The sequence below is a fragment of the Camelus bactrianus genome, chromosome 8, assembly GCF_048773025.1.
Source record: "Camelus bactrianus isolate YW-2024 breed Bactrian camel chromosome 8, ASM4877302v1, whole genome shotgun sequence".
NCBI lineage: Eukaryota > Metazoa > Chordata > Mammalia > Artiodactyla > Camelidae > Camelus > Camelus bactrianus.
The window spans coordinates 94251194-95404626 of NC_133546.1; the positions used below are offsets into that span (position 1 = coordinate 94251194).

The 1153433-nt window shown below is 43.1% G+C and overlaps 4 protein-coding genes, 3 long non-coding RNA genes and 1 pseudogene across 91 annotated transcripts; 6 read left to right on the forward strand and 2 right to left on the reverse strand.

The window, feature by feature from the left end:
* Nucleotides 1-220007: 220007 nt before the first annotated feature.
* On the reverse strand, nt 220008-731404 carry LOC141578437 (uncharacterized). Of its 50 annotated transcripts, XM_074368872.1 has the most exons (37): nt 728709-731260; nt 726149-726235; nt 725642-725802; nt 725305-725351; nt 722627-722755; nt 722150-722283; nt 721695-721746; nt 721230-721408; nt 719736-719925; nt 719341-719453; nt 717390-717935; nt 709923-710082; nt 706146-706872; nt 699907-700050; nt 699486-699802; nt 679444-679608; nt 676819-676939; nt 669910-670033; nt 651060-651203; nt 649870-649952; nt 645134-645931; nt 640474-641047; nt 638922-639089; nt 615803-616027; nt 609011-609134; nt 592335-592580; nt 591558-591645; nt 584912-586404; nt 584310-584446; nt 579408-579980; nt 577856-578025; nt 557436-557621; nt 554732-554956; nt 548404-548603; nt 547978-548101; nt 546005-546165; nt 520127-525433 (listed from the first exon to the last, which is right to left on the reverse strand). In XM_074368872.1, the coding sequence occupies exons 1-10, from the start codon at nt 728748-728750 to the stop codon at nt 719377-719379; spliced, it is 1098 nt and encodes a 365-aa protein (XP_074224973.1). In that variant the 5' UTR covers nt 728751-731260; the 3' UTR covers nt 520127-525433; nt 546005-546165; nt 547978-548101; nt 548404-548603; nt 554732-554956; nt 557436-557621; nt 577856-578025; nt 579408-579980; nt 584310-584446; nt 584912-586404; nt 591558-591645; nt 592335-592580; nt 609011-609134; nt 615803-616027; nt 638922-639089; nt 640474-641047; nt 645134-645931; nt 649870-649952; nt 651060-651203; nt 669910-670033; nt 676819-676939; nt 679444-679608; nt 699486-699802; nt 699907-700050; nt 706146-706872; nt 709923-710082; nt 717390-717935; nt 719341-719376. The 50 variants fall into 50 exon arrangements, with proteins under 50 accessions (XP_074224968.1, XP_074224941.1, XP_074224973.1 ...); XM_074368876.1 differs by having other exon boundaries at nt 645134-647625; nt 649870-651203; nt 719761-719925; XM_074368873.1 differs by lacking the exon at nt 651060-651203.
* Nucleotides 335548-342087, forward strand: LOC141578509 (uncharacterized). Its single transcript, XR_012508890.1, has 4 exons — nt 335548-335656; nt 340297-340393; nt 340694-340869; nt 341698-342087. It is a non-coding gene; the product is annotated as an uncharacterized LOC141578509 (long non-coding RNA).
* A 195-nt stretch (nt 731405-731599) lies between the features above and the next one.
* Nucleotides 731600-742800, forward strand: LOC141578439 (GDP-fucose protein O-fucosyltransferase 2-like). 15 transcript variants are annotated; one of them, XM_074368888.1, is made up of 6 exons: nt 731600-731843; nt 732172-732233; nt 733233-733465; nt 735595-735696; nt 736589-736718; nt 738315-742798. In XM_074368888.1, exons 1-4 carry the CDS (start codon nt 731754-731756, stop codon nt 735600-735602), a joined length of 393 nt encoding a protein of 130 aa, XP_074224989.1. In that variant the 5' UTR covers nt 731600-731753; the 3' UTR covers nt 735603-735696; nt 736589-736718; nt 738315-742798. The 15 variants fall into 15 exon arrangements, 13 of the variants coding, with proteins under 13 accessions (XP_074224989.1, XP_074224987.1, XP_074224980.1 ...); XM_074368886.1 differs by having other exon boundaries at nt 735595-735761; nt 738315-742796; XM_074368879.1 differs by lacking the exon at nt 735595-735696 and having other exon boundaries at nt 736661-736718; nt 737626-739597; nt 740308-742793.
* A 4773-nt stretch (nt 742801-747573) lies between these two features.
* Nucleotides 747574-758773, reverse strand: LOC141578441 (GDP-fucose protein O-fucosyltransferase 2-like). 15 transcript variants are annotated; one of them, XM_074368909.1, is made up of 6 exons: nt 758530-758773; nt 758140-758201; nt 756908-757140; nt 754678-754779; nt 753656-753785; nt 747576-752059 (listed from the first exon to the last, which is right to left on the reverse strand). In XM_074368909.1, the coding sequence occupies exons 1-4, from the start codon at nt 758617-758619 to the stop codon at nt 754772-754774; spliced, it is 393 nt and encodes a 130-aa protein (XP_074225010.1). In that variant the 5' UTR covers nt 758620-758773; the 3' UTR covers nt 747576-752059; nt 753656-753785; nt 754678-754771. The 15 variants fall into 15 exon arrangements, 13 of the variants coding, with proteins under 13 accessions (XP_074225003.1, XP_074225002.1, XP_074225011.1 ...); XM_074368907.1 differs by having other exon boundaries at nt 747578-752059; nt 754613-754779; XM_074368900.1 differs by lacking the exon at nt 754678-754779 and having other exon boundaries at nt 747581-750066; nt 750777-752748; nt 753656-753713.
* A 339-nt stretch (nt 758774-759112) lies between these two features.
* Nucleotides 759113-906799, forward strand: LOC141578440 (uncharacterized). 8 transcript variants are annotated; one of them, XM_074368893.1, is made up of 29 exons: nt 759113-761664; nt 764138-764224; nt 764571-764731; nt 765022-765068; nt 767618-767746; nt 768090-768223; nt 768627-768678; nt 768965-769143; nt 770448-770612; nt 770920-771032; nt 772436-772981; nt 780289-780448; nt 783498-784217; nt 797121-797343; nt 810822-810986; nt 813491-813715; nt 820414-820537; nt 837975-838062; nt 839272-839415; nt 849432-850005; nt 851390-851557; nt 871754-871939; nt 872493-872549; nt 872699-872906; nt 873826-873885; nt 874416-874636; nt 880699-880898; nt 893365-893460; nt 904858-906799. In XM_074368893.1, exons 1-10 carry the CDS (start codon nt 761623-761625, stop codon nt 770929-770931), a joined length of 1008 nt encoding a protein of 335 aa, XP_074224994.1. In that variant the 5' UTR covers nt 759113-761622; the 3' UTR covers nt 770932-771032; nt 772436-772981; nt 780289-780448; nt 783498-784217; nt 797121-797343; nt 810822-810986; nt 813491-813715; nt 820414-820537; nt 837975-838062; nt 839272-839415; nt 849432-850005; nt 851390-851557; nt 871754-871939; nt 872493-872549; nt 872699-872906; nt 873826-873885; nt 874416-874636; nt 880699-880898; nt 893365-893460; nt 904858-906799. The 8 variants fall into 8 exon arrangements, with proteins under 8 accessions (XP_074224994.1, XP_074224991.1, XP_074224993.1 ...); XM_074368890.1 differs by lacking the exons at nt 780289-780448; nt 783498-784217; nt 797121-797343; ... (13 more) ...; nt 893365-893460; nt 904858-906799 and adding an exon at nt 773388-776142 and having other exon boundaries at nt 770448-770637; XM_074368892.1 differs by lacking the exons at nt 780289-780448; nt 783498-784217; nt 797121-797343; ... (13 more) ...; nt 893365-893460; nt 904858-906799 and adding an exon at nt 773472-776142 and having other exon boundaries at nt 770448-770637.
* Nucleotides 904836-1038515, forward strand: LOC141578298 (melanocortin-2 receptor accessory protein 2-like; annotated as a pseudogene).
* Nucleotides 1038516-1139781: 101266 nt separating this feature from the next.
* LOC141578510 (uncharacterized) lies at nt 1139782-1148316 on the forward strand. Its single transcript, XR_012508891.1, has 3 exons — nt 1139782-1140079; nt 1142558-1142782; nt 1147961-1148316. It is a non-coding gene; the product is annotated as an uncharacterized LOC141578510 (long non-coding RNA).
* Nucleotides 1148317-1148915: 599 nt separating this feature from the next.
* LOC141578511 (uncharacterized) lies at nt 1148916-1151460 on the forward strand. The gene is made up of 3 exons (XR_012508892.1): nt 1148916-1149099; nt 1149402-1149525; nt 1151339-1151460. It is a non-coding gene; the product is annotated as an uncharacterized LOC141578511 (long non-coding RNA).
* The last annotated feature ends 1973 nt before the right edge of the window (nt 1151461-1153433 follow it).

Sequence of the window (1153433 nt, forward strand, 5' to 3'; positions counted from 1 at the left end):
TGTGTGTGAAAGCCGTCCTTCACCTAGCTTGTTGGGAACACAAAGTTTCTTTTCACTTGCAATCTCCACTCCATACATATATAAGGGGAGGTACTAGATCCAACTCGGTTTTACAGTGAAAACTACATGAACTTCAAACCGGCACTAGGAAACAGACTGAGAAACCAGAGTAAAAGTTTCTCCTGCCACCCGTTCCCTTTGTGCTAGATGAACGAAAGTCTCTCCACATGCTCAGTTCTGAGAGGTAAGTGTGTGTGAAAGCCGTCCTTCACATAGCTTGTTGGGAACACAAAGTTTCTTTTCAGTTGCAAACTCCACTCCATACATATATATGGGGAGGTACTAGCTCCAACTCCGTTTTACAGGGAAAACTGCAGGAACTTCAAACCGCCACTAGGAAACAGACTGAGAAACCAGAGTAAAAGTTTCTCCTGCAACCCGTTCCCTTTGTGCTAGATGAACGAACGTCTCTCCACATGCTCAGTTCTGAGAGATAAGTGTGTGTGAAAGCCGTCCTTCACATAGCTTGTTGGGAACACAAAGTTTCTTTTCAGTTGCAAACTCCACTCCATACATATATATGGGGAGGTACGAGCTCCAACTCGGTTTTACAGTGAAAACTGCAGGAACTTCAAACCGGCACTAGGAAACAGACTGAGAAACCAGAGTAAAAGTTTCTCCTGCAACCCTTTCCCTTTGTGCTAGATGAACGAAAGTCTCTCCACATGCTCAGTTCTGAGAGATAAGTATGTGAGAAAGCCCTCCTTCATCTAGCTTGTTGGGAACACAAAGTTTCTTTTCACTTGCAAACTCCACTCCATACATATATATGGGGATGTACTAGCTCCTACTCGGTTTTACAGTGAAAACTGCAGGAACATCAAACCGGGACTAGGAAACAGATTGAGAAACCAGAGTAAAAGTTACTCCTGCAACCCGTACCCTTTGTGCTAGATGAACGAACGTCTCTCCACATGCTCAGTTCTGAGAGATAAGTGTGTGTGAAAGCCGCACTTCACCTAGCTTGTTGGGAACACAAAATTTCTTTTCACTTGCAAACTCCACTCCTTACATATATATGGGGAGTTACTAGCTCCAACTCGGTTTTACAGTGAAAACTGCAGGAACATCAAACCGGGACTAGGAAAAAGATTGAGAAACCAGAGTAAAAGTTTCTCCTGCAACCCGTTCCCATTGTGCTAGATGAACGAACGTCTCTCCGCATGCACAGTTCTGAGAGATAAGTGTGTGTGAAAGCCGTGCTTCACCTAGCTTGTTGGGAACACAAAGTTTCTTTTCACTTGCAAACTCCACTCCACACATATATATGGGGAGGTACTAGATCCTACTCGGTTTTACAGTGAAAACTGCTGGAACTTCAAACCGGCACTAGGAAACAGACTGAGAAACCAGAGTAAAAGTTTCTCCTGCAACCCGTTCCCTTTGTGCTAGATGAACGAACGTCTCTCCACATGCTCAGTTCTGAGAGATAAGTGTGTGTGAAAGCCGTCCTTCACCTAGCTTGTTGGGAACACAAAGTTTCTTTTCACTTGCAAAATCCACTCCATACATATATAAGGGGAGGTACTAGATCCAACTCGGTTTTACAGTGAAAACTACATGAACTTCAAACCGGCACTAGGAAACAGACTGAGAAACCAGAGTAAAAGTTTCTCCTGCCACCCGTTCCCTTTGTGCTAGATGAACGAAAGTCTCTCCACATGCTCAGTTCTGAGAGATAAGTGTGTGTGAAAGCCGTCCTTCACATAGCTTGTTGGGAACACAAAGTTTCTTTTCAGTTGCAAACTCCACTCCATACATATATATGGGGAGGTACGAGCTCCAACTCGGTTTTACAGTGAAAACTGCAGGAACTTCAAACCGGCACTAGGAAACAGACTGAGAAACCAGAGTAAAAGTTTCTCCTGCAACCCGTTCCCTTTGTGCTAGATGAACGAACGTCTCTCCACATGCTCAGTTCTGAGAGATAAGTGTGTGAGAAAGCCCTCCTTCATCTAGCTTGTTGGGAACACAAAGTTTCTTTTCACTTGCAAACTCCACTCCATACATATATATGGGGATGTACTAGCTCCTACTCGGTTTTACAGTGAAAACTGCAGGAACATCAAACCGGGACTAGGAAACAGATTGAGAAACCAGAGTAAAAGTTACTCCTGCAACCCGTACCCTTTGTGCTAGATGAACGAAAGTCTCTCCACATGCTCAGTTCTGAGAGATAAGAGTGTGTGAAAGCCGCACTTCACCTAGCTTGTTGGGAACACAAAATTTCTTTTCACTTGCAAACTCCAATCCTTACATATATATGGGGAGTTACTAGCTCCAACTCGGTTTTACAGGGAAAACTGCAGGAACATCAAACCGGGACTAGGAAAAAGATTGAGAAACCAGAGTAAAAGTTTCTCCTGCAACCCGTTCCCATTGTGCTAGATGAACGAACGTCTCTCCGCATGCTCAGTTCTGAGAGATAAGTGTGTGTGAAAGCCGTCCTTCACCTAGCTTGTTGGGAACACAAAGTTTCTTTTCACTTGCAAACTCCACTCCACACATATATATGGGGAGGTACTAGATCCTACTCGGTTTTACAGTGAAAACTGCTGGAACTTCAAACCGGCACTAGGAAACAGACTGAGAAACCAGAGTAAAAGTTTCTCCTGCAACCCGTTCCCTTTGTGCTAGATGAACGAACGTCTCTCCACATGGTCAGTTCTGAGAGATAAGTGTGTGTGAAAGCCGCCCTTCTCCTAGCTTGTTGGGAACACAAAGTTTCTTTTCACTTGCAAACTCCACTCCATACATATATAAGGGGAAGTACTAGCTCCAACTCGGTTTTACAGTGAAAACTACATGAACTTCAAACCGGCTCTAGGAAACAGACTGAGAAACCAGAGTAAAAGTTTCTCCTGCAACCCGTTCCCTTTGTGCTAGATGAACGAACGTCTCTCCACATGCTCAGTTCTGAGAGATAAGTGTGTGTGAAAGCCGTCCTTCACCTAGCTTGTTGGGAACACAAAGTTTCTTTTCACTTGCAAACTCCACTCCATACATATATAAGGGGAGGTACTAGCTCCAACTCGGTTTTACAGTGAAAACTACATGAACTTCAAACCGGCTCTAGGAAACAGACTGAGAAACCAGAGTAAAAGTTTCTCCTGCAACCCGTTCCCTTTGTGCTAGATGAACGAAAGTCTCTCCACATGCTCAGTTCTGAGAGATAAGTGTGTGTGAAAGCCGTCCTTCATATAGCTTGTTGGGATCACAAAGTTTCTTTTCAGTTGCAAACTCCACTCCATACATATATATGGGGAGGTACGAGCTCCAACTCGGTTTTACAGTGAAAATTGCAGGAACTTCAAACCGGCACTAGGAAACAGACTGAGAAACCAGAGTAAAATTTCCCCTGCAACACGTTCCCTTTGTGCTAGATGAACTAACGTCTCTCCACATGCTCAGTTCTGAGAGATAAGTGTGTGAGAAAGCCCTACTTCATCTAGCTTGTTGGGAACACAAAGTTTCTTTTCACTTGCAAACTCCACTCCATACATATATAAGGGGAGGTACTAGCTCCAACTCGGTTTTACAGTGAAAACTACATGAACTTCAAACCGGCACTAGGAAACAGACTGAGAAACCAGAGTAAAAGTTTCTCCTGCAACCCGTTCCCTTTGTGCTAGATGAACGAAAGTCTCTCCACATGCTCAGTACTGAGAGATAAGTGTGTGTGAAAGCCGTCCTTCACATAGCTTGTTAGGAACACAAAGTTTCTTTTCAGTTGCAAACTCCACTCCATACATATATATGGGGAGGTACTAGCTCCAACTCCGTTTTACAGGGAAAACTGCAGGAACATCAAACCGGGACTAGGAAACAGATTGAGAAATCAGAGTAAAAGTTACTCCTGCAACCCGTTCCCTTTGTGCTAGATGAACGAACGTCTCTCCACATGGTCATTTCTGAGAGATAAGTGTGTGTGAAAGCCGTCCTTCACCTAGCTTGTTGGGAACACAAAGTTTCTTTTCACTTGCAAACTCCACTCCTTACATATATATGGGGAGGTACTAGAACAAACTCGGTTTTACAGTGAAAACTGCTGGAACTTCAAACCGGCACTAGGAAACAGACTGAGAAACCAGAGTAAAAGTTTCTCCTGCAACCCGTTCCCTTTGTGCTAGATGAACGAACGTCTCTCCACATGCTCAGTTGTGAGAGATAAGTGTGTGTGAAAGCCGTCCTTTCCCTAGCTTGTTGTGAACACAAAGTTTCTTTTCAGTTGCAAACTCCACTCCGTACATATATATGGGGAGGTACTAGCTCCAACTCCGTTTTACAGTGAAAACTGCAGGAACTTCAAACCGGCACTAGGAAACAGACTGAGAAACCAGAGTAAAAGTTTCTCCTGCAACCCGTTCCCTTTGTGCTAGATGAACGAACGTCTCTCCACATGCTCAGTTCTGAGAGATAAGTGTGTGTGAAAGCCGTCCTTCACCTAGCTTGTTGGGAACACAAAGTTTCTTTTCACTTGCAAACACCACTTCACACATATATATGGGGAGGTACTAGATCCTACTCGGTTTTACAGTGAAAACTGCTGGAACTTCAAACCGGCACTAGGAAACAGACTGAGAAACCAGAGTAAAAGTTTCTCCTGCAACCCGTTCCCTTTGTGCTAGATGAACGAACGTCTCTCCACATGCTCAGTTCTGAGAGATAAGTGTGTGTGAAAGCCGTCCTTCACCTAGCTTGTTGGGAACACAAAGTTTCTTTTCACTTGCAAACTCCACTCCACACATATATATGGGGAGGTACTAGATCCTACTCGGTTTTACAGTGAAAACTGCTGGAACTTCAAACCCCCACTAGGAAACAGACTGAGAAACCAGAGTAAAAGTTTCTCCTGCAACCCGTTCCCTTTGTGCTAGATGAACGAACGTCTCTCCACATGCTCAGTTGTGAGAGATAAGTGTGTGTGAAAGCCGTCCTTCCCCTAGCTTGTTGGGAACACAAAGTTTCTTTTCACTTGCAAACTCCACTCCGTACATATATATGGGGAGGTACTAGCTCCAACTCCGTTTTACAGTGAAAACTGCAGGAACTTCAAACCGGCACTAGGAAACAGACTGAGAAACCAGAGTAAAAGTTTCTCCTGCAACCCGTTCCCTTTGTGCTAGATGAACGAACGTCTCTCCACATGCTCAGTTCTGAGAGATAAGTGTGTGTGAAAGCCGTCCTTCACCTAGCTTGTTGGGAACACAAAGTTTCTTTTCACTTGCAAACACCACTTCACACATATATATGGGGAGGTACTAGATCCTACTCGGTTTTACAGTGAAAACTGCTGGAACTTCAAACCGGCACTAGGAAACAGACTGAGAAACCAGAGTAAAAGTTTCTCCTGCAACCCGTTCCCTTTGTGCTAGATGAACGAACGTCTCTCCACATGCTCAGTTCTGAGAGATAAGTGTGTGTGAATGCCGTCCTTCACCTAGCTTGTTGGGAACACAAAGTTTCTTTTCACTTGCAAACTCCACTCCACACATATATATGGGGAGGTACTAGATCCTACTCGGTTTTACAGTGAAAACTGCTGGAACTTCAAACCCCCACTAGGAAACAGACTGAGAAACCAGAGTAAAAGTTTCTCCTGCAACCCGTTCCCTTTGTGCTAGATGAACGAACGTCTCTCCACATGCTCAGTTCTGAGAGATAAGTGTGTGTGAAAGCCGTCCTTCACCTAGCTTGTTGGGAACACAAAGTTTCTTTTCACTTGCAAACTCCACTCCACACATATATATGGGGAGGTACTAGATCCTACTCGGTTTTACAGTGAAAACTGCTGGAACTTCAAACCGGCACTAGGAAACAGACTGACAAACCAGAGTAAAAGTTTCTCCTGCAACCCGTTCCCTTTGTGCTAGATGAACGAACGTCTCTCCACATGCTCAGTTCTGAGAGATAAGTGTGTGTGAAAGCCGTCCTTCACCTAGCTTGTTGGGAACACAAAGTTTCTTTTCACTTGCAAACTCCACTCCACACATATATATGGGGAGGTACTAGATCCTACTCGGTTTTACAGTGAAAACTGCTGGAACTTCAAACCGGCACTAGGAAACAGACTGAGAAACCAGAGTAAAAGTTTCTCCTGCAACCCGTTCCCTTTGTGCTAGATGAACGAACGTCTCTCCACATGGTCAGTTCTGAGATATAAGTGTGATTGAAAGCCGCCCTTCTCCTAGCTTGTTGGGAACACAAAGTTTCTTTTCACTTGCAAACTCCACTCCATACATATATATGGGGAGGTACTAGCTCCAACTCGGTTTTACAGTGAAAACTGCAGGAACATCAAACCGGGACTAGGAAACAGACTGAGAAACCAGAGTAAAAGTTTCTCCTGCAACCCGTTCCCATTGTGCTAGATGAACGAACGTCTCTCCGCATGCTCAGTTCTGAGAGATAAGTGTGTGTGAAAGCCGTCCTTCACCTAGCTTGTTGGGAACACAAAGTTTCTTTTCACTTGCAAATTCCACTCCATACATATATAAGGGGAGGTACTAGCTCCAACTCGGTTTTATAGTGAAACCTGCAGGAACTTCAAAACGGCGCTAGGAAATAGACTGAGAAACCAGAGTATAAGTTTCTCCTGCAACCCGTTCCCTTTGTGCTAGATGAACGAACGTCTCTCCACATGCTCAGTTCTGAGAGATAAGTGTGTGTGAAAGCCGTCCTTCACATAGCTTGTTGGGAACACAAAGTTTCTTTTCACTTGCAAACTCCACTCCATACATATATAAGGGGAGGTACTAGCTCCAACTCGGTTTTACAGTGAAAACTACATGAACTTCAAACCGGCTCTAGGAAACAGACTGAGAAACCTGAGTAAAAGTTTCTCCGGCATCCCGTTCCCTTTGTGCTAGATGAACGAACGTCTCTCCACATGGTCAGTTCTGAGATATAAGTGTGATTGAAAGCCGCCCTTCTCCTAGCTTGTTGGGAACACAAAGTTTCTTTTCACTTGCAAACTCCACTCCATACATATATATGGGGAGGTACTAGCTCCAACTCGGTTTTACAGTGAAAACTGCAGGAACATCAAACCGGGACTAGGAAACAGACTGAGAAACCAGAGTAAAAGTTTCTCCTGCAACCCGTTCCCATTGTGCTAGATGAACGAACGTCTCTCCGCATGCTCAGTTCTGAGAGATAAGTGTGTGTGAAAGCCGTCCTTCACCTAGCTTGTTGGGAACACAAAGTTTCTTTTCACTTGCAAATTCCACTCCATACATATATAAGGGGAGGTACTAGCTCCAACTCGGTTTTATAGTGAAACCTGCAGGAACTTCAAAACGGCGCTAGGAAACAGACTGAGAAACCAGAGTAAAAGTTTCTCCTGCAACCCGTTCCCTTTGTGCTAGATGAACGAAAGTCTCTCCACATGCTCAGTTCTGAGAGATAAGTGTGTGTGAAAGCCGTCCTTCACATAGCTTGTTGGGAACACAAAGTTTCTATTCAGTTGCAAACTCCACTCCATACATATATATGGGGAGGTACGAGCTCCAACTCGGTTTTACAGTGAAAACTGCAGGAACTTCAAACCGGCACTAGGAAACAGACTGAGAAACCAGAGTAAAAGTTTCTCCTGCAACCCGTTCCCTTTGTGCTAGATGAACGAACGTCTCTCCACATGCTCAGTTCTGAGAGATAAGTGTGTGAGAAAGCCCTCCTTCATCTAGCTTTTTGGGAACACAAAGTTTCTTTTCACTTGCAAACTCCACTCCATACATATATATGGGGATGTACTAGCTCCTACTCGGTTTTACAGTGAAAACTGCAGGAACATCAAACCGGGAATAGGAAACAGATTGAGAAACCAGAGTAAAAGTTACTCCTGCAACCCGTTCCCTTTGTGCTAGATGAACGAACGTCTCTCCACATGCTCAGTTCTGAGAGATAAGTGTGTGTGAAAGCCGCACTTCACCTAGCTTGTTGGGAACACAAAATTTCTTTTCACTTGCAAACTCCACTCCTTACATATATATGGGGAGTTACTAGCTCCAACTCGGTTTTACAGTGAAAACTGCAGGAACATCAAACCGGGACTAGGAAAAAGATTGAGAAACCAGAGTAAAAGTTTCTCCTGCAACCCGTTCCCATTGTGCTAGATGAACGAACGTCTCTCCGCATGCTCAGTTCTGAGAGATAAGTGTGTGTGAAAGCCGTCCTTCACCTAGCTTTTTGGGAACACAAAGTTTCTTTTCACTTGCAAACTCCACTCCACACATATATATGGGGAGGTACTAGATCCTACTCGGTTTTACAGTGAAAACTGCTGGAACTTCAAACCGGCACTAGGAAACAGACTGAGAAACCAGAGTAAAAGTTTCTCCTGCAACCCGTTCCCTTTGTGCTAGATGAACGAACGTCTCTCCACATGGTCAGTTCTGAGATATAAGTGTGATTGAAAGCCGCCCTTCTCCTAGCTTGTTGGGAACACAAAGTTTCTTTTCACTTGCAAACTCCACTCCATACATATATAAGGGGAGGTACTAGCTCCAACTCGGTTTTACAGTGAAACCTGCAGGAACTTCAAACCGGCGCTAGGAAATAGAATGAGAAACCAGAGTAAAAGTTTCTCCTGCAACCCGTTCCCTTTGTGCTAGATGAACGAACGTCTCTCCACATGGTCAGTTCTGAGATATAAGTGTGATTGAAAGCCGCCCTTCTCCTAGCTTGTTGGGAACACAAAGTTTCTTTTCACTTGCAAACTCCACTCCATACATATATAAGGGGAGGTACTAGCTCCAACTCGGTTTTACAGTGAAAACTGCTGGAACTTCAAACCGGCACTAGGAAACAGACTGAGAAACCAGAGTAAAAGTTTCTCCTGCAACCCGTTCCCTTTGTGCTAGATGAACGAACGTCTCTCCACATGGTCAGTTCTGAGATATAAGTGTGATTGAAAGCCGCCCTTCTCCTAGCTTGTTGGGAACACAAAGTTTCTTTTCACTTGCAAACTCCACTCCATACATATATAAGGGGAGGTACTAGCTCCAACTCGGTTTTACAGTGAAAACTGCAGGAACATCAAACCGGGACTAGGAAACAGACTGAGAAACCAGAGTAAAAGTTTCTCCTGCAACCCGTTCCCATTGTGCTAGATGAACGAACGTCTCTCCGCATGCTCAGTTCTGAGAGATAAGTGTGTGTGAAAGCCGTCCTTCACCTAGCTTGTTGGGAACACAAAGTTTCTTTTCACTTGCAAATTCCACTCCATACATATATAAGGGGAGGTACTAGCTCCAACTCGGTTTTATAGTGAAACCTGCAGGAACTTCAAAACGGCGCTAGGAAACAGACTGAGAAACCAGAGTAAAAGTTTCTCCTGCAACCCGTTCCCTTTGTGCTAGATGAACGAAAGTCTCTCCACATGCTCAGTTCTGAGAGATAAGTGTGTGTGAAAGCCGTCCTTCACATAGCTTGTTGGGAACACAAAGTTTCTATTCAGTTGCAAACTCCACTCCATACATATATATGGGGAGGTACGAGCTCCAACTCGGTTTTACAGTGAAAACTGCAGGAACTTCAAACCGGCACTAGGAAACAGACTGAGAAACCAGAGTAAAAGTTTCTCCTGCAACCCGTTCCCTTTGTGCTAGATGAACGAACGTCTCTCCACATGCTCAGTTCTGAGAGATAAGTGTGTGAGAAAGCCCTCCTTCATCTAGCTTTTTGGGAACACAAAGTTTCTTTTCACTTGCAAACTCCACTCCATACATATATATGGGGATGTACTAGCTCCTACTCGGTTTTACAGTGAAAACTGCAGGAACATCAAACCGGGAATAGGAAACAGATTGAGAAACCAGAGTAAAAGTTACTCCTGCAACCCGTTCCCTTTGTGCTAGATGAACGAACGTCTCTCCACATGCTCAGTTCTGAGAGATAAGTGTGTGTGAAAGCCGCACTTCACCTAGCTTGTTGGGAACACAAAATTTCTTTTCACTTGCAAACTCCACTCCTTACATATATATGGGGAGTTACTAGCTCCAACTCGGTTTTACAGTGAAAACTGCAGGAACATCAAACCGGGACTAGGAAAAAGATTGAGAAACCAGAGTAAAAGTTTCTCCTGCAACCCGTTCCCATTGTGCTAGATGAACGAACGTCTCTCCGCATGCTCAGTTCTGAGAGATAAGTGTGTGTGAAAGCCGTCCTTCACCTAGCTTTTTGGGAACACAAAGTTTCTTTTCACTTGCAAACTCCACTCCACACATATATATGGGGAGGTACTAGATCCTACTCGGTTTTACAGTGAAAACTGCTGGAACTTCAAACCGGCACTAGGAAACAGACTGAGAAACCAGAGTAAAAGTTTCTCCTGCAACCCGTTCCCTTTGTGCTAGATGAACGAACGTCTCTCCACATGGTCAGTTCTGAGATATAAGTGTGATTGAAAGCCGCCCTTCTCCTAGCTTGTTGGGAACACAAAGTTTCTTTTCACTTGCAAACTCCACTCCATACATATATAAGGGGAGGTACTAGCTCCAACTCGGTTTTACAGTGAAACCTGCAGGAACTTCAAACCGGCGCTAGGAAATAGACTGAGAAACCAGAGTAAAAGTTTCTCCTGCAACCCGTTCCCTTTGTGCTAGATGAACGAACGTCTCTCCACATGGTCAGTTCTGAGATATAAGTGTGATTGAAAGCCGCCCTTCTCCTAGCTTGTTGGGAACACAAAGTTTCTTTTCACTTGCAAACTCCACTCCATACATATATAAGGGGAGGTACTAGCTCCAACTCGGTTTTACAGTGAAAACTGCTGGAACTTCAAACCGGCACTAGGAAACAGACTGAGAAACCAGAGTAAAAGTTTCTCCTGCAACCCGTTCCCTTTGTGCTAGATGAACGAATGTCTCTCCTCACGTGCTCATTTCTGAGATATAAGTGTGTGTGAAAGCCGCCCTTCTCCCAGATTGTTGGGAACACAAAGTTTCTTTTCACTTTCAAACTCCACTCCATACATATATAAGGGGAGGTACTAGCTCCAACTCGGTTTTACAGTGAAAACTGCAGGAACATCAAACCGGGACTAGGAAACAGACTGAGAAACCAGAGTAAAAGTTTCTCCTGCAACCCGTTCCCATTGTGCTAGATGAACGAACGTCTCTCCGTATGCTCAGTTCTGAGAGATAAGTGTGTGTGAAAGCCGTCCTTCACCTAGCTTGTTGGGAACACAAAGTTTCTTTTCACTTGCAAACTCCACTCCATACATATATAAGGGGAGGTACTAGCTCCAACTCGGTTTTACAGTGAAAACTGCAGGAACTTCAAACCGGCACTAGGAAACAGACTGAGAAACCAGAGTAAAAGTTTCTCCTGCAACCCGTTCCCTTTGTGCTAGATGAACGAACGTCTCTCCACATGCTCAGTTCTGAGAGATAAGTGTGTGTGAAAGCCGTCCTTCACCTAGCTTGTTGGGAACACAAAGTTTCTTTTCACTTGCAAACTCCACTCCATACATATATAAGGGGAGTTACTAGATCCAACTCGGTTTTACAGTGAAAACTACATGAACTTCAAACCGGCACTAGGAAACAGACTGAGAAACCAGAGTAAAAGTTTCTCCTGCAACCCGTTCCCTTTGTGCTAGATGAACGAACGTCTCTCCACATGCTCAGTTGTGAGAGATAAGTGTGTGTGAAAGCCGTCCTTCCCCTAGCTTGTTGGGAACACAAAGTTTCTTTTCAGTTGCAAACTCCACTCCGTACATATATATGGGGAGGTACTAGCTCCAACTCCGTTTTACAGTGAAAACTGCAGGAACTTCAAACCGGCACTAGGAAACAGACTGAGAAACCAGAGTAAAAGTTTCTCCTGCAACCCGTTCCCTTTGTGCTAGATGAACGAACGTCTCTCCACATGCTCAGTTCTGAGAGATAAGTGTGTGTGAAAGCCGTCCTTCACCTAGCTTGTTGGGAACACAAAGTTTCTTTTCACTTGCAAATTCCACTCCATACATATATAAGGGGAGGTACTAGCTCCAACTCGGTTTTACAGTGAAACCTGCAGGAACTTCAAACCGGCGCTAGGAAATAGACTGAGAAACCAGAGTATAAGTTTCTCCTGCAACGCGTTCCCTTTGTGCTAGATGAACGAACGTCTCTCCACATGCTCAGTTCTGAGAGATAAGTGTGTGTGAAAGTCGTCCTTCACATAGCTTGTTGGGAACACAAAGTTTCTTTTCACTTGCAAACTCCACTCCATACATATATAAGGGGAGGTACTAGCTCCAACTCGGTTTTACAGTGAAATCTACATGAACTTCAAACCGGCTCTAGGAAACAGACTGAGAAACCTGAGTAAAAGTTTCTCCTGCAACGCGTTCCCTTTGTGCTAGATGAACGAACGTCTCTCCACATGCTCAGTTCTGAGAGATAAGTGTGTGTGAAAGTCGTCCTTCACATAGCTTGTTGGGAACACAAAGTTTCTTTTCACTTGCAAACTCCACTCCATACATATATAAGGGGAGGTACTAGCTCCAACTCGGTTTTACAGTGAAAACTACATGAACTTCAAACCGGCTCTAGGAAACAGACTGAGAAACCTGAGTAAAAGTTTCTCCTGCATCCCGTTCCCTTTGTGCTAGATGAACGAACGTCTCTCCACATGCTCAGTTCTGAGAGATAAGTGTGTGTGAAAGCCGTCCTTCACCTAGCTTGTTGGGAACACAAAGTTTCTTTTCACTTGCAAACTCCACTCCATACATATATAAGGGGAGGTACTAGCTCCAACTCGGTTTTACAGTGAAAACTACAAGAACTTCAAACCGGCACTAGGAAACAGACTGAGAAAGCAGAGTAAAAGTTTCTCCTGCAACTCGTTCCCTTTGTGCTAGATGAACGAAAGTCTCTCCAAATGCTCAGTTCTGAGAGATAAGTGTGTGTGAAAGCCGTCCTTCACATAGCTTGTTGGGAACACAAAGTTTCTTTTCAGTTGCAAACTCCACTCCATACATATATATGGGGAGGTACTAGTTCCAACTCCGTTTTACAGGGAAAACTGCAGTAACATCAAACCGGGAAGAGGAAACAGATTGAGAAATCAGAGTAATAGTTACTCCTGCAAACCGTTCCCTTTGTGCTAGATGAACGAACGTCTCTCCACATGGTCAGTTCTGAGAGATAAGTGTGTGTGAAAGCCGTCCTTCACATAGCTTGTTGGGAACACAAAGTTTCTTTTCACTTGCAAACTCCACTCCTTACATATATATGGGGAGGTACTAGAACCAACTCGGTTTTACAGTGAAAACTGCTGGAACTTCAAACCGGCACTAGGAAACAGACTGAGAAACCAGAGTAAAAGTTTCTCCTGCAACCCGTTCCCTTTGTGCTAGATGAACGAACGTCTCTCCACATGCTCAGTTGTGAGAGATAAGTGTGTGTGAAAGCCGTCCTTCCCCTAGCTTGTTGGGAACACAGTGTTTCTTTTCAGTTGCAAACTCCACTCCGTACATATATATGGGGAGGTACTAGCTCCAACTCCGTTTTACAGTGAAAACTGCAGGAACTTCAAACCGGCACTAGGAAACAGACTGAGAAACCAGAGTAAAAGTTTCTCCTGCAACCCGTTCCCTTTGTGCTAGATGAACGAACGTCTCTCCACATGCTCAGTTCTGAGAGATAAGTGTGTGTGAAAGCCGTCCTTCACCTAGCTTGTTGGGAACACAAAGTTTCTTTTCACTTGCAAACTCCACTTCACACATATATATGGGGAGGTACTAGATCCTACTCGGTTTTACAGTGAAAACTGCTGGAACTTCAAACAGGCACTAGGAAACAGACTGAGAAACCAGAGTAAAAGTTTCTCCTGCAACCCGTTCCCTTTGTGCTAGATGAACGAACGTCTCTCCACATGCTCAGTTCTGAGAGATAAGTGTGTGTGAAAGCCGTCCTTCACCTAGCTTGTTGGGAACACAAAGTTTCTTTTCACTTGCAAACTCCACTCCACACATATATATGGGGAGGTACTAGATCCTACTCGGTTTTACAGTGAAAACTGCTGGAACTTCAAACCGGCACTAGGAAACAGACTGAGAAACCAGAGTAAAAGTTTCTCCTGCAACCCGTTCCCTTTGTGCTAGATGAACGAACGTCTCTCCACATGCTCAGTTCTGAGAGATAAGTGTGTGTGAAAGCCGTCCTTCACCTAGCTTGTTGGGAACACAAAGTTTCTTTTCACTTGCAAACTCCACTCCACACATATATATGGGGAGGTACTAGATCCTACTCGGTTTTACAGTGAAAACTGCTGGAACTTCAAACCGGCACTAGGAAACAGACTGAGAAACCAGAGTAAAAGTTTCTCCTGCAACCCGTTCCCTTTGTGCTAGATGAACGAACGTCTCTCCACATGGTCAGTTCTGAGATATAAGTGTGATTGAAAGCCGCCCTTCTCCTAGCTTGTTGGGAACACAAAGTTTCTTTTCACTTGCAAACTCCACTCCATACATATATATGGGGAGGTACTAGCTCCAACTCGGTTTTACAGTGAAAACTGCAGGAACATCAAACCGGGACTAGGAAACAGACTGAGAAACCAGAGTAAAAGTTTCTCCTGCAACCCGTTCCCATTGTGCTAGATGAACGAACGTCTCTCCGCATGCTCAGTTCTGAGAGATAAGTGTGTGTGAAAGCCGTCCTTCACCTAGCTTGTTGGGAACACAAAGTTTCTTTTCACTTGCAAATTCCACTCCATACATATATAAGGGGAGGTACTAGCTCCAACTCGGTTTTATAGTGAAACCTGCAGGAACTTCAAAACGGCGCTAGGAAATAGACTGAGAAACCAGAGTATAAGTTTCTCCTGTAACCCGTTCCCTTTGTGCTAGATGAACGAACGTCTCTCCACATGCTCAGTTCTGAGAGATAAGTGTGTGTGAAAGCCGTCCTTCACATAGCTTGTTGGGAACACAAAGTTTCTTTTCACTTGCAAACTCCACTCCATACATATATAAGGGGAGGTACTAGCTCCAACTCGGTTTTACAGTGAAAACTAAATGAACTTCAAACCGGCTCTAGGAAACAGACTGAGAAACCTGAGTAAAAGTTTCTCCTGCATCCCGTTCCCTTTGTGCTAGATGAACGAACGTCTCTCAACATGGTCAGTTCTGAGATATAAGTGTGATTGAAAGCCGCCCTTCTCCTAGCTTGTTGGGAACACAAAGTTTCTTTTCACTTGCAAACTCCACTCCATACATATATATGGGGAGGTACTAGCTCCAACTCGGTTTTACAGTGAAAACTGCAGGAACATCAAACCGGGACTAGGAAACAGACTGAGAAACCAGAGTAAAAGTTTCTCCTGCAACCCGTTCCCATTGTGCTAGATGAACGAACGTCTCTCCGCATGCTCAGTTCTGAGAGATAAGTGTGTGTGAAAGCCGTCCTTCACCTAGCTTGTTGGGAACACAAAGTTTCTTTTCACTTGCAAATTCCACTCCATACATATATAAGGGGAGGTACTAGCTCCAACTCGGTTTTATAGTGAAACCTGCAGGAACTTCAAAACGGCGCTAGGAAACAGACTGAGAAACCAGAGTAAAAGTTTCTCCTGCAACCCGTTCCCTTTGTGCTAGATGAACGAAAGTCTCTCCACATGCTCAGTTCTGAGAGATAAGTGTGTGTGAAAGCCGTCCTTCACATAGCTTGTTGGGAACACAAAGTTTCTATTCAGTTGCAAACTCCACTCCATACATATATATGGGGAGGTACGAGCTCCAACTCGGTTTTACAGTGAAAACTGCAGGAACTTCAAACCGGCACTAGGAAACAGACTGAGAAACCAGAGTAAAAGTTTCTCCTGCAACCCGTTCCCTTTGTGCTAGATGAACGAACGTCTCTCCACATGCTCAGTTCTGAGAGATAAGTGTGTGAGAAAGCCCTCCTTCATCTAGCTTTTTGGGAACACAAAGTTTCTTTTCACTTGCAAACTCCACTCCATACATATATATGGGGATGTACTAGCTCCTACTCGGTTTTACAGTGAAAACTGCAGGAACATCAAACCGGGAATAGGAAACAGATTGAGAAACCAGAGTAAAAGTTACTCCTGCAACCCGTTCCCTTTGTGCTAGATGAACGAACGTCTCTCCACATGCTCAGTTCTGAGAGATAAGTGTGTGTGAAAGCCGCACTTCACCTAGCTTGTTGGGAACACAAAATTTCTTTTCACTTGCAAACTCCACTCCTTACATATATATGGGGAGTTACTAGCTCCAACTCGGTTTTACAGTGAAAACTGCAGGAACATCAAACCGGGACTAGGAAAAAGATTGAGAAACCAGAGTAAAAGTTTCTCCTGCAACCCGTTCCCATTGTGCTAGATGAACGAACGTCTCTCCGCATGCTCAGTTCTGAGAGATAAGTGTGTGTGAAAGCCGTCCTTCACCTAGCTTTTTGGGAACACAAAGTTTCTTTTCACTTGCAAACTCCACTCCACACATATATATGGGGAGGTACTAGATCCTACTCGGTTTTACAGTGAAAACTGCTGGAACTTCAAACCGGCACTAGGAAACAGACTGAGAAACCAGAGTAAAAGTTTCTCCTGCAACCCGTTCCCTTTGTGCTAGATGAACGAACGTCTCTCCACATGGTCAGTTCTGAGATATAAGTGTGATTGAAAGCCGCCCTTCTCCTAGCTTGTTGGGAACACAAAGTTTCTTTTCACTTGCAAACTCCACTCCATACATATATAAGGGGAGGTACTAGCTCCAACTCGGTTTTACAGTGAAACCTGCAGGAACTTCAAACCGGCGCTAGGAAATAGACTGAGAAACCAGAGTAAAAGTTTCTCCTGCAACCCGTTCCCTTTGTGCTAGATGAACGAACGTCTCTCCACATGGTCAGTTCTGAGATATAAGTGTGATTGAAAGCCGCACTTAACCTAGCTTGTTGGGAACACAAAATTTCTTTTCACTTGCAAACTCCACTCCATACATATATAAGGGGAGGTACTAGCTCCAACTCGGTTTTACAGTGAAAACTGCTGGAACTTCAAACCGGCACTAGGAAACAGACTGAGAAACCAGAGTAAAAGTTTCTCCTGCAACCCGTTCCCTTTGTGCTAGATGAACGAACGTCTCTCCACATGGTCAGTTCTGAGATATAAGTGTGATTGAAAGCCGCCCTTCTCCTAGCTTGTTGGGAACACAAAGTTTCTTTTCACTTGCAAACTCCACTCCATACATATATAAGGGGAGGTACTAGCTCCAACTCGGTTTTACAGTGAAAACTGCAGGAACATCAAACCGGGACTAGGAAACAGACTGAGAAACCAGAGTAAAAGTTTCTCCTGCAACCCGTTCCCATTGTGCTAGATGAACGAACGTCTCTCCGCATGCTCAGTTCTGAGAGATAAGTGTGTGTGAAAGCCGTCCTTCACCTAGCTTGTTGGGAACACAAAGTTTCTTTTCACTTGCAAATTCCACTCCATACATATATAAGGGGAGGTACTAGCTCCAACTCGGTTTTATAGTGAAACCTGCAGGAACTTCAAAACGGCGCTAGGAAACAGACTGAGAAACCAGAGTAAAAGTTTCTCCTGCAACCCGTTCCCTTTGTGCTAGATGAACGAAAGTCTCTCCACATGCTCAGTTCTGAGAGATAAGTGTGTGTGAAAGCCGTCCTTCACATAGCTTGTTGGGAACACAAAGTTTCTATTCAGTTGCAAACTCCACTCCATACATATATATGGGGAGGTACGAGCTCCAACTCGGTTTTACAGTGAAAACTGCAGGAACTTCAAACCGGCACTAGGAAACAGACTGAGAAACCAGAGTAAAAGTTTCTCCTGCAACCCGTTCCCTTTGTGCTAGATGAACGAACGTCTCTCCACATGCTCAGTTCTGAGAGATAAGTGTGTGAGAAAGCCCTCCTTCATCTAGCTTTTTGGGAACACAAAGTTTCTTTTCACTTGCAAACTCCACTCCATACATATATATGGGGATGTACTAGCTCCTACTCGGTTTTACAGTGAAAACTGCAGGAACATCAAACCGGGAATAGGAAACAGATTGAGAAACCAGAGTAAAAGTTACTCCTGCAACCCGTTCCCTTTGTGCTAGATGAACGAACGTCTCTCCACATGCTCAGTTCTGAGAGATAAGTGTGTGTGAAAGCCGCACTTCACCTAGCTTGTTGGGAACACAAAATTTCTTTTCACTTGCAAACTCCACTCCTTACATATATATGGGGAGTTACTAGCTCCAACTCGGTTTTACAGTGAAAACTGCAGGAACATCAAACCGGGACTAGGAAAAAGATTGAGAAACCAGAGTAAAAGTTTCTCCTGCAACCCGTTCCCATTGTGCTAGATGAACGAACGTCTCTCCGCATGCTCAGTTCTGAGAGATAAGTGAGTGTGAAAGCCGTCCTTCACCTAGCTTTTTGGGAACACAAAGTTTCTTTTCACTTGCAAACTCCACTCCACACATATATATGGGGAGGTACTAGATCCTACTCGGTTTTACAGTGAAAACTGCTGGAACTTCAAACCGGCACTAGGAAACAGACTGAGAAACCAGAGTAAAAGTTTCTCCTGCAACCCGTTCCCTTTGTGCTAGATGAACGAACGTCTCTCCACATGGTCAGTTCTGAGATATAAGTGTGATTGAAAGCCGCCCTTCTCCTAGCTTGTTGGGAACACAAAGTTTCTTTTCACTTGCAAACTCCACTCCATACATATATAAGGGGAGGTACTAGCTCCAACTCGGTTTTACAGTGAAACCTGCAGGAACTTCAAACCGGCGCTAGGAAATAGACTGAGAAACCAGAGTAAAAGTTTCTCCTGCAACCCGTTCCCTTTGTGCTAGATGAACGAACGTCTCTCCACATGGTCAGTTCTGAGATATAAGTGTGATTGAAAGCCGCCCTTCTCCTAGCTTGTTGGGAACACAAAGTTTCTTTTCACTTGCAAACTCCACTCCATACATATATAAGGGGAGGTACTAGATCCAACTCGGTTTTACAGTGAAAACTACATGAACTTCAAACCGGCACTAGGAAACAGACTGAGAAACCAGAGTAAAAGTTTCTCCTGCAACCCGTTCCCTTTGTGCTAGATGAACGAACGTCTCTCCACATGCTCAGTTGTGAGAGATAAGTGTGTGTGAAAGCCGTCCTTCCCCTAGCTTGTTGGGAACACAAAGTTTCTTTTCAGTTGCAAACTCCACTCCGTGCATATATATGGGGAGGTACTAGCTCCAACTCCGTTTTACAGTGAAAACTGCAGGAACTTCAAACCGGCACTAGGAAACAGACTGAGAAACCAGAGTAAAAGTTTCTCCTGCAACCCGTTCCCTTTGTGCTAGATGAACGAACGTCTCTCCACATGCTCAGTTCTGAGAGATAAGTGTGTGTGAAAGCCGTCCTTCACCTAGCTTGTTGGGAACACAAAGTTTCTTTTCACTTGCAAATTCCACTCCATACATATATAAGGGGAGGTACTAGCTCCAACTCGGTTTTACAGTGAAACCTGCAGGAACTTCAAACCGGCGCTAGGAAATAGACTGAGAAACCAGAGTAAAAGTTTCTCCTGCAACCCGTTCCCTTTGTGCTAGATGAACGAACGTCTCTCCACATGGTCAGTTCTGAGATATAAGTGTGATTGAAAGCCGCCCTTCTCCTAGCTTGTTGGGAACACAAAGTTTCTTTTCACTTGCAAACTCCACTCCATACATATATAAGGGGAGGTACTAGATCCAACTCGGTTTTACAGTGAAAACTACATGAACTTCAAACCGGCACTAGGAAACAGACTGAGAAACCAGAGTAAAAGTTTCTCCTGCAACCCGTTCCCTTTGTGCTAGATGAACGAACGTCTCTCCACATGCTCAGTTGTGAGAGATAAGTGTGTGTGAAAGCCGTCCTTCCCCTAGCTTGTTGGGAACACAAAGTTTCTTTTCAGTTGCAAACTCCACTCCGTGCATATATATGGGGAGGTACTAGCTCCAACTCCGTTTTACAGTGAAAACTGCAGGAACTTCAAACCGGCACTAGGAAACAGACTGAGAAACCAGAGTAAAAGTTTCTCCTGCAACCCGTTCCCTTTGTGCTAGATGAACGAACGTCTCTCCACATGCTCAGTTCTGAGAGATAAGTGTGTGTGAAAGCCGTCCTTCACCTAGCTTGTTGGGAACACAAAGTTTCTTTTCACTTGCAAATTCCACTCCATACATATATAAGGGGAGGTACTAGCTCCAACTCGGTTTTACAGTGAAACCTGCAGGAACTTCAAACCGGCGCTAGGAAATAGACTGAGAAACCAGAGTATAAGTTTCTCCTGCAACGCGTTCCCTTTGTGCTAGATGAACGAACGTCTCTCCACATGCTCAGTTCTGAGAGATAAGTGTGTGTGAAAGTCGTCCTTCACATAGCTTGTTGGGAACACAAAGTTTCTTTTCAGTTGCAAACTCCACTCCGTGCATATATATGGGGAGGTACTAGCTCCAACTCCGTTTTACAGTGAAAACTGCAGGAACTTCAAACCGGCACTAGGAAACAGACTGAGAAACCAGAGTAAAAGTTTCTCCTGCAACCCGTTCCCTTTGTGCTAGATGAACGAACGTCTCTCCACATGCTCAGTTCTGAGAGATAAGTGTGTGTGAAAGCCGTCCTTCACCTAGCTTGTTGGGAACACAAAGTTTCTTTTCACTTGCAAATTCCACTCCATACATATATAAGGGGAGGTACTAGCTCCAACTCGGTTTTACAGTGAAACCTGCAGGAACTTCAAACCGGCGCTAGGAAATAGACTGAGAAACCAGAGTAAAAGTTTCTCCTGCAACCCGTTCCCTTTGTGCTAGATGAACGAACGTCTCTCCACATGGTCAGTTCTGAGATATAAGTGTGATTGAAAGCCGCCCTTCTCCTAGCTTGTTGGGAACACAAAGTTTCTTTTCACTTGCAAACTCCACTCCATACATATATAAGGTGAGGTACTAGATCCAACTCGGTTTTACAGTGAAAACTACATGAACTTCAAACCGGCACTAGGAAACAGACTGAGAAACCAGAGTAAAAGTTTCTCCTGCAACCCGTTCCCTTTGTGCTAGATGAACGAACGTCTCTCCACATGCTCAGTTGTGAGAGATAAGTGTGTGTGAAAGCCGTCCTTCCCCTAGCTTGTTGGGAACACAAAGTTTCTTTTCAGTTGCAAACTCCACTCCGTGCATATATATGGGGAGGTACTAGCTCCAACTCCGTTTTACAGTGAAAACTGCAGGAACTTCAAACCGGCACTAGGAAACAGACTGAGAAACCAGAGTAAAAGTTTCTCCTGCAACCCGTTCCCTTTGTGCTAGATGAACGAACGTCTCTCCACATGCTCAGTTCTGAGAGATAAGTGTGTGTGAAAGCCGTCCTTCACCTAGCTTGTTGGGAACACAAAGTTTCTTTTCACTTGCAAATTCCACTCCATACATATATAAGGGGAGGTACTAGCTCCAACTCGGTTTTACAGTGAAACCTGCAGGAACTTCAAACCGGCGCTAGGAAATAGACTGAGAAACCAGAGTATAAGTTTCTCCTGCAACGCGTTCCCTTTGTGCTAGATGAACGAACGTCTCTCCACATGCTCAGTTCTGAGAGATAAGTGTGTGTGAAAGTCGTCCTTCACATAGCTTGTTGGGAACACAAAGTTTCTTTTCACTTGCAAACTCCACTCCATACATATATAAGGGGAGGTACTAGCTCCAACTCGGTTTTACAGTGAAAACTACATGAACTTCAAACCGGCTCTAGGAAACAGACTGAGAAACCTGAGTAAAAGTTTCTCCTGCAACGCGTTCCCTTTGTGCTAGATGAACGAACGTCTCTCCACATGCTCAGTTCTGAGAGATAAGTGTGTGTGAAAGTCGTCCTTCACATAGCTTGTTGGGAACACAAAGTTTCTTTTCACTTGCAAACTCCACTCCATACATATATAAGGGGAGGTACTAGCTCCAACTCGGTTTTACAGTGAAAACTACATGAACTTCAAACCGGCTCTAGGAAACAGACTGAGAAACCTGAGTAAAAGTTTCTCCTGCATCCCGTTCCCTTTGTGCTAGATGAACGAACGTCTCTCCACATGCTCAGTTCTGAGAGATAAGTGTGTGTGAAAGCCGTCCTTCACCTAGCTTGTTGGGAACACAAAGTTTCTTTTCACTTGCAAACTCCACTCCATACATATATAAGGGGAGGTACTAGCTCCAAATCGGTTTTACAGTGAAAACTACAAGAACTTCAAACCGGCACTAGGAAACAGACTGAGAAAGCAGAGTAAAAGTTTCTCCTGCAACTCGTTCCCTTTGTTCTAGATGAACGAAAGTCTCTCCAAATGCTCAGTTCTGAGAGATAAGTGTGTGTGAAAGCCGTCCTTCACATAGCTTGTTGGGAACACAAAGTTTCTTTTCAGTTGCAAACTCCACTCCATACATATATATGGGGAGGTACTAGTTCCAACTCCGTTTTACAGGGAAAACTGCAGTAACATCAAACCGGGAAGAGGAAACAGATTGAGAAATCAGAGTAATAGTTACTCCTGCAAACCGTTCCCTTTGTGCTAGATGAACGAACGTCTCTCCACATGGTCAGTTCTGAGAGATAAGTGTGTGTGAAAGCCGTCCTTCACATAGCTTGTTGGGAACACAAAGTTTCTTTTCACTTGCAAACTCCACTCCTTACATATATATGGGGAGGTACTAGAACCAACTCGGTTTTACAGTGAAAACTGCTGGAACTTCAAACCGGCACTAGGAAACAGACTGAGAAACCAGAGTAAAAGTTTCTCCTGCAACCCGTTCCCTTTGTGCTAGATGAACGAACGTCTCTCCACATGCTCAGTTGTGAGAGATAAGTGTGTGTGAAAGCCGTCCTTCCCCTAGCTTGTTGGGAACACAGTGTTTCTTTTCAGTTGCAAACTCCACTCCGTACATATATATGGGGAGGTACTAGCTCCAACTCCGTTTTACAGTGAAAACTGCAGGAACTTCAAACCGGCACTAGGAAACAGACTGAGAAACCAGAGTAAAAGTTTCTCCTGCAACCCGTTCCCTTTGTGCTAGATGAACGAACGTCTCTCCACATGCTCAGTTCTGAGAGAAAAGTGTGTGTGAAAGCCGTCCTTCACCTAGCTTGTTGGGAACACAAAGTTTCTTTTCACTTGCAAACTCCACTTCACACATATATATGGGGAGGTACTAGATCCTACTCGGTTTTACAGTGAAAACTGCTGGAACTTCAAACCGGCACTAGGAAACAGACTGAGAAACCAGAGTAAAAGTTTCTCCTGCAACCCGTTCCCTTTGTGCTAGATGAACGAACGTCTCTCCACATGCTCAGTTCTGAGAGATAAGTGTGTGTGAAAGCCGTCCTTCACCTAGCTTGTTGGGAACACAAAGTTTCTTTTCACTTGCAAACTCCACTCCACACATATATATGGGGAGGTACTAGATCCTACTCGGTTTTACAGTGAAAACTGCTGGAACTTCAAACCGGCACTAGGAAACAGACTGAGAAACCAGAGTAAAAGTTTCTCCTGCAACCCGTTCCCTTTGTGCTAGATGAACGAACGTCTCTCCACATGGTCAGTTCTGAGATATAAGTGTGATTGAAAGCCGCCCTTCTCCTAGCTTGTTGGGAACACAAAGTTTCTTTTCACTTGCAAACTCCACTCCATACATATATATGGGGAGGTACTAGCTCCAACTCGATTTTACAGTGAAAACTGCAGGAACATCAAACCGGGACTAGGAAACAGACTGAGAAACCAGAGTAAAAGTTTCTCCTGCAACCCGTTCCCATTGTGCTAGATGAACGAACGTCTCTCCGCATGCTCAGTTCTGAGAGATAAGTGTGTGTGAAAGCCGTCCTTCACCTAGCTTGTTGGGAACACAAAGTTTCTTTTCACTTGCAAATTCCACTCCATACATATATAAGGGGAGGTACTAGCTCCAACTCGGTTTTATAGTGAAACCTGCAGGAACTTCAAAACGGCGCTAGGAAATAGACTGAGAAACCAGAGTATAAGTTTCTCCTGCAACCCGTTCCCTTTGTGCTAGATGAACGAACGTCTCTCCACATGCTCAGTTCTGAGAGATAAGTGTGTGTGAAAGCCGTCCTTCACATAGCTTGTTGGGAACACAAAGTTTCTTTTCACTTGCAAACTCCACTCCATACATATATAAGGGGAGGTACTAGCTCCAACTCGGTTTTACAGTGAAAAATACATGAACTTCAAACCGGCTCTAGGAAACAGACTGAGAAACCTGAGTAAAAGTTTCTCCTGCATCCCGTTCCCTTTGTGCTAGATGAACGAACGTCTCTCCACATGGTCAGTTCTGAGATATAAGTGTGATTGAAAGCCGCCCTTCTCCTAGCTTGTTGGGAACACAAAGTTTCTTTTCACTTGCAAACTCCACTCCATACATATATATGGGGAGGTACTAGCTCCAACTCGGTTTTACAGTGAAAACTGCAGGAACATCAAACCGGGACTAGGAAACAGACTGAGAAACCAGAGTAAAAGTTTCTCCTGCAACCCGTTCCCATTGTGCTAGATGAACGAACGTCTCTCCGCATGCTCAGTTCTGAGAGATAAGTGTGTGTGAAAGCCGTCCTTCACCTAGCTTGTTGGGAACACAAAGTTTCTTTTCACTTGCAAATTCCACTCCATACATATATAAGGGGAGGTACTAGCTCCAACTCGGTTTTATAGTGAAACCTGCAGGAACTTCAAAACGGCGCTAGGAAACAGACTGAGAAACCAGAGTAAAAGTTTCTCCTGCAACCCGTTCCCTTTGTGCTAGATGAACGAAAGTCTCTCCACATGCTCAGTTCTGAGAGATAAGTGTGTGTGAAAGCCGTCCTTCACATAGCTTGTTGGGAACACAAAGTTTCTATTCAGTTGCAAACTCCACTCCATACATATATATGGGGAGGTACGAGCTCCAACTCGGTTTTACAGTGAAAACTGCAGGAACTTCAAACCGGCACTAGGAAACAGACTGAGAAACCAGAGTAAAAGTTTCTCCTGCAACCCGTTCCCTTTGTGCTAGATGAACGAACGTCTCTCCACATGCTCAGTTCTGAGAGATAAGTGTGTGAGAAAGCCCTCCTTCATCTAGCTTTTTGGGAACACAAAGTTTCTTTTCACTTGCAAACTCCACTCCATACATATATATGGGGATGTACTAGCTCCTACTCGGTTTTACAGTGAAAACTGCAGGAACATCAAACCGGGAATAGGAAACAGATTGAGAAACCAGAGTAAAAGTTACTCCTGCAACCCGTTCCCTTTGTGCTAGATGAACGAACGTCTCTCCACATGCTCAGTTCTGAGAGATAAGTGTGTGTGAAAGCCGCACTTCACCTAGCTTGTTGGGAACACAAAATTTCTTTTCACTTGCAAACTCCACTCCTTACATATATATGGGGAGTTACTAGCTCCAACTCGGTTTTACAGTGAAAACTGCAGGAACATCAAACCGGGACTAGGAAAAAGATTGAGAAACCAGAGTAAAAGTTTCTCCTGCAACCCGTTCCCATTGTGCTAGATGAACGAACGTCTCTCCGCATGCTCAGTTCTGAGAGATAAGTGTGTGTGAAAGCCGTCCTTCACCTAGCTTTTTGGGAACACAAAGTTTCTTTTCACTTGCAAACTCCACTCCACACATATATATGGGGAGGTACTAGATCCTACTCGGTTTTACAGTGAAAACTGCTGGAACTTCAAACCGGCACTAGGAAACAGACTGAGAAACCAGAGTAAAAGTTTCTCCTGCAACCCGTTCCCTTTGTGCTAGATGAACGAACGTCTCTCCACATGGTCAGTTCTGAGATATAAGTGTGATTGAAAGCCGCCCTTCTCCTAGCTTGTTGGGAACACAAAGTTTCTTTTCACTTGCAAACTCCACTCCATACATATATAAGGGGAGGTACTAGCTCCAACTCGGTTTTACAGTGAAACCTGCAGGAACTTCAAACCGGCGCTAGGAAATAGACTGAGAAACCAGAGTAAAAGTTTCTCCTGCAACCCGTTCCCTTTGTGCTAGATGAACGAACGTCTCTCCACATGGTCAGTTCTGAGATATAAGTGTGATTGAAAGCCGCCCTTCTCCTAGCTTGTTGGGAACACAAAGTTTCTTTTCACTTGCAAACTCCACTCCATACATATATAAGGGGAGGTACTAGCTCCAACTCGGTTTTACAGTGAAAACTGCTGGAACTTCAAACCGGCACTAGGAAACAGACTGAGAAACCAGAGTAAAAGTTTCTCCTGCAACCCGTTCCCTTTGTGCTAGATGAACGAACGTCTCTCCACATGGTCAGTTCTGAGATATAAGTGTGATTGAAAGCCGCCCTTCTCCTAGCTTGTTGGGAACACAAAGTTTCTTTTCACTTGCAAACTCCACTCCATACATATATAAGGGGAGGTACTAGCTCCAACTCGGTTTTACAGTGAAAACTGCAGGAATATCAAACCGGGACTAGGAAACAGACTGAGAAACCAGAGTAAAAGTTTCTCCTGCAACCCGTTCCCATTGTGCTAGATGAACGAACGTCTCTCCGCATGCTCAGTTCTGAGAGATAAGTGTGTGTGAAAGCCGTCCTTCACCTAGCTTGTTGGGAACACAAAGTTTCTTTTCACTTGCAAATTCCACTCCATACATATATAAGGGGAGGTACTAGCTCCAACTCGGTTTTATAGTGAAACCTGCAGGAACTTCAAAACGGCGCTAGGAAACAGACTGAGAAACCAGAGTAAAAGTTTCTCCTGCAACCCGTTCCCTTTGTGCTAGATGAACGAAAGTCTCTCCACATGATCAGTTCTGAGAGATAAGTGTGTGTGAAAGCCGTCCTTCACATAGCTTGTTGGGAACACAAAGTTTCTATTCAGTTGCAAACTCCACTCCATACATATATATGGGGAGGTACGAGCTCCAACTCGGTTTTACAGTGAAAACTGCAGGAACATCAAACCGGGAATAGGAAACAGATTGAGAAACCAGAGTAAAAGTTACTCCTGCAACCCGTTCCCTTTGTGCTAGATGAACGAACGTCTCTCCACATGCTCATTTCTGAGAGATAAGTGTGTGTGAAAGCCGCACTTCACCTAGCTTGTTGGGAACACAAAATTTCTTTTCACTTGCAAACTCCACTCCTTACATATATATGGGGAGTTACTAGCTCCAACTCGGTTTTACAGTGAAAACTGCAGGAACATCAAACCGGGACTAGGAAAAAGATTGAGAAACCAGAGTAAAAGTTTCTCCTGCAACCCGTTCCCATTGTGCTAGATGAACGAACGTCTCTCCGCATGCTCAGTTCTGAGAGATAAGTGTGTGTGAAAGCCGTCCTTCACCTAGCTTTTTGGGAACACAAAGTTTCTTTTCACTTGCAAACTCCACTCCACACATATATATGGGGAGGTACTAGATCCTACTCGGTTTTACAGTGAAAACTGCTGGAACTTCAAACCGGCACTAGGAAACAGACTGAGAAACCAGAGTAAAAGTTTCTCCTGCAACCCGTTCCCTTTGTGCTAGATGAACGAACGTCTCTCCACATGGTCAGTTCTGAGGTATAAGTGTGATTGAAAGCCGCCCTTCTCCTAGCTTGTTGGGAACACAAAGTTTCTTTTCACTTGCAAACTCCACTCCATACATATATAAGGGGAGGTACTAGCTCCAACTCGGTTTTACAGTGAAACCTGCAGGAACTTCAAACCGGCGCTAGGAAATAGACTGAGAAACCAGAGTAAAAGTTTCTCCTGCAACCCGTTCCCTTTGTGCTAGATGAACGAACGTCTCTCCACATGGTCAGTTCTGAGATATAAGTGTGATTGAAAGCCGCCCTTCTCCTAGCTTGTTGGGAACACAAAGTTTCTTTTCACTTGCAAACTCCACTCCATACATATATAAGGGGAGGTACTAGCTCCAACTCGGTTTTACAGTGAAAACTGCTGGAACTTCAAACCGGCACTAGGAAACAGACTGACAAACCAGAGTAAAAGTTTCTCCTGCAACCCGTTCCCTTTGTGCTAGATGAACGAATGTCTCTCCTCACGTGCTCATTTCTGAGATATAAGTGTGTGTGAAAGCCGCCCTTCTCCCAGATTGTTGGGAACACAAAGTTTCTTTTCACTTTCAAACTCCACTCCATACATATATAAGGGGAGGTACTAGCTCCAACTCGGTTTTACAGTGAAAACTGCAGGAACATCAAACCGGGACTAGGAAACAGACTGAGAAACCAGAGTAAAAGTTTCTCCTGCAACCCGTTCCCATTGTGCTAGATGAACGAACGTCTCTCCGTATGCTCAGTTCTGAGAGATAAGTGTGTGTGAAAGCCGTCCTTCACCTAGCTTGTTGGGAACACAAAGTTTCTTTTCACTTGCAAACTCCACTCCATACATATATAAGGGGAGGTACTAGCTCCAACTCGGTTTTACAGTGAAAACTGCAGGAACTTCAAACCGGCACTAGGAAACAGACTGAGAAACCAGAGTAAAAGTTTCTCCTGCAACCCGTTCCCTTTGTGCTAGATGAACGAACGTCTCTCCACATGCTCAGTTCTGAGAGATAAGTGTGTGTGAAAGCCGTCCTTCACCTAGCTTGTTGGGAACACAAAGTTTCTTTTCACTTGCAAACTCCACTCCATACATATATAAGGGGAGGTACTAGATCCAACTCGGTTTTACAGTGAAAACTACATGAACTTCAAACCGGCACTAGGAAACAGACTGAGAAACCAGAGTAAAAGTTTCTCCTGCAACCCGTTCCCTTTGTGCTAGATGAACGAACGTCTCTCCACATGCTCAGTTGTGAGAGATAAGTGTGTGTGAAAGCCGTCCTTCCCCTAGCTTGTTGGGAACACAAAGTTTCTTTTCAGTTGCAAACTCCACTCCGTACATATATATGGGGAGGTACTAGCTCCAACTCCGTTTTACAGTGAAAACTGCAGGAACTTCAAACCGGCACTAGGAAACAGACTGAGAAACCAGAGTAAAAGTTTCTCCTGCAACCCGTTCCCTTTGTGCTAGATGAACGAACGTCTCTCCACATGCTCAGTTCTGAGAGATAAGTGTGTGTGAAAGCCGTCCTTCACCTAGCTTGTTGGGAACACAAAGTTTCTTTTCACTTGCAAATTCCACTCCATACATATATAAGGGGAGGTACTAGCTCCAACTCGGTTTTACAGTGAAACCTGCAGGAACTTCAAACCGGCGCTAGGAAATAGACTGAGAAACCAGAGTATAAGTTTCTCCTGCAACGCGTTCCCTTTGTGCTAGATGAACGAACGTCTCTCCACATGCTCAGTTCTGAGAGATAAGTGTGTGTGAAAGTCGTCCTTCACATAGCTTGTTGGGAACACAAAGTTTCTTTTCACTTGCAAACTCCACTCCATACATATATAAGGGGAGGTACTAGCTCCAACTCGGTTTTACAGTGAAAACTACATGAACTTCAAACCGGCTCTAGGAAACAGACTGAGAAACCTGAGTAAAAGTTTCTCCTGCAACGCGTTCCCTTTGTGCTAGATGAACGAACGTCTCTCCACATGCTCAGTTCTGAGAGATAAGTGTGTGTGAAAGTCGTCCTTCACATAGCTTGTTGGGAACACAAAGTTTCTTTTCACTTGCAAACTCCACTCCATACATATATAAGGGGAGGTACTAGCTCCAACTCGGTTTTACAGTGAAAACTACATGAACTTCAAACCGGCTCTAGGAAACAGACTGAGAAACCTGAGTAAAAGTTTCTCCTGCATCCCGTTCCCTTTGTGCTAGATGAACGAACGTCTCTCCACATGCTCAGTTCTGAGAGATAAGTGTGTGTGAAAGCCGTCCTTCACCTAGCTTGTTGGGAACACAAAGTTTCTTTTCACTTGCAAACTCCACTCCATACATATATAAGGGGAGGTACTAGCTCCAACTCGGTTTTACAGTGAAAACTACAAGAACTTCAAACCGGCACTAGGAAACAGACTGAGAAAGCAGAGTAAAAGTTTCTCCTGCAACTCGTTCCCTTTGTGCTAGATGAACGAAAGTCTCTCCAAATGCTCAGTTCTGAGAGATAAGTGTGTGTGAAAGCCGTCCTTCACATAGCTTGTTGGGAACACAAAGTTTCTTTTCAGTTGCAAACTCCACTCCATACATATATATGGGGAGGTACTAGTTCCAACTCCGTTTTACAGGGAAAACTGCAGTAACATCAAACCGGGAAGAGGAAACAGATTGAGAAATCAGAGTAATAGTTACTCCTGCAAACCGTTCCCTTTGTGCTAGATGAACGAACGTCTCTCCACATGGTCAGTTCTGAGAGATAAGTGTGTGTGAAAGCCGTCCTTCACATAGCTTGTTGGGAACACAAAGTTTCTTTTCACTTGCAAACTCCACTCCTTACATATATATGGGGAGGTACTAGAACCAACTCGGTTTTACAGTGAAAACTGCTGGAACTTCAAACCGGCACTAGGAAACAGACTGAGAAACCAGAGTAAAAGTTTCTCCTGCAACCCGTTCCCTTTGTGCTAGATGAACGAACGTCTCTCCACATGCTCAGTTGTGAGAGATAAGTGTGTGTGAAAGCCGTCCTTCCCCTAGCTTGTTGGGAACACAGTGTTTCTTTTCAGTTGCAAACTCCACTCCGTACATATATATGGGGAGGTACTAGCTCCAACTCCGTTTTACAGTGAAAACTGCAGGAACTTCAAACCGGCACTAGGAAACAGACTGAGAAACCAGAGTAAAAGTTTCTCCTGCAACCCGTTCCCTTTGTGCTAGATGAACGAACGTCTCTCCACATGCTCAGTTCTGAGAGATAAGTGTGTGTGAAAGCCGTCCTTCACCTAGCTTGTTGGGAACACAAAGTTTCTTTTCACTTGCAAACTCCACTTCACACATATATATGGGGAGGTACTAGATCCTACTCGGTTTTACAGTGAAAACTGCTGGAACTTCAAACCGGCACTAGGAAACAGACTGAGAAACCAGAGTAAAAGTTTCTCCTGCAACCCGTTCCCTTTGTGCTAGATGAACGAACGTCTCTCCACATGCTCAGTTCTGAGAGATAAGTGTGTGTGAAAGCCGTCCTTCACCTAGCTTGTTGGGAACACAAAGTTTCTTTTCACTTGCAAACTCCACTCCACACATATATATGGGGAGGTACTAGATCCTACTCGGTTTTACAGTGAAAACTGCTGGAACTTCAAACCGGCACTAGGAAACAGACTGAGAAACCAGAGTAAAAGTTTCTCCTGCAACCCGTTCCCTTTGTGCTAGATGAACGAACGTCTCTCCACATGCTCAGTTCTGAGAGATAAGTGTGTGTGAAAGCCGTCCTTCACCTAGCTTGTTGGGAACACAAAGTTTCTTTTCACTTGCAAACTCCACTCCACACATATATATGGGGAGGTACTAGATCCTACTCGGTTTTACAGTGAAAACTGCTGGAACTTCAAACCGGCACTAGGAAACAGACTGAGAAACCAGAGTAAAAGTTTCTCCTGCAACCCGTTCCCTTTGTGCTAGATGAACGAACGTCTCTCCACATGGTCAGTTCTGAGATATAAGTGTGATTGAAAGCCGCCCTTCTCCTAGCTTGTTGGGAACACAAAGTTTCTTTTCACTTGCAAACTCCACTCCATACATATATATGGGGAGGTACTAGCTCCAACTCGGTTTTACAGTGAAAACTGCAGGAACATCAAACCGGGACTAGGAAACAGACTGAGAAACCAGAGTAAAAGTTTCTCCTGCAACCCGTTCCCTTTGTGCTAGATGAACGAACGTCTCTCCGCATGCTCAGTTCTGAGAGATAAGTGTGTGTGAAAGCCGTCCTTCACCTAGCTTGTTGGGAACACAAAGTTTCTTTTCACTTGCAAATTCCACTCCATACATATATAAGGGGAGGTACTAGCTCCAACTCGGTTTTATAGTGAAACCTGCAGGAACTTCAAAACGGCGCTAGGAAATAGACTGAGAAACCAGAGTATAAGTTTCTCCTGCAACCCGTTCCCTTTGTGCTAGATGAACGAACGTCTCTCCACATGCTCAGTTCTGAGAGATAAGTGTGTGTGAAAGCCGTCCTTCACATAGCTTGTTGGGAACACAAAGTTTCTTTTCACTTGCAAACTCCACTCCATACATATATAAGGGGAGGTACTAGCTCCAACTCGGTTTTACAGTGAAAACTACATGAACTTCAAACCGGCTCTAGGAAACAGACTGAGAAACCTGAGTAAAAGTTTCTCCTGCATCCCGTTCCCTTTGTGCTAGATGAACGAACGTCTCTCCACATGGTCAGTTCTGAGATATAAGTGTGATTGAAAGCCGCCCTTCTCCTAGCTTGTTGGGAACACAAAGTTTCTTTTCACTTGCAAACTCCACTCCACACATATATATGGGGAGGTACTAGATCCTACTCGGTTTTACAGTGAAAACTGCTGGAACTTCAAACCGGCACTAGGAAACAGACTGAGAAACCAGAGTAAAAGTTTCTCCTGCAACCCGTTCCCTTTGTGCTAGATGAACGAACGTCTCTCCACATGGTCAGTTCTGAGATATAAGTGTGATTGAAAGCCGCCCTTCTCCTAGCTTGTTGGGAACACAAAGTTTCTTTTCACTTGCAAACTCCACTCCATACATATATAAGGGGAGGTACTAGCTCCAACTCGGTTTTACAGTGAAACCTGCAGGAACTTCAAACCGGCGCTAGGAAATAGACTGAGAAACCAGAGTAAAAGTTTCTCCTGCAACCCGTTCCCTTTGTGCTAGATGAACGAACGTCTCTCCACATGGTCAGTTCTGAGATATAAGTGTGATTGAAAGCCGCCCTTCTCCTAGCTTGTTGGGAACACAAAGTTTCTTTTCACTTGCAAACTCCACTCCATACATATATAAGGGGAGGTACTAGCTCCAACTCGGTTTTACAGTGAAAACTGCTGGAACTTCAAACCGGCACTAGGAAACAGACTGAGAAACCAGAGTAAAAGTTTCTCCTGCAACCCGTTCCCTTTGTGCTAGATGAATGAACGTCTCTCCACATGGTCAGTTCTGAGATATAAGTGTGATTGAAAGCCGCCCTTCTCCTAGCTTGTTGGGAACACAAAGTTTCTTTTCACTTGCAAACTCCACTCCATACATATATAAGGGGAGGTACTAGCTCCAACTCGGTTTTACAGTGAAACCTGCAGGAACTTCAAACCGGCGCTAGGAAATAGACTGAGAAACCAGAGTATAAGTTTCTCCTGCAACGCGTTCCCTTTGTGCTAGATGAACGAACGTCTCTCCACATGCTCAGTTCTGAGAGATAAGTGTGTGTGAAAGTCGTCCTTCACATAGCTTGTTGGGAACACAAAGTTTCTTTTCACTTGCAAACTCCACTCCATACATATATAAGGGGAGGTACTAGCTCCAACTCGGTTTTACAGTGAAAACTACATGAACTTCAAACCGGCTCTAGGAAACAGACTGAGAAACCTGAGTAAAAGTTTCTCCTGCATCCCGTTCCCTTTGTGCTAGATGAACGAACGTCTCTCCACATGCTCAGTTCTGAGAGATAAGTGTGTGTGAAAGCCGTCCTTCACCTAGCTTTTTGGGAACACAAAGTTTCTTTTCACTTGCAAACTCCACTCCACACATATATATGGGGAGGTACTAGATCCTACTCGGTTTTACAGTGAAAACTGCTGGAACTTCAAACCGGCACTAGGAAACAGACTGAGAAACCAGAGTAAAAGTTTCTCCTGCAACCCGTTCCCTTTGTGCTAGATGAACGAACGTCTCTCCACATGGTCAGTTCTGAGATATAAGTGTGATTGAAAGCCGCCCTTCTCCTAGCTTGTTGGGAACACAAAGTTTCTTTTCACTTGCAAACTCCATTCCATACATATATAAGGGGAGGTACTAGCTCCAACTCGGTTTTACAGTGAAACCTGCAGGAACTTCAAACCGGCTCTAGGAAATAGACTGAGAAACCAGAGTATAAGTTTCTCCTGCAACGCGTTCCCTTTGTGCTAGATGAACGAACGTCTCTCCACATGCTCAGTTCTGAGAGATAAGTGTGTGTGAAAGTCGTCCTTCACATAGCTTGTTGGGAACACAAAGTTTCTTTTCACTTGCAAACTCCACTCCATACATATATAAGGGGAGGTACTAGCTCCAACTCGGTTTTACAGTGAAAACTACATGAACTTCAAACCGGCTCTAGGAAACAGACTGAGAAACCTGAGTAAAAGTTTCTCCTGCAACGCGTTCCCTTTGTGCTAGATGAACGAACGTCTCTCCACATGCTCAGTTCTGAGAGATAAGTGTGTGTGAAAGTCGTCCTTCACATAGCTTGTTGGGAACACAAAGTTTCTTTTCACTTGCAAACTCCACTCCATACATATATAAGGGGAGGTACTAGCTCCAACTCGGTTTTACAGTGAAAACTACATGAACTTCAAACCGGCTCTAGGAAACAGACTGAGAAACCTGAGTAAAAGTTTCTCCTGCATCCCGTTCCCTTTGTGCTAGATGAACGAACGTCTCTCCACATGCTCAGTTCTGAGAGATAAGTGTGTGTGAAAGCCGTCCTTCACCTAGCTTGTTGGGAACACAAAGTTTCTTTTCACTTGCAAACTCCACTCCATACATATATAAGGGGAGGTACTAGCTCCAACTCGGTTTTACAGTGAAAACTACAAGAACTTCAAACCGGCACTAGGAAACAGACTGAGAAAGCAGAGTAAAAGTTTCTCCTGCAACTCGTTCCCTTTGTGCTAGATGAACGAAAGTCTCTCCAAATGCTCAGTTCTGAGAGATAAGTGTGTGTGAAAGCCGTCCTTCACATAGCTTGTTGGGAACACAAAGTTTCTTTTCAGTTGCAAACTCCACTCCATACATATATATGGGGAGGTACTAGTTCCAACTCCGTTTTACAGGGAAAACTGCAGTAACATCAAACCGGGAAGAGGAAACAGATTGAGAAATCAGAGTAATAGTTACTCCTGCAAACCGTTCCCTTTGTGCTAGATGAACGAACGTCTCTCCACATGGTCAGTTCTGAGAGATAAGTGTGTGTGAAAGCCGTCCTTCACATAGCTTGTTGGGAACACAAAGTTTCTTTTCACTTGCAAACTCCACTCCTTACATATATATGGGGAGGTACTAGAACCAACTCGGTTTTACAGTGAAAACTGCTGGAACTTCAAACCGGCACTAGGAAACAGACTGAGAAACCAGAGTAAAAGTTTCTCCTGCAACCCGTTCCCTTTGTGCTAGATGAACGAACGTCTCTCCACATGCTCAGTTGTGAGAGATAAGTGTGTGTGAAAGCCGTCCTTCCCCTAGCTTGTTGGGAACACAGTGTTTCTTTTCAGTTGCAAACTCCACTCCGTACATATATATGGGGAGGTACTAGCTCCAACTCCGTTTTACAGTGAAAACTGCAGGAACTTCAAACCGGCACTAGGAAACAGACTGAGAAACCAGAGTAAAAGTTTCTCCTGCAACCCGTTCCCTTTGTGCTAGATGAACGAACGTCTCTCCACATGCTCAGTTCTGAGAGATAAGTGTGTGTGAAAGCCGTCCTTCACCTAGCTTGTTGGGAACACAAAGTTTCTTTTCACTTGCAAACTCCACTTCACACATATATATGGGGAGGTACTAGATCCTACTCGGTTTTACAGTGAAAACTGCTGGAACTTCAAACCGGCACTAGGAAACAGACTGAGAAACCAGAGTAAAAGTTTCTCCTGCAACCCGTTCCCTTTGTGCTAGATGAACGAACGTCTCTCCACATGCTCAGTTCTGAGAGATAAGTGTGTGTGAAAGCCGTCCTTCACCTAGCTTGTTGGGAACACAAAGTTTCTTTTCACTTGCAAACTCCACTCCACACATATATATGGGGAGGTACTAGATCCTACTCGGTTTTACAGTGAAAACTGCTGGAACTTCAAACCGGCACTAGGAAACAGACTGAGAAACCAGAGTAAAAGTTTCTCCTGCAACCCGTTCCCTTTGTGCTAGATGAACGAACGTCTCTCCACATGGTCAGTTCTGAGATATAAGTGTGATTGAAAGCCGCCCTTCTCCTAGCTTGTTGGGAACACAAAGTTTCTTTTCACTTGCAAACTCCACTCCATACATATATATGGGGAGGTACTAGCTCCAACTCGGTTTTACAGTGAAAACTGCAGGAACATCAAACCGGGACTAGGAAACAGACTGAGAAACCAGAGTAAAAGTTTCTCCTGCAACCCGTTCCCTTTGTGCTAGATGAACGAACGTCTCTCCGCATGCTCAGTTCTGAGAGATAAGTGTGTGTGAAAGCCGTCCTTCACCTAGCTTGTTGGGAACACAAAGTTTCTTTTCACTTGCAAATTCCACTCCATACATATATAAGGGGAGGTACTAGCTCCAACTCGGTTTTATAGTGAAACCTGCAGGAACTTCAAAACGGCGCTAGGAAATAGACTGAGAAACCAGAGTATAAGTTTCTCCTGCAACCCGTTCCCTTTGTGCTAGATGAACGAACGTCTCTCCACATGCTCAGTTCTGAGAGATAAGTGTGTGTGAAAGCCGTCCTTCACATAGCTTGTTGGGAACACAAAGTTTCTTTTCACTTGCAAACTCCACTCCATACATATATAAGGGGAGGTACTAGCTCCAACTCGGTTTTACAGTGAAAACTACATGAACTTCAAACCGGCTCTAGGAAACAGACTGAGAAACCTGAGTAAAAGTTTCTCCTGCATCCCGTTCCCTTTGTGCTAGATGAACGAACGTCTCTCCACATGGTCAGTTCTGAGATATAAGTGTGATTGAAAGCCGCCCTTCTCCTAGCTTGTTGGGAACACAAAGTTTCTTTTCACTTGCAAACTCCACTCCACACATATATATGGGGAGGTACTAGATCCTACTCGGTTTTACAGTGAAAACTGCTGGAACTTCAAACCGGCACTAGGAAACAGACTGAGAAACCAGAGTAAAAGTTTCTCCTGCAACCCGTTCCCTTTGTGCTAGATGAACGAACGTCTCTCCACATGGTCAGTTCTGAGATATAAGTGTGATTGAAAGCCGCCCTTCTCCTAGCTTGTTGGGAACACAAAGTTTCTTTTCACTTGCAAACTCCACTCCATACATATATAAGGGGAGGTACTAGCTCCAACTCGGTTTTACAGTGAAACCTGCAGGAACTTCAAACCGGCGCTAGGAAATAGACTGAGAAACCAGAGTAAAAGTTTCTCCTGCAACCCGTTCCCTTTGTGCTAGATGAACGAACGTCTCTCCACATGGTCAGTTCTGAGATATAAGTGTGATTGAAAGCCGCCCTTCTCCTAGCTTGTTGGGAACACAAAGTTTCTTTTCACTTGCAAACTCCACTCCATACATATATAAGGGGAGGTACTAGCTCCAACTCGGTTTTACAGTGAAAACTGCTGGAACTTCAAACCGGCACTAGGAAACAGACTGAGAAACCAGAGTAAAAGTTTCTCCTGCAACCCGTTCCCTTTGTGCTAGATGAATGAACGTCTCTCCACATGGTCAGTTCTGAGATATAAGTGTGATTGAAAGCCGCCCTTCTCCTAGCTTGTTGGGAACACAAAGTTTCTTTTCACTTGCAAACTCCACTCCATACATATATAAGGGGAGGTACTAGCTCCAACTCGGTTTTACAGTGAAACCTGCAGGAACTTCAAACCGGCGCTAGGAAATAGACTGAGAAACCAGAGTATAAGTTTCTCCTGCAACGCGTTCCCTTTGTGCTAGATGAACGAACGTCTCTCCACATGCTCAGTTCTGAGAGATAAGTGTGTGTGAAAGTCGTCCTTCACATAGCTTGTTGGGAACACAAAGTTTCTTTTCACTTGCAAACTCCACTCCATACATATATAAGGGGAGGTACTAGCTCCAACTCGGTTTTACAGTGAAAACTACATGAACTTCAAACCGGCTCTAGGAAACAGACTGAGAAACCTGAGTAAAAGTTTCTCCTGCATCCCGTTCCCTTTGTGCTAGATGAACGAACGTCTCTCCACATGCTCAGTTCTGAGAGATAAGTGTGTGTGAAAGCCGTCCTTCACCTAGCTTTTTGGGAACACAAAGTTTCTTTTCACTTGCAAACTCCACTCCACACATATATATGGGGAGGTACTAGATCCTACTCGGTTTTACAGTGAAAACTGCTGGAACTTCAAACCGGCACTAGGAAACAGACTGAGAAACCAGAGTAAAAGTTTCTCCTGCAACCCGTTCCCTTTGTGCTAGATGAAAGAACGTCTCTCCACATGGTCAGTTCTGAGATATAAGTGTGATTGAAAGCCGCCCTTCTCCTAGCTTGTTGGGAACACAAAGTTTCTTTTCACTTGCAAACTCCATTCCATACATATATAAGGGGAGGTACTAGCTCCAACTCGGTTTTACAGTGAAACCTGCAGGAACTTCAAACCGGCGCTAGGAAATAGACTGAGAAACCAGAGTATAAGTTTCTCCTGCAACGCGTTCCCTTTGTGCTAGATGAACGAACGTCTCTCCACATGCTCAGTTCTGAGAGATAAGTGTGTGTGAAAGTCGTCCTTCACATAGCTTGTTGGGAACACAAAGTTTCTTTTCACTTGCAAACTCCACTCCATACATATATAAGGGGAGGTACTAGCTCCAACTCGGTTTTACAGTGAAAACTACATGAACTTCAAACCGGCTCTAGGAAACAGACTGAGAAACCTGAGTAAAAGTTTCTCCTGCATCCCGTTCCCTTTGTGCTAGATGAACGAACGTCTCTCCACATGCTCAGTTCTGAGAGATAAGTGTATGTGAAAGCCGTCCTTCACCTAGCTTTTTGGGAACACAAAGTTTCTTTTCACTTGCAAACTCCACTCCACACATATATATGGGGAGGTACTAGATCCTACTCGGTTTTACAGTGAAAACTGCTGGAACTTCAAACCGGCACTAGGAAACAGACTGAGAAACCAGAGTAAAAGTTTCTCCTGCAACCCGTTCCCTTTGTGCTAGATGAACGAACGTCTCTCCACATGGTCAGTTCTGAGATATAAGTGTGATTGAAAGCCGCCCTTCTCCTAGCTTGTTGGGAACACAAAGTTTCTTTTCACTTGCAAACTCCACTCCATACATATATAAGGGGAGGTACTAGCTCCAACTCGGTTTTACAGTGAAACCTGCAGGAACTTCAAACCGGCGCTAGGAAATAGACTGAGAAACCAGAGTAAAAGTTTCTCCTGCAACCCGTTCCCTTTGTGCTAGATGAACGAACGTCTCTCCACATGGTCAGTTCTGAGATATAAGTGTGATTGAAAGCCGCCCTTCTCCTAGCTTGTTGGGAACACAAAGTTTCTTTTCACTTGCAAACTCCACTCCATACATATATAAGGGGAGGTACTAGCTCCAACTCGGTTTTACAGTGAAAACTGCTGGAACTTCAAACCGGCACTAGGAAACAGACTGAGAAACCAGAGTAAAAGTTTCTCCTGCAACCCGTTCCCTTTGTGCTAGATGAACGAACGTCTCTCCACATGGTCAGTTCTGAGATATAAGTGTGATTGAAAGCCGCCCTTCTCCTAGCTTGTTGGGAACACAAAGTTTCTTTTCACTTGCAAACTCCACTCCATACATATATAAGGGGAGGTACTAGCTCCAACTCGGTTTTACAGTGAAAACTGCAGGAACATCAAACCGGGACTAGGAAACAGACTGAGAAACCAGAGTAAAAGTTTCTCCTGCAACCCGTTCCCATTGTGCTAGATGAACGAACGTCTCTCCGCATGCTCAGTTCTGAGAGATAAGTGTGTGTGAAAGCCGTCCTTCACCTAGCTTGTTGGGAACACAAAGTTTCTTTTCACTTGCAAATTCCACTCCATACATATATAAGGGGAGGTACTAGCTCCAACTCGGTTTTACAGTGAAACCTGCAGGAACTTCAAACCGGCGCTAGGAAATAGACTGAGAAACCAGAGTATAAGTTTCTCCTGCAACGCGTTCCCTTTGTGCTAGATGAACGAACGTCTCTCCACATGCTCAGTTCTGAGAGATAAGTGTGTGTGAAAGTCGTCCTTCACATAGCTTGTTGGGAACACAAAGTTTCTTTTCACTTGCAAACTCCACTCCATACATATATAAGGGGAGGTACTAGCTCCAACTCGGTTTTACAGTGAAAACTACATGAACTTCAAACCGGCTCTAGGAAACAGACTGAGAAACCTGAGTAAAAGTTTCTCCTGCAACGCGTTCCCTTTGTGCTAGATGAACGAACGTCTCTCCACATGCTCAGTTCTGAGAGATAAGTGTGTGTGAAAGTCGTCCTTCACATAGCTTGTTGGGAACACAAAGTTTCTTTTCACTTGCAAACTCCACTCCATACATATATAAGGGGAGGTACTAGCTCCAACTCGGTTTTACAGTGAAAACTACATGAACTTCAAACCGGCTCTAGGAAACAGACTGAGAAACCTGAGTAAAAGTTTCTCCTGCATCCCGTTCCCTTTGTGCTAGATGAACGAACGTCTCTCCACATGCTCAGTTCTGAGAGATAAGTGTGTGTGAAAGCCGTCCTTCACCTAGCTTGTTGGGAACACAAAGTTTCTTTTCACTTGCAAACTCCACTCCATACATATATAAGGGGAGGTACTAGCTCCAACTCGGTTTTACAGTGAAAACTACAAGAACTTCAAACCGGCAGTAGGAAACAGACTGAGAAAGCAGAGTAAAAGTTTCTCCTGCAACTCGTTCCCTTTGTGCTAGATGAACGAAAGTCTCTCCAAATGCTCAGTTCTGAGAGATAAGTGTGTGTGAAAGCCGTCCTTCACATAGCTTGTTGGGAACACAAAGTTTCTTTTCAGTTGCAAACTCCACTCCATACATATATATGGGGAGGTACTAGTTCCAACTCCGTTTTACAGGGAAAACTGCAGTAACATCAAACCGGGAAGAGGAAACAGATTGAGAAATCAGAGTAATAGTTACTCCTGCAAACCGTTCCCTTTGTGCTAGATGAACGAACGTCTCTCCACATGGTCAGTTCTGAGAGATAAGTGTGTGTGAAAGCCGTCCTTCACATAGCTTGTTGGGAACACAAAGTTTCTTTTCACTTGCAAACTCCACTCCTTACATATATATGGGGAGGTACTAGAACCAACTCGGTTTTACAGTGAAAACTGCTGGAACTTCAAACCGGCACTAGGAAACAGACTGAGAAACCAGAGTAAAAGTTTCTCCTGCAACCCGTTCCCTTTGTGCTAGATGAACGAACGTCTCTCCACATGCTCAGTTGTGAGAGATAAGTGTGTGTGAAAGCCGTCCTTCCCCTAGCTTGTTGGGAACACAGTGTTTCTTTTCAGTTGCAAACTCCACTCCGTACATATATATGGGGAGGTACTAGCTCCAACTCCATTTTACAGTGAAAACTGCAGGAACTTCAAACCGGCACTAGGAAACAGACTGAGAAACCAGAGTAAAAGTTTCTCCTGCAACCCGTTCCCTTTGTGCTAGATGAACGAACGTCTCTCCACATGCTCAGTTCTGAGAGATAAGTGTGTGTGAAAGCCGTCCTTCACCTAGCTTGTTGGGAACACAAAGTTTCTTTTCACTTGCAAACTCCACTTCACACATATATATGGGGAGGTACTAGATCCTACTCGGTTTTACAGTGAAAACTGCTGGAACTTCAAACCGGCACTAGGAAACAGACTGAGAAACCAGAGTAAAAGTTTCTCCTGCAACCCGTTCCCTTTGTGCTAGATGAACGAACGTCTCTCCACATGCTCAGTTCTGAGAGATAAGTGTGTGTGAAAGCCGTCCTTCACCTAGCTTGTTGGGAACACAAAGTTTCTTTTCACTTGCAAACTCCACTCCACACATATATATGGGGAGGTACTAGATCCTACTCGGTTTTACAGTGAAAACTGCTGGAACTTCAAACCGGCACTAGGAAACAGACTGAGAAACCAGAGTAAAAGTTTCTCCTGCAACCCGTTCCCTTTGTGCTAGATGAACGAACGTCTCTCCACATGCTCAGTTCTGAGAGATAAGTGTGTGTGAAAGCCGTCCTTCACCTAGCTTGTTGGGAACACAAAGTTTCTTTTCACTTGCAAACTCCACTCCACACATATATATGGGGAGGTACTAGATCCTACTCGGTTTTACAGTGAAAACTGCTGGAACTTCAAACCGGCACTAGGAAACAGACTGAGAAACCAGAGTAAAAGTTTCTCCTGCAACCCGTTCCCTTTGTGCTAGATGAACGAACGTCTCTCCACATGGTCAGTTCTGAGATATAAGTGTGATTGAAAGCCGCCCTTCTCCTAGCTTGTTGGGAACACAAAGTTTCTTTTCACTTGCAAACTCCACTCCATACATATATATGGGGAGGTACTAGCTCCAACTCGGTTTTACAGTGAAAACTGCAGGAACATCAAACCGGGACTAGGAAACAGACTGAGAAACCAGAGTAAAAGTTTCTCCTGCAACCCGTTCCCATTGTGCTAGATGAACGAACGTCTCTCCGCATGCTCAGTTCTGAGAGATAAGTGTGTGTGAAAGCCGTCCTTCACCTAGCTTGTTGGGAACACAAAGTTTCTTTTCACTTGCAAATTCCACTCCATACATATATAAGGGGAGGTACTAGCTCCAACTCGGTTTTATAGTGAAACCTGCAGGAACTTCAAAACGGCGCTAGGAAATAGACTGAGAAACCAGAGTATAAGTTTCTCCTGCAACCCGTTCCCTTTGTGCTAGATGAACGAACGTCTCTCCACATGCTCAGTTCTGAGAGATAAGTGTGTGTGAAAGCCGTCCTTCACATAGCTTGTTGGGAACACAAAGTTTCTTTTCACTTGCAAACTCCACTCCATACATATATAAGGGGAGGTACTAGCTCCAACTCGGTTTTACAGTGAAAACTACATGAACTTCAAACCGGCTCTAGGAAACAGACTGAGAAACCTGAGTAAAAGTTTCTCCTGCATCCCGTTCCCTTTGTGCTAGATGAACGAACGTCTCTCCACATGCTCAGTTCTGAGAGATAAGTGTGTGTGAAAGCCGTCCTTCACCTAGCTTGTTGGGAACACAAAGTTTCTTTTCACTTGCAAACTCCACTCCATACATATATAAGGGGAGGTACTAGCTCCAACTCGGTTTTACAGTGAAAACTACATGAACTTCAAACCGGCACTAGGAAACAGACTGAGAAAGCAGAGTAAAAGTTTCTCCTGCAACTCGTTCCCTTTGTGCTAGATGAACGAAAGTCTCTCCACATGCTCAGTTCTGAGAGATAAGTGTGTGTGAAAGCCGTCCTTCACATAGCTTGTTGGGAACACAAAGTTTCTTTTCAGTTGCAAACTCCACTCCATACATATATATGGGGAGGTACTAGTTCCAACTCCGTTTTACAGGGAAAACTGCAGTAACATCAAACCGGGAAGAGGAAACAGATTGAGAAATCAGAGTAATAGTTACTCCTGCAACCCGTTCCCTTTGTGCTAGATGAACGAACGTCTCTCCACATGGTCAGTTCTGAGAGATAAGTGTGTGTGAAAGCCGTCCTTCACATAGCTTGTTGGGAACACAAAGTTTCTTTTCACTTGCAAACTCCACTCATTACATATATATGGGGAGGTACTAGAACCAACTCGGTTTTACAGTGAAAACTGCTGGAACTTCAAACCGGCACTAGGAAACAGACTGAGAAACCAGAGTAAAAGTTTCTCCTGCAACCCGTTCCCTTTGTGCTAGATGAACGAACGTCTCTCCACATGCTCAGTTGTGAGAGATAAGTGTGTGTGAAAGCCGTCCTTCCCCTAGCTTGTTGGGAACACAAAGTTTCTTTTCAGTTGCAAACTCCACTCCGTACATATATATGGGGAGGTACTAGCTCCAACTCCGTTTTACAGTGAAAACTGCTGGAACTTCAAACCGGCACTAGGAAACAGACTGAGAAACCAGAGTAAAAGTTTCTCCTGCAACCCGTTCCCTTTGTGCTAGATGAACGAACGTCTCTCCACATGCTCAGTTCTGAGAGATAAGTGTGTGTGAAAGCCGTCCTTCACCTAGCTTGTTGGGAACACAAAGTTTCTTTTCACTTGCAAACTCCACTTCACACATATATATGGGGAAGTACTAGATCCTACTCGGTTTTACAGTGAAAACTGCTGGAACTTCAAACCGGCACTAGGAAACAGACTGAGAAACCAGAGTAAAAGTTTCTCCTGCAACCCGTTCCCTTTGTGCTAGATGAACGAACGTCTCTCCACATGCTCAGTTCTGAGAGATATGTGTGTGTGAAAGCCGTCCTTCACCTAGCTTGTTGGGAACACAAAGTTTCTTTTCACTTGCAAACTCCACTCCACACATATATATGGGGAGGTACTAGATCCTACTCGGTTTTACAGTGAAAACTGCTGGAACTTCAAACCGGCACTAGGAAACAGACTGACAAACCAGAGTAAAAGTTTCTCCTGCAACCCGTTCCCTTTGTGCTAGATGAACGAATGTCTCTCCTCACGTGCTCATTTCTGAGATATAAGTGTGTGTGAAAGCCGCCCTTCTCCCAGATTGTTGGGAACACAAAGTTTCTTTTCACTTTCAAACTCCACTCCATACATATATAAGGGGAGGTACTAGCTCCAACTCGGTTTTACAGTGAAAACTGCAGGAACATCAAACCGGGACTAGGAAACAGACTGAGAAACCAGAGTAAAAGTTTCTCCTGCAACCCGTTCCCATTGTGCTAGATGAACGAACGTCTCTCCGTATGCTCAGTTCTGAGAGATAAGTGTGTGTGAAAGCCGTCCTTCACCTAGCTTGTTGGGAACACAAAGTTTCTTTTCACTTGCAAACTCCACTCCATACATATATAAGGGGAGGTACTAGCTCCAACTCGGTTTTACAGTGAAAACTGCAGGAACTTCAAACCGGCACTAGGAAACAGACTGAGAAACCAGAGTAAAAGTTTCTCCTGCAACCCGTTCCCTTTGTGCTAGATGAACGAACGTCTCTCCACATGCTCAGTTCTGAGAGATAAGTGTGTGTGAAAGCCGTCCTTCACCTAGCTTGTTGGGAACACAAAGTTTCTTTTCACTTGCAAACTCCACTCCATACATATATAAGGGGAGGTACTAGATCCAACTCGGTTTTACAGTGAAAACTACATGAACTTCAAACCGGCACTAGGAAACAGACTGAGAAACCAGAGTAAAAGTTTCTCCTGCAACCCGTTCCCTTTGTGCTAGATGAACGAACGTCTCTCCACATGCTCAGTTGTGAGAGATAAGTGTGTGTGAAAGCCGTCCTTCCCCTAGCTTGTTGGGAACACAAAGTTTCTTTTCAGTTGCAAACTCCACTCCGTACATATATATGGGGAGGTACTAGCTCCAACTCCGTTTTACAGTGAAAACTGCAGGAACTTCAAACCGGCACTAGGAAACAGACTGAGAAACCAGAGTAAAACTTTCTCCTGCAACCCGTTCCCTTTGTGCTAGATGAACGAACGTCTCTCCACATGCTCAGTTCTGAGAGATAAGTGTGTGTGAAAGCCTTCCTTCACCTAGCTTGTTGGGAACACAAAGTTTCTTTTCACTTGCATACTCCACTTCACACATATATATGGGGAGGTACTAGATCCTACTCGGTTTTACAGTGAAAACTGCTGGAACTTCAAACCGGCACTAGGAAACAGACTGAGAAACCAGAGTAAAAGTTTCTCCTGCAACCCGTTCCCTTTGTGCTAGATGAACGAACGTCTCCCCACATGCTCAGTTCTGAGAGATAAGTGTGTGTGAAAGCCGTCCTTCACCTAGCTTGTTGGGAACACAAAGTTTCTTTTCACTTGCAAACTCCACTCCACACATATATATGGGGAGGTACTAGATCCTACTCGGTTTTACAGTGAAAACTGCTGGAACTTCAAACCGGCACTAGGAAACAGACTGAGAAACCAGAGTAAAAGTTTCTCCTGCAACCCGTTCCCTTTGTGCTAGATGAACGAACGTCTCTCCACATGCTCAGTTCTGAGAGATAAGTGTGTGTGAAAGCCGTCCTTCACCTAGCTTGTTGGGAACACAAAGTTTCTTTTCACTTGCAAACTCCACTCCACACATATATATGGGGAGGTACTAGATCCTACTCGGTTTTACAGTGAAAACTGCTGGAACTTCAAACCGGCACTAGGAAACAGACTGACAAACCAGAGTAAAAGTTTCTCCTGCAACCCGTTCCCTTTGTGCTAGATGAACGAATGTCTCTCCTCACGTGCTCATTTCTGAGATATAAGTGTGTGTGAAAGCCGCCCTTCTCCCAGATTGTTGGGAACACAAAGTTTCTTTTCACTTTCAAACTCCACTCCATACATATATAAGGGGAGGTACTAGCTCCAACTCGGTTTTACAGTGAAAACTGCAGGAACATCAAACCGGGACTAGGAAACAGACTGAGAAACCAGAGTAAAAGTTTCTCCTGCAACCCGTTCCCATTGTGCTAGATGAACGAAAGTCTCTCCACATGCTCAGTTCTGAGAGATAAGTGTGTGTGAAAGCCGTCCTTCACATAGCTTGTTGGGAACACAAAGTCTCTATTCAGTTGCAAACTCCACTCCATACATATATATGGGGAGGTACGAGCTCCAACTCGGTTTTACAGTGAAAACTGCAGGAACTTCAAACCGGCACTAGGAAACAGACTGAGAAACCAGAGTAAAAGTTTCTCCTGCAACCCGTTCCCTTTGTGCTAGATGAACGAACGTCTCTCCACATGCTCAGTTCTGAGAGATAAGTGTGTGAGAAAGCCCTCCTTCATCTAGCTTTTTGGGAACACAAAGTTTCTTTTCACTTGCAAACTCCACTCCATACATATATATGGGGATGTACTAGCTCCTACTCGGTTTTACAGTGAAAACTGCAGGAACATCAAACCGGGAATAGGAAACAGATTGAGAAACCAGAGTAAAAGTTACTCTTGCAACCCGTTCCCTTTGTGCTAGATGAACGAACATCTCTCCACATGCTCAGTACTGAGAGATAAGTGTGTGTGAAAGCCGCACTTCACCTAGCTTGTTGGGAACACAAAATTTCTTTTCACTTGCAAACTCCACTCCTTACATATATATGGGGAGTTACTAGCTCCAACTCGGTTTTACAGTGAAAACTGCAGGAACATCAAACCGGGACTAGGAAAAAGATTGAGAAACCAGAGTAAAAGTTTCTCCTGCAACCCGTTCCCATTGTGCTAGATGAACGAACGTCTCTCCGCATGCTCAGTTCTGAGAGATAAGTGTGTGTGAAAGCCGTCCTTCACCTAGCTTGTTGGGAACACAAAGTTTCTTTTCACTTGCAAACTCCACTCCACACATATATATGGGGAGGTACTAGATCCTACTCGGTTTTACAGTGAAAACTGCTGGAACTTCAAACCGGCACTAGGAAACAGACTGAGAAACCAGAGTAAAAGTTTCTCCTGCAACCCGTTCCCTTTGTGCTAGATGAACGAACGTCTCTCCACATGGTCAGTTCTGAGATATAAGTGTGTGTGAAAGCCGCCCTTCTCCTAGCTTGTTGGGAACACAAAGTTTCTTTTCACTTGCAAACTCCACTCCATACATATATATGGGGAGGTACTAGCTCCAACTCGGTTTTACAGTGAAAACTGCAGGAACATCAAACCGGGACTAGGAAACAGACTGAGAAACCAGAGTAAAAGTTTCTCCTGCAACCCGTTCCCATTGTGCTAGATGAACGAACGTCTCTCCGCATGCTCAGTTCTGAGAGATAAGTGTGTGTGAAAGCCGTCCTTCACCTAGCTTGTTGGGAACACAAAGTTTCTTTTCACTTGCAAACTCCACTCCATACATATATAAGGGGAGGTACTAGCTCCAACTCGGTTTTACAGTGAAACCTGCAGGAACTTCAAACCGGCGCTAAGAAATAGACTGAGAAACCAGAGTATAAGTTTCTCCTGCAACCCGTTCCCTTTTTGCTAGATGAACGAACGTCTCTCCACATGCTCAGTTCTGAGAGATAAGTGTGTGTGAAAGCCGTCCTTCACATAGCTTGTTGGGAACACAAAGTTTCTTTTCACTTGCAAACTCCACTCCATACATATATAAGGGGAGGTACTAGCTCCAACTCGGTTTTACAGTGAAAACTACATGAAATTCAAACCGGCTCTAGGAAACAGACTGAGAAACCAGAGTAAAAGTTTCTCCTGCAACCCGTTCCCTTTGTGCTAGATGAACGAACGTCTCTCCACATGCTCAGTTCTGAGAGATAATTGTGTGTGAAAGCCGTCCTTCACATAGCTTGTTGGGAACACAAAGATTCTTTTCAGTTGCAAACTCCACTCCATACATATATATGGGGAGGTACGAGCTCCAACTCGGTTTTACAGTGAAAACTGCAGGAACTTCAAACCGGCACTAGGAAACAGACTGAGAAACCAGAGTAAAAGTTTCTCCTGCAACCCGTTCCCTTTGTGCTAGATGAACGAACGTCTCTCCACATGCTCAGTTCTGAGAGATAAGTGTGTGAGAAAGCCCTCCTTCATCTAGCTTGTTGGGAACACAAAGTTTCTTTTCACTTGCAAACTCCACTCCATACATATATATGGGGATGTACTAGCTCCTACTCGGTTTTACAGTGAAAACTGCAGGAACATCAAACCGGGACTAGGAAACAGATTGAGAAACCAGAGTAAAAGTTACTCCTGCAAACCTTTCCCTTTGTGCTAGATGAACGATCGTCTCTCCGCATGCTCAGTTGTGAGAGATAAGTGTGTGTGAAAGCCGTCCTTCACCTAGCTTGTTGGGAACACAAAGTTTCTTTTCACTTGCAAACTCCACTCCACACATATATATGGGGAGGTACTAGATCCTACTCGGTTTTACAGTGAAAACTGCTGGAACTTCAAACCGGCACTAGGAAACAGACTGACAAACCAGAGTAAAAGTTTCTCCTGCAACCCGTTCCCTTTGTGCTAGATGAACGAACATCTCTCCTCACGTGCTCATTTCTGAGATATAAGTGTGTGTGAAAGCCGCCCTTCTCCTAGCTTGTTGGGAACACAAAGTTTCTTTTCACTTGCAAACTCCACTCCATACATATATAAGGGGAGGTACTAGCTCCAACTCGGTTTTACAGTGAAAACTGCAGGAACTTCAAACCAGCACTAGGAAATAGACTGAGAAACCAGAGTATAAGTTTCTCCTGCAACCCGTTCCCTTTGTGCTAGATGAACGAACGTCTCTCCACATGCTCAGTTCTGAGAGATAAGTGTGTGTGAAAGCCGTCCTTCACCTAGCTTGTTGGGAACACAAAGTTTCTTTTCACTTGCAAACTCCACTCCATACATATATAAGGGGAGGTACTAGCTCCAACTCGGTTTTACAGTGAAAACTACATGAACTTCAAACCGGCTCTAGGAAACAGACTGAGAAACCAGAGTAATAGTTTCTCCTGCAACCCGTTCCCTTTGTGCTAGATGAACGAAAGTCTCTCCACATGCTCAGTTCTGAGAGATAAGTGTGTGTGAATGCCGTCCTTCACATAGCTTGTTGGGAACACAAAGTTTCTTTTCAGTTGCAAACTCCACTCCATACATATATATGGGGAGGTACGAGCTCCAACTCGGTTTTACAGTGAAAACTGCAGGAACTTCAAACCGGCACTAGGAAACAGACTGAGAAACCAGAGTAAAAGTTTCCCCTGCAACCCGTTCCGTTTGTGCTAGATGAACGAACGTCTCTCCACATGCTCAGTTCTGAGAGATAAGTGTGTGAGAAAGCCCTCCTTCATCTAGCTTGTTGGGAACACAAAGTTTCTTTTCACTTGCAAACTCCACTCCATACATATATATGGGGATGTACAAGCTCCTACTCTGTTTTACAGTGAAAACTGCAGGAACATCAAACCGGGACTAGGAAACAGATTGAGAAACCAGAGTAAAAGTTACTCCTGCAACCCGTTCCATTTGTGCTAGATGAACGAACGTCTCTCCACATGCTCAGTTCTGAGAGATAAGTGTGTGTGAAAGCCGTCCTTCACCTAGCTTGTTGGGAACACAAAACTTCTTTTCACTTGCAAACTCCACTCCTTACATATATATGGGGAGTTACTAGCTCCAACTCTGTTTTACAGTGAAAACTGCAGGAACATCAAACCGGGACTAGGAAAAAGATTGAGAAACCAGAGTAAAAGTTTCTCCTGCAACCCGTTCCCATTGTGCTAGATGAACGAACGTCTCTCCGCATGCTCAGTTCTGAGAGATAAGTGTGTGTTAAACCCGTCCTTCACCTAGCTTGTTGGGAACACAAAGTTTCTTTTCACTTGCAAACTCCACTCCATACATATATAAGGGGAGGTACTAGCTCCAACTCGGTTTTACAGTGAAAACTGCAGGAACTTCAAACCGGCACTAGGAAACAGACTGAGAAACCAGAGTAAAAGTTTCTCCTGCAACCCGTTCCCTTTGTGCTAGATGAACGAACATCTTTCCGCATGCTCAGTTCTGAGAGATATGTGTGTGTGAAAGCCGCCCTTCAACTAGCTTGATGGGAACACAAAGTTTCTTTTCACTTGCAAACTCCTCTCCTTACATATATATGGGGAGGTACTAGCTCCTACTTGGTTTTACAGTGAAAACTGCTGGAACTTCAAACCGGCACTAGGAAACAGACTGAGAAACCAGAGTAAAAGTTTCTCCTGCCACCCGTTCCCTTTGTGCTAGATGAACGAACGTCTCTCCACATGCTCAGTTCTGAGAGATAAGTGTGTGTGAAAGCCTTCCTTCACATAGCTTGTTGGGAACACAAAGTTTCTTTTCAGTTGCAAACTCCACTCCATACATATATATGGGGAGGTACTAGCTCCAACTCCGCTTTACAGTGAAAACTGCAGGAACTTCAAACCGGCACTAGGAAACAGACTGAGAAACCAGAGTAAAAGTTTCTCCTGCAACCCGTTCCCTTTGTGCTAGATGAACGAACGTTTCTCCACATGCTCAGTTCTGAGAGATAAGTGTGTGAGAAAGCCCTCCTTCATCTAGCTTGTTGGGAACACAAAGTTTCTTTTCACTTGCAAACTCCACTCCATACATATATATGGGGATGTACTAGCTCCTACTCGGTTTTACAGTGAAAACTGCAGGAACATCAAACCGGGACTAGGAAACAGATTGAGAAACCAGAGTAAAAGTTACTCCTGCAAACCGTTCCCTTTGTGCTAGATGAACGAACGTCTCTCCGCATGCTCAGTTCTGAGAGATAAGTGTGTGTGAAAGCCGTCCTTCACCTAGCTTGTTGGGAACACAAAGTTTCTTTTCACTTGCAAACTCCACTCCACACATATATATGGGGAGGTACTAGATCCTACTCGGTTTTACAGTGAAACCTGCAGGAACTTCAAACCGGCGCTAAGAAATAGACTGAGAAACCAGAGTATAAGTTTCTCCTGCAACCCGTTCCCTTTGTGCTAGATGAACGAACGTCTCTCCACATGCTCAGTTCTGAGAGATAAGTGTGTGTGAAAGCCGTCCTTCACATAGCTTGTTGGGAACACAAAATTTCTTTTCACTTTCAAACTCCACTCCATACATATATAAGGGGAGGTACTAGCTCCAACTCGGTTTTACAGTGAAAACTACATGAAATTCAAACCGGCTCTAGGAAACAGACTGAGAAACCAGAGTAAAAGTTTCTCCTGCAACCCGTTCCCTTTGTGCTAGATGAACGAACGTCTCTCCACATGCTCAGTTCTGAGAGATAATTGTGTGTGAAAGCCGTCCTTCACATAGCTTGTTGGGAACACAAAGATTCTTTTCAGTTGCAAACTCCACTCCATACATATATATGGGGAGGTACGAGCTCCAACTCGGTTTTACAGTGAAAACTGCAGGAACTTCAAACCGGCACTAGGAAACAGACTGAGAAACCAGAGTAAAAGTTTCTCCTGCAACCCGTTCCCTTTGTGCTAGATGAACGAACGTCTCTCCACATGCTCAGTTCTGAGAGATAAGTGTGTGAGAAAGCCCTCCTTCATCTAGCTTGTTGGGAACACAAAGTTTCTTTTCACTTGCAAACTCCACTCCATACATATATATGGGGATGTACTAGCTCCTACTCGGTTTTACAGTGAAAACTGCAGGAACATCAAACCGGGACTAGGAAACAGATTGAGAAACCAGAGTAAAAGTTACTCCTGCAAACCTTTCCCTTTGTGCTAGATGAACGATCGTCTCTCCGCATGCTCAGTTGTGAGAGATAAGTGTGTGTGAAAGCCGTCCTTCACCTAGCTTGTTGGGAACACAAAGTTTCTTTTCACTTGCAAACTCCACTCCACACATATATATGGGGAGGTACTAGATCCTACTCGGTTTTACAGTGAAAACTGCTGGAACTTCAAACCGGCACTAGGAAACAGACTGACAAACCAGAGTAAAAGTTTCTCCTGCAACCCGTTCCCTTTGTGCTAGATGAACGAACATCTCTCCTCACGTGCTCATTTCTGAGATATAAGTGTGTGTGAAAGCCGCCCTTCTCCTAGCTTGTTGGGAACACAAAGTTTCTTTTCACTTGCAAACTCCACTCCATACATATATAAGGGGAGGTACTAGCTCCAACTCGGTTTTACAGTGAAAACTGCAGGAACTTCAAACCAGCACTAGGAAATAGACTGAGAAACCAGAGTATAAGTTTCTCCTGCAACCCGTTCCCTTTGTGCTAGATGAACGAACGTCTCTCCACATGCTCAGTTCTGAGAGATAAGTGTGTGTGAAAGCCGTCCTTCACCTAGCTTGTTGGGAACACAAAGTTTCTTTTCACTTGCAAACTCCACTCCATACATATATAAGGGGAGGTACTAGCTCCAACTCGGTTTTACAGTGAAAACTACATGAACTTCAAACCGGCTCTAGGAAACAGACTGAGAAACCAGAGTAATAGTTTCTCCTGCAACCCGTTCCCTTTGTGCTAGATGAACGAAAGTCTCTCCACATGCTCAGTTCTGAGAGATAAGTGTGTGTGAATGCCGTCCTTCACATAGCTTGTTGGGAACACAAAGTTTCTTTTCAGTTGCAAACTCCACTCCATACATATATATGGGGAGGTACGAGCTCCAACTCGGTTTTACAGTGAAAACTGCAGGAACTTCAAACCGGCACTAGGAAACAGACTGAGAAACCAGAGTAAAAGTTTCCCCTGCAACCCGTTCCGTTTGTGCTAGATGAACGAACGTCTCTCCACATGCTCAGTTCTGAGAGATAAGTGTGTGAGAAAGCCCTCCTTCATCTAGCTTGTTGGGAACACAAAGTTTCTTTTCACTTGCAAACTCCACTCCATACATATATATGGGGATGTACAAGCTCCTACTCTGTTTTACAGTGAAAACTGCAGGAACATCAAACCGGGACTAGGAAACAGATTGAGAAACCAGAGTAAAAGTTACTCCTGCAACCCGTTCCATTTGTGCTAGATGAACGAACGTCTCTCCACATGCTCAGTTCTGAGAGATAAGTGTGTGTGAAAGCCGTCCTTCACCTAGCTTGTTGGGAACACAAAACTTCTTTTCACTTGCAAACTCCACTCCTTACATATATATGGGGAGTTACTAGCTCCAACTCTGTTTTACAGTGAAAACTGCAGGAACATCAAACCGGGACTAGGAAAAAGATTGAGAAACCAGAGTAAAAGTTTCTCCTGCAACCCGTTCCCATTGTGCTAGATGAACGAACGTCTCTCCGCATGCTCAGTTCTGAGAGATAAGTGTGTGTTAAACCCGTCCTTCACCTAGCTTGTTGGGAACACAAAGTTTCTTTTCACTTGCAAACTCCACTCCATACATATATAAGGGGAGGTACTAGCTCCAACTCGGTTTTACAGTGAAAACTGCAGGAACTTCAAACCGGCACTAGGAAACAGACTGAGAAACCAGAGTAAAAGTTTCTCCTGCAACCCGTTCCCTTTGTGCTAGATGAACGAACATCTTTCCGCATGCTCAGTTCTGAGAGATATGTGTGTGTGAAAGCCGCCCTTCAACTAGCTTGATGGGAACACAAAGTTTCTTTTCACTTGCAAACTCCTCTCCTTACATATATATGGGGAGGTACTAGCTCCTACTTGGTTTTACAGTGAAAACTGCTGGAACTTCAAACCGGCACTAGGAAACAGACTGAGAAACCAGAGTAAAAGTTTCTCCTGCCACCCGTTCCCTTTGTGCTAGATGAACGAACGTCTCTCCACATGCTCAGTTCTGAGAGATAAGTGTGTGTGAAAGCCTTCCTTCACATAGCTTGTTGGGAACACAAAGTTTCTTTTCAGTTGCAAACTCCACTCCATACATATATATGGGGAGGTACTAGCTCCAACTCCGCTTTACAGTGAAAACTGCAGGAACTTCAAACCGGCACTAGGAAACAGACTGAGAAACCAGAGTAAAAGTTTCTCCTGCAACCCGTTCCCTTTGTGCTAGATGAACGAACGTTTCTCCACATGCTCAGTTCTGAGAGATAAGTGTGTGAGAAAGCCCTCCTTCATCTAGCTTGTTGGGAACACAAAGTTTCTTTTCACTTGCAAACTCCACTCCATACATATATATGGGGATGTACTAGCTCCTACTCGGTTTTACAGTGAAAACTGCAGGAACATCAAACCGGGACTAGGAAACAGATTGAGAAACCAGAGTAAAAGTTACTCCTGCAAACCGTTCCCTTTGTGCTAGATGAACGAACGTCTCTCCGCATGCTCAGTTCTGAGAGATAAGTGTGTGTGAAAGCCGTCCTTCACCTAGCTTGTTGGGAACACAAAGTTTCTTTTCACTTGCAAACTCCACTCCACACATATATATGGGGAGGTACTAGATCCTACTCGGTTTTACAGTGAAAACTGCTGGAACTTCAAACCGGCACTAGGAAACAGACTGACAAACCAGAGTAAAAGTTTCTCCTGCAACCCGTTCCCTTTGTGCTAGATGAACGAACATCTGTCCTCACGTGCTCATTTCTGAGATATAAGTGTGTGTGAAAGCCGCCCTTCTCCTAGCTTGTTGGGAACACAAAGTTTCTTTTCACTTGCAAACTCCACTCCATACATATATATGGGGAGGTACTAGCTCCAACTCGGTTTTACAGTGAAAACTGCAGGAACATCAAACCGGGACTAGGAAACAGACTGAGAAACCAGAGTAAAAGTTTCCCCTGCAAACCGTTCCCATTGTGCTAGATGAACGAACGTCTCTCCGCATGCTCAGTTCTGAGAGATAAGTGTGTGTGAAAGCCGTCCTTCACCTAGCTTGTTGGGAACACAAAGTTTCTTTTCACTTGCAAACTCCACTCCATAAATATATAAGGGGAGGTACTAGCTCCAACTCGGTTTTACAGTGAAAACTGCAGGAACTTCAAACCGGCACTAGGAAATAGACTGAGAAGCCAGAGTAAAAGTTTCTCCTGCAACCCGTTCCCTTTGTGCTAGATGAACGAACGTCTCTCCACATGCTCAGTTCTGAGAGATAAGTGTGTGTGAAAGCCGTCCTTCACATAGCTTGTTGGGAACACAAAGTTTCTTTTCAGTTGCAAACTCCACTCCATACATATATATGGGGAGGTACGAGCTCCAACTCGGTTTTACAGTGAAAACTGCAGGAACTTCAAACCGGCACTAGGAAACAGACTGAGAAACCAGAGTAAAAGTTTCCCCTGCAACCCGTTCCGTTTGTGCTAGATGAACGAACGTCTCTCCACATGCTCAGTTCTGAGAGATAAGTGTGTGAGAAAGCCCTCCTTCATCTAGCTTGTTGGGAACACAAAGTTTCTTTTCACTTGCAAACTCCACTCCATACATATATATGGGGATGTACAAGCTCCTACTCGGTTTTACAGTGAAAACTGCAGGAACATCAAACCGGGACTAGGAAACAGATTGAGAAACCAGAGTAAAAGTTACTCCTGCAACCCGTTCCATTTGTGCTAGATGAACGAACGTCTCTCCACATGCTCAGTTCTGAGAGATAAGTGTGTGTGAAAGCCGTCCTTCACCTAGCTTGTTGGGAACACAAAATTTCTTTTCACTTGCAAACTCCACTCCTTACATATATATGGGGAGTTACTAGCTCCAACTCGGTTTTACAGTGAAAACTGCAGGAACATCAAACCGGGACTAGGAAAAAGATTGAGAAACCAGAGTAAAAGTTTCTCCTGCAACCCGTTCCCATTGTGCTAGATGAACGAACGTCTCTCCGCATGCTCAGTTCTGAGAGATAAGTGTGTGTTAAAGCCGTCCTTCACCTAGCTTGTTGGGAACACAAAGTTTCTTTTCACTTGCAAACTCCACTCCATACATATATAAGGGGAGGTACTAGCTCCAACTCGGTTTTACAGTGAAAACTGCAGGAATTTCAAACCGGCTCTAGGAAACAGACTGAGAAACCAGAGTAAAAGTTTCTCCAGCAACCCGTTCCCTTTGTGCTAGATGAACGAACATCTTTCCGCATGCTCAGTTCTGAGAGATATGTGTGTGTGAAAGCCGCCCTTCAACTAGCTTGATGGGAACACAAAGTTTCTTTTCACTTGCAAACTCCTCTCCTTACATATATATGGGGAGGTACTAGCTCCTACTCGGTTTTACAGTGAAAACTGCTGGAACTTCAAACCGGCACTAGGAAACAGACTGAGAAACCAGAGTAAAAGTTTCCCCTGCAACCCGTTCCCTTTGTGCTAGATGAACGAACGTCTCTCCACATGCTCAGTTCTGAGAGATAAGTGTGTGTGAAAGCCGAACTTCAACTAGCTTGTTGGGAACACAAAGTTTCTTTTCAGTTGCAAACTCCACTCCATACATATATATGGGTAAGTACTAGCTCCAACTCCGTTTTACAGTGAAAACTGCAGGAACTTCAAACCGGCACTAGGAAACAGACTGAGAAACCAGAGTAAAAGTTTCTCCTGCAACCCGTTCCCTTTGTGCTAGATGAACGAACGTCTCTCCACATGCTCAGTTCTGAGAGATAAGTGTGTGTGAAAGCCGTCCTTCACATAGCTTGTTGGGAACACAAAGTTTCTTTTCAGTTGCAAACTCCACTCCATACATATATATGGGGAGGTACTAGCTCCAACTCCGCTTTACAGTGAAAACTGCAGGAACTTCAAACCGGCACTAGGAAACAGACTGAGAAACCAGAGTAAAAGTTTCTCCTGCAACCAGTTCCCTTTGTGCTAGATGAACGAACGTCTCTCCACATGCTCAGTTCTGAGAGATAAGTGTGTGTGAAAGCCCAGCTTCACCTAGCTTGTTGGGAACACAAAGTTTCTTTTCACTTGCAAACTCCACTCCATACATATATATGGGGAGGTACTAGCTCCTACTCGGTTTTACAGTGAAAACTGCAGGAACATCAAATCGGGACTAGGAAACAGATTGAGAAACCAGAGTAAAAGTTACTCCTGCAACCCGTTCCGTTTGTGCTAGATGAACGAACTTCTCTCCACATGCTGAGTTCTGAGAGATAAGTGCGTGTGAAAGCCGTTCTTCACATAGCTTGTTGGGAACACAAAGTTTCTTTTCAGTTGCAAACTCCACTCCTTACATATATATGGGGAGGTACTAGCTCCAACTCGGTTTTACAGTGAAAACTGCAGGAACTTCAAAACGGCACTAGGAAACAGACTGTGAAACCAGAGTAAAAGTTTCTCCTGCAACCCGTTCCCTTTGTGCTAGATGAACGAACGTCTCTCCACATGCTCAGTTCTGAGAGATAAGTGTGTGTGAAAGCCGTCCTTCACCTAGCTTGTTGGGAACACAAAGTTTCTTTTCACCTGCAAACTCCACTCCACACATATATATGGGGAGGTACTAGATCCTACTCGGTTTTACAGTGAAAACTGCTGGAACTTCAAACCGGCACTAGGAAACAGACTGACAAACCAGAGTAAAAGTTTCTCCTGCAACCCGTTCCCTTTGTGCTAGATGAACGAACGTCTCTCTTCACGTGCTCATTTCTGAGATATAAGTGTGTGTGAAAGCCGCACTTCACCTAGCTTGTAGGGAACACAAAGTTTCTTTTCACTTGCAAACTCCACTCCATACATATATATGGGGAGGTACTAGCTCCAACTCGGTTTTACAGTGAAAACTGCAGGAAGTTCAAACCGGCACTAGGAAACAGACTGAGAAACCAGAGTAAAAGTTTCTCCTGCAACCCGTTCCCTTTGTGCTAGATGAACGAACGTCTCTCCACATGCTCAGTTCTGAGAGATAATTGTGTGTGAAAGCCGTCCTTCACCTAGCTTGTTGGGAACACAAAGTTTCTTTTCACTTGCAAACTCCACTCCACACATATATATGGGGAGGTACTAGATCCTACTCTGTTTTACAGTGAAAACTGCTGGAACTTCAAACCGGCACTAGGAAACAGACTGAGAAACCAGAGTAAAAGTTTCTCCTGCTACCCATTCCCTTTGTGCTAGATGAACGAACGTCTCTCCACATGCTCAGTTCTGAGAGATAATTGTGTGTGAAAGCCCTCCTTCACCTAGCTTGTTGGGAACACAAAGTTTCTTTTCACTTGCAAACTCCACTCCATACATATATATGGGGAGGTACTAGCTCCAACTCGGTTTTACAGTGAAAACTGCAGGAACATCAAACCGGGACTAGGAAACAGATTAAGAAACCAGAGTAAAAGTTACTCCTGCAACCCGTTCCCTTTGTGCTAGATGAACGAACGCCTCTCCACATGCTCAGTTCTGATAGATAAGTGTGTGTGAAAGCCGTCCTTCACCAAGCTTGTTGGGAACACAAAGTTTCTTTTCAGTTGCAAACTCCACTCCATACATATATATGGGGAGGTACTAGCTCCAACTCGGTTTTACAGTGAAAACTGCAGGAACTTCAAACCGGCACTAGGAAACACACTGAGAAACCCGAGTAAAGTTTCTCCTGCAACCCGTTCCCTTTGTGCTAGATGAAAGAAGGTCTCTCCACATGCTCAGTTCTGAGAGATAAGTGTGTGTCAAAGCCGTCCTTCACCTAGCTTGTTGGGAACGCAAAGTTTCTTTTCAGTTGCAAACTCCACTCCATACATATATATGGGGAGGTACTAGCTCCTACTCGGTTTTTCAGTGAAAACTGCAGGAACATCAAACCGGCACTAGGAAACAGACTGAGAAACCAGAGTAAAAATTACCCCTTCAACCCGTTCCCTTTGTGCTAGATGAACGAACGTCTCTCCACATGCTCAGTTCTGAGAGATAAGTGTGTGTGAAAGCCGTCCTTCACCTAGCTTGTTGGGAACACAAAGTACTTTTCACTTGAAACTCCACTCCATACATATATATGGGGAGGTACTAGCTCCAACTCGGTTTTACAGTGAAAACTGCAGGAACTTCAAACCGGCACTAGGAAACAGACTGAGAAACCAGAGTAAAAGTTTCTCCTGCAACCCGTTCCCTTTGTGCTAGATGAACGAACGTCTCTCCACATGCTCAGTTCTGAGAGATATGTGGGTGTGAAAGCCGTCCTTCAACAAGCTTGTTGGGAACACAAAGTTTCTTTTCAGTTGCAAACTCCACTCCATACATATATATGGGGAGGTACTAGCTCCAACTCGGTTTTACAGTGAAAACTGCAGGAACTTCAAATCGGCACTAGGAAACACACTAAGAAACCCGAGTAAAAGTTTCTCCTGCAACCCTTTCCCTTTGTGCTAGATGAACGAACGTCTCTCCACATGCTCAGTTCTGAGAGATAAGTGTGTGTGAAAGCCGTCCTTCACCTAGCTTGTTGGGAACACAAAGTTTCTTTTCAGTTGCAAACTCCACTCCGTACTTATATATGGGGAGGTACTAGCTCCAACTCGGTTTTACAGTGAAAACTGCAGGAACTTCAAACCGGCACTAGGAAACAGACTGAGAAACCAGAGTAAAAGTTTCTCCTGCAACCCGTTCCCTTTGTGCTAGATGAACGAACGTCTCTCCACATGTTCAATTCTGAGAGATAAGTGCGTGTGAAAGCCGTCCTTCACATAGCTTGTTGGGAACACAAAGTTTCTTTTCAGTTGCAAACTCCACTCCATACATATATATGGGGAGGTACTAGCTCCAACTCGGTTTTACAGTGAAAACTGCAGGAACTTCAAACCGGCACTAGGAAACAGACTGAGAAACCAGAGTAAAAGTTTCTCCTGCAACCCGTTCCCTTTGTGCTAGATGAACGAACGTCTCTCCACATGCTCAGTTCTGAGAGATATGTGGGTGTGAAAGCCGTCCTTCAAAAAGCTTGTTGGGAACACAAAGTTTCTTTTCAGTTGCAAACTCCACTCCATACATATATATGGGCAGGTACTAGCTCCAACTCGGTTTTACAGTGAAAACTGCAGGAACTTTAAATCGGCACTAGGAAACACACTAAGAAACCCGAGTAAAAGTTTCTCCTGCAACCCTTTCCCTTTGTGCTAGATGAACGAACGTCTCTCCACATGCTCAGTTCTGAGGGATAAGTGAGTGTGAAAGCCGTCCTTCACCTAGCTTGTTGGGAACACAAAGTTTCTTTTCACTTGCAAACTCCACTCCATACATATATATGGGGAGGTACTAGCTCCAACTCCGTTTTACAATGAAAACTGCAGGAACTTCAAACCGGGACTAGGAAACAGACTGTGAAACCAGAGTAATAGTTTCTCCTGCAACCCGTTCCCTTTGTGCTAGATGAACGAACGTCTCTCCACATGCTCAGTTCTGAGAGATAAGTGTGTGTGAAAGCCGCCCTTCAACTTGCTTGATGGGAACACAAAGTTTCTTTTCACTTGCAAACTCCTCTCCTTACATATATATGGGGAGGTACTAGATCCAACTCGGTTTTACAGTGAAAACTGCTGGAACTTCAAACCGGCACTAGGAAACAGACTGAGAAACCAGAGTAAAAGTTTCCCCTGCAACCCGTTCCTTTTGTGCTAGATGAACGAACGTCTCTCTACATGCTCAGTTCTGAGACATAAGTGTGTGTGAAAGCCGTCCTTCACCTAGCTTGTTGGGAACACAAAGTCTCTTTTCAGTTGCAAACTCCACTCCATACATATATATGGGGAGGTACTAGCTCCAACTCTGTTTTACATAGAAAACTGCAGGAACTTCAAACCGGCACTAGGAAACAGACTGAGAAACCAGAGTAAAAGTTTCTCCTGCAACCCGTTCCCTTTGTGCTAGATGAACGAACGTCTCTCCACATGCTCAGTTCTGAGAGATAAGTGTGTGTGAAAGCCGTCCTTCACCTAGCTTGTTGGGAACACAAAGTTTCTTTTCAGTTGCAAACTCCACTCCGTACTTATATATGGGGAGGTACTAGCTCCAACTCCGTTTTACAGTGAAAACTGCAGGAACTTCAAACCGGCACTGGGAAACAGACTGAGAAACCAGAGTAAAAGTTTCTCCTGCAACCCGTTCCCTTTGTGCTAGATGAACGAACGTCTCTCCACATGCTCAGTTCTGAGAGATAAGTGCGTGTGAAAGCCGTCCTTCACATAGCTTGTTGGGAACACAAAGTTTCTTTTCACTTGCAAACTCCACTCCATACATATATATGGGGAGGTACTAGCTCCAACTCGGTTTTACAGTGAAAACTGCAGGAACATCAAACCGGGACTAGGAAAGAGATTGAGAAACCAGAGTAAAAGTTACTCCTGCAACCCGTTCCCTTTGTGCTAGATGAACGAACGTCTCTCCACATGCTCAGTTCTGAGAGATATGTGGGTGTGAAAGCCGTCCTTCACCAAACTTGTTGGGAACACAAAGTTTCTTTTCAGTTGCAAACTCCACTCCATACATATATATGGGGAGGTACTAGCTCCAAATCGGTTTTACGGTGAAAACTGCAGGAACTTCAAATCGGCACTAGGAAACACACTAAGAAACCCGAGTAAAAGTTTCTCCTGCAACCCTTTCCCTTTGTGCTAGATGAACGAACGTCTCTCCACATGCTCAGTTCTGAGGGATAAGTGTGTGTGAAAGCCGTCCTTCACCTAGCTTGTTGGGAACACAAAGTTTCTTTTCACTTGCAAACTCCACTCCACACATATATATGGGGAGGTACTAGATCCTACTCGGTTTTACAGTGAAAACTGCTGGAACTTCAAACCGGCACTAGGAAACAGACTGAGAAACCAGAGTAAAAGTTTCTCCTGCACCCCGTTCCCTTTGTGCTAGATGAACGAACGTCTCTCCACATGCTCAGTTGTGAGAGATAAGTGTGTGTGAAAGCCGTCCTTCCCCTAGCTTGTTGGGAACACAAAGTTTCTTTTCAGTTGCAAACTTCACTCCGTACATATATATGGGGAGGTACTAGCTCCAACTCCGTTTTACAGTGAAAACTGCAGGAACTTCAAACCGGCACTAGGAAACAGACTGAGAAACCAGAGTAAAAGTTTCTCCTGCAACCCGTTCCCTTTGTGCTAGATGAACGAACGTCTCTCCACATGCTCAGTTCTGAGAGATAAGTGTGTGTGAAAGCCGTCCTTCACCTAGCTTGTTGGGAACACAAAGTTTCTTTTCACTTGCAAACTCCACTCCACAAATATATATGGGGAGGTACTAGATCCTACTCGGTTTTACAGTGAAAACTGCAGGAACTTCAAACCGGCACTAGGAAACAGACTGAGAAACCAGAGTAAAAGTTTCTCCTGCAACCCGTTCCCTTTGTGCTAGATGAACGAACGTCTCTCCACATGCTCAGTTCTGAGAGATAAGTGTGTGTGAAAGCCGTCCTTCACCTAGCTTGTTGGGAACACAAAGTTTCTTTTCACTTGCAAACTCCACTCCACACATATATATGGGGAGGTACTAGATCCTACTCGGTTTTACAGTGAAAACTGCTGGAACTTCAAACCGGCACTAGGAAACAGACTGACAAACCAGAGTAAAAGTTTCTCCTGCAACCCGTTCCCTTTGTGCTAGATGAACGAACGTCTCTCCACATGCTCAGTTCTGAGAGATAAGTGTGTGTGAAAGCCGTCCTTCACCTAGCTTGTTGGGAACACAAAGTTTCTTTTCATTTGCAAACTCCACTCCACACATATATATGGGGAGGTACTAGATCCTACTCGGTTTTACAGTGAAAACTGCTGGAACTTCAAACCGGCACTAGGAAACAGACTGACAAACCAGAGTAAAAGTTTCTCCTGCAACCCGTTCCCTTTGTGCTAGATGAACGAACGTCTCTCCTCACGTGCTCATTTCTGAGATATAAGTGTGTGTGAAAGCCGCCCTTCTCCCAGCTTGCTGGGAACACAAAATTTCTTTTCACTTTCAAACTCCACTCCATACATATATATGGGGAGGTACTAGCTCCAACTCGGTTTTACAGTGAAAACTGCAGGAACATCAAACCGGGACTAGGAAACAGTCTGAGAAACCAGAGTAAAATTTCTCCTGCAACCCGTTCCCATTGTGCTAGATGAACGAACGTCTCTCCGCATGCTCAGTTCTGAGAGATAAGTGTGTGTGAAAGCCGTCCTTCCCCTAGCTTGTTGGGAACACAAAGTTTCTTTTCAGTTGCAAACTCCACTCCGTACATATATATGGGGAGGTACTAGCTCCAACTCCGTTTTACAGTGAAAACTGCAGGAACTTCAAACCGGCACTAGGAAACAGACTGAGAAACCAGAGTAAAAGTTTCTCCTGCAACCCGTTCCCTTTGTGCTAGATGAACGAACGTCTCTCCACATGCTCAGTTCTGAGAGATAAGTGTGTGTGAAAGCCGTCCTTCACCTAGCTTGTTGGGAACACAAAGTTTCTTTTCACTTGCAAACTCCACTCCACAAATATATATGGGGAGGTACTAGATCCTACTCGGTTTTACAGTGAAAACTGCAGGAACTTCAAACCGGCACTAGGAAACAGACTGAGAAACCAGAGTAAAAGTTTCTCCTGCAACCCGTTCCCTTTGTGCTAGATGAACGAACGTCTCTCCACATGCTCAGTTCTGAGAGATAAGTGTGTGTGAAAGCCGTCCTTCACCTAGCTTGTTGGGAACACAAAGTTTCTTTTCACTTGCAAACTCCACTCCACACATATATATGGGGAGGTACTAGATCCTACTCGGTTTTACAGTGAAAACTGCTGGAACTTCAAACCGGCACTAGGAAACAGACTGACAAACCAGAGTAAAAGTTTCTCCTGCAACCCGTTCCCTTTGTGCTAGATGAACGAACGTCTCTCCACATGCTCAGTTCTGAGAGATAAGTGTGTGTGAAAGCCGTCCTTCACCTAGCTTGTTGGGAACACAAAGTTTCTTTTCATTTGCAAACTCCACTCCACACATATATATGGGGAGGTACTAGATCCTACTCGGTTTTACAGTGAAAACTGCTGGAACTTCAAACCGGCACTAGGAAACAGACTGACAAACCAGAGTAAAAGTTTCTCCTGCAACCCGTTCCCTTTGTGCTAGATGAACGAACGTCTCTCCTCACGTGCTCATTTCTGAGATATAAGTGTGTGTGAAAGCCGCCCTTCTCCCAGCTTGCTGGGAACACAAAATTTCTTTTCACTTTCAAACTCCACTCCATACATATATATGGGGAGGTACTAGCTCCAACTCGGTTTTACAGTGAAAACTGCAGGAACATCAAACCGGGACTAGGAAACAGTCTGAGAAACCAGAGTAAAATTTCTCCTGCAACCCGTTCCCTTTGTGCTAGATGAACGAACGTCTCTCCGCATGCTCAGTTCTGAGAGATAAGTGTGTGTGAAAGCCGTCCTTCACCTAGCTTGTTGGGAACACAAAGTTTCTTTTCACTTGCAAACTCCACTCCATACATATATAAGGGGAGGTACTAGCTCCAACTCGGTTTTACAGTGAAAACTGCAGGAACTTCAAACCGGCACTAGGAAACAGACTGAGAAACCAGAGTAAAAGTTTCTCCTGCAACCCGTTCCCTTTGTGCTAGATGAACGAACGTCTCTCCACATGCTCAGTTCTGAGAGATAAGTGTGTGTGAAAGCCGTCCTTCACCTAGCTTGTTGGGAACACAAAGTTTCTTTTCATTTGCAAACTCCACTCCATACATATATAAGGGGAGGTACTAGCTCCAACTCGGTTTTACAGTGAAAACTACATGAACTTCAAACCGGCACTAGGAAACAGACTGAGAAACCAGAGTAAAAGTTTCTCCTGCAACCCGTTCCCATTGTGCTAGATGAACGAAAGTCTCTCCACATGCTCAGTTCTGAGAGATAAGTGTGTGTGAAAGCCGTCCTTCACATAGCTTGTTGGGAACACAAAGTTTCTTTTCAGTTGCAAACTCCACTCCATACATATATATGGGGAGGTACTAGCTCCAACTCCGTTTTACAGTGAAAACTGCAGGAACTTCAAACCGCCACTAGGAAACAGACTGAGAAACCAGAGTAAAAGTTTCTCCTGCAACCCGTTCCCTTTGTGCTAGATGAACGAACGCCTCTCCACATGCTCAGTTCTGAGAGATAAGTGTGTGTGAAAGCCGTCCTTCACATAGCTTGTTGGGAACACAAAGTTTCTTTTCACTTTCAAACTCCACTCCACACATATATATGGGGAGGTACTAGATCCTACTCGGTTTTACAGTGAAAACTGCTGGAACTTCAAACCGGCACTAGGAAACAGACTGACAAACCAGAGTAAAAGTTTCTCCTGCAACCCGTTCCCTTTGTGCTAGATGAACGAACATCTCTCCTCACGTGCTCATTTCTGAGATATAAGTGTGTGTGAAATCCGCCTTTCTCCTAGCTTGTTGGGAACACAAAGTTTCTTTTCACTTGCAAACTCCACTCCATACATATATATGGGGAGGTACTAGCTCCAACTCGGTTTTACAGTGAAAACTGCAGGAACATCAAACCGGGACTAGGAAACAGACTGAGAAACCAGAGTAAAAGTTTCTCCTGCAACCCGTTCCCATTGTGCTAGATGAACGAACGTCTCTCCGCATGCTCAGTTCTGAGAGATAAGTGTGTGTGAAAGCCGTTCTTCACCTAGCTTGTTGGGAACACAAAGTTTCTTTTCACTTGCAAACTCCACTCCATACATATATAAGGGGAGGTACTAGCTCCAACTCGGTTTTACAGTGAAAACTGCAGGAACTTCAAACCGGCACTAGGAAATAGACTGAGAAACCAGAGTAAAAGTTTCTCCTGCAACCCGTTCCCTTTGTGCTAGATGAACGAACGTCTCTCCACATGCTCAGTTCTGAGAGATAAGTGTGTGTGAAAGCCGTCCTTCACCTAGCTTGTTGGGAACACAAAGTTTCTTTTCACTTGCAAACTCGACTCCATACATATATAAGGGGAGGTACTAGCTCCAACTCGGTTTTACAGTGAAAACTACATGAACTTCAAACCGGCTCTAGGAAACAGACTGAGAAACCAGAGTAAAAGTTTCTCCTGCAACCCGTTCCCTTTGTGCTAGATGAACGAACGTCTCTCCACATGCTCAGTTCTGAGAGATAAGTGTGTGTGAAAGCCGTCCTTCACATAGCTTGTTGGGAACACAAAGTTTCTTTTCAGTTGCAAACTCCACTCCATACATATATATGGGGAGGTACGAGCTCCAACTCGGTTTTACAGTGAAAACTGCAGGAACTTCAAACCGGCACTAGGAAACAGACTGAGAAACCAGAGTAAAAGTTTCTCCTGCAACCCGTTCCCTTTGTGCTAGATGAACGAACGTCTCTCCACATGCTCAGTTCTGAGAGATAAGTGTGTGAGAAAGCCCTACTTCATATAGCTTGTTGGGAACACAAAGTTTCTTTTCACTTGCAAACTCCACTCCATACATATATATGGGGATGTACTAGCTCCTACTCGGTTTTACAGTGAAAACTGCAGGAACATCAAACCGGGACTAGGAAACAGATTGAGAAACCAGAGTAAAAGTTACTCCTGCAAACCGTTCCCTTTGTGCTAGATGAACGAACGTCTCTCCACATGCTCAGTTCTGAGAGATAAGTGTGTGTGAAAGCCGTCCTTCACCTAGCTTGTTGGGAACACAAAGTTTCTTTTCACTTGCAAACTCCACTCCTTACATATATATGGGGAGTTACTAGGTCCAACTCGGTTTTACAGTGAAAACTGCAGGAACATCAAACCGGGGCTAGGAAAAAGATTGAGAAACCAGAGTAAAAGTTTCTCCTGCAACCCGTTCCCTTTGTGCTAGATGAACGAACGTCTCTCCGCTTGCTCAGTTCTGAGAGATAAGTGTGTGTTAAAGCCGTCCTTCACCAAGCTTGTTGGGAACACAAAGTTTCTTTTCACTTGCAAACTCCACTCCACACATATATATGGGGAGGTACTAGATCCTACTCGGTTTTACAGTGAAAACTGCTGGAACTTCAAACCGGCACTAGGAAACAGACTGACAAACCAGAGTAAAAGTTTCTCCTGCAACCCGTTCCATTTGTGCTAGATGAACGAACATCTCTCCTCACGTGCTCATTTCTGAGATATAAGTGTGTGTGAAAGCCGCCCTTCTCCTAGCTTGTTGGGAACACAAAGTTTCTTTTCACTTGCAAACTCCACTCCATACATATATATGGGGAGGTACTAGCTCCAACTCGGTTTTACAGTGAAAACTGCAGGAACATCAAACCGGGACTAGGAAACAGACTGAGAAACCAGAGTAAAAGTTTCTCCTGCAACCCGTTCCCATTGTGCTAGATGAACGAACGTCTCTCCGCATGCTCAGTTCTGAGAGATAAGTGTGTGTGAAAGCCGTCCTTCACCTAGCTTGTTTTGAACACAAAGTTTCTTTTCACTTGCAAACTCCATTCCATACATATATAAGGGGAGGTACTAGCTCCAACTCGGTTTTACAGTGAAAACTGCAGGAACTTCAAACCGGCACTAGGAAACAGACTGAGAAACCAGAGTAAAAGTTTCTCCTGCAACCCGTTCCCTTTGTGCTGGATGAACGAAAGTCTCTCCACATGCTCAGTTCTGAGAGATAAGTGTGTGTGAAAGCCGTCCTTCACATAGCTTGTTGGGAACACAAAGTTTCTTTTCAGTTGCAAACTCCACTCCATACATATATATGGGGAGGTACGAGCTCCAACTCGGTTTCACAGTGAAAACTGCAGGAACTTCAAACCGGCACTAGGAAACAGACTGAGAAACCAGAGTAAAAGTTTCCCCTGCAACCCGTTCCCTTTGTGCTAGATGAACGAACGTCTCTCCACATGCTCAGTTCTGAGAGATATGTGTGTGAGGAAGCCCTCCTTCATCTAGCTTGTTGGGAACACAAAGTTTCTTTTCACTTGCAAACTCCACTCCATACATATATATGGGGATGTACTAGCTCCTACTCGGTTTTACAGTGAAAACTGCAGGAACATCAAACCGGGACTAGGAAACAGATTGAGAAACCAGAGTAAAAGTTACTCCTGCAACCCGTTCCATTTGTGCTAGATGAACGAACGTCTCTCCACATGCTCAGTTCTGAGAGATAAGTGTGTATGAAAGCCGCTCTTCACCTAGCTTGTTGGGAACACAAAATTTCTTTTCACTTGCAAACTCCACTCCTTACATATATATGGGGAGTTACTAGCTCCAACTCGGTTTTACAGTGAAAACTGCAGGAACATCAAACCGGGACTAGGAAAAAGATTGAGAAACCAGAGTAAAAGTTTCTCCTGCAACCCGTTCCCATTGTGCTAGATGAACGAACGTCTCTCCGCATGCTCAGTTCTGAGAGATAAGTGTGTGTGAAAGCCGTCCTTCACCTAGCTTGTTGGGAACACAAAGTTTCTTTTCACTTGCAAACTCCACTCCATACATATATAAGGGGAGGTACTAGCTCCAACTCGGTTTTACAGTGAAAACTGCAGGAACTTCAAACCGGCACTAGGAAACAGACTGAGAAACCAGAGTAAAAGTTTCTCCTGCAACCCGTTCCCTTTGTGCTAGATGAACGAACGTCTCTCCACATGCTCAGTTCTGAGAGATAAGTGTGTGTGAAAGCCGCCCTTCAACTAGCTTGATGGGAACACAAAGTTTCTTTTCACTTGCAAACTCCACTCCATACATATATATGGGGAGGTACTAGCTCCTACTCCGTTTTACAGTGAAAACTGCAGGAACATCAAACCGGGACTAGGAAACAGATTGAGAAACCAGAGTAAAAGTTACTCCTGCAACCCGTTTCTTTTTTGCTAGATGAACGAACGTCTCTCCACATGCTCAGTTCTGAGAGATAAGTGTGTGTGAAAGCCGTCCTTCACCTAGCTTGTTGGGAACACAAAGTTTCTTTTCACTTGCAAACTCCACTCCTTACATATATATGGGGAGGTACTAGATCCAACTCGGTTTTACACTGAAAACTGCTGGAACTTCAAACCGGCACTAGGAAACAGACTGAGAAACCAGAGTAAAAGTTTCTCCTGCAACCCGTTCCGTTTGTGCTAGATGAACGAACGTCTCTCCACATGCTGAGTTCTGAGAGATAAGTGTGTGTGAAAGCCGTCCTTCACCTAGCTTGTTGGGAACACAAAGTTTCTTTTCAGTTGCAAACTCCACTCCTTACATATATATGGGGAGGTACTGGCTCCAACTCGATTTTACAGTGAAAACTGCAGGAACTTCAAAACGGCACTAGGAAACAGACTGTGACACCAGAGTAAAAGTTTCTCCTGCAACCCGTTCCCTTTGTGCTAGATGAACGAACGTCTCTCCACATGCTCATTTCTGAGAGATAAGTGTGTGTGAAAGCCGTCCTTCACCTAGCTTGTTGGGAACACAAAGTTTCTTTTCACCTGCAAACTCCACTCCACACATATATATGGGGAGGTACTAGATCCTACTCGGTTTTACAGTGAAAACTGGTGGAACTTCAAACCGGCACTAGGAAACAGACTGACAAACCAGAGTAAAAGTTTCTCCTGCAACCCGTTCCCTTTGTGCTAGATGAACGAACGTCTCTCCTCACGTGCCCATTTCTGAGATATAAGTGTGTGTGAAAGCCGCCCTTCACCTAGCTTGTTGGGAACACAAAGTTTCTTTTCACATGCAAACTCCACTCCATACATATATATGGGGAGGTACTAGCTCCAACTCGGTTTTACAGTGAAAACTGCAGAAAGTTCAAACCGGCACTAGGAAACAGACTGAGAAACCAGAGTAAAAGTTTCTCCTGCAACCCGTTCCCTTTGTGCTAGATGAACGAACGTCTCTCCACATGCTCAGTTCTGAGAGATAATTGTGTGTGTAAGCCCTCCTTCACCTAGCTTGTTTTGAACACAAAGTTTCTTTTCACTTGCAAACTCCACTCCATACATATATAAGGGGAGGTACTAGCTCCAACTCGGTTTTACAGTGAAAACTGCAGGAACTTCAAACCGGCACTAGGAAACAGACTGAGAAACCAGAGTAAAAGTTTCTCCTGCAACCCGTTCCCTTTGTGCTGGATGAACGAAAGTCTCTCCACATGCTCAGTTCTGAGAGATAAGTGTGTGTGAAAGCCGTCCTTCACATAGCTTGTTGGGAACACAAAGTTTCTTTTCAGTTGCAAACTCCACTCCATACATATATATGGGGAGGTACGAGCTCCAACTCGGTTTCACAGTGAAAACTGCAGGAACTTCAAACCGGCACTAGGAAACAGACTGAGAAACCAGAGTAAAAGTTTCCCCTGCAACCCGTTCCCTTTGTGCTAGATGAACGAACGTCTCTCCACATGCTCAGTTCTGAGAGATAAGTGTGTGAGAAAGCCCTGCTTCATCTAGCTTGTTGGGAACACAAAGTTTCTTTTCACTTGCAAACTCCACTCCATACATATATATGGGGATGTACTAGCTCCTACTCGGTTTTACAGTGAAAACTGCAGGAACATCAAACCGGGACTAGGAAACAGATTGAGAAACCAGAGTAAAAGTTACTCCTGCAACCCGTTCCATTTGTGCTAGATGAACGAACGTCTCTCCACATGCTCAGTTCTGAGAGATAAGTGTGTATGAAAGCCGCTCTTCACCTAGCATGTTGGGAACACAAAATTTCTTTTCACTTGCAAACTCCACTCCTTAGATATATATGGGGAGTTACTAGCTCCAACTCGGTTTTACAGTGAAAACTGCAGGAACATCAAACCGGGACTAGGAAAAAGATTGAGAAACCAGAGTAAAAGTTTCTCCTGCAACCCGTTCCCATTGTGCTAGATGAACGAACGTCTCTCCGCATGCTCAGTTCTGAGAGATAAGTGTGTGTGAAAGCCGTCCTTCACCTAGCTTGTTGGGAACACAAAGTTTCTTTTCACTTGCAAACTCCACTCCATACATATATAAGGGGAGGTACTAGCTCCAACTCGGTTTTACAGTGAAAACTGCAGGAACTTCAAACCGGCACTAGGAAACAGACTGAGAAACCAGAGTAAAAGTTTCTCCTGCAACCCGTTCCCTTTGTGCTAGATGAACGAACGTCTCTCCACATGCTCAGTTCTGAGAGATAAGTGTGTGTGAAAGCCGCCCTTCAACTAGCTTGATGGGAACACAAAGTTTCTTTTCACTTGCAAACTCCACTCCATACATATATATGGGGATGTACTAGCTCCTACTCCGTTTTACAGTGAAAACTGCAGGAACATCAAACCGGGACTAGGAAACAGATTGAGAAACCAGAGTAAAAGTTACTCCTGCAACCCGTTTCTTTTTTGCTAGATGAACGAACGTCTCTCCACATGCTCAGTTCTGAGAGATAAGTGTGTGTGAAAGCCGTCCTTCACCTAGCTTGTTGGGAACACAAAGTTTCTTTTCACTTGCAAACTCCACTCCTTACATATATATGGGGAGGTACTAGATCCAACTCGGTTTTACACTGAAAACTGCTGGAACTTCAAACCGGCACTAGGAAACAGACTGAGAAACCAGAGTAAAAGTTTCTCCTGCAACCCGTTCCGTTTGTGCTAGATGAACGAACGTCTCTCCACATGCTCAGTTCTGAGAGATAAGTGTGTGTGAAAGCCGTCCTTCACCTAGCTTGTTGGGAACACAAAGTTTCTTTTCACTTGCAAACTCCACTCCATACATATATATGGGGATGTACTAGCTCCTACTCGGTTTTACAGTGAAAACTGCAGGAACATCAAACCGGGACTAGGAAACAGATTGAGAAACCAGAGTAAAAGTTACTCCTGCAACCCGTTCCATTTGTGCTAGATGAACGAACGTCTCTCCACATGCTCAGTTCTGAGAGATAAGTGTGTATGAAAGCCGCTCTTCACCTAGCTTGTTGGGAACACAAAATTTCTTTTCACTTGCAAACTCCACTCCTTACATATATATGGGGAGTTACTAGCTCCAACTCGGTTTTACAGTGAAAACTGCAGGAACATCAAACCGGGACTAGGAAAAAGATTGAGAAACCAGAGTAAAAGTTTCTCCTGCAACCCGTTCCCATTGTGCTAGATGAACGAACGTCTCTCCGCATGCTCAGTTCTGAGAGATAAGTGTGTGTGAAAGCCGTCCTTCACCTAGCTTGTTGGGAACACAAAGTTTCTTTTCACTTGCAAACTCCACTCCATACATATATAAGGGGAGGTACTAGCTCCAACTCGGTTTTACAGTGAAAACTGCAGGAACTTCAAACCGGCACTAGGAAACAGACTGAGAAACCAGAGTAAAAGTTTCTCCTGCAACCCGTTCCCTTTGTGCTAGATGAACGAACGTCTCTCCACATGCTCAGTTCTGAGAGAAAAGTGTGTGTGAAAGCCGCCCTTCAACTAGCTTGATGGGAACACAAAGTTTCTTTTCACTTGCAAACTCCACTCCATACATATATATGGGGAGGTACTAGCTCCTACTCCGTTTTACAGTGAAAACTGCAGGAACATCAAACCGGGACTAGGAAACAGATTGAGAAACCAGAGTAAAAGTTACTCCTGCAACCCGTTTCTTTTTTGCTAGATGAACGAACGTCTCTCCACATGCTCAGTTCTGAGAGATAAGTGTGTGTGAAAGCCGTCCTTCACCTAGCTTGTTGGGAACACAAAGTTTCTTTTCACTTGCAAACTCCACTCCTTACATATATATGGGGAGGTACTAGATCCAACTCGGTTTTACACTGAAAACTGCTGGAACTTCAAACCGGCACTAGGAAACAGACTGAGAAACCAGAGTAAAAGTTTCTCCTGCAACCCGTTCCGTTTGTCCTAGATGAACGAACGTCTCTCCACATGCTGAGTTCTGAGAGATAAGTGTGTGTGAAAGCCGTCCTTCACCTAGCTTGTTGGGAACACAAAGTTTCTTTTCAGTTGCAAACTCCACTCCTTACATATATATGGGGAGGTACTGGCTCCAACTCGATTTTACAGTGAAAACTGCAGGAACTTCAAAACGGCACTAGGAAACAGACTGTGAAACCAGAGTAAAAGTTTCTCCTGCAACCCGTTCCCTTTGTGCTAGATGAACGAACGTCTCTCCACATGCTCATTTCTGAGAGATAAGTGTGTGTGAAAGCCGTCCTTCACCTAGCTTGTTGGGAACACAAAGTTTCTTTTCACCTGCAAACTCCACTCCACACATATATATGGGGAGGTACTAGATCCTACTCGGTTTTACAGTGAAAACTGCTGGAACTTCAAACCGGCACTAGGAAACAGACTGACAAACCAGAGTAAAAGTTTCTCCTGCAACCCGTTCCCTTTGTGCTAGATGAACGAACGTCTCTCCTCACGTGCTCATTTCTGAGATATAAGTGTGTGTGAAAGCCGTCCTTCACCTAGCTTGTTGGGAACACAAAGTTTCTTTTCACATGCAAACTCCACTCCATACATATATAAGGGGAGGTACTAGCTCCAACTCGGTTTTACAGTGAAAACTGCAGGAACTTCAAACCGGCACTAGGAAACAGACTGAGAAACCAGAGTAAAAGTTTCTCCTGCAACCCGTTCCCTTTGTGCTAGATGAACGAACGTCTCTCCACATGCTCAGTTCTGAGAGATAAGTGTGTGTGAAAGCCGCCCTTCAACTAGCTTGATGGGAACACAAAGTTTCTTTTCACTTGCAAACTCCACTCCATACATATATATGGGGAGGTACTAGCTCCTACTCCGTTTTACAGTGAAAACTGCAGGAACATCAAACCGGGACTAGGAAACAGATTGAGAAACCAGAGTAAAAGTTACTCCTGCAACCCGTTTCTTTTTTGCTAGATGAACGAACGTCTCTCCACATGCTCAGTTCTGAGAGATAAGTGTGTGTGAAAGCCGTCCTTCACCTAGCTTGTTGGGAACACAAAGTTTCTTTTCACTTGCAAACTCCACTCCTTACATATATATGGGGAGGTACTAGATCCAACTCGGTTTTACACTGAAAACTGCTGGAACTTCAAACCGGCACTAGGAAACAGACTGAGAAACCAGAGTAAAAGTTTCTCCTGCAACCCGTTCCGTTTGTGCTAGATGAACGAACGTCTCTCCACATGCTCAGTTCTGAGAGATAAGTGTGTGTGAAAGCCGTCCTTCACCTAGCTTGTTGGGAACACAAAGTTTCTTTTCAGTTGCAAACTCCACTCCTTACATATATATGGGGAGGTACTGGCTCCAACTCGATTTTACAGTGAAAACTGCAGGAACTTCAAAACGGCACTAGGAAACAGACTGTGAAACCAGAGTAAAAGTTTCTCCTGCAACCCGTTCCCTTTGTGCTAGATGAACGAACGTCTCTCCACATGCTCATTTCTGAGAGATAAGTGTGTGTGAAAGCCGTCCTTCACCTAGCTTGTTGGGAACACAAAGTTTCTTTTCACCTGCAAACTCCACTCCACACATATATATGGGGAGGTACTAGATCCTACTCGGTTTTACAGTGAAAACTGCTGGAACTTCAAACCGGCACTAGGAAACAGACTGACAAACCAGAGTAAAAGTTTCACCTGCAACCCGTTCCCTTTGTGCTAGATGAACGAACGTCTCTCCTCACGTGCTCATTTCTGAGATATAAGTGTGTGTGAAAGCCGCCCTTCACCTAGCTTGTTGGGAACACAAAGTTTCTTTTCACATGCAAACTCCACTCCATACATATATATGGGGAGGTACTAGCTCCAACTCGGTTTTACAGTGAAAACTGCAGAAAGTTCAAATCGGCACTAGGAAACAGACTGAGAAACCAGAGTAAAAGTTTCTCCTGCAACCCGTTCCCTTTGTGCTAGATGAACGAACGTCTCTCCACATGCTCAGTTCTGAGAGATAATTGTGTGTGTAAGCCCTCCTTCACCTAGCTTGTTGGGAACACAAAGTTTCTTTTCACTTGCATACTCCACTCCATACATATATATGGGGAGGTATTAGCTCCAACTCGGTTTTACATTGAAAACTGCAGGAACATCAAACCGGGACTAGGAAACAGATTGAGAAACCAGAGTAAAAGTTTCTCCTGCAACCCGTTCCCTTTGTGCTAGATGAACGAACGTCTCTCCACATGCTCAGTTCTGAGAGATAATTGTGTGTGAAAGCCCTCCTTCACCTAGCTTGTTGGGAACACAAAGTTTCTTTTCAGTTGCAAACTCCACTCCATACATATATATGGGGAGGTACTAGCTCCAACTCGGTTTTACAGTGAAAACTGCAGGAACTTCAAACCGGCACTAGGAAACAGACTGAGAAACCAGAGTAAAAGTTTCTCCTTCAACCCGTTCCCTTTGTGCTAGATGAACGAACGTCTCTAACATGCTCAGATCTGAGAGATAATTGTGTGTGAAAGCCCTCCTTCACCTAGCTTGTTGGGAACACAAAGTTTCTTTTCACTTGCAAACTCCACTCCATACATATATATGGGGAGATACTTGCTCCAACTCCGTTTTACAGTGAAAACTGCAGGAACATCAAACCGGGACTAGGAAACAGATTGAGAAACCAGAGTAAAGTTACTCCTGCAACCCGTTCCCTTTGTGCTAGATGAACGAACGTCTCTCCACATGCTCAGTTCTGAGAGATAAGTGTGTGTGAAAGCCGTCCTTCACCTAGCTTGTTGGGAACACAAAGTTTCTTTTCAGTTGCAAACTCCATTCCATACATATATATGGGGAGGTAATAGCTCCAACTCCGTTTTACAATGAAAACTGCAGGAACTTCAAACCGGCACTAGGAAACAGACTGTGAAACCAGAGTAATAGTTTCTCCTGCAACCCGTTCCCTTTGTGCTAGATGAACGAACGTCTCTCCACATGCTCAGTTCTGAGAGATAAGTGTGTGTGAAAGCCGCCCTTCAACTAGCTTGAAGGGAACACAAAGTTTCTTTTCACTTGCAAACTCCTCTCCTTACATATATATGGGGAGGTACTAGATCCAACTCGGTTTTACAGTGAAAACTGCTGGAACTTCAAACCGGCACTAGGAAACAGACTGAGAAACCAGAGTAAAAGTTTCCCCTGCAACCCGTTCCCTTTGTGCTAGATGAACGAACGTCTCTCCACATGCTCATTTCTGAGAGATAAGTGTGTGTGAAAGCCGTCCTTCACCTAGCTTGTTGGGAACACAAAGTTTCTTTTCACTTGCAAACTCCACTCCATACATATATAAGGGGAGGTACTAGCTCCAACTCGGTTTTACAGTGAAAACTGCAGGAACTTCAAACCGGCACTAGGAAACAGACTGAGAAACCAGAGTAAAAGTTTCTCCTGCAACCCGTTCCTTTGTGCTAGATGAACGAACGTCTCTCCACATGCTCATTTCTGAGAGATAAGTGTGTGTGAAATCCGTCCTTCAACTAGCTTGTTGGGAACACAAAGTTTCTTTTCACTTGCAAACTCCATTCCATACATATATATGGGGAGGTACTAGCTCCAACTCCGTTTTACAATGAAAACTGCAGGAACTTCAAACCGGCACTAGGAAACAGACTGTGAAACCAGAGTAAAAGTTTCTCCTGCAACCCGTTCCCTTTGTGCTAGATGAACGAACGTCTCTCCACATGCTCAGTTCTGAGAGATAAGTGTGTGTGAAAGCCGTCCTTCACCTAGCTTGTTGGGAACACAAAGTTTCTTTTCACTTGCAAACTCCACTCCACACATATATATGGGGAGGTACTAGATCCTACTCGGTTTTACAGTGAAAACTGCAGGAACTTCAAACCGGCACTAGGAAACAGACTGAGAAACCAGAGTAAAAGTTTCTCCTGCAACCCGTTCCCTTTGTGCTAGATGAACGAACGTCTCTCCTCACGTGCTCATTTTTGAGATATAAGTGTGTGTGAAAGCCGCCCTTCACCTAGCTTGTTGGGGACACAAATTTTCTTTTCACTTGCCAAATCCACTCCATACATATATATGGGGAGGTACTAGCTCCAACTCGGTTTTACAGTGAAAACTGCAGGAACTTCAAACCGGCACTAGGAAACAGACTGAGAAACCAGAGTAAAAGTTTCTCCTGCAACCCGCTCCTTTTGTGCTAGATGAACGAACGTCTTTCCGCATGCTCAGTTCTGAGAGATAAGTGTGTGTGAAAGCCGCCCTTCAACTAGCTTGATGGGAACACAAAGTTTCTTTTCACTTGCAAACTCCTCTCCTTACATATATATGGCTAGGTACTAGATCCAACTCGGTTTTACAGTGAAAACTGCTGGAACTTCAAACCGGCACTAGGAAACAGACTGAGAAACCAGAGTAAAATTTTCCCCTGCAACCCGTTCCCTTTGTGCTAGATGAACGAACGTCTCTCCACATGCTCATTTCTGAGACATAATCGTGTGTGAAAGCCGTCCTTCACCTAGCTTGTTGGGAACACAAAGTTTCTTTTCAGTTGCAAACTCCACTCCATACATATATATGGGGAGGTACTAGCTCCAACTCGGTTTTACATAGAAAACTGCAGGAACTTCAAACCGGCACTAGGAAACAGACTGAGAAACCAGAGTAAAAGTTTCTCCTGCAACCCGTTCCCTTTGTGCTAGATGAACGAACGTCTGTCCACATGCTCAGTTCTGAGAGATAAGTGTGTGTGAAAGCCGTCCTTCACCTAGCTTGTTGGGAACACAAAGTTTCTTTTCAGTTGCAAACTCCACTCCATACATATATATGGGGAAGTACTAGCTCCAACTCGGTTTTACAGTGAAAACTGCTGGAACTTCAAACCGGCACTAGGAAACAGACTGAGAAACCCGAGTAAAAGTTTCTCCTGCAACCCGTTCCCTTTGTGCTAGATGAAAAAACGTCTCTCCACATGCTCAGTTCTGAGAGATAAGTGTGTGTGAAAGCCGTCCTTCACCTAGCTTGTTGGGAACACAAAGTTCCTTTTAACTTGCAAACTCCACTCCATACATATATATGGGGAGGTACTAGCTCCAACACTGTTTTACAGAGAAAACTGCAGGAAATTCAAACCGGCACTAGGAAACAGACTGAGAAACCAGAGTAAAAGTTTCTCCTGCAACCCGTTCCCTTTGTGCTACATGAACGAAAGTCTCTCCACGTGCTCAGTTCTGAGAGATAAGTGTGTGATAAAGCCGTCCTTCACCTAGCTTGTTGGTAACAGAAACTTTCTTTTCACTTGCTAACTCCTCTCCATACATACTTATGGTGTGGTACTAGATCCAAATCGTTTTTACAGTGAAAACTGCAGGAACTTCAAACCGGGAATAGGAAACAGACTGAGGAACCAGAGTAATAGTTTCTCCTGCAACCCGTTCCCTTTGTGCTAGATGAACGAACGTCTCTCCACATGCTCATTTCTGAGAGATAAGTGTGTGTGAAAGCCGTCCTTCACGTAGCTTGTTGGGAACACAAAGTTCCTTTTAACTTGCAAACTCCACTCCATACATATATATGGGGAGATACTTGCTCCAACTCCGTTTTACAGTGAAAACTGCAGGAACATCAAACCGGGACTAGGAAACAGATTGAGAAACCAGAGTAAAGTTACTCCTGCAACCCGTTCCCTTTGTGCTAGATGAACGAACGTCTCTCCACATGCTCAGTTCTGAGAGATAAGTGTGTGTGAAAGCCGCCCTTCAACTAGCTTGATGGGAACACAAAGTTTCTTTTCACTTGCAAACTCCTCTCCTTACATATATATGGGGAGGTACTAGATCCAACTCGGTTTTACAGTGAAAACTGCAGGAACTTCAAACCGGCACTAGGAAACAGACTGAGAAACCAGAGTAAAAGTTTCCCCTGCAACCCGTTCCCTTTGTGCTAGATGAACGAACGTCTCTCCACATGCTCAGTTCTGAGAAATAAGTGTGTGTGAAAGCCGTCCTTCACCTAGCTTGTTGGGAACACAAAGTTTCTTTTCAGTCGCAAACTCCACTCCATACATATATATGGGGAGGTACAAGCTCCAACTCGGTTTTACATAGAAAACTGCAGGAACTTCAAACCGGCACTAGGAAACAGACTGAGAAACCAGAGTAAAAGTTGCTCCTGCAACCCGTTCCCTTTGTGCTAGATGAACGAACGTCTCTCCACATGCTCATTTCTGAGAGATAATTGTGTGTGAAAGCCGTCCTTCAACTAGCTTGTTGGGAACACAAAGTTTCTTTTCACTTGCAAACTCCATTCCATACATATATATGGGGAGGTACTAGCTCCAACTCCGTTTTACAATGAAAACTGCAGGAACTTCAAACCGGCACTAGGAAACAGACTGTGAAACCAGAGTAAATGTTTCTCCTGCAACCCGTTCCCTTTGTGCTAGATGAACGAACGTCTCTCCACATGCTCAGTTCTGAGAGATAAGTGTGTGTGAAAGCCGTCCTTCACCTAGCTTGTTGGGAACACAAAGTTTCTTTTCACTTGCAAACTCCACTCCACACATATATATGGGGAGGTACTAGATCCAACTCGGTTTTACAGTGAAAACTGCAGGAACTTCAAACCGGCACTAGGAAACAGACTGAGAAACCACAGTAAAAGTTTCACCTGCAACCCGTTCCCTTTGTGCTAGATGAACGAACGTCTCTCCTCACGTGCTCATTTTTGAGATATAAGTGTGTGTGAAAGCCGCCCTTCACCTAGCTTGTTGGGGACGCAAAGTTTCTTTTCACTTGCCAACTCCACTCCATACATATATATGGGGAGGTACTAGCTCCAACTCGGTTTTACAGTGAAAACTGCAGGAACTTCAAACCGGCACTAGGAAACAGACTGAGAAACCAGAGTAAAAGTTTCTCCTGCAACCCGTTCCCTTTGTGCTAGATGAACGAACGTCTTTCCGCATGCTCAGTTCTGAGAGATAAGTGTGTGTGAAAGCCGCCCTTCAACTAGCTTGATGGGAACACAAAGTTTCTTTTCACTTGCAAACTCCTCTCCTTACATATATATGGGGAGGTACTAGATCCAACTCGGTTTTACAGTGAAAACTGCTGGAACTTCAAACCGACACTAGGAAACAGACTGAGAAACCAGAGTAAAATTTTCCCCTGCAACCCGTTCCCTTTGTGCTAGATGAACGATCGTCTCTCCACATGCTCAGTTCTGAGACATAAGTGTGTGTGAAAGCCGTCCTTCACCTAGCTTGTTGGGAACACAAAGTTTCTTTTCAGTTGCAAACTCCACTCCATACATATATATGGGGAGGTACTAGCTCCAACTCGGTTTTACATAGAAAACTGCAGGAATTTCAAACCGGCACTAGGAAACAGACTGAGAATCCAGAGTAAAAGTTTCTCCTGCAACCCGTTCCCTTTGTGCTAGATGAACGAACGTCTCTCCACATGCTCAGTTCTGAGAGATAAGTGTGTGTGAAAGCCGTCCTTCACCTAGCTTGTTGGGAACACAAAGTTTCTTTTCACTTGCAAACTCCACTCCACACATATATATGGGGAGGTACTAGATCCTACTCGGTTTTACAGTGAAAACTGCAGGAACTTCAAACCGGCACTAGGAAACAGACTGAGAAACCAGAGTAAAAGTTTCACCTGCAACCCGTTCCCTTTGTGCTAGATGAACGAACGTCTCTCCTCACGTGCTCATTTTTGAGATATAAGTGTGTGTGAAAGCCGCCCTTCACCTAGCTTGTTGGGGACGCAAAGTTTCTTTTCACTTGCCAACTCCACTCCATACATATATATGGGGAGGTACAAGCTCCAACTCGGTTTTACAGTGAAAACTGCAGGAACTTCAAACCGGCACTAGGAAACAGACTGAGAAACCAGAGTAAAAGTTTCTCCTGCAACCCGTTCCCTTTGTGCTAGATGAACGAACGTCTTTCCGCATGCTCAGTTCTGAGAGATAAGTGTGTGTGAAAGCCGCCCTTCAACTAGCTTGATGGGAACACAAAGTTTCTTTTCACTTGCAAACTCCTCTCCTTACATATATATGGGGAGGTACTAGATCCAACTCGGTTTTACAGTGAAAACTGCTGGAACTTCAAACCGGCACTAGGAAACAGACTGAGAAACCAGAGTAAAATTTTCCCCTGCAACCCGTTCCCTTTGTGCTAGATGAACGATCGTCTCTCCACATGCTCAGTTCTGAGACATAAGTGTGTGTGAATGCCGTCCTTCACCTAGCTTGTTGGGAACACAAAGTTTCTTTTCAGTTGCAAACTCCACTCCATACATATATATGGGGAGGTACTAGCTCCAACTCGGTTTTACATAGAAAACTGCAGGAATTTCAAACCGGCACTAGGAAACAGACTGAGAAACCAGAGTAAAAGTTTCTCCTGCAACCCGTTCCCTTTGTGCTAGATGAACGAACGTCTGTCCACATGCTCAGTTCTGAGAGATAAGTGTGTGTGAAAGCCGTCCTTCACCTAGCTTGTTGGGAACACAAAGTTTCTTTTCAGTTGCAAACTCCACTCCATACATATATATGGGGAGGTACTAGATCCAACTCGGTTTTACAGTGAAAACTGCAGGAAGTTCAAACCGGCACTAGGAAACAGACTGAGAAACCAGAGTAAAAGTTTCTCCTGCAACCCGTTCCCTTTGTGCTAGATGAACGAACGTCTCTCCACATGCTCAGTTCTGAGAGATAAGTGTGTGTGAAAGCCGTCCTTCACGTAGCTTGTTGGGAACACAAAGTTCCTTTTAACTTGCAAACACCACTCCATACATATATATGGGGAGGTACTAGCTCCAACACTCTTTTACAGAGAAAACTGCAGGAAATTCAAACCGGCACTAGGAAACAGACTGAGAAACCAGAGTAAAAGTTTCTCCTGCAACCCGTTCCCTTTGTGCTAGATGAACGAAAGTCTCTCCACGTGCTCAGGTCTGAGAGATAAGTGTGTGATAAAGCCGTCCTTCACCTAGCTTGTTGGTAACAGAAACTTTCTTTTCACTTGCTAACTCCTCTCCATACATACTTATGGTGTGGTACTAGATCCAAATCGTTTTTACAGTGAAAACTGCAGGAACTTCAAACCGGCAATAGGAAACAGACTGAGGAACCAGAGTAATAGTTTCTCCTGCAACCCGTTCCATTTGTGATAGATGAACGAACGTCTCTCCGCATGCTCAGTTCTGAGAGATAAGTGTGTGCGAAAGCCGTCCTTCACATAGCTTGTTGGGAACACAAAGTTTCTTTTCAGTTGCAAACTCCATTCCATACATATATATGGGGAGGTACTAGCTCCAACTCGCTTTTACAGTGAAAACTGCTGGAACTTCAAACCGGCACTAGGAAACAGACTGAGAAACCAGAGTAAAAGTTTCTACTGCAACCCGTTCCCTTTGTGCTAGATGAACGAACGTCTCTCCGCATGCTAACTTCTGAGAGATAAGTGTGTGTGAAAGCCGTCCTTCACCTAGCTTGTTGGGAACACAAAGTTTCTTTTCACTTGCAAACTCAACTCCTTACATATATATGGGGAGGTACTAGATCCAACTCGGTTTTACAGTGAAAACTGCAGAAACTTCAAACCGGCACTAGGAAACAGACTGTGAAACCAGAGTAAAAGTTTCTCCTGCAACCCGTTCCCTTTGTGCTAGATGAACGAACGTCTCTCCACATGCTCAGTTCTGAGAGATAAGTGTGTGTGAAAGCCGTCCTTCACCTAGCTTGTTGGGAACACAAAGTTTCTTTTCACTTGCAAACTCCACTCCCCACATATATATGGGGAGGTACTAATCCTACTCGGTTTTACAGTGAAAACTGCAGGAACTTCAAACCGGCACTAGGAAACAGACTGAGAAACCAGAGTAAAAGTTTCTCCTGCAACCCGTTCCCTTTGTGCTAGATGAACGAACGTCTCTCCTCACGTGCTCTTTTCTGTGATATAAGTGTGTGTGAAAGCCGCCCTTCACCTAGCTTTTTGGGAACACAAAGTTTCTTTTCACTTGCCAACTCCACTCCATACATATATATGGGGAGGTACTAGCTCCAACTCTTTTTTACAGTGAAAACTGCAGGAACATCAAACCGGGACTAGGAAACAGACTGAGAATCCAGAGTAAAAGTTTCTCCTGCAAACCGTTCCCTTTGTGCTAGATGAACGAACGTCTTTCCGCATGCTCAGTTCTGAGAGATAAGTGTGTGTGAAAGCCGTCCTTCAACTAGCTTGATGGGAACACAAAGTTTCTTTTCACTTGCAAACTCCTCTCCTTACATATATATGGGGAGGTACTAGATCCAAATCGGTTTTACAGTGAAAACTGCTGGAACTTCAAACCGGCACTAGGAAACAGACTGAGAAACCAGAGTAAAAGTTTCCCCTGCAACCCGTTCCCTTTCTGCTAGATGAACGAACGTCTCTCCACATGCTCAGTTCTGAGAGATAAGTGTGTGTGAAAGCCGTCCTTCAACTAGCTTGTTGGGAACACAAAGTTTCTTTTCAGTTGCAAAATCCAATCCATACATATATATGGGGAGGTACTAGCTCCTACTCGGTTTTACAGTGAAAACTGCAGGAACTTCAAACCGGCTCTAGGAAACAGATTGAGAAACCAGAGTGAAAGTTTCTCCTGCAACCCGTTCCCTTTGTGCTAGATGAACGAAAGTCTCTCCACGTGCTCAGTTCTGAGAGATAAGTGTGTGTCAAAGCCGTCCTTCACCTAGCTTGTTGGTAACAGAAAGTTTCTTTTCACTTGCTAACTCCACTCCATACATACATATGGGGTGGTACTAGATCCAAATCGTTTTTACACTGAAAACTGCAGGAATTTCAAACCGGCACTAGGAAACAGACTGAGAAACGAGAGTAAAAGTTTCCCCTGCAACCCGTTCCCTTTGTGCTAGTTGAACGAAAGTCTCTCCACATGCTCAGTTCTGAGAGATAAGTGTGTGTGAAAGCCGTACTTCACCTAGCTTGTTGGGAACACAAAGTTTCTTTTCAGTTGCAAACTCCACTCCATACATATATATGGGGAAGTACTAGCTCCAACTCGGTTTTACAGTGAAAACTGCAGGAAATTCAAACCGGCACTAGGAAACAGACTGAGAAACCAGAGTAAAAGTTTCTCCTGCAATCAGTTCCCTTTGTGCTAGATGAACGAACGTCTTTCCGCATGCTCAGTTCTGAGAGATAAGTGTGTGTGAAAGCCGCCCTTCAACTAGCTTGATGGGAACACAAAGTTTCTTTTCACTTGCAAACTCCTCTCCTTACATATATATGGGGAGGTACTAGATCCAACTCGGTTTTACAGTGAAAACTGCTGGAGCTTCAAACCGGCACTAGGAAACAGACTGAGAAACCAGAGTAAAAGTTTCCCCTGCAACCCGTTCCCTTTGTGCTAGATGAACGAACGTCTCTCCACATGCTCAGTTCTGAGAGATAAGTGTGTGTGAAAGCCGTCCTTCACCTAGCTTGTTGGGAACACAAAGTTTCTTTTCAGTTGCAAACTCCACTCCATACATATATATGGGGAGGTACTTGCTCCAACTCGGTTTTACATAGAAAACTGCAGGAACTTCAAACCGGCACTAGGAAACAGACTGAAAAACCAGAGTAAATGTTTCTCCTGCAACCCGTTCCCTTTGTGCTAGATGAACGAACGTCTCTCCACATGCTCATTTCTGAGAGATAAGTGTGTGTGGAATCCGTCCTTCAACTAGCTTGTTGGGAACACAAAGTTTCTTTTCACTTGCAAACTGCACTCCACACATATATATGGGGAGGTACTAGATCCTACTCGGTTTTACAGTGAAAACTGCTGGAACTTCAAACCGGTACTAGGATACAGACTGAGAAACCAGAGTAAAAGTTTCTCCTGCAACCCGTTCCCTTTGTGCTAGATGAACGAACGTCTCTCCACATGGTCAGTTCTGAGAGATAAGTGTGTGTGAAAGCCGTCCTTCACCTAGCTTGTTGGGAACACAAAGTTTCTTTTCACTTGCAAACTCCACTCCATACATATATATGGGGAGGTACTAGCTCCAACTCCGTTTTACAGTGAAAACTCCTGGAAGTTCAAACCGGCACTAGGAAACAGACTGAGAAACCCGAGTAAAAGTTTCTCCTGCAACCCGCTCCCTTTGTGCTAGATGAACGAACGTCTTTCCGCATGCTAACTTCTGAGAGATAAGTGTGTGTGAAAGCCGCCCTTCAACTAGCTTGATGGGAACACAAAGTTTCTTTTCACTTGCAAACTACTCTCCTTACATATATATGGGGAGGTACTAGATCCAACTCGGTTTTACAGTGAAAACTGCTGGAACTTCAAACCGGCACTAGGAAACAGACTGAGAAACCAGAGTAAAATTTTCCCCTGCAACCCGTTCCTTTTGTGCTAGATGAACGAACGTCTCTCCACATGCTCAGTTCTGAGACATAAGTGTGTGTGAAAGCCGTCCTTCACCTAGCTTGTTGGGAACACAAAGTTTCTTTTCAGTTGCCAACTCCACTCCATACATATATATGGGGAGGTACTAGCTCCAACTCTTTTTTACAGTGAAAACTGCAGGAACATCAAACCGGGACTAGGAAACAGACTGAGAATCCAGAGTAAAAGTTTCTCCTGCAAACCGTTCCCTTTGTGCTAGATGAACGAACGTCTTTCCGCATGCTCAGTTCTGAGAGATAAGTGTGTGTGAAAGCCGTCCTTCAACTAGCTTGATGGGAACACAAAGTTTCTTTTCACTTGCAAACTCCTCTCCTTACATATATATGGGGAGGTACTAGATCCAAATCGGTTTTACAGTGAAAACTGCTGGAACTTCAAACCGGCACTAGGAAACAGACTGAGAAACCAGAGTAAAAGTTTCCCCTGCAACCCGTTCCCTTTCTGCTAGATGAACGAACGTCTCTCCACATGCTCAGTTCTGAGAGATAAGTGTGTGTGAAAGCCGTCCTTCAACTAGCTTGTTGGGAACACAAAATTTCTTTTCACTTGCAAACTCCACTCCATACATATATATGGGGAGGTACTAGATCCAACTCGGTTTTACAGTGAAAACTGCAGGAAGTTCAAACCGGCACTAGGAAACAGACTGAGAAACCAGAGTAAAAGTTTCTCCTGCAACCCGTTCCCTTTGTGCTAGATGAACGAACGTCTCTCCACATGCTCAGTTCTGAGAGATAAGTGTGTGTGAAAGCCGTCCTTCACGTAGCTTGTTGGGAACACAAAGTTCCTTTTAACTTGCAAACTCCACTCCATACATATATATGGGGAGGTACTAGCTCCAACACTGTTTTACAGAGAAACCTGCAGGAAATTCAAACCGGCACTAGGAAACAGACTGAGAAACCAGAGTAAAAGTTTCCCCTGCAACCCGTTCCCTTTGTGCTAGATGAACGAAAGTCTCTCCACGTGCTCAGTTCTGAGAGATAAGTGTGTGATAAAGCCGTCCTTCACCTAGCTTGTTGGTAACAGAAACTTTCTTTTCACTTGCTAACTCCTCTCCATACATATTATGGTGTGGTACTAGATCCAAATCGTTTTTACAGTGAAAAATGCAGGAACTTCAAACCGGCAATAGGAAACAGACTGAGGAACCAGAGTAATAGTTTCTCCTGCAACCCGTTCCTTTTGTGATAGATGAACGAACGTCTCTCCGCATGCTCAGTTCTGAGAGATAAGTGTGTGTGAAAGCCGTCCTTCACCTAGCTTGTTGGGAACACAAAGTTTCATTTCAGTTGCAATCCCCACTCCATACATATATATGGGGAGGTACTAGCTCCAACTCGGTTTTACAGTGAAAACTGCAGGAACTTCAAACCGGCACTAGGAAACAGACTGAGAAACCAGAGTAAAAGTTTCTCCTGCAACCCGTTCCCTTTGTGCTAGATGAACGAACGTCTCTCCGCATGCTAACTTCTGAGAGATAAGTGTGTGTGAAAGCCGTCCTTCACCTAGCTTGTTGGGAACACAGAGTTTCTTTTCACTTGCAAACTCCACTCCTTACATATATATGGGGAGGTACTAGATCCAACTCGGTTTTACAGTGAAAACTGCAGAAACTTCAAACCGGCACTAGGAAACAGACTGTGAAACCAGAGTAAAAGTTTCTCCTGCAACCCGTTCCCTTTGTGCTAGATGAACGAACGTCTCTCCACATGCTCAGTTCTGAGAGATAAGTGTGTGTGAAAGCCGTCCTTCACCTAGCTTGTTGGGAACACAAAGTTTCTTTTCACTTGCAAACTCCACTCCCCACATATATATGGGGAGGTACTAGATCCTACTCGGTTTTACAGTGAAAACTGCAGGAACTTCAAACCGGCACTAGGAAACAGACTGAGAAACCAGAGTAAAAGTTTCTCCTGCAACCCGTTCCCTTTGTGCTAGATGAACGAACGTCTCTCCTCACGTGCTCTTTTCTGTGATATAAGTGTGTGTGAAAGCCGCCCTTCACCTAGCTTTTTGGGAACACAAAGTTTCTTTTCACTTGCCAACTCCACTCCATACATATATATGGGGAGGTACTAGCTCCAACTCTTTTTTACAGTGAAAACTGCAGGAACATCAAACCGGGACTAGGAAACAGACTGAGAATCCAGAGTAAAAGTTTCTCCTGCAAACCGTTCCCTTTGTGCTAGATGAACGAACGTCTTTCCGCATGCTCAGTTCTGAGAGATAAGTGTGTGTGAAAGCCGTCCTTCAACTAGCTTGATGGGAACACAAAGTTTCTTTTCACTTGCAAACTCCTCTCCTTACATATATATGGGGAGGTACTAGATCCAAATCGTTTTTCAGTGAAAACTGCTGGAACTTCAAACCGGCACTAGGAAACAGACTGAGAAACCAGAGTAAAAGTTTCCCCTGCAACCCGTTCCCTTTCTGCTAGATGAACGAACGTCTCTCCACATGCTCAGTTCTGAGAGATAAGTGTGTGTGAAAGCCGTCCTTCAACTAGCTTGTTGGGAACACAAAGTTTCTTTTCAGTTGCAAACTCCAATCCATACATATATATGGGGAGGTACTAGCACCTACTCGGTTTTACAGTGAAAACTGCAGGAATTTCAAACCGGCTCTAGGAAACAGACTGAGAAACCAGAGTGAAAGTTTCTCCTGCAACCCGTTCCCTTTGTGCTAGATGAACGAAAGTCTCTCCACGTGCTCAGTTCTGAGAGATAAGTGTGTGTCAAAGCCGTCCTTCACCTAGCTTGTTGGTAACAGAAAGTTTCTTTTCACTTGCTAACTCCACTCCATACATACATATGGGGTGGTACTAGATCCAAATCGTTTTTACACTGAAAACTGCAGGAATTTCAAACCGGCACTAGGAAACAGACTGAGAAACGGGAGTAAAAGTTTCCCCTGCAACCCGTTCCCTTTGTGCTAGTTGAACGAACGTCTCTCCACATGCTCAGTTCTGAGAGATAAGTGTGTGTGAAAGCCGTCCTTCACATAGCTTGTTGGGAACACAAAGTTTCTTTTCAGTTGCAAACTCCACTCCATACATATATATGGGGAAGTACTAGCTCCAACTCGGTTTTACAGTGAAAACTGCAGGAACTTCAAACCGGCACTAGGAAACAGACTGAGAAACCAGAGTAAAAGTTTCTCCTGCAACCAGTTCCCTTTGTGCTAGATGAACGAACGTCTTTCCGCATGCTCAGTTGTGAGAGATAAGTGTGTGTGAAAGCCGCCCTTCAACTAGCTTGATGGGAACACAAAGTTTCTTTTCACTTGCAAACTCCTCTCCTTACATATATATGGGGAGGTACTAGATCCAACTCGGTTTTACAGTGAAAACTGCTGGAACTTCAAACCGGCACTAGGAAACAGACTGAGAAACCAGAGTAAAAGTTTCCCCTGCAACCCGTTCCCTTTGTGCTAGATGAACGAACGTCTCTCCACATGCTCAGTTCTGAGAGATAAGTGTGTGTGAAAGCCGTCCTTCACCTAGCTTGTTGGGAACACAAAGTTTCTTTTCAGTTGCAAACTCCACTCCATACATATATATGGGGAGGTACTAGCTCCAACTCGTTTTTACATAGAAAACTGCAGGAACTTCAAACCGGCACTAGGAAACAGACTGAGAAACCAGAGTAAATGTTTCTCCTGCAACCCGTTCCCTTTGTGCTAGATGAACGAACGTCTCTCCACATGCTCATTTCTGAGAGATAAGTGTGTGTGAAATCCGTCCTTCAACTAGCTTGTTGGGAACACAAAGTTTCTTTTCACTTGCAAACTCCATTCCATACATATATATGGGGAGGTACTAGCTCCAACACGGTTTTACAGTGAAAACTGCAGGATCTTCAAACCGGCACTAGGAAACAGACTGAGAAACCAGAGTAAAAGTTTCTCCTGCAACCCGTTCCCTTTGTGCTAGATGAACGAACGTCTCTCCACATGCTCATTTCTGAGAGATAAGTGTGTGTGAAATCCGTCCTTCAACTAGCTTGTTGGGAACACAAAGTTTCTTTTCACTTGCAAACTGCACTCCACACTTATATATGGGGAGGTACTAGATCCTACTCGGTTTTACAGTGAAAACTGCTGGAAGTTCAAACCGGCACTAGGAAACAGACTGAGAAACCCGAGTAAAAGTTTCTCCTGCAACCCGTTCCCTTTGTGCTAGATGAACGAACGTCTCTCCGCATGCTAACTTCTGAGAGATAAGTGTGTGTGAAAGCCGTCCTTCACCTAGCTTGTTGGGAACACAGAGTTTCTTTTCACTTGCAAACTCCACTCCTTACATATATATGGGGAGGTACTAGATCCAACTCGGTTTTACAGTGAAATTGCAGGAACATCAAACCGGGTCAAGGAAACAGACTGAGAATCCAGCGTAAAAGTTTCTCCTGCAAACCGTTCACTTTGTGCTAGATGAACGAACGTCTTTCCGCATGCTCAGTTCTGAGAGGTAAGTGTGTGTGAAAGCCACCCTTCAACTAGCTTGATGGGAACACAAAGTTTCTTTTCACTTGCAAACTCCTCTTCTTACATATATATGGGGAGGTACTAGATCCAACTCGGTTTTACAGTGAAAAATGCAGGAACTTCAAACCGGCACTAGGAAACAGACTGAGAAACCAGAGTAAAAGTTTCCCCTGCAACCCGTTCCCTTTGTGCTAGATGAACGAACGTCTCTCCACATGCTCAGTTCTGAGAGATAAGTGTGTGTGAAAGCCGTCCTTCACCTAGCTTGTTGGGAACATAAAGTTTCTTTTCAGTTGCAAACTCCACTCCATACATATATATGGGGAGGTACTAGCTCCAACACGGTTTTACAGTGAAAACTGCAGGATTTTCAAACCGGCACTAGGAAACAGACTGAGAAACCAGAGTAAAAGTTTCTCCTGCAACCCGTTCCCTTTGTGCTAGATGAACGAACGTCTCTCCACATGCTCATTTCTGAGATATAAGTGTGTGTGAAATCCGTCCTTCAACTAGCTTGTTGGGAACACAAAGTTTCTTTTCACTTGCAAACTGCACTCCACACATATATATGGGGAGGTACTAGATCCTACTCGGTTTTACAGTGAAAACTGCTGGAACTTCAAACCGGCACTAGGAAACAAACTGAGAAACCAGAGTAAAAGTTTCTCCTGCAACCCGTTCCCTTTGTGCTAGATGAACGAACGTCTCTCCGCATGCTAACTTCTGAGAGATAAGTGTGTGTGAAAGCCGTCCTTCACCTAGCTTGTTGGGAACACAGAGTTTCTTTTCACTTGCAAACTCCACTCCTTACATATATATGTGGAGGTACTAGATCCAACTCGTTTTTACAGTGAAATTGCAGGAACATCAAACCGGGTCAAGGAAACAGACTGAGAATCCAGAGAAAAAGTTTCTCCTGCAAACCGTTCACTTTGTGCTAGATGAACGAACGTCTTTCCGCATGCTCAGTTCTGAGAGGTAAGTGTGTGTGAAAGCCGCCCTTCAACTAGCTTGATGGGAACACAAAGTTTCTTTTCACTTGCAAACTCCTCTCCTTACATATATATGGGGAGGTACTAGATCCAACTCGGTTTTACAGTGAAAAATGCTGGAACTTCAAACCGGCACTAGGAAACAGACTGAGAAACCAGAGTAAAAGTTTCCCCTGCAACCCGTTCCCTTTGTGCTAGATGAACGAACGTCTCTCCACATGCTCAGTTCTGAGAGATAAGTGTGTGTGAAAGCCGTCCTTCACCTAGCTTGTTGGGAACATAAAGTTTCTTTTCAGTTGCAAACTCCACTCCATACATATATATGGGGAGGTAGTAGCTCCAACTCGGTTTTACAGTGAAAACTGCAGAATCTTCAAACCGGCACTAGGAAACAGACTGAGAAACCAGAGTAAAAGTTTCTCCTGCAACCCGTTCCCTTTGTGCTAGATGAACGAACGTCTCTCCACATGCTCATTTCTGAGAGATAAGTGTGTGTGAAATCCGTACTTCAACTAGCTTGTTGGGAACACAAAGTTTCTTTTCACTTGCAAACTGCACTCCACACATATATATGGGGAGGTACTAGATCCTACTCGGTTTTACAGTGAAAACTGCTGGAACTTCAAACCGGCACTAGGAAACAAACTGAGAAACCAGAGTAAAAGTTTCTCCTGCAACCCGTTCCCTTTGTGCTAGATGAACGAACGTCTCTCCACATGCTCAGTTCTGAGAGATAAGTGTGTGTGAAAGCCGTCCTTCACCAAGCTTGTTGGGATCACAAAGTTTCTTTTCACTTGCAAACTCAACTCCATACATATATATGGGGAGGTACTAGCTCCAACTCCGTTTTACAGTGAAAACTGCTGGAACTTCAAACCGGCACTAGGAAACAGACTGAGAAACCAGAGTAAAAGTTTCTCCTGCAACCCGTTCCCTTTGTGCTATATGAACGAACGTCTCTCCGCATGCTAACTTCTGAGAGATAAGTGTGTGTGAAAGCCGTCGTTCACCTAGCTTGTTGGGAACACAGAGTTTCTTTTCACTTGCAAACTCCACTCCTTACATATATATGGGGAGGTACTAGATCCAACTCGGTTTTACAGTGAAAACTGCAGAAACTTCAAACCGGCACTAGGAAACAGACTGTGAAACCAGAGTAAAAGTTTCTCCTGCAACCCGTTCCCTTTGTGCTAGATGAACGAACGTCTCTCCACATGCTCATTTCTGAGAGATAAGTGTGTGTGAAATCCGTCCTTCAACTAGCTTGTTGGGAACACAAAGTTTCTTTTCACTTGCAAACTGCACTCCACACATATATATGGGGAGGTACTAGATCCTACTCGGTTTTACAGTGAAAACTGCTGGAACTTCAAACCGGCACTAGTAAACAAACTGAGAAACCAGAGTAAAAGTTTCTCCTGCAACCCGTTCCCTTTGTGCTAGATGAATGAACGTCTCTCCACATGCTCAGTTCTGAGAGAAAAGTGTGTGTGAAAGCCGTCCTTCACCTAGCTTGTTGGGAACACAAAGTTTCTTTTCACTTGCCAACTCCACTCCATACATATATATGGGGAGGTACTAGCTCCAACTCGGTTTTACAGTGAAAACTGCTGGAAGTTCAAACCGGCACTAGGAAACAGACTGAGAAACCCGAGTAAAAGTTTCTCCTGCAACCCGTTCCCTTTGTGCTAGATGAACGAACGTCTCTCCGCATGCTAACTTCTGAGAGATAAGTGTGTGTGAAAGCCGTCCTTCACCTAGCTTGTTGGGAACACAGAGTTTCTTTTCACTTGCAAACTCCACTCCATACATATATATGGGGAGGTACTAGCTCCAACTCGGTTTTACAGTGAAAACTGCAGGAACTTCAAACCGGCACTAGGAAACAGACTGAGAAACCAGAGTAAAAGTTTCTCCTGCAACCCGTTCCCTTTGTGCTAGATGAACGAACGTCTCTCCACATGCTCATTTCTGAGAGATAAGTGTGTGTGAAATCCGTCCTTCACCTAGCTTGTAGGGAACACAAAGTTTCTTTTCACTTGCAAACTCCACTCCATACATATATATGGGGAGGTAGTAGCTCCAACTCCGTTTTACAGTGAAAACTGCTGGAAGTTCAAACCGGCACTAGGAAACAGACTGAGAAACCAGAGTAAAAGTTTCTCCTGCAACCCGTTCCCTTTGTGCTAGATGAACGAACGTCTCTCCACATGCTCAGTTCTGAGAGATAAGTGTGTGTGAAAGCCGTCCTTCACCAAGCTTGTTGGGAAAACAAAGTTTCTTTTCAGTTGCAAACTCCACTCCATACATATATATGGGGAGGTACTAGCTCCAACTCCGTTTTACAGTGAAAACTGCAGGAACTTCAAACCGGCACTAGGAAACAGACTGAGAAACCAGAGTAAAAGTTTCTCCTGCAATCCGTTCCCTTTGTGCTAGATGAACGAACGTCTCTCCACATGCTCAGTTCTGAGAGATAAGTGTGTGTGAAAGCACTCCTTCACCTAGCTTGTTGGGAACACAAAGTTTCTTTTCAGTTGCAAACTCCACTCCATACATATATATGGGGAGGTACTAGATCCAACTCGGTTTTACAGTGGAAACTGCTGGAACATCAAACCGGCACTAGGAAACAGACTGAGAAACCAGAGTAAAAGTTTCTCCTGCAACCCGTTCCCTTTGTGCTAGATGAACGAACGTCTCTCCACATGCTCAGTTCTGAGAGATAATTGTGTGTGAAAGCCGTCCTTCACATAGCTTGTTGGGAACACAAAGTTTCTTTTCAGTTGCAAACTCCACTCCATACATATATATGGGGAGGTACTAGCTCCAACTCCGTTTTACACTGAAAACTGCAGGAACTTCAAACCGGCACTAGGAAACAGACTGAGAAACCAGAGTAAAAGTTTCTCCTGCAACCCGTTCCCTTTGTGCTAGATGAACGAACGTCTCTCCACATGCTCAGTTCTGAGAGATAAGTGTGTGTGAAAGCCCTCCTTCACCTAGCTTGTTGGGAACACAAAGTTTCTTTACACTTGCAAACTCCACTCCATACATATATATGGGGAGGTACTAGCTCCTACTCGGTTTTACAGTGAAAACTGCAGGAACATCAAACCGGGACTAGGAAACAGATTGAAAAACCAGAGTAAAAGTTACTCCTGCAACCCGTTCACATTGTGCTAGATGAACGAACGTCTCTCCACATGCTCAGTTCCGAGAGATAAGTGTGTGTGAAAGCCGTCCTTCACCTAGCTTGTTGGGAACACAAAGTTTCTTTTCAGTTGCAAACTCCAATCCATACATATGTATGGGGAGGTACTAGCTCCTACTCAGTTTTACAGTGAAAACTGCAGGAACATCAAACCGGGACTAGGAAACAGATTGAGAAATCAGAGTAAAAGTTACTCCTGCAACCCGTTCCCTTTGTGCTAGATGAACGAACGTCTCTCCACATGCTCAGTTCTGAGAGATAAGTGTGTGTGAAAGCCGTCCTTCACATAGCTTGTTGGGAACACAAAGTTTCTTTTCACTTGCAAACTCCACTCCTTACAAATATATGGGGAGGTACTAGAACCAACTCGGTTTTACAGTGAAAACTGCTGGAACTTCAAACCGGCACTAGGAAACAGACTGAGAAACCAGAGTAAAAGTTTCTCCTGCAACCCGTTCCCTTTGTGCTAGATGAACGAAGGTCTCTCCACATGCTCAGTTGTGAGAGATATGTGTGTGTGAAAGACGTCCTTCCCCTAGCTTGTTAGGAACACGAAGTTTCTTTTCAGTTGCAAACTCCACTCCGTACATATATATGGGGAGGTACTAGCTCCAACTCCGTTTTACAGTGAAAACTGCAGGAACTTCAAACCGGCACTAGGAAACAGACTGAGAAACCAGAGTAAAAGTTTCTCCTGCAACCCGTTCCCTTTGTGCTAGATGAACGAACGTCTCTCCACATGCTCAGTTCTGAGAGATTAGTGTGTGTGAAAGCCGTCCTTCACCTAGCTTGTTGGGAACACAAAGTTTCTTTTCACTTGGAAACTCCACTCCACACATATATATGGGGTGGTACTAGATCCTACTCGGTTTTACAGTGAAAACTGCTGGAACTTCAAACCGGCACTAGGAAACAGACTGAGAAACCAGAGTAAAAGTTTCTCCTGCAACCCGTTCCCTTTGTGCTAGATGAACGAACGTTTCTCCACATGCTCAGTTTTGAGAGATAAGTGTGTGTGAAAGCCGTCCTTCACCTAGCTTGTTGGGAACACAAAGTTTCTTTTCACTTGCAAACTCCACTCCACACATATATATGGGGAGGTACTAGATCCTACTCGGTTTTACAGTGAAAACTGCTGGAACTTCAAACCGGCACTTGGAAACAGACTGACAAACCAGAGTAAAAGTTTCTCCTGCAACCCGTTCCCTTTGTGCTAGATGAACGAACGTCTCTCCTCACGTGCTCATTTCTGAGATATAAGTGTGTGTGAAAGCCGCCCTTCTCCCAGCTTGTTGGGAACACAAAGTTTCTTTTCACTTTCAAACTCCACTCCATACATGTATATGGGGAGGTACTAGCTCCAACTCGGTTTTACAGTGAAAACTGCAGGAACATCAAACCGGGACTAGGAAACAGACTGAGAAACCAGAGTAAAAGTTTCTCCTGCAACCCGTTCCCATTGTGCTAGATGAACGAACGTCTCTCCGCATGCTCAGTTCTGAGAGATAAGTGTGTGTGAAAGCCGTCCTTCACCTAGCTTGTTGGGAACACAAAGTTTCTTTTCACTTGCAAACTCCACTCCATACATATATAAGGGGAGGTACTAGCTCCAACTCGGTTTTACAGTGAAAACTGCAGGAACTTCAAACCGGCACTAGGAAACAGACTGAGAAACCAGAGTAAAAATTTCTCCTGCAACCCGTTCCCTTTGTGGTAGATGAACGAACGTCTCTCCACATGCTCAGTTCTGAGAGATAAGTGTGTGTGAAAGCCGTCCTTCACCTAGCTTGTTGGGAACACAAAGTTTCTTTTCACTTGCAAACTCCACTCCATACATATATATGGGGAGGTACTAGCTCCAACTCCGTTTTACATGGAAAACTGCAGGAACATCAAACCGGGACTAGGAAACAGATTGAGAAATCAGAGTAAAAGTTACTCCTGCAACCCGTTCCCTTTGTGCTAGATGAACGAACGTCTCTCCACATGGTCAGTTCTGAGAGATAAGTGTGTGTGAAAGCCGTCCTTCACCTAGCTTGTTGGGAACACAAAGTTTCTTTTCACTTGCAAACTCCACTCCTTACATATATATGGGGAGGTACTAGAACCAACTCGGTTTTACAGTGAAAACTGCTGGAACTTCAAACCGGCACTAGGAAACAGACTGAGAAACCAGAGTAAAAGTTTCTCCTGCAACCCGTTCCCTTTGTGCTAGATGAACGAACGTCTCTCCACATGCTCAGTTTTGAGAGATAAGTGTGTGTGAAAGCCGTCCTTCACCTAGCTTGTTGGGAACACAAAGTTTCTTTTCAGTTGCAAACTCCACTCCGTACATATATATGGGGAGGTACTAGCTCCAAATCCGTTTTACAGTGAAAACTGCAGGAACTTCAAACCGGCACTAGGAAACAGACTGAGAAACCAGAGTAAAAGTTTCTCCTGCAACCCGTTCCCTTTGTGCTAGATGAACGAACGTCTCTCCACATGCTCAGTTCTGAGAGATAAGTGTGTGTAAAAGCCGTACTTCACCTAGCTTGTTGGGAACACAAAGTTTCTTTTCACTTGCAAACTCCACTCCACACATATATATGGGGAGGTACTAGATCCTACTCGGTTTTACAGTGAAAACTGCTGGAACTTCAAACCGGCACTAGGAAACAGACTGAGAAACCAGAGTAAAAGTTTCTCCTGCAACCCGTTCCCTTTGTGCTAGATGAACGAACGTCTCTCCACATGCTCAGTTCTGAGAGATAAGTGTGTGTGAAAGCCGTCCTTCACCTAGCTTGTTGGGAACACAAAGTTTCTTTTCACTTGCAAACTCCACTCCACACATATATATGGGGAGGTACTAGATCCTACTCGGTTTTACAGTGAAAACTGCTGGAACTTCAAACCGGCACTAGGAAACAGACTGAGAAACCAGAGCAAAAGTTTCTCCTGCAACCGGTTCCCTTTGTGCTAGATGAACGAACGTCTCTCCACATGCTCAGTTCTGAAAGATAAGTGTGTGTGAAAGCCGTCCTTCACCTAGCTTGTTGGGAACACAAAGTTTCTTTTCACTTGCAAACTCCACTCCACACATATATATGGGGAGGTACTAGATCCTACTCGGTTTTACAGTGAAAACTGCTGGAACTTCAAACCGGCACTAGGAAACAGACTGAGAAACCAGAGCAAAAGTTTCTCCTGCAACCCGTTCCCTTTGTGCTAGATGAACGAACGTCTCTCCTCACGTGCTCATTTCTGAGATATAAGTGTGTGTGAAAGCCGCCCTTCTCCCAGCTTGTTGGGAACACAAAGTTTCTTTTCAGTTGCAAACTCCAATCCATACATATATATGGGGAGGTACCAGCTCCTACTCGGTTTTACAGTGAAAACTGCTGGAACTTCAAACCGGCACTAGGAAACAGACTGAGAAACCAGAGTAAAAGTTTCTCCTGCAACCCGTTCCCTTTGTGCTAGATGAACGAACGTCTCTCCACATGCTCAGTTCTGAGAGATAAGTGTGTGTGAAAGCCGTACTTCACCTAGCTTGTTGGGAACACAAAGTTTCTTTTCACTTGCAAACTCCACTCCACACATATATATGGAGAGGTACTAGATCCTACTCGGTTTTACAGTGAAAACTGCTGGAACTTCAAACCGGCACTAGGAAACAGACTGAGAAACCAGAGTAAAAGTTTCTCCTGCAACCCGTTCCCTTTGTGCTAGATGAACGAACGTCTCTCCACATGCTCAGTTCTGAGAGATAAGTGTGTGTGAAAGCCGTCATTCACCTAGCTTGTTGGGAACACAAAGTTTCTTTTCACTTGCAAACTCCACTCCACACATATATATGGGGAGGTACTAGATCCTACTCGGTTTTACAGTGAAAACTGCTGGAACTTCAAACCGGCACTAGGAAACAGACTGAGAAACCAGAGCAAAAGTTTCTCCTGCAACCCGTTCCCTTTGTGCTAGATGAACGAATGTCTCTCCACATGCTCAGTTCTGAAAGATAAGTGTGTGTGAAAGCCGTCCTTCACCTAGCTTGTTGGGAACACAAAGTTTCTTTTCACTTGCAAACTCCACTCCACACATATATATGGGGAGGTACTAGATCCTACTCGGTTTTACAGTGAAAACTGCTGGAACTTCAAACCGGCACTAGGAAACAGACTGAGAAACCAGAGCAAAAGTTTCTCCTGCAACCCGTTCCCTTTGTGCTAGATGAACGAACGTCTCTCCTCACGTGCTCATTTCTGAGATATAAGTGTGTGTGAAAGCCGCCCTTCTCCCAGCTTGTTGGGAACACAAAGTTTCTTTTCAGTTGCAAACTCCAATCCATACATATATATGGGGAGGTACTAGCTCCTACTCGGTTTTACAGTGAAAAGTGCAGGAACATCAAACCGGGACTAGGAAACAGATTGAGAAATCAGAGTAAAAGTTACTCCTGCAACCCGTTCCCTTTGTGCTAGATGAACGAACGTCTCTCCACATGGTCAGTTCTGAGAGATAAGTGTGTGTGAAAGCCGTCCTTCACATAGCTTGTTGGGAACACAAAGTTTCTTTTCACTTGCAAACTCCACTCCTTACATATATATGGGGAGGTACTAGAACCAACTCGGTTTTACAGTGAAAACTGCAGGAACTTCAAACCGGCACTAGGAAACAGACTGAGAAACCAGAGTAAAAGTTTCTCCTGCAACCCGTTCCCTTTGTGCTAGATGAACGAACGTCTCTCCACATGCTCAGTTGTGAGAGATAATTGTGTGTGAAATCCGTCCTTCCCCTAGCTTGTTGGGAACACAAAGTTTCTTTTCAGTTGCAAACTCCACTACGTACATATATATGGGGAGGTACTAGCTCCAACTCCGTTTTACAGTGAAAACTGCAGGAACTTCAAACCGGCACTAGGAAACAGACTGAGAAACCAGAGTAAAAGTTTCTCCTGCAACCCGTTCCCTTTGTGCTAGATGAACGAACGTCTCTCCACATGCTCAGTTCTGAGAGATAAGTGTGTGTGAAAGCCGTCCTTCCCCTAGCTTGTTGGGAACACAAAGTTTCTTTTCACTTGCAAACTCCACTCCACACATATATATGGGGAGGTACTAGCTCCAACTCGGTTTTACAGTGAAAACTACATGAACTTCAAACCGGCACTAGGAAACAGACTGAGAAACCAGAGTAAAAGTTTCTCCTGCAACCCGTTCCCTTTGTGCTAGATGAACGAAAGTCTCTCCACATGCTCAGTTCTGAGAGATAAGTGTGTGTGAAAGCCGTCCTTCACATAGCTTGTTGGGAACACAAAGTTTCTTTTCAGTTGCAAACTCCACTCCATACATATATATGGGGAGGTACTAGCTCCAACTACGTTTTACAGGGAAAACTGCAGGAACATCAACCCGGGACTAGGAAACAGATTGAGAAATCAGAGAAAAAGTTACTCCTGCAACCCGTTCCCTTTGTGCTAGATGAACGAACGTCTCTCCACATGGTCAGTTCTGAGAGATAAGTGTGTGTGAAAGCCGTCCTTCACATAGCTTGTTGGGAACACAGAGTTTCTTTTCACTTGCAAACTCCACTCCTTACATATATATTGGGAGGTACTAGAACCAACTCGGTTTTACAGTGAAAACTGCTGGAACTTCAAACCGGCACTAGGAAACAGACTGAGAAACCAGAGTAAAAGTTTCTCCTGCAACCCGTTCCCTTTGTGCTAGATGAACGAACGTCTCTCCACATGCTCAGTTCTGAGAGATAAGTGTGTGTGAAAGCCGTCCTTCACCTAGCTTGTTGGGAACACAAAGTTTCTTTTCACTTGCAAACTCCACTCCACACATATATATGGGGAGGTACTAGATCCTACTCGGTTTTACAGTGAAAACTGCTGGAACTTCAAACCGGCACTAGGAAACAGACTGAGAAACCAGAGTAAAAGTTTCTCCTGCAACCCGTTCCCTTTTCTGCTAGATGAACGAACGTCTCTCCACATGCTCAGTTCTGAGAGATAAGTGTGTGTGAAAGCCGTCCTTCACCTAGCTTGTTGGGAACACAAAGTTTCTTTTCACTTGCAAACTCCACTCCACACATATATATGGGGAGGTACTAGATCCTACTCGGTTTTACAGTGAAAACTGCTGGAACTTCAAACCGGCACTAGGAAACAGACTGAGAAACCAGAGTAAAAGTTTCTCCTGCAACCCGTTCCCTTTGTGCTAGATGAACGAACGTCTCTCCACATGCTCAGTTCTGAGAGATAAGTGTGTGTGAAAGCCGTCCTTCACCTAGCTTGTTGGGAACACAAAGTTTCTTTTCACTTGCAAACTCCACTCCACACATATATATGGGGAGGTACTAGATCCTACACGGTTTTACAGTGAAAACTGCTGGAACTTCAAACCGGCACTTGGAAACAGACTGAGAAACCAGAGCAAAAGTTTCTCCTGCAACCCGTTCCCTTTGTGCTAGATGAACGAACGTCTCTCCACATGCTCAGTTCTGAGAGATAAGTGTGTGTGAAAGCCGTCCTTCACCTAGCTTGTTGGGAACACAAAGTTTCTTTTCACTTGCAAACTCCACTCCACACATATATATGGGGAGGTACTAGATCCTACTCGGTTTTACAGTGAAAACTGCTGGAACTTCAAACCGGCACTAGGAAACAGACTGAGAAACCAGAGTAAAAGTTTCTCCTGCAACCCGTTCCCTTTGTGCTAGATGAACGAACGTCTCTCCACATGCTCAGTTCTGAGAGATAAGTGTGTGTGAAAGCCGTCCTTCACCTAGCTTGTTGGGAACACAAAGTTTCTTTTCAGTTGCAAACTCCACTCCACACATATATATGGGGAGGTACTAGATCCTACTCGGTTTTACAGTGAAAGCTGCTGGAACTTCAAACCGGCACTAGGAAACAGACTGACAAACCAGAGTAAAACTTTCTCCTGCAACCCGTTCCCTTTGTGCTAGATGAACGAACGTCTCTCCTCACGTGCTCATTTCTGAGATATAAGTGTGTGTGAAAGCCGCCCTTCTCCCAGCTTGTTGGGAACACAAAGTTTCTTTTCAGTTGCAAACTCCACTCCATACATATATAAGGGGAGGTACTAGCTCCTACTCGGTTTTACAGTGAAAACTGCAGGAACATCAAACCGGGACTAGGAAACAGATTGAGAAATCAGAGTAAAAGTTACTCCTGCAACCCGTTCCCTTTGTGCTAGATGAACGAACGTCTCTCCACATGGTCAGTTCTGAGAGATAAGTGTGTGTGAAAGCCGTCCTTCACCTAGCTTGTTGGGAACACAAAGTTTCTTTTCACTTGCAAACTCCACTCCACACATATATATGGGGAGGTACTAGATCCTACACGGTTTTACAGTGAAAACTGCTGGAACTTCAAACCGGCACTTGGAAACAGACTGAGAAACCAGAGCAAAAGTTTCTCCTGCAACCCGTTCCCTTTGTGCTAGATGAACGAACGTCTCTCCACATGCTCAGTTCTGAGAGATAAGTGTGTGTGAAAGCCGTCCTTCACCTAGCTTGTTGGGAACACAAAGTTTCTTTTCACTTGCAAACTCCACTCCACACATATATATGGGGAGGTACTAGATCCTACTCGGTTTTACAGTGAAAACTGCTGGAACTTCAAACCGGCACTAGGAAACAGACTGAGAAACCAGAGTAAAAGTTTCTCCTGCAACCCGTTCCCTTTGTGCTAGATGAACGAACGTCTCTCCACATGCTCAGTTCTGAGAGATAAGTGTGTGTGAAAGCCGTCCTTCACCTAGCTTGTTGGGAACACAAAGTTTCTTTTCACTTGCAAACTCCACTCCACACATATATATGGGGAGGTACTAGATCCTACTCGGTTTTACAGTGAAAGCTGCTGGAACTTCAAACCGGCACTAGGAAACAGACTGACAAACCAGAGTAAAACTTTCTCCTGCAACCCGTTCCCTTTGTGCTAGATGAACGAACGTCTCTCCTCACGTGCTCATTTCTGAGATATAAGTGTGTGTGAAAGCCGCCCTTCTCCCAGCTTGTTGGGAACACAAAGTTTCTTTTCAGTTGCAAACTCCACTCCATACATATATAAGGGGAGGTACTAGCTCCTACTCGGTTTTACAGTGAAAACTGCAGGAACATCAAACCGGGACTAGGAAACAGATTGAGAAATCAGAGTAAAAGTTACTCCTGCAACCCGTTCCCTTTGTGCTAGATGAACGAACGTCTCTCCACATGGTCAGTTCTGAGAGATAAGTGTGTGTGAAAGCCGTCCTTCACATAGCTTGTTGGGAACACAAAGTTTCTTTTCACTTGCAAACTCCACTCCTTACATATATATGGGGAGGTACTAGAACCAACTCGGTTTTACAGTGAAAACTGCTGGAACTTCAAACCGGTACTAGGAAACAGACTGAGAAACCAGAGTAAAAGTTTCTCCTGCAACCCGTTCCCTTTGTGCTAGATGAACGAACGTCTCTCCACATGCTCAGTTGTGAGAGATAAGTGTGTGTGAAAGCCGTCCTTCCCCTAGCTTGTTGGGAACACAAAGTTTCTTTTCAGTTGCAAACTCCAATCCATACATATATATGGGGAGGTACTAGCTCCTACTCGGTTTTACAGTGAAAAGTGCAGGAACATCAAACCGGGACTAGGAAACAGATTGAGAAATCAGAGTAAAAGTTACTCCTGCAACCCGTTCCCTTTGTGCTAGATGAACGAACGTCTCTCCACATGGTCAGTTCTGAGAGATAAGTGTGTGTGAAAGCCGTCCTTCACATAGCTTGTTGGGAACACAAAGTTTCTTTTCACTTGCAAACTCCACTCCTTACATATATATGGGGAGGTACTAGAACCAACTCGGTTTTACAGTGAAAACTGCAGGAACTTCAAACCGGCACTAGGAAACAGACTGAGAAACCAGAGTAAAAGTTTCTCCTGCAACCCGTTCCCTTTGTGCTAGATGAACGAACGTCTCTCCACATGCTCAGTTGTGAGAGATAATTGTGTGTGAAATCCGTCCTTCCCCTAGCTTGTTGGGAACACAAAGTTTCTTTTCAGTTGCAAACTCCACTACGTACATATATATGGGGAGGTACTAGCTCCAACTCCGTTTTACAGTGAAAACTGCAGGAACTTCAAACCGGCACTAGGAAACAGACTGAGAAACCAGAGTAAAAGTTTCTCCTGCAACCCGTTCCCTTTGTGCTAGATGAACGAACGTCTCTCCACATGCTCAGTTCTGAGAGATAAGTGTGTGTGAAAGCCGTCCTTCCCCTAGCTTGTTGGGAACACAAAGTTTCTTTTCACTTGCAAACTCCACTCCACACATATATATGGGGAGGTACTAGATCCTACTCGGTTTTACAGTGAAAACTGCTGGAACTTCAAACCGGCACTAGGAAAAAGACTGACAAACCAGAGTAAAAGTTTCTCCTGCAACCCGTTCCCTTTGTGCTAGATATACGAACGTCTCTCTTCACGTGCTCATTTCTGAGATATAAGTGTGTGTGAAAGCCGCCCTTCTCCCAGCTTGTTGGGAACACAAAGTTTCTTTTCACTTTCAAACTCCACTCCATACATATATAAGGGGAGGTACTAGCTCCAACTCGGTTTTACAGTGAAAACTGCAGGAACTTCAAACCGGCACTAGGAAACATACTGAGAAAACAGAGTAAAAGTTTCTCCTGCAACCCGTTCCCTTTGTGCTAGATGAACGAACGTCTCTCCACATGCTCAGTTCTGAGAGATAAGTGTGTGTGAAAGCCGTCCTTCACCTAGCTTGTTGGGAACACAAAGTTTCTTTTCACTTGCAAACTCCACTCCATACATATATAAGGGGAGGTACTAGCTCCAACTCGGTTTTACAGTGAAAACTACATGAACTTCAAACCGGCACTAGGAAACAGACTGAGAAACCAGAGTAAAAGTTTCTCCTGCAACCCGTTCCCTTTGTGCTAGATGAACGAAAGTCTCTCCACATGCTCAGTTCTGAGAGATAAGTGTGTGTGAAAGCCGTCCTTCACATAGCTTGTTGGGAACACAAAGTTTCTTTTCAGTTGCAAACTCCACTCCATACATATATATGGGGAGGTACTAGCTCCAACTACGTTTTACAGGGAAAACTGCAGGAACATCAACCCGGGACTAGGAAACAGATTGAGAAATCAGAGAAAAAGTTACTCCTGCAACCCGTTCCCTTTGTGCTAGATGAACGAACGTCTCTCCACATGGTCAGTTCTGAGAGATAAGTGTGTGTGAAAGCCGTCCTTCACATAGCTTGTTGGGAACACAGAGTTTCTTTTCACTTGCAAACTCCACTCCTTACATATATATTGGGAGGTACTAGAACCAACTCGGTTTTACAGTGAAAACTGCTGGAACTTCAAACCGGCACTAGGAAACAGACTGAGAAACCAGAGTAAAAGTTTCTCCTGCAACCCGTTCCCTTTGTGCTAGATGAACGAACGTCTCTCCACATGCTCAGTTCTGAGAGATAAGTGTGTGTGAAAGCCGTCCTTCACCTAGCTTGTTGGGAACACAAAGTTTCTTTTCACTTGCAAACTCCACTCCACACATATATATGGGGAGGTACTAGATCCTACTCGGTTTTACAGTGAAAACTGCTGGAACTTCAAACCGGCACTAGGAAACAGACTGAGAAACCAGAGTAAAAGTTTCTCCTGCAACCCGTTCCCTTTTCTGCTAGATGAACGAACGTCTCTCCACATGCTCAGTTCTGAGAGATAAGTGTGTGTGAAAGCCGTCCTTCACCTAGCTTGTTGGGAACACAAAGTTTCTTTTCACTTGCAAACTCCACTCCACACATATATATGGGGAGGTACTAGATCCTACTCGGTTTTACAGTGAAAACTGCTGGAACTTCAAACCGGCACTAGGAAACAGACTGAGAAACCAGAGTAAAAGTTTCTCCTGCAACCCGTTCCCTTTGTGCTAGATGAACGAACGTCTCTCCACATGCTCAGTTCTGAGAGATAAGTGTGTGTGAAAGCCGTCCTTCACCTAGCTTGTTGGGAACACAAAGTTTCTTTTCACTTGCAAACTCCACTCCACACATATATATGGGGAGGTACTAGATCCTACACGGTTTTACAGTGAAAACTGCTGGAACTTCAAACCGGCACTTGGAAACAGACTGAGAAACCAGAGCAAAAGTTTCTCCTGCAACCCGTTCCCTTTGTGCTAGATGAACGAACGTCTCTCCACATGCTCAGTTCTGAGAGATAAGTGTGTGTGAAAGCCGTCCTTCACCTAGCTTGTTGGGAACACAAAGTTTCTTTTCACTTGCAAACTCCACTCCACACATATATATGGGGAGGTACTAGATCCTACTCGGTTTTACAGTGAAAACTGCTGGAACTTCAAACCGGCACTAGGAAACAGACTGAGAAACCAGAGTAAAAGTTTCTCCTGCAACCCGTTCCCTTTGTGCTAGATGAACGAACGTCTCTCCACATGCTCAGTTCTGAGAGATAAGTGTGTGTGAAAGCCGTCCTTCACCTAGCTTGTTGGGAACACAAAGTTTCTTTTCACTTGCAAACTCCACTCCACACATATATATGGGGAGGTACTAGATCCTACTCGGTTTTACAGTGAAAGCTGCTGGAACTTCAAACCGGCACTAGGAAACAGACTGACAAACCAGAGTAAAACTTTCTCCTGCAACCCGTTCCCTTTGTGCTAGATGAACGAACGTCTCTCCTCACGTGCTCATTTCTGAGATATAAGTGTGTGTGAAAGCCGCCCTTCTCCCAGCTTGTTGGGAACACAAAGTTTCTTTTCAGTTGCAAACTCCACTCCATACATATATAAGGGGAGGTACTAGCTCCTACTCGGTTTTACAGTGAAAACTGCAGGAACATCAAACCGGGACTAGGAAACAGATTGAGAAATCAGAGTAAAAGTTACTCCTGCAACCCGTTCCCTTTGTGCTAGATGAACGAACGTCTCTCCACATGGTCAGTTCTGAGAGATAAGTGTGTGTGAAAGCCGTCCTTCACATAGCTTGTTGGGAACACAAAGTTTCTTTTCACTTGCAAACTCCACTCCTTACATATATATGGGGAGGTACTAGAACCAACTCGGTTTTACAGTGAAAACTGCTGGAACTTCAAACCGGTACTAGGAAACAGACTGAGAAACCAGAGTAAAAGTTTCTCCTGCAACCCGTTCCCTTTGTGCTAGATGAACGAACGTCTCTCCACATGCTCAGTTGTGAGAGATAAGTGTGTGTGAAAGCCGTCCTTCCCCTAGCTTGTTGGGAACACAAAGTTTCTTTTCAGTTGCAAACTCCACTCCGTACATATATATGGGGAGGTACTAGCTCCAACTCCGTTTTAAGTGAAAACTGCCGGAACTTCAAACCGGCACTAGGAAACAGACTGAGAAACCAGAGTAAAAGTTTCTCCTGCAACCCGTTCCCTTTGTGCTAGATGAACGAACGTCTCTCCACATGCTCAGTTCTGAGAGATAAGTGTGTGTGAAAGCCGTCCTTCACCTAGCTTGTTGGGAACACAAAGTTTCTTTTCACTTGCAAACTCCACTCCATACATATATAAGGGGAGGTACTAGCTCCAACTCGGTTTTACAGTGAAAACTACATGAACTTCAAACCGGCACTAGGAAACAGACTGAGAAACCAGAGTAAAAGTTTCTCCTGCAACCCGTTCCCTTTGTGCTAGATGAACGAAAGTCTCTCCACATGCTCAGTTCTGAGAGATAAGTGTGTGTGAAAGCCGTCCTTCACATAGCTTGTTGGGAACACAAAGTTTCTTTCAGTTGCAAACTCCAATCCATACATATATATGGGGAGGTACTAGCTCCAACTCCGTTTTACAGGGAAAACTGCAGGAACATCAAACCGGGACTAGGAAACAGATTGAGAAATCAGAGAAAAAGTTACTCCTGCAACCCGTTCCCTTTGTGCTAGATGAACGAACGTCTCTCCACATGGTTAGTTCTGAGAGATAAGTGTGTGTGAAAGCCGTCCTTCACATAGCTTGTTGGGAACACAAAGTTTCTTTTCACTTGCAAACTCCACTCCTTACATATATATGGGGAGGTACTAGAACCAACTCGGTTTTACAGTGAAAACTGCTGGAACTTCAAACCGGCACTAGGAAACAGACTGAGAAACCAGAGTAAAAGTTTCTCCTGCAACCCGTTCCCTTTGTGCTAGATGAACGAACGTCTCTCCACATGCTCAGTTCTGAGAGATAAGTGTGTGTGAAAGCCGTCCTTCCCCTAGCTTGTTGGGAACACAAAGATTCTTTTCAGTTGCAAACTCCACTCCGTACATATATATGGGGAGGTACTAGCTCCAACTCCGTTTTACAGTGAAAACTGCAGGAACTTCAAACCGGCACTAGGAAACAGACTGAGAAACCAGAGTAAAAGTTTCTCCTGCAACCCGTTCCCTTTGTGCTAGATGAACGAACGTCTCTCCACATGCTCAGTTCTGAGAGATAAGTGTGTGTGAAAGCCGTCCTTCACCTAGCTTGTTGGGAACACAAAGTTTCTTTTCAATTGCAAACGCCACTCCACACATATATATGGGGAGGTACTAGATCCTACTCGGTTTTACAGTGAAAACTGCTGGAACTTCGAACCGGCACTAGGAAACAGACTGAGAAACCAGAGTAAAAGTTTCTCCTGCAACCCGTTCCCTTTGTGCTAGATGAACGAACGTCTCTCCACATGCTCAGTTCTGAGAGATAAGTGTGTGTGAAAGCCGTCCTTCACCTAGCTTGTTGGGAACACAAAGTTTCTTTTCACTTGCAAACTCCACTCCACACATATATATGGGGGGTACTAGATCCTACTCGGTTTTACAGTGAAAACTGCTGGAACTTCAAACCGGCACTTGGAAACAGACTGAGAAACCAGAGCAAAAGTTTCTCCTGCAACCCGTTCCCTTTGTGCTAGATGAACGAACGTCTCTCCACATGCTCAGTTCTGAGAGATAAGTGTGTGTGAAAGCCGTCCTTCACCTAGCTTGTTGGGAACACAAAGTTTCTTTTCACTTGCAAACTCCACTCCGTACATATATATGGGGAGGTACTAGATCCTACTCGGTTTTACAGTGAAAACTGCTGGAACTTCGAACCGGCACTAGGAAACAGACTGAGAAACCAGAGTAAAAGTTTCTCCTGCAACCCGTTCCCTTTGTGCTAGATGAACGAACGTCTCTCCACATGCTCAGTTCTGAGAGATAAGTGTGTGTGAAAGCCGTCCTTCATCTAGCTTGTTGGGAACACAAAGTTTCTTTTCACTTGCAAACTCCACTCCACACATATATATGGGGAGGTACAAGAACCATCTCGGTTTTACAGTGAAAACTGCTGGAACATCAAACCGGTACTAGGAAACAGACTGAGAAACCAGAGTAAAAGTTTCTCCTGCAGCCCGTTCCCTTTGTGCTAGATGAACGAACGTCTCTCCACATGCTCAGTTGTGAGAGATAAGTGTGTGTGAAAGCCGTCCTTCCCCTAGCTTGTTGGGAACACAAAGTTTCTTTTCAGTTGCAAACTCCACTCCGTACATATATATGGGGAGGTACTAGCTCCAACTCCGTTTTACAGTGAAAACTGCCGGAACTTCAAACCGGCACTAGGAAACAGACTGAGAAACCAGAGTAAAGTTTCTCCTGCAACCCGTTCCCTTTGTGCTAGATGAACGAACGTCTCTCCACATGCTCAGTTCTGAGAGATAAGTGTGTGTGAAAGCCGTCCTTCACCTAGCTTGTTGGGAACACAAAGTTTCTTTTCACTTGCAAACTCCACTCCATACATATATAAGGGGAGGTACTAGCTCCAACTCGGTTTTACAGTGAAAACTACATGAAATTCAAACCGGCACTAGGAAACAGACTGAGAAACCAGAGTAAAAGTTTCTCCTGCAACCCGTTCCCTTTGTGCTAGATGAACGAAAGTCTCTCCACATGCTCAATTCTGAGAGATAAGTGTGTGTGAAAGCCGTCCTTCACCTAGCTTGTTGGGAACACAAAGTTTCTTTTCAGTTGCAAACTCCAATCCATACATATATATGGGGAGGTACTAGCTCCAACTCCGTTTTACAGGGAAAACTGCAGGAACATCAAACCGGGACTAGGAAACAGATTGAGAAATCAGAGTAAAAGTTACTCCTGCAACCCGTTCCCTTTGTGCTAGATGAACGAACGTCTCTCCACATGCTCAGTTCTGAGAGATAAGTGTGTGTGAAAGCCGTCCTTCACCTAGCTTGTTGGGAACACAAAGTTTCTTTTCACTTGCAAACTCTACTCCACACATATATATGGGGAGGTACTAGATCCTACTCGGTTTTACAGTGAAAACTACTGGAACTTCAAACAGGCACTAGGAAACAGACTGACAAACCAGAGTAAAAGTTTCTCCTGCAACCCGTTCCCTTTGTGCTAGATGAACGAACGTCTCTCCTCACGTGCTCATTTCTGAGATATAAGTGTGTGTGAAAGCCGTCCTTCTCCCAGCTTGTTGGGAACACAAAGTTTCTTTTCAGTTGCAAACTCCAATCCATACATATATATGGGGAGGTACTAGCTCCTACTCGGTTTTACAGTGAAAACTGCAGGAACATCAAACCGGGACTAGGAAACAGATTGAGAAATCAGAGTAAAAGTTACTCCTGCAACCCGTTCCCTTTGTGCTAGATGAACGAACGTCTCTCCACATGGTCAGTTCTGAGAGATAACTGTGTGTGAAAGCCGTCCTTCACATATCTTGTTGGGAACACAAAGTTTCTTTTCACTTGCAAACTCCACTCCTTACATAAATATGGGGAGGTACTCGAACCAACTCGGTTTTACAGTGAAAACTGCTGGAACTTCAAACCGGCACTAGGAAACAGACTGAGAAACCAGAGTAAAAGTTTCTCCTGCAACCCGTTCCCTTTGTGCTAGATGAACGAACGTCTCTCCACATGCTCAGTTGTGAGAGATAAGTGTGTGTGAAAGCCGTCCTTCCCCTAGCTTGTTGGGAACACAAAGTTTCTTTTCAGTTGCAAACTCCACTCCGTACATATATATGGGGAGGTACTAGCTCCAACTCCGTTTTACAGTGAAAACTGCAGGAACTTCAAACCGGCACTAGGAAACAGACTGAGAAACCAGAGTAAAAGTTTCTCCTGCAACCCGTTCCCTTTGTGCTAGATGAACGAACGTCTCTCCACATGCTCAGTTCTGAGACATAAGTGTGTGTGAAAGCCGTCCTTCACCTAGCTTGTTGGGAACACAAAGTTTCTTTTCACTTTCAAACTCCACTCCACACATATATATGGGGAGGTACTAGATCCTACTCGGTTTTACAGTGAAAACTGCTGGAACTTCAAACCGGCACTAGGAAACAGACTGAGAAACCAGAGTAAAAGTTTCTCCTGCAACCCGTTCCCTTTGTGCTAGATGAACGAACGTCTCTCCACATGCTCAGTTCTGAGAGATAAGTGTGTGTGAAAGCCGTCCTTCACCTAGCTTGTTGGGAACACAAAGTTTCTTTTCACTTGCAAACTCCACTCCACACATATATATGGGGAGGTACTAGATCCTACTCGGTTTTACAGTGAAAACTGCTGGAAATTCAAACCGGCACTAGGAAACAGACTGACAAACCAGAGTAAAAGTTTCTCCTGCAAACCGTTCCCTTTGTGCTAGATGAACGAACGTCTCTCCTCACGTGCTCATTTCTGAGATATAAGTGTGTGTGAAAGCCGCCCTTCTCCCAGCTTGTTTGGAACACAAAGTTTCTTTTCATTTGCAAACTCCAATCCATACATATATATGGGGAGGTACTAGCTCCTACTCGGTTTTACAGTGAAAACTGCAGGAACCTCAAACCGGGACTAGGAAACAGATTGAGAAATCAGAGTAAAAGTTACTCCTCCAACCCGTTCCCTTTGTGCTAGATGAACGAACGTCTCTCCACATGGTCAGTTCTGAGGGATTAGTGTGTGTGAAAGCCGTCCTTCACATAGCTTGTTGGGAACACAAAGTTTCTTTTCACTTGCAAACTCCACTCCTTACATATATATGGGGAGGTACTAGGACCAACTCGGTTTTACAGTGAAAACTGCTGGAACTTCAAACCGGCACTAGGAAACAGACTGAGAAACCAGAGTAAAAGTTTCTCCTGCAACCCGTTCCCTTTGTGCTAGATGAACGAACGTCTCTCCACATGCTCAGTTGTGAGAGATAAGTGTGTGTGAAAGCCGTCCTTCACCTAGCTTTTTGGGAACACAAAGTTTCTTGTCAGTTGCAAACTCCACTCCGTACATATATATGGGGAGGTACTAGCTCCAACTCCGTTTTACAGTGAAAACTGCAGGAACTTCAAACCGGCACTAGGAAACAGACTGAGAAACCAGAGTAAAAGTTTCTCCTGCAACCCGTTCCCTTTGTGCTAGATGAACGAACGTCTCTCCACATGCTCAGTTCTGAGAGATAAGTGTGTGTGAAAGCCGTCCTTCACCTAGCTTGTTGGGAACACAAAGTTTCTTTTCACTTGCAAACTCCACTCCACACATATATATGGGGAGTTACTAGATCCTACTCGGTTTTACAGTGAAAACTGCTGGAACTTCAAACCGGCACTAGGAAACAGACTGAGAAACCAGAGTAAAAGTTTCTCCTGCAACCCGTTCCCTTTGTGCTAGAGGAACGAACGTCTCTCCACATGCTCAGTTCTGAGAGATAAGTGTGTGTGAAAGCCGTCCTTCACCTAGCTTGTTGGGAACACAAAGTTTCTTTTCACTTGCAAACTCCACTCCACACATATATATGGGGAGGTACTAGATCCTACTCGGTTTTACAGTGTAAACTGCTGGAACTTCAAACCGGCACTAGGAAACAGACTGACAAACCAGAGTAAAAGTTTCTCCTGCAACCCGTTCCCTTTGTGCTAGATGAACGAACGTCTCTCCTCACGTGCTCATTTCTGAGATATAAGTGTGTGTGAAAGCCGCCCTTCTCCCAGCTTGTTGGGAACACAAAGTTTCTTTTCACTTGCAAACTCCACTCCGTACATATATATGGGGAGGTACTAGCTCCAACTCCGTTTTACAGTGAAAACTGCAGGAACTTCAAACCGGCACTAGGAAACAGACTGAGAAAGCAGAGTAAAAGTTTCTCCTGCAACCCGTTCCCTTTGTGCTAGATGAACGAACGTCTCTCCACATGCTCAGTTCTGAGAGATAAGTGTGTGTGAAAGCCGTCCTTCACCTAGCTTGTTGGGAACACAAAGTTTCTTTTCACTTGCAAACTCCACTCCACACATATATATGGGGAGGTACTAGATCCTACTCTGTTTTACAGTGAAAACTGCTGGAACTTCAAACCGGCACTAGGAAACAGACTGACAAACCAGAGTAAAAGTTTCTCCTACAACCCGTTCCCTTTGTGCTAGATGAACGAACGCCTCTCCTCACGTGCTCATTTCTGAGATATAAGTGTGTGTGAAAGCCGCCCTTCTCCCAGCTTGTTGGGAACACAAAGTTTCTTTTCACTTGCAAACTCCACTCCGTACATATATATGGGGAGGTACTAGCTCCAACTCCGTTTTACAGTGAAAACTGCAGGAACTTCAAACCGGCACTAGGAAACAGACTGAGAAACCAGAGTAAAAGTTTCTCCTGCAACCCGTTCCCTTTGTCCTAGATGAACGAACGTCTCTCCACATGCTCAGTTCTGAGAGATAAGTGTGTGTGAAAGCCGTCCTTCACCTAGTTTGTTGGGAACACAAAGTTTCTTTTCACTTGCAAACTCCACTCCATACATATATAAGGGGAGGTACTAGCTCCAACTCGGTTTTACAGTGAAAACTACATGAACTTCAAACCAGCACTAGGAAACAGACTGAGAAACCAGAGTAAAAGTTTCTCCTGCAATCCGTTCACTTTGTGCTAGATGAACGAAAGTCTCTCCACATGCTCAGTTCTGAGAGATAAGTGTGTGTGAAAGCCGTCCTTCACATAGCTTGTTGGGAACACAAAGTTTCTTTTCAGTTGCAAACTCCAATCCATACATATATATGGGGAGGAACTAGCTCCAACTCCGTTTTACAGGGAAAACTGCAGGAACATCAAACCGGGACTAGGAAACAGATTGAGAAATCAGAGTAAAAGTTACTCCTGCAACCCGTTCCCTTTGTGCTAGATGAACGAACGTCTCTCCACATGGTTAGTTCTGAGAGATAAGTGTTGTGAAAGACGTCCTTCACATAGCTTGTTGGGAACACAAAGTTTCTTTTCACTTGCAAACTCCATTCCTTACATATATATGGGGAGGTACTAGAACCAACTCGGTTTTACAGTGAAAACTGCTGGAACTTCAAACCGGCACTAGGAAACAGACTGAGAAACCAGAGTAAAAGTTTCTCCTGCAACCCGTTCCCTTTGTGCTAGATGAACGAACGTCTCTCCACATGCTCAGTTCTGAGAGATAAGTGTGTGTGAAAGCCGTCCTTCACCTAGCTTGTTGGGAACACAAAGTTTCTTTTCACTTGCAAACTCCACTCCACACATATATATGGGGAGTTACTAGATCCTACTCGGTTTTACAGTGAAAACTGCTGGAACTTCAAACCGGCACTAGGAAACAGACTGAGAAACCAGAGTAAAAGTTTCTCCTGCAACCCGTTCCCTTTGTGCTAGATGAACGAACGTCTCTCCACATGCTCAGTTCTGAGAGATAAGTGTGTGTGAAAGCCGTCCTTCACCTAGCTTGTTGGGAACACAAAGTTTCTTTTCACTTGCAAACTCCACTCCATACATATATAAGGGGAGGTACTAGCTCCAACTCGGTTTTACAGTGAAAACTACATGAACTTCAAACCAGCACTAGGAAACAGACTGAGAAACCAGAGTAAAAGTTTCTCCTGCAACCCGTTCCCTTTGTGCTAGATGAACGAAAGTCTCTCCACATGCTCAGTTCTGAGAGATAAGTGTGTGTGAAAGCCGTCCTTCACATAGCTTGTTGGGAACACAAAGTTTCTTTTCAGTTGCAAACTCCAATCCATACATATATATGGGGAGGAACTAGCTCCAACTCCGTTTTACAGGGAAAACTGCAGGAACATCAAACCGGGACTAGGAAACAGATTGAGAAATCAGAGTAAAAGTTACTCCTGCAACCCGTTCCCTTTGTGCTAGATGAACGAACGTCTCTCCACATGGTTAGTTCTGAGAGATAAGTGTGTGTGAAAGCCGTCCTTCACATAGCTTGTTGGGAACACAAAGTTTCTTTTCACTTGCAAACTCCACTCCTTACATATATATGGGGAGGTACTAGAACCAACTCGGTTTTACAATGAAAACTGCTGGAACTTCAAACCGGCACTAGGAAACAGACTGAGAAACCAGAGTAAAAGTTTCTCCTGCAACCCGTTCCCTTTGTGCTAGATGAACGAACGTCTCTCCACATGCTCAGGTCTGAGATATAAATGTGTGTGAAAGCCGCCCTTCTCCCAGCTTGTTGGGAACACAAAGTTTCTTTTCAGTTGCAAATTCCACTCCGTACATATATATGGGGAGGTACTAGCTCCAACTCCGTTTTACAGTGAAACTGCAGGAACTTCAAACCGGCACTAGGAAACAGACTGAGAAACCAGAGTAAAAGTTTCTCCTGCAACCCGTTCCCTTTGTGCTAGATGAACGAACGTCTCTCCACATGCTCAGTTCTGAGAGATAAGTGTGTGTGAAAGCCGTCCTTCACCTAGCTTGTTGGGAACACAAAGTTTCTTTTCACTTGCAAACTCCACTCCATACATATATAAGGGGAGGTACTAGCTCCAACTCGGTTTTACAGTGAAAACTACATGAACTTCAAACCGGCACTAGGAAACAGACTGAGAAACCAGAGTAAAAGTTTCTCCTGCAACCCGTTCCCTTTGTGCTAGATGAACGAAAGTCTCTCCACATGCTCGGTTCTGAGAGATAAGTGTGTGTGAAAGCCGTCCTTCACATAGCTTGTTGGGAACACAAAGTTTCTTTTCAGTTGCAAACTCCAATCCATACATATATATGGGGAGGTACAAGCTCCAACTCCGTTTTACAGGGAAAACTGCAGGAACATCAAACCGGGACTAGGAAACAGATTGAGAAATCAGAGTAAAAGTTACTCCTGCAACCCGTTCCCTTTGTGCTAGATGAACGAACGTCTCTCCACATGGTTAGTTCTGAGAGATAAGTGTGTGTGAAAGCCGTCCTTCACATAGCTTGTTGGGAACACAAAGTTTCTTTTCACTTGCAAACTCCACTCCTTACATATATATGGGGAGGTACTAGAACCAACTCGGTTTTACAGTGAAAACTGCTGGAACTTCAAACCGGCACTAGGAAACAGACTGAGAAACCAGAGTAAAAGTTTCTCCTGCAACCCGTTCCCTTTGTGCTAGATGAACGAACGTCTCTCCACATGCTCAGTTGTGAGAGATAAGTGTGTGTGAAAGCCGTCCTTCCCCTAGCTTGTTGGGAACACAAAGTTTCTTTTCAGTTGCAAACTCCACTCCGTACATATATATGGGGAGGTACTAGCTCCAACTCCGTTTTACAGTGAAAACTGCAGGAACTTCAAACCGGCACTAGGAAACAGACTGAGAAACCAGAGTAAAAGTTTCTCCTGCAACCCGTTCCCTTTGTGCTAGATGAACGAACGTCTCTCCACATGCTCAGGTCTGAGAGATAAGTGTGTGTGAAAGCCGTCCTTCACCTAGCTTGTTGGGAACACAAAGTTTCTTTTCACTTGCAAACTCCACTCCACACATATATATGGGGAGGTACTAGATCCTACTCGGTTTTACAGTGAAAACTGCTGGAACTTCAAACCGGCACTAGGAAACAGACTGAGAAACCAGAGTAAAAGTTTCTCCTGCAACCCGTTCCCTTTGTGCTAGATGAACGAACGTCTCTCCACATGCTCAGTTCTGAGAGATAAGTGTGTGTGAAAGCCGTCCTTCACCTAGCTTGTTGGGAACACAAAGTTTCTTTTCACTTGCAAACTCCACTCCACACATATATATGGGGAGGTACTAGATCCTACTCGGTTTTACAGTGAAAACTGCTGGAACTTCAAACAGGCACTAGGAAACAGACTGACAAACCAGAGTAAAAGTTTCTCCTGCAACCCGTTCCCTTTGTGCTAGATGAACGAACGTCTCTCCTCACGTGCTCATTTCTGAGATATAAGTGTGTGTGAAAGCCGTCCTTCTCCCAGCTTGTTGGGAACACAAAGTTTCTTTTCAGTTGCAAACTCCAATCCATACATATATATGGGGAGGTACTAGCTCCTACTCGGTTTTACAGTGAAAACTGCAGGAACATCAAACCGGGACTAGGAAACAGATTGAGAAATCAGAGTAAAAGTTACTCCTGCAACCCGTTCCCTTTGTGCTAGATGAACGAACGTCTCTCCACATGGTCAGTTCTGAGAGATAAGTGTGTGTGAAAGCCGTCCTTCACATAGCTTGTTGGGAACACAAAATTTCTTTTCACTTGCAAACTCCACTCCTTACATATATATGGGGAGGTACTAGAACCAACTCGGTTTTACAGTGAAAACTGCTGGAACTTCAAACCGGCACTAGGAAACAGACTGAGAAACCAGAGTAAAAGTTTCTCCTGCAACCCGTTCCCTTTGTGCTAGATGAACGAACGTCTCTCCACATGCTCAGTTGTGAGAGATAAGTGTGTGTGAAAGCCGTCCTTCCCCTAGCTTGTTGGGAACACAAAGTTTCTTTTCAGTTGCAAACTCCACTCCGTACATATATATGGGGAGGTACTAGCTAAAACTCCGTTTTACAGTGAAAACTGCTGGAACTTCAAACCGGCACTAGGAAACAGACTGAGAAACCAGAGTAAAAGTTTCTCCTGCAACCCGTTCCCTTTGTGCTAGATGAACGAACGTCTCTCCACATGCTCAGTTCTGAGAGATAAGTGTGTGTGAAAGCCGTCGTTCACCTAGCTTGTTGGGAACACAAAGTTTCTTTTCACTTGCAAACTCCACTCCACACATATATATGGGGAGGTACTAGATCCTACTCGGTTTTACAGTGAAAACTGCTGGAACTTCAAACCGGCACTAGGAAACAGACTGAGAAACCAGAGTAAAAGTTTCTCCTGCAACCCGTTCCCTTTGTGCTAGATGAACGAACGTCTCTCCACATGCTCAGTTCTGAGAGATAAGTGTGTGTGAAAGCCGTCCTTCACCTAGCTTGTTGGGAACACAAAGTTTCTTTTCACTTGCAAACTCCACTCCACACATATATATAGGGAGGTACTAGATCCTACTCGGTTTTACAGTGAAAACTGCTGGAACTTCAAACCGGCACTAGGAAACAGACTGACAAACCAGAGTAAAAGTTTCTCCTGCAACCCGTTCCCTTTGTGCTAGATGAACGAACGTCTCTCCTCACGTGCTCATTTCTGAGATATAAGTGTGTGTGAAAGCCGCCCTTCTCCCAGCTTGTTGGGAACACAAAGTTTCTTTTCAGTTGCAAACTCCAATCCATACATATATATGGGGAGGTACTAGCTCCTACTCGGTTTTACAGTGAAAACTGCAGGAACATCAAACCGGGACTAGGAAACAGATTGAGAAATCAGAGTAAAAGTTACTCCTGCAACCCGTTCCCTTTGTGCTAGATGAACGAACGTCTCTCCACATGGTCAGTTCTGAGAGATAAGTGTGTGTGAAAGCCGTCCTTCACATAGCTTGTTGGGAACACAAAGTTTCTTTTCACTTGCAAACTCCACTCCTTACATATATATGGGGAGGTACTAGAACCAACTCGGTTTTACAGTGAAAACTGCTGGAACTTCAAACCGGCACTAGGAAACAGACTGAGAAACCAGAGTAAAAGTTTCTCCTGCAACCCGTTCCCTTTGTGCTGGATGAACGAACGTCTATCCACATGCTCAGTTCTGAGAGATAAGTGTGTGTGAAAGCCGTCCTTCACCTAGCTTGTTGGGAACACAAAGTTTCTTTTCAGTTGCAAACTCCACTCCACACATATATATGGGGAGGTACTAGATCCTACTCGGTTTTACAGTGAAAACTGCTGGAACTTCAAACCGGCACTAGGAAACAGACTGAGAAACCAGAGTAAAAGTTTCTCCTGCAACCCGTTCCCTTTGTGCTAGATGAACGAACGTCTCTCCACATGCTCAGTTCTGAGAGATAAGTGTGTGTGAAAGCCGTCCTTCACCTAGCTTGTTGGGAACACAAAGTTTCTTTTCAGTTGCAAACTCCACTCCGTACATATATATGGGGAGGTACTAGCTCCAACTCCATTTTACAGTGAAAACTGCAGGAACTTCAAACCGGCACTAGGAAACAGACTGAGAAACCAGAGTAAAAGTTTCTCCTGCAACCCGTTCCCTTTGTGCTAGATGAACGAAAGTCTCTCCACATGCTCATGTCTGAGAGATAAGTGTGTGTGAAAGCCGTCCTTCACCTAGCTTGTTGGGAACACAAAGTTTCTTTTCACTTGCAAACTCCACTCCACACATATATATGGGGAGGTACTAGATCCTACTCGGTTTTACAGTGAAAACTGCTGGAACTTCAAACCGGCACTAGGAAACAGACTGAGAAACCAGAGTAAAAGTTTCTCCTGCAACCCGTTCCCTTTGTGCTACATGAACGAACGTCTCTCCACATGCTCAGTTCTGAGAGATAAGTGTGTGTGAAAGCCGTCCTTCACCTAGCTTGTTGGGAACACAAAGTTTCTTTTCACTTGCAAACTCCACTCCACACATATATATGGGGAGGTACTAGATCCTACTCGGTTTTACAGTGAAAACTGCTGGAAATTCAAACCGGCACTAGGAAACAGACTGACAAACCAGAGTAAAAGTTTCTCCTGCAACCCGTTCCCTTTGTGCTAGATGAACGAACGTCTCTCCTCACGTGCTCATTTCTGAGATATAACTGTGTGTGAAAGCCGCCCTTCTCCCAGCTTGTTGGGAACACAAAGTTTCTTTTCAGTTGCAAACTCCAATCCATACATATATATGGGGAGGTACTAGCTCCTACTCGGTTTTACAGTGAAAACTGCAGGAACATCAAACCGGGACTAGGAAACAGATTGAGAAATCAGAGTAAAAGTTACTCCTGCAACCCGTTCCCTTTGTGCTAGATGAACGAACGTCTCTCCACATGGTCAGTTCTGAGAGATATGTGTGTGTGAAAGCCGTCCTTCACATAGCTTGTTGGGAACACAAAGTTTCTTTTCACTTGCAAACTCCACTCCTTACATATATATGGGTAGGTACTAGAACCAACTCGCTTTTACAGTGAAAACTGCTGGAACTTCAAACCGGCACTAGGAAACAGACTGAGAAACCAGAGTAAAAGTTTCTCCTGCAACCCGTTCCCTTTGTGCTAGATGAACGAACGTCTCTCCAAATGCTCAGTTGTGAGAGATAAGTGTGTGTGAAAGCCGTCCTTCCCCTAGCTTGTTGGGAACACAAAGTTTCTTTTCAGTTGCAAACTCCACTCCGTACATATATATGGGGAGGTACTAGCTCCAACTCCGTTTTACAGTGAAAACTGCAGGAACTTCAAACCGGCACTAGGAAACAGACTGAGAAACCAGAGTAAAGTTTCTCCTGCAACCCGTTCCCTTTGTGCTAGATGAACGAACGTCTCTCCACATGCTCAGTTCTGAGAGATAAGTGTGTGTGAAAGCCGTCCTTCACCTAGCTTGTTGGGAACACAAAGTTTCTTTTCACTTGCAAACTCCACTCCACACATATATATGGGGAGGTACTAGATCCTACTCGGTTTTACAGTGAAAACTGCAGGAACTTCAAACCGGCACTAGGAAACAGACTGAGAAACCAGAGTAAAAGTTTCTCCTGCAACCCGTTCCCTTTGTGCTAGATGAACGAACGTCTCTCCACATGCTCAGTTCTGAGAGATAAGTGTGTGTGAAAGCCGTCCTTCACCTAGCTTGTTGGGAACACAAAGTTTCTTTTCACTTGCAAACTCCACTCCACACATATATATGGGGAGGTACTAGATCCTACTCGGTTTTACAGTGAAAACTGCTGGAAATTCAAACCGGCACTAGGAAACAGACTGACAAACCAGAGTAAAAGTTTCTCCTGCAACCCGTTCCCTTTGTGCTAGATGAACGAACGTCTCTCCTCACGTGCTCATTTCTGAGATATAACTGTGTGTGAAAGCCGCCCTTCTCCCAGCTTGTTGGGAACACAAAGTTTCTTTTCAGTTGCAAACTCCAATCCATACATATATATGGGGAGGTACTAGCTCCTACTCGGTTTTACAGTGAAAACTGCAGGAACATCAAACCGGGACTAGGAAACAGATTGAGAAATCAGAGTAAAAGTTACTCCTGCAACCCGTTCCCTTTGTGCTAGATGAACGAACGTCTCTCCACATGGTCAGTTCTGAGAGATAAGTGTGTGTGAAAGCCGTCCTTCACCTAGCTTGTTGGGAACACAAAGTTTCTTTTCACTTGCAAACTCCACTCCTTACATATATATGGGTAGGTACTAGAACCAACTCGCTTTTACAGTGAAAACTGCTGGAACTTCAAACCGGCACTAGGAAACAGACTGAGAAACCAGAGTAAAAGTTTCTCCTGCAACCCGTTCCCTTTGTGCTAGATGAACGAACGTCTCTCCACATGCTCAGTTGTGAGAGATAAGTGTGTGTGAAAGCCGTCCTTCCCCTAGCTTGTTGGGAACACAAAGTTTCTTTTCAGTTGCAAACTCCACTCCGTACATATATATGGGGAGGTACTAGCTCCAACTCCGTTTTACAGTGAAAACTGCAGGAACTTCAAACCGGCACTAGGAAACAGACTGAGAAACCAGAGTAAAAGTTTCTCCTGCAACCCGTTCCCTTTGTGCTAGATGAACGAACGTCTCTCCACATGCTCAGTTCTGAGAGATAAGTGTGTGTGAAAGCCGTCCTTCACCTAGCTTGTTGGGAACACAAAGTTTCTTTTCACTTGCAAACTCCACTCCACACATATATATGGGGAGGTACTAGATCCTACTCGGTTTTACAGTGAAAACTGCTGGAACTTCAAACCGGCACTAGGAAACAGACTGAGAAACCAGAGTAAAAGTTTCTCCTGCAACCCGTTCCCTTTGTGCTAGATGAACGAACGTCTCTCCACATGCTCAGTTCTGAGAGATAAGTGTGTGTGAAAGCCGTCCTTCACCTAGCTTGTTGGGAACACAAAGTTTCTTTTCACTTGCAAACTCCACTCCATACATATATAAGGGGAGGTACTAGCTCCAACTCGGTTTTACAGTGAAAACTACATGAACTTCAAACCGGCACTAGGAAACAGACTGAGAAACCAGAGTAAAAGTTTCTCCTGCAACCCGTTCCCTTTGTGCTAGATGAACGAACGTCTCTCCACATGCTCAGTTGTGAGAGATAAGTGTGTGTGAAAGCCGTCCTTCCCCTAGCTTGTTGGGAACACAAAGTTTCTTTTCAGTTGCAAACTCCACTCCGTACATATATATGGGGAGGTACTAGCTCCAACTCCGTTTTACAGTGAAAACTGCTGGAACTTCAAACCGGCACTAGGAAACAGACTGAGAAACCAGAGTAAAAGTTTCTCCTGCAACCCGTTCCCTTTGTGCTAGATGAACGAACGTCTCTCCACATGCTCAGTTCTGAGAGATAAGTGTGTGTGAAAGCCGTCCTTCACCTAGCTTGTTGGGAACACAAAGTTTCTTTTCACTTGCAAACTCCACTCCACACATATATATGGGGAGGTACTAGATCCTACTCGGTTTTACAGTGAAAACTGCTGGAACTTCAAACCGGCACTAGGAAACAGACTGAGAGACCAGAGTAAAAGTTTCTCCTGCAACCCGTTCCCTTTGTGCTAGATGAACGAACGTCTCTCCACATGCTCAGTTCTGAGAGATAAGTGTGTGTGAAAGCCGTCCTTCACCTAGCTTGTTGGGAACACAAAGTTTCTTTTCACTTGCAAACTCCACTCCACACATATATATAGGGAGGTACTAGATCCTACTCGGTTTTACAGTGAAAACTGCTGGAACTTCAAACCGGCACTAGGAAACAGACTGACAAACCAGAGTAAAAGTTTCTCCTGCAACCCGTTCCCTTTGTGCTAGATGAACGAACGTCTCTCCTCACGTGCTCATTTCTGAGATATAAGTGTGTGTGAAAGCCGCCCTTCTCCCAGCTTGTTGGGAACACAAAGTTTCTTTTCAGTTGCAAACTCCAATCCATACATATATATGGGGAGGTACTAGCTCCTACTCGGTTTTACAGTGAAAACTGCAGGAACATCAAACCGGGACTAGGAAACAGATTGAGAAATCAGAGTAAAAGTTACTCCTGCAACCCGTTCCCTTTGTGCTAGATGAACGAACGTCTCTCCACATGGTCAGTTCTGAGAGATAAGTGTGTGTGAAAGCCGTCCTTCACATAGCTTGTTGGGAACACAAAGTTTCTTTTCACTTGCAAACTCCACTCCTTACATATATATGGGGAGGTACTAGAACCAACTCGGTTTTACAGTGAAAACTGCTGGAACTCCAAACCGGCACTAGGAAACAGACTGAGAAACCAGAGTAAAAGTTTCTCCTGCAACCCGTTCCCTTTGTGCTAGATGAACGAACGTCTATCCACATGCTCAGTTCTGAGAGATAAGTGTGTGTGAAAGCCGTCCTTCACCTAGCTTGTTGGGAACACAAAGTTTCTTTTCAGTTGCAAACTCCACTCCACACATATATATGGGGAGGTACTAGATCCTACTCGGTTTTACAGTGAAAACTGCTGGAACTTCAAACCGGCACTAGGAAACAGACTGAGAAACCAGAGTAAAAGTTTCTCCTGCAACCCGTTCCCTTTGTGCTAGATGAACGAACGTCTCTCCACATGCTCAGTTCTGAGAGATAAGTGTGTGTGAAAGCCGTCCTTCACCTAGCTTGTTGGGAACACAAAGTTTCTTTTCAGTTGCAAACTCCACTCCGTACATATATATGGGGAGGTACTAGCTCCAACTCCATTTTACAGTGAAAACTGCAGGAACTTCAAACCGGCACTAGGAAACAGACTGAGAAACCAGAGTAAAAGTTTCTCCTGCAACCCGTTCCCTTTGTGCTAGATGAACGAAAGTCTCTCCACATGCTCAGGTCTGAGAGATAAGTGTGTGTGAAAGCCGTCCTTCACCTAGCTTGTTGGGAACACAAAGTTTCTTTTCACTTGCAAACTCCACTCCACACATATATATGGGGAGGTACTAGATCCTACTCGGTTTTACAGTGAAAACTGCTGGAACTTCAAACCGGCACTAGGAAACAGACTGAGAAACCAGAGTAAAAGTTTCTCCTGCAACCCGTTCCCTTTGTGCTAGATGAACGAACGTCTCTCCACATGCTCAGTTCTGAGAGATAAGTGTGTGTGAAAGCCGTCCTTCACCTAGCTTGTTGGGAACACAAAGTTTCTTTTCACTTGCAAACTCCACTCCACACATATATATGGGGAGGTACTAGATCCTACTCGGTTTTACAGTGAAAACTGCTGGAACTTCAAACCGGCACTAGGAAACAGACTGACAAACCAGAGTAAAAGTTTCTCCTGCAACCCGTTCCCTTTGTGCTAGATGAACGAACGTCTCTCCTCACGTGCTCATTTCTGAGATATAAGTGTGTGTGAAAGCCGCCCTTCTCCCAGCTTGTTGGGAACACAAAGTTTCTTTTCAGTTGCAAACCCCAATCCATACATATATATGGGGAGGTACTAGCTCCTACTCGGTTTTACAGTGAAAACTGCAGGAACATCAAACCGGGACTAGGAAACAGATTGAGAAATCAGAGTAAAAGTTACTCCTGCAACCCGTTCCCTTTGTGCTAGATGAACGAACGTCTCTCCACATGGTCAGTTCTGAGAGATAAGTGTGTGTGAAAGCCGTCCTTCACATAGCTTGTTGGGAACACAAAGTTTCTTTTCACTTGCAAACTCCACTCCTTACATATATATGGGTAGGTACTAGAACCAACTCGCTTTTACAGTGAAAACTGCTGGAACTTCAAACCGGCACTAGGAAACAGACTGAGAAACCAGAGTAAAAGTTTCTCCTGTAACCCGTTCCCTTTGTGCTAGATGAACGAACGTCTCTCCACATGCTCAGTTGTGAGAGATAAGTGTGTGTGAAAGCCGTCCTTCCCCTAGCTTGCTGGGAACACAAAGTTTCTTTTCACTTGCAAACTCCACTCCACACATATATATGGGGAGGTACTAGATCCTACTCGGTTTTACAGTGAAAACTGCTGGAAATTCAAACCGGCACTAGGAAACAGACTGACAAACCAGAGTAAAAGTTTCTCCTGCAACCCGTTCCCTTTGTGCTAGATGAACGAACGTCTCTCCTCACGTGCTCATTTCTGAGATATAAGTGTGTGTGAAAGCCGTCCTTCTCCCAGCTTGTTGGGAACACAAAGTTTCTTTTCAGTTGCAAACTCCAATCCATACATATATATGGGGAGGTACTAGCTCCTACTCGGTTTTACAGTGAAAAATGCAGGAACATCAAACCGGGACTAGGAAACAGATTGAGAAATCAGAGTAAAAGTTACTCCTGCAACCCGTTCCCTTTGTGCTAGATGAACGAACGTCTCTCCACATGGTCAGTTCTGAGAGATAAGTGTGTGTGAAAGCCGTCCTTCACATAGCTTGTTGGGAACACAAAGTTTCTTTTCACTTGCAAACTCCATTCCTTACATATATATGGGTAGGTACTAGAACCAACTCGCTTTTACAGTGAAAACTGCTGGAACTTCAAACCGGCACTAGGAAACAGACTGAGAAACCAGAGTAAAAGTTTCTCCTGCAACCCGTTCCCTTTGTGCTAGATGAACGAACGTCTCTCCACATGCTCAGTTTTGAGAGATAAGTGTGTGTGAAAGCCGTCCTTCCCCTAGCTTGTTGGGAACACAAAGTTTCTTTTCAGTTGCAAACTCCACTCCGTACATATATATGGGGAGGTACTAGCTCCAACTCCGTTTTACAGTGAAAACTGCAGGAACTTCAAACCGGCACTAGGAAACAGACTGAGAAACCAGAGTAAAAGTTTCTCCTGCAACCCGTTCCCTTTGTGCTAGATGAACGAACGTCTCTCCACATGCTCAGTTCTGAGAGATAAGTGTGTGTGAAAGCCGTCCTTCACCTAGCTTGTTGGGAACACAAAGTTTCTTTTCACTTGCAAACTCCACTCCACACATATATATGGGGAGGTACTAGATCCTACTCGGTTTTACAGTGAAAACTGCTGGAACTTCAAACCGGCACTAGGAAACAGACTGAGAAACCAGAGTAAAAGTTTCTCCTGCAACCCGTTCCCTTTGTGCTAGATGAACGAACGTCTCTCCACATGCTCAGTTCTGAGAGATAAGTGTGTGTGAAAGCCGTCCTTCACCTAGCTTGTTGGGAACACAAAGTTTCTTTTCACTTGCAAACTCCACTCCACACATATATATAGGGAGGTACTAGATCCTACTCGGTTTTACAGTGAAAACTGCTGGAATTTCAAACCGGCACTAGGAAACAGACTGACAAACCAGAGTAAAAGTTTCTCCTGCAACCCGTTCCCTTTGTGCTAGATGAACGAACGTCTCTCCTCACGTGCTCATTTCTGAGATATAAGTGTGTGTGAAAGCCGCCCTTCTCCCAGCTTGTTGGGAACACAAAGTTTCTTTTCAGTTGCAAACTCCATTCCATACATATATATGGGGAGGTACTAGATCCTACTCGGTTTTACAGTGAAAACTGCAGGAACATCAAACCGGGACTAGGAAACAGATTGAGAAATCAGAGTAAAAGTTACTCCTGCAACCCGTTCCCTTTGTGCTAGATGAACGAACGTCTCTCCACATGGTCAGTTCTGAGAGATAAGTGTGTGTGAAAGCCGTCCTTCACATAGCTTGTTGGGAACACAAAGTTTCTTTTCACTTGCAAACTCCACTCCTTACATATATATGGGGAGGTACTAGAACCAACTCGGTTTTACAGTGAAAACTGCTGGAACTTCAAACCGGCACTAGGAAACAGACTGAGAAACCAGAGTAAAAGTTTCTCCTGCAACCCGTTCCCTTTGTGCTAGATGAACGAACGTCTATCCACATGCTCAGTTCTGAGAGATAAGTGTGTGTGAAAGCCGTCCTTCACCTAGCTTGTTTGGAACACAAAGTTTCTTTTCAGTTGCAAACTCCACTCCACACATATATATGGGGAGGTACTAGATCCTACTCGGTTTTACAGTGAAAACTGCTGGAAATTCAAACCGGCACTAGGAAACAGACTGACAAACCAGAGTAAAAGTTTCTCCTGCAACCGGTTCCCTTTGTGCTAGATGAACGAACGTCTCTCCTCACGTGCTCATTTCTGAGATATAAGTGTGTGTGAAAGCCGCCCTTCTCCCAGCTTGTTGGGAACACAAAGTTTCTTTTCAGTTGCAAACTCCAATCCATACATATATATGGGGAGGTACTAGCTCCTACTCGGTTTTACAGTGAAAAATGCAGGAACATCAAACCGGGACTAGGAAACAGATTGAGAAATCAGAGTAAAAGTTACTCTTGCAACCCGTTCCCTTTGTGCTAGATGAACGAACGTCTCTCCACATGGTCAGTTCTGAGAGATAAGTGTGTGTGAAAGCCGTCCTTCACATAGCTTGTTGGGAACACAAAGTTTCTTTTCACTTGCAATCTCCACTCCTTACATATATATGGGGAGGTACTAGAACCAACTCGGTTTTACAGTGAAAACTGCTGGAACTTCAAACCGGCACTAGGAAACATACTGAGAAATCAGAGTAAAAGTTTCTCCTGCAACCCGTTCCCTTTGTGCTAGATGAACGAACGTCTCTCCACATGCTCAGTTCTGAGAGATAAGTGTGTGTGAAAGCCGTCCTTCCCCTAGCTTGTTGGGAACACAAAGTTTCTTTTCAGTTGCAAACTCCACTCCGTACATATATATGGGGAGGTACTAGCTCCAACTCCGTTTTACAGTGAAAACTGCAGGAACTTCAAACCGGCACTAGGAAACAGACTGAGAAACCAGAGTAAAAGTTTCTCCTGCAACCCGTTCCCTTTGTGCTAGATGAACGAACGTCTCTCCACATGCTCAGTTCTGAGAGATAAGTGTGTGTGAAAGCCGTCCTTCACCTAGCTTGTTGGGAACACAAAGTTTCTTTTCACTTGCAATCTCCACTCCACACATATATATGGGGAGGTACTAGATCCTACTCGGTTTTACAGTGAAAACTGCTGGAACTTCAAACCGGCACTAGGAAACAGACTGAGAAACCAGAGTAAAAGTTTCTCCTGCAACCCGTTCCCTTTGTGCTAGATGAACGAACGTCTCTCCTCACGTGCTCATTTCTGAGATATAAGTGTGTGTGAAAGCCGCCCTTCTCCCAGCTTGTTGGGAACACAAAGTTTCTTTTCAGTTGCAAACTCCAATCCATACATATATATGGGGAGGTACTAGCTCCTACTCGGTTTTACAGTGAAAACTGCAGGAACATCAAACCGGGACTAAGAAACAGATTGAGAAATCAGAGTAAAAGTTACTCCTGCAACCCGTTCCCTTTGTGCTAGATGAACGAACGTCTCTCCACATGCTCAGTTCTGAGAGATAAGTGTGTGTGAAAGCCGTCCTTCACATAGCTTGTTGGGAACACAAAGTTTCTTTTCACTTGCAAACTCCACTCCTTACATATATATGGGGAGGTACTAGAACCAACTCGGTTTTACAGTGAAAACTGCTGGAACTTCAAACCGGCACTAGGAAACAGACTGAGAAACCAGAGTAAAAGTTTCTCCTGCAACCCGTTCCCTTTGTGCTAGATGAACGAACGTCTCTCCACATGCTCAGTTGTGAGAGATAAGTGTGTGTGAAAGCCGTCCTTCCCCTAGCTTGTTGGGAACACAAAGTTTCTTTTCACTTGCAAACTCCACTCCAAACATATATATGGGGAGGTACTAGATCCTACTCGGTTTTACAGTGAAAACTGCTGGAAATTCAAACCGGCACTAGGAAACAGACTGACAAACCAGAGTAAAAGTTTCTCCTGCAACCCGTTCCCTTTGTGCTAGATGAACGAACGTCTCTCCTCACGTGCTCATTTCTGAGATATAAGTGTGTGTGAAAGCCGCCCTTCTCCCAGCTTGTTGGGAACACAAAGTTTCTTTTCAGTTGCAAACTCCAATCCATACATATATATGGGGAGGTACTAGCTCCTACTCGGTTTTACAGTGAAAACTGCAGGAACATCAAACCGGGACTAGGAAACAGATTGAGAAATCAGAGTAAAAGTTACTCCTGCAACCCGTTCCATTTGTGCTAGATGAACGAACGTCTCTCCACATGGTCAGTTCTGAGAGATAAGTGTGTGTGAAAGCCGTCCTTCACATAGCTTGTTGGGAACACAAAGTTTCTTTTCACTTGCAAACTCCACTCCTTACATATATATGGGGAGGTACTAGAACCAACTCGGTTTTACAGTGAAAACTGCTGGAACTTCAAACCGGCACTAGGAAACAGACTGACAAACCAGAGTAAAAGTTTCCCCTGCAACCCGTTCCCTTTGTGCTAGATGAACGAACGTCTCTCCACATGCTCAGTTCTGAGAGATAAGTGTGTGTGAAAGCCGTCCTTCCCCTAGCTTGTTGGGAACACAAAGTTTCTTTTCAGTTGCAAACTCCACTCCGTACATATATATGGGGAGGTACTAGCTCCAACTCCGTTTTACAGTGAAAACTGCAGGAACTTCAAACCGGCACTAGGAAACAGACTGAGAAACCAGAGTAAAAGTTTCTCCTGCAACCCGTTCCCTTTGTGCTAGATGAACGAACGTCTCTCCACATGCTCAGTTCTGAGACATAAGTGTGTGTGAAAGCCGTCCTTCACCTAGCTTGTTGGGAACACAAAGTTTCTTTTCACTTGCAAACTCCACTCCACACATATATATGGGGAGGTACTAGATCCTACTCGGTTTTACAGTGAAAACTGCTGGAACTTCAAACCGGCACTAGGAAACAGACTGAGAAACCAGAGTAAAAGTTTCTCCTGCAACCCGTTCCCTTTGTGCTAGATGAACGAACGTCTCTCCACATGCTCAGTTTTGAGAGATAAGTGTGTGTGAACGCCGTCCTTCACCTAGCTTGTTGGGAACACAAAGTTTCTTTTCACTTGCAAACTCCACTCCACACATATATATGGGGAGGTACTAGATCCTACTCGGTTTTACAGTGAAAACTGCTGGAACTTCAAACCGGCACTAGGAAACAGACTGACAAACCAGAGTAAAAGTTTCTCCTGCAACCCGTTCCCTTTGTGCTAGATGAACGAACGTCTCTCCTCAAGTGCTCATTTCTGAGATATAAGTGTGTGTTAAAGCCGCCCTTCTCTCAGCTTGTTGGGAACACAAAGTTTCTTTTCAGTTGCAAACTCCAATCCATACATATATATGGGGAGGTACTAGCTCCTACTCGGTTTTACAGTGAAAACTGCAGGAACATCAAACCGGTACTAGGAAACAGATTGAGAAATCAGAGTAAAAGTTACTCCTGCAACCCGTTCCCTTTGTGCTAGATGAACGAACGTCTCTCCACATGCTCAGTTCTGAGAGATAAGTGTGTGTGAAAGCCGTCCTTCCCCTAGCTTGTTGGGAACACAAAGTTTCTTTTCAGTTGCAAACTCCACTCCGTACATATATATGGGGAGGTACTAGCTCCAACTCCGTTTTACAGTGAAAACTGCAGGAACTTCAAACCGGCACTAGGAAACAGACTGAGAAACCAGAGTAAAAGTTTCTCCTGCAACCCGTTCCCTTTGTGCTAGATGAACGAACGTCTCTCCACATGCTCAGTTCTGAGAGATAAGTGTGTGTGAAAGCCGTCCTTCACCTAGCTTGTTGGGAACACAAAGTTTCTTTTCACTTGCAAACTCCACTCCACACATATATATGGGGAGGTACTAGATCCTACTCGGTTTTACAGTGAAAACTGCTGGAACTTCAAACCGGCACTAGGAAACAGACTGACAAACCAGAGTAAAAGTTTCTCCTGCAACCCGTTCCCTTTGTGCTAGATGAACGAACGTCTCTCCACATGCTCAGTTGTGAGAGATAAGTGTGTGTGAAAGCCGTCCTTCCCCTAGCTTGTTGGGAACACAAAGTTTCTTTTCAGTTGCAAACTCCACTCCGTACATATATATGGGGAGGTACTAGTTCCAACTCCGTTTTACAGTGAAAACTGCAGGAACTTCAAACCGGCACTAGGAAACAGACTGAGAAACCAGAGTAAAAGTTTCTCCTGCAACCCTTTCCCTCTGTGCTAGATGAACGAACGTCTCTCCACATGCTCAGTTCTGAGAGATAAGTGTGTGTGAAAGCCGTCCTTCACCTAGCTTGTTGGGAACACAAAGTTTCTTTTCACTTGCAAACTCCACTCCACACATATATATGGGGAGGTACTAGATCCTACTCGGTTTTACAGTGAAAACTGCTGGAACTTCAAACCGGCACTAGGAAACAGACTGACAAACCAGAGTAAAAGTTTCTCCTGCAACCAGTTCCCTTTGTGCTAGATGAACGAACGTCTCTCCTCACGTGCTCATTTCTGAGATATAAGTGTGTGTGAAAGCCGCCCTTCTCCCAGCTTGTTGGGAACACAAATTTTCTTTTCACTTTCAAACTACACTCCATACATATATATGGGGAGGTACTAGCTCCAACTCGGTTTTACAGTGAAAACTGCAGGAACATCAAACCGGGACTAGGAAACAGACTGAGAAACCAGAGTAAAAGTTTCTCCTGCAACCCGTTCCCATTGTGCTAGATGAACGAACGTCTCTCCGCATGCTCAGTTCTGAGAGATAAGTGTGTGTGAAAGCCGTCCTTCACCTAGCTTGTTGGGAACACAAAGTTTCTTTTCACTTGCAAACTCCACTCCATACATATATAAGGGGAGGTACTAGCTCCAACTCGGTTTTACAGTGAAAACTGCAGGAACTTCAAACCGGCACTAGGAAACAGACTGAGAAACCAGAGTAAAAGTTTCTCCTGCAACCCGTTCCCTTTGTGCTAGATGAACGAACGTCTCTCCACATGCTCAGTTCTGAGAGATAAGTGTGTGTGAAAGCCGTCCTTCACATAGCTTGTTGGGAACACAAAGTTTCTTTTCACTTGCAAACTCCACTCCATACATATATAAGGGGAGGTACTAGAACCAACTCGGTTTTACAGTGAAAACTGCTGGAACTTCAAACCGGCACTAGGAAACAGACTGAGAAACCAGAGTAAAAGTTTCTCCTGCAACCCGTTCCCTTTGTGCTAGATGAACGAACGTCTCTCCACATGCTCAGTTGTGAGAGATAAGTGTGTGTGAAAGCCGTCCTTCCCCTAGCTTGTTGGGAACACAAAGTTTCTTTTCAGTTGCAAACTCCACTCCGTACATATATATGGGGAGGTACTAGCTCCAACTCCGTTTTACAGTGAAAACTGCAGGAACTTCAAACCGGCACTAGGAAACAGACTGAGAAACCAGAGTAAAAGTTTCTCCTGCAACCCGTTCCCTTTGTGCTAGATGAACGAACGTCTCTCCACATGCTCAGTTCTGAGAGATAAGTGTGTGTGAAAGCCGTCCTTCACCTAGCTTGTTGGGAACACAAAGTTTCTTTTCACTTGCAAACTCCACTCCATACATATATATGGGGAGGTACTAGATCCTACTCGGTTTTACAGTGAAAACTGCTGGAACTTCAAACAGGCACTAGGAAACAGACTGAGAAACCAGAGTAAAAGTTTCTCTTGCAACCAGTTCCCTTTGTGCTAGATGAACGAACGTCTCTCCACATGCTCAGTTCTGAGAGATAAGTGTGTGTGAAAGCCGTCCTTCAACTAGCTTGTTGGGAACACAAAGTTTCTTTTCATTTGCAAACTCCACTCCACACATATATATGGGGAGGTACTAGATCCTACTCGGTTTTACAGTGAAAACTGCTGGAACTTCAAACCGGCACTAGGAAACAGACTGACAAACCAGAGTAAAAGTTTCTCCTGCAACCCGTTCCCTTTTTGCTAGATGAACGAACGTCTCTCCTCACGTGCTCATTTCTGAGATATAAGTGTGTGTGAAAGCCGCACTTCTCCCAGCTTGTTGGGAACACAAAGTTTCTTTTCACTTTCAAACTCCACTCCATACATATATATGGGGAGGTACTAGCTCCAACTCGGTTTTACAGTGAAAACTGCAGGAACATCAAACCGGGACTAGGAAACAGACTGAGAAACCAGTGTAAAAGTTTCTCCTGCAACCCGTTCCCATTGTGCTAGATGAACGAACGTCTCTCCGCATGCTCAGTTCTGAGAGATAAGTGTGTGTGAAAGCCGTCCTTCACCTAGCTTGTTGGGAACACAAAGTTTCTTTTCACTTGCAAACTCCACTCCACACATATATATGGGGAGGTACTAGATCCTACTCGGTTTTACAGTGAAAACTGCTGGAACTTCAAACCGGCACTAGGAAACAGACTGAGAAACCAGAGTAAAAGTTTCTCCTGCAACCCGTTCCCTTTGTGCTAGATGAACGAACGTCTCTCCGCATGCTCAGTTCTGAGAGATAAGTGTGTGTGAAAGCCGTCCTTCACCTAGCTTGTTGGGAACACAAAGTTTCTTTTCACTTGCAAACTCCACTCCACACATATATATGGGGAGGTACTAGATCCTACTCGGTTTTACAGTGAAAACTGCTGGAACTTCAAACCGGCACTAGGAAACAGACTGAGAAACCAGAGTAAAAGTTTCTCCTGCAACCCGTTCCCTTTGTGCTAGATGAACGAACGTCTCTCCACATGCTCAGTTCTGAGAGATAAGTGTGTTTGAAAGCCGTCCTTCACCTAGCTTGTTGGGAACACAAAGTTTCTTTTCACTTGCAAACTCCACTCCACACATATATATGGGGAGGTACTAGATCCTACTCGGTTTTACAGTGAAAACTGCTGGAACTTCAAACCGGCACTAGGAAACAGACTGAGAAACCAGAGTAAAAGTTTCTCCTGCAACCCGTTCCCTTTGTGCTAGATGAACGAAAGTCTCTCCACATGCTCAGTTCTGAGAGATAAGTGTGTGTGAAAGCCGTCCTTCACATAGCTTGTTGGGAACACAAAGTTTCTTTTCAGTTGCAAACTCCACTCCATACATATATATGGGGAGGTACTAGCTCCAACTCCGTTTTACAGGGAAAACTGCAGGAACATCAAACCGGGACTAGGAAACAGATTGAGAAATCAGAGTAAAAGTTACTCCTGCAACCCGTTCCCTTTGTGCTACATGAACGAACGTCTCTCACATGGTCAGTTCTGAGAGATAAGTGTGTGTGAAAGCCGTCCTTCACATAGCTTGTTGGGAACACAAAGTTTCTTTTCACTTGCAAACTCCACTCCTTACATATATATTGGGAGGTACTAGAACCAACTCGGTTTTAAAGTGAAAACTGCTGGAACTTCAAACCGGCACTAGGAAACAGACTGAGAAACCAGAGTAAAAGTTTCTCCTGCAACCCGTTCCCTTTGTGCTAGATGAACGAACGTCTCTCCACATGCTCAGTTCTGAGAGATAAGTGTGTGTGAAAGCCGTCCTTCACATAGCTTGTTGGGAACACAAAGTTTCTTTTCAGTTGCAAACTCCACTCCGTACATATATATGGGGAGGTACTAGCTCCAACTCCGTTTTACAGTGAAAACTGCAGGAACTTCAAACCGGCACTAGGAAACAGATTGAGAAATCAGAGTAAAAGTTTCTCCTGCAACCCGTTCCCTTTGTGCTAGATGAACGAACGTCTCTCCACATGCTCAGTTCTGAGAGATAAGTGTGTGTGAAAGCCGTCCTTCACCTAGCTTGTTGGGAACACAAAGTTTCTTTTCACTTGCAAACTCCACTCCACACATATATATGGGGAGGTACTAGATCCTACTCGGTTTTACAGTGAAAACTGCTGGAACTTCAAACCGGCACTAGGAAACAGACTGAGAAACCAGAGTAAAAGTTTCTCCTGCAACCCGTTCCCTTTGTGCTAGATGAACGATAGTCTCTCCACGTGCACAGTTCTGAGAGATAAGTGTGTGTGAAAGCCGTCCTTCACATAGCTTGTTGGGAACACAAAGTTTCTTTTCAGTTGCAAACTCCACTCCATACATATATATGGGGAGGTACTAGCTCCAACTCCGTTTTACAGGGAAAACTGCAGGAACATCAAACCGGGACTAGGAAACAGTTTGAGAAATCAGAGTAAAAGTTACTCCTGCAACCCGTTCCCTTTGTGCTAGATGAACGAACGTCTCTCCGCATGCTCAGTTCTGAGAGATAAGTGTGTGTGAAAGCCGTCCTTCACCTAGCTTGTTGGGAACACAAAGTTTCTTTTCACTTGCAAACTCCACTCCACACATATATATGGGGAGGTACTAGATCCTACTCGGTTTTACAGTGAAAACTGCTGGAACTTCAAACCGGCACTAGGAAACAGACTGAGAAACCAGAGTAAAAGTTTCTCCTGCAACCCGTTCCCTTTGTGCTAGATGAACGAACGTCTCTCCACATGCTCAGTTCTGAGAGATAAGTGTGTTTGAAAGCCGTCCTTCACCTAGCTTGTTGGGAACACAAAGTTTCTTTTCACTTGCAAACTCCACTCCACACATATATATGGGGAGGTACTAGATCCTACTCGGTTTTACAGTGAAAACTGCTGGAACTTCAAACCGGCACTAGGAAACAGACTGAGAAACCAGAGTAAAAGTTTCTCCTGCAACCCGTTCCCTTTGTGCTAGATGAACGAAAGTCTCTCCACATGCTCAGTTCTGAGAGATAAGTGTGTGTGAAAGCCGTCCTTCACATAGCTTGTTGGGAACACAAAGTTTCTTTTCAGTTGCAAACTCCACTCCATACATATATATGGGGAGGTACTAGCTCCAACTCCGTTTTACAGGGAAAACTGCAGGAACATCAAACCGGGACTAGGAAACAGATTGAGAAATCAGAGTAAAAGTTACTCCTGCAACCCGTTCCCTTTGTGCTACATGAACGAACGTCTCTCACATGGTCAGTTCTGAGAGATAAGTGTGTGTGAAAGCCGTCCTTCACATAGCTTGTTGGGAACACAAAGTTTCTTTTCACTTGCAAACTCCACTCCTTACATATATATTGGGAGGTACTAGAACCAACTCGGTTTTAAAGTGAAAACTGCTGGAACTTCAAACCGGCACTAGGAAACAGACTGAGAAACCAGAGTAAAAGTTTCTCCTGCAACCCGTTCCCTTTGTGCTAGATGAACGAACGTCTCTCCACATGCTCAGTTCTGAGAGATAAGTGTGTGTGAAAGCCGTCCTTCACATAGCTTGTTGGGAACACAAAGTTTCTTTTCAGTTGCAAACTCCACTCCGTACATATATATGGGGAGGTACTAGCTCCAACTCCGTTTTACAGTGAAAACTGCAGGAACTTCAAACCGGCACTAGGAAACAGATTGAGAAATCAGAGTAAAAGTTTCTCCTGCAACCCGTTCCCTTTGTGCTAGATGAACGAACGTCTCTCCACATGCTCAGTTCTGAGAGATAAGTGTGTGTGAAAGCCGTCCTTCACCTAGCTTGTTGGGAACACAAAGTTTCTTTTCACTTGCAAACTCCACTCCACACATATATATGGGGAGGTACTAGATCCTACTCGGTTTTACAGTGAAAACTGCTGGAACTTCAAACCGGCACTAGGAAACAGACTGAGAAACCAGAGTAAAAGTTTCTCCTGCAACCCGTTCCCTTTGTGCTAGATGAACGATAGTCTCTCCACGTGCACAGTTCTGAGAGATAAGTGTGTGTGAAAGCCGTCCTTCACATAGCTTGTTGGGAACACAAAGTTTCTTTTCAGTTGCAAACTCCACTCCATACATATATATGGGGAGGTACTAGCTCCAACTCCGTTTTACAGGGAAAACTGCAGGAACATCAAACCGGGACTAGGAAACAGTTTGAGAAATCAGAGTAAAAGTTACTCCTGCAACCCGTTCCCTTTGTGCTAGATGAACGAACGTCTCTCACATGGTCAGTTCTGAGAGATAAGTGTGTGTGAAAGCCGTCCTTCACCTAGCTTGTTGGGAACACAAAGTTTCTTTTCACTTGCAAACTACACTCCACACATATATATGGGTAGGTACTAGATCCTACTCGGTTTTACAGTGAAAACTGCTGGAACTTCAAACCGGCACTAGGAAACAGACTGAGAAACCAGAGTAAAAGTTTCTCCTGCAACCCGTTCCCTTTGTGCTAGATGAACGAACGTCTCTCCACATGCTCAGTTCTGAGAGATAAGTGTGTGTGAAAGCCGTCCTTCACCTAGCTTGTTGGGAACACAAAGTTTCTTTTCACTTGCAAACTCCACTCCATACATATATAAGGGGAGGTACTAGCTCCAACTCGGTTTTACAGTGAAAACTGCAGGAACTTCAAACCGGCACTAGGAAACAGACTGAGAAACCAGAGTAAAAGTTTCTCCTGCAACCCGTTCCCTCTGTGCTAGATGAACGAACGTCTCTCCACATGCTCAGTTCCGAGAGATAAGTGTGTGTGAAAGCCGTCCTTCACCTAGCTTATTGGGAACACAAAGTTTCTTTTCACTTGCAAACTCCACTCCATACATATATATGGGGAGGTACTAGCTCCAACTCCGTTTTACAGGGAAAACTGCAGGAACTTCAAACCGGCACTAGGAAACAGACTGAGAAACCAGAGTAAAAGTTTCTCCTGCAACCCGTTCCCTTTGTGCTAGATGAACGAACGTCTCTCCACATGCTCAGTTCTGAGAGATAAGTGTGTGTGAAAGCCGTCCTTCACATAGCTTGTTGGGAACACAAAGTTTCTTTTCAGTTGCAAACTCCACTCCATACATATATATGGGGAGGTACTAGCTCCAACTCCGTTTTACACTGAAAACTGCAGGAACTTCAAACCGGCACTAGGAAACAGACTGAGAAACCAGAGTAAAAGTTTCTCCTGCAACCCGTTCCCTTTGTGCTAGATGAACGAACGTCTCTCCACATGCTCAGTTCTGAGAGATAAGTGTGTGTGAAAGCCGTCCTTCACATAGCTTGTTGGGAACACAAAGTTTCTTTTCAGTTGCAAACTCCACTCCATACATAAATATGGGGAGGTACTAGCTCCAATTCGGTTTTACAGTGAAAACTGCAGGAACTTCAAACCGGCACTAGGAAACAGACTGAGAAACCAGAGTAAAAGTTTCTCCTGCAACCCGTTCCCTTTGTGCTAGATGAACGAACGTCTCTCCACATGCTCAGTTCTGAGAGATAAGTGTGTGTGAAAGCCCTCCTTCACCTAGCTTGTTGGGAACACAAAGTTTCTTTTCACTTGCAAACTCCACTCCATACATATATATGGGGAGGTACTAGCTCCTACACGGTTTTACAGTGAAAACTGCAGGAACATCAAACCGGGACTAGGAAACAGATTGAGAAATCAGAGTAAAAGTTACTCCTGCAACCCGTTCCCTTTGTGCTAGATGAACGAACGTCTCTCCACATGGTCAGTTCTGAGAGATAAGTGTGTGTGAAAGCCGTTCTTCATAAAGCTTGTTGGGAACACAAAGTTTCTTTTCACTTGCAAACTCCACTCCTTACATATATATGGGGAGGTACTAGAACCAACTCGGTTTTACAGTGAAAACTGCTGGAACTTCAAACCGGCACTAGGAAACAGACTGAGAAACCAGAGTAAAAGTTTCTCCTGCAACCCGTTCCCTTTTTGCTAGATGAACGAACGTCTCTCCACATGCTCAGTTGTGAGAGATAAGTGTGTGTGAAAGCCGTCCTTCCCCTAGCTTGTTGGGAACACAAAGTTTCTTTTCAGTTGCAAACTCCACTCCGTACATATATATTGGGAGGTACTAGCTCCAACTCCGTTTTACAGTGAAAACTGCAGGAACTTCAAACCGGCACTAGGAAACAGACTGAGAAACCAGAGTAAAAGTTTCTCCTGCAACCCGTTCCCTTTGTGCTAGATGAACGAACATCTCTCCACATGCTCAGTTCTGAGAGATAAGTGTGTGTGAAAGCCGTCCTTCACCTAGCTTGTTGGGAACACAAAGTTTCTTTTCACTTGCAAACTCCACTCCACACATATATATGGGGTGGTACTAGATCCTACTCGGTTTTACAGTGAAAACTGCTGGAACTTCAAACCGGGACTAGGAAACAGACTGAGAAAACAGAGTAAAAGTTTCTCCTGCAACCCGTTCCCTTTGTGATAGATGAACGAACGTCTCTCCACATGCTCAGTTCTGAGAGATAAGTGTGTGTGAAAGCCGTCCTTCACCTAGCTTGTTGGGAACACAAAGATTCTTTTCACTTGCAAACTCCACTCCACACATATATATGGGGAGGTACTAGATCCTACTCGGTTTTACAGTGAAAACTGCTGGAACTTCAAACCGGCACTAGGAAACAGACTGACAATCCAGAGTAAAAGTTTCTCCTGCAACCCGTTCCCTTTGTGCTAGATGAACGAACTTCTCTCCTCACGTGCTCATTTCTGAGATATAAGTGTGTGTGAAAGCCGCCCTTCTCCCAGCTTGTTGGGAACACAAAGTTTCTTTTCACTTTCAAACTCCACTCCATACATATATATGGGGAGGTACTAGCTCCAACTCGGTTTTACAGTGAAAACTGCAGGAACATCAAACCGGGACTAGGAAACAGACTGAGAAACCAGAGTAAAAGTTTCTCCTGCAACCCGTTCCCATTGTGGTAGATGAACGAACGTCTCTCCGCATGCTCAGTTCTGAGAGATAAGTGTGTGTGAAAGCCGTCCTTCACCTAGCTTGTTGGGAACACAAAGTTTCTTTTCACTTGCAAACTCCACTCCATACATATATAAGGGGAGGTACTAGCTCCAACTCGGTTTTACAGTGAAAACTGCAGGAACTTCAAACCGGCACTAGGAAACAGACTGAGAAACCAGAGTAAAAGTTTCTCCTGCAACCCGTTCCCTTTGTGGTAGATGAACGAACGTCTCTCCACATGCTCAGTTCTGAGAGATAAGTGTGTGTGAAAGCCGTCCTTCACCTAGCTTGTTGGGAACACAAAGTTTCTTTTCACTTGCAAACTCCACTCCATACATATATAAGGGGAGGTACTAGCTCCAACACGGTTTTACAGTGAAAACTACATGAACTTCAAACCGGCACTAGGAAACAGACTGAGAAACCAGAGTAAAAGTTTCTCCTGCAACCCGTTCCCTTTGTGCTAGATGAACGAAAGTCTCTCCACATGCTCAGTTCTGAGAGATAAGTGTGTGTGAAAGCCGTCCTTCACATACCTTGTTGGGAACACAAAGTTTCTTTTCACTTGCAAACTCCACTCCATACATATATAAGGGGAGGTACTAGCTCCAACACGGTTTTACAGTGAAAACTCATGAACTTCAAACCGGCACTAGGAAACAGACTGAGAAACCAGAGTAAAAGTTTCTCCTGCAACCCGTTCCCTTTGTGCTAGATGAACGAAAGTCTCTCCACATGCTCAGTTCTGAGAGATAAGTGTGTGTGAAAGCCGTCCTTCACATAGCTTGTTGGGAACACAAAGTTTCTTTTCACTTGCAAACTCCACTCCATACATATATAAGGGGAGGTACTAGCTCCAACACGGTTTTACAGTGAAAACTCATGAACTTCAAACCGGCACTAGGAAACAGACTGAGAAACCAGAGTAAAAGTTTCTCCTGCAACCCGTTCCCTTTGTGCTAGATGAACGAAAGTCTCTCCACATGCTCAGTTCTGAGAGATAATTGTGTGTGAAAGCCGTCCTTCACATAGCTTGTTGGGAACACAAAGTTTCTTTTCAGTTGCAAACTCCACTCCATACATATATATGGGGAGGTACTAGCTCCAACTCCGTTTTACAGGGAAAACTGCAGGAACATCAAACCGGGACTAGGAAACAGATTGAGAAATCAGAGTAAAAGTTACTCCTGCAACCCGTTCCCTTTGTGCTAGATGAACGAACGTCTCTCCACATGGTCAGTTCTGAGAGATAAGTGTGTGTGAAAGCCGTTCTTCACATAGCTTGTTGGGAACACAAAGTTTCTTTTCACTTGCAAACTCCACTCCTTACATATATATGGGGAGGTACTAGAACCAACTCGGTTTTACAGTGAAAACTGCTGGAACTTCAAACCGGCACTAGGAAACAGACTGAGAAACCAGAGTAAAAGTTTCTCCTGCAACCCGTTCCCTTTGTGCTAGATGAACGAACGTCTCTCCACATGCTCAGTTCTGAGAGATAAGTGTGTGTGAAAGCCGTCATTCACCTAGCTTGTTGGGAACACAAAGTTTCTTTTCAGTTGCAAACTCCACTCCGTACATATATATGGGGAGGTACTAGCTCCAAATCCGTTTTACAGTGAAAACTGCAGGAACTTCAAACCGGCACTAGGAAACAGACTGAGAAACCAGAGTAAAAGTTTCTCCTGCAACCCGTTCCCTTTGTGCTAGATGAACGAACGTCTCTCCACATGCTCAGTTCTGAGAGATAAGTGTGTGTGAAAGCCGTACTTCACCTAGCTTGTTGGGAACACAAAGTTTCTTTTCACTTGCAAACTCCACTCCACACATATATATGGGGAGGTACTAGATCCTACTCGGTTTTACAGTGAAAACTGCTGGAACTTCAAACCGGCACTAGGAAACAGACTGAGAAACCAGAGTAAAAGTTTCTCCTGCAACCCGTTCCCTTTGTGCTAGATGAACGAACGTCTCTCCACATGCTCAGTTCTGAGAGATAAGTGTGTGTGAAAGCCGTCCTTCACCTAGCTTGTTGGGAACACAAAGTTTCTTTTCACTTGGAAACTCCACTCCACACATATATATGGGGAGGTACTGGATCCTACTCGGTTTTACAGTGAAAACTGCTGGAACTTCAAACCGGCACTAGGAAACAGACTGAGAAACCAGAGCAAAAGTTTCTCCTGCAACCCGTTCCCTTTGTGCTAGATGAACGAACGTCTCTCCACATGCTCAGTTCTGAAAGATAAGTGTGTGTGAAAGCCGTCCTTCACCTAGCTTGTTGGGAAAACAAAGTTTCTTTTCACTTGCAAACTCCACTCCACACATATATATGGGGAGGTACTAGATCCTACTCGGTTTTACAGTGAAAACTGCTGGAACTTCAAACCGGCACTAGGAAACAGACTGAGAAACCAGAGTAAAAGTTTCTCCTGCAACCCGTTCCCTTTGTGCTAGATGAACGAACGTCTCTCCTCACGTGCTCATTTCTGAGATATAAGTGTGCGTGAAAGTCGCCCTTCTCCCAGCTTGTTGGGAACACAAAGTTTCTTTTCAGTTGCAAACTCCAATCCATACATATATATGGGGAGGTACTAGCTCCTTCTCGGTTTTACAGTGAAAACTGCAGGAACATCAAACCGGGACTAGGAAACAGATTGAGAAATCAGAGTAAAAGTTACTCCTGCAACCCGTTCCCTTTGTGCTATATGAACGAACGTCTCTCCACATGGTCAGTTCTGAGAGATAAGTGTGTGTGAAAGCCGTCCTTCACATAGCTTGTTGGGAACACAAAGTTTCTTTTCACTTGCAAACTCCACTCCTTACATATATATGGGGAGGTACTAGAACCAACTCGGTTTTACAGTGAAAACTGCTGGAACTTCAAACCGGCACTAGGAAACAGACTGAGAAACCAGAGTAAAAGTTTCTCCTGCAACCCGTTCCCTTTGTGCTAGATGAACGAACGTCTCTCCACATGCTCAGTTCTGAGAGATAAGTGTGTGTGAAAGCCGTCATTCACCTAGCTTGTTGGGAACACAAAGTTTCTTTTCAGTTGCAAACTCCACTCCGTACATATATATGGGGAGGTACTAGCTCCAAATCCGTTTTACAGTGAAAACTGCAGGAACTTCAAACCGGCACTAGGAAACAGACTGAGAAACCAGAGTAAAAGTTTCTCCTGCAACCCGTTCCCTTTGTGCTAGATGAACGAACGTCTCTCCACATGCTCAGTTCTGAGAGATAAGTGTGTGTGAAAGCCGTCCTTCACCTAGCTTGTTGGGAACACAAAGTTTCTTTTCACTTGCAAACTCCACTCCACACATATATATGGGGAGGTACTAGATCCTACTCGGTTTTACAGTGAAAACTGCTGGAACTTCAAACCGGCACTAGGAAACAGACTGAGAAACCAGAGTAAAAGTTTCTCCTGCAACCCGTTCCCTTTGTGCTAGATGAACGAACGTCTCTCCACATGCTCAGTTCTGAGAGATAAGTGTGTGTGAAAGCCGTCCTTCACCTAGCTTGTTGGGAACACAAAGTTTCTTTTCACTTGGAAACTCCACTCCACACATATATATGGGGAGGTACTAGATCCTACTCGGTTTTACAGTGAAAACTGCTGGAACTTCAAACCGGCACTAGGAAACAGACTGAGAAACCAGAGCAAAAGTTTCTCCTGCAACCCGTTCCCTTTGTGCTAGATGAACGAACGTCTCTCCACATGCTCAGTTCTGAAAGATAAGTGTGTGTGAAAGCCGTCCTTCACCTAGCTTGTTGGGAAAACAAAGTTTCTTTTCACTTGCAAACTCCACTCCACACATATATATGGGGAGGTACTAGATCCTACTCGGTTTTACAGTGAAAACTGCTGGAACTTCAAACCGGCACTAGGAAACAGACTGAGAAACCAGAGTAAAAGTTTCTCCTGCAACCCGTTCCCTTTGTGCTAGATGAACGAACGTCTCTCCTCACGTGCTCATTTCTGAGATATAAGTGTGCGTGAAAGTCGCCCTTCTCCCAGCTTGTTGGGAACACAAAGTTTCTTTTCAGTTGCAAACTCCAATCCATACATATATATGGGGAGGTACTAGCTCCTACTCGGTTTTACAGTGAAAACTGCAGGAACATCAAACCGGGACTAGGAAACAGATTGAGAAATCAGAGTAAAAGTTACTCCTGCAACCCGTTCCCTTTGTGCTATATGAACGAACGTCTCTCCACATGGTCAGTTCTGAGAGATAAGTGTGTGTGAAAGCCGTCCTTCACATAGCTTGTTGGGAACACAAAGTTTCTTTTCACTTGCAAACTACACTCCACACATATATATGGGGAGGTACTAGATCCTACTCGGTTTTACAGTGAAAACTGCTGGAACTTCAAACCGGCACTACGAAACAGACTGAGAAACCAGAGTAAAAGTTTCTCCTGCAACCCGTTCCCTTTGTGCTAGATGAACGAACGTCTCTCCACATGCTCAGTTCTGAAAGATAAGTGTGTGTGAAAGCCGTCCTTCACCTAGCTTGTTGGGAACACAAAATTTCTTTTCACTTGCAAACTCCACTCCACACATATATATGGGGAGGTACTAGATCCTACTCGGTTTTACAGTGAAAACTGCTGGAACTTCAAACCGGCACTAGGAAACAGACTGAGAAACCAGAGTAAAAGTTTCTCCTGCAACCCGTTCCCTTTGTGCTAGATGAACGAACGTCTCTCCTCACGTGCTCATTTCTGAGATATAAGTGTGTGTGAAAGCCGCCCTTCTCCCAGCTTGTTGGGAACACAAACTTTCTTTTCAGTTGCAAACTCCAATCCATACATATATATGGGGAGGTACTAGCTCCTACTCGGTTTTACAGTCAAAACTGCAGGAACATCAAACCGGGACTAGGAAACAGATTGAGAAATCAGAGTAAAAGTTACTCCTGCCACCCGTTCCCTTTGTGCTAGATGAACGAACGTCTCTCCACATGGTCAGTTCTGAGAGATAAGTGTGTGTGAAAGCCGTCCTTCACATAGCTTGTTGGGAACACAAAGTTTCTTTTCACTTTCAAACTCCACTCCTTACATATATATGGGGAGGTACTAGAACCAACTCGGTTTTACAGTGAAAACTGCTGGAACTTCAAACCGGCACTACGAAACAGACTGAGAAACCAGAGTAAAAGTTTCTCCTGCAACCCGTTCCCTTTGTGCTAGATGAACGAACGTCTCTCCACATGCTCAGTTGTGAGAGATAAGTGTGTGTGAAATCCGTCCTTCCCCTAGCTTGTTGGGAACACAAAGTTTCTTTTCAGTTGCAAACTCCACTCCGTACATATATATGGGGAGGTACTAGCTCCAACTCCGTTTTACAGTGAAAACTGCAGGAACTTCAAACCGGCACTAGGAAACAGACTGAGAAACCAGAGTAAAAGTTTCTCCTGCAACCCGTTCCCTTTATGCTAGATGAACGAACGTCTCTCCACATGCTCAATTCTGAGAGATAAGTGTGTGTGAAAGCCGTTCTTCACCTAGCTTGTTGGGAACACAAAGTTTCTTTTCACTTGCAAACTCCACTCCACACATATATATGGGGAGGTACTAGATCCTACTCGGTTTTACAGTGAAAACTGCTGGAACTTCAAACAGGCACTAGGAAACAGACTGAGAAACCAGAGTAAAAGTTTCTCCTGCAACCCGTTCCCTTTGTGATAGATGAACGAACGTCTCTCCTCACGTGCTCATTTCTGAGATATAAGTGTGTGTGAAAGTCGCCCTTCTCCCAGCTTGTTGGGAACACAAAGTTTCTTTTCACTTTCAAACTCCACTCCATACATATATATGGGGAGGTACTAGCTCCAACTCGGTTTTACAGTGAAAACTGCAGGAACATCAAACAGGGACTAGGAAACAGACTGAGAAACCAGAGTAAAAGTTTCTCCTGCAACCCGTTCCCATTGTGCTAGATGAACGAACGTCTCTCCGCATGCTCAGTTCTGAGAGAATAGTGTGTGTGAAAGCAGTCCTTCACCTAGCTTGTTGGGAACACAAAGTTTCTTTTCACTTGCAAACTCCACTCCATACATATATAAGGGGAGGTACTAGCTCCAACTCGGTTTTACAGTGAAAACTGCAGGAACTTCAAACCGGCACTAGGAAACAGACTGAGAAACCAGAGTAAAAGTTTCTCCTGCAACCCGTTCCCTTTGTGCTAGATGAACGAACGTCTCTCCACATGCTCAGTTCTGAGAGATAAGTGTGTGTGAAAGCCGTCCTTCACCTAGCTTGTTGGGAACACAAAGTTTCTTTTCACTTGCAAACTCCACTCCACACATATATATGGGGAGGTACTAGATCCTACTCGGTTTTACAGTGAAAACTGCTGGAACTTCAAACCGGCACTTGGAAACAGACTGAGAAACCAGAGCAAAAGTTTCTCCTGCAACCCGTTCCCTTTGTGCTAGATGAACGAACGTCTCTCCACATGCTCAGTTCTGAGAGATAAATGTGTGTGAAAGCCGTCCTTCACATAGCTTGTAGGGAACACAAAGTTTCTTTTCAGTTGCAAACTCCAATCCATACATATATATGGGGAGGTACTAGCTCCAACTCCGTTTTACAGGGAAAACTGCAGGAACATCAAACCGGGACTAGGAAACAGATTGAGAAATCAGAGTAAAAGTTACTCCTGCAACCCGTTCCCTTTGTGCTAGATGAACGAACGTCTCTCCACATGGTCAGTTCTGAGAGATAAGTGTGTGTGAAAGCCGTCCTTCACATAGCTTGTTGGGAAGACAAAGTTTCTTTTCACTTGCAAACTCCACTCCTTACATATATATGGGGAGGTACTAGAACCAACTCGGTTTTACAGTGAAAACTGCTGGAACTTCAAACCGGCACTAGGAAACAGACTGAGAAACCAGAGTAAAAGTTTCTCCTGCAACCCGTTCCCTTTGTGCTAGATGAACGAACGTCTCTCCACATGCTCAGTTGTGAGAGATAAGTGTGTGTGAAAGCCGTCCTTCCCCTAGCTTGTTGGGAACACAAAGTTTCTTTTCAGTTGCAAACTCCACTCCGTACATATATATGGGGAGGTACTAGCTCCAACTCCGTTTTACAGTGAAAACTGCAGGAACTTCAAACCGGCACTAGGAAACAGACTGAGAAACCAGAGTAATAGTTTCTCCTGCAACCCGTTCCCTTTGTGCTAGATGAACGAACGTCTCTCCACATGCTCAGTTCTGAGAGATAAGTGTGTGTGAAAGCCTTCCTTCACCTAGCTTGTTGGGAACACAAAGTTTCTTTTCACTTGCAAACTCCACTCCACACATATATATGGGGAGGTACTAGATCCTACTCGGTTTTACAGTGAAAACTGCTGGAACTTCAAACCGGCACTAGGAAACAGACTGAGAAACCAGAGTAAAAGTTTCTCCTGCAACCCGTTCCCTTTGTGCTAGATGAACGAACGTCTCTCCACATGCTCAGTTCTGAGAGATAAGTGTGTGTGAAAGCCGTCCTTCACCTAGCTTGTTGGGAACACAAAGTTTCTTTTCACTTGCAAACTCCACTCCACACATATATATGGGGAGGTACTAGATCCTACTCGGTTTTACAGTGAAAACTGCTGGAACTTCAAACAGGCACTAGGAAACAGACTGAGAAACCAGAGTAAAAGTTTCTCCTGCAACCCGTTCCCTTTGTGCTAGATGAACGAACGTCTCTCCACATGCTCAGTTCTGAGAGATAAGTGTGTGTGAAAGCCGTCCTTCACCTAGCTTGTTGGGAACACAAAGTTTCTTTTCACTTGCAAACTCCACTCCACACATATATATGGGGAGGTACTAGATCCTACTCGGTTTTACAGTGAAAACTGCTGGAACTTCAAACCGGCACTAGGAAACAGACTGAGAAACCAGAGTAAAAGTTTCTCCTGCAACCCGTTCCCTTTGTGCTAGATGAACGAACGTCTCTCCACATGCTCAGTTCTGAGAGATAAGTGTGTGTGAAAGCCGTCCTTCACCTAGCTTGTTGGGAACACAAAGTTTCTTTTCACTTGCAAACTCCACTCCACACATATATATGGGGAGGTACTAGATCCTACTCGGTTTTACAGTGAAAACTGCTGGAACTTCAAACCGGCACTAGGAAACAGACTGACAAACCAGAGTAAAAGTTTCTCCTGCAACCCGTTCCCTTTGTGCTAGATGAACGAACGTCTCTCCTCACGTGCTCATTTCTGAGATATAAGTGTGTGTGAAATCCGCCCTTCTCCCAGCTTGTTGGGAACACAAATTTTCTTTTCACTTTCAAACTAGACTCCATACATATATATGGGGAGGTACTAGCTCCAACTCGATTTTACAGTGAAAGCTGCAGGAACATCAAACCGGGACTAGGAAACAGACTGAGAAACCAGAGTAAAAGTTTCTCCTGCAACCCGTTCCCATTGTGCTAGATGAACGAACGTCTCTCCGCATGCTCAGTTCTGAGAGATAAGTGTGTGTGAAAGCCGTCCTTCACCTAGCTTGTTGGGAACACAAAGTTTCTTTTCACTTGCAAACTCCACTCCATACATATATAAGGGGAGGTACTAGCTCCAACTCGGTTTTACAGTGAAAACTGCAGGAACTTCAAACCGGCACTAGGAAACAGACTGAGAAACCAGAGTAAAAGTTTCTCCTGCAACCCGTTCCCTTTGTGCTAGATGAACGAACGTCTCTCCACATGCTCAGTTCTGAGAGATAAGTGTGTGTGAAAGCCGTCCTTCACCTAGCTTGTTGGGAACACAAAGTTTCTTTTCACTTGCAAACTCCACTCCACACATATATATGGGGAGGTACTAGATCCTACTCGGTTTTACAGTGAAAACTGCTGGAACTTCAAACCGGCACTAGGAAACAGACTGACAAACCAGAGTAAAAGTTTCTCCTGCAACCCGTTCCCTTTGTGCTAGATGAACGAAAGTCTCTCCTCACGTGCTCATTTCTGAGATATAAGTGTGTGTGAAAGCCGCACTTCTCCCAGCTTGTTGGGAACACAAAGTTTCTTTTCACTTTCAAACTCCACTCCATACATATATATGGGGAGGTACTAGCTCCAACTCGGTTTTACAGTGAAAACTGCAGGAACATCAAACCGGGACTAGGAAACAGACTGAGAAACCAGAGTAAAAGTTTCTCCTGCAACCCGTTCCCATTGTGCTAGATGAACGAACGTCTCTCCGCATGCTCAGTTCTGAGAGATAAGTGTGTGTGAAAGCCGTCCTTCACCTAGCTTGTTGGGAACACAAAGTTTCTTTTCACTTGCAAACTCCACTCCACACATATATAAGGGGAGGTACTAGCTCCAACTCGGTTTTACAGTGAAAACTGCAGGAACTTCAAACCGGAACTAGGAAACAGACTGAGAAACCAGAGTAAAAGTTTCTCCTGCAACCCGTTCCCTTTGTGCTAGATAAACGAACGTCTCTCCACATGCTCAGTTCTGAGAGATAAGTGTGTGTGAAAGCCGTCCTTCAAATAGCTTGTTGGGAACACAAAGTTTCTTTTCACTTGCAAACTCCACTCCATACATATATAAGGGGAGGTACTAGCTCCAACTCGGTTTTACAGTGAAAACTACATGAACTTCAAACAGGCACTAGGAAACAGACTGAGAAACCAGAGTAAAAGTTTCTCCTGCAACCCGTTCCCTTTGTGCTAGATGAACGAACGTCTCTCCACATGCTCAGTTCTGAGAGATAAGTGTGTGTGAAAGCCGTCCTTCACATAGCTTGTTGGGAACACAAAGTTTCTTTACACTTGCAAACTCCACTCCATACATATATATGGGGAGGTACTAGCTCCAACTCCGTTTTACAGGGAAAACTGCAGGAACATCAAACCGGGACTAGGAAACAGATTGAGAAATCAGAGTAAAAGTTACTCCTGCAACCCGTTCCCTTTGTGCTAGATGAACGAACGTCTCTCCACATGGTCAGTTCTGAGAGATAAGTGTGTGTGAAAGCCGTCCTTCACCTAGCTTGTTGGGAACACAAAGTTTCTTTTCACTTGCAAACTCCACTCCACACATATATATGGGGAGGTACTAGATCCTACTCGGTTTTACAGTGAAAACTGCTGGAACTTCAAACCGGCACTAGGAAACAGACTGAGAAACCAGAGTAAAAGTTTCTCCTGCAACCCTTTCCCTTTGTGCTAGATGAACGAACGTCTCTCCACATGCTCAGTTCTGAGAAATAAGTATGTGTGAAAGCCGTCCTTCACCTAGCTTGTTGGGAACACAAAGTTTCTTTTCAGTTGAAAACTCCACTCCGTACATATATATGGGGAGGTACTAGCTCCAACTCCGTTTTACAGTGAAAACTGCAGGAACTTCAAACCGGCACTAGGAAACAGACTGAGATACCAGAGTAAAAGTTTCTCCTGCAACCCGTTCCCTTTGTGCTAGATGAACGAACGTCTCTCCACATGCTCAGTTCTGAGAGATAAGTGTGTGTGAAAGCCGTCCTTCACATAGCTTGTTGGGAACACAAAGTTTCTTTTCACTTGCAAACTCCACTCCACACATATATATGGGGAGGTACTAGATCCTACTCGGTTTTACAGTGAAAACTGCTGGAACTTCAAACCGGCACTAGGAAACAGACTGAGAAACCAGAGTAAAAGTTTCTCCTGCAACCCGTTCCCTTTGTGCTAGATGAACGAACGTCTCTCCACATGCTCAGTTCTGAGAGATAAGTGTGTGTGAAAGCCGTCCTTCACCTAGCTTGTTGGGAACACAAAGTTTCTTTTCACTTGCAAACTCCACTCCACACATATATATGGGGAGGTACTAGATCCTACTCGGTTTTACAGTGAAAAATGCTGGAACTTCAAACCGGCCTAGGAAACAGACTGACAAACCAGAGTAAAAGTTTCTCCTGCAACCCGTTCCCTTTGTGCTAGATGAACGAACGTCTCTCCTCACGTGCTCATTTCTGAGATATAAGTGTGTGTGGAAGCCGCCCTTCTCCCAGCTTGTTGGGAACACAAAGTTTCTTTTCAGTTGCAAACTCCAATCCATACATATATATGGGGAGGTACTAGCTCCTACTCGGTTTTACAGTGAAAACTGCAGGAACATCAAACCGGGACTAGGAAACAGATTGAGAAATCAGAGTAAAAGTTACTCCTGCAACCCGTTCCCTTTGTGCTAGATGAACGAACGTTTCTCCACATGGTCAGTTCTGAGAGATAAGTGTGTGTGAAAGCCGTCCTTCAAATAGCTTGTTGGGAACACAAAGTTTCTTTTCACTTGCAAACTCCACTCCTTACATATATATGGGGAGGTACTAGAACCAACTCGGTTTTACAGTGAAAACTGCTGGAACTTCAAACCGGCACTAGGAAACAGACTGAGAAACCAGAGTAAAAGTTTCTCCTGCAACCCGTTCCCTTTGTGCTAGATGAACGAACGTCTCTCCACATGCTCAGTTCTGAGAGATAAGTGTGTGTGAAAGCCGTCCTTCACCTAGCTTGTTGGGAACACAAAGTTTCTTTTCACTTGCAAACTCCACTCCACACATATATATGGGGAGGTACTAGATCCTACTCGGTTTTACAGTGAAAAATGCTGGAACTTCAAACCGGCACTAGGAAACAGACTGACAAACCAGAGTAAAAGATTCTCCTGCAACCCGTTCCCTTTGTGCTAGATGAACGAACGTCTCTCCTCACGTGCTCTTTTCTGAGATATAAGTGTGTGTGAAAGCCGCCCTTCTCCCAGCTTGTTGGGAACACAAATTTTCTTTTCACTTTCAAACTAGACTCCATACATATATATGGGGAGGTACTAGCTCCAACTCGGTTTTACAGTGAAAACTGAAGGAACATCAAACCGGGACTAGGAAACAGACTGAGAAACCTGAGTAAAAGTTTCTCCTGCAACCCGTTCCCATTGTGCTAGATGAACGAACGTCTCTCCGCATGCTCAGTTCTGAGAGATAAGTGTGTGTGAAAGCCGTCCTTCACCTAGCTTGTTGGGAACACAAAGTTTCTTTTCACTTGCAAACTCCACTCCATACATATATAAGGGGAGGTACTAGCTCCAACTCGGTTTTACAGTGAAAACTGCAGGAACTTCAAACCGGCACTAGGAAACACACTGAGAAACCAGAGTAAAAGTTTCTCCTGCAACCCGTTCCCTTTGTGCTAGATGAACGAACGTCTCTCCACATGCTCAGTTGTGAGAGATAAGTGTGTGTGAAAGCCGTCCTTCACCTAGCTTGTTGGGAACACAAAGTTTCTTTTCACTTGCAAACTCCACTCCACACATATATATGGGGAGCTACTAGATCCTACTCGGTTTTACAGTGAAAACTGCTGGAACTTCAAACCGGCACTAGGAAACAGACTGAGAAACCAGAGTAAAAGTTTCTCCTGCAACCCGTTCCCTTTGTGCTAGATGAACGAACGTCTCTCCACATGCTCAGTTCTGAGAGATAAGTGTGTGTGAAAGCCGTCCTTCACCTAGCTTGTTGGGAACACAAAGTTTCTTTTCACTTGCAAACTCCACTCCCAACATATATATGGGGAGGTACTAGATCCTACTCGGTTTTACAGTGAAAACTGCTGGAACTTCAAACCGGCACTAGGAAACAGACTGAGAAACCAGAGTAAAAGTTTCTCCTGCAACCCGTTCCCTTTGTGCTAGATGAACGAACGTCTCTCCTCACGTGCTCATTTCTGAGATATAAGTGTGTGTGAAAGCCGCCCTTCTCCCAGCTTGTTGGGAACACAAATTTTCTTTTCACTTTCAAACTAGACTCCATACATATATATGGGGAGGTACTAGCTCCAACTCGGTTTTACAGTGAAAACTGCAGGAACATCAAACCGGGACTAGGAAACAGACTGAGAAACCAGAGTAAAAGTTTCTCCTGCAACCCGTTCCCATTGTGCTAGATGAACGAACGTCTCTCCGCATGCTCAGTTCTGAGAGATAAGTGTGTGTGAAAGCCGTCCTTCACCTAGCTTGTTGGGAACACAAAGTTTCTTTTCACTTGCAAACTCCACTCCATACATATATAAGGGGAGGTACTAGCTCCAACTCGGTTTTACAGTGAAAACTGCAGGAACTTCAAACCGGCACTAGGAAACAGACTGAGAAACCAGAGTAAAAGTTTGTCCTGCAACCCGTTCCCTTTGTGCTAGATGAACGAACGTCTCTCCACATGCTCAGTTCTGAGAGATAAGTGTGTGTGAAAGCCGTCCTTCACCTAGCTTGTTGGGAACACAAAATTTCTTTTCACTTGCAAACTCCACTCCTTACATATATATGGGGAGGTACTAGAACCAACTCGGTTTTACAGTGAAAACTGCTGGAACTTCAAACCGGCACTAGGAAACAGACTGACAAACCAGAGTAAAAGTTTCTCCTGCAACCCGTTCCCTTTGTGCTAGATGAACGAACGTCTCTCCTCACGTGCTAATTTCTGAGATATAAGTGTGTGTGAAAGCCGCCCTTCTCCCAGCTTGTTGGGAACACAAAGTTTCTTTTCACTTTCAAACTCCACTCCATATATATATATGGGGAGGTACTAGCTCCAACTCGGTTTTACAGTGAAAACTGCAGGAACATCAAACCGGGACTAGGAAACAGACTGAGAAACCAGAGTAAAAGTTTCTCCTGCAACCCATTCCCATTGTGCTAGATGAACGAACGTCTCTCCGCATGCTCAGTTCTGAGAGATAAGTGTGTGTGAAAGCCGTCCTTCACCTAGCTTGTTGGGAACACAAAGTTTCTTTTCACTTGCAAACTCCACTCCACACATATATAAGGGGAGGTACTAGCTCCAACTCGGTTTTACAGTGAAAACTGCAGGAACTTCAAACCGGCACTAGGAAACAGACTGAGAAACCAGAGTAAAAGTTTCTCCTGCAACCCGTTCCCTTTGTGCTAGATGAACGAACGTCTCTCCACATGCTGAGTTCTGAGAGATAAGTGTGTGTGAAAGCCGTCCTTAACCTAGCTTGTTGGGAACACAAAGTTTCTTTTCACTTGCAAACTCCACTCCATACATATATAAGGGGAGGTACTAGCTCCAACTCGGTTTTACAGTGAAAACTACATGAACTTCAAACCGGCACTAGGAAACAGACTGAGAAACCAGAGTAAAAGTTTCTCCTGCAACCCTTTCCCTTTGTGCTAGATGAACGAAAGTCTCTCCACATGCTCAGTTCTGAGAGATAAGTGTGTGTGAAAGCCGTCCTTCCCCTAGCTTGTTGGGAACACAAATTTTCTTTTCAGTTGCAAACTCCACTCCGTACATATATATGGGAAGGTACTAGCTCCAACTCCGTTTTACAGTGAAAACTGCAGGAACTTCAAACCGGCACTAGGAAACAGACTGAGAAACCAGAGTAAAAGTTTCTCCTGCAACCCGTTCCCTTTGTGCTAGATGAACGAACGTCTCTCCACATGCTCAGTTCTGAGAGATAAGTGTGTGTGAAAGCCGTCCTTCACATAGCTTGTTGGGAACACAAAGTTTCTTTTCACTTGCAAACTCCACTCCACACAAATATATATGGGGAGGTACTAGATCCTACTCGGTTTTACAGTGAAAACTGCTGGAACTTCAAACCGGCACTAGGAAACAGACTGAGAAACCAGAGTAAAAGTTTCTCCTGCAACCCGTTCCCTTTGTGCTAGATGAACGAACGTCTCTCCACATGCTCAGTTCTGAGAGATAAGTGTGTGTGAAAGCCGTCCTTCACCTAGCTTGTTGGGAACACAAAGTTTCTTTTCACTTGCAAACTCCACTCCACACATATATATGGGGAGGTACTAGATCCTACTCTTTTTTACAGTGAAAAATGCTGGAACTTCAAACCGGCACTAGGAAACAGACTGACAAACCAGAGTAAAAGTTTCTCCTGCAACCCGTTCCCTTTGTGCTAGATGAACGAACGTCTCTCCTCACGTGCTCATTTCTGAGATATAAGTGTGTGTGGAAGCCGCCCTTCTCCCAGCTTGTTGGGAACACAAAGTTTCTTTTCAGTTGCAAACTCCAATCCATACATATATATGGGGAGGTACTAGCTCCTACTCGGTTTTACAGTGAAAACTGCAGGAACATCAAACCGGGACTAGGAAACAGATTGAGAAATCAGAGTAAAAGTTACTCCTGCAACCCGTTCCCTTTGTGCTAGATGAACGAACGTTTCTCCACATGGTCAGTTCTGAGAGATAAGTGTGTGTGAAAGCCGTCCTTCACATAGCTTGTTGGGAACACAAAGTTTCTTTTCACTTGCAAACTCCACTCCTTACATATATATGGGGAGGTACTAGAACCAACTCGGTTTTACAGTGAAAACTGCTGGAACTTCAAACCGGCACTAGGAAACAGACTGAGAAACCAGAGTAAAAGTTTCTCCTGCAACCCGTTCCCTTTGTGCTAGATGAACGAACGTCTCTCCACATGCTCCGTTCTGAGAGATAAGTGTGTGTGAAAGCCGTCCTTCACCTAGCTTGTTGGGAACACAAAGTTTCTTTTCACTTGCAAACTCCACTCCACACATATATATGGGGAGGTACTAGATCCTACTCGGTTTTACAGTGAAAACTGCTGGAACTTCAAACCGGCACTAGGAAACAGACTGACAAACCAGAGTAAAAGTTTCTCCTGCAACCCGTTCCCTTTGTGCTAGATGAACGAACGTCTCTCCTCACGTGCTCATTTCTGAGATATAAGTGTGTGTGAAAGCCGCCCTTCTCCCAGCTTGTTGGGAATACAAATTTTCTTTTCACTTTCAAACTAGACTCCATACATATATATGGGGAGGTACTAGCTTCAACTCGGTTTTACAGTGAAAACTGCAGGAACTTCAAACCGGGACTAGGAAACAGACTGAGAAACCAGAGTAAAAGTTTCTCCTGCAACCCGTTCCCTTTGTGCTAGATGAACGAACGTCTCTCCACATGCTCCGTTCTGAGAGATAAGTGTGTGTGAAAGCCGTCCTTCACCTAGCTTGTTGGGAACACAAAGTTTCTTTTCACTTGCAAACTCCACTCCACACATATATATGGGGAGGTACTAGATCCTACTCGGTTTTACAGTGAAAACTGCTGGAACTTCAAACCGGCACTAGGAAACAGACTGAGAAACCAGAGTAAAAGTTTCTCCTGCAACCCGTTCCCTTTGTGCTAGATGAACGAACGTCTCTCCACATGCTCAGTTCTGAGAGATAAGTGTGTGTGAAAGCCGTCCTTCACCTAGCTTGTTGGGAACACAAAATTTCTTTTCACTTGCAAACTCCACTCCTTACATATATATGGGGAGGTACTAGAACCAACTCGGTTTTACAGTGAAAACTGCTGGAACTTCAAACAGGCACTAGGAAACAGACTGAGAAACCAGAGTAAAAGTTTCTCCTGCAACCCGTTCCCTTTGTGCTAGATGAACGAACGTCTCTCCACATGCTCAGTTGTGAGAGATAAGTGTGTGTGAAAGCCGTCCTTCCCCTAGCTTGTTGGGAACACAAAGTTTCTTTTCAGTTGCAAACTCCACTCCGTACATATATATGGGGAGGTACTAGCTCCAACTCCGTTTTACAGTGAAAACTGCAGGAACTTCAAACCGGCACTAGGAAACAGACTGAGAAACCAGAGTAAAAGTTTCTCCTGCAACCCGTTCCCTTTGTGCTAGATGAACGAACGTCTCTCCACATGCTCAGTTCTGAGAGATAAGTGTGTGTGAAAGCCGTCCTTCACCTAGCTTGTTGGGAACACAAAGTTTCTTTTCACTTGCAAACTCCACTCCACACATATATATGGGGAGGTACTAGATCCTACTCGGTTTTACAGTGAAAACTGCTGGAACTTCAAACCGGCACTAGGAAACAGACTGAGAAACCAGAGTAAAAGTTTCTCCTGCAACCCGTTCCCTTTGTGCTAGATGAACGAACGTCTCTCCACATTCTCAGTTCTGAGAGATAAGTGTGTGTGAAAGCCGTCCTTCACCTAGCTTGTTGGGAACACAAAGTTTCTTTTCACTTGCAAACTCCACTCCACACATATATATGGGGAGGTACTAGATCCTACTCGGTTTTACAGTGAAAACTGCTGGAACTTCAAACCGGCACTAGGAAACAGACTGACAAACCAGAGTAAAAGTTTCTCCTGCAACCCGTTCCCTTTGTGCTAGATGAACGAACGTCTCTCCTCACGTGCTCATTTCTGAGATATAAGTGTGTGTGAAAGCCGCCCTTCTCCCAGCTTGTTGGGAACACAAAGTTTCTTTTTACTTTCAAACTCCACTCCATACATATATATGGGGAGGTACTAGCTCCAACTCGGTTTTACATTGAAAACTGCAGGAACATCAAACCGGGACTAGGAAACAGACTGAGAAACCAGAGTAAAAGTTTCTCCTGCAACCCGTTCCCATTGTGCTAGATGAACGAACGTCTCTCCGCATGCTCAGTTCTGAGAGATAAGTGTGTGTGAAAGCCGTCCTTCATCTAGCTTGTTGGGAACACAAAGTTTCTTTTCACTTGCAAACTCCACTCCATACATATATAAGGGGAGGTACTAGCTCCAACTCGGTTTTACAGTGAAAACTACATGAACTTCAAACCGGCACTAGGAAACAGACTGAGAAACCAGAGTAAAAGTTTCTCCTGCAACCCGTTCCCTTTGTGCTAGATGAACGAAAGTCTCTCCACATGCTCAGTTCTGAGAGATAAGTGTGTGTGAAAGCCGTCCTTCCCCTAGCTTGTTGGGAACACAAAGTTTCTTTTCAGTTGCAAACTCCACTCCGTACATATATATGGGAAGGTACTAGCTCCAACTCCGTTTTACAGTGAAAACTGCAGGAACTTCAAACCGGCACTAGGAAACAGACTGAGAAACCAGAGTAAAAGTTTCTCCTGCAACCCGTTCCCTTTGTGCTAGATGAACGAACGTCTCTCCACATGCTCAGTTCTGAGAGATAAGTGTGTGTGAAAGCCGTCCTTCACATAGCTTGTTGGGAACACAAAGTTTCTTTTCACTTGCAAAATCCACTCCACACAAATATATATGGGGAGGTACTAGATCCTAGTCGGTTTTACTGTGAAAACTGCTGGAACTTCAAACCGGCACTAGGAAACAGACTGAGAAACCAGAGTAAAAGTTTCTCCTGCAACCCGTTCCCTTTGTGCTAGATGAACGAACGTCTCTCCACATGCTCAGTTCTGAGAGATAAGTGTGTGTGAAAGCCGTCCTTCACCTAGCTTGTTGGGAACACAAAGTTTCTTTTCACTTGCAAACTCCACTCCACACATATATATGGGGAGGTACTAGATCCTACTCGGTTTTACAGTGAAAAATGCTGGAACTTCAAACCGGCACTAGGAAACAGACAGACAAACCAGAGTAAAAGTTTCTCCTGCAACCCGTTCCCTTTGTGCTAGATGAACGAACGTCTCTCCTCACGTGCTCATTTCTGAGATATAAGTGTGTGTGGAAGCCGCCCTTCTCCCAGCTTGCTGGGAACACAAAGTTTCTTTTCAGTTGCAAACTCCAATCCATACATATATATGGGGAGGTACTAGCTCCTACTCGGTTTTACAGTGAAAACTGCAGGAACATCAAACCGGGACTAGGAAACAGATTGAGAAATCAGAGTAAAAGTTACTCCTGCAACCCGTTCCCTTTGTGCTAGATGAACGAACGTTTCTCCGCATGGTCAGTTCTGAGAGATAAGTGTGTGTGAAAGCCGTACTTCACATAGCTTGTTGGGAACACAAAGTTTCTTTTCACTTGCAAACTCCACTCCTTACATATATATGGGGAGGTACTAGAACCAACTCGGTTTTACAGTGAAAACTACTGGAACTTCAAACCGGCACTAGGAAACAGACTGAGAAACCAGAGTAAAAGTTTTTCCTGCAACCCGTTCCCTTTGTGCTAGATGAACGAACGTCTCTCCACATGCTCCGTTCTGAGAGATAAGTGTGTGTGAAAGCCGTCCTTCACCTAGCTTGTTGGGAACACAAAGTTTCTTTTCACTTGCAAACTCCACTCCACACATATATATGGGGAGGTACTAGATCCTACTCGGTTTTACAGTGAAAACTGCTGGAACTTCAAACCGGCACTAGGAAACAGACTGACAAACCAGAGTAAAAGTTTCTCCTGCAACCCGTTCCATTTGTGCTAGATGAACGAACGTCTCTCCTCACGTGCTCTTTTCTGAGATATAAGTGTGTGTGAAAGCCGCCCTTCTCCCAGCTTGTTGGGAACACAAATTTTCTTTTCACTTTCAAACTAGACTCCATACATATATATGGGGAGGTACTAGCTTCAACGCGGTTTTACAGTGAAAACTGCAGGAACATCAAACCGGCACTAGGAAACAGACTGAGAAACCAGAGAAAAAGTTTCTCCTGCAACCCGTTCCCTTTGTGCTAGATGAACGAACGTCTCTCCACATGCTCAGTTCTGAGAGATAAGTGTGTGTGAAAGCCGTCCTTCACATAGCTTGTTGGGAACACAAAATTTCTTTTCACTTGCAAACTCCACTCCTTACATATATATGGGGAGGTACTAGAACCAACTCGGTTTTACAGTGAAAACTGCTGGAACTTCAAACAGGCACTAGGAAACAGACTGAGAAACCAGAGTAAAAGTTTCTCCTGCAACCCGTTCCCTTTGTGCTAGATGAACGAACGTCTCTCCACATGCTCAGTTGTGAGAGATAAGTGTGTGTGAAAGCCGTCCTTCCCCTAGCTTGTTGGGAACACAAAGTTTCTTTTCAGTAGCAAACTCCACTCCGTACATATATATGGGGAGGTACTAGCTCCAACTCCGTTTTACAGTGAAAACTGCAGGAACTTCAAACCGGCACTAGGAAACAGACTGAGAAACCAGAGTAAAAGTTTCTCCTGCAACCCGTTCCCTTTGTGCTAGATGAACGAACGTCTCTCCACATGCTCAGTTCTGAGAGATAAGTGTGTGTGAAAGCCGTCCTTCACCTAGCTTGTTGGGAACACAAAGTTTCTTTTCACTTGCAAACTCCACTCCACACATATATATGGGGAGGTACTAGATCCTACTCGGTTTTACAGTGAAAACTGCTGGAACTTCAAACCGGCACTAGGAAACAGACTGAGAAACCAGAGTAAAAGTTTCTCCTGCAACCCGTTCCCTTTGTGCTAGATGAACGAACGTCTCTCCACATGCTCAGTTCTGAGAGATAAGTGTGTGTGAAAGCCGTCCTTCACCTAGCTTGTTGGGAACACAAAGTTTCTTTTCACTTGCAAACTCCACTCCACACATATATATGGGGAGGTACTAGATCCTACTCGGTTTTACAGTGAAAACTGCTGGAACTTCAAACCGGCACTAGGAAACAGACTGACAAACCAGAGTAAAAGTTTCTCCTGCAACCCGTTCCCTTTGTGCTAGATGAACGAACGTCTCTCCTCAAGTGCTCATTTCTGAGATATAAGTGTGTGTGAAAGCCGCCCTTCTCCCAGCTTGTTGGGAACACAAAGTTTCTTTACACTTTCAAACTCCACTCCATACATATATATGGGGAGGTACTAGCTCCAACTCGGTTTTACATTGAAAACTGCAGGAACATCAAAACGGGACTAGGAAACAGACTGAGAAACCAGAGTAAAAGTTTCTCCTGCAACCCGTTCCCATTGTGCTAGATGAACGAACGTCTCTCCGCATGCTCAGTTCTGAGAGATAAGTGTGTGTGAAAGCCGTCCTTCATCTAGCTTGTTGGGAACACAAAGTTTCTTTTCACCTGCAAACTCCACTCCACACATATATAAGGGGAGGTACTAGCTCCAACTCGGTTTTACAGTGAAAACTGCAGGAACTTCAAACCGGCACTAGGAAACAGACTGAGAAACCAGAGTAAAAGTTTCTCCTGCAACCCGTTCCCTTTGTGCTAGATGAACGAACGTCTTTCCACATGCTCAGTTCTGAGAGATAAGTGTGTGTGAAAGCCGTCCTTCACCTAGCTTGTTGGGAACACAAAGTTTCTTTTCACTTGCAAACTCCACTCCATACATATATAAGGGGAGGTACTAGCTCCAACTCGGTTTTACAGTGAAAACTACATGAACTTCAAACCGGCACTAGGAAACAGACTGAGAAACCAGAGTAAAAGTTTCTCCTGCAACCCGTTCCCTTTGTGCTAGATGAACGAAAGTCTCTCCAAATGCTCAGTTCTGAGAGATAAGTGTGTGTGAAAGCCGTGCTTCACCTAGCTTGTTGGGAACACAAAGTTTCTTTTCACTTGCAAACTCCACTCCATACATATATAAGGGGAGATACTAGCTCCAACTCCGTTTTACAGGGAAAACTGCAGGAACATCAAACCGGGACTAGGAAACAGATTGAGAAATCAGAGTAAAAGTTACTCCTGCAACCCGTTCCCTTTGTGCTAGATGAACGAACGTCTCTCCACATGGTCAGTTCTGAGAGATAAGTGTGTGTGAAAGCCGTACTTCACCTAGCTTGTTGGGAACACAAAGTTTCTTTTCACTTGCAAACTCCACTCCACACATATATATGGGGAGGTACTAGATCCTACTCGGTTTTACAGTGAAAACTGCTGGAACTTCAAACCGGCACTAGGAAACAGACTGAGAAACCAGAGTAAAAGTTTCTCCTGCAACCCGTTCCCTTTGTGCTAGATGAACGAACGTCTCTCCACATGCTCAGTTCTGAGAAATAAGTGTGTGTGAAAGCCGTCCTTCCCCTAGCTTGTTGGGAACACAAAGTTTCTTTTCAGTTGCAAACTCCACCCCGTACATATATATGGGGAGGTACTAGCTCCAACTGCGTTTTACAGTGAAAACTGCAGGAACTTCAAACCGGCACTAGGAAACAGACTGAGAAACCAGAGTAAAAGTTTCTCCTGCAACCCGTTCCCTTTGTGCTAGATGAACGAACGTCTCTCCACATGCTCAGTTCTGAGAGATAAGTGTGTGTGAAAGCCGTCCTTCACATAGCTTGTTGGGAACACAAAGTTTCTTTTCACTTGCAAACTCCACTCCACACATATATATGGGGAGGTACTAGATCCTACTCGGTTTTACATTGAAAACTGCTGGAACTTCAAACCGGCACTAGGAAACAGACTGAGAAACCAGAGTAAAAGTTTCTCCTGCAACCCGTTCCCTTTGTGCTAGATGAACGAACGTCTCTCCACATGCTCAGTTCTGAGAGATAAGTGTGTGTGAAAGCCGTCCTTCACCTAGCTTGTTGGGAACACAAAGTTTCTTTTCACTTGCAAACTCCACTCCACACATATATATGGGGAGGTACTAGATCCTACTCGGTTTTACAGTGAAAAATGCTGGAACTTCAAACCGGCACTAGGAAACAGACTGACAAACCAGAGTAAAAGTTTCTCCTGCAACCCGTTCCCTTTGTGCTAGATGAACGAACGTCTCTCCTCACGTGCTCATTTCTGAGATATAAGTGTGTGTGGAAGCCGCCCTTCTCCCAGCTTGTTGGGAACACAAAGTTTCTTTTCAGTTGCAAACTCCAATCCATACATATATATGGGGAGGTACTAGCTCCTACTCGGTTATACAGTGAAAACTGCTGGAACTTCAAACAGGCACTAGGAAACAGACTGAGAAACCAGAGTAAAAGTTTCTCCTGCAACCCGTTCCCTTTGTGCTAGATGAACGAACGTCTCTCCACATGCTCAGTTGTGAGAGAAAAGTGTGTGTGAAAGCCGTCCTTCACCTAGCTTGTTGGGAACACAAAGTTTCTTTTCAGTTGCAAACTCCACTCCGTACATATATATGGGGAGGTACTAGCTCCAACTCCGTTTTACAGTGAAAACTGCAGGAACTTCAAACCGGCACTAGGAAACAGACTGAGAAACCAGAGTAAAAGTTTCTCCTGCAACCCGTTCCCTTTTTGCTAGATGAACGAACGTCTCTCCACATGCTCAGTTCTGAGAGATAAGTGTGTGTGAAAGCCGTCCTTCACCTAGCTTGTTGGGAACACAAAGTTTCTTTTCACTTGCAAACTCCACTCCATACATATATAAGGGGAGGTACTAGCTCCAACTCGGTTTTACAGTGAAAACTACATGAACTTCAAACCGGCACTATGAAACAGACTGAGAAACCAGAGTAAAAGTTTCTCCTGCAACCCGTTCCCTTTGTGCTAGATGAACGAAAGTCTCTCCAAATGCTCAGTTCTGAGAGATAAGTGTGTGTGAAAGCCGTGCTTCACCTAGCTTGTTGGGAACACAAAGTTTCTTTTCACTTGCAAACTCCACTCCATACATATATATGGGGAGGTACTAGCTCCAACTCCGTTTTACAGGGAAAACTGCAGGAACATCAAACCGGGACTAGGAAACAGATTGAGAAATCAGAGTAAAAGTTACTCCTGCAACCCGTTCCCTTTGTGCTAGATGAACGAACGTCTCTCCACATGGTCAGTTCTGAGAGATAAGTGTGTGTGAAAGCCGTCCTTCACATAGCTTGTTGGGAACACAAAGTTTCTTTTCACTTGCAAACTCCACTCCTTACATATATATGGGGAGGTACTAGAACCAACTCGGTTTTACAGTGAAAACTGCTGGAACTTCAAACCGGCACTAGGAAACAGACTGAGAAACCAGAGTAAAAGTTTCTACTGCAACCCGTTCCCTTTGTGCTAGATGAACGAACGTCTCTCCACATGCTCAGTTGTGAGAGATAAGTGTGTGTGAAAGCCGTCCTTCCCCTAGCTTGTTGGGAACACAAAGTTTCTTTTCATTTGCAAACTCCACTCCGTACATATATATGGGGAGGTACTAGCTCCAACTCCGTTTTACAGTGAAAAATGCAGGAACTTCAAACCGGCACTAGGAAACAGACTGACAAACCAGAGTAAAAGTTTCTCCTGCAACCCGTTCCCTTTGTGCTAGATGAACGAACGTCTCTCCGCATGCTCAGTTCTGAGAGATAAGTGTGTGTGAAAGCCGTCCTTCACCTAGCTTGTTGGGAACACAAAGTTTCTTTTCACTTGCAAACTCCACTCCACACATATATATGGGGAGGTACTAGATCCTACTCGGTTTTACAGTGAAAACTGCTGGAACTTCAAACCGGCACTAGGAAACAGACTGAGAAACCAGAGAAAAAGTTTCTCCTGCAACCCGTTTTCTTTGTGCTAGATGAACGAACGTCTCTCCACATGCTCAGTTCTGAGAGATAAGTGTGTGTGAAAGCCGTCCTTCACCTAGCTTGTTGGGAACACAAAGTTTCTTTTCAGTTGCAAACTCCACTCCGTACATATATATGGGGAGGTACTAGCTCCAACTCCGTTTTACAGTGAAAACTGCAGGAACTTCAAACCGGCACTAGGAAAAAGACTGAGAAACCAGAGTAAAAGTTTCTCCTGCAACCCGTTCCCTTTGTGCTAGATGAACGAACGTCTTTCCACATGCTCAGTTCTGAGAGATAAGTGTGTGTGAAAGCCGTCCTTCCCCTAGCTTGTTGGGAACACAAAGTTTCTTTTCACTTGCAAACTCCACTCCGTACATATATATGGGGAGGTACTAGATCCTACTCGGTTTTACAGTGAAAACTGCTGGAACTTCAAACCGGCACTAGGAAACAAACTGAGAAACCAGAGTAAAAGTTTCTCCTGCAACCCGTTCCCTTTGTGCTAGATGAACGAACGTCTCTCCACATGATCAGTTCTGAGAGATAAGTGTGTGTGAAAGCCGTCCTTCACCTAGCTTGTTGGGAACACAAAGTTTCTTTTCACTTGCAAACTCCACTCCATACATATATATGGGGAGGTACTAGCTCCAACTCCGTTTTACAGTGAAAACTGCTGGAAGTTCAAACCGGCACTAGGAAACAGACTGAGAAACCCGAGTAAAAGTTTCTCCTGCAACCCGTTCCCTTTGTGCTAGATGAACGAACGTCTCTCCGCATGCTAACTTCTGAGAGATAAGTGTGTGTGAAAGCCGTCCTTCACCTAGCTTGTTGGGAACACAGAGTTTCTTTTCACTTGCAAACTCCACTCCTTACATATATATGGGGATGTACTAGATCCAAATCGGTTTTACAGTGAAAACTGCAGAAACTTCAAACCGGCACTAGGAAACAGACTGTGAAACCAGAGAAAAAGTTTCTCCTGCAACCCGTTCCCTTTGTGCTAGATGAACGAACGTCTCTCCACATGCTCAGTTCTGAGAGATAAGTGTGTGTGAAAGCCGTCCTTCACCTAGCTTGTTGGTAACAGAAAGTTTCTTTTCACTTGCAAACTCCACTCCCCACATATATATGGGGAGGTACTAGATCCTACTCGGTTTTACAGTGAAAACTGCAGGAACTTCAAACCGGCACTAGAAAACAGACTGAGAAACCAGAGTAAAAGTTTCTCCTGCAACCCGTTCCCTTTGTGCTAGATGAACGAACGTCTCTCCGCATGCTCAGTTCTGAGAGATAAGTGTGTGTGAAAGCCGTCCTTCACCTAGCTTGTTGGGAACACAAAGTTCCTTTTCACTTGCAAACTCCACTCCATACATGTATATGGGGAGGTACTGGCTCCAAATCTGTTTTACAGTGAAAACTGCAGGAACTTCAAACCGGCACTAGGAAACAGTCTGGGAAAACAGAGTATAAGTTCCTCGTGCAACCCGTTCTCCTTGTGCTAGATGAACTAACGTCTCTCCACATGCTCAGTTCTGAGAGATAAGTGTGTGTGAAAGCCGTCCTTCACCTAGCTTGTTGGGAACACAAAGTTTCTTTTCACTTGCAATCACCACTCCATACATATATATGGGGAGGTACTAGCTCCAACTCGGTTTTACAGTGAAAACTGCAGGAAGTTCAAAACGGCACTAGGAAACAGACTGAGAAACCAGAGTAAAAGTTTCTCCTGCAACCCGTTCCCTTTGTGCTAGATGAACGAACGTCTCTCCCCATGCTCAGTTCTGAGAGATAAGTGTGTGTGAAAGCCCTCCTTCACCTAGCTTGTTGGGAACACAAAGTTTCTTTTCACTTGCAAATTCCAATCCATACATATATATGGGGAGGTACTAGCTCCAACTCGGTATTACAGTGAAAACTGCAGGAACTTCAAACCGGCACTAGGAAACAGACTGAGAAACCAGAGTAAAAGTTTCTCCTGCAACCCGTTCCCTTTGTGCTAGATGAACGAACGTCTCTCCACATGCTCATTTCTGAGAGATAAGTGTGTGTGAAATCCGTACTTCAACTAGCTTGTTGGGAACACAAAGTTTCTTTTCACTTGCAAACTGCACTCCACACATATATATGGGGAGGTACTAGATCCTACTCGGTTTTACAGTGAAAACTGCTGGAACTTCAAACCGGCACTAGGAAACAAACTGAGAAACCAGAGTAAAAGTTTATCCTGCAACCCGTTCCCTTTGTGCAAGATGAACGAACGTCTCTCCACATGCTCAGTTCTGAGAGATAAGTGTGTGTGAAAGCCGTCCTTCACCTAGCTTGTTGGGAACACAAAGTTTCTTTTCACTTGCAAACACCACTCCATACATATATATGGGGAGGTACTAGCTCCAACTCCGTTTTACAGTGAAAACTGCTGGAAGTTCAAACCGGCACTAGGAAACAGACTGAGAAACCCGAGTAAAAGTTTCTCCTGCAACCCGTTCCCTTTGTGCTAGATGAACGAACGTCTCTCCGCATGCTAACTTCTGAGAGATAAGTGTGTGTGAAAGCCGTCCTTCACCTAGCTTGTTGGGAACACAGAGTTTCTTTTCACTTGCAAACTCCACTCCTTACATATATATGGGGAGGTACTAGATCCAACTCGGTTTTACAGTGAAAACTGCTGGAACTTCAAACCGGCACTAGGAAACAGACTGAGAAACCAGAGTAAAAGTTTCTCCTGCAACCCGTTCCCTTTGTGCTAGATGAACGAACGTCTCTCCACATGCTCAGTTCTGAGAGATAAGTGTGTGTGAAAGCCGTCCTTCACCTAGCTTGTTGGTAACAGAAAGTTTCTTTTCACTTGCAAACTCCACTCCCCACATATATATGGGGAGGTACTAGATCCTACTCGGTTTTACAGTGAAAACTGCAGGAACTTCAAACCGGCACTAGAAAACAGACTGAGAAACCAGAGTAATAGTTTCTCCTGCAACCTGTTCCCTTTGTGCTAGATGAACGAACGTCTCTCCGCATGCTCAGTTCTGAGAGATAAGTGTGTGTGAAAGCCGTCCTTCACCTAGCTTGTTGGGAACACAAAGTTTCTTTTCACTTGCAAACTCCACTCCATACATGTATATGGGGAGGTACTGGCTCCAAATCTGTTTTACAGTGAAAACTGCAGGAACTTCAAACCGGCACTAGGAAACAGTCTGGGAAAACAGAGTATAAGTTCCTCGTGCAACCCGTTCCTTTTGTGCTAGATGAACTAACGTCTCTCCACATGCTCAGTTCTGAGAGATAAGTGTGTGTGAAAGCCGTCCTTCACCTAGCTTGTTGGGAACACAAAGTTTCTTTTCACTTGCAATCACCACTCCATACATATATATGGGGAGGTACTAGCTCCAACTCGGTTTTACAGTGAAAACTGCAGGAAGTTCAACACGGCACTAGGAAACAGACTGAGAAACCAGAGTAAAAGTTTCTCCTGCAACCCGTTCCATTTGTGCTAGATGAACGAACGTCTCTCCCCATGCTCAGTTCTGAGGGATAAGTGTGTGTGAAAGCCCTCCTTCACCTAGCTTGTTGGGAACACAAAGTTTCTTTTCACTTGCAAATTCCAATCCATACATATATACGGGGAGGAACTAGCTCCAACGCGGTTTTACAGTGAAAACTGCAGGAACTTCAAACCGGCACTAGGAAACAGACTGAGAAACCAGAGTAAAAGTTTCTCCTGCAACCCGTTCCCTTTGTGCTAGATGAACGAACGTCTCCCCTCACGTGCTCTTTTCTGTGATATAAGTGTGTGTGAAAGCCGCCCTTCACCAAGCTTGTTGGGAACACAAAGTTTCTTTTCACTTGCCAACTCCACTCCCCACATATATATGGGGAGGTACTAGCTCCAACTCGGTTTTACAGTGAAAACTGCAGGAACATCAAACCGGGACTAGGAAACAGACTGAGAATCCAGAGTAAAAGTTTCTCCTGCAAACCGTTCCCTTTGTGCTAGATGAACGAAGGTCTTTCCGCATGCTCAGTTCTGAGAGATAAGTGTGTGTGAAAGCCGCCCTTCAACTAGCTTGATGGGAACACAAAGTTTCTTTTCACTTGCAAACTCCTCTCCTTACATATATATGGGGAGGTACTAGATCCAACTCGGTTTTACAGTGAAAACTGCTGGAACTTCAAACCGGCACTAGGAAACAGACTGAGAAACCAGAGTAAAAGTTTCCCCTGCAACCCGTTCCCTTTGTGCTAGATGAATGAACGTCTCTCCACATGCTCAGTTCTGAGAGATAAGTGTGTGTTAAAGCCGTCCTTCACCTAGCTTGTTGGTAACATAAAGTTTCTTTTCACTTGCTAACTCCACTCCATACATACATATGGGGTGGTACTAGATCCAAATCGTTTTTACACTGAAAACTGCAGGAATTTCAAACCGGCACTAGGAAACAGACTGAGAAACCAGAGTAAAAGATTCTCCTGCAACCCGATCCCTTTGTGCTAGATGAACGAACGTCTCTCCGCATGCTCAGTTCTGAGAGATAAGTGGGTGTGAAAGCCGTCCTTCACCTAGCTTGTTGGGAACACAAAGTTTCTTTTCAGTTGCAAACTCCACTCCATACATATATATGGGGAGGTACTAGCTCTAACTAGGTTTTACAGTGAAAACTGCAGGAACTTCAAACCGGCACTAGGAAACAGACTGAGAAACCAGAGTAAAAGTTTCTCCTGCAACCCGTTCCCTTTGTGCTAGATGAACGAACGTCTCTCCGCATGCTCAGTTCTGAGAGATAAGTGTGTGTGAAAGCCGTCCTTCACCTAGCTTGTTGGGAACACAAAGTTTCTTTTCACTTGCAAACTCCACTCCATACATGTATATGGGGAGGTACTGGCTCCAATTCTGTTTTACAGTGAAAACTGCAGGAACTTCAAACCGGCACTAGGAAACAGTCTGGGAAAACAGAGTATAAGTTCCTCGTGCAACCCGTTCCCTTTGTGCTAGATGAACGAACGTCTCTCCACATGCTCAGTTCTGAGAGATAAGTGTGTGTGAAAGCCGTCCTTCACCTAGCTTGTTGGGAACACAAAGTTTCTTTTCACTTGCAATCACCACTCCATACATATATATGGGGAGGTACTAGCTCCAACTCGGTTTTACAGTGAAAACTGCAGGAAGTTCAAACCGGCACTAGGAAACAGACTGAGAAACCAGAGTAAAAGTTTCTCCTGCAACCCGTTCCCTTTGTGCTAGATGAACGAACGTCTCTCCCCATGCTCAGTTCTGAGAGATATGTGTGTGTGAAAGCCGTCCTTCACCTAGCTTGTTGGGAACACAAAGTTTCTTTTCACTTGCAAATTCCAATCCATACATATATACGGGGAGGAACTAGCTCCAACGCGGTTTTACAGTGAAAACTGCAGGAACTTCAAACCGGCACTAGGAAACAGACTGAGAAACCAGAGTAAAAGTTTCTCCTGCAACCCGTTCCCTTTGTGCTAGATGAAGGAACGTCTCTCCACATGCTCAGTTCTGAGAGATATGTGTGTGTGAAAGCCGTCCTTCACCTAGCTTGTTGGGAACACAAAGTTTCTTTTCACTTGCCAACTCCACTCCATACATATATATGGGGATGTACTGGCTCCAACTCTGTTTTACAGTGAAAACTGCAGGAACTTCAAACCGGCACTAGGAAACAGACTGAGAAACCAGAGTAAAAGTTTCTCCTGCAACCCGTTCCCTTTGTGCTAGATTAACGAACGTCTCTCCACATGCTCAGTTCTGAGAGATAGGTGTGTGTGAAAGCCGTCCTTCACATAACTTGTTGGGAACACAAAGTTACTTTTCAATTGCAAACACCACTCCATACATATATATGGGGAGGTACTAGCTCCAACTCGGTTTTACAGTGAAAACTGCAGGAACATCAAACCGGGACTAGGAAACAGACTGAGAATCCAGAGTAAAAGTTTCCCCTGCAAACCGTTCCCTTTGTGCTAGATGAACGAACGTCTTTCCGCATGCTCAGTTCTGAGAGATAAGTGTGTGTGAAAGCCGCCCTTCAACTAGCTTGATGGGAACACAAAGTTTCTTTTCACTTGCAAACTCCTCTCCTTACATATATATGGGGAGGTACTAGATCCAACTCGGTTTTACAGTGTAAACTGCTGGAACTTCAAACCGGCACTAGGAAACAGACTGAGAAACCAGAGTAAAAGTTTCTCCTGCAACCCGTTCCCTTTGTGCTAGATGAACGAACGTCTCTCCACATGCTCAGTACTGAGAGATAAGTGTGTGTGAAAGCCGTCCTTCAACTAGCTTGTTGGGAACACAAAGTTTCTTTTCAGTTGCAAACTCCACTCCATACATATATATGGGGAGGTACTAGCTCCAACTCGGTTTTACAGTGAAAACTGCAGGAACTTCAAACCGGCACTAGGAAACAGACTGAGAAACCAGAGTAAAAGTTTCTCCTGCAAACCGTTCCCTTTGTGCTAGATGAACGAACGTCTCTCCACATGCTCATTTCTGAGAGATAAGTGTGTGTGAAATCCGTCCTTCAACTAGCTTGTTGGGAACACAAAGTTTCTTTTCACTTGCAAACTGCACTCCACACATATATATGTGTAGGTACTAGATCCTACTCGGTTTTACAGTGAAAACTGCTGGAACTTCAAACCGGCACTAGGAAACAAACTGAGAAACCAGAGTAAAAGTTTCTCCTGCAACCCGTTCCCTTTGTGCTAGATGAACGAACGTCTGTCCACATGCTCAGTTCTGAGAGATAAGTGTTTGTGAAAGCCGTCCTTCACCTAGCTTGTTGGGAACACAAAGTTTCTTTTCACTTGCAAACTCCACTCCATACATATATATGGGGAGGTACTAGCTCCAACTCGATTTTACAGTGAAAACTGCTGGAAGTTCAAACCGGCACTAGGAAACAGACTGAGAAACCCGAGTAAAAGTTTCTCCTGCAACCCGTTCCCTTTGTGCTAGATGAACGAACGTCTGTCCACATGCTTATTTCTGAGAGATAAGTGTGTGTGAAAGCCGTCCTTCACCTAGCTTGTTGGGAACACAAAGTTTCTTTTCACTTGCAAACTCCACTCCATACATATATATGGGGAGGTACTAGCTCCAAAACTGTTTTACAGTGAAAACTGCAGGAAATTCAAACCGGCACTAGGAAACAGACTGAGAAACCAGAGTAAAAGTTTCTCCTGCATCCCGTTCCCTTTGTGCTAGATGAACGAACGTCTCTCCACATGCTCATTTCTGAGAGATAAATGTGTGTGAAATCCGTCCTTCAACTAGCTTGTTGGGAACACAAAGTTTCTTTTCAGTTGCAAACTCCACTCCATACATATATATGGGGAGGTACTAGCTCCAACACTGTTTTACAGTGAAAACTGCAGGAAATTCAAACCGGCACTAGGAAACAGACTGAGAAACCAGAGTAAATGTTTCTCCTGCAACCCGTTCCCTTTGTGCTAGATGAACGAAAGTCTCTCCACGTGCTCAGTTCTGAGAGATAAGTGTGTGTTAAAGCCGTCCTTCACCTAGCTTGTTGGTAACAGAAAGTTTCTTTTCACTTGCTAACTCCACTCCATACATACATATGGGGTGGTTCTAGATCCAAATCATTTTTACACTGAAAACTGCAGGAATTTCAAACCGGCACTAGGAAACAGACTGAGAAACCAGAGTAAAAGTTTCTCCTGCAACCCGTTCCCTTTGTGCTAGATGAACGAACGTCTCTCCCCATGCTCAGTTCTGAGAGATAAGTGTGTGTGAAAGCCGTCCTTCACCTAGCTTGTTGGGAACACAAAGTTTCTTTTCACTTGCAAACTCCACTCCATACATGTATATGGGGAGGTACTGGCTCCAAATCTGTTTTACAGTGAAAACTGCAGGAACTTCAAACCGGCACTAGGAAACAGACTGGGAAAACAGAGTATAAGTTCCTCGTGCAACCCTTTCCCTTTGTGCTAGATGAACGAACGTCTCTCCACATGCTCCGTTCTGAGAGATAAGTGTGTGTGAAAGCCGTCCTTCACCTAGCTTGTTGGGAACACAAAGTTTCTTTTCACTTGCAATCACCACTCCATACAAATATATGGGGAGGTACTAGCTCCAACTCGGTTTTACAGTGAAAATTGCAGGAAGTTCAAACCGGCACTAGGAAACAGACTGAGAAACCAGAGTAAAAGTTTCTCCTGCAACCCGTTCCCTTTGTGCTAGATGAACGAACGTCTCTCCCCATGCTCAGTTCTGAGAGATAAGTGTGTGTGAAAGCCGTCCTTCACCTAGCTTGTTGGGAACACAAAGTTTCTTTTCACTTGCAAATTCCAATCCATACATATATACGGGGAGGTACTAGCTCCAACGCGGTTTTACAGTGAAAACTGCAGGAACTTCAAACCGGCACTAGGAAACAGACTGAGAAACCAGAGTAAAAGTTTCTCCTGCAACCCGTTCCCTTTGTGCTAGATGAACGAACGTCTCTCCACATGCTCAGTTCTGAGAGATAAGTGTGTGTGAAAGCCGTCCTTCACCTAGCTTGTTGGGAACACAAAGTTTCTTTTCAGTTGCAAACTCCACTCCATACATATATATGGGGAGGTACTAGATCCAACTCGGTTTTACAGTGAAAACTGCAGGAACTTCAAACCGGCACTAGGAAACAGACTGTGAAACGAGAGTAAAAGTTTCTCCTGCAACCCGTTCCCTTTGTGCTAGATGAACGAACGTCTCTCCACATGCTCAGTTCTGAGGGATATGTGTATGTGAAAGCCGTCCTTCACCTAGCTTGTTGGGAACACAAAGTTTCTTTTCATTTGCCACTCTACTCCATACTTATATGTGGGGATGTACTAGCTCCAACTCGGTTTTACAGTGAAAACTGCAGGAACTTCAATCGGCAATAGGAAACAGACTGTGAAACGAGAGTAAAAGTTTCTCCTGCAACCCGTTCCCTTTGTGCTAGATGAACGAACGTCTCTCCACATGCTCAGTTCTGAGGGATATGTGTATGTGAAAGCCGTCCTTCACCTAGCTTGTTGGGAACACAAAGTTTCTTTTCATTTGCCACTCTACTCCATACTTATATGTGGGGATGTACTAGCTCCAACTCGGTTTTACAGTGAAAACTGCAGGAACTTCAATCGGCAATAGGAAACAGACTGAGAAAGCAGAGTAAAAATTTCTCCTGCAACCCGTTCCCGTTGTGCTAGATGAACGAACGTCTCTCCCCATGCTCAGTTCTGAGAAATAAGTGTGTGTGAAAGCCGTCCTTCACCTAGCTTATTGGGAACACAAAGTTTGTTTTCACTTGCAAACTCCACTCCATACTTATATATGGGGAGGTACTAGATCCAACTCGGTTTTACAGTGAAAACTGCAGGAACTTCAAACCGGCACTAGGAAACAGACTGAGAAACCAGAGTAAAAGTTTCTCCTGCAACCCGTTCCCTTTGTGCTAGATGAACGATCGTCTCTCCACGTGCTCAGTTCTGAGAGATAAGTGTGTGTGAAGCCGTCCTTCACTTAGCTTGTTGGGAACACAAAGTTTCTTTTCAGTTGCAAACTCCACTCCCTACATATATATGGGGAGGTACTAGATCCAACTCGGTTTTACAGTGAAAACTGCAGGAACTTCAAACCGGCACTAGGAGACAGACTGTGAAACGAGAGTAAAAGTTTCTCCTGCAACCCGTTCCCTTTGTGCTAGATGAACGAACGTCTCTCCACATGCTCAGTTCTGAGGGATATGTGTATGTGAAAGCCGTCCTTCACCTAGCTTGTTGGGAACACAAAGTTTCTTTTCAGTTGCCACTCTACTCCATACTTATATGTGGGGATGTACTAGCTCCAACTCGGTTTTACATTGAAAACTGCAAAAACTTCTAACCAGCACTAGGAAACCGACTAAAAATCCATTATGAGTCTTTCTACTGGACCCACTCCCTTTTGTTAGTTGAACAAACGTCTCTCTATATGTTGAATATTGAGTATTAAATTTTTGGGAATTCTTCAATCTTCTAGATTGTTAAGAACTCATATTTTTTCTGTTGAAATCTGCCCTTGATACATATATATGGTGATTACTAGCTCCAACTCAGCTTTACAGAAATAGTTCATGATATTTGCCCGGATCTAGGATAAGATACTGAGAAACCAGTGTAATTTTTTCTACTACAGTCCATTCCATTTATACTGGATGATAAAACTTCTCTTCTCATTCTCAATTCTGACAGATAAATATTTGTGCATGGCATCAGAAAGCTTAATTGTTGGAAAAACCGTTTCTTTTCAGTGGGTAAATCCACTACATGCATATATATGGGGAGGTACTAGCTCCAACTCGGTTTTACAGTGAAAACTGCGTGAACTTCAAAGCGTCACTCTGAATCATACTGTGAGTCCAGGGTATGTGATTCTATTTCAATCCTTTTCCTTGTTATAGATGAACGAACTTCTCTCCACTTGCACAATTCTGAGTGTTAAGTGTGTGTGAAAGTCTTCAATTAAATTTCCTGTTGGGAACACACAGTTTCTTATGAGTTATTTAATTCACTACATTTGTATAAATGTGGAGATTCTAGTTACAACTCGTATTTACAATGAAAACTGCATGAACTTCAAACCAGCACTAGGAAGCATAGTGAGAATCCAATGTATGTGTTTCTCTTGCACACCATTCCCTTTATGCTAGACAAATGAATATCTCTCCCCATTCTCAATATTCAGAACTGAATGAGTGTTGAAGCCATCCTTCATCTACCTTGTTGATAACCCAGAGTTTCAGTCCAATGGAAATTACTTTTCTTTCATATATATAGGAACTTTCTAGCATGGACTCGGTTTTATACTGCAAACTTCTTTTATTTGTAACCGGCTTTGAGAAACATGCTGACAACTCATAGAATCTGTTTGTGTATATCACTTAACATTCAATGCTGGATGAAAAAACTCCTCTCCACAGGCTTACTTCTGACATCTGAATTTGTTTTGGAGACGACCTTCACTTAACTTGTTTGAAAACCAGAGGTTCTGTTGTAGGGGAACTGAGCTACTTACGTATCTAAGGGCAGGCGCTCACTCCAACGTGGTTTTCCACACTAAATTGCTTTTACATTGAAAACGGCGTTAGGAAACATGGTGAAATTTTAGAGAATGTGTGTCTGTAATACCTCTGCATTTTATTCTGCATGAAGGAACTCCTCTCAACATGCTCAATTTTCATAACTCTATGACTTTGGAAGCTGTAATTCACCTAGCTTGTTGGAAACCCAGAGTTTCAGTCCAAGGCAAACTAAGCTGCTTCCATATATATCGGGATGTAATAGTACTAACTCAATTTTAAACTGCAAATCGCCTTTACTTGAAATCTGCTTTGAGAAACATGCTGAGAAATCAGAGTAATTATTTCTGTATGTCACTTAACCTTCAATGCTGGATGAAAGAACGTCTCTCCACAAGCTCAATTCTGATATCTGAGTTTGCGTTGGAGCCGTCCTTCAGCTAACTTGTTGGAAATCCATAGTTTCTGGTATAGGGGAACTACGCTACTTACATATCTAAGGGGAGACACTCGCTCCAACGTGGTTTTCCACACTAAATCGCTTTTACATTGAAAAAGGCGTTAGGAAACATGCTTACAAATCAGAGAATTTGTGTCTAGAATACCTCTGCCTTTTATGCTGCATGAAGGAACGCCTCTCAACATGCTCAATTATCAGATCTGTACGAGTTTGAAAGCCGTTCTTCACCTAAGTTTTTGGAAACCCAGTGTTTCATTCCAAGGTAAACTATGCTGCTTTCCAATATATGGGGAAGTACTAGCATGAACTCGATTTTTCACTGCAATCGGCTTTTACTTGAAACCGACTTTGAGAAACATGCTGAGAAATCAGAGTACTTGTTTCTGTATGTAACTTAACCTTCAAGGCTGGATGAAAGAAGCCTCTCCACAAGCTCACTTTTGACATCTGAATTTCTCTTGGAGCTGTCCTTCACCTAACTTGTTGGAACCCCAGAGTTTCTTGTATAGGGTAACTACGCTACTTACATTTGTAACGGGGGGCTTTCGCTCCAACTTCGTTTTCCAGATCAAACCGCTTTTACATTGAAACCGGCATAAGAAACACGGTCAGAAATCAGAGAATGTGTGTCTAGAAGTCCCTCTGCCTTTTATGCTGGATAAAGGAACGCCTCTCCACATGCTCAATTTTCAGGAATATAGGAGTGTGGAAGCCACGTTTCACCTAGCTTGTTGGAAACCCAGATTTTCAGTCCAAGGTAAACTTCGCTGCTTTCATATATATGGGGACGTACTAGCACGAACTCAGTTTTTCACTGCAAACCGCTTTTACTTGAAACCGGGTTTAAGAAACATACTGAGAAATCAGAGAACGTGTTTGTACATTTCACTCTGCCTTTTATGTTTACTGTGAAACGCTGGTTTGAAAGAAAAATCACTTTGCTTTGGTAAACTGCTTTGAATCGAGTTCCTCCGCTTTGATATGTAAATTGGGTAGTTCCCGTTTTCCAGAAGCTCTGGTTTTCCAACAGGTTAGGAGAAGGACTTCTCCAACAGAAATTCAAGTGTCAGAAGTGATCTTGTGGAAAGGCGTTCTTTCATCCAGCATTGAAAGTTAAGTGACATAGAGAAATACTTACTCTGAATTCTCAGCAAGTTTCCTAATGCCAGTTTCTAAGGAAGAGTAGTTTGCTGTGGAAAACCACTTTGGAGCGAGAGCCTCTGCTTAGATATGTAAGCAGCGTAGTTCCCCTAGACCAGAAACCCTTGTTTTCGAAGATGTTATGTGAATGGCTCCAACTCACATTTAGATGTCAGAAGTGAGCATGTTGGGAGGCGTTCCTTCTTCCACCATTGAAGGTTAAGTGACATACTGAAACACTCACTCTGATTTCTTAGCATGTTTCTGAAATCCGTTTCAAGTAAAAACGTCTTGCAGTGGAAATGAGAGTTGGTGCTAGTTCGTTCGCATATATATGAAAGCAGCGTTGTTTCCCTAGTCCAGAAACTGTTGGTTCCCAACGAGCTAGGTGAAGGACGGCTTCCATACATATACAGATTTGAAAATAGAGCATGTGTAGAGGCCTTATTTCACCCAGCATAAAAGGCAGAGTGACATGTAGAAACACATTCTCTGATTTCTCAGCATGTTTACTAATGCCGATTTCAAAGTAAAAGTAGTTAGCTGTGGAAATCCACGTTGAAGCGAGTGCCTCCCCTTAGACATGTTAGTAGCGTAGTTCCCCTAGACCAGAAACAATGGGTTTACTGCAAGTTAGGTGAAGGACAGTTCCAACACACATTCAGCTGTCAGACGTGAGCATGTGGAGATGCGTTCTTTCATCCAGCATTGAAGGTAAAGTGACATACAGAAACATTTACTCTGATTTCTCAGAATGTTTCACAAATCCGGTTTCAAGTAAAAGCGGTTTGCATAGGAAAACCGAGTTGGTGTTAGTACATTGCCATATATATGAAAGCAGCGTAGTTTCCCTAGTCCAGAAATTCTGGGTTCCCAACAAGCTTGGTGAAGGACGGCCTCCACACTTATACAGATCTGAAAATAGAGCATGTGGAGTGATGTTCTTTCATCCAGCATAAAAGTCAGAGTGACATGTAGAAACACATTCTCTGATTTCTCAGCATGTTTACTAACGCCGATTTAAAAGTAAAAGCTGTTTGTGTGGAAAACTGCATTGGAGCGAGTGCCTCCTCTTAGATATGTAAGCAGCGTAGTACCCTTAGACCAGAAAATCTTGTTTTCCAACATTTTAAGTGAAGGACGTCCCCAACACTCATCCAGCTGTCATAAGTGAGCATGTGGAGAGGCGTTCTTTCATCCTGCATTGAAGGTTAAGTGACATACTGAAACACTATCTCTGATTTCTCAGCATGTTTCTCAAAGCCGGTTTCAAGTAAAGCGGTGTGCAGTGGAAATGAGAGTTGGTGCCAAGACGTCCCCAAATATAAGAAAGCAGCGTAGTTCCCCTAGTCCTGAAACTATGGTTCCCAACAAATAGGTGAAAGAAGGCTTCCATACATATACAGATTTGAAAATAGAGCATTTGGAGTGGCGTTCTTTCATCCATCATAAAAGGCAGAGTGACATGTAGAAACACATTCTCTGATTTCTCAGCGTGTTTACTAACGCTGGTTTCAAAGTAAAAGTGGTTTGCTTAGGAAAACCGCGTTGGAGCGACTGCCTCCGGTTACATATGTAAGTAGCTTAGTTCCCCTAGACCAGAAACTCTGGGTTTCCAACAAGTAAGGTGAAGGACACCTCCAACACACATTCAAATGTCAGAAGTTATCATGTGGAGAGGCGTTCTATCGTCCAGCATTGACGGTTAAGTGACATACAGAAACACTTACTCTGATTTCTCAGTGTGTTTTTCAGAGCCGGTTGCAAGTAAACACGGTTTGCAGTGAAAAACCGTTTTGGTACTAATGCATCCCCATAGATATGTATGTAGCGTAGTTTCCCTACCCCAGAAACTGTGGGTTCCCAATTAGCTAGTTGAAGGACAGCTTCCAAACTCATACATTATCTAAAAATTGAGCATGTGGTGTGGAGTTCTTTCATACAGCATAAAAGGTGGAGTGACATATAGAAACACTAACTCTGATTTCTCAGCATGATTCTGAAAGCTGGTTTCAAGTAAAAGTTCTTTGGAATGGAAAAGCCAACTGGAGCTTGTGCCTCACCTTATATAAGTAAGTACCGTAATTCCCCGAGACCAGAAACTGGGTTCTCAAAAACCTAGGTGAAAGTTGGCTTCCACTCACATATGTTTCCAAAATGGAACAAGTGTAGAAGAATTCCTTTGTCTCACCTAAACAGCAAGGCTAAATCTCAAGCACTTACCATGATTTCTCTGCATGTTTACTTGAGTATATTTAAAGCTAAAAGCATTTTTCGCTCAGATACCTAGTTAGAGCTTATTCCTGCCGTTATATATATCGGTCGGGCAGTGCCCCAACACCACAATTCTGTTTTTCCAGCAGTGTTGGTGAAGGGTGGCTTCCACACATATTCTGTTTTCTCTCATCCTCACTCTTCTGCTTAGACATCAATGCAGGTTGTGTATTGTGGAAGCCAAGGAAATTTTTTTTCATTTAGGATCAGCCTTGGAGAAAACAGACCTGCTTCTGCTTCTTTTCCCTGCTAGATTTCCTCTTGGTGCATTACCAATCCTCAAGAGTGAGTTCCTTTAACCAAGTATTTCAAAAAAATGAGCAGGTTTCCATAGGGCCATTACTTCTTTTATATTCTTGCTTTTTAACACCTCTCTTCCATCTCTTTATCTCCAGGTGTCTTATTTCTATGTCCTTTGGTTTGGGCTGATGGCTAATCAGCATTAGTGTAGAAATTGTTGCTTGATATTACTGATCTATATTCTTTCCATGGATATTTGATTTATCATTGGATTTTAGGGAAGATAGTTTCTTTAAAAAATCTCTGGTAAGTAACTTGTGGAGGACCCTGATTCTGTTGGTCTAGATCTATAATGCTTAATTTCTGAATAAGTGATACTTTTACAGAGCTCAAACTTCCAAAGGTTTGAGTGCCACCACTGTCCCGAAGACTTTCAAACTTTTCTTTGGGGGCACTCAGAACTGAGTGTGTGTGTGTGTGTGTGTGTGTGTGTGTGTGTGTGTGTGTGTGTGTGTGTGTCCTTCTGGACTTAGTTTAGCCTGAAACGAGCAAAGGCAAGTACCCCCCATTTTACACAATCAGTAGACGACTTTCACAATTTGATACCTTTTAAAAATATATGAACTGTAATGTTGTAGAATTTTACAAGAGGCAGTGACCTTCAGGACTGTCAGCAATGGAGGCAGAACAGTTGGAGGGACAGCAGGTGCTCGTGCTCAGTGGCTGAAGTCACACAACATCCACGGCCACCTCTGGTTAATCTTATAGAGTGGGTGCTGTCTGCAGGCTTTCAGGGCTGTGCCCCCTCCCCACCAAACATATATATTAGGAAAAGTGTTGAGCCTCAGTATGAGAAACAATAAAGAATTAGTAGGGGAAATTGAGTTTATTGTTTTTAAAAGAAAAATTAACATCCAGGTAGTTTAATTTCAGCTCCTAATAGACTGATGTGTTGACATTCACAAGGATGCGTAAACACCTGCAAGATCATGGGGCAGGACCGGAGACTCTGAAGCAGCAATCACCACACACAACTTCCACTGCTGTCCTTGACAGCCTTATAGAATTACTTGATTAAGAAAAGGCCATAGATGTTAAATATCATCATTTTGAGGAACCAGTTCTTTTGAAATCTTATATACTAATGTAACTGAATTGGATAAAGAAATGCTAAATGTGTAATAAAGTATCCAAAGAGGTAATGATTACTGAAAACACCACAAATTGAAGAGGACCACAGCATAATGTGCATATATATTTTAATGATCTGGAAGAATCAGCTCAGCAGTGTATTCGAGACATCTAGAGATGATGTCAAAAGTGGGTGTCCTTGGATAGCTTTTTGTGAATGTTAGAGTGAAGTCAGGGTCAGGTACACAAATTTAGTTTAAAAACAAAAGGTGAACCAGATTTCTTTTCAAAAATCTATTGTGTCTTGTTAGAAATCATCAAATCCAGTGTCAAGGGAAGGAAAAAAAAAACCTAGTGACCACGTGACTGTTTCAGGAGCTGGTAGTAAAATGACAGTTGACAATTGTGTAAATTAGATATGATCTTGATGTCCAACTGACCCAAAGATTTTTAGTCCATGTGCCAATAATATATCAAGGAATAAATAGTGATATATGTTTTATCAGCTCTGTTATCCCCCCTTCAAGCCTGCATTTTGATTGGGAAACTAAGAACTTCTACTGCAGGGAGGGGGATTTTCAAAAATGGAGTGTCCCCCAAACGAGAAAATTAAGAAAATGTAGCCATACACTGTAGAGACACAGGGAGATCTGTTGAGCCAGATGACACTTGCTTTACTGTCAACTAGTGGAGGTGCAGCTTTTTGAAGACTTGGGTACCACGTTGCTGCCTTTCTCAAGGTATTGCCCACGGCTCTTGAGAAGCGTTGAAGTGAGGCCAAGGAATTAGCCTCCGAATGCCCTTTGCCATGGATGTTGTCTCTATTCGCCACTTTTAAGATTTAGCTTAGACAAGTTGCCGTGTCTTGCCAAGTGAGCTAAATACAGTAAGTACATCTTGAAGCACACGACTCTTTCCTCCTCACTGCAGCAGAGGACCTCTGCATTGGAGCATCCTGAGATGTCATCAATTGTCATTTTTCATGTTTGGAATCAGTAAGGATGCTATGTCCACATGGATGAAGAGGGTAAGATTTCAGTCTCTAAAGTGGCAATGATGGGTTGACCTTTTCACATAAAGGGTCTCACATCAACAAATGCGTGTCTGTTCTGGACCAAGAAGAAACAAGTGTTTGCAAAAGAATAGCTTGAAAGGTCAGTGGGACATGTCAGGCATCTCCTTCATGTCCTCAATTTCGGGTATCCAACATGGTTTTCCTATCCTGAGTGATACTGACAATTTGCCGTGCTCTGTGCCACATGTATACCAAAGGCTTTCCTAAATAAAATATCTAGAAATGGTAACATTCTTGATATGTGTTAAACCAGGGGACGTGAAGGATTTAAAATTAGTCCCTAATGTGCAGTGATTTTTTTAAAGACATCAATTTTATAGAAACTTTTGAAGAATTAAAGTGACAGAAAATTACAAAGCACCTTTTCCTTCTGGTAAGAAAGGGTTCTGTATTCCTTTATTGATGAATCTAACATAGAATCAGTACAAATATTGTTTGTATTGTACTTAGTGTTTACAGAGTGATTCACAGATATTCTCCTATTTCATCTGTGCAATGACCTCTGGAAGATAAGATTTCCTAGTTATGCTTTTTAATGTCTATTTTTAACTCTGTCTAAAAGCAGATTGATTGAGCCCCATTTGCTCAATTTAGAAGGCTGGACTGATATTGTGTCAGAACATTCCAGGAGGCAGAGGAAAGGAAGAGACTGGGGTTCTACACGATGGAAGCTGCTCCTGAAATGATTTGACCAGCAGTCTTATCCATTTTTTCCAAGGCTGGAAACAAAACATAACCCAAGACAAGGAAAACAGGGAGCCCATGTGACTCCATCCTTGGCACGTAGAGTCACTGCTGTCCTTCTGTGCCTTGGAGAGGAGGATGCTTTGAGTCTCTGTTCTACAAACTCTGTTTTGTTTATCTCCACAGTGTCTTGTTTTACTGGCATATGCTGTAACTTGATTTACATTTCATAGCATTAAAACAAAAATCAAGATCTCTTTATCATTTATTAACTATTTGGTAAAGAGTTTTTGGTGAATATTGAACTTTATTATTAGGTCTTACCATGGCAATGCACAACACCTAGTTCCCCAGATAACAGCAGTGGCTTAAACATGCTAAAATTGTATTTCCCTCTTACATAAAGAAGTCAAGCAATCGGTAGCCCAGGGCTGGTTTGCATGATGGTCCCTGGGTCAGAGAACAAGATGCCTGTTATCTTCAGCCCATCAACCTGATTGCCCAAAGTGGCTGCCTGAGGGTCAACCATCAGGTCCACATTCCAGGCAGCAGAGAGGAGGGAAGAAAGGTGCTTCAGTTCCCTTTTGGGATGGTTCTGTAAAGTCCCAGGTAGCTTTCCTGCTTTTATCTTGCTTTAGACAGAGGGCTGAGAGACAGCTTGCTATGAGGTAAGCTCAACTCAGGACCAGCCTTCTCCCTCGAGGGGAGGGGAGGGAGTGCGCGGGGAGGAACCGATCATCCTGCACATGGTGTAAGACACCACGATGAGCCGCCGGGGGCCTCTTCAGTCCGCCCATTGCTTTGGGCTGCACTGAGCGGTTGGTAACGGTTGAGATTTTCACGTAGAGGTGCGTGTATGCTTGAACAATTGCTCGGTTCATTTAAACTAGTGGCTACCAGAGCACGTTGGAGAACACATTTGTTCTCACCTTCTAGCCAGTGACCCTCCCGCCAGGTTGCTGTCCTGCTGTTCATTTCCACGTTATTTTCCAAGACTTCCAGAGGAAATGTAAGCAGCCTGATGCTCAAATGCTTTTCTGTGTGATTCCCCCCTTGTTCTTTGAAGGAACAACAAATTGCCTAGAGAAGAGTGGACAAAATTCCAACCCTCCATTTCTTATAAGCTCTGAGATTTGGTGTTAGGAAATAGAAGAAAATTCCAGAAACACCGTTAAGAAACATTATTTGTTTCAAATGAGATTTTTAACAGCAAAGGACAATATAATTTATAGAACAACTTTTAAGACAATTGAATTGGCAGTAAGTTCACATAATGAAACTTCCAACAAGTCTTTATATTTCTCCTGGAAATTCCTTGGCTATTGGTGTAAATTATTAATAATTAATATCAGCTTTCTATTCTTTCTCTTCCTGTAGTTGTAGAGTTAACGTGAAAATAGCTTGTTGTGTCACTGAGAAAGCCTCCTGGTCAGCGTTCTAGTTAAACAGCTTGTGTGCGTTTCGGTGGCAGGTGTGCTAAATAGTAGTTTTCAGGCACTTGGGGGATGCCCATCACACCAGCACTGTGGGAGCCTATTTCTCACCCACGACCAGGTGAGACCCTCCTTTCCTCCACTGCCTCTCCCAGCCCCCCGCATTCTGGTTATTTCTCACCACCCAATTTCATCAGATCCAGCCCTGCACAAGCAGAGCAAGTCTTGATTTCTCAAAGACCAGGATCTTAGTTCTAGGCTTTCTGTTAAAGGACAGTGTATAAAATCAGGCAAATTTATGTGTCTATTGAGGCCTCGGGATCTCTGCAATTAAAACAAGAAGTTGAGTTACAATACTATTCTTTTCCACTTCTGAATTTCTAAAACTCCACACAATAGCTTTTTTATTAATTAGCTAAAAATTTTTCCAGAATATATTTTCCTAAGATTCACAAATATCTGTTACTTTATATTTAAAGATGCTATATTTAAAAAATGGAATATTTATTTACTTTTAAAAAGTAATTTAAGTCAAGAAATGTTTGATACTGAAAGTTTACTATGAGTCCAAGTATGTAAGCTTAATTTTTGTGGTACTGTCGTTAAAACACACAACGTGAGAGTTGTGGGTTAAGTTTTATCTGGGGCAAAATGAGGACCAGAGCCCAGGTGTCAGCATCTCAGAGAGCTCGGAGGAACTGCTCTGAATTTGAGGGGGAGTTCAGCATTATATGAGATTTCATTGAATGCTGACGTGCAGTCAAGTATACGTTAAGTCAGAGGCTGCTGCTATTCGAGGAACAGGTGTCTCTGTTAATGATTTTAGTGCTTTTCTAGATAGGAGGAGATGCAAGAATTTGGGCTCATAAAATTTCCTGAAAATGTCTAACTATCTGAAAGATTTTCTGCCCATTTTCCCAGAGCACAGAGCGCCCCATTCCTGATCTCCACCCTGAACTACTTTCAGAGGGTGTTCAAGGTCAGCAGCTGCAGCGGCTCATGACTTAATCAAATCAGAGGCAGATGACAAGTGCCAATTTTTAGTTGACAATATGTATATATTGTAGGAAAAAATGTTACTTTCCAACCCTACCCCTGTTTTACTTTTAGTTAGAGGTCAACTGATAACTGTTAGATGACTTAAGTCAGATGAGGGGTGAAGGAGTCGTCTCTTGAGCCAGCCAGTGCTCTATGTCAGCCTCCTTGATCACATTCAATTTTCTTTCTGTTCAAACAGCATGCATCTGATTTTATGAAGTTTGGAGACTGTCCTGAGCACATGGGGTCTGGAAGTGGCCCTGTTCCTGTGGTCTTTGTTTATTCTGTGAATTATGGTGTGAATCTTTATGTGCCCAAGCTTCATCATAATTTCAAACTTTAAGGATTTAAATATGGGAGATGGATGCCAAGTTCTGGGAATAGATTTTCAGGATAACAGCCAGGATTGGTAAAAAGTAGGGAGAATGGATACAGCCTTTAAAAAAGAAAAGTTATTTTACAATTTCTGGCAGATAAATTAAAGTCCTTGTTGGGATTCTATCAGGAATGTTTAATTGGGAGACCTACCTCCCATTTTCATGAAATAAAATAATTTTATTATTTGTTTAGTGCCTACTGTCTAACAAATAAGTATCCCCTTTGCATATATTTTTATCATTTAATCTCTACAAAGATTCCCTGGAGAACACACGTGTCACAGGTGAGGGAACCATGATCATCCAGGGTAAGTGGCTGGAAGGCAGATGGGTTGGAGGGCTTACCCTCCTTCAGGCTGAGACAGAGACACCAAGGTTTATTGACAAGCGTGTAGCTGAAGTGGTTTATTTAATACTTTGCTTCCTTGATGAATTGGATCTCTTGAAATTGTTTATGTCTGTCTTATCTTCCCCTCTCTCCTCTGCCTCAGGACTTCTCCTCGTAAGTAGTATGAATTCAGCCTGAGCTGATTCAGGAAAATCAGAAAATAAAAAATTAGCCCACACAAATGCCTTCTTAGTCCTTGTAATTCAGTACTTCCTAAAATTCTCAGAAACGCAAGGAAGGTGTGTTACCTCGGGGACTGAGTGCATTTGAAGAGTGAGAAATGTTAAGTGTGATCTGGTAAAGGCGCAGGCTCTATAGACAAAGATCCGGGTTTGGATCCTGGTTCCATCAAGTACTGGAAACATGACCACCTACAGCCTCAGTTTCTTCATGTGTTAAATGGGCTGATGGAGCTCACCTCCAAGTGGTCAGGTCAAAATGAGATGGTACGAGTGACTCTCAGGCAGAATGCTTGGCAAAGTGCTAGTTGCTCTTGCTGGTTTATAATGTCCTCTTAGGTAATTCCGTTGTCCATTGGCTTGAGAATACCTCCTCATTTGATTTAAGAAAAATAGCATGCCTTAAGAATTTTAAAAATAAGGAATGAAGATTTACTGATTAATGCTGGGTGTATTTTTATAGGTCATTTATTTAAAAAAAAAAGTAGGAGTTCTCTAAAGAGAATTTATTCAGTGTGCCTAGAATATGATTCAGTTAAAAATGGTTTTCCTTTAAATACTTTTCAGAAATTTTCTGTGATATTTTTCTTGAAAAGTACTTGAAGATTTCTGAGGAGGTTTTACATTTAGAAAAGTTTATTCTTGTAAGAATTGACACATTAAATAAATGATTCATATCCCTGGACAGCATAAAGCCCTGGCTTTTTTTTTTTAATATATATAATTTTGGTGGTTAGTTCTATGACATTTTATTGGGTAGAACTATCTCCCATTTCCATTTTACAGGCAGAGAAGATGAGTCATACGATACTCACTATACAAGAGAAGCAGAGGCTGATTAATTTGGGCAGAAGTGTAAAAGGGTGTGGAGAAAAAAATCGTTGACTCGCAAACTGGACGCATTCTGTGGTGCTGTGCAGCTGAAACGGATTTGATTTTGCTTCTGGGTTGTCCTAGGTTTTGGCACATGTGCCTGGAAATGTCTCTCGGGCAAAGATGCTTATTTAAGAAGGTTGTCATTGTAAATGTTCTTAAGAGTATTAAACAAATTCCACAGCAAATAAATGAACATGTTTGGAAGGTTTTCCACCCTAATGTAATTTCCAGAAAACAGACATGATTCACTTGCTAAAACAAACACACAGGTACAATAATGAGCCTGGCTCACATGACTGGACAGCACGGAGGGAGCCTCATCTATTGGCCTGGGTTATGCTGCAGTAACTGCACCTGAAATTTTAATTAGAATTTATTTACAGCGAGTGCTGCTTCCGCGTTTTTCTCCCCAAATTAAGGAAGCGCCCTCTTTGCCTGGCCATTAGTCTGCAGAGCCCCGCGGCTCACACACTCCCCTGCTCATCAGGAGGCTGATGGAGCCAGTTTGCTTAGACACACTTAGCTACACTAGCAGCGGGGATCATCAGTCTCTTCTGTGTGTTGATCTCCACGTGCAGGGGAGAAAATCGACTTTTGCTGCCGACAAACGCTAATTGACTACCAGTTGTTTCAGAGGGACTGTGATGTTGAAAACTGGTGTCCCATTCATTTTTATATGTTGGATGCTGACAAATTTCACGGCAACACCTTCACGGTAAGTACACCCACCAGGGAGGGTGTCGGAGTTTGAATCTGTGTGTTTTAGTATTCAGATCCTGGCACTGGTCAGTTTACAGTGTTCTCGCTGGGTTTGGGAGACTGTTTCTGGAGCGATTTCTTTGGCTTCCAATAAATTTGCAAAGCCGTCTCCTTCAGTCGATTTCTGATGAGTTGAGTTGGGAGGGGCATGTGAAATTGGGGCGGGCAGAGAGGTGCAAAGAAAACTAGCCACCATCTGGTTACCTTTCATTTTTTGTGGGCCAAAAATGCTTGTCTTCTTTTCTTTTCTCCTCCATTCATCCCTTCAGGTCAGGGAGTCGTCTTCAAGAATTTCTTCCTAAAATGTAAAGTAATGATGAAGGCAGTGTGTTTCTGTGGTTGATTTCATTTGATTTGCTTTCATTGTTAAAGATTTTCTGGTGAGGTTCTTATGAGCTCTTAAAAGCTGGAAGAGAAGCAATACCAAGGAGAGAAAGTCAGAGAAATGAGTCAGCGGCCCCTGTGAGGTCTGGGGGACGAGGGCAGGAGGTGGGGCGGAGGCAGCACCGTGGCCTCACCTGCAGCCCTGAGGGCAACGTGCGCATGTAAAGCCAGCGTCTCTTGTCACCATGTGTTCTAACAGGACTCCCACTAAAGGAATGCGAGGAGATTTGGGGAGGCCTTAACTTTTACCCTCTTGCCAAACATCTTTAATGCTGACTGTATTTATTCAAGATGACACAGAGATCACCTGCAGAGTGTGAGGAAGCGGTGCTTGCTTCCTGTCTTGCCCACCCCAGGCTCACTCATCAGACACCTGATTCTTGCAGGCACTGCAGTGCCCGTGGGGGGAGCTCTGCTCCTCGGGGAGCTGGGCACGGCAGTGCGCACATTGAAGCCGGCCGCACCATCGCTGATCCCACTCCAAATGGTGAGATGAGCCCTTTGTGTAAGTAGTAGAGGTGGGATCCAGAGTCTTCCTGTGTTTGAGTTTTGCAGTAAAGCCAACTTGGAGGAAAGAAAGAAAATGCCTACTGTTCCATGACTGTGTCCTAAGGGTTTAAAGCTCACTGTGGAGCACACGTGAGATCTCATTCAGTAAATACTCTGGGGTATTGATTCTGACTTGTCTTGAATTTGGCATTCTCATGTTATTTCTCTTAAAATATGTCTAAGCAATCATTTTTGTTTGATGGTTATGTGTGCATAAGGGTCCTGAAGAAACTGTTGTGGATGGAAGTGTGGGTACCAGAAGGGCTGGTGGCCCTGGTGGCTGCCCGAGCTCCACACCATTTGTTACCAGCAGTCTTTCAGATTGCATCTTATTCCAGAGCTCATCGGGGCTCCCATCTCTCACTACGTGTCTTGAGAGAATATTTGTTCAGAGGGGAGGGGACGGGGTGCTTCCAAGTTTGGGTTCTGGGGTTCCCTGTCTAAAGGTGGCACTGGAACAAATCATTTATTCATGGAGTAATGAAGCCCCCCAGTCTCGTGGCTAATTGGGACTCCCTGTCCTTCTTCATTTTAGGAGCTGGAGGGCTTGGGTTAGGCCCCCAAACCTGTTTTTTGGTGAGCTTTCAGTCCTATAACTCCACCTGGGTTGTCCCGTTTCAGTCACATGACTTTGATTTTTGCAGGTAGGTGTGAATCCTGGATAGTGCCTGGGACTTCCTGGTTTCCCCTGCAGTAGGGACACTGAAGAAAGTTCACCCCATAAGGTGTGTTCGGGGGCCTCGAGGACAAGTAGGGACCCACAGACAGATGTCTGGATGGGTGGCGATCAGGCCCAAGTCTTGGAAGAACAGAGATTCCATTACTGTTTTAACAGTGAAATTGAAGGAGTAATTCTGGAAGGTCTGATGCAACTGAGATTAAAATTATTATATGGTTTTTATTGTTAGCAGGAGTGGTTTTTAATCCTTAGACCCAGTCCCCCCTATTGACAATAAATATTTTGTAACCTTTCTTTTCTGGTGCCCGGAAGTGAACGTCATAGAAAATGTAACCTAACTATAAATATGATAAACAAATAGACAGGTAGATGGAAAGATGTTTTGCCTAAATTCTTATATTATGGGGTATTTTATATTCTATGCTAATTAGTGACCACTCAGAACAAAAGGCACATACAAAGGGAGTCACTTCTAATAAACTATTTTTCCAACCCTTACCTAACTGGGAAACAAGTGGCTTCAGAATGTTAGAGCACCTCCCAAGTCCCTGGGGAAATCTCCTTGTCAGAGTTACACTTGCTTATGGTGTCCTGTGCCAAGTGCAAGCAGATGCGGTTCGGAAGCTGCCTGGAGGCTGACTCCGGGGATTCCTTCTCCGTCGCAGCTGTGAGGGAGCCTTGTCTTTCCTGACCACAACCAAAGAGGCGATTTTGAATCTCTTAAAACTGCCATACCAGTGTATATCACAACCCTCACAAGATACGTTGAATAAAGTAGAAAACTTTAAGCGTCTCCTTTAGGATAGAAATAGGGTATAAAAGAAATAAATTAAAAAATTCTAGTGCCCGAATAAGTGCTACATTACACTGGCTGCATTATAAGGTTAGAAAACTTCATTACCGCTTTACATACCACATCTTGTATTTAGATTTTATTTATCTTATTTTCCCTAAAGAAAAAACAATCATTTGATGAGTTCTTGTGTCAGAGGTGATGAGCAGAGAGCAAGTGTAAAACCAGGAATTGTGGTGCTGGTTAGTCTAAGACCATCTCCGTCACTGCGCAGATCATCTTTACTCATTTTACTGCACTTTTTGGAATCACCTTCTCACTTGGAAAAACTCCCGTGTCAGTTGGATTTGCTAGTAAAACAATTATTTTTCTTACCTAGAACATCAGTGATGTTTTCAAGATGATAAAAAAAAATTTGCCCATGGCATTTAAACAGTTGCTTGTTCTCATAACTCATGGCTCACGGTCTCGTATTTGTCACAATTGGAACTGTGTTTTCTTTGTGCAAATTCTCATTGCTTTGGTGACGCAGGGACACTTGTCCTTACTGGATGGAGTATGATAGTAGTTTTTTGCATTCTCTCCCTAAATCTGGAGTCCTGTGTTATGTTTCCTGTTAACTTAAAAAATAGGAATATTGTTATTTACCTAAATATCTAACCTCACACCAGTGGTGCATATCAAATTGGTCCAAATAAGAATTCCAATATTAAATGAAACAGTAATTTCACAACCCACTTTTCCAAAAATTTGGATTGATGGTTCAATTATACCAGGGACATTAGCTGTTTTAATTGAATCAATCATTGCTTTCTTCAATAAAATTTTCCATTCCATCTGCTCTTTTGGTTTATTGTTCTTCAGTGTTTCATTTGCTTTCTTTCCCAAAAATATATGATTTTGGCTTTTGTCATTGAAAATCCTTACTGGTTTTGCTACCTCATGCTGGAGAGGAAGGCTTGTGACTGTTTTATAGTCACTGGTTTCATGGTTGTATGAGTGCTTAATGCCACGTTGCAGGGGTGTGGAGACCTAATGAAGTGTGTACATAAAAGGCTTAGTCTACACTGAGTGCAGGGTTAGTGTTCACAGCCCATGTCATCAGTATCATAATTAATCCATTACAATCATCCTCTATTAATCAGTGTTTTCCTTCTAACGTCTCCAGGAGAGGAAATGTAGTAGTCTAAATGCAAATCTTTGCCAAACTTTCAGTCAATTCAAAACCTTTAAAGCTTTGCTGTCAATAGGACTGTGTGCCTTCTATCCCTAATTCTGCTCCTCCTGACCCAGGACGCGGTCTCCACAGCTGATGATCCATGAGACACTGGATTCTTGGTCCCATGGCTCTGTGTGTTCTGGGACTTCTGGGGACTTCAGCACTGTTTTAGGGGCTTTGGGTCCCACCTCTTCATAGCATTGCTGAGATGAGATCTGTGGGTTCACCCTCATTCTTGACTGTATGGTGCATTTTTTCTAGAACCAACACACGCCACCGTGGCAGCACTACTTTGAACACGTGCTGGGGCAGCGTGTGCTTGTCAGTTCTTGGGTTTAAATTTTCTGTTCTAATTTCTATAATGGGGTATATTGACAGATACACTCCATGTAAACAGAAGCTCTGTGGGGTTTTCAGCAACTTCTAAGAACATAAATATTCCTGAAGCAGCTAATCTTCCTCCCAACAAGTGAGGAGCAAGCCGGCAAGTCCTGGGGGCCTGTGGCGGTCAAGCTGTGCAGCCCAGGCTGCTCACCGAGGAACAAGGAGAAAATCTTAAAAACCTACTTCCATGCTGTCTTTCACAGAATCTCAGAAATGAACGTTTTAATATCTAAAGAGGGGTGTTTTTTTAAAATAAATTTTTTATTTTTTTCCTTTTTCAGTTTTATCAGGTAGAATTTTTACAGTTCAACTTCACATACACATATTGCATGTAAATACATGTATAGAGCATACTGCATTTTTTAGTTTACATATATGTACTAATTATTGTTTCATAAGAACAGATTAGAGCTTTAGATTTTTAAAATTAGTTACCAGAGGAATAAGGACATCTACAAAAGAATAAACAGAATATGGTAATCCAATCACAAAGGACGATCAGATGTGCTTGCATATATTCAAGAAATCAAAACAATATTTAGTTCATTTGTGGTCTTATTATTATTGCTATTAATTTTAGATTCCCCATAAATGAAGTCATATGGCATTTTTCTTTCTCTTTCCACCCCACTTCACTTAGAATGACAGTCTTCAGGTCCATCCATGTTGCTGCAAATGGCATCTTTTATGGCTGAGTAGTATTCCATTGTATATATGTATCACCTCGTCTTTATCCAGTCATGTGCTGATGGACATTTGTGTTGTTTACATGTTCCTTGTTGTATGTCCCTTCTGGCAACAATTACGGATTTTAAATATTTTCCACCTTAAAATCCTTCCTGAAGGAGATGTGGTAACTGGAATCAAAAACAGTTACAGCACAGGGTTGTTTGTGATGGCCTTGGGGGCTTGGTAGAAAGGTTGGCAGAAAGGATTTCAGATTCTGATCAAATGAGTCCTCCTCTTGTAGCCCTGCTGACCGCCTATCTCACGGCCTGCCCTACAAGTCTGACCAGTCCCTTCTGTGAATCCTACTGTATTGTGCACAAATTTTGTCCAATTGGTGTCATCCAGTAGGGACCTTAAGTGAGGCACCCAAGCTCCTGTGTTGGTTTCTTCCATCAGCCCTTACTTCCTTGGGAGCCAGGACTGTCTCATTGCCCCAAGGATCCCTAATGCCTAGTAAGATGCATGATAAAGCTGGTACTTAATGAGCACATGGGTCAAATGGAAAAACCTGATCAAAAAAAGGCCCTCATTTTTCAGACATGCCTACTTGAGCACATAGGGTAAAATGACATGTCTTCTTGGATTTGCTGTCAAATACTTCAACAAAGGACAAATAAAAGAACAAAGGTCTGAATAAAGGAAATATGGAAAAGTTTGTGAATTCCTTAATCTGGGTGATTGGCTTATTGTACTATACTTACTCATGTATACTTAAGTTAGTTTATTATTTTACTGTCATTAGCTGGATAGCAAGTATTAATGCGTATTAATTGAAATCCTTAGAACTGAACAAACTTACCCCACACAAAATCCTTAATATCCTAGTAGTTTGTCTTTCAGAAATCTTTTCCCAGAAAGACAGGAAAAAAGGGAAAGGCAGATCCGTGCAGTATTTCCACGTTGTCAAAAGACCAAAGGCCGATACAAAAGAAGAGATTGTAAAAAAGATAAAGAGGCTGAAATCAATGTCCGGAAAACCTAGCTAACAATCCTAAATGGCCCAACTTAACTAACCTCAGCACTGCTGCATCAAGAATGGGGCAAATAGCATCTAGTGGATTTTTTTTTTAATAAATAAATAATAATCCAGTTCCTACCACAGGCAATTATGATAAGACTGAGTATAATTTCTAACACCAACTAGTGTACAAATCATAATTTCTACTTGATTCAAACTGCTTCTTCTATAAAATTTGAATCTTTTTATTCTTAAGACAGATTTGTGGCCTATGACCTAGTGATAAAATTTTCAGCTGGCTTGTATTAAAAAGGTTCACCATAGTGAGAGTTTATTACATCAAGTATTCCTTTTTGGGAAACCCATGTGCCTTGTCACTCTCTTTCATAAGATTTCCTGTGGAAAATTCAATCCTTCATTCAGGAAAAGGCTGAGCAATATATCTCATGGGAAAACCTTCATAAACTGCAACACAAGAAAATGAAAATGACAGTGAGCAGCCCGTGAAGCCGGCAGACGCAAAGCGCATGGCTGTGTTCCCGCCTCGAATTTCTTTAACCAGCAGGGAAAATGTGCATTTCAAGAAATAGACATAAACAATTTTCAGGACCTGAGCACACAATTTCCCTTTCAGGGTTTAGTGGGCTTCCATTTAATTCTATGAGAAATGTTTAAAACAACAGAACAACAGCTGAGATAGGGTTTAAAGTAACTTTTATGTCTTAGTGAAAATAAAGCCAACTGATAGTTATCATTTTTACTTTATTTGATCTCACTCTCTTACTTTACCTCCCCAACCTCCTCCAGAAAATGATTGTGAACATCCCCTCCTGTGTCAGAAGGCTAAGTAGAAAGTACCAATCAAATGGAGGTGGGCTTTGTTGTTTTATTTTTCAAAACAAACAAGTTTCATTCATGTGATTTAATAATTTACATCAGAAACAAAGTCTACTCAATAAATGGTAGCCAACACATGTCATCATAGCTGCTCATCAGGTTTGGCCCCACGTTACACACTTTTACATGGACATGTGCCATGTGCTGTCATGGGAAATGGTGAGTGGGGACAGGGCCTCTGCTCTCACAGGGCACACAGCCTGGTGGGGGAGGTGGTGTTCAATCATTGCCCTTTTTTTAATATACTTACAAATTATGGGAAATGCTATTTAAAAAGAACAAAATGAGTCAATGAAAGTGAAAAATACAAGGACAGTATTTAGGCTGAGGGAAGACAGGGAACCTCTTTGAAGAGCTGACACTCCACTGAGACCCAAAGGACAACTCCGGTGCTGCAGGTGAAGGGCAGGGACACATTGATAAGGGGCTGATATCCAGAATATACCAAAATCTCTTTAAACTCAACAAGAAGGATGAACAACCTGATTAAAAAATGAGCAAAATTCCTGACACAGATCTCATCAAAGAAAAAATCTAGATGCCAAAGAAGTCTATGGAAAGATGCTCCACAGCATCTGTCATCAAGGGGATGCAGACTGAAACAGCGAGGTACCACTGCACACCTGTCAGAACTGCCAAAACTCAGAACACTGACAGCACCAAATGCTGGTGAGGATGTGGAGCATAAGGAATTCTCATGCATTGCTGGTGGGAATGTAAAATGGCCCAGATACTTTGGAAGACGGTCTGGCAATTTTTTACAAAACTAAACGTACTCCTAACACATGATCCGGCAACTGTGCTCCTTGGTGTTTACTCGACGAAATGGAAACTTATGTCCACACACAAAACTGCATACAGATGTTAATAGCAGCTTTATTCATAATCACCAGAACTCAGAAGCAACTAAGCTGTTCTTCAGTAGGTGAATGGATTAACTGTGGTCCAGCCAGAAAATGGACTATTATTTGGTGCTAAAATGAAATGAGTTATCAAGGCATGGAAAGACATGGAGGAACCTTAAATGCATATTACTAAGGGAAAGAAGCCAATCTGGGAAGATTCTGCAACTGTCTGATTCCAACTGTATGGTGTTCTGGGAAGGGAAAACCACAGAGACTAAAAGATCAGTGGCTGTCAGAGGCTAGAGGGGAAGGAGCAATGAATGAGGTGCAGCACGGAGCATTTTAAGGTCACTAAGACAGACTACTCTGTATGATGCTGTGACGGTGGATACATGTCATTGCACATCTGTCCAAACCCACAGAGTGCACACCACCAAGTGTAAATCCTAGTGTCAAGTCTGGGCTCTGGGTGATGATGACGTGTCAGTGCAGGTTCACCCATTGTCGCAAATGCATGCTCTGGTGCAGGCGTCAATAGTGAGGAGGCTGTGGGGACAAACTGCAGTTCATACACTGAATCCAGCCCCAGACACCGCTGTTAATAAAGCTCTGTGGGTGTGTGGAATGTCCGGATGCTCTGGCGTCTGAACAGCAGAGCTGAGCAGCTGCACCAGAGATCAGGATGTTTGCAGACCCTGAAATATTTACTCCCAAGCCCTTGACAGAAAAAGTCTGCTGAGCCCTATTCTAAACGAATCAGAATTCACCCTGATGAGACAGGACAGCAGGGCCCAAACCAGGCATGGTTAATGGGACTGAAGCAATGTTTTAGTTCCAACACCTTTGCTGAAGTCCTGCAGATCCAGCGACAGACTGTAGCCAGGAAGCGTCTGCAGAAGGAGTCGGTAGCAGGCCTTCCCGCCAGGCTCCGTAATGCCGGGGGCCACGCGCTGCACGGGGGCCACCCGCTTGAAGAAGGCGAAATTGCGGTGGAAGCCGATCAACTCATAGAGCTCGGAGAGGATGCTGCACTGCTGAATTCTCTCCTAGGAATGCTGAAGCACAGGGAGAAAAGCAACAAGCATCTGAACGAAACATGTAATGGAAAAAAGACCCGTAAAAAATTTTCCCTTAAAACAGAGACCAAACGACACAGGAAGGAAGAGGAAGGCTGACTTCATGCACTGATGGGACCGGATGCAGAAATGCAGGGAAGCAGCGCTGTGCGGATGCTCCAGACCCCCTCTGGGCCCCACCTTTCCGCGTTCCGCCTCTCCTTTTACTAGAAAGGTCCGTATTCCCTGAAACAGAGGAATCTGCTACCTAAACATGGGACACAGAGAAGGGAAAGAGGAAAAGGACGGGAAAGTAAAGGAACAACATTTCATCTACACCCTAGGGTTTGGGCGGGACTTTCACCAAACACACAACCTCTCAAAGCACAGAGCACACAGTGAGAGGCTGACAGAGTGACTGCGACTTCTGCTCCTTAAACACCAGCTACCTGCCAGCACACGCTGTGCCCGTTACTGAATCATTACAATCATTTCAGAAACTATTACTACCCCAGCTCACAGGCAAGGAAATCTGAATCTCGGGGAGGATTTATTATCATCCTGGACAAATTCCCATGGCCCAGAAGTGTCAGAGCCTCCGGCAGACCCTGGACTAAAATGCTCCTCATCACCACGGGCCCTGAGCCTCAGGCTGAGGCCACGTTAGGTCTGCACCGGCCCAGAGCACGAGTCTGTGGGACAGGGAGTGGTCCCATTTGAAGTGCCAGGCCAAGGCCCTCAGGAACATATGTAATGAAACCAAATACCCAAACTCATTTCCAACGCACTTCCCTGTCCGGTAGGACTGCTCAGCACATCTGGCTTATCACCTGTGCACAGGCTGTGCAAGGGGCCCAGACAGTGACATGACGTCCCCATGGAAGTGGCTCAGAGACCGCTTCATCACAGGACACACTCTCCCGGCTTCCAAAGTTAACTCTCCATTCCATTTCCAACTGGAAAGTAAGTTTAGACTTGTTTTCCTCTCCAGAAACAAAGACAGTGGTAACATCAGTGGGAAACTCAAGACTGAGGAAGAGTCTCCTGGACATTTGGAAGGATAGCCTGGGGAGGGAACAGAGATAGGGATCAGAAATACCCGTGTTCCAGTCCAAAGTCTGCACATCACTCGCTTTGACAGTTTCCTTATTAATACAGGTGATAAAATCTAATTATGATTGTTTTGAAAACTAAAAGAAATAACGTATGCCACTAGCATAGGTGTAAAATCCTCCATGAGTGTTCCAGAAATGGACGTGACCATGGTTAGATACTGTCTGCCAAGTCTTGTGTGCTAAGCTCACATCAGCCAGCCAGAGATGTGCCAGAGAATGCCTCAACAGCCAGCAGCCTTCTCCAACTTGGAAACTCACAGTGTCCGAAGAACAGGCAGTGGTGGATGCTTTGGGACACTGTGGAGGTAGCACTCCAGTGATGACTTTAAAAAGCTGGGGAGAATTTAGGGGACCATACAGTTCAAATAGAGTAAACTCATTCCATGTCTACAAATATTCATCTGTAGCCATGATGATTCAGAGAGGAAATACATATTCAAACGTACATCATTTTCCCACATAAGTGCATCAAAACAATTTGGAAAGAGTGTAACTTTCTTCTCTAGATCACACAGTGGGGATTACAAGGTTTGTATTGACAGCACTACGTGTAAATCATCTGCAAACGTAACTGGGTCCATTATCAGTCATCATCATTTGAAGGGAAGGATGGAAAAGAACAAAGCCAAGCTAATACTCTCCGGTAATTTGTTGGGTTACGATGTCACAGAGGAGACGGACAGCTCAACAAGGAACCACTCTGCCGTGATCACGGAGCCGGGGAACGGGATGGGCGGCAAGATGTATGGCGCAGCCGTAGCTGTGCCCGCCCTTCTAGGCAGGTACCCAGTCACTTTGACAAGGTGTCAAATGTGTATGCCCACGTCCTCATCACCTGTCATGCATTAAAGAGAAATGGAAACCTATAAACGGCCAATAACCTCGGTGGGTACACCGTCCAAAGAGCAACGTCACAGTTTGACAACTGGCCATCCCGGTTCCCTGGGCTTCATTCTTGGAGAACCTTAAAAACCACTCCTCTGTCTTCAAGAAGTGCTGCCTACTTGTCCTATATTTGGCTCAGGGATACAGCACGTTCACGTGGACTTTAATGTCTGCACAGATTTGACTGTCTTTCTCCAGGTTCAATTGTCCATTCTGAAGAGGCCTGAGTTAAGTCCAAACTCCATAAGATCAATTCCCTCCAGTGACAACTCAATGAGCCTGCAATTACAAACCAACTGAACAGGACTGTCCTCAGCTAAAAATGTCACCCGCCCTTCACTGCTTTCTTAATCTCCTGTCCTGGCTAATTGCAACAGTCTAACACCACCCTCCACCAAGTTCCCCAACTATGTCAAATAGAAATTAAGGTCCATAAAAGAGGTGACAACTCCATAGTCACCTCTGAATTCCTAGCATATATTAATGTCAATAAATAGAACTATGATTATGGCTTATTTCCTTTAAAACCTTTCTGGTTATTTAAATGAGACCATGGAAGGGAAGTGTTTGGGTCCAGTATCTTGATCCAGAAGACTCTGGAGACCTTTTTCGGAATGGCTGCCCACTGATTCATTCAAAACACAACTTCTCTTTCCGGGAGGAGCTGTGATTTTCTGCCAGGAGTTTGTTGTCAGTCTCATGCCAGAACAGATTTAAACTAAATACTTACATTGGATATGTTATTTTTCCCCGCTTCCAAAAAAAATTGACTTTCCTTACTTCCTTGCCTTGAGGAATGCTTTTTTACTTTTCTTTCTAATTCACCCTTTTATAAAGCAGGATTCTCAGGATGTGCTTGGCCTTACATAAGAACAGCCATCCAACTCCCAGTGTGAGAGGCCTGGGGCTCACCTCCTGCCCTCCTGTCAAGGCAACTGAAACTCAGTTCAGGAGCCAACTGGCCCCCAGGGCTTCTAAGGCTCGTGTATCTCCCAGAATCCCTGCTTTCTGGTTGACTTGGCTTCTGAGGATTTCCCCTCACTTTCTTGACAATTAGCTGTGCAGCTTGAAAGATGAGGAAGGAAGGTCTTATTTCTTAATCAGCATTTTAAGGAACTTATGTAATGAAGGTTTTCAAGAGTTTCTAGAACCCTCCATTGCCGAGACAGAAAACACACTAGATATATTCTAAATCTAGCTATCATGTGCATTTTTTATTTGCTTTTGTTTTCTTAACTGCTAACAGACATTTTTGAATTAAAAAATAAAATAAGGCCCTAAATAGGATAGAACATTGAAGAGGAAACAAAATTAAAGGGGAAAGACAGAAAAATGATAAGTACTCTACAAAGTTAATAGAAAAAATACACTATGGATCAGATCAGCAGTTCTCTGTAACAGCTAATTTAAACCTGACCATGAGGTAAAATGTCTCTCCTGTCAGGAGACGGCCAACAGAAAACAGAATTAAATCAACAAACTAAAATTCTAAGTCTGGCGAAGTAGAGAAGTCTACAAGCTAAATGTGTTTTCTTCTGGAAAAGAGGGAGACTCACAAGATCTTTTCTGTGGAGCCTGAGCCCAGGTGAGGATGGTGAATTGAGCTCTGTAAGTACCCAATTATCAAAGTGATTGATGAATAAAGAGACGTGAGCTTTGATGACAGAGATGATACTACTATTCACTTGTCCTGTAAGTATGTCTTCACGTTCAATGATCAATACCTTGGCGTCCTCAGGAATTGAGATTATAGGAAAATGCACAGCCCGGGCCTAGACCTCCTCTGTGATTGTGGCACTGCACTTAGATGTTTCAAGGGCACCATCAACTCCACCCTCTGCCTCTCCCAACTCAGTCCCATCACTCACAGATGTGACTGGACCCCTCCTTCAGGGCCCAATTTCCTCAGTCAACGAGTCACACCACCCACACCTCACCTACAAAGTTCTCACTGGCACTCCCTCAGCACTGACTGTGTGCTGGGGACCACACTGCACATTGTGCACACGTTATCTCACTGGATCTCCACAGAAGTCCTGGGAAGTCGGTATATCACTGCTTCAAGTAATAAGATAAATTGTTTCACTTCCTTGAGTGCGTCATCCAAAGTGACACGGCTACTGAGCCACAAACCTGGGACTGAAAGCCATTTGAAAATTGAACACTGCTACACCTCATAGCCACCCTACTCTGACTTATCACATCACCTCCTGCCGAGCCTTCTAAATGTTTCTAAGCATTCTACAAGACAAAAGTGATCTACGAGAGCACCCCTCTCCCCTACTTAAATTCTGACAATGACGTTCCACTTCCCTTAGGAGAAAGCCCCACCGGGCCTGAGCACAGCCCAACGGCCCGGCATCCGCGTTCCCTGCGCGGCCGCGCCGCCTCACCCACCATGCAGTGCTACACGTGCCGTGTCCAGGACAGGGATGCTGACTCCGTACAACCCGGGGCTCGTCTTACTCAAACAATGATCAACCTATTCAGTGCTGACTCTCAGAAAAATGTTTTCTCTGGATGAATCAGTATCTTTTTCCTTACAACTTCCCATCATTGATAATGAGCTCCCCCCAAAAGAGAGAAAACCTAATACTCAGACTCCTTATCTGTAAAGTGTGAATAACAAGGAAATATGAGAGGTTTTAAGCGGAATAATATTCATGTGAGGCTGAGGGACAATTCCCAACATACAGTAAGCACTCAATATGTGCTTACTTAATATTAATAAAATAGATTCCATTCCAGCAACCTTAAATCAATGCTTTATGGCTTTGTCCAAAAGACTACCGACAAACTATTGGACGAACCCCTTTGAGCAGATCCATCCAAGCGTACTGGGATAGGTAAGACGACTCCAGTTACAGCTGCAGCCAAACAGCACTATGGGGCAGGGGCAGTTTGCTCAAACTCTTACATGTTGTTTGAGCATTTAGTTCTAGTTATTGAATAAAGACAGGTATTATATAGTCAAAGCTCCTGAAACATAAATCTTCAGAGATTGATGCAAATTAGTTTCAAGTACAACACTCTCACTAGAAATTATTTGAAAATTATAGTCTTAGCTCCTCCACATATCGAAAGGGCATTTTCTTAATGTATCTGACTATATACACTGAAAGGATTGTTTAAAAGAAATTAAGATGAAGCCATAATGAATAAGCTTTCAGTATAATCTGCACAAAGCCCCACCCAAGGGTCTCACTTCTCACTTCCACATAAGTGTTCAGGTAGCTTAACCTGGGTCTTGGTTTCTTATGACACAGGGGTGGGAAGAATTGTGGATAGATTTATGTAGCAAATATAAATCTAGGGTATTTGCTGTGTAGGAATCCTAGAAATAAATAAATTGATATATAGTCCCACCCTTAGGAAGCTCAGCCTTTCCAATTACAACAGCATTAAAAATAAAATGAGAGATACATTTAAGAAAATTTTACAAGATTTGCACATTGAACATTTTGAAGTATCACCAAAAAAAAATTAAAACATCTACATATATGGAAGGCATCCCATGTTCATGGAATGGTAGACAATATTGTTAAAAATGTTAAGACTCCCGAAAGTGATCTACAAATTTAATGGGATCCCTATCAAAATTCCAGCTGACTTCTTTGCAAAAATTGAAGAACTGATGCCAAAATTCATATGGAAGTGCAAGGGACCCAGGTCAGCCAAAACAATCTTGAAAAAGAAGAGCAAAGTTGGAGGACTCACTCAATGGTTACTACAAATCTATAGTACTCAAGTCATTATGGTACTGGCATAAGTTTGGATGCATAAATCTATGAGAAACAATAAAAAATCCAGGGGGGAAACTTACATTTACAGTCATTTTTCCAGAAATGTGCCAACAAAACTCCATTGAAAGTATAGTCTATTCAACAAATGGTGCAGAGACACCTGGGTATCTGAAGGCAAAAAATGAATCTGGAATCTGGACCCCCGTATTTTATATAACAAATAAAATATTAATTCAAAATGGATCACAGACGGAAACGTAAAAACTAAATGTATAAACATTCTAAAAGAAGACATAGTTTAAATCTTTGTGGTTCAAGGATATGCTATGGCTTCCTAGATACAATACCAAGAGCACAAGTGAAAAAAAAGAAAGATAAAATTGACTTCATCAAAATTAAAACCATTTGTTACAAAGGACATCATCAAGAAAGTGAAATGAAGGGGAAGGGTGTAGCTCAAGTGATAGAGTGCGTGCTTAGCAAGAAAAATAAAATGAATAAATCTAATTACCTCCCCTAGAAAGAAATTGTTTTAATGTTTAAAAAAACTAAAGTGAAACGACAATCTGCAGAATAGGAGAAAAATTTTGCAAAGCATATATCTAATAAGAGACTAGTATCCAGGATATAAAACAAATGCTCAAACTGACCAATACAAAGAAAATCGACCCAATTTTTAAATATGCCAAGTATTTAAATAGATACACAATTGGCCATTAAGCATATGAAAAGATGCTCAGCATCACTAGCGAAATCAACATCAAAATGATATCTGATTTTACACTCACTAGGATGGTTATAATCAAAACATGGACAATAACAAGTGTCGGTCAGGAGGCAGAGAAATGGGAACCCTCAATACGCAGCCATTGGAAAGGGGCAATGGTGCAGCTTCTTTGGAAAAGCCTGGTGTTTCCTCAAAAGGTTAGAGTTATATGGCACAGCAATTCAACTCCTACATATAGAGTCATCCTTCAGTATCCTCGGGGGGTTTGTTTCAGGAACCCCCCCACCCTGGATACCATAATCCAAGGATGTTCGAGTCCCTTTACAATCAGCCATCTGGATCCATGAAGTGGAAACTACAGAAATGGTGGGCCAACTGTACAGCCAACAGAATGAAAATATATTCTCACAAAAACTTGCACATCAATATTCATGGCAGTATCATTCAGAGTAGCCAAAGGTTACAAACAATATCCATCCATCAATGAACGGATAAACAAAATTACCAAGAATAGTCCCACAAACTTTTGGTCATTAAATCTTTGACAAAGGAGGTGAGAACATACAATGGAGTAGACAGCCTCTTCAGAAAATGGTGTAGGGAAAAGTGGACAGCTGAATGTAAATCAATGAAGTTAGGCCACTCCCTCACAGCATACACAAAAATAAATTAAAATGGCTTAAAGACTTAAACATGTAGACAAGACACTATAAACCTCTTAGAAGAAAACATAGGCAAAACATCTGACATACATCTCAACAATGTTTTCCTAGAGCAGTCTACTCAAGCAATAGAAATTCAAGCAAAATAATACAAGTAGGATCTAATTAAACTTACAAGCTTTTGCACAGAAAAGGAAACAAAAAGCAAAACAAAAAGACAATCTATGGAATGAGAGAAAATAGTTGCAATAAATGAAACTGACAAGGGCTTAATTCCCAGAATATGTAAACAGCTTTTACACTTAATAAGAAAGAAAAACAATTCAATTCAAAAATGGGCAGAAGTCCTAAAGAAACTTTTCTCCAAGGAAGACATACAAATGGCCAATAGGCACATGAAAAAAATGCTCAATATCATTATCAGAGAAATGCAAATCAAAACTGCAATCAAGACTCAACTCTCACCAGTCCGAATAGCCATCATTCAGAAGTTCACAGACAGTAAATGCTGGAGAGGCTACGGAGAATTGGGAACCCTCCTGCACTGTGGTGGGAATGCAGTTTGGTGGAGCCATTGTGGAAAACTGTATAGAGGTTCCTCAAAAGACAAAAAATTGACCTCCCATATGACCCAGCAATCCCACTCCTGGACATATATCCAGAAGGAACCCTAACTCAAAAAGACACTTTTACCCCAATGTTCACAGCAGCACTATTTACAATAGCAAGACATGGAAACAACCTAAATGTCCACTGAAAGATGACTGGATAAAGAGACTGTAGTATATTTCTCCAATAGACTACTATTAAGCCATAAAATAATAATAAAATAATGCCATTTGCAGCAACATGAATGGACCTGGAGAATGTCATTCAAAGAAAAGTAAGACAGAAAGAGAAAGAAAAATAACATATGAGATCGCTCACATGTGGAATCTTAAAAAAAAAATCAAAAAACAAAGACACAAAAAGATAAACTTATCTACAAAACAGAAACAGACACAGAGACATAGAAACCAAACTATGGTTACCAGAGGGGAGAGGGTGTGGGAAGGAATATATTGATAGTTCAAGATTTGCAGATGCTGAGTATGTATAGAATAAACCGCAAGTTTATACTGTATAGCACAGGAGAATATATTTAATATCTTATAGTAACTTATGTTTAAAAGAATATGAAAATGAATACAGGTATGTTCCTATTTAACTGAATTGTTGTGCTGTACACAAGAAACTGACACAACATTATAAACTGACTAGACTTCAATGAAAGTATTTTTAAATAGACCAAAAACGAAAAAAAAGAAAAAGGATATTATGAAACCAAAAGAATAAAGTACTGACTCAGGCTACATTATGGATGAACCTTGAAACTTTATGCTAAAATAAGCCAGACACAAAAGGACAAATAGTGCCCTTTAAGGTGAAATGTATCTAAGCGTTTACTGTACTACTTCTGTAAATTTTCCGGAGGTTTGAAGTCTATCAATATCAAAATAAAATGTATTATTCATTAAAATCATAAAACGCTTCCTCACAGGAGGGCTTTAATTATTAAATGCAGAAATGCATGTAAAGCTCCTGGAAAAACACTATGCACGTCCACACACAGACACTGCTGTCACTGCCGCTCAGAGGGTGGTGCCAGCGCTGATGAGGGCTGCCTCCACTCGCTGCCCTGCAGACAGGAGTGAGGGCCTGGGCTCTGACAGGCAGGGTGAGCGTGACCCTGGGTCAGACACAGCCATGCCCCAGACTCTGCGTTACCAACTTTCTTATACAAACTGCAACATGTAATGTAAGGCTAAAGGGATGTATCTTACAACACAGGGAATACAGCCAATGTTTACAGTAACTATAAATGGAGCATCTATTGTACACCTGAAACATATCATATTTCAAATCATCTATATCTGTAAAAAATTAAAAAATAATTTAAAAATGTTATCACTTTAATATTCAATTCGGTATTTAAGTAACTACTAAACAGCTTAGAATGTATAAAAGCATTTAAGTGTGCTGTTTGTTTACATATTTATTTACTTTCAGCCTCCTGCTAAAAGAGAAATTAAACAATTTTTTTAAACACACCTTAACAACCATAACAACAAAAAGGCAAAACTGAAAGTGAAGAGAAATTGGAGATTCAATACTTAAATGAAACCAGGGGGAGGTAAAGTCATAAAAATGGATTCCCTGGAGTCAGGGCAAGTGTTAAAGGCCGACTAGAAATTCAGATGTAAGATTCTTGGCAGCTAAAGCAAAAAGAAAAGATCATGGGGGGGTGGTAGAGGGTGTGCTTAGCGTGCACGGGGTCCCGGGTTCAAGCCCCAGGGCCTCCACTAACAGATAAATACACCTAATTACCTACCCCCCCCAAAAGAGTCCCAAAGAAAAGAAAAAGAGAAATTTCTTTCCAAAAAAACCTGATATTAAATTTGGATTAAATACTTAAAAAAAAAAAAAAAGAAATATAGAAAAGATGAATGACACTGTGAAGGAAAAGCCCAGCTGGGCTAACGAGCTAAGTCACAAATCTAAGTGTGATAAGTGTCAGTTTCCTGATCTAAGTATTGCTGGGCTAACTCGTAAATCTGAAGTTTAGTGTCAGTTGAATGGGCTAATAAGCTAACTCGTAAATCCAAGGTCAACAATTGTCAGTAAAGTGATCTGTTCCAAATTCATAAGCTTCAGTGTACTGATTCCTTGCTTTTTGTTGTTTGAGCCTTATTGGCTAATAGCCCCTTACTTGTAATTAACCCTATAGAACCTCATGTGCAGGTCTTGGAGGTGCTCAGAGCTTCGGAACAGAAGCCCCTCTGAGCCCGCCGGCGTAATAAATCTCAGTGCATGTTTCTTGGCTGGCCTGTTGTTTCTGTAACAACACAAGCGATAATGTCCTTGAGATAAATCTGTGATGGCTGCTGGCAGGTCCCCATGTCTCACGTGGCAAAATCTGTAACATCTTTCTCACCACTCAGAGTCATCATAAGCCCACTCCACACTTCCTGCTGTTAAATGCAGGAGCACAGGCAGGGCCCGGCCTTTGCTCTCTCTGTGTCATCACAGTGAGACAGGATGGAAGGGGCAGAGCACAGCCATTCAAGGAAGGCCACAGCAATTAACAACAAAATGGTGAAGGATTCAACCCCCAGTAGGCCTTGAGGCTCAGGATGAAGAGATTTAACTTCTAGCAGAGCTTGAGCTTCATTATACACCCATTGTAATAGTAACATGGTGAATAACATGCCCCAAGGCACCATGGCAGTCCCAAGGCTAGCCACAAAAGGTCAAAGGGTGGGAAATGGCCAACTCCCTGGGAATCCCAGCCCCTTGCCCTTAGGCTGGTCCTTCTATATTTTAGCAAATGAAACCACCAAGCCCAAGAAAATGAGCAACACAGCGCCACCTCGCGGTCATCCCTCTCTCTCCCTCTTCGGAGAAAGCCCACACTCTGTGGAGTGTGTACCTACTTTTAATATGAGCACCCAAACCCCACACCTCGTGGACTTTCTCTTGCCTTTCAATGTGTCTCTGTGAATAAATCTACCATTACTCAACAGTGGCTTGCTCTTGAAATCTTTCCTGCATGAAGACAAGGAACAAAATCTGGTGGGACACAACCCAGGGGCTCAACCAAAGCCTGGGACACAGCCCTTCTCATGCCTCACATTTTATTCCTTGTATCAACAGGACTGGGTTGTGAAGGGAGCTCTGAGGCCCCAGCTAAGGGAGAGAAGCTGCCCCCAGGGCTCGAATCGGAGGGCAGCCTCTTCCCCAGCAGGGGCCTTGAGGTCTGCACGGTTCTGTGTTTCTCTGTTGTGCTGACTCCACAGCCACAGAGCGTTCTCCCTAGGCCTGTCCCCACAAAACCCTTCTCTCCAAAATACAAGCACATCATGTCACAGTCCTCTTGTTCAACCAGGAAATGCTTAACCCACTTTTTCCCTCCACAGTAAAGTACCTAACTGTCCTCCCTCCCATCCCAACACTTCTTTCTTTGTGAGAACTCTGCACTCCCCACACACCATCCTGAACGCAGGTGCCTTGCTGGCTGGGACCGAGATGTTTCAGTCTCACACAGCCTGCATCCTTTCACTTTCCCCTTGTTACCATAAAAAAGCCTTTCCTGAGTCACCCACAAATCTGATTCTGAACTTCATAAAGTGCTGAGTTTGCAGTCACTGTGTGCATACCTCCCAGGTTTTGACTAAGTTTCCTTCACGAGATCTTCATTAAGGAGCTGCATCAAGAAGTTGAAAGAGAATATTCTTACATCTGAGCGGAGGAGCCTGCAAAAAATTTAAATGGCTTTGAAGAGAGAGTTAACCAGGGACAGAGAGGTCGCAGGTCCTAGTCAACAGTGTCATGAGGCAAAATGTTCTTCAAAGGCTCAGAGTGGCTTCTGAATGCGGAGACAGCAGGGAGGAGGTGACACGCAGTGAGTGGGGTGAGTGACACAGGGTACCCTCCCCCAGCTGGGGAAGAATTGGATTTTGTTCTAGTTTTCCAAACAAATTCTTACTACCTTTTTCTCCTATTGTCACATACCATTTCCTACGAATTAAGAATATCAATGTCAGTCATTTGGGACACTTGGGAGAAGCAACACGATGCCATTCACAGGGCTGGGACATGACAGCCACACCAGTCTAGGTTGAAAGACCAGTGGGGGTATTTCCATGGTGATCACGGGCATGCAGCAAACTGCTCAGCTTCAATGACCTCATCTCAAAGGTGGGGCAATAAAACTACCAAGAAAAGTGCGTGATGATTATGGAAGACATCTGTTTACTAGGTAAGTGCCCATGACAGCTGCAGCTTAATGGGGAATGTGTATGATTAACAAGGCCCTGTCTACCTGGCCACACGCTCCCTGCCTTCCTGCCTTGGTGCAGCAGCAGAGTTTGTTTAGCTGAGATGAACGCCCCCAGAGCAGCCCCGACGGGAAAGCTCGCAGCTCTGCATTGCGAGGCGTGTTCCTTTCCTTCTCAGTGCTGGTCACAGTTTGCTGTCATCTGTTTTTATGATTATCCCTTTTGTAACTTCCTCTCCTCCGGAGTTTTTGCTCAAGCAGTGCAGAGCCAGGTGTGTCTTGCGGCCTGACCGATATTCTGGGCTGGGAAACAGCCGACCCCACATCTGGTTCTGGTGCTGAATGGAGAGGGCAGAAGGCCCTGGGGCCCATGCTGAACAGAGGCCCCTGCACCCAAAATTATGGTCTGACTTTGGGCAAATTACACAGTATTCTTTACCCTGAGATTCCTCATCTGTCCATGAAAATAACTTCCCATGGCACACAGAGTTACCAAGATTAAAGGGAATCACCATATTCACAACCTATTCAAGGGGCTACCAGTGCATCCTCAACAGACACATGCTGCCTTTACGGCTCTGACACATGCCAAGCGGGGCGGCCGCACACAGTGAACACTGCTAAGTGCCAGTGTGTTAAGTGCTTCATGTGTGCTACAATACTCTTTAGAACTTACAACAATACCAGGAAGAAACGAATATTATCATGCCCATTTCACAGATTCACCAACAGGTTAAGAGAGGTTGCATTCTAGTCCAAGGCCGTATGGTGAGGAAATGCCGATTTAAACCGGAATCTGGGCCCAGGCCTAGGCTCCATCTCTCTCCCATCCACCTGACCATTTGCCTATGAATTCCACCTGTCCAATACACAAGTTTGCAGCCGGCCAGCTCTTAAATGCAATGTGTGCCACCATTTGTCAATGTTGGTTAATTACCATAAACTGTTCTCAGAAACCACTACAGAAAAGAAAGGTGGACTTAAGGAATTCTGCATTGCCTTCTCCTGTATTGTGCAGAAACCCTTCCCTACACCACCAAATCCAAATGTATGCTTCCTCCATGTTTATGTTTGCACACGGCTTATTAAAGAAGAATGTACCTGCAGTAATTCCATCTCGGTTGCTTTCCAAGTTTGCAGATTATCCATAATCAGTCCGTGAATGAAAATACTACAATGTGAATGAAAATACTGCAACCATGTCAGTAAACAAAGAGTGCTGAAACCAAGTCATTAGCGGCTGCCGCCAACTCCCAGCGAGGACAGGCCTGCAGCCCAGCAGCTGCAGCAACTCACAATGGTGCCCTCTGAGCAGACACAGAATAAGAAAGGACAGGATACTGGCCCTAGGTAGCTAGGTGCTTGTTTAAAGAATGAATTCATGGAGTCCAAAATATTTGCTTCCTCCCATACATAGAAAAGCACTAAATTCTTGAACTTGAGATACCTGGCTTTCTTTAGATAACAAGCAATCTTTTACTGTTCCAACAACCTGGTCTTTGTTGTAAAGCTCCTATATATCCTAGCTCCTCCTCAACCTCTTGGGAGCAGTCCCTCAGAGAGATCTGAGAGGCTGTCATCACGGCTCGAGTCGTCCCACCAAGTAAAACATAACTCTTAACCTTTAGGCTGCACATGTATTTCAGTCAACAGTTTTGGACACCATGAAGGGACCCAGAGCAGACTTTCTCCACCTGAACTCTCCGAGTATCTGGAGCCTTGGTACCATAAGTGGCCCTTTGTGCCCATCTGCCTCCTCGGGGAGACCAGATGAATTTGGGTGAGTCTCTCTTGGTTCTCGGAAATCACATATTGTTTGATGATCCTGAGTTTTATTTGGCTGTGTTTCCAGGTAACTGGCCCTCCAGTTGAAAGATACTGTGGTGAATTACCCACCCAGTGGAGACATACTGGGTGGGGCCTGGTTGAAAGGTAACGGGAAATACCCACCTTGCGGAGACGTCCGATGTGGGGCTGGTGGAAACATACCAGGAAAATACTCACCCAGTGGAGACGTCCCGAGTGTGTCCAAGTTGAAGGACACTGGGTTCAGGGCTGAGTGGTTAGGTAAGAGGTTGGTCTAATGTTTTCCTCAATTTGGTTACCTCCTTTGAATTTTTCAGGATAAAAGTAAAACTCTTATGAGTAATCTTTCAACTCCAAAAATTGGACCCTCCTCCTGGCTGGTAACAGCTTTCTCTGGTGACAGAGAATCTTGCAGGAGTGGTAGAGGCAAAGACTTCATGCCATAGAGTTGTCCCTGAGGGAAATCTTACTAGCAAATTTATTGTGAGAACCCGACCTTACAATGTGGTATAGAACTTTCAAAAAAAATAAAAAACAGAAAAGAAAAGAAAAAATGACAGATTGCCAGCCTCCAACTATTACCCCAGCCAGGTTTATGTACGTACAAAACTTACAGCATTAATTGGGAATTAGAAAAAAAAAAAAACCTCACTATGAATGTAACTAACCAGGCCTGATAAAAACATTTTTTGGAATTCTGAACTTATACAAACAAAATTCCCGTTAGGGGGAACTTGGATTTCTCTTCCTGTGTCCTTGAAATGTAAACGTTTTATCTTTCTCTGGGTGTTTTAAGTGTGTGTATGTATGTATATATAAGTTTACTTTTTTTTTAAAGGAAACCTTGGACTCTGCCATACAAAAGGTTCAAGTATTGTGTACATATGGTGGCCACGCAAATAAATTGGGATTCTAAGCAATTCTTTGTACCAATTGTCAGATATTTTGCCATCTTAAACTTTGTTTCATCAGCCTGGACCACAAAGGCCTTTAGCTTTTGAAGAGTAAACCTTTGAATTTTATTTAGGCAACACCCCCACTCTCATGTGGAAGAGCCTCTTCATCTTATTGGTTTAAAATCACTATATATATATTATATATATATTATATAATAATAATATATATATTATATATATATATATATATATAAAATGATGGCCATATGATGGATCCTTTAATTTGGAAAAACTTTTAAATTGGTGAGAGTTGAAAGAGATCTCATTATAAACAGCTGTTTTATTGGTATCTATTAAAATAAATTTTAAAGGTAGAAAAATATATCTAATGTTTAAGCTAAGAACTTAGTGAAAAAAATAAAACTGGTTTGAAAAGCTACATTTGTGTTTTTCCTTTCCGATAAATGGTTCTAGGGATGCTAATAAAAACTTAGAATAATTAATGTTAATTAGGTTGAATAACTGGAAAAAGGATTGTTAAAATGTCGAAAAAAAAAAGATAAGGGGCTTAACCCAAGTGGATAAAAATTTTTATATGGTTATTTTGAATGAGATAAATAAAATGGACATTTTTGGATTTAGGTACAAGGTTTTGATACTACACTACATAAAGTAAAAATAAAGGGCCAAAGAGATCACCTACTGCCCCCCAACATTAAAGTTCAAACAAGTCCGTTTTATTTGCCGCAGTTTAAAATATATGTATATATAGACTGAAATACTTGATCAATGATTGGGACAACAGACCAATTAATCAAATTAAAAATTGAGAAGGGTCTAAGCTCTTTGGCTGAAACTTGGGCATCCTAGAGACTTTTCTATAAAATTAGATACAATGCACACACACAAAAAAATGGCTTCTGGCACTCCTTCTATAAATAAGAATTATTGATTAAAACATAAATATAAAAATTAAAGGTATAAGATTTAATAAAATTGAGATAAAAGTCTGTAAAATTGGTATATTTAAATGGTCTTTATATAAACCTTTTGCTTAATTATGTTGTGGGATAGATCTGTTTCAATGGAAAAACGCTTCCCCTTCTTGGTTTTATAAGTCTGGGCACAAATCTGTCCCTCAGAAAATATTAATTGAACAAAGTAAAAGAAACCAACAGAGTTACATGAGCCGTCCAGTATAACGTAAAACTAAAAACTAATATTCAGTGGCTAATAAAAAAATATAATAAGAGGTTTACCCTGGGTTTAACTTATAACTCAAGGAAAAGAGACCTTACTAAATGGCTTATGCAAGCTTTGGAAAACATGATAAATTAAACCTTAAGGGTTTAAAAGATGGAATTCTTTGTTTACAGCTCTTCTCACTGATAAAAAAAAATGCCAATTAAGGAGAGAAAATTGGGTCTGGGTGACAGAGCAGTTCTCTGGGGAATTGGAAGATTGTGTCTTTGTCTTGCAGATCAGAAATGGAAATACAGCAAACAGTGACCTAGGACTGAGCCTAATTAGCTCAATGAAATAAAACTTAAGGCCAAGAAATTTTTGGCATTTTAGAACTCAGAACTCTGACGTGTCCTTCAGACTTTGTCAAGAAATCTTAAATGTCTGTTTCATAAATAGCAAGCCTTAGTGATTTGAGCAAGCAAATTCACTTTACTCCAACTATTATTATACCTATCTTATAAGTAAGTTTTAAAGTGAAGCTATGAGATCTCTAGCTTTTGTCTGTGTATAAGACTTTGTACACATTATTGATGTGAGATATTTCTACAGCTAAAAAAAAATCAAAGTCAAAGAGATCTGCTTAATTGACGTAAAACATAAGAACTTGAAAATTAAGTATTTTTAAAATAAAAACTGAACAAATTGACTTTCAGCGTCAGGTGAACTGGAAAATATTCAATATTAAGATAATATTTGATATTGTTTAATTTAAGAATGTTCTAATTAATATAGACATCTTTAAAGTCATCAATATTAAGTATAATGCTTTTACTGTACCTAGGTTTAATGAAAGTCAAATAAGATCCTGTTATATCTGTTGCAGAATTGTCAAGAAAAAAAACAGTAATGTGGTGTGGTAAAATTTTAAGTAAATTAAATGCAAATGAGATGAGAGCTTTGGGTAAATTTTTAAAATATATTTTTAAAATGTATGCTTAAGATAATCTCTAAATGTTTGGTATCTTTAAATTCTAGAGTTGTGCTAAATTAAGTCAAATGATAGGATTTTATTAAATAGCTATGCCATTTTCAGATAAAATAAGATTGAAATATGAATTACTTAACATGTAACTTCCTCTTAAAGAGAAAATAAAGGTGTTTAGAAATACTAATAAATGGATGATGCCACACTGAAATAGTCTCTATTATTAAGGGAATGATCTCAGTATCCTAGGAAAGTAAGTTAAATGTGTAAAGGAAATTATAAGAATGGAATTATATTTTGTTAATGAAAAATAGTGAATTTCTCCTGAAGCTGGTTACTTCTGAATGGAAGAGAAAATAAGGGACACACTAATATGAGTATAGAAAGCTATGGAAGGCTTGTGGAAGAGGAACCCTGAGGAAAGAGTTTCATACGTGGTCGGAATTGGCTAAGTTTAGAATCAACTTGGGCAAAGTAAATGAATCTTAGAAGTAAGCAGGTACAAGACTAGATTTGGTTTTCTCGCTGTTAAGAGTAAAAAATTTTCTTAAAATGTTAATCCACCTTCAGTAACAGATTGTAAAACTTCTTATACCACTTAACTGATCTGTTCTGCCATTACCTTTGACTCATTTTCTTGTTAATGAATTAGTACTACGTTACAGTGATCTATATGTTTATCTGACCAAGTGTTCTGAAATTTTTTAACAAGCTTCCCAAATATCAATTTCTAATTAAAGTTCTTTTAATCTCCAGTTAAGTTTGGGATGCTACAGAGGGCCCCTGAAACATCCCAAAGAGAGATTTTAATCTAGTAAATTTCATTTGGCATGTTAAATAACACGGTATTGTCAAATGAATAATAAATCTTCTAAGGTTATATTGTATGAGAAAATATTATTAATATAGATATTGTAGAAATTATATGGACTCCCTAAAATTCTGGTATATCTGAAATGTTACCAGTGATAATTCTGGGTATAGTGACCAGGTTTCTTTATCGATTATAGTGTAACGGTGTTTAACCATGGTTTTAAATCTTTTGTCATTTATAGACAGTTAATGGTTGTCTTCTGATGGTTTTGCAAAATGCTTGCTCTTCAAGGAGATTTACTGATTTCTAATAAATTTCAAACTATAGCAGTGAACTAAACTGGGTAAGAAATTTTAAATTTCCAATGAAAACTGTGATTAAAAGTATTAGTTACATGGGACTGAGTAAACTGGTGAATATGGTTATAATTTTTGATTTTGTTTAAAATACTACTGGCTTTTAACCTGTTTCCCAGACATAAAGAATCTCTTTTCTTTAAGCTAGCTATGATTCAAAGCAATTTGATAAATTATACCTATGTAATCAGACTTGGAACAGTTATATTTTCTCTCTATCTGATCCCTCAATAGACTAAAAACTCTTAGGTCCCCAGTGGCTCTATCAGACAAATGAGGAAGATCATCTCCTAACAGATATAAGAATCTCAAGGTATTTTAAGGATTTTAAAGAGAAAAGAATTTACCTAAATCTGTAAGGCAGAAAACCATGACAAGCCCTTGATGGGGCTTTCCTGGCCTTAGCAAACCTTATTAACATTCTACACTGAGACTCCTAATTAAAAGTTCCAACACAGCCAATTTAAAAAGCCTATATGATCAAATAATCAGACAACTTGTAAAGCAATTAATCTTGACATGGCTTTATTTGAGAAAAATGAGGGTAACTTTAGAGAGAAAAAAGATTATATTTTAGTGGATATTAAATTCTAGCTTTGTTAATTGACGTCCGTATTTACTAACACACTTCCCAATCATTCCTTGCTGTTATGTCACATTGCTGTACAGTTTAACTGAATTATTAATAGGATACTCTAGCTTTGTTTCTGAAGCTCACTAATCTATCCTTGGGTAAAGTTCCAATGCCCCATGACCTGCAGCCAGGGGATTATACAAACTGGAACAGGCATGACTTAAAGAACTGTCTCCAACCTGAATGGAAGGACCCTTTATCAGGTACTGTTAAATAGACCATACAAACCAAAGTTGAAGGAAACGGACTTTCGGGTTCATTTCCTATCAGAAATAGCCCCTGCAATGCACTGGCCTATAGAGCACTGCTCACCTTAAAACAATGCCCAAATGGAGAAAAAGCTACCAGGCCAGGATGAGAAGAAGACGATATCTGAGGTAGACAGCTGACCCAAGACACCGTACCAGGCCTGCATAAAAATTACTGTGATAATTTCTCCTACCTTTGATTATGAACTACTCCAATTGTTAAGTTTATGGTAAATTACCTATGTCTAGTTCTTCTGTGTTACCTTTGTGAGTTTCCCTACTCCAAGGCTCAAACTAGATATCCCTCAGAAACGTTATTCTAAAAAGAAATTATAGTTCTGTTTAGGCCTCTGTTGATCTTACAAGGTGGGAGACCTCACCTGACCAATTAATACCTGCTCTGAGACTGACCATAAATATGAACTTTCTCATAAGATCACTCAAACTCAATCAGAAACACAAGCAAAATTTTAACCCCAAAATACAACTTCCCGACTATTAAATTCTTAATCGTGACTTTATTAACGTTTCTAGCTGTATTACTTATATCCTATCTATTTTATAAAATTGTCTGTTACATTTCCCAAAGTGTAACTAGGCCTACAAAATTGATGATGACTAAACATCTTGAAGAAATAGATAAAATTTATAACCCTGAATAAAGTAATTGTAATAGTGTGATTCTAGGTATGGGAATGAGCAATGAAGGGAAAACACTTCCTGGATCATAACAAACAAGTAAGACAGGTGATCCAGAGAAGTTTTAGTATCAACAGGGCCTGATAAAAACTAACACCTTGAATGGCAACTCAGAAGATTCTTCACCTGAACTAGGATTGAGCCATCCTAGCACCATGGGACAAAATTGGTCATGAAATGTCTCTCAAAACATTGGCAGAATTTAGGACCAAGGGGGAGCACTGTGAATGAAAATACTGCAACCATGTCAGTAAACAAAGAATGCTGAAACCAAGTCATCAGCGGCTGCTGCCACCCCCAACGAGTGCATGCCTGCAGCCCAGCCTCTCAGCCACTCACAGTGGTGCCCTCTGAGCGGACTCAGAGTAAGAAAGGACAGGATACTGGCCCTAGATAGCTAGGTACTTGCCAAAGGGATGAATTCAATGACACAAATGTTTGCTTCCTCCCATACATAGAAAAGCACTAAATACTTGATCTTGAGATATCTGGTTTTCTTTAGATAACAAGCAATATTTTATTGTTCCAACTACCTGGTCTTTCTTGTAAAACTTCTTATATCCTAGCTCCTCCCCTACCTCTTGGGAGCAGTCCCTCAGAGTGATCTGAGAGGTTGCCATAACGGCTCGAGTCCTCCAGCCAAATAAAACATAACTCTTATCATTTAGGCTGAACGTTTATTTCAATGAAGTCCCAGAATAGACACAACTCATCAATTCTGTAATGGAACACACTGGATCAGGAAACAAAAGCTTGTTTTAGTCTGGAAAAACTACGGTTTCCTCTTTCTTCCTGTCATTATAGAATCCCACCAGAACTCATTAATTTGCTGTCTGCTCATCTGGCAACCAAACTCAGAGGAGTCAACTCAGCAGAGTGCTCTACTCGGGAGAACACCCCGCAGCAGCACTGCAGGCTACCTGACTTCCCGCACGCTCTGCTGACCCTTGGTGTCCTCCGTGACAACCAGGAAAACAGAGCTGTTCCCAACAGCTGCGAAGTCCCACACGTTAAATAAATCATTTTATTTTATACGATATTTTACGTATATACCCATCTCTGAAAACAGATTTGCTAGAAGCCCAAATCTTCAGCATCAATCTGCAAAGGCAAATCCGGTCCGCAAGGGAAAACAAGACTTAAGACAAAGCTAAGGCGTCCAAAGTACTCTCCACGACCTAAGGCCTCCAAAGTCCCCTGCAGGACCTTCAACCAAACTGCCTGCAGGCCTGCAGCTGCAGGCGGCAACATGTCTGCTTTTAAAGCAACCCCTTCCTGCCCTCGGGCACTACAATGTCCCTCTACGCCCTCCCTTCTCAGGGTAAGAGCAGCCGCTGCAGAACCTCACAGGGCAGCACTGACAGGACTGGACACAGAGGATCAGAGCTAAACTAAGCCTTCTGATTACACAAGCTTGTCACTCTGTCACTTTACAGACGAAGATATATATATAGAGAGGTGGGGTGATCTTGCTCAAAGTCACACAGCTAATAAGTGGCAAAGTCTATAACTCTGCTCCTCCCTCCGGCGTGACGCCCCAGCTGGGACGCCCACAGGGTTCTCTCGTGCCTGCCGGACCAGTCCTTTACTGGCACTCATAAAACACCACAGGGTCTGACCCTTGCCTACTTTTTCAGCATCTTTTCCCTGCAGTCTCGCAGGAACAAGGCGATTCTGGCCATTGTATGACTTCTGGCTCCCAGAAGCCTCCGTGCTCAGGCTTGTCTTGCCTGTGCATCCAGCACCCTGCTCAGAGGCTCTTCCTCCCCTGCAGGAACACGTTCCCACTCTCCGCATGACACCCCCTCAGGGAAGCCCTCTTCTCACCCTCAGCTCAGGAGGTGTCCCAGGCCACATCCCGAGCTGCCCCATTAGGACTGCGGGTGCCTAGGTTGGCTAGTCAGACCAGCAGCCTCAGAGCCAGGGATTATGCCCGGGTCACCCTGCAAACCTACTGCCCGCCTCACAGCCCCCAGCCAGCAGGTCACCTGGAAGTCGCAGCAAGTGCCCCACCCAATCCCGAAGTCTCTTCATTTGCCAGCACCACTGATGACTGGTCTCCAAACTTTGGTCAGTTTTGCACAAAACAGCAGCTTCCACTGTGAAGCAGGGGGTTTTCTCTTCTGCTCCCCATCCTTACTGGAAACGTCTAGGGAAATGAAAAGGCCTTTTCTCAACCCTTTTCTGATGACACCCACCCACCCACAATACTCACATGCTCAAGAGTTTGGGTCTACCTGATTTTGTTTCCCTTACGCTAAGGGGCTCAAAACACTGCGGGATTCTTTCTCTTTTGAGGGTATTTTTACTCAGTTTATCGGCTTTAATCTGTTTTTGTCTCTCTCTTCAATATCCCTAGAAGTTGCCACTTCTTATTCCCTTCAGCAGCCTCCCTCCCAACATCTAGTCTAGGAAATCAGCTGTGATGAGGGGCCCGGGGGAAGTCACAGATGATGCAACTAAGGCACAGAGAGGTGACTTAATTTGCCCGAGAAGATCAGCTTCAAGCCCCAACACTGTGTGTCACGTCCCTCTGTTTAACTCTTATGCTAAGCAAGCGATCTATTTGTAGATTATGGTTATAAACAGATGAGGTATGAAAATACATACAAGGACACACATCAACTCTAAGATGTTCATTATCTCCACTATTTTGTTTCTATTTATTTTATTTCTCTTAAAAAAAAAATTAAGAACCTCTGCAGTCAATATAGCAAAATGTTACTGGGCTTTAAATACAGAATATAGAGGTTTTAAGTGTGTCATTACTCATCCTTATTTGTATGTTCACAAGACAAAGTGATTTGAAAGTCTCTCTCCCCTCCCCCTACTCACTACTGGCTCTCACCTGAGCTCCCAAACCACACATCTAACAGCCTTTCACTTTACCCACAGCTGTACTCATCAGTTATCCCCCAGAACTCCCTCTACAGCTTTCCCTCCTCAGAGCACAGCAGGACCATCACTTACCTCATTAATCCACCCAGAAACCTGTTCCTTCCTCCATCCTACCTTCACAGACAGCATTCATCCTTTCCTTTTTACCATCTAAACCTGCCTTCAATCTGTTCGCTTTTACCCACTGACCATCCCACCGGTCAAGTGGAAGCCACCAACACTGCCCACCTGGACTCACGAGTCTCCCAAGTGGCTCCAAAGCCACTCTCCCCTACTTGAGACAAATGGGATTGTGTCACTCCCACGCTTTTAGGACTGATTTCAAACCCACTGTTCTTGGAAGAAATTCAAGTTCTTCACCTGATGAAGGTCTTGCCCATCAAATTGTCAGCTCAGGGAGGGGAGGACACGCCCTCTCCCCTAGGACCCGCCCTCTGGCAGAGCATCAGCTTGGGAGGACCTGCTAAGCTACACCAGCCTGTATTCTAACCCTGGTCTTGAGTTCTTAGCAAACTGCTTCACTTATCCATACAAATCCAAGGTAGATTAGAAAGATATTAGATGTTGTGCTAGACTATTGATTTGGGGATTTTGCACTAGCAACCTGCAATTACATGTTCTAATGATTCTGTCTTCTTAAAACCACACCCAGATTTAAGTAGTATTTGTGGAATGTCTTCGGAGTAAATGGGACTGTAGTTTTACAGACTTTATGTTTTATACCATGAACAACCCGGACAGGGTCACAAATGGAACCGCCTCAGAAGTGACAGAAGACAGGGGAGAGGCACAAAGCAACAGGTCACAAAGATGGTAAGAGCAAAGTTGTTTCTCCAACCCCCCAAAAAATTTTTGAAAGAACCGAAAACTCTGAATTTTGTAAGTAAAATACTATCATATAAAGAAATAAAATAATCCTCTTCATCAGGGTTTCAAGATCTGACTCCAGAATTTTTAGCATGCCATATTGAATCCAAGCACAGAAAAATCAGATGGACTAGTGGTGAGTAACTTCCAGGAAAACTGCAGTAATTCCTCCACTTGTAAAAAGACATAAACTCACCTGTCGAAGATGAATGTAAACCGCATTCTGGAGAAATTCGGTAGCTCCCAGGCTCCGCTTCTGGATGGCAAGGACATGGACAGCTTCGAAGCATGCTTCTAACTCAGTCACCAGCATTCTTACACTGCAGGGGGAAACGGAGGCCCTCAGTCAAGAGCAGAGGTGTTCCTGTCGTGTCTCGCAGGCCGTGCCTCGGGGACTCAGTGCCCTGTAGCAGCCCGGCCCCAGGTGAGGACCCGCAGCATGGCCCACCCAAGCACGAGGTACACTGTGCTTGAGAAAGCCCATCCCCGATGGGGGCAAGAGTGGCTGGTGGTTTTGAGTGAACATATAAATGCCCATAGAAATATGCCTGCATTCATTCAAGTGATACAAGCAACAGTAGCAGGCTATTTAACAAAATTTCAACTGTCAGTGGAAATTTACCATTCCTTTCCACTTGTCCCCTGCACTCTGAGACAGGCTTAGGCTCTCTCACACCTGCAGCTCTGATGCAATAGTTGTGAAGTCGTTTTACTTTGCTGCAAGTGTCCTCGCTCCCCGTGTGGCTGTGACTGTCGTCTCTTAACACAGTCAGATGTCTTCCTGAATCTCTCCCTGCGTTCCTTGCTCCTGCTCCTCAGATCCTAAGATAAAGGGCAAGTGAAGACACATGACCAGAAAAGGCACCGTGGGCTTGAACGAAGTCCTCAGTGATCCCCTAGGTGAGTGCTGCCCACCCCTTACCTTCGATTCTCAAGGTTCTGCCCAGGGTGACATCCAGACAGGAAAGCGTCCTAGGCCAATTTAAAGCTGTGTGACTTGGGCCCTGGGACAGGTGCAGGAGCTGGTTCCAGAGACGTGCCCCTCCCCACCTCTGCTCCCCTCTCTCCCAAGGACCCACTGCCAAGCCCCCAGTTTCCCTGATATTCTGTCCTTCTATTCTAATCTAATCCAAGCCCTTTTCCTCTTCCTTTATTCCCTAATTATCACCAGCTGAAGTGGTTTTTCAGTCACATTATCTGAAAAAATTTCCGGCAGCTGAAAAAGGTCTCCAGAGGTCAATGCCCATATGCTGGTTCCTGAAGAGAACCCCTGGTTATGGGGTCCCTCACCAACACCCACGGGGCATCAGACATGTTGCAGAGTCGACCACCCCCAACAAGAGTTTGCTGTGACCCCAATGCCCACACAGCATCCCTGCTCTCATAAATGTATTTGGCCCACTTATCCATTACTAAGAAGCAAAAGTAAAAAAATTGCTCATGTTTCTTACTAAAATTATTTATGTGGTGGGAAAAGAAATTGTAATAGAAAAGAATAAATTTGACTGCATGTTAGATCTGTTCATTTGGCTTTAAACCTTTGCTGTTTTCTAGGCTCAGACTTGGTAGCTCTGTACCTTTTGTAAAAGAAAGTTGCCTTTAGCCTGAAATATCCAGGAGAGCCTATTATCCGGGCTCTGATCTTTCACGATGTTAATTCTTCTGCACTTATGTTGAGATGGCAAGTTGCAAAATAGAAAATCAACTTTGGTTTTTTTTGGAGGTTTAAGAGGGGCACCATGATTTGACCCACGTGGACAGCTGCAAGAACAAAGAATTCCAAGGAGAAACAATTCGTACCGCAAGAAGTTTGCAACAACCAACCACATCCCCGCCCCTTTTTAGTATAAAAGCGGACTGATTTCTGACTTGGGGGAGACGGTTCTCCAGCATGTCATTCAGCCATCTTCTGGGTCTGCCAGCTTTTCAAATAAAGTCACTATTCCTTGCTCCAACACCTCAATCTCCCGATTTATTGGCCTGTCATACAGCAAGCAGTACGAGTTTTGACTTGGTAACAAGATGACTGCATTGGAGGTAGTATGTCTCCACTCTTTCCTCGTTTCCAATATGTAACATGCACATAATTTATGATCTAGTTCAAATAATTCATCAAAGACAACCACAAAAATAAACTACACTCACCTAGCTATCAACACTGAAGTCACAACCTATCAATTTTATATGCTGTTTAACAACACAACTAAAAAACCTAACATAGGGAATTGATTCCACAGAAATAAAATTATTTCTACTCCTTCAAAACCTTTTTTTCTTTTCTATTTTATTTTGTTTTGCATATTGAAAAGAAAATAAAAGACAAATCATTTTATTTCACGTATTTTGTTATAGCTACATAATTTAAATACTACAAAGGTATTTAAATTGCAATAAAAAATTGTTCATATATTGTACAAAGATATATACACAATCAATGTGGATAAGGAAAGGAATGGACATTTACTAAAAATCCACTGCACATCCAGTTTTTTTACAAGCATATCCTGGAATATAAGCTCTATGATCCAGGGGTCCCCCACCTGCATTCTCACTGCTGAGTCCCTTAGTAATCTTCTACCAAGGCACCAGCATAGAACCACGCGATCAGTATTTTAGGTATAAATGAGGAAATTAGCTCATTCAATTCTAAAACAAAAACCCTACAATAAATACTGAACTTATTTACAGATAAAGAAAATTGGACACAAACAAGTACAGTTTCTTCCCCAAGTTCACAAAGCTAATAACTGGTAAAGGCAAGATTTGAACTCATCTGTCTGATTCTAAAAACTAAGGTGGAAATCCCTTTCGACTGGGGAGGGTCCAGCAGCACAGCCTATCACCCTATCTTTGTTCAGATCTAGCCTTAGACAGCCTGAGACAGCACCCCATTCCTATGGAACTTGAGGGCAAATGATAACAATAAGGATTTTATATCCAGTAGTTTCTTAGGTATCATTTATATAAACTGTCAGCAGGACAGCAGAAAAACTCTGGGAAATATGAGTGGGTCCAGGGCTTTTTGCTGATTAGAAACTCAGTCTTTCAGGACAGATTGACCTTCCCATGAGAGGCCACACGGACCTAAACTAAAGACAGCTGAGCAATGAAAACTAGCAAGACCCTGGAACTCAAGCAAGAAGTATCCCTGCCATCTCCCTCCCTGTTGCCTCTTCATCCACGTGGACACGAAGACAGAAGACCCGGGTTCTTGTCCAAGTTACACCATCATGGATTCTCATCCATAAAATGTTACGACTCTATGCTGTCCTAAGTCCTTTCCAACTCAAATATTTTGACACCAATATCTCAGCAGAATGTCTATGTCTCCACATCCTCTCTTCTATAAGAATAGTTCTATGGCCACAAAGCAGAAATCCAATTAAAAACACCATGCACTAAGCAAGGTGAAATTCTGCGTAAGAGACTTTGCTCTCACGCTCAGTGAATGAAAACTCAGAAAAATTGGTCCTTCTCCCTCAGCAAGTGGTAGGTAGGCTGATTGTGTGTGTGGGTGGGTGTGCGTGTGTGTGTGTAAATCAAATACAATGACGTCTGGGATCTGTACAGATTTTTTTTAAGTTACTGTCATTTCATGTGGATGAGACAACCTTTAAAGTAATTTGAATCTAGTGTTCTGAGAGAGTCTCAGGATCTTTTGGTGGAGGAGGGGAAAGGAAAGGAGGAAAGAAGTAAATGAAGCAAAGGAGTAAGAATACTGCAAGTGAAAGGCAAGACATTAATTTTGTTCCTACTTGCATCACAAACAAATTACGGGCTGGTTTTGCCCCGATGTTCTGTCGAGCACTGAGTTGCAGATGAAGAGGTGACAGCCCATTTCTCACTGAGCTTGTGACTGTACGTGGCATCTTATAGAAACAAATCATTTATCCTGATCAAACACTCTAGCAGCAGGCCGTAATTCTCCTATTTTGAGAGATAAGAAAATAGGAGTTCAAAGAGGGTAGATAACTTGACAAAAGTCAGAGGACCAGTAAACAAGAGAGGATGAATTCAAACTCAGATCTGAATGCAGAGTCTGATCTTCCAACTCCCAGGACTGGAAAATCCTTAACAAACAGACTCCCCAGCTCCCCTGCAGTGTTCCTGGCACCAAGCATTTCCCATGGCGATGGACTCCAGTTCTCACAGACACAGCACTCTGTGCAGCCAATGACCTTGATCAGACCTTGATCATCTACCTGCCACGCCCACCAGGCTTCACCATACAGGTAGGAAAGCTGGCTTTCAAGTGCATACAAAGCCACCCTTGGTCTAACCTGGGCTCTTCTGGGGCTTCTCCAGCCTAAAGGCAGCCTTGAAAGTGCTCACAGTTTGTACATGAGCCACACTACCTCTCTCCATCAGTCTCCACACCTATACTTCTTAGCTATGACCATTTTGATAATATTGGAAACAAATATTTAAAAACACAAAAGAAAGGATCCTGGAACAATTACTTAATACTTACAATTTTAAATGATTTGTTACAAAGTGAGTATTTACAAACCGAATCTGCCTTCCTAGGTGTCAGTTTAAACAGTTAAAAAATATAATAGCAAAAAATTCTCACTTACAAAATTAAGAAAAACATCAACAATAATCTGGAATAAACTCAAAATTAATGCCCATGTTGTACATGGAGAAAACTACAGGACTGTACTGAGGGGTAAATAAGAGGTGTGAATGTAGAGACATCAACATATTGCATGGAGGAAAACAGTTTTGTAAATATGGAAGTTCTCCTAAAAATAATTCAAAACTTAATAAAAATCCCATGAATACTCTTATCTGACATTTTTTAACTTGAACAAAATATTTTAGAATTCTTTAGGAATAATAAAGTCATAATAATAGCCAAGAAAGTTTGGGATGGAAGAAAAGAACAAAAAAATATCGCACTGTCAGATAATAATTAATTTTTACAATATGTAAGATATGGCGCTGGAGTAAGGAAGTATGATTGACAGAAATATAGCATGAGCTCAAAAAGAGACTCTAGTGTACATAAGTATTTTGTGCATGTGGGATTTCAAATCAAAGAGCAAATTGTGAATTCAATAATTGTCCTGGGACAATCAGAGAATCACCTGGAAAGAACAAATTCTATTCCTGTCATAATGACCACAAAAAAATTACAGATAGTGGTTTAAATATTAAAATACTAATAACAGCAAATACAACTCTTTGCTCACATTAATTCAACTTCTCCTCACTATAACAAGTACTATTATCATCTCCATCTTAGACATTAAATAAACCTACATAAGAGATTTATACCATTATAAGAAAGTATTTCTAAGAATAATAACAAAGATAAAACCCAAAAGGAAGACATTTACTATCTTAAGAATATTTTGAGCCACAACAAATATAAACCTACTGAACAAAATGAAACGAAAGGAATGACAAGGAAAAACTCTGTGATAGATGTTGATGAAGACAAGGGATTAATGTTCATAACATACAAAGAGCTGTCACAAAGCAAAAAGAAGCTTCCTCACTTAAATTTGTGCAAAGGACAAAATGGATCATTCACTTTTCAAAAGTCAGATGGCTAATCAGTGAAAAATGCTCAATACCTCACTGGTCATCAAATGCAAACTAAAACAATGAAAAAGCACTTTTGCTCATCTTATTGGTAAATATTTTTAAAAGATATTGTAGCTAGTGTCCATCTGTGGGAGAAAAAACTGTGAGCGACCTTTTTGGAGGATGACATGTCAATGGATATGTAAACTCTGAAAACGTGTGTACACACTGATTCAACCCCTCTTCTAGGAATCGTTTCGTTTAAAAAAAAAATCAGTTCAAATAGATGTAGTGGTTACACTGGTGGGAAGAAAAGCTGAAGTGAAATCATATCCAGCAATAGAGAATTGGTTACATAAGTAATTCTACATTTTTCATTCCACACTGGAGAAGGAATTTCTAGTCACTTGAAAGTAGCCTGTGATGAACATAAATGTCACATCCAGGGACTAAATTTCCAGAAGACTTAACTAAAGGCATGCTCATACAAGATCACAGGAATGTCTGTTAAAGAAAGATGCCAGTCAAACATCCTTTCTGACAGTGGAAAATGGAGAAAACTTAAGTGTCCACCATCAAGACAATGATGCGGTAAATCACGGCGAGTTGTGGGCACTGAGGGGGCCGGCTTTTCCCCGTGGCCCAGGGCCTTGTCCACAGCACTCTCCCACCAATGGTGTCCTTGCACAAGAGACCACACCTGCACATCAGGAGACCCCTCCAGTCTATCTGAAAGGACCGGGTGAGTCTGGAGTGGGAGGACGTCTATGATATACCCCTGAGTGAATAAAGCGAGCTGCAGAAAACATATAGTATGGCCTTATTTTTCAAAAAAGCATATATACACACATATACATAGATTTCTCATATGTATGTATGTATCTATGTATGGGTATATATATATGTCATAGGCATAAAGGTCATGAAATATATACACCATATTGGCAACAGCTTTTACACTCAGGAAATAAGGGGAAGGGAGGTAGGGCTCTTTCGGTACCACCACAGTTCTCTTTTCAGTATTTCAGTTAAGTACACTTGGAATTTAAAAGTTTATTTAAGTCCGAAGTAAAATGGACAATGCCTCCACAAGACATAATGCTATACTGGTCATTAAAAATCATGCCAGGGGAGATAGAATATTGTAGAAAAACATGTAATAAGCCGAATGGAAAATGGAGGTCTCCACACAGTAAACAGGCACAGAGTGCTCACTGGTTTTTATGACAGAGCTGATACACACTGATGAAAAGAACAGAAAGTAGATGTTAAAGTGTTCATTATTATTTCTGAGTAGTGGGACCTGGATAGCCTCTTTTGTCCCTTTTTTCAGACTTATTATATTAAATATACATTATTTTTCATCTGTAAAAAGCATTTTTAGATGTGTAGTAACACACATTGGAGAATAATACACGAGTACTTACAGAAACAAATAACTAGGAGACACCGCAGCAGCGCCACACAATGTAGAACGGGCGATCCTGATTAACACCGCGCAGTTACATAAGGACCCACAAAGTGAGAGCACCTGCTGTAACAGGGCGCGGCCCCCTTCTATTTGTCACTTATGTCTTCAGGGCTGAGGTAGTTCTGAGCATGGCCAGTGTCAGTGTTGGTGTCTGGATGGATGCCACTGGATGTGAGGGCACCTGCAAGCCGAGAGGAATAACAGAAATCATCCTCTGCCTTTTCTGCCTTGTTTCTGTGTTACTTTAAAAGAGAGGCATAAATAAGATAAACTGTTTATGTTCCCTACTGAAATTTCTGTAATGAAACCGTTTTCAAAGTGTTCACAACTTATATTCTGCCTATAACAGACTTTTCATCAAAGCTTCATATTTATTAAATGTTAATTAACTCAGTTAATTAACTCCCTGTTGAAACCTTCTACTATAGAACATGAAATGCACTATGTGAAAGGACCACGCCTGCAGTGACTAGCTTGGCTGTCTTGACGGCAGTGCAGTCCGCCCCCAACATCCCGTGGCTCTGAGCTCCTGATGCTGCTAAGAGAGCACGCTGCCGCCTCAGATGGAGAGAAAGTGTGAAAGCATTTCCTGAAATCTACAGCACTGACAAAACATAACTGACAAATCCCAGGCTCCTTTGAAGCTGTCATTTTCGGTTTCTGGCCAACCCCCGTCAATGAGCAGAACCACCCCATTCCCGAGCAATGGCACTCACTTGGTAAGAAGTTCTGGAGAAATTTCCAGGTATAGAATGTAACCAACTATACGTAGAACTCTGACAAAAGAAACAATGCAATACCCTGATTTTGGAAGACACTCAAAATATTCTCCTAAGCCTTTGTAACTGGAAAGGTTGGGCTTCTCCTGAGCCACTTATTTATTTCACAGCCAGTGAGCATCTCCCACAAACCCTGTTACCCTGTGTCTGCTGGGAGCATCAGGTACACTCATGCTGTCGATCTTATAAGTCACAGGCAGAGACGTGTGTCTCATGGCTGCAACCATCACACAGGCTCGCCTCCTAGCCTCACAGTTTGAACTTGGCCCAATTTTCTAACCTGTTTATTTGGTATCTGTTCTTCTGTAAGCTGCCTGAAATGCTTTTTGGAACAAGTCAGAAGAATGAGTGGGTAGATAAATGGACAGATGAACAGGTGAGAGATGGGCAGACCGAAAGAGAGACTCCAGGAAAAGGGGAACAAATAAAATTTCCTGTGCAAAACCCTCTTTTAGTCAGGGAAGAAAACCACCACGGAGAAGAGTGAAGAGGCAGGTAGCTTAGGACTGTTTCCTGGATTCCATGAAAAGTCACACCAAGAGATGAGAGGGTAGAACTATAAATAATAAAAGAAATAAAGCACACATGCTTGAAAAATATATCTACAATATGTACTTTCTAAAGAATAGATTCAAATCAGCAGGGCCCAATACCACAATCCTTGGGTATTTACAGAAATGAGAATCCCATCTCCAAACCACAAGGCATCCCTTTGGAGCACTGAGAGTCTACACGGGGCGGTCATAAAGCCATCACCGCAAAATCTATGCTATCCTGCACTTACGAGGAACGAGCAGTTGTGCACGCGTGACAGTTACACCCCACAGCACCTCTAAGGGGGAGGGAAGCCTAGCGAGCCCCATCTCTGCAGGACAGAATACCAGTCCTGGAGAGCCTAAGCCGACCTACCAGTTCTCCATCTCACAGGACTGGTCACTCCAGAGCAGGACTCGATCTCAGACCCATGTTTGTAACCACAGTACTACCGTGCTTTATGTGTTTTTGTGTGTATAATACATTTGTTTCTGGCATGAAAGGATATTTAATAAATTTTCGGTTGTCTTGTCTATCTCATTAGCTCACAATCAAGCTTTATACTGTTGAATTGTACTCTTTTCCTCTGGAGAACGGAACGGAAAGAGCGGGGGTCAGAATGAGGTGGAGCTCCATTATTTATCTGGTATCTCATCTCATCCAAGTCCCCAACCAGGGAGAAGGAGACAATGTTCTCTTCATCTTTTAAAGAGAGTGGTCCACTGATGATGACTTACTCAACCCAAAAACCAAGGCTGGGGGAAGGGCACATGTAGCAACCAGAGCAGTATCAGATGTAGGAAAGTGAAAAGAGCTCGCGGGAGGGCTCAGGGGGTCAGCCTGATTTAATTTCAATCGATAAAAAATACCACACTGTAAAAATACTAGCATGCAATGGATTTGCTCTTTCTTGACATCTAGCAAGTTTCCACAGCCCACATTTAACATTATCGTGAACCAGTGAAAGGAAGAGTCTACAGACAGGGAAAATCAATGTCACAGGCAGGTTGAAAACCAGGCTGGAGTTTAGGAAGAGAAAGGGCATAGTTAAGAATTGGGGAAAGGCTGGAGGAAAAAATCATCACAAGGACTCTCAAGCATCATCCTTCAATCATATAATCATTCATTCAAGAGAGAGTTACTGAGGTCCTATTTTGTGCAAGATTGTACACAAGGCAAAGCAAGAGAGCAGCGACCATGTTGGCAGCAAGGGGCGGGGCTAAAATACACTTCTGATCCCGGTACCTTGCACACTTGTCCTCAGTATAAAGGCAAAGAAAAAAAGTAAAATAATATTCTGTAAACTCAAAGCATTGCTGAAAAAAAATTAGAGAAGGCCTAAATACCTGGACAGACACGCCACGTACATTCCTGGATCAGAAGACAGTGCTCTTGGAATGGCAGTGCTCCCCAGAGTGATCCGTATATTCTACGTGGTCTCGATCACAATCCCAGCTGGCTCCTCTGCAAAAACTGATTAGCTGCTGTTATAATTCATATGGGAATTCGAGGGTCTCAGTAACCAAAACGATCTTGAAAAAGAAGAACAACATGAGAGGACTTGTAATTCTCAATTTGAAACTTTACAACTGTATCTCTAGGTGAGATTAGAGGCCATTTTTAAGTTATTACTGTGTTTATCCTTATTTTCTAAATTCTCTAGAATGAATATAATTGTTATAATAAGGAAAATAAAAAGTAAGGTATCTTTTAAAACATGCACACCGATTCATTCATTGGAAAAAATGTATTTTAACTATAAAGAGGTAAACAAATATCTAGTGAAAAAGGACTACTTAAAAACAAGAGTGCATTTACATTTTTAAGAAATTGAAAACTGAAAAGCACAAACACATCAAGTTTCTAGGGAGACAAATACAACATATTAACACTTATTTTCAAAAATTCTAATTGAACAATGAAAATTCAAGAAAGGGAAAATCGCGATTGACAGCCAAATGCAAACACATGGAGAGCAAAGGCCTAGAAATCACAGTTCCTTTAACTCTGCTACTACCTCAGTAGGGGAGGAAATTCCTCACTGAGGAGACAGTGGAATCCCATGCATAAGACAGGATACACAGTAGAAACTGCACTAGAATCGGGGGTGATTTTCTTAGAAGAATTCTAAAGTTAGAACATTGCTGAAAAACTATAAATACACTGACAGACAGATTAAAACACACAGTCATATATATTATATAGAAACATATGAAGTCTGCTCCCATGTTACATAGAAATACAAACATATTTGTTCATTTATGGGCACTGATTACTTTTTCCCAGGTAGAATATTTCAACTAAAACAAATAATCAATAATACACCCCTCTTGTCAAATCTAGTTGATAAGTTACTCTGCTATGTAATCATAATGTGCCTAAGATAGATCTAAAATAAGTGAAAAAGATCTTTGTATGGTTTCTTGAACTCTTCTCAACATTCCAATCTTAATTTTAAAATAGATCTGAGCAGTATTTCTATATTATCTTTTCCCTCGTGAAATGACCAATACAGTCTGTTGTCAAAATTCTGTCCTTACAATGATTCACGAGCACCATATCCTCACAAAACTGCTGGACAGCAAGTCACTATCCAGACACTGTGACCAAACAAATGAAACACAAGGAAGACAGTGACCCTATTCTGGAGGGCTTACCAACTGTGTCAACACCGGGGTTTTTATTTGATTGGTTTGATTGGGTAGCAAAATAAAATCAATCAATTATTTTCTTCTCTGAGCATTCTGTAAGTCATGACTCTTTTCAGTGTCATGAGCAGGAAAGACTTAAGCATGACTTGATTAGGTCAAATAGCAAAAATGATCACCGGAGAGTGAGTAATAAAGAAGTTAACTGATAGCAATGCTTCTGCCTACATGAGACCTAAAATAAACCTAAACTGATATCCGAAAGGAAAATGAGGAGATGAGGTTCCCAATGAGAAAACAAACAAAGAAGAAACCGAAAAAGGAAAGACTTTTTCATGAACGATTCCAGGCAGTAGTGGAGCATGGTGGTGAGGAGCATAGATGCTGGGGACAATCATGATGCTCTGAACTCCCACAGCACTGGGTAGCTTTGACACTCATAAGTCAGTGAAATTTTCTGCATCTCAGCCTCCTATCCATAGACTGGGGACAACAACAGCACCCGTCTTCTAGGACGGTCCTAAGAATTAAGATATTTTATATGTAAATTTTAAATCAAATACCTCAGATTTTAAATATTGCCCCAAAAGAACAAGGAAAAAAGAAAACAGAGTTAAATTTGAGTTCATCAAATTTAAAACTTCGCTTCAAAAGACACCATCCAGAAAGTGAAAAAACAACCCTCAGGAGAAAATATTTTCAAATAATTTATCTGATTAGGAATTTGTATCTCCAAATAAAACAGAGCTCCTACAATTCAACAAAAAAGACAACTAAATTAAAAAATGAATAAAGGATCTGAAACGGTATTTTTCAAGGAAAATATACAAATGGCCAATAAGCATAATGAAACGATGTTCAAAATCATTAGCTGTAAGGGAAATCATGTCAAAACCACTAGGAGAAACCGCTTCACACTCACTACAAGGTTATATTTAAAAAAAGAATAACAAGAACTAATGAGGACACACAGGAATCAGAGATAGCAGCCCTTGCTGGTGAGATGTAACACAGCGTGGCTACTTTGGAAAACAGCCTGGCAGGACCTCAGAGAGTTGAACAGTTGGTTTCTGAATGACCCAGCAATTCTGCTCTGTGGGCACACACGTAAGAGAACTGAAAACAAATGTCCACATAAAAACTCCTACAGGAATGATCAAGGTGCCATTATTCATCACAGCCAAAAAGAAGAAACAACCAAAATGCCTATCACCTGATGAATGGGTAAACAGAGGGGCCCAGCCATACAGTGGAATATTATTCAGCAATAGCAAAGCATGGAGTACTGACCCAGGCAACAACGTGGACAAACATTGAAAACGTTACTCAGTGTGAAAAGAAGTCAGTCACAATAGACAGTTCCATTTACATGAATTGACTCGATTTAAATGAAATGTCCAGCACAGGCAAATCCACAGAGAGAGAAGAGTGGCTCCCTGGGGGTGGGGGTGGATGGGGAAGATGGGAATGAGTGCTTATACATACAGGGTTTCCTGTTAGGAGGATGAAAATATTCTAAGATTGACTGGGATGCACATTTCTTGGCATAGAGTAAAAACCGGTGTAAATTTTAATGGGTGAATTGTATTAAGACTGTTAAGAACAAAAGCACCTCGGGCCAGTACCTTCCCATAGTAGATGCAAATTGCTAACTTTTATTACAGGAAGAAGAAACTGCCCTCAGCATGAAAGCAGGAGATCAGCAAATGTGAGTTAACCGAAATTGGACAAGAGCAGTTCACTTGAAACAGTTGCTGAGTGTATACGAAATATTCAGAATGAAGAAAATCAGTTTGACATCAAGATGAAGCATTCTGCTTCAAATGCAGATCAAGGATTCGGCAAGCCCACCTGCTAGAAATAACCAGAGAAGAAACCTGGTTCTTAAAACAAGCACCACATCCAACAAGGAAATGGTGGTGAGGAAAGCAGTCAGCCAAAAAACTGGAACAGTTTGCTACAAATAATTTCTCCACTGAAATTTCAAAAATAAAATGAAAGTGATGCAATGCTGCACTGCCCTCACGTGAATGGGCTTCCTCCGGTGCTCGACAGTTCTGTAACCCCGAATGAGAGACTCAGGAGAATCAGCATGTCTCCTGGGAGTCCCCAGGTGACTGCCCACCAGCACGCTGACCACCATCACATCTGCCAGGGTTGAATTGCAGAGAAGAGACCAACTTCTAAAAGGCACAGGAAATGTTGGCAAGGGAAAAAATGGCTGCACTCAGTCCTGGGACAGAGGCCTTGACAGCAGAATCCAGAAGGCTGCAGGTGAACTGGAGTGTCCCTGGGGAAGGAAGGGACCAAAAGGGAGCAGATCTCAATTCTCTTCTCTCTCTCCCTTGGGTAGGAGAGATAAAGCCTGCATCATTCTCACCTGGAACTGTGGGTTATGGCTGGCAGAAGTCGTACCGACACGGAATGATTATTCAAGACTCTGTGGGAAAAGTCCAGAAAAAGAGAAGATGTAGGGAGCCAACTCCACGAGCCTCTCAAATGCTCCTATATTTACTGTGTATAAAGAAAGGAAAAAGTCATTAACAGTTGTGTGATAGTAAGTAGGAACTTGAGGAAAAACGGGAGGAGACAGAGATTGTAGAATCCACAATGAGTACAAAGGCTTAGTGTATCTTTAGGGAAGTCATGGGGTGAGGGGAATAAGATAAATTCTTTAGATATGTGAATTACAAAGCAGACCACGAGACCAGCCTGGTCCTTGTTTTGGGGATAATAGACTATCTAAAAGCACACAAGCCCAGCTTTTATAGCTGAGGGCCTGGGTCCTTGCTTTGAAATGAGCAGAGTGCTATCTAAAGCATCAACTATGCAAGCAAAGCATTGTCTCTGCTTTTTAAGGCAAGGAGACAAGAGTGAGGATGCACATGCTCCTGCTTGCAAAGCAGTTACTAAGCACGCATTTTTCTTCTGAACATTGACAGGCTGCTGGGGTCTGTTACAATTTGTTAACCTAATCTTGGGCTCCCACATGTAACCATTATGGAACCATTATGGAGGACACCCTAGGATAACAAATCCTAGCTCTGGGTCTTTTCCTGTCAGCTTCAGTCACTCTAGCAGGATCTAGACACATCCCTGAATAACGATCCCACAGAACCACCCAGACTCTGAACTCCTGGCGCTTGAAAATTAATTTTAGCTCTACACAACTTAACAAAGAAAAGTTTCAGAAATAGAAGATATTACATTCTTTTATATCTCATCCTATGAACTAATTTTTCTGATTGCTCTAAGCTGCTTCTAATTGGCAAAGTACCTAATTCTGCAGGTGAATTCAGTACTTTCCATTGGGCATAACTTGCCAGTTTGGGCTCGCTGAATTCTATTGGTCAAATACTGATACACTTAATTGATTTCATTGTTCATCAGTTTCAGCCGGGAGGAGAGGGAGTGTCACTCTGTTCCTCAGCCCACCCTCAACTCTTTTCTCATCAGCAACTCAGGCCTCCTGAAATTAAAACAAAGAATTTGTTTCCCTTCTACGCTTTCCACAAACCCAACAGGAAACATCAGCCTGGAGAAAGAATTCAACAAAAATGTTAAAACAAAAATCTATAAAACCTGAAGCAACTCCATCTCCGAATCATGATACACAATGACATGAAAGTAAGTGTGTCAAGCACAAAACATGCGTGAGCCTGACCACCTGATTTCTATTCTTCAAAGGAAGGAAGGTTTTCATATTTTTTATTATCACTCTTTCTCATTGCTTCTGATTAAGCCAAAAATTAGTTTATGAAATAATTAAGCACTGCAATAACAGATTTTTGTTGTATCAATTATAGAAGGCATTCAGAGGGGATAGGAAAACCCACCTTTGTAAAAAATGTAAAATTTATTCCCCTGTTAAGAACACGTATACAAAATGCAACAGAGAATTCAAATTCTTGCGGAGAGGAGCAAAAGCCACAGAATCAAAGCAAAGTCATTACTATGAGTCAATTCAAAATTCACTAGACAAGCATGCTCAAAGCATTCAAAGAATTTTAAAGGCACACTGCAAACCATTCACTTAATGATCTGCAGGCTAGAGGAAGAATTTCCCTCTTTAACAGACAACAGTAATCAAAAGGGTGCCCCTCCAAACAAAGACGAAAGATCAATCAGGTTTTTAACAGTTCTGATAAATCAGCATGTTCTAAAGAACAAAATTCAGAAATTTTAAACATTCATTCAAACCACAATGAAACAAGCACTTAAAAAAAGAAAAAAAACCCAAAGAAACTAAGCACATTGATCATGCACTTGGATCAATGAGAACGTCTTTTACCCTTCGAAGAAAGAACAGGCTATAGCCTTTTACTTGAAAATTAACACTACTTTAAAGATAACTCCTAAAACGGATTTCATCATTCATGTTGCCTTGAAAACTCTGAGGCAGTTGTATCTTATCAGAAAAGCAATTCTGAGTCATAGTATGTTACAATTCAGCGCCAGTTTGTTTTAGAATAAAAGAAAAAATAAAGCTACTGTCCCTCAAATCCTGCACAAAGTGTGAAGGGCCACCCTGCCTCTTTCCCCTCCTGTTTTCAAACCTGATGCTCCCCAACCCTTCTGAAACAAGTGTGAGAACCTCATATTCCCACCAATATATCAAATGACTAAAGAATATTAATTTACTTGTGTAAATATATGCCTACATCTTGAACTGGAGGAGGAAGGTATCAGAGGGCTACATGGAACTTATTTCTACCTTCCTGAAATCACACACAAACACGTTCACACAGACACAAACACATACACACTGAATTACTGAGCACTTCACAAACTTAGGAATTCCAACTTCTAGAAGATAACTTTGCAGTTAGTTTAAAATACAAAACTGTCAAGTTTGAAAGACTTTATCATCTGCTAAATCATCCAAATATCAATGAGACCCAATTTGCCTTCTCTGTAGAATGTAATTTCCCATGATGTCAAAACAGATCCTAAGAAGTGCTGTATCCAAGACTCGTGTTTATCACTAGCTATGATCGTTTTTAAACAAGTAAACAGATTGAGAAAGGTAAGTTCCAACATTTATTCTTATTGAAATAGCATATGTATTCAATTGTCTATACAGAAAATAGGTCCCATGATGGTGTTTAAGAGCTATTTTGTGTATTGCAATATTTATTTTTAAGTGCAGACAAGGAGGGTGGGTATTACTCAGTTGTAGAGCAACTGCTTAGCATGCACAATGTGCTGGCTTCAATCCCCAGTAATTCCCCCCCCCCCAAAAAAAAAGTGCTTATTTAAAAATAAGAAAAAAGTTATAAAAAAATGCAGACTAAAAACCACTGCAATGTAGAAGCCAGAACTATAATAAAAAACATGTGTTTCTATCAAATACTGACTATATGTCAAACACAGGGACAACCACAAATCACCCCTGACAACCATCACGTGTGGTTCTCAGCAACCCTTCTAAGTAGACATGGATGAGAAGCCCAGCACTGGGGATGAGGAGACGGAGCTCGGAGGAGCCGGGGACGCTGACCGTCCTGCTCCCCGTGACAACACGTCAGCCCAGGACAAGTGCTGACAGAGCTGCAGCGAGGGGACATGCAGCTGCGTGGAAACTTCAGGAACTGGGAGACCTAGAAAACACGAAAAATTGTTCAGTGAAAAACCAGCTCAAATATATTACACTGTGCCACATTCTTTAAAAAGGGAACATGACTGAGACCTTTTTGATGCCTCCGTGTCCTTTATGCCATCATCAGTTATTTGCCCTCTCAGCGTTACCAGTGATGGCCTGGACCCCTTATGAAGTGCACTCAGATGGCAGAGCTTTTAAAGCTGTTTTATGAAGTTTGTAAGACTCTGTCTATGCCTCACACAGGCGGTCATCCATCACTTCTCACCGGTGTGGACGTACCACCTGAAATCACTCCTTTCTGCTTTTTAAAATCCCTTCATCTAATCCAGACTTTTCAACAGCAAAGAATCAGCTCAACCACAGACAGTGAACAGCTTTTCACCAAATGGACTCGAACAGCCCATTGGACTACCTGGAAGCCCTTTTCTTCTATTAAACCCACTTCTGGGTACTTCATCATTTTCTGATTGGTGGAATTGGCCGCTGACTGGCCTACTCACAGAGCTCCCAGCGTCACATCCAGGGATGGGATAGGACCCTGCTCTTGGGAGAAATCAGTGAGGAAGGCGGACATCCTCCAGTCAGGACTGCACGTGTAGAAGTGCCACAACATGCTCAGAAATTATACCGTCAGCACCCCTGGGCTCCCATGGACTGGTTTCACATTAACCAAACACACGAGACACTGATGCAAGAAAACCAGAAACTTAACTTATTAATGTAACAGAATATGTGAAACTATGAACCAGACTGAAATATCAGAGTTCAAACATGAGTACAGTTTCTCCTCCACGGCCTAACCACGGGCAGGCAGTAACATGGCAAACATGGACAGAAGCAGAGCAGTAAGGATTTCTAGATTAACTCAATGGACTAAATTTCTGTTATACCAACAGATCTACTGCCTGGAAAACAACGCTAATCACGGTGCACTCTTCATGGACAGTGGCCGAGACACGACTGTGAGCAACTGTGTGAATCTCCTTTCTCTGTCCTTTCTGGGCTTACTGATGCACAGATGTACAGAGATCCAGGGATGCAGATACCTCTAAACACCCAAAGCCCATCCCTGGGAGCCTCAAAACCAGACAGCCAGAGTTTAAATACCAGCTCTGCCACTTACTAGCTCTGTGACCTTGGCCAACTTACCCTCTGTGTGCCTCAGTTTCCACACTGTAAACCTGGGATAAAAATCAAACATTCCTTACTCCATTGTTGAGAAGATTGAAGGATTCATTTCTGTAAAACTCTCAGAAAAGAATGTAGCACATTATTGGTGCTCAACAAATGTCAACTTAATATTAAAGTGATTTACAAGTCTCCTTTCTAATCATCTTCTGTGTTTCCTGGCTAGACTAAGTCCCAAAGAAAATCCTTATTTCTCCTTTTATAAACTCTTGGGGAGCACCCTTCTGTTCCATACCACCACCTGTTTAAACTGAGGGAGGGGACGCCTCCTCCCCACTCCTCTTGGCCACGGAGAGTGCTTCTCCAGACCACAGACCCATGGCTCACAGCTAGCCCTCGTCACACTAACAGGGTGAGGTGTGAGTCCGGAGAGACAAGCAGGGTATGTGAAACCGTTCCTTTCCTTCCAGTGCTGGCCACACTTGGGAAGCACACGGGATGCTCATCTCCATGGCAGGACAGCCCTGTGCATGATGGGGCAGGTCCTCTCAAGGGAAGGCTCGCTGTGGCCCAGAGTTACCTGGGACAGGGTGAGTCTCTACTTCTGGGACACAGTATAATGACACGCATTTTCCCACAGCCCTGAAGTTCATGGAGTACGTGGCTTCATCAGTAAAAAAGAAGACATATATCGCCTGCTTACCCTTTTCTGTCATCTCTCAGTTGGCTGCTGGAGACAACATGTGTATAAGTATTGGATCCCCTTAAGCCCCAACATATTTGAAGTAACAAAAAATTCTGTGGCTTAACGATGGCTCAGGGCGACTGTGTAACAGTTCTGACTTTGCTGATGCTAAATTATGGGTATAGGAACTATGGAACCTCCTCAAATATCTTTCATCATAAAACCAGCTTTCCTTATTTTCCTGTTTCTTAGTAATTGCCAAAGACTATCAAATGATGGCTTCTCACAAAACAGTAGCTAAAGTTTACGAGCCCTCTTGACATACCCACTGTGGTAAACAGTTTACATAATTACTAATTCTCACAATTCTACAAAGCAGATATGAGCATCCCCATCTCACAGACGAGGGAAATCTCAGAACGAACTGACTTAGGCTCACGTGGCTCAGTGGCAGCGCGTGCACGCAAAGCCAAGTCAAAAAACTACACCCCTTCATATATGTACCAAATCTCCTACCACCAATTAACACAGCGGCGGGGTCAATACTCAGGGAACCCAGTACACTTTTCAGCTTTAAGGTGCTCCAGAGGCCACTTCTAGCTGTTTTATAAATTCCCGGCTCACTGGTTTCTAGCACTGGAAGAAAAGCCCGAATTTGCCATTGTTTGCACAGCAAGTCTGAGATGTTCACAGCGAGATGACAGAATAAAACTAAGATATAAGGAGAATAATTTTTCCAGGTAGACAGACATAATGGAGACTGTGCTATTCTGAAGCATTAAGCAAAGAAATCAAAATAAAATAACGTTGTTTAAGCATTCTTTAACAAACAGGAAAATTAAGAAGGTAAGAAGGTGCAACAGAGCCACCTATGGCTAAAAAGACCTTCCAGGTTACCGGGAAACATGCAACACAAAATTGCCTGTAGGATCAGAAACGAGAATCAGATAACTAAAAGCTTCTGTAGCACATACTGCACTTTGTTTTGGGGTAAGGGAAGGGTATTCAGTAATTAATCTGATATTGCTAATACTCCTGAATATAAACAAAAGACATAGGCTTATGGAAACTCATCTTAGAGGAGGAAAGAAACCAGTCCAGCCTCTTCAGTTTACAGAAGGGGAGACTGAGACCTGGGATCTGTCCTCCTGGCAATCGGCAGCAAAGCTCTCCTAGGCCTCATGTCTTGCACTGTAGCAAAAACCAACAGATCTTTACTAGGCCTATAATCATAAAATAACGTCTGCATTTTTCCAACAGTAGGTAATCTAAGTATCTTGCAAAATACTTCTCAAAGAGCCAGGAAATCGTAAAAGTTTGTTGAAATGCAAAAACATTTATTTACATATTAAAACAGCATGAGATTTATTCTATTAAAAAAGTTACATGTCAAATCAATGTTTTGATATTTTAAACCTGTTAAAAGTGCAGGAAAAAAAATCAAAATTTTCTTTAATCACAAAAGACAGAAGATTATTCCCTGAAAATGATAAATGTGGATTTTTCTAAACTTAATGGATCTGGTCAGAATCCACGAATTTAAATATCTGAGTGGATGTTACACGGCAACATGAATTCTGAGTTGTAACAATACACATTCTGTGTAAATAATCTTCAAGGTCGTCTGCTTAAGGCAATTTAACTAGTCCCTGTCTCACTAGAATGATACAGATTTCATTAAAACTTCATAGTGCACTAAAAAATAAATGGATCCTTGTTACTTTAAGCCATATTCATATATATCATATATATACATATTAAATATGCATCAGTAATAAGCCACCCTCTTTAGTATTCAGAGTTGATCCTTCTAAAATACCTGTCATTGTGACAGCACATTTTTATTAAGCACCCCTTGGGTGCTTTGTGTACAAGGCGTCTAACTCTCACAGTTAGACAAGGAAAACGATATTACTCAAATTTCACAAATGAGGAAATGTACTTAAGCCATAAAAACAACTTACCTATTCATCATCAGGAAACAAAGAGTAATGATTTTACTTACAATATTCACTGACAATCTTTTCTTCCATACTAAGACTACATAAAATCAATTCAGTCTTTCTAAGTATTTCTGTCAATAAGGGCCACTAGAGAAAAGCAAGTAACATCACTAGCAATGATTGGACTTTCAAAGCCCACTTCTCTTTTGCACTATAATTATTTTTAATGTTTTGTTTTTAGTGCTCACAGAGCACTAAAATTAAAAAAAAATTAACTTTTAATTCATTACCTGAGAATAAAACTTTTGTAAAAATATACAATTTTAATTTATGCCACTCTGTCTCACATTCTCACTGGTGTCTCTCCTTTGAAGTCCTCATCAGGCTGAGACAACTAAAATTGGCCATTTATGGAGTCACAGGAGTTCGGGAAAACACTCAACGGGAGGCTGATTACAGGAGCAATTAAAAATGCATCCTGTGCAGCCAGGGTTCCAGCACTGAACTAGCCACTGCCAGCTGTGTGTAATTTGGGACAAGCTGCTCCATCTCTCAATCCCTCAGCTGCAAAAAATGAGACACTGATACCTACCCTCAAACACCTGCTATGAAGTAAAACAGGAGGAAAGCATTTTAGCCTTAGGCAGGTGTCCACTCAGAGCGAGGTTGGTCATTATGATGATAAGGATGGTTGTTAATAAATTAAGCTAGACCAGAAAGTAGAAATCACCATAAAGGAGAAACATTTAAATCAATGAGCATTTTCTTTTGGATGGATTGCAGAATATTTTATTGATTTTTTTAATAAACCAAGATTTGTCCATTAATAATAGATTTACAGGTTCATGGACAAGTCTCCAGAAAAAGAATTAGAGGTCTCTAACTTCTGAATACTAAGAAAGTAAAGTTTAGAAAGAATTATGGGGGAGATTATACCTCATTTGGGAGAGTATGTGCTTAGCATGTATGCGGCCCTAAGTTCAGTCCCCAGTAACTCCATTTAAAAACTTTTTTTTTTAAGAAATGGAGAATTAAAGCAAAAAGATGGAGGAATACAGAATTTTTTTAGAGACTCAACTCAGACTTCTGATGGGGAATAAAACATCCATTTCTCACAGGAAATCTTGAAAACTATGTAAACTGGATCTGAGATGTCTAGTCTTTTAACATTATTCAAGAATTCATATTACCAAGTCTTAAAACTACCTGATAACCCACAGTGGTGATAGTGATCATAACAGCTGCCAACACGGATCGAACTCCGGCTAGGAATGCTCTGTTCTGACATCTCTGTTCCTGAGGCCTCACCAGGCTGAGAGCACTAACTTCGGACATTCATGAGCATCTCGTGTAAGTCCTCAATTTGTGCTTCTCACTCCCCCCTCACCAGGCCCTCTGAGGGAAGCACTGTTATCATCTTCCCCACCCGCAGTTTAGGCCACTAAGGCACAGAGACTAAACCCGATCCAGGTCAGACTGGCAATAAAGGACGTGTGTATTTCTGCTGTTTTACTTTTTACAAAAGAATCTGAGATATCAATTTAAGGGAGACTGTTAAATAATAAAAGTCTGTCTGGTCTCCACTTCAAAGAGCAGATACTATAAATTCCTGATGTAGGATGAGGCTGCCGCCACAAACTGACTCAGCTTGAAATTAATATCCAAGATGAAGCAGCGAATACAAGTAAATATTCACGATTGTCAACTCCGCTCTCGGGTCTGGGCCCTTCACTGCCTGAACGGCGGTGAAATCCCCACCCAGGTCAGGGAGGGAAGCGCGGCTCTTCCAGGTCACACCCAGGCTTCAAGGGCTGTTACCCCTCACAGACTGTCATCAACGATTAAAAAGCTCTCAAGATTTTTACACCATGCAAAACTGAAAGATATTTCTGCAGATGGAGCACTTTCTCAGGCTTAAACCTTTTTTGCCTACACTCAGCAAGGGGGAGAAAAGAAACATGACTCTGCAAAGTGTCTGAGCCTCACCACTCACAGGAGTAGAACTGCCTCAGCACAAGATGACAGTTCACATTGCAGGGTGAGAACAAAATAAAGCCGCCCCAACCACAGGCACTCCCAGAGACAGCGCTCAGCAGTCTTCTGCACACTCATGGTTGTGCAGCCCTCACCACCATCTATTTCCAGAACACTCCATTATCCCAGAAGAAACCCCCTGTCACTATCAGTCATTCCCTAATCCCCCTCCACCCAGCCCCTTGCAACCATCACCTGCTCTCTGCCTCTGCATTTGCTTATTCTGCGCATTTCAGATCACTGAAGTCAACAATATGTGGCCGTTTATGTCTGGTTCCTTTCACTTAACGTGCTATTATCAAGGCTTTTCCATGTTGAAGAGGTATCAGCATCTCTCTTTTTTTTTTTTGAAAACTTTAAAGTTTATTAGAAGGTGGTAAGTACTATCTAAAAGACTAGAGTGGAGCATAAGGGGTGGGGATTCAAAGGGAAAAGGGTGGGTTGAGCAGTCAGGGTGGACTTCCCAGGACAGGTGGCCTTTTTCATCTTCCCCTTTATTTTTTTTCCTTTTTATTCACCCTTACGTATGAATAATATTCCACTACATGGAGATACTACATTCAGTTCATCCATTCAGCAGCTATATATGGACGACATCCAGAAGAATGAGTGTAAGATGTGACTAGCAGGGGTGACATTTAAGCAAAGGGCAAGATGTGCTTTAAAAAAAAAGCCAACAAACAGAGGCACAAGGAAATTCTGTCCGTTTCTGAGCAAAGTGCATGCTTGCTTCGGCAGGACTACCGTGCAGGGCTGGGGAGGATATTGGCAGGAATCACGGGGAGGGAGTCACCTAAGAAGACTCCCCACCGATATCAGCTCAGCCAATTCTCCTCCCTCATGTTTCTAGGTTTCTCTTATTTCATGTAATAGCACTTTAACTACACATCTGATCATGTGCATCAGACCACCTTACCTCGAAGCCACAGAAAATCATTCACTGACCGGAGCAGCTCCAGGACAAAACTGTGATGGACCAGGGAGTCCTACAGCATCCCATCCTGCAGGCACAAACCCCACATGTGCCTTGGTGATGTCCAGAAAATAAAATGCATGGAAATATCTCACTGCTGGTTCACAACATCTGCCCCCAAATTGCCCCAAAATCATGCTGGCAAAGCACTACTCAACCTTCTCACTACAAAAAAAAAAAAAAAAAAAAAAGCTAAGAAGGCAAATTTAGGCTCTGCCATTGAAAACCAGCAACCATCAATGTCAGTATCTGAGCTGGAATGCTCCTGAATTCAAAAACCACTGCGCACTTATTTTTCAAACGGGAAAGCATATATGTATTCCACGTAGATGTTATTACAGTAGGATTTTTATTTTCGAAATTTCCAGTTCAACATTAGCACAAGAAAGATTATGTTTCAGCTTTTAAAAAACTCAATTATCTTCCACTTTCTTAATTTTGAACCTATTATTATTTTAAAAATGGAGCTATGCTTCATATTATAAACCAAGTGTTTGGCTTCTGCAAACAAAACTTTTATGACCTCACTATTTCAGAGCAAACTTTAATGATGTTTTGAGAGGTGGGGCCTGGGGCGCTAACAGCCCTTTAAATACTGACAAGGATGTGCTATTAAGTAATGCAAAGGCTCTAAGTCCACATTAACTAGGAAACCAAAGAAACTACACCAAAGCCTTACTTTATCATTTTTAAATATTCCTATTTTTTGAATATTAAATTTCTTAAAAGATATGATTTTTTTGAGAAAGACAACAGCTGTATTAAATTTCCTCTCACCAAGAAAGCAATCTTTATCAAGAGTAAAAACCCCTATGGAAATTCAAAAGATAGGACGTTTCTAGCTAAGTGAACATGCAGATCTGAACACAAACATAAATCCTATCAGATCTCACTCGGACGAGCTCAACAAAGTCCTGGGCTACCCTGGAACTTAGCTCTTCTCTTCCAAATGTTGGCTGAGCTAAGATCATCACACAAGGCAGGGAAGAAGAGAAGAGGAAAGTCCACCTGGTGGCCTCCATCTGTTTTCTTCAAGCCAAAAGGCGCCGCAAGGGCGGCCCAGCTAACAAGCCCTCCCCATAAGGAAATCCGGCATCCACACAGCCCCTGCCGTCCCCAAGCAGCCCCAACGACCCTCTCCCACTTGTGGCCTCCCAGCCTGTGAATGGTCTTCTAATGTCACTCCCCAGTTGGTGGCAACCCCCCCTTCCCCGCTACACACACACACACACACACCACACACACACACACACACGCGGAGCCAAGGCAGCCTTCCCAAAGCATAAATTTGATTACATCACCCCACTTCAAACCCTTCAGCGGCTCCCTGGTAGAGTTCTAGCTCCACCCCCGAACCTGCTCGCCCATCCTCACCTCAGTACCCAGGTCCCCAGTGACCTCAGGGGCCCCCTGATCTGCTCCTACTTCCCACTTGCCTCCAGGCTCATTTTGACTGTTTCTCAAGGAAGCCTTCCCACCCTCCAAACTCCGCAATTTGGTCCTCTGTTCCTAGAACATTCTAGGCTAAGTCAACCTCTGACACTGCTAAGCTCCCAAGGAATATTTTGCTTACTAATGTGGGTCCAACCTCTCTCCCCTAGACACTCAGAAGTGTGCATGTTATGAATAAATGAATGATGGGGTGGGTCTCAATGGGACAGCCAGACCTGCTCTCGTCCGCCCCGACCTTTCTTACTGTAGAATATCAGAAGCAAATCCAGAAGTACCTTTCCTGAGGGTCACTTCCTGCTGACACCCTTCACTGCCTCCTCTGTCAGTTCTAGTAAAACCCAAGCTCTTCGAAAGCCCTCCACCCCAGGCCCTCACCAGTGTCCTCCCCAGCAGGGGCACCCACAACCCTGGACCACACATGGCACTCTCCCCGAGTCCCCACCGCATAAGCCTCCAGGCCTCTACCCGGGCTGCTCTGCCACATGAGCCACAGTCTTCATGCTTTCTACTGGCTGACCCTTACTCTGTCTTCACAACTGAATGTAGAGCCCATTTCTTCCAGGAAGCCCTCTCTGATAATATCCTTTAGGTCTTGGCAGGGCTCCCTCTATAGCAGCACTGCATGGGGACCAACTGGGTGTTTGCTTGCTCCTTTGGGACCACGACCTATTGGGGGCCACTTGGGAAGGAGTGAGATATTACAAGAGGGGTGGGAGAAGCAAAAAGCAAAAATAACACCTGAAGTCCCAAATTCAAGGATTCTTTCTCAGAAAAAGAATAAAATATTTCACATGTGTGCAATTTGGCTACTATTTTTGTGGCTTGCGGAAAGCAAGGACTTGGTGTTCTAGTCCAAAACCCAGGTTACATGCAAAGAAATGTATATATTCATATCCAAAGGAAACCAGAGCTGCTCAACAACAGTTTGCAGTCAGAATTGAAAGGAATTTTGATAAAGGCAATCTCTCTCTCTCTCTCTTCTTTCTTTTCTGGCATCATATAATTTTAGAAGTTTTTGCGTGACTAAGAGATGGCTACAGCCCGTGATTCTGCACTGGAGAGTTTGGGCTGAGGAAGCCCAGATTATATTCACTGTGTAAATGCAATCACACCAACAAACTGACAAGCGCCCTTGTGGAGGAGCTGATGTTCCAAAGCAGGCAAACTTATGCAGTAAGAAAACTCTAAATAAGAAGTAAGAAATTCAATGTTCTGTACTCAATTTCATTAGCTATATGGGCCATTACCTGATAGTATATCTTGTCTAATGAAACCCAAAAATAAATTGTGAACGTTGATTTTCTTCATCTGACTGTTTTATGCTAAATTTGGGTATCAAACCCACAATCCATCCGGACAGCTCAGGCCTATGCTGCAGCACAGCTACATCCCGTAGAAGAAAGTCTATCAGGGGAGAATTGGAAAGTTTCCCTTCAGAAGCTGCTAAGTCTGGTTTTGCACCTGTACATCATTTGCAACCACTTCATCGTCAAAGGAGTAAGACCTTACCACTGTGGGGCGTAAAGCACTGCGGTGCTTCAGAACAATCAAAGAACCCAGAGCTTTGTGAATCAGTCCTGAGGCATTTAAATCGTACTTTTTCTGAAAGGCCCCAAAACTGACCCACTTCACCATTTCACGTACAACAGTGAGGTACCGGAATTAGTAGAGAAAACACGCCCTTGAAGTCTGACAAGACCCTGCTTGAATCCTGTTACAGCATTTACTACCCTCTAAATGGACCAATAACTTAACCCCTCTGAGAAGGCTTGCCAATCCGCAATAGGGGGCTGCCACCGCCCACCTGGGAGGCATGGATGTGAATGCAACACGCAAGTAGGGTGGCCGACTGGTACCTGACACGGGGCCTAGCTAGTTTCCCTCCGCTGCCCTTGTCCCCCTTTAAACTTGTGCTGTTTACCCGGTACCAAATGCCCGGAATAGACTGCCCGAATATTCTGTGTATCCCTGGATACATGCCTTACACTTAGGAGGCCAGAAAAACAACTGCCTCCTCCCCAGTCACTATCAATGTTCTTAAGAGTCTGGATTTTTTTAACCTCTATTTTGCAGGGAGACTATTCCAGAATTTTTCAAGCACCATTCTCCAGGTTGGCTCCTCTCCCAGCGCCCATCCCTTCTCACCTCAGATCATCTGTCTGCCTTCTGTTCATTGAAAAGCGAGTCAGGAAGAGCGGGGACTCCCTAGGCCTTCTTCCCTCCCTGATATGTTAGTGTGACTACCTTCCACCCACGCCCCAATCCAACTCCAGCTTCTGAGGAGTCTCCCCTCCCGGACCCTGAAGCCTCTGCATCTTCCCAAGACGCACACGTGGCCACGACCCTCCCTTTATATTTCATCCTGGCTGGCCCTGCCCACCACCCGGCCCTTTAAGGATAAATGGCATTGCCCTGAAAATCCCAAACGCCGCTGACTGACACACGAAAGCTGCATGGTCTGGGCTTTCCTCCAACCCAGGCACAGCCCTGCCCCCCTCAGCCTCAGTCTGCAGCTCTCAAGATGATCTAATTCACATTAGAATTAGCTAAGAATGACGAACACCAGCTAAGAATGACGACTCCCAACGTGTATCTCTAGTCCGGCTCCTTCAAATCAGCCCCAGGCTCATTGACCCGAGTGCCTCTATGAAGTCCAAACTTGGACGAAAAATGGCATCTTAAAAATGCCTCATGTCCAAGATTTACTCTGGAATTCAATTTATGGAAGGTACCTCCCATGCTCCCCATTTTAGTAACAGACCCAGCACTCACCTAGGTGTTTGAGGTCACATTCAATTTCCCCTGTTCCCTCCCTCCAGCCCTGGCCTGGAATATTAGTCCTGTCATTTCCGTCGCTAAGCCCATCTCAAGACTGGATCTGCAGGGACGACGGCCGGATCCCCACAAGCTCACAGCAAGGTGCACTGAGTCACAGTCCTCCGAAGGGTGCTCCCTGGAGGGGGAGGCATCTCCTGCCACCGGTCACCTCAGAAGGCACTGGATTCTCACAAAGGAGGCCCTGGAGAAGGGACTCAAAGTTCTCCCGTGATCTGAGCTTTGAAGGTCCCGAGGTCTGTTGGAGCTCCTATTAGCAGACACACTTGCCACTGAGCAGATGAGGATGGAGAAGCCCAAGCAAGGCTGTCTTCACTCCGACCCCTGGGCGCTCGTGAGCCACGGGAAAGGCCTGTGTCCAGGGCACAGCCCAGCAATCACAGATCCCAGCCTGCATTTGCCAACCCGGACAGCCTAGACTCCTTCTACTTGCGAGACTTACTTCTGTTCTGTTCCCCCCGAGAATGTGATGGACTCTTTCAGAATGTCTGGCCTGTATCAAGCGAGACCAAGTCAGTGAAGGATGAAGTGTCCACATTTGGACTAGAGCATGAAAGGAGAAACAAGGCCTCATGATCAGCATGATGGTGGTGGCCAAACCCTTCCCCTGGGTGAGATGAACAAGGGTAGGGGTGAGAATCCAAGGTCTTAGATTGGCCAAAGCATCTTCCTTCATGGCTGACTTGGGGTTGGAGACTCACTACCGCAAACTAACGACACGGCCGTCAGTGGGGGACGTCAGCTGCAACAAACATGGAGTCAGCTCTTTAATGCCAACATGGGTTAAAAGTAAAGGCAGGTGCAGGGAGGCCTGCACGGCTGCTGAGGCAAACCACAGACCCGGCTCTGAATGCCCACTGGCTGGAGCAGAGAGGAAGCTACGGTCCCTTTAATAGTCCCCATGTCCACCAGATCCATGTGAGCCAGCTTCTTAGAAGAAGGCCATGTTGTCCTGGTACTCAGAAAAACCAGCCTCGTAAAGGGAACAAAAGAGTGGCATGGATTTTAGACCCACTTCTGCCCCTTTATGAAGGAAAAATAAAGTAAATGGCACGGGGAAGTTGAATGCAAAAAAAAAAAAATAACCAAACGGTGACTGATTCCTCCAACAATGTCCCCTGCAGCTGCTCACCCCCGAGCCTGCCGCTTCCTCACCAGTGACCGCCGGTCAGGAAGCGCCGTCACGCACGTCACACAGAGACAGCCAGGAACCGCGTGCTGAGCACGTTTGTGTAAAAGCAGGAATCGAGCAAGATGCTGCAGACTTTGACTTGACAAGATTAAATACTCCATGAAAGGAATCCCTCAACAGCCGCCTAAATCAATTCGCATCTCACTTCTTCAAAACAATCAAACTAATTGAATAAGGGTGCATTTGTCACCAAATATAAGGAGGACCAAACAGGTTCCTCAAAGCAAAGATTTTAACAGGTATCAAACACCAGTGGGTGATGTGCTAACAAAGCAATATTCCAAAAAATTAGAAAATAACAAGATGACTAGGATAATGCATGGATCAAGGCAGCTGAAATGTTTCTGCTCCTTAAAGCAATGGAGACAGCACGGAGGGCGATCTAGCTATTTCTAATGCAGGATATGCACAGCCACCTTTTCAGACGCAACTGCACGGTACAAGAGAAAAAGGAATAAAGAAAAAGGAAAAGAGGAACAAGCGAAAATTAGAAACACACAAGAACAAGAATGACTTTGACAGCAAGTACAAGAATTTACGTGAGTGTGTGAGGCCAGGAACGCGGGGATGGTGAGACTCAACCTCACCTCCTGCTCCAGGGAAGGCAGGGGCCTGAGGGGAGCGACGCTGCTTGGGGATCCCAACGTCGTCAGTGCCCCTAACCAAAACTCCACATAAATGCATCTAGGCAGCTTTTAAGCCACAAAATGTGGTCGCATTACAGGCTGGACTGTTTTACTCACTCCCAACGAGAGTAGCAGGAGAGAATTAGTCTCTGCTCCTGCACCAAAGCATTGTTTTAAAAATTAATGACTGTGGAATAGTAAAAGCAACAATGGAGTAAAAGTGACTGGAGGAGAACGTGTTTGACCCGAGCTCACTGGCCGCGTTACCTCACTGACGTTCAGATGCTGGCTAAGCCCTTATGGTACCAAAACAGACAGATCCACCAGGAGGGAGTTTAATTGGCTGCTGTATTTTGATGCTGAGAGCCATGCCTGGTACACGAGGTTCTGGGTAAACAATGGTGACAGTGTCAACACTATGGGCTAAGCACACATCCAGCTACTCCACCAAATCCCAAGGGCAGACTTCAAAAGGCAAAAACAAGCTGGCATTCTCTGGTGGGTCTGGAGACTCAGAACCAAACAGTTGCTGAGCAAAAATGTCACCAGTGCCTCCTATGACAAAGAGGAGGCACTAGCCATGGGGCTTGGGCAGGACTCCAGGCTTCCACTGCTCACCCACCAGTCTGTCCAGGGGGAGAACATGGTCCCTGCTTACGTTGCACTGATGCAACTACCTTGACTAACGCCTGGGGGCTCAGCAGGAGGTGACATTTGAGGTGAACGGAGCCAGCCTCGGTGTAGCCCTATGCTGGCAGCTGTGCCCATAGCAGTGCCCAAGCACCTAAACCTGCCACCTCATCCCCAAGGAGCAGAAGGGGGTGCGGGCGTGTAGATCACAGGGCCCTGCGAGGACAAATACAGATCATGGCCACTACATGTCTCACCCCTTACTAAAGTCATAGAGGTATGTCCGGGAGGAACAGAAAATTCATCCAGAGCCCGCCAGGCACCACACGCAAGTGGGACTCGGGCCCCGTGTGCCTCTCACTCACAGGGCTGGTCTGGAATTTCTTTTTATCAATTCTCTGGCATTTTCTCCTCCAACTTACCAACAACCAGAAAGTAGGATTTGATCTTAGGTAAGTTCAAGAATCACAGAGCACTGCCTCCACAGCGGGCCCGGCAGCACGTGCCAGGTCCTCCGACCGTCACCTGTGGTACCGCCATGAGTGCCCTCCAGACTCAAGGCCCGAGGCCGTTGGCCGTGGGGGCACAGCTTCCCTCAATCTCCCCAGCAAAGGGGGACGACTTCTGGGCAAAGGCATCTCACCTCTTCTGACGGAGGGAAAGCATGATAGATAAACGGGGAAACAGAGCAGAAGGTGGGGGTAGTAAGCCCAGGAGAGCTCGTCTGCACTTCCAAGGCAAAAGTGGGGCCGTTGACTTAATCACAGGGACAAAGTGAGGATGAATCTTTCCCTGCTTTGTCTCATACTCCGTGATACGCCTTTCCCTGCATAAGGAGTTCATCCGGAATTCCCTGGAGGTGTTTCTGATGTCCTAACATGGCATGCTGGCTGTCGGGGAGGAAGAGAGGGCCTGAACCCAGCAGGTGCTGGGCCTGGGAGGCAGGAGACACCGGCTCCAGACCCAGCACAACCAGTGACTCGTTCGGCCTCTCGGGATTCAGCATCTCATCTATAAGCAAAGGGATGAGAATGTCCCAGGACAGGCTGCCTAACAAAATTGAAATGAGAGCCATGTAAAGAAAGCTTCAGTTGCCACATTTAAAATGGTAAACAAAGAACCAATCAAACAAACAAAAAACAGATACTAGAAACTGATTTTAAGAACAGATCTTACTTAATCTGCTGTATGTAAAATAGTATCATTTTGACATGTAATCAATATATGAAAGTAACAAGATAGTTTACATACTTTTTACTAGACAAGTCTCAGCGTCTGATGTGCATTTGACCTACAGCACATCTCAGCTCAGACCAGCCTCTTCCCCAGCGCTCATAGCATCAGTGGCTGTGGCTACCTATTGGACAGCAACTCCAGGGGTCCCACCAGGGGTCCTGGCTGAAAAGCTGGAGGAAGTCTCCACACTGACCCTAAAAGGATCTCACTGAAACAAAGGCAGATTCACTTTTAAATGTCTGTAAACCGTCGGGCTGCACCTCCCTCCGCCCTTGGCTACAAGACAGCCCTCTTCCTTGCTGATCCCTTCCTGGATGTAGGGAAGGAACCCGGCACACAGCCAGGGTGGCCGGGCCTACAGGTAGACTTACCTGCTGTCTGTGTCCAGTCCCATGAAGTCCTCCTTCTCAAACAAGGTGCAGAGGAGGGGGATCCTTTCCCCAGACTTGTTGGGGTCCCATCCAGCCACTTGGACTTGAGCAAGATGAAGAGTGACTCAGTGAAGTCCTCGATCCTCTTCTCCACCACCCTGCAGTCCTCGTAGTTTGAAGGCCACGTCGGTGCACGGCTGCTCGGCTACCTCCCCATGCAGCACAAAGACAAAGAGCTGAGAGTCATTAAGCGTGGTGCCATACAGCTCCTCTGCACTTGGAGCTTCTCGAAGGCCTTGGCCGAGAGGCAGTCGGTAATGGTGACAAGGCCCACGACCGTGCGGTGGGTCTGGAAGTCACTCCACGCATTCTCGAACGCATAGTGGTGCCTGTAGTGGATACAGAGTGCCCACTGGGAGCCGCACAGGCTGATCTGGCTCACCAAGGAGATTCGTTTATAGATGCAAAAGAAATTGTCGTCTGAAATGATCCCCACGGGTTGGAAGACCACGGGGAGAGTCTCGTATTCCTCAGCATACTGCACGTAGTCAGGGATGCTCATGTTGCAGGCCCTGCAGAGAGGGGAGAGGAGATCGAGGTAAATACTGTGCTGTGGGCTTCGGGCGCCTCTGAGTTGTGGTGACCTGGTGTGTACCAGCCAGAAGGAAAGGGAAGCACAAGCAAAGCCGGGGGTACAGATTGTCCTCAGAGTCTGTACATGGATACCGTAGCTCGAATCACATTACCCAGCTTTTGGTCTAGGCTTCCTGCCCCTGCACAGAAGGGTCATCTCTTGTTTACTGTTTCCAAGCACCTAGCAAGACCCTGATGCAAAGTCAGTGCTCAACACTGCTGAATAAAGAAATGAACAAAGGAACTGCTTTCCCCACCCCCCTTCAGCAGATTATAAAGAAAAGAACCGCAATAGGATCAAAAGATCTGGATTTCAACACCAATTTATTTGAACTCCTAAACTGCAGAATAATGGATAAGAAAACTTGCCTTGGGGAAGAGGGTACAGTTCAGTGGTAGAGCACATACATAGCATGTACGAGGTCCTGGGTTCAATCCCCTGTACCTCATTTTAAAAAATGAAACAAATGAATAAACCTAATTACCCTTCTCAAAAAATATTTTTTAATTCAAAATTCAAAAAACACCTTGCAATTGACACAACATTGTAAACGACTATACTTCAATTAAAAAAAAAATCCCTGCCTTACAAGAATATATCTGGATTACGGAAGTTTGCAAATGTAAAATGCCTAGGGTACCACCTGCATAAAGAGGGGGGACTGTACAAATTTACTATCCCTCCTTTATGAGCTATATTTCCTTTGAGGGGTGTTATAAACTCTCAGAGCTAATTTTCTCAGATTAAAAAAAACAAAACAATACTTGATTCTCAGTACTGCTGAAGAATCAGATAAGCCTGTGAAAGCATCTGACCCACAGAGGTTACTCAATAAATGTTCAATGAATGAATAAACAAGCAAAGTGAATGCTGCTCCCTGCCACAGACCATCATAATGGTACTTCCTGGAAATCCCAAGCCCACGTTACACCCGACTACACACTAAACATGTGGGTGACCTGGGCAGGCCTGTGTGCTTCTCTAAGCCCCAGTTTAATCATAGATAGAAATGAGGGCAATAACACAAACCTGAAAGGGTTAGTAAGTCAGTAATGAATTGTACCCCAACTTTGCAAGATGGAACCATTAAGGAAAATTGGGCAAAGTGTCCATAGGGCCTCCGCATATTATCTCCTACAAGTACAGGGGAACCTACATTACATCTCAAAATAAAAAGTCTAATATTTTAAAGAGGCTATTGAGGTTAAATGAGCTCATTGTCTCAAATAAGGAACACACAGTACAAGTACGACAATGCCTAGCCCATGAGATACACTCAGTTAAAATTCCCACTGAACCCACTAATCCCTCCAACTTCAGAGCACGAGGATGGGTCCTCGTGGCCAAAGGCCACTGCACCTGAAGCTAACAAAGCTAATGGTCCCCACTTCCAAGAGCCCCTGTCACCACCCTTGTTCTAATTTTCTATTTGTAATATTTTTTTATTTAATAGAAACCCCCAATTGCATAGCCTTCAGGTCACCAAAACCTGACCACAGAGATCATGATGGCAGCCCTCCTTTGTGAAACAATAAAATGAAAAGCCATTTCCACAAGACCTCTGTGTAAATCTACTAGGGAACTTCATCCTGGACTGAGGAAGAGGACTGGGGAGGAGGGGGCAATCTGGGGCACAGAGAACTATCGGCCACCTGCCCCACGATGGACTTTAGACTCAACCCTCGCTCTCCAGGTAATTCAAAATACACACCGACAGAGTGCTATGGACAAGATTTTTTCTTAAAGAAATCCCTGACTCCCTAGCAGGTCTTGTTTCTACCGAGACACAGATGGCTTATGTGTATAATGTTTCACAAAAGCCTTAAAATATTATCACCCCAACTTGACACATTAAGAAACTGAGGTAGAGAAGTTTATCATATTGTACAAGATTAGAGGCCACGTCAGACACCGTATTTAAACCCAAGCCCCTGTTCCAGTGCTCACACTAGAAAGTGTGACACGCTGCCCCTTTCCTGCCCTCTCCCTGCAATAAATTTCTGAAGAGTCTTTTCTGTGCCACCTGGAATCACAATAACTTCAATTTTCCACAAAGAGCTATGTCACTCCCTGGAGGACATATCAAAATCTAAAGGGTTGGGATGGGAGGAGAGATTTGCATTTTCTGTTTCTCAAAGGAAACATGGCTTTAAAAGAAACTGAAAAGCACTTATCTAGTCTAAGCCCTCATTGTGCAGAGAAAGAAACGGAAGTTCAGAAGAGATGAGGAAAGGGCCTTATTAACAATTATTGCTTCAGCGCAGCATCAAGCCAGCCCTGGGCACTGCTGGGGGAGGATCTGGGAGACCCAGGAGAATGAGAGTTAGAAAAAGGAAAGAGAAGAAGCATACAAGGCCCTGTCTCTACACCACCATAACATGAAGTTCCACCAAATTACCCAGTATGGGTGCAGCCAATATTAATGTGGGCTAAACAGGTTATAGAAACCTGGAAGTCTCAACCATTGTGCAAATTCCAACACTTACTCTGCTTTTTTCCCAGTTCAAGCATCAACTCAGTGGGCACTCTGTTCCAGGAACTACACGAGGCCTGGAGTTCTCCCAAGTACAAATCTCTATTATCATGTGTGCAAACCACATAAAGCCCCACCAGAAGAAAAGTGCCCACAGATAAGATGGAATTACTGAAGCTGAAAGCAGTCAACCAGCGTATGTTACTAGGAAAAACGATGCTGCTAGAAATGGACTCATGGGCATAGAAAGCCAACTGTGGTTAGCAGGCAGGAAAGGGGGGATTAACAGATACACATTAATAAATATAAAATAAATGACAAGGACCTACTATATAGCACAGGGAACTATATTCAATTTCTTGTAATGAGTTGTGCTAAAAAAAATCTAAAACATATGTATATACATATGCATATGTTTATAACTGAATCTCTGCTGTACACCTGAAACTAACATTGTAAATTGACTACACTTCAATAAAAATAATTTTAAAAAATAAGTATAAATAAAATCAACGCCATTAAGATAAAATAAAAGAACACTCTTATCCCCTTAGCTGTAGGTGTTGGAGAATTCTGGTTACAAGCACCAAGTCCACTGGATCACTCCAGCACTGACTGTCACTCTTTCTGACCATCAGACAGTCACTTGGCTTCACTGAGGTTACTTTTCTCTTCTGTGAAAGGCTACAGTGGCAACTAATGATGTATAGAATCTCATCATTCACAAGCCCAACAATTAGTGAGGACTTCCCATGGGCCAGGATCTGGAGAGATGAAAAGATAGGGTCCCAGATATATTCATAGGTAGAAGAAGTTTATGCCATAAAGACATTTATTCTTCCTGTTTTGATAGACAGATTCAATGCAATTCTGATTAGACTTCCTACCAGGCTTTTCATGGAATGTAACAAGTTAATTTATGGTCAGGAACAGCCAAGAAACTTCTTTAGAACCACCACTGGGGAGGGGTGGATAGGTCATTCATTTCCACTGTTCTTTCTGAAGTGATGAAAACGTTCTGGAATAATAATGGTTGCACCACTGTGAATATGCTAAAAGCTGCTGAATTGTACCATTTAAATGGATGGACTTCACGGTGTGTGAACAATATCACAATAAAGCTGTTATATGAAAAAAATATTCCTTGACAATTATTTTTCCCTCTATACAACTAGTCTACCCCACAATTTAATAAAAACAAAAAACCAAAACAAACTAAACTGTGCCAGGAGCTTTTTAGGACTGCAATGTCCCTGGGTCTCCAACGCCTCTGGTGGTGCTGTTCCTGTTAACACACACTAGCTGGGCTGGGCTAGTTAGGGACTGTAACTATGTTTTTAAAATCGACTGTCACACGTTTCACCCTGGGAAAGGGAAGGAAGGAACATGACACAGCCTCATGCCTTCAGCTCATTTTTAACTGAACCAAGCCCTGCTTTCAACACTGTAATTCCTGCCACTATAAAAACACGTGACATCAACAAGCACCGCCATCATAACACCTGAAATTGTTCAAGGTACTTACCTGGGGCAGAAACACTGAGGGGGGAGACGGAAACTCCCTCAGCACTGGCGCTCCCTTTTCCAGACTCCACCAGGAGAAACTGGGCTTTACAGCCAGAGGCTCTAAGCCCGGGGTGCAGCGCGCATGCTGCTGAGCTTGTCCTCAGGGAGCTGGAAAGGGAGAGGAGGGCAGCCCCGTGGTCACAGGGCAGGGAAAGCGTGGGGGGGCGCGGGCTGCAGCCCTGCTAGGAGGCCAGCCCGAGCCCCAGCCGCCCGCCCCCCAGATCGGGTCCGCAGAACCCGCCCACCCGGGACAAAGCCCTCACAGGGGCAGGGACAAGCCGGCGGCCAAGGAGAGGAAGCCCGGGAGGATAGGACTCGTGGGCGGGAGAGGGGAAGGTGTCGCCAGCCGCGGACTGAGGGGAGCCTGGCTGGGGCGAGAAGCGGCAGGTGCACACCTGGCCCTGGACAGCTGTGGCCGGGGCGCCGGGGTAGGTGGCGCGGGCAGAGGGGTCTGGCCCGAGCAATTCAGCTGAACACACGCAGACTCGCTCCCTCGCGGGCTTTGACACGAGGACCGCCCTCCCGCAGCCGCCTGAGCCCTTTCCCGGGAGCCCCCACCTTGCATTTCCACAGCCAGAGGCCCCGGCTTCGGGCAGGAGCCAAAGGCCTAACTAGCAGCAGAGCTGAGAAGACTTTGTGGCCGATTCCCAGCTCGGAGCTGGAGCTTTCAACCCGCGGTCCAGCTGGCACCGACTGCGCATGCGCAGGAGGGCCAGAGATCCTCTAGGTTCTGTGATAGGGGCTGGGGCATCGAGGGAGGGTGAAGATGCGGGAGGAGGAGAGGAGGGGAAAAGTGGAGGGAGACAGATGGACAGGAGGAGCAGAGAGTAGGTAGGGATCTGGAGAGGGGAGGGGAGTAGCGGAGATGTAAAGAAAAAGCTTTACTTCTGGGGCACCCCGAAGGAGGCGGCAGTCCTGCCTCTGTACCATTCTGTAACCCTTCAAGGCCCGCAGCTCAAGTTTTACCTCCCTGGTCCAGCCCTCCAGCCGATGCCTCTGCAGAACCCCTACGGGGATCACACCCGTTGTCCCCACGCGGAGCTGGGTTTCCTTTAGCTCTGGGAACCAAGCACCCGCAGGTGTTGTCTCTCAGAACTACCTTGGGAAGTGTACATATTCCCCTTTTACACGCTGGGAAACAGGCAGGCACGATCTCTGTCTTAGCTCCACTGTCCCAGGTGTTGGCCTTGCGGGGAGCGGGAGGTACAAGATCAGAGCCCCAGACAGAGCAGACTGCCTGATTTTTGGTGCATAGTCCCATCCCTCCTGTGTAAAACACACCTAACCCAAGTGGAACCATCAAGGGCTCACAGTAGGTTCCTGGGTGTGGGAGAGCTGTCCTCAGTTCCAGTGCCCAGCTTGCTAGGTATATAGGAGTGTTACCGAGTCCAAATTCATTCTCCTCAGTGCAGGACAGGCCAATAAGTTGGAAGACCCGCTGCTGGGGCATGGAAAAGCAAGTTTCTGTAGAGCTAGATGGCAAACTAATGTCCTGGAAAACCATCTCCCCAAGTCAGAATTCAGGCTCGTTTCCTATGTGCTTGGTTGTTGCAAACTTCTTGGTGTAGGAATTCCTTGTTGTTAGAATCCTTTGTTCTTGCAGCTATCTGCCTGGGTCAAATCTCTGTAAGCCTCCAACAAAACAAAAGTTATTTTCTATTCTGTAACTTGTTATCATTTTATGAATGGAAAAGTGTTAAATATCCTTAAAGGTCAGAGCCTTCAGAATAGACTCTTCTGTATATTTCAGGCTCTAGGCAACACTGTTTTACAAGCAAGATGAAGCCTAGGAGAAAGAGCATACTGTTAAAGTGAAATGAAAAAATCTAATATGCAGTCAGATATGTTCTGTTCCATTACCCGGGCAGAAGCCACTTGAGGATTTAAATCCCTTTAAGTTAAAAATAACTAAAACTTTAAAGAAATTTACATGCATAGGTGGGAATGTGCATAGCATATCTGGAAAAGCACCCAAAGGATATTAAACAGTGGCATCTCCAGGGACGGCTGGAAGAACAGAGGATGAGGGAAAACTTCTTTCACTTGTGTATTTTTGTGCTGTTTGAATTGTTTTTAACCATATGCATGTGTTTCTTTTTCAGTTTAAAAAAAGTGTAATGGAGCAAAGGAGTAACAAGTTCAGCAAATACAGCAGCCATGGAATCACTGAGCCATCACTTTTGATTTCAGCCAGGAAGCATTTATTGACTCTCTCCTATGAGCCCAGTGCTGTTTTAAAACTTCTTTTATTATTATTAATAATAATATTATTATTGTTGTTGTTGTTATTTATTATTATTAATATTATTATTATTATTATTATTATTATTATTATTATTATTATTATTATTATTATTATTATTATTATTATTATTTTATAAAATAGTAACATGCTATCCCTCATCCCTGCCCATGGCTGGTGGAAAACCAACTGAGTTTTTATTGAGCTGTTTTCCAAGGAGTAGAGATGAGTTATAAACTGAACACATCTTCAGGGCAAAACAGGTGGAGTGGTTTTACAGCATGCCAGACAGCTATGAAGGGTTTTCAATAGAGGCACCCAGACGCTGAGAGAGAAATCCTCCAGGACCCTACAAAAAGCTGCCCAAACTTCCTTCTCCATGGCACTACTGAAATAGGAAAAACAAATCTGACTCCATATTAGATCTGTTCTTTTGACTTTAAGAAAGTCAAGTTAATACGCTCCGGTCTTTTCATGGGTTATGATGTCACAGAGGAGATGGACAGGTTAACAAGGGACGACTCTGCAGTGATCACGGAGCCGGGGAGCAGGATGGGCAGCAAGATGTATGACGCAGCCGCAGCTGTGCCCATGCTTCTAGGCAGGAACCCAAAGTCACCTCGACAAGGTGTCAAACACTTGTGTCCACGTCCTCATCACCTGACATGTATTAACGAGAAATGGAAACCCATAAAATGCCAATAACCTTGGTGGATACACCGTCCAAATTGCAAAGTCACAGTTTGACAACTGGCCATCTCGGTTCCCTGGGATTCATTCTTGGAGAACCTTAAAAACCACTCCTCTGTCCTCAAGAAGTGCTTTCTTCTTGTCCGATATTTGGCTCAGGGATACAGCACGTTCAAGTGAACTTCAATGTCTGCACAGATTTGACTGTCTTTCTCCAGGTTCACTTGTCCATTCTAAAGAGGCCTGAGCTAAGTCCATCCTCCATAAGATCTATTCCCTCCAGTGACTACTCATTGAGCCTGCAATTAAAAGCCAACTGAACAAGACTGTCTGTCCTCAGCTAAAAAGTTCACCCACCCTTCACTGCTTTCTTAATCTCCTCTCCTGGCTAATTGCAACAGACTAACACCTCCCTCTACCAAGCTCCCCGACTATGTCAGTTTGTCTCCCCAAAGAGAAAGTAAGGTCCATAAAATAGGAGACAACTCCATAGTTGTTGCCGACGAAATGAATCAGAGAGCTGCTGTGGTGCAAAATGTCTCCCGAGATTCGGGTTCCTTTATTTTTTATACCATCAACACAAAGGAGTAACTCTTGCCAAGCACAGAGAGTAAACATTTTTTAGGTTGACACATGTGTACTACATCTAAGGCTTCCTTATCTTAATTACACTCAGACTCTCCTGTTCCCAGGCCTGTTCCTTTTGAGGAACTACTAAACATTCTTGTCTGCAAGCAATGTTTCCCCTGGGAACGGGCAGAGTCCCTTGGCAGGAATTTCTGTTTGCAGACAAGTCCGGCCACTTCTGTGAAATGTCCTGCGTGCAGGCACATCCACAGCTTCTATGCTAAATTTCCTTCACATAGTTACCTCTGAATTCCTAGCATATAGTATTGTCAATAAATAGAAATATGATTGTGGCTTCTTTCCTTTAAAAAATTTCTGGTTATTTAAATGACCTTTGGAAGAGATGTGTTTGTGGTCCAGTATCTTGATCCACAATACTCTGGAGGCCTTTATCGGAATGGCTGTTCACTGATCCACTCAAAACACAACTTCTCATTCCAGGAATAGCTGTGCTTTTCTGCCAGGAGTTTGTGGTCACTCTCATGCCAGAACAGCTTTAAACTATATCCTTACTTTGGATTTGTTATTTTTCCACTCTTCCAAAAATATTGACATTCCTTACTTTCTTGCCTTGAGGATTTTTTTCCCTAGTTCAACCTTTAGTAAACCAGGCTTCTCGGGATGGGCTTGGCCTTACATATGATCAGCCATCCAACTCCCAGTGTGAGAGGACTTGGGCTCACCTCCTGCCCTCCTGTCAGGGCAACTAAAACTCAGTTCAGGAGCCAACAGGCACCCCAGGGCTTCTAAGGCTCGCTTATCTCCCAGAATCCCTGCTTTCTGGTTTGACTTGGCTTCTGAGGATTTCCCCTCACTTTCTTGACAATTAGCTGTGTAGCTTGAAAGATGAGGAAGGAAGGTTTTATTTCTTAATCAGCATTTCAAGGAACTTGTGTAATGAAGGTTTTCACGAGATTCTAGAACACTCCATTGCTGAGACAGAAAACACACTAGATATTTTCTAAATTTAGGTATCATGTGCATTTTTCTTTGTTTTTGTTTTCTTAACTGCTAACAGACATTTTTTAATTAAAAAAAATAACGCCCCAAATAGGATAGAACATTGAAGGGGCATACAAAATTAAAGGACAAAGACAGAAAAATGATAAATACTGTATAAAATTAATATAATACATACACTATGGATCAGATCAGCAATTCTCAGTAACAGCTAATTGAAACATGATCATGAGGTAAAACGTCTCTCCTGTCAGGAGATGGCCAACAGAAAATAGAATTAATACAACAAACTAAAATTCTAAGTCTGGCGAGGTACAGAAGGCTACCAGCTAAATGTGTCTTCTTCTGGAAAAGAGGGAGGCTCACCAGCTCTTTACTGTGGAGCCTGAACCCAAGTGAGGGTGGTAAAGTGAGCTCTGTAAGTACCCAATTAACAAAGTAAGTGATGAATAAAGAGACGTGAGCTTTGATGACAGAGATGATACTACTATTCACTTGTCCTGTAAAGTATGCCTTCACGTTCAGTGATAAAACCTCGGCATCCTCAGGGATTGAGATTATAGGAAAATGCACAGCCCGGGCCCAGACCTCCTCTTTGAGCTCGTGACATTGCACTTAGATGTCTCAAGGGCACCTCAAACTCCACCTGCAAAGAGCTGACTTCACGGTTCTCCTCCAATAGCAGTCCTGCCCAGGGCCCCTGGTCGGGGGACAAGGTCTCCCTCCCTACCCCAGCTCAGGACTATCACTCACAGATGTGACTGGACCCCTCGTTCAGGGCCCAGATTTCCTCAGTCATGGAGTCCCACCACCCACACCTGTCCTACCAGGTACTCAATGGCACTCACTCAGCACTGTCTCTGTGCTGGGGACCACGCTGCACACTGCGCACACGTAATCTCACTGGATTGCCACAGCAGTCTTGGGAAGTCGGTACATCACTGCTTTAATTGATTAGATAAATTGTTTCACTTCCTTGAGTGCATCATCCAAAGTGACACGGCTACTGAGCCACAAACCTGGGACTGAAAACCACTTGAAAACTGAACACTGCTACACCTCGCAGCCACCCTACTCTGATTCGTCACATCACTTTCTGCCGAGCCTACTGAATGTTTGCAAGCATTCTACAAACACAAATGTGATCTACGAGAGCACCCCACTCCCCTACTTAAAATCTGTCAATGACGGTCCACTGCTCTTCAGAGAAAGCCTCACCAGGCCTGAGCACAGCCCAACGGCCCGGCATCCTCGTTCCCTGCGCGGCCACGCCGCCTCACCCACCATGCAGCACAGTGCCGTGTCCAGGACTGGGATGCTGACTCCGTACCACACGGGGCTCGTCTGACTCGAACAATGATCACCCTCTTCAGTGGTCACCTTCTTCAATGCTGACTCTCAGAAAAATGTTTTCTCAGGATGAATCAATATCTTTTTTTCTTACAACTTCCAGTCATTGATAATGAGCTCCCCCAAAAAGAGAGAAGACTTAATCCTCAGTCTCCTTATCTGTAAAGTGGGAATAACAAGGAAATATGTACGGTTTTCAGAGAAATAAAATTCATGTGAGTCTGAGGGAGAATTCCCAACATTCAGTAAGCACTCAATATGGGCTTACTTAGTATTAATAAGAATATGTTGCATTCCAGCAACCTTAAATCAATGTTTTAAGGCTTTGTCCAACAGACTAATGACAAATAGTTGGACGAACCCCTTTGAGCAGATCAGCACATGTGTATTGGGAGAGGTAAGCACTGCCTCCAGTTACAGCTCAAACTCTTACATGTTGTTTGAGCATTTAGTTGTTGTTATTGAATAAAGACAGGTGTTCTTTAGTCAAAGCTCCTGAAACATAAATCTTCAAAGATAGATACAAATTAGGTTTCAAGTACAACATTCTCACTAGAAATTACTTGAAAATGATAGTCTTAGCTCCTCTGTACATCAAAAGGGCATGTTCTTAATGTATCTGACTATATACACTGAAAGGATTGTTTAAAAGAAATTAAGATGAAGCCATCCTACATAAGCTCTCAGTATCATCTGCACAGAGCCCCACCCAAGAGTCTCATTTCTCACTTACACATAGGTGTTCAGGTAGCTTAACCTGGGTCTTGGTTTCTTATAACACAGGGGAGGGAAGAGTTGTGGATAGATTTATGTAGCAAATATAAACCTAGTGTATTTGATGTGTAGGAATCCTAGAAATAAACAAATTGATATATAGTCCCACCCTTAAGAATCTCAGCCTTTCCATTTACAACAGCATTAAAAATAAAATGGGAGATACATTTAACAAAAATTTACAAGATTTGTACATTAAACAATTTGAAGTATCACTGAAAAAGTTTTAGAAGATCAACATATACGGAAGACATCCCATGTTCATGGAATAGTAGACAATATTGTTAAAAATGTTAAGACTCCCCAAAGTGATCTACAAATTCAGTGGAATCGCTATCAAAATTCCAGCTGACTTCTTTTCAAAAACTGAAAAACTGATCCCAAAATTCATATGGAAGTGCAAGGGACCCAGGTCAGCCAAGACAATCTTGAAAAAGAAGAGCAAAGTTGGAGGGCTCACTTTAATGGTTACTACAAATCTATAGTACTCAAGTCATTATGGTACTGTCATAAGTTTGGATACATAAATCTATGAGACACAGTAAAAATTCCAGGGGGGAATCTTACATTTACAGTCAGTTTTCAACAAGGGTGCCAACAACACTCCATTGAAAGAATAGTCTATTCAACAAATGGTGCAGGGAAAGCTGGGTATCTGCAGGCAAAAGAATGAATTTAGAATCTGAAACCCCCTATTGTATATAACAAATAAAAATTAATTGAAAATGGATCACAGACAGAAATATAAAATCTAAACCTATAAACTTTCTAAAAGAAGACATAGTATAAATCTTTGTGGTCCTAGCATAGGTTATGGTTTCCTAGATACAATACCAAGAGCAGAAGTGATAAAAAAAAAAAAAAACCAGATAAACTGGACTTCATCAAAATTAAAACCAATTGTTACAAAAGAAATCAACAAGAACGTGAAATGAAAGGGGAAGGAGGTAGCTCAAGTGATAGAGTGCATGCCTGGGAATAAATAAATAAATTAAGAAAATAAATGAATAAATCTAATTACCTCCCCTATAAAGAAATTGTCTTAATGTTTAAAAAAAGTAAAGTGGAAAGACAATCTGCAGAATAGTAGAAAAAACTTGCAAAGCATATATCTAATAAGAGACTAATATCCAGGATATAAATCAAATGCTTACAACTGACCAATACAAAGAAAATCGACTCAATTTTTAAATTTACCAAGGAATTAAATAGATACACAAATGGCCAATAAGCATATGAAAAGATGCTCAGCATCACTTGTCAAATCAAAATTAAAATGAGATCTCATTTTACACCCACTAGGATGGTTATAATGAAAACACGGACAATAACAAGTGTCGGTCAGGAGGCAAAAGAATGGGAACCCTCAATATGCAGCCATTGGAAAGGGGCAATGGTGCAGCTTCTTTGGAAAAGCCTGGTGTTTCCTCAAAAGTTTAGTGTTATCATATGGCTCAGCAATTCTACTCCTACATATAGGGTCATCCCTCAGTATCCTCGGGGGATAGGTTTCAGGAACCCACCACCCTGGATTCCATAATCCAAGGATGTTCGAGTCCCTTTACAATCAGCCATCTGGATCCATGAAGTGGAAACTACAGATATGGCGGGCCAACTGTACAGCCAACAGAATGAAAACATATTCTCACAAAAATTTGCACATCAATATTCATAGCAGTATCATTCAGAGTAGCCAAAAGTTACAAACAATATCCATCCATCAATGAATCGGTAAAAAATTTATCAAGAATAGTCCCAAAAACTTTTGGTCATTGAATCTTTGACAAAGGAGGTGAGAACATACAATGGAGTAAAGACAGCCTCTTCAGAAAATGGTGTAGGGAAAACTGGACAGCTACATGTAAATCAATGAAGTTAGACTACTCCCTCACAGCACACACAAAAATAAATTCAAAATGGCTTAAAGACTTAAACATGTAGACAAGACACTACAAACCTCTTAGAAGAAAACGTAGGCAAAACACCTGACATGCATCTCAGCAATGTTCTCCTAGAGCAGTCTACTCAAGCAATAGAAATACAAGCAAAAATATACAAGTGGGGTTTAATTAAACTTACAAGCTTTTGCACAGCAAAGGAAACAGTAAGCAAAACAAAAAGACAACCTATGGAATGGGAGAAAATATTTACAATAAATGAGACTGTCAAGGGGTTAATTCCCAGAATATATAAACAGCTTTTACACTTCATAAGAAAGAAAAACAAACAACTCAATCCAAAAATGGGCAGAAGTGCTAAAGAAACTTTTCTCCAATGGAGACATACAAATGGCCAATAGGCACATGAAAAAATGCTCAATATCATTATCAGAGAAATGCAAATCAAAACTACAATCAAGTATCACCTCACAGCAGTCAGAATAGCCATCATTCAGAAGTTCACAAACCATAAATGCTGGAGAGGCTGTGGAGAAAATGGAACACTCCTACACTGTGCTGGGAATGCAGTTTGGTGGAGCCATTGTGGAAAACAGTATGGAGATTCACCAAAAGACAAAAAATTGACTTCCCCTATGACCCAGCAATCCCACTCCTGGGCATATATCCAGAAGTAACCCTAATTCAAAAAGATACCTTCCCCCAAATGTTCACAGCAGCACTATTTACAATAGCCAATATATGGAAACAACCTAAATGTCCACTGACAGATGACTGGATAAGGAGGTTGCAGTATATTTATACCATAAACTACTACTCAGGCATAAAAAATAATAAAATAATGCCATTTGCAGTAACATGAATGGACCTGGAGAATGTCATTCTAAGAGAAGTAAGCCAGAAAGAGAAAGAAATATACCATATGAGGGATCTAAAAAAAAATAAAACAACCAACAAACAAAAAGATAAACTTATCTACAGAACAGAACCACAGAGACATAGAAACCAAACTATGGTTACCAGAGGGGAGATGGTGTGGGAAGGGATAACTTGCGAGTTGAGGGTTTGCAGATACTGATTATGTATAGAATAAACAGCAAGTTTATACTGTATAGTACAGGGAAATATGTTTAATATCTTATAGTAACTTATGTTGAAAAAGAATATGAAAATGAATACATGTATATTCCTATATAACTGAAGTGTTGTGCTGTAAACAAAAAACTGATGCAACATTATAAACTGACTAGACTTCAATGAAACCATTTTTAAATAGACCAAAAACAAAAAAAAAAAAAAAAGAAAAAAGATATTATTAAACCAAAAGAATAAATTACTGTTTCAGGCTACAACATGGATGAACCTTAAAAATGTATGCTGAAATAAGCGAGACACAAAAGGACAAATACTGCCCTTTTATGTGAAGTGTATCTAAGTGTTCATTGTACTACTCCTGTAAATTTTCCGGAAGTTTGAAGTCTATCAAATTAAAAATAAAGTGTATTATTCATTAAAAACATAAAACGATTCCTCACAGGAGGGCTTTAAATAATAAATGAAGAAATGCATGTAAATCTCCTGGAACAAAACTTTGCACGTCCACAGTCACTGCTGTCACTGCCACTCAGAGGTTTGTACCAGCGCTGATGAGAGCTGCCTCCACTCGCTGCCCTGCAGACAGGTGTGAGGGCCTGAGGTCTGACAGGCAAGGTGACCTGGAACCTGAGTCAGACACAGCCACGCCACAGACTCTGTGTTACCCAACTTTCTTATACAAACTGCTACATGTAACGTAAACACGCTAGAGGGATGTATCTTACAACATAGGTAATACAGTCAATGTTTTACAATAAGTATAAATGGAGCAACTGTTGTACACCTGAAACATATCATATTGTAAATCAGCTATACATTTAGAAAAAATTAAAAAATAATGTAAAAATGTTATAACTTTAATATCAGTCCAGTTTTTAATTAACTACTAAACAGCTTAGAATGTATAAAAGCATTTAAGTGTGATGTTTATTTACATATTTATTTACTTTCAGCCTCCTGCTAAAAGATAATTTAAACAATTTTTTAAACACAGCTTAACAACCATAACAACAAAAAGACAAAACTGAGAGTGAAGAGAAATTGGAGATTCAATACTTAAATGAAACCAGGGGGAGGTAAAGTCATAAAAATGGATGCCATGAAGTCAGGGTAAGTGTTAAAGGCCGACGAGAAATTCAGCTGTAAGATTTTTGGCAGCTAAAGCAAAAAGAAAAAGATGAAGGGGCGGGTGGTAAAGCTCAGTGTTAGAGCGTGTGTATAGCATACGCGGGGTCTGGGTTCAAGCCCCAGGGCCTCCACTAACAGATAAATACACTTAATTACCTACCCCCCCAAAAGAAAAGAGCCCCAAAGAAAAGAAAAAGAGAAATTTGTTTCCTAAAAAAACCTGATATTAAATTTAGATTAAATACTTAAAAAAAAAAAAAAGAAAAATAGAAACAAATGAGTGACACAAGCGATAATGCCCATGAGATAATTCTGCGGTGGCAGCTGGCAGGTCCTCATGTCCCACGTGGGAAAATCTGAAACATCCTTCACACCACCCAGAGTCATCCTCAGCCCACCCCACCCCTCCCCCTGTTAAATGCAGGAGCACAGCCAGGGCCGGGCCTTTGTTCTCTCTGTGTCATCACAGTGAGACAGGATGGAAGGGGGCAGAGCACAGCCATTCAAGGAAGGCCACAGCAATTAACATCAAAATGGTGAAGGATTCAACCCCCAATAGGCCTTGAGGCTCAGGATGAAGAGATTTAACTTCTAGCAGAGCTTGAGCTTCATTATACACCCATTGTAATAGTAACATGGTGAATAACACGCCCCCAGGCACCATGGCAGTCCAAAGGCTAGCCAAAAAAGTCAAATGGTGGGAAATGGCCAAATCCCTGTGAATTCCAGCCCCTTGCCCTTAGGCTGGTCCTTCTACTTATTAGCATATGAAACCTCCAAGCCCATGAATACAAGCAACACAGCACCACCTAGGGGTCACACCTCTCTCTCCCGCTTCAGAGAAGGCCCACACTCTGTGGAGTGTGTACCTACTTTTAATCTGAGCATCAAACCCCCACACATCGTGGAATTTGTCTTGCCTTTCAATGAATCTCTCTGAATAAGTCTACCTTTACTCAACAGTGGCTTGCGCTTGAATACTTTCCTGCATGAAGCCAAGTACCCACATCTGGCAGGGCACATCCAAGGGGCTCAACCAAAGCCTGGCACACAGCCCTTCTCATGCCCCACTTTTTTTTTCTTGTATCAACTGGGTTGTGAAGGGAGTTCTAAGGCCCCCGCTAAGGGACAGAAGCAGCCCCAAGGGCTCGAATTGGCGGGCAGCCTCTCCCCCAGCAGGGGCCCTGGGGTCTGCCCGGTTCTCTGTGTTTCTTTGTTGTGCTGAATCCCCAGCCACAGAGCGTTCTCCCTAGGCCTGTCCCCACAAAACCCTTCTCTCCAAAATACAAGCACATCATGTCACAGTCCTCTTGTTCAACCAGGAAATGTTCAGCCCACTATTTCCCTCCCCAGTAAAGTACCTAACTGTCCTCCCTCCCATCCCACCACTTCTTTCTTTGTGACAACTCTGCACTCCCCACCCACCATCCTGAACGCAGGTGCCTTGCTGGCTGGGACCGAGATGTTTCAGTCTTACACAGCCTACGTCCTTTCACTTTCCCCTTTCTACCTTAAAAAGCCTTTCCTGAGTCTCCCACCCATCTGATTCTGAACTTCACAAAGTGCTGAGTTTACGGTCACTATGTGCATACATCCCAGGTTTTGACTAGGTTTCCTTCACAAGATCCTCATTAAGGAGCTGCATCAAGAAGTTTAAAGAGGCTATTCTTACATCTGAGCGGAGGAGCCAGCATAAAATTTAAATGGCTTTGAATAGACTGTTAACCAGGGACAGAGAGGTCGCAGGTCCTAGTCAACTGTGTCATGAGGCAAAATGTTCTTCAAAGGCTCAGAGTGGCTTCTGAACACGGAATCGGCAGGAAGGAGGTGACAGGCAGTGAGTGGAGTGTGTGACAGAGCTTACGCTCCCCCAGCTTGGGAAGAATTGAATTTTTTTCTAGTTTTCCAAACAATTTCTTACTACCTTTTTCTCCTATTGTCACATACCATTTCCTACGAATTAAGAAAATCAATATCAGTCATTTGGGCCACTTGGGAGAAGCTACACAATGCCATTCACAGGGCTGGGGCATGACAGCCACGCCAGTCTAGGTTGAAAGACCAGTGGGGGTATTTCCATGGTGATCACGGGCATGCAGCAAACTCCCCAGCTTCAATTACCTCATCTCAAAGGTGGGGCCAATAAAACTACCAAGCAAAGTGCGTGATGATTATGGCCAACATCTGTTTACTAGGTAAGTGCCAATGACAGCTGCCGCTTAATGGGGAATGAGTATGACCAACGAGGCCCAGTCTACCTGGTCACACGCGCCCTGCCTTCCTGCCTTTGTGCAGCAGCAGAGCTTGTTTAGCTGAGATGAACGCCCCCAGAGCAGCCGTGACGGGAAAGATCCAAGCGCTGCACGGCGAGGCGTGTTCCTTTCCTTCTCAGAGCTGATCACAGTTTGCAGTCATCTTTTTTTATGTTTATCCTTTTTGTAACTGCCTCCACCCTGGAGTTTTGCTCAAGCAGCACAGGGCCAGGTATGTCTTGCTCCCTGCTAGATATTCTGGGCTGGGAGACAGCCGAGCACACATCTGTCTCAGGTGCTGAAAGGAGAGGGCAGAAGGCCCAGGGACCCATGCTGAACTGAGGCCCCTGCACCCAAAATTATGGTCTGACTTTGGGCAAATTACACAGTCTTCTTTACCCTGAGATTCCCCATCTGTCCATGAAAATAACTGCCCATGGCACACAGATTTACCAAGATAAAAGGAAATCACCAAATTCACAACGTATTCAAGGGGCTACCAGTGCATCCTCAACAGAGAAATGCTGCCTTTACGGCTCTGACACACGCGAAGCGGGACGTCCACACACAGTGAACACTGCTTAGTGCCAGTGTGTTAAGTGCTTCATGTGTGCTATAATAGTCTTTACATCTTACAACAATCCCAGGAACAAACAAATATTATCATGCCCATTTCACAGATTCACCAACAGGTTAGGAGTGGTTACATTGTAGTCCAAGGCCCCATGGTGAGGAAATGGCGATTTAAACCTGAATCTGGTCCCAGGCCTGGGCTTCATCTCTCTCCCATCCACCTGACCACTTGCCTATGAATTCCACCTGTCCAATACACAAGTTTGCAGCCGGCCAGCTCTTGAATGCAATGTTTGCCACCGTTTCTCAATGTTCATTAATTACCATAAAGTGTTCTCAGAAGCCACTACAGAAAAGAAAGGTGGGCTTACGTCCCTGCCCACAAAGAAAAGGAATTCTGCCTTCTCCTGTAATGTGCAGAACACCTTCCCTACACCACCAAATTCTTTTGTAAGCTTCCTCCATGTTTATGTTTGCACACGGCTTATTAAATTAGAAGGTACCTGAAGTAATTCCATCTCGGTTGCTTTCCAAGTGTGCAGATTATCCATAATCATTTTGTGACCGAAAATACTACAGTGTGAATGAAAATACTGCAACAATGTCAGTAAACAGAGAATGCTGAAACCAAATCATCAGTGGCTGCCAACACACCCCAGCGAGGACAGGCCTGCAGCCCAGCCTCTACAGCCACTCACAACGGTGCCCTCTGAGCAGACTCAGAATAAGAAAGGACAGGATACTTGCCCTAGATAGCTAGGTGCTTGTCTAAAGGATGAATTCAGTGAGTCAAAATGTTTGCTTCCTCCCATACATGGAAAAGCACTAAATTCTTGAACTTGAGATACCTGGCTTTCTTTAGATAACAAGCAATCTTTTATTCTTCAAACAACCTTGTCTTTGTTGTAAAGCTCCTATATATCCTAGCTCCTCCTCAACCACTTTGGAACAGTCCCTCCGAGCGATCTGAGAGGCTGTCATCCCGGCTCGAGTCCTCCCGCCAAATAAAACATAACTCTTAACTTTTAGGCTGCACATGTATTTCTGTCAAAAGTTTTGGACACCAGGAAGGGACCCAGAGCAGACTTCTCTCCAGCTGAACTCTCTGAATTACCGGAGCCTTGGTACCAGCATTGGCACTTTGTGCCCATCTGCCTCCTTGGGGAATCCAGATGAATTTGGGCGAGTCTCTCCTTGTTCTCGGATCTCCCATATTGGTTGATGATCCTGAGTTTTATTTTGCGGTGTATCCAGGTACCTGTCCCTCCAGTTGAAAGAGACTGGGCGGAATTACCCACCAAGTGGAGACATACTGGGTGGGGCCTGGTTGAAAGATAACAGGATACACCCACCTTGAGGAGACGTCTGAAGTGGGGCTGGTGGAAACATACCAGGAAAATACTCACCCAGTGAAAACGTCCTGAGTGGGTCCAAGTTGAAAGACACTGGGTTCAGGACTGAGTGGTTATGTAAGAGGCTGGTCTAATGTTGTCCTCGATTTGGTTACCTCCACTGAATTTTTTGGAATAAAATTAAAACTCCTATGAGGAACCTTTCAACTCCAAAAATGGGACCCTCCTCCTGGCTGGTAACAGCTTTCTTGGGTGATGGAGAACCTTACAGGAATGGTAGATGCAAAGACTTCATGCCATAGTGTTGTCCCTGCGGGAAATCTTACCAGCAATTTTATTCTGAAAACCCGACCTTACAATGGGGAATAGAACTTTCAAAAAAAAAAATTAAAAAAAAAACAAAACACAGAACAGAAAAGAAAAAGAAATGACAGATTGCCAGCCTCCAACTAATACACTAGCCTGGTTTATATACGTACAAAACTTACAACATTAATTAGGAATTAGAAAAAAAAAAAACTCACCCTGAAAGTAACTAACCAGGCCTGATAAAATATTTTTTGGAATTCTGAACTTATAGGAACAAAATCCCATTTAGGGGGAACTTGGATTTCTCTTCCTGTGTCCTTGAAATGTAAACGTTTTATCTTTCTCTGGGTGTTTTATGTGTGTGTATGTATGTATATATGTGTTTCTTTTATTTTAAACGAAACCTTGGACTCTGTCATACAAAAGGTACAAGTATTGTGTACATATTGTGGCCAAGCAAATAAATTGGGATTCTCAAAAATCCTTTGATTTTACCAATTTTCTGATATTTTGCCATCTTAACCGTTGTTGCATCACCCTGGACCACAAAGGCTTTTAGCTTTTGGAAAGTAAATTTTGAATTTTATTTAAGCAACACCCCCACTCTCATGTGGAAAAGTCTCTTCATCTTATTGGTTTAAAATCACTATATATATATATTATATAATAATATTATATATATTATTATATATATATATGTATATAAATTGATGGCCATATGATGGATCCTTTAATTTGGGAAAACTTTTAAATTGGTGAAAGTTGAAAGAGCTCTCATTATAAACAGCCGTTTTATTGGTACCTATTAAAATCAAGTTTAAAGGTAGGAAAATATATCTAATGTTTAACCGAAGAAATTAGTTAAAAAAAAAAACTGGTTTGAAAAGCTACATTTGTGTTTTTCCTTTCCGATCAATGGTTTTAGAGATGCTAATAAATACTTAGAATAATTAATGTTAATTAGGCTGAAAAACTGGAAAAAGGATTGTAAAAATGTCGGAAAAAAAAAAGATAAGGGGCTTATCCCAAATGGATAAATATTTTTATATGGTTATTTTGAATGAGATAAATAAAATGGACATTTTTGGATTTAGATACAAGGTTTTGATACTACACTATGTAAAGTAAAAAAAAGGGGCCAAAGAGATCACCTACTGCCCCCTAAAATTAAAGTACAAACAAGTCTGCTTTAGCACAGTTTAAAATATATGTATTTATAGAGCTAAAAAAAATACATAATTATAGACTGAAATACTTGATCAATGATTGGGACAACAGACCTATTAATCAAATTGAAAATTGAGAAGGGCCTAAGCTCTTTGGCTGAAACTTGGGAATCCCAGAGACTTTTCTATATAATTAGATACAATGCACAAAAAAAAGCTTCTGACACTCCTTCTAGAAATAGGAATTACTGATTAAACCTAATATATATAAAAATTAAGGGTACAAGGTTTAATAAAATTAAGATAAAATTTGTAAAATTGGTATATTAAATGGACTTTATATAAAACTTTTGCTTAATTATATTGTGGGATAGATATATTTCAATGGAAAAACGCTTCCCCTTCTTGGTATTATAAGGCTGGGCACATATCTGTCCCTTAGAAAATATTAATTGAACAAAGTAAAGGAAACCAATAGAGTTTCGTGAGCCTTCCAATATAACGTAAAATTAAAAACTAATATTCAGTGGCTAATAGACAATAAAATAAGAGGTTTATCCTGGGTTTAACTTATAACTCAAGGAAAAGAGACCTCACTAAATACCTTATGCAAGCTTTGGAAGACATGCTAAAGTAAATCTTAAAGTTTTAAAACATGGAATTCTTTGTTTACAGCTCTTCTCACTGATACAAAAAAGCCAAATAAGGAGATACAATTGGGCCTAGATGACAGAGCAGTTCTCTGGGGAACTGGAAGCGTCTGTCTTTGTCTTGCAGATCAGAAATATAAATACAGCAAACAGTGACCTAGGACTGAGCCTAATTAGCTCAATGAGATAATACTTAAGGCCAAGAAATTTTTGGCATTTTAGAACTCAGAATTCTGACGCGTCCTTCAGCATTTGTCAAGAAATCTTAAATGTCGGTTTCATAAATAGTAAGCCTTAGTGATTTGAGCAAGCAAATTCAGCTTACTCCAACTATTATTATACCTATCTTATAAGTAAGTTTTAAAGTGAACCTATGAGATCTCTAGCTTTTGTCTGTTTATAAGCCTGCGTACACATTATAGATGTGAGATATTTCTACAGCTGAAAAAAAAATCAAAGTCAAAGATCTCTGCTTAATTGACGTAAAAAAAAATAAGAGCTTACAAATTAAGTATTTTTAAAATAAAAACTGACCAAGTTGACTTTCAGCGTCACGTGAACTGGAAAATATTCAATATTAAGATAATATTTGATATTGTTTAGTTTAAGTATGTTCTAATATAGACATCTTTAAAGTCATCAATATTAAGTACAATACCTTTACTGTACCTAGTTTTAATGAAAGTCAAATAAGATCCTGTTATATCTGTTGCAGAATTGTCAAGAAAAAAAAATAGTAATGTGGTGTAGTAAAATTTTAAGTAAATTAAATGCAAATGACATGAGAGCTTTGGATAAATTTTTAAAATATATTTTTAAAATGTATGGTTAAGATAATCTCTAAATGTTTGGTATCTTTAAATTCTAGAGTTGTGCTAAATTAAGTTAAATGATAGGATTTTATTAAATAGCTATGACACTTTCAGATAAAATAAGATTGAAATATGAATTATTTAACATTTAACTTACCCTTACAAAGAAAGTAAAGGTGTTTAGAAATATTAATAAATGGTTGGTGCTACCCTGAAATAATCTCTATTATTAAGGGTATAATCTCAGTATCCTAGGAAAGTAAGATAAATGTGTAAAGGAAGATATATGAATGTAATTATATTTTGTTAATAAAAAATAGTGACTTTCTTCTGAAGCTGGTTACTTCTGAATGGAAGAGAAAATAAAGGACACACTAATGGGAGTATAGAAAGCTGTGGAACGCTTGTGGAAGAGGAACCCTGAGGAAAGAGTTTTGTACGTTGTCAGAATTGTCTAAGTTTAGAATCAACTTGGGCAAAGTAAATGAATCTTAGAAGTAATCTGGTACAAGACTAGATTTGGTTTTCTCTCTGTTAAGATGACAAAATTTTCTAAAAATGTTAATCCACTTTCAGTAACAAATTGTAAAGCTTCTTATACCACATAACTGACCTGTTCTGCTTTTACTTTAACGTATTTTCTTGTTAATGAAAAAGAACTACTTTACAGTGATCTATATGTTTATCTGACCAAGTGTTCTGAAAACCTTTAACAAGCTCCCCAAATATCAATTTCTAAATAAACTTCTTTTAATCTCCAGTTAAGTTTGGGATGCTACAGAGGGCCCCTGAAACATCCCAAAGAGAGATTTTAAACTAGTAAGATTCATTTGGCATGCTAAATAACATGGTATTGTCAAATGAATAATAGATCTTCCAAGTTATATTGTATGAGAAAATATTATTAATATAGATATTCTATAAATTATATGGATTCCCTAAAATTCTGGTATATCTGAAATGTTACCAGTCATAATTCTAGTTATAGTGACCAGCTTTCTTTATCGATTATAGTGTGACGTTGTTTAACCATGCTTTTAAATCACTTGTCATTTATATACAGTTAATTGTTTCCTTCTGATGATTTTGCAAATTGCTTTCTCTTCAAGGAGATTTATTGATTTCAAATAAATTTCGAACTATAGCACTGAACTAAACTGGGTAAGAAATTTTAAAGGTCTAATGAAAACTCTGAGTAAAAGAATTAGTTACATGGGACTGAGTAAACTGGTGAATATGGTTATAATTTTTGATTTTGTCTGACATACTACTGGCTTTTAACCTGTTTCCCAGACATAAAGAAACTCTTCTCCTTAAGCTAGTTATGATTCACAGAAATTTGATAAGTTATACCTATGTAAGCAGACTTGGAACAGTTATCATTTCTCTCTATCTGATCCCTCAAGAGACTAAAAACTCTAAGGTCCCCAGTGGGTCTATCAGACAAATGAGGAAGATCATCTCCTAACAGATATAGCAATCTCAAAGTATTTTAAGGATTTTAAAGAGAAAAGAATTTACCTAAATCTGTAAGGCAGAAATCCATGACAAGCCCTTGACGAGGCATTCCGGGCCTAAGAAAACCTTATTAACATTCTACCCTGAGACTCCTAATTAAAAGTTCCAACACAGCCAATTTAAAAAAAGCCTATATAATCAAATAATCAGACTTAGCTTGTAAATAAATTAATCTTGATTTGACTATATTTGAGAAAACTGAGGGTAACTTTAGAGAGAAAAAAGGTTATATTTTAGTGGATATTAATTTCTAGTTTTGTTGATTGAGGTCTATATTTACTTAGACATTTCCCAGATCATTCCTTGCTGTTATGTCACATTGCTGTAAAGGTTAATTGAATTATGAAAAGAATACTCTAGGTTTGTTTCTGAGGCTCAGTAATCTATCCTTGGTAAAGTTCCAATGCCCCATGACCTGCAGCCAGGGTATTATAAATACTGGAACAGGCATGACTTAAAGAACTGTCTCCAACCTGAATGGAAGGACCCTTTATCAGGTACTCTTAACAAGACCATACAAACCAAAGCTGAAGGAAACGGACTTTCAGATTCATTTCCTATCAGAAACAGCCCCTGCAGTGCACTGGCCTATAGAGCACTGCTCACCTTAAAACAATGCCCAAATGGAGAAAAATCTACCAGGTCAGGATGAGAAGAAGATAACATCTGAAGAAGACTGCAGACCCAAGACACCGAACCAGGCCTGTATGCCAATTACTTTGATAATTTCTCCTACCTTTGATTATGAACTACTCCAACTGTTGTTTATGGTAAATTACCTATGTCTAGTTCTTCTGTGTTACCTTGGTGGGTTTCCCTACTCCAAGGCTCTAACTAGATAGCCCTCAGAAACGTTACTCTAAAAAGAAATAATAGTTCTGTTTAGGCCACTGTTGATCTTACAAGGTGGGAGACTTCACCTGGCCAATTAATACCTGCTCTGAACCTGACCATAAATATGAAATTTCTCATAAGATCACTCAAACTCAATCAGGAACACAAGGAAAATTTTAACCCAAAAATATAACTTCTCGACTATTAAATTCTTACTCATGACTTTATAAACGTTACTATCTGAATTACTTATATCCTGTCTATATAATAAAATTGTTGTCTGTTACATTTCCCAATGTGTAACTAGGCCTACAAGATTGATGATGGCTAAACATCTTGAAGGAATAGATAAAATTTATAACCCTGTATAAAATAATTGTAATAGTGCGATTCTAGTTATGGTAATGAGCAACGAAGGGTAAACAATTCCTGGATCATAATAGACTAGTAAGACAGGCGATCCAGAGAACTTTTAGTATCAATAGGGTCTGATAAATAACTAACACCTTGAATGGCAGCTCAGAAGATACTTCACCAGAAGTAGGAATGAGTCATCCTAGCACCGTGGGACAAAATTGGTCATGAAACCTCTCTCAAAATATTGGTCGAATTTAGGACCAAGGGGGAGCACTGTGAATGAAAGTACTACAATGTGAAAGAAAATACTGCAACCACGTCAGTAAACAAAGAATCCTGAAGCCAAGCCATCAGCAGCCGCTGCCACACCCCAGCGAGTACATGCCTGAAACCCAGCCTCTCAGCCACTCATATTGGTGCCCTCTGAGCAGACTCAGAATAAGAAAGGACAGGATACTTGCCCTAGATAGCTAGGTGCTTGTTAAAGTATGAATTCAGTGAGTCCAAATGTTTGCTTCCCCCCATACATAGAAAACCACTAAATTCTTGAACTTGAGATACCTGGCTTTCTTTAGATAACAAGCAATCTTTTATTGTTCCAACTACCTGGTCTTTGTTGTAAAGCTCCTGTATATCCTAGCTCTTCCCATACCCCTTGGGAGCAGTTCCTCAGAGTGATCTGAGAGGCTGTCATCCCGGCTCGAGTCCTCCCGCCAAATGAAACACAACTCTTAATTTTAGGCTGAACGTTTATTTCAATCAAGTCCCAGAATAGACACAACTCATCACTTCTGTAATGGAATACACTGGATCAGGAACCAAAAGCGTGTTCTAGTCCTGAAAAACTACTGGTTCCTCTTTCTTCCTGTCATTATGCAGTCCCACCAGAACTCATTACTTTCCTGTCTGCTCATCTGGTAACCAAACTCAGAGAAGAGTCAACTCAGCAGACTGCCCTACTGGGGAGAACAGCCGGCAAAAGCACTGTGGGTTGCCTGCCCTCCCGCACGCTCTGCTGACACCTAGTGTCCTCTGTGGAGACCAGGGCAACAGAGATGTTCCCAACAGCTGCAAAGTCCCACACGTTTAGAAAATCATTTTATTTTATATGATATGTTACGTATATACCCATCTCTGAAAACAGCTTTGCCAGAAGCCCAAATATTCAACATTAATCTGCAAAGGCATATCTGGTCCCTAAGTGAAAACAAGTCTTAAGACGACGCTAAGGACTCCAAAGTTCTCTCCACGACCATCAACCAAGCTCCCTGCAGGTCTGCAGCTGCAGGCAGCAACATGTCTGCTTTTAAAGCAAACCCATCCTGCCCTCGGGTGCTACAATGTCCCTCTACGCCCTCCCATCTCAGGGTAAGAGCAGCCGCTACAGAACCTCACAGGGCAGCACTGACAGGACTGGACACAGAGGATCAGAGCTAAACTAAGCCTTCTGATGACACGAGCTTGTCACTGTGTCACTTTACAGTTGAAGATATATATATAGAGAGGTGGGGTGATCTTGCTCAAAGTCACACAGCTAATAAGTGGCAAAGTCTATAACTCTGCTCCTCCCTCTGGTGTGACTCCCCAGCTGGGATGCCCACAGGGTTCTCTCATGCCTGCCTGACCAGTCCTTTCCTGTCACTCATAAAACACCACAGGGTCTGAACCTAGCCTGCCTTTTCAGCATCTTTTACCTCCAGTCTCTCAGGAACAAGGCTGCTCGGGCCACTGTATGACTTCTGGCTTCCCAAACACTCCGTGCTCAGGCTGGTCTTGCCTGTGCATCCTTCCCCCTGCTCAGAGGCTCTTCCTCACCTGCAGGAGGACGTTTCCACTCTCTGCAGGGACACCCCCTCAGGGAAGCCCTCTTTTCGCCCTCAGCATTGCAGGTGTCCCAGGCCACATCCCGGGCTGCCCCATTAGGACTGCATGTGCCCAGGGGACTAATCAGACTAGCAGCCTCAGAGGCAGGGATTATGCCCGGGTCTCCCTGCAAACCTACTGCCCGCCTAACAGTCCCCAGCCAGCAGGTCACCTGGAAGTCACAGCAAGTGCCCCACCCAATCCAGAAGTCTCTTCATTTGCCAGCACCGCTGAAGAGTGGTTTCCAAACTTTGGTCAGTTTTGCACAAAAAGACCTTCCTCTGTGAACCGGGAGGGGTTTTGCTTATGCTACTCACCCTTACTGGAAACGTCAAGGGAAAGCAAAAGGCCTTTTCTTGACACTTTTTTGATGACACCCTCCCACCCACAATACTCAAATGTTCAAGAGAATTGGGTCCACGTGATTTTGTTTTCCTTACGCTAAGTGGCTCAAAACACTGCAAGTTTCTTTCTCTTTTGAGGGTATTTGTACTAAGTTTATAGGCTTTAATCTGCTTTTGTCTCACTCTTCAGTATCCCTAGCAGTTGCCACTTCTTAATCCCTTCAGCAGCCTCCCTCCCAACATCAAGTCTAGGAAATCAGCTGTGATGAGGGGCCCAGGGGCAGTCACAGAAGATGCAAGTAAGGCACAGAGAGGCGACATAATTTGCCCAAGGTGATCAGCTTCCACCCCTAACAGTGTGTGTCACGTCCCTCTGTTTAACTCTTATGCTAAGCAAGTTAACTTTTTGTAGATTATAGTTATAAACAGATGAGGTATCAAAATATACACAAGGACACACATCAAATCTAAGATGTTGATTAACTCCACTATTTTGTTTCTATTTATTTTATTTCTCTTAAAAAATTAAGAACCTCTGCAGTCAATAATGCAAAATGTTACTGGGTTTTAAATCCAGAATATAGAGGTGTTAAGTGTGTCATTGCTCATCCTTATTTGTATGTTCACAAGACAAAATGATTTGAAAGACTCTCTCCCCTCCCCCTACTCACTACTGGCTCTCACCAGAGCTCCATGTCCACACATCTAACAGCCTTTCATTTACCCACAGCTGAACTCATCAGATTTTCCCCAGAACTCCCTCTGCAGGTTTCCCTCAACACAGCACAGCAGGGCTATCATTTACCTCATTAATCCACCCAGAAACCTGGGCCTTACTCCATTCTAACTTCACAGACAGCATTCATCCTTTCCTTTTTACCATCGAAACATGTCTTCAATCTGTTCGCTTTAACACACTGACCGTCCAACCGCTCAAGTGGAAGCCACCAACACTGCACTCCTGGACTCACGAGTCTCCCAATTGGCCCTACAGCCACTCTCCCCTACTTGAGACAAATGGGATTGTGTCACTCCCGCGCTTTTAGGACTCTTTTCAAACCCACTTTTCTTAGAAGAAACTCCCAGTTCTTCACCTGGTGAAGGTCTTTGCCATCAAACTGTCAGCTCAGGGAGGGCAGGACACGCCCTCTCCCCTTGGCCCCACCCTCTGGCAGAGCATCAGCATGGGAGGACCTGCTGAGCTACACCAGCCTGTATTCTAAACCTGGTCTTGATTTCTTAGAAAACTGCTTCACTTATCCATACAAATCCAAGGTAGATTAGAAAGATTTTAGATGTTGATCTAGACTATTGATTTGGGGATTTTGCACTAGCAACCTGCAAGTACATGTTCTAATGATTCTGTCTTCTAAAAACCACACCCAGATTTAAGTAGTACTTGTGGAATGTCTTCGGAGTAAAAGGGACTGTAGTTTTACAGAATTTATATTTTATAACATGAACAACCCGCACAGGGTCACAAATGGAACTGCCTCACAAGTGACAGAAGACAGGTGAGAGGCACAAAGCAACAGGTCACAAAGATGGTAAGAGAAACGTTGATTCTCCAACCCCCGAAAAAATTCCTCAATGAACTGAAAACTCTGAATTTTGAAAGTAAAATACTATCATATAAAGAAATAAAATAAATAATCCTCTTCATCAGGGTTTCAAGATCTGACTTCATAATTTTTAGCAGGCTATACTGAATCCTAGCAAAGGAAAATCATATACACTAGTGGTGAGTAAGTTCCAGGGAAACGGCAGCAATTCCTCCACTTGTAAAAGGACATAATTCACTTGTCAAGGTGAATGTAAACTGCATTCTGGAGAAATTCGGTAGCTCCCAGGCTCTGCTTCTGGGTGGGAAGTACACGGACAGCTTCGAAGCATGCTTCTAACTGAGTCACCGGCATTCTTACACTGCAGGGGGAAACGGAGGCCCTCAGTCATGAGCTGAGATGTTCCTGTCTTGTCTCACTGCCCGTGCCTCGGGGACTCAGTGCCCTGCAGCAACCCGGCCACAGGCCAGGACCCGTAGCGTGGCCAATCAAGCATGAGGTGCACTGTGCTTGAGAAAGCCCATCCCCGATGGGGGCAAGAGGTGCTGGTGTGGTTGTGTGAACCTATAAATGCTCACAGAAATACACCTACATACAATGAAGTGATACAATTAAGAGTAGCAGGCTATTTAACAAAATTTCAATTGTCAGTGGAAATTTTACCATTCCTTTCCACTTGTCCCCTGCACTCTGAGACAGGCTTAGGCTCTCTCACACCTGCAGCTCTGATGCAATCGTTGTGAATTCATTTTGCTTTGCTGCAAGTGTCTTCGCTCCCCTTGTCGCTGTGAATGTCGTCTCTTAACAGAGTCAGATGTCTTCCTGGATCTCTCCCTGAATTCCTTGCTCCTGCTTCTCAGATCCTAAGATAAATGGCAAGTGAAGACACATGAGTATAAAAGGCACTGTGGACTTGACTAAAGCCTTCAGTGTCCCCTAGGTGAGTGCTGCCCACCCCTTACCTTCGATTCTCAAGGTTCTGCCCAGGGTGACATACAGACAGGATAGCGTCCTGGACCAATTAAATGCTGTGCGGCTTGGGCGCACGGACAGGTGCAGGAGATGGTTCCGGAGCCGGGCACCTCACCACCTCTGCTCGTCTCTCTCCCGAAGCCCCGCTTCCAAGCCCCCAGGCTCCCTAATCTTCTGTCCTTCTCTTCTACTTTACTCCAAGCCCTTTTCCTCTTCCTTTATTCCCTACTTATCCCCAGCTGGAGTGATTTTTCAATCACAGTATCTGAAAAAATTTTCTGCAGCTGAAAAAGAGGTCTCCAGAGGTCAATGCCCATATGCTGGTTCTTGAAGAGAGCCCCAGTTTAGGGAGACCCTCACCAACACTCACAGGGCATCAGACTTGTTGCAGGGTCGACCACCCCCAACAAGAGTTTGCTGTGACCCCAAGGCACGCACAGCATCGCTGCTCACAAAAATGTAGTTGGCTCATTTATCCATTATTGAGAAAAAAAATTAAAAATTGTTCATGTTCCTTACTAAAATTATTTATGAGGTGGAAAAAGGAATTGTAATAGAAAAGAAAAACTTTGACTTAATGTTAGATGTTTTCCTTTGGCTTTAAACCTGTGCCCTGTTTTCTAGGCTTAGACATGCTAGCTCTGCACCTTTTGTAAAAGAAAGTTGCCTTTAGCCTGAAATATCCAGGAGGGCCTATTCTGCGGGCTCTGATCTTTAAGGATGTTAGCTCTTCTACACTTATGTAGAGATGGCAATTTGCAAAATAGAGAATAACCTGTTTTTTTTTTTTTTTTTGGAGGTTTTAAAGGGTCACCGTGATTTGACCCACATGGACAGCTGCAAGAACAAAGGATTCCAAGGAAATCAATTCGTACAGCAAGAAGTTTGCAACAACCAACCACATCCCCAACCCTGTTTAGTAAAAAAGGAGACTGAATTCTGACTTGGGGAAGAGGGTTCTCCAGGATATCAGTATGCCATCTTCTGGGTCTGCCAGCTTTTCAAATAAAGTCACTATTCCTTGCTCTAACACCTCATCTCCCGATTTACTGGCCTGTCATTCAGGAGGCAGAACTAGCTTTGACGTGGTAACTAAATGACTTCATTGGAGGTAGTATGTCTCCACTGTTTCCCCATTTCCAATATGTCACAACCTATAAATTTTATATGCTGTTTAGCAACACAACCAAAAAACCTAACATAGGGAATTGATTCCATGGAAATAAAATTATTTCTACTCCTTCAAATCTTTTTTCTTTTCTATTTTATTTTGTTTTGCTTATTGAAAAGAAAATAAAAGTCAAATCTATTTATTTCATGTATTTTTGTTATAGCTGCATATTTTAAATACTAAAAAGATATTTAAATTGCAATAAAAATTGTTCATATATTAGTGTAAAGATATATAAACAATCAATATGGATTAGGAAAGGTATGGATATTTACTAAAAATCCACTGCACATCCAGTCTTTTACAATCATATCCTGGAATATAAACTCTATGATCCAGGGGTCCACCACCCATATTCTCACTGCCGAGTTCCTTAGTAATCAACTACCAAAGCACCAACATAGAACCACGTGATCAGTACTTTAGGTATAAATGAGGGAATTAGCTCATTCAATTCTATAAAAAAAAAACCTTAAAATATTTACTGAACTTACTTACAGACAAAGAAAATTGGACACAAAGAAGTACAGTTTCTTCCCCAAGTTCACAAAGCTAATAACTGGTAAACGCAAGATTTGAACTCATCTGCCTGATTCTAAAAACCAGGTGGAAATCCCATTTGACTGTGGAGGGTCCAGCAGCACAGCCTATCACCCTATCTTTGTTCAGATCTAGCCTTAGACAGCCTGAGACAGCACCCCATTCCTTTGGAACTCGAGGGCAAATGATATCAATAAGGATTTTGTATTCAGTAGTTTCTTAGGCCTCATTTATATAAAGTGTCAGCAGGTCAGCAGAAAAACTCTGGGAAATATGAGTGGATCCAGAGCTTTTTGCTGATTAGAAACTCAGTCTAACATGACATAGTGGCCTTCCCATGAGAGGCCACATGGACATAAACTAAAGGCAGGTGAGCAATGAAAACTAGCAAGACCCTGGAACTCAAGCAAGAAGGACCCCTGCCATCCCCTGCCCAGTTGCCTCTTCGCCCGCATGGACACGATGGCAGAAGACCCAGGTTCTTGTCCAAGTTACAACATCATGGATTCTCAACCATAAAAATTTACGGCTCTATGATCTTAAGTACTTTCCAACTCAAATATGATTAAACCAATATCTCAGCAGAATGTCTATATCTCCACTTCCTCTCTTCTATTAGGAGAATATTTCTATGGCAACAAAGCAGAAATCCAATTAAAAACACCATGCAAGAAGCCGGGAGAAATTCTGCATAAGAGACTTTGTTCTCACGCTCAGTGAATGGAAACACAGAAAAAGTGTTCCTTCTCCCTCAGCAAGTGGGAGGTAGCCTGATTGTGTGTGTGTGTGTGCGTGTGTGTGTGCGTGTGTGTGTAAATGAAATACAATGAATTCTGGGATATTTACAGATTTTTTTATCTTACAGTCATTTCATGAGGATGAGACAACCTTTAAAGTAATTTGAATCTAGTGTTCTGAGAGAGTCTCAGGCTCTTATGGTGAAAGAGGGGAAAGGGGAAAGGAAAGGAGGAAAGAAGTAAATGAAGCAAAGGAGTACGAATACTTCTAGGGAAAGGCAAGACATTAATTTTTTTCCTAATTACATCATACACAAATTATGGACTGGCTTTCCCCCAAGTCTTGTCAAGCACTGAGTTGCAGAAGAAAGGTGACAGCCCATTTCTTACTGAGCTTGTGATTGTACGTGGCATCTCATAGACACAAATCATTTACGCTGATCAAACACTCTAGCAGCAGGCCGTAATTCTCCTGTTTTGAGAGACAAGAAAACAGGAGTTCAAAGCGGATATATAACTTGACAAAAGTCAGAGGACCAGTAAACAAGAGAGGATGAATTCAAACTCAGATCTGAATGCAGAGTCTGCTCTTCTCACTCCCAGGACTGGAAAATCCTTAACACACAGGCTCCCCAGCTCCCCTGCAGTGTTCCTGGCGCCAAGCATTTCCCATGTTAATGGTCGCCAGTTCTCACAGTCACAGCGCTCTGTGCAGCCAATGGCCTCCATCGGACCTTGATCATCTACCTGTCACGCCCAACAGGCTTCTCCACAAAGGCAGGAAAGCTGGCTTTCCAGTGCATACAAAGCCATCCCTGGTCTAACCTGGGCTCTTCTGCGGCTTCTCCAGCCTAAAGGCAGCCATGAAACTGCTCAGAGTTTGTACATAATCCACACTACCTCTCTCCATCTGTCTCCCCAAATATACTACTTAGCTATGACCATTTTGATAATCTTGGAAACAAATTTTTAAAAACAGAAAAGAAAGGATTCTGGAACAAGTACTTAATACTTACAATTTTAAATGACAATTTACAAAGTGAGTATTTACAAACCGATTCTGCCTTCCTAGGTGTCAGTTTTAACAGTTACAAAATATAATAGCAAAAAATTCTCACTTACAGAATTAACAAAGACATCAACAATAATCTGGAATAAACTCAAAATTAAAGCCCATGTTCTACATGGAGAAAACTACTGGACTCTACTGAGGAGTAAAGTAAGAGGTGTGAATGTAGAGACATCAACATATTGCATGGAGGAAAGCAGTTTTGTAAAGATGTACGTTCTCCTAAAGATAATTCAAAACTTACTAAAAAATCCCATGAAAACCCTTATCTGTGTTTTTTAACTTGAACAAAGTATTTTAGAATTCTTCAGGAATAATAAATTCATACTAGCCATTAAAATTTGTGATGGAAGAAAAGAATCAAAAAAAAATCACACTTTCTGTTATTAAATAAATTTTTACAATATGTAAGATATAGCGCTGGAGTAAGAAAGTAAAATTGACAGAAATAAACCATGAGCTCAAAAAGAGACTCTAGTGTACATAAGTATATTGTACAGTTGGGATTTCAAATCAAAGAGCAAAGTATGAATTCAATAATTTTCCTGGGACAATCAGAGCATCACCTGGAAAGAACAATTTCTATTCCTGTGCTAATGACCACAAGAAAAATTACAGATAGTGATGTAAATATTAAAATACTAATAACAACAAATGCAACTCTTTGCTCATATTAATTCAACTTCTCCTCACTATAACAAGTACTATTATCATCTCCATCTTAGAGATTAAAAAAACTTACAGAAGAGATTTATATCATTATAAGAAAGTGTTTCTAAGAATAATACCAAAGATAAAACCCAAAAGGAAGACATTTACAATCTTAAAAATATTTTGGGCCACAAAGAAAATAAAAAAAACTACTGAACAAAATGAAAGGCAAGAAATGACAAGAAAAATCTCTGTGATACATGTTGATGAAGACAAGGGGTTAATGTTCATAACATACAAAGAGCTGTCACAAAGCAACAAGAAGCTCCCTCACTTAAATGTGTGCAAAGGACAAAAGGGATCATTCACTTTTAAAAAGTCAGATGGCTAATGAGTGAAAAATGCTCAATACCTCACTGGTCATCAAATACAAACTAAAACAATGAAAAAGCACTTTTGTTCATCATATTGGCAAATATTTATAAACGATAATCTAGCTAGTGTCCATCTGTGAGAGAACAAACTGTGAGTGACATTTTGGAGGACGACATGTCAATGGATATGTAAACTCTGAAAAACGTGTGTACACACAGACTCAACTCAACTTCTAGGAATCATTTCATTTAGAAAAAAATCAGTTCAAAAGATGTACTCATCAGAGCATTTACACAGCACTGTTTACAATGGTGGGATGAAAAGCTGAAGTGAAATCATATCCAGTGATAAAGAATTGGTTACATAAGTTATTCTACAGCTTTTCATTCCCCACTGGAGGAGCAATTTCTAGAGTCACTTGAAAGGAGCCTGTGATGAATGTAAATGTCACATCCAGGGACTAAATTTCCAGAAGCCTTAACTAAAGGAATACTCATACAAGATCACAGGTATGTTTGTACAAGAGGGATGCCAGTCAAACATCCTTTCTGAAAGTGGAAAATGGAGAAAACTTAAGGGTCCAACATCAAGAAAATGATGCGGTAAATCACGGCAAGATGTGGGCTCTGAAGGGGCCGGCGATTCGGCATTGTCCAGGGCCTTGTCCACATCACTCTCCCACCAAAGGTGTCCTTCCACAAGAGACCACACCTGCACATCAGGAGACCCCGCCTCTCTATCTGAAAGGACCGGGTGAGTCTGGAGTGTGAGGACGTCTATGATATACCCGTGAGTGAATAAAGCGAGCTGCAGAACACATATAGTACGGTCTTATTTTTCAATAAAGCATATATACACACACATATACATAGATTTCTCATATAAGTGTATGTATGTAGGTATGTATGTATTTATGGGTATATATATATATGTCATAGGCATAAAGGTCATGAAATATATACACCACATTGTCAATAGCTTTTACACTCAGGAAATAAGGGGAAGGGATTTAGGGGCCTTTCGGTACCACCACAGTTCTCTTTTCAGTATTTCAGTTAAGAATACTTGAATTTAAAAGTTTATTTAAGTCCGAAGTAAAATGGACGATGCCTCCACAAGACATAATGCTATACTGGTCATTAAAAATCATGCCAGCGGAGATAGAATATTGCAGAAAAACATGTAATAAGCCGAATGGAAAATGGAGGTCTCCACACAGTAAACAGGCACAGTGTGATCGCTGCTTTTTATGACAGAGGTGATACACACTGACGAAAAGGACAGAAAATAGATGTTAAAGTGTTAATTACTGTCTCTGAGTAGTGGGACAAGGATACCCTCTTTTGCCCCTTTTTTCAGACTTATTATATTAAATACACATTACTTTTCATCTGAAAAAAGCATTTTTAGATGTCTAGTACCATGCATTGGAGAAAATACATGAGTACTTACAGAAACAAATAACTAGGAGACACCGCATCAGCTTCAAACAATGTAGAATGGGCGATCCTGAATAACAATGCACAGTTACATAAGGACCCACAAAGTGAGAGCACCTGCTGTAACAGGGCATGGCCCCCTTCTATTTGTCAGTTGTGTCTTCAGGGCTGAGGCAGATCTGAGCACGGCCAGTATCAGTGCTGGTGTCTGGATGGATGCCACTGGAGGTGAGGGCACCTGCAAGCCGAGAGGAAGAACAGAAATCATCCTCTGCTTTTTCTGTCTTGTTTCTTTGTTACTGTAAAAGAGAGGCATAAATAAGATAAACTAAATCTTCCCTGCTGAAATTTAAGTAATGAAACCGTTTTTAAAGTCTTCACAGCTTATATTCTGCCTATAACTGTCTTTACAACAAAGCATCATATTTATTAAATGTTAATTAACTCAATTAACTCCCTGTTGAAACCTATTAAAGAACATGAAATGCACTACGTGAAAGCACCACGCCTGCAGTGACTACCTCAGCTGTCTTGACGGCAGTGAAGTCAGCCCACACCATCCCGTGGCCCTGAGCTCCTGATGCTGCAAAGAGAGCACGCTGCCTCCTCAGATGGAGAGGAACTGTGAAAGCATTTTCTGAAGTCAACAGAACTGACAAAACATAACTGACAAATCCCAGGCTTCTTGGAGGATGTCATTTTCTGTTTCTGGCCAACACCCGTCAATGAGCAGAACCACCCCATTCCGAGCCATGAGACTCACGTGGGAAGCAGTTTTGGAGAAATTTCCAGGTATAGAATGTAACCAACTATACATAGAACTCTGACAAAGTAAAAGATGAAATACTGTGATTTTGGAAGACACTCAAAATATTCTCCTAAGCCTTAGTAGCTGGAAAGGCTGGGCTTCTCCTCATCCACTTATTTATTTCACATCCAGTGAGAATCTCCCACAAACCCTGTTTCCCTGTGTCTGCTGGGAGCCTCAGGCACACTGTTGCTGTCGATCTTATAAGTCACAGCAATCTTATAAGTCTTATATTTCTCACACCTGCAACCCTCACACAAGCTCGCCTCCTAGCCTCACTGTCTGAACTTGGCCCCATTTTCTCACCTGTTTTTTGGTATGTGTTCTTCTGTAAGCTGCCTGAAATGCTTTTTGGAACAAGTCAGAAGAATGAGTGGGTAGAGAACTGGACAGATGGACAGGTGAGAGGTGGGCAGACAGACAGAGAGACTCCAAGAAAAGGGGAACAAAGAAAATTTCCTATGCAGAACCCTCTTCTAGTCAGGGAAGAAAACCGCCACGGAGACGTGTGAAGAGGCAGGTGGCTTAGGGCTGTTTCCCTGGATTCCATGAAAAGCCACAACAAGAGATGAGAGGGTAGAACTATAAATAATAAAAGAAAAAAAGCATGCATGCTTGAAAAATATATCTACAATATGTACTTTCTAAAGAATAGATTCAAATCAGCAAGGCCCAATAACACAATTTTTGGGTATTTAGAGAAGTGAGAATCCCACATCTAAACCAGAAGACATCCCTTTGGCACACTGAGAGTCTACACGGGGTGGTCATAAAGCTGTCTCCGCAAATCCATTCTATCCTGCACTTACGAGGAATGAACAGCTGTGCTCGGGCTGCCCACGTGCGTCATTTACACCCCACAGCACCTCTAAGGGGGAGGGACGCCTAGCGAGACCCGTCTCTGCAGGACAGGAAACAAGTATGGGAGAGGCTAAGCCGACCTACCAGTTCTCCATCTCACAGGACTGGTCACTCCAGAGCAGGACTCGATCTCAGACCCATGTTTGTAACCACAGTACTACCGTGCTTTATGTGCTTTTTGTGTGTATAACACATTTGTTTCTGGCATGAAAGGATATTTAATAAATTTTCGGTTGTCTTGTCTATCTCATTAGCTCACAATCAATCTTTATACAGTTGAACTGTACTATTTCAAAAAGAGTACAACGGAAAGAGCAGGGGTCAGAATAAGAGGGGTTGCATTCTTTATCTGGTACCTCATCTCATCCAAGTCCCCAACCAGGGAGAAGGAGCAAATGTTTTCATCTTTTAAAGAGAGGGCTCCAGTGATGGTGACTTACTCAACTCCAAAACCAAGGCTGGGGGTAGGGCACAGGCAGCAACCAGAGCAGTATCACCTGTAGGAAGGAGAAAAGAGCTCACGGGAGGGCTCAGGGGCTCAGCCTGATTTAATTTCAATTGATAAAAGAATACCACAGTTTGAAAATACTACCATGCCATGGATTTGCGCTTTCTTGACATCTAGCAAGTTTCCACAGCCCACATGTAACATTATCATGTACCAGTGAAAGGAAGAGTGTACAGAGAGGGAAAATCAATGCCACAGGCAGGCTGAAAACCAGACTAGATGAAAGGAAGACAAAGGGCATAGTTAAGAGGAGGGGAAAGGCTGGGAAAAAGACATCATCAGAAGGACTCTCAAGCATCATCCAACAATCATATAATCATTCATTCAAGAGAGGGTTACTGAGGTCCTATTTTGTGCAAGATTTTTCACAGGGCAAAGAAAGAGCGCAGCCTACATGGTGGCAGCAATTGGCAGGGCTCAAATACACTTCTGATCCCGGTAACTTGCACACTTTTACTCAGTATAAAGGCAAAGAAAAAAAGTAAAATAATACTCTATAAACAAAATGCATTGCTGAAAAAAATTAAAGAAGTCCTAAAAACCTGGACAGACACACCACGCACATTCCTGGATCAGAAGACAGTGTTCTTGGAGTGGCAGTGCTCCCCAGAGCGATCCATACATACAACGTGGTTTCGATTACAATCCCAGCAGGCTCCTCTGCAAAAACTGACTAGCTGCTACTACAATTCATATGGGAATTCGAGGGTCTCAGTAACCAAAACGTACTTGTAAAAGAAAAACAACATGAGAGGACTTGTAATTCTCAATTTCAAACCTTACAACTGTATCTCCAAGTGATATTTGAGGCCATTTTTAAGTTATTATTGTGTTTATCCTTATTTTCCAAATTCTCTAAAATGAATATATCTTTTACAATAAGAAAAATAAAAAGTAAGGTATCTTTTAAAACATGCACACCGATTCATTCATTGGGAAAAAAAAATATTTTAATTATAAAGAGGTAAACAAATATCTAGTGAAAAAGGACTACTTAAAAACAAGTGTGCATTTTCATTTTTCATAAATTGAAATCTGAAAGCACAAACACATCAAGATTCTAAGGAGACCGATGCAACATATTAATATTTATTTCCAAAATTCTAATTTAACAATGAAAACTCAAGAAAGGTAAAATCATGTTTGACAGCCAACTGCAAACACATGGAGAGCAAAGTCCTAGAAATCACAGTTCGTTTAACTCTGCTACTACCTCAGCAGGAGAGGAAATTCCTCACTGAGAGGACAGTGGAATCCCATGCATAAGACAGGATACGCAGTACAAACTGCACTAGAATCAGGGGTGATTTTCTTAGACGAACTCTAAGGCTACAACATTGCTGAAAAACTATAAAAACATTGACAGGCATATTAAAACACAGTCATATATATTATATAGAAACATATGAAGTCTGCTCCCATGTTGCATAGAAATACATATATATATGTTCATTTATGGGCACTGATTACTTTTTCCCAGGTAGAATATTTCAACTAAAACAAATAATCAATAATACAATACTCTTGTCAAATCTAGTTGATAAGTTACTCTGCTATGTAACCATAATGTGTCTAAGATAGTTCTAAAATTAGTGAAAAAATCTTTTTATGGTTCCCTGAACTCTTCTCAAAATTCCAAGCTAAATTTTAAAATAGATCAGAGCAGTATTTCTATATGATCTTTTCCCTCGTGAAATGAACACAGTCTGTTGTCAAAATTCTGTCCTTAAAATGGTTCACGAGCACTGTATCCTAAAAAAACTGCTGGACAGCAAGGCACTATCCAGACAATGTGACCAAACCAATGAAACACAAGGAAGACAGTGACCCTATTCTGGAGGGCTTATATATGTGTCAACACAGGGGTTTTTATTTGATTGGTTTGATTTGTTAGAAAAATAAAATCACTCAAGTACTTTCTTCTTTGAGCATTCTGTAAGTCATGACTGTGTTTTTAGTGTCATGAGCAGGAAAGACTTAAGCATGACTTGATTAGGTCAACTAGCAACAATCATCACTGGAGAGTGAGTAATAAAGAAGTTAACTGATAGCAATGCTTCTGCCTACATGAGACCTAAAATAAACCTACACTGACCTCTGCAAGGAAAATGAGTCGATGAGGTCCCCAAAGAGAAAACAAACAAGAAATCAAAAACGGAAACACTTTTTCATTAACGATTCCAGGAAGGAGTGGAGCATGTTGATGAAAAGCACAGATGTTGGGGACAAACATGAGGGTCTGAACTCCCACAGCACTGGGTAGCTGTGACACTGATATGACAGTGAAATTTTCTGCATCTCAGTCTCCTGTCCATAGACTGGGGACAACAACAGCACCCGTCTCCTAGAACAGTCCTAAATTAAGTTATTTTATATATACAAGTTTAAATAAAATACCTCAGATTTTAAATATTACCCCAAAAGCACAAGGAACAAAGAAAACAGAGATAAATTGGAGTTCATCAAAAGTGAAAACTTTGCTTCAAATGACACAATCCAGAAAGTGATAAAACAACACACAGGAGAAAATTTTTTCAAATCATTTATCTGATTAGGAATTTGTATCTCCAAAAAAAAAAAAAAATCTCCTACAACTAAACAATACAAAGGCAACTCAATTAAAAATTGAATAATGGATCTGAAAAGGTATTTTTCAAGGAAAATATACAAATGGCCAATAAGCACAAAGAAACGATGTTCAATATCATTAGCTATAATTGAAAGCAAGTCAAAACCACTAGGAGAAACTGCTTCACACTCACTACAGTAGTATATACTCAAAAAGAGAATAACAAACAGTAATGAGACCACAGAGGAAGCGGAGATCCCAGCCCTTGCTGGTGAGGACTTAACACAGCGAGGCCACTTTGGAAAACAGCCTGGAAGGTCCTCAGAGAGTTAAACATTTGGTTTATGAATGACCCAGCCTTTCTGCTCTCTGGGCATACACGTAAGAGAACTGAAAACAAGTGTCCACATAAAAACTCCTACAGGAATGTTCACGGCGCCATTATTCATCACAGACAAAAAGCAGAAACAAACAAAATGCCTATCACCTGATGAATGGGTAAACAGTGGGGCCCAGTCATACAGTGGAATATTATTCAGCAATTGCAAAGCATAGAGTACTGACCCAGGCCACAAGTTTGACAAACATTGAAAACATTACTCACTGTGAAAGAAGTCAGTCATAATAGACTGTTTCATTTACTTGAAATGACTCGATTTACATGAAAATGTCCAGCACAGGCAAATCCTCATAGAGAGAACAGTGGCTCCTTGGGGCTGGGGGAGGATGGGGAAGATGTGAATAACTGCTTATGTATACGGGGCTTCCTGTTGGGGGATGAAAATGTTCTAAGATTGACTGGAATGCACAATTCTGGGCATAGAGTAAAAACCGCTGTACATTTTAATGAGTGAATTGTATTAAAACTGTTAAGAACAAAAGCACCTAGGGCCAGTACCTTCCCATAGTAAACGCAAATTGCTAATTTTATTACAGGAAGAAGAAACTGCCCTCATCATGATAACAGGAGATCTTCAAATGTGGGTAAACAGAAATTGGACAAGAGCATTTCACTTGAAACACTTGCTGAGTTTACACGAAATATTCAGAAATAGGAAAATCAGTTTGACATCACGAGGAAGCATTCTGCTTCAAATGAAGATCAAGGATTCGGCAAGCCCAGCTGCTAAAAATGACCAGAGAAGAAACCTGGTTCTTAAAACAAGCACCAGAGCCAACAAGGAAATGGTGGTGAGGAAAGCAGGAGGCCGAAAATCTGGAACAGTTAGCTACAAATAATTTCTCCACTGAAAATTCAAATATAAAATGAAAGCGACGCAATGCTGTGTTGACCTCACGTGAATGGGCTTCCTACGGTGCTCGACAGTTCTGTAACCCCGAATGAGAGACTCAGGAGAATCAGCATGGTTCCTGGGAGCCCCAAGTGACTGCCCACCAGCACGCAGACCACCATCACATCTGCCAGGTTTCAATTGCAGACAAGAGACCAAGTACTGAAAGGCACAGGAAATGTTGACCGGGGAAGAAAAGGCTGCAGTCAGTCCTGGGACAGAGGCCCTGTGAGCAGAGGCCAGAAGGCTGCAGGTGAACTGGAGTTGCCCTGGGGCAGGAAGGGACCACAAGGAAGCAGATCTCAATTCTCTACTCTCTCTCCCTCGGGTAGGAGAGATAAACCTGCATCTTTCTCACCTGGAACTGTGGGTTCTGGCTGGCAGAAATCTTACAGACACGGAATGATTATTCAAGACTGGAAAAAGTCCAGCAATCGATAGGGAGTAGGGAGCCAACTCCACGAGCCTATCAAATGCTCCCATATTTATTGTGTATAATCAAAGGAAATAGTCATTAACAGTTGTGTGATAGTAAGCAGAAACTTGGGAAAAGTGTATGAGACAGAGATTACAGAATCCACCATGAGTACAAAGTCTTAGTGTATCTTTAGGGAAGTCATGGGGTGAGGGGAACAAAATACATTCTTTAGATATGTGAATTTCAAAACAGACCACCAAACCTGCCAGTTCCTTGTTTTGCGGATAACAGACTATCTAACAGCACACAAGCCCAGCTTTTATAGCTGAGGTCCTGGGTCCTTGCTTTGCAATGAGCAGAGTGCTATCTAAAACCTCAACTACGCAAGCAAAGCATTGTCTCTGCTTTTTAAGGCAAGGAGACAGGAGTGAGGATGCACAGGCGCTTGCTTGCAAAGCAGTTACTAAGCATAGTTTTTCTTCTTAAAGTTGACAGGCGGCCTGGGTCTGCTACAATTTGTTAACCCAATCAAGGGCTCCCACATTGAACCATTATGGAGAATATCCTGGGATGACAAATCCTGGTTTTGGGTCTTTTCCTGCCAGCTTCAGCCACTCTAGAAGGGTCTATGCACATCCCTGAATAACGATCCCACAGAACCACCCACACTCATAACTCCTGGTGCTTGAAACTTAATTTTAGCTCTACACAACTTAACTTAGAAAAGTTTCAAAAATAAAAGATATTATATACTTTTTATAGCTCATCATAGGATTGAATTTTCTGATTGCTCTAAGCTGCTTCTACTTGTTAAAGCACCTAAATCTGCCGGTGAATTCAATACTTTCCATTGGGCATAACTAGCCAGTTTGAGCTCGTTAATTTCAATTGGTCAAATATCGATACACTTAATTGATTTTATTGTTCATCAGTTTCAGCCGGGATGAGAGGGAGTGTCACTCTGTTCCTCAGCCCACCCTCAACTGTTTTCTCATCAGCAACTCAGGCCTCCTGAAAACAAACAAAAAAAAAGCATTTGTTTCCCTTCTTCTACACATTCCACAAACCAAACAGGAAACATCAGCCTGAAGAAAGAATTCAACACAAATGTTAAAACAAAAATCTATAAACCTGAAGTATCTCCATCTCCGAATCATGATACACAATGACATGAGAGTAAGTATGTCAGGCACAAAGCATGCGTCAGCCAAACCACCTGATTTATATTCTTCAAAGGAAGGAAGGTTTTCGTATTTTTTATTATCACTCTTTCTCATTGCTTCTGATTAAGCCAAAAAATAGTTTATGAAATTATTTAGCACTGCAATAACAGATTTTTGTTGTATCAATTACAGAAGGCATTCAGAGGGGATAGGAAAACCCACCTCTGTAAAAAATTCAAAATATCTTCCCCTGTTAAGAACACGTATACAAAATGCAACAGGGAATTCAAATTCTTGTGGAGAGGAGCAAAAGCCACAGAAAAAAAACCAAAGTAATACTATGAGTCAATTCAAAATTCACTGGAAAATCATGCTCAATGCATTCAATGAATTTTAAAGGCACACGGCAAGCCATTCACTTAATGATATGCAGGCTAGAGGAAGAATTTCCCTCTTTAACACACAGCAGAAATCAATAGGGTGCTCCACCAAACAACAACCAAAGAACAATCAAGTTTTTAACAGTTCTGATAAATCAGCATGTTCTAAAGATGAAAATCCAAAAATTTTAAACATTCATTCACACCACAATGAAACAAGCACTTAAAAAAACCAAAAAACCCCAAAGAAACTAAGTACATAGATCATGTACATAGATCAATGAGAATTTCTTTTGCCGCTGGAAGAAAGAACAGGCTATAGCCTTTTCCTTGAAAAATAAAACTACTTTTAAAGATAAATGTTAAAACACATTTCATCATTCATGTTGCCTTGAAAAATCTGAGGCACTTATATCTGATTAGAAAAGCAATTCTGAGTAATAGTAAGTTACAATTCAGTGCCAGTTTGCTTTAGAATAAAAGAGAAAAGAAAAGCTACTGTTCCTCAAATCCTGCACAAAGTGTGAAGTGCCTCCCTGCCTCTTTCTCCTCCCGTTTTCTAAGCTCATGCTCCCCAACCCTTCTGAAACAAGTATGAGAACCTCTTATTCCCAATATGCCAAATGACAAAAGAACATCAATTTATTTGTGTAAATATATGCCTACACCTTGAACTGGAGGAGAAAGGTATCAGAAGTCTATATGGAACTTATTTCTACCTTCCTGAAATCACACACACAATCGTTCACAGAGACACAAACATATTCCCCCTGGATTACTGGGCACTTCACAAGCTTAGGACTTCCAACTTCTAGAAGATAAATTTGTAATTAGTTTAAAATACAAAACTGTCAGCTTTTGAAAGCCTTGATCATCTGCTAAACCATCCAATTATCAAAGAGACCCAATTAGCCTTCTCTGTAGAATGTAATTTCCCATGATGACAAAACAGACCCTAAGAAGTACTGGATCCAAGTCTCGTGTTTATCACTAGCTATGATCGTTTTTAAGCACATTAACAGATTCAGAAAGGATTGTCCCAACAACATTTATTCTTCTTGATATAGTATACGTGTTCAAATGCCTATACAGAGACTATGTCCCATGATGGTGTTTAAGAGCTCTTTTGTGTATTACAATATTTATTTTTAAGTGCAGACAAGGAGGGTGGGTGTTACTCAGTTGTAGGCCACCTGCTTAGCATGCAAAATATCCTGGCTTCAGTCCCCAGTACCTCCAAAAAAATAAATAAAAATAAGTGCATATTTAAAAATGAGTAAAGATATAAAAAAATGCAGACTAAAAACCACTGCAATCTAGGAGCCACAATTGGAATAAAAAAACAAGTGTTTCTATCAAATATTGACTATATGCCAATCACAGAGACAACCACAAATCACACCTGATAACCATCACGTGTGATTCTCAGCAACACTACTAAGTAGACATGGATGAGAAACCCGGCACTGCGGATGAGGAGACGGGGCTCGGAGGAGCCGGGGACGCTGACCGTCCTGCTCCCCGTGACACCGCGTCTGCCCAGGGCAAGCTCTGACAGACCTGCTCTGAGGGGACACCCAGCTGTATGGAACGTTGGGGCACTGGGGAGTCCCAGAAAACACAAAAATTGTTCAGTGAAAAACCAGCTCAAATATATTACACTGTGACACATCCTTTAAACAGGGAACATGACTGAGAATTATTGATGCCTCTGTGTCCTTTCTGCCATCATTAATATTTGCCCTCTCAGCACGACCACTGATGAACTGGACCCCATAAGAAGTGCACTCAGATGGAAGATCATTTGAAGCTGTTTTACGAAGTTTGTAGGACTCTGTCTATGCCTCACACAGGCGGTCATCCATCACTTCTCCCCGGTGTGGATGTACCACCTGAAATCGCTCCTTTCTGCTTTTTAAAGTCCCTTCATCTACTCCAGACTTTTCAACAGCAAAGAATCAGCTCAACCACAGACAGTGGACAGCTTCTCACCAAAGGGATTTGAACAGCCCATCGGATTACCTGGAAGCCCTTTTATTCTATTGAACCCACTTTGAGGTAGTTCATCATTTTCTGATTGGTGGACTTGTCCTCTGACTGGCCTTCTCAGAAAGCTTCCAGCCTCACATCCGGGGATGGGATAGGACCCTGATATTGGGTAAAAAAGTGCTGAAGGCGGACATCATCCAGTCAGTTCTGCACGGGTAGAAGTGCCACAACGTGCTCAAAAATTATGCAGTCAGCACCCCTGGGCTCCCATGGACTGATTTCACATTAACCAAACTCATGAGACACTGATGCAAGAAAACCAGAAACTTAATTTATTAATGTAACAGAAGACCTGAATCTATGAACCAGACTGAAATATCAGAGTTCAACCATGAGTACATTTTCTCCTCAATGTACCAATCACGGGCAGGCAGTCACATGGCAAGCATGGACAGAAGTAGAGCAGGAAAGGTTTTTAGATTAACTTAATGGACTAAATTTCTGTTATACCAACAGATCTACTGCCTGGAAAATAACGCTAATCACGGTGCACTCTTCATGGACAGTGGCCGAGACACGACTGTGAGCAACTGTGTGACTCTCCTTTCCCTGTCCTTTCTGGGCTAACGGATGCACAGACGTACAGTGATCAAGGCATGCAGATAGATCTAAACACCCAAAGCCCGTCTCTGTGAGCCTCAAAACCAGACAGCCAGGGTTTAAATACAAGCTCTGCCACTTACTAGCTCTGTGACCTTGGCCAACATACCCTCTGTGTGCCTCAATTTCCACACTGTAAAGCTGGGATAAAAATCAAACCTTCCTTACTCGCTTGTTGAGAAGATTGAAGGATACACTTCTGTAAAACGCTCAGAAAAGAATGTAGCACTTTTATGGTGCTCAACAAATGTCAACTTAATATTACAGTGGTTTACAAGTCTCCCTTCTAATCATCTTCTGTGTTTCCTGGCACGTCAAATTTCCAAAGAAAATCCTTATTTCTCCTTTTATAAACTCTTGGGGTGCACCCTTGTGTTGATCCCACCACGTCTTTAAACTGAGGGAGGGGATGCCTCCTCCCCACTCCTCTGGGCCATGGAGAGTGCTTCCCCCTTCACACCCCTGACACCTTGCCCACAGCTACCCCTCCTCACACTAACAGAGTGAGGTGTGATTCCAAGGATACAAGCAGGGCATGTGAAACCCTTCCTTTCCCTCCAGGTTTGGCCACCCTTGGGAAGCACCCGGGATGCTCAGCTCCATGGCAGGACATCCCTGTGCATGATGGGGCAGATCCTCTCAAGGGAAGGCTCCCTGTGGCACAGAGATACCTGGGACAGGGTAAGTCTCTACTTCTGGGACACAGTATCACGACACTCATTTACCCACAGCCCTGAAGTTCATGGAGAACGTGGCTTCATCAGTAACAAAGAAGACATTTAACGCCTGCCTACTCTTTTGTGTCATCTCTCAGTTGGCTGCGGGAGACAACATGTGTATAAGTATTGGATCCCCTTAAGCCCCAACATATATGAAGTAACAAAAAATTCTGTGGCTTAACATTGTTTCAGGGCCACTGTGTAACAGTTCTGACTCTGCTGATGCTAAATTATGGGTATAGGATCTATGGAACCTCCTCAAATATCTTTCATCATAAAACCAGCTTTTCTTATTTTCGTGCTTCTTAGTAGTTGCCAAAGACAGTCAAATGATGGCTTCACACAAAACAGCAGCAAAAGTTTAAGAGCCCTCTTGACATACCCACTGTGGTAAACATTTTACATAACTTCTAATTCTCAGAATTCTACAAAGCAGATACGAGGGTCCCCATCTCACAGACGAGGGGAAGACTCAGAACGAACTGACTCAGGCTCAAGTGGCTCAGTGGCAGCACGTGCAGACAAACCCAAGTCAAAACACTACACCCCTTCTTATATGTACCAAATCATCTCCCACCAATAAGCACACAGCAGCGGGGTCAATACTCAGGGAACTCAATACACTTTTCACCTTTAAGGTGTTCCAGAGGCCGCTTAGAGCTGTTTTATAAAATTCACGCTCACTGGCTTCTAACACTGGAAGAAAAGTCCGATTTTGCCATTGTTTGCACAGCAAGTCTGAAAAGTTCACAGCGAGATGACAGAATAAAACTAAGATATAAGCAGAATAATTTTTCCAGGCAGACAGACACAATGGACATTGTGGTATTCTGAAGCATTAAGCAAAGTAATCAAAATAAAATCACGTTGTTTAAGCCTTCTTTTAAAAACAGGAAAATTAAGACTGTAAGAAGGTGCAACAGTGCCACCTATGGCTAAAAAGACCTTCCAGGTTGCCGGGAAACATGCAACACAAAAATTGCCTGTAGGATGAGAAACGAGAATCAGGTAACTAAAAGCTTGTGTACCACATACTGCACTTTGCTTCAGGGGAAGGGAGGGGTAGTCAGTATTTAATCTGATATTGCTAATACTCCTGAATATAAACAAAAGACACAGGCTCATGGAAACTCATCTTAGAAGAGGAAAGAATCCAGTCCAGCCACTTCATTTTACAGGAGGGGAGACTGAGACCTGGGATCTGTCCTCCTGTCAATACGGAGCAAAGTTCCCCTAGGCCTCATGTCTTGAACTGTAGCAAAAACCAACAGATCTGTACTAGGCCTATATTCATAAAAGTCACGTCTGTATTTATCCAAAAGCAGATAATCTAAGTATCTTGCAAAATACTTCTCAAAGAGCCAGAAATCATATAAGTTTGTTGAAATACAAAAACATTTATTTACATAGTAAAACAGCATGAGCTTTATTCTCTCTATTAAAAAGTGACACGTCAAATCAATGTTTTGATATTTTAAACCTGTTAAGAGTGCAGGAAAAAAAATCAAAATTTTCTTTAATCACAAAATTGAGAAGCTTACTCCCTGAAAATGATCAATGTGGATTTTTCTAAATTTAATGGATCTGTTCAGAATCAGACGAATTTAAATGTCTGAGGGGGTGGTTACACGGCAACATGAATTCTGAGATGTAACAAAACATATTCTGAGTAAATAATCTTCAAGGTCGTCTGCTTAAGGCAATTTAACTAGTCCCTGTCTCATTAGAATGATACAGATTTCATTAAAACTTCATACTGCACACAAAAATAAAAAGAATCCTTGTTACCTTAAACCATATTCATATATATCATATATAAACATATTGAATATGCATCAGAAATAAGCCACATTCTTTAGTATTCAGAGTTGATCCTTCTAAACTATCTGGCATTGTGACAGCATATTTTTATTAAGCACACCTTGGGTGCTTTGTATACAAGGCGTCTAACTCTCACAGTCAGACAACTTAAACAATATTACTCAAATTTCACAAATGAGGAAATGTACTTAAGTCATGAAAACAAATTACATATTCATCATCAGGAAAGAAAAGAGTAAAGATTTTAGTTACAATATTCACTGACAATCTTTTCTTCAATACTAAGACTACATAAAACCAATTCAGTCTTTGTAAGTATTTCTGTCAATAAGGGCCACTAGAGAAAAACATGTAACATCATAAGCAATGGTTGGACTTTCAAAGCCCACTTCTCTTTTGCACAATAATTATTTTAAATATTTTGTTTTAATGCTTACAGGGCACTAAAATAAAAAAATACTAAATTTTTAAGTCATTACCTGAGAATAAATCATTTCTGAAAATGTGCGATTTTAATTTATGCCACTCTGTCTCACATTCTCACTGGTGTCTCTCCTTTCAAGGCCTCATCAGGCTGAGATCACTAAAATCGGCCATTTATGGACTTAGAGGTGTTCGGGAATGCACTCAATGGGAGGCTGATTAGAGGAGCAATTAAAAATGCATCCTGTGCAGCCAGGGTTCCAGAACAGAGGTAGCCACCACCAGCTGCGTATGATTTGGGACAAGCTGCTCCATCTGAAAATCCTCAGCTGCAAAAAAGGAGACAATGATTCTTACGCTCAAACACCTGCTATGAAATAAAACATGAGGAAAGCACTTTAGCCTTAGGCAGGTGTCCACTCACAGCGAGTTTGGTCATTATGATGATGAGGATGGCTGTTAATAAATTAAGCTAGACCAAAAAGTAGAAATCACCATAAAGGAGAAATATTTTAATTCAATGAACATTTCCTTTTGGATGGATTGCAGAATAATCTATTGATTTTTTTAATACACCAAGTATTGTCCATTAATTATAGATTTACAGATTCACGGATAAGTCTCCAGAAAAAGAATTAGAGGCCTCTAAACTCTGAATATTAAGAAACTAATGTTTAAAAAAAACAGGGGGGAGATTATACCTCATTTGGGAGAGTATGTGCTTAGCATGCATGAGGCCCTCAGTTCAGTCCCCAGTAACTCCATTTAAAAAAAAATTTTAAGAAATGGAGAATTAAAGCAAAATGATGGAGGAATACAGAATTTTTTTAGAGACTCAACTCAGATTTAAGATGGGGAAAAAAACATCCATTTCTCAGAGGAATTCTTGAGAACTATGTAAACTGGGTCTGAGATGTCTAGTCTTTTAACATTATTCAAGAATTCATATTACCAAGTCTTAAAACTACCTGATAACCCACAGTGGTGATAGTGATCGTAACAGCTGCCAACACGGATCGAGTTCCGGCTAGGAATGCTCTGTTCTGACATCTCTGCCCCTGAGGCCTCACCAGGCTGAGAGCACTAAATTCGGTCATTCATGAGCATCACGTGTAAGTCCTACATTTGTGCTTCTCACTCCCCCCTCCCCAGCCCCTCTGAGGGAAGCATTGTTATCATGTTCTCCACCCGCAGACAAGGCCACTGAGGCACTGAGACTAAACCCGTTCCAGGTCACATCGGCATTAAAGGACGTCTGTATTTCTGCTGTTTTGCTTTTGACAAAGGAATCTGAGATATCAATTCAAGAGAGACTGTTAAATAATCAAGTCTGTCTGGTCTTCACCTCAAAGAGGAGATACTATAAATTCCTGATGTAGGATGAGGCTGCCGCCACAAACTGACTCAGCTTGAAATTAATATCCAAGATGAAGCAGCGGATACACGTAAATATTCACGAGTGTCAACTCCGCTCACGGGTCTGGGCCCTTCACTGCCTGAACGGGGGTGAAGTCCCCACCCGTGTCTGGGAGGGAAGCGTGGCTCTTCCAGGTCGCACCTAGGCTTCACGGGGTCTTTCCCCCCACAGACTGTCCTCAATGATTTAAAAGCTCTCAATATTTTTACACCATGCAAAACTGAAAGACATTTCTGCAGATGGAGTAATTTCTCAGGCTTAAACCTTTTTTGCCTACACTTAGCAAAGGGGAAAAATGAAACATGACTCTGCAAAGTGTCTGAGCCTCACCACTCACAGGAGTAGAAAGGCCACAGCAGAATATGACTCTTCACATTGCAGGATGAGGCCAAAATAAAGAACCCCCAACAACAGGCACTCCCAGAGACAGCGCTCAGCAGTCTTCTGCACACTCACGGTTGTGCAGCCCTCACCACCATCTATCTCCAGAACACTCCATCATCCAAAAAGAAACCCCCTGTCCACTAGTAGTCACACCCCATCCCCCCTCCACCCAGCCCCTTTCAACCATCACCTGCTCTCTGCCTCTGCATGTGCCTATTCTGGGCATTTCAGATCACTGAAATCAACAATATGTGGCCGTTTGTGTCTGGTTCCTTTCACTTAACATGCTGTTATCAAGGCTCGTAGATGTTGAATTGGTATCAGCATCTCGCTCTGTTTTTTTTTTTTTTTTTGAAAACGTTAAAGTTTATTAGAAGGTGGTAAGTACTATCAAAAAGAGTAGATTGGAGCATAAGGTATTGTGTTTCAAAGGGAAAAAGTCGGGTTGAGCAGTCAGGGTGGACTTCCCAGAACAGGTGGACTTTTTCATCTTCCCCTTTATTTTTTTTTCTTTTTTATTCACTCTTACGTCTGAATAATATTCCACTACATGGAGATACTACATTCTGTTCATCCATTCAGCAGCTATGTATGGAAGAGGCCCAGAAGAATGAGTTTAAGAGGTGACTAGCAGGGATGACATTAAACAAAGGGCAAGATGTGCTTTAAAAAAAAACCCAACCAATGGAGGCACAAGGAAATTCACTGCGTTTCTGAGCAAAGTGCATGCTTGCTTTGGCAGCATTACCGTGCAGGGCTGGGGAGGATATTGGCAGGATTCACGGGGAGGGAATCACCTGAGAAGACGCCCCACTGCAAGTAGCTCAGCCAGTTCTCCTCCCTCATCCTGTATTGTTAGAGCCATGTTTCTTGGTTTCTCTTATTTCAAGTAATAGCACTTTAACTACACATCTGATCATCTGCATCAGACCACCTTACCTCCAAGCCACAGAAAATCATTCACTGACCGGAGCAGCTCCAGGACATAACGGTGATGTATCAGGGAGTACTGCAGCATCCCTGCCTGCAAGCACAAACCACACATGTGCCCTGGTGATGTCCGGAAAGTAAAATGCATGGAAATATCTCACTGCTGTTACACGACATATAACCCTAAATTTCCCCAAAATCATGCTGTCAAAGTATTACTCAACCCTCTTACTACAAACAACAACAACAACAACAACAACAACAAAAACAGCTAAGAAGGCAAATTTAGGCTCTTCCATTGAAAACCAGCAACCATCTATGCCAGTATCTGAGCTGGAATGCTCCTGACTTCAAAAACCACTGCGCAGTTACTTTTGAATCGTGAAAGGCCCATATGTATTCCGTGGATTATATTACAGTAGGATTTTTCATTTCAAAATTTCCAGTTGCAACTTTAGCACAAAAAAGTTTATGTTTCAGATTTCAAATAAATCAATTATCTTCCACATTCTTAATGTTGATCCTATTATTATTTTATAAAGGGAGCTATGCTGCATATTATAAACCAACTGTTTGGTTTCTGCAAACAAGACCTTTATGACCTCACTATTTCAGAGCAAACTTTAATGATGCTTTGAGAGGTGGGGCCTGGGGCGCTCCCTAACAGCTCTTTAAATACTGACAAGGATGTGCTATTAAGTAATGCAAAGGCTCTAAGTCCACATTAACTAGGAAACCAAAGAAACTACACCAAAGCCTTATCATTTTTAAATATTCCTATTTTTTGAATATTAATGTTCTTAAAAGATATGATTTTTTTTTGAGAAAGATAACAGCTGTATTAAATTTCCTCTCACCAAGAACGCAATTTTTATCAAGAATAAAACACCTATGGAAATCCAAAAGACGGATATTTCTACCAGAGTGTATATGCAGATCTGAACACAAACCTAAATCCTATCAGATCTCAAGCGAACGAGCTCAACAAAGTCCTGGGCTACCCTGGAACTTAGCTCTTCTGTTCCAAATGTTGGCTGAGCTAAGATCATCACACAAGGCAGGGAAGGAGAGAAGAGGAAAGTCCACCTGGTGGCCTCCATCTGTTTTCTTCCAGCCAAAAGGCGCCGCAAGGGCGGCCCCGCTAACAAGCCCTCCCCATAAGAAAATCCGTCATCCACACAGCCCCTGCCGTCCCCAAGCAGCCCCGACGCCCCTCTCCCACGGGTCACCTCCCAGCCTGTGAATGGTTTTCTAATGACCCCCCCCAGTTGGTGGCACCCTCCCGCTCTTCCCCGCTACACACACACACACACATACACACAGAGCAACGGCAGCCTTCCCAAAGCACAAATTTGATTACATCACCCCCACTTCAAACCCTTCAGAGGCTCCCTGGTGGAGTTCTAGCCCCACCCCCGACACTGCTCACCCAGCCTCACCACAGTTCCCAGGTCCCCAGTAACCTCAGGGGCCCCCTGACCTGCTCCTACTTCCCACTTGCCTCCAGGCTCATTTTGACTGTTTCTCAAGGAAGCTTTCCCTCCCCCTAACCTCCACACTTTGTTCCTCTGTTCCTAGAACGTTCTAGGCTGTCAACTTCTGACACTGCTAAGCTCCCAAGAAGCAAATACATTTTGCTTACTAATGTGGGTCCACTCTCTCTCCCCTGGCCACTCAAAAGTGCTCGTGTAATGAATAAATGAATGACGGGGTGGGACTCCAAGTTACAGACATACCTGCTCTCACCCATCCCGACCCTTCTTTCTGTAGAATATCAGAAGCAAAACCAGAAGTACCTTTTCTGAGGGTCACTACCTGATGACACCCTTCACTGCCTCCTGTGTCAGTTCTAGTAAAACCCAAACTCATCCAAAGCCCTCCACCCAAGGTCATCTCCAGTGTCCTCCCCAGCAGGGCACCCTCCACCCTGGACCACACAAGGCACACTCCCCGAGTTTCCACCCCACAAGCCTCCAGGCCTCTGCCCGGGCTGCTCCTGCCACGTGAGCCATCCTCTTGATGCCTTCTCCTGGCTGACACTTACTATGTCCTCACAACTGAATATAGAGCCCATTTCTTCCAGGAAGTCCTCTCTGATAATGTCCTTTAGGTCTTGACTGGGCTCCCTCTACATCAGCACTGCATGGAGACCAACTGGGTGTTTGCCTGCTCCTTTGAGACCACGACCTCTTGGGGGCCACGTGTGAAGGAGTGAGAGATTACAAGAGGGGTGGGAGAAGCAAAAAGCAAAAATCACAGCTGAAGTCCCAAATTCAAGGATTCTTTCTCAGAAAAAAAGAATAAAATATTTCACACGTATGCAATATGGTTACTATTTTTGTGGCTTGTGGACAGCAAGAGCTTGGTGTTCTAGTCCAAAATCCAGGTTACATGCAAAGAAATGTATATATTCATATCCAAAGGAAACCAGAGCTGCTCAACAACAGTTTGAAGTTAGAATTGAAAGGAATTTTGATAAGGGCAGTCTCTCTCTCTCTCTTTTTTCTTTTCTAGCATCATATAATTTTAGAAGTATTTGCGTGACTAAGAGATGGCTACAGCCCGTAATTCTGCACTGGAGTGTTTGGGGCTGAGGAAGCCCAGATTACATGCACTGTGTAAATGCAATCACACCAACACAAAGACAGCGCCCTGGTGGTGGAGCTGATGTTCCAAAGCAGGCAGCCTTATGCAGTAAGAGAACTCTAAATAGAAAGGAAGAAATGCAATGTTCTGTACTCAATTTCATTCGCTATAAGGGCCATGAACTGATAGTATATCTTGTCTAGTGAAACCCAAAAATAAATTGTCAACGTCGATTTTCTTCATCTGACCGTTTTATGCTAACTTTATATATGAAACCCTCACTCCATACGGAAAGCTCAGGCCTACGCTGCAGCACATTTACATCCCGCGGAAGAAAGTCTATCAAGGGAGAACTAGAGAGTTTCCCTTCAGAAGCTGCTAAGTCTGGTTTTGCACCTGTACGTCATTTGCAACCACGTCATCGTCAAAAGAGTAAGACCTTACCTCTGTGGGGCGAAAAGCACTGCGGTGCCGAACCATCAAAGAACACTGAGATTTGTGAAACAGTCCTGAGGCACATAAGTTGCACTTTCTCTGAAAGGCTCCAAAACTGACCCACTTCACCATTCCACGTACAACAGGGAGGTACCGGAATTAGTAGAGAAAACATGCTCTTGAAATCTGACAAGGCCCTGCTTGAATCTTGCTACAGCATTTACTAGCCGCAAAACAGACCAATTCCTTAACCCCTCTGAGAAGGCTTCCCAATCTGCAAAAGGGGGCTGCCACCACCCACCTGGGAGGCATGGATGTGAATGCAACACGCAAGTAGGGCGGCCAACTGGTACCTGACACGGGGCCTGGCTCGTTTCCCTCCGCTGCCCTCCTCCCCCTTCAAACTTGCTCTGTTCCCCCCGGTAAGGGTCAAGCCCCCGGAACAGACTGCCTGATTCTTCTGTGTGTCCCCGGATACATGACTTACCCTTAGGAGGCCAGAAAAACAACTGTCTCCTCCCCAGTCACCATCAATGTTCTTAAGAGTCTGAGAATTTTTAACTCTATTTTGCAGGGAGATTATTCCAAAACTGTCCAAGCACCATTCTCCAGGTTGACTCCCCTCCCAGCCCCCATCCCTTCTCACCTCAGATCCTCTGTCTGATTGCCTTCTGTTCATGGGAAAGCGAGTCCAGTAGGGTGGGGACTTCCTAGGCCTCCCTCTCTCCCTCACAGATGGGTGTGACTACCTTCTCCCCACTCCAACTCTAGCTTCTGAGGAGACTCCCCTCCCGGACCCTGGACCCTGCAGCCACTGCATCGTCCCAAGACGCGCACACGTGGCCACAACCTTCCCTTCAGATTTCTTCCTGGGTGGCCCTCCCCACCCCCCGCCCCTTAAGGTTAAATGGTATTGCTCTGAAAATCGCAAACGCTGCCGCTGACTGACACACCAAACCTGCATTGTCTGGGCTTTCCTCTAACCGAGGCACAGCCCTGCCCCCCCTCAGCCTCAGTCTGCACCTCTCGAGATGAGCTCATCCACCTACACGGCTGTGAACACCAGCTAAGAATGACGACTCACAACGTGTATCTCTAGACCGGCACCTTCACCTGGGCCCCAGGCTCATAGACCAGAGTGCGTCTTTGAAGTCCTAACTTGGATGACAAATGGCATCTTAAAAATGCCTCATGTCCACCATTTACTCTGGAATTCGATTTCTGGAGGTACCTCCCACGCTCCCCATATTAGTAACAGCCCCAGCACCCACCTATGTGTTTGAGGTCACATTAAATTTCCCCTGTTCCCTCCACCTAGCCCTGCACTGGAATCTGTCTTGTCATTTCCATCGCTAAGCCCATCTCAAGTCTGGTTCTGCAGGGACCACGGCCGGAACCCCACAAGCTCATAGCATGGTGCAGTGAGTCACAATCTTCTGAAGGGTGCTCCCTGGATGGGGAGGCATCTCCTGGCACGGGTCACCTCAGTAGGCACTGGATTCTCACAAAGGAGGCCCTGGAGAAGGGACTCAAGGTTCTCCCGTGGTCTGAACTTTGAAGGGCCCGAGGTCTGTGGAAGCTCCTAATTAGCAGACACACTTGCCAGTGAGCAGATGAGGATGGAGGAACCCCAGCAAGGCTGTTCTCACTCTGAACCCTGGGCTCTCAGGAGCCACGGGAAAGGCCTGTGTCCAGGGCACAGCCCAGCCACCACAGATCCAAGCCTGCATTTGCCAACCCGGACAGCCTAGACTCCTTCTACTTGTGACACTTACATCTGTTCTCTTCCCCCCGAGAATGTGATGGACTCTTTCAGAAAGCCTGGCCTGTCTCAAGTGAGACCAAGTCAGTGAAGGGTGAAGTGTCGACATTTGGACCAGAGCATGAAAGGAGAACAAGGCCTCATGGCCAGCATGACGGTGGTGGCCAAACACTTCCCCCAGGTGAGATGAACCAGAGTGAGGGTAAAAATCCAAGGTCCTAAGTCGGTCAAAGCTTCTTCCTACACGGCTGATTTAGGTGTTGGAGACTCACTCGGCAAACTAACGACACGGCCGTCAGTGGTGGACGTCAGCTGCAACAGACACAGAGTCAGCTACTTACTGAAAACATGTGTTAAAAGTAAAGTCCTGTGTAGGGAGGACTGCATGGCTGCTGAGCCAAACCACAGACCTGGCTCTGCATGCCAACTGGCTGAAGCAGAGAGGAAGCCACGGTCCCCTTTAGCGGACCCTGTGTCCACCAGATCCAGGTGAGCCAGCTACTTAGGAGAAGGCAATGTTGTCCTGATACTCAGAAAAAACAGCTTCGTAAAGGGAACAAAAGAGTGGCATGGATTTTAGACCCGCTTCTGCCCCTTTATGAAGGCAAAGTAAAGTAAATGGCACTGGGAAGTTGAATGCAAAAAAAAAAAAAAAAACGGTGACTGCTTCCTCCAACAGCTGCTCACCCATGAGCCGGCCACTTCCTCACCAGTGACCGCCGGCCAGGCAGCACCATCACGCACGTCACAGAGCGACAGCCAGGAACCGCGTGCCGAGCACGTTTGTGGAAAAGCAGGAATTGAGCAAGATGCTGCAGACTTTGACTTGACAAGATTAAATACTCCATGAAAAGAATCCCTCAGCAGCCGCCTAAATCAATTCGTATCTCACTTCTTGAAAACAATCAAACAAATTTAATAAGGGTGCATTTGTCACCAAATATAAGGAGGACCAAACAGGTTCCTCAAAGCAAGGATTTTAACAGGTATCAAACACCAGTGGGTGATGTGATAACAAAGCAAACATTCCAAAAATAAGAAAAAAAAAGATGACTAGGATAATACATGGATCAAGGCAGCTGTTAAGTTTTTGTCTTTTAAAGTGATGGAGACTGCACGGAGGGCGATCCAGCTATTTCCAATGCAGGGTGTGCACAGCCCACCTTTTCAGACGCAACAACATACTCAAAGGCCAGTACAAGAGAAAAAGGGAAAAAGAAAAATGAAAAGAGGAACAAGCGAAAATTAGAAACACACAAGAACAAAAATGAATTTGACTGCCTGTACAAGAATTTACGTGAGTGTGTGAGGCCAGGGACGCAGGGACTGTGAGACCCATTCTCACCTCCTGCTCCAGGGAAGGCAGGGGCCTGTGTGGAGCAGTGCTGCCGGGGGACACCAAAGTGGTCAGAGCCCCAAACCAAAACTCCACCTACATGCATCTAGATAGATTTTGAGCTACAAATTATGGTCACATTTCAGGCTGGACAGTTTTACTCACTCCCACCAAGGGTAGCAGGAGAGGATTAGGCTCTGCTCCTGCACCAAAGCATTGTTTTATAAATTAATGACTGTAGAATAGTAAAAGGAACAATGGAGTAAAAGTGACTGGAGAAGAACGTGCTTGACCCGAGCTCACAGGCCGCGTTATCTCACTGACGTTCTGATGCTGGCTGGGTGCTTTTTGTACCACAACAGACAGACCCACCAGGAGGGAGGTTTAATGCGCTGCTGTATTTTGATGCTGAGAACCATGCCTGGTACACGAGGTTCTGGGTAAACAATGATGACAGTGTCAAACACTATGGGCTAAGCACACATCCAACTACTCTGCGAAATCCCAAGGAAAGACTTGAAAAGGCAAAAACAAGCTGGCATTCTCTGGTGGGTCTACAGACTCAGAGCCAAGCAGTTGCTGAGCAAAAATGTCACCAGTGCCTCCTATGACAATAGAGGAGGCAATGGCCACGGGGCTGGGGCATGGCTCCAGGCTTCCACTGCTCACGCAGCAGTCTGTCCAGGGGGAGAAGTTGGTCCCTGCTTATGTTGCACCGATGCACCTACCTGGACTAATGCCTGGGGGCTCAGCAGGAGGTGACAGGTGAGGTGAACGGAGCCAGTCTGGGAGAAGCCCGGTGCTGGCAGCTGTGCCTTCAGCAGTGCCCAGGCTCCTAAACCTGCCACCTCATCTCCAAGGAGCAGAAGGGGATTGCGGACATGTAGATCACAGGACCCTGTGAGGACAAGTACAGATCATGGCCACGACATTACTTGCCCCTTCCTTAAGCCATAGAAGAATCTCCGGGGAGGAACTGAAAATTCATCCAGAGTTCGCCAGGCAACACACGCAGGTGGGACTCGGGTCCCCTGTGCCTCTCACTCACAGGGCTGTTCTGGACTTTCTTTTTATCAATTCTCTGGCACCTTCTCCTCCAACTGACCAACAACCAGAAATTAGGATCTGATCTTAAGTAAGTTCAAGAATCACAGATCACCGCCTCCACAGCGGACCCAGCTGCACATTCTAGGAGCTCCGACCGTCACCTGTGAGACCGCCATGAGCGCTCTCCAGACTCAAGGCCCAAGGCCGTAGGCCGGGGAGACACAGATTCCCTCACTCTCCGCAGCAAAGGAGGACCACCTCTCTGCAAAGGCATCTCAACCTCTCCTGCCCGAGGGACAGCATGTTGGACACACGGGGAAACAGAGCAGAAGGTGGGGAGTAGGCAGCCCAGAAGAGCTCGTCTGCACTTTCGAGGCAAAGTGAGGCCTTTGACATAATCACAGGGACAAAGTGAATATGAACCTTTCCCTGCTCTGTCCCAAACTCCGTGACAAGCCTTTTCCTGCATAAGGAGTTCTTTCGGAAGTCCCTGGCGGTTTTTCTGATGTCTTAACCTGGCATGGTGACTGTCAGGCATGAATAGAGGGCCTGAGCCGTGCAGGTGCTGAGCCTAGGAGTCAGGAGACACAGGCTCCACCCCCACCTCAACCGGAGCCTCATTCTGCATCTTGGGATTCAGCATCTCATCTATAAGCAAAGGGATGAGACTATCCCAGGACACGCTGCCCATCAGTAATGAAATGAGATCCATGTAAAGAAAGTTTCCCAGTTGCCACATTTAAAAATTAAACAAAGAACTAAACAAACAAACAAAAGCAAATACTAGAAACTGATTTTAAGAACAGATCTTACTTATTCTACTGTATGTAAAATACTATAATTTTGACATGTAATCAATATAGAAATTAACAAGATAGTTTACATTCTTTTTCCTAGGCAAGTCTCAGCATCTGATGTGCATTTGACCTACAGCACCTCTCAGCTCAGACCAGCCTCCTCCCCAGAGCTCCTAGCATCAGTGGCTGTGGCTAATCTATTGGACAGCAACTCCAAGTGTCCCACCAGGTTTCCTGTCTGAAAAGTGGGAGGCAGTGTCCACACTAACCCTAAAAGGATCTCTCTGAAACAAAGGCGGATTCACTTTTAAATGTCTGTAAACCGGCGGGCTGCACCTCCCTCCACCCTTGGCTACTAGACAGCCCTCTTCCTTGTTGATCCCTTTCTGGATGTAGGGAAGCAACCTGGCACAGAACCAGGGCGGGCGGGCTGCCAGGTAAATTACCTTCAGTCTGTGTCCAGTCCCATGAAGTCCTCATTCTCAAAGAGGATGCAGAGGAGCGGGATCTTGTCCCCAGAGTTGTCGGGGGCCCCATCCAGCCACTTAGACTTGAGCGAGATGAAGAGTGACTCAGTGAAGTCCTCGATCCTCTTCACCACACTGCAGTCCTTGTAGATTGAACGCCACGTCGGTGCGTGTCTGCTCGGCTACCTCCCCATGCAGCACAAAGACAAAGAGCTGAGAGTCATTAAGCGTGGTGCCATACAGCTCCTCTGCATGTGGAGCTTATCGAAGGCCTTGGCCAAGAGGCAGTCCGCAATGGTGACAAGGCCCACGACCTTGCGGTTGGTCTGGATTTCGCTCCACCCATTCTCGGGCGCATAGTGGTGCCTATAGGAGATACAGAGTGCCCACTGGGAGCCGCAGGGGATGATCCGGCTCACCAAGGAGATTTGCTTATAAATGCAAAAGAAATTCTCCTCTGAGATGATCCCAACGGCTTGGACCACCACGGGGAGAGTCTTGTAGTCCTCAGCACTCTGAACCTAGTCAGGGATGCTCGTGTTGCAGGCCCTGCAGAGAGGGGAGAGGAGATCGAAGTACATACTGTGCTGCGGGCTGCGGGCCCCTCTGGGTTGCAGTGACCTGGTGTGTACCAGCCAGAAGGCAAGGGAAGTCCAAGCAAAGCTGGGGGTACAGTTTGTCCTCAGAGTCTGCACATGGCTACCGTAGCTCGGATCACATTACCCAGCTTTTGGTCTAGGCTTCCGGGCCCTGCAGAGAAGGATCATTTATTGTTTACTGTACCAAGCACCTAGCCAGACCCTTATGCATAGTCAGTCCTCAAAACTGCTGAATAAAGAAATGAACAAAGGAACTGCTTTCCCGAACCCGCTTCAGCAGAATATAAACAAAAGAACCACAGTGGGATCAAAACATCTGGATTTCAACTCCAATTTATTTGAACTCCTAAGTTGCAGAATAATGGATAAGAAAACTTGCCTTGGGGAGGAGGGTACAGTTCAGTGGTGAGCACGTGCTTAGCAAGTACAAGGTCCTGGGTTCAATCCTAAGTACCTCATTTTAAAAAATGAAACAAATAAATAAATCTAATTACTCTCCTCAAAAAATATTTTTTAATTCAAAATTCAAAAAACACCTTGCAATTGACACAACATTGTAAACTTGAGTATACTTCAATTAAAAAAAAATCCTTGCCTTACAAGAATATATCTGGATTATGGATATGTAAAATGTAAAATGCCTAGGGTACCACCTGCATAAAAAATGGGAACTGTACAAATTTACTATCCCTCCTTTATGAACTATATTTCCTTTGGGGGGTTTATAACTTCGCAGAGCTAATTTTCTCAGATTAAAAAGAAAATATTACCTGATTATCAGTACTGCTGAAGAATCAGATAACCCTATGAAAGCATCTGACCCACTGAGGTTAGTCAATAAAAGTTTGTTGAATGAATGAATAAACAAGCAAAGTGAATGCTGCTGCCTGCCACAGACCATCATAATGGTACTGCCTGGAAATTCCAAGCCCACATTCCACCTGACTCTACATTAACCATGTGGGTGACCTGGGCATGCCTGTGTGCTTCTCTAAGACCCAGGTTAATCATGAATAGAAATGAGGGCAATAACACAAACCTCAAAGGGTTAGTGAGTCAGTAATGAATTGTATCCCAACTTTGCAAGGTGGAACCATTAAGGAAAATTGGGCAAAAGACCATAGGCCCTCTCCATATAATCTCTTACGACTACATGGGAATCTACATTACATCTTAAAATAAAAAGTCTAATTTTTTAAAGAGGCTATTGAGGTTAAATGAGCTCACAGTCTCAAATAAGGAACACACAGTACAAATAGAACAATGCCCAGCCCATGAGATACACTCAGTTAAATTTCAAACTGAACCCACTTGTCCCTCCATCTTAAGAGCATGAGGATGTGTCCTCGTGGCCAGAGGACATTGCACCTGAAACTAACAAAGCTAATGTTCCCCACTTCCAACAGCCCCTGTCAACACCCTAGGTCTTATTTTGTATTCATAATTTTTTTTTCTTTTTATTAAATAGAAAACCCCAGTTGCATAGCCTTCAGGTCACCAAAAACTGACCACAGAGATCATGATGGTAGCCTTTCTCGGTGAAACAATAAAATGAAAAGCCATTTCCACAAGGCCTTTGTGTAAATATACTAGGGAACTTCATCCTGGACTGAGAGGAAGAGGACTGGGGAGGGGGGGCAACCTGAGGCACACAGACCCATGGGCCACCTGTCCCATGATGGACTTTAGACTCAACCCTCACTCCCCAGAAACTTCAAAATACACACAGACAGATTGCTATGGACAAGATTTTTTTTTTTTTCGAAGAAATCCCTGACTCCTTAGCAGGTCTTGTTTCTACCGAGACACAAATGGTTTATGTGTATAATGTTTCACAAAAGCCTTAAAATATTATCACCCCAACTTGACACATTAGGAAACTGAGGGAGAGAGGTTTATCACATTGTGCAAGATTAGAGAGAGGCCACGTCAGTCACCGTATTTAAACCCAAGCCCCTACTCCAGTGCTCACACTAGAAAGTGTGACATACTGACCCTTTCCTGCTTTCTCCTTGCAATAAATCACTGAAGAGTCTTTTCTATGACATCTGGAATCACAATCACATCAATTTTCCACAAAGAGCTATGTCACTCCTTGGAGGACTTATCAAAATCTAAAGTGTTGGGATGGGAGGAGAGATTTGCATTTTGTTTCTCAAAGGAAACATGGCTTAAAAAGAAACTGAAAAGGACTTATCTAGTCTAAACCCTCATTGTGCAGAGAAGGAAATGGAGGCTCAGAAGAGATGAGGAAAGGGCCTTATTAACAGATATTGCCTCAGCATAACACCAAACCTTCCCTCGGCACTTCTGGGGGAGGATCTGGGAGGCCCAGGAGAATATGTGTTAGAAAAAGGAAAGAGAAGAAGCATATACGTCCTTGTATCTACAACACAATACCATGAATTTCCACCAAATTACCCAGTATGGGTGAAGCCAATATTAAGGTGGGCTAAAAAGATTATAGAAACCTGGAATTCTCAACCATAGTGGAAATTCCAACATTTAATATGCTTTTTTCCCAGTTCAAGCATCAGCTCAGTGGGCGCTCCATACCAGGGACGACACTAGGCCTGGAGTTCTCCCAAATACAGATCTCTATTACCACGTGTGCAAAACACATAGAGGCCCACCAGAAGAAAAACGCCCACGGATAAGATGGAATTACTGAAACTGAAAGCAGCCAACCAGCATATATTACTAGGGAAAACGGTGCTGCAGAAATGGATTCATGTACATAGAAAGCAAACTGTGTTTAGCAGGCAGGAAAGGGGGGATTAACAGATACACATTAATAAATATAAAATAAATGACAAGGACCTACTATATAGCACAGAGAACTATATTCAATTTCTTGTAATGAGTTGTACTAAGAACAATCTAAAACATGTATATACATATGAATATGTTTATAACTGAATCTCTGTTGTACACCTGAAACTAACATTTAAAATTGACTACACTTCAATGAAAATAATTTAAAAAATAAGTAAAAATAAAAGCAACGCCATTAAGAAAAAAATAGAAGAAAACTCTAATCCCCTTAGCAGTAGGTGGTGGAGAATTCTGGTTGCAAGCACCAAGTCCACTGGATCACTCCAGCACTGACTGAAATCTTTCTCACCATCAGAGAGTTACTTGGCTTCACTGAGGTTACTTTTCTCTCCTGTGAAAGACAACAGTTGCAACTAACGATGTATAGAATCTCATCATTCACAAGCCCCAAAATTAGTGAGGACTTCCCATGGGCCAGGCTCTGGACAGATGAAAAGATAGGATCCCAGATTTATTCATGCGTAGAAGAAGTTTAAGCCATAAAGACATTAATTCTTCCTGTCTTGATAGACAGTTTCAATGCAATTCTGATTAGAATACCAACCAGATATTTCATGGAATGTAACAAGTTAATTTAGGGTCAGGAACAGCCAAGAAACTTCTTTAGAACCACCACTGGGGAAGGGTAGTTAGGTCATTCATTTCCACTGTTCTTTCTGAAGTGATGAAAACGTTCTAGAATAATAATGGTTGCACCACTGTGAATAAGCTAAACGCTGCTGAATTGTACCATTTAAATGGATGGACTTCACAGTGTGTGAAGAATATCACAATAAAGCTGTTATATGAAAAAATATTTCTTGACAATTATTTTTCACTCTATACAACTAGTCTGCCCCACAATTTAAGAAAAAGAAAAAACCAAAACAAACCAAACTGTGCCAGGAGCTCTTTAGGACTGCAATGTCCCTAGGTCTTCAACGCCTCTGGTGGTGCTGTTCCTGTTAAAACATACTAGCTGGGCTGGACTACTTAGGGACTGTAACTGTATTCCTAAAATCAGCGGTCACATGTTTCACTCTGGGAGAGGGAAGGAAGGAGGATGTCGCAGCCTCATGCCTTCAGTTCATTTCTAACTGAACAAAGCCCTTCTTTCAACACTGTAATCCCTCTCACTACAAAAACACGTGTCATCAACAAGCACCGCCATCATAAAAACTGAAAGTGTTCAAGGTACTTACCTGGGGCAGAAACACTGAGGGAGGAGAAGGAAGCTCGCTCAGCACTGGCGCTCCCTTTTCCTGACTCCACCAGGAGAAGCTGGGCTTTACAGCTGGAGACTCTCAGCCCGGGGAGCAGCACCCACGCTGCTGAGCTTGTCCTCAGGGAGCGGGAAAGGGAGAGGAGGGGAGCCCCGGGGTCGCGGGGCAGAGAAAGTGGCGGTGTGTGGACGCGGGCTGCAGCCCCGCTCGGAGGCCAGCTCCAGCCCCAGCCGCCTGCCCCCGTTTGGGTCCACAGACCCCGCCTGCCCGGGACACAGCCCTCCCAGGGGCAGGGACGGGCCGGCAGCCGAGGAGAGGAAGCCCGGGAGGAGAGGACTCACGAGCGGGAGAGGGGAAGGGGACGCCAGCCGCGGACTGAGGGGAGCCCGGCTGGGGCGAGAGGCGGCAAGTGCACACCTGGCTCTGGGCAGCTGTGGCCGGGGCGCCGGGGCAGGTGGTGCGGTCAGAGGTGCCTGGTCCAAGGAATTCAGCTGAACACACGCTGACTCACGCCCTCGCGTGCTGTGACACGCAGACCGCCCTCCCGCAGCCGCCTGACCCCTTTCCCGGGAGACCCCAACTTGCACTTCCACAGCAAGAGGCCCAGGCTTCTGGAAGGAGCCAAAGCCTACAGGGAGACAGAGTTGAGAAGCCTTTGGGGCCGATCCCCGGCTTGGAGCTGGGGCTTCCAACCCGGCGGTCCAGCGTGCACCGACTTCGCATGCGCAGGAGGACCAGGGATCCTCTTGGTTCTGCGAGAAAAGCTGGGGCAGCAATGGAGGGATAAGATGGGAGAAGGAGGAGAGGAGGGGAAAGTGGAGTGAAACAGATGGACAGGAGATGCAGAGAGAAGGGAGGGATCTGGAGAGGGGAGGGGAGTAGCGGAGATGGGGAGAAAAATCTTTACCTCTGGGGACACCACAAAGGAGGAGGCAGTCCTGCCTCTGTACCCTTCTCTAACACTTCAAGGCCCGCAGCTCAAGTTTTACCTCCCTGGTCCAGCCCTCCAGCCAAGGCCTCTGCAGAACCCCTACAGGGATCACACCCGTTGCCCCCACGCAGAGCTGGGTTTTCTGTTGCTCTGGGAACCAAGCGCCCGAAGGTGTTGTCGCTCAGAACTACCTTGGGAAGAGTACATATTCAGATTTTACACGCTGGGAAACAGGCAGGCACGATCTCTGCGTTGGCTCCACTGTCCCAGTTGTTGGGCTGGTGGGGAGCGGGAGGTAGATCAGAGCCCCAGACAGAGCAGACTGCCTCAGTGTTGGTGCATAGTCCCTATCCCTCCTGGGTAAACCACACCCCACCCTAGTGGAACCATCAAGGGCTCACAGCAGTTCCCTGGGTGTGGGAAAGATGTCCTCAGTTCCAGTGCCCAGCTTGCTAGGTAGATAGGAGTGTTACCGAGTCCAAATTCATTCTCCTCAGTCTAGGACAGGCCAATAAGTTCGGAGACCAGGTGTTGGGGCATGGAATAGCAAGTTTCTGTAGACCTAGATGGCAAACTAATGTCCTGGAAAACCATCTCCCCAAGTCAGAATTCAGGCTCCTTTCCTACGTGCTTAGTTGTAGCAAACTTCTTGGTGTAGGAATTCTTTGTTTTTAGAATCCTTTGTTCTTGCAGCTATCTGCCTGGGTCAAATCTCTGTAAACCTCCAGCAAAACAAACGTTATTTTCTATTCTGCAACTTGTAATCTTTTTATGAATGAAAAAGTGTTAAATATCCTTGAAGGGCAGAGCCTTCAGAATAGGCTCTCCTGTATATTTCAGGCTCTAGGCAACACTTTTATACAAGCAAGATGAAGCCTAGGAGGCAGAGCACAGGGTTAAAATCAAAGGAATAGATCTAATATGGAGACAGATTTGTTCTTTTCTGTTACCGGGGAAGAAGCCACTTCAGTATTTACATCACTTTAAGTTAAATATAACTAAAACTTTAAAGGAATTTACATACATAGGTGGGAATGTGCATAGCATATCTGGAAAATCACACAAAGTTTAGTAAACAGTGGCATCTCCAGGGACGGCTGAAATAACAGAGGATGAGGGAAAACTTCTTTCACTTGTGTATTTTTGTGCTCTGTTTGAATTTTTTTAACCACATGCATGTATTTCTTTTTCAGTAAAAAAAATTGTAATGGAGCAAAGGAGTAACTAGCACAGCAAATACAGCAGCCATGGAATCACTGAACCATCACTTTTGATTTAAGCCAGGAACCATTTATTGACTCTCTCCTATGTGCCCAGTGCTGTTTTAAGTATTCCATTATTATTATTATTATTATTATTATTATTATTATTATTATTATTATTATTATTATTATTATTATTATTATTATTATTATTATTATTATTAATTTTATAAAATTGTAACATGCTATCCCTCACCCCTGCCCTTGGTTTGTGTAAAACCCACTGAGTTTTTATTGAGTTTTTTCCAAGGTGTAGGGATGAGTTGTAAACAGAACACATTTTCAGGGCAAAAGACTCGGAGTGATTTCCAGCAAGCCAGATATCTATGAAGAGTTTGTTATAGAGGCGCCCAGAGGCTGAGAGAGAAAGCCTCCAGGACCCTATAAAAAGCTGCCTAAAGTGCCTTCTCCATGGTACTACTGAAGTAGGAAAGAACAAATCTGACTCCATATTAGATCTGTTCCTTTGACTTTAACAAAGCCAAGTTAATATGCTCCAGTCTTTTCATGGGTTATGATGTCACAGAGGAGACGGACAGGTCAACAAGGAACCACTCTGCCGTGATCACGGAGCCAGGGAACGGGAAGGGCGGCAAGACGTATGATGCATCCTCAGCTGTGCCTGCGCTTCTAGGCAGGTACCCAAAGTCACCTCGACAAGGTGTCAAATGCTTGTGACCACGTCCTCATCACCTGACATGAATTAAAGAGAAATGGAAACCTATAAAATTCCAATACACTTGGTGGGTACACCGTCCAAAGAACAAAGTCACAGTTTGACAACTGGCCATCAGAGTTCCCTGGGATTCATTCTTGGAGAACCTTAAAAACCACTCCTCTGTCCTCAAGGAGTGCTGAATATTTGTCCTATTTTTGGCTCAGGGATGGAGCTCATTCAAGTGAACTTCAATGTCTGCACAGATTTGACTGTCTTTGTCCAGGTTCACTTGTCCATTCTAAAGAGGCTTGAGCTAAGTCCATCCTCCATAAGATCTGTTCCCTCCAGTGAAAACTCTTCGAGCCTGCAATTAAAAGCCAACTGAACAAGACTCTCCTCAGCTAAAAAGTTCACCCACTCTTCACTGATTTCTTAATCTCCTTTCCTAGCTAATTGCAACAGACTAACAACTCCCTCCACCAAGCTCCCCAACTATGTCAGTTTGTCTCCCCAAACAGAAAGTGAGGTCCATAAAAGAGGTGACTCCATAGTCACCTCTGAATTCCTAGCATACAGTAATGTCAATAAATAGAACTATGATTATGGCTTCTTTCCTTTAAAACCTTTCTGGTTATTTGAATGAGACCTTGGAAGAGAGGTGTTTACGGTCCAGTATATTGATCCACAAGACTCTGGAGGCCTTTTTCGGAATGGCGGTTCACTGATCCATTCAAAACACAATTTCTCATTCCAGGAGTAGCTGTGTTTTTCTGCCAGGAGTTTGTGGTCACTCTCATGCCAGAACAGCTTTAAATTATATCCCTATTTTGGATTTGTTATTTTCCCCTCTCCCAACATAATTGACTTTCCTTACTTTCTTGCCTTGAGGAATTATTTTTTCTTAGTTCACCCTTTAGTAAACCAGGCTTCTCAGGATCTGCTTGGCCTTACATAAGATCAGCCAATCAACTCCCATTGTGAGAGGCTTGGGGCTCAACTCCTGCCCTCCTGTCAGGGCATTTGAAACCCAGCTCAGGAGCCAAACGGCCCCCCAAGCGCTTCTAATGCTCGCTTACTTCCCAGAATCCCTTTCTTGTTTGTCTTGGATTCTGAGTATTTCCCCTCACTTTCTTGGCAATTAGCTGTGAAGCTGGAAAGATGAGGAAGGAAGGTTTTATTTCTTAATCAGCATTTTAAGGAACTTATGTAATGAAGGTTTTAACGAGTTTCTATATCACTCCATTGCCGAGACAGGAAACACACTAGATATTTTCTAAATTTAGGTATCATGTGCATTTTTTCTTTGCTTTTCTTTTCTTAACTAACAGATACTGTTTAATTAAAAAAATAAGGCCCCAAATAGGATAGAACCTTGAAATGGCATACAAAATTAAAGGGCAAAGACAGAAAAATGAGAAATACTCTAAAAAGTTAATAAAATACATACATAATGGATCAGAGCAGCAATTTTCAGTAACAGCTAATTGAAACATGACCATGAGGTAGAACTTCTCTCCTGTCAGGAGATGGCCAACAGAAAATAGAATTAAAACAACAAACTGAAATTCTACTTGTGGCAAGGTACAGAAGGCTACCAGCTAAATGTGTCTTCTTCTGGAAAAGAGGGAGGCCCACCAGCTCTTTAATGTGGAGCCAGAGCCCAGGGGAGGGCGGTGAAGAACCGCCCTGTAAGTACCCAATTAGGAAAGTGGGTGATGAATAAAGAGACGTGAGCTTTCATGACAGAGATGATACTACTATTCACTTGTCCTGTAAAGTATGTCTTCACATTCAGTGATCAATACCTCGGCGTCCTCAGGGATTGAGATTATAGGAAAATGCACAGCCTGAGCCCAGACCTCCTCTTTGAGCTCGTGACATTGCACTTAGATGTCTCAAGGGCACCTCCAACTCCACCTGAAAAGAGCTGACTTCACGGATCTCCTCCCATAGCCGTCCTGCCCAGGGCCACTGGTTGGGGGGCAAGGTCTCTCTGCCTCTCCAAGCTCAGGCCCATCACTCACAGATGTGACTGGACCCATCCTTCAGGGCCCAGATTTCCTCAGTCACCGAGCCCCACCACCCACAACTGACCTACCAGGTACTCACTGGAACTCACTCAGCACTGACTTTGTGCTGGGGTCCATGCTGCACACTGTGAACACGTTATCTCACTGGATCTCCACAGCAGTCCTGGGAAGTCGGTATGTCACTGCTTCAATTGATTAGATAAATTGTTTCACTTCCTTGAGTGCGTCATCCAAAGTGAAACGGCTACTAAGCCACAAACATGGGACTGAAAACCACTTGAAAATTGAACACTGCTACACCTCGCAGCCACCCTACTCTGACTCATCACATAACCTCCTGCCGAGCCTTCTAAATGTTTCCCAGCATTCTACAATACAAAAGTGATCTATGAGAGCACCCTACTCCCCTATTTAAAATCTGTCAATGACGGTCCACTGCCCTTAAGAGAAAGCCCCACTGGGCCTGAGAACAGCCCAATGGCCCGGCATCCTCATTCCCTGCACGGCCACGCCACCTCACCCACAACGCAGCTCTACACTGGCCATGACCAAGACAAGGATGCTGACTCCGTACAACCTGGGGCTCATCTCACTCGAACAATGATCACCTTCTTCAGTGGTCACCCTCTTCATTGCTGACTCTCAAAAAAATGTTTTTTTCAGGATGAATCAATATCTTTTTCCTCACAACTTCCAGTCATTGATAATGAGCTCCCCCCAAAAGAGAGAAGACCTAATTCTCAGTCTCCTTATCTGTAAAGTGAGAATAACAAGGAAATATGTGAGGTTTTAAGAGAAATAATATTCATGTGAGGCTGAGGGACAATTCCACCATACAGTAAGCACTCAATATGTGCTTACTTAATATTAATAAGAATATATTCCATTCCAGCAAACTTAAATCAACGTTTTATGGCTTTGTCCAACAGACTACAGACAAACTGTTGGATGAAACCCTTTGAGCAGATCAGCACAAGCGTACAGGGAGAGGTAAGCGCTGACTCCATTTACAGCTGCAGCCAACCAGCACTATGGGGCGGGGGCAGTTTGCTCAAACTCTTACATGTTGCTTGAGCATTTAGTTGTCATTATTGAATAAACATGTGTAGTTTAGTCAAAGCTCCTGAAACATAAATCTTCAAAGATTGATGCAAATTGGGTTTCAAGTACAACACTCTCACTAGAAATTATTTGAAAATGATAATCTTAGCTCCTCTGCACATCAAAAGGGCATGTTCTTAATGTATCTGACTAAATACACCGGAAGAGTTGTTTAAAAGAAATTAAGATAAAGCCATCCTGAATAAGCTGTCAGTATCATCTACACAAAGCCCCACCCAAGGGTCTCATTTCTCATTTCTCACTTCCACATAGGTGTTCATGTAGCCTAACTTGGGTCTTGGTTTCTTATAACACAGGGTTGGGAAGAGATGTGGATAGATTTATGTAGCAAATTTAAACCTAGGGTATTTGTTGTGTAGGAATCCTACAAATAAACAAATTGATATATAGTCCGCCTGAAGAAGCATAGCCTTTCCATTTACAACAGCATTAAAAATAAAATGAGAGATACATTTAACAAAAATTTACAAGATTTGTACATTGAACATTTTGAAGTATCACCGAAGAAAACTTTAAAAGATTTACATATATGGAAGGCATCCCATGTTCATGGAATAGTAGACAATATTGTTAAAAATGTTAAGACTCCCCAAAGTGATCTACAAATTCAGTGGAATCGCTATCAAAATTCCAGCTGAATTCTTTTCAAAAATTGAAAAACTGATACCAAAATTCATATGGAAGTGCAAGGGGACCAGGACAGACAAAACAATCTTGAAAAAGAAGAACAAAGTTGGAGGACTCACTTTAAAGTTTACTAAAAAGCTATAGTACTCAAGTCAGTATAGTGCTGGCATAAGTTTGGATAAATAAGTCAATGAGACACAATAAAACCCAGAGGGGAAAAACTTACATTTACAGTCAGTTTTCCACAAGAGTGCCAAAAACACTCCATTGAAAGAATAGTCTATTCAACAAATGATGCAAGGACAGCTGGGTATCTGCAGGCAAAAGAATGAATATGGAATCTGGACCCCCCATAATGTATATAACAAATAAAAATTAATTCAAAATGGATCACAGACAGAAACATAATAACTAAACCTATAAACTTTCTAAAAGAAGACACAGTATAAATCTTTGTGGTCCTAGGATAGGTTTTGGTTTCCTAGATACAATACCAAGAGCAGAAGTGACAGAAGATAAAGGCAGATAAACTGGACTTCATCAAAGTTAAAACCTTTTTCTTACAAAGGACATCATCAAGAAAGTGAAATTACAGGGGAAGGTTGTTTCTAAGGGATAGAGTGCGTGCTTAGCAAGAAAAATAAAATAAATCAATACATCTAATTACCTCCCCTATAAAGAAATTGTTTTAATGTTTAAGAAAACTAAAGTGAAATGAGAATCTGCAGAATAGGAGAAAAATTTTGCAAAGCATATATCTAATAAGAGACTAGTATCCAGGATATATAACAAATGCTTACAACTGAACAAGACAAAGAAAATCGACCCAATTTTTAAATTTGCCAAGGATTTAAATAGATACACAAATGTCCAATAAGCATATGAAAAGATGCTCAGCATCACTAGCCAAATCAGTATCAAAATGCGATCTCATTTTACACCCAATAGGATGGTTATAATCAAACATGGACAATAACAAGTGTCGTTCAGGAGGAAGAGATACCTTATATGTGGCCATTGGAAAGGTACAATGGTGCAGCTTCTTTGCAGAAGTCTGGTGTTTCCTCAAAAGTTTAGAGTTATATGGCTCAGCAATTCCCCTCCTACATATTGAGCCATCCCTCAGTATCCTCGGGGGGTTGATTTCTGGAACCCCCACCCTGGATACCATAATCCAAGGATGTTCGAGTCTCTTTACACTCAGCCATCTGGATCCATGAAGTGGAAACTACACATAAGGTGGGCCAACTCTACAGCCAAAAGAATGAAAACATATTCTCACAAAAAACTTGTACATCAATATTCATAGTAGCCAAAAGTTACAAACAATATCCATCCATCAATGAATGTATAAACAAAATTACCAAGCATAGTCCCACAAAGTTTTGGTCTTTGAATCTTTGACAAAGGAGGTGAGAACATACAATAGAATAAAGATAGCCTCTTCAGCAAATGGTGTAGGGAAAACTGGACAGCTGCATGTAAATCAATGAAGTTAGACTACTCCTTCACAGCATACACAAAAATAAATTCAAAATGGCTTAAAGACTTAAATATGTAGACAAGACGCTATAAACCTCTTAGACGAAAAGATAGGCAAATCATCTGACATACATCTCAGCAATGTTCTCCTAGAGCAGTCTACTCAAGCAATAGAAATACAAGCAAATATATATAAGTGGGATCTAATTAAACTTACAAGCTTTTGAACAGCAAAGGAAACAGTAAGCAAAACAAAAAAACAACCTATGGAATGGAAGAAAATATTTGCAATGAATTAAACTGACAAGGGCCTAATTCCCAGAATATGTAAACACCTTTTACACTTGATAAGAAAGAAAAACAAACAATTCAATCCAGAAATGGGCAGAAGACCTAAACAAACATTTCTCCAATGAAAACATACAAATGGCCAATAGGCACATGAAAAAATGCTCAATATCATTATCAGAGAAATGCAAATCAAAACTGCAATCAAGTATCACCTCTCACCAGTCAGAATAGCCATCATTCAGAAGTTCACAAACAATAAATGCTGGAGAGGCTGTGGAGAATAGGGAAAGCTCCTACAGTGTGGTGAGAATGCAGTTTGGTGGAGCCATTATGGAAAACACTATAGATGTTCCTCAAAAGACAAAAAATTGACCTCTCATATGACCCAGAAATCCCACTCCTGGGCTTATATCCAGAAGTAACCCTAATTCAAAAAGACACCTACACCCCAATGTTCAGAGCAGCACTATTTACAATAGCAAGACATGGAAATAACCTAAATGTCCACTGGCAGATGACTGGATAAAGAGGTTGTAGTATATTTGTACATTAGACTACTATTCATCCATAAAAAAATAATAAATTAATGCCATTTGCAGCAGCATGAATGGACTTGGAGAATGACATTCTAAGTGAAGTAAGCCAGAAAGAGAAAGAAAAATACCATATGAGATCGCTCACATGTGGAATCTAAAAAAAAATAAAACAACCAACAAACAAAAAGATAAAGTTATCTACAGAACAGAAACAGACACAGAGACATAGAAACCAAACTATGGTTACCAGAGGGGAGAGGGTATGGGAAGGAATAAATTGGGAGTTCAAGATTTGCAGATACCGACTATGTATAGAATAAACGGCAAATTTATACTGTATAGCACAGGAAAATATATTTAGTATCTTATAGTAAATTATGTTTAAAAAGAATGTGGAAATGAATACAGGTATGTTCCTATATAACTGAAGTGTTGTGTTGTACACAAGAAACTGATGCAGCATTATAAACTGACTAGACTTCAATTAAAATATGTTTAAATAGACCAAAAACGAACAAAAAGAAAAAGGATATTATCAAACCAAAGAATAAAGTACTGATTCAGGCTACAACATGGATGAACCTTCAAATTTTATGCTAAAAAAAGCCAGACACAAAAGGGCTAATTGTGCCCTTTTAGGTGAACTGTATCTAAGCGTTTATTGTACTATTCCTATAAATTTTCCGGAGGTTTGAATTCTATCAAAATCAAAATAAAATGTATTATTCATTAAAAACATAAAACGATTCCTCACAGGAGGGCTTTAATTATTAAATGCAGAAATGCATGTAAAGCTCCTGGAACAACAATTTGCATGTCCACAGACAGTCACTGCTGTCACTGCCACTCAGGGGGTGGTGCCAGCACTGATGAGACCTGCCTCCACTTGCGGCCCTGCAGGCAGGAGTGAGGGCCTGGGCTCTGACAGGCAGGGTGAGCGTGAACCTGGGTCAGACACAGCAACGCCCCAGACTCTGCGATAACCAGCTTTCTTATACAAACTTCTCCATGTAACATAAACACACTACAGGGATATATCTTACAACACAGGGAATATAGCCAATGTTTTACAAAAACTATAAAAGGAGCATAACATTAAAAATTGTGCATCTATTTAACACCCTGATACTTATATCATATTGTAAATCAGCTATACCTTTATAAAAAATTAAAAAAGTGATTTTAAAATGTTTTCCCTTTAATATTCCATTCGGTTTTTAAGTAACTACTAAACAGCTTAGAATGTATAAAAACATTTAAGTGTGATAAATTTGTTTACATATATATTTACTTTCAACTTCCTGCTAAAAGAGAATTTAAACAATTTTTTAAACACAGCTTAACAACCATAACAACAAAAAGACAAAAGTGGCAGTGAAGAGAAAAAGGAGATTCAATACTTAAATGAAACCAGGGGGAGGTAAAGTCATAAAAATGGATGCCATGAAGTCAGGGTAAGTGTTAAAGGCCGACTAGAAATTCAGCTGTAAGATTCTTGGCAGCTAAAGCAAAAAGAAAAAGATGATGAGGTGGTGGTAGAGCTCAGTGGTAGAGCGAGTGCTTAGCATGCACGGGGTTCTGAGGTCAAGCCCCAGGGCCTCCACTAACAGATAAATACACCTAATTGCCTAACCCCCAAAAAGAGCCCCAAAGAAAAGGAAAAGAGAAATTTCTTTATGAAAGATATCTGATATTAAATTTCGATTAAATACTTAAAAAAAAAATAGAAAAAGATGAGTGACACAAGCGATAATGCCCGTGAGATAAATCTGCGGTGGCTGCTGGCAAGTCCCCATGTCCCACGTGGGAAAATCTGAAACATCCTTCTCACCACTCAGAGTCATCCTCAGCCCACACCACCCCTCCCCCTGTTAAATGCAGGAGCACAAGCAGGGCCTGGCCTTTGCTCTCTCTGTGTCACCACAGTGAGACAAGATGGAAGGGGCCAGAGCACAGCCATTCAAGGAAAGCCACAGTAATTAACATCAAAATGGTGAAGCATTCAACCCCCAATAGGCCTTGAGGCTCAGGATGAAGAGATTTAACTTCTAGCAGAACTTGAGCATCATTTTACACCCACTGTAATAGTAACATGGTGAATAACACAACCCCAGGCATCATGGCAGTCCCAAGGCTAGCCAAAAAAGGTCAAATGGTGGGAAATGGCCAACTCCCTGGGAATTCCAACCCCTTGCCCCTAGGCAGGTCCTTCTACTTATTAGCATATGAAACCACCAAGCCCATGAAAACCAGCAACACAGCACCACCTCGCGGGCACCCCTCCCTATCCCTCTTTGGAGAAGGCCCACACTCTGTCTGTGGAGTGTGTACCTACTTTTTTTTTTAGTTAGCATTAAAGATTTTTATTTCAAAATACAGACGTTTTCTAAGCATTACAGCCAACAGGTGACACTTAAAATTCAGCAACGCTTTGTTTACGCTTTAGCCATAGTTCTAACAGATTTCATGCTCAAAAAAAACAAAAAAAAGAGAAAGAAGAAATTGAAAAAAATAAAAAACCCTGCCATATTTGAAAGAATTAAGATCAACGATAGTCAAATTTCAAGTAAAAATGCATTTCACACAAAATAGAGAAAATGCTCAGAAAGGGTTTTATATCTGGAACAATTCCTTGAAAACTTCCTCACATTCTTTTTTTTTTTTTTTTACATTTTTTATTGATTTATAATCATTTCACAATGTTGTATCAAATTCCAGTATTCAGCACAATTTTTCAGTCATACATGCACATATTAACACTCATTGTCACACTTTTTTCTCTGTTAGATACCATAACACTTTGTGTAAATTTCCCTGTGCTGTACAGTATAATCTTGTTTATCTATTCTACAATTTTGATATCCCAGTACCTACTTTTAATCTGAGCATCAAACCCCAAAACCTCGTGGTGTTTCTCTTGCCTTTCAATGTATCTATCTGAATAAATCTACCTTTACTCAACAGTGGCTTGGTTTTGAATTCTTTCCTGCATGAAACCAAGGACCCACATCGGACGGGGCACATTCCAGGGGCTCAACCAAAGCCTGGGGCACAGCCCTTCTCATGCCCCATGTTTTTTTTGTATCAACAGGACTGGATTTTGAAGGGAGCTCTGAGGACCCAGCTAAGGGACAGAAGCAGCCCCCAGGGCTCGAATTGGCGGGCAGCCCCTCCCCCAGCAGGGGCCTGGGGTCTGCTCAGTTCTCTGTGGTTCTCTGTTGTGCTGACTCCCCAGCCAGAGAGAGTTCTCCCTAGGCCTATCCCCACAAAACCCTTCTCTCCAAAATACAAGCACATCATGTCACAGTCCTCTTGTTCAACCAGGAAATGTTCAGCCCACATTTTCCTTCCCCAGTAAAAACCTAACTGTCCTCCCTCCGATCCCACCACTTCTTTCTTTGTGAGAACTCTGCACTCCCCACACACCATCGTGAACGCAGGTGCCTTGCTGGTTGGGACCGAGATGTTTCAGTCTCACACAGCCTGCGTCCTTTCACTTTACCCTTGCTACATTAAAAAAGTCTTTCCTGAGTCTCCCACCCAACTGATTCTGAAATTCAAAAAGTGCTGAGTTTACGGTCACTATGTGCATAATTCCCTGCTTTTGGCTAGGTTTCCTTCTCAAGATCTTCATTAAGAAGCTGCATCAAGACGTTTTAAAGAGGCTATTCTTACATCTGAGCAGATGAGCCTGCATAAAATTTAAATGGCTTTGAAGAGAGAGTTAACCAGGAACAGAGAGGTCGCAGGTCCTAGTCAAGAGTGTCATGAGGCAAAATGTTCTTCAAAGGCTCAGAGTGGCTTCTGAACACGGAGTCAGAAGGGAGGAGGTGCCAGGCAGTGAGTGGGGTGAGTGACACAGGGTACGCTTCCCCAGCTGGGGAAGAAATGGTTTTTTTTCTATTTTTCCAAAAAATTTCTTACTATCTTTTTCTCCTATTGTCACATACCATTTCCTATGAATTAAGAAAATCAATGTCAGTCATTTGGGCCACTTGGGAGAAGCTACATGATGCCATTCACAGGGCTGGGGCATGAGAGCCACACCAGTCTAAGTTGAAAGACAAGCGGGGTTATTTCCATGGTGATCACGGGCATGCAGCAAATTTCCCAGCTTCAATGACCTCATCTCAAAGGTGGGGCCAATAAAACTACCTAGCAAAATGCATGATGATTATGGCCAACATCTGTTTACTAGGTAAGTGACCGTGACAGCTGCCAGTTAATGGGGAATGAGAATGATCAACGAGGCCCAGTCTACCTGGTCACAAGCACCCTGCCTTCCTGCCTTGGTGCAGCAGCAGAGCTTGTTTAGCTGAGATGAACGCCCCCAGAGGAGCCCCGACGAGAAAGATCCCAGCGCTGCACTGCGAGGCCTGTTCCTTTCCTTCTCAGAGCTGATCACAGTTTGCAGTCATCTGTTTTTATGTTTATCACTTTTGTAACTGCCTCCCCTCCGGAGTTTTGCTCAAGGAGCACAGGGCCAGGTGTGTCTTGCTACCTGCTGGATATTCTGTGCTGGGTGACAGTCGACCCAACATCTGGCTCTGGTGCTTAATGAAGAGGGTAGAAGGCCCAGGGGCCCATGCCAAATCGAGGCACCTGCACCCAAAATTATGGTCTGACTTTGGGCAAATTACACAGTCTTCTTTACCCTGAGATTCCTCATCTGTCCATGAAAATAACTGCCCATGGCACACAGAGTTACAAGGATTAATAGAAATCACCAAATTCACAACGTATTCAAGGGGCCACCAGTGCGCCCTCAACAGACACATGCTGTCTTTACGGCTCTGACACACGCGAAGCGGGGCGGCCGCACACAGTGAACACTGCTAAGTGCCAGTGTGTTAAGTGCTTCATGTGTGCTCTAATACTCTTTACAACTTACAACAATCCCAGGAACAAAAGAGTATTATCATGCGCATTTCACAGAATCACCAACAGGTTAAGAGAGGTTACATTCTATTCCAAGGCCCTATGGTGAGGAAATGGCGATTTAAACCTGAATCTGGGCCCAGACGTGGGCTCCATCTCTCTCCCATCCACCTGACCACTTGCCTATGAAATCCACCTGTCCAATACACAATTTCCAGCTGGCCAGCTCTTAAATGCATTGTGTTCCAACTTTTGTCAATGTTGGTTAATTACCATAAATTGTTCTCAGAAACCACTACAGAAAAGAAAGGTGGAATCACGTCCCTGCCCACAAAGGAGAGGAAATCTGCCTTGCCTTCTCCTGTAATGTGCAGAAAGCCTTCCCTACACCACCAAATCATTTTGTATCCTTCCTCCATGTTTATGTTTGCACGCAGCTTATTAAAGTAGAAGGTACCTGCAGTAATTCCATCTCGGTTGCTTTCCAAGGTTGCAGATTATCCATAGTCAGTCTGTGAAAGAAATTATTACAATGTGAATGAAAATACTGCAACCATGTCAGTAAACAAAGAATGCTGAAACCAAGTCATCAGCGGCTGCCAACACACCCCAGCAAGGACAGGCCTGCAGCCCAGCCTCTGCAGCCACTCACAACGGTGCCCTCTGAGCAGACTCAGAATAAGAAAGGACAGGATATTAGCCCTAGATAGCTAGGTGTTTGTCTAAAGAAGGAATTCAGTGAGTCCAAATGTTTGCTTCCTCCCATACATGGAAAAGCACTAAATTCTTGAACTTGACATACCTGGCTTTCTTTAGATAACAAGCAATCTTTTATTGTTCCAACTTCCCGGTCTTTGTTGTAAAGCTCCTATATATCCTAGTTCCTCCCGAACCTCTTCTGAGCAGTCCCTCAGAGAGATCTGAGAGGCTGTCATCCCAGGTCAAGTCCTCCTGCCAAATAAATCATAACTCTTAACTTTTAGGCTGCACATGTATTTCAGTCAAAAGTTTTGGAAACCATGAAAGGACCCAGAGCAGACTTCTCTCCAGCTGAACTCTCCGAGGAACTGGAGCCTTGGTACCAGCAGTGGCCCTTTGTGCCCGTCTGCCTCCTCGGGGAGTCCAGATGAATTTGAGTGAGTCTCTTCTGGTTCTAGGATCTCCCATATTGGTTGATGATCCTGAGTTTTATTTGGCAGTGTATCCAGGTACCTGGCCCTCCAGTTGAAAGATACTGGGGGGAAAATTACCCACCCAGTGGAGACATGCTGGGTGGGGCCTGGTTGAAAGATAACAGGAAACACCCAACTTGAGGAGACGTCCAAAGTGGGGCTGGTGGAAACATACCAGGAAAGTACTCACCCAGTGGAGACGTCCCGAGTTGGTCCAAGTTGAAAGACACTGGGTTCAGGACTGAGTGGTTAGGTAAGAGGCTGGTCTAATGTTTTCCTCAATTTGGTTACCTCTACTGAATTTTTCAGGATAAAAGTAAAACTCTTATGAGGAACTTTTCAACTCCAAAATTGGGACCCTCCTCCTGGCTGGTAACAGCTTTCTCCAGTGACAGAGAAACTTGCAGGTTTGGTAGAGGCAAATACTTCATGCCATATAGTTGTCCCTGTGGGAAAACTTACTAGCAATTTTATTTTGAGAACCCGACCTTAGAATGGGGAATAGAACTTTCAAAAAAAGAAAAAAAAAAAGAAAAGAAAAGAAAAGAAAAAGAAATGACAGATTGCCAGCCTCCATCTTATACCACAGCCAGGTTTATATACGTACAAATCTTACAACATTAATTGCAAAAAAAAAAAAACAAAACAAAAAACCTCACCCTGAAAGTAACTAACCAGGACTGTTAAAAACATTTTTAGGAATTCTGAACTTATAAAACAAAATCCCCTTTAGGGGTATCTTGGATGTTTTTTCCTATGTCCTTGAAATGAAAACTTTTTATCTTTCTCTGGGTATTTTATTTTTGTGTACGTATATATATATGTGTTTCATTTTTTTTTAAAGGAAACCTTGGAATCTGCCATACAAAAGGTAGAAATATTGTGTACATATGGTGGCCACGCAAATAAATTGGGATTCTCAACATTCCTTTGATTGTACCAATTTTCAGATATTTTGCCATCTTAACCTTTGTTTCATCAGCATGTACCACAAAGGCCTTTAGCTTTTGGAGAGTAAACTTTTGAATTTTATTTAGGCAACACACCCACTCTCATGTGGAAAATCCTCTTCATCTTATTGGTTTAAAAAATATATATATATTTTATTTTATATAAATGAATATATATAAATTGATGGCCATATGTTGGATCCTTTAATTTGGAAAAACTTTTAAATTGGTGAAAGTTGAAAGAGCTCTCTGTATAAACATCTGTTTTATTGGTAACTAATAAAATCAAGTTTAAAGGTCGAAAAATATATCTAATGTTTAACTTAATAACTCAGTTAAAAAAAAAAAACTGGTTTCAAAAGCTACATTTGTGTTTTTACTTTCCAATCAATGGTTTTAGACATGCTAATAAAAACTTAGAATAATTAATGTTAATTAGGTTGAATAACTGGAAAAAGAATTGTAAAGATGTAGGAAAAAAAAGATAAGGGGCTTATCCCAAATGGATAAATATTTTTATATGGTTATTTTGAATGAGATAAATAAAATGGACATTTTTGCATTTACATGCAAGGTTTTGATACTACACTACGTAAAGTTAAAAAAAAAAGAGCCAAAGATATCACCTACTACCTCCAACATTAAAGTTCAAACAAGTCCGTTTTATTTACCACAGTTTTAAATATATGTATTTATAGGGCTAAAATATATATATATATATATAAAAATATATAGACTGAAATACTTGATCAATGATTGGGACAACAGACCAATTAATGAAATTAAAATTGAGAAGGGCCTAAGCTCTTTGGCTCAAACTTTGGGATCCCAGAGACTTTTCTATAAAATTAGATACAATGCACGGAAAAAAAAAAAGGCTTTTGGCACTCCTTCTAGAAATAAGAATTAATGATTAAACATAATAAATATAAAAATTAAAGGTATAAAATTTAATAAAATTGAGATAAAAGTTTGTAAAAATTGGTATATTAAATGGGCTTTGTATAAATATCTTCCTTAATTATCTTTTGGGATAGATATGTTTCAATGGAAAAACGCTTCCTTTTCTTGGTATTACAAGGCTGGGCACGTATCTATCCCTCAGAAAATATTAATTGAACACAGTAAAGGAAACCAATAGAGTTACATGAGCTGTCCAATATAACGTAAAACTAAAAACTAATATTCAGTAGCTAATAAAAAATATAATAAGAGGTTTACCCTGGGTTTAACCTATAACTCAAGGAAAAGAGACCTTACTAAATGCCTTATGCAAGCTTTCAAAGGCAAGATAAAGTAAACCTTAAAATTTTAAACATGGAATTCTTTGTTTACAGCTCTTCTCACTGATACAAAGAAGCAAATTAAGGAGATACAATTGGGCCTGCATGACAGAGAAATTCTCTGGGGAACTGGAAGCGTGTGTCTTTGTCTTGCAGATCAGAAATGTAAATACAGCAAACAGTGACCTAGGACTGAGCCTAATTAGCTCAACGAGATAAAACTCAGGGCCAAAGAAATTTGTGGCATTTTACAACTCAGAACCCTGATGGGTCCTTAAGTCTTTGTCAAGAAATCTTAAATGTCTGTTTCATAAATGGTAAGACAGTGATTTGAGCAAGCAAATTCAGTTCACTACAACTATTATTATACTTATCTCATAAGTAAGTTTTGAAGTGAAGCTATGAAATCTCTAACTTTTGTCTGTTTATAAGCCTGCGTACACATTGTAGATGTGAGATAATTCTACAGCTGAAAAAATAAAAATCAATGTCAAAGAGCTCTGCTTAATTGGCGTAAAAAATAAGAGCTTACAAATTAAGTAGTTTTAAAATAAAAACTGACCAAATTGACCTTCAGCTTCATGTGAACTGGAAAATATTCAATATTAAGATAATATTTGATATTGTTTAGTTTAAGTATGTTCTAATTAATATAGACATCTTTAAAGTCACCACTATTAAGTATAGTACTTTTACTGAACCTAGGTTTAATGAAAGTCAAATAAGATCCTGTTATATCTGGTGCAGATTTGTTAAAAAATATAATAGTAATGTGGTGTGGTAAAATTTAAATAAATTAAATGCAAATGAGATGAGAGCTTTGGGTAAATTTTTAAAATATATTTTTAAAATGTATATTTAAGATAATCTCTAAATGTTTGATATCTTTAAATTCTAGAGTTGTGCTACATTAAGTTAAATGATAGGATTTTATTAAATAGCTATGCCATTTTCAGATAAAATAAGATTGAAATATGAATTATTTAACATTTAACTTCCTCTTACAGAGAAAATAAAGGTGTTTAGAAGTATTAATAAATGGTTGGTGCCACCTTGAAATAGTCTTTATTATTAAGGGAATGATCTCAGTATCCTAGGAAAGTAAGATAAATGTGTAAAGGAAGATATAAGAATGGAATTATATTTTGTTAATGAAAAATAGTGACTTTGTCCTGAAGCTGGTTACTTCTGAATGGAATAGAAAATAAGGAACAAACTAATATGAGTATAGAAAGCTGTGGAAGGCTTGTGGAAGAGGAACCCTGAAGAAAGGGATTTGTACGTGGTCGGAATTGGCTAAATTTAGAATCAACTTGGGCAAAGTAAATGAATCTTAGACATAAACTGGTACAAGAGTAGATTTGGTTTACTCTCTGTTAAGAGGACAAAATTGTCTTGAAATGTTAATCCACCTTCAGTAACAAATTGTAAAGCTTCTTATACCACTTACCTGATCTGTTCTGCCTTTACCTTTGACGTATTTTCTTAATGAATAAGTACTACTTCACAGTGATCTATATGTTTACGTGACCAAGTGTTTTAAAATCTTTTAACAAACTCCCCAAATATCAATTTCTAATTAAAGTTCTTTTAATCTCCAGTTAAGTTTGGGATGCTACAGAGGGCCCCTGAAACATCCCAAAGAGAGATTTTAAACTAGTAAATTTATTTGGCATGTTAAATACATGGTATTGTCAAATGAATAATAAATCTTCTAAGGTTATATTGTATGAGAAAATATTATTAATATAGATACTCTAGAAATTATATGGACTCACTAAAATCTGGCATATCTAAAATGTTACCAGTCATATTTCTGGTTATAGTGACCAGGTTTCTTCATCGATTATAGTGTAACGGTGTCTAAACATGCTTTTAAATTTTTGTCATTTATAGACAGTTAATTGCTTTCTTCTGATGATTTTGCAAAATGCTTTCTCTTCAAGGAGATTTACTGGTTTCTAATAAATTTCAAACTATAACACTGAACTAAACTCGGTAAGAAATTTTAAATGTCTAATGAAAACTGATTAAAAAATTAGTTACATGGGACAGAGTAAACTGGTGAATATGGTTATAATTTTTGATTTTGTCTGACATACTACTGGCTTTTAACCTGTTTCCCTGACATAAAGAAACTCTTCTCCTTAACTAGTTATGATTCACAGAAATTTGATAAATTATACCTATGTAAGCAGACTTGGAACAGTTATCTTTTCTCTCTATCTGATCCCTCAAGAGACTAAAATCTCTTAGGTCCCCAGTGGCTCTATCAGACAAATGAGGAAGATCATCTCCTAACAGATATAGGAATCTCAAGGTATTTTAAGGATTTTAAAGAGAAAAGAATTTACCTAAATATGTAAGGCAGAAATCCATGACAAGACCTTGATGTGGCTTTCCTGGGCTTAGAAAACCTTATTAACATCCTACCCTGAGACTCCTAATTAAAAGTTCCAACACAGCCAATTTAAAAAAGCCTATATGATCAAATAATCAGACTTAACTTGTAAACAAATTACTCTTGATTTGACTATATTTGAGAAAAATGAGGGTAACTTTAGAGAGAAAAAAGATTATATTTTAGTGGATATTAAATTCTAGTTTTGTTAATTGAGGTCTATATTTACTAAGACATTTCCCAGATCATTCCTTGCTGTTATGTCACATTGCTGTAAAGGTTAATTGAATTATGAAAAGAATACTCTAGGTTTGTTTCTGAAGTTCAGTAATCTATCCTTGGGTAAATTTCCAATGCCCCATGACCTGCAGCCAGGGGATTATACATACTGGAACAGGCATGACTTAAAGAACTGTCTACTACCTGAATGGAAGGATCCTTTATCAGGTACTCTTAACTAGACCGTACATACCAAAGCTGAAGGAAATGGACTTTTGGATTCATTTCCTATCAGAAACAGCCCCTGCAGTGCACTGGCCTATAGAGCACTGCTCACCTTAAAACAATGCCCAAATGAAGAAAAATCTACCCAGGCCAGGATGAGAAGACGACGACATCTGAGGTAAGACAGCTGACCCAAAACACCGAACCAGGCCTGTATGCCAATTACTTTGATAATTTCTCCTACCTTTGATTATGAACTACTCCAACTGTTAAGTTTATGGTAAATTACCTATGTCTAGTACTTCTGTGTTACCTTGGTGGGTTTCCCTACTCCAAGGCTCTAACTAGATAGCCCTCAGAAACGTTATTCTAAAAAGGAAATTATAGTTCTGTTTAGGCCACTGTTGATCTTACAAGGTGGGAGACTTCACCAGGCTAATTAATACCTGCTCTGACCCTGACCATAAATATGAAATTTCTCATAAGATGACTCAAACTCAATCAGGAACACAAGCAAAATTTTAACCCAAAAATATAACTTCTCGACTATTAAATTCTCATTCGTGACTTTATTAACTTTACTAGCTTTATTACTTATATCCTGTCTATATAATAAAATTGTTGTCTGTTACATTTCCCAATGTGTAACTAGGCCTACAAGATTGATGATGGCTAAACATCTTGAAGAAATAGATAAAATTTATAACCCTGTATAAAATAATTGTAATAGTGTGATTCTAGGTATGGGAATGAGCAACGAAGGGCAAACATTTCCTCGATCATAATAGACTAGTAAGACAGGCGATCCAGAGAAATTTTAGTATCAACAGGTCCTGATAAAAAATCTAACACCTTGAATGGCAGCTCAGGATATTCTTCAACTTAACTAGGAATGAGCCATCCTAGCACCATGGGACAAAATTGGTCATGAAATGTCTCTCAAAATATTGGTCGAATTTAGGACCAAGGGGGAGCACTGTGAATGAAAATACTACAATGTGAATGAAAATACTGCATCCATGTCAGTAAAAAAGAATGCTGAAACCAAGTCATCAGCAGCTGCTGCCACTCCTCAGCGAGTACAAGCCTGCAGCCTAGCCTCTCAGCCACTCACAGTGGTGCCCTCTGAGCGGACTCACAGTAAGAAACAACAGGATACTGGCCCTAGATAGCCAGGTGCTCGTTAAAGAATTGAATTCAATGACCAAAATGTTCACATCCTCCCATACATAGAAAAACACTAAATTCTTGAACTTGAGATACCTGGCTTTCTTAGATAACAATCTTTTATTGTTCCAACTACGTGGTCTTTGTTGTAAAGCTCCTATATATCCCAGCTCCTTCCCTACCTCTTGGGAGCAGTCCCTCAGAGTGATCTGTAAGGCTGTCATCCCGGCTCGAGTCCTCCCTCCAAATAATACATAACTCTTAACTTTAAGGCTGAATGTTTCTTTCAATCAAGTCCCAGAATAGACACAACTCATCAATTATGTAATGGAACACACTGGATCAGGAACCAAAAGCGTGTTCTAGTCCCGAAAACCACGGGTTCCTCTTTCTTCCTGTCATTATACAATCCCACCAGAACTCATTACTTTGCTGTCTGCTCAGACCAAACTTAGAGAAGAGTCAACTCAACAGAGTGTCTTGCTATGGAGAACCCCCTGCAGAAGCAAGGCGGTCAGCCTGCCCTCCCGCACGCTCTGCTGACCCCTACTGTCATCCGTGGAGACCAGGCCAACTTAGCTGTTCCCAAGACCTGCAAAGTCCCACACATTAAATAAAAGCATTTTATTTTATACCATATGTTATGTATATACCCATCTCTGAAAACAGCTTTGCCAGAAGCTCAAATCTTCAACATGGATCTGCAAAGTTAAATCCAGTCCCCAAGGGAAAACAAGTTTTATGAGGATACTAAGGCCTCCAAAGTTCTCTCCACTAACTTCAACCAAACTGCCTGAAGGTCTGCAAATGCAGGCGGCTACAAGTCTGCTTTTAAAGCAACCTCTTCCTGCCCTCAGGCTCTACAATGTCCCTCTGCGCCCTCCCATCTCAGGGTAAGAGCAGCCGCTGCAGAAACTTGCAGGGTAGCACTGACAGGACAGGACACAGAGGATCAGAGCTAAACTAAGCCTTCTGATGACACGAGCCTGTCACTCTGTCACTTTACACATCAAGATATATGTAGAGAGAGGTGGAGTGATATTGCTCAAAGTCACACAGCTAATAAGTGGCAAAGTCTATAACTGCTCCTCCCTCCGGCGTGATGCCCCAGCTGGGATGGCCACAGGGTTCTCTCGTGCCTGCCTGACCAGTCCTTTCTTGTCACTCATAACCCACCACAGGGTCGGACCATTGCCTGACTTTTCAGCATCTTTTCCCTCCAGTCTCTCAGGAACAAGGCTTCTCAGGCCACTGTATGACTTCCGGGTTCCCAAACCCTCCGTGCTCAGGCTGGTCTTGCCTGTGTTTCCGGCCCCGTGCTCAGAGGCACTTTCTCCCCTGCAGGAGGATGTTTCCACTCTCCACAGGGACACCCCCTCAGAGGAGCCCTCTTCTCGCCCTCAGAATGGCAGGTGTCCCAGGCTACATCATGAGCTGCCCCATTAGGACTGCGGGTGCCCAGGTCTGCTAATCAGACCAGCAGCCTCAGAGCCAGGGATTATGCCCGGGTCACCCTGCAAACCTACTGCCCTCCTCACAGCCCCCAGTCAGCAGGTCACCTGGAAGTCACAGCAAGTGCCCCACCCAATCCTGAAGTCTCTCCATTTGCCAGCACCGCTGATGACTGGACTCCAACCTTTGGTCAGTTTCGCACAAAACAGCAGCTTCCACTGTGAAGAGGGGGTTTTCGCTCCTCTGCCCCATCCTTACTGGAAATGTCAAGGGAAACCAAAAGGCCTCTTCTCAACACTTTTCTGATGACATCCTCCCACCCACAATACTCACATGCTCAAGAGAATTGGGTCCACGTGATTTTGTTTCCCTTATGCTAAGTGGCTCAAAACACTGCGGGATTCTTACACTTTTGAGGGTATTTGTACAAAGTTTATAGGCTTTAATCTGTTTTTTTGTCTCTCTTCAGTATCTCTAGCATTTGCCACTTCTTAATCCCTTCAGCAGCCTCCCTCCCAAAATCTAGTTTAGGAAATCAGCTGTGATGAGGGGCCCGGGGGCAGTCACAGAAGATGCTACTAAGGCACAGAGAGACTACAAAATTTGCCCAAGGTGATCAGCCTCAACCCACAACATTGTGTGCCCCGTCACTTTTTTTAAATCTTATGCTAAACAAGCTTTTGTAGATTATGCTTATAAAGAGATGAGGTATCAAAATACATACAAGGACACACATCAACTCTAAGATGTTGATTAACTCCACTATTTTGTTTCTATTTGTTTAATTTCTACTAAAAATTTAAGAACCTCTGCACTCAATATAACAAAATGTTATTGGGTTTTAAATCCAGAATTTAGAGGTTTTGTGTGTCATTACTCATTCTTATTTGTATGTTCACAAGACAAAATGATTTGAAAAACTCTCTCCCCTTCCTCTACTCACTACTGGCTCTCACCTGAGTTCCCAGACCACACATCGAGCAGCCTTTCACTTTACCCACAACTGAACTCATCAGTTATCCCCCCGAAATTCCTCTGCAAGTTTCCCTCCTAAAAGCACAGCAGGACCATCATTTACCTGATTAATCCACCCAGAAAGCTGGGCCTTACTCCATCCTACCATCACAGACAGCATTCATCCTTTCTTTTTACCATCTAATCATGTCTTCAATCTGTTCGCTTTTACCCACTGACCATCTCACCGCTCAAGTGGAAACCACCAACACTGCACTCCTGGACTCACGAGTCTCCCAAGTGGCCCCACAACCGCTCTCCCCTACTTGAGTCAAATGGGATTCTGTCAGTCCCGCGCTTATAGGACTCTTTTCAATCCCACTGTTCTTAGAAGAAACTCCCAGTTCTTCAGCTGATGAAGGTCTTTGCCATGAAACTGTCAGCTCAGGGAGGGCAGGACACGCCCTCTCTCCTCGGCCCCGCCCTCTGGCAGAGCATCAGCATGGAAGGACCTGCTGAGCTACACCAGCCTGTATTCTAAACCTGGTCTTGTGTTCTTAGCAAACTGCTTCACTTATTCATATAAATCCAAGGTAGATTAGAAAGATCTTAGATGTTGAGCTAGAGTATTGATTTGGGGATTTTGCACTAGCAACCTGCAAGTACATGTTCTAATGATTCTCTCTTCTAAAAACCACACTCAGATTTAAGTAGTACTTGTGGAATGTCTTCAGAGTAAAAGGGACTGTACTTTTACAGACTTTATGTTTTATAACATGAACAAACCAGACAGGGTCACAAATGGAACTGCCTCACAAGTGACAGAAGACAGGTGAGAGGCATATAGCAACAGGTCACATAGATGGTAAGAGAAAAGTTGATTCTCCAACCCCCCCCAAATTTCCTCAAAAAACCAAAAACTCTGAATTTTGAAAGTAAAATACTATCATATAAAGAAATAAGATAAATAGTCCTCTTCATCAGGGTTTCAAGATCTGACTCCAGAATTTTTAGCAGGCTATACTGAATCCTAGCACAGAAAAATCAGATGGAATAGTGGTAAGTTTCAGAAAAACTGCAGTAATTCCTCCAATTGTAAGTGGACATGCACTCACCTATCGAAGGTGAATGTAAACCACATTCTGGAGAAATTCGGAAGCTCCCAGGCTCCGCTTCTGGATGGCAAAGACACGGACAGCTTTGAAGCATGCTTCTAACTGAGTCACCGGCATTCTTACACTGCAGGGGGAAACGGATGCTCTCAGTTATGAGCAGAGATGTTCCTGTCGTGTCTCACAGCCCGTGCCTGGGGACTCAGTGCCCTGCAGCAGCCCGGCCCAAGGTGAGGACATGCAGCATGGCCCACCCAAGCAGGAGGTGCACTGTGCTTGAGAAAGCCCATCCCTGATGGGGTCAAGAGGGGCTGGTGGGGTTGTGTGAACCTATAAATGCTCACAGACATACACCTGCCTACATTCAAGTGATACAATTTAGAGTAGCAGGCTGTTTAACAAAATTTCAATTGTCAGTGGAAATTTTACCATTCCTTTCCACTTGTCCCCTGCACTCTGAAACAGGCTTAGGCTCTCTCATACCTGCAGCTCTGATGCAATAGTTGTAAAGTCATTTTACTTTGCTGCAGGTGTCCTCGCTCCCCGTTTCGCTGTGAATGTCCTCCCTAACACACTCAGATGTCTTCCTGGATCTCTCCCTGAGTTCCTTGCTCCTGTTCCTCAGATCCTAAGATAAAGGACAACTGAAGACACATGACCAGAAAAGGCACTGTGGACTTGAACAAAGTCCTCTGTGACCCCCTATGTGAGTACTGCCCACCCCTTAATTTTGTTCTCAAGGTTCTGCCTAGGGTGACGCCCAGACAGCAGAGAGTCCTGGGTCATTAAAGGCTGTGTGTCTTGGGCGCGGGGACAGGTGCAGGAGCTGGTTCTGGAACCGGGCCCATCCCCACCCCTGCTTCTCTCTCTCCGGAGGCCTCGCTGCCAAGCCCCCAGGCTCCATGATCTTCTGTCCTTCTCTTCTACTCTACTCCAAGCCCCTTTCCTCTTCCTTTATTCCCTAATTTTCCCCAGCTGGAGTGATTTTTCAATCACAGAATCTGAAAAAATTTCCTGCACCTGAAAAAGAGGTCTCCAGAGGTCAATGCCCATATGCTGGTTCCTGAAGATAGCCCCTGGTTAGGGGGACTCTCACCAAGGGTCACGGGGCAGCAGGCATGTTGCAGGGTCGACCACCCCCAACAAGAATTTGCTGTGACCCCAAGGTACGCACAGCATCCCTGTTCACAAAAATGTATTTGGACCACTTATCCGTTATTAAGAAGCAAAAATAAAAAAAAAAAATTGTCCATGTTTCTTAATAAAATTATTTATGAGGTGGAAAAAGAAATTGTAATAGAAAAGAACAAATTTGACTCCATATTAGATGTGTTCCTTTGGCTTTAAACCTCTGCCCTGTTTTCTAGGTTCAGACTTGTTAGCTCTGGAGCTTTTGTAAAAGAAAGTTGCCTTTAGCCTGAAATATCCAGGAGGGCCTATTCTGCGGGCTCTGATCTTTAAGGATGTTAGCTCTTCTGCACTTATATATAGATGGCAAGTAGTAAAACAGAATAAACTTTGCTTATTTTTGGAGGTTTTACAGGGGCACCATGATTTGACCCACATGGACAGCTGCAAGAACAAAGGATTCCAAGGAAATCAATTCGTACAGCAAGAAGTTTGCAACAACCAACAACACCCCCGCCCCTTTTTAGTAAAAAAGGAGACTGAATTCTGACTTGGGGAAGAGGGTTCTCCAGGATATCAGTATGCCATTTTCTGGGTCTGCCAGCTTTTCAAATAAAGTCAGTATTCCTTGCTCTAACACCTCATCTCCCGATTTACTGGCCTGTCATTCAGGAAGCAGAACTAGTTTTGACGTGGTAACTAAATGACTTCATTGGAGGTAGTATGTCTCCACTGTTTCCTCATTTCCAATATGTCACAACCTATCAATTTTATATGCTGTTTAACAACACAACCAAAAAACCTTTGTTAGGGAATTGATTCTACGGAAAGAAAGTTATTTCTACTCCTTCAAACCTTTTTTTTTCTTTTCTATTTTATTTTGTTTTGCTTATTGAAAAGAAAATAAAAGTGAAATCATTTTATTTCACGTATTTTTGTTACAACTACATATTTTAAATTCTACAGAAAGATTTAAATTGCATTATAAATTTGTTCATATATTAATATAAAGATATATACACAATCAATGCGGATTAGGAAAGGAATGGATATTTACTAAAAATCCACTGCACATCCAGTCTTTTACAAGCATATCCTGGAATATAATAAGCTCTAGAATCCAGGGGTCCCCCACCCCCTTTCTCCCTGCCGAGTGCCTTAGTAATCAACAACCAAGGCACCATCATAGAGCCACGCGAAATATATTTTAGGTATAAATGAGGAAATTAACTCATTCAACTCTAAATCAAAAACCTTAAAATAAATACTGAACTTATTTACAAACAAAGAAAATTGAACACAATTAAGTACAGTTTCTTCCCCAAGGTCACTAAGCTAATAACTGGTAAAGGCAAGATTTGAGCTCATCTGCCTGATTCTAAACACTAAGGTGGAAAACACATTTGATTTTGGAGGGTCCAGCAGCAAAGCCTATCACCCTATCTTTATTCAGATCTAGCCTTAGACAGCCTGAGACAGCACCCCATTCCTATGGAACTCGAGGATAACACAAAGGATTTTATATCCAGTAGTTTCTTAGGTCTCATTTATATAAAGTGTCAGCAGGTCAGCAGAAAAAACTCTGGGAAATATGAGTGGGTCCAGAGCTTTTTGCTGATTAGTAACTTTATTTATCAAAACAGTGTGACCTTCCCATGAGAGGCCACATGGACCTTAACTAAAGGCAGGCGAGCAATGAAAACTAGCAAGACCCTGGAACTCAAGCAAGAAGGATCACTGCCATCCCCCACCAAGTTGCCTCTTCACCCTCGTGGGCACGATGGCAGAAGATCCAGGTTCTTGTCCAAGTTACACTATCATGGATTCTCACCCATAAACAGATACGACTCTATGCTGTCTTAAGTCCTTCCCAACTCAAATATGATGACACCAATATCTGAGCAGAATGTCTATGTCTCCACTTCCTCTCTTCTGTTAGGAGAATAATTCTATGGCCACAAAGCAGAAATCCAACTAAAAACACCATGCATGAAGCCAGGTGAAAGTCTGCGTAAGACACTTTGCTCTCACGGACAGTGAATGAAAACTCAGAATAAGTGGTTCTTCTTCCTCTGTAAGTGGGAGGTAGCCTGATTGTGTGTGTGTGTGTGTGTCTGTGTGTGTGTGTGCACATGCGTGTGTGTGTAAATCAAATACAATGAATTCTGGGATGTGTACAGATTTTTTTATGTTACTGTCATTTCATGAGGATGAGACAACCTTTAAAGTAATTTGAATCTAGTGTTCTGAGACATTCTCAGGTTCTTTTGGTGGAGGAGGGGAAAGGGGAAATGAAAGGAGGAAAGAAGTAAATGAAGCAAAGGAGTAAGAATACTGCTAGCGAAAGGCAAGACATTAATTTTGTTCCTACTTGCATCACACACAAATTAGGGACTGGCTTTCCCCAGGTGTCTTGTCGAACACTGAGTTGCAGAAGAGGCAACAGCCCATTTCTCACTGAACTTGTGACAGTATGTGGCATCTTATAGACACAAATCATTTACCCTGATCAAACACTGTAGCAGCAGGCCGTAATTCTCCTATTTTGAGACACAAGAAAACAGGAGTTCAAAGCGGATATATAACTTGACAAAAGTCAGAGGACCATTAAACAAGAGAGGATGAATTCAAACTCAGATCTGAATGCAGAGTCTGCTCTTCTCACTCCCAGGACTGGAAAATCCTTAACACACAGGCTCCCCAGCTCCCCTGCAGTGTTCCTGGCGCCAAGCATTTCCCATGTTAATGGTCGCCAGTTCTCACAGTCACAGCGCTCTGTGCAGCCAATGGCCTCCATCGGACCTTGATCATCTACCTGTCACGCCCAACAGGCTTCTCCACAAAGGCAGGAATGCTGGCTTTCAAGTGCATAAAAAGCCATCCCTGGTCTAACCTGGGTTCTTCGGAGGCCTCTCCAGCCTAAAGGCAGCCATGAAAATGCTCACAGTTTGTACATGAGCCACACTACCTCTCTCCATCAGTCTCCCCAAATATACTACTTAGCTACGACCACTTTGATAATCTTGGAAACAAATTTTGAAAAACAGAAAAGAAAGGATTCTGGAACAAGTATTTAATACTTACAATTTTAAATGACAAGTTACAAAGTGAGTATTGACAATCCAAATCTGCCTTCCTAGGTGTCAGTTTGAAGAGTTAAAAAATATAATTGCAAAAAATTCTCACTTACAAAATTAAGTAAAACATAAACAATAATCTGGGCTAAACTCAAAAATAATGCCCATGTTGTACATGGAGAAAAATACAGGACTATACTGAGGGGTAAAGTAACAGATGTGAATGTAGAGACATCAACATATTGCATGGAGGAAAGCAGCTTTGTAAAATGAATGCTCTGTTAAAGATAATTCAAAACTTACTAAAAAATCCTATGAAAACCCTTATCTGTTTTTATTCTTTAACTTGAACAAAGTATTTTAGAATTCTTCAGGAATAATAAAGTCATAATACTAGCCAAGAAAAATTGGGATGGAAGAAAAGAATCAAAAAAAAAATCACACTGTCAGATATTAAATAAATTTTTACAATATGTAAGTTATGGTGCTGGAGTAATAAAGTAAGATTGACAGAAATAAACCATGAGCTCAAAAAGAGACTTTAGTGTACATAAGTATTTTGTGCATGTGGGATTTCAAATCAAAGAGCAAAGTATGAATTCAATAATTGTCCTGGGAAAATCAGAGAATCACCTGGAAAGAACAAATTCTATTCCTGTCATAATGACCACAAGAAAAATTACAGATAGTGATGTAAATATTAAAAAGTACTAATAACAGCAAATACAACTCTTTGCTCATATTAATTCAACTTCTCCTCACTATAACAAGTACTATTATCATCTCCATCTTAGAGATTAAAAAACCTACAGAAGAGATTTGTACCATTATAAGAAAGTATTTCTAAAATAATACCAAAAATAAAACCCAAAAAGAAGACATTTACTATCTTAAGTATATTTTGGGCCACAACAAAAGTAAACCTACTGAATAAAATGAAAGGCAAGAAATGACAAGTAAAAACTGCATGATACATATTGATGAAGTCAAGGGGTTAATGTTCATAACATACAAAGAGCTGTCACAAAGCAACAAGAAGCTCCCTCACTTAACTGTGTGCGAAGGACAAAAGGGATCATTCACTTTTTAAAAGTCAGATGGCTAATAAGTGAAAAATGCTGAATACCTCATTGGTCATCAAATGCAAACTAAAACAATGAAAAAGCACTTTTGCTCATCATATTGGCAAATATTTTTAAAAGTTGTTCTAGCTAGTGTCCATCTGTGAGAGAAGAAACTGTGAGCAACTTGTTTGGAGGACGACATGTCAATGGATATGTAAACTCTGAAAAACGTGTGTACACACAGACTGAACTCCCCTTCTAGGAATCGTTTCGTTTAGAAAAAAATCAGTTCAAAAAGATGTACTCATCAGGATATTTTCACAGCACTGTTTACAATGGTGGGATGAAAAGCTGAAGTGAAATCAAATCCTGCTATAGAGAAATGGTTACATAAGTAATTCTACATCTTTTCATTCCCCACTGGAGATGGAATTTCTAGAGTCACTTGAAAGGAGCCTGTGATGAATGTAAATGTCACATCCAGGGACTAAATTTCCAGAAGCCTTAACTAAAGGAATACTCATACGAGATCACAGGAATATTTACAGAAGAAGGATGCCAGTCAAACATCTTTTCTGACAGTGGAAAATGGAGAAAACTTAAGTGTCCACCATCAATACAATGAAGCGGTAAATCACGGCGAGCTGTGGGCTCTGATGGGGCCGGCGTTTCGGCATGGTTCAGGGCCTTGTCCACAGCAATCTCCCACCAAAGGTGTCCTTGCACAAGAGAACACACCTGCACATCAGGGGACCCCTCCACTCTATCTGAAAGGACCGGGTGAGTATGGAGTGGGAGGACGTCTATGTTATACCCCTGAGTGAATAAAGCGAGCTGCATAAAACATGTATTATGGCCTTATTTTTCAATAAAGCATATATACACACACATATACATAGATTTCTCAGATTCGTGTATGTATCTATGTATGTATGTGTATATACATAGGCATAAATGTCATGAAATATATACACCACATTGTCAACAGTTTTGCCCTCAGGAAAAAAGGGGAAGGGTTATAGGGGCCTTTCAGTACCACCACAGTTCTCTTTTCAGTATTTCAGTTAAATATACTTGGAATTTAAAAGTTTATTTAAGTCCGAAGTAAAATGGACAATGCCTCCACAAGACAGAATGCTATACTGGTCATTAAAAATCATGCCAGGGGAATTAGAATATTGTAGAAAAACATATAAAAAGCCAAATGGAAAATGGAGGTCTCCACACAGTAAACAGGCACAGAGTGCTCACTGGTTTTTATGAGAGAGTTGATACACACTGATGAAAAGAACAGAAAATAGATGTTAAAGTGTTAATTATTATCTCTGAGTAGTGGGATAAGGATAGCCTCTTTTGCCCCTTTTTTCAGACTTATTATATTAAATACCCATTTTTTTCATCTGAAAAAAGCATTTTAAGATGTGTAGTACCACACATTGGAGAAAATACACGAGTACATACAGAAACAAGTAACTAGGAGACACCGCAGCAGAGTCATGTAATGTAGAACGGGCGATCCTGATTAACACCGCACAGTTACATAAGGACCCACTAAGTGAGAGCACCTGCTGTAACAGGGCGTGGCCCCCTTCTATTTGTCAGTTGTGTCTTCAGGGCTGAGGCAGTTCTGAGCACAGCCAGTGTCAGTGCTGGTGTCTGGATGGATGTCACTGGAGGTGAGGGCACCTGCAAGCCGAGAGGAAGAACAGAAATCATCCTCTGCTTTTTCTGTCTTGTTTCTTTGTTACTTTAAAAGAGAGGCATAAATAAGGTAAACTGAATCTTCCCTACTGAAATTTCAGTAATGAAACCGTTCTTAAAATCTTCACAGCTTATATTCTGCTTATAACTGTCTTTTCAAAAAATTATCATATTTATTAAATATTAATTAACTCAATTAACTCCCTGTTGAAACCTTCTATTAAAGAACATGAAATGCCGTATGTAAAAGCACCACGCCTGCAGTGACTACCTTAGATGCCTTGACGGCAGTGCAGTCAGCACCCACCATCCCGTGGCCCTGAGCTCCTGATGCTGCTAAGAGAGCACACTGCCGCCTCAAATGGAGAGAAACTGTGAAAACATTCTCTGAAATCTACAGCACTGACAAAACATAACTGACAAATCCCAGGCTCCTTTGAGGCTTTCATTTTCTGTTTCTGTCCAAACACCGTCAATGAGCAGGACCACCCCATTCCTGAGCCATGGGACTCATGTAGGAAGGAGTTTTGGAGAAATTTCCAGGTATAGAATGTAACCAACAATATGTAGAACTCTGACAATATAAAAGATGAAATACTCTGATTTTGGAAGACACTCAAAATATCCTCCTAAGCCTTAGTAGCTGGAAAGGCTGGGCTTCTTCACATCCACTTATTTATTTCACAGCCAGTGAGCATCTCCCACAAACCCTATTTCCCTGTGCCTGCTGGGAGCCTCAGGCACACTCTTGTTGTCGATCTGATAAGGCACAGGGCAGAGGCGTGTGTCTCACGCCTGCAAACATCACACAAGCTCGCTTCCTAGCCTCACTGTCTGAACTTGGCCCCATTTTCTCACCTGTTTATTTGGTATCTATTCTTCTGTAAGCTGCCTGAAGTGCTTCTTGGAACATGTCAGAAGAATGAGTGGGTAGATAAATGGACAGATGGACAGGTGAGAGATGGGCAGACAGAGAGAGAGACTGCAAGAAAAGGGGAACAAAGAAAATTTCCTATGCAAAACCCTCTTCTAGTCAGGGAAGAAAACCACCACCGAGAAGTGTGAAGAGGCAGGTGGCTTAGGACTGTTTCCTGGATTCCATGAAAAGTCACACCAAGAGATGAGAGAGTAGAACTGTAAATAATAAAAGAAAAAAAGCACGCATGCTTGAAAAAATATATCTACAATATGTACTTTCCAAAGAATAGATTCAAATCAGAAGAGCCCAATAACACAATCATTGGGTATTTACCGAAGTGAGAATCCCATCTCCAAACCACAAGTCTTCCCTTTGGAGCACTGAGAGTCTACACGGGGTGGTCATAAAGCTGTCTCTGCAAATCCATTCTATCCTGCACTTACGAGGAACGAGAAGCTGTGCTTGGTCTGCCCATGCACGTCATTTACACCCCACAGCACCTCTATGGGGGTGGGACGCCTAGCGATTCCGTCTTTGCAGGACAGGAAACAAGTCCGGGAGAGGCTAAGCTGACCTAACATTTCTCCATCTCACAGGACTGGTCACTCCAGAGCAGGACTCGAACTCGGACCCACATTTGTAAGTGCGGTACTAACGTGCTCTGTGTGCTTTTTGTGTGTATAATACATTTTTTTCTGGCATGAAAGTATATTTAATAAATGTTCGGTTGTTTTGTCTATCTCATTAGCTCAAAATCAATCTTTATACTGTTGAATTGTACTCTTTTCCCCTGGAGAAAGGAACGGAAAGAGCAGGGATCAGAATGAGGTGGGGCTCCATTCTTTATCTGGTACCTCATCTCATCCAAGTCCCCAACAAGGGAGAAGGAGCAAATGTTGTCTTCAAATTTTAAAGAGAGTACTCCACTGATGGTGACTTACTCAACTCCAAAACCAAGGCTGGGGGCAGGGACATGCAGCAACCAGAGCAGTATCACCTGTAGGAAGGCAGAAAAAGCTCATGGGAGGGCTCAGGGGGTAAGCCTGATTTAATTTCAATCGATAAAAGAATAACACACTCTAAAAATACTAGCATGCAATGGATTTGCTCTTTCTTGTCATTTAGCAAGTTTCCAAAGGGCACATGTAAGATTATCGTGAACCAGTGAAAAGAAGAGTCTACAGACAGGGAAAATCAATGCCACAGGCAGGCTGAAGACCAGGCTGGAGGAAAGGAAGGGAAAGGGCTTCATTATGAATAGGGGAAAGGCTGGGAAAAATACATCATTACAAGGACTCTCAAGCATCATTCAACAATCATATTATCATTCATTCAAAAGAGAGTTACTGAGGTCCTATTTTGTGCAAGATTTTACACAGGGCAAAGCAAGAGTGCAGCGTCCATGGTGGCAGCAAGTGGCGGGGCTCAAATACACTTCTGATCCCGGAACTGGCACACTTGTCCTCAGTATAAAGGCAAAGAAAAAAAAGTAAAATAATTCTCTGTAAACTCAAAGCATTTTTGAAAAAAATTAAAGAAGACCTAAATTACTGGACAGACACAGCACGCACATTCCTGGATCAGAAGACAGCGCTCTTGGAATGGCAGTGCTCCCCAGAGCGATCCATACATGCAACGTGGTTTTGATCACAATCCCAGCGGGTTCCACTGCAGAAACTGACTAGCTGCTGCTACAATTCATATGGGAATTCGAGGGTCTCAGTAACCAAAATGTGCTTGAAAAAGAACAACGTGAGAGGACTTGTAATTCTCAATTTCAAACCTTACAACTGTATCTCTAGGTGAGGCTAGAGGCCATTTTTAAGTTATTATTGTGTTTATCCTTATTTTCTAAATTCTCTACAATGAATATAACTGTTACAATAAGAAAAATAAAAAGTAAGGTATCTTTTAAAACATGCACACAGATTCATTCATTGGGAAAGTAATATTTTAACTATAAAGAGGTAAACAAATATCTAGTGAAAAAGGACTACTTAAAACAAGAGTGCATTTATATTTTTCATAAATTGAAAACTGAAAAGTACAAACACATCAAGTTTCTAGGGAGACTGATGCAACATATTAATAGTTATTTTCAAAAATTCTAATTGAAGAATGAAAACTCAAGAAAGGGAAAATCGTGATTGACAGCCAACTGCAAACACATGGAGAGCAAAGTCCTAGAAATCACAGTTCCTTTAACTCTGCTACTACCTCAGTAGGAGAGGAAATTCCTCACTGAGGGAAGAGTGGAATCCCATGCATAAGACAGGATACACAGTACAAACTGCACTAGAATAGGGGGTGATTTTCTTAGAAGAATTCTAAGGCTACAACATTGCTGAAAAACTATAAAAACACTGACAGACAGATTAAAACACACAGTCATATATATTATACAGAAACATATGAAGTCTGCTCCCATGTTGCATAGAAATACATATATATATGTTCATTTATGGGCACTGATTACTTTATCCCAGGTAGAATATTTCAACTAAAACAAATAATCAATAATACACTACTCTTGTCAAATCTTGTTGATAAGTTACTCTGCTATGTAAACATAATGTGTGTAAGATAGATCTAAAATTAGTGAAAAAGATCTTTATATGCTTTCTTGAACTCTTCTCAAAATTCCAAGCTTAATTTTAAAATAGATCTGAGCAGTATTTCTATATGATCTTTTCCCTCATGAAATGAACAACACAGTCTGTTGTCAAAATTCTGTCCTTACAATGATTCACGAGCACCGTATCCTAACAAAACTGCTGGACAAAAAGGCACTATCCAGACACTGTGACTAAACAAATGAAACACAAGGATGACAGTGACCCTATTCTGGAGGGCTTATAATCTATTCCAACATAGGGGTTTTTATTTGATTGGTTTGATTTGTTAGAAAAATAAAATCACTCAAGTACTTTCTTCTTTGAGCATTCTGTAAATAATGACTCTCTTTTTAATGTCATGAGCAGGAAAGAGTTAAGCATGACTTGATTAGTTCAACTAGCAACAATCTTCACTGGAAAGTGAGTAATAAAGAAGTAAACTGATAGCAATGCTTCTGCCTACATGAGACCTAAAATAAACCTACACTGATCTCTGCAAGGAAAATGAGGAGTTGAGGTCCCCAATGAGAAAACAAACTAACAAGAAATCAAAAAAGGAAAGACTTTTTCCATAACGATTCCAGGAAGGAGTGGAGCATGGTGGTGAAGAGCACAGATGCTTGGGACAAACATGAGTGTCTGAACTCCCTCAGCACTTGGTAGCTTTGACACTGATATGTCAGTGAAATTTTCTGCATCTCAGTCTCCTATCCATAGACTGGGGACAACAACAGAACCCGTCTCCTAGAACGGTCCTAAGAATTAAGTTATTTTATATATAAATGTTTAAATAAAATACCTCAGATTATAAATATTACCCCAAAACACAAGGAACAAAGGAAACAATGATAAATTTGAATTCATCAAAATGTAAATCTTTTCTTCAAAGGACACCATCCAGAAAGTGAAAAAGCAACAGGAGAAAATTTTTTCAAATCATTTATCTGATTAGGAATTTTTATCTTCAAATTAAAAAAAAAAAACTCCTATAACTCAACAATAAAAAGGGAACTCAATTAAAAAGTGAATAAAGGATCTGGAAATGTATTTTTCAAAGAAAATATACAAATGGCCAATAAGCACAATCAAACGATGTTCAATATTATTAGCTGTAATGGAAATCAAGTCAAAACCACTAGGAGAAACGGCTTCACACTCACTACAATAGGTTATAATAACAAAAAGTGTAACAAGCTGTAATGAGATCACAGAGGAAGCGGAACTCGCAGCCCTTGCTGGTGAGGATGTAACGCTGTGTGGCCACTTTGGAAAACAGCCTGGCAGGTCCTCAGAGATTTGAACATTTGGTTTATGAATGACCCAGCCTTTCTGCTCTCTGGGCACACACGTAAGAGAACTGAAAACCAATGTCCACATAAAAACTCCTACAGGAATATTCACGGCGCCATTACTCATCACAGCCAAAAAGCAGAAACAACACAAATGACTATCACCTAATGAATGGTTAAACAGTGGGGCCCAGCCATGCAGTGGAATATTATTCAGCAATAGCAAAGCATAGAGTACTGACCCAGGCAACAACATGGACAAACATTTAAAAGATTACTCAGTGTGAAAGAAGTCAGTCATAATAGAAGTTTCCTTTTACATGAAATGACTCGTTTTACATGAAATGTCCAACACAGGCAAATCCACAGAGAGAGAACAATGGCTGCCTGGGGCTGGGGGAGGATGGGGAAGATGGGAATGACTGCTTGTGCGTACGGGGCTTCCTGTTGTGGGATGAAAATATTCTAAGATTGACTGCAATGCACAATTATGGCATAGAGTAAAAACCGCTGTACAATTTAATGGGTGAATTGTATTAAAACTGTTAAGGACAAAAGCACCTAGGGCCAGTACTTTCAAATAGTAGATGCAAATTGCTAACTTTTATCACAGGAAGAAGAAACTGCCCTCAGCATGAAAGCAGGAGATCTTCAAATGTGGGTAAACTGAAATTGGACAAGAGCATTTCATTTGAAACACTTGCTGAGTGTACACGAAATATTCAGAAATAGGAAAATCAGTCTGACATCACGAAGAAGCATACTGCTTCAAATGAAGATCAAGGATTCGGCAAGCCCAGCTGCTAAAAATGACCAGAGAAGAAACCTGGTTCTTAAAAAAGCACCAGAGCCAACAAGGAAATGGTGGTGAGGAAAGCAGGTGGCCGAAATTCTGGAACAGTTAGCTACAAATAATTTCTCCACTGAAATTTCAAAAATAAAATGAAAGTGACGCAATGCTGTGCTGGCCTCACGTGAATGGGCTTTCTCTGGTGCTCGACAGATCTGTAACCCCGAATGAGAGACTCAGGAGAATCAGCATGGTTCCTGGCAGTCCCCAAGTGACTGCCCACCAGCACACTGACCACCATCACATCTGCCAGGGTTGTATTGCAGAGAAGAGACCAACTTCTAAAAGGCAAAGGAAATGTTGACCAGGGAAGAAAAGACTGCAGTCAGTCCTGGGACAGAGGCCCTGTGAGCAGAGGCCAGAAGGCTGCAGGTGAACTGGAGTTGCCCTAGGGCAGGAAGGGACCATGAAGGAGCAGATCTCAATTCTCTACTCTCTCTCCCTCGGGTAGGAGAGATAAATCTGCATCCTTCTCACCTGGAACTGTGGTTTCTTGCTTGCAGAAGTCTTAGCTACAGTAAATGATTGCTCAAGACTCTGTGGAAAAAACCCAGAAATCGATAGGGAGTAGGGAGCCAACTCCACGAGCCTATCAAATGCTCCCATATTTATTGTGTATAATCAAAGGAAAAAGTCATTAACAGTTGTGTGATACTAAGCAGGAACTTGGGGAAAGAAGGGATGAGAAAGAGATTGTAGAATCCACCATGAGTACAAAGTCTTACTGTATCTTTAGGGAAGTCATGGGTTGAGGGGAATAAGATACATTCTTTGATATGTGAATTACCAAGCAGACCACCAGAACAGCTAAGTCCTTGTTTTCGGGATAATAGACTATCTAACTGCACACAAGCCCAGCGTTTATAGCTGAGGGCCTGGGTCCTTGGTTTGCAATGAGCAGAGTGCTATCTAAAATCTCAACTATGCAAGCAAAACATTGTCTCTGCATTTTAAGGCAAGAAGACAGGAGTGAGGATGCACAGGCGCTTGCTTGCAAAGCAGTTACTAAGCTTTTTTTTTTTCTCCTTAAATTTGACAGGCGGCTGGGGTCTGTTTCAATTTGTTAATCCAATCATGGGCTCCCACATGGAACCATTATTGAGGACACCCTTGGGTGACAAATCCTGGCTCTGGGCCTTTTCCTGCCAGCTTCACCCTCTCTAGCAGGGTCTAGGCAGATCCCTGAATAACGATCCTACAGAACCACCCACACTCTTAACTCCTGGTTCTTGAAACTTAATTTTAGCTCTACACAACTTAACGTAGAAAAGTTTCAGAAATAAAAGGTATTATATTCATTTTATATCTCATCATAGGACTGATTTTTCTGATTGCTCTAAGCTGCTTCTTCTTGGAAAAGCAACTAATTCTGCAGGTGAATTCAGTACTTTCTTTGGGCATAACTAGCCAGTTTGGTCTCGCTGAATCTATTGGTCAAATACCGATACACTTAATTGATTTCATTGTTCATCAGTTTCAGCTGGGAGTATAGGGAGTGTCAATTTTTTCCTCAGCTCACCCTCAACTCTTTATCATCAGCAACTCAGGCCTCCGAAAACCAAAAAAAAAAAAAAAGCATTTGTTTCCCTTCTACACTTTCAACATACCCAACAGGATACATCAGCCTGGAGAAAGAATTCAACACAAATGTTTAAACAAAAATCTATAAACCTGAAGTAACTCCATCTCCGAATCATGATACACAATGGCATGAGAGTAAAGCATGGGTGGGCCTGACCACCTGATTTCTATTATTCAAAGGAAGGAAGGTTTTCCTATTTTTATTATCACTCTGTCATTGTTTCTGATTAAGCCAAAAACTAGTGTATGAAATAATGAAGCAGTGCAATAACAGATTTTTGTTGTATCAATTACAGAAGGCATTCAGAGGGGTTAGGAAAACCCACCTCTGTAAAATATTCAAAATTTCTTCCACTGTTAAGAACACGTATACAAAATGCAACAGAGAATTCAAACTCTTGTGGAGAGGAGCAAAAGCCACAGAAACAAAGCAAAGTCATTATTATGAGTCAATTCAAAATTCACTGGACAATCATGTTCAATGCATTCAAGGAAATTTAAAGGCACACTGAAAATCATTCACTTAATGATCTGCAGGCTAGAGGAAGAATTTTTCTCTTTATCAGACAACAGTAATCAATAGGGTGCCCCACCAAACAAGGACCAAAGAACAATCAGTTTTTTAACAGTTCTGATAAATCAGCATGTTGTAAAGATTAAAATCCAGAAATTTTAAACATTCATTCACACCACAATGAAACAAGCACTTAAAAAAAAAAACAAAAAACCCAAAGAAACTAAGCACATAGATCATGTACCTGGATCAATGAGAACTTCATGTACCGCTGGAAGAAAGAACAAACTATACCCTTTTCCTTGAAAAATAAAACTACTTTTAAAGATAAATGCTAAAACACATTTCATCATTCATGTTGCCTTGAAAAATCTGAGGCACTTGTATCTGATTAGAAAAGAAATTCTGAGTAATAGTATGTTACGATTCAGTGCCAGTTTGCTTTAGAAAAAAAGAGAAAACAAAAGCTACTGTTTCTCACATCCTGCAGTGTGTGAAGTGCCTCCCTGCCTCTTTCTCCTCCCGTTTTCTAAGCTCATGCTCCCCAACCCTTCTGAAACAAGTATGAGAACAACTTATTCCCACCAATATGCCAAATGACAAAAGAATATCAATTTATTTGTGTAAATACATACCTACAGCTTAAACTAGAGGAGTAATATATCAGAAGTCTATATGGAACTTCTTTCTACATTCCTGAAATACACACAATCGTTCACAGGGACACAGACATATTCCCCCTGGATTACTGGGCACTTCACAAGCTTAGGACTTCCAACTTCTAGAAGATAAATTTATAGTTAGTTTAAAATACAAAACTGTCAGCTTTTGAAAGCCTTGATCATCTGCTAAACCATCCAATTATCAAAGAGACCCAATTAGCCTTCTCTGTAGAATGTAATTTCCCATGATGGCAAAACAGACCCTAAGAAGTACTGGATCCAAGTCTCGTGTTTATCACTAGCTATGATCGTTTTTAAGCACATTAACAGATTCAGAAAGGTTTGTCCCAACAACATTTATTCTTCTTGATATAGAATACATGTTCAAATGCCTATACAGAGACTATGTCCCATGATGGTGTTAAGAGTTCTTTTGTGTATTGCAATATTTATTTTTAAGTGCAGACAAGGAGGGTGGGTGTTACTCAGTTGTAGGCCACCTGCTTAGCATGCAAAATATCCTGGCTTCAGTCACCAGTACCTCCAAAAAAATAAATAAAAATAAGTGCTTATTTAAAAATGAGTAAAGTTATAAAAAAATTCAAATAAAAACCACTTCAATCTAGGAGCCACAATTGGAATAAAAAAAACAAGTGTTTCTATCAAATATTGACTTTATGCCAATCACAGAGACAACCACAAATCACCCTTGACAACCATCACGTGTGATTCTCAGCAACCCTACTAAGTAGACACAGATGAGAAACCCGGCACTGAGGATGAGGAGACGAAGCTCGGAGGAGCCGGGGACGCTGACCATCCTGCTCCCCGTGACACCACGTCAGCCCAGGGCAAGAGCTGACAGAGCTGTACTGAGGGGACACCCAGCTGCATGGAACCTTGGGGAACTGGGGAGTCCCAGAAAACACTAAAAATTTTTCAGTGGAATACCAGCTCAAATATATTACACTGTGCCACATTCTTTAAAAAGGGAACGTGACTGAGACCTTTTAGATGCCTCCGTGTCCTTTCTGCCATCATCAGTTACTTGCCCTCTCAGCAAGACCAGTGAAGATCTGGACCCCTTATGAAGTGCACTCAGATGGCAGAGCTTTTAAAGCTGTTTTATTAAGTTTGTAAGACTCTGTCTATGTCTCACACAGGCGGTCATCCATCAATTCTCCCCGGTGTGGATATACCACCTGAAATCATTCCTTTCTGCTTTTTAAAATCCCTTCATCTAATCCAGACTTTTCAACAGCAAAGAATCAGCTCAACCACAGACAGTGGACAGCTTTTCACTAAATTACTCGAACAGCCCTTCGGACTACCTGGAAGCCCTTTTCTTCTATTAAACCCACTTCCAGGTACTTCATCATTTTCTGATTGGTGGACATGGCCTCTGACTGGCCTACTCAGAGAGCTCCCAGCGTCACATCCAGGGATGGGAGAGGACCCTGCAGTTGGGAGAAATCATTGAGGAACGCGAACATCCTCCAGTCAGGTGGGCACTGCTAGAAGTGCCACAACGTGCTAAGAAATTATACTGTCTTTACCCCTGGGCTCCCATGGACTGGTTTCACATTAACCAAACTCATGAGACACTGATGCAAGAAAACCAGAAATTTAACTTATTAATGTAACAGAAGACGTGAAAATATGAACCAGACTGCAATATCAGAGTTCAACCATGAGTACATGTTCTCCTCCATGGCCCAATCACGGGCAGGCAGTCACATGGCAAGCGTGGACAGAAGCAGAGCAGTAAGGATTTCTAGATTAATTCAATAAACTGAATTTCTGTTATACCAACATATCTACTGCCTGGAAAACAACGCTAATCACGGTGCACTCTTCGTGGACAGTGGCCGAGACACGAATGTGAGCAACTGTGTGACTCCTTTCTCTGTCCTTTCTGGGCTAACGGATGCACAGATGTACAGAAATCCAGGGATGCAGATACATCTAAACACCCAAAGCCCGTCTCTGTGAGCCTCAAAACCAGACAGCCAGGGTTTAAATACCAGCTCTACCACTTACTAGCTCTGTGACCTTGGCCAACTTACCCTCTGTGTGCCTCAATTTCCACACTGTAAAGCTGGGATAAAAATCAAACTTTTCTTACTCGCTTGTTGAGAAGATTGAAGGATACATTTCTGTAAAATGCTCAGAAAAGAATGTAGCACTTTTTTGGTGCTCAACAAATGTCAAATTAATATTACAGTGGTTTACAAGTCTCCCTTCTAATCATCTTCTGTGTTTCCTGGCTAGTCTAAGTCCCAAAGAAAACCCATATTTCTCCTTTTATAAACTCTTGGGGTGCACCGTTCTGTTCCATCCCACCACGTCTTTAAACTGAGGGAGGTGATACCTCCTCCCCGCTCCTCTGGGCCATGGAGAGTGCATCTCCCTTCACACCCCTGACCCCTTTCCACACAGCTAGCCCTCCTCACACTAACAGAGTGAGGTGTGATTCCAGGGAGACAAGCAGGGCATGTGAAACCCTTCCTTTCCCTCCAGGGTTGGCCACCCTTGGGAAGCACCTTGGATGCTCCGCTCCATGGCAGGACATCCCTGTGCATGATGGGGCAGATTCTCTCAAGGGAAGGCTCGCTGTGGCACAGAGATACCTGGGACAGGGTAAGTATCTACTTCTGGGACACTGTATCACGACACTCATTTACCCACAGCCCTGATGTTCATGGAGAACTTGGCTTCATCAGTAAAAAATAAGACATTTATCTCCTGTCTACTCTTTTGTGTCATCTCTCAGTTGGTGCTGGAGACAACATATGTATATTATTGGATCCCCTTAGGCCCCAACATATATGAAGTAACAAAAAATTCTGAGGCTTAACATTGTTTCAGGGCGACTGTGTAACAGTTCTGACTCTGCTGATGCTAAATTATGAGTATAGGAACTATGGAACCTCCTCAAATATCTTTTGTCATAAAACCAGCTTTTCTTATTTTTCTGTTTCTTAGTAATTGCCAAAGACCATCAAATGAATGCTTCACACAAAACAGCAGATAAAGTTTATGAGCCCTCCTGACATACCCACTGTGGTAAACACTTCACATAACTTCTAATTCACACAATTCTACAAAGCAGATATGAGCGTCCCCATCTCACAGACGAGGGAAAAACTCAGAACGAACTGACTCAGGCTCACGTGGTTCAGTGGCAGCACGTACACACAAATCCAAGTCAAAAAACTACACCCCTTTGTATATGTACCAAGTCATCTCCCACCAATTAACACACATCGGCGGGGTCAATTCTCAGGGAACTCAACACACTTTTTAGCTTTAAGTTGCTCCAGCGGCCGCTTCTTGCTCTTTTATAAAATCCCGGCCCACTGATTTCTAACACTGGAAGAAAAGTCGATTTTGCCATTGTTTGCACAGCAAGTCTGAAATGTTCACAGCGAGATGACAGAATAAAACTAAGATATAAGCAGAATAATTTTTCCAGGTAGACAGACACAATGGACATTGTGCTATTCTGAAGCATTAAGCGAAGAAATCAAAATAAAATCATGTTTTTTAAACCTTCTTTTATAAGCAGGAAAATTAAGACTCTAAGAAGGTGCAACAGCGCCACCTACGGCTAAAAATACCTTCCAGGTTCCCGGGAAACATGCAACACAAAAATTGCCTGTAAGATCAGAAAAGAGAATCAGGTAACTAAAAGCTTGTGTACCACATACTGCACTTTGCTTTGGGGGAAGGGAGGGGTAGTCAGTATTTAATCTGATATTGCTAATACTCCTGAATATAAACAAAAGACACAGGCTCATGGAAACTCATCTTAGAAGAGGAAAGAATCCAGTCCAGCCACTTCATTTTACAGGAGGGGAGACTGAGACCTTGGATATGTCCTCCTGGCAATCCTCCGCAAAGCTCTCCTAGGCCTCATGTCTTGCACTGTAGCAAAAACCAACAGATCTGTACTAGGCCTATATTCATAAAAGTCACGTCTGTAATTTTCCAACAGCAGGTAATCAAAGTATCTTGCAAAATACTTCTCAAAGGGCCAGGAAATCATACAAGTTTGTTGAAATAAAAAAACATTTATTTACATATTAAAACAGCCTGAGCTTTATTCTCTCTATTAAAAATGTGACATGTCTAATCAAAATGTTGATATTTTAAAACCTGTTAAGAGTGCAGAAAAAATATCAAAAGTTTCTTTAATCACAAATGAGAGAAGCTTATTCCCTGAAAGTGATCAATGCGGATTTTTCTAAACTTAATGTTTCTGGTCACAATCCCACGAATTTAAAAGTCTGAGTGGATGTTTACACAGCAACATTAATTTTGAGCTTTAACACTACACATTCTGTGTAAATAATCTTCTAGGTCGTCTGCTTAAGGCAATTTAAGTATTCCCTGTCTCACAAGAATGATACAGATTTCATTAAAACTTCATACTGCACTAAGAAAAAAAAAACTGAATCCTCGTTATTTTAAGCCATATTCATATATATCATATATATACATACTGAATATGCATCGGAAATAAGCTACACTTTTTAGTATTCAGAGTTGATACTTCTAAAGTATCAGTCATTGTGACAGCACGTTTTTATTAAGCACCTCTACGGTGCTTTGTATACAAGGAGTCTAACTCTCACAGTCAGACAAGGTAAACGATATTACTCAAATTTCACAAATAACGAAATGTATTTCAGCCATGAAAACAACTAACATATTCATCGTCAGGAAAGAAAAGAGTAAGGATTTTACTTACAATACTCACTGACAATCTTTTCTTCCATACTAAGGCTACATAAAAACAATTCAGTCTGTGTAAATTTTTCAGTCAATAAGCTCCCCTAGAGAAAAACTGTAACATCATTAGCACCGGTTGGATTTTCAAAGCCCACTTCTCTTTTGCACAATAATTATTTTAAATGTTTTGTTTTTAGTGCTTACAAAGCACTAAAATAAAAAATAATTACCTTTTTAAGTCATTACCTGAGAATAAAACATTTGTGAAAATGTACAATTTTAATTTATGCCAGTCTGTCTCACATTCTCACTGGTGTCTCTCCTTTGAAGACCTCATCAGGCTGAGATCGCTAAAATCGGTCATTTATGGACTCAGAGGAGTTCGGGAAACCACTCAATGGGAGGCTGATTAGAGGAGCAATTGAGATTGCATCCTGTGCAGCCTGGATTCCAGCACCGAGCTAGACACCACAAGCTGAGTGTGATTTGGGACAAGCTGGCCCATCTCTCAATCACTCAGCTGCAAAAAAGGAGACACTGATACCTACCCTCAAACACCTGCTATGAAGTAAAACATGAGGAAAGCATTTTAGCCTTAGGTAAGTGTCCAATCACAGAGAGTTTGTTCATTATGATGATGAGGATGGCTGTTAATAAATTAAGCTAGACCAAAAAGGAGAAATCACCATAAAGGAGAAACATTTTATGTCAATGAACATTTCCTTTTGGATGGATTGCAGAATATTCTATTGATTTTTTTAATAAAACAAGTTTTGTCCATTAATTATAGATTTACAGGTTCATGGACAAGTCTCCAGAAAAAGAATTAGAGGCCTCTAAACTCTGAATATTAAGAAACAAAAGTTTAAAAAAAAAAAGGGAGGAGATTATACCTCATTTGGGAGAGTATGTGCTTAGCATGCACGAGGCCCTCAGTTCAGTCCCCAGTAACTTCATTTAAAAAAATTTTTTAAGAAATGGAGAATTAAAGCAAAATGATGGAGGAATACAGAATTTTTTTAGAGACTCAACTCAGATTTAAGATGGGGAAAAAAACATCCATTTCTCAGAGGAATTCTTGAGAACTATGTAAACTGGGTCTGAGATGTCTAGTCTTTTAACATTATTCAAGAATTCATATTACCAAGTCTTAAAACTACCTGATAACCCACAGTGGTGATAGTGATCGTAACAGCTGCCAACACGGATCGAGTTCCGGCTAGGAATGCTCTGTTCTGACATCTCTGCCCCTGAGGCCTCACCAGGCTGAGAGCACTAAATTCGGTCATTCATGAGCATCACGTGTAAGTCCTACATTTGTGCTTCTCACTCCCCCCTCCCCAGCCCCTCTGAGGGAAGCATTGTTATCATGTTCTCCACCCGCAGACAAGGCCACTGAGGCACTGAGACTAAACCCGTTCCAGGTCACATCGGCATTAAAGGACGTCTGTGTTTCTGCTGTTTTGCTTTTGACAAAGGAATCTGAGATATCAATTCAAGAGAGACTGTTAAATAATCAAGTCTGTCTGGTCTTCACCTCAAAGAGCAGATACTATAAATTCCTGATGTAGGATGAGGCTGCCGCCACAAACTGACTCAGCTTGAAATTAATATCCAAGATGAAGCAGCGGATACACGTAAATATTCACGAGTGTCAACTCCGCTCACGGGTCTGGGCCCTTCACTGCCTGAACGGGGGTGAAGTCCCCACCCGTGTCTGGAAGGGAAGCACGGCTCATCCAGGTCTCACTCAGGCTTCACGGGGTCTTTCCCCCCACAGACTGTCCTCAACGATTAAATGCTCTCAAGATTTTTACACCATGCAAAACTAAAAGACATTTCTGCAGATGGAGCACTTTCTCAGGCTTAAACCTTTTTTGCCTACACTTAGCAAGTGTGAAAAAAGAAACATGACTCTGCAAAGTGTCTGACCCTCACCACTCACAGGAGTAGAAAGGCCACAGCAGAAGATGACTCTTCACATTGTAGGATGAGGTCAAAATAAAGCCGCCCCAACAACAGGCACTCCCAGAGACAGCGCTCAGCAGTCTTCTGCACACTCACGGTTGTGCAGCCCTCACCACCATCTACCTCCAGAACACTTCATCACCCGAGAAGAGCACCCCTGTCACTAGCAGTCACTCCCTAACACCCCTCCACCCAGCCCCTTTCAACCATCACCTGCTCTCTGCCTCTGCATGTGCCTTTTCTGGGCATTTCAGATCACTGAAATCAACAATATGTGGCCGTTTGTTTCTGGTTCCTTTCACTTAACATGCTGTTATCAAGGCTCGTAGATGTTGAAGTGGTATCAGCATCTCCCTCTTTTTTTTTTTTTTTGAAAATGTTAAAGTTTATTAGAAGGTGGTAAGTACTGTCAAAAAGAGTATAGTGGAATATAATGGATTGGGTTTCAAAGATAAAAGGTCGGGTTGAGCAGACAGGGTGGACTTCCCAGAACAGGAGCCCTTTTTCATCTGCCCTTTTATTTTTATTTTTTCTTTTTTTGTCACTCTTACGTCTGAATAATATTCCACTACATGTAGATACTACATTCTTTTCATCCATTCAGCAGCTATGTATGGACGAGGTCCAGAAAAATGAGTGAAAAATGTGAATAACAGGGACGGCATTTAAACCAAGGGCAAGATGTACCTTAAAAAAAAAGCCAACCAATGGAGGCACAAGGAAATTCACTGCGTTTCTGAGCAAAGTGCATGCTTGCTTCGGCAGGATTACCGTGCATGGCTGGGGCTGATATTGGCAGGAATCACGGTGAGGGTGTCATCTGAGAAGACTCTCTACTGCAAGCAGCTCAGGTAATTCTCATCCCTCATCCTGTATTTTTAGAGCCATGTTACTTGGTTTCTCTTATTTCAAGTAATAGCTCTTTAACTACACATCTGATCATCTGCATCAGACCACCTTACATCCAAGCCACAGAAAATCATTCACTCACCGGAGCAGCTCCAGGACATAACGGTGATGGATCAGGGAGCACTTCAGCATCCCAGCCTGCAGGTATAAACCCAACATGTACCCTGTTGATGTCAAGAAAGTAAAATGCATGGAAATATCTCACTGCTGGTGCATGACATCTGCCCCCAAATTGCCCCAAAATCATGCTGGCAAAGAACTACTCAACCCGCTCACTACAAAAAAAAAAAAAAAAAGAAAAAAAGCTAAGAAGGCAAATTTGGGCTCTTCCATTGAAAACCAGCAACCATCACTGCCAGTATCTGATGTGGAATTCTCCTGACTTCAAAAACCACTGCGCAGTTACTTTTCAAACGTGAAAGGTATATATGTATTCCAAGTAGATGATATTACAGAAGGATTTTTCTTTTCAAAATTTCCAGTTGCAACATTAGAACAAGAAAGTTTTTGTTTCAGCTTTAAAAAAAATCAATTATCTTCCACTTTCTTAATGTTGATCCTATGTTTATTTTATAAAGGGAGCTATGCTGCATATTATAAACCAACTATTTGGCTTCTGCAAACAAGAACTGTATGACTTCACTATTTCAGAGCAAACTTTAACGATGCTTTGAGAGGTGGGGCCTGTGGCGCTCACTAACTGCTCTTTAAATACTGACAAGGATGTGCTATTAAGTAATGCAAAGGCTCTAACTCCACATTAACTCAGAAACCAAAGAAACTACACCAAAACCTTACTTTATCATTTTTAAATATTCTGATTCTTTTGAATGCTAAATTTCTTAAAAGATATGATTTCTTTTTGAGAAAAACAACAGCTGTATTAAATTTCCTCTCACCAAGAAAGCAATCTTTATCAAGAATAAAAACCCCTATGGAAATCCAAAAGACGGGACGTTTCTAGCTAAGTGAACATGCAGATCTGAACACAAACTTATGTCCTATCAGATCTCACTCGAACGAGCGGAACAAAGTACTGGGCTACCCTAGAACTTACCTCTTCTGTTCCAAATGTTGGCTGAGCTAAGATCATCAGGCAAGGCAGGGAAGGAGAGAAGTGGAAAGTCCACCTGGCGACCTCCATCTGTTTCCTTCCAGCCACAAGGTGCCGCTAGGGCGGCCCCGCTAACAAGCCCTCCCCAAAAGGAAATCCGGCATCCATACTGCCCCTGACTTCCCCAAGCAACCCCGACGTCCGTCTCCCACTGGTCGCCTCCCAGCCTGAGAATGGTCTTCTAATGCCCCCCCAGTTGGTGGCACCCTCCCCCTCTTCCCCGCTACACACACACACACACACATAGCCAGGGCAGCCTTCCCAAAGCACAAATTTGATTACATCAACCCCCACTTCAAACACTTCAGAGGCTCCCTGGTAGAGTTCTAGCCCCACCCCTGACCCTGACCCTGACCCTGCTCGCCAAGCCTCACCTCAGCACCATGGTCCCCAGTGACCTCAGGGGACCCCTGAATTGCTCCTACTTTCCACTTGCCTCCAGGCTCATCTTGACTATTTCTCAAGGAAGCCTTCCCTCCCTCCAACCTCGGCACTTTGTTCCTCTGTTCCTAGAACATTCTAGGCTAAGTCAACTTCTGACACTTGTAAGCTCCCAAGAAGCTAATAAATTTTCCTTATTAATGTGGGCTCACTCTCCCCTAGACACTCAGAACTGCGCATGTTATGAATAAATGAATGACGGGATGGGTCTCAAAGGGAGAGACTTACCTGCTCTCGCCCATCCCTGCCCTTCTTTCTGTAGAATATCAGAAGCAAAACCAGAAGTACCTTTCCTGAGAGTCACTTACTGCTGACACCCTTCACTGCCTCCTTGGTCAGTTTTAGTAAAACCCAAGCTCCTCCAAAGCCCTCCTCCCAGGTCCTCTCCATTGTCCTCCCCAGTAAGGGCACCATTCACCCTGGACCACAGAGGGCACTTTCCCCGGGTCCCCACCCCACAAGCCTCCATGTCTCTGCCCGGGCTTCACCTGCCACCTGAGCCACCTTCTTGACTCCTTCTCCTGGCTGACTCTTACTCTGTCCTCAGAACTGTATGTAGAGCCCATTTCTTCCAGGAAGTCCTCTCTGATAATGTCCTTTAGTTCTTGGCTTGGCTTCATCTAGAGCAGCAGTGCATGGCGACCAAATGGTGTTTGTCCACCCACTCCTTTGAGACCATGACATCTTGGAGGCCACGTGGGAAATAGGAGTGAGATGACAAGAGGGTAGGGAAGAGCTAAAACCAAAATCAGAGACTAAGTTCAAAATTTAAGTATCCTTTCTCAGAAAAAAGGAATAAAATGTTTCATACGTGTGTCATTTGGCTACGATTTTTGTGGCTCATGGAAAACAAGAGCTTGGTGTTCTAGTCCAAAAACCAAGTTACATGCAAAGAAATGTATATATTCATATATAAAGCAAGCCAGAACTGCTCAACAACAGTTTGCAGTTTAATTCCAGAGGAACTATGATAAAGGCAATCTCTCTCTCCTTTTTTTTTTTTTTTTTTTTGGAATCATAGTTTCAGAAGTATTTGTATAACTAAGTGATTGCTACAGCCCATGATTCTGCACTGGAGTGTTTGGGGTTGAGGAAGCCCAGATTACATGCACTGTGTAAATGCAATCACACCAACACACTGACAGGCGCCCTAGTGGCTGAGCTGAATTTTCAAAGCAGACAAGCTTACAATGGAACACAGTTCTAAGTAGAAAGTAAGAAATGCAATGTTCTGTACTCAATTTCATACGTTATATGGGCCATTAACCGATAGTGCATCTTGTCTAATGATACCCAAAAATAAATTGCCAACGTCGATTTTCTCCATCTGATCGTTTTATGTTAACATTGGTTATCAAACCCTCAATCCATACGGAAAACTCAGGCTTACGCTGCAGCAGAGTTACATCCCGCAGAAGACAGCGGATCAAGGAAGAACTGGAGAGTTTCCCTTCAGAAGCTGCTAAGTCTGGTTTTGCACCTGTATGTCATTTGCAACCACGTCATCGTCAAAGGAGTAAGACCTTACATCGGTGGGGCGTAAAGCACTGCTTTGTTTCCGAACAATCAAAGAACACTGAGCTTTGTGAAACAGTCCTGAGGCACTTAAATCGCACTTTTTCTGAAAGGCTCCAAAACTGACCCACTTCACCATTCCAGGTACAACAGGGAGGTACCGGAATTAGTAGATAAAACATGCCCTTTAAGTCTGACAAGGCCCAGCTTGAATCCTGCTACAGCATTTACTAGCCGCTAAATGGACCAATACCTTAACCCCTCTGAGAAGTCTTGCCAATCCGCAAAAGGGGGCTGCCACCGCCCACATGGGAGGGATGGATGTGAATGGAACACGCAATTAGGGCGGCCAACTGGTACCTGACACAAGGCCTGGCTAGTTTACCTCCGCTGCCCTTCTCCCCCTTTAAACTTGCACTGTTGCCTCTGGTAAGGATCAAGCCCCCGCAAGAGACTGCCCGATTCTTCTGTGTATCCCCGTATACATGACTTACCCTTAGGAGGCCAGAAAAACTGCCTCCTCCTCAGTTACTGTCAATATTCTTTAGAGTCTGTGTTTTTTTAACTCTATTTTGCAGGAAGACTATTCCAGAACTGTCCAAGCACCATTCTCCAGGTTGGCTCCCCTCACAGCACCCATCCCTTTTCATCTCAGATCCTCTGTCTAATTGCCCTCTGTTCATGGGAAAGAGAGTCCGGTAGGGTCGGGACTCCCTAGGACTCTTTCCCACCGTCACAGGTAAGTGTGACTACCTTCTCCCCACTCCCCAATCCAACTCCAGCTTCTGAGGAGTCTCCCCTCCCGGACCCTGAAGCCTCTGCATCTTCCCAAGACGCACACGTGGCCACGACCCTCCCTTTATATTTCATCCTGGCTGGCCCTGCCCACCACCCGGCCCTTTAAGGATAAATGGCATTGCTCTGAAAATCCCAAATGCCACTGACTGACACACCAAAGCTGCATTATCTGGGCTTTCCTCCAACCGAGGCACAGCCCTGCCCTCCCTCAGCCTCAGTCTGCATCTCTTGAGAAGAGCTAACCCACATGTAAGGCTGTGAACTCCAGCTAAGAAGGACAAATCCCAACGTGTGTCTCTAGTCCGGCACCTTCACCTGAGCCCCAGGCTCATAGACCCGAGTGCCTCTTTGAAGTCCTAACTTGGATGACAAATGGCATCTTAAAAATGCCTCATGTCCACCATTTACTCTGGAATTCAATTCCTGGCAGGTACCTCCCAGGCTCCCCATTTAACTAACAGAACCATCACCCACCTAGGTGTTTGAGGTCACATTCAATATCCCCTGTTCCCTCCCACCAGCCCTGCCCTGGAATCAGTCCTGTTATTTCCATTGCTAAGCCCATCTCACGTCTGGTTCTGCAGGGACCATGGCCGTCACCCCATAAGCTCACAGCATGGTGCAGTGAGTCACAGTCCTCCAAATGGTGCTCCCTGGAGGAGGAGGCATCTCCTGCCGCTGGTCACCTCAGAAGGCACTGTATTCTCACACAGGAGGCCCAGGAGAAGGGACTCAAGGTTCGTCCATGGTCTGAGCTTTGAAGGACCTGAGGTCTGGGGGAGCTCCTAATTAGCAGACACACCTGCCAGTGAGCAGAAGAGAATGGAGGAACCCAGGCAAGGCTGTTCTCACTCCGACCCCTGGGCTCTCAGGAGCCACGGGAAAGGCCTGTGTCCAGGGCACAGCCCAGCCATCACAGATCCCAGCCTGCATTTGCCAACCCGGACAGCCTAGACTCCTTCTATTTGCGACATTTATTTCTGTTCTGTTCCCCACCCAGAATGTGGTGGACTCTTTCATAAATTCTGGCCTGTCTCAAGCAAGACCAAGTCAGTGAAAAACGCAGTGTCGACATTTGGACCAGAGCATGAAAGGAGAAACAAAGCCTCAAGGTCAGCATTATGGTGGTGGCCAAACCCTTCCCCTGGGTGAGATGAACCATGGTAGGGGTGAGAATGCAAGGTTTGGTCGGCCAAAGCATCTTCCTTCAAGGCTGACTAGGGTATTGGGGTCTCACTACCGAAAAGTAACGACATGGCCGTCAGTGGTGGACGTCAGCTGCAAGAGACACTGAATCAGCCATTTACTGCCAACGTGGGTTAAAAGTAAAGGCCAGTGCAGGGAGGCCTCCACGGCTGCTGAGGCAAACCACAGACCCAGTTCTGAATGCCCACTGGATGAAGCAGAGTGGAACATACGGTCCCCTTTATAGGTCACTGTGTCCACCAGATCCAGGTAAGCCAGCCTCTTCGGAGAAGGCCATGTTGTCCTGATACTCAGAAAAACCAGCCTCGTACAGGGAACAAAAGAGTGGCATGGATTTTGGACCCGATACTTCCCCTTTATGAAGGCAAAGTAAAGTAAATGACATAGGGGAATTTGAATGCAAAAAAAAAAAGTGACTGCTCCCTCCAACAGCGTACCCTGCAGCTGCTCACCCCCGAGCATGCCACTTCCTCACCAGTGACCACCGGCCAAGAAGGGCTATCACGCACGTCACACAGCGACAGCCAGGAACTGCGTGCTGAGCACTTTTGTGTAAAAGCAGATATCGAGCAAGTTGCTGCAGACTTTGACTTTAGAAGTTTAAATACTCCATGAAAAGAATCCTTCACCAGCAGCCTAAATCAATTCCCATCTCACTTCTTCAAAACAAACGAACAAATTTAATAAGTGCGCATTCGTCACCAAATATGAGGAGGACTAAACAGGTTCCTCAAAGCAAGGATTTTAACAGGTATCAAACACCAGTGGGTGATGAGTTAACAAAGCAAATATTCCAAAAAATTAGAAAATTAAAAGCTGTCTAGGATAATACATGGATCAAGGCAGCTGTTAAGTTTTTGGTTTTTAAAGCGATGGAGACAGCATGGAGGGCGATCCAGCTATTTCCAATGCAGGGTGTGCACAGCCCACCTTTTCAGATGCAACAACATACTCAAAGGGCAGTACAAGAGAAAAGGAATAAAGAAAAAGGAAAAGAGGAACAAGCGAAAATTAGAAACACACAAGAACAAAAATGAATTTGACAGCCTGTACAAGAATTTACGTGAGTGTGTGAGGCCAGGGACGCAGGGACAGTGAGACCCATCCTCACCTCCTGCTCCCGGGAAGGCAGGGGCCTGTGTGGAGCGGCGCTGCCAGGGGACACCAACGTGGTCAGAGCCCCAAACCAAAACTCCACCTACATGCATCTAGACAGCTTTTGAGCTACAAATTGTGGTCACATTTCAGGCTGGACAGTTTTACTCACTCCCACCAAGAGTAGCAGGAGAGGATTAGGCTCTGCTCCTGCACTAAAGCGTTGTTTTATAAATTAATGACTGTAGAATAGTAAAAGGAACAATGGAGTAAAAGTGACTGGAGAAGAACGTGCTTGACCCGAGCTCACTGGCCGCGTTATCTCACTGACGTTCAGATGCTGGCTGGGTGCTTTTTGTACCACAACAGACAGACCCACCAGGAGGGAGGTTTAATGCGCTGCTGTATTTTGATGCTGAGAACCATGCCTGGTACACGAGGTTCTGGGTAAACAATGGTGACAGTGTCAACCGCTATGGGCTAAGCACACATCCATCTACTCTGCCAAATCCCAAGGACAGACTTGAAAAGGCAAAAACAAGCTGGCATTCTCTGGTGGGTCTACAGACTCAGAGCCAAGCAGTTGCTGAGCAAAAATGTCACCAGTGCCTCCTATGACAATAGAGGAGGCAATGGCCACGGGGCTGGGGCATGGCTCCAGGCTTCCACTGCTCACGCAGCAGTCTGTCCAGGGGGAGAAATTGGTCCCTGCTTACGTTGCACCGATGCACCTACCTGGACTAATGCCTGGGGGCTCAGCAGGAGGTGACAGGTGAGGTGAACGGAGCCAGTCTGGGAGAAGCCCGGTGCTGGCAGCTGTGCCTTCAGCAGTGCCCAGGCTCCTAAACCTGCCACCTCATCTCCAAGGAGCAGAAGGGGAGTGCGGACATGTAGATCACAGGACCCTGTGAGGACAAGTACAGATCATGGCCACGACATTACTTGCCCCTTCCTTAAGCCATAGAAGAATCTCCGGGGAGGAACTGAAAATTCATCCAGAGTTCGCCAGGCAACACACGCAGGTGGGACTCGGGTCCCCTGTGCCTCTAACTCACAGGGCTGTTCTGGACTTTCTTTTTATCAATTCTCTGGCACCTTCTCCTCCAACTGACCAACAACCAGAAATTAGGATCTGATCTTAAGTAAGTTCAAGAATCACAGATCACCGCCTCCACAGCGGACCCAGCTGCACATTCTAGGAGCTCCGACCGTCACCTGTGAGACCGCCATGAGCGCTCTCCAGACTCAAGGCCCAAGGCCGTAGGCCGGGGAGACACAGATTCCCTCACTCTCCGCAGCAAAGGAGGACCACCTCTCTGCAAAGGCATCTCAACCTCTCCTGCCCGAGGGACAGCATGTTGGACACACGGGGAAACAGAGCAGAAGGTGGGGAGTAGGCAGCCCAGAAGAGCTCGTCTGCACTTTCGAGGCAAAGTGAGGCCTTTGACCTAATCACAGGGACAAAGTGAGGATGAACCTTTCCCTGCTCTGTCCCATACTCCGTGACACGCCTTTTCCTGCGTAAGGAGTTCTTTCGGAAGTCCCTGGCGGTGTTTCTGATGACCTAAGCTGGCATGGTGGCTGTCGGGCATGAAGAGAGGACCTGAGCCGTGCAGGTACTGGGCCTAGGAGTCAGGAGACACCGGGTCCACCCCCAGCTCAACCAGAGCCTCGTTCTGCATCTCGGGATTCAGAATCTCTTATCTAAGCAAAGGGATTAGACTGTCGCAGGACAGGCTGCCCAACAGAAATGAAATGAGATCTATGTAAAGAAAGTTTCCCAGTTGCCACATTTAAAAATTAAACAAAGAAACAAACAAAAAACAAATACTAGAAAGTGATTTTAAGAACAGATCTTACTTATTCTACTGTACATAGAATACTATCAATTTGACATGTAATCAATATAGAAAGGAACAAGGTAGATTACATTCCTTTTATTAGATGTCTCAGCATCTGATGTTCATTTGACCTACAGCACATGTCAGCTCAGACCAGCCTCCTCCCCAGCTCTCCTAGCATCAGAGGCTGTGGCTACTCTATTGGACAGCAACTCCAGGGGTCCCACCAGGGGTCCTGGCTGAAAAGCTGGAGTAAGTGTCCACAATATCCCTAAAAGGATCTCTCTGAAACAAAGGCAGATTCACTTTTAAATGTCTGTAAACCAGCGGGCTGCACCTCCATCCACTCTTGGCTACAAGACAGCCCTCTTCCTTGATGATCCCTTCCTGGATATAGGGAAGCAATCTGGCACACATCGAGGGTGGCCGGGCCTCCAAGTAGATTTACCTGCTGTCTGTGTCCAATCCCATGAAGTCCTCCTTCTCAAACAAGGTGCAGAGGAGGGGGATCTTATCCCCAGACTTGTTGGGGGCCCTATCCAGCCACTTGGACTTGAGCATGATGAAGAGAGAGACAGTGAAGTCCTCGATCCTCTTCTCCACCAGCCTGCAGTCCTCGTAGATTGAAGGCCACGTCGGTGCGCTTCTGCTCGGCTACCTACCTATGCAGCACAAAGAACTGAGAGTCATTAACTATGTGCCATACAGCGCCTCTGCACGTGGAGCTTCTCGAAGGCCTTGGCCGAGAGGCAGTCGGCAATGGTGACAAGGCCCACTACCTTGCTGTGGGTCTGGAAGATTCCCCACCCATTCTTGGGTGCTTAGTGGTGCCTGTAGTGGATACAGAGTGCCCAATGGGAGCCACAGGGGCTGATCTGGCTCACCAAGGTGTTTCGCTTATAGATGCAAAAGAAATTCTCCTCTGAGATGATCCCAATGGCTTGGACCACCACGGGGAGAATCTGGTCGTTCTCAGCGCACTGCACGTAGTCAGGGGTGCTCATGTTGCAGCCCCTGCCGAGAGGGGAGAGGAGATCGATATACTTACTGTGCTGTGGGCTGTGGGCCCCTCTGGATTGCGGTGAGCTGGTGTGTATCAGCCAGAAGGCAAGGTAAGCCCAAGCAAAGACGGGGGTACAGTTTGTCCTCAGTGCCTGCACATGGCTACTGTAGGTCGGATCACATTACCCAGCTTTTGGTCTAGGCTTCCTGCCCCTGCAGAGCAGGGTCATTTCTTGTTTTCTGTTCCAAGCACCTAGCCAAACCCTAATGCAAAGACAGTGCTCAAAACTGCTGAATAAAGAAATGAACAAAGGAACTGCTTTCCACACCCCTTTAAGCAGAATATAAAGAAAAGAACCACAGTGGGATCAAAATATCTGGATTTCTATCCAATTTATTTGAACTCTTAAGCTGCAGAATAATGAATAAGAAAACTTGCCTTGGGGAGGAGGGTACAGTTCAGTGGTAGAGCACGTGCTTATCAAGTATGAGGTCCTGTGTTTAATCCCCAGTACCTCATTTTAAAAAATGAAACAAATAAAAAAACCTAATTACCCTCCTCAAAAAATATTTTTTAATTCAAAATTCAAAAAACAGCTTGAAATTGACACAACATTGTAAACTTGACTATACTTCAATTAAAAAAAAAAAATCATTCCCTTAGAAGAAATTATCTGGATTACTGAAGTTTGCAAATGTTAAATGCCTAGGTTACAACCTGCATAAAAAGGGGGGACTGTAGAAATTTACTATCCCTCCTTTATCAGCTATATTACCTTTCGGGGGGTTATAACCTCTCAGAGCTAATTTTCTCAGATTAAAAAACAGAAAACATTACCTGATTTTCAGTACTGCTGAAGAATCTGATAACCCTATTAAAGCATCTGACACACAGAATTTATTCAATAAATGTTTGTTGAATGAATAAACAAGCAAAGTGAATGCTGCTCCCTGCCACAGACCATCATAATGGTACTGCCTGGAAATCCCAAGCCCACTTTCACCCGACTCTACACTAACCATGTGTGTGACCTGGGCAGGCCTGTGTGATTCTCTAAGCCCCAGTTTAATCATGAATAGAAATGAGGGCAATAACATAAACCTCAAAGGGTTAGTGAGTCAGTAATGAATTGTACCCGAAATTTGCAAGATTGAACCGTTAAGGAAAATTGGGCAAATTGTCCATAGGCCCTCTCCATATTATCTCTTACAACTACATGGGAATCTAAGTTACATCACAAAATTAAAAGTCTAATTTTTAAAGAGGCTATTGAGGTTAAATGAGCTCACTGTCTCAAATAAGGAACACACAGCACAAATAGGACAATCCCTAGACCATGAGATACACTCAAATTTCCCACTGAACCCACTGGTCCCTCCAATTTCAGAGCACGAGGATGGGTCCTCGTGGCCAAAGGCCACTGCACCTGAAGTTAACAAAGCTAATGGCCCCCACTTCCAAGAGCCCCTGTCACCACCCTAGGTCTAAGTTTGTATTTGTAATTATTTTTCTTTTTATTAAATAGAAACCCCCAATTGCATAGCCTTCAGGTCAGCAAAACCTGACCACAGAGATCATGATGGCAGCCCTTCTTGGTGAAACAATAAAATGAAAAGCTATTTCCACAAGAACTCTGTATAAATCTACTAGGGAACGTCATTCTGGACTGAGAGGAAGAGGACTGGGGAGGAGGGGGCAATCTGGGGCACAGAGGAATATGGGCCACCTGTCCCATGATGGACTTTAGTTTCAACACTCACCTTCCAGGAACTTCAAAATACACACAGACAGAGTGCTATGGACAAGATTTTTTTTTTTTTAAAGAAATCACTGACTCCCTAGCAGCTCTTGTTTCTACCGAGAAACAAATGGATTATGTGTATAATGTTTCACAAAAACCCTAAAATACTATCACCCCAACTTCATACATGAAAAAACTGAGGGAGAGAGGTTTATCACATTGTGCAAGATTAGAGAGAGGCCACATCAGACACCGTATTTAAACCCAATCCCCTGCTCCATTGCTCACACCAGAAAGTGTGACATACTGCTCCTTTCCTGCCCTTTCCCTGCAATAAATCTCTGAAGAGTCTTTCCTGTGCCACCTGGAATCACAATCACATCAGCTTTCCACAAAGAACTATGTCACTCTTTGGAGGACATATCAAAATCTAAAGGGTTGGAATGAGAGGAGAGATTTGCATTTTCTGTTTCTCAAAGGAAACATGGCTTTAAAAGAAACTGAAAAGGACTTATCTAGTCTACGGTCTCATTGTGCAGAGAAGGAAACGGAGGCTCAGAAGAGATGAGGAAAGGGCCTTATTAACAAATATTGCCTGAGTGCAGCACCAAGCCAGCCCTGGGCACTGTTGTGGGAGGATCTGGGAGGCCCAGGAGAATGAGTGTTAGAAAAAGGAAAGAGAAGGAGCATACAAAGCCCTGTCTCTACATCACCATACCATGGAGTACCACCAAATTACCCAGTATGGGTGCAGCCAACATTAAGGTTGGCTAGAGAGGTTATAGAAACCTGGAAGTCTCAACTATAGTGGAAATACCAACATTTACTATGCTTTTTTCCCAGTTCAAGCATCAGCTCAGTGGGCGCTCTCTACCAGGGACTACACGAGGCCTGGAGTTCTCCAAAATACAGATCTCTATTACCACGTGTGCAAACCACATACAGGTCCACCAGAAGAAAAACGCCCACAGATAAGATGGAATTACTGAAACTGAAAGCAGCCAAGCAGCATATATTAACTAGGAAAAATGGTGCTGCTAGAAATGGACTCATGGACATAGAAAGCCAACTGTGGTTAGCAGGCAGGAAAAGGGGGTATAACAGATACACATTAATAAATATAAAATAAATGACAAGGACCTGCTATATAGCACAGGGAACTATATTCAAGTTCTTGTAATGAGTTGTACTAAAAACAATCTAAAACGTATGTATATACATATGAATATGTTTATAACTGAATCTCTGCTGTACACTTGAAACTAACATTTTAAGTTAACTACACTTCAATAAAAAATTATTAGAAAAATAAAAGCAAGTCTTTAAAAAAATAAAAGAACACTGTAATCCCCGTAGCTGTAGGTGGTGGAAAATTCTGGCTGCAAGCAGCAAGTCCACTGTATCACTCCAGCACTGACTGTCACCCTTTCTGACTATCAGAGAGTCACTTGGCTTCACTGAGGTTACTTTTCTCTTCTGTGAAAGGCTACATTTGCAACTAACAATGTATAGAATCTCATCATTCACAAGCCCCAAAATTAGTGAGGACTTCCCATGGGCCAGGCTCTGGACAGATGAAAATGTAGGGTCTCAGATATATTCATGGTTAGAAGAAGTTTATGCCGTAAAGACATTAATTCTTCCTGTTTTGATAGACAGATTCAATGCAATTCTGATTAGAATTACTACCAGATATTTCATGGAATATAGCAAGTTAATTTATGGTCAGGAACAGCCAAGAAACTTCTTTAGAACCACCACTGGGTAAGGGTGAATAGGTCATTGATTTCCACTGTTCTTTCTGAAGTGACGAAAACGTTCTGGAATAATAATGGTTGCAGCACTGTGAATATGCTAAAAGCTGCTGAATTGTACCATTTAAATGGATGGACTTCACGGTGTGTGAACAATATCACAATAAAGCTGTTATATGAAAAATAATCTCTTGACAATTATTTTCCCCTCTATACAACTAGTCTGCCGCACAATTTAAGAAAAAGAAAAAACCAAAACAAACCAAACTGTGTGCCAGGAGCTCTTTAGGACTGCAATGTCCCTAGGTCTCCAACGCCTCTGGTGGTGCTGTTCCTGTTAACACACCCAAGCTGGGCTGGGCTAGTTAGGGACTGTAACTATCTTTCTAAAATCAACGGTCACACGTTTCAGCCTGGGAGAGGGAAGCCTGGAGGATGTCACATACTCATGCCTTCAGCTCATTTTTAACTGAACCAAGTCCTGCTTTCAACACTGTAATCCCTCTCAGTATAAAACTACGTGACATCATCAAGCACCGCCATCATGACACCTGAAAGTGTTCAAGGAACTTACCTGGGGCAGAAACACTGAGGGAGGTGACGGAAGCTCCCTCAGCACTGACGCTCCCTTTTGCAGACTTCACCAGGACAAGCTGGGCTTTACGGCCGGCCGGAGGCTCTCAGCCTGGGGAGCAGCGCCCACGCCACCGAGCTGGTCCTGAGGGAGCGGGAAAGGGAGAGGAGGGCAGCCCAGGGGTCATGGGGCAGGGAAAGCGGGGGATTGGGGACGCGGGCTGCAGCTCCGCTCGGAGGCCAGCCCCAGTCCCAGCTGCCCCGTCCGGGTCCGCAGACCCCGCCGTCCCGGGACACAGCCCGCCCAGGGACGGGGACGGGCCGGCGGCTGAGGAGAGGAAGCCCGGGAAGAGAGGACTCGCGGGCGGGAGAGGGGAAGAGGACTCCAGCCGCAGACTGAGGGGAGACCAGCTGGGGCGAGAGGCGGCAGGTGCACACCTGGCCCTGAGCAGCTGTGGCCGGGGCGCCGGGGCAGGTGGCGCGGGCAGAGGGGCCTGGCCCGAGCAATATAGCTGAACACACTCTGAATCATGCCCTCGCGGGCTGTGACACGTGGACCGCCCTCCCCCAGCCGCCTGAACCTTTCCCGTGATCCCCCCACCTTGCACTTCCACAGCCGGAGGCCCCGGCCACGGGGCAGGAGCTAAAGGCTTACCGGGCGACATAGCTGAGAAGACTTTGGGGCAGATCCCCGGCTTGGAGATGGAGCTTCCAAACCGCGGTCCACCTGGCACTGACTGCGCATGCGCAGGAGGGCCAGCGATCCTCAGGTTTCTGTGAGAGAAGCTGCGGAAGTGAGGGAGGGAGAAGATGGGAGGAGGAGGGGAGGAGGAGAAAAGTGGAGGGAGACAGATGGACAGGAAGTGCAGAGAGAAGGGAGGGATCTGGAGAGGGGAGGGGAGTAGCAGAGATGTAGAGAAAAAGGTTTACCTCTGGTGGCATCCTGAAACAGAATTCAGTCCTGCCTCTGTACCCTTCACTAACACTTCAAGGCCCGCAGCTCAAATTTTCCCTCCCTGGTCCAGCCCTCCAGCCGAGGCCTCTGCAGAACCCCTATGGGATCACACCCGTTGATCCCACGCGGAGCTGGGTTCCCTGTTGCTCTGGGAACCAAGCACCCGAAAGTGTTGTCGCTAAGAACTACCTTGGGAAGAGTTCATATTCCCCTTTTACACGCTGGGAAACAGGCAGGCACGATCTCTGTCTTAGCTCCACTGTTCCAGGTGTTGGGCTGGTGGGGAGTGGGAGGTACAAGATCAGAGCCCCAGACAGAGCAGACTGCCTGAGTGTTGGTGCATAGTGCCCATCCCTCCTGAATAAACCACACCCCACCCTAGTGGAACCATCAAGGGCTCACAGTAGGTCCCTGGGTGTGGGAGAGCTGTCCTCAGATCCAGTGCCCAGCTTGCTAGGTAGATAGGAGTGTTACCGAGTCCAAATTCATTCTCCTCAGTGCAGGACAGGCCAATAATTTCAGAGACCAGGTGTTGGGGCATGGAATAGCAAGTTTCTGTAGACCTTGATGGCAAACAAATGTCCTGGAAAACCATCACCCCAAGTCAGAATTCAGGCTCCTTTCCTAGGTGCTTTGTTGTAGCAAACTTCTTGGTGTAGGAATTCTTTTTTGTTAGAATCCTTTGTTCTTGCAGCTATCTGCCTGAGTCAAATCTCTGTAAACCTCCAGCAAAACAAACGTTATTTTCTTTTCTGCAACTTGTTATCTTTATATGGATGGAAAAGTGTTAAATATCCTTAAAGGTCAGAGCCTTCAGATTAGGCTCTTCTGTATATTTCAGGCTCTAGGCAACACTGTTTCACAAGCAAGATGAAGCCTAGGAGACAGAGCACAGGGTTAAATTCAAAGGAAAAGATCTAGTATGGAGTCAGATTTGTTCTGTTCTATTACCCAGGCAGAAGCCACTTGAGGATTTAAACCCCTTTAAGTTAAAAATAAGTAAAAGTTTAAAGGAATTTACATACATAGGTGGGAATGTGCATAGCCTATCTGGAAAAGCAAACAAAGGATAATAAACAGTGGCATCTCCAGGGAGGGCTGAAAGAAGAGAGGATGAGGGAAAACTTCTTTCACTTGTGTATTTTTGTGCTCTGTTTGAATTTTTTTAACCACATGCATGTATTTCTTTTTCAGTTAAAAAAAATGTGTAATGGAGCAAAGGAGTAGCAAGCTCAGCAAATACAGCAGCCATGGAATCACTGAGCCATCAATTTTGATTTTAGCCAGGAAGCATTTATTGACTCTCTCCTATGTGCCCAGTGCTGTTTTAAGATTTCTTTTATTTTTTTTTTATAAAATAATAAAGTGCTATTCCTCACCCCTGCCCATGGCTGGTGGAAAACCAACTGAGTTTTTATTGAGTTGTTTTCCAAGGAGTAGAGATGAGTTATAAACAGAACGCATCTTACGGGCAAAACAGTCGGAGTGGTTTTCCAGCAGGCCAAACAGCTATGAAGGGTTTGCAATAGAGGTGCCCAGAGGCTGAGAGAGAAAGCCTCCAGGACCCTACAACAAGCTGCCCAAAGTGCCTTCTCCATGGCACTACTGAAATAGGAAAGAACAAATCTGACTCCATGTTATATCTGTTCTTTTGAGTTTAACCCTGTGCCCTGTTTCCTAGGTTTAGTCTTGTTTGTTCTGCACCTTTTGTAAAACAATATTGCCTAGATCCTGAAATATACAGTAGACCCTATTCTCAAGGCTCTGACTTTAAAGGATATTAACACTTTTCCATTCATATAAGGTAACATGTTACAGAATAGAAAATAACATTTGTTTGTTGGAGGTTTACACGGATCTGACCCAGGCTAAGAGCTGCAAGAACAAAAGGCTCTAACAACAAAGAATTCATAAACCAAGTTTGCAGCAACCAAGCATTCCTGCTTCCCCTTTTTAATATAAATAGAGCCTGAATTCTGACTTTGGGGAATGGTTTTCCAGGACATTAGACTTCCATCTTCTCAGCTGGGTTTCCAAATTAAAGTCGCTGTTTCTTGCCCCCAAAACATGGTCTCCCGATTTATTGGCCTGTAATGCACGAGCAGAACAAGTCTGGACTTGGAAACACAAACATTCATTGAAAGTACCCATTTGGTATATTAAATGACCTGCTTCCACTTGTCTTCCTGACGTTTTCTTCTCTTGACAACTCCTGCTATGTTTATGAAAACCCTGTCATGTGGACACATTTGCATCTCTAGCCACTACCCTTCCAGGTAAGAACTGATGCCAAGAAGTCAATGGAAGCTGCTAGAATGTATTACCTGGCCAGAAAAGAGCAGATGTTGTTACTGGCTTATGTTCAGGAGCAGGCTGGGACACCTGACAAGATGTCATAAGTACGAATAGACAGCTGGGCACCAAAGGAGAAGCTTCTAAGCCTCCATGAGGGACTTGTTGGATAGGAAGGAAAAGTCACAACCTATATCTCTGATCCCACCACTAGCTTCCTGGGCGAGGCTGGACAAGTCACTTAAATTTTCTAGGCCCGTGCTGTCCACCATAGGAGCCACCAGCCACATTCAGGATTATGAAGTTATTCTGTAGGCAGACAGAATTATAAATACACATTTTATTGCAAAGGTACAGAAAGTATAATATTTAAAAACATTATTGGTTATCTTGCCCTAACGAGTTATTTTTGTATGTGTAGCTTACTGTGGTTTGCAATGCCTGCGACTAATGTTTCCCTTACAGTGAGTTATTTTGAAATTATAAGTTACTGGACACAGTACCCTCATATCACACTTGAAAAAAATTGATCCACATAAGCAAGGTGATCTGACTTAGTAGTTATGAGCAGGGGCTCTCGGGTCAGCCTGCCTGAGTATAAATTCTCACTCTGCCTCCAGGGGTTCTGTGTGAATCTTGGAAAAATTGTTGTTGTTGTTGTTGTTGTTGTTGTTGTTGTTGTTGTTATTTGTGCCTCTTTTTCCTTCCTTTTTAAATAGCGAGGAATATGTAGACTCTATCTCGTAATGTGTTGCCAGGATTAAATGAGTAAACGTCTGTGCTGCCCACTTCCCTGGGTTTCAGCATTCTCCAGGCAATCAGTGTCAAACTCAGAGGCATTCTCCACTGTCTTCGTCAGTCTGGGATGCTGTAACAAATTACCATGGGCCAGGTGGCTTAAACAACCAGCATGTTCCTTAAGTTTTGGAGGCTGAGGTCAATGCATCTGGGAGATGATAGCCTTCATGACTCGAAGATGGCTGTCTTCCCACTATCTTCATGGGCCAGAGAGAAGCAAGCAATCTGGGGCCCTTTATAAGGGCACTAATCCCATTCATGAGGGCTCTACTCTCATGACCTTATTTTATCCTAGTAATCACTTCCCAAAGGCCCCGCCTCCCAATACCATCACCCTGGGAGATGGGGTTTTGACATACGGATTTTGAGGGGATGCAAACATTCAGTCCACACATCGGCTAACTCTCCCCAACATGCAATCATCAAACCTGTAGCTAATTTCAAAGTAATGTTTATATCTCTCTGCCCATTTCCATTCCTGCATCCACTAACACTGAAACACTGTTATATTTTATTCCTTATTTTTCTGGTAGAGATTTATTTGATTCCTCTACTCCAATGCTCTCCTCACACCAAACAGTCCTATTAACAGCCCTGCCAGGTAGGTCTTCCTTAAAACACCTTTCCACTGCACCTGGTTGTTTTTTAGGTGTAAATGTCAGAATCCTCTCCACACCCCAGCCTAGAACTTTAATCCCTTACACTACCGCTCACTATGTTATTATTCTATTACCACTGTAACAAACTTCCATAAGCTTAACAGCTTAAACCAGCACAGATTTATCAGCTTATGGCTGTGGAGGTCAGAGATCCAACACAGTTCTCATTGAGCTAAATTCAAGTTGCCAGCAGAGTTCCTTCCTTCTAGAGGATCTAGAAGAGAATGTTTCCTCGTTTTTGTTTTTTTTTTCCAGTTCCCAGAGGTCACCCACCTTCCTTAGCTTGTGTCCCACGACTTCCTCCATTTTCATGGCCAGCAGCCTTTCTGAACACTGCTCCATGGCTACACCTCCCTCTGATTTTAAACTCAGCTGGGCTACATCCTCAATTTTAAAGACCCCTGTGATTACATTGGGCCCACCTGGACAATCCAGGCTACTCACCCTATTGTCTCATCTCAGGATCCCCTTCTCCCCTCCCATTCAGGCATTATGTATGTGGCTGTGACACTCACCTTGTGTGACATTTCCTCCCATGAGCAATTTAAGGTTCAAGGCACTTATGAATGACTTTTTGTTTTTCTTCCTTAGTCTTTCTACCTTCAGTATGTGTGGTGAGATTATATGAATCCTTTTTATTTGTGGCCCTCCACTAAACTTTAATAATGTATCATGGGTTTAAAAGGCTAATAGAGAATTTAGAATACCGAAATCCTCTAAGATATTTCTCCTAATATATCTGTCATCCCTTTTGCCATGTACAGAAACATGTCACTGTTGGCTAACCTGTGGCAGGGGAGGAACATGATTCTGCCACCACACTCCCCTCATTCACACCAATTTGATGATCGGCTAACCAAGGATCTATGCTCCCCGCTTCGCTCACTTCCTCCTCCTTTCCACTGACTATCCTGTTCCCACTGCTCCTTCATTCACCACATCAGGATTTCATGACCACATTCTTCTCTAAATAAAATGGATATCTTGCATCTAATGTCTGATAACTGTTCTTATTGTATATGCACACATTGACCTACACATAACCCCACACATCTGTTTATTTTCCTAGAACTTTCCAGAGGAATCAGTTCCATGATGATGATGATGATGATTCTGACAGTGATGACAGGGGCCTCTCAAGGATTCTGACAAAGAGGGAATCAACAAAGGGAGGGACTCATTGCAAAATTGCCCCAGAAGCAGGATTAAAAGTAAATAACTGCTAAAGTGTTTAATGGAATTGGCTAATATTTAACTATTTTTAAAACTTTGTAACACTGAATTTAAAATTTTAATGGGAATTTTCATTCACCCCTAACCAAGATTCAACTCTAGGACCAAAATCTAAGGATTTCTATCTTCTAACAAATTGTCCACTAGCCTTTTAAACACGTGATCCTTTAAAAAGGCCCTAAGTGCTGGGCTGAAAATAAGCAGGATTCATATAATCTCACCAGACACAGTAAATGTGGAAAGACCAATGAAGAAAAACAAAAAGCCATTCATAATGTCTTGAAACTTACATTGCACACAGGAGAAAATGTTAGCCATGGTGAGTGTCACACCAAAATGACGCCTGTGTGGGATGGGGAAGCTGATCTTCCTCATCAGACATTTATGCTGATTTGTTAGATGCCAACACAGTTTCCTCATTGGATTTGCTTCTAATAAGTATGGAAGAGTTTAGGCTCTACCAAGAGCAGACTAAACATTTTCCCCTGCTGTCAGGTCACTGGACTGAATGTCCCCACAAGAAGGATATGATTATGTTTCATAGGGAAGTCTTCCTGAGAAGTAATAGGCATTTCGAGGGCAGAACTGCAGGTTCGGGCATGGAGGGCTGGAGGAGGGCTAGAGGGGACACTGGAAAAACAGCAGGAGTGAGTTCAGATACTGATGCTCAAGTCGCCAAAGTCAGCAGTGTTATCTCTAAGGATACGTCATTCTCCCAAAAGTTCCATGAGTGAAGGGGCCTGTGAACACTAAGCAGGTTTTTAAGACACAGCAGCACATAATTTGCATCACAACTCAATTACAGTATGTTTTCATATTTGGAAAATAATTAGCCCATTGTTCTTTGAAACTGCAGCAGTAGTAATAGAAATAAAAAAGACCTAGCCGTCTTGGAGACAACAATCAATAAACAATTCCAAATCTGCAGGATTCCTTGACAATATGCAAACAATGAGATAGACGTGTGCTGCAGATACCTCTTACTGCAGGGCTCACTCCTGCAAAGCATAGAACTAGTTTTCTCAGCAGACAGAGGGAACCAAGTCAAGATTCCTAATCTTGAGAGGTTTACTATATGGCAGGAAAGATCAGACAAGTGCATAAAGCCAAATATGAATAAATGTAATCAAATATTAAGAAATGTGAATGGAGCACAGATGAAAGAGGAATTACTTTCACCTAGGATCTAGAGAGACCTCTTCAGAAAATGTGGCTTTGGAAATGGCTAAAGACATGGGTGGAATTTTGGCAGAAGAGGATGTAAGGAATTTAAAAACTGATTCTAAAATTCACATGAAAATGCAAAGGATCCCAAATATCCAAAACAACTTTGAACAAGAAAAACAAATTTGGAAGACTTACACTATCTGATTTTCAGACTTTTTTTATAAAGCTACAGTAATCAGAAAGTATGGTGTTGGTGTAAAACAGGGAAGTAGAATAATGGAGCAGAATAGAAAGTTCAGAACTAAACGAACACTTATATAGACAATTGATTCTCAAAAGGTTGCAGTGGAGAAAAGGATCTTTTCTACAAGTAGTGCTGGAATTATTAGATAGTGATATGCAAAAAAAAAAATGAACTTTGATCCACACTTCACAAAATATACAAAAATTAACTCTAAGTGGATCATAGATCTTAATAGGAAATCTAAAACTATAAAACAGCTAGGAGAAAAAGCATAGGCTTAAGCTTTATGATCTTGGGTTTGGCAAATATTTCTTTGCTATGACACCTAAAGTATAATCTATTTTAAAAAAAGTAACTGATAGAGTGAACTTTACAAAAATGAAGACTCTTCAAAGCTCTTCTAAACACTGCAAAGCAAATGAAAAGACAAGCCATAGACAGAAGCTATTTGCAAATCATATATCTGGTAAAGGTCTTTCTTTGTGTCTGATCCAGAATAAAAAGTTTTCAAAACTCAATAATAATGCAAACACCTGAATGAATGAATGAATGAGGCCAGAAAACACACTTCAGTAAAGATATCCAGATGGATAATAAGCATATGAAAAGATGCTGATTAAAGATGCCATTAGTCATTAGAGAAATGCTTTTAAATACCACAGTGAGATAGTAGTACACATACCTACTAGAATGTATACGATTAGAAAGACCGACCTTACAAAGTGCTGGCAAGGAAATAGAGCAACCAGAACTGATACACACCACGAGGAATTTACAATAGCACAACCATTTTGGAAAACTGTTTAACAGTTTCTTTAAAAATGGTAAACACCAATCTGCCATATAAGCCAGATATTCCTCATCTGATGCTTTAGAAAATAAAAGCATATGTCCATACAAAGACTTGTAACTAAATATTCACTTCAATATTATTTATAATAGCTCAAGTTGTAAACAACCCATGCATCCATCAAGAAGTAAATGAAGAAACAAAGGATGTTCTATCCAAACACTGCTCACAATAAACTATTCAGGAAAAACTCAGCACTAAGCAATACTCTGCTATAAGAAAAATAAGCTATTAATACAGGAACACAGATGACTCTGAAAATAATTACACTGAATGAAAGAAATCAGACAACATAGAGTAGATACTGCATGAATCCATTCATACAACGATCTTGAAAATGCAAACCAGTATGTTGTGATAGAAAGCAGATCAATGGTTTCCAGGGGAATAGATGGGGAGGGAGGGAGGGACAACAAAATGCAGGAGAAGAGTTTTGTGGGTGATGGGTATGTTCACTCTCTTGAATGTGGTCATGGTTTCTTGGGGATACACATGTCAAAATGTATTAAGTTGTACACTTTAAATGTGTGAAAATTATTTTGCCAAGTATACCTCAAAGCTGTCTTAAGAAAAACGGCACTTCTGTCCTGACACAACTCAGGGCCTGATTGGAGTGAGATGATCAGTCCCTCACCCTGTCTGCCTAACGGGAAGGTAGAAAACCTCTTACGGAAGATAAGATATGGATTTTTCATTTGCAATGTCTTCCATGTAATAAAGAATTTCTAGACATGCAACATGTCAAGACTATATGATGGATAAAATGAGAATAAGAAATATTAGACAAAGGATGCAAACCCCAGGTGATGTAGGCATCAGAGTTAAAAATAAAGGCTATAAAATACTTTTAACACATTCAAGAAAATAAGGAAATGATGGGAGAATATATAACAGGGTCAAGACTTTCACCAGAGAAATATACTGGAATGTATTTTTAAGAAAAATCAAACAGATACTCTAGAACTGAAGCTTTCAGCTCTGGAAACAGGTAAACAGAGCTAATTAGGATCCCTTTTAAGTAAAACTTTCAGTAATGCCGGATAAAATACAACAAAAGTAACACAGAGCTAACTATGTAAAGAGAAGTTCCCAGGTGACAATACAAAGAGGACACTTAACGCCAAAATGGTAATCTTGTGAGCTGATGCCACCGCACCCTGGAGGGAAGGGGTTTTCATCTGCACATAAATAGGGATACAATGTCCATTTAGGAAACAGGGTCCATACCAGATGTAGAAGAGTCTTCTTTTATAGAAACCTCTGCATAAGACGTATTGGAAGACTTGCCTCTTCACTGAAAGGGAGACTCAAAGTTCTCCACATGTGCACACAGGAAAGGGGTGTAACAACCGGTTCTCTAGGGAAAAACAAAGTCTCCCTTAAAAAATCTAATCTCCACGCCCCTGCTTTATATGAATGTGGAATCCAAATTGATACTCCACTGAAGATTCCGGAATTCCCAAACCAAAAATATAATAATTCAAGGTTGATCATATCACCTGGAGCCTTAGGATAAGCAACACAAAATTGTTCTCTAGGGAAACTTTAAAAACCAAGATGTAAGGGACAATCATAGGAAAAAATATGTACTCACTATAGAGAAGCTCCCACAACTCTACACACACACAGACAGACAACTAAAAACAGAAGGAAATCAGTGCCACTGGGAAGAAAGATCTAACCGTAAAACACAAGATGATTAATATTCCAGAGCCTAAAATTATGAAACAATCTAAGAGAGAGCATAAAAGAAGTATGACTGAATCATTAAAAGATAAAATGAATCTTATATAACATAATGAACAATCAGGACATCATGAAAAAGAAAACAGATCAATTTTTTAAAGAACCAAACAGAACTTATGGAAATAAAACACAGATATCATTTGGTATATAAAATTCAATGAATGGGTTAAGTAACATTTTAATCTTCAATATCTAGGGTGTTCATTAAAATTCAACAGTAATCTCTAAAGTAATTGTTTAAAAAGAGAATAAAAATAAAGAAGTCAAAATGAAGAACGCAAAATAGGCCGGTCACTATTCTAAGTTCTTCATCTATTTTATCACTTAATGCTCACAGTCTTTGAGGCGGATAGTACCACTTTTTGTACATGAAGAAAGTGAGTCTCAAAGGGATTACATATAATGGTTACATGGTTATCAAGGGAGGGAACCAAGCCCAGATAGGCTGTCTCTAGACGCCATGCTCTTAACCATGACTGCAAGGTATATAACAGGCAGGAGAAAAGCAGAGCAAAGCAAATAGAAATCACAAAACAAGATGCCAGAAATAAAACATCATCACTAATCACAATGTATTTAGATGAAATATATAATGAGTTGAAAGATTTACAGATTTTATTTGTTTACCTGAGACAAAGCAGAATTAAAACTTAAAACTGGTTGAAAGCTTAGAAGAATAACAGAAAGAAGTCAAAAGTTAGAGCCAGAAAAAGAGACACCTGAGAAATACTAATCAATGGAAAGAGAATCACTCAAGCCTCCCTCAGGTTCATAGGTACCTGAAACCCACCTTGGTCTGACACTTACCAGCTCTGTGCCTGAGCGAAACTCTCAGTCCCCCGGAATCTTCGTTCACTCACCTGTGAATGTAAGAAACGATCCCTCCTTCCATCCGGCCAATTTGTATTGACTGCTGTGCCACGGGTACAGGTCAAGCCACCTGAGGTCCGTCAGTGAACAAATAAGGATCCTTGTCCCTGTAGGACTGAGGAGGAGCAGAACATAAACTACAGTCTTGACAGTCATGTGAAATATATGGTATTCTAGAAGGTGATAGAAATAATATGATCAGGGAGAGGGGGTTTCTGGGGCAGAGACAAGGGGAAGGCAGTTTCCAGGTTAAAATGAGATGGCCAGATCTGGGCTCACTGAGGACCTTGAGAACGCGGTGCTAGTTGCTGAGCTCCCTCTAACACAGCACCGCACACTGGGTGACATGAACCACAGAGGCTCACTGTCTCACAGCCCTGGGGGCGGGGAGTCTGCAGGCAGGGTGTCAGCAGGGCAGGCTCCTCCTGAGGGCTGGGAGGGAGAGGCTGGTCCAGGCCTCTCTCCTTGGCTTGGAGACGACCGTCTTCTCTCCACATCTCATCACGTCATCTCCCATGTACACGTGTCTCTCTGTCCACATTGCCCCTATTTATCCGGACACAAGTCATACTGGATTAGGGCCCAACTTAATGACCTCTTCTTAACCAATGACATCTGCAACAACCCTATTTCCAAGTGGGGTCATGTTCTGTAGTCCTGGGGTTCAGGACTTCAGCATATGAGTTGGACAGAGACCGGCCAGGGCAACAGGCCTGTGGGTGCATGTCTGATATTCCCAAGGGACAGCAGGGAGGCCAGTGTGGCTGGAGCGGAGCGAGCCAGGGAGAAAACCGGAGATGAGCTCAGCTTCGGAAGGGGGAGGAAAGCTGTAAGGTCACCATAAGGACACTCGCTTCTTCACTGAGTGAAATGAGAAGCCATTGCAGGAACTTGAACAGAGAAGATCACACCCAGGGTCTCAATCATGCCTGACTTAGGTGTTGAGGATGAAAATACTTAGGCTTTTGAGCTGATAATAGTTAGACTACATGTTGGACTTTGAGTTGATGGTGTAGTAAATGAGACTCTGGAGGGTGTTGGGATGAGGTGGATGCATTTTTCATGTGGGATGGACAAGAACCAGTGGGGCCAAAGGGAAGAACTCGGTAGAATAATGGCCCCCAATATGTCCACGGTCTGATCCCTAGAACCTAGGAATGTCACTGTGCATGGCAAAAGGGACTCTGCAGGTGTGACTGTCAAGGACCTTGGGATGGCAGATCACTGTGGGAAGCAAACATCATCACGGAGGTCCTTAGAGGAGAGAGGCAGATTGGTCAGAGACAGAGATGTGATGTGGCAGCAGAAGTCACAGTGACACAGGGCTCTGGGCCAAGGAGTGTGAGCACCTCTGCAAGCTTGGAAAGGTAGTAAGATGAATCCCTCCCAAGAGCCTCAGTGTGGAACGTAGCCTTGGCCACACGTTGGTTTTAGCCCACTGACATTGACTTTGCATTTCTGCACCCTAGAACAGTGAGACAATGGATGTGTGTTACTTTAAGCCACTGAGTCTGTGGTCCTTAGTTACAACAGCAATAGGAAAAGAGCTCAGGAAGCAACATGAACATGAACCCCAGGCTGCCTGCTGTGCCGGCAGGAAGTCCTTTGTCTCTGATCCTGGGGGAGTGTCCTGTGTTCTGGCAGCATCCACAGACTACCTCATGCTAACCTGGCAGCTTGCAGGGGGTCAAATCTTAACCCTGCACAGTTCTTGATATTTAGTTAATAAAAAAGATGGTGTCATCATGGGTATTTTTCCATCTTTTAAATACACTTCAGTCTTCTAATTGAGAGACTGTGTAAATAGTTTTCAATCTTAATAATAAATAACTGTGGTATTATTTGGTTAATTAAATAATGAATAATAATATTCACATTAGTAAAAGTTATTAAAGTCAACATTTTTCAATGAAAATATCAAATTTCTTTTTGCATGAACATGTATTAACTACAAGAATTGTTCCATGCTTTCTTCTACGATTTAGTGTTAGAGTCTTAAAGAATAATATTTTCCTCAAAAGATATTATGGCGAGGGGATTTCTTTTGGTGGTACAGTTCCTACATAAAGTCTGCTGCATGGCTCAGGCCACTGGGAACCTAGAGATGATAGAAATAAGGAGGCATTATAAACACAACATTTTTAAAGGAATTAAAAAACTGGATGAGTGAAAACAAAGAATCAGAGAATATTCTGGTGAAATAAAAGTATTTTTCAGCTTAAGCAAGACACTGGGTGAATAAATCTAAAATGAAAAAACCACCCAGAGATTAGCAGCGAGTCATGCATGCAGTGTGACTGATCAAAACCAAGTTGTTTCCAAACCAGTGTGTAGGCTTGATGCCTTCATTAATCAAGTCTGTGTGGCACCAGGCCACCTCGAATAAATGTTGATGAGGTATTTATAAGCCCTTCACCATCCCAGCTCAAAGCCCACACATGAGCTACACGACCATCACCTACACATCTGCAAAACACCCATCATGGTGAATAGCACTTTTCTTGCTCAGTAGCCGGTGGCAGGGCACTGTGAGCAGACAGAGATACAGGGACGCAGAGAAACAGAGGCACCTCACCTCACTCAGCTGATAACCTTCCGTGCATTCCTGGGGACAGGATTGTCATAAAATGCACCATGGATTGATCCTCCTCCTAGGAAAGAAACGGTAGGGCTGTCCTCAGGTTGGAGCAAGGGTGGCCGGAGGATCTCAGAAGAGCTGTTTCAGCACAACCAATAGAAATGATGGCCACCGTGACCACGAGAGACGTCCCCTGCCATCTCGGTAGGCTCTTGGGCTCCTGACAAAAGCTGGGCTCAGTAAAGGGTTGGGTAGAAGGCACAGGCCTAAGGGATGCCCCAGCAAGAGACAGGAGGTAGGGCCTGGTTTATACTGCTCTGGGTGTATTCCAGCCTCATCCGAATACGAAATCAGAAATTTGCAAAACAGCAGAGCTGGGATGGATCACCTACTCCAGACTTCTCTCCTTACAGTTAAAAGGGTGGCAGCCCTGAGAGGCAAAGCAACGTGCTAAAGGCAGAGCATGGATGTGGCAGCGCCAGATGAAATGCACCGTGCCAATCCCCAATCAAGGCAGCTAACACTGAGTATGGGGCCAAGGTTTCCAACTAGGAGAATGAGACAATGTAAATACTTTGTTCCCCCCAAAACCCCAAATGTTTTTAAAGGCACAAAACTCACCTTAACTAGCTCTCTTCTGAGGGGGTGCTCTTCTGTCTCCGTCTTTCTGTCTGTCTCCATTTCTCTCTCTCAGACACAAACACATACAATTTTGTGAAAGGGGAATTCCTGCCATACAAAGACAAACTTCACATCTTCAGAAAGACACTTGACAAAGCACGTTTCTCAATTCAAGTCTATGTGTGAGGTCTGAGCAACTGGCTTATCTTCTAGAACAATTGGTGGTTCCAAAATCAGGAGATCATCTTCCCCAAAGGAAGAGTTCTGGTCCGTATTGATGAAGTTGGGGATGTCACATTTTATGAGCCCGTTCGCCTCCTCCTCTGGCCACCTGCTGCATCTGATGGCTTCCTGGAGCTGAATATCTCTGTCAAGGGCTATGGTTGGGATAGCAAATTTGGCCTTGTCCAAGTGGCCCACATGATTGATGTAGCAGTGAAAGAGGGACCTAGATTCGTCATTGCCCTGCCAGAGAACACCTTGGGCACCAGCGGTCTTCCAAAGTCTGACACAAAGCTGTTCAGACTGAATCTCTTCTCGGGAGACTCTGCATTGCTATAAAGAAAACCAAAATAAAAGATCACTCACACTCTAGCTCGGTGACCTGAAGAATCATAGTTTTTGCCATCTACTGAGTGCAAGTCCCTGCACAGAGCATGCTGACAAGCACTGGAAATGAGAGACATCACTTCTGAACACATACAATTAAACCCAAGGCAAAAGTCTCAAGTGAGGGACCTTGGACCAACCTGAAAAGACATCGTTCCCTGAGAATCCTCAGTATTGCTGAATTGCACCCCAGTGTTTCTCATTGGGACACTCAGATCATCTTCATCAGAATTTGTTAAAGTGCTTCTTAAAATGCAGAATTCTGAGGTGCAGACCCTTAGCGTCTCCAGAGTTTGGGACCTGTAGTCTGTATTTTTAGAGCAGCCAAGATCACTGAACACGCTCAGGTTTAGCACCGCGGTCTACATCGGGTCACCTGAGCATCGACAATGCTGTCTCACATGGTGGCGTGTTGCCTTGTGTGTCACGGTTCTGTCCTACCCACGAGACTCCCCTGATTCTCAGAACTGTCAGTGCTGCCCCATTGGGCAAAAAATACCACCATTTCACAATGCATACACAGGGTGCCCGACTGACAGATACAATCAGTGATGGGAGAGGGGACAAAATTCATGTTCCTGATCCCTTGTTTCACTTACTATGGGACAAATGATCAATTCAAGGGTAATAAATCAGTGAATGAGTGAATAACATGACTCTCGTTAGTCCCAAGAGTGCCTGGAAGAGTGAGCCTGGGCATACTGAGGACCATAACAGCCCATCTACTTAATTGCCATCCTTCCCAGATTTGTGTAAAGGTTACTTCCACCCAGGCAGTGACCCCTGAAGGGCAAGAATCATGTCTGAACACACTCTCAAATCCAGAACAGAACCTGACAACAATTAGGCTCTGGAGTCTGTGTTTAGCGAGTGTGGAATCTCAGTGATTCCAGCTCTTAGACCTTGCCTTCCCATCCCACCCCTCACGATATGGCCCTTATGACCAGCTCTCCCGGGGCTGGGGCCACGGAACCCATTTACAGGACTGGAAGAATCTGATCATGTAAACCAAGCCCCAGAATATCATCAAGAGTCACCTGCATTTCAGGGATCAGTAATCCCAGAAGCTTTGCAGTTCAGGCAGCTGAGGGATTTTTATATCAGTTCTGTCTTCTACTGTGACAGCCTGGGTGACATCAGACAAGGAATTCTCAAAAGCCTGAGCTTTTCCTTTCAGGAATAATCTACTTAACAAATCTCATTGACCATTTAACAAATGTGATCTGAAGATCAATGATTTACACAGGAGTACAACATTCATTAGGTCGTGGATTTTGAATCCGAGAAAAATCATTTGAGAAAGATTGACAGAATGTAGCTTTAATGCAAATTTAAGTATTCTTACCTTTCAGCAAATCATCTTCTTCCCCTACTTATCACTTCATCCAAGTTTAAAAGATGTTTGAGAACAGGGATGATTGTGCCAGGAATCTGTGACCCAATAACCTAAAATGTCACCTAGGAAAAAAAGGGGAGTGACACATTTTTAAAAAGTATGGTGAGGACAGCAGGGCCACCCCCCAACTCCACACTAAGGAGCTCTGAGTAATAGCTTTCCTGCCTGCCTTGGGCATCAGCTGATGTGAAAACCCACCTAGAAACCACACTGTCCAGCAGCTCTTCCTTAACATAGGCTACACATTCTCAGAATTAAGAATTGGGTCCAGTAACCCCTTCGCTGAAAAATAAAGACAAATGAGAACAATAGAGTTCTGCCCCTCCCCAGGGGAGAGCCCAGACCTTGGGCTGCATGCACTTCGCCCACCTCCCAGGAGAAGGAAATACTGGAGAAGGACGTCCTGCAAAACTAGGGCAGCAAAGGTAGAGATGGGAACAAATAGACCAGCTGGCCTGGGACAGCCCCCTCCGTCGCTGCCTTGGCAGCTGCCTCTGCCCCCTCAGCACATCCTGCCCACCTCAGGTGGCTAAGCTGTCAGGGAAACTCTGCTTTGCAACCTGGGGCAACAGAGGCTGCCCCCAGGCCAAGCTGCTGGGGAGATGGGAGCTAAACCACCAGCTCCCAAGCGGCAGGCTCCATAACTTCGACATCACCCCGCCACCCCCGCACCTTAACGCACCCCCGGGGCAATATGACCCTGAGAAGTGTGACCTGGGAACGAGGGGCGGCAGAGGCCGCCCCCATGTCAGGCCTCCAGAGAGATGGGAGGTTATCCTCCAGCTCACAATAGGCAGCACCCCTCTCCTCCCCACCCCCTGATCTCACCGCGCCCACCTCCCAGGAGCAACCTGACCTGGTGTGGTGTGTCAGACGAATCTTGGGCGGGAGAGGCCGTCCCCAGGCCAGGTCAGGGGAAAGGAGAAGAAGTGGCCCCATTAGGAAGCTGCGACGGCCGGCTGCCCCTGCCCCTCGACCTCATCGCGTCCGCCTCCCAGGAGCAAGCTGACCTGGAGACGGGCATCCAGCTTCTTGGGCAGCAGAGGACACCCCCAGGATTGGCAGCGGCAAAGAGGGGAGCAAATTGACAAGCTCCGCGCTGCAGGTCCTCTACCTCCGCCTTTGCCACCCTCGCACCTTAAAGGCACCGCCCAGGGCGACCCTTCCCAGCAGGCTGAATGGGACAGGTGTGTCTGGTGATCTAGGGCAGGAGAGACGACTCCCACACCAGGCCATCAGGGAGACAGAAGCCAATCCACCAACTCCCCAAGGCATCCCCATCCCCCCCGCATCAGCCACCTCTCCTGCCCCCTGACCTCTCGGTGGCAGCCTCTAGGGAGCAGGCTGACCTGGAGATGGACGTCCGGTGAACTTGGGGCAACAGTGACTGTCCCCAGAGCAAACCATGAGGGGAAATGGGAGCAAATGGACCAGCTTCATGGGAAAACCCACCGCTGCTGCCACCAACCCCAACGTACCACGCCAGCCTCCCGGGGTCAGGCCGACTAGGATACACGTGTCCCGTAACCCAGGGCAACAGAGACCGCCCCCAGGACAAGCCGCGGGGAAGATGGGAGCAAATGGGCCAGCTTCCCAGCTGCAGGCCCCCGAACCCCGCCACCCCTGCTCCCTGACTACCCTGCCTCCCGCCCCCAGTTAGCTAAGTGGGAAAGGGGTGTCCCGGGACCTGGGGCAGCAGAGGCCGTTTGCAGGCCATGCGGTGCAGACATGGAGCTAATACACAAGCTACCCCGGGGCAGCCACCCTATCCCCGCAGCCACCACCTTACCAGCTCCCTGACCGCACCGCACCCATCTCCCAGGAGCAAGCTTACCTGGAGTCGGACCTCAGGGAAATCTCCGGCGGCAGAGGTCGCCCACAGGCCAGGCCGCGGGGGAGAGAAGAAATGGAGCAGCTCCCTGGAAAGGACCCCCTCCCCCTGGCGCCGCTGCTCCCACCTCCCAGGACCAAGCTCACCTGGAGACCGGTGTCCCGCCTCTAGGGCAGCGGAGGCCGCCCCCAGGCTCCGCCGCGGGGTAGTGCGGAGAGAATTGACCGGCTCCCCCGCGGCAGCCCCCCTACCACCGTGGTCCCCGCACATTAACGGCACCGCCTCCACTCCCCACTCAGCTTGCTGAGTGGGACAGGTGTGTCCGGCGACCTGGGGCAGCAGAGGCTGCTCCCAGGCCCGGCAGCCGGGAGAAGGCAGCTATTCCACCAGTTCGCCAGGGGCAGCCCCGCTCCGCCCCCCTACCGCTGCCGCCGCCTGCTGACCTAACCGCCCCACCTCCCAGGAGCAAGCTTACTTGGAGTCCAACATCTGGCGAATCTCCGGCGGCCAAGGCACCCCCAGGCCAGGCTGCAGGGAAGAGAAGAAATCGACCGGCTTGCCCGGGCAGCCTCCCACCCGCCGCCGCCTCCGCTTCCGCCGCCCCAAACCATTGCACTAGCCTCCCGTGGTCAGGCTGACTGCGAGGATGTGCACTTGCCTGAGCACCTCCCTGCACCCCTACACTCCCTGTACCTCTGCACCCCTGACACTCCCTGCACTGCCTGCACCCCCACAACCCCTGAACTGCCTTCACCCTCCACAGCCCCTGCACCCCTGCCACCACTTACACCTTTGCACTGCTTACAGTCCTGCACCCCTGTATGTCCCACACACCACCTCTTGGGCCTGTGGCAGAGTCTCTGCTGTTAGACCAATGCACATGAACTCACATATTTGCCAGTATATGATGCATCAGTGGACGTCTGGGGTTGGCTGCAGGAAGGTACATGTTCCCGGTCACTAGCCTGGGCCACTAGAGTGATCTCTGTGAGGTCACACAGGACGGGCTCAGAGATGCTGTTCTCTGGGAAGAGAGGAGTAGAAACCGGTCTTGAGGGCAGAGCTGTGCTCACCAGGCCGTTCACGCTTCATGTTTTACACAGGGCTTCGGAGAAGTGAAATGGATCCGGCTAAGTAAGACCTGCCTGCTATGCACCCACCTCAGTCCTGGGCTCTGAGGCAGACCAACTGGCTCCCACCGTCAAGACACCTGAATGGGCACCTGAATGGTCCCTTTGAGGCATCCCATCAGTTCTCAGGAAGAAGTCTATCTGCTTCCACCCCATGGCCCTCCCTCCCACTGTGCTGGCCTCAGGAAGGTTCCTTATTTGGGGAAGGCAGCCCACCCCTTACCCCACCCCTCACCTTTCTCTAACCCAGGCTGGTGTTTCTCTGCCCTTCAGAGTCTGGAAAGCCATTCCTCTTCAGTTATGTCCCTTCTGAAATGGACTTGCTTCCACTCAATTCTAGGTGAGGATGCACCATGGAATGCACTGGGTAAGAGAACCAAAATAAATAGTTTTTTCTGTGAGGTTTTCTGTTTATCTACTGGGATGGGCTGTGTGTAGTTTGCTACAGCCATTGGTGTGAGAGGCTAAAGCTGCCTGTGTGTCCTTGTTTTCATCCGCCCGCTGTCTTTGGGTTTTCCCTAGACACTCCTGAGACATTAGCTTCTTTTAATTTTATTCCTGTTATTACACAGAGGCCCTACTGACATGGAGGTAAGGTGTTGGGGTAGTGGAACAGAGCAGGGCATCTATACTCCTGTGATTAGTTCTCATTGAGCCTGTGCCCTGAGCTGTGACCTCCACAAGTGTGTCTCTTTCCCTTCACCCCAATTTGGGTGAGACAGAAGGGATTTCCCTTCCCCCAGGCTGGTTAGGCTCTGGTAAAATAATTTCTCATTTAAAAAAAAAACACAACCCCCCACAATGGAAGAGAATATTCTGGGTGTATTTCATTAGAGTTATTTTATCCTTTCCTGGCAGGAAGCATGAGGAGTTTTCCTATGATTTTCACTCTGAGAACAGGGTACTGTCCTCGAAGTAAAATGCATGAAAAAGACCAGGGGGCCCCTCTGACTGGCCCCCTGAAGTTGTCACACTCAGACTTCCCCACGCTGTTTCCAGCTGGCCTCAGGGACCTGTTAAATCTGCCTGCCCCCTAGTTTCTTACAATAGCGGGTTCTGGCCTGGGAGCTGTGACTCTCCAAGCCTGCCCGGCTGCCTCTCTGGGTTGGGAGCAGCTTTCCCCCTCAGTTTTCTTGTGGGTCTAAGAACAGCAGTGGCTTTTCAGCTCCCTCAGCTCTGGTGTTGTTTTCAGGACAGAAGGAGCAATTTCTGAGCTCCACACGAGCTGGACCAGAGGCTGGAAGCCTCCCCTCCTCTGCCTCCATGCAGACAATCAGTGGCTGTGGTTCTGGCCGAGTTTCTGAAGATGTGGATTTAAACACACACATCCCAGCCCCACAGGAGCACACAGTCCCATAAATCCCTACAACTTCCACTGGTAACTACGGAACTGATGAGGACACGCGTTTCGGGGCTGCAGAGGCCTGAATGCACGACTTTCTCCGTGGCCTATTAATGTGGTTGTTATGGGCCTTGTCTGAAGTGGCTTGCATACCGCACCTGGTACATGGGAAATATAAAATAAGTACTAGAACCTCCACTTTTTCTCCCTCTTGGGCCTTCCAAACTAAAAAGTAATACGTGAACTCAGGCGGCCTAGTCACCACAATGAGGTCAGGCCAGCCCGGCTCTCCTGAGTGATGGGCACTGACTTGCGCATTAACTCGGAACAGTAGGGGAACCGTCTTCCTCTAACTGGGCCTCTCCCCACACCAGGCACGCCCTCAGCTGAGAAGGGGCCAACTCCCCCATTGAGGTGTGTGCTGGTGGCTTCAGTGTGACCTGGCCCTGCCGGGACATGAACCTGCAGTGAGGTGGAGTGTCAGGAGGAGGGGGGGTCCCTGCTGGGGGAGCAGGGGGCCCGGTAGCACCCTGCGCAGCCTGGTGCCTGCGGCTCCCCAACATCTCCTACGGCCCCAGGGTCGGCTCTGGTCTGGGCCACTCCATGCACCCTCACAGTATCTTTTCATTAAGTCCCTTTTTGGTTTTTATCAGCCAGAGGTGGCTTCTGTTGCTTGTTCAGTGAAACAGTGCATCAGGAAACCAGACTATTTCTAAGATCAGTAAAATACGAACTTTGGTCAGCTCGCCGGGCAGACCGTGCAGCACAAATTCCCGCACAGGGCTGTGCAAATGCCTTACGTGAAGGGTCCTCATCATCTGTCTTCAGAGATACAGAAGCTCGTGGTTCAGGTAAAACCTCAGGGAGGGATTGAGGAATCCAAAGCTGGTTGGTTTCAAAGACTAACCGGTCGGATCAGACCCCTGAGCTGTAGTCAGAAGCCTGGCTCAATGTCACGCAGACTCAGCACCCTAAGTGTCCAGTGGGGCTGGTGCTGTTTCCTTTACAAGCTCTCTTTGGGGAATCACTGTAGCCCATTACTCTCAGCAGGGAATCCAGCCCTCTTAGCCCCCACCCTGATTGTTCCATGACACAAATCTCGGGAGTGTATAATTTTCATCTTTGTTTAGGAGGATGAAGGTGGGGCAAGAAGAGAGATAAATTCACACTTAGTGACACCAAGTCACAGCCAGTACCTCCTCCTCAGAGAGCTATGTGCTCCCACAGTGGTGGCTGGGGGGCTGGGCAGAGCCCCTCCTCTGGTCACAGAGGGACTCACTCCTTTGACTGCAACTGATGGGTTGGACAACCAATCCAGAGAGGACAGAGCATCTTTCCCAGGAATTTGGAACTGACACACAGAAATTAATTTCACTCATCTGGGGATTGGGAGGAGGGTGGGAATCAAATGAAACCAGAGCAGGAGAGAAAGTTACAAGTGAATGAGAGAGAGACAGAGAGACTGAACTTGTGAGAGTAAATAGTGTGAAGGAAGGATAACAATCAGGGCACAGAGGAATTCCAGCTCCTGGCTGTCTAGTGTGTCCCAGCCCATCAACAAACCTGCGGGATGGTTAACATCATTCCAGTTTTGCAGATTAGGAAACAGGCTGAAAGAGACGGGGGTTGGCTTTGGGTGCACAGTTAATTTAATTGCCACTGGACCCCTTAATTCCCACTGCCTGAAGGCACCGTGATCCTCACAGTGACCCTGCAGAGCTGACAGCCTAGCACCCTGATCAAAGGGAACCTGCGGGAGTGGGAACCTCTCTGAGTTTGGAGAGTTCCTTGCACCGAGATTCCATGCATCAGCCGGCTCCCGCTCACCCCAGGTTAACGTCTCCCCAGCTGTGTATTCTCCCGACCCGCTTCCCTCCCTGCCAGGCACCCCCGTTCTTACCACCGAGTGTACTGCAGGAATTCAGGCACAGGGATGCCCAAAGCAACACGAGCCCACCGGCTGTACAAACAGCAGACTCCCAGTCCCAACTGGGCTCCATGGGGATAGTAGGTGTCCTCACCTTTCATGTACCTAAGGCAATCTGTTTCTTCAGCTGGAGGCTATAGAGAAAAATAAAAGGTCCAAAACATTGTTCAGTGAGGAATTCCTCCAAGGACCTGACTTCAGAGTCTACAACCAGTTGTGCTGGCCGCTCTTACCCCCGGACTTTGGGTGAGGTGGATTATTGATCAGCACATTTGCCGGTGGCCCAGCTCCTGGGCTTGGCTGCCCAGAGGGGGCTGGGGGAATGGGTAAGGCCAGGGCACTCAGGAAGAGCACAGAGGACCTGACATCTCGCCTCCGCAGTTGTAAACGCTTCCCCATATCTCAAGGCATCGGACAGAGTGCAGCCACCACAATAATGAGATGTTCCCATCTCTTCACTCACTCCTGTTGGTTCACATACATGCTGAGCATCCACTGGGTCACAGGACATGACACACAGGATGGCCGATGGGACAGGCTTGGTACTTCCCCCTGGATCCTGTTCAATCTGATGGAAGAATGATCACTCATAAATGGTTTCTCAAAAGGATACATAGACAGGAGACAAACTGCAGAGTGAATCAAATTTTAAAATATAAATGAAGATCCCCCAGTCTCCCCGCCTAAGGTTAACAGCATAAAGAAAATAGATCTTGCCTTTGATCACCAAGGAAGTGGTCACCCCCTCTCAGGAGGAAAGGAGAGTTAATCTTTGAGCAGGACACAGAAGTGCTCCATCGAATTGGACCAGGACCTCTGTATTCATTCAGCAAATCTGTATAAGCTCCTACTACTTATGGGAATCTAGTAACTATACCCGTTCCCAAGGCCCTTGGGCTTTATTAGTCAACAAAATAGACACGACTCCCCATCACTGGGGGCTCAGAGTTTTAGCAGAGAAAACAGGCAACATGATGGGGGTAGCAAGAGCTTGGGGAAAAATAAGAGTGATATGAGCAAACTCAGGTGATGGTGGTGGGGTGGGAGGCAGGCAGGAGGGAATAAGGCAATCCTGGCAGATCTCACGGAGTAATGAACTTGAAGCAGAATAGATCTGGAGGAAGAAGGAAGAGCCGGAGCCAGAGGCCCCCAGAGTGATGGGGAGAGTGTGGGCGGAGAGGCAGAGCAGGCCGGGTCCTGGAAGACTTTGGGACGACTTTGGCTCCTAATGGAATGGTGACCCTTTTAGTGAGTTTTGATGGGATGGGTCATGTCCAATTTATGCTTTTGTTTTGGGTTTTCTTGGGAGGAGGTTAATTTATTTATTTTAGTGAAGGTGCTGTGGTTTGAACCCAGGATCTCATGCATGCTACGCATGCACTGTATCACTGAGCTACACCCACCCCCTCAAAATATGCTTTTATAGGCTCCCTCTGACTCTGTGTGGATGAGATTGTAGAAAAGCAAAGATGGAAGAAGGAGGCTATTTGGTGTCCAACAAGGGGTTGAAGGTGGCTCCTAGGAGGGTGGGGAACAGGGAGTAGGTGGTTAATGAATTCAGAGTAGCCAGGATTTTCTAACAAGCTGTATTTGCTGTGTGTGTGTGTGTGTGTGTGTGTGTGTAAGTGAAAGAGAGAGAAAGAACATGGTTCCAATATCTGGACCTGGAAAATGGGATGGATGTCCTCTCCATCCACAGGGGATGGGACAAGATGGGGCTGAGCAGGTGGAAAGGGGTAGGAATCAGCTCAGTTCTTCAATGTCATGGTTAAGGAGTCTATTAGATATTGCCACAGAAATGCCTAATAAGTAGAGGAGTTTGGGTTTCTTTTTCTTTCTTATTAACATTAAAAAATATAATTTAAATGTATTGATTTTATTATGTGAATGATTTTGGAATTTTATTTCAAGCCAATGTATATGTTATAATAGCCAAATGGAAAATATATCAGAAAAGAGGAGAAATGAGGGCTTTCACATAAACTGACTGACCATAACGTAGGTAAAATTTCAATAAAACCAGTCTTCATGCAAAAACCTCATCTTGGTGTTACATAAAATTAAATGAAAAAGGACTATGTTGATGTATCATTATTTCATGTTACAGAATAGCCCCAAACAAACACACTGTTTAACTATGAGGCTTGTAGAAATACTATTCACTTTATTGACATAAATACAGAAATGCAGAAAGGTTCTAAGGTAGAATAAGCATCTTAGTGGAAATAATAGAGATCTGAGCATTTTACATGATATGTATGGACTGATTCAAAATTTGGAAAAGTAATTTACACAGTAGAACATATGTATGAATGTGAAAGCAAGATGAATGAAAGAAAAAGAATATGAGTATCAGGGAGAGAGTTCCAAATGGAAAGGGCAAATCAGGGAGTTTGGACAAATCGAGAAATTGATGGCATGTCAATTTCCAAGTCTGGTTGCTTCCACCAAAGTTATAGCAGAGAGATTGAGGAGAGACCCAGGACCCAATTCCGGGGCACATTCGCAGTAAATGTTTGGAAAAAAGAGGAGACGGCAAAAGTCCAGCCAGAAGATCGAAAGCAGAGCGATAGGCTGGAGGTCAAGTAAAGCAGGAACACGGGGGAGGAGGGATGGAAGAGCTGGTTCAAATGCTGCCAAAGGGCCAAGCATGATGAAGACTAAAACTGACCACTATATTTAGCAACGTGGGGTCACTGATGGCCTTGACAGAGAAGTTTCCATAGAGCGAGGGATCAGGGGAAAAGCCAGAGTGGGTGCAAAAGGGGATGGCTCAAGAAAATATGTAGACAGTGAGTTTAAACTACTCATTAAAGATTTGCTGCAAAGACATGGGGTGGCAATTTTTGAGGGCGAGTTAGGGTCAAGGAGTGCTGTTTGTTTCTTTTAAGAGGATGGACTTTTATATACTGATGGGAGCCAACTAGCAGGAGAACAATATAGATGAGGTAGTGACAGAGAGGATGGATGTGGGAGAGACAACCCGGAGAAGATTGGATGGATGGGCCCCCTGGCGACTTTTGGATGATATGGCTTTTGATGTCACCTGTAATAAGAGGTGGGGAAGCGAGAGTGAGGTCACAGACATCAGAAGGTGAGCGGATGTGCTAGGAGTTGCTGGTGAATGTTCTCTTCTGTTGGCTTCAGTTTGCTTGGTTAAAGTAGAAAAGTAAACTTACCAGCTGAGGAAAGAGGAGGAAGAGTTACTGGAGTCATGAGCAGAAGATACGAAAGAGCCTTCAGGGACAATGGGACAGTGAAAAGAACAGAGGGAGACGGGGGGAGTGTGCTCTCAGAAAGTTACATTTTATTTTTGAGGTCCCCAATTGTTGAATGTGTGATTGTCCTTCCTGCTGTCTACGAAATAAAAATTGAGTATGGTTCAGGGAAAATGCTATTTCATTCTAAGAGGCTGCCTGTTTCTCAGGAATGGTCATCTTAAACTGCAAACATTACAAAAATGTTGAAAAGAAGAACTTGTGTACCCAATGACCCACTATTTTCTATAAAATTGGTTGCTATTTAGTTCCCCTATCAATACCACAGAACCAATACTGCCTAGGATGGAGATACATCGATGCTTAAATGGAAATGAAATCTGTATCTTTTTCCTAAACTCCATGGCTTCCTTAACATCCCATTCCCCTTGGAATTTAGGGGTGTCTGGTATAAGAAATGAGAAACAGTTTGAGAAAATCCTGGCTCAGAATTACACAGCACAACCACAGTTAAGTATACAGCCGTAAAAATGTTTAGAAGCAAAACTCCATAACTACTCTTAAAGAATTTTGCAAACCTGGGCCTGCCCAGATGTTTCCAAACTGGAAAGGTACTCCTATCACTTGACCGGTACGGGAACCAGAGGCTGGTCAGCCTTTTCTGTAAAAGCCAGAGAGTAAATATTTTCAGTTTTGCAGATCATTTTGTTGTAACCATGCAGGTCTGCAATAAGAAAGCGAAGAGCACTGGGAGACACGAAACAAATGGGCATGCCCACACCCACCCTTCCACTCAGGGCGGCTTCTCTGTGGTGGGGAGATTTGCCACAATGATTTGTTTCTTTGTTTCCATTGGTTTCTTTGGTTCCACCTTACTGCTCAAGCTCAGAACTTCAAGTGAGCCTAGTCCTTCATCATCCATGCAGAGAGAAGGCTGAGTGGGGGTGGGGACCCCACCTGACAGAGGAGAGATGGCTTGTCACCATGACATGAGACAATCACACCTTCCGGGATGAAAGGGAACAAAGATAAAGGAGGGGAACAGCAGTGGGACCCCTGGGTCACCTGCCAGTCTTGCTCTCCCTCCACGGCCACCCTGGGGGCCTGGGTGGTGTTGGAACTGAGCTACAGTGATTAGGCTGAAGGGACTCAGGATAAACGACCCCCCTCTCCACACCGGGTTCCAAACGCAGCCTCTCTAAATCTACCCTCTGAGTTTCTGGAACTCAGCTGGAAGAATACATGATCAGGCCAGACCCAGAGCCCAAGCCAAACACGACAGGGGTCATGTGGGGTTGTAACCCCGTGCTCAGTGGTCGGGGTCTCCTTGCAAATCTGCAGAAATCCCTGTTCTGCCTCATTCCTCGGTGAAACCCCATATCTCCTCCTGCTCTGTTCTTCTCTTGAGGCTATTGTCCTGGAGGGATGCAGAGTCCTTGAACCTGGCCCTCCAAACGTACATAAGCAGCCTGTTCAATAAAACAAATTATGCACTTCTTCACATTTGCCAGTTTTTTGATTCCAGAAAGGCTGCGGGACTCTTTCTCACTGTCTCCTGTGCCCCCACCACTTGGTGGCCCTCTCCTCATGGAAACACGATTTCCCACAACTGCACCCTGCCTCCCAGCTTGTCAGAGGGGAGTGACCCACAAAGACACACGTGTTTGTGAGGATCCTGTCGCCCAACAGAAAGCCTACTCCTGGAGCCACGGACAGAGATCTGGCCTCCTGAGCAGCTCAGCTCTAGTTGAAAACGTAAACTGGGGACCCCAAACATTGCTGAATGACTTTCTGAGTCACCTGGACTGGAGGGGTCTGATTTTTCTTTCCAGGAATGGATGTAGCGCAGCCTCCATTTTCAGGGCTGACATTCATGATGGATCTATTTCCCCCAACTGCACCCCAGGAAGGAAAGGACCTTCCATCCCACTGGTTAGAAACCCAGCCCAGGGGAGTTCCAAAGCACCACATCGCTGTCAGGTCCAGCATCCCTGCAGAGTGGCCCCTGCCCCTGAATGAGCCCCTTGCCTGGGCCTTCCCTGCCCCGACATGACCACACCCCAGATGGTGCTGGGGAAGGCAGGGAGTGCAGTGAGGGGTGGGGGGAGCAGAGCCCCTTGCTCTGGAGTGAGGGTTCTTGGGGAGAACACAGAGCAAGGCACACACCACCCCCACCCTATACCCCAAACTCTTAGCCCCGCCTACACAGGGGCCGCTCTGAGTCCTCTCACCATGGCTCTCCTGTCAGACTGCACCTAACCCGGCATCTGGCACCCCAGCCCTACCTCCCCTCTTATGACAGATCCCGTCTTCTTGGAAACTGCCTAGCAGCGAGTATTCAAGGCCGGCAGCGGGCCTGGCGGATCTGCACTTCAGGTGCCCTACCTGGCCAGCCGTGCGTGCCTGGGCTCAGTCCTCTATCTTACCCACTGGTAGACTGGGTCCACGTCCGGTGCAAGCGGAGGCCACGGAGCCCAGGCTGATCCCCACACAGGGACAGGTGAGGGTGTCCCCGTCTCACTGCCCCGCTGCCCCACTGCCCCGCCCACTGGTGGCAGCACCGCCCCAGCCTCCGCCCGGCGCCACCTGCAGGTCAGGACTTCCGAGCGGCCCCGCCCGGCTGCCCCATAAGCCTCCCCCACCTCCGTCCTGGCCGCGCCCTGGCTCCCATTGGCTCCGCAAGTTCTGCCCTAGCACATCTAGACTCCGGAAGACACTCGACGCAAGCGCTAGAGGATGGCCCTGCGGCGTTGCCATGGTTACAGGCGCCGCGCTCCGCGCGGGCCGGCCTGAGCTTCTGGGGCGGGCAGCGGGCTCCGGAAGTGTGCAGCTGCCCGGGACCATGGCGGTGCTTGCTGCTGGGGATGGCGGCTTGCTCGGCCAGGCGACTAGTTCTGGCCTGGTCTGTAGGCGGCCGACATCTTGTCTGGGGCGGCGTCTCACAGATGGTAAACGTACATCCGCGCCATCGGCGGGGCCGGTGGACATGAACCAGGGTGGGATCGGTGTTGGGGTGGTGGCCGGGGAGGGCTGTGGTGCCGGGGAGTGTGTTGGGGCGGGGCGGGACAGGGCTTGGGCACAGACTCAAGCTTTCCTCCCCCTCAGGCCCTGGGGCTGGGGCCGCGAGTCTGGGTAGCCCTTGGTGGCCGCGGCCTCCCAGAACCCACCGGGACGGGCAGGCTGAAGACCCCTCTTAGATGAAGCGGGTCCTTACCCGGGTTTTGAAGAGCCCCAGAGTCAGATGTTGGAATGATGTGGTTTATCAGCCTTGTTTATCTGCAGGGAAATTTCAGTTCCATCCAGATGTTGGTTCCTTCAGTCAACCTCAGGAATAAGACACAAGGGTCTGTGCCGATAAGTAGTTATCTAGGGCTTGACTCAAAATAAACTATGCGGGGTTTAGGGATGGTAGATGGGACCCTCTGTCTTGAAGTTAGCATCCTTCTGGGATTAGAGGCCCCAGCTGAGGATTACATCCTCATCTGCAGTAATGGAGGTTGTGAGAAACACACAGAAAAGGGAGGGGTGTGGTGGCGGTAACTCATTACAGAATCCAGGACCCTTGCCTGGCTCTTGTGTAGAAGAGTCTCGCCTTGGATAGGGCAGCAGTTATCAAAGTGTATCCAAGGCCCCTGAGGTGCAAAACCATTTTCATAGAAACGCCGGGATGTCACCTGCCTTTTGCACACTCTTGCTCTCCCGAGTTCCTGTGGGGTTTTCCAGGGAAAACCTGGCCTGTGATATCACAAAACAGGGAACGCAGAGGCAGATAGGAGAATTCAGCTCTCACCAGTCCAAAAGAGATTTGCAGAAATTAAAATCACTGCTATTCTTCTCACTAATGATTTTTCTTTTGAAAAATAGAATTATATTATGTTTAAGAGTATTAATGGTAACATACAGTAGATTGTTAATATTTTTAAGTGAATTCATACACTTTTTCTAACTTCTTATTTAACTTCTAACACAGGAAATATTGATAGATTTAACTCACATAAATAGCAGCCTTTTGGAGTTCTCAGTAATTGTTAAGAGTGTATAGGGTTCTGTAGAACAAGAAGTTTGAGAGCCCCTGGAGAACGGGTGCTCAGGTGCTAGTCAGGTGCTTGGTGTTAGACGGATGCCAAGATGTCTTCCACAACTGCTCCCGGACTTGAAGTAATTGGCCACATGGAGATGGGTGGGCAGTGCCTCCACTTTACAAACCAGAAGCTGCTGAATGTGTCTGGATTGTAGGCCATGGGCTGTGCAGGGATTCCCGTTGTATCTGTTCTATCTAAGCCGGGATTCCTGTGCAGAGGCCTGGCCCTGATGACCCGCTCTCCTTTGCTCCCAGCCAGGTACCTTCTGTGTGACGTCAACCCTCCAGAGGGATTCAGCCTCCGTAGGAACGTCTGCATCCACATTGCCTTCCTCCTGAAGACCCTGCTGAAGATGGAGGAGCCGGTACTGGTGCTATTCCCTTGGGGCCACCTCTACCACTGGCAGAGCCCCGATCCCTGGTCCGACTCCTTTGACCTCCCAAGTCTCAACAGAAACATTCCTGACATTGAGTACGAGCAGTTCATTGCAGGTGAGGTGGTAATTTAACTGGGGCCAGGTGGTCGTTGTTCTGGCTCCGATCTGAACAACGGGCCATCTTACTTTGGGTTTGTCGGTCTGCTTAGGGGCCCTGCTCATGTTTTCCACACTGCAGGTGAATTTGGTTTTTCCATAGTTTTTTCGGGAAATCAATTTGAAGTGTATGAGCTCTATGTCCGCTCACATCTGAAAACCCTGGCCTCCTGGTGAGATGGAGCGGTGACAAGGAGGCCACTGCCACAGAGGCCTTGTCCCAGAAGGAATCACTCCCTGTGCTGTTTTGTTAGTTTCAGGTATACAGCATAGTGATTAAGTTGTAAATATACATAGTCTATTCTTTTTCAGGTTCTTTTCCATTATAGGTTGCAAGATACTGAATACTGTTCCCTGTGTTCTACAGTGAATCCTTGTCGTTTGTCTGTTTTACATATAGTAATTTGTATCTGTTAATCCCAAACTCCTAAGTTTGTTTTACAAGTCTGTGAGTCTGTTTTTGTTTTATAAATAAGTTCATTTGTATCATTTTTTTTAAAATTCCACATATAAATGATATCATATGCTATTTGACTTTGTCTGACTTATTTCACTTAGTGAGATAATCTCCAGTTCCATCCAAGTTGCTGTAAATGGCTTTATTTCCTTCTTTGTTATGACTGAGTAATATACTGTTATATCTAAATACCACATCTTTATCCAGTCATCTGTCAGTGGACGTTTAGTTTGCTTCTATGTCTTGGCCATTGTAAAGAGTGCTCCTGTGAACATTGGGGTGAAGGTATCTTTTGGAATGAAGGTTCCCTCTGGATATAAGCTCAGGAGCAGGATTGCTGGACTAGGTGATAAGTCTTTATTTTTATTTTTTTTTTTTTTTTGTCTTTTAAGGAATCTCCATACTGTTTTCCACAGTGGCTGCACCAAACTACATTCCCACCAACAATGTAGGAGGGTTTCCTTTTCTCCACAGCCTCTCCGGCATTTATGGTTTGTGGACTTTTGAATGATGGCCATTCTGACTGGTGTGAGATGATAACATTGTAGTTTTGAGCTGCAATTCTCTGATAATTGAGCGATACTGAGCATTTTTTTATATGCCTATTGGCCATTTGTGTGTCTTCATTGGAGAATTGCTTGTTTAGCTGTTCTGCCCATTTTTGGATTTGGTTGTTTATTTTTTTCTTATTAAGTTGTATGAACAATTTATATAGTCTAGAAATTAAGCCAATGTCAGTCTCATCTTTTGCAAATATTTTCTCCCATTCCATAAGTTGTCTTTTTGTTTTACTTATGGTTTCTATTGCTGTGCAAAAGTTTATAAGTTTAATTAGGTCTCATTTATTTATTTTGGCTTTTATTTCTGTTGCTTGGGTTGCTTAGATTGCCCTAGGAAACCATTGCTGAGATGTATGTCAAATAATGTTTTGCCTATGTTTTCTTGAGAGAAGTTTGTAGTGTCTTGTCTAATATTTAAGTCTTTAAGCCATTTTGAGTTTGTTTCTTTTTGGTTTTTTTGTGACTGTATTGTATGCTTTTGATTTGTGGTTACCTTATTCTTCAAATATATCAACCCATTACTATATCTATTTTCTTTAGACTGATAATCGCTTAGGCTCCAACACATCCTAAGAATAATGAAGAAAAAAAAGAAAGAAAAAAATCTATATTTTCTTGTTCCCCTCTCCCATTCCCACCTTTTTTTATTTTGATGTCCTTTTTCATTTTTACATCTTTATGTTTATTCTCTTGTAACTCGTTATTGCATTTCCAACTATGGTTTTCCTGTTTCTACAGCACCCTGCTTCCTTTCTGTTTAGAATAGAACATTGTAATGTCTCTGTTAGGTTCAATATTGCTGAGTTATCTCCCCTCCCCCCTCCCCTTCCCACCCCAGGCCTCTTAATTCTCAGTCCAGGAAAGCTAAGTCCATTCTACCCTTCATCGGTTCTGGGAAAGCAATCTTCAGAGTGGGAAAAAACATTGAAAAATAATATTCTGTGAGTTGCTTTCTACCCTAGTCCAGAGATGAGAAACATCTGAAGGTGGAGGAAAAAAGTTGGAGGTGGGGAACAAAGTCTTTTCTCCTTTTGCTACTGAAGAAATGATTGCTTTTGTAATTAGTGATGGTGCTCTTTAAATTGGTGAGATCGAGATTCCACAGCTTCAGCGCCTGTGAATAACCAGCCGGGAGAAAGCTCTCTAGGGCCCCTGCAGTGGGAAAGGCAGCCCCTCTGAGCACCTGTTGTTCTGTATTCTTCCTGCCTCCACACGGGTTCGCTAGGCACTGTGCAGGACAATGCAGTTACCCAAGGTGGAGGACTGGGAGACCCCTGCTGTGTGGCGAGCCACAGGAGCCCACACTTGTAGGACAAAATGTAGAGTACTGGGGCGGTCATATGAACAGAGGATGGTTGAGACCCAGGATAGTGTCCTGGATTACAGCAGGCGAGGCTGGCGGGGCAGATGGGGCCCTGGGGCATGGGCAGTCCTTGAGTGATATGAAACAAAGATAGGAACAAAGAGACTGGATTCGTGTGGGGGTTCGGCGCCCCCGGAGGCTGCGGGGCAGCTCAGCGAGCCCAGGGGGAGCGGGCACTTCCCCATAGCTGGGTTGACAGGTCACAACCAACTCACTGGGGACCGAGAGGCACTGAGACATTTTAACCTTTTGTCCCTCTTCCTGGAAAAGAAACTGCTGCCTGTTAAATAGCCTGTGTCATTAGTGAGAATTAAAGACATGAAGCAAGAGTGCCTCAAAAGTCATCCATTGTGTAGTTGTTAGTAAGTGTCAAATGCAAACTTGAATAGATGAAATGAAGCATTCATCAGAGGATTTTAAATTCCTTTAAAATAAAAATTCTTGCTGCCTTTGTTCTTCATTTCAGGGTTCAATTGGTGATAATAATAGTAACCAAAGCAATAGCAAACCCTTACAGAACTCTGTCCTGCTGTTCCAGGAACGCTGTGTTCATGACAACCCAATGAGTTCGCACCACTATGAGTTCCACTTTAAAGGTAAGGACATTAATTAATCACACAGCTAATAAATGGCAGAGCTGGGAATTGAACCCAAGATGTCTGGCCCCAGAGCCCCCTCTCAGCCCCTTCACTGCAGCACATCACTTGGCATGCCCGACACAGGCCAGCATTTAAGAGCAGCGTGACCTTGGCCAAAGCTGCTTCACCGCTTGGTCTCGGATTCCTCATCTGTAGAATGGGGGTGTGGGCAGTGAACTCTGTGGGCTCAGTGATCACTTCCTCTGGCTCTGCTATTCTACTGCTTTGAGTTAGTTTGGTAAGTATCCGAGCCCCTACATGGCTCACACATGGGCTGGCGCTTTGCTAGGCTCTGGGTTACGGAGAAAAGTAAGATCAGCCTGCTTCTCCGAGGAGCGTGTGTCCCTCCACGGGAAGCAGCTTCGAGGCCCAGGCTCCCTCGCTGGCAGTCGGGGGCTGGGCAGGATAGTCTGATAAGAAAAGATGGAGGCAGGGCCCCTCCGGGAACAGTGGTGGCCACACAGACCTCAGGAGCGGGAGCGTCTGTCCAGGCTGCTGAGAGGGGATCCTCATGAGGCCAGTAGTCCCCCCAACCTAAGCCCTCAGGACAAAGATCCAGCCATCCCTTCAGTGTCACCATAGAGCCAGTCCATCCTCATCACTGTGCCCCTGTGCTCCTTTGTCCTGGGGCTTCTCTTCCCCCTACACCCAGAAGACTCTTCTCCCTCTCTTCTCTGAGTGTCCCCTCACTTCACCCGTGGTCCCTGCTTCCTGGGTAACCATCTCTGGAGTTGACACTTTGCCCCCTCACAACCCCAGTTTGACCAGGAGCCTGGGTTGGCCTCCTTGTGCTCACTTTCCACCTTCAGATGATTGCTCCTCCCCTCGTGGGAGCACCTGGAAAACACGGATCCTTTCCTATCAGTGCCTGCCACCCTGGCCTCCCTGCTCATCTGCCTCAGTCAGGAGCACCTGGACCACCAGCTCTGTATTGCCTCGCCTCCTACCATCAAGACGTCAAAGTTCATTCTCCCTCCTCCACCCAGTGTGGTCATTTTAGGGTCTTCTTCTCCGTCAGCCTGAGCCAGCCACCCCCCATTCACCCTACCCCCGGGCTCATACCCGGGCGTGTCTCCACCCAAGTTCCATGCTCTCTCCTTTAAGTGCCCACCTCTAGCCGTCAAGCTGCTTCTCCACCAGCCTCCCTGGCACTCCTTCACCCTCACTGGGGCATCATGCACTGACTCTGCTTTCCTGCCTGTCCTCGTTCCTCTTACTTCCACTTCCCCACCTTCCAGCTCTGCATCCACAGTCAGCACTCTCTTTATGAGAGACAAAACCCCCTTGAGCCTTGACTTTTTCAGTTCCTCACCAGGCCGACTTCCATCTCGGTTCACCCAGCTCTACTTGTTCTGAGCCTGCAGGCAGCAGGCTCTCCCAGCACAGGTTTCTAAGACTACAAATCAATTCCCACCATGTTGCCGCTGCCAGGCAATCCTCCAGGATTTCTCTAGTGAGCACATTTCCCCACTTATCACTCAGTGGTGTTAACGTTCTCTGCTCTCTGCACACCTTGAAGCTTCCCTCTGTCTCTTCCCTGACTCCCAGCAGATGGCCTTGCCTCCTGCTTCAGAGAGAATGACATGTTACTGGAAAGGATCTCGCTCACCTGCAGCAAACCTGCTCACCTCAAATTTTATCTGTCTCTCTCCCACCTGGACTCTAGCTGTAGTTGTTCTTAATTTAGTGAGTTTAGTTGTCATATATATACACAGTTAAAAGCATAGCACACTATAGGCCACCTTCTAGGGCTTACTTTTTCAATTTAACATAGAGTGTATGATTCATCCATTTCATTGCATGTACCTGCAGTTCATTTGTTTTAACTGATCTTAAATATTGTGTGTGTGAAAATAACACAAGAGAAGGGTAAGCCAGGAGTCAGGATGATGGTTATTTCTTATGAGAAGAGGCCAAGAACAGGATAGGGAAAGAGGACACAGTATGTCTCTGTCAATATTCCTGTTATGATGCTGGGTGATATGTTCATAACTGTGTCTTTTAATATTAATTTTAATACATAAATACCTCTGACAGGCATCTATGATGAGAATGTGTCATGAACCAAGACATACAATGGGTAATATTACATCATTATTGTTATGTAATCTTGTTATATTATATATTAATGATAATCTTACATTATTTGTTATGGGTTATATATTACATAGATGCATGAATTATATGTTATGTATATAAACACCTACATATATATTATATACTATCTGCTAATAAATAAACAGAACATAATATGCTAGTATATCTTCTATTATGTATTATTTAATAAATAATAACATACTATATCTTGTTATATGACATGGCACATAATCTTTAATAAAATAAGAAATCTGTCAATATATATTGGTAATTAATAAAATTTTAAAAAAAAGCCCTCAGCTTTTAACACCAATACCGCTCCAGCTGTCACTGTCTTTTCTCTTCCCTTTCATGGTCGAGGTACTCACGGTGCTATCCATTCCCCCTTTCATCTCCTTATCCTGAACCTTCTTCCTCCTCCCTTCCCATGCTGGCTTCTGCCGCGTGGTCCCTCTACTCACCAGCGGCCTCTGGGGCACTGATTTGTGGGCACTGTCTCTGGCCCCAACTCACCTGCCTGTCCGCCGCCTCTGCCACCGCTGGTGGGGGCGGGGTTGGGGGCAGAGTGCACCTCTTGTCCTGGAATAGAACACAGCACAGACTCAGTGACCAGCAGCAGGTGTGGCCGGGAACTGCAGGACTGGGTGGAGAGCCAGACTGTCTGCATCCAGACCGGGGGCACTTGGAGTGTGAAGAAGCCCCGTCTACACTGCCCCTGAAGTGAGGAAAACACCCTCAGGTGAGTTAAAGTGCTTATGACCTAGGTCTGTTGGCTGGAAAGGACAAACGGGCCCCTAAGGGGAGGGTAGTTGATGTTCCAGGCCCCACAAAAGCCCTAAGGGCTGGCGGGGAACCAGGCTGGACGCTCCACTGGACCCAGTGCCCCCTCGGGGGTGGGGCTTTCGGGAACAAGCAGAAAGCCCTCGGTCTCTGGGGGGAATGGGGCAGTTTGGGAGCATCCCTGCAGTGAGTCAAGTGAAGTCAGGGCCTGTGGGATCCGTTTCTATGGCCACATCGAGCCTCAGTAGAAGCCACAGCAGGAGTGGATTCCTATCTCTCCAGCTGTCATCCTCGTGTCTGAGTGCCAGGCTTCAGACCCGATCCCCTGGGGCGCTAGGACAGTTACAGAGAGAGGCGGTTCTTGGAGACCTCAAGAGGGCGGTACTGGCCTTCCTGCCGACACGATTACACAAAGATCAAACAATCCATCTATGGGAAGAAAAGAAGAACCATGGTCACATCTGGACGCGAAGCTTAGACGTGGTGCATGGGTGACATTTATCGACAATCCAGCGAGGTTCTGGCCAGAGTTAGAGGCCAGGGCAGCAAGCCGGGAGTGACACTGAGGAGCATCATTGTGCAGAGGCTGGACTGGTGGTGTGCAGGCTCCTCCCAGGAGAAGCCTCAGTGTTTGGGAGGTGGCTAACATGTCTCCTTCGTGTCACCAGCAAGTGATGCCACCTGCAGAAAATCAGCTGTGATCGTGAGATGGATCAGCCCTGTGTGATGTGATAAAGCCTCCTACAAGAGGGGGCACCAGATGGACAGTGAACCAACCAACAGGCTGATGATATTCCCACCTGTGTTTATCGTGCTTTTGTAGCCAAGAATGAGGAGAGAGTTGCATGGCTCACCATGAATATTTTAACAACTTGAGAGGGTTCCATGTCTCACTGCATTTAAGTGTCACCTGGAGGAATTCAGGCAGTGTTTAGACCCAGTGGAGAATAACGGCCTCTCTGTTCCTCGTCAACCTGGCAAGCCCACCAGCCCTCTATGGCCAGACGTTGGCAAGTGCATTCCCTTGTTAGAACAAAACCCTTCCCACGCACGCCTGTGGTAAGCTTTTGTTTTTTTTAATTAATGGGAATGATGATACATTACAGCCTCCTCAGAACTTTCCTTAGGGCTTCTCGCCTTAGACCCCTGCAAGGGGACACGCTGCCCTCGGTCCTGCACTGTAGACTGTCCCCCTGGCCTTGACACTTCCTCTGGCCACCCCCTCCATCGGGTGGCGTCAGCAGGACCAAGGGGACATGGTCATTGGCTCCACCCCGTGCTCTAGAAACCCAGGACCCCGAATGCCCTGCCTCAGCAGCCCCTGACCCATTTCTAGTGCCTGCACTGGCTCTCCCCGGATTTCAGATACCCAGGACTCACAGAGAGACTAAAGGGCAGCTGTTTGCATGGAGGTTATAGGCAGAGCCCGGACGTGAAATCTGAGTGTCCCCCTGTGCACATCCAAGGCCCCTTATGGCAAGGGATGGACCCAGCATTGGGAAGAAAAGGGTCAGGCTAGTGATCAGAGTCTGGGAATCAGCTCTCCCCACACGCTCACTTTCTTTGCAGGACTCCCCTGTGTCTGGGAATTCTAATTTTGAACCTGGCCTTCCTGCTTATAATAAATATATATTTGTAAAGGCAGGACTTTAGAACCTACTGCACTTAAAATGTTTAGATATATAGGATGTGAGCTCCCAGGTATGCTCTGGAACTGCACTTCCAAAGGTCCAGAGCATTTATGTTGGCTCTACTGAGACTGTAAGTGGCAAAGACCGTCTCCAGCGACGAAGGGCTCCTGCTTCACGCTCCGAAGTCAGGATCTTCTGAGAGGATAAAACAATGGACACTGAGACCCTCAATTGTAAATTGATTTAGAATAATGCCAAAGGTGGTTATGACGTGTGTGTGCGCACGAACGCACCTGGGGAATTTTGTGGTACATGACTGTGAGTGTGTGTGTGGCTGTGCATAGGCGCCCCTGGGGATATATGTGGTTGTGTGCATGCTATGTGTGTGTGTGGTACATGAGTCCATGTACGTGTGTGTGTAGGGATGTATGTGGATCAGAGTCAGTGTGTCTGCACGTGTGTTTGTGTGTACGTTCATGCATTAGTTTTAACAGTAGAAGCTGTCCTTTAGAATTCTGAAGTAGTAAAATTTGTATGATGTCTTTTGCTGTATAATTCAAAATTTAAAAAATCTTCAGTCATCAGAAATTTATTCCGCCCCGATTCTGATTTTTTTTTTTTTACCATATTGATATGTCTTCATTTTACTGATGAGGAAACTTAGCTTAGAGATGTTAACTGACTCAACCAAGGGCATGGAACTCGCGCGCCAAGGGCCAGGACGCAGTCCAAGCCACGCTGCTCCAGAGGCCTGGAGCCCTGCTCACGATCACGCGTGGCCTCATGGCGGGGGAATAGATTTTGATGGGCTGTGGCCAGGGTGCAGGCTGCCCAATCCGGGGACTCGGGAAGCCGGGCAGAGAGTACCAGACAGCAGACAAGAGTGAAGCCCTGCTCAGAAATCAGATAGGTTCCTAGGTCTTGGATGAGTAAGGAGGCTTACTGCACATCCTTGATCCCTTTGCTGGTGGCCAAAAGGGACCAAGACCCAAGAGATCACTTCTGGGAGCTGTCTGCCAAAATCTGGAAAAGGACTGCTCAGGACTGGCTCTGCAGTAGGAGCAGAGGAAGGAAATGCCGTTTCTTGGTGGACATTATTGGTGATGGCAGTAGGAGGCCTAGCAGCCTTGTTATGGGGGTGGCAGGACAGGGTCCTAGTGGATGATCGTTTCACCTCTCTTAAAAATCATTGCTTCATATATTGTATCCATTTTGTGGTTTAATTTAGGATGGTAAATATGGTCTCTGTTACTCCATATTAGCTGGATTGATTAATTTTTTTATTGTTAATTTTCTCTTCAATGATTTGGAAACTATATTGCCTTTTAATGAAAATTCTCTCTAAATTTTTATAAATATCTCTAAGTTCATAACTTTCTATGTAATTGGACCAGTATTCCTATAACACTATCAAAAATGAAATAATTATTATATCCTGTTCCACAATAATGATAAATTTAGCATATTTTACCTCTCTGCTGTTCCAGATTGTGTGTGTGTGCGTTTGTGTGTGTGTGTGTGTGTGTTAGTGTCCTCCAGTTACTACTTTTTGAGAGTTGCTTTCAGTTTGTTATATTAACAATGAAAATATAGGTATAAACTTCTTGGATTTCATTGCTCACTATCACTATTTAATACCATGTCTTTCCCACTGTTGAGTTATTTACTTATCGGGATTTTCAAATCAACTGGACACATGATTGGCTAAGTTTTTCCGAGCGGTGGACTTGGAAACCATTCATGTCTATATGCAGCTTTATGTTCTCCTCCTCAACAACTCTCAGTGTGTTGTTGATGGCCCAAGCCTTGTTTTAAATTATGGCTTTGCTTTCATCACCAAAAAACAAAAACAGTTTTCTTGATTTAAAGTGCTGTCTTTTTATGACTGGCTAGTCTTGTCTGCTGGATAGAGATTTCCTTAACCTTCCTCCTTCTTTTCGCCATAACTCGGATTCATTGAGATGCATGTTTTTACCATTTCTCAGATGGGCTTCCACTTTGACTTTCGCTTTAAACCATCACCCCACTCTTTTTATCCATGCTTATTCCTGAAAAAGTGAGCTCTCTATTGGATTAAAGATGGTTCCCATCCGAGATTTGTGGCTCCCTGTCCAAAGGTCCAAATGAAGAGAAAAGGAAAGATTCCTGTTTCCATTGGTTACATTTTGTCAGCTTAGAGATGTAGTTATCCGTGTGGCTGCGGTGGAATCTGCAATATCTTGGCTCAGAGTTTCCTTTTTCTGGCTTACTAGGGGAGCTGCATTAGCTGGGGTCACGGCGCTGTGGTCGTTGTCAGGATCCCGGGGCTGAGGCAGCCCCTCTCCCCCCTTGTTATTTTAATCTTGCAAACTGGGTCCCAACTATGCGAACCCTGCGCATGGTGGCCAGGATCGCCCCCCATGTGACGTGCCTCCAGTTCCTCGGCGTCCCTCACTGCTATCAGCTAGCTCCAGTAAGGGTGCGAGCTGGCTTCCACTGCGGTCTTTCCTCCTTCCTCTCCAGGCAGGCAGTCCTTTCCGACTAGTTGTCCCTATACATTCTCTCCTGTGCTACATAAGCTGAAGGAATTCCTCAGGGTTTCCAGCAGGTAGATGGTGCTCTTCTATGTTTGGACCCCTTAAGTGCTTGCAGTGGAAATTTAGGGGGTGGAAAGGAAGAGCTTGGGGGTTCTCCATATCTAGGGGCTCCCTATCCAGCAGATTCAATTAACAGTGGTTTGAAAATATTCGTGGAAAAACAGAAAGTTTCAAAAAGCATCACTTGAATTTGCCATACACTGACAACTACTTACATAGCTTTCATGTTGTATTAGATACCGTGAGTAATCTAGAGATGATTTAAAGTGCACAGGAGGACACAGCAAAAGAGAATGTGACAACGAATGTACGTGTATATTCATGTATAACTGAAAAATTGTACTCTAAGCTGGAATTTGATGCAACATTGTTAAATGACTATATCTCAATAAAAAATGTTTGTGTATATATATATATATATATATAAGTACATGGGAGGGTGCACATAATTTCCATGCAAGTCCTATGCCATTTTATACAAGAGGCGTCAGCATCCATGGATGTTGACATCGGGGGAGTCCTGGAAACAGTGCCCCATGATTACCAAGGGATGACTGGAAGTCCAGGCTCCTTATCCTAGCCTGTCATGTCCCCACGTGGTCTGAATCCTACCTGTACCACACTTCCCTTGTCACTCTCCTCCAGACCTGGCAGACTGCCCTCTTATTCTTGAACAGGCCACACTCACTGCGCTTCATGTCTGGACCCTAGAAATACCAGTTACTTTATGAGCATGGTCTGCTTTCACAAAATTGGCTGCATTTTCACTAGAGAAGACAGTGTGGAATTTCCTTTAAAAGCTGAAAATAGACTTAACTCATGATCCAGCCTTCCCACTCTCGGGCATATGTCAGAAGAAAACTCTAATTCAAAAAGTCACATGCACCTCAATGCTTACTGCAGCACTATTTATAATAGCCAGGACATGGCAACAACCCAAATGTCCATCGACAGCTGACTGGATAAAGATATAGTAGTATATTTATACGAAGGTATACTGCTCAGCCATTTAAAAGAACAAAATGATGCCATTTGCAGCAACATGGATGGACGTAGAGATAGTCATTCTAAGTGAAGTAAGCCAGAAAAAGAGAAAAATGCCATATGATTTCAATTATATGTGGAATCAAAAAAGACACAAATGAACTTAACTACAAAAGAGAAACAGACCCACAGACATAGAGAAACAAACTTACGGTTACCAGGGAGAGAAGTGGATGGGAAGGGATAATTATGGGAATTGGAAAAGTGTCCCTCTTGGGGAGTTACGGAAATGTTAGCTATCTTAATTGTGGTGATGGTTTTCTGGGTGTAGACATCTACCAAATTCATCAAATAGTACATGTGAAATATGTGTAATTTACTTTACAGGAATCATACCACAATAAAGGTGCCTGTAAAAAAATAAATAAATAAATAAAAGATTGGCGGCATTGTGTCCTACATTTTTATGTGTCTTTAGTGAGTGGGTCTTCAAGTTTCCGGTCTGCCATATTTTCTGAACCAGAAGTGCCCTCCTTCCCTTTTCTTTGATAAAATGTCAGTGGGTGGCATTTATTCCCGTGGCTTCAACTGCTCTCTGTCCACTGATTAACTGTCAAATCTTTTCCAGCAAGGACATCTCAGTTCAGTCCAAGAAATATACTTATAATTGACAATTAGACATTCCCAATTGATTAGCCCATAAAAATCTCAAGCTCTGTGTGTTTGAATTTACACTCGCTCAGTAGTAGGTTTACTTCTTCAAACGATGGCATCACTATCCCATCTGTTTTCCGTGCCATACATCTGGGAGTTTTCCTTTACTTTTCCACTCCCTCACCCCCGTCAGTACTACAATTCTATTCCTTAATATCCCCCAACTAAGTCCACGCCCCTCACTCCCCAGTGCATTAATTCCCACCCCTTGCTAGTCTCCCCAGTGCTGTTCTTTAGAGTGAACAATCCACTTTGCTCACTTTTAATGGCTAATCTGTGTCACTCTCCTCCTTAAAACCCCAAAGAATTCCCCGCTGCATAAGTGAGGAAGTCCAAGCTCCCTGATTTAACGTCACACCTTCTCATAACCTAGTTGCTGCTTTTTTTCAGCCTCAGCTTCCATTAGTTCCTCACAGCCTCTAGCCTCACTGACCTTCCTTCCCTAATTGCAAAGTGCTGTTAGACACGACCAGACCTCTGCACGAGACACGCAAGCTGCTGAGAATCCCGTCCCCACCACACACTCTCCTGGTCTACAGATTTGCTGGAATCCTTCAGATGTCAGTGCAGAAAGCATTTCCTCTCTGACACCTTCCCTACCTTCTAGAACCCTGCCCCAGGCAGTGCAAAAGCCCCTCTGAACATACAGTAAACATGATGCCAAGTGAATCTTAACACATTGTTTTGAAAACCTATTTAAATTTGTCTCTTTCATGACACACTGTGATCTCCTTGAGGGATGGGGGCTGTGTGGTATTTGTCTAGACAGCTAATGTCTGGCACAGACCCCGGGCCATCGGAAACAGTCTGCTGACTCATCAAGAAGAATTGTTGCCTTTGCGACGTAAGATAGACTACATGATCTCTGATCTTACACCATTCGGCAAGGGTCAAAATAATTTCACATAGAGCTACACAGGAAAAATATGTGTATTCTTTTTCTCTCTGTGAGCCCAAGATCATAGGCAGCCTGGAAAGGAGGTGTCACTCTAAGTTGTCTGTCCCCTAGGCTGTCACGTCCAACTTCAACATATTTTTTAGAAGTTGTAGGGATACGTGTACATCACCCCGTCATAGAGTAAACGGCGCTTCATCCTGACCCAGTTTAATGTCCATATGAAAATCAGAAATCTTCCAAACTGAAGCCTGAGGAAATATTTCCTGTCTCTCCTTCCAGTCTGTCTGCCATCTTCATCCCACATCCCCACTGCTCACCTGCGTCAGACCACCTTCCATCTATAAACATTTTCAGTGGGACAATTGGATGAGAACTAATTACAGCAGTAATGAAAATGTTCCCATGAACGTAGGCTCTGCACAACAAGGATGCTTTGACCGGAGGCCTCAGCTGTGGCCTGCAGGGTCTGTTCACGTTTTCTGCCTGGCTTCCCTGCAGAAGTTGTGCAGAAAATCAAGCCTGCAGTCAAAGTCATAGAATGCCCAAGAAATCCAGAAAAATAGAGTGAGAGTCATCTCCTTGGGAATATTTTTGAAAACCATCCACTAATAGGAAGAAGAGCTTTAAGAGGGTCATTTCAGATCTGATGATGTCCAACTGCAGGTGGGTCAGTTTTGTCATTGTTGCTCGCTAGTTGGCTTTCTGCTGCTTCTAACACGTCTCTGTTTAGAGAAGTGGCCTGAGTCTACCCTCAGAGCAGAAAGGTGAGCTGGGCCTGGCGACAGCCTAGCTTCTGTGCTGTGTAGTACCCCACTGAGAATGAAGGGATGGCCCAGGGCTTCCTCTGACTCTCTCCCTCAGTTATAAACTCTCTGAAGGCAAAATGGAGTAAAAAATTCTTAATTCAGTATGGTATTGTCAAAGTATAAAAATAATTGTCTTTGGAGGGGAGGGTATAGTTCAAGGGGTAGAGTACGTGCTGGGTTCAATTCCCAGTACCTCAATGTAAAAAAATAATAAGGAAAATTCTGTTTTAACAAAAGAAAAAGAACAAAGAAGAAAAGAGATCTCAAACAATCCAACTTTAAAAGAAAAAAACATTTTTTACATAGTAATCAGCTCAGTCTTTTGCTAGATTAGGAGTTTGGGATTAACAGATACACACTACAATGAATAAAATAAATAACCAACTCCCACGTCCTTAATAACCTAGTTCAACCTGAATTCTTTCTCTTTTTTCCCCTAAGCAACCCGTGGAAACCTCTGAAATTCTCACCTTATAAAGAATTCATTTAAAGGTGGCATGAAAGTTACTGGTTAAAACAGTTATTTGTGGTTCCATGAATATAAGTCTAGTAAGAAAGATAGACAATAAGCCAGTAAGCAAATAAATATATTATGAACTGCCAGGTGCTTATAATTGCCACAAAGAAACATAAAACTTATTAGGAGAGAAAATGATTGAATAAGAAATATGTGTGTGCTATTTTAAATAATGTGGTCAGATAAGTCCTTTCTGTGGGTAAAATAATTTGAACAAAGTCCTGAATGAAGCAAAAGAATAAGCCACGTATGTAACAGACAAGAAAAGCCTCCCAGGCCGGGAGAAGTGTAGGTACGAGACTTGGAGTTACAAACACAGCTGTCCCAGTGGGGACCATCTGGGCGGTGAAGATGGGCTGGAGCAGAACGGTGAGACCTGAGGCTGCAGAGACGGGTGAGGGACCGGATCACACAGGGCCTTGGTAGGGACTCCGGATATCCTTCTGAATACAACAGAAAATCACGAGAGTATTTTGCAAAGCAGAACAACTTGATCTGATTCATACTTTAATAAGACCGCTGTGGGTAACATATGGGGAATAAGCAATGGAAGCAGGGCAAGGTAAGCTGATGGGAAGGCACTGGAAAGAGTGCTGCTGACCTGGAGAGAGACACCGAGGTTGGGCTGGGATGATGGTGGGAGAAGGGCTGAAATGGGGACACGATTTGACAGTAACGGTCACAGGCCTTAATGCTCGAGTTGGACACAGACACAGAGTGGTTCAGGGTGATGGGTATGTGATATTTGGGGCTGAGCCACAGTTTTTGTACAGAGACCTGACAGGAGAATAAAGTGGGGACGTTGACGTTGGTAAGAAGGGTTGGTGGGTGTTTAATTCCCCCTAGAGCCGCGTCTCTGTTTCTCTGTAGATGAAGTCAGCAGAGCAGGGATGGGTGTTCCTACTTCTGCAGAGAATTGCGTGTCTCCCTCATCGACAAATTCGAGAGGCCGACCTGCCCATCCAATTGCAACATCTTGAATCTGCTTCTTTCTATCCAGGAGGAGATTTCCAACTAAGATACCTATCAAAAATTCCCGTGTCCACAGTTAGAGCTGTGTGCCTTTGGAATGATCTCAGAGATGCCTACACAGAGGCTCGGTGTGCTCTCTCTCACTCAGAGCACACAGTTCCCTTCAGTCCACGGGGTCTCAGCAGAGAAGATTTCACAAGTAGCCCCTCTCAGGCCCTGGGGACCAACCTCCCGCTTGGCCGAGCTCTGAAAATGAGCACGAGTTCCGGGCAAAGGGCCTTCTCCAGGGCGCCATCTGGCAGATTACATGAGGACAGTGTACAAAAGAGTGGGAGGGTTGATGGTATAAATGGATTTTAATTTTTGCTCTGAATCTGATTCTGTCCTTCCATTTTATTAAGGAAGTGTTCTTAGGCCAGACATGATTCTCCTTTTTTCTTTCTATTTGATCATCCAAGAGGTTTAGATAGGGTATTTGTTTTAGGGTAAGAATCTTTAAAAAAAAAAAAAACCTTGCAAATAGCGTCTTGTTAGGCATTTGGACAAGACAACCAGTAAATTCTCCCAGCAGTATTGAACCCCATTGTTCCTCCAGGGGGTGTCCAAATGTATACATGTTCCAAATCTGGCCCAAAAGCAATGAGCTTTTCTTTTTTTTTTAATCACTTCACCATGGACAAAAGATATCACTAAAGAAGGTTAGAAAAGAGCAGGTCCCCAACATCCAGGGTCCCTCCCAAAGAGCCCACAGAAGTAAAGAGGAGATGAACGAGAGAAACGGTTTATTTTTACACACGTAGGAGCCAACCAGAAAAGTAACTACCATGTTAAATGGTGAAATTTGAAGGCTTTTTTTATCAACCTAACTTAATAGGGCAAAGGGAGAGGAGAAAATTGGTTTCCATGACAGGTTTTCTTCTACATCTATTGAATCTCAGGTATCTTCAGCTAAAGTGCTTTTGTATTAACCGTGGGTTCCATCTGACTTTCCATTCCTCGAACTTTGTTCTTCTTTTTTAAGATTCACTCATGTATTCTGAGCCCCTGGCTTTTCCACGTGAATTTTATATTGATTGTCAATTCCTGGAAAACACCACCTGGGATTTGGGTAGGCATACTTTGAATCCTTACATCTATTCATGGACTACTGTCATCTTAGTAGAATGAAGCCTTCTGCTCCATGAATATGGGATTATTCTCTGTGAATGTAGGTCTTAATTTCTCTTGACAGAATCTCTCATCTATTGTAATCTTCAGTGTCCATGTCTGGTACTTCTTCCTCACCTCTATTGGATGCTGATTCAGAAGAGACACGACCTCCTGGAGAACCTCTACTGCCACGGAGCTGACATGGAACTGAGTCCTGAGAAGGCTTTATATTCTTTTAAAAATAGGATTAATGTACTTTAATTACTCCATAGATGAGCAATGAATGGGTCACATTAACATAGGATTTTAATCCTTTTAGGATTAGTAGAGTAATAAAGACACAGTATGAAAAATTGAAATACTGCCTAAAAGAGAAGAGATTTGTAATTCCCACCCACAGAGGTGACTGTCATGAATGATTTGGTGCTTATGTCTCAGTCTCTGTGTCTCTCAGTATGTCTTTCTCCATCTCTGTCTCTCGCACACTCACAATCAGATCAGTTTACATCTATACTGATTTCACACATATGTGGTCATGCAGATGGGACCCTGGATGCAGACAGTGGGTCTGCATACTTCCACCCTGAGGCCTCCCTTGACATTGGGTTGAGACCAGACACCCACTTTTCCAACTGCACAGCATTCATTCATCCACATGAACCAGAACGAGTGGACCCAATCCCCTCTCCATCAACATTAGTGTTGCTTTAATTCCGACTGTTGCAACCAGTGCTGTGATGAACACCCTTGAAAAGGCATCTTTGAATAGGTGTGTAAGGATTTTAGTGGGATGAACTGTAAGGATCAGAACTTCTGGGGAAGAGATGCGTCTGTGGCCCTTTGATGCGTCCTGCACCCTGTTCTCCTGAAGAGGAGCGTCCCTTCACTCTTCCCTCCAGGGGATCTGCTGGAGCCTCTGCCTGCTTACATTGTCACCAGGGCTGGTTGTCACCTGACTAAAGACCCGCCAGTGTTATGGTGACCGGTGTTGTCTCTGCAGTGTTTCCGTCTGCCTGTGTTCTCACCTGAGAGGTCAAGCATCTCTAACACACACTGGCCACCTGCATTGCCTCTCATTGGAACTGACCATGTCTGTTCTGTTTCTGTTTAGAACACTGCGTTTTGAAAAATTTTTGGACTACAGGGATGGGAAAACTTTCTCCAAAATTGAGTTATGAGCAATGCTTTTTCCAGGTTGTGGTTTGTCTTTCAAGCAGTTTTTCTGGGCTTTTGCTAATTTTTTTGATTTGTTTCGTTTTGTTTTTGCCACAGGAAGAGCTAAGCATCTCCCTTATGTCTTCTGGCTGTGGTGTCACAGGGGGAACAGCAGTGTCTACACTGAGATTATGCACAGAGTTACTAAAAGGGCTTCATTTTGTACATCACATCTTTAATCCCCCTGTATATCCCCTTAAAATAATAAAAATGCTGTTTCAAGTGAAAACTGGAAAACCAGCAGCCCCTGCTGAAAACATGTGGGAAGGCACAAAAAGCCAACTATCATAAAGTTTCATTGAAAGGGAACACCCAGCAGAGGTAAAGACACGCAGAAGGAAAGAAGACTTGGGGTTGTCAGGGGCTGGGCGAGGAGGGAGGGTAGTGCGCTCTCTGGATCCATGGTTTCACTTTGAGGAAAGAAATAGTGTGAAACTAGATGTTAGTGATGGTCTCACAACATTGTCAATGCCCATAATGCTCATGAATTGCACAATTTAAAAGGGGAAAAGTCTATATTTCATTACATGAAACTCTAAAAAGAAAAATAAAGGATGCCATAAATGATGTGAAACAAAGAAAGGAAACTAAAGAAAACCAAACAAAAACATCTCCAGCGGAAGGAACAGCAAGTTTGGGGGGGGGACTGACGGTGGGATTTTGGAGTACATTTTGGAGAAGAAGGTGTGGGTGGGTGCAGAGGGGGCTCTGCCCCAGGGGGTGGTGATGTCTGAACTGGTTCTCCGTTGCCCAGCAGTCCAGGTGCAGATGCAAGTTCAGGATGAGCTGCAGGAGTGGCAGGAGGGAGCTCGGGGTCTCCTGCTGGATCCAGATCGTCCTTTTTTTGGTCTCTGACATCTTCCCCTGCCCCTGCCTCCTCTGTAACTATTGGATGTGGAGAGTGTTTTAAGTCTTGTGGAAGAGCTTATGCTGTGAGAGGAAAAATTTATCCACCTGACTCCTTTTCCATATGCCTCTTTAAAGACAGAAACCTTCCCAGAGCTTTCCAGACAGCTCCCACCCAGAAAGTGCCCACACGATGTGTTCTGTGACTGAATTCTTCCAGACAGGTGGTCTGAGGCCATTTTTTGCTCTGGTCCCAACGGTAGCCTCTGGGGACACCTCCCTGTGTGGCCCAGCCCTCTCCCCTCCCCCACCTGCACACATGCACCAGCCCTGCCTTTCTGACCTTCGGGCTCTGCTTCGGGGGCTCCTGGTCCTCCACCTTACTTGCAGCGAGGTGGGCACGGTGCTCCAGGTCAGAGCCGGGTGTGCTGAGTAACCCGTCTGCCCCGGACAGGCCCCTGGGGGGAGCCCTGGGTGTTGTCTGGGTCGGAGGCCTGCCCCACTGATTCCTGGGCCATGGTGGTGGGGACCCCTCATTATTCAGACCCACCTGGATCCTGCGCTGGCCCTCAGAAGAGTGGCACATCAGCCCTTCATTTGGGGAGGGGGCGTTGGTATTCTTATTCATCAGCTGCTGTTCAATATATGGTATCTAGTTCTGCAATGACAGTGACCAGCAGCTGACCCGGCCTGGAAGTCTCAGAGCCCTGCCCGGCCAGGAACACTCCTGCTTCTGTCCACTCGACCCTCTGCTGCCAGATCAGAACGAGACTTTGTTCAGCTCAGACACCCGGGAGGAAAAAGACATACCCAGAATGCATGGGCTCCACCTTGGGCAGCAGGACCCTTCCCTGGCTCTCCACATCCCAGCCAGCCAGCTTTGCCCTGGGCTGTGGATGTGACCGGCCCACCAGGCCTCTGAACTGCTCTTGCTTGAGGCAGAAACCCATCCCCAGCGTGACTGCTCCACCTCCACCAGCCAGGACGGGGCCGTGGGGATACCTGGGTGGGATCTGAGTGGTGGCCCGGCCTGGGCGGGCTGCTCTGGGCCTCCCTGTGTTACCTTTGGGTCTCTCTGGCCAAAAGTCCAGAGGAATCTTGGGTGAGACATGACCCAGCGCCGGCAGCGTTGGTACAGCCCCTCGCTGCGGGCTTTCCGGGAGCTGCGGCCTCGGGATAATGGGATGCAGCAGAACATGCCTCTGTCTCCAATCAAGTGAGCTGAGTAGGGATTTCTCTACAGAGTGGGTGCCTGGTGACTTTGGTTCCAAGTTCTGTTGGGCTCTATTGCCAGGGAAGTGAGGTCACTTCCTGGGGTCCACTTACCCAAGCTTCCTCCTGACACATAGCTCCCCAAGGGCCTTTCTGGGCTGCCAATCTCTCATTTCTCACTCCATGCCATGTCCACACACAGTGACACCAACTCAGCCCCCCTCATAGCCCTGGAGAGGCCTGGATGCAGCCAAGGCTGCAGTTCTGAAGACACAGCTGCGTTCAGACATGGCTCCCCCCCACTCAGCAGTGCTATCACCATGGAAAAGCCATGTTCCTCTCAGGGTCTCCCCAATCTCCCATCAGCACACTGGGGATCATTCTGGCCCCTGTTTCCTAGAGAAGCCATCCTGTCTCTAGACCTAGAAACACCTACTGCATCTGTCACCCACACGGGCTTGCATCACAGTGAGCTCATGAACAGACTCAGCAAATGAAGGACCCCACAGAGGGCTGGCGGAGCGCAGAGCAAATGCCACACAGGCCTGGGTCTGCCCTGAGGTCTGGAGAAAGTCTCTTTCCTTATTGCTTGCTTCCCAGCTCAGTCGTGCGACTAAATTTAAATACAACTCTGACATCGTCCGCTCTGGCATACAACCTCCTAGGTCATTCTGTCATGTTGACATACAGACCCAGTGTCCCATCTCGGCCTCTGTGGTGTGCTGCCCCACAATGGCTTCATATTTTTTGCCTTCTGTTCCCACGCCCTTGTGTGATCCCCACACCCTCCTCTGGAGGGTGGATGGACTTTGAGACCAGGTTCTGACATGCAGACTGACTTGTGAAAATGTGCGTGAGTTCCACTCCTTCACAGCTCCAGTGTTCCTTCTCTCTGTCTCTGTTTCTCAGTGCCTCTCTCTCTGATTTGTCTCTCTGTTTCTCTGTCCCCCTGCTTCTCTGTGTTTCAGTCTGTCTGTCTCTTTTCCTGTATGTATGTGTGTATATATTTATGTGTATATGTGTGTATTTATGTTTGTGTATTTTTCGGTCCCAGGGCAGGTCACTTCTGAAAATCCCTTGATGACATATTGATTATTTTGAATTCATGTTACTAAAGAAAAATTATCTTTGAAAATTGTGCAAACACTTTGGTGGGATCTTATCTAAGGACCAGCACTGCTAGGGAAAGGATGTTCCTGTGGCACTTTGATGTATCCTGTACCTTGTTCTGCCAGAGAGGAGCGTCCATTTGCTCTTCCCTCCAGGGGAACTCCTGGGGCCTCTGCCTGCTCACGTTGTCACCAGGGCTGGTTGTCACCGGGCTAAAGACCTGCCAGTGTGATGGTGGCCAATGCTATCTCTGCAGTCTGTCCATCTGCCTATGTCCTCACCTTACAGGTCGAGCATCTCTAGCGCACACTGGCCACCTGCACTGCCTCTCGTTGGAACTGCCTGTGTGCGTTTTGTTTCTTTTCAGAACACTGGGCTTCAAGAGGTTTTTGCACCACAGCGATGTGAAGCTTTACTCCGACCTTAGGTCTTGAGGAAAGCTTTATCCAGGTTGTGTTTTTTCTTTCCAGCTGTCTTTCTTGGCCTTTGTTTTCTGCTTTAGTTTGGTTTTATTTTGCCACAAGAAGAGCTAAGCATCTCCCTTCTGGCTCTGGTTTCACACTTAGAACAGCAGTGCCTACCACGAGATTATGCACAGAGTTACCAAAAGGGCGTCATTTGGTACGTCTCATCTTTAATCCATCTGGATTTTCCTCTCAAAATACAAAAATGCTAATTAACATGAAAACAAATAAACAAAAAATTCACCCGTCCCTACTTAAGATATATGGGCAGCGAGAAAAAAAGCCACATTTTATATGATTTCATTGATAGGGAACCTCCAGGATAGGTAAAGAAATAGAGAGAGAAAGGGGATTAGTGCTTCTCATGGGCTGGGGGAGGTAGGATGTGGGGTGCGCTTTGTATACAAGCTTTTAGTTTGAGAAGGCAATTGTCTAAACCAGTGGTATTGGTCTCACAGCATTGTGAATGCACTTAATGCTCCTTAAAATTGCACAATTTAAAATGGGAAAGGCTAAACTTTATTCTTATAAACTTAAAACAAAAATAGAATATAGTATAATAAAAAAGAAACAAATCTGACTCCATAGAAGATCGGTCATTTTGGCTTTAACGCTGTGCCCTCTTTTCTAGGCTTAATCTTACTAGCTCTGCACCTTTTGTAAAACAATGTTGCCTTTAGCCTGAAATATACAGGAGAGCCTGTTTTCAAGGCTCTGATCTTTAAGGATATTAACACTTTTGCACTTATATAAAGATGACAAGTTGCAGAATAGGAAATAACTTTTGTTTTGTTAGAGGTTTTACAGAGGCACTATGACCTGGTCTACGTAGACAGCTTCAGACCAAGATAATGGCAGACTAATATCTCGGAGAACCATCTTCCCCAAGTCAGACTTTAGGCTCCTTTTCTAGTAAATAGGGGAGAGGCTGTGGTTGGTTGTTGCAAACTTGTTGGTGTAGGATTACTTTGTTCTTTGGAATCCTTTGCAGCTGTCCACGTGGGTCAGATCATGGTGTTCCTGTAAAACCTGCAACAAAACAAACTTTTTTTATTCTGCAACTTGTTATCTTTATAGGAGTGCAAAAGTGTTAATATCCTTAAAGGTCAGAGTTTTGAGAATAGGCTCTCCTGTTTATTTCAGGCTAAAGGCAACATTGTTTTACAAAAGGTGCAGAGCTAGCAAGAGTAAGCCTAGAAAACACGGCAGAGGGTTAAAGGAAAAGGCACAGATCCAATATGGAGTCAGATTTGTTCTTCTTTATTACAGTGCCTTTGGGTGAGAGCTAAGAGTATGATTCCTGGGTGGGTCCTCTATTGTCCCAGGATGGAGTTCAGGCAGGAACCCTGCCAGATTCACCATGACTTTGGACCTGATCTCCCGCAGAGAAAGTGACTATTATTGGATTAAAATTACCTGTCAAAATCCCTTCAATTGCCTGTAAACTATACCACAGCAGGGGATGTCCCATTGGCCAGTCAACTGCCAGTCTCCCCTGATGCATGGGACCAGCGTCGCCGGCGGGCTCCATGGTGGCCAGGCCAGTGCACCTTCCTACTTTTCTCTCCAGCCTTAGCTTCCTAACTTTGAAGCTTTAAAATCTCCCGTCCCTCTTCCCTCTAGCCTGGTGTGAATGAACAATATCCCTGCACCCACCTGGGCTGAGGCCAGGCCACACACACAGCCCCATGTACACAGCCCACCATCTGCTGTCTACACCTGGGCCCAAGTGCACCCTCTGAACTCCCCCACCCCAAAGGTCCGCCTGCCCAGTGCCTCCGCCCTAGGGGTCCAGACCACCATCAGGACCATCAACCACCCAAGGCCCACAGGCCAGTGGCTGGCAGCCTGGGATCACCTTGACCCATCGGGTCAGATGAGACACAGAGTGCGGGGATCAGGGTGCCAGGGCAGGAATTGGAACGGCCTTCAGCCAAGCCTGCCTCGCCCTGTAGCCTCAGACATTAAATATGAAGGTGCACACTAGGCTGGATCCCCCACTGGTGGCAGTAGTCATCATTCCTGGAGCCCGGATTTCCCCACCCCAACCACAGGGTGAGGGGTGAGGGAATGAGCTCAGGTTAGGGGTGCGCTCAGAGTGAAGGGGATCCCATGGTGAGGGGGCACAGGTTGTGGGGTGTGGGGCCCGCTTAGAATGGAACTGACCTGGCTGAGAGGTGAGGGTGACAATTTCAGGATGTTGGGCCTCCTGTGGTGAGGCATGAGGGGTAAGCTTGTGGGTGTAGGGGCCATAGGTTAGGACCTAGCAGGTTGGAGTGTCAGGGCAGGGACCTCGGTGTGAGGAGAAGGAGCCCTGTCTTCAAGTTCTGGTGGGAGACTGGGCCTGGCCAGGGGTGGGAGGGTAGTAACAGGGAGGGGAAGGTGAGCAGGGGAAGTGGGGCTGGCGGGGTGTGGCCTGGCTCAGGGCAGTCGTGGTTCTATTTCAGTGCCAGGACCCAGTCGGTGGCGGGGTGAAGGCTCTGGGGATGGAGACCCGGCGGGACGAGCAGGAGGGGCCCCACCTGGCTCCTCCCGGCCCCAGTGGCCTGGTCCGGTAAAGCAGGAGACCCACCCGAGCAGTTTGCGCTGCAGGCGGGAGGAGGAGGCGCGCGCAAGCGCAGACGCACAGATGCGCGGACGCCGGAACCCGCCCAGAACGCGTGGAAGCTGGCGGGAGCCGGTTGTTCCTGGACCAGCTCCTGGAAGAGGAACACGGCCTGGGGTCTGGGCCGCCGCTTGCCCTCGGTTCGGCTGCCGCTGCTGGGCAGTTAAGGGGGCGCTGGTGGGGGCTCGCTGCTCGGGGAGCCGGTGGGTGACACCTGGGCTGTGCGGCTGGGGAGGCGTACAGGGAGGGGTGCGGAGGTGAAGTCCAGGCCGCGCGTCCCGTTAGGACCCTGAGGCGGGTCCCAGCCGCCGCTGTAGTTCGTGGTAATCCCGCTATTAGTAGTTCCTGAACCCCGCGTTTTTGCCGCCGCTTATGTCCGGGTTTAGGAGAGGAGGCACAGCCCCGGGAGGTGGGAGGGCACCGGACGGCTCTGGAGCATCTCCGACTGGCCCTCAGACAATGGCCTGCTCCTGGAAGGCGGGTGCGGTGCGGTCGCGGGGCCTCGGATGGAATGGGGTCTGCCCCATGAGAGCCCCTGGATTTGCTCCCATCTTCCCCGCGGCCTGACCTTGGGGGCGGCCTCTAAATCCCCAGGATCTTGTGACACAGGTTACAGGTCAGGCTGCTCCTGGGAGGTGGGCGCGGTGCGATCAGTGTGCTGGAATGGCTGCAGCAGCAGCGGGAAGTGGTTGCAACCCCTGCGCTCTCACAAGGCAGCCCCAATCCCGCCATCGCATCCGCCGCCTTTCACTGACAGCACAGCACCCGCCTTCCAGGAGCAGGCTGACCTGTAACCTGAGTTCCACGAACCTGGGGCAGCAGAGGCCAAGCTCAGGCCATGTGCTGGGGAGTTTGAAGCAAATCCACAGGCACACATGGGCGGACCCCATAACCAGCCACTGCCTTCGACCACACCGCGCCCTCCTCCAGGGAGCAGGCTTACCTGGGGACCGTGCCTGGAGCAGCAGAGGCCGAGCCCTGGACAGGCCGTGGGGGAGATGGGGGCAAATCGACCAGCTTGCCAGGTCGCTGCCCATCTCCCTGCCGCTGCCCCAGGTTCGTGGACCACTTGTTTTCAAGTCAGTGGGTTCCTGAGAGACAGGAGTGGTGCAGTCAGGAGGCGGGGTCTGCGGGGAGGGGTGCTGCCCCAGGGGGAGCAGGTGGACTTGCTCCCATCTCCCCCAGGGCCAGACCTGGATACGGCCTCTGCTGCCTCAGGTTTGCAGGACATATGTCATGTCAGCCTGTCCCTGGGAGGAGGGTTCAGGTTACTCGGGGCAGCCTCAGTGGCTGAGAAGGTTTTTAGAAATGGGCTCTAGCCCAGCATAACTAACTCCTTTCTTCTCTTGCTTCCTCAGTTGGTGGCTGTATCGGCTTTTTCATTATAGGTTATTGCTGGATAATGAACATAGTTTTCTGTGCTATACAGAAGAAACTTTATTTAAAATCTATTTTTATATATAGTGGCTAACATTTGTAAATCTCCCAGATTTACCCCTTCCCATCCCCTTTCCCTGGTAACCTTAAGATTGTTTACTAAGTCTGCAAGTCTGTTTCTGTTTTGTAAATGTGTTCACAGTGTCTTTTTCTCTCTTTTTTTAGATTGCACATCTGAGTGGTATCATTTGGTATTTTTCTGTTTCTGGTTGCTTTCACTTAGAATGACGATCTCTAGATACATCCATGTTGCTGCAAATGGTTTTATTTTGTCCTTTTCATGGTAGAGTAGTATTCCAGTATATAAATATACAACAACTTCTTTATCCAGTCATCTGTTGCTACATTTAGCTTGCCTCCATGTCTCAGCTATTGTATACAGTGGTGCTATGAATACTGGGGTGCAGGTATCTTTTCACATTGGAGTTCCTTCCAGTTATATACCCAGAAGTGGGATTGCTGGGTCATAGGGTAAGTCTACTTTTAGTTTTTTGAGGGATTTCCATGCTTTCCATAATGAGTACACCAAACTGGATTCCCACCAGCAGTGTAAGAGGGTACCCTACACTCTTCTGCCTCTCTAGCATTTATCATTCATGAAATTCTGAGTGATGGCCATTCTGACTGGTGTGGGCTGATACCTCATTGTAGTTTTGATTTGCATTTCTCAGTTTATTAGTGATACTGAGCATTTTTTCATGTATCTATTGGACATTTGTGTCTTCATTGGAGAAATGCTTGTTTAGGTCTTCTGCCTATTTTTGGATTGAGTTTTTTTTGTTGTTGTTGTTGTTAAGTTGTATGAGCTGTTTATATATTCTGAAAATTAAGCCTTTGTTAGTCGTATCATTTGCAAATATTTTCTCCCATTCGTAGGTTTATGTTTTCTTTTACTTATGGTTGCCTTTGCTGTGAAGGAAATTATAAGTTTAATTACGTCCCATTTGTTTGTTTTTTTCTCTTATTTCCATTGCCTGGGTAGATTGCCCTAGGAGAACGTTGCTAAGATTTATGTCAGATAATGTTTTGCCTATGTTTTCTTTTAGGAGATTTATCAAGTCTTGTCCATCTGCAGCTTAAGCCTGTACTCTAGATCTGTGCTTCAGTTTTGAATTTTGAGCTTCTTAGAGAATACCTACTCTTAGCTCATATGTCAGATTCAACATGTCTAAAGCTGATTTCATAATCTTTTTTCTTGCAGCGTCTCCACTTATTCAGTGGGATAATCATTCTTCTGGTCTTGAATAGCCAAAGGCTTGGAATGGACTTTGATTCATCTTTCTCTCACCACCCTCCACATTTTGTCATCTTCTGGAACTGTATGTTTTTGGTTTCAAGTGTCTATTCTGATTGCTGATACTCTGATGAAGAGCTTTCATCCCTGATACATGAATTTTTCCTTCTGTAGAATTCTTGGATATTCTCTCACCTCCCCTTTTCAGTCAACCTACCATTTTGACCTTCCAACATCTAGAGTCAAGTCAAAGACTTACCACAACCAGATCTCAGACAGGTAGGCTCGAACCTTCATCACTTTGGCCTTACCTTATGTGTTCCAATCATTAGTGACTTAGCCTCCGAGGGTAACCTGTGCCTTATTAAAAACCAGGAGTCACCAGTCTTTTCCTCTCCAGTCCTCAGTTAAAACAGCTTAGAATTGCCCTGAGAACTAGTTGAATCCCTATCCCCTTCATAGAATCTTCCCTATTTACTCCAAATACTTCTAGCTCCTTTTTGTATTCCTGCACTGTTTATGATCGGTAGCCTGTTATCTTGGCTTTGAGTACTGACTTAGTACCATTCCTGGGTGGTTTGCAATGTGTCTCCTCACTGAGCTGGTAACTGGAGAAGACTCCATTGTTCAGCCTCCTTTATACCCTCACCCTGCTTAGCATCGGGCAATAGCAGGCATCCAGGCAGTGCTAAACTACTTTAGTTATTCGCAGGGGTGGTGGTGTGGAATATAGCTAATAACTATTAATTCAGTGTTGCAATTAAAAAAGAAAGCCAAGAAAATCCATGGAGAAAAACTTTATCTCCATGTTCAGTTTAGCGCTTTACCTCAACAGTTTTCTTAACTCTGTGTTTACATTCACATAGTGTTCAGTGCTTGTACAGTTCCCTGAGGCAAGCAGGTGAGATGTCATTATGTTTGACTTTCACGTTACATTTCATATTGGATATATTTGTGCAATGACAAAACCTTCTTTTATAAGTAAACAGCCGGAAGCCCAGAGAGACTAACAGCCTTACCCAGGGTCACCTGTTTAGTGTTTGGCACAGGCCAGGACCGCGGTTCACATCTTCCAGCTGCTCCTCTTCCAGTGCCTTTTCATTCAAGTGCTGGGAAATGTAGCCCCATCAGCCAAACGGCCAAGTCTCATTGCTGCCCCTTTACCTGCCAGTGATGGCAGTGCTACAAAACGTGGCAAAGGAAAGGTCAGAAATAGGAGTGATAAAAGACATGGAAGTGCTGGAAATGGATCCTCAGCCTCTTCCTCCCTATTTGAGCGCCTCACAAGTGTCCCACTCTGACACTGCTGTTCATTGATTATAACACAGTCTTTAAAATCAGACTGATCTTTTGTAGGACATGCTTTTATCCTGGTCCCTTTCCTGCTAGTAGTCACCGTCATGGGCAGAAAGTGCCTGACTGTGCTCTGTTTGTCACGTAGGTGGGAGGGTAGTGGGAGAGGAAGCGGGTTGAACTGAAGCCGAGCTTTTTACAGCTCTGTTGTTCTAGGACCAGAGCAGTTCCACTCCTGCTATCATCACCTCTCCACCTCTGAGTCCCAGCCACCCACTTCTGCCTGCTTCCCCACATGCCACGTCCTGGGGGAGGACAGTGTGGTTGGCAATGCCCCCTCCACCCTCCGCCTTCTGCCCTGGGAGGTGCAGGAGTCTGCTTCAACTTTTGAGCTGTTTTGGTAGTTGGGCTTTTCCAGCCTTTCTAGGCATCTGCTTTCCAGCTCTGGGAAATTGGAGATGTAACTTAACCATACAAGTTCTATACTAATGTATTCAGTGGCATTAATGTGATGTTGTCTTTAAGGTGTTCTGGGACTGGATAGGAGGTTTTTAACACAGGATGCTTCACATCCAATTCTAAAGGCCTACAGGATGCAGGTGTAATTCAAGTTCTTACATGGCTGTAAGGCAGACATGGACATTATTTTATAATATGACCATATGTTCATAGATTACGGTTAGTCCGCCGGCTCTGTATCTAATAAAAGTTTAAATTCCAAACGCTTGAAGAAAATTTGCGGACCATGTCTTTTTGCCTGTAACTAGTTGCAAAAACTGAAATCAAGACTCTACCACAAGCCAGTGTTTCCCAGTAGAGAAACCCTCTACTTTTACAACCTCTAAGTAATGCGGTGGTTCTTTGGGTGAGATGAGGGATGCCAGAGTATTTTGTTGGGACACTAGAGTGGCATGACAAGTATTCTGGGACTGGTTACAGTTGAATCCCTGCTTCCTATATCCTGGACTGATTACAGAGTCAATGTTAGTGCGTTAACCAGCTTCTGAATGCAAGGGTAGCTAGGAAGACAACAGAGAAAATAGAAGGATATAAAGTAATGGAGAGACTTCAGAGCAGTACAAATGTTGACTTTGACACCACCAGCTGCTGACGTGAACTTGGCAGGAATTTGTGAGAAATGGTGGGTGTCACTGCAAGCAGGAGAGTCCTGCAGCTTTTGGGGTGAACAGGCAAAGGGGAGAACAGTTATTGTGACCACTCGGGGGCTGATTATTTGTGTCCTGAATGTGAAAATGTCTGGTCTCCTGTTCAATTTTGCAGCCACAACTTCACGTGACTCAGGGCATTATTTCCACCAGAAAACCATAAAAACTTAAACAACCTCTGTTTCCCAAAGTGTTTGTTCTCGATCTGAGATGATTGTCCTGTGGTGGGAGGTAAGTGGGCGGTGGGTCCTATTACATCACTCCCTTTCACTAAAAGTCTACCTCGCTGTTTTTCAACCTACTGTAGTGATGCTGCCATTCTGTTACACCTAGACCTATAAGACGGGCTTGCCTGAATCCTCAGGTGAATAGGGATAGTTATGTGAAATTTTAAATAATTGCTTGGGTCATGTGTTCCTTTGTTCCCTCCATTGGAAATCACTATTCCAGAGCAAATAGTATGAATCTATATAAACTATATTGTTTGTAAGATGTCTTCAGAAGTTTTGCAGCAGGTTTAAATATTTGCTTGGTGATGGCATCTTGATTTTCTGAAAGAGGCAACACTCACTAGGGGCTTTGTTGGCTCCCTTAGAGTTCCCTTACTGGCAGTAGAGTGTTCCTAGGCAGAGTTAGAAAGTTAACTGTGCTGAGAAGCCAAATTTGCCCTCAGCTGGGAATTGGCAGAAGAGTCAGTTATGGAAGGAAGGCTTTAGGATTATCTGGTAGCAGAGTTGTGGGATCCAAGCCCTGGGAAACCTCAGCTTTTGTATAGTATGTTCTGTAACAATAGGCTATTGGATAATTTTAACACTTGTTATGGGATGTAGAGTTGGGGAAAGACTTAAAAGTGAAAGAACCTTAAAAAAGAATCTCCAAATATTTTAAAGAAAACAGTACTCAGAATGAGAGCTTTCCTGGGAAAGACTAGTTCTTCACTTCACAGGGGAAGCAGGGAGAAGATGTAACTGCACTTACGGTAACTTAAAAGGTAAACCTTACCCTCCCACTTAGCTGTTTCCTGGTGTAAGTTCATATTCCACATCTGTAGTTTTAGACATGATGTGTCATTTTCTGTTACTCCATTCTGCTTCTGAGTGAGAGACTGACGCAAAGTCACATAGCAATTGAAAAATTGCACAAAAGTCTTTATTGTTAAAAATGTAGATATGTGGCAGGGTGCTGCATTTGCAAATGACTTTCAGTACAGAGAACACTTAAAAGAATGCGGTGTTATTTCTTTTTTTATTCCTTTAAGCCTTTGAATAGAAGGTTTTCTTTGCAGAGTTTCTGGAGTACATCAGAACAAGCAGGAACTAAAAATAGCTTTAAGAAAGCACCAGTATAGATGTTGCTTATAGTATGGTATCTGTCTTAAAGTTAACTCTTTAAAGCAGGAAGTTGTAACTCTCAATTTCTTAAGCAAATATAAACATTCTTGACTCATAATGACATTCTTTGTGGGGTGAAGCCCCTTTTGCTTCCATTCTGAGCATTGAAAGTCCTTCAAGGATAATCCTACCAGTCCTCAATATTTTATTTTCCCTCTGTTGTGAACTTGTTATTAAACTTGAAGCAGATATAAATATCATTATCTTGCTACATATGTAGATATTTAGTGTTACATAGTCAGAAAGTTTGTGTACATCACACGTATCTACATAATTCCCCAGTTTCCAACTGTGTTCCTGATGAAAGGATGGTGGGAAATGGCATTATGGGGATATGTCTTACAGTACAGTGTTTCCCCTGTTCCCTCTACCAGATCTGGATGTTCTTTCATCTTTCGGCTTCTAGAATTTCTAGCTCTTTTTCTTAAGACAGGTGTAAATCATCCCCCTTCTCACACAAACATGCGTACACACACACACACACAATCTGCCGTAGGGAGTAGCGTGCACCATCCCATTCTCCGACTCCAGCTCTGATCCCACCCACTGGAGGCAGTGTCTTGCACGAATTCATTTGTAAGTTCCTTTTTAAAACTCGAGTGGTCGGGAAATAGGACTGATATCCTCACCTAGTAGGCAGGCTCTCAAGGATAACTCCTATGGTTAATGCAAGGTTATCTTAATGTTTGAGTACCTGGGTTTCATGGCTTCCTGTACCACCTGTGTGACCCATGATTCGCACAGTTCTGTCTCCCGTTAGACTTTTTCTCTCCAACTCTGGACTCTTATAATATTCTGCTGATTTGGCATCTTCACTTGGAACTCTGATATCTTAAAACCAACGTGTGTAAAAACTGAGCTCTTGGTCCTCCTACCCCCAAACTGGTTCTTTATGCAGCCTCCCCCATTCAGTTAGTGGAAACTTAATCCTTCCAGCTGCTTGGGTCAAAAAACTTGGAGTTATTCTGACTTTCACTGACATACCACATGAATTCTGTCAATAGATCTGGTTTAACAATGCCTTTAAAACATATCCAGAACCAAGCCACTTCTCACCATGGCTCCTGCCTCCACTGCTGCTTCCCTTCCCTGAGCCACTGTCCTCTCCTCCTCCATAGCCCTTCTCAGTAGCTTCCCACCTTTCATCTCTGACCCGTTTGCACTATTCTCACCCGGCAGTCAAGTGAGCCTTGAAAACCTAAGTTAGATTGTGTCGTCCTTCTGCAGTGCCTCCCCATTTCACTCCGGGTAAAAACCACAGTCCTTACAATGTCCTCCAAGGCCGTACAGGATCTGCATTGACCCTTCTCCGCAGCTCCAGCTGTGCCCCCATTCTGGAACATGCGAGGTCACGCTGGCTTTGGTGATGGTTATTCCGTCCACCTGGGACTTCTCACCTCCTTGTCTTAATTCTAACCTCAGTTCACAGTGTGCCCTGCTCTGGTATTTAATACAACATCACCCTCATCCTATACCCTCAACTCTCTTTACTTTGCCCTTTTTACTTTTTTCCATGATTCCTCTTTCCTAGCATGCCACCTCCTCTGCTGCTCTGTTGTGTGAATTGTCATCTCCACCCCCCACCCCAGCTAGACTCCAACCAAGCTCCGTGAGGACAGGACTTTTGTTTTGTTTATTGATCTTTTCCAAGTGCCCAGAGTAGTCCTGGGTACATTGCAGGCCGTCAAAAATTATTTGCTGAATAAATTAAAAGGCTATTTTAAAAATGAATCATCCTTTCAGGAACAGGTGAGGAAAGGAAGCTGCATGAAGGAAAATGTTGCAGTAAATAATGATATTTGCCTGTTGTACTATGTGTGATAAATATATATGTGTTTTAGTCTTAATTTGGTATCTCAGTTTCTTAATTTAATAGCTGTATTAATGTGTAATTTACAGGCCATACAATTCACATTATAATTGTACAAGTCAGCCATTTTAGCTATTTCTAGAGTTGTGCAACTGTGTCCTCAAAAAGTCCCCTTGTGTCCATCCATATGCAGTTCGCCCTCCCCTCAGTGGCACCCTGATTTTATTTGTTTTTGTTTTTTTGGCAATCACATCTGAAAAGAATAATTTACACAGCAGTACTAATATAGCTTTGCACTTTTAGAAATGACACACTTAAATATGAAATCAGGAGTCATTGCTGAATGTAGGCAGCAGTATCAGACATCGGTGAGAAGAATGGACTTGAGTGTCAGACTGGCTGCGATATTACCCAGCTCCACCATTTACCTAGTTACCCAAATTATTTTCTGCCTCAAGCTCTTTATCTGTTATATGGGGGTAATAATAGCAGCTTACAGAATTGTTGTGAGGATTAAGCAAACAGGGAAACAAAATTTAGTATAGTGGCCAGCTTATGTTATTACCTAAGAAATAGCCTTGCAGGTAGAGAGCAAAATTCAAATCAGTTTCTAAAGTATGTGTAAAATATGATCCAGTTCCTGCCTGGTTTGTAAACACATATGCCTACTGCAGAATATAAAAGCAGGCTAATTTCCAACAGAAAAGATCATTTCACAGCATTTCTTTCAAAGGTAGTTGCAAAATAATTTTTACTAAATTTTCTGTGCCCATCTCTGACAGAGCTTTGACACCAGGGAAGTAATTATCTACATTTTTGTTAAAATGATGCTGACCATCAGGAAGTGTTCCGAATTATATTTTAGCCTTTATGTTGGGAAATATTGTGAAACTTCTTCTAAATTAATGGGGGAGGGGCATTCATTGTAGCTCTTGTAGCCTGATAAGGCTTCTCTAAATTATCTTTTTTTAAATTTTAATTAAAATAATTAATTAATTTTTTGCAGGGGGTGGTAATTAGGTTTTTATTTATTTTATTTTTATAAGAAGTCCTGGGGATTGAACCCAGGCCCTTGTGCATGCTAAGAATATGATCTTTCACTTGAGCTATACCCCCCTAAATTATCTTTAATAAGGTCTTTTTCTCTGTTTTGTTATTTTCTTTTATGTACAGATGCACAAAGCAGGGTCATCAGAAGCCTCTCAATTCCAAAGATGATTATAGTGAAAAACATTGCACAGTGACAGTGAATCCTTGGAATATGAAGAAAGATTGTAAAGTCCTGAATGAATTAAGAAGGAATTGTTACATTAACTTACATGTAACCATGGCTCTCTTACCTTTATTTTTCACTTTATAATGAAGATATTCCTCACCCGTCAAGGTTGCTTTGTTAGATATAGGGAATATCTAAAGCCTTTTCTGGAAGTTTTTTAAATAAATAAGAGCAGGTAATTTATCAGAAGTGTGAATGGTGTAATCTGCTCTGTCTAGTATGGTAGCCACCAGCCACATGTGGCTATTGTGAATTGAGATGTTCTATAAGTGGAAAATACATAATAGATTTTCAAGACTTTGTACAACAAAAATAATGTAAAATATTTATTAATAAGTTTTAAAATTGTTAATCACACTTTTGAAATGATAGTATATTGGATATTTTGGGATAAATATAATTATTCCTGGAATTAAGTACACTTGTTCCTTTTTATTGTCTAAATGGGATTACTGGAAAATTGTGACTTGCACTATGTTTCTATTGACAGTGCTGGCTTCTAACTTATTGCAAATAATATGAAAAAAACTTTGATTAAGTATTTTATAATTGAGTAGTTGATTTCCATCATATTATTTTCAGGTGTACAACACAGAGGCTCAACATCTTTATATATTATATTCCATTTAATGTCACCATAAAATAATGGCTATATTTCCCTGTGCTGTATGATACAGCCCTATAACCTATCCATTTTATACATAGTACTTTTTACCTCTCAATCCCTTACCCCCTTCCTGCCTCCCTCTCCTCCTTCTCCCCATTGGTAACCACCAGTCTGTTCTGTGTACCTGTGAGTCTATTTCTGTTTTATTATAGTAATTAATTTGTTTTATTTTTTAGATATACATATAAGTTAATAAATAGAATATTTGTTTTTCTTTCTCTGACATATTTCACTTAGCATAATACCCTGTAGGTCCATCCATGTTATTGCAAAAGACATTATTTAATTTTTTAATGGCTGAGCAGTATTCCATTGTGTGTGTGTGTTCATGTGTATATATGTGTGTGTATATGTGTGTATATATGTAAATATACATATATATATAATATACCACAACTTCTTTATCCAGTCATCTGCCAGTGAACATTTGGGTTGTTTCAGTGTGTTGGCTATTGTAAATAGTGCTGCTGTGAACACTGGGGTGCATGTGTCTTTTTGAATTATATTTTTCTCCAGACATATACCCATGAATGGGATTGCTGGATCACACGGAAGTATATTTTCAGTTTTTTAAGGAAACTCTATACTGTCCTCCATGGTGGCTGCAACATTTACATTCCCACCAACCGAGTAGGAGGGTTCCTTTTTCTCTTAAAAGGTCAAAAATTCTCTACATTTATATACTTTCCTTACAGTTTAGGACACAATTTGGCAAAAGCCAGATAGAATTTAATAGGAGTAAATACAGTATTTTTTCAAATGTCCATGCATTATGGATAGATATGTTATTGATGAGTTGGTTCCCTATTTTTGTAGATGCAGAAGTTTTTATAGCTTCACAGACATTTCAGTCTTGCAGAAAGAAAAATGTCTTTGCATTTTGCTGAACTTGTCCGGGTGGCTTTATGGAATTTGGTCCAGGCCTGCAGAGGTGAATACACATCCAAACCTGAACCATTTGAATGTCTGCAAGATTTTAAGAGTCTAGAATGTCAGATCTGGACTATAACTCTGGTGAATGACATCAGTGAGTGGACTCAAGAAAACTCCATTTGAGTGCAAAGCCTTTCATAAGCCAAAAAAGGCTTTGAAATTGTGGCAAAGCCAGAGACTTTTGTGCACCACATATGGCCACAAACCCATGGGGACAACCACAGGCCTTCTGGAGTGCCAAGGGAATTCCATGTGAGGAGTCCAGCACTCACAGGAATCCAACAAGTCCCTGCCAGCCAGAGCACCTTCATTGCTACTGTGGTATTTTGAGCAAATGTCTTTTCTTCAGGTTCAAATTGGTTTGTTGTTTTTTTTTTAATAAAAGAAAATCAAACAACTTCTTGTTCCCTTGGTGAAAGTAAAAGCCTAACATTTTCTGATTTCTTTTGACAGAGAAAACTTGAGCCTATGAATCTAAACTCATCTGTGATGGTCTGCAGCTGGGAGCAAGCAGATCAGTGTCAGTCCCTTTGCAGCCGTTGGCTGGGAGCCTGCATGTTCCCTGGAATGATATTTGAAACATGTCACCCTAGCCGTGCCTTCGCTCTGGACTGGGAGGCGAGTCAGTCAGAATCTGCATTATGGAATGTATGTTTCAGATCCAAAGCTAGGAGATCTTTTTTAATAGCCAGAGAATGTAGTCATAAATATATCCATTAATGTATTTATGCAAGAACAATTTTAAAGTTTTTTTTATTATAAAAATTTCCCCCAAAATTGAAAATGAAAGAACATTGGAATTAAAATCCAATGGAATTAAAAACAGTGGAATTAAAAATCATCTGTACCTTAGTTATACATAAAGAATATTAAAATCCTTCTAAACATTTTTTTGTTCAAATGTAGATATTTTTCCCTTCAAAAATGAAAATTATTATTTCACATTTTTTTCTTTTTCCTTTTATTATATATTCCATATCAATAAATGTAATTCTTTTAAATCCCTTTTAATGGCTGTTTAACATTATATTGAACAGATATGTAAATAGTCCTAGGTTTAAGAAATTTAAAAAATTGTCATTACAATGCCCCTGCAAAGAATTTTTTCGTGTTTCTATTTTTAGTTACTAATTTGGACTAAAAGTTAACAAGTTTACTTTTCTTCATCTAAAACATTGGTTATTTTATGAATGAATTGTAAGGATTTTAAATAACTTTTCAGTAATTTCAACAAAGAAATTAACTTTAAGGCAAAAATTTATGATGGTTTGCAAATCTATTTTTATTATATCTTCACTTTTACCAGTGTCATATCTGTGTGTGTTTGCACAAGTGCTTTAACTACCAGCAATGTAAGAAAAATCTGTGTACTAAAAATGTGAAAATAGTTTCCTGGTTTGTGTTTTCATTCTCCCAATATAGGTTTTGGATGACAAGCTTGTATTTGCAAAAGTACACACCCTGTAGGAGGTGATCTGTACATACGCTGAGATACTGTACATAAAATTGCCTCTGAATCCCAATCATCTGAAAACCCTGTCCTCAGCCTTTGATACCTTCAGCTGTTTTATGAAAGTCCTCCAAGTGGATGAAAGTATCAACAACCGGAACAAGAGTTTTTCATTGCCCTATTTGAGAAGAGCTGCGTGAACGACTTTTATATTCAGGATAGAGATACATTCATCAATCCAACCACCAGGAGCCGCACTGTAAGTCTAAACCGAGTTTAGCTGCTGTCTTGGGGGTGATTTAGAACCTGCTGTTGAATTATAAGTGATTTGGTTTTGTTGGTTTGGTTTGGTTTTTAAAAGCTGCCCATAAAAAGGAAAAAAAAGAAAGAAAAGAATTATGCCTACAGATTCCTGTTAGGATAGTAAACAGTGGCTGGTTATTTACCCTGTATAAACCACACGCTCTCTTAGAATCTATTTAGGTTTACTTCATCCTTTCTCAGATCAAGTATCAAGTAAGGGACAGTTTTAAAAAAAATTCATAATTAACAGGCTTGTGAGCTCCGGGATCTGCAAGGCAGCTTTCCCTTCCCATGGTGTAAGTCAAATGGCAGAAATGAAATAAAGCACCTCATGTATCCTCCGGTGTTAACACGAAAAGGCGAGTCTTCTTGACCTTGATATTTCCTGGGTAAAATGAAGATATGTCAGGTGTCGACAAGCCCATTTAGGGCAGGAACCATGTTGTCTTGTTCACTGCTGAATCCCAGGCACCAGGAAGGCTGAGTTTAACAAGTGAGTGAATGAATGAACTGTAGTTCCCCCAGAGTTACCATGTGGGGCAGTGTGGATTAGCAGCTAAGAGCATAGACTCGAGAGGTGAGGGTACAGCTCAAGTGATGGGGCGCATGCTTAGCACGCATAAAGTCCTGGGTTCAGCCCCCAACACCTCCTCTAAAATAGACAAATAACCCTAATTACCTCCCCACCCCCCACCAGAATTACCTTATTATCTCCCTGCCACCCAAAAAAAAAAAAAAAAAAAGGTAGAAGTGTCCAAGATCATAGACTCAGGCTGGAACACTTGTGCTGATTTCTCGCTGTCTACCTTGTAAAAGTCATTTAGCCTCTGTGTTTATCAAGTTCCTCATCAATAAAATGTGGATAATAATAATAATACCCACCTCGTAGAGTTGCTATGTGGATTAATGAATCTGTGTCAATGTTAGAACAGCCCTGGCTAATAGAAAGTACTATGCATCTGTCAGCTCTTTTCATAATTACGGACAGATGTTATTATCAACCAAAGAAGTATTAGTTATTTGTAAGGGAAATAAATGTTAGACCATTTCATTTATCATTTTCTGTAATTCAGGCTTTTTCCCTCTGAAACACCATTTTCTGTCTGTGCACTAGTAAGTCACAGTGCTTTCCAAATTTCATCTGTCTGAGTTCTTGTCATGATGACAATACTGCAGAGTTTTCACATTTTTCAGGGACTCCGTCTGAGATGACAGCAACCCCTCAAATTCAGAAGCACTTCTCTAACTGACAACATCTCGCATGAAATGAAGTTTGTAAAATGTAAGAGCTTCAGACGCTAAATGATGCCATAAATGCAAGGATGTTATATCTAAGCTCTTTAAATAAATCCTGTCATTGAAATAAAGGAAATACTATATTATAGCGCTCTATGACATTGTTATCTTTGCTATCCGTTTATCTGACTCTCTAAGACAAAAGAAATCAAAGACTGAGATTGATCATTACTACTGTGTGGTACACGTATTTGTGGATGAAGACCATACTGAAATGCACTGTCTAAGATATTAAAATGGACACTAAACAGCTGCTTGATGCACATGCATGGACAGAACAGGGAGCTGGGTGCAGGGAGCAGACACTGAGCTTCCTGGATCAGAGAACCAGCATAGCAGTCCGGCCCAGCAGTCCACATGTTTTATATTTATATCCCAGCAAAATTAACAGTGAGAGTCTGAAATGAACTTTGGGGACACTTGCAAACAGCTGTCATGATTACTAATGTGGGACACCAGGATTCTACAGTGTTTAGTTGGCATCTGCACACAACCATTTCTTATTCACTAAAGCCTGTTGTAATTGCTGGTTCCACATCCAGGCTGAGGAATCATCTCATGTGGTGTTTGGGAGGGAGGTAAGTGGAATCAGGACCCATGCTAAGGCTGGGTGGGTAATAATCTGGTTCTAGTACAGGAGAAAGGAAAGTAGGTCAGGTGGGAAGGAGAATGACTGGATTTAAATTTTGTTTCTTGAGTAAGCTAAATATATAACATCATGTCAAGTTTCTTTATTGTTTATATTCCATGTGCTGTCACCAAATAACTACTGAATTGTGGGGACAAAAAAGCCTGGGTTTAAAATTGACCCTGCCCCTAAACAGCCAGAGTCCAGGTTCCTCTGGGTGTCCAAGGAGGGGGCTGCTGCCTCCACTGCAGCAGTTTGGGCACTTGGGTGGCCTAGTTTTTTGCTGTGGAAGACTGGCCCGGTTGTAGGACATTAAGCATCTGCAAGGCCCTCACCAGGTACCCACTGTGGTCCCCGGACTGTAACATCCAAGTGTTCATTTCCAGCCACGTTTGCAAATGACCCTCAAGGGTTTAGTATTAATCCTGGGTGAGAATTATGAAAAATTATATGGTACCTCCATCCCTTCTGGCAAAGGAGGGCCCCTTATTTACAAATGACCACAAAGTGTTAGCACCACATTTTATTAGCAGAACATGTGAACACGTGGTGACAGTGACGCTCACCTGTTTGCTTCTGCTTCCCAGTGCAACTTCAGCCTCCATCAGAGGACCTCAGCTGCCCCAGCGAACAGGACCTTCTGTACAGAGAATTTGCTCCTCCTCCAAGCATAGACAAGAAGCAGCCCTTAGATCTCATCAGGTGAGCTGTTGTGGAGAGCACTCCAGTGGGAAGGGCTCAGGGTTGCCCTCATGGCATCTGAGTGTGACAGTCCTCCATGAGTGTTACCAACCAGGAAGCCCACAGGAGCTCTGAGCTTTGTTACCCCAAGTTTTTACTGAAGGCTTTATTACAAAGACATGACTTATTGGATCACTACCGACATGGCTAACCCAAACCCTAACTGTAAGTCAAACCTTTCCTTAGCCCTAACATTTGAGCCCCTACCTCTCCTGATGGTCACTCACTTGTCACAAAGCTCAAAGCCCCACTCCTCTAATCACATGGTTGGTGTCTCTGGCTGGCCAGTGCCCATCCTGAGTCATCTCATGAACACAAGCCATCCAAGGGTCCACCATGAATAGTAAAGACACTCCTATCTTGGGAAATTTCAAGGCTTTAGTGGTTGCCGTCCAGGAACTGGGAACAAAGACCTACCAAATTCTTCATTAAACAGGAGTAAATGTTAGGTTTCACTTAAATTATATAATAAGAGAAGAATTCTCTCTGCTTAGCTGTATCTGCTGTTCGACACCGTTTCACTACACCACGTGACTGTAATGTCGCTCTCAGCATGTGTATTCTCAGAGCACCAGCGCCGGCTGCTCTCCGGGAGCTTAGGCTGTTTGGGCAAGGCTGCTGGGAGGAGGAAGGCCAAGGACAACTGAGCAAACAAAAATAATCGGGCTAATAAGGAAACAATTTCAGATTGAAATGAAGGAAATAATACAGTATTGAGATGGGAGACTTGGGGGGAAGTGAGTCAAGAAAGCGATCTTTGAGTAGGTTACATGTGAGCTGAGATGGTGATAAGGAGGCTGGACTTTGAGGATCTGGGAAAAGTCACCCCAGGAATAGAGGCAGCTTGTCCATTGGCCCCGAGGCACAAATGTGCTCAGCAGGTTTGAGGAGACACTGGAGCCAGCACTGGTGAGAGTGATGAGACGCGAGGTTTAGAGGGGCATCAGGAGCACGGAAAGTAGTGTAGACTCTAAGTGCAGTGAGAAGCAGTCATGATAGTTTAAGGACTAAAGTAATTTTCTCTCACATTTTGCAAAGATAATGTGGAGAATGAATTGCAGGGACCCAGGAAGCAGGTAGGCCTGGTCGGAGGCTCTTGGAGTGGGCCAGATGAGAGATGGTGGGAGCCAGGGAGAATGCGTTTGGGGAGTGGAGCTGACAGGATGCAGTTATGGGCTGGCTGTGGATGGTGAGGAGAAGAGAAGGGTCAAGGTAGCCCCAGGTCGGCCTGGAGCCAGGTGCCTGATCTTCCTAATCTCAGTGCCCCATTCAGATGCCCACCTACTTGGGCAAACCGCTTAACCTTCCAAGTGAGGGTTTTAAATCACTGAAGTCTTTTTGTTTGTTTCACATTTTATGGAAAGATTCAAACACGTACAGAAGTAGAGAGAACAGCACAGCCAGCCTGTCTGTATCAGTCACCCATCTCCAGAATTATCAGCTCAGAGTCACTATTGTTGCAACTTTCATCTCCACCTCCTCCCCTCCCCCACTTCGGGATCATTTTGAAGGCAATCCTACATAGCTTAACATTTCATTAGTGAAATGACAAGGTCTCTTTCAAATACAATTGGAATATTCCTTTTTTTTTTTTTAGGGTTACAAAATAATTCCCTGATTGTCACAAAAATACACTTTTAAGCAGTTTTGGGGTTGAAATCAGGATCCAGACTAAGTTCACACATTGCAGCTAGCATATCTCTCAAGTGGGTTCTAATCTATAATTTTCCTGTTTCTCATTTTCCTTGAAATTGCTGAGGGGTTTCTCTATTTCCTGTTTGGTTGATTTCATTCTCCCCTGTGGTTAGACTTATTTCTCCATCCTATGTATTGGCTTTATCTAGGTGATTTGATCCTCCCCTAAAAACTTGATCTGATTGAGGTTCAACTTTGTGCAAGAATATTTGTTATATGAAGTTTTGTACTCCTGTCATAAGGTACATAATGTCCAGTTGACTCTCTTTTTTGTGATGACAGCAGCCAAAAATGATTGTCACCCGGGATCATTATTTCATAAGGGATTTTATTTCATGTGGTCATACTCTAATTTCCTCCCACAATTATCAGCAGGATCAGTCATGAAGAGGCACTTTCTCATTAACCCGGATTATCCTGTAGAACAGTTTTAAAAGAGGAAGTTTATATATTTGTAAATATTTAAATTTGATACATTTTTCTATTGTTTCTAATGTTTTTTTCTAATGGAGGTACTGAAGATTGAATCTAGGACCTTATGCTTGCTGAGCAAACACTCTGCCACTGAGTATACCCCATCCCCCTTGAGATTCATATTTATATGATATATTCCTTCTGTTATTTTTGTTTTATGTTATACAGAATTTGATGGCAGGGCAATGGGTTTGATGGCTATTTAATCATTCTTTATGGGCTTTTGGGGTTGGTGTGTGTGTTTGTGTTTGTAAAGAAAACAATTTTCCCACTGTTTTAAGTATGTTTGTAAAGGAAATTATGTTGATCTGTTCCCTTCTCCTGGTCCATGTATTCCCTTGTTGCTTCCCACTAGTGGCCCCTTGAGCACTGTGACAAGACTAGCATGTCGTTAATCCAGGTTGAAAGAGATCTGAAGAGATTTATTCAAGGAGATGAAATTTGTAGACAATGAATTGGAAAGTATTGAGAAAGTTATTCATTAGGAGAAGTTATGGGGTTGAATTGTTAAGCGCAGAGAAATCTAAGCTATGAACCACCAAGACAATTATTAACTCCAGGAAAAGCAAAGTAGGGAAGAAAAAAGTAAGCCTAGCAGACAACTTGCTACAGCTGTGAACAGTCTGTACAGAGTCCTAATAATGTAAAGCAAGGATACTGAGCTGATCAAAATTATAATGTATTTGTATCAAAAGGTTGGAAGAATGAAGGTTTGGGTGTGTAGAGCAGATGTGGTTTGAAAGAGAGCTTAATCCTCATTTTCCAAAATAGAAAGTTAAATAGGTGATACGTAAAGCTGAAAAAGGCAATAGGCTATGTTAGAAGGATATTAGTCAGAGATAGGGAGTTTTTATTCCAAGAGTCAGCAGTAGGAGCTGAATGTGTTTGCTTCTGGCCAGGAAATGGGGTGGTTGTTGTGAACTGGTCCTTTTTACAATCAGTGTTCGAGAACTGTTTGACTCTTTAATGAATGTATGGTATAAGTTTGATAAAAAAAAATCAAAGCTGAATTTTGAAAAATTGATGTTAAGAATTGTGTTTTTGACAGAGAGAGATAACAATCAGACAAAACTACATTTGAAGGGATCCTCATTATTTCTAGCCTTTCAGCAAGGACTAGGGGGCAGACATCTGTTTAAGGTTCAAAAGTTCTTTCTGACATTCTTGCCGACATGTAACCTTTGGAAGTAATGAACTCTCCGTCATTGTAAATATGCAGGCAGAGGCTGCCTGACCAGCTCTCTAACTGTAGCAGGGTGTGTTTACCATTGGCCAGTTGGAGCAAGCAACTTCTAACATTCTTTCAGTTTTGAATGTGGCATTTTCAGGATGGATAGTTGATAAGAATGTATTACAAAAAGCTTAACAAGAAAGAGTCCAAGACATCTCAAACCCATTGCCAGGGTTTTCTCTGCCAGACACCATCCTGAGCCTGCCATCTGTGAGCCAGGCCACAAAGACCACTCACATGAGAATGAACACACTTTGTCCCTCCTATCTGATTTGGCATCGGGCTCAGCCATTTTCCCCATGGAATGGTCCACGCCCAGGTCTCTGACGATGTAGCTGGTCTCACAGCAGCCCTGTGAGCGCTGGTCCAGCCCTAGGGGTTCCTGCGTGAATTTTCTCAGGACTCCAGGCTGTTCTCAGAGCTGAGTCCCCCCTAGGCTAGGCCCTCGGAGCTCATCTCAGCTCCAGACTGAGCCGGAAGCTTCCGAGAGAACTCAGAGCTGAGGAAAGTCACAGGTTTTACCCAGCACTGCCGCGTCAGCAGTGCTCCAGCTGAGGGAAGTAGCAGCAGCAGCAAACACACCTGAGCCGCCGCCTCATTGTTCCGCCTCATCCCTAAGCCCTCTGTGTCTGCCTGTCTGTGTCTGTCTCCCTTTCAGGACCAGCCTGGCACCGCTTCGTGCCCTGCCTCCTTTCTTCTAATCTTGCCTCCCTGGCCTGTTCCGTCTACTCCAGATTAACTGAGTAACATTGAAGGGTTTTTGAAACCTAGGAACAGCCGACGTGCTAGATACAAAGAATACAGGGCAGTTCCTTACTCAGCCACATCCCTCCTGCCCTCTCCCATTCCCACATGAGTTTTATAAATATTTTGTCAGAGAGACATTGCACTCCCAGTTGTTATCATTATCAGCCATTTCCTTATTATCTGTGGTTTACGTTGCATTTGCTCCAGGGAAGTTCCCGAGATAAGGCAGACGCAGATGACTGAGCCAGTAGTTGAAGTCCACTTGTGTCAAGCCTGTTAAGAATGATCTTTGGTGGGATTTGTTGAATGTGCCAGACTGTCCAGTGAGTGGTGATGATCCCCTGCATCTGCTCCGGAGTCGGCCTCGTCCCCTCCTTTGCTCTGTTCTCATTTATCTCTCTTCAGCAGGTGAACCAGTGATCTGTATTTCTATGATATGTAAAATACTTCTTATTTCACGGTAGAATTTGGGGGCTGCTGTGAAAACGCATATGTTTTAAGTGTGAACTGAGTCAGAGGTTTAAACTTAAAGCCCCCTTGATTTAGAATCAGAAATTAGTATGATGGAAGGAGGGTATAACTCAGTGGTAGAGTGAATGCCTAGCATGCATGAGGTACTGGGTTCAATCCCCAATGCCTCCATTTAAAAAACAAATAAATAAACCTAATTATGCCCCACCAAAAAACAAAGAAAAAAGAAATTAACATGAGGATGAAGCTACAGAGTGAATATGTGTGTCTTCTGAAACTACCTTCTGTCTTTCTGCAGGAAATTCTACGGAGAGAAGGTCGGAATCTACTTTGCTTGGGCTGGGCTATTACATTCAGATGCTCCTCCTGGCAGCGGTCGTGGGGGTGACTTGCTTTCTGTATGTATATTTTAATCAAAATAACTGTACTTAGAGGTAACTTCTCTTTATTCCTTGTTACGGTGCTTACTTAACTTAGAATGACATTCTCCAGGAGCATCCACGTTGCTGCAAATGGCCCTATATTGTCAGTTTTTATAGCCGAGTAGTTTTCCATTGTATAAATATACCACTTCTTTAGCCAGTCATCCATTGATGGACATTTAGGCTATCTCCATGTCTTGGCTATTGTAAATAATGCTGCTATGTATATTGGGGTGCAGCTGTCATCCTGAAGTAGGGTTCCTTCAGGATATATGCACAGGAGTGGGATTCCTGTGTCATATGGCAATTCTATTCCTAGTCTTTTGAGGAAACTCAATACCTTTTCCACAGTGGCTGCACCAAACTGCATTCCCACCAGAAGTGTCAGAGGTTTCCCTTTGTCCACAGCCTCTCTAGCATATGTCATTTGTGGATTTTTGAATGATGGCCATTCTGACTGGTTTGAGGTGATACCTCATTGTACTTTTGATTTGCATTTCTCTGATAATTAGTGATATTGAGCATTTTTTCATGTGCCCATTGATCATTTGTATATCTTCCTTGGAGAATTGCTTGTTTTGGTCTTCTGCCCATGTTTGGATTGGGTTATTTGGTTGTTTCTTAGTAAGTCATATGAGCTGCTTATATATTCTGGAGATCAAGCCTTTGTTAGTTTCATTTGCAAAAATGTTCTCCCATTCTGTAGGTTGTCTTTTTGTTTTACTTAAGGTGTCCTTTGCTGTGCAGAAGCTTGTAAGTTTCATTAGGTCCCATTTGATTATTCTTGCTTTTATTTCTATTGCTTGGGTAGACTGCCCTAGGGGAAGATTTCTGAGATGTATGTCAGATATTTTGCCTGTATTTTCTCCTAGGAGGTTTATTGTATCTTGTCTTACGTTTATCTTGCTGAAGAGACTGTCTTTATTCCATTGTATATTCTTGCCTTCTTTGTTGAAGATTAGTTGACCTTAATATTTGGGTTCATTTCTGGGCTCTCTATTCTGTTCCATTTGGCTATATGTCTGTTTTTGTACTAATACCATGCTGTCTTGACGACTGTAACTCTATAGTATTGTCTCAAGTCTGGGAGAGTTACTCTTCCAGCCTCTTTTTTTCTTCAGTAATGCCCTGGAAATTCTATGTCTTTGATGGTTCCATATAAATTTTATTGTGATTTGTTCTAGTTCTATGGAATATGTCCAGGTTAATTTGGTAGGGATTGCATTAAATCTGTAGATTGCCTTGGGCAGTGTGACCATTTTAACAATATTGCTTCTTGCAATCAAAGAGCATGGGATACCTTTCCATTTTTTAAAGTCTTCTTTAATTTCCTTCACCAATGCTTTATAGTTTTCTGTGTATAATTCTCTCACGTCTGTGGTTAGATTTATTCCTAGATATTTTATTGTTTGGGTGCTATTTTAAAGGGGATTGTTTCTTTACTTTCTTTTTCTGTTGATTCATCATTTGTGTAAAGAAATGCAACTGATTTTTGAACATTAATCTTGTAACCTGCTACTTTGCTATATTCTTCGATCAGCTCTGGTAGTTTTTGTGTGGACCTTTTAGGGTTTTCTATATATATTGTCATGTCATCTGCATATAGTGACACTTTTACCTCTTCTTTTCCAATTTAGACCCCTTTTACTTCTGTTACTTGCCTGATTGCTGTGGCCAGGACTTCCAAGACTATGTTGAATAGGAGTGGTGATAGTGGGCATCCTTGACTTGTCCCAGATTTTAGTGGGAAACTTTTGAGGTTTTCACCGTTGAGTGCTCTCCTGGCTGTAGGTTTGTCATATATAGCTTTTATGATGTTGAGATATGTTCCCTCAATACCCACTTTGGTGAGAATTTTTATCATAAATGGGTGTTGAATTTTATCAAAAGTTTTCTGCATCTATTGAGATGATCATGTGGTTTTTGTCCTTTCTCTTGTTGATGTGAAGTATTACATTGATTGATTTTCATATGTTGAACCACCCTTGTGTCCCTGAGATGAACCCCACTTGAGCATGATGTATTATATTTTTATGTGCTGTTGGATTTTATTTACTAGTATTTTGGTAAGGATTTTTTCATCTGTGTTCATCAGTGATATTGGTCTGTAATTCTCTTTTTTGGTGTTGTCTTTGCCTGGTTTTGGTATCAGGGTAATGGTGGCTTCATAGAATGGGTTTGGGAATATTCCTTCTTTTCAATCTTCTGGAAGAGTTTGAGAAGGACTGGTATGAGTTCTTCTTTGTATGTGTGGTAGAACTCCCTGGTGAAGCTGTCCAGTCCTGGACTTTTATTTGTAGGGAGGTTTTTTATTGTTAATTCAATTTCATTCCTAGTGATCCATTTGTTCAAGTGGATAGTTTCTTCTTGATTCAGTCTTAGTGGACTGTATGTTTCCAGAAACTTGTCCATCTCCTCTAGGTTATCCACTTTTCCATGTAGTTTTTCATGATATTCTCATATGATATTCTGTATTTCTATGTTATTTGTTGTAATTTCTCCATTTTCCTTTCTTATTTTGCAAATTTGTGCTCTCTCTTTCTTCTTCATTGTGAGTTTGGCCAGAGGTTTGTCGATTTTATTTACTCTTTCAAAAAACTAGCTTTTGGTTTGATTGATTATTTTCTCTATTTTTTTAATCTTTATTTTATTTATTTCCTCCATGATCTTTATTATTTCCTTCCTTCTGCTGACTTTTGTGTGTTTTTGCTCTTCTGTTTCTAGTTCTTTCAGCTGGTGGGTTAGATTGTTTATTTGGTATTGTTCTTCTTTTTTGAGGAAGGCCTGCATTACCCTAAACTTTCCTCTTAGTACTGCTTTTGCTGTGTACCGTATGTTTTGTGTGGTTGTGTTTTCATTTTCATTTGTCTCAAGGTATTCTTTAATTTCAACTTTGATTACATCATCGACCCATTTGTTTTCTAATAGCATGTTGTTTAATCTCAATGCTTTCCTTTCTTTCTCCTTTGTTTCTCTGAAGTTGATTTCTAGTTTCAATGGCATTGTGGTCAGTAAAGATGCTTGAGATAATTTCTATCTTCTTAAAATTGTTGAGGCTTCTTTTGTGACTAAGTACATGATCAATCCTAGAAAGTGTTCCACACACATTTGAAAAGAATGTGTATTCTATTATGGAGGATTGTAGTGCTCTGAAAATATCCACTAAATCCAATTATTCTCTTGTATCATTTAATTTCTCTGTTGCATTATTTATTTTCTGTCTGGAAGATCTGTCTAGTGATGTTAATGTGGTGTTAAAATTTCTGACAATGATTGTATTCCCATCAATTTCCCCCTTTATCTCTGTTAGTAGTTGTTTAATGTACTTAGGTGCTCATGTTGGGTGCTTATATATTAATGATTGTAATATCTTCATCTTGTATCACTCCTTTAATCATTATAAAATGTCTTTATTTATCTTTCTTTATGGCCCTTGTTTTAAAGTCTATTTTGTCTGAAATCAGTACTGCTACACCTGCTTTTTTGGCATTTCCATTTGCATGGAATATCCTTTTCCGTCCATTCACTCTCAATCTATGTGTCCTTCTCCCTAAAATGTGTCTCTTGTATGCAGTGTATTGAAGTTTCTTTCTTTATTATCCAGTCTGCTACTCTGTCTTTTGACTGGAGCATTTAGACCATTAACATTTAGAGTAATTAATGATAGATGAGAGTTTATTGCTATTTTGAACTTATTTTTGCAGTTGATTTGGTATTTCTTCTTGGTTCCTTTCTTCCTTTTGTGGTATGGTAATTTTCCTTTGTACTGTATTTATTTTTTGTGACTCAACTGTAAGTTTTTGGCTTGTGATTACACTTTTTTGTAAGTCTGTTAACCAATTACTGTAACTGTGTATACTAAAGAGATATTAATGTAATCTCAAACCCATCCTACTGAGAACAAAAGATTTAAAAACAAAAGAAGAAAGAAAAAATACTCTCACATTCATGAATTCTCATTTCTGTAGCATCCTGCTTCTTTTCTATTTAGAGTAGACCTTTCAATATTTCTTTTAGCATGGGTTTAGTGTTGCTAAATTCTTTTAGTTTTGCTTCTCTGTAAAATTTTTTATCTCTCCTTCTATTCTAAAGGATAGCCTTGCTGGAGACAGTATCCTAGGCTGCATCTTTTTTTTTCATTCAGGACTTTGAATATATCTTGCCACTCCCTTCTGGCCTGTAGTGTTTCTGTAGAGAAATCAGCTGAGAGCCTTCTCTTGTAACTCACTCTTTGTTTTTCTCTTGCTGCCTTTAGGATCGTTTCTTTATCCTTCAGTCTAGCCATCTTGATTTATGATATATCTTGGCATGTTTCTCTTTGGGCTCTTCCTGTTTGGGACCCTCTGAGCCTCCTGTGCTTGGGTGTCTGATTCCTTCTTTAAGTTTGGGAAGTTTTCAGTCATGATTTCTTTAATTACCTTTTCCATCCCCTTTGTTCTTTCTTCCCCTTCTGGAACCCTATTATGCATAGATTGGCATGCTTTATATTATCCCATAGGTTCCTTATATTGTTTTCATTGTTTTATATTTGTTTTTCTCTCAGCTGTTCTTTTTGGGTGCTTTCTGTTGTCCTGTCTTCTAGGTCACTTATTCTTTCTGCTGCATTATCTAGCCTGCTTTTTACAGCCTTTATGTCAGATCTCATTTCAGCCAATGAATTTACCACTTCTACTTGGCTCTTCTTTATAGCTTCTATTTTGTTTTTGATATATTTTATGTCTCTAAAGACTATCTCTTTTAGTTCCTTCAGTAATTTGATCACTTCTTTTTTGAAATCTTGATCTAGTAGGCCATCAATGTCTATTTTATTGATCGTTCTTTGAGGGGATTTCTCTTGCTATTTTAATTGGCAGGACTTCCTCTGCTTCTTCATTCTGCTCATATCTCTCTGGCACTGTGGCTTAAGGAGTATCAGTTATCGATTGTGGTCCTTAAAGGAGTTTATTTATTTATCTATCTAAAGCCTATGTGGGAATAAAACTTAAAAGAGAGAGAGAGAGAATTTTAAAAGAATGGAGGAAAAGGTTTGAAAACAGTGTATAATCAATAATAGAAGAGCAAGTTGAAGCAGAATAGGAATCGAGTTGAGATATCTTTTAAGAATCTTAATAAAAAGAAGAGAAAATTCAAAATACAATATTTGAAACCTGTGACTAATAAATAACAGATCAAAACCAAGAGAATTAAAAATGAAATGAGAATTGTAAACGTATAGAACTGTTTAAAAATAAAGATTAAAAATGTAATAGGTATAAAACAGATATAAAAAGATTTTAAAAACAAAGATGTGTTCTCCTAGAGACTGTGTGCTCTTAATGGTTTTATTGAGAGGCCTTTGTGTCTTCGCCCTGTTTCACGAACTCACCTTGCTCTGTTGGCCCCCTTGTCTGTGCTGCTCACAGTGTCTGTCGGCAAGAAGATTGCACCCCTCTAACACTGGGTCAGGTGATCCTTTCCTTTGTGGTGGGTGGGTGGGTCACTCCCCCTCCAGATCCTGCAGTCAGTGCTGGGCCAGTTGCTCCATATGTGGGCTCAGCTTCAAGAGTAACAGCTTTATGGAGATATAATTCACATACCATAAAATGCAGCCTTTGAAATTGTGCATTAGGTTTTGAAGTACATTTCAGGGTTTTGTAGCCATCACTCCCAAAAGGAACCAGTACTCTTTAGTAAGTCACTCCCTAAACTTCCTTTCCCTTAGACCCCAGCAGCCACCACTCTACTTTCTGTCTCTACGGATTTGCCTGTTCTGGGCATTTCATATAAATAGAACCATACAGTATGCTGCCTTTTTTGATTGCCGTCTTTCATTTAGTGTGACGTTGTCAAGACTCATCCATGGTGTAGCATATATCAGTACCCAAAGTCCTTTTTGTGTTCAAATAATATGCCATTGTTATAAATACACCACTTTGCTTATCCATCCATCAGTTGATGATGAATAATTCTGCTGTAAATGCTCATGGACAAGTTTTTGTGTGAACACATATTTTCAGTTCTCCTCAGGATATATCAAAAAATGGAATTGCTGGGATGTATTCTACTTTTAACATTTTGAGGAATTGCTAAAGTAGTTTTTAAAGTGACTGCACCATTTTATATTTCCAGTAGTAATGTATGAGGAGTCCAGTTTCTCCACATCCTCATCAACACTTTTTATTACCGGGTTTATAGATACATATTTATATATCATATATCATATATATTTGTCATCCTAGTTGGTATGAAGTGGCATGTCATTGTGCTTTTGATTTCAGTTTCCCTAATGCCTACTGATGTTGAACATCTTTTTATGTGCTTATTTCCCATTCGTATGTCTTCTTTGGAGAAACATCTATTCAAATTCTTTGCCAATTTTAATTGTATTTGTCTTTGTATTGTCATGTTTTAAGTCTCCTTTGTCTATTCTGGATAAAAAGTCCCTTATCAGGGAAAATATTGGAAATATTTTCACCCATTCTGTGGATTGTCTTCTTACTTTCTTGATGAAGCCCTTTGAAGCACAGAAGTGTTTAATTTTACTGAAGTCCAGTTTACTTGATTTTTTTTCTTTTGTTGTTTGTGCTTTTGCTGTCATATCTTAGAAGTATTTCTACTTCAAAATCCTGAAGATTTTCTCATTGTTCATTATCTAAAAGATTTATAGTTTCAGGTCTGTGATTTATTTTGAGTTAAATTTAATAAATGGTGTTAAGGTAAAAGTTCAGTTTTCTTTCTTTCCAGGTGTATGTTCAGGTGTCCCAGCATCATTTTTGTAAAGATTAAATTTTCCCCATTGGATTGCCATGGAACCTTTATGAAAAATTAACTGGCTACGTGTAAGAGTTTGTTTATGGACTCTCAGTTCTTTTCTCTCAATTTATTTGTCTGTCCTTTATGCAAGTACCACACTGTATGGATTACCATTTTGTTACTGAGTTTTGAATTTGGAAACTTCAAAACTTTGTTGTTTTTCAAGATTGTTTTGACTATTCTGGGTATCTTGCATTTCCATATTAGTTTTAGGATCAGCTTGTTCATTTCTCCCAAAAAGCCAGAGTTGCACTGAATCTATATGTCATTTTGAGGACAAATGCCTTCCTAACAATAATAAGGCTTCTGATCCATGAACACAGAAGAGCTTTCCATTTATTTTAGGTCATTTTTAACTTCTATCAGTAGTATTTTAGTTTTCAATTTACAAGTTTCAGACATTTTTCTCAGTATTCCACATATTTTTCTTAATATTCCTAAGTATTTTATTCTTTTTGATGCTATTGTAAATGAAAATGTTTCCTACATTTTATTTTTAGATTATTCACTGCTGTTGTATAGAAATATAATTACTTTTTTATATATTGATTTGTGTCTTACAAATTTGGTCAAACTATGTTGTTAATTCTAATAGTTTTTTTTTCTCTCTCTCTGTTTTTTTCTTTGTGGATTCCTTGTGAATTCAATGTATAATATCATGTCATCTGGAATTGAAATAGTTTTATTTCTTTCTTTCTAATCTAGAGGCTTTATTTTCTTTGTCTGTTTGCTTTGACTAGAACCTCTAGTACAATGTTGATTTTGGGAGGAAATAATTCAGTCTTTCACCATTATGTATGATCTTTGCTCCAGGTTTTTCATAGATGTTCTCTGTCAAGTTGAGGAAGTTCTCTTCTATTCCTAGTTTTTATCCATTATTCTATTAATATGGCATATTACATGAATTGACTTTTGTATGTTGAAATGCCTTTGCATACCTGGGTACATTCCACTGAATTGTGGTCTATTTTATATGTTACTGGATTGGATTTGCTTGTATTCTGTTGAGGACTTTTACATTTATATCCATAAGAGATAGTCTTTAGTTTTCTTGTGATGCCTTTGTCTGGTTTTGGTATCAGTGTGATACTCGTGTCATTGAATGAATTGGGAAGTGTGCCCACCTCTTTATTTTTAGACGAGTTTGTGAAGCATTTTTTTGTTTGTTTGTTATTTGTTTTTGTTTTTTCTTTAAGTAGTTGATGGAATTCACCAGCAAAGCCATACTGGCCTAGCATTTCCTTGTGGGAATGTTTTGGATTACTGTTTCAGTCACTACTTATTGTAGGATTATTTGAGTTTTCTATCTCTCCTTGAATTAGATTTAGTCATTTATATCCTTCAAGGAATTTATCCATTTCATCTAGATTATCTCATTTATTGGCTATACAAGTATTCATGGTATTCCCTTATATTCCTTGTTATTTTTGTAAGGGCAGTAGTGACATCCTTCCTTTCATTTCTCATCTTAGTAATTTGAATCTTCTCTCTTTTTTTCTTCAGTACTAGCTAAAAATTTGTCAGTTTTCTTGATCTTTTCAAAGAACCAACTTTTCTTTTTGTTGATTATTCTCTGTTCTTCATCTATTCTCTATTCCATTTATTTCTGCCTTTACTATTTTGATTAGAATATTTAATTCATTTACATTAATGTAATTTCTTATCAGGTTGAAGTTACATCTGCTATCTGCTTTCTATATGTCTTTTTATTTCCCCAATGCTCTATTACTACACTTTTTTGTACAAAGTAGGCATTTTCAAGTGTGGCATTTTAATTTGTTGTTTATTTTATCTTTTTCTTCTCCTCCTCCTCTTCCTCCTCCTCATTCTCCTCCATTGCCCTGGAGATTACTATTAACATCTTGTTTTAAAGCAATCTAGTTCACATGAATGCCAACTTAATTTCAATAGTACACAAAAACTTTGCTTTGGTATCAATCTTTTCCCTCCCCCTCCTCATGCTGTCACTGTCATACAAATTACACCTTTATGCATTTATAAGTGCATCTACACAGTTTCATAAGTATTGTTTTATGCAGTTGTCCTTTACATCAATTAGAAGAAAACACTTACATGTAATACTGTATTTATACTGTTTTATTTTTTTACTCATGTAGTTACTTCTACCAGTGCTCTTTATTTTTCAGGTGAGTGTCCTTTCATTTACAGCTGCTGGACTATCCTTAATATTTCTTGTAAAACAGGCCTGCTAGCAATGGATTCTTTCAGATTTTGTTTTTATACGAGTGTCTTAATTTCTCCTTTAATTTTTTTGAAGAATCATTTTGCTGGCTATAAAATACTTGGTGACAGTATTTTCCTTTTATCACTTTGACGATACCTTCCCACTGTCTTCTGGTCTCCATGGTTTTTGATGAGAAATCAACTGTCTTACTGAGGAGCCTTTGAATATGTTGAGCCTCTTTTCTCTTTCTGCTGTCAAGATTATTTGTTCTTCTCTTTTGACACACTGAGTCTGATTGCCTATTTTCGATGTCTCTACATTTATACCACGTGGAGTTTGTTGAGCTGCTGGGATGTACAAATTAATGTTTTCATCAAATTTGGGAAGTTTTCAGCCATTATTTCTTTATATATTTTTTCTACCCCTTCTTTTCTCTCCTTTCTGGCTCTCAAATTATGTGTGTATTGGTATTGTTGATGGTGTCCAACCTATCTCTGACACAGTGTTCATTTTTTTTCATTCCTTTTTCTTTCTGTTCCACAGACTGGATAATCTCAGTAGTTTTAAGTTAACTGACATTTTCTTCAAAAATTTCATATCTACAGAGAAATCTCTTATTGAATTTTTCATTGTAGTCATTATTTTTGTATCTCTAGAATGTCCAGTTGGTTTTTAATATAAATTTTATCTATTGATATTCTCTGTACAATGAGATGTTCACATACTTAAATTCTTTAGGCATGGTTTCGTTTAGCTCTTTGATCATATGTGTAATTCCTTATTTCAGTCTTTGTCTAGTAAGTCCAGTGTCTGGGTTTCCTCAGGGAGTTTCTATTGACTACTTTTTCCCCTGTGTTATGGCCAAACTTTTCTGTTTCTTTGTACATCTTGTAATTTTCTGTTGAAAACTGGACATTTAAAATATTACAATATGGCAGAACTGAAAGCCAGATTTTCCTCATCTCCAGGGTTTATCGTTGCTTCCATTGTCATTGCTGCTGCAGCTATTTATGTAGTTACTTTCCTGAACAAATTCTGTAAAGTCTGTATTCTTTATCATGCATGGCCATGAGATCTGTATGTGTGCAGAAAGCCTAGCTGTCGTCACTGTAATAATGATTGGACAGTGATTTCTTTCAATGCCTGGAGCCAATCGTTTGAGCTGTTGCCAGGTGGCTGTGTGCCTGCATGCTGACGGATGCCCTCAGCACCGGCAGGCAGTCTGCAGCTATTTTGTAGCCTTTAGTTCTTGCTTATGCAGAACCTCAAGTTCAGCCAGAGTTGAAGGCTTAAGATTTTCTCAGATCTTTCCTTGCCATATGCCACACATGTGTACGGCCTTCTACAATTCTCAGAATTTTTTGGAGCTATTTAACCCTACCTCCACCCCCAGAAAGTCTCAATACTTAATTTTGCCTTCTAAGTTTCCTAGTCAGCATCTAGTTAGCCTGTACTGTTACCACTGCCTCAGGCAGTTGCAATGTTACTCACTGCTGATTGTTTTCCACAAACACTCTGGGGACAGGCTGTTTGCACAGCATGAGTTTGAGATAGGTGAAATAGTGACAGCTCTCTGGGGGCGGATTTTTTGGGTAACTTCAAATCACTTCTGCCCCTTCCTTGATTGTGAGACTGTTGCTTTTAAAGGCCACCATTTAGGTGAGGATTCTCGGATGGGGTAGATCAAGTTACAATATGACAAAACTGATTATCTTTATGGAGATTTAGCTGTTATTTTTTCTCAAATAAACACTCCCTGGATTGCTGGAAGCCTTGGTTAAATTTTCAGAGTTCTGCAGAGGTTAATTTTGACAAATTTTGCCATTGTCATTGCTTAACAGAGGAGTAAGTTTTCCAAGATTTTTACTCAGATATTGTAGAAGTGTATCCCATTTGCATTTGTTTTTAACTGAGTTACTTGCAAGAGTAACTAATTCTACAGCTCCAGCCCCGTTCACATAAGAGTTCATCTGCATGGCTTCTCCTAAAGGGATCAGTGTGCAACCTGTTGTCCGTTTGTTGTTTTACTTATTAAATTGTAGGGGTTTTTAAGAATATGCTCATGAATAGCCCTTTGTCATTTTTACACGTTACAAATCTTCCAATAGTCTGTGGCTAATTTTTCCCTTTCTTTTAGTTGCTTTAATGAAGTTCTCAGTTTTAAGGATATTCAGTATAGCAATATGTGAATGCTGATTACAAGGGTGAGGCATTTAACTACTGTCTAAACCTCAGTCTTTGCTCTGATTCACTGTCTAGAATATCTGAACACATCTAGTGAACCCCATATACCAATGGACACTGACAGTCCTAATTAAAAAAATGCTTTTTAAGTAAAGCAAAAAATATTATCTTTGACACTGGAAAAGACAAATTTCAAATTTACTAGCTGATCTTGTTTTCTGTGATCATTAGCTACATCATGTTTATAGAGCCAACAGGCATATTGAGCTACTGATTTTATTTCATCGGACTTTAGAATGCAGAACACATTTCAGGCCCACGTATAGCACCGTATGTGTATCTTTAAGGATATGTACATATGATGATGTCTTTATTATAAGTACCTTATTTTATTTTAAGTACCAACTGCTGTGAACCTCATTAAGGAAACCTTGGAACTGCAGAACTGAAATTTTTCACACCACCACCATCCCATAGCATCTCTTTTGCACTTAGATGTTGTGTGGCAGAGTATTTTTCTGCTCCCTAGAAATGATCAACGTTGAAGGGGGAAAAAAAGCCCTCCTCTAATAAATATACTCCAAATCACATATTTATCTGAACAATGGCCACCATTTTAGTCCACACCAATCCATCTACTCATACTGACTCAGAGTCCTTAACACAGACAATCCACCACTGTAGTCAGGGTCCTCAGCACACGTTGTATCCCCTCCTCATTCTTTGTTGATTCTGACCTACTTTTGTCCAACACGTCCTGCCAGTCTCTTCACTGCCTGACTGCAGTTTTTAATTTTTACCTTTGAGTCCCAGGCTGTGCCTAGTGATTTCCAGAGAAACGCCAGACACCTGGCTCATCAGGAGGGGTGGGGAGGATTTCAGGAAGCTATTACCCGAACTCACTTGCAGATCAGTAAGTGGCTGTTGTGAGCATTCCTTCTAGATCTCTGCCATGCCAGTTGCATCCATCCCAGCAAAATAACGTAGCTCCTCCAACCACCTCTGCCTCTACTCATCTGGGTTTCTGCTTTCAGTGACACTCAGATGCTGCTGATGGGCATTATATATATATATATATATTTTAATTGAAATATAGTCAGTTACAATGTGTCAATTTCTGATGTACAGCACAATGTTCTGGTCATTCATATACACATATATATTTATGAATTCCTTTCCATATTATTTTTCATTAAAAGTTATTACAAGATATTAAATATAGTTCCCTGTGCTATACAGAAGAAATTAATTTTTTTTAGCTATTTTTATATATAGTAGTTAATATTTGCAAATTTCAATCTCTGATGGGCATTTTTAAAGCCACATCTGGAACCCTTGCTGCAGAAGAGTCTGAGAAATATATTTTCAACCTCATAGCATTTTGGTTAGGAAGTTGGATTAAAGGCTGAGCTGGCTCACCTAACTTGTCTGCCTTTGTGAGTAAAGAGGTCTGGAGTTTCAAGGCCCAATGAAATGTCCCAGCCCTTCAGTAGCAAACTCTTAAAGCAACCAAAATGCTCCCATCTGCCACAGCATGACTTGTCCTTAGATACTGCTGGCCATAACCACCAACGCTGTCTAAGTCATTGTCTTCATCTGGTGCACACTTTCTTTAGATGTCGAATATCCTGATTAAGAGGACAAGCTGGTTTGGATTCCCAAGGTCACAGGAAGCCTTCTGCCTGACTTTGGTGTATATATGTTCATTGAAGAGTCCTCTCTCAGATCAGCTAGAGCTGCCTGGTGTGTGGTTTGCCAGAGAATGTGGGTATATTTCTCCCCACCAGAGTCCTACCAGTTGTTTTATTGCAGGAAGAGATAAAGCAATAGAGACAGAACAGAAAGTTCTTGTCCATCCTCAAACACAGTCACCCCTGCCCAGGGCTCTTGCTCTGGGACACAAAGAAGTACAGGTCAGCAGCGACGTGGCCCTGGTGTACTCCAAAACATGGTGTGGTTTTACTGGGCTATCTGTGTCTTCCATGGACCCTGCAAAGTTCTCCCCATTTGTGAAATGGGGAACCAAAGAACTCCCACCCATGCCTGTAGCTCCCAGTGTTTGCACCCTTATGGGTTTTGAGGATTTGCTGGCAACTCATTCTTTTTCACCAGGTCATTTCTCTGTTACACAGCAGTCCTGTGACTTCCTCATCAGAACTACTCCTTAAGTTCGGGATTCAGTGAAAGATGCCATTCATGTTCAGGGAGGAGGAGGAAGAGAGCACAGATCAGAATTGCTGTTTTGCTTTTTTTGTTGTTGTTGTTTTCATAAGCCGTCTCCAGTTGTCGAATAGACCCTGAGCAAATGAATGACTGTTACACTCCCATTTGAAGGATGAGGAAAATGACACTCAGGGAGAGGAGGCAAATATCCTGAGGTTCCAAAGACAAAAAGGGATGAGCACAGAATAAGATCCCTGCAAATTTCTTGGCTGTCATCAGCCTTTAGGTCAGTGACAGAGTGCCGTGTTTAGTAGTAAAATTGTAGCGTGCATTTAGAAGGGTGCAGATGTTCTTGTTTTAGTTGATACAATCACACTGTTTTTTCTGGGACTCTGAAAAAGAGAAATGGGTTAGAAAATGTTGGTTTCTCATCCTTGGTCTTCCTCACCCTCACAGATACGGACCCTTCCATCTGTAGCTGGAATAATACAGCCCCAGCCTTCCTGTCTCATGAGATCAGTACTCATTCATTTCATCCCTGCCCACCTGTAGGTGATAAAGCACAGCATGATTTTCATGTCCTGCTTCACTGTTTCTTGTGAAATTAGGTGTTTGAAGATAGGAAGTCATGAAAGGAAGCTGCTTTTTTTTAAGTAAAGTGCAGTAATTTTCTTAGCAGTGTAGGAAATTGAGGATTTTCTTCATTGAAAATCAATAGAGATTTCAAGAATATCTGTATTTCTGATGTGTAGATTAAAATGACAAAATCTAGAGGGATTACAGAAACACAACGAAGATACAAAAAGTATCTTTAAAGAGCTTTCCTAAGACTGGGCTTGTAAAGAGACTGTTAGTTGACAGAGACCCTCTTCTCACCCATAGTCCCTCTCCTTAGGTTGCAAAGGGCCAGCGTTTCCCCTGTGTGCAGTCCTGGTGCTTCAAGTGAGTTGTGGGGTAGGGCGGTGCACATGGTGCTGCCTTCAGTTTGTCCACCCTAAGTAACCTCTAACAGTCAAGGTGCTAGTGTGTTGTAACGGCATGAACCATGCGCCATGCTTTCCGGGGTGTGTGCCCATCTCAGCTCATCCCAGCTCAGGTGATGGCAGAGCAGAGAGTGGTGGCAAGAGGTCAGCCATGAGTAGCAGGGAGCACCTGTAGTCAGCTGGGACCCAAGAGGCTAGGAGTTCCAGGTGGAAATCCCAGGACTTCCCACAGCTCATTCATTCAGCTAATACTTCTCCAGCACCTGTGATGTGCTGGTGCTTCCTTTGTGAACAGAACCAAATCCCTGTCCTCCTGAAGTTGATGTTCTAGTGGAAATAAGAAATGATACACACAGGAGCAGATCCTGGTCAGGACACATGAGTGCTGTCTATTTTGGAGTGCAAAAGGTGAGATCCTTTGGGAAAGAATGTATGATACAGGAAAATGTGGGGGAGAGGATGGCCATATCCCAGGTCGTATTTGGGTCCCTGGGATGCACCTCACCAAGTGTGGGTCCTTGGTTTGCCCAGCAACGAATTCGAGAGCCACAGTTCAGTAAAAGTAGATTTATTCAGAGAGATATATACACCATAGACAGAGTGGGCTGTTTCAGAAGGCAACAGAAAGGCCATGAGGCATGGGGGTTGGGTGCTCCAGTTTAAAGTAAAAGTAGATACACACTCCACAGACAGTGTGTGGGCTGTCTATCTCAGCAGAGAGAGCAACCACGAGGTGTGGGATTGTTAGATTTTATGCACTCAGTATCTTCATATGCTAATAAGTGGGAGGAATATTCCAACTGCTTTGGGAAAGGTGTTGGGATTCCCAGAAATTGGGCCACCACTCACCCTTTGACATTTTATGGTCAGCCTTGAACCTGTCCTGGGACCTGTGGGAGTGCCATTTAACATCCTGCTGTATTTCGGTGAGTGTGTATTGAAGCTCAAGATCTACTGGGAGTTGACTTTTCCACCATCTTGGTGCTAAAGGCTGTGCCATTCCTTTATTGGATTTGCCCGGCCCCTTCCTTCCTTTCTCATGAGGGAGCTCTGGACTGATTGCACAATTGCAGAGCAGGGGACACAGTGGAAAGAACTTCATAAGTGGAAGGTGGAAGGCAGTGTTTTCAGTAGAATTCTCAAGTCAATTACAAAGTAACGGTCTTCTTTTTGCTGGGGGTACATGGTGTCACATGAGGGAACAGTGAGCCTTGGATACTGTAGTGAGTGGGTGGCTCACTGTGTATACTGTGTTGCTTCTTAGGTGGCCCGAGGACAGTTGGCTTATAGGTGACCCATTCCCTCAAGCAGGGGTATCTTTGGGGATTTTCTGCATGTGAGGGTAACATGGGTCACTTGGGGGGCAGGACCAGCCAGTCACAGCTTGGTCCACAGTCACCTAGTGCCCTCAAGGCTTTCACCCCATGGATGCGTCACCTCCCCCTGGATGGGGACAAGGGCACAAGTGGTGGGGCAGCTTCTCAGTGGTGGAGGCATTGCTCTCCAGACCCAACACTCAACAGCGTGGACCCCTGGTGTTGGCCACAGTCTTGGCTAGATGAGGCTGTTCGGTAGCTGAGCTCATGAGACGTGGGTGCCATGCTTCCATTCTCACCAAGAGCTCTAGTTTCGAAGGTTCTCATCAGATAGCCACAAATACTCCATAGCCCATAAACAAAGAACAGTCTCCTTCAATCGGGGAAGGGCACACAGAAGGAGAACGGATGATCCCGAGAGCAGGAGAGGACAAATCCGTCCTGCCATCAGGGATCTGACAGACGAGCCAGCTCAGTTCCTCTTACTAGTTGTTTACTTGGAGGATCTGGGGTATTTGGGTGACCTGCATGTGTCAGGAAATAGTACACGAGGGCTTTGTAGATTTTCTGGTCCGGTGTTTACTCACCCCATTGTAGCTGTCGTGTAAGGAAACAAAACTTGTTGGACAACAGGCCATGGCCTCTGCTCCCTGGTGGAGCCAGGAGATTACAATATTAAGTACGACTGCGGGGGCATCATTTCTATGTTGAGAGGCCAGATGGCCTTACATAACTCTCATGCTGGATGTCTAAGTTGCAGAGGGAAACTGGATTCCATCCAGCTCTCCAGCCAAGGAGGATACCAGAAGTGGCCTCCGCCACCAACTGTGAGCTCTTTGCCTCCACTGACAGCAGCATCTATAGCAAAAAGCTGGGCTGCCACCTGCGTTTCCGTGTAAACATCCGAGTACCCACAGCAATGGCCTCGTAAGGGTTGGTGTGCCCAAGGAAGCGGTGTGTGAGATGGAGGGAGCAGTGCCGGGGTCAGACACCGGGCGGGCAGGCAGGCAGTGACGACATCTGTGCAGCGCAGGGCCCATGGAACTGAGCCAAAGGGAGGCGGGTTTTGGAGCAGGGAACCTGGGCAGTGCCGTGTTATTCGTAAGAAGATCCTGGGCTCTGGATCCACGAAGTCATTGGCTTGATTCCAGACACTAACCTTCATCTTGGGCAAATGTTTGAAGCTTTCTGTGACTCTGTTTCTTGGTGTCCCAAATGGGGACAATAGTAGCAATTACCTCTGAGAGTCAGGAGTGCCTTTATAGTTGTCATTTCATTACGCTCACAGCAGCCCACGAGCACGGTTCTAGGTCCCCCAGTTTACACGTGGCAGACCGGTAACCTTTTAATCAGTAATCACGCAGCTAAGAATGGTCAGAACGAGCATTTGAATTTGATCCCTTTGTCCAGATTATTTCTATTCTCACCCAGTATTACTGGAAAAGTAGTAAACTCAGAAGAAACACTGCTGGGAAGTGGGTGCTTGAAACATGTTTGTCATTGGGGAGTGTTGAGTTCACGTTCCTCACAGCCCATCCGAGGCTCCCTGCATCTCCGGCTGCCCTTGCTGGGGTCTGCAGGGCTCTGGGAAGCTTCTCCTTGATCTCTACCCCAAGGCTCACTGCTCTCTACAGGTTGATTCTCAACCCTGACTGCTCAGTAGAGCTAATGTCTAAAAACAAAAAAATGGTGGGGAGGGTATGGGTCAGTGGCTGAGCACTTGCTTAGCATGCAAGAAGTCCTGGGTTCAATTCCAAGTACCTCCATTAAAATAAATAAATCTAACTACCCCCCCAAAAAAGGAAAGTATTTATAAAACAATAAACAGTACAAAGGCCCCACACCAGGCTGGGGCGCACTATGTTTTAAAGGCTCCCAGATGCTTCCCATGTGCAGGACGGTGAGAGCTACCCCTCTACATCTCTTCTCATGAGCTTGTCCACTCACAACCATTAGCCTCTTGAAGCAGGAAAACTACTTGGCTCAGCCTAGAACTTTCTCCCGATTTCTAGACTTTTATTTGCCTATTGGACATCTCTCCTGGAGCCCACAGGCACCCAGCCAGAACTGAATCAGTTGTCTCCTCTCACGACTTACTCCTCTTCCTGCCCTTCTTTTAGGAAATGGCACTATAATTTAGGACACTGCCAAATCCAGAAAGCTGGCCGGCATCTTTGACCTCTTCCTGCCCTTCCATCACATCTGTGGCCAATCCGTCCACCTGCTGAAATGTTTTCTTCTCTCTCCTCCTAGCGGGGCCTCAGCAGGCCTTCACATGAACCTGCCAATAGGTCTCCCTGCCTCTATCTTTTTTCTTTCTAGATCACTTTGCATGTCTCCTTTACCTTGGAGGCACACAGAGTCCTGTGTGATGTGCACCTGTGATCTCTCCACCTGGTTGCCTCACCTGCCTCCCACACCCTGTTCTCACTTCTAGACTATTTGCAGTTCCTGGAAGTGACCTGGCTCTCTTTGGCCTCCCTCCTTTGCATGTGCAGCTCCCCAGGGAGAAATGGCCTTAACATTATAACTTCACCTGATCACTTGTAGGGCATCTCAGAACTCACCACAGTGGTTCCCTCCTCTGGGAGAGCGTTGGCTACAGTTCCGGCTCTCTGCCCCGAGCACCCACTGCTGACTGTTATCCAAGCCGTCTTAACACGCCTCCTCAGCCATCATTTCATGATGAGTCCTGTGCACCTAGGAGCTCCCGGAAGCAGGGACTGTGTCTTTTTTCTCTTTATTCTCAGAGCATGGTAGAGACTCAGGTATAATGGTGGAGGGAACAGTGGTTATTCTGGAATTTCTCTAGAGTTATGGCCTAGGAGTAACAGTCTGGTTGGAAGAAGGGCTTAGGGGATTTACCCTGAAGCCACATTTTTCAATAAACATTTCATGTTGTTTTTGTCTATTTGAATTGACGAGTCTTAAAACAGAATGACGATTTCTAAAAATTAATTTACCGAAGATTGAGGAAAATGGCAGTTTTCCATATTTAAGAATGTTATTTTAATTTTGTGTGACTGGGGTGGTGGAAAATAGAAATGGAGGGGTTACTAAAGCATTCTAATCCCCTTCCCCACCCTCAGGTCCATTGGACAGAAGAGACAGAGTTATGTGAGGAAAAGGACCAAAGAGAAGGCGGGTGGACCGTGCACTGCTTTTAAATTGTGACAGTTACTTTTACTTTTTTTAATTTTCTTTTTTTAATGGAGGTACTGGGGCTTGAACCCAGGAACTTGTACATGCTTAGCACGTGCTCTACCACTGAGCTATACCCATCCCCCCGATATTTGTGTTTTTAGCGGGCATAATGTGCTGGTAGCAGATACTTTAGCATCAGACACAGTCACCTGTGTCTGACCATCACGTTAATACCTTTCCCATGAGCTAGAGAGCTAGTCTGTTTCCAAAAGTTCAATAAATAATCTACATTTTCTTTTTTCTTAAAAAAAGGCATTAACTCATGTTTCTCTTTAGTATCGTCTATAAATAAAATGTGATTTTATTAACCGTTTACGAAAGTGTTAAGGGTAATAAATATTAAGTACAGATTTCTGAAGCATCAGTCATCACAGAAGATCCACATTCTGCTGTTCTCTCTCTCTGTTAGTCACCTTACTTCTGGAGCTCTGGAAGCTGCACCAGGCATAACTTGAGTACAAATGGGACACGGTTGAGCAGGAAGAACAAGTCCGGTCAGAATAGGAGGAGCGGTGTCCCCACGTGGAGACAGATGAGATTGCCCAGGAAAAGCGGGCGCTGTTTAGATTCACTTTAGTCTGTTTACTTCTGGGCTTGTCAGCCTTGGCTGCATGTTGGAATCACCAGGGGACCTTAAAAAATGTTGGTGCCTGGATTCCATCACTGCTAACTCTGATGGTTCTTAGTGGCCTGGGGTACATTGTGGCATAGGGAAGTTTTTAAAGTTCCCCTTGTTATTATAATGTGCAGCCACGGTGAAGGAGCACTCCCTGGAATGGTGGACACAGAAGAGAACTGAGGTCCTTCATTCATATTAACAGTAAAAAGGGGGAAAAGAAAAGGTCTGGTATAAGTGTATGAGAAAAGAGGCATTGACTTGTATCCTTTCATAACACCAATAAATAAATGCAAAATATAAATTAGCTGCTATGACATAGATGTAGGAGGAAAGACACATTGGTTTTTATAGTTGACTCCTATTTTTTCACATGTGCCTTCATTATTGCCGCCTCCTTTTCATAGTAGACTAGGTGCCCCTTTGTCTTTAACTAAGTCGCGGTCACTGCTCCCCCTTCCGGTTGGGATGTGCACAAAGCAGCATGGCTCTCATCCTAAAGTCAGAGAAAGGGTAGAACAAGCAGGGAAACATTTGTTGAGGTGCCATCAGTGTTTGAGCAGTGTTTGAGCTAGGCATTTTGCATAACTTAAAATGTAAATTTATTGCTGCCTCTTCTGCTGCAAAATTAAAAAAATAAAACTATATATCTTTGTATCAACATTCCAGAGCTATGAAAAGATGATTTTTTGAGTCATCTGTATTATTGCTTCTTTCCATCAGCTGAGATAATTTAGAGCTAATGGTACTTGCAGTCAGCAGCAGCAGCAGGACAGTAGGTTGTGAGCATGAATAACCCTTGGAAAGAAAATGCTTTTACTAGGAGCATCTGAAAATGTCTCCAACTATAGATTTAATAAATTGAATCACAGATCTACAGAATGTTGGCACTGAAAAGTTCTGGAGGGAGCAGATCAAACTCTTCTTTTTATAAATGGAAAGAAATGAGGTTCAGCTACCAATAGAAAGTGACATTTGTCTTTTACAATGTAATAAGCTTCTAATAATCCCCATTATGAATATTTCCCATTGTTTACAACTGAAGATGTGAGTCAAAGCATATGTTGGTAAAAGACTGTACATTCAGATTTGAAAGCTGAAACTTAGACAAAATTAGATGTTCATAATGCTTTTGAGTCCTGAAAAACAAAAACGTATCATATTGGCAGTATACAAAAAATACTGAATAAAAGTTTTTTGGTCATTTAAACTGCCAATTTTAAATTTAAAATTGCCAGCTAATAAGTTTAAATTTTCATTAGAACATGCTTGTTGAAAAATTGAAGATGAAAACTCATTTCACTTTATTGTTCTTCCTTATTTAAAAAATTGCCTAATTTTTTTGTTTAGTTTTTTAACTGAAGCATTTTACTTTACTTGCGAAAGTATGCTCCATTGTTTAGAGAGGCCAGCGTTGTGGTAGTGAGAGCTTGGAAATGAAGTTGCCTAAATTCATATTTGAACACAGCAGCTTGCTTCCTGAGTGATCTTGGACAACTTAACTTCTCTGTACCATAGTTTCCTATAAAATCAGAATAAGAGAGTTGCTTCCTCATGACTATGGTAAGGACGGGTTGAATTTATGTGCAGAATCTACTTGGAAGACTTCCTGGCACAGAGGAAAAGCCATGTACTTAGTGACAGCTATTATTATACTTTATCTGCTTTCATTATCCAGGTAAAACTTGAGTCTTACTGATTTCATCTCTAAAAATGAAATATAAATATAAACTCTAAAATGGAAACTCTAAAACTTCATAGTTGTTGCCAATAAACACATAAAGCTCAACAAAGGATCACACAGTGGAGACCAGTTAGCTGCCGACACCTGTGAAACATTCTGTCCTGCACGGACTCTGCTGTCACTAGCGTCACTTCTGAAATCTAAGGCCAGCTCAGGAGTAGAGCTTTACAGCTTGGCCTCGTCAGGTACCCAGATCCCCAAGCTCAGACAATGGCAGGGAAACAGTTTACTGTTCACATATGCATTTTCAAAAAATAGTATTAAAATGAACACTGTACATATTTTGTTGTTTGTTTGACATCGTTAACAGAAAAGAAAAGAAAAAAAACAGGAAAAAAACCCATGCAATTACAAATAATGAGGTTATGTCTGAAAATTATTTTTTTTTAAATTATGTTTAGGATTTATTGACCAGTTAGGAGAAAAGTCATTTCATAGGTGTAATCTCTTGATTGACTTAACTTGTTTTTTTAATTAGGAAGAAGAGCGTGTTCCATTTACCACCTGGGGAAAGTGTATACATATAACCCTTTGTGCAAGTGCTCTTTTTCTGGGTAAGAACCTGCCACAGACTTTTTAAAATCTAATGTGAAATCCTGAGAAAACTGAAAATGAAGCTGGGAACTATGAAGTCTCGTAGAGAAAACTTTTTCCAGAGAACATCTGAGCCAATGTAGGGCGCCACTCTTGAGGTTCCACAGTCTCTTCTGCTCACAGTGCTTCCCCCAATTCTTTTCACCTCATTTGTTCAAATCAGATCAGTGGTTTAGGATTCTCCAGGGTCTGATTAAGAGACCAGATGGAGGCATTAAGATTTCTAAAATTTTCCAAGAGTAACAACCAAGGTAAAATGTCTAAGAATAACCTAAGAAAAGGATAGTAGGAACTATCATAAAATAAAAGTAAAAACTACTGAAAGATATAAAAGAAGCTTTAATCACATGATTCTAGATTAAAAGATCATATCTCCAAAATATCAGAAGTTATAAAATTGATTTGGGGTTTATTGTGAATAAAATCATATTAGTAATATAATAATTAATAAGATAATGAGACTTTTAGTAGTTCAAGAATAGCCAGATTAGAAAATAGGACAGGAAGTCCAGATATGGGCTCTGATATCAATAATAATTTAATATAAGAGATGGAAGGCATTACAAATCAGGGAGATAAATAAAGGTTATTCAGTGAATGGAACACTCGTTAGCTACTTGGGGGGAAAAGAAAAGATTGAAATCATACAGTGAACCATATATTGTGATAAATTCCAGAAACATTTAAAAAGTAACACAATTAGAAAAAAACTAGAAATAAATGTGTATGTTTACACAAACTCTAGATGAGCAGTAAGTTTCTGAGGAAAGTATACAAAGATTTCCATGCATCAGAAGCATCCTAATTTTAAACAAAACACCAGAGGATGTTATTTGTTTACAAATCCAACAAGGGGCTAATTCCTTCAATACATAGAGAGTTCAGATCACTTCAAAGGTAAGATCAAAAAATCTCAGGAGCGTAGAAGGCAGAGAAAAGGAACACACATTCACAAAGAAAAAATAGATGTCACACTCCAATGGTAATTCACTCAGTGCACATCAAAATGAAGTAATTTTCCACCTCTCAAGTGACAGAGCTCTGTTTATGAGGATGAAATGCCAGTGATCACCAATCCCATGCCTAGGTTACTGGATATTATTTGTGAAGTATGGTTGATTTACAATGCTGTGTTAATTTCTAGTGTACTCCTCAAGCCTTCTTAGAAAGCAGTCTGGCAGTTGATATCAAGAGTCAAAAATATTCCTATGCTTTAATCCACTTATTCAGCTTTGAAAAACTTTTAATCAGGAAGTATTTCAAAATGGCAGGGAAAAGTCAGTATGGATGCAAGTCACAGACATACTTTTATATGTATATATATATATATATATAAAATCTCAGCCAAAATATTCTTCCAACCCTTCACAAAGTAGAACAATACACAGCCATGGAAAAGTGTGTCCATGAAATTATTTTATGACATGTCAAAATGTTATGCTTACGATAGGCTTGAGAATAAAATTAATATATAAAATGATTTGTAATATACAACAATGAACCCTTCTGAAGGAATTTTGTCTATAGGTAGAAGCATTTTTCTTATTTTATTTTTTATTCATTCTCAGAGTTGGAGTCTTTTCATTGTAGGTGACAAAATCAATTTCCAATGTGTTTAAACAACAACCAAAAAATGGGGATGCATGGGATTTATTGGTTCCTGTAAATGAAAACCTCAGATCTGAGGTCTGGCTTCAGTCAAGGAGAGATACTGTAGCCCAGATGATGTCAAGGGCTGGTCTTGTCCTGTCTTCATTCTGTGTCCAATGATGTCTCAGCATGCTGCTTCTAGGCACTCAGCATCCCAGAGCATCCATCCAAACCAAGAGAGGTCTCTTTTGGCAGCTTCCTCTCTTGATAGAGGAAGCTTATCATTCACATGGGCACAAGCACATATCTCCTCACATAACAGTGGCTCTTACTGGGTTATTTGCCAATTCTCCAATCATGTGCGAGGCCAATACAATGAGGGGTATTATTTGTCTTAAACCAACTGAGATCTACCTCTGGTGCTTCAGAAAGAGTGGGTTAATCGAGCTTAAATCACAGGACTAAAAACAAAAGGGAGGTTATTTATCCTAAAGCAAAATCTGGGTCCCCTTCTAAGACTGGGGACAGATCCAGGACAACAGTTCTGTCCACTACTGAGTACTTTCAAATTTTCTTTAATGAGCAAATGTTAAAGTTATGATCAGAAAAGATGATAAATACGAAGAAACTTGAGGAAGGAGAATGGAAAGCTTTCCTGTTTCATAAGAAATATTGAACCCATTAAGTGCTTGGAAGAAAAATGGAAATGTGTCAAGTTTGTAAAAGTTCTGAAATGAATTACAATTAATTTCACAGACCATGTTGGAGACAGTGCTATACAGTTAGTGTGTCTTTGGGCTCTTTGAGTATTTCAGTTCTTTCACTTAATAGTTGCTTCATTTGGGGAAATTGCATCATCTCCACGTGGCTGTATTTCCTCATCTGTAAAAGAGATATAATATTACCTTCCCAACAGGGTGATTGTGAGGATTTAGAAAAACAGACGTGTGCTGAAGCAATAGTAAGCATTTAAAGAGTCTTAACTATTAAGATTACTTAATAAATAATTAAAAAATTATTATGCAGACTTTTTAAAAATGCATAGCATTTAAATGGCCTATATGTGCTGTACAAGTGGGAGAGGCTTTATATACCTTCTATAATACATTTTTCTCAGCCTTAACTAATTTTCACATTTAATCACACACACACCAAAAAGTTATTCCTTTCACAATCATGAAGACTTTCTGTGAAGAAAAGGATGATGAAAGAGAGTAGAGGAGAAAATAAAATGCTTTCTCTACAAACTGATGGCTTAAAAACTAAGAAAAACACCTTTTTAAGACTTTGGTCACCATATTCATTGCTAATACTTAGAGTTTTTCACATGCCTGTGGTTAATGTTCTAATTGTTTTCACAATTTGTAAATCATTGACTCATCACAATAGTCCTATAAATTGCTATTATTATCCCCCCATTATATGGGTGAGGAGATTTAAGCCCCTAGAAGATAAGAAATTTGCACAAGGCCCCACAGCTAGCATCGGAGCTGGGATCCAGATGCAGGAGTGTGGCTCCAGGAGGGGCTTGTAAACACTCCATCTGCTCTCCCTTGCAGGTGCAAGCCAGCTTCCCGCTGTTACTGTAAATAACATGATGTGGTTCACTTAGTCTTGAAATTCACATTCTTTGTAGCTTTCTCTCTGGGGCAGCCATCAGGAGCAGCCAGGGACCCTGAGTACATGCTTCTGGACTATGACCAAGAAGGTAGATGGAAGGAAAACAGTTTAAAAATGGGACCTTTAATGTGCATTCTTCAGTGGGCAGAAAAATACCTGCCTAGTGAGGAACTGAAGCCCTATCAGCCACGTGCAAATTATGCTTCAGACACTCCCGTTGTCCTTGGGTCCACACAGTCAGAGCTACAATGGATCAGGGACATGAATCTTGTGCAAATGCAGGGAGTAGTAATACCTGCCATTTTAAGATCTCAAGGAGTATGAAAAGCATGTGAAGCTTTCATCAGCAGAGACCTGCTGTCACTTCCACTATTTCCCTCAGGGCATGTCCACAGCTTCACTTGTCCTATTAAGAATGAAGATGACAGCTAGCACCTGCTGACCCCTGAATCAGTGATAGGTTCTCCCTTGAAAGGAAGCATATCCCCTTCATGGGTTACAACTAGTTCATAACCTAAGTAATTCTATAGATGTAGAAGGGATACTTTCATTGGTTCTGCTATCACAGAATTGTCTCCAAAAGAACATGCCACCAGTTACTCCATTTTCAGCCATTTAATGATATACTTAACAGGCTTCCTTCTTTAGTGCAGTTTTAGGTTTACAGAAAAATTCACAGAAAGTGGAGTTCCCATATATTCCCTATGCCCTGCACACAGCTGCTCCTGCTGTCAGCATGTTACATTAGTGGATGCACTCATTCTTTTTGACATCCTTCATTCCTCCTCCCCTAAAATTTAACATGCCTGATATTCATGTCTCTTGTGGCATTTACATGCGGTTTACATCACTTTTCACGTTTATGTGAGGTTTAGAGCACGTGCATGTTTTCTGTTTAAGCGTGGATTGGGGGCAAGTTTTCTGTGTAAAAATACGATCATTAGTGAGCCTTATGCTGCTAGGTTTTTGGGTTGTCAGGTCTTGTTGACCATTGCTTCAGTTATTGGGATCATTTTCTACGGACTTTCAGTGTTCATTGTATTTTCAGCAGAACTTCCCTAGAACCTGAATGGAAGAGACCCAATCCAGAAGTACCTGACTGTGCAGGTGGGCCACGCCCATCACTGCTTCCCTCATCAGTTTTATCATCATCGTGACCCTGAACGCCATATATGAGAAAGTGGCAATCAAGATGACTGAGTCTGTTAAGCTCCTTCTGCAGCTGAGGTCATTTCTACACCAGTTTTAGAACCAGGTCAAAACAGAGACTTTATCTTTTAGGCACTTCAATTCCAGTACATTACAGTCTTTAGAAAACTTCAAGTGTAAACGTATTTTCTCTAGCCTATATGAGAAGTGAAGTAGCTGCAGCTTTGCATTAGTAAAAGGGATAAAGAAAGCTTTAGAATGTCCAAGCTCTGTGTAAATATGTCAGTGCTTAATAATAATTTCAATTACATTAGATCATGTACCCTATTGTTGAAAGTAAATAGTCTCTCTATTGCAAATAAGTGGAAGAGGGTCGTGGTTCCAGTGGCAAATTTGCTTGTGCGTTACGGAGAGGACAAGTAATCACACTGTTATGTGTCCTCCCCCCATGCTGTTCCTGTTAGTGTAGCTCCATTCTCATCAGCTGTGGCTTCTATAACAAATGTTTCTTCTCTCTGGCTTGTATCCCAGCCAGCAGCTTAGCGGCCCAAGTTAACTGCTTCCCACACACTGCATGTGGCTGGGTCATTCTCCCAGTTGTCTGCTCAGTGGTCATCTTCTGAAAACACTAAGACCAATTCAAATTTTGAACTAGGAGGATGTTTTATGTTCCCCAAATGCTTCTAGCAAGTTGCCCCGTGTTTTGTTTGTTTTCTTCAATAGTCCTACCTTCCTGCTGTTCAGGGAGACAAGAGAATTTCATTTAGCAGGATGTTTAGAAGTAGCTTTCTTTCAACTTTCACCTGACAGAGGACAGTTCTTGCCCATTGGATACTGTTGTGCTTATAAATTTTAAGGAACGGGTGACTTTTTTTTTTTTTTTTTTTGCCTTGTGTGATATTGCATTCATAGTGGGAGAAACTCTTACAACAGTGTGTACAGTTGGAATTAATATAATAGCTATGTTAAGGAATTCAAAACATCTTATATGGAAAAAAGTGTGAATTGTGTATATATATATATATATATATATAAATATATATACATATTTAGCTTGTTAACTCATGTGTTCGTGGCTTTGATTAGGGTCTCAAGGCTGTTCACAGTTTTACAGACTTAACTTTTCTTTATTCTAGCTGCAGAGATCCCAAGGACCAGACTGACTATGAGAACAACCTAGCCATGAAGGTGTTCTTCTTCCAGTTTGTCAACTACTACTCCTCGTGTTTCTACATCACATTCTTTAAGGGCAGATTTGTGACTTATCCTGGAGATCTGGTGTATTGGCTGTGAAAATACAGAAATGAAGACGTGTGAATACAGCTTTGTGTTCTGACAGTCTAACCTGTTTCATGTTTTCTCTTAGTTGCCCAATGAAGAGTGTCTTTACTCTCTGTTCCTTAGATTTTTTTAGGCATAAAATAATGACTTTATTTCATGTTAGAGCTATCTAAAATTTAAATGAGATTTTCTGTCTAATATTCCAGTGTGACCCAGGTGGCTGTCTCCTTGAACTGATGATGCAGCTGACAATAATCATGGGAGGACAGTCCATCTGGAATAACATACAAGAGGTGTTACTTCCGTGAGTACTAAGTCATGTGATCTTGAGGTGAGAACGGCCCACCCATCCAAGTAATTTTCCTGCATGCCCATCTCTAAAACAGGGGAGACTCTCTGCTTATTAAAGCTCTCCAGATAAGATGATCCAGCCAACAGTGTAAACATACCTCCTGTTTAATAATTATGTTTAAATTCCTCCCTTTTTATGTTTAAATTAAATCCTCAAGTGCTATAGTTTCTGCTTATTAGCCCATCACTGGGGACTGACTGATCAGAGCCCGTTGAGAGATGGCCCTTTTTGGGGCCGTGAACTAAGTTTTCCTACAACTTCCCGCAACATTCTCCTCCTTTTATACATGCATTTAAAAATCCATAACAGGAATTTGTTGAGTGCCTAGTATGTGTTAGTCACTGTATTAAATGTTGTACATATATTTGTGTGTGCGTGTGTTTGTGAGTAGAATTTAATCACCCAAACAATCCTTATTGTTATCTTCCTTTTCAAATGAAGATCCTGTGGCTTAAAGAAGGTAAATGATTTGCCCCAGTTCTCATTGCCAATAAGAGACCATTGTGGGACTCAGATGTAAGACCCTATCTCACGGAATCCATGTTCTTCTAAGAACAGAGACTCTCTTGGTGTCCTAAGGCAAAGGGTTACATAATGTTTTAAGAGACACTTGTCTAAAATAATAACTACAGAGGTTTTGACTTACTGTTCTCTTCCTAAAAATGAGAAAAGCAGATGTTAGCAAAGGTCACACTGTCCTTTGGATTTTCACATAAGCCCAATCCCATATCAAAGTGGACAGTCCAGTGTTATCTGCAATTTCTGAACATTTCAAGGAGCTTAGTGTATTCGCTTTCTGTTGTAACAAGTATCCCCAAATGACATGGTAGTAGGAAGAAAAAAGAAATAGTCTCCACTAAACAACACAAATTTAACCTTGTAGGGTTCTTGAACGCCAGAGCCTGCTGAAGTCAAAATATTGGCACGGCTGTTTCTGAAGGCCTCAGGGGAAACTGTATCTTTGACTTTTCTGGCTTCCAGAGGCCACCTACGTCTCTTGGCCTGTGACCTCTTTTCCTTCTCTCAAGGTCAGCATGGTTGTGTGCCTCTGACCCTGATCCTGTGGTCAAATCTCCTCTCCTCTCTCCCCTCTTCTGTCTCCCTCTTCCTCATTTAACTACCCTGGTGATTACAATGGGCCCAACTATATAATCCAGCTCATCTCTCTTAGAGTAGGCTGGTTAGCAACGTTAACCACATCTGCAACCATAGGCCCCCTTTGCCAGGGAATCTTACCTCTTCCTATGTTCTGGGGATAAGGACATAGACATATTGGGGGGGGAACATTTTTCTGCCCACCACAATAAGCTTTTTAAGATAATTTCTGGCTTTGAGTTTCTGTCCTCATGAAACTGTTGATCTCTCTTCTGTCTTGCCTTCCACAAAAGCATTCTGCTCCTGGCCAACCGAACTGCATTGCTCACCCCTCTCTGTGGTGTCCCCCAAAACCAATTACACAAGCAGATCTTACTGTTGTTTGGAGCATGGAGGAGAAACTCAAACAACTTGAATTTTGAAATAAAATCCTCCATCATTTTACAATCTTCCATGTCACTATAAAAAAATTATTTTTTAAATTCATTTTTTAATTTTTAAACTATTTTAAACTTTGTAACTTTTTTTAAACTTTACTTTTTTTCTTATCATCCTTCATTGTAAGCTCCAGAAACCTGCTATTCTGCCCACCGCATCCAAGTTCCCTTTCACTGTTTCTCCTCCCTTCCCTAACTTTCCTTCACTCTCCCTTATTACAAATTTTCTGTCCATTCTCTTTATAGGGCAGTTAAATTATTTTTTCTTTCCTTCTTTCTGTTTTTGCAGAGTGAACACATTTGTGTGTCAGTGTGTCCTTCCACATTTCTTCACAAGGTCTTCATCTTTCAGCTTCAGGATGGATTACTGTGGTCTGTCTCTAAACAAAGGCATTTCCCTTGTCCCCCAGCTCACCATGCCCCTCAAAAAAAAAGATTCTGATCTTTGCTGTGAAATGAATCTTTTTTTTCCCTACTGTGCAGTAGACAACTCTTACCCTGAGCTCACAGTCAGATTTCTCCAGAGGAGTAAAAGTAGCTCATGTGCAAATAATACTTCTTTTCTCTGTGAAAAGAAATAGATCAGATAGAGGAAATACTTAACTCAGATTACTCAAAAGCATTTCCTGAAGGAAATAGGTTAATTATTTAACACTAAATTTTGTTGAATCTGGTTATCAGTGAGCTATTTTTACCAATCAAGAAGGATATATTTCCTAAATTGGTACTGAGCAATTCATGTGAAATGAAACTTGCTCACATTAACTAGTTTAAAGTAAAGGATGCATTATAGTATCTGTGGTCTGTTTATACCTTCGCTTAAGTAAGCACATTGTTGTAGGTTCCAGTGAGCTGAACTTTGCCTACATGTATTTCTACTCTGGGCTAAAATATTTAGGGAAAATATTTTGAATTATGTTTCCCTTTTTTGAATACCAGAAATTCTGAATGGTAGCCAAGTTCGAGGGTGGCTTGTGTTTTCCTCACTGACTCTTCTCTTTGTATAAGGTGCCAGTTTCCTTCTTAATTTTTCATATAAAATCCTAACATACTAAAAATCTATCAATTACTCTTGCTGCTCCAAAACTATACCCATCCTCAAAAATACATAGGAAGGGAAAAGAAAACTTATCAAAGTTAGTGACTATTTTCATGCTATTTAAATATGTCTAAAGGAACATAATGAAATGAATTTTACCATATCTCACCTGCCTCCAAACCCCAATCCCATGTGGGTTTGTTGAGTAGGATTCTGGGAGCAAATGAAGAAGGACAGTGATGCCATGATCCAGGCTCTCTCTGGGGTCTCCCCAGCACTTGGATCGGCACTTGGTATAAAGTAGGTCTCAGTCCGAGCCAGCTGAGTGAGTGAGTGACTCACAGGCATCGAATGAGTAACATCAGTGAATTAACAGCATTCTTTGTAGGACTCAGAGAATAAGCTGAGTGCCCTATGGCCTTCCCAGCCTCACGTACTATTTTGATGTTGGGGTCATTTCTGGGAATGTTATTCTGTACTTGACAAAAGTCTAGTACAATTCCAGGGTTAAGTAACTTTCCCTAGGGAAATTTTATGATAAAATATTAAGAAAAATGGTTAAATGCCCAACATGACATAGCACTGTCCTTTGGTGTTTAGATAATGTATGGCTGTAATTTTCTTACTTTATATGCTTTCTACATTTTCCACCGTGTGTACGCACTACTATATAGTAAGAAAATGCAAATATTTAAAAGAGAAAATCTCTCTTCTCCAGATATGATTTGGTTAGAGGATGAGTCAGATAGATATATTAAGAGAATCTTAAATACATGTGTCCATAATTCACTCTTTAAATCCAGGAACAGGAAACTCAGGAATGAAATAGATTAAGAGAATCAAAGATACTTGTATTCAAGATTAGCAAGTAGGAGTTTCCTCAAAAGAAATGGTGATTATCTATAATTCAGGGATTAAATGTGATAATGAACGTACAAAGACAACATGAAGTAGAAAATGCCACGTGGGAAGCACTGAGTAAAGGGCAATTTACCATGATTATGCCAATATGTGTGGTCAATTCCCAAGCAAATTATTGTGTAACCCCTGCTAGAGGGAGAAAGCTTCCAGCCTTGGCTGGAGAGTTGGGAGGATCCAGTGTCTGTATTTTTTAAAATGTCTACAGGTGTTTCTCATGTGCAAATTGGTATCCCTGCATGAGAACCATAAACCAACAGAAAACCCAAAAGTCCGAGGACAATGATGGGTTGCCGACAGCCCAAGCTTTTCTGCCACAGAAGAGTGGTTCCACGCAGGAAGACTGAGCAAGAGGCTCAGAGTCTTAGCTAAGGACAAGCAAGTCGGGACTTCTAATACGACCTAATGTCATCGACGGGGGAGGGCAGTTCAGCACAAGAAGGGAGCACCAGGTGAGTTAACATGGAAGTTACATCCTGGATCCAAACCTTGATGGATTTGGGTCCCGGAGGGTTAAATCCCTACTTCCGTTGGGCATGGACCGCATTCCACAAGAGGCTGAGACAGGAATTATGAGGCAGAGAAAAATTCCCCCAGGGGACTCCCGAGTCTGGGTGCCTGGAAGGGTGATGGACGAGCGCGGTCCCAGCTCCACCCGCACCGCAGGGCTCCGAGTGGCTGTGGAGCTGTGCGCTCCCGGCCGGACCTCAGACCTGACTGCAGTGCTCCGGGCTGCGGCCTGGGGAGCGGCGTCAGGAGCAGGCTGTCCCCGTCATTCTCGTAGGTGCTGCAGTGACCCCCACCCCGGTGGCCACGGCGTTCCCAAGCCAAGGGTCTAAGTGACTTCAACCTTATTTACAGGTGACCACAGCTGGTTAGCCTGTGCTGCTCAAAAAGAAGATCCCATATGGGGTTTTGATGTGTTAGGGGGTTTGCTAATACCTGGCCTGCTTTGAATCGTTTCATCTTGACAGCAGCCTGGGCAGTCGAAGTTTCACCTCCCAATTTTATTTCAACATTTTTTGTTGAAAGTATAGTTGGTGTACAATATTGTGTTAATTCTTGGTATACAGCATAGTGATTCACATATACATACATATATATATATATATATTCCTTGTCATATACTTTTCCACTATAGGCTATTAAAAGTTATTGAATGTAGTTCCCTGTGCTATACAGTAGGATCTTGTTTGAAACAAAAATTACTAAACCAAGTAACAAAGGAAGCAGACTAAACCTATCCATGTATACGGCACAGTTGAGTTTACCTCAGGATTTAAATGTGGTTTTGAACTCCAGGATCTCTTTATCAACTTATCATATGTAAAGTGCCTTTGGAACACTTCTCAGAAAAATGTTTAAAAATCATAAGATTTAGAGAATAAAGAAGGAAGATAATTATACTGAAAAGCAGGTATCAAAATATAGAAATGGGCATTTGTGATACAGTAATATCTGAATTATTGGAAGGACGTGTTGAATAAGCGGATCCAGTGGTGGGTCTACTGACCGCAACATTCTGCCACAGCAGTGAGTGTAAATCAACTTCTGAGATCTGCAACAATTGCATTTTGAATGTAAATAAAGTTAAATAACAAATAAGCCATGAAGTGTGGATTCAGATTCAGGGGTATCTCGAGTCCATATCCCCACCCCCTCACAGAGCTCCCTGCTCTTCCCCTAATGTCATTGAAAGAATTGGGGAAAGTTTGTGAAGCGAAGGGCATGTTCCATTGCAAAGAAATCTCGTAGCAAACCTGGGAGCATGGCCAGGGAAAGGTTAACGCTGAGATCAGAGGCAGTAGGAAACCTAGCAGGGTCAGCTCTTTTCAAGTCACATCATATACTCTGTGTGTGTCCACGTGTGTGTGCATACAGACGTGTGGGCATGTATGATGCATACACCTGCTTTTCGTGTGAAGCCGCCTCACTGTCCAAATTTGAACTCCATCCAAACGTGCAGTGCAGTCAGCCGAAGCTCCGCCAGATGCTAAGTTGTCTGTTGTTGCTCTGTCTCTTCTGCTGAACTCCACGAGTAAACCACGCGCCAGCTGTTGCTTTCAGGAACAACAGCTCTGTAGTCTACAGGTCCATGCCTTGTTTCACTACCAACTCCGAATTCCTTTCAGGACAAATTGCCATTTGAAAAAGGGGGAAGCATTCAGTTGTCCCACAAGCCTCTGAGTGAGGAAAAAATTTAACCTTAGAGACAGCTCTGTGGGACAACATCCAGAAGGGTGCAGAGCACTGGGCTGCGAGTCGAGGCTGTTTCTTTCAAGCTCTGCACTGAATTTGAGGTGGCATGTCACTTCTTTGGCCCTTGATTTGTTCAGCTTAAATTAGGGTCTTGGACCTTTTCGATCCAACGTTAGAGTATCACTTTTCTGCTGAGTGATCCTCCATGGTTCCACAATTCCTTCAGAGGGAAAAATGCCCACATCCTCACGGCAGCCTCTAAGGCTCCACCCCCCAAAACCACCACTTATTTCCTATTCACTCTGGCCCACACCAGCCTCCTTGCTGTCTGTCTAGCGTGAGGGACCTCAAGGCCTGTGATCACTGTTCCCTCTGCCCACCCCTTTGCCTCCGTCTTTGCCTTATTCAAAGGTCACTTGCCCCATCCACACTCCTCCCTACCACACATTCCTCGCCCTCCTTTATTTTCCTCTGCAGCACTTATCACCAGCTCACCGACCTTGTATTTCTTTCTTTTACTTATTTTCTCTGACAATTTACAGACTGGAAATGCCATGGTGGATAATAGCAGAGAAATGGGGAAAAAAACAAATGAGGGTAGGTATCTTCTAAAAGCTAAAGTGCCCACCTGAAAAGGAGGTAGGAGATAAAGTAGTAGTAGTCGTTACAATTTTGGTAAACCCAAGGTACGTAGTCAGGACTAGTTTTCACAATACTGAGGGTAGGGAGGCAGCAATAAAAAGAAATTTATCCTAAAAACAAGAAATTAAATTCTTGGGAAGATGATGTGTTCAGCTTGAAATGTCAGTAATACTTTTATGACCTTGGTCTGATAATATCTTGCCTTATAATTTGATCTGTTTGGCAGCTGTGTCATGAATCTAATGATGCCACAGTTTCGGGAGCAGAACAGACCACAACACGATGGGAATGGGACAACCATCTGTATCCCACGGGCAAACTGGGGTTATTTTATGAATACCCTGAAATGAATAAGTCATCAGTGGGGATTTCTGTGCTGTCGGTTATACTAGAATATGCTTTGGGTCTCAGAAGCATCGGTTACCGAGCCAAACAAAGACCTAGCATACCGAAACGGAGCCCGCTTTTCTCAATTAGATGCAATTATGCAGTCAGGCTTTCAAATAGGTTGCCTGTGTATATCTTTGTCAATATTTATGTTGTACAAAGCTGAAGGTTTACTGCCAAGGAATGAAATGGAATACTCATTCAGGTAATTCTCCATCATTGATTCTCAGATCCTTCTGGTCATGTCGTCTAAGGATGAACTCAGAACCGTTACTAGATGTGACTCAGCACGGGCTGCAGCCCGTGTGGCACAGCTGTTGGCTGATATCCTTCTAAACAGAGTCATGTGAGCCCGCCAGCCTGTGCAGAAAGCCCGCAAGAGCATCCTGCCTCATGGCAGCATGGGTCACACGGTCACCCCTTCCACACCTCACACATGCCTTTGACATTTTTCCTATTTCTTCTGGCCGATGGTTTCTGCCTGGTTCCTTGAGTGACCTCATGGCACATCACTGGCTTGAATTCAGGATGAATTTGCTGATCTGGAGTATTGGTAGAACACAGATCCCCTCCTTCTCCAATGTCTTTGTCCATTTCTGTACATTTGCTTGGCCTTTGTTTCTCTTTGTTTGAACTTGGTTTTGAGCTCTCGGTTGCCTTTAAATTGTTGCATCTCAAAATAGATTTCCATAGGAAACTTCATCTTTTCTATTATGCATGGTGCACTTTTATCTACTAGAAGGCTGATGATGTGCACGTTTTGTATCTGAGAACTTTGAGCTCGCCACTGCCTTGAATTACTTTTTTTTTTTTAAACTTAGGAGACAGGAAAGTATTTTGGTCAATAGGCTTTGCATTTATGCATGCGGGTTCATGTCTGCAAGACACCCCATTGGGCTTCCTGTTTATAAGTCTACAGAAAGAGGGAGTTTTCTTTTTCCTAAATTACATGCTATATATATAATAATTGCTTTTAAAATATATAATATACATAGAAACGCATCTGATACCCTCGGTGAATGAAAGGTCATTTTGTGGCATCTTCAGTCAGCTATGCTTTGTGGCCTGGTGTCTGATTTGAGTTTCATCTTTGCTTTTGTTGTGCTTAGTGACCAGGTTCGATTAAGGGTGCAGCTCCTGTCCCTGGTGTAGAAATTATTTCGTTTTTTCTGCTTATTTTCTAAAGGACTTTAAGCCAATGACCTGTTATTCCAAAATGAGTCATAATTGTAAATATTTCTTATTGGGTCTATTATCAGCATTAATAATAACAACAATATTCTGAGGGCAGCATATCATTTGGTATTTTAACACACACGAAAAAAGCCTTGGAAAATAGTTATTGTTCTAGTTAAGTCAAATAAAGGTCATTGAAAGGAAAAGTTGAACGCTTTTGGGAGAAATTGATAGGACATTTAGAACTTTATAGTCTCATTAAAATACTAATTAAATAATTCACCCTAACTCTACTCTACATAACAGGATGGAGTAAAAGCTATTCTAGAGAGATTGTTCAGATTTATTCGTTTTCCTATTCTCTAAATAATCCCTAACGAATTAGATATTTCAATCCATTTTTGAGAGTAGGCATTCTGTTATTCTGTATTCAACGCTGGATTGAAACTTATTTTGTGTTCTTTTCGTTCATGGGAGATAGGATTTCCAAGTGCTTTTTGAATTATTTTTGTTCCTCTCAAATAAAGTGCCTTTGGTGGTGATCTCCTGACCTCAGTTTCCTCCTCACAGTTTTCCCCATGATCATTAATGACATCACACCTGCCTTTTTAGTTATGCCTCTTAGCTGCTGAAGGGGAACAGCTTCTGAAATATGACCCTGGAGCCCTCCACCCTTGCTTCTTTAGGCCTCGCACACATCCACCATCTCTAGTCTCCTTCACCAGAAGTATCTTTCTCTGCTTTTCTGCCTGGAAGGAATCTTGCCAAGCCTTGGCAGCAAACCCTCCACTTTTTAGAGATTTTCTGCTCTCCTCTCTAAGCATGAATTGCAGTTGATTCTTGTCTTGATGGTGCGTGATCATGTCTGTTTCCATTGCGCTCCCCGGCTGGACTGATCATGTCGGAGGCAATAGTCAGGCTTTTCATCTTCCCGTGCATGTCTGGAGCACCACAGCCTGGACCCTGGTTCTCATACGTGTTTAAGTGACTTGAGCTTGGAGTTTCAACGCACTCACATACAACTGTTAGATGGGTTGGCGGTAACATTGCCCCCAAGGCCCCCACAAGGTTCTATAGGGCATATGTTTTTTTCTGAGTGAAATTTCTCTTTTATTTCTTCTAGTGATTTCCCCACTGTCCTTTGAGATTATTGGAGGAACCCTCAGTTATTAACCACAATAGCTCACCCCCACAAGCAAAAGATCCTGCTGTTTGAGAACTCAGACACGGGACATAAGAGAAATAATCTATCAGTCTTAAAATCTGGAAGCCATAAGATACCGTTTTGTACTTAGAGCACCCACAGCACAAACACCAGTCTCTCAAGAACTTGGCGCTGCCTTCCCAGAGGGCGGGTGCCGTAAGTGAAATGCAGTGAGTGATGAAGTGAGAGCTCTTCGTCTCTGGTACTGCCTTTTCCACCCTTGCTGTGGTAACTTGAACTTCCCTTCATATATTATGTTCTCCATTTAATTTACTGCAGTTAATATCAGTTGTTCTTCAACATCTCCTTGCACCCGCCCCCTCCATTCCCTCTCTCTCCATTGTTATCCCACCCACGCCTCTCCTGCGCTCTCCAGGACCAGGCCTTTCTCCCCTACGCCCTCACCTCTGTTCTGTCTGCCCACCACCTGCACTGACATTTCCTTAACTCCGCAGAATGAACTTTCCAAAATGGCAGCTGAGTAACTGGGGGGGATTGTAGACCTCTCATCACTTTACTGATTCATTCGTTTATCTATCCAACAAACACTGAGCACCTGCTATGCCAAACACTGTATCAACTGCTGGGGAGACCAAGACAGGTAAGACTTGTTGTCTGCACTCCACAGGCCAGGCAAGACTTGGCGAGTAGTTGATGGATTGGTAAGCAGGTGAACACACATTGGACTTCATAGAGCTGGGAATATTTGAACTGAATTTTGAAAGGTGAAAGGAAGTTAGCTCTCTAATGTGTGGTAGAGGGAGTGGACACTTCATGCAGAGAGGTAGAGACATATAAGAGTACACGGCATGAATCGGCTTGGCCAGACTGAAGAACAACAAGTAGGGTTAGAACAAAGTATCCATAGGTGGGAATATCAGGTGCACAAGGCCACTGTCACGATGGGTCTTGTGTGATTAGACTTGAATATATACTTAAAGAAACAGGGCTATATTGGAATATATGTAAGCAAGAGAATTGCATAATGATTATGTTAAAGTAGATCTGGTTATACTGGCAGCAGAATGGAAAATAACATTTTTTGAGGGAGGCCCATATTTTGAGGGGAAAGGATATTTCGGGGGCCACCCCAGGCAATCCAGACAAGTGGCACACGCCTGCAGAGAGGCCCTGGGCAGAGGGAGAGAGACGTGGGCGGCAGAAGTGGTGACTGCTGCAGAGGGGACTACAGGGCCCGGGCGGCGGGCTGCAGAGCTGCTGAGGTGACTTTCCAGTGACCCATCTGGAGAGTGGATCTGCAGTGGGAGTGTAAGGGGAGGAGATGCTTTCGAGGAGATGGTTCTGTGGGTGGCATTTTGATTGCAAAATGTCTATGGGTCATCTGAGGGGTGATGCCCGTTGTTAAGCTGGATTCAACAGTCAGGAGCTCAGAGGAGCTGTGGGTGAGGCCGTGGGGGTGATTCATTCCTGCCAAGTGGAGGATTGAGGACGAGGCCCTGGGGAAAAGGGCCATGTACATGGCACATGGGAGAAGAGAAATCCACCAAGAGAAAGAAGAATAGCAGAGCAGTTGGGAGAAACTAGTTGAGGCAACACAGAGAAGGCTGTAACCTGGCTTAAGAGGGATTTGAACACTGACTAAAAGGAGCATAGTGAGAAAGGGGGGGGGTGTGTGGGGCAATAAAGCAAGAGGTAAAGCCCACCTTTAATTGCCAAGCCTGGGGAAAAGGAGGAGGAGGACTATACTTAGGTAGACTTTAAACAACAGATCTGTGTGTATCTGTGTGTGTGCATATGTGCACACACAATTTTCTGTCTGGGCTTTTTAAATGTATTTAAGTAAAACAAAAATTAAGGGGGAAAACATCCCACTGAGAGGAAAATATTTGTCCACCGCAAAAGCTAACTGGTAATCAAATAAACACGAGCTGAAAATGCTGACTAGTTTGAAACACGCAGCCACCGGCAATGCAACTCCTGTCTCAGTGCTGCGATGAGGGCCGTGGGGGATGCAGGGCTCTGAGCCCTGAGGAGTCTTCAGCGCAGGTACTTCTCCAAGAAACTGGACTTTAAATGGAAGAAGAAAGTGTAGAACATATCAGAGAGCAATACAGGGCCGTGAGAGAGGGTTGGGCGAGGGTTCGTTTTATTTTACAGTGGGCGTTTCTGGCCTTGCTGAGTTGCTAGGCCTTTGCTCTTTTTGGTCTTTGTTCCAAAAGCTTTTTAGAAAGTTCTTCTCGCTTGAAAATCTGAACAGATTAAATCATGTTGGGTTATTTCTGGTGTTTTATTTTTTAATTAAAAAATTATCTGGAATTTATTTTAATGTCATAAATGAGGACACTCTACCAGGTCTTCCAATGATTTCGCTAATTACTGCAGAACTTGAATCCACTGATTTGAAGTGTCAGTTTTATAATATTACTAAAATCTCATAAATATCCACATCTATTCTTGAAATGTAATGTATTTCATTCATACTCTCAGTGCACTATTTCTATACTCTTTCCATGACCATAGATTAATACCTCCTAGAGTTGGTCCTGTTTTATCCTTTTCCAGAATATCCCTAATACTACAAATTCAAATATCCCTCCTCATTACTTTATTTGTATATATAGGTATATTTCTGGAATACATTTAGGATCACCTTTCAGATTTTTTTCTTAAATCCATTTGGGATTATTAACTAAATTTGCATTCAGATACTAAATTTATTTTGGAGAAAAAATGTTCTATGTCCCCCAAATTTGAGTCTGCCCACTGAAGAGGGTGGTGCATTCTACTGTTCATTCAATCATCTTTTTTTTTCTTTTTTTAAATCATTTATCAGAATCTTCTTAATATTTTTCATTAATTTATTTCTGAATAGTCTGTGCCTTCTTTGTCATTATAAAATGATATCTTTTCTGGGTTTTGATCTGGGTTGATTGCTAATAAACTCGTAATTTCTGGCTTCTCTTGAATAAGAAGGAGATCTGACACTGTGAGGCCCTATTTCAAATATGGTGATGGTGAGCATTGCGTTTCCTTAGGATGCCCACTTGCCAATTTGCCAGTGGCTGCAACCACTCCAAGCATTTCTGCTACTTACCTGCCCCCGTAGGCAGATGAGCTCATGTAGGGTTAGGTGGGTTATGGACACAGATACTGACATCAATGCTGCCACGCTGCTGACCCTGTGGCGTCACTAACTCTGGTTCTTGCTCTCTGACCTCCCTGAATATGACAGCTCCTTTTGGGCTGTGGAACTACTGCATCTTTCCAGCACTGTCGGCTTTTCTGCAACACACCCCTGCCTCTCAGGTCAGAAGCAAATGTCAGCTCCTCCTACCCATCCACCCCATTCACGGTCTTGCCGTTCCTGGCCAGAGTGGTCCCTACCCCTTGACTGAGCAGTAACACTAAAGGGACTATAAATTTGCCTCTCATCCACTGTCTTAGTTACATACCTGTGCTAGTTTACTTTAAAGGTCTGCCAGTTAGGAGGGGAGGGTCTAAAAGTCTTTTAGATCTCTGACCTTATCATTTCTAACCGCTCCCCCACCCTATGGAACAGCTTACCACAGATCTCTGCTGCCCCATCTGTAGCATTGCCCTGTAAATTACACACAGAGAGAAAAGAACTTCTAAGCCACCACCATAACTTTGACTTCCTGTGACCACACAGACCATAGAAATATCAAGATAAAAATTCTTGAAGAAGAATATTTTGCTTAGGAAGACACTTTAATTGCATACCTTTCTGTGACTTGTAATAACTTCATAGACCCTCTGAATGTGCTGCACTCACCTTCCCAGACTCAAGGGAGCTTGCTCACTTGCCTATATTCAGTGTATTTCCTCCAACATTCTCTATGCATAGCTTTCCCAAAGGTACATTTCTTATTTCTATTTAAATTGTTAGATACATCCACAATATTCTTTTTTTAATCCTCAAATAAAAATCATCTTCCAAGATTGTATTATTTCAACACTGAGAGTGAATAATATGCTTCAAGATTCCCAAGTTTATTATGAGCAAATAATTATGGTTGGTTGAAGATTTTTAAGTATGTTATTCCTACTAAGGGTATATATGTGAAAGAAACAGGTTGTAATGAGTCTTCTTCCCAGAGATTTTATATTTGCCTTTTGTTTGGATTCTTTCACTGTTGAACATTATTATTACCATGAACGTCTTTTCTCTTTCGGATTTAGTTCACCATTTTCCCCTCTCTCTTTACAGGAATAAAAGAATTTATGTTGTCCTTCCATCCATCCACCACTCCATGTTTTGTGTCCATTCCTTCAACAGGTATTCAGCTTGGGTTCACCACAGTATATGTGGCCTCTTTCCAGTGGCCCCTCTGTTGGCTCTGGAGAACAATATATTGGAAATCAGAGTGGGTACGTGGAACCTTGACTACCCAGTATAGACGCATTGTGCCAGAAAAAGCCCAGAACATCGCAGCATGGCAGCCCACCATGCAAGGAACAGCAATTCTGGCTGTGGTGGACCAATGTGAATAAAAAGGCTTCATTGGGTGAAGACTTAGAAAACTCCAAAAATGCATTGGTGTTGTTTCCTAAGGAATCTAGTGTTGGGTACTGTTTAATATGAGAGGGAGATGCTAACACTATTATCGTTATAAACAACATAGTTGTTGTAACTGTAATTGTTATTATTTTTAATATATTTTCTTTATAATTATTATTTGTGACTTACAAGACCCTTTCAGAGGCAGTTGTTAAGGAGCGTGGCCGTTATACTGTTGCTGAAGTGTTAATTCAGTAGAAGCATGGTAATAGCATTAATAAGTACTCACTCTTTTGATCCTCACATTGACTATAAAGGTCACCCAGCAGTGCTTGTATAATGGAGATAGAAATCTATCCATTTAAGTGTTTGTAGAACTTAATATAAGAGCAGACATTCCACCGCATTTGACCATATATTCCAGACTATCAGTTTAAAATAGGAACTACCTGATGAGGCCATAGAAACCCTTTGTGCATCCCCAATCATTCACTACCTTCCTGGTCCCCTGGGGCAGCGGTTCTTACAGAAGGTGGCCCCATCTCTCCTCCCCACCCCACTCTTGGCCTTTGATACCAACTGTTGGTCATTAGCCAAGCATCCTCATGTCCTGCATGTGTCTGAGCTGTGAGGGAACAGAACTCAGCTGTTTACAAACTGTATTGACTATGACCAGTATGAACAGCCTCTCTCCTTCCCTGCCCACAACCCCACAGTGCAACACGGGACTCACAACCACAGCGATTCCCATGCCAGCCCATCAGGAAAACTACTTCCCTAGAAATATTCTTACAACCAGAGACGTTTCCTCCCTTACTTCACTGCCAGTTTCACTCCCAGGTTACAGTCCCCAACAAAAGGCTATCCCAGTTTGAATTTCTTAATCAAGTCGCATTGACCCTGAGTACCTGGCTTTTTCCTATGAGCACTCATAGAAATAGAACAGGGCCAGGCATTGGCTGTGGGCCAGGTTCCTGGGTGAGGGGACTTGCTGGGAGCTTCAGGTTCTGAAGCCTGGCCCGAGTTTAGCTCCCAACACGGCGTCTTCCCATCTGCATTATTTCGGGCCAGGCTTCAACAGTTCAGAGTTTCATTTTATCATCTGCAAACAGAATAATCCCCTGCTGCATATTTTAAGACTGTTATGTACCACAAAGTGTGCTTAGGGAATTCAGTGAGTCAATGCATGGAAGTCACACAACCTGGTCCTCAGGGAATGTTAGTTATCTTCATTATGCACCATCGATAAATTTGGCTCACAGACTTGGCCAGGTATCAAAACTACAGGCACAAGAATTTGACATTGTGTTACTGTCTGGATCATAGTCACAATTTTACACAGTAAAACAAGCTACCTGGGACCACCCAGCTGTCAGCCCACCCGACTCCCCACCCCAGGATCCCTGAATTTATCTGATTTGCTTGCTACCCCTACTTTTTGGAGAAAGTTGGCAAATCACACACAGTCAATGACTGCTAGGTTATGTCAATTCCCATTCACTCAAATTGCCCCATTTTCAGTATCCACTGTGCTGCAAAACATAGACTAATGTTCAGAAATATGACAGCAAGGCCTTTCCCGTTCCACAGTCAGAGAACTACGAATCTGTCATGTTTAATATGCCATGTGACACTAAGCAAAGCAGGAAAACAGGCTTCTGTGCTTTAAGAAAGTTTTTAACAATGACGTTTGAAACTAAAAGTGTTTTTGTTTGGCCTTCAGCTAACCAGAAAATTCAATTGACTCCTATTACCCATTACTCAGGTGTCCTGGTTTTATTGTATTAGACACTTTTTCCTCATCTCCCCAGCATGGCTTTGCTCCATCAGCACAGATGGAGTGTCTCCAAGGCTGCTCCGTGTGCATAGGCGTGTGTATGCACACATGTGCACCCACTGATTGGTGCCACTGATTCATATTCAGGAGTTGTTCTGTCTTATAACTCAAGCACTGCTTTATTATATCCTAGAAAACTGTTTTTAGATCATTGATTGAACTATAGACCATCCATTTGCCCACATTAGAAAGTGACATCTTCCAAGACACAGGTCCTGTGTGCTTGTATATATGTATAAGTAAGAATTAAATATGTATGTCATCCCCTCACATATTTAATTTGTGCCTTCCCAATTGAATGTGCACAGTAAAGGCTAACTTCCCATAACAGGAGAACTTTTAGGAAGTAAGAAGAAGGAATTAGCCACCATGGAGAAGACAGGATATCAAGCAGGAGTTTGGTGTAAAGTCATTTATTCTAAAGCTGCTCTGGCTCAATAAATAAGTGGAATTGACATTGTTGTATCATGCCAGAGCATCTGCTATTGAAGACCAATTTTAATTTACTTTGATATAAGTGGAAAATTGTGTCAGAACAGCATGGGAAATGAAGAACACTGCATCTATCTGTACTCCTGAAGTGTGTTTCAGAGCTGCTCAATTTTGAGGAAAATTATCTTGTCTGGAGACAATAGAATTATTTTCATTGTTGGAATTTTTGTAGCTCCCAGAAGCACATCTGCAGGTGATTCTGTAAAAGTCTAGAGTTGACTTAAATAGCAGTAAATTTTAGCCTATTGAAATCAGGAGATGTGAAATATTTTTGCCTACCACCACCACAGCCACCACCACCACCAGGCAAGCACTTGTACACCCAGAGAGATTTCACATCAGAGGGAATGACAAAGCTGGTTCTGTTACTGAGGCCAAACTTGTTCTGCTCACTGCACAACAGTGATAAATAAATAAATCAGGAGACAAGGTTTTGGGGCAAGGAATAGTAACTTTATTCAGAAAGCTGGCAGACCAAGAAGATGGGGGACTAATGTCCTGGAGAATCATCTTTCCCAAGTCAGAATTAAGGCTCCTTTTGAACTAAAAAGGGGAAGGGGTGTGGTTGGTTGTTCAAACTTCTTGCTGCCGGCATTCTTTGTTCTTGCAGCCATCCATGTGGCTCAGGCTATTGTGTCCCTGTAAGCCTGCAACAAAACAAAGGTTATTCTCTATTTTGCAACTTGCCATCTCTGCATAAGTGCAGAAGTGCTAACATCCTTAAAGGTCAGGGCCCCGAGAATAGGCTTTCCTGTAGGTTTTAGGCTAAAGGCAACGTTGTTTTACAAAAGGTGCAAAGCCAGCAAGATTAAGCCTGGAAAACAGGGCACAGTGCTTCAAACTGAAGGAACAGATCCAATATGGCGTCAGATTTGTTCTCAATTACAGTTTTAGTTAGGGGAAATTTTGCAGCAGAAAATCCCCTCAGTTGTTTTTCTTGCTTTGCCTGAGATCTTGTTTGCTGGCTTGTGGTCTCATGGTGTCAAAACCGTATGTTCAGATGAATACTATTAAAATCATATGGTGCACAAAACATAACTATTCTGCTTCAAAAAAATGACTGAAACATTTAGCTTTGTTTATTCCCATAGAATTTGGATTGAATCTATTCTCGACTTTCTTCTTCTTCAAACCAGTTTTTTACTGGAGGATTTAAAGCACAATTTAAAGAATTTTGGAGAAGACTCATGTAATTTATAAGACGTTTACATCCGAATTTAAGACTGACTCATATTTGTACTTTTAATCAAGGAACAAAATAAACTTTGTTAGTCGATCATTTATGACGTTTTAAACTTTGTCCATGTAATCTTTTGGAAGTTGAGAGCCTTAGACAATTGATATAACAAAACAGGTATCTTTGCTTAACTGTGTGAATGAAAGAATCCCAGTATAGTTTCCTGAAAGTATACTTTATAAAAAATAATAACGAATTCTTGCTCTCAAACAAAGCAACAGACAGAAGCACATACTGAGTGTTTAAAATAAATAATACTGCGGGAAAAGTTATCTAAGCAACTCAAGATAGTATAGAGAAAAAAGGATGAACTTGAAGGAAAATAAATATTGTGCAATTAATATCTTATTTTTAAGAAGCAAATGATAAAAAACCAATTTTTAAATGATTTATCGAAAAAGGATTTATATAAAGCCAACTTATTTTCATAAGTATTACATAAAACAGGGCTATCTAAATCTATATTATTAAAGAATAAAATATATGAAATATATCTCCAAGGTTAATTGATTTTCATAATATTATAATGTTTGAAAATATAACTTACATATACATATCCAAGAAGCTCTTCAGATAAACACAGTAACCTAGTATACAGTTATACCTATTCCACATAAAAAATGAAAAGGCAAGGATAATGCCCTTGCTTACGAACTGCCACTGGACTTCTGGATATTCCTTTAGGTTAAAGACCAAAAGCAAAGTAACTAGTCTACTTTGAAGCGGTCGCTCAAGATTTTAAGATATTCACTATCTATATCCAGTTACAGGAAAGACTTCAGTTTTCTGAAGTTTAAAAAAAAGAAATCAACTGCTGAAAACGAAATTCTCTAATGTCTCATGGCCATAACTATAAAGGCTCTAAATTAATGCTCCCTTAACTGTTTTTTTACAAGCACAGGTCATGATCATCACTTTCAAATTCCATTTATGCTAGATGAACGAACGTCTCCCCACATGCTCAATTCTGAGATTTAAGTGTGTGTGAATGCCGTCAGTCACATACCTTATTGAGAAAACACAGTTTCATTTAAGTGGGAAACAACACTACATACATACATATGGGGAGGAACAAGTTCCAACTGGGAATTAAAGTGAAAACTGCAGGAACTTAAAATCGGCAGAGGAAACATACTGAGAATCCAGAGTAAGTGTTTTAACTGCAAAGCATTTCCCTTAAGCTAGATGAACGAATGTCTTTCCACATGATCAATTCTGAGATATAAGTGTGAGTGGAAAAGTCAATCACGTAGCTTGTTGGGAACACAGCTTCTTTTCAGTGGGAAACTACACTACATACATATATATGGGGAGGTTCTAGCTCCAAATCTGTTTTACAGTAAAAACTGCATGAACTTTCAACAGGCACTAGGAAACATACTGAAACCAGAGTAAGTGATTGTACTGAAACTCACTACATTTGAGCTAGATGAACGAATATCTCTCCACATGCTATGGTCTGAGATATAAGTGTGAGTGAAAGAAGACATTCACTTAGCTCGTTAGGAAAACAAATTTCTTTTCAGTTGGATTCTACACTACATAGATATATATTTATTGTTACTACCTCGAACTCGGGTTTACAGTGAAAACTGCATGAATTAAAACCCGGCATTTCGAAACAGAATGAGAAACCAGAGTAAGTGATCCTAAAGCATCCAATTCCGTTTGTGCTACATGAAAGAACATCTCTCCAAATGCTCAGATCTCAGGTATACGTGTGTGTGTGGCCGTCAATCATCTAGCTTGTTGGGAACATAAAGTTTCTCTAATTTGGAAGCAACATGACATACATATATATGGGGAGGTACAAGCTCCAACTCGGTTTTACACTGAAAATTGCATGAACTTCAAAACGGTACTAGGAAAAATACTGAGAAACCAGAGTAAGTGTTTTTACAGCAACCCATTTCCTTTGTGCCAGATGAACGAACGTCTCGCCACATGATCAATTCTCAGAGATAAATGTGTGTGAAAGAGGACATTCACATAGTTGGATGGAAAAAAAGGTTATTTTCAGTTGGAAAAAACAGAAAATATATATATGTGGGGAGGTACAAGCTCCAAAAGGGTTTTAAGGTGAAAACTGAATTAATTCCAAACCAGCACTAGGAAACATACTGAGAAACCACAGTAAGTGTTTCTACGGCAACCCCTTCCGTTTCTGCTAAATTATAGAACGTCTCTCCTCAGGCTCAGTTCTGAAAGATAAATTTGTGTGAAAGCCTAACTTCACCTAGACTATAGGGAAAATACAGCTCCTTTTAAGTTGGAAATTACACTCCATACATATATATGGGGAGTTTCTAGCTCCAGCACGGTATTACAGTGAAAAATTTAAAGTTCAAACCGGAAATAGGAAAAAGACTGACTAACCAGAGTAAGTGTCTCACCTTCAAGCCGTTCCCTCTGTGCTAGATGAACGAACGTCTCTAAAAAAGCTCAGTTCTGAGAGATAAGTGTGTGTGAAAGCCGAACTTCACATAGATTGTTGGGAACACAAAGTTTCCTTTCACTTAGAAACAACAAAGCATGGATATATATAGGGAGGTAATAGCTCCAAATAGGTTTTACAGTGAAAAATACAGGAATATCAAACCGGCACTAGGAAAGAGAAAGAAAAAACAGAGTAATTGTTTCATCTGCAACCCGTTCCCATTGTGCTAGATGAAAGAAAGTCTCTCAACATACTCAGTTCTGAGAGATAATTGTGTGGGGAAGCCGACTATCACCTAACTTGTTGGGAAAACAAAGTTTCTTTTTAGTTGGAAACTACACTGAATAAATATATACGGGGAGGTACAAACTCCAACTCGGTTTTTCATTGAAAACTTCAGGAATTTCTTACCAGCACTAGGAAACAGACGGAGAAAAGAGAGTATTTGTTTATCTTTCAAACAGTTCCCTTTCTACTACATGAGCGAACGTCTCTCCACATGCTCAGTTCTGAGAGACAAGTGTGTGTGAAAGCTATGCTTCACCTAGCTTGTTGGGAACACAAAGTTTCTTATCAGTTGGAAACAACACGACATACATATTTATGGGGAGATACTAACTCCTAGTCGATTTTACAGTAAAAACGGCATGAATTTGAAAACGGCACTACGAAAAAGACTGAGAAACCAGAGTTAGTGTTCTACAGCAACAAATTCCTTTTGCGGTAGATGAACGAACGTCTCTCCACATGCTCAGTTCTGAGAGATAATTGTGTGTGAAAGCCGTCCTTCAACTATCTTGTTGGGAACATAAAGTTTATTTCAGGAAGAAACTACATAATATACATATATATGTTGTGGTATTAGCTCCAACACGGGTTTACAGTGAAAATTGCAGGAACATCAAACCGGCAGTAGGAAACAGACTGAGAAACCAGTGTAAGAGTTACCCCTGCAACCCGTTCTTTTTGTGCTGGATGAACGAACGTCTCTCCACATGCTCAATTCTGAGAGATAAGTGTGTGTGAAAGCCGTCCTTCATCTAGCTTGTTGGGAACATAAAGTTTCTTTTCACTTAGAAATTACACTATATACATATATCTGGGGTGTTACTATCTCCCGCTTGTTTTTACAGTGAAATCGGCAGGAATTTGAAACAGGAACTAGGAAGCAGAGTGAGAAAAAAGAGTAAGTGTTTCTCCTGAAAACTTAACTTTTGTGCTAGATGAACAAACGTCCCTCAACATGCTCAGATCTGAGATACATGTGTGTGTGAAAGCCGTCCTTCACCTAGCGTGCTGGGTACACAAAGTTTCTTTTAATTTGGAAACTGCAATATATACATATATATGGTTAGGTACAAGCGCCAATACGGTTTTTCAGTGAAAACAGCAGGGACTTCAAACAGAATCTAGGAAACAGACTGAGAAAACAGAGAAAAATATTTTCCCTGCAACCCGTTCCCTTTCTAATAGGTGAACGAACGACTCTCAACATGCTGAATACTGAGGGATACTTTTGTGTGGAAACCGTCCTTCAACAAGCTTGTTGGTAACACAAGATTCTTTTCAGTTGGAAACTACACTACATACATATATATGGGGAGTCACTAGCTCCAACTCGTCTTTACAGTGAAAACGGCAGGAATTTGAAACCGTTACTTGGAAAAACCATGAGAAACCAGAGTAAGTGTTCTCCTGCAAACCGTTCCTTTTGTGCTAAATAAACGAACGTCTCTCCACACGCTCAGTTCTGAGAGTTAAGTGTGTGTGAAAGCCGTCCTTCACCTAGCTTGTTGGGAACACAAAGTTTCTTTTAATTTGGTATATACACTTCATACATATTTATGGCTAGGTACTAAATCCAACTCAGTTTTACCGTGAAAAGGGCAGGAATTTAAAACCGGCACTAGGAAACAGAATGAGAAACCAGACTATGTGTTTCTCCTGCAAACTGTTCCCTTCGTGCTAGATGAACGAACGTCTCTCCACATGGTCTTTTCGGAGAGAGAAGTGCGTGTGAAAGCAGCCCTTCACATATCTTGTTGGCAACACAAATTTTCTTTTCATTTTGAAACTACACTACTTACACATATATGGGGAGGTACAAGTTCCAGCTCGGTTTTACACTGAAAACTGTAGGAACTTCAAACCGATAGAAAGAAAAACACTTTGAAAGCAAAATATTTCTCCTTTATCACGTTCCCTTCGTGCTAGAGTAACGAATATCTCTCAAAATGCCCAGTCTGAGAGATAAGTATGTGTGAAATGCGTACTTTACCTTAATTGTTGGGAAGACAAAGATTCTTTACAGTTAGAAATTTTACTACATACATATATATTTGGGGAGGTTTTAGCTCCAACTCTGTTTTCAGAGAAAATTGCAGGAACTTGAAACGGGAACTGGGAAACTGACTGAAAATCCAGTGTAACTGTTTCTACTATTACACTTTCCCTTAGAGCTTGATGAACGAAATTCCTCCACTTGCTCAGTTCTGAGAGCTACGTGTGTGGGAAAGCCACCCTTCACCTAGCTGTTTGGGAACTCAAGGTTTATTTTTAGTTCAAATTACACTGCATAAATGTATAAAGGGAGGTACAAACTCCCACTCGTTTTTTCATTGAAAACTGCAGGAATTTCTAACCGGAACTAGGAAACAGACTGAGAAAACAAAGTAAATGTATCTCCTACAACCAGTTCCCTTTGGACTACATGAAGGAAAGTCTCTCCACATGCTCAGTTGAGAGAAAATTTTTTGTGAAAGCCGTCCTTCAACTAGCTTGCTGGGAACATAAAATTTTTTATCAGTTAGAAAGTACACTATATGGATATATATATTGAGGTACTAGCTCCAATAAAGTTTTACAGTGAAAACTGCTGGAACATCAAACGGGCACTAGGAAACAATCTGAGAAAGCAGAAAAAAGTTTCCACTGCAAACCGTTTCCTTTGTACTAGATGAACGAACGTCTGTCAACATGCTGTGTTCTGAGAGATGTTTCTTAGAAAGCCGTCTTTCATATATCTTGTTGAGAACACAAATTTTTTTCAGATGAAAAAACATTATCTACTTATATTTGGGGAGGTAGAAATTCCAACACGTTTTAAGTTTGAAAACTTCATAAACTTCACACAGGCACAAGGAAACAGACTAAGAAACAAGAGAAAGTATTTTCCCTGCAACCAGTTCCCTTTGTGCTGGATGAACGAACGTCTAACCACATGCTCAGTTCTGAGAGATAATTTTTTGTGGAAGCCGCCATCACCAAGCTTGTTGGGAACGCAAAGATTCATTTCCTTTGGAAACTACACTACATACATGTATATGTAGATGTACTAGTTCCAAGTATTCATTACTGTGACAACTGCAGGAGCTTCAAATTGGCACTAGCAAACAGACTGAGAAAACAGAGTAAGTGTTTCTCCTGCAACCCGTTCTCTTTGTGCAAGTTGAACGAACTTCTCTCCACTTACTCAGTTCTGAGGGCTATCTGTGTGTGAATCCGTCCTTCAGCATACTTTTTGTGAAAGCAAAGTTTGTTTTCATTTGGAAACTACACTTCATACATATATATGGGGTGGTACTAGCTCCAACTCTGTTATAGAGGGAAAACTGCATGAACTTCAAACAAGCCCTAGGAAACAGTGTGATAGAACAGAGTAAATGTTTCCCCTGAAAACCGTTCCCTTTTTGCTAGATGAACGAACGTCTATCCACATGCTCATTTCGGAGTATTAAGTGTGTGTGAATGCCGTCCTGCAGCTAGCTTGATGGAAACACAAAGTTTCTTTTCAGTTGGAATCTACACTACAAACATATATATGAGGAGGTACTAGCTCCAACTCGATTTTACAGTGATAACTGCAGGCACTTCAAACAGACACAAGGAAACAGACTGAGAAATCACTGTAATTGTTTCCCAGCAACCCGTTCCCTTTGTCCTAGATGAACGAAAGTAGATCCACATGCTCATTTCTGAGAGATAATTGTGTGTGGAATCAGTCCTTCAACAAACTTTCGGGAACACAAATTTCTTTCCCTTTGGAAACTACCAAACATAAATATATACAGAGAGGCACAAGTTCCAACTCAGTTTGACAGGGAAAAGGGCAGGATATTGAAACCTGCACTAGGAAACAGACTGAGAAACGAGAGTAATTGTTTATCCTGCTAAAACTTCCCCTTGTGCTACATGAACGAATGTCTCTCCACATGCTCTGTTATGAGAGAATAGTGTGTGTGAAAGCTGTCCTTTAGATTGCATGTTGGGAACGCAAATATCTTTTCAGTTGGAATCTACTCTTCATACATATATATTGGTGGGTTCAAGCTCCAACTCGGTTTTACAGGGAAAACTGCAGCCATTTCAAACAGGCACTAGGAAACACTATGAGAAAACAGAGTAAGTGATTTCCCTGCAACCCGTTCCCTTTGTGCTAAATGAACGAACGTCTCTCCACGTGCTCAGATCTGAGAGATAAGTGTGTGTGAAAGCCGTTCTTCACCTAGCTTGTCGGTAACACAAAGGTTCTTTTCAGTTGGAAAATACACTACATACCTCTATAAGGGTATTTAATAGCTCAAACTCGGATTTACAGTGAAATCTGCAGGAACTTCAATCTGGCACTATGAACAGTCTGAGAAACCAGAGTAGGTGTTTCTCCTGCAATTCGTCCCCTTTTTTCTAGATGAAAAACTTCTCTCCACATGCTCACTTCTCAGATAATGGTGTGTGAAAGCAGTACTTCCCCTAGCTTGTTGGAAACACAAAGATTGTTTTCAGTTGCAAACTTTACTCGATACATATATATGGGGAGGTACTAGCCCGAACTCGATTTTACATTGAAAACCGCATGAACTTCAAACAGGCACTAGGAGACTGACTGAGAAACCAGAATATTTCTTTTACTAGAAACCACTCCCTTTAAGCTAAATGAACGAACGTCTGTCTATATGTTTAATCCTGAGTGTTAAGTGTGTGGGAATTCTTCTATCTTCTATCTTGTTTGGAACACATTTTCTTTTCTGTGGGTAACTACACTGCATACATATATATGTGGAATTACTAGCTCCAACTCGACTTTACAGAGTAAACTTCATGAATTTCTAAAGGGCACTAGGCAAAGATTCTGAGAAACCAGTGAAATTTTTTCTACCTCAATCAGTTCCATTTTTGCTAGATGAAACATCGTCTCACCACATGCTCTATTCTGAGAGATAAATGATTTTGCAAGCCATCAAAAACCTTACTTGTTTGAAACACATTTTGTTTTCAGTGGGTAACTACACTACATGAATACATGTGTGGAGGTATAGCTCCAACTCCGTTTTACAGTGAAAACTGCATTAATTTCCAAGCGGCACTAGGAAACATACTGTGTGTCCAGTGTAAGTGTTTCTATATCAACCCTTTACCTTTGTGTAGATGAACGAATGTCTCTCCACTTGCTCAATTCTGAGAGTTAAATGTGTGGAAACCTTCAATCACCTAGATTGTTGGGATCACACAGTTTCGTTAGAGCCGGGAAATTCACTGCTTACATATATAATGGGAAGTACTATCTCCAATTCGGTGTTACAGTGAAAATTTCATGAATTTCAATCTGGCACGAGGAAAACATACTGAAAACCCAGTAGAAGTCTTTCTAGTAGAAACCATTCCATTAAAGCTAGATGAATGAACTTCTCTCCACATGCTCATTTATGAGATTTAATTGTGAAGCCATCAATCTCCTTGCTTGTTGGGAACACACAATTTCTTTTATGTGGGGACTACACTTCTTATATATGTATATGGATGTACTAGCTCAAACTCGGTTTTATCGTGAAAACATCATGAACATCAAACCGGCAGTAGAAAACATACTGAGAAACCCGAGTACGTGTTTCTACAAACCCGAGTACGTGTTTCTACAAACCCATTCCCTTTATGCTAGATTTTCGAACATCTCTTCATATTTTCAATTCTGACTTTTAAATGAGTATGAAAGCCGTCAATCACGTAGCTTGTTGGGAACACACAGTTTCTTTTGTGTGGAAAATTAAGCTAAATAAGTATATTTTGGGAGGTACAAGCTCCAACTCGGTTTTTCAGTGAGAACTGCATGAATCTACAACCGGAACTAGGAGAACATACTGAGAAACCAGAGCAAGTGTTTCGATTGCAACCCATTATTTCATGCTAGATGAATGAACGTCTCTCCACTTGCACAATTCTGAGAGTTAAGTTGTGTGAAAGTCTTCAATCAGCTAGCTTGTTGGGAACACACAGTTTCTTATGAGTGGGTAAATTCATTACATTTGTGTAAATGTGAAGGTACTAGTTCCAACTGGGATTTACAATGAAAACTGCATGAAATTCAAACCAGCACTAGGAAGCTTACTGAGAATCCAGTGTAGGTGTTTCTACTGCAAACCATTCCCTTTATTATAGACACACGAATGTCTCTCCACATTCTCAATATTCAAAACTGAATGAGTGTTGAAGCCATCCTTCACCTACCTTGTTGGAAACCCAGATTTTCAGTCCAATGGAAACTACCCTTCTTTCATATATATGGGGACTTTCTAGCACGGACTCGGTTTTACACTGCAAACCGCTTTTATTTGAAACCGGCTTTGAGAAACATGCTGACAACTCAGAAAATGTGTTTCTGTATATCACTTAACCTTCAATGCTGGATGAAAAAACGCCTCTCCACAGGCTTACTTCTGACATCTGAATTTGTTTTGGAGACGTCCTACACCTATCTTCTTGGAAAACCAGATTTTCTGGTATAGGGGAACTACGCAACTTACATATCTAAGTGGAGGCACTTGCTCCAACGTGGTTTTCCACACTAAATCGCTTTTACATTGAAAACGGTGTTAGGAAACATGCTGAAATTTTAGAGAATGTGTGTCTATAATACCTCTGCATTTTATGCTGCATGAAGGAACTCCTCTCAACATGCTCAATTTTCATAACTGTATGAGTGTGGAAACCGTATTTCACCCAGCTTGTTGGAAACCCAGAGTTCCAGTCCAAGGTAAACTACGCTCCTTCCATATATATCGGGACGTACTAGTACGAACTCGATTTTACACTGCAAAACGCCTTTACTTGAAACCGGCTATGAGAAACATGCATAGAAATCAGAGTATTTCTTTCTGTATGTCCCTTAACCTTCAATGCTGGATGAAGGAACGCCACTCCACAAGCTCACTTCGGATATCTGAATGTGTCTTGGAGCCATTCTTCAACTAACTTGTTGGAAACGCAGAGTTTGTGGTATAGAGGAATTAAGCTGCTTACATATCTAAGGGGAGGCACTTGCTCCAACTTGGTTTTCCACAGCAAACCGGTTTTACATTGAAAACGGAGGTAGGAAACCTGCTGAGATAACAGTGTGTGTGAAGAATACCGCTGCATTTTATGCTGCATGAAAGAACGTCTCTCCACATGCTCAATTTTCAGTGCTGTATGATTTTGGAAGCCGTACTTCACCTAGGTTGTTGGAAATCCTGAGTTACAGTTAAGGTAAACTAAGCTGCTTTCATATATATAGGGACGAACAAGCACTAACTCGGTTTTACACTGCAAACGGCTTTTAGTTGAAACCGGCCTTGAGAAGCATGCTGAGAAATCAGAGTAAATGTTTATGTATGTCATGTAACCTTTAATGCTGGATAAAAGAACGCCTCTTCACAAGCTCACTTCTGACATCTGTATTTGTGTTGGAGCCGTCCTTCACCTAACTAGTTGGAAACCCAAAGTTTCTTGTATAGGGGAACTACGCTTCTTACATATGGAAGGGGAGGCCCTCGCTCTAAAGCGGTTTTCCATAGCAAACCGCTTTTACATTGAAAACGGTGTTAGCAAACATGGTGAGACATCACAGATTGTGTGTGTAGACTACCTCTGCCTTTTATGCTGCATGAAGGAACGCCTCTCAACATGCTCAGTTTTCAGAAATGTATGAGTATGGAAGCCGTACTTCACCTAGCTTGTTGGAAACCCAGAGTTTCAGTCCAAGGTAAACTACGCTGCTTTCATATATATGGGGACGTACTGGCACCAACAAGGTTTTTCACAGTAAACCACTTTTATTTGAAACCGACTTTGAGGAACATGCTGAGAAATCAGAGTAATTATTTCTGTCACATAACCTTCCATGCTGGATGAAAGAAAGCCTCCCCACAAGCTCACTTCTGACATCTGAGTTTGTGTTGGAGCCGTCCTTCAGCTAACTTGTTGGAAACCCAGAGATTCTGGTATAGGGGAACTACGCTACTTACATATCTAAGGGGAGGCACTCGCTCCTAAGTGGTTTTCCACAGCAAACTGGATTTACATTGAAAAAGGCGTTAGGAAACACGTTTAGAAATCAGAGAATTTGTGTCTCGAATACCTCTGCCTTTTATGCTGCATGAAGGAACGCGTCTCAACATAATCAATTATCAGATCTGTATGAGTGTGAAAGCCGTTCTTCACCTAGATTTTTGGAAACTCAGTGTTTCAGTCCAAGGTAAACTACGCTGCTTTCCAATATATGGGGATGTACTAGCACGAACTCAGCTTTTCACTGCAAACCGCTTTTACTTGAAAACGGCTTTGAGAAACATGCTGAGAAATCAGAGTACTTGTTTCTGTATGTAACTTAACCTTCAAGGCTGGATGAAAGAAACCTCTCCACAAGCTCACTTTTGACATCTGAATTTCTCTTCGAGCCGTCCTTCACCTAACTTGTTGGAACCCCAGAGTTTCTTGTATAGAGGAACTATGCAATTTACATATGTAAGGGGGGGCTCTCGCTCCAACTTCGTTTTCCAGATCAAACCACTTTTACATTGAAACCGGCGTAAGAAACACGGTCAGAAATCAGAGAATGTGTGTGTAGAAGTCCCTCTGCCTTTTATGCTGAAGGAACGCCTCTCCACATGCTCAATTTTCAGGAATGTAGGAGTGTGGAAGCCGCATTTCACCTAGCTTGTTGGAAACCCAGACTTTCAGTCCAATGTAAACTTCGCTGCTTTCATATATATGGGGATGTACTAGCACGAACTCAGCTTTTCACTGCAAACCGCTTTTACTTGAAAACGGCTTTAAGAAACATACTGAGAAATCAGAGAACGTGTTTGTACATCTCACTCTGACTTTTATGTTTACTGTGAAATGCTGGTTTCAAAAAAATTACTTTGCTTTGGTAAACTGTTTTGAATCGTGTTCCTCTGCTTTGATATGTAAATTGGGTAGTTCCCGTATTCCAGAAGCTCTGGTTTTCCAACATGTTAGGAGAAGGACGTCTCCAACACAAATTCAAATGTCAGAAGTGATGTTGTGGAGAGGCTTACTTTCATCCAGCATTGAAGGTTAAGTGACATACTGAAACACTTACACTAATTTCTCAGTATGTTTTTCAGAGCCGGTTGCAAGTAAACGTGGTTTGCAGTTTAAAACCTTTTTGGTACTAGTGCATCCCAATAGATATGTATGTAGCGTAGTTTCCCTATCCCAGAAACTGTGGGTTCCCAATTAGCTAGTTGAAGGATGGCTTCCAAACTCATACATATCTAAAAATTGAGCATGTGGTGTGGAGTTCTTTCATACAGCATAAAAGATGGAGTGACATATAGAAACACTAACTCTGATTTCTCAGCATGATTCTGAAAGCCGGTTTCAAGTGAAAGCTCTTTGGAATGGAAAAGCCTCCTGGAGATTGTGCCTCCCCTTATATATGTAAGTACCGTAATTCCCCGAGGCCAGAAACTCTGGGTTCTCAAAAACCTAGGTGAAGGTTGGCTTCTACTCACATATGTTTCCAAAATGGAACAAGTGTAGAAGCATTCCTTTATCTTACCTAAACAGCAAGGCTTCATCTCAAGCACTTACCATGATTTCTCTGCATGTTTACTTGAGTAGATTTAAAGCTAAAAGCATTTTTCGCTCAGAAACCTAGTTAGAGCTTATTCCTGCTGTTATATATATCGGTCGGTCAGTGACCCAACACCACAGTTCTGTGCTTCCAGCAGTGTTGGTGAAGGATGGCTTCCACACACTTTCGGTTTTCTCTCCTCCTCACTCTTCTGCTTAGACATCAATGCAGGTTGTGTATTGTGGAAGCCAAGGATTTTTTTTTCATTTAGGATCATCCTCGGAGAAAACTGAGACCTGCTTCTGCTTCTTTTCCCTGCTAGATTTCCCCTTGGTGCATTTCAAATCCTCAAGAGTGAGTTCCTTTAACCAAGTAATTATTTCAAAAAAATGAGCAGGTTTCCATAGGGCCATTTCTTCTTTTATATTCTTGCTTTTTAATACCTCTCTTCCATCTCTTTATCTCCAGTTGTCTTATTTCTATGTCCTTTGGTTTGGGCTGATGGCTAATCAGCATTAGTGTAGAAATTGTTGCTTGATATTACTGATCTATATTCTTTCCATGGATATTTGATTTATCATTCGATTTTAGGGAAGATAGTTTCTTTAAAAAAATTCTGGTAAGTAACTTGTGGGGGATACTGATTCTCTTGGCCTAGAATTATAATGCTTAATTTCTGAATAAGTGATACTTTCATAGAGCTCAAAATTCCAAAGGTTTGAGTGCCACCACTGTCCCGAAGCCTTTTATACTTTTCTTTGGGGGCACTCAGAACTGAGTGTGTGTGTGTGTGTGAGTGTGTCCATCTGAACTTAGTTTAGCCTGAAATGAGCAAAGACAAGTACCCCCCATTTTACACAGATGACTTTCACAAATTGATACCTTTTAAAAATATATGAACTGTAATGTTGTAGAATTTTACAAGAGGCAGTGAACTTCAGGGGTGTCAGCAATGCAGGCAGAACAGTTGGAGGGACAGCAGGTGCTCGTGCTCAGTGGCTGAAGTCACACAACATCCACGGCCACCTCTGGTTAATCTTATAGAGTTGTTGCTGTCTGCAGGCATTCAGGGATGTGCCCCCCTCCCCACCAAACATATATATTAGGAAAAGTGTTGAGACTCAGTATAAGAAACAATAAAGAATTAGTAAGGGAAATTGAGTTTATTGTTTTTAAAAAGAAAAATTAGCATCCAGGTAGTTTAATTTCAGCTCCTAATAGACTGATTTGTTGACATTCACAAGGATGCATAAACACCTGCAAGATCTTGGGTCAGCACCGGAGACTCTGAAGCAGCAATCACCACACACAAAGTTCACTGCTGCCCTTGACATCCTTATAGAATTACTTGATTAAGAAAAGGCCATAGATGTTAAATATCATCATTTTGAGAAACCAGTTCTTTTGAAATCTTATATACAAATGTAACTGAATTGGATAAAGAAATGCTAAATGTGTAATAAAGTATCCAAAGAGGTAATGATTACTGAAAATACCACAAATTGAAGAGGACCACAGCATAATGTGCATATATATTTTAATGATCTGGAAGAATCAGCTCAGCAGTATATTCAAGACATCTAGAGATGATGTCAAAAGGGGGTGTCTTTGGATAGCTTTTTGTGAATGTTAGAGTGAAGTCAGGGTCAGGTACACAAATTAGGTTTAAAAGCAAAAGGTGAAACAGATTTCTTTTCAAAAATCTATTGTGTCTGTTTAGAAATCATCAAATCCATGGGTCAAGGTAAGAAAAAGAAAAAAAAAACTAGTGACCACGTGACTGTTTCAGGAGCTGGTAATAAAATGACAGTTGACAATTGTGTAAATTAGATAGGTTCTTGGTGCCCAACTGACCCAAAGATTTTTAGTCCATGTGCCAAAAATATATCAAGGAATAAATAGTGATCTATGTTTTGTCAGATCTTTTATTCCCCCTTCAAGCCTGCATTGTGATTGGGAAACTAAGAACTTCTACTGCAGGGAGGGGGATTTTCAGAAATGGAATGTCCCCCAACTGAGAAAATAAAGAAAATGTAGCCGTACACTGTAGAGACACAGGGAGATCTGTTGAGCCAGATGACACTTGCTTTACTGTCAACTAGTAAGAGGTGCAGGTTTTGATGAATTGGGTACCATGTTGCTGCTTTTCTCAAGGTATTGCCCAAGGCTCTTGAGAAGAGATGAATTGGGGCCAAGGAATTAGCCTTCGATTGCCCTTTGCCATGGATGTTGTCTGTATTCTCCAATTTTAAGCTTTAGCTTAGACAAGTTGTAGCGTCTTGCCAAGTGAGCTACAGACAGGAAGTGAGTCTTGAAGCATACGGCTCTTTCTTCCTCACTGCAGCAGAGAACCACTGCATTGGAGCATCCTGAGATGTCATCGATGGTCATTTTTCATGTTAGGAATCAGTAAGGATGCTATGTCCACATGGATGAGGAGCGTAAGATTTCAGTCTCCAAAGTGGTAATGATGGGTTGACCTTTTCACTTAAAGAGTCTCACATCAACAAATGCGTGTCTGTTCTGGACCAAGAAGAAGCAAGTGTTTGAAAAAGAATAGCTTGAAAGGTCAGTGGGACATGTCAGGCATCTTCTTCATGTCTTCAAGTTCGGGTATCAAAAATGCTTTTCCTATCCTGAGTGATACTGACAATTTGCCGTGCTCTGTGCCTCATGAATACCAAAGGCTTTCCTAAATAATATATCTAGAAATGGTAACATTCTTGACATGTGTTAAACCGGGGGAGATGAAGGAATTAAAATTAGTTCCAAATACTGATTTTTTTAAGGATATCAATTTTATAGAAACTTTTGAAGAATTAAAGTGACAGAAAATTTCAAAGCACTTTTCCTTCTGGTAAGAAAGGGTTCTGTATTCCTTTACTGATGAATGTAACATAGAATCAGTACTAATATTGTTTGTATTGTACTTAGTGTTTACAGAGTGATTCACAGATATTCTCCTATTTCATCTGTGCAATGACCTCTGGAAGGTAAGATTTCCTAGTTATGCTTTTTAATGTCTATTTTTAGCTCTGTCTAAAAGCAGATTGATTGAGCTCCATTTGCTCAGTTTAGAAGGCTGGACTGATTAATTGTGTCAGAACATTCCAGGAGGCAGAGGAAAGGAAGAGACATGGGTTCTACATGATGGAAACTGCTCCTGAAATGATTTGACCAGCAGTCTTAACCATTTTTCCCAAGGCTGGAAACAGAACACAACCGAAGACATGGAAAACAGGGAGCCCATGTGACCACAGCCTTGGCATGTATAGTCACGGCTGTACTCCTGTGCCTTAGAGAGGAGGATGCTTTTGGTCTCTGTTCTACAAACTCTGTTTTGCTTCATCTCCACAGTGTCTTGTTTTATTGGCATATGCTGAAACTTGATTTACATTTCATAGCATTAAAACAAAAATCAAGATCTCTTTATCATTTATTAACTATTTGGTAAATAGTTTTTGTTGAATATTGAACTTTATTATTAGGTCTTACCATGGCAATGTACAACACCTAGTTCCCCAGATAACAGCAGTGGCTTAAACATGCTAAAATTGTATTTCCCTCTTACATAAAGAAGTCAAGCAATCGGTAGCCCAGGGCTGGTTTGCATGATGGTCCCTGGGTCAGAGAACAAGATGCCTGTTATCTTCAGCCCATCAACCTGATGGCCCAAAGTGGCTGCCTGAGGGTCAACCATCAGGTCCACATTCCAGGAGCAGAAAGGAGGGAAGAAATGTGCTTCAGTTCCCTTTTGGGATGGTTCTGTAAAGTCCCTTGTAGCTTTCCTGCTTTTATTTTGCTTTAGACAGAGGGGTGAGAGACAGCTTTCTATGAGGTAAGCCCAATTCAGGACCAGCCATCTCCCTTGAGGGGAGGGGAGGGAGTGGGCGGGAAGGAATCTATCATCCTGCACATGGTGTAAGACACCACGATGAGCCGCCGGGGGCCTCTGCAGTCCGTCCATTGCTTCGGGCTGCACTGAGCAGTTGGTAACGGTTGAGATTTTCACATAGAGGTGCGTGTATGCTGGACCAATTGCTCGGTTCATTTAAACTAGTGGCGACCAGAGCACGTTGGAAAACACATTTGTTCTCACCTTCTAGCCAGTGACCCTCCCGCCAGGTTTCTGTCCTGCTGTTCATTTCCACGTTATTTTCCAAGACTTCTGGAGGAAATGTAAGCAGCCTGATGCTCAAATGCTTTTCTGTGTGATTCCCCCCTTGTTCTTTGCAGGAACAATAATTTGCCTAGAAAAGAGTGGACGAAATTCCAACCCTCCATTTCTTTAAAGCTCTGAGATTTGGTGTTAGGAAATAGAAGAAAATTCCAGAAACACCCTTAAGAAACATTAATCTTTCAAATGTGATTTGGAACATCAAAGGACAATATATTTTATAGAACAATTTTTAAGACAACAGAATTGGCAGTAAGTTCACATAATGAAACTTCCAACAAATCTTTATATTTCTCCTGGAAATTCCTTGGTTCTTGGTGTAAATTATTAGTAATTAATATCAGCTTTCTATTCTTTCTCTTCCTGTAGTTGTAGAGTTCATATGAAAATAGCTCCTTGTGTCACTGAGAAAGCCTCCTGGTCAGCCTTCTAGTTAAACAGCATGTGTGCTTTTCGGTGGCAGGTGTGCTAAATAGTAGTTTTCAGGCACTTGAGGGATGCCCATCACACCAGCACTGCGGGAGCCTATTTCTCACCCACGACCAGGTGAGACCCTCCTTCCTTCCGCTGCCTCGCCCAGGCCCCAGCATTCTGGTTCTTTCTCATGACCCATTTTCATAAAGTTCAGCCCTGCACCAGCCGAGCAAGTCTTGGTTTCTCAAAGACCAGGATCTTAGTTCTAGGCTTTCTGTTAAAGGACAGTGTATAAAATCAGGAAACTTTATATGTCTTTTGAGGCCTCAGGATCTCTGCAATTAAAACAAGAACTTGAGTTACAATACTATTCTTTTCCACTTCTGAATTTCTAAAACTCCACACAATAGCTTTTTTATTAAGTAGCTAAAAATTTCTCCAGAATATATTATTCGAAGATTCACAAATATCTGTTAATTTATATTTAAAGATGCTATATTTAAGAAATGGAATAATTATTTACTTTTAAAAAATAATTTAAGTCAAGAAATATTTGATACTGAATGTTTACTATGAGTTCAAGTATGTAAGCTTAATTTTTGTGGTACTGTCAATAAGGCACACAACGTGAGAGTTCTGGGTTAAGTTTTATCTGGGGCAAAATGAGGACCAGAACCCAGGTGACAGCATCTCAGAGAGCTCGGAGGAACTGCTCTGACGATGAGGGGGAGCTCAGCATTATATGAGATTTCATTGTATGCGTACGTGCAGTCAAGTATACGTTAAGTCCGAGGCTGCTGCTAGTCGAGGAACAGGTGTCTCTGTTAATGATTTTAGTGCTTTTCTAGATAAGAGGAGATGCAAGAATTTGGGCTCATAAAATTTCCTGAAAATGTCTAAATATCTGAAAGATTTTCTGCCCATTTTCCCAGAGCACAGAGCGCCCCATTCCTGAACTCCACACAGAACTACTTTCAGAGGGTGTTGAAGGTCAGCAGCTGCAGTGGCTCATGACAATCAAATCAGAGGCAGATGACACGTGCCAATTTTTAGTTGACAATATGTATATATTTTAGGAAAAAATTTGCTTTTCAACCCTACCCCTGTTTTACTTTTATTTAGAGATCACCTGATAACTGTTAGATGACTTAAGTCAGACGAGGGGTTGAAGGAGTCGTCTCTTGAGCCAGCCAGTGCTCTATGTCAGCCTCCTTGATCACATTCAATTTTCTTTCTCTTCAAACAGCATGCATCTAATTTTATGAAGTTTGGAGCCTGTCCTGAGCACATGGGGTCTGAAAGTGGCCCTGTTCCTGTGGTCTTTGTTTATTCTGTGAATTATTCTGTGAATCTTTATGTGCCCAAGCTTCATCATAATTTCAAACTTAAAGGATTTAAATATGGGAGATGGATGCCAAGTTCTGGGAATAGATTTTCAGGTTAACAGCCAGGATTGGTAAAAAGTAGGGAGAATGGATACAGCCTTTAAAAAGAAATGTTATTTTACAATTTCTGGCAGATAAATTAAAGTGTTTGTTGGGATTCTGTCAGGAATGTTTAATTGGGAGACCTATCTCCCATTTTCATGAAATAAAATAATTTTACTATTTGTATAGTGCCTACTGCCTAACAAATAAGTATCCCCTATGCATATAGTTTTATCGTTTAATCTCTACAAAGATTCCCTGGAGAACACACGTGTCACAGGTGAGGGAACCAAGATCATCCAGGGTATGTGGCTGGAAGGCAGATGGGCTGGATGGCTTACCCTCCTTCAGGCTGAGACAGAGACACCAAGGTTTATTGACAAGCTTGTTGTTGAAGTTGTTTATTTAATACTTTGCTTCCTTGATGAAGTGGATCTGTTGAAATTGTTTATGTCTGGACTATCTTCCCCTCTCTCCTCTGCCTCAGGACTTCTCCTCATTAGTAGTATGAATTCAGCCTGAACTGATTCAGGAAAATCAGAAAATAAAAAATTAGCCCACACAAATGTCTGATAAGTCTTTGTATTTCAGTACTTCCTAAAACTCTTAGAAACAAAAGGATGGTGTGTTACCTCGGGGACTGAGTGCATTTGAAGTGTGAGAAATGTAAGTGTGATCTGGTAAAGGCACAGGCTCTATAGACAGTGATCCCTGTTTGGATCCTGGCTCCCCTAAGTACTGGAAACATGACCACCCAGAGCCTCAGTTTCTTCAAGTGTTAAGTGGGCTGATGGAGCTCACCTCCAAGTGGCCAGGTCAAAATGAGATGGTACGAGTGACTCTCAGGCAGAATGCTTGTCAAAATGCTAGTTGCTCTTGCTGCTTTATAATGTCTCATTAGGTAATTCCGTTGTCCAGTGGCTTGCGAATACCTCCTCATTTGATTTAAAAAAAATAGCATGCCCTAAAAATTTTAAAAATAAAGAATGAAGATTTACTGATTAATGCTGGGTGTATATTTATAGGTCATTTATTAAAAAAAATGTAGGAGTTCTCTAAAGAGAATTTATTCTGTGTGCCTAGAATAAGATTCAGTTAAAAATGATTTTCCTTTAAATGCTTTTCAGAAATTTTCTGTGATATTTTTCTTGAATAGTAGTTGAAGATTTCTGAGGAGGTTTTACATTTAGAAAAGTTTATTCTTGTAATAATTGACACGTTAAATAAATGATTCAAACCCTGGACAGCATAAAGCCCTGGCTTTTTTTTTTTTAATATATATAATTTTGGTGGTTAGTGCTATGACATATTATTATTTATTAACGGTTTTGATTTTGCTTCTGGGTTGTCCTAGGTTTCGGCGCATGTGCCTTGGAGGGTCTCTCGGGCAAAGATGCTTTTTTAAGAAGGTTGTCATTGTAAATGCTCTCAAGAGGATTAAACAAATTCCACAGCAAATAAATGAACATGTTTGGAAGGTTTTCCACCCTCATGTAATTTCCAGAAAACACACATGATTCACTTGCTAAACCAAACACACAGGTACAGTAATGAGCCTGGCTCACATGACTGGACAGCACGGAGGGAGCCTCATCTATTGGCGTGGGTTACGCTGCAGGAAGCGCAACTGAAATTTTAATTAGAATTTATTTCCAGCGAGTGCTGATTCCGCGTTTTTCTCCCCAAATTAAGGAAGCGCCCTCTTTGCCTGGCCATCAGTCTGCAAAGCCACACGGATCACACACTCCCCTGTTCATCAGAAGGCTGGTGGAGTCAGTTTGCTTGGACACACTTAGCTACACTCGCAGCGGGGATCATCAGTCTCTTCTGTGTGTTCACCTCCACGTGCAGGGGAGAAAATCGACTTTTGCTGCCGACAAACGCTAATTGACTACCAGTTGTTTCAGAGGGACTGTGATGTTGAAAACTGGTGTCCCTTTCATTTTGATATGTTGGATGCTGACAAATTGCACGGCCACACCCCCACTGTAAGTACACCCACCAGGGAGGGTGTCGGAGTTTGAATCTGTGTGTTTTAGTATTCAGATCCTGGCACTGGTCAGCTTTCAGTGTTCTCGCTGGGTTTGGGAGACTATTTCTCAAACGATTTCTTTGGCTACCAATAAATTTGCAAAGCCGTCTCCTTCAGTGGAGTTCCGATGAGTTGAGTTGGGAGGGGCATGTGAAATTGAGGAGGGCAGAGATGTGCAATGAAAACTAGCCACCATCTGGTTACCTCTCATTTTTTATGGGCCAAAGATGCTTGTCTTCTTTTCTTTCCTCCTCCATCCATCCCTTCAGGTCAGGGAGTCGTCTTCAAGAATTTCATCCTAAAATGTAAAGTAATGATGAAGGCACTGTGTTTCTTTGGTTGATTTTATTTGATTTGCGTTCATTGTTAAAGATTTTCTGGTGAGGTTCTTATGAGCTCTTAAAAGCTGGAAGAGCTGCACATCCAAGGAGAGAAAGTCAGAGGAACGAGTCAGCGGCCCCTGTGAGGTCTGCGGGACGAAGGCAGGAGGTGGGGCAGAGGCAGCACCGTGGCCTCTCCTGCAGCCCTGAGGGCAACGTGCGCATGTAAAGCCAGCGTCTCTTGTCACCATGTGTTCTAACAGGACTCCCACTAAAGGAATGCGAGATTTGGGGAGGCCTTACCTTTTACCCTCTGGTCAAACATCTTTAATGCTGACTGTATTTATTCAAGATGACACAGAGATCACCTGCAGAGCGTGAGGGAGTGGTGCTTGCTTCCTGTCTTGCCCGCCCCAGGCTCACTCATCAGATACCTGATTCTCGCAGGCACTGCCATGCCCGTTGGGGGAGCTCTGCTCCTGGGGGTTTCTGCTCCTGTGGGGGGAGCTCTGCTCCTCGGGGAGCTGGGCACTGGAGTGCGCACATTGGAGCCGGTCGCACCAGCGCTGATACCTCTCTACGTTTTGTGCCTTTTGTGTAAGTAGTATAGGTGGGATCCAGAGTCTTCCTGTGTCTACGGAGCTCTCCAGCAAAGCCAACTTGGAGGAAAGAAAGAAAATGCCTACTGTTCCATGACTGTGTCCTAAGGGTTTAAAGCTCATGCAGAGCACACGTGAGATCTCATTCAGTAAATACTCTGGGGTCTTTTCTCTGACTTGTCATGAATTTGGCATTCTCTTAATGTTATTTCTCTTAAAACATGTCTAAGCAACCATTTTTGTGTGATGGTTATTGTGCGTAAGTGTCCTGAAGAAGCTGTTGTGGCTGGAAGTGTGGGCATCAGTGGTACCAGAATGTTTGGTTCCCCTGGGGGCTGCCCGAGCTCCACACCATTTGTTACCAGCAGTCTTTCAGATTGCATCTTATTCCAGAGCTCACTGGGGCTCCCATCTCTCACTACGTATCTTGAGAGAATATTTGTTCAGAGGGTAGGGGACAGGATGCTTCCAAGTCTGGGTTCTGGGGTTCCCTGTCTAAAGGTGGCACTGGCACAAATCCTTTATTCATGGAGTAATGAAGCCCCCCAGTCTCGTGACTAATTGGGACTCCCTGTCCTTCTTCATGTTTGGAGACGGAGGGCTTGGGTTAGGCCCCCAAACCTGTTTTGGTGAGCTTTCAGCCCTATCACACTAACTGTGTTGTCCCGTTTCAGTCACATGACTTTGATTTTTGCAGGTAGGTGTGACTCCTGGACAGTGCCTGGGACTTCCAGGTTTCGCCTACAGTAGGGACACTGAAGAAAGTTCACCCTATATTGTGTGTTCGGGGGCCTCGAGGACAAGTAGGGACCCACAGACAGATATCTGGATGGGTGGTGATCAGGCCCGAGTCTTGGAAGAACAGAGATTCCATTACTGTTTTAACAGTGAAATTGAGGGAGTCATTCTGGAAGGTCTGATGCAACTGAGATTAAAATTATTATATGGTTTTATTGTTAGCAGGAGTGGTTTTTAACCCTTAGACCCAGTCCCCCCTATTTATAATAAATATTTTGTAACATTTCTTTTCTGGTGCCCGGAAGTGAACGTCATAGAAAATGTAACCTAACTATAAATATGATAAACAAATAGTTAGATGGAAAGATGTGGTGCCTAAATTCTTATATTATGGGGCATTTTATATTCTATGCTAATTAGTGACCTCTCAGGACAAAAGGCACATACAAAGGGAGTCACTTCTAATAAACTATTTTTTCAAGCCTTACCTAAATGGGAAACAAGTGGCTTCAGAATGTTGGAGCACCTCCCATGTCCCCGGGGAAATCTCCTTGTCAGAATTACAATTGCTGATGGTGTCCTGTGCTAAGTGCAAGCAAATGCGGTTCGGAAGCTACCCGGAGGCTGACTACTGGGATTCCTTCTCCGTCGCAGCAGTGAGGGAGCCTTGCCTTTCCTGACCTCAACCACAGAGGCGATTTTGTATCTCTGAAAACTGCCATACCAGTGTTTATCACAACCCTCACAAGATACATTGAATAAAGTAGAAAACTTTAAGTGTCTCCTTTAGGATAGAAATAGGGTATAAAGAAATAAATTAAAAATTCTAGTGCCCGAATAAGTGCTACATTACACTGGCTGCATCGTAAGGTTAGAAAACTACATTACCGCTTTACATACCACATCTTGCAGTTAGATTTTATTTATTTTTTTTTCCCTAAAGAAAAAACAATCATTTGATGAGTTCTTGTGTCAGAGGTGACGAGCAGAAAGCAAGTGTAAAACCAGGAATCGTGGTGCTGGTTAGTCTAAGACCATCTACGTCACTGTGCAGATCATCTTTACTCATTTTACTGCACTTTTTAGAATCACCTTCTCACTTGGAAAAACCCCTGTGTCAGTTGGATTTGTTAGTAAAACAATTCTTTTTCTTACCTAGAACATCAGTGATGTTTTCAAGATGATAAAAAAATTTGCCCATGGAATTTAAACAGTTGCTTGTTCTCGTAACTCATGGCTCACGGTCTCGTATTTGTCACAATTGGAACTGTGTTTTCTTTCTGCAAATTCTCATTGCTTTGGTGACGCAGGGACACTTGTCCTTACTGGATGGAGTATGATAGTAATTTTTTGCATTCTCTCCCTAAATCTGGAGTCCTGTGTTATGTTTCCTGTTAACTTAAAAAATAGGAATATTGTTGTTTACCTAAATATCTAACCTCACACCAGTGGTGCATATCAAATTGGTCCAAATAGGAATTCCAATATTAAATGAGACAGTAATTTCACAACCCACTTTTCCAAAAATTTGGATTGATGGTTCAATTATACCAGGGACATTAGCTGTTTTAATTGAATCAATCATTGCTTTCTTCAATAAAATTTTCCATTCCATCTGCTCTTTTGGTTTATTGTTCTTCAGTGTTTCATTTGCTTTCTTTCCCAAAAATATATGATTTTGGCTTTTGTCATTGAAAATCCTTGCTGGTTTTGCTACCTCATGCTGGAGAGGAAGGCTTGTGACTGTTTTATAGTCACTGGTTTCATGGTTGTATGAGTGCTTAATGCCACGTTGCAGGGGTGTGGAGACCTAATGAATTGTGTACATAAAAGGCTTATTATACACTGAGTGCAGGGTTAGTGTTCGCAGCCCATGTCATCAGTATCATAATTAATCCATTACAATCATCCTCTATTAATCAGTGTTATCCTTCTAACGTCTCCAGGAGAGGAAATGTAGTAGTCTAAATGCAAATCTTTGCCAAATTTTGTCAATTCATAACATTTAAAGCTTTGCTGTCAATAGGACTGTGTGCTTTCTGTCCCTAATTCTGCTTCTCCTGACCCAGGACGCGGTCTCCACAGCTGATGATCCGTGAGACACTGGATTCGTGAACCCATGGCTCTGTGTGTTCTGAGACATCTGGGGACTTCAACACTGTTTTAGGGTCTTTGGTTCCCACCTCTTCATAGCATTGCTGAGATGAGATCTGTGGGTTCACCCTCATTCTTGAGTGTATTGTGCATTTTTTCTAGAACCAACACACGCCACCGTGGCAGCACTGCTTTGACCACGTGCTGGGGCAGCGTGTGCTTGTCTGTTCTTGGGTTTAAATTTTCTGTTCTAATTTCTATAATGGGGTATATTGACAGATACACTCCATGTAAACAGAAGCTCTGTGGGGTTTTCAGCAACTTCTAAGAACATAAATATTCCTGAAGCAGCTAATCTTCCTCCCAACAAGTGAGGAGCAAGCCGGCAAGTCCTGGGGGCCTGTGGCGGCCAAGCTGTGCAGCCCAGGCTGCTCACCGAGGAACAAGGAGTAAATCTTAAAAACCTACTTCCATGCTGTCTTTCACAGAATCTCAGAAATGAACGTTTTAATATCTAAAGAGGGGTGATTTTTTAAAATAAATTCTTTATTTTTTTCCTTTTTCAGTTTTGTTAGGTAGAATTTTTACAGTTGAAATTCACATACACATATTGCATGCAAATACATGTATAGAGCATACTGCATTTTTTGTTTACATATATGTACTAATTATTGTTTCTAAGAACAGATTAGAGCTTTAGATTTTTAAAATTAGTTACCAGAGTTTTAAGGACATCTACAAAAGAATAAACAGAATATGGTAATCCAATCACAAAGGACAGTCAGATGTGCTTGCATATATTCAAGAAATCAAAACAATATTTAGTTCATTTGTGGTCTTATTATTATTGCTATTAATTTTAGATTCCCCATAAATGAAGTCATATGACATTTTTCTTTCTCTTTCCACCCCACTTCACTTAGAATGACAGTCTTCAGGTCCATCCATATTGCTGCAAATGGCATCTTTTATGGCTGAGTAGTATTCCATTGTATATATGTATCACCTCGTCTTTATCCAGTCATGTGCTGATGGACATTTGTGTTGTTTACATGTTCCCTGTTCTATGTCCCTTCTGGCAACAATTACGGATTTTAAATATTTTCCAGCTTAAAATCCTTCCTGAAGGAGATGTGGTAACTGGAATCAAAAACAGTTACAGCACAGGGTTGTGTGTGATGGGCCCTGGGGGCTTGGTAGGAAGGTTGGCAGAAAGGATTTCAGATTCTGATCAAATGAGTCCTCCTCTTGTAGCCCTGCTGACCGCCTCTCTCACGGCCTGCCCTACAAGTCTGACCAGTCCCTTCTGTGAATCCTACTGTATTGTGCACAAATTTTGTCCAATTGGTGTCATCCAATAGGGACCTTAAGTGAGGCACCCAAGCTCCTGTGTTGATTTCTTCCATCAGCCCTTAAATTCCTTGGGAGCCAGGACTGTCTCATTGCCCCAAGGATCCCTAATTCCTAGTGAGATGCCTGATAAAGCTGATACTTAACAAGCACATGGGTCAAATGGAAAAACCTGATCAAAAAAAGGCCCTCATTTTTCAGACATGCCTACTTGAACACATAGTGTAAAATGGCATGTCTTCTTGGATTTGCTGTCAAATACTTCAACAAAGGACAAATAAAAGAACAAAGGTCTGAATAAAGGAAATATGGAAAAGTTTGTGAATTCCTTAATCTGGGTGATGGGTGATTGTACTATACTTACTGATGTATACATAAGTTAGTTTATAATTTTACTGTCATTAGCTGAATGGCAAGTATTAATACGTATTAATTGAAATCCTTAGAACTGAATAAACTTACCCCACACAAAATCATTAATATCCTAGTAGTTTGTCTTTCAGAAATCTTTTCCCACAAAGACAGGAAAAAAGGGAAAGGCAGATCCGTGGAGTATTTCCACGTTGTCAAAAGACCAAAGGCTGATACAAAAGAAGAGATTGTAAAAAAGATAAAGAGGCTGAAATTAATGTCCGGAAAACCTAGCTAACAATCCTAAATGGCCAAACATAACTAACCTCAGCACTGCTGCATCAAGAATTGGGCAAATAGCACCTAGTGGATTTTTTTTTTAATAAATAAATAATGATCCAGTTCCTACCACAGGCAATTATGAGAAGACTGAGTATAAGTTCTAACACCAACTAGTGTACAAATCATAATTTCTAATTGATTCAAACTGCTTCTTCTATAAAATTTGAATCTTTTTATACTTAAGACAGATTTGTGGCCTATGACCTAGTGATAAAATTTTCAACTGGCTTGTATTAAAAAATTTCACCATAGTGAGAGTTTATTACATCAAGTATTCCTTTTTGGGAAACCCATGTGCCTTGTTACCATCTTTCATAAGATTTCCTGTGGAAAATTCAATCCTTCATTCAGGAAAAGGCTGAGCAATATATTTCATGGAAAACCTTCATAAACTGCAACACAAGAAAATGAAAATGAAAGTGAGCAGCCCGTGAAGCCGGCAGACACACAGCGGACGGCTGTGTTCCCGCCTCGTATTTCTGTAACCAGCAGGGAAAATGTGCATTTCAAGAAATAGACATAAACACATTTCAGGACCTGAGCACACAGTTTCCCTTTCAGGGTTTAGTGGGCTTCCATTTAATTCTATGAGAAATGTTTAAAACAACAGAACAACAGCTGAGTTAGGGTTTAAAGTAACTATTATGTCTTAGTGAAAATAAAGCCAACTGATAGTTATCATTTTTACTTTATTTAATCTCACTCTCTTACTTTACCTCCCCAACCTCCTCCACAAAATGATGGTGAACATCCCCTCCTGTGTCAGAAGGCTAAGTAGAAAGTACCAATCAAACGGAGGTGTGCTTTGTTGTTTATTTTTCAAAACAAACAAGTTTCATTCATATGATTTAATAATTAAGATCTGAAACAAAGTCTACTCAATAAATGGAAGCCAACACATGTCATCATAGCTGCTCATCAGGTTTGGCCCCACGTTACACACTTTTACATGGACATGTGCCATGTGCTGTCATGGGAAACGGTGAGTGGGGACAGGGCCTCTGCTCTCACAGGGCACACAGCCTGGTGGGGGAAGTGGTGTTCAATCATTGCCCTTTTTTTAATGTACTTACAAATTATGGGAAATGCTATTTAAAAAGAACAAAATGGGTCAATGAAAGTGAAAAATACAAGGACAGTATTTAGGCTGAGGGAAGACAGGGAACCTCTTTGAAGAGCTGACACTCCACTGAGACACAAAGGACAACTCCGGTGCAGCAGGTGAAGGGCAGGGACACATTGATAAAGGGCTGATATCCAGAATATACCAAAATCTCTTTAAACTCAACAAGAAGGATGAACAACCTGATTAAAAAATGAGCAAAATTCCTGACACAGATCTCATCAAAGAAAAAATCTAGATGCCAAAGAAGTCTATGGAAAGATGCTCCACAGCATCTGTCATCAAGGGGATGCAGACTGAAACAGCGAGGTACCACTGCACACCTGTCAGAACTGCCAAAACGCAGAACACTGACAGCACCGAATGCTGGTGAGGATGTGGAGCGTCAGGAATTCTCATGCATTGCTGGTGGGAATGTAAAATGGCCCAGATACTTTGGAAGACGTTCTGGCAATTTTTTACAAAACTAAACGTACTCCTAACACATGATCCGGCAACTGTGCTCCTTGGTGTTTACTCGACGAAATGGAAACTTATGTCCACACACAAAACTGCATACAGATGTTAATAGCAGCTTTATTCATAATCACCAGAACTCAGAAACAACTAAGCTGTTCTTCAGTAGGTGAATGGATTAACTGTGGTCCAGCCAGAAAATGGACTATTATTTGGTGCTAAAATGAAATGAGTTATCAAGGCATGGAAAGACATGGAGGAACCTTAAATGCATATTACTAAGGGAAAGAAGCCAATCTGGGAAGGTTCCGCAACTGTCTGATTCCAACTGTATGGTGTTCTGGGAAAGGGAAAACCACAGAGACTAAAAGATCAGTGGCTGTCAGAGTCTAGAGGGGAAGGAGCAATGAATGAGGTGCAGCACGGAGCATTTTAAGGTCACTAAGACAGACTACTCTGTATGATGCTGTGACGGTGGATACATGTCATTGCACATCTGTCCAAACCCACAGAGTGCACACCACCAAGTGTAAATCCTAGTGTCAAGTCTGGGCTCTGGGTGATGATGACGTGTCAGTGCAGGTTCACCCATTGTCGCAAATGCATGCTCTGTTGCAGGCGTCAATAGTGAGGAGGCTGTGGGGACAAACTGCAGTTCATACACTGAATCCAGCCCCAGACACCGCTGTTAATAAAGCTCTGTGGGTGTGTGGAATGTCCGGCTGCTCTGGCGTCTGAACAGCAGAGCTGAGCAGCTGCACCAGAGATCAGGAGGTTTGCAGACCCTGAAATACTTACTCCCAAGCCCTTGACAGAAAAAGTGTGCTGAGCCCTATTCTAAACGAATCAGAATTCACCCTGATGAGACAGGACAGCAGGGCCCAAACCAGGCATGGTTAATGGGACTGAAGCAATGTTTTAGTTCCAACACCTTTGCTGAAGTCCTGCAGATCCAGCGACAGACTGTAGCCAGGAAGCGTCTGCAGAAGGAGTCGGTAGCAGACCTTCCAGCCAGGCTCCGTAATGCCGGGGGCCGCGCGCTGCACGGGGGCCACCCGCTTGAAGAAGGCGGACTTGCGGTGGAAGCCGATCAACTCATAGAGCTCGGAGAGGATGCTGCACTGCTGAATTCTCTCCTAGGAATGCTGAAGCACAGGGAGAAAAGCAACAAGCATCTGAACGAAACATGTAAGTGAAAAAAGACCCTTAAAAAATTTTCCCTTAAAACAGAGACCCAATGACACAGGAAGGAAGAGGAAGGCTGACTTCGTGCACTGATGGGACCGGATGCAGAAATGCAGGGAAGCAGCGCTGTGCAGACGCTCCAGACCTCCTCCTGGCCCCACCTTTCCACGTTCTGCCTCTCCTTTTACTAGAAAGGCGCGTATTCCCTGAAACAGAGGATTCTGCTACCTAAACATGGGACACAGAGAAGGGAAAGAGGAAAAGGACGGGAAAGTAAAGGAACAACAGTTCATCTACACCCTAGTGTTTGGGCGGCACTTTCACCAAACACACAACCTCTCAAAGCACAGAGCACACAGTGAGAGGCTGACAGAGTGACTGCGACTTCTGCTCCTTAAACACCAGCTACCTGCCAGCACACGCTGTGCCCGTTACTGAATCATTACAATCATTTCAGAAACTATTACTACCCCGGCTCACAGGCAAGGAAATCTGAATGTCGGGGAGGATTTATTATCATCCTGGACAAATTCCCACGGCCAAGAAGTGTCAGAGCCTCCGGCAGACCCTGGACTAAAATGCTTCTCATCACCACGGGCCCTGAGCCTCAGGCTGAGTCCACGTTAGGTCTGCACGGGCCCAGAGCATAAGTCTGTGGGACAGGGAGTGGTCCCACTTGAAGTGCCAGGCCAAGGCCCTCAGGAACCTATGTAATGAAACCAAACACCCAAACTGATTTCCAACGCACTTCCCTGTCCGGTAGGACTGCTCAGCACATCTGGCTTATCACCTGTGCACAGGCTGTGCAAGGGGCCCAGACAGTGACGTGACGTCCCCATGGAAGTGGCTCAGAGACCGCTTCATCACAGGACAGACTCTCTCGGCTTCCAACGTTAACTCTCCATTCCATTTCCAACTGGAAAGTAAGTTTAGACTTGTTTTCCTCTCCAGAAACAAAGACAGTGGTAACATCAGCGGGAAACTCAAGACTGAGGAAGAGTCTCTTGGCCATTTGGAAGGATAGGCTGGGGAGGGAACAGAGATAGGATCAGAAAGACCAGTGTTCCAGTCCAAAGTCTGCACATCACTCGCTTTGACAGTTTCCTTATTAATACAGGTGATAAAATCTAATTATGATTGTTGGGAAAACTAAGTGAAATAACGTATGCCACTAGCATAGGTGTAAAATCCTAAATGAGTGTTCCAGAAATGGACGTGACCATGGTTAGATACTGTCTGCCAAATCTTGTGTGCTAAGCTCACATCAGCCAGCCAGAGATGTGCCAGAGAATGCCTCAACAGCCAGCAGCCTTCTCCAACTTGGAAACTCACAGTGTCCGAAGAACAGGCAGCGGTGGATGCTTTGGGACACTCTGGAGGTAGCACTCCAGTGATGACTTTAAAAAGCTGGGGAGAATTTAGAGGACCATACAGTTCAAATAGAGTAAACTCATTCCATGTCTACAAATATTCATCTGTAACCATGATGATTCAGAGAGGAAATACATATTCAAACGTACATCATTTTCCCACATAAGTGCATCAAAACAATTTGGAAAGAATGTAACTTTCTTCTCTAGATCACACAGTGGGGATTACGAGGTTTGTACTGAAAGCCCTACATGTAAATCATCTGCAAAAGTAACTGGGTCCATTATCAGTCATCATTATTTGAAGGTAAGGATGGAAAAGCACAAAGCCAAGCTAATACGCTCCGGTATTTTGTTGGGTTATGATGTCACAGCGGAGACGGACAGGTCATCAAGGAACCACTCTGCCGTGATCACGGAGCCAGGGAGCGGGATGGGCGGAAAGATGTAAGGCGCAGCCGTAGCTGTGCCCGCGCTTCTAGGCAGGTACCCAGTCACTTCGACAAGGTGTCAAAAGTGTATGCCAACGTCCTCATCACCTGTCATGCATTAAAGAGAAATGGAAACCTGTAAACGGCCAATAACCTCGGTGGGTACACCGTCCAAAGAGCAACGTCACAGTTTGACAACTGGCCATCCCGGTTCCCTGGGCTTCATTCTTGGAGAACCTTAAAAACCACTCCTCTGTCCTCAAGAAGTGCTGCCTACTTGTCCTATCTTTGGCTCAGGGATACAGCATGTTCACGTGGACTTTAATGTCTGCACAGATTTGACTGTCTTTCTCCAGGTTCACTTGTCCATTCTGAAGAGGCCTGAGTTAAGTCCAAATTCCATAAGATCAATTCCCTCCAGTGACATCTCAACGAGCCTGCAATTACAAACCAACTGAACAGGACTGTCCTCAGCTAAAAATATCACCCGCCCTTCACTGCTTTCTTAATCTCCTGTCCTGGCTAATTGCAACAGACTAACACCACCCTCCACCAAGTTCCCCAACTATGTCAAATAGAAAGTAAGGTCCATGAAAGAGGAGACAACTCCATAGTCACCTCTGAATTCCTAGCATATATTAATGTCAATAAATAGAACTATGATTATGGCTTATTTCCTTTAAAACCTTTCTGGTTATTTAAATGAGACCATGGAAGGGAAGTGTTTGGGTCCAGTATCTTGATCCAGAAGACTCTGGAGATCTTTTTTCGGAATGGCTGCCCACTGATTCATTCAAAACACAACTTCTCTTTCCGGTAGGAGCTGTGATTTTCTGCCAGGAGTTTGTTGTCACTCTCATGCCAGAACAGATTTAAACTAAATACTTACATTGGATATGTTATTTTTCCCCGCTTGCAAAAAAATTGACTTTCCTTACTTCCTTGCCTTGAGGAATGCTTTTTTACTTTTCTTTCTAATTCACCCTTTTATAAAGCAGGATTCTCAGGATGTGCTTGGCCTTACATAAGAACAGCCATCCAACTCCCAGTGTGAGAGGCCTGGGGCTCATTTCCTGCCCTCCTGTCAAGGCAACTGAAACTCAGTTCAGGAGCCAACTGGCCCCCAGGGCTTCTAAGGCTCGTGTATCTCCTAGAATCCCTGCTTTCTGTTTGACTTGGCTTCTGAGGATTTCCCCTCACTTTCTTGACAATTAGCTGTGCAGCTTGAAAGATGAGGAAGGAAGGTCTTATTTCTTAATCAGCATTTTAAGGAACTTATGTAATGAAGGGTTTCAAGAGTTTCTAGAACCCTCCATTGCCGAGACAGAAAACACACTAGATATATTCTAAATCGAGCTATCATGTGCATTTTTTATTTGCTTTTGTTTTCTAAACTGCTAACAGACATTTTTTAATTAAAAAATAAAATAAGGCCTCAAATAGGATAGAACATTGAAGAGGAAACAAAATTAAAGGGCAAAGACAGAAAAATGATAAGTACTCTACAAAGTTAATAGAAAGAATACACTATAGATCAGATCAGCAGTTCTCAGTAACAGCTAATTGAATCCTGACCATGAGGTAAAATGTCTCTCCTGTCAGGCGACGGCCAACAGAAAACAGAATTAAATCAACCAACTAAAATTCTAAGTCTGGCGAGGTAGAGAAGTCTACCAGCTAAATGTGTTTTCTTCTGGTAAAGAGGGAGACTCACAAGATCTTTCCTGTGGAGCCTGAGCCCAGGTGAGGATGGTGAAGTGAGCTCTGTAAGTACCCAATTAGCAAAGTGAGTGATGAATAAAGAGACGTGAGCTTTGATGACAGAAATGATGCTACTATTCACTTGTCCTGTAAGGATGTCTTCACGTTCAATGATCAATACCTTGGCGTCCTCAGGGATTGAGATTATAGGAAAATGCACAGCCCGGGCCTAGACCTCCTCTGTGATTGTGGCACTGCAGTTAGATGTTTCAAGGGCACCTCCAACTCCACCTGCAAAGAGCTGACTTCATGGTGCTCCTCCCATGGCCGTCCTGCCCAGGGCCCCTTGTCGGGGTCAAGGTCTGTCTGCCTCTCCCAGCTCAGTCCCATCACTCACAGATGTGACTGGACCCCTCCTTCAGGGCCCAATTTCCTCAGTCAACGAGTCACACCACCCACACCTCAACTACCAGGTTCTCACAGGCACTCCCTCAGCAATGACTCTGTGCTGGGGACCACGCTGCACATTGTGTACAAGTTATCTCACTGGATCTCCACAGAAGTCCTGGGAAGTCGGTATATCACTGCTTCAATTAATAAGATAAATTGTTTCACTTCCTTGAGTGCATCATCCAAAGTGACACGGCTACTGAGCCACAAAACTGGGACTGAAAACCACTTGAAAATTGAACACTGCTACACCTCACAGCCACCCTACTCTGACTTATCACATCACCTCCTTCCGAGCCTTCTAAATGTTTCTAATCATTCTACAAGACAAAAGTGATCTACGAGAGCACCCCTCTCCCCTACTTAAATTCTGACAATGACGTTCCACTTCCCTTAGGAGAAAGCCCCACCGGCCTGAGTACAGCCCAACGGCCCGGCATCTGCGTTCCCTGCGCGGCCGCGCCACCTCACCCACTACGCAGCGCTACACTTGCCGTGTCCAGGACAGGGATGCTGACTCCGTACAACCCGGGGCTCTTCTCACTCAAACAATGATCACCCTCTTCAGTGCTGACTCTCAGAAAAATGTTTTCTCTGGATGAATCAGTATCTTTTTCCTTACAACTTCCCATCATTGATAATGAGCTCCCCCCAAAAGAGAGAAAACCTAATACTCAGACTCCTTGTCTGTAAAGTGTGAATAACAAGGAAATATGAGAGTTTTTAAGCGAAATAATATTCATGTGACTCTAAGGGACAATTCCCAACATACAGTAAGCACTCAATATGTGCTTACTTAATATTAATAAAATAGATTCCATTCCAGAAACCTTAAATCAATGCTTTATGGCTTTGTCCAAAAGACTACCAACAAACTATTGGACGAACCCCTTTGAGCAGATCCACCCAAGCGTACTGGGATAGGTAAGACTTGACTCCAGTTATAGCTGCAGCCAACCAGCACTATGGGGCGGGGGCAGTTTGCTCAAACTCTTACATGTTGTTTGAGCATTTAGTTGTAGTTATTGAATAAAGACAGGTATTATATAGTCAAAGATCCTGAAACATAAATCTTCAAAGATTGATGCAAATTAGTTTCAAGTACAACACTCTCACTAGAAATTATTTGAAAATTATAGTCTTAGCTCCTCCACACATCGAAAGGGCATTTTCTTAATGTATCTGACTATAAACACTGAAAGGATTGTTTAAAAGAAATTAAGATGAAGCCATAATGAATAAGCTTTCAGTATAATCTGCACAAAGCCCCAACCAAGGTTCTCACTTCTCACTTCCACATAGGTGTTCAGGTAGCTTAACCTGGGTCTTGGTTTCTTATGACACGGGGGTGGGAAGAATTGTGGATAGATTTATGTAGCAAATATAAATCTAGGGTATTTGCTGTGTAGGAATCCTGGAAATAAATAAATTGATATATAGTCCCACCCTTAGGAAGCTCAGCCTTTCCAATTACAACAGCATTAAAAATAAAATGAGAGATATATTTAACAAAATTTTACAAGATTTGCACATTGAACATTTTGAAGTATCACCAAAAAAAAATTAAAAGATCTACATATATGGAAGGTATCCCATGTTCATGGAATGGTAGACAATATTGTTAAAAATGTTAAGACTCCCCAAAGTGATCTACAAATTTAATGGAATCCCTATCAAAATTCCAGCTGACTTCTTTGCAAAAATTGAAGAACTGATGCCAAAATTCATATGGAAGTGCAAGGGACCCAGGTCAGCCAAAACAATCTTGAAAAAGAAGAGCAAAGTTGGAGGACTCACTCAAAGGTTACTACAAATCTATAGTACTCAAGGCATTATGGTACTGGCATAAGTTTGGATGCATAAATCTATTAGACACAATAAAAAATCCAGGGGGGAAACTTACATTTACAGTCACTTTTCCAGAAATGTGCCAACAAATCTCCATTGAAAGAATAGTCTATTCAACAAATGGTGCAGAGACACCTGGGTATCTGAAGGCAAAAGAATGAATCTGGAATCTGGACCACTGTATTTTATATAACAAATAAAATATTAATTCAAAATGGATCATAGACGGAAACGTAAAAACTAAATGTATAAACTTTCTAAAAGAAGACTTAGTTTAAATATTTGTGGTTCAAGGGTATGCTATGGCTTCCTAGATACAATACCAAGAGCACAAGTGAAAAACAAGAAAGATAAAATGGACTTCATCAAAATTAAAACCATTTGTTACAAAGGACATCATCAAGAAAGTGAAATGAAGGGAAAGGGGGTAGCTCAAGTGATAGAGTGCGTGCTTAGCAAGAAAAATAAAATGAATAAATCTAATTACCTCCCCTAGAAAGAAATTGTTTTAATGTTTAAAAAAACTAAAGTGAAACGACAATCTGCAGAATAGGAGAAAAATTTTGCAAAGTCTCTAATAAGAGACTAGTATCCAGGATATAAAACAAATGCTTACAACTGACCAATACAAAGAAAATCGACCCAATTTTTAAATATGCCAAGTATTTAAATAGATACACAATTGGCCAATAAGCATATGAAAAGATGCTCAGCATCACTAGCGAAATCAACATCAAAATGATATCTGATTTTACACTCACTAGTATGGTTATAATCAAAACATGGACAATAACAAGTGTCGGTCAGGAGGCAGAGAAATGGGAACCCTCAATACGCAGCCATTGGAAAGGGTCAATGGTGCATCTTCTTTGGAAAAGCCTGGTGTTTCCTCAAAAGGTTAGAATTATATGGCACAGCAATTCCACTCCTACATATAGAGTCATCCCTCAGTATCCTCGGGGGGTTCTTTTCAGGAACCCCCCACCCTGGATACCATAATCCAAGGATGTTCGAGTCCCTTTACAACCAGATATCTGGATCCATGAAGTGGAAACTACAGATATGGCGGGCCAACTGTACAGCCAACAGAATGAAAATATATTCTCACAAAAACTTGCACATCAATATTCATGGCAGTATCATTCAGAGTAGCCAAAGGTTACAAACAATATCCATCCATCAATGAACGGATAAACAAAATTACCAAGAATAGTCCCACAAACTGTTGGTCATTGAATCTTTGACAAAGGAGGTGAGAACATACAATGGAGTAAAGACAGCCTCTTCAGAAAATGGTGTAGGGAAAACTGGACAGCCCCATGTAAATCAATGAAGTTAGGCTACTCCCTCACAGAATACACAAAAATAAATTTAAAATGGCTTAAAGACTTAAACATGTAGACAAGACACTATAAACCTCTTAGAAGAAAACATAGGCAAAACATCTGACATACATCTCAACAATGTTTTCCTAGAGCAGTCTACTCAAGCAATAGAAATACAAGCAAAATAATACAAGTAGGATCTAATTAAACTTACAAGCTTTTGCACAGAAAAGGAAACAAAAAGACAATCTATGGAATGAGAGAAAATAGTTGCAATAAATGAAACTGACAAGGGCTTAATTCCCAGAATATGTAAACAGCTTTTACACTTAATAAGAAAGAAAAACAAACAATTCAATTCAAAAATGGGCAGAAGTCCTAAAGAAACTTTTCTCCAATGAAGACATACAAATGGCCAATAAGCACATGAAAAAAATGCTCAATATCATTATCAGAGAAATGCAAATCAAAACTGCAATCAAGACTCACCTCTCACCAGTCCGAATAGCCATCATTCAGAAGTTCACAGACAGTAAATGCTGGAGAGGCTACGGAGAATTGGGAACCCTCCTGCACTGTGGTGGGAATGCAGTTTGGTGGAGCCATTGTGGAAAACTGTATAGAGGTTCCTCAAAAGACAAAAAATTGACTTCCCATATGACCCTGCAATCCCACTCCTGGACATATATCCAGAAGGAACCCTAACTCAGAAAGACACTTTCACCCAAATGTTCACAGCAGCACTATTTAAAATAGCAAGATATGGAAACAACCTAAATGTCCACTGAAAGATGACTGGATAAAGAGACTGTAGTATATTTCTCCAATAAACTACTATTCAGCCATAAAATAATAATAAAGTATTGCCATTTGCAGCAACATGAATGGACGTGGAGAATGTCATTGAAAGAAAAGTAAGCAAGAAAGAGAAAGAAAAATACCATATGAGATCGCTCACATGTGGAATCTTAAAAAAAAAAAATCAAAAAACAAAGACACAAAAAGATAAACTTATCTACAGACCAGAAACAGACACAGAGACATAGAAACCAAACTATGGTTACCAGAGTGGAGAGGGTGTGGGAAGGAATATATTGGGAGTTCAAGATTTGCAGATACTGAGTATGTATAGAATAAACCACAAGTTTATACTGTATAGCACAGGAGAATATATTTAATATCTTATAGTAACTTATGTTTAAAAGAATATGAAAATGAATACAGGTATGTTCCTATTTAACTGAATTGTTGTGCTGTACACAAGAAACTGACACAACATTATAAACTGACTAGACTTCAATGAAAATATTTTTAAATAGACCAAAAATGAAAAAAAAGAAAAAGGATATTATGAAACCAAAAGAATAAAGTACTGACTCAGGCTACAATATGGATGAACCTTGAAACTTTATGCTAAAATAAGTCAGACACAAAAGGACAAATAGTGCCCTTTAAAGTGAACTGTATCTAAGCGTTTACTGTACTACTTCTGTAAATTTTCCGGAGGTTTGAAGTCTATCAATATCAAAATAATTGTATTATTCATTAGAATCTTAAAACGCTTCCTCACAGGAGGGCTTTAATTATTAAATGCAGAAATGCATGTAAAGCTCCTGGAAAAACACTTTGCACGTCCACACACAGACACTGCTGTCACTGCCGCTCAGAGGGTGGTGCCAGCGCTGATGAGGGCTGCCTCCACTCGCTGCCCTGCAGACAGGAGTGAGGGCCTGGTCTCTGACAGGCAGGGTGAACGTGACCCTGGGTCAGACACAGCCATGCCCCAGACTCTGCGTTACCCAACTTTCTTATACAAACTGCAACATGTAATGTAAACACGCTACAGGGATGTATCTTACAACACAGGGAATACAGCCAATGTTTACAGTAACTATAAATGGAGCATCTATTGTACACCTGAAACATATCATATTTTAAATCAGCTATATCTTTGTAAAAAATTAAAAAATAATTTAAAAATGTTATCACTTTAATATTCAATTCGGTTTTTAAGTAACTACTAAACAGCTTAGAATGTATAAAAGCATTTAAGTGTGCTGTTTGTTTACATATTTATTTACTTTCAGCCTCCTGCTAAAAGAGAAATTAAACAATTTTTTTAAACACACCTTAACAACCATAACAACAAAAAGGCAAAACTGAAAGTGAAGAGAAATTGGAGATTCAATACTTAAATGAAACCAGGGGGAGGTAAAGTCATAAAAATGGATTCCCTGGAGTCAGGGCAAGTGTTAAAGGCCGACTAGAAATTCAGATGTAAGATTCTTGGCAGCTAAAGCAAAAAGAAAAGATCATGGGGGGGGTGGTAGAGGGTGTGCTTAGCGTGCACGGGGTCCCGGGTTCAAGCCCCAGGGCCTCCACTAACAGATAAATACACCTAATTACCTACCCCCCCCAAAAGAGTCCCAAAGAAAAGAAAAAGAGAAATTTCTTTCCAAAAAAACCTGATATTAAATTTGGATTAAATACTTAAAAAAAAAAAAAAAGAAATATAGAAAAGATGAATGACACTGTGAAGGAAAAGCCCAGCTGGGCTAACGAGCTAAGTCACAAATCTAAGTGTGATAAGTGTCAGTTTCCTGATCTAAGTATTGCTGAGCTAACTCGTAAATCTGAAGTTTAGTGTCAGTTGAATGGGCTAATAAGTTAACTTGTAAATCCAAGGTCAACAATTGTCAGTAAAGTGGTCTGTTGCAAATTCATAAGCTTCAGTGTACTGATTCCTTGCTTTTTGTTGTTTGAGCCTTATTGGCTAATAGCCCCTTACTTGTAATTAACCCTATAGAACCTCATGTGCAGGTCTTGGAGGTGCTCAGAGCTTCGGAACAGAAGCCCCTCTGAGCCCGCCGGCGTAATAAATCTCAGTGCATGTTTCTTGGCTGGCCTGTTGTTTCCATAACAACACAAGCGATAATGCCCTTGAGATAAATCTGTGATGGCTGCTGTCAGGTCCCCATGTATCACGTGGCAAAATCTGAAACATCTTTCTCACCACTCAGAGTCATCATAAGCCCACCCCACACCTCCCGCTGTTAAATGCAGGAGCACAGGCAGGGCCCGGCTTTGCTCTCTCTGTGTCATCACAGTGAGACAGGATGGAAGGGGCAGAGCACAGCCATTCAAGGAAGGCCACAGCAATTAACATCAAAATGGTGAAGGATTCAACCCCCAATAGGCCTTGAGGCTCAGGATGAAGAGATTTAACTTCTAGCAGAGTTTGAGCTTCATCATACACCCATTGTAATAGTAACATGGTGAATAACATGACCCAAGGCACCATGGCAGTCCCAAGGCTAGCCACAAAATGTCAAAGGGTGGGAAATGGCCAACTCCCTGGGAATCCCAGCCCCTTGCCCTTAGGCTGGTCCTTCTATATATTAGCAAATGAAACCCCAAGCCCAAGGAAACGAGCAACACAGCGCCACCTCGCGGTCACCCCTCTCTCTCCCTCTTCGGAGAAAGCCCACACTCTGTGGAGTGTGTACCTACTTTTAATCTGAGCACTCAAACCCCACACCTCGTGGCCTTTCTCTTGCCTTTCAATGTGTCTCTGTGAATAAATCTACCTTTCCTCAACACTGGCTTGCTCTTGAATACTTTACTGCACAAAGCCAAGGAACAAAATCTGGTGGGACACATCCCAGGGGCTCAACCAAACCCTGGGACACAGCCCTTCTCATGCCTCACGTTTTTTTCCTTGTATCAACAGGACTGGGTTGTGAAGGGAGCTCTGAGGCCCCAGCTAAGGGACAGAAGCTGCCCCCAGGGCTCGAATCGGAGGGCAGCCTCTTTCCATGCAGGGGCCTTGGGGTCTGCCCGGTTCTCTGTGTTTCCCTGTTTTGCTGACTCCCCAGCCACAGAGCGTTCTCCCTAGGCCTGTCCCCACAAAACCCTTCTCTCCAAAATACAAGCACATCATGTCACAGTCCTCTTGTTCAACCAGGAAATGTTCAACCCACTATTTCCCTCCCCAGTAAAGTACCTAACTGTCCTCCCTCCCATCCCAACACTTCTTTCTTTGTGAGAACTCTGCACTCCCCACACACCATCCTGAACGCAGGTGCCTTGCTGGCTGGGACCGAGATGTTTCAGTCTCACACAGCCTGCATCCTTTCACTTTCCCCTTGTTACCATAAAAAAGCCTTTCCTGAGTCACCCACAAATCTGATTCTGAACTTCATAATCTGCTGAGGTTGCAGTCACTGTGTGCATACCTCCCAGGTTTTGACTAAGTTTCCTTCACGAGATCTTCATTAAGGAGCTTCATCAAGAAGTTGAAAGAGGATATTCTTACATCTGAGCGGAGGAGACTGCAAAAAATTTAAATGGCTTTGAAGAGAGAGTTAACCAGGGACAGAGAGGTCGCAGGTCCTATTCAAAAGTGTCATGAGGCAAAATGTTCTTCAAAGGCTCAGAGTGGCTTCTGAATGTGGAGGCAGCAGGGAGGAGGTGACACGCAGTGAGTGGGGTGAGTGACACAGGGTACGCTCCCCCATCTGGGGAAGAATTGGATTTTGTTCTAGTGTTCCAAACAAATACTTACTACCTTTTTCTCCTATTGTCACATACCATTTCCTACGATTTAAGAATATCAATGACAGTCATTTGGGCCACTTGGGAGAAGCAACAAGATGCCATTCACAGGGCTGGGACATGATAGCCACACCAGTCTAGGTTGAAAGACCAGTGGGGTTATTTCCATGGTGATTACGGGCATGCAGCAAACTCCCCAGCTTCAATGACCTCATCTCAAAGGTGGGGCAATAAAACTACCAAGAAAAGTGCGTGATGATTATGGAAGACATCTGTTTACTAGGTAAGTGCCCGTGACAGCTGCAGCTTAATGGGGAATGAGTATGATTAACAAGGCCCTGTCTACCTGGCCACACGCTCCATGCCTTCCTGACTTGGTGCAGCAGCACAGTTTGTTTAGCTGAGATGAACGCCCCCAGAGCAGCCCCGACGGGAAAGCTCGCAGCTCTGCATTACGAGGCGTGTTCTTTCCTTCTCAGTGCTGATCACAGTTTGCTGTCATCTGTTTTTATGTTTATCCCTTTTGTAACTTCCTCTCCTCCCGAGTTTTTGCTCAAGCAGTGCAGGGCCAGGTGTGTCTTGCGGCCTGCCCGATATTCTGGGCTGGAAACAGCCGACCACACATCTGGCTCTGGTGTTGAACGGAGAGGGCAGAAGGCCCTGGGGCCCATGCTGAACAGAGGCCCCTGCACCCAAAATTATGGTCTGACTTTGGGCAAATTACACAGTCTTCTTTACCCTGAGATTCCTCATCTGTCCATGAAAATAACTTCCCACGGCTCACAGAGTTACCAAGATTAAAGGGAATCACCAAATTCACAACCTATTCAAGGGGCTACCAGTGCGCCCTCAACAGACAAATGCTGCCTTTACGGCTCTGATACACGCCAAGCGGGGCGGCCGCACACAGTGAACACTGCTAAGTGCCAGTGTGTTAAGTGCTTCATGAGTGCTACAATACTCTTTAGAACTTACAACAATCCCAGGAAGAAACGAATATTATAATGCGCATTTCACAGATTCACCAACAGGTTAAGAGAGGTTGCATTCTAGTCCAAAGCCGTATGGTGAGGAAATGGCTATTTAAACCGGAATCTGGGCCCAGGCCTAGGCTCCATCTCTCTCCCATCCACCTGACAATTTGCCTATGAATTCCACCTGTCCAATACACAAGTTTGCAGCCAGCCAGCTCTTAAATGCAATGTGTGCCACCATTTGTCAATGTTGGTTAATTACCATAAACTGTTCTCAGAAACCACTACAGAAAAGAAAGGTGGACTTAAGGAATTCTGAATTGCGATCTCCTGTAATGTGCAGAAACCCTTCCCTACACCACCAAATCCAAATGTATGCTTCTTCCTTGTTTATGTTTGCACACGGCTTATTAAAGAAGAAGGTACCTGCAGTAATTCCATCTCGGTTGCTTTCCAAGTTTGCAGGTTATCCATAATCAGTCGGTGAATGAAAATACTACAATGTGAATGAAAATACTTCAACCATGTCAGTAAACAGAGAATGCTGAATCCAAGTCATTAGCGGCTGCCGCCAACCCCAGCGAGGACAGGCCTGCAGCCCAGCAGCTGCAGCGACTCACAATGGTGCCCTCTGAGCAGACTCAGAATAAGAAAGGACAGGATACTGGCCCTAGATAGCTAGGTGCTTGTTTAAAGAATGAATTCAGGGAGTCCAAAATATATGCTTCCTCCCATACATAGAAAAGCACTAAATTCTTGAACTTGAGATACCTGGCTTTCTTTAGATAACAAGCAATCTTTTACTGTTCCAACAATCTGGTCTTTGTTGTAAAGCTCCTATATATCCTAGCTCCTCCTCAACCTCTTGGGAGCAGTCCCTCAGAGAGATCTGAGAGGCTGTCATCACGGCTCGAGTCGTCCTGCCAAATAAAACATAACTCTTAACTATTAGGCTGCACATGTATTTCAGTCAACAGTTTTGGTCACCATGAAGGGACCCAGAGCAGACTTTCTCCACCTGAACTCTCCAAGTATCTGGAACCTTGGTACCATATGTGGCCCTTTGTTCCCATCTGCCTCCTCGGGGAGTCCAGATGAATTTGGGTGAGTCTCTCTTGGTTCTCGGAAATCACATATTGTTTGATGATCCTGAGTTTTATTTGGTGGTGTTTCCAGGTAACTGGCCCTCCAGTTGAAAGATACTGTGGTGAATTACCCACCCAGTGGAGACATACTGGGTGGGGCCTGGTTGAAAGATAACGGGAAATACCCACTTTGCGGAGACGTCCGAAGAGGGGCTGGTGGAAACATACCAGGAAAATACTCACCCAGTGGAGACGTCCCGAGTGTGTCCAAGTTGAAGGACACTGGGTTCAGGGCTGAGTGGTTAGGTAAGAGGTTGTTCTAATGTTTTCCTCAATTTGGTTACCTCCATTGAATTTTTCAGGATAAAAGTAAAACTCTTATGAGTAACCTTTCAACTCCAAAAATGGGATCCTCATCCTGGCTGGTAACAGCTTTCTCTGGTGACAGAGAATCTTGCAGGAGTGGTAGAGGCAAAGACTTCATGCCATAGAGTTGTCCCTGAGGGAAATCTTACTAGCAAATTTATTCTGAGAACCCGACCTTACAATGTGGAATAGAACTTTCAAAAAAAAAAAAAAATAAAAAACAGAAAAGAAAAGAAAAAATGACAGATTACCAGCCTCCAACTATTACCCCAGCCAGGTTTATGTACGTACAAAATTTACAGCATTAATTGGGAGTTAGAAAAAAAAAAAACTCACTATGAAATTAACTAACCAGGCCTGATAAAAAACATTTTTTGGAATTCTGAACTTATAAAAACAAAATCCCTGTTAGGGGGAACTTGGATTTCTCTTCCTGTGTCCTTGAAATGTAAACGTTTTATCTTTCTCTGGGTGTTTTAAGTGTGTGTATGTATGTATATATAAGTTTACTTTTTTTTTTAAGGAAACCTTGGACTCTGCCATACAAAAGGTTCAAGTATTGTGTACATATGGTGGCCACGCAAATAAATTGGGATTATAAGCAATTCTTTGTACCAATTGTCAGATATTTTGCCATCTTAAACTTTGTTTCACCAGCCTGGACCACAACGCCTTTAGCTTTTGAAGACTAAACCTTTGAATTTTATTTAGGCAACACCCCCACCCTCATGTGGAAGAGCCTCTTCATCTTATTGGTTTAAAATCACTATATATATATTATATATATATTATATAATAATAATATATATATTATTATATATATATATATATATATATAAATTGATGGCCATATGATGGATCCTTTAATTTGGAAAAACTTTTAAATTGGTGAAAGTTGAAAGAGATCTCATTATAAACAGCTGTTTTATTGGTATCTATTAAAATCAATTTTAAAGGTAGAAAAATATATCTAATGGTTAAGCTAAGAACTTAGTGAAAAAAATAAAACTGGTTTGAAATGCTACATTTGTGTTTTTCCTTTCCGATAAATGGTTCTAGGGATGCTAATAAAAACTTAGAATTATTAATGTTAATTAGGTTGAATAACTGGAAAAAGGATTTGTTAAATGGTCAAAAAATAAAAGATAAGGGGCTTATCCCAAGTGGATAAATATTTTTATATGGTTATTTTGAATGAGATAAATAAAATGGACATTTTTGGATTTAGGTACAAGGTTTTGATACTACACTACATAAAGTAAAAAAAAGGGCCAAAGAGATCACCTACTGCCCCCCAACATTAAAGTTCAAACAAGTCCGTTTTATTTGCCGCAGTTTAAAATATATGTATATATAGACTGAAATACTTGATCAATGATTGGGACAACAGACCAATTAATCAAATTAAAAACTGAGAAGAGTCTAAGCTCTTTGGCTGAAACTTGGGCATCCTAGAGACTTTTCTATAAAATTAGATACAATGCACAAAAAAAAAAAAAAGGCTTCTGGCACTACTTCTAGAAATAAGAATTATTGATTAAAACATAAATATAAAAATTAAAGGTATAAGATTTAATAAAATTGAGATAAAAGTTTGTAAAATTGGTATATTTAAATGGTCTTTATATAAAAGTTTTGCTTAATTATGTTGTGGGATAGATATGTTTCAATGGAAAAACGCTTCCCCTTCTTGGTATTACAAGGCTGGGCACAAATCTGTCCCTCAGAAAATATTAATTGAACAAAGTAAAAGAAACCAACAGAGTTACATGAGCCGTCCAGTATAACGTAAAACTAAAAACTAATATTCAGTGGCTAATAAAAAAATATAATAAGAGGTTTACCCTGGGTTTAACTTATAACTCAAGGAAAAGAGACCTTACTAAATGCCTTATGCAAGCTTTGGAAAACATGATAAATTAAACCTTAAGGTTTTAAAACATGGAATTCTTTGTTTACAGCTCTTCTCACTGATAAAAAAATGCCAATTAAGGAGAGAAAATTGGGTCTGCGTGACAGAGCAGTTCTCTGGGGAATTGGAAGATTGTGTCTTTGTCTTGCAGATCAGAAATGGAAATACAGCAAACAGTGACCTAGGACTGAGCCTAATTAGCTCAACGAAATAAAATTTAAGGCCAAGAAATTTTTGGCATTTTAGAACTCAGAACTCTGACGTGTCCTTCAGACTTTGTCAAGAAATCTTAAATGTCTGTTTCATAAATAGCAAGCCTTAGTGATTTGAGCAAGCAAATTCACTTTACTCCAACTATTATTATACCTATCTTATAAGTAAGTTTTAAAGTGAAGCTATGAGATCTCTAGCTTTTGTCTGTTTATAAGACTGTATACACATTATTGATGTGAGATATTTCTACAGCTAAAAAAAATCAAAGTCAAAGAGATCTGCTTAATTGACGTAAAAAATAAGAGCTTGAAAATTAAGTATTTTTAAAATAAAAACTGAACAAATTGATTTTCAGTGTCACGTGAACTGGAAAATATTCAATATTAAGATAATATTTGATATTGTTTAGTTTAAGAATGTTCTAATTAATATAGACATCTTTAAAGACATCAATATTAAGTATAATGCTTTTACTGTACCTAGGTTTAATGAAAGTCAAATAAGATCCTGTTATATCTGTTGCAGATTTGTCAAGAAAAAAAAACAGTAATGTGGTGTGGTAAAATTTTAAGTAAATTAAATGCAAATGAGATGAGAGCTTTGGGTAAATTTTTAAAATATATTTTTAAAATGTATGCTTAAGATAATCTCTAAATGTTTGGTATCTTTAAATTTTAGAGTTGTGCTAAATTAAGTCAAATGATAGGATTTTATTAAATAGCTATGCCATTTTCAGATAAAATAAGATTGAAATATGAATTACTTAACATGTAACTTCCTCTTACAGAGAAAATAAAGGTGTTTAGAAATACTAATAAATGGATGATGCCACCCTGAAATAGTCTCTATTATTAAGGGAATGATCTCAGTATCCTAGGAAAGTAAGATAAATGTGCAAAGGAAGATATAAGAATGGAATTATATTTTGTTAATGAAAAATAGTGAATTTCTCCTGAAGCTGGTTACTTCTGAATGGAAGAGAAAATAAGGGACACACTAATATGAGTAGAGAAAGCTATGGAAAGCTTGTAGAAGAGGAACCCTGAGGAAAGTTTCATACGTGGTCGGAATTGGCTAAGTTTAGAATCAACTTGGGCAAAGTAAATGAATCTTAGAAGTAAGCAGGTACAAGACTAGATTTGGTTTTCTCGCTGTTAAGAGGAAAAATTTTTCTTAAAATGTTAATCCACCTTCAGTAACAGATTGTAAAGCTTCTTATACCACTTAACTGATCTGTTCTGCCATTACCTTTGACGCATTTTCTTGTTAATGAATTAGTACTACGTTACAGTGATCTATATGTTTATCTGACCAAGTGTTCTGAAAACCTTTAACAAGCTCCCCAAATATCAATTTCTAATTAAAGTTATTTTAATCTCCAGTTAAGTTTGGGATGCTACGGAAGGCCCCTGAAACATCCCAAAGAGAGATTTTAATCTAGTAAATTTCATTTGGCATGTTAAATAACACGGTATTGTCAAATGAATAATAAATCTTCTAAGGTTATATTGTATGAGAAAATATTATTAATATAGATATTGTAGAAATTATATGGACTCCCCAAAATTCTGGTATATCTGAAATGGTACCAGTGATAATTCTGGGTATAGTGACCAGGTTTCTTTATCGATTATAGTGTAACGGTGTTTAACCATGATTTTAAATCTTTTGTCATTTATAGACAGTTAATGGTTGTCTTCTGATGGTTTTGCAAAATGCTTGCTCTTCAAGGAGATTTATTGATTTCTAATAAATTTCAAACTATAGCAGTGAACTAAACTGGGTAAGAAATTTTAAATTTCCAATGAAAACTGTGATTAAAAGAATTAGTTACATGGGACTGAGTAAACTGGTGAATATGTTTATAAATTTTGATTTTGTTTAAAATACTACTGGCTTTTAACCTGTTTCCCAGACATAAAGAATCTCTTCTCTTTAAGCTAGCTATGATTCAAAGCAATTTGATAAATTATACCTATGTAATCAGACTTGGAACAGTTATCTTTTCTCTCTATCTGATCCCTCAATAGACTAAAAACTCTTAGGTCCCCAGTGGCTCTATCAGACAAATGAGGAAGATCATCTCCTAACAGATATAGGAATCTCAAGGTATTTTAAGGATTTTAAAGAGAAAAGAATTTACCTAAATTTGTAAGGCAGAAATCCATGACAAGCCGTTGACGGGTCTTTCCTGGCCTTAGCAAACATTATTAACATTCTACCCTGAGAATCCTAATTAAAATTTCCAACACAGCCAATTTAAAAAAGCCTATATGATCAAATAATCAGACAACATGTAAATAAATTAATCTTGACATGGCTTTATTTGAGAAAAATAGGATAACTTTAGAGAGAAAAAAGATTATATTTTAGTGGATATTAAATTCTAGTTTTGTTAATTGACGTCCGTATTTACTAACACACTTCCCAATCATTCCTTGCTGTTATGTCACATTGCTGTACAGTTTAACTGAATTATTAATAGGATAATCTAGCTTTGTTTCTGAAGCTTACTAATCTATCCTTGGGTAAAGTTCCAATGCCCCATGACCTGCAGCCAGGGGATTATACAAACTGGAACAGGCATGACTTAAAGAACTGTCTCCAACCTGAATGGAAGGACCCTTTATCAGGTACTCTTAAATAGACCATACACACCAAAGCTGAAGGAAACGGACTTTCGGGTTCATTTCCTATCAGAAATAGCCCCTGCCATGCACTGGCCTATAGAGCACTGCTCACCTTAAAACAATGCCCAAATGGAGAAAAAGCTACCAGGCCAGGATGAGAAGAAGACGATATCTGAGGTAGACAGCTGACCCAATACACCATACCAGGGCTGCATAAAAATTACTGTGATAATTTCTCCTACCTTTGATTATGAACTACTCCTATTGTTAAGTTTATGGTAAATTACCTATGTCTAGTTCTTCTGTGTTACCTTGGTGGGTTTCCCTACTCCAAGGCTCTAACTAGATAGCCCTCAGAAACGTTATTCTAAAAAGAAATTATAGTTCTGTTTAGGCCTCTGTTGATCTTACAAGGTGGGAGACCTCACCTGACCAATTAATACCTGCTCTGAGACTGACCATAAATATGAACTTTCTCATAAGATAACTCAAACTCAATCAGAAACACAAGCAAAATTTTAACCCCAAAATACAACTTCCCGACTATTAAATTCTTAATCGTGACTTTATTAACGTTACTAGCTGTATTACTTATATCCTGTCTATTTTATAAAGTTGTCTGTTACATTTCCCAAAGTGTAACTAGGCCTACAAAATTGATGATGGCTAAACATCTTGAAAAAATAGATAAAATTTATAACCCTGAATAAAGTAATTGTAATAGTGTGATTCTAGGTATGGCAATGAGCAATGAAGGGAAAACACTTCCTGGATCATAACAAACAAGTAAGACAGGTGATCCAGAGAATTTTTAGTATCAACAGGGCCTGATAAAAAACTAACACCTTGAATGGCAACTCAGAAGATTCTTCACCTGAACTAGGATTGAGCCATCCTAGCACCATGGGACAAAATTGGTCATGAAATGTCTCTCAAAATATTGGCAGAATTTAGGACCAAGGGGGAGCACAATGAATGAAAATACTGCAACCATGTCAGTAAACAAAGAATGCTGAAACCAAGTCATCAGCTGCTGCTGCCACCCCCAGCGAGTGCATGCCTGCAGCCCAGCCTCTCAGCCACTCACAGTGGTGCCCTCTGAGCGGAATCAGAGTAAGAAAGGACAGGATACTGGCCTTAGATAGCTAGGTACTTGCCAAAGGGATGAATTCAATGACACAAATGTTTGCTTACTCCCATACATAGAAAAGCACTAAATACTTGATCTTGAGATATCTGGTTTTCTTTAGATAACAAGCAATATTTTATTGTTCCAACTACCTGGTCTTTATTGTAAAACTTCTATATATCCTAGCTCCTCCCCTACCTCTTGGGAGCAGTCCCTCAGAGTGATCTGAGTGGTTGCCATCCCGGCTCGAGTCCTCCAGCCAAATAAACATAACTCTTAACATTTAGGCTGAACGTTTATTTCAATGAAGTCCCAGAATAGACACAACTCATCAATTATGTAATGGAACACACTGGATCAGGAAACAAAAGGGTGTTTTATTCTGGAAAAACTACGGTTTCCTCTTTTTTCCTGTCATTATACAATCACACCAGATCTCATTAATTTGCTGTCTGCTCATCTGGCAACCAAACTCAGAGAAGAGTCAACTCAGCAGAGTGCTTTACTCGGGAAAACACCCCGCAGCAGCACTGCAGGCTACCTGCCTTCCCACACGCTCTGCTGAACCTTGGTGTCCTCCGTGAAGACCAGGACAACAGAGCTGTTCCCAAAAGCTGCGAAGTCCCACAAGTTAAATAAATCATTTTATTTTATATGATATTTTACGTATATACCCATCTCTGAAAACAGCTTTACTAGAAGCCCAAATCTTCAGCATCACTCTGGAAAGGCAAATCTGGTCCGCAAGGGAAAACAAGACTTAAGACGAAGCTAAGGCTTCCAAAGTACTCTCCACGACCTAAGGCCTCCAAAGTCCCCTGCAGGACCTTCAACCAAACTGCCTGCAGGCCTGCAGCTGCAGGCGGCAACATGTCTGCTTTTAAAGCAACCCCTTCCTGCCCTCGGGCACTACAATGTCCCTCTATGCCCTCCCTTCTCAGGGTAAGAGCAGCCGCTGCAGAACCTCACAGGGCAGCACTGACAGGACTGGACAAAGAGGATCAGAGCAAAACTAAGCCTTCTGATTACACGAGCTTGTCACTCTGTCACTTTAAAGATGAAGATATATATATAGAGAGGCGGGGTGATCTTGCTCAAAGTCACACAGCTAATAAGTGGCAAAGTCTATAACTCTGTTCTTCCCTCCGGCGTGACGCCCCAGCTGGGACGCCCACAGGGTTCTCTCGTGCCTGCCTGAACAGTCCTTTACTGGCATTCATAAAACACCACAGCGTCTGACCCTAGCCTAATTTTTCAGCATCTTTTCCCTGCAGTCTGGCAGGAACAAGCGGTTCGGCCATTGTATGACTTCTGGCTCCCAGAAGCCTCCGTGCTCAGGCTGGTCTTGCCTGTGCATCCAGCACCCTGCTCAAAGGCTCTTCCTCCCCTGCAGGAGGACGTTTCCACTCTCTGCAGGGACACCCCCTCAGGGAAGCCCTCTTCTCACCCTCAGCTCAGCAGGTGTCCCAGGCCACATCCCGAGCTGCCCCATTAGGACTGCGCGTGCCCAGGTTTGCTAGTCAGACCAGCAGCCTCAGAGCCAGGGATTATGCCCGGGTCACCCTGCAAACCTACTGCCCGCCTCACAGCCCCCAGCCAGCAGGTCACCTGGAAGTAGCAGCAAGTGCCCCACCCAATCCCGAAGTCTCTTCATTTGCCAGCACCGCTGATGACTGGTCTCCATACTTTGGTCAGTTTTGCACAAAACAGCAGCTTCCACTGTGAAGCAGGGGGTTTTCTCTTCTGCTCCCCATCCTTACTGGAAACGTCTAGGGAAATGAAAAGGCCTTTTCTTAACCCTTTTCTGATGACACCCTCCCACCCACAATACTCACATCCTCAAGAGATTTGGGTCTACCTGATTTTGTTTCCCTTACGCTAATGGGCTCAAAACACTGCGGGGATCTTTCTCTTTTGAGGGTATTTTTACTCAGTTTATCGGCTTTAATCTGTTTTTGTCTCTCTCTTCAATATCCCTAGAAGTTGCCACTTCTTATTCCCTTCAGCAGCCTCCCTCCCAACATCTAGTCTAGGAAATCAGCTGTGATGCGGGGCCGGGGGGAAGTCACAGAAGATGCAACTAAGGCACAGAGAGGTGACTTAATTTGCCCGAGAAGATCAGCTTCAATCCCCAACACTGTGTGTCACGTCCCTCTGTTTAACTCTTATGCTAAGCAAGCGATCTATTTGTAGATTATGGTTATAAACAGATGAGGTATGAAAATACATACAAGGACACACATCAACTCTAAGATGTTCATTATCTCCACTATTTTGTTTCTATTTATTTTATTTCTATTAAAAAAATATTAAGAACCTCTGCAGTCAATATAGCAAAATGTTACTGGGCTTTAAATACAGAATATAGAGGTTTTAAGTGTGTCATTACTCATCCTTATTTGTATGTTCACAAGACAAAGTGATTTGAAAGTCTCTCTCCCCTCCCCCTACTCACTACTGGCTCTCACCTGAGCTTCCAAACCACACATATAACAGCCTTTCACTTTACCCACAGCTGTACTCATCAGTTATCCCCCAGAACTCCCTCTACAGCTTTCCCTCCTCAGAGCACAACAGGACCATCATGTACCTCATTAATCCACCCAGAAACCTGTTCCTTCCTCCATCCTACCTTCACAGACAGCATTCATCCTTTCCTTTTTACCATCTAAACATGCCTTCAATCTGTTCGCTTTTACACACTGACCGTCCAACCGGTCAAGTGGAAGCCACCAACACTGCCCACATGGACTCACGAGTCTCCCAAGTGGCCCCAAAGCCACTCTCCCCTACTTCAGACAAATGGTATTCTGTCAATCCCACGCTTTTAGGACTGATTTCAAACCCACTGTTCTTAGAAGAAAGTCTAGTTCTTCACCTGATGAAGGTCTTTGCCATCAAATTGTCAACTCAGGGAGGGGAGGACACGCCCTCTCCCCTAGGACCCGCCCTCTGGCAGAGCATCAGCATGGGAGGACCTGCTGAGCTACACCAGCCTGTATTCTAAACCTGCTCTTGAGTTCTTAGCAAACTGCTTCTCTTATCCATACAAATCCCAGGTAGATTAGAAAGATTTTAGATGTTGAGCTAGACTATTGATTTGGGGATTTTGCACTAGCAACCTGCAAGTACATGTTCTAATGATTCTGTCTTCTTAAAACCACACCCAGATTTAAGTAGTATTTGTGGAATGTCTTCGGAGTAAAAGGGACTGTACTTTTACAGACTTTATGTTTTATACCATGAACAACGCTGACAAGGTCACAAAAGGAACCGCCTCACAAGTGACAGAAGACAGGTGAGAGGCATATAACAACAGGTCACAAAGATGGTAAGAGCAAAGTTGTTTCTCCAACCCCCCAAAAAATTTTTGAAAGAACCGAAAACTCTGAATTTTGAAAGTAAAATACTATCATATAAAGAAATAAAATAATCCTCTTCATCAGGGATTCAAGATCTGACTCCAGAATTTTTAGCATGCCATATTGAATCCAAGCACAGAAAAATCAGATGGACTAGTGGTGAGTAAGTTCCAGGAAAACTGCAGTAATTCCTCCACTTGTAAAAGGACATAAACTCACCTGTCGAAGATGAATGTAAACCGCATTCTGGAGAATTTCGGTAGCTCCCAGGCTCCGCTTCTGGATGGCAAGGACATGGACAGCTTCGAAGCATGCTTCTAACTCAGTCACCAGCATTCTTACACTGCAGGGGGAAACGGAGGCCCTCAGTCAAGAGCAGAGGTGTTCCTGTCGTGTCTCGCAGGCCGTGCCTCGGGGACTCAGTGCCCTGTAGCAGCCCGGCCCCAGGCGAGGACCCGCAGCATGGCCCACCCAACAAGGAGGTGCACTGTGCTTGAGAAAGCCCATCCCCGATGGGGGCAAGAGTGGCTGGTGGGTTTGAGTGAACATATAAATGCCCATAGAAATATGCCTGCATTCATTCAAGTGATACAAACAACAGTAGCAGGCTATTTAACAAAATTTCAACTGTCAGTGGAAATTTACCATTCCTTTCCACTTGTCCCCTGCACTCTGAGACAGGCTTAGGCTCTCTCACACCGGCAGCTCTGATGCAATAGTTGTGAAGTCGTTTTACTTTGCTGCAAGTGTCATCGCTCCCCGTGTGGCTGTGACTGTCGTCTCTTAACACAGTCAGATGTCTTCCTGGATCTCTCCCTGCGTTCCTTGCTCCTGCTCCTCAGATCCTAAGATAAAGGGCAAGTGAAGACACATGACCAGAAAAGGCACCGTGGACTTGACCGAAGTCCTCAGTGATCCCCTAGGTGAGTGCTGCCCACCCCTTAACTTCGATTCTCAAGGTTCTGCCCAGGGTGACATCCAGACAGGAGAGCTTCCTGGGCCAATTAAAAGCTGTGTGACTTGGGCCCTGGGACAGGTGCAGGAGCTGGTTCCAGAGCCGTGCCCTTCCCCACCTCTGCTCCCCTCTCTCCCATGTACCCACTGCCAAGCCCCCAGGTTCCCTGATATTCTGTCTTTCTCTTCTAATCTAATCCAAGCCCTTTTCCTCTTCCTTTATTCCCTAATTATCACCAGCTGTAGTGGTTTTTCAGTCACAGTATCTGAAAAAATTTCCGGCAGCTGTAAAAGAGGTCTCCAGATGTCAATGCCCATATGCTGGTTCCTGAAGAGAACCCCTGGTTATGGGGTCCCTCACCAACACCCACGGGGCATCAGACATGTTGCAGAGTCGACCACACCAACAAGAGTTTGCTGTGACCCCAATGCCCGCACAGCATCCCTGCTCTCATAAATGTATTTGGCCCACTTATCCGTTACTAAGAAGCAAAAGTAAAAAAAATTGCTCATGTTTCTTACTAAAATTATTTAAGTGGTGGAAAAAGAAATTATAATAGAAAAGAATAAATTTGACTGCATGTTAGATCTGTTCCTTTGGCTTTAAACCTTTGCTGTTTTCTAGGCTCAGACTTTGTAAGAGAAAGTTGCCTTTAGCCTGAAATATCCAGGAAAGCCTATTCTCCGGGCTCTGAGCTTTCACGATGTTAACTCTTCTGCACTTATGTTGAGATGGCAAGTTGCAAAATAGAAAATCAACTTTGGTTTTTTTTGGAGGTTTTTGAGTGGCACCATGATTTGACCCACGTGGACAGCTGCAAGAACAAAGAATTCCAAGGAGAAACAATTCGTACCGCAAGAAGTTTGCAACAACCAACTACATCCCCGCCCCTTTTTAGTATAAAAGCGGACTGATTTCTGACTTGGGGGAGACGGTTCTCCAGTATGTCATTCAGCCATTTTCTGGGTCTGACAGCTTTTCAAATAAAGTCACTATTCCTTGCTCCAACACCTCAATCTCCCGATTTATTGGCCTGTCATACAGCAAGCAGTACGAGTTTCGACTTGGTAACAAGATGACTGCATTGGAGGTAGTATGTCTCCACTCTTTCCTCGTTTCCAATATGTAACATGCACATCATTTATGATCTAGTGCAAATAATTCATCAAAGACAACCACAAAAAGAAACTACACTCACCTAGCTATCAACACTGAAGTCAAAACCTATCAATTTTATATGCTGTTTAACAACACAAATAAAAAACCTAACATAGGGAATTGATTCCACAGAAATAAAATTATTTCTACTCCTTCAAAACCTTTTTTTCTTTTCTATTTTATTTTGTTTTGCATGTTGAAAAGAAAATAAAAGACAAATCATTTTATTTCACGTATTTTGTTATAGCTACATAATTTAAATACTACAAAGATATTTAAATTGCAATAAAAAATTGTTCATATATTGTACAAAGATATATACACAATCAATGTGGATAAGGAAAGGAATGTAGTTTTACTAAAAATCCACTGCACATCCAATCTTTTACAAGCATATCCTGGAATATAAGCTCTATGATCCAGGGGTCCCCCACCTGCATTCTCACTGCTGAGTCCCTCAGTAATCTTCTACCAAGGCACCAGCATAGAACCACGCGATCAGTATTTTAGGTATAAATGAGGGAATTAGCTCATTCAATTCTAAAACAAAAACCCTAAAATAAATACTGAACTTATTTACAGATAAAGAAAATTGGACACAAACAAGTACAGTTTCTTCCCCAAGTTCACAAAGCTAATAACTGGTAAAGGCAAGATTTGAACTCATCTGTCTGATTCTAAAAACTAAGGTGGAAATCCCTTTCGACTGGGGAGGGTCCAGCAGCACAGCCTATCACCCTATCTTTGTTCAGATCTTGCCTTAGACAGCCTGAGACAGCACCCCATTCCTATGGAACTTGAGGGCAAATGATAACAATAAGGATTTTATATCCAGTAGTTTCTTAGGTATCATTTATATAAACTGTCAGCAAGACAGCAGAAAAACTCTGGGAAATATGAGTGGGTCCAGGGCTTTTTGCTGATTAGAAACTCAGTCTTTCAGGACAGAGTGACCTTCCCATGAGAGGCCACATGGACCTAAACTAAAGGCAGCTGAGCAGTGAAAACTAGCAAGACCCTGGAATTCAAGCAAGAATGATCCCTGCCATCTACCGCCCTGTTGCCTCTTCATCCACGTGGACACGAAGACAGAAGACCCGGGTTCTTGTCCAAGTTACACCATCATGGATTCTCACCCATAAAAAGTTACGACTCTATGCTGTCCTAAGTCCTTTCCAACTGAAATATGTTGACACCAATATCTCAGCAGAATGTCTATGTCTCCACAGCCTCTCTTCTATAAGAATAGTTCTATGGCCACAAAGCAGAAATCCAATTAAAAACCCCATGCACTAAGCAAGGTGAAAGTCTGCGTAAGAGACTTTGCTCTCACGCTCAGTGAATGAAAACTCAGAAAAATTGGTCCTTCTCCCTCAGCAAGTTGTAGGTAGGCTGATTGTGTGTGTGGGTGGGTGTGCGTGTGTGTGTGTAAATCAAATACAATGACGTCTGGGATCTCTACAGATTTTTTTTAAGTTACTGTCATTTCATGAGGATGAGACACCCTTTAAAGTAATTTGAATCTAGTGTTCTGAGAGAGTCTCAGGATCTTTTGGTTGAGGAGGGGAAAGGAAAGGAGGAAAGAAGTAAATGAAGCAAAGGAGTAAGAATACTGCAGGGGAAAGGCAAGACATTAATTTTGTTCCTACTTGCATCACAAACAAATTACGGACTGGCTTTGCCCCGATGTCCTGTCGAGCACTGAGTTGCAGATGAAGAGGTGACAGCCCATTTCTCACTGAGCTTGTGACTGTACGTGGCATCTTATAGAAACAAATCATTTATCCTGATCAAACACTCTAGCAGCAGGCCGTAATTCTCCTATTTTGAGAGATAAGAAAATAGGAGTTCAAAGAGGGTAGATAACTTGTCAAAAGTCAGAGGACCAGTAAATAAGAGAGGATGAATTCAAACTCAGATCTGAATGCAGAGTCTGATCTTCCCACTCCCAGGAATGGAAAATCCTTAACACACAGACTCCCCAGCTCCCCTGCAGTGTTCCTGGCACCAAGCATTTCCCATGGCGATGGACTCCAGTTCTCACAGACACAGCGCTCTGTGCAGCCAATGACCTTGATCAGACCTTGATCATCTACCTGCCACGCCTACCAGGCTTCACCATACAGGTAGGAAAGCTGGCTTTCAAGTGCATACAAAGCCACCCCTGGTCTAACCTGGGCTCTTCTGGGGCTTCTCCAGCCTAAAGGCAGCCATGAAATTGCTCACAGTTTGTACATGAGCCACACTACCTCTCTCCAACTGTCTCCACACCTATACTTCTTAGCTATGACCATTTTGATAATATTGGAAACAAATTTTTAAAAACACAAAAGAAAGGATCCTGGAACAATTATTTAATACTTACAATTTTAAATGATTTGTTACAAAGTGAGTATTTACAAACCGAATCTGCCTTCCTAGGTGTCAGTTTAAACAGTTAAAAAATATAATAGCAAAAAATTCTCACTTAAAAAATTAACAAAAACATCAACAATAATCTGGAAAAAACTCAAAATTAATGCCCATGTTGTACATGGAGAAAACTACAGGACTGTACTGAGGGGTAAATAAGAGGTGTGAATGTAGAGACATCAACAAATTACATGGAGGAAAACAGTTTTGTAAATATGGAAGTTCTCCTAAAAATAATTCAAAACTTAATAAAATTCCCATGAATACTCTTATCTGACTTTTTTTTAACTTGAACAAAGTATTTTAGAATTCTTCAGGAATAATAAAGTCGTAATAATAGCCAAGAAATTTTGGGATGGAAGAAAAGAACAAAAAAAAAAATCGCACTGTCAGATAATAATTAATTTTTACAATATGTAAAATATAGCGTTGGAATAAGGAAGTAAGATTGACAGAAATAAAGCATGAGCTCAAAAAGAGACTCTAGTCAAAATAAGTATTTTATACATGTGGGATTTCAAATCAAAGTGCAATGTATGAATTCGATAATTGTCCTGGGACAATCAGAGAATCACCTGGAAAGAACAAATTCTATTCCTGTCATAATGACCACAAAAAAAATTACAGATAGTGATGTAAATATTAAAATACTAATAACAGCAAATACAACTCTTTGCTCACATTAATTCAACTTCCCCTCACTATAACAAGTACTATTATCATCTCCATCTTAGACATTAAATAAACCTACATAAGAGATTTATACCATTATAAGAAAGTATTTCTAAGAATAATAACAAAGATAAAACCCAAAAGGAAGACATTTACTATCTTAAGAATATTTTGAGCCACAACAAAAATAAACCTAGTGAACAAAATGAAACGAAAGAAATGACAAGGAAAAACTCTGTGATAGATGTTGATGAAGACAACGGATTAATGTTCATAACATACAAAGAGCTGTCACAAAGCAAAAAGAAGCTTCCTCACTTAAATTTGTGCAAAGGACAAAATGGATCATTCACTTTTCAAAAGTCAGATGGCTAATCAGTGAAAAATGCTCAATACCTCACTGGTCATCAAATGCAAACTAAAACAATGAAAAAGCACTTTTGCTCATCTTATTGGTAAATATTTTTAAAAGATATTGTAGCTAGTGTCCATCTGTGGGAGAAAAAACTGTGAGCGACCTTTTTGGAGGATGACATGTCAATGGATATGTAAACTCTGAAAAACGTGTGTACACACTGATTCAACCCCACTTCTAGGAATCGTTTCGTTTAGAAAAAAACTCAGTTCAAATAGATGTACTGTTTACACTGGTGGGAAGAAAAGCTGAAGTGAAATCATATCCAGCAATAGAGAATTGGTTACATAAGTAATTCTACATTTTTCATTCCACATTGGAGAAGGAATTTCTAGTCACTTGAAAGTAGCCTGTGATGAACGTAAATGTCACATCCAGGGACTAAATTTCCAGGAGAATTAACTAAAGGCATGCTCATACAAGATCACAGGAATGTCTGTTAAAGAAAGATGCCAGTAAAACATCCTTTCTGACAGTGGAAAATGGAGAAAACTTAAGTGTCCACCATCAAGAAAATGATGCGGTAAATCACGGCGAGTTGTGTGCACTGAGGGGGCCGGCGTTTCCCCGTGACCCAGGGCCTTGTCCACAGCACTCTCCCACCAATGGTGTCCTTGCACAAGAGACCACACCTGCACATCAGGAGACCCCTCCAGTCTATCTGAAAGGACCGGGTGATTCTGGAGTGGGAGGACGTCTATGATATACCCCTGAGTGAATAAAGCGAGCTGCAGAAAACATATAGTATGGCCTTATTTTTCAAAAAAGCATATATACACACATATACATAGATTTCTCATATGTATGTATGTATGTATGGGTATATATATATATATATATCATAGGCATAAAGGTCATGAAATATATACACCACATTGGCAACAGCTTTTACACTCAGGAAATAAGGGGAAGGGAGGTAGGGCTCTTTCGGTACCACCACAGCTCTCTTTTCAGTATTTCAGTTAAGTACACTTGGAATTTAAAAGTTTATTTAAGCCCGAAGTAAAATGGACGATGCCTCCACAAGACATAATGCTATACTGGTCATTAAAAATCATGCCAGGGGAGATAGAATATTGTAGAAAAACATGTAATAAGCCGAATGGAAAATGGAGGTCTCCACACAGTAAACAGGCACAGAGTGCTCACTGGTTTTTATGACAGAGCTGATACACACTGATGAAAAGAACAGAAAGAAGATGTTAAAGTTTTAATTATTATTTCTGAGTAGTGGGAACTGGATAGCCTTTTTTGTCCCTTTTTTCAGACTTATTATATTAAATATACATTATTTTTCATCTGAAAAAAGCATTTTTAGATGTGTAGTACCACACATTGGAGAATAATACACGAGTACTTACAGAAACAAATAACTAGGAAACACCGCAGCAGCGCCACACAATGTAGAACGGGCGATCCTGATTAACACCGTGCAGTTACATAAGGACCCAAAAAGTGAGAGCACCTGATGTAACAGGGCGCGGACCCCTTCTATTTGTCACTTGTGTCTTCAGGGCTGAGGCAGTTCTGAGCATGGCCAGTGTCAGTGTTGGTGTCTGGATGGATGCCACTGGAGGTGAGGGCACCTGCAAGCCGAGAGGAATAACAGAAATCATCCTCTGCCTTTTCTGCCTTGTTTCTGTGTTACTTTAAAAGAGAGGCATAAATAAGATAAACTGTTTATCTTCCCTACTGAAATTTCTGTAATGAAACCGTTTTCAAAGTGTTCACAACTTATATTCTGCCTATAACAGACTTTTCATCAAAGCTTCATATTTATTAAATGTTAATTAACTCTGTTAATTAACTCCCTGTTGAAACCTTCTACTATAGAACATGAAATGCACTATGTGAAAGGACCACGCCTGCAGTGACTAGCTTGGCTGTCTTGACGGCAGTGTAGTCCGCCCCCAACATCCCGTGGCTCTGAGCTCCTGATGCTGCTAAGAGAGCACGCTGCCGCCTCAGATGGAGAGAAAGTGTGAAAGCATTTCCTGAAATCTACAGCACTGACAAAACATAACTGACAAATCCCAGGCTCCTTTGAAGCTGTCATTTTCGGTTTCTGGCCAACCCCCGTCAATGAGCAGAACCACCCCATTCCCGAGCAATGGCACTCACTTGGTAAGAAATTCTGGAGAAATTTCCAGGTATAGAATGTAACCAACTATACGTAGAACTCTGACAAAAGAAACAATGCAATACCCTGATTTTGGAAGACACTCAAAATATTCTCCTAAGCCTTTGTAGCTGGAAAGGTTTGGCTTCTCATGAGCCACTTATTTATTTCACAGCCAGGGAGCATCTCCCACAAACCCTGTTAGCCTGTGTCTGCTGGGAGCATCATGTACACTCTTGCTGTCGATCTTATAAGTCACAGGGCAGAGGCGTGTGTCTCACGGCTGCAACCCTCACACAGGCTCGCCTCCTAGCCTCACACTTTGAACTTGGCCCCATTTTCTTACCTGTTTATTTGGTATCTGTTCTTCTGTAAGCTGCCTATAATGCTTTTTGGAACAAGTCAGAAGAATGAGTGGGTAGATAAATGGAAAGATGGACAGATGAGAGATGGGCAGACCGAAAGAGAGACTCCAAGAAAAGGGGAACAAATAAAAGTTCCTGTGCAAAACCCTCTTCTAGTCAGGGAAGGAAACCACCACGGAGAAGAGTGAAGAGGCAGGTAGCTTAGGACTGTTTCCTGGATTCCATGAAAAGTCACACCAAGAGATGAGAGGGTAGAACTATAAATAATAAAAGAAAAAAAGCACACATGCTTGAAAAATATATCTACAATATGTACTTTCTAAAGAATAGATTCAAATCAGCAGGGCTCAATACCGCAATCCTTGGGTATTTACAGAAATGAGAATCCCATCTCCAAACCACAAGGCATCCCTTCGGAGCGCTGAGAGTCTACACGGGGCTGTTATAAAGCCGTCACCGCAAAAGCTATGCTCTCCTGCACTTAGGAGGAACGAGCAGTTGTGCACGCGTGACAGTTACACCCCACAGCACCTCTACGGGGGAGGGAAGCCTAGAAAGCCCCATCACTGCAGGACCGAAAACCAGTCCTGGAGAGCCTAAGCCGTCCTACCAGTTCTCCATCTCACAGTACTGGTCACTCCAGAGCAGGACTCGAACTCGGACACACGTCTGTAAGCACGATATTATCATGCTTTGTGTGATTTTTGTGTGTATAATACATTTGTTTCTGGCATGAAAGAATATTTAATAAATGATCGGTTGTCTTGTCTATCTCATTAGCTCACAATCAATCTTTATACTGTTGAATTGTACTATTTTCCTCTGGAGAACGGAACGGAAAGAGCGGGGGTCAGAATGAGGTGGAGCTCCATTCTTTATCTGGTATCTCATCTCATCCAAGTCCCCAACCAGGGAGAAGGAGACAATGTTCTCTTCATCTTTTAAAGAGAGGGCTCCACTGATGATGACTTACTCAACCCAAAAACCAAGGCTGTGGGAATGGCACATGTAGCAACCAGAGCAGTATCAAATGTAGGAAAGTGAAAAGAGCTCACGGGAGGGCTCAGGGGGTCAGCCTGATTTAATTTCAATCGATAAAAATACGACACTGTAAAAATACTACCATGCAATGGATTTGCTCTTTCTTGACATCTAGCAATTTTCCACAGCCCACATGTAACATTATCTTGAACCAGTGAAAGGAAGAGTCTACAGACAGGGAAAATCAATGCCACAGGCAGGCTGAAACCCAGGCTGGAGTTTAGAAAGAGAAAGGGCATAGTTAAGAATTGGGGAAAGGCTGGAGGAAAAAATCATCACAAGGACTCTCAAGCATCATCCTTCAATCATATAATCATTCATTCAAGAGAGAGTTACTGAGGTCCTATTTTGTGCAAGATTGTACACAAGGCAAAGCAAGAGTGCAGCGACCATTTTGGCAGCAAGGGGCGGGGCTAAAATACACTTCTGATCCCGGTACCTTGCACACATGTTCTCAGTATAAAGGCAAAGAAACAAAGTAAAATAATATTCTGTAAACTCAAAGCATTGCTGAAAAAAAATTAAAGAAGACCTAAATACCTGGACAGACACGCCACGTACATTACTGGATCAGAAGACAGTGCTCTTGGAATGGCAGTGCTCCCCAGAGTGATCCGTATATTATACGTGGTCTCGATCACAATCCCAGCTGGCTCCTCTGCAAAAACTGATTAGCTGCTGTTATAATTCATATGGGAATTCGAGGGTCTCAGTAAACAAAACGATCTTGAAAAAGAAGAACAACATGAGAGGACTTGTAATTCTCAATTTGAAACTTTACAACTGTATCTCTAGGTGAGATTAGAGGCCATTTTTAAGTTATTACTGTGTTTATCCTTATTTTCTAAATTCTCTAGAATGAATATAATTGTTATGATAAGGAAAATAAAAAGTAAGGTATCTTTTAAAACATCCACACCGATTCATTCATTGGAAAAAATGTATTTAAACTATAAAGAGGTAAACAAATATCTAGTGAAAAAGGACTACTTAAAAACAAGAGTGCATTTACATTTTTAAGAAATTGAAAACTGAAAAGCACAAACACATCAAGTTTCTAGGGAGACAAATACAACACATTAACACTTATTTTCAAAAATTCTAATTGAACAATGAAAATTCAAGAAAGGGAAATTCCCGATTGACAGCCAAATGCAAACACAAGGAGAGCAAAGGCCTAGAAATCACAGTTCCTTTAACTCTGCTACTACCTCAGTAGGGGAGGGAATTCCTCACTGAGGAGACAGTGGAATCCCATGCATAAGACAGTATACACAGTACAAACTGCGCTAGAATCGGGGGTGATTTTATTAGAAGAATTCTAAAGTTAGAACATTGCTGAAAAACTATAAATAAACTGACAGACAGATTAAAACACACAGTCATATATATTATATAGAAACATATGAAGTCTGCTCCCATGTTGCATAGAAATACAAACATATTTGTTCATTTATGGGCACTGATTACTTTTTCCCAGGTAGAATATTTCAACTAAAACAAATAATCAATAATACACCCCTCTTGTCAAATCTACTTGATAAGTTACTCTGCTATGTATTAATAAAGTGCCTAAGATAGATCTAAAAGAAGTGAATAAGATTTTTGTATGATTTCTTGAACACTTCTCAACATTCCAAATTTAATTTTAAAATAGATCTGAGCAGTATTTCTATATTATCTTTTCCCTCGTGAAATGACAAATACAGTCTTTTGTCAAAATTCTGTCCTTACAATGATTCACGAGCACCGTATCCTCACAAAACTGCTGGACAGCAAGTCACTATCCAGACACTGTGACCAAACAAACGAAACACAAGGAAGACAGTGACCCTATTCTGGAGGGCTTACCGTCTGTGTCAACACCGGGATTTTTATTTGATTGGTTTGATTAGGTAGCAAAATAAAATCAATCAATTATTTTCTTCTTTGAGCATTCTGTAAGTCATGACTCTGCTGCTAGTGTCATGAGCAGGAAAGACTTAAGCAAGACTTGATTAGGTCAAATAGCAACAATCATCACCGGAGAGTGAGTAATAAAGAAGTTAACTGATAGCAATGCTTCTGCCTACATGAGACCTAAAATAAACCAACACTGATCTCTGCAAGGAAAATGAGGAGATGAGGTTCCCAATGAGAAAACAAACAAACAAGAAACCAAAAAAGGAAAGACTTTATCATTAACGATTCCAGGCAGTAGTGGAGCATGGTGGTGAAGAGCACAGATGCTGGGGACAATCATGAGGCTCTGAACTCCCACAGCACTGGGTAGCTTTGACACTGATAAGTGAGTGAAATTTTCGGCATCTCACCCTCCTATCCATAGACTGGGGACAACAACAGCACCCGTCTCCTAGGACGGTCCTAAGAATTAAATTATTTTATATGTAAATTTTAAATAAAATACCTCAGATTTTAAATATTGCCCCAAAAGCACAAGGAAAAAAGAAAACAGAGATAAATTTGAGTTCATCAAATTTAAAACTTTGCTTCAAAAGACACCATCCAGAAAGTGAAAAAACAACACTCAGGAGAAAATATTTTCAAATAATTTATCTGATTAGGAATTTGTATCTCCAAATAAAAAAGAGCTCCTACAATTCAACAAAAAAGACAACTAAATTAAAAAATGAATAAAGGATCCGAAACGGTATTTTTCAAGGAAAATATACAAATGGCCAATAAGCACAATGAAATGATGTTCAAAATCATTAGCTGTAAGGGAAATCATGTCAAAACCACTAGGAGAAACCGCTTCACACTCACTACATTAGGTTATATTTAAAAAAAGAATAACAAGAACTAATGAGGACACACAGGAATCAGAGATAGCAGCCCTTGCTGGTGAGATGTAACGCTGCGTGGCTACTTTGGAAAACAGCCTGGCAGGACCTCAGAGTGTTGAACAGTTGGTTTCTGAATGACCCAGCAATTCTGCTCTGTGGGCACACACGTAAGAGAACTGAAAACTAATATCCACATAAAAACTCCTAAAGGAATGTTCACGGAGCCATTATTCATCACAGCCAAAAAGAAGAAACAACCAAAATGCCTATCACCTGATGAATGGGTTAAAAGAGGGGCCCAGCCATACAGTGGAATATTATTCAGCAATAGCAAAGCATGGAGTACTGACCCAGGCAACAACGTGGACAAACATTGAAAACGTTACTCAGTGTGAAAGAAGTCAGTCACAATAGATGGTTCCATTTACAAGAATTGACTCGATTTACATGAAATGTCCAGCACAGGCAAATCCACAGAGAGAGAAGGGTGGCTCCCTGGGGCTGGGGGAGGATGGGGAAGATGGGAATGAGTGCTTATGCATACGGGGTTTCCTGTTAGGAGGATGAAAATATTCTAAGATTGACTGGGATGCACAATTCTTGGCATAGAGTAAAAACCGGTGTAAATTTTAATTGGTGAATTGTATTAAAACTGTTAAGAACAAAAGTACCTCGGGCCAGTACCTTCCCATAGAAGATGCAAATTGCTAACTTTTATTACAGGAAGAAGAAACTGCCCTCAGCATGAAAGCAGGAGATCAGCAAATGTGAGTTAACCGAAATTGGACAAGAGCAGTTTACTTGAAACAGTTGCTGAGTGTATATGAAATATTCAGAATGAAGAAAATTAGTTTGACATCAAGATGAAGCATTCTGCTTCAAATGCAGATCAAGGATTCGGCAAGCCCACCTGCTAGAAATAACCAGAGAAGAAACCTGGTTCTTAAAACAAGCACCACATCCAACAAGGAAATGGTGGTGAGGAAAGCAGTCAGCCAAAAAACTGGAACAGTTTGCTACAAATAATTTCTCCACTGAAATTCCAAAAATAAAAAGAAAGTGATGCAATGCTGCACTGCCCTCGCGTGAATGGGCTTCCTCCGGTGCTCGACAGTTCTGTAACCCCGAATGAGAGACTCAGGAGAATCAGCATGGCTCCTGGGAGTCCCCAGGTGACTGCCCACCAGCACGCTGACCACCATCACATCTGCCATGGTTGAATTGCAGAGAAGAGACCAACTTCTGAAAGGCAGAGGAAATGTTGGCAAGGGAAAAAATGGCTGCAGTCAGTCCTGGGACAGAGGCCCTGACAGCAGAGTCCAGAAGGCTGCAGGAGAACTGGAGTGGCCCTGGGGAAGGAAGGGACCACAAGGGAGCAGATCTCAATTCTCTTCTCTCTCTCCCTTGGGTAGGAGAGATAATGCCTGCATCATTCTCACCTGGAACTGTGGGTTATGGCTGGCAGAAGTCGTACCGACACGGAATGATTATTCAAGACTCTGTGGGAAAAGTCCAGAAAAAGAGAAAGAGTAGGGTGACAACTCCAAGAGCCTCTCAAATGCTCCTATATTTACTGTGTATAACGAAAGTAAAAAGTCATTAACAGTTGTGTGATAGTAAGTAGGAACTTGAGGAAAGACGGGAGGAGACAGAGATTGTAGAATCCACAATGAGTACAAAGGCTTAGTGTATCTTTACGGAAGTCATGGGGTGAGGGGAATAAGATACATTCTTTAGATATGTGAATTACAAAGCAGACCACGAGACCAGCCAGGTCCTTGTTTTGGGGATAATAGACTATCTAAAAGCACACAAGCCCAGCTTTTATAGCTGAGGGCCTGGGTCCTTGCTTTGAAATGAGCAGAGTGCTATCTAAAGCATCAACTATGCAAGCAAAGCATTGTCTCTGCTTTTTAAGGCAAGGAGACAAGAGTGAGGATGCACATGCTCCTGCTTGCAAAGCAGTTACTAAGCACACATTTTTCTTCTGGACATTGACATGCTGCTGGGGTCTGTTACAATTTGTTAACCTAATCTTGGGCTCCCACATGTAACCAATATGGAACCATTATGGAGGACACCCTAGGATAACAAATCCTAGCTCTGTGTCTTTTCCTGCCAGCTTCAGACACTCTAGCAGAATCTAGACACATCCCTGAATAACGATCCCACAGAACCACCCAGACTCTTAACTCCTGGCGCTTGAAACTTAATTTTAGCTCTACACAACTTAACAAAGAAAAGTTTCACAAGTAGAATATATTACATTCTTTTATATCTCATCCTATGAACTAATTATTCTGATTGCTCTAAGCTGCTTTTAATTGGCAAAGCACCTAATTCTGCAGGTGAATTCAGTACTTTCCATTGGGCATAACTTGCCAGTTTGGTCTCACTGAATTCTATTGTTCAAATACTGATACACTTAATTGATTTCATTGTTCATCAGTTTCAGCCAGGAGGAGAGGGAGTGTCATTCTTTTCCTCAGCCCACCCTCAACTCTTTTCTCATCAGCAACTCAGGCCTCCTGAAATTAAAACAAAGAATTTGTTTCCCTTCTACGCTTTCCACAAACCCAACAGGAAACATCAGCCTGGAGAAAGAATTCAACAAAAATGTTAAAACAAAAATCTGTAAAACCTGAAGCAACTCCATCTCTGAATCATGATACACAATGATATGAAAGTTAGTGTGTCAAGCACAAAACATGCGTGAGCCTGACCACCTGATTTCTATTCTTCAAAGGAAGGAAGGTTTTCATATTTTTTATTATCACTCTTTCTCATTGCTTCTGATTAAGCCAAAAATTAGTTTATGAAATAATTAAGCACTGCAATAACAGATTTTCGCTGTATCAATTACAGAAGGCATTCAGAGGGGATAGGAAAACCCACCTTTGTAAAAAATGTAAAATTTCTTCCCCTGTTAAGAACACATATACAAAATGCAACAGAGAATTCAAATTCTTGTGGAGAGGAGCAAAAGCCACAGAATCAAAGCAAAGTCAATACTATGAGTCAATTCAAAATTCACTAGACAAGCATGCTCAAAGCATTCAAAGAATTTTAAAGGCACACTGCAAACCATTCACTTAATGATCTGCAGGCTAGAGGAAGAATTTCCCTCTTTAACAGACAACAGAAATCAAAAGGGTGCCCCTCCAAACAAAGACGAAAGATCAATCAGGTTTTTAACAGTTCTGATAAATCAGCATGTTCTAAAGAACAAAATTCAGAAATTTTAAACATTCATTCAAACCACAATGAAACAAGCACTTAAAAAAAGAAAAAAACCCCAAAGAAACTAAGCACATTGATCATGCACTTGGATCAATGAGAACGTCTTTTACCCTTCGAAGAAAGAACAGGCTATAGCCTTTTACTTGAAAATTAACACTACTTTAAAGATAACTCCTAAAACGGATTTCATCATTCATATTGCCTTGAAAACTCTGAGGCACTTGTATCTGATCAGAAAAGCAATTCTGAGTAATAGTATGTTACAATTCAGCGCCAGTTTGCTTTAGAAGAAAAAAGAAAAGCTACTGTTTCTCAAATCCTGCACACAGTGTGAAGGGCCTCCCTGCCTCTTTCCCCTCCTGTTTTCAAACCTGATGCTCCCCAACACTTCTGAAACAAGTGTGAGGACTTCGTATTCCCACCAATATGTCAAATGACTAAAGAATATCAATTTACTTGTGTAAATATATGCCTACATCTTGAACTGGAGGAAGAAGGTATCAGAGGGCTACATGGAACTTATTTCTACCTTCCTGAAATCACACACAAACACGTTCACACAGACACAAACACATACACACTGAATTACTGAGCACTTCACAAGCTTAGGAATTCCAACTTCTAGAAGATAACTTTGCAGTTAGTTTAAAATACAAAACTGTCAAGTTTTGAAAGAATTGATCATCTGCTAAATCATCCAAATATCAACGAGACCCAATTTGCCTTCTCTGTAGAATGTAATTTCCAATGATGTCAAAGCAGACCCTAAGAAGTACTGGATCAAAGAATCGTGTTTATCACTATATATGATCGTTTTTAAACAAGTAAACAGATTCAGAAAGGTATGTCCCAACATTTATTCTTATTGAAATAGCATATGTATTCAATTGTCTATACAGAAAATAGGTCCCATGATGGTGTTTAAGAGCTATTTTGTGTATTGCAATATTTATTTTTAAGTGCAGACAAGGAGGGTGGGTATTACTCAGTTTTAGAGCACCTGCTTAGCATGCACAAATTGTGCTGGCTTCAATCCCCATTAATCCCCCCCCCAAATAGTGCTTATTTAAAAATAAGAAAAAAGTTATAAAAAAAATGCAGACTAAAAACCACTGCAATGTAGAAGCCAGAACTATAATAAAAAACATGTGTTTCTATCGAATACTGACTATATGTCAAACAAAGGGACAATGACAAATCACCCCTGACAACCATCACGTGTGGTTCTCAGCAACCCTTCTAAGTAGACACGGATGAGAAGCCCAGCACAGCGGATGAGGAGACGGAGCTCGGAGGAGCCAGGGACACTGACCATCCTGCTCCACGTGACACCACGTCAGCCCAGGACAAGTGCTGACAGAGCTGCATTGAGGGGACATGCAGCTGCGTGGAAACTTTGGGAGCTGGGTGTCCCAGAAAACATGAAAAATTGTTCAGTGAAAAACCAGCTCAAATATATTACACTGTGCCACATCCTTTAAACAGGGAACAGGACTGAGATCTTTTTGATGCCTCCGTGTCCTTTATGCCATCATCAGTTATTTGCCCTCTCAGCATGACCAGTGATGATCTGGACACCTTATGAAGTGCACTCAGATGGAAGAGCTTTTAAAGCTGTTTTATGAAGGTTGTAAGACTCTGTCTATGCCTCACACAGGCGGTCATCCATCACTTCTCACCGGTGTGGACGTACCACCTGAAATCACTCCTGTCTGCTTTTAAAATCCCTTCATCTAATCCAGACTTTTCAACAGCAAAGAATCAGCTCAACCACAGACAGTGAACAGCTTTTCACCAAATGGACTCGAACAGCCCATCGGACTACCTGGAAGCCCTTTTCTTCTATTAAACCCACTTCCGGGTACTTCATCATTTTCTGATTGGTGGACTTGGCCGCTGACTGGCCTACTCAGAGAGCTGACAGCCTCACATACTTGGGTGGGAGAGGACCCTGCTCTTGGGAGAAATCAGTGAGGAAGGCGGACATCCTCGTCAGGACTGCAAGTGTAGAAGTGCCACAACGTGCTCAGAAATTATACCGTCAGCACCCCTGGGCTCCCATGGACTGGTTTCACATTAACCAAACTCACGAGACACTGATGCAAGAAAACCAGAAACTTAACTTATTAATGTAACAGAATATGTGAAACTATCAACAAGACTGAAATATCAGAGTTCAACCATGAGTACAGTTTCTCATCCACGGCCTAATCACGGGCAGGCCGTGACATGGCAACCATGGACAAAGCAGAACAGGAATGGTTTCTAGATTAATTCAATGGACTAAATTTCTGTTATCCCAACAGATCTACTGCCTGGAAAACAATTAACGCTAATCACGGTGCACTCTTCGTGGACAGTGGCTGAGACACGACTGTGAGCACCTGTGTAAATCTCCTTTCCCTGTCCTTATTGAGCAAACTGATGCACAGAGGTACAGAGATCCAGGGATGCAGATACCTCTAAACACCCAAAGCCCATCCCTGGGAGCCTCAAAACCAGACAGCCAGGGTTTAAATACCAGCTCTGCCACTTACTAGCTCTGTGACCTTGGCCAACTTACTTACCCTCTGTGTGCCTCAATTTCCACACTGTAAAACTGGGATAAAAATCAAACATTCCTTACTCGATTGTTGAGAAGATTGAAGGATTCATTTCTGTAAAACTCTCAGAAAAGAATGTAGCAAATTATTGGTGCTCTACAAATGTCAACTTAATATTAAAGTGATTTACAAGTCTCCTTTCTAATCATCTTCTATATTTCCTGGCTAGACTAAGTCCCAAAGTAAATCATTATTTCTCCTTTTATAAACACTTGGGGAGCAACCTTCTGTTCCATACCACAGCCTGTTTAAACTGAGGGAGGGGATGCCTCCTCCCCACTCCTTTTCGCCACGGAGAGTGCTTCTCCACACCACAGACCCATGGCCCACAGCTAGCCTTTATCACACTAACAGAGTGAGGTGTGAGTCCAGAGAGACAAGCAGGGTATGTGAAACCGTTCCTTTCCTTCCAGTGCTGGCCACACTTGGGAAGCACACGGGATGCTCAGCTCCATGGCAGGACAGCCCTGTGCATGATGGGGCAGGTCCTCTCAAGGGAAGGCTCGCTGTGGCCCAGAGTTACCTGGGACAGGGAGAGTCTCTACTTCTGGGACACAGTATCATGACACGCATTTTCCCACAGCCCTGAAGTTCATGGAGAACGTTGCTTCATCAGTAACAAAGAAGACATTTGTTGCCTGCCTACTCTTTTGTGTCATCTCTCAGTTGGCTGCTGGAGACAACATGCATATAAGTATTGGATCCCCTTAGGCCCCAACATATATGAAGTAACAAAAAATTCTTTGGCTTAACGTTCGTTCAGGGCTACTGTGTAACAGTTCTGACTCTTCTGATGCTTAATTATGGTTATAGGAACTATGGAACCTCCTCAATTAACTTTCAGCATAAAACCAACTTTCCTTATTTTCCTGTTTCTTAGTAATTGCCAAAGACTATAAAATGATGGCTTCACACCAAACAGCAGCTAAAGTTTATGAGCCCTCTTCACATACCCACTGTGGTAAACACTTTACATAATTTCTAATTCTCACAATTCTACAAAGCAGATACCAACGTCCCAATCTCACAGACGAGGGAAAAACTCAGAACGAACTGACTCAGGCTCACGTGGCTCAGTGGCAGCGCGTGCACGCAAACCCAATTCAAACACTACACCCCTACGTATATGTACCAAATCTCCTACCACCAATTAACACACAGCGGCGGGGTCAATACTCAGGGAACTCAGTACACTTTTCAGCTTTAATGTGCTCCAGAGGCCGCTACTAGCTGTTTTATAAATTCCCGGCTCACTGTTTTCTAACACTGGAAGAAAAGTCCGATTTTGCCATTGTTTACACAGCAAGTCTGAGATGTTCACAGCGAGATGACAGAATAAAACTAAGATATAAGCAGAACAATTTTTCCATGTAGACAGACATAATGGACATTGTGCTATTCTGAAGCATCAAGCAAAGATATTAAAACAAAATAAAGTTGTTTAAGCCTTCTTTAACAAACAGGAAAATTAAGACGGTAAGAAGGTGCAACAAGCGCCACCTATGGGTAAAAAGACCTTCCAGGTCGCCAAGAAGCATGCAACACAAAAATTGCCTATAGGATCAGAAACGAGAATCAGATAACTAAAAGCTTCTTTAGCACATACTGCACTTTGCTTCGGGGGAATGGAGGGTAACTCAGTATTTAATCTGATATTGCTAATACTCCTGAATATAAACAAAAGACACAGGCTCATGGAAACTCATCTTTGAAGAGGAAAGAATCCAGTCCTGCCACTTCATTTTACAGGAGGGGAGACTGAGACATGGGATCTGTCCTCCTTGCAATCGGTAGCAAATCTCTCCTAGGCCACATGTCTTGCACTATAGCAAAAACGAACAGATCTGTACTAGGCCAATATTCATAAAAGTCGCGCCTGTATTTTTCCGAAAGTATGTTATCTAAGTATCTTGCAACATACTTCTCAAAAAGCCAGGAAATCAAATGTTTGTTGAAATACAAAAACATTTATTTACACAATAAAACAGCATGAGCTTTATTCTCTCTATTAAAAAAGTTACATGTCAAATCAGTGTTTTGATATTTTAAACCTGTTAAGAGTGCAGGAAAAAAGATCAAAATTTTCTTTAATCACAAAAGAGAGAAGCTTATTCCCTCAAAATTATCAATGTGGATTTTTCTAAACTTAATGCATCTGGTCAGAATCCAACGAATTTAAATGTCTGAGTGGATGGTTACACGGCAACATGACATCTGAGTTCTAACAATACACATTCTGTGTAAATAATCTTCAAGGTCGTCTGCTTAAGGCAATTTAACTAGTCCCTGTCTCACTAAAATGATACAGAGTTCATTAAAACTTCATAGTGCACTAAAAAATAAATGAATCCTTGTTACTTTAAGCCATATTCATATATATCATATACATACATATTAAATATGCATCAGTAATAAGCCACCCTCTTTAGTATTCAGAGTTGATCCTTCTAAAATATCTGCCATTGTGACAGCACATTTTTACTAAGCACCTCTTGGGTTCTTTGTATACAAGACTACTAACTCTCACAGTCAGACAAGTTAAACGATATTACTCAAATTTCTCAAAACAGGAAATGTACTTAAGCCATGAAAACAACTTATATATACATCATCAGGAAAGAAAAGAATAAAGATTTTCTTAAAATATTCACTGACAATCTTTTCTTCCATATTTAGACTACATAAAACCAATTCAGTCTTTGTAAGTGTTTCTGTCAATAAGGGCCACTAGAGAAAAACAAGTAACATCATCAGCAGTGGTTGGATTTTCAAAGCCCCCTTCTCTTTTGCACTATAATTATTATTGTTTTGTTTTTATTGCTTACAGAGCCCTAAAATACATAAAAAATAACTTTTTATGCAACTACCTGAGAATTAAACATCTGTGAAAATGTACAATTTTAATTTATGCCACTCTGTCTCACATTCTCACTGGTGTCTCCCCTTTGAAGCCCTCATCAGGCTGAGATCGCTAAAATCGGCCATTTATGGAGTCACAGGCGTTCGGGTAACCACTCAATGGGAGGCTGATTAGAGCAGCAATTAAGAATGCATCCTGTGAAGCCTGGGTTCCAGCACCGAGCTAGCCACCGCCAGCTGCGTGTGATTTGGGACAAGCTGTTCCATCTATCAATCCCTCAGCGGCAAAAAAGGAGACACTGATACCTACTGTCAAACACCTGCTATGAAGTAAAACATGAGGAAAGCATTTTAGCCTTAGGTAGGTGTCCACTCAGAGCGAGTTTGGTCATTATGATGATGAGGATGTCTATTAATAAATTGAGCTAGACCAAAAAGGAGAAATCACCTTAAAGGAGAAACATTTTAAGCCACTGAGCATTTCCTTTTGGATGGATTGCAGAATATTCTATTCATTTTTTTAAAAAACCAAGTTTTGTCCATTAATAATAGATTTACAGGTTCATGGACAAGTCTCCAGAAAAAGAATTAGAGGCCTCTAACCTCTGAATACTAAGAAAGAAAAGTTTAAAAAAAATCAGGAGGGAGATTATACCTCATTTGGGAGAGTATGTGCTTAGCATGCATGAGGCCCTCAGTTCAGTCCCCACTAAATCAATTTAAAAACATTTTTTTTAAGAAATGGAGAATTAAAGCAAAAAGATGGAGGAATACAGAATTTTTTAGAGACTCATCTCAGATTTAAGATGGGGAAAAAACCATCCATTTCTCAGAGGAAATCTTGAAAACTATGTAAACTGAATCTGAGATGTCTAGTCTTCTAACATTATTCATGAATTCATATTACCAAGTCTTAAATCTACCTGATAACCCACAGTTGTGATACTGATCATAACAGCTGCCAACACGGATCTAGCTCTGCCTAGGAATGCTCTGTTCTGACATCTCTGCCCCTGAGGCCTCACCAGGCACAGAGCACTAATTTCGGTCATTCATGAGCATCTCGTGTAAGTCCTCCCTTTGTGCTCCTCACTCTCCCTTCACCAGCCCCTCTGAGGGAAACACTGTTATCATCTTCCCCACCCGCAGATAAGGCCACTGAGGCAGAGAGACTAAACCCTTTCCAGGTCATATTGGCATTAAAGGACGTCTGTATTTCTGCTGTTTTGCTTTTGACAAAGGAATCTGAGATATCAATTCAAGGGAGACTGTTAAATATTAAACTCTGTCAGGTCTTCACCTCAAGAGCAGATACTATAAATTCCTGATGTAGGATGAGGCTGCCGCCACAAACTGACTCAGCTTGAAATTAATATCCAAGATGAAGCAGCGGATACACGTAAATATTCACGATTGTCAACTCGGCTCACGGGTCTGGGCCCTTCACTGCCTGAACTGGTGTGAATACTCCACCCGTGTCAGGGAGGGAAGCGTGGTTTTCCAGGTCTCCCCAAGGCTTCACGGGCTATTTCCCCCCACAGACTGTCCTCAACAATTAAAAATCTCTCAAGATTTTTACACCATGCAAAACTGAAAGATATTTCTGCAGATGGAGCACTTTCTCAGGCTTAAACTTATTTTGCCTCCACTCAGCAGGGGGGGGAAAAGAAAAAAGACTCTGCAAAGTCTCAGAGTCTCACCACTCACACTAGTAGAAAGGCCACTGAACAAGATGACTATTCAGAATGCAGGGTGAGAAGAAAATAAAGCCGCCCCCAACCACAGGCACTCCCAGAGACAAAGCTCAGCCGTCTTCTGCACACTCACGATTGTGCAGCCCTCATCACCATCTATTTCCAGAACACTTCATCACCCCAAAACAATACCCCTGTCACTAGCAGTCACTCCCTAACCCCCCTCCACCTAGCCCTTTGCAACCTTCACCTGCTCTCCGCCTCTGCATGTGCCTATTCTGGGCATTTCAGATCACTGAAGTCAACAATATCTGGCCGTGTGTGTCTGCTTCCTTTCATTTAACATGCTGTTGTCAAGGATCGTCCATGTTGAAATGGTATCAGCATCTCTCCCTTTTTTTTTTGAAAACGTTAAAGTTTATTAGAGGGTTGTATGTAATATCAAAAAGAGTAGAGTGGAGCATAAGTGATTGTGTTTCAAAGGGAAAATGGAGCGTTGAGCAGTCAGAGTGGACTTCCCAGAAGAGGTGGTCTTTTTCATTTTCCTCTTTTTCTTTTTTATTCACTCTTACGTCTGAATAATGTTTCACTAAATGGAGATTCTACATTCTGTTCATCCATTCAGCAACTATGTATGGACGTGGTCCAGAAGGTTGAGTGTAAGAGGCGACTTGCAGGGATGACATTTAAGCAAAGGGCAAGATGTGCTTTCAAAAAAAAATGCCAACAAACAGAGGCGCAAGGAAATTCAGTGCGTTTCTGAGCAAAGTGCATGCTTGCTTCGGCAGGACAACCGTGCAGGGCTGGGGCGGATTTTGGCAGGAATCACGGCGTGGGAGTCACCTGACAAGACTCCCCACTGCACGCAGTTCAGCCAATTCTCCTCCCTCATCCTGTATTGTTAGAGCCATGTTTCTAGGTTTCTCTTATTTCAAGTAATAGCACTTTAAGTATATATCTGATCATCTGCATCAGACCACTTTACCTCCAAGGCACAGAAAATTATTCACTAACCGGAGCAGCTCCAGGACATAACGGTGATGGATTAGGGAGTCCTGCAGCATCCCAGCCTGCATGCACAAACCCCACATGTGCCCTGGTGATGTCCGGAAAATTAAACACATGGAAATATCTCACTGCTGCTACACGACATCTGCCCTCAAATTCCCCCAAACTCATGCTGGCAAAGCACTACTCAGCCATCTCACTACAAAAAAAACCAACAACAACAACAAAAAAAAAATGCTAAGAAGGCAAATTTAGGCTCTTCCATTGAAAACCAGCAACCATCAATGCCAGTATCTGAGCTGGAATGCTCCTGACTTCTAAAAACACAGCGCCGTTACTTTTCAAATGTGGAAGTCATATATGTATTCCCCGTAGATGATATTACAGTAGGATTTTTCTTTTCAAAATTTCCAGTTGCAACATTAGCACAAGAAAGTTTATGTTTCAGCTTTAAAAAAATCAATTATCTTCCAATTTCTTAATTTTGAACCTATTATTATTTTATAAAAGGTGCTATACTGCATAATATCAACAAACGGTTTGAATTCTGCAAACAAGACCTTTATGACATCACTATTTCAGAGCAAACATTAATGATGTTTTGAGAGTTGGGGCCTGGGGTGCTCACTAACAGCTCTTTAAATACTGACAAGGATGTGCTATTAAGTAATGCAAAGGCTCTAACTCCACATTAGCTCAGAAACCAAAGAAACTACACCAAAGCCTTACTTTATCATTTTTAAATTTTGCTATTCTTTGGAATATTAAATTTCTTAATAATATATGATTTTTTTTTGAGAAAGACAACAGCTGTATTAAATTTCCTCTCACCAAGAAAGCAATCTTTATCAAGAAAAAATACCCCATGGAAATCGAAATGACGGGAGGTTTCTAGCTAAGTGAACATGCCGATCTGAACAGAAATCTAAATCCTATCAGATCTCATTCGAACGAGCTCAACAAAGTCCTGGGCTACCCTGGAACTTAGCTCTTCTGTTCCAAAAGTTGGCTGAGCTAAGATCATCACACAAGGCAGGGAAGGAGAGAAGAGGAAAGTCCACCTGGCAGCCTCCATCTCTTTACTTCCAGCCAAAAGTCGCCTCTCGGGCGACCCCGATAACAAGCCCTCCCCATAAGGAAATCCAGCATCCACACTGCCCCTACCGTCCCCAAGCAGCCCTGACGCCCCTCTCCCAGCCTGTGAATGGTCTTCTAGTTGCCCCCCAAGTTGGTGGCACCCTCCCCCTATTCCCCGCTACACACACACACACAGAGCAACGGCAGGCTTCCCAAAGCACAAACGATTACATTACCCACACTTCAAACCCTTCAGAGGCTCCCTGGTGGAATACTTCCCCCGCCACCGACACTGCTCACCCAGCCTCACCCCAGTTCCCAGGTCCCCCCTGTCCTGCTCCTACTTCCCACTTGCCTCCAGGCTCATTTTGACTGATTTTCAAGGAAGACTTCCCTCCCTCCAACCTCCGCAACTTGTTCCTCTATTCCTAGAACATTCTAGGCTAAGTCAACTTCTGACACTGCTAAGCTCACAAGAAGCAAATACATTTTGCTTACTAATGTGGGTCCACCCTCTCTCACATAGACACACAGAAGTGCACGTGTTATGAATAAATGAATGACGGGGTGGGTCTCAAAGGGACAGACAGACCTGCTCTCACCCGTCCCGACCCTTCTGTCTGTAGAATATCAGAAGCAAAACCAGAAGTACCTTTCCTGAGGGTCTCTTCCTGCTGACACCCTTCACTGCCCCTGTGTCTGTTCAAATAAAACCCAAAGTCTTCCAAAGCCCTTCACCCCAGGCTCTCTCCAGGGTCCTCCCCAGCAGGGGAACACTCCACCCTAGACCACACAGGGCACTCTCCCCAGGTCCCCACCCCACAAGCCTCCAGGCCTCTGCCCGGGCTGCACCTGCCACCTGAGCCACACTCTTGACTCCTTCTCCTGGCTGACCCTTACTCTGTCCCCACGATTGAATGTAGAGCCCATTTCTTCCAGGAAGTCCTCTCTGATAATGTCCTTTAGGTCTTGGCAGGGCTCCAACTATAGCAACAGTACATGGTGACCAACTGCGTGTTTGCCCACTCCTTTGATACCACGAACTCTTGGGGGCCACGTGGGAAGGAGTGAGAGATTACAAGAGGGGTGGGGGAAGCAAAAAGCAAAAATCACAGCCCAAGTCCCAAATTCAAGGATTCTTTCTCAGAAAAAATTATAAAATATTTCACACATGTGCAATTTGGCTACTATTTTTGTGGCTTGTGGACAGCAAGAGCTTGGTGTTCTAGTCCAAAACCCAGATTACATGCAAAGAAATGTATATATTCATATCCAAAGGAAACCAGAGCTGTTCAACAACAGTTTGCAGTTAGAATAGAAAGGAACTATGATAAAGGCATTCTCTCTCACCCTCCACTTTCTTTTCTGGCATCATATAATTTTAGAAGTATTTGCGTAACTAAGAGATGGCTACAGACCGTGATTCTGCACTGGAGTGTTTGGGGCTGAGGAAGCCCAGATTACATTCACTGCGTAAATGCAATCACACCAAAACACTGATAGGTGCCGTGGTGGTGGAGCTGATGTTCCAAAGCAGGCAACCTTACTCTGTAAGAGAACTCTAAATAGAAAGTAAGAAATACAATGATCTGTACTCAATTTCATTCGATATATGGGTCATTAACTGATAGAATATCTTCACTAATGTAACCCAAAAATAAATTGTCAACGTCGATTTTCTTCATCTGACCGTTTTATGCTAACTTTGGTTATCAAAACCTCACTCCATATGGAAAGCTCAGGCCTATGCTGCAGCAGTTACATCCCGTGGAAGAAAGCCGATCAAGGGAGAACTGGAGAGTTTCCCTTCAGAAGTTCCTAAGTCTGGTTTTGCACCTGTACGTCATTTGCAACCACGTCATCGTCAAGGAGTAAGACCTTACCACTGTGGGGCGAAAATCACTGTGGTGCTTCTGAACCATCAAAGATCACTGAGCTTTGTGAAACTGTCCTGAGGTACTTAAATCGTATTTTTTGTGAAAGGCTCCAAAACTGACCCAATACACCAATCCAGGTACAACAGTGAGGTACCGGAGTTAGTAGAGAGAACATGCCCTTGAAGTCTGACAAGGCCCTGCTTGAATCCTGCTACAGCATTGACTAGCCGCTAAACGGACCAATTCCTTAAACCCTCTGAGAAGGCTTCCCAATCCGCAAAAGGGGGCTGCCACCGCCCACCTGGGAGGCATGGATGAGAACGCAACACGCAAGTAGTGCTGCCGACTGGTACCTGACACGGGGCCTGACTAGCTTCCCTCCGCTGCCCTTCTCCCCCTTTAAACTTGCACTGTTCCCCCTGGTAAGGATCAAACCAGTGGAAAAGACTGCCCGAATCTTCTGTGTATCCCTGGATACATTCATTAAATTTAGGAGGCCAGAAAAACAACTGCCTCCACCCCAGTCACTATCAACGTTCTTAAGAGTCTGGGTATTTTTAACTCAATTTTTCAGGGAGACTATTCCAGAACTTTGCAAGCACCATTCTCCAGGTTGCCTCCCCTCCCAGCGCCCATCCCTTCTCACCTCAGAGCCTCTGTCTGATTGACTTCTGTTCATTGGAAAGCGAGTCCAGTAGGGTGGCGGCTCCCAAGGACTCCCTCCCTCCCTCACAGGTGAGTGTGACTACTTTCTCCCCACTCCAACTCCAGCTTCTTAGAAGTCTACCCTCCCGGACCCTGCAGACTCTGCATCTTCCCAAGACACACACGTGGCCACGACCCTTCTTACAGATTTCTTCCAGGCTGGCCCTGCCCAACCCCCGGCCCCTTAAGGATAAATGGCATTAGTCTGAAAATCGCAAACGCCGCAGACTGACACACCAAAGCTGCATGGTCTGGGCTTTCCTCCAACCCAGTCACAGCCCTGCCCCGCCTCAGCCTCAGCCTGCAGCTCTCAAGATGATCTAATTCACATGCGTGGCTGTGAACACCAGCTAAGAATGACGACTCCCAACGTGTATCTCTAGTCCGGCTCCTTCACCTGAGCCCCAGGGCCATAGACCCGAGTGCCTCTTTGAAGTCCTAACTTGGATGACAAATGGCATCTTAAAAATGCCTCATGTCCGCCATTTACTCTGGAATTCGATTCCTGGCAGGTACCTCCCAGACACCCCATTTTCGTAACAGCCCCAGCACCCACCTATGTGTTTGAGGTCACATTCAATTTCCACTGTTCCCTCCCCCAAGCCCTGCCCTGGAATCAGTTCTGTTATATCCGTCACTAAGCGTATCTCAAGTCTGGTTCTGCAGGAACCACGGCCGGAACCCCACAAGCTCAGAGCATGGTGCACTGAGTCACAGTCCTCCAAAGGGTGCTCCCTGGAGGGGGAGGCATCTCCTGCCACTGGTCACCTCAGAAGGCACTGTATTCTCACAAAGGAGGCCCAGGAGAAGAGACTCAAGGTTCTCCCGTGGTCTGAGTTTTGAAAGGCCCGAGGTGTGGGGGAGCTCCTAATTAGCAGACACACTTGCCAGTAAGCAGACGAAGATGGAGGAACCCAGGCCAGGCTGTTCTCACTCCGACCCCTGGGCCCTCGGGAGCCACGGGAAAGGCCTGTGTCCACAGCATAGCCCGGCCATCACAGATCCCAGCCTGCATTTGCCAACCCGGACAGACTAGACTCTTTCTACTTGCGACATTTACTTCTGATCTGTTCCCCACCCACAATGTGATGGACTCATTCAGATATTCTCTCCTGTCTCAAGCGAGACAAATTCAGAGAAAAATGAAGTGTCTACATTTGGACCAGAGCATGAAAAGAGAAACAAGGCCTCATGTTCAGCATGATGGTGGTGGCCAAACACTTCCACCGGGTGAGATGAACCATGGTGGTGGTGAGAATCCAAGGTCCTACGTCGGCCAAAGCATGTTCCTTCACAGTTGACTGGGGTGTTGGAGACTCACTACCGCAAACTAACGACAAGGCCGACAGTGGTGGACGTCAGCTGCAACAGACACGGAGTCAGCTATTTACTGCCAACATGGGTTAAAATTAAAGGCCGGTGCAGTGAGGCCTGCACGGCTGCTGAGGCAAACCACAGACCCGACTCTGAATGCCCACTGCCTGGAGCAGAGTGGAAGCTACGGTCCCCTTTAGCAGTCCCTATGTCCACCAGATCCAGGTGAGCCAGCTACTTAGGAGAAGGGCATGTTGTCCTGATACTCAGAAAAACTAGCCTCGTAAAGGGAACAAAAGAGTGGCATGGAATTTAGACCCACTTCTGCCCCTTTTTGAAGGCAAAGTAAAGTAAATGGCACGGGAAGTAAAATGCAAAGAAAAGAAAAAATTAATTAACAAAACGGTGACTGCTTCCTCCAACAGCTGCTCACCCCCGAGCCTGCCAATTCCTCACCAGTGACCACCAGCCAGGCAGCGCCGTCACGCACGTCACACAGCGACAGCCAAGAACCGAGTGCCAAGCACGTTTGTGTAAAAGCAGGAATCGAGCAAGATGCTGCAGAATTTGACTTTACAAGTTTAAATACTCCATGAAAATCATCCCTCAGCAGCCGCATAAATGAATTCGCATCTCACTTCTTCAAAACAATCAAAGAATTTTAATAAGGGCGCATTTGTCACCAAATATAAGGAGGACCAACCTGTTTCCTTAAAGCAAGTATTTTAAGAGGTATCAAACACCAGTGGGTGATGTGCTAAAAAAAATTAGAAAATAAAAAGATTACAAGGATAATACATGGTTCAAGGCAGCTGTTAAGTTTTTGCTTTTTAAAGCGATGGAGACAGCACGGAGGGCGATCTAGCTATTTCCAATGCACTGTGTGTACAGGCCACAATTTCAGACGCAACAACATGCTCACAGGGCAGTACAAGAGAAAAAGGAATAAAGAAAAAGGAAAAGAGAAACAAGAGAAAATTAGAAACACACAAGAACACAAATGACTTTGACAGCACGTACAAGAATTTACGTGAGTGTGTGAGGCCAGGGACGCGGGGATGGTGAGACCCAAACTCACCTCCTGCTCCAGGGAAAGCAGGGGTCTGAGGGGAGCGGCGCTGCCGGGGGACACCAACATGGTCAGCGCCCCTAACCAAAACTCCATATACATGGGTCTAGGCAGGTCTTAAGCTACAAATTTTGGTCACATTTCTGGCTGGACAGTTTTACGCACTTCCACCAAGAGTAGCAGGAGAGAATTAGTCTCTGCTCCTGCACCAAAGCATTGTTTTAAAAATTAATGACTGTGGAATAGTAAAAGCAAGAATGGAGTAAAAGTGACAGGAGGAGAACTTGCTTGACCCGCGCTCACTGGCCGCGTTATCTCACTGACGTTAAGATGCTGGCTGAGACTTTACGGTACCAAAACAGAGAGACGCACCAGGAGGGAGGTTTAATGCGCTGCTATATTTAGATGCCGGGAGCCATGCCTGGTACACGAGGTTCTGGGTAAACAATGGTGACTGTGTCAACCACTATGGGCTAAGCACATATCCAGCTACTCCTCTAAATCCCAAGGGCAGACTTCAAAAGACAAAAACAAGCAGGAATTCCCTGGTGGGTCCTCAGACTCAGAGCCAAGCAGTTGCTGAGCAAAATTGTCACCAGTGCCTCCTGTGACAAAAGAGGAGACACTGGCCTGGGGGCTGGGGCAGGGCTCCAGGCTTCCACTGCTCACCCACCAGTCTGTCCAGGGGGAGAACATGGTCCCTGCTTACGTTGCACCGATGCACCTACCTTGACTGACGCCTGGGGGATCAGCAGGAGGTGACATGTGAGGTGAACGGAGCCAGCCTCGGTGTAGCACGGTGCTGGCAGCTGTGCCCTCAGCAGTGCCCAGGCTCCTAAACATGACACCTCATCTCCAAGGAGCAGATGGGGAGCGCCGGCATGTAGATCACAGGGCCCTGTGAGGACAAGAACAGATCATGGCCACGACATGCCTTGCCCCTTCCTTAAGCATGTCCGGGAGGAACAGAAAATTCATCCAGAGCCCGCTAGGCACCTCATGCAGGTGGGTCTCGGGTCCTCTTTCCCATCACTCACAGGGCTGTTCTGGATATTCTTTTTATCAATTCTCTGGCATCTTCTCCTCCAACTTACCAACAACCAGAAAGTAGAATCTGATCTTAGTTAAGTTCAAGAATCACAGAGCACCGCCTCCACAGCGGGCCCGGCAGCACGTGCCAGGTCTTCCGTCCATCACCTGTGGGACCGCCATGAGCCCTCTCCAGACTCAAGGCCCGAGGCCGTAGGCCAGGGTTACGCAGATTCCGTCACTCTCCCCAGCAAAGGGGGACCACCTCTCGGCAAAGGCATCTCACCCTCTTCTTCCCGAGGGAAAGCACAATAGATACACGGGGAAACAGTGCAGATGTTGCGGGGTTAGGCAGCCCAGAAGAGCTCGGCTATAGTTCCGTGGCAAAGTGGGGCCGTTGACTTAATCACAGGGACAAAGTGAGGATGAAGATTTCTCTGCTCTTTCCCATACTCCGTGATACGCCTTTCCCTGCATAAGGAGTTCATTCGGAGGTCCCTGGCAGTGTTTCTGATGTCCTAACATGGCATGCTGGCTGTCGGGCAGGAAGAGAGTGCCTGAGCCGAACAGGTGCTGAGCCTGGGAGGCAGGAGACACTGGCTCCAAGCCAGCTCAACCAGCGCCTCGTTCTGCCTCTCGGGATTCAGCATCTCATCTATAAGCAAAGGGATGAGACTGTCTCAGGAAAGGCTGCCCAACATAAATGAAATGACAGCCATGTAAAGAAAGTTTCCCAGTTGCCACATTTAAAAATGTAAACAAAGAAACAAACCAACAAACAAAAAGCAAGTACTAGAAACTGATTTTAAGAACATATCTTACATAATCTACTGTATGTAAAATACTATCATTTTGACATGTAATCCATAGAGGAAGTAACAAGATAGTTTATATGCTTTTAGTATACAAGCCTCAGCGTCTCATGTGCATTTGAAGTACAGCATATCTCAGCTCAGACCAGCCTTCTCCCCAGTGCTCCTAGCATCAGTGGCTGTGGCTACTCTATTGAACAGCAACTCCAGGGGTCCCACCAGGGTCCTGGCTGAAAAGCAGGAGTAAGTGCTCTAACACTATCAATAAAGGATCTCTCTGAAAAAAAGGCAGATTCACTTTTAAATGTCTCTAAACCGGTGGGCTGCACTTCCCTCCACCCTTGGCTACTAGACAGCCCTCTTCCTTGCTGACCCCTTTCTGGATGTAGGGAAGCAACCTGGCACAGAACCAGGGCGGACGGGCCGCCAGGTAAATTACCTGCTGTCTGTGTCCAGTCCCATGAAGTCCTCCTTCTCAAACAGGATGCAGAGGAGTGGGATCTTGTCCCCAGAATTGTTGGGGGCCCCATCCAGCCACTTAGACTTGAGCAAGATGAAGAGTGACTCAGTGAAATCCTCAATCCTCTTCTCCACCACCCTGCAGTCCTCGTAGATTGAAGGCCACGTCGGTGCGCGGCTGCTCAGCTACCTCCCCATGCAGCACAAAGACAAAGAGCTGAGAGTCATTAAGCATGGTGCCATACAGCTCCTCTGCACGTGGAGCTTCTCAAAGGCCTTGGCCGAGAGGCAGTCGGTAATGGTGACAAGGCCCACAACCTTGAGATGGGTCTGGAAGCCGCTTCATCCATTCTTGGGCACATAGTTGTGCCTGTAGTGCATACAGAGTGTGCCCTGGGAGCTGCACGAGCTGATCTGGCTCACCAAAGAGATTCGCTTATAGATGCAAAAGAAATTCTCCTCTGAGATGATCCCCACTGGTTTGACCACCACAGGAAAAGTCTCATAGTCCTCAGCACACTGCACGTAGTCATGGATGCTCATGTTGCAGGCCCTGCCGAGAGGGGAGAGGAGATCGAGGCAAATATTTTGCTGTGGGCTGCGGGCGCCTCTGGGTTGCGGTGACCTGGTGTGTACCAGCCAGAAGGCAGGGGAAGCCCAAGCAAATCCAGGGGTATAGTTTGTCCTTCAGAGCCTGCACATGGCTACCGTAGCACGGATCACTTTACCCAGCTTTTGGTCTAGGCTTCCTGCCCCTGCAGAGAAGGGTCATTTCTTGTTTTCTGTTTCAAAGCACCTAGCAAGGCCCTGATGCAAAGTCACTGCTCAAAAATGCGGAATAAAGAAATGAAAAAAGGAACTGCTTTCCGCAACCCCCTTCAGCAGAATATAAAGAAAAGGACAACAGTAGGAGCAAAAGATCTGGATTTCAATTCCAATTTATTTGAACCCCTAAGCTGCAGAATAATGGATAAGAATACTTGCCTTGTGGAGGAGGGTACAGTTCAGTGGTAGAGCACATGCTTATCATGTACTAGGTCCCAGTACCTCATTTTAATAAATGAAACAAATAAAGAAACCTAATTACCCTTCTCAAAAATACTTTTTAATTCAAAATTCAAAAACCACCTTGCAATTTACACAACATTGTAAACTTGACTATACTTCAATTAAAAAAAAAAAATCCTTGCCTTACAAGAATATATCTGGATTATGGAAGTTTGCAAATATAAAATGCCTAGGGTACCACCTGCATAAAAGGGGGTGACTACAAATTTACTATCCCTACTTTATGAACTATATTTCCTTCGGGGGGGTTATAACCTCTCAGAGCTAATTTTCTCAGATTTAAAAAAAAGTAAATATTACATGATTCTCAGTACTGCTGAAGAATCAGATAACCCTATGAAAGCATCTGACCCAAAGAGGTTACTCAATAAATGTTTGTTGAATGAATGAATAAACAAGCAAAGTGAATGCTGCTCCCTGCCACAGACCATCATAATGGTACTGCTTGGAAATCACAAGCCCACGTTCCACCCGTCTCTACACTAATCATGTGGGTGACCTGGGCAGTCGTGTGTGCTTCTCTAAGCCCCAGTTTAATCGTGAATAGAAATGATGGCAATAACACAAACCTCAAATTTTTAGTGAGTCAGTAATGAATCGTACCCCAGCTTTGAAAGATGGAACCATTAAGGAAAACTGGGAAAATTTTCTTAGCAGCCTCTAGGGGCGGCGTTGGTGGGGGGTGTCAGAGGCAGTTGTAGGCAAACAGCTGAATCAGATAAAACTTTGAGCACTGACTTTCTGCTAGTCCCTACTATGGGTCACAGAGATAAACTAGGCACTGTTTCTTCCTCTGAAGAGCTGCTCACAGTCCAAGCTATAAATTCACTGAGTGGGAATGCTGTGTCTTCTGGCATCTTTGGTGCATAGTTGGGGACACATAGCAGGTCCTTACCTCCATAGGCCCTCTCCATATTATCTCTTACAACTACATGGGAATCTAAATTATAACTCAAAATAAAATTTCTACTGTTTTAAAGAAGCTATTGAGGTTAAATTTGCTCACTGTCTCAAAAAAGGAACACACAGAAAAAATAGGACAATGCCCAGCAGATGAGATACACTCAGTTAAAATTCCCACTGAACCCAGTGGTCCATCCAACTTCAGAGCAAGAAGATGGGTCCTCGTGGCAAGAGGCCACTGCATCTGAAGCTAACAAAGCTAATGGTGCTCAATTCCAAGAGCCCCTGTCACCACCCTTGTTCTAATTTTCTATTTGTAATTTTTTTCTTTTTATTAAATAGAAACTCCCAATTGCATAGCCTTCACCTGACTAGACATCAAGATGGCAGCCCTTCAAAACCTGACCACAGAGATCATGATGGCAGCCCTTCTTGGTGAAACAATAAAATGAAAAGGCATTTCCAAAAGACCTCTGTGTAAATCTACTAGGGAACTTCATCCTGGACTGAGGAAGAGGACTGGGAAGGAGGGGGCAATCTGGGGCATAGAGAACTATGGGCCACATGTCCCACGATGGACTTTAGACACAAACATCACCCTCCAGGAGATTTAAAATGCACAGCGACATAGTGCTATGGGCAAGATTTTTTTTTTTTTTTTAAATCCCTGAATCCCTTGCAGGTCTTGTTTCTACTGAGACACAAATAGATTATGTGTATAATGTTTCACAAAAGCCTTAAAATATTATCACCCCAACTTGACACATCAAGAAACTGAGGTAGAGAGGTTTGTCACATTGTGCAAGACTAAAGAGAGGCCACGACAGACACCATATTTAAATCCAAGGCCCTGCTCCAGTGCTCACACTAGAAAGTGTGACATACTGCCCCTTTTCTGCCCTCTCCCTGCAATAAATCTCTGAAGAGTCTTTTCTGTGCCACCTGGAATCAAAATCATATCAATTTTCCACAAAGAGCTATGTCCCTCCTTGCAGGAAGTAACAAAATCTAAAGTGTTGGGATGGGAGGAGAGATTTGCATTTTCTGTTTCTCAAAGGAAACATGGCTTAAAAGAAACTGAAAAGCACTTATCTAGTCTAAGCCCTCATTGTGCAGATAAAGAAACGGAGGGTCAGAAGAGATGAGGAAAGGGCCTTATTAACAAATATTGCCTCAGCGCAGCACCAAGCCAGCCCTGGGCACTGCTGGGGGAGGATGTGGAAGGCCCAGGAGAATGAGCCTTAGAAAACGGAAAGAGAAGAAGCATACAAGGCCCTGTCTCTACACCACCATACAATGAATTTCCACCAAATTACCCAGTATGGGGGCAGCCAATAATTAGGTGGGGTAAACTGGTTACAGAAACCTGGAAGTCTCACCCATAGTGGAAATTCCAACATTTACTGTTTTTTTCCCAGTTCAATAATCAACTCAGTGGGCACTCTGTACAAGGGACTACACTAAGCCTGGAGTTCTCCCAAATACAGATCTCTATTACCACGTGTGCAAACCACATAAAGGCCACCAGAAGAAAAGCGCTCACAGATAACATGGAATTACTGTAACTGAAAGCAGCCAAAGAGCATATATTCCTAGGAAAAACTGTGCTGCTAGAAATGGACTCATGGACATAGAAAGCAAACTGTGCTTAGCAGGCAGGAAAGGGGGGATTAACAGATACACGTTAACAAATATAAAATAAATGACAAGGACCTACTATATAGCACAGGGAACTATATTCAATTTCTTGTAATGAGTTCTACTAAAAACAATCTAAAACATATGTATATACATATGCATATGTTGATAACTGAATCTCTGCTGTACACCTGAAACTAACATTGTAACTTGACTACACTTCAATAAAAAATAAATTAAAAAAATAAGTAAAAATAAAAGCAACGCCATTAAGAGAAAAAAAAGAATAATGTTATCCTCTTAGCTGTAGGTCCTGGAGAATCCTGGTTGCAAGCACCAAGTCCACTGGATCTCTCCAGCACTGGCTGTCACTCTTTCTGACCATCAGACAGTCACTTGGCTTCACTGAGGTTACTTTTCTCTTCTGTGAAAGGCTACAGTAGCAACTAACGATGTATAGAATCTCATCAGTCACAAGCCCAACATTTAGTGAGGACTTCCCATGGGCCAGGCTCTGGAGAGATGAAAAGATACGGTCCCAGATATATTCATGGGTAGAAAAAATTTATGCCATAAAGACATTAATTCTTCCTGTTTTGATACACAGATTCATTGCAATTCTGATTAGAATTCCTACCAGATATTTCATGGAATGTAACAAGTTAATTTATGGTCAGGAATAGTCATGAAACTTCTTTAGAAACACCACTGGGGAGGGGTGGGTATGTCACTCATTTCCACTGGTCTTTCTGTTGTGATGAAAACGTTCTGGAATAATAATTGTTGCACAACTGTGAGTATGCTAAAAGTTGCTGAATTGTACCATTTAAATGGATGGACTTCATGGTGTGTGAACAATATCACAATGAAGCTGTAATATGAAAAAATATTTCCTGAAAATTATTTTTCCCTCTATACTAGTATTCTGCCCCACGATTTAATAAAAACAAAATCCAAAACAAACCAAACTGTGCCAGGAGATCTTTAGGACTTCAATGTCCCTGGGTCTCCAACGCCTCTGGTGGTGCTGTTCCTGTTAACGCACCCTAGCTGGGCTGGGCTAGTTAGGGACTGTAACTATCTTTTTAAAATCGACGATTACACGTTTCACCCTGGGAGTAGGAAGGAAGGAGCATGTCACAGCCTCATGACTTCAGCTCATTTTTAATTGAACCAAGCCCTGATTTCAACACTGTAATCCCTGGCACTATAAAAACACGTGACATCAACAAGCACCGCCATCATAACACCTGAAAGTGTTCAAGGTACTTACCTGGGGCAGAAACACTGAGGGAGGAGACAGAAGCTCGCTCAGCACTGAGGATCCAATTTCCCCACTCCACCAGAAGCTGGGCTTTACAGTCGGAGGCTCTCAGCCCAGGGAGCATCTCCCACGCCACTGAGCTTGTCCTTAGGGAGCAGGAAAGGAAGAGAAGGGCAGCCCCGGGGTCGCGGGGCAGGGAAAGCGGTGGGGGGTTGGTGGAAACGCGGGCTGCAGCCCCGCTCGGAGGCCAACACCAGCCCCAGCCGCCCGCCCCCATTTGGGTCCCCAGACCCCGCCCACCCGGGACACAGCCCGCACAGGGGCGGGGACCGGCCGGCGGCCGAGGAGAGGCAGCCCGGGGGGAGAGGTTTCGCGGGCGGGAGAGGGGAAGGGGACGCCAGCCACGGACTGAGGGGAGCCCGGCTGGGTGAGAGGATGCAGGTGCACCCCTGGCCATGGACAGGTGTGGCCGGGGTGCCGGGCAGGTGGAGCGGGCAGAGGGATCTGGCCCTAGCTATTCAGCTGAACACAGGCTGACTGGCGCCCTGGGGTGCTGTGACATGCCGACCTCCCTCCCGCAGCCGCCTGACCCCTTTCCCGGGAACCCCCACCTAGCATTTCCACAGCCAGATGCCCCGGCCCCGGGCAGGAGCTAAAAGCCTACAGGTCGACAGAGCTGAGAAGCCTTCGGGGCCGATCCCCGGCTCGGAGCTGGAGCTTCCAACCCGTGGTCCAGCTGGCACCGACTGCCCATGCGCAGGAGGGCCAGCGATCCACTCTGGGTTCTGCGAGAGAAGGTGGGGCAACGAAGGAGGAAGAAGATGGGAGGGGGAGGAGAGGAGGGGAAAAGTGGAGGGAGACAGATGGACAGGAAGAGCAGAGAAAAGGGATGGATCTGGAGAGGGGAGGGTCTTAGCGGAGATGGAGAGAAAAAGCTTTACCTCTGGGGGCACCCCGAAGGAGGCGGCAGTCCTGCCTCTGTACCATTCTGTTACCCTTCAAGGCCCGCAGCTCATGTTTTACCTCTCTGATCCAGCCCTCCATCCGATGCTTCAGCAGAACCCCTATGGGTATCACACCCGTTGCCCCCACGCGGAGCTGGGTTTACTGTTGCTCTGGGAACCAAGCACCCGCAGGTGTTGTCTCTCAGAACTACCTTGGGAAGAGTACCTATTCCCCTTTTACACGCTGGGAAACAGGCAGGCATGATCTCTGCCTTAGTTCCACTCTCCCAGGTGTTGGGCTGGCGGGGAGCGGGGTGGTACAAGATCAGAACCCCAGACAGAGCAGACTGCCTGAGTGTTGGTGCACAGTCCCCATCCCTCCTGGGTAAACCACACCCCACCCTAGTGGAACCATCAAGGGCTCACAGTAATTTCCTGGGTTTGGGAGAGCTATCATCATGTAAAGGAAAAGCCCAGCTGGGCTAACAAGCTAAGTCACAAATCTAAGTGTGATAAGTGTCGGTTTACTGATCTAAATTCTGCTGGGCTAACTCGTAAATCTGAAGTTTAGTGTCAGTTTACTGGGCTAACAAGCTAACTCATAATTCCATCCTCAATAGGTGTCAGTAATGTGATCTATGACAAGTTGATAAGCTCCAGTGTACTGATTCCTTGCTTTTTGTTGTTTGAGCCTTATTGGCTAATACCCCTTACTTGTAATTAACCCTTTAAAACCTCATGTGCATGTCTTGGAGTTGCTCAGAACTTCGGAGCAGAATCCCCTCTGAGCCCGCCGGCATAATAAATCTGAGTACTCCAACCCTCCCAGTGGTGCTTGTTTCTTAGCTGGCCTGTTGTTTCCCTAACACTCAGTTCCAGTGCCCTGCTTGCTAGGTAGATAGGAGTGTTACCCAGTCCAAATTCATTCTCCTCAGTGCAGGACAGGCCAATAAGTTGGGAGACCAAGTGTTGGGGCAAGGAATAGCAAGTCTCTTTAGACCTAGATGGCAAACTAATGTCTTGGAAAACCATCTCCCCAAGTCAGAATTCAGGCTCCTTTCCTACCTGCTTGGTTGTTGCAATCTTCCTGGTGTAGGAATTCCTTCTTGTTAGAATCCTTTGTTCTTGCAGCTATCTGCCTGGGTCAAATCTCTGTAAACCTCCAACAAAACAAACGTTATTTTCTATTCGGTAATTTGTTATCTTTTTATGAATGAAAAAGTGTTAAATATCCTTAAAGGTCAGAGCCTTTAGAATAGGCTCTCCTGTATATTTCAGGCTCTAAGCAACATTGTTTTACATGCAAGATGAAGCCTAGGAGACAGAGCATAGGGTTAAAGTCAAATGAAAAGATCCAATATGCAGTCAGATTTGTTCTGTTCTATTACCCGGGCAGAAGCCACTTGAGGATTTAAATCCCTTTAAGTTAAAAATAACTAAAACTTTAAATGAATTTACATAGATAGTTGGGAATGTGTATACCATATCTGGAAAAGCATCCAAAGGATAGTAAACAGCGGCATCTCCAGGGAGGGCTGTAAGAACAGAGGATGAGGGTAAACTTCTTTCACTTGTTAGTTTTGTGCTCTGTTTTAATTTTTTTTAACCATTTGCATGTATTTTTTTCAGTTAAAAAAATGTATAATAGAGCAAAGGAGTAATTAGCTCAGCAAATACAGCAGCCATGGAATCACTGAGTCATCACATTTGACTTAAGCCTGGAAGCATTTATTGACTCTCTCCAATGTGCCCAGTGCTGTTTTAAGACTTCTTTTATTATTATTATTTATTATTATTATTACTATGATTATTATTATTGTTATTTTTATTTTATGAAATAATAACAAGGTAACACCCACCCCTGCCCATGGCTTGTGGGAAACCAACTGAGTTTTTACTGAGTTGTTTTCCAAGGAGTAGAGATGAGTTATAAACTGAACACATCTTCAGGGCAAAACAGGCGGAGTGGTTTTACAGCACGCCAGACAGCTATGAAGGGTTTTCAGTAAAGGTGCCCAGAGGCTGAGAGAGAAAGTCTCTAGGGCCCTACAAAAAGCTGCCCAAACTGCCTTCTCCATGGCACTACTGAAGTAGGAAAGAACAAATCTGACTCCATATTTGATCTGTTACTTTGACTTAAAGAAAACCACGTTAATACGCTCCGGTCTTTTCATGGGTTATGATGACACAGACGAGACGGACAGGTCAACAAGGGACCACTCTGCCGTGATCACTGAGCCGGGGAACGGGATGGGCGGCAAGATGTATTACGCAGCCATAGCTGTGCCCGTACTTCTAGGCAGGTAACCAAAGTCGCCTCGACAAGGTGTCAAATACTTGTGCCCACGTCCTAATCACCTGACGTGTATTAAAGAGAAATGGAAACCTATAAAAGTCCAATACCCTTGGTGGGTACACCGTCCAAAGAGCAAAGTCACAGTTTGACAACTGGCCATCCCGGTTCCCTGGGATTCATTCTTGGAGAACCTTACAAACCACTCCTCTGTCCTTAAGAAGTGCTGCATATTTGTCCTATCTTTGGCTCAGGGATGGAGCATGTTCAAGTGAACTTTAATGTCTGCACAGATTTGACTGTCTTTCTCCAGTTTCACTTGTCCATTCTAAAGAGGCCTGAGCTAAGTCCATCCTCCGTAAGATCTATTCCCTCCAGTGACAGCTCATTGAGCCTGCAATTAAAAGCCAACTGAACAAGACTGTCTGTCCTCAGCTAAAAAGTTCACCCACCCTTCACTGCTTTCTTAATCTCCTCTCCTGGCTAATTGCAACAGACTAACACCTCCCTCTACCAAGCTCCCCAACTATGTCAGTTTTTCTCCCCAAAGAGAAAGTAAGGTCCATAAATGAGGAGTCAACTCCATAGTCACCTCTGAATTCCTAGCATATAGTAATGTTAATAAATAGAACTATGATTATGGCTTCTTTCCTTTAAAACATTTCCGGTTATTTGAATGAGACCTTGGAAGAGAGGTGTTTGCCGTCCAATATCTTGATCCACAAGACTCTGGAGGCCTTTTTCGGAACGGCTGCTCACTGATTCATTCAAACCACAGCTTCTCATTCCAGGAGTAGCTGTGCTTCTCTGCCAGGAGTTTGTGGTCACTCTCATGCCAGAAGAGCTTTAAACTATATCCTTACTTTGGATTTGTTATTTTTCCCCTCTTCCAACAAAATTGACTTTCCTTACTGTCTTGCCTTGAGGAAATTTTTTTTCCTAGTTCACCCTTTAGTAAACCATGCTTCTCGGAATGGGCTTGGCCTTACATATGATCAGTCATCCAACTCCCAGTGTGAGAGGCTTCGGGCTCAACTCCTGCCCTACTGTCAAGGCAACTGAAACTCAGTACAGGAGCCAACAGGCACCCCAGGGCTTCTAAGGCTCATGTATCACCCAGAATCCCTGCTTTCTGGTTTGTCTTGGCTTCTGAGGATTTCCCCTCACTTTCTTGACAATTAGCTGTGCAGCTTGAAAGATGAGGAAGGAAGGATTTATTTCTTAATCCGCATTTTAAGAAACTTGTGTAATGAAGGTTTTCACAAGTTTCTACTACCCTCCATTGCCGAGAGAGAAAACACACTAGATATTTTCTAAGTTTAGCTATCATGTGTATTTTTTCTTTTGTTTTCTTAACTGCAGACATCTTTTAATTAAAAAAAAATAAGGCCCAAAAAGGATAGAGAAAGGGCATACAAAATTAAAGGGCAAAGACAGAAAAATGATAAGTACTCTACAAGGTTAATATAATACTTACTCTATGGATCAGATCAGCAATTCTCAGTAACAGCTAATTGAAATATGACCATGAGGTAAAAGGTCTCTCTTGTCAGGAGATGGCTAACAGAAAATAGAATTAAATCAACAAACTAAAATTCTAAGTCTGGCGAGGTACAGAAGGCTACCAGCAAAATGTGTCATCTTTTGGAAAGGAGGGAGGCTCACCAGCTCTTTACTGTGGAGCCTGAGCCCAGGGGAGGTCGGTGAAGTGAGCTCTGTAAGTACCCAATTAGCAAAGTGGGTGATGAATAAAGAGACGTGAGCTTTGATGACAGAGATGATACTACTATTCACTTGTCCTGTAAAGAATGCCTTCATGTTCAGTGATCAATACCTCGGCGTCCTCAGGGATTAAGATTATAGGAAAATTCACAGCCTGGGCCCAGACCTCCTCTTTGAGCTCGTGACACTGCACTTAGATGTCTCAAGGGCAACTCCAATTCCACCTGCAAAGAGCTGACTTCACGGTGCTCCTCCCATAGCCATCCTGCCCAGTGCCCCTGGTCAGGGGGCAAGGTCTCTCTGCCTCTCCCAGCTCAGGCCCATCACTCACAGATGTGCCTGGACCCCTCCTTCAGGGCCCAGATTTCCTCAGTCACCGAGTCCCACCACCCACACCTGCACTACCAGATACTCACTGGCACTCACTCAGCACTGAATCCGTGCTGGGTACCATGCTGCACACTGTGCACACGTTATCTCACTGGATCTCCACAGCAGTCCTGGGAGGTTGGTACATCACTGTTTTTATTGATTAGATAAATTGTTTCTCTTCCTTGAGTGCATCATCCAAAGTGACACGGCTACTGAGCCACAAAACTGGGACTGAAAACCACTTGAAAATTCTACACTCCTACACCTGGCAGCCACCCTAATCTGACTCATCACATCACCTCCTGCTGAGCCTTCTAAATGTTTCTAAGCATTCTACAAGACAAAAGTGATCTACGAGAGCACCCCACTCGCCTACTTAAAATCTGTCAATGATGGTCCACTGCCCTTTGGAGAAAGCCCCACCGGGCCTGAGCACAGCCCAATGACCCGGCATCCGCGTTCCCTGTGCGGCCTCGCCGCCTCACCCACTTCGCAGCTCTACACTGGCTGTGTCCATGACAGGGATGCTGACTCCGTACAAACCGGGGCTCGTCTCAATCAAACAATGACCACCTTCTTCACTGTCCACCCTCTTCACTGCTGACTCTCAGAAAAATGTTTTCTCAGGATGAATCAATGTCTTTTTCCTTACAACTTCCTGTCATTGATAATGGGCTCCACCCAAAAGAGAGAAGACTTAATTCTCAGTCTCCTTATCTGTAAAGTGAGAATAACAAGGAAATATGTGAGGTTTTAAGAGAAATAATATTCATGTGAGGCTGAGGGACAATTCCCAACATACAGTAAGCACTCAATATGTGCTTACTTAATATTAATAAGAATATAATGCATTCCAGCAACCTTAACTCAATGTTTTATGGCTATGTCCAACAGACTACAGACACACTGTTGGACGAACCGCTTTGAGCAGACCAGCACAAGCATACTGGGAAAGGTAAGCGCTGACTCCGGTTACAGCTGCAGCCACCCAGCACTACGGGGCGGGGGCAGGTTCTCAGACTATTACATGTTGCTTGAGCATTTAATTGTCACTAATGAATAAAGACAGGTGTTCTTTAGTCAAAGCTCCTGAAACATAAATCTTCAAAGATTGATGCAAATTAGATTTCCAGTACAACACTCTTTCTAGGAATTATTTGATAATAGTCTTAGCTCCTCTGCACATCAAAAGGGCATGTTCTTAATGTATCTGACTACACCGAAAGTGTTGTTTAAAACAAATTAAGATGAAGCCATCCTGAATAAGCTCTCAGTATCATCTGCACAAAGCCCCACCCAAGGGTCTCATTTCTCAATTCCACATAGGTGTTCAGGTAGCTTAACCTGGGTCTTGGTTTCTTATGACACGGGGGTGGGAAGAGTTGTGGATAGATTTATGTAGCAAATATAAACCTAGGGTATTTGCTGCGTAGGAACCCTAGAAATAAACAAATTGATATATAGCCCTACCCTCAAGAAGCTCATACTTTCCATTTACAACAGCATTAAAAATAAAATGAGAGATACATTAACAAAAATTTACAAGATTTGTACATTGAATATTTTGAAGTATCACCAAAAAATTTTAAAAGATCTACATATATGGAAGATATCCCATGTTGATGGAATGGTAGACAATATTGTTAAAAATGTTAAGACTCCCCAAAGTGATCAACAAATTCAGTGGAATCCCTATCAAATTTCCAGCTGACTTCTTTGCAAAAATTGAAAAACTTATCCCAAAATTCATATGGAAGTGCAAGGGGCCCAGGACAGACAAAGCAATCTTGAAGAAGCAGAGCAAAGTGGGAGGACTCACTATAAAGGGTACTAAAAATCTATAGTACTAAGTCAGTATGCTACTGGCATAAGTTTGGATAAATAAATCTATGAGACACAATAAAATCCCAGGGGGAAAATACTTACATTTACAGTCAGTTTTCCACAAGGGTGCCAACAACACTCCATGGAAAGAATAGTCTATTCAACAAATGGTGCAGGGAAACCTGGGTATCTGCAGGCAAAAGAATGAATCTGGAATCTGGACCCCATATTTTATATAACAAATAAAAATTAATTCAAAATGGATCACAGACAGAAAAGTAAAAACTAAACCTATAAACTTTCTAAAAGAAGACACAGTATAAATCTTTGTGTTCCTAGGATAGGCATTGGTTTCCTAGATACAACACGAAGAGCACAAGTGATAGAAGAAAAAAGCAGATAAACTGGACTTCATCAAAATTAAAACCTTTTTGTTACAGAGGACATCATCAAGAAAGGGAAATGACAGGGGAAGGGGGTATCTCAACTGATAGAGGGCGTGCTTAGCAAGAAAAATAAAATAAATCAATACATCTTATTACCTCACCTGTAAAACAATTGTTTTAACGTTTAAAAGAACTAAAGTGAAAGCACAATCTGCAGAATAGGAGAAAAATTTTACAAAGCATGTATCTAATAAGAGACTAGTATTCAGGATATTTAACAAATGCTTACACCTGAACAATACAAAGAAAATCGACTAAATTTTTAAATTTTCCAAGGATTTACAAAAATACACAAATGGCCAATAAGCATATGAAAAGAAGCTCAGCATCACTAGCCAAATGAAAATGAAAATGACATCTTATTTTACACCCACCAGGATGGTAATAATCAAAACATGCACAATAACAAGTGTTGTTCAGGAGGCAGAGATACCTCTTATGCGGCCAGTGGAAAGGGACAATGGTGCAGCTTCTTTGGAGAAGTCTGTTGTTTCCTCAAAAGGTTAGAGTTATATGGCTCAGCAATTTCACTCCTACATGTAGAGTCATCCCTTAGTATCCACGAGGGGTTGGTTTCAGGAACCCCCCATCCTGGATTCCATAATCCAAGGATGTTCGAGTCCCTTTACAATCAGCCATCTGGATCCATGAAGTGGAAACTACAGCTATGGCGGGCCAACTGTACAGCCAACAGAATGAAAACATATTCTCACAAAAACTTGCACATCAATATTCATGGCAGTATCATTCAGAGTAGCCAAAGGTTACAAACAATATCCATCCATCAATGAACGGATAAACAAAATTACCAAGAATAGTCCCACAAACTTTTGGTCATTGAATCTTTGACAAAGGAGGTGAGAACATACAATGGAGTAAAGACAGCCTCTTCAGAAAATGGTGTAGGGAAAACTGGACAGCTGCATGTAAATCAATGAAGTTAGACTACTCCCTCACAGCATACACAAAAATAAATTCAAAATGGCTTAAAGACTTAAACATGTAGACATGACACTATAAACCTCTTAGAACAAAACATAGGGAAAACATCTGGCATACATCTCAGCAATGTTCTCCTAGAGCAGTCTACTCAAGCAATAGAAATACAAGCAAAAATATACAAGTGGGATGTAATTAAACTTACAAGCTTTTTCACAGCAAAATTAACAGTAAGCAAAACAAAAAGACAACCTATGGAATGGGAGAAAATATTTGCAATAAATGAGACTGACAAGGGCTAAATTCCCAGAATATATAAACAGCTTTTACACTTCATAAGAAAGAAAAACAAACAACTCAATCCGAAAATGGGCAGAAGACCTAAAGAAACTTTTCTCCAATGAAGACATACAAATGGCCGATAGGCACGTGAAATAATGCTCAATATCGTTATCAGAGAAATGCAAATCAAAACTGCAATCAAATATCACATCTCGCCAGTCCCAATAGCCATCATTCAGAAGTTCACAAACAGTAAATGCTGGAGAGGCTTTGGAGAATAGGGAACCCTCCTACACTGTGGTGGGAATGCAGTTTGGTGGAGCCATTGTGGAAAACAGTATAGAGGTTCCTCAAAAGACAAAAAATTGACCTCCCATATGACCCAACAATCCCACTCCTAGGCACATATCCAGAAGGAACCCTAATTCAAAAAGACACCTACATCCCAATGTTCACAGCAGCACTATTTACAATAGCAAGACATGGAAACAACCTAAATATCCAGTGACAGATGACTGGATAAAGAGGTTGTAGTATATTTGTACAACAGACTACTATTCACCCATAAAAAAATAATAAAATAATGCCATTTGTAGCAAAATGAATGGACCTGGAGAATGTCATTCTAAGTGAAGTAACCCAGAAAGAGAGAGAAAAATACCATATGAGATCGCTCACATATGGAATCTAAAAAAAAAAAAACAAAAACAAACAAAAAAAGAAAAAACAAACAAACAAAAAGATAAACTTATCTACAGAACAGAAACAGACACAGAGACATAGAAACCAAACTATGGTTACCTGAGGGGAGAGGGTGTGGGAAGGAATAATTTGGGAGTTCAAGATTTGCAGATAGTATGTATAGAGTAAACAGCAAGTTTATACTGTATAGCACAGGAGAATATATTTCGTATCTTATAGTAACTTATATGGAAAAAGAATATGAAAATGAATGCAGGAATTTTCCTATGTAAATGAAGTGTTGTGCTGTACACAAGAAACTGATGCAACATTATAAACTGACTAGAATTCAATGAAAATATTTTTAAGTAGACAAAAAAAAAAAAAAGAAAAAAGATATTATCAAATCAAAAGAATAAATTACTGATTGAAGGTACAAAATGGATGGACCTTGAAAGTTTATACTAAAGTAAGCCAGACACAAAAGGGCAAAGAGTGCCCTTTTAGGTGAAATGCTCTAAGCGTTTATTGTACTATTCCTAGTACATTTTCTGGAGGTTTGAAGTCTATCAAAATCAAAATAAATTGTATTATTCATTAAAAACATAAAATGATTCCTCAAAGAAGGGCTTTAATTATTAAATGCAGAAATGCATGTAAAGCTCCTGGAACAACAATTTGCATGTCCACAGACAGTCACTGTTGTCACTGCCACTCAGAGGGTGGTGCCAGCGCTGATGAGGGCTGCCTCCACTCGCTCCCCTGCAGAGAGGAGTGAGGGCCTGGGCTCTGACAGGAAGGGTGACCATGCACATGGGTTAGACTGAGCCACTCCCCAGACTCTGCGTTACCCAGCTTTCTTATACAAACTGCTCCATCTAACATAAACACGCTACAGGGATGGATCTTACAACACAGGGAATATAGCCAATGTTTTACAATAACTATAAATGGAACATAAAAATAAAAATTGTGCAACTATTGTACACCTGAAACTTATATCACATTGTAAATCAGCTATAACTTTATAAAAAAATTAAAAAATAATTTAAAAATTTTATCACCTTAGTATTCAATTCGGTTTTTAAGTAACTACTAAACAGCTTAGAAAGTATAAAATATTTAAGTGTGATAAGTTTGTTTACATATTTATTTACTTTCAGCCTCCTGCTAAAAAAGAAATTAAACAATTTTTTTAAACACAGCTTAACAACCATAACAACAAAAAGACAAAAGTGAGAGTGAAGACAAAATGGAGATTGAATACTTAAATGAAAACAGGGGAAGGTAAAGTCATAAAAATGAATGCCATGAAGTTAGGGTAAGTGTTAAAGGCCGCCTAGAAATTCAACTGTAAGATTCTTGGCAGCTAAAGCAAAAAGTAAAAGATGGTGGGGCGGGTGGTAGAGCTCAGTGGTAGACCGTGTCCTTAGCGTGCCCGGGGTCCAGGGTTCAAGTGCCAGGGCCTCCACGAACAGATAAATACACCTAATTACCTAAACCCTAAAGAGCCCCAAAGAAAAGAAAAAGAGAAATTTGTTTCCTAAAAAAACCTGATATTAAATTTAGATTAAATATTAAAAAAAAAAAAGAAAAATAGAAACAAATGTGTGACACAAGCGATAATACCTGTGAGATAAATCTGCAGTGGCTGCTGGCAGGTCCCCATGTCCCACGTGGGAAAATCTGAAACATCCTTCTCACCACTCAGAGTCATCCTCAGCCCACACCACCCATCCCCCTGTTAAATGCAGGAGCAAGAGTAGGTCCCGGGCTTTGCTCTCTCTGTGTCATCACAGTGAGACAGGATGGAAGGGGGCAGAGCACAGCCATTCAAGGAAGGCCACAGCAATTAACATCAAAATGGTGAAGGATTCAATCCCCAATAGGCCTTGAGGCTCAAGATGAAGAGATATAACTTCTAGCAGAGCTTGAGCTTCATTATACACCCATTGTAATAGTAACATGGTGAATAACATGCCCCAAGGCACCATGGCCATCCCAAGGCTAGCCACAAAAGGTCACAGGGTAGGAAATGGCCAACTCCCTGGGAATCCCAGCCCCTTGCCCTTAGGCTGCTCAGTCTACTTATTAGCATATGAAACAACCAAGCCGAAGAAAACGAGCAACACAGCGCCACCTCGCGGTCACCACTCTCTCTCCCTCTTCCGAGAAGGCCCACACTCTGTCTGTGAAGTGTGTACCTACTTTTAAATTGAGCAACCGAACCCCACAACTCGTGGCTTTTCTCTTGCCTTTCAATGTGTCTCTGTGAATAAATCTACCTTTCCTCAACATTGGCTTGCTCTTGAAATCTTTCCTGCATGAAGCCAAGGACCCACGTCTGTTGGGGCACATTCCAGGGGCTCAACCAAAGCCTGGGACACAGCCCTTCTCATGCCCAACATCTGTTTTCTTGTATCAACAGGACTGGGATATGAAAGGAGTTCTGAGGCCCCAGCTAAGGGACAGAAGCAGCCCCCAGGGCTCAAAATGGCGGGCAGCCCCTCCCCCAGCAGGGGCCCTGAGGTCAGCCATGTTCTCTGTGGTTCCCTGTTGTGCTGACCCCCTAGCCAGACAGCATTCTCCTAGGCCTGTCCCCACAAAACCTTTCTCTCCAAAATTCAAGCACATCATGTCACAGTCCTCTTATTCAACCAGGAAGTTTTCAGCGCACTTTTTCATTCCCTAGTAAAGAATCTATCTGTGCTCCCTCCCATCCCACCACTTCTTTATTTGTGAGAACTCTGTACTCCTCACATACCATCCTGAACGCAGCTGCCTTGCTAGCTGGGAAAGAGATGCTTCAGTCTCACACTGCCTGAGTCCTTTCAATTTCCCCTTTCTACCTTAAAAAGCCTTTCTTGAGTCTCCCACCCCTCTGATTCTGAACTTCACAAAGTGCTGAGGTTGCAGTCACTGTGTGCATAACTCCCAGGTTTTGGCTAGGTTTCCTTCACAAGATCTTCACTAAGGAGCTGCATCAAGAAGTTTAAAGAGGCTATTCTTATATCTGAGCTGAGGAGCCTGCATAAAATTTAAATGCCTTTGAAAAGAGAGTTAACCAGGGACAGAGAGGCTGCAAGTCCTAGTCAACAGTGTCATGAGGCAAAATGTTCTTCAAAGGCTCAGAGTGGCTTCTGAACACGGAGTCGGCAGGGAGGAGATGCCAGGCAGTGAGTGGGGTGAGTGACACTGGGTACGCTTCCCCAGCTGGGGAAGAATTGGATTTTGTTCTAGTTTTCCAAACAATTTCTGACTAACTTTTTCTCTTATTGTCACATACCATTTCCGGCGAATTAAGAAAAATCAGTGTCAGTCATTTGCGCCACTTGGTAGAAGCTACACGATGCCATTCACAGGGCTGGGATATAACAGCCACACCAGTCTAGGTTGAAAGACAAGTGGGGGTATTTCCAAGGTAATAACGCGCATGCAACAAACTCCCCAGCTTCAGTTACCTCATCTCAAATGTGAGGCCAATAAAACTACCAAGCAAAGTGCGTTATGATAATGGCCAAAATCTGTTTACTAGGTACGTGCCCGTAAGAGCTGCCGCTGAAAGGGGAATGAGTATGATCAACGAGGCCAAGTCTACCTGGTCACACGCGCCTTGCCTTCCTGCGTTGGTGCAGGACCGGAGTTTGTTTAGCTGAGATGAACGCCCCCAGAGCAGCCCCGAAGGGAAAGCTCCCAGCTCTGGGTGGCGAGGCGTGTTCCTTTCCTTCTCAGAGCTGATCACAGTTTGCAGTCGTCTGTTTTTACATTTATCCCCTTAGTACCTGCCTCCCCTCCGGAGTTTTGCTTAAGCAGCACAGGTCCAGGTTTGTGTTGCTGCCTACTGGATATTCTGGGCTGGGAGAAAGGCGACCCCAAGTCTGGCTCTGGGGCTGAACGGAGAGGGCAGAAGGCCCAGGGGCCCATGCTGAAACGAGGCCCCAGCACCCAAAATTATGGTCTGACTTTGGGCAAATTACACAGTCTTCTTTACCCTGAGATTCCTCATCTGTCCATGAAAATAACTGCCCATGGCGTATAGAGTTTCCAGGATTAAAGGAAATCACCAAATTCACAACCTATTCAAGGGGCTACCAGTACATCCTCAACATGCACATGCTACCTTTACGGCTGTGACACACGCTAAGCGGGGCGGACAGACACAGAGAACAATCCTAAGTGCCTGTTAAGTGTTTCATGAGTGTTATAATACTGTTCACATCTTACAACAATCCCAGGAAGAAACGAATATAATGCACATTTCACTGTTTCACCAACAGATTAAGGGAGGTTACACTCTAGTTCAAGGCCCTTTGGTGAGGAAATGGCGATTTAAACCTGTATCTGAGCCCAGGCCTGGGCTACATCTCTCTCCAATCCACCTGTCCAATACACAAGTTTGCACAGGCCAGCTCTTAAATGCAATGTGTGCCACCGTTTGTCAATGTTTGTTAATTACCATAAACTACTCTCAGAAACCGCTACAGAAAAGACAGGTGGACCCACATCCCTGCCAACAAAGTAGAGGAATTCTGCCTTGCCTTCTCCTGTAATGTGCAGAAACCATTCCCTACACCACCAAATTCAAATGTATGCTTCATCCGTGTTTATGTCTGCACACGGAATATTAAAGTAGAAGGTACCTGCAGTAATTCTATCTCGGTTCCTTTCCAAGTTTCCAGATTATCCACAATCAGTCTGTAAATGAAAATACTACAATGTGAATGAAAATACTGCAACCATATCTGTAAACAAATAATGCTGAAACCAAATCATCAGTGGCTGCCGCTATCCCCCAGCGAGGACATTCCTGAAGTCCAGCCTCTACAGCCATTCACAACAGTGCCCTCTGAACAGAATGAGAATAAGAAAAGACAGGATACTTGCCCTAGATAGCTAGGTGCTTGTCTAAAGCATGAATCCAGTGAGCCCACGTGATACATAGAAAATCACTAAACACTTTAACTTGACATACCTGGCTTTCTTTAGATAACAAACAATGTTTTATTGTTCCAACTACCTGGTCTTTGTTGTAAAGCTTATATATATCCTAACTCCTCCCCAACCTCTTCGGAGCAGTCCCTCAGAGCGATCTGAGAGGCTGTCATCCCGGCTCGATTCCTTCCGCCATATAAACATAACTCTTAACTTTTAGGCTGCACATGTATTTCAGTCAACAGTTTTGGACACCATGAAGGGACCCAGAGCAGACTTTCTCCAACTGAGCTCTCCGAGTATCCGGAGTCTTGGTACCAGCAGTGGCCCTTTGTGCCCATCCACCTCCTCGAGGAGTCCAGATGAATTTGGGTGAGTCTATCTTGGTTCTCGGATCTCCCATATTGGGTGATAATCCTGAGTTTTATTTGGCGGTGTATCCAGGTACCTGGCCCTCCAGTTGAAAGATACTGGGGGGGAATAACCCACCCAGTGGAGACATACTGTGTGGGGCCTGGTTGAAAGATAACGGGAAACACCCATCTTTAGTAGACGTCCAAGGTGGGGCTGGTTGAAAAATACCAGGAAAATACCCAGTGGGGACCTCCAGAGTGGGTCCATGTTGAAAGACACTGGGGTCAGGACTGAGTGGTTAGGTAAGAGGCTGGTCTAATGTTTTCCTCAATTTGGTTACCTCCATTGAATTTTTCAGAATAAAAGTAAAACTCTTATGAGGAACCTTTCAACTCCAAAAATGGGACCCCCTTCCTGGCTGGTAACAGTTTTCTCGGATGACTGAGAAACTTGCAGGAGTGGTATAGGCAAAGACTTCATGCCATAGAGTTGTCCCTGCGGGAAAACCTACTAGTAATTTTATTCTAACAACCCTTCCTTAGAATGGGGAATAGAACTTTCAAAAAAAAAAATAAATAAAGGAAGGAAGAAAGAAAAGGAAAAAAAAAGATAAAGAAATGACAGATTGCCAGCCTCCAACTAATATCCCAGCCAGGTTTATATACATACAATACTTACAAATTTAATTGGGAATTAAAAAAAAAATCTCACTCTTAAAGTAACTAACCAGGCCTGATAAAAACATTTTTTGGAATTCTGGACTTATAAAAACCAAAACCCTTTTAGGGGGAACTTGGATTTCTCTTCCTGTGTCTTTGAAATATAAACGTTTTATCTTTCGCTGGGTGTATTATGTGTGTGTATGTATGTATATATATGTTTCCTTTTTGTTTTTAATGGAAAATTTGGACTCTGCCATGCAAAAGGTACAAGTATTGTGTACATATGGTGGCCACACAAATAAATTGGGATTCTCAACAGTCCTTTTTACCAATTTTCAGGCATTTTGCCATCTTAACCTTTGTTGCATCAGTCTGGACAATGAACTGCTTTACCTTTTGGAGAGTAAACTTTTGAATTTTATTTTGGCAGCACCCCTACTCTCATTTGGAAAAGCCTCTTCATCTTATTCGTTTAAAATCAATATATATATATAAATTGATGGCCATATGATGGATCCCTTAATTTGGAAAACTTTTAAATTGGTGAAAGTTGAAAGAGCTCTCATTATAAACAGCCGTTTTATTGGTACCTATTAAAATCAAGTTTAAACGTAGAAAATATATCTAATGGTTAATCTAAGAACTTATTTTACAAAAACTGGTTTAAAAAGCTACATTTATGTTTTTCCTTTCCCATTAATGGTTTTAGAGATGTTAATAAAATCTTAGAATAATTAATGTTAATTAGGTTGAGTAACTGGAAAAAAGATTGTAAAAATGTCGAAAGATTTTTTTTTTCTTAGCAGAAAAAAAAAATGATAAGTGGATTATCCTAAGTGGGTAAATTTTTTTGATGGTTATTTTGAATGACATAAATAAAATGGACATTGTTGGATTTTGAGACAAGGTTTTGATTCTACACTACGTAAAGTTAAAAAAAAAAAATGGCCAAAACTGTCACCTACTGCCCCCCAAAATTAAAGTTCAAAGAAGTCCGTTTTATTTGCCCCAGTTTAAAATGTATGTATTTATTGGGATAGATACATATAATATATGTAGACTGTGATATTTGATCAGTAACTGGGGCAACAGACCCATTAATCAAATTAATATTTGAGAAGGGCCTAAGTTCTTTGGCTCAAACTTGGGGATCCCAGAGACTTTTCTATAAAATTAGATACAGTGAAAAAAAAAAAAAAAGAAATAAAGAAAAGAAAAGAAGAAAAGGGCTTTTGGCATTCCTTCTAGAAATAAAAATTATTGATTAAACCTAATAAATATTAAAATTAAAGGTATAAGAGTTAATAAAGTTGAGATAAAAGTTTGTAAAATTGGTATGTTTAAATGGGCTTTATATAAACTTTTTGCTTAATTATGTTGTGGGAAAGATGTGTTTCAATGGAAAAATGCTTCCCCTTCTTGGTATTACAAGGCTGGGCACATTTCTGTCCCTCAGAACATATTAATTGAACAAAATAAAGGAAACCAATAGAGTTACATGAGCCGTCCAATATAATGTAAAACTAAAACTAATATTCAGTGGCTAATAGAAAAATATAATAAGAGGTTTACCCTGGGTTTAACTTATAATTCAAGGAAAAGAGACCTTACTAATTGCCTTATGTAAGCTTTGGAAGACAAGATAAATTGAAACTTAAAGTTTTAAAACATGGAATTCTTTGTTTACAGCTCTTCTCACTGATACAAAAAAGCCAAATAAGGAGATACAATTGGGCCTGCGTGACAGAGCAGTTCTCTGGGGAACTGGAAGTGTCTGTCATTGTCTTGCAGATCAGAAATCTATATACAGCAAACAGTGACCTAGGACAGAGCCTAATTAGCTTAATGAGAGAAAACTTAAGGCCAAAGAAATTTTTGGCATTTTAGAACTCAGAACTCTGATGGGTCCGTCAGACTTTGTCAAGAAATCTTAAATGTCTTTTTCATAAATAGTAAGCCTTAGTGATTTGAGAAAGCAAATTAAGCTTACTCCAACTATTATTATACCTATCTTATAAGTAAGTTTTAAAGTGAAGCTATGAGATCTCTAGCTTTGGTCTGTTTATAAGCCTGAGTACACATTATAGATGTGAGATATTTCTACAGTTAATAAAAAGAAAAAAAACAAAGTCAAAGAGCTCTGCTTAATTGACGTAAAAAGTAATAGCTTACAAATTAAGTATTTTTAAAACAAAAACTAACTAAGATGACCTTCAGGTTCACGTTAACTGGAAAATATTCAATATTAAGATAACACTTAGTATTGTTTAGTTTAAGTATGTTCTAATTAATATGGACATCTTTAAACTCATCAATATTAAGTATAATGCCTTTACTGTACCTAGGTTTAATGAAAGTCAAATAAGATCCTGTTATATATGTTACAGATTTGTCAAAAAAAATAATAGTAATGTGGTGTGATAAAATTTGAAGTAAATTAAATGCAAATGAGATGAGAGTTTTGGGTAAATTTTTTAAAATATATATTTAAAATGTATGCTTAAGATAATCTCTAAATATTTGGTATCTAAATTCTAGAGTTGTGCTAAATTAAGTCAAATGATAGGATTTTATTAAATAGCTATGCCATTTTCAGATAAAATAAGATTGAAATATGAATTACTTAACATATGACTTCCTCTTACAGAGAAAATAAGGTGTTTAGAAATATTAATAAATGCTTGGTGCCACTCTGAAATAGTCTCTATTATTAAGGGAAAGATCTCAGTATCTTAGGAAGGTAAGATAAATGTGTAAAGGAAGATATAAGGAATGGAATTATATTTTGTTAATGAAAAATAGTGACTTTGTCCTGAATCTGGTTACTTGTGAATGGAAGAAAAAATAAGGGACACACTAATACGAGTATAGAAAGCTGGGGAAGGCTTGTGGAAGAGGAACCCTGAGGAAAGAGTTTTGTACGTGGTCAGAATTGGCTAAGTTTAGAATCAATTTGGGCAAAGTAAATGAATCTTAGAAGTAAGCTGGTACAAGACTAGATTTGGTTTTCTCTCTGTTAAGGGGACAAAATTTTCTTAAAATATTAATCCACCTTCAGTAACAAATTGTAAAACTTCTTATGCGACTTAAGTGATCTGTTGTGCCTTTACCTTTGAAATATTTTCTTGTTAATGAGTAAGTACTACTTTACTGTGATCTATACGCTTATATGACCAAGTGTTTTGAAAACTTTTAACAAGCTCCCCAAATATCAATTTCTCATTAAAATTCTTTTAGTCTCCAGTTAACTATGGGATGCTACAAAGGGTCCCTGAAACATCTCAAAGAGAGATTTTAAAGTAGTAAGTTTCATTTGGCATGTTAACTAACATGGGAAGTATTGTCAAATGAATAATAAATCTTCCTAGGTTATATTGTATGAGAAAATATTATTAATATAGATATTCTAGAAATTATATGGACTCCCTAATATTCTGGTATATCTGAAATGTTACCAGTCATAATTCTGGTTATTGTGACCAGGTTTCTTTATAGATTACAGTGTAATGTTGTTTAACCATGCTGTTAATTCTGTTGTCATTTATAGGCAGGTAATTGTTTTCTTCTGATGATTTTGCAAAATACTCTATTCAAGGAGATTTACTGATTTCTAATAAATTTCAAACTATAGCACTGAAATAAACTGGGTAAGAAATTTTAAAAGTCTAATGAAAACTCTGATTAAAAGAATTAGTTACGTGGGACTGAGTAAACTGATGAATATGGTTACAATTTTTGATTTTGTCTGAAATACTACTGGCTTTTAACCTGTTTACCAGACATAAAGAAACTCTTCTGCTTAAACTACTTATGATTCACGTCAATTTGATAAATTATACCTATGTAAGCAGACTTAGAACAGTAATCTTTTCTCTCTATCTGATCCCTCAAGAGACTAAAATCTTTAAGGTCCCCAGTGGCTCTATGAGATAAATTAGTAAGATCGTCTCCTAACAGGTATAGGAACCACAAGGTATTTTAAGGACTTCAAAAAGAAAAGAATTTACCTAAATCTGTTAGGCAGAAATCTATGACAAGCCCTTGACGGGGCTTTCCTTGCCTTAGCAAACCTTATTAACATTCTACCTTAAAAGTCCTTATTAAAAGTTCCAACACAGCCAATTTAAAAGAGCCTATATGATCAAATAATCAGACAACTTGTAAACAAATTCACCTTGATTTGACTATATTTGATAAAAATGAGGGAAATTTAGAGAGAAAAAGATTATATTTTAGTGGATATTAAATTCTCGTTTTGTTAATTGAGGTCTATATTTAGTAAGACACTTCCCAGATCATTCCTTGCTGTCATGTTACATTGCTGCAAAGTTTAATTGAATTATTAAAAGGACACTGTATGTTTCTTTCTGAAGCTTAGTAATATATCCTTGGGTAAATATCCAATGCCCCATGACCTGCGGCCAGGGGATTATACATACTGGAACAGGCATGACTTAAAAAACTGTCTCCAACATGAATGGAAGGACTCTATCAGGTACTTTTAACTAGACCATACACAGCAAAGCTGAAGGAAACTGACTTTCAGATTCATTTCCAATCAGAAAGAGCCCCTGCAGTGCACTGCCCTATAGAGCACTGCTCACCTTAAACAAGGCCCTAATGGAGAAAAAGCTACCAGGCCAGGATGAGAAGACGACGACATATGAGGTAGACAGCTGACCCAAGACACCAGACCAGGCCTGTATACCAGTTACTTTGATAATTTCTCCTACCTTTGATTATGAACTACCTCAATTTTTAAGTTTATGGTAAATTACCTATGTCTAGTACTTCTGTGTTACCTTGGTGGGTTTCCCTACTCCAAGGCTCTAACTAGATAGCCCTCAGAAACGTTATTCTAAAAAGGAAATTATAGATCTGTTTAGGCCACTGTTGATCTTACAAGGTGGGAGACCTCACCTGGCCAATTAATACCTGCTCGAAGCCTGACCATAAATACGAACTTTCTCGTAAGATCACTTAAACTCAGTCAGAAACACAAGAAAAATTTTAACCCAAAAATATAACTTCTTGACTATTAATTTCTTAATCGTGACTTTATTAACGTTACTAACTCTATTACTTATATCCTGTCTATTTTATAAGATTGTTTTCTCTTACATTTCCCAAAGTGTAGCTAGGCCTACAACAAGATTGATGATGGCAAATCATATGGAAGAAATACATAAAATTTATAACCCTGCATAAAATAATTATAACAGTGTGATTCTAGGTATGGGAATGAGCAACGAAGGGTAAACATTTCCTGGATCATAACAGACTAGTAAGACAGGCCATCCAGAGAACTTTTAGTATCAACAGGGCCTGATAAAAACACCTAAAACCTTGAATGGCAGGTCAGAAGTTTCTTCAACCTGAACTAGGAATGAGCCTTCATAGCACCCTGGGACAAAATTGGTCATGAAGTGTCTCTCAAAATATTGGTCGAATTTAGGACCAAGGGGGAGCACTGTGAATGAAAATACTACAATGTGAATGAAAATACGGCAACCATGTCAGTAAACAAATAGTGCTGAAACCAAGTCATCAGCAGCTGCCACCATCTCCCAGGGAGGACAAGCTTATAGCTCCGCCTAGGCAGCCACACAGAATGGTGCCCTCTGAGGGGACTCAGAATATGAAAGGACAGAATACTGGCCCTAGATAACTAGGTGCTTCTAAAAGAAATGAATTCAATGAGCCAAAATGTTTACTTCCTCCCATACAAAGAAAATCACTAAATTCTTGAACTTGAGATGCCTGGATTTCTTTAGATAACAAGCAATCTTTTATTCTTCCAACTCCCTGGTCTTTGTTGTAAAGTTCCTATATAATCCTAGCTCCTCCCCTACTTCTTGGGAGCAGTCCCTCAGACAGATTTGAAGGCTTTAATTCCGCCTCGAGTCCTCCCGCCAAATAAAGCATAACTCTAAACTTTCAGGCTACACATTTCTTTCAGTCGACAAGTCCCAGAATAGACACAACTCATCAATTCTGTAATGGAACACACTGGATCAGGAACCAAAAGAATGTTCTAGTCCAGAAAAACTACGGGACCCTCTTTCTTCCCGTCATTATACAATCCGACCAGAACTCATTAATTTGCTGTCTGCTCATCTGGCAACCAAACTCAGAGAAGAGTCAACTCAGCACAGTGCTGTGCTGGGGAGAACACCCCGCAGCAGCATGGCGGGCTGCCTGCACTCCCGCACGCTCTGCTGACCCCTAGTGTCCTCCGTGGAGACCAGGCCAACAGAGCTGTTCCCAACAGCTGCAAAGTACCACACATTAAATAAAAGCGTTTTATTTTATACGATATGTTACGTATATAACCATCTCTGAAGACAGCTTTGCAAGAAGCCCAAAACTTCAACATTAATCTGCAAAAGCAAATGCTGCCCCCAAGGGAAAACAAGTCTTAAAACGATGCTAAGTCTTCCAAAGTCCTCTCCAGGACCATCAATCTAACTGCCTGCAGGCCTGCAGCTGCAGGCGGCTACATGTCTGTTTTTAAAACAACCCCTTCCTGCCGTCAGGTGCTACAATGTCCCTCTACGCCCTCCCATCCGAGGGTAAGAGCAGCCAATGCAGAACCTTGCAGGGAAGCACTGACAAGACTGGACACAGAGGATCAGAGCTAAACTAAGCCTTCTGATGACACGAGCTTGTCACTGTGTCATTTTACAGATGAAGTTATATAGAGAGAGGTGGGGTGATCTTGCTCAAAGTCACACAGCTAATAAGTGGCAAAGTCTGTAACCCAGCTCTACCCTCCGGTGTGACGCCCCCACTGGGACACCCACAGGGTTCTCTCGTGCCTGCTGGACCAGTCCTTTACTGTCACTCATAACCGACCACAGGGTCTGACCGTAGTCTGACTTTTCAGCCTCTTCTCCCTCTATTTTCTCAGGAACAAGGCTGCTCGGGCCACTATGTGACTTACGGCTCCCCAAACCCTCCGTGCTCAGGGTGGTCTTGCCTGTGCATCCAGCACCCTGCTCAAAGGCTCTTCCTACCCTGCAGGGGGACGTTTCCACTCTCCGCAGGGACAACCCCTCAGGGAAGCCCTCTTTTCGCCCTCAGCATGGCAGGTGTCCCAGGCCACATCCCGAGCTGCCCCATTAAGACTGCGGTTGCCCAGGTTTCCTAGTCAGACCAGCAGCCTCAGTGCCAGGGTTTATGACCGGGTCACCCTGCCAACCTACTGCCCGCCTCACAGCCCCCAGCCAGCAGGTCACCTGGAAGTCGCAGCAAGTGCCCCACCCAATCCCGAAGTCTCTTCATTTGCCAGCACCGCTGATGAATGTTCTCCAACCTTTGGTCAGTTTTGCACAAAACAGCAGCTTCTACTGTGAAGCAGGGGGTTTTCTCTTCTGCTCCCCATCCTTACTGGAAACGTCAAGGGAAACCAAAAGGCCTTTTCTCAACCCTTTTCTGATGACACCCTCCCACCCACAATATTCACATGCTCAAGAGCTTTGGGTCCACGTGGTTTTGTTTCCCATACGCTAAGTGGCTCAAAACACTGCGGGATTCTTTCTCTTTTGAGAGTATTTGTTTGTACTGAGTTTATCGGCTTTAATCACTTTTTGTGTCTCTCTTCAGTGTCCCTAGCAGTTGCCACTTCTTACTCCATTCAGCAGCCTCCCTCCCAACATCTAGTCTAGGAAATGAGCTGTGATGAGTGGCCCGGGGGCAGTCACAGAAGATGGAACTAAGGCACAAAGAGGTGACATATTTTGCCTGAGAAGATCAGCTTCAAGCCCCAACACTGTGTGTCACGTCCCTCTGTTTAACACTTATGTTAAACTAGTTAACTTTGTATAGATTATGGTTATAAACAGATGAGGTATCAAAATACATAAAAGGACACACATCAGCTCTATGATGTTCATTAACTCCACTATTTTGTTTCTATTTATTTTATTTCTGTTAAAAAAATTAGGAACCTCTGCAGTCAATATAGCAAAATGTTAATGGGTTTTAAATCCAGAATGTAGATGCGTAAGTGTATCATTAATCATAATTATTTGTATGCGCACAAAATTATTTGACAGTCTCTCTCCCCTCCCGCTACACGCTACTGGCTCTCACCTGAGCTCCCAGACCACACATTTAACAGCCTTTCACTTTACCCACAGCTGAACTCATCAGTTTTCTCCCAGAGCTCCCTCTGAAGCTTTCCCTGCTCAGAGCACAACAGGACCATCACTTACCTCATTAATCCACCCAGAAACCTGGGCCTAACTCCATCCTACCTTCACAGACATCATTCATCCTTTCCTTTTTACCATCTAAACATGCCTAAAGTCTGTTCGTTTTTTCCCATTGCCTGTCCCACTGACTGTCCCACCGTTTAGGTGGAAGCCACCAACACTTCACACCTGGACTCAAGAGTCTCCCAAGTGACCCCACAGCCGCTCTCCCATATTAGACACAAATGGGATATTGTCACTCCCGTGCTTTTAGGACTCTTTTCAAACCTACTGTTCTTAGAAGAAACTCCAAGTTTTTCACCTGGTGAAGGTGTTTGCCATGAAACTTTGAGCTCAGGAACGGCAGGACCCCCCTCAGTCTTGGCCCTCCCCTTTCCCCAAGGCCCAGACCTCTCCCCCTCTGCCCTGCCCTCTGGCACAGCGCTGGCCCAGGAGGACCTGCTGAGCTACACCAGCCTGTATTCTAACCCTGGTCTTGAGTTCTTAGCAAACTGCTTCACTTATCCATACAAATCCAAGGTAGATTAGAAAGATTATAGATGTTGAGCTAGACTATTGATTTGGGGATTTTGCACTAGCAACCTGCAAGCATATGTTCTAATGATTCTGTCTTCTTAAAACCACACCCAGATTTAAGGAGTATTTGTGGAATGTCTTCGGAGTAAAAGGGACTGTAATTTAACAGACTATATGTTTTATAACATGAACAACCCGGACAGGGTCACAAATGGAATCGCCTCACAAGTGACAGAAGACAGGTGAGAGGCACAAAGCAACAGGTCTCAAAGATGGTAAGAGCAAAGTTGTTTCGCCAACCCCCAAAAATTCCTGAAAGAACCAAAAATTCTGAATTTTGAAAGTAAAATGCTATCATATATAGAAATAAAATAAATGATCCTCTTCATCAGTGTTTCAAGATCTGACTCCACATATTTCAGCAGGCCATACTGAATACTAGCACAGAAAAATCAGATGGACTAGTGGTGAGTAAGTTCCAGGAAAACGGCAGAAATTCCTCCACATGTGTAAAGACATACACTCACCTGCCGAAGGTGAAGGTAGAACGCATTCTGGAGAAATTCGGAAGCTTCCAGTGTCCGCTTCTGAATGGCAAGGACACGGACAGCTTGGGAGCATGCTTCTAACTCAGTCACCGGCATTCTTACACTGCAGGGGGAAAAGGAGGCCCTCAGTCGAGAGCAGAGATATTCCTGTCGTGTTTCCCAGGCCGAGCCTCGGGGACTCAGTGCCCTGCAGCAGCCCGGCCCCAGGCGAGGACACGCAGCGTGGCCCACCCAAGCAGGAGGGGCACTGTGCTTGAGAAATCCCATCCCCGATGGGGGCAAGAGGGGCTGGTGGGGTTGAGTGAACCTATAAATGCCCACAGAAATATGCCTGCATTCATTCAAGTGATACAATCAACAGTAGCAGGCTATTTAACAAAATTTCAATTTTCAGTGGCAATTTTGCCATTCCTTTCCACTTGTCCCCTGCACTCTGAGACAGGCTTAGGCTCTCTCACACCTGCAACTCTGAAGCAATAGTTGTGAAGTAATTTTACTTTGCTGCAAGTGTCCTCGCTCCCCGTGTCACTGTGTCTGTCCTCTCTTAACACAGTCGGATATCTTCCTGGATCTCTACCTGAGTTCCTTTCTCCTCCTCCTCAGATCCTGAGATAAAGGACAAGTGAAGACACATGACCAGAAAAGGCACTGTGGACTTGACCGAAATCCACAGTGAAGCCCTAGGTGAGTGCTGCCCACCCCTTACCTTCGATTCTCAAGTTTCTGCCCAGGGTGACATCCAGCCCAGAGAGGTGGCCCAATTAAAAGCTATGTGGCTTGGGCACGGGGACAGGTGCAGGAGCTGGTTCCGGGGCCAGGCCCCTCCCCACGTCTGCTCCCCTCTCCCCCGAAGCCCCGCTGCCAAGCACTCAGGCTCGGTGATCTGATGTCCTTCTCTTCTACTCTACTCCAAACCCTTTTCCTTTTCCTTTTTTTCCCTAATTATCCCCAGCTGGAGTGATTTTTCAATCGCAGTATCTAAAAAATTTCCTGCAGCCGAAAATGAGGTCTCCAGATATCAATGCCCATATGCTGGCTCCTGAAGAGATTCGCTGGCTAGGTGGACCCTCACCAACACTCACGGGGCATCAGACATGTTCCAGGGTCGGCCACCCCCAACAAGAGTTTGCTGTGACCCCTATGCCTGCACAGCATCCCTGCTCACAAAAATATAGTTGGCCCACTTATCGGTTATTAAGAAGCAAAAATACAAAATTGCTCATGTTTCTTACTAAAATTATCTATGAAGCGGAAAAGGGAATTGTAATAGAAAAGAACAATTTTGACCCCATGTTAATTCTGTTCCTTTGGCTTTAAACCTGTGCCCTGTTTTCTAGACTCAGACTTGCTATCTCTGCACCATTTGTAAAAGAAAGTTGCCTTTAGACTGAAATATCCAGGACAGCCTCTTCTCCTGCCTGTGATCTTGAAGGATGCTAACTAATCTGCACTTATGTAGAGATGGCAAGTAGCAAAATAGAGAATAAATTTGTTTTATTTTTGGAGGTTTTACAGGGGCAACATGATTTGATCCACATGGACAGCTGCAAGAACAGCAGATTCAAAGGACAAGCAATTCATACAACAAGAAGTTTCCAACAACCAACTGCAGCCCCGCCCCTTTTTAGTATAAAAGGAGACTCAATTCTGACTTGGGGAAGATGGTTCTCCAGGACATCAGTCTGCCATCTTCTGGGTCTGCCAGCTTTGCAAATAAAGTCACTATTCCTCACTCCAAAACCTCATCTCCCAGTTTATTAGCCTGTCATTTGGTGAGCAGAATGAGTTTGGACTCGGTAACAAAATGACTGCATTGGAGGTAGTATGTCTCCACTGTTTCTTCGTTTCCAATATGTAACATGCATACTATTTATGATCTAGTGCAAATAATTCATCAAAGACAACCACAAAAAGAAACTATACTCACCCAGCTATCAAAACTGAAGTCAAAACCTATCAATTTTATATGCTGTTTAAGAACACAACCGAAAAACCTAACATAGGGAGTCGATTCCACGGAAATAAAATTATTTCTACTCCTTCAAAACTTTTTCTTTTCTTTTCTATTTTATTTTGTTTTGCTTATTGAAAAGAAAATAAAAGTCAAATCATTGTATTTCACGTATTTTTGTTATAGCTACATACTTTAAATACTACAAAAAGACTTAAATTGCAATAAAAAATTGTTCATATATTAGTATAAAGATATATACACAATCAATGGGGATTAGGAAAGGAATGGATATTTACTAAAAATCCACTGCAATCCAGTCTTTTACAAGCATATCCTGGAATATAAGCTCTATTACCTAGGGAGCCTCACCCACATTCTCACTACTGAGTCCCTTAGTAATCAACCACTAAGTCACTAGCATAGAAACATGTGATCAGTATTTTAGGAATAAATGAGGGAATTAGCTCATTCAATTCTAAAACAAAATCCCTAAAATAAATACTGAACTTATTTACAGATAAAGAAAATTTGTCCCCAAAAAAGTAAAGTTTCTTCCTCAAGGTCACAAAGCTAATAACTGGTAAAGGTAAGATTTGAACTAATCTGCCTGATTCTAAAAACTAAGTTGGAAATCCCATTCGACTGGGGAGTGTCCAGCTGCAAGCCTAGAACCCTATCTTTGTTCAGAGCTGGCCTTAGACAGCCTGAGACAGCACCCCATTCCTGTGGAACTCGAGGGCAAATGATAACAATAAGGATTTTATATCCAGCAGTTTCTTAGGTCTCATGTATATAAAGTGTCAGCAGGTCAGCAGAAAATCTCTGGGAACCATGAGTGTGTCCAGAACGTTTTGCTGATTAGAAACTCAATCTATCAGGATAGAGTGACCTTCCCATGAGAGGCCACATGGACATAAACTAAAGGCAGCTGAACAATGGAAACTAGCAAGACCCCGGAACTCAAGCAAGGATCCCTGCCATCCCCCACCCAGTTTCCTCTTCATCCGTGTGGACATGAAGACAGAAGACCCGGGTTCTTGTCCAAGTTACACTATCATGGATTCTGACCCATAAAAAGTTACGAATCTATGCTGTCGTAAGTCCTTTCCAACTCAAATATGATGACACCAATATCTCAGCAGAATATCTATGTCTCCACTTCCCCTCTTCTAATAGGAGACTATTTCTGTGGACACAAAGCAGAAATCCAATTTAAAAAACCATGCAAAAAGCCAGGCGAATTTCTGCTTAAGAGACTTTGCTCTCACGCTCAGTGAATGAAAACTCAGAAAAAGTGGTGCTTCTAACTCAGCAAATGGGAGGTAGACTGATTGTGTGTGTGTGTGTGTGTGTGTGTGTGTGTGTGTGTGTAAATCAAATATAATCATGTCTGGGACGTGTACAGATTATTTTTAATTTCACTGTAATTTCATGGGGATGAGCCAACATTTAAAGTAATTTGAATGTAGTGTTCTGAGACAGACTCAGTCTCTTTTGGTGGAGGAGTTGAAAGGGGAGAGTAAAGGAGGAAAGAGGTAAATGAAGCAAAGAAGTAAGAATACTGCTAGGGAAAGGCAAGACGCTAATTTTGTTCCTCATTGCATCACATACAAATTAGGGACTGGATTTCCCCCGTTCTCTTATGGAGCACTGAGTTGCAGAAGAAGAGGCGACAGCCCATTTCTCACTGAGATTGTGACTGTACGTGGCATCTTAGAGAAATAAATCATTTACCCTGATCAAACACTCTAGCAGCAGGCTGTAATTCTCCTGTTTTGAGAGACAAGAAAACAGGAGTTCAAAGCGGGTAGATAACTTGACAAAATTCAGAGGACCAGTAAACCAGAGAGGATGAAATCAAACTCAGATCTGAATGCAGATTCTGATCTTACCACTCCCAGGGCTGGAAATTCCTTAACACACATGCTCCCCAGATCCCCTGCAGTGTTCCTGGCGCCAAGCATTTCCCATGGTAATGGTCTCCAGTTCTCACAGACACAGCGCTCTGTTTAGCCAATGACCTTGATCAGACCTTGATCATCTACCTGCCACGCCCAACATGCTTCACCATACAGGCAGGAAAGCTGGCTTTCAAGTGCATACAAAGCCACCCTTAGTCTAACCTGGGATCTTCTGCAGCTTCTCCAGCCTAAAGGCAGCCATGAAACTGCTCACAGTTTGTACGTGAGCCACACTACCTCTCTCCATCTGTCTCCCCACCTATACTACTTAGCTATGAACATTTTGAGAATCTTGGAAACAAATTTTTAAAAACAGAAAAGAAAGGATTCTGGAACAAGTACTTAATACTTTCAATTTTAAATGACAATTTACAAAGTGAGTATTGACAAAACGAATCTTCCTTTCTAAATGTCAGTTTTAAGGATTTAAAAATATAATAGCAAAAAATTCTCACTTACAAAATTAACAAAAACATAAACAATGATCTGGAATAAATTCAAAAATAATGCCCATATTCTAAATGGACAAACTTCAGGACTGTACTGAGGGTTAAAGTAAGAGGTATGAATGTAGAGACATAAACATATTGCATGGAGAAAAGCAGTTTTGTAAAGATGTAAGTTCTCCTAAGAATAATTCAAAACTTACTAAAAAATCCCATGAAAATTCCAATCTGATTTTTTTTAACTTGAACAAAATATTTTGGAATTCTTCAGGAATAATAAAGTCATAATACTTGACAAGAAAATTTGGCATGGAAGAAAAGAATCAAAAAAAATCAGACTGCCAGTGATTAAATAAATTTTTACAGTATGTAAGATATGGTGCTGGAGTAAGGAAAGGAGATTGACAGAAGGGAACCATGAGCTCAAAAAGAGACTCTAGTGTATGTAAGTATTTTGTACAGTTGGGATTTCAAATCAAAGAGAAAATTATGAATTCGATAATTGTCCTGGGACAGAGAATCACCTGGAAAGAATAAATTCCATTGCTGTCATAATGACCACAAGATAAATTGCACATAGTGATGTAAATATTAAAAAGTACTAGTAACAGCAAATACAAGTCTTTGCTCTTATTAAATCAACTTCTCCTCACTATAATATTTACTATTATAATCTCCATCTTAGAGATTAAAAAAACCTACAGAAGAGATTTATTCCATTATAAGAGAGTATTTCTAAGAATAATGTCAAAGATAAAACCCATAAGGAAGACATTTACTATCCTAAGAATAGTTTGAGCCACAACAAAAATCAAAAAAACTTCCTGAACAAAATGAAAGGAAAGAAATGACAAGAAAAAGCTCTGTGATACATGTTGATGAATTCACGAAGTTAATTTTCATAACATACAAAAAGCTGTCACAAAGCAAAAAGAAGCTCCCTCACTTAAATGTGGGCAAAGGACAAAAGGAATCATTCATTTTAAAAAAGTCAAATGGCTAATGAGTGAAAAATGCTCAAAACTTCACTGGTCATCAAATGCAAACAAAAACAATGAAAAAGCACTTTTGCTTATCATATTGGCAAATATTTTTAAGATATTCTAGCTAGTGTCCATCTGTGGGAGAACAAATCATGAGCGACTTTTTCAGAGGATGACATATCAATGGATTTGTAAGCTCTGAAAAACGTACATACACACTGACTCAACTCCACTTCTAGGAATCGTTTCCTTTAGGAAAAAAAAATCAGTCCAAAAAGATGTACCCATCAGGGCATTTACACAGCACTGTTTACAAAGGTGGGAAGAAAAACTGAAGTGAAATCATATCCAGCGATAGAGAATTGGTTACATAAGTAATTGTGCATTTTTTCATTCCCCAATGGAGAAGGAATTTCTAGTCACTTGAAAGGAGTCTGTGATGAATGTAAACGTCACATCCAGGGACTAAATTTCCAGAAGCCTTAACTAAAGGAATACACATACAAGAACACAGGAATATCTGTACAAGAAGGATGTAACTCAAACATTCTTTCTGACAGTGGAAAATGGAGAAAACTTAACTGTCCACCATCAAGACAATGATGCGGTAAATCAAGGCGAGCTGCGGGCACTGAGGGAGCCGGCGTTTCGCCGTGGTCCAGGGCCTTGTCCACAGCACTTTCCCACCAAATGTGTCCGTGGACAAGAGACGACACCCGCACATCAGGAGACCCCTCCAATCTATCTGAAAGGGCCGGGTGAGTCTGGAGTGGGAGGACGTCCATGATATACCCCTGAGTGAATAAAGCGAGCTGCAGAAAAACATATAGTATGGCCTCATTTTTAAATAAAGCATATATACACACACCTATACGTTGATTTCTCATATGTGTATATATATGTATCTCATAGGCATAAAGGTCATGAAATATATATACCAAATTTTCAACAGCTTTTACTCCCAGGAAATAATGGGAAGGGAGTTAGGGGCCTTCCTGTACCACCACAGTTCTCTTTTCAGTATTTCAGTTAAGTATACTTGGAATTTAAAAGTTTATTTAAGTCCGAAGTAAAATGGACGATGCCTCCATAAGGCAGAATGCTACACTGGTCTTTAAAATTCATGCCAGGGGAGATAGAATTTTGTAGAAAAACATGTAATAAGCGGAATGGAAAATGGAGGTCTCCGAACAGTAAACAGGGACAGAGTGCTCACTGGTTTTTATGACAGAGATGATACACACTGACGAAAAAACAGAAAATAAATGTTAAATTGTTAATTATTATCTCTGAGTAGCGGGACCAGGATAGAGTTTTTTGTCCCTTTTTTCAAACATATTATATTAAATGCACATTATTTTTCATCTGAAAAAAGCATTTTTAGACGTGTAGTACCACGCAGTGGGGAATAATACATGAATACTTACAGAAACAAGTAACTAGGAGACACCGCAGCAGCGCCACACAATGTAGAACGGGCAATCCTTATTAACACCGCTCAGTTACATAAGGACCCAAAAAGTGAGAGCACCTGCTGTAAAAGGGCGTGGCCCCCTTCTATTTGTCAGTTGCATCTTCAGGGCTGAGGCAGTTCTGAGCACGGCCAGTGTCAGTTCATGTGTCTGGATGGATGCTACTGGAGGTGAGGGCACCTGCAAGCAGAAAGGAAGAACAGAAACCATCCTCTGCCTTTTCTGTTTTGTTTCTTTGTTACTTTAAAAGAGAGGCATAAATAAGATAAACTGTGTATCTCCCCTACTGAAATTTCAGTAATGAAACCGTTTTTAAAGGCTTCAGAGCTTATATTCTGTCTATAACTGTCTTTTCAACAAAGCATCATATTTATTAAAAGTTAATTGACTCAGTTAATTAACTCCCTGTTGAAACATTCAAGTAAAGATCATGAAAGGCCTTACGTAATAGAACCACACCTGCAGTGACTAGCTCAGCTGTCTTGACGGCAATGCAGTCAGCCCCCACCATCCCGATGCCCTAAGCTCCTGATGCTGGTAAGAGAGCACGCTGCCGCATCAGATGGAGAGATACTGTGAAAGCATTCTTTGAACTCTACAGTACTGACAAAACATAACTGACAAATCCCAGGCTCCTTTGAAGCTGTCATTTTCGGTTTCTGGCCAACCCCAGTCAATGAGCAGAACCACCCCATACCCGAGTCATGGGACTCACGTGGGAAGAAATTTTGTAGAAATTTCCAGGTACAGAATGTAACCAACTATATGTAGAACTCTGATAAAAGAAAATATGGAATACTCTGATGTTGAAGACACTCAAAATATTCTCCTAAGCCTTAGTAGCTGGAAAGGCTGGGCTTCTCCTCAGCCACTTATGTATTTCACAGCCAGTGAGCATCTCCCACAAGCCCTGTTTCCCTGTGTCTGCTGGGAGCCTCAGGCACACTTTTGATGTCGATCTTATAAGTCACAGGGCAGACGCGTGTCTCTCATGCCTGCCACCCTCACACAGGCTCGCCTCCTAGCTTCACTGTCTGAACTTGGCCCCATTTTCTCACCTGTTTATTTGGTATCTGTTCTTCTGTAAGCTGCCTATAATGCTTTTTGGAACAAGTCAGAAGAATGAGTGGGTAGATAAATGGACAGTTGGACAGGTGAGAGGTGGGCAGACAGACAGAGAGACTCCAAGAAAAGGGGAACAAAGAAAATTTCCTGTGCAGAACCCTCTTCTAGTCAGGGAAGAAAACCACCACCGAGAAGTGTGAAGAGGCAGGTGGCTTAGGACTGTTTCCTGGATTCCATGAAAAGTCCCACCAAGAGAGAGGGTAGAACTATAAATAATAAAAGAAAAAAGCATGCATGCTTGAAAAATATATCTACAATATGTACTTTCTAAAGAATAGATTCAAATCAGCAGGGCCCAATTACACAATCCTTGGGTATTTACAGAAATTAGAATCCCATCTCCAAAGCACAAGGCATCCCTTCGTAGCACTGAGAGTCTAAAAGGGGCTGTTATAAAGCCTTCACCACAAAAGCTATGCTCTCCTGCACTTATGAGGTATGAGCAGCTGTGCCCGGGCTGCCCACGCGCATCATTTGCACCCTATAGCACCTCTACGGGGGAGGGACGCCTAGCGAGCCCCATCTCTGCAGGACAGAAAACAAGCCCGGGGAGGCTAAGCCGACCTACCAGTTCTCCATCTCACAGGACTGGTCACTCCAGACCAGAACTCGAACTCGGACCCACGTTTGTAATCACGGTACTACCGTGTTTTGTGTGCTTTTTGTGTGTATAATACATTTGTTTCTGGCATGAAAGTATATTTAATAAATGATCGGTTGTCCTGTCTATCTCATTTGCTCACAATCAATCTTTATAGTGTTGAATTGTACTCTTTTTCCTTGGAGAAAGAACGGAACGAGCGGGTGTTAGAATGAGGTGGGGCTCCATTCTTTATCTGTTACCTCATCTCATCCAAGTCCCCAACCAGGGAGAAGGAGCAAATGTTTTCTTCATCTTTTAAAGAGAGGGTTCCACTGATGGTGACTTAACTCCAAAACCAAGTATGGGGAAAGGGCACATTCAGCAACCAGAGCATTATCACCAGTAGGAAGGCAAAAACATTTCACAGGAGGGCTCAGGGGGTCACCCTGATTTAATTTCAATCGATAAAACAATAATGCACTCTAAAAATACTAGCATGCAATGGATTGGCTCTTTCTTGACATCTAGCAAGTTTCCACAGCCCACATGTAAAATTATCGTGAACCAGTGAAAGGAAGTGTCTACAGACAAGAAAAATCAATGCCACAGGTAAACTGAAACCCAGGCTGGAGGAAAGGAAGAGAAAGGGCATAGTAAAGAAGTGGGGAAAGGCTGGGGAAAAAAAATCATCACACGGACTCTCAAGCATCATCCAAAAAGCATATATTCATTCGAGAGAGAGAGTTACTGAGGTCCTATTCTGTGCAAGATTGTAGAGCGGGTGAAGCAAGAGCGCAGCGACCATTGTGGCAGCAAGTGGCGGGGCTCAAATACACTTCTGATCCCGGTACCTGGCACACTTGTCCTCAGTATAAAGGGAAAAAAAAAAGTAAAATAACTCTGTAAACTCAAAGCATTGTTAAAAAAAAAATTAAACAAAACCTAAATACCTGGACAGACAAACAACGCACATTGCTGGATCACAAGACAGCGCTCTTGGAATGGCAGTGCTCCCCAGAACGATCCGTATATTCAACCTGGACTCGATCACAATCCCTGCGGGCTCCTCTGCAGAAACTGACTAGCTGCTGCTACAATTCATATGGGAATTCGAGGGTCTCAGTAACCAAAACGTACTTGAAAAAGAAGAACAATATGAGAGGACTTGTAATTCTCAATTTCAAACCTTACAACTGTATGCCTAGGTGAGATTAGAGGCCATTGTGAAGTTATGACTGTGTTTATCCGTATTTTCTAAATTCTCTACAATGAATATAACTGTTACAATAAGAAAAATAAAAAGTAAGGTGTCTTTTAAAACATGCACACCAGTTCATTCATTGGGAAAAAAACATTTTAACTATAAAAAGGTAACCAAATATCTAGTGAAAAGGACTACTTAAAATCAAGTGTGTATTTACATTTTTCATAAATTGAAAACTGAAAAACACAAACACATCAAGTTTCTAGGGAGACCGATGCAACATATTAATAGTTATTTTCAAAAATACTAATTGAACAATGAAAAATCAAGAAAGGGAAAATCGCTATTGACAGCCAAATGCAAACACATGGAGAGCAAAGGCCTAGAAATCACAGTTCCTTTAACTCTGATACTAACTCAATAGAAGAGGAAATTCCTCCCTGTGGGGACAGTGGAATCCCATGCATAAGACAGGATACACAGTACAAACTGCACTAGAATCTGGGGTGAAATTCTTAGAAGAATTCTAAAGTTACAACATTGCTGAAAAACTATAAAAACACTGAAAGACAGATTAAAACACACAGTCATATATATTATATAGAAACATATGAAGTCTGCTCCCATGTTGCATAGAAATACAAACATATTTGTTCATTTATGGGCACTGATTACTTTTTCCCAGGTAGAATATTTCAACTAAAACAAATAATCAATAATACACAACTCTTGTCAAATCTACTTGATAAGGTACTCTTCTATGTAACCATAATTTGTCTAAGATAGATCTAAAATTATTGAAAAAGATCTTTGTATGGTTTCTTGAACTCTTCTCAAAATTCCAAGCTTAATTTTAAAATAGATCTGAGCAGTTTTTTCTATATTAACTTTTCCCTCGTGAAATGAACAGCACAGTCTATTGTCAAAATTCTGTCCTTACAATGATTCACGAGCACTGTATCCTAACAAAACTGCTGGACAGCAAGGCACTATCCAGACAGTGTGACCAAGCAAATGAAACACAAGGAAGACAGTGAGCCTATTCTGGAGGGCTTACCGTCTGTGTCAACTCTGGGGTTTTTATTTGATTCGTTTGATTGGGTAGCAAAATAAAATCAATCAAGTACTTTCTTCTTTAAGCATCCTGTAAGTCATGACTCTGTTGTTAGTGTCATGAGAAGGAAAGACTAAAGCAAGACTTCATTAGGTCAATTAGCAATAGCCATCACTGGAGAGTGAGTAAAAAAGAAGTTAACTGATAGCAATGCTTCTGCCTACATGAGACCTAAAATAAACCTACACTGATCTCTTTAAGGAAAATGAGGAGATGAGGCCCCAATGAGAAAAACAAAAACTAACAAGAAATCAAAAAAGTAAAGATTTTTCATTAACGATTCCAGGAAGGAGTGGAGCATGGTGGTGAAGAGCACAGATGCTGGGGACAAACATGAGGGTCTGAACTCCCACAGCACTGGGTAGCTTTGACACTGATAAGTCAGTGAAATTTTCTGCATCCCAGTCTCCTTTCCATAGACTGGGGACAACAACAGCACCCGTCTCCTAGAACGGTCCTAATAATTAAGTTATTTTATATATAAAAGGTTAAATAAAATACCTCAGATATTAAATATTACCCCAAAAGGACAAGGAATAAGAAAACAGAGATAAATTGGAGTTCATCAAATTTTAAAACTTTGCTTCAAAGGACACCATCCAGAAAGTGAAAAAACAACACACAGCAGAAATTTTTTCAAATCATTTATCTGATAAGGAATTTGTATCTACCAAAAAAAAAAAAAACAAAAACAAAAACAAAAACAAAAAGAACCTCCTACAACTCAACAATAAAAAGGCAACTGAATTAAAAAATGAATAGAGGATCTGAAAAATATTTTTCAAGAAAAATATACAAATGACCAATAAGCACAACGAAACGATGTTCAATATCATTAGCTTTAAGGGAAATCAAGTCAAAACCACTAGGAGAAACCGCTTCACACTCACTACAATAGATTATAATCAAAAAAGTAGTAACATGCACTAATGAGGACACAGAAGATTCAGAGGTCGCAGCCGTTGCTGGTGAGGATGTAACACAGCCTGGCCACTTTGCAATAACTCCTGGCAGGTCCTTAGAGAGTTGAACATTTGGTTTCTGAATAACCAGGCAATCTTGCTTCTTGGGCACACACGTAAGATAACTGAAAACAAATGTTCACATAAAAACTCCTACAGGAATATTCAAGGTGCTATTACTCATCACAGCCAAACATCAGAAACAACACAAATGTCTATCACGTGATGAATGGGTAAACAGAGGGGCCCAGCCATACAGAGGAATATTATTCAGCAATAGCAAAGCATAGAGTACTGACCCAGGACACAACGTGGACAAATACTGAAAACGTTATTCAGTGTGAAAGAAGTCAGTCACAGTAGACGGTTCCACTTACATGAAGTGACTCGATTTAAATGAAATGTCCAGCACAGGCAAATCCACAGAGAGAGAAGAGTGGCTCCTTGGGGCTGGGGGAGGATGGGGAAGATGGGAATGACTGCTTATGCATACGGGGCTTCCTGTTGGGGGAATGAAAATATTCTAAGATTAAATGGGATGCACAATTCTGGGCATAGAGTAAAAACGACTGTATATTTAAATGGGTGAATTGTATTAAAAGTGGTAAGAAAAAAAGCACCTCGGCCCAGTACCTTCCCTAGTAAATGCAAATTGCTAACTTTTATTAGAGGAAGAACAAACTGCCCTCAGCATGAAAGTAGGAGATCAGCAAATGTGAGTTAACCGAAATTGGACAAGAGCATTTCACTTGAAACAGTTGCTGAGTGTACACGAAATATTCAGAAATAGGAAAATCAGTTTCACATCAGGAAGAAGCATTCTGCTTCAAATGCAGATCAAGGATTCGGCAAGCCCAGGTGCTAAAAATGACCAGAGAAGAAACCTGGTTTGTAAAACAAGCACCAGAGCCAACAAGGAAATGGTGGTGAGGAAAGCAGGCGGCCGAATATCTGGAACAGTTTGCTACAAATTATTTCTCCACTGAAAATTTAAAATAAAATGAAAGTGATAAAATGCTCTGTTGACCTCATGTGAATGGGCTTCCTTCGGTGCTTGACTGTTCTGTAACCCCGATTGAGAGGCTCAGGAGAATCAGCATGTCTCCTGGGAGTCCCCAAAGGACTGCCCACCAGCACGCTGACCACCATCACATCTGCCAGGGTTGAATTGCAGAGGAGACCAACTTCTGAAAGGCACAGGAAATTTTGACAAGGGAAGAAAATGCTGCAGTCAGTCCAGGGACATAGGCCCTCTGAGCAGAGGCCAGAAGGCTGCAGGTGAACTGCAGTGGCCGTGGGACATGAAGGGACCATCGGGGAGCATATCTCAATTCTCTCCTCTCTCTCCATCGGGTAGGAGAGATAAACCTGCATCCTTCTCACCTGGAACTGTGGGTTGGCTGGCAGAAGTCTTACCGACATGGAATGATTATTCAAGTCTCTGTGGAAAAAGTGAAGAAATCGAGAGGGAGTAGGGAGCCAACTCCACGAGCCTCTCAATTGCACCCTTATTTATTGTGTATAATCAAAGGAAAAATTCATTAAAAGTTGTGTGATAGTAATAGGAACTTCGGGAAAGACAGTATGAAGCAGAGATGGTAGAATACACAATGAGTACAAAGGATTAGTGTATCTTTAGAGAAGTCATGTGGTGAGGGGAACAAGATCCATTTTTAGACATGTGAATTACAAATCAGACCACCAGACCAGCCAGGTCCTTGTTCTGTGGATCATAGACTATCTAACAGCACACAAGCTCAGCGTTTATAACTGAGGGCCTCGGCCCTTGCTTTGCAACCAGCAGAGTGCAATCTAAAAGCTCAAATATGCAAGCAAAGCATTGTCTCTGCTTTTTAATGCAAGGAGACTGGAGTGAGGATGTACAGGCACTTGCTTGCAAAGCAGTTTCTAAGCATATATTTTTCTTCTTAAAGTTCACAGGCGGCTGGAGTGTGTTACAATTTGTTAAACCAATCATGGGCTCCCACATGGAACCATTATTGAGGACACCCTAGGATGACAAATTCTGCCTCTGGGTCTTTTCCTGCCATCTTCAGCCACTCTAGCAGGGTCTAGGCACATCCGTGAATAACGATCCTACAGAACAACCCACACTCTTAACTCCTGGTGCTTGAAACTTAATTTTAGCTCTACACAACTTACCATAGAAAAGTTTCAGAAATAAAAGATATAATATTCCTTTTATATCTCATCATATTACTGATTTTTCTGATTGCTCTAAGTTGCTTCTACTTGGTAAAGCACATAATTCTGCAGGTGAATTCAGTAATTTCCATTGGGCATATCTAGTCATTTTGGGCTCTCTAACTTCTATTGGTCAAATACCGATACACTTAATTGATTTCTTTGTTTATCAATTTCAGCCGGGAGGAGAGGGAGTGTCACTCTTTTCCTCAGCCCACCCTCAACATTTTTCTCATCAACTCAGGCCTCCCGAAAACAAAACAAAGTATTTGTTTCCCTTCTACTCTTTCCACAAAACCAACAGGAAACATCAGCCTGCAGAAAGAATTCAACACAAATGCTAAAACAAAAATCTATAAACCAGGAGCAACTCCATCTCCGAATCATGATACACAATGACATGAGAGTAAGTGTGTCAGGCACAAAGCATGCGTGAGCCTGACCAACTGATTTCTATTCTTCAAAGGAAGGAAGGTTTTCATATTTTTTATTATCATTCTTTGTCATTGTTTCTGATTATGCCAAAAAATAGTTTATGAAAGAATTATGCACTGCAATAACAGATTACTATTGTATCAATTATAGAAGGCATTCAGAGGGGATAGGAAAAGCCACCTCTGTAAAAATGCAAAATTTCTTCCCCTGTTAAGAACACGTATACAAAATGCAACAGAGAATTCAAATTCTTGTGGAGAGGAGCAAAAGCCACAGAACAAAAGCAAAGTCAATAGAATGAGTTAATTCAGAATTCACTGGACAAACATGCTCAATGCATTCAAATAATTTTAAAGGCACACTGCAAACCATTCACTTAATGATCTGCAGGCTAGAGGAAGCATTTCCCTCTTTAACAGACAACAGAATTCAATAGGGTTCCCCAAAAACAAGGACCAAAGAACAATCAGGTATTTAACGGTTCTCATAAATCAGCATGTTCTAAACATTAAAATCCAGAAATTTTAAACATTCATTCAAACCACAATAAAACAAGCATTTCAAAAAAAAAAAAAAAAAAAAAAAACCAAAGAAACTAAGCACACAGATCATGTACATAGATTAATGAGCATGTCTTGTACCGCTGGAAGAAAGAACAGGCTATAGCCTTTTACTTGAAAAATAAAACTACTTTTAAAGATAACTGCTAAAACACATTTCACCATTCATGTTGCCTTCAAAATTCTGAGGCACTTGTATCTGATCAGAAAAGCAATTCTGAGTAATAGTATGTTACAATTCAGCGCCAGTTTGCTTTAGAAGAAAAAAGAAAAGCTACTGTTCCTCAAATCCTGCACAGAGTGTGAAGTGCCTCCCGGCCTCTTTCTCTTCCCGTTTTCTAAGCTCATGCTCCCCAACCCTTCTGAAACAAATATGACAACCTCTTATTCCCAATATGCCAAATGACAAAAGAATATCAATTTATTTGTGTAAATATATGCCTACATCTTGAACTGGAGGAGAAAGGTATCAGAAGTCCATATGGAACTTATTTCTACCTTCCTGAAATCACACACATAAACGTTCCCACAGACACAGACACATACTCCCTGGACTACTGGACACTTCACAAGCTTAGGAATTCCAACTTCTAGAAGATAACTTTGTAGTTAGTTTAAAATACAATTCTGTCAGCTTTTGAAAGCCTTGATCATCTGCTAAACCATCCAATTATCAAACAGACCCAATTAGCCTTCTCTGTAGAATGTAATTTCCATTGATGGCAAAACAGACCCTAAGAAGTACTGGATCAAAGACTCGTGTTTATCACTACCTATGATCGTTTTTAAGCACATTAACAGATTCAGAATTGTATGTCTCAACAACATTTATTCTTATTGAAATAGCATACGTGTTCAATTGTCTATACAGAGACTAGGCCCCATGATGGTGTTTAACATCTATTTTGTGTATTGCAATATTTATTTTCAAGTGCAGACAAGGAGGGTGTGTATTACTCAGTTGTAGAGCACCTACTTAGCATGCACAATGTCCTGGCTTCAATCCCCAGTACCTCCAAAAAAATAAATAAAAATAAGTGCATATTTAAAAATAAGAATAAAGTTATAAAAAAATACAGACTACAAACCACTGCAATCTAGCTGCTACAATTATACTAAAAAAACAAGGGTTTCTATCAAACACTGACTATATGCCAATTACAGAGAGAATCACAAATCACACCTGAAAACCATCACGTGTGATTCTCAGCAAACCTACTAAGTAGACACGGATGAGCAACCTGGCACTGCGGATGAGGAGACGGATCTCGGAGGAGCTGTGGACGCTGACAGTCCTGCTCCCCGCGACACCACGTCAGCCCAGGGCAAGCGCTGACAGAGCTGCTCTGAGGGGACACCCAGCTGCATGGAGCCTTGGGGCACTGGGGAGTCCCAGAAAACACTAAAAGTTGTTCAGTGAAAAACCAGCTCAAATATATTACATTGTGCCACATCCTTTAAACAGGGAACATGACTGAGACTTTTTGATGCCTCCGTGTCCTTTCCGCCATCATCAATTATTTGCCCTCTCAGCACGACCAGAGATGAACTGGACCCCATATGAAGTGCACTCAGATGGCAGAGCTTTTAAAGCTGTTTTATGAAGTTTGTAAGACTCTGTCTATGTCTCACACAGGCGGTCATCCATCACTTCTCACCGGTGTGGACGTACCACCTGAAATCACTCCTTTCTCCTTCTTTAAATCCCTTCATCTAATCCAGACTTTTCAACAGCAAAGCAGCAGCTCACCACAGACAGTGGACAGCTTCTCACCAAATGGACTCGAACAGCCTATCGGACTACCTGGAAGCCCTTTTCTTCTATTAAACCCACTTACGGGTACTTCATCATTTTCTGATTGGTGGACTTGGCCACCGACTGGCCAACTCATAGAGCTCCCAGCCTCATATCCGGGGTTGGGAGAGGACCCTGCTGTTTGGAGAAATCAGTGAGGAAGGCGGACATCCTCCAGCCAGGTCTGCACGGGTAGAAGTGCCACAGTGTGCTCAGAAATTATACCGTTAGCATCCCTGGGCTCCCATGGACTGTTTTCACATTAACCAAGCTCATGACACACTGATGCAAGAAAACCAGAAACTTATTAATGTAACAGAAGAAGTGAAACTATAAACCAGACTGAAATATCAGAGTTCAACCATGAGTACATTTTCTCCTCCACAGCCCAATCACAGGCAGGCAGTCACATGGCAACCATGGACAGAAGCAGAGAAGGAAGGGTTTGTAGATTAACTCAATGGACTAAATTTCTGTTATACGAACAGATCTACTGCCTAGAAAATAATTAACGCTAATCACAGTGCACACTTTGTGGACAGTGGCCGAGACATGACAGTGAGCACCTGTGTAACTCTCCTTTCCCTGTCCTTTCTGGGCTAACTGATGCAAAGTGGTACAAAGATTCAGGGATGCAGATACCTCTAAACACCCAAAGCCCATCTCTGGGAGGCTCAAAACCAGACAGCCAGGGTTTAAATACCAGCTCTGCCACTTACTAGCTCTGTGACCTTGGCCAACTTACTTACCCTCTCCGTGCCGAAATTTCCACACTGTAAAACTGGGATAACAATCAAACCTTCCTTACTCGCTTGTTGAGAAGATTGAAAGACTCATTTCTGTAAAATGCTCAGAAAAGAATGTAGCACATTTTTGGTGTTCAACAAATGTCAACTTAATATAAAAGTGATTTACGAGTCTCCCTTCTAATAATATTATGTGTTTCCTGGCTAGTGTAAGTCCCAAAGAAAATCCTTATTTCTCCTTTTATAAACTCTTGGGGAGCACCCTCCCATTCCATCACACCACCTGTTTAAACTAGGGAGGGGATGCCTCCTCCCCACACCTCTGGGCCATGGAGAGTACTTCTCCCTTCATACCCCTAGCCGCTCGATCACAGCTAGCCCTCGTCACACTAACAGGGTGAGGTGTGAGTCCGGGGAGACAAGCAGGGAATGTGAAACCCTACCTTTCCCTCCAGTGTTGGTCACCATTGGGAAGCACCTGGGATTCTCAGCTCCATGTCAGAACAGCCCTGTGCATGAAGGGGCAGGTCCTCTCAAGGGAAGGCTCGCTGTGGCCCAGAGCTACCTGGGACAGGGTGAGTCTCTAATTCTGGGACACAGTATCATGACACACATTTTCCCACAGCCCTGAAGTTCATGGAGAACGTGGCTTCATCAGTAACAACGAAGACATTTATGGCCTGCCTAATCTTTTGTGTCATCTCTCAGTTGGCTGCTGGAGACAACATGCATATAAGTATTGGATCCCCTTAGGCCCCAACATATATGAAGTAACAAAAAATTCTGTGGCTTAACGTTGGTTCAGGGTGACTGTGTAACAGTCCTGACTCTGCTGATGCTTAATTATGTGTATAGGAACTATCGAACCTCCTCAAATATCTTTCATCATAAAACCAGCTTTTCTTGTTTTCCTGTTTCTTAGTAATTGCCAAAGACTATAAAATGATGGCTTCACACCAAACAACAGCTAAAGATTATGAGCCCTCTTGACATACCCACTGTGGTAAACACTTTACATAATTTCTAATTCTCACAATTCTACAAAGCAGATACCAATGTCCCAATCTCACAGACGAGGGAAAAACTCAGAACGAACTGACTCAGGCTCACATGGCTCAGTGGCAGCGCGTGCACGCAAACCCAAGTCAAAGAACTACACCCCTTCCTATATGTACCAAATCCCCTACCACCAATTAACACACAGCAGTGGGGTCAATACTCAGGGAACTTAGTACACTTTTCAGCTTTAAGGTGCTCCAGAGGCCGCTACTAGCTGTTTTATAAATTCCCGGCTCACTGGTTTCTAACACTGGAAGAAAAGTCCGATTTTGCCATTGTTTACACAGCAAGTCTGAGATGTTCACAGCGAGATGACAGAATAAAACTAAAATATAAGCAGAAAAATTTTTCCAGGTAGAAAGACATAATGGACATTGTGCTATTCTGAAGCATCAAGCAAATAAATCAAAACAAAATAACTTTGTTTAAGCCTTCTGTAACAAACAGGAATATTAAGACGGTAAGAAGGTGCAACAAGCGCCACCTATGGCTAAAAAGACCTTCCAGGTTGCCAGGAAGCATGCAACACAAAAATTGCCTGTAGGATCAGAAACGAGAATCAGATAACTTAAAGCTTCTGTAGCACATAATGCACTTTGCTTCGGGGGAAGCGAGGGTAACTCAGTATTTCATCTGACATTGCTAATACTCCTGAATATAAACAAAAGACACAGGCTCATGGAAACTCATCTTAGAAGAGGAAAGAATCCAGTCCAGCCACTTCATTTTACAGGAGGGGAGACTGAGACATGGGATCTGTCCTCCTTGCAATCGGCAGCAAATCTCTCCTAGGCCTCATGTCTTGCACTGTAGCAAAAACGAACAGATCTGTAGTAGGCCTATATTCATAAAAGTCGCGCCTGTATTTTTCTGAAAGTAGGTTATCTAAGTATCTTGCAACATACTTCTCAAAATCCAGGAAATCATACGTTTGTTGAAATACAAAAACATTTATTTACATAATAAAACAGCATGAGCTTTATTGTCTCTATTAAAAAAGTTACATGTCAAATCAGTGTTTTGATCTTTTAAACCTGTTAAGAGTGCAGGAAAAAAGATCAAAATTTTCTTTAATCACAAAAGAGAGAAGCTTATTCCCTGAAAATGATCAATGTGGATGTCAGAATCCAACGAATTTAAAAGTCTGAGTGGATGGTTACACGGCAACATGACATCTGAGTTCTAACAATACACATTCTGTGTAAATAATCTTCAAGGTCGTCTGCTTAAGGCAATTTAACTAGTCCCTGTCTCACTAGAATGATACAGATTTCATTAAAACTTCATAGTGCACTAAAAAATAAATGGATCCTTGTTACTTTAAGCCATATTCATATATATCATATATATACATATTAAATATGCATCAGTAATAAGCCACACTCTTTAGTATTCAGAGTTGATCCTTCTAAAATATCTGTCATTGTGACAGCACATTTTTACTAAGCACCTCTTGGGTTCTTTGTATACAAGGCTACTAACTCTCACAGTCAGACAAGTTAAACGATATTACTCAAATTTCACAAATGAGGAAATGTACTTAAGCCATGAAAACAACTTATATATACATCATCAGGAAAGTAAAGAATAAAGATTTTCTTAAAATATTCACTGACAATCTTTTCTTCCATATTAAGACTACATAAAACCAATTCAGTCTTTGTAAGTATTTCTGTCAATAAGGGCCACTAGAGAAAAACAAGTAACATCATCAGCAGTGGTTGGACTTTCAAAGCCCCCTTCTCATTTGCACTATAATTATTTTTAATGTTTTGTTTTTAGTGCTTACAGAGCACTAAAATACATAAAAATTAACTTTTTATGCCACTACCTGAGAATTAAACAACTGTGAAAATGTACAATTTTAATTTATGCCACTCTGTCTCACATTCTCACTGGTGTCTCCCCTTTGAAGGCCTCATCAGGCTGAGATCACTAAAATCGGCCGTTTATGGGGTCACAGGAGTTCGGGTAACCACTCAACGGGAGGCTGATTAGAGGAGCAATTAAGAATGCATCCTGTGCAGCCTGGATTCCAGCACCGAGCTAGCCACCGCCAGCTGCGTGTGATTTGGGACAAGCTGCTCCATCTCTCAATCCCTCAGCTGCAAAAAGGAGACACTGATACCTACCGTCAAACACCTGCTATGAAGTAAAACATGAGGAAAGTATTTTAGCCTTAGGTAGGTGTAAACTCAGAGCGAGTTTGGTCATTATGATGATGAGGATGTCTGATAATAAATTGAGCTAGACCAAAAAGGAGAAATCACATTAAAGGAGAAACGTTTTAAGCCAATGAACATTTCCTTTTGGATGGATTGCAGAATATTCTATTCATTTTATTTAATAAACCATGTTTTGTCCATTAATAATAGATTTACAGGTTCATGGACAAGTCTCCAGAAAAAGAATTAGAGGCCTCTAACCTCTGAATACTAAGATAGTAAATTTTAAAAAAAATCAGGGGGGAGATTATACTTCTTTTGGGAGAGTATGTGCTTAGCATGCATGAGGCCCTCAGTTCAGTCCCCACTAACTCAATTTAAAAACTTTTTTTAAAAAATGGAGAATTAAAGCAAAAAATGGAGGAATACAGAAATTTTTTATAGACTCATCTCAGATTTAAGATGGGGAAAAATCCATCCATTTCTCAGAGGAAATCTTGAGAACTATGTAAACTGAATCTGAGATGTCTAGTCTTCTAACATTATTCATGAATTCATATTACCAAGTCTTAAAACTACCTGATAACCCACAGTTGTGATACTGATCACAACAGCTGCCAACACGGATCTAGCTCTGGCTAGGAAAGCTCTGTTCTGACATCTCTGCCCCTGAGGCCTCACCAGGCTGAGAGCACTAAATTCAGTCATTCATGAGCATCTCCTGTAAGTCCTCCCTTTGTGCTCCTCATTCTCCCCTCACCAGCCCCTCTGAGGGAAACACTGTTATCATCATCCCCAACCGCAGATAAGGCCACTGAGGCACAGAGACTAAACCCTTTCCAGGTCATATTGGCATTAAAGGACGTCTGTATTTCTGCTGTTTTGCTTTTGACAAAGGAATCTGAGATATCAATTCAAGTGAGACTGTTAAATAATAAACTCTGTCAGGTCTTCACCTCAAAGAGCAGATACTATAAATTCCTGATGTAGGATGAGGCTGCCGCCACAAACTGACTCAGCTTGAAATTAATATCCAAGATGAAGCAGCGGATACACGTAAATATTCACGATTGTCAACTCCGCTCACGGGTCTGGGCCCTTCACTGCCTGAACTGTGGTGAATACTCCACCTGTATCAGGGAGGGAAGCGCGGCTTTTCCAGGTCTCCCCAAGGCTTCATGGGCTATTTCCCCCCACAGACTGTCCTCAACAATTAAAAAGCTCTCAAGATTTTTACACCATGCAAAACTGAAATACATTTCTGCAGATGGAGCACTTTCTCAGGCTTAAACTTATTTTGCCTACACTCAGCAGGAGGGGGAAAAGAAACAAGACTCTGCAAAGTCTCTGATTCTCACCACTCGCACTAGTAGAAAGGCCACTGCACAAGATGTCTCTTCAGAGTGCAGGGTGAGAAGAAAATAAAGCCGCCCCCAACCACAGGCACTCCCAGAGACAGAGCTCAGCAATCTTCTGCACACTCACGGTTGTGCAGCCCTCATCACCATCTATTTCCAGAACACTTCATCACCCCAAAACAATACCCCTGTCACTAGCAGTCACTCCCTAACCCCCTCCACCTAGCCCTTTGCAAACATCACCTGCTCTCCGCCTCTGCATGTGCCTATTCTGGGCATTTCAGATCACTGAAGTCAGCAATATGTGGCCGTGTGTGTCTGCTTCCTTTCACTTAACATGCTGTTGTCAAGGCTCGTCCGTGTTGATCTGGTATCAGCATCTCTTTTTTTTTGAAAACATTAAAGTTTATTAGAGGGTTGTAATTACTATCAAAAAGAGTAGAGTGGAGCATAAGTGATTGTGTTTCAAAGGGAAAAGTGTGGGTTGAGCATTCAGAGTTGACTCCCCAGAAGAGGTGGCCTTTTTCATTTTCCTCTTTTTCTTTTTTATTCACTCTTACGTCTGAATAATGTTTCACTAAATGGAGATTCTACATTCTGTTCATCCATTCAGCATCTATGTATGGACGAGGTCCAGAAGGATGAGAGTAAGAGGCGACTTGCAGTGATGGCATTTAAGCAAAGGGCAAGATGTGCTTTCAAAAAAAAAAAACCAACATACAGAGTCGCAAGGAAATTCAGTGCGTTTCTGAGCAAAGTGCATGCTTGCTTCGGCAGGACAACCGTGCAGTGCTGGGGCGGATATTGGCAGGAATCACGGCGTGGGAGTCACCTGAGAAGACTCCCCACTGCACGCAGCTCAGCCAATTCTCCTCCCTCATCCTGTATTGTTAGAGCCATGTTTCTAGGTTTCTCTTATTTCAAGTAATAGCACTTTAAGTACATATCTGATCATCTGCATCAGACCACTTTACCTCCAAGTCACAGAAAATTATTCACTAACCGGAGCAGCTCCAGGACATAACGGTGATGGATTAGGGAGTCCTGCAGCATCCCAGCCTGCATGCACAAACCCCACATGTGCCCTGGTGATGTCCGGAAAATTAAACACATGGAAATATCTCACTGCTGCTACACGACATCTGCCCTCAAATTCCCCCAAACTCATGCTGGCAAAGCACTACTCAGCCCTCTCACTGCAAAGAAAAAAAAATGCTAAGAAGGCAAATTTAGGCTCTTCCATTGAAAACCAGCAACCATCAATGCCAGTATCTGAGTTGGAATGCTCCTGAATTCTAAAACCACTGCGCCGTTACTTTTCAAATGTGGAAGTCATATATGTATTCCACGTAGATGATATTACAGTAGGATTTTTCTTTTCAAAATTTCCAGTTGCAACATTAGCAGAAGAAAGTTTATGTTTCAGCTTTAAAAAAATCAATTATATTCCACTTACTTAATTTTGAACCTATTATTATTTTATAAATGGAGCTATGTTGCATAACATAAACAAACTGTTTGAATTCTGCAAACAAGACCTTTATGACCTCACTATTTCAGAGCAAACTTTAATGGTGTTTTGAGAGGTGGGGCCTGGGGTGCTCACTAACAGCTCACTAAGGATGTGCTATTAAGTAATGCAAAGGCTCTAACTCCACATTAGCTCAGAAACCAAAGAAACTACACCAAAGCCTTACTTTATCATTTTTAAATTTTGCTATTCTTTGGAATATTAAATTTCTTTAAAGATATGATTTTTTTTGAGAAAGACAACAGCTGTATTAAATTTCCTCTCACCAAGAAAGCAATCTTTATCAAGAATAAATACCCCATGGAAATCGAAATGACGGGAGGTTTCTAGCTAAGTGAACATGCAGATCTGAACAGAAATCTAAATCCTATCAGATCTCACTCGAACCAGCTCAACAAAGTCCTGGGCTACCCTGGAACTTGGCTCTTCTGTTCCAAAAGTTGGCTGAGCTAAGATCATCACACAAGGCAGGGAAGGAGAGAAGAGGAAAGTTCACCTGGCAGCCTCCATTTCTTTTCTTCCAGCCAAAAGTCTCCTCTCGGGCGACCCCGATAACAAGCCCTCCCCATAAGGAAATCCGGCATCCACACTGCCCCTGCCGTCCCCAAGCAGCCCTGACGCCCCTCTCCCAGCCTGTGAATGGTCTTCTAGTGGCCCCCCCAGTTGGTGGCACCCTCCCCCACTTCCCCGCTACACACAAACACACACACACACACAGAGCAATGGCAGCCTTCCCAAATCACAAAGTTGATTACATCACCCCACTTCAAACCCTTCAGAGGCTCCCTGGTGGAATTCTAGCCCCGCCCCCGACACTGCTCACACAGCCTCACCCCAGTTCCCAGGTCCCCAGTGACCTCAGGGACCCCCTGTCCTGCTCCTACTTCCCACTTGCCTCCAGGCTCATTTTGATTGTTTCCCAAGGAAGACTTCCCTCCCTCCAACCTCCGCAACTTGTTCCTCTATTCCTAGAACATTCTAGGCTAAGTCAACTTCTGACACTGCTAAGCTCACAAGAAGCAAATACATTTTGCTTAATAATGTGGGTCCACCCACTCTCCCCTAGACACAAAGAAGTGCACGTGTTATGAATAAATGAATCACGGGGTGGGTCTCAAAGGGACAGACAGACCTGCTCTCGCCAGTCCCGACACTTCTGTCTGTAGAATATCAGAAGCAAAACCAGAAGTACCTTTCCTGAGGGTCACTTCCTGCTGACACCCTTCACTGCCCCTGTGTCTGTTCAAATAAAACCCAACGTCTTCCAAAGCCATTCACCCCAGGCTCTCTCCAGGGTCCTCCCAAGCAGGGGAACACTCCACCCTGGACCACACAGGACACTCTCCCCATGTCCTCACCCCACAAGCCTCCAGGCCTCTGCCCGGGCTGCACCTGCTACCTGAGCCACACTCTTGACTCCTTCTCCTGGCTGACACTTACTCTGTCCTCACGATTGAATGTAGAGCCCATTTCTTCCAGGAAGTCCTCTCTGATAATGTCCTTTAGGTATTGGCAGGGCTCCATCTATAGCAACAGTACATGGTGACCAACTGGGTGTTTGCCCACACCTTTGAAACCACGAACTCTTGGGGGCCACTTGAGAAGGGGTGAGAGATTACAAGAGGGGTGGGGGAAGCAAAAAGCAAAAATCACAGCCCAAGTCCCAAATTCAAGGATTCTTTCTCAGAAAAAAGTATAAACTATTTCACACCTGTGCAATTTGGCTAATAATTTTGTGGCTTGTGGACAGCAAGAGCTTGGTGTTCTAGTCCAAAACCCAGATTACATGCAAAGAAATGTATATATTCATATCCAAAGGAAACCAGAGCTGTTCAACAACAGTTTGCAGTTAGAATAGAAAGGAACTTTGATAAAGGCAATCACTCTCTCCCTCTTCTTTCTTTTCTGGCATCATATAATTTTAGAAGTATTTGCGTGACTAAGAGATGGCTATAGCCCGTGATTCTGCACTGGAGTGTTTGGGGCTGAGGAAGCCCAGATTACATTCACTGCGTAAATGCAATCACACCAACACACTGATAGGTGCCGTGGTGGTGGAGCTGATGTTCCAAAGCAGGCAACCTTACTCTGTAAGGGAACTCTAAATAGAAAGTAAGAATTGCAATGTTCTGTACTCAATTTCATTCGATATATGGGTCATTAACTGATAGAATATCTTCACTAATGTAACCCAAAAATAAATTGTCAACGTCGATTTTCTTCATCTGACCGTTTTATGCTAACTTTGGTTATCAAAACCTCAGTCCATATGGAAAGCTCAGGCCTATGCTGCAGCAGTTACATCCCGTGGAAGAAAGCCGATCAAGGGAGAACTGGAGAGTTTCCCTTCAGAAGTTCCTAAGTCTGGTTTTGCACCTGTACATCATTTGCAACCACGTCATCGGCAAGGAGTAAGAACTTACCTCTGTGGGGCGAAAAGCACTGCGGTGCTTCTGAACCATCAAAGAACACTGAGCTTTGTGAAACTGTCCTGAGACACTTAAATCGTATTTTTTGTGAAAGGCTCCAAAACTGACCCAATTCACCAATCCAGGTTCAAGAGAGAGGTACCGGAATTAGTAGATAGAACATGCCCTTGAAGTCTGACAAGGCCCTTCTTGAATCCTGCTACAGCATTTACTAGCCGCTAAACGGACCAATTCCTTAACCCCTCTGAGAAGGCTTCCCAATCCGCAAAAGGGAGCTGCCATCGCCCACCTGGGAGGCATGGATGAGAATGCAACACTCATGTAGGGCTGCCGACTGGTACTTGACACGGGGACTGACTAGCTTCCCTCTGCTGCCCTTCGCCCCCTTTAAACTTGCACTGTTCCCCCTGGTAAGGATCAAACCCCTGGAAAAGACAGCCCGAATCTTCTGTGTATCCCTGAATACATGAATTACCCTTAGGAGGCCAGAAAAACAACTGCCTCCTCCCCAGTCACTATCAATGTTCTTAAGAGTCTGGGTATTTTTAACTCAAATTTTCAGGGAGACTATTCCAGAACTTTGCATACACCATTCTCCAGGTTGGATCCCCTCCCAGTGCCCATCTCTTCTCACCTCAGATCCAGTCTGATTGCTTTCTGTTCATTGGAAAGCGAGTCCAGTAGGGTGGCGACTCCCAAGGACGCCCTCCCTCCCTCACAGGTGAGTGTGACTACTTTCTCCCCACTCCAACTCCAGCTTCTTCGAAGTCTACCCTCCCGGACGCTGCAGAATCTGCATCTTCCCAAGACACACACGTGGCCACGACCCTCCTTTCAGATTTCTTCCAGGCTGGCCCTGCCCAACCCCCGGCCCCTTAAGGATAAACGGCATTAGTCTGAAAATCGCAAACGCCGCAGACTGACACACGAAAGCTACATGGTCTGGGCTTTCCTCCAACCCAGGCACAGCCCTGCCCCCCCTCATCCTCAGTCTGCAGCTCTCAAGATGATCTAATTCACAAGCGTGGCTGTGAACACCAGCTAAGAATGACGACTCCCAACGTGTATCTCTAGTCTGGCTCCTTCACCTGAGCCCCAGGGCCATAGACCCGAGTGCCTCTTTGAAGTCCTAACTTGGATGACAAATGGCATCTTAAAAATGCCTCATGTCCGCCATTTACTCTGGAATTCGATTCCTGGCAGGTACCTCCCAGACACCCCATTTTAGTAACAGCCCCAGCACCCACCTATGTGTTTGAGGTCACATTCAATTTCCACTGTTCCCTCCCCCAAGCCCTGCCCTGGAATCAGTCCTGTTATATCCGTCACTAAGCCCATCTCAAGTCTGGTTCTGCAGGGACCACGGCCGGAACCCCACAAGCTCACAGCATGGTGCACTGGGTCACAGTCCTCCAAAGGGTGCTCCCTGGAGGGGGAGGCATCTCCTGCCACTGGTCACCTCAGAAGGCACTGTATTCTCACAAAGGAGGCCCAGGAGAAGGGACTCAAGGTTCTCCCGTGGTCTGAGATTTGAAGGGCCCGAGGTGTGGGGGAGCTACTAATTAGCAGACACAGTTGTCAGTAAGCAGACGAGGATGGAGGAACCCAGGCCAGGCTGTTCTCACTCCGACCCCTGGGCTCTCGGGAGCCACGGGAAAGGCCTGTGTACAGTGCATAGCCCGGCCATCACAGATCCCACCCTGCATTTGCCAACCTGGACAGACTAGACTCCTTCTACTTGCGACATTTACTTCTGATCTGTTCCCCACCCACAATGAGATGGACTCCTTCAGATATTCTCTCCTGTCTGAAGCGAGACAAATTCAGTGAAAACTGAAGTGTCCACATTTGGACCAGATCATGAAAGGAGAAACAAGGCCTCATGGTCAGCATGATGGTGGTGGCCAAACACTTTCACCGGGTGAGATGAACCATAGTGGTGGTGAGAATCCAAGGTCCTACGTCGGCCAAAGCATGTTCCTTCACAGTTGACTGGGGTGTTGGAGACTCACTACCGCAAACTAACGACAAGGCCGACAGTGGTGGACGTCAGCTGCAATAGACACGGAGTCAGCTATTTACTGCCAACATGGGTTAAAAGTAAAGGCCGGTGCAGGGAGGCCTGCACGGCTGCTGAGGCAAACCACAGACCCGGCTCTGAATGCCCACTGGCTGGAGCAGGGTGGAAGCTACGGTCCCCTATAGCAGTCCCTATGTCCACCAGATCCAGGTGAGCCAGCTACTTAGGAGAAGGACATGTTGTCCTGATACTCAGATAAACCAGCCTCGTAAAGGGAACAAAAGAGTGGCATGGATTTTAGACCAACTTCTGCCTCTTTGTGAAGGCAAAGTAAAGTAAATGGCACGAGAAGTAAAATGCAAAAAAAAAAAAAAAAATTAAATAACAAAACGGTGACTGCTTCCTCCAACAGCTGCTCACCCCCGAGCCTGCCACTTCCTCACCAGTGACCGCCGGCCAGGCAGCGCTGTCACGCGCGTCACACAGCGACAGCCAGTAACCGAGTGCCAAGCACGTTTGTGTAAAAGAAGGAATGTAGCAAGATGCTGCAGAATTTGACTTTACAAGTTTAAATACTCCATGAAAAACATCCCTCAGCAGCCGCCTAAATGAATTCGCATCTCACTTCTTCAAAACAATCAAACAAATTTAATAAGGGTGCATTTGTCACCAAATATAAGGAGGACCAAACTGGTTCCTTAAAGCAAGGATTTTAAGAGGTATCAAACACCAGTGGGTGATGTGCTAAAAAAAATTAGAAAATAAAAAGATGACAAGGATAATACATGGATTAAGGCAGCTGTTAAGTTTTTGCTTTTTAAAGCGATGGAGACAGCACGGAGGGCGATCTAGCTATTTCCAATGCAGGGTGTGCACAGCCACATTTTCAGACGCAACAACATGCTCACAGGGCAGTACAAGAGAAAAAGGAATAAAGAAAAAGGAAAAGAGAAACAAGAGAAAATTAGAAACACACAAGAACAAAAATGACTTTGACAGCACGTACAAGAATTTACGTGAGTGTGTGAGGCCAGGGACGTGGGGATGGTGAGACCCACCCTCACCTCCTGCTCCAGGGAGAGCAGGGGCCTGAGGGGAGCGGCGCTGCCGGGGGACCCCAACGTGTTCAGCGCCCCTAACCAAAACTCCACATACATTGGTCTAGGCAAGTCTTAAGCTACAAATTGTGGTCACATTTCAGGCTGGACAGTTTTACGCACTTCCACCAAGAGTAGCAGGAGAGAATTAGGCTTTGTTCCTGCACCAAAGCATTGTTTAAAAAATTAATGTCTGCGGAATAGTAAAAGCAACATTGGAGTAAAAGTGACTGGAGGAGAACGTGCTTGATCCTAGCTCACTGGCCGCTTTATCTCACTGACGTTAAGATGCTGGCTGAGACCTTACGTTACCAAAACAGACAGACGCACCAGGAGGGAGGTTTAATGCGCTGCTATATTTTGATGCCGGGAGCCATGCCTGGTACACGAGGTTCTGGGTAAACAATGGTGACTGTGTCAACCACTATGGGCTAAGCACATATCCAGCTACTCCTCCAAATCCCAAGGGCAGACTTCAAAAGGCAAAAACAAGCAGGAATTCTCTGGTGGGTCCGCAGACCCAGAGCCAAGCAGTTGCTGAGCAAAAATGTCACCAGTGCCTCCTGTGACAAAAGAGGAGGCACTGGCCTGGGGGCTGGGGCAGGGCTCCAGGCTTCCACTGCTCACCCACCAGTCTGTCCAGGGGGAGAAGGTGGTCCCTGCTTACGTTGCACCGATGCACCTACCTTGACTGACGCCTGGGGGATCAGCAGGTGGTGACATGTGAGGTGAACGGAGCCAGCCTCGGTGTAGCACGGTGGGTAGCTGTGCCCTCAGCAGTCCCCAGGCTCCTAAACCTGACACCTCATCTCCAAGGAGCAGATGGGGAGCGCGGGCATGTGGATCACAGGGCCCTGTGAGGACAAGAACAGATCATGGCCACGACATGCCTTGCCCCTTCCTTAAGCATGTCCGGGAGGAACAGGAAATACATCCAGAGCCCGGTAGGCACCTCACGCAGGTGGGACTCGGGTCCTCTTGCCTATCACTCACAGGGCTGATCTGGATATTCTTTTTATCAATTCTCTGGCATCTTCTCCTCCAACTTACCAACAACCAGAAAGTAGAATCTGATCTTAGTTAATTTCAAGAATCACAGAGCACCGCCTCCACAGCGGGCCCGGCAGCACGTGCCAGGTCGTCCGACCATCACCTGTGGGACCGCCATGAGCCCTCTCCAGAAAAAAAGACCGAGGCCGTAGGCCGGGGGTACACAGATTCCCTCACTCTCCCCAGCAAAGGGGGACCACCTCCCGGCAAAGGCATCTCACCCTCTTCTGCCCGAGGGACAGCACAATAGATACACGGGGAAACGGAGCAGAAGTTGGGGGGTTAGGCAGCCCAGAAGAGCTCGTCTGTAATTCGGAGGCAAAGTGGGGCCGTTGACTTAATCACAGGGACAAAGTGAGGATGAACATTTCTCTGCTCTTTCCCATACTCCGTGATACGCCTTTCCCTGCATAAGGAGTTCATTCGGAGGTCCCTGGCGGTGTTTCTGATGTCCTAACATGGCATGCTGCCTGTCGGGCAGGAAGAGAGGGCCTGAGCCGAACAGGTGCTGAGCCTGGGAGGCAGGAGGCTCTGGCTCCAAGCCAGCTCAACCAGTGCCTCTTTCTGCCTCTCGGGATTCAGCATCTCATCTATAAGCAAAGGGATGAGACTGTCCCAGGAAAGGCTGCCCAACAGAAATGAAATGAGAGCCATGTAAAGAAAGTTTCCCAGTTGCCACATTTAAAAATGTAAACAAAGAAACAAACCAACAAACAAAAAACAAGTACTAGAAACTGATATTAAGAACATATCTTACATAATCTACTGTATGTAAAATACTATCATTTTGACATGTAATCAATAGAGGAAGTAACAAGATAGTATATAAGCTTTTAGTAGACAAGCCTCAGCGTCTCATGTGCATTTGAACTACAGCATATCTCAGCTCAGACCAGCCTCCTCCCCAGTGCTCCTAGCATCAGTGGCTGTGGCTACTCTATTGAACAGCAACTCCAGGGGTCCCACCAGGGTCCTGGCTGAAAAGCAGGAGTAAGTGCTCTAACACTATCACTAAAAGGATCTCTCTGAAACAAAGGCGGATTCACTTTTAAATGTCTGTAAACCGGCAGGCTGCACCTCCCTCCCCCCTTGGATACAAAAGAGTCCTATTCCGTGCTGATCCCTTTCTGGATGGAGAGAAGAAACCCGGCACACAGCCAGGGTGGACTGGCCTCCAGGTAAACTTACCTGCTGTCTGTGTCCAGTCCCATGAAGTCCTCCTTCTCAAACGGCATGCAGAGGAGTGGGATCTTGTCCCCAGACTTGTCAGGGGCACCATCCAGCCACTTGGACTTGAGCAAGATGAAGAGTGACTCAGTGAAGTCCTCGATCCTCTTCTCCACCACCCTGCAGTCCTCGTAGATTGAAGGCCACGTCGGTGCGCGGCTGCTTGGCTTACTTCCCCATGCAGCACAAAGACAAAGAGCTGAGAGTCATTAAGCGTGATGCCATACAGCTCCTCTGCACGTGGAGCTTCTCGAAGGCCTTGGCCGAGAGGAAGTCGGTAATGGTGACAAGGCCCACAACCATGCGGTGGGTCTGGAAGACGCCCCATCCATTCTTGGGCGCATAGTGGTGCCTGTAGTTCGTACAGAGTGTGCCCTGGGAGCTGCACGGGCTGATCTAGCTCACCAAGGAGATTCGCTTATAGATGCAAAAGAAATTCTCCTCTGAGATGATCCCCACTGGTTTGACCACCACGGGAAGAGTCTCATAGTCCTCAGCACACTGCACGTAGTCAGGGATTCTCATGTTGCAGGCCCTGCCGAGAGGGGAGAGGAGATCGAGGTAAATATTGTGCTGTGTGCTGTGGGCGCCTCTGGGTTGCGGTGACCTGGTGTGTACCAGCCAGAAGGCAGGGGAAGCCCAAGCAAATCCAGTGGTACAGTTTGTCCTTCAGAGCCTGCACATGGCTACCTTAGCTCGGATCACTTTACCCAGGTTTTGGTCTAGGCTTCCTGCCCCTGCAGAGAAGGGTCATTTCTTGTTTTCTGTTTCAAAGCACCTAGCAAGGCCCTGATGCAAAGTCACTGCTCAAAAATGCGGAATAAAGAAATGAAAAAAGGAACTGCTTTCCGCAACCCCCTTCAGCAGAATATAAAGAAAAGGACAACAGTAGGAACAAAAGATCTGGATTTCAATTCCAATTTAATTGAACCCCTAAGCTGCAGAATAATGGATAAGAAAACTTGCCTTGGGGAGGAGGGTACATTTCAGTGGTAGAGCACATGCTTATCATGTACGAGGTCCCAGTACCACATTTTAATAAATGAAACAAATAAATAAACCTAATTACCCTCCTCAAAAAATACTTTTTAATTCAAAATTCAAAAAACACCTTGCAATTGACACAACATTGTAAACTTGACTATACTTCAATTAAAAAAAAATAAAATCCTTGCCTTACAAGAATATATCTGGATTACGGAAGTTTGCAAATGTAAAATGCCTAGGGTACCACCTGCATAAAAAGGGGTGACTACAAATGTACTATCCCTCCTTTATGAGCTATATTTCCTTCGGGGTGGTAATAACCTCTCAGAGCTAATTTTCTCAGATTTAAAAAAAAGTAAATAATACCTGATTCTCAGTACTGCTGAAGAATCAGATAACCCTATGAAAGCATCTGACCCACAGATTTTACTCAATAAATGTTTGTTGAATGAATGAATAAACAAGCAAAATGAATGCTGCTCCCTGCCACAGACCATCATAATGGTACTGCTTGGAAATCCCAAGCCCACGTTCCACCCGTCTCTACACTAACCATGTGGGTGACCAGGGCAGGCGTGTGTGCTTCTCAAAGCCCCAGTTTAATCGTGAATAGAAATGATGGCAATAACACAAACCTCAAATTGTTAGTGAATCAGTAATGAATCGTACCCCAACTTTGCAAGATGGAACCATTAAGGAAAACTGGGAAAAGTGTCCATAGGCCCTCTCCATATTATCTCTTACAACTACATGGGAATCTACATTATATCTCAAAATAAAATTTCTACTTTTTTAAAGAAGCTATTGAGGTTAAATGTGCTCACTGTCTCAAAAAAAGAACACACAGAAAAAATAGGACAATGCCCAGCACATGAGATACACTCAGTTAACATTCCCACTGAACCCACAGGTCCCTCCAAATTCAGAGCAAGAGGATGGGTCCTCGTGGCAAGAGGCCACTGCACCTGAAGCTAACAAAGCTAATGGTGCTCACTTCCAAGAGTCCCTGTCACCACCCTTGTTCTAATTTTCTATTTGTAATTTTTTTCCTTTTTATTACATAGAAACTACCAATTGCATAGCCTTCACCTGACTAGACATCAAGATGGCAGCCCTTCAAAACCTGACCACAGAGATCATGATGGCAGCCCTTCTTGGTGAAACAATAAAATGAAAAGCCATTTCCACAAGAACTCTGTGTAAATCTACTAGGGAACTTCATCCTGGACTGAGGAAGAGGACTGGGGAGGAGGGGGCAATCTGGGGCATAGAGAACTATGGGCCACCTGTCCCACGATGGACTTTAGACTCAACCATCACCCTCCAGGAAATTTAAAATACACAGCGACATAGTGCTATGGGCAAGATTTTTTTTTTTTAAATCCCTGAATCCCTTGCAGGTCTTGTTTCTACTGAGACACAAAGAGATTATGTGTATATTGTTTCACAAAAGCCTTAAAATATTATCACCCCAACTTGACACATCAAGAAACTGAGGTAGAGAAGTTTGTCACATTGTGCAACATTAAAGAGAGGCCACGACAGACACCATATTTAAATCCAAGCCCCTGCTCCAGTGCTCACACTAGAAAGTGTGACATATTGCCCCTTTTCTGCCCTCTCCCTGTAATAAATCTCTGAAGAGTATTTTCTGTGCCACCTGGAATCACAATCACATCAATTTTCCACAAAGAGCTATGTGACTCCTTGCAGGAAGTAACAAAATCTAAAGTGTTGGGATGGGAGGAGAGATTTGCATTTTCTGTTTCTCAAAGGAAACATGGCTTTAAAAGAAACTGAAAAGCACTTATCTAGTCTAAGCCCTCATTGTGCAGATAAAGAAACCGAGGGTCAGAAGAGATGAGGAAAGGGCCTTATTAAAAAATATTGCCTCAGCACAGCACCAAGCCAGCCCTGGGCACTACTGGGGGAGGATCTGGGAGGCCCAGGAGAATGAGTGTTAGAAAACGGAAAGAAAAGAAGCATACAAGGCCCTGTCTCTACACCACCATACCATGAAATTCCACCAAATTACCCAGTATGGGGGCAGCCAATAATAAGGTGGGGTAAACAGGTTACAGAAACCTGGAAGTCTCAACCATAGTGGAAATTCCAACATTTACTATGTTTTTTTTCCCAGTTCAAGCATCAACTCAGTGGGCACTCTGTACCAGGGACTACATGAGGCCTGGAGTTCTCCCAAACACAGATCTCTATTACCACGTGTGCAAACCACATAAAGGCCACCAGAAGAAAAGCGCTCAAAGATAACATGGAATTACTGAAACTGAAAACAGCCAAAGAGCATATATTACAAGGAAAAATGGTGCTGCTACAAATGGACTCATGGACATAGAAAGCAAACTGTGCTTAGCAGGCAGGAAAGGGGAGATTAACAGATACACGTTAATAAATATAAAATAAATGACAAGGGCCTACTATATAGCACAGGGAACTATATTCAATTTCTTGTAATGAGTTCTACTAAAAACAATATAATACATATGTATATACATATGCATATGTTTATAACTGAATCTCTGCTGTACATCTGAAACTAACATTGTAAATTGACTACACTTAAATAAAAAATAAATTAAAAAAATTATTAAAAATAAAAGCAACGCCATTAAGAAAAAAAAAAGAATACTGTAATCCCCTTAGCTGTAGGTGCTGGAGAATCCTGGTTGCAAGCACCAAGTCCACTGGATCACTCCAGCACTGGCTGTCACTCTTTCTGACCATTAGAGAGTCACTTGGCTTCACGGAGGTTACTTTTCTCTTCTGTGAAAGACTACAGTAGCAACTAACAATGTATAGAATCTCATCATTCACAAGCCCAACAATTAGTGAGGACTTCCCATGGGCCAGGCTCTGGAGAGATGAAAAGATACAGTCCCAGATATATTCATGGGTAGAAGAAATTTATGCCATAAAGGCATTAATTCTTCCTGTTTTGATACACAGATTCATTGCAATTCTGATTAGAATTCCTACCAGATATTTCATGGAATGTAACAAGTTATTTTATGGTCAGGAATAGGCATGAGACTTCTTTAGAAACACCACTGAGGAAGGGTGGGTATGTCACTCATTTTCACTGGTCTTTCTGATGTGATGAAAACGTTCTGGAATAATAATTGTTGAACCACTGTGAATATGCTAAAAGTTGCTGAATTGTACCATTTAAAGGGATGGACTTCATGGTGTGTGAACAATATCACAATAAAGCTGTTATATGAAAAAATATTTCTTGACAATTATTTTTCCCTCTATACTACTAGTCTGCCCCACGATTTAAGAAAAACAAAAAACCAAAACAAACCAAACTGTGCCAGGAGCTCTTTAGGACTGCAATGTCCCTGGGTCTCCAACGCCTCTGGTGGTGCTGTTCCTGTTAACGCACCCTAGCTGGGCTGGGCTAGTTAGGGACTGTAACTATCTTTTTAAAATCGACGGTTACACGTTTCACACTGGGAGTGGGAAGGAAGGAGCATGTCACAGCCTCATGCCTTCAGCTCATTTTTAACTGAACCAAGCCCTGCTTTCAACACTGTAATCCCTGGCACTATAAAAACACGTGACATCAACAAGCACCGCCATCATAACTCCTGAAAGTGTTCAAGGTACTTACCTGGGGCAGAAACACTGAGGGAGGAGACAGAAGCTCGCTCAGCACTGAGGATCCACTTTCCCGACTCCACCAGAAGCTGGGCTTTACAGCCGGAGGCTCTCGGCCCAGGGAGCAGCGCCCACGCCGCAGAGCTTGTCCTCAGGGAGCAGGAAAGGAAGAGAAGGGCAGCCCCGGGGTCGCGGGGCAGGGAAAGCGGGGGGGGGGTTTGGTGGAAACGCGGGTTGCAGCCCCGCTCGGAGGCCAGCCCCAGCCCCAGCCGCCTGCCCCCGTTCGGGTCCGCAGACCCCGCCCGCCCAGGACACAGCCCGCCCAGGGGCGGGGACGGGCCGGCGGCCGAGGACAGGCAGCCCGGGAGGAGAGGACTCGCGGGCGGGAGAGGACTCGCGGGCGGGAGAGGGGAAGGGGATGCCAGCAACGGTCTTAGGGGGGCCCGGCTGGGTGAGAGGCTGCAGGTGCCCACCTGGCCATGGACAGGTGTGGCCGGGGCGCCGGGGTAGGTGTCGCTGGCAGAGGTGTCTGGCCAGAGCAATTCAGCTGAACACAGGCTGACTGGCGCCCTGGGGGGCTGTGACATGCCGACCGCCCTCCCGCAGCCGACTGACCCCTTCCCCGGGAGCCCCCCACCTTGCACTGCCACAGCCAGAGGCCCCGGGTCCGGGCAGGAGCTAAAGGCCTACCGGTCGACAGAGCTGAGAAGCCTTTGGGGCCGATCCCCGGCTCGGAGCTGGAGCTTCCAACCCGCGGTCCAGCTGGCACCGACTGCCCATGCGCAGGAGGGCCAGCGATACACTCTGGGTTCTGCGAGAGAAGGTGGGGCAACGAAGGAGGAAGAAGATGGGAGGGGGAGGAGAGGAGGGGAAAAGTGGAGAGAGACAGATGGACAGGAAGAGCAGAGAAAAGGGATGGATCTGGAGAGGGGAGGGTCTTAGCGGAGATGGAGAGAAAAAGCTTTACCTCTGGGGGCACCCCGAAGGAGGCGGCAGTCCTGCCTCTGTACCATTCTGTTACCCTTCAAGGCCCGCAGCTCATGTTTTACCTCTCTGATCCAGCCCTCCATCCGATGCTTCAGCAGAACCCCTATGGGTATCACACCCGTTGCCCCCACGCGGAGCTGGGTTTTCTGTTGCTCTGGGAACCAAGCACCCGCAGGTGTTGTCGCTCAGAACTACCTTGGGAAGAGTACCTATTCCCCTTTTACACGCTGGGAAACAGGCAGGCATGATCTCTGCCTTAGTTCCACTCTCCCAGGTGTTGGGCTGGCGGGGAGAGGGGTGGTACAAGATCAGAGCCCCAGACAGAGCAGACTGCCTGAGTGTTGGTGCACAGTCCCCATCCCTCCTGGGTAAACCACACCCCACCCTAGTGGAACCACCAAGGGTTCACAGTAGTTCCCTGGGTGTGGGAGAGCTATCCTCATGTAAAGGAAAAGCCCAGCTGGGCTAACAAGCTAAGTCACAAATCTAAGTGTGATAAGTGTCGGTTTACTGATCTAAATTCTGCTGGGCTAACTCGTAAATCTGAAGTTTAGTGTCAGTTTACTGGGCTAACAAGCTAACTCGTAAATCCAACCTCAACAGGTGTCGGTAACGTGATCTATTACAAGTTGATAAGCTCCAGTGTACTGATTCCTTGCTTTTTGTTGTTTGAGCCTTATTGGCTAATACCCCTTACTTGTAATTAACCCTTTAAAACCTCATGTGCACGTCTTGGAGTTGCTCAGAACTTCGGAGCAGAAGCCCCTCTGAGCCCGCCGGCATAATAAATCTGAGTACTCCAACCCTCCCAGTGGTGCTTGTTTCTTGGCTGGCCTGTTGTTTCCATAACACTCAGTTCCAGTGCCCTGCTTGCTAGGGAGATAGGAGTGCTACCGAGTCCAAATTCATTCTCCTCAGTGAAGGACAGGCCAATAAGTTGGGAGACCAGGTGTTGGGGCAAGGAATAGCAAGTCTCTGTAGACCTAGGTGGCAAACTAATGTCCTGGAAAACCATCTCCCCAAGTCAGAATTCAGGCTCCATTCCTACGTGCTTGGTTGTTGCAATCTTCCTGGTGTAGGAATTCTTTGTTTTTAGAATCCTTTGTTTTTGCAGCTATCTGCCTGGGTCAAATCTCTGTAAACCTCCAACAAAACAAACGTTATTTTCTATTCTGTAATTTCTTATCTTTTTATGAATGAAAAAGTGTTAAATATCCTTAAAAGTCAGAGCCTTCAGAATAGGCTCTCCTGTATATTTCAGGCTCTAAGCAACATTGTTTTACAAGCAAGATGAAGCCTAGGAGAAAGAGCATAGGGTTAAAGTCAAATGAAAAGATCTAATATGCAGTCAGATTTGTTCTGTTCTATTACCCGGGCAGAAGCCACTTGAGGATTTAAATCCCTTTAAGTTAAAAATAACTAAAACTTTAAAGGAATTTACATACATAATTGGGAATGTGCATACCATATCTGGAAAAGCATCCAAAGGATAGTAAACAGTGGCATCTCCAGGGAGGGCTGGAAGAACAGAGGATGAGTGTAAACTTCTTTCACTTGTGTAGTTTTGTGCTCTGTTTGAATTTTTTTATCCAATTGCATGTATTTCTTTTTCAGGTAAAAAAAAATGTGTAATGGAGCAAAGGAGTAATTAGCTCAGCAAATACAGCAGCCATGGAATCACTGAGTCATCACTTTTGACTTAAGCCAGGAAGCATTTATTGACTCTCTCCAATGTGCCCAGTGCTGTTTTAAGACTTCTTTTATTATTATTATTTATTATTATTATTACTATGATTATTATTATTGTTATTTTTATTTTATGAAATAATAACAAGGTAACACCCACCCCTGCCCATGGCTGGTGGGAAACCAACTGAGTTTTTATTGAGTTGTTTTCCAAGGAGTAGAGATGAGTTATAAACTGAACACATCTTCAGGGCAAAACAGGCGGAGTGGTTTTACAGCACTCCAGACAGCTATGAAGGGTTTTCAATAAAGGTGCCCAGAGGCTGAGAGAGAAAGCCTCCAGGGCCCTACAAAAAGCTGCCCAAACTGCCTTCTCCATGGCACTACTGAAGTAGGAAAGAACAAATCTGAATCCATATTTGATCTGTTCCTTTGACTTTAAGAAAACCACGTTAATACGCTCCGGTCTTTTCATGGGTTATGATGTCACAGAGGAGACGGACAGGTCAACAAGGGACCACTCTGCCGTTATCACTGAACCGGGGAACGGGATGGGCGGCAAGATGTATGACGCAGCCATAGCAGTGCCCGTGCTTCTAGGCAGGTAACCAAAGTCGCCTCGACAAGGTGTCAAATACTTGTGCCCACGTCCTAATAACCTGACGTGTATTAAAGAGAAATGGAAACCTATAAAAGTCCAATACCCTTGGTGGGTACACCGTCCAAAGAGCAAAGTCACAGTTTGACAACTGGCCATCCCGTTTCCCTGGGATTCATTCTTGGAGAACCTTAGAAACCACTCCTCTGTCCTTAAGAAGTGCTGCATATTTGTCCTATCTTTGGCTCAGGGATGGAGCATGTTCAAGTGAACTTTAATGTCTGCACAGATTTCACTGTCTTTCTCCAGTTTCACGTGTCCATTCTAAAGAGGCCTGAGCTAAGTCCATCCTCCGTAAGATCAATTCCCTCCACTGACAGCTCATTGAGCCTGCAATTAAAAGCCAACTGAACAAGACTGTCTGTCCTCAGCTAAAAAGTTCACCCACCCTTCACTGCTTTCTTAATCTCCTCTCCTGGCTAATTGCAACAGACTAACACCTCCCTCTACCAAGCTCCCCAACTATGTCAGTTTTTCTCCCCAAAGAGAAAGTAAGGTCCATAAATGAGGAGTCAACTCCATAGTCACTTCTGAATTCCTAGCATATAGTAATGTTAATAAACAGAACTATGATTATGGATTCTTTCCTTTAAAACATTTCCAGTTATTTGAATGAGACCTTGGAAGTGAGGTGTTTGCCGTCCAGTATCTTGATCCACAAGACTCTGGAGGCCTTTTTCGGAATGGCTGCTCACTGATTCATTCAAACCACAGCTTCTCATTCCAGGAGTAGCTGTGCTTCTCTGCCAGGAGTTTGTGGTCACTCTCATGCCAGAAGAGCTTTAAACTATATCCTTATTTTGGATTTGTAATTTTTCCCCTCTTCCAACAAAATTGACTTTCCTAACTGTCTTGCCTTGAGGAAATTTTTTTTCCTAGTTCACCCTTTAGTAAACCATGCTTCTCGGAATGGGCTTGGCCTTACATATGATCAGTCATCCAACTCCCAGTGTGAGAGGCTTCGGGCTCACCTCCTGCCCTACTGTCAAGGCAACTGAAACTCAGTACAGGAGCCAACAGGCACCCCAGGGCTTCTAAGGCTCATGTATCACCCAGAATCCCTGCTTTCTGGTTTGTCTTGGCTTCTGAGGATTTCCCCTCACTTTCTTGACAATTAGCTGTGCAGCTTGTAAGATGAAGAAGGAAGGTTTTATTTCTTAATCCGCATTTTAAGAAACCTGTGTAATGAAGGTTTTCACAAGTTTCTACAACCCTCCATTGCCAAGACAGAAAACACACTAGATATTTTCTATGTTTAGCTATCATGTGTATTTTTTCTTTTGTTTTCTTAACTGCAAACAGACATCTTTTAATTAAAAAAAATTAATGCCCCAAAAAGGATAGAGGAAGGGCATACAAAATTAAAGGGCAAAGACAGAAAAATGATAAGTACTCTACAAGGTTAATATAATACTTACTCTATGGATCAGATCAGCAATTCTCAGTAACAGCTATTTGAAATATGACCATGAGGTAAAAGGTCTCTCTTGTCAGGAGATGGCTAATAGAAAATAGAATTAAATCAACAAACTAAAATTCTAAGTCTGGCTAGTTACAGAAGGCTACCAGCAAAATGTCTCGTCTTCTGGAAAGGAGGGAGGCTCACCAGCTCTTTACTGTGGAGCCTGAGCCCAGGGGAGGTCGGTGAAGTGAGCTCTGTAAGTACCCAATTAGCAAAGTGGGTGATGAATAAAGAGACGTGAGCTTTGATGACAGAGATGATACTACTATTCACTTGTCCTGTAAAGTATGTCTTCACGTTCAGTGATCACTACCTCAGCGTCCTCAGGGATTAAGATTATAGGAAAATTCACAGCCTGGGCCCAGACCTCCTCTTTGAGCTCGTGACACTGCACTTAGATGTCGCAAGGGCAACTCCAACTCCACCTGCAAAGAGCTGACTTCACGGTTCTCCTCCCATAGCCGTCCAGCCCAGGGCCCCTGGTCGGGGGGCAAGGTCTCTCTGCCTCTCCGAGCTCAGGCCCATCACTCACAGATGTGACTGGACCCCTCCTTCAGGGCCCAGATTTCCTCAGTCACCGAGTCCCACCACCCACACCTGTCCTACCAGATACTCACTGGCACTCACTCAGCACTGAATCTGTGCTAGGTACCATGCTGCACACTGTGCACACGTTATCTCACTGGATCTCCACAGCAGTCCTGGGAGGTCGGTACATCACTGCATTTATTGATTAGATAAATTGTTTCTCTTCCTTGAGTGCATCATACAAAGTGACATGGCTACTGAGCCACAAAACTGGGACTGAAAACCACTTGAAAATTCTACACTCCTACACCTGGCAGCCACCCTAATCTGACACATCACATCACCTCCAGCTGAGCCTTCTAAATGTTTCTAAGCATTCTACAAGACAAAAGTGATCTACGAGAGCACCCCACTCCCCTACTTAAAATCTGTCAATGACTGTCCACTGCCCTTAGGAGAAAGCCCCACCGGGCCTGAGCACAGCCCAATGGCCCGGCATCTGCTTTCCCTGCACGGCATCGCCGCCTCAAGCACCACGCAGCTCTACACTGGCTGTGTCCAGGACAGGGATGCTGACTCCGTACAACCCGGGGCTCGTCTCAATCGAACAATGATCACCTTCTTCAGTGTCCACCTTCTTTACTGCTGACTCTCAGAAAACTGTTTTCTCAGGATGAATCAATATCTTTTTCCTTACAACTTCCCGTCATTGATAATGAGCTCCACCCAAAAGAGAGAAGACTTAATTCTCAGTCTCCTTATCTGTAAAGTGAGAATAACAAGAAAATATGTGAGGTTTTAAGAGAAATAATATTCATGTGAGGCTGAGGGACAATTCCCAACATACAGTAAGTACTCAATATGTGCTTACTTATTATTAATAAGAATATAATGCATTCCAGCAACCTTAACTCAATGTTTTATGGCTATGTCCAACAGACAACTGACACACTGTTGGACGAACCTCTTTGAGCGGATCAGCACAAGCATACTGGGAAAGGTAAGCGCTGACTCCTGTTACAGCTGCTGCAGCCACCCAGCACTACGGGGCGGGGGCAGTTTCTCAGACTATTACATGTTGCTTGAGCATTTAATTGTCACTAATGAATAAAGACAGGTGTTCTTTAGTCAAAGCTCCTGAAACATAAATCTTCAAAGATTGATGCAAATTAGATTTCAAGTACAACACTCTCTCTAGAAATTATTTGATAATAGTCTTAGCTCCTCTGCACATCAAAAGGGCATGTTCTTAATATATCTGACTACACCGAAAGTGTTGTTTAAAAGAAATTAAGATGAAGCCATCCTAAATAAGCTCTCAGTATCATCTTCAAAAAGCACCACCCAAGGGTCTCATTTCTCAATTCCACATAGGTGTTCAGGTAGCTTAACCTGGGTCTTGGTTTCTTATAACATGGGGGTGGGAAGAGTTGTGGATAGATTTATGTTGCAAATATAAACCTAGGGTAGTTGCTGCATAGAAATCCTAGAAATAAACAAATTGATATATACTCCTACCCCAAGAAGCTCAGATTTTCCATTTACAACAGCATTAAAAATTAAATGAGAGATACATTTAACAAAAATTTACAAGATTTGTACATTGAATATTTTGAAGTATCACCAATACATTTTAAAAGATCTACATATATGGAAGACATCTCATGTTGATGGAATGGTAGACAATATTGTTAAAAATGTTAAGACTCCCCAAAGTGATTTACAAATTCAGTGGAATCCCTATCAAATTTCCAACTGACTTCTTTGCAAAAATTGAAAAACTTATCCCAAAATTCATATGGAAGTGCAAGGGGCCCAGGACAGCCAAAGCAATCTTGAAGAAGCAGAGCAAAGTGGAATGACTCACTTTAAAGTGTACTAAAAAGCTATAGTACTAAGTCAGTATGTTACTGGCATAAGTTTGGATAAATAAATCTATGAGACACAATAAAATCCCAGGGGGAAAAAACTTACATTTAAACAAAGTTTTCCACAAGTGTGCCAACAACACTCCATGGAAAGAATAGTCTATTCAACAAATGGTGCAGGGAAAGCTGGGTATCTGCAGGCAAAAGAATGAATCTGGAATCTGGACCCCCATATTTTATATAACAAATAAAAATTAATTCAAAATGGATCAGAGACAGAAACGTAAAAACTATACCTATAAACTTTCTAAAAGAAGACACAGTATAAATCTTTGAAGTCCTAGGATAGGCTTTGGTTTCCTAGATACAATACGAAGAGCACAAGTGATAGAAGAAAAAGCAGATAAACTGGACTTCATCAAAATTAAAACCTTTTTGTTACAGAGGACATCATCAAGAAAGTGAAATGACAGGGGAAGGGGGTATCTCAACTGATAGAGGGCGTGATTAGCAAGAAAAATAAAATAAATCAATACATCTAATTACCTCACCTGTAAAGAAATTGTTTTAATGTTTAAAAGAACTAAAGTGAAAGCACAATCTGCAGAATAGGAGAAAAATTTTACAAAGCATGTATCTAATAAGAGACTAGTATTCAGGATACATAACAAATGCTTACACCTGAACAATACAAAGAAAATCGACCCAATTTTTAAAATTTCCAAGGATTTAAAAAAATACAGAAATGGCCAATAAGCATATGAAAACAAGCTCAGCATCACTAGCCAAATCAAAATGAAAATGAGATCGATTTTTACAACCACCAGGATGGTTATAATCAAAACATGGACAATAACAAGTGTTGTTCAGGAGGCAGAGATACCTCATATGCGGCCAGTGGAAAGGGACAATGGTGCAGCTTCTTTGGAGAAGTCTGTTGTTTCCTCAAAAGGTTAGAGTTATATGGCTCAGCAATTTCACTCCTACACGTAGAGTCATCCCTTAGTATCCACGAGGGGTTGGTTTCAGGAACACCCCATCCTGGATTCCATAATCCAAGAATGTTCGAGTCCCTTTACAATCAGCCATCTGGATCCATGAAGTGGAAACTACAGATATGGCGGGCCAAATGTACAGCCAACAGAATGAAAACATATTCTCACAAAAACTTGCACATCAATATTCATGGCAGTATCATTCAGAGTAGCCAAAGGTTACAAACAATATCCATCCATCAATGAACGGATAAACAAAATTACCAAGAATAGTCCCACAAACTTTTGGTCATTGAATCTTTGACAAAGGAGGTGAGAACATACAATGGAGTAAAGACAGCCTCTTCAGAAAATGGTGTAGGGAAAACTGGACAGCTGCATGTAAATCAATGAAGTTAGACTACTCCCTCACAGCATACACAAAAATAAATTCAAAATGGCTTAAAGACTTAAACATGTAGACAAGACACTGTAAAACTCTTAGAAGAAAACATAGGGAAACATCTGGCATACATCTCAGCAATGTTCTCCTAGAGCAGTCTACTCAAGCAATAGAAATACAAGCAAAAATATACAAGTGGGATGTAATTAAACTTACAAGCTTTTTCACAGCAAAGGAAACAGTAAGCAAAACAAAAAGACAACCTATGGAATGAGAGAAAATATTTGCAATAAATGAGACTGACAAGGGCTTAATTCCCAGAATATATAAACAGTTTTAAACTTCATAAGAAAGAAAAACAAACAACTCAATTCAAAAATGGGCAGAAGACCTAAAGAGACTGTTCTCCAATGAAGACATACAAATGGCCGATAGGCACATGAAAAAATGCTCAATATCATTATCAGAGAAATGCAAATCAAAACTGCAATCAAATATCACATCTCGCCAGTCCGAATAGTCATCATTCAGAAGTTCACAAACAATAAATGCTGGAGAGTCTGTGGAGAATAGGGAACCCTCCTACACTGTGGTGGGAATGCAGTTTGGTGGAGCCATTGTGGAAAACAGTATAGAGGTTCCTCAAAAGACAAAAAATTGACCTCCCATATGACCCAGCAATCCCACTCCTAGGCACATATCCAGAAGGAACCCTAATTCAAAAAGACACCTACACCCCAATGTTCACAGCAGCACTATTTACAATAGCAAGACATGGAAACAACCTAAATGTCCACTGACAGATGACTGGATAAAGAGATTGTAGTATATTTGTAAAATAGACTACTATTCACCATAAAAAAAGTAATAAAATAATGCCATTTGTAGCAACATGAATGGACCTGGAGAATGTCATTCTAAGTGAAGTAACCCAGAAAGAGAGAGAAAAATACCATATGAGATCGCTCACATGTGGAATCTAAAAAAAAACAAAAAAAGAAAAAACAACCAAACAAAAAGATAAACTTATCTACAGAATAGAAACAGACACAGAGACATCGAAACCAAACTATGGTTACCAGAGGGGAGAGGGTGTGGGAAGGAATAAATTGGGAGTTCAAGATTTGCAGATAGTATGTATAGAGTAAACAGCAAGTTTATACTGTATAGCACAGGAGAATATATTTAGTATCTTATAGTAACTTATGTTGAAAAAGAATATGAAAATTAATACAGGTATGTTTCTATATAAATGAAGTGTTGTGCTGTACACAAGAAACTGATGCAACATTATAAACTGACTAGAATTCAATGAAAATATTTTTAAATAGACAAAAACCAAAAAAAAGGAAAAAGATATTATCAAATCAAAAGAAAAAATTACTGATTGTGGCTACAACATGGATGGACCTTGAAAGTTTATACTAAAATAAGCCACACACAAAAGGGCAAATAGTGCCCTTTTAGGTGAAATGCTCTAAGCGTTTATTGTACTATTCCAGTACATTTTCTGGAGGTTTGAAGTCTATCAAAATCAAAATAAAATGTATTATTCATTAAAAACATAAAATGATTCCTCACAGGAGGGCTTTAATTATTAAATGCAGAAATGCATGTAAAGCTCCTGGAACAACAATTTGCATGTCCACAGAGAGTCACTGTTGTCACTGCCTCTCAGTGGGTGGTGCCAGCTCCGATGAGGGCTGCCTCCACTCGCTCCCCTGCAGAGAGGAGTGAGGGCCTGGGCTCTGACAGGAAGGGTGACCATGAACATGGGTTAGACGGAGCCACTCCCCAGACTCTGCGTTACCCAGCTTTCTTAAACAAACTGCTCCATCTAACATAAACACGCTACAGGGATGGATCTTACAACACAGGGAATATAGCCAATGTTTTACAATAACTACAAATGGAACATAAAAATAAAAATTGTGCAACTATTGTACACCTGAAACTTATATCATATTGTAAATCAGCTATACCTTTATAAAAAATTAAAAAATATTTTAAAAATTTTATCACTTTAGTATTCAATTCGGTTTTTAAGTAACTACTAAACAGCTTAGAAAGTATAAAATATTTAAGTGTGATAAGTTTGTTTACATATTTATTTACTTTCAGCCTCCTGCTAAAAGAGAAATTAAACTATTTTTTTAAACACAGCTTAACAACCATAACAACAAAAAGACAAAAGTGAGAGTGAAGACAAAATGGAGATTGAATAATTAAATGAAACCAGGGGAAGGTAAAGTCATAAAAATGAATGCCATGAAGTTAGGGTAAGTGTTAAAGGCCGACTAGAAATTCAGCTGTAAGATTCTTGGCAGCTAAAGCAAAAAGGAAAAGATGATGTGATGGGTGGTAGAGCTCAGTGGTAGAGCGTGTGCTTAGCGTGCACGGGGTCCTGGGTTCAAGTGCCAGGGCCTCCACGAACAGATAAATACACCTAATTACCTACCCCCTAAAGAGCCCCAAAGAAAAGAAAAAGAGAAATTTGTTTCCTAAAAAAACCTGATATTAAATTTAGATTAAATACTTGAAAAAAAAAAAGTAAAATAGAAAAGATGAGTGACACAAGCGATAATGCCCGTGAGATCAATCTGCAGTGGCTGCTGGCACGTCCCCTTGTCCCACGTGGGAAAATCTGAAACATCCTTCTCACCACTCAGAGTCATCCTCAGCCCACACCACCCATCCCCCTGTTAAATGCAGGAGCACGGGTAGGTCCCGGCCTTTGCTCTCTCTGTGTCATCACAGTGAGACAGGATGGAAGGGGGCAGAGCACAGCCATTCAAGGAAGGCCACAACAATTAACATCAAAATGGTGAAGGATTCAATCCCCAATAGGCCTTGAGGCTCAAGATGAAGAGATATAACTTCTAGCAGAGCTTGAGCTTCATTATACACCCATTGTAATAGTAACATGGTGAATAACATGCCCCAAGGCACCATGGCCATCCCAAGGCTAGCCACAAAAGGTCACAGGGTGGGAAATGGCCAACTCCCTGGGAATCCCAGCCCCTTGCCCTTAGGCTGCTCAGTCTACTTATTAGCATATGAAACAACCAAGCCCAAGAAAACGAGCAACACAGCGCCACCTCGCGGTCACCACTCTCTCTCCCTCTTCCGAGAAGGCCCACACTCTATCTGTGGAGTGTATACCTACTTTTAATCTGAGCACCCGAACCCCAAAACTCGTGGCCTTTCTCTTGCCTTTCAATGTGTCTCTGTGAATAAATCTACCATTACTCAACAGTGGCTTGCTCTTGAAATCTTTCCTGCATGAAGCCAAGGACCCACGTCTGGTGGGGCACATTCCAGGGGCTCAACCAAAGCCTGGGACACAGCCCTTCTCATGCCCCACATCTGTTTTCTTGTATCAACAGGACTGGGATATGAAGGGTGTTCTGAGGCCCCAGCTAAGGGAAAGAAGCAGCCCCCAGGGCTCAAAATGGCGGGCAGCCCCTCCCCCAGCAGGTGCCCTGAGGTCGGCCCTGTTCTCTGTGGTTCCCTGTTGTGCTGACACCCTAGCCAGACAGCGTTCTCCTAGGCCTGTCCCCACAAAACCCTTCTCTCCAAAATACAAGCACATCATGTCACAGTCCTCTTATTCAACCAGGAAGTTTTCAGCGCACTTTTTCCTTCCCTAGTAAAGAATCTATCTGTCCTCCCTCCCATCCCACCATTTCTTTCTTTGTGAGAACTCTGTACTCCTCACATACCATCCTGAACGCAGCTGCCTTGCTAGCTGGGACCGAGATGCTTCAGTCTCACACAGCCTGTGTCCTTTCACTTTCCCCTTTCTACTTTAAAAAGCCTTTCCTTAGTCTCCCACCCCTCTGATTCTGAACTTCACAAAGTGCTGAGGTTGCAGTCACTGTGTGCATACCTCCCAGGTTTTGGCTAGCTTTCCTTCGCAAGATCTTCACTAAGGAGCTGCATCAAGAAGTTTAAAGAGGCTATTCTTACATCTGAGCTGAGGAGCCTGCATAAAATTTAAATGGCTTTGAAGAGAGAGTTAACCAGGGACAGAGAGGCCGCAGGTCCTAGTCAACAGTGTCATGAGGCAAAATGTTTTTCAAAGGCTCAGAGTGGCTTCTGAACATGGAGTCGGCAGGGAGGAGATGCCAGGCAGTGAGTGGGGTGAGTGACACTGGGTACGCTTCCCCAGCTGGGGAAGAATTGGATTTTGTTCTAGTTTTCCAAACAATTTCTGACTACCTATTTCTCTTATTGTCACATACCATTTCCTACGAATTAAGAAAAATCAATGTCAGTCATTTGCACCACTTGGTAGAAGCTACACGATGCCATTCACAGGGCTGGGATATAACAGCCACACCAGTCTAGGTTGAAAGACCAGTGGGGGTATTTCCAAAGTAATCACGGGCATGCAACAAACTCCCCAGCTTCAATTACCTCATCTCAAATGTGAGGCCAATAAAACTACCAAGCAAAGTGCGTTATGATAATGGCCAAAATCTGTTTACTAGGTAAGTGCCCGTAAGAGCTGCCGCTGAATGGGGAATGAGTATGATCAACGAGGCCAAGTCAACCTGGTCACACGCGCCCTGCCTTCCTGCGTTGGTGCAGGACCGGAGTTTGTTTAGCTGAGATGAACGCCCCCAGAGCAGCCCCGAAGGGAAAGCTCCCAGCTCTGCGTGGCGAGGCGTGTTCCTTTCCTTCTCAGAGCTGATCACAGTTTGCAGTCGTCTGTTTTTACATTTATCCCCTTAGTACCTGCCTCCCCTCCGGAGTTTTGCTTAAGCAGCACAGGTCCAGGTTTGTGTTGCTGCCTACTGGATATTCTGGGCTGGGAGAAAGGCGACCCCACGTCTGGCTCTGGGGCTGAACGGAGAGGGCAGAAGGCCCAGGGGCCCATGCTGAACCGAGGCCCCAGCACCCAAAATTATGGTCTGACTTTGGGCAAATTACACAGTCTTCTTTACCCTGAGATTCCTCATCTGTCCATGAAAATAACTGCCCATGGCATATAGAGTTTCCAGGATTAAAGGAAATCACCAAATTCACAACCTATTCAAGGGGCTACCAGTGCATCCTCAACAGGCACATGCTACCTTTACGGCTGTGACACACGCTAAGCGGGGCGGACAGACACAGTGAACACTGCTAAGTGCCTGTTTGTTAAGTGTTTCATGAGTGTTATAATACTGTTTACAACTTACAACAAACCCAGGAAGAAACGAATATTATAATGCCCATTTCACAGATTCACCAACAGGTTAAGGGAGGTTACACTCTAGTCCAAGGCCCTCTGGTGAGGAAATGGCGATTTAAACCTGTATCTGAGCCCAGGCCTGGGCTACATCTCTCTCCAATCCACCTGCCCAATACACAAGTTTGCACAGGCCAGCTCTTAAATGCAATGTGTTCCACCGTTTGTCAATGTTTGTTAGTTACCATAAACTGCTCTCAGAAACTGCTACAGAAAAGACAGGTGGACCCACATCCCTGCCAACAAAGTAGAAGAATTCTGCCTTGCCTTCTCCTGTAATGTGCAGAAATCCTTCCCTACACCACCAAATTCAAATGTATGCTTCATCCGTGTTTATGTTTGCACACGAAATATTAAAGTAGAAGGTACCTGCAGTAATTCTATCTCGGTTCCTTTCCAATTTTCCAGATTATCCACAATCAGTCTGTGAATGAAAATACTACAATATGAATGAAAATACTGCAACCATGTCAGTAAACAAATAATGCTGAAACCAAGTCATCAGTGGCTTCCGCCATCACCCAGCGAGGACAGGCCTGAAGACCAGCCTCTACAGCCACTCACAACAGTGCCCTCTGAACAGAATGAGAATAAGACAAGACAGGATACTTGCCCTAGATAGCTAGGTGCTTGTCTAAAGAATGAAACCAGTGAGCCCAAATGATACATAGAAAATCACTAAACTCTTTAACTTGACATACCTGGCTTTCTTTAGATAACAAACAATGTTTTATTGTTCCAACTACCTGGTCTTTGTTGTAGAGCTCCTATATATCCTAGCTCCTCACCAACCTCTTCGGAGAAGTCCCTCAGAGAGATCTGAGAGGCTGTCATCCCGGCTCGAGTCCTCCCGCCAAATAAACATAACTCTTAACTTTTAGGCTGCACATGTATTTCAGTCAACAGTTTTGGACACCATGAAGGGACCCAGAGCAGACTTTCTCCACCTGAACTCTCCGAGTATCAGGAGCCTTGGTACCAGCAGTGGCCCTTTGTGCCCATCCACCTCCTCGGGGAGTCCAGATGAATTTGGGTAAGTCAATCTTGTTTCTCGGATCTCCCATATTGGGTGATAATCCTGAGTTTTATTTGGTGGTGTATCCAGGTACCTGGCTCTCCAGTTGAAAGATACTGGGGGGGAATAACCCACCCAGTGGAGACATACTGGGTGGGGCCTTGTTGAAAGATAACGGGAAACACCCATCTTTAGTAGACGTCCAAGGTGGGGCTGATTGAAAGATACCAGGAAAATTCCCAGTGGAGATATCCAGAGTGGGTCCATGTTGAAAGACACTGGGGTCAGGACTGAGTGGTTAGGTAAGAGGCTGGTCTAATGTCTTCCTCAATTTGGTTACCTCCATTGAATTTTTCAGAATAAAAGTAAAACTCTTATGAGGAACCTTTCAACTCCAAAAATGGGACCCCCTTCCTGGCTGGTAACAGTTTTCTCGGATGACTGAGAAACTTGCAGGAGTGGTATAGGCAAAGACTTCATGCCATAGAGTTGTCCCTGTGGGAAAACCTACTAGCAATTTTATTCTGACAACCCTACCTTAGAATGGGGAATAGAACTTTCAAAAAAAAAAAAAAAATAAAAAAAGAACGAAAGGAAGAAAGAAAAGGAAAAAAAGATAAAGAAATGACAGATTGCCAGCCTCCAGCTAATACCCCAGCCAGTTTTATATACATACAAAACTTACAATTTTAATTGGGAATTAAAAAAAAATCTCCCTCTTAAAGTGACTAACCAGGTCTGATAAAAACATTTTTTGGAATTCTGGACTTATAAAAACCAAAACCCTTTTAGGGGGAACTTGGATTTCTCTTCCTGTGTCCTTGAAATATAAACGTTTTATCTTTCGCTGGGTGTTTTATGTGTGTGTATGTATGTATATATTTGTTTCCTTTTTGTTTTTAATGGAAAATTTGGACTCTGCCATGCAAAAGGTACAAGTATTGTGTACATATGGTGGCCACACAAATAAATTGGGATTCTCAACAATCCTTTGTACCAATTTTCAGGCATTTTGCCATCTTAACCTTTGTTGCATCAGTCTGGACCATGAACTGCTTTACCTTTTGGAGAGTAAACTTTTGAATTTTATTTAGGCAGCACCCCTACTCTCATTTGGAAAAGCCTCTTCATCTTAGTCGTTTAAAATCACTATATATATATAAATTGATGGCCATATGATGGATCCCTTAATTTGGAAAAACTTTTAAATTGGTGAAAGTTAAAAGAGCTCTCATTATAAACAGCCGTTTTATTGGTACCTATTAATATCAAGTTTAAAGGTAGAAAATATATCTAATGGTTAATCTAAGAACTTATTTTACAAAAACTGGTTTAAAAAGCTACATTTATGTTTTTCCTTTCCCATTAATGGTTTTAGAGATGTTAATAAAATCTTAGAATAATTAATGTTAAATAGGTTGAGTAACTGGAAAAAAGAATGTAAAAATTTCGAAAGAATTTTTTCTTAACAGAAAAAAAAAAAAAAAGATAAGGGGATTATCCAAAATGGGTAAATTTTTTTGATGGTTATTTTGAATGAGATAAATAAAATGGACATTTTTGGATTTAGAGACAAGGTTTTGATACTACACTACGTAAAGTTAAAAAAAAATGGCCAAAGAAAATCACCTACTGCCCCCCAAAATTAAAGTTCAAAGAAGTCCGTTTTATTTGCCCCAGTTTAAAATGTATGTATTTATAGGGATAGATACATATAATATATGTAGACTGTGATATTTGATCAATGAATGGGGTAACAGACCAATTAATCAAATTAAAAGTTGAGAAGGGCCTAAGTTCTTTGGCTCAAACTTGGGGATCCCAGAAACTTTTCTATAAATTTAGATACAGTAAAAAAAAAAAAAAAGAAAAGAAAAGAAAAGAAGAAAAAGGCTTCTGGCATTCATTCTAGAAATAAAAATTATTGATTAAACCTAATAAATATTAAAATTAAAGGTATAAGTGTTAATAAAATTGAGATAAAAGTTTGTAAAATTGGTATGTTTAAATGGGCTTTATATAAACTTTTTGCTTAATTATGTTGTGGGAAAGATGTGTTTCAATGGAAAAACGCTTCCCCTTCTTGGTATTACAAGGCTGGGCACATTTCTGTCCCTCAGAAAATATTAATTGAACAAAATAAAGGAAACCAATAGAGTTACATGAGCCGTCCAATACAATGTAAAACTAAAAACTAATATTCAGTTGCTAATAGAAAAATATAATAAGAGGTTTACCCTGGGTTTAACTTATAACTCAAGGAAAAGAGACCTTACTAAATGCCTTATGCAAGCTTTGGAAGACAAGATAAATTGAACCTTAAAGTTTTAAAACATGGAATTCTTTGTTTACAGCTCTTCTCACTGATACAAAAAAGCCAAATAAGGAGATACAATTGGGCCTGCGTGACAGAGCAGTTCTCTGGGGAACTGGAAGTGTCTGTCATTGTCTTGCAGATCAGAAATGTATATACAGCAAACAGTGACCTAGGACTGAGCCTAATTAGCTCAATGAGAGAAAACTTAAGGCCAATGAAATTTTTGGCATTTTAGAACCCAGAACTCTGATGGGTCCGTCAGACTTTGTCAAGAAATCTTAAATGTCTTTTTCATAAATAGTAAGCCTTAGTGATTTGAGCAAGCAAATTAAGTTTACTCCAACTATTGTTATACCTATCTTATAAGTAAGTTTTAAAGTGAAGCTATGAGATCTCTAGCTTTGGTCTGTTTATAAGCCTGAGTACACATTATAGATGTGAGATGTTTCTACAGCTAAAAAAAAAAAAAAAAAAAAAAAAACAAAGTCAAAGAGCACTGCTTAATTGACGTAAAAAGTAATAGTTTACAAATTAAGTATTTTTAAAATAAAAACTGACTAAGTTGACCTTCAGGTTCACGTGAACTGGAAAATATTCAATATTAAGATAACACTTGGTATTGTTTAGTTTAAGTATGTTCTAATTAATATAGACATCTTTAAAGTCATCAATATTAAGTATAATACTTTTACTGTACCTAGGATTAATGAAAGTCAAATAAGATCCTGTTATATATGTTACAGATTTGTCAAAAAAAATAATAGTAATGTGGTGTGATAAAATTTGAAGTAAATTAAATGCAAATCAGATGAGAGTTTTGGGTAAATTTTTTAAAATATATATTTAAATTATATGCTTATTATAATCTCTAAATGTTTGGTATCTAAATTCTAGAGTTGTGCTAAATTAAGTTAAATGATAGGATTTTATTTAATAGCTAAACCATTTTCAGATAAAATAAGATTGAAATATGAATTACTTAACATATGACTTCCTCTTACAGAGAAACTAAAGGTGTTTAGAAATATTAATAAATGCTTGGTGCCACTCTGAAATAGTCTCTATTATTAAGGGAAAGATCTCAGTATCCTAGGAAGGAAAGATAAATGTGTAAAGGAAGATATAAGGAATGGAATTATATTTTGTTAATGAAAAATAGTGACTTTGTCCTGAATCTGGTTACTTGTGAATGGAAGAAAAAATAAGGGACACACTAATACGAGTATAGAAAGCTAGGGAAGGCTTGTGGAAGAGGAACACTGAGGAAAGAGTTTTGTACGTGGTCAGAATTGGCTAAGTTTAGAATCAATTTGGGCAAAGTAAATGAATCTTAGAAGTAAGCTGGTACAAGACTAGATTTGGTTTTCTCTCTGTTAAGGGGACAAAATTTTCTTAAAATATTAATCCACCTTCAGTAACAAATTGTAAAGCTTCTTATGCGACTTAAGTGATCTGTTGTGCCTTTACCTTTGAAATATTTTCTTGTTAATGAGTAAGTACTACTTTACAGTGATCTATACGTTTATCTGACCAAGTGTTTTGAAAACTTTTAACAAGCTCCCCAAATATCAATTTCTCATTAAAATTCTTTTGGTCTCCAGTTAACTATGGGATGCTACAAAGGGTCCCTGAAACATCTCAAAGAGAGATTTTAAAGTAGTAAGTTTCATTTGGCATGTTAACTAACATGGGAAGTATTGTCAAATGAATAATAAATCTTCCTAGGTTATATTGTATGAGAAAATATTATTAATATAGATATTCTAGAAATTATATGGACTCCCTAACATTCTGGTATATCTGAAATGTTACCAGTCATAATTCTGGTTATTGTGACCAGGTTTCTTTATAGATTACAGTGTAATGTTGTTTAACCATGCTGTTAATTCTGTTGTCATTTATAGGCAGGTAATTGTTTTCTTCTGATGATTTTGCAAAATACTCTCTCTTCAAGGAGATTTACTGATTTCTAATAAATTTCAAACTATAGCACTGAAATAAACTGGGTAAGAAATTTTAAAGGTCTAATGAAAACTCTGATTAAAAGAATTAGTTACGTGGGACTGAGTAAACTGATGAATATGGTTACAATTTTTGATTTTGTCTGAAATACTACTGGCTTTTAACCTGTTTACCAGACATAAAGAAACTCTTCTCCTTAAACTAGTTATGACTCACATCAATTTGATAAATTATACCTATGTAAGCAGACTTAGAACAGTTATCTTTTCTCTCTATCTGATCTCTCAAGAGACTAAAATCTTTAAGGTCCCCAGTGGCTCTATGAGATAAATTAGGAATATCGTCTCCTAACAGGTATAGGAACCTCAAGGTATTTTAAGGACTTCAAAAAGAAAAGAATTTACCTAAATCTGTTAGGCAGAAATCTATGACAAGCCCTTGACGGGGCTTTCCTGGCCTTAGCAAACTTTATTAACATTCTAGCTTAAAAGTCCTTATTAAAAGTTCCAACACAGCCAATTTAAAAGAGCCTATATGATCAAATAATCAGACAACTTGTAAACAAATTCACCTTGATTTGACTATATTTGATAAAAATGAGGGAACTTTAGAGAGAAAAAGATTATATTTTAGTGGATATTAAATTCTCGTTTTGTTAATTGAGGTCTATATTTAGTAAGACACTTCCCAGATCATTCCTTGCTGTCATGTTACATTGCTGCAAAGTTTAATTGAATTATTAAAAGGACACTGTATGTTTCTTTCTGAAGCTTAGTAATATATCCTTGGGTAAAGATTCAATGCCCCATGACATGCGGCCAGGGGATTATACATACTGGAACAGGAATGACTTAAAAAACTGTCTCCAACTTGAATGGAAGGACTCTATCAGGTACTCTTAACTAGACCATACACAGCAAAGCTGAAGGAAACTGACTTTCAGATTCATTTCCAATGAGAATGAGCCCCTGCAGTGCACTGGCCTATAGAGCACTGGTCACCTTAAAACAAGGCCCAAATGGAGAAAAAGCTACCAGGCCAGGATGAGAAGACGACGACATATGAGGTAGACAGCTGACCCAAGACACCAGACCAGGCCTGTATACCAATTACTTTGATAATTTCTCCTACCTTTGATTATGAACTACTCCAATTGTTAAGTTTATGGTAAATTACCTATGTCTAGTACTTCTGTGTTACCTTGGTGGGTTTCCCTACTCCAAGGCTCTAACTAGATAGCCCTCAGAAACGTTATTCTAAAAAGGAAATTATAGTTCTGTTTAGGCCACTGTTGATCTTACAAGGTGGGAGACCTCACCTGGCCAATTAATACCTGCTCGAAGCCTGACCATAAATACGAACTTTCTCGTAAGATCACTTAAACTCAGTCAGAAACACAAGAAAAATTTTAACCCAAAAATACAACTTCTTGACTATTAAATTCTTAATCGTGACTTTATTAACGTAACTAGCTCTATTACTTATATCCTGTCTATTTTATAAGATTGTTTTCTCTTACATTTCCCAAAGTGTAGCTAGGCCTACAACAAGATTGATGATGGCAAATCATATTGAAGAAATACATAAAATTTATAACCCTGCATAAAATAATTATAACAGTGTGATACTAGGTATGGGAATGAGCAACGAAGGGTAAACATTTCCTGGATCAAAACAGACTAGTAAGACAGGCCATCCAGAGAACTTTTAGTATCAACAGGGCCTGATAAAAACACCTAACACCTTGAATGGCAGGTCAGAAGTTTCTTCAAACTGAACTAGGAATGAGACTTCATAGCACCCTGGGACAAAATTGGTCATGAAATGTCTCTCAAAATATTGGTCGAATTTAGGACCAAGGGGGAGCACTGTGAATGAAAATACTACAATGTGAATGAAAATACGGCAACCATGTCAGTAAACAAAGAATGCTGAAACCAAGTCATCAGCAGCTGCCACCATCTCCCAGGGAGGACAGGCCTGTGCATCCAGCACCCTGCTCAGAGGCTCTTCCTCCCCTGCTCAGCCTAGGCAGCCACTCAGAATGGTGCCCTCTGAGGGGACTCAGAATAAGAAAGGACAGAATACTGGCCCTAGATAACTAGGTGCTTGTAAAAATAATGAATTCAATGAGCCAAAATGTTTACTTCCTCCCATACAAAGAAAATCACTAAATTCTTGAACTTGAGATGCCTGGATTTCTTTAGATAACAAGCAATATTTTATTCTTCCAACTCCCTGGTCTTTGTTGTAAAGTTCCTATATAATCCTAGCTCCTCCCCTACTTCTTGGGAGCAGTCCCTCAGACAGATTTGAACGCTGTCATCCCGCCTCGAGTCCTCCCGCCAAATAAAGCATAACTCTAAACTTTCAGGTTACACATTTCTTTCAGTCGACAAGTCCCAGAATAGACACAACTCATCAATTCTGTAATGGAACACACTGGATCAGGAACCAAAAGCATGTTCTAGTCCAGAAAAACTACGGGACCCTGTTTCTTCCTGTCATTATACAATCCGACCAGAACTCATTAATTTGCTGTCTGCTCATCTGGCAACCAAACTCAGAGAAGAGTCAACTCAGCAGAGTGCCGTGCTGGGGAGAACACCCCGCAGCAGCATGGCGAGCTGCCTGCCTTCCCGCACGCTCTGCTGACGCCTAGTGTCCTCCGTGGAGACCAGGCCAACAGAGCTATTCCCAACAGCTGCAAAGTCCCACACATTAAATAAAAGCGTTTTATTTTATACGATTAGTTACGTATATAACCATCTCTGAAGACAGCTTTGCAAGAAGCCCAAATCTTCAACATTAATCTGCAAAGGCAAATGCTGCCCCCAAGGGAAAACAAGTCTTAAAACCATGCTAAGGCCTCCAAAGTCCTCTCCAGGACCATCAATCTAACTGCCTGCAGGCCTGCAGCTGCAGGCGGCTACATGTCTGTTTTTAAAACAACCCCTTCCTGCCGTCAGGTGCTACAATGTCCCTCTACGCCCTCCCATCTGAGGATAAGAGCAGCCAATGCAGAACCTTGCAGGGAAGCACTGACAAGACTGGACACAGAGGATCAGAGCTAAACTAAGCCTTCTGATGACACGAGCTTGTCACTGTGTCATTTTACAGATGAAGATATATAGAGAGAGGTGGGGTGATCTTGCTCAAAGTCACACAGCTAATAAGTGGCAAAGTCTGTAACCCAGCTACACCCTCCGGTGTGACGCCCCCGCTGGGACGCCCACAGGGTTCTCTCGTGCCTGCCGGACCAGTCCTTTACTGTCACTCATAACCCACCACAGTGTCTGACACTAACCTGCCTTTTCAGCCTCTTCTCCCTCTAGTTTCTCAGAAACAAGGCTGCTCGGGACACTGTGTGACTTCCAGCTCCCCAAACCCTCCGTGCTCAGGGTGGTCTTGCCTGTGCATCCAGCACCATGCTCAGAGGCTCTTCCTCCCCTGCAGGAGGACGTTTCCACTCTCCGCAGGGACAACCCCTCAGGGAAGCCCTCTTTTCGCCCTCAGCATGGCAGGTGTCCCAGGCCACATCCCGAGCTGCCCCATTAGGACTGCGGGTGCCCAGGTTTGCTAGTCAGAGCAGCAGCCTCAGAGCCAGGGTTTATGCCCGGGTCACCCTGCAAACCTACTGCCCGCCACACAGCCCCCAGCCAGCAGGTCACCTGGAAGTCGCAGCAAGTGCCCCACCCAATCCCGAAGTCTCTTCATTTGCCAGCACCGCTGATGAATGTTCTCCAACCTTTGGTCAGTTTTGCACAAAACAGCAGCTTCCACTGTGAAGCAGGGGGTTTTCTCTTCTGCTCCCCATCCTTACTGGAAACGTCAAGGGAAACCAAAAGGCCTTTTCTCAACCCTTTTCTGATGACACCCTCCCACCCACAATATTCACATGCTCAAGAGCTTTGGGTCCACGCGGTTTTGTTTCCCATACGCTAAGTGGCTCAAAACACTGCGGGATTCTTTCTCTTTTGAGAGTATTAGTGTGTACTGAGTTTATCGGCTTTAATCACTTTTTGTGTCTCTTTTCAGTGTCCCTAGCAGTTGCCACTTCTTACTCCCTTAGCAGCCTCCCTCCCAACATCTAGTCTAGGAACTCAGCTGTGATGAGGGGCCCGGGGGCAGTCACAGAAGATGGAACTAAGGCACAGAGAGGCGACATAATTTGCCTGAGAAGATCAGCTTCAAGCACCAACACTGTGTGTCACGTCCCTCTGTTTAACTCTTATGCTAAACTAGTTAACTTTTTACAGATTATGGTTGTAAACAGATGAGGTATCAAAATACATACAAGGACACACATCAACACTATGATGTTCATTAACTCCACTATTTTCTTTCTATTTATTTTATTTCTGTTAAAAAAAAATAGGAACCTCTGCAGTCAATATAGCAAAATGTTAATGGGTTTTAAATCCAGAATGTAAAGGCTTAAGTGTATCATTAATCATAATTATTTGTATGCTCACAAAATGATTTGACAGTCTCTCTCCCCTCCCGCTACTCGCTACTGGCTCTCACCTGAGCTCCCAGACCACACATCGAACAGCCTTTCACTTTACACACAGCTGAACTCATCAGTTTTCCCCCAGAGCTACCTCTGCAGCTTTCCCTCCTCAGAGAACAGCTGGACCATCACTTACCTCATTAATCCACCCAGAAACCTGGGCCTAACTCCATCCTAACTTCACAGACATCATTCATCCTTTCCTTTTTACCATCTAAACATGCATAAAGTCTGTTCGTTTTTTCCCAGTGACTATCCCACTGACTGTCCCACCGTTCAGGTGGAAGCCACCAACACTGCACACCTGGACTCACGAGTCTCCCAAGTGGCCCCACAGCCGCTCTCCCATACTAGACACAAAAGAGATATTGTCACTCCTGTGCTTTTATGACTATTTTCAAACCTACTGTTCTTAGAAGAAACTCCAAGTTTTTCACCTGGTGAAGGTGTTTGCCATGAAACTTTGAGCTCAGGAACGACAGGACCCCCCTTCTTCTTGGCCCTCCCCTTTCCCCAAGGCCCAGCCCTCTCCCCCTCAGCCCCACCCTCTGGCACAGCGCTGGCTCAGGAGGACCTGCTGAGCTACACCAGCCTGTATTCTAACCCTGGTCTTGAGTTCTTAGCAAACTGCTTCACTTATCCATACAAATCCAAGGTAGATTAGAAAGATTTTAGATGTTGAGCTAGACTATTGATTTGGGGATTTTGCACTAGCAACCTGCAAGTATATGTTCTAATGATTCTGTCTTCTTAAAACCACACCCAGGTTTTAGTAGTTTTTGTGGAATATCTTCGAAGTAAAAGGGACTGTACTTTAACAGACTATATGATTTATAACATGAAAAACACGGACAGGGTCACAAATGGTATCGCCTCACAAGTGACAGAAGACAGGAGAGAGGCACAAAGCAACAGGTCTTAAAGATGGTAAGAGCAAAGTTGTTTCGCCAACCCCCCAAAAATTCCTGAAAGAACCAATAATTCTGAATTTTGAAAGTAAAAGGCTATCATATATAGAAATAAAATAAATGATCCTCTTCATCAGTGTTTCAAGATCTGACTCCACATATTTTAGCAGGCCATACTGAATCCTAGCACAGAAAAATCAGATGGACTAGTGGTGAGTAAGTTCCAGGAAAACGGCAGTAATTCCTCCACTTGTGTAAAGACATAATCTCACCTGCCGAAGGTGAATGTAGAACGCATTCTGGAGAAATTTGGAAGCTTCCAGGGTCCGCTTCTGAATGGCAAGGACATGGAGAGCTTGGGAGCATGCTTCTAACTCAGTCACCGGCATTCTTACACTGCAGGGGGAAAAGGAGGCCCTCAGTCGAGAGCAGAGATATTCCTGTCGTGTCTCCCAGGCCGGGCTTCGGGGACTCAGTGCCCTGCAGCAGCCCGGCCCCAGGCGAGGACACGCAGCGTGGCCCACCCAAGCAGGAGGGGCACTGTGCTTGAGAAATCCCATCCCCGATGGGGGCAAGAGGGGCTGGTGGGGTTGAGTGAACCTATAAATGCCCACAGAAATATGCCTGCATTCATTCAAGTGATACAAGCAACAGTAGCAGGCTATTTAACAAAATTTCAATTTTCAGTGGCAATTTTGCCATTCCTTTCCACTTGTCCCCTGCACTCTGAGACAGGCTTAGGCTCTCTCACACCTGCAACTCTGAAGCAATAGTTGTGAAGCAATTTTACTTTGCTGCAAGTGTCCTCGCTCCCCGTGTCACTGTGTCTGTCCTCTCTTAACACAGTCGGATATCTTCCTGGATCTCTACCTGAGTTCCTTTCTCCTCCTCCTCAGATCCTGAGATAAAGGACAAGTGAAGACACATGACCAGAAAAGGCACTGTGGACTTGACCGAAATCCACAGTGAAGCCCTAGGTGAGTGCTGCCCACCCCTTACCTTCGATTCTCAAGGTTCTGCCCAGGGTGACATCCAGCCCAGAGAGGTGGCCCAATTAAAAGCTATGTGGCTTGGGCACGGGGACAGGTGCAGGAGCTGGTTCCGGGGCCAGGCCCCTCCCCACGTCTGCTCCCCTCTCCCCCGAAGCCCCGCTGCCAAGCACTCAGGCTCGGTGATCTGATGTCCTTCTCTTCTACTCTACTCCAAACCCTTTTCCTTTTCCTTTTTTCCCTAATTATCCCCAGTGGAGTGATTTTACAATCGCAGCCTCTAAAAAATTTCCTGCAACCGAAAATGAGGTCTCCAGATATCAATGCCCATATGCTGGCTCCTAAAGAGAGCTGCTGGCTAGGGGGACCCTCACCAACACTCACGGGGCATCAGACATGTTCCAGGGTCGGCCACCCCCAACAAGAGTTTGCTGTGTCCCCTATGCCCGCACAGCATCCCTGCTCTCAAATATATAGTTGGCCCACTTATCGGTTATTAAGAAGCAAAAATACAAAATTGCTCATGTTTCTTACTAAATTTATCTATGAAGTGGAAAAGGGAATTGTAATAGAAAAGAACAATTTTGACCCCATGTTAGGTCTGTTCCTTTGGCTTTAACCCTGTGCCCTGTTTTCTAGACTCAGACTTGCTATCTCTGCACCATTTGTAAAAGAAAGTTGCCTTTAGACTGAAATATCCAGGACAGCCTCTTCTCCTGGCCGTGATCTTGAAAGATGCTAACTTATCTGCACTTACGTAGAGATGGCAAGTTGCAAAATAGAGAATAACTTTGTTTTATTTTTGGAGGTTTTACAGGGGCAACATGATTTGATCCACATAGACAGCTGCAAGAACAGCGGATTCAAAGGACAAGCAATTCATACAACAAGAAGTTTCCAACAACCAACTGCAGCCCCGCCCCTTTTTAGTATAAAAGGAGACTCAATTCTGACTTGGGGAAGATGGTTCTCCAGGACATCAGTCTGCCATCTTCTGGGTCTGCCAGCTTTGCAAATAAAGTCACTATTCCTTGCTCCAACACCTCATCTCCCAGTTTATTGGCCTGTCATTTGGTGAGCAGAATGAGTTTGGACTCGGTAACAAAATGACTGCTTTGGAGGTAGTATGTCTCCACTCTTTCCTCGTTTCCAATATGTTACATGCACATTATTTATGATCTAGTGCAAATAATTCATCAAAGACAACCACAAAAAAACCTATACTCACCCAGCTATCAACACTGAAGTCAAAACCTGTCAATTTTATATGCTGTTTAAAAACACAACGGAAAAACCTAACATAGAGAGTCGATTCCACGGAAATAAAATTATTTCTACTCCTTCAAAACTTTTTCTTTTCTTTTCTATTTTATTTTGTTTTGCTCATTGAAAAGAAAATAAATTCAAAACATTTTATTTCACGTATTTTTGTTATAGCTGCATACTTTAAATACTACAAAAAGACTTAAATTGCAATAAAAAATTATTCATATATTAGTATAAAGATATATACACAATCAATGGGGATAAGGAAAGGAATGGACATTTACTAAAAATCCACTGCAATCCAGTCTTTTAAAAGCATATCATGGAATATAAGCTCTATTATCCAGGGAGCCTCACCCACATTCTCACTACTGAGTCCCTTAGTAATCAACCACTAAGTCACCAGCATAGAACCATGTGATCAGTATTTTAGGAATAAATGAGGGAATTAGCTCATTCAATTCTAAAACAAAAACCCTAAATTAAATACTGAACTTATTTACAGATAAAGAAATTTGTCCCCAAAAACGTAAAGTTTCTTCCTCAAGGTCACAAAGCTAATAACTGGTAAAGGTAAGATTTGAACTAATCTGCCTGATTCTAAAAACTAAGTTGGAAATCCCATTCGACTGGGGAGTGTCCAGCTGCACAGCCTATCACCCTATCTTTGTTCAGAGCTGGCCTTAGACAGCCTGAGACAGCACCCCATTCCTGTGGAACTCGAGGGCAATGATAACAATAAGGATTTTATATCCAGCAGTTTCTTATGTCTCATATATATAAAGTGTCAGCAGGTCAGCAGAAAATCTCTGGGAAACATGAGTGGGTCCAGACCTTTTTGCTGATTAGAAACTCAATCTATCAGGATAGAGTGACCTTCCCATGAGAGGCCACATGGACATAAACTAAAGGCAGCTGAACAATGGAAACTAGCAAGACCCCGGAACTCAAGCAAGGATCCCTGCCATCCCCCACTCAGTTGCCTCTTCATCCGCGTGGACATGAAGACAGAAGACCCGGGTTCTTGTCCAAGTTACACTATCATGGATTCTCACCCATAAAAAGGTACGACTCTATGCTGTCGTAAGTCCTTTCCAACTCAAATATGATGAAACCAATATCTCAGCAGAATATCTATATCTCCACTTCCCCTCTTCTAATAGGAGACTATTTCTGTGGACACAAAGCAGAAATCCAATTGAAAAAACCATGCAAGAAGCCAGGCGAATTTCTGCTTAAGAGACTTTGCTCTCACGCTCAGTGAATGAAATCTCAGAAAAAGTGGTCCTTCTCCCTCAGCAAATGGGAGGTAGCCTGATTGTGTGTGTGTGTGTGTGTGTGTGTGTGTGTGTGTGTGTGTATGTGTGTGTGTGTGTAAATCAAATATAATCATGTCTGGGACGTGTACAGATTATTTTTAATTTCACTGTAATTTCATGGGGATGAGCCAACATTTAAAGTAATTTGAATATAGTGTTCTGAGACAAACTCAGACTCTTTTGGTGGAGGAGGTGAAATGGGAGAGTAAAGGAGGAAAGAGGTAAATGAAGCAAAGAAGTAAGAATACTGCTAGGGAAAGGCAAGACGCTAATTTTGTTCCTCATTGCATCACATACAAATTAGGGACTGGCTTTCCCCCGATGTCTTATCGAGCACTGATTTGCAGAAGAAGAGGCGACAGCCCATTTCTCACTGAGATTGTGACTGTACGTGGCATCTTATAGACACAAATCATTTACCCTGAGCAAACACTCTAGCAGCAGGCTGTAATTCTCCTGTTTTGAGAGACAAGAAAACAGGAGTTCAAAGCGGGTAGATAACTTGACAAAAGTCAGAGGACCAGTAAACAAGAGAGGATGAATTCAAACTCAGATCTGAATGCAGAGTCTCATCTTCCCACTCCCAGGGCTGGAAAATCCTTAACACACAGTCTCCCCAGCTCCCCTGCAGTGTTCCTGGCGCCAAGCATTTCCCATGGTAATGGTCTCCAGTTCTCACAGACACAGCGCTCTGTGCAGCCAATGACCTTGATCAGACCTTGATCATCTACCTGCCACGCCCACCAGGCTTCACCATACAGGCAGGAAAGCTGGCTTTCAAGTGCAGAAAAAGCCACCCTTGGTCTAACCTGAGCTCTTCTGCAGCTTCTCCAGCCTAAAGGCAGCCATGAATGTGCTCACAGTTTGTACGTGAGCCACACTACCTCTCTCCATCTGTGTCCCCACCTAAACTACTTAGCTATGAACATTTTGAGAACCTTGGAAACAAATTTTTAAAAACAGAAAAGAAAGGGTTCTGGAATAAGTACTTAATACTTACAGTTTTAAATGACAAGTTACAAAGTAAGTATTGACAAACCGAATCTTCCTTTCTAAATGTCAGTTTTAAGGATTTAAAAATATAATAGCAAAAAATTCTCACTTACAAAATTAACTAAAACATAACAATAATCTTGAATAAATTCAAAAATTATGCCCATATTCTAAATGGAGAAACTTCAGGACTATACTGAGGGTTAAAGTAAGAGGTATGAATGTAGAGACATAAACATATTGCATGGAGAAAAGCAGTTTTGTAAAGATGTAAGTTCTCCTAAGAATAATTCAAAACTTACTAAAATATCCCATGAAAATTCCAATCTGATTTTTTTTAACTTGAACAAAATATTTTGGAATTCTTCAGGAATAATAAAGTCATAATACTTGACAAGAAAATTTGGGATGGAAGAAAAGAATCAAAAAAAATCAGACTGCCAGTTATTAAATAAATTTTTACAATATGTAAGATATGGTGCTGGAGAAAGGAAAGGGGATTGACAGAAGGGAACCATGAACTCAAAAAGAGACTCTAGTGTATGTAAGTATTTTGTACAGGTGGGATTTCAAATCAAAGAAAAAATTATGAATTCGATAATTGTCCTGGGACAGAGAATCACCTGGAAAGAATAAATTCCATTGCTGTCATAATGACCACAAGATAAATTGCAGATAGTGATGTAAATATTAAAAAGTACTAGTAACAGCAAATACAACTCTTTGCTCTTATTAACTCAACTTCTCCTCATTATAACATGTACTATTATAATCTCCATCTTAGAGATTATAAAAACCTACAGAAGAGATTTATTCCATTATAAGAGAGTATTTCTAAGAATAATGTCAAAGATAAAACCCATAAGGAAGACATTTACTATCCTAAGAATAGTTTGAGCCACAACAAAAATCAAAAAACTTCCTGAACAAAATGAAAGGAAAGAAATGACAAGAAAAAGCTCTGTGATACATGTTGATGAATTCACGAAGTTAATTTTCATAACATACTAAAAGCTGTCACAAAGCAACAAGAAGCTCCCTCACTTAAATGTGGGCAAAGGACAAAAGGAATCATTCATTTTAAAAAAGTCAAATGGCTAATGAGTGAAAAATGCTCAAAACTTCACTGGTCATCAAATGCAAATAAAAACAATGAAAAAGCACTTTTGCTTATCATATTGGCAAATATTTTTAAGATATTCTAGCTAGTGTCCATCTGTGGGAGAACAAATCATGAGCGACAATTTCAGGGGATGACATATCAATGGATTTGTAAGCTCTGAAATACGTACATACACACTGACTCAACTCCTCTTCTAGGAATCGTTTCCTTTAGGAAAAAAAAATCAGTCCAAAAAGATGTACCCATCAGGGCATTTACACAGCACTGTATACAAAGGTGGGAAGAAAAACTGAAGTGAAATCATATCCAGCGATAGAGAATTGGTTACATAAGTAATTGTGCATTTTTTCATTCCCCAATGGAGAAGGAATTTCTAGTCACTTGAAAGGAGTCTGTGATGAATGTAAATGTCACATCCAGGGACTAAATTTCCAGAAGCCTTAACTAAAGGAATACACATACAAGATCACAGGAATGTCTGTACAAGAAGGATGCAACTCAAACATTCTTTCTGACAGTGGAAAATGGAGAAAACTTAACTGTCCACCATCAAGACAATGATGCGGTAAATCAAGGCGAGCTGCGGGCACTGAGGGAGCCGGCGTTTCGCCGTGGTCCAGGGCCTTGTCCACAGCACTCTCCCACCAAATGTGTCCGTGGACAAGAGACGAAACCCGCACATCAGGAGACCCCTCCAATCTATCTGAAAGGGCCGGGTGAGTCTGGAGTGGGAGGACGTCCATGATATATCCCTGAGTGAATAAAGCGAGCTGCAGAAAAACATATAGTATGGTCTCATTTTTAAATAAAGCATATATACACACACCTATACATTGATTTCTCATATGTGTATATATATGTATCTCATAGGCATAAAGGTCATGAAATATATATACCAAATTTTCAACAGCTTTTACTCCCAGGAAATAATGGGAAGGGAGTTAGGGGCCTTCCTGTACCACCACAGTTCTCTTTTCAGTATTTCAGTTAAGTATACTTGGAATTTAAAAGTTTATTTAAGTCCGAAGTAAAATGGACGATGCCTCCATAAGACAGAATGCTACACTGGTCTTTAAAAATCATGCCAGGGGAGATAGAATATTGTAGAAAAACATGTAATAAGTGGAATGGAAAATGGAGGTCTCCGAACAGTAAACAGGGACAGAGTGCTCACTGGTTTTTATGACAGAGATGATACACACTAACGAAAAGAACAGAAAATAAATGTTAAATTGTTAATTATTATCTCTGAGTAGAGGGACCATGATAGAATCTTTTGCCCCTTTTTTCAGACATATTATATTAAATGCACATTATTTTTCATCTGAAAAAAAGCATTTTTAGACGTGTAGTACCACGCAGTGGGGAATAATACATGAATACTTACAGAAACAAGTAACTAGGAGACACCGCAGCAGTGCCACACAATGTAAAACGGGCAATCCTGATTGACACCGCTCAGTTACATAAGGATCAACAAAGTGAGAGCACCTGCTGTAAAAGGGCGTGGCCCCCTTCTGTTTGTCAGTTGTGTCTTCAGGGCTGAGGAATTTCTGAGCACGGCCAGTGTCAGTTCCGGTGTCTGGATGGATGCTACTGGAGGTGAGGGCACCTGCAAGCAGAAAGGAAGAACAGAAACCATCCTCTGCATTTTCTGTCTTCTTTCTTTGTTACTTTAAAAGACAGGCATAAATAAGATAAACTGTGTATCTCCCCCACTGATATTTCATTAATGAAACCGTTTTTAAAGGCTTCAGAGATTATATTCTGTCTATAACTGTCTTTTCAACCAAGCATCATATTTATTAAATGTTAATTGACTCAGTTAATTAACTCCCTGTTGAAACATTCAAGTAAAGAACATGAAAGGCCTTACGTAAAAGAACCACACCTGCAGTGACTAGCTCAGCTGTCTTGACGGCAATGCAGTCAGCCCCCACCATCCCGTGGCCCTGAGCTCCTGATGCTGGTAAGAGAGCACGCTGCCGCCTCAGATGGAGAGATACTGTGAAAGCATTTTTTGAACTCTACAGTACTGACAAAACATAACTGACAAATCCCAGGCTCCTTTGAAGCTGTCATTTTCGGTTTCTGGCCAACCCCAGTCAATGAGCAGAACCACCACATTCCCGAGTCATAGGACTCACGTGGGAAGAAATTTTGTAGAAATTTCCAGGTACAGAATGTAACCAACTATATGTAGAACTCTGACAAAAGAAAAGAAGAAATACTCTGATGTTGAAGACACTCAAAATATTCTCCTAAGCCTTAGTAGCTGGAAAGGCTGGGCTTCTCCTCAGCCACTTATTTATTTCACAGCCAGTGAGCATCTCCCACAAACCCTGCTTCCCTGTGTCTGCTGGGAGCCTCAGGCACACTCTTGCTGTCGATCATAAAAGTCACAGGGCAGACGCGTGTCTCTCATGCCTGCCACCCTCACACAGGCTCGCCTCCTAGCCTCACTGTCTGAACTTGGCCCCATTTTCTCACCTGTTTATTTGGTATCTGTTCTTCTGTAAGCTGCCTGAAATGCTTTTTGGAACAAGTCAGAAGAATGAGTGGGTAGAGAACTGGACAGATGGACAGGTGAGAGGTGGGCAGACAGACAGAGAGACTCCAAGAAAAGGGGAACAAAGAAAATTCCCTATGCAGAACCCTCTTCTAGTCAGGGAAGTAAACCGCCACGGAGACGTGTGAAGAGCTACGTGGCTTAGGGCTGTTTCCTGGATTCCATGAAAAGTCCCACCAAGAGAGAGGGTTGAACTATAAATAATAAAAGAAAAAAGAATGCATGCTTGAAAAATATATCTATAATGTGTACTTTCTAAAGAATAGATTCAAATCAGCAGGGCCCAATTACAAAATCCTTGGGTATTTACAGAAATGAGAATCCCATCTGCAAACCACAAGGCATCCCTTTGGAGCACTGAGAGTCTACACGGGGCTGTTATAAAGCCTTCACCACAAAAGCTATGCTCTCCTGCACTTACGAGGAACGAGCAGCTGTGCTCGGGCTGCCCACGCGCATCATTTGCACACTACAGCTCCTCTAAGGGGGAGGGACCCATAGCGAGCCCCATCTCTGCAGGACAGAAAACAAGCCCGGGAGAGGCTAAGCCAACCTACCAGTTCTCCATCTCACAGGACTGGTCATTCCAGAGCAGGACTCGAACTCGGACCCACGTTTGTAATCACGGTACTACCGTGCTTTTTGTGCTTTTTGTGTGTATAATACATTTGTTTCTGGCATGAAAGTATATTTAATAAATGATCGGTTGTCCTGTCTATCTCATTTGCTCACAATCAATCTTTATAGTGTTGAATTGTACTCTTTTTCCGTGGAGAAAGAAACGGAATAATCGGGTGTTAGAATGAGGTGGGGCTCCATTCTTTATCTGTTGCCTCATCTCATCCAAATCCCCAACCAGGGAGAAGGAGCAAATATTTTCTTCATCTTTTAAAGAGAGGGCTCCACTGATGGTGACTTAACTCCAAAACCAAGTCTGGGGAAAGGGCACATTCAGCAGCCAGAGCATTATCACCTGTAGGAAGGCAAAAACAGCTCATGGGAGGGCTCAGGGGGTCACCCTGATTTAATTTCAATCGATAAAACAATAATGCACTCTAAAAATACTAGCATGCAATGGATTGGCTCTTTCTTGACATCTAGCAAGTTTCCACAGCCCACATGTAAAATTATCGTGAACCAGTGAAAGGAAGTGTCTACAGACAAGAAAAATCAATGCCACAGGTAAACTGAAACCCAGGCTGGAGGAAAGGAAGAGAAAGGGCATAGTAAAGAAGTGGGGAAAGGCTGGGGAAAAAAAATCATCACACGGACTCTCAAGCATCATCCAACAAGCATACAATCATTCGAGAGAGAGAGTTACTGAGGTCCTATTCTGTGCAAGATTGTAGAGCGGGTGAAGCAAGAGCGCAGCGACCATGGTGGCAGCAAGTGGCGGGGCTCAAATACACTTCTGATCCCGGTACCTGGCACACTTGTCCTCAGTATAAAGGCAAAAAAAAAAAAAAGTAAAATAACTCTGTAAACTCAAAGCATTGTTAAAAAAAAATTAAACAAAACCTAAATACAAGGACAGACAAACCACGCACATTGCTGGATCAGAAGACAGCGCTCTTGGAATGGCAGTGCTCCCCAGAACGATCCGTATATTCAACGTGGCCTCGATCACAATCCCTGCGGTCTCCTCTGCAGAAACTGACTATCTGCTGCTACAATTCATATGGGAATTCGAGGGTCTCAGTAACCAGAACGTACTTGAAAAAGAAGAACAATGTGAGAGGACTTGTAATTCTCATTTTCAAACCTAACATCTGTATGTCTAGGTGAGATTAGAGGCCATTGTGAAGTTTTTACTGTGTATATCCGTATTTTCTAAATTCTCTACAATGAATATAACTGTTACAATAAGAAAAATAAAAAGTAAGGTATCTTTTAAAATATGCACACCGATTCATTCATTGGGAAAAAATATTTTAACTATAAAGAGGTAACCAAATATCTAGTGAAAAAGGACTACTTAAAAACAAGTGTGTATTTACATTTTACATAAATTGAAAATTGAAAAGCACAAACACATCAAGTTTCTAGGGAGATCGATGCAACTTATTAATAGTTATTTTCAAAAATTCTAATTGAACAATGAAAACTCAAGAAAGGGAAAATCGCGATTGACAGCCAAATGCAAACACATGGAGAGCAAAGGCCTAGAAATCACAGTTCCTTTAACTCTGATACTAACACAATAGAAGAGGAAATTCCTCCCTTTGGGGACAGTGGAATCCCATGCGTAAGACAGGATACACAGTACAAACTGCACTAGAATCTGGGGTGATTTTCTTAGAAGAATTCTAAAGTTACAACATTGCTGGAAAAACTATAAAAACACTGAAAGACAGATTAAAACACGCAGTCATATATATTATATAGAAACATATGAAGTCTGCTCCCATGTTGCATAGAAATACAAACATATTTGTTCATTTATGGGCACTGAATATTTTATCCCAGGTAGAATATTTCAACTAAAACAAATAATCAATAATACACAACTCTTGTCAAATCTACTTGATAAGGTACTCTGCTATGTAACCATAATGTGTCTAAGATAGATATAAAATTAGTGAAAAAGATCTTTGTATGGTTTCTTGAACTCTTCTCAAAATTCCAAGCTTAATTTTAAAATAGATCTGAGCAGTATTTCTATATTAACTTTTCCCTCGTGAAATGAACAGCACAGTCTGTTGTTAAAATTCTGTCCTTACAATGATTCACGAGCACTGTATCCTAACAAAACTGCTGGACAGCAAGGCACTATCCAGACACTGTGACCAAACAAATGAAACACAAGGAAGACAGTGAGCCTATTCTGGAGGGCTTACCGTCTGTGTCAACTCTGGGGTTTTTATTTGATTCGTTTGATTGGGTAGCAAAATAAAATCAATCAAGTACTTTCTTCTTTAAGCATTCTGTAAGTCATGACTCTGTTGTTAGTGTCATGAGAAGGAAAGACTAAAGCAAGACTTCAGTAGGTCAATTAGCAACAGCCATCAATGGGGAGTGAGTAATAAAGAAGTTAACTGATAGCAATGCTTCTGCCTACATGAGACCTAAAATAAACCTACACTGATCTCTTTAAGGAAAATGAGGAGATGAGGCCCCAATGAGAAAAACAAAAACTAACAAGAAATCAAAAAAGTAAAGATTTTTCATTAACGATTCCAGGAAGGAGTGGAGCATGGTGGTGAAGAGCACAGATGCTGGGGACAAACATGAGGGTCTGAACTCCCACAGCACTGGGTAGCTTTGACACTGATAAGTCAGTGAAATTTTCTGCATCCCAGTCTCCTATCCATAGACTGGGGACAACAACAGCACCCGTCTCCTAGAACGGTCCTAATAATTAAGTTATTTTATATATAAAAGGTTAAATAAAATACCTCAGATATTAAATATTACCCCAAAAGGACAAGGAAAAAGAAAACAGAGATAAATTGGAGTTCATCAAATTTTAAAACTTTGCTTCAAAGGACACCATCCAGAAAGTGAAAAAACAACACACAGCAGAAATTTTTTCAAATAATTTATCTGATAAGGAATTTGTATCTACCAAAAAAAAAAAAAACAAAACAAAACAAAAACAAAAAGAACCTCCTACTACAGAACAATAAAAAGGCAACTCAATTAAAAAATGAATAGAGGATCTGAAAAACATTTATCAAGGAAAATATACAAATGACCAATAAGCACAACGAAACGATGTTCAATATCATTAGCTGTAAGGGAAATCAAGTTAAAACCACTAGGAGAAACCGCTTCACACTCACTACAATAGGTTATAATCAAAAAAAGTGTAACGAGCACTAATGAGGACACAGAAGATGCAGAGGTTGCAGCCGTTGCTGGTGAGGATGTAACACAGCCTGGCCACTTTACAAAAACGCCTGGCAGGTCCTTAGTGAGTTGAACATTTGGTTTCTGAATAACCAGGCAATTTTGCTTCCTGGGCACACACTTAAGAGAACTGAAAACAAATGTTCACATAAAAACTCCTACAGGAATATTCACGGTGCCATTTCTCATCACAGCCAGAAAGCAGAAACAACACAAATGCCTATCACGTGATGAATGGGTAAACAGAGGGGCCCAGCCATACAGAGGAATATTATTCAGCAATAGCAAAGCATAGACTACTGACCCAGGCCACAAAGTGGACAAATATTGAAAACGTTACTCAGTGTGAAAGAAGTCAGTCACAATAGATGCTTCCACTTACATGAAGTAACTCGATTTACATGAAATTTCCAGCAGATGCAAACCCCACAGAGAGAGAAAAGTGGCTCCATGGGGCTGTGAGAGGATGGGGAAGATGGGGATGTCTGCTTATGCATAAGGAGCTTCCTGTTGGGGGGATGAAAATGTTCTAAGACTGAATGGGATGCACAATTCTGGGCATAGAGTAAAAACCACTGTACATTTTAAGGGGTGAATTGTTATTAAAACTGTTAAGAACGAGAGCACCTCGGGCCAGTACCTTCCCATAGTAAATGCAAATTGCTAAATTTTATTACAGGAAGAAGAAACTGCCCTCAGCATGAAAGCAGGAGTTCAGCAAATGTGAGTTAACCGAAATTGGACAAGAGCATTTCACTTGAAACAGTTGCTGAGTGTACAAAAAATATTAAGACATGACAAGGAAAATCAGTTTGACATCACGAAGAAGCATTCTGCTTCAAATGCAGATCAAGGATTCGGCAAGCCCAGCTGCTAGAAATGACCAGAGAAGAAACCTGGCTCTTTAAACAAGCACCAGAGCCAGCAAGGAATTACTGGTGAGGAAAGCAGGCGGCCGAAAATCTGGAACAGTTTGTTACAAATAATTTCTCTACTGAAAATTCAAAAAAAAATGAAAGTGATGTAATACTGTGTTGACCTCACTTGAATGGGATTCCTCCGGTTCTCGACAGTTTTGTAACCCCGAATGAGAGACTCAGGAGAATCAGAATGGCTCCTGGGAGTCCCCAAATGACTGCCCACCAGCACGCTGACCACCATCACATCTGCCAGGGTGGAATTGCAGAGAAGAGACCAACTCCTGAAAGGCACAGGAAATATTGACAAGGGAAAAAAAGGCTGATATCATTCTTGGGACAGAGGCCATGAGAGCAGAGGCCAGAAGGCTGCAGGTGAACTGCAGTGGCCCTGGGGCAGGAAGGGACCACGGGGGAGCAGATCTCAATTCTCTTCTCTCTCTCCCTCGGGTAGGAGAGATAAAGTCTGCATCCTTCTCACCTGGAACTGTGGGATCTGGCTGGCAGAAGTCTTACCGACATGGAATGAATGACTCAAGACTGTGGAAAAACGAAAGAAAGCGAGAGGGAGTAGGGAGCCAACTCCAAGAGCCTCTCAAATGCTCCCATATTTATTGTGTATAATCAAAGAAAATAGTCTTTAACAGTTGTGTGATAGTAAACAGGAACTTTGGGAAAGACAGGATGAGACAGAGATTGTAGAATCCACAATGAGTAAAAAGTCTTAGTTTACCTTTAGGGGAGTCATGGGGAGAGGGGAACAAGATAAATTCTTTAGATATTCATTACAAAGCAGACCACCAGTCCAGCCAGGTCCGTGTTTTGGGGATAATAGAGTATCTAACAGCACGCAAGCCCAGCATTTATAGCTGAGGTCCTGGGTCATTGCTGTGCAATGAACAGAGTGCTATCTAAAACCTCAAATATGCAAGCAAGGCATTGTCTCTGCTTTTTATGGCAAGGAGACAGGAGTGAGGATGCACAGGTGCTTGCTTGAAAGCAGTTAATAAGCACACTTTTTCTTCTTAAGGTTGACATGCGTCTGGTGTCTGTTAAATTTGTTAACCCAATCATGGGCTATCACATGGAACCCTTATGGAGGACACCCTAGAATGACAAATCCTGGCTCTGGGTCTTTTCCTGCCAGCTTCGGGCATTCCAGCAGGGTCTAGACACATCCCTGAATAACGATCCCACAGAACCACCCAGACTCTTAAATCCTGGTGCTTGGAACTTAATTTTAGCTCTACACAACTTAACATAGAAAAGTTTCAGAAATAATAGATATTATATTCTTTTTATATCTCATCATAGAACTGATTTTTCTGATTGCTCTAAGCTGCTTCTACTTGGTAAATCACCTAATTCTGCAGGTGAATTCAGTACTTTCCATTGCGCATAACTAGACAGTCTGGGCCCTCTGACTTCTATTGGTCAAATAAATACCGATACACCTAATTGATTTCATTGTTCATCAATTTCAGCCTGGAGGTGAGGGAGTGTCACTCTGTTACTCAGCCCACCCTCTACTCTATTCTCTTCAGCAACACAGGCCTCCTGAATACAAAACGTAGTATCTGTTTCCCTTCACCTACACTTTCCACAAACGCAACAGGAAACATCAGCCTAGAGAATGAATTCAACACAAATGTTAAAACAAAAATCTACAAACCTGAAGCAACTCCAACTCCGAATCATGATACACAATGACATGAAAGTAAGGGTGTCAGGTACAAAGAACGCGTGAGCCTGACCACCTCATTTCTATTCTTCAAAGGAAGGAAGGTTTTCATGTTTTTTAATTATCATTCTTTGTCATTGTTTCTGATTAAGCCAAAAAATAGTTTATGAAATAATTAAGCACTGCAATAACAGATTTTCGCTGTATCAATTACAGAAGGAATTCAGAGGGGATAGGAAAACCCACCTATGTAAAAAATGCAAAATTTCTTCCCCTGTTAAGAACACGTATATAAAATGCAACAGAGAATTCAAATTCATGTGGAGAGGAGCAAAAGCCACAGAATCAAACAAAGTCATTACTATGAGTCAATTCAAAATTCACTGGACAAACATACTCAATGCATTCAAAGAATTTTAAAGGCACACTGCAAACCATTCACTTAATGATCTACAGGCTAGAGGAAGAATTTCCCTCTTTAACAGACAACAGAAATCAATAGGTTGCCCCACCAAACGAGGACCAAACAACAATCAGGTTTTTAACAGTTCTGATAAATCAGCATGTTCTAAACATCAAAATCCAGAAATTTTAAACATTCATTCACACCACAATGAAACAAGCACTTAAAAAAAAAAAAAAAACAATAACCCGAAGAAACTAAGCACATTTATCATGTACCTGGATCAATGGGAACTTCTTGTAACGCTGGAAGAAAGGACAGGCTATAGCCTTTTACTTAAAAAATAAAACTACATTTAAAGATAACTGCTAAAACACATTTCATCATTCATGTTGCCTTGAAAAATCTGAGGCACTCGTATCTGATCAGAAAAGCAATTCTGAGTAATAGTATGTTACAATTCAGTGCCAGTTTGCTTTAGTAGAAAAAAGAAAAGCTACTGTTTCTCATCCTGCACAAAGTGTAAGGAACCTTCCTGCCTCTATCTCCCCTATTTTCTAAGCTCAAGTATGAGAACCTTTTATACACACCAATATGCCAAATGACAAAAGAGTATCAATTTATTTGTATAAATATATGCCTATACCTTGAACTGGAAGAGAAAGGTATCAGAAGGCTATATGGAACTTATTTCTACCTTCCTGAAATCACACACACACACACACACACACACACGTTCACAGAGACACAGACATGTACACACTGAATTACTGGGCAATTCACAAGCTGAGGACTTCCAATTTATAGAAGATAACTTTGTAGTTAGTTTAAAATACAAAACTGTCAGCTTTTGAAAGCCTTCATCATCTGCTAAATCATCCAAATATCAACGAGACCCAATTAGCCTTCTCTGTAGAATATAATTTCCCATGATGGCAAAACAGACCCTAAGTAGTGGATCCAAGACTCGTGTTTATCACTACCTATGATCGTTTTTAAACACATAAACAGATTCAGAAAGTATGTCCCAACAACATTTATTCTTATTGAAATAGCATATGTATTCAATTGTCTATACAGAAAATAGGTCCCATGATGGTGTTTAAGAGCTATTTTGTGTATTGAAATATTTATTTTTAAGTTCAGACAAGGAGGGTCTGTATTACTCAGTTGTAGAACACCTGCTTAGCATGCACAATGTGCTGGCTTCAGTCCCCAGTACCTTCATAAAAATAAGTGCTTATTTAAAAATAAGAATAAATTTATAAAAAGAGTAAATGCAGACTAAAAACCACTGCAATCTAGGAGCCATAATTTTAATAAAATACAAGAGTTTCTATCAAATATTCACTATATGACAATCACAGAGACAACCACAAATCGCCCCTGACAACCATCACGTGTGATTCTCAGCAACCCTACTAAGTAGACACCGAAGAGAAACCCAGCATTGCGGATGAAGAAACGGAGCTCGGAGGAGCCGGGGACGCTGACCGTCCTGCTCCCCGTGACACCACGTCAGCCCAGGATGAGCGCTGACAGAGCTGCACTGAGGGGACAACCAGCTGCACGGAACCTTGGTGCACTGGGGAGTCCCAGAAAACACTCAAAACTGTTCAGTGAAGAACCAGCTCAAATATATTACATTGTGCCACATCCTTTAAACAGGGAACATGACTGAGACCTTTTTGATGCCTCCGTGTCCTTTCTGCCATTATCAATTATTTGCCCTCTCAGCATGCCCAGTCATGAATTGGACCCCATATGAAGTGCACTCAGATGGCAGAGTTTTAAAGCTGTTTTATGAAGTTTGTAAGACTCTGTCTATGCCTCACACAGGCGGTCATCCATCACTTCTCACCGGTGTAGATGTACCTCATGAAATCACACCTTTCTGCTTTTTAAAATCCCTCCATGTAATCCAGACTTTTCAACAGCAAAGAAGCAGCTCAACCAGAAACAGTGGATAGCTTTTCACCAAATGGACTCGAACAGCCCATCGGACTACCTGGAAGCCCTTTTTTTCTATTAAACCCACTTCCAAGGACTTCATCATTTTCTGATTGGTGGACTTGGCCTCTGACTGGCCTACTCTGAGAGCTCCCAGCCTCACATCCGGGGGTGGGAGAGGACCCTGCTCTTCGGGGAAATCAGTGCGGAAGGCGGAAATCTTCCACCCAGGTCCGCACGGGTAGAAGTGCCACAACGTGCTCAGAAAATATACCGTCAGCAACCCTGGGCTCCCATGGACTGATGTCACATTAACCAAACTCATGAGAGACTGATGCAAGAAAACCAGAAATTGAATTTATTAATGTAGCAGGAGATGTGAAACTACGAACCAGACTGAAATATCAGAGTTCAACTATGAGTACAAATTCTCCTCAACGGCCCAATCACGGGCAGGCAGTCACATGGCAACCATGGACAGAAGCAGAGCAGGAAGGGTTTCTAGATTAACTCAATGGACTAAATTTCTGTTATACGAACAGATCTGCAGCCCAGAAGACATTTAACGCCAATCACGGTGCACTGTCCGTGGACAGTGGCTGAGACACGACTGTGAGCACCTGTGTAACTCTCCTTTCCCTGTCCTTTCTGGGCTAAGTGATGCACAGAGGTACAGAGATCCAGGGATGCAGATACCTCTAAACACCCAAAGCCCATCCCTGGGAGCCTCGAAACCAGACAGCAAGGGTTTAAATTCCAGCTCTGCCACTTACTAGCTCTGTGACCTTGGCCAACTTACTTACTCTCTCTGTGCCTCAATTTCCACATTGTAAACCTGGGATAACAATCAAATCTCCCTTACTCACTTGTTGTGAAGATTGAAGGATTCATTTCTGTAAAACGCTCAGAAAAGTATGTAGCACATTTTTGGTGCTCAACAAATGTGAATTTAATAAGAAAGAGATTTACAAGTCTCCCTACTAATCATCTTCTGTGTTTCATGGCTAGTCTGAGTCCCAAAGGAAATCCTTATTTCCCCTCTTATAAACTCTTGGAGAGCACCCTTCTCTTGTTTAAACTGAGAGAAGGGATGCCTCCTCCACACTACTCTGGTCCATGGAGAGTGCTTCCCCCTTCACACCCCTGACCCCTGGCCAACGGCTAGCACTCTTCACAATACCAGATTGAGGTGTGAGTCCGGAGAGACAAGCAGGGCATATGAAACCTTTCCTTTCCCTCCAGTGTTGGCCACCCTTGGGGAGCACCCGGGATGCTCAGCTCCTTGGCAGGGCAGCCCTGTGCAGGATGGGGCAGATCATCTTAAGGGAAGGCTCGCTGTGGCCCAGAGTTACCTGGGACTGCGTGAGTCTCTAATTCTGGGACACAGTATCATGACACGCATTTTCCCACAGCCCTGAATTTCATGGAGAACGTGGCTTCATCAGTAATAAAGGAGACATTTATCGCCTGTCTGTTCTTCTGTGTCATCTCTCAGTTGGCTGCTGGAGAAAACATGTGTATAAGTATTGGGTCCACTTAAGCCCCAATATATATGAAGTACCAAAAAATTCTGTGGCTTAACATTGGTTCAGGGCGACTGTGTAACCGTCCTGACTTTGCTGATGCTAAATTATGGGTATAGGAACTATGGAACCTCCTCAAATATCTTTCATCATAAAACCAGCTTTTCTTATTTTCCTGTTTCTTAGTAATTGCCAAAGACTCTAAAATGATGGCTTCATACAAAACAGGAGCTAAACTTTATGAGCCCTTTGACATTCCCACTGTGCTAAACACTTTACATAATTTCTAATTCTCACAATTCTGCAAAGCATATACGAGCATCCCCATCTCACAGACGAGGGAGAAACTCAGAACAAACTGACTCAGGCTCACGTGGCTCAGTGGCAGCGCGTGCACGCAAACCCAAGTCAAATCACTACACTCCTTCTTCTATGTACAAAATCACCTCCCACCAAATGACACACAGCGGCTGGGTCAATACTCAGGGAACTCAGTACACTTTTCAGCTTTAAGGTGCTCAAGAGGCCGCTTCTAGCTGCTTTATAAAATCCCGGCTCACTCGTTGCTAACACTGGAATAAAAGACCGATTTTGCCATTGTCTGCACAGCAAGTCTGAAATGTTCACAGCGAGATGACAGAATAAAACAAAGATATAAGCAGAATAATTTTTCCAGGTAGACAGACATAATGGACATTGTGCTATTCTGAAGCACTAAGCAAAGGAATCAAAGCAAAAAAATATTCGTTAAGCCTTCTTTTACAAACAGGAAAATTAAGACTGTATGAAGGTGCAACAGCGCCTCCTATGGCTAAAAAGACCTTCCAGGTTGCCGGGAAAGATGCAACACAAAAATTGCCTGTTGAATCAGAAACAAGAATCAGATAACTAAAAGCTTATGTAGCACATACTGCAGTTTGTTTCGGGGAAGGGAGGGGTATTCAGTATATTATCTGACATTGCTAATACTCTTGAATATAAACAAAAGACACAGGCTCATGGAAACTCATCTTAGAAGAGGAAAGAATCCAGTCCAGCCACTTCATTTTACAGGAGGGGAGACTGAGATCTGGGATCTGTCCTTCCGGCAATCAGCAGCAAAGCTCTCTCTCCTAGGCCTCATGTCATGCACTGTAGCAAAAACCAACAGATCTGTACTAGACCTCTATTCATAAAAGTCACGTCTGTATTTTTCCAACAGTAGGTAATCTAAGTATCTTGCAAAATACTTCTCAAAGAGCCAGGAAATCATACAAGTGTTTTGAAATACAAAAACATTTATTTGCACATTAAAACAGCATGAGCTTTATTCTATTAAAAAAAAGTGACATGTCAAATCAATGTTTTGATATTTTAAAACCTATTAAGCATGCAGAAAAATAAATCAAAATTTCTTTAATCACAAAAGAAAGAAGCTTATTCCCTTAAAATGATCAATGTGGATTTTTCTAAACTTAATAGTTCCGGTCAGATTTCTACGAATTTAAACTTCTGAGTGGATGGTTACACGGCAACATGAATTCTGAGTTGTAACAACACACATTCTGTGTAAATAATCTTCAAGGCCGTCTGCTTAAGGTGATTTAACTAGTCCCTGTCTCACTAGAATGATACAGATTTCATTAAACCTTCATACTGCACACACACACAAAACCCTGAATCCTTGTTACTTTAAGCCATATTCATATATTCATATATATGCATATTGAATATGCATCAGAAACAAGCCACCCTCTTTAGTATTCAGAGTTGATCCTTCTAAACTATCTGTCCTTGTGACAGCATATTTTTACTCAGCAGCTCTTGGGTGCTTCGTATACAAGGCGTCTACATCTCACAGTCAAACAAGGTAAACGGCATCACTCAAATTTCACAAATGAGGAAATGTACTTAAGCCATGAAAACAACTTACATATTCATCATCAGGAAAGAAAAGAGTAAAGATTTTACTTACAATATTCACTGACAAAACTTTCCTCCATACTAAGACTACATAGAACCAATTCAGTCTTTGTAAATTTTTCTGTCAATAAGCACCACTAGAGAAAAACAAGCAACATCATTAGCAATGGTTGGACTTTCAAAGCCCACTCCTATTTTGCATTATAATCATTTTTAATGTTTTGTTTTTAGTGTTTACAGAGCACTAAAATAAAAAAAAACATATACTTTTTAAGTCATTGCCTGAGAATGCAACATTTGTGAAAATGTACAATTTCAATTTATGCCACTCTGTCTCACATTCTCACTGGTGTGTCTCCTTTGAAGGCTTCATCAAACTGAGACCGCTAAAATCGTTCATTTATGGACTCACAGGAGTTCGGGAAACCACTCAACACGGGGCTGATCAGAGGAGCCATTGAGAAAGCATCCTGTGCAGCCTGGGTTACAGCCCTGAGTCTGCCAGCGCCAGCTGTGTGAGATTTTGGACAAGCTGCCCCATCTCTCAATCCCTCAGCTGCAAAAAAGGAGACACTGATACCTACCCTTAAAAACCTGCTATGAGGTAAAACATGAGGAAAGCATTTTAGCCTTAGGGAGGTGTCCACTCAGAGCAAGCTTGGTCATTATGATGATGAGGATTACTTTTAATAAGTTAAGGCAGACAAAAAATTAGAAATCACCATAAAGGAGAAACATTTTATGTCAATGAGCATTTCCTTTTGAATGGATTGCAGAAAGTTTTATAGAATTTTTTCATAAACCAAATTTTGTCCACTGATTATAGATTTACAGGTTCATGGACATGTCTCCAGAAAAAGAATTAGAGGCCTCTAACCTCTGAATACTAAGAAAGAAAAGTTTAAAAAAAATCACGGGGGAGATTATACCTCACTTGAGAGAGTATGTGCTCAGCATGCATGAGACCCTCAATTCAGACACCAGTAACTCCATTTAAAGACTTTTTTTTTCAAGAAATGGAGAATTAAATAAAAAAGATGGAGGAATACAGAATTTTTTTAGAGACTCAACTCAGATTAAAGATGGGGGAAAAATATCCATTTCTCAAAGGAAATCTTGAGAACTATGTAAACCGGATCTGAGTTGTCTAATCTTTTAACATTATTCATGAATTCCTATTACCAAGTCTTAAAACTGCCTGATAACCCACAGTGGTGATACTGATCATAACAGCTGCCAACACGGATCGAGCTCCGGCTAGGAATGCTCTGTTCGGCCATCTCGGCCCCTGTGGCCTCACCAGGCTGAGAACACTAAATTTTGTCATTCATGAGCATCTCGTGTAAGTCCTCCCTTTATGCTCCTCACTCTCCCCTCACCAGCCCCTCTGAGGGAAGCACTGTTATCATCTTCCCCACCCGCAGATAAGGCCACTGAGGCACAGAGACTAAACCTGCTCCAGGTCACATCGGCATAAAAGGACGTCTATATTTCTGCTGTTTTAATATTGACAAAGGAATCTGAGATATCAATTCAAGGGAGAATGTTAAATAATCAAGTCTGTAAGGTCTTCACCTCAAAGAGCAGATAGTACAGATTCCTGATGTAGGATGAGGCTGCCGCCACAAACTGACTCAGCTTGAAATTAATATCCAAGATGAAGCAGCGGATACACGTAAATATTCACGATTGTCAACTCCGCTCACGGGTCTGGGCCCATCACTGCCTGAACGGGGGTGAAATCCCCACCCCTGTCAGGGATGGAAGCGTGGCTCTTCCCAGTGTCACCCAGGCTTCACGGGCTGTATCCCCCCACAGGCTGTCCTCAACGATTAAAAATCTCTCAAGATTTTTACACCATGCAAAACTGAAAGACATTTCTGCAGATGGAGCACTTTCTCAGGCTTAAAAATTTTTTGCTTACACTCAGCAAGGGGGAAAATAACACATGACTCTGCAAAGTCTCTGAGACTCACCACTCACAAGAGTAGAATGGCCTCAGCACAAGATGACTCTTCACGGATGAGAACAAAATAAATCCGCCCCCAACCACAGGCACTCCCAGAGACAGCGCTCAGCAGTCTTCTGCACACTCATGGTTGTGCAGCCCTCAACACCATCTATTTCCAGAACACTTCATCACCCCAGGAGAACACCCCTGTCACTAGCTGTCACTCCCCAACCCCCCTCCACCCAGCCCCTTGCAACCATCACCTGCTCTCTGCCTCTGCATGTGCCTATTCTGAGCATTTCAGATCACTGAAGTCAACAATATGTGGCCGTTTGTGTCTGCTTCCTTTCACTTAACGTGCTGTTATGAAGGCTCGTCCATGTTGAAGTGGTATCAGCTTCTCTCTCTTTTTTTTTTTTGAAAGTGTTAAAGTTTATTAGAAGTTGGTAAGTACTATCAATAAGAGTAGAGAGGAGCATAAGTGATTGGGTTTCAAAGGGAAAAGGGCGGGTTGAGCAGTCAGGGTGGACTTCCCAGAGCTGGTGGCCTTTTTCATATTCCCCTTTATTTATTTTTTCTTTTTTATTCACTCTTACGTCTGAATAATGTTCCACTACATGGAGATACTACATTCTGTTCATCCATTCAGCAGCTATGTACGGACGAGGTCCAGAAGAATGAGTGTAAGAGGTGACTTGGCAGGGATGGCATTTAAGCAATGGGCAAGATGTGCTTTGAAAAAAAAAAACCAACAAACAGAGGCACAAGGAAATTCAGCACGTTTCTGAGAAAGTGCATGCTTGCTTCAGCATGACTGCCGTGCAGGCCTGGGGGGGGTGGGGAGTGACAGGAGTCACAATGAGGGAGTCACCTGAGAATATTCCCCATGCAAGCAGCTCAGCCATTTCTCCTCCTTCATCCTGTATTTTAGAGCCATTTTTGATAGGTTATCTATTTCAAGTAACAGTACTTTGTTACACATCTGATCATCTGCATCAGATCACCTTACCTCCAAGGCACAGAAAGTCATTCACTGACTGGAGCAGCTCCAAGACATAACGGTGATGGATCAGGGAGTCCTGCAGCATCCCGGCCTGCAGGCACAAACCCCCACATGTTCCATGGTGATGTCCGGAAAGTAAAATGCATGGAAATATCTCACTGCTTGTGCACGATATCTGCCCCCAAATTGCCCCAAAATCATGCTGGCAAAGCACTACTGAGCCCTCTCTCTACAAAAAAAAAAAAAAAAAAAGTTAGAGAGAGAGAGAACAGAAAAGAAAAGAATAAATCTAAGAACGCAAATTTAGGGTCTTCCATTGAAAACCAGCAAGCATCACTGCCAGTATCTCAGCTGAAATGTTCCTGTCTTCAAAAACCACTGCCCAGTTACATTGCAAACGTGATAGACATATATGTATTCCACATAGATGATATTACAGTAGGATTTTTCTTTTCGAAATTTCCAGTTGCAACATTAACACAAGAGAGTTTATGTTTCAGCTTTAAAAAAATCAATTATCTTCCACTTTCTTAACTTTGAACCTATTATTATTTTATAAATGTTGCTATGCTGCAAATTATAAACCAACTGTTTGGATTCTGCCAACAAGAACTTTATGACTTCACTATTTCAGAGCAAGATTTAATGATGCTTTGAGAAGTGGGGCCTGGGGCGCTCACTAACAGCTCTTTAAATACTGACAAGAATGTGCTATTTAAGTAATGCAAAGGCTCTAACTCTACATTAACTCAGAAACCAAAGAAACTACACCAAAGCCTTACTTTATCATTTTAAATTTTGCTATTCTTTTGAATATTAAATTTCTTAAAAGATAAGATTTTTTTTTGAGAAACACAGCAGCTGTATTAAATTTCCTCTCACCAAGAAAGCAATCTTTATCAAGAATAAATACCCCTATGGAAATCCAAAAGACGGGACGTTTCTAGCTATGTGAACATGCAGATCTCACTCGAACGAGCTCAACAAAGTCCTGGGCTACCCTGAAACTTAGCTCTTCTGTTCCAAATGTTGGCTGAGCTAAGATCATCACACAAGGCAGGGAAGAAGAGAAAAGTCCACCTGGCTGCATCCGTTTACTTCCAGACACAAGGTGCCGCTAGGGGGTCCCCGTTAATAAGCCCTCCCCATGAGGAAATCCGGCATCCACACTGCCCCTGCCGTCCCCAAGCAGCCCCGACGCCCCTCTCCCACTGGTGGCACCCCAGCCTGTCAATGGTCTTCTACTGACCCTCCCAGTTGGTGGCATTCTCCCCCTCTTCCCCGCTTCACACACAAACACACACACACACTCAGAGCCAGGACAGCCTTCCCAAAGCGCATATTTGATTACATCACCCCCACTTCAAACCCTTCAGAGGCTCCCTGGTACAGTTCTAGCCCCACCCCCGACCCTGCTCGCCCAGGCTCACTTCAGTACACAGGTCCCCAATGACCTCAGGTGCCCCCTGACCTGCTGCTACTTCCCACTTGCCTCCAGGCTTATTTTGACGGTTTGTCAAGGAAGTCTTCCTTCCCTGGAAACTCTGCACTTTGGGTTAGGTGCCCCTGCTGTGTTCCTAGAACATTCTATGCTAAGACAACTTCTGACACTGCTAAGCTCTCAAGAAGCAATACATTTTTCTTACTACTGTGAGTCCACCCTCTCTCCCCTGGACACTCAGAATTGCATGTGTTATGAATAAATGAATGAAGGGGTGGGTCTCAAAGGGACGGGCAGAGCTGCTCTCGCCCACCCCGACCCCTTCTTTCTGTAGAACATCAGAAGCAAATCCATGAGTACCTCTCCTGAGGGTCAATTTCTGCTGACACCCTTCACTGCCTCTTCTGTGTCAGTTGTAGTAAAAAACCAAGCTCCTCCAAAGCCCTCCAACCCTAGGCCCACTCCAGGGTCCTCCCAAGCAGGGGGACCATCCACCCTGGACCAAACAGTGCACTTTCCCCGAGTCCCCACCCCACAAGCCTCCAGGCCTCTACCCGGGCTGCTCCTGCCACCTGAGTCACCCTCTTGATTCCTTCTCCTGGCTGACTTTTACTCTGTCCTCATAACTGAATGTAGAGCCCATTTCTTTAAGAAAGCCCTCTCTGATGATGTTCTTTAGCTCTTGGCTGGGCTCCCTCTACAGCAGGACTGCTTGGCGACAAACTGTTTGTCCACTTGCTCCTCGGAGACCATGAACTCTTGGAGGCCACGTGGGAAAAAGGAGTGAGACAAGAGGTGTGGGAAGAGCAAAAAGCAAAATCACAGCCCAAGTCCCAGATTCAAGGATTCTGTCTCAGAAGAAAATAATAAAATGTTTAATACGTATGTCATTTGGCTATGATTTTTCTGGAACTTGGAAAGCAAGAGGTTGGTGTTCTAGTCTAAAATCCAAGTTACATGCAAAGAAATATACATATTCATATCCAAAGGAAACCAGAGCTGCTCAACAACAGTTTGCAGTTAAAATCAAAGGGACTTTGATAAAGGCAATCTCTCCCTCTCCCTCTCTCTCTCATTTTTTTTTTTTGTATCATATAGTTGTAGAAGTATTTGTATAACTAAGTGATGGCTACAGCCTATGATTCTGCACTGGAGTGTTTGGGGCTGAGGAAGCCCAGATTACATGCACTGTGTAAATACAATCACACCAAAACACTGACAGGTGCCCTAGTGGCTGAGCTGAAGTTCCAAAGCAGACAACCTTACGTTGCAAGACAGCTCTCATTAGAAAGTAAGGAATGCAATGTTCTGTACTCAATTACATACGTTATATGGGCCATTAAGCGATAGTGCATCTTGTCTAATGAAACCCCAAAATAAATTGTTAACGTCGATTTCCTCCATCTGACCCTTCTTTGCTAACTTTGGATATCAAACCCTCACTCCATACGGAAAGCTCAGATCTACGCTGCAGCAGGTTACATCCCGTGGAAGAAAGCCTATCAAGGGAGAACTGGAGAGTTTCCCTTCAGAAGCTGCTAAGTCTGGTTTTGCACCTGTACGTAATTTGCAACCACGTCAGCGTCAAAGCAGTAAGACCTTACCTCTGTGGGGCGAAAATCACTGCGGTGCTTCTGAACCATTAAAGAACACTGAGCTTTGTGAAACAGTCCTGAGGCACTTAAATCGTACTATTTGTGAACGGCTCCAAAACTGACCCAATTCACCAATCCAGGTACAACAGGGAGGTACCGGAATTAGTAGATAGAACATGCCCTTGAAGTCTGACAAGGCCCTGCTTGAATCCTGCTACAGCATTGACTAGCCGCTAAACGGACTAATTCCTTAACCCCTCTGAGAAGGCTTCCCAATCTGCAAAAGGGGGCTGCCACCGCCCACCTGGGAGACATGGATGTGAATGTAACACGCAAGTAGGGCGGCCGACTGGTACCTGACACGAGGCCTGGCTAGTTTCCCTCCGCTGACCTTCTTCCCCTTTAAACTTGCATTGTTCCCCCTGGTAAGGGTCAAGCCCCCGGACCAGACTGCCCGATTCTTCTGTGTATTCCTGGATACATGCCTTACCTTTAGGAGGCCAGAAAAAGAACTATCTCCTCCAACGTCACTATCAATATTCTTAAGAGTCTGAGTTTATTTAACTCTATTTTGCAGGGAGACTATTCCAGAACTGTCCAACCACCATTCTCCACTTTGGCTCCTCTCCCAGCGCCCGTCCCTTCTCACTTCAAATCTTCTGTCTGCTGGCCTTTTGTTGTTGGGAAAGAGAGTCCACTAGGGTGGAGACTCCCTAGGCCTCTGTCCCTCACTCACAGGTGAGTGTGACTACATTCTCCCCACTCCCCACTCCGACTCCAGCTTCCGAGGAGGTTCCCCTCCAGGACCATGCAGCCCCTGCATCATCCCAAGACGCGCACGTGTGGCCACAACCCTCCCTTCAGATTTCTTCCTGGGTGGCCCTGCCCACCCCCAGGACCCTTAAGGATAAATGCCATTGCTCTGAAAATCCCAAACGCCACTGACTGACACACCAAAGCTGCATGGTCTGGGCTTTCCTCCAACCCAGGCACAGCCCTGCCCCGCCTCAGCCTCAGTCTGCACCTCTCGAGATGAGCTCATCCACCTGCACGGCTGTGAACACCAGCTAAGAATGACGACTCCCAACGTGTATCTGTTGTCCGGCTCCTTCACCTGAGCTCCAGGGCCATAGAACCGAGTAGCTCTTTGAGGTCCTAACTTGGATGACAATTGGAATCTTAAAAATGCCTCATGTCCACCATTTACTCTAGAGTTCGATTCCTGGCAGGTACCTCCCAGGCTCCCAATTTTAGTAACAGACCCAGAACCCACCTAGGTGTTTGAGGTCACATTCAATTTCCCCTGTTCCTTCAACCGGCCCTGCCCTGGAATCAGTCCTGTCATTTCTATCGCTAAGCGAGTCTCAAGTCTGGTTCTTCAAGGACCACGGATGGAACCCCACAAGCTGAAAGGAAGGTGCAGTGCGTCACAGTCCTCCGAAGAGAGCTCCCTGGAGGGGGAGGCATCTCCTGCCGCTGGTCACCTCAGAAGGCACTGGATTCTCACAAAGGAGGCCCAGGAGAAGGGACTCAAGGTTCTCCTGTGGTCTGAACTTTGAAGGGCCCGAGGTTTTGGGCAGTTCCTTGTTAGCAGACACATCTGCCAGTGAGCAGATGAGGATGGGGGAACCCAGGCTAGGCTGTTCTCACTCCGACCCCTTGGCTATCGGGAGCCACGGGAAAGGCCTGTATTCAGGGCACAGCCCAGCCTTCACAGATCCCAGCCTGCATTTGCCAACCCAGATAGCCTAGACTCCTACTTGCGACTCTTATTTCTGTTCTGTTCCCCCCCAGAATGTGATGGACTCTTTCAGAATGTCTGGCCTGTCTCAAGCGAGACCAAGTCAGTGAAGGATGAAGTGTCCACAATTGGACCAGGGCATGAAAGGAGAAACAAGGTCTCATGGCCAGCATGACGGTGGTGGCCAAACCCTTTCCCCGGGTGAGATGAACCAGGGTGTGAGTGAGAATGCAAGGTCACTTCACGGCTGACGGTGGTTTTGAAGACTCACTATCGCAAACTAACGACACGTTCGGTGGACGTCAGCTGCAACAGACACGGAGTCAGCTATTTACTGCCAACATGGGTTAATAGTAAAGGCTGGTGCAGGGAGGCCTGCATGGCTGCTGAGGCAAACCACTGACCCGGCTCTGAATGCCCACTGGCTGGAGCAGAGAGGTAGCTACGGTCCCCTTTAGCGGTCCCTGTGTCCACCAGATCCAAGTGAGCCAGCTACTTAGGAGAAGGCCATGTTTTTCTGATACTCAGATAAACCAGCCTCGTAAAGGGAAAATAAGAGTGGCATGGAGTTTAGACCCGCTCCTGCCTCTCTATGAAGGCAAAGTAAAGTAAATGGCACGGGGAAGGTGAATGCAAAAACAAAAAACAAAAACCAAAAAACGGTGACTGCTTCCTCCAACAGCATCCCCTGCAGCTGCTCATCACAGAGCCTGCCACTTTCTCACCAGTGACCACCGTCCAGGAAGCTCCGTCACGCACGTCACACAGCGACAGCCCGGAATCGCGTGCCAAGCACGTTTGTGTGAAAGCCAGAATCAAGGAAGATGCTGCAGATTTTGCCTTTCCAAGTTTAATACTCCATGAAAAAAATCCCTCAGCAGCCGCCTAAATCAATTCGCATCTCGCTTCTTCAAAACAATCAAATTTAATAAGGGCGCATTTGTCACCAAACATAAGAAGGACCAAACTGGTTCCTCAAAGCAAGGATTTTAACAGGTATCAAACACCATTGGGTGATGTGCTAACAAAGTAAAAATTCCAAAAAAATAGAAAATAAAAAGATGACTAGGATTATATATGGATCAAGGCAACTGTTAAGGTTTTTGCATTTTAAACAATGGGGACAGCACGGAGGACAATCTGGCTATTTCCAATGCAGGGTGTGCACAGTCCACTTTTCTGACGCAACAACATGCTCACAGGGCGGTACAAGATAGAAAGGGAAATAGAAAAATGAAAAGAGGAACAGCGAAAATTAGAAAAACATGAGAACAAAAATAACTGAGAGCAATTACAAGAATTTACGTGAGTTTGGTGAGGACAGGGATGAGGGGACGGTGAGACCCACCCTCACCTATAGTTCCAGGGAAGGCAGGGGCCTGAGGTGAGCGGCGCTGCCGGGGGAATCCAACGTGGTCAGCGCCCCAAACCTAAACTTCACCTAGATGCGTGTAAACAGCTTTTGAGCTACAAAATGTGGTCGCATTTCAAGCTGGACAATTTTACTCACTCCCACCAAGAGTAACAGGAGAGAATTAGGATCTGTTCCTGCACCAAAGCATTGTTTAAAAAAGTAATGACTGTGGAATAGTAAAAGCAACAATGGAGTAAAAGTGACTGGAGGAGAACTTACTTGACCCGAGCTCACAGGCCGCGTTATCTCACTGACGTTCAGATGCTGGCTGAGCCCTTACGGTACCAAAACAGACAGACCCACCAGGAGGGAGGTTTAATGCGCTGCTGTATTTTGATGCCGGGAGCCATGCCTTGTACACAAGGTTCTGGGTAAACAATGGTGACAGTATCAACCACTATGGGCTAAGCACACAACCAGGTACTCCGCCAAATCCCAAGGACAGACTTCAAAAGGCAAAAACAAGCTGGCATTCTATGGTGGGTCTGCAGACTCAGAGCCAAGCAGTTGCTGAGCAAACATGTCACCAGTGCCTCCTGTGACAAAAGAGGAGGCACTGGTCAGGGGGCTCTGGCAGGGCTCCAGGCTTCCACTGCTCACCCACCATTTTGTCCAGGGGGAGATTTTGGTCCCTGCTTACGTTGCACCGATGTACCGACATTAACTGACGCCTGGGGACTCAGCAGGAGGTGACAGGTGACGGGAATGGAGCCAGCCTGGGAGTGGCACGGTGCTGGCATCTGTGTCCTCAGCTTTGCCCAGGCCACAACATCTGCCAGCTCATCTACAAGAAACAGAAGGGGAGAAAGCCGTGTAGATCACGGGGCCCTGTGAGGACAAGTACAGGTCATGGCCACGAAATGCCTCGCCCCTTCCTTAAGATATAGATGTATGTGCGGGGAGGAAGAGAAAATTCATCCAGAGCCCGCCAGGCATCACAAGCAGGTGGGACTCGGGTCCCCTGTGCCTGTCACTCACAGGACTGGTCTGGACTTTCTTTTTATTAATTCTCTGGCATCTTCTCCTCTAACTTACCAACAACCAGAAAGTAGAATCTGATTTTAGACTCACAGAGAATCGCAGAAAACCTCCTCCACATCAGGCCCGGCAGCACGTGCCAGGCCCTCAGACCGTACCTGTGGGACCGCCATGAGCCCTCTCCAGACTCAAGGCCCGAGGCCGTAGGTCGGGGGGGCACAGATTCCCACACTCTCCCCAGCAAAGGGGAACCACCTCTCGGCAAAGTCATCTCACCTTCTTCTCCCCGAGGGACATCTCGATGGATACACAGGGAAACAGAGCAGAATGTGGGGGATAGGCAGCCCAGAAGAGCTCGTCTGCACTTCAAAGGCAAAGTGGGTTCATTGACATAATCACAGGGACAAAGTGAGGACGAATCTTTCCCTGCTGTGTCCCATGCTCCGAGACACGCATTTCCCTGCGTAAGGAGCTCACTTGGAAGCCCCTGGCAGTGTTTCTGTTGTCCTAAATTGGCATGGTGGTTGTCAGGCAGGGAGAGAGGGCCTGAGCCGTGCAGGTGCTGGACCTGGGAGGCAGGAGACACTGGCTCCACCCCCAGCTCAACCAGCACCTCATTCTGCGTCTCAGGATTCAGCATGACATCTATAAGCAAAGGGATGAGATTGTCCCAGGAGAGGCTGCCAATAGGAATGAAATGACAGCCATGTAAAGAAAGTTTCCAAGTTGCCACATTTAAAAATGTAACCCCCCCAAAAAAACCCTAGAAACTGATTTTTAGAACATATCTTACTTATTCTACAGTATGTAAAATACTATCATTTTGACATGTAATCAATAAAGAAAGAAACAAATAGTTTACATTCTTTTTACTAGACAAGTCTCAGCGTCTGATGTGCATTTGACCTACAGCACATCTCAGCTCAGAGCAGCCTCCTCCCCAGCTCTCCTAGCATCAGTGAGTTTGGCTACTCTATTGGACAGCAACTCCAGGGGTCACACCAGGGGAATTGGCTGAAAAGCGGGAGTAAGTGTCCATAATAACCCTAAAAGAATCTCTCTGAAACAAAGGCGGATTCACTTTTAAACGTCTGAAAACCGGCGGGTTTCACCTCCCTCACGCCTTGGCTACAAGACAGCCCTCCTCCTTGCTGATCCCTTTCTGGATGTAGGGAAGCAACCCTTCACACAGCCAGGGTGTCCGGGCATCCAGGTAGACTTTCCTGCACTCTGTGTCCAATCTCACAAAGTCCTCCTTCTCAAACAGAATGTAGAGCAGGAGGATCTTTTCCCCAGATTGTTGGATGCACAGTCCAGACACTTGGACTTGAGCATGATGAAGAGAGACTCAGTGAAGTCCTCGAACCTCTTCTCCACCTCCCTGCAGTCCTCGTAAATTGAAGGCCACGTCGGTGCACGGCTGCTCGGCCACCTCCCCATGCAGCACAAAGACAAAGAGCCGAGAGTCATAGAGCGTGGTGCCATACAGCTCCTCTGCACGTGGAGCTTCTCGAAGGTCTTGGCCAAGAGGCAGTCGGTAATGGTGACAAGGCCCACGACATTGCGGTGGGTCTCGAAGTCGCTCCACCCATTCTCGGGCGCATAGTGGTGACTGTAGTGGATACAGAGTGCCAACTGCGAGCCGCAAGGGATGATCTGCCTCACCAAGGAGATTCGCTTATAGATGCAAAAGAAATTCTCCTCTGAGATGATCCCCACGGGTTGGACCACCACGGGGAGAGTCTGGTGGTCCTCAGCACACTGCACGTAGTCAGGGATGTTCAGGTTGCAGGCCCTGACGAGAGGGAAGAGGAGACCGAGGTACATACTGTGCTGCGGGCTGCGGGCCTCACTGGGTTGCGGTGACCTGGTGTGTACCAGTCAGATGGCAGGGGAAGCCCAAGCAAAGCCGTGGGTACAGTTTGTCCTCAGCGTCTGCACATGGCTACCGCAGCTCGGATCACATTACGCAGTTTTGGTCTAGGCTTCCTCCCTCTGCAGAAAAGGGTCATTTCTTGTTTTCTGTTTCCAAGCACCTAGCCAGGCCCTGATGCAAAGTCAATGCTCAAAACTGCTGAATAAAGTAATGAATAAAGGAACTGCTTCCACACCCCTCAGCAGGATATAATGCAAAGAAACACAGTAGGATCAAAAGACCTGGATTTCAACTCCAATTTATTTGAACCCCTAAGCTGCAGAATACCTGATAAGAAAACTTGCTTTGGGGAAGAGTGTACAGTTCAGTGGTAGAGCACATGCTTAGCATGTATGAGGTCCTGGGTTGAATCCTCAGTACCTCATTTAAAAAAAAAATGAAACAAATAAATTAACCTATTTACCCCCCTCAAAAAATATATTTTGAATTCCAAATTCAAGAAAAAATAAACACCTTGCAATTGACACAACTTTGTAAACATGAGTATACTTCAATTAAAAAAAATTCCTTGCCTTACAAGAATATATCTGAATTATGGAACTTTACAAATGTAAAATGCCTAGGGTACCACCTGCATAAAAAGAAGGAAATGTACAAATTTACTATCCCTCATTTATGAGCTATAGTTCCTTTGGGGGTTTTATAACCTCTCAGAGTTAATTTTCTCAGATTAAAAAAGAAGGAAAAATTACCGGATTCTCCATACTGCTGAAGAATCAGATAAACCTATGATAGCATCTGACCCACAGAGTTTTCTCAATAAATGCTTGTTGAATGAATGAATAAACAAGCAAAATGAATGCTGCTCCCTGCCACAGAGCATCATGTTGGTACTGCCTGGAAATTCCAAGCCCACGTTTCACCCGACTCTACACTAACCATGGGTGACCTGGGCAGGCCTGTGTGCTCCTCTTAACCCCAGTTTAATCATGAATAGAAATGAGGGCAATAACACAAACCTCATAGGGTTAGTGAGTCATTACTGAATTGTATCCCAACTTTGCAAGATGGAACATTTAAAGAAACTTGGGCAAAAAGTCCGTAAGCCCTCTCCATATTATCTCTTACAACTACATGGGAATCTACATTATATCTCAAAATAAAAAGTCTAATTTATTAAAGAGGCTATTGAGGTTAAACGAACTCACTGTCTCAAATAAGGAACACACAGTACAAATAGGTCAATGCCCAGCCCATGAGATACACTCAGTAAACATTCCCACTGAGCCCACTGGTCCCTCCAACTTCAGAGCACGATGATGTGTCCTCATGGCCAGAGGCCCCTGCACCTGAAACTAACAAAGCTAATGGTCCCCACTTTCAAGATCCCCTGCCACCACCATAGGACTAAATTTGTACTTGTAATTTTTTCTTTATATTAAATAGAGAAACGTAATTGCATAGCCTTCAGGCCACCAAAACCTGACTACAGAGATCATGATGGCAGCCCTTCTTCGTGAAACAATAAAATGAAAAGCCATTTCCACAAGATTTCTGTGTAAATCTACTAGGGAACTTCATCCTGGACTGAGAGGAAGAGGACTGGGGAGGAGGGGGCAATCTGCGGCACACAGATCCATGGGCCACCTGACCCACGATGGACTTTAGACCCAACACTCACCCTCAAGGAACTTCAAAATAGACACAGAGTGCTGTGGACAAGATTATTTTTTTTTTTTTAATGAAATCCCAGATTCTCTCGCAGGTTTTGTTTCTACCGAGAAACAAATTTCTTATGTGTATAATGTTTCACAAAAGACATAAATTATTATCACCCCAACTTGACGCATTAAGAAACTGAGGGAGAGAGGTTTATCACATTGTGCAAGATTAGAGAGAGGCAAAAAAAAAAAAAAAAAGATTAGAGAGAGGCCACGTCGGGCACTGTATTTAAACCCAAGCCCCTGTTCCAGTGCTCACAATAGAAAGTGGGATATACTGCCCCTTTCCTGCCCTCTCCCTGCAATAAATGTCTGAAGAGTCTTTTCTGTGCCACCTGGAATCACAATCACTTCAATTGTCCACAAAGAGCTATGTCACTCCTTGGAGGATATGTCAAAATCTGTATGTTGAATGGGAGGAGAGATTTGTATATTCGGTTTCTCAAAGGAAACTTGGCTTAAAAGAAACTGTAAAGCACTTTTCTAGTCTATGTCTTCATTGTGCAGAGAAGGAAACGGAGGCTCAGAAGAGATGAGGAAAGGGTCTTATTAACAAATATTGCCTCAGCGCAGCACCAAGCCAGCTTTGGGCACTTCTGGGGGAGGATCTGGAAGGCCAAGGAGAATGAGTCTTAGAAAACGGAAAGAGAAGAAGCATACAAGGCCCCGTCTCTACACCACCATACCATGAAGTTCCACCAAATTACCCAGTATGGGTGCAGCGAACATTAAGGTGGGATAAACAGGTTATAGAAACCTGGAAGTCTCAACCATAGTGGAAATTCCAACATTTACTTTGTTTTTTTTCCCAGTTCAAGCATCAGCTCAGTGGGCACTCTGTACCAGTCACTACACGAGGCCTGGAGTTCTCCCAAATACACAACTCTTATATCACGTGAGCAAACCACACACAGGCCCACCAGAAGGAAAATGCCCACAGATAAGGTGGAATTAATGAAACTGAAAGCAGCCAACCAGCATATATTACTAGCAAAAACGGTGCTGCTAGAAATAGACTCATGGACATAGAAAGCAAACTGTGGTTAGCAGGCAGGAAAAGGGGGATTAACAGATACACGTTAATAAATATAAAATAAATGACAAGGACCTACTATATAGCACAGGGAACTATATTCAATTTCTTGTAATGAGTTGTACTAAAAACAATCTAAAAGATATATAGATACATATGCATATGTTTATAAGTGAATCTCTGCTGTACATCTGAAATTAACATTCTAAATTGACTACGCTTCAATAAAAAATAATTTTAAAAAATATGTAAAAATAAAAGCAACGCCATTTAGAAAAAATAAAAGAATACTCTGATCCCCTTAGCTGTAGGTGCTGGAGAATTCTGGTTACAAACACCAAGTCCACTGGATCACTCCAGCACTGGCTGTCACTCTTTCTGACCATCAGAGAGTCACTTGGCTTCAGTGAGTTTACTTTTCTCTTCTGTGAAAGGCTTCAGTTGCAACTAACGATGGATAGAATCTCATCATTCACAAACCCAACAATTAAAGAGGACTTCCCATGGGCCATACTCTGGAAATATGAAAATATAGGGTCCGAGATATTTTCATGGGTAGAAGTAATTTATGCCATAAAGACATTAATTCTTCTTGCTTTGATAGACTGATTCAATACAATTCTGTTTAGATTTCCTACCAGATTTTTTATGGGTAACAAGATAATTTATGGTCAGGAACAACCAAGAATCTTCTTTAGAACCAGCACTGGGAAGGTGTGTATAGGTCAATCATTTCCACTGGTCTTTCTGAAGTGATGAAAACGTTCTGGAATATTAATGGTTGCACCACTGTGAATATGCTAAAGCTGCTGAATTGTAGCATTTAAGTGGGTGGACTACATGGTGTGTGAACAATATCACAATAAAGACGTTAAATGAAAAAATATTTCTTGACAATTATTTTTCCCTCTATACAACTAGTCTGCCCCACAATTTAAGAAGAACCAAAAAACCAAAACTAACCAAATTTTGCCAGGAGATCTTTAGGACTGCAAAGTCCCTGAGTCTCCAACGCCTCTGGTGGTGCTGTTCCTGTTAACAGACCCTAGCTGGGCTGGGCTAGTTAGGGACTGTAACTATCTTTTTAAGATCGAGGGTCACACGTTTCACCCTGGGAGAGGGAAAGATGGAGGATGTCACAGCCTCATGCCTTCAGCTCATTTTAAACTGAATCAAGCCTTGCTTTCAACACTGTAATCCCTTTCACTATAAAAACAGTGACATCATCAAGCACCGCCATCATAACACGTGAAAGTGTTCAAGGTACTTACCAGGGGCAGAAACACTGAGGGAGGAGACGGAAGCTCTCTCAGCACTGACGCTCCCTTTTCCCGACTCCACCAGGAGAAGCTGGGGTTCACAGCCGGAGGCTCTCAGCCTGGGGAGCAGCGCCCACACCACTGAGCTGGTCCCCAGGGAGAGGGGAAGGGAGACGAGGGCAGCCCATGGGTCGCGGGGCAGGGAAAGCCGGGGGGGGGGGACGCGGGCTGTAGCCCCGCTCGGAGGCCAGCCCCAGCCCCAGCCCCAGCCGCCCGCCCCCATCCGGGTCCGCAGAACCCGCCCGCCCGGGACACAGCCCGCCCAGGGGCGGGGACGGGCCGGCGGCCGAGGAGAGGCAGCCGGGGAGGAGAGGACTCGCGGGTGGGAGAGGGGAAAGGGACGCCAGCCACGGACAGAGGGGAGCCCGGCTGGGGCGAGAGGCGGCAGGTGCACACCTGGCCCTGGACAGCTGTGGCCGGGGCGCCGTTGCAGGAACAAAAGTCCTACCAGGCGAAAGAGCTGAGCAGAATTTGGGGCCGATCCCCTGCTCGGAGCTGGAGCTTCCAACACTCGTTCCAGCTGGCACCGACTGCGCATGCGCAGGAGGGCCAGCGATCCTCTCTGGGTTCTGTGAGAGAAGGTGGGGAAGCAAGGGACGGAGAAGATGGGAGGAGGAGGGGAGAAGGGGAAAAGTGGAGGGAGAGAAATGGACAGGAGGAGCAGAGAGAAGGCAGGGATCTGGAGGGTGGAGGAGAGTAGCAGTGATGGAGAGAAATAGTTTTAACTCTGGGGGCATCCTGAAGGAGGCAGCAGTCCTGCCTCTGCACACTTCTCTAACCCTTCAAGGCCCGCAGCTCATATTTTACCTCCCTGGTCCAGCCCTCCACCCAAGGCCTCTGCAGGACCCCTACGGGGATCACACCCGTTGCCCAAAGTGGAGCTGGGTTTCCTTTTGCTCTGGGAACCAAGCACCCGCAGGTGTTGTCGCTCAGAACTACCTTGGAAAGAGTACATATTCCCCTTTTACACGCTGGGACACAGGCAGGCAAGATCTCTGCCTTACCTCCACTCTCCCAGTTTTTGTGCTGGCGGGGAGCGGGAGGTACGAGGTCAGATACCAGAAGGATCATACTGCCTGAGTGTTGATGCATAGTCCCCATCCTTCCTGGGTAAACCACACCCCACCTTCGGGGAACCATCAAGGGCTCACAGTATGTCCCTGGGTGTGGGATAGCTGCCCTCAATTCCAGTGCCCAGCTTGCTAGGAAGATAGGAGTGTTACTGAGTCCAAATTCATTCTCGTTAGTGCAGGACAGGCCAGTAAGTTGGGAGACCAGGTGTTGGGGCATGGAATAGCAACTTTCTGTAGACCTAGATAGCAAAATAATGTCCTGGAAAACCATCTCCCCAAGTCAGAATTCAGGCTTCTTTCCTACGAGCTTGGTTTTTGCAATCTTCTTGATGTAGGGATTCTTTGTTGTTAGAATCCTTTGTTCTTGCAGCTATCTGCCTGGGTCAGATCCCTGTAAACCTCCAACAAAACAAACGTTATTTTCTATTATGTAACTTGTTATCTTTATATGAATGGAAAAGTGTTAAAAATCCTTAAAAGACAGAGCATTCAAAATAGGCTCTCCTGTATATTTTAGGCTCTAGGCAACATTGTTTTACAAGCAAGATGAAGCCTAGGAGACAGAGCACAGGGTTAAGTCAAAGGAACAGATCTAATATGGAGTCAGATTTGTTCTTTTCTATTACCAGGGCAGAAGACACTTGAGGATTTAAATCCCTTTAAGTTAAAAATAAGTAATACTTTAAAGGAATTTACATACATAGGTCGGAATGTGCATAGCATATCTGGAAAACACACAAAGGATTGTAAACAGTGGCATCTCCAGGGAGGGCTGAAAGAAGAGAGGATGAGGGAAAACTTCTTTCACTTGTGTATTTTTGTGCTCTGTTTGAAATTTTTTAACCACATGCATGTATTTCTTTTTCAGTTAAAAAAAATGTGTAATGGAGCAAAGGAGTAGCAAGCTCAGCAAATACAGCAGCCATGGAATCACTGAGCCATCACTTTTGATTTCAGCCAGGAAGCATTCATTGACTCTCTCCTATGTGCCCAGTGCTGTTTTAAGACTTCTTTTATTATTTTTCATAAAATAATTTAGTGCTATTCCTCACCCCTGCCCATGGCTGGTGGAAAACCAACTGAGTTTTTATTGAGTTGTTTTCCAAGAAGTAGAGATCAGTTATAAACAGAACACATCTTCAGGGCAAAACAGGCGGAGTGGTTTTCCAGCAGGCCAGATAGCTATGAAGGGTTTTCAACAGAGGCACACAGAGCCTGAGAGAGAAAGCCTCCAGGACCCTAAAAAAGCTGCCCAAACTGCCTTCTCCATGGCACTACTGAAATAGGAAAGAAAAAATCTGACTCCATATTAGATCTGTTCCTATGACTTTAACCCTGTGCCCTGTTTCCTAGGCTTAGTCTTGTTGGTTCTGCACCTTTTGTAAAACAATGTTGCCTAGAGCCTGAAATATACAGGAGACCCTATTCTCAAGGCTCTGACTTTGAAGGATATTAACACTTTTCTATTCACATAAAGATAACAAGTTACAGAATAAAAAACAACATTTGTTTGTTGGAGGTTTACACGGATGTGACCCAGGTGAAGAGCTGCAAGAACAAAGGATTCTAACAACAAAGAATTCATACACCAAGTTTGCAACAACCAAGCATTCCCACTTCCCATTTTTAATATAAGAAGAGCCTGAAATCTGACTTGGGGTGATGGTTCCCCAGGACATTATTCTACCATTTCTCAGCTGGCTTTCCAAATTAAAGTCGCTATTTCTTGCCCCCAAAACCTGGTCTCCTGATTTATTGGCCTGTAATGCACGAGCAGAACAAGCCTGGACTCGGAAACACAGACATTGAAAGTACCCATTTGGTATATTAAATGACCTGCTTCTACTCATCTTCCTGACGTTTTATTCTCTTGAACACTCCTGCTATGTTTATGAAAAACCTGTCATGTGGACACATTTCCACCTCTAGCCACTACCCTTCCAGGTAAGAACTGATGCCAAGAAGGCAATGGAAGTTGCTAGAAGGTATTACCTGGACAAAATAGAGCAGAAGTGGGTTCTGGCTGATGTTCAGGAGCAGGCTGGAACACCTGACAAGATGTTATAAGTACGGATAGACAGCTGGGCACCAAAGGGGAAGCTTCTAAACTTCCATGAGGGACTTATTGGATAGGAAGGAAAAGTCCCAGACTATAGCTCGGATCCCACCACGAGCTTCCTGGGCGAGTCTGGGCAAGTAATTTAAAATTTCTAGGCCCGTGCTGTCCAACATGGAGCCACCAGCAACATGCAGGATTATGAAGTTATTATGTAGCCAGACAGAATTATAAAAAGACATTTTATTGCAAAGGCCCAGCAGGTATAATATTTAAAAACGTTATTGGTTATCTTGATCTAAAGAGTTATTTTTGTATGTGTAGGTTTCTGTGGTTTGTAAGGCCTGTGACTAATGATTCCGTTACAGTGAAGTATTTTGAAATTATAAGTTACTGGACACAGTACCCTCATATAACAGTTGAAAAAAACTGATCCACATAAGCAAGGTGATCTGACTTATTAGTTATGAGCAGGGGCTCTGGGGCCAGCCTTCCTGAGTATAAATTCTCACTCTGCCTCCAGGGGGTTCTGTGTGAATCTTGGACAAATTATTGTTGTTTTTGTTGTCGTTGTTATTATTTGTGCCTCTTTTTCCTTACCTTTTAAGTAGCGAGGAATATGTAGACTCTATCTCCTACTGTGTTGGCAGGATTAAATGAGTAAACGTCTGTGCTGCCCACTTCCCTGGGTTTCAGCATTCTCCAGGCAATCAGTGCCAAACTCAGAGGCATTCTCCACTGTCTTCGTCAGTCTGGGATGCTGTAACAAATTACCGTGGGTCGGGTGGCTTAAACAACCAGCATATTCCTTATGGTTTGGAGGCTGAGACTTTCAAGGTCAATGTATCCTTGAGAGGATTGCCAGCTCGAAGATGGCTGTCTTCCCAATATCTTCATATCCCAGAGAGCAGAGAGAAGCAAGCACTCTGGGGGCGTGTATAAGAACACTAATCCCATTCATGAGGGCTCTACTCTCATGACCTCATTTTATCCTACTAATCACCTCCCAAAGGCCCCACCTCCCAATACCATCACCCTGGTAGATGGGGTTTCGACATATGGATTTTGAGGGGATGCAAACATTCAGTCCACACATCGGCTAAGTCTCCCCAACATGCAGTCATCAAACCTGTAGCTAATTTCAAAGTAATATTTATGTCTCTCTGCCCATTTCCATTCCTACATCCACTATCACTGAAGCCCTGTTACATTTTATTCCTTATTTTTCTGGTAGAGATTTAATTGATTCATCTAACTCCAATGCTCCCCTCGCTCCAGTCTGCTTAACAGCCCTGCCAGGTAGGTCTTCCTTAAAACACCTTCCCACTTCACCTGGTTGTTTTTTAGTTGTAAATGTCAGAATCCTCTCCACACCCCATCCTATACCTTTAATCCGTTACACTACGGCTCACTATGTTATTTTCCTCTTACCAATGTAAGAAATTTCCATAAGCTTAAGAGCTTAAACCAGCACAGATTTATCAGCTTATGGCTGTGGAGGTCAGAGATCCAACACAGTTCTCATTGGGCTAAATTCAAGGTAGCAGCAGGGTTCCTTCCTTCTAGAGGGTCTAGAAGAGAATGTTTCCTTGTTGTTGCTGTTTTTTTTCAGTTTCCAGAGGTCACCCACCTTCCTTAGCTTGTGCCCCACGACTTCCTCCATTTTCATGGTCAGCAGCCTTTCTGAACATTGCTCTATGGCTACACCTCCCTCTGATTTTAAACTCAGCTGGGAAATGTCCTCCATTTCAAGGACCCCTGTGATTACATTCGGCCCACCTGGACAATCCAGGCTACTCACCCTATTGTCTCATCTCAGGATCCCCTTGTCCCATCCCATTCAGGCATTATGAATGTGGCTGTGACACTCACCTTTTGTAACATTTCCTCTCATGAGCATTTTATGGTTCAAGGCACATATGAATGACTTTTTGTTTTTCTTCCTTAGCCTTTCTACATTCAGTATGTCTGGTGAGATTATATGAATCCTTTTTATTTGTCCCCCTGCACTAATCTTTAATAATGTATCATGGGTTTAAAATGCTAACTGATAGACAATTTAGAAGACAGAAATCCTCTAAGATTTTTGTCCTAAAATATCTGTCATGCATTTTGCCATTTACAGTAAAATGTCACAGGTGGCTTCCCTGTGGCCGGGGAGGGACATGATTCTGCCATCACACTCCCCTCATTCTCACCAATGTGCTGATCACCTAACCAAGGACCTATGCTCCCCGCTTCGCTCACTTCCTCCTCCTTTCCATTGACTACCCTGTTCCCATCGCTTCCTTCATTCAGCACATCAGGATTTCATGACCACATTCTTCTCTAAATGGAAAGGGTATCTTGAATCTAATGTCTGACAACTGTTCTTACTGTATATGCACACACTGACCTGCACATAACCCCGTCCAGCTCTTTATTTTCCTAGAATCTCCCAGAGGAATCAGTTCCATGATGGTGGTGATGATGATGATGATACTGACAATGATGACAGGGACCTCTCAAGGATTCTGATAAAGAGGGAATCAATAAAGGGAGGGAATCATTGCAAAATTGCCCCAGAGACAGGCTTAAAAGTAAATAACTGCTATAGTGTTTAATGAAATTGACTAATATTTAACTATTTTTAAAACTTTATATCACTGAATTTAAAATTTTAACGGGAATTCTCATTCACCAGTAACCAAGATTCAACTCTAGGACCAAAGTCTAAGGATTTCAATCTTCTAACAAATTGTCCACTAGCCTTTTAAACACGTGATCCTTTTAAAAAGCTTAGTGCTGGGCTGAAAATAAGCAGGATTCATATAATCTCACCAGACACAGTGAATGTGGAAAGACTAAGGAAGAAAAACAAAAAGCCATTCATAACGTCTTGAACTTCACGTTGCTCACAGGAGAAAATGTTAGCCAAGGTGAGCGTCACATCAACATGACACCTGAGTGGGATGGGGAAGCTGATCTTCCTCATCAGACATTTATCCTGATTTGTTAGATGCCAACAGTTTCCTCATTGGATTTGCTTCTAACAATTATGGAAAAATTTACGTTCTACCAAAAGCAGTCTAAACATTTTCCCCTGCTGTCAGGTCTCTGGACTGAATGTCCCCACAAGAAGGACATGAATATGTTTCATAGGGAATTCTTCCTGAGAAGCAACAGGATTTTCGAGGGAAGAACTGCAGGCCCCCCATGGAGGGCTGGAGGAGGGCTAGAGGGGGCACTGGAAAAACAGCAGGAGTGAGTTCAGATACTACCGCTCAGGTTGCCAAAGACAGCATTGCTATCTCTGAGGATATGACATTCTCCCAAAAGTTCCATGAGTGAAGGTACCTGTGAACACTAAGCAGGTTGTTAAGAAAGAGCAGCACATAATTTGCGTCACAGCTCAATTACAGTATGTTTTGTTATTTGGAAAATAATTAGCCCATTTTCCTTTGAAACTGCAGCAGTAGCAATAGAAATAAAAAAGGCTGAGCCATCTTGGAGAAAACAATAAACAATTCTAAATCTGCAGGATTCCTTGACGATATGCAAGCAGTGAGCTAGATGTGTGCTGCAGATACCTCTTACTGCAGGTCTCACTCCTGCAAAGCATAGAACTAGTTTTCTCAGCAGACAGATGGAACCAAGTCAAGATTCCAAATCTTGAGAGATTTACTCTATGGCAGGAAAGATCACAAAGTACATCCAGCCAAATATGAATAAATGTAATCAAATATTATCAAATGTGATTGGAGCACAGATGAAACAGAAATTCCTTTCACCTGGGATCTAGAGAGACTTCTTCAGAAAATGTGGCTTTGGAGATGGCCAAAGACATGGGTGGAAATTTGGCAGAACAGGATGTAAGGAATTTTAAAACTGATTCTAAAATTCATATAAAAATTCAAAGGATCCCAAATATCCAAAACAATTTTGAACAAGAAAAACAAAGTTGGAAGACTTGCACTATCTGATTTTCAGCCTTTTTTTTTTTTTTTTTAACTACAGTAATCAGAAAGTATGGTGTTGGTGTAAAACAGGAAAATAGAATAATGGAGCAGAATAGAATGTTCAGAACTAAACCAACACTTATATAGACAATTGATTCTCAAAAAGGATGCAGTGGAGGAAGGATCTTTTCAACAAGTAGTGCTGGAAGAATTAGATAGTGAAATGCAAAAAAAAAAAAAATGAACTTTGATCCACATCTCACAAAATATACAAAAATTAAGTCACAATGGATCATAGATCTTAATAGGAAATCTAAAACTATAAAACAGCTAGGAGAAAAAGCATAGGCTAAACTTTATGACCTTGGGTTTGGCAAAAATTTCTTTGCTATGACACCAAAAGTATAATGTATTTTAAAAAGAAACTGATAGAGTGAACTTTATCAAAATGAAGACTCTTCAAAGCTGTTCTAAACACTGCTAAGCAAATGAAAAGACAAGCCATAGACAGAAGCTATTTGCAGATCATATATCTGATAAAGGTCTCTCTTTGTATCTGATCCAGAATAAAGAGGTCTCAAAACTCAATAATAATGCAAACACCTGAATGAATGAATGAGGCCAGAAAACACACTTCAGTAAAGATATCCAGATGGATAATAAGCATATGAAAAGATGCTGATTAAAGATGCCATTAGTCATCAGAGAAATGCTTTTAAAAACCAAAGTGAGATACTAGTACACATACATACAAGAATGAATACGATTAGAAAGACCGACCTTACAAAGTGCTGGTAAGGAAGTAGAGCAACCAGAGCTGATACACACCACAAGGAATTTACAATAGTACAATCATTTTGGAAAAGTCTTTAACAGTTTCTTTAAAAAAGGTAAATACCTATCTACCATATAACCCAGATATTCCTCATCTGGTGCTTTAGAAAAGAAAAGCATATGTCCATATAAAGACTTGTAACCAAATATTCACTGCAATTTTATTTATAATAGCTCAAGTTGTAAATAACCCATGCATCCATCAAAAAGTAAATGGAGAAACAAATGATGGTCTATCCAAACACTGCTCACAACAAACTCTTCAGTAAAAACTCAGCACTAAACAATACTCTGCTATAAGAAAAATAAGCTATTAATACAGCAACACAGATGACTCTCAAAATAATTACACTGAATGAAAGAAGTCAGACAACATAGAGTAGATACTGCATTAATCCATTCATACAAGGATCTTGAAAATGCAGACCAATATGTTGTGATGGAAAGCAGATCAATGGTTTCCAGGGGAAGAGATGGGGAGGGAGGGAGGGACAACAAATGGCAGGAGAGAAGCTTTGTGGGTGATGGGTATGTTCACTCTCTTGAATGTGGTCATGGTTTCTTGGGGATATACTTATGTCAAAACGTATTAGCTGTACACTTTATACGTGTGAAAATTACTTTGCCAAGTATACCTCAAAGCTGTTTTAAGAAAAAAGGCACTTCAGTCCTGATCCACCTCAGCGCCTGATTGGAGCGACATGATCAGCCCCTCACCCTGTTTGCCTAACAGGAAGGTAGAAAACCTCTCACGGAAAATAACATATGGATTTTTCATTTGCAATGTCTGCCATGTAATAAAGAATTTCAAGACATGCAACATGTCAAGACTATATAACGGATAATATGAGAATAAGAAACATTAGACAAAGGATGCAAACCCCCAGGTGATGTAGGCATCAGAGTTACCAATAAAGGCTATAAAATACTTTTAATATATTCAAGAAAATAAGGAAATTATGGGAGAATAGACAACAGGGTAAAGACTTTCACCAGAGAAATATACTGGAATGTATTTTTAAGAGAAATCAAACAGATACTCTAGAACTGAAGCTTTCAGCTCAGGAAACAGGTAAACAGAGCTAATTAGGATCCCTTTTAAGTAAAACTTTCAGTAATGCCGGGTAAAATACAACAACAAATGTAACACAGAGCTAACTATGGAAAGAGAAGTTCCCAGGTGACAATACATAGAGGACACTTAAAGCCCAGAGTGGTAATCTTGTGAGCTGATGCCACCACACCCTGGAGGGAAGGGGTTTTAATCTGCACATAAATAGAGATACAATGTCCATTTAGGATAAAGGGTCCATACCAGATGTAGAAGACTCTTCCTTTATATCTATATAGTCAGAGACAGAGATGTAAAGTGGCAGCAGAGGTCACAGTGACACAGGGCCCTGGGCCAAGGAGTGTGAACACCTCTGCAAGCTGGGAAAGGTAGGAAGACGAATCCCTCCCTAGAGCCTCGGTGTGGAACGTAGCCTTGGCCACACGTTGGTTTTAGCCCACTGACAATGATTTTGCACTTCTGCACAATAGAACAGTGAGATGATGAATGTGTATTGCTTTAAGCCACTGAGTCTGTGGTCCTTTGTTACAACAGCAAAAGGAAAGAAACTCAGGAACCAACATGAACATGAACCCCAAGCTGCCTGCTGTGCTGGCAAGAAGTTCTTTGTCTCTGAACCTGGGGGAGTCTCCTGTCTTCTGGCAGCATCCACAAACTACCTCATGCTTACTTGACAGCTTGCAGAGGGTTAAATCTTAACCCTGCACAGTTCTTGATATTTAGTTAATAAAAATGATGGTGTCATCATGGGTATTTTTCCATCTTTTTAATACCCTTCAGTCTTCTAATAAAGCTACCTCTAATTGAGAGACAGTGTAAATAGTTTTCAAACTTCATAATAAATAACTGTGGTTTTATTTGGTTACTTAAATTATGAGTAATAATATTCACATTAGTAAAAGTTATTAAAATCAACATTGTTTAATGAAAATATCATTTCTTTTTGCATGAACATGTATTAACTACAATAAATGCTCCTTGCTTTGTTCTACGATTTACTGTTAGAGCCTTAAAGAATAATATTTTCCTCAAAAGATATTATGGCAAAGGGATTTCTTTTGGTGGAACAGTTCCTGCATCAAATCTGGTGCATGGCTCAGGCCACTGGGAGCCTAGAGATGATAGATATTAGGAGGCATTTTAAACACAAAATGATTTTTAAAGGAATTAAACAACTGGATGTGTGAAAACAAAGAATCTGAGAATATTCTAGTGAAATAAATGTATTTTTCAGCTTAAGCAAGACACTGGGTGAATAAATCTAAAATGAAAAAACCACCCAGAGATCAGCAGTGAGTCATGCATGCCGTGTGACTGATCAAAACCAAGTTGTTTCCAAACCAGTGTGCAGGCTTGATGCCTTCATGAATCAAGTCTGTGTGGCACCAGGCCATCTCGAATACATGTTGATGAGGTATTTATAAGCCCTTCACCATCCCAGCACAAAGCCCACACATGAGCCACAAGACCATCACCTACACATCTGCAAAAGACACAGCATGGTGAATAGCACTTTTCTTGTTCAGTAGCCGGTGGCAGGGCACTGTGAGCAGACAGAGATACAGGGACACAGAGACACAGAGGCACTTCCCCTCACTCAGCTGATAACCTTCCGTGCATTCCTGGGGACAGGATTGTCATAAAATGCACCATGGATTGATCCTCCTCCTAGGAAAGGAACGGTAGGTCTGTCCTCAGGTTGGAGCAAGGGTGGCCGGAGGATCTCAGAAGAGCTGTTTCAGCACAACCAATAGAAATGTCTGCCACCGTGACCACGAGAGACAGGTCTCCTGCCATCCCGGTAGGCACCTGGGCTCCTGACAAAAGCTGGGCTCAGTAAAGGCTTGAGTAGAAGGCACAGACCTGAGGGATGCCCCAGCAAGAGACAGGAGGTAGGGCCTGGTTTATACTGCTCTGGGTGTATCCCAGCCTCATCAGAATACGAAATCAGAAATTTGCAAAACAGCAGAGCTGGGATGGATCATCTACTCCAGACTCCTCACCTTACAGTTTAAAGGGTGGCAGCCCTGGGAGGCAAAGCAACGTGCTAAAGGCAGAGCGTGGAACTGGCAGCGCCAGATGAAACGCACCATGGCAACCCCGTTCAAGGCCGCTGACACTGAGGACGGGGCCAAGGTTTCCAACGAGGAGAATGAGACAGTGTAAATACTTTGTTCCCCCCAAAACCCCAAATGGCACAAAAACTAAGGCACAAAAACTCACCTTAACTAGCTCTCTTCTGAGGGGGCTCTCTTCTGTCTCCGTCTTTCTGTCTGTCTCCATTTCTCTCTCTCAGACACAAACACATACAATTTTGTGAAAGGGGACTTCCTGCCATACAAAGACAGACTTCACATCTTCAGAGAAACACTTGACAAAGCACATTTCCAATTCAAGTCTTTGTGTGAGGTCTGGGCAACTGGCTTATTTTCTAGAACAATAGGTGGTTCCAAAATCAGGAGATCATCTTCCCCAAAGGAAGAGTTCTGGTCCGTGTTGATGAAGCTGGGGGTGTCACATTTCATGAGCCCGTTCGGCTCCTCCTCTGGCCACCTGCTGCATCTGATGGCTTCCTGGAGCCGAACATCACTGTCAAGGGCTATGGTTGGGATACCAGCTTTGGCCTTGTCCAAGCGGTCCACTTCATTGACGTAGCAGTGAAAGAGGGACCTAGATTCGTCATTGTGCTGCCAGAGAACCCCTTGGGCACCAGCGGTCTTCCAAAGTCCGACACAAAGCTGTTCAGTCTGAATCTCTTCTCGGGAGACTCTGCATTGCAATAAAGAAAACCAAAATAAAAGATCGCTCACACTCTAGCTCGGTGACCTGAAGACTTATAGTTTTTGATACCTGCTGAGAGCAAATCCCTGCACAGAGCATGCTGACAAGCACTGGAAGTGAGAGACATCACTTTCGAACACATACAATTACACCCAAGGCAAAAGTCTCGTGAGGGCCCTTGGACCATCCTGAAAAGACATCGCTCCCTGAGAATCCTCAATACTGGTGCATCGCACACCAGTGTTTCTCAGTGGGACACTCAGATCATCTTCATCAGAATTAGTTGAAGTGCTTCTTAAAGTGCAGAATTCTGGGGTGCACACCCTCAGTGTCTCCAGAAGTAGGGACCGGCAGTCTGTATTTTCATAGCCACCAAGATCACTAAACATGCTCAAGTTTAGCACCGCGGTCTACATCGGGTCACCTGAGCATCGACAATGCTGTCTCATGGGGTGGGGGGGTGCCATGTGTGTCAGTGTGCTGTCCTACCCACGTGTATCCCCTGATTCTCAGAACTGACAGTGCAGTCCCATTGGGCAAGAAATACCACCATTTCACAATGCATACTCAGGGCGCCTGACTGACAGATACAATCAGTGCTAGGAAAGGGGACAAAACTCAGGTTCCTCATCGCTTGTTTCACTTACTGTGGGACAAATGATCAATTCAAGGGTAATAAATCAGTGTATGAGTGAATAACATGACTCTCGTTAGTCCCACGAGTGCCTGGAAGAGCGAGCCTGGGCACACTGAGAATCATAACAGCCCATCTACTTAATTGTCATCCTCCCCAGATTTATGTAAAGGTTACTTCCACCCAGGCAGTGACCCCTGAAGGGCAAGAATCATGTCTGAACACACTCTCAAATCCAGAACAGAACCTGACAACAATTAGGCTCTGGGGTCTGTGTTTAGCGAGTGTGGAATCTCAGTGATGCCAGCTCTTAGACCTTGCCTTCCCATCCCACCCCTCACGATATGGCCCTTATGACCAGCTCTCCCGGGTCTGGGGCCATGGAACCCATTTACAGGACTGGAAGAATCTGATCATGTAAACCATCCCCCAGATTATCACCAAGAGTCACCTGCATTTCAGGGATCAGTAATCCCAGAAGCTTTGCAGTTCAGGCAGCTGAGGGATTTTTATATCAGCTCTGTCTTCTACTGTGACTGCCTGGGTGACATCAGACAAGGAATTCTCAAAAGCCTGAGCTTTTCCTTTCAGGAATAATCTAAATAAAAAATCTCGTTGACCACTCAACAAGTGTGATGTGAAGATCAATGATTTACACAGGAGTACAACATTCACTAGGTCATGGATTTAGAATCAGAGAAAAATCATTTGAGAAAGATTGACAGAATGTAGCTTTAATGCAAATTTAAGTATTCTTACCTTTCAGTAAATCATCTTCTTCCCCAACTTATCACTTCACCCAAGTTTAAAAGATGTTTGAGAACAGGGATGAGTGTGCCAGCAATCTGGGACCCAATAACCTAAAATGTCACCTAGGAAAAAGAGGGGAGTAACACATTTTTAAAAAGCATGGTGAGGATGGCGGGGCCATCCCCCAACTCCAGACTAAGAAGCTCTAAGTAATAGATTTCCTGCCTGCCTGGGGCATCAGCTGATGTGAAAACCCACCCAGAAACCTCACTGTCCAGCAGCTCCTCCGTAACACAGGCTACACTTTCTCAGAATTAAGAATTGGGGCCAGTAACCACTTCGCTGAAGAATAAAGTCAAAGAAGAAGAAGAGAGTTCTGCCCCTCCCCAGGGGAGAGCCCAGACCTTGGGCTGCATGCACTGAGCCCACCTCCCAGGAGAAGGATAAACTGGAGAAGGGCGTCCTGCGAAACTGGGGCAGCAAATGTTCAGATGGGAACAAATTGACCGGCTGGCCAGGGACAGCCCCCTCCGTCGCTGCCTTGGCGGCTGCCTCCGCCCCCTCAGCACATCCTGCCCATTTCCGGTGGTTAAGCTGTCAGGGAAACAGTGCTTTGCGACCTGGGGCAACAGAGGCTGCCCCCAGGCGAAGCTGCGGGGGAAATGGGATCTAAACCACCAGCTCCCAAGCGGCAAGCTCCATACCCCCGCCAACAACCCGCCGCCCCCGCAGCCTACAGCACCCCCGGGGCAATATGTCCTGGAGAAGGGTGACCCGGGAATGAGGGGCAGCAGAGGCCACCCCCACGTCAGGCCTCCAGAGAGATGGGAGCTTATCCTCCAGCCCGCCAGGGGCAGACCCCCCTCCTCTCCAACCCCTGATGTCACCGCGCCCACCTCCCAGGAGCAACCTGACCGGGTGTGGGGTTTCAGGCTAATCTTGGGCGGGAGAGGCCGTCCCCAGGCCAGGTCAGGGGAGAGGAGAAGAAGTGGCCCCATTAGGCGGGGCAGCCGGCCGTCGCAGCTGCCTCTGCCCCTCGACAGCATCGCGCCCGCCTCCCAGGAGCAAGCTGACCTGAAGACGGGCATCTGGCTTCTTGGGCAGCAGAGTACGCCCCCAGGTTTGGCCGTGGGGAAGAGGAGAGCAAATTGACAGGCTCCGCGCTGCAGGTCCTCTACCCCTGCTGTCGCCTCCCCCACACTTTAAAGGCACTTCCCAGGGCGCCCCTCCCCCAGCAGGCTAAATGGGACAGGTGTGTCTGGTGATCTGAGGCAGGAGAGGCCACTCCCACACCAGGCCATCGGGGAGACGGGAGCCAATCCACCAGCTCCCCAGGCAGCCCCCTACCCCCACAGCAGCCACCGCTCCTGCCCCCTGACCTCACGGTGGCCGCCTCTAGGGAGCAGGCTGACCTGGAAATGGACTTCCGGCGAACTAGGGACAACAGGGACCGCCCCCAGGGCAAACCATGGGGAGAAATGGGAGCAAATGGACCTGCTCCATGGGAAAACCTGCCGCTGCTGCCACCACCCCCAACGTAACACGCCCGCCTCCTGGGGCCAGGCTGACTAGGATACACGTGTCTCTTAACCCAGGGCAAGAGACACCGCCCCCAGGACAAGCCGCGGGGAAGATGGGAGCAAATGTGCCCGCTCCCCCGCTGCAGGCCCCCGACCCCCGCCACCCGTGCACCCTGACTACCCTGCCTCCCGCCCCCAACAGGCAAAGTGGGAAAGGGTTATCCCGGGACCTGGCGCAGCAGAGGCCGCCTGCAGGCCACGCGGCACAGACATGGGAGCTAATCCTCAAGCTCCCCCGGGGCAGCCTCCCTATCCCCGCAGCCACGACCTTCCCAGCCCCCTGACTGCACCGCACCCATCTCCCAGGAGCAAGCTCACCTGGAGTCGGACCTCAGGCAAATCTCTGGCGGCAGACGTCGCCCCCAAGCCAGGCCGCGGGGGAGAGAAGAAATGGAGCAGCTCCCTGGAACGGACCCAAACCCCCAGCCGCCGCCGCCTCCCAGGACCAAGCTCACCTGGAGACCGGCGTCCCGCCTCTACGGCAGCAGAAGCCGCCCCTGGCTCCGCCGCGGGGGAGAGCGGAGCGAATTGACCGGCTTCCGTGCGGCAGCCCCCCTATCCCCATGGGCCCTGCACCTTAACCACACCGCCTCCACTCCCCACTAAGCAAGCTGAGTGGGACAGGTGTGTGAGGCGACCTGGGGCAGCAGAGGCCGCTCCCAGGCCCGGCAGCCGGGAGAAGGCAGCTATTCCATCAGTTCGCCAGGGGCAGCCCTGCTCCGCCCCCTTGCCGCTGCCACCGCCCCCGACCTAACCGCCCCACCACCCAGGAGCAAGCTTAACTGGAGTCCAACATCTGGCGAATCTCCGGCGGCCAACGCCCCCCCAGGCCAGGCTGCAGGGAAGAGAAGACATCGACCGGCTTGCCCGGGCAGCCTCCCACCCACCGCCGTCGCCGCCCCCTCCGACCCCTCCGCCAACCCAGACCATTGCACCAATCTCCCGGGGTCAGGCTGACTGCGAGGATGTGCACTTGCCTTCTGACCCTGGCCACGTGCCTGAGCACCTTCCTGCACCCCTACACTCCCTGTACCTCTGCACCCCTGCCACTCTCTGCACTTCCGCACTGCCTGCACCCCCGCATCCCCTGAACTGCCTGCACCCTCCACAGCCCCTGCACCCCTGCCACCACTTACACCTTTGCACTGCGTACACTCCTGCACCCCTGCTTGTCCCACACACCACCTCTTGGGCCTGTGGCAGAGTCTCTGCTGTTAGACCAATGCACAGGAACTCACATCTTTGTCAGTATATGATGCATCAGTGGACGTCTGGGGTTGGCTGCAGGAAGGTACATGTTCCCGGTCACTAGCCTGGGCCACTAGGGTGATCTCTGTGAGGTCACCCAGGACGGGCTCAGAGATGCTGTTCTCTGGGAAGAGAGGAGTTGAAACCGGTCTTGAGGGCAGAGCTGTGCTCACCAGGTCGTCCACGCTTCATGTTTTACACAGGGTTTCGGAGAATTGAAATTGATCCGGCCAAGTAAGACCGGCCTGCTGTGCGCCCACCTCAGTCCTGGGCTCTGAGGCAGACCGACAGGCTTCCACCATCAGGACACAGTTTGGGCACCTGAATGGTCCCTTGGAGGCATCCTATCACTTCTCGGGAAGAAGTCCGGCTGCTTCCACCCTATGGCCCTCCCTCCCACTGTGCTGGCCTCAGGAAGGTTCCTTATTTGGGGAAGAATGCAGCCCACACCCTACCCGACCCCTCACCTTTCTCTAACCCAGGCTGGTGCTTTCTCTGCCCTTCAGAGTCTGGAAAGCCATTTCTCTTCAGGTATGTCCCTTCTGAGATGGACTTGCTTCCACTCAATTCTAGGCGAGGATGCAACATGGAATGCACTGGGTAAGAGAACCAAAATAAATAGTTTCTTCTGTGAGGTTTTCTGTTTATCTACTGGGGCTGGGCTGTGTGTAGTTTGCTACAGCTATTCGTGCGAGAGGCTAAAGCCACCCGTGTGTCCTTGTTTTCATCTCCCCGCTGTCTTTGGGTTTTCCCTAGACACTCCTGAGACATTTACTTCTTTTAATTTTATTCCTGTTATTACACAGGGGCTCTACTGACATGGAGGTAAGGTGTTGGGGGAGCGGGACAGAGCAGGGCTTCTGTAGTCCTGTGATTAGTTCTCATTGAGCCTGTGCCCTGAGCTGTGACCTCCACAAGTGTGTCTCTTTCCCCCACCCCAATTTGGGTGGCACAGAAGGTATTTCCCTTCCCCCAGGTAGGTTAGGCTCTGGTAAAATAAATTCTCATAAAAAAAAAAAACAAAACACAACCCCCCACAATGGAAGAGAATGTTCTGGGTGTATTTCAATAGAGCTATTTTTTCCTTTCCTGGCAGGAACCATGAGAAGTTTTCCTATGATCTTCACTCTGAGAACAGGATACGGTCCTGGATGTAAAATGCATGAAAAAGAGCAGGGGGCCCCTGTGACTGGCCCCCTGGAGTTGTCACACTCGGACTTCCCCACGCTGAGCCTCCAGCTGGCCTCAGGGACCTGTTAAATCTGCCTGCCCCCGGGGTTCTTACAAAAGCGGGTTCTGCCCTGGGAGCTGTGACTCTCCAAGCCTGCCCGGCTGCCTCTCTGTGTTGGGAGCAGCTTTCCCCCTCAGTTTTCTTGTGGATCTAAGAAGAGCAGTGGGTTTGCAGCTCCCTCAGCTCTGGTGTTGTTTTCAGGACAGAAGGAGCAACTTCTGAGCTCCACACGAGCTGGACCAGAGGCTGGAAGCCTCCTCTCCTCTGCCTCCATGCAGACAATCAGTGGCTGTGGTTCTGGCCGAGTTTCTGAAGATGTGGATTTAAACACACACATCCCAGCCCCCACAGGAGCACACAGTCCCATAAATCCCTACAACTTCCACTGGTAACTACGGAACTGATGAGGACACGGGTTTCGGGGCTGCAGAGGCCTGACTGCATGACTTTCTCCGTGGCCTATTAATGTGGTTATTATGGGCCTTGTCTGAAGTGGCTTGCTTACCGCACCTGGTACATGGGAAATACAAAATAAGTACTAGAACCTCCACTTTTTCTCCCTCTTGGGCCTTCCAACCTAAAAATAATACGTGAACTCAGATGGCCTAGTCACCACAATGAGGTCGGACCAGCCCGGCTCTCCTGAGTGATGGGCACTGACTTGTGCATTAACTCGGAACAGTAGGGGAACCGCCTTCCTCTAACTGGGCCTCTCCCCACACCAGGCACGCCCTCAGCTGAGAAGGGGCCAACTCCCCCATTGAGGTGTGTGCTGGTGGCTTCAGTGTGACCTGGCCCTGCCGGGACATGAACCTGCAGTGAGGTGGAGAGTCAGGAGGAGGTGGGGTCCCTGCTGGGGGAGCAGGGGGCCCGGTAGCACCCTGCGCAGCCTGGTGCCTGGGGCTCCCCAACATCTCCTACGGCCCCCGGGTCGGCTCTGGTCTGGGACACTCCATGCACCCTCCCAGTATCTTTTCTTTAAGTCCCTTTTTTGCTTTTATCAGCCAGAGGTGGCTTCTGTTGCTTGTTCAGTGAAACAGTGCATCAGGAAACCAGACTATTTCTAAGATCAGTGAAATACGAACTTTGGTCAGCTCGTCGGGCAGACCGTGCAGCACAAATTCCCGCACAGGGCTGTGCAAATGCCTTACGTGAAGGGTCCTCATCATCTGTCTTCAGAGATACAGAAGCTCGTGGTTCAGGTAAAACCTCAGGGAGGGATTGAGGAATCCACAGCTGGTTGGTTTCAAAGACTAACCGGTCGGAACAGACCCCTGAGCTGTGGTCAGAAGCCTGGCTCAATGTCACGCAGACTCAGCACCCTAAGGGTCCGGTGGGGCCGGTGCTGTTTCCTTTACAGGCTCTCGTTGTGGAGTCACTGTAGCCCCTTACACTCAGCAGGGAATCCAGCCCTCTTAGCCCCCACCCTGAGTGTTCCATGACACAAATCTCGGGAGTGTTTAATTTTCATCTTTGTTTAGGAGGATGAAGGTGGGGCAAGAGGAGAGATAAATTCACACTTAGTGACACCAAGTCACAGCCAGTACCTCCTCCTCGGAGAGCTATGTGCTCCCACAATGGTGGCTGGGGGGCTGGGCAGAGCCCCTCCTCTGGTCACAGAGGGACTCACTGCTCTGACTGCAACTGATGGGTTGGACAACCAATCCAGAGGGGACAGAGAATCTTTCCCGGGAATTTGGAACTGACACACAGAAATTAATTTCACTCATCTGGGGATTGGGAGGAGGGTGGGAATCAAATGAAACCAGAGCAGGAGAGAAAGTTACAAGTGAATGAGAGAGAGACAGAGAGACTGAACTTGTGAGAGTAAATAGTGTGAAGGAAGGATAACAATCAGGGCACAGAGGAATTCCAGCTCCTGGCTGTCTAGTGTGTCCCAGCCCATCAACACACCTGCGGGATGGTTAACATCATTCCAGTTTTGCAGATTAGGAAACAGGCTGAAAGAGACGGGGGTTGGCTTTGGGTGCACAGTTAATTTAATTGCCACTGGACCCCTCAATTCCCACTGCCTGAAGGCACCATGACCCTCACAGGGACCCTGCAGTGCTGACAGCCTAGCACCCTGATCAAAGGGACCCTGCGGGAGTGGGAACCTCTCTGAGTTTGGAGAGTTCCCTGCACCGAGATTCCATGCATCAGCCGGCTCCAGCTCACCCCAGGTTAACGTCTCCCCAGCTGTGTAGTCCCCCGACCCGCTTACCTCCCTGCCAGGCACCCCCGTTCTTACCACCGAGTGTACTGCAGGAATTCAGGCACAGGGATGCCCAAAGCAACACGAGCCCAACGGCTGTACAAACAGCAGACTCCCAGCACCACCTTGGCTCCATGGGGATAGTAGGTGTCCTCACCTTTCATGTACCTAAGGCAATCTGTTTCTTCAGCTGGAGGCTATAGAGAAAAATAAAAGGTCCAAAACATTGTTCAGTGGGGAATTCCTCCAAGGACCTGACTTCAGTGTCTACAACCAGTTGTGCTGGCCGCTCTTACCCCCGGACTTTGGGTGAGGTGGATTATTGATCAGCACAATCGCCGGTGGCCCCGCTCCTGGGCTTGGCTGCCCAGAGGGGCTGGGGGAATGGGTAAGGCCAGGGCAATCAGGAAAAGCACAGAGGACCTGACATCTCGCCTCCGCAGTTGTAAACCCTTCCCCAAATCTCAAGGCATTGGACAGAGTGCAGCCACCACAATAATGAGATGTTCCCATCTCTTCACTCACTCCTGTTGGTTCACTTACGTGCTGAGCATCCACTGGGTCACAGGACATGACACACAGGATGGCCAATGGGACAGGCTTGGTACTTCCCCCTGGATCCTGTTCAATCTGATGGAAGAATGATCACTCATAAACGGTTTCTCAAAAGGATACATAGACAGGAGACAAACTGCAGAGTGAATCAAATTTTAAAATATAAATGAAGATCCCCCAGTCTCCCCGCCTAAGGTTAACAGCATAAAGAAAATAGATCTTGCCTTTGATCACCAAGGTAGTGGTCACCCTCTCTCAGGAGGAAAGGAGAGTTAATCTTTGAGCAGGACACAGAATTGCTCCATCGAATTGGACCAGGACCTCTGCATTCATTCAGCAAATCTGTATAAGCTCCTACTACTTATGGGAATCTAGTAACTATACCCGTTCCCAAGGCTCTTGGGCTTTATTAGTCAACAAAATAGACACGACTCCCCATCACTGGGGTCTCAGAGTTTTAGCAGAGAAAACAGGCAACATGATGGGGGTAGCAAGAGCTTGGGGAAAAATAAGAGTGATATGAGCAAAGTCAGGTGATGGTGGTGGGGTGGGAGGCAGGCAGGAGGGAATAAGGCAATCCTGGCAGATCTCAAGGAGTAATGAACTTGAAGCAGAATAGATCCGGAGGAAGAAGGAAGAGCCGGAGCCAGAGGCCCCCAGAGTGATGGGGAGAGTGTGGGCGGAGAGGCAGAACAAGCCGGGTCCTCGAAGACTTTGGGACGACTTTGGCTCCTAATGGAATGGTGACCATTTTAGTGAGTTTTGATGGGATGGGTGATGTCCAATTTATGCTTTTGTTTTGGGTTTTCTTGGGAGGAGGTTAATTTATTTATTTTAGTGAAGGTGCTGAGGTTTGAACCCAGGATCTCATGCATGCTGAGCATGCACTGTATCACTGAGCTACACCCACCCCCTCAAATGTATGCTTTTATAGGCTCCCTCTGACTCTGTGTGGATGAGATTGTAGAAAAGCAAAGATGGAAGTAGTAGGCTATTTTGTGTCCAACAAGGGGCTGAAAGTGGCTCCTAGGAGGGCGGGGAACAGGGAGTACGTGGTTAATGAATTCAGAGTAGCCAGAATTTTCTAACAAGCTGGATTTGCTGTCTGTGTGTGTGTAAGAGAAAGAGAGAGAAAGAACATGGTTCCAACATCTGGACCTGGAAAATGGCATGGATGTCCTCTCCATCCACAGGAGATGGGACAAAATGGGGCTGAGCAGGTGGAAAGGGGCTGGAATCAGCTCAGTTCTTCAATATCATGATTAAGGAGTCTATTAGATATTGCCACAGAAATGCCTAATAGGTAGAGGAGTCTGGTCTTTTTTTTTTTCTTTCTTTTTAACATTAAAAAATATAATTTAAATGTATTAATTTTATTATGTGAATGGATTTGGAATTTTATTTCATGCCAAGGTATATGTTATAATAGCCAAATGGAAAATATATCAGAAAAGGGGAGAAATGAGGGCTTTCACAAAAACTGACTGTCCGTAACGTAGGTAAAATTTCAACGAAAGAGTCTTCAGTGCAAAATCCTCATCTTGGTGTTACATAAAATTAAATGAAAAAGGACTATGTTGATGTATCATTATTTCATGTTACATAATAGCCCCAAACAAACACACTGTTTAACTATGAGGCTTGTAGAAATACTATTCACTTTATTGACATAAATACAGAAATGCAGAAAGGTTCTAAGGTAGAATAAGCATCTTAGTGGAATTAATAGAGATCTGAGCATTTCACATGATATGTATGGACTGATTCAAAATTTGGAAAAGTAATTTACACAGTAGAACATACGTAAGAATGTGAAAGCAAGATGAATGAAAGAAAAAGAATATGAGTATCAGGGAGAGAGTTCCAAATGGAAAAGGCCAATCAGGGAGTTTTGGACAAATCGAGAAATTGATGGCATGTCAATTTCCAATTCTGGTTGCTTCTACCAAAAGTATAGCAGTGAGATAGAGGAGAGACCCAGGACCCAACTCCGAGGCACATTCGCAGAAAATATTTGGGAAAAAGAGGAGACGTTGGCAAAAGACCAGCCAGTGGATCGAAAGCAGAGCGATGGGCTGGAGGCCAAGTGAAGCAGGAACACGGGGGAGGAGAAATGGAAGAGCCGGGTCAAATGCTGCCAAAGGGCCATGCATGATGAAGACTAAAAACTGACCACTATATTTAGCAACGTGGGGTCACTGATGGCCTTGACAGCGCAGTTTCCATAGAGCGAGGGATCAGGGGAAAAGCCAGAGTGGGTGCAAAAGGGAATGGCTCAAGAGAATATGCAGACAGTGAGTTTAAACGACTCATTAAAGATTTGCTGCAAAGACATGGGGTGGCAATTGGTGGGGGCCAATTAGAGTCAAGGAGTGCTGTTTGTTTCTTTTAAGAGGATGGACTTTTATATACTGATAGGAGCCAACTAGCAGTAGAACAAAATAGATGAGGTAGTGACAGAGAGGATGGATGTGGGAGTGACAGCCCGGAGAAGATTGTATGGATGGGCCCCCTGGTGACTTTTGGATGACCTGGCTTTCGATGTCACCTGTAATAAGAGGTGGGGCAGCGAGAGTGAGGTCACAGACATCAGAAGGCGAGCGGATGTGCTGGGAGTTGCTGGTGAAAGTTCTTTTCTCTTGGCTTCAGTTTGCTTGGTCAAAGTAGAAAAGTAAACTTACCAGCTGAGGGACGAGAAGGAATAGTTACTGGAGTCATGAACAGAAGATATGAAAGAGACTTCAGGGACAATGGGACAGTGAAAAGAGCAGAGGGAGACGGGGGGAGTGTGCTCTCAGAAAGTTACGTTTTATCTTTGAGGTCCCCAAGTGTTGGATGTGTGATTGCCCTTCCAGCTGTCCACGAAATAAAAATTGAGTATGGTTCAGGGAAAATGCTATTTCATTCTAAGAGGCTGCCTGTTTCTCAGGAACGGTCATCTTAAACTGCAAACACTACAAAAATGTTGAAAAGAAGAACTTGTGTACCCAATGACCCACTATTTTCTATAAATTTGGTTGCTATTTAGTTCCCCTATCAATACCACAGAACCGATACTGCCTAGGATGGAGATACATCGATGCTTAAATGGAAATGAAATCTGTATCTTTTTCCTAAACTCCATGGCTTCCTTAACATCCCATTCCCCTTGGAATTTAGGGGTGTCCGGTATAAGAAATAAGAAACAGTTTGAGAAAATCCCGGCTCAGAATTACACAGCACAACCTCAGCTCAGAAGTATACAGCCATAAAAATGTTTAGAAGCAAAACTCCATAACTACTCTTAAAGAATTTTGCAAACCTGGGCCTGCCCAGATGTTTCCAAACTGGAAAGGTACTCCAATCAGTTGACCGGTACGGGAACCAGAGGCTGGTCAGCCTTTTCTGTAAAAGCCAGAGACTAAATATTTTCAGTTTTGCAGATCATTTTGTTGTAACCATGCAGGTCTGCAATAAGAAAGCGAAGAGCACTGGGAGACACGAAACAAATGGGCATGCCCACACCCTCCCTTCCACTCAGGGCAGCTTCTCTGTGGTGGGGAGCTTTGCCACAATGACTTGTTTCTTTGTTTCCATTGGTTTCTTTGTTTCCACCTTACTGCTCAAACTCAGAACTTCAAGTGAGCCTGGTCCTTCAGCATCCATGCAGAAAGAAGGCTGAGTGGGGGTGGGGATCCCACCTGACAGAGAAGAGAGATGGCTTGTCACCATGACATGAGACAATCACACCTTCCGGGGTGAAAGGGAACAAAGATAAGGGAGGGGCACAGCAGTGGGACCCCTGGGTCACCTGCCAGGCTTGCTCTCCCTCCACGGCCACCCTGGGGGCCTGGGTGGTGTTTGAACTCAGCTACAGTGATTAGGCTGAGGGGACTCAGGATAAAGGACCCTCCGTCTCCACACCGGGTTCCAAACGCAGCCTCTCTAAGTCTACCCTCTGAATTTCTGGAACTCAGCTGGAAGAATACATGATCAGGCCAGACCCAGAGCCCAAGCCAAACACGACAAGGGTCACGTGGGGTTGTAACCCCGTGCTCAGCGGTCGGGGTCTCCTTGCAAATCTGCAGAAATCCCTGTTCTGCCTCTTTCCTGGGAGAAACCCCACATCTCTTCCTGCTCTGTCTGTTCTTCTCTTGAGGCTATTGTCCTGGAGGGATGCAGAGTCCTTGAACCTGGCCCTCCAAACGTACATAAGCAGCCTGTTCAATAAAACAAATTATGCACTTTTTCACATTTGCCAGTTTTTTGATTCCAGAAAGGCTGCGGGACTCTTTATCACTGTCTCCTGTGCCCCCACCACTTGGTGGCCCTCTCCTCATGGAAACACGATTTCCCACAACTGCACCCTGCCTCCCTGCTTGTCAGAGGGGAGTGACCCACAAAGACACAGGTGTTTGTGAGGATCCTGTCCCCCAGCAGAAAGCCTACTCCTGGAGCCACGGACAGGGATCTGGCCTCCTGAGCCGCTCAGCTCTAATTGAAAGCCTAAACTGGGGACCCCGAACATTGCTGACTGACTTTCTGAGTCACCTGGGCTGGAAGGGCCTGATTTTTCTTTCCAAGAATGGATGTAGCGCAGCCTCCATTTTCAGGGCTGACATTCATGACGTATCTAGTTCCCCCAAATGCACCCCAGGAAGGAAAGGCCCTTCCATCCCACTGGTTAGAAACCCAGCCCAGGGGAGTTCCGAAGCACTGCATTGCTGTCAGGTCCAGCATCCCTGCAGAGTGGCCCCTGCCCCTGAATGAGCCCCTTCCCTGGGCCTTCCCTGCCTCGACATGACCACACCCCAGGTGGTGCTGGGGAAGGCAGGGAGTGCAGTGAGGGGAGGGGGGAAGCAGAGCCCCTTGCTCTGGAGTGAGGAGACCACAGAGAAAGGCACACATCACCCCGACCCTATACCGCAAACTCTTAGCCCCGCCAACACAGGGGCCGCTCTGCGCCCTCTCACCGTGGCTCTCCTGTGAGACTGCACCCAACCCGACATCTGGCACCCAAGCCCTACCTCCCCTCTTATGACAGATCCCGTCTTCTTGGAAACTGCCTAGCAGCGCGTATTCAAGGCCGGCAGCGGGCCTGGCGGATCTGCACTTCAGGTGCCCTACCTGGCCAGCCGTGAGTGCCTGGGCTCAGTCCTCTTTCTTGCCCACCGGTAGCCTGGGTCCACGTCCGGTGCAAGCGGAGGCCACGGAGCCCAGGCTGATCCCCACACACGGACAGGTGAGGGTGCCCCCGCCTCGCTGCCCCGCTGCCCCGCCCACTGTTGGCAGCAACACCCCAGCCTCCGGCCGGCGCCACATGCAGGTCAGGACTTCCGCGCGGCCCTGCCCTCCCCGGCCCCGCCCAGCTGTCCCATAAGCCTCCCCCCACCCCCGTCCTGGCTGTGCCCTGGCTCCCATTGGCTCCGCAAGTTCTGCCCTCGCACAACTAGACTCGGGAGGACGCACGACGCAAGCGCTAGGGGAGGGCCCCGCGGAGTTGCCATGGTTACAGGCGCCACGCTCTGCGCGGGCCGGCGTGCACTTCTGGGGCGGGTAGCGGGCTCCGGAAGTGTGCAGCTGCCCGGGACCATGGCGGTGCTTGCTGCTGGGGATGGCGGCTTGCTCGGCCGGGCGACTAGTTCTGGCCTGGTCAGTCGGCGGCCGACATCCTGTCTGGGGCGGCGTCCCACAGACGGTAAACGTACGTCCGTGCCGTCGGTGGGGCCGGCGGACATGAACCGGGGTGGGATCGGGGTTGGGGCGGTGGCCGGGGAGGGCTGTGGTGCCGGGGAGCGTGTTGGGGCGGGGCGGGGCAGGGCTTGGGCACAGCCTCAAGCTTTCCTCCCCCTCAGGCCCTGGGGCTGGGGCCGCGAGTCTGGGTCTCCCTTGGTGGCCGCGGCCTCCCAGAACCCCCCGGGAAGGGCAGGCGGAGGACCCATCATAGATGAAGCGGGGCCTTACCCGGGTTTTGAAGAGCCCCAGAATCAGATGTTGGAATGGGGTGGCTTATCAGTCTTGTTTCTCTGCAGGGAAATTTCAGTTCCATCCAGATGTTGGTTCCTTCAGTCAACCTCAGGAATAAGACACAAGGGTCAGTGCCGATAAGCAGTTATCTAAGGCTTGACTCAAAATAAACTATGCGGGGTGTAGGGATGGTAGATGGGACCCTCCCTCTTGAAGTTAGCAGTCTTCTGGAATTAGAGGCCCCAGTTGAGGATTACATCCTCATCTGCAGTAATGGAGTTTGTGAGAAACACACAGAGAAGGGAGGGGTGTGGTGGCGGTAACTCATTACAGAATCCAGGACCCTTGCCTGGCTCTTGTGTAGAAGAGTCTCGCCTTGGATAGGGCAACAGTTATCAAAGTGTATCCAAGGCCCCTGAGGTGCAAGACCATTTTCATAGAAACGCCGGGATGTCACCTGCCTTTTGCACACTCTTGCTCTCCCGAGTTCCTGCGGGGTTTTCCAGCGAAAACCTGGCCTGCGATATCACAAAACAGGGAATGCAGAGGCAGATAGGAGAATTCAGCTCTCACCAGTCCAAAAGAGATTTGCAGAAATTAAAATCACTGCTATTCTTCTCACTAATGATTTTTCTTTTGAAAAATAGAATTATATTTTGTTTAAGAGTATTAATGGTAACTTACAGTAGATTGTTAATATTTTTAAGTGAATTCATACACTTTTTCTAACTTCTTGTTTAACTTCTAACACAGGAAATATTGATAGATTAAACTCACATAAATAGCAGCCTTTTGGAGTTCTCAGTAATTGTTAAGAGTGTATAGGGTTCTGTAGAACAAGAAGTTTGAGAGCCCCTGGAGAACGGGTGCTCAGATGCTAGTCGGGTGCTTAGTGGTGTTAGACGGATGCCAAGATGTCTTCCGCAACTGCTCCCGGACTTGAAGTAATTGGCCACATGGAGATGGATGGGCAGTGCCTCCACTTTACAAACCAGAAGCTGCTGAACGTGTCTGGAGTCTAGGCCATGGGCTGTGCAGGGATTCCCGTTGTATCTGTTCTATCTAAGCCTGGATTCCTGTGCAGAGGCCTGGCCCTGAAGACCCGCTCTCCTTTGCTCCCTGCCAGGTACCTTCTGTGTGACTTCAACCCTCCAGAGGGCTTCAACCTCCGTAGGAACGTCTGCATCCACATTGCCTTCCTCCTGAAGACCCTGCTGAAGATGGAGGAGCCGGTACTGGTGCAATTCCCTTGGGGCCACCTCTACCACTGGCAGAGCCCCGATCCCTGGTCCGACTCCTTTGACCTCCCAAGTCTCAACAGAAACATCCCTGACATTGAGTACGAGCAGTTCATTGCAGGTGAGGTGGTGGTCATTTAACTGGGGCCAGGTGGTCTTTGTTCTGGTTCCGATCTGAACATCGGGCCATCTTACTTTGGACTTGTCGGTCTGCTTAGGGGCCCTGCTCATGTTTCCTTCACTGCAGGTGAATTTGGTTTTTCCATAGTTTTTTCGGGAAGTCAATTTGAAGTGTATGAGCTCTATGTCCCCTCCCCTCTGAAAACCCTGGCCTCCTGGTGAGATGGAGCGGTGACAAGGAGGCCACTGCCACAGAGGCCCTTGTCCCAGAAAGAGTCGCTCGCTGTGCACTCAGGGCTGTTCTTACCTGTAGGAAAACACGATGTGTGTGTAACATGGGCCACGTGCTGGAGAAGATATGTAACTGCCCATCCAGTATAATTTGGTCCTGCTCAAGCTACCCATTTTAAATTTTGTAAGAGGGAAGAGTTCAAGATTTTCTTTGAATAAAGGTATTTAGAGCTTATCAATTTTTTTTAAATTGAAATGTGATTGATTTACAATGTTTTGTTAGTTTCAGTTATACAGCTGTTTTGTTAGTTTCAGGTATGCAGCATAGTGATTCAGTTGTACATATACATAGTCTATTCTTTTTCAGGTTCTTTTCCATTATATGTTGCAAGATACTGAATATTCTTCCCTGTGTTCTACAGTGAATCCTTGTCGTTTGTCTGTTTTACATATAGTAATTTGTATCTGTTAATCCCAAACACCTAAGTTTGTTTTATAAGCCTGTGAGTCTGTTTTTTGTTTTATAGATAAGTCCATTTGTATCATGTTTTTAAAAATTCCACATATAAATGATATCATATGATACTAGTCTTTGTCTAACTTATTTCACCTATTGAGATAATCTCCAGTTCCATCCATGTTGCTGTAAATGGCCTTATTTCCTTCTTTGTTATGACTGAGTAATATTCTGTTATATCTAAATACCACATCTTTTTCCAGTCATTTGTCAGTGAATGTTTAGGTTGCTTCTAGGTCTTGGCCATTGTAAACAGTGCTCCTGTGAAAATTGGGGTGCAGGTATCTTTTGGAATGAAGGTTCCCTCTGGATATATGCCCAGGAGTGGGATTGCTGGATTAGGTGATAAGCCTTTTTTTTTTTTTTTGTCTTTTGAGGAATCTCCATACTGTTTTCCACAGTGGCTGCACCAAACTACATTCCCACCAACAATGTAGGAGGGTTTCCTTTTCTCCACAGCCTCTCCGGCATTTATGGTTTGTGGACTTTTGAATGATGGCCATTCTGACTGGTGTGAAATGATAACATTGTAGTTTTGAGTTGCATTTCTCTGATAATTGAACGATATTAAGCATTTTTTATATGCCTATTGGCCATCTGTGTGTCTTCATTGGAGAATTGCTTGTTTAGTTGTTCTGCCCATTTTTGGATTCGGTTGTTTATTTTTTTCTTATTAAGTTGTATGAACTATTTATATAGTCTAGAAATTAAGCCATGGTCAGTCTCATCTTTTGCAAATATTTTCTCCCATTCCATAGGTTGTCTTTTAGTTTTACTTATGGTTTCTATTGCTGTGCAAAAGTTTATAAGTTTAATTAGGTCTCATTTATTTATTTTGGCTTTTATTTCTGTTGCTTGGGTTGCTTAGATTGCCCTACAGAAACATTGCTGAGATGTATGTCAAATAATGTTTTGCCTATGTTTTCTTGTGAGAAGTTTATAGTGTCGTGTGTAATATTTAAGTCTTTAAGCCATTTTGAGTTTGTTTCTTTTTGGTTTTTTTGCGACTCTATTGTATGCTTTTGATTTGTGGTTATCTTATTCTTCAAATATATCAGCCCATTACTATATCTATTTCCTTTAGACTGATAATCACGTAGGCTCCAACACATCCTAAGAATAACGAAGAAAAAAAAAGAAAGAAAAAAATCTACATTTTCTTGCTCCCCTCTCCCATTCCCAACTTTTTTTATTTTGATGTCCTTTTTCATTTTTACATCTTTATGTTTATTCTCTTGCAACTCGTTTTTGCATTTCCAACTATGGTTTTCCTGTTTCTATAGCATCCTGCTTCCTTTCTGTTTAGAATAGAACCTTTTAATGTCTCTGTTAGGTTCAATATTGCTGAGTTATCTCACCTCCCCCTCCCCCCTTCCCCCCAGGCCTCTGAATCCTCAGTCCAGGGAAGCTAAACCATTCTAGCCTTCATCGGTTCTGGGAAAGCAATCTTCAGAGTGGGAAAAGACATTGAAAAATAATATTCTGTGAGTTGCACTCTACCCTTGCCCAGAGATGAGAAACATCTGAAGGTGGAGGAAAACAGTTGGAGGTGGGGAACACAAAGTCTTTTCTCCTTTTGCTACTGAAGAAATGATTGCTTTTGTAATTAGTGATGATGCCCTTTAAATTGGTGAGATCGAGATTCCACAGCTTCAGCGCCTGTGAATAACCAGCTGGGAGAAAGCTCTCTAGGGCCCCTGCAGTGGGAAAGGCAGCCCCTCTGAGCACCTGTTGTTCTGTATTCTTCCTGCCTCCACACGGGTTCCCTAGGCACCGTGCAGGACGATGCAGTTACCCAAGGTGGAGGACGGGGAGACCCCTGCTGTGTGGCGAGCCACAGGAGCCCACACTTGAAGGACAAAATGTAGAGTAGTGGGGCGGTCATAGGAACAGGGGATGGTTGAGACCCAGGATGGTGTCCTGGAGTCCAGCAGCCAAGGCTGGTGGGGCAGATGGGGCCCTGGGGCATGGGCAGTCCTTGAGGGATCTGAAGCAAAGATAGGAACCAAGAGACTGGATTCGTGTGGGGGTACGGCACCCCTTGGATGCTGCGGGGCAGCTCAGTGGGCCCAGGGGGAGCGGGCACTTCCCCAAAGCTGGGTTGACAGGTCACAACCAACTCACTGGGGACCGAGAGGCACTGAGTCATTTTTAACTTTTTGTCCCTCTTCCTGGAAAAGAAACTGCTGCCTGTTAAATAGCCTGTGTCGTTAGTGAGAATTAAAGACATGAAGCAAGATTGCCTCAAAAGTCATCCATTGTGTAGTTGTTAATAAGGGTCAAATGAAAACTTGAATAGATGAAATGAAGCATTCATCAGAGGATTTGAAACTCCTTTAAAATAAAAATTCTTGCTGCCTTTGTTCTTCATTTCAGGGTTCACTTGGTGATAATAATCATAACCAAAGCAACAGCAAACCCTTACAGTACTCTGTCCTGCTGTTCCAGGAACGCTGTGTTCATGACAACCCAATGAGTTGGCACCACTATGAGTTCCACTTTAAAGGTAAGGACATTCATTAATCACACGGCTAATAAATGGCAGAGCTGGGACTTGAACCCGAGCTCTCTGGCCCCAGAGACCCCTCTCAGCCCCTTCACTGCAGCTCATCACTTGGCATGCCCGACACAGGCCAGCATTTACGAGCAGTGTGACCTTGGCCAAGGCTGCTTCACTGCTTGGTCTCTGATTCCTCATCTGTAGAATGGGGGTGTGGGCAGTGAACTCTGTGAGCTCAGTGGTCACTTCCTCCAGCTCTGCAATTCTACTGCTTTGAGTTAGTATAGTAAGTGTCCGAGCCCCTACATGGCCCACACATGGGCTGGCGCTTTGCTAGGCCCTGGGTTACGGAGCAAAGTAAGATCCGCCTGCTCCTCCGAGGAGCCTGTGTCCCTCCACGGCAAACAGCTGCGAGGCCCAGGCTCCCTCGCTGGCGGTCGGGGGCTGGGCAGGAAAGTCTGATAAGAGAAGATGGAGGCAGAGCCCCTCCGGGAACAGTGGTGGCCACACAGCTCTCAGGAGCGAGAGCCTCTGTCCAGGCTGCTGACAGGGGGATCCTCATGAGGCCAGTATTCCCCCCAACCTAAGCCCTCAGGACAAAGATCCAGCCATCCCTGCAGTGTCACCATAGAGCCAGTCCATCCTCATCACTGTGCCTCTGTGCTCCTTTGTCCTCGGGCCTCTCTTCCCCCTACACCCAGAAGACTCTTCTCCCTCTCTTCTCTGAGTGTCCCCTCACTTCACCCGTGGTCCCTGCTTCCTGGGCCACCATCACTGGAGTTGACGCTTTGCACCTTCACAACCCCGTTTGATCAGGAGCCTGGGTTGGCCTCCTTGTGCTCACTTTCCACCTTCAGATGATTGCTCCTCCCCTCGTGGGAGCACATGGAAAACCCAGATCCTTTCCTAGCAGTGCCTGCCACCCTGGCCTCCCTGCTCATCTGCCTCAGTCAGGAGCACCTGGACCACCAGCTCTGTATTGCCTCGCCTCCTACCATCAAGACGTCAAAGTTCATTCTCCTTCCACCTCCCAGTATGGTCATTGTAGGGTCTTCTTCTCCATCAGCCTGAGCCAGCCACCCCCCATTCACCCTACCCCCGGGCTCATACCCGGGCGTGTCTCCACCCCAGGTCCAGCCTCTCTCCTTTAAGTGCCCACCTCTAGCCGTCCAGCTTCTTCTCCACCAGCCTCCCTGGCCCTCCTTCACCCTCACTGGGGCATCATGCGCTGACTCCTCTGCTTTCCTGCCTGTCCACGTTCCTCTTACTTCCACTTCCCCACCTTCCAGCTCTGCATCCACAGTCAGCACTCTCTTTATGACAGACAAAACGCCCTTGAGCCTTGACCTTTTCAGTTCCTCACCAGGCCGACTTCCATCTCGGTTCACCCAGCTCTACTTGTTCTGAGCCTGCAGGCAGCAGGCTCTCCCAGCACAGATTTCCAAGACTACAAATCAATGCCCACCATGTTGCCGCTGCCAGGCAATCCTCCAGGATTTCTATAGTGAGCACATTTCCCCACTTATCACTCAGTGGTGTCAACATTCTCTGCTCTCTGCACACCTCTAACCTTCCCTCTGTCTCTTCCCTGACTCCCAGCAGATGGTCATGCCTCCTGCTTCAGAGAGAATGACATGTCACTGGAAAGGAACTCGCTCACCTGCAGCAAATCTGCTCACCTCACCTTTTATCTGTCCCTTTCCCACCTGGACTGTAGCTGTAGTTGTTCTTAATTCAGTGAGTTTAGTTGACATATATACACACAGTTAAAAGCATAGCACACTATCGGCTACCTTCTAGGGGTTACTTTTTCAATTTAACATGGAGTGTGTGATTCATCCACTTCATTGCATGTACCTGCAGTTCATTTGTTTTAACTGATCTTAAATGTTGTGTGTGTGAAAGTAACACAAGGCAAGGGTAAGCCAGGATTCAGGATGCTGGTTACTTCCTGTGAGAAGAGGCCAAGAGCAGGATAGGTAAAGAGGACACAGTATGTCACTGTCAATATTCCTGTTATGATGCTGGGTGATAGGTTCATAACTGTGTCTTATAATATTAATTTTAATACATAAATAATTCTGACAGGCAAATAAGATGAGAATGTGTCATGAACGAAGACATACAATGGGTAATATTACATCATTATTGTTATGTAATCTTGTTATATTATATATTAATCATAATCTTACATTATTTGTTATGGGTTATATATTATATAGATGCATGAATAATATATTATGTATATAAACACCTACATATGCATTATATACTATCTGCTAATAAATAAACAGAAGATAATATGCTAGTATATCTTCTATTATGTATTATTTAATAAATAATAACATACTCTATCCTGTTATATGACATGGAACATAATCTTTAATAAAATAAGAAATCTGTCAATATATATTGGTAATTAATAAAATATAAAAAAACAGCCCACAGCTTTTAACGCCGACACCGCTCCAGCTGTCACTGTGATTTCTCTTCCCTTTCATGGCCGAGGTCCTCACAGTGCTATCCGTTCCCCCTTTCATCTCCTTATCCTGAACCTTCCTCCTCCTCCCATCCCATGCTGCCTTCTGCCCCGTGGCCCCTCTAGTCTCCAGCGGCCTCTGGGGCACTGATCTGCGGGCACGGTCTCAGGCCCCAGCTCACCTGCCTGTCCGCCGCCTCTGCCACCGCTGGTGGGGGCGGGGCGGGGGTCAGAGTGCACCCCTTGTCCTGGAAGAGAACACAGCACAGACTGTGACCAGCAGCAGGTGTGGCCGGGAACTGCAGGACTTGGGGGAGAGCCAGACTGTCTGCATCCAGACCTGGGGCACTTGGAGTGTGAAGAAGCCCCGTCCTCACTGCCCCTGAAGTGAGGAAAACACCCTCAGGTGAGTTAAAGTGCTTATGACCTAGGTCTGTTGGCTGGAAAGGACAAACGGGCCCCTAAGGGGAGGGTAGTTGATGTTCCAGGCCCCACCAAAGCCCTAAGGGCTGGCGGGGAACCAGGCTGGACGCTCCACTGGACCCAGTGCCCCCTCGGGGGTGGGGCCTTCGGGAACAAGCAGAAAGCCCTCTGTCTCTGGGGGGGAACGGGGCAGTGTGGGAGCATCCCTGAAGCGAGTCAAGTGAAGTCAGGGCCTGTGGGATCCATTTGTATGGCCACATCGAGCCTCAGCAGAAGCCACAGCAGGAGTGGATTCCTGTCTCTCCAGCTGTCATCCTCGTGTCTGAGTGCCAGGCTTCAGACCCGATCCCCTGGGGCGCTAGGACAGTTATAGAAAGAGGCGGCTCGGGGAGGCCTCAAGAGGGTGGTACTGGCCTTGCTGCCAACACGATTACATGAAGATCAAACAATCCATCGATGGGAAGAAAATAAGAACCATGGTCACCTCTGGACCCCAAGCTTAGACGTGGTGCATGGGGGACATTTATCGACAATTCAGCGAGGTTCTGGCCAGAGCTAGAGGCCAGGGCAGCAAGCCGGGAGTGACCCTGAGGAGCATCATTGTGCAGAGGCTGGACTGGGTGTCTGCAGGCTCCTCCCAGGAGAAGCCTCAGAGTTTGGGAAGTGGCTAACATGGTTCCTTCATGTCACCAGCAAGTGGTGCCACCTGTGGAAAATCAGCTGTGATCCTGAGATGGGTCAGCCCTGGGTGATGTGATAAAGGCTCCTACAAGAGGGGGCGCCAGATGGACAGTGAACCAACCAACAGGCTGATGAGATTCCCACCTGTGTTTATCGTGCTTTCGTAGCCAAAAATGAGGAGAGAGTTGAATGGCTCACCATGAATATTTTAACAACTTTAGAGAGTTCCATGTCTCACTGCATTTAAGTGTCACCTGGAAGAATTCAAGCAGTGTCTAGACCCAGGGGAGGCAAACGGCCTCTCGGTTCCTCTTCAACCTGGCAAACCCAGCAGCCCTCTATGGCCAGACCTTGGCAAGTGCCTTCCCTTGTTATAACAAAACCCTTCCCCCGCACGCCTGTGGTAAGCTTTTGTTTTTTTTTAATTAATGGGAATGAAGGTACCTTACAGCCTCCACAGACTTTTCCTTAGGGCTTCTCTCCTTAGACCCGGGCCCCCCGCTGCCCTGGGTCCTGCACTGCAGAAGGTTCCCCTGGCCCTGACACTTCCTCTGGCCACGCCCTCCATCGGGTGGAGTCAGCAAGGCCAAGGGGACATGGTCATTGGCTCCATCCCATGCTCTAGAAACCCAGGACGCCGAATGCCCTGCCTCAGCAGCCCCTGACCCATTTCTAGTGCCTGCACCGGCTCTCCCCGGAGTTCAGATTCCCAGGACTCACAGAGAGGCCAAAGGGCAGCTGTTTGCATGGAGGTTATAGGCAGAGCCCGGACGTGAAATCTGAGTGTCCCCCTGTGCACATCCAAGGCCACTTATGGCAAGGGATGGACCCAGCATTGGGAAGAAAAGGGTCAGGCTAGTGATCAGAGTCTGGGAATCAGCTCTCCCCACACACTCACTTTCTTTGCAGGACTCCCCTGAGTCTGGTTGTTCTAATTTTGAACCTGGCCTTCCCCCTTATAATGAATGTATATTTGTAAAGGCAGGACTTTAGAACCTACTGCACTTAAAATGTTTAGATATATAGAATGTGAGCTCCCAGGTATGCTCTGGCCCTGCACTTCCAAGGGTCCAGAGCATTTATGTTGGCTCTACTGAGACTGTAAGTGGCAAAGACCATCTCCAGAGAGGAGGGGCTCCTGCTTCACGGTCCGAAGTCAGGATCTTCTGAGCGGATAAAACAATGGACACTGAGACCCTCAATTGTAAATTGATTTAGAATAACGCCAAAGGTGTGTATGACGTGTGTGTGCGCACGCACGCACCTGGGGAATTTTGTGGTACATGACTGTGAGAGTGTGTGTGGCTGTGCGCGCACGCGCCTGGGGATGTGTGTGGTTGTGTGTATGCTATGTGTGTGTGTGCGTCTGAGGACGTGTATGGTTGTGTGTATGGTATGTGTGTGTGTGGTACATGAGTCCATGTACGTGTGTGTGTAGGGAATGTATGTGGGCCAGAGTCAGTGCGTCTGCACGTGTGTTTGTGTGTATGTGCATGCATTAGTTTTAACAGTAGAAGCTGTCCTTTAGAATTATGAAGTAGTAAAATTTGTATGATGTCTTTTGCTGTATAATTCAAAATTAAAAAAATCTTCAGTCACTAGAAATTTATTCCCCCCCGATTCTGACTTTATTTTTCCATATTGATATGTCTTCATTTTACTGATGAAGAAACTTAGCTTAGAGATGTTAACTGACTCAACCAAGGACATGGAGCTCGCGCACCCAGGGCCAGGACGCAGTCCAAGCCACGCTGCTCCAGAGGCCTGGAGCCCTACTCAAGATCACGCGTTGCCTCTTGGCGGGGGAACAGATTCTGATGGGCTGTGGCCAGCGTGCAGGCTGCCCAAACTGGGGACACGGGAAGCCGGGCAGAGAGTACCAGACAGCAGAGAAGAGTGAAGCCCTGCTCAGAAATTAGATACGTTCCTAGATCTTGGATGAGTAAGGAGGCTCAATGCTCATCCTTGATCCCTTTGCTGGTGGCCAAAAGGGGCCAAGGTCCACGAGAGCACTTCTGGGAGCTGCCTGCCAAAACCTGCAAAAGGACTGCTCAGGACTGGCTCTGCAGTAGGAGCAGAGGAAGGAAATGTCACCTCTTGGTGGACATTATTGGTTATGGCAGTAGGAGGCCTAGCAGCCTCGGTATAGTGGTGGCAGGACAGGGTCCTAGTGGATGATCGTTTTCACCTCTCTTAAAAATCATTGCTTCATATATTGTATCCATTTTGTGGTTTATTTTAGGGTGGTAAATATGGTCTCTGTTACTCCATATTAGCTGGATTGATTAATTTTTTTATTGTTAATTTTCTCTTCAATGATTTGGAAGCTATATTGCCTTTTAATGAAAATTCTCTCTAAATTTTTATAAATCATCTCTAAGTTCATAACTTTATATGTAATTGGACCAGTATTCCTATAACACTATCAAAACTGAAATAACCTATTAGATCCTGTTCCTCAATAATGATAAATTTAGCATATTTTACCTCTCTGCTGTTCCAGATAGTGTGTGTGTGCGTTTGTGTGTGTGTGTGTGTGTGTGTGTGTGTATGTGTCCTCCAGTTACAATGTTTAGACAGTTGCTTCCAGTTTGTTATATTAACAATGAAATATAGCTATAAACTTCCTGGATTTCATTGCTCACTACCACTATTTAATACCATGTCTTTCCCACTTTTGAGTTATTTACTTATCGGACTTTTCAAATCAACTGGACACATGATTGGCTAAGTTTTTTCGAGAAGTGGACTTGGAACACTTTCATGTCTATATGAAGCTTTATGTTCTCCTCCTCAACAACTCTCAGGGTGTTGTTGATGGCCCAAGCCTTGTTTTAAAATATGGCATTGTTTTTCATCACCAAAAAAACAAAAAAGTTTTCTTGATTTAAATTGCTGTCTTTTTATGACTGGCTAGTCTTTTCTGGTGGATAGAGATTTACTTAACCTTCCCCCTTCTTTTCGCCATAACTCGGATTCATTGAGATGCATGTTTTTACCATTTCTCAGATGGGCTTCCGCTTTGACTTCCACTTTAAACCATCACCCCACTCTTTTTCTCCATGCTTATTCCTGAAAAAGTGAGCTCTCTATCGGATTAAAGGTGGTTCCCGTCAGAGATGTGTGGCTCCCTGTCCAAAGGTCCAAATGAAGAGTAAAGGAAAGATTCCTGTTTCTGGTGGTTACATTTTGTCAGCTTAGAGATCTAGTTATCCGTGTGGCTGCGGTGGAATCTGCAATATCTTGGCTCAGAGTTTCCTTTTTCTGGCTTACTAGGGGAGCCGCAATAGCTGGGGTCACGGCGCTGTGGCCGTTGTCAGGATCCCGGGACTGAGGCAGCCCCTCTCCCCCCTTGTTATTTTGATCTTGCAAACTGGGTCCCAGCTATGCGAACCCTGCACCTGGCGGCCAGGATCGCCCCCCACGTGACGTGTCCCCAGTTCCTCGGCGTCCCTCACTGCTATCAGCTAGCTCCAGTAAGGGTGAGAGCTGGCTTCCACTGCGGTCTTTCCTCCTTCCTCTCCAGGCAGGCCGTCCTTTCCCACTAGTTGTCCCTATACTTTCTCTCCTGTGCTACATAAGCTGAAGGAATTCCTCAGGGTTTCCAGCAGGTACATGGCGCTCTTCTATGTTTGGACCCCTTCAGGGCTTGTAGTGGAAATTTAGGAGGTGGAAAGGAAGAGCTTGGGGGTTCTCCGTATCTAGGGGCTCCCTATCCAGCAGATTCAACTAACTGTGGTTTGAAAATATTCATGAAAAAAACAGTTTCAAAAAGCAACACTTGAATTTGCCATCATTGACAACTACTTACATAGAATTCATGTTGTATTAGATACAGTGAGTAATCCAGAGATGATTTGAAGATATATATAAAGTACATGGGAGGGTGCACATAAGTTCCATGCAAGTCCTATGCCATTTTATACAAGAGGCGTCAGCATCCATGGATGTTGACTTCAGGGGGGAGTCCTGGAACCAGTGCCCCATGGTTACCAAGGGATGACTAGAAGTCCAGGCTCCTTATCCCAGCCTGTCAGGTCCCCATGTGGTCTGAAACCTACCTGTACCACACTTCCCTTGTCACTCTCCTCCAGCCCTGGCAGACTGTCCTTCGATTTTTGAACAGGCCACACTCACTGTGCTTCTTATCTGGCCCCTAGAATTACCCGTTACTTTCTGAGCATGGCTCTGCTTTCACAAAAAGGGCTGCATTGTCAGTAGAGAAGACACTGTGGAATTTCCTTTAAAAACTGAAAATAGACTTAACTCATGATCCAGCCTTCCCACTCCCGGGCATATGTCAGAAAAAAACTCTAATTCAAAAAGTCACATGCACCTCAATGCTCACAGCAGCACTATTTATAATAGCCAGGACATGGCAAAAACGCAAATGTCCGTCGACAGCTGACTAGATAAAGATGTAGTAGTATATTTATACAAAGGAATACTACTCAAACATTAAGAAGAACAAAATAATGTCATTTGCAGCAACATAGATGGATGTAGAGATAGTCATTCTAAGTGAAGTAAGCCAGAAAAAGAGAAGAATGCCATATAATATCACTTATATTTGGAATCTAAAAAAAGACACAAGTGAACTTAACTACAAAAGTGAAACAGACCCACAGACATAGAGAAACAAACTTACGGTTACCAGGGAGAGAAGGGGATGGGAAGGGATAAATATGGTAATTGGAAAAGTGTCCCTCTTGGAGAGTTATGGAAATGTTAGCTATCTTGATTGCGATGATGTTTTTCTGGGTGTAGACATCTATCAAATTCATCAAATAGTACATGTGAAATATATGTAATTTACTATACAGGAATCGTACCACAATAAATATGCCTGTAAAAAAAAAAAACCAAGAAAATATTGGCGGCATTGTGTCCTACGTTTTTATGTGTCTTTAGTGAGTGGGTCTTCAATTTTCCGGTCTGCCATATTTCTGAACCAGAAGTGCCCTCCTTCCCTTTTCTTTGATAAACTATCAGTGGGTGGCATTTATTCCCGTGGCTTCAACTGCTCTCTCTCCACTGATTAACTCTCAAATCTTTTCCAGCAAGGACATTTCATTTCAGTCCCAGAAATATACTTATAATTGACAAGAGGACATGCCATTGTTTGAAGAAGTAAACCAAGTTCTGAGCGAGTGTAAATTCAAACACACAGAGCTTGAGATTTTTATGGGCTAATCAATTGGGAATGTCTACTTGTATAAGTGATACTATATGGCATTCTTCTCTTTTTCTGGCTTACTTCACTTAGAATGACTATCTCTACATCCATCTATGTTGCTGCAAATGACATTATTTTGTTCTTCTTAATGTTTGAGTAGTATTCCTTTGTATAAATATACTACTACATCTTTATCTAGTCAGCTGTCGACGGACATTTGCGTTTTTGCCATGTCCTGGCTATTATAAATAGTGCTGCTGTGAGCATTGAGGTGCATGTGACTTTTTGAATTAGAGTTTTTTTCTGACATATGCCCGGGAGTGGGAAGGCTGGATCATGAGTTAAGTCTATTTTCAGTTTTTAAAGGAAATTCCACAGTGTCTTCTCTACTGACAATGCAGCCCTTTTTGTGAAAGCAGAGCCATGCTCAGAAAGTAACGGGTAATTCTAGGGGCCAGATAAGAAGCACAGTGAGTGTGGCCTGTTCAAAAATCGAAGGACAGTCTGCCAGGGCTGGAGGAGAGTGACAAGGGAAGTGTGGTACAGGTAGGTTTCAGACCACATGGGGACCTGACAGGCTGGGATAAGGAGCCTGGACTTCTAGTCATCCCTTGGTAACCATGGGGCACTGGTTCCAGGACTCCCCCCTGAAGTCAACATCCATGGATGCTGACGCCTCTTGTATAAAATGGCATAGGACTTGCATGGAACTTATGTGCACCCTCCCATGTACTTTATATATATCTTCAAATCATCTCTGGATTACTCACTGTATCTAATACAACATGAATTCTATGTAAGTAGTTGTCAATGATGGCAAATTCAAGTGTTGCTTTTTGAAACTGTTTTTTTCATGAATATTTTCAAACCACAGTTAGTTGAATCTGCTGGATAGGGAGCCCCTAGATACGGAGAACCCCCAAGCTCTTCCTTTCCACCTCCTAAATTTCCACTACAAGCCCTGAAGGGGTCCAAACATAGAAGAGCGCCATGTACCTGCTGGAAACCCTGAGGAATTCCTTCAGCTTATGTAGCACAGGAGAGAAAGTATAGGGACAACTAGTGGGAAAGGACGGCCTGCCTGGAGAGGAAGGAGGAAAGACCGCAGTGGAAGCCAGCTCTCACCCTTACTGGAGCTAGCTGATAGCAGTGAGGGACGCCGAGGAACTGGGGACACGTCACGTGGGGGGCGATCCTGGCCGCCAGGTGCAGGGTTCGCATAGCTGGGACCCAGTTTGCAAGATCAAAATAACAAGGGGGGAGAGGGGCTGCCTCAGTCCCGGGATCCTGACAACGGCCACAGCGCCGTGACCCCAGCTATTGCGGCTCCCCTAGTAAGCCAGAAAAAGGAAACTCTGAGCCAAGATATTGCAGATTCCACCGCAGCCACACGGATAACTAGATCTCTAAGCTGACAAAATGTAACCACCAGAAACAGGAATCTTTCCTTTACTCTTCATTTGGACCTTTGGACAGGGAGCCACACATCTCTGACGGGAACCACCTTTAATCCGATAGAGAGCTCACTTTTTCAGGAATAAGCATGGAGAAAAAGAGTGGGGTGATGGTTTAAAGTGGAAGTCAAAGCGGAAGCCCATCTGAGAAATGGTAAAAACATGCATCTCAATGAATCCGAGTTATGGCGAAAAGAAGGGGGAAGGTTAAGTAAATCTCTATCCACCAGAAAAGACTAGCCAGTCATAAAAAGACAGCAATTTAAATCAAGAAAACTTTTTTGTTTTTTTGGTGATGAAAAACAATGCCATATTTTAAAACAAGGCTTGGGCCATCAACAACACCCTGAGAGTTGTTGAGGAGGAGAACATAAAGCTTCATATAGACATGAAAGTGTTCCAAGTCCACTTCTCGAAAAAACTTAGCCAATCATGTGTCCAGTTGATTTGAAAAGTCCGATAAGTAAATAACTCAAAAGTGGGAAAGACATGGTATTAAATAGTGGTAGTGAGCAATGAAATCCAGGAAGTTTATAGCTATATTTCATTGTTAATATAACAAACTGGAAGCAACTGTCTAAACATTGTAACTGGAGGACACATACACACACACACACACACACACACACACAAACGCACACACACACTATCTGGAACAGCAGAGAGGTAAAATATGCTAAATTTATCATTATTGAGGAACAGGATCTAATAGGTTATTTCAGTTTTGATAGTGTTATAGGAATACTGGTCCAATTACATATAAAGTTATGAACTTAGAGATGATTTATAAAAATTTAGAGAGAATTTTCATTAAAAGGCAATATAGCTTCCAAATCATTGAAGAGAAAATTAACAATAAAAAAATTAATCAATCCAGCTAATATGGAGTAACAGAGACCATATTTACCACCCTAAAATAAACCACAAAATGGATACAATATATGAAGCAATGATTTTTAAGAGAGGTGAAAACGATCATCCACTAGGACCCTGTCCTGCCACCACTATACCGAGGCTGCTAGGCCTCCTACTGCCATAACCAATAATGTCCACCAAGAGGTGACATTTCCTTCCTCTGCTCCTACTGCAGAGCCAGTCCTGAGCAGTCCTTTTGCAGGTTTTGGCAGGCAGCTCCCAGAAGTGCTCTCGTGGACCTTGGCCCCTTTTGGCCACCAGCAAAGGGATCAAGGATGAGCATTGAGCCTCCTTACTCATCCAAGATCTAGGAACGTATCTAATTTCTGAGCAGGGCTTCACTCTTCTCTGCTGTCTGGTACTCTCTGCCCGGCTTCCCGTGTCCCCAGTTTGGGCAGCCTGCACGCTGGCCACAGCCCATCAGAATCTGTTCCCCCGCCAAGAGGCAACGCGTGATCTTGAGTAGGGCTCCAGGCCTCTGGAGCAGCGTGGCTTGGACTGCGTCCTGGCCCTGGGTGCGCGAGCTCCATGTCCTTGGTTGAGTCAGTTAACATCTCTAAGCTAAGTTTCTTCATCAGTAAAATGAAGACATATCAATATGGAAAAATAAAGTCAGAATCGGGGGGGAATAAATTTCTAGTGACTGAAGATTTTTTTAATTTTGAATTATACAGCAAAAGACATCATACAAATTTTACTACTTCATAATTCTAAAGGACAGCTTCTACTGTTAAAACTAATGCATGCACATACACACAAACACACGTGCAGACGCACTGACTCTGGCCCACATACATTCCCTACACACACACGTACATGGACTCATGTACCACACACACACATACCATACACACAACCATACACGTCCTCAGACGCACACACACACATAGCATACACACAACCACACACATCCCCAGGCGCGTGCGCGCACAGCCACACACACTCTCACAGTCATGTACCACAAAATTCCCCAGGTGCGTGCGTGCGCACACACACGTCATACACACCTTTGGCGTTATTCTAAATCAATTTACAATTGAGGGTCTCAGTGTCCATTGTTTTATCCGCTCAGAAGATCCTGACTTCGGACCGTGAAGCAGGAGCCCCTCCTCTCTGGAGATGGTCTTTGCCACTTACAGTCTCAGTAGAGCCAACATAAATGCTCTGGACCCTTGGAAGTGCAGGGCCAGAGCATACCTGGGAGCTCACATTCTATATATCTAAACATTTTAAGTGCAGTAGGTTCTAAAGTCCTGCCTTTACAAATATACATTCATTATAAGGGGGAAGGCCAGGTTCAAAATTAGAACAACCAGACTCAGGGGAGTCCTGCAAAGAAAGTGAGTGTGTGGGGAGAGCTGATTCCCAGACTCTGATCACTAGCCTGACCCTTTTCTTCCCAATGCTGGGTCCATCCCTTGCCATAAGTGGCCTTGGATGTGCACAGGGGGACACTCAGATTTCACGTCCGGGCTCTGCCTATAACCTCCATGCAAACAGCTGCCCTTTGGCCTCTCTGTGAGTCCTGGGAATCTGAACTCCGGGGAGAGCCGGTGCAGGCACTAGAAATGGGTCAGGGGCTGCTGAGGCAGGGCATTCGGCGTCCTGGGTTTCTAGAGCATGGGATGGAGCCAATGACCATGTCCCCTTGGCCTTGCTGACTCCACCCGATGGAGGGCGTGGCCAGAGGAAGTGTCAGGGCCAGGGGAACCTTCTGCAGTGCAGGACCCAGGGCAGCGGGGGGCCCGGGTCTAAGGAGAGAAGCCCTAAGGAAAAGTCTGTGGAGGCTGTAAGGTACCTTCATTCCCATTAATTAAAAAAAAACAAAAGCTTACCACAGGCGTGCGGGGGAAGGGTTTTGTTATAACAAGGGAAGGCACTTGCCAAGGTCTGGCCATAGAGGGCTGCTGGGTTTGCCAGGTTGAAGAGGAACCGAGAGGCCGTTTGCCTCCCCTGGGTCTAGACACTGCTTGAATTCTTCCAGGTGACACTTAAATGCAGTGAGACATGGAACTCTCTAAAGTTGTTAAAATATTCATGGTGAGCCATTCAACTCTCTCCTCATTTTTGGCTACGAAAGCACGATAAACACAGGTGGGAATCTCATCAGCCTGTTGGTTGGTTCACTGTCCATCTGGCGCCCCCTCTTGTAGGAGCCTTTATCACATCACCCAGGGCTGACCCATCTCAGGATCACAGCTGATTTTCCACAGGTGGCACCACTTGCTGGTGACATGAAGGAACCATGTTAGCCACTTCCCAAACTCTGAGGCTTCTCCTGGGAGGAGCCTGCAGACACCCAGTCCAGCCTCTGCACAATGATGCTCCTCAGGGTCACTCCCGGCTTGCTGCCCTGGCCTCTAGCTCTGGCCAGAACCTCGCTGAATTGTCGATAAATGTCCCCCATGCACCACGTCTAAGCTTGGGGTCCAGAGGTGACCATGGTTCTTATTTTCTTCCCATCGATGGATTGTTTGATCTTCATGTAATCGTGTTGGCAGCAAGGCCAGTACCACCCTCTTGAGGCCTCCCCGAGCCGCCTCTTTCTATAACTGTCCTAGCGCCCCAGGGGATCGGGTCTGAAGCCTGGCACTCAGACACGAGGATGACAGCTGGAGAGACAGGAATCCACTCCTGCTGTGGCTTCTGCTGAGGCTCGATGTGGCCATACAAATGGATCCCACAGGCCCTGACTTCACTTGACTCGCTTCAGGGATGCTCCCACACTGCCCCGTTCCCCCCCAGAGACAGAGGGCTTTCTGCTTGTTCCCGAAGGCCCCACCCCCGAGGGGGCACTGGGTCCAGTGGAGCGTCCAGCCTGGTTCCCCGCCAGCCCTTAGGGCTTTGGTGGGGCCTGGAACATCAACTACCCTCCCCTTAGGGGCCCGTTTGTCCTTTCCAGCCAACAGACCTAGGTCATAAGCACTTTAACTCACCTGAGGGTGTTTTCCTCACTTCAGGGGCAGTGAGGACGGGGCTTCTTCACACTCCAAGTGCCCCAGGTCTGGATGCAGACAGTCTGGCTCTCCCCCAAGTCCTGCAGTTCCCGGCCACACCTGCTGCTGGTCACAGTCTGTGCTGTGTTCTCTTCCAGGACAAGGGGTGCACTCTGACCCCCGCCCCGCCCCCACCAGCGGTGGCAGAGGCGGCGGACAGGCAGGTGAGCTGGGGCCTGAGACCGTGCCCGCAGATCAGTGCCCCAGAGGCCGCTGGAGACTAGAGGGGCCACGGGGCAGAAGGCAGCATGGGATGGGAGGAGGAGGAAGGTTCAGGATAAGGAGATGAAAGGGGGAACGGATAGCACTGTGAGGACCTCGGCCATGAAAGGGAAGAGAAATCACAGTGACAGCTGGAGCGGTGTCGGCGTTAAAAGCTGTGGGCTGTTTTTTTATATTTTATTAATTACCAATATATATTGACAGATTTCTTATTTTATTAAAGATTATGTTCCATGTCATATAACAGGATAGAGTATGTTATTATTTATTAAATAATACATAATAGAAGATATACTAGCATATTATCTTCTGTTTATTTATTAGCAGATAGTATATAATGCATATGTAGGTGTTTATATACATAATATATTATTCATGCATCTATATAATATATAACCCATAACAAATAATGTAAGATTATGATTAATATATAATATAACAAGATTACATAACAATAATGATGTAATATTACCCATTGTATGTCTTCGTTCATGACACATTCTCATCTTATTTGCCTGTCAGAATTATTTATGTATTAAAATTAATATTATAAGACACAGTTATGAACCTATCACCCAGCATCATAACAGGAATATTGACAGTGACATACTGTGTCCTCTTTACCTATCCTGCTCTTGGCCTCTTCTCACAGGAAGTAACCAGCATCCTGAATCCTGGCTTACCCTTGCCTTGTGTTACTTTCACACACACAACATTTAAGATCAGTTAAAACAAATGAACTGCAGGTACATGCAATGAAGTGGATGAATCACACACTCCATGTTAAATTGAAAAAGTAACCCCTAGAAGGTAGCCGATAGTGTGCTATGCTTTTAACTGTGTGTATATATGTCAACTAAACTCACTGAATTAAGAACAACTACAGCTACAGTCCAGGTGGGAAAGGGACAGATAAAAGGTGAGGTGAGCAGATTTGCTGCAGGTGAGCGAGTTCCTTTCCAGTGACATGTCATTCTCTCTGAAGCAGGAGGCATGACCATCTGCTGGGAGTCAGGGAAGAGACAGAGGGAAGGTTAGAGGTGTGCAGAGAGCAGAGAATGTTGACACCACTGAGTGATAAGTGGGGAAATGTGCTCACTATAGAAATCCTGGAGGATTGCCTGGCAGCGGCAACATGGTGGGCATTGATTTGTAGTCTTGGAAATCTGTGCTGGGAGAGCCTGCTGCCTGCAGGCTCAGAACAAGTAGAGCTGGGTGAACCGAGATGGAAGTCGGCCTGGTGAGGAACTGAAAAGGTCAAGGCTCAAGGGCGTTTTGTCTGTCATAAAGAGAGTGCTGACTGTGGATGCAGAGCTGGAAGGTGGGGAAGTGGAAGTAAGAGGAACGTGGACAGGCAGGAAAGCAGAGGAGTCAGCGCATGATGCCCCAGTGAGGGTGAAGGAGGGCCAGGGAGGCTGGTGGAGAAGAAGCTGGACGGCTAGAGGTGGGCACTTAAAGGAGAGAGGCTGGACCTGGGGTGGAGACACGCCCGGGTATGAGCCCGGGGGTAGGGTGAATGGGGGGTGGCTGGCTCAGGCTGATGGAGAAGAAGACCCTACAATGACCATACTGGGAGGTGGAAGGAGAATGAACTTTGACGTCTTGATGGTAGGAGGCGAGGCAATACAGAGCTGGTGGTCCAGGTGCTCCTGACTGAGGCAGATGAGCAGGGAGGCCAGGGTGGCAGGCACTGCTAGGAAAGGATCTGGGTTTTCCATGTGCTCCCACGAGGGGAGGAGCAATCATCTGAAGGTGGAAAGTGAGCACAAGGAGGCCAACCCAGGCTCCTGATCAAACGGGGTTGTGAAGGTGCAAAGCGTCAACTCCAGTGATGGTGGCCCAGGAAGCAGGGACCACGGGTGAAGTGAGGGGGCACTCAGAGAAGAGAGGGAGAAGAGTCTTCTGGGTGTAGGGGGAAGAGAGGCCCGAGGACAAAGGAGCACAGAGGCACAGTGATGAGGATGGACTGGCTCTATGGTGACACTGCAGGGATGGCTGGATCTTTGTCCTGAGGGCTTAGGTTGGGGGGAATACTGGCCTCATGAGGATCCCCCTGTCAGCAGCCTGGACAGAGGCTCTCGCTCCTGAGAGCTGTGTGGCCACCACTGTTCCCGGAGGGGCTCTGCCTCCATCTTCTCTTATCAGACTTTCCTGCCCAGCCCCCGACCGCCAGCGAGGGAGCCTGGGCCTCGCAGCTGTTTGCCGTGGAGGGACACAGGCTCCTCGGAGGAGCAGGCGGATCTTACTTTGCTCCGTAACCCAGGGCCTAGCAAAGCGCCAGCCCATGTGTGGGCCATGTAGGGGCTCGGACACTTACTATACTAACTCAAAGCAGTAGAATTGCAGAGCTGGAGGAAGTGACCACTGAGCTCACAGAGTTCACTGCCCACACCCCCATTCTACAGATGAGGAATCAGAGACCAAGCAGTGAAGCAGCCTTGGCCAAGGTCACACTGCTCGTAAATGCTGGCCTGTGTCGGGCATGCCAAGTGATGAGCTGCAGTGAAGGGGCTGAGAGGGGTCTCTGGGGCCAGAGAGCTCGGGTTCAAGTCCCAGCTCTGCCATTTATTAGCCGTGTGATTAATGAATGTCCTTACCTTTAAAGTGGAACTCATAGTGGTGCCAACTCATTGGGTTGTCATGAACACAGCGTTCCTGGAACAGCAGGACAGAGTACTGTAAGGGTTTGCTGTTGCTTTGGTTATGATTATTATCACCAAGTGAACCCTGAAATGAAGAACAAAGGCAGCAAGAATTTTTATTTTAAAGGAGTTTCAAATCCTCTGATGAATGCTTCATTTCATCTATTCAAGTTTTCATTTGACCCTTATTAACAACTACACAATGGATGACTTTTGAGGCAATCTTGCTTCATGTCTTTAATTCTCACTAACGACACAGGCTATTTAACAGGCAGCAGTTTCTTTTCCAGGAAGAGGGACAAAAAGTTAAAAATGACTCAGTGCCTCTCGGTCCCCAGTGAGTTGGTTGTGACCTGTCAACCCAGCTTTGGGGAAGTGCCCGCTCCCCCTGGGCCCACTGAGCTGCCCCGCAGCATCCAAGGGGTGCCGTACCCCCACACGAATCCAGTCTCTTGGTTCCTATCTTTGCTTCAGATCCCTCAAGGACTGCCCATGCCCCAGGGCCCCATCTGCCCCACCAGCCTTGGCTGCTGGACTCCAGGACACCATCCTGGGTCTCAACCATCCCCTGTTCCTATGACCGCCCCACTACTCTACATTTTGTCCTTCAAGTGTGGGCTCCTGTGGCTCGCCACACAGCAGGGGTCTCCCCGTCCTCCACCTTGGGTAACTGCATCGTCCTGCACGGTGCCTAGGGAACCCGTGTGGAGGCAGGAAGAATACAGAACAACAGGTGCTCAGAGGGGCTGCCTTTCCCACTGCAGGGGCCCTAGAGAGCTTTCTCCCAGCTGGTTATTCACAGGCGCTGAAGCTGTGGAATCTCGATCTCACCAATTTAAAGGGCATCATCACTAATTACAAAAGCAATCATTTCTTCAGTAGCAAAAGGAGAAAAGACTTTGTGTTCCCCACCTCCAACTGTTTTCCTCCACCTTCAGATGTTTCTCATCTCTGGGCAAGGGTAGAGTGCAACTCACAGAATATTATTTTTCAATGTCTTTTCCCACTCTGAAGATTGCTTTCCCAGAACCGATGAAGGCTAGAATGGTTTAGCTTCCCTGGACTGAGGATTCAGAGGCCTGGGGGGAAGGGGGGAGGGGGAGGTGAGATAACTCAGCAATATTGAACCTAACAGAGACATTAAAAGGTTCTATTCTAAACAGAAAGGAAGCAGGATGCTATAGAAACAGGAAAACCATAGTTGGAAATCCAAAAACGAGTTGCAAGAGAATAAACATAAAGATGTAAAAATGAAAAAGGACATCAAAATAAAAAAAGTTGGGAATGGGAGAGGGGAGCAAGAAAATGTAGATTTTTTTCTTTCTTTTTTTTTCTTCGTTATTCTTAGGATGTGTTGGAGCCTACGTGATTATCAGTCTAAAGGAAATAGATATAGTAATGGGCTGATATATTTGAAGAATAAGGTAACCACAAATCAAAAGCATACAATAGAGTCGCAAAAAAACCAAAAAGAAACAAACTCAAAATGGCTTAAAGACTTAAATATTACACACGACACTATAAACTTCTCACAAGAAAACATAGGCAAAACATTATTTGACATACATCTCAGCAATGTTTTTGTAGGGCAATCTAAGCAACCCAAGCAACAGAAATAAAAGCCAAAATAAATAAATGAGACCTAATTAAACTTATAAACTTTTGCACAGCAATAGAAACCATAAGTAAAACTAAAAGACAACCTATGGAATGGGAGAAAATATTTGCAAAAGATGAGACTGACCATGGCTTAATTTCTAGACTATATAAATAGTTCATACAACTTAATAAGAAAAAAATAAACAACCGAATCCAAAAATGGGCAGAACAACTAAACAAGCAATTCTCCAATGAAGACACACAGATGGCCAATAGGCATATAAAAAATGCTTAATATCGTTCAATTATCAGAGAAATGCAACTCAAAACTACAATGTTATCATTTCACACCAGTCAGAATGGCCATCATTCAAAAGTCCACAAACCATAAATGCCGGAGAGGCTGTGGAGAAAAGGAAACCCTCCTACATTGTTGGTGGGAATGTAGTTTGGTGCAGCCACTGTGGAAAACAGTATGGAGATTCCTCAAAAGACAAAAAAAAAAAAAAGGCTTATCACCTAATCCAGCAATCCCACTCCTGGGCATATATCCAGAGGGAACCTTCATTCCAAAAGATACCTGCACCCCAATTTTCACAGGAGCACTGTTTACAATGGCCAAGACCTAGAAGCAACCTAAACATTCACTGACAAATGACTGGAAAAAGATGTGGTATTTAGATATAACAGAATATTACTCAGTCATAACAAAGAAGGAAATAAGGCCATTTACAGCAACATGGATGGAACTGGAGATTATCTCAATAGGTGAAATAAGTTAGACAAAGACAAGTATCATATGATATCATTTATATGTGGAATTTTTAAAAACATGATACAAATGGACTTATCTATAAAACAAAAAACAGACTCACAGGCTTATAAAACAAACTTAGGTGTTTGGGATTAACAGATACAAATTACTATATGTAAAACAGACAAACGACAAGGATTCACTGTAGAACACAGGGAAGAATATTCAGTATCTTGCAACATATAATGGAAAAGAACCTGAAAAAGAATAGACTATGTATATGTACAACTGAATCACTATGCTGCATACCTGAAACTAACAAAACAGCTGTATAACTGAAACTAACAAAACATTGTAAATCAATCACATTTCAATTTAAAAAAAATTGATAAGCTCTAAATACCTTTATTCAAAGAAAATCTTGAACTCTTCCCTCTTACAAAATTTAAAATGGGTAGCTTGAGCAGGACCAAATTATACTGGATGGGCAGTTACATATCTTCTCCAGCACGTGGCCCATGTTACACACACATCGTGTTTTCCTACAGGTAAGAACAGCCCTGAGTGCACAGCGAGCGACTCTTTCTGGGACAAGGGCCTCTGTGGCAGTGGCCTCCTTGTCACCGCTCCATCTCACCAGGAGGCCAGGGTTTTCAGAGGGGAGGGGACATAGAGCTCATACACTTCAAATTGACTTCCCGAAAAAACTATGGAAAAACCAAATTCACCTGCAGTGAAGGAAACATGAGCAGGGCCCCTAAGCAGACCGACAAGTCCAAAGTAAGATGGCCCGATGTTCAGATCGGAACCAGAACAAAGACCACCTGGCCCCAGTTAAATGACCACCACCTCACCTGCAATGAACTGCTCGTACTCAATGTCAGGGATGTTTCTGTTGAGACTTGGGAGGTCAAAGGAGTCGGACCAGGGATCGGGGCTCTGCCAGTGGTAGAGGTGGCCCCAAGGGAATTGCACCAGTACCGGCTCCTCCATCTTCAGCAGGGTCTTCAGGAGGAAGGCAATGTGGATGCAGACGTTCCTACGGAGGTTGAAGCCCTCTGGAGGGTTGAAGTCACACAGAAGGTACCTGGCAGGGAGCAAAGGAGAGCGGGTCTTCAGGGCCAGGCCTCTGCACAGGAATCCAGGCTTAGATAGAACAGATACAACGGGAATCCCTGCACAGCCCATGGCCTAGACTCCAGACACGTTCAGCAGCTTCTGGTTTGTAAAGTGGAGGCACTGCCCACCCATCTCCATGTGGCCAATTACTTCAAGTCCGGGAGCAGTTGCGGAAGACATCTTGGCATCCGTCTAACACCACTAAGCACCCGACTAGCATCTGAGCACCCGTTCTCCAGGGGCTCTCAAACTTCTTGTTCTACAGAACCCTATACACTCTTAACAATTACTGAGAACTCCAAAAGGCTGCTATTTATGTGAGTTTAATCTATCAATATTTCCTGTGTTAGAAGTTAAACAAGAAGTTAGAAAAAGTGTATGAATTCACTTAAAAATATTAACAATCTACTGTAAGTTACCATTAATACTCTTAAACAAAATATAATTCTATTTTTCAAAAGAAAAATCATTAGTGAGAAGAATAGCAGTGATTTTAATTTCTGCAAATCTCTTTTGGACTGGTGAGAGCTGAATTCTCCTATCTGCCTCTGCATTCCCTGTTTTGTGATATCGCAGGCCAGGTTTTCGCTGGAAAACCCCGCAGGAACTCGGGAGAGCAAGAGTGTGCAAAAGGCAGGTGACATCCCGGCGTTTCTATGAAAATGGTCTTGCACCTCAGGGGCCTTGGATACACTTTGATAACTGTTGCCCTATCCAAGGCGAGACTCTTCTACACAAGAGCCAGGCAAGGGTCCTGGATTCTGTAATGAGTTACCGCCACCACACCCCTCCCTTCTCTGTGTGTTTCTCACAAACTCCATTACTGCAGATGAGGATGTAATCCTCAACTGGGGCCTCTAATTCCAGAAGACTGCTAACTTCAAGAGGGAGGGTCCCATCTACCATCCCTACACCCCGCATAGTTTATTTTGAGTCAAGCCTTAGATAACTGCTTATCGGCACTGACCCTTGTGTCTTATTCCTGAGGTTGACTGAAGGAACCAACATCTGGATGGAACTGAAATTTCCCTGCAGAGAAACAAGACTGATAAGCCACCCCATTCCAACATCTGATTCTGGGGCTCTTCAAAACCCGGGTAAGGCCCCGCTTCATCTATGATGGGTCCTCCGCCTGCCCTTCCCGGGGGGTTCTGGGAGGCCGCGGCCACCAAGGGAGACCCAGACTCGCGGCCCCAGCCCCAGGGCCTGAGGGGGAGGAAAGCTTGAGGCTGTGCCCAAGCCCTGCCCCGCCCCGCCCCAACACGCTCCCCGGCACCACAGCCCTCCCCGGCCACCGCCCCAACCCCGATCCCACCCCGGTTCATGTCCGCCGGCCCCACCGACGGCACGGACGTACGTTTACCGTCTGTGGGACGCCGCCCCAGACAGGATGTCGGCCGCCGACTGACCAGGCCAGAACTAGTCGCCCGGCCGAGCAAGCCGCCATCCCCAGCAGCAAGCACCGCCATGGTCCCGGGCAGCTGCACACTTCCGGAGCCCGCTACCCGCCCCAGAAGTGCACGCCGGCCCGCGCAGAGCGTGGCGCCTGTAACCATGGCAACTCCGCGGGGCCCTCCCCTAGCGCTTGCGTCGTGCGTCCTCCCGAGTCTAGTTGTGCGAGGGCAGAACTTGCGGAGCCAATGGGAGCCAGGGCACAGCCAGGACGGGGGTGGGGGGAGGCTTATGGGACAGCTGGGCGGGGCCGGGGAGGGCAGGGCCGCGCGGAAGTCCTGACCTGCATGTGGCGCCGGCCGGAGGCTGGGGTGTTGCTGCCAACAGTGGGCGGGGCAGCGGGGCAGCGAGGCGGGGGCACCCTCACCTGTCCGTGTGTGGGGATCAGCCTGGGCTCCGTGGCCTCCGCTTGCACCGGACGTGGACCCAGGCTACCGGTGGGCAAGAAAGAGGACTGAGCCCAGGCACTCACGGCTGGCCAGGTAGGGCACCTGAAGTGCAGATCCGCCAGGCCCGCTGCCGGCCTTGAATACGCGCTGCTAGGCAGTTTCCAAGAAGACGGGATCTGTCATAAGAGGGGAGGTAGGGCTTGGGTGCCAGATGTCGGGTTGGGTGCAGTCTCACAGGAGAGCCACGGTGAGAGGGCGCAGAGCGGCCCCTGTGTTGGCGGGGCTAAGAGTTTGCGGTATAGGGTCGGGGTGATGTGTGCCTTTCTCTGTGGTCTCCTCACTCCAGAGCAAGGGGCTCTGCTTCCCCCCTCCCCTCACTGCACTCCCTGCCTTCCCCAGCACCACCTGGGGTGTGGTCATGTCGAGGCAGGGAAGGCCCAGGGAAGGGGCTCATTCAGGGGCAGGGGCCACTCTGCAGGGATGCTGGACCTGACAGCAATGCAGTGCTTCGGAACTCCCCTGGGCTGGGTTTCTAACCAGTGGGATGGAAGGGCCTTTCCTTCCTGGGGTGCATTTGGGGGAACTAGATACGTCATGAATGTCAGCCCTGAAAATGGAGGCTGCGCTACATCCATTCTTGGAAAGAAAAATCAGGCCCTTCCAGCCCAGGTGACTCAGAAAGTCAGTCAGCAATGTTCGGGGTCCCCAGTTTAGGCTTTCAATTAGAGCTGAGCGGCTCAGGAGGCCAGATCCCTGTCCGTGGCTCCAGGAGTAGGCTTTCTGCTGGGGGACAGGATCCTCACAAACACCTGTGTCTTTGTGGGTCACTCCCCTCTGACAAGCAGGGAGGCAGGGTGCAGTTGTGGGAAATCGTGTTTCCATGAGGAGAGGGCCACCAAGTGGTGGGGGCACAGGAGACAGTGATAAAGAGTCCCGCAGCCTTTCTGGAATCAAAAAACTGGCAAATGTGAAAAAGTGCATAATTTGTTTTATTGAACAGGCTGCTTATGTACGTTTGGAGGGCCAGGTTCAAGGACTCTGCATCCCTCCAGGACAATAGCCTCAAGAGAAGAACAGACAGAGCAGGAAGAGATGTGGGGTTTCTCCCAGGAAAGAGGCAGAACAGGGATTTCTGCAGATTTGCAAGGAGACCCCGACCGCTGAGCACGGGGTTACAACCCCACGTGACCCTTGTCGTGTTTGGCTTGGGCTCTGGGTCTGGCCTGATCATGTATTCTTCCAGCTGAGTTCCAGAAATTCAGAGGGTAGACTTAGAGAGGCTGCGTTTGGAACCCGGTGTGGAGACGGAGGGTCCTTTATCCTGAGTCCCCTCAGCCTAATCACTGTAGCTGAGTTCAAACACCACCCAGGCCCCCAGGGTGGCCGTGGAGGGAGAGCAAGCCTGGCAGGTGACCCAGGGGTCCCACTGCTGTGCCCCTCCCTTATCTTTGTTCCCTTTCACCCCGGAAGGTGTGATTGTCTCATGTCATGGTGACAAGCCATCTCTCTTCTCTGTCAGGTGGGATCCCCACCCCCACTCAGCCTTCTTTCTGCATGGATGCTGAAGGACCAGGCTCACTTGAAGTTCTGAGTTTGAGCAGTAAGGTGGAAACAAAGAAACCAATGGAAACAAAGAAACAAGTCATTGTGGCAAAGCTCCCCACCACAGAGAAGCTGCCCTGAGTGGAAGGGAGGGTGTGGGCATGCCCATTTGTTTCGTGTCTCCCAGTGCTCTTCGCTTTCTTATTGCAGACCTGCATGGTTACAACAAAATGATCTGCAAAACTGAAAATATTTAGTCTCTGGCTTTTACAGAAAAGGCTGACCAGCCTCTGGTTCCCGTACCGGTCAACTGATTGGAGTACCTTTCCAGTTTGGAAACATCTGGGCAGGCCCAGGTTTGCAAAATTCTTTAAGAGTAGTTATGGAGTTTTGCTTCTAAACATTTTTATGGCTGTATACTTCTGAGCTGAGGTTGTGCTGTGTAATTCTGAGCCGGGATTTTCTCAAACTGTTTCTTATTTCTTATACCGGACACCCCTAAATTCCAAGGGGAATGGGATGTTAAGGAAGCCATGGAGTTTAGGAAAAAGATACAGATTTCATTTCCATTTAAGCATCGATGTATCTCCATCCTAGGCAGTATCGGTTCTGTGGTATTGATAGGGGAACTAAATAGCAACCAAATTTATAGAAAATAGTGGGTCATTGGGTACACAAGTTCTTCTTTTCAACATTTTTGTAGTGTTTGCAGTTTAAGATGACCGTTCCTGAGAAACAGGCAGCCTCTTAGAATGAAATAGCATTTTCCCTGAACCATACTCAATTTTTATTTCGTGGACAGCTGGAAGGGCAATCACACATCCAACACTTGGGGACCTCAAAGATAAAACGTAACTTTCTGAGAGCACACTCCCCCCGTCTCCCTCTGCTCTTTTCACTGTCCCATTGTCCCTGAAGTCTCTTTCATATCTTCTGTTCATGACTCCAGTAACTATTCCTTCTCGTCCCTCAGCTGGTAAGTTTACTTTTCTACTTTGACCAAGCAAACTGAAGCCAAGAGAAAAGAACTTTCACCAGCAACTCCCAGCACATCCGCTCGCCTTCTGATGTCTGTGACCTCACTCTCGCTGCCCCACCTCTTATTACAGGTGACATCGAAAGCCAGGTCATCCAAAAGTCACCAGGGGGCCCATCCATACAATCTTCTCCGGGCTGTCACTCCCACATCCATCCTCTCTGTCACTACCTCATCTATTTTGTTCTACTGCTAGTTGGCTCCTATCAGTATATAAAAGTCCATCCTCTTAAAAGAAACAAACAGCACTCCTTGACTCTAATTGGCCCCCACCAATTGCCACCCCATGTCTTTGCAGCAAATCTTTAATGAGTCGTTTAAACTCACTGTCTGCATATTCTCTTGAGCCATTCCCTTTTGCACCCACTCTGGCTTTTCCCCTGATCCCTCGCTCTATGGAAACTGCGCTGTCAAGGCCATCAGTGACCCCACGTTGCTAAATATAGTGGTCAGTTTTTAGTCTTCATCATGCATGGCCCTTTGGCAGCATTTGACCCGGCTCTTCCATTTCTCCTCCCCCGTGTTCCTGCTTCACTTGGCCTCCAGCCCATCGCTCTGCTTTCGATCCACTGGCTGGTCTTTTGCCAACGTCTCCTCTTTTTCCCAAATATTTTCTGCGAATGTGCCTCGGAGTTGGGTCCTGGGTCTCTCCTCTATCTCACTGCTATACTTTTGGTAGAAGCAACCAGAATTGGAAATTGACATGCCATCAATTTCTCGATTTGTCCAAAACTCCCTGATTGGCCTTTTCCATTTGGAACTCTCTCCCTGATACTCATATTCTTTTTCTTTCATTCATCTTGCTTTCACATTCTTACGTATGTTCTACTGTGTAAATTACTTTTCCAAATTTTGAATCAGTCCATACATATCATGTGAAATGCTCAGATCTCTATTAATTCCACTAAGATGCTTATTCTACCTTAGAACCTTTCTGCATTTCTGTATTTATGTCAATAAAGTGAATAGTATTTCTACAAGCCTCATAGTTAAACAGTGTGTTTGTTTGGGGCTATTATGTAACATGAAATAATGATACATCAACATAGTCCTTTTTCATTTAATTTTATGTAACACCAAGATGAGGATTTTGCACTGAAGACTCTTTCGTTGAAATTTTACCTACGTTACGGACAGTCAGTTTTTGTGAAAGCCCTCATTTCTCCCCTTTTCTGATATATTTTCCATTTGGCTATTATAACATATACCTTGGCATGAAATAAAATTCCAAATCCATTCACATAATAAAATTAATACATTTAAATTATATTTTTTAATGTTAAAAAGAAAGAAAAAAAAAAAGACCAGACTCCTCTACCTATTAGGCATTTCTGTGGCAATATCTAATAGACTCCTTAATCATGATATTGAAGAACTGAGCTGATTCCAGCCCCTTTCCACCTGCTCAGCCCCATTTTGTCCCATCTCCTGTGGATGGAGAGGACATCCATGCCATTTTCCAGGTCCAGATGTTGGAACCATGTTCTTTCTCTCTCTTTCTCTTACACACACACAGACAGCAAATCCAGCTTGTTAGAAAATTCTGGCTACTCTGAATTCATTAACCACGTACTCCCTGTTCCCCGCCCTCCTAGGAGCCACTTTCAGCCCCTTGTTGGACACAAAATAGCCTACTACTTCCATCTTTGCTTTTCTACAATCTCATCCACACAGAGTCAGAGGGAGCCTATAAAAGCATACATTTGAGGGGGTGGGTGTAGCTCAGTGATACAGTGCATGCTCAGCATGCATGAGATCCTGGGTTCAAACCTCAGCACCTTCACTAAAATAAATAAATTAACCTCCTCCCAAGAAAACCCAAAACAAAAGCATAAATTGGACATCACCCATCCCATCAAAACTCACTAAAATGGTCACCATTCCATTAGGAGCCAAAGTCGTCCCAAAGTCTTCGAGGACCCGGCTTGTTCTGCCTCTCCGCCCACACTCTCCCCATCACTCTGGGGGCCTCTGGCTCCGGCTCTTCCTTCTTCCTCCGGATCTATTCTGCTTCAAGTTCATTACTCCTTGAGATCTGCCAGGATTGCCTTATTCCCTCCTGCCTGCCTCCCACCCCACCACCATCACCTGACTTTGCTCATATCACTCTTATTTTTCCCCAAGCTCTTGCTACCCCCATCATGTTGCCTGTTTTCTCTGCTAAAACTCTGAGACCCCAGTGATGGGGAGTCGTGTCTATTTTGTTGACTAATAAAGCCCAAGAGCCTTGGGAACGGGTATAGTTACTAGATTCCCATAAGTAGTAGGAGCTTATACAGATTTGCTGAATGAATGCAGAGGTCCTGGTCCAATTCGATGGAGCAATTCTGTGTCCTGCTCAAAGATTAACTCTCCTTTCCTCCTGAGAGAGGGTGACCACTACCTTGGTGATCAAAGGCAAGATCTATTTTCTTTATGCTGTTAACCTTAGGCGGGGAGACTGGGGGATCTTCATTTATATTTTAAAATTTGATTCACTCTGCAGTTTGTCTCCTGTCTATGTATCCTTTTGAGAAACCGTTTATGAGTGATCATTCTTCCATCAGATTGAACAGGATCCAGGGGGAAGTACCAAGCCTGTCCCATTGGCCATCCTGTGTGTCATGTCCTGTGACCCAGTGGATGCTCAGCACGTAAGTGAACCAACAGGAGTGAGTGAAGAGATGGGAACATCTCATTATTGTGGTGGCTGCACTCTGTCCAATGCCTTGAGATTTGGGGAAGGGTTTACAACTGCGGAGGCGAGATGTCAGGTCCTCTGTGCTTTTCCTGATTGCCCTGGCCTTACCCATTCCCCCAGCCCCTCTGGGCAGCCAAGCCCAGGAGCGGGGCCACCGGCGATTGTGCTGATCAATAATCCACCTCACCCAAAGTCCGGGGGTAAGAGCGGCCAGCACAACTGGTTGTAGACACTGAAGTCAGGTCCTTGGAGGAATTCCCCACTGAACAATGTTTTGGACCTTTTATTTTTCTCTATAGCCTCCAGCTGAAGAAACAGATTGCCTTAGGTACATGAAAGGTGAGGACACCTACTATCCCCATGGAGCCAAGGTGGTGCTGGGAGTCTGCTGTTTGTACAGCCGTTGGGCTCGTGTTGCTTTGGGCATCCCTGTGCCTGAATTCCTGCAGTACACTCGGTGGTAAGAACGGGGGTGCCTGGCAGGGAGGTAAGCGGGTCGGGGGACTACACAGCTGGGGAGACGTTAACCTGGGGTGAGCTGGAGCCGGCTGATGCATGGAATCTCGGTGCAGGGAACTCTCCAAACTCAGAGAGGTTCCCACTCCCGCAGGGTCCCTTTGATCAGGGTGCTAGGCTGTCAGCACTGCAGGGTCCCTGTGAGGGTCATGGTGCCTTCAGGCAGTGGGAATTGAGGGGTCCAGTGGCAATTAAATTAACTGTGCACCCAAAGCCAACCCCCGTCTCTTTCAGCCTGTTTCCTAATCTGCAAAACTGGAATGATGTTAACCATCCCGCAGGTGTGTTGATGGGCTGGGACACACTAGACAGCCAGGAGCTGGAATTCCTCTGTGCCCTGATTGTTATCCTTCCTTCACACTATTTACTCTCACAAGTTCAGTCTCTCTGTCTCTCTCTCATTCACTTGTAACTTTCTCTCCTGCTCTGGTTTCATTTGATTCCCACCCTCCTCCCAATCCCCAGATGAGTGAAATTAATTTCTGTGTGTCAGTTCCAAATTCCCGGGAAAGATTCTCTGTCCCCTCTGGATTGGTTGTCCAACCCATCAGTTGCAGTCAGAGCAGTGAGTCCCTCTGTGACCAGAGGAGGGGCTCTGCCCAGCCCCCCAGCCACCATTGTGGGAGCACATAGCTCTCCGAGGAGGAGGTACTGGCTGTGACTTGGTGTCACTAAGTGTGAATTTATCTCTCCTCTTGCCCCACCTTCATCCTCCTAAACAAAGATGAAAATTAAACACTCCCGAGATTTGTGTCATGGAACACTCAGGGTGGGGGCTAAGAGGGCTGGATTCCCTGCTGAGTGTAAGGGGCTACAGTGACTCCACAACGAGAGCCTGTAAAGGAAACAGCACCGGCCCCACCGGACCCTTAGGGTGCTGAGTCTGCGTGACATTGAGCCAGGCTTCTGACCACAGCTCAGGGGTCTGTTCCGACCGGTTAGTCTTTGAAACCAACCAGCTGTGGATTCCTCAATCCCTCCCTGAGGTTTTACCTGAACCACGAGCTTCTGTATCTCTGAAGACAGATGATGAGGACCCTTCACGTAAGGCATTTGCACAGCCCTGTGCGGGAATTTGTGCTGCACGGTCTGCCCGACGAGCTGACCAAAGTTCGTATTTCACTGATCTTAGAAATAGTCTGGTTTCCTGATGCACTGTTTCACTGAACAAGCAACAGAAGCCACCTCTGGCTGATAAAAGCAAAAAAGGGACTTAAAGAAAAGATACTGGGAGGGTGCATGGAGTGTCCCAGACCAGAGCCGACCCGGGGGCCGTAGGAGATGTTGGGGAGCCCCAGGCACCAGGCTGCGCAGGGTGCTACCGGGCCCCCTGCTCCCCCAGCAGGGACCCCACCTCCTCCTGACTCTCCACCTCACTGCAGGTTCATGTCCCGGCAGGGCCAGGTCACACTGAAGCCACCAGCACACACCTCAATGGGGGAGTTGGCCCCTTCTCAGCTGAGGGCGTGCCTGGTGTGGGGAGAGGCCCAGTTAGAGGAAGGCGGTTCCCCTACTGTTCCGAGTTAATGCACAAGTCAGTGCCCATCACTCAGGAGAGCCGGGCTGGTCCGACCTCATTGTGGTGACTAGGCCATCTGAGTTCACGTATTATTTTTAGGTTGGAAGGCCCAAGAGGGAGAAAAAGTGGAGGTTCTAGTACTTATTTTGTATTTCCCATGTACCAGGTGCGGTAAGCAAGCCACTTCAGACAAGGCCCATAATAACCACATTAATAGGCCACGGAGAAAGTCATGCAGTCAGGCCTCTGCAGCCCCGAAACCCGTGTCCTCATCAGTTCCGTAGTTACCAGTGGAAGTTGTAGGGATTTATGGGACTGTGTGCTCCTGTGGGGGCTGGGATGTGTGTGTTTAAATCCACATCTTCAGAAACTCGGCCAGAACCACAGCCACTGATTGTCTGCATGGAGGCAGAGGAGAGGAGGCTTCCAGCCTCTGGTCCAGCTCGTGTGGAGCTCAGAAGTTGCTCCTTCTGTCCTGAAAACAACACCAGAGCTGAGGGAGCTGCAAACCCACTGCTCTTCTTAGATCCACAAGAAAACTGAGGGGGAAAGCTGCTCCCAACACAGAGAGGCAGCCGGGCAGGCTTGGAGAGTCACAGCTCCCAGGGCAGAACCCGCTTTTGTAAGAACCCCGGGGGCAGGCAGATTTAACAGGTCCCTGAGGCCAGCTGGAGGCTCAGCGTGGGGAAGTCCGAGTGTGACAACTCCAGGGGGCCAGTCACAGGGGCCCCCTGCTCTTTTTCATGCATTTTACATCCAGGACCGTATCCTGTTCTCAGAGTGAAGATCATAGGAAAACTTCTCATGGTTCCTGCCAGGAAAGGAAAAAATAGCTCTATTGAAATACACCCAGAACATTCTCTTCCATTGTGGGGGGTTGTGTTTTGTTTTTTTTTTTTATGAGAATTTATTTTACCAGAGCCTAACCTACCTGGGGGAAGGGAAATACCTTCTGTGCCACCCAAATTGGGGTGGGGGAAAGAGACACACTTGTGGAGGTCACAGCTCAGGGCACAGGCTCAATGAGAACTAATCACAGGACTACAGAAGCCCTGCTCTGTCCCGCTCCCCCAACACCTTACCTCCATGTCAGTAGAGCCCCTGTGTAATAACAGGAATAAAATTAAAAGAAGTAAATGTCTCAGGAGTGTCTAGGGAAAACCCAAAGACAGCGGGGAGATGAAAACAAGGACACACGGGTGGCTTTAGCCTCTCGCACGAATAGCTGTAGCAAACTACACACAGCCCAGCCCCAGTAGATAAACAGAAAACCTCACAGAAGAAACTATTTATTTTGGTTCTCTTACCCAGTGCATTCCATGTTGCATCCTCGCCTAGAATTGAGTGGAAGCAAGTCCATCTCAGAAGGGACATACCTGAAGAGAAATGGCTTTCCAGACTCTGAAGGGCAGAGAAAGCACCAGCCTGGGTTAGAGAAAGGTGAGGGGTCGGGTAGGGTGTGGGCTGCATTCTTCCCCAAATAAGGAACCTTCCTGAGGCCAGCACAGTGGGAGGGAGGGCCATAGGGTGGAAGCAGCCGGACTTCTTCCCGAGAAGTGATAGGATGCCTCCAAGGGACCATTCAGGTGCCCAAACTGTGTCCTGATGGTGGAAGCCTGTCGGTCTGCCTCAGAGCCCAGGACTGAGGTGGGCGCACAGCAGGCCGGTCTTACTTGGCCGGATCAATTTCAATTCTCCGAAACCCTGTGTAAAACATGAAGCGTGGACGACCTGGTGAGCACAGCTCTGCCCTCAAGACCGGTTTCAACTCCTCTCTTCCCAGAGAACAGCATCTCTGAGCCCGTCCTGGGTGACCTCACAGAGATCACCCTAGTGGCCCAGGCTAGTGACCGGGAACATGTACCTTCCTGCAGCCAACCCCAGACGTCCACTGATGCATCATATACTGACAAAGATGTGAGTTCCTGTGCATTGGTCTAACAGCAGAGACTCTGCCACAGGCCCAAGAGGTGGTGTGTGGGACAAGCAGGGGTGCAGGAGTGTACGCAGTGCAAAGGTGTAAGTGGTGGCAGGGGTGCAGGGGCTGTGGAGGGTGCAGGCAGTTCAGGGGATGCGGGGGTGCAGGCAGTGCGGAAGTGCAGAGAGTGGCAGGGGTGCAGAGGTACAGGGAGTGTAGGGGTGCAGGAAGGTGCTCAGGCACGTGGCCAGGGTCAGAAGGCAAGTGCACATCCTCGCAGTCAGCCTGACCCCGGGAGATTGGTGCAATGGTCTGGGTTGGCGGAGGGGTCGGAGGGGGCGGCGACGGCGGTGGGTGGGAGGCTGCCCGGGCAAGCCGGTCGATGTCTTCTCTTCCCTGCAGCCTGGCCTGGGGGGGCGTTGGCCGCCGGAGATTCGCCAGATGTTGGACTCCAGTTAAGCTTGCTCCTGGGTGGTGGGGCGGTTAGGTCGGGGGCGGTGGCAGCGGCAAGGGGGCGGAGCAGGGCTGCCCCTGGCGAACTGATGGAATAGCTGCCTTCTCCCGGCTGCCGGGCCTGGGAGCGGCCTCTGCTGCCCCAGGTCGCCTCACACACCTGTCCCACTCAGCTTGCTTAGTGGGGAGTGGAGGCGGTGTGGTTAAGGTGCAGGGCCCATGGGGATAGGGGGGCTGCCGCACGGAAGCCGGTCAATTCGCTCCGCTCTCCCCCGCGGCGGAGCCAGGGGCGGCTTCTGCTGCCGTAGAGGCGGGACGCCGGTCTCCAGGTGAGCTTGGTCCTGGGAGGCGGCGGCGGCTGGGGGTTTGGGTCCGTTCCAGGGAGCTGCTCCATTTCTTCTCTCCCCCGCGGCCTGGCTTGGGGGCGACGTCTGCCGCCAGAGATTTGCCTGAGGTCCGACTCCAGGTGAGCTTGCTCCTGGGAGATGGGTGCGGTGCAGTCAGGGGGCTGGGAAGGTCGTGGCTGCGGGGATAGGGAGGCTGCCCCGGGGGAGCTTGAGGATTAGCTCCCATGTCTGTGCCGCGTGGCCTGCAGGCGGCCTCTGCTGCGCCAGGTCCCGGGATAACCCTTTCCCACTTTGCCTGTTGGGGGCGGGAGGCAGGGTAGTCAGGGTGCACGGGTGGCGGGGGTCGGGGGCCTGCAGCGGGGGAGCGGGCACATTTGCTCCCATCTTCCCCGCGGCTTGTCCTGGGGGCGGTGTCTCTTGCCCTGGGTTAAGAGACACGTGTATCCTAGTCAGCCTGGCCCCAGGAGGCGGGCGTGTTACGTTGGGGGTGGTGGCAGCAGCGGCAGGTTTTCCCATGGAGCAGGTCCATTTGCTCCCATTTCTCCCCATGGTTTGCCCTGGGGGCGGTCCCTGTTGTCCCTAGTTCGCCGGAAGTCCATTTCCAGGTCAGCCTGCTCCCTAGAGGCGGCCACCGTGAGGTCAGGGGGCAGGAGCGGTGGCTGCTGTGGGGGTAGGGGGCTGCCTGGGGAGCTGGTGGATTGGCTCCCGTCTCCCCGATGGCCTGGTGTGGGAGTGGCCTCTCCTGCCTCAGATCACCAGACACACCTGTCCCATTTAGCCTGCTGGGGGAGGGGCGCCCTGGGAAGTGCCTTTAAAGTGTGGGGGAGGCGACAGCAGGGGTAGAGGACCTGCAGCGCGGAGCCTGTCAATTTGCTCTCCTCTTCCCCACGGCCAAACCTGGGGGCGTACTCTGCTGCCCAAGAAGCCAGATGCCCGTCTTCAGGTCAGCTTGCTCCTGGGAGGCGGGCGCGATGCTGTCGAGGGGCAGAGGCAGCTGCGACGGCCGGCTGCCCCGCCTAATGGGGCCACTTCTTCTCCTCTCCCCTGACCTGGCCTGGGGACGGCCTCTCCCGCCCAAGATTAGCCTGAAACCCCACACCCGGTCAGGTTGCTCCTGGGAGGTGGGCGCGGTGACATCAGGGGTTGGAGAGGAGGGGGGTCTGCCCCTGGCGGGCTGGAGGATAAGCTCCCATCTCTCTGGAGGCCTGACGTGGGGGTGGCCTCTGCTGCCCCTCATTCCCGGGTCACCCTTCTCCAGGACATATTGCCCCGGGGGTGCTGTAGGCTGCGGGGGCGGCGGGTTGTTGGCGGGGGTATGGAGCTTGCCGCTTGGGAGCTGGTGGTTTAGATCCCATTTCCCCCGCAGCTTCGCCTGGGGGCAGCCTCTGTTGCCCCAGGTCGCAAAGCACTGTTTCCCTGACAGCTTAACCACCGGAAATGGGCAGGATGTGCTGAGGGGGCGGAGGCAGCCGCCAAGGCAGCGACGGAGGGGGCTGTCCCTGGCCAGCCGGTCAATTTGTTCCCATCTGAACATTTGCTGCCCCAGTTTCGCAGGACGCCCTTCTCCAGTTTATCCTTCTCCTGGGAGGTGGGCTCAGTGCATGCAGCCCAAGGTCTGGGCTCTCCCCTGGGGAGGGGCAGAACTCTCTTCTTCTTCTTTGACTTTATTCTTCAGCGAAGTGGTTACTGGCCCCAATTCTTAATTCTGAGAAAGTGTAGCCTGTGTTACGGAGGAGCTGCTGGACAGTGAGGTTTCTGGGTGGGTTTTCACATCAGCTGATGCCCCAGGCAGGCAGGAAATCTATTACTTAGAGCTTCTTAGTCTGGAGTTGGGGGATGGCCCCGCCATCCTCACCATGCTTTTTAAAAATGTGTTACTCCCCTCTTTTTCCTAGGTGACATTTTAGGTTATTGGGTCCCAGATTGCTGGCACACTCATCCCTGTTCTCAAACATCTTTTAAACTTGGGTGAAGTGATAAGTTGGGGAAGAAGATGATTTACTGAAAGGTAAGAATACTTAAATTTGCATTAAAGCTACATTCTGTCAATCTTTCTCAAATGATTTTTCTCTGATTCTAAATCCATGACCTAGTGAATGTTGTACTCCTGTGTAAATCATTGATCTTCACATCACACTTGTTGAGTGGTCAACGAGATTTTTTATTTAGATTATTCCTGAAAGGAAAAGCTCAGGCTTTTGAGAATTCCTTGTCTGATGTCACCCAGGCAGTCACAGTAGAAGACAGAGCTGATATAAAAATCCCTCAGCTGCCTGAACTGCAAAGCTTCTGGGATTACTGATCCCTGAAATGCAGGTGACTCTTGGTGATAATCTGGGGGATGGTTTACATGATCAGATTCTTCCAGTCCTGTAAATGGGTTCCATGGCCCCAGACCCGGGAGAGCTGGTCATAAGGGCCATATCGTGAGGGGTGGGATGGGAAGGCAAGGTCTAAGAGCTGGCATCACTGAGATTCCACACTCGCTAAACACAGACCCCAGAGCCTAATTGTTGTCAGGTTCTGTTCTGGATTTGAGAGTGTGTTCAGACATGATTCTTGCCCTTCAGGGGTCACTGCCTGGGTGGAAGTAACCTTTACATAAATCTGGGGAGGATGACAATTAAGTAGATGGGCTGTTATGATTCTCAGTGTGCCCAGGCTCGCTCTTCCAGGCACTCGTGGGACTAACGAGAGTCATGTTATTCACTCATACACTGATTTATTACCCTTGAATTGATCATTTGTCCCACAGTAAGTGAAACAAGCGATGAGGAACCTGAGTTTTGTCCCCTTTCCTAGCACTGATTGTATCTGTCAGTCAGGCGCCCTGAGTATGCATTGTGAAATGGTGGTATTTCTTGCCCAATGGGACTGCACTGTCAGTTCTGAGAATCAGGGGATACACGTGGGTAGGACAGCACACTGACACACATGGCACCCCCCCACCCCATGAGACAGCATTGTCGATGCTCAGGTGACCCGATGTAGACCGCGGTGCTAAACTTGAGCATGTTTAGTGATCTTGGTGGCTATGAAAATACAGACTGCCGGTCCCTACTTCTGGAGACACTGAGGGTGTGCACCCCAGAATTCTGCACTTTAAGAAGCACTTCAACTAATTCTGATGAAGATGATCTGAGTGTCCCACTGAGAAACACTGGTGTGCGATGCACCAGTATTGAGGATTCTCAGGGAGCGATGTCTTTTCAGGATGGTCCAAGGGCCCTCACGAGACTTTTGCCTTGGGTGTAATTGTATGTGTTCGAAAGTGATGTCTCTCACTTCCAGTGCTTGTCAGCATGCTCTGTGCAGGGATTTGCTCTCAGCAGGTATCAAAAACTAAGTCTTCAGGTCACCGAGCTAGAGTGTGAGCGATCTTTTATTTTGGTTTTCTTTATTGCAATGCAGAGTCTCCCGAGAAGAGATTCAGACTGAACAGCTTTGTGTCGGACTTTGGAAGACCGCTGGTGCCCAAGGGGTTCTCTGGCAGCACAATGACGAATCTAGGTCCCTCTTTCACTGCTACGTCAATGAAGTGGACCGCTTGGACAAGGCCAAAGCTGGTATCCCAACCATAGCCCTTGACAGTGATGTTCGGCTCCAGGAAGCCATCAGATGCAGCAGGTGGCCAGAGGAGGAGCCGAACGGGCTCATGAAATGTGACACCCCCAGCTTCATCAACACGGACCAGAACTCTTCCTTTGGGGAAGATGATCTCCTGATTTTGGAACCACCTATTGTTCTAGAAAATAAGCCAGTTGCCCAGACCTCACACAAAGACTTGAATTGGAAATGTGCTTTGTCAAGTGTTTCTCTGAAGATGTGAAGTCTGTCTTTGTATGGCAGGAAGTCCCCTTTCACAAAATTGTATGTGTTTGTGTCTGAGAGAGAGAAATGGAGACAGACAGAAAGACGGAGACAGAAGAGAGCCCCCTCAGAAGAGAGCTAGTTAAGGTGAGTTTTTGTGCCTTAGTTTTTGTGCCATTTGGGGTTTTGGGGGGAACAAAGTATTTACACTGTCTCATTCTCCTCGTTGGAAACCTTGGCCCCGTCCTCAGTGTCAGCGGCCTTGAACGGGGTTGCCATGGTGCGTTTCATCTGGCGCTGCCAGTTCCACGCTCTGCCTTTAGCACGTTGCTTTGCCTCCCAGGGCTGCCACCCTTTAAACTGTAAGGTGAGGAGTCTGGAGTAGATGATCCATCCCAGCTCTGCTGTTTTGCAAATTTCTGATTTCGTATTCTGATGAGGCTGGGATACACCCAGAGCAGTATAAACCAGGCCCTACCTCCTGTCTCTTGCTGGGGCATCCCTCAGGTCTGTGCCTTCTACTCAAGCCTTTACTGAGCCCAGCTTTTGTCAGGAGCCCAGGTGCCTACCGGGATGGCAGGAGACCTGTCTCTCGTGGTCACGGTGGCAGACATTTCTATTGGTTGTGCTGAAACAGCTCTTCTGAGATCCTCCGGCCACCCTTGCTCCAACCTGAGGACAGACCTACCGTTCCTTTCCTAGGAGGAGGATCAATCCATGGTGCATTTTATGACAATCCTGTCCCCAGGAATGCACGGAAGGTTATCAGCTGAGTGAGGGGAAGTGCCTCTGTGTCTCTGTGTCCCTGTATCTCTGTCTGCTCACAGTGCCCTGCCACCGGCTACTGAACAAGAAAAGTGCTATTCACCATGCTGTGTCTTTTGCAGATGTGTAGGTGATGGTCTTGTGGCTCATGTGTGGGCTTTGTGCTGGGATGGTGAAGGGCTTATAAATACCTCATCAACATGTATTCGAGATGGCCTGGTGCCACACAGACTTGATTCATGAAGGCATCAAGCCTGCACACTGGTTTGGAAACAACTTGGTTTTGATCAGTCACACGGCATGCATGACTCACTGCTGATCTCTGGGTGGTTTTTTCATTTTAGATTTATTCACCCAGTGTCTTGCTTAAGCTGAAAAATACATTTATTTCACTAGAATATTCTCAGATTCTTTGTTTTCACACATCCAGTTGTTTAATTCCTTTAAAAATCATTTTGTGTTTAAAATGCCTCCTAATATCTATCATCTCTAGGCTCCCAGTGGCCTGAGCCATGCACCAGATTTGATGCAGGAACTGTTCCACCAAAAGAAATCCCTTTGCCATAATATCTTTTGAGGAAAATATTATTCTTTAAGGCTCTAACAGTAAATCGTAGAACAAAGCAAGGAGCATTTATTGTAGTTAATACATGTTCATGCAAAAAGAAATGATATTTTCATTAAACAATGTTGATTTTAATAACTTTTACTAATGTGAATATTATTACTCATAATTTAAGTAACCAAATAAAACCACAGTTATTTATTATGAAGTTTGAAAACTATTTACACTGTCTCTCAATTAGAGGTAGCTTTATTAGAAGACTGAAGGGTATTAAAAAGATGGAAAAATACCCATGATGACACCATCATTTTTATTAACTAAATATCAAGAACTGTGCAGGGTTAAGATTTAACCCTCTGCAAGCTGTCAAGTAAGCATGAGGTAGTTTGTGGATGCTGCCAGAAGACAGGAGACTCCCCCAGGTTCAGAGACAAAGAACTTCTTGCCAGCACAGCAGGCAGCTTGGGGTTCATGTTCATGTTGGTTCCTGAGTTTCTTTCCTTTTGCTGTTGTAACAAAGGACCACAGACTCAGTGGCTTAAAGCAATACACATTCATCATCTCACTGTTCTATTGTGCAGAAGTGCAAAATCATTGTCAGTGGGCTAAAACCAACGTGTGGCCAAGGCTACGTTCCACACCGAGGCTCTAGGGAGGGATTCGTCTTCCTACCTTTCCCAGCTTGCAGAGGTGTTCACACTCCTTGGCCCAGGGCCCTGTGTCACTGTGACCTCTGCTGCCACTTTACATCTCTGTCTCTGACTATATAGATATAAAGGAAGAGTCTTCTACATCTGGTATGGACCCTTTATCCTAAATGGACATTGTATCTCTATTTATGTGCAGATTAAAACCCCTTCCCTCCAGGGTGTGGTGGCATCAGCTCACAAGATTACCACTCTGGGCTTTAAGTGTCCTCTATGTATTGTCACCTGGGAACTTCTCTTTCCATAGTTAGCTCTGTGTTACATTTGTTGTTGTATTTTACCCGGCATTACTGAAAGTTTTACTTAAAAGGGATCCTAATTAGCTCTGTTTACCTGTTTCCTGAGCTGAAAGCTTCAGTTCTAGAGTATCTGTTTGATTTCTCTTAAAAATACATTCCAGTATATTTCTCTGGTGAAAGTCTTTACCCTGTTGTCTATTCTCCCATAATTTCCTTATTTTCTTGAATATATTAAAAGTATTTTATAGCCTTTATTGGTAACTCTGATGCCTACATCACCTGGGGGTTTGCATCCTTTGTCTAATGTTTCTTATTCTCATATTATCCGTTATATAGTCTTGACATGTTGCATGTCTTGAAATTCTTTATTACATGGCAGACATTGCAAATGAAAAATCCATATGTTATTTTCCGTGAGAGGTTTTCTACCTTCCTGTTAGGCAAACAGGGTGAGGGGCTGATCATGTCGCTCCAATCAGGCGCTGAGGTGGATCAGGACTGAAGTGCCTTTTTTCTTAAAACAGCTTTGAGGTATACTTGGCAAAGTAATTTTCACACGTATAAAGTGTACAGCTAATACGTTTTGACATAAGTATATCCCCAAGAAACCATGACCACATTCAAGAGAGTGAACATACCCATCACCCACAAAGCTTCTCTCCTGCCATTTGTTGTCCCTCCCTCCCTCCCCATCTCTTCCCCTGGAAACCATTGATCTGCTTTCCATCACAACATATTGGTCTGCATTTTCAAGATCCTTGTATGAATGGATTAATGCAGTATCTACTCTATGTTGTCTGACTTCTTTCATTCAGTGTAATTATTTTGAGAGTCATCTGTGTTGCTGTATTAATAGCTTATTTTTCTTATAGCAGAGTATTGTTTAGTGCTGAGTTTTTACTGAAGAGTTTGTTGTGAGCAGTGTTTGGATAGACCATCATTTGTTTCTCCATTTACTTTTTGATGGATGCATGGGTTATTTACAACTTGAGCTATTATAAATAAAATTGCAGTGAATATTTGGTTACAAGTCTTTATATGGACATATGCTTTTCTTTTCTAAAGCACCAGATGAGGAATATCTGGGTTATATGGTAGATAGGTATTTACCTTTTTTAAAGAAACTGTTAAAGACTTTTCCAAAATGATTGTACTATTGTAAATTCCTTGTGGTGTGTATCAGCTCTGGTTGCTCTATTTCCTTACCAGCACTTTGTAAGGTCGGTCTTTCTAATCGTATTCATTCTTGTATGTATGTGTACTAGTATCTCACTTTGGTTTTTAAAAGCATTTCTCTGATGACTAATGGCATCTTTAATCAGCATCTTTTCATATGCTTATTATCCATCTGGATATCTTTACTGAAGTGTGTTTTCTGGCCTCATTCATTCATTCAGGTGTTTGCATTATTATTGAGTTTTGAGACCTCTTTATTCTGGATCAGATACAAAGAGAGACCTTTATCAGATATATGATCTGCAAATAGCTTCTGTCTATGGCTTGTCTTTTCATTTGCTTAGCAGTGTTTAGAACAGCTTTGAAGAGTCTTCATTTTGATAAAGTTCACTCTATCAGTTTCTTTTTAAAATACATTATACTTTTGGTGTCATAGCAAAGAAATTTTTGCCAAACCCAAGGTCATAAAGTTTAGCCTATGCTTTTTCTCCTAGCTGTTTTATAGTTTTAGATTTCCTATTAAGATCTATGATCCATTGTGACTTAATTTTTGTATATTTTGTGAGATGTGGATCAAAGTTCATTTTTTTTTTTTTTGCATTTCACTATCTAATTCTTCCAGCACTACTTGTTGAAAAGATCCTTCCTCCACTGCATCCTTTTTGAGAATCAATTGTCTATATAAGTGTTGGTTTAGTTCTGAACATTCTATTCTGCTCCATTATTCTATTTTCCTGTTTTACACCAACACCATACTTTCTGATTACTGTAGTTAAAAAAAAAAAAAAAAAGGCTGAAAATCAGATAGTGCAAGTCTTCCAACTTTGTTTTTCTTGTTCAAAATTGTTTTGGATATTTGGGATCCTTTGAATTTTTATATGAATTTTAGAATCAGTTTTAAAATTCCTTACATCCTGTTCTGCCAAATTTCCACCCATGTCTTTGGCCATCTCCAAAGCCACATTTTCTGAAGAAGTCTCTCTAGATCCCAGGTGAAAGGAATTTCTGTTTCATCTGTGCTCCAATCACATTTGATAATATTTGATTACATTTATTCATATTTGGCTGGATGTACTTTGTGATCTTTCCTGCCATAGAGTAAATCTCTCAAGATTTGGAATCTTGACTTGGTTCCATCTGTCTGCTGAGAAAACTAGTTCTATGCTTTGCAGGAGTGAGACCTGCAGTAAGAGGTATCTGCAGCACACATCTAGCTCACTGCTTGCATATCGTCAAGGAATCCTGCAGATTTAGAATTGTTTATTGTTTTCTCCAAGATGGCTCAGCCTTTTTTATTTCTATTGCTACTGCTGCAGTTTCAAAGGAAAATGGGCTAATTATTTTCCAAATAACAAAACATACTGTAATTGAGCTGTGACGCAAATTATGTGCTGCTCTTTCTTAACAACCTGCTTAGTGTTCACAGGTACCTTCACTCATGGAACTTTTGGGAGAATGTCATATCCTCAGAGATAGCAATGCTGTCTTTGGCAACCTGAGCGGTAGTATCTGAACTCACTCCTGCTGTTTTTCCAGTGCCCCCTCTAGCCCTCCTCCAGCCCTCCATGGGGGGCCTGCAGTTCTTCCCTCGAAAATCCTGTTGCTTCTCAGGAAGAATTCCCTATGAAACATATTCATGTCCTTCTTGTGGGGACATTCAGTCCAGAGACCTGACAGCAGGGGAAAATGTTTAGACTGCTTTTGGTAGAACGTAAATTTTTCCATAATTGTTAGAAGCAAATCCAATGAGGAAACTGTTGGCATCTAACAAATCAGGATAAATGTCTGATGAGGAAGATCAGCTTCCCCATCCCACTCAGGTGTCATGTTGATGTGACGCTCACCTTGGCTAACATTTTCTCCTGTGAGCAACGTGAAGTTCAAGACGTTATGAATGGCTTTTTGTTTTTCTTCCTTAGTCTTTCCACATTCACTGTGTCTGGTGAGATTATATGAATCCTGCTTATTTTCAGCCCAGCACTAAGCTTTTTAAAAGGATCACGTGTTTAAAAGGCTAGTGGACAATTTGTTAGAAGATTGAAATCCTTAGACTTTGGTCCTAGAGTTGAATCTTGGTTACTGGTGAATGAGAATTCCCGTTAAAATTTTAAATTCAGTGATATAAAGTTTTAAAAATAGTTAAATATTAGTCAATTTCATTAAACACTATAGCAGTTATTTACTTTTAAGCCTGTCTCTGGGGCAATTTTGCAATGATTCCCTCCCTTTATTGATTCCCTCTTTATCAGAATCCTTGAGAGGTCCCTGTCATCATTGTCAGTATCATCATCATCATCACCACCATCATGGAACTGATTCCTCTGGGAGATTCTAGGAAAATAAAGAGCTGGACGGGGTTATGTGCAGGTCAGTGTGTGCATATACAGTAAGAACAGTTGTCAGACATTAGATTCAAGATACCCTTTCCATTTAGAGAAGAATGTGGTCATGAAATCCTGATGTGCTGAATGAAGGAAGCGATGGGAACAGGGTAGTCAATGGAAAGGAGGAGGAAGTGAGCGAAGCGGGGAGCATAGGTCCTTGGTTAGGTGATCAGCACATTGGTGAGAATGAGGGGAGTGTGATGGCAGAATCATGTCCCTCCCCGGCCACAGGGAAGCCACCTGTGACATTTTACTGTAAATGGCAAAATGCATGACAGATATTTTAGGACAAAAATCTTAGAGGATTTCTGTCTTCTAAATTGTCTATCAGTTAGCATTTTAAACCCATGATACATTATTAAAGATTAGTGCAGGGGGACAAATAAAAAGGATTCATATAATCTCACCAGACATACTGAATGTAGAAAGGCTAAGGAAGAAAAACAAAAAGTCATTCATATGTGCCTTGAACCATAAAATGCTCATGAGAGGAAATGTTACAAAAGGTGAGTGTCACAGCCACATTCATAATGCCTGAATGGGATGGGACAAGGGGATCCTGAGATGAGACAATAGGGTGAGTAGCCTGGATTGTCCAGGTGGGCCGAATGTAATCACAGGGGTCCTTGAAATGGAGGACATTTCCCAGCTGAGTTTAAAATCAGAGGGAGGTGTAGCCATAGAGCAATGTTCAGAAAGGCTGCTGACCATGAAAATGGAGGAAGTCGTGGGGCACAAGCTAAGGAAGGTGGGTGACCTCTGGAAACTGAAAAAAAACAGCAACAACAAGGAAACATTCTCTTCTAGACCCTCTAGAAGGAAGGAACCCTGCTGCTACCTTGAATTTAGCCCAATGAGAACTGTGTTGGATCTCTGACCTCCACAGCCATAAGCTGATAAATCTGTGCTGGTTTAAGCTCTTAAGCTTATGGAAATTTCTTACATTGGTAAGAGGAAAATAACATAGTGAGCCGTAGTGTAACGGATTAAAGGTATAGGATGGGGTGTGGAGAGGATTCTGACATTTACAACTAAAAAACAACCAGGTGAAGTGGGAAGGTGTTTTAAGGAAGACCTACCTGGCAGGGCTGTTAAGCAGACTGGAGCGAGGGGAGCATTGGAGTTAGATGAATCAATTAAATCTCTACCAGAAAAATAAGGAATAAAATGTAACAGGGCTTCAGTGATAGTGGATGTAGGAATGGAAATGGGCAGAGAGACATAAATATTACTTTGAAATTAGCTACAGGTTTGATGACTGCATGTTGGGGAGACTTAGCCGATGTGTGGACTGAATGTTTGCATCCCCTCAAAATCCATATGTCGAAACCCCATCTACCAGGGTGATGGTATTGGGAGGTGGGGCCTTTGGGAGGTGATTAGTAGGATAAAATGAGGTCATGAGAGTAGAGCCCTCATGAATGGGATTAGTGTTCTTATACACGCCCCCAGAGTGCTTGCTTCTCTCTGCTCTCTGGGATATGAAGATATTGGGAAGACAGCCATCTTCGAGCTGGCAATCCTCTCAAGGATACATTGACCTTGAAAGTCTCAGCCTCCAAACCATAAGGAATATGCTGGTTGTTTAAGCCACCCGACCCACGGTAATTTGTTACAGCATCCCAGACTGACGAAGACAGTGGAGAATGCCTCTGAGTTTGGCACTGATTGCCTGGAGAATGCTGAAACCCAGGGAAGTGGGCAGCACAGACGTTTACTCATTTAATCCTGCCAACACAGTAGGAGATAGAGTCTACATATTCCTCGCTACTTAAAAGGTAAGGAAAAAGAGGCACAAATAATAACAACGACAACAAAAACAACAATAATTTGTCCAAGATTCACACAGAACCCCCTGGAGGCAGAGTGAGAATTTATACTCAGGAAGGCTGGCCCCAGAGCCCCTGCTCATAACTAATAAGTCAGATCACCTTGCTTATGTGGATCAGTTTTTTTCAACTGTTATATGAGGGTACTGTGTCCAGTAACTTATAATTTCAAAATACTTCACTGTAACGGAATCATTAGTCACAGGCCTTACAAACCACAGAAACCTACACATACAAAAATAACTCTTTAGATCAAGATAACCAATAACGTTTTTAAATATTATACCTGCTGGGCCTTTGCAATAAAATGTCTTTTTATAATTCTGTCTGGCTACATAATAACTTCATAATCCTGCATGTTGCTGGTGGCTCCATGTTGGACAGCACGGGCCTAGAAATTTTAAATTACTTGCCCAGACTCGCCCAGGAAGCTCGTGGTGGGATCCGAGCTATAGTCTGGGACTTTTCCTTCCTATCCAATAAGTCCCTCATGGAAGTTTAGAAGCTTCCCCTTTGGTGCCCAGCTGTCTATCCGTACTTATAACATCTTGTCAGGTGTTCCAGCCTGCTCCTGAACATCAGCCAGAACCCACTTCTGCTCTATTTTGTCCAGGTAATACCTTCTAGCAACTTCCATTGCCTTCTTGGCATCAGTTCTTACCTGGAAGGGTAGTGGCTAGAGGTGGAAATGTGTCCACATGACAGGTTTTTCATAAACATAGCAGGAGTGTTCAAGAGAATAAAACGTCAGGAAGATGAGTAGAAGCAGGTCATTTAATATACCAAATGGGTACTTTCAATGTCTGTGTTTCCGAGTCCAGGCTTGTTCTGCTCGTGCATTACAGGCCAATAAATCAGGAGACCAGGTTTTGGGGGCAAGAAATAGCGACTTTAATTTGGAAAGCCAGCTGAGAAATGGTAGAATAATGTCCTGGGGAACCATCACCCCAAGTCAGATTTCAGGCTCTTCTTATATTAAAAATGGGAAGTGGGAATGCTTGGTTGTTGCAAACTTGGTGTATGAATTCTTTGTTGTTAGAATCCTTTGTTCTTGCAGCTCTTCACCTGGGTCACATCCGTGTAAACCTCCAACAAACAAATGTTGTTTTTTATTCTGTAACTTGTTATCTTTATGTGAATAGAAAAGTGTTAATATCCTTCAAAGTCAGAGCCTTGAGAATAGGGTCTCCTGTATATTTCAGGCTCTAGGCAACATTGTTTTACAAAAGGTGCAGAACCAACAAGACTAAGCCTAGGAAACAGGGCACAGGGTTAAAGTCATAGGAACAGATCTAATATGGAGTCAGATTTTTTCTTTCCTATTTCAGTAGTGCCATGGAGAAGGCAGTTTGGGCAGCTTTTTTAGGGTCCTGGAGGCTTTCTCTCTCAGGCTCTGTGTGCCTCTGTTGAAAACCTTTCATAGCTATCTGGCCTGCTGGAAAACCACTCCGCCTGTTTTGCCCTGAAGATGTGTTCTGTTTATAACTGATCTCTACTTCTTGGAAAACAACTCAATAAAAACTCAGTTGGTTTTCCACCAGCCATGGGCAGGGGTGAGGAATAGCACTAAATTATTTTATGAAAAATAATAAAAGAAGTCTTAAAACAGCACTGGGCACATAGGAGAGAGTCAATGAATGCTTCCTGGCTGAAATCAAAAGTGATGGCTCAGTGATTCCATGGCTGCTGTATTTGCTGAGCTTGCTACTCCTTTGCTCCATTACACATTTTTTTAACTGAAAAAGAAATACATGCATGTGGTTAAAAAATTTCAAACAGAGCACAAAAATACACAAGTGAAAGAAGTTTTCCCTCATCCTCTCTTCTTTCAGCCCTCCCTGGAGATGCCACTGTTTACAATCCTTTGTGTGTTTTCCAGATATGCTATGCACATTCCGACCTATGTATGTAAATTCCTTTAAAGTATTACTTATTTTTAACTTAAAGGGATTTAAATCCTCAAGTGTCTTCTGCCCTGGTAATAGAAAAGAACAAATCTGACTCCATATTAGATCTGTTCCTTTGACTTAACCCTGTGCTCTGTCTCCTAGGCTTCATCTTGCTTGTAAAACAATGTTGCCTAGTGCCTAAAATATACAGGAGAGCCTATTTTGAATGCTCTGTCTTTTAAGGATTTTTAACACTTTTCCATTCATATAAAGATAACAAGTTACATAATAGAAAATAACGTTTGTTTTGTTGGAGGTTTACAGGGATCTGACCCAGGCAGATAGCTGCAAGAACAAAGGATTCTAACAACAAAGAATCCCTACATCAAGAAGATTGCAAAAACCAAGCTCGTAGGAAAGAAGCCTGAATTCTGACTTGGGGAGATGGTTTTCCAGGACATTAGTTTGCCATCTAGGTCTACAGAAAGTTGCTATTCCATGCCCCAACACCTGGTCTCCCAACTTACTGGCCTGTCCTGCACTAACGAGAATGAATTTGGACTCAGTAACACTCCTATCTTCCTAGCAAGCTGGGCACTGGAATTGAGGGCAGCTATCCCACACCCAGGGACATACTGTGAGCCCTTGATGGTTCCCCGAAGGTGGGGTGTGGTTTACCCAGGAAGGATGGGGACTATGCATCAACACTCAGGCAGTATGATCCTTCTGGTATCTGACCTCGTACCTCCCGCTCCCCGCCAGCACAAAAACTGGGAGAGTGGAGGTAAGGCAGAGATCTTGCCTGCCTGTGTCCCAGCGTGTAAAAGGGGAATATGTACTCTTTCCAAGGTAGTTCTGAGCGACAACACCTGCGGGTGCTTGGTTCCCAGAGCAAAAGGAAACCCAGCTCCACTTTGGGCAACGGGTGTGATCCCCGTAGGGGTCCTGCAGAGGCCTTGGGTGGAGGGCTGGACCAGGGAGGTAAAATATGAGCTGCGGGCCTTGAAGGGTTAGAGAAGTGTGCAGAGGCAGGACTGCTGCCTCCTTCAGGATGCCCCCAGAGTTAAAACTATTTCTCTCCATCACTGCTACTCTCCTCCACCCTCCAGATCCCTGCCTTCTCTCTGCTCCTCCTGTCCATGTCTCTCCCTCCACTTTTCCCCTTCTCCCATCCTCCTCCCATCTTCTCCGTCCCTTGCTTCCCCACCTTCTCTTGCAGAACCCAGAGAGGATCGCTGGCCCTCCTGCGCATGCGCATTCTGTGCCAGCTGGACCGAGGGTTGGAAGCTGCAACTCCGAACCAGTCATCAGCCCCAAAGGCTTCTCAGCTCTTTCGCCCGGTAGGACTTTGGCTCCTGCCCTGGCGCCCCGGCCACAGCTGTCCAGGGCCAAGTGTGCACCTGCCGCCTCTCGCCCCAGCCGGGCTCCCCTCAGTCCGCGGCTGGCGTCCCCTTCCCCTCTCCCGCCAGCGAGTCCTCTCCTCCCGAGCTGCCTCTCATCGGGCGCCGGCCCGTCCCCGCCCCTAAGTGGGCTGTGTCCCGGGAGGGCGGGTTCTGCGGACCCGGACGGGGGCGGGCGCCTGGGGCTGGGGCTGGCCTCTGAGCGGGGCTACAGCCCGCGTCTTCCCACCCCGCTTTCCCTGCCCCGCGACCCCGGGGCTGCCCTCCTCTCCCTTTCCCGCTCCCTGGGGACCAGCTCAGTGGTGTGGGCGCTGCTCACCGGACTGAGAGCCTCCGGCTGTGAACCCCAGCTTCTCCTGGTGGAGTCGGGAAAAGGGAGCGTCAGTGCTGAGCGAGCTTCCGTCTCCTCCCTCAGTGTTTCTGCCCCAGGTAAGTACCTTGAACACTTTCACGTGTTATGATGTCGGTGCTTGATGATGTCAGTTTTTATAGTGAGAGGAATTACAGTGATGAAAACAAGGCTTGGTTCTGTTAAAAATGAGCTGAAGGCATGAGGCTGTGACATCCTCCATCTTTCCCTCTCCCAGGGTGAAACGTGTGACCCTCGATCTTAAAAAGATAGTTACAGTCCCTAACTAGCCCAACCCAGCTAGGGTCTGTTAACAGGAACAGCACCACCAGAGGCGTTGGAGACTCAGGGACTTTGCAGTCCTAAAGAGCTCCTGGCAAAATTTGGTTTGTTTTGGTTTTTTTGTTCTTCTTAAATTGTGGGGCAGACTAGTAGTATAGAGGGAAATATAATTGTCAAGAAATATTTTTTCATTTAACATCTTTATTGTGATATTGTTCACACACCATGAAGTCCACCCACTTAAATGCTACAATTCAGCAGCTTTAGCATATTCACAGTGGTGCAACCATTAATATTCCAGAACGTTTTCATCACTTCAGAAAGACCAGTGGAAATGAATTACCTATCCACCCCTTCCCAGTGCTGGTTCTAAAGAAGTTTCTTGGTTGTTCCTGACCATAAATTATCTTGTTACCCATAAAAAATCTGGTAGGAAATCTAAACAGAATTGTATTGAATCTGTCTATCAAAGCAAGAAGAATTAATGTCTTTATGGCATAAATTTCTTCTACCCATGAATATATCTCGGACCCTATATTTTCATATTTCCAGAGCCTGGCCCATGGGAAGTCCTCTTTAATTTTTGGGTTTGTGAATGATGAGATTCTATACAGCGTTAGTTGCAACTGAAGCCTTTCACAGAAGAGAAAAGTAAACTCACTGAAGCCAAGTGACTCTCTGATGGTCAGAAAGAGTGACAGCCAGTGCTGGAGTGATCCAGTGGACTTGGTGTTTTTAACCAGAATTCTCCAGCACCTACAGCTAATGGGATCAGAGTATTCTTTTATTTTTTCTAAATGGCGTTGCTTTTATTTTTACTTATTTTTTAAAATTATTTTTTATTGAAGTGTAGTCAATTTAGAATGTTAGTTTCAGATGTACAGCAGAGATTCAGTTATAAACATATGCATATGTATCTACATATGTTTTAGATTGTTTTTAGTACAACTCATTACAAGAAATTGAATATAGTTCCCTGTGCTATATAGTAGGTCCTTGTCATTTATTTTATTTTTATTAATGTGTATCTGTTAATCCCCCATTTCCTGCCTGCTAACCACAGTTTGCTTTCTATGTCCATGAGTCTATTTCTTGCAGCACCGTATTTGCTACTAATATATGCTTTTTGGCTGCTTTCAGTTTCAGTAATTCCAGCTTATCTGTGGGCATTTTCCTTCTGGTGGGCCTGTGTGTGGTTTGCACACGTGATATAAGAGTTGTGTATTTGGGAGAACTCCAGGCCTCATGTAGTGCCTGGTAAAGAGTGCCCACAGAGCTGATGCTTGAACTGGGAAAAAAAACATAGTAAACGTTGGAATTTCCACTATGGTTGAGACTTCCAGGTTTCTATAACCTGTTTATCCCACCTTAATGTTCGCTGCACCCATACTGGGTAATTTGGTGGAACTTCATGGTATGGTGGTGTAGAGACGGGGCCTTGTATGCTTCTTCTCTTTCCGTTTTCTAAGACTCATTCTCCTTGGCCTTCCAGATCCTCCCCCAGTAGTGCCCAAGGCTGGCTTGTTGCTGCGCTGAGGCAATATTTGTTAATAAGGCCATTTCCTCATCTCTTCTGAGCCTCCGTTTCCTTCTCTGCACAATGAAGTCTTAGACTAGAAAAGTGCTTTTCAGTTTCTTTTAAGCCAAGTTTCCTTTGAGAAACCGAATATACAAATCTCTCCTCCCATTCAACATACAGATTTTGACATATCCTCCAAGGAGTGACATAGCTCTTTGTGGACAATTGAAGTGATTGTGATTCCAGGTGGCACAGAAAAGACTCTTCAGACATTTATTGCAGGGAGAGGGCAGGAAAGGGGCAGTATATCCCACTTTCTATTGTGAGCACTGGAACAGGGGCTTGGGTTTAAATACAGTGCCCGACGTGGCCTCTCTCTAATTTTTTTTTTTTTTTTGCCTCTCTCTAATCTTGCACAATGTGATAAACCTCTCTCCCTCAGTTTCTTAATGCGTCAAGTTGGGGTGATAATAATTTAAGTCTTTTGTGAAACATTATACACATAAGAAATTTGTTTCTCGGTAGAAACAAAACCTCGAGAGAATCTGGGATTTCATTAAAAAAAAAAATAATCTTGTCCACAGCACTCTGTGTCTATTTTGAAGTTCCTTGAGGGAGAGTGTTGGGTCTAAAGTCCATCGTGGGACAGGTGGCCCATGGATCTGTGTGCTGCAGATTGCCCCCTCCTCCCCAGTCCTCTTCCTCTCAGTCCAGGATGAAGTTCCCTAGTAGATTTACACAGAAATCTTGTGGAAATGGCTTTTCATTTTATTGTTTCAAGAAGAAGGGCTGCCATCGTGATCTCTGTAGTCAGGTTTTGGTGACCTGAAGGCTATGCAATTACGTTTTTCTATTTAATAAAAAGAAAAAAATTACAAGTACAAAATTAGGCCTACGGTGGTGGCAGGGGCTCTTGAAATTGGGGGCCATTAGCTTTGTTAGTTTCAGGTGCAGGGGCCTCTGGCCATGAGGACACATCTTCGTGCTCTGAAGTTGGAGGGACCTGTGGGCTCAGTGGGAATGTTTACTGAGTGTATCTCATGGGCTGGGCATTGACCTATTTGTACTGTGTGTTCCTTATTTGAGACAGTGAGTTCGTTTAACCTCAATAGCCTCTTTAATAAATTAGACTTTTTATTTTGAGATATAATGTAGATTCCCATGTAGTTGTAAGAGATAATATGGAGAGGGCCTACGGACTTTTTGCCCAAATTTCTTTAAAGGTTCCATCTTGCAAAGTTGGGATACAATTCAGTAATGACTCACTAACACTTTGAGGTTTGTATTATTGCCCTCATTTCTATTCATGATTAAACTGGGGTTAAGAGGAGCACACAGGCCTGCCCAGGTCACCCATGGTTAGTGTAGAGTCGGGTGAAACGTGGGCTTGGGATTTCCAGGCAGTACCATCATGATGCTCTGTGGCAGGGAGCAGCATTCACTTTGCTTGTTTATTCATTCATTCAACAAGCATTTATTGAGAAAACTCTGTGGGTCAGATGCTATCATAGGTTTATCTGATTCTTCAGCAGTATGGAGAATCCGGTAATGTTTCCTTCTTTTTTTTAATCTGAGAAAATTAGCTCTGAGAGGTTATAAACCCCCCAAAGGAAATATAGCACATAAATGAGGGATAGTAAATTTGTACACTTCCTTCTTCTTATGCAGGTGGGACCCTAGGCATTTTACATTTGTAAACGTCCATAATCCAGATATATTCTTGTAAGGCAAGGATTTTTTTTTATTTGAAGTATACTCATGTTTACAATGTTGTGTCAATTCCAAGGTGTTTTTTTTTTTTTCTTGAATTTGGAATTCAAAAAATATTTTTTGAGGGGGGTAAATAGGTTTATTTATTTGTTTCATTTTTTTTAAAATGAGGTACTGAGGATTCAACCCAGGACCTCATACATGCTAAGCATGTGCTCTACCAATGAACTGTACCCTCCTTCCCAAAGCAAGTTTTCTTATCAAGTATTCTGCAGCTTAGTAGTTCAAATAAATTGGAGATGAAATCCAGGTCTTTAGATCCTACTGTGTTTCTTTGCATTATATCCTGCTGAGGGGTGTGGAAGCAGTTCCTTTATTCATTCCTTTATTCAGCAGTTTTGAGCATTGACTTTGCATCAGGGCCTGGCTAGGTGCTTGGAAACAGAAAACAAGAAATGACCCTTTTCTGCAGAGGGCGGAGGCCTAGAACAAAAGCTGCGTAATGTGATCCGAGCTGCGGTAGCCATGTGCAGACGCTGAGTACAAAATGTACCCACGGCTTTGCTTGGGCTTCCCCTGCCTTCTGACTGGTACACACCAGGTCACCGCAACCCAGTGAGGCCCGCAGCCCGCAGCACAGTATGTACCTCGGTCTCCTCTTCCCTCTCGTCAGGGCCTGCAACTTGAACATCCCTGACTACGTGCAGTGTGCTGAGGACCACCAGACTCTCCCCGTGGTGGTCCAACCCGTGGGGATCATCTCAGAGCAGAATTTGTTGTGCATCTATAAGCGAATCTCCTTGGTGAGGCAGATCAGCCCGTGCGGCTCGCAGTGGGCACTCTATATCCACTAAAGTCACCACTATGCGCCCGAGAATGGGTGGAGCGGCTTCCAGACCTACCACAAAGTCGTGGGCCTTGTCACCATTACCGACTGCCTCTTGGCCAAGACCTTCGAGAAGCTCCACGTGCAGAGGAGCTGTATGGCACCACGCTCTATGACTCTCTGCTCTTTGTCTTTGTGCTGCATGGGGAGGTGGCCGAGCAGCCGCGCACCGACGTGGCCTTCAATTTACGAGGACTGCAGGGTGGTGGAGAAGAGGATCGAGGACTTCACTGAGTCTCTCTTCATCATGCTCAAGTCCAAGTGGCTGGACTGTGCATCCGACAAGACTGGGGACAAGATCCTCCTGCTCTACATCCTGTTTGAGAAGGAGGACTTTGTGGGACTGGACACAGAGAGCAGGAAAGTCTACCTGGATGCCCGGCCACCCTGGCTATGTGAAGGGTTGCTTCCCTACATCCAGAAAGGGATCAGCAAGGAGGAGGGCTGTCTTGTAGCCAAGGCTTGAGGGAGGAGCAACCCGCCGGTTTTCAGACGTTTAAAAGTGAATCCGCCTTTGTTTCAGAGAGATTCTTTTAGGGTTATTATAGAAACTTACTCCCGCTTTTCAGCCAATTCCCCTGGTGTGACCCCTGGAGTTGCTGTCCAATAGAGTAGCCAAAGACACTGATGCTAGGAGAGCTGGGGAGGAGGCTGCTCTGAGCTGAGATGTGCTCTAGGTCAAATGCACATCAGACGCTGAGACTTGTCTAGTAAAAAGAATGTAAACTATCTTGTTACTTTCTTTATTGATTACATGTCAAAATGATAGTAGTTTACATACAGTAGAATAAGATATGTTCTTAAAATCAGTTTCTAGGGGTTTTTTTGGGGGGGTTACCTCTTTAAATGTGGCAACTGGGAAACTTTCTTTACATGGCTCACATTTCATTCCTGTTGGACAGCCTCTCCTGGGACAGTCTCATCCCTGTGCTTATAGATGTCATGCTGAATCCTGAGATGCAGAATGAGGCGCTGGTTGAGCTGGGGGTGGAGCCAGTGTCTCCTGCCTCCCAGGTCCAACACCTGCACGGCTCAGGCCCTCTCTCCCTGCCTGACAAACACCATGCCAATTTAGAACAACAGAAACACTGCCAGGGGTTTCCAAATGAGCTCCTTACGCAGGGAAATGCGTGTCACGGAGTATGGGGCACAGCAGGGAAAGATTCGTCCTCAGTTTGTCCCTGTGATTAGGTCAACGGACCCACTTTGCCTTGGAAGTGCAGACGAGTTCTTCTGGGCTGCCTACACCCCCAACTTCTGCTCTGTTTCCCTGTGTATCTATTGAGATATCCCTCGAGCAGAAGAAGTTGAGATGCCTTTGCCGAGAGGTGGTTCCCCTTTGCTGGGGAGATTGTGGGAATCTGTGTCCCCCCGGCCTACGGCCTCGGGCCTTGACTCTGGAGAGGGCTCATGGCGGTCCCACAGGTGACGGTCGGAGGACCTGGCACGTGCTATCAGGCCCGAATTGGAGGAGGTGTTCTGCGATTCTCTGTGAGTCTAAAATCAGATTCTACTTTCTGGTTGTTGGTAAGTTGGAGGAGAAGATGCCAGAGAATTGATAAAAAGATAGTTCAGACCAGTCCTGTGAGGGACAGGCACAGGGGACCCGAGTCACAACTGCTTGTGGTGCCTGGCGGGCTCTGGATGAATTTTCACTTCCTCCCCGTACATACCTCTATGGCTTAAGGAAGGGGCGAGGCATATCGAGGCCATGACCTGTACTTGTACTCGCAGGGCCCTGTGATCTACATGGCTTTCTCCACTTCTGCATCTTGTAGATGAGCTGGCAGATGTAGTGGTGTGGGCAAACCTGAGGGCACAGATGCCAGCACCGTGCCACTCCCAGGCTGGCTCCATTCCCGTCACCTGTCACCTCCAGCTCAGTCCCCAGGCGTCAGTGAATGTAGGTGCATCGGTGCAACGTAAGCAGGGACCAACTTCTCCCCCTGGACAGAATGGTGGGTGAGCAGTGGAAGCCTGGAGCCCTGCCCCAGCCCCCTGGCCAGTGCCTCCTCTTTTGTCACAGGAGGCACTGGTGATATGTTTGCTCAGCAACTGCTTGGCTCTGAGTCTGCAGACCAACCAGAGAATGCCAGCTTGTTTTTGCCTTTTGAAGTGTGTCCTTGGGATTTGGCGGAGTAGCTGGTTGTGTGCTTAGCCCATAGTGGTTGACACTGTCACCATTGTTTACCCAGAACCTCGTGTAACAGGCATGGCTCTCGGCATCAAAATACAGTAGCGCATTAAACCTCCCTGCTGGTGGGTCTGTCTGTTTTGGTACCATAAGGGCTCAGCCAGCATCTGAACGTCAGTGAGATAACGCGGCCAGTGAGCTCGGTTCAAGTACGCTCTCCTCCAGTCACTTTTACTCCATTGTTGCTTTTACTATTCCACAGTCAGTACTTTTTTAAACAATGCTTTGGTGCAGGAACAGAGCCTAATTCTCTCCTGTTACTCTTGGTGGGAGTGAGTAAAATTGTCCAGCTTGAAATGCGACCACATTTTTTAGCTCAAAACCTGTCTACATGCATCTAGGTGAAGTTTAGGTTTGGGGCGCTGACCACGTTGGTGTCCCCCGGCAGCGCCGCTCGCCTCAGGCCCCTGCCTTCCCTGGAACAATAGGTGAGGGTGGGTCTCACCGTCCCCTCGTCCCTGTCCTCACCAAACTCACCTAAATTCTTGTAATTGCTGTCAGTTATTTTTGTTCTCATGTGTTTCTAATTTTCGCTGTTCCTCTTTTCATTTTTCTATTTCCCTTTCTATCTTGTACCGCCCTGTGAGCATGTTGTTGCGTCAGAAAAGTGGACTGTGCACACCCTGCATTGGAAATATCCAGATTGTCCTCCGTGCTGTCCCCATCGCTTTAAAAAGCAAAAACCTTAACAGTTGCCTTGATCCATATATTATCCTAGTCATCTTTTTATTTTCTAGTTTTTTGGAATTTTTGCTTTGTTAGCACATCACCCACTGGTGTTTGATACCTGTAAAAATCCTTGCTTTGAGGAACCAGTTTGGTCCTCCTTATGTTTGTTGACAAATGCGCCCTTATTAAATTTGTTTGATTGTTTTGAAGAAGTGAGATGCGAATTGATTTAGGCGGCTGCTGAAGAATTTTTTTCATGGAGAATTTAAACTTGGAAAGTCAAAATCTGCAGCATCTTCCTTGATTCTGGCTTTCACACAAACGTGCTTGGCACGCGGTTCCGAGCTGTCGCTGTGTGACGTGCGTGACGGAGCTTCCTGGACGGTGGTCACTGGTGAGAAAGTGGCAGGCTCGGAGATGACCAGCTGCAGGGGATGCTGTTGGAGGAAGCAGTCACCGGTTTTATGTTTTTTGTTTTTGTTTTTGCATTTACCTTCCCCATGCCATTTACTTTACTTTGCCTTCATAGAGAGGCAGGAGAGGGTCTAAACTCCATGCCACTCTTATTTTCCCTTTACGAGGCTGGTTTTTCTGAGTATCAGAACAACATGGTCTTCTCCTAAGTAGCTGGCTCACTTGGATCTGGTGGACACAGGGACCGCTAAAGGGGACCGTAGCTTCCTCTCTGCTCCAGCCAGTGGGCATTCAGATCCGGGTCTGTGGTTTGCCTCAGCAGCCATGCAGGCCTCCCTGTACCAGCCTTTACTATTAACCCATGTTGGCAGTAAATAGCTGACTCCGTGTCTGTTGCAGCTGACGTCCACCACTGACGGCCGTGTCGTTAGTTTGCGGTAGTGACTCTCCAACACCCCAGTCAGCCGTGAAGTGACTTTGCATTCTCATCCACACCCTGGTTCATCTCACCCGGGGAAAGGGTTTGGCCACCACCGTCATGCTGGTCATGAGACCTTGTTTCTCCTTTCATGCCCTGGTTCAATTGTGGACACTTCATCCTTCACTGACTTGGTCTCGCTTGAGACAGGACAGACTTTCTGAAAGAGCCCATCACATTCTGGGGGGGAACAGAACAGAAGTAAGAGTAGCAAGTAGGTGTCAAGGCTATCTGGGTTGGCAAATGCAGGCTGGGATCTGTGAAGGCTGGGCTGTGCCTTGGACACAGGCCTTTCCCGTGGCTCCCGATAGCCCAGGTGTCGGAGTGAGTACAGCCTTGCCTGGGTTCCCCCATCCTCATCTGCTCACTGGCAGATGTGTCTGCTAACAAGGAACTGCCCAAAACCTCGGGCCCTTCAAAGTTCAGACCACAGGAGAACCTTGAGTCCCTTCTCCTGGGCCTCCTTTGTGAGAATCCAGTGCCTTCTGAGGTGACCAGCGGCAGGAGATGCCTCCCCCTCCAGGGAGTTCTCTTCGGAGGACTGTGACGCACTCTACCTTGCTATGAGCTTGTGGGGTTCAATCCGTGGTCCTTGCAGAACCAGACTTGAGACTGGCTTAGCGATAGAAATGACAGGACTGATTCCAGGGCAGGGCCGCGGGGAGGAACAGGGGAAATTGAATGTGACCTCAAACACCTAGGTGGGTTCTGGGTCTGTTACTAAAATCGGGAGCCTGGGAGGTACCTGCCAGGAATCGAACTCTAGAGTAAATGGTGGACATGAGGCATTTTTAAGATTCCAATTGTCATCCAAGTTAGGACTTCAAAGAGGCACTCGGGTCTATGGCCCTGGGGCTCAGCTGAAGGAGCCGGACAACAGATACACATTGGGAGTCGTCATTCTTAGCTGGTGTTCACAGCCGTGAAGGTGGATGAGCTCATCTCGAGAGGTGCAGACTGAGGCTGAGTCGGGGCAGGGCTGTGCCTGGGTTGGAGGAAAGCCCAGACCATGCAGCTTTTGTGTCTCAGTCAGTGGCGTTTGGGATTTTCAGAGCAATGGAATTTATCCTTAAGGGTCCTGGGGGTGGGCAGGGCCACCCAGGAAGAAATATGAAGGGAGGGTTGTGGCCACACGTGCGCGTCTTGGGATGATGCAGAGGCTGCATGGTCCGGGAGGGGAACCTCCTTGGAAGCTGGAGTCGGAGTTGGGAGTGGGGAGAAGGTAGTCACTCTCAGCTGTGAGGGAGGGACAGAGGCCTAGGGAGTCTCCATCCTAGCGGACTCTCTTTCCCACGAACAAAAGGCCAGCAGACAGAAGATTTGAGGTGAGAAGGGACGGGCGCTGGGAGAGGAGCAAAAATGGAGAATGGTGGTTGGACAGTTCTGGAATAGTCTCCCTGCAAAATAGAGTTAAAAAAACCCAGACTCTTAAGAACATTGATAGTAACGTTGGAGGAGATAGTTCTTTTTCTGGCCTCCTAAAGGTAAGGCATGTATCCGGGGATACACAGAAGATTCGGGCAGTCTGGTCCGGGGGCTTGACCCTTACCAGGGGGAACAATGCAAGTTTAAAGGGGGAGAAGGGCAGCGGAGGGAAACTAGCCAGGCCTCGTGTCAGGTACCAGTCGGCCGCCCTACTTGCGTGTTGCATTCACATCCATGTCTCCCAGGTGGGCGGTGGCAGCCCCCTTTTGCAGATTAGGAAGCCTTCTCAGAGGGGTTAAGAAATTGGTCCGTTTAGCGGCTAGTCAATGCTGTAGCAGGATTCAAGCAGGGCCTTGTCAGACTTCAAGGGCATGTTCTATCTACTAATTCCGGTACCTCCCTGTTGTACCTGGATTGGTGAATTGGGTCAGTTTTGGAGCCGTTCACAAATAGTACGATTTAAGTGCCTCAGGACTGTTTCACAAAGCTCAGTGTTCTTTAATGGTTCAGAAGCACCGCAGTGATTTTCGCCCCACAGAGGTAAGGTCTTACTCCTTTGACGCTGACGTGGTTGCAAATTACGTACAGGTGCAAAACCAGACTTAGCAGCTTCTGAAGGGAAACTCTCCAGTTCTCCCTTGATAGGCTTTCTTCCACGGGATGTAACCTGCTGCAGCGTAGATCTGAGCTTTCCGTATGGAGTGAGGGTTTGATATCCAAAGTTAGCAAAGAAGTTTCAGAAGGAGAAAATCGATGTTAACAATTTATTTTGGGGTTTCATTAGACAAGATGCACTATCGCTTAATGGCCCATATAACATATGTAATTGAATACAGAATATTGCATTCCTTACATTCTAATGAGAGATGTCTTGCAACGTAAGGTTGTCTGCTTTGGAACTTCAGCTCAGCCACTAGGGTGCCTGTCAGTGTGTTGGTGTGATTGTATTTACACAGTGCATGTAATCTGGGCTTCCTCAGCCCCAAACACTCCAGTGCAGAATCATAGGCTGTAGCCATCACTTAGTTACACATATACTTCTACAACTATATGATACAAAAAAAAAAAATAAAAGAGAGAGAGAGAGAGAGATTGCCTTTATCAAAGTCCCTTTGATTTTAACTGCAAACTGTTGTTGAGCAGCTCTGGTTTCCTTTGGATATGAATATGTACATTTCTTTGCATGTAACTTGGATTTTAGACTAGAACACCAACCTCTTGCTTTCCATGAGCCACAAAACTCATAGCCCAATGACATACGTATGAAACATTTTATTCTTTTCTTCTGAGACAGAATCCTTGAATCTGGGACTTGGGCTGTGATTTTGCTTTTTGCTCTTCCCACCCCTCTTGTTGTCTCACTCCTTTTTCCCACGTGGCCTCCAAGAGGTCATGGTCTCCTAGGAGCAGGTGGACAAACACCAGTTTGTCGCCAAGCAGTCCTGCCGGTGATGGAGCCCAGCCAAGAGCTAAAGGAGATCATCAGAGAGGGCTTCCTTGAAGAAATGGGCTCTACATTCAGTTATGAGGGCAGAGTAAGATTCAGCCAGGAGAAGGAATCAAGAGGGTGACTCAGGTGGCAGGAGAAGCCCGGGTAGTGGCCTGGAGGCTTGTGGGGTGGGGACTCGGGGAGAGTGCACTGTGTGGTCTAGGGTGGAGGGTGCCCATGCTTGGAAGGACCCTGGAGTGGGCCTAGGGATGGAGGGCTTTGGAGGAGCTTGGTTTCTTACTACAACTGACACAGAAGAGGCAGTGAAGGGTGTCAGCAGAAAGTGACCCTCATGAGAGGTACTCCTGGTTTTGCTTCTGATGTTCTACAGAAAGAAGGGGTCGGGGTGGGCGAGAGCAGCTCTGCCCGTCCCTTTGAGACCCACCCCTTCATTCATTTATTCATAACACATGCATTTCTGAGTGTCCAGGGGAGAGAGGGTGGACTCACACTAGTAAGCAAAATGTATTGCTTCTTGAGAACTTAGCAGTGTCAGAAGTTTTCTTAGCGTAGAATGTTCTAGGAACACAGCAGGGGCACCTAACACAAAGTGCAGAGGTTCGAGGGGAAGGAAGGCTTCCTTGACAAACCGTCAAAATGAGCCTGGAGGCAAGTGGGAAGTAGCAGCAGGTCAGGGGGCACCTGAGGTCATTGGGGACCTGGGTACTGAGGTGAGTCTGGACGAGCAGTGTCGGGGGTGGGGCTAGAACTCTACCAGGGAGCCTCTGAAGGGTTTGAAGTGGGGGTGATGTAATTAAATTTGTGCTTTGGGAAGGCTGTCCTGGCTGTGTGTGTGTGTGTGTGTGTGTGTGTGTGTGTGTTTGTGTGTGTGGAGCGGGGAAGAGGGGGAGAGTGCCACCAACTGGGAGGGTAATTAGAAGACCATTGACAGGCTGGGGTGCCACCAGTGGGAGAGGGGCGTCGGGGCTGCTTGGGGACGGCAGGGGCAGTGTGGATGCCGGATTTCCTCATGGGGAGGGCTTATTAACGGGGACCCCCTAGCGGCAGCTGGTGGCTGGAAGAAAACGGATGCAGCCAGGTGGACTTTTCTCTTCTTCCCTGCCTTGTGTGATGATCTTAGCTCAGCGAACATTTGGAACAGAAGAGCTAAGTTTCAGGGTAGCCCAGGACTTTGTTGAGCTCGTCCGAGTGAGATCTGATAGGATTTAGGCTTGTGTAGAGACCTGCATATTCACTTAGCTAGAAACGTCCCGTCTTTTGGATTTCAATAGGGGTATATATTCTTGATAAAGATTGCTTTCTTTGTGAGAGGAAATTTAATACAGCTGCTGTCTTTCTCAAAAAAAATCTTATCTTTTAAGAAATTTAATATTCAAAAGAATAGAAAAATTTAAAACTGATAAAGTAAGGCTTTGGTGTAGTTTCTTTGGTTTCTGAGTTAATGTAGAGTTAGAGCCTTTGCATTACTTAAATAGCACATTCTTGTCAGTATTTAAAGAGCTGTTAGTGAGCGCCCCAGGCCCCACTTCTCAAAGCATCATTAAATCTTGCTCTGAAATAGTGAAGTCATAAAGTTCTTGTTGGCAGAATCCAAACAGTTGGTTTATAATTTGCAGCATAGCAACATTTATAAAATAATAATAGGTTCAAAATTAAGAAAGTGGAAGATAATTGATTTTTTTAAAGCTGAAACATAAACTCTCTTGTGTTAATGTTGCAACTGGAAATTTCGAAAAGTAAAATCCTACTGTAATATCATCTATGTGGAATACATATATGTCTATCACGTTTGCAATGTAACTGGGCAGTGGTTTTTGAAGACAGGAACATTTCAGCTGAGATACTGGCAGTGATGCTTGCTGGTTTTCAATGAAAGACCCTAAATTTGCGTTCTTAGATTTATTCTTTTCTTTTCTGTTCTCTCTCTCTCTAACTTTTTTTTTTTTTTTTTTGTAGTGAGAGGGCTCAGTAGTGCTTTGCCAGCATGATTTTGGGGCAATTTGGGGGCAGATATCGTGCACAAGCAGTGAGATATTTCCATGCATTTTACTTTCCGGACATCACCATGGAACATGTGGGGGTTTGTGCCTGCAGGCCGGGATGCTGCAGGACTCCCTGATCCATCACCGTTATGTCTTGGAGCTGCTCCAGTCAGTGAATGACTTTCTGTGCCTTGGAGGTAAGGTGATCTGATGCAGATGATCAGATGTGTAACAAAGTACTGTTACTTGAAATAGATAACCTATCAAAAATGGCTCTAAAATACAGGATGAAGGAGGAGAAATGGCTGAGCTGCTTGCATGGGGAATATTCTCAGGTGACTCCCTCATTGTGACTCCTGTCACTCCCCACCCCCCCAGGCCTGCACGGCAGTCATGCTGAAGCAAGCATGCACTTTCTCAGAAACGTGCTGAATTTCCTTGTGCCTCTGTTTGTTGGTTTTTTTTTTTTCAAAGCACATCTTGCCCATTGCTTAAATGCCATCCCTGCCAAGTCACCTCTTACACTCATTCTTCTGGACCTCGTCCGTACATAGCTGCTGAATGGATGAACAGAATGTAGTATCTCCATGTAGTGGAACATTATTCAGACGTAAGAGTGAATAAAAAAGAAAAAATAAATAAAGGGGAATATGAAAAAGGCCACCAGCTCTGGGAAGTCCACCCTGACTGCTCAACCCGCCCTTTTCCCTTTGAAACCCAATCACTTATGCTCCTCTCTACTCTTATTGATAGTACTTACCAACTTCTAATAAACTTTAACACTTTCAAAAAAAAAAAAAAGAGAGAAGCTGATACCACTTCAACATGGACGAGCCTTCATAACAGCACGTTAAGTGAAAGGAAGCAGACACAAACGGCCACATATTGTTGACTTCAGTGATCTGAAATGCTCAGAATAGGCACATGCAGAGGCAGAGAGCAGGTGATGGTTGCAAGGGGCTGGGTGGAGGGGGGTTGGGGAGTGACAGCTAGTGACAGGGGTGTTCTCCTGGGGTGATGAAGTGTTCTGGAAATAGATGGTGTTGAGGGCTGCACAACCATGAGTGTGCAGAAGACTGCTGAGCGCTGTCTCTGGGAGTGCCTGTGGTTGGGGGCGGATTTATTTTGTTCTCATCCGTGAAGAGTCATCTTGTGCTGAGGCCATTCTACTCTTGTGAGTGGTGAGTCTCAGAGACTTTGCAGAGTCATGTGTTATTTTCCCCCTTGCTGAGTGTAAGCAAAAAATTTTTAAGCCTGAGAAAGTGCTCCATCTGCAGAAATGTCTTTCAGTTTTGCATGGTGTAAAAATCTTGAGAGATTTTTAATCGTTGAGGACAGCCTGTGGGGGGATACAGCCCGTGAAGCCTGGGTGACACTGGGAAGAGCCACGCTTCCATCCCTGACAGGGGTGGGGATTTCACCCCCGTTCAGGCAGTGATGGGCCCAGACCCGTGAGCGGAGTTGACAATCGTGAATATTTACGTGTATCCGCTGCTTCATCTTGGATATTAATTTCAAGCTGAGTCAGTTTGTGGCGGCAGCCTCATCCTACATCAGGAATCTGTACTATCTGCTCTTTGAGGTGAAGACCTTACAGACTTGATTATTTAACATTCTCCCTTGAATTGATATCTCAGATTCCTTTGTCAATATTAAAACAGCAGAAATATAGACGTCCTTTTATGCCGATGTGACCTGGAGCAGGTTTAGTCTCTGTGCCTCAGTGGCCTTATCTGCGGGTGGGGAAGATGATAACAGTGCTTCCCTCAGAGGGGCTGGTGAGGGGAGAGTGAGGAGCATAAAGGGAGGACTTACACGAGATGCTCATGAATGACAAAATTTAGTGTTCTCAGCCTGGTGAGGCCACAGGGGCCGAGATGGCCGAACAGAGCATTCCTAGCCGGAGCTCGATCCGTGTTGGCAGCTGTTATGATCAGTATCACCACTGTGGGTTATCAGGCAGTTTTAAGACTTGGTAATAGGAATTCATGAATAATGTTAAAAGATTAGACAACTCAGATCCGGTTTACATAGTTCTCAAGATTTCCTTTGAGAAATGGATATTTTTCCCCCATCTTTAATCTGAGTTGAGTCTCTAAAAAAATTCTGTATTCCTCCATCTTTTTTATTTAATTCTCCATTTCTTGAAAAAAAAAGTCTTTAAATGGAGTTACTGGTGTCTGAATTGAGGGTCTCATGCATGCTGAGCACATACTCTCTCAAGTGAGGTATAATCTCCCCCGTGATTTTTTTTAAACTTTTCTTTCTTAGTATTCAGAGGTTAGAGGCCTCTAATTCTTTTTCTGGAGACATGTCCATGAACCTGTAAATCTATAATCAGTGGACAAAATTTGGTTTATGAAAAAATTCTATAAAACTTTCTGCAATCCATTCAAAAGGAAATGCTCATTGACATAAAATGTTTCTCCTTTATGGTGATTTCTAATTTTTTGTCTGCCTTAACTTATTAAAAGTAATCCTCATCATCATAATGACCAAGCTTGCTCTGAGTGGACACCTCCCTAAGGCTAAAATGCTTTCCTCATGTTTTACCTCATAGCAGGTTTTTAAGGGTAGGTATCAGTGTCTCCTTTTTTGCAGCTGAGGGATTGAGAGATGGGGCAGCTTGTCCAAAATCTCACACAGCTGGCGCTGGCAGACTCAGGGCTGTAACCCAGGCTGCACAGGATGCTTTCTCAATGGCTCCTCTGATCAGCCCCGTGTTGAGTGGTTTCCCGAACTCCTGTGAGTCCATAAATGAACGATTTTAGCGGTCTCAGTTTGATGAAGCCTTCAAAGGAGACACACCAGTGAGAATGTGAGACAGAGTGGCATAAATTGAAATTGTACATTTTCACAAATGTTGCATTCTCAGGCAATGACTTAAAAAGTATATGTTTTTTTTTATTTTAGTGCTCTGTAAACACTAAAAACAAAACATTAAAAATGATTATAATGCAAAATAGGAGTGGGCTTTGAAAGTCCAACCATTGCTAATGATGTTGCTTGTTTTTCTCTAGTGGTGCTTATTGACAGAAAAATTTACAAAGACTGAATTGGTTCTATGTAGTCTTAGTATGGAGGAAAGTTTTGTCAGTGAATATTGTAAGTAAAATCTTTACTCTTTTCTTTCCTGATGATGAATATGTAAGTTGTTTTCATGGCTTAAGTACATTTCCTCATTTGTGAAATTTGAGTGATGCCGTTTACCTTGTTTGACTGTGAGATGTAGACGCCTTGTATACGAAGCACCCAAGAGCTGCTGAGTAAAAATATGCTGTCACAAGGACAGATAGTTTAGAAGGATCAACTCTGAATACTAAAGAGGGTGGCTTGTTTCTGATGCATATTCAATATGCATATATATGAATATATGAATATGGCTTAAAGTAACAAGGATTCAGGGTTTTGTGTGTGTGTGCAGTATGAAGGTTTAATGAAATCTGTATCATTCTAGTGAGACAGGGACTAGTTAAATCACCTTAAGCAGACGGCCTTGAAGATTATTTACACAGAATGTGTGTTGTTACAACTCAGAATTCATGTTGCCGTGTAACCATCCACTCAGAAGTTTAAATTCGTAGAAATCTGACCGGAACTATTAAGTTTAGAAAAATCCACATTGATCATTTTAAGGGAATAAGCTTCTTTCTTTTGTGATTAAAGAAATTTTGATTTATTTTTCTGCATGCTTAATAGGTTTTAAAATATCAAAACATTGATTTGACATGTCACTTTTTTTTTAATAGAATAAAGCTCATGCTGTTTTAATGTGCAAATAAATGTTTTTGTATTTCAAAACACTTGTATGATTTCCTGGCTCTTTGAGAAGTATTTTGCAAGATACTTAGATTACCTACTGTTGGAAAAATACAGACGTGACTTTTATGAATAGAGGTCTAGTACAGATCTGTTGGTTTTTGCTACAGTGCATGACATGAGGCCTAGGAGAGAGAGCTTTGCTGCTGATTGCCGGAAGGACAGATCCCAGATCTCAGTCTCCCCTCCTGTAAAATGAAGTGGCTGGACTGGATTCTTTCCTCTTCTAAGATGAGTTTCCATGAGCCTGTGTCTTTTGTTTATATTCAAGAGTATTAGCAATGTCAGATAATATACTGAATACCCCTCCCTTCCCCGAAACAAACTGCAGTATGTGCTACATAAGCTTTTAGTTATCTGATTCTTGTTTCTGATTCAACAGGCAATTTTTGTGTTGCATCTTTCCCGGCAACCTGGAAGGTCTTTTTAGCCATAGGAGGCGCTGTTGCACCTTCATACAGTCTTAATTTTCCTGTTTGTAAAAGAAGGCTTAACGAATATTTTTTTGCTTTGATTCCTTTGCTTAGTGCTTCAGAATAGCACAATGTCCATTATGTCTGTCTACCTGGAAAAATTATTCTGCTTATATCTTTGTTTTATTCTGTCATCTCGCTGTGAACATTTCAGACTTGCTGTGCAGACAATGGCAAAATCGGTCTTTTATTCCAGTGTTAGCAACGAGTGAGCCGGGATTTTATAAAGCAGCTAGAAGCGGCCTCTTGAGCACCTTAAAGCTGAAAAGTGTACTGAGTTCCCTGAGTATTGACCCAGCCGCTGTGTGTCATTTGGTGGGAGGTGATTTTGTACATAGAAGAAGGAGTGTAGTGATTTGACTTGGGTTTGCGTGCACGCGCTGCCACTGAGCCACGTGAGCCTGAGTCAGTTTGTTCTGAGTTTCTCCCTCGTCTGTGAGATGGGGATGCTCGTATATGCTTTGCAGAATTGTGAGAATTAGAAATTATGTAAAGTGTTTAGCACAGTGGGAATGTCAAAGGGCTCATAAAGTTTAGCTCCTGTTTTGTATGAAGCCATCATTTTAGAGTCTTTGGCAATTACTAAGAAACAGGAAAATAAGAAAAGCTGGTTTTATGATGAAAGATATTTGAGGAGGTTCCATAGTTCCTATACCCATAATTTAGCATCAGCAAAGTCAGGACGGTTACACAGTCGCCCTGGACCAATGTTAAGCCACAGAATTTTTTGGTACTTCATATATATTGGGGCTTAAGTGGACCCAATACTTATACACATGTTTTCTCCAGCAGCCAACTGAGAGATGACACAGAAGAACAGACAGGCGATAAATGTCTCCTTTATTACTGATGAAGCCACGTTCTCCATGAAATTCAGGGCTGTGGGAAAATGCGTGTCATGATACTGTGTCCCAGAATTAGAGACTCACGCAGTCCCAGGTAACTCTGGGCCACAGCGAGCCTTCCCTTAAGATGATCTGCCCCATCCTGCACAGGGCTGCCCTGCCAAGGAGCTGAGCATCCCGGGTGCTCCCCAAGGGTGGCCAACACTGGAGGGAAAGGAAAGGTTTCATATGCCCTGCTTGTCTCTCCGGACTCACACCTCAATCTGGTATTGTGAAGAGTGCTAGCCGTTGGCCAGGGGTCAGGGGTGTGAAGGGGGAAGCACTCTCCATGGACCAGAGTAGTGTGGAGGAGGCATCCCTTCTCTCAGTTTAAACAAGAGAAGGGTGCTCTCCAAGAGTTTATAAGAGGGGAAATAAGGATTTCCTTTGGGACTCAGACTAGCCATGAAACACAGAAGATGATTAGTAGGGAGACTTGTAAATCTCTTTCTTATTAAATTCACATTTGTTGAGCACCAAAAATGTGCTACATACTTTTCTGAGCGTTTTACAGAAATGAATCCTTCAATCTTCACAACAAGTGAGTAAGGGAGATTTGATTGTTATCCCAGGTTTACAATGTGGAAATTGAGGCACAGAGAGAGTAAGTAAGTTGGCCAAGGTCACAGAGCTAGTAAGTGGCAGAGCTGGAATTTAAACCCTTGCTGTCTGGTTTCGAGGCTCCCAGGGATGGGCTTTGGGTGTTTAGAGGTATCTGCATCCCTGGATCTCTGTACCTCTGTGCATCACTTAGCCCAGAAAGGACAGGGAAAGGAGAGTTACACAGGTGCTCACAGTCGTGTCTCAGCCACTGTCCACGGACAGTGCACCGTGATTGGCGTTAAATGTCTTCTGGGCTGCAGATCTGTTCGTATAACAGAAATTTAGTCCATTGAGTTAATCTAGAAACCCTTCCTGCTCTGCTTCTGTCCATGGTTGCCATGTGACTGCCTGCCCGTGATTGGGCCGTTGAGGAGAATTTGTACTCATAGTTGAACTCTGATATTTCAGTCTGGTTCGTAGTTTCACATCTCCTGCTACATTAATAAATTCAATTTCTGGTTTTCTTGCATCAGTCTCTCATGAGTTTGGTTAATGTGACATCAGTCCATGGGAGCCCAGGGTTGCTGACGGTATATTTTCTGAGAACGTTGTGGCACTTCTACCCGTGCGGACCTGGGTGGAAGATTTCCGCCTTCCGCACTGATTTCCCCGAAGAGCAGGGTCCTCTCCCACCCCCGGATGTGAGGCTGGGAGCTCTCAGAGTAGGCCAGTCAGAGGCCAAGTCCACCAATCAGAAAATGATGAAGTCCTTGGAAGTGGGTTTAATAGAAAAAAAGGGCTTCCAGGTAGTCCGATGGGCTGTTCGAGTCCATTTGGTGAAAAGCTATCCACTGTTTCTGGTTGAGCTGCTTCTTTGCTGTTGAAAAGTCTGGATTACATGGAGGGAGTTTAAAAAGCAGAAAGGTGTGATTTCATGAGGTACATCTACACCGGTGAGAAGTGATGGATGACCGCCTGTGTGAGGCATAGACAGAGTCTTACAAACTTCATAAAACAGCTTTAAAACTCTGCCATCTGAGTGCACTTCATATGGGGTCCAATTCATGACTGGGCATGCTGAGAGGGCAAATAATTGATAATGGCAGAAAGGACACGGAGGCATCAAAAAGGTCTCAGTCATGTTCCCTGTTTAAAGGATGTGGCACAATGTAATATATTTGAGCTGGTTCTTCACTGAACAGTTTTGAGTGTTTTCTGGGACTCCCCAGTGCACCAAGGTTCCGTGCAGCTGGTTGTCCCCTCAGTGCAGCTCTGTCAGCGCTCATCCTGGGCTGACGTGGTGTCACGGGGAGCAGGACGGTCAGCGTCCCCGGCTCCTCCGAGCTCCGTTTCTTCATCCGCAATGCTGGGTTTCTCTTCGGTGTCTACTTAGTAGGGTTGCTGAGAATCACACGTGATGGTTGTCAGGGGCGATTTGTGGTTGTCTCTGTGATTGTCATATAGTGAATATTTGATAGAAACTCTTGTATTTTATTAAAATTATGGCTCCTAGATTGCAGTGGTTTTTAGTCTGCATTTACTCTTTTTATAAATTTATTCTTATTTTTAAATAAGCACTTATTTTTATGAAGGTACTGGGGACTGAAGCCAGCACATTGTGCATGCTAAGCAGGTGTTCTACAACTGAGTAATACAGACCCTCCTTGTCTGAACTTAAAAATAAATATTTCAATACACAAAATAGCTCTTAAACACCATCATGGGACCTATTTTCTGTATAGACAATTGAATACATATGCTATTTCAATAAGAATAAATGTTGTTGGGACATACTTTCTGAATCTGTTTATGTGTTTAAAAACGATCATAGGTAGTGATAAACACGAGTCTTGGATCCACTACTTAGGGTCTGTTTTGCCATCATGGGAAATTATATTCTACAGAGAAGGCTAATTGGGTCTCGTTGATATTTGGATGATTTAGCAGATGATGAAGGCTTTCAAAAGCTGACAGTTTTGTATTTTAAACTAACTACAAAGTTATCTTCTATAAATTGGAAGTCCTCAGCTTGTGAATTGCCCAGTAATTCAGTGTGTACATGTCTGTGTCTCTGTGAACGTGTGTGTGTGTGTGTGTGTGTGTGATTTCAGGAAGGTAGAAATAAGTTCCATATAGCCTTCTGATACCTTTCTCTTCCAGTTCAAGGTGTAGGCATATATTTATACAAATAAATTGATACTCTTTTGTCATTTGGCATATTGGTGTGTATAAAAGGTTCTCATACTTGAGCTTAGAAAATAGGGGAGATAGAGGCAGGAAGGTTCCTTACAATTTGTGCAGGATGAGAAACAGTAGCTTTTCTTTTTTCTACTAAAGCAAACTGGCACTGAATTGTAACATACTATTACTCAGAATTGCTTTTCTGATCAGATACGAGTGCCTCAGATTTTTCAAGGCAACATGAATGATGAAATGTGTTTTAGCAGTTATCTTTAAATGTAGTTTTATTTTTTAAGTAAAAGGCTATAGCCTGTCCTTTCTTCCAGCGTTACAAGAAGTTCCCATTGATCCAGGTACATGATAAATGTGCTTAGTTTCTTCGGGTTATTGTTTTTTTTTTTTTTTAAGTGCTTGTTTCATTGTGGTGTGAATGAATGTTTAAAATTTCTGGATTTTGATGTTTAGAACATGCTGATTTATCAGAACTGTTAAAAACCTGATTGTTGTTTGGTCCTCTTTTGGTGGGGCAACCTATTGATTTCTGTTGTCTGTTAAAGAGGGAATTTCTTCCTCTAGCCTGTAGATCATTAAGTGAATGGTTTGCAGTGTGCCTTTAAAATTCTTTGAATGCATTGAGCATGTTTGTCCAGTGAATTTTGAATTGACTCATAGTAATGACTTTGTTTGATTCTGTGGCTTTTGCTCCTCTCCACATGAATTTGAATTCTCTGTTGCATTTTATATACGTGTTCTTAACAGGGGAAGAAATTTTGCATTTTTTACATAGGTGGGTTTTCCTATCCCCTCTGAATTCCTTCTGTAATTGATACAGCGAAAATCTGTTATTGCAGTGCTTAATTATTTCATAAACTATTTTTTGGCTTAATCAGAAACAATGACAAGGAATGATAATTAAAAAACATGAAAACCTTCCTTCCTTTGAAGAATAGAAATGAGGTGGTCAGGCTCACGCGTGCTTTGTACCTGACACCCTTACTTTCATGTCATTGTGTATCATGATTCGGAGTTGGAGTTGCTTCAGGTTTGTAGATTTTTGTTTTAACATTTGTGTTGAATTCATTCTCTAGGCTGATGTTTCCTGTTGCGTTTGTGGAAAGTGTAGGTGAAGGGAAACAGATACTACGTTTTGTATTCAGGAGGCCTGAGTTGCTGAAGAGAATAGAGTAGAGGGTGGGCTGAGTAACAGAGTGACACTCCCTCACCTCCAGGCTGAAATTGATGAACAATGAAATCAATTAGGTGTATCGGTATTTATTTGACCAATAGAAGTCAGAGGGCCCAGACTGTCTAGTTATGCGCAATGGAAAGTACTGAATTCACCTGCAGAATTAGGTGATTTATCAAGTAGAAGCAGCTTAGAGCAATCAGAAAAATCAGTTCTATGATGAGATATAAAAAGAATATAATATCTATTATTTCTGAAACTTTTCTATGTTAAGTTGTGTAGAGCTAAAATTAAGTTCCAAGCACCAGGATTTAAGAGTCTGGGTGGTTCTGTGGGATCGTTATTCAGGGATGTGTCTAGACCCTGCTGGAATGCCCGAAGCTGGCAGGAAAAGACCCAGAGCCAGGATTTGTCATTCTAGGGTGTCCTCCATAAGGGTTCCATGTGATAGCCCATGATTGGGTTAACAAATTTAACAGACACCAGACGCATGTCAACCTTAAGAAGAAAAAGTGTGCTTATTAACTGCTTTCAAGCAAGCACCTGTGCATCCTCACTCCTGTCTCCTTGCCATAAAAAGCAGAGACAATGCCTTGCTTGCATATTTGAGGTTTTAGATAGCACTCTGTTCATTGCACAGCAATGACCCAGGCCCTCAGCTATAAATGCTGGGCTTGCGTGCTGTTAGATACTCTATTATCCCCAAAACACGGACCTGGCTGGACTGGTGGTCTGCTTTGTAATGAATATCTAAAGAATTTATCTTGTTCCCCTCTCCCCATGACTCCCCTAAAGGTAAACTAAGACTTTTTACTCATTGTGGATTCTACAATCTCTGTCTCATCCTGTCTTTCCCAAAGTTCCTGTTTACTATCACACAACTGTTAAAGACTATTTTCTTTGATTATACACAATAAATATGGGAGCATTTGAGAGGCTCTTGGAGTTGGCTCCCTACTCCCTCTCGCTTTCTTTCGTTTTTCCACAGTCTTGAGTCATTCATTCCATGTCGGTAAGACTTCTGCCAGCCAGATCCCACAGTTCCAGGTGAGAAGGATGCAGACTTTATCTCTCCTACCCGAGGGAGAGAGAGAAGAGAATTGAGATCTGCTCCCCCGTGGTCCCTTCCTGCCCCAGGGCCACTGCTGTTCACCTGCAGCCTTCTGGCCTCTGCTCTCATGGCCTCTGTCCCAAGAATGATATCAGCCTTTTTTTCCCTTGTCAATATTTCCTGTGCCTTTCAGGAGTTGGTCTCTTCTCTGCAATTCCACCCTGGCAGATGTGATGGTGGTCAGCGTGCTGGTGGGCAGTCATTTGGGGACTCCCAGGAGCCATTCTGATTCTCCTGAGTCTCTCATTCGGGGTTACAAAACTGTCGAGAACCGGAGGAATCCCATTCAAGTGAGGTCAACACAGTATTACATCACTTTCATTTTTTTTTGAATTTTCAGTGGAGAAATTATTTGTAACAAACTGTTCCAGATTTTCGGCCGCCTGCTTTCCTCACCAGTAATTCCTTGTTGGCTCTGGTGCTTGTTTAAAGAGCCAGGTTTCTTCTCTGGTCATTTCTAGCAGCTGGGCTTGCCGAATCCTTGATCTGCATTTGAAGCAGAATACTTCTTCGTGATGTCAAACTGATTTTCCTTGTCATGTCTTAATATTTTGTGTACACTCAGCAACTGTTTCAAGTGAAATGCTCTTGTCCAATTTCGGTTAACTCACATTTGCTGAACTCCTGCTTTCATGCTGAGGGCAGTTTCTTCTTCCTGTAATAAAATTTAGCAATTTGCATTTACTATGGGAAGGTACTGGCCCGAGGTGCTCTCGTTCTTAACAGTTTTAATAACAATTCACCCCTTAAAATGTACAGTGGTTTTTACTCTATGCCCAGAATTGTGCATCCCATTCAGTCTTAGAACATTTTCATCCCCCCAACAGGAAGCTCCTTATGCATAAGCAGACATCCCCATCTTCCCCATCCTCTCACAGCCCCATGGAGCCACTTTTCTCTCTCTGTGGGTTTGCATCTGCTGGAAATTTCATGTAAATCGAGTTACTTCATGTAAGTGGAAGCATCTATTGTGACTGACTTCTTTCACACTGAGTAACGTTTTCAATATTTGTCCACTTTGTGGCCTGGGTCAGTACTCTATGCTTTGCTATTGCTGAATAATATTCCTCTGTATGGCTGGGCCCCTCTGTTTACCCATTCATCACGTGATAGGCATTTGTGTTGTTTCTGCTTTCTGGCTGTGATGAGAAATGGCACCGTGAATATTCCTGTAGGAGTTTTTATGTGAACATTTGTTTTCAGTTCTCTTACGTGTGTGCCCAGGAAGCAAAATTGCCTGGTTATTCAGAAACCAAATGTTCAACTCACTAAGGACCTGCCAGGCGTTTTTGCAAAGTGGCCAGGCTGTGTTACATCCTCACCAGCAACGGCTGCGACCTCTGCATCTTCTGTGTCCTCATTAGTGCTCGTTACACTTTTTTTGATTATAACCTATTGTAGTGAGTGTGAAGCGGTTTCTCCTAGTGGTTTTAACTTGATTTCCCTTACAGCTAATGATATTGAACATCGTTTCGTTGTGCTTATTGGTCATTTGTATATTTTCCTTGATAAATGTTTTTCAGATCCTCTATTCATTTTTTAATTGAGTTGCCTTTTTATTGTTCTGTAGTAGGAGGTTCTTTTTGTTTTTTTTTTTTTTTTTTTTTTTTTTTTTTTTTTTTTGGTAGATACAAATTCCTTATCAGATAAATGATTTGAAAAAATTTCTGCTGTGTGTTGTTTTTTCACTTTCAGGATGGTGTCCTTTGAAGCAAAGTTTTAAAATTTGATGAACTCCAATTTATCTCTGTTTTCTTTTTCCTTGTCCTTTTGGGGTAATATTTAATATCTGAGGTATTTTATTTAACCTTTTATATATAAAATAACTTAATTATTAGGACCGTTCTAGGAGACGGGTGCTGTTGTTGTCCCCAGTCTATGGATAGGAGACTGGGATGCAGAAAATTTCACTGACTTATCAGTGTCAAAGCTACCCAGTGCTGTGGGAGTTCAGACCCTCATGTTTGTCCCCAGCATCTGTGCTCTTCACCACCATGCTCCACTCCTTCCTGGAATCGTTAATGAAAAATCTTTACTTTTTTGATTTCTTGTTAGTTTTTGTTTTTCTCATTGGGGCCTCATCTCCTCATTTTCCTTAAAGAGATCAGTGTAGGTTTATTTTAGGTCTCATGTAGGCAGAAGCATTGCTATCAGTTAACTTCTTTATTACTCACTCCCCATTGATGGCTGTTGCTAATTGACCTACTGAAGTCTTGCTTTAGTCTTTCCTTCTCATGACACTAACAACAGAGTCATGACTTACAGAATGCTTAAAGAAGAAAGTACTTGATTGATTTTATTTTGCTACCCAATCAAACCAATCAAATAAAAACCCCAGAGTTGACACAGACGGTAAGCCCTCCAGAATAGGCTCACTGTCTTCCTTGTGTTTCATTTGTTTGGTCACAGTGTCTGGATAGTGCCTTGCTGTCCAGCAGTTTTGTTAGGATACAGTGCTCGTGAATCATTGTAAGGACAGAATTTTAACAACAGACTGTGCTGTTCATTTCACGAGGGAAAAGTTAATATAGAAATACTGCTCAGATCTATTTTAAAATTAAGCTTGGAATTTTGAGAAGAGTTCAAGAAACCATACAAAGATCTTTTTCACTAATTTTATATCTATCTTAGACACATTATGGTTACATAGCAGAGTACCATATCAAGTAGATTTGACAAGAGGTGTGTATTATTGATTATTTGTTTTAGTTGAAATATTCTACCTGGGATAAAATATTCAGTGCCCATAAATGAACAAATATGTTTGTATTTCTATGCAACATGGGAGCAGACTTCATATGTTTCTATATAATATATATGACTGCGTGTTTTAATCTGTCTTTCAGTGTTTTTATAGTTTATTCCAGCAATGTTGTAACTTTAGAATTCTTCTAAGAAAATCACCCCAGATTCTAGTGCAGTTTGTACTGTGTATCCTGTCTTACGCATGGGATTCCACTGTCCCCAAAGGGAGGAATTTCCTCTTCTATTGTGTTAGTATCAGAGTTAAAGGAACTGTGATTTCTAGGCCTTTGCTCTCCATGTGTTTGCATTTGGCTGTCAATCGCGATTTTCCCTTTCTTGAGTTTTCATTGTTCAATTAGAATTTTTGAAAATAACTATTAATAAGTTGCATCGATCTCCCTAGAAACTTGATGTGTTTGTGCTTTTCAATTTTCAATTTATGTAAAATGTAAATACACACTTGTTTTTAAGTAGTCCTTTTTCACTAGATATTTGGTTACCTCTTTATAGTTAAAATATTTTTTCCCAATGAATGAATCGGTGTGCATATTTTAAAAGATACCTTACTTTTTATTTTTCTTATTGTAACAGTTATATTCATTGTAGAGAATTTAGAAAATACGGATATACACAGTAAAAACTTCACAGTGGCCTCTAATCTCACCTAGACATACAGATGTTAGGTTTGAAAATGTGAATTACAAGTCCTCTCACATTGTTCTTCTTTTTCAAGTACTTTCTGGTTACTGAGACCCTCGAATTCCCATATGAATTGTAGCAGCAGATAGTCAGTTTCTGCAGAGGAGACCGCAGGGATTGTGATCGAGGCCACGTTGAATATACGGATCGTTCTGGGGAGCACTGCCATTCCAAGAGCGCTGTCTTCTGATCCAGCAATGTGCGTGGTTTGTCTGTCCTTGTATTTAGGTTTTGTTTAATTTTTTTTTAACAATGCTTTGAGTTTACAGAGTTATTTTACTTTTTTTTTTTTTTGCCTTTATACTGAGGACAAGTGTGCCAGGTACCGGGATCAGAAGTGTATTTGAGCCCCGCCACTTGCTGCCACCATGGTCGCTGCGCTCTTGCTTCACCCGCTCTACAATCTTGCACAGAATAGGACCTCAGTAACTCTCTCTCTCGAATGATTGTATGCTTGTTGGATGATGCTTGAGAGTCCGTGTGATGATTTTTTTTCCCCAGCCTTTCCCCACTTCTTTACTATGCCCTTTCTCTTCCTTTCCTCCAGCCTGGGTTTCAGTTTACCTGTGGCATTGATTTTTCTTGTCTGTAGACACTTCCTTTCACTGGTTCACGATAATTTTACATGTGGGCTGTGGAAACTTGCTAGATGTCAAGAAAGAGCCAATCCATTGCATGCTAGTATTTTTAGAGTGCATTATTGTTTTATCGATTGAAATTAAATCAGGGTGACCCCCTGAGCCCTCCCATGAGCTGTTTTTGCCTTCCTACAGGTGATAATGCTCTGGCTGCTGAATGTGCCCTTTCCCCAGACTTGGTTTTGGAGTTAAGTCACCATCAGTGGAGCCCTCTCTTTAAAAGATGAAGAAAATATTTGCTCCTTCTCCCTGGTTGGGGACTTGGATGAGATGAGGCAACAGATAAAGAATGGAGCCCCACCTCATTCTAACACCCGATTATTCCGTTTCTTTCTCCACGGAAAAAGAGTACAATTCAACACTATAAAGATTGATTGTGAGCAAATGAGATAGACAGGACAACCGATCATTTATTAAATATACTTTCATGCCAGAAACAAATGTATTATACACACAAAAAGCACAAAAAGCACGGTAGTACCGTGATTACAAACGTGGGTCCGAGTTCGAGTCCTGCTCTGGAATGACCAGTCCTGTGAGATGGAGAACTGGTAGGTTGGCTTAGCCTCTCCCGGGCTTGTTTTCTGTCCTGCAGAGATGGGGCTCGCTATGGGTCCCTCCCCCTTAGAGGAGCTGTAGTGTGCAAATGATGCGCGTGGGCAGCCCGAGCACAGCTGCTCGTTCCTCGTAAGTGCAGGAGAGCATAGCTTTTGTGGTGAAGGCTTTATAACAGCCCCGTGTAGACTCTCAGTGCTCCAAAGGGATGCCTTGTGGTTTGCAGATGGGATTCTCATTTCTCTAAATACCCAAGGATTTTGTAATTGGGCCCTGCTGATTTGAATCTATTCTTTAGAAAGTACATATTATAGATATATTTTTCAAGCATGCATGCTTTTTTCTTTTATTATTTATAGTTCTACCCTCTCTCTTGGTGGGACTTTTCATGGAATCCAGGAAACAGCCCTAAGCCACCTAGCTCTTCACACGTCTCCGTGGCGGTTTTCTTCCCTGACTAGAAGAGGGTTCTGCATAGGGAATTTTCTTTGTTCCCCTTTTCTTGGAGTCTCTCTGTCTGTCTGCCCACCTCTCACCTGTCCAACTGTCCATTTCTCTACCCACTCATTCTTCTGACTTGTTCCAAAAAGCATTTCAGGCAGCTTACAGAAGAACAGATACCAAATAAACAGGTGAGAAAATGGGGCCAAGTTCAGACAGTGAGGCTAGGAGGCGAGCCTGTGTGAGGGTGGCAGGCATGAGAGACACGCGTCTGCCCTGTGACTTTTATGATCGACAGCAAGAGTGTGCCTGAGGCTCCCAGCAGACACAGGGAAGCAGGGTTTGTGGGAGATGCTCACTGGCTGTGAAATAAATAAGTGGCTGAGGAGAAGCCCAGCCTTTCCAGCTACTAAGGCTTAGGAGAATATTTTGAGTGTCTTCAACATCAGAGTATTTCTTCTTTTCTTTTGTCAGAGTTCTACATATAGTTGGTTACATTCTGTACCTGGATATTTCTACAAAATTTCTTCCCACGTGAGTCCTATGACTCGGGAATGGGGTGGTTCTGCTCATTGACTGGGGTTGGCCAGAAACCGAAAATGACAGCTTCAAAGGAGCCTGGGATTTGTCAGTTATGTTTTGTCAGTACTGTAGAGTTCAAAAAATGCTTTCACAGTATCTCTCCATCTGAGGCGGCAGCGTGCTCTCTTACCAGCATCAGGAGCTCAGGGCCACGGGATGGTGGGGGCTGACTGCATTGCCGTCAAGACAGCTGAGCTAGTCACTGCAGGTGTGGTTCTTTTACGTAAGGCCTTTCATGTTCTTTACTTGAAAGTTTCAACAGGGAGTTAATTAACTGAGTCAATTAACATTTAATAAATATGATGCTTGGTTGAAAAGACAGTTATAGACAGAATATAATCTCTGAAGCCTTTAAAAACGGTTTCATTAATGAAATATCAGTGGGGGAGATACACAGTTTATCTTATTTATGCCTGTCTTTTAAAGTAACAAAGAAAGAAGACAGAAAATGCAGAGGATGGTTTCTGTTCTTCCTTTCTGCTTGCAGGTGCCCTCACCTCCAGTAGCATCCATCCAGACACCGGAACTGACACTGGCCGTGCTCAGAAATTCCTCAGCCCTGAAGACACAACTGACAAACCGAAGGGGGCCACGCCCTTTTACAGCAGGTGCTCTCACTTTGTTGATCCTTATGTAACTGAGCGGTGTCAATCAGGATTGCCCGTTTTACATTGTGTGGCACTGCTGCGGTGTCTCCTAGTTACTTGTTTCTGTAAGTATTCATGTATTATTCCCCACTGCGTGGTACTACACGTCTAAAAATGCTTTTTTTCAGATGAAAAATAATGTGCATTTAATATAATATGTCTGAAAAAAGGGGCAAAAGATTCTATCATGGTCCCTCTACTCAGAGATAATAATTAACAATTTAACATTTATTTTCTGTTCTTTTCGTTAGTGTGTATCATCTCTGTCATAAAAACCAGTGAGCACTCTGTCCCTGTTTACTGCTCGGAGACCTCCATTTTCCATTCCGCTTATTACATGTTTTTCTACAATATTCTATCTCCCCTGGCATGATTTTTAAAGACCAGTGTAGCATTCTGTCTTATGGAGGCATCGTCCATTTTACTTCGGACTTAAATAAACTTTTAAATTCCAAGTATACTTAACTGAAATACTGAAAAGAGAACTGTGGTGGTATAGGAAGGCCCCTAACTCCCTTCCCATTATTTCCTGGGAGTAAAAGCTGTTGAAAATTTGGTATATATATTTCATGACATTTATGCCTATGAGATACATATATATACACATATGAGAAATCAATGTATAGGTGTGTGTATATATGCTTTATTTAAAAATGAGACCATACTATATGTTTTTCTGCAGCTCGCTTTATTCACTCAGGGGTATATCATGGACGTCCTCCCACTCCAGACTCACCCGGCCCTTTCAGATAGATTGGAGGGGTCTCCTGATGTGCGGGTGTCGTCTCTTGTCCACGGACACATTTGGTGGGAGAGTGCTGTGGACAAGGCCCTGGACCACGGCGAAACGCCGGCTCCCTCAGTGCCCGCAGCTCGCCTTGATTTACCGCATCATTGTCTTGATGGTGGACAGTTAAGTTTTCTCCATTTTCCACTGTCAGAAAGAATGTTTGAGTTGCATCCTTCTTGTACAGACATTCCTGTGATCTTGTATGTGTATTCCTTTAGTTAAGGCTTCTGGAAATTTAGTCCCTGGATGTGACATTTACATTCATCACAGACTCCTTTCAAGTGACTAGAAATTCCTTCTCCATTGGGGAATGAAAAAATGCACAATTACTTATGTAACCAATTCTCTATCGCTGGATATGATTTCACTTCAGTTTTTCTTCCCACCTTTGTATACAGTGCTGTGTAAATGCCCTGATGGGTACATCTTTTTGGACTGATTTTTTTTTCCTAAAGGAAACGATTCCTAGAAGAGGAGTTGAGTCAGTGTGTATGTACGTATTTCAGAGCTTACAAATCCATTGATATGTCATCCCCTGAAAATGTCGCTCATGATTTGTTCTCCCACAGATGGACACTAGCTAGAATATCTTAAAAATATTTGCCAATATGATAAGCAAAAGTGCTTTTTCATTGTTTTTGTTTGCATTTGATGACCAGTGAAGTTTTGAGCATTTTTCACTCATTAGCCATTTGACTTTTTTAAAATGAATGATTCCTTTTGTCCTTTGCCCACATTTAAGTGAGGGAGCTTCTTGTTGCTTTGTGACAGCTTTTAGTATGTTATGAAAATTAACTTCGTGAATTCATCAACATGTATCACAGAGCTTTTTCTTGTCATTTCTTTCCTTTCATTTTGTTCAGGAAGTTTTTTGATTTTTGTTGTGGCTCAAACTATTCTTAGGATAGTAAATGTCTTCCTTATAGGTTTTATCTTTGACATTATTCTTAGAAATACTCTCTTATAATGGAATAAATCTCTTCTGTAGGTTTTTATAATCTCTAAGATGGAGATTATAATAGTACATGTTATAATGAGGAGAAGTTGAGTTAATAAGAGCAAAGAGTTGTATTTGCTGTTACTAGCACTTTTTAATATTTACATCACTATCTGCAATTTATCTTGTGGTCATTATGACAGCAATGGAATTTATTCTTTCCAGGTGATTCTCTGTCCCAGGACAATTATCGAATTCATAATTTTTTCTTTGATTTGAAATCCCACCTGTACAAAATACTTACATACACTATAGTCTCTTTTTGAGTTCATGGTTCCCTTCTGTCAATCTCCTTTCCTTACTCCAGCACCATATCTTACATATTGTAAAAATTTATTTAATAACTGGCAGTCTGATTTTTTTTGATTCTTTTCTTCCATCCCAAATTTTCTTGTCAAGTATTATGACTTTATTATTCCTGAAGAATTCCAAAATATTTTGTTCAAGTTAAAAAAAATCAGATTGGAATTTTCATGGGATATTTTAGTAAGTTTTGAATTATTCTTAGGAGAACTTACATCTTTACAAAACTGCTTTTCTCCATGCAATATGTTTATGTCTCTACATTCATACCTCTTACTTTAACCCTCAGTATAGTCCTGAAGTTTCTCCATTTAGAATATGGGCATAATTTTTGAATTTATTCCAGATTATTGTTTATGTTTTAGTTAATTTTGTAAGTGAGAATTTTTTGCTATTATATTTTTAAATCCTTAAAACTGACATTTAGAAAGGAAGATTCGGTTTGTCAATACTTACTTTGTAACTTGTCATTTAAAACTGTAAGTATTAAGTACTTATTCCAGAACCCTTTCTTTTCTGTTTTTAAAAATTTGTTTCCAAGGTTCTCAAAATGTTCATAGCTAAGTAGTTTAGGTGGGGACACAGATGGAGAGAGGTAGTGTGGCTCACGTACAAACTGTGAGCACATTCATGGCTGCCTTTAGGCTGGAGAAGCTGCAGAAGAGCTCAGGTTAGACCAAGGGTGGCTTTTTCTGCACTTGAAAGCCAGCTTTCCTGCCTGTATGGTGAAGCCTGGTGGGCGTGGCAGGTAGATGATCAAGGTCTGATCAAGGTCATTGGCTGCACAGAGCGCTGTGTCTGTGAGAACTGGAGACCATTACCATGGGAAATGCTTGGCGCCAGGAACACTGCAGGGGAGCTGGGGAGACTGTGTGTTAAGGATTTTCCAGCCCTGGGAGTGGGAAGATGAGACTCTGCATTCAGATCTGAGTTTGAATTCATCCTCTCTTGTTTACTGGTCCTCTGACTTTTGTCAAGTTATCTACCCGCTTTGAACTCCTGTTTTCTTGTCTCTCAAAACAGGAGAATTACAGCCTGCTGCTAGAGTGTTTGATCAGGGTAAATGATTTGTGTCTATAAGATGCCACGTACAGTCACAATCTCAGTGAGAAATGGGCTGTCGCCTCTTCTTCTGCAAATCAGTGCTCGATAAGACATCGGGGGAAAGCCAGTCCCTAATTTGTATGTGATGCAATGAGGAACAAAATTAGCGTCTTGCCTTTCCCTAGCAGTATTCTTACTTCTTTGCTTCATTTACCTCTTTCCTCCTTTACTCTCCCATTTCACCTCCTCCACCAAAAGAGTCTGAGTTTGTCTCAGAACACTATATTCAAATTACTTTAAATGTTGGCTCATCCCCATGAAATTACAGTGAAATTAAAAATAATCTGTACACGTCCCAGACATGATTATATTTGATTTACACACACACACACATACACACACACACACACACACACACACACACACACACACACACACACACACACACACAATCAGGCTACCTCCCATTTGCTGAGGGAGAAGGACCACTTTTTCTGAGATTTCATTCACTGAGCGTGAGAGCAAAGTCTCTTAAGCAGAAATTCGCCTGGCTTCTTGCATGGTTTTTTCAATTGGATTTCTGCTTTGTGTCCACAGAAATAGTCTCCTATTAGAAGAGGGGAAGTGGAGATATAGATATTCTGCTGAGATATTGGTTTCATCATATTTGAGTTGGAAAGGACTTATGACAGCATAGAGTCGTACCTTTTTATGGGTGAGAATCCATGATAGTGTAACTTGGACAAGAACCCGGGTCTTCTGTCTTCATGTCCACGCGGATGAAGAGGCAACTGAGTGGGGGATGGCAGGGATCCTTGCTTGAGTTCCGGGGTCTTGCTAGTTTCCATTGTTCAGCTGCCTTTAGTTTATGTCCATGTGGCCTCTCATGGGAAGGTCACTCTATCCTGATAGATTGAGTTTCTAATCAGCAAAAAGGTCTGGACCCACTCATGTTTCCCAGAGATTTTCTGCTGACCTGCTGACACTTTATATATATGAGACATAAGAAACTGCTGGATATAAAATCCTTATTGTTATCATTGCCCTCGAGTTCCACAGGAATGGGGTGCTGTCTCAGGCTGTCTAAGGCCAGCTCTGAACAAAGATAGGGTGATAGGCTGTGCAGCTGGACACTCCCCAGTCGAATGGGATTTCCAACTTAGTTTTTAGAATCAGGCAGATTAGTTCAAATCTTACCTTTACCAGTTATTAGCTTTGTGACCTTGAGGAAGAAACTTTACGTTTTTGGGGACAAATTTCTTTATCTGTAAATAAGTTCAGTATTTAATTTAGGGTTTTTGTTTTAGAATTGAATGAGCTAATTCCCTCATTTATTCCTAAAATACTGATCACATGGTTCTATGCTGGTGACTTAGTGGTTGATTACTAAGGGACTCAGTAGTGAGAATGTGGGTGAGGCTCCCTGGATAATAGAGCTTATATTCCATGATATGCTTTTAAAAGACTGGATTGCAGTGGATTTTTAGTAAATGTCCATTCCTTTCCTTATCCCCATTGATTGTGTATATATCTTTATACTAATATATGAATAATTTTTTATTGCAATTTAAGTCTTTTTGTAGTATTTAAAGTATGCAGCTATAACAAAAATACGTGAAATAAAATGTTTTGAATTTATTTTCTTTTCAATGAGCAAAACAAAATAAAATAGAAAAGAAAAGAAAAAGTTTTGAAGGAGTAGAAATAATTTTATTTCCGTGGAATCGACTCTCTATGTTAGGTTTTTCCGTTGTGTTTTTAAACAGCATATAAAATTGACAGGTTTTGACTTCAGTGTTGATAGCTGGGTGAGTATAGGTTTTTTTGTGGTTGTCTTTGATGAATTATTTGCACTAGATCATAAATAATGTGCATGTAACATATTGGAAACGAGGAAAGAGTGGAGACATACTACCTCCAAAGCAGTCATTTTGTTACCGAGTCCAAACTCATTCTGCTCACCAAATGACAGGCCAATAAACTGGGAGATGAGGTGTTGGAGCAAGGAATAGTGACTTTATTTGCAAAGCTGGCAGACCCAGAAGATGGCAGACTGATGTCCTGGAGAACCATCTTCCCCAAGTCAGAATTGAGTCTCCTTTTATACTAAAAAGGGGCGGGGCTGCAGTTGGTTGTTGGAAACTTCTTGTTGTATGAATTGCTTGTCCTTTGAATCCGCTGTTCTTGCAGCTGTCTATGTGGATCAAATCATGTTGCCCCTGTAAAACCTCCAAAAATAAAACAAAGTTATTCTCTATTTTGCAACTTGCCATCTCTACGTAAGTGCAGATAAGTTAGCATCTTTCAAGATCACGGCCAGGAGAAGAGGCTGTCCTGGATATTTCAGTCTAAAGGCAACTTTCTTTTACAAATGGTGCAGAGATAGCAAGTCTGAGTCTAGAAAACAGGGCACAGGGTTAAAGCCAAAGGAACAGACCTAACATGGGGTCAAAATTGTTCTTTTCTATTACAATTCCCTTTTCCACTTCATAGATAAATTTAGTAAGAAACATGAGCAATTTTGTATTTTTGCTTCTTAATAACCGATAAGTGGGCCAACTATATATTTGAGAGCAGGGATGCTGTGCGGGCATAGGGGACACAGCAAACTCTTGTTGGGGGTGGCCGACCCTGGAACATGTCTGATGCCCCGTGAGTGTTGGTGAGGGTCCCCCTAGCCAGCAGCTCTCTTTAGGAGCCAGCATATGGGCATTGATATCTGGAGACCTCATTTTCGGTTGCAGGAAATTTTTTAGAGGCTGCGATTGTAAAATCACTCCACTGGGGATAATTAGGGAAAAAAGGAAAAGGAAAAGGGTTTGGAGTAGAGTAGAAGAGAAGGACATCAGATCACCGAGCCTGAGTGCTTGGCAGCGGGGCTTCGGGGGAGAGGGGAGCAGACGTGGGGAGGGGCCTGGCCCCGGAACCAGCTCCTGCACCTGTCCCCGTGCCCAAGCCACATAGCTTTTAATTGGGCCACCTCTCTGGGCTGGATGTCACCCTGGGCAGAACCTTGAGAATCGAAGGTAAGGGGTGGGCAGCACTCACCTAGGGCTTCACTGTGGATTTCGGTCAAGTCCACAGTGCCTTTTCTGGTCATGTGTCTTCAATTGTCCTTTATCTCAGGATCTGAGGAGGAGGAGAAAGGAACTCAGGTAGAGATCCAGGAAGATATCCGACTGTGTTAAGAGAGGACAGACACAGTGACACGGGGAGCGAGGACACTTGCAGCAAAGTAAAATTGCTTCACAACTATTGCTTCAGAGTTGCAGGTGTGAGAGAGCCTAAGCCTGTCTCAGAGTGCAGGGGACAAGTGGAAAGGAATGGCAAAATTGCCACTGAAAATTGAAATTTTGTTAAATAGCCTGCTACTGTTGCTTGTATCACTTGAATGAATGCAGGCATATTTCTGTGGGCATTTATAGGTTCACTCAACCCCACCAGCCCCTCTTGCCCCCATCGGGGATGGGATTTCTCAAGCACAGTGCCCCTCCTGCTTGGGTGGGCCACGCTGCGTGTCCTCGCCTGGGGCCGGGCTGCTGCAGGGCACTGAGTCCCCGAAGCCCGGCCTGGGAGACACGACAGGAATATCTCTGCTCTCGACTGAGGGCCTCCTTTTCCCCCTGCAGTGTAAGAATGCCGGTGACTGAGTTAGAAGCATGCTCCCAAGCTCTCCATGTCCTTGCCATTCAGAAGCGGACCCTGGAAGCTTCCAAATTTCTCCAGAATGCGTTCTACATTCACCTTCGGCAGGTGAGATTATGTCTTTACACAAGTGGAGGAATTACTGCCGTTTTCCTGGAACTTACTCACCACTAGTCCATCTGATTTTTCTGTGCTAGGATTCAGTATGGCCTGCTAAAATATGTGGAGTCAGATCTTGAAACACTGATGAAGAGGATCATTTATTTTATTTCTATATATGATAGCCTTTTACTTTCAAAATTCAGAATTATTGGTTCTTTCAGGAATTTTTGGGGGGTTGGCGAAACAACTTTGCTCTTACCATCTTTAAGACCTGTTGCTTTGTGCCTCTCTCCTGTCTTCTGTCACTTGTGAGGCGATACCATTTGTGACCCTGTCCGTGTTTTTCATGTTATAAATCATATAGTCTGTTAAAGTACAGTCCCTTTTACTTCGAAGATATTCCACAAAAACTACTAAAACCTGGGTGTGGTTTTAAGAAGACAGAATCATTAGAACATGTACTTGCAGGTTGCTAGTGCAAAATCCCCAAATCAATAGTCTAGCTCAACATCTAAAATCTTTCTAATCTACCTTGGATTTGTATGGATAAGTGAAGAAGTTTGCTAAGAACTCAAGACCAGGGTTAGAATACAGGCTGGTGTAGCTCAGCAGGTCCTCCTGAGCCAGCGCTGTGCCAGAGGGTGGGGCTGAGGGGGAGAGGGCTGGGCCTTGGGGAAAGGGGAGGGCCAAGAAGGAGGGGGGTCCTGTCGTTCCTGAGCTCAAAGTTTCATGGCAAACACCTTCACCAGGTGAAAAACTTGGAGTTTCTTCTAAGAACAGTAGGTTTGAAAAGAGTCATAAAAGCACAGGAGTGACAATATCTCTTTTGTGTCTAGTATGGGAGAGCGGCTGTGGGGCCACTTGGGAGACTCGTGAGTCCAGGTGTGCAGTGTTGGTGGCTTCCACCTGAACGGTGGGACAGTCAGTGGGATAGTCACTGGGAAAAAACGAACAGACTTTATGCATGTTTAGATGGTAAAAAGGAAAGGATGAATGATGTCTGTGAAGTTAGGATGGAGTTAGGCCCAGGTTTCTGGGTGGATTAATGAGGTAAGTGATGGTCCAGCTGTTCTCTGAGGAGGGAAAGCTGCAGAGGTAGCTCTGGGGGAAAACTGATGAGTTCAGCTGTGTGTAAAGTGAAAGGCTGTTCGATGTGTGGTCTGGGAGCTCAGGTGTGAGCCAGTAGCGAGTAGCGGGAGGGGAGAGAGACTGTCAAATCATTTTGTGAGCATACAAATAATTATGATTAATGATACACTTAAGCCTCTACATTCTGGATTTAAAACCCATTAACATTTTGCTATATTGACTGCAGAGGTTCCTATTTTTTTTTAACAGAAATAAAATAAATAGAAAGAAAATAGTGGAGTTAATGAACATCATAGAGTTGATGTGTGTCCTTGTATGTATTTTGATACCTCATCTGTTTACAACCATAATCTGTAAAAAGTTAACTAGTTTAGCATAAGAGTTAAACAGAGGGACGTGACACACAGTGTTGGTGCTTGAAGCTGATCTTCTCAGGCAAATTATGTCGCCTCTCTGTGCCTTAGTTCCATCTTCTGTGACTGCCCCCGGGCCCCTCATCACAGCTGAGTTCCTAGACTAGATGTTGGGAGGGAGGCTGCTGAAGGGAGTAAGAAGTGGCAACTGCTAGGGACACTGAAAAGAGACACAAAAAGTGATTAAAGCCGATAAACTCAGTACACACTAATACTCTCAAAAGAGAAAGAATCCCGCAGTGTTTTGAGCCACTTAGCGTATGGGAAACAAAACCGCGTGGACCCAAAGCTCTTGAGCATGTGAATATTGTGGGTGGGAGGGTGTCATCAGAAAAGGGTTGAGAAAAGGCCTTTTGGTTTCCCTTGACGTTTCCAGTAAGGATGGGGAGCAGAAGAGAAAACCCCCTGCTTCGCAGTGGAAGCTGCTGTTTTGTGCAAAACTGACCAAAGGTTGGAGAACATTCATCAGCGGTGCTGGCAAATGAAGAGACTTCGGGATTGGGTGGGGCACTTGCTGCGACTTCCAGGTGACCTGCTGGCTGGGGGCTGTGTGGCGGGCAGTAGGTTTGCAGGGTGACCCGGGCATAAACCCTGGCTCTGAGGCTGCTGCTCTGACTAGCAAACCTGGGCACCCGCAGTCCTAATGGGGCAGCTCGGGATGTGGCCTGGGACACCTGCCATGCTGAGGGCGAAAAGAGGGCTTCCCTGAGGGGTTGTCCCTGCGGAGAGTGGAAACGTCCTCCTGCAGGGGAGGAAGAGCCTCTGAGCATGGTGCTGGATGCACAGGCAAGACCACCCTGAGCACGGAGGGTTTGGGGAGCTGGAAGTCACACAGTGTCCCGAGCAGCCTTGTTTCTGAGAAACTAGAGGGAGAAGAGGCTGAAAAGGCAGGTTAGTGTCAGACACTGTGGTGGGTTATGAGTGACAGTAAAGGACTGGTCCGGCAGGCACGAGAGAACCCTGTGGGCGTCCCAGCGGGGGCGTCACACCGGAGGGTGTAGCTGGGTTACAGACTTTGCCACTTATTAGCTGTGTGACTTTGAGCAAGATCACCCCACCTCTCTCTATATATCTTCATCTGTAAAATGACACAGTGACAAGCTCGTGTCATCAGAAGGCTTAGTTTAGCTCTGATCCTCTGTGTCCAGTCTTGTCAGTGCTTCCCTGCAAGGTTCTGCATTGGCTGCTCTTACCCTCAGATGGGAGGGCGTAGAGGGACATTGTAGCACCTGACGGCAGGAAGGGGTTGTTTTAAAAACAGACATGTAGCCGCCTGCAGCTGCAGGCCTGCAGGCAGTTAGATTGATGGTCCTGGAGAGGACTTTGGAGGCCTTAGCATGGTTTTAAGACTTGTTTTCCCTTGGGGGCAGCATTTGCCTTTGCAGATTAATGTTGAAGATTTGGGCTTCTTGCAAAGCTGTCTTCAGAGATGGTTATATACGTAACTAATCGTATAAAATAAAACGCTTTTATTTAATGTGTGGGACTTTGCAGCTGTTGGGAATAGCTCTGTTGGCCTGGTCTCCACGGAGGACACTAGGCGTCAGCAGAGCGTGCGGGAAGGCAGGCAGCTCGCCATGCTGCTGCGGGGTGTTCTCCCCAGCACGGCACTCTGCTGAGTTGACTCTTCTCTGAGTTTGGTTGCCAGATGAGCAGACAGCAAATTAATGAGTTCTGGTCGGATTGTATAATGACAGGAAGAAACAGGGTCCCGTAGTTTTTCTGGACTAGAACATGCTTTTGGTTCCTGATCCAGTGTGTTCCATTACAGAATTGATGAGTTGTGTCTATTCTGGGACTTGTCGACTGAAAGAAATGTGTAACCTGAAAGTTTAGAGTTATGCTTTATTTGGCGGGAGGACTCGAGGCGGGATGACAGCGTTCAAATCTGTCTGAGGGACTGCTCCCAAGAAGTAGGGGAGGAGCTAGGATTATATAGGAACTTTACAACAAAGACCAGGGAGTTGGAAGAATAAAAGATTGCTTGTTATCTAAAGAAATCCAGGCATCTCAAGTTCAAGAATTTAGTGATTTTCTTTGTATGGGAGGAAGTAAACATTTTGGCTCATTGAATTCATTATTTTTACAAGCACCTAGTTATCTAGGGCCAGTATTCTGTCCTTTCTTATTCTGAGTCCCCTCAGAGGGCACCATTCTGAGTGGCTGCCTAGGCTGAGCAGGGGAGGAAGAGCCTCTGAGCAGGGTGCTGGATGCACAGGCCTGTCCTCCCTGGGAGATGGTGGCAGCTGCTGATGACTTGGTTTCAGCATTCTTTGTTTACTGACATGGTTGCCGTATTTTCATTCACATTGTAGTATTTTCATTCACAGTGCTCCCCCTTGGTCCTAAATTCGACCAATATTTTGAGAGACATTTCATGACCAATTTTGTCCCAGGGTGCTATGAAGTCTCATTCCTAGTTCAGTTTGAAGAAACTTCTGACCTGCCATTCAAGGTGTTAGGTGTTTTTATCAGGCCCTGTTGATACTAAAAGTTCTCTGGATGGCCTGTCTTACTAGTCTGTTTTGATCCAGGAAATGTTTACCCTTCGTTGCTCATTCCCATACCTAGTATCACACTGTTATAATTATTTTATGCAGGGTTATAAATTTTATGTATTTCTTCAATATGATTTGCCATCATCAATCTTGTTGTAGGCCTAGCTACACTTTGGGAAATGTAAGAGAAAACAATCTTATAAAATAGACAGGATATAAGTAATAGAGCTAGTTACGTTAATAAAGTCACGATTAAGAATTTAATAGTCAAGAAGTTGTATTTTTGGGTTAAAATTTTTCTTGTGTTTCTGACTGAGTTTAAGTGATCTTACGAGAAAGTTCGTATTTATGGTCAGGCTTCGAGCAGGTATTAATTGGCCAGGTGAGGTCTCCCACCTTGTAAGATCAACAGTGGCCTAAACAGAACTATAATTTCCTTTTTAGATTAACGTTTCTGAGGGCTATCTAGTTAGAGCCTTGGAGTAGGGAAACCCACCAAGGTAACACAGAAGTACTAGACATAGGTAATTTACCATAAACTTAACAATTGGAGTAGTTCATAATCAAAGGTAGGAGAAATTATCAAAGTAATTGGTATACAGGCCTGGTCTGGTGTCTTGGGTCAGCTGTCTACCTCATATGTCGTCGTCTTCTCATCCTGGCCTGGTAGCTTTTTCTCCATTTGGGCCTTGTTTTAAGGTGAGCAGTGCTCTATAGGCCAGTGCACTGCAGGGGCTCATTCTCATTGGAAATGAATCTGAAAGTCAGTTTCCTTCAGCTTTGCTGTGTATGGTCTAGTTAAGAGTACCTGATAGAGTCCTTCCATTCAAGTTGGAGACAGTTTTTTAAGTCATGCCTGTTCCAGTATGTATAATCCCCTGGCCGCATGTCATGGGGCATTGAATCTTTACCCAAGGATATATTACTAAGCTTCAGAAAGAAACATACAGTGTCCTTTTAATAATTCAATTAAACTTTGCAGCAATGTAACATGACAGCAAGGAATGATCTGGGAAGTGTCTTACTAAATATAGACCTCAATTAACAAAACGAGAATTTAATATCCACTAAAATATAATCTTTTTCTCTCTAAAGTTCCCTCATTTTTATCAAATATAGTCAAATCAAGGTGAATTTGTTTACAAGTTGTCTGATTATTTGATCATATAGGCTCTTTTAAATTGGCTGTGTTGGAACTTTTAATAAGGACTTTTAAGCTAGAATGTTAATAAAGTTTGCTAAGGCCAGGAAAGCCCCGTCAAGGGCTTGTCATAGATTTCTGCCTAACAGATTTAGGTAAATTCTTTTCTTTTTGAAGTCCTTAAAATACCTTGAGGTTCCTATACCTGTTAGGAGACGATATTCCTAATTTATCTCATAGAGCCACTGGGGACCTTAAAGATTTTAGTCTCTTGAGAGATCAGATAGAGAGAAAAGATAACTGTTCTAAGTCTGCTTACATAGGTATAATTTATCAAATTGATGTGAGTCATAACTAGTTTAAGGAGAAGAGTTTCTTTATGTCTGGTAAACAGGTTAAAAGCCAGTAGTATTTCAGACAAAATCAAAAATTGTAACCATATTCATCAGTTTACTCAGTCCCACGTAACTAATTCTTTTAATCAGAGTTTTCATTAGACCTTTAAAATTTCTTACCCAGTTTATTTCAGTGCTATAGTTTGAAATTTATTAGAAATCAGTAAATCTCCTTGAAGAGAGAGTATTTTGCAAAATCATCAGAAGAAAACAATTACCTGCCTATAAATGACAACAGAATTAACAGCATGGTTAAACAACATTACACTGTAATCTATAAAGAAACCTGGTCACAATAACCAGAATTATGACTGGTAACATTTCAGATATACCAGAATGTTAGGGAGTCCATATAATTTCTAGAATATCTATATTAATAATATTTTCTCATACAATATAACCTAGGAAGATTTATTATTCATTTGACAATACTTCCCATGTTAGTTAACATGCCAAATGAAACTTACTACTTTAAAATCTCTCTTTGAGATGTTTCAGGGACCCTTTGTAGCATCCCATAGTTAACTGGAGACCAAAAGAATTTTAATGAGAAATTGATATTTGGGGAGCTTGTTAAAAGTTTTCAAAACACTTGGTCAGATAAACGTATAGATCACTGTAAAGTAGTACTTACTCATTAACAAGAAAATATTTCAAAGGTAAAGGCACAACAGATCACTTAAGTCGCATAAGAAGCTTTACAATTTGTTACTGAAGGTGGATTAATATTTTAAGAAAATTTTGTCCCCTTAACAGAGAGAAAACCAAATCTAGTCTTGTACCAGCTTACTTCTAAGATTCATTTACTTTGCCCAAATTGATTCTAAACTTAGCCAATTCTGACCACGTACAAAACTCTTTCCTCAGTGTTCCTCTTCCACAAGCCTTCCCTAGCTTTCTATACTCGTATTAGTGTGTCCCTTATTTTTTCTTCCATTCACAAGTAACCAGATTCAGGACAAAGTCACTATTTTTCATTAACAAAATATAATTCCATTCCTTATATCTTCCTTTACACATTTATCTTTCCTTCCTAGGATACTGAGATCTTTCCCTTAATAATAGAGACTATTTCAGAGTGGCACCAAGCATTTATTAATATTTCTAAACACCTTTAGTTTCTCTGTAAGAGGAAGTCATATGTTAAGTAATTCATATTTCAATCTTATTTTATCTGAAAATGGTTTAGCTATTAAATAAAATCCTATCATTTAACTTAATTTAGCACAACTCTAGAATTTAGATACCAAACATTTAGAGATTATAATAAGCATATAATTTAAATATATATTTTAAAAAATTTACCCAAAACTCTCATCTGATTTGCATTTAATTTACTTCAAATTTTATCACACCACATTACTATTATTTTTTTTGACAAATCTGTAACATATATAACAGGATCTTATTTGACTTTCATTAATCCTAGGTACAGTAAAAGTATTATACTTAATATTGATGACTTTAAAGATGTCTATATTAATTAGAACATACTTAAACTAAACAATACCAAGTGTTATCTTAATATTGAATATTTTCCAGTTCACGTGAACCTGAAGGTCAACTTAGTCAGTTTTTATTTTAAAAATACTTAATTTGTAAACTATTACTTTTTACGTCAATTAAGCAGTGCTCTTTGACTTTGTTTTTTTTTTTTTTTTTTTTTTTTTTTTTTTTTTTTTTTTTTTTTTTTTTTTTTTTTTTTTAGCTGTAGAAACATCTCACATCTATAATGTGTACTCAGGCTTATAAACAGACCAAAGCTAGAGATCTCATAGCTTCACTTTAAAACTTACTTATAAGATAGGTATAACAATAGTTGGAGTAAACTTAATTTGCTTGCTCAAATCACTAAGGCTTACTATTTATGAAAAAGACATTTAAGATTTCTTGACAAAGTCTGACGGACCCATCAGAGTTCTGGGTTCTAAAATGCCAAAAATTTCTTTGGCCTTAAGTTTTCTCTCATTGAGCTAATTAGGCTCAGTCCTAGGTCACTGTTTGCTGTATATACATTTCTGATCTGCAAGACAATGACAGACACTTCCAGTTCCCCAGAGAACTGCTCTGTCACGCAGGCCCAATTGTATCTCCTTATTTGGCTTTTTTGTATCAGTGAGAAGAGCTGTAAACAAAGAATTCCATGTTTTAAAACTTTAAGGTTCAATTTATCTTGTCTTCCAAAGCTTGCATAAGGCATTTAGTAAGGTCTCTTTTCCTTGAGTTATAAGTTAAACCCAGGGTAAACCTCTTATTATATTTTTCTATTAGCAACTGAATATTAGTTTTTAGTTTTACATTATATTGGACGGCTCATGTAACTCTATTGGTTTCCTTTATTTTGTTCAATTAATATTTTCTGAGGGACAGAAATGTGCCCAGCCTTGTAATACCAAGAAGGGGAAGCGTTTTTCCATTGAAACACATCTTTCCCACAACATAATTAAGCAAAAAGTTTATATAAAGCCCATTTAAACATACCAATTTTACAAACTTTTATCTCAATTTTATTAACACTTATACCTTTAATTTTAATATTTATTAGGTTTAATCAATAATTTTTATTTCTAGAAGGAATGCCAGAAGCCTTTTTCTTCTTTTCTTTTCTTTTCTTTTTTTTTTTTTACTGTATCTAAATTTATAGAAAAGTCTCTGGGATCCCCAAGTTTGAGCCAAAGAACTTAGGCCCTTCTCAACTTTTAATTTGATTAATTGGTCTGATGCCCCATTCATTGATCAAATATCACAGTCTACATATATTATATGTATCTATCCCTATAAATACATACATTTTAAACTGGGGCAAATAAAACGGACTTTTTTGAACTTTAATTTTGGGGGACAGTAGGTGATTTTCTTTGGCCATTTTTTTTTAACTTTACGTAGTGTAGTATCAAAACCTTGTCTCTAAATCCAAAAATGTCCATTTTATTTATCTCATTCAAAATAACCATCAAAAAAATTTACCCATTTTGGATAATCCCCTTATCTTTTTTTTTTTTTTCTGTTAAGAAAAAATTCTTTCGAAATTTTTACATTCTTTTTTCCAGTTACTCAACCTAATTAACATTAATTATTCTAAGATTTTATTAACATCTCTAAAACCATTAATGGGAAAGGAAAAACATAAATGTAGCTTTTTAAACCAGTTTTTGTAAAATAAGTTCTTAGATTAACCATTAGATATATTTTCTACCTTTAAACTTGATACTAATAGGTACCAATAAAACGGCTGTTTATAATGAGAGCTCTTTCAACTTTCACCAATTTAAAAGTTTTTCCAAATTAAGGGATCCATCATATGGCCATCAATTTATATATATATAGTGGTTTTTAAACGACTTAGATGAAGAGGCTTTTCCAAATGAGAGTAGGGGTGCTGCCTAAATAAAATTCAAAAGTTTTCTCTCCAAAAGGTAAAGCAGTTCATGGTCCAGACTGATGCAACAAAGGTTAAGATGGCAAAATGCCTGAAAATTGGTACAAAGGATTGTTGAGAATCCCAATTTATTTGTGTGGCCACCATATGTACACAATACTTGTACCTTTTGCATGGCAGAGTCCAAATTTTCCATTAAAAACAAAAAGGAAACAAATATATACATACATACACACACATAAAACACCCAGCGAAAGATAAAATGTTTATATTTCAAGGACACAGGAAGAGAAATCCAAGTTCCCCCTAAAAGGGTTTTGGTTTTTATAAGTCCAGAATTCCAAAAAATGTTTTTATCAGGCCTGGTTAGTTACTTTAAGAGGGAGATTTTTTTTTAATTCCCAATTAAAATTGTAAGTTTTGTATGTATATAAAACTGGCTGGGGTATTAGCTGGAGGCTGGCAATCTGTCATTTCTTTATCTTTTTTCCTTTTCTTTCTTCCTTTCGTTCATTTTTATTTTTTTTTTTTTGAAAGTTCTATTCCCCATTCTAAGGTAGGGTTGTCAGAATAAAATTGCTAGTAGGTTTTCCCACAGGGACAACTCTATGGCATGAAGTCTTTGCCTATACCACTCCTGCAAGTTTCTCAGTCATCGGAGAAAACTGTTACCAGCCAGGAAGGGGGTCCCATTTTTGGAGTTGAAAGGTTCCTCATAAGAGTTTTACTTTTATTCTGAAAAATTCAATGGAGGTAACCAAATTGAGGAAGACATTAGACCAGCCTCTTACCTAACCACTCAGTCCTGACCCCAGTGTCTTTCAACATGGACCCACTCTGGATATCTCCACTGGGAATTTTCCTGGTATCTTTCAATCAGCCCCACCTTGGACGTCTACTTAAGATGGGTGTTTCCCGTTATCTTTCAACAAGGCCCCACCCAGTATGTCTCCACTGGGTGGGTTATTCCCCCCCAGTATCTTTCAACTGGAGAGCCAGGTACCTGGATACACCACCAAATAAAACTCAGGATTATCACCCAATATGGGAGATCCGAGAAACAAGATTGACTTACCCAAATTCATCTGGACTCCCCGAGGAGGTGGATGGGCACAAAGGGCCACTGCTGGTACCAAGGCTCCTGATACTCGGAGAGTTCAGGTGGAGAAAGTCTGCTCTGGGTCCCTTCATGGTGTCCAAAACTGTTGACTGAAATACATGTGCAGCCTAAAAGTTAAGAGTTATGTTTATTTGGCGGGAGGACTCGAGCCGGGATGACAGCCTCTCAGATCTCTCTGAGGGACTTCTCCGAAGAGGTTTGTGAGGAGCTAGGATATATAGGAGCTCTACAACAAAGACCAGGTAGTTGGAACAATAAAACATTGTTTGTTATCTAAAGAAAGCCAGGTATGTCAAGTTAAAGAGTTTAGTGATTTTCTATGTATCATTTGGGCTCACTGGTTTCATTCTTTAGACAAGCACCTAGCTATCTAGGGCAAGTATCCTGTCTTGTCTTATTCTCATTCTGTTCAGAGGGCACTGTTGTGAGTGGCTGTAGAGGCTGGTCTTCAGGCCTGTCCTCGCTGGGTGATGGCGGAAGCCACTGATGACTTGGTTTCAGCATTATTTGTTTACTGACATGGTTGCAGTATTTTCATTCATATTGTAGTATTTTCATTCACAGACTGATTGTGGATAATCTGGAAAATTGGAAAGGAATCGAGATAGAATTACTGCAGGTACCTTCTACTTTAATATTTCGTGTGCAAACATAAACACGGATGAAGCATACATTTGAATTTGGTGGTGTAGGGAAGGATTTCTGCACATCACAGGAGAAGGCAAGGCAGAATTCTTCTACTTTGTTGGCAGGGATGTGGGTCCACCTGTCTTTTCTGTAGCGGTTTCTGAGAGCAGTTTATGGTAATTAACAAACATTGACAAACGGTGGCACACATTGCATTTAAGAGCTGGCCTGTGCAAACTTGTGTATTGGACAGGTGGATTGGAGAGAGATGTAGCCCAGGCCTGGGCTCAGATACAGGTTTAAATCGCCATTTCCTCACCAAAGGGCCTTGGACTAGAGTGTAACCTCCCTTAACCTGTTGGTGAATCTGTGAAATGTGCATTATAATATTCGTTTCTTCCTGGGTTTGTTGTAAGTTGTAAACAGTATTATAACACTCATGAAACACTTAACAAACAGGCACTTAGCAGTGTTCACTGTGTCTGTCCGCCCCGCTTAGCGTGTGTCACAGCCGTAAAGGTAGCATGTGCCTGTTGAGGATGCACTGGTAGCCCCTTGAATAGGTTGTGAATTTGGTGATTTCCTTTAATCCTGGAAACTCTATATGCCATGGGCAGTTATTTTCATGGACAGATGAGGAATCTCAGGGTAAAGAAGACTGTGTAATTTGCCCAAAGTCAGACCATAATTTTGGGTGCTGGGGCCTCGGTTCAGCATGGGCCCCTGGGCCTTCTGCCCTCTCCGTTCAGCCCCAGAGCCAGACGTGGGGTCGCCTTTCTCCCAGCCCAGAATATCCAGTAGGCAGCAACACAAACCTGGACCTGTGCTGCTTAAGCAAAACTCCGGAGGGGAGGCAGGTACTAAGGGGATAAATGTAAAAACAGACGACTGCAAACAGTGATCAGCTCTGAGAAGGAAAGGAACACGCCTCGCCACGCAGAGCTGGGAGCTTTCCCTTCGGGGCTGCTCTGGGGGCGTTCATCTCAGCTAAACAAACTCCGGTCCTGCACCAACGCAGGAAGGCAGGGCGCGTGTGACCAGGTTGACTTGGCCTCGTTGATCATACTCATTCCCCATTCAGCGGCAGCTCTTACGGGCACTTACCTAGTAAACAGATTTTGGCCATTATCATAACGCACTTTGCTTGGTAGTTTTATTGGCCTCACATTTGAGATGAGGTAATTGAAGCTGGGGAGTTTGTTGCATGCCCGTGATTACTTTGGAAATACCCCCACTGGTCTTTCAACCTAGACTGGTGTGGCTGTTATATCCCAGCCCTGTGAATGGCATCGTGTAGCTTCTACCAAGTGGTGCAAATGACTGACATTGATTTTTCTTAATTCGTAGGAAATGGTATGTGACAATAAGAGAAATAGGTAGTCAGAAATTGTTTGGAAAACTAGAACAAAATCCAATTCTTCCCCAGCTGGGGAAGCGTACCCAGTGTCACTCACCCCACTCACTGCCTGGCATCTCCTCCCTGCCGACTCCATGTTCAGAAGCCACTCTGAGCCTTTGAAGAACATTTTGCCTCATGACACTGTTGACTAAGACCTGCGGCCTCTCTGTCCCTGGTTAACTCTCTCTTCAAAGCCATTTAAATTTTATGCAGGCTCCTCAGCTCAGATGTAAGAATAGCCTCTTTAAACTTCTTGATGCAGCTCCTTAGTGAAGATCTTGCGAAGGAAAACTAGCCAAAACCTGGGAGGTATGCACACAGTGACTGCAACCTCAGCACTTTGTGAAGTTCAGAATCAGAGGGGTGGGAGACTAAGGAAAGGCTTTTTAAAGTAGAAAGGGGAAAGTGAAAGGACACAGGCTGTGTGAGACTGAAGCATCTCGGTCCCAGCTAGCAAGGCAGCTGCGTTCAGGATGGTATGTGAGGAGTACAGAGTTCTCACAAAGAAAGAAATGGTGGGATGGGAGGGAGGACAGATAGATTCTTTACTAGGGAAGGAAAAAGTGCGCTGAAAACTTCCTGGTTGAATAAGAGGACTGTGACATGATGTGCTTGTATTTTGGAGAGAAGGGTTTTGTGGGGACAGGCCTAGGAGAACGCTGTCTGGCTAGGGTGTCAGCACAACAGGGAACCACAGAGAACAGGGCCGACCTCAGGGCACCTGCTGGGGGAGGGGCTGCCCGCCATTTTGAGCCCTGGGGGCTGCTTCTTTCCCTTAGCTGGGGCCTCAGAACACCCTTCATATCCCAGTACTGTTGATACAAGAAAACAGATGTGGGGCATGAGAAGGGCTGTGTCCCAGGCTTTGGTTGAGCCCCTGGAATGTGCCCCACCAGACGTGGGTCCTTGGCTTCATGCAGGAAAGATTTCAAGAGCAAGCCACTGTTGAGTAATGGTAGATTTATTCACAGAGACACATTGAAAGGCAAGAGAAAGGCCACGAGTTGTGGGGTTCGGGTGCTCAGATTAAAAGTAGGTATACACTCCACAGATAGAGTGTGGGCCTTCTCGGAAGAGGGAGAGAGAGTGGTGACCGCGAGGTGGCGCTGTGTTGCTCGTTTTCTTGGGCTTGGTTTTTTCATATGCTAATAAGTAGACTGAGCAGCCTAAGGGCAAGGGGCTGGGATTCCCAGGGAGTTGGCCATTTCCCACCCTGTGACCTTTTGTGGCTAGCCTTGGGATGGCCATGGTGCCTTGGGGCATGTTATTCACCATGTTACTATTACAATGGGTGTATAATGAAGCTCAAGCTCTGCTAGAAGATATATCTCTTCATCTTGAGCCTCAAGGCCTATTGGGGATTGAATCCTTCACCATTTTGATGTTAATTGTTGTGGCCTTCCTTGAATGGCTGTGCTCTGCCCCCTTCCATCCTGTCTCACTGTGATGACACAGAGAGAGCAAAGGCCGGGCCCTGCCTGTGCTCCTGCATTTAACAAGGGGATGGGTGGTGTGGGCTGAGGATGACTCTGAGTGGTGAGAAGGATGTTTCAGATTTTCCCACGTGGGACAAGGGGACGTGCCAGCAGCCACTGCAGATTGATCTCATGGGCATTATCGCTTGTGTCACTCATCTTTTCTATTTTACTTTTTTTTTTTCAAGTATTTAATCTAAATTTAATATCAGGTTTTTTTAGGAAACAAATTTCTCTTTTTCTTTTCTTTGGGGCTCTTTAGGGGGTAGGTAATTAGGTGTATTTGTCTGTTCGTGGAGGCCCTGGCACTTGAACCCAGGACCCCGTGCACGCTAAGCTCACGCTCTACCACTGAGCTCTACCACCCATCACATCATCTTTTCCTTTTTGCTTTAGCTGCCAAGAATCTTACAGCTGAATTTCTAGTCGGCCTTTAACACTTACCCTAACTTCATGGCATTCATTTTTATGACTTTACCTTCCCCTGGTTTCATTTAATTATTCAATCTCCATTTTGTCTTCACTCTCACTTTTGTCTTTTTGTTGTTATGGTTGTTAAGCTGTGTTTAAAAAAATAGTTTAATTTCTCTTTTAGCAGGAGGCTGAAAGTAAATAAATATGTAAACAAACTTATCACACTTAAATATTTTATACTTTCTAAGCTGTTTAGTAGTTACTTAAAAACCGAATTGAATACTAAAGTGATAAAATTTTTAAAATATTTTTTAATTTTTTATAAAGGTATAGCTGATTTACAATATGATATAAGTTTCAGGTGTACAATAGTTGCACAATTTTTATTTTTATGTTCCATTTGTAGTTATTGTAAAACATTGGCTATATTCCCTGTGTTGTAAGATCCATCCCTGTAGCGTGTTTATGTTAGATGGAGCAGTTTGTTTAAGAAAGCTGGGTAACGCAGAGTCTGGGGAGTGGCTCCGTCTAACCCATGTTCATGGTCACCCTTCCTGTCAGAGCCCAGGCCCTCACTCCTCTCTGCAGGGGAGCGAGTGGAGGCAGCCCTCATCGGAGCTGGCACCACCCACTGAGAGGCAGTGACAACAGTGACTCTCTGTGGACATGCAAATTGTTGTTCCAGGAGCTTTACATGCATTTCTGCATTTAATAATTAAAGCCCTCCTGTGAGGAATCATTTTATGTTTTTAATGAATAATACATTTTATTTTGATTTTGATAGACTTCAAACCTCCAGAAAATGTACTGGAATAGTACAATAAACGCTTAGAGCATTTCACCTAAAAGGGCACTATTTGCCCTTTTGTGTGTGGCTTATTTTAGTATAAACTTTCAAGGTCCATCCATGTTGTAGCCACAATCAGTAATTTTTTCTTTTGATTTGATAATATCTTTTTCCTTTTTTTTGGTTTTTGTCTATTTAAAAATATTTTCATTGAATTCTAGTCAGTTTATAATGTTGCATCAGTTTCTTGTGTACAGCACAACACTTCATTTATATAGAAACATACCTGTATTAATTTTCATATTCTTTTTCAACATAAGTTACTATAAGATACTAAATATATTCTCCTGTGCTATACAGTATAAACTTGCTGTTTACTCTATACATACTATCTGCAAATCTTGAACTCCCAATTTATTCCTTCCCACACCCTCTCCCCTCTGGTAACCATAGTTTGGTTTCGATGTCTCTGTGTCTGTTTCTATTCTGTAGATAAGTTTATCTTTTTGTTTGGTTGTTTTTTCTTTTATTGTTTTTTTTTAGATTCCACATGTGAGCGATCTCATATGGTATTTTTCTCTCTCTTTCTGGGTTACTTCACTTAGAATGACATTCTCCAGGTCCATTCATGTTGCTACAAATGGCATTATTTTATTATTTTTTTTATGGTGAATAGTAGTCTATTTTACAAATATACTACAACCTCTTTATCCAGTCATCTGTCAGTGGACATTTAGGTTGTTTCCATGTCTTGCTATTGTAAATAGTGCTGCTGTGAACATTGGGGTGTAGGTGTCTTTTTGAATTAGGGTTCCTTCTGGATATGTGCCTAGGAGTGGGATTGCTGGGTCATATGGGAGGTCAATTTTTTGTCTTTTGAGGAACCTCTATACTGTTTTCCACAATGGCTCCACCAAACTGCATTCCCACCACAGTGTAGGAGGGTTCCCTATTCTCCACAGACTCTCCAGCATTTATTGTTTGTGAACTTCTGAATGATGACTATTCGGACTGGCGAGATGTGATATTTGATTGCAGTTTTGATTTGCATTTCTCTGATAATGATATTGAGCATTTTTTCATGTGCCTATCGGCCATTTGTATGTCTTCATTGGAGAACAGTCTCTTTAGGTCTTCTGCCCATTTTTGAATTGAGTTGTTTGTTTTTCTTTCTTATGAAGTTTAAAACTGTTTATATATTCTGGGAATTAAGCCCTTGTCAGTCTCATTTATTGCAAATATTTTCTCTCATTCCATAGGTTGTCTTTTTGTTTTGCTTACTGTTTCCTTTTCTGTGAAAAAGCTTGTAAGTTTAATTACATCCCACTTGTATATTTTTGCTTGTATTTCTATTGCTTGAGTAGACTGCTCTAGGAGAACATTGCTGAGATGTATGCCAGATGTTTTCCCTATGTTTTCTTCTAAGAGTTTTATAGTGTCATGTCTACATGTTTAAGTCTTTAAGCCATTTTGAATTTATTTTTGTGTATGCTGTGAGGGAGTAGTCTAACTTCATTGATTTACATGCAGCTGTCCAGTTTTCCCTACACCATTTTCTGAAGAGGCTGTCTTTACTCCATTGTATGTTCTCACCTCCTTTGTCAAAGATTCAATGACCAAAAGTTTGTGGGACTATTCTTGGTAATTTTGTTTATCCGTTCATTGATGGATGGATATTGTTTGTAACCTTTGGCTACTCTGAATGATACTGCCATGAATATTGATGTGCAAGTTTTTGTGAGAATATGTTTTCATTCTGTTGGCTGTACAGTTGGCCCGCCATAGCTGTAGTTTCCACTTCATGGATCCAGATAGCTGATTGTAAAGGGACTCGAACATCCTTGGATTATGGAATCCAGGATGGGGTGTTCCTGAAACCAACCCCTCGTGGATACTAAGGGATGACTCTACATGTAGGAGTGAAATTGCTGAGCCATATAACTCTAACCTTTTGAGGAAACAACAGACTTCTCCAAAGAAGCTGCACCATTGTCCCTTTCCCCTGGCCGCATAAGAGGTATCTCTGCCTCCTGAACAACACTTGTTATTGTCCATGTTTTGATTATAACCATCCTGGTGGTTGTAAAAATCGATCTCATTTTCATTTTGATTTGGCTAGTGATGCTGAGCTTGTTTTCATATGCTTATTGGCCATTTCTGTATTTTTTTAAATCCTTGGAAATTTTAAAAATTGGGTCGATTTTCTTTGTATTGTTCAGGTGTAAGCATTTGTTATGTATCCTGAATACTAGTCTCTTATTAGATACATGCTTTGTAAAATTTTTCTCCTATTCTGCAGATTGTGCTTTCACTTTAGTTCTTTTAAACATTAAAACAATTTCTTTACAGGTGAGGTAATTAGATGTATTGATTTATTTTATTTTTCTTGCTAATCACGCCCTCTATCAGTTGAGATACCCCCTTCCCCTGTCATTTCACTTTCTTGATGATGTCCTCTGTAACAAAAAGGTTTTAATTTTGATGAAGTCCAGTTTATCTGCTTTTTCTTCTATCACTTGTGCTCTTCGTATTGTATCTAGGAAACCAAAGCCTATCCTAGGACTTCAAAGATTTATACTGTGTCTTCTTTTAGAAAGTTTATAGGTATAGTTTTTACGTTTCTGTCTCTGATCCATTTTGAATTAATTTTTATTTGTTATATAAAATATGGGGGTCCAGATTCCAGATTCATTCTTTTGCCTGCAGATACCCAGCTTTCCCTGCACCATTTGTTGAATAGACTATTCTTTCCATGGAGTGTTGTTGGCACACTTGTGGAAAACTTTGTTTAAATGTAAGTTTTTTCCCCCTGGGATTTTATTGTGTCTCATAGATTTATTTATCCAAACTTATGCCAGTAACATACTGACTTAGTCCTATAGCTTTTTAGTACACTTTAAAGTGAGTCATTCCACTTTGCTCTGCTTCTTCAAGATTGCTTTGGCTGTCCTGGGCCCCTTGCACTTCCATATGAATTTTGGGATAAGTTTTTCAATTTTTGCAAAGAAGTCAGTTGGAATTTTGATAGGGATTCCACTGAATTTGTAAATCACTTTGGGGAGTCTTAACATTTTTAACAATATTGTCTACCATTCCATCAACATGAGATGTCTTCCATATATGTAGATCTTTTAAAATGTATTGGTGATACTTCAAAATATTCAATGTACAAATCTTGTAAATTTTTGTTAAATGTATCTCTCATTTAATTTTTAATGCTGTTGTAAATGGAAAATCTGAGCTTCTTGGGGTAGGAGTATATATCAATTTGTTTATTTCTAGGATTTCTATGCAGCAACTACCCTAGGTTTATATTTGCAACATAAATCTATCCACAACTCTTCCCACCCCCATGTTATAAGAAACCAAGACCCAGGTTAAGCTACCTGAACACCTATGTGGAATTGAGAAATGAGACCCTTGGGTGGGGCTTTGTGCAGATGATACTGAGAGCTTATTTAGGATGGCTTCATCTTAATTTCTTTTAAACAACACTTTCGGTGTAGTCAGATATATTAAGAACATGCCCTTTTGATGTGCAGAGGAGCTAAGACTATTATCAAATAATTTCTAGAGAGAGTGTTGTACTTGAAATCTAATTTGCATCAATCTTTGAAGATTTATGTTTCAGGAGCTTTGACTAAAGAACACCTGTCTTTATTCATTAGTGACAATTAAATGCTCAAGCAACATGTAATAGTCTGAGAACCTGCCCCCGCCCCGTAGTGCTGGGTGGCTGCAGCTGTAACAGGAGTCAGCGCTTACCTTTCCCAGTATGCTTGTGCTGATCCGCTCAAAGAGGTTCGTCCAACAGTGTGTCAGTTGTCTGTTGGACATAGCCATAAAACATTGAGTTAAGGTTGCTGGAATGCATTATATTCTTATTAATAATAAGTAAGCACATATTGAGTACTTACTGTACGTTGGGAATTGTCCCTCAGCCTCACATGAATATTATTTCTCTTAAAACCTCACATATTTTCTTGTTATTCTCACTTTACAGATAAGGAGACTGAGAATTAAGTCTTCTCTCTTTTGGGTGGAGCTCATTATCAATGACGGGAAGTTGTAAGGAAAAAGATATTGATTCATCCTGAGAAAACAGTTTTCTGAGAGTCAGCAGTAAAGAAGGTGGACACTGAAGAAGGTGATCATTGTTCGATTGAGACGAGCCCCGGGTTGTACGGAGTCAGCATCCCTGTCCTGGACACAGCCAGTGTAGAGCTGCGTGGTGTTTGAGGCGGCGATGCCGTGCAGGGAAAGCAGATGCCGGGCCATTGGGCTGTGCTCAGGCCCGGTGGGGCTTTCTCCTAAGGGCAGTGGACAGTCATTGACAGATTTTAAGTAGGGGAGTGGGGTGCTCTCGTAGATCACTTTTGTCTTGTAGAATGCTTAGAAACATTTAGAAGGCTCAGCTGGAGGTGATGTGATGAGTCAGATTAGGGTGGCTGCCAGGTGTAGGAATGTAGAATTTTCAAGTGGTTTTCAGTCCCAGTTTTGTGGCTCAGTAGCCATGTCACTTTGTATGATGCACTCAAGGAAGAGAAACAATTTATCTAATCAATAAATGCAGTGATGTACCGACCTCCCAGGACTGCTGTGGAGATCCAGTGAGATAACGTGTGCACAGTGTGCAGCATGGTACCTAGCACAGAGTCAGTGCTGAGTGAGTGCCAGTGAGTATCTGGTAGGACAGGTGTGGGTGGTGGGACTCGGTGACTGAGGAAATCTGGGCCCTGAAGGAGGGGTCCAGTCACATCTGTGAGTGATGGGCCTGAGCTCGGAGAGGCAGAGAGACCTTGCCCCCCGACCAGGGGCCCTGGGCTGGACGGCTATGGGAGGAGAACCGTGAAGTCAGCTCTTTGCAGGTGGAGTTGGAGTTGCCCTTGCGACATCTAAGTGCAGTGTCACGAGCTCAAAGAGGAGGTCTGGGCCCAGGCTGTGAATTTTCCTATAATCTTAATCCCTGAGGACGCTGAGGTAGTGATCACTGAACGTGAAGACATACTTTACAGGACAAGTGAATAGTAGTATCATCTCTGTCATCAAAGCTCACGTCTCTTTATTCATCACCCACTTTGCTAATTGGGTACTTACAGAGCTCACTTCACCGACCTCCCCTGGGCTCAGGCTCCACAGTAAAGAGCTGGTGAGCCTCCCTCCTTTCCAGAAGACGAGACATTTTGCTGGTAGCCTTCTGTAACTAGCCAGACTTAGAATTTTAGTTTGTTGATTTAATTCTATTTTCTATTAGCCATCTCCTGACAAGAGAGACCTTTTACCTCATGGTCATATTTCAAATAGATGTTACTGAGAATTGCTGATCTGATCCATAGAGTAAGTATTATATTAACCTTGTAGAGTACTTATCATTTTTCTGTCTTTGCCCTTTAATTTTGTATGCCCTTTCTCTATCCTTTTTGGGGCATTAATTTTTTTTAATTAAAAGATGTCTGTTTGCAGTTAAGAAAACAAAAGAAAAAATAAACATGATAGCTAAACATAGAAAATATCTAGTGTGTTTTCTGTCTTGGCAATGGAGGGTTGTAGAAACTTGTGAAAACCTTCATTACACAGGTTTCTTAAAATGCGGATTAAGAAATAAAACCTTCCTTCTTCATCTTACAAGCTGCACAGCTAATTGTCAAGAAAGTGAGGGGAAATCCTCAGAAGCCAAGACAAACCAGAAAGCAGGGATTCTGGGTGATACATGAGCCTTAGAAGCCCTGGGGTGCCTGTTGGCTCCTGTACTGAGTTTCAGTTGCCTTGACAGTAGGGCAGGAGGTGATCCCGAAGCCTCTCACACTGGGAGTTGGATGACTGATCATATGTAAGGCCAAGCCCATTCCGAGAAGCATGGTTTACTAAAGGGTGAACTAGGAAAAAAAATTTCCTCAAGGCAAGACAGTTAGGAAAGTCAATTTTGTTGGAAGAGGGGAAAAATTACAAATCCAAAATAAGGATATAGTTTAAAGCTCTTCTGGCATGAGAGTGACCACAAACTCCTGGCAGAGAAGCACAGCTACTCCTGGAATGAGAAGCTGTGGTTTGAATGAATCAGTGAGCAGCCATTCCGAAAAAGGCCTCCAGAGTCTTGTGGATCAAGATACTGGACGGCAAACACCTCTCTTCCAAGGTCTCATTCAAATAACTGGAAATGTTTTAAAGGAAAGAATCCATAATCATAGTTCTGTTTATTAACATTACTATATGCTAGGAATTCTGAAGTGACTATGGAGTTGACTCCTCATTTATGGACCTTACTTTCTCTTTGGGGAGAAAAACTGACATAGTCGGGGAGCTTGGTAGAGGGAGGTGTTAGTCTGTTGCAATTAGCCAGGAGAGGAGATTAAGAAAGCAGTGAAGGGTGGGTGAACTTTTTAGCTGAGGACAGACAGTCTTGTTCAGTTGGCTTTTAATTGCAGGCTCAATGAGCTGTCAGTGGAGGGAATTGATCTTACGGAGGATGGACTTAGCTCAGGCCTCTTTAGAATGGACACGTGAAACTGGAGAAAGACAGTGAAATCTGTGCAGACATTAAAGTTCACTTGAACATGCTCCATCCCTGAGCCAAAGATAGGACAAATATGCAGCACTTCTTAAGGACAGAGGAGTGGTTTCTAAGGTTCTCCAAGAATGAATCCCAGGGAAACGGGATGGCCAGTTGTCAAACTGTGACTTTGCTCTTTGGACGGTGTACCCACCAAGGGTATTGGACTTTTATAGGTTTCCATTTCTCTTTAATACACGTCAGGTTATTAGGACGTGGGCACAAGTATTTGACACCTTGTCGAGGCGACTTTGGTTACCTGCCTAGAAGCACGGGCACTGCTATGGCTGCGTCATACATCTTGCCGCCCATCCCGTTCCCCGGTTCAGTGATCACGGCAGAGTGGTCCCTTGTTGACCTGTCCGTCTCCTCTGTGACATCATAACCCATGAAAAGACCGGAGCGTATTAACGTGGTTTTCTTAAAGTCAAAGGAACAGATCAAATATGGATTCAGATTTGTTCTTTCCTACTTCAGTAGTGCCATGGAGAAGGCAGTTTGGGCAGCTTTTTGTAGGGCCCTGGAGGCTTTCTCTCTCAGCCTCTGGGCACCTTTATTGAAAACCCTTCATAGCTGTCTGGAGTGCTGTAAAACCACTCCGCCTGTTTTGCCCTGAAGATGTGTTCAGTTTATAACTCATCTCTACTCCTTGGAAAACAACTCAATAAAAACTCAGTTGGTTTCCCACCAGCCATGGGCAGGGGTGGGTGTTACCTTGTTATTATTTCATAAAATAAAAATAACAATAATAATAATAATAGTAATAATAATAATAAATAATAATAATAAAAGAAGTCTTAAAACAGCACTGGGCACATTGGAGAGAGTCAATAAATGCTTCCTGGCTTAAGTCAAAAGTGATGACTCAGTGATTCCATGGCTGCTGTATTTGCTGAGCTAATTACTCCTTTGCTCCATTACACATTTTTTTACCTGAAAAAGAAATACATGCAATTGGTTAAAAAAAATTCAAACAGAGCACAAAACTACACAAGTGAAAGAAGTTTACACTCATCCTCTGTTCTTCCAGCCCTCCCTGGAGATGCCACTGTTTACTATCCTTTGGATGCTTTTCCAGATATGGTATGCACATTCCCAATTATGTATGTAAATTCCTTTAAAGTTTTAGTTATTTTTAACTTAAAGCTATTTAAATCCTCAAGTGGCTTCTGCCTGGGTAATAGAACAGAACAAATCTGACTGCATATTAGATCTTTTCATTTGACTTTAACCCTATGCTCTTTCTCCTAGGCTTCATCTTGCTTGTAAAACAATGTTGCTTAGAGCCTGAAATATACAGGAGAGCCTATTCTAAAGGCTCTGACCTTTAAGGATATTTAACACTTTTTCATTCATAAAAAGATAACAAATTACAGAATAGAAAATAACGTTTGTTTTGTTGGAGGTTTACAGAGATTTGACACAGGCAGATAGCTGCAAAAACAAAGGATTCTAAAAACAAAGAATTCCTACACCAGGAAGATTGCAACAACCAAGCACGTAGAAATGGAGCCTGAATTCTGACTTGGGAAGATGGTTTTCCAGGACATTAGTTTGCCATCTAGGTCTACAGAGACTTGCTATTCCTTGCCCCAACACCTGGTCTCCCAACTTATTGGCCTGTCCTTCACTGAGGAGAATGAATTTGGACTCGGTAGCACTCCTATCTCCCTAGCAAGCAGGGCACTGGAACTGAGTGTTATGGAAACAACAAGGCCAGCCAAGAAACAAGCACCACTGGGAGGGTTGGAGTACTAAGACTTATTATGCCGGCGGGCTCAGAGGGGCTTCTGCTCCGAAGTTCTGAGCAACTCCAAGACGTGCACATGAGGTTTTAAAGGGTTAATTACAAGTAAGGGGTATTAGCCAATAAGGCTCAAACAACAAAAAGCAAGGAATCAGTACACTGGAGCTTATCAACTTGTAATAGATCACGTTACTGACACCTGTTGAGGTTGGATTTACGAGTTAGCTTGTTAGCCCAGTAAACTGACACTAAACTTCAGATTTACGAGTTAGCCCAGCAGAATTTAGATCAGTAAACCGACACTTATCACACTTAGATTTGTGACTTAGCTTGTTAGCCCAGCTGGGCTTTTCCTTTACATGAGGATAGCTCTCCCACACCCAGGGAACTACTGTGAACCCTTGGTGGTTCCACTAGGGTGGGGTGTGGTTTACCCAGGAGGGATGGGGACTGTGCACCAACACTCAGGCAGTCTGCTCTGTCTGGGGCTCTGATTTTGTACCACCCCTCTCCCCGCCAGCCCAACACCTGGGAGAGTGGAACTAAGGCAGAGATCATGCCTGCCTGTTTCCCAGTGTGTAAAAGGGGAATAGGTACTCTTCCCAAGGTAGTTCTGAGCGACAACACCTGCGGGTGCTTGGTTCCCAGAGCAACAGAAAACCCAGCTCCACGTGGGGGCAACGGGTGTGATACCCATAGGGGTTCTGCTGAAGCATCGGATGGAGGGCTGGATCAGAGAGGTAAAACATGAGCTGCGGGCCTTGAAGGGTAACAGAATGGTACAGAGGCAGGACTGCCGCCTCCTTCGGGGTGCCCCCAGAGGTAAAGCTTTTTCTCTCCATCTCCGCTAAGACCCTCCCCTCTCCAGATCCATCCCTTTTCTCTGCTCTTCCTGTCCATCTGTCTCTCTCCACTTTTCCCCTCCTCTCCTCCCCCTCCCATCTTCTTCCTCCTTCGTTGCCCCACCTTCTCTCGCAGAACCCAGAGTGGATCGCTGGCCCTCCTGCGCATGGGCAGTCGGTGCCAGCTGGACCACGGGTTGGAAGCTCCAGCTCCGAGCCGGGGATCGGCCCCAAAGGCTTCTCAGCTCTGTCGACCGGTAGGCCTTTAGCTCCTGCCCGGAGCCGGGGCCTCTGGCTGTGGCAGTGCAAGGTGGGGGGCTCCCGGGGAAGGGGTCAGTCGGCTGCGGGAGGGCGGTCGGCATGTCACAGCCCCCCAGGGCGCCAGTCAGCCTGTGTTCAGCTGAATTGCTCTGGCCAGACCCCTCTGCCAGCGACACCTACCCCGGCGCCCCGGCCACACCTGTCCATGGCCAGGTGGGCACCTACAGCCTCTCACCCAGCCGGGCCCCCCTAAGACCGTTGCTGGCATCCCCTTCCCCTCTCCCGCCCGCGAGTCCTCTCCCGCCCGCGAGTCCTCTCCTCCCGGGCTGCCTGTCCTCGGCCGCCGGCCCGTCCCCGCCCCTGGGCGGGCTGTGTCCTGGGCGGGCGGGGTCTGCGGACCCGAACGGGGGCAGGCGGCTGGGGCTGGGGCTGGCCTCCGAGCGGGGCTGCAACCCGCGTTTCCACCAAACCCCCCCCCCCCGCTTTCCCTGCCCCGCGACCCCGGGGCTGCCCTGCTCTTCCTTTCCTGCTCCCTGAGGACAAGCTCTGCGGCGTGGGCGCTGCTCCCTGGGCTGAGAGCCTCCGGCTGTAAAGCCCAGCTTCTGGTGGAGTCGGGAAAGTGGATCCTCAGTGCTGAGCGAGCTTCTGTCTCCTCCCTCAGTGTTTCTGCCCCAGGTAAGTACCTTGAACACTTTCAGGAGTTATGATGGCGGTCCTTGTTGATGTCACGTGTTTTTATAGTGCCAGGGATTACAGTGTTGAAAGCAGGGCTTGGTTCAGTTAAAAATGAGCTGAAGGCATGAGGCTGTGACATGCTCCTTCCTTCCCACTCCCAGTGTGAAACGTGTAACCGTCGATTTTAAAAAGATAGTTACAGTCCCTAACTAGCCCAGCCCAGCTAGGGTGCGTTAACAGGAACAGCACCACCAGAGGCGTTGGAGACCCAGGGACATTGCAGTCCTAAAGAGCTCCTGGCACAGTTTGGTTTGTTTTTGATTTTTGTTTTTCTTAAATCGTGGGGCAGACTAGTAGTATAGAGGGAAAAATAATTGTCAAGAAATATTTTTTCATATAACAGCTTTATTGTGATATTGTTCACACACCATGAAGTCCATCCATTTAAATGGTACAATTCAGCAACTTTTAGCATATTCACAGTGGTTCAACAATTATTATTCCAGAACGTTTTCATCACATCAGAAAGACCAGTGAAAATGAGTGACATACCCACCCTTCCTCAGTGGTGTTTCTAAAGAAGTCTCATGCCTATTCCTGACCATAAAATAACTTGTTACATTCCATGAAATATCTGGTAGGAATTCTAATCAGAATTGCAATGAATCTGTGTATCAAAACAGGAAGAATTAATGTCTTTATGGCATAAATTTCTTCTACCCATGAATATATCTGGGACTGTATCTTTTCATCTCTCCAGAGCCTGGCCCATGGGAAGTCCTCACTAATTGTTGGGCTTGTGAATGATGAGATTCTATACATTGTTAGTTGCTACTGTAGTCTTTCACAGAAGAGAAAAGTAACCTCCGTGAAGCCAAGTGACTCTCTAATGGTCAGAAAGAGTGACAGCCAGTGCTGGAGTGATCCAGTGGACTTGGTGCTTGCAACCAGGATTCTCCAGCACCTACAGCTAAGGGGATTACAGTATTCTTTTTTTTTTCTTAATGGCGTTGCTTTTATTTTTAATAATTTTTTTAATTTATTTTTTATTTAAGTGTAGTCAATTTACAATGTTAGTTTCAGATGTACAGCAGAGATTCAGTTATAAACATATGCATATGTTTATACATATGTATTATATTGTTTTTAGTAGAACTCATTACAAGAAATTGAATATAGTTCCCTGTGCTATATAGTAGGCCCTTGTCATTTATTTTATATTTATTAACGTGTATCTGTTAATCTCCCCTTTCCTGCCTGCTAAGCACAGTTTGCTTTCTATGTCCATGAGTCCATTTGTAGCAGCACCATTTTTCCTTGTAATATATGCTCTTTGGCTGTTTTCAATTTCAGTACTTCCATGTTATCTTTGAGCGCTTTTCTTCTGGTGGCCTTTATGTGGTTTGCACACGTGGTAATAGAGATCTGTGTTTGGGAGAACTCCAGGCCTCGTGTAGTCCCTGGTACAGAGTGCCCACTGAGTTGATGCTTGAACTGGGAAAAAAAACATAGTAAATTTTGGAATTTCCACTATGGTTGAGAATTCCAGGTTTCTGTAACCTGTTTACCCCACCTTATTATTGGCTGCCCCCATACTGGGTAATTTGGTGGAATTTCATGGTATGGTGGTGTAGAGACAGGGCCTTGTATGCTTCTTTTCTTTCCGTTTTCTAACACTCATTCTCCTGGGCCTCCCAGATCCTCCCCCAGTAGTGCCCAGGGCTGGCTTGGTGCTGTGCTGAGGCAATATTTTTTAATAAGGCCCTTTCCTCATCTCTTCTGACCCTCGGTTTCTTTATCTGCACAATGAGGGCTTAGACTAGATAAGTGCTTTTCAGTTTCTTTTAAAGCCATGTTTCCTTTGAGAAACAGAAAATGCAAATCTCTCCTCCCATCCCAACACTTTAGATTTTGTTACTTCCTGCAAGGAGTCACATAGCTCTTTGTGGAAAATTGATGTGATTGTGATTCCAGGTGGCACAGAAAATACTCTTCAGAGATTTATTACAGGGAGAGGGCAGAAAAGGGGCAGTATGTCACACTTTCTAGTGTGAGCACTGGAGCAGGGGCTTGGATTTAAATATGGTGTCTGTCGTGGCCTCTCTTTAATGTTGCACAATGTGACAAACCTCTCTACCTCAGTTTCTTGATGTGTCAAGTTGGGGTGATAATATTTTAAGGCTTTTGTGAAACAATATACACATAATCTCTTTGTGTCTCAGTAGAAACAAGACCTGCAAGGGATTCAGGTATTTAAAAAAAAAAAAAATCTTGCCCATAGCACTATGTCGCTGTGTATTTTAAATTTCCTGGAGGGTGATGGTTGAGTCTAAAGTCCATCGTGGGACAGGTGGCCCATAGTTCTCTATGCCCCAGATTGCCCCCTCCTCCCCAGTCCTCTTCCTCAGTCCAGGATGAAGTTCCCTAGTAGATTTACACAGAGGTCTTGTGGAAATGGCTTTTCATTTTATTGTTTCACCAAGAAGGGCTGCCATCATGATCTCTGTGGTCAGGTTTTGAAGGGCTGCCATCTTGATGTCTAGTCAGGTGAAGGCTATGCAATTGGGAGTTTCTATGTAATAAAAAGGAAAAAATTACAAATAGAAAATTAGAACAAGGGTGGTGACAGGGACTCTTGGAAGTGAGCACCATTAGCTTTGTTAGCTTCAGGTGCAGTGGCCTCTTGCCACGAGGACCCATCCTCTTGCTCTGAATTTGGAGGGACCTGTGGGTTCAGTGGGAATGTTAACTGAGTGTATCTCATGTGCTGGGCATTGTCCTATTTTTTCTGTGTGTTCTTTTTTTGAGACAGTGAGCACATTTAACCTCAATAGCTTCTTTAAAAAAGTAGAAATTTTATTTTGAGATATAATGTAGATTCCCATGTAGTTGTAAGAGATAATATGGAGAGGGCCTATGGACACTTTTCCCAGTTTTCCTTAATGGTTCCATCTTGCAAAGTTGGGGTACGATTCATTACTGATTCACTAACAATTTGAGGTTTGTGTTATTGCCATCATTTCTATTCACGATTAAACTGGGGCTTAGAGAAGCACACACGCCTGCCCTGGTCACCCACATGGTTAGTGTAGAGACGGGTGGAACGTGGGCTTGGGATTTCCAAGCAGTACCATTATGATGGTCTGTGGCAGGGAGCAGCATTCATTTTGCTTGTTTATTCATTCATTCAACAAACATTTATTGAGTAAAATCTGTGGGTCAGATGCTTTCATAGGGTTATCTGATTCTTCAGCAGTACTGAGAATCAGGTATTATTTACTTTTTTTTAAATCTGAGAAAATTAGCTCTGAGAGGTTATTACCACCCCGAAGGAAATATAGCTCATAAAGGAGGGATAGTACATTTGTAGTCACCCCTTTTTATGCAGGTGGTACCCTAGGCATTTTACATTTGCAAACTTCCGTAATCCAGATATATTCTTGTAAGGCAAGGATTTTTTTTTTTTTTTAATTGAAGTATAGTCAAGTTTACAATGTTGTGTCAATTGCAAGGTGTTTTTTGAATTTTGAATTAAAAAGTATTTTTTGAGGAGGGTAATTAGGTTTATTTATTTGTTTCATTTATTAAAATGTGGTACTGGGACCTCGTACATGATAAGCATGTGCTCTACCACTGAAATGTACCCTCCTCCCCAAGGCAAGTTTTCTTATCCATTATTCTGCAGCTTAGGGGTTCAATTAAATTGGAATTGAAATCCAGATCTTTTGTTCCTACTGTTGTCCTTTTCTTTATATTCTGCTGAAGGGGGTTGCGGAAAGCAGTTCCTTTTTTCATTTCTTTATTCCGCATTTTTGAGCAGTGACTTTGCATCAGGGCCTTGCTAGGTGCTTTGAAACAGAAAACAAGAAATGACCCTTCTCTGCAGGGGCAGGAAGCCTAGACCAAAACCTGGGTAAAGTGATCCGAGCTAAGGTAGCCATGTGCAGGCTCTGAAGGACAAACTGTACCACTGGATTTGCTTGGGCTTCCCCTGCCTTCTGGCTGGTACACACCAGGTCACCGCAACCCAGAGGCGCCCACAGCACACAGCACAATATTTACCTCGATCTCCTCTCCCCTCTCGGCAGGGCCTGCAACATGAGAATCCCTGACTACGTGCAGTGTGCTGAGGACTATGAGACTCTTCCCGTGGTGGTCAAACCAGTGGGGATCATCTCAGAGGAGAATTTCTTTTGCATCTATAAGCGAATCTCCTTGGTGAGCTAGATCAGCCCGTGCAGCTCCCAGGGCACACTCTGTACGCACTACAGGCACCACTATGCGCCCAAGAATGGATGGGGCGTCTTCCAGACCCACCGCATGGTTGTGGGCCTTGTCACCATTACCGACTTCCTCTCGGCCAAGGCCTTCGAGAAGCTCCACGTGCAGAGGAGCTGTATGGCATCACGCTTAATGACTCTCAGCTCTTTGTCTTTGTGCTGCATGGGGAAGTAAGCCAAGCAGCCGCGCACCGACGTGGCCTTCAATCTACGAGGACTGCAGGGTGGTGGAGAAGAGGATCGAGGACTTCACTGAGTCACTCTTCATCTTGCTCAAGTCCAAGTGGCTGGATGGTGCCCCTGACAAGTCTGGGGACAAGATCCCACTCCTCTGCATGCCGTTTGAGAAGGAGGACTTCATGGGACTGGACACAGACAGCAGGTAAGTTTACCTGGAGGCCAGTCCACCCTGGCTGTGTGCCGGGTTTCTTCTCTCCATCCAGAAAGGGATCAGCACGGAATAGGACTCTTTTGTATCCAAGGGGGGAGGGAGGTGCAGCCTGCCGGTTTACAGACATTTAAAAGTGAATCCGCCTTCGTTTCAGAGAGATCCTTTTAGTGATAGTGTTAGAGCACTTACTCCTGCTTTTCAGCCAGGACCTTGGTGGGACCCCTGGAGTTGCTGTTCAATAGAGTAGCCACAGCCACTGATGCTAGGAGCACTGGGGAGGAGGCTGGTCTGAGCTGAGATATGCTGTAGTTCAAATGCACATGAGACGCTGAGGCTTGTCTACTAAAAGCTTATATACTATCTTGTTACTTCCTCTATTGATTACATGTCAAAATGATAGTATTTTACATACAGTAGATTATGTAAGATATGTTCTTAATATCAGTTTCTAGTACTTGTTTTTTGTTTGTTGGTTTGTTTCTTTGTTTACATTTTTAAATGTGGCAACTGGGAAACTTTCTTTACATGGCTCTCATTTCATTTCTGTTGGGCAGCCTTTCCTGGGACAGTCTCATCCCTTTGCTTATAGATGAGATGCTGAATCCCGAGAGGCAGAAAGAGGCACTGGTTGAGCTGGCTTGGAGCCAGAGCCTCCTGCCTCCCAGGCTCAGCACCTGTTCGGCTCAGGCCCTCTCTTCCTGCCCGACAGGCAGCATGCCATGTTAGGACATCAGAAACACCGCCAGGGACCTCCGAATGAACTCCTTATGCAGGGAAAGGCGTATCACGGAGTATGGGAAAGAGCAGAGAAATGTTCATCCTCACTTTGTCCCTGTGATTAAGTCAACGGCCCCACTTTGCCTCCGAATTACAGACGAGCTCTTCTGAGCTGCCTAACCCCCCAACTTCTGCTCCGTTTCCCCGTGTATCTATTGTGCTGTCCCTCGGGCAGAAGAGGGTGAGATGCCTTTGCCGGGAGGTGGTCCCCCTTTGCTGGGGAGAGTGAGGGAATCTGTGTACCCCCGGCCTACGGCCTCGGTCTTTTTTTCTGGAGAGGGCTCATGGCGGTCCCACAGGTGATGGTCGGACGACCTGGCACGTGCTGCCGGGCCCGCTGTGGAGGCGGTGCTCTGTGATTCTTGAAATTAACTAAGATCAGATTCTACTTTCTGGTTGTTGGTAAGTTGGAGGAGAAGATGCCAGAGAATTGATAAAAAGAATATCCAGATCAGCCCTGTGAGTGATAGGCAAGAGGACCCGAGTCCCACCTGCGTGAGGTGCCTACCGGGCTCTGGATGTATTTCCTGTTCCTCCCGGACATGCTTAAGGAAGGGGCAAGGCATGTCGTGGCCATGATCTGTTCTTGTCCTCACAGGGCCCTGTGATCCACATGCCCGCGCTCCCCATCTGCTCCTTGGAGATGAGGTGTCAGGTTTAGGAGCCTGGGGACTGCTGAGGGCACAGCTACCCACCGTGCTACACCGAGGCTGGCTCCGTTCACCTCACATGTCACCACCTGCTGATCCCCCAGGCATCAGTCAAGGTAGGTGCATCGGTGCAACGTAAGCAGGGACCAACTTCTCCCCCTGGACAGACTGGTGGGTGAGCAGTGGAAGCCTGGAGCCCTGCCCCAGCCCCCAGGCCAGTGCCTCCTCTTTTGTCACAGGAGGCACTGGTGATATTTTTGCTCAGCAACTGCTTGGCTCTGGGTCTGCGGACCCACCAGAGAATTCCTGCTTGTTTTTGCCTTTTGAAGTCTGCCCTTGGGATTTAGAGGAGTAGCTGGATATGTGCTTAGCCCATAGTGGTTGACACAGTCACCATTGTTTACCCAGAACCTCGTGTACCAGGCATGGCTCCCGGCATCAAAATATAGCAGCGCATTAAACCTCCCTCCTGGTGCGTCTGTCTGTTTTGGTAACGTAAGGTCTCAGCCAGCATCTTAACGTCAGTGAGATAAAGCGGCCAGTGAGCTAGGATCAAGCACGTTCTCCTCCAGTCACTTTTACTCCAATGTTGCTTTTACTATTCCGCAGACATTAATTTTTTAAACAATGCTTTGGTGCAGGAACAGAGCCTAATTCTCTCCTGCTACTCTTGGTGGAAGTGCGTAAAACTGTCCAGCCTGAAATGTGACCACAATTTGTAGCTTAAGACTTGCCTAGACCAATGTATGTGGAGTTTTGGTTAGGGGCGCTGAACACGTTGGGGTCCCCCGGCAGCGCCGCTCCCCTCAGGCCCCTGCTCTCCCTGGAGCAGGAGGTGAGGGTGGGTCTCACCATCCCTACGTCCCTGGCCTCACACACTCACGTAAATTCTTGTACGTGCTGTCAAAGTCATTTTTGTTCTTGTGTGTTTCTAATTTTCTCTTGTTTCTCTTTTCCTTTTTCTTTATTCCTTTTTCTCTTGTACTGCCCTGTGAGCATGTTGTTGCGTCTGAAAATGTGGCTGTGCACACCCTGCATTGGAAATAGCTAGATCGCCCTCCGTGCTGTCTCCATCGCTTTAAAAAGCAAAAACTTAACAGCTGCCTTAATCCATGTATTATCCTTGTCATCTTTTTATTTTCTAATTTTTTTTAGCACATCACCCACTGGTGTTTGATACCTCTTAAAATCCTTGCTTTAAGGAACCAGTTTGGTCCTCCTTATATTTGGTGACAAATGCGCCCTTATTAAATTTGTTTGATTGTTTTGAAGAAGTGAGATGCGAATTCATTTAGGCGGCTGCTGAGGGATGTTTTTCATGGAGTATTTAAACTTGTAAAGTCAAATTCTGCAGCATCTTGCTACATTCCTTCTTTCACACAAACGTGCTTGGCACTCGGTTACTGGCTGTCGCTGTGTGACGCGCGTGACAGCGCTGCCTGGCCGGCGGTCACTGGTGAGGAAGTGGCAGGCTCGGGGGTGAGCAGCTGTTGGAGGAAGCAGTCACCGTTTTGTTATTTAATTTTTTTTTTTTTTTTTGCATTTTACTTCTCGTGCCATTTACTTTACTTTGCCTTCACAAAGAGGCAGAAGTTGGTCTAAAATCCATGCCACTCTTTTGTTCCCTTTACGAGGCTGGTTTATCTGAGTATCAGGACAACATGTCCTTCTCCTAAGTAGCTGGCTCACCTGGATCTGGTGGACATAGGGACTGCTATAGGGGACCGTAGCTTCCACCCTGCTCCAGCCAGTGGGTATTCAGAGCCGGGTCTGTGGTTTGCCTCAGCAGCCGTGCAGGCCTCCCTGCACCGGCCTTTACTTTTAACCCATGTTGGCAGTAAATAGCTGACTCCGTGTCTGTTGCAGCTGACGTCCACCACTGTCGGCCTTGTCGTTAGTTTGCGGTAGTGAGTCTCCAACACCCCAGTCAACTGTGAAGGAACATGCTTTGGCCGACGTAGGACCTTGGATTCTCACCACCACTATGGTTCATCTCACCCGGTGAAAGTGTTTGGCCACCACCATCATGCTGACCATGAGGCCTTGTTTCTCCTTTCATGATCTGGTCCAAATGTGGACACTTCAGTTTTCACTGAATTTGTCTCGCTTCAGACAGGAGAGAATATCTGAAGGAGTCCATCTCATTGTGGGTGGGGAACAGATCAGAAGTAAATGTCGCAAGTAGAAGGAGTCTAGTCTGTCCAGGTTGGCAAATGCAGGCTGGGATCTGTGATGGCCGGGCTATGCACTGTACACAGGCCTTTCCCGTGGCTCCCGAGAGCCCAGGGGTCGGAGTGAGAACAGCCTGGCCTGGGTTCCTCCATCCTCGTCTGCTTACTGACAACTGTGTCTGCTAATTAGTAGCTCCCCCACACCTCGGGCCCTTCAAATCTCAGACCACGGGAGAACCTTGAGTCCCTTCTCCTGGGCCTCCTTTGTGAGAATACAGTGCCTTCTGAGGTGACCAGTGGCAGGAGATGCCTCCCCCTCCAGGGAGCACCCTTTGGAGGACTGTGACCCAGTGCACCATGCTGTGAGCTTGTGGGGTTCCGGCCGTGGTCCCTGCAGAACCAGACTTGAGATGGGCTTAGTGACGGATATAACAGGACTGATTCCAGGGCAGGGCTTGGGGGAGGGAACAGTGGAAATTGAATGTGACCTCAAACACATAGGTGGGTGCTGGGGCTGTTACTAAAATGGGGTGTCTGGGAGGTACCTGCCAGGAATCGAATTCCAGAGTAAATGGCGGACATGAGGCATTTTTAAGATGCCATTTGTCATCCAAGTTAGGACTTCAAAGAGGCACTCGGGTCTATGGCCCTGGGGCTCAGGTGAAGGAGCCAGACTAGAGATACACGTTGGGAGTCGTCATTCTTAGCTGGTGTTCACAGCCACGCTTGTGAATTAGATCATCTTGAGAGCTGCAGACTGAGGATGAGGGGGGGCAGGGCTGTGCCTGGGTTGGAGGAAAGCCCAGACCATGTAGCTTTCGTGTGTCAGTCTGCGGCGTTTGCGATTTTCAGACTAATGCCGTTTATCCTTAAGGGGCCGGGGGTTGGGCAGGGCCAGCCTGGAAGAAATCTGAAAGGAGGGTCGTGGCCACGTGTGTGTCTTGGGAAGATGCAGATTCTGCAGCGTCCGGGAGGGTAGACTTCGAAGAAGCTGGAGTTGGAGTGGGGAGAAAGTAGTCACACTCACCTGTGAGGGAGGGAGGGCGTCCTTGGGAGTCGCCACCCTACTGGACTCGCTTTCCAATGAACAGAAAGCAATCAGACTGGATCTGAGGTGAGAAGAGATGGGCACTGGGAGGGGATCCAACCTGGAGAATGGTGTATGCAAAGTTCTGGAATAGTCTCCCTGAAAATTTGAGTTAAAAATACCCAGACTCTTAAGAACATTGATAGTGACTGGGGAGGAGGCAGTTGTTTTTCTGGCCTCCTAAGGGTAATTCATGTATTCAGGGATACACAGAAGATTCGGGCAGTCTTTTCCAGGGGTTTGATCCTTACCAGGGGGAACAGTGCAAGTTTAAAGGGGGCGAAGGGCAGCAGAGGGAAGCTAGTCAGTCCCCGTGTCAAGTACCAGTCGGCAGCCCTACATGAGTGTTGCATTCTCATCCATGCCTCCCAGGTGGGCGATGGCAGCTCCCTTTTGCGGATTGGGAAGCCTTCTCAGAGGGGTTAAGGAATTGGTCCGTTTAGCGGCTAGTAAATGCTGTAGCAGGATTCAAGAAGGGCCTTGTCAGACTTCAAGGGCATGTTCTATCTACTAATTCCGGTACCTCTCTCTTGAACCTGGATTGGTGAATTGGGTCAGTTTTGGAGCCTTTCACAAAAAATACGATTTAAGTGTCTCAGGACAGTTTCACAAAGCTCAGTGTTCTTTGATGGTTCAGAAGCACCGCAGTGCTTTTCGCCCCACAGAGGTAAGTTCTTACTCCTTGCCGATGACGTGGTTGCAAATGATGTACAGGTGCAAAACCAGACTTAGGAACTTCTGAAGGGAAACTCTCCAGTTCTCCCTTGATCGGCTTTCTTCCACGGGATGTAACTGCTGCAGCATAGGCCTGAGCTTTCCATATGGAATGAGGTTTTGATAACCAAAGTTAGCATAAAACGGTCAGATGAAGAAAATCGACGTTGACAATTTATTTTTGGGTTACATTAGTGAAGATATTCTATCAGTTAATGACCCATATATCGAATGAAATTGAGTACAGAACATTGCAATTTTTACTTTCTATTTAGAGTTCTCTTACAGAGTAAGGTTGCCTGCTTTGGAACATCAGCTCCACCACCACGGCACCTATCAGTGTGTTGGTGTGATTGCATTTACGCAGTGAATGTAATCTGGGCTTCTTCAGCCCCAAACACTCCAGTGCAGAATCACGGGCTATAGCCATCTCTTAGTCACGCAAATACTTCTAAAATTATATGATGCCAGAAAAGAAAGAAGAGGGAGAGAGTGATTGCCTTTATCAAAGTTCCTTTCTATTCTAACTGCAAACTGTTGTTGAACAGCTCTGGTTTCCTTTGGATATGAATATATACATTTCTTTGCATGTAATCTGTGTTTTGGACTAGAACACCAAGCTCTTGCTGTCCACAAGCCACAAAATTATTAGCCAAATTGCACAGGTGTGAAATAGTTTATACTTTTTTCTGAGAAAGAATCCTTGAATTTGGGACTTGGGCTGTGATTTTTGCTTTTTGCTTCCCCCACCCCTCTTGTAATCTCTCACTCCTTCTCAAGTGGCCCCCAAGAGTTCGTGGTTTCAAAGGTGTGGGCAAACACCCAGTTGGTCACCATGTACTGTTGCTATAGATGGAGCCCTGCCAAGACCTAAAGGACATTATCAGAGAGGACTTCCTGGAAGAAATGGGCTCTACATTCAATCTTGGGGACAGAGTAAGTGTCAGCCAGGAGAAGGAGTCAAGCGTGTGGCTCAGGTAGCAGGTGCAGCCCGGGCAGAGGCCTGGAGGCTTGTGGGGTGGGGAAATGGGGAGAGTGTCCTGTGTGGTCCAGGGTGGAGTGTTCCCCTGCTTGGGAGGACCCTGGAGAGAGCCTGGGGTGAAGGGCTTTGGAAGACGTTGGGTTTTATTTGAACAGACACTGGAGGCAGTGAAGGGTGTCAGCAGGAAGTGACCCTCAGGAAAGGTACTTCTGGTTTTGCTTCTGATATTCTACAGACAGAAGTGTCGGGACTGGCGAGAGCAGGTCTGTCTGTCCCTTTGAGACCCACCCCGTGATTCATTTATTCATAACACGTGCACTTCTTTGTGTCTAGGGGAGAGTGGGTGGACCCACATTATTAAGCAAAATGTATTTGCTTCTTGTGAGCTTAGCAGTGTCAGAAGTTGACTTAGCCTAGAATGTTCTAGGAATAGAGGAACAAGTTGCGGAGGTTGGAGGGAGGGAAGTCTTCCTTGGGAAACAATCAAAATGAGCCTGGAGGCAAGTGGGAAGTAGGAGCAGGACAGGGGGTCCCTGAGGTCACTGGGGACCTGGGAACTGGGGTGAGGCTGTGTGAGCAGTGTCGGGGGCGGGGCTAGAATTCCACCAGGGAGCCTCTGAAGGGTTTGAAGTGGGGTGATGTAATCAACTTTGTGATTTGGGAAGGCTGCCATTGCTCTGTGTGTGTGTGTGTGTTTGTGTGTAGCGGGGAAGTGGGGGAGGGTGCCACCAACTGGGGGGGGCACTAGAAGACCATTCACAGGCTGGGAGAGGGGCGTCAGGGCTGCTTGGGGACGGCAGGGGCAGTGCGGATGCCGGATTTCCTTATGGGGAGGGCTTGTTATCGGGGTCGCCCGAGAGGAGACTTTTGGCTGGAAGAAAAGAAATGGAGGCTGCCAGGTGAACTTTCCTCTTCTCTCCTTCCCTGCCTTGTGTGATGATCTTAGCTCAGCCAACTTTTGGAACAGAAGAGCTAAGTTCCAGGGTAGCCCAGGACTTTGTTGAGCTGGTTCGAGTGAGATCTGATAGGATTTAGATTTCTGTTCAGATCTGCATGTTCACTTAGCTAGAAACCTCCCGTCATTTCGATTTCCATGGGGTATTTATTCTTGATAAAGATTGCTTTCTTGGTGAGAGGAAATTTAATACAGCTGTTGTCTTTCTCAAAAAAAATCATATCTTTAAAGAAATTTAATATTCCAAAGAATAGCAAAATTTAAAAATGATAAAGTAAGGCTTTGGTGTAGTTTCTTTGGTTTCTGAGCTAATGTGGAGTTAGAGCCTTTGCATTACTTAATAGCACATCCTTAGTGAGCTGTTAGTGAGCACCCCAGGCCCCACCTCTCAAAACACCATTAAAGTTTGCTCTGAAATAGTGAGGTCATAAAGGTCTTGTTTGCAGAATTCAAACAGTTTGTTTATATTATGCAACATAGCTCCATTTATAAAATAATAATAGGTTCAAAATTAAGTAAGTGGAATATAATTGATTTTTTTAAAGCTGAAACATAAACTTTCTTGTGCTAATGTTGCAACTGGAAATTTTGAAAAGAAAAATCCTACTGTAATATCATCTACGGGGAATACATATATGACTTCCACATTTGAAAAGTAACGGCGCAGTGGTTTTAGAATTCAGGAGCATTCCAACTCAGATACTGGCATTGATGGTTGCTGGTTTTCAATGGAAGAGCCTAAATTTGCCTTCTTAGCATTTTTTTTTCTTTGCAGTGAGAGGGCTGACTAGTGCTTTGCCAGCATGAGTTTGGGGGAATTTGAGGGCAGATGTCGTGTAGCAGCAGTGAGATATTTCCATGTGTTTAATTTTCCGGACATCACCAGGGTACATGTGGGGTTTGTGCATGCAGGCTGGGATGCTGCAGGACTCCCTAATCCATCACCGTTATGTCCTGGAGCTGCTCCGGTTAGTGAATAATTTTCTGTGACTTGGAGGTAAAGTAGTCTGATGCAGATGATCAGATATGTACTTAAAGTGCTATTACTTGAAATAAGAGAAACCTAGAAACATGGCTCTAACAATACAGGATGAGGGAGGAGAATTGGCTGAGCTGCGTGCAGTGGGGAGTCTTCTCAGGTGACTCCCACGCCGTGATTCCTGCCAATATCCGCCCCAGCACTGCACGGTTGTCCTGCCGAAGCAAGCATGCACTTTGCTCAGAAACGCACTGAATTTCCTTGCGACTCTGTATGTTCGTTTTTTTTTTTGAAAGCACATCTTGCCCTTTGCTTAAATGCCATCACTGCAAGTCGCCTCTTACTCTCATCCTTCTGGACCTCGTCCATACATAGATGCTGAATGGATGAACAGAATGTAGAATCTCCATTTAGTGAAATATTATTCAGACGTAAGAGTGAATAAAAAAGAAAAAGAGGAAAATGAAAAAGGCCACCTCTTCTGGGGAGTCAACTCTGAATGCTCAACCCACACTTTTCCCTTTGAAACACAATCACTTATGCTCCACTCTACTCTTTTTGATAGTAATTACAACCCTCTAATAAACTTTAATGTTTTCAAAAAAAAAGAGATGCTGATACCAGTTCAACAGGGACGAGCCTTGACAACAGCATGTTAAGTGAAAGGAAGCAGACACACACGGCCACATATTGTTGACTTCAGTGATCTGAAATGCCCAGAATAGGCACATGCAGAGGCTGAGAGCAGGTGATGTTTGCAAAGGGCTAGGTGGAGGGGGTTAGGGAGTGACTGCTAGTGACAGGGGGATTCTTTTGGGGTGATGAAGTGTTCTGGAAATAGATGGTGATGAGGGCTGCACAACCGTGAGTGTGCAGAAGACTGCTGAGCTCTGTCTCTGGGAGTGCCTGTGGTTGGGGGCGGCTTTATTTTCTTCTCACCCTGCACTCTGAAGAGACATCTTGTGCAGTGGCCTTTCTACTAGTGCGAGTGGTGAGAATCAGAGACTTTGCAGAGTCTTGTTTCTTTTCCCCCTCCTGCTGAGTGTAGGCAAAATAAGTTTAAGCCTGAGAAAGTGCTCCATCTGCAGAAATGTATTTCAGTTTTGCATGGTGTAAAAATCTTGAGAGCTTTTTAATTGTTGAGGACAGTCTGTGGGGGGAAATAGCCCATGAAGCCTTGGGGAGACCTGGAAAAGCCGCGCTTCCCTCCCTGATACAGGTGGAGTATTCACCACAGTTCAGGCAGTGAAGGGCCCAGACCCGTGTGCGGAGTTGACAATCGTGAATATTTACGTGTATCCGCTGCTTCATCTTGGATATTAATTTCAAGCTGAGTCAGTTTGTGGCGGCAGCCTCATCCTACATCAGGAATTTATAGTATCTGCTCTTTGAGGTGAAGACCTGACAGAGTTTATTATTTAACAGTCTCACTTGAATTGATATCTCAGATTCCTTTGTCAAAAGCAAAACAGCAGAAATACAGACGTCCTTTAATGCCAATATGACCTGGAAAGGGTTTAGTCTCTGTGCCTCAGTGGCCTTATCTGCGGTTGGGGATGATGATAACAGTGTTTCCCTCAGAGGGGCTGGTGAGGGGAGAGTGAGGAGCACAAAGGGAGGACATACAGGAGATGCTCATGAATGACTGAATTTAGTGCTCTCAGCCTGGTGAGGCCTCAGGGGCAGAGATGTCAGAACAGAGCTTTCCTAGCCAGAGCTAGATCCGTGTTGGCAGCTGTTGTGATCAGTATCACAACTGTGGGTTATCAGGTAGTTTTAAGACTTGGTAATATGAATTCATGAATAATGTTAGAAGACTAGACATCTCAGATTCAGTTTACATAGTTCTCAAGATTTCCTCTGAGAAATGGATGGATTTTTCCCCATCTTAAATCTGAGATGAGTCTCTAAAAAATTTCTGTATTCCTCCATTTTTTGCTTTAATTCTCCATTTTTTAAAAAAAGTTTTTAAATTGAGTTAGTGGGGACTGAACTGAGGGCCTCATGCATGCTAAGCACATACACTCCCAAAAGAAGTATAATCTCCTCCCTGATTTTTTTTTAAATTTACTATCTTAGTATTCAGAGGTTAGAGGCCTCTAATTCTTTTTCTGGAGACTTGTCCATGAACCTGTAAATCTATTATTAATGGACAAAACATGGTTTATCAAATAAAATGAATAGAATATTCTGCAATCCATCCAAAAGGAAATGTTCATTGGCTTAAAACGTTTCTCCTTTAATGTGATTTCTCCTTTTTGGTCTAGCTCAATTTATTATCAGACATCCTCATCATCATCATGACAAAACTCGCTCTGAGTTTACACCTACCTAAGGCTAAAATACTTTCCTCATGTTTTACTTCATAGCAGGTGTTTGACGGTAGGTATCAGTGTCTCCTTTTTGCAGCTGAGGGATTGAGAGATGGAGCAGCTTGTCCCAAATCACACGCAGCTGGCGGTGGCTAGCTCGGTGCTGGAATTCAGGCTGCACAGGATGCATTCTTAATTGCTCCTCTAATCAGCCTCCCGTTGAGTGGTTACTCGAACTCCTGTGACCCCATAAACGGCCGATTTTAGTGATCTCAGCCTGATGAGGCCTTCAAAGGGGAGACACCAGTGAGAATGTGAGACAGAGTGGCATAAATTAAAATTGTACATTTTCACAGTTGTTTAATTCTCAGGTAGTGGCATAAAAAGTTAATTTTTATGTATTTTAGTGCTCTGTAAGCACTAAAAACAAAACATTAAAAATAATTATAGTGCAAATGAGAAGGGGGCTTTGAAAGTCCAACCACTGCTGATGATGTTACTTGTTTTTCTCTAGTGGCCCTTATTGACAGAAATACTTACAAAGACTGAATTGGTTTTATGTAGTCTTAATATGGAAGAAAAGATTGTCAGTGAATATTTTAAGAAAATCTTTATTCTTTACTTTCCTGATGATGTATATATAAGTTGTTTTCATGGCTTAAGTACATTTCCTCATTTGTGAAATTTGAGTAATATCGTTTAACTTGTCTGACTGTGAGAGTTAGTAGCCTTGTATACAAAGAACCCAAGAGGTGCTTAGTAAAAATGTGCTGTCACAATGACAGATATTTTAGAAGGATCAACTCTGAATACTAAAGAGGGTGGCTTATTACTGATGCATATTTAATATGTATATATATGATATATATGAATATGGCTTAAAGTAACAAGGATCCATTTATTTTTTAGTGCACTATGAAGTTTTAATGAAATCTGTATCATTCTAGTGAGACAGGGACTAGTTAAATTGCCTTAAGCAGACGACCTTGAAGATTATTTACACAGAATGTGTATTGTTAGAACTCAGATGTCATGTTGCCGTGTAACCATCCACTCAGACATTTAAATTCGTTGGATTCTGACATCCACATTGATCATTTTCAGGGAATAAGCTTCTCTCTTTTGTGATTAAAGAAAATTTTGATCTTTTTTCCTGCACTCTTAACAGGTTTAAAAGATCAAAACACTGATTTGACATGTAACTTTTTTAATAGAGACAATAAAGCTCATGCTGTTTTATTATGTAAATAAATGTTTTTGTATTTCAACAAACGTATGATTTCCTGGATTTTGAGAAGTATGTTGCAAGATACTTAGATAACCTACTTTCGGAAAAATACAGGCGCGACTTTTATGAATATAGGCCTACTACAGATCTGTTCGTTTTTGCTACAGTGCAAGACATGAGGCCTAGGAGAGATTTGCTGCCGATTGCAAGGAGGACAGATCCCATGTCTCAGTCTCCCCTCCTGTAAAATGAAGTGGCTGGACTGGATTCTTTCCTCTTCTAAGATGAGTTTCCATGAGCCTGTGTCTTTTGTTTATATTCAGGAGTATTAGCAATGTCAGATGAAATACTGAGTTACCCTCGCTTCCCCCGAAGCAAAGTGCATTATGTGCTACAGAAGCTTTAAGTTATCTGATTCTCGTTTCTGATCCTACAGGCAATTTTTGTGTTGCATGCTTCCTGGCAACCTGGAAGGTCTTTTTAGCCATAGGTGGCGCTTGTTTCACCTTCTTACCGTCTTAATATTCCTGTTTGTTACAGAAGGCTTAAACAAAGTTATTTTGTTTTGATTTCTTTGCTTGATGCTTCAGAATAGCACAATGTCCATTATGTCTTTCTACCTGGAAAAATTTTTCTGCTTATATTTTAGTTTTATTCTGTCATCTCGCTGTGAACATCTCAGACTTGCTGTGTAAACAATGGCAAAATCGGACTTTTCTTCCAGTGTTAGAAACCAGTGAGCCGGGAATTTATAAAACAGCTAGTAGCGGCCTCTGGAGCACCTTAAAGCTGAAAAGTGTACTAAGTTCCCTGAGTATTGACCCCACTGCTGTGTGTTAATTGGTGGTAGGGGATTTGGTACATATAGGAAGGGGTGTAGTTCTTTGACTTGGGTTTGCGTGCACGCGCTGCCACTGAGCCATGTGAGCCTGAGTCAGTTCGTTCTGAGTTTTTCCCTCGTCTGTGAGATTGGGACATTGGTATCTGCTTTGTAGAATTATGAGAATTAGAAATTATGTAAAGTGTTTACCACAGTGGGTATGTCAAGAGGGCTCATAATCTTTAGCTGTTGTTTGGTGTGAAGCCATCATTTTATAGTCTTTGGCAATTACTAAGAAACAGGAAAACAAGAAAAGCTGGTTTTATGATGAAAGATATTTGAGGAGGTTCGATAGTTCCTATACACATAATTAAGCATCAGCAGAGTCAGAACTGTTACACAGTCACCCTGAACCAACGTTAAGCCACAGAATTTTTTGTTACTTCATATATGTTGGGGCCTAAGGGGATCCAATACTTATATGCATGTTGTCTCCAGCAGCCAACTGAGAGATGACACAAAAGATTAGGCAGGCCATAAATGTCTTCGTTGTTACTGATGAAGCCACGTTCTCCATGAACTTCAGGGCTGTGGGAAAATGTGTGTCATGATACTGTGTCCCAGAATTAGAGACTCACCCTGTCCCAGGTAGCTCTGGGCCACAGCGAGCCTTCCCTTGAGAGGACCTGCCCCTTCATGCACAGGGCTGTTCTGACATGGAGCTGAGAATCCCAGGTGCTTCCCAATGGTAACCAACACTGGAGGGAAAGGTAGGGTTTCACATTCCCTGCTTGTCTCCCCGGACTCACACCTCACCCTGTTAGTGTGACGAGGGCTAGCAGTGATCGAGCGGCTAGGGGTATGAAGGGAGAAGTACTCTCCATGGCCCAGAGGAGTGGGGAGGAGGCATCCCCTCCCTAGTTTAAACAGGTGGTGTGATGGAATGGGAGGGTGCTCCCCAAGAGTTTATAAAAGGAGAAATAAGGATTTTCTTTGGGACTTACACTAGCCAGGAAACACATAATATTATTAGAAGGGAGACTCGTAAATCACTTTTATATTAAGTTGACATTTGTTGAACACCAAAAATGTGCTACATTCTTTTCTGAGCATTTTACAGAAATGAGTCTTTCAATCTTCTCAACAAGCGAGTAAGGAAGGTTTGATTGTTATCCCAGTTTTACAGTGTGGAAATTTCGGCACGGAGAGGGTAAGTAAGTTGGCCAAGGTCACAGAGCTAGTAAGTGGCAGAGCTGGTATTTAAACCCTGGCTGTCTGGTTTTGAGCCTCCCAGAGATGGGCTTTGGGTGTTTAGAGGTATCTGCATCCCTGAATCTTTGTACCACTTTGCATCTGTTAGCCCAGAAAGGACAGGGAAAGGAGAGTTACACAGGTGCTCACTGTCATGTCTCGGCCACTGTCCACAAAGTGTGCACTGTGATTAGCGTTAATTATTTTCTAGGCAGTAGATCTGTTCGTATAACAGAAATTTAGTCCATTGAGTTAATCTACAAACCCTTCCTTCTCTGCTTCTGTCCATGGTTGCCATGTGACTGCCTGCCTGTGATTGGGCTGTGGAGGAGAAAATGTACTCATGGTTGAACTCTGATATTTCAGTCTGGTTTATAGTTTCACTTCTTCTGTTACATTAATAAGTTTCTGGTTTTCTTGCATCAGTGTGTCATGAGCTTGGTTAATGTGAAAACAGTCCATGGGAGCCCAGGGATGCTAACGGTATAATTTCTGAGCACACTGTGGCACTTCTACCCGTGCAGACCTGGCTGGAGGATGTCCGCCTTCCTCACTGATTTCTCCAAACAGCAGGGTCCTCTCCCAACCCCGGATATGAGGCTGGGAGCTCTATGAGTTGGCCAGTCGGTGGCCAAGTCCACCAATCAGAAAATGATGAAGTACCCGTAAGTGGGTTTAATAGAAGAAAAGGGCTTCCAGGTAGTCCGATAGGCTGTTCGAGTCCATTTGGTGAGAAGCTGTCCACTGTCTGTGGTGAGCTGCTGCTTTGCTGTTGAAAAGTCTGGATTAGATGAAGGGATTTAAAGAAGGAGAAAGGAGTGATTTCAGGTGGTACGTCCACACCGGTGAGAAGTGATGGATGACCGCCTGTGTGAGACATAGACAGAGTCTTACAAACTTCATAAAACAGCTTTAAAAGCTCTGCCATCTGAGTGCACTTCATATGGGGTCCAGTTCATCTCTGGTCGTGCTGAGAGGGCAAATAATTGATGATGGCGGAAAGGACACGGAGGCATCAAAAAGTCTCAGTCATGTTCCCTGTTTAAAGGATGTGGCACAATGTAATATATTTGAGCTGGTTTTTCACTGAACAACTTTTAGTGTTTTCTGGGACTCCCCAGTGCCCCAAGGCTCCATGCAGCTGGGTGTCCCCTCAGAGCAGCTCTGTCAGCGCTTGCCCTGGGCTGACGTGGTGTCGCGGGGAGCAGGACTGTCAGCGTCCACAGCTCCTCCGAGATCCGTCTCCTCATCCGCAGTGCCAGGTTGCTCATCCGTGTCTACTTAGTAGGTTTGCTGAGAATCACACGTGATGGTTTTCAGGTGTGATTTGTGATTCTCTCTGTAATTGGCATATAGTCAGTGTTTGATAGAAACCCTTGTTTTTTTAGTATAATTGTAGCAGCTAGATTGCAGTGGTTTGTAGTCTGTATTTTTTTATAACTTTATTCTTATTTTTAAATATGCACTTATTTTTATTTATTTTTTTGGAGGTACTGGGGATTGAAGCCAGGACATTGTGCATGCTAAGTAGGTGCTCTACAACTGAGTAATACACACCCTCCTTGTCTGCACTTGAAAATAAATATTGCAATACACAAAATAGATGTTAAACACCATCATGGGGCCTAGTCTCTGTATAGACAATTGAACACGTATGCTATTTCAATAAGAATAAATGTTGTTGAGACATACAATTCTGAATCTGTTAATGTGCTTAAAAACGATCATAGGTAGTGATAAACACGAGTCTTTGATCCAGTACTTCTTAGGGTCTGTTTTGCCATCAATGGAAATTACATTCTACAGAGAAGGCTAATTGGGTCTGTTTGATAATTGGATGGTTTAGCAGATGATCAAGGCTTTCAAAAGCTGACAGAATTGTATTTTAAACTAACTACAAAGTTATCTTCTAGAAGTTGGAATTCCTAAGCTTGTGAAGTGTCCAGTAGTCCAGGGAGTATGTGTCTGTGTCTGTGGGAACGTTTATGTGTGTGATTTCAGGAAGGTAGAAATAAGTTCCATATGGACTTCTGATACCTTTCTCCTCCAGTTCAAGATGTAGGCATATATTTACACAAATAAATTGATATTCTTTTGTCATTTGGCATATTGGGAATAAGAGGTTGTCATATTTGTTTCAGAAGGGTTGGGGAGCATGAGCTTAGAAAACGGGAAGAGAAAGAGGCCGGGAGGCACTTCACACTCTGTGCAGGATTTGAGGAACAGTAGCTTTTCTTTTTTCTTCTAAAGCAAACTGGCGCTGAATTGTAACATACTATTACTCAGAATTGCTTTTCTGATCAGATACAAGTGCCTCAGAATTTTGAAGGCAACATGAATGGTGAAATGTGTTTTAGCAGTTATCTTTAAAAGTAGTTTTATTTTTCAAGTAAAAGGCTATAGCCTGTTCTTTCTTCCAGCGGTACAAGACATGCTCATTAATCTATGTACATGATCTGTGTGCTTAGTTTCTTTGGTTTTTTTTTTTTTTTTTTTTTTTGAAATGCTTGTTTTATTGTGGTTTGAATGAATGTTTAAAATTTCTGGATTTTAATGTTTAGAACATGCTGATTTATGAGAACCGTTAAATACCTGATTGTTCTTTGGTCCTTGTTTTTGGGGAACCCTATTGAATTCTGTTGTCTGTTAAAGAGGGAAATGCTTCCTCTAGCCTGCAGATCATTAAGTGAATGGTTTGCAGTGTGCCTTTAAAATTATTTGAATGCATTGAGCATGTTTGTCCAGTGAATTCTGAATTAACTCATTCTATTGACTTTGCTTTTGTTCTGTGGCTTTTGCTCCTCTCCACAAGAATTTGAATTCTCTGTTGCATTTTGTATACGTGTTCTTAACAGGGGAAGAAATTTTGCATTTTTACAGAGGTGGCTTTTCCTATCCCCTCTGAATGCCTTCTATAATTGATACAATAGTAATCTGTTATTGCAGTGCATAATTCTTTCATAAACTATTTTTTGGCATAATCAGAAACAATGACAAAGAATGATAATAAAAAATATGAAAACCTTCCTTCCTTTGAAGAATAGAAATCAGTTGGTCAGGCTCACGCATGCTTTGTGCCTGACACACTTACTCTCATGTCATTGTGTATCATGATTCGGAGATGGAGTTGCTCCTGGTTTATAGATTTTTGTTTTAGCATTTGTGTTGAATTCTTTCTGCAGGCTGATGTTTCCTGTTGGTTTTGTGGAAAGAGTAGAAGGGAAACAAATACTTTGTTTTGTTTTCGGGAGGCCTGAGTTGATGAGAAAAATGTTGAGGGTGGGCTGAGGAAAAGAGTGACACTCCCTCTCCTCCCGGCTGAAATTGATAAACAAAGAAATCAATTAAGTGTATCGGTATTTGACCAATAGAAGTTAGAGAGCCCAAAATGACTAGATATGCCCAATGGAAATTACTGAATTCACCTGCAGAATTATGTGCTTTACCAAGTAGAAGCAACTTAGAGCAATCAGAAAAATCAGTAATATGATGAGATATAAAAGGAATATTATATCTTTTATTTCTGAAACTTTTCTATGGTAAGTTGTGTAGAGCTAAAATTAAGTTTCAAGCACCAGGAGTTAAGAGTGTGGGTTGTTCTGTAGGATCGTTATTCACGGATGTGCCTAGACCCTGCTAGAGTGGCTGAAGATGGCAGGAAAAGACCCAGAGGCAGAATTTGTCATCCTAGGGTGTCCTCAATAATGGTTCCATGTGGGAGCCCATGATTGGTTTAACAAATTGTAACACACTCCAGCCGCCTGTGAACTTTAAGAAGAAAAATGTATGCTTAGAAACTGCTTTGCAAGCAAGTGCCTGTACATCCTCACTCCAGTCTCCTTGCATTAAAAAGCAGAGACAATGCTTTGCTTGCATATTTGAGCTTTTAGATTGCACTCTGCTGGTTGCAAAGCAAGGGCCGAGGCCCTCAGTTATAAACGCTGAGCTTGTGTGCTGTTAGATAGTCTATGATCCACAGAACAAGGACCTGGCTGGTCTGGTGGTCTGATTTGTAATTCACATGTCTAAAAATGGATCTTGTTCCCCTCACCACATGACTTCTCTAAAGATACACTAATCCTTTGTACTCATTGTGTATTCTACCATCTCTGCTTCATACTGTCTTTCCCGAAGTTCCTATTACTATCACACAACTGTTAATGAATTTTTCCTTTGATTATACACAATAAATAAGGGTGCAATTGAGAGCCTCGTGGAGTTGGCTCCCTACTCCCTCTCGATTTATTGACTTTTTCCACAGAGACTTGAATAATCATTCCATGTCGGTAAGACTTCTGCCAGCCAACCCACAGTTCCAGGTGAGAAGGATGCAGGTTTATCTCTCCTACCCGATGGAGAGAGAGGAGAGAATTGAGATATTCTCCCCGATGGTCCCTTCATGTCCCACGGCCACTGCAGTTCACCTGCAGCCTTCTGGCCTCTGCTCAGAGGGCCTATGTCCCTGGACTGACTGCAGCATTTTCTTCCCTTGTCAAAATTTCCTGTGCCTTTCAGAAGTTGGTCTCCTCTGCAATTCAACCCTGGCAGATGTGATGGTGGTCAGCGTGCTGGTGGGCAGTACTTTGGGGACTCCCAGGAGACATGCTGATTCTCCTGAGCCTCTCAATCGGGGTTACAGAACAGTCGAGCACCGAAGGAAGCCCATTCACATGAGGTCAACAGAGCATTTTATCACTTTCATTTTATTTTAAATTTTCAGTGGAGAAATAATTTGTAGCAAACTGTTCCAGATATTCGGCCGCCTGCTTTCCTCACCACCATTTCCTTGTTGGCTCTGGTGCTTGTTTTACAAACCAGGTTTCTTCTCTGGTCATTTTTAGCACCTGGGCTTGCCGAAACCTTGATCTGCATTTGAAGCAGAATGCTTCTTCCTGATGTGAAACTGATTTTCCTATTTCTGAATATTTCGTGTACACTCAGCAACTGTTTCAAGTGAAATGCTCTTGTCCAATTTCGGTTAACTCACATTTGCTGATCTCCTACTTTCATGCTGAGGGCAGTTTGTTCTTCCTCTAATGAAAGTTAGCAATTTGCATTTACTAGGGAAGGTACTGGGCCGAGGTGCTTTTTTTCTTACCAGTTTTAATACAATTCACCCATTTAAATATACAGTCGTTTTTACTCTATGCCCAGAATTGTGCATCCCATTTAATCTTAGAATATTTTCATTCCCCCAACAGGAAGCCCCGTATGCATAAGCAGTCATTCCCATCTTCCCCATCCTCCCCCAGCCCCAAGGAGCCACTCTTCTCTCTCTGTGGATTTGCCTGTGCTGGACATTTCATTTAAATCGAGTCACTTCATGTAAGTGGAACCGTCTATTGTGACTGACTTATTTCACACTGAGTAACGTTATCAAAATTTGTCCACGTTGTGGCCTGGGTCAGTACTCTATGCTTTGCTATTGCTGAATAATATTCCACTGTAAGGCTGGGCCCCACTGTTTACCCATTCATCAGGTGAAAGGCAATTGGGTTGTTTCTGCTTTTTGGCTGTGATGAGTAGTGTCGCCATGAACATTCCTGTAGGAGTTTTTATGTGGACATTTGTTTTCAGTTCTCTTACGTTTGTGCCCAGACAGCAGAGTTGCTGGGTCATTCAGAAACCAAATGTTCAACTCTCTGAGGACCTGCCAGGCTGTTTTCCAAAGTGGCCATGTTGTGTTACGTCCTCACCAGCAAGGGCTGATCGGTCCGCTTCCTCTGTGTCCTTATTACTGCTTGTTACACTTTTTTTTATTATAACCTATTGTAGTGAGTGTGAAGCGGTTTCTCCTAGTGGTTTTGACTTGATTTCCCTTACAGCTAATGATATTGAACATCGTTTCATTGTGCTTATTGGCCATTTGTATATTTTCCTTGAAAAATACCATTTCAGATCCTTTATTCACCTTTTAATTGAGTTGCCTTTTTATTGTTGAGTTGTAGGAGGTACTTTTTTTTTTATAGATACAAATTCCTTATCAGATAAATGATTAGAAAAAATTTTCTCCTGTGTGTTGTTTTTTCTCTTACTGGATGGTCCCCTTTGAAGCAAAGTTTTAAATTTTGATGAACTCCAATTTATCTCTGTTTTCTTTGTTCCTTGTGCTTTTGGGGTATTATTTAAAATCTGAGGTATTTTATTTAAAATTTTATATATAAAATAACTTAATTCGTAGGACCGTTCTAGGAGATGGGTGCGGTTATTGTCCCCAGTGTATGGATAGAAGACTGAGATGCAGAAAATTTCTCTGAAATATCAGTTTCACAGCTACCCAGTGCTGTGGGAGTTCAGACACTCATGTTCGTCCCAAACATCTGTGATCCTCACCACCATGCTCCACTACTTCCTGGAATCGTTAATGAAAACGTCTTTCCTTTTTTGACTCCTTGTTAGTTTGTTTTCACATTGGGGACCTCATCTCCTCATTTTCCTTTCGGATATCAGTGTAGACTTATTTTAGGTCTCATGTAGGCAGAAGCATTTCTATCAGTTAACATCTTTATTACTCACTCTCCAGTGACGATTGTTGCTAGTTGACCTAATCAAGTTATGCTTAAGTCTTTCCTTCTCATGACACTAAAAACAGTCATGACTTACAGAATGCTAAAAGCAGAAAGTACTTGATTGATTTTATTTTGCTACCCAATCAAACCAATCAAATAAAAACCCGCTGTTGACACAGAATATAAGCCCTCCAGAATAGGGTCACTGTCTTCCTTGTGTTTCATTTATTTGGTCACAGTGTCTGCATAGTGCCTTGCTGTTCACCAGTTTTGTTAGGAAACGGTGCTCGTGAATCATTGTAAGGACAGAATTTTGACAACAGACTGTGTTGTTCATTTCACAAGGGAAAAGATAATATAGAAATACTGCTCAGATCTATTTTAAAATTAAGCTTGGAATTTTGAGAACAATTCAAGAAACCATACAAAGATTTTTCACTAATTTTAGATCTATCTTAAACACATTATGGTTACATAGCAGAGTAACTTATCAAGTAGATTTGACAAGAGGAGTGTATTATTGATTTTTTGTTTTAGTTGAAATATTCTATCTGGGATAAAGTAATCAGTGCCTATAAATGAACAAATATGTTTGTATTTCTATGCAACATGGGAGCAGACTTCATATGTTTCTATATAATATATATGACTGTGTGTTTTAATCTGTCTGTCAGTGTTTTTATAGTTTTTCAGCAATGTTGTAACATTAGAATTCTAAGAAATTCACTCCCGATACTACTGCAGTTTGTACTGTGTATCCTGTCTTATGTATGGGATTCCACTGTCCCCTAAGTGAGGAATTTCCTCTCCTATTGAGTTAGAAGCAGATTTAAAGGAACTGTGATTTCTAGGCCTTTGCTCTCCATGTGTTTGCACTTGGGTGTCAATCACAATTTTCCCTTTCTTGAGTTTTCATTGTTCAATTAGAATTTTTGAAAATAACTATTAATATGTTTCACTAGTCTCCCTAGAAACTTGATGTTTTTGTGCTTTTCAGTTTTCAATTTATGAAAATTGTAAATGCACACTTGTTTTTAAGTAGTCCTTTTTCACTAGATATTTGTTTACCTCTTTATAGTTAAAATAAGTTTTTTTCCCAATGAATGAATCACTGTGCATGTTTTACAAGATACCTTACTTTTTATTTTTCTTATTCTAACAGGTATATTCATTGTACAGAATTTTGAAAATAAGGATAAACCCAGTAATAACTTAAAAATGGCCTCTAATCTCACCTGGAGATACAGTTGTAAGGTTTGAAATTGAGAATTACAAATCCTCTCATGTTTTTCTTCTTTTTCAAGTACGTTTTGGTTACTGAGTCCCTCGAATTCCCATATGAATAGTAGCAGCAACTAGTCAGTTACTGCAGAGGAGCCCGCTGGGATTGTGATCGAGACCACGTTGAGTATACAGATCGCTCTGGGGAGCACTGCCATCCCAAGAGCGCTGTCATCTGATACAGGAATGTGCGTGGTGTGTCTGTCCAGGTATTTAGGTATTCTTTAATTTTTTTCAACAATGCGTAGAGTTTACATAGTATTATTTTACCTTATTTTTTTGCCTTTATACTGAGTACAATTGTGCAAGGTACCAGGATCAGAATTGTATTATAGCCCCGCCACTTCCTGCCACCATGTACGCTGCACTCTTGCTTTGCCCTGTGTAAAATCTTGCACAAAATAGGACCTAAGTAACTCTCTCTTGAATGAATGATTATATGATTGCTGGATGATGCTGGAGAGTCCTTGTGATGATGTCTTTTTCCCAGACTTTCCCCTCTTCTTAACTATGCCTTTTCTCTTCCTTTCCTCCAGCCTGGGTTTCAGCCTGCCTGTGGCATTGATTTTCCCTGAGTGTGGACTCTTCCTTTCACTAGTTCACGATAATGTTTCATGCGGGCTATGAAAATTTGCTTGATGTCAAGAAATAGCAAATTCACTGCATGCTAGTATTTTTAGTCTGTGGTATTATATTATCCATTGAAATTAAATCAGGCTGACCCCCTGAGCTCTCCCCTGAGCTCTTTTCTCCTTCCTACAGGTGATACTTCTCTGGTTGCTGTCTGTGCCCTTCCCCCAGACTTGGTTTTGGAGTTGAGTAAGTCACCATCAGTGGAGCTCTCTCTTTAAAGATGAAGAGAACATTTGCTCCTTCTCCCTGGTTGGGGACTGGATGAGATGAGGTAACAGATAAAGAATGGAGCCCCATCTCATTCTGACTCCCGCTCTTTCCGTTCCTTTCTCCAGGGGAAAAGAGTACAATTCAAAAATATAAAGATTGTGAGCTAATGAGATAGACAAGACAACCGAACATTTGTTAAATATCCTTTCATGCCGGAAACAAATGTATTATACACACAAAAAGCACACAAATCACGGTAGTACTGCGGTTACAAACGTGGGTCCGAGTTCGAGTCCTGCTCTGGAGTGACCAGTCCTGTGAGATGGAGAACTGGTAGGTCGGCTTAGCCTCTCCCGGACTTGTTTTCTGTCCTGCAGAGATGGGGCTCGCTAGGCGTCCCTCTCCCGTAGAGGTGCTGTGGTGTGTAAATGGCGCTCGTGAGCAGCCCGAGCACAGCTGCTCATTCCTCGTAAGGGTAGGATAGCATCGCTTTTGCGGTGACAGATTTATGACCGTCCCGTTTAGACTCTCAGTGCTCCGAAGGGATGCCTTGTGGTTAGGAGATGGGATTCTCACTTCTGTAAATACCCAACGATTGTGTTATTGGGCCGTGCTGATTTGAATCTATTCTTTAGAAAGTACATATTGTAGGTATATTTTTCAAGCATGCATGCTATTTTCTTTTATTATTTATAGTTCTACCCTCTCATCTCTTGGTGTGACTTTTCATGGAATCCAGGAAACAGTCCTAAGCCACCTGCCTCTTCACACTTCTCCGTGGTGGTTTTCTTCCCTGACTAGAAGAGGGTTTTGCACAGGAACTTTTATTTGTTCCCCTTTTCTTGGAGTCACGCTTTCTCCCCAACTCTCACCTGTACATCTGTCCATTTCTCTACCCACTGATTCTTCTGACTTGTTCCAAAAAGCATTTCAGGCTGCTTACAGAAGAACAGATACCAAATAAACAGGTGAGAAAATGGGGCCAAGTTCAGACAGTGAGGCTAGGAGGCGAGCCTGTGTGAGAGTTGCAGGCGTGAGACACACGCCTCAGCCCTGTGACTTATAAGATCGACAGCAACAGTGTGCCTGAGGCTCCCAGCAGACACAGGGAAACAGGGTTTGTGGGAGATGCTCACTGGCTGTGAAATAAATAAGTGGCTTAGGAGATGCCCAGCCTTTCCAGCTACTAAGGCTTAGGAGAATATTTTGAGTTTCTTCCAAAATCAGAGTATTGCATCTTTTCATTTTTCAGAGTTCTATGTATAGTTGGTTACATTCTATACCTGGAAATTTCTCCAAAACTGCTTCCCACGTGAGTCCCATGGCTCGGGAATGGGGTGGTTCTGCTCATTGACGGGTGTAGGCCAGAAACAGAAAATGACAGCCTCAAAGGAGCCTGGGATTTTTCAGTTATGTTTTGTCAGTGCTGTAGATTTCAGAAAACGCTTTCACCGTTTCTCTCCATCTGAGGTGGCAGCGTGCTCTCTTAGCAGCATCAGGAGCTCAGGGCCACGGGATGGTGGGGGCTGACTGCACTGCTATCAAGACAGCTGTGCCAGTCACTGCAGGCGTGGTGATTTTACATAGTGCATTTCATGTTCTTTAATAGGTTTCAACAGGTAGTTAATTAACTGAGTTAATTAACGTTTAAGAAATATGATGCTTTGTTGAAAAGACAGTTATAGGCAGAATATAAGTTGTGAACACTTTAAAAACGGTTTCATTACTGAAATTTTAGTAGGGAAGATTTAGTTTATCTTATTTACACCTCTCTTCAAAAGTAACAAAGAAACAAGACAGAAAAAGCAGAGGATGATTTCTGTTCTTCCTCTCGGCTTGCAGGTGCCCTCACCTCCAGTGGCATCCATCCAGACACCAGCACTGACACTGGCCGTGCTCAGAACTGCCTCAGCCCTGAAGACACAACTGACAAATAGAAGGGGGCTACGCCCTGTGACAGCAGGTGCTCTCACTTTGTGGGTCCTTATGTAACTGCGAGGTGCTATTCAGGATCTCCCGTTCTACACTGTGTGACGCTGCTGCCGTGTCTCCTAGTTATTTCTGTAAGTACTCGTGTATTTTTTTCAATGTGTGGTACTAGACATCTAAAAATGCTTTTTTCAGATGAAAAATAATGTGTATTTAATATAATAATTCTGAAAAAAGGGACAAAAAGGTCTATCCTAGTCTCACTACTCAGAGATAATAATTAACACTTTAACATCTATTTTCTGTTCTTTTCATCAGTGTGTATTATGTCTGTCATAAAAACCAGCGATCACTCTCTGCCTGTTTACTGTGTGGAGACCTCCATTTTCCATTCGGCTTATTACACGTTTTTCTACAGTATTCTCTCTCCCCTGGCATGATCTTTAATGACCAGTATAGCATTCTGTCTTGTGGAGGCATCATCCATTTTACTTCGGACTTAAATAAACTTTTAAATTCCAAGTATATTTAACTGAAATACTGAAAAGAGAACTGTGGTGGTACCGAAAGGCCCCTACATCCCTTCCCCTTTTTTTCCTGAGAGTAAAAACTGCTGACAATGTGGTGTATATATTTCATGACTTTTATGCCTGTCATATATATATACACATACATACATACATGTATATGAGAAATCTATGTATATGTGTGTGTATATATGCTTTATTGAAAAATAAGGCCATACTATATGTTTTGTGCAGCTCGGTTTATTCACTGACGTGTATATCATAGACCTCCTCCCACTCCAGACTCACCTGGTCCTTTCAGATAGAGTAGAGGGGTCTCCTGATGTGCAGTAAATTTGGTCTCTTGTGTAAGGACACCTTTGGTGGGAGAGTACTGTGGACAAGGCCTTGGACCACGCCAAAACGCCTGCCCCTTAGTGCCCACAGCTCGCTTTGATTTACCGCATCATTGTCTTGATGGTGGATACTTAAGTTTTCTCCATTTTCCACTGTCAGAAAGGGTGTTTGACTGGCGTCCTTCTTGTACAAACATTCCTGTGATCTTGTATGAGTATTCCTTTAGTTAAGGTTTTTGGAAATTTAGTCCCTGGATGTGACAATTACATACATCACAGGCTCCTTTCAAGTGACTCTAGAAATTCCTTCTCCTGCGGGGAATGAAAAGATGTAGAATAAATTATGTAACCAATTCTCTATCGCTGGATATGATTTCACTTCAGCTTTTCTTCCCACCATTGTAAACAGTGCTGTGTAAATGCTCTGATGAGTACATCTTTTTGAACTGATTTTTTTCTAAATGAAACGATTCCTAAAATGGAGTTCAGTCTGTGTACACACATTTTTCAAAGTTTACATATCCATTGACACGTCGTCCTCCAAAAAATCGCTCAGTTTGTTCTCTCAAAGATGGACACTACCTAGAATATTTTTTAAAAACATTTGCCAATATGATGAACAAAATTGCTTTTTCATTGTTTTAGTTTGCACTTGATGACCAGTGAGGTATTGAGCATTTTTCACTCATTAGCCATCTGACTTTTAAAAGGTGAATGATCCCTTTTGTCCTTTGCACACATTTAAGTGAGGGAGCTTCTTGTTGCTTTGTGACAGCTCTTTGTATGTTATGAACATTAACCCCTTGTCTTCATTAACATGTATCACAGAGCTTTTTCTTGTCATTTCTTGCCTTTCATTTTGTTCAGTAGGTTTATTTTTGTTGTGGCCGAAAATAATCTTAAGACAGTAAATGTCTTCTTTTTGGGTTTTATCCTTGATATTATTCTTAGAAATACTTTCTTAGAATGGTATATATCTCCTCTGTAGGATTTTTTAATCTCTATGATGGAGATGATAATACTACTTGTTATAGTGAGGAGAAGTTGAATTACTATGAGCAAAGTGTTGTATTTGCTGTTATTAGTACTTTCTAATATTTACATCACTATCTGTAATTTTTCTTGTGGTCATTATGACTGGAATAGAATTTGTTTTTTCCAGGTGATTCTCTGATTGTCCCAAGACAATTATTGAATTCATACTTTGCTCTTTGATTTGAAATACCACCTGTACAAAATATTTATGTACACTAGAGTCTCTTTTTGAGCTCATGGTTTATTTCTGTCAGTCTTACTTTCTTACTCCAGTGCTATATCTTACTTATTGTAAAAATTTATTTAATATCTGACAGTGCGATTTTTTTTATTCTTTTTTCCATCCCCAATTTTCTTGTCTAGTATTATGTCTTTATTATTCCTGAAGAGTTCCAAAATATTTTGTTCAAGTTAAAAAAAACAGATAAGAGCTGTCATGGGATTTTTTAGTAAGTTTTGAATTATCTTTAGGAGAACGTTCATCTTTACAAAACTGCTTTCCTCCATACAATATGTTGATGTCTCTGCATTCACACTTCTTACTTTACCCCTCAGTACAGTCCTGTGTTTCTCCATGTACAACATGGGCATTGTTTTTGAGTTTATTCCAGATTATTGTTGATGTTTTTGTTAATTTTGTAAGTGAGAATTTTTTGCTATTATATTTTTTAACTGTTAAAACTGACACCTAGGAAGGCAGATTCAATTTGTAAATACTCACTTTGTAACTTGTCATTTAAAATTGTAAGTATTAAGTACTTGTTACAGAATACTTTCTTTTCTGTTTTTAAAAATTTGTTTCCAAGATTCTCAAAATGGTCATAGCTAAGTAGTATAGGTAGGGAGACAGATGGAGAGAGGTAGTGTGGCTCATGTACAAACTGTGAGCACTTTCATGGCTGCCTTTATGCTGGAAAAGCCACTGAAGAGCCCAGGTAAGACCAGGGGTGTCTTTGTACGCACTTGAAAGCCAGCTTTCCTGCCTGTATGGAGAAGCCTGGTGAGTGAGGCAGGTATATGATCAAGGTCGAATGGAGGTTATTGGCTGCACAGAGCACTGTGTCTGTGAGAACAGGAGACCATCGCCATGGGAAATGCTTGGTGCCAGGAACAATGCAGGGAGCTGGGAAGCCTGTCTGTTAAGGATTTTCCAGCCCTGGGAGTGGGAAGATCAGACTCTGCATTCAGATCTGAGTTTGAATTCATCCTCTTTAGTTTACTGGTCCTCTGACTTTTCTCAAGTTATACATCCTCTTTGAACTCCTGTTTTCTTGTCTCTCAAAACAGGAGAATTACGGCCTGCTGCTAGTGTTTGATCAGGGTAAAAAATTTGTGTCTATAAGATGCCATGTACAGTCACAATCTCAGTGAGAAATGGGCTGTCGCCTCTTCTTCTGCAACTCAGTGCTTGACGAGACATAGGGGAAAGCCAGTCCCTAATTTGTGTGTGATGCAAGTAGGAACAAAATTAAAGTCTTGCCTTTCCCTAGTAGTATTCTTACTCCTTTGCTTCATTTACTTCTTTCCTCCATTCCTTTCCCCTTTCCCCTCCTCCATCAAAAGATCCTGGGACTCTCTCAAAACACTAGATTCAAGTTACTTTAAAGGTTGGCTCATCCTCATGAAATGACAGTAACATAAAAAAAACTGTACACATCCCAGAATGCATTGTATTTGATTTACACACACACACGCTTGCACACAAACACACACACAATCAGGCTACCTCCGACTTGCAGAGGGAGAAGGAACACTTTTTCTGAGTTTTCATTCACTGAGCGTGAGAACAAAGTCTCTTACGCAGACTTTCACCAGCCTTCGTGCATGGTGTTTTTAATTGGATTTCTTCTTTTTGGCCATAGATATAGTATCCTAATAGAAGAGAGAAAGTGAAGACATAGACATTCTGCTGAGATATTGGTGTCATCATATTTGAGTTGGAAAGCGCTTAAGACAGCATAAAGTCGTAACTTTTTATGAGTGAGAATCCATGATGTTGTAACTTGGAGAAGAACCTGGGTCTTCTGCCATCTTGTCCATGTGGGTGAAGAGGCAACTGGGTGGGGGATGGCAGGGATCTTTCTTGCTTGAGTTCCATGGTCTTGCTAGTTTTCATTGCTCAGCTGCCTTTAGTTTATGTCCATGAGGCCTCTCATGGGAAGGTCACTCTGTCCTGATAGATTGTTTCTTATCAGCAAAAAGCTCTGGACCCACTCATATTTCCCAGAGTTTTCTGCTGACCTGCTGACACTTTATATAAATGAGATCTAAGATACTACTGAATATAAAATCCTTATTGTTATCGTTTGCCCTCGAGTTCCATAGGAATGCGGTGTTGTCTCAGACTGTCTAAAGCTAGTTCTGAACAAAGATAGGGTGATAGGCTGTGCTGCTGGACCTCCACAGTCGAAGGGGATTTCCACCTTATTTTTTAGAATCAGGCAGATGAGTTCAAATCTTGCCTTTACCAGTAATTATCTTTGTTACTTGGGGGAGAAACTGTACTTTTTTGTGTCCAATTTTCTTTGTTTGTAAATAAGTTCAGTATTTATTTTAAGGTTTCTGTTTTAGAATTGAATGAGCTAATTCCCTCATTTATACCTAAAATAGTGATCGCGTGTTTCTATGCTGGTGTCTTGGAGGTTGATTACTTTGGGACTCGGCAGTGAGAATGGGGGTGGTGGACCCCTGGATAATAGAGCTTATATTCCAGCATATGCTTGTAAAAGACTGGATGTGCAGTGAATTTTTAGTAAATATCCACTCCTTTCCTACTCTGCATTGATTGTGTATATATCTTTATACTAATATATGAACAATTTTTATTGCAATTTAAATATCTTTGTAGTATTTTCAATATGTAGCTATAAAAAATACGTGAAATAAAATGATTTGACTTTTATTTTCTTTTCAATAAGCAAAACAAAATAAAATAGAAAGAAAAAATTTTGAAGGAGTAGAAATAATTTTATTTCCATGGAATCAATTCCATATAATAGGTTTTTTGGTCGTGTTGTTAAACAGCATATAAAATTGATTGGTTGTGACATACTGGAAATGAGGAAACAGTGGAGACATACTACCTCTAATGCAGTAATTTATTTACCAAGTCCAAACTCGTTCTGCTTGCTGCATGACAGGCCAATAAATCGGGAGATGAGCTTTTGGAGGAAGGAGTAGTGACTTTATTTGAAAAGCTGGCAGACTCAGAAGATGGCATACTGATATCCAGGAGAACTCTCTTCCCCAAGTCAGAATTCAGTCTCCTTTTATACTAAAAAGCGGTGGGGGTGTGGTTGGTTGTTGCAAACTTCTTGCTGTATGAATTTATTTCCTTGGAATCCTTTGTTCTTGCAGCTGTCCATGTGGGTCAAATCATGGCGCCCCTGTAAAACCTCAAAAAAAACAAAGGTTATTCTTTATTTTGCAACTTGCCATCTCTACATAAGTGTAGAAGAGCTAACATCCTTAAAGATCAGAGCCCGCAGAATAGGCCCTCCTGGATATTTCAGGCTAAAGGCAACTTTCTTTTACAAAAGGTGCAGAGATAACAAGTCTTAGCCTAGAAAATAGGGTACAGGTTTAAAGCCAAACGAACACATCTAACATGGAGTCAAATTTGTTCTTTTCTATTACAATTTCTTTTTCCACCTCATAGATAATTTTAGTAAGAAACATGAGCAATTTTTTTACTTTTGCTCCTTAATAACGGATAAGTGGCCCAACTACAGTTTTGTGAACAGGGATGCTGTGCGGGCATAGGGGTCACAGCAAACTCTTGTTGGGGGTGGTCGACCCTGCAACATGTCTGATGCCCTGTGAGTGTTGGTGAGGGTCCCCCTAACCAGGGGCTCTCTTCAGGAACCACCATGTGGGCATTGACCTCTGGAGACTACTTTTTCAGCTGTAGGAAATTTTTTTAGATGCTGTGATGAAAAAATCACTCCAGCTGAGGATAATCAGGGAATAAAGGAAGGGGAAAAGGGCTTGGAGTAGTGTATAAGAGAAGGACAGAATATCAGGGAGCCTGGGGGCTTGGGTGCGGGGCCTCGGGAGACAGAGTAGCAGAGGTGGGGAGGGGCCCGGCTCCAGAACCAACTCCTGCACATTTCCCTGCACCCAAGCCACACAGCTTTTAATTGGGCCCAAGACTCTTTCCTGTCTGGATGTCACCCTGGGCAGAAAGTTGAGAATCGAAGGTAAGGGGTGGGCAGCACTCACCTAGGGGGTCACTGAGGACTTTGGTCAAGTCCACAGTGCCTTTTCTAGTCATGTGTCTTCACCTGTTCTTTATCTCAGGATCTGAGAAGCAGGAGCAAGGAACTCAGGGAGAGATCCAGGAAGACATCTGACTCTGTTAAGAGACGACAGTCACAGCGACACGGGGAGCGAGGACACTTGCAGCAAAGTAAAATGACTTCACAAATATTGCATGAGAGCTGCAGGTGTGAGAGAGCCTAAGCCTGTCTCAGAGTGCAGGGGACAAGAGGAAAGGAATGGTAAAATTAACACTGACAATTGAAATTTTGTTAAATAGCCTGCTAATATAAATTTTGTCAGATGAATTTATGAAGGTGTAATTCTATGATCATTTATAGGTACACACAACCCCACCAGCCCCTCTTTCTCCCATCGGGGATGGGCTTTCTCAAGCACAGTGCCCCTCCTGGTTGAGTGGGCCACGCTGCGGGTCCTCGCCTGGGGCCAGGCTGCTGCAGGGCACTGAGTCCCCGAGGCACGCCCTGGGAGACACGACAGGAACATCTCTGCTCATAACTGAGAGCCTCCGTTTCCCCCTGTAGTGTAAGAATGCCGGTGAATCAGTTAGAAGCATGCATCCAACCCGTCCTTCCGTGTCATCACCATCTAGAATCGGTGCCTGAATCTTCTGAATTTCTCCAGAATGTGGTTTAAAATCACTTTCGACAATTGAGTGTGTGTCCTCTTACAAGTGGAGGAATTGCTGCCGTTTCCCTGGAACTTACTCACCACTAGTCCATCTGATTTTTCTGTGCTAGGATTCAGTATGGCACGCTAAAAATTCTGCATTCAGATCTTGAAACACTGATGAAGAGGATTATTTATTTTATTTCTTTATATGATAGTGTTTTACTTTCAAAATTCAGAGTTTTCTGTTCTTTCAAAAATTTTTTGGGGGGTTGGAGAAACAACTTTGCTCTTACCATCTCTGTGACCTGTTGCTTTGTGCCTCTCACCTGTCTTCTGTCACTTGTGAGGTGGTTCCATTTGTGACCCTGTCAGGGTTTTTCATGTTATAAAACATATAGTCTGTTAAAGTACATTCTCTTTTACTCCGAAGACATTCCACAAATACTCCTTAAATCTGGGTGTGGTTTTAAGAAGACGGAATCATTAGAACATGTACTTGCAGGTTGCTAGTGCAAAATCCCCAAATCAATAGTCTAGCTCAACATCTAAAATCTTTCTCATCTACCTTGGATTTGTATGGATAAGTGAAGCAGTTTGCTAAGAACTCAAGACCAGGGTTAGAATACAGGCTGGTGTAGCTCAGCAGGTCCTCCCAAGCTGATGCTCTGCCAGAGGGCGGGTCCTAGGGGATAGGGCGTGTCCTCCTCTACCTGAGCTGACAATTTGATGGCAAAGATCTTTACCAGGTGAAGAACTGGGAGTTTCTTCTAAGAAGAGTGGGTTTGAAAAGAGTCCTAAAACCGCGGAAGTGACACAATTCCTTTTGTCTCAAGTACGTGAGAGCGGCTGTGGGGACACTTGGGAGACTCGTAAGTCCAGGTGTGCAGTGTTGGTGGCTTCCACTTGAGCGGTGGGACGGTCAGTGGGTAAAAGCGAACAAATTGAAGGCATGTTTAGATGGTAAAAATGAAAGGATGAATGCTATCTGTGAAGGTAGGATGGAGTAAGGCCCAGGATTCTGGGTGGATTAATAAGGTAAGTGATGGTCCTGCTGTGCTCTGGGGAGGGAAAGCTGCAGAGGGAGCTCTGGGGGAAAACTGATGAGTTCAGCTGTGGGTGAAGTGAAAGGCTGTTAGATGTGTGGACTGGGAGATTTGGTGAGAGCAGGTACTGAGTAGGAGGAGGTGAGAGATACCTTCATATCAATTTGTCTTGTGAACTTACAAATAAGTATGAGTAATGACACACAACACCTCTATATTCTGGATTAAAACCCAGTAACATTTTTCTATATTGACTGCAGAGCTTCTTAATTATTTTTTAATAGAAATAAAAAAATAGAAACAAAATAGTGGAGTTAATGAACATCTTAGAGTTGATGTGTGTCCTTGTATGTATTTTGATGCCTCATCTGTTTATAACCATAATCTACAAAAAGTTAGCTTGCTTAGCATAAGAGTTAAACAGAGGGATGTGAAACACACTGTTGGGGGTTTAGGCTGATCACCTAGGGCAAACTATGTCTCCTCTCTGTCCCTTAGTTGCTTCTTCTGTGACTGCCTCCAGGCCCCTCATCACAGCTGATTTCCTAGACTAGATTTTGGGAGGGAGGCTGCTGAAGGGGCTAAGAAATGGTAACTGCTTGGGATACTGAAGAGAGAGACAAAAACAGATTAAAGCCGAGAAACTGAGTACAAATACCCTCAAAAAAGGAAAAAAAAATCACACAGTGTTTTGAGCCACTTAGCGTAAGGGAAACAAAATCACGTGGACCCAATTTTCTTGAGCATATGAGTATAGTGGGTGGGAAGGTGTCATCAGAAAAGTGTTGAGAAAAGGCCTTTTGGTTTCCCTTGACGTTTGCAGTAAGGATGGGAGCAGAAGCGAAAACCCCCTGTTCACTGTGGAAGGTGCTCTTTTTTGCAAAACTGACCAAAGGTTGGAGACCAGTCATCAGCGGTGCTGGCAAATGAAGAGACTTCTGTATTGGGTGGGGCACTTGCTGTGACTTCCAGGTGGCCTGCTGGCTGGGGGCTGTGAGGTGGGCAGTAGGTTTGCAGGGTGACCCGGGCATAATTCCTGGCTCTGAGGCTGCTGGTCTGACTAGCAGACCTGAGCACCCGCAGACCTAATGGGGCAGCTCAGGATGTGGCCTGGGACACCTGCCGTTCTGAGGGCAAGAAGAGGGCTCCCCTGAGGGGGTGTCCCTGCGGAGAGTGGAAAAGTCCTCCTGCAGGGGAAGAAGTGCCTCTGAGCAGGGGGAAGGATGCACAGGCAAGACCAGCCTGAGCATGGAGGTTTTGGGAAGCCGGAAGTCATAAAGTGGCCCAAGCAGCCTTGTTCCTGCGAGATTGGAAGGAAAAGATGCTGAAAAGGCAGGCTAGGATCAGACCGTGTTGTGGGTTATGAGTGACAGTAAAGGACTGGTCAGGCAGGCACGAGAGAACCCTGTGGGCGTCCCAGCTGGGGCATCACGCCAGAGGGAGGAGCAGAGGTATGGACTTTGCCACTTATTAGCTGTGTGACTTTGAGCAATATCACCCCACTACTCTCTATATATATCTTCATCTGTAGAGTGACACAGCTCGTGTCATCAGAAGGCTTAGTTTAGCTCTGATCCTTTTGTCCAGTCTTGTCAGTGCTGCCCTGCAAGGTTCTGCAGCGGCTGCTGTTACCCTGAGATGAGAGGGCATAGAGGGACATTGTAATTCCCGAGGGCAGGAAGGGGTTGCTTTAAAAGCAGACATGTAGCCGCCTGCAGCTGCAGGCCTGCAGGCAGTTTGGTTGATGGTCCTGGAGAGGACTTTGGAGGCCTTAACATCATCTTAAAACTTGTTTTCCCTTGGGGACCGGATTTACCTTTGCAGATTAATGTTGAAGATTTGGGCTTCTGGCAAAGCTGTTTTCAGAGATGAGTATATACATAACATATAGTATAAAATAAAATGCTTTTATTTAATCTGTGGGACTTTGTAGCTGTTTGGAGCAGTTCTGTTGGCCTGGTCTCCACGGAGGACACTAGGGGTCAGCAGAGCGTGCGGGAGGGCAGGCCGACCGCTGTGCTTCTGCAGGGGGTTCTCCCCAGCATGGAGCTCTGTTAAGTTGAATCTTCTCTGAGTTTGGTTGCCAAGCGTGCAGACAGCAAATTAATGAGTTCTGGTGGGATTGTATAATGACAGGAAGAAAGAGGAAACCGTAGTTTTTCGGGACTAGTACATGCTTTTGGTTCCTGATTCAGTGTGTTCCATTACAGAATTGATGAGTTGTGTCTATTCTGGGACTTCGTTGAAATAATCGTTCAGCCTAAAATTTAAGAGTTATGTTTTATTTGGCGGGAGGGCTCGAGCCTGTATGACAGCCTCTCAGATCTCTCTGAGAGACTGCTCACAAGAGGTAGGGGAGGAGCTTGGATAAATAGGAGCTTTACAACAAAGACCAGGTACTTGGAACAATAAAAGATTGCTTGTTATCTAAAGAAAGCCAGATATCTCAATTTCAAATATTTAGTGCTTTTCTATGTATGGGATGAAGCAAACATATGGGTTATTGAATTCATTCCTTTGGCAAGCACCTAGCTATCTAGGGACAGTATCCTGTCCTTTCTTATTCTGAGTCTGCTCAGAGGGCACCACTGTGAGTGGCTGAAAGGCTGGGTTTCAGGCATATCCTTGCTGGGGTGTGGCAGCAGCTGCTGAGGGCTTGGTCTCAGCACTCTTTGTTTACTGACATGGTTGCAGTATTTTCACTCACATTGTAGTATTTTCATTCACAGTGCTCCCCCTTGGTCCTAAATTCGACCTATATTTTGAGAGACATTTCATGACCAATTTTGTCCCACGGTGCTAGGATGGCTCATTCCTATTTCAGGTGAAGAATTTTCTGAGCTGCCATTCAAGGTGTTAGGTTTTTTATCAGGCCCTGTTGATACTAAAACTTCTCTGGATCGCCTGTCTTACTAGTCTATTATGATCCAGGAAATGTTTGCCCTTCGTTGCTCATTCCCATACCTAGAATCACACTATTACATTTATTTTATGCAGGGTTAAAAATTTTATCTATTTCTTCAGGATGTTTAGCCATCATCAATCTTGTAGGCCTAGTTACACGTTGGGAAATGTAACAGACAACAATTTTATAAAATAGAGAGCATATAACTAATATAGCTAGTAACGTTATAAAGTCACGAGTAAGAATTTAATAGTAGAGAATTTGTATTTTTGGGTTAAAATTTTGCTTGTATTTCTGATTGAGTTTGAGTGATCTTATGAGAAAGTTCATATTTATGGTCAGGCTCCGAGCAGGTATTAATTGGCCAGGTGAGTTCTCCCACGTTGTAAGATCAACAGTGGCCTAAACAGAACTATAAATTATTTTTAGAATAACGTTTCTGAGGGCTATCTAGTTAGAGCCTTGGAGTAGGGAAACCCACCAAGGTAACACAGAAGTACTAGACATAGGTAATTTACCATAAACTTAACAATTGGAGTAGTTCATAATCAAAGGTAGGAGAAATTGTCAAAGTAATTGGTATACAAGCCTGGTCCGTTGTCTTGGGTCAGCTGTCGAGCTCAGATGTCGTCTTCTTCTCATCCTGGCCTGGTAGCTTTTTCACCATTTTGGCATTGTTTTCAGGTGAGCAGTGCTCTATAGGTCAGTGCACTGAAGGGGCTGTTTCTGATAGGAAATGAATCCGAAATTCCGTTTCCTTCAGCTTTTGTGTGTATGGTCTAGTTAAGAGTACTTGATAAAAGGTCTTTCCATTCAGGTTGGAGACAGTTCTTTAAGTCATGCATGTTCCAGTATGTATAATCCCCTGGCTTAGGTCATGGAGCATTGGAAATTTACACAAGAATAGATTACTGAGCTTCAGGAACAAACCTAGAGTATCCTTTTAATAATTAAATTAAACTGTACAGCAATATGACATAGAAGCAAGGAATGATCTGGGAAGTGTCTTAGTAAATATAGACCTCAATTAACAAAACTAGAACTTAATATCCAGTAAAATATAATATTTTTTCTCTCTAAAATTACCCTCATTTTTCTCAAATAAAGCCAAATCAAGATTAATTTCTTTACAAGTCAAGTCTGATTATTTGATCATATAGGCTTTTTTAAATTGGCTGTGTTGGAACTTTTAATAAGGAGTCTCAGGGTAGAATGTTAATAAGATTTGCTAAGGCCTGGAAAGCCACGTCAATGGCTTGTCATTGATTTCTGCCTTACAGATTTAGGTAAATTCTTTTCTCTTTAAAATTCTTAAAATACCTTTAGATTCTTATATCTGTTAGGAGATGATCTTCCTCATTTGTCTGATAGAGTCATTGGGGACCTAAGAGTTTTTAGTCTCTTGAAGGATCAGATAGAGAGAAAAGATAACTGTTTCAAGTCTGCTTACATAGGTATAATTTATCAAATTTCTGTGATTTATAACTAGCTTAAAAGGAAGAGTTTATGTCTGGGAAACAGGTTAAAAGCCAGTAGTAGTTCAAACAACATCAAAAATTATAACCATATTCATCAGTTTACTTAGTCCCACATAACTAATTCTTTTAATCAGAGTTTTCATTAGATATTTAAAATTTCTTACCCAGTTTAGTTCAGTGCTATCGTTTGAAATTTATTAGAAATCAGTAAATCTCCTTGAAGAGAAAGCATTTTCAAAATCATTAGATGAAAACAATTAAAAGTCTATAAAAGACAAAGATTTAAAAGCATGCTTAAACACCATTACAGTATAATCGATAAAGAAACCTGGTCACTATACCCAGAATTATCACTGGTAACATTTCAGATATACCAGAATTTTAGGGAGACCATATAATTTCTAGAATATCTATATTAATAATATTTTCTCATACAATATAACCTTAGAAGATTTATTATTCATTTGACAATATCATGTTATTTAACATGCCAAATGAAACTTACTGTTTTAAAATCTCTCTTTGGGATGTTTCAGGGGCCATCTGTAACTTCCCAAACTTAACTGGAGATTAAAAGAACTTTAATTAGAAATTGATATCTGGGGATCTTTTTAAAAGATTTCAGAACACTTGGTCAGATAAACATATAGGTCACTGTAAAGCAGTACTTATTCATTAACAAGAAAATACGTCAAAGGTAAAGGCAGAACAGATCAGTTAAGTGGTATAAGAAGGTTTACAATCTGTTGCTGAAGGTGGATTAACATTTCAAGAAAAATGTTTCCTCTTAACAGCGAGAAAACCAAATCTAATCTTGTACCAACTTACTTCTAAGATTCATTTACTTTGCCCAAGTTGATTCTAAATTTAGCCATTTCCGACAACGTACGAAACTCTTTCCTCAGGGTACCTCTTCCACAAGCCTTCCACAGCTTTCTATTCTCATATTAGTGTGTCCCTTATTTTCTCTTCCATTCAGAAATAACCAGCTTCAGGACAAAGTCACTATTTTTCATTAACAAAATATAATTCCATTCTTATATCTTCCTTTACACATTTATCTTACTTTCCTAGGATACTGAGATCATTCCCTTAAAAATAGAGTCTATTTCAGGGTGGCACCAACCATTTATTAATATATCTAAACACCTTTAGTTTCTCTGTAAGAGTAAGTTAAATGTTAAGTAATTCATATTTCAATCTTATTTTATCTGAAAATGGCATAGCTATTAAATAAAATCCTATCATTTAACTTAATTTAGCACAACTCTAGAATTTAAAGATACCAAACATTTAGAGATTATGTTAAGCATACATTTTAAAAATATATTTTAAAAATTTACCCAAAGCTCTCATCTCATTTGCATTTAATTTACTTAAAATTTTACCACACCACATTACTGTTATTTTTTTCTTGACAAATCTGCACCAGATATAACAGAATCTTATTTGACTTTCATTAAACCTAGGTACAGTAAAGGTATTATACTTAATATTGATGACTTTAAAGATGTCTATATTAATTAGAACATACTTAAACTAAACAATATCAAATATTATCTTAATATTGAATTTTTCCAGTTCACGTGATGCTGAAAGTCAATTTGTTCAGTTTTTATTTTAAAAATACTTAATTTATAAGCTCTTATTTTTTACGTCAATTAAGCAGAGCTCTTTGAATTTGATTTATTTTTTAGCTGTATAAATATCTCACATCTGTAATGTGTACGCAGGTTTATAAACAGACAAAAGCTAGAGATCTCATAGCTTCACTTTAAAAGTTACTTATAAGATAGGTATAATAATAGTTCTATTAAGCTGAATTTGCTTGCTCAAATCACTAAAGCTTACTATTTATGAAACAGATATTTAAGATTTCTTGACAAAGTCTGAAGGACCCGTCAGAGTTCTGAGTTCTAAAATGCCAAAAATTTCTTGGCCCTAAGTTTTATCACATTGAGCTAATTAGGCTCAGTCCTAGGTCACTGTTTCTGTATTTACATTTCTGGTCTGCAAGACAAAGACACAAGCTTCCAGTTCCCCAGAGAACTGCTCTGTCACCCAGACCCAATTGTATCTCCTTAATTGGCATTTTTTTATCAATCAGGAGAGCTGTAAACAAAGAATTCAATGTTTTAAAACTTTAAGGTTTACTTTATCATGTCTTCCAAAGCTTGCATAAGGTATTTAGTGAGGTCTCTTTTCCTTGAGTTATAAGTTAAACCCAGGGTAAACCTCTTATTATATTTTTTTTATTAGCCACTGTATATTAGTTTTTAGTTCTACGTTATATTGGATGGCTTATGTAACTCTATTGGTTTCCTTTACTTTGTTCAATTAATATTTTCTGAGGGACAGATATGTGCCCAGCCTTATAATACCAAGAAGGGGAAGCGTTTTTCCATTGAAACAGATCTATCCCACAACATAATTAAGCAAAAGGTTTATATAAAGACCATATAAATATACCAATTTTATAAACTTTTATCTCAAATATTTTAAATCTTATACCTTTAATTTTTATATTTATTAGGTTAATCAATAATTTTTATTTCTAGAAGGATTGCCAGAAACTTTTTTGTTGTTGTTGTTCATTGTATCTAATTTTATAGAAAAGTCTCTAGGATGCCCAAGTTTCAGCCAAAGTGCTTAGGTCCTACTCAATTTTTAATTTGATTAATTGGTCTGTTGTCCCAATCATTAATCAAGTATATCAGTCTATATATACATATATTTTAAACTGTGGCAAATAAAATCGACTTGTTTGAACTTTAATGTTGGGGGACAGTAGGTGATCTCTTTGGCCCTTTTTTTTAACTTTACTAGTGTAGTATCAAAACCTTGTATCTATTCCAAAAATGTCCATTTTATTTATCTCATTAAAATAACCATATAAAAATATTTATCCATTTTGGATAAGCCCTTATCATTTTTTTTCCACATTTTTACAATCCTTTCTCCAGTTATTCAAACTAATTACCAATAATTATTCTAAGTTTTTATTAACATCTCTAGAACCATTTATTGGAAAGGAAAAACACAAATGTAGCTTTTCAAACCAGTTTTTTTTTTTTTTAACTAAGTTCTTAGGTTAACCATTAGATATATTTTTCTATCTTTAAACTTGATTTTAATAGGTACCAATTAAACAGATGTTTATAATGTGATCTCTTTCAACTTTCACCAATTTAAAAGTTTTTCCAAATTAAAGGATCCATCATATGGCCATCAATTTATATATATATATAGTGATTTTAAATGAATAAGATGAAGAGGATTTCCACATGAGAGTGGGGGTGTTGCCTAAATAAAATTCAAAGCTTTACTCTCCAAAAGCTAAAGGCGTTGTGGTCCAGGCTGATGCAACAAAGTTTAAGATGGCAAAATATCTGAAAATTGGTACAAAGAATTGCTTAGAATCCAAATTATTTACGTGGCCACCATATGTACACAATACTTGTACCTTTTGTATGGCAGAGTCCAAGGTTTCCTTTAAAAAGAAAGTAAACATACATATACATACATACACACACTTAAAAGACCCAGAGTAAGATAAAACGTTTACATTTCAAGGACACAGGAAGAGAAATCCAAGTTCCCCCTAAAGTGGATTTTGTTTTTATAAGTTCAGAATTCCAAAAAATGTTTCTATCAGGCCTGTTTATTTACTTTCAGATTGAGATTTTCTTTTCTAATTCCCAATTAATGTTGTAAGTTTTGTATGTACATAAACCTGGCTGGGGTATTAATTGGAGGCTGGCAATCTGTCATTTCTTTTTCTTTTCTTTTCTGTTTTTTATTTTTTTTGAAAGTTCTATTCCCCATTGTAAGGTCGGGTTCTTAGAATAAATTTGCTAGTAAGATTTCCCGCAGGGACAACTCTATGGCATGAAGTCTTTGTCTCTACCACTCCTGCAAGATTCTCTGTCACCCGAGAAAGCTGTTACCAGCCAGGAGGATGGTCCCATTTTTGGAGTTGAAAGGTTCCTCATAAGAGTTTTACTTTTATTCTGAAAAATTCAATGGATGTAACCAAATTGAGGAAAACATTAGACCAGCCTCTTACCTAACCACTAAGTCCTGAACCCAGTGTTTTCAACTTGGACCCACTCAGGACGTCTCAACTGGGTGAGTATTTTCCTAATAGGTTTCCACCAGCCCACTTCGGAAGTCTCTTCAATGTGGGTATTTCCCGTTACCTTTCAACGAGGTCCCACCCAGTATGTCTCCACTGGGTGGGTAATTCCCCCCAGTCTCCTTCAACTGGAGGGCCAGGTACCTGGAAACACCGCCAAATAAAACTCAGGATTATCAACCAATGTATGAGATCCGAGAACCAGGAGAGACTCACCCAAATTCATCTGGACTCCCCGAGGAGGCGGATGGTCACAAAGGGCCACTGCTGGTATAAAGGCCCCAGTTACTCGGAGAGTTCAGGTGGAGAAAATCTGCTCTGGGTCCCTTCATGGTGTCCAAAACAGTTGACTGAAATACATGTGCAACCTAAAATTTAAGAGTTATGTTTTATTTGCGGGAGGACTCGAGCCGGGATGACAGCCTCTCAGATCTCTCTGAGGGACTGCTCCGAAGAGGTTTGGGAGGAGCTAGGATATATAGGAGCTTTACAACAAAGACAAGGTTGTTGGAACAATAAAAGATTGCTTGTTATCTAAAGAAAGCCAGGTATCTCAAGTTCAATAATTTAGTGCTTTTCTATATATGGGAGGAAGAAAATATTTTGGACTCACTGAATTCATTCTTTGGACAAGCACCTAGCTATCTAGGGCCAGTATCTTGTCCTTTCTTATTCTGAGTCTGCTCAGAGGGCACCATTGTGAGTTGCTGCAGCGGCTGGGCTGCAGGCCTTTCCTCGCTGGGGGGTGGCAGCAGCCGCTAATGACTTGGTCTCAGCATTCTTTGTTTACTGACATGGTTGCAGTATTTTCATTCAAATTGTAGTATTTTCGTTCATGGACTGATTATGGATAATCTGCAACCTTGGAAAGCAGCCGAGATGGAAGTACTGCAGGTACTTTCTACTTTAATAAGCCGTGTGCAAACATAAACATGGAGGAAGCATACATTTGGATTTGGTGGTGTAGAGAAGGGTTTCTGCACATTACAGGAGAACGCAATGCAGAATTCCTTAAGTCCACCTTTCTTTTCTGTAGTGGTTTCTGAGAAGAGTTTATGGTAATTAACCAACATTGACAAACGGTGGCACACATTGCATTTAAGAGCTGGCCGACTGCACACTTAGGTATTGGACAGGTGGAATTCATAGGCAAGGGATCAGGTGGCTGGGAGAGAGTTGGAGACAAAGCCTGGGCCCAGATTCCGGTTTAAATCGCCAATTCCTCACCATAGGGCCTTGGACTAGAATGTAACCTCTCTTAACCTGTTGGTGAATCTGTGAAATGGTCATAATATTATTCGTTTCTTCCTGGGATTGTTGTAAGTTCTGAAGAGTATTGTAGCACACATGAAGCACTTAACACACTTTCACTTAGCAGTGTTCACTGTGTGCGGCCGCCCCGCTTCGCGTGTGTCAGAGCCGTAAAGGCAGCATTTGTCTGTTGAGGACGCACTGGTAGCCCCTTGGCTAGGTTATGAATTTGGTGATTTCCTTTAATCCTTGTAACTCTGTGTGCCATGGGCATTTATTTTCATGGAACAGATGAGGAATCTCGGGGTAAAAAGACTGTAATTTGCCCAAAGTCAGATCATAATTTTGGGTCAAGTGACCTCGGTTCAGCATGTGCCCCAGGGCCTTCTGCCCTCTCCGTTCAGCACCAGAGCCAGATGTGGGGTCAGCTGTTTCCCAGCCCAGAATATCTGGCAGGCCGCAAGATACACTGGCCCTGCGCTGCTTGAGCAAAAACTCCGGGGGTAGGCAGTTATAAAAGGGTTAAACATAAAAACAGATGACAGCAAACTGTGATCAGCTCTGAGAAGGAAAGGAACACACCTCGCCGTGCAGAGCTGCGAGCTTTCCCATCAGTGCTGCTCTGGGGGCGTTCATATCGGCTAAACAAACTCTGCTGCTGCACCAAGGCAGGAAGGCAGGGAGCGTGTGGCCAGGTAGACAGGGCCTTGTTAATCATACTCATTCCCATTAAGCTGCAGCTGTCACGAGCAATTACCTAGTAAACAGTTGTCGGCAATAATATCACGCACTTTTCTTGGTAGTTTTATTGGCCCCACCTTTGAGATGAGGTCATTGAAGCTGGGGAGTTTGCTGCATGCCCGTGATCACCTTGGAAATACCCCCACTGGTCTATCAACCTAGACTGGTGTGGCTGTCATGTCCCAGCCCTGTGAATGGCATCGTGTTGCTTCTCCCAAGTGGCCCAAATGACTGACATTGATATTCTTAATTCGTAGGAAATGGTATGTGACAATAGGTGAAAAAGGTAGTAAGAAATTGTTTGGAAAACTAGAACAAAATCCAATTCTTCCCCAGCTGGGGAAGCGCACCCAGTGTCACCCACCCTACTCACTGCCTGTCACCTCCTCCTTGCTGACTCCAAGTTCAGAAGCCACTCTGAGCCTTTGAAGAACATTTTGCCTCATGACACTGTTGAATAGGACCTGCGACACCTCTGTCCCTGGTTAACCCTCTCTTAAAAGCCACTTAAATTTTTTGCAGGCTCCTCCGCTCAGATGTAAGAAAAGACTCTTTAAACTTCTTGATGCAGCTCCTTAATGAAGATCTTGTGAAGGAAACCTAGTCAAAACCTGGGAGGTATGCACACAGTGACTGCAAACTCAGCACTTTGTGATGTTCAGTATCAGATTCATGGGTGACTCAGGAAAGGCTTTTTTAAGGTAACAAGGGGAAAGTGAATGGACGCAGGATGTGTGAGACTGAAACATCTCGGTCCCAGCCAGCAAGGCACCTGCGTTCAGGATGGTGGGTGGGGAGTGCAGATTTGTCACAAAAAAGAAGTGGTGGGTTGGGAGGGAGGACAGTTAGGTACCTTACTGGGGAGGGAAACAGTGGGCTGAAAATTTCCTGGTTGAACAAGAGGACTGTGACATGATGTGCTTGTATTTTGGAGAGAAGGGTTTTGTGGGGACAGGCCTAGGGAGAACGCTGTCTGGCTGGGGAGTCAGCACAACAGGGAAACACAGAGAACTGGGCAGACCCCAGGGCCCCTGCTGGGGAAGAGGCTGCCCGCCAATTCGAGCCCTGGGGGCTGCTTGTGTCTCTTAGCTGGGGCCTCAGAGCTCCCTTCACAACCCAGTCCTGTTGATACAAGAAAAAAAAAACCTGATGCATGAGAAGGGCTGTGTCTCAGGCTTTTGATGAGCCCCTGGGACGTGCCCCACCAGATTTTGTTCCTTGGCTTCATGCAGTAAAGAATTCCAGAGCAAGCCAGTGTTGAGTAAAGGTATATTTATTCAGAGAGATACATTGAAACGCAAGAGAAACGTCACGAGTTGTGGGGGTTTGATGCTCAGATTAAAAGTAGGTACACACTCCACATAGTGTGGGCCTTCTCTGAAGAGAGAGAGAGTGGTGACCCCGAGGTGGTGTGGTGTTGCTCTTTTTTCTTGGGCTTGGTGGTTTCATATGCTAATAAGTAGAAGGATCAGCCTTAGGGCAAGAGGCTGGGATTCCCAGATAGTTGACCATTTCCCACCCTTTGACATTTTGTGGCTAGCCTTGGGACTGCCATGGTGCCTGGGGCATGTTATTCACCATGTTACTATTACAGTGGGTGCATAATGAAGCTCAAGATCTGCTAGAAGTTAAATCTCTTCATCCTGTGCCTCAAGGCCTATTGGGGGTTGAATCCTTCACCATTATTATGTTAATTGTTGTGGCCTTCCTTGAATGGATGTGCTCTGCCCCCTTCCATCCTATCTCACTGTGATGACACAGAGACAACAAAGGCCGGGCCCTGCCTGTGCTCCTGCATTTAACAGCGGGAGGTGAGGTGTGGGTTTATGATGACTCTGAGTGGTGAGAAGGATGTTTCAGATTTTCCCACGTGAGACATTGGGACCTGCCATCCGCCACTGCAGAACTATCTCACGGGCATTGTCGCTTGTGTTGTTATGGACACAATAGCCCAGCCAAGAAACAAGCACCACACAGAGGGTTGGAGCACTGAGATTTATTACCCCGGCGGGCTAAGAGGGGCTTCTGCTCCGAAGCTCTGAGCACCTCCAAGACCTGCACGTGAGATTTTATAGGTTTAATTACAAGTATGGGGCTATTAGCCAATAAGGCTCAAACAACAAAAAGCAAGGAATCAGTACACTGAAGCTTATCAATTTGGAACAGATCACATTACTGACAATTGTTGACATCGGATTTATGAGTTAGCCCAGCAAAACTTAGATCAGTAAACGGACACTTATCACACTTAGATTTGTGACTTAGCTTGTTAGCCCAGCTGGGCTTTTCCTTCACAGTGTCACTCATCTTTTCTGTTTTTCTTTTTTTTTTTTTTTTTTTAAGTATTTAATCCAAATTTAATATCAGGATTCTTTGGGAAAGAAATTTCTCTTTTTCTTTTCTTTGGGGCTCTTTGGGGGGGTAGGTAATTAGGTGTATTTATCTGTTAGTGGAGGCCCTGGTGTTCGAACCCAGGACCCTGTGCACGCTAAGCACACGCTGTACCGCCCTCCCCATCATCTTTTTCTTTTTGCTTTATATGTCAAGAATCTTACACCTGAATTTCTATTCGGCCTTTAACACTTGCCCTGACTTCATGGAATCCATTTTTATGACTTTACCTCCAACTGGTTTCATTTAAGTATTGAATCTCCATTTTCTCTTCACTCTCAGTTTTGCCTTTTTGTTGTTATGGTTGTTAAGCTGTGTTTAAAAAAATTGTTTAATTTCTCTTTTAGCAGGAGGCTAAAAGTAAATAAATATGTAAACAAACAGCACACTTAAATGCTTTTATACATTCTAAGCTGTTTAGTAATTACTTAAAAACTGAATTGAATATTAAAGTGATAACATTTTTAAATTAATTTTTAATTTTTTACAAAGATATAGCTGATTTAAAATATGATATGTTTCAGGTGTACAATAGATGCTCCATTTATAGTTACTGTAAAACATTGGCTGTATTCCCTGCGTTGTAAGATACATCCCTGAGTGTGTTTACATTATATGTTGCAGTTTGTATAAGAAATTTGGGTAACGCAGAGTCTGGGATGTGGCTGTGTCTGACCCAGGTTCACGCTCACCCTGCCTGTCAGAGCTCAGACCCTCACTCCTGTATGCAGGAGAGCGAGTGTAGGTAGCTCTCATCAGCGCTGGTACCAACCTCTGAGTGGCAGTGAAAGCAGTGACTGTGTGTGGACTTGCAAAGTGTTGTTTCAAGAGCTTTACATGCATTTTTGCATTTAATAATTAAAGCCCTCCTGTGAGGAAGCGTTTTATGATTTTAATGAATAAAATTTTTTTTGATATTGATACACTTCAAACCTCCGGAAAATTTACAGGAATAGTACAATAAACACTCAGATACAGTTCACCTTAAAGGGCACTATTTGGCCTTTTGTGTCCGGCTTACTTTAGTATAAAGTTTGAAGGTTCATCCATGTTGTAGCCTGAATCAGTACTTTATTCTTTTAGTTTGATAATATCCTTTTTCTTTTTTTTCATTTTTGGTCTAATTATAAACATTCTCATTGAAGTCTAGTCAGTTTATAATGTGTCAGTTTCTTGTGTACAGCACAACACTTCAGTTAAAGAAGAACATACCTGTATTCATTTTCATATTCTCTTTAAACATAAGTTACTATAAGATATTAAATATATTCTCCTGTTCTATACAGTATAAACTTGCTGTTTATTCTATACATACTCTGTATCTGCAAATCTTGAACTCCCAATATATTCCTTCCCACACCCTCTCCTCTCTGGTAACCATAGTTTGGTTTCTATGTCTCTGTGTCTGTTTCTGTTCTGTAAATAAGTTTATCTTTTTGTTTCTTTGCTTTATTTTTTGTTTTTTTTTTTGTTTGTTTGTTTGTTTTAGATTCCACATGTGAGCGATCTCATATGGTATTTTTCTTTCTCTTTCGGGCTTACTTCACTTAGAATGACATTCTCCAGGTCCATTCATGTTGCTGCAAATGGCATTATTTTATTATATTTTTTTATGGGTGAATAGTAGTCTATTGTACAAATACACTACAACCTCTTTATCCAGTCATCTGTCAGTGGACATTTACGTTGTTTCCATGTCTTGCTATTGTAAATAGTGCTGCTCTGAATATTGAGGTGTAGGTGTCTTTTTGAATTACGGATCCTTCTGGATATACGCCCAGGAGTGGGATTGCTGGGTCATATGAGAGGTCAATTTTTAGTCTTTTGAGGAACCTCTATACTGTTTTCCACAATGGCTCCACCAAACTGCATTCCCACCACAGTGTAGGAGGGTTCCCAATTCCCCGCAGCCTCTCCAGGATTTACTGTCTGAACTTCTGAATGATGGCTATTCTGACTGGTGAGAGTTGATACTTGATTGCAGTTTTGATTTGCATTTCTCTGATAATGATATTGAGCATTTTTTCATGTGCCTATTGGTCATTTGTATGTCTTCATTGGAGAAATGTTTCTTTAGGACTTCTGACCATTTTTGGATTGAATTGTTTGTTTTTCTTTCTTATGAAGTGTAAAAGCTGTTTACATATTCTGGGAATTAAGTCCTTGTCAGTCTCATTTATTGCAACAATTTTCTCCCATTCCATAGATTGTCTTTTTGTTATGCTTATTGTTTACTTTTCTGTGCTAAAGCTTGCAAGTTTAATTAGATCCCACTTGTATATTTTTGCTTGTATTTCTATTGCTTGAGTAGACTGCTCTAGGAAAACATTGTTGAGATGTATGTCAGATGTTTTGCCTATGTTTGCTTCTAAGAGGTTTATAGTGTCTTGACTACGTGTTTAAGTCTTTAAGCCATTTTGAATTCATTTTTGTGTATGCTGTGAGGGAGTAGTCTAACTTCATTCATTTACATGCAGCTGTCCAGTTTTCCCTACACCATTTGCTGAAGAGGCTGTCTTTACTCCATTGTATGTTCTCACCTCCTTTGTCAAAGATTCAATGACCAAAAATTTGTGGGACTATTCTTGGTAATTTTGTTTATCCGTTCATTGATGGATGGATATTGTTTGTAACCTTTGGATACTCTGAATGATACTGCCATGAATATTGATGTGCAAGTTTTTGTGAGAATATATTTTCATTCTGTTGGCTGTACAGTTGGCCCGCCATATCTGTAGTTTCCACTTCATGGATCCAGATGGCTGGTTGTAAAGGGACTCGAACATCCTTGGATTATGGTATCCAGGGTGGGGGGTTCCTGAAACGAACCCCCCGAGGATACTGAGGGATGACTCTATATGTAGGAGTGGAATTGCTGAGCCATATTTTTCTAACCTTTTGAGGAAACACCAGGCTTTTCCAAAGAAGCTGCACCATTGCTCCTTTCCAACGGCTGCATATTGAGGGTTCCCATTTCTCTGCCTCCTGACCGACACTTGTTATTGTCCATGTTTTGATTATAACCATCCTAGTGAGTGTAAAATCAGATATCATTTTGATTTTGATTTCGCAAGTGATGCTGAGCATCTTTTCATATGATTATTGGCTAATTGGGTAGTTATTTAAATACTTGGCATATTTAAAAATTGGGTCGATTTTCTTTGTATTGGTCAGTTGTAAGCATTTGTTTTATATCCTGGATACTAGACTCTTATTAGATATATGCTTTGCAAAATTTTTCTCCTATTCAGCGGATTGTCGTTTCACTTTACTTTTTTTAAACATTAAAACAATTTCTTTCTAGGGGAGGTAATTAGATTTATTCATTTTATTTTTCTTGCTAAGGACGCACTGTATCACTTGAGCTACCCCCTTCCCCTTTCATTTCACTTTCTTGATGATGTCCTTTGTAACAAATGGATTTAATTTTGATGAAGTCCATTTTATCTTTCTTTTTTTTCACTTGTGCTCTTGGTATTGTATCTAGGAAGCCATAGCCTATCCTAGGACCACAAAGATTTAAACTATGTCTTCTTTTAGAAAATTTATATATTTAGTTTTTACGGTTCTGTCTGTGATCCATTTTGAATTAATATTTTATTTGTTATATAAAATACGGGGGTCCAGATTCCAGAATCATTCATTTGCCTTCAGATACCCAGGTGTCTTTGCACCATTTGTTGAATAGACTATTCTTTCAATGGAGTATTGTTGGCACATTTCTGGAAAAATGACTGTAAATGTAAGTTTCCCCCCTGGATTTTTTATTGTGTCTCATAGATTTTTGCATCCAAACTTATGCCAGTACCATAATGACTTGAGTACTATAGATTTGAGTAACCTTTCAGTGAGTCCTCCAACTTTGCTCTTCTTTTTCAAGATTGTTTTGGCTGTCCTGGGCCCCTTGCACTTCCATATGAATTTTGGCATCAGTTTTTCAATTTTTGCAAAGAAGTCAGCTGGAATTTTGATAGGGACTCCATTAAATTTGTAGACCACTTTAGGGAGTCTTAACATTTTTAACAATATTGTCTACCATTCCATGAACATGGGATGCCTTCCATATATGTAGATCTTTTAATTTTTTTTTTGGTGATACTTCAAAATGTTCAATGTGCAAATCTTGTAAAATTTTGTTAAATGTATCTCTCATTTCATTTTTAATGCTGTTGTAATTTGAAAGTCTGAGCTTCCTAAGGGTGGGACTATATATCAATTAATTTATTTCTAGGATTCCTACACAGCAAATAGCCTAGATTTATATTTGCTACATAAATCTATCCACAATTCTTCCCACCCCCGTGTCATAAGAAACCAAGACCCAGGTTAAGCTACCTGAACACCTATGTGGAAGTGAGAAATGAGACCCTTGGGTGGGGCTTTGTGAAGATGATACTGAGAGTTATTTAGGATGGCTTCATCTTAAATTCCTTTAAACAACACTTTTGGTATAGTCAGATACATTAAGATCATGCCCTTTTGATGTGCAGAGGAGCTAAGACTATAATTTTCAAATAATTTCTAGTGAGAGTGTTGTACTTGAAACCTAATTTGAATCAATCTTTGAAGACTTATGTTTCAGGAGCTTTGACTATATAATACCTGTCTTTACTCAATAACTACAACTAAATGCTCTAACAACATGTAAGAGTTTGAGCAAACTGCCCCCGCCCCGTAGTGCTGGTTGGCTGCAGCTGTAACTGGAGTCAAGGCTTACCTATCCCAGTAAGCTTGGGCGGATCTGCTCAAAGGGTTTCGTCCAATAGTTTGTCAGTAGTCTTTTGGACAAAGCCATAAAACATTGATTTAAGGTTGCTGGAATGGAATCTATGTTATTAATATTAAGTAAGCACATATTGAGTGCTTACTGTATGTTGGGAATTGTCCCTCAGCTTCATATGAATATTATTTCGCTTAAAACCTCTCATTTCCTTGTGATTCACACATTGCAGATAAGGAGACTGAGGATTAGGTCTTCTCTCTTTTGGGGGGAGCTCATTATCAATGATGGGAAGTTGTAAGGAAAAAGATATTGATTCACCCTGAGAAAATATTTTTCTGAGAGTCAGCAATGAATAGGGTGACCACTGAAGAGGGTGATCATTGTTCGATTGAGACGATCCCCGTGTTGTAAGGAGTCAGCATCCCTGTCCTGGACACGGCACGTGTAATGCTGAGTGGTGGGTGAGGTGGCGTGGCCACGCAGGGGACGCAGATGCCGGGCCATTGGGCTTTGCTCAGGCCCGGTGGGGCTTTCTCCTAAGGGAAGTGGAACGTCATTGTCAGATTTTAAGTAGGGGAGTAGGGTGCTCTCGTATATCAACTTTGTCTTGTAGAATGCTTAGAAACATTTAGAAGGCTCGGCAGGGGCTGATGTGATAAGTCAGAGTAGGGTGTTTTTGAGGTGTAGCAGTGTTCAATTTTCAAGTGATTTTCAGTCCCATGTTTGTGGCTCAGTAGCCGTGTCAATTTGGATGACACACTCAAGGAAGTGAAACAATTTATCTTATTAATTGAAGCAGTGATATACCGACTTCCCAGGACTGCTGTGGAGATCCAGTGAGATAACGTGTTCATAGTGTGCAGTGTGGTCCCTAGCACAGAGTCAGTGCTGAGGGAGTGCCAGTGAGAACGTTGTAGGTGAGGTGTGGGTGGTGGGACTCGTTGACTGAGGAAATTGGGCCCTGAAGGAGGGGTCCAGTCACATCTGTGAGTGATGGGCCTGAGCTCGGAGAGGCAGAGAGACCTTGCCCCCCGACCATGGGCCCTGGGCAGGACGGCTATGGGAGGAGCACCATGAAGTCAGCTCTTTGCAGGTGGAGTTGGAGGTGCCCTTGAAACATCTAAGTGCAGTGCCACAATCACAGAAGAGGTCTGGGCCTGGGCTGTGCATTTTCCTATAATCTCAATCCCTGAGGTCGCCGAGGTATTGATCATTGAACGTGAAGACATACTTACAGTACAAGTGAATAGTAGTATCATCTCTGTCATCAAAGCTCACGTCTCTTTATTCATCATTCACTTTGCTAATTGGGTACTTAAAGAGCTCACTTCACCGTCTTCACCTGGGCTCAGGCTCCACAGAAAAGATCTTATGAGTCTCCCTCTTTTCCAGAAGAAAACACATTTAGCTGGTAGACTTCTCTACTTCGACAGACTTAGAATTTTAGTTTGTTGATTTAATTCTATTTTCTGTTGTTAGTCTCCTGACAGGAGAGACATTTTACCTCATAGTCAGGTTTCAATTAGTTGTTACTGAGAATTGCTGATCTGATCCATAGTGTATGTTTTCTATTAACTTTGTAGAGTACTTATCATTTTTCTGTCTTTGCCCTTTAATTTTGTTTCCTCTTCAATGTTCTATCCTATTTGGGGCCTTATTTTATTTTTTAATTAAAAAATGTCTGTTAGCAGTTAAGAAAACAAAAGCAAAGGAAAAATGCACATGATAGCTAAATTTAGAAAATATCTATTGTGTTTTCTGCCTTGGCAATGGAGGGTTCTAGAAAGTCTTGAAAACCTTCATTACATAAGTTCCTTAAAATGCTGATTAAGAAATAAGACCTTCATTCCTCATCTTTCAAGCTGCATAGCTAATTGTCAAGAAAGTGAGGGGAAATCCTCAGAAGCCAAGTCAAACCAGAAAGCATGGATTCTGGGAGATACGCGAGCCTTAGAAGCCCTGGGGGGCCAGTTGGCTCCTGAACTGAGTTTCAGTTGCCTTGACAGGAGGGCAGGAGATGAGCCCCAGGACTCTCACACAGGGAGTTGGATGGCTGTTCTTATGTAAGGCCAAGCACATCCTGAGAATCCAGCTTTATAAAACGGTGAATTAGAATGAAAAGTAAAAAAACATTCCTCAAGGCAAGGAAGTAAGGAAAGTCAATTTTTTTGAAAGCGTGGAAAAATAACATATCCAATGTATGTATTTAGTTTAAATCTGTTCTGGCATGAGAGTGACAACAAACTCCTGGCAGAAAATCACAGCTCCTCCCGGAAAGAGAAGTTGTGTTTTGAATGAATCAGTGGGCAGCCATTCTGAAAAATGTCTCCAGAGTCTTCTGGATCAAGATACTGGACCGAAACTCCTCCCTTCCATGGTCTCATTTAAATAACCAGAAAGGTTTTAAAGGAAAGAAGCCATAATCATAGTTCTATTTATTGACATTAACATATGTTAGGAATTCAGAAGTGACTATGGAGTTGTTTCCTCTTTTATGGACCTTACTTTCTATTTGACATAGTTGGGGAACTTGGTGGAGTGTTGTGTTAGTCTATTGCAATTAGCCAGGAGAGGAGATTAAGAAAACAGTGAAGGGTGGGTGACATTTTTAGCTAAGGACAGTCCTGTTCAGTTGGTTTGTAATTGCAGACTCGTTGAGTTGTCACTGGAGGGAATTGATCTTATGGAATTTGGACTTAACTCAAGCCTCTTCAGAATGGACAAGTGAACCTGGAGAAAGACAGTCAAATCTGTGCAGACATTAAAGTCCACGTGAACGTTCTCCATCCCTGAGCCAAATATAGGACAAGTAGGCAGCACTTCTTGAGGACAGAGGAGTGGTTTTTATGGTTCTCCATGAATGAATCCCAGGGAACCGGATGGCCAGTTGTCAAACTGTGACTTTGCTCTTTGGACGGTGTACCAACCAAGGGTATTGGCCGTTTATAGGCTTCCATTTCTCGTTAATACATGTCAGGTGATGAGGACGGGCGCACAAGCGTTTGACACCTTGTCGAGGCGCATTTGAGTACCTGCCTAAAAGCGCGGTCGCAGCTGCGGCTGCGTCATATATCTTGCCGCCCATCCCGCTCCCCAGCTCCGTGATCACGGCAGAGTGGTTCCTTGTTGAGCTGTCCGTCTCCTCTGTGACATCGTAACCAAACAAAAGAGTGGAGCGTATTAGCTTGGCTTTGTTCTTTTCCATCCTTCCCTTCGAATGATGATGACTGATAGTGGACCTAGTTACGTTTGCAGATGATTTACAAGTAGTGCTGTCAGTACAAACCATGTAATCCCCGCTGTGTGATCTAGAGAAGAAAGTGACATTCTTTCCAAATTGTTTTGATGCACTTATGTGGGAAAATGATGTACGTTTGAATATGTATTTCCTCTCTGAATCATCATGGCTAGAGATGAATATTTGTAGACATGGAATGAGTTTTCTGTATTTGAACTGTATGGTCCCCTAAATTCTCCTCAGCTTTTAAAGTCATCACTGGAGTGCTATCTCCAGAGTGCCCCCAAAGCATCCACCACTGCATGTTCTTCGGACGTTGTGAGTTTCAATGTTGGAGAAGGCTGCTGGATGATGAGGCATTCTCTGGCACATCTCTGGCTGGCTGACGTGAGCTTAGCACCCAAGACTTGGCAGACAGTATCTAACCATTGTCACGTCCATTTCTGGGACTCTCATGGAGGATTTTACACCTATGCTAGTGGCATACGTTATTTCATTTAGTTTTCCCAACAATCATAATTAGATTTTATCACCTGTAATAAAAAGGAAACTGTAAAAGCGAGTGACGTGCAGACTTTCGACTGGAACACGGGTCTTTCTGATCCCTGTCTCTGTTCCCTCCCCGGCCTATCCATCCAAATGGCCAGGAGACTCTTCCTCAGTCTTGAGTTTCCTGCTGATGTTACCACTCTCTTTGATTCTGGAGAGGAAAACAAGTCTAAACTTACTTTCCATTGGAAATGGAATGGAGAGTTAATGTTGGAAGCCAGGAGAGACTGTCCTGTGATGAAGTGGTCCCCGAGCCACTTCCACTGGGATGTCACATCACTGTCTGGGCCCCTTGATCAGCCTGTGCACAGGTGATAAGCAAGATGTGCCGAGCAGTCCTCCCGGACAGGGCAGTGGGTTGGAAATGAGTTTGGGGATTTGGTTTCATTATATATGTTCCTGAGGGTCTTGGCATGGCACTTCGAGTCGGAGCATTCCCAGTCACACAGACTCGCTCTGGGTCCGTGCAGACCTGACGTGGCCTCAGCCTGAGGCTCAGGGCCCGTGGTGATGAGGAGCATTTTAGTCCATGGTCTGCCGGATGCTCTGACACTTCTGGGCTGTGGGACTTTGTCCAGGATGATAATAATTCCTCCCCGAGTTTCAGATTTCCTTGCCTGTGAGCCGGGGTAGTAATAGTTTCTGAAATGATTGTAATGATTCAGTAAGGGGCGCAGCGTGTGCTGGCAGGTAGCTGGGGTTTAAGGAGCAGAAGTTGCAGTCACACTGTCAGCCTCTCACTGTGTGCTCTGTGCTTGGAGAGGTTGTGTGTTTGGTGAAAGTCCCGCCCAAATACTAGGGCCTAGATGAAATTTTGTTCCTTTCATTTCCTTTCCTTTTCCTCTTTCCCTTCTCTGTGTCCCATGTTTAGGTAGCAGATTCCTCTATTTCAGGGAATACGGGCCTTTCTAGTAAAAGGACAGGCGGAACGCGGAAAGATGGGGCCCGTCTGAACAGCGCTGTTTCCCTGCATTTCTGCATCCGGTTCCATCAGTGCACGAAGTCAGCCTTCCTCTTCCTTCCTGTGTCATTGGGTCTTTGTTTTAAGGGAAAATTTTTACGGGTCTTTTTTCACTTACATGTTTCGTTCAGATGCTTGTTGCTTTTCTCCCAGTGCTTCAGCGTTCCGAGGAGAGAATTCAGCAGTGCAACTTCCTCTCCGAGGTCTATGAGTTGATCGGCTGCCCCTGCAAGTACGCCTTCTTCAAGCGGGTGGCCCCCGTGAAGCGCACGGCCCCCGGCTTCACGGAGCCTGGTGGGAAGAGCTGCTACCGTCTCCTTCTGCAGACGCTTACTGGCTACAGTCTGTCGCTGGATCTACAGGACTTCAGGAAAGGTGTTGGAACTAAAACATCGCTTTAGTCCCATTAACCATGCCTAGTTTGGGCCCTGCTGCCCTGTCTCATCAGGGTGAATTGTGATTCGTTTTGAACAGGGCTCAGCATACTTTTTTCTGTCAAGAGCTTGGGAGTAAATATTTCAGGGTCTGCAAACCTCCTGATCTCTGGTGCAGCTGCTCAGCTCTGCCGTTCAGACGCCAGAGCAGCCGGACAGTCCAAACAACCACAGAGCTAGATTAACAGCGGTGGCTGGGGCTGGATTGGGTGTATGAACAGCAGTTTGTCCCCACAGCCTCCTCACTATTGACGCCTGCACCAGAGCGTGCATTTGCGACAATGGGTGAACCTGTACTGACACGTCATCATCACCCAGAGCCCATACTTGACACTACGATTTACACTTGGTGGTGTGCACTCTATGGGTATGGACAGATGTACAATGACATGTATCCACCGTCACAGCATCATACAGAGTAGTCTGTCTTAGTGACCCTAAAAATGCTCCGTGCTGCACCTTATTCATTGCTCCTTCCCCTCTAGCCTCTGACAGCAACTGATCTTTTAGTCTCTGTGGTTTTCCCTTTCCCAGAACACCATACAGTTGGAATCAGAGAGTTGCAGAACCTTCCCAGATTGGCTTCTTTCCCTTGGTAATATGCATTTAAGGTTCTTCCATGTATTTCCATGCCTTGATAACTCATTTCATTTTAGCACCAAATAATGGTCCATTCTCTGGCTGGACCACAGTTTATTTATCCATTCACCTACTGAAGAACAGCATAGTTGTTTCTGAGTTCTGGTGATTATGAATAAAGCTGCTATCAACATCTGTATGCAGATTTGTGTGTGGACACAAGTTTCCATTTCGTCGAGTAAACACCAAGGAGCACAGTTGCCAGATCATATGATAGGAGAATATCTAGTTTTGTAAAAAATTGCCAGACGGTCTTCCTAAGTATTTGGGCCATTTTACATTCCCAACAACTATGCATGAGAATTCCTTATGCTCCACATCCTCACCAGCATTCGGTGCTGTCAGCGTTCTGCGTTTTGGCAGTTCTGACAGGTGTGCAGTGGTACCTCGCTGTTTCAGTCTGCATCCCCTTGATGACAGATGCTGTGGAGCATCTTTCCATAGACTTCTTTGGCATGTAGATTTCTTCTTTGATGAGGTCTGTGTTCAGGCATTTTGCTCATACTTTAATCGGGTTATTCATCCTTCTTGTTGAGTTTAAAGAAATTTTGGTATATTCTGGATATCAGCCCTTTATCAGTGTGTCCCTGCCCTTCACCTGCAGTACTGGAGTTGTCCTTTGGTTCTCAGTGGAGTGTCAACTCTTCAAAGAGATTCCCTGTCTTCCTTCAGCCTAAATACTCTCCTGGTATTTTTCACTTTCATTGACTCATTTTGTTCTTTTTAAATAGCATTTCCCATAATTTGTACTTACATTAAAAAAAAAGGCAATGATTGAACACCGCCTCCCCCACCAGGCTGTGTGCCCTGTGAGAGCAGAGGCCCTGTCCCCACTCACCATTTCCCATGACAGCACATGGCACATGTCCATGTAAAAGTGTGTAACGTGGGGCCAAACCTGATGAGCAGCTATGATGACATGTGTTGGCTACCATTTATTGAGTAGACTTTGTTTCTGATCTTAATTATTAAATCACATGAATGAAACTTGTTTGTTTTGAAAAATAAAACAACAAAGCACACCTCCATGTGATTGGTACTTTCTACTTAGCCTTCTGACCCAGGAGGGGATGTTCACCATCATTTTGTGGAGGAGGTTGGGGAGGTAAAGTAAGAGAGTGAGATCAAATAAAGTAAAAATGATAACTATCAGTTGGCTTTATTTTCACTAAGACAAAAAAGTTACTTTAAACCCTATCTCAGCAGTTGTTCTGTTGTTTTAAACATTTCTCATAGAATTAAATGGAAGCCCACTAAACCCTGAAAGGGAAATTGTGTGCTCAGGTCCTGAAAAGAGTTTATGTCTATTTCTTGAAATGCACAATTTCCCTGCTGGTTACAGAAATTCGAGGCGGGAACACAGCCGTGCGCTGTGTGTTTCTGCCGGCTTCACGGGCTACTCAATGTCATTTTCATTTTCTTGTGTTGCAGTTTATGAAGGTTTTCCATGAGATATATTGCTCAGCCTTTTCCTGAATGAAGGATTGAATTTTCCACAGGAAATCTTATGAAAGAGAGTGACAAGGCACATGGGTTTCCCAAAAAGGAAGAGTTGATGTAATAAACTTTCACTATGGTGAACTTTTTTAATACAAGCCAGTTGAAAATTTTATCACTAGGTCATAGGCCACAAATCTGTCTTAAGAATAAAAAGATTCAAATTTTATAGAAGAAGCAGTTTGAATCAAGTAATAATTATGATTTGTACGTTATTTGGTGTTAGAACTTATACTCAGTCTTATCATAATTGCCTGTGGTAGGAACTGGATCATTACTTATTTATTAAAAAAAAATCCACTAGGTGCTATTTGTCCCATTCTTGATGCGGCAGTGCTGAGGTTAGTTATGTTGGGCCATTTAGGATTGTTAGCTAGGTTTTCCGGACATTGATTTCAGCCTTTTTATCTTTTTTACAATCTTTTCATATGTGTCGGCCTTTGGTCTTTTTACAACGTGGAAAAACTGCACGGATCTGCCTTTCCCTTTTTTCCTGTCTTTGTGGGAAAAGATTTTTAAGAGAAATTACTAGGATATTAAGGATTTTGTGTGGGGTAAGTTTATTCAGTTCTAAGGATTTCAATTAATACGTATTAATACTTGCCATTCAGCTAATGACAGTAAAATTATAAACTAACTAATGTATACATCAGTAAGTATAGTACAATCAGCCCATCACCCAGATTAAGGAATTCACATACTTTTCCATATTTCCTTTATTCAGACCTTTGTTCTTTTATTTGTCCTTTGTTGAAGTATTTGACAGCAAATCCAAGAAGACATGTCATTTTACCCTATGTACTCAAGTAGGCATGTCTGAGAAATGAGGGCCTTTTCTTTGATCAGGTTTTTCCATTTGACTTATGTGCTCGTTAAGTACCAGCTGTATCAGGCATCTCACTAGGAATTAGGGATCCTTGGGGCAATGAGACAGTCCTGGCTCCCAAGGAAGTTAAGGGCTGATGGAAGAAATCAACACAGGAGCTTGGGTGCCTCACTTAAGGTTCCTACTGGATGACACCAATTGGACAAAATTTGTGCACAATACAGTAGGAATCACAGAAGGGACTGATCAGACTTGTAGGGCCGGCCGTGAGAGAGGCGGTCGGCAGGGCTACAAGAGGAGGAATCATTTGATCAGAATCTGAAATCTTTTCTGCCAACCTTCCTACCAAGCCCCCAGGGCCCATCACACACAACCCTGTGCTGTAACTGTTTTTGATTCCAGTTACCACATCTCTTTCAGGAAGGATTTTAAGCTGGAAAATATTTAAAATCAGTAATTGTTGCCAGAAGGGACATAGAACAAGGAACATGGAAACAACACAAATGTCCATCAGCACATGACTGGATAAAGACGAGGTGATACATATATACAATGGAATACTACTCAGACATAAAAGATGCCATTTGCAGCAATATGGATGGACCTGAAGACTGTCATTCTAAGTGAAGTGGGGTGGAAAGAGAAAGAAAAATGCCATATGACTTCATTTATGGGGAATCTAAAATTAATAGCAAAAATAATAAGACCACAAATGAACTAAATATTATTTTGATTTCTTGAATATGTGTAAGTACATCTGACTGTCCTTTGTGATAGGATTACAATATTCTGTTTATTATTCTTTTGTAGATGTCCTTATTCCTCTGGTAACTGTAATTTTAAAAATCAAAAGCTCTAATCTGTTCTTAGAAAGAATAATTAGTACATATAGGTAAACTAAAAAATGCAGTATGCTCTATACATGTATTTACATGCAATATGTGTATGTGAAGTTGAACTGTAATAATTCTACCCGATAAAACTGAAAAAGGAAAAAAATAAAAAATTTATTTAGCAAAATCACCCCTCTTTAGATATTAAAACGTTCATTTCTGAGATTCTGTGAAAGACGGCATGGAAGTAGGTTTTTAAGATTTTCCCCTTGCTCCTCGGTGAGCAGCCTGGGCTGCAGAGCTTGGCTGCTACAGGCACCCAGGTCTTACCGGCTTGCTTCTCACTTGTTGGGAGGAAGATTAGCTGCTTCAGGAATATTTATGCTCTTAGAAGTTGCTGAAAACCCCACAGAGCTTCTGTTTACATGGGGTGTATCTGTCAATATACCCCATTTTAGAAATTAGAACAGAAAATTTAAACTCAAGAACTGACAAGCACACGCTGTCCCAGCACGTGGTCAAAGCAGTGCTGCCACGGTGGAGTGTGTTGGTTCTAGGAAAAATGCACCGTACACTCAAGAATGAGGATGAACCCACAGATCTCATCTCAGCAATGCTATGAAGAGGTGGGACCCAAAGACCCTAAAACAGTGCTGAAGTCCCCAGATGTCTCAGAACATACAGAGCCATGGGATCAAGAATCCAGTACCTCATGGATCATCAGCTGTGGAGACCGCGTCCTGGGCCAGGAGGAGCAGAATTAGGGATAGAAGGCACACATTCCTATTGACAGCAAAGCTTTAAAGGTTTTGAATTGACTGAAAGTTTGGCAAAGATTTGCATTTAGACTACTACATTTCCTCTCCTGGAGACGTTAGAAGGAAAACACTGATTAATAGAGGATGATTGTAATGGATTAATTATGATACTGATGACATGGGTTGTGAACACTAACCCTGCACTCAGTGTAGAATAAGCCTTTTATGTACACACTTCATTAGGTCTCCACACCCCTGCAACGTGGCATTAAGCACTCATACAACCATGAAACCAGTGACTATAAAACAGTCACAAGCCTTCCTCTCCAGCATGAGGTAGCAAAACCAGCAAGGATTTTCAATGACAAAAGCCAAAATCATATATTTTTGGGAAAGAAAGCAAATGAAACACTGAAGAACAATAAACCAAAAGAGCAGATGGAATGGAAAATTTTATTGAAGAAAGCAATGATTGATTCAATTAAAACAGCTAATGTCCCTGGTATAATTGAACCATCAATCCAAATTTTTGGAAAAGTGGGTTGTGAAATTACTGTCTCATTTAATGTTGGAATTCCTATTTGGACCAATTTGATATGCATCACTGGTGTGAGGTTAGATATTTAGGTAATTAACAATATTCCTATTTTTTAAGTTAACAGGAAACATAACACAGGACTCCAGATTTAGGGAGAGAATGCAAACAACTACTATCATAACCCATCCAGTAAGGACACGTGTCCCTGCGTCACCAAAGCAATGAGAATTTGCAGAAAGAAAACACAGTTCTCCAATTGTGACAAATACGAGACAGTGAGCCATAAATTACGAGAACTAGCAACTGTTTAAATGCCATGGGCAAATTTTTTTTATCATCTTGAAAACATCACTGATGTTCTAGGTAAGAAAAAGAATTGTTTTACTAACAAATCCAACTGACACAGGGGTTTTTCCAAGTGAGAAGGTGATTCTAAAAAGTGCAGTAAAATGAGTAAAGATGATCTGCGCAGTGATGGAGATGGTCTAGACTAACCAGCATCAAGATTCCTGGTTTTACACTTGCACTCTGCTCGTCATCTATGACGCAAGAACTCATGAAATGATTTTTTTTTCTTTAGGGAAAAAAAGATTAATAAAATCTAACTATAAGATGTGATATGTAAAGCGGTAATGAAGTTTTCTAACCTTATGATGCAGCCAGTGTAATGTAGCACTTATTCGGGCAATAGAATTTTTTAATTCATGATTTCTTTTATACCCTATTTCTATCCTAAAGGAGACACTTAAAATTTTCTACTTTATTCAACGTATCTTGTGAGGGTTGTGATATACACTGGTATGGCAGTTTTAAGAGATTCAAAATCGCCTCTGTGGTTGTGGTCAGGAAAGGCAAGGCTCCCTCACAGCTGCGACGGAGAAGGAATCACCGGAGTCAGCCTCCGGGCAGCTTCCGAACCGCATCTGCTTGCACTTGGCACAGGACACCATAAGCAAGTGTAACTCTGACAAGTAGATTTCCCCGGGACCTGGGAGGTGCTCATTGTGAAGCCACTTGTTTCCCAGTTAGGTAAGGGTTGGAAAAATAGTTTATTAGAAGTGACTCCCTTTGTATGTGCCTTTTGTCCTAAGAGGACAATAATTATCATAGAATATAAAATACCCCATAATATAAGAATTTGGGTATCCCATCTTTCCACCTACCTGTCTATTTGTTTATCATACTTATAGTTAGGTTACATTTTCTATGACGTTCACTTCCGGGCACCAGAAAAGAAAGGTTACAAAATATTTATTATAAATAGGGGGGACTGGGTCTAAGGGTTAAAAACCACTTCTGCTAACAATAAAAACCATATAATAATTTTAATCTCAGTTGCATCAGACCTTCCAGAATTAATCCCTCAATTTCACTGTTAAAACAGTAATGGAACCTCGGTTCTTCCAAGACTCGGGCCTGATCACCACCCATCCAGACATCTATCTGTGGGTCCCTACTTGTCCTCGAGGACACCGAACACACCATACTGGGTGAAATTTCTTCACTGTCCCTACTGTAGTGGAAACCTGGAAGTCCCAGGTACTGTCCAGGATTCACACCTACCTGCAAAAATCAAAGTCATGTGACTGAAACGGGAAAACACAGGTGGTGTGATAGGGCTGAAAGCTCACCATAAACAGGTTTGGGGGCCTAACCAAAGCCCTCAGGCTCCTAACATGAAGAAGGACAGGGAGTCCCAATTAGCCACGAGACTGGGGGGCTTCATTACTCCATGAATAAAGGATTTGTGCCAGTGCCACCTTTAGACAGGGAACCCCAGAACCCAGACTTGGAAGCATCCTGTCCCCTCCCCTCTGAACAAATATTCTCTCAAGACACTTAGTGAGAGATGGGAGCCCCAGTGAGCTCTGGAATAAGATGCAATCTGAAAGACTGCTGGTAACAAATGGTGTGGAGCTCGGGCAGCCCCCAGGGCCACCAAACATTCTGGTACCACTGATGCCCACACTTCCACCCACAACAGTTTCTTCAGGACACTTACGCATAATAACCATCACACAAAAATGGTTGCTTAGACATGTTTTAAGAGAAATAACATTATGAGAATGCCAAATTCATGACAAGTCAGAGTAAAGACCCCAGAGTATTTACTGAATGAGATCTCACGTGTGCTCCGCATGAGCTTTAAACCCTTAGGACACAGTCATGGAACAGTAGGCATTTTCTTTCTTTCCTCCAAGTTGGCTTTGCTGGAGAACTCCGTAGACACAGGAAGACTCTGTATCCCACCTCTACTACTTACACAAAGGGCTCAACATATAGAGAAGTATCAGCGCTGGTGCGGCCGGCTCCAATGTGCGCACTCCCGTGCCCAGCTCCCCGAGGAGCAGAGCTCCCCCCACAGGAGCAGAAACCCCCAGGAGAAGAGCGCCCCCCACGGGCACTGCAGTGCCTGCGAGAATCAGGTATCTGATGAGTGAGCCTGGGGCGGGCAAGACAGGAAGCAAGCACCGCTCCCTCACGCTCTGCAGGTGATCTCTGTGTCATCTTGAATAAATAAAATCAGCATTAAAGATGTTTGACCAGAGGGTAAAAGGTAAGGCCTCCCCAAATCTCCTCGCATTCCTTTAGTGGGAGTCCTGTTAGAACACATGGTGACAAGAGACACTGGCTTTACATGCGCACGTTGCCCTCAGGGCTGCAGTGGAGGCCACGGTGCTGCCTCTGCCCCACATCCTGCCTTCGTCCCGCAGACCTCACAGGGGCCGCTGACTCGTTTCTCTGACTTTCTCTCCTTGGTTGTGCTGCTCTTCCAGCTTTTAAGAGCTCATAAGATCCTCACCAGAAAATCTTTAACAATGAATGCAAATCAAATGAAATCAACAACAGAAACACAATGCCTTCATCATTACTTTACATTTTAGGATGAAATTCTTGAAGACGACTCCCTGACCAGAAGGGATGGATGGAGTAGGAAAGAAAAGAAGACAAGCATCTTTGGCCCATAAAAAATGAGAGGTAACCAGATGGTGGCTAGTTTTCATTGCACCTCTCTGCCAGCCTCAATTTCACATGCCCCTCCCAACTCAACTCATCGGAACTCCACTGAAAGAGACGGCTTTGCAAATTTATTGGTAGCCAAATAAATCGCTTGAGAAATAGTCTCCCAAACCCAGCGAGAACACTGAAAGCTGACAAGTGCCAGAATCAGAATACTAAAACACACAGATTCAAACTCCGACACCCTCCCTGGTGGGTGTACTTACAGTGGGGGTGTGGCCGTGCAATTTGTCAGCATCCAACATATCAAAATGAAAGGGACACCAGTTTTCAACATCACAGTCCCTCTGAAACAACTGGTAGTCAATTAGCGTTTGTCGGCAGCAAAAGTCGATTTTCTCCCCTGCACGTGGAGGTGAACACACAGAAGAGACTGATGATCCCCGCTGCGAGTGTAGCTAAGTGTGTCCAAGCAAACTGACTCCACCAGCCTTCTGATGAACAGGGGAGTGTGTGAGCCGTGTGGCTTTGCAGACTGATGGCCAGGCAAAGAGGGCGCTTCCTTAATTTGGGGAGAAAAACGCGGAATCAGCACTCGCTGGAAATAAATTCTAATTAAAATTTCAGTTGCGCTTCCTGCAGCGTAACCCACGCCAATAGATGAGGCTCCCTCCGTTCTGTCCAGTCATGTGAGCCAGGCTCATTACTGTACCTGTTTGGTTTAGCAAGTGAATCATATCTGTTTTCTGGAAATTACATGAGGGTGGAAAACCTTCCAAACATGTTCATTTATTTGCTGTGGAATTTGTTTAATCCTCTTGAGAGCATTTACAATGACAACCTTCTTAAATAAGCATCTTTGCCCAAGAGGCCTTCCCAGGCCCATGCGCCGAAATCTAGGACAACCCAGAAGCAAAATCAAAACCGTTAATAAATAATAATATGTCATAGCACTAACCACCAAAATTATATATATTAAAAAAAAAAGCCAGGGCTTTATGCTGTCCAGGGTTTGAAACATTTATTTAACGTGTCAATTGTTACAAGAATAAACAGTTCTAAATGTAAAACCTCCTCAGAAAGCTTAAACTACTATTCAAGAAAAATATCACAGATAAATTCTGAAAAGTATTTAAAGGAAAATCATTTTTAACTGAATCATATTCTAGGCACACAGAATAAATTCTCTTTAGAGAACTCCTAATTTTTTTTTAATAAATGACCTATAAAAATACAACCAGCATTATTCAGTAAATCTTCATTCCTTATTTTTAAAATTTTTAGGGCATGCTATTTTTTTTAAATCAAATGAGGAGGTATTTGCAAGCCAATGGACAACGGAATTACCTAAGAAGACATTATAAAGCAGCAAGAGCAACTAGCACTTTTACAAGCATTCTGCCTGAGAGTCACTCGTACCATCTCATTTTGACCTAGCCACTTGGAGGTGAGCTCCATCAGCCCATTTAACACATGAAGAAACTGAGGCTGTGGGTGGTCATGTTTCCAGTACTTAGGGGAGCCAGTATCCAAACCCGGATCACTGTCTATAGAGCCTGTGCCTTTACCAGATCACACTTACATTTCTCACACTTCAAATGCACTCAGTCCCCGAGGTAACACACCTTCCTTGCGTTTCTAAGAGTTTTAAGAAGTACTGAAATACAAAGACTTATCAGGCATTTTTGTGGGCTAATTTTTTATTTTCTGATTTTCCTGAATCAGTTCAGGCTGAATTCATACTACTTATGAGGAGAAGTCCTGAGGCAAAGGAGAGAGGGGAAGATAATCCAGACATAAACAATTTCAAGAGATCCACTTCATCAAGGAAGCAAAGTATTAAATAAACCACTTCAACAACACGCTTGTCAATAAACTTTGGTGTCTCTGTCTCAGCCTGGAGGGTAAGCCATCCAGCCCATCTGCCTTCCAGCCACATACCCTGGACGATCTTGGTTCCCTCACCTGTGACACTTGTGTTCTCCAGGGAATCTTTGTAGAGATTAAACGATAAAACTATATGCATAGGGGATACTTATTTGTTAGGCAGTAGGCACTAAACAAATAATAAAATTATTTTATTTCATGAAAATGGGAGTTAGGTCTCCCAATTAAACCTTCCTGACAGAATCCCAACAAACACTTTAATTTATCTGCCAGAAATTGTAAAATAACATTTCTTTTTAAAGGCTGTATCCATTCTCCCTACTTTTTACCAATCCTGGCTGTTATCCTGAAAATCTATTCCCAGAACTTGGCATCCATCTCCCATATTTAAATCATTTAAGTTTGAAATTTTGATGAAGCTTGGGCACATAAAGTTTCACACCATAATTCACAGAATAAACAAAGACCACAGGAACAGTGCCACTTCCAGACCCCATGTGCTCAGGACAGGCTCCAAACTTCATAAAATCAGATGCATGCTGTTTGAAGAGAAAGAAAATTGAATGTGATCAAGGAGGCTGACATAGAGCACTGGCTGGCTCAAGAGACGACTCCTTCAACCCCTCGTCTGACTTAAGTCATCTAACAGTTATCAGGTGATCTCTAACTAAAAGTAAAACAGGGGTAGGGTTGAAAAGTAAATTTTTTCCTACAATATATACATATTGTCAAATAAAAATTGGCACTTGCCATCTGCCTCTGATTTGATTAAGTCATGAGCCACTGCAGCTGCTGACCTTCAACACCCTCTGAAAGTAGTTCTGTGTGGAGATCAGGAATGGGGCACTCTGTGCTCTGGGAAAATGGGCAGAAAACCTTCAGATAGACATTTTCAGGAAACTTTAAGAGCCCAAATTCTTGCATTTCCTCCTATCTAGAAAAACACTAAAATCATTAAAAGAGACACCTGTTCCTCGACTAGCAGCAGCCTCTGACTTAATGTATACTTGACGGCACGTCCCCCTTCAATGAAATCTCATATTATGCTGAGCTCCCCCTCATCTTCAGAGCAGTTCCTCCGAGCTCTCTGAGATGCTGTCACCTGGGTTCTGGTCCTCATTTTGCCCCAGATAAAACTTAACCCAGAACTCTCACGTTGTGTGGTTTATTGACAGTACCACAAAAATTAAGCTTACATACTTGAACTCATAGTAAACATTCAGTATCAAACATTTCTTGACTTAAATTACTTTTTAAAAGTAAATAATTATTCCATTTCTTAAATATAGCATCTTTAAATATAAATGAACAGATATTTGTGAATCTTCGAAAAATATATTCTGGAAAAATTTTTAGCTAATTAATAAAAAAGCTATTGTGTGGAGTTTTAGAAATTCAGAAGTGGAAAAGAATAGTATTTTAACTCAAGTTCTTGTTTTAATTGCAGAGATCCTGAGGCCTCAAAAGACATATAAAGTTTCCTGATTTTATACAGTGTCCTTTAACAGAAAGCCTAGAACTAAGACCCTGGTCTTTGAGAAACCAAGACTTGCTCGGCTGGTGCAGGGCTGAACTTTATGAAAATGGGTCATGAGAAAGAACCAGAATGCTGGGGCCTGGGCGAGGCAGCGGAAGGAAGGAGGGTCTCACCTGGTCGTGGGTGAGAAATAGGCTCCCGCAGTGCTGGTGTGATGGGCATCCCCCAAGTGCCTGAAAAGTACTATTTAGCACACCTGCCACCGAAATGCACACATGCTGTTTAACTAGAAGGCTGACCAGGAGGCTTTCTCAGTGACACAAGAAGCTATTTTCATGTTAACTCTACAACTACAGGAAGAGAAAGAATAGAAAGCTGATATTAATTATTAATAATTTACACCAAGAACCAAGGAATTTCCAGGAGAAATATAAAGACTTGTTGGAAGTTTCATTATGTGAACTTACTGCCAATTCAGTTATCTTAAAAATTGTTCTATAAAATATATTGTCCTTTGCTGTTCCAAATCACATTTGAAAGAATAATGTTTCTTAAGGGTGTTTCTGGAATTTTCTTCTATTTCCTAACACCAAATCTCAGATCTTTAAAGAAATGGAAGGTTGGAATTTCGTCCACTCTTTTCTAGGCAAATTATTGTTCCTGCAAAGAACAAGGGGGGAATCACACAGAAAAGCATTTGAGCATCAGGCTGCTTAAATTTCCTCCGGAAGTCTTGGAAAATAACGTGGAAATGAACAGCAGGACAGAAACCTGGCGGGAGGGTCCCTGGCTAGAAGGTGAGAACAAATGTGTTCTCCAACGTGCTCTGGTCGCCACTAGTTTAAATGAACCGAGCAATTGTTCCAGCATACACGCACCTCTACGTGAAAATCTCAACCGTTACCAACTGCTCAGTGCAGCCCGAAGCAATGGACGGACTGCAGAGGCCCCCGGCGTCTCATCGTGGTGTCTTACACCATGTGCAGGATGATCGGTTCCTTCCCGCCCATTCCCTCAGCTCCTCTCAAGGGAGATGGCTGGTCCTGAGTTGAGCTTACCTCATAGAAAGCTGTCTCTCACCCCTCTGTCTAAAGCAAAATAAAAGCAGGAAAGCTACAAGGGACTTTACAGAACCATCCCAAAAGGGAACTGAAGCACATTTCTTCCTTCCTTTCTGCTCCTGGAATGTGGACCTGATGGTTGACCCTCAGGCAGCCACTTTGAGCCATCAGGTTGATGGGCTGAAGATAACAGGCATCTTGTACTCTGACCCAGGGGCCATCATGCAAACCAGCCCTGGGCTACCGATTGCTTGACTTCTTTATGTAAGAGGGAAATACAATTTTAGCATGTTTAAGCCACTGCTGTTATCTGGGGAACTAGGTGTTGTACATTGCCATGGTAAGACCTAATAATAAAGTTCAATATTCACCAAAAACAATTTACCAAATAGTTAATAAATGATAAAGAGATCTTGATTTTTGTTTTAATGCTATGAAATGTAAATCAAGTTTCAGCATATGCCAATAAAACAAGACACTGCGGAGATGAAGCAAAACAGAGTTTGTAGAACAGAGACCCAAAGCATCCTCCTCTCCAAGGCACAGGAGTACAGCCGTGACTATACATGCCAAGGCTGGAGTCACATGGGCTCCCTGTTATCCATGTCTTGGGTTGTGTTCTGTTTCCAGCCTTGGGAATAATGGATAAGACTGCTGGTCAAATCATTTCAGGAGCAGCTTCCATCGTGTAAAACCCATGTCTCTTCCTTTCCTCTGCCTCCTGGAATTTTCTGACACAATTAATCAGTCCAGCCTTCTAAATTGAGCAAATGGAGCTCAATCAATCTGCTTTTAGACAGAGCTAAAAATAGACATTAAAAAGCATAACTAGGAAATCTTACCTTCCAGAGGTCATTACACAGATGAAATAGGAGAATATCTGTGAATCACTCTGTAAACACTAAGTACAATACAAACAATATTAGTACTGATTCTATGTTACTCTCATCAATAAAGGAATACAGAACCCTTTCTTACCAGAAGGAAAAGTGCTTTGTAATTTTCTGTCACTTTAATTCTTCAAAAGTTTCTATAAAATTGATGTCCTTAAAAAAATCAGAATTTGGAACTAATTTTAATTCCTTCATCTCCCCCGGTTTAACAAATATCAAGAATGTTACCATTTCTAGATTTTTATTTAGGAAAGCCTTTGGTATTCATGAGGCACAGAGCACGGCAAATTGTGAGTATCACTCAGGATAGGAAAAGCATTTTTGATACCCGAACTTGAAGACATGAAGAAGATGCCTGACATGTCCCACTGACCTTTCAAGCTATTCTTTTTTCAAACACTTGCTTCTTCTTGGTCCAGAACAGACACGCATTTGTTGATATGAGTCTCTTTAAGTGAAAATGTCAACCCATCATTACCACTTTAGAGACTGAAATCTTACCCTACTCATCCATGTGGACATAGCATCCTTACTGATTCCTAACATGAAAAATGACCATCGATGACATCTCAGGAAGCTCCAATGCAGAGGATCTCTGCTGCAGTGAGGAGGAAAGAGCCGTGTGCTTCAAGACTCACTTCCTGTCTGTAGCTCACTTGGCAAGACGCTACAACTTGTCTAAGCTAAAGCTTAAAAGTGGAGAATACAGACAGCATCCATGGCAAAGGGCAATCGGAGGCTAATTCCTTGGCCCCAATTCATCGCTTTTCAAGAGCCTTGGGCAATACCTTGGGAAAGGCATCAACATTGTACCCAATTCATCAAAATCTGCACCTCCTACTAGTTGACAGTAAAGCAAGTGTCACCTGGCTCAACAGATCTCCCTGTGTCTCTACAGTGTACGGCTACATTTTCTTTATTTTCTCGGTTGGGGGACATTCCATTTCTGAAAATCCCCCTCCCTGCAGTAGAAGTTCTTAGTTTCCCAGTCACAATGCATGCTTGAAGGGGGGGATAAAAGATCTGACAAAACATAGATCACTATTTATTCCTTGATATATTTTTGGCACATGGACTAAAATTCTTTGGGTCAGTTGGACATCAAGATCATATCTAATTTACACAATTGTCAAATGTCATTTTAAAACCAGCTCCTGAAACATTCACGTGGTCACTAGTTTTTTTTTTCTTTTCTCAACTTGACCCATGGATTTGATGATTTCTAAACAGACACAATAGATTTTTGAAAAGAAATTTGGTTCACCTTTTGCTTTTAAACCTAATTTGTGTACCTGACAATGACTTCACTCTAACATTCACAAAAAGCTATCCAAAGACACCCCCTTTTGACATCATATCTAGATGTCTTGAATACACTGCTGAGCTGATTCTTCCAGATCATTAAAATATATATGCACATTATGCTGTGGTCCTCTTCAATTTGTGGTGTTTTCAGTAATCATTTCCTCTTTGGATACTTTATTACACATTTAGCATTTCTTTATCCAATTCAGTTACATTAGTATATAAGATTTCAAAAGAACTGCTTTCTCAAAATGATGATATTTAACATCTATGGCATTTTCTTAATCAAGTAAATCTATAAGGCTGTCAAGGGCAGCAGTGAACTTTGTGTGTGGTGATTGCTGCTTCAGAGTCTCCGGTGCCGCCACAAGATCTTGCAGGTGTTTACGCATCCTTGTGAATATCAACACATCAATCTATTAGGAGCTGAAATTAAACTACCTGGATGCTAATTTTTCTTTTTAAAAACAATAAACTCAATTTCTCTTACTAATTCTTTATTGTTTCTTATACTGAGTCTCACCACTTTTCCTAATATATATGTTTGGTGGGGAGGGGGGCACAGCCCTGAATGCCTGCAGACAGCATCAACTCTATAAGATTAACCAGAGGTGGCCGTGGATGTTGTGTGACTTCAGCCACTGAGCACGAGCACCTGCTGTCCATCCAACTGTTCTGCCTCCATTGCTGACCGCCCTGAAGGTCACTGCCTCTTGTAAAATTCTACAACATTACAGTTCATATATTTTTAAAAGGTATCAAATTGTGAAAGTCGTCTGTGTAAAATGGGGGGTACTTGCCTTTGCTCATTTCAGGCTAAACTAAGTCCAGAAGGACACACACACTCACACACACACTTAGTTCTGGGTGCCCCCAAATAAAATTATAAAAGGCTTTGGGACAGTGGTGGCACTCAAACCTTTGGAATTTTGAGCTCTATGAAAGTATCACTTATTCAGAAATTAAGCATTATAATTCTAGGCCAAGAGAATCAGAATCCCCCACAAGTTACTTACCAGAAATATTTTAAAGAAAGTATCTTCCCTAAAATCCAATGATAAATCAAATATCCATGGAAAGAATATAGATCAGTAATATCAAGCAACAATTTCTACACTAATGCTGATTAGCCATCAGCCCAAACCAAAGGACATAGAAATAAGACACCTGGAGATAAAGAGATGGAAGAGAGGTATTAAAAAGCAAGAATATAAAAGAAGTAATGGCCCTATGGATACCTGTTCATTTTTTTGAAATAATTACTTGGTTATAGGAACTCAATCTTGAGAATTTGAAATGCACCAAGGGGAAATCTAGCAGGGAAAAGAAGCAGAAGCAGGTCTCAGTTTTCTCCGAGGATGATCCTAAATGAAAAAAAAATCCTTGGCTTCCACAATACACAACCTGCATTGATGTCTAAGCAGAAGAGTGAGGAGGAGAGAAAATCGAAAGTGTGTGGAAGCCATCCTTCACCAACACTGCTGGAAACACAGAATTGTGGTGTTGGGGCACTGCCCGACCGATATATATAACAGCAGGAATAAGCTCTAACTAGGTTTCTGAGCGAAAAATGCTTTTAGCTTTAAATCTACTCAAGTAAACATGCAGAGAAATCATGATAAGTGCTTGAGATTTAGCCTTGCTGTTTAGGTGAGATAAAGGAATTCTTCTACACTTGTTCCATTTTTGAAACATATGTGAGTGGAAGCCTACCTTCACATAGGTTTTTGAGAACCCAGAATTTCTGGCCTCGGGGGATTACGGTACTTAAATATATAAGGTGAGGCACAATCTCCAGGAGGCTTTTCCATTCCAAAGAGCTTTCACTTGAAACCGGCATTCAGAATCATGCTGAGAAATCAGAGTTAGTGTTTCTATATGTCACTCCACCTTTTATGCTGTATGAAAGAACTCCACACCACATGCTCTATTTTTAGATATGTATGAGTTTCGAAGCCATCCTTCAACTAGCTAATTGGGACCCCACAGTTTCTGGGATAGGGAAACTACGCTACATACATATCTATAGTACCAAAACTGTTTTAAACTGCAAACCGCGTTTACTTGCAACCGGCTCTGAAAAACATACTGAGAAATCAGAGTAAGTGTTTCTGTATGTCACTTAACCTTCAATGCTGGATGAAAGAACGCCTCTCCACAAGATCACTTCTGACATTTGAATTTGTGTTGGAGACGTCCTTCTCCTAACATGTTGGAAACCCAGAGTTTCTGGTCTAGGGGAACTACGCTACTTACATATCTAACCGGAGGCACTCGCTCCAACGCGGTTTTCCTAAGCAAACCACTTTTACTTTGAAACCAGCGTTAGTAAACAAGCTGAGAAATCAGAGAATGTGTTTCTACATGTCACTCTGCCTTTTATGATGGATGAAAGAACGCCACTCCACATGCTCTATTTTCAAATCTGTATATGTATGGAAGCCATCTTTCACCTAACTTGTTGGGAACCATAGTTTCAGGACTAGGGGAACTACGCTGCTTTCTTATATTTGGGGACGTCCTAGCACCAACTCACTTTTCCACTGCAAAACGTTTTTACTTGAAACGGATTTCAGAAACATGCTAAGAAATCAGAGTGAGTGTTTCAGTATGTCACTTAACCTTCAATGGTGGAAGAAGGAACGCCTCCCAACATGCTCACTTCTGACATCTAAATGTGAGTTGGAGCCATTCTTCACATTACTTCTTCGAGAACAAGGGTTTCTGGTCTAGGGGAACTACGCTGCTTACATATCTAAGCAGAGGCTCTCGCTCCAAAGCGGTTTTCCACAGCAAACCACTCTTCCTTAGAAACTGGCATTAGGAAACAAACTGAGAATTCAGAATAAGTATTTCTGTATGTCACTTAACCTTCAATGCTGGATGAAAGAACTCCTCTCCACAAGATCACTTCTGACATTTGAATTTGTGTTGGAGACGTCCTTCTCCTAACATGTTGGAAAACCAGAGTTTCTGGAATACGGGAACTACCCAATTTACATATCAAAGCAGAGGAACACGATTCAAAACAGTTTACCAAAGCAAAGTAATTTTTTTGAAACCATTATTTCACAGTAAACATAAAAGGCAGAGTGAGATGTACAAACACGTTCTCTGATTTCTCAGTATGTTTCTTAAACCTGGTTTCAAGTAAAAGCGGGTTGCAGTGAAAAACTGAGTTCGTGCTAGTACATCCCCGTATATATGAAAGCAGCGAAGTTTACATTGGACTGAAAATCTGGGTTTCCAACAAGCTAGGTGAAATGCGGCTTCCACACTCCTACATTCCTGAAAATTGAGCATGTGGAGAGGCGTTCCTTCAGCACAAAAGGCAGAGGGACTTCTAGACACACATTCTCTGATTTCTGACGGTGTTTTTACGCCGGTTTCAATGTAAAAGTGGTTTGATCTGGAAAACGAAGTTGGAGCGAGAGCCCCCCCTTACATATGTAAGTAGCATAGTTCCTCTATACAAGAAACTCAGGGGTTCCAACAAGTTAGGTGAAGGACGGCTCCACTAGAAATTCAGATGTCAAAAGTGAGCTTGTGGAGAGGCTTCTTTCATCAAGCCTTGAAGGTTAAGTTACATACAGAAACATGTACTCTGATTTCTCAGCATGTTTCTCAAAGCCGTTTTCAAGTAAAAGCGGTTTGCAGTGAAAAAATCGAGTTCGTGCTAGTACATCCCCATATATTGGAAAGCAGCGTAGTTTACCTTGGACTGAAACACTGGGTTTCCAAAAAGCTAGGTGAAGAACGGCTTTCACACTCATACAGATCTGATAATTGTTTATGTTGAGAGGCGTTCCTTCATGCAGCATTAAAGGCAGAGGTATTCTAGACACAAATTCTCTGTATTTCTAAACATGTTTCCTAACGCCTTTTTCAATGTAAATCCAGTTTGCTGTGGAAAACCGCGTTGGAGCGAGTGCCTCCCCTTAGTTATGTAAGTAGCGTAGTTCCCCTATAACAGAAACTCTGGGTTTCCAACAAGTTAGCTGAAGGACGGCTCCAACACAAACTCAGATGTCAGAAGTGAGCTTGTGGGGAGGCGTTCTTTCATCCAGCATTGAAGGTTAAGTGACAGAAATAATTACTCTGATTTCTCAGCATATTTCTCAAAGTCGGTTTGAAATAAAAGTGGTTTACAGTGAAAAACCTTGTTGGTGCCAGTACGTCCCCATATATATGAAAGCAGCGTAGTTTACCTTGGACTGAAACTCTGGGTTTCCAACGAGCTAGGTGAAGTACGGCTTCCATACTCATACATATCTGAAAACTGAGCATGTTGAGAGGCGTTCCTTCATGCAGCATAAAAGGCAGATATAGTCTACACACACAATCTGTGATGTCTCACCATGTTTCCTAACACCGTTTTCAATGTAAAAGCGGTTTGCTGTGGAAAACCGCTTTAGAGCGAGTGCCTCCCCTTCCATATGTAAGAAGCGTAGTTCACCTATACAAGAAAATTTGGGTTTCCAACTAGTTAGGTGAAGGCGGCTCCAACACAAATACAGATGTCAGAAGTGAGCTTCTGAAGAGGCGTTCTTTTATCCAGCATTAAAGGTTACGTGACATACATAAACATTTACTCTGATTTCTCAGCATGCTTCTCAAGGCCGGTTTCAACTAAAAGCCGTTTGCTGTGTAAAACCGAGTTCGTGCTTGTTCGTCCCTATATATATGAAAGCAGCTTAGTTTACCTTAACTGTAACTCAGGATTTCCAACAACCTAGGTGAAGTACGGCTTCCAAAATCATAGAGCTCTGAAAATTGAGCATGTGGAGAGACGTTCTTTCATGCAGCATAAAATGCAGAGGTATTCTTCACACACACTCTCTGATATCTCAGCAGGTTTCCTACCGCCGTTTTCAATGTAAAACCGGTTTGCTGTGGAAAACCAAGTTGGAGCAAGTGCCTCCCCTTAGATATGTAAGCAGCTTAATTCCTCTATACCACAAACTCTGCGTTTCCAACAAGTTAGTTGAAGAATGGCTCCAAGACACATTCAGATATCCGAAGTGAGCTTGTGGAGTGGCGTTCCTTCATCCAGCATTGAAGGTTAAGGGACATACAGAAAGAAATACTCTGATTTCTATGCATGTTTCTCATAGCCGGTTTCAAGTAAAGGCGGTTTGCAGTGTAAAATCGAGTTCGTACTAGTACGTCCCGATATATATGGAAGGAGCGTAGTTTACCTTGGACTGGAACTCTGGGTTTCCAACAAGCTGGGTGAAATACAGTTTCCACACTCATACAGTTATGAAAATTGAGCATGTTGAGAGGAGTTCCTTCATGCAGCATAAAATGCAGAGGTATTATAGACACACATTCTCTAAAATTTCAGCATGTTTCCTAACACCGTTTTCAAAGTAAAAGCGATTTAGTGTGGAAAACCACGTTGGAGCAAGTGCCTCCCATTAGATATGTAAGTATCGTAGTTCCCCTATACCAGAAACTGTGGTTTTCCAAAAAGATAGGTGAAGAACGTCTCCAAAACAAATTCAGATGTCAGAAGTAAGCCTGTGGAGAGGCGTTTTTTCATCCAGCATTGAAGGTTAAGTGATATACAGAAACACATTTTCTGAGTTGTCAGCATGTTTCTCAAAGCCGGTTTCAAATAAAAGCGGTTTGCAGTGTAAAACCGAGTCCGTGCTAGAAAGTCCCCATATATATGAAAGAAGCGTAGTTTCCATTGGACTGAAACTCTGGGTTTCCAACAAGGTAGGTGAAGGATGGCTTCAACACTCATTCAGTTCTGAATATTGAGAATGTGGAGAGATATTCGTTTGTCTATAATAAAGGGAATGGTTTGCAGTAGAAACACCTACACTGGATTCTCAGTAAGCTCCCTAGTGCTGGTTTGAATTTCATGCAGTTTTCATTGTAAATCCCAGTTGGAACTAGTACCTTCACATTTACACAAATGTAGTGAATTTACCCACTCATAAGAAACTGTGTGTTCCCAACAAGCTAGCTGATTGAAGACTTTCACACAACTTAACTATCAGAATTGTGCAAGTGGAGAGACGTTCATTCATCTAGCATGAAATAATGGGTTGCAGTAGAAACACTTGCTCTGCTTTCTCAGTATGTTTTCCTAGTGCCGGTTGGAGATTCATGCAATTCTCACTGAAAAACCGAGTTGGAGCTTGTACCTCCCAAAATATATTTATTTAGCTTAGTTTTCCACACAAAAGAAACTGTGTGTTCCCAACAAGCTACGTGATTGACGGCTTTCATACTCATTTAAAAGTCAGAATTGAAAATGTGAAGAGACGTTCGATAATCTAGCATAAAGGGAATGGGTTTGTAGAAACACGTACTCGGGTTTGTAGAAACACGTACTCGGGTTTCTCAGTATGTTTTCTACTGCCGGTTTGATGTTCATGAAGTTTTCACGATAAAATCGAGTTTGAGCTAGTACATCCATATACATATATAAGAAGTGTAGTCCCCACATAAAAGAAACTGTGTGTTCCCAACAAGCAAGGAGATTGATGGCTTCACAATTAAATCTCATAAATGAGCATGTGGAGAGAAGTTCTTTCATCTAACTTAAATGGAATGGTTTCTACTAGAAAGATTTCTACTGGGTTTTCAGTATGTTTTCCTCGTGCCAGATTGAAGTTCATGAAGTTTTCACTGTAACACCGAATTGGAGATAGTACTTCCCATTATGTATGTAAGCAGTGAATTTCCCGGCTCTAACGAAACTGTGTGATCCCAACAAGCTAGGTGATTGAAGGTTACCCACACACTTAACTCTCAGAATTGAGCAAGTGGAGAGACATTCGTTCATCTACACAAAGGTAAAGGGTTGAAATAGAAACACTTACCCTGGACACACAGTATGTTTCCTAGTGACGCTTGGAAATTAATGGAGTTTTCACTGTAAAACGGATTTGGAGCTATACCTCCACACATGTATTCATGTAGTGTAGTTACCCACTGAAAACAAAATGTGTTCCAAACAAGTAAGGTTTTTGATGGCTTGCAAAATCATTTATCTCTCAGAATAGAGCATGTGGTGAGACGATGTTTCATCTAGCAAAAATGGAACTGATTGACGTAGAAAAAATTTCAATGGTTTCTCAGGATCTTTGCCTAGTGCCCTTTAGAAATTCATGAAGTTTACTCTGTAAAGTCGAGTTGGAGATAGTAATTCCACATATATATGTATGCAGTGTAGTTACAAACTGAAAAGAAAATGTGTTCCAAACAAGATAGAAGATAGAAGACTTCCCACACACTTAACACTCAGTATTAAACATATAGACAGACGTTCGTTCATTTAGTTTAAAGGTAGTGGTTTCTAGTAAAAGAAATATTCTGGTTTCTCAGTCTGTCTCCTAGTGCCTCTTTGAAGTTCATGCGGATTTCAATGTAAAACCGAGTTGTACCTCCCCATATATATTTATCGAGTATAGTTTGCAACTGAAAACAATCTTTGTGTTTCCAACAAGCTAGGGGAAGGACTGCTTTCATACACCATTATCTGAGAAATGAGTATGTGGAGAGAAGTTTTTCATCTAGAAAAAAGGGGACGAATTGCAGGAGAAACACCTACTCTGGTTTCTCAGACTGTTTCCTAGTGCCGGATTGAAGTTCCTGCAGATTTCACTGTAAATCCGAGTTTGAGCTATTAACTACCCTTATATAGGTATGTAGTGTAGTTTCCAACTGAAAAAGACCTTTGTGTTACCGACAAGCTAGGTGAAGAACGGCTTTCACACACACTTATCTCTCAGATCTGAGCATGTGGAGAGACGTTCGTTCATTTAGCACACAGGGAACGTTTACAAGAAAATCACTTACTCAGTTTTCGCACTCTGTTTCCTTGTGTCTGATTGAAGTGCCTGCAGTTTTCAATCTAAAACCGAGTTGAAGATAGTACCTCCCTATATATACGTATGTACTGTAGTTTCAAACTGAACAGAGTATTTGTGGTCCCAACAAACCTTGTGAAGTTCGGTTTTCACACACAATTTTCTCTCAGATCTGAGCTTGTGGAGAGACGGTCGTTCAACTAGCACAAAGGGAACGGCTTGCAGGGGAAACACTTAATCTGGGTTCTCAGACTGTTCCCTAGTGCCGGTTTGAAGTTCCTGCAGTTTTCACTTTAAAACCGTATTGGAGCTATTATCTCCCCAAATATATGTAAGAAGTGCAGTATTCAAATGTAAAGAAAATTTATGTTCCTAACAAGCTAGGTGAAGGAAGGTTTTTACACATAATCATCTCTCCGAAAAAAGCACGTGGAGAGACGTTCGTTCATTTAGCACAAAGGGAACGGGTTTCAGGGAAATCACTTTCTCTGTTTTCTCATAGTGTTTCCTAGTACCTGTTTGAAATGGCTGCAGTTTTCCCTGTAAAACCGAGTTGGAGCTTGAACCCACCAATATATATGTATGAAGAATAGATTCCAACTGAAAAGATATTTGCGTTCCCAACATGCAATCTGAAGGACGGCTTTCACACACACTAATCTCTCATAACTGAGCATGTGGAGAGACATTCGTTCATCTAGCACAAGGGGAAGTTTTTGCAGGATAAACAATTACTCTCGTTTCTCAGTCTGTTTCCTAGTGCAGGTTTCAATTTCCTGCCGATTTCACAGTAAACCCGAGTTTGTGCAAGCACTACCCCATATATATGTATGGAGTGGAGTTTGCAACTGAAAAGAAACTTTGTGTTCCCAACAAGCTAGGTGAAGGACGGCTTTCACACACACATTATTCTCAGAACTGAGCATGTGGAGAGACATTCTTTCATCTGGCAGAAAATGAAAATGCTGCAGGAGAAACACTTTCCCTGGTTCTCAGTCTGTTTCCTAGTGCCGGTTTCAATATCCTGCCCTTTTCCTTGTCAAACTGAGTTGGAACTTGTGCCTCTCTGTATATATGTATGTTTGGTAGTTTCCAAAGGGAAAGAAATTTGTGTTCCCGAAAGTTTGTTGAAGGACTGTTTCCACACACAATTTTCTCTCAGAAATGAGCATGTGGATCTACTTTCGTTCATCTAGAACAAAGGGAACGGGTTGCTGGGAAACAATTACAGTGATTTCTCAGTCTATTTCCTTCTGTCTGTTTGAAGTGCCTGCAGTTTTCACTGTAAAATCGCGTTGGAGCTACTACCTCCTCATATATATGTTTGTAGTGTAGATTCCAACTGAAAAGAAACTTTGTGTTCCCATCAAGCTAGCTGCAGGACGGCATTCACAGACACTTAATACTCCGAAATGAGCATGTGGATAGACGTTCGTTCATCTAGCAAAAAGGGAACGGTTTTCAGGGGAAACATTTACTCTGTTCTATCACTCTGTTTCCTAGGGCTTGTTTGAAGTTCATGCAGTTTTCCCTCTATAACAGAGTTGGAGCTAGTACCACCCCATATATATGTATGAAGTGTAGTTTCCAAATGAAAACAAACTTTGCTTTCACAAAAAGTTTGCTGAAGGACGGATTCACACACAGATAGCCCTCAGAACTGAGTAAGTGGAGAGAAGTTCGTTCACCTTGCAAAAAGATAACGGGTTACAGAGAAACTCTTACTCTGTTTTCTCACTCTGTTTGCTAGTGCCGATTTGAAGCTCCTGCCGTTATCACAGTAATGAATATTTGGAACTAGTACCTCTACATATATATGTATGTAGTGTAGTTTCCAATGGAAATGAATCTTTGTGTTCCCAACAAGCTTGGTGAAGGCGGCTTCCACAAAACATTATCTCTCAGAACTGAGCATGTGGATAGACGTTCATTCATTCAGCACAAAGGGAACGGGTTGCAGGGAAAACACTTTCTCTTCTTTCTTAGTCTGTTTCCTTGTGCCTGTGTGAAGTTTATGAATTTTTCATGCTTAAAACGTGTTGGAACTTCTACCTCCCCATATAAATGTAGATAATGTTTTTTCATCTGAAAAATATTTTGTGTTCTCAACAAGATATATGAAAGACGGCTTTCTCACAAACATCTCTCAGAACAAAGCATGTTGACAGACGTTCGTTCATCTAGCACAAAGGAAACGGTTTGCAGTGGAAACTTTTGTTCTGTTTTCTCAGTTTGTTTCCTAGTGCCGGTTTGATGTTCCAGCAGTTTTCACTGTAAAACGTTATTGTAGCTAGTACTTCAATATATATATCCATATAGTGTACTTTCTAACAGATAAAAAATTTTATGTTCCCAGCAAGCTATTTGAAGGACGGTTTTCACAAATAATTTTCTCTCAACTGAGCATGTGGAGAGACGTTCCTTCATGTAGTCCAAAGGGAACTGTTTGTAGGAGAAACATTTACTTTGTTTTCTCAGTCTGGTTCCTAATTCCGGTTAGAAATTCCTGCAGTTTTCAATGAAAAAACGAGTTGGAGTTTGTACCACCCTTTATACATTTATGCAGTGTACTTTGAAATAAAAATAAACCTTGTGTTCCCAAAAAGCTAGGTGAAGGGTGGCTTTCCCACACACGTAGCTCTCAGAACTGAGCAAGTGGAGGAATTTCGTTCATCAAGCTCTAAGGGAAAGTGTAATAGTAGAAACTGTTACACTGGATTTTCAGTCTGTTTCCCAGTTCCCGTTTCAAGTTCCTGCAATTTTCACTGAAAACAGAGTTGGAGCTAGAACCTCCCGAAATATATATGTATGTAGTAAAATTTCTAACTGTAAAGAATCTTTGTCTTCCCAACAATTAAGGTAAAGTATGCATTTCACAAATACGTATCTATCAGACTGGGCATTTTGAGAGATATTCGTTCCTCTAGCACGAAGGGAACGTGATAAAGGAGAAATATTTTGATTTCAAAGTGTTTTTCTTTCTGTCGGTTTGAAGTTCCTACAGTTTTCAGTGTAAAACCGAGATGGAACTAGTACCTCTCCATATATGTGTAAGTAGTGTAGTTTCAAAATGAAAAGAAAATTTGTGTTGCCAACAAGATATGTGAAGGGCTGCTTTCACACGCACTTCTCTCTCTGAAAAGACCATGTGGAGAGACGTTCGTTCATCTAGCACGAAGGCAACAGTTTGCAGGAGAAACACATAGTCTGGTTTCTCATTCTGTTTCCTAGTGCCGGTTTTAAATTCCTGCCATTTTCACTGTAAAACTGAGTTGGATTTAGTACCTAGCCATATATATGTATGAAGTGTTTATACCAAATTAAAAGAAACTTTGTGTTCCCAATAAGCTAGGTGAAGGACGGCTTTCACACACACTTATCTCTCAGAACTGAGCTTGTTTAGAGACGTTCGTTCATCTAGCACAGAGGGAACGGCTTGAAGGTGAGACACTTACTCTGGTTAGTCAGTCTTTTTCCTATTTCCGGTTTGAACTTTAAATTTTTCACTGTAATACCGTGTTGGAGCTAGAAACTCCCCATATATATGTATGGAGTGTAATTTCCAACTGAAAATTAGCTGTATGTTCCCTATAGTCTATGTGAAGTTAGGCTTTCACACAAATTTACCTTTCGGAACTGAGCCTGTGGAGAGAAGTTCTATAATTTAGCAGAAATGGAAGGGGTTGCCGTAGAAACACTTACTGTGTTTTCTCAGTATGTTTCCTAGTGCTGGTTTGGAATTAATTCAGGTTTCACCTTAAAACCCTGTTGGAGCTTGTACCTCCCCACATATATATATTTTCTGTTTTTTCCAACTGAAAATAACTTTTTTTTCCATCCAACTATGTGAATGTCGTCTTTCACACACATTTATCTCTGAGAACTGATCATGTGGCGAGACGTTCGTTCATCTAGCACAAAGGAAATGGGTTGCTGTAAAAACACTAACTCTGGTTTCTCAGTATTTTTCCTAGTACCGTTTTGAACTTCATGCAATTTTCAGTGTAAAACCGAGTTGGAGCTTGTACCTCCCCATATATATGTATGTCGTGTTGCTTCCAAATTAAAGAAACTTTATGTTCCCAACAAGCTAGATGATTGACGGCCACACACACACGTATACCTGAGAACTGAGCATTTGGAGAGATGTTCTTTCATGTAGCACAAACGTAATTGGATGCTGTAGGATCACTTACTCTGGTTTCTCATTCTGTTTCGAAATGCAGGGTTTTAATTCATGCAGTTTTCACTGTAAACCCGAGTTCGAGGTAGTAACAATAAATATATATCTATGTAGTGTAGAATCCAACTGAAAAGAAATTTGTTTTCCTAACGAGCTAAGTGAATGTCTTCTTTCACTCACACTTATATCTCAGACCATAGCATGTGGAGAGATATTCGTTCATCTCGCTCAAATGAAGTGAGTTTCAGTAGAATCACTTACTCTGGTTTCAGTATGTTTCCTAGTGCCTGTTGGAAGTTCATGCAATTTTTACTGTAAAACAGATTTGGAGCTAGAACCTCCCCATATATATGTATGTAGTGTAGTTTCCCACTGAAAAGAAGCTGTGTTCCCAACAAGCTACGTGATTGACTTTTTTCACTCACACTTAAATCTCAGAATTGATCATGTGGAAAGACGTTCGTTCATCTAGCTTAAGGGAAATGGTTTGCAGTTAAAACACTTACTCTGGATTCTCAGTATGTTTCCTCTGCCGATTTTAAGTTCCTGCAGTTTTCAATTTAATTCCCAGTTGGAACTTGTTCCTCCCCATATGTATGTATGTATGTAGTGTTGTTTCCCACTTAAATGAAACTGTGTTTTCTCAATAAGGTAGGTGACTGACGGCTTTCACACACACTTAACTCTCAGAATTGAGCATGTGGGGAGACGTTCGTTCATCTAGCATAAATGGAATTTGAAATTGATGATCATGACCTGTGCTTGTAAAAAAAACAGTTAAGGGAGCATTAATTTAGAGCCTTTATAGTTATGGCCATGAGACATTAGAGAATTTCGTTTTCAGCAGTTGATTTCTTTTTTTTAAACTTCAGAAAACTTAAGTCTTTCCTGTAACTGGATATAGATAGTGAATATCTTAAAATCTTGAGCGACCGCTTCAAAGTAGACTAGTTACTTTGCTTTTGGTCTTTAACCTAAAGGAATATCCAGAAGTCCAGTGGCAGTTCGTAAGCAAGGTCCTTATCCTTGCCTTTTCATTTTTTTATGTTGAATAGGTATAACTGTATACTAGGTTAATGTGTTTATCTGAAGAGCTTCTTGGATATGTATATGTAAGTTATATTTTCAAAAATTATAATATTATGAAAATCAATTAACCTTGGAGATATATTTCATATATTTTATTCTTTAGTAAAATAGATTCAGATAGCCCTGTTTTATGTAACACTTATGAAAATAAGTTGGCTTTATATAAATCCTTTTTCAATAAATCATTTAAAAATTGGTTTTTTTATCATTTGCTTCTTAAAAATAAGATATTAATTGCACAATATGTATGTTCCTTCAAGTTCATACTTTTTCTCTATACTATCTTGAGTTGCTTAGATAATTTTTCCCACTATATTATTTATTTTAAACACTCAGTATGTGTTTCTGTCTGTTGCTTTATTAGAGAGCAAGAATTCGTTATTATTTTTAATAAAATATACTTTCAGGAAACTATACTGGGATTCTTTCATTCACACAGTTAAGCAATGATACCTGTTTTGTTATATCAATTGTCTAAGCCTCTCAACTTCCAAAAGATTACATGGACAAAGTTTAAAACGTCATAAATGTTCGACTAACAAAGTTTATTCTGTTCCTTGATTAAAAGTACAAATATGGGTCAGTCTTAAATTCGGATGTAAACGTCTTATTAATTACATGAGACTTCTCCAAAATTCTTTAATTTGGGCTTTAAATCCTCCAGTAAAAAACTGGTTTGAAGAAGAAGAAAGTCGAGAATAGATTCAATCCAAATTCTATTGGAATAAACAAAGCTAAATGTTTCAGTCATTTTTTTGAAGCAGAATAGATATGTTTTGTGCACCATATGATTTTAATAGTATTCATCTGAACATACGGTTTTGACACCATGAGACCACAAGCCAGAAAACAAGATCTCAGGCAAAGCAAGAAAAACAACTGAGGGGATTTTCTGCTGCAAAATTTCCCCTAACTAAAACTGTAATTGAGAACAAATCTGACGCCATATTGGATCTGTTCCTTCAGTTTGAATCACTGTGCCCTGTTTTCCAGGCTTAATCTTGCTGGCTCTGCACCTTTTGTAAAACAACGTTGCCTTTACCCTAAAACCTACAGGAAAGCCTATTCTCGGGGCTCTGACCTTTAAGGATGTTAGCACTTCTGCACTTATGCAGAGATGGCAAGTTGCAAAATAGAGAATAACCTTTGTTTTGTTGGAGGCTTACAGGGACACAATAGCCTGAGACACATGGATGGCTGCAAGAACAAACAATGCCGGCAGCAAGAAGTTTGCACAACCAACCACACACCCTCCCCTTTTTAGTTCAAAAGGAGCCTTAATTCTGACTTGGGAAAGATGATTCTCCAGGACGTTAGTCCCCCATCTTCTTGGTCTGCCAGCTTTCGGAATAAAGTTACTATTCCTTGCCCCAAAACCTTGTCTCCTGATTTATTTATCACTGTTGTGCAGTGAGCAGAACAAGTTTGGCCTCAGTAACAGAACCAGCTTTGTCATTCCCTCTGATGTGAAATCTCTCTGGGTGTACAAGTGCTTGTCTGGTGATGGTGGTGGCGGTGGTGGTGGTAGGCAAAATTATTTCACATCTCCTGATTTCAATAGGCTAAAATTTACTGCTATTTAAGTCAACTCTAGACTTTTACAGAATCACCTGCAGATGTGCTTCTGGGAGCTACAAAAATTCCAAAAATGAAAATAATTCTATTGTCTCCAGACAAGATAATTTTCCTCAAAATTGAGCAGCTCTGAAACACACTTCAGGAGTACAGATAGATGCAGTGTTCTTCATTTCCCATGCTGTTCTGACACAATTTTCCACTTATATCAAAGTAAATTAAAATTGGTCTTCAATTTCAGATGCTCTGGCATGATACAACAATGTCAATTCCACTTATTTATTGAGCCAGAGCAGCTTTAGAATAAATGACTTTATACCAAACTCCTGCTTGATATCCTGTCTTCTCCATGGTGGCAAATTCCTTCTTCTTACTTCCTAAAAGTTCTCCTGTTATGGGAAGTTATACTTTACTGTGCACATTCAATTGGGAAGGCACAAATTAAATATGTGAGGGGATGACATACATATTTAATTCTTACTTATACATATATACAAGCACACAGGACCTGTGTCTTGGAAGATGTCACTTCCTAATGTGGGCAAAAGGATGGTCTATAGTTCAATCAATGATCTAAAAGCAGTTTTCTAGGATATAATAAAGCAATGCTTGAGTTATAAGACAGAACAACTCCTGGATATGAATCAGTGGCACAAATCAGTGGGTGCACATGTGTGCATACACACGCCTATGCACACGGAGCAGCCTTGGAGACACTCCATCTGTGCTGATGGAGCAAAACCATGCTGGGGAGATGAGGAAAAAGTGCCTAATACAATAAAACCAGGACACCTGAGTAATGGGTAATAGGAGTCAATTGAATTTTCTGGTTAGCTGAAGGCCAAACAAAAACACTTTTAGTTTCAAACGTCATTGTTAAAAACTTTCTTAAAGCACAGAAGCCTGTTTTCCTGCTTTGCTTAGTGTCACATGGCATATTAAACATGACAGATTCGTAGTTCTCTGACTGTGGAACGGGAAAGGCCTTGCTGTCATATTTCTGAACATTAGTCTATGTTTTGCAGCACAGTGGATACTGAAAATGGGGCAATTTGAGTGAATGGGAATGGACATAACCTAGCAGCCATTGACTGTGTGTGATTTGCCAACTTTCTCCAAAAAGTAGGGGTAGCAAGCAAATCAGATAAATTGAGGGATCCTGGGGTGGGGATTCGGGTGGGCTGACAGCTGGGTGGTCCCAGGTAGCTTGTTTTACTGTGTAAAATTGTGACTATGATCCAGACAGTAACACACTGTCAAATTCTTGTGCCTGTAGCTTTGATACCTGGCCAAGTCTGTGAGCCAATTTTATCGATGGGGCATAATGAAGATAACTAACATTCCCTGAGGACCAGGTTATGTGACTTCCATGCATTGACTCACTGAATTCCCTAAGCACCCTTTGTGGTACATAACAGTATTAAAATATGTAGCAGGGGATTATTCTGTTTGCAGATGATAAAATGAAACTCTGAACTGTTGAAGCCTGGCCCGAAATAATGCAGATGGGAAGACGCCGTGCTGGGAGCTAACTCGGGCCAGGCTACAGAACCTGAAGCTCCCAGCAAGTCCCCTCACCCAGGAACCTGACCCACAGCCACTGCCTGGCCTTGTTCTATTTCTATGAGTGCTCATAGGAAAATGCCAGTTACTCAGGGTCAATGCGACTTGATTAAGAAATTCAAACTGGGATAGCCTTTTGTTGGGGACTGTAACCTGGGAGTGAAACTGGCAGTGAAGTAAGGGAGGAAACATCTCTGGTTGTAAGAATATTTCTAGGGAAGTAGTTTTCCTGATGGGCTGGCATGGGAATCGCTGTGGTTGTGAGCCACCTGTTGCCCTGTGGGGTTGTGGGCAGGGAAGGAGAGAGGCTGTTCCGACTGGTCATAGTCAATACAGATTGTAAACAGCTGAGTTCTGTTCCCTCACAGCTCAGACACATGCAGGACTTGAGGATGCTTAGCTAATGACCAACAGTTGGTAGCAAAGCCCAAGAGTGGGGTGGGGAGGAGAGATGGGGCCACCTTCTGGAAGAACAGCTGCCCCAGGGGACCAGGAAGGTAGTGAATGTTTGGAGATGCACAAAGGGTTTCTATGGCCTCATCAGGTAGTTCCTATTTTAAACTGATAGTCTGGAATATATGGTCAAATGCGGTGGAATGTCTGCTCTTATTTTAAGTTCTACAAACAGTTAAACGGATAGATTTCTATCTCCATTATACAAGCACTGCTGGGTGACCTTTATAGTCTATGTGAGGATCAAAAGAGTGAGTACTTATTATTGCTATTACCATGCTTCTACTGAATTAACACTTCAGCAACAGTATAACGGCCACGCTCTTTAACAACTGCCTCTGTAAGGGTCTTGTAAGTCAGAAATAATAATTATAAAGAAAATATATTAAAAATAATAACAATTACAGTTACAACAACTATGTTGTTTATAACGATGATAGTGTTAGCGTCTCCCTCTCATATTAAACAGTACCCAACACTAGATTCCTTAGGAAACAACACCAATGCATTTTTGGACTTTTCTAAGTCTTCACCCAATGAAGCCTTTTTATTCACATTGGTCCACCACAGCCAGAATTGCTGTTCCTTGCATGGTGGGCTGCCATGCTGCGATATTCTGGGCTTTTTCTGGCACAATGCGTCTATACTGGGTAGTCAAGGTTCCACGAACCCTCTCTGATTTCCAATATACTGTTCTCCAGAGCCAACAGAGGGGCCACTGGAAAGAGGCCACATATACGGTGGTGAACCCAAACTGAATACCTGTTGAAGGAATGGACACACAACATGGAGTGGTGGATGGATGGAAGCACAACATAAATTCTTTTACTCCTGTATAGAGAGAGGGGAAAATGGTGAACTAAATCCGAAAGAGAAAAGACGTTCATGGTAATAATAATGTTCAACAGTGAAAGAATCCAAACAAAAGGCAAATATAAAATCTCTGGGAAGAAGACTCATTACAACCTGTTTCTTTCACATATATAACCTTAGTAGGAATAACATACTTAAAAATCTTTAACCAACCATAATTATTTGCTCATAATAAACTTGGGAATCTTGAAGCATATTATTCACTCTCAGTGTTGAAATAATACAATCTTGGAAGATGATTTGTATTTGAGGATTAAAAAAAGAAAATTGTGGATGTATCTAACAATTTAAATAGAAATAAGAAATGTACCTTTGGGAAAGCTATGCATAGAGAATGTTGGAGGAAATACACTGAATATAGGCAAGTGAGCAAGCTCCCTTGAGTCTGGGAAGGTGAGTGCAGCACATTCAGAGAGTCTATGAAGTTATTACAAGTCACAGAAAGGTATGCAATTAAAGTGTCTTCCTAAGCAAAATATTCTTCTTCAAGAATTTTTATCTTGATATTTCTATGGTCTGTGTGGTCACAGGAAGTCAAAGTTATGGTGGTGGCTTAGAAGTTCTTTTCTCTCTGTGTGTAATTTACAGGGCAATGCTACAGATGGGGCAGCAGAGATCTGTGGTAAGCTGTTTCATAGGGTGGGGGAGCGGTTAGAAATGATAAGGTCAGAGATCTAAAAGACTTTTAGACCCTCCCCTCCTAACTGGCAGACCTTTAAAGTAAACTAGCACAGGTATGTAACTAAGACAGTGGATGAGAGGCAAATTTATAGTCCCTTTAGTGTTACTGCTCAGTCAAGGGGTAGGGACCACTCTGGCCAGGAACGGCAAGACCGTGAATGGGGTGGATGGGTAGGAGGAGCTGACATTTGCTTCTGACCTGAGAGGCAGGGGTGTGTTGCAGAAAAGCCGACAGTGCTGGAAAGATGCAGTAGTTCCACAGCCCAAAAGGAGCTGTCATATTCAGGGAGGTCAGAGAGCAAGAACCAGAGTTAGTGACGCCACAGGGTCAGCAGCGTGGCAGCATTGATGTCAGTATCTGTGTCCATAACCCACCTAACCCTACATGAGCTCATCTGCCTACGGGGGCAGGTAAGTAGCAGAAATGCTTGGAGTGGGTGCAGCCACTGGCAAATTGGCAAGTGGGCATCCTAAGGAAACGCAATGCTCACCATCACCATATTGGAAATAGGGCCTCACAGTGTCAGATCTCCTTCTTATTCAAGAGAAGCCAGAAATTACGAGTTTATTAGCAATCAACCCAGATCAAAACCCAGAAAAGATATCATTTTATAATGACAAAGAAGGCACAGACTATTCAGAAATAAATTAATGAAAAATATTAAGAAGATTCTGATAAATGATTTAAAAAAGAAAAAAAAAGATGATTGAATGAACAGTAGAATGCACCACCCTCTTCAGTGGGCAGACTCAAATTTGGGGGACATAGAACATTTTTTCTCCAAAATAAATTTAGTATCTGAATGCAAATTTAGTTAATAATCCCAAATGGATTTAAGAAAAAAATCTGAAAGGTGATCCTAAATGTATTCCAGAAATATACCTATATATACAAATAAAGTAATGAGGAGGGATGTTTGAATTTGTAGTATTAGGGATATTCTGGAAAAGGATAAAACAGGACCAACTCTAGGAGGTATTAATCTATGGTCATGGAAAGAGTATAGAAATAGTGCACTGAGAGTATGAATGAAATTCATTACATTTCAAGAATAGACGTGGATATTTATGAGATTTTAGTAATATTATAAAACTGACACTTCAAATCAGTGGATTCAAGTTCTGCAGTAATTAGCGAAATCAATGGAAGACCTGGTAGAGTGTCCTCATTTATGACATTAAAATAAATTCCAGATAATTTTTTAATTAAAAAATAAAACACCAGAAATAACCCAACATGATTTAATCTGTTCAGATTTTCAAGCGAGAAGAACTTTCTAAAAAGCTTTTGGAACAAAGACCAAAAAGAGCAAAGGCCTAGCAACTCAGCAAGGCCAGAAACGCCCACTGTAAAAGAAAACGAACCCTCGCCCAACCTTCTCTCACGGCCCTGTATGCTCTCTGATATGTTCTACACTTTCTTCTTCCATTTAAAGTCCAGTTTCTTGGAGAAGTACCTGCGCTGAAGACTCCTCAGGGCTCAGAGCCCTGCAACCCCCACGGCCCTCATCGCAGCACTGAGACAGGAGTTGCACTGCCGGTGGCTGTTTGTTTCAAACTAGTCAGCATTTTCAGCTCGTGTTTATTTGATTACCAGTTAGCTTTTGCCGTGGACAAATATTTTCCTCTCAGTGGGATGTTTTCCCCCTTAATTTTTGTTTTACTTAAATACATTTAAAAAGCCCAGACAGAAAATTGTGTGTGCACATATGCACACACACAGATACACACAGATCTGTTTTTTAAAGTCTACCTAAGTATAGTCCTCCTCCTCCTTTTCCCCAGGCTTGGCAATTAAAGGTGGGCTTTACCTCTTGCTTTATTGCCCCACACACCCCCCCCTTTCTCACTATGCTCCTTTTAGTCAGTGTTCAAATCCCTCTTAAGCCAGGTTACAGCCTTCTCTGTGTTGCCTCAACTAGTTTCTCCCAACTGCTCTGCTATTCTTCTTTCTCTTGGTGGATTTCTCTTCTCCCATGTGCCATGTACATGGCCCTTTTCCCCAGGGCCTCGTCCTCAATCCTCCACTTGGCAGGAATGAATAGCCCCCACGGCCTCACCCACAGCTCCTCTGAGCTCCTGACTGTTGAATCCAGCTTAACAACGGGCATCACCCCTCAGATGACCCATAGACATTTAGCAATCAAAATGCCACCCACAGAACCATCTCCTCGAAATCATCTCCTCCCCTTACACTCCCACTGCAGATCCACTCTCCAGATGGGTCACTGGAAAGTCACCTCAGCAGCTCTGCAGCCCGCCGCCCCGGCCCTGTAGTCCCCTCTGCAGCAGTCACCACTTCTGCCACCCACGACTCTCTCCCTCTGCCCAGGGCCTCTCTGCAGGCGTGTGCCACTTGTCTGGATTACCTGGGGTGGCCCCCGAAATATCCTTTCCCCCCAAAATATGGGCCTCCCCCCAAAAATGTTATTATCCATTCTGCTGCCAGTATAACCAGATCTACTTTAACATAATCATTATACAATTCTCTTGCTTACATATATTCCAATATAGCCCTGTTTCTTTAAGGATACATTCAAGTCTAATCACAGAAGACCCATCGTGACAGTGGCCTTGTGCACCTGATATTCCCACCTGTGGATACTTTGTTCTAACCCTACTTGTTGTTCTTCAGTCTGGCCAAGCCGCTTCATGCCGTGTACTCTTATATGTCTCTACCTCTCTGCATGAAGTGTCCACTCCCTCTACCACACATTAGAGAGCTAACTTCCTTTCACCTTTCAAAATTCAGTTCAAATATTCCCAGCTCTATGAAGTCCAATGTGTGTTCACCTGCTTAGGAATCCATCAACTACTCGCCAAGTCTCGCCTGCCCTGCGGAGTGCAGACACCAAGTCTTACCTGTCTTGGTCTCCTCAGCAGTTGATATAGTGTTTGGCATAGCAGGTGCTCAGTGTTTGTTGGATAGATAAATGAATGAATCAGTAAAGAGATGAGAGGTCTACAATCCCCCCCAGTTACTCAGCTGCCATTTTGGAAAGTTCATTCTGTGGAGTTAAGGAAATGTCAGTGCAGGTGGTGGGCAGACAGAACAGAGGTGAGGGCGTGGGGGAGAAAGGCCTGGTCCTGGAGAGCGCAGGAGAGGCGTGGGTGGGAGAGCACTGGAGAGAGAGGGAATGGAGGGGGCGGGTGCAAGGAGATGTTGAAGAACAACTGATATTAACTGCAGTAAATTAAATGGAGAACATAATATATGAAGGGAAGATCAAGTTAACACAGCAAGGGTGGAAAAGGCAGTACAAGAGACGGAGAGCTCTCACTTCATCACTCACTGCATTTCACTTACGGCACCCGCCCTCTGGGAAGGCAGCGCCAAGTTCTTGAGAGACTGATGTTTGTGCTGTGGGTGCTCTAAGTACAAAACGGTATCTTATGGCTTCCAGATTTTAAGACTGATAGATTATTTCTCTTATGTCCCGTGTCTGAGTTCTCAAACAGCAGGATCTTTTGCTTCTGGGGGTGAGATATTGTGGTTAATAACTCAGGGTTACTCCAATAACCTCAAAGGACAGTGGGGAAATCACTAGAACAAATAAAAGAGAAATTTCACTCAGAAAAAAACATATGCCCTATAGAACCTTGTGGGGGCCTTGGGGACAATGTTACCGCCAACTCATCTAACAGTTGTATGTGAGTGCATTGAAACTCCAAACTCAAGTCACTTAAACACGTATGAGAACCAGGGTCCAGGCTGTGGTGCTTCAGACATGCACGGGAAGATGAAAAGCCTGACTATTGCCTCCGACAGGATCAGTCCATCCGGGGAGCGCAATGGGCACAGACATGATCACGCACCATCAAGACAAGAATCAACTGCAATTCATGCTTAGAGAGGAGAGCAGAAAATCTCTAAAAAGTTGAGGGTTTGCTGCCAAGGCTTGGCAAGAGCCCTTCCAGGCAGAAAAGCAGAGAAAGATACTTCTGGCGAAGGAGACTAGGGATGGTGGCAGGGTGCGAGGCCTAAAGAAGCAAGGGTGGAGGGCTCCAGGGTCATCTGTCAGAAGCTGTTCCCCTTCAGCGGCTAAGAGGCCTAACTAAAAAGGCAGGTGTTGTGTCATTAATGATCATGGGGAATACTGGGAGGAGGAAACTGAGGTCAGGAGATCACCATCAAAGGCACTTTATTTGAGAGGAACAAAAATAATTCAAAAAGCACTTGGAAATTCTATCTCCCATGAATGAAAAGAACACAAAATAAGTTTCACTCCAGCGTTGAATATAGAATAACAGACTGCCTACTCTCAGAAATGGATTGAATTTTCTAATTCGTTAGGGATTATTTAGAGAATAGGAAAACGAATAAATCTGAACAATCTCTCTACAATAGCTGTTACTCCATCCTGTTATGTAGGGTAGAGTTAGGCTGAATTATTTAATTAGTATTTTAATGAGACTATAAAGTTCTAAAAGTCCTATCAATTTCTCCCAAAAGCGTACAACTTTTCCTTTCAATGAACTTTATTTGACTTAACTAGAACAATAACTATTTTCCAAGGCTTTTTTCGTGTGTGTTAAAATACCAAATGATATGCTGCCCTCAGAATGTTGTTATTATTATTAATGCTGATAATAGCCCCAATAAGAAATATTTACAATTATGACTCATTTTGGAATAACAGGTCATTGGTTTAAAGTCCTTTTGAAAATAAGCAGAAAAAACGAACATAATTTCTACACCAGGGACAGGAGCTGCACACTTATTCGAACCTGGTCACTAAGCACAACAAAAGCAAAGATGAAACTCAAATCAGACACCAGGCCACAAAGCATAGCTGACTGAAGATGACACAAAATGACCTTTCATTCACCGAGGGAATCAGATGCGTTTCTATGTATATTATATATTTTAAAAGCAATTATTATATATATAGCATGTAATTTAGGGAAAAGAAAACTCCCTCTTTCTGTAGACTTATAAACAGGAAGCCCAATGGGGTGTCTTGCAGACATGAACCGGCATGCATAAATGCAAAGCCTATTGACAAAAATACTTCCCTGTCTCCTAAGCTTAAAAAAAAAAAAGTAATTCAAGGCAGTGGTGAGCTCAAAGGTCTCAGATACAAAACGTGCACATCATCAGCCTTCTAGTAGATAAAAGTGCGCCATGCATAATAGAAAAGATGAAGTTTCCTATGGAAATCTATTTTGAGATGCAACAATTTAAAGGCAACCGAGAGCTCAAAACCAAGTTCAAACAAAGAGAAACAAAGGCCAAGCAAATTTACAGAAATGGACAAAGACATTGGAGAAGGAGGGGATCTGTGTTCTACCAATACTCCAGATCAGCAAATTCATCCTGAATTCAAGCCAGTGATGTGCCATGAGGTGACTCAAGGAACCAGGCTGAAACCATCGGCCAGAAGAAATAGGAAAAATGTCAAAGGCAGGTGTGAGGTGTGGAAGGGGTGACCCTGTGACCCTTGCTGCCATGAGGCAGGATGCTCTTGCGGGCTTTCTGCACAGGCTGGCGGGCTCACATGACTCTGTTTAGAAGGATATCAGCCAACAGCTGTGCCACACGGGCTGCAGCCCGTGCTGAGTCATATCTAGTAACGGTTCTGAGTTCATCCTTAGACGACATGACCAGAAGGATCTGAGAATCAATGATGGAGAATTACCTGAATGAGTATTCCATTTCATTCCTTGGCAGTAAACCTTCAGCTTTGTACAACATAAATATTGACAAAGATATACACAGGCAACCTATTTGAAAGCCTGACTGCATAATTGCATCTAATTGAGAAAAGCGGGATCCGTTTCGGTATGCTAGGTCTTTGTTTGGCTCGGTAACCGATGCTTCTGAGACCCAAAGCATATTCTAGTATAACCGACAGCACAGAAATCCCCACTGATGACTTACTCATTTCAGGGTATTCATAAAATAAACCCAGTTTGCCCGTTGGATACAGATGGTTGTCCCATTCCCATCGTGGGGTGGTCTGTTCTGCTCCCGAAACTGTGGCATCATTAGATTCATGACCCAGCTGTCAAACAGATCAAATTATAAAGAAAGATATTATCAGACCAAGGTCATAAAAGTATTACTGACATTTCAAGCTGAACACATCATCTTCCCAAGAATTTAATTTCTTGTTTTCAGGATAAATTTCTTTTTATTGCTGCCTACCTGCACTCAAGTATTGTGAAAACTAGTCCTGACTACGTACCTTGTGTTTACCAAAATTGTAACGACTACTACTACTTTATCTCCTACCTCCTTTTCAGGTGGGCACTTTAGCTTTTAGAAGATACCTACCCTCATTTGTTTTTTCCCCCATTTCTCTGCTATTATCCACCATGGCATTTCCAGTTTGTAAATTGTCAGAGAAAATAAGTAAAAGAAAGAAATACAGGGTCGGTGAGCAGGTGATAAGTGCTGCAGAGGAAAATAAAGGAGGGCGAGGAATGTGTGGTAGGGAGAAGTGTGGATGGGGCAAGTGACCTTTGAATAAGGCAAAGACGGAGGCAAAGTGGTGGGCAGAGGGAACAGTGATCACAGGCCTTGAGGTCCCTCACGCTGGACAGACAGCATGGAGGCTGGTGTGGGCCAGAGTGAATAGGAAATAAGTGGTGGTTTTGGGGGGTGGAGCCTTAGAGGCTGCCGTGAGGATGTTCATTTTTCCCTCTGAAGGAATTGTGGAACCATGGAGGATCACTGAGCAGAAAAGTGATACTCTACCGTTGGATCGAACAGGTCCAAGACAATAATTTCAGCTGAACAAATCAAGGGCCAAAGAGGTGACATGCCACCTCAAATTCAGTGCAGAGCTTGAAAGAAACAGCCTCGACTCGCAGCCCAGTGCTCTGCACCCTTCTGGATGTTGTCCCACAGAGCTGTCTCTAAGGTTAAATTTTTTCCTCACTCAGAGGCTTGTGGGACAACTGAATGCTTCCCCCTTTTTCAAATGGCAATTTGTCCTGAAAGGAATTCGGAGTTGGCAGTGAAACAAGGCATGGACCTGTAGACTACAAAGCTGTTGTTCCTGAAAGCAACAGCTGGCGCGTGGTTTACTGGTGGAGTTCAGCAGAAGAGACAGAGCAACAACAGACAACTTACCATCTGGCGGAGCTTCGGCTGACTGCACTGCACGTTTGGATGGATTTCAAATTTGGACAGTGAGGCGTCTTCACACGAAAGGCAGGTGTATACATCATACATGCCCACACGTCTGTATGCACACACACGTGGACACACACAGAGTATATGATGTGACTTGTAAAGAGCTTCCCCTGCTAGGTTTCCCACTGCCTCTGATCTCAGCGTTAACCTTTCCCTGGCCATGCTCCCAGGTTTGCTACGAGATTTCTTTGCAATGGAACATGCCCTTCGCTTCACAAACTTTCCCCAATTCTTTCAATGACATTAGGGGAAGAGCAGGGAGCTCTGGGAAGGGGTGGGGATATGGACTCGAGATACCCCTGAATCTGAATCCACACTTCATGGCTTATTTGTTATTTAACTTTATTTACATTCAAAATGCAATTGTTGCAGATCTCAGAAGTTGATTTACACTCACTGCTGTGGCAGAATGTTGCGGTCAGTAGACCCACCACTGGATCCTCTTATTCAACACGTCCTTCCAATAATTCAGATATTACTGTATCACAAATGCCCATTTCTATATTTTGATACCTGCTTTTCAGTATAATTATCTTCCTTCTTTATTCTCTAAATCTTATGATTTTTAAACATTTTTCTGAGAAGTGTTCCACAGGCACTTTACATATGATAAGTTGATAAAGAGATCCTGGAGCTCAAAACCACATTTAAATCCTGAGATAAAATCAACTGTGCCGTATACATGGATAGGTTTAGTCTGCTTCCTTTGTTACTTTGTTTAGTAATTTTTGTTTCAAACAAGATCCTACTGTATAGCACAGGGAACTACATTCAATAACTTTTAATAGCCTATAGTGGAAAAGTATATGACAAGGAATATATATATATATATATGTATGTATATGTGAATCACTATGCTGTATACCAAGAATTAACACAATATTTTACACCAACTATACTTTCAACAAAAAATGTTGAAATAAAATTGGGAGGTGAAACTTCGACTGCCCAGGCTGCTGTCAAGATGAAACGATTCAAAGCAGGCCAGGTATTAGCAAACCCCCTAACACATCAAAACCCCATATGGGATCTTCTTTTTGAGCAGCACAGGCTAACCAGCTGTGGTCACCTGTAAATAAGGTTGAAGTCACTTAGACCCTTGGCTTGGGAATGCCGTGGCCACCGGGGTGGGGGTCACTGCAGCACCTACGAGAATGACGGGGACAGCCTGCTCCTGACGCCGCTCCCCAGGCCGCAGCCCGGAGCATTGCAGTCAGGTCTGAGGTCCGGCCGGGAGCGCACAGCTCCACAGCCACTCGGAGCCCTGCGGTGCGGGTGGAGCTGGGACCGCGCTCGTCCATCACCCTTCCAGGCACCCAGACTCGGGAGTCCCCTGGGGGAATTTTTCTCTGCCTCATAATTCCTGTCTCAGCCTCTTGTGGAATGCGGTCCATGCCCAACGGAAGCAGGGCTTTAACCCTCCGGGACCCAAATCCATCACGGTTTGGATCCAGGATGTAACTTCCATGTTAACTCACCTGGTGCTCTCTTCTTGTGCTGAACTGCCCTCCCCCGTCGATGACATTAGATCGTATTAGAAGTCCCGACTTGCTTGTCCTTAGCTAAGACTCTGAGCCTCTTGCTCAGTTTTCCTGACTGGAACCAATCTTCTGTGGTAGAAAAGCTTGGGCTGTCGGCAACCCATCATTGTCCTCGGTCTTTTGGGTTTTCTGTTGGTTTATGGTTCTCATGCAGGGATACCAATTTGCACATGAGAAACACCTGTAGACATTTTAAAAAATACAGACACTGGATCCTCCCCACTCTTCAGCCAAGGCTGGAAGCTTTCTCCCTCTAGCAGGGGTTACACAATAATTTGCTTGGGAATTGACCACACATATTGGCATAATCATGGTAAATTGCCCTTTACTCAGTGCTTCCCACGTGGCATTTTCTACTTCATGTTGTCTTTGTACGTTCATTATCACATTTAATCCCTGAATTATAGATAATCACCATTTCTTTTGAGGACACTCCTACTTGCTAATCTTGAATACAAGTATCTTTGATTCTCTTAATCTATTTCATTCCTGAGTTTCCTGTTCCTGGATTTAAAGAGTGAATTATGGACACATGTATTTAAGATTCTCTTAATATATCTATCTGACTCATCCTCTAACCAAATCATATCTGGAGAAGAGAGATTTTCTCTTTTAAATATTTGCATTTTCTTACTATATAGTAGTGCGTACACACGGTGGAAAATGTAGAAAGCATATAAAGTAAGAAAATTACAGCCATACATTATCTAAACACCAAAGGACAGTGCTATGTCATGTTGGGCATTTAACCATTTTTCCTAATATTTTATCATAAAATTTCCCTAGGGCAAGTTACTTAACCCTGGAATTGTACTAGACTTTTGTCAAGTACAGAATAACATTCCCAGAAATGAACCCAACATCAAAATAGTACGTGAGGCTGGGAAGGCCATAGGGCACTCAGGTTATTCTCTGAGTCCTACAAAGAATGCTGTTAATTCACTGATGTTACTCATTCGATGCCTGTGAGTCACTCACTCACTCAGCTGGCTCGGACTGAGACCTACTTTATACCAAGTGCCGATCCAAGTGCTGGGGAGACCCCAGAGAGAGCCTGGATCACGGCATCACTGTCCTTCTTCATTTGCTCCCAGAATCCTACTCAACAAACCCACATGGGATTGGGGGGTGGAGGCAGGTGAGATATGGTAAAATTCATTTCATTATGTTCCTTTAGACATATTTAAATAGCATGAAAATAGTCACTAACTTTGATAAGTTTTCTTTTCCCTTCCTATGTATTTTTGTGGATGGGTATAGTTTTGGGGCAGCAAGAGTAATTGATAGATCTTTAGTATGTTAGGATTTTATATGAAAAATTAAGAAGGAAACTGGCACCTTATTCAAAGAGAAGAGGCAGTGAGGAAAACACAAGCCACCCTCAAACTTGGCTACCATTCAGAATTTCTGGTATTCAAAAAAGGGAAACATAATTCAAAATATTTTCCCTAAATATTTTAGCCCAGAGTAGAAATACATGTAGGCAAAGTTCAGCTCACTGGAACCTACAACAATGTGCTTACTTAAGCGAAGGTATAAACAGACCACAGATACTATAATGCATCCTTTACTTTAAACTAGTTAATGTGAGCAAGTTTCATTTCACATGAATTGCTCAGTACCAATTTAGGAAATATATCCTTCTTGATTGGTAAAAATAGCTCACTGATAACCAGATTCAACAAAATTTAGTGTTAAATAATTAACCTATTTCCTTCAGGAAATGCTTTTCGGTAATCTGAGTTAAGTATTTCCTCTATCTGATCTATTTCTTTTCACAGAGAAAAGAAGTATTATTTGCACATGAGCTACTTTTACTCCTCTGGAGAAATCTGACTGTGAGCTCAGGGTAAGTGTTGTCTACTGCACAGTAGGGAAAAAAAAGATTCATTTCACAGCAAAGATCAGAATCTTTTTTTTGAGGGGCATGGTGAGCTGGGGGACAAGGGAAATGCCTTTGTTTAGAGACAGACCACAGTAATCCATCCTGAAGCTGAAAGATGAAGACCTTGTGAAGAAATGTGGAAGGACACACTGATACACAAATGTGTTCACTCTGCAAAAACAGAAAGAAGGAAAGAAAAAATAATTTAACTGCCCTATAAAGAGAATGGACAGAAAATTGGTAATAAGGGAGAATGAAGGAAAGTTAGGGAACTGAGGAGAAACAGTGAAAGTGAACTTGGATGCGGTGGACAGAATAGCAGGTTTCTGGAGCTTACAATGAAGGATGATAAGAAAAAAAGTAAAGTTTAAAAAAAGTTACAAAGTTTAAAATTTAAAAATTAAAAAATGAAGTTAAAAAATAATTTTTTTTATAGTGGCATGGAAGATTTTAAAATGATGGAGGTTTTTATTTCAAAATTCAAGTTGTTTGAGTTTCTCCTCCATGCTCCAAACAACAGTAAGAATTGCTTGTGTAATTGGTTTTGGGGGACACCACAGAGAGTGGTGAGCAATGCAGTTAGGTTGGCCAGGAGCTGAATGATTTTGTGGAAGGCAAGACAGAAGAGAGATCAACAGTTTCATGAGGACAGAAACTCAAAGCCAGAAATTATCTTAAAAAGCTTAGTGTGGTGGGCAGAAAAATGTTCCCCCCCAATATGTCTATGTCCTTATCACCAGAAAATAGGAAGAGGTCAGTTTCCCTTGCAAAGGGGGTCTATGATTTCAGATGTGGTTAACGTTGCTAACCAGCCTTCTCTAACAGAGACGAGCTGGATTATAGAGGTGAGCCCATTGTAATCACCAGGGTCATTAAAGTAGGAAGAGGGAGACAGAAGAGGGGAGAGAGGAGAGGAGATTTGACCACAGAATCAGAGTCAGAGGCACACAACCATGCTGACCTTGAGAGAAGGAAAAGAGGTCACAGGCCAAGAGACGTAGGTGGCCTCTGGAAGCCAGAAAAGTCAAAGATACAGTTTCCCCTGAGGCCTTCAGAAACATCCGTGCCAATATTTTGACTTCAGCAGGCTCCTGCGTTCAAGAACCCTACAAGGTTAAATTTGTGTTGTTTAGTGGAGACTATTTCTTTTTTCTTCCTACTACCATGTCATTTGGGGATACTTGTTACAACAGAAAGTGAATACACTAAGCTCCTTGAAATGTTCAGAAATTGCAGATAACACTGGAATGTCCACTTTGATATGGGATAGGGCTTATGTGAAAATCCAAAGGACAGTGTGACCTTTGCTAACATCTGCTTTTCTCATTTTTAGGAAGAGAACAGTAAGTCAAAACCTCTGTAGTTATTATTTCAGACAAGTGTCTCTTAAAACATTATGTAGCCCTGTGCCTTAGGACACCAAGAGAGTCTCTGTTCTTAGAAGAACATGAATTCCATGAGATAGGGTCCTACATCTGAGTCCCACAGTGGTCTCTTATTGGCAATGAGAACTTGGGCAAATCATTTACCCTCTTTAAGCCACAGGATCTTCATTTGAAAAGGAAGATAAGAATAAGGATTGTTTGGGTGATTAAATTGTACACACACACACACATATATGTACAACATTTAATACAGTGACTAACACATACTAGGCACTCAACAAATTCCTGTTATGGATTTTTAAATGCATGTATAAAAGGAGGAGAAAGTTGCGGGAAGTTGTGGGAAAATTAGTTCACGGCCCCAAAAAGGGCCATCTCTCAACGGGCTCTGATCAGTCAGTCCCCAGTGATGGGCTAATAAGCAGAAACTATAGCACTTGAGGATTTAATTTAAACATAAAAAGGGAGGAATTTAAACGTAATTATTAAACAGGAGGTATGTTTACACTGTTGGCTGGATCATCTCATCTGGAGAGCTTTAATAAGCAGAGAGTCTCCCCTGTTTTAAAGATGGGCATGCAGGAAAATTACTTGGATGGGTGGGCCGTTCTCACCCCAAGATCACATGACTTATTACTCACGGAAGTAACACCTCTTGTATGTTAATCCAGATGGAATGTCCTCCCATGATTATTGTCAGCTGCATCATCAGTTCAAGGAGACAGCCACCTGGGTCACACTGGAATATTAGACAGAAAATCTCATTTAAATTTTAGATAGCTCTAACATGAAATAAAGTCATTATTTTATGCCTAAAAAAATCTAAGGAACAGAGAGTAAAGACACTCTTCATTGGGCAACTAAGAGAAAACATGAAACAGGTTAGACTGTCAGAACACAAAGCTGTATTCACACGTCTTCATTTCTGTATTTTCACAGCCAATACACCAGATCTCCAGGATAAGTAACAAATCTGCCCTTAAAGAATGTGATGTAGAAACACGAGGAGTAGTAGTTGACAAACTGGAAGAAGAACACCTTCATGGCTAGGTTGTTCTCATAGTCAGTCTGGTCCTTGGGATCTCTGCAGCTAGAATAAAGAAAAGTTAAGTCTGTAAAACTGTGAACAGCCTTGAGACCCTAATCAAAGCCACGGACACATGAGTTAACAAGCTAAATATGTATATATATTTGTATATATATATATATATATACACAATTCACACTTTTTTCCATATAAGATGTTTTGAATTCCTTAACATAGCTACTATATTAATTCCAACTGTACACACTGTTGTAAGAGTTTCTCCCACTATGAATGCAATATCACACAAGGCAAAAAAAAAAAAAAAAAAGTCACCCGTTCCTTAAAATTTATAAGCACAACAGTATCCAATGGGCAAGAACTGTCCTCTGTCAGGTGAAAGTTGAAAGAAAGCTACTTCTAAACATCCTGCTAAATGAAATTCTCTTGTCTCCCTGAACAGCAGGAAGGTAGGACTATTGAAGAAAACAAACAAAACACGGGGCAACTTGCTAGAAGCATTTGGGGAACATAAAACATCCTCCTAGTTCAAAATTTGAATTGGTCTTAGTGTTTTCAGAAGATGACCACTGAGCAGACAACTGGGAGAATGACCCAGCCACATGCAGTGTGTGGGAAGCAGTTAACTTGGGCCGCTAAGCTGCTGGCTGGGATACAAGCCAGAGAGAAGAAACATTTGTTATAGAAGCCACAGCTGATGAGAATGGAGCTACACTAACAGGAACAGCATGGGGGGAGGACACAAAACAGTGTGATTACTTGTCCTCTCCGTAACGCACAAGCAAATTTGCCACTGGAACCACGAACCTCTTCCACTTATTTGCAATAGAGAGACTATTTACTTTCAACAATAGGGTACATGATCTAATGTAATTGAAATTATTATTAAGCACTGACATATTTACACAGAGCTTGGACATTCTAAAGCTTTCTTTATCCCTTTTACTAATGCAAAGCTGCAGCTAATTCACTTCTCATATAGGCTAGAGAAAACACGTTTACACTTGAAGTTTTCTAAAGACTGTAATGTACTGGAATTGAAGTGCCTAAAAGATAAAGTCTCTGTTTTGACCTGGTTCTAAAACTGGTGTAGAAGTGACCTCAGCTGCAGAAGGAGCTTAACAGACTCAGTCATCTTGATTGCCACTTTCTCATATATGGCGTTCAGGGTCACGATGATGATAAAACTGATGAGGGAAGCAGTGATGGGCGTGGCCCACCTGCACAGTCAGGTACTTCTGGATTGGGTCTCTTCCATTCAGGTTCTAGGGAAGTTCTGCTGAAAATACAATGAACACTGAAAGTCCGTAGACAATGATCCCAATAACTGAAGCAATGGTCAACAAGACCTGACAACCCAAAAACCTAGCAGCATAAGGCTCACTAATGATCGTATTTTTACACAGAAAACTTGCCCCCAATCCACGCTTAAACAGAAAACATGCACGTGCTGTAAACCTCACATAAACGTGAAAAGTGATGTAAATCGCATGTAAATGCCACAAGAGACGTGAATATCAGGCATGTTAAATTTTAGGGGAGGAGGAATGAAGGATGTCAAAAAGAATGAGTGCATCCACTAATGTAACATGCTGACAGCAGGAGCAGCTGTGTGCAGGGCATAGGGAATATATGGGAACTCCACTTTCTGTGAATTTTTCTGTAAACCTAAAACTGCACTAAAGAAGGAAGCCTGTTAAGTATATCATTAAATGGCTGAAAATGGAGTAACTGGTGGCATGTTCTTTTGGAGACAATTCTGTGATAGCAGAACCAATGAAAGTATCCCTTCTACATCTATAGAATTACTTAGGTTATGAACTAGTTGTAACCCATGAAGGGGATATGCTTCCTTTCAAGGGAGAACCTATCACTGATTCAGGGGTCAGCAGTTGCTAGCTGTCATCTTCATTCTTAATAGGACAAGTGAAGCTGTGGACATGCCCTGAGGGAAATAGTGGAAGTGACAGCAGGTCTCTGCTGATGAAAGCTTCACATGCTTTTCATACTCCTTGAGATCTTAAAATGGCAGGTATTCCTACTCCCTGCATTTGCACAAGATTCATGTCCCTGATCCATTGTAGTTCTGACTGTGTGGACCCAAGGACAACGGGAGTGTCTGAAGCATAATTTGCATGTGGCTGGTAGGGATTCAGTTCCTCACTAGGCAGGTATTTTTCTGCCCACTGAAGAATGCACATTAAAGGTCCCATTTTTAAACTGTTTTCCTTCCATCTACCTTCTTGGTCATAGTCCAGAAGCATGTACTCAGGGTCCCTGGCAGCTCCTGATGGCTGCCCCAGAGAGAAAGCTACAAAGAATGTGAATTTCAAGACTAAGTGAACCACATCATGTTATTTACAGTAACAGCGGGAGGCTGGCTTGCACCTGCAAGGGAGAGCAGGTGGAGTGTTTACAAGCCCCTCCTGGAGCCACACTCCTGCATCTAGATCCCAGCTCCGATGCTAGCTGTGGGGCCTTGTGCAAATTTCTTATCTTCTAGGGGCTTCAATCTCCTCACCCATATAATGGGGGGATAATAATAGCAATTTATAGGACTATTGTGATGAGTCAATGATTTACTAATTGTGAAAACAATTAGAACATTAACCACAGGCATGTGAAAAACTCTACCTAAGTATTAGCTATGAATATGGTGACCAAAGTCTTAAAAAGGTGTTTTTCTTAGTTTTTAAGCCATCAGTTTGTAGAGAAAGCATTTTATTTTCTCCTCTACTCTCTTTCATCATCCTTTTCTTCACAGAAAGTCTTCATGATTGTGAAAGGAATAACTTTTTGGTGTGTGTGTTATTAAATGTGAAAATTAGTTAAGGCTGAGAAAAATGTATTATAGAAGGTATATAAAGCCTTTCCCACTTGTACAGCACATATAGGCCATTTAAATGCTATGCATTTTTAAAAAGTCTGCATAATAATTTTTTAATAATTTATTAAGTAATCTTAATAGTTAAGACTCTTTAAATGCTTACTATTTCTTCAGCACACGTCTGTTTTTCTAAATCCTCACAATCACCCTGTTGGGAAGGTAATATTATATCTCTTTTACAGATGAGGAAATAGAGCCACGTGGAAATGATGCAATTTCCCCAAATGAAGCAACTATTAAGTGAAAGAATTGAAATACTCAAAGAGCCCAAAGACACACTAACTGTATAGCACTGTCTCCAACATGGTCTGTGAAATTAATTGTAATTCATTTCAGAACTTTTACAAACTTGACACATTTCCATTTTCTTCCAAGCACTTAATGGGTTCAATAATTCTTATGAAACAGGAAAGCTTTCCATTCTCCTTCCTCAAGTTTCTTCGTATTTATCATATTTTCTGATCATAACTTTAACATTTGCTCATTAAAGAAAATTTGAAAGTACTCAGTAGTGGACAGAACTGTTGTCCTGGATCTGTCCCCAGTCTTAGAACGGGACCCAGATTTTGCTTTAGGATAAATAACCTCCCTTTTGTTTTTTGTCCTGTGATTTAAGCTCGATTAACCCACTCTTTCTGAAGCACCAGAGGTAGATCTCAGTTGGTTTAAGACAAATAATACCCGTCATTGTATTGGCCTCGCACATGATTGGAGAATTGACAAATAACCCAGTAAGAGCCACTATTATGTGAGGAGATACGTGCTTGTGCCCATGTGAATGATAAGCTTCCTCTATCAAGAGAGGAAGCTGCCAAAAGAGACCTCTCTTGGTTTGGATGGATGATCTGGGATGCTGAGTGCCTAGAAGCAGCATGCTGAGACATCATTGGACACCGAATGAAGACAGGACAAGACCAGCCCTTGACATCATCTGGGCTACAGTATCTCTCCTTGACTGAAGCCAGACCTCAGATCTGAGGTTTTCATTTACAGGAACCAATAAATCCCATGCATCCCCATTTTTTGGGTGTTGTTTAAACACATTGGAAATTGATTTTGTCACCTACAATGAAAAGACTCCAACTCTGAAAATGAATAAAAAATAAATTAAGAAAAATGCTTCTACCTATAGACATAATTCCTTCAGAAGGGTTCATTGTTTGTATATTACAAATCATTTTATATATTAATTTTATTCTCAAGCCTATCTTAAGCATAACATTTTGACATGTCATAAAAAATTTTCATGGACACACTTTTTCATGGCTGGGTATTGTTCTACTTTGTGAAGGGTTGGAAGAATATTTTGGCTGAGATTTTATATATATATATATACATATAAAAGTATGTCTGTGACTTGCATCCATACTGACTTTTCCCTGCCATTTTGAAATACTTCCTGATTAAAAGTTTTTCAAAGCTTAATTAGTGGATTAAAGCATAGGAATATTTTTGACTCTTGATATCAACTGCCAGACTGCTTTCTAAGAAGGCTTGAGGAGTACACTAGAAATTAACACAGCATTGTAAATCAACCATACTTCACAAAAAATATCCAGTAACCTAGGCATGGGATTGGTGATCACTGGCATTTCATCCTCATAAACAGAGCTGTGTCACTTGAGAGGTGGAAAACTACTTCATTTTGATGTGCACTGAATTACCATTGGAGTGTGACATCTATTTTTTCTTTGTGAATGTGTGTTCCTTTTCTCTGCCTTCTATGCTCCTGAGATTTTTTGATGTTACCTTTGAAGTGATCTGAACTCTCTATGTATTGAAGGAATTAGCCCCTTGTTGGATTTGTAAACAAATAACAACCTCTGGTGTTTTGTTTAAAATTAGGATGCTTCTGATGCATGGAAATCTTTGTATACTTTCCTCAGAAACTTACTGCTCATCTAGAGTTTGTGTAAACATCCATATTTATTTCTAGTTTTTTTCTAATTGTGTTACTTTTTAAATGTTTCTGGAATTTATCACAATATATGGTTCACTGTATGATTTCAATCTTTTCTTTTCCCCCCAATTAGCTAACGAGTCTTCCATTCACTGAATAACCTTTATTTATCTCCCTGATTTGTAATGCCTTCCATCTCTTATATTAAATTATTATTGATATCAGAGCCCATATCTGGACTTCCTGTCCTATTTTCTAATCTGGCTATTCTTGAACTACTAAAAGTCTCATTATCTTATTAATTATTATATTACTAATATGATTTTATTCACAATAAACCCCAAATCAATTTTATAACTTCTGATATTTTGGAGATATGATATTTTAATCTAGAATCATGTGATTAAAGCTTCTTTTATATCTTTCAGTAGTTTTTACTTTTATTTTATGATAGTTCCTACTATCCTTTTCTTAGGTTATTCTTAGATATTTTACCTTGGTTGTTAATCTTGGAAAATTTTAGAAATCTTAATGCCTCCATCTGGTCTCTTAATCAGACCCTGGAGAATCCTAAACCACTGATCTGATTTGAACAAATGAGGTGAAAAGAATTGGGGGAAGCACTGTGAGCAGAAGAGACTCTGGAATCTCAAGAGTGGCGCCCTGCATTGGCTCAGATGTTCTCTGGAAAAACTTTTCTCTATGAGACTTCATAGTTCCCAGCTTGATTTTCAGGTTTCTCAGGATTTCACATTAGATTTTAAAAAGTCTGTGGCAGGTTCTTACCCAGAAAAAGAGCACTTGCACAAAGGGTTATATGTATACACTTTCCCCAGGTGGTAAATGGAACACGCTCTTCTTCCTAATTAAAAAAACAAGTTAAGTCAATCAAGGGATTACACCTATGAAATGACTTTTCTCCTAACTGGTCAATAAATCCTAAACATAATTTAAAAAAAAATAATTTTCAGACATAGCCTCATTATTTGTAATTGCATGGGTTTTTTTCCTGTTTTTTTTTTTTTCTTTTCTTTTCTGTTAACGATTTCAAACAAACAACAAAATACGTACAGTGTTCATTTTAATACTATTTTTTGAAAATGCATATGTGAACAGTAAACTGTTTCCCTGCCATTGTCTGAGCTTGGGGATCTGGGTACCTGACGAGGCCAAGCTGTAAAGCTCTACTCCTGAGCTGGCCTTAGGTTTCAGAAGTGACGCTAGTGACAGCAGAGTCCGTGCAGGACAGAATGTTTCACAGGTGTCGGCAGCTAACTGGTCTCCACTGTGTGTTCCTTTGTTGAGCTTTATGTGTTTATTAGCAACAACTATGAAGTTTTAGAGTTTCCATTTTAGAGTTTATATTTATATTTCATTTTTAGAGATGAAATCAGTAAGACTCAAGTTTTACCTGGATAATGAAAGCAGATAAAGTATAATAATAGCTGTCACTAAGTACATGGCCTTTCCTCTGTGCCAGGAAGTCTTCCAAGTAGATTCTGCACATAAATTCAACCCGTCCTTACCATAGTCATGAGGAAGCAACTCTCTTATTCTGATTTTATAGGAAACTATGGTACAGAGAAGTTAAGTTGTCCAAGATCACTCAGGAAGCAAGCTGCTGTGTTCAAATATGAATTTAGGCAACTTCATTTCCAAGCTCTCACTACCACAATGCTGGCCTCTCTAAACAATGGAGCATACTTTCGCAAGTAAAGTAAAATGCTTCAATTAAAAAACTAAACAAAATATTAGGCAATTTTTTAAATAAGGAAGAACAATAAAGTGAAATGAGTTTTCATCTTCAATTTTTCAACAAGCATGTTCTAATGAAAATTTAAACTTATTAGCTGGCAATTTTAAATTTAAAATTGGCAGTTTAAATGACCAAAAAACTTTTCTTCAGTATTTTTTTGTATACTGCCAATATGATACGTTTTTGTTTTTCAGGACTCAAAAGCATTATGAACATCTAATTTTGTCTAAGTTTCAGCTTTCAACTCTGAATGTACAGTCTTTTACCAACATATGCTTTGACTCACATCTTCAGTTGTAAACAATGGGAAATATTCATAATGGGGATTATTAGAAGCTTATTACATTGTAAAAGACAAATGTCACTTTCTATTTGTAGCTGAACCTCATTTCTTTCCATTTATAAAAAGAAGAGTTTGACCTGCTCCCTCCAGAACTTTTCAGTGCCAACATTCTGTAGATCTGTGATTCAATTTATTAAATCTATAGTTGGAGACATTTTCAGATGCTCCTAGTAAAAGCATTTTCTTTCCAAGAGTTATTCATGCTCACAACCTACTGTCCTGCTGCTGCTGCTGATTGCAAGTACCATTAGCTCTAAATTATCTCAGCTGATGGAAAGAAGCAATAATACAGATGACTCAAAAAATCATCTTTTCATAGCTCTGGAATGTTGATACAAAGATATATAGTTTTATTTTTTTAATTTTGCAGCAGGAGAGGCAGCAATAAATTTACATTTTAAGTTATGTAACATGCCAAGCTCAAACACTGCTCAAACACTGATGGCACCTCAACAAATGTTTCCCTGCTTGTTCTACCCTTTCTCTGACTTTAGGATGAGAGCCATGCTGCTTTGTGCACATCCCAACCGGAAGGGGGAGCAGTGACCGCGACTTAGTTAAAGACAAATGGGCACCTAGTCTACGATGAAAAGGAGGCGGCAATAATGAAGGCACATGTGAAAAAATGGGAGTCAACTATAAAAACCAATGTGTCTTTCCTCCTACATCTATGTCATAGCAGCTAATTTATATTTTGCATTTATTTATTGGTGTTATGAAAGGATACAAGTCAATGCCTCTTTTCTCATACACTTATACCAGACCTTTTCTTTTCCCCATTTTTACTGTTAATATGAATGAAGGACCTCAGTTCTCTTCTGTGTCCACCATTCCAGGGAGTGCTCCTTCACCTTGGCTGCACATTATAATAACAAGAGGAACTTTAAAAACTTCCATATGCCAGAATGTACCCCAGGCCACTAAGTACCATCAGAGTTAGCAGTGATGGAATCCAGGCACCAACATTTTTTAAGGTCCCCTGGTGATTCCAACATGCAGCCAAGGTTGACAAGCCCAGAAGTAAACAGACTAAAGTGAATCTAAACAGCGCCCGCTTTTCCTGGGTAATCTCATCTGTCTCCACGTGGGGACACTGCTCCTCCTATTCTGACCGGACTTGTTCTTCCTGCTCAACCGTGTCCCATTTGTACTCAAGTTATGCCTGGTGCCGCTTCCAGAGCTCCAGAAGTAAGGTGACTAACAGAGAGAGAGAACAGCAGAATGTGGATCTTCAGTGATGACTGATGCTTCAGAAATCTGTACTTAATATTTATTACCCTTAACAATTTCATAAACTGTTAATAAAATCACATTTTATTTATAGGCGATACTAAAGAGAAACATGAGTTAATGCCTTTTTTTAAGAAAAAAGAAAATGTAGATTATTTATTGAACTTTTGGAAACAGACTAGCTCTCTAGCTCATGGGAAAGGTATTAACGTGATGGTCAGACACAGGTGACTGTGTCTGATGCTAAAGTATCTGCTACCAGCACATTATGCCCGCTAAAAACACAAATATCGGGGGGATGGGTATAGCTCAGTGGTAGAGCACGTGCTAAGCATGTACAAGTTCCTGGGTTCAAGCCCCAGTACCTCCATTAAAAAAGAAAATTAAAAAAAGTAAAAGTAACTGTCACAATTTAAAAGCAGTGCACGGTCCACCTGCCAAAGAGGAGGTCCTTTTCCTCACATAACTCTGTCTCTTCTGTCCAATGGACCTGAGGGTGGGGAAGGGGATTAGAATGCTTTAGTAACCCCTCCATTTCTATTTTCCACCACCCCAGTCACACAAAATTAAAATAATATTCTTAAATATGGAAAACTGCCATTTTCCTCAATCTTCGGTAATTTTTAGAAATCGTCATTCTGTTTTAAGACTCGTCAATTCAAATAGACAAAAACAACATGAAATGTTTATTGAAAAACGTGGCTTCAGGGTAAATCCCCTAAGCCCTTCTTCCAACCAGACTGTTACTCCTAGGCCATAACTCTAGAGAAATTCCAGAATAACCACTGTTCCCTCCACCATTATACCTGAGTCTCTACCATGCTCTGAGAATAAAGAGAAAAAAGACACAGTCCCTGCTTCCAGGAGCTCCTAGGTGCACAGGACTCATCATAAAATGATGGCTGAGGAGGCGTGTTAAGACGGCTTGGATAACAGTCAGCAGTGGGTGCTCGTGGCAGAGAGCTGGAACTGTAGCCAACGCTCTCCCAGAGGAGGGAACCACTGTGGTGAGTTCTGAGATGCCCTAGAAGTGATCAGGTGAAGTTATAATGTTAAGGCCATTTCTCCCTGGGGAGCTGCACATGCAAAGGAGGGAGGCCAAAGAGAGCCAGGTCACTTCCAGGAACTGCAAATAGTCTAGAAGTGAGAACAGGGTGTGGGAGGCAGGTGAGGCAACCAGGTGGAGAGATCACAGGTGCACATCACACAGGACTCTGTGTGCCTCCAAGGTAAAGGAGACATGCAAAGTGATCTAGAAAGAAAAAAGATAGAGGCAGGGAGACCTATTGGCAGGTTCATGTGAAGGCCTGCTGAGTACCCGCTAGGAGGAGAGAGAAGAAAACATTTCAGCAGGTGGACGGATTGGCCACAGATGTGATGGAAGGGCAGGAAGAGGTCAAAGATGCCGGCCAGCTTTCTGGCTTTGGCAGTGTCCTAAATTATAGTGCCATTTCCTAAAACAAGAAGGGCAGGAAGAGGAGCAAGTCGTGAGAGGAGACAACTGATTCAGTTCTGGCTGGGTGCCTGTGGGCTCCAGGAGAGATGTCCAATAGGCAAATAAAAGTCTAGAAATCGGGAGAAAGTTCTAGGCTGAGCCAAGTAGTTTTCCTGCTTCAAGAGGCTAATGGTTGTGAGTGGACAAGCTCACGAGAAGAGATGTAGAGGGGTAGCTCTCACCGTCCTGCACATGGGAAGCATCTGGGAGCCTTTAAAACATAGTGCGCCCCAGCCTGGTGTGGGGCCTTTGTACTGTTTATTGTTTTTTAAATACTTTCCTTTTTTGGGGGGGTAGTTAGATTTATTTATTTTAATGGAGGTACTTGGAATTGAACCCAGGACCTCTTGCATGCTAAGCAAGTGCTCAGCCACTGAGCCATACCCTCCCCACCATTTTTTTGTTTTTAGACATTAGCTCTACTGAGCAGTCAGGGTTGAGAATCAACCTGTAGAGAGCAGAGAGCCTTGGGGTAGAGATCAAGGAGAAGCTTCCCAGAGCCCTGCAGACCCCAGCAAGGGCAGCCGGAGATGCAGGGAGCCTCGGATGGGCTGTGAGGAACGTGAACTCAACACTCCCCAATGACAAACATGTTTCAAGCACCCACTTCCCAGCAGTGTTTCTTCTGAGTTTACTACATTTCCAGTAATACTGGGTGAGAATAGAAATAATCTGGACAAAGGGATCAAATTCAAATGCTCGTTCTGACCATTCTTAGCTGCGTGATTACTGATTAAAAGGTTACCGGTCTGCCACGTGTAAACTGGGGGACCTAGAACCGTGCTCGTGGGCTGCTGTGAGCGTAATGAAATGACAACTATAAAGGCACTCCTGACTCTCAGAGGTAATTGCTACTATTGTCCCCATTTGGGACACCAAGAAACAGAGTCGCAGAAAGCTTGAAACATTTGCCCAAGATGAAGGTTAGTGTCTGGAATCAAGCCAATGACTTCGTGGATCCAGAGCCCAGGATCTTCTTACGAATAACACGGCACTGCCCAGGTTCCCTGCTCCAAAACCCGCCTCCCTTTGGCTCAGTTCCATGGGCCCTGCGCTGCACAGATGTCGTCACTGCCTGCCTGCCCGCCCGGTGTCTGACCCTGGCACTGCTCCCTCCATCTCACACACCGCTTCCTTGGGCACACCAACCCTCACGAGGCCATTGCTGTGGGTACTTGTATGTTTACACGGAAACGCAGGTGGCAGCCCAGCTTTTTGCTATAGATGCTGCTGTCAGTGGAGGCAAAGAGCTCACAGTTGGTGGCGGAGGCCACTTCTGGTATCCTCCTTGGCTGGAGAGCTGGATGGAATCCAGTTTCCCTCTGCAACTTAGACATCCAGCATGAGAGTTATGTAAGGCCATCTGGCCTCTCAACATAGAAATGATGCCCCCGCAGTCGTACTTAATATTGTAATCTCCTGGCTCCACCAGGGAGCAGAGGCCATGGCCTGTTGTCCAACAAGTTTTGTTTCCTTACACGACAGCTACAATGGGGTGAGTAAACACAGGACCAGAAAATCTACAAAGCCCTCGTGTACTATTTCCTGACACTTGCAGGTCACCCAAATACCCCAGATCCTCCAAGTAAACAACTAGTAAGAGGAACTGAGCTGGCTCGTCTGTCAGATCCCTGATGGCAGGACGGATTTGTCCTCTCCTGCTCTCGGGATCATCCGTTCTCCTTCTGTGTGCCCTTCCCCGATTGAAGGAGACTGTTCTTTGTTTATGGGCTATGGAGTATTTGTGGCTGTCTGACGAGAATCTTCGAAACTAGAGCTCTTGGTGAGAATGGAAGCATGGCACCCACGTCTCATGAGCTCAGCTACCGAACAGCCTCATCTAGCCAAGACTATGGCCAACACCAGGGGTCCACGCTGTTGAGTGTTGGGTCTGGAGAGCAATGCCTCCACCACTGAGAAGCTGCCCCACCACTTGTGCCCTTGTCCCCATCCAGGGGGAGGTGACGCATCCATGGGGTGAAAGCCTTGAGGGCACTAGGTGACTGTGGACCAAGCTGTGACTGGCTGGTCCTGCCGCCCATGTGACCCATGTTACCCTCACATGCAGAAAATCCCCAAAGAGACCCCTGCTTGAGGGAATGGGTCACCTATAAGCCAACTGTCCTCGGGCCACCTAAGAAGCAACACAGTATACACAGTGAGCCACCCACTCACTACAGTATCCAAGGCTCACAGTTCCCTCATGTGACACCATGTACCCCCAGCAAAAAGAAGACCGTTACTTTGTAATTGACTTGAGAATTCTACTGAAAACACTGCCTTCCACCTTCCACTTATGAAGTTCTTTCCACTGTCCCCTGCTCTGCAATTGTGCAATCAGTCCAGAGCTCCCTCATGAGAAAGGAAGGAAGGGGCCGGGCAAATCCAATAAAGGAATGGCACAGCCTTTAGCACCAAGATGGTGGAAAAGTCAACTCCCAGTAGATCTTGAGCTTCAATACACACTCACCGAAATACAGCAGGATGTTAAATGGCACTCCCACAGGTCCCAGGACAGGTTCAAGGCTGACCATAAAATGTCAAAGGGTGAGTGGTGGCCCAATTTCTGGGAATCCCAACACCTTTCCCAAAGCAGTTGGAATATTCCTCACACTTATTAGCATATGAAGATACTGAGTGCATAAAATCTAACAATCCCACACCTCGTGGTTGCTCTCTCTGCTGAGATAGACAGCCCACACACTGACTGTGGAGTGTGTATCTACTTTTACTTTAAACTGGAGCACCCAACCCCCATGCCTCATGGCCTTTCTGTTGCCTTCTGAAACAGCCCACTCTGTCTATGGTGTATATATCTCTCTGAATAAATCTACTTTTACTGAACTGTGGCTCTCGAATTCGTTGCTGGGCAAACCAAGGACCCACACTTGGTGAAGTGCATCCCAGGGACCCAAATACGACCTGGGATATGGCCATCCTCTCCCCCACATTTTCCTGTATCATACATTCCTTCCCAAAGGATCTCACCTTGTGCTCTCCAAAATAGACAGCACTCATGTGTCCTGACCAGGATCTGCTCCTGTGTGTATCATTTCTTATTTCCACTAGAACATCAACTTCAGGAGGACAAGGATTTGGTTCTGTTCACAAAGGAAGCACCAGCACATCACAGGTGCTGGAGAAGTATTAGCTGAATGAATGAGCTGTGGGAAGTCCTGGGATTTCCACCTGGAACTCCTAGCCTCTTGGGTCCCAGCTGACTACAGGTGCTCCCTGCTACTCATGGCTGACCTCTTGCCACCACTCTCTGCTCTGCCATCACCTGAGCTGGGATGAGCTGAGATGGGCACACACCCCGGAGAGCATGGCACATGGTTCATGCCGTTACAACACACTCGCCCCTTGACTGTTAGAGGTTACTTAGGGTGGACAAACTGAAGGCAGCACCATGAGCACCGCCCTACCCCACAACTCACTTGAAGCACCAGGACTGCACACAGGGGAAACGCTGGCCCTTTGCAACCTAAGGAGAGGGACTATGGGTGAGAAGAGGGTCTCTGTCAACTAACAGTCTCTTTACAAGCACAGTCTTAGGAAAGCTCTTTAAAGATACTTTTTGTATCTTCCTTGTGTTTCTGTAATCCCTCTAGATTTTGTCATTTTAATCTACACATCAGAAATACAGATATTCTTGAAATCTCTATTGATTTTCAATGAAGAAAATCCTCAATTTCCTACACTGCTAAGAAAATTACTGCACTTTATTTAAAAAAAGCAGCTACTTTCATGACTTCCTATCTTCAAACACCTAATTTCACAAGAATCAGTGAAGCAGGACATGAAAATCATGCTATGCTTTATCACCTACAGGTGGGCAGGGATGAAATGAATGAGTACTGATCTCATGAGATGGGAAGGCTGGGGCTGTATTATTCCAGCTACAGATGGAAGGGTCCGTATCTGTGAGGGTGAGGAAGGGCCAAGGATGGGAAACCAACATTTTCTAACCCATTTCTCTTTTTCAGAGTCCCAGACAAAACAGTGTGATTGTATCAACTAAAACAAGAACATCTGCACCCTTCTAAATGCACGCTACAACTTTACTACTACACACGGCACTCTGTCACTGACCTAAAGGCTGATGACAGCCAAGAAATTTGCAGGGATCTTATTCTGTGCTCATCCCTTTTTGTCTTTGGAACCTCAGGATATTTGCCTCCTCTCCCTGATTGTCATTTTCCTCATCCTTCAAATGGGAGTGTAACAGTCATTCATTTGCTCAGGGTCTATTCGACAACTGGAGACGGCTTATGAAAACAACAACAACAAAAAAAGCAAAACAGCAATTCTGATCTGTGCTGTCTTCCTCCTCCTCCCTGAACATGAATGGCATCTTTCACTGAATCCCGAACTTAAGGAGTAGTTCTGATGAGGAAGTCACAGGACTGCTGTGTAACAGAGAAATGACCTGGTGAAAAAGAATGAGTTGCCAGCAAATCCTGAAAACCCATAAGAGTGCAAACCCTGGGAGCTACAGGCATGGGTGGGAGTTCCTTGGTTCCCCATTTCACAAATGGGGAGAACTTTGCAGGGTCCATGAAAGACACAGATAGCCCAGTAAAACCACACCATGTTTTGGAGTACACCAGGGCCACGTCGCTGCTGACCTGTACTTCTTTGTGTCCCAGAGCAAGTGCCCTGGGCAGGGGTTACTGTGTTTGAGAATGGACAAGAATTTTCTGTTCTGTCTCTATTGCTTTATCTCTTCCTGCAATAAAACAACTGGTAGGACTCTGGTGGGGAGCAATATACCCACATTCTCTGGCAAACCACACACCAGGCAGCTCTAGCTGATCTGAGAGAGGACACTTCAATGAACATATATACACCAAAGTCAGGCAGAAGGCTGCCTGTGACCTTGGGAATCCAAACCAGCTTGTCCTCTTAATCAGGATATTCGACATCTAAAGAAAGTTTGCACCAGATGAAGACAATGACTTAGACAGCGTTGGTGGTTATGGCCAGCAGTATCTAAGGACAAGACATGCTCTGGCAGATGGGAGCATTTTGGTTGCTTTAAGAGTTTGCTACTGAAGGGCTGGGACATTTCATTGGGCCTTGAAACTCCAGACCTCTTTACTCACAAAGGCAGACAAGTTAGGTGAGCCAGCTCAGCCTTTATTCCAACTTCCTAACCAAAATGCTATGAGGTTGAAAATATATTTCTCAGACTCTTCTGCAGCAAGGGTTCCAGATGTGGCTTTAAAAATGCGCATCAGAGATTGAAATTTGCAAATATTAACTACTATATATAAAAATAGCTAAAAAAACCAAATTTCTTCTGTATAGCACAGGGAACTATATTTAATATCTTGTAATAACTTTTAATGAAAAATAACATGGAAAGGAATTCATAAATATATATGTGTATATGAATGACCGGAACATTGTGCTGTACATCAGAAAATGACACATTGTAACTGACTATACTTCAATTAAAATATATATAAATATAATGCCCATCAGCAGCATCTGAGTGTCACTGAAAGCAGAAACCCAGATGAGTAGAGGCAGAGGTGGTTGGAGGAGCTACGTTATTTTGCTGGGATGGATGCAGCTGGCATGGCAGAGATCTAGAAGGAATGCTCACAACAGCCACTTACTGATCTGCAAGTGTGTTAGGGTAATAGCTTCCTGAAATCCTCCCCACCCCTCCTGATGAGCCAGGTGTCTGGCGTTTCTCTGGAAATCACTAGGCACAGCCTGGGACTCAAAGGTAAAAATTAAAAACTGCAGTCAGGCAGTGAAGAGACTGACAGGATGTGTTGGACAAAAGTAGGTCAGAATCAACAAAGAATGAGGAGGGGATACAACGTGTGCTGAGGACCCTGACTACAGTGGTGGATTGTCTGTGTTAAGGACTCTGAGTCAGTATGAGTAGATGGATTGGTGTGGACTAAAATGGTGGCCATTGTTCAGATAAATATGTGATTTGGAGTATATTTATTAGAGGAGGGCTTTTTTCCCCCTTCAACGTTGATCATTTCTAGGGAGCAGAAAAATACTCTGCCACACAACATCTAAGTGCAAAAGAGATGCTACGGGATGGTGGTGGTGTGAAAAATTTCAGTTCTGCAGTTCCATGGTTTCCTTAATGAGGTTCACAGCAGTTGGTACTTAAAATAAAATAAGGTACTTATAATAAAGACATCATCATATGTACATATCCTTAAAGATACACATACGGTGCTATACGTGGGCCTGAAATGTGTTCTGCATTCTAAAATCCGATGAAATAAAATCAGTAGCTCAATATGCCTGTTGGCTCTATAAACATGATGTAGCTAATGATCACAGAAAACAAGATCAGCTAGTAAATTTGAAATTTGTCTTTTCCAGTGTCAAAGATAATATTTTTTGCTTTACTTAAAAAGCATTTTTTTAATTAGGACTGTCAGTGTCCATTGGTATATGGGGTTCACTAGATGTGTTCAGATATTCCAGACAGTGAATCAGAGCAAAGACTGAGGTTTAGACAGTAGTTAAATGCCTCACCCTTGTAATCAGCATCCACATATTGCTATACTGAATATCCTTAAAACTGAGAACTTCATTAAAGCAACTAAAAGAAAGGGAAAAATTAGCCACAGACTATTGGAAGATTTGTAACGTGTAAAAATGACAAAGGGATATTCATGAGCATATTCTTAAAAACCCCTACAATTTAATAAGTAAAACAACAAACGGACAACAGGTTGCACACTGATCCCTTTAGGAGAAGCCATGCAGATGAACTCTTATGTGAATGGGGCTGGAGCTGTAGAATTAGTTACTCTTGCAAGTAACTCAGTTAAAAACAAATGCAAATGGGATACACTTCTACAATATCTGAGTAAAAATCTTGGAAAACTTACTCCTCTGTTAAGCAATGACAATGGCAAAATTTGTCAAAATTAACCTCTGCAGAACTCTGGAAATTTAACCAAGGCTTCCAGCAATCCGGGGAGTGTTTATTTGAGAAAAAATAACAGCTAAATCTCCATAAAGATAATCAGTTTTGTCATATTGTAACTTGATCTACCCCATCCGAGAATCCTCACCTAAATGGTGGCCTTTAAAAGCAACAGTCTCACAATCAAGGAAGGGGCAGAAGTGATTTGAAGTTACCCAAAAAATCCGCCCCCAGAGAACTGTCACTATTTCACCTATCTCAAACTCATGCTGTGCAAACAGCCTGTCCCCAGAGTGTTTGTGGAAAACAATCAGCAGTGAGTAACATTACAACTGCCTGAGGCAGTGGTACCAGTACAGGCTAACTAGATGCTGACTAGGAAACTTAGAAGGCAAAATTGAGTATTGAGACTTTCTGGGGGTGGAGGTAGGGTTAAATAGCTCCAAAAAATTCTGAGAATTGTAGAAGTGCGTACACATGTGTGGCATATGGCAAGGAAAGATCTGAGAAAATCTTAAGCCTTCAACTCTGGCTGAACTTGAGGTTCTGCATAAGCAAGAACTAAAGGCTACAAAATAGCTGCAGACTGCCTGCCGGTGCTGAGGGCATCCGTCAGCATGCAGGCACACAGCCACCTGGCAACAGCTCAAACGATTGGCTCCAGGCATTGAAAGAAATCACTGTCCAATCATTATTACACTGACGACAACTAGGCTTTCTGCACACATACAGATCTCATGGCCATGCATGATAAAGAATACAGACTTTACAGAATTTGTTCAGGAAAGTAACTACATAAATAGCTGCAGCAGCAATGACAATGGAAGCAACGATAAACCCTGGAGATGAGGAAAATCTGGCTTTCAGTTCTGCCATATTGTAATATTTTAAATGTCCAATTTTCAACAGAAAATTACAAGATGTACAAAGAAACAGAAAAGTTTGGCCATAACACAGGGGAGAAAGTAGTCAATAGAAACTCCCTGAGGAAACCCAGACACTGGACTTACTAGACAAAGACTGAAATAAGGAATTACACATATGATCAAAGAGCTAAACGAAACCATGCCTAAAGAATTTAAGTATGTGAACATCTCATTGTACAGAGAATAACAATAGATAAAATTTATATTAAAAACCAACTGGACATTCTAGAGATACAAACATAATGACTACAATGAAAAATTCAATAAGAGATTTCTCTGTAGATATGAAATTGTTGAAGAAAAAGTCAGTTAACTTAAAACTACTGAGATTATCCAGTCTGTGGAACAGAAAGAAAAAGGAATGAAAAAAATGAACACTGTGTCAGGGATAGGTTGGACACCATCAACAATACCAATACACACATAATTTGAGAGCCAGAAAGGAGAGAAAAGAAGGGGTAGAAAAAATATATAAAGAAATAATGGCTGAAAACTTCCCAAATTTGATGAAAACATTAATTTGTACATCCCAGCAGCTCAACAAACTCCACGTGGTATAAATGTAGAGACATCGAAAATAGGCACATCAGACTCAGTGTGTCAAAAGGGAAGAACAAATAATCTTGACAGCAGAAAGAGAAAAGGGGCTCAACATATTCAAAGGCTCCTCAGTAAGACAGTTGATTTCTCATCAAAAACCATGGAGACCAGAAGGCAGTGGGAAGGTATCGTCAAAGTGATAAAAGGAAAATACTGTCACCAAGTATTTTATAGCCAGCAAAATGATTCTTCAAAAAAATTAAAGGAGAAATTAAGACACTCCTATAAAAACAAAATCTGAAAGAATCCATTGCTAGCAGGCCTGTTTTACAAGAAATATTAAGGATAGTCCAGCAGCTGTAAATGAAAGGACACTCAACTGAAAAATAAAGAGCACTGGTAGAGGTAACTACATGAGTAAAAAAATAAAACAGTATAAATACAGTATTACATGTAAGTGTTTTCTTCTAATTGATGTAAAGGACAACTGCATAAAACAATAATTATGAAACTGTGTAGATGCACTTACAAATGCATAAAGGTGTAATTTGTATGACAGTGACAGCATGAGGAGGGGGAGGGAAAAGATTGATACCAAAGCAAAGTTTTTGTGTACTATTGAAATTAAGTTGGCATTCATGTGAACTAGATTGCTTTAAAACAAGATGTTAATAGTAATCTCCGGGGCAATGGAGGAGAATGAGTAGGAGGAAGAGGAGGAGGAGAAGAAAAAGATAAAATAAACAACAAATTAAAATGCCACACTTGAAAATGCCTACTTTGTACAAAAAAGTGTAGTAATAGAGCATTGGGGAAATAAAAAGACATATAGAAAGCAGATAGCAGATGTAACTTCAACCTGATAAGAAATTACATTAATGTAAATGAATTAAATATTCTAATCAAAATAGTAAAGGCAGAAATAAATGGAATAGAGAATAGATGAAGAACAGAGAATAATCAACAAAAAGAAAAGTTGGTTCTTTGAAAAGATCAAGAAAACTGACAAATTTTTAGCTAGTACTGAAGAAAAAAAGAGAGAAGATTCAAATTACTAAGATGAGAAATGAAAGGAAGGATGTCACTACTGCCCTTACAAAAATAACAAGGAATATAAGGGAATACCATGAATACTTGTATAGCCAATAAATGAGATAATCTAGATGAAATGGATAAATTCCTTGAAGGATATAAGTGACTAAATCTAATTCAAGGAGAGATAGAAAACTCAAATAATCCTACAATAAATAGTGACTGAAACAGTAATCCAAAACATTCCCACAAGGAAATGCTAGGCCAGTATGGCTTTGCTGGTGAATTCCATCAACTACTTAAAGAAAAAACAAAAACAAAAAACAAACAGACAAAAAAATGCTTCACAAACTCGTCTAAAAATAAAGAGGTGGGCACACTTCCCAATTCATTCAATGACACGAGTATCACACTGATACCAAAACCAGACAAAGGCATCACAAGAAAACTAAAGACTATCTCTTATGGATATAAGTGTAAAAGTCCTCAACAGAATACAAGCAAATCCAATCCAGTAACATATAAAATAGACCACAATTCAGTGGAATGTATCCAGGTATGCAAAGGCATTTCAACATACAAAAGTCAATTCATGTAATATGCCATATTAATAGAATAATGGATAAAAACTAGGAATAAAAGAGAACTTCCTCAACTTGACAGAGAACATCTATGAAAAACCTGGAGCAAAGATCATACATAATGGTGAAAGACTGAATTATTTACTCCCAAAATCAACATTGTACTAGAGGTTCTAGTCAAAGCAAACAGACAAAGAAAATAAATCCTCTAGATTAGAAAGAAAGAAATAAAACTATTTCAATTCCAGATGACATGATATTATACATTGAATTCACAAGGAATCCACAAAGAAAAAAAAAGAGAGAGAGAGAAAAAAAAACTATTAGAATTAACAACATAGTTTGACCAAAATTGTAAGACACAAATCAATATATAAAAAAGTAATTATATTTCTATACAACAGCAGTGAATAATCTAAAAATAAAATGAAGGAAACATTTTCATTTACAATAGCATCAAAAAGAATAAAATACTTAGGAATATTAAGAAAAATATGTGGAACACTGAGAAAAATGTCTGAAAATGGTAAATTGAAAACTAAAATACTACTGATAGAAGTTAAAAATGACCTAAAATAAATGGAAAGCTCTTCTGTGTTCATGGATCAGAAGCCTTATTATTGTTAGGAAGGCATTTGTCCTCAAAATGACATATAGATTCAGTGCAACTCTGGCTTTTTGGGAGAAATGAACAAGCTGATCCTAAAACTAATATGGAAATGCAAGATACCCAGAATAGTCAAAACAATCTTGAAAAAGAACAAAGTTTTGAAGTTTCCAAATTCAAAACTCAGTAACAAAATGGTAATCCATACAGTGTGGTACTTGCATAAAGGACAGACAAATAGATTGAGAGAAAAGAACTGAGAGTCCAAAAACAAACTCTTACACGTAGCCAGTTAATTTTTCATAAAGGTTCCATGACAATCCAATGGGGAAAAATTAATCTTTACAAAAATGATGCTGGGACACCTGAACATACACCTGGAAAGAAAGAAAACTGAACTTTTAACTTAACACCATTTATTAAATTTAACTCAAAATAAATCACAGACCTGAAACTATAAATCTTTTAGATAATGAACAATGAGAAAATCTTCAGGATTTTGAAGTACAAATACTTCTAAGATATGACAGCAAAAGCACAAACAACAAAAGAAAAAAAATCAAGTAAACTGGACTTCAGTAAAATTAAACACTTCTGTGCTTCAAAGGGCTTCATCAAGAAAGTAAGAAGACAATCCACAGAATGGGTGAAAATATTTCCAATATTTTCCCTGATAAGGGACTTTTTATCCAGAATAGACAAAGGAGACTTAAAACATGACAATACAAATACAAATACAATTAAAATTGGCAAAGAATTTGAATAGATGTTTCTCCAAAGAAGACATACGAATGGGAAATAAGCACATAAAAAGATGTTCAACATCATTAGGCATAAGGGAAACAGAAATCAAAAGCACAATGACATGCCACTTCATACCAACTAGGATGACAATTATATATGATATATGATATATAAATATGTATCTATAACCCCGGTAATAAAAAGTGTTGATGAGGATGTGGAGAAACTGGACTCCTCATACATTACTACTGGAAATATAAAATTGTACAGTTACTTTAAAAACTACTTTAGCAATTCCTCAAAATGTTAAAAGTAGAATACATCCCAGCAATTCCATTTTTTGATATATCCTGAGGAGAACTGAAAATATGTGTTCACACAAAAACTTGTCCATGAGCATTTACAGCAGAATTATTCATCATCAACTGATGGATGGATAAGCAAAGTGGTGTATTTATAACAATGGCATATTATTTGAACACAAAAAGGACTTTGGGTACTGATATATGCTACACCATGGATGAGTCTTGACAACGTCACACTAAATGAAAGACGGCAATCAAAAAAGGCAGCATACTGTATGGTTCTACTTATATGAAATGCCCAGAACAGGCAAATCCGTAGAGACAGAAAGTAGAGTGGTGGCTGCTGGGGTCTAAGTGAAAGGAAGTTTAGGGAGTGACTTACTAAAGAGTACTGGTTCCTTTTGGGAGTGATGGCTACAAAACCCTGAAATGTACTTAAAAATCTAATGCACAATTTCAAAGGCTGCATTTTATGGTATGTGAATTATATCTCCATAAAGCTGTTACTCTTGAAGCTGAGCCCACATATGGAGCAACTGGCCCAGCACTGACTGCAGCATCTGGAGGGGGAGTGACCCACCCACCCACCACAAAGGAAAGGATCACCTGACCCAGTGTTGGAGGGGTGCAATCTTCTTGCCGACAGACACTGTGAGCAGCACAGAAAAGGGGGCCAACAGAGCAAGGTGAGTTCGTGAAACAGGGCGAAGACACAAAGGCCTCTCAATAAAACCATTAAGAGCACACAGTCTCTAGGAGAACACATCTTTGTTTTTAAAATCTTTTTATATCTGTTTTATACCTATTACATTTTTAATCTTTATTTTTAAACAGTTCTATATGTTTACAATTCTCATTTCATTTTTAATTCTCTTGGTTTTGATCTGTTATTTATTAGTCACAGGTTTCAAATATTGTATTTTGAATTTTCTCTTCTTTTTATTAAGATTCTTAAAAGATATCTCAACTCGATTCCTATTCTGCTTCAACTTGCTCTTCTATTATTGATTATACACTGTTTTCAAACCTTCTTTTCCTCCATTCTTTTAAAATTCTCTCTCTCTCTCTTTTAAGTTTTATTCCCACATAGGCTTTATATAGATAAACAAATAAACTCCTTTAAGGACCACAATAGATAACTGATACTCCTTAAGCCACAGTGCCAGAGAGATATGAGCAGAATGAAGAAGCAGAGGAAGTCCTGCCAATTAAAAGAGCAAGAGAAATCCCCTCAAAGAACGATCAATAAAATAGACATTGATGGCCTACTAGATCAAGATTTCAAAAAAGAAGTGATCAAATTACTGAAGGAACTAAAAGAGATAGTCTTTAGAGACATAAAATATATCAAAAACAAAATAGAAGGTATAAAGAAGAGCCAAGTAGAATTGGTAAATTCATTGGCTGAAATGAGATCTGACCTAAAGGCTGTACAAAGCAGGCTAGATAATGCAGCAGAACGAATAAGTGACCTAGAAGACAGGACAACAGAAAGCACCCAATCAGAACAGCTGAGAGAAAAACAAATATAAAACAATGAAAACAATATAAGGAACCTATGGGATAATATAAAGCATGCCAATCTATGCATAATAGGGGTTCCAGAAGGGGAAGAAAGAACAAAGGGGATGGAAAAGGTAATTAAAGAAATCATGACTGAAAACTTCCCAAACTTAAAGAAGGAATCAGACACCCAAGCACAGGAGGATCAGAGGGTCCCAAACAGGAAGAGCCCAAAGAGAAACATGCCAAGATATATCATAAATCAAGATGGCTAGACTGAAGGATAAAGAAATGATCCTAAAGGCAGCAAGAGGAAAACAAAGAGTGAGTTACAAGAGAAGGCTCTCAGCTGATTTCTTTACAGAAACACTACAGGCCAGAAGGGAGTGGCAAGATATATTCAAAGTCCTGAATGAAAAAAAAAGATGCAGCCTAGGATACTTGCTCCAGCAAGGCTATCCTTTAGAATAGAAGGAGAGATAAAGAATTTTACAGAGAAGCAAAACTAAAAGAATTTAGCAACACTAAACCCATGCTAAAAGAAATATTGAAAGGTCTACTCTAAATAGAAAAGAAGCAGAATGCTACAGAAATGAGAATTCATGAATGTGAGAGTATTTTTTCTTTCTTCTTTTGTTTTTAAATCTTTTGTTCTCAGTAGGATGGGTTTGAGATTACATTAATATCTCTTTAGTATACACAGTTACAGTAATTGGTTAACAGACTTACAAAAAAAGTGTAATCACAAGCCAAAAACTTACAAGTGAGTCACAAAAACTAAATACAATACAAAGGAAAATTACCATACCACAAAAGGAAGAAGAAAGGAACCAAGAAGAAATACCAAATCAACTGCAAAAATAAGTTCAAAATAGCAATAAACTCTCATCTATCATTAATTACTGTAAATGTTAATGGTCTAAATGCTCCAGTCAAAAGCCAGAGTAGCAGACTGGATAATAAAGCAAGAAACTTCAATACACTGCATATAAGAGACACATTTTAGGGAGAAGGACACATAGATTGAGAGTGAATGGACGGAAAAGGATATTCCATGCAAATGGAAATGCCAAAAAAGCAGGTGTAGCAGTACTGATTTCAGACAAAATAGACTTTAAAACAATGGCCATAAAGAAAGATAAATAAAGACATTTTATAATGATTAAAGGAGTGATACAAGATGAAGATATTGCAATCATTAATATATAAGCACCCAACATGAGCACCTAAGTACATTAAACAACTACTAACAGAGATAAAGGGGGAAATTGATGGGAATACAATCATTGTCAGAAATTTTAACACCACATTAACATCACTAGACAGATCTTCCAGACAGAAAATAAATAAGGCAACAGAGAAATTAAATGATACAAGAGAATAATTGGATTTAGTGGATATTTTCAGAGCATTACAATCCTCCATAATAGAATACACATTCTTTTCAAATGTGTGTGGAACACTTTCTAGGATTGATCATGTACTTAGTCACAAAAGAAGCCTCAACAATTTTAAGAAGATAGAAATTATCTCAAGCATCTTTACTGACCACAATGCCATTGAAACTAGAAATCAACTTCAGAGAAACAAAGGAGAAAGAAAGGAAAGCATTGAGATTAAACAACATGCTATTAGAAAACAAATGGGTCGATGATGTAATCAAAGTTGAAATTAAAGAATACCTTGAGACAAATGAAAATGAAAACACAACCACACAAAACATACGGTACACAGCAAAAGCAGTACTAAGAGGAAAGTTTAGGGTAATGCAGGCCTTCCTCAAAAAAGAAGAACAATACCAAATAAACAATCTAACCCACCAGCTGAAAGAACTAGAAACAGAAGAGCAAAAACACACAAAAGTCAGGAGAAGGAAGGAAATAATAAAGATCATGGAGGAAATAAATAAAATAAAGATTAAAAAAATAGAGAAAATAATCAATCAAACCAAAAGCTAGTTTTTTGAAAGAGTAAATAAAATCGACAAACCTCTGGCCAAACTCACAAAGAAGAAGAAAGAGAGAGCACAAATTTGCAAAATAAGAAAGGAAAATGGAGAAATTACAACAAATAACATAGAAATACAGAATATCATATGAGAATATCATGAAAAACTACATGGAAAAGTGGATAACCTAGAGGAGATGGACAAGTTTCTGGAAACATACAGTCCACTAAGACTGAATCAAGAAGAAACTATCCACTTGAACAAATGGATCACTAGGAATGAAATTGAATTAACAATAAAAAACTTCCCTACAAATAAAAGTCCAGGACTGGACAGCTTCACCAGGGAGTTCTACCACACATACAAAGAAGAACTCATACCAGTCCTTCTCAAACTCTTCCAGAAGATTGAAAAGAAGGAATATTCCCAAACTCATTCTATGAAGCCTCCATTACCCTGATACCAAAACCAGGCAAAGACACCACCAAAAAAGAGAATTACAGACCAATATCACTGATGAACACAGATGAAAAAATCCTTACCAAAATACTAGTAAATAAAATCCAACAGCACATAAAAAAATAATACATCATGCTCAAGTGGGGTTCATCTCAGGGACACAAGGGTGGTTCAACATATGAAAATCAATCAATGTAATACTTCACATCAACAAGAGAAAGGACAAAAACCACATGATCACCTCAATAGATGCAGAAAACTTTGATAAAATTCAACACCCATTTATGATAAAAATTCTCACCAAAGTGAGTATTGAGGGAACATATCTCAACATCATAAAAGCTATATATGACAAACCTACAGCCAGCATAGCACTCAACGGTGAAAACCTCAAAAGATTCCCACTAAAATCTGGGACAAGTCAAAGATGCCCACTATCACCACTCCTATTCAACATAGACTTGGAAGTCCTGGCCACAGCAATCAGGCAAGTAACAGAAGTAAAAGGGGTCTAAATTGGAAAAGAAGAGGTAAAAGTGTCACTATATGCAGATGACATGACAATATATATAGAAAACCCTAAAAGGTCCACACAAAAACTACCAGAGCTGATCGAAGAATATAGCAAAGTAGCAGGTTACAAGATTAATGTTCAAAAATCAGTTGCATTTCTTTACACAAATGATGAATCAACAGAAAAAGAAAGTAAAGAAACAATCCCCTTTAAAATAGCACCCAAAGTAATAAAATATCTAGGAATAAATCTAACCACAGACGTGACAGAATTATACACAGAAAACTATAAAGCATTGGTGAAGGAAATTAAAGAAGACTTTAAAAAATGGAAAGGTATCCCATGCTCTTTGATTGCAAGAAGCAATATTGTTAAAATGGTCACACTGCACAAGGCAATCTACAGATTTAATGCAATCCCTACCAAATTATCCTGGACATATTCCATAGAACTAGAACAAATCACAATAAAATTTATATGGAACCATCAAAGACATAGAATTTCCAGGGCATTACTGAAGAAAAAAAGAAAGAGGCTGGAAGAGTAACTCTCCCAGACTTGAGACAATACTATAGACTTACAGTCGTCAAGACAGCATGGTATTAGTACAAAAACAGACATATAGCCAAATGGAACAGAATAGAGAGCCCAGAAATGAACCCAAATATTAAGGTCAACTAATCTTCAACAAAGGAGGCAAGAATATACAATGGAATAAAGACAGTCTCTTCAGCAAGATAAACATAAGACAAGATACAATAAAATTCCTAGGAGAAAATACAGGCAAAATATCTGACATACATCTCAGAAATCTTCCCCTAGGGCAGTCTACCCAAGCAATAGAAATAAAAGCAAAAATAAACAAATGGGACCTAATGAAACTTACAAGCTTCTGCACAGCAAAGACACCTTAAGTAAAACAAAAAGACAACCTACAGAATGGGAGAACATTTTTGCAAATGAAACTAACAAAGGCTTGATCTCCAGAATATATAAGCAGCTCATATGACTTACTGAGAAACAACCAAATAACCCAATCCAAACATGGGCAGAAGACCAAAACAAGCAATTCTCCAAGGAAGATATACAAATGATCAATGGGCACATGAAAAATGCTCAATATCACTAATTATCAGAGAAATGCAAATCAAAAGTACAATGAGGTATCACCTCAAACCAGTCAGAATGGCCATCATTCAAAAATCCACAAATGACATATGCTAGAGAGGCTGTGACAAAGGGAAATCTCCGACACTTCTGGTGGGAATGCAGTTTGGTGCAGCCATTGTGGAATAGGTATTGAGTTTCCTCAAAGACTAGGAATAGAATTGCCATATGACACAGGAATCCCACTCCTGTGCATATATCCTGAAGGAACCCTACTTCAGGATGACAGCTGCACCCCAATATACATAGCAGCACTATTTACAATAGCCAAGACATGGAGATAGCCTAAACGTCCATCAACGGATGACTGGCTAAAGAAGTGTTATATTTATACAATGGAAAACTACTCGGCTATAAAAACTGACAATATAGGGCCATTTGCAGCAACGTGGATGCTCCTGGAGAATGTCATTCTAAGTTAAGTAAGCACCGTAACAAGGAATAAAGAGAAGTTACCTCTAAGTACAGTTATTTTGATTAAAATATACATACAGAAAGCAAGTCACCCCCACGACTGCTGCCAGGAGGAGCATCTGAATGTAATAGTCCAGCCCAAGCAAAGTAGATTCCGACCTTCTCTCCGTAGAATTTCCTGCAGAAAGACAGAAGGTAGTTTCAGAAGAAACACATATTCACTCTGTAGCTTCATCCTCATGTTAATTTCTTTCTTCTTTGTTTTTGGTGGGGCATAATTAGGTTTATTTATTTGTTTTTTAAATGGAGGCATTGGGGATTGAACCCAGTACCTCATGCATGCTAGGCATTCACTCTACCACTGAGTTATACCCTCCTTCCATCATACTAATTTCTGATTCTAAATCAAGGGGGCTTTAAGTTTAAACCTCTGACTCAATTCACACTTAAAACATATGCTTTTTCACAGCAGCCCCCAAATTCTACCGTGAAATAAGAAGTATTTTACGTATCATAGAAATACAGATCACTGGTTCACCTGCTGAAGAGAGATAAATGAGAACAGAGCAAAGGAGGGGACGAGGCCGACTCCGGAGCAGATGCAGGGGATCATCACCACTCACTGGACAGTCTGGCACATTCAACAAATCCCACCAAAGATCATTCTTAACAGGCTTGACACAAGTGGACTTCAACTACTGGCTCAGTCATCTGCGTCTGCCTTATCTCGGGAACTTCCCTGGAGCAAATGCAACGTAAACCACACATAATAAGGAAATGGCTGATAATGATAACAACTGGGAGTGCAATGTCTCTCTGACAAAATATTTATAAAACTCATGTGGGAATGGGAGAGGGCAGGAGGGATGTGGCTGAGTAAGGAACTGCCCTGTATTCTTTGTATCTAGCACGTCGGCTGTTCCTAGGTTTCAAAAACCCTTCAATGTTACTCAGTTAAGCTGGAGTAGACGGAACAGGCCAGGGAGGCAAGATTAGAAGAAAGGAGGCAGGGCACGAAGCGGTGCCAGGCTGGTCCTGAAAGGGAGACAGACAGACAGGCAGACACAGAGGGCTTAGGGATGAGGCGGAACAATGAGGCGGCGGCTCAGGTGTGTTTGCTGCTGCTGATACTTCCCTCAGCTGGAGCACTGCTGACGCGGCAGTGCTGGGTAAAACCTGTGACTTTCCTCAGCTCTGAGTTCTCTCGGAAGCTTCCGGCTCAGTCTGGAGCTGAGATGAGTTCCGAGGGCCTAGCCTAGGGGGGACTCAGCTCTGAGAACAGCCTGGAGTCCTGAGAAACTTCACGCAGGAACCCCTAGGGCTGGACCAGCGCTCACAGGGCTGCTGTGAGACCAGCTCCATCGTCAGAGACCTGGGCGTGGACCATTCCATGGGGAAAATGGCTGAGCCCGATGCCAAATCAGATAGGAGGGACAAAGTGTGTTCATTCTCATGTGACTGGTCTTTGTGGCCTGGCTAACAGATGGCAGGCTCAGGATGGTGTCTGGCAGAGAAAACCCTGGCAATGGGTTTGAGATGTCTTGGACTCTTTCTTGTTAAGCTTTTTGTAATACATTCTTATCAACTATCCATCCTGAAAATGCCACATTCAAAACTGAAAGAATGTTAGAAGTTGCTTGCTCCAACTGGCCAATGGTAAACACACCCTGCTACAGTTAGAGAGCTGGTCAGGCAGCCTCTGCCTGCATATTTACAATGACGGAGAGTTCATTACTTCCAAAGGTTGCATGTCGGCAAGAATGTCAGAAAGAATTTTTGAACCTTAAACAGATGTCTGCCCCCTAGTCCTTGCTGAAAGGCTAGAAATAATGAGGATCCCTTCAAATGTAGTTTTGTCTGATTGTTATCTCTCTCTGTCAAAAACACCCCAATTCTTAACATCAATTTTTCAAAATTCAGCTATGATTTCTTTTTATCAAACTTATACCATACATTCATTAAAGAGTCAAACAGTTCTCGAACACCGATTGTAAAAAGGAGCAGTTCCCAACAACCACCCCATTTCCTGGTCAGAAGCAACAATGTTCAGCTCCTACTGCTGACTCTTGGAATAAAAACTCCCTATTTCTGACTAATATCCTTGTAACACAGCCTACTGACTTTTTCAGCTTTATGTATCACCTATTTAACTTTCTATTTTGGAAAATGAATATTAAGCTCTCTTTCAAACCACATCTCCTCTACACACCCAAACCTTCATTCTTCCAACCTTTTGATACAAATACATTATAATTTTGATCAGCTCAGTATCCTTGCTTTACATTATTAGGACTCTGTACAGACTGTTCACAGCTGTAGCAAGTTGTCTGCTAGGCTTACTTTTTTATTCCCTACTTTGTTTTTCCTGGAGTTAATAATTGTCTTGGTGGTTCATAGCTTAGATTTCTCTGCGCTTAACAATTCAACCCCATACCTTCTCCTAATGAATAACTTTCTCAATACTTTCCAATTCATTGTCTACAAATTTCATCTCCTTGAATAAATCTCTTCAGATCTCCTTCAACCTGGATTAACGACATGCTAGTCTTGTCACAGAGCTCAAGGGGCCACTAGTGGGAAGCAACAAGGGAATACATGGACCAGGAGGAGGGAACAGATCAACATAATTTCCTTCACAAAACATACTTAAAATAGTGGGAAAATTGTTTTCTTTACAAACACAAACACACACACCAACCCCAAAATCCCATAAATAATGATTAAATAGCCATCAAACCCATTGCCCTGCCATCAAATTCTGTATAACATAAAACAAAAATAACAGAAGGAATATATCATATAAATATGAATCTCAAGGCGGATGGGGTACACTCAGTGGCAGAGTGTGTGCTCAGCAAGCATAAGGTCCTAGATTCAATCTTCAGTACCTCCATTAGAAAAAAACATTAGAAACAATAGAAAAATGTATCAACTTTAAATATTTACAAATATATAAACTTCCTCTTTTAAAACTGTTCTACAGGATAATCCGGGTTAATGAGAAAGTGCCTCTTCATGACTGTGATCCTGCTGATAATTGTGGGAGGAAATTAGAGTATGACCACATGAAGTAAAATCCCTAATGAAATAATGATCCCGGGTGACAATCATTATTGGCTGCTGTCATCACAAAAAAGAGAGTCAACTGGACATAATGTACCTTATGACAAGAGTACAAAACTTCATATAACAAATATTCCTGCACAAATTTGAACCTCGTTCAGATCAAGCTTTTAGGGGAGGATCAAATCACTTAGCTAAAGCCAATACATAGGATGGAGAAATAAGTCTAACCACAGGGGAGAATGAAATCAACCAAACAGGAAATAGAGAAATCCCTCAGCAATTTCAAGGAAAATGAGAAACAGGAAAATTATAGATTAGAACCCACTTGAGAGATATGCTAGCTGCAATGTGTGAACTTAGTCTGGATCCTGATTTCAACCCCAAAACTGCTTAAAAGTGTATTTTTGTGACAATCAGGGAATTATTTTGTAACCCTAAAAAAAATGAATATTCCAATTGTATTTGAAAGAGACCTTGTCATTTCACTAATGAAAGGTTAAGCTATGTAGGATTGCCTTCAAAATGATCCCGAAGTGGGGGAGGGGAAGAGGTGGAGATGAAAGTTGCAACAACAGTGACTCTGAGTTGATAATTCTGGAGATGGGTGACTGATACAGACAGGCTGGCTGTGCTGTTCTCTCTACTTCTGTACGTGTTTGAATCTTTCCATAAAATGTGAAACAAACAAAAAGACTTCAGTGATTTAAAACCCTCACTTGGAAGGTTAAGAGGTTTGCCCAAGTAGGTGGGCATCTGAATGGGGCACTGAGATTAGGAAGATCAGGCACCTGGCTCCAGGCCGACCTGGGGCTACCTTGACCCTTCTCTTCTCCTCACCATCCACAGCCAGCCCATAACTGCATCCTGTCAGCTCCACTCCCCAAACGCATTCTCCCTGGCTCCCACCATCTCTCATCTGGCCCACTCCAAGAGCCTCCGACCAGGCCTCCCTGCTTCCTGGGTCCCTGCAATTCATTCTCCACATTATCTTTGCAAATTGTGAGAGAAAATTACCTTAGTGCTTAAACTATCATGACTGCTTCTCACTGCACTTAGAGTCTACACTACTTTCCGTGCTCCTGATGCCCTTCTAAACCTCGTGTCTCATCACTCTCACCAGCGTTGGCTCCAGTATCTCCTCAAACCTGCTGAGCACATTTGTGCCTCGGGGCAATGGACAAGCTGCCTCTATTCCTGGGGTGACTTATCCCAGATCCTCAAAGACCAGCCTCCTTATCACCATCTCAGCTCACATGTAACCTTCTCAAAGATAGCTTTCTTGACTCCATTTCCCCCAAGTCTCCCATCTCAACACTGTATTATTTCCTTCATTTCAATCTGAAATTGTTTCCTTATTAGCCCGATTATTTTTGTTTGCTCAGTTGTCCTTGGCCTCCCTCCTCCCAGCAGCCTTGCACAAACAGCATAAGCTCCCGGGGAGCAGCCGGCGCTGATGCTCTGAGAATACACATGCTGAGCGCGACATTACAGTCACGTGGTGTAGTGAAACGGTGTCGAACAGCAGATAGAGCTAAGCAGTGAGAATACTTCTCTTATTTTATAATTTAAGTGAAACCTAACATTTACTCCTGTTTAATGAAGAATTTGGTAGGTCTTTGTTCCCAGTTCCTGGACGGCAACCCCTAAAGCCTTGAAATTTCCCAAGATAGGAGTGTCTTTACTATTCATGGTGGACCCTTGGATGGCTTGTGTTCATGAGATAACTCAGGATGGGGACTGGCCAGCCAGAGACACCAACCATGTGATTAGAGGAGTGGGGCTTTGAGCTTTGTGACAAGTGACTGACCATCAGGAGAGGTAGGGGCTCAAATGTTAGGGCTTTGACTTACAGTTAGTGTTTGGGGTAGCCATGTCAGTAGTGACCCAATAAATCATGTCTTTGTAATAAAGTCTCCAGTAAAAACTTGGGGCAACAAAGCTCAGAGCTCCTGTGAGCTTCCTGGTTGGTAACACTCTTGGAGGACTGTCACACTCAGAAGCCATGAGGGCAACCCTGAGCCCTTCCCACTGGAGTGCTCTCCACAACAGCTCACCTGATGAGATCTAAGGGCTGCTTCTTGTCTATGCTTCGAGGAGGAACACATTCCCTGTACAGAAGGCCCTGTTCGCTGGGGCAGCTGAGGTCCTCTGATGGAGGCTGAAGTTGCACTGGGAAGCAGAAGAAAACAGGTGAGCCTCACTGTCACCACGTGTTCACATGTTCTGCTAATAAAATGTGGTGCTAACACTTTGTGGTCATTTGTAAATAAGGGGCCCTCCTTTGCCAGAAGGGATGGAGGTACCATATAATTTTTCATAATTCTCACCGAGGATTAATACTAACCCCTTGAGGGTCATTTGCAAACGTGGCTGGAAAGGAACACTTGGATGTTACAGTCCGGGGACCACAGTGGGTACCTGGTGAGGGCCTTGCAGATGCTTAATGTCCTACAACCGGGCCAGTCTTCCACAGCAAAAAACACTACGCCACCCAAGTGCCCAAACTGCTTCAGTGGAGGCAGCAGCCCCCTCCTTGGACACCCAGAGGAACCTGGACTCTGGCTGTTTAGGGGCAGGGTCAATTCTAAAACCCAGGCTTTTTTGTCCCCACAATTCAGTAGTTATTCGGTGACAGCACATGGAATATAAACAATAAAGAAACTTGACATGATGTTATATATTTAGCTTACTCAAGAAACAAAATTTAAATCCAGTCATTCTCCTTCCCACCTGACCTACTTTCCTTTCTCCTGTACTAGAACCAGATTATTACCCACCCAGCCTTAGCATGGGTCCTGACTCCACTTACCTCCCTCCCAAACACCACATGAGATGATTCCTCAGCCTGGATGTGGAACCAGCAATTACAACAGGCTTTAGTGGAAAAGAAATGGTTGTGTGCAGATGCCAACTAAACACTGTAGAATCCTGGTGTCCCACATTAGTAATCATGACAGCTGTTTGCAAGTGTCCCCAAAGTTCATTTCAGACTCTCACTGCTAATTTTGCTGGGATATAAATATAAAACATGTGGACTGCTGGGCTGGACTGCTATGCTGAGTCTGATCCAGGAAGCTCAGTGTCTGCTCCCTGCAACCAGCTCCCTGTTCTGTTCATGCATGTGCATCAAGCAGCTGTTTAGTGTCCATTTTAGTATCTTAGACAGTGCATTTCAGTATGGTCTTCATCCACAAATACGTGTAGCACACAGTAGTAATGATCAATCTCAGTCTTTGCTTTCTTTTGTCTTAGAGAGTCAGATAAACGGATAGCAAGGTAACAAAGTCATAGAGCGCTATAATATAGTATTTCCTTTATTTCAATGACAGGATTTATTTAAAGAGCTTAGATATAACATCTTTGCATTTATGGCATCATTTAGCGTCTGAAGCTCTTACATTTTACAAACTTCATTTCATGCGAGATGTTGTCAGTTAGAGAAGTGCTTCTGAATTTGAGGGGTTGATGTCATCTCAGATGGAGTCCCTAAAAAATGTCAAAACTCTGCAGTATTGTCATCATGACAAGAACTCAGACAGATGAAATTTGGAAAGCCCTGTGATTTACTAGTGCACAGACAGAAAATGGTATTTCAGAGGGAAAAAGCCTGAATTACAGAAAATGATAAATGAAATGGTCTAACATGCATTTCCCTTACAAAGAACTAATACTTCTTTGGTTGATAATAACATCTGTCAGTAATTATGAAAAGAGCTGGCAAATGCATAGTACTTACTATTAGCCAGGGCTGTTCTAACATTGACACAGATTCATTAATCCACATAGCAACTCTACGAGGTGGGTATTATTATTATCCACATTTTATTGATGAGGAACTTGATAAACACAGAGGCTAAATGACTTTTACAAGGTAGACAGCGAGAAACCAGCACAAGTGTTCCAGCCTGAGTCTATGATCTTGGACACTTCTACCTTTTTTTTTTTTTTTTTTTTTTGGGTGGCAGGGAGATAATAAGGTAATTCTGGTGGGGGGTGGGGAGGTAATTAGGGTTATTTGTCTATTTTAGAGGAGGTGTTGGGGGCTGAACCCAGGACTTTATGCGTGCTAAGCATGCGCCCCATCACTTGAGCTGTACCCTCACCTCTCGAGTCTATGCTCTTAGCTGCTAATCCACACTGCCCCACATGGTAACTCTGGGGGAACTACAGTTCATTCATTCACTCACTTGTTAAACTCAGCCTTCCTGGTGCCTGGGATTCAGCAGTGAACAAGACAACATGGTTCCTGCCCTAAATGGGCTTGTCGACACCTGACATATCTTCATTTTACCCAGGAAATATCAAGGTCAAGAAGACTCGCCTTTTCGTGTTAACACCGGAGGATACATGAGGTGCTTTATTTCATTTCTGCCATTTGACTTACACCATGGGAAGGGAAAGCTGCCTTGCAGATCCCGGAGCTCACAAGCCTGTTAACTATGAATTTTTTTTAAAACTGTCCCTTACTTGATACTTGATCTGAGAAAGGATGAAGTAAACCTAAATAGATTCTAAGAGAGCGTGTGGTTTATACAGGGTAAATAACCAGCCACTGTTTACTATCCTAACAGGAATCTGTAGGCATAATTCTTTTCTTTCTTTTTTTTCCTTTTTATGGGCAGCTTTTAAAAACCAAACCAAACCAACAAAACCAAATCACTTATAATTCAACAGCAGGTTCTAAATCACCCCCAAGACAGCAGCTAAACTCGGTTTAGACTTACAGTGCGGCTCCTGGTGGTTGGATTGATGAATGTATCTCTATCCTGAATATAAAAGTCGTTCACGCAGCTCTTCTCAAATAGGGCAATGAAAAACTCTTGTTCCAGTTGTTGATACTTTCATCCACTTGGAGGACTTTCATAAAACAGCTGAAGGTATCAAAGGCTGAGGATAGGGTTTTCAGATGATTGGGATTCAGAGGCAATTTTATGTACAGTATCTCAGCGTATGTACAGAGCACCTCCTACAGGGTGTGTACTTTTGCAAATACAAGCTTGTCATCCAAAACCTATATTGGGAGAATGAAAACACAAACCAGGAAACTATTTTCACATTTTTAGTACACAGATTTTTCTTACATTGCTGGTAGTTAAAGCACTTGTGCAAACACACACAGATATGACACTGGTAAAAGTGAAGATATAATAAAAATAGATTTGCAAACCATCATAAATTTTTGCCTTAAAGTTAATTTCTTTGTTGAAATTACTGAAAAGTTATTTAAAATCCTTACAATTCATTCATAAAATAACCAATGTTTTAGATGAAGAAAAGTAAACTTGTTAACTTTTAGTCCAAATTAGTAACTAAAAATAGAAACACGAAAAAATTCTTTGCAGGGGCATTGTAATGACAATTTTTTAAATTTCTTAAAACTAGGACTATTTACATATCTGTTCAATATAATGTTAAACAGCCATTAAAAGGGATTTAAAAGAATTACATTTATTGATATGGAATATATAATAAAAGGAAAAAGAAAAAAATGTGAAATAATAATTTTCATTTTTGGAAGGGAAAAATAACTACATTTGAACAAAAAAATGTTTAGAAGGATTTTAATATTCTTTATGTATAACTAAGGTACAGATGATTTTTAATTCCACTGTTTTTAATTCCATTGGATTTTAATTCCAATGTTCTTTCATTTTCAATTTTGGGGGAAATTTTTATAATAAAAAAAACTTTAAAATTGTTTTTGCATAAATACATTAATAGATATATTTATGACTACATTCTCTGTCTATTAAAAAAGATCTCCTAGCTTTGGATCTGAAACATACATTCCATAATGCAGATTCTGACTGACTCGCCTCCCAGTCCAGAGCGAAGGCACGGCTAGGGTGACATGTTTCAAATATCATTCCAGGGAACATGCAGGCTCCCAGCCAACGGCTGCAAAGGGACTGACACTGATCTGCTTGCTCCCAGCTGCAGACAATCACAGATGAGTTTAGATTCATAGGCTCAAGTTTTCTCTGTCAAAAGAAATCAGAAAATGTTAGGCTTTTACTTTCACCAAGGGAACAAGAAGTTGTTTGATTTTCTTTTATTAAAAAAAAACAACAAACCAATTTGAACCTGAAGAAAAGACATTTGCTCAAAATACCACAGTAGCAATGAAGGTGCTCTGGCTGGCAGGGACTTGTTGGATTCCTGTGAGTGCTGGACTCCTCACATGGAATTCCCTTGGCACTCCAGAAGGCCTGTGGTTGTCCCCATGGGTTTGTGGCCATATGTGGTGCACAAAAGTCTCTGGCTTTGCCACAATTTCAAAGCCTTTTTTGGCTTATGAAAGGCTTTGCACTCAAATGGAGTTTTCTTGAGTCCACTCACTGATGTCATTCACCAGAGTTATAGTCCAGATCTGACATTCTAGACTCTTAAAATCTTGCAGACATTCAAATGGTTCAGGTTTGGATGTGTATTCACCTCTGCAGGCCTGGACCAAATTCCATAAAGCCACCCGGACAAGTTCAGCAAAATGCAAAGACATTTTTCTTTCTGCAAGACTGAAATGTCTGTGAAGCTATAAAAACTTCTGCATCTACAAAAATAGGGAACCAACTCATCAATAACATATCTATCCATAATGCATGGACATTTGAAAAAATACTGTATTTACTCCTATTAAATTCTATCTGGCTTTTGCCAAATTGTGTCCTAAACTGTAAGGAAAGTATATAAATGTAGAGAATTTTTGACCTTTTAAGAGAAAAAGGAACCCTCCTACTCGGTTGGTGGGAATGTAAATGTTGCAGCCACCATGGAGGACAGTATAGAGTTTCCTTAAAAAACTGAAAATATACTTCCGTGTGATCCAGCAATCCCATTCATGGGTATATGTCTGGAGAAAAATATAATTCAAAAAGACACATGCACCCCAGTGTTCACAGCAGCACTATTTACAATAGCCAACACACTGAAACAACCCAAATGTTCACTGGCAGATGACTGGATAAAGAAGTTGTGGTATATTATATATATATGTATATTTACATATATACATGCATATACACACACATATATACACATGAACACACACACACAATGGAATACTGCTCAGCCATTAAAAAATTAAATAATGTCTTTTGCAATAACATGGATGGACCTACAGGGTATTATGCTAAGTGAAATATGTCAGAGAAAGAAAAACAAATATTCTATTTATTAACTTATATGTATATCTAAAAAATAAAACAAATTAATTACTATAATAAAACAGAAATAGACTCACAGGTACACAGAACAGACTGGTGGTTACCAATGGGGAGAAGGAGGAGAGGGAGGCAGGAAGGGGGTAAGGGATTGAGAGGTAAAAAGTACTATGTATAAAATGGATAGGTTATAGGGCTGTATCATACAGCACAGGGAAATATAGCCATTATTTTATGGTGACATTAAATGGAATATAATATATAAAGATGTTGAGCCTCTGTGTTGTACACCTGAAAATAATATGATGGAAATCAACTACTCAATTATAAAATACTTAATCAAAGTTTTTTTCATATTATTTGCAATAAGTTAGAAGCCAGCACTGTCAATAGAAACATAGTGCAAGTCACAATTTTCCAGTAATCCCATTTAGACAATAAAAAGGAACAAGTGTACTTAATTCCAGGAATAATTATATTTATCCCAAAATATCCAATATACTATCATTTCAAAAGTGTGATTAACAATTTTAAAACTTATTAATAAATATTTTACATTATTTTTGTTGTACAAAGTCTTGAAAATCTATTATGTATTTTCCACTTATAGAACATCTCAATTCACAATAGCCACATGTGGCTGGTGGCTACCATACTAGACAGAGCAGATTACACCATTCACACTTCTGATAAATTACCTGCTCTTATTTATTTAAAAAACTTCCAGAAAAGGCTTTAGATATTCCCTATATCTAACAAAGCAACCTTGACGGGTGAGGAATATCTTCATTATAAAGTGAAAAATAAAGGTAAGAGAGCCATGGTTACATGTAAGTTAATGTAACAATTCCTTCTTAATTCATTCAGGACTTTACAATCTTTCTTCATATTCCAAGGATTCACTGTCATTGTGCAATATTTTTCACTATAATCATCTTTGGAATTGAGAGGCTTCTGATGACCCTGCTTTGTGCATCTGTACATAAAAGAAAATAACAAAACAGAGAAAAAGACCTTATTAAAGATAATTTAGGGGGGTATAGCTCAAGTGAAAGATCATATTCTTAGCATGCACAAGGGCCTGGGTTCAATCCCCAGAACTTCTTATAAAAATAAAATAAATAAAAACCTAATTACCACCCCCTGCAAAAAATTAATTAATTATTTTAATTAAAATTTAAAAAAAGATAATTTAGAGAAGCCTTATCAGGCTACAAGAGCTACAATGAATGCCCCTCCCCCATTAATTTAGAAGAAGTTTCACAATATTTCCCAACATAAAGGCTAAAATATAATTCAGAACACTTCCTGATGGTCAGCATCATTTTAACAAAAATGTAGATAATTACTTCCCTGGTGTCAAAGCTCTGTCAGAGATGGGCACAGAAAATTTAGTAAAAATTATTTTGCAACTACCTTTGAAAGAAATGCTGAGAAATGATCTTTTCTGTTGGAAATTAGCCTGCTTTTATATTCTGCAGTAGGCATATGTGTTTACAAACCAGGCAGGAACTGGATCATATTTTACACATACTTTAGAAACTGATTTGAATTTTGCTCTCTACCTGCAAGGCTATTTCTTAGGTAATAACATAAGCTGGCCACTATACTAAATTTTGTTTCCCTGTTTGCTTAATCCTCACAACAATTCTGTAAGCTGCTATTATTACCCCCATATAACAGATAAAGAGCTTGAGGCAGAAAATAATTTGGGTAACTTGGTAAATGGTGGAGCTGGGTAATATCGCAGCCAGTCTGACACTCAAGTCCATTCTTCTCACCGATGTCTGATACTGCTGCCTACATTCAGCAATGACTCCTGATTTCATATTTAAGTGTGTCATTTCTAAAAGTGCAAAGCTATATTAGTACTGCTGTGTAAATTATTCTTTTAAGATGTGATTGCCAAAAAAAAACAAAAACAAATAAAATCAGGGTGCCACTGAGGGGAGGGCGAACTGCATATGGACGGACACAAGGGGACTTTTTGAGGACACAGTTGCACAACTCTAGAAATAGCTAAAATGGCTGACTTGTACAATTATAATATGTGAATTGTATGGCCTGTAAATTACACCTTAATACAGCTATTAAATTAAGAAACTGAGATACCAAATTAAGATTAAAACACATATATATATATCACACATAGTACAACAGGCAAATATCATTATTTACTGCAACATTTTCCTTCATGCAGCTTCCTTTCCTCACCTGTTCCTGAAAGGATGATTCATTTTTAAAATAGCCTTTTAATTTATTCAGCAAATAATTTTTGACGGCCTGCAATGTACCCAGGACTACTCTAGGCACTAGGAAAAGATCAATAAACAAAACAAAAGTCCTGTCCTCACGGAGCTTGGTTGGAGTCTAGCTGGGGTGGGGGGTGGAGATGACAATTCACACAACAGAGCAGCAGAGGAGGTGGCATGCTAGGAAAGAGGAACCATGGAAAAAAGTAAAAAGGGCAAAGTAAAGAGAGTTGAGGGTATAGGATGAGGGTGATGTTGTATTAAATACCAGAGCAGGGCACACTGTGAACTGAGGTTAGAATTAAGACTAGGAGGTGAGAAGTCCCAGGTGGACGGAATAACCATCACCAAAGCCAGCGTGACCTCTCATGTTCCAGAATGGGGGCACAGCTGGAGCTGCGGAGAAGGGTCAATGCAGATCCTGTATGGCCTTGGAGGACATTGTAAGGACTGTGGCTTTTACCCGGAGTGAAATGGGGAGGCACTGCAGAAGGACGACACAATCTAACTTAGGTTTTCAAGGCTCACTTGACTGCCGGGTGAGAATAGTGCAAACGGGTCAGAGATGAAAGGTGGGAAGCTACTGAGAAGGGCTATGGAGGAGGAGAGGACAGTGGCTCAGGGAAGGGAAGCAGCAGTGGAGGCAGGAGCCATGGTGAGAAGTGGCTTGGTTCTGGATATGTTTTAAAGGCAGTGTTAAACCAGATCTATTGACAGAATTCATGTGGTATGTCAGTGAAAGTCAGAATAACTCCAAGTTTTTTGACCCAAGCAGCTGGAAGGATTAAGTTTCCACTAACTGAATGGGGGAGGCTGCATAAAGAACCAGTTTGGGGGGTAGGAGGACCAAAAGCTCAGTTTTTACACACGTTGGTTTTAAGATATCAGAGTTCCAAGTGAAGATGTCAAATCAGCAGAATATTATAAGAGTCCAGAGTTGGAGAGAAAAAGTCTAACGGGAGACAGAACTGTGCGAATCATGGGTCACACAGGTGGTACAGGAAGCCATGAAACCCAGGTACTCAAACATTAAGATAACCTTGCATTAACCATAGGAGTTATCCTTGAGGGCCTGCCTACTAGGTGAGGATATCAGTCCTATTTCCCGACCACTCGAGATTTAAAAAGGAACTTACATATGAATTAGTGCAAGACACTGCCTCCAGTGTGCGGGATCAGAGCTGGAGTCGGAGAATGGGATGGTGCACGCTACTCCCTACGGCAGATTGTGTGTGTGTACGCATGTTTGTGTGAGAAGGGGGAAGATTTACACCTGTCTTAAGAAAAAGAGGTAGAAATTCTAGAAGCCGAAAGATGAAAGAAAATCCAGATCTGGTAGAGGGAACAGGGGAAACACTGTGTACTGTAAGACATATCCCCATAATGCCATTTCCCACCATCCTTTCATCAGGAACACAGTTGGAAACTGGGGAATTATGTAGATACGTGTGATGTACACAAACTTTCTGACTATGTAACACTAAATATCTACATATGTAGCAAGTTAATGATATTTATATCTGCTTCAAGTTTAATAACAAGTTCACAACGGAAGGAAAATAAAATATTGAGGACTGGTAGAATTATCCTTGAAGGCCTTTCAATGCTCAGAATGGAAGCAAAAGCGGCTTCACCCCACAAAGAATGTCATTATGAGTCAAGAATGTCTATATTTGCTTAAGAAATTGAGAGTTACAACTTCCTGCTTTAAAGAGTTAACTTTAAGACAGATACCATACTATAAGCAACATCTATACTGGTGCTTTCTTAAAGCTATTTTTAGTTCCTGCTTGCTCTGATGTACTCCAGAAACTCTGCAAAGAAAACCTTCTATTCAAAGGCTTAAAGGAATAAAAAAAGAAATAACACTGCATTCTTTTAAGTGTTCTGTGTACTGAAAGTCATTTGTAAATGCAGCACCCTGCCACATATCTACATTTTTAACAATAAAGACTTTTGTGCAATTTTTCAATTGCTATGTGACTTTGCGTCAGTCTCTCACTCAGAAGCAGAATAGAGTACCAGAAAATGACACATCATGTCTAAAACTACAGATGTGGAATATGAACTTACACCAGGAAACAGCTAAGTGGGAGGGTAAGGTTTACCTTTTAAGTTACCGTAAGTGCAGTTACATCTTCTCCCTGCTTCCCCTGTGAAGTGAAGAACTAGTCTTTTCCAGGAAAGCTCTCAATCTGAGTACTGTTTTCTTTAAAATATTTGGAGATTCTTTTTTAAGGTTCTTTCACTTTTAAGTCTTTCCCCAACTCTACATCCCATAACAAGTGTTAAAATTATCCAATAGCCTATTGTTACAGAACATACTCTACAAAAGCTGAGGTTTCCCAGTGCTTAGATCCCACAACTCTGCTACCAGATAATCCTAAAGCCTTCCTTCCATAACTGACTCTTCTGCCAATTCCCAGCTGAGGGCAAATTTGGCTTCTCAGCACAGTTAAATTTCTAACTCTGCCTACAAACCCTCTACTGCCAGTAAGGGAACTCTAAGGGAGCCAACAAAGCCCCTAGTGAGTGTTGCCTCCTTCAAACAATCAAGATGCCATCACCAAGCAAATATTTAAACCTACTGCAAAACTTCTGAAGACATCTTACAAACAATATAGTTTATATAGATTCATACTATTTGCTCTGGAATAGTGATTTCCAATGGAGGGAACAAAGGACCACATGACAAAGCAATTATTTAAAATTTCACATAACTATCCCTATTCACCTGAGGATTCAGGCAAGCCCGTCTTATAGGTCTAGGTGTAACAGAATGGCAGCACCTCTTCAGTAGGGTGAAAAACAGCGAGGTAGACTTTTAGTGAAAGGGAGTGATGTAATAGGACCCACCGCCCACTTACCTCCCACCACAGGACAATCATCTCAGATCGAGAACAAACACTTTGGGAAACAGAGGTTGTTTATGTTTTTATGGTATCTGGTGGAAATAATGCCCTGAGTCACGTGAAGTTTTGGCTGCAAAATTGAACAGGAGACCAGACATTTTCACATTCAGGACACAAATAATCAGCCCCCGAGTGGTCACAATAACTGTTCTCCCCTTTGCCTGTTCACCCCAAAAGCTGCAGAACTCTCCTGCTTGCAGTGACACCCACCATTTCTCACAAATTCCTGCCAAGTTCACGTCAGCAGCTGGTGGTGTCAAAGTCAACATTTGTACTGCTCTGAAGTCTCTCCATTACTTTATATCCTTCTATTTTCTCTGTTGTCTTCCTAGCTACCCTTGCATTCAGAAGCTGGTTAACGCACTAACATTGACTCTGTAATCAGTCCAGGATATAGGAAGCAGAGATTCAACTGTAACCAGTCCCAGAATACTTGTCATGCCACTCTAGTGTCCCAACAAAATACTCTGGCATCCCTCATCTCACCCAAAGAACCACTGAATTACTTAGAGGTTGTAAAAGTAGAGGGTTTCTCTACTGGGAAACACTGGCTTGTGGTAGAGTCTTGATTTCAGTTTTTGCAACTAGTTACAGGCAAAAAGACATGGTCCGCAAATTTTCTTCAAGCGTTTGGAATTTAAACTTTTATTAGATACAGAGACGGCGGACTAACCGTAATCTATGAACATATGGTCATATTATAAAATAATGTCCATGTCTGCCTTACAGCCATGTAAGAACTTGAATTACACCTGCATCCTGTAGGCCTTTAGAATTGGATGTGAAGCATCCTGTGTTAAAAACCTCCTATCCAGTCCCAGAACACCTTAAAGACAACATCACATTAATGCCACTGAATACATTAGTATAGAACTTGTATGGTTAAGTTACATCTCCAATTTCCCAGAGCTGGAAAGCAGATGCCTAGAAAGGCTGGAAAAGCCCAACTACCAAAACAGCTCAAAAGTTGAAGCAGACTCCTGCACCTCCCAGGGCCGAAGGCGGAGGGTGGAGGGGGCATTGCCAACCACACTGTCCTCCCCCAGGACGTGGCATGTGGGGAAGCAGGCAGAAGTGGGTGGCTGGGACTCAGAGGTGGAGAGGTGATGAAAGCAGGATTGGAACTGCTCTGGTCCTAGAACAACAGAGCTGTAAAAAGCTCGGCTTCAGTTCAACCCGCTTACTCTCCCACTTCCCCTCCCACCTACGTGACAAACAGAGCACAGTCAGGCACTTTCTGCCCATGACTGTGACTACTAGCAGGAAAGGGACCAGGATAAAAGCATGTCCTACAAAAGATCAGTCTGATTTTAAAGACTGTGTTATAATCAATGAACAGCAGTGTCAGAGTGGGACACTTGTGAGGCGCTCAAATAAGGAGGAAGAGGCTGAGGATCCATTTCCAGCACTTCCATGTCTTTTATCACTCCTATTTCTGACCTTTCCTTTGCCACGTTTTGTAACACTGCCATCACTGCCAGGTAAAGGGGCAGCAATGAGACTTGGCCGTTTGGCTGATGGGGCTACATTTCCCAGCACTGGAATGAAAAGGCACTGGAAGAGGAGCAGCTGGAAGATGTGAACCGCGGTCCTGGCCTGTGCCAAACACTAAACAGGTGACCCTGGTTTAGGCTGTTAGTCTCTCTGGGCTTCCGGCTGTTTACTTATAAAAGAAGGTTTTGTCATTGCACAAATATATCCAATATGAAATGTAACGTGAAAGTCAAACATAATGACATCTCACCTGCTTGCCTCAGGGAACTGTACAAGCACTGAACACTATGTGAATGTAAACACAGAGTTAAGAAAACTGTTGAGGTAAAGCGCTAAACTGAACATGGAGATAAAGTTTTTCTCCATGGGTTTTCTTGACTTTCTTTTTTAATTGCAACACTGAATTAATAGTTATTAGCTATACTCCACACCACCACCCCTGCGAATAACTAAAGTAGTTTAGCACTGCCTGGATGCCTGCTATTGCCCGATGCTAAGCAGGGTGAGGGTATAAAGGAGGCTGAACAATGGAGTCTTCTCCAGTTACCAGCTCAGTGAGGAGACACATTGGAAACCACCCAGGAATGGTACCAAGTCAGTACTCAAAGCCAAGATAACAGGCTACCGATCATAAACAGTGCAGGAATACAAAAAGGAGCTAGAAGTATTTGGAGTAAATAGGGAAGATTCTATGAAGGGGATAGGGATTCAACTAGTTCTCAGGGCAATTCTAAGCTGTTTTAACTGAGGACTGGAGAGGAAAAGACTGGTGACTCCTGGTTTTTAATAAGGCACAGGTTACCCTCGGAGGCTAAGTCACATAATGATTGGAACACATAAGGTAAGGCCAAAGTGATGAAGGTTCAAGCCTACCTGTCTGAGAACTGGTTGTGTTAAGTCTTTGACTTGACTCTAGATGTTGGAAGGTCAAAATGGTAGGTTGACTGAAAAGGGGAGGTGAGAGAATATCCAAGAATTCTACAGAAGGGAAAATTCATGTATCAGGGATGAAAGCTCTTCATCAGAGTATCAGCAATCAGAATAGACACTTGAAACCAAAAACATACAGTTCCAGAAGCTGACAAAGTGTGGAGGGTGGTGAGAGAAAGATGAATCAAAGTCCATTCCAAGCCTTTGGCTATTCAAGACCAGAAGAATGATGATCCCACTGAATAAGTGGAGACGCTGCAAGAAAAAAGATTATGAAATCAGCTTTAGACATGTTGAATCTGACATATGAGCTAAGAGTAGGTGTTCTCTAAGAAGCTCAAAATTCAAAACTGAAGCACAGATCTAGAGTACAGGCTTAAGCTGCAGATGGACAAGACTTGATAAATCTCCTAAAAGAAAACATAGGCAAAACATTATCTGACATAAATCTTAGCAACGTTCTCCTAGGGCAATCTACCCAGGCAATGGAAATAAGAGAAAAAAACAAACAAATGGGACGTAATTAAACTTATAATTTCCTTCACAGCAAAGGCAACCATAAGTAAAAGAAAACATAAACCTATGAATAGGAGAAAATATTTGCAAATGATACGACTAACAAAGGCTTAATTTTCAGAATATATAAACAGCTCATACAACTTAACAACAACAACAACAAAAAAAACTCAATCCAAAAATAGGCAGAAGACCTAAACCAGCATTTCTCCAATGAAGACACAAATGTCCAATAGATACATGAAAAAATGCTCAGTATCACTAATAAACTGAGAAATGCAAATCAAAACTACAATGAGGTATCAGCCCACACCAGTCAGAATGGCCATCACTCAGAATTTCATGAATGATAAATGCTAGAGAGGCAGAAGAGTGTAGTGTACCCTCTTACACTGCTGGTGGGAATCCAGTTTGGTGTACTCATTATGGAAAGCATGGAAATCCCTCAAAAAACTAAAAGTAGACTTACCCTATGACACAGCAATCCCACTTCTGGGTATATAACTGGAAGGAACTCCAATGTGAAAAGATACCTGCATCCCAGTATTCATAGCACCACTGTATACAATAGCTGAGACATGGAGGCAAGCTAAATGTAGCAACAGATGACTGGATAAAGAAGTTGTGGTATATTTATATACTGGAATACTACTCTATCATGAAAAGGACAAAATAAAACCATTTGCAGCAACATGGATGTATCTAGAGATCGTCATTCTAAGTGAAAGCAACCAGAAAAAGAAAAATACCAAATGATACCACTCAGATGTGCAATCTAAAAAAAGAGAGAAAAAGACACTGTGAACACATTTACAAAACAGAAACAGACTTGCAGACTTAGTAAACAATCTTAAGGTTACCAGGGAAAGGGGATGGGAAGGGATAAATCTGGGAGATTTACAAATGTTAGCCACTATATATAAAAATAGATTTTAAATAAAGTTTCTTCTGTATAGAACAGAAAACTATGTTCATTATCCAGCAATAACCTATAATGAAAAAGCCGATACAGCCACCAACTGAGGAAGCAAGAGAAGAAAGGATTTAGTTATGCTGGGCTAGAGCCCACTTCTAAAATCCTTCTCAGCCACTGAGGCTGCCCCGAGTAACCTGAACCCTCCTCCCAGGGACAGACTGACATGACATATGTCCTGCAAACCTGAGGCAGCAGAGGCCGTATCCAGGTCTGGCCCTGGGGGAGATGGGGGCAAGTCCACCTGCTCCCCCTCGGGCAGCAACCCTCCCTGCAGACCCTGCCTCCTGACTGCACCGCTCCTGTATCTCAGGAACCCACTGACTTGAAAACAAGTGGTCCACGAACCTGGGGTAGCAGCAGGGAGATGGGCAGCGACCTGGCAAGCTGGTCGATTTGCCCCCATCTCCACCACGGCCTGTCCAGGGCTCGGCCTCTGCTGCTCCAGGCACGGACCCCAGGTCAGCCTGCTCCCAGGAGGAGGGCGCGGTGTGGTCAAAGGCAGTGGCTGGTTATGGGGTCCGCCCATGTGTGCCAGTGGATTTGCTTCAAACTCCCCAGCACATGTCCTGAGCTTGGCCTCTGCTGCCCCAGGTTCGTGGAACTCAGGTTACAGGTCAGCCTGCTGCTGGAAGGCGGGTGCTGTGCTGTCAGGGAAAGGCGGCGGCTGCGATGGCGGGATTGGGGCTGCCTTGTGAGAGCGCAGGGGTTGCAACCACTTCCCGCTGCTGCTGCAGCCATTCCAGCACACTGATCGCACCGCGCCCACCTCCCAGGAGCAGCCTGACCTGTAACCTGAGTCACAAGATCCTGGGGATTTAGAGGCCGCCCACAAGGTCAGGCCGCGGGGAAGATGGGAGCAAATCCAGGGGCTCTCATGGGGCAGACCCCATTCCATCCGAGGCCCGGCGACCGCACCGCACCCGCCTTCCAGGAGCAGGCCATTGTCTGAGGACCAGTCGGAGATGCTCCAGATCCGTCCGGTGCCCTCCCACCTCCCGGGGCTGTGCCTGCTCTCCTAAACCCGGACATAAGCGGCGGCAAAAACGCGGGGTTCAGGAACTACTAATAGCGGGATTACCACGAATTACAGCGGCGGCTGGGACCCGCCTCAGTGTCCTAACGGGACGCGCTGCCTGGACTTCACCTCCGCACCCCTCCCTGTACGCCTCCCCAGCCGCACAGCCCAGGTGTCACCCACCGGCTCCCCGAGCAGCGCGCCCCCACCAGCGCCCCCTTAACTGCCCAGCAGCGGCAGCCGAACCGAGGGCAAGCGGCGGCCCAGACCCCAGGCCGTGTTCCTCTTCCAGGAGCTGGTCCAGGAACAACCGGCTCCCGCCAGCTTCCACGCGTTCTGGGCGGGTTCCGGCGTCCGCGCATCTGTGCGTCTGCGCGTGCGCGCGCCTCCTCCTCCCGCCTGCAGCGCAAACTGCTCGGGTGGGTCTCCTGCTTTACCGGACCAGGCCACTGGGGCCGGGAGGAACCAGGTGGTGCCCCTCCTGCTAGTCCCGCCGGGTCTCCATCCCCAGAGCCTTCACCCCGCCACCGACTGGGTCCTGGCACTGAAATAGAACCACGACTGCCCTGAGCCAGGCCACACCCCGCCAGCCCCACTTCCCCTGCTCACCTTCCCCTCCCTGTTACTACCCTCCCACCCCTGGCCAGGCCCAGTCTCCCACCAGAACTTGAAGACAGGGCTCCTTCTCCTCACACCGAAGTCCCTGCCCTGACACTCCAACCTGCTAGGTCCTAACCTATGGCCCCTACACCCACAAGCTTACCCCTCATGCCTCACCACAGGAGGCCCAACATTCTGAAATTGTCACCCTCACCTCTCAGCCAGGTCAGTTCCATTCTAAGTGGGCCCCACACCCCACAACCTGTAACCCCTCACAATGGGATCCCCTTCACTCTGAGCGCACCCCTAACCTGAGCTCATTCCCTCACCCCTCACCCTGTGGTTGGGGTGGGGAAATCCGGGCTCCAGGAATGATGACTACTGCCACCAGTGGGGGATCCAGCCTAGTGTGCACCTTCATATTTAATGTCTGAGGCTACAGGGCGAGGCAGGCTTGGCTGAAGGCGGTTCCAATTCCTGCCCTGGCACCCTGATCCCCGCACTCTGTGTCTCATCTGACCCGATGGGTCAAGGTGATCCCAGGCTGCCAGCCACTGGCCTGTGGGCCTTGGGTGGTTGATGGTCCTGATGGTGGTCTGGACCCCTAGGGCGGAGGCACTGGGCAGGCGGACCTTTGGGGTGGGGGAGTTCAGAGGGTGCACTTGAGCCCAGGGGTAGACAGCAGATGGTGGGCTGTGTGCATGGGGCTGTGTGTGTGGCCTGGCCTCAGCCCAGGTGGGTGCAGGGATATTGTTCATTCACACCAGGCCAGAGGGAAGAGGGACGGGAGATTTTAAAGCGTCAAAGTTAGGAAGCTAAGGCTGGAGAGAAAAGTAGGAAGGTGCACTTGCCTGGCCACCATGGAGCCCGCCGGCGACGCTGGTCCCTTGCATCAGGGGAGACTGGCAGTTGACTGGCCAATGGGACATCCCCTGCTGTGGTATAGTTTACAGGCAATTGAAGGGATTTTGACAGGTAATTTTAATCCAATAATTGTCACTTTCTCTGCGGGAGATCAGGTACAAAGTCATGGTGAATCTGGCAGTGTTCCTGCCTGAACTCCATCCTGGGACAATAGAGGACCCACCCAGGAATCATACTCTTAGCTCTCACCCAAAGGCACTGTAATAAAGAAGAACAAATCTGACTCCGTATTGGATCTGTGCCTTTTCCTTTAACCCTCTGCCGTGTTTTCTAGGCTTACTCTTGCTAGCTCTGCACCTTTTGTAAAACAATGTTGCCTTTAGCCTGAAATAAACAGAAGATCCTATTCTCAAAACTCTGACCTTTAAGGATATTAACACTTTTGCACTCCTATAAAGATAACAAGTTGCAGAATAGAAAAAGTTTGTTTTGTTGCAGGTTTTACAGGAACACCATGATCTGACCCACGTGGACAGCTGCAAAGGATTCCAAAGAACAAAGTAATCCTACACCAACAAGTTTGCAACAACCAACCACAGCCTCTCCCCTATTTACTAGAAAAGGAGCCTAAAGTCTGACTTGGGGAAGATGGTTCTCCAAGATATTAGTCTGCCATTATCTTGGTCTGAAGCTGTCTACGTAGACCAGGTCATAGTGCCTCTGTAAAACCTCTAATAAAACAAAAGTTATTTCCTATTCTGCAACTTGTCATCTTTATATAAGTGCAAAAGTGTTAATATCCTTAAAGATCAGAGCCTTGAAAACAGGCTCTCCTGTATATTTCAGGCTAAAGGCAACATTGTTTTACAAAAGGTGCAGAGCTAGTAAGATTAAGCCTAGAAAAGAGGGCACAGCGTTAAAGCCAAAATGACCGATCTTCTATGGAGTCAGATTTTTTTCTTTTTTATTATACTATATTCTATTTTTGTTTTAAGTTTATAAGAATAAAGTTTAGCCTTTCCCATTTTAAATTGTGCAATTTTAAGGAGCATTAAGTGCATTCACAATGCTGTGAGAACAATACCACTGGTTTAGACAATTGCCTTCTCAAACTAAAAGCTTGTATACAAAGCGCACCCCACATCCTACCTCCCCCAGCCCATGAGAAGCAATAATCCCCTTTCTCTCTCTATTTCTTTACCTATCCTGGAGGTTCCCTATCAATGAAATCATATAAAATGTGGCTTTTTTTTCTCGCTGCCCATATATCTTAAGTAGGGACGGGTGAATTTTTTGTTTATTTGTTTTCATGTTAATTAGCATTTTTGTATTTTGAGAGGAAAATCCAGATGGATTAAAGATGAGACGTACCAAATGACGCCCTTTTGGTAACTCTGTGCATAATCTCGTGGTAGGCACTGCTGTTCTAAGTGTGAAACCAGAGCCAGAAGGGAGATGCTTAGCTCTTCTTGTGGCAAAATAAAACCAAACTAAAGCAGAAAACAAAGGCCAAGAAAGACAGCTGGAAAGAAAAACACAACCTGGAAAAAGCTTTCCTCAAGACCTAAGGTCGGAGTAAAGCTTCACATCGCTGTGGTGCAAAAACCTCTTGAAGCCCAGTGTTCTGAAAAGAAACAAAACACACACAGGCAGTTCCAACGAGAGGCAGTGCAGGTGGCCAGTGTGTGCTAGAGATGCTCGACCTGTAAGTTGAGGACATACGCAGATGGACAGACTGCAGAGATAGCATTGGCCACCATCACACTGGCAGGTCTTTAGCCCGGTGCAACCAGCCCTGGTGACAACGTGAGCAGGCAGAGGCCCCAGGAGGTCCCCTGGAGGGAAGAGCAAATGGACGCTCCTCTCCGGCAGAACAAGGTACAGGATACATCAAAGTGCCACAGGAACATCCCTTCCCTAGCAGTGCTGGTCCTTAGATAAGATCCCACCAAAGTGCACAATTTTCAAAGATAATTTTTCTTTAGTAACATGAATTCAAAATAATCAATATGTCATCAAGGGATTTTCAGAAGTGACCTGCCCTGGGCCCGAAAAATACACAAACATAAATACACACATATACACATAAATATATACACACATACATACAGGAAAAGAGACAGACAGACTGAAACACAGAGAAGCAGGGGGACAGAGAAACAGAGAGAGAGACAAAACAGAGAGACAGGCACTGAGAAACAGAGACAGAGAGAAGGAACACTGGAGCTGTGAAGGAGTGGAACTCACGCACATTTTCACAAGTCAGTCTGCATGTCAGAACCTGGTCTCAAAATCCATCCACCCTCCAGAGGAGGGTGTGGGGATCACACAAGGGCGTGGGAACAGAAGGCAAAAAATATGAAGCCATTGTGAGGCAGCCCACCACAGAGGCCGAGATGGGACACTGGGTCTGTATGTCAACATGACAGAATGACCTAGGAGGTTGTATGCCAGAGCGGACGATGTCAGAGTTGTATTTAAATTTAGTCGCACGACTGAGCTGGGAAGCAAGCAATAAGGAAAGAGACTTTCTCCAGACCTCAGGGCAGACCCAGGCCTGTGTGGCATTTGCTCTGCGCTCCGCCAGCCCTCTGTGGGGTCCTTCATTTGCTGAGTCTGTTCATGAGATCCCTGTGATGCCAGCCCGTGTGGGTGACAGATGCAGTAGGTGTTTCTAGGTCTAGAGACAGGATGGCTTCTCTAGGAAACAGGGGCCAGAATGATCCCCAGTGTGCTGATGGGAGATTGGGGAGACCCTGAGAGGAACATGGCTTTTCCATGTTGATAGCACTGCTGAGTTGGGGGAGCCATGTCTGAACCCAGCTGTGTCTTCAGAACTGCAGCCTTGGCTGCATCCAGGCCTCTCCAGGGCTATGAGGGGGGCTGAGTTGGTGTCACTGTGTGTGGACATGGCATGGAGTGAGAAATGAGAGATTGGCAGCCCAGAAAGGCCCTTGGGGAGCTATGTGTCAGGAGGAAGCTTGGGTAAGTGGACCCCAGGAAGTGACCTCACTTCCCTGGCAATAGAGCCCAACAGAACTTGGAACCAAAGTCACCAGGCACCCACTCTGTAGAGAAGTCCCTACTCAGCTCACTTGATTGGAGACAGAGGCATGTTCTGCTGCATCCCATTATCCCGAGGCCGCAGCTCCCGGAAAGCCCGCAGCGAGGGGCTGTACCAACGCTGCCGGCGCTGGGTCATGTCTCACCCAAGATTCCTCTGGACTTTTGGCCAGAGAGACCCAAAGGTAACACAGGGAGGCCCAGAGCAGCCCGCCCAGGCCGGGCCACCACTCAGATCCCACCCAGGTATCCCCACGGCCCCGTCCTGGCTGGTGGAGGTGGAGCAGTCACGCTGGGGATGGGTTTCTGCCTCAAGCAAGAGCAGTTCAGAGGCCTGGTGGGCCGGTCACATCCACAGCCCAGGGCAAAGCTGGCTGGCTGGGATGTGGAGAGCCAGGGAAGGGTCCTGCTGCCCAAGGTGGAGCCCATGGATTCTGGGTATGTCTTTTCCCTCCCGGGTGTCTGAGCTGAACAAAGTCTCGTTCTGATCTGGCAGCAGAGGGTCGAGTGGACAGAAGCAGGAGTGTTCCTGGCCGGGCAGGGCTCTGAGACTTCCAGGCCGGGTCAGCTGCTGGTCACTGTCATTGCAGAACTAGATACCATATATTGAACAGCAGCTGATGAATAAGAATACCAACGCCCCCTCCCCAAATGAAGGGCTGATGTGCCACTCTTCTGAGGGCCAGCGCAGGATCCAGGTGGGTCTGAATAATGAGGGGTCCCCACCACCATGGCCCAGGAATCAGTGGGGCAGGCCTCCGACCCAGACAACACCCAGGGCTCCCCCCAGGGACCTGTCCGGGGCAGACGGGTTACTCAGCACACCCGGCTCTGACCTGGAGCACCGTGCCCACCTCGCTGCAAGTAAGGTGGAGGACCAGGAGCCCCCAAAGCAGAGCCCGAAGGTCAGAAAGGCAGGGCTGGTGCATGTGTGCAGGTGGGGGAGGGGAGAGGGCTGGGCCACACAGGGAGGTGTCCCCAGAGGCTACTGTTGGGACCAGAGCAAAAAATGGCCTCAGACCACCTGTCTGGAAGAATTCAGTCACAGAACACATCTTGTGGGCACTTTCTGGGTGGGAGCTGTCTGGAAAGCTCTGGGAAGGTTTCTGTCTTTAAAGAGGCATATGGAAAAGGAGTCACGTGGATAAATTTTTCCTCTCACAGCATAAGCTCTTCCACAAGACTTAAAACACTCTCCACATCCAATAGTTACAGAGGAGGCAGGGGCAGGGGAAGATTTCAGAGACCAAAAAAAGGACGATCTGGATCCAGCAGGAGACCCCGAGCTCCCTCCTGCCACTCCTGCAGCTCATCCTGAACTTGCATCTGCACCTGGACTGCTGGGCAACGGAGAACCAGTTCAGACATCACCACCCCCTGGGGCAGAGCCTCCTCTGCACCCACCCACACCTTCTTCTCCAAAATGTACTCCAAAATCCCACCGTCAGTCCCCCCCCCCAAACTTGCTGTTCCTTCCGCTGGAGATGTTTTTGTTTGGTTTTCTTTAGTTTCCTTTCTTTGTTTCACATCATTTATGGCATCCTTTATTTTTCTTTTTAGAGTTTCATGTAATAAAATATAGACTTTTCCCCTTTTAAATTGTGCAATTCATGAGCATTATGGGCATTGACAATGTTGTGAGACCATCACTAACATCTAGTTTCACACTATTTCTTTCCTCAAAGTGAAACCATGGATCCAGAGAGCGCACTACCCTCCCTCCTCGCCCAGCCCCTGACAACCCCAAGTCCTCTTTCCTTCTGCGTGTCTTTACCTCTGCTGGGTGTTCCCTTTCAATGAAACTTTATGATAGTTGGCTTTTTGTGCCTTCCCACATGTTTTCAGCAGGGGCTGCTGGTTTTTCAGTTTTCACTTGAAACAGCATTTTTATTATTTTAAGGGGATATACAGGGGGATTAAAGATGTGATGTACAAAATGAAGCCCTTTTAGTAACTCTGTGCATAATCTCAGGGTAGACACTGCTGTTCCCCCTGTGACACCACAGCCAGAAGACATAAGGGAGATGCTTAGCTCTTCCTGTGGCAAAAACAAAACGAAACAAATCAAAAAAATTAGCAAAAGCCCAGAAAAACTGCTTGAAAGACAAACCACAACCTGGAAAAAGCATTGCTCATAACTCAAGTTTGGAGAAAGTTTTCCCATCCCTGTAGTCCAAAAATCTTTCAAAATTCAGTGTTCTAAACAGAAACAGAACAGACATGGTCAGTTCCAATGAGAGGCAATGCAGGTGGCCAGTGTGTGTTAGAGATGCTTGACCTCTCAGGTGAGAACACAGGCAGACGGAAACACTGCAGAGACAACACCGGTCACCATAACACTGGCGGGTCTTTAGTCAGGTGACAACCAGCCCTGGTGACAATGTAAGCAGGCAGAGGCTCCAGCAGATCCCCTGGAGGGAAGAGTGAAGGGACACTCCTCTTCAGGAGAACAGGGTGCAGGACACATCAAAGTGCCACAGACGCACCTCTTCCCCAGAAGTTCTGATCCTTACAGTTCATCCCACTAAAATCCTTACACACCTATTCAAAGATGCCTTTTCAAGGGTGTTCATCACAGCACTGGTTGCAACAGTCGGAATTAAAGCAACACTAATGTTGATGGAGAGGGGATTGGGTCCACTCGTTCTGGTTCATGTGGATGAATGAATGCTGTGCAGTTGGAAAAGTGGGTGTCTGGTCTCAACCCAATGTCAAGGGAGGCCTCAGGGTGAAAGTATGCAGACCCACTGTCTGTATCCAGGGTCCCATCTGCATGACCACATATGTGTGAAATCAGTATAGATGTAAACTGATCTGATTGTGAGTGTGCGAGAGACAGAGATGGAGAAAGACATACTGAGAGACACAGAGACTGAGACATAAGCACCAAATCATTCATGACAGTCACCTCTGTGGGTGGGAATTACAAATCTCTTCTCTTTTAGGCAGTATTTCAATTTTTCATACTGTGTCTTTATTACTCTACTAGTCCTAAAAGGATTAAAATCCTATGTTAATGTGACCCATTCATTGCTCATCTATGGAGTAATTAAAGTACATTAATCCTATATTTAAAAGAATATAAAGCCTTCTCAGGACTCAGTTCCATGTCAGCTCCGTGGCAGTAGAGGTTCTCCAGGAGGTCGTGTCTCTTCTGAATCAGCATCCAATAGAGGTGAGGAAGAAGTACCAGACATGGACACTGAAGATTACAATAGATGAGAGATTCTGTCAAGAGAAATTAAGACCTACATTCACAGAGAATAATCCCATATTCATGGAGCAGAAGGCTTCATTCTACTAAGATGACAGTAGTCCATGAATAGATGTAAGGATTCAAAGTATGCCTACCCAAATCCCAGGTGGTGTTTTCCAGGAATTGACAATCAATATAAAATTCACGTGGAAAAGCCAGGGGCTCAGAATACATGAGTGAATCTTAAAAAAGAAGAACAAAGTTCGAGGAATGGAAAGTCAGATGGAACCCACGGTTAATACAAAAGCACTTTAGCTGAAGATACCTGAGATTCAATAGATGTAGAAGAAAACCTGTCATGGAAACCAATTTTCTCCTCTCCCTTTGCCCAATTAAGTTAGGTTGATAAAAAAAAGCCTTCAAATTTCACCATTTAACATGGTAGTTACTTTTCTGGTTGGCTCCTACGTGTGTATAAATAAACCGTTTCTCTCGTTCATCTCCTCTTTACTTCTGTGGGCTCTTTGGGAAGGACCCTGGATGTTGGGGACCTGCTCTTTTATAACCTTCTTTAGTGATATCTTTTGTCCATGGTGAAGTGATTAAAAAAAAAGAAAAGCTCATTGGTTTTGGGCCAGATTTGGAACATGTATACCTTTGGAGACCCCCTGGAGGAACAATGTGGTTCAATACTGCTGGGAGAATTTACTGGTTGTCTTGTCCAAATGCCTAACAAGACGCTATTTGCAAGGTTTTTTTTTTTTTTTTTAAGATTCTTACCCTAAAACAAATACCCTATCTAAACCTCTTGGATGATCAAATAGAAAGAAAAAAGGAGAATCATGTCTGGCCTAAGAACACTTCCTTAATAAAATGGAAGGACAGAATCAGATTCAGAGCAAAAATTAAAATCCATTTATACCATCAACCCTCCCACTCTTTTGTACACTGTCCTCATGTAATCTGCCAGATGGCGCCCTGGAGAAGGCCCTTTGCCCGGAACTCGTGCTCATTTTCAGAGCTCGGCCAAGCGGGAGGTTGGTCCCCAGGGCCTGAGAGGGGCTACTTGTGAAATCTTCTCTGCTGAGACCCCGTGGACTGAAGGGAACTGTGTGCTCTGAGTGAGAGAGAGCACACCGAGCCTCTGTGTAGGCATCTCTGAGATCATTCCAAAGGCACACAGCTCTAACTGTGGACACGGGAATTTTTGATAGGTATCTTAGTTGGAAATCTCCTCCTGGATAGAAAGAAGCAGATTCAAGATGTTGCAATTGGATGGGCAGGTCGGCCTCTCGAATTTGTCGATGAGGGAGACACGCAATTCTCTGCAGAAGTAGGAACACCCATCCCTGCTCTGCTGACTTCATCTACAGAGAAACAGAGACGCGGCTCTAGGGGGAATTAAACACCCACCAACCCTTCTTACCAACGTCAACGTCCCCACTTTATTCTCCTGTCAGGTCTCTGTACAAAAACTGTGGCTCAGCCCCAAATATCACATACCCATCACCCTGAACCACTCTGTGTCTGTGTCCAACTCGAGCATTAAGGCCTGTGACCGTTACTGTCAAATCGTGTCCCCATTTCAGCCCTTCTCCCACCATCATCCCAGCCCAACCTCGGTGTCTCTCTCCAGGTCAGCAGCACTCTTCCCAGTGCCTTCCCATCAGCTTACCTTGCCCTGCTTCCATTGCTTATTCCCCATATGTTACCCACAGCGGTCTTATTAAAGTATGAATCAGATCAAGTTGTTCTGCTTTGCAAAATACTCTCGTGATTTTCTGTTGTATTCAGAAGGATATCCGGAGTCCCTACCAAGGCCCTGTGTGATCCGGTCCCTCACCCGTCTCTGCAGCCTCAGGTCTCACCGTTCTGCTCCAGCCCATCTTCACCGCCCAGATGGTCCCCACTGGGACAGCTGTGTTTGTAACTCCAAGTCTCGTACCTACACTTCTCCCGGCCTGGGAGGCTTTTCTTGTCTGTTACATACGTGGCTTATTCTTTTGCTTCATTCAGGACTTTGTTCAAATTATTTTACCCACAGAAAGGACTTATCTGACCACATTATTTAAAATAGCACACACATATTTCTTATTCAATCATTTTCTCTCCTAATAAGTTTTATGTTTCTTTGTGGCAATTATAAGCACCTGGCAGTTCATAATATATTTATTTGCTTACTGGCTTATTGTCTATCTTTCTTACTAGACTTATATTCATGGAACCACAAATAACTGTTTTAACCAGTAACTTTCATGCCACCTTTAAATGAATTCTTTATAAGGTGAGAATTTCAGAGGTTTCCACGTGTTGCTTAGGGGAAAAAAGAGAAAGAATTCAGGTTGAACTAGGTTATTAAGGACGTGGGAGTTGGTTATTTATTTTATTCATTTTAGTGTGTATCTGTTAATCCCAAACTCCTAATCTAGCAAAAGACTGAGCTGATTACTATGTAAAAAATGTTTTTTTCTTTTAAAGTTGGATTGTTTGAGATCTCTTTTCTTCTTTGTTCTTTTTCTTTTGTTAAAACAGAATTTTCCTTATTATTTTTTTACATTGAGGTACTGGGAATTGAACCCAGCACGTACTCTACCACTTGAACTATACCCTCCCCTCCAAAGATAATTATTTTTATACTTTGACAATACCATACTGAATTAAGAATTTTTTACTCCATTTTGCCTTCAGAGAGTTTATAACTGAGGGAGAGAGTCAGAGGAAGCCCTGGGCCATCCCTTCATTCTCAGTGGGGTACTACACAGCACAGAAGCTAGGCTGTCGCCAGGCCCAGCTCACCTTTCTGCTCTGAGGGTAGACTCAGGTCACTTCTCTAAACAGAGACGTGTTAGAAGCAGCAGAAAGCCAACTAGCGAGCAACAATGACAAAACTGACCCACCTGCAGTTGGACATCATCTGATCTGAAATGACCCTCTTAAAGCTCTTCTTCCTATTAGTGGATGGTTTTCAAAAATATTCCCAAGGAGATGACTCTCACTCTATTTTTCTGGATTTCTTGGGCATTCTATGACTTTGACTGCAGGCTTGATTTTCTGCACAACTTCTGCAGGGAAGCCAGGCAGAAAACGTGAACAGACCCTGCAGGCCACAGCTGAGGCCTCCGGTCAAAGCATCCTTGTTGTGCAGAGCCTACGTTCATGGGACCATTTTCATTACTGCTGTAATTAGTTCTCATCCAATTGTCCCACTGAAAATGTTTATAGATGGAAGGTGGTCTGACGCAGGTGAGCAGTGGGGATGTGGGATGAAGATGGCAGACAGACTGGAAGGAGAGACGGGAAATATTTCCTCAGGCTTCAGTTTGGAAGATTTCTGATTTTCATATGGACATTAAACTGGGTCAGGATGAAGCGCCGTTTACTCTATGACGGGGTGATGTACACGTATCCCTACAACTTCTAAAAAATATGTTGAAGTTGGACGTGACAGCCTAGGGGACAGACAACTTAGAGTGACACCTCCGTTCCAGGCTGCCTATGATCTTGGGCTCACAGAGAGAAAAAGAATACACATATTTTTCCTGTGTAGCTCTATGTGAAATTATTTTGACCCTTGCCGAATGGTGTAAGATCAGAGATCATGTAGTCTGTCTTACGTCGCAAAGGCAACAATTCTTCTTGATGAGTCAGCAGACTGTTTCCGATGGCCCGGGGTCTGTGCCAGACATTAGCTGTCTAGACAAATACCACACAGCCCCCATCCCTCAAGGAGATCACAGTGTGTCATGGAAGAGACAAATTTAAATAGGTTTTCAAAACAATGTGTTAAGATTCACTTGGCATCATGTTTACTGTATGTTCAGAGGGGCTTTTGCACTGCCTGGGGCAGGGTTCTAGAAGGTAGGGAAGGTGTCAGAGAGGAAATGCTTTCTGCACTGACATCTGAAGGATTCCAGCAAATCTGTAGACCAGGAGAGTGCGTGGTGGGGACGGGATTCTCAGCAGCTTGCATGTCTCGTGCAGAGGTCTGGTCGTGTCTAACAGCACTTTGCAATTAGGGAAGGAAGGTCAGTGAGGCTAGAGGCTGTGAGGAACTAACGGAAGCTGAGGCTGAAAAAAAGCAGCAACTAGGTTATGAGAAGGTGTGACGTTAAATCAGGGAGCTTGGACTTCCTCACTTATGCAGCGGGGAATTCTTTGGGGTTTTAAGGAGGAGAGTGACACAGATTAGCCATTAAAAGTGAGCAAAGTGGATTGTTCACTCTAAAGAACAGCACTGGGGAGACTAGCAAGGGGTGGGAATTAATGCACTGGGGAGTGAGGGGCGTGGACTTAGTTGGGGGATATTAAGGAATAGAATTGTAGTACTGACGGGAGTGAGGGAGTGGAAAAGTAAAGGAAAACTCCCAGATGTATGGCACGGAAAACAGATGGGATAGTGATGCCATTGTTTGAAGAAGTAAACCTACTACTGAGCGAGTGTAAATTCAAACACACAGAGCTTGAGATTTTTATGGGCTAATCAATTGGGAATGTCTACTTGTCAATTATAAGTATATTTCTGGGACTGAACTGAGATGTCCTTGCTGGAAAAGATTTGACAGTTAATCAGTGGACAGAGAGCAGTTGAAGCCACGGGAATAAATGCCACCCACTGACATTTTATCAAAGAAAAGGGAAGGAGGGCACTTCTGGTTCAGAAAATATGGCAGACCGGAAATTTGAAGACCCACTCACTAAAGACACATAAAAACGTAGGACACAATGCCGCCAATCTTTTATTTATTTATTTATTTATTTACAGGAACCTTTATTGTGGTATGATTCCTGTAAAGTAAATTACACATATTTCACATGTACTATTTGATGAATTTGGTAGATGTCTACACCCAGAAAACCATCACCACAATCAAGATAGCTAACATTTCCGTAACTCCCCAAGAGGGACACTTTTCCAATTCCCATAATTATCCCTTCCCATCCACTTCTCTCCCTGGTAACCGTAAGTTTGTTTCTCTATGTCTGTGGGTCTGTTTCTCTTTTGTAGTTAAGTTCATTTGTGTCTTTTTTGATTCCACATATAATTGAAATCATATGGCATTTTTCTCTTTTTCTGGCTTACTTCACTTAGAATGACTATCTCTACGTCCATTCATGTTGCTGCAAATGGCATCATTTTGTTCTTTTTAATGGCTGAGCAGTATACCTTTGTATAAATATACTACTATATCTTTATCCAGTCAGCTGTCGATGGACATTTGGGTTGTTGCCATGTCCTGGCTATTATAAATAGTGCTGCAGTAAGCATTGAGGTGCATGTGACTTTTTGAATTAGAGTTTTCTTCTGACATATGCCCGGGAGTGGGAAGGCTGGATCATGAGTTAAGTCTATTTTCAGCTTTTAAAGGAAATTCCACACTGTCTTCTCTAGTGAAAATGCAGCCCATTTTGTGAAAGCAGACCATGCTCAGAAAGTAACTGGTATTTCTAGGGGCCAGACATGAAGCGCAGTGAGTGTGGCCTGTTCAAGAATAAGAGGGCAGTCTGCCAGGTCTGGAGGAGAGTGACAAGGGAAGTGTGGTACAGGTAGGATTCAGACCACGTGGGGACATGACAGGCTGGGATAAGGAGCCTGGACTTCCAGTCATCCCTTGGTAATCATGGGGCACTTTTTCCAGGACTCCCCCGATGTCAACATCCATGGATGCTGACGCCTCTTGTATAAAATGGCATAGGACTTGCATGGAACTTATGTGCACCCTCCCATGTACTTATATATATATATATATACACAAACATTTTTTATTGAGTTATAGTCATTTAACAATGTTGCATCAAATTCCAGCTTAGAGTACAATTTTTCAGTTATACATGAATATACACGTACATTCGTTGTCACATTCTCTTTTGCTGTGTCCTCCTGTGCACTTTAAATCATCTCTAGATTACTCACGGTATCTAATACAAAATGAAAGCTATGTAAGTAGTTGTCAGTGTATGGCAAATTCAAGTGATGCTTTTTGAAACTTTCTGTTTTTCCACGAATATTTTCAAACCACTGTTAATTGAATCTGCTGGATAGGGAGCCCCTAGATATGGAGAACCCCCAAGCTCTTCCTTTCCACCCCCTAAATTTCCACTGCAAGCACTTAAGGGGTCCAAACATAGAAGAGCACCATCTACCTGCTGGAAACCCTGAGGAATTCCTTCAGCTTATGTAGCACAGGAGAGAATGTATAGGGACAACTAGTCGGAAAGGACGGCCTGCCTGGAGAGGAAGGAGGAAAGACCGCAGTGGAAGCCAGCTCGCACCCTTACTGGAGCTAGCTGATAGCAGTGAGGGACGCCGAGGAACTGGAGGCACGTCACATGGGGGGCGATCCTGGCCACCATGTGCAGGGTTCGCATAGCTGGGACCCAGTTTGCAAGATTAAAATAACAAGGGGGGAGAGGGGCTGCCTCAGCCCTGGGATCCTGACAACGGCCACAGCGCCGTGACCCCACTTAATGCAGCTCCCCTAGTAAGCCAGAAAAAGGAAACTCTGAGCCAAGATATTGCAGATTCCACCGCAGCCACACGGATAACTAGATCTCTAAGCTGACAAAATGTAACCAATGGAAACAGGAATCTTTCCTTTTCTCTTAATTTGGACCTTTGGACAGGGAGCCACAAATCTCGGATGGGAACCATCTTTAATCCAATAGAGAGCTCACTTTTTCAGGAATAAGCATGGAGAAAAAGAGTGGGGTGATGGTTTAAAGCGGAAGTCAAAGTGGAAGCCCATCTGAGAAATGGTAAAAACATGCATCTCAATGAATCCGAGTTATGGCGAAAAGAAGGAGGAAGGTTAAGGAAATCTCTATCCAGCAGACAAGACTAGCCAGTCATAAAAAGACAGCACTTGAAGTCATGAAAACTGTTTTTGTTTTTTGGTGATGAAAAACAATGCCATAATTAAAACAAGGCTTGGGCCATCAACAACACCCTGAGAGTTGTTGAGGAGGAGAACATAAAGCTGCATATAGACATGAATGGTTTCCAAGTCCACCGCTCGGAAAAACTTAGCCAATCATGTGTCCAGTTGATTTGAAAATCCCGATAAGTAAATAACTCAACAGTGGGAAAGACATGGTATTAAATAGTGATAGTGAGCAATGAAATCCAAGAAGTTTATACCTATATTTTCATTGTTAATATAACAAACTGAAAGCAACTCTCAAAAAGTAGTAACTGGAGGACACTTACACACACACACACACACACACAAACGCACACACACACAATCTGGAACATCAGAGAGGTAAAATATGCTAAATTTATCATTATTGTGGAACAGGATCTAATAATTATTTCATTTTTGATAGTGTTATAGGAATACTGGTCCAATTACATAGAAAGTTATGAACTTAGAGATATTTATAAAAATTTAGAGAGAATTTTCATTAAAAGGCAATATAGCTTCCAAATCATTGAAGAGAAAATTAACAATAAAAAAATTAATCAATCCAGCTAATATGGAGTAACAGAGACCATATTTACCATCCTAAATTAAACCACAAAATGGATACAATATATGAAGCAATGATTTTTAAGAGAGGTGAAACGATCATCCACTAGGACCCTGTCCTGCCACCCCCATAACAAGGCTGCTAGGCCTCCTACTGCCATCACCAATAATGTCCACCAAGAGGTGACATTTCCTTCCTCTGCTCCTACTGCAGAGCCAGTTCTGAGCAGTCCTTTTCCAGATTTTGGCAGACAGCTCCCAGAAGTGCTCTCTTGGGTCTTGGTCCCTTTTGGCCACCAGCAAAGGGATCAAGGATGAGCAGTAAGCCTCCTTACTCATCCAAGACCTAGGAACCTATCTGATTTCTGAGCAGGGCTTCAAACTTGTCTGCTGTCTGGTACTCTCTGCCCGGCTTCCCGAGTCCCCGGATTGGGCAGCCTGCACGCTGGCCACAGCCCATCAAAATCTGTTCCCCCGCCATGAGGCCACGCGTGATCGTGAGCAGGGCTCCAGGCCTCTGGAGCAGCGTGGCTTGGACTGCGTCCTGGCCCTTGGCGCGCGAGTTCCATGCCCTTGGTTGAGTCAGTTAACATCTCTAAGCTAAGTTTCCTCATCAGTAAAATGAAGACATATCAATATGGTAAAAAAAAAAAAAATCAGAATCGGGGCGGAATAAATTTCTGATGACTGAAGATTTTTTAAATTTTGAATTATACAGCAAAAGACATCATACAAATTTTACTACTTCAGAATTCTAAAGGACAGCTTCTACTGTTAAAACTAATGCATGAACGTACACACAAACACACGTGCAGACACACTGACTCTGATCCACATACATCCCTACACACACACGTACATGGACTCATGTACCACACACACACATAGCATGCACACAACCACATATATCCCCAGGGGCGCCTGTGCACAGCCACACACACACTCACAGTCATGTACCACAAAATTCCTCAGGTGCGTTCGTGCGCACACGCACGTCATAACCACCTTTGGCATTATTATAAATCAATTTACAATTGAGGGTCTCAGTGTCCATTGTTTTATCCTCTCAGAAGATCCTGACTTCGGAGCGTGAAGCAGGAGCCCTTCGTCGCTGGAGACGGTCTTTGCCACTTACAGTCTCAGTAGAGCCAACATAAATGCTCTGGACCTTTGGAAGTGCAGTTCCAGAGCATACCTGGGAGCTCACATCCTATATATCTAAACATTTTAAGTGCAGTAGGTTCTAAAGTCCTGCCTTTACAAATATATATTTATTATAAGCAGGAAGGCCAGGTTCAAAATTAGAATTCCCAGACACAGGGGAGTCCTGCAAAGAAAGTGAGCGTGTGGGGAGAGCTGATTCCCAGACTCTGATCACTAGCCTGACCCTTTTCTTCCCAATGCTGGGTCCATCCCTTGCCATAAGGGGCCTTGGATGTGCACAGGGGGACACTCAGATTTCACGTCCGGGCTCTGCCTATAACCTCCATGCAAACAGCTGCCCTTTAGTCTCTCTGTGAGTCCTGGGTATCTGAAATCCGGGGAGAGCCAGTGCAGGCACTAGAAATGGGTCAGGGGCTGCTGAGGCAGGGCATTCGGGGTCCTGGGTTTCTAGAGCACGGGGTGGAGCCAATGACCATGTCCCCTTGGTCCTGCTGACGCCACCAGATGGAGGGGGTGGCCAGAGGAAGTGTCAAGGCCAGGGGGACAGTCTACAGTGCAGGACCGAGGGCAGCGTGTCCCCTTGCAGGGGTCTAAGGCGAGAAGCCCTAAGGAAAGTTCTGAGGAGGCTGTAAAGTATCATCATTCCCATTAATTAAAAAAAAACAAAAGCTTACCACAGGCGTGCGTGGGAAGGGTTTTGTTCTAACAAGGGAATGCACTTGCCAACGTCTGGCCATAGAGGGCTGGTGGGCTTGCCAGGTTGACGAGGAACCGAGAGGCCGTTATTCTCCACTGGGTCTAAACACTGCCTGAATTCCTCCAGGTGACACTTAAATGCAGTGAGACATGGAACCCTCTCAAGTTGTTAAAATATTCATGGTGAGCCATGCAACTCTCTCCTCATTCTTGGCTACGAAAGCACGATAAACACAGGTGGGAATCTCATCAGCCTGTTGGATGGTTCACTGTCCATCTGGTGCCCCCTCTTGTAGGAGGCTTTATCACATCACCCAGGGCTGATCCATCTCACGATCACAGCTGATTTTCTGCAGGTGGCATCACTTGCTGGTGACACGAAGGAGACATGTTAGCCACTTCCCAAACACTGAGGCTTCTCCTGGGAGGAGCCTGCAGACCACCAGTCCAGCCTCTGCACAATGATGCTCCTCAGTGTCACTCCCGGCTTGCTGCCCTGGCCTCTAACTCTGGCCAGAACCTCGCTGGATTGTCGATAAATGTCACCCATGCACCATGTCTAAGCTTCGCGTCCAGATGTGACCATGGTTCTTCTTTTCTTCCCATCGATGGATTGTTTGATCTTTGTGTAATTGTGTCGGCAGGAAGGCCAGTACCGCCCTCTTGAGGTCTCCCAGAACCGCCTCTCTCTATAACTGTCCTAGCGCCCCAGGGGATCGGGTCTGAAGCCTGGCACTCAGACACGAGGATGACAGCTGGAGAGATAGGAATCCACTCCTACTGTGGCTTCTACTGAGGCTCGATGTGCCCATAGAAACGGATCCCACAGGCCCTGACTTCACTTGACTCACTGCAGGGATGCTCCCAAACTGCCCCATTCCCCCCAGAGACCGAGGGCTTTCTGCTTGTTCCCAAAAGCCCCACCCCCGAGGGGGCACTGGGTCCAGTGGAGCGTCCAGCCTGGTTCCCCGGCAGCCCTTAGGGCTTTTGTGGGGCCTGGAACATCAACTACCCTCCCCTTAGGGGCCCGTTTGTCCTTTCCAGCCAACAGACCTAGGTCATAAGCACTTTAACTCACCTGAGGGTGTTTTCCTCACTTCAGGGGCAGTGAAGACGGGGTTTCTTCACACTCCAAGTGCCCCCGGTCTGGATGCAGACAGTCTGGCTCTCCACCCAGTCCTGCAGTTCCCGGCCACACCTGCTGCTGGTCACTGAGTCTGTGCTGTGTTCTCTTCCAGGACAAGAGGTGCACTCTGCCCCCAACCCCGCCCCCACCAGCGGTGGCAGAGGCGGCGGACAGGCAGGTGAGATGGGGCCTGAGACAGTGCCCACAAATCAGTGCCCCAGAGGCCGCTGGTGACTAGAGGGACCACGCGGCAGAAGCCAGCATGGGAAGGGAGGAGGAAGAAGGTTCAGGATAAGGAGATGAAAGGGGGAATGGATAGCACCGTGAGTACCTCTACCATGAAAGGGAAGAGAAAAGACAGTGACAGCTGGAGCGGTGTTGGTGTTAAAAGCTGAGGGCTTTTTTTAAAAATTTTATTAATTACCAATATATATTGACAGATTTCTTATTTTATTAAAGATTATGTGCCATGTCATATAACAAGATATAGTATGTTATTATTTATTAAATAATACATAATAGAAGATATACTAGCATATTATGTTCTGTTTATTAGCAGATAGTACATAATATATATGTAGGTGTTTATATACATAACATACAATTCATGCATCTATGTAATATATAACCCATAACAAATAATGTAAGATTATCATTAATATATAATATAACAAGATTACATTACAATAATGATGTAATATTACCCATTGTATGTCTTGGTTCATGACACATTCTCATCATAGATGCCTGTCAGAGGTATTTATGTATTAAAATTAATATTAAAAGACACAGTTATGAACATATCACCCAGCATCATAACAGGAATATTGACAGAGACATACTGTGTCCTCTTTCCCTATCCTGTTCTTGGCCTCTTCTCATAGGAAATAACCATCATCCTGACTCCTGGCTTACCCTTCTCTTGTGTTATTTTCACACACACAATATTTAAGATCAGTTAAAACAAATGAACTGCAGGTACATGCAATGAAATGGATGAATCATACACTCTATGTTAAATTGAAAAAGTAAGCCCTAGAAGGTGGCCTATAGTGTGCTATGCTTTTAACTGTGTATATATATGACAACTAAACTCACTAAATTAAGAACAACTACAGCTAGAGTCCAGGTGGGAGAGAGACAGATAAAATTTGAGGTGAGCAGGTTTGCTGCAGGTGAGCGAGATCCTTTCCAGTAACATGTCATTCTCTCTGAAGCAGGAGGCAAGGTCATCTGCTGGGAGTCAGGGAAGAGACAGAGGGAAGCTTCAAGGTGTGCAGAGAGCAGAGAACGTTAACACCACTGAGTGATAAGTGGGGAAATGTGCTCACTAGAGAAATCCTGGAGGATTGCCTGGCAGCGGCAACATGGTGGGAATTGATTTGCAGTCTTAGAAACCTGTGCTGGGAGAGCCTGCTGCCTGCAGGCTCAGAACAAGTAGAGCTGGGTGAACCGAGATGGAAGTCGGCCTGGTGAGGAACTGAAAAAGTCAAGGCTCAAGGGGGTTTTGTCTCTCATAAAGAGAGTGCTGACTGTGGATGCAGAGCTGGAAGGTGGGGAAGTGGAAGTAAGAGGAACGTGGACAGGCAGGGAAGCAGAGTCAGTGCATGATGCCCCAGTGAGGGTGAAGGAGTGCCAGGGAGGCTGTTGGAGAAGCAGCTTGACGGCTAGAGGTGGGCACTTAAAGGAGAGAGCATGGAACTTGGGTGGAGACACGCCCGGGTATGAGCCCGGGGGTAGGGTGAATGGGGGGTGGCTGGCTCAGGCTGACGGAGAAGAAGACCCTAAAATGACCACACTGGGTGGAGGAGGGAGAATGAACTTTAACGTCTTGATGGTAGGAGGCGAGGCAATACAGAGCTGTTGGTCCAGGTGCTCCTGACTGAGGCAGATGAGCAGGGAGGCCAGGGTGGCAGGCACTGATAGGAAAGGATCCGTGTTTTCCAGGTGCTCCCACGAGGGGAGGAGCAATCATCTGAAGGTGGAAAGTGAGCACAAGGAGGCCAACCCAGGCTCCTGGTCAAACTGGGGTTGTGAGGGGGCAAAGTGTCAACTCCAGAGATGGTTACCCAGGAAGCAGGGACCACGGGTGAAGTGAGGGGACACTCAGAGAAGGGAGGGAGAAGAGTCTTCTGGGTGTAGGGGGAAGAGAGGCCCCAGGACAACGGAGCACAGGGGCACAGTGATGAGGATGGACTGGCTCTATGGTGACACTGAAGGGATGGCTGGTTCTTTGTCCTGAGGGCTTAGGTTGGGGGGACTACTGGCCTCATGAGGATCCCCTCTCAGCAGCCTGGACAGACGCTCCCGCTCCTGAGGTCTGTGTGGCCACCACTGTTCCCGGAGGGGCCCTGCCTCCATCTTTTCTTATCAGACTTTCCTGCCCAGCCCCCGACTGCCAGCGAGGGAGCCTGGGCCTCGAAGCTGCTTCCCGTGGAGGGACACAGGCTCCTCGGAGAAGCAGGCTGATCTTACTTTTCTCCGTAACCCAGAGCCTAGCAAAGCGCCAGCCCATGTGTGGGCCATGTAGGGGCTCGGATACTTACCAAACTAACTCAAAGCAGTAGAATAGCAGAGCCAGAGGAAGTGATCACTGAGCCCACAGAGTTCACTGCCCACACCGTCATTCTACAGATGAGGAATCAGAGACCAAGCAGTGAAGCAGCCTTGGCCAAGGTCACGCTGCTCTTAAATGCTGGCCTGTGTCGGGCATGCCAAGTGATGTGCTGCAGTGAAGGGGCTGAGAGGGGGCTCTGGGGCCAGATATCTTGGGTTCAATTCCCAGCTCTGCCAATTATTAGCCGTGTGATTAATTAATGTCCTTACCTTTAAAGTGGAACTCATAGTGGTACGAACTCATTGGGTTGTCATGAACACAGCGTTCATGGAACAGCAGGACAGAGTTCTGTAAGGGTTTGCTATTGCTTTGGTTACTATTATTATCACCAATTGAACCCTGAAATGAAGAACAAAGGCAGCAAGAATTTTTATTTTAAAGGATTTTAAAATCCTCTGATGAATGCTTCATTTCATCTATTCAAGTTTGCATTTGACACTTATTAACAACTACACAATGGATGACTTTTGAGGCACTCTTACTTCATGTCTTTAATTCTCACTAATGACACAGGCTATTTAACAGGCAGCAGTTTCTTTTCCAGGAAGAGGGACAAAAGGTTAAAATGTCTCAGTGCCTCTCGGTCCCCAGTGAGTTGGTTGTGACCTGTCAACCCAGCTTTGGGGAAGTGCCCGCTCCCCCTGGGCTCGCTGAGCTGTCCCGCAGCCTCCGGGGGCGCCGTACCCCACACGAATCCAGTCTCTTTGTTCCTATCTTTGTTTCAGATCCCTCAAGGACTGCCCATGCCCCAGGGCCCCATCTGCCCCGCCAGCCTCGCCTGCTGGAATCCAGGACACTATCCTGGGTCTCAACCATCCTCTGTTCATATGACCGCCCCACTACTCTACATTTTGTCCTACAAGTGTGGGCTCTTGTGGCTCGCCACACAGCAGGGGTCTCCCAGTCCTCCACCTTGAGTAACTGCATTGTCCTGCACAGTGCCTAGCGAACCCGTGTGGAGGCAGGAAGGATACAGAACAACAGGTGCTCAGAGGGGCTGCCTTTCCCACTGCAGGGGCCCTAGAGAGCTTTCTCCCGGCTGGTTATTCACAGGCGCTGAAGCTGTGGAATCTCGATCTCACCAATTTAAAGGGCACCATCACTAATTACAAAAGCAATCATTTCTTCAGTAGCAAAAGGAGAAAAGACTTTGTTCCCCACCTCCAACTTTTTTCCTCCACCTTCAGATGTTTCTCATCTCTGGACTAGGGTAGAAAGCAACTCACAGAATATTATTTTTCAATGTTTTTTCCCACTCTGAAGATTGCTTTCCCAGAACCGATGAAGGCTAGAATGGACTTAGCTTTCCTGGACTGAGTATTCAGTGGCCTGGGGTGGGAAGGGGAGGGGGGAGGGGAGATAACTCAGCAATATTGAACCTAACAGAGACATTACAATGTTCTATTCTAAACAGAAAGGAAGCAGGGTGCTGTAGAAACAGGAAAACCATAGTTGGAAATGCAATAACGAGTTACAAGAGAATAAACATAAAGATGTAAAAATGAAAAAGGACATCAATATAAAAAAAGGTGGGAATGGGAGAGGGGAACAAGAAAATATAGATTTTTTTCTTTCTTTTTTTTCTTCATTATTCTTAGGATGTGTTGGAGCCTAAGCGATTATCAGTCTAAAGAAAATAGATATAGTAATGGGTTGATATATTTGAAGAATAAGGTAACCACAAATCAAAAGCATACAATACAGTCAGAAAAAAACCAAAAAGAAACAAACTCAAAATGGCTTAAAGACTTAAATATTAGACAAGACACTACAAACTTCTCTCAAGAAAACATAGGCAAAACATTATTTGACATACATCTCAGCAATGGTTTCCTAGGGCAATCTAAGCAACCCAAGCAACAGAAATAAAAGCCAAAATAAATAAATGAGACCTAAATATACTTATAAACTTTTGCACAGCAATAGAAACCATAAGTAAAACAAAAAGACAACTTATGGAATGGGAGAAAATATTTGCAAAAGATGAGACTGACATTGGCTTAATTTCTAGACTATATAAATTGTTCATACAACTTAATAAGAAAAAAATAAACAACCAAATCCAAAAATGGGCAGAACAGCTAAACAAGCAATTCTCCAATGAAGACACACAAATGGCCAATAGGCATATAAAAAAATGCTCAGTATCGCTCAATTATCAGAGAATTGCAGCTCAAAACTACAATGTTATCATCTCACACCAGTCAGAATGGCCATCATTCAAAAGTCCACAAACCATAAGTGCTGGAGAGGCTGTGGAGAAAAAGAAACCCTCCTACATTGTTGGTGGGAATGTAGTTTGGTGCAGCCACTGTGGAAAACGGTATGGAGGTTCCTCAAAAGACAAAAAAAAAAAAAAAAAAAAAAAGACTTATCACCTAGTCCAGCAATCCTGCTCCTGGGCATATATCCAGAGGGAACCTTCATTCCAAAAGATACCTTCACCCCAATGTTCACAGGAGCACTCTTTACAATGGCCAAGACATAGAAGCAAACTAAACGTCCACTGATAGATGACTGGATAAAGATGTGGTATTTAGATATAACAGAATATTACTCAGTCATAACAAAGAAGGAAATAAAGCCATTTACAGCAACTTGGATGGAACTGGAGATTATCTCACTAAGTGAAATAAGTCAGACAAAGTCAAATATCATATGATATCATTTATATGTGGAATTTAAAAAAAATGATACAAATGAACTTATTTATAAAACAAAAACAGACTCACAGACTTGTAAAACAAACTTAGGAGTTTGGGATTAACAGATACAAATTACTATATGTAAAACAGACAAACGACAAGGATTCACTGTAGAACACAGGGAACAGTATTCAGTATCTTGCAACCTATAATGGAAAAGAACCTGAAAAAGAATAGACTATGTATATTTACAACTTAATCACTATGCTGTATACCTGAAACTAACAAAACAGCACAGGGAGTGAGTCCTTCTGGGACAAGGCCTCTGTGGCAGTGGCCTCCTTGTCACCGCTCCATCTCACCAGGAGGCCAGGGTTTTCAGAGGTGAGCGGACATACAGCTCATACACTTCAAATTGATTTCCAGAAAAAACTATGGAAAAACCAAATTCACCTGCAGTGTGGAAAACATGAGCAGGGCCCCGAAGCAGACCGACAAACCCAAAGTAAGATGGCCCGTTGTTCAGATCGGAACCAGAACAACGACCACTTGGCCCCAGTTAAATTACCACCTCACCTGCAATGAACTGCTCGTACTCTATGTCAGGGATGTTTCTGTTGAGACTTGGGAGGTCAAAGGAGTCGGACCAGGGATCGGGGCTCTGCCAGTGGTAGAGGTGGCCCCAAGGGAATAGCACCAGTACCGGTTCCTCCATCTTCAGCAGGGTCTTCAGGAGGAAGGCAATGTGGATGCAGACGTTCCTACGGAGGCTGAATCCCTCTGGAGGGTTGACGTCACACAGAAGGTACCTGGCAGGGAGCAAAGGAGAGCGGGTCATCAGGGCCAGGCCTCTGCACAGGAATCCCGGCTTAGATAGAACAGATACAACGGGAATCCCTGCACAGCCCATGGCCTAGACTCCAGACACATTCAGCAGCTTCTGGTTTGTAAAGTGGAGGCACTGCCCACCCATCTCCATGTGGCCAATTACTTCAAGTCTGGGAGCAGTTGTGGAAGACATCTTGGCATCCGTCTAACACCAAGCACCTGACTAGCACCTGAGCACCCGTTCTCCAGGGGCTCTCAAACTTCTTGTTCTACAGAACCCTATACACTCTTAACAATTACTGAGAACTCCAAAAGGCTGCTATTTATGTGAGTTAAATCTATCAATATTTCCTGTGTTAGAAGTTAAATAAGAAGTTAGAAAAAGTGTATGAATTCACTTAAAAATATTAACAATCTACTGTATGTTACCATTAATACTCTTAAACAAAATATAATTCTATTTTTCAAAAGAAAAATCATTAGTGAGAAGAATAGCAGTGATTTTAATTTCTGCAAATCTCTTTTGGACTGGTGAGAGCTGAATTCTCCTATCTGCCTCTGCGTTCCCTGTTTTGTGATATCACAGGCCAGGTTTTCCCTGGAAAACCCCACAGGAATTCGGGAGAGCAAGAGTGTGCAAAAGACAGGTGACATCCCGGCGTTTCTATGAAAATGGTTTTGCACCTCAGGGGCCTTGGATACACTTTGATAACTGCTGCCCTATCCAAGGCGAGACTCTTCTACACAAGAGCCAGGCAAGGGTCCTGGATTCTGTAATGAGTTATCGCCACCACACCCCTCCATTTTCTGTGTGTTTCTCATAACCTCCATTACTGCAGATGAGGATGTAATCCTCAGCTGGGGCCTCTAATCCCAGAAGGCTGCTAACTTCAAGAGAGAGGGTCCCATCTACCATCCCTACACCCCGCATAGTTTATTTTGTGTCAAGCCCTAGATAACTACTTATCGGCACAGACCCTTGTGTCTTATTCCTGAGGTTGACTGAAGGAACCAACATCTGGATGGAACTGAAATTTCCCTGCAGATAAACAAGGCTGATAAACCACCTCATTCCAACATCTGACTCTGGGGCTCTTCAAAACCCGGCTAAGGACCAGCTTCATCTAAGAGGGGTTCTCCGCCTGCCCGTCCCGGTGGGTTCTGGGAGGCCGCGGCCACCAAGGGCTACCCAGACTCGCGGCCCCAGCTCCAGGGCCTGAGGGGGAGGAAAGCTTGAGGCTGTGCCCAAGCCCTGCCCCGCCCCGCCCCAACACGCTCCCCGGCACCACAGCCCTCCCCGGCCACCACCCCAACAACGATCCCACCCTGGTTCATGTCCACCGGCCCCGCCGACGGCGCGGATGTACGTTTACCATCTGTGAGACGACGCCTCAGACAAGATGTCGGCCGCCTACTGACCAGGCCAGAACTAGTCGCCTGGCCGAGCAAGCCGCCATCCCCAGCAGCAAGCACCGCCATGGTCCCGGGCAGCTGCACACTTCCGGAGCCCGCTGTCCGCCCCAGAAGCTCAGGCCGGCCCGCGCGGAGCGCGGCGCCTGTAACCATGGCAACGCCGCAGGGCCATCCTCTAGCGCTTGCGTCGAGTGTCTTCCCGAGTCTAGATGTGCTAGGGCAGAACTTGCGGAGCCAATGGGAGCCAGGGCGCGGCCAGGACGGAGGTGGGGGAGGCTTATGGGGCAGCCGGGCGGGGCCGCTCGGAAGTCCTGACCTGCAGGTGGCGCCGGGCGGAGGCTGGGGCGGTGCTGCCACCAGTGGGCGGGGCAGTGGGGCAGCGGGGCAGCGAGACGGGGACACCCTCACCAGTCCCTGTGTGGGGATCAGCCTGGGCTCCGTGGCCTCCGCTTGCACAGGACGTGGACCCAGTCTACCAGTGGGCAAGATAGAGGACTGAGCCCAGGCACGCACGGCTGGCCAGGTAGGGCACCTGAAGTGCAGATCCGCCAGGCCCGCTGCCGGCCTTGAATACTCGCTGCTAGGCCGTTTCCAAGAAGACGGGATCTGTCATAAGAGGGGAGGTAGGGCTGGGGTGCCAGATGCCGGGTTAGGTGCAGTCTGACAGGAGAGCCATGGTGAGAAGACTCAGAGCGGCCCCTGTGTAGGCGGGGCTAAGAGTTTGGGGTATAGGATGGGGGTGGTGTGTGCCTTGCTCTGTGTTCTCCCCAAGAACCCTCACTCCAGAGCAAGGGGCTCTGCTCCCCCCACCCCTCACTGCACTCCCTGCCTTCCCCAGCACCATCTGGGGTGTGGTCATGTCGGGGCAGGGAAGGCCCAGGCAAGGGGCTCATTCAGGGGCAGGGGCCACTCTGCAGGGATGCTGGACCTGACAGCGATATGGTGCTTCGGAACTCCCCTGGGCTGGGTTTCTAACCAGTGGGATGGAAGGGCCTTTCCTTCCTGGGGTGCAGTTGGGGGAAATAGATCCATCATGAATGTCAGCCCTGAAAATGGAGGCTGCGCTACATCCATTCCTGGAAAAAAAAATCAGGCCCCTCCAGTCCAGGTGACTCAGAAAGTCATTCAGCAATGTTTGGGGTCCCCAGTTTACGTTTTCAAATAGAGCTGAGCTGCTCAGGAGGCCAGATCTCTGTCCGTGGCTCCAGGAGTAGGCTTTCTGTTGGGCGACAGGATCCTCACAAACACGTGTGTCTTTGTGGGTCACTCCCCTCTGACAAGCTGGGAGGCAGGGTGCAGTTGTGGGAAATCGTGTTTCCATGAGGAGAGGGCCACCAAGTGGTGGGGGCACAGGAGACAGTGAGAAAGAGTCCCGCAGCCTTTCTGGAATCAAAAAACTGGCAAATGTGAAGAAGTGCATAATTTGTTTTATTGAACAGGCTGCTTATGTACGTTTGGAGGGCCAGGTTCAAGGACTCTGCATCCCTCCAGGACAATAGCCTCAAGAGAAGAACAGAGCAGGAGGAGATATGGGGTTTCTCCCAGGAATGAGGCAGAACAGGGATTTCTGCAGATTTGCAAGGAGACCCCGACCACTGAGCACAGGGTTACAACCCCACATGACCCCTGTCGTGTTTGGCTTGGGCTCTGGGTCTGGCCTGATCATGTATTCTTCCAGCTGAGTTCCAGAAACTCAGAGGGTAGATTTAGAGAGGCTGCGTTTGGAACCCGGTGTGGAGAGGGAGGGTCGTTTATCCTGAGTCCCTTCAGCCTAATCACTGTAGCTCAGTTCCAACACCACCCAGGCCCCCAGGGTGGCCGTGGAGGGAGAGCAAACCTGGCAGGTGACCCAGGGGTCCCACTGCTGTTCCCCTCCTTTATCTTTGTTCCCTTTCATCCCGGAAGGTGTGATTGTCTCATGTCATGGTGACAAGCCATATCTCCTCTGTCAGGTGGGGTCCCCACCCCCACTCAGCTTTCTCTCTGCATGTATGATGAAGGACCAGGCTCACTTGAAGTTCTGAGCTTGAGCAGTAAGGTGGAACCAAAGAAACCAATGGAAACAAAGAAACAAATCATTGTGGCAAATCTCCCCACCACAGAGAAGCCGCCCTGAGTGGAAGGGTGGGTGTGGGCATGCCCATTTGTTTCCTGTCTCCCAGTGCTCTTCGCTTTCTTATTGCAGACCTGCATTGTTACAACAAAATGATCTGCAAAACTGAAAATATTTACTCTCTGGCTTTTACAGAAAAGGCTGACCAGCCTCTGGTTCCCGTACCGGTCAAGTGATAGGAGTACCTTTCCAGTTTGGAAACATCTGGGCAGGCCCAGGTTTGCAAAATTCTTTAACAGTAGTTATGGAGTTTTGCTTCTAAACATTTTTATGGCTGTATACTTCTGAGCTGAGTTTGTGCTGTGTAATTCTGAGCCAGGATTTTCTCAAACTGTTTCTCATTTCTTATACCAGACACCCCTAAATTCCAACGGGAATGGGATGTTAAGGAAGCCATGGAGTTTAGGAAAAAGATACAGATTTCATTTCCATTTAAGCATCGATGTATCTCCATCCTAGGCAGTATCGGTTCTGTGGTATTGATAGGGGAACTAAATAGCAACCAATTTTATAGAAAATAGTGGGTCATTGGGTACACAAGTTCTTCTTTTCAACATTTTTGTAATGTTTGCAGTTTAAGATGACCATTCCTGAGAAACAGGCAGCCTCTTAGAATGAAATAGCATTTTCCCTGAACCATACTCAATTTTTATTTCGTAGACAGCAGGAAGGACAATCACACATTCAACAATTGGGGACCTCAAAGATAAAATGTAACTTTCTGAGAGCACACTCCCCCCGTCTCCCTCTGTTCTTTTCACTGTCCCATTGTCCCTGAAGGCTCTTTCGTATCTTCTGCTCATGACTCCAGTAACTCTTCCTCCTCTTTCCTCAGCTGGTAAGTTTACTTTTCTACTTTAACCAAGCAAACTGAAGCCAACAGAAGAGAACATTCACCAGCAACTCCTAGCACATCCGCTCACCTTCTGATGTCTGTGACCTCACTCTCGCTTCCCCACCTCTTATTACAGGTGACATCAAAAGCCATATCATCCAAAAGTCGCCAGGGGGCCCATCCATCCAATCTTCTCCGGGCTGTCTCTCCCACATCCATCCTCTCTGTCACTACCTCATCTATTTTGTTCTCCTGCTAGTTGGCTCCCATCAGTATATAAAAGTCCATCCTCTTAAAAGAAACAAACAGCACTCCTTGACCCTAATTCGCCCCCACCAATTGCCAACCCATGTCTTTGCAGCAAATCTTTAATGAGTAGTTTAAACTCACTGTCTACATATTTTCTTGAGCCATCCCATTTTGCACCCACTCTGGCTTTTCCCCTGATCCCTCGCTCTATGGAAACTTCTCTGTCAAGGCCATCAGTGACCCCACGTTGCTAAATATAGTGGTCAGTTTTTAGTCTTCATCATGCTTGGCCCTTTGGCAGCATTTGACCCAGCTCTTCCATCCCTCCTCCCCCGTGTTCCTGCTTTACTTGACCTCCAGCCTATCGCTCTGCTTTCGATCTTCTGGCTGGTCTTTTGCCAACGTCTCCTCTTTTTTCCAAACATTTACTGCGAATGTGCCCCGGAGTTGGGTCCTGGGTCTCTCCTCAATCTCTCTGCTATAACTTTGGTGGAAGCAACCAGACTTGGAAATTGACATGCCATCAATTTCTCGATTTGTCCAAACTCCCTGATTTGCCCTTTCCATTTGGAACTCTCTCCCTGATACTCATATTCTTTTTCTTTCATTCATCTTGCTTTCACATTCATACATATGTTCTACTGTGTAAATTACTTTTCCAAATTTTGAATCAGTCCATACATATCATGTAAAATGCTCAGATCTCTATTATTTCCACTAAGATGCTTATTCTACCTTAGAACCTTTCTGCATTTCTGTATTTATGTCAATAAAGTGAATAGTATTTCTACAAGCCTCATAGTTAAACAGTGTGTTTGTTTGGGGCTATTCTGTAACATGAAATAATGATACATCAACATAGTCCTTTTTCATTTAATTTTATGTAACACCAAGATGAGGTTTTTGCATGAAGACTGGTTTTATTGAAATTTTACCTACGTTATGGACAGTCAGTTTATGTGAAAGCCCTCATTTCTCCTCTTTTCTGATATATTTTCCATTTGGCTATTATAACATATACATTGGCATGAAATAAAATTCCAAAATCATTCACATAATAAAATCAATACATTTAAATTATATTTTTTAATGTTAATAAGAAAGAAAAAGAAACCCAAACTCCTCTACTTATTAGGCATTTCTGTGGCAATATCTAATAGACTCCTTAACCATGACATTGAAGAACTGAGCTGATTCCTACCCCTTTCCACCTGCTCAGCCCCATCTTGTCCCATCCCCTGTGGATGGAGAGGACATCCATCCCATTTTCCAGGTCCAGATATTGGAACCATGTTCTTTCTCTCTCTTTCACTTACACACACACACACACACACACAGCAAATACAGCTTGTTAGAAAATCCTGGCTACTCTGAATTCATTAACCACCTACTCCCTGTTCCCCACCCTCCTAGGAGCCACCTTCAACCCCTTGTTGGACACCAAATAGCCTCCTTCTTCCATCTTTGCTTTTCTACAATCTCATCCACACAGAGTCAGAGGGAGCCTATAAAAGCATACATTGAGGGGGTGGGTGTAGCTCAGTGATACAGTGCATGCTTAGCATGCATGAGATCCTGGGTTCAAACCACAGCACCTTCACTAAAATAAATAAATTAACCTCCTCCCAAGAAAACCCAAAACAAAAGCATAAATTGGACATCACCCATCCCATCAAAACTCACTAAAAGGGTCACCATTCCATTAGGAGCCAAAGTCGTCCCAAAGTCTTCCAGGACACGGCCTGCTCTGCCTCTCCGCCCACACTCTCCCCATCACTCTGGGGGCCTCTGGCTCCGGCTCTTCCTTCTTCCTCCGGATCTATTCTGCTTCAAGTTCATTACTCCGTGAGATCTGCCAGGATTGCCTTATTCCCTCCTGCCTGCCTCCCACCCCACCACCATCACCTGAGTTTGCTCATATCACTCTTATTTTTCCCCAAGCTCTTGCTACCCCCATCATGTTGCCTGTTTTCTCTGCTAAAACTCTGAGCCCCCAGTGATGGGGAGTCGTGTCTATTTTGTTGACTAATAAAGCCCAAGAGCCTTGGGAACGGGTATAGTTACTAGATTCCCATAAGTAGTAGGAGCTTATACAGATTTGCTGAATGAATGCAGAGGTCCTGGTCCAATTCGATGGAGCACTTCTGTGTCCTGCTCAAAGATTAACTCTCCTTTCCTCCTGAGAGGGGGTGACCACTTCCTTGGTGATCAAAGGCAAGATCTATTTTCTTTATGCTGTTAACCTTAGGCGGGGAGACTGGGGGATCTTCATTTATATTTTAAAATTTGATTCACTCTGCAGTTTGTCTCCTGTCTATGTATCCTTTTGAGAAACCGTTTATGAGTGATCATTCTTCCATCAGATTGAACAGGATCCAGGGGGAAGTACCAAGCCTGTCCCATCGGCCATCCTGTGTGTCATGTCCTGTGACCCAGGGGATGCTCAGCATGTATGTGAACCAACAGGAGTGAGTGAAGAGATGGGAACATCTCATTATTGTGGTGGCTGCACTCTGTCCGATGCCTTGAGATATGGGGAAGGGTTTACAACTGCGGAGGCGAGATGTCAGGTCCTCTGTGCTCTTCCTGAGTGCCCTGGCCTTACCCATTCCCCCAGCCCCCTCTGGACAGCCAAGCCCAGGAGCTGGGCCACCGGCAAATGTGCTGATCAATAATCAACCTCACCCAAAGTCCGGGGGTAAGAGCGGCCAGCACAACTGGTTGTAGACTCTGAAGTCAGGTCCTTGGAGGAATTCCTCACTGAACAATGTTTTGGACCTTTTATTTTTCTCTATAGCCTCCAGCTGAAGAAACAGATTGCCTTAGGTACATGAAAGGTGAGGACACCTACTATCCCCATGGAGCCCAGTTGGGCCTGGGAGTCTGCTGTTTGTACAGCCGGTGGGCTCGTGTTGCTTTGGGCATCCCTGTGCCTGAATTCCTGCAGTACATTCGGTGGTAAGAACGGGGGTGCCTGGCAGGGAGGGAAGCGGGTCACGAGACTACACAGCTGGGGAGACGTTAACCTGGGGTGAGCGGGAGCCGGCTGATGCATGGAATCTCGGTGCAAGGAACTCTCCAAACTCAGAGAGGTTCCCACTCCCGCAGGGTCCCTTTGATCAGGGTGCTAGGCTGTCAGCACTGCAGGGTCCCTGTGAGGATAACGGTGCCTTCAGGCAGTGGGAATTAAGGGGTCCAGTGGCAATTAAATTAACTGTGCACCCAAAGCCAACCCCTGTCTGTTTCAGCCTGTTTCCTAATCTGCAAAACTGGAATGATGTTAACCATCCCGCAGGTTTGTTGATGGGCTGGGACACACTAGACAGCCAGGAGCTGGAATTCCTCTGTGCCCTGATTGTTATCCTTCCTTCACACATTTACTCTCACAAGTTCAGTCTCTCTGTCTCTCTGTCATTCACTTGTAACTTTCTCTCCTGCTCTGGTTTCATTTGATTCCCACCCTTCTCCCAATCCCCAGATGAGTGAAATTAATTTCTGTGTGTCAGTTCCAAATTCCTGGGAAAGATGCTCTGTCCTCTCTGGATTGGTTGTCCAACCCATCAGTTGCAGTCAGAGGAGTGAGTCCCTCTGTGACCAGAGGAGGGGCTCTGCCCAGCACCCCAGCCACCACTGTGGGAGCACATAGCTCTCCGAGGAGGAGGTACTGGCTGTGACTTGGTGTCACTAAGTGTGAATTTATCTCTCCTCTTGCCCCACCTTCATCCTCCTAAACAAAGATGAAAATTATACACTCCCTAGATTTGTGTCATGGAACACTGAGGGTGGGGGCTAAGAGGGCTGGATTCCCTGCTGAGTGTAAGGGGCTACAGTGATTCCCCAACGAGAGCTTGTAAAGGAAACAGCACCAGCCCCACTGGACACTTAGGGTGCTGAGTCTGCGTGACATTGAGCCAGGCTTCTGACCACAGCTCAGGGGTCTGGTCCGACCGGTTAGTCTTTGAAACCAACCAGCTTTGGATTCCTCAATCCCTCCCTGAGGTTTTACCTGCACCACGAGCTTCTGTATCTCTGAAGACAGATGATGAGGACCCTTCACGTAAGGCATTTGCACAGCCCTGTGCGGGAATTTGTGCTGCACGGTCTGCCCGGCGAGCTGACCAAAGTTCGTATTTTACTGATCTTAGAAATAGTCTGGTTTCCTGATGCACTGTTTCACTGAACAAGCAACAGAAGCCACCTCTGGCTGATAAAAACCAAAAAGGGACTTAATGAAAAGATACTGGGAGGGTGCATGGAGTGGCCCAGACCAGAGCCGACCCTGGGGCCATAGGAGATGTTGGGGAGCCCCAGGCACCAGGCTGCGCAGGGTGCTACCGGGCCCCCTGCTGCCCCAGCAGGGACCCCCCCTCCTCCTGACACTCCACCTCACTGCAGGTTCATGTCCCGGCAGGGCCAGGTCACACTGAAGCCACCAGCACACACCTCAATGGGGGAGTTGGCCCCTTCTCAGCTGAGGGCGTGCCTGGTGTGGGGAGAGGCCCAGTTAGAGGAAGACGGTTCCCCTACTGTTCCGAGTTAATGGGCAAGTCAGTGCCCATCACTCAGGAGAGCCGGGCTGGCCTGACCTCATTGTGGAGACTAGGCCGTCTGAGTTCACGTATTACTTTTTAGGTTGGAAGGCCCAAGAGGGAGAAAAAGTGGAGGTTCTAGTACTTATTTTATATTTCCCATGTACCAGGTGCGGTATGCAAGCCACTTCAGACAAGGCCTATAACAACCACATTAATAGGCCACGGAGAAATTCGTGCATTCAGGCCTCTGCAGCCCCGAAACGCGTGTCCTCATCAGTTCCGTAGTTACCAGTGGAAGTTGTAGGGATTTATGGGACTGTGTGCTCCTGTGGGGCTGGGATGTGTGTGTTTAAATCCACATCTTCAGAAACTCGGCCAGAACCACAGCCACTGATTGTCTGCATGGAGGCAGAGGAGGGGAGGCTTTCAGCCTCTGGTCCAGCTCGTGTGGAGCTCAGAAATTGCTCCTTCTGTCCTGAAAACAACACCAGAGCTGAGGGAGCTGCAAACCCACTGCTCTTCTTAGACCCACAAGAAAACTGAGGGGGAAAGCTGCTCCCAACCCAGAGAGGCAGCCGGGCAGGCTTGGAGAGTCACAGCTCCCAGGGCAGAACCCGCTATTGTAAGAAACTAGGGGGCAGGCAGATTTAACAGGTCCCTGAGGCCAGCGGGAAACAGCGTGGGGAAGTCTGAGTGTGACAACTTCAGAGGGCCAGTCAGAGTGGCCCCCTGCTCTTTTTCATGCATTTTACTTCGAGGAAAGTACCCTGTTCTCAGAGTGAAAATCATAGGAAAACTCTTCATGCTTCCTGCCAGGAAAGGATAAAATAACTCTAATGAAATACACCCAGAACATTCTCTTCCATTGTGGGGGGTTGTGTTTTTTTTTTTAATGAGAAATTATTTTACCAGAGCCTAACCAGCCTGGGGGAAGGGAAATCCCTTCTGTCTCACCCAAATTGGGGTGAAGGGAAAGAGACACACTTGTGGAGGTCACAGCTCAGGGCACAGGCTCAATGAGAACTAATCACAGGAGTATAGATGCCCTGCTCTGTTCCACTACCCCAACACCTTACCTCCATGTCAGTAGGGCCTCTGTGTAATAACAGGAATAAAATTAAAAGAAGTTAATGTCTCAGGAGTGTCTAGGGAAAACCCAAAGACAGCGGGCGGATGAAAACAAGGACACACAGGCAGCTTTAGCCTCTCACACCAATGGCTGTAGCAAACTACACACAGCCCATCCCAGTAGATAAACAGAAAACCTCACAGAAAAAACTATTTATTTTGGTTCTCTTACCCAGTGCATTCCATGGTGCATCCTCACCTAGAATTGAGTGGAAGCAAGTCCATTTCAGAAGGGACATAACTGAAGAGGAATGGCTTTCCAGACTCTGAAGGGCAGAGAAACACCAGCCTGGGTTAGAGAAAGGTGAGGGGTGGGGTAAGGGGTGGGCTGCCTTCCCCAAGTAAGGAACCTTCCTGAGGCCAGCACAGTGGGAGGGAGAGCCATGGGGTGGAAGCAGATAGATTTCTTCCTGAGAACTGATGGGATGCCTCAAAGGGACCATTCAGGTGCCCATTCAGGTGTCTTGACGGTGGGAGCCAGTTGGTCTGCCTCAGAGCCCAGGACTGAGGTGGGTGCATAGCAGGCAGGACTTACTTAGCCGGATCCATTTCACTTCTCCGAAGCCCTGTGTAAAACATGAAGCGTGAACGGCCTGGTGAGCACAGCTCTGCCCTCAAGACCGGTTTCTACTCCTCTCTTCCCAGAGAACAGCATCTCTGAGCCCGTCCTGGGTGACCTCACAGAGATCACTCTAGTGGCCCAGGCTAGTGACCGGGAACATGTACCTTCCTGCAGCCAACCCCAGACGTCCACTGATGCATCATATACTGGCAAATATGTGAGTTCATGTGCATTGGTCTAACAGCAGAGACTCTGCCACAGGCCCAAGAGGTGGTGTGTGGGACATACAGGGGTGCAGGACTGTAAGCAGTGCAAAGGTGTAAGTGGTGGCAGGGGTGCAGGGGCTGTGGAGGGTGAAGGCAGTTCAGGGGTTGTGGGGGTGCAGGCAGTGCAGGGAGTGTCAGGGGTGCAGAGGTACAGGGAGTGTAGGGGTGCAGGGAGGTGCTCAGGCAAGTGCACATCCTCGCAGTCAGCCTGACCACGGGAGGCTAGTGCAATGGTTTGGGGCGGCGGAAGCGGAGGCGGCGGCGGGTGGGAGGCTGCCCGGGCAAGCCGGTCGATGTCTTCTCTTCCCTGCAGCCTGGCCTGGGGGTGCCTTGGCCGCCGGAGATTCGCCAGATGTTGGACTCCAAGTAAGCTTGCTCCTGGGAGGTGGGGCGGTTTGGTCAGCAGGCGGCGGCAGCGGTAGGGGGGCGGAGCGGGGCTGCCCCTGGCGAACTGGTGGAATAGCTGCCTTCTCCCGGCTGCCGGGCCTGGGAGCAGCCTCTGCTGCCCCAGGTCGCCGGACACACCTGTCCCACTCAGCTTGCTGAGTGGGGAGTGGAGGCGGTGCCGTTAATGTGCGGGGACCACGGGGGTAGGGTGGCTGCCGCGGGGGAGCCGGTCAATTCTCTCCGCACTCCCCCGCGGCGGAGCCTGGGGGCGGCCTCCGCTGCCCTAGAGGCGGGACGCCGGTCTCCAGGTGAGCTTGGTCCTGGGAGGTGGGAGCAGCGGCGACAGGGGGAGGGGGTCCTTTCCAGGGAGCTGCTCCATTTCTTCTCTCCCCCGCGGCCTGGCCTGTGGGCGACCTCTGCCGCCGGAGATTTCCCTGAGGTCCGACTCCAGGTAAGCTTGCTCCTGGGAGATGGGTGCGGTGCGGTCAGGGAGCTGGTAAGGTGGTGGCTGCGGGGATAGGGTGGCTGCCCCGGGGTAGCTTGTGTATTAGCTCCATGTCTGCACCGCATGGCCTGCAAACGGCCTCTGCTGCCCCAGGTCCCGGGACACCCCTGTCCCACTTAGCTAACTGGGGGCGGGAGGCAGGGTAGTCAGGGTGCAGGGGTGGCGGGGTTCGGGGGCCTGCAGCTGGGAAGCTGGCCCATTTGCTCCCATCTTCCCCGCGGCTTGTCCTGGGGGCGGTCTCTGTTCCCCTGGGTTACGGGACACGTGTATCCTAGTCGGCCTGACCCCGGGAGGCTGGCGTGGTGCGTTGGGGGTGGTGGCAGCAGCGGTGGGTTTTCCCATGAAGCTGGTCCATTTGCTCCCATTTCCCCTCATGGTTTGCTCTGGGGGCGGTCACTGTTGCCCCAAGTTCACCGGACGTCCATCTCCAGGTCAGCCTGCTCCCTAGAGGCGGCCACCGAGAGGTCAGGGGGCAGGAGCGGTGGCTGATGCGGGGGGATGGGGATGCCTTGGGGAGTTGGTGGATTGGCTTCTGTCTCCCTGATGGCCTGGTGTGGGAGTCGTCTCTCCTGCCCTAGATCACCAGACACACCTGTCCCATTCAGCCTGCTGGGAAGGGTCGCCCTGGGCGGTGCCTTTAAGGTGCGAGGGTGGCAAAGGCGGAGGTAGAGGACCTGCAGCGCGGAGCTTGTCAATTTGCTCCCCTCTTCCCCGCGGCCAATCCTGGGGGTGTCCTCTGCTGCCCAAGAAGCTGGATGCCCGTCTCCAGGTCAGCTTGCTCCTGGGAGGCGGACGCGATGAGGTCGAGGGGCAGGGGCAGCCGGCCGTCGCAGCTTCCTAAAGGGGCCACTTCTTCTCCTTTCACCTGACCTGGCCTGGGGACGGCCTCTCCCGCCCAAGATTCGTCTGACACACCACACCAAGTCAGGTTGCTCCTGGGAGGTTGGCGCGGTGAGATCAGGGGGTGGGGAGGAGAGGGGTGCTGCCTATTGTGAGCTGGAGGATAACCTCCCATCTCTCTGGAGGCCTGACATGGGGGCGGCCTCTGCCGCCCCTCGTTCCCAGGTCACACTTCTCAGGGTCATATTGCCCCGGGGGTGCGTTAAGGTGCGGGGGTGGCGGGGTGATGTCGAAGGTATGGAGCCTGCCGCTTGGGAGCTGGTGGTTTAGCTCCCATCTCCCCAGCAGCTTGGCCTGGGGGCAGCCTCTGTTGCCCCAGGTTGCAAAGCACAGTTTCCCTGACAGCTTAGCCACCTGAGGTGGGCAGGATGTGCTGAGGGGGCAGAGGCAGCTGCCAAGGCAGCGACGGAGGGGGCTGTCCCAGGCCAGCTGGTGTAATTGTTCCCATCTCTAACTTTGCTGCCCTAGTTTTGCAGGACGTCCTTCTCCAGTATTTCCTTCTCCTGGGAGGTGGGCGAAGTGCATGCAGCCCAAGGTCTGGGCTCTCCCCTGGGGAGGGGCAGAACTCTATTGTTCTAATTTGTCTTTATTCTTCAGCGAAGGGGTTACTGGACCCAATTCTTAATTCTGAGAATGTGTAGCCTATGTTAAGGAAGAGCTGCTGGACAGTGTGGTTTCTAGGTGGGTTTTCACATCAGCTGATGCCCAAGGCAGGCAGGAAAGCTATTACTCAGAGCTCCTTAGTGTGGAGTTGGGGGGTGGCCCTGCTGTCCTCACCATACTTTTTAAAAATGTGTCACTCCCCTTTTTTTCCTAGGTGACATTTTAGGTTATTGGGTCACAGATTCCTGGCACAATCATCCCTGTTCTCAAACATCTTTTAAACTTGGATGAAGTGATAAGTAGGGGAAGAAGATGATTTGCTGAAAGGTAAGAATACTTAAATTTGCATTAAAGCTACATTCTGTCAATCTTTCTCAAATGATTTTTCTCGGATTCAAAATCCACGACCTAATGAATGTTGTACTCCTGTGTAAATCATTGATCTTCAGATCACATTTGTTAAATGGTCAATGAGATTTGTTAAGTAGATTATTCCTGAAAGGAAAAGCTCAGGCTTTTGAGAATTCCTTGTCTGATGTCACCCAGGCAGTCACAGTAGAAGACAGAACTGATATAAAAATCCCTCAGCTGCCTGAACTGCAAAGCTTCTGGGATTACTGATCCCTGAAATGCAGGTGACTCTTGATGATATTCTGGGGCTTGGTTTACATGATCAGATTCTTCCAGTCCTGTAAGTGGGTTCCGTGGCCCCAGCCCCGGGAGAGCTGGTCATAAGGTCCATATCGTGAGGGGTGGGATGGGAAGGCAAGGTCTAAGAGCTGGAATCACTGAGATTCCACACTCGCTAAACACAGACTCCAGAGCCTAATTGTTGTCAGGTTCTGTTCTGGATTTGAGAGTGTGTTCAGACATGATTCTTGCCCTTCAGGGGTCACTGCCTGGGTGGAAGTAACCTTTACACAAATCTGGGAAGGATGGCAATTAAGTAGTTGGGCTGTTGTGGTCCTCAGTATGCCCAGGCTCACTCTTCCAGGCACTCTTGGGACTAACGAGAGTCATGTTTTTCACTCATTCACTGATTTATTACTCTTGAATTGATCATTTGTCCCATAGTAAGTGAAACAAGGGATCAGGAACATGAATTTTGTCCCCTCTCCCATCACTGATTGTATCTGTCAGTCGGGCGCCCTGTGTATGCATTGTGAAATGGTGGTATTTTTTGCCCAATGGGGCAGCACTGACAGTTCTGAGAATCAGGGGAGTCTCGTGGGTAGGACAGAACCGTGACACACAAGGCAACACGCCATCATGTGAGACAGCATTGTCGATGCTCAGGTGACCCGATGTAGACCGCGGTGCTAAACCTGAGCGTGTTCAGTGATCTTGGCTGCTCTAAAAATACAGACTACAGGTCCCAAACTCTGGAGACGCTGAGGGTCTGCACCTCAGAATTCTGCATTTTAAGAAGCACTTTAACTAATTCTGATGAAGATGATCTGAGTGTCCCAATGAGAAACACTGGGGTGCGATTCAGCAATACTGAGGATTCTCAGGGAACGATGTCTTTTCAGGTTGGTCCAAGGTCCCTCACTTGAGACTTTTGCCTTGGGTTTAATTGTATGTGTTCAGAAGTGATGTCTCTCATTTCCAGTGCTTGTCAGCATGCTCTGTGCAGGGACTTGCACTCAGTAGATGGCAAAAACTATGATTCTTCAGGTCACCGAGCTAGAGTGTGAGTGATCTTTTATTTTGGTTTTCTTTATAGCAATGCAGAGTCTCCCGAGAAGAGATTCAGTCTGAACAGCTTTGTGTCAGACTTTGGAAGACCGCTGGTGCCCAAGGTGTTCTCTGGCAGGGCAATGACGAATCTAGGTCCCTCTTTCACTGCTACATCAATCATGTGGGCCACTTGGACAAGGCCAAATTTGCTATCCCAACCATAGCCCTTGACAGAGATATTCAGCTCCAGGAAGCCATCAGATGAAGCAGGTGGCCAGAGGAGGAGGCGAACGGGCTCATAAAATGTGACATCCCCAACTTCATCAATACGGACCAGAACTCTTCCTTTGGGGAAAATGATCTCCTGATTTTGGAACCACCAATTGTTCTAGAAGATAAGCCAGTTGCTCAGAACTCACACATAGACTTGAATTGAGAAACGTGCTTTGTCAAGTGTCTTTCTGAAGATGTGAAGTTTGTCTTTGTATGGCAGGAATTCCCCTTTCACAAAATTGTATGTGTTTGTGTCTGAGAGAGAGAAATGGAGACAGACAGAAAGACGGAGACAGAAGAGCACCCCCTCAGAAGACAGCTAGTTAAGGTGAGTTTTGTGCCTTTAAAAACATTTGGGGTTTTGGGGGGAACAAAGTATTTACATTGTCTCATTCCCCTAGTTGGAAACCTTGGCCCCATACTCAGTGTTAGCGGCCTTGAATGGGGATTGGCACGGTGCATTTCATCTGGCGCTGCCACATCCATGCTCTGCCTTTAGCACATTGCTTTGCCTCTCAGGGCTGCCACCCTTTTAACTGTAAGGAGAGGAGTCTGGAGTAGGTGATCCATCCCAGCTCTGCTGTTTTGCAAATTTCTGATTTCGTATTCGGATGAGGCTGGGATACACCCAGAGCAGTATAAACCAGGCCCTACCTCCTGTCTCTTGCTGGGGCATCCCTTAGGCCTGTGCCTTCTACCCAACCCTTTACTGAGCCCAGCTTTTGTCAGGAGCCCAAGAGCCTACCGAGATGGCAGGGGACGTCTCTCGTGGTCACGGTGGCCATCATTTCTATTGGTTGTGCTGAAACAGCTCTTCTGAGATCCTCCGGCCACCCTTGCTCCAACCTGAGGACAGCCCTACCGTTCCTTTCCTAGGAGGAGGATCAATCCATGGTGCATTTTATGACAATCCTGTCCCCAGGAATGCACGGATGGTTATCAGCTGAGTGAGGTGAGGTGCCTCTGTTTCTCTGCGTCCCTGTATCTCTGTCTGCTCACAGTGCCCTGCCACCGGCTACTGAGCAAGAAAAGTGCTATTCACCATGATGGGTGTTTTGCAGATGTGTAGGTGATGGTCGTGTAGCTCATGTGTGGGCTTTGAGCTGGGATGGTGAAGAGCTTATAAATACCTCATCAACATTTATTCGAGGTGGCCTGGTGCCACACAGACTTGATTAATGAAGGCATCAAGCCTACACACTGGTTTGGAAACAACTTGGTTTTGATCAGTCACACTGCATGCATGACTCGCTGCTAATCTCTGGGTGGTGTTTTCATTTTAGATTTATTCACCCAGTGTCTTGCTTAAGCTGAAAAATACTTTTATTTCACCAGAATATTCTCTGATTCTTTGTTTTCACTCATCCAGTTTTTTAATTCCTTTAAAAATGTTGTGTTTATAATGCCTCCTTATTTCTATCATCTCTAGGTTCCCTGTGGCCTGAGCCATGCAGCAGACTTTATGTAGGAACTGTACCACCAAAAGAAATCCCCTCGCCATAATATCTTTTGAGGAAAATATTATTCTTTAAGACTCTAACACTAAATCGTAGAAGAAAGCATGGAACATTTCTTGTAGTTAATACATGTTCATGCAAAAAGAAATTTGATATTTTCATTGAAAAATGTTGACTTTAATAACTTTTACTAATGTGAATATTATTATTCATTATTTAATTAACCAAATAATACCACAGTTATTTATTATTAAGATTGAAAATTATTTACACAGTCTCTCAATTAGAAGACTGAAGTGTATTTAAAAGATGGAAAAATACCCATGATGACACCATATTTTTAATAACTAAATATCAAGAACTGTGCAGGGTTAAGATTTGACCCCCTGCAAGCTGCCAGGTTAGCATGAGGTAGTCTGTGGATGCTGCCAGAACACAGGACACTCCCCCAGGATCAGAGACAAAGGACTTCCTGCCGGCACAGCAGGCAGCCTGGGGTTCATGTTCATGTTGCTTCCTGAGCTCTTTTCCTATTGCTGTTGTAACTAAGGACCACAGACTCAGTGGCTTAAAGTAACACACATCCATTGTCTCACTGTTCTATGGTGCAGAAATGCAAAGTCAATGTCAGTGGGCTAAAACCAACGTGTGGCCAAGGCTACGTTCCACACTGAGGCTCTTGGGAGGGATTCATCTTACTACCTTTCCAAGCTTGCAGAGGTGCTCACACTCCTTGGCCCAGAGCCCTGTGTCACTGTGACTTCTGCTGCCACATCACATCTCTGTCTCTGACCAATCTGCCTCTCTCCTCTAAGGACCTCCGTGATGACGTTTGCTTCCCACAGTGATCTGCCATCCCAAGGTCCTTGACAGTCACACCTGCAGAGTCCCTTTTGCCATGCACAGTGACATTCCTAGGTTCTAGGGATCAGACCGTGGACATATTGGGGGCCATTATTCTACCGAGTTCTTCCCTTTGGCCCCACTGGTTCTTGTCCATCCCACATGAAAAATGCATCCACCTCATCCCAACACCCTCCAGAGTCTCATTTATTACACCATCAACTCAAAGTCCAACATGTAGTCTAACTATTATCAGCTCAAAAGCCTAAGTATTTTCATCCTCAACACCTAAGTCAGGCATGATTGAGACCCTGGGTGTGGTCTTCTCTGTTCAAATTCCTGCAATGGCTTCTCATTTCACTCAGTGAAGAAGCGAGTGTCCTTATGGTGACCTTACAGCTTTCCTCCCCCTCCCGAAGCTGAGCTCATCTCCGGTTTTCTCCCTGGCTCACTCCGCTCCAGCCACACTGGCCTCCCTGCTGTCCCTTGGGAATATCAGACATGCATCCACAGGCCTGTTGCCCTGGCCGGTCTCTGTCCAACTCATATGCTGAAGTCCTGAACCCCAGGACTACAGAACATGACCCCACTTGGAAATAGGGTTGTTGCAGATGTCATTGGTTAAGAAGAGGTCATTAAGTTGGGCCCTAATCCAGTATGACTTGTGTCCGGATAAATAGGGGCAATGTGGACAGAGAGACACGTGTACATGGGAGATGACGTGATGAGATGTGGAGAGAAGACGGTCATCTCCAAGCCAAGGAGAGAGGCCTGGACCAGCCTCTCCCTCCCAGCCCTCAGGAGAAGCCTGCCCTGCTGACACCCTGCCTGCAGACTCCCCGCCCCCAGGGCTGTGAGACAGTTAGCCTCTGTGGTTCATGTCACCCAGTGTGCGGTGCTGTGTTAGAGGGATCTCAGCAACTAGCACCGCGTTCTCAAGGTCCTCAGTGAGCCCAGCTCTGGCCATCTCATTTTAACCTGGAAACTTCCTTCCCCTTGTCTCTGCCCCAGAAACCCCCTCTCCCTGATCATATTATTTCTATCACCTTCTAGAATACCATATATTTCACATGACTGTCAAGACTGTAGTTTATGTTCTGCTCCTCCTCAGTCCTACAGGGACAAGGATCCTTATTTGTTCACTGACGGACCTCAGGTGGCTTGACCTGTACCAGTGGCACAGCAGTCAATACAAATTGGCCGGATGGAAGGAGGGATCGTTCCTTACATTCACAGGTGAGTGAATGAAGATTCCGGAGGACTGAGAGTTTCGCTCAGGCACAGAGCTGGTAAGTGTCAGGCCAAGGTGGGTTTCAGGTACCTATGAACCTGAGGGAGGCTTGAGTGATTCTCTTTCCATTGATTAGTATTTCTCAGGTGTCTCTTTTTCTGGCTCTAACTTTTGACTTCTTTCTGTTATTCTTCTAAGCTTTTAACCAGTTTTAAGTTTTAATTCTGCTTTGTCTCAGGTAAACAAATAAAATCTGTAAATCTTTCAACTCATTATATATTTCATCTAAATACATTGTGATTAGTGATGATGTTTTATTTCTGGCATCTTGTTTTGTGATTTCTATTTGCTTTGCTCTGCTTTCCTCCTGCCTGTTATATACCTTGCAGTCATGGTTAAGAGCATGGCGTCTAGAGACAGCCTATCCGGGCTTGGTTCCCTCCCTTGCTAACCATGTAACCAGTATATGTAATCCCTTTGAGACTCACTTTCTTCATGTACAAAAAGTGGTACTATCCGCCTCAAAGACTGTGAGCATTAAGTGATAAAATAGATGAAGAACTTAGAATAGTGACCGGCCTATTTTGCGTCCTTCATTTTGACTTCTTTATTTTTATTCTCTTTTTAAACAATTACTTTAGAGATTACTGTTGAATTTTAATGAACACCCTAGATATTGAAGATTAAAATGTTACTTAACCCATTCATTGAATTTTATATACCAAATGATATCTGTGTTTTATTTCCATAAGTTCTGTTTGGTTCTTTAAAAAATTGATCTGTTTTCTTTTTCATGATGTCCTGATAGTTCATTATGTTATATAAGATTCATTTTATCTTTTAATGATTCAGTCATACTTCTTTTATGCTCTCTCTTAGATTGTTTCATAATTTTAGGCTCTGGAATATTAATCATCTTGTGTTTTACGGTTAGATCTTTCTTCCCAGTGGCACTGATTTCCTTCTGTTTTTAGTTGTGTGTCTGTGTGTGTGTAGAGTTGTGGGAGCTTCTCTATAGTGAGTACATATTTTTTCCTATGATTGTCCCTTACATCTTGGTTTTTAAAGTTTCCCTAGAGAACAATTTTGTGTTGCTTATCCTAAGGCTCCAGGTGATATGATCAACCTTGAATTATTATATTTTTGGTTTGGGAATTCCGGAATTTTCAGTGGAGTATCAATTTGGATTCCACATTCATATAAAGCAGGGGCGTGGAGATTAGATTTTTTAAGGGAGACTTTGTTTTTCCCTAGAGAACCGGTTGTTACACCCCTTTCCTGTGTGCACATGTGGAGAACTTTGAGTCTCCCTTTCAGTGAAGAGGCAAGTCTTCCAATACGTCTTATGCAGAGGTTTCTATAAAGGAAGACTCTTCTACATCTGGTATGGACCCTGTTTCCTAAATGGACATTGTATCCCTATTTATGTGCAGATGAAAACCCCTTCCCTTCAGGGTGCGGTGGCATCAGCTCACAAGATTACCATTTTGGCGTTAAGTGTCCTCTTTGTATTGTCACCTGGGAACTTCTCTTTCCATAGTTAGCTCTGTGTTACTTTTGTTGTATTTTATCCGGCATTGCTGAAAGTTTTACTTAAAAGGGATCCTAATTAGCTCTGTTTACCTGTTTCCAGAGCTGAAAGCTTCAGTTCTAGAGTATCTGTTTGATTTTTCTTAAAAATACATTCCAGTATATTTCTCTGGTGAAAGTCTTGACCCTGTTATATATTCTCCCATCATTTCCTTATTTTCTTGAATGTGTTAAAAGTATTTTATAGCCTTTATTTTTATCTCTGATGCCTACATCACCTGGGATTTGCATCCTTTGTCTAATATTTCTTATTCTCATTTTATCCATCATATAGTCTTGACATGTTGCATGTCTAGAAATTCTTTATTACATGGAAGACATTGCAAATGAAAAATCCATATCTTATCTTCCGTAAGAGGTTTTCTACCTTCCCGTTAGGCAGACAGGGTGAGGGACTGATCATCTCACTCCAATCAGGCCCTGAGTTGTGTCAGGACAGAAGTGCCGTTTTTCTTAAGACAGCTTTGAGGTATACTTGGCAAAATAATTTTCACACATTTAAAGTGTACAACTTAATACATTTTGACATGTGTATCCCCAAGAAACCATGACCACATTCAAGAGAGTGAACATACCCATCACCCACAAAACTCTTCTCCTGCATTTTGTTGTCCCTCCCTCCCTCCCCATCTATTCCCCTGGAAACCATTGATCTGCTTTCTATCACAACATACTGGTTTGCATTTTCAAGATCGTTGTATGAATGGATTCATGCAGTATCTACTCTATGTTGTCTGACTTCTTTCATTCAGTGTAATTATTTTCAGAGTCATCTGTGTTCCTGTATTAATAGCTTATTTTTCTTATAGCAGAGTATTGCTTACTGCTGAGTTTTTCCTGAATAGTTTATTGTGAGCAGTGTTTGGATAGAACATCCTTTGTTTCTTCATTTACTTCTTGATGGATGCATGGGTTGTTTACAACTTGAGCTATTATAAATAATATTGAAGTGAATATTTAGTTACAAGTCTTTGTATGGACATACGCTTTTATTTTCTAAAGCATCAGATGAGGAATATCTGGCTTATATGGCAGATTGGTGTTTACCATTTTTAAAGAAACTGTTAAACAGTTTTCCAAAATGGTTGTGCTATTGTAAATTCCTCGTGGTGTGTATCAGTTCTGGTTGCTCTATTTCCTTGCCAGCAATTTGTAAGGTCGGTCTTTCTAATCGTATACATTCTAGTAGGTAGGTGTACTACTATCTCACTGTGGTTTTTAAAAGCATTTCTCTAATGACTAATGGCATCTTTAATCAGCATTTTTCATATGCTTATTATCCATCTGGATATCTTTACTGAAGTGTGTTTTCTGGCCTCATTCATTCATTCAGGTGTTTGCATTATTATTGAGTTTTGAAAACTTTTATTCTGGATCAGACGCAAAGAAAGACCTTTACCAGATATATGATTTGCAAATAGCTTCTGTCTATGGCTTGTCTTTTCATTTGCTTTGCAGTGTTTAGAAGAGCTTTGAAGAGTCTTCATTTTTGTAAAGTTCACTCTATCAGTTACTTTTTTTAAAATAGATTATACTTTTGGTGTCATAGCAAAGAAATATTTGCCAAACCCAAGATCATAAAGCTTAAGCCTATGCTTTTTCTCCTAGCTGTTTTATAGTTTTAGATTTCCTATTAAGATCTATGATCCACTTAGAGTTAATTTTTGTATATTTTGTGAAGTGTGGATCAAAGTTCATTTTTTTTTTTGCATATCACTATCTAACAATTCCAGCACTACTTGTAGAAAAGATCCTTTTCTCCACTGCAACCTTTTGAGAATCAATTGTCTATATAAGTGTTCGTTTAGTTCTGAACTTTCTATTCTGCTCCATTATTCTACTTCCCTGTTTTACACCAACACCATACTTTCTGATTACTGTAGCTTTATAAAAAAAGTCTGAAAATCAGATAGTGTAAGTCTTCCAAATTTGTTTTTCTTGTTCAAAGTTGTTTTGGATATTTGGGATCCTTTGCATTTTCATGTGAATTTTAGAATCAGTTTTTAAATTCCTTCCATCCTCTTCTGCCAAAATTCCACCCATGTCTTTAGCCATCTCCAAAGCCACATTTTCTGAAGAGGTCTCTCTAGATCCTAGGTGAAAGTAATTCCTCTTTCATCTGTGCTCCATTCACATTTCTTAATATTTGATTACATTTATTCATATTTGGCTTTATGCACTTGTCTGATCTTTCCTGCCATATAGTAAACCTCTCAAGATTAGGAATCTTGACTTGGTTCCCTCTGTCTGCTGAGAAAACTAGTTCTATGCTTTGCAGGAGTGAGCCCTGCAGTAAGAGGTATCTGCAGCACACGTCTATCTCATTGTTTGCATATTGTCAAGGAATCCTGCAGATTTGGAATTGTTTATTGATTGTTGTCTCCAAGACGGCTAGGTCTTTTTTATTTCTATTACTACTGCTGCAGTTTCAAAGAACAATGGGCTAATTATTTTCCAAATATGAAAACATACTGTAATTTAGTTGTGATGCAAATTATGTGCTGCTGTGTCTTAAAAACCTGCTTAGTGTTAACAGGCCCCTTCACTCATGGAACTTTTGGGAGAATGACATATCCTTAGAGATAACACTGCTGACTTTGGCGACTTGAGCAGCAGCATCTGAACTCACTCCTGCTGTTTTTCCAGTGTCCCCTCTAGCCATCCTCCAGCCCTCCATGCCCGAACCTGCAGTTCTGCCCTCGAAATGCCTATTACTTCTCAGGAAGACTTCCCTATGAAACATAATCATATCCTTCTTATGGGGACATTCAGTCCAGTGACCTGACAGCAGGGGAAAATGTTTAGTCTGCTCTTGGTAGAGCCTAAACTCTTCCATACTTATTAGAAGCAAATCCAATGAGGAAACTGTGTTGGCATCTAACAAATCAGCATAAATGTCTGATGAGGAGGATCAGCTTCCCCATCCCACTCAGGCGTCATGTTGGTGTGACACTCACCATGGCTAACATTTTCTCCTGTGTGCAATGTAAGTTTCAAGACATTATGAATGGCTTTTTGTTTTTCTTCATTGGTCTTTCCACATTTACTGTGTCTGGTGAGATTATATGAATCCTGCTTATTTTCAGCCCAGCACTTAGGGCCTTTTTAAAGGATCACGTGTTTAAAAGGCTAGTGGACAATTTGTTAGAAGATAGAAATCCTTAGATTTTGGTCCTAGAGTTGAATCTTGGTTAGGGGTGAATGAAAATTCCCATTAAAATTTTAAATTCAGTGTTACAAAGTTTTAAAAATAGTTAAATATTAGCCAATTCCATTAAACACTTTAGCAGTTCTTTACTTTTAATCCTGCTTCTGGGGCAATTTTGCAATGATTCCCTCCCTTTGTTGATTCCCTCTTTGTCAGAATCCTTGAGAGGCCCCTGTCATCACTGTCAGTATCATCATCATCATCATCATGGAACTGATTCCTCTGGAAAGTTCTAGGAAAATAAACAGATGTGTGGGGTTATGTGTAGGTCAATGTGTGCATATACAATAAGAACAGTTATCAGACATTAGATGCAAGATATCCATTTTATTTAGAGAAGAATGTGGTCATGAAATCCTGATGTGGTGAATGAAGGAGCAGTGGGAACAGGATAGTCAGTGGAAAGGAGGAGGAAGTGAGCGAAGCGGGGAGCATAGATCCTTGGTTAGCCGATCATCAAATTGGTGTGAATGAGGGGAGTGTGGTGGCAGAATCATGTTCCTCCCCTGCCACAGGTTAGCCAACAGTGACATGTTTCTGTACATGGCAAAAGGGATGACAGATATATTAGGAGAAATATCTTAGAGGATTTCGGTATTCTAAATTCTCTATTAGCCTTTTAAACCCATGATACATTATTAAAGTTTAGTGGAGGGCCACAAATAAAAAGGATTCATATAATCTCAATACACATACAGAAGCTAGAAAGACTAAGGAAGAAAAAAAAAAGTCATTCATAAGTGCCTTGAACCTTAAATTGCTCATGGGAGGAAATGTCACACAAGGTGAGTGTCACAGCCACATACATAATGCCTGAATGGGAGGGGAGAAGGGGATCCTGAGATGAGACAATAGGGTGAGTAGCCTGGATTGTCCAGGTGGGCCCAATGTAATCACAGGGGTCTTTAAAATTGAGGACGTAGCCAAGCTGAGTTTAAAATCCGAGGGAGGTGTAGCCATGGAGCAGTGTTCAGAAAGGCTGCTGGCCATGAAAATGGAGGAAGTCGTGGGACACAAGCTAAGGAAGGTGGGTGACCTCTGGAAACTGGAAAAAAAAATAAAAACGAGGAAACATTCTCTTCTAGATCCTCTAGAAGGAAGGAACTCTGCTGGCAACTTGAATTTAGCTCAATGAGAACTGTGTTGGATCTCTGACCTCCACAGCCATAAGCTGATAAACCTGTGCTGGTTTAAGCTGTTAAGCTTATGGAAGTTTGTTACAGTGGTAATAGAAAAATAACATAGTGAGCGGTAGTGTAAGGGATTAAAGTTCTAGGCTGGGGTGTGGAGAGGATTCTGACATTTACACCTAAAAAACAACCAGGTGCAGTGGAAAGGTGTTTTAAGGAAGACCTACCTGGCAGGGCTGTTAATAGGACTGTTTGGTGTGAGGATAGCATTGGAGTAGAGGAATCAAATAAATCTCTACCAGAAAAATAAGGAATAAAATATAACAGTGCTTCAGTGTTAGTGGATGCAGGAATGGAAATGGGCAGAGAGATATAAACATTACTTTGAAATTAGCTACAGGTTTGATGATTGCATGTTGGGGAGAGTTAGCCGATGTGTGGACTGAATGTTTGCATCCCCTCAAAATCCGTATGTCAAAACCCCATCTCCCAGGGTGATGGTATTGGGAGGCGGGGCCTTTGGGAAGTGATTACTAGGATAAAATAAGGTCATGAGAGTAGAGCCCTCATGAATGGGATTAGTGCCCTTATAAAGGGCCCCAGATTGCTTGCTTCTCTCTGGCCCATGAAGATAGTGGGAAGACAGCCATCTTCGAGTCATGAAGGCTATCATCTCCCAGATGCATTGTCCTCAGCCTCCAAAACTTAAGGAACATGCTGGTTGTTTAAGCCACCTGGCCCATGGTAATTTGTTACAGCATCCCAGACTGACGAAGACAGTGGAGAATGCCTCTGAGTTTGACACTGATTGCCTGGAGAATGCTGAAACCCAGGGAAGTGGGCAGCACAGACGTTTACTCATTTAATCCTGGCAACACGGTACGAGATAGAGTCTACATATTCCTCGCTATTTAAAAGGGAAGGAAAAAGAGGCACAAATAACAACAACAACGACAACGACAACAACAACAACAACAACAACAACAACAACAACAACAACAACAACAATTTTTCCAAGATTCACACAGAACCCCTGGAGGCAGAGTGAGAATTTATACTCAGGCAGGCTGACCCGAGAGCCCCTGCTCATAAATACTAAGTCAGATCACCTTGCTTATGTGGATCAATTTTTTTCAAGTGTGATATGAGGGTACTGTGTCCAGTAACTTATAATTTCAAAATAACTCACTGTAAGGGAAACATTAGTCGCAGGCATTGCAAACCACAGTAAGCTACACATACAAAAATAACTCGTTAGGGCAAGATAACCAATAATGTTTTTAAATATTATACTTTCTGTACCTTTGCAATAAAATGTGTATTTATAATTCTGTCTGCCTACAGAATAACTTCATAATCCTGAATGTGGCTGGTGGCTCCCATGGTGGACAGCACGGGTCTAGAAAATTTAAGTGACTTGTCCAGACTTGCCCAGGAAGCTAGTGGTGGGATCAGAGATATAGGTTGTGACTTTTCCTTCCTATCCAACAAGTCCCTCATGGAGGCTTAGAAGCTTCTCCTTTGGTGCCCAGCTGTCTATTCGTACTTATGACATCTTGTCAGGTGTCCCAGCCTGCTCCTGAACATAAGCCAGTAACAACATCTGCTCTTTTCTGGCCAGGTAATACATTCTAGCAGCTTCCATTGACTTCTTGGCATCAGTTCTTACCTGGAAGGGTAGTGGCTAGAGATGCAAATGTGTCCACATGACAGGGTTTTCATAAACATAGCAGGAGTTGTCAAGAGAAGAAAACGTCAGGAAGACAAGTGGAAGCAGGTCATTTAATATACCAAATGGGTACTTTCAATGAATGTTTGTGTTTCCAAGTCCAGACTTGTTCTGCTCGTGCATTACAGGCCAATAAATCGGGAGACCAGGTTTTGGGGGCAAGAAACAGCGACTTTAATTTGGAAACCCAGCTGAGAAGATGGAAGTCTAATGTCCTGGAAAACCATTCCCCAAAGTCAGAATTCAGGCTCTATTTATATTAAAAAGGGGAAGCAGGAATGCTTGGTTGCTGCAAACTTGGTTTATGAATTCTTTGTTGTTAGAGCCTTTTGTTCTTGCAGCTCTTAGCCTGGGTCAGATCCGTGTAAACCTCCAACAAACAAATGTTATTTTCTATTCTGTAACATGTTACCTTATATGAATGGAAAAGTGTTAATATCCTTTAAAGTCAGAGCCTTGAGAATAGGGTCTCCTGTATATTTCAGGATCTAGGCAACATTGTTTTACAAAAGGTGCAGAACAAACAAGACTAAACCTAGGAAACAGGGCACAGGGTTAAACTCAAAAGAACAGATATAACATGGAGTCAGATTTGTTCTTTCCTATTTCAGTAGTGCCATGGAGAAGGCACTTTGGGCAGCTTGTTGTAGGGTCCTGGAGGCTTTCTCTCTCAGCCTCTGGGCGCCTCTATTGCAAACCCTTCATAGCTGTTTGGCCTGCTGGAAAACCACTCCGACTGTTTTGCCCGTAAGATGCGTTCTGTTTATAACTCATCTCTACTCCTTGGAAAACAACTCAATAAAAACTCAGTTGGTTTTCCACCAGCCATGGGCAGGGGTGAGGAATAGCACTTTATTATTTTATAAAAAAAAAAAAATAAAAGAAATCTTAAAACAGCACTGGGCACATAGGAGAGAGTCAATAAATGCTTCCTGGCTAAAATCAAAATTGATGGCTCAGTGATTCCATGGCTGCTGTATTTGCTGAGCTTGCTACTCCTTTGCTCCATTACACATTTTTTTTTAACTGAAAAAGAAATACATGCATGTGGTTAAAAAAATTCAAACAGAGCACAAAAATACACAAGTGAAAGAAGTTTTCCCTCATCCTCTCTTCTTTCAGCCCTCCCTGGAGATGCCACTGTTTATTATCCTTTGTTTGCTTTTCCAGATAGGCTATGCACATTCCCACCTATGTATGTAAATTCCTTTAAACTTTTACTTATTTTTAACTTAAAGGGGTTTAAATCCTCAAGTGGCTTCTGCCTGGGTAATAGAACAGAACAAATCTGACTCCATACTAGATCTTTTCCTTTGAATTTAACCCTGTGCTCTGTCTCCTAGGCTTCATCTTGCTTGTGAAACAGTGTTGCCTAGAGCCTGAAATATACAGAAGAGCCTAATCTGAAGGCTCTGACCTTTAAGGATATTTAACACTTTTCCATCCATATAAAGATAACAAGTTGCAGAAAAGAAAATAACGTTTGTTTTGCTGGAGGTTTACAGAGATTTGACTCAGGCAGATAGCTGCAAGAACAAAGGATTCTAACAAAAAAGAATTCCTACACCAAGAAGTTTGCTACAACAAAGCACGTAGGAAAGGAGCCTGAATTCTGACTTGGGGAGATGGTTTTCCAGGACATTTGTTTGCCATCAAGGTCTACAGAAAATTGCTATTCCATGCCCCAACACCTGGTCTCTGAAATTATTGGCCTGTCCTGCACTGAGGAGAATGAATTTGGACTCGGTAACACTCCTATCTACCTAGCAAGCTGGGCACTGTATCTGAGGACAGCTCTCCCACACCCAGGGACCTACTGTGAGCCCTTGATGGTTCCACTAGTGTGGGGTGTGGTTTATTCAGGAGGGATGGGCACTATGCACCAACACTCAGGCAGTCTGCTCTGTCTGGGGCTCTGATCTTGTACCTCCCGCTCCCCACCAGCCCAACACCTGGAACAGTGGAGCTAAGACAGAGATCGTGCCTGCCTGTTTCCCAGCGTGTAAAAGGGGAATATGAACTCTTCCCAAGGTAGTTCTGAGCGACAACACCTTCGGGTGCTTGGTTCCCAGAGCAACAGGGAACCCAGCTCCGCGTGGGGACAACGGGTGTGATCCCGTAGGGGTTCTGCAGAGGCCTCGGCTGGAGGGCTGGACCAGGGAGGGAAAATTTGAGCTGCGGGCCTTGAAGTGTTAGTGAAGTGTACAGAGGCAGTACTGAATTCTGTTTCAGGATGCCACCAGAGGTAAACCTTTTTCTCTACATCTCTGCTACTCCCCTCCCCTCTCCAGATCCCTCCCTTCTCTCTGCACTTCCTGTCCATCTGTCTCCCTCCACTTTTCTCCTCCTCCCCTCCTCCTCCCATCTTCTCCCTCCCTCACTTCCGCAGCTTCTCTCACAGAAACCTGAGGATCGCTGGCCCTCCTGCGCATGCGCAGTCAGTGCCAGGTGGACCGCGGTTTGGAAGCTCCATCTCCGAGCCGGGGATCTGCCCCAAAGTCTTCTCAGCTATCTCGCCCGGTAAGCCTTTAGCTCCTGCCCCGGGGCCGGGGCCTCCGGCTGTGGAAGTGCAAGGTGGGGGGCTCACGGGAAAGGTTCAGGCGGCTGCGGGAGGGCGGTCCACGTGTCACAGCCCGCGAGGGCATGATTCAGCGTGTGTTCAGCTATATTGCTCGGGCCAGGCCCCTCTGCCCGCGCCACCTGCACCGGCGCCCCGGCCACAGCTGCTCAGGGCCAGGTGTGCACCTGCCGCCTCTCGCCCCAGCTGGTCTCCCCTCAGTCTGCGGCTGGAGTCCTCTTCCCCTCTCCCGCTCGCGAGTCCTCTCTTCCCGGGCTTCCTCTCCTCAGCCGCCGGCCCGTCCCCGTCCCTGGGCGGGCTGTGTCCCGGGACGGCGGTGTCTGCGGACCCGGACGGGGCAGCTGGGACTGGGGCTGGCCTCCGAGCGGAGCTGCAGCCCGCGTCCCCAATCCCCCGCTTTCCCTGCCCCGTGACCCCTGGGCTGCCCTCCTCTCCCTTTCCCGCTCCCTCAGGACCAGCTCGGTGGCGTGGGCGCTGCTCCCCAGGCTGAGAGCCTCCGGCCGGCCGTAAAGCCCAGCTTGTCCTGGTGAAGTCTGCAAAAGGGAGCGTCAGTTTTGAGGGAGCTTCCGTCACCTCCCTCAGTGTTTCTGCCCCAGGTAAGTTCCTTGAACACTTTCAGGTGTCATGATGGCGGTGCTTGATGATGTCAAGTGGTTTTATACTGAGAGGGATTACAGTGTTGAAAGCAGGACTTGGTTCAGTTAAAAATGAGCTGAAGGCATGAGTATGTGACATCCTCCAGGCTTCCCTCTCCCAGGCTGAAACGTGTGACCGTTGATTTTAGAAAGATAGTTACAGTCCCTAACTAGCCCAGCCCAGCTTGGGTGTGTTAACAGGAACAGCACCACCAGAGGCGTTGGAGACCTAGGGACATTGAGGTCCTAAAGAGCTCCTGGCACACAGTTTGGTTTGTTTTGGTTTTTTCTTTTTCTTAAATTGTGCGGCAGACTAGTTGTATAGAGGGGAAAATAATTGTCAAGAGATTATTTTTCATATAACAGCTTTATTGTGATATTGTTCACACACCGTGAAGTCCATCCATTTAAATGGTACAATTCAGCAGCTTTTAGCATATTCACAGTGCTGCAACCATTATTATTCCAGAACGTTTTCGTCACTTCAGAAAGAACAGTGGAAATCAATGACCTATTCACCCTTACCCAGTGGTGGTTCTAAAGAAGTTTCTTGGCTGTTCCTGACCATAAATTAACTTGCTATATTCCATGAAATATCTGGTAGTAATTCTAATCAGAATTGCATTGAATCTGTCTATCAAAACAGGAAGAATTAATGTCTTTACGGCATAAACTTCTTCTAACCATGAATATATCTGAGACCCTACATTTTCATCTGTCCAGAGCCTGGCCCATGGGAAGTCCTCACTAATTTTGGGGCTTGTGAATGATGAGATTCTATACATTGTTAGTTGCAAATGTAGCCTTTCACAGAAGAGAAAAGTAACCTCAGTGAAGCCAAGTGACTCTCTGATAGTCAGAAAGGGTGACAGTCAGTGCTGGAGTGATACAGTGGACTTGCTGCTTGCAGCCAGAATTTTCCACCACCTACAGCTACGGGGATTACAGTGTTCTTTTATTTTTTTAAAGACTTGCTTTTATTTTTCTAATAATTTTTTATTGAAGTGTAGTTAACTTACAATGTTAGTTTCAGGTGTACAGCAGAGATTCAGTTATAAACATATTCATATGTATATACATACGTTTTAGATTGTTTTTAGTACAACTCATTACAAGAACTTGAATATAGTTCCCTGTGCTATATAGCAGGTCCTTGTCATTTCTTTTATATTTATTAATGTGTATCTGTTAATCCCCCTTTTCCTGCCTGCTAACCACAGTTGGCTTTCTATGCCCATGAGTCCATTTCTAGCAGCACCATTTTTCCTAGTTAATATATGCTGCTTGGCTGCTTTCAGTTTCAGTAATTCCATCTTATCTGTGGGCGTTTTTCTTCTGGTGGACCTGTATGTGGTTTGCACACGTGGTAATAGAGATCTGTATTTTGGAGAACTCCAGGCCTCGTGTAGTCCCTGGTAGAGAGCGCCCACTGAGCTGATGCTTGAACTGGGAAAAAAGCATAGTAAATGTTGGTATTTCCACTATAGTTGAGACATCCAGGTTTCTATAACCTCTCTAGCCAACCTTAATGTTGGCTGCACCCATACTGGGTAATTTGGTGGTACTCCATGGTATGGTGATGTAGAGACAGGGCTTTGTATGCTCCTTCTCTTTCCTTTTTCTAACACTCATTCTCCTGGGCCTCCCAGATCCTCCCACAACAGTGCCCAGGGCTGGCTTGGTGCTGCACTCAGGCAATATTTGTTAATAAGGCCCTTTCCTCATCTCTTCTGAGCCTCCGTTTCCTTCTCTGCACAATGAGACCGTAGACTAGATAAGTCCTTTTCAGTTTCTTTTAAAGCCATGTTTCCTTTGAGAAACAGAAAATGCAAATCTCTCCTCTAATTCCAACCCTTTAGATTTTGATATGTCCTCCAAAGAGTGACATAGTTCTTTGTGGAAAGCTGATGTGATTGTGATTCCAGGTGGCACAGGAAAGACTCTTCAGAGATTTATTGCAGGGAAAGGGCAGGAAAGGAGCAGTATGTCACACTTTCTGGTGTGAGCAATTGAGCAGGGGATTGGGTTTAAATACGGTGTCTGATGTGGCCTCTCTCTAATCTTGCACAATGTGATAAACCTCTCTCCCGCAGTTTTTTCATGTATGAAGTTGGGGTGATAGTATTTTAGGGTTTTTGTGAAACATTATACACATAATCCATTTGTTTCTCGGTAGAAACAAGAGCTGCTAGGGAGTCAGTGATTTCTTTAAAAAAAAAAAAATCTTGTCCATAGCACTCTGTCTGTGTGTATTTTGAAGTTCCTGGAAGGTGAGTGTTGAAACTAAAGTCCATCATGGGACAGGTGGCCCATAGTCCTCTGTGCCCCAGATTGCCCCCTCCTCCCCAGTCCTCTTCCTCTCAGTCCAGAATGACGTTCCCTAGTAGATTTATACAGAGTTCTTGTTGAAATAGCTTTTCATTTTATTGTTTCACCAAGAAGGGCTGCCATCATGATCTCTGTGGTCAGGTTTTGCTGACCTGAAGGCTATGCAATTGGGGATTTCTATTTAATAAAAAGAAAAATAATTACAAATACAAACTTAGACCTAGGGTGGTGACAGGGGCTCTTGGAAGTGGGGGCCATTAGCTTTGTTAGCTTCAGGTGCAGTGGCCTTTGGCCACGAGGACCCATCCTCGTGCTCTGAAATTGGAGGGACCAGTGGGTTCAGTGGGAAATTTGAGTGTATCTCATGGTCTAGGGATTGTCCTATTTGTGCTGTGTGTTCCTTATTTGAGACAGTGAGCTCATTTAACCTCAATAGCCTCTTTAAAAATTAGACTTTTAATTTTGTGATGTAACTTAGATTCCCATGTAGTTGTAAGAGATAATATGGAGAGGGCCTATGGACAATTTGCCCAATTTTCCTTAACGGTTCAATCTTGCAAATTTCGGGTACAATTCATTACTGACTCACTAACCCTTTGAGGTTTATGTTATTGCCCTCATTTCTATTCATGATTAAACTGGGGCTTAGAGAATCACACAGGCCTGCCCAGGTCACACACATGGTTAGTGTAGAGTCGGGTGAAAGTGGGCTTGGGATTTCCAGGCAGTACCATTATGATGGTCTGTGGCAGGGAGCAGCATTCACTTTGCTTTTTTATTCATTCAACAAACATTTATTGAATAAACTCTGTGTGTCAGATGCTTTAATAGGGTTATCAGATTCTTCAGCAGTACTGAAAATCAGGTAATGTTTTCTGTTTTTTAATCTGAGAAAATTAGCTCTGAGAGGTTATAACCCCCCGAAAGGTAATATAGCTGATAAAGGAGGGATAGTAAATTTCTACAGTCCCCCCTTTTTATGCAGGTTGTAACCTAGGCATTTAACATTTGCAAACTTCAGTAATCCAGATAATTTCTTCTAAGGCAATGATTTTTTTTTTAATTGAAGTATAGTCAAGTTTACAATGTTGTGTCAATTTCAAGCTGTTTTTTGAATTTTGAATTAAAAAATATTTTTTGAGGAGGGTAATTAGGTTTTTTTATTTGTTTCATTTTTTAAAATGAGGTACTGGGGATTAAACACAGAACCTCATACTTGATAAGCACGTGCTCTACCACTGAACTGTACCCTCCTCCCCAAGGCAAGTTTTCTTATTCATTATTCTGCAGCTTAGGAGTTCAAATAAATTGGATAGAAATCCAGATATTTTGATCCCACTGTGGTTCTTTTCTTTATATTCTGCTTAAAGGGGTGTGGAAAGCAGTTCCTTTGTTCATTTCTTTATTCAGCAGTTTTGAGCACTGTCTTTGCATTAGGGTCTGGCTAGGTGCTTGGAACAGAAAACAAGAAATGACCCTGCTCTGCAGGGGCAGGAAGCCTAGACCAAAAGCTGGGTAATGTGATCCGACCTACAGTAGCCATGTGCAGGCACTGAGGACAAACTGTACCCCCGTCTTTGCTTGGGCTTCCCTTGCCTTCTGGCTGATACACACCAGCTCACCGCAATCCAGAGGGGCCCACAGCCCACAGCAGAGTAAGTATATCGATCTCCTCTCCCCTCTCGGCAGGGGCTGCAACATGAGCACCCCTGACTACGTGCAGTGCGCTGAGAACGACCAGATTCTCCCCGTGGTGGTCCAAGCCATTGGGATCATCTCAGAGGAGAATTTCTTTTGCATGTATAAGCGAATCACCTTGGTGAGCCAGATCAGCCCCTGTGGCTCCCATTGGGCACTCTGTATCCACTACAGGCATCACTATGCACCCGAGAATGGGTGGGGAATCTTCCAGACCCACAGCAAGGTAGTGGGCCTTGTCACCATTGCCGACTGCCTCTCGGCCAAGGACTTCGAGAAGCTCCACGTGCAGAGGAGCTGTATGGCACATCGTTAATGACTCTCAGTTCTTTGTGCTGCATAGGTAGGTAGCCGAGCAGAAGCGCACCGACGTGGCCTTCAATCTACGAGGACTGCAGGCTGGTGGAGAAGAGGATCGAGGACTTCACTGTCTCTCTCTTCATCATGCTCGAGTCCAAGTGGCTGGATAGGGCCCCCAACAAGTCTGGGGATAAGATCCCCCTCCTCTGCACCTTGTTTGAGAAGGAGGACTTCATGGGATTGGACACAGACAGCAGGTAAGTCTACTTGGAGGCCCAGCCACCCTCGATGTGTGCCAGATTGCTTCCCTATATCCAGGAAGGGATCATCAAGGAAGAGGGCTGTCTTGTAGCCAAGAGTGGATGGAGGTGCAGCCGGCTGGTTTACAGACATTTAAAAGTGAATCCGCCTTTGTTTCAGAGAGATCCTTTTAGGGATATTGTGGACACTTACTCCAGCTTTTCAGCCAGGACCCCTGGTGGGACCCCTGGAGTTGCTGTCCAATAGAGTAGCCACAGCCTCTGATGCTAGGAGAGCTGGGGAGGAGGCTGGTCTGAGCTGACATGTGCTGTAGGTCAAATGAACAACAGATGCTGAGACATCTAATAAAAGGAATGTAATCTACCTTGTTCCTTTCTATATTGATTACATGTCAAATTGATAGTATTCTACGTACAGTAGAATAAGTAAGATCTGTTCTTAAAATCACTTTCTAGTATTTGTTTTTTGTTTGTTTCTTTGTTTACTTTTTAAATGTGGCAACTGGGAAACTTTCTTTACATGGATCTCATTTCATTTCTGTTGGGCAGCCTGTCCTGCGACAGTCTCATCCCTTTGCTTAGATAAGAGATTCTGAATCCCGAGATGCAGAACGAGGCTCTGGTTGAGCTGGGGGTGGACCCGGTGTCTCCTGACTCCTAGGCCCAGTACCTGCACGGCTCAGGTCCTCTATTCATGCCCGACAGCCACCATGCCAGGTTAGGTCATCAGAAACACCGCCAGGGATTTACGAATGAACTCCTTACACAGGAAAAGGCGTGTCACGGAGTATGGGACAGAGCAGGGAAAGGTTCATCCTCACTTTGTCCCTGTGATTAGGTCAAAGGCCTCACTTTGCCTCGAAAGTGCAGATGAGCCCTTATGGGCTGCCTACCCACCACCCCCACTTTCTGCTCTGTTTCCCCGTGTGTCCATTGTGCCGTCCCTCGGGCAGAAGAGGTTGAGATGCCTTTGCCGAGAGGTGTTCCCCCTTTGCTGGGGAAAGTGAGGGAAGTTGTGTACCCCCGGCCTAAGGCCTCGGGCCTTGAGTCTGGAGAGCACTTATGGCGGTCTCACAGGTGACGGTCGGAGAACCTAGCACGTGCAGCCGGGTCCGCTGTGGAGGCGGTGATCTGTGAGTCTTGAACTTGCCCAAGATCAGATCCTACTTTCTGGTTGTTGGTCAGTTGGAGGAGAAGGTGCCAGAGAATTGAAAAAAAGAATGTCCAGACCAGCCCTGTGAGTGAGAGGCACAGGGGACCTGAGTCCCACCTGCGTGTGGATGCCTGGCGAACTCTGCATGAATTTTCAGTTCCTCCCCGGATATTCCTCTATGGCTTAAGGAAGGGGCAAGGCATGTCGTGGCAATGACCTGTACTTGTCCTCACACGGCCCTGCGATCTACATGTCCGCAATCCCCTTCTGCTCCTTGGAGATGAGGTGGCAGGTTTAGGAGCCTGGGCACTGCTGAAGGCACAGCTGCCAGCACCGGGCTTCTCCCAGACTGGCTCCGTTCACCTCACCTGTCACCTCCTGCTGAGCCCCCAGGCATTAGTCCAGGTAGGTGCATCGGTGCAACGTAAGCAGGGACCAACTTCTCCCCCTGGACAGACTGCTGCGTGAGCAGTGGAAGCCTGGAGCCATGCCCCAGCACCGTGGCCATTGCCTCCTCTATTGTCATAGGAGGCACTGGTGACATTTTTGCTCAGCAACTGCTTGGCTCTGAGTCTGTAGACCCACCAGAGAATGCCAGCTTGTTTTTGCCTTTTCAAGTCTTTCCTTGGGATTTCGCAGAGTAGTTGGATGTGTGCTTAGCCCATAGTGTTTGACACTGTCATCATTGTTTACCCAGAACCTCGTGTACCAGGCATGGTTCTCAGCATCAAAATACAGCAGCGCATTAAACCTCCCTCCTGGTGGGTCTGTCTGTTGTGGTACAAAAAGCACCCAGCCAGCATCAGAACGTCAGTGAGATAACGCGGCCTGTGAGCTCGGGTCAAGCACGTTCTTCTCCAGTCACTTTTACTCCATTGTTCCTTTTACTATTCTACAGTCATTAATTTATAAAACAATGCTTTGGTGCAGGAGCAGAGCCTAATCCTCTCCTGCTACCCTTGGTGGGAGTGAGTAAAACTGTCCAGCCTGAAATGTGACCATAATTTGTAGCTCAAAATCTATCTAGATGCATGTAGGTGGAGTTTTGGTTTGGGGCTCTGACCACTTTGGTGTCCCCCGGCAGCACTGCTCCACACAGGCCCCTGCCTTCCCTGGAGCAGGAGGTGAGAATGGGTCTCACAGTCCCTGCGTCCCTGGCCTCACACACTCACGTAAATTCTTGTACAGGCAGTCAAATTCATTTTTGTTCTTGTGTGTTTCTAATTTTCGCTTGTTCCTCTTTTCCTTTTTCTTTTTCCCTTTTTCTCTTGTACTGGCCTTTGAGTATGTTGTTGTGTCTGAAAAGGTGGGCTGTGCACACCCTGCATTGGAAATAGCTGGATCGCCCTCCGTGCAGTCTCCATCACTTTAAAAGACAAAAACTTAACAGCTGCCTTGATCCATGTATTATCCTAGTCATCTTTTTATTTTCTTATTTTTGGAATGTTTGCTTTGTTATCACATCACCCACTGGTGTTTGATACCTGTTAAAATCCTTGCTTTGAGGAACCTGTTTGGTCCTCCTTATATTTGGTGACAAATGCACCCTTATTAAATTTGTTTGATTGTTTTCAAGAAGTGAGATACGAATTGATTTAGGCGGCTGCTGAGGGATTCTTTTCATGGAGTATTTAATCTTGTCAAGTCAAAGTCTGCAGCATCTTGCTCAATTCCTGCTTTTCCACAAACGTGCTCGGCACGCGGTTCCTGGCTGTCGCTCTGTGACGTGCGTGATGGTGCTGCCTGGCCGGCGGTCACTGGTGAGGAAGTGGCCGGCTCATGGGTGAGCAGCTGTTGGAGGAAGCAGTCACCGTTTTTTTTTTTTTTTTGCATTCAACTTCCCAGTGCCATTTACTTTACTTTGCCTTCATAAAGGGGCAGAAGCGGGTCTAAAATCCATGCCACTCTTTTGTTCCCTTTACGAAGCTGTTTTTTCTGAGTATCAGGACAACATTGCCTTCTCCTAAGTAGCTGGCTCACCTGGATCTGGTGGACACAGGGTCCGCTAAAGGGGACCGTGGCTTCCTCTCTGCTTCAGCCAGTTGGCATGCAGAGCCAGGTCTGTGGTTTGGCTCAGCAGCCATGCAGTCCTCCCTACACAGGACTTTACTTTTAACACATGTTTTCAGTAAGTAGCTGACTCTGTGTCTGTTGCAGCTGACGTCCACCACTGACGGCCGTGTCGTTAGTTTGCCGAGTGAGTCTCCAACACCTAAATCAGCCGTGTAGGAAGAAGCTTTGACCGACCTAGGACCTTGGATTTTTACCCCCACTCTGGTTCATCTCACCTGGGGGAAGTGTTTGGCCACCACCGTCATGCTGGCCATGAGGCCTTGTTCTCCTTTCATGCTCTGGTCCAAATGTCGACACTTCACCCTTCACTGACTTGGTCTCACTTGAGACAGGCCAGGCTTTCTGAAAGAGTCCATCACATTCTCGGGGGGAAGAGAACAGATGTAAGTGTCACAAGTAGAAGGAGTCTAGGCTGTCCGGGTTGGCAAATGCAGGCTTGGATCTGTGGTGGCTGGGCTGTGCCCTGGACACAGGCCTTTCCCGTGGCTCCTGAGAGCCCAGGGTTCAGAGTGAGAACAGCCTTGCCTGGGTTCCTCCATCCTCATCTGCTCACTGGCAAGTGTGTCTGCTAATTAGGAGCTTCCACAGACCTCGGGCCCTTCAAAGTTCAGACCACGGGAGAACCTTGAGTCCCTTCTCCAGGGCCTCCTTTGTGAGAATCCAGTGCCTACTGAGGTGACCCGTGCCAGGAGATGCCTCCCCATCCAGGGAGCACCCTTCAGAAGATTGTGACTCACTGCACCATGCTATGAGCTTGTGGGGTTCCGGCCGTGGTCCCTGCAGAACCAGACTTGAGATGGGCTTAGCGATGGAAATGACAAGACAGATTCCAGTTCAGGGCTAGGTGGAGGGAACAGGGGAAATTTAATGTGATCTCAAACACATAGGTGGGTGCTGGGGCTGTTACTAATATGGGGAGCGTGGGAGGTACCTCCAGAAATCGAATTCCAGAGTAAATGGTGGACATGAGGCATTTTTAAGATGCCATTTGTCATCCAAGTTAGGACTTCAAAGACGCACTCTGGTCTATGAGCCTGGGGCCCAGGTGAAGGTGCCGGTCTAGAGATACACGTTGTGAGTCGTCATTCTTAGCTGGTGTTCACAGCCGTGTAGGTGGATGAGCTCATCTCGAGAGGTGCAGACTGAGGCTGAGGGGGGTCAGGGCTGTGCCTCGGTTAGAGGAAAGCCCAGACAATGCAGGTTTGGTGTGTCAGTCAGCGGCAGCGTTTGCGATTTTCAGAGCAATACCATTTAACCTTAAGGGGCGGGGGGTGGGGAGGGCCACCCAGGAAGAAATCTGAAGGGAAGGTTGTGGCCACGTGTGCGCGTCTTGGGACGATGCAGTGGCTGCAGGGTCCAGGGTCCGGGAGGGGAGTCTCCTCAGAAGCTAGAGTTGGAGTGGGGAGAAGGTAGTCACACCCATCTGTGAGGGAGAGAGGGAGGCCTAGGAAGTCCCCACCCTACTGGACTCGCTTTCCCATGAACAGAAGGCAATCAGACAGAGGATCTGAGGTGAGAAGGGATGGGGGCTGGGAGGGGAGTCAACCTGGAGAATGGTGCTTGGACAGTTTTGGAATAATCTCCCTGCAAAATAGAGTTAAAAATTCTCAGACTCTTAAGAACATTGATGGTGACTGGGGAGGAGACAGTTGTTTTTCTGGCCTCCTAAGGGTAAGTCATGTATCCGGGGACACACAGAAGAATCAGGCAGTCTGTTCCGGGGGCTTGACCCTTACCGGGGGGAACAGAGCAAGTTTGAAGGGGGAGGAGGGCAGCGGAGGGAAACGAGCCAGGCACCGTGTCAGGTACCAGTTGGCCGCCCTACTTGCGTGTTGCATTCACATCCATGCCTCCAAGGTGGGTGGTGGCAGCCCCCTTTTGCAGATTGGGAAGCCTTCTCAGAGGGGTTAAGGAATTGGTCTGTTTTGCGGCTAGTAAATGCTGTAGCAAGATTCAAGCAGGGCCTTGTCAGATTTCAAGAGCATGTTTTCTCTACTAATTCCGGTACCTCCCTGTTGTACGTGGAATGGTGAAGTGGGTCAGTTTTGGAGCCTTTCAGAGAAAGTGCAACTTATGTGCCTCAGGACTGTTTCACAAATCTCAGTGTTCTTTGATGGTTCGGCACCGCAGTGCTTTTCGCCCCACAGAGGTAAGGTCTTACTCTTTTGACGATGACGTGGTTGCAAATGACGTACAGGTGCAAAACCAGACTTAGCTTCTGAAGGGAAACTCTCTAGTTCTCCCTTGATAGACTTTCTTCCGCGGGATGTAAATGTGCTGCAGCGTAGGCCTGAGCTTTCCGTATGGAGTGAGGGTTTCATATATAAAGTTAGCATAAAACGGTCAGATGAAGAAAATCGACGTTGACAATTTATTTTTGGGTTTCACTAGACAAGATATACTATCAGTTCATGGCCCTTATAGCGAATGAAATTGAGTACAGAACATTGCATTTCTTCCTTTCTATTTAGAGTTCTCTTACTGCATAAGGCTGCCTGCTTTGGAACATCAGCTCCACCACCAGGGCGCTGTCTTTGTGTTGGTGTGATTGCATTTACACAGTGCATGTAATCTGGGCTTCCTCAGCCCCAAACACTCCAGTGCAGAATTACGGGCTGTAGCCATCTCTTAGTCACGCAAATACTTCTAAAATTATATGATGCTAGAAAAGAAAAAAGAGAGAGAGAGAGACTGCCCTTATCAAAATTCCTTTCAATTCTAACTTCAAACTGTTGTTGAGCAGCTCTGGTTTCCTTTGGATATGAATATATACATTTCTTTGCATGTAACCTGGATTTTGGACTAGAACACCAAGCTCTTGCTGTCCACAAGCCACAAAAATAGTAACCATATTGCATACGTGTGAAATACTTTATTCTTTTTTTCTGAGAAAGAATCCTTGAATTTGGGACTTCAGCTGTGATTTTTGCTTTTTGCTTCTCCCACCCCTCTTGTAATCTCTCACTCCTTCACACGTGGCCCCCAAGAGGTCGTGGTCTCAAAGGAGCAGGCAAACACCCAGTTGGTCTCCATGCAGTGCTGATGTAGAGGGAGCCCAGTCAAGACCTAAAGGACATTATCAGAGAGGACTTCCTGGAAGAAATGGGCTCTATATTCAGTTGTGAGGACATAGTAAGTGTCAGCCAGGAGAAGGCATCAAGAGGATGGCTCACGTGGCAGGAGCAGCCCGGGCAGAGGCCTGTAGGCTTGTGGGGTGGAAACTCGGGGAGTGTGCCTTGTGTGGTCCAGGGTGGAGGGTGCCCTGCTGGGGAGGACACTGGAGATGACCTTGGGTGGAGGGCTTTGGATGAGTTTGGGTTTTACTAGAACTGACACAGGAGGCAGTGAAGGGTGTCAGCAGGTAGTGACCCTCAGAAAAGGTACTTCTGGTTTTGCTTCTGATATTCTACAGAAAGAAGGGTCGGGATGGGTGAGAGCAGGTATCTCTGTAACTTGGAGTCCCACCCCGTCATTCATTTATTCATTACACGAGCACTTCTGAGTGGCCAGGGGAGAGAGAGTGGACCCACATTAGTAAGCAAAATGTATTTGCTTCTTGGGAGCTTAGCAGTGTCAGAAGTTGACAGCCTAGAATGTTCTAGGAACAGAGGAACAAAGTGTGGAGGTTGGGGGGAGGGAAGGCTTCCTTGAGAAACAGTCAAAATGAGCCTGCAGGCAAGTGGGAAGTAGGAGCAGGTCAGGGGGCCCCTGAGGTTACTGGGGACCTGGGAACTGTGGTGAGGCTGGGTGAGCAGTGTCGGGGGTGGGGCTAGAACTCCACCAGGGAGCCTCTGAAGGGTTTGAAGTGGGGGTGATGTAATCAAATTTGTGCTTTGGGAAGGCTGCCGTTGCTCTGTGTGTATGTGTGTGTGTGTGTGTAGCGGGGAAGAGCGGGAGGGTGCCACCAACTGGGGGGGTCATTAGAAAACCATTCACAGGCTGGGAGGTGACCCGTGGGAGAGGGGCGTCGGGGCTGCTTGGGGACGGCAGGGGCAGTGTGGATGACGGATTTTCTTATGGGGAGGGCTTGTTAGCGGGGCCGCCCTTGCGGCGCCTTTTGGCTGGAAGAAAACAGATGGAGGCCACCAGGTGGACTTTCCTCTTCTCTCCTTCCCTGCCTTGTGTGATGATCTTAGCTCAGCCAACATTTGGAACAGAAGAGCTAAGTTCCAGGGTAGCCCAGGACTTTGTTGAGCTCGTTCGCTTGAGATCTGATAGGATTTAGGTTTGTGTTCAGATCTGCATATACACTCTGGTAGAAATATCCGTCTTTTGGATTTCCATAGGTGTTTTATTCTTGATAAAAATTGCGTTCTTGGTGAGAGGAAATTTAATAAAGCTGTTATCTTTCTCAAAAAAAATCATATCTTTTAAGAACATTAATATTCAAAAAATAGGAATATTTAAAAATGATAAGGCTTTGGTGTAGTTTCTTTGGTTTCCTAGTTAATGTGGACTTAGAGCCTTTGCATTACTTAATAGCACATCCTTGTCAGTATTTAAAGAGCTGTTAGGGAGCGCCCCAGGCCCCACCTCTCAAAGCATCATTAAAGTTTGCTCTGAAATAGTGAGGTCATAAAGGTCTTGTTTGCAGAAACCAAACAGTTGGTTTATAATATGCAGCATAGCTCCCTTTATAAAATAATAATAGGATCAACATTAAGAATGTGGAAGATAATTGATTTATTTGAAATCTGAAACATAAACTTTTTTGTGCTAAAGTTGCAACTGGAAATTTTGAAATGAAAAATCCTACTGTAATATAATCCACGGAATACATATGGGCCTTTCACGATTCAAAAGTAACTGCGCAGTGGTTATTGAAGTCAGGAGCATTCCAGCTCAGATACTGGCATTGATGGTTGCTGGTTTTCAATGGAAGAGCCTAAATTTGCCTTCTTAGCTGTTTTTGTTGTTGTTGTTGTTGTTGTTTGTAGTAAGAGGGTTGAGTAATACTTTGACAGCATGATTTTGGGGAAATTTAGGGTTAGATGTCGTGTAACAGCAGTGAGATATTTCCATGCATTTTATTTTCCGGACATCACCAGGGCACATGTGTGGTTTGTGCTTGCAGGCAGGGATGCTGCAGTACTCCCTGATATATCACCGTTATGTCCTGGAGCTGCTCCGGTCAGTGAATGATTTTCTGTGGCTTGGAGGTAAGGTGGTCTGATGCAGATGATCAGATGTGTAGTTAAAGTGCTATTACTTGAAATAAGAGAAACCAAGAAACATGGCTCTAACAATACAGGATGAGGGAGGAGAACTGGCTGAGCTACTTGCAGTGGGGCATCTTCTCAGGTGATTCCCTCCCCGTGATTCCTGCCAATATCCTCCCCAGCCCTGCACGGTAATGCTGCCAAAGCAAGCATGCACTTTGCTCAGAAACGCAGTGAATTTCCTTGTGCCTCCATTGGTTGGCTTTTTTTTTAAAGCACATCTTGCCCTTTGTTTAATGTCATCCCTGCTAGTCACCTCTTAAACTCATTCTTCTGGACCTTGTCCATACATAGCTGCTGAATGGATGAACAGAATGTAGTATCTCCATGTAGTGGAATATTATTCAGACGTAAGAGTGAATAAAAAAGAATAAAAAATAAAGGGGAAGATGAAAAAGTCCACCTGTTCTGGGAAGTCCACCCTGACTGCTCAACCCGACTTTTTCCCTTTGAAACACAATACCTTATGCTCCAATCTACTCTTTTTGATAGTACTTACCACCTTCTAATAAACTTTAACGTTTTCAAAAAAAAAAAAAAAAACAGAGCGAGATGCTGATACCACTTCAACATCTACGAGCCTTGATAACAGCATGTTAAGTGAAAGGAACCAGACACAAACGGCCACATATTGTTGATTTCAGTGATCTGAAATGCCCAGAATAGGCACATGCAGAGGCAGAGAGCAGGTGATGGTTGCAAGGGGCTGGGTGGAGGGGGGATGGGGTGTGACTACTAGTGGACAGGGGGTTTCTTTTTGGATGATGGAGTGTTCTGGAGATAGATGGTGGTGAGGGCTGCACAACCGTGAGTGTGCAGAAGACTGCTGAGCGCTGTCTCTGGGAGTGCCTGTTGTTGGGGCTGCTTTATTTTGGCCTCATCCTGCAATGTGAAGAGTCATATTCTGCTGTGGCCTTTGTACTCCTGTGAGTGGTGAGGCTCAGACACTTTGCAGAGTCATGTTTCATTTTTCCCCTTTGCTAAGTGTAGGCAAAAAAGGTTTAAGCCTGAGAAATTACTCCATCTGCAGAAATGTCTTTCAGTTTTGCATGGTGTAAAAATATTGAGAGCTTTTAAATCATTGAGGACAGTCTGTGGGGGGAAAGAGCCCGTGAAGCCTAGGTGCAACCTGGAAGAGCCACGCTTCCCTCCCAGACACGGGTGGGGACTTCACCCCCATTCAGGCAGTGAAGGGCCCAGACCCGTGAGCGGAGTTGACACTCGTGAATATTTACGTGTATCCGCTGCTTCATCTTGGATATTAATTTCAAGCTGAGTCAGTTTGTGGCGGCAGCCTCATCCTACATCAGGAATTTATAGTATCTGCTCTTTGAGGTGAAGACCAGACAGACTTGATTATTTAACAGTCTCTCTTGAATTGATATCTCAGATTCCTTTGTCAAAAGCAAAACAGCAGAAATACAGACGTCCTTTAATGCCGATGTGACCTGGAACGGGTTTAGTCTCAGTGCCTCAGTAGCCTTGTCTGCGGGTGGAGAACATGATAACAATGCTTCCCTCAGAGGGGCTGGGGAGGGGGGAGTGAGAAGCACAAATGTAGGACTTACACGTGATGCTCATGAATGACCGAATTTAGTGCTCTCAGCCTGGTGAGGCCTCAGGGGCAGAGATGTCAGAACAGAGCAGTCCTAACCGAAACTCGATCCGTGTTGGCAGCTGTTACGATCACTATCACCACTGTGGGTTATCAGGTAGTTTTAAGACTTGGTAATATGAATTCTTGAATAATGTTAAAAGACTAGACATCTCAGAACCAGTTTACATAGTTCTCAAGAATTCCTGTGAGAAATGGATGTTTTTTTCCCCATCTTAAATCTGAGTTGAGTCTCTAAAAAAATTCTGTATTCCTCCATCATTTTGCTTTAATTCTCCATTTCTTAAAAAAATTTTTTAAATGGAGTTACTGGGGACTGAACTGAGGGCCTCATGCATGCTAAGCACATACTCTCCCAAATGAGGTATAATCTCCCCCCTGTTTTTTTTAAACATTAGTTTCTTAATATTCAGAGTTTAGAGGCCTCTAATTCTTTTTCTGGAGACTTATCTGTGAATCTGTAAATCTATAATTAATGGACAATACTTGGTGTATTAAAAAAATCAATAGATTATTCTGCAATCCATCCAAAAGGAAATGTTCATTGACTTAAAATATTTCTCCTTTATGGTGATTTCTACTTTTTGGTCTAGCTTAATTTATTAACAGCCATCCTCATCATCATAATGACCAAACTCGCTGTGAGTGGACACCTGCCTAAGGCTAAAGTGCTTTCCTCATGTTTTATTTCATAGCAGGTGTTTGAGCGTAAGTATCATTGTCTCCTTTTTTGCAGCTGAGGATTTTCAGATGGAGCAGCTTGTCCCAAATCATACGCAGCTGGTGGTGGCTACCTCTGTTCTGGAACCCTGGCTGCACAGGATGCATTTTTAATTGCTCCTCTAATCAGCCTCCCATTGAGTGCATTCCCGAACACCTCTAAGTCCATAAATGGCCGATTTTAGTGATCTCAGCCTGATGAGGCCTTGAAAGGAGAGACACCAGTGAGAATGTGAGACAGAGTGGCATAAATTAAAATTGCACATTTTCAGAAATGATTTATTCTCAGGTAATGAGTTAAAAATTTAGTATTTTTTTATTTTAGTGCCCTGTAAGCATTAAAACAAAACATTTAAAATAATTATTGTGCAAAGAGAAGTGGGCTTTGAAAGTCCAACCATTGCTTATGATGTTACATGTTTTTCTCTAGTGGCCCTTATTGACAGATATACTTGCAAAGACTGAATTGGTTTTATGTAGTCTTAGTATTGAAGAAAAGATTGTCAGTGAATATTGTAACTAAAATCTTTACTCTTTTCTTTCCTGATGATGAATATGTAATTTGTTTTCATGACTTAAGTACATTTCCTCATTTGTGAAATTTGAGTAATATTGTTTAAGTTGTCTGACTGTGAGAGTTAGACGCCTTGTATACAAAGCACCCAAGGTGTGCTTAATAAAAATATGCTGTCACAATGCCAGATAGTTTAGAAGGATCAACTCTGAATACTAAAGAATGTGGCTTATTTCTGATGCATATTCAATATGTTTATATATGATATATATGAATATGGTTTAAGGTAACAAGGATTCTTTTTATTTTTGTGTGCAGTATGAAGTTTTAATGAAATCTGTATCATTCTAATGAGACAGGGACTAGTTAAATTGCCTTAAGCAGACGACCTTGAAGATTATTTACTCAGAATATGTATTGTTACATCTCAGAATTCATGTTGCCGTGTAACCACCCCCTCAGACATTTAAATTCGTCTGATTCTGAACAGATCCATTAAATTTAGAAAAATCCACATTGATCATTTTCAGGGAGTAAGCTTCTCAATTTTGTGATTAAAGAAAATTTTGATTTTTTTTCCTGCACTCTTAACAGGTTTAAAATATCAAAACATTGATTTGACGTGTCACTTTTTAATAGAGAGAATAAAGCTCATGCTGTTTTACTATGTAAATAAATGTTTTTGTATTTCAACAAACTTATATGATTTCTGGCTCTTTGAGAAGTATTTTGCAAGATACTTAGATTATCTGCTTTTGGATAAATACAGACGTGACTTTTATGAATATAGGCTTAGTACAGATCTGTTGGTTTTTGCTACAGTGCAAGACATGAGGCCTAGGGGAACATTGCTCCGGATTGACAGGAGGACAGATCCTAGGTCTCAGTCTCCCCTCCTGTAAAATGAAGTGGCTGGACTGGATTCTTTCCTCTTCTAAGATGAGTTTCCATGAGCCTGTGTCTTTTGTTTATATTCAGGAGTATTAGCAATATCAGATTAAATACTGACTAACCCTCCCTTCCCCTGAAGCAAAGTGCAGTATGTGGTACACAAGCTTTTAGTTACCTGATTCTCGTTTCTCATCCTACAGGCAATTTTTGTGTTGCATGTTTCCCGGCAACCTGGAAGGTCTTTTTAGCCATAGGTGGCACTGTTGCACCTTCTTACAGTCTTAATTTTCCTGTTTTTAAAAGAAGGCTTAAACAATGTGATTTTATTTTGATTACTTTGCTTAATGCTTCAGAATACCACAATGTCCATTGTGTCTGTCTGCCTGGAAAAATTATTCTGCTTATATCTTAGTTTTATTCTGTCATCTCGCTGTGAACTTTTCAGACTTGCTGTGCAAACAATGGCAAAATCGGACTTTTCTTCCAGTGTTAGAAACCAGTGAGCCGGGAATTTTATAAAACAGCTTTAAGCGGCCTCTGGAACACCTTAAAGGTGAAAAGTGTATTGAGTTCCCTGAGTATTGACCCCGCGGCTGTGTGTTTATTGGTGGGAGATGATTTGGTACATATAAGAAGGGGTGTAGTGTTTTGACTTGGGTTTGTCTGCACGTGCTGCCACTGAGCCACTTGAGCCTGAGTCAGTTCGTTCTGAGTCTTCCCCTCGTCTGTGAGATGGGGACCCTCGTATCTGCTTTGTAGAATTCTGAGAATTAGAAGTTATGTAAAATGTTTACCACAGTGGGTATGTCAAGAGGGCTCTTAAACTTTTGCTGCTGTTTTGTGTGAAGTCATCATTTGACAGTCTTTGGCAACTACTAAGAAGCACGAAAATAAGAAAAGCTGGTTTTATGATGAAAGATATTTGAGGAGGTTCCATAGATCCTATACCCATAATTTAGCATCAGCAGAGTCAGAACTGTTACACAGTGGCCCTGAAACAATGTTAAGCCACAGAATTTTTTGTTACTTCATATATGTTGGGGCTTAAGGGGATCCAATACTTATACACATGTTGTCTCCAGCAGCCAACTGAGAGATGACACAAAAGAGTAGGCAGGCGTTAAATGTCTTCTTTGTTACTGATGAAGCCACGTTCTCCATGAACTTCAGGGCTGTGGGTAAATGAGTGTCGTGATACTGTGTCCCAGAAGTAGAGACTTACCCTGTCCCAGGTATCTCTGTGCCACAGCGAGCCTTCCCTTGAGAGGATCTGCCCCATCATGCACAGGGATGTCCTGCCATGGAGCTGAGCATCCCGGGTGCTTCCCAAGGGTGGCCAACCCTGGAGGGAAAGGAAGGGTTTCACATGCCCTGCTTGTCTCCCTGGAATCACACCTCACTCTGTTAGTGTGAGGAGGGCTAGCTGTGGGCAAGGTGTCAGGGGTGTGAAGGGGGAAGCACTCTCCATGGCCCAGAGGAGTGGGGAGGAGGCATCCCCTCCCTCAGTTTAAAGACGTGGTGGGATCAACACAAGGGTGCACCCCAAGAGTTTATTAAAGGAGAAATAAGGATTTTCTTTGGAAATTTGACGTGCCAGGAAACACAGAAGATGATTAGAAGGGAGACTTGTAAACCACTGTAAAATTAAGTTGACATTTGTTGAGCACCATAAAAGTGCTACATTCTTTTCTGAGCGTTTTACAGAAGTGTATCCTTCAATATTCTCAACAAGCGAGTAAGGAAGGTTTGATTTTTATCCCAGCTTTACAGTGTGGAAATTGAGGCACACAGAGGGTATGTTGGCCAAGGTCACAGAGCTAGTAAGTGGCAGAGCTTGTATTTAAACCCTGGCTGTCTGGTTTTGAGGCTCACAGAGACGGGCTTTGGGTGTTTAGATCTATCTGCATGCCTTGATCACTGTACGTCTGTGCATCCGTTAGCCCAGAAAGGACAGGGAAAGGAGAGTCACACAGTTGCTCACAGTCGTGTCTCGGCCACTGTCCATGAAGAGTGCACCGTGATTAGCGTTATTTTCCAGGCAGTAGATCTGTTGGTATAACAGAAATTTAGTCCATTGAGTTAATCTAAAAACCCTTCCTGCTCTACTTCTGTCCATGCTTGCCATGTGACTGCCTGCCCGTGATTGGTACATTGAGGAGAAAATGTACTCATGGTTGAACTCTGATATTTCAGTCTGGTTCATAGTTTCACGTCTTCTGTTACATTAATAAGTTAAGTTTCTGGTTTTCTTGCATCAGTGTCTCATGAGTTTGGTTAATGTGAAATCAGTCCATGGGAGCCCAGGGGTGCTGACTGCATAATTTTTGAGCACGTTGTGGCACTTCTACCCGTGCAGACCTGACTGGATGATGTCCGCCTTCAGCACTTTTTTACCCAATATCAGGGTCCTATCCCATCCCCGGATGTGAGGCTGGAAGCTTTCTGAGAAGGCCAGTCAGAGGCCAAGTCCACCAATCAGAAAATGATGAACTACCTCAAAGTGGGTTTAATAGAAGAAAAGGGCTTCCAGGTAATCCGATGGGCTGTTCAAATCCCTTTGGTGTGAAGCTGTCCACTGTCTGTGGTTGAGCTGATTCTTTGCTGTTGAAAAGTCTGGAGTAGATGAAGGGACTTTAAAAAGCAGAAAGGAGCGATTTCAGGTGGTACATCCACACCGGGGAGAAGTGATGGATGACCGCCTGTGTGAGGCATAGACAGAGTCCTAAAAACTTCATAAAACAGCTTCAAATGATCTTCCATCTGAGTGCACTTCATATGGGGTCCAGTTCATCACTGGTTGCGCTGAGAGGGCAAATATTAATGATGGCAGAAAGGACACAGTGGCATCAAAAATTCTCAGTCATGTTCCCTGTTTAAAGGATGTGGCACAGTGTAATATATTTGAGCTGGTTTTTCACTGAACAATTTTTGTGTTTTCTGGGACTCCCCAGTGCCCCAACGTTCCATACAGCTGGGTGTCCCCTCAGAGCAGGTCTGTCAGAGCTTGCCCTGGGCAGACGCGGTGTCACGGGGAGCAGGACGGTCAGCGTCCCCGGCTCCTCCGAGCCCCGTCTCCTCATCCGCAGTGCCGGGTTTCTCATCCATGTCTACTTAGTAGTGTTGCTGAGAATCACACGTGATGGTTATCAGGTGTGATTTGTGGTTGTCTCTGTGATTGTCATATAGTCAATATTTGATAGAAACACTTTTTTTTTATTCCAATTGTGGCTCCTAGATTGCAGTGGTTTTTAGTCTGCATTTTTTTATAACTTTACTCATTTTTAAATAAGCACTTATTTTTATTTATTTTTTTGGAGGTACTGGGGACTGAAGCCAGGATATTTTGCATGCTAAGCAGGTGGCCTACAACTGAGTAACACCCACCCTCCTTGTCTGCACTTAAAAATAAATATTGTAATACACAAAAGAACTCTTAAACACCATCATGGGACATAGTCTCTGTATAGGCATTTGAATACGTATACTATATCAAGAAGAATAAATGTTGTTGGGAAAATCCTTTCTGAATCTGTTAATGTGCTTAAAAACGATCATAGCTAGTGATAAACACGAGACTTGGATCCAGTACTTCTTAGGGTCTGTTTTGTCATCATGGGAAATTACATTCTACAGAGAAGGCTAATTGGGTCTCTTTGATAATTGGATGGTTTAGCAGATGATCAAGTCTTTCAAAAGCTGACAGTTTTGTATTTTAAACTAATTACAAATTTATCTTCTAGAAGTTGGAAGTCCTAAGCTTGTGAAGTGCCCAGTAATCCAGGGGGAATATGTTTGTGTCTCTGTGAACGATTGTGTTTGTGATTTCAGGAAGGTAGAAATAAGTTCCATATAGACTTCTGATACCTTTCTCCTCCAGTTCAAGGTGTAGGCATATATTTACACAAATAAATTGATGTTCTTTTGTCATTTGGCATATTGGGAATAAGAGGTTCTCATACTTGTTTCAGAAGGGTTGGGAAGCATGAGCTTAGAAAACGGGAGGAGAAAGAGGCATGGAGGCACTTCACACTTTGTGCAGGATTTGAGGAACAGTAGCTTTTATTTTCTCTTTTATTCTAAAGCAAACTGGCACTGAATTGTAACTTACTATTACTCAGAATTGCTTTTCTAATCAGATATAAGTGCCTCAGATTTTTCAAGGCAACATGAATGATGAAATGTGTTTTAACATTTATCTTTAAAAGTAGTTTTATTTTTCAAGGAAAAGGCTATAGCCTGTTCTTTCTTCCAGCGGCAAAAGAAATTCTCATTGATCTATGTACATGATCTATGTGCTTAGTTTCTTTGGGGTTTTTTGGTTTTTTTAAGTGCTTGTTTCATTGTGGTGTGAATGAATGTTTAAAATTTTTGGATTTTCATCTTTAGAACATGCTGATTTATCAGAACTGTTAAAAACTTGATTGTTCTTTGGTCGTTGTTTGGTGGAGCACCCTATTGATTTCTGCTGTGTGTTAAAGAGGGAAATTCTTCCTCTAGCCTGCGTATCATTAAGTGAATGGCTTGCCGTGTGCCTTTAAAATTCATTGAATGCATTGAGCATGTTTGTCCAGTGAATTTTGAATTGACTCATAGTATTACTTTGTTTTTTTTTCTGTGGCTTTTGCTCCTCTCCACAAGAATTTGAATTCCCTGTTGCATTTTGTATACGTGTTCTTAACAGGGGAAGATATTTTGAATTTTTTACAGAGGTGGGTTTTCCTATCCCCTCTGAATGCCTTCTGTAATTGATACAACAAAAATCTGTTATTGCAGTGCTAAATAATTTCATAAACTATTTTTTGGATTAATCAGAAGCAATGAGAAAGAGTGATAATAAAAAATACGAAAACCTTCCTTCCTTTGAAGAATATAAATCAGGTGGTTAGGCTGACGCATGCTTTGTGCCTGACATACTTACTCTCATGTCATTGTGTATCATGATTCGGAGATGGAGATACTTCAGGTTTATAGATTTTTGTTTTAACATTTGTGTTGAATTCTTTCTTCAGGCTGATGTTTCCTGTTTGGTTTGTGGAATGTGTAGAAGAAGGGAAACAAATGCTTTTTTTTTGTTTGTTTTCAGGAGGCCTGAGTTGCTGATGAGAAAACAGTTGAGGGTGGGCTGAGGAAGAGAGTGACACTCCCTCTCCTCCCGACTGAAACTGATGAACAATAAAATCAATTAAGTGTATCGATATTTGACCAATTGAAGTTAACGAGCTCAAACTGGCTAGTTATGCCCAATGGAAAGTATTGAATTCACCGGCAGATTTAGGTGCTTTACCAAGTAGAAGCAGCTTAGAGCAATCAGAAAAATCAATCCTATGATGAGCTATAAAAAGTATATAATATCTTTTATTTTTGAAACTTTTCTAAGTTAAGTTGTGTAGAGCTAAAATTAAGTTTCAAGCACCAGGAGTTATGAGTGTGGGTGATTCTGTGGGATCGTTATTCAGGGATGTGCATAGACCCTTCTAGAGTGGCTGAAGCTGGCAGGAAAAGACCCAAAACCAGGATTTGTCATCCCAGGATATTCTCCATAATGGTTCAATGTGGGAGCCCTTGATTGGGTTAACAAATTGTAGCAGACCCAGGCCGCCTGTCAACTTTAAGAAGAAAAACTATGCTTAGTAACTGCTTTGCAAGCAAGCGCCTGTGCATCCTCACTCCTGTCTCCTTGCCTTAAAAAGCAGAGACAATGCTTTGCTTGCGTAGTTGAGGTTTTAGATAGCACTCTGCTCATTGCAAAGCAAGGACCCAGGACCTCAGCTATAAAAGCTGGGCTTGTGTGCTATTAGATAGTCTGTTATCCGCAAAACAAGGAACTGGCAGGTTTGGTGGTCTGTTTTGAAATTCACATATCTAAAGAATGTATTTTGTTCCCCTCACCCCATGACTTCCCTAAAGATACACTAAGACTTTGTACTCATGGTGGATTCTGTAATCTCTGTCTCATCCACTTTTCCCAAGTTTCTGCTTACTATCACACAACTGTTAATGACTATTTCCTTTGATTATACACAATAAATATGGGAGCATTTGATAGGCTCGTGGAGTTGGCTCCCTACTCCCTATCGATTGCTGGACTTTTTCCAGTCTTGAATAATCATTCCGTGTCTGTAAGATTTCTGCCAGCCAGAACCCACAGTTCCAGGTGAGAAAGATGCAGGTTTATCTCTCCTACCCGAGGGAGAGAGAGTAGAGAATTGAGATCTGCTTCCTTGTGGTCCCTTCCTGCCCCAGGGCAACTCCAGTTCACCTGCAGCCTTCTGGCCTCTGCTCACAGGGCCTCTGTCCCAGGACTGACTGCAGCCTTTTCTTCCCCGGTCAACATTTTCTGTGCCTTTCAGTACTTGGTCTCTTGTCTGCAATTGAAACCTGGCAGATGTGATGGTGGTCTGCGTGCTGGTGGGCAGTCACTTGGGGCTCCCAGGAACCATGCTGATTCTCCTGAGTCTCTCATTCGGGGTTACAGAACTGTCGAGCACCGTAGGAAGCCCATTCACGTGAGGTCAACACAGCATTGCGTCGCTTTCATTTTATATTTGAATTTTCAGTGGAGAAATTATTTGTAGCTAACTGTTCCAGATTTTCGGCCTCCTGCTTTCCTCACCACCATTTCCTTGTTGGCTCTGGTGCTTGTTTTAAGAACCAGGTTTCTTCTCTGGTCATTTTTAGCAGCTGGGCTTGCCGAATCCTTGATCTTCATTTGAAGCAGAATGCTTCCTCGTGATGTCAAACTGATTTTCCTATTTCTGAATATTTCGTGTAAACTCAGCAAGTGTTTCATGTGAAATGCTCTTGTCCAATTTCTGTTTACCCACATTTGAAGATCTCCTGCTTTCATGCTGAGGGCAGTTTCTTCTTCCTGTAATAAAATTAGCAATTTGCGTTTACTATGGGAAGGTACTGGCCCAAGGTGCTTTTGTTCTTAACAGTTTTAATACAATTCACTCATTAAAATGTACAGCGGTTTTTACTCTATGCCCAGAATTGTGCATTCCAGTCAATCTTAGAACATTTTCATCCCCCAAAAGGAAGCCCCGTATACATAAGCAGTTATTCACATCTTCCCTATCCTCCCCCAGCCCCAAGGAGCCACTGTTCTCTTTATGAGGATTTGCCTGTGCTGGACATTTTCATGTAAATCGAGTCATTTCAAGTAAATGAAACCGTCTATTATGACTGACTTCTTTCACACTGAGTAATGTTTTCAATGTTTGTCAAACTTGTGGCCTGGGTCAGTACTCTATGCTTTGCAATTGCTGAATAATATTCCACTGTATGACTGGGCCCCACTGTTTACCCATTCATCAGGTGATAGGCATTTTGTTTGTTTCTGCTTTTTGTCTGTGATGAATAATGGCGCCGTGAACATTCCTGTAGGAGTTTTTATGTGGACACTTGTTTTCAGTTCTCTTACGTGTATGCCCAGAGAGCAGAAAGGCTGGGTCATTCATAAACCAAATGTTTAACTCTCTGAGGAACTTCCAGGCTGTTTTCCAAAGTGGCCTCGCTGTGTTAAGTCCTCACCAGCAAGGGCTGGGATCTCCGCTTCCTCTGTGGCCTCATTACTGTTTGTTATTCTCTTTTTGAGTATATACTACTGTAGTGAGTGTGAAGAAGTTTCTCCTAGTGGTTTTGACTTGCTTTCAATTATAGCTAATGATATTGAACATCGTTTCTTTGTGCTTATTGGCCATTTGTATATTTTCCTTGAAAAATACCTTTTCAGATCCATTATTCAATTTTTAATTGAGTTGCCTTTGTATTGTTTAGTTGTAGGAGATTTTTTTTTTTTTTGGAGATACAAATTCCTAGTCAGATAAATGATTTGAAAAAATTTTCTCCTGTGTGTTTTTTTATCACTTTCTGGATTGTGTCATTTGAAGCAAAGTTTTCACTTTTGATGAACTCCAATTTATCTCTGTTTTCTTTGTTCCTTGTGCTTTTGGGGTAATATTTAAAATCTGAGGTATTTTATTTAAACTTGTATATATAAAATAACTTAATTTAGGACTGTTCTAGTAGACGGGCGCTGTTGTTGTCCCCAGTCTATGGACAGGAGACTGAGATGCAGAAAATTTTACTGTCATATCAGTGTCACAGCTACCCAGTGCTGTGGGAGTTCAGACCCTCATGTTTGTCCCCAACATCTGTGCTTTTCATCAACATGCTCCACTCCTTCCTGGAATCGTTAATGAAAAAGTGTTTCCGTTTTTGATTTCTTGTTTGTTTTCTCTTTGGGGACCTCATCGACTCATTTTCCTTGCAGAGGTCAGTGTAGGTTTATTTTAGGTCTCATGTAGGCAGAAGCATTGCTATCAGTTAACTTCTTTATTACTCACTCTCCAGTGATGATTGTTGCTAGTTGACCTAATCAAGTCATGCTTAAGTCTTTCCTGCTCATGACACTAAAAACACAGTCATGACTTACAGAATGCTCAAAGAAGAAAGTACATGAGTGATTTTATTTTTCTAACAAATCAAACCAATCAAATAAAAACCCCTGTGTTGACACATATATAAGCCCTCCAGAATAGGGTCACTGTCTTCCTTGTGTTTCATTGGTTTGGTCACATTGTCTGGATAGTGCCTTGCTGTCCAGCAGTTTTTTTTAGGATACAGTGCTCGTGAACAATTTTAAGGACAGAATTTTGACAACAGACTGTGTTCATTTCACGAGGGAAAAGATCATATAGAAATACTGCTCTGATCTATTTTAAAATTTAGCTTGGAATTTTGAGAAGAGTTCAGGGAACCATAAAAAGATTTTTTCACTAATTTTAGAACTATCTTAGACACATTATGGTTACATAGCAGAGTAACTTATCAACTAGATTTGACAAGAGGATTGTATTATTGATTATTTGTTTTAGTTGAAATATTCTACCTGGGAAAAAGTAATCAGTGCCCATAAATGAACAAATATGTTTGTATTTCTATGCAACATGGGAGCAGACTTCATATGTTTCTGTATAATATATATGACTGTGTTTTAATATGCCTGTCAATGTTTTTATAGTTTTTCAGCAATGTTGTAGCCTTAGAGTTCGTCTAAGAAAATCACCCCTGATTCTAGTGCAGTTTGTACTGCGTATCCTGTCTTATGCATGGGATTCCACTGTCCTCTCAGTGAGGAATTTCCTCTCCTACTGAGGTAGTAGCAGAGTTAAAGGAACTGTGATTTCTAGGACTTTGCTCTCCATGTGTTTGCAGTTGGCTGTCAAACATGATTTTACCTTTCTTGAGTTTTCATTGTTAAATTAGAATTTTGGAAATAAATATTAATATGTTGCATCGGTCTCCTTAGAATCTTGATGTGTTTGTGCTTTCAGATTTCAATTTATGAAAAATGAAAATGCACTCTTGTTTTTAAGTAGTCCTTTTTCACTAGATATTTGTTTACCTCTTTATAATTAAAATATTTTTTTTCCCAATGAATGAATCGGTGTGCATGTTTTAAAAGATACCTTACTTTTTATTTTTCTTATTGTAAAGATATATTCATTTTAGAGAATTTGGAAAATAAGGATAAACACAATAATAACTTAAAAATGGCCTCAAATATCACTTGGAGATACAGTTGTAAGGTTTGAAATTGAGAATTACAAGTCCTCTCATGTTGTTTTTCTTTTACAAGTACGTTTTGGTTACTGAGACCCTCGAATTCCCATATGAATTGTAGTAGCAGCTAGTCAGTTTTTGCAGAGGAGCCTGCTGGGATTGTAATCGAAACCACGTTGTATGTATGGATCGCTCTGGGGAGCACTGCCACTCCAAGAACACTGTCTTCTGATCCAGGAATGTGCGTGGTGTGTCTGTCCAGGTATTTAGGACTTCTTTAATTTTTTTCAGAAATGCATTTTGTTTATAGAGTATTATTTTACTTTTTTTCTTTGCCTTTATACTGAGTAAAAGTGTGCAAGTTACCGGGATCAGAAGTGTATTTGAGCCCTGCCAATTGCTGCCACCATGTAGGCTGCGCTCTTTCTTTGCCCTGTGAAAAATCTTGCACAAAATAGGACCTCAGTAACCCTCTCTTGAATGAATGATTATATGATTGTTGGATGATGCTTGAGAGTCCTTCTGATGATGTCTTTTTCCCAGCCTTTCCCCTCCTCTTAACTATGCCCTTTGTCTTCCTTTCATCTAGTCTGGTTTTCAGCCTGCCTGTGGCATTGATTTTCCCTCTCTGTACACTCTTCCTTTCACTGGTACATGATAATGTTACATGTGGGCTGTGGAAACTTGCTAGATATCAAGAAAGCGCAAATCCATGGCATGGTAGTATTTTCAAACTGTGGTATTCTTTTATCCATTGAAATTAAATCAGGCTGAGCCCCTGAGCCCTCCCGTGAGCTCTTTTCTCCTTCCTACAGGTGATACTGCTCTGGTTGCTGCCTGTGCCCTACCCCCAGCCTTGGTTTTGGAGTTGAGTAAGTCACCATCACTGGAGCCCTCTCTTTAAAAGATGAAAACATTTGCTCCTTCTCCCTGGTTGGGGACTTGGATGAGATGAGGTACCAGATAAAGAATGCAACCCCTCTTATTCTGACCCCTGCTCTTTCCGTTGTACTCTTTTTGAAATAGTACAGTTCAACTGTATAAAGATTGATTGTGAGCTAATGAGATAGACAAGACAACCGAAAATTTATTAAATATCCTTTCATGCCAGAAACAAATGTGTTATACACACAAAAAGCACATAAAGCACGGTAGTACTGTGGTTACAAACATGGGTCTGAGATCGAGTCCTGCTCTGGAGTGACCAGTCCTGTGAGATGGAGAACTGGTAGGTCGGCTTAGCCTCTCCCATACTTGTTTCCTGTCCTGCAGAGACGGGTCTCGCTAGGCGTCCCTCCCCCTTAGAGGTGCTGTGGGGTGTAAATGACGCACGTGGGCAGCCCGAGCACAGCTGTTCATTCCTCGTAAGTGCAGGATAGAATGGATTTGCGGAGACAGCTTTATGACCACCCCGTGTAGACTCTCAGTGTGCCAAAGGGATGTCTTCTGGTTTGGATGTGGGATTCTCACTTCTCTAAATACCCAAAAATTGTGTTATTGGGCCTTGTTGATTTGAATCTATTCTTTAGAAAGTACATATTGTAGATATATTTTTCAAGCATGCATGCTTTTTTTCTTTTATTATTTATAGTTCTACCCTCTCATCTCTTGTTGTGGCTTTTCATGGAATCCAGGGAAACAGCCCTAAGCCACCTGCCTCTTCACACGTCTCCGTGGCGGTTTTCTTCCCTGACTAGAAGAGGGTTCTGCATAGGAAATTTTCTTTGTTCCCCTTTTCTTGGAGTCTCTCTGTCTGTCTGCCCATCTCTCACCTGTCCATCTGTCCAGTTCTTTACACACTCATTCTTCTGACTTGTTCCAAAAAGCATTTCAGGCAGCTTACAGAAGAACAGATACCAAAAAACAGGTGAGAAAATGGGGCCAAGTTCAGACAGTGAGGCTAGGAGTCGAGCTTGTGTGAGGGTTGCAGGCGTGAGAAATATAAGACTTATAAGATTGCTGTGACTTATAAGATCGACAGCAACAGTGTGCCTGAGGCTCCCAGCAGACACAGGGAAACAGGGTTTGTGGGAAATTCTCACTGGATGTGAAATAAATAAGTGGATGAGGAGAAGCCCAGCCTTTCCAGCTACTAAGGCTTAGGAGAATATTTTGAGTGTCTTCCAAAATCACAGTATTTCATCTTTTCCTTTGTCAGAGTTCTATGTATAGTTGGTTACATTCTATACCTGGAAATTTCTCCAAAACTGCTTCCCACGTGAGTCTCATGGCTCGGAATGGGGTGGTTCTGCTCATTGACGGGTGTTGGCCAGAAACAGAAAATGACATCCTCCAAGAAGCCTGGGATTTGTCAGTTATGTTTTGTCAGTTCTGTTGACTTCAGAAAATGCTTTCACAGTTCCTCTCCATCTGAGGAGGCAGTGTGCTCTCTTTGCAGCATCAGGAGCTCAGGGCCACGGGATGGTGGGGGCTGACTTCACTGCCGTCAAGACAGCTGTGGTAGTCACTGCAGGCGTGGTGCTTTCACGTAGTGCATTTCATGTTCTTTAATAGGTTTCAACAGGGAGTTAATTGAGTTAATTAACATTTAATAAATATGATGCTTTGTTGTAAAGACAGTTATAGGCAGAATATAAGCTGTGAAGACTTTAAAAACGGTTTCATTACTTAAATTTCAGCAGGGAAGATTTAGTTTATCTTATTTATGCCTCTCTTTTACAGTAACAAAGAAACAAGACAGAAAAAGCAGAGGATGATTTCTGTTCTTCCTCTCGGCTTGCAGGTGCCCTCACCTCCAGTGGCATCCATCCAGACACCAGCACTGACACTGGCCGTGCTCAGATCTGCCTCAGCCCTGAAGACACAACTGACAAATAGAAGGGGGTCATGCCCTGTTACAGCAGGTGCTCTCACTTTGTGGGTCCTTATGTAACTGCGCATTGTTATACAGGATCGCCCATTCTACATTGTTTGAAGCTGCTGCGGTGTCTCCTAGTTATTTGTTTCTGTAAGTACTCATGTATTTTCTCCAATGCATGGTACTAGACATCTAAAAATGCTTTTTTCAGATGAAAAGTAATGTGTATTTAATATAATAAGTCTGAAAAAAGGGGCAAAAGAAGGTATCCTTGTCCCACTACTCAGAGACAGTAATTAACACTTTAACATCTATTTTCTGTCCTTTTCGTCAGTGTGTATCACCTCTGTCATAAAAAGCAGCGATCACTCTGTGCCTGTTTACTGTGTGGAGACCTCCATTTTCCATTCGGCTTATTACATGTTTTTCTGCAATATTCTATCTCCGCTGGCATGATTTTTAATGACCAGTATAGCATTATGTCTTGTGGAGGCACCGTCCATTTTACTTCGGACTTAAATAAAATTTTAAATTCAAGTATTCTTAACTGAAATACTGAAAAGAGATCTGTGGTGGTACCGAAAGGCCCCTAAATCCCTTCCCCTTATTTCCTGAGTGTAAAAGCTGTTGACAATGTGGTGTATATATTTCATGACCTTTATGCCTATGACATATATATATACCCATAAATACATACATACCTACATACATACACTTATATGAGAAATCTATGTATATGTGTGTGTATATATGCTTTATTGAAAAATAAGACCGTACTATATGTGTTCTGCAGCTCGCTTTATTCACTCACGGGTATATCATAGACGTCCTCCCTCTCCAGACTCACCAGGTCCTTTCAGATAGAGAAGCGGGGTCTCCTGATGTGCAGGTGTGGTCTCTTGTGGAAGGACACCTTTGGTGGGAGAGTGATGTGGACAAGGCCCTGGACAATGCCGAATCGCCGGCCCCTTCAGAGCCCACATCTTGCCGTGATTTACCGCATCATTTCCTTGATGTTGGACCCTTAAGTTTTCTCCATTTTCCACTTTCAGAAAGGATGTTTGACTGGCATCCCTCTTGTACAAACATACCTGTGATCTTGTATGAGTATTCCTTTAGTTAAGGCTTCTGGAAATTTAGTCCCTGGATGTGACATTTACATTCATCACAGGCTCCTTTCAAGTGACTCTAGAAATTGCTCCTCCAGTGGGGAATGAAAAGCTGTAGAATAACTTATGTAACCAATTCTCAATCACTGGATATGATTTCACTTCTGCTTTTCATCCCACCATTGTAAACAGTGCTGTGTAAATGCTCTGATGAGTACATCATTTGAACTGATTTTTTTCTAAATGAAATGATTCCTAGAAGTTGAGTTGAGTCTGTGTGCACACACGTTTTTCAGAGTTTACATATCCATTGACATGTCGTCCTCCAAAATGTCACTCACAGTTTGTTCTCTCACAGATGGACACTAGCTAGATTATCGTTTATAAATATTTGCCAATATGATGAACAAAAGTGCTTTTTCATTGTTTTAGTTTGTATTTGATGACCAGTGAGGTATTGAGCATTTTTCACTCATTAGCCATCTGACTTTTTAAAAGTGAATGATCCCTTTTGTCCTTTGCACACATTTAAGTGAGGGAGCTTCTTGTTGCTTTGTGACAGCTCTTTGTATGTTATGAACATTAACCCCTTGTCTTCATCAACATGTATCACAGAGCTTTTTCTTGTCATTTCTTGCCTTTCATTTTGTTCAGTAGTTTTTTTTATTTTCTTTGTGGCCCAAAATATTTTTAAGATTGTAAACGTCTTCCTTTTGGGTTTTATCTTTGGTATTATTCTTAGAAACACTTTCTTATAATGATATAAATCTCTTCTGTAAGTTTTTTTAATCTCTAAGATGGAGATGATAATAGTACTTGTTATAGTGAGGAGAAGTTGAATTAATATGAGCAAAGAGTTGCATTTGTTGTTATTAGTATTTTAATATTTACATCACTATCTGTAATTTTTCTTGTGGTCATTAGCACAGGAATAGAATTTGTTCTTTCCAGGTGATTCTCTGATTGTCCCAGGAAAATTATTGAATTCATACTTTGCTCTTTGATTTGAAATCCCAACTGTACAATATACTTATGTACACTAGAGTCTCTTTTTGAGCTCATGGTTTATTTCTGTCAATTTTACTTTCTTACTCCAGCGCTATATCTTACATATTGTAAAAATTTATTTAATAACTGAAAGTGTGATTTTTTTTGATTCTTTTCTTCCATCACAAATTTTCTTGGCTAGTATGAATTTATAATTCCTGAAGAATTCTAAAATACTTTGTTCAAGTTAAAAAACACAGATAAGGGTTTTCATGGGATTTTTTAGTAAGTTTTGAATTATCTTTAGGAGAACGTACATCTTTACAAAACTGCTTTCCTCCATGCAATATGTTGATGTCTCTACATTCACACCTCTTACTTTACTCCTCAGTAGAGTCCAGTAGTTTTCTCCATGTAGAACATGGGCTTTAATTTTGAGTTTATTCCAGATTATTGTTGATGTCTTTGTTGATTCTGTAAGTGAGAATTTTTTGCTATTATATTTTGTAACTGTTAAAACTGACACCTAGGAAGGAAGAATCGGTTTGTAAATACTCACTTTGTAAATTGTCATTTAAAATTGTAAGTATTAAGTACTTGTTCCAGAATCCTTTCTTTTCTGTTTTTAAAAATTTGTTTCCAAGATTATCAAAATGGTCATAGCTAAGTAGTATATTTGGGGAGACAGATGGAGAGAGGTAGTGTGGCTTATGTACAAACTCTGAGCAGTTTCATGGCTGCCTTTAGGCTGGAGAAGCCCCAGAAGAGCCCAGGTTAGACCAGGGATGGCTTTGTATGCACTGGAAAGCCAGCTTTCCTGCCTTTGTGGAGAAGCCTGTTGGGCGTGACAGGTAGATGATCAAGGTCCGATGGAGGCCATTGGCTGCACAGAGCGCTGTGACTGTGAGAACTGGCGACCATTAACATGGGAAATGCTTGGGGCCAGGAACACTGCAGGGGAGCTAGGCAGCCTGTGTGTTAAGGATTTTCCAGTCATGGGAGTGGGAAGAGCAGACTCTGCATTCAGATCTGAGTTTGAATTCATCCTCTCTTGTTTACTGGTCCTCTGACTTTTGTCAAGTTATATATCCGCTTTGAACACCTGTTTTCTTGTCTCTCAAAACAGGAGAATTACGGCCTGCTGCTAGAGTGTTTGATCAGCGTAAATGATTTGTGTCTATGAGATGCCACGTACAATCACAAGCTCAGTAAGAAATGGGCTGTCACCTTTCTTCTGCAACTCAGTGCTTGACAAGACTTGGTGGAAAGCCAGTCCATAATTTGTGTATGATGTAATTAGGAAAAAAATTAATGTCTTGCCTTTCCCTAGCAGTATTCGTACTCCTTTGCTTCATTTACTTCTTTCCTCCTTTCCTTTCCCCTTTCCCCTCTTTCACCATAAGAGCCTGAGACTCTCTCAGAACACTAGATTCAAATTACTTTAAAGGTTGTCTCATCCTCATGAAATGACTGTAAGATAAAAAAATCTGTAAATATCCCAGAATTCATTGTATTTCATTTACACACACACGCACACACACACGGACACACACACACACAATCAGGCTACCTCCCACTTGCTGAGGGAGAAGGAACACTTTTTCTGTGTTTCCATTCACTGAGCGTGAGAACAAAGTCTCTTATGCAGAATTTCTCCCGGCTTCTTGCATGGTGTTTTTAATTGGATTTCTGCTTTGTTGCCATAGAAATATTCTCCTAATAGAAGAGAGGAAGTGGAGATATAGACATTCTGCTGAGATATTGGTTTAATCATATTTGAGTTGGAAAGTACTTAAGATCATAGAGCCGTAAATTTTTATGGTTGAGAATCCATGATGTTGTAACTTGGACAAGAACCTGGGTCTTCTGCCATCGTGTCCATGCGGGCGAAGAGGCAACTGGGCAGGGGATGGCAGGGGTCCTTCTTGCTTGAGTTCCAGGGTCTTGATAGTTTTCATTGCTCACCTGCCTTTAGTTTATGTCCATGTGGCCTCTCATGGGAAGGCCACTATGTCATGTTAGACTGAGTTTCTAATCAGCAAAAAGCTCTGGATCCACTCATATTTCCCAGAGTTTTTCTGCTGACCTGCTGACACTTTATATAAATGAGGCCTAAGAAACTACTGAATACAAAATCCTTATTGATATCACTTGCCCTCGAGTTCCAAAGGAATTGGGTGCTGTCTCAGGCTGTCTAAGGCTAGATCTGAACAAAGATATGGTGATAGGCTGTGCTGCTGGACCCTCCACAGTCAAATGGGATTTCCACCTGGTTTTTAGAATCAGGCAGATGAGTTCAAATCTTGCGTTTACCAGTTATTAGCTTTGTGACCTTGGGGAAGAAACTGTACTTCTTTGTGTCCAATTTTCTTTGTCTGTAAGTAAGTTCAGTAAATATTTTAAGGTTTTTTTTTATAGAATTGAATGAGCTAATTCCCTCATTTATACCTAAAGTACTGATCACGTGGTTCTATGTTGGTGCTTTGGTAGTTGATTACTAAGGAACTCGGCAGTGAGAATGTGGGTGGTGGACCCCTGGATCATAGAGTTTATATTCCAGGATATGATTGTAAAAGACTGGATGTGCAGTGGATTTTTAGTAAATATCCATACCTTTCCTAATCCACATTGATTGTTTATATATCTTTACACTAATATATGAACAATTTTTTATTGCAATTTAAATATCTTTTTAGTATTTAAAATATGCAGCTATAACAAAAATACATGAAATAAATAGATTTGACTTTTATTTTCTTTTCAATAAGCAAAACAAAATAAAATAGAAAAGAAAAAAGATTTGAAGGAGTAGAAATAATTTTATTTCCATGGAATCAATTCCCTATGTGAGGTTTTTTGGTTGTGTTGCTAAACAGCATATAAAATTTATAGGTTGTGACATATTGGAAATGGGGAAACAGTGGAGACATACTACCTCCAATGAAGTCATTTAGTTACCACGTCAAAGCTAGTTCTGCCTCCTGAATGACAGGCCAGTAAATCGGGAGATGAGGTGTTAGAGCAAGGAATAGTGACTTTATTTGAAAAGCTGGCAGACCCAGAAGATGGCATACTGATATCCTGGAGAACCCTCTTCCCCAAGTCATAATTCAGTCTCCTTTTTTACTAAACAGGGGTGGGGATGTGGTTGGTTGTTGCAAACTTCTTGCTGTACGAATTGATTTCCTTGGAATCCTTTGTTCTTGCAGCTGTCCATGTGGGTCAAATCACGGTGACCCTTTAAAACCTCCAAAAAAAAAAAAAAAAACAGGTTATTCTCTATTTTGCAAATTGCCATCTCTACATAAGTGTAGAAGAGCTAACATCCTTAAAGATCAGAGCCCGCAGAATAGGCCCTCCTGGATATTTCAGGCTAAAGGCAACTTTCTTTTACAAAAGGTGCAGAGCTAGCATGTCTAAGCCTAGAAAACAGGGCACAGGTTTAAAGCCAAAGGAAAACATCTAACATTAAGTCAAATTTTTTCTTTTCTATTACAATTCCTTTTTCCACCTCATAAATAATTTTAGTAAGGAACATGAACAATTTTTAATTTTTTTTCTCAATAATGGATAAATGAGCCAACTACATTTTTGTGAGCAGCGATGCTGTGCGTGCCTTGGGGTCACAGCAAACTCTTGTTGGGGGTGGTCGACCCTGCAACAAGTCTGATGCCCTGTGAGTGTTGGTGAGGGTCTCCCTAAACTGGGGCTCTCTTCAAGAACCAGCATATGGGCATTGACCTCTGGAGACCTCTTTTTCAGCTGCAGAAAATTTTTTCAGATACTGTGATTGAAAAATCACTCCAGCTGGGGATAAGTAGGGAATAAAGGAAGAGGAAAAGTGCTTGGAGTAAAGTAGAAGAGAAGGACAGAAGATTAGGGAGCCTGGGGGCTTGGAAGCGGGGCTTCGGGAGAGAGACGAGCAGAGGTGGGGAGGTGCCCGGCTCCGGAACCAGCTCCTGCACCTGTCCGTGCGCCCAAGCCACACAGCATTTAATTGGCCCAGGACGCTATCCTGTCTGGATGTCACCCTGGGCAGAACCTTGAGAATTGAAGGTAAGGGGTGGGCAGCACTCACCTAGGGGACACTGAAGGCTTTAGTCAAGTCCACAGTGCCTTTTATACTCATGTGTCTTCACTTGCCATTTATCTTAGGATCTGAGAAGCAGGAGCAAGGAATTCAGGGAGAGATCCAGGAAGACATCTGACTCTGTTAAGAGACGACATTCACAGCGACAAGGGGAGCGAAGACACTTGCAGCAAAGCAAAATGAATTCACAACGATTGCATCAGAGCTGCAGGTGTGAGAGAGCCTAAGCCTGTCTCAGAGTGCAGGGGACAAGTGGAAAGGAATGGTAAAATTTCCACTGACAATTGAAATTTTGTTAAATAGCCTGCTACTCTTAATTGTATCACTTCATTGTATGTAGGTGTATTTCTGTGAGCATTTATAGGTTCACACAACCCCACCAGTACCTCTTGCCCCCATCGGGGATGGGCTTTCTCAAGCACAGTGCACCTCATGCTTGATTGGCCACGCTACGGGTCCTGGCCTGGGGCCGGGTTGCTGCAGGGCACTGAGTCCCCGAGGCACGGGCAGTGAGACAAGACAGGAACATCTCAGCTCATGACTGAGGGCCTCCGTTTCCCCCTGCAGTGTAAGAATGCCGGTGACTCAGTTAGAAGCATGCTTCGAAGCTGTCCGTGTACTTGCCACCCAGAAGCAGAGCCTGGGAGCTACCGAATTTCTCCAGAATGCAGTTTACATTCACCTTGACAAGTGAATTATGTCCTTTTACAAGTGGAGGAATTGCTGCCGTTTCCCTGGAACTTACTCACCACTAGTGTATATGATTTTCCTTTGCTAGGATTCAGTATAGCCTGCTAAAATTTCTGGAGTCAGATCTTGAAACCCTGATGAAGAGGATTATTTATTTTATTTCTTTATATGATAGTATTTTACTTTCAAAATTCAGAGTTTTCAGTTCATTGAGGAATTTTTTCGGGGGTTGGAGAATCAACGTTTCTCTTACCATCTTTGTGACCTGTTGCTATATGCCTCTCACCTGTCTTCTGTCACTTGTGAGGCAGTTCCATTTGTGACCCTGTGCGGGTTGTTCATGTTATAAAATATAAATTCTGTAAAACTACAGTCCCTTTTACTCCGAAGACATTCCACAAGTACTACTTAAATCTGGGTGTGGTTTTTAGAAGACAGAATCATTAGAACATGTACTTGCAGGTTGCTAGTGCAAAATCCCCAAATCAATAGTCTAGATCAACATCTAAAATCTTTCTAATCTACCTTGGATTTGTATGGATAAGTGAAGCAGTTTGCTAAGAATTCAAGACCAGGTTTATAATACAGGCTGGTGTAGCTCAGCAGGTCCTCCCATGCTGATGCTCTGCCAGAGGGTGGGGCCAAAGGGAGAGGGCGTGTCCTGCCCTCCCTGAGCTGACAGTTTGATGGCAAAGACCTTCACCAGGTGAAGAACTGGGAGTTCCTTCTAAGAAAAGTGGGTTTGAAAAGAGTCCTAAAAGCGCGGGAGTGACACAATCCCATTTGTCTCAAGTAGGGGAGAGCGGCTGTAGGGCCAATTGGGAGACTCGTGAGTCCAGGAGTGCAGTGTTGGTTGCTTCCACTTGAGCGGTGGGACGGTCAGTGTGTTAAAGCGAACAGATTGAAGACATGTTTCGATGGTAAAAAGGAAAGGATGAATGCTGTCTGTGAAGTTAGAATGGAGTAAGGCCCAGGTTTCTGGGTGGATTAATGAGGTAAATGATAGCCCTGCTGTGCTGTGATGAGGCAAACCTGCAGAGGGAGTTCTGGGGAAAATCTGATGAGTTCAGCTGTGGGTAAATGAAAGGCTGTTAGATGTGTGGACATGGAGCTCTGGTGAGAGCCAGTAGTGAGTAGGGGGAGGGGAGAGAGTCTTTCAAATCATTTTGTCTTGTGAACATACAAATAAGGATGAGCAATGACACACTTAACACCTCTATATTCTGGATTTAAAACCCAGTAACATTTTGCATTATTGACTGCAGAGGTTCTTAATTTTTTAAGAGAAATAAAATAAATAGAAACAAAATAGTGGAGTTAATCAACATCTTAGATTTGATGTGTGTCCTTGTGTATATTTTGATACCTCATCTGTTTATAACTATAATCTACAAAAAGTTAACTTGCTTAGCATAAGAGTTAAACAGAGGGACGTGACACACACTGTTAGGGGTGGAAGCTGATCCCCTTGGGCAAATTATGTCGCCTCTCTGTGCCTTAGTTGCATCTTCTGTGACTGCCCCTGGGCCCCTCATCACAGCTGATTTCCTAGACTTGATGTTGGGAGGGAGGCTGCTGAAGGGATTAAGAAGTGGCAACTGCTAGGGATACTGAAGAGTGAGACAAAAGCAGATTAAAGCCTATAAACTTAGTACAAATACCCTCAAAAGAGAAAGAACCTTGCAGTGTTTTGAGCCACTTAGCGTAAGGAAAACAAAATCACGTGGACCCAATTCTCTTGAACATTTGAGTATTGTGGGTGGGAGGGTGTCATCAATAAAGTGTCAAGAAAAGGTCTTTTGGTTTCCCTTGACGTTTCCAGTAAGGGTGAGTAGCATAAGCAAAACCCCTCCCGGTTCACAGTGGAAGGTCTTTTTGTGCAAAACTGACCAAAGGTTGGAAACCACTCTTCAGCGGTGCTGGCAAATGAAGAGACTTCTGGATTGGGTGGGGCACTTGCTGTGACTTCCAGGTGACCTGCTGGCTGGGGACTGTTAGGCGGGCAGTAGGTTTGCAGGGAGACCCGGGCATAATCCCTGCCACTGAGGCTGCTAGTCTGATTACTCCCCTGGGCACATGCAGTCCTAATGGGGCAGCCCGGGATGTGGCCTGGGACACCTGCAATGCTGAGGGCGAAAAGAGGGCTTCCCTGAGGGGGTGTCCCTGCAGAGAGTGGAAACGTCCTCCTGCAGGTGAGGAAGAGCCTCTGAGCAGGGGGAAGGATGCACAGGCAAGACCAGCCTGAGCACGGAGTGTTTGGGAAGCCAGAAGTCATACAGTGGCCCGAGCAGCCTTGTTCCTGAGAGACTGGAGGTAAAAGATGCTGAAAAGGCAGGCTAGGTTCAGACCCTGTGGTGTTTTATGAGTGACAGGAAAGGACTGGTCAGGCAGGCATGAGAGAACCCTGTGGGCATCCCAGCTGGGGCGTCACGCCGGAGGGACGAGCAGAGTTATAGACTTTGCCACTTATTAGCTGTGTGACTTTGAGCAAGATCACCCCAGTTCTCTCTATATATATCTTCAACTGTAAAGTGACACAGTGACAAGCTCGTGTCATCAGAAGGCTTAGTTTAGCTCTGATCCTCTGTGTCCAGTCCTGTCAGTGCTGCCCTGTGAGGTTCTGTAGCGGCTGCTCTTACCCTGAGATGGGAGGGCGTAGAGGGACATTGTAGCACCCGAGGGCAGGATGGGTTTGCTTTAAAAGCAGACATGTTGCCGCCTGCAGCTCCAGACCTGCAGGGAGCTTGGTTGATGGTCGTGGAGAGAACTTTGGAGTCCTTAGCGTCGTCTTAAGACTTGTTTTCACTTAGGGACCAGATATGCCTTTGCAGATTAATGTTGAATATTTGGGCTTCTGGCAAAGCTGTTTTCAGAGATGGGTATATACGTAACATATCATATAAAATAAAATGATTTTCTTAACGTGTGGGACTTTGCAGCTTTTGGGAACATCTCTGTTGCCCTGGTCTCCACAGAGGACACTAGGTGTCAGCAGAGCGTGCGGGAGGGCAGGCAACCCACAGTGCTTTTGCCGGCTGTTCTCCCCAGTAGGGCAGTCTGCTGAGTTGACTCTTCTCTGAGTTTGGTTACCAGATGAGCAGACAGCAAAGTAATGAGTTCTGGTGGGACTGTATAATGACAGGAAGAAAGAGGAACCAGTAGTTTTTCAGGACTAGAACACGCTTTTGGTTCCTGATCCAGTGTATTCCATTACAGAAGTGATGAGTTGTGTCTATTCTGGGACTTGATTGAAATAAACGTTCAGCCTAAAATTAAGAGTTGTGTTTCATTTGGCGGGAGGACTCGAGCCGGGATGACAGCCTCTCAGATCACTCTGAGGAACTGCTCCCAAGAGATATGGGAAGAGCTAGGATATACAGGAGCTTTACAACAAAGACCAGGTAGTTGGAACAATAAAAGATTGCTTGTTATCTAAAGAAAGCCAGGTATCTCAAGTTAAAGAATTTAGTGGTTTTCTATGTATGGGGGGAAGCAAACATTTGGACTCACTGAATTCATACTTTAACAAGCACCTAGCTATCTAGGGCAAGTATCCTGTCCTTTCTTATTCTGAGTCTGCTCAGAGGGCACCAATATGAGTGGCTGAGAGGCTGGGTTTCAGGCATGTACTCGCTGGGGTGTGGCAGCGGCTGCTGATGGCTTGGCTTCAGGATTCTTTGTTTACTGACTTGGTTGCAGTATTTTCTTTCACATTGTAGTACTTTCATTCACAGTGCTTCCCCTTGGTCCTAAATTCGACCAATATTTTGAGAGAGGTTTCATGACCAATTTTGTCCCACGGTGCTAGGATGGCTCATTCCTACTTCTGGTGAAGTATCTTCTGAGCTGCCATTCAAGGTGTTAGTTTTTTATCAGACCCTATTGATACTAAAAGTTCTCTGGATCGCCTGTCTTACTAGTCTATTATGATCCAGGAATTGTTTACCCTTCGTTGCTCATTACCATAACTAGAATCGCACTATTACAATTATTTTATACAGGGTTATAAATTTTATCTATTCCTTCAAGATGTTTAGCCATCATGAATCTTGTAGGCCTAGTTACACATTGGGAAATGTAACAGACAACAATTTTATTATATAGACAGGATATAAGTAATTCAGATAGTAAAGTTTATAAAGTCATGAGTAAGAATTTAATAGTCGAGAAGTTATATTTTTGGGTTAAAATTTTCCTTGTGTTCCTGATTGAGTTTGAGTGATCTTATGAGAAATTTCATATTTATGGTCAGGGTCAGAGCAGGTATTAATTGGCCAGGTGAAGTCTCCCACCTTGTAAGATCAACAGTGGCCTAAACAGAACAATTATTTCTTTTTAGAGTAATGTTTCTGAGGGCTATCTAGTTAGAGCCTTGGAGTAGGGAAACCCACCAAGGTAACACAGAAGTACTAGACATAGGTAATTTACCATAAACTTAACAGTTGGAGTAGTTCATAATCAAAGGTAGGAGAAATTATCAAAGTAATTGGCATACAGGCCTGGTTCGGTGTCTTGGGTCTGCAGTCTTCTTCAGATGTTGTCTTCTTCTCATCCTGACCTGGTAGATTTTTCTCCATTTGGGCATTGTTTTAAGGTGAGCAGTGCTCTATAGGCCAGTGCACTGCAGGGGCTGTTTCTGATAGGAAATGAATCTGAAAGTCCGTTTCCTTCAGCTTTGGTTTGTATGGTCTTGTTAAGAGTACCTGATAAAGGGTCCTTCCATTCAGGTTGGAGACAGTTCTTTAAGTCATGCCTGTTCCAGTATTTATAATACCCTGGCTGCTGGTCATGGGGCATTGGAACTTTACCAAGGATAGATTACTGAGCCTCAGAAACAAACCTAGAGTATTCTTTTCATAATTCAATTAACCTTTACAGCAATGTGACATAACAGCAAGGAATGACCTGGGAAATGTCTAAGTAAATATAGACCTCAATCAACAAAACTAGAAATTAATATCCACTAAAATATAATCTTTTTTCTCTCTAAAGTTACCCTCAGTTTTCTCAAATATAGTCAAATCAAGATTAATTTATTTACAAGCTAAGTCTGATTATTTGATTATATAGGCTTTTTTTAAATTGGCTGTGTTGGAACTTTTAATTAGGAGTCTCAGGGTAGAATGTTAATAAGGTTTTCTTAGGCCCGGAATGCCTCGTCAAGGGCTTGTCATTGATTTCTGCCTTACAGATTTAGGTAAATTCTTTTCTCTTTAAAATCCTTAAAATACTTTGAGATTGCTATATCTGTTAGGAGATGATCTTCCTCATTTGTCTGATAGACCCACTGGGGACCTTAGAGTTTTTAGTCTCTTGAGGGATCAGATAGAGAGAAAAGATAACTGTTCCAAGTCTGCTTACATAGGTATAACTTATCAAATTTCTGTGAATCATAACTAGCTTAAGGAGAAGAGTTTCTTTATGTCTGGGAAACAGGTTAAAAGCCAGTAGTATGTCAGACAAAATCAAAAATTATAACCATATTCACCAGTTTACTCAGTCCCATGTAACTAATTCTTTTACTCAGAGTTTTCATTAGACCTTTAAAATTTCTTACCCAGTTTAGTTCAGTGCTATAGTTCGAAATTTATTTGAAATCAATAAATCTCCTTGAAGAGAAAGCAATTTGCAAAATCATCAGAAGGAAACAATTAACTGTATATAAACGACAAGTGATTTAAAAGCATGGTTAAACAACGTCACACTATAATCGATAAAGAAAGCTGGTCACTATAACTAGAATTATGACTGGTAACATTTCAGATATACCAGAATTTTAGGGAATCCATATAATTTATAGAATATCTATATTAATAATATTTTCTCATACAATATAACCTAGGAAGATCTATTATTCATTTGACAATACCATGTTATTTAGCATGCCAAATGAAACTTACTAGTTTAAAATCTCTCTTTGGGATGTTTCAGGGGCCCTCTGTAGCATCCCAAACTTAACTGGAGATTAAAAGAACTTTAATTAGAAATTGATATTTGGGGAGCTTGTTAAAGGTTTTCAGAACACTTGGTCAGATAAACATATAGATCACTGTAAAGTAGTTCTTTTTCATTAACAAAAAAATACGTTAAAGTAAAAGCAGAACAGGTCAGTTATGTGGTATAAGAAGTTTTACAATTTGTTACTGAAAGTGGATTAACATTTTTAGAAAATTTTGTCATCTTAACAGAGAGAAAACCAAATCTAGTCTTGTACCAGATTACTTCTAAGATTCATTTACTTTGCCCAAGTTGATTCTAAACTTAGACAATTCTGACAACGTACAAAACTCTTTCCTCAGGGTTCCTCTTCCACAAGCGTTCCACAGCTTTCTATACTCACATTAGTGTGTCCTTTATTTTCTCTTCCATTCAGAAGTAACCAGCTTCAGAAGAAAGTCACTATTTTTTATTAACAAAATATAATTACATTCATATATCTTCCTTTACACATTTATCTTACTTTCCTAGGATACTGAGATTATACCCTTAATAATAGAGATTATTTCAGGGTAGCACCAACCATTTATTAATATTTCTAAACACCTTTACTTTCTTTGTAAGGGTAAGTTAAATGTTAAATAATTCATATTTCAATCTTATTTTATCTGAAAGTGTCATAGCTATTTAATAAAATCCTATCATTTAACTTAATTTAGCACAACTCTTGAATTTAAAGATACCAAACATTTAGAGATTATCTTAACCATACATTTTAAAAATATAATTTAAAAATTTACCCAAAGCTCTCATCTCATTTGCATTTAATTTACTTAAAATTTTACTACACCACATTACTATTTTTTTTTCTTGACAATTCTGCAACAGATATAACAGGATCTTATTTGACTTTCATTAAAACTAGGTACAGTAAAGGTATTGTACTTAATATTGATGACTTTAAAGATGTCTATATTAATTAGAACATACTTAAACTAAACAATATCAAATATTATCTTAATATTGAATATTTTCCAGTTCACGTGACGCTGAAAGTCAACTTGGTCAGTTTTTATTTTAAAAATACTTAATTTGTAAGCTCTTATTTTTTTTTACGTCAATTAAGCAGAGATCTTTGACTTTGATTTTTTTTTTCAGCTGTAGAAATATCTCACATCTATAATGTGTACGCAGGCTTATAAACAGACAAAAGCTAGAGATCTCATAGGTTCACTTTAAAAATTACTTATAAGATAGGTATAATAATAGTTGGAGTAAGCTGAATTTGCTTGCTCAAATCACTAAGGCTTACTATTTATGAAACCGACATTTAAGATTTCTTGACAAATGCTGAAGGACGCGTCAGAATTCTGAGTTCTAAAATGCCAAAAATTTCTTGGCCTTAAGTATTATCTCATTGAGCTAATTAGGCTCAGTCCTAGGTCACTGTTTGCTGTATTTATATTTCTGATCTGCAAGACAAAGACAGACGCTTCCAGTTCCCCAGAGAACTGCTCTGTCATCTAGGCCCAATTGTATCTCCTTATTTGGCTTTTTTGTATCAGTGAGAGGAGCTGTAAACAAAGAATTCCATGTTTTAAAACTTTAAGATTTACTTTAGCATGTCTTCCAAAGCTTGCATAAGGTATTTAGTGAGGTCTCTTTTCCTTGAGTTATAAGTTAAACCCAGGATAAACCTCTTATTTTATTGTCTATTAGCCACTGAATATTAGTTTTTAATTTTACGTTATATTGGAAGGCTCACGAAACTCTATTGGTTTCCTTTACTTTGTTCAATTAATATTTTCTAAGGGACAGATATGTGCCCAGCCTTATAATACCAAGAAGGGGAAGCGTTTTTCCATTGAAATATATCTATCCCACAATATAATTGAGCAAAAGTTTTATATAAAGTCCATTTAATATACCAATTTTACAAATTTTATCTCAATTTTATTAAATCTTGTACCCTTAATTTTTATATATATTAGGTTTAATCAGTAATTCCTATTTCTAGAAGGAGTGTCAGAACCTTTTTTTTTTTTTTTTTTTTGTGCATTGTATCTAATTATATAGAAAAGTCTCTGGGATTCCCAAGTTTCAGCCAAAGAGCTTAGGCCCTTCTCAATTTTCAATTTGATTAATAGGTCTGTTGTCCCAAACATTGATCAATTATTTCAGTCTATAATTATGTATTTTTTTTAGCTCTATAAATACATATATTTTAAACTGTGCTAAAGCGGACTTGTTTGAACTTTAATGTTAGGGGGCAGTAGGTGATCTCTTTGGCCCCTTTTTTTTACTTTACATAGTGTAGTATCAAAACCTTGTATCTAAATCCAAAAATGTCCATTTTATTTATCTCATTCAAAATAACCATATAAAAATATTTATCCATTTGGGATAAGCCCCTTATCTTTTTTTTTTCCGACATTTTTACAATCCTTTTTCCAGTTATTCAGCCTAATTAACATTAATTATTCTAAGTATTTATTAGCATCTCTAAAACCATTGATCGGAAAGGAAAAACACAAATGTAGCTTTTCAAACCAGTTTTTTTTTTTTTTTAACTAATTTCTTAGGTTAAACATTAGATATATTTTCCTACCTTTAAACTTGATTTTAATAGGTAACAATAAAACTGCTGTTTATAATGAGAGCTCTTTCAACTTTCACCAATTTAAAAGTTTTCCCAAATTAAAGGATCCATCATATGGCCATCAATTTATATATATATATATAATAATATATATATTATTATTATATTATATATATATATAGTGATTTTAAACCAATAAGATGAAGAGACTTTTCCACATGAGAGTGGGGGTGTTGCTTAAATAAAATTCAAAATTTACTTTCCAAAAGCTAAAAGCCTTTGTGGTCCAGGCTGATGCAACAACGGTTAAGATGGCAAAATATCTGAAAATTGGTACAATCAAAGGATTTTTGAGAATCCCAATTTATTTGCTTGGCCACAATATGTACACAATACTTGTACCTTTTGTATGACAGAGTCCAAGGTTTCGTTTAAAATAAAAGAAACACATATATACATACATACACACACAAAAAACACCCAGAGAAAGATATAACGTTTACATTTCAAGGACACAGGAAGAGAAATCCAAGTTCCCCCTAAATGGGATTTTGTTCCTATAAGTTCAGAATTCCAAAAAATATTTTATCAGGCCTGGTTAGTTACTTTCAGGGTGAGTTTTTTTTTTTTTTCTAATACCTAATTAATGTTGTAAGTTTTGTACGTATATAAACCAGGCTAGTGTATTAGTTGGAGGCTGGCAATCTGTCATTTCTTTTTCTTTTCTGTTCTGTGTTTTTTTTTTTTTTAATTTTTTTTTGAAAGTTCTATTCCCCATTGTAAGGTCGGGTTTTCAGAATAAAATTGCTGGTAAGATTTCCCGCAGGGACAACACTATGGCATGAAGTCTTTGCATCTACCATTCCTGTAAGTTTCTCCATCACCCAAGAAAGCTGTTACCAGCCAGGAGGAGGGTCCCATTTTTGGAGTTGAAAGGTTCCTCATAGGAGTTTTACTTTTATTCCAAAAAATTCAGTGGAGGTAACCAAATCGAGGACAACATTAGACCAGCCTATTACATAACCACTCAGTCCTGAACCCAGTGTCTTTCAACTTGGACCCACTCAGGACGTTTTCACTGGGTGAGTATTTTCCTGGTATGTTTCCACCAGCCCCACTTCAGACGTCTCCTCAAGGTGGGTGTTCCCTGTTATCTTTCAACCAGGCCCCACCCAGTATGTCTCCACTTGGTGGGTAATTCCGCCCAGTCTCTTTCAACTGGAGGGCCAGGTACCTGGATACACCGCAAAATAAAACTCAGGATCATCAACCAATATGGGAGATCCGAGAACCAGGAGAGACTCGCCCAAATTCATCTGGATTCCCCAAGGAGGCAGATGGGCACAAAGTGCCAATGCTGGTACCAAGGCTCCGGTAATTCGGAGAGTTCAGCTGGAGAGAAGTCTGCTCTGGGTCCCTTCCTGGTGTCCAAAACTTTTGACTGAAATACATGTGCAGCCTAAAAGTTAAGAGTTATGTTTTATTTGGCGGGAGGACTCGAGCCGGGATGACAGCCTCTCAGATCGCTCGGAGGGACTGCTCCCAAGAGGTTGAGGAGGAGCTAGGATATATAGGAGCTTTACAACAAAGACAAGGTTATTGGAAGAATAAAAGATTGCTTGTTATCTAAAGAAAGCCAGGTATCTCAAGTTCAAGAATTTAGTGCTTTTCCATGTATGGGAGGAAGCAAACATTTTGACTCACTGAATTCATTCTTTAGACAAGCACCTAGATATCTAGGGCAAGTATCCTGTCCTTTCTTATTCTGAGTCTGCTCAGAGGGCACCGTTGTGAGTGGCTGTAGAGGCTGGGCTGCAGGCCTGTCCTCGCTGGTGTGTGTTGGCAGCCACTGATGATTTGGTTTCAGCATTCTTTGTTTACTGACATGGTTGCAGTATTTTCATTCACACTGTAGTATTTTCGGTCACAGAATGATTATGGATAATCTGCAAACTTGGAAAGCAACCGAGATGGAATTACTTCAGGTACCTTCTAATTTAATAAGCCGTGTGCAAAAATAAACATGGAGGAAGCTTACAAAAGAATTTGGTGGTGTAGGGAAGGTGTTCTGCACATTACAGGAGAAGGCAGAATTCCTTTTCTTTGTGGGCAGGGACGTAAGCCCACCTTTCTTTTCTGTAGTGGCTTCTGAGAACACTTTATGGTAATTAATGAACATTGAGAAACGGTGGCAAACATTGCATTCAAGAGCTGGCCGGCTGCAAACTTCTGTATTGGACAGGTGGAATTCATAGGCAAGTGGTCAGGTGGATGGGAGAGAGATGAAGCCCAGGCCTGGGCCCAGATTCAGGTTTAAATCGCCATTTCCTCACCATGGGGCCTTGGACTACAATGTAACCACTCCTAACCTGTTGGTGAATCTGTGAAATGGGCATGATAATATTCGTTTGTTCCTGGGATTGTTGTAAGTTGTAAAGACTATTATAGCACACATGAAGCACTTAACACACTGGCACTTAGCAGTGTTCACTGTGTGTGGACGTCCCGCTTCGCGTGTGTCAGAGCCGTAAAGGCAGCATTTCTCTGTTGAGGATCCACTGGTAGCCCCTTGAATACGTTGTGAATTTGGTGATTTCCTTTTATCTTGGTAAATCTGTGTGCCATGGGCAGTTATTTTCATGGACAGATGAGGAATCTCAGGGTAAAGAAGACTGTGTAATTTGCCCAAAGTCAGACCATAATTTTGGGTGCAGGGGCCTCAGTTCAGCATGGGTCCCTGGGCCTTCTGCCCTCTCCTTTCAGCACCTGAGACAGATGTGTGCTCGGCTGTCTCCCAGCCCAGAATATCTAGCAGGGAGCAAGACATACCTGGCCCTGTGCTGCTTGAGCAAAACTCCAGGGTGGAGGCAGTTACAAAAAGGATAAACATAAAAAAAGATGACTGCAAACTGTGATCAGCTCTGAGAAGGAAAGGAACACGCCTCGCCGTGCAGCGCTTGGACCTTTCCCGTCACGGCTGCTCTGGGGGCGTTCATCTCAGCTAAACAAGCTCTGCTGCTGCACAAAGGCAGGAAGGCAGGGCGCGTGTGACCAGGTAGACTGGGCCTCGTTGGTCATACTCATTCCCCATTAAGCGGCAGCTGTCATTGGCACTTACCTAGTAAACAGATGTTGGCCATAATCATCACGCACTTTGCTTGGTAGTCTTATTGGCCCCACCTTTGAGATGAGGTAATTGAAGCTGGGGAGTTTGCTGCATGCCCGTGATCACCATGGAAATACCCCCACTGGTCTTTCAACCTAGACTGGCGTGGCTGTCATGCCCCAGCCCTGTGAATGGCATCGTGTAGCTTCTCCCAAGTGGCCCAAATGACTGATATTGATTTTCTTAATTCGTAGGAAATGGTATGTGACAATAGGAGAAAAAGGTAGTAAGAAATTGTTTGGAAAACTAGAATAAAATTCAATTCTTCCCAAGCTGGGGGAGCATAAGCTCTGTCACACACTCCACTCACTGCCTGTCACCTCCTCCCTGCCGATTCCGTGTTCAGAAGCCACACTGAGCCTTTGAAGAACATTTTGCCTCATGACACAGTTGACAAGGACCTGCGACCTCTCTGTCCCTGGTTAACAGTCTATTCAAAGCCATTTAAATTTTATGCTGGCTCCTCCGCTCAGATGTAAGAATAGCCTCTTTCAACTTCTTGATGCAGCTCCTTAATGAGGATCTTGTGAAGGAAACCTAGTCAAAACCTGGGATGTATGCACATAGTGACCGTAAACTCAGCACTTTGTGAAGTTCAGAATCAGATGGGTGGGAGACTCAGGAAAGGCTTTTTAAGGTAGAAAGGGGAAAGTGAAAGGACGTAGGCTGTGTAAGACTGAAACATCTCTGTCCCAGCCAGCAAGGCACCTGCGTTCAGGATGGTGGGTGGGGAGTGCAGAGTTGTCACAAAGAAAGAAGTGGTGGGATGGGAGGGAGGACAGTTAGGTACTTTACTGGGGAGGGAAATAGTGGGCTGAACATTTCCTGGTTGAACAAGAGGACTGTGACATGATGTGCTTGTATTTTGGAGAGAAGGGTTTTGTGGGGACAGGCCTAGGGAGAACGCTCTGTGGCTGTGGAGTCAGCACAACAGAGAAACGCAGAACCGTGCAGACCTCAAGGCCCCTGCTGGGGAAGAGGCTGCCCGCCAATTCGAGCCCTTGGGGCTGCTTCTGTCCCTTAGCCGGGGCCTTAGAGCTCCCTTCACAACCCAGTTGATACAAGAAAAAAAAAGTGGGGCATGAGAAGGGCTGTGTGCCAGGCTTTGGTTGAGCCCCTTGGATGTGCCCTGCCAGATGTGGGTACTTGGCTTCATGCAGGAAAGTATTCAAGCGCAAGCCACTGTTGAGTAAAGGTAGACTTATTCAGAGAGATTCATTGAAAGGCAAGAGAAATTCCACGATGTGTGGGGGTTTGATGCTCAGATTAAAAGTAGGTACACACTCCACATAGTGTGGGCCTTCTCTGAAGCGGGAGAGAGGTGTGACCCCTAGGTGGTGCTGTGTTGCTTGTATTCATGGGCTTGGTGGTTTCATATGCTAATAAGTAGAAGGAACAGCCTAAGGGCAAGGGGCTGGAATTCACAGGGATTTGGCCATTTCCCACCATTTGACTTTTTTGGCTAGCCTTTGGACTGCCATGGTGCCTGGGGGCGTGTTATTCACCATGTTACTATTACAATGGGTGTATAATGAAGCTCAAGCTCTGCTAGAAGTTAAATCTCTTCATCCTGAGCCTCAAGGCCTATTGGGGGTTGAATCCTTCACCATTTTGATGTTAATTGCTGTGGCCTTCCTTGAATGGCTGTGCTCTGCCCCCTTCCATCCTGTCTCACTGTGATGACACAGAGAGAACAAAGGCCCGGCCCTGGCTGTGCTCCTGCATTTAACAGGGGGAGGGGTGGGGTGGGCTGAGGATGACTCTGGGTGGTGTGAAGGATGTTTCAGATTTTCCCACGTGGGACATGAGGACCTGCCAGCTGCCACCGCAGAATTATCTCATGGGCATTATCGCTTGTGTCACTCATTTGTTTCTATTTTTCTTTTTTTTTTTTTTTAAGTATTTAATCTAAATTTAATATCAGGTTTTTTTAGGAAACAAATTTCTCTTTTTCTTTTCTTTGGGGCTCGTTTCTTTTGGGGGGTAGGTAATTAAGTGTATTTATCTGTTAGTGGAGGCCCTGGGGCTTGAACCCAGACCCCGCGTATGCTATACACACGCTCTATCACTGAGCTTTACCACCCGCCCCTTCATCTTTTTCTTTTTGCTTTAGCTGCCAAAAATCTTACAGCTGAATTTCTCGTCGGCCTTTAACACTTACCCTGACTTCATGGCATCCATTTTTATGACTTTACCTCCCCCTGGTTTCATTTAAGTATTGAATCTCCAATTTCTCTTCACTCTCAGTTTTGTCTTTTTGTTGTTATGGTTGTTAAGCTGTGTTTAAAAAATTGTTTAAATTATCTTTTAGCAGGAGGCTGAAAGTAAATAAATATGTAAATAAACATCACACTTAAATGCTTTTATATATTCTAAGCTGTTTAGTAGTTACTTAAAAACTGGACTGATATTAAAGTTATAACATTTTTACATTATTTTTTAATTTTTTCTAAATGTATAGCTGATTTACAATATGATATGTTTCAGGTGTACAACAGTTGCTCCATTTATACTTATTGTAAAACATTGACTGTATTACCTATGTTGTAAGATACATCCCTCTAGTGTGTTTACGTTACATGTAGCAGTTTGTATAAGAAAGTTGGGTAACACAGAGTCTGTGGCGTGGCTGTGTCTGACTCAGGTTCCAGGTCACCTTGCCTGTCAGACCTCAGGCCCTCACACCTGTCTGCAGGGCAGCGAGTGGAGGCAGCTCTCATCAGCGCTGGTACAAACCTCTGAGTGGCAGTGACAGCAGTGACTGTGGACGTGCAAAGTTTTGTTCCAGGAGATTTACATGCATTTCTTCATTTATTATTTAAAGCCCTCCTGTGAGGAATCGTTTTATGTTTTTAATGATTAATACACTTTATTTTTAATTTGATAGACTTCAAACTTCCGGAAAATTTACAGGAGTAGTACAATGAACACTTAGATACACTTCACATAAAAGGGCAGTATTTGTCCTTTTGTGTCTGGCTTATTTCAGCGTACATTTTTAAGGTTCATCCATGTTGTAGCCTGAAACAGTAATTTATTCTTTTGGTTTAATAATATCTTTTTTCTTTTTTTTTTTTTTTTTGTTTTTGGTCTATTTAAAAATGGTTTCATTGAAGTCTAGTCAGTTTATAATGTTGCATCAGTTTCTTGTTTACAGCACAACACTTCAGTTATATAGGAATATACATGTATTCATTTTCATATTCTTTTTCAACATAAGTTACTATAAGATATTAAACATATTTCCCTGTACTATACAGTATAAACTTGCTGTTTATTCTATACATAATCAGTATCTGCAAACCCTCAACTCGCAAGTTATCCCTTCCCACACCATCTCCCCTCTGGTAACCATAGTTTGGTTTCTATGTCTCTGTGGTTCTGTTCTGTAGATAAGTTTATCTTTTTGTTTGTTGGTTGTTTTATTTTTTTTTAGATCCCACATGTGAGCGATCTCATATGGTATATTTCTTTCTCTTTCTGGCTTACTTCTCTTAGAATGACATTCTCCAGGTCCATTCATGTTACTGCAAATGGCATTATTTTATTTTTTTTTATGCCTGAGTAGTAGTTTATGGTATAAATATACTGCAACCTCCTTATCCAGTCATCTGTCAGTGGACATTTAGGTTGTTTCCATATATTGGCTATTGTAAATAGTGCTGCTGTGAACATTTGGGGGAAGGTGTCTTTTTGAATTAGGGTTACTTCTGGATATATGCCCAGGAGTGGGATTGCTGGGTCATAGGGGAAGTCAATTTTTTGTCTTTTGGTGAATCTCCATACTGTTTTCCACAATGGCTCCACCAAACTGCATTCCCAGCACAGTGTAGGAGTGTTCCATTTTCTCCACAGCCTCTCCAGCATTTATGGTTTGTGAACTTCTGAATGATGGCTATTCTGACTGCTGTGAGGTGATACTTGATTGTAGTTTTGATTTGCATTTCTCTGATAATGATATTGAGCATTTTTTCATGTGCCTATTGGCCATTTGTATGTCTCCATTGGAGAAAAGTTTCTTTAGCACTTCTGCCCATTTTTGGATTGAGTTGTTTGTTTTTCTTTCTTATGAAGTGTAAAAGCTGTTTATATATTCTGGGAATTAACCCCTTGACAGTCTCATTTATTGTAAATATTTTCTCCCATTCCATAGGTTGTCTTTTTGTTTTGCTTACTGTTTCCTTTGCTGTGCAAAAGCTTGTAAGTTTAATTAAACCCCACTTGTATATTTTTGCTTGTATTTCTATTGCTTGAGTAGACTGCTCTAGGAGAACATTGCTGAGATGCATGTCAGATGTTTTGCCTACGTTTTCTTCTAAGAGGTTTGTAGTGTCTTGTCTACATGTTTAAGTCTTTAAGCCATTTTGAATTTATTTTTGTGTGTGCTGTGAGGGAGTAGTCTAACTTCATTGATTTACATGTAGCTGTCCAGTTTTCCCTACACCATTTTCTGAAGAGGCTGTCTTTACTCCATTGTATGTTCTCACCTCCTTTGTCAAAGATTCAATGACCAAAAGTTTTTGGGACTATTCTTGATAATTTTTTTACCGATTCATTGATGGATGGATATTATTTGTAACTTTTGGCTACTCTGAATGATACTGCTATGAATATTGATGTGCAAATTTTTGTGAGAATATGTTTTCATTCTGTTGGCTGTACAGTTGGCCCGCCATATCTGTAGTTTCCACTTCATGGATCCAGATGGCTGATTGTAAAGGGACTCGAACATCCTTGGATTATGGAATCCAGGGTGGTGGGTTCCTGAAACCTATCCCCCGAGGATACTGAGGGATGACCCTATATGTAGGAGTAGAATTGCTGAGCCATATGATAACACTAAACTTTTGAGGAAACACCAGGCTTTTCCAAAGAAGCTGCACCATTGCCCCTTTCCAATGGCTGCATATTGAGGGTTCCCATTCTTTTGCCTCCTGACCGACACTTGTTATTGTCCGTGTTTTCATTATAACCATCCTAGTGGGTGTAAAATGAGATCTCATTTTAATTTTGATTTGACAAGTGATGCTGAGCATCTTTTCATATGCTTATTGGCCATTTGTGTATCTATTTAATTCCTTGGTAAATTTAAAAATTGAGTCGATTTTCTTTGTATTGGTCAGTTGTAAGCATTTGATTTATATCCTGGATATTAGTCTCTTATTAGATATATGCTTTGCAAGTTTTTTCTACTATTCTGCATATTGTCTTTCCACTTTACTTTTTTTAAACATTAAGACAATTTCTTTATAGGGGAGGTAATTAGATTTATTCATTTATTTTCTTAATTTATTTATTTATTGCCAGGCATGCACTCTATCACTTGAGCTACCTCCTTCCCCTTTCATTTCACGTTCTTGTTGATTTCTTTTGTAACAATTGGTTTTAATTTTGATGAAGTCCAGTTTATCTGGTTTTTTTTTTTTTTTTATCACTTCTGCTCTTGGTATTGTATCTAGGAAACCATAACCTATGCTAGGACCACAAATATTTATACTATGTCTTCTTTTAGAAAGTTTATAGGTTTAGATTTTATATTTCTGTCTGTGATCCATTTTCAATTAATTTTTATTTGTTATATACAATAGGGGGTTTCAGATTCTAAATTCATTCTTTTGCCTGCAGATACCCAGCTTTCCCTGCACCATTTGTTGAATAGACTATTCTTTCAATGGAGTGTTGTTGGCACCCTTGTTGAAAACTGACTGTAAATGTAAGATTACCCCCTGGAATTTTTACTGTGTCTCATAGATTTATGTATCCAAACTTATGACAGTACCATAATGACTTGAGTACTATAGATTTGTAGTAACCATTAAAGTGAGCCCTCCAACTTTGCTCTTCTTTTTCAAGATTGTTTTGGCTGACATGGGTCCCTTGCACTTCCATATGAAATTTGGGATCAGTTTTTCAATTTTTGAAAAGAAGTCAGCTGGAATTTTGATAGCGATTCCACTGAATTTGTAGATCACTTTGGGGAGTCTTAACATTTTTAACAATATTGTCTACTATTCCATGAACATGGGATGTCTTCCGTATATGTTGATCTTCTAAAACTTTTTCAGTGATACTTCAAATTGTTTAATGTACAAATCTTGTAAATTTTTGTTAAATGTATCTCCCATTTTATTTTTAATGCTGTTGTAAATGGAAAGGCTGAGCTTCTTAAGGGTGGGACTATATATCAATTTGTTTATTTCTAGGATTCCTACACATCAAATACACTAGGTTTATATTTGCTACATAAATCTATCCACAACTCTTCCCTCCCCTGTGTTATAAGAAACCAAGACCCAGGTTAAGCTACCTGAACACCTATGTGTAAGTGAGAAATGAGACTCTTGGGTGGGGCTCTGTGCAGATGATACTGAGAGCTTATGTAGGATGGCTTCATCTTAATTTCTTTTAAACAATCCTTTCAGTGTATATAGTCAGATACATTAAGAACATGCCCTTTTGATGTACAGAGGAGCTAAGACTATCATTTTCAAGTAATTTCTAGTGAGAATGTTGTACTTGAAACCTAATTTGTATCTATCTTTGAAGATTTATGTTTCAGGAGCTTTGACTAAAGAACACCTGTCTTTATTCAATAACGACAACTAAATACTCAAACAACATGTAAGAGTTTGAGCTGTAACTGGAGGCAGTGCTTACCTCTCCCAATACACATGTGCTGATCTGCTCAAAGGGGTTCGTCCAACTATTTGTCATTAGTCTGTTGGACAAAGCCTTAAAACATTGATTTAAGGTTGCTGGAATGCAACATATTCTTATTAATACTAAGTAAGCCCATATTGAGTGCTTACTGAATGTTGGGAATTGTCCCTCAGACTCACATGAATTTTATTTCTCTGAAAACCGTACATATTTCCTTGTTATTCCCACTTTATAGATAAGGAGACTGAGGATTAAGTCTTCTCTCTTTTTGGGGGAGCTCATTATCAATGACTGGAAGTTGTAAGAAAAAAAGATATTGATTCATCCTGAGAAAACATTTTTCTGAGAGTCAGCATTGAAGAAGGTGACCACTGAAGAGGGTGATCATTGTTCGAGTGAGACGAGCCCCGTGTGGTATGGAGTCAGCATCCCAGTCCTGGACACGGCACTGTGCTGCATGGTGGGTGAGGCGGCGTGGCCGTGCAGGGAACGAGGATGCCGGGCCGTTGGGCTGTGCTCAGGCCTGGTGAGGCTTTCTCTGAAGAGCAGTGGACCGTCATTGACAGATTTTAAGTAGGGGAGTGGGGTGCTCTCGTAGATCACATTTGTGTTTGTAGAATGCTTGCAAACATTCAGTAGGCTCGGCAGAAAGTGATGTGACGAATCAGAGTAGGGTGGCTGCGAGGTGTAGCAGTGTTCAGTTTTCAAGTGGTTTTCAGTCCCAGGTTTGTGGCTCAGTAGCCGTGTCACTTTGGATGATGCACTCAAGGAAGTGAAACAATTTATCTAATCAATTAAAGCAGTGATGTACCGACTTCCCAAGACTGCTGTGGCAATCCAGTGAGATTACATGTGCGCAGTGTGCAGCGTGGTCCCCAGCACAGAGACAGTGCTGAGTGAGTGCCATTGAGTACCTGGTAGGACAGGTGTGGGTGGTGGGAGTCCATGACTGAGGAAATCTGGGCCCTGAACGAGGGGTCCAGTCACATCTGTGAGTGATGGGCCTGAGCTGGGGTAGGGAGGGAGACCTTGTCCCCCGACCAGGGGCCCTGGGCAGGACTGCTATTGGAGGAGAACCATGAAGTCAGCTCTTTGCAGGTGGAGTTTGAGGTGCCCTTGAGACATCTAAGTGCAATGTCACGAGCTCAAAGAGGAGGTCTGGGCCCGGGCTGTGCATTTTCCTATAATCTCAATCCCTGAGGATGCCGAGGTTTTATCACTGAACGTGAAGGCATACTTTACAGGACAAGTGAATAGTAGTATCATCTCTGTCATCAAAGCTCACGTCTCTTTATTCATCACTCACTTTGTTAATTGGGTACTTACAGAGCTCACTTTACCACCCTCACTTGGGTTCAGGCTCCACAGTAAAGAGCTGGTGAGCCTCCCTCTTTTCCAGAAGAAGACACATTTAGCTGGTAGCCTTCTGTACTTCGCCAGACTTAGAATTTTAGTTTGTTGTATTAATTCTATTTTCTGTTGGCCATCTCCTGACAGGAGAGACGTTTTACCTCATGATCATGTTTCAATTAGCTGTTACTGAGAATTGCTGATCTGATCCATAGTGTATGTATTATATTAATTTTATACAGTATTTATCATTTTTCTGTCTTTGTCCTTTAATTTTGTATGCCCCTTCAATGTTCTATCCTATTTGGGGCGTTATTTTTTTTAATTAAAAAATGTCTGTTAGCAGTTAAGAAAACAAAAACAAAGAAAAATGCACATGATACCTAAATTTAGAAAATATTTAGTGTGTTTTCTGTCTCGGCAATGGAGTGTTCTAGAATCTCGTGAAAACCTTCATTACACAAGTTCCTTGAAATGCTGATTAAGAAATAAAACCTTCCTTCCTCATCTTTCAAGCTACACAGCTAATTGTCAAGAAAGTGAGGGGAAATCCTCAGAAGCCAAGACAAACCAGAAAGCAGGGATTCTGGGAGATAAGCGAGCCTTAGAAGCCCTGGGGTGCCTGTCGGCTCCTGAACTGAGTTTTAGTTGCCCTGACAGGAGGGCAGGAGGTGAGCCCAAGTCCTCTCACACTGGGAGTTGGATGGCTGATCATATGTAAGGCCAAGCCCATCCCGAGAAGCCTGGTTTACTAAAGGTTGAACTAGGGAAAAAAATCCTCAAGGCAAGAAAGTAAGGAATGTCAATATTTTTGGAAGAGTGGAAAAATAACAAATCCAAAGTAAGGATATAGTTTAAAGCTGTTCTGGCATGAGAGTGACCACAAACTCCTGGCAGAAAAGCACAGCTATTCCTGGAATGAGAAGTTGTGTTTTGAGTGGATCAGTGAACAGCCATTCCGAAAAAGGCCTCCAGAGTATTGTGGATCAAGATACTGGACCACAAACACATCTCTTCCAAAGGTCATTTAAATAACCAGAAATTTTTTAAAGGAAAGAAGCCACAATCATATTTCTATTTATTGACATTACTATATGCTAGGAATTCAGAGGTAACTATGTGAAGGAAACTTAGCATAGAAGCTGTGGATGTGCCTGCACGCAGGACATTTCACAGAAGTGGCCGGACTTGTCTGCAAACAGAAATACCTGCCAAGGGACTCTGCCCGTTCCCAGGGGAAACATTGCTTGCAGACAAGAATGTTTAGTAGTTCCTCAAAAGGAACAGGCCTGGGAACAGGAGAGTCTGAGTGTAATTAAGATAAGGTAGCCTTAGATGTAGTGCACATGTGTCAACCTAAAAAATGTTTACTCTCTGTGCTTGGCAAGAGTTACTCCTTTGTGTAGATGGTATAAAAAATAAAGGAACCCGAATCTCGGGAGACATTTTGCACCACAGCAGATCTCTGATTCATTTCGTCGGCAACAACTATGGAGTTGTCTCCTATTTTATGGACCTTACTTTCTCTTTGGGGAGACAAACTGACATAGTCGGGGAGCTTGGTAGAGGGAGGTGTTAATCTGTTGCAATTAGCCAGGAGAGGAGATTAAGAAAGCAGTGAAGGGTGGGTGAACTTTTTAGCTGAGGACAGACAGTCTTGTTCAGTTGGCTTTTAATTGCAGGCTCAATGAGTAGTCACTGGAGGGAATAGATCTTACGGAGGATGGACTTAGCTCAGGCCTCTTTAGAATGGACAAGTGAACCTGGAGAAAGACAGTCAAATCTGTGCAGACATTGAAGTTCACTTGAACGTGCTGTATCCCTGAGCCAAATATCGGACAAGAAGAAAGCACTTCTTGAGGACAGAGGAGTGGTTTTTAAGGTTCTCCAAGAATGAATCCCAGGGAACCGAGATGGCCAGTTGTCAAACTGTGACTTTGCAATTTGGACGGTGTATCCACCAAGGTTATTGGCATTTTATGGGTTTCCATTTCTCGTTAATACATGTCAGGTGATGAGGACGTGGACACACGTGTTTGACACCTTGTCGAGGTGATTTTGGGTTCCTGCCTAGAAGCATGGGCACAGCTGCGGCTGCGTCATACATCTTGCCGCCCATCCCGCTCCCCGGCTCCGTGATCACTGCAGAGTCGTCCCTTGTTAACCTGTCCATCTCCTCTGTGACATCATAACCCATGAAAAGACCGGAGCGTATTAACTTGACTTTCTTAAAGTCAAAAGAACAGATCTAATATGGAGTCAGATTTGTTTTTCCTATTTCAGTAGTGCCATGGAGAAGGAAGTTTGGGCAGCTTTTTGTAGGGTCCTGGAGGATTTCTCTCTCAGCGTCTGGGTGCCTCTATTGAAAACCCTTCATAGCTGTCTGGCATGCTGTAAAACCACTCCACCTGTTTTGCCCTGAAGATGTGTTCAGTTTATAACTCATCTCTACCCCTTGGAAAACAACTCAATAAAAACTCAGTTGGTTTTCCACCAGCCATGGGCAGGGATGAGGGATAGCATGTTACTATTTTATAAAATAATAATAATAATAATAATAATAATAATAATAATAATAATAATAATAATAATAATAATAATAATAAATAATAATAATAATAAATAACAACAACAACACCAATAATAATAATAAAATTAATAATAATAAAAGAAGTTTTAAAACAGCACTGGGCACATAGGAGAGAGTCAATAAATGCTTCCTGGATGAAATCAAAATTGATGGCTCAGTGATTCCATGGCTGCTGTATTTGCTGAACTTGTTACTCCTTTGCTCCATTACACTTTTTTTAAACTGAAAAAGAAACACATGCATATGGTTAAAAACAATTCAAACAGCACAAAAATACACAAGTGAAAGAAGTTTTCCCTCATCCTCTGTTCTTCCAGCCGTCCCTGGAGATGCCACTGTTTACTATCATTTGGGTGCTTTTCCAGATATGCTATGCACATTCCCACCTATGCATGTAAATTCCTTTAAAGTTTTAGTTATTTTTAACTTAAAGGGATTTAAATCCTCAAGTGGCTTCTGCCCGGGTAATGGAACAGAACAAATCTGACTGCATATTAGATTTTTTCATTTGACTTTAACCATATGTTCTTTGTCCTAGGCTTCATCTTGCTTGTAAAACAGTGTTGCCTAGAGCCTGAAATATACAGAAGAGTCTATTCTGAAGGCTCTGACCTTTAAGGATATTTAACACTTTTCCATTCATAAAATGATAACAAGTTACAGAATAGAAAATAACTTTTGTTTTGTTGGAGGTTTACAGAGATTTGACCCAGGCAGATAGCTGCAAGAACAAAGGATTCTAACAACAAGGAATTCCTACACCAAGAAGTTTGCAACAACCAAGCACATAGGAAACGAGCCTGAATTCTGACTTGGGGAGATGGTTTTCCAGGACATTAGTTTGCCATCTAGCTCTACAGAAACTTGCTTTTCCATGCCCCAGCAGCGGGTCTTCCAACTTATTGGCCTGTCCTGCACTGAGGAGAATGAATTTGGACTCGGTAACACTCCTATCTACCTAGCAAGCTGGGCACTGGAACTGAGGACAGCTCTCCCACACCCAGGAACCTACTGTGAGCCCTTGATGGTTCCACTTGGGTTAGGTGTGTTTTACCCAGGAGGGATGGGACTATGCACCAAAAATCAGGCAGTCTGCTCTGTCTGGGGCTCTGATCTTGTACCTCCCGCTCCCCGCAAGGCCAACACCTGGGACAGTGGAGCTAAGGCAGAGATCGTGCCTGCCTGTTTCCCAGCCTGTAAAAGGGGAATATGTACACTTCCCAAGGTAGTTCTGAGAGACAACACCTGCGGGTGCTTGGTTCCTAGAGCTAAAGGAAACCCAGCTCCGCGTGGGGACAACGGGTGTGATCCCCGTAGGGGTTCTGCAGAGGCATCGGCTGGAGGGCTGGACCAGGGAGGTAAAACTTGAGCTGCGGGCCTTGAAGGGTTACAGAATGGTACAGAGGCAGGACTGCCGCCTCCTTCGGGGTGCCCCAGAAGTAAAGCTTTTTCTTTACATCTCCGCTACTCCCCTCCCCTCTCCAGATCCCTACCTACTCTCTGCTCCTCCTGTCCATCTGTCTCCCTCCACTTTTCCCCTCCTCTCCTCCTCCCCCATCTTCACCCTCCCTCGATGCCCCAGCCTCTATCACAGAAACTAGAGGATCTCTGGCCCTCCTGCGCATGCGCAGTCGGTGCCAGCTGGACCGCGGGTTGAAAGCTCCAGCTCCGAGCTGGGAATCGGCCACAAAGTCTTCTCAGCTCTGTCGCTCGGTAGGCCTTTGGCTCCTGCCCGAGGCCGGGGCCTCTGGCTGTGGAAATGCAAGGTGGGGGCTCCCGGGAAAGGGCTCAGGCGGCTGTGGGAGGGCGGTCCTCGTGTCAAAGCCCGCGAGGGAGCGAGTCTGCGTGTGTTCAGCTGAATTGCTCGGGCCAGACCCCTCTGCCCGCGCCACCTACCCCGGCGCCCCGGCCACAGCTGTCCAGTGCCAGGTGTGCACCTGCCGCTTCTCGCCCCAGCCAGGCTCCCCTCAGTCCGCGGCTGGCGACACCTTCCCCTCTCCCGCCCACGAGTCCTATCCTCCCGGGCTTCCTCTCCTTGGCCGCCGGCTTGTCCCTGCCCCTGTGAGGGCTGTGTCCCGGGTGGGCGGGTTCTGCGGACCCGATCTGGGGGGCGGGCGGCTGGGGCTCGGGCTGGCCTCCGAGCAGGGATGCAGCCCGCGCCCCCCCACGCTTTCCCTGCCCTGTGACCACGGGGCTGCCCTCCTCTCCCTTTCCAGCTCCCTGAGGACAAGCTCAGCGGCATGCGCGCTGCACCCCGGGCTTAGAGCCTCCGGCTGTAAAGCCCAGTTTCTCCTGGTGGAGTCTGGAAAAGGGAGCGCCAGTGCTGAGGGAGTTTCCGTCTCCCCCCTCAGTGTTTCTGCCCCAGGTAAGTACCTTGAACAATTTCAGGTGTTATGATGGCGGTGCTTGTTGATGTCACGTGTTTTTATAGTGCCAGGAATTACAGTGTTGAAAGCAGGGCTTGGTTCAGTTAAAAATGAGCTGAAGGCATGAGGCTGTGTCATGCTCCTTCTTCCCTTTCCCAGGGTGAAACGTGTGACAGTCGATTTTAAAAACATAGTTACAGTCCCTAAGTAGCCCAGCCCAGCTAGTGTGTTTTAACAGGAACAGCACCACCAGAGGCGTTGGAGACCCAGGGACATTGCAGTCCTAAAAAGCTCCTGGCACAGTTTGGTTTGTTTTGGTTTTTTGTTTTTATTAAATTGTGGGGTAGACTAGTTGTATAGAGGGAAAAATAATTGTCAAGGAATATTTTTTCATATAACAGCTTTATTGTGATATTGTTCACACACCATGAAGTCCACCCATTTAAATGGTACAATTCAGCAGCTTTTAGCATATTCACAGTGCTGCAACCATTATTATTCCAGAACGTTTTCATCACTTCAGAAAGAACAGTGGAAATTAATGACCTATCCACCCCTCCCCAGTGGTGGTTCTAAAGAAGTTTCTTGGCTGTTCCTGACCATAAATTAACTTGTTACATTCCATGAAAAGCCTGGTAGGAATTCTAATCAGAATTGCATTGAATCTGTCTATCAAAACAGGAAGAATAAATGTCTTTATGGCATAAACTTCTTCTACCTATGAATATATCTGGGACCCTATCTTTTCATCTCTCCAGATCCTGGCCCATGGGAAGTCCTCACTAATTGTTGGGCTTGTGAATGATGAGATTCTATACATCATTAGTTGCCACTGTAGCCTTTCACAGAAGAGAAAAGTAACCTCAGTGAAGCCAAGTGACTGTCTGATGGTCAGAAAGAGTGACAGTCAGTGCTGGAGTGATCCAGTGGACTTGGTGCTTGTAACCAAAATTCTCCACCACCTACAGCTAAGGGGATAAGAGTGTTCTTTTATTTTATCTTAATGGCGTTGATTTTATTTATACTTATTTTTTAAAATTATTTTTATTGAAGTGTAGTCAATTTACAATGTTAGTTTCAGGTGTACAGCAGAGATTCAGTTATAAACATATGCATATGTATATACATATGTTTTAGATTTTTTTTAGCACAACTCATTACAAGAAATTGAATATAGTTCCCTGTGCTATATAGTAGGTCCTTGTCATTTATTTTATATTTATTAATGTGTATCTGTTAATCCCCCCTTTCCTGCCTGCTAACCACAGTTGGCTTTCTATGCCCATGAGTCCATTTCTAGCAGCATCGTTTTTCCTAGAAACATACGCTGGTTGACTGCTTTCAGCTTCAGTAATTCCATCTTATCTGTGGGCACTTTTCTTCTGGTGGGGCTTTATGTGGTTTGCACACATGATAATAGAGATTTGTACTTGGGAGAACTCCAGGCCTCGTGTAGTTCCTGGAACAGAGTGCCCACTGAGTTGATGCTTGAACTGGGAAAAAAGCAGAGTAAGTGTTGGAATTTGCACAATGGTTGAGACTTCCAGGTTTCTATAACCTGTTTAGCCCACATTAATATTGGCTGCACCCATACTGGGTAATTTGGTGGAACTTCATGTTATGGTGGTGTAGAGACAGGGCCTTGTATGCTTCTTCTCTTTCCTTTTTCTAACACTCATTCTCCTGGGTCTCCCAGATCCTACCCCAGCAGTGCCCAGGGCTGGCTTGATGCTGCGCTGAAGCAATAATTGTTAATAAGGCCCTTTCCTCATCTCTTCTGAACTTCCGTTTCTTTCTCTGCACAATGAGGGCTTAGACTAGATAAGTGCTTTTCAGTTTCTTTTAAAGCCATGTTTCCTTTGAGAAACAGAAAATGCAAATCTCTCCTCCCATCCCAACCCTTTAGATTTTGATATGTCCTCCAGGGAGTGACATAGCTCTTTGTGGAAAATTGAAGTTATTGTGATTCCAGGTGGCACAGAAAAGACTCTTCAGAAATTTATTGCAGGGAGAGGGCAGGAAAGAGGCAGCGTGTCACACTTTCTAGTGTGAGCACTGGAACAGGGGCTTGGGTTTAAATACGGTGTCTGACGTGGCCTCTAATCTTGTACAATATGATAAACTTCTCTACCTCAGTTTCTTAATGTGTCAAGTTGGGGTGATAATATTTTAAGGCTTTTGTGAAACATTATACACATAAGCCATCTGTGTCTCGGTAGAAACAAGACCTGCTAGGGAGTCAGGGATTTCTTTAAGAAAAAATCTTGTCCATAGCACTCTGTCGGTGTGTATTTTGAATTACCTGGAGAGCGAGGGTTGAGTCTAAAGTCCATCGTGGGGCAGGTGGCCGATAGTTCTCTGTGCCCCAGATTGCCCCCTCCTCCCCAGTCCTCTTCCTCAGTCCAGGATGAAGTTCCCTAGTAGATTTACACAGAGGTCTTGTGGAAATGGCTTTTCATTTTATTGTTTCACGAAGGAGGGCTGCCATCATGATCTCTGTGGTCAGGTTTTGGTGACCTGAAGGCTATGCAATTGGGGGTTTCTATTAAATAAAAAAATATTACAAATAGAAAATTAGAACAAGGGTGGTGACAGGGGCTCTTGGAAGTGGGGACCATTAGCTTTGTTAGCTTCAGGTGCAGTGGCCTTTGGCCACGAGGACCCATCCTCGTGCTCTGAAGTTGGAGGGATTAGTGGGTTCAGTGGGAATTTTAACTGAGTGTATCTCATGGGCTAGGCATTGTCGTACTTGTACTGTGTGTTCCTTATTTGAGACAATGAGCTCATTTAACCTCAATAGCCTCTTTAAAATATTAGACTTTTTATTTTGAGATGTAATGTAGGTTCCCCTGTACTTGTAGGAGATAATATGCGGAGGCCCTATGGACACTTTGCCCAATTTTCCTTAATGGTTCCATCTTGCAAAGTTGGGGTACAATTCATTACTGACTTACTAACCCTTTCAGGTTTGTGTTATTGCCCTCATTTCTATCTATGATTAAACTGGGGCTTAGAGAAGCACACAGGCCTGCCCAGGTCACCCACATGTTTAGTGTGTAGTCGGGTGTAACGTGGGCTTGGGATTTCCAGGAAGTACCATTATGATGGTCTGTGGCAGGGAGCAGCATTCACTTTGCTTGTTTATTCATTCATTGAACATTTATTGAGTAACCTCTGTGGGTCAGATGCTTTCACAGGCTTATCTGATTCTTCAGCAGTACTGAGAATCAAGTATTGTTTTGTTTTTTTTAATCTGAGAAAATTAGCTCTGAGAGTTTATAACACCCCTCAAAGGAAATATAGCTCATAAAGGAGGGATAGTAAATTTGTACAGTCCCCCCTCTTTATGCAGGTGGTACCCTAGGCATTTTACATTTGCAAACTTCCGTAATCCAGATATATTCTTGTAAGGCAGGGATTTTTTTTTAATTGAAGTATAGTCGTTTACAATGTTGTGTCAATTGCAAGGTGTTTTTTGAATTTTGAATTAAAAAATATTTTTTGAGAAGGGTAATTAGGTTTATTCATTTGTTTCATTTTTTAAAATGAGGTACAGGGGATTGAACCCAGGACCTCGTACATGCTATGTATGTGCTCTACCACTGAACTGTACCCTCTTCCCCAAGGCAAGTTTTCTTATCCATTATTCTGCAGTTTAGGAGTTCAAATAAATTGGTGTTGAAATCCAGATCTTTTGATCCTACTGCGGTTCTTTTCTTTATAATCTGCTGAAGGGGGGTGGGGAAAGCAGTTCCTTTGTTCATTTCTTTATTCAGCAGTGTTGAGCACTGACTTTGCATCAGGGTCTTGCTAGGTGCTTGGAAACAATAAACAAGAGATGACCCTTCTGTGCAGGGGCAGGAAGCCTAGACCAAAAGCTGGGTAATGTGATTCGAGCTACGGTATCCATGTACAGACTCTGAGGACAAACTGTACCCCCAGCTTTGCTTGTGCTTCCCTTTCCTTCTGGCTGGTACACACCAGGTCACCGCAACCCAGAGGCGCCCGCAGCCCACAGCAGAGTATTTACCTCGATCTCCTCTCCCCTCTCTGCAGGGCCTGCAACATGAGCATCCCTGACTACGTGCAGTGTGCTGAGGAATACGAGACTCTCCCCGTGGTCTTTCAACCCGTGGGGATCATTTCAGACGACAATTTCTTTTGCATCTATAAACGAATCTCCTTGGTGAGCCAGATCAACCCGTGCGGCTCCCAGTGGGCACTCTGTATCCACTACAGGCACCACTATGCATTCGAGAATGCGTGGAGTGACTTCCAGACCCACCGCACGGTCGTGGGCCTTGTCACCATTACCGACTGCCTCTCGGCCAAGGCCTTCGAGAAGCTCCATGTGCAGAGGAGCTGTATGGCACCACGCTTAATGACTCTCAGCTCTTTGTCTTTGTGCTGCATGGGGAGGTAGCCGAGCAGCCGCGCACCGACGTGGCCTTCAAACTACGAGGACTGCAGGGTGGTGGAGAAGAGGATCGAGGACTTCACTGAGTCACTCTTCATCTTGCTCAAGTCCAAGTGGCTAGATGGGACCCCAACAAGTCTGGGGAAAGGATCCCCCTTCTCTGCACCTTGTTTGAGAAGGAGGACTTCATGGGACTGGACACAGACAGCAGGTAAGTCTACCTGGAGGCCCGGCCACCCTGGCTGTGTGCCGGGTTCCTTCCCTACATCCAGGAAGGTGTCAGCAAGGAACAGGGCTGTCTTGTAGCCAAGGGCGGAGGGAGGTGCAGCCCGACGGTTTACAGACATTTAAAAGTGAATCTGCCTTTGTTTCAGAGAGATCCTTTTAGGGTCAGTGTGGAGACTTCCTCCAGCTTTTCAGCCAGGACCCCTGGTGGGACCCCTGGAGTTGCTGTCCAATAGAGTAGCCACAGCCACTGATGCTATGAGCGCTGGGGAAGAGGCTGGTCTGAGCTGAGATGTGCTGTAGGTCAAATGCACATCAGACGCTGAGATTTGTCTAGTAAAAAGTATGTAAACTATCTTGTTACTTTCATATATTGATTACATGTCAAAATGATACTATTTTACATACAGCAGATTAAGTAAGATCTGTTCTTAAAATCAGTTTCTAGTATCTGTTTTTTGTTTGTTTGATTGGTTTTTTGTTTACCGTTTTAAATGTGGCAACTGAAGCTTTCTTTACATGGCTCTCATTTCAATTTTGTTAGGCAGCCTGTCCTGGGACATTCTCATCCCTTTGCTTATAGATGAGATGCTGAATCCCGAGAGGCCGAACGAGTCACTGGTTGTGCTGGGTCTGGAGCCGGTGTCTCCTGCCTCCCAGGCCCAGCACCTGCTGGGTTCAGGCCCTCTCTTCCTCCCCGACAGCCAGCATGCCAAGTTAGGATATCAGAAACACCTCCAGGGAATTCCGGATGAACTCCTTATGCAGGGAAAGGCGTATCACGGAGTATGAGACAAAGCAGGGAAAGATTCATCCTCACTTTGTCCCTGTGATTAAGTCAAAGGCCCCACTTTTGCCTTGGAAGTGCAGACGAGCTCTCCTGGGCTTACTACCCCCCACCTTCTGCTCTGTTTCCCCGTGTATATATCATGCTTTCCCTCGGTCAGAAGAGGTGAGATGCCTTTGCCCAGAAGTCGTCCCCCTTTGCTGGGGAGATTGAGGGAAGCTGTGCCCCCACGGCCAACGGCCTCGGGCCTTGAGTCTGGAGGGCACTCATGGCGGTACCACAGGTGACGGTCGGAGGACCTGGCACGTGCTGCCGGGCCCTCTGTGGAGGCAGTGCTCTGTGATTCTTGAACTTACCTAAGATCAAATCCTACTTTCTGGTTGTTGGTAAGTTGGAGGAGAAAATGCCAGAGAATTGATAAAAAGAAAGTCCAGACCAGCCCTGTGAGTGAGAGGCACACGGGGCCCGAGTCCCACTTGCATGTGGTGCCTGGCGGGCTCTGGATGAATTTTCTGTTCCTCCCGGACATACCTCTATGACTTTAATAAGGGGTGAGACATGTAGTGGCCATGATCTGTATTTGTCCTCGCAGGGCCCTGTGATCTACACGCCCGCACCCCCTTCTGCTCCTTGGGGATGAGGTGGCAGGTTTAGGTGCTTGGGCACTGCTATGGGCACAGCTGCCAGCATAGGGCTACACCGAGGCTGGCTCCGTTCACCTCAAATGTCACCTCCTGCTGAGCCCCCAGGCTTTAGTCAAGGTAGCTGCATCAGTGCAACGTAAGCAGGGACCATGTTCTCCCCCTGGACAGACTGGTGGGTGAGCAGTGGAAGCCTGGAGTCCTGCCCAAGCCCCATGGCTAGTGCCTCCTCTTTGTCATAGGAGGCACTGGTGACATTTTTGCTCAGCAACTGTTTGGTTCTGAGTCTCCAGACCCACCAGAGAATGCCAGCTTGTTTTTGCCTTTCGAAGTCTGCCCTTGGGATTTGGCGGAGTAGCTGGATGTGTGCTTAGCCCATAGTGTTGACACTGTCACCATTGTTTACCCAGAACCTCGTGTACCAGGCATGGCTCTCGGCATCAAAATACAGCAGCCAATTAAACTCCCTCCTGGTGGATCTGTCTGTTTTGGTACAATAAGGGCTTAGCCAGCATCTGAACGTCAGTGAGATAACGCGGCCAGTGAGCTCGGGTCAAGCACGTTCTCCTCCAGTCACTTTTACTCCATTGTTGCTTTTACTATTCCACAGTCATTAATTTTTAAAACAATGCTTTGGTGCAGGAGCAGAGACTAATTCTCCCCTGCTACTCTCGTTGGGAGTGAGTAAAACTGTCCAGCCTGTAATGCGACCACATTTTGTGGCTTAAAAGCTGCCTAGATGCATGTATGTGGAGTTTTGGTTAGGGGCACTGACAACGTTGGGATCCCCAAGCAGCGTCGCTCCCCTCAGTCCCCTGCCTTCCCTGGAGCAGGAGGTGAGGGTGGGTCTCACCATCCCCGCGTTCCTGGCCTCACACACTCATGTAAATTCTTGTACTTGCTGTCAAAGTCATTCTTGTTCTTGTGTGTTTCTAATTTTCGCTTGTTCCTCTTTTCCTTTTTCTTTATTCCTTTTTCTCTTGTACCGTGCAGTTGCGTCTGAAAAGGTGGCTGTGCATATCCTGCATTGGAAATAGCTAGATCGCCCTCCGTGCTGTCTCCATTGCTTTAAGGAGCAGAAACGTTTCAGCTGCCTTGATCCATGCATTATCCTAGTCATCTTGTTATTTTCTAATTTTTTGGAATATTGCTTTGTTAGCACATCACCCACTGGTGTTTGATACCTGTTAAAATCTTTGCTTTGAGGAACCTGTTTGGTCCTCCTTATATTTGGTGACAAATGCACCCTTATTCAATTAGTTTGATTGTTTTGAAGAAGTGAGATGCGAATTGATTTAGGCGGCTGTCGAGGGATTCTTTTCATGGAGTATTTAATCTTGTCAAGTCAAAGTCTGCAGCATCTTGCTCGATTCCTGCTTTTACACAAACATGCTCAGCACGCGGTTCCTGGCTGTCTCTGTGTGACGTGCGTGACGGCACTTCCTGACCGGCGGTCACTGGTGAGGAAGCGGCAGGCTCGGGGGTGAGCAGCTGCAGGGGACATTGTTGGAGGAATCAGTCACCGTTTGGTTATTTTTTTTTTTTTGCATTCAACTTCCCCGTGCCATTTACTTTATTTTTCCTTCATAAAGGGGCAGAAGTGGGTCTAAAATCCATGCCACTCTTTTGTTCCCTTTACGAGGCTGGTTTTTCTGAGTACCAGGACAACATGGCCTTCTTCTAAGTAGCTGGCTCACATGGATCTGGTGGACACAGGGACTATTAAAGGGACCGTAGCTTCCTCTCTGCTCCAGCCAGTGGGCATTCAGAGCCGGGTCTGTGGTTTGCCTCAGCAGCCGTGCAGGCCTCCCTGCACCTGCCTTTACTTTTAACCCATGTTGGCATTAAAGAGCTGACTCCATGTTTGTTGCAGCTGACGTCCCCCACTGACGGCCGTGTCGTTAGTTTGCGGTAGTGAGTCTCCAACCCCAAGTCAGCCATGAAGGAAGATGCTTTGGCCAATCTAAGACCTTGGATTCTCACCCCTACCCTTGTTCATCTCACCCAGGGGAAGGGTTTGGCCACCACCATCATGCTGATCATGAGGCCTTGTTTCTCCTTTCATGCTCTAGTCCAAATGTGGACACTTCATCCTTCACTGACTTGGTCTCGCTTGATACAGGCCAGACATTCTGAAAGAGTCCATCACATTCTCGGGGGGAACAGAACAGAAGTAAGTCTCGCAAGTAGAAGGAGTCTAGGCTGTCCGGGTTGGCAAATGCAGGCTGGGATCTGTGATTGCTGGGCTGTGCCCTGGACACAGGCCTTTCCCGTGGCTCACGAGCGCCCAGGGGTCGGAGTGAAGACAGCCTTGCTTGGGCTTCTCCATCCTCATCTGCTCAGTGGCAAGTGTGTCTGCTAATAGGAGCTCCAACAGACCTCGGGACCTTCAAAGCTCAGATCACGGGAGAACTTTGAGTCCCTTCTCCAGGGCCTCCTTTGTGAGAATCCAGTGCCTTCTGAGGTGACCGGTGGCAGGAGATGCCTCCCCCTCCAGGGAGCACCCTTCGGAGGATTGTGACTCAGTGCACCTTGCTATGAGCTTGTGGGGATCCGGCCGTCGTCCCTGCAGAACCAGTCTTGAGATGGGCTTAGCGACGGAAATGACAGAACTAATATTCCAGGCCAGGGCTGGAGGGAGGGAACAGGGGAAATTAAATGTGACCTCAAACACCTAGGTGAGTGCTGGGTCTGTTACTAAAATGGGGAGCATGGGAGGTACCTTCCATAAATTGAATTCCAGAGTAAATCTTGGACATGAGGCATTTTTAAGATGCCATTTTTCGTCCAAGTTTGGACTTCATAGAGGCACTCGGGTCAATGAGCCTGGGGCTGAGTTGAAGGAGCCGGACTAGAGATACACGTTGGGAGTCGTCATTCTTAGCTGGTGTTCACAGCCGCGCATGTGAATTAGATCATCTTGAGAGCTGCAGACTGAGGCTGAGGGGGGCAGGGCTGTGCCTGGGTTGGAGGAAAGCCCAGACCATGCAGCTTTCGTGTGTCAGTCAGCGGCGTTTGGGATTTTCAGGGCAATGTCATTTATCCTTAAGGGGCCGGGGGGTGGGCAGGGCCAGCCAGGAAGAAATCTGAAGGGAGGGTCGTGGCCACGTGTGTGTCTTGGGAAGTTGCAGAGTCTGCAGGGTCCGGGAGGGTAGACTCCTCAGAAGCTGGAGTTGGATTGGGGCGTGGGTTGAAGGTAGTCACACTAACATATCAGGGAGGGAAGAAGGCCTAGGGAGTCCCCGCTCTTCCTGACTCGCTTTTCAATGAACAGAAGGCAGACAGAGGATCTGAGGTGAGAAGGGATGGGCGCTGGGAGAGGAGCCAACCTGGAGAATGGTGCTTGAAAAATTCTGGAATAGTCTCCCTGCAAAATAGAGGTTAAAAAAATCCAGACTCTTAAGAACATTGATAGTGACTGGGGAGGAGGCAGTTGTTTTTCTGGCCTCCTAAGGGTAAGGCATGTATCCAGGGATACACAGAATATTCGGGCAGTCTATTCCGGGCATTTGGTACCGGGTAAACAGCACAAGTTTAAAGGGGGACAAGGGCAGCGGAGGGAAACTAGCCAGGCCCCGTGTCAGGTACCAATCGGCCGCCCTACTTGCGGGTTGCATTCACATCCATGCCTCCCAGGTGGGCGGTGGCAGCCCCCTTTTGCGGATTGGCAAGCCTTCTCAGAGGGGTTAAGTTATTGGTCCATTTAGAGGGTAGTAAATGCTGTAACAGGATTCAAGCAGGGTCTTGTCAGACTTCAAGGGCGTGTTTTCTCTACTAATTCCGGTACCTCACTGTTGTACGTGAAATGGTGAAGTGGGTCAGTTTTGGGGCCTTTCAGAAAAAGTACGATTTAAATGCCTCAGGACTGATTCACAAAGCTCTGTGTTCTTTGATTGTTCTGAAGCACCGCAGTGCTTTACGCCCCACAGAGGTAAGGTCTTACTCCTTTGACGATGAAGTGGTTGCAAATGATGTACTGGTGCAAAACCAGACTTAGCACCTTCTGAAGGGAAACTTTCCAATTCTCCCTTGATAGACTTTCTTCTACGGGATGTAGCTGTGCTGCAGCATAGGCCTGAGCTGTCCGTATGGATTGTGGGTTTGATATCCAAATTTAGCATAAAACAGTCAGATGAAGAAAATCAACGTTCACAATTTATTTTTGGGTTTCATTAGACAAGATATACTATCAGGTAATGGCCCATATAGCTAATGAAATTGAGTACAGAACATTGAATTTCTTACTTCTTATTTAGAGTTTTCTTACTGCATAAGTTTGCCTGCTTTGGAACATCAGCTCCTCCACAAGGGCGCTTGTCAGTTTGTTGGTGTGATTGCATTTACACAGTGAATATAATCTGGGCTTCCTCAGCCCAAACTCTCCAGTGCAGAATCACGGGCTGTAGCCATCTCTTAGTCACGCAAAAACTTCTAAAATTATATGATGCCAGAAAAGAAAGAAGAGAGAGAGAGAGAGATTGCCTTTATCAAAATTCCTTTCAATTCTGACTGCAAACGGTTGTTGAGCAGCTCTGGTTTCCTTTGGATATGAATATATACATTTCTTTGCATGTAACCTGGGTTTTGGACTAGAACACCAAGTCCTTGCTTTCCGCAAACCACAAAAATAGTAGCCAAATTGCACACATGTGAAATATTTTATTCTTTTTCTGAGAAAGAATCCTTGAATTTGGGACTTCAGGTGTTATTTTTGCTTTTTGCTTCTCCCACCCCTCTTGTAATATCTCACTCCTTCCCAAGTGGCCCCCAATAGGTCGTGGTCCCAAAGGAGCAAGCAAACACCCAGTTGGTCCCCATGCAGTGCTGCTATAGAGGGAGCCCTGCCAAGACCTAAAGGATATTATCAGAGAGGGCTTCCTGGAAGAAATGGGCTCTAAATTCAGTTGTGAAAACAGAGTAAGGGTCAGCCAGTAGAAAGCATGAAGACTGTGGCTCATGTGGCAGAGCAGCCCGGGTAGAGGCCTGGAGGCTTGTGCGGTGGGGACTCGGGGAGAGTGCCATGTGTGGTCCAGGGTTGTGGGTGCCCCTGCTGGGGAGGACACTGGTGAGGGCCTGGGGTGGAGGGCTTTCGAAGAGCTTGGGTTTTACTAGAACTGACAGAGGAGGCAGTGAAGGGTTTCAGAAGAAAGTGACCCTCAGGAAAGGTACTCCGGGATTTGCTTCTGATATTCTACAGTAAGAAAGGTCGGGGCGGACGAGAGCAGGTCTGGCTGTCCCTTTGAGACCCACCCCATCATTCATTTATTCATAACATGCACACTTCTGAGTGTCTAGGGGAGAGAGGTTGGACCCACATTAGTAAGCAAAATATTCCTTGGGAGCTTAGCAGTGTCAGAGGTTGACTTAGCCTAGAATGTTCTAGGAACAGAGGAACAAATTGCGGAGTTTGGAGGGAGGGAAGGCTTCCTTGAGAAACAGTCAAAATGAGCCTGGAGGCAAGTGGGAAGTAGGAGCAGATCAGGGGGCCCCTGAGGTCACTAGGGACCTGGGTACTGAGGTGAGGATGGGCGAGCAGGTTAGGGGTTGGGGCTAGAACTCTACCAGGGAGCCGCTGAAGTGTTTGAAGTGGGGTGATGTAATCAAATTTATGCTTTGGAAAGGCTGCCTTGGCTCTGCGTGTGTGTGTGTGTGTGTGTGTGTGTGTGTGTGTGTGTGTGTGTGTAGAGGGGAAGGGGGGGTTGCCACCAACTGGGGAGTGACATTAGAAGACCATTCACTGGCTGGGAGGCCACAAGTGGGAGAGGGTCGTTGGGGCTGCTTGGGGACAGCAGGGGCCGTGTGGATGCCGGATTTCCTTATGGGGAGGGCTTGTTAGCTGGGCCGCCCTTGCGGCGCCTTTTGGCTTGAAGAAAACAGATGGAGGCCGCCAGGTGGACTTTCCTCTTCTCTTCTTCCCTGCCTTGTGTGATGATCTTAGCTCAGCCAACATTTGGAACAGAAGAGCTAAGTTCCAGGGTAGCCCAGGACTTTGTTGAGCTCGTCCGAGTGAGATCTGATAGGATTTATGTTTGTGTTCAGATCTGCATGTTCACTTAGCTAGAAACGTCCTATATTTTGAATTTCCATACGGGTTTTTACTCTTGATAAAGATTGCTTTCTTGGTGAGAGGAAATTTAATACAGCTGTTGTCTTTCTCAAAAAAATCATATCTTTTAAGAAATTTAATATTCAAAAAATAGGAATATTTAAAAATGTTAAAGTAAGGCTTTGGTGTAGTTTCTTTGGTTTCCTAGTTAATGTGGACTTAGAGCCTTTGCATTACTTAATAGCACATCCTTGTCAGTATTTAAAGGGCTGTTAGCGCCCCAGGCCCCACCTCTCAAAACATCATTAAAGTTTGCTCTGAAATAGTGAGGTCATAAAAGTTTTGTTTGCAGAAGCCAAACACTTGGTTTATAATATGAAGCATAGCTCCATTTTTAAAATAATAATAGGTTCAAAATTAAGAAAGTGGAAGATAATTGTGTTTTTTAAAAGCTGAAACATAATATTTCTTGTGCTAATGTTGAACTGGAAATTTCGAAAATAAAAATCCTACTGTAATAACATCTACGTGGAATACATATATGCTTTCCCGTTTGAAAAATAAGTGCGCAGTGGTTTTTGAAGTCAGGAGCATTCCAGCTCAGATACTGGCATTGATGGTTGCTGGTTTTCAATGGCAGAGCCTAAATTTGCCTTCTTAGCTTTTTTTTTTTTTTTTTTTGTAGTGAGAGGGTTGAGTAGTGCTTTGCCAGCATGATTTTGGGGCAATTTGGGGGCAGATGTTGTGAACCAGCAGTGAGATATTTCCATGCATTTTATTTTCTGGACATCACCAAGGCACATGTGGGGTTTGTGCCTGCAGGCTGGGATGCTGTAGGACTCCCTGGTCCATCACAGTTTTGTCCTGGAGCTGCTCCGGTCAGTGAATGATTTTCTGTGGCTTCGAGGTAAGGTGGTCTGATGCACATGATCAGATGTGTAGTTAAAGTGCTATTACATGAAATAAGAGAAACCTAGAAACATGAGGGAGGAGAATTGGCTGAGCTGATATCGGTGGGGAGTCTTCTTAGGTGACTCCCTCCCCGTGATTCCTGCCAATATCCTCCCCAGACCTGCACGGTAGTCCTGCCGAAGCAAGCATGCACTTTGCTCAGAAACGGACTGAATTTCCTTGTGCCTCTGTTGTTGGCTTTTTTTTTAAAGCACATCTTGCCCTTTGCTTAAATGCCACCCCTGCTAGTCACATCTTACACTCATTCTTCTGGATGTCGTCCATATATAGCTGCTGAATGGATGAACTGAATGTAGTATCTCCATGTAGTGGAACATTATTCATACGTAAGGGTGAATAAAAAGGAAAAAAAAATAAAGGGGAAGATGAAAAAGGCCACCTGTCCTGGGAAGTCCACCCTGACTGCTCAACCCACCCTTTTCCTTTGAATCCCCACCCCTTATGCTCCACTCTAGTCTTTTTGATAGTACTTACCACCTTCTAATAAACTTTAACGTTTTCAAAAAAAAAAAAAGAGAGAGATGCTGATACCTCTTCAACATAGAAAAGCCTTGATAATAGCACGTTAAGTGAAAGGAACCAGACATAAACGGCCACATATTGTTGACTTCAGTGATCTGAAATGCGCAGAAGAAGCAAATGCAGAGGCAGAGAGCAGGTGATGGTTGCAAGGGGCTGGGTGGAGGGGGATTAGGGAATGACTGATAGTGACAGGGGGTTTCTTCTGGGATAATGGAGTGTTCTGGAAATAGATGGTGGTGAGGGCTGCACAACCATGAGTGTGCAGAAGACTGCTGAGCGGTGTCTCTGGGAGTGCCTGTGGTTGGGGCGGCTTTATTTTGTTCTCACCCTGCAATGTGAACTGTCATCTTGTGCTGAGGCAGTTCTACTCCTGTGAGTGGTGAGGCTCAGACACTTTGCAGAGTCATGTTTCTTTTCTCCCCCTTGCTGAGTGTAGGCAAAAAAGGTTTAAGCCTGAGAAAGTGCTCCATCTGCAGAAATATCTTTCAGTTTTGCATGGTGTAAAAATCTTGAGAGCTTTTTAATCGTTGATGACAGTCTGTGAGGGGAAACAGCCCTTGAAGCCTGGGTGTGACCTGGAAGAGCCGCGCTTCCCTTCCTGACCTGGGTGGGGATTTCACCGCCGTTCAGGCAGTGAAGGGCCCAGACCCGAGAGCGGAGTTGACAGTCGTGAATATTTACTTGTATTCGCTGCTTCATCTTGGATATTAATTTCAAGCTGAGTCAGTTTGTGGCGGCAGCCTCATCCTACATCAGGAATTTATAGTATCTGCTCTTTGAAGTGGAGACCAGACAGACTTTTATTATTTAACAGTCTCCCTTAAATTGATATCTCAGATTCCTTTGTAAAAAGTAAAACAGCAGAAATACACACGTCCTTTAATGCCAGTCTGACCTGGATCGGGTTTAGTCTCTGTGCCTTAGTGGCCTTAACTGCGGGTGGGGAAGATGATAACAGTGCTTCCCTCAGAGGGCCTGGTGAAGGGGCACAAATTGAGGACTTACACGAGATGCTCATGAATGTCCGAATTTAGTGCTCATCCTGGTGAGGCCTCAGGAGCAGAGATGTCAGAACAGAGCATTCCTAGCCGGAGCTCGATCCGTGTTGGCAGCTGTTATGATCACTATCACCACTGTGGGTTATCAGGTAGTTTTAAGACTTGGTAATATGAATTCTTGAATAATGTTAAAAGACTAGACATCTCAGATCCAGTTTACATAGTTTTCAAGATTTCCTCTGAGAAATGGATGTTTTATTCCCCATCAGAAGTCTGAGTTGAGTCTCTAAAAAAATTCTGTATTCCTCCATCTGTTTGCTTTAATTCTCCATTTCTTAAAAAAAAAAAGTTTTTAAATGGAGTTACTGGGGACTGAACTTAGGGCCGCATACATGCTAAGCACATACTCTCCCAAATGAGGTATAATCTCCCCCATAATTCTTTCTAAACTTTACTTTCTTAGTATTCAGAAGTTAGAGGCCTCTAATTCTTTTTCTGGAGACTTGTCCATGAACCTGTAAATCTATTATTAATGGACAAATCTTGGTTTATTAAAAAAATCAATAAAATATTCTGCAATCCATCCAAAAGATAATGCTCATTGATTTAAATGTTTCTCCTTTATGGTGATTTCTACTTTCTGGTCTAGCTTAATTTATTAACAACCATCCTTATCATCATAATGACCAACCTCGCTCTGAGTGGACACCTGCCTAAGGCTAAAATGCTTTCCTCATGTTTTATTTCATAGCAGGTGTTTGAGGGTAGGTATCAGTGTCTCCTTTTTTGCAGCTGAGGGATTGAGAGATGGAGCAGCTTGTCCCAAATTACACACAGCTGGCAGTGGCTAGTTCAGTGCTGGAACTCTGGCTGCACAGGATGCATTTTTAATTGCTCCTGTAATCAGCCTCCCGTTGAGTGTTTTCCCGAACTCCTGTGACTCCATAAATGGCCAATTTTAGTGATCTCAGCCTGATGAGGACTTCAAAGGAGAGACACCAGTGAGAATGTGAGACAGAGTGGCATAAATTAAAATTGTACATTTTTACAAAAGTTTTATTCTCACGTAATGACTTAAAAGTTAATTTTTTTTTTAATTTTAGTGCTCTGTGAGCACTAAAAAAAAAACATTAAAAATAATTATAGTGCAAAAGAGAAGTGGGCTTTGAAAGTCCAATCATTGCTAGTGATGTTACTTGCTTTTCTCTAGTGGCCCTTATTGACAGAAATACTTACAAAGACTGAATTGGTTTTATGTAGTCTTAGTATGGAAGAAAAGATTGTCAGTGAATATTGTAAGTAAAATCATTACTCTTTCTTTCCTGATGATGAATAGGTAAGTTGTTTTTATGGCTTAAGTACATTTCCTCATTTGTGAAATTTGAGTAATATCGTTTTCCTTGTCTAACTGTGAGAGTTAGACGCCTTGTACACAAAGCACCCAAGGGGTGCTTAATAAAAATGTGCTGTCACAATGACAGGTATTTTAGAAGGATCAACTCTGAATACTAAAGGGGGTGGCTTATTTCTGATGCATATTCAATATGTATATATATGATATATATGAATATGGCTTAAAGTAACAAGGATTCATTTATTTTTTTTAGTGCACTATGAAGTTTTAATGAAATCTTTATCATTCTATTGAGACAGGGACTAGTTAAATTGCCTTAAGCAGACGACCTTGAAGATTATTTACACAGAATGTGTATTGTTACAACTCAGAATTCATGTTGTCGTGTAACATCCACTCAGATATTTAAATTCGTGGATTCTGACCAGATCCATTAAGTTTAGAAAAATCCACATTTATCATTTTCAGGGAATAATCTTCTGTCTTTTGTGATTAAAGAAAATTTTGATTTTTTTTCCTGCACTTTTAACAGGTTTAAAATATCAAAACATTGATTTGACATGTAACTTTTTTAATAGAATAAATCTCATGCTGTTTTAATATGTAAATAAATGTTTTTGTATTTCAACAAACTTTTACGATTTCCTGGCTCTTTGAGAAGTATTTTGCAAGATACTTAGATTACCTACTGTTGGAAAAATGCAGACGTTATTTTATGATTATAGGCCTAGTAAAGATCTGTTGGTTTTTGCTACAGTGCAAGACATGAGGCCTAGGAGAGCTTTGCTGCCGATTGCCAGGAGGACAGATCCCAGGTCTCAGTCTCCCCTTCTGTAAACTGAAGAGGCTGGACTGGTTTCTTTCCTCCTCTAAGATGAGTTTCCATAAGCCTATGTCTTTTGTTTATATTCAGGAGTATTAGCAATATCAGATTAATTACTGAATACCCTTCCCTTACCCCAAAACAAAGTGCAGTATGTGCTACAGAAGCTTTTAGTTATCTGATTCTCGTTTCTGATCCTACAGGCAATTTTGTGTTGCATGTTTCCCGGTAACCTGGAAGGTCTTTTTAGCCATAGGTGGCTCTGTTGCACCTTCTTACCTTCTTAATTTTCCTGTTTGTTAAAGAATGCTTAAACAACGTTATTTTATTTTGATTTCTTTGCTTAATGCTTCAGAATAGCACAGTCTCCATTATGTCTGTCTACCTGGAAAAATTATTCTCCTTATATCTTAGTTTTATTCTGTCATCTCGCTGTGAACATCTCAGACTTGCTGTGCAAACAATGGCAAATTCGGACTTTTCTTCCAGTGCTAGAAACCAGTGAGCCGGGAATTTATAAAACAGCTAGAAGTGGCCTCTGGAGCACCTTAAAGCTGAAAAGTGTACTGGGTTCCCTGAGTATTGACCCCGCCGCTGTGTGTTAATTGGTGGTAGGAGATTTGGTACATATATGAAGGGGTGTAGTTTTTTGACTTGGCTTTGCGTGCACGCGCTGCCACTGAGCCACGTGAGCCTAAGTCAGTTCGTTCTGAGATTTCCCTCGTCTGTGAGATGGGGATGCTCATATCTGCTTTGTAGAATTGTGAGAATTAGTAATTATGTAAACTGTTTACCACAGTGGGTATGTCAAGAGGGCTCGTAAACTTTAGCTACTGTTTTGTGAGAAGCCATCATTTGATAGTCTTTGGCAATTACTAAGAAACAGGAAAATAAGGAAAGCTGGTTTTATGATGAAAGATATTTGAGGAGGTTCCATAGTTCCTATACCCATAATTTAGCATCAGCAAAGTCAGAACTGTTACACAGTCGCCCTGAGACATCGTTAAGCCACAGAATTTTTTGTTACTTCAAATATGTTGGGGCTTAAGGGGATCCAATACTTATACACATGTTGTCTCCAGCAGCCAACTGAGAGATGACACAAAAGAGTAGGCAGGCGTTAAATGTCTTCTTTGTTACTGATGAAGCCACGTACTCCATGAACTTCAGGGCTGTGGGAAAATGCGTGTCATTATACTGTGTCCCAGAAGTAGAGACTCTCCCTGTCCCAGGTAACTCTGGGCCACAGCGAGCCTTCCCTTGAGAGGACCTGCCCCATCATGCACAGGGCTGTCCTGCCATGGAGATGAGCATCCCGTGTGCTTCCCAAGTGTGGCCAGCACTGGAAGGAAAGGAACGGTTTCACATACCCTGCTTGTCTCTCCGGACTCACACCTCACCCTGTTAGTGTGACGAGGGCTAGCTGTGAGCCATGGGTCTGTGGTCTGGAGAAGCACTCTCCGTGGCCAAGAGGAGTGGGGAGGAGGCGTCCCCTCCCTCAGTTTAAACAGGTGGTGGTATGGAACAGAAGGGTGCTCCCCAAGAGTTTATAAAAGGAGAAATAAGGATTTTCTTTGGGACTTAGTCTAGCCAGGAAACACAGAAGATGATTAGAAAGGAGACTTGTAAATCACTTTAATATTAAGTTGACATTTGTTGAGCAACAATAATGTGCTACATTCTTTTCTGAGAGTTTTACAGAAATGAATCCTTCAATCTTCTCAACAATGGAGTAAGGAATGTTTGATTTTTATCCCAGGTTTACAGTGTGGAAACTGAGGCACACAGAGGGTAAGTTGGCCAAGGTCACAGAGCTAGTAAGTGGCAGAGCTGGTATTTAAACTCTGGCTGTCTGGTTTTGAGGCTCCCAGGGATGGGCTTTGGGTGTTTAGAGGTATCTGCATCCCTGGATCTCTGTACATCTGTGCATCAGTAAGCCCAGAAAGGACAGAGAAAGGAGATTCACACAGTTGCTCACAGTCGTGTCTCGGCCACTGTCCATGAAGAGTGCACCGTGATTAGCGTTGTTTTCCAGGCAGTAGATCTGTTGGTATAACAGAAATTTAGTCCATTGAGTTAATCTAGAAATCCTTACTGCTCTGCTTCTGTCCATGTTTGCCATGTTACTGCCTGCCCGTGTTTAGGCCGTGGAGGAGAAACTGTACTCATGGTTGAACTCTGATATTTCAGTCTGGTTCATAGTTTCACGTCTTCTGTTACATTAATAAGTTAAGTTTCTGGTTTTCTTGCATCAGTGTCTCGTGTGTTTGGTTAATGTGAAACCAGTCCATGGGAGCCCAGGGGTGCTGACGGTATAATTTCTGAGCATGTTGTGGCACTTCTACACGTGCAGTCCTGACTGGAGGATGTCCGCCGTCCTCACTGATTTCTCCCAAGAGCAGGGTCCTATCCCATCCCTGGATGTGACGCTGGGAGCTCTGTGAGTAGGCCAGTCAGCGGCCAATTCCACCAATCAGAAAATGATGAAGTACCCAGAAGTGGGTTTAATAGAAGAAAAGGGCTTCCAGGTAGTCCAATGGGCTGTTCGAGTCCATTTGGTGAAAAGCTGTTCACTGTCTGTGGTTGAGCTGATTCTTTGCTGTTGAAAAGTCTGGATTAGATGAAGGGATTTTAAAAAGCAGAAAGCAGTGATTTCAGGTGGTACGTCCACACCGGTGAGAAGTGATGGATGACCGCCTGTGTGAGGCATAGACAGAGTCTTACAAACTTCATAAAACAGCTTTAAAAGCTCTGCCATCTGAGTGCACTTCATAAGGGGTCCAGGCCATCACTGGTAACGCTGAGAGGGCAAATAACTGATGATGGCATAAAGGACACGGAGGCATCAAAAAGGTCTCAGTCATGTTCCCTTTTTAAAGAATGTGGCACAGTGTAATATATTTGAGCTGGTTTTTCACTGAACAATTTTTCGTGTTTTCTAGGTCTCCCAGCTCCTGAAGTTTCCACACAGCTGCATGTCCCCTCGCTGCAGCTCTGTCAGCACTTGTCCTGGGCTGATGTGTTGTCACGGGGAGCAGGACGGTCAGCGTCCCCGGCTCCTCCGAGCTCCGTCTCCTCATCCCCAGTGCTGGGCTTCTCATCCATGTCTACTTAGAAGGGTTGCTGAGAACCACACGTGATGGTTGTCAGGGGTGATTTGTGGTTGTCCCTGTGTTTGACATATAGTCAGTATTTGATAGAAACACATGTTTTTTATTATAGTTCTGGCTTCTACATTGCAGTGGTTTTTAGTCTGCATTTTTTTATAACTTTTTTCTTATTTTTAAATAAGCACATTTTTGGGGGGGGGAATTACTGGGGATTGAAGCCAGCACATTGTGCATGCTAAGCAGGTGCTCTACAACTGAGTAATACCCACCCTCCTTGTCTGCACTTAAAAATAAATATTGCAATACACAAAATAGCTCTTAAACACCATCATGGGACCTATTTTCTGTATAGACAATTGAATACATATGCTATTTCAATAAGAATAAATGTTGGGACTTACCTTTCTCAATCTGTTTACTTGTTTAAAAACGATCATAGCTAGTGATAAACACGAGTCTTGGATACAGCACTTCTTAGGATCTGTTTTGAAATCATGGGAAATTACATTCTACAGAGAAGGCAAATTGGGTCTCATTGATATTTGGATGATTTAGCAGATGATCAAGTCTTTCAAACTTGACAGTTTTGTATTTTAAACTAACTGCAAAGTTATCTTCTAGAAGTTGGAATTCCTAAGTTTGTGAAGTGCTCAGTAATTCAGTGTGTATGTGTTTGTGTCTGTGTGAAGGTGTTTGTGTGTGATTTCAGGAAGGTAGAAAAAACTTCCATGTAGCCCTCTGATACCTTCCTCCTCCAGTTCAAGATGTAGGCATATATTTACACAAGTAAATTAATATTCTTTAGTCATTTGATATATTGGTGGGAATATGAGGTTCTCACACTTGTTTCAGAAGGGTTGGGGAACATCAGGTTTGAAAACAGGAGGGGAAAGAGGCAGGGTGGCCCTTCACACTTTGTGCAGGATTTGAGGAACAGTAGCTTTCTTTTTTCTTTTATTCTAAAACAAACTGGCGCTGAATTGTAACATACTATGACTCAGAATTGCTTTTCTGATAAGATACAACTGCCTCAGAGTTTTCAAGGCAACATGAATGATGAAATCCGTTTTAGGAGTTATCTTTAAAGTAGTGTTAATTTTCAAGTAAAAGGCTATAGCCTGTTCTTTCTTCGAAGGGTAAAAGACGTTCTCATTGATCCAAGTGCATGATCAATGTGCTTAGTTTCTTTGGGGTTTTTTTCTTTTTTTTTTAAGTGCTTGTTTCATTGTGGTTTGAATGAATGTTTAAAATTTCTGAATTTTGTTCTTTAGAACATGCTGATTTATCAGAACTGTTAAAAACCTGATTGATCTTTCGTCTTTGTTTGGAGGGGCACCCTTTTGATTACTGTTGTCTGTTAAAGAGGGAAATTCTTCCTCTAGCCTGCAGATCATTAAGTGAATGGTTTGCAGTGTGCCTTTAAAATTCTTTGAATGCTTTGAGCATGCTTGTCTAGTGAATTTTGAATTGACTCATAGTAATGACTTTGCTTTGATTCTGTGGCTTTTGCTCCTCTCCGCAAGAATTTGAATTCTCTGTTGCATTTTGTATACGTGTTCTTAACAGGGGAATAAATTTTACATTTTTTACAAAGGTGGGTTTTCCTATCCCCTCTGAATGCCTTCTATAATTGATACAACAAAAATCTGTTATTGCAGTGCTTAATTATTTCATAAACTAATTTTTGGCTTAATCAGAAGCAATGAGAAAGAGTGATAATAAAAAAATATGAAAACCTTCCTTCCTTTGAAGAATAGAAATCAGGTGGTCAGGCTCACGCATGTTTTGTGCTTGACACACTTACTTTCATGTCATTGTGTATCATGATTCGGAGATGGAGTTGCTTCAGGTTTTATAGATTTTTGTTTTAACATTTTTGTTGAATTCTTTCTCCAGGCTGATGTTTCCTGTTGGGTTTGTGGAAAGCGTAGAAGGGAAACAAATTCTTTCTTTTAATTTCAGGAGGCCTGAGTTGCTGATGAGAAAAGAGTTGAGGGTGGGCTGAGGAACAGAGTGACACTCCCTCTCCTCCCGGCTGAAACTGATGAACAATGAAATCAATTAAGTGTATCAGTATTTGACCAATAGAATTCAGCGAGCCCAAACTGGCAAGTTATGCCCAATGGAAAGTACTGAATTCACCTGCAGAATTAGGTACTTTGCCAATTAGAAGCAGCTTAGAGCAATCGAAAAATTAGTTCATAGGATGAGATATAAAAGAATATAATATCTTCTATTTCTGAAACTTTTCTTTGTTAAGTTGTGTAGAGCTAAAATTAAGTTTCAAGCGCCAGGAGTTAAGAGTCTGGGTGGTTCTGTGGGATCGTTATTCAGGGATGTGTCTAGATCCTGCTAGAGTGACTGAAGCTGACAGGAAAAGACCCAGAGCTAGGATTTGTTATCCTAGGGTGTCCTCCATAATGGTTCCATAATGGTTACATGTGGGAGCCCAAGATTAGGTTAACAATTTGTAACAGACCCCAGCCGCCTGTCAATGTTCAGAAGAAAAATGCGTGCTTAGTAACTGCTTTGCAAGCAGGAGCATGTGCATCCTCACTCTTGTCTCCTTGCCTTAAAAAGCAGAGACAATGCTTTGCTTGCATAGTTGATGCTTTAGATAGCACTCTGCTCATTTCAAAGCAAGGACCCAGGCCCTCAGCTATAAAAGCTGGGCTTGTGTGCTTTTAGATAGTCTATTATCCCCAAAACAAGGACCTGGCTGGTCTCGTGGTCTGCTTTGTAATTCTCATATCTAAAGAATTTATCTTATTCCCCTCACCCCATGACTTCCCTAATGATACACTAAGCCTTTGTACTCATTGTGGATTCTACAATCTCTGTCTCCTCCCGTTTTTCCTCAAGTTCCTACTTACTATCACACAACTGTTAATGACTTTTTCCTTTCGTTATACACAGTAAATATAGGAGCATTTGAGAGGCTCGTGGAGTTGGCTCCCTACATCTTCTCTTTTTCTGGACTTTTCCCACAGAGTCTTGCATAATCATTCCGTGTCAGTACGACTTCTGCCAGCCATAACCCACAGTTCCAGGTGAGAATGATGCAGGCTTTATCTCTCCTACACAAGGGAGAGAGAGAAGAGAATTGAGATCTGCTCCCTTTTGGTCCCTTCCTTCCCCAGGGACACTCCAGTTCACCTGCAGCCTTCTGGATTCTGCTGTCAGGGCCTCTGTCCCAGGACTGACTGCAGCCATTTTTTCCCTTGCCAACATTTCCTTTGCCTTTTAGAAGTTGGTCTCTTCTCTGCAATTCAACCCTGGCAGATGTGATGGTGGTCAGCGTGCTGGTGGGCAGTCACCTGGGGACTCCCAGGAGCCATGCTGATTCTCCTGAGTCTCTCATTCGGGGTTACAGAACTGTCGAGCACCGGAGGAAGCCCATTCACGTGAGGGCAGTGCAGCATTGCATCACTTTCATTTTATTTTTGAAATTTCAGTGGAGAAATTATTTGTAGCAAACTGTTCCAGTTTTTTGGCTGACTGCTTTCCTCACCACCATTTCCTTGTTGGATGTGGTGCTTGTTTTAAGAACCAGGTTTCTTCTCTGGTTATTTCTAGCAGGTGGGCTTGCCGAATCCTTGATCTGCATTTGAAGCAGAATGCTTCATCTTGATGTCAAACTGATTTTCTTCATTCTGAATATTTCGTATACACTCAGCAACTGTTTCAAGTGAACTGCTCTTGTCCAATTTCGGTTAACTCACATTTGCTGATCTCCTGCTTTCATGCTGAGGGCAGTTTCTTCTTCCTGTAATAAAAGTTAGCAATTTGCATCTACTATGGGAAGGTACTGGCCCGAGGTGCTTTTGTTCTTAACAGTTTTAATACAATTCACCCATTAAAATTTACACCGGTTTTTACTCTATGCCAAGAAATGTGCATCCCAGTCAATCTTAGAATATTTTCATCCTCCTAACAGGAAACCCTGTATGTATAAGCACTCATTCCCATCTTCCCCATCCACCCCCACCCCCAGGGAGCCACTCTTCTCTCTCTGTGGATTTGCCTGTGCTGGACATTTCATTTAAATCGAGTCAATTCATGTAAATGGAACCGTCTATTGTGACTGACTTCTTTCACACTGAGTAACGTTTTCAATGTTTGTCCACGTTGTTGCCTGGGTCAGTACTCCATGCTTTGCTATTGCTGAATAATATTCCACTGTATGGCTGGGCCCCTCTGTTTACCCATTCATCAGGTGATAGGCATTTTGGTTGTTTCTTCTTTTTGGCTGTGATGAATAATGGCACCTTGATCATTCCTGTAGGAGTTTTTATGTGGACATTTGTTTTCAGTTCTCTTACGTGTGTGCCCACAGAGCAGAATTGCTGGGTCATTCAGAAACCAACTGTTCAACTCTCTGAGGTCCTGCCAGGCTGTTTTCCAAAGTAGCCACGCTGTGTTACATCTCACCAGCAAGGGCTGCTATCTCTGATTCCTGTGTGTCCTCATTAGTTCTTGTTATTCTTTTTTTAAATATAACCTTGTAGTGAGTGTGAAGCGGTTTCTCCTAGTGGTTTTGACATGATTTCCCTTACAGCTAATGATTTTGAACATCGTTTCATTGTGCTTATTGGCCATTTGTATATTTTCCTTGAAAAATACCGTTTCGGATCCTTTATTCATTTTTTAATTTAGTTGTCTTTTTTGTTGAATTGTAGGAGCTCTGTTTTATTTGGAGATACAAATTCCTAATCAGATAAATTATTTGAAAATATTTTCTCCTGAGTGTTGTTTTTTCACTTTCTGGATGGTGTCTTTTGAAGCGAAGTTTTAAATTTGATGAACTCAAATTTATCTCTGTTTTCTTTTTTCCTTGTTCTTTTGGGGCAATATTTAAAATCTGAGGTATTTGATTTAAAATTTACATATAAAATATCTTAATTCTTAGGACCGTCCTAGAAGACGGGTGCTGTTGTTGTCCCCAGTCTATGGATAGGAGGCTGAGATGCAGAAAATTTCACTGACTTATGAGTGTCAAAGCTACCCAGTGCTGTGGGAGTTCAGAGCATCATGATTGTCCCCAGCATCTATGCTCCTCACCACCATGCTCCACTACTGCCTGGAATCGTTAATGAAAAAGTCTTTCCTTTTTCGGTTTCTTGTTTGTTTGTTTTCTCATTGGGAACCTCATCTCCTCATTTTCCTTTCGGATATCAGTGTAGGTTTATTTTAGGTCTCATGTAGGCAGAAGCATTGCTATCAGTTAACTTCTTTATTACTCACTCTCCGGTGATCATTGTTGCTATTTGACCTAATCAAGTCATGCTTAAGTCTTTCCTGCTCATGACACTGAAAAGAGTCATGACTTACAGAATGCTCAGAGAAGAAAATAATTGATTGATTTTATTTTGCTACCCAATCAAACCAATCAAATAAAAACCCCGGTGTTGACACAGTCGGTAAGCCCTCCAGAATAGGGTCACTGTCTTCCTTGTGTTTCATTTGTTTGGTCACAGTGTCTGGATAGTGACTTGCTGTCCAGCAGTTTTGTGAGGATATGGTGCTCGTGAATCATTGTAAGGACAGAATTTTGACAACAGACTGTATTGGTCATTTCACGAGGGAAAAGATAATATAGAAATATTGCTCAGATCTATTTTAAAATTAAGATTGGAATGTTGAGAAGAGTTCAAGAAACCATACAAAGATCTTTTTCATTTATTTTAGATCTATCTTAGGCACATTATGATTACATAGCAGAGTAACTTATCAACTAGATTTGACAAGAGGGGTGTATTATTGATTATTTGTTTTAGTTGAAATATTCTACCTGGGAAAAAGTAATCAGTGCCCATAAATGAACAAATATGTTTGTATTTCTATGTAACATGGGAGCAGACTTCATATGTTTCTATATAATATATATGACTGTGTGTTTTAATCTGTCTGTCAGTGTATTTATAGTTTTTCAGCAATGTTCTAACTTTAGAATTCTTCTAAGAAAATCACCCCCGATTCTAGTGCAGTTTGTATTGTGTATCCTGTCTTATGCATGGGATTCCACTGTCTCCTCAGTGAGGAATTTCCTCCCCTACTGAGGTAGTAGCAGAGTTAAAGGAACTGTGATTTCTAGGCCTTTGCTCTCCATGTGTTTGCATTTGGCTGTCAATCGCGATTTTCCCTTTCTTGAATTTTCATTGTTCAATTAGAATTTTTGAAAATAAGTGTTAATATGTTGTATTTGTCTCCCTAGAAACTTGATGTGTTTGTGCTTTTCAGTTTTCAATTTCTTAAAAATGTAAATGCACTCTTGTTTTTAAGTAGTCCTTTTTCACTAGATATTTGTTTACCTCTTTATAGTTAAAATACATTTTTTCCAATGAATGAATCGGTGTGCAAGTTTTAAAAGATAGCTTACTTTTTATTTTCCTTATTATAACAATTATATTCATTCTAGAGAATTTAGAAAATAAGGATAAACACAGTAATAACTTAAAAATGGCCTCTAATCTCACCTAGAGATACAGTTGTAAAGTTTCAAATTGAGAATTACAAGTCCTCTCATGTTGTTCTTCTTTTTCAAGATCGTTTTGGTTACTGAGACCCTCGAATTCCCATATGAATTATAACAGTAGCTAATCAGTTTTTGCAGAGGAGCCCACTGGGATTGTGATCGAGACCACGTAGAATATACGGATCACTCTGGGGAGCACTGCCATTCCAAGAACACTGTCTTCTGATCCAGGAATGTACGTGGCGTGTCTGTCCAGGTATTTAGGCCTTCTCTAATTTTTTTTCAGCAATGCTTTGAGTTTACAGAATATTATTTTACTTTTTTCTTTGCCTTTATACTGAGGACAAGTGTGCAAGGTACCGGGATCAGAAGTGTATTTTAGCCCCGCCCCTTGCTGCCAACATGGTCGCTGCGCTCTTGCTTTGCCTTGTGTACAATCTTGCACAAAATAGGATCTCAGTAACTCTCTCTTGAATGAATGATTATATGATTGAAGGATGATGCTTGAGAGTCCTTGTGATGATTTTTTCCTCCAGCCTTTCCCCAATTCTTAACTATGCCCTTTCTCTTCCTAAACTCCAGCCTGGTTTTCAACCTGCCTGTGACATTGATTTTCCCTGTCTGTAGACTCTTCCTTTCACTGGTTCACGATAATGTTACATGTGGGCTGTGGAAACTTGCTAGATGTCAAGAAAGAGCAAATCCATTGCATGCTAGTATTTTTACAGTGTGGTATTTTTTATTGATTGAAATTAAATCAGGCTGACCCCCTGAGCCCTCCCGTGAGCTCTTTTCACTTTCCTACATCTGATACTGCTCTGGTTGCTACATGTGCCCTTCCCCCAGCCTTGGTTTTTGGGTTGAGTAAGTCATCATCAGTGGACCCCTCTCTTTAAAAGATGAAGAGAACATTGTCTCCTTCTCCCTGGTTGGGGACTTGGATGAGATGAGATACCAGATAAAGAATGGAGCTCCACCTCATTCTGACCACTGCTCTTTCCGTTCCGTTCTCCAGAGGAAAAGAGTACAATTCAACAGTATAAAGATTGATTGTGAGCTAATGAGATAGACAAGACAACCGAAAATTTATTAAATATCCTTTCATGCCAGAAACAAATGTATTATACACACAAAAAGCACATAAAGCACGGTAGTACTGTGGTTACAAACATGGGTCTGAGATCGAGTCCTGCTCTGGAGTGACCAGTCCTGTGAGATGGAGAACTGGTAGGTCGGCTTAGGCTCTCCAGGACTGGTTTTCTGTCCTGCAGAGATGGGGCTCGCTAGGCTTCTCTCCCCCTTAGAGGTGCTGTGGGGTGTAACTGTCACGCGTGCACAACTGCTCGTTCCTCGTAAGTGCAGGATAGCATAGATTTTGCGGTGATGGCTTTATGACCACCCCGTGTAGACTCTCAGTGCTCCAAAGGGATGCCTTGTGGTTTGGAGATGGGATTCTCATTTCTGTAAATACCCAAGGATTGTGGTATTGGGCCCTGCTGATTTGAATCTATTCTTTAGAAAGTACATATTGTAGATATATTTTTCAAGCATGTGTGCTTTATTTCTTTTATTATTTATAGTTCTACCCTCTCATCTCTTGGTGTGACTTTTCATGGAATCCAGGAGACAGTCCTAAGCTACCTGCCTCTTCACTCTTCTCCGTGGTGGTTTTCTTCCCTGACTAGAAGAGGGTTTTGCACAGGAAATTTTATTTGTTCCCCTTTTCCTGGAGTCTCTCTTTCGGTCTGCCCATCTCTCACCTGTTCATCTGTCCATTTATCTACCCACTCATTCTTCTGACTTGTTCCAAAAAGCATTTCAGGCAGCTTACAGAAGAACAGATACCAAATAAACAGGTTAGAAAATTGGGCCAAGTTCAAACTGTGAGGCTAGGAGGCGAGCCTGTGTGATGGTTGCAGCCATGAGACACACGTCTCTGCCTGTGACTTATAAGATCGACAGCATGAGTGTACCTGATGCTCCCAGCAGACACAGGGTAACAGGGTTTGTGGGAGATGCTCACTGGCTGTGAAATAAATAAGTGGCTCAGGAGAAGCCCAACCTTTCCAGCTACAAAGGCTTAGGAGAATATTTTGAGTGTCTTCCAAAATCAGGGTATTGCATTGTTTCTTTTGTCAGAGTTCTACGTATAGTTGGTTACATTCTATACCTGGAAATTTCTCCAGAACTTCTTACCAAGTGAGTGCCATTGCTCGGGAATGGGGTGGTTCTGCTCATTGACGGGGGTTGGCCAGAAACCGAAAATGACAGCTTCAAAGGAGCCTGGGATTTGTCAGTTAAGTTTTGTCAGTGCTGTAGATTTCAGGAAATGCTTTCACACTTTCTCTCCATCTGAGGCGGCAGCGTGCTCTCTTAGCAGCATCAGGAGCTCAGAGCCACGGGATGTTGGGGGCGGACTGCACTGCCGTCAAGACAGCCAAGCTAGTCACTGCAGGCGTGGTCCTTTCACATAGTGCATTTCATGTTCTATAGTAGAAGGTTTCAACAGGGAGTTAATTAACTGAGTTAATTAACATTTAATAAATATGAAGCTTTGATGAAAAGTCTGTTATAGGCAGAATATAAGTTGTGAACACTTTGAAAACGGTTTCATTACAGAAATTTCAGTAGGGAACATAAACAGTTTATCTTATTTATGCCTCTCTTTTAAAGTAACACAGAAACAAGGCAGAAAAGGCAGAGGATGATTTCTGTTATTCCTCTCGGCTTGCAGGTGCCCTCACATCCAGTGGCATCCATCCAGACACCAACACTGACACTGGCCATGCTCAGAACTACCTCAGCCCTGAAGACACAAGTGACAAATAGAAGGGGGCCGCGCCCTGTTACAGCAGGTGCTCTCACTTTGTGGGTCCTTATGTAACTGCGCGGTGTTAATCAGGATCGCCCGTTCTACATTGTGTGGCGCTGCTGCGGTGTCTCCTAGTTATTTGTTTCTGTAAGTACTCGTGTATTATTCTCCAATGTGTGTTACTACACATCTAAAAATGCTTTTTACAGATGAAAAATAATGTATATTTAATATAATAAGTCTGAAAAAAGGGACAAAGGAGGCTATCCAGGTCCCACTACTCAGAAATAATAATGAACACTTTAACATCTACTTTCTGTTCTTTTCATCAGTGTGTATCAGCTCTGTCATAAAAACCAGTGAGCACTCTGTGCCTGTTTACTGTGTGGAGACCTCCATTTTCCATTCGGCTTATTACATGTTTTTCTACAATATTCTATCTCCCCTGGCATGATTTTTAATGACCAGTATAGCATTATGTCTTGTGGAGGCATTGTCCATTTTACTTCGGACTTAAATAAACTTTTAAATTCCAAGTGTACTTAACTGAAATACTGAAAAGAGAGCTGTGGTGGTACCGAAAGAGCCCTACCTCCCTTCCCCTTATTTCCTGAGTGTAAAAGCTGTTGCCAATATGGTGTATATATTTCATGACCTTTATGCCTATGACATATATATATACCCATACATAGATACATACATACATATGAGAAATCTATGTATATGTGTGTATATATGCTTTTTTGAAAAATAAGGCCATACTATATGTTTTCTGCAGCTCGCTTTATTCACTCAGGGGTATATCATAGACGTCCTCCCACTCCAGACTCACCCGGTCCTTTCAGATAGACTGGAGGGGTCTCCTGATGTGCAGGTGTGGTCTCTTGTGCAAGGACACCATTGGTGGGAGAGTGCTGTGGACAAGGCCCTGGGCCACGGGGAAACCCCGGCCCCCTCAGTGCCCACAACTCGCCGTGATTTACCGCATCATTGTCTTGATGGTGGACACTTAAGTTTTCTCCATTTTCCACTGTCAGAAAGGATGTTTGACTGGCATCTTTCTTTAACAGACATTCCTGTGATCTTGTATGAGCATGCGTTTAGTTAAGTCTTCTGGAAATTTAGTCCCTCATCACAGGCTACTTTCAAGTGACTAGAAATTCCTTCTCCATTGTGGAATGAAAAATGTAGAATTACTTATGTAACCAATTCTCTATTGCTGGATATGATTTCACTTCAGCTTTTCTTCCCACCAGTGTAACCACTACATCTATTTGAACTGATTTTTTTTCTAAACGAAACGATTCCTAGAAGTGGGGTTGAATCAGTGTGTACACACGTTTTCAGAGTTTACATATCCATTGACATGTCATCCTCCAAAAAGTTCGCTCACAGTTTTTTCTCCCACAGATGGACACTAGCTACAATATCTTTTAAAAATATTTACCAATAAGATGAGCAAAAGTGCTTTTTCATTGTTTTAGTTTGCATTTGATGACCAGTGAGGTATTGAGCATTTTTCACTCATTAGCCATCTGACTTTTGAAAAGTGAATGATCCATTTTGTCCTTTGCACAAATTTAAGTGAGGAAGCTTCTTTTTGCTTTGTGACAGCTCTTTGTATCTTATGAACATTAATCCCTTGTCTTCATCAACATCTATCACAGAGTTTTTCCTTGTCATTTCTTTCGTTTCATTTTGTTCAGTAGGTTTATATTTGTTGTGGCTCAAAATATTCTTAAGATAGTAAATGTCTTCCTTTTGGGTTTTATCTTTGTTATTATTCTTAGAAATACTTTCTTATAATGGTATAAATCTCTTATGTAGGTTTATTTAATGTCTAAGATGGAGATGATAATAGTACTTGTTATAGTGAGGAGAAGTTGAATTAATGTGAGCAAAGAGTTGTATTTGCTGTTATTAGTATTTTAATATTTAAACCACTATCTGTAATTTTTTTTGTGGTCATTATGACAGGAATAGAATTTGTTCTTTCCAGGTGATTCTCTGATTGTCCCAAGACAATTATTGAATTCATACTTTGCTCTTTGATTTGAAATCCCACATGCACAAAATACTTATGTACACTAGAGTCTCTTTTTGAGCTCATGCTATATTTCTGTCAATCATACTTCCTTACTCCAGCGCCATATCTTACATATTGTAAAAATTAATTATTATCTGACAGTGCGATATTTTTTTGTTCTTTTCTTCCATCCCAAACTTTCTTGGCTATTATTATGACTTTATTATTCCTAAAGAATTCTAAAATATTTTGTTCAAGTTAAAAAAAAGTCAGATAAGAGTATTCATGGGATTTTTATTAAGTTTTGAATTATTTTTAGGAGAACTTCCATATTTACAAAACTGTTTTCCTCCATGCAATATGTTGATGTCTCTACATTCACACCTCTTATTTACCCCTCAGTACAGTCCTGTAGTTTTCTCCATGTACAACATGGGCATTAATTTTGAGTTTATTCCAGATTATTGTTGATGTTTTTCTTAATTTTGTAAGTGAGAATTTTTTGCTATTATATTTTTTAACTGTTTAAACTGACACCTAGGAAGGCAGATTCGGTTTGTAAATACTCACTTTGTAACAAATCATTTAAAATTGTAAGTATTAAGTAATTGTTCCAGGATCCTTTCTTTTGTGTTTTTAAATATTTGTTTCCAATATTATCAAAATGGTCATAGCTAAGAAGTATAGGTGTGGAGACTGATGGAGAGAGGTAGTGTGGCTCATGTACAAACTTTGAGCACTTTCATGGCTGCCTTTAGGCTGGAGAAGCCCCAGAAGAGCCCAGGTAAGACCAAGGGTGGCTTTGTATGCACTTGAAAGCCAGCTTTCCTACCTGTATGGTGAAGCCTGGTGGGCGTGGCAGGTAGATGATCAAGGTCTGATCAAGGTCATTGGCTGCACAGAGCGCTGTGTCTGTGAGAACTGGAGTCCATCGCCATGGGAAATGCTTGGTGCCAGGAACACTGCAGGGGAGCTGGGGAGTCTGTTTGTTAAGGATTTTCCAGTCCTGGGAGTTGGAAGATCAGACTCTGCATTCAGATCTGAGTTTGAATTCATCCTCTCTTGTTTACTGGTCCTCTGACTTTTGTCAAGTTATCTACCCTCTTTGAACTCCTATTTTCTTATCTCTCAAAATAGGAGAATTACGGCCTGCTGCTAGAGTGTTTGATCAGGATAAATGATTTTTTTCTATAAGATGCCACGTACAGTCACAAGCTCAGTGAGAAATGGGCTGTCACCTGTTCATCTGCAACTCAGTGCTCGACAGGACATCGGGGCAAAGCCAGTCCGTAATTTGTTTGTGATGCAAGTATGAACAAAATTAATGTCTTGCCTTTCACTTGCAGTATTCTTACTCCTTTGCTTCATTTACTTCTTTCCTCCTTTCCTTTCCCCTCCTCCACCAAAAGATCCTGAGACTCTCTCAGAACACTAGATTCAAATTACTTTAAAGGGTGTCTCATCCTCATGAAATGACAGTAACTTAAAAAAAACTGTACAGATCCCAGACGTCATTGTATTTGATTTACACACACACACGCACACCCACCCACACACACAATCAGCATACCTACCACTTGCTGAGGGAGAAGGACCAATTTTTCTCAGTTTTCATTCACTGAGAATGAGAGCAAAGTCTCTACGCAGACTTTCACCTTGTTTAGTGCATGGTGTTTTTAATTGGATTTCTGTTTGTGGCCATAGAACTATTCTTCTAGAAGAGAGGATGTGGAGACATAGACATTCTGCTGAGATATTGGTGTCAAAATATTTGAGTTGGAAAGGACTTAGGACAGCATAGAGTCGTAACATTTTATGGGTGAGAATCCATGATGGTGTAACTTGGACAAGAACCCGGGTCTTCTGTCTTCGTGTCCACGTGGATGAAGAGGCAACAGGGAGGGAGATGGCAGGGATCCTTCTTGCTTGAGTTCCAGGGTCTTGCTAGTTTTCATTGCTCAGCTGTCTTTAGTTTAGGTCCGTGTGGCCTCTCATGGGAAGGTCAATCTGTCCTGAAAGACTGAGTTTCTAATCAGCAAAAAGCCCTGGACCCACTCATATTTCCCAGAGTTTTTCTGCTGTCCTGCTGACAGTTTATATAAATGATACCTAAGAAACTACTGGATATAAAATCCTTATTGTTATCATTTGCCCTCAAGTTCCATAGGAATGGGGTGCTGTCTCAGGCTGTCTAAGGCTAGATCTGAACAAAGATAGGGTGATAGGCTGTGCTGCTGGACCCTCCCCAGTCGAAAGGGATTTCCACCTTAGTTTTTAGAATCAGACAGATGAGTTCAAATCTTGCCTTTACCAGTTATTAGCTTTGTGAACTTGGGGAAGAAACTGTACTTGTTTGTGTCCAATTTTCTTTATCTGTAAATAAGTTCAGTATTTATTTTAGGGTTTTTGTTTTAGAATTGAATGAGCTAATTTCCTCATTTATACCTAAAATACTGATCACGTGGTTCTATGCTGGTGCCTTGGTAGAAGATTACTAAGGGACTCAGCAGTGAGAATGCAGGTGGGGGACCTCTGGATCATAGAGCTTATATTCCAGGATATGCTTGTAAAAAACTGGATGTGCAGTGGATTTTTAGTAAATGTCCATTCCTTTCCTTATCCACATTGATTGTGTATATATCTTGGTAAAATATATGAACAATTTTTTATTGCAAATTAAATATCTTTGTAGTATTTAAATTATGTAGCTATAACAAAATACGTGAAATAAAATGATTTGTCTTTTATTTTCTTTTCAATATGCAAAACAAAATAAAATAGAAAAGATAAAAAGGTTTTGAAGGAGTAGAAATAATTTTATTTCTGTGGAATCAATTCCCTATGTTCGGTTTTTTAGTTGTGTTGTTAAACAGCATATAAAATTGATAGGTTGTGACTTCAGTGTTGATAGCTAGGTGAGTGTAGTTTCTTTTTGTGGTTGTCTTTGATGAATTATTTGAACTAGATCATAAATTATGTGCATGTTACATATTGGAAACGAGGAAAGAGTGGAGACATACTACCTCCAATGCAGTCATCTTGTTACCAAGTCGAAACTCGTACTGCTTGCTGTATGACAGGCCAATAAATCGGGAGATTGAGGTGTTGGAGCAAGGAATAGTGACTTTATTTGAAAAGCTGGCAGACCCAGAAGATGGCTGAATGACATGCTGGAGAACCGTCTCCCCCAAGTCAGAAATCAGTCCGCTTTTATACTAAAAAGGGGCGGGGATGTGGTTGGTTGTTGCAAACTTCTTGCGGTACGAATTGTTTCTCCTTGGAATTCTTTGTTCTTGCAGCTGTCCACGTGGGTCAAATCATGGTGCCCCTCTTAAACCTCCAAAAAAAACCAAAGTTGATTTTCTATTTTGCAACTTGCCATCTCAACATAAGTGCAGAAGAGTTAACATCGTGAAAGATCAGAGCCCGGAGAATAGGCTCTCCTGGATATTTCAGGCTAAAGGCAACTTTCTTTTACAAAAGGTACAGAGCTACCAAGTCTGAGCCTAGAAAACAGCAAAGGTTTAAAGCCAAATGAACAGATCTAACATGCAGTCAAATTTATTCTTTTCTATTACAATTTCTTTTCCCACCACATAAATAATTTTAGTAAGAAACATGAGCAATTTTTTTACTTTTGCTTCTTAGTAACGGATAATTGGGCCAAATACATTTATGAGAGCAGTGATGCTGTGTGGGCATTGGGGTCACAGCAAACTCTTGTTGGGGGTGGTCGACTCTGCAACATGTCTGATGCCCCATGGGTGTTGGTGAGGGACCCCATAACCAGGGGCTCTCTTCAGGAACCAGCATATGGGCATTGACCTCTGGAGACCTTTTTCAGCTGCCGGAAATTTTTTCAGATAATGTGACTGAAAAACCACTTCAGCTGGTGATAATTAGGGAATAAAGGAAGAGGAAAAGGGCTTGGATTAGATTAGAAGAGAAGGACAGAATATCAGGGAACCTGGGGGCTTGGCAGTGGGTCCTTGGGAGAGAGGGGAGCAGAGGTGGGGAGGGGCACGGCTCTGGAACCAGCTCCTGCACCTGCCCCAGGGCCCAAGTCACACAGCTTTAAATTGGCCTAGGACGCTTTCCTGTCTGGATGTCACCCTGGGCAGAACCTTGAGAATCGAAGGTAAGGGGTGGGCAGCACTCACCTAGGGGATCACTGAGGACTTCGTTCAAGTCCACGGTGCCTTTTCTGGTCATGTGTCTTCACTTGCCCTTTATCTTAGGATCTAAGGAGCAGGAGCAAGGAACGCAGGGAGAGATTCAGGAAGACATCTGACTGTGTTAAGAGACGACAGTCACAGCCACACGGGGAGCGAGGACACTTGCAGCAAAGTAAAACGACTTCACAACTATTGCATCAGAGCTGCAGGTGTGAGAGAGCCTAAGCCTGTCTCAGAGTGCAGGGGACAAGTGGAAAGGAATGGTAAATTTCCACTGACAGTTGAAATTTTGTTAAATAGCCTGCTACTGTTGCTTGTATCACTTGAATGAATGCAGGCATATTTCTATGTGCATTTATATGTTCACTCTAATCCACCAGCCACTCTTGCCCCCATCGGGGATGGGCTTTCTCAAGCACAGTGTACCTCCTGCTTGGGTGGGCCATGCTGCGGGTCCTCGCCTGGGGCCGGGCTGCTACAGGGCACTGAGTCCCCGAGGCACGGCCTGCGAGACACGACAGGAACACCTCTGCTCTTGACTGAGGGCCTCCGTTTCATCCTGCAGTGTAAGAATGCTGGTGACTGAGTTAGAAGCATGCTTCGAAGCTGTCCATGTCCTTGCCATCCAGAAGCGGAGCCTGGGAGCTACCGAATTTCTCCAGAATGCGGTTTACATTCATCTTCGACAGGTGAGTTTATGTCTTTTTACAAGTGGAGGAATTACTGCAGTTTTCCTGGAACTTACTCACCACTAGTCCATCTGATTTTTCTGTGCTTGGATTCAATATGGCATGCTAAAAATTCTGGAGTCAGATCTTGAAACCCTGATGAAGAGGATTATTTTATTTCTTTATATGATAGTATTTTACTTACAAAATTCAGAGTTTTCGGTTCTTTCAAAAATTTTTTTGGGGGGTTGGAGAAACAACTTTGCTCTTACCATCTTTGTGACCTGTTGCTTTGTGCCTCTCACCTGTCTTCTGTCACTTCTGAGGCGGTTCCATTTGTGACCCTGTCCGGGTTGTTCATGGTATAAAACATAAAGTCTGTAAAACTACAGTCCCATTTACTCCGAAGACATTCCACAAATACTACTTAAATCTGGGTGTGGTTTTAAGAAGACAGAATCATTAGAACATGTACTTGCAGGTTGCTAGTGCAAAATCCCCAAATCAATAGTCTAGCACAACATCTAATATCTTTCTAATCTACCTTGGATTTGTATGGATAAGTGAAGCAGTTTGCTAAGAACTCAAGACCAGGGTTAGAATAAAGGCTGGTGTAGCTCAGCAGGTCCTCCCAAGCTGATGCTCTGCCAGAGGGCGGGTCCTAGGGGAGAGGGCGTGTCCTCCCCTCCCTGAGCTGACAATTTGATGGGCAAGACCTTCATCAGGTGAAGAACTTGACTTTCTTCTAAGAACAGTGGGTTTGAAATCAGTCCTAAAAGCGTGGGAGTGACACAATCCCATTTGTCTCAAGTAGGGGAGAGTGGCTTTGGGGCCACTTGGGAGACTCGTGAGTCCAGGTGGGCAGTGTTGGTGGCTTCCACTTGACCGGTGGGATGGTCAGTGTGTAAAAGCGAACAGATTGAAGGCATGTTTAGATGGTAAAAAGGAAAGGATGAATGCTGTCTGTGAAGGTAGGATGGAGGAAGGAACAGGTTTCTGGGTGGATTAATGAGGTAAGTGATGGTCCTGCTGTGCTCTGAGGAGGGAAAGCTGTAGAGGGAGTTCTGGGGGATAACTGATGAGTACAGCTGTGGGTAAAGTGAAAGGCTGTTAGATGTGTGGTTTGGGAGCTCAGGTGAGAACCAGTAGTGAGTAGGGGGAGGGGAGAGAGACTTTCAAATCAGTTTGTCTTGTGAACATACAAATAAGGATGAGTAATGACACACTTAAAACCTCTATATTCTGTATTTAAAGCCCAGTAACATTTTGCTATATTGACTGAAGAGGTTCTTAATTTTTTTTTAAGAGAAATAAAATAAATAGAAACAAAATAGTGGAGATAATGAACATCTTAGGGTTGATGTGTGTCCTTGTATGTATTTTCATACCTCATCTGTTTATAACCATAATCTACAAATAGATCGCTTGCTTAGCATAAGAGTTAAACAGAGGGACGTGACACACAGTGTTGGGGCTTGAAGCTGATCTTCTCGGGCAAATTAAGTCACCTCTCTGTGCCTTAGTTGCATCATCTGTGACTTCCCCCGGGCCCCTCATCACAGCTGATTTCCTAGACTAGATGTTGGGAGGGAGGCTGCTGAAGGGAATAAGAAGTGGCAACTTCTAGGGATATTGAAGAGAGAGACAAAAACAGATTAAAGCCGATAAACTGAGTAAAAATACCCTCAAAAGAGAAAGAATCCCGCAGTGTTTTGAGCCCCTTAGCGTAAGGGAAACAAAATCAGGTAGACCCAAAGCTCTTGAGCATGTGAGTATTGTGGGTGGGTGGGTGTCATCAGAAAAGGGTTGAGAAAAGGCCTTTTCATTTCCCTAGACGTTTCCAGTAAGGATGGGGAGCAGAAGAGAAAACCCCCTGCTTCACAGTGGAAGCTGCTGTTTTGTGCAAAACTGACCAAAGTTTGGAGACCAGTCATCAGCGGTGCTGGCAAATGAAGAGACATCGTGATTGGGTGGGGCACTTGCTGCGACTTCCAGGTGACCTGTTGGCTGGGGGCTGTGAGGCGGGCAGTAGGTTTGCAGGGTGACCCGGGCATAATCCCTGGCTCTGAGGCTGCTGGTCTGACTAGCAAACCTAGGCACCCGCAGTCCTAATGGGGCAGCTCGGGATGTGGCCTGGGACACCTGCTGAGCTGAGGGTGAGAAGAGGGCTTCCCTGAGGGGGTGTCATGCGGAGAGTGGGAACGTGTTCCTGCAGGGGAGGAAGAGCCTCTGAGCAGGGTGCTGGATGCACAGGCAAGACCAGCCTGAGCACGGAGGCTTCTGGGAGCCAGAAGTCATACAATGGCCCGAACCGCCTTGTTCCTGCGAGACTGCAGGGAAAAGATGCTGAAAAAGTAGGCAAGGGTCAGACCCTGTGGTGTTTTATGAGTGCCAGTAAAGGACTGGTCAGGCAGGCACGAGAGAACCCTGTGGGCGTCCCAGCTGGGGCGTCACGCCGGAGGGAGGAGCAGAGTTATAGACTTTGCCACTTATTAGCTGTGTGACTTTGAGCAAGATCACCCCACCTCTCTATATATATATCTTCGTCTGTAAAGTGACAGAGTGACAAGCTCGTGTAATCAGAAGGCTTAGTTTAGCTCTGATCCTCTGTGTCCAGTCCTGTCAGTGCTGCCTGTGAGGTTCTGCAGCGGCTGCTCTTACCCTGAGATGGGAGGGCGTAGAGGGACATTGTAGCACCCGAGGGCAGGAAGGGGTTGCTTTAAAAGCAGACATGTTGCCGCCTGCAGCTGCAGGCCTGCAGGCAGTTTGGTTGAAGGTCCTGCAGGGGACTTTGGAGGCCTTAGGTCGTGGAGAGTACTTTGGACGCCTTAGCTTCGTCTTAAGTCTTGTTTTCCCTTGCGGACCGGATTTGCCTTTGCAGATTGATGCTGAAGATTTGGGCTTCTAGCAAATCTGTTTTCAGAGATGGGTATATACGTAAAATATCGTATAAAATAAAATGATTTATTTAACGTGTGGGACTTCGCAGCTGTTGGGAACAGCTCTGTTTTCCTGGTTGTCACGGAGGACACCAAGGGTCAGCAGAGCGTGCGGGAAGTCAGGTAGCCTGCAGTGCTGCTGCGGGGTGTTCTCCCGAGTAGAGCACTCTGCTGAGTTGACTCCTCTGAGTTTGGTTGCCAGATGAGCAGACAGCAAATTAATGAGTTCTGGTGGGATTGTATAATGACAGGAAGAAAGAGGAAACCGTAGTTTTTCCAGACTAAAACAAGCTTTTGTTTCCTGATCCAGTTGTGTCTATTCTGGGACTTCATTGAAATAAACGTTCAGCCTAAATGATAAGAGTTATGTTTTATTTGGCTGGAGGACTCGAGCCGTTATGGCAACCTCTCAGATCACTCTGAGGGACTGCTCCCAAGAGGTAGGGGAGGAGCTAGGATATATAGAAGTTTTACAAGAAAGACCAGGTAGTTGGAACAATAAAATATTGCTTGTTATCTAAAGAAAACCAGATATCTCAAGATCAAGTATTTAGTGCTTTTCTATGTATGGGAGGAAGCAAACATTTGTGTCATTGAATTCATCCCTTTGGCAAGTACCTAGCTATCTAGGGCCAGTATCCTGTCCTTTCTTACTCTGAGTCCGCTCAGAGGGCACCACTGTGAGTGGCTGAGAGGCTGGGCTGCAGGCATGCACTCGTTGGGGGTGGCAGCAGCCGCTGATGACTTGGTTTCAGCATTCTTTGTTTACTGACATGGTTGCAGTATTTTCATTCACAGTGCTCCCCCTTGGTCCTAAATTCTGCCAATGTTTTGAGAGACATTTCATGACCAATTTTGTCCCATGGTGCTAGGATGGCTCAATCCTAGTTCAGGTGAAGAATCTTCTGAGTTGCCATTCAAGGTGTTAGTTTTTTATCAGGCCCTGTTGATACTAAAAATACTCTGGATCATCTGTCTTACTTGTTTGTT

Bases quoted from the DNA above. Each gene is read 5' to 3' on its own strand.
- LOC141578440 (XM_074368890.1), top strand. From the start codon at position 761,623: ATGTCTGTGACCTCACTCTCGCTGCCCCACCTCTTATTACAG. The intron at 764,732-765,021 runs GTAAGAACGGGG...CGTCTCTTTCAG, and splicing joins TTCCTGCAGTACACTCGGTG to CCTGTTTCCTAATCTGCAAA. The intron at 767,747-768,089 runs GTGAGGGGTCGG...CTCTCTTCCCAG, and splicing joins CCAGCCTGGGTTAGAGAAAG to AGAACAGCATCTCTGAGCCC.
- LOC141578439 (XM_074368881.1), top strand. From the start codon at position 731,754: ATGGCGGCTTGCTCGGCCGGGCGACTAGTTCTGGCCTGGTCAGTCGGC. The intron at 731,844-732,171 runs GTACGTCCGTGC...GTTTCTCTGCAG, and splicing joins GCGTCCCACAGACGGTAAAC to GGAAATTTCAGTTCCATCCA. The intron at 732,234-733,232 runs GTCAGTGCCGAT...GCTCCCTGCCAG, and splicing joins CTCAGGAATAAGACACAAGG to GTACCTTCTGTGTGACTTCA.
- LOC141578441 (XM_074368902.1), bottom strand. From the start codon at position 758,619: ATGGCGGCTTGCTCGGCCGGGCGACTAGTTCTGGCCTGGTCAGTCGGC. The intron at 758,202-758,529 runs GTACGTCCGTGC...GTTTCTCTGCAG, and splicing joins GCGTCCCACAGACGGTAAAC to GGAAATTTCAGTTCCATCCA. The intron at 757,141-758,139 runs GTCAGTGCCGAT...GCTCCCTGCCAG, and splicing joins CTCAGGAATAAGACACAAGG to GTACCTTCTGTGTGACTTCA.
- LOC141578437 (XM_074368867.1), bottom strand. From the start codon at position 706,731: ATGCGCAGTCGGTGCCAGCTGGAACGAGTGTTGGAAGCTCCAGCTCCG. The intron at 676,940-706,145 runs GTAAGTACCTTG...TTCTGCTTGCAG, and splicing joins CCTCAGTGTTTCTGCCCCTG to GTGCCCTCACCTCCAGTAGC. The intron at 645,932-669,909 runs GTGAGATTATGT...CTTCTCTCGCAG, and splicing joins TCTACATTCACCTTCGGCAG to AACCCAGAGTGTATCGCTGG.